At 38.2% G+C, this 1,131,184-nt stretch overlaps 3 protein-coding genes and 6 long non-coding RNA genes across 36 annotated transcripts; 3 read left to right on the top strand and 6 right to left on the bottom strand.

Annotated features, from left to right (window-relative positions):
* Nucleotides 1-186,782: 186,782 nt before the first annotated feature.
* Nucleotides 186,783-211,663, bottom strand: LOC147655606 (uncharacterized). Of its 2 annotated transcripts, XR_015289296.1 has the most exons (4): nucleotides 210,589-211,663; nucleotides 204,375-204,433; nucleotides 188,026-188,190; nucleotides 186,783-187,052 (listed from the first exon to the last, which is right to left on the bottom strand). It is a non-coding gene; the product is annotated as an uncharacterized LOC147655606 (long non-coding RNA). The 2 variants fall into 2 exon arrangements; XR_015289297.1 differs by lacking the exons at nucleotides 204,375-204,433; nucleotides 210,589-211,663 and having other exon boundaries at nucleotides 187,414-191,861.
* A 548-nt stretch (nucleotides 211,664-212,211) lies between these two features.
* CTNND2 (catenin delta 2) lies at nucleotides 212,212-906,019 on the top strand. 21 transcript variants are annotated; one of them, XM_086897841.1, is made up of 27 exons: nucleotides 452,230-452,560; nucleotides 453,039-453,241; nucleotides 454,099-454,260; nucleotides 454,443-454,577; nucleotides 457,599-457,697; nucleotides 483,618-483,730; nucleotides 483,934-484,070; nucleotides 574,448-574,482; nucleotides 574,906-575,022; nucleotides 598,620-598,792; nucleotides 606,804-606,936; nucleotides 628,462-628,656; nucleotides 647,776-648,028; nucleotides 730,708-730,840; nucleotides 752,897-753,110; nucleotides 768,040-768,223; nucleotides 807,489-807,606; nucleotides 810,596-810,781; nucleotides 821,597-821,770; nucleotides 836,517-836,667; nucleotides 872,500-872,589; nucleotides 873,174-873,384; nucleotides 876,635-876,719; nucleotides 892,985-893,111; nucleotides 896,288-896,419; nucleotides 903,418-903,491; nucleotides 904,849-906,019. In XM_086897841.1, the coding sequence occupies exons 7-27, from the start codon at nucleotides 484,063-484,065 to the stop codon at nucleotides 905,107-905,109; spliced, it is 3,054 nt and encodes a 1,017-aa protein (XP_086753967.1). In that variant the 5' UTR covers nucleotides 452,230-452,560; nucleotides 453,039-453,241; nucleotides 454,099-454,260; nucleotides 454,443-454,577; nucleotides 457,599-457,697; nucleotides 483,618-483,730; nucleotides 483,934-484,062; the 3' UTR covers nucleotides 905,110-906,019. The 21 variants fall into 21 exon arrangements, 20 of the variants coding, with proteins under 20 accessions (XP_086753906.1, XP_086753833.1, XP_086753991.1 ...); XM_086897780.1 differs by lacking the exons at nucleotides 452,230-452,560; nucleotides 453,039-453,241; nucleotides 454,099-454,260; ... (1 more) ...; nucleotides 457,599-457,697; nucleotides 483,934-484,070 and adding exons at nucleotides 212,212-212,328; nucleotides 336,927-337,060; nucleotides 881,796-881,921; XM_086897707.1 differs by lacking the exons at nucleotides 452,230-452,560; nucleotides 453,039-453,241; nucleotides 454,099-454,260; ... (1 more) ...; nucleotides 457,599-457,697; nucleotides 483,934-484,070 and adding exons at nucleotides 212,212-212,328; nucleotides 336,927-337,060; nucleotides 881,796-881,921 and having other exon boundaries at nucleotides 606,369-606,936.
* Nucleotides 322,850-333,327, bottom strand: LOC147655605 (uncharacterized). Its single transcript, XR_015289281.1, has 2 exons — nucleotides 332,700-333,327; nucleotides 322,850-324,846 (listed from the first exon to the last, which is right to left on the bottom strand). It is a non-coding gene; the product is annotated as an uncharacterized LOC147655605 (long non-coding RNA).
* On the bottom strand, nucleotides 447,690-452,146 carry LOC111925665 (uncharacterized). Its single transcript, XR_002862377.2, has 2 exons — nucleotides 451,963-452,146; nucleotides 447,690-449,933 (listed from the first exon to the last, which is right to left on the bottom strand). It is a non-coding gene; the product is annotated as an uncharacterized LOC111925665 (long non-coding RNA).
* On the bottom strand, nucleotides 603,203-605,681 carry LOC147655604 (uncharacterized). The gene is made up of 2 exons (XR_015289293.1): nucleotides 605,403-605,681; nucleotides 603,203-605,283 (listed from the first exon to the last, which is right to left on the bottom strand). It is a non-coding gene; the product is annotated as an uncharacterized LOC147655604 (long non-coding RNA).
* LOC147655603 (uncharacterized) lies at nucleotides 772,899-780,662 on the bottom strand. The gene is made up of 2 exons (XR_015289284.1): nucleotides 780,317-780,662; nucleotides 772,899-776,689 (listed from the first exon to the last, which is right to left on the bottom strand). It is a non-coding gene; the product is annotated as an uncharacterized LOC147655603 (long non-coding RNA).
* Nucleotides 906,020-995,166: 89,147 nt separating the features above from the next.
* Nucleotides 995,167-1,055,138, top strand: DAP (death associated protein). Of its 7 annotated transcripts, none has more exons than XM_086846927.1 (5): nucleotides 995,267-995,446; nucleotides 1,003,131-1,003,227; nucleotides 1,004,637-1,004,739; nucleotides 1,050,393-1,050,435; nucleotides 1,052,362-1,055,138. In XM_086846927.1, the coding sequence occupies exons 2-5, from the start codon at nucleotides 1,003,179-1,003,181 to the stop codon at nucleotides 1,052,479-1,052,481; spliced, it is 315 nt and encodes a 104-aa protein (XP_086703053.1). In that variant the 5' UTR covers nucleotides 995,267-995,446; nucleotides 1,003,131-1,003,178; the 3' UTR covers nucleotides 1,052,482-1,055,138. The 7 variants fall into 7 exon arrangements, with proteins under 7 accessions (XP_086702990.1, XP_086702909.1, XP_086702814.1 ...); XM_086847089.1 differs by having other exon boundaries at nucleotides 995,269-995,458; XM_086847002.1 differs by lacking the exon at nucleotides 995,267-995,446 and adding an exon at nucleotides 995,743-996,196.
* A 15,064-nt stretch (nucleotides 1,055,139-1,070,202) lies between these two features.
* ANKRD33B (ankyrin repeat domain 33B) lies at nucleotides 1,070,203-1,126,929 on the bottom strand. The gene is made up of 4 exons (XM_023922159.2): nucleotides 1,126,327-1,126,929; nucleotides 1,087,138-1,087,267; nucleotides 1,081,535-1,081,675; nucleotides 1,070,203-1,073,351 (listed from the first exon to the last, which is right to left on the bottom strand). Exons 1-4 carry the CDS (start codon nucleotides 1,126,732-1,126,734, stop codon nucleotides 1,072,501-1,072,503), a joined length of 1,530 nt encoding a protein of 509 aa, XP_023777927.1. The 5' UTR covers nucleotides 1,126,735-1,126,929; the 3' UTR covers nucleotides 1,070,203-1,072,500.
* On the top strand, nucleotides 1,109,325-1,123,574 carry LOC111925655 (uncharacterized). The gene is made up of 4 exons (XR_002862369.2): nucleotides 1,109,325-1,109,642; nucleotides 1,121,565-1,121,860; nucleotides 1,122,084-1,122,215; nucleotides 1,122,927-1,123,574. It is a non-coding gene; the product is annotated as an uncharacterized LOC111925655 (long non-coding RNA).
* Nucleotides 1,126,930-1,131,184: the final 4,255 nt, after the last annotated feature.

Here is a 1,131,184-nt window from a genome sequence, read left to right as displayed (position 1 = left end):
GACCCATACTTCTATAAAAGAACTATGTTGTTATTCATATTACATTAAAACAGTGATCCACTATAAGGAAAACATCCATACCACAAATACCCTCACAGGAGGGAACAACTTCTCTGTATAAGTTACTGTATAATATTACTCTGCAGAGTAATATTCTGCAAATATTACCAGTGCTGAAGTCATAGCCAACTACTGTTGCAGCAATTAAATCTTAGCAAGCAGATGGGGTTTTTGTGCAGTAGTGGACAGATCTTCTTCCCCACTGTAACGTTTTGTGTTTTCTAACCTGAATATATGAAGTAGATTTCAAACAAGGATCACAACTAAATGTATTTGTTATATAATATAAGAATATAAGCTTGCATAATAAATTTACAAGACACATGTAGACCTTATTTTAATCACTGAACCAAAATGACTTTTCTTGGAAAGTATAACCACTAAAAGCTACCAGTGAAGATTAAACCCTACTATGAATACCATACATGTATGTATAAAATTGGTAACACTCCACCGTTCTTTCCAATGCTTGACCAAAAATTAAAGTAAAATTTAATGTACAGACAGCATACATGGTTAATGGAGAAAATATTTTTTTAAGATCTGCAGTGATACAGTTGTTTTTTTAATTTTGCTGGGTTTTGTTTGGTTTCTTCTTTAAATAATATTTGAAGAGATGGTCCATGGAGAATAAAAATACTCTTATTCTGGGTCTCAAAACTGTAGTCCATAAATAGTATTTCATAAATAAATTTTCCATTAACCTTTGCAAAACACACGTAGCATGACTTTTAAGATCTGGGGCTTCATGCAATTTGACTTCATGCTGCCCACGAACACATGGTTCAGTGGAGATGGATTTAATCAGTGGCGATTATTTTCTGCCTTGGTAGCAGTTTTAAATTAGAATATTTCTCAAAAAGAGCAAGTCATTCTCTGTTCTGTCAAGAATCTTCTCTAAACAGTGCAAGAACCAAGATCATATTATTGTCTCTCCTCCTGCCTTCTTCACTGCAAGGAAAGTAGGTGTTACATCTGTTGGCTTTTTTCCCCCAAAATACCAGTATTTACTAACAGGTGAATACATTGCTAGCAGGGAAAACAGTACTAGCTGACTCTAGAGGTGGTATATTTTTTATTTTTTCTGTGGATTTTTTTGTTTGTAGTTTTTTTTTCTAGAACACCTTGTTAACCTCCAGTTGAGGCATTTGTCTGCTAAAGGAACAAGAAGATTGTGTGTGATTTTTCTCGGTTTAGATACAAAGCCAGGATTTAATTAGTTTGGTGTGGGAAAGAGAAAGGGACGAGTCATTCAGATATGAGCCCAAGCCCCATGTTAAACTAGTACTTAACCTCTGCTGCTAGTCAGATGAGGTGGAGTATCCAGGCAAACAAGGTGGGTTCATGTGGCCTGCGTGCTTTCTACAGAGAAAGAATAATGTACATAAATGCCTTAGGGAAGATACATAAATGCCTTAGGGAAGATAATGAGAGCAGGAAAAAGAAAGAGAATGCATGGTGGGAGTGATAAAGCTAGACAGCATCCAGACTGTCCAACCAAGATTTCTTAGCACATAACATGGACCTCATTTATGCTCACTTACTGCTTCTTACCAATAAAACAAATGGTGATAGCACATATGTGGCTAGAATTCCAGCCACAGACATACTGGAACTAAATAAGCAAAATATATGGGAGGAGACAAGGAAAGAAGAGAAGTCAATGACTAAATAACAGAAATCACAACACTTCAGCTACAGTTTGTAAAGCATAATTTTGAAGTAGCCAATTCTCTGGAAAGTGAAAATCTGGAGTGCTTGAAAATATATAGTTGTAAATGTACCTGCAGTAAGAACTGAATGGAATAGCAAGGCTATTGGAGCTATCCACAGAATCTTGATATCTGAATTCATCTAGTCAAATTTAAGTAAAACGCTTTTGTTTAGGTGTTTAGGATTGATTTGCTTGCTAGCATTTCCAGTGGTGTTGGCCTGTTTTCCTGAGATTCTCTCAAGCTGTAGTTATTTCATTTGAAAACAGTGAAAAAGCCACATTCTCCTGTCACTTGTAAAAGTATCAAGAACTGAGTCACATATCTACATTTTCCCCTTACTTGGGACTGATGAGGCCGCACCTTGAGTGCTATGGTAAGTTCTGGGCCCTCAGTTTAGGAAGGACATGTTCAGAGGAGGCAACAAGGCTGGTGAAGGACTTGGAACACAAGCCCTTTGAGGAGTGCCTGAGGGAGTTTGGGCTGTTCAGCTTGGAGAAAAGGAGGCTCAAAGGAGACCTTATCACTCTCCACAACTTCCTGAATGGTGGTTGTAGTCAGGTGGGGGTCGGTCTCTTCTCCCAGGCAACCACTGACAAAAAGAGAGGACACAGTCTTAAGTTGTACCAGGGGTAGTTTGGGCTGGAAATTATCAAAAAATTCTTCACTGAAAGAGTGATTAGACACTGGAATGGACTTCCCAGGGAAGTGGTGGAGTCACCATCCCTGGAGGAGTTTAAAAAAAACCTGGATGAGGTACTCAGTGCCATGGTTTATTTGATAAGGTGGTGTTAGGTCATAGGTTGATTATGATCTCAAAGGTATTTCCTAGTTAATTCTGTGATTCTGTGATCCTGATACTGTCATTTTATTGTTACAATGTTCTGTCATTTTGAAGATCAATGGAAGAGTCTGAAAAGAAAGAGGAAGTGATTGCTGATGTGGGAAGATGAGTGGAAGGAGCAATAAGGGATCAGACAGTCTGAAAAAAGAAACTGATTGAGGTACAGGAACAGCATTGGAAATACCTTTTCAGTCTTGAACATTTGGGAAGGGGATAGAGGAGCTCTTAGAATCATTGTCAGGGAAGAGGAGGAATTAAACTGCATGCAAAGACTCAAAGTTGAAAAAATACATTGTGGGAAAGGAAGACTTAGAAACAATTCTATTAAGCCAGTTTGAAGAAGGCTATAGAAGAGGAAAAATAAATTGTCAAAAAAAGAAACATGTCTTAGAAGAAGAAGCAGCAAAGAAACATGGCTAGCATCACTCATGTGGTGGTTTGTGCTGGTTTTTTTCTCAGCTGGGAGTTTCTGTAATATTAGCTCAGACAGGTATGGGGACACTCCTTGGAAATGAGTTTTTTCATTGGGAGTAAAATGTTTAGGGCCTTCAGCAGGAAAAGAAGAGAAAGAGATCCTCCTCAGATCACCTCAAATACCTTCAGAGATGACGGGAGGGCAAAACTGGAACATGCTGAGCTTGTTACAGTTTGGAAAGTTGCCTAAACCGCACCTGGAAACAAAGGCACAGAGGTCAGGATTAGCTGTAAGCTCCTCTTTATTTCTCTTCAGTCTGATCTAATTTGACGTTTTTGCAGTTAAAAAGTTAATTACTTTCTATAATAGAAGATGATTTTTTCTGAGCTTAACCTTTCTAGTCTTCACTGGGGGTTCACTACAGTGAATCTAGATCAAAGTTTTGGTGGCTCAGGTTACACCAGCTTTCTAAAAGACACTGAATTTACAGGAATGGAAGACAAATGTCTGTGAAAAGAGAGGAGATAGGTTGGAATAGAATAGAAAAAATACAGAATATGTTTTTTGCTGAGCTATGATCTCACCTGGATACAGCGCTTTAGACTGTACATTGAATTTAGGTAGCATGGATCCTTATGCACAATGACTTTGATTAAGACCTCAGTTGGATTATTCTGAGTTTAAAATGTTTTAACGTATTCTCACCTGTTACTATGATGAATTTTTGGGAACACATTTTTCTTTTAGTGGGAACTATTAAATCCCATTGTTTAAGAGAAAGCTGTTCACTGTACATTGGGGTTTGATCCCCTGGGTCATCAGTCAGCAGTGTGCATTACTGACATAGCAGTAGATAGTTATGTATCACAGTGTTATCTCAGCTTTTTACCTCTCCTTATTCTCAGGGTTATTGTTGTAACACTTCAGATAATTCTTTGTGGTGGTTTACTTTTAAAAAATGATGGCTATTAGAACAGAGAAGCATCCTAACATACTTCCTCTGTTCAGATATTTTTTCTATCCAATGTAGCACAGGATAAAAAAATGTTTTTCTAACTATGGATTTATGAGCAAAATCTTTACAATATTTACTGAAAGCATGAGCATAATTTTTTTTGTGAACTGATGGTATTATATTTCCCAGAATGTATGTGCATTGCATACTTGATGCTTGATTGTCTTTGGTGCTTGGCTTTGCTAGAATCCTCCTAGCCATTTATTCAAACCTCTTAAATGCAAGCCATTAAGGTACCATTACATGCACAGGCATTTCTGAAAAACTTTCACATAGTTACTGTTGCTAGGTAAATCACTCCCTTGACATCCATGTATTTAGATATGTTTCTTACTTTCTTTGTCTTAGATCTGACACAGTGACATGAATTTGGGTGTGGGGGTAAGGAGAGGTGTAAAGCAACTGCTAAACTGTGGGGAAAAAAAGAAATAAAGTTACTATCATTTAGTGTTTAAAATGTGTTTTAATTATATCTGGATAGATCTCATACATTGGATAGGTATTTATCAAGCTGAGAGTAAAGAATAGCAGTAAGATATTCAAGCATAGGTGACCTTTGACAATACCCAACTGTTGGTAAATTAAACTCCCCACACTGAAACTGTCTTTAGGATTTTCACTCCTATTGTATTTCTATTAGTACTTACATGTATTTTATGCACCTGTGTTCCTGCACATCTGTATTTAGATCAGTTTTGGATGATGCAAACAATTCAACAGATTACTTGTCTATGTCCTGAACAAGAAAGCTTCAGTTTCAAAACTGAGACATGACCATTGATTGCTGATGTTTGGAATTTGTCAGATGAATGCATAAGCTAGGCTGGAGAACAAAAAAAACCCAAATTTCTTTTCTAAGAAAATCTATGGGTGATGAACAAGAGAAAGGAAAATTCTTCCTCACAAAAGGAATACTAGACTGAGTTGAGTTTTTTTATTCTGCAACAGTGTTCTTGACATTATCCTCAGAGTCTTGGAATTGAACAGGCTTGCAGTAGCACAGTGGTTCTAATACTTCCAATATCCCGCAAAATGACAAAATCTACCAGTTGCAAATGTTCAATAGACTGTCAATGGCACTGATGATGTTTCTAATGGATGTTACCTTTCACTGGATGCAAGATTTGTCTCACAGCTTTTAAAGAAATTTCTTAACCAACTATTTTCAAAAAGTACATGAAAACCTTAAGATCTGGCTCTTAGTAACGCATTTGTTATGTAAATAGTAGTGGGAAAACAATTTTCTGGAACAAACAAATAAAAAAAGGTAAAGTTCTAGACCAGCTTGTTCTTTAAATATTATTTTGTGAATACATGACAATGCAGGTCATGTGATGTAGATTTTCTTTCCTCAAAGTCTTTCTAGTTTTTACCTTTAATCATTTGATCAACTTCTTCATATTATGTAAGCCAAAAATATTTAATTTAGAAGCCAGAATATATGTTGAGATATTTGGGATGTTTGATTTGCAGAGTTGTAAATGTTAGTAAATAACTTTTATGTCACTGAGTCACTGACCAAGAATATCCTACAATGGAGGAAGACTCAGAGGAGATTGGTAAGAAGGCCCAGGAAGCTCAGGGAGCACTGCAGGGTGTGACTGACCCTGTTCTGTTGCACAGAAGCTGTCTGTATCTCGACACAATGGGGACAAGTGGAAGTTTTAGATAAACAGCTGTTAACAGTTAAGTGCATCAACCTATGGAATAAATATTTCTTCCCCAAGTTCCTTAAATGGCCATTAATATCTCCGTGTGTTAGCCAGATCAGGATGAGGAAAGTGAGTATGTGGCCCAGCCCAACTCAGAGGGTAAAAGCTAAACAACTAAAGATATTTCAAAGAGAGCAATGAGCAAGAGATGTTTTTAATCTATGTTCTCCTTTCCATCAACAGTGGACACCCAGAATCATGATGGTGAGTGTGTTGCAGAACCTGATAACTGGGACCTCACTGGTGCAGTGATTGAACCCTGTACTGCAATTGGGTTTTTTTTGTAAGTGTAACTTTTGTTTGTGGTTTTAATTTTTTTTTTTGCATATTTCGTATCACTCTGCTAAATGAGAAATTCCATTTGACCTCAGCTATCTCCATGCAAGTAAATGTGTTGTTAAATATTGCATCTTCCACTCAGGGAATGTCAAAAATAACCTGGCCAGAAAGGATGAGACTTTGGAACACTGATTTCCTTATCAAGCATTTGATTTCTCTCTGTTAATGTTCCATTTGCAAAAATTTGAATTAGTTATATCAGTAAATCATAATTATCAATATCGTAGCTATTCTTATGCACACACACATATATGCGCTAAGTAGCTAAAACTGTGAATTAAAAATATTCATTAAAAAGTCCTATACCTTAGTATCTTTGTGATTTCTCAAGATTACTTTTTTAGGGAATTAAAGCACTACTGTCAGAATTATTTTTTTTTCTGCTTTCTCAGTGCCTGCATTTATCTTTGCAAGCTTCTCATTTACAACAAAAAATTAAATAAGTTTTCAATATTCAATGTCACCCGAATCATTATTTTTCCTTCTTCAGGTTTAATTTCTCTGATAGAGCAATATCTCAGTTTGGGGGAATATCAATTTTTATTCAAAATTAGAGACATTATACTCTGTCCAATCTGAATCTTTTGATACAGAGGATTTATTCCTTGCCAAAAAAAAAAAAAAATTAAAAAAGAAGTTAAATTAAACTCAGGAAAAAGCAACTGAATAAATTAAATGTCCATTAATTTAAAAGTGGTTTGAAAAGTGTTACTGAGTAAGTTACATGGGACATAAAATATTTATTGATATTTTAAAATTACTAGAAGGGAAGAAGATTATTTACATTAACCCTTCAGCATTTTCTGAAGTACATGGTTTATTACAAATAAGAAATAATTCTTCTGGATAAAAATAGAAAATCAGAAAAATAAATTTCTTTTTATGGTACCACCTAAGGCTTGTACCCAATCTCTTTTAAGCTGTTCTAAATTTATTCTAACCCAATTTTTAATATAAGTTTCATCTATGTAATAAATGATAGAATGAACATTGGCATCAAACTATGTTAAAGTCTCACAAGTTCTTAATAAAACCTGCTTTTTGCCAATACATTTGAAGGCAATTCTTTAAAGTGGACCAAACCAAACCACTCCTTCATTATGGTGATTTAAGGCAATTTAAGTATTGTAAATAAGTAAAATATGATATTTCTCTTGGGTATGGCAACGTTGTAAACCAAAAAATGTTACAGATTAATCCAACGAGGAATAAGAAATTAGTCTTCACCCTGGGTAAAGAAGGATCTTCAAGAGAGAGTTTTCCAGCATTTGGAAATCCTGTATTATTATTTATACAGGAGGTTGATAATCTTTACAACAAAACTTAGTTTAGAACACAGGACCCCAGAGTATTTAATTCCTTTCCTGAACACTTTCAGGTATGCTTAATGTACAGGCTAGACAAAGAAATACAGTAGTAGTATACAGATTATCTGCTTACTACTTGTGACTACTTAATTGAGCTCATTAGAAGCACAAAGAATTTCTTCATATTGTAGCAAGCACAGTTCAGTTTGCACAACAAGAACTAGAAAAGAAAATAGAATGAAATAGAAAATAAAATCATGTCTGCAGAGAGGGAGAATTCTCATCATTCAAGACCTTTAAGATGAAGTTTTATAGTGGTATCTGTAGGTGCAGCTGACCCTGCTTTAGAGTAAGGAAATTAAACAGAAGACCTCATATACACATTTTCACAACAAACAGCTTTCATGAACTGTAATATGGATTTTACAACAAACCAGTAGCAAAATGAAAACCTAAAAGCTGGGTTAATGTAAATGACATATGCCAAGTGAAAAGAAGTAAGAGCATCTGGCTTTTAAGAAGTAGTGTGGTATTAGACACACCATTTCATAATTCTTTTTAATTTATGTATCACCTTTCACCTCAGATAATTTTGCACATTATTAAATTCAGAAAAAAAAGTTTCTTCTGAACTGGCCTGTAGCAAAATAAAGCATATTTAAGTGAAACCCTAACATTTTTTTTAAATTATTACTGTTTTAGAGCCTTCCAATATATGCTGTCCTTGGAAACAAAAATATCTGCCTCACAGACATGAAATAAATCAACTCTGCTTGCATACTGATATTTGATATTGATATTTGGATTCAAGGACAGTATTTAATTTTTTTTCTGCTGTAGAAGTCCTCATCACAACTTGATTGCAGCAATGCTAGACAAAAAAAAAAAGGTAGTTTTTCCTTTACTTTAAACAATATTATAAGCAATATTTTATATAAACAGAAAACATAAAGAACCAATGATATTCATAAATGCTCCAAGAATGAGCAATCATGAGACACCAGCTTTGTACCTCTGTAGACAATTTTTCTGCAAAACTGAGTTTTCAGAAGGGTTTTCACTGGGATTTCCAAATTGGTTGCCCATTTATTTATGAGTTTAGAAAAAGCTTGCCACAAACCCAGGAAAAGAATATCAGCAAGAGCAAGGGTACTTCTTAGAAAGAAAATTGTTAAATTGGCAGTAAAGTTTCTGCAATGCTGAAGTGGAAGGAAGAATCAACATCCCAGTAGTGTGCAAGAAATACTAGGTAGATTATGCTGTGAGAAGAAAAGCTGTTAAGTTTGACACATTTGACAATACCAGTCCTTATGATTTCCATTTGAACAGGATAATTTTTATTGCATATAAAAGGGCATTTCTTGCGAACAGAAAAAGAAGATGGCAACACATAAACCATGAAAATATTCTCCACAAAATCACTTTGGGAATAAAGAATCAAGTTTCAATTTTAACTTCATTTTAATGGAAGGAACATATTCCATCAGAAGCCTCATTCTTAGGGTGCACAGTTTCACTTTTGCATTTTCACCTACCTTGGACTTTAAATTCATTCTAGAAAGTCTTACTTTGGGATATTTTTCCTGTGACATATTACGCACATGATTATTTCTGTAGTCTGCTCTTGTGTAGGATCTATCTTACACATTTTCTTCTTCGTTCAGTTTATGCCTCCCAAAAAATTTCTTAATGCTTTTGTAGCCTGTAGGATCTGAGTATTGACTGTGTTCTGAGCAATGTGAAACTTGCATACAGAAAGGAATAACCATTCTTACTCTGTAAAACAGCTCCGTCATTAACCTTGCAGAAGAATAAAAGCATAATATTTGTAGAATGCTTTATTTTCTTAACATCCTCAAATTCTTCAAACTCTTCCTTTCCTTTCAGCTCCACATTTTCTTAGAAGATGTCAAATGTGTATTTGACTACCTAGTGAAAAGGCTCTATGCTTTTTTGTTTGGAGTTTTTCAGGGGAAAGGTGTAATTCCATGGGTAATGGACTAAAATCACCTGTTTCTTTCACCATTTACTTGCCTATTTTTACATTTTCAAAGAACTGTAGATCTCAATTGATAGGTATCCTCACTTGATGGAAAAGCTATTATGTTATTCCAGCCCTACAGAATCAAAAAGAAATGGTAAATAATCAGTTAGATTTACTCCACTGAAGGTTTATGTGTCTTTGTGTGCCTAATTCCAGCAACTGTGAGTTTGATTCTCTTCTAAAGACCCATTTTAGCTAAAATAAACCTAACCTAGGATGAATGAAAGAACTTTTGTTTACCCTAGTTGATTTCATCATCAAACTGAGCTAATTAAATAATATCTAGCATATTTCCATATTGGTGCCCTTAACCCTCTGACTAAAATGGCAACAGAGGTAGCAGGTAATTTATGTGTATCTGGAAATAAAGACCATAGTCATTTACACTATCTGAGAAAGTTTGATTTTGGAGTAGGAATATGGTTGTATAATCCTGTTTCATTAAAAGAAATGAAAAGAACATTTTTTTGGCAGCAGTTTCTAAGGATATTTCTTCAGTTTTTTCCAGCTTTGTATTTGACATGTTTGTGATGATCTTTCAGGCTAATTTGTTTTTCTTACCTGTCTCAGGTTGCAGGTTTGTTTTGGTTTTTTGTTCTTTTAAATTTTTCCCACCAAGACTACATCCATCCCTCAGTCTTCACCTGTACTTATCTTTCAATAAGTTGTCTTTAAAGAATGTCATAATAAGTAAAAATTTTCCCCATTTATGCCACAGCTAAATTTCCACAGAATATGTGCATTTTTTCTAATAAAGTCAGCTAAGTTCCCTGGAAGGTCTTTTTGTGTTCTTTTCACTACTCACTAGGGTTTTTTTTACTATTCTTTTGTGGTATTTTTCTGATTAAGACCATTTCAAGATCACTTAGAAAGCACCTAGAAACCATGGTAAACTTATCCTCAAAGTTTGTGATGCTATGATTTAAAAATTACCAATAAACAATCATCCTTTGAATATTTAGTAATAATAATCATGAGAAATGTTACCTTTCCACTAACTGTTTGGATTTGTATGGGGGTGCCTTGCAATGTATAAAATGCATATTCCGGTTGCCTCTTGGGAAAGCTGGGGAATTCTTAAGAGAGATCATTAAAATAGTATCAGACATATCACATGACCTTCCATACCTAGAGAAATTAAAAAAAACATAGTGAAGCCCTTAAAATTTATCAGATAATGTTTTTTTTCCTATGCCAGCTTCAAGTGAGCTAGATATTCTTCAAGGATGTTTGAAAATGGCAGAACTGTGAACAGATTTCATTACTGTACCACCCCCTATTCTAGTCTTTGACTACTACTAAGTCACTGACTTAAGTCCCACTACTTTGATTAAAGCTGTGGGAGTTTTGAGTGAACAAGTGTTGAAGGGCCAAGCCTGGAGTACTAATAAAACATTGAAGAGAAAAGAATGTAAGTACTTAATGGCACAAACACTTACTGAAAGCTCGGCTATCATTGGGCTCTTGAGCAAAAAATATTCTCAATGCGCTCTTGGGCTTTTTGTAAGTGTGCATGAACAGGGAAAGGCCAAAGACTGCCCTTGATTTGTACACTTCCAGCTGGAATCTGGCCAAAGTCAGGCCAGAGTCTCTCCTTTAGCAATGTGCTAGACTTAGAACCATTTGGGTTCCAAAAGAGCTTCAAGATCATCAAGTCCAACCATTAACTCAGCACTGCCAAATCTGCCACTAAAATGTGTCCCCAGTTGTCACATCTACACTTCTTATAAATGCCTCCAGGTATATTGACTTCACCAGTTCCTTGTGTGGTTTACTCCAACACTTGACAACCTTTAAGTCAATAAGTTTTTCCTGATATCTAAACTAGACGTCCCTGGCATAACTGGAAGCCATTTCCTCTTGTTGTGTCACTTCTTACCTAGCAGAATAGGCTGACTCCCACCTGGCTGTAGCCTTCTTTCAGGTATTTGTAGAGTGATAAGATCCCTCTTCAGCCTCCTTTTCTCCGGGTTAAACAACCCCAGCTCACGCAGCTGCTCCTCATACTTGTGCTCCAGGTCCCAGTTTTGGTTCTCTTCTCTGGACTACAGCACCTCATTTTTCTTGTAATGAGGGGCCCAAATCTGAACACAAGATTCCAGGTCTGGCCTTGCCACTGCAGAGTACAGAGGGACAATCACTGCCCTTGTCCTGCTGGACACACTATTACTGATGGAAGAAGCCAGGATGCTCTTGGCCTTCTTGCATGCCTGGGCAGACTGCTGATTAATCAGCTGCCTGTCTAACCTGGGGATGGAGAAGCTGAGCCATTAATTACTCCATGCTTATTTTTCAAAATGATCAGTTAAAAAAGAGGAAAGCTTATGTATGTTTTCTGAAGTCTACAATTGAAGTCAAAACTGTCTATCCTTGAATCAAATCCAGGCAAAATTCCTAAAATTGTTTTTCCTTCCTGACTATTGGTAACTAATTTCAGTATGAAGATTGCAGTCCTAACCTGGAGAAGCATAGATGAGCTACTGTACTGTACTCGTCAAAAGACCAGAGCAATTCACAGACACAAGTTTTGTTTTGAGAAGGAAGAAAAATACATTCTGAAGGCTAAAATAGGTGCTACTACTGTATACATCCCTGTCATCAGCTTTCGGAAAACAGATAAAGTTTTTTCAGTTTTAATAACGTTCATGCTATTAAAGCTATGCCCTGTGAAATGTTTTACTGTGCTGTGGATGAGTTGAATTGGACACAGTAGTTTCTGTCTTTCTAAATTAAAAAATTCCACCTCCCTTAGTATTTAAAGCATAATAGTTTAAGCATGCTCATAAAAGTACAGGTTTGCTATTGAGGCAGTTATTGCTGTCTCACCAATTTTCTCTTAACTGGCTGTACTTTCTGAAATGTATTCTCTGCAGTGATCTTGTTACTGCCACAATCTAAGTTTGGTTTTAAGTTGATGCATATTTTAAAAATTGCACTATAATATCTCATGATATTCAGAAAACTTCTTATTCCCCTACCTTCTGCCATGTTTGCACAATTGCAAAGCCCGGAGTGGGCACAGATCACTCTGTTCAGTTTTGATTATTTAGTAAAAGACCGTTAGAGAGGTTCTCTGTGAAGAGAAGGTTTCCCACATCATCAACAAAAGCTGAATTTCTTATCAGGATTTCTAGAGACACTGAGTATCTTTCCTGGCTATATCCGGATCTACATATCCAAAGCAGTTATGTGAGCTCTTTGTAGGGTAGACAGTTTTTAAAATTATATATTTCATTTGATCAGTCAAAATCTCAGTGGTTTGGTTTTTTTTTATGAACCTTTGTGTTTAAAGAGCTTCATAGCATATTCCATTAACTTGTTAAATTGTTTTGGTTTCTGTATTTCTGTGATTTTCAAGATCTGCTTATTTAATATTTTAGCAATGGAGAAGAAAATCATTAAAGACAACGTATTAAATGGAAATAAACTTTAAAAAAAAAAGAAGTGCACTTCTTGTATTGAAAAAAAATTCTATTTAAAATTTTAAGATTTCATAAGGATGCAGTACTCTTCCTAGCACCAAAAAAAGAAAAAAATCCTGAATTTAGCATTTCAGGACTTTGTGTTCTCTCATCTTTTTCTGATAATAGAAAACTTTAAAAATTATTGACACTGTTTAAATATTCATAGGGTGAAATGTTTTGAAGTTGATTTATTATATAAGTTTTCAAGTTACAGAGGAACTTGTACTGATGCTTTTAATATTAAGACTGTATTACTGCCTGATGAGAAACCCTCCCTTCAATGGAAACCACACTGGAGCTTCAATAGACAGCTGTTCTTTACTTCATATGGAACTAGCTGTGACAAAGGTCCTTCTGTAAAGGATGATGTAATCTGACTGCAGTACTTTGTCCTTCAATCATAACTCTTTGATAATTATTTGGATCTTTCCACAATTTTCCTGCAGAGCTGTATTCCATAAGAAATAGACATTCAGTGCTATAATTTTTAGAAACATTTTCCTACACTTTCCTCAAAATTTTAATATTTTGGCAAGCATGGCTTTGACAGTTATGACAGTTTTGAGAATGGCATCTGTTGAAGAGGTGTACTACTGATTATAAAACAATTAATCCAATAACACCAACAATATGCAAAATCTGTAGATCTAAATAGATAACTCTTTATATTGACTCCTTTTGGCCTAATGTTCCAAGTGCACGTACTCGGAATATTTGCTACTCAAATTGTTGAAGATATGAGAATCTCTCAGTAAGCAGCAAGGTCTATACAGAGGTTAAAAATTGCTAATACATTTCTTGTTATTTTCTCTCATTGAACAGTTAGAGATTTCTTGGTTTCCATACTGTTAGAAGTGCTAAATGTGTTAACCTTTCTGTCACAAAGCTTACTACAGCTTACCTGAGTCAGCCATATTCCCCAGCTACCAATTACAAAAAAAGGTTATGTCAGGGAGTTTAAAATTTAAAAAAAAATTAATTAAAAACCGACAAAAACAAAAACAACAAATAAACAAACCCCAAAATACAAACAACAATAAAACCCCAAACTCATTACTTAAAAGGGATTTTTCACTGTTGAATTCTTTTGATAAGCAAAATATGTGAAGGATTATGAGAGGTCTGGAAGATTTTAGTTTTAAAAATATCCTCATTTTTTTTAAAGAGATGAACAATAAAACTTTGCTAGGCACAGTAATAAATGAAAAATTTACAAAATAAAAATACTCTTACAAAGTTTAGCAAGCAAACAAATCCTGAGCTGTAATATCTGTTGGTAGGTTTGTTCCAGTTGTTTTAAATTATTTAGAGGTTCCTTTGCACAGGAAGCTAAGATTGAAAATTATTCTTGCTACACTTATTGCTAAGGGTAGTAAACCTTCTCTGGATAAGTCTGGTGAGCTAATTAATGAAACTCAGCTTTTGACTCATTTGGCAGATACTTAAAGAATTATCAATATTATCTTACATAACCTATGAACCATTCTCTACTTAATCCTAATCTTTTTACATTTTATATATTTAAGGAAATATGAATGCATTAAATCAATACAGATTTATTTTCAACTTAGTAAGTGTCCCTATTCTAGACAATAAATACTTCTTTCTTTTAGGAGCTTATTATAATCTTACAACTATACCCTATAAAAATATGCATGTAATTTTATCTTAAAAAAAAAGAATTCTATAGAAAGACCTTTGAAATAATCCCATTGAGATCAAGAATGATAGGGAGCCTAAGCGGTAAAGAACTACTCAGACAAACATAAATTTTGTTTACACTTAAAACCTATCACATTATTTCACTGTGTGTTTGCCATTTCTTACTGTTCTCAAACATATAAGCATATTTTTTAGCTCATTACCTCTTGTGAATAAAAATGTAAATTTATGCATAGCAATTCCTTATCACATACACTGGACATGAACTTCAGGGTTATGAACAGGTTTTTTCAGAGATTTTAAGCATATTAATTTCTATGTATTTATCATACACAGTTTCTCTCACAAATGTGAACTCTTACAACATCAAACTAGCCCCTTACTTCTTTAAAAGAAGCAAATTGATTTTCTGGGAAAGCTACTATTGCCCTAATTTCGTCAGAATCCCATAAACAAGGATTCACACTAAGGCTTCATTCCAAAATTCATCAGGCAGTCATTCAGATTCATGCCATAATGATTGTTTGAACGTGCCTTATTCTGTAATAGTTGACAAAAGTGGAAAATGGTCCACATAAGTAGAGGGGAGAAAGGCAGTCTGAGGAGGAATAGTATTCCTGGGACTTGCTGTGTTAGTTGCTGGCTACTGAAAGAGTGTGTTGCAGGAGAGAAAGCACATTTTTTTTGTTAATGATAGTGAAAGTAGAGCCAAAACAAGCATAGTAATCAGCATTTACATTTTCTATCAACTGAAAAAAATGGAAGGAGTGTAAAGAGTACACAAGATCTTGACTGATTTTAAAATTTGTGAGCATTTTGGGACAAAATATTTCATGTCAGGCAAAAATCTGTTCATTAGACTAGGTCCATAAATAGAGATGAGCAGCAGGTTGAAAAGATAACTACTCAAACTATCTTCTTCCATGCCTCTAAATTCTCTAGAAAATCAAGAGCATGCTTGTATTGTACAGCATGATGTAGATCATAGATCCTGAGGCAAACACCAAAAGGTTATCTCTGGGGCTGGAATCAGTACAGGTTTATAAACTTGGTCTGAACTGATTTAGTTATTTTACTCATGGACCTGAATCCTTTCTATCTGCAACCCTGCACTGTGTAAGTAAATAGGGATCTGTTTTATTATACTGGACAGCACTGCAGAAACATGAAGCATCATCAGAAAAGTTCCTTTAGAAGTGCTCTGCATTTGTGTAACTGGACACACTCATAACCTGCCTTGATAACACCAAGAAGCTGCTACTTCACTTCTGCCAGGTACTTCAAGCATGGAGCCACGCTGCCTCATATGTCCAGCCCCATGGCATTTTATTTGAGCACTCCTTGTGAAGTTATGCAACAGTAACCAAGTCATCACTTCTGGTCTAAGCAGCTTAAGCATCTTAAGACTTATGTCTTAAGAAACATACAGTATTTTGTGTACTAGAAAGGATGATAGACTATCTGCCCAATTTTCTGTCCCTCCACCTAAGTCTAAATGTGTTCTGCTCCAATATGGGTAGACGCCAAGGCAGTTTTGTTTATATTTCTATTTCTCTATAACCAACTGTTACACTGAAATCTTTATTGCAACTCAAATCAGACATTCACATTGGGGTAATGTCATTTCAGATGATTTTCTTGACAACTTAAGTGAAATTTCCTTTTAGTAAGTCTACAACTTTGTGTTGTTTGACCTCATTGAGACACAGAAGTACATGATGTTGCTTCTATTAGAATTATCTCCTTTTTAAAATTATCTCCAATTAACTGTTTGAATCAGTTCCAGGTATCTCCATTTACCACTTCAGCCTGTACCTTTTTTCTCTTTTTCTCTATCTTTCTCCTCCTGCAGGCCTGGAAATGCAGCCCATCTTTTATTTGCTATTATAAAATTGCAATTTGCAATTGTACCTTAATCTGCTCGATTTGTTAGTTGGGTTTGCTTCTCCCGGATGCCAGCAGTTAACATTTAGCACTTGGGGCCATGAAAGACGTGGAATTCAGTCATTGCTACTTGCAGTTTTTAATGTTTGAATATTTCAACTAATCTAAGAGGAAGAGTACCCACATCAATTTGTGTGCTTAATTATAGTATAAATAGAATTTTAATTGCCAAAACTAGAAACACCATTGTTATTTTACGATCATAAGGTAACATCAACTAAAATCTCATGTAACACTGGACATATTCCCCACCACAGTCTAAAAGCAGCCCTAAAATCATTAATTATTGGGAATTTTTCAGGCTAGAAATTTAATGAATTCTTTAGGTGTTAGTTAACAGTTAACATTTAAGGGTTGCATCATTTTCCCTGTGCAGCTTAATCACTGCATACACACGTTATCTCCCATGATTTATGGAGTTTTGACTCTGTCCAGTTCCATTTTAAGTTCTCTGGGAAATTTAGGGGAGAGTAGTTATCATCCCTAGCCCAAACCTAAATAAGATCTCAGTCAGTTCAGTCAGCAGGCAAAGATATTAAGAGAATTTACCTTAAATCAGAATTTATTACTTCTAGTTTTCTATTCTCAAATTAATTCTAAATTATTGTGCAGGGAACTAACTTAAATAATAGTATAAAAACTACTTTTTGAATCAGAGAAGAAAGTTGATCATGAAAGAGGTGGTGAGAGTTCAGCCTGAGATGCCCCTTGCTACTACATATATTTTCTTGCTTGAAGGACAAATCATGTTCTTTTATTGTGTCGATTAGGCAAGTTGTAAATTTCTTGGTACAGTATTTCAGGATTTATTTTGTTGTAATATTACATTACCCCCAACAAAAATATTTTGTAAAATTTTCTCTTTCCCATATGCATCATGAATTACTAATATTTTTTTATTGTGATAAAAAATTACTGCATTAATTTAACTCATAAGAGGGTATACACTGCAACAGTCAATCATTTAGTACTCTTTGAGATAAAAATACATATTTTCTGTTTCAATCATATAATTATACATATTCCAATGTTAACCACATTATATATGTTGCTTTGTGTTTCAGCTTCAGTAATCTTTTTATCTTCTTATCTTCTTTTTTTAATCTTTTTATTGACAGCTGTAAAACAGTTACATGTTAATGTAACAGAAGCATACAGAGTAATATTTTCCTATTTATATTCTAATATATGAGAAAACAAAAATTTAATGTAAAACTGGATGACGTGCTCAGAGTCCAGATGCCTTGTTCTTCTTTGCTACCCATCTGTTCTTTGTCAATGTATGAGCTTTTTACAGAACGTATTTCTGTAATCTGGATTGGATTGTGCTGGAGCAATATATTCATATCCATGAACATGGAGGTATCTTTATGTTTTGTGTTGTCACTATTTGATTACTTCAGGGTCTTACTTACGTTTCAGGGTCTTACTTACATTTTTCTCAAGCTTTTAAACCAGAGATGTTTAAGGGCAGTTAGTTAATTGCTGGGGAAGATCTGTTAAATACTCATGTAAGATGTATTAAAGACAGTTTTTCTGAGTCCCACATTTTTCAGCATTACATTCTTCTGCAGAGAAAGGTGAGCAGCCTGGGTCAGATTACTAGATATATTTAAACATGAGACTTCAGGGAAAAATGCTGTGTTACCTAAAGACACAGAAATTCTGTACCCATCTCTTCTATCACGCTCAGGATCACAGGGAAACTCAGGAGATTTTCTTTTCTTCCTTTTTAGAAAAGCAGATGTAAAAGTTTTATTTTCTTTTGCTATTTAATGGCTATACAAGACTTGTGATAATACAAGTATTGTACATTTTTAGGAAAGAAAAGAACATTTTGGTTTTATAGTCTGTCTTTTACACTTGGAAATGGTGAGTTGTCCCTTACTGACATCTGCCTTTGATTATCACTCATCCCAATGCACAGAAAACCTGTTGGAATTGTGCATTAATAGTACAGCATGTAAAAAGAGATGTCACCAGGGTTTTCACAGATAATAGGCTTTTAAAAAATTTGCTTGATTTCTAATATAACTGAAAAGATATTAATGACCTTGCTCCTAACCTAGAATAAAGTGAGATATTCATTTGCTGCAAATTGGTATAGCTGCTTTGACTGTTTGGCACCAGCCTGATTTACACATAAAAATAATCTCGCCCAGTGATGGTAAATGTATTTCCTGTACCTTTTTAGCTGTCTGCTCTTGTTTCATCCCTAATCCTGAGTTTGGATGATATGAATAAGAAATTCAGAAATATGTGTACACATGGCTTGGAGATTTGTTTACCTCAGCTTGCAGATTCCCTCCTCTCCCATGGGGGAATTATAGCTCCCACTGTATTTTAACTCCCACTAAAGATTTTGAAAAGAAGGGCAGGATATCTTTCAGAATTTAGCTTGCAAGTTAATGGCAGGGTTGGTTGCTGGCAAAGGAATAATAGCATAGCTAATTCTCAAGACATGCATGTATTAATTCAAATACTGCTCTGTCTACCCACATACCAAGAAATTTTCAATAGTTTCTTGCTCACCATGTATGCAGGCAGAAGTCTGAAGCCTGTGTATTTTTGTGTAAGGGGAAAATACCAAGTATCTTGCTCCATGTGGGGAGGATCTACTACAAATAGGATCTACTATAAATATATATATATATATATGTCTGTGTGTGTGTCTGTACTATAAAAGAAGTTTATTATAGTAAAGACGTTACTCTTCATTTGTTACCACAAAAAGAGCTTATTCATGTTCCGTTAAACATTTCCCTATATCTACAAGGCTTTCTACAATGCAGCTGACAGTGATCACTTACTACTAAGGGCTGTGGCCTGGCCAGCAATTGTTGCTGTGAGAATGGCCCATAATCTCATATCAATGCCTAGGAAAGTCACAGAGAAAATTATTTTGGGAGGTATTGAAAATCACCTGAAAGGCAACACAGTTGTTGGCCACAGCCAGCAGAGCTGCATGAAAGGAAAAGTTCTGCTATCAAACCTGTATTCCTTTTACGATAAATGTTGTGGTATGTTTTTTATTAATAAGTTAGTAAGTTTTAATAAGTTCTTTATATTTTTGTTTTATATTTTGTTTTTTGTTACCCCACCCCCACTTGTTGGTCTAACCCAAATTTATTTCCTCCCCTACACTGCCCACCATTCTATCCCAACCCCTTTTTCCAGTACCTTTCCTATCAATCTTGTAAACCCTGCCCTTTGTTCCTGAACCTTCCCTGCCAGTCTCCCAAGGTTTGATACCCTATTGGTTTATGTATACTGTTCCCTCCCCCTATGCTTCCCCATAGGTTGTAATATTGTAAACTGATGCTCCCTCCTGCTCCTTCCCCTATTGGTTAAAGAGTTGTATCTGCCCCTGAGACCTCCCCTATATATAAGTCCATGTACAGCCAGTTTTTTTGTGCTTTGTCCCTGGTCCCTTCCCCCCAATAAGCCTCTTTGGAAACCTATACAAATGACTCTTCCCTGGTCTTTACCCCAACCCTTGACACAAACCACAGCATGCCTTGGAAAGCAGACTTGCTGCCACGGAGCTGAGCAGCCCTGCTTTACCTCCATTTGGGCTATTTATAATCTGAGGGAGGCCACACTCAGGGCAGTCCGGGTAGGGCTAGCCAGTGATTTGCCCCAGGCACTGCGTCAACAAGGTAACTCACCTACTTGATGCCAGTTGATGTAATCTTTTTTGATTTCAGTAAAGCTTCTAATACAGTCTCTCAACAGATCCTTCTTGACAAAATTACCAGCATTCATTTGGATAAGCACATTTTGTGGTAGGTAAGCAACTGGCTCATGGGTTGGGCACAAAGAGTTAAGTGAATGGGGTGACTGACGTCAGACTGGCCACCTGTCATTACTGGGGTTCTGCAGAGCTACATCCTTGTGCTCTTCAACGTCTTCATAAATGACTCGGATGCAGGACTGGGAGGGATATTAAGCAAGTTCATAGATGATACAAAACTTGGAGGAGCTGTTGACTCCCTTGAGGGCAGAGAGGCCCTACAGAGAGACCTTGACAAATTAGAGGGCTAGGCAGTCAACAGCCATATGAAATTTACCAACAGAAGTTGTCATATGCCGGACCTAGGATGGGGTACCCCTGGATATATGGATAGACTGGGGAATGAGAAGCTGGAAAGCAGTGCCACAGAAAAGGGCCTGGGGATCCTGGTTGATGGCAAGTTGAATGTGAGTCAGCAGTGCCCAGGCAGCCAGGAGGCAAACAGTGTCCTGGGGGGTATCAGGCACAGCATGGCCAGCTGGGCAAGGGAGGGCATTCTCCCACTCTGCTCTACATTGGGGCAGCCTCACCTTGAGTGCTGGGAACAGTTTTGGGTTCCACATATGCCTTGGAGGGGCTACCTAGAACAGAGGCTAGACAGAGTTAGAGAATAAAGTGAGTATTTATTAAAGGCTTTAAACTTTGGGCAGTACAAAAGTCTCACAGAGGCTACACCCAACATGGACAATAGTCAAGAGTTTTTCAGATATATATATATATATATATATATATATATATATATATGTATATATGTTTGGTCTATTTGCATATAAGAGGTTAATTGTCAAATTACAGCTTCAGGTAATGAAGTCATATTTCTCCAGTTTGCTTTTTTTCCCAATTCACTTTTGTTTATACTTCTTGGGGCCTGAAGCTGAGGATGTCCTTGGTTCTCAGGCTTAGAAGGAAGACTTTGTCTGACCAAAATGTCAAGAGTGCTTACTAATATTCTATATGGAGATCAGATTTACACACTGATAACTAGCTAGTTACATAACTAATTACTAACTAGTACAGGATTTGAAAAATATGACAGCTAAAACTTAAGGCACCACCACAATATAATAAAGATACTAAGTTAATAGAGAGCATCCAAAGGATGGCAGTAAAGATGGTTAAGGGCCTTGAGGGGAAGCCACACGAGGAACAGCTGAGGTCACTTGGTTTGTTCAGCCTTGAGAGGAGGAGACTGAGTGGAGACCTTATTGCCATTACAACTTCTTCATGAGGGCAAGAGGAGGAACAAACAATGACTTCTTCTCTGTGGTAACCAGTGACAGGATCTGAGGGAATGGCTTGAAGATGTGTCAGGGGAGGTTTAGGTTGGATGTTAGAAAAAGCTTCTTCATCCAGAAACCCTTGGACAGTACTCTTGGGCACATGATGTGATTCTTGGAGTGTTCTGTGCAGGCCCAAGAGTTGGACTTGATGGTCCTTGTGGGTCCTTTCCAGCTCAGCATATTCTGTTATTCTGTGATAACCTAAAACCTCCATGATAGTTGTGGTCTTCAGAATAAACACTTCTCTTCTTGGTGAAATTCACTTCATCCTAAATTGTAAAGTGTAACAGGGAAAGAAATGAAATATGAATTTAACTGGCCCAGCAATATGGTAGTTGTTTCACTGCTTTCAGTCATTTTACTAAAATATTTGTTGGAACTAAATTAGGGTGCAGGAGGAGATTAAATTAATTTGGATCATTTTGAGTGTTAAAGGTTGTCAATGAAATGGACATATTAACTATATTAATAGTACATATTGTCATACTAGCAATTAGAAAGATGAGAAAGTTTTGATACATCTCCAGAATGTCTGGAAAATTGCATTTAAAGGTCACAGGACAGCATTTGTCATGCTTACTGGATGCCAAAATGGATTTCTGCAAGAACACTGATTTTGTGTTTTGACATTTGTTTTGGAAGAGGGAAAGGGAAGAGGTCACTTGTTTGATGTTACTTATTTGGAGCCACCCAAACAGACTGATCAAACTTGGCTCTATTTCAGAGTAACTTTCACTGCTCTCTGTGTGCCACGAGACCCAGACTTGACCTCAGTTTTAGATGGGTATGTCTAGACTTTTATATTTAGACCAGGACCTGTAAAATCAGTTTGTATTTCAACATAAGGTAAACACCCTGAAGTTTCGCAAGTAGAGCAAGTGGAATGAATTGGAACATGAGTAAGGCCAGTTCTTTACTTCAAGCTTGTTCTTTGTCAAGAACATCTGCATTTTCTATTTATTTATTTATCTCTCTCTCTTTTTTTTTTTTTTTTTTTTTTTTTTTTTTTTTTTTTTTTAGATTGCAGAAAATTTGTTAAAGCCTTCTTTAAATCTCCAGATAAAGTTTTTTTGGGTTTTTTTCCCCCATAACCTCTATAATTTGGATTTAGATCAAATTATCTGTCTGCTTCTCTCAGACATCCCTGTTACCCTCCAGATGCAGTGTTTGATGAACACTCAATCCTGGGCTCCCCTACCCTGCACTTAGGGAAGTGTATTTTCTCTTTTTTGTGAACATGCTCATTTGCAGCAGTAGCTACAGTCTCCCAGGATGATCTGCGTGTTTCCCACACTTTTAGCTATCATTTTTTGCTACGTGGATGCTGGAGACAAGAGAAGCAACAAGTACACATCAGTTTCATGCAGTAACAGTCCCAGTTTATTGTGGGGAAGCTCCTTTTATACAACTTTCAAATATCCTGTGCTTACAGTCATGATTGGTCAAGGGTCTCAACTCCACCCAGTTTGCTGGCCAATGATAGGGGTGCATCCATGCTTCAAAGGGATTGGCTGAGGTCCTCTGTTTGGAATTAAATCTGATCTATTGTTATTGTGTCTGGGGACTTGTTTCTCTTAATGAGCTAGGCTGGTTGACCTGATATCTGTTAAATGAAATTATCTGTGCAGATTATAGACCAGCTATAGCTGTCACAACTTTTCTCCTGCCTCTGGTTAAGTACTCCTTGACTTTTACTGTAATTTAGGAACCTGCATTCTCTCTAATAATAATAATAATAATTTATTAATTACTAATTAATTACTACTACTAATAAATTATTTTTGTAGCTAACAGATCCCACCGACCAAAAATTAGATTCCTAAAACAAACTTTTGCTTTAAAAATAAGCATTGTTTAAAGTTTATTTTCTTGTAAATGTCAGTAAATACTAGTCATAATTTTTAGTCCTATGTAAATTGCATGTCCTGATATAAGTTTTAATATAATCATTGTATTAAAATTCCAATTTCAGTAAGATAAAAATAAAACCAATAAAGTATCTTTCTAAACCTATAAAGAAAAAGGATGGTTTTTGGACAACTCAATTTTTAGTACACAGATAACTCACATTCTACCTTTCATTATGTATTTGTGAATTATTTTTTTTCCTAAACTCACACATTCAAGATTAAGGGAAAAAAAAAAAAAGGCAGCCAGAACTATTAAATATTATTTTGTTATTATAATCCCTGGAAAACTCTGGAAAGATTATATAATTCCTGGTGCTTTGGAAAAACACGACTGTATTCCGTAACCAAAGCATACGACTATTACACCCATGAAGTAGAAGCACAGTCTAAGTTAAGCAAATAAATTTAGACATAAACACACGGTTGTGATTTAGGAATGGTATTCCTCAATTTAGTGCTCCCACCCAAATATTCCATACCATGGCTCCCTTGTTCACTCCTCTGTCCCTTCATGCCTCTTCCCTGCAGAAGAATGGAGAAGAGAATTGGGGGCATAAGAGGTAAAGAATACCGGTTGGCATAAGAACATGTTACTGAAAAAAGTAATGAAATATGATAAGGAAGAGTAACAGCTACAATATTAATCACAGAGTGTATGTGGGGATGACCAGTTCACACATGAGACCTCACCGAGGGTAAAGCCCCAACCACACCCAACTGCAGCACCACGCCATGCCACCTGGAAGGGACCACTTTATCTGTATGCACAAAATGAGGTGACATGGCAGAGAATAACCTCTGGGTCCTGGCCATGCCCCTTCTGGCTGCAGCAAAAATTAACCCTGTCCTGGCTGGAACTAGGACATACATCAAGATAATGTAGCCCATAGTGGTACATTATCACGAAAGCCTAAACACTGACCTCTGGAGGATTCGCTTGTCGTTTTGCCTATGGCAAAAACTACATGATTGATGAGTGGGAATTAGAAGTTCTAGTCCTAGACCCATATTTCCTGTGTTCCTTAGCCTCACTTCTCTGGTGTGATAGTCTGTGGTTTCCAGACCACAGAAATAGAGGAAACAAAAAGCTTATAATTTTATAAAGTAGCATGTCAAGCAGTGTTGTCTTGCTGGATGGTTTTGTTACATTTAAATAGCCAACCTGTGTTTGTATGTACTAACTAGAACTTTGTGAAGCACGGTGCTATCTTTGCCTAGTTGTGTTTAATTAGCACTTCCAGTGAAACACTCCTTCAGAAGTAGATTATTGTCACCAAACATACAAAAACTCACACTGTTAGACACAGGAAGGTATTTTTATGACAGCTTTGTATTGGATTCTATGGAACACATGGCTCTTAAACAAGGCAAGAAAAGTCACAGAAGGTGTGTTAACAGCTTGTCCATCTACTTGTTTTTATAAAGAAATCAATGTGCATTTCAATTAATTTATGTTTAGGCGGGAAGATGAGAAAATATTAAGTCAAAAATCAGTAGGGAAGCCATTAATACACAATGGTAAAATTTGATTCAGTTTTCTGTGTAATAACTCATCAAAAAGGATTTTGGAGTTAACAGCTGAACACTTGGTACTGATTTTGATCCAGCAAGTTTGAGAACAGTTATTATTTTCTTATTCTAAATCAGTTTTTGAAAGATTTCATAAGCCTGAAAAGCCATTCTTTGTCTGGTGAAACACATTAATCTTCTACATACTGTTAAGTTTTCTTATAGTCTTATCCAGCATCAAAAATGAAGGCAGCTTGCACCTGCAGGTGTGAATATGGACACTTCATTAGATAAACTAATGGTCCCATTTACCAAGCACATTTCATTACAATTAAAATACACTTCCAACAAACTGGGGGTGAAATTAGTCATGAGCCGGTATGAGACACAGGGTAGGTTAAAATACAATACATTTTATATAGGAAGCTAATTTCTAGTTCTCCAGTGTTGGGGGTTTTTTTGTCTCTCTTTAAAGCACAAACCTTTGGCCATAGTGACATAATTACTAGCTGTTTGCTGTTACACAGAAATGTAGCTCTTTCAGTTTGTTAGATGCACCTAATCTTGTAGACAGTGCTTAACCTTGACCTGTGCGTGGACATCCAGTGGGTGTCAGTGTCATGGTAATTCACCCACACAAGAAACATTCTTGCTGATACTGCGATCCTCCTGCTTCCCCTATTCCCTTATGTGGAAAGGGAGGAAGGAAAAAAGTCTCACCATCATATGGATCTACCCAGGAATCCAAGCCCTCTGGAGTACTTAAGACCAGTGGTACCCTCTCTGAAGTTGACTTATGAAACTAAAATCATCCCTCAGAATGTCCCCCGCAGATCTATCCTCACAAGAATATCTCTTGGCATAATATTACATGTACAGAACCTGCAAAACTTCGTTATGCCATGCCAAAAGCTTTGACGTGACTATTGAAATTGTACGTCTCTTACCTGACACTTCCAATAAGGAAATTAGCATTTAGGACTGTTTTTGGTACGTCAATCAAATAAACCTGTGCTTTCAGATTAGTGGGCATTATTATTTATAATTTGCACAGGAATTGTATCCACAGGTACCTGTCAGAATGTCATTTTCTTGGCCGTTGTACAGACCTACCATAGGTGACAACCCCTCCTAGAATGAGTGAGCACAAAATGTGAAAACACAGCATGGGTTGGCAAGAATGAGGCAGCAGCAAAAGGAAGCAAATTGCTGTGCTGTTACTGAAGGTTCCAGTTACTTTGCTTAGATGTTGTCAGTCTGCAGCACAATGGGTCCTTGCTGTGTACTACTACACAGAGAAATTTGTGAGTACAAATATCACTCCTGTTCTTAATGGACTGGAGATTTTGAAACCCTTTTGAAGAGGATTAAATCTTTAGTTTTACCATAAATGTAACAGGGAAATAAGTTCACTTCTGTGGGGCAGGAGGAGTATTTTTTGTTTGCTTCTATTCGGAGTTTTCATGATTTGAAATAGGAAGAAGTGTACATTGGATTTGGATATGGCTCTTTAAAGTCTTTAAAGAGGTCTAAATTTATCTAAGAAATAAATGTATCCACACCACTAAGGAAATCCTGTCAGAGGCACCAGAGGCACTGTTTCTATACCTATTCTTCAAAAGCAATCAGCCCACTTCTAAAAATCACTTCTGAGGTCTCCCTATGGCCATAAGACTGATATTTTTTTCCCCTGGGAGTCCCTTGTGTGAAGCTTTTCTTCTTTCAAGTACAGTTTAAATTATATAGATATGAATTTTTCATTATATTGACAACAAACAGAGGCCTTTTAACCAAATGTTGCTTGATCAAGGTCAAGCCTGATCATTTCTTAGTCTCTTGTGTGGATAGTGACCGGTGAATATGTTTGTGCTCTCAGCCCAGTTACCAATTAAATATATCTTTTTCATGTGAAGAAAGCCGAACAATTGTATAATTGCCTCTCCAAGTAACTACCTTAGAGAAGTTCTGAATAAAATTGTCAGGTGAAACTTTGTCCTTCTGAGTGTTTTGACACCTTAGATCTGCCTTGTACCCCACAAAGCATTTTTTACGCACAGCCTTTTTAAAGCATGTCAGTTGAAAACCTAATTTAGTGCCAGCTCCCAATATTTTCTGTCTATAAAAATGCTTCTTATATAAGAATGTTATTACTACTGATTTAAACAGATGAAGTATTTTTCCTCTATGCCGTGTAATATAGATAAAACATTGACATACATGCTTGAGCCCTGGCAAGAACTGCAACACAATAAGATTTACAATGTCATCCCACAAACATCTGACTGATGTCAAATGGTTGCAGGCATTAGTCTTAAATCATTAAAAAGGCACAGTTGTAATACAATTAGTATAATCTTATCTTTGTAAGAATATTAAATTGTAGTCTACTAGGTAATCTTTATTCTTTAGGATAATTCATCTTATTCCTAAAGCTAGCTATGCCAGATTAATGATCGAACTATGCTTTCCATCTGAGAAGTCAGAAAATTTTCTGCTTTTCTGTTCGTGCCGAATTTATAAATAAAATGACAACTAAATCCCTGCCTTTTTCAAAATCCATTTTATAAACCTTGAAGAGAACATTTGAAGATAAGTCTTCTAGGAGTCTCTTCTGGTTACTTACCAGTCTAATCTTATGATTAAAAATCTGTTTTCAAAATCCTGCTAGGATTAGGTATACCATAGGTTTAATGATGATTAAATTTGTTTCAGTTTTTCTGACTTAGGAGAACCACTGTTTGACTTTAAATTTAAGATTAATTCAGCTCAAATATGATTAGTATAATTAATATGAAATAAACAAAAGCAAATAAACAAACAAATCGGTCTTGTTTGGTTTTGTTTTTTTCTAGGTAAGTTTCCCCAAAATTTTTAGGAGCTTTTCTCATTGCTTGTTGGATCCAAATTTCCTAACCCTCACATATTTTCATATTAAAACACTGGATTATCTGGTTTATCTCAGTTTGGACCACAAAACACGATTTTATAAACCCTCAGGACATATGGGATGTTTGAAATACAATTTTAAAAACTGAACAGCAGGAAACCTATAGTGGGGATCAAGACATTTGACAACAGAGATACCTAGTTGCCTTTTGAATTCTAGTTGATAATTAAATGCCTGTTACGTGAAGGAATGAAACTTGTCAGCTTAAGAGTGGTTGGAATCCTGTTATGTACTTGGGATTTTAGTTAATAATATTTTCATGACAGCCAAATAGAATCAATTGACTTTATGGACACTGTTGTCAATTGACTTTATGGACACTTGTTCTTCCTAAAACACTGTTGTGCAAGAAATCTCAAATGAAAAAAAATATGATATTCAAGTCACATTGGTTAAAATGTAGTACTTTTTAATTTTTCTGTTAGGTCCCTGATCAGTAAATCAGGGTATTTTTTAAATCAATTGATTAAAAAAAGATAAAAAAAGGAGACTGGCAACTAGGCCCCGCAGAGCTGCTTGCTCACTCCCCCACCAGCACAATGGGGGAGAGAATTTGAAGAGTAAAAGTGAGAAGACTTGTGGGATGAGATAAAGACAGTTCAATATGGAAAGCAAAAGTCACACACACAAACAATGCTAAACAAGGATTTCATTCACCACTTCCCATGGGCAGGCAGGTGTTCAGAACTGATTCTCTTTACAGATAGTTTCCTTGTAGGGCTCTTAAAAGAAAAGGATTTTTAGCTGCTTACTTCAATAAATGCAGCTTTGTTCTTTATGGAAACACAACATTTTGGGAAAAAGAAAGCAAATTAAATGAAATTTCATTATACTTGAATGGACTTATTTCAGTTTATTTTTCTTTATAACTCAGAGTACATAAAGACTACAGCAAAGTGATAGTGCACTACTGCAACCTGATAAGCAATTTTGTTTACATTCATTACAGTGAAGTTCAGCCCTGTGCAGGCATTGCTGAGAGCACTGTGGAGGTGTGGACTGATTGTTCAGGAGCTGCCCTTATGAGGTTTCCTAGAGCTGGGATGAATTCCTTCTGACTAAGTGCTAACCATGTGAGTTGTGACATTATTCAGCAGGGCTATTTGTGGCAAGATTAGTATGTGCACAGCACTTTGAGAGAGCTTCTGTGCTGTTCTAGGGTCTACCAGTACTGCAGTAAAAGAGTAACCTTCTTTCTTGTGTAGTATTAATAATTTCTTCTCAATAAGAAGCTTGCTACTGCTGACACACTAATTAAAGTCCATTGTTATGGGCTTTGCTGACGTCTACCTGGTACTTAGGTATTTGTACATAACCAATCATAGGAGGTTTCCTTTTTAAGGTTTCTTAGAAATATTGCTTATACCTTACTAACACATGCATAGAGACAGAAACTGCTCTAAAGTAGCAACAAAATCTCTCCTGCTGGCATACTTTAATGGAATAATCAAAACAAAAAACAAGGAAAGAAATTATTTTACTACAGAGCAGACTTGACATTGGTTTTTCTTCTCCCTTAAAATAAAGAAAATAATGCTCCATGAGCATCTGTTGTGATAATGGTATTTGAGATGGCTTTGGAATAAAGTTTGTAACATATTTTTTACCTTTGTCTTAATTTTGTCTTAATTGTTTCTTCAGTCTGTAAAGAACTAGTCTCTGAAATTAAAGAAGGGACACATGGAGAAGAGTTTGCACATGTCAATTGAATTAAAATGGCTTTGTAAGCTCCATAAAAAATGTCTGATACATAAACTAAACTGTATTTAATTAATTCATTTTGGGAGTGCCCTGAAGTGAAAGCACAACATCAGTATTAAATAAAAGTACTATTAAAAGAGACAAAATCACTCTTATATGATTTGTGACTACTTATAAAAGTGAATATTTTCAAGCTTGATTCAGAGTCATAAGAAAATTTATATCCTAACTATTTTATGCATGACTGGAACTTCTCTTACTCTAAGTTACTCCATCCCTAATACTACAGTTCAATTTCTTCTAAAATTATGAAACTTCAGTTTTCTATGTAAAGAAGAATGTCATCATATTATCATGTCTTTAAATTCTTATATTGCCAGCCTGGTACAAATCCACTCCCTCAATAAGGCTAATCCTGCTTTCCTATAGAAGCCTATTTTAAAAGGTTGGCCATTAGTTCTGCATTTCTACACCTTGGAAATAATATATTCTCTGCTTTTTCTGCACGATTATTCTGCAAAATGTACTCTTTTTGTACCAGTGATTTAAAAAAAAAAAAAAAAAAAAGTGAATTTATATCATATATGTCTAAGTAGGTGTTAAAAAAAAAAAATCTTGTGAACCTGAGTATCTGTTGAAAAGGTTTCTTCACTAAGTGCCACAACTGACATATTTTGAAATTTTTGTATACCCACAACAAAATTAATAAATTTTATTATTCATATAAGTATCCAAGCACTTTTTTTGAAACCTCTTGTTCACCTGTTTTCTTTTATACATCTTTTTCTTTGATTAATTTTTCCATGGCTTAATTGCACTCCTATGTTTTTTATTATGCATTATGGAAGAAGTAGAAGCAACCATGACATGGAAAATAATATAGGGCTGAATTCAAGTAAATTTCTATGAGGCAGTATTCGCCTTTATGAGCTAATACTACTTCATCCACCAGAGAATTCTTGCTACTGAAGGTAATGTTTTCTTACTTGTTATCTTTTTTTGTTTCATGGACTGTCACTTTTCTTTTTGATTCTTTTCATTGATAATTGATCAGTTTCTTTTTACAATTTGTGTAAGACCTTGCAAAAATATAACATCAATGTAAAATTCTATCAGTAAATGAAAAAAGCTGTCAAAAAGTAATCTGCAACAAAATATCTGGTTAGGGAAGCAAACTTGAAAATAAGAATCTACTTAAATTATTACACAGGCATAATCACATAATTTACCCTAGAGAACAGCAGAAAAATTACCAGTAACATGGGAAATACAAGGTTTGGATCTGTTGATATGTTGTTTTCTTTGGTATTTATATCTTTTCTTTAGTATATATATCTTGGTATTCAAGGTGCTCAGTTTATTTAGGAAGGTACAAAACAATTAGAAATCAATGAAAATACATAGACTTAAATGATGCTAAATCCATAAGAGCATCATTCTTTGGATTGCAGCAAGCTGTCATGCCAGCTGACTCTGACAGTCTCATTAGCAGTGTTTTGGTTCTTATTCCCCGCAAAATTTCTTCTCTTGTTCTTCATTCACCAACAATATGTGTCCCCCTGTAAGAGTGTTACTCATACTTCTTTTATTCTCATTGCTGATGTAAAACAAATATAAAAGGGTTTGCTCTTTTCTTAACTTCCCCAGTGAGCATGTTTTACAGATTGTCCCATATCACATTACTGGAAAATATCAGAGAAGACTAAAGATGTTCAACACAAATGCAATTTCCATGGTAAAATTATAAGGTTACAATGAAGTCTGTTTGTTCACTGGAAATTTCTGTTTGTGCATCTTGTGCTCTTTTTTCCTGCTTCCTTGCCCTTTGGTTTGTGCCATATTGTAGGTAGCTCAATGCATATACTCAATTTTTTTCCTTCCAGAAATTGTTTGGTATCTGTCTGCCCTTGTTGCTTATCCCCCCTTGATTTCAGTGACGTCATGAAACACCATCTGTTGCCATGGAAACGATCAGCAGTGTGTGGCGTGATCTGCAATGATTACAGGTCTGCACTGCTCCACTGTTTTTTCCAGTCAGTTCACAGAGACAGCTTTTGTTTTGCAGTATATTTCAGGTTGTGTTATTAACATGCTTAACCAAGTTCATGCCTATATAAGTGCCTATCACTGTAGAAAATACATTTCCCAAAGGGCTTCTCATGCACCCTTTTGCCTACATGCAGCCACGCTTCTTCAGCTGGCATTTATGCCTTTCAGTGGCATTACTTTATTTGTGTGGAGAAGAGCATATGGAAGGGCTAATTTCTGGTGTGCAACAGCACTTAATTATTCTTCCTAGACCAAGAGGCAAGCAGGCCCAGAATGGGGCAAGTTGTGAGTAGTTATTAAATGAGGAGGAGATTGCTGTGCAGGGAGCTTTCCTTTAACAATTCTGTCATAAAAATCCTCCTCTTTTTTATCCAATTTCTTTTTAAGAACAGAGATTGAGATGTGATTTACAACCCAGATCCATGTTCTGAAAAGGACGAGTTTCCTGATGACATGTCTGCCTGTGGAAGAACTTTGATTCAGCTGTTAGAGACAACCACAGCTCATCTGCTCTCATAGAGCATGCAGCAAACATTCCTTTTTAAGTTTATTTACTTACAGTTTGCAATTGGACGAAAGGTGGACAGAAAATTTCATTCTTCTTAATTCTGGGGCCATCAATGTCTCATACTAAGATGTAGCTGTGGGGTTCTCAGGCAGAATTTATTAATGTGAATAAGCTCAGGTAGCACCTTTCTGCACTTTTGCATTGGTCTGCAAAATTCTTACGTCAAATTGTTCCCAAATGCTTGTCAAGCACGTTAAAAAATCCAAACATGTTCTGCTTGAGAAGTATATACCTAAATCTCTCTCTTCAAACTTCATGATTATTTTACTGTATGCAATATCTTTAGGTAAGTTAGGGGGGAAAATATTATAAATACTCTATCCATTCCTTATCATCCATCAAGTCCATAACTGAATTTTCCTTTCCATCCTCAAGCCACAAAAAATCTTTATGAAAACTGTTGAACAAAACCTGCTGTGGTGAGAAACAAGATGAGTGAGAAGAGTTCTGGTACACAATGCAGATGAGCCATAGTCCTGTGACTGGGAAAAACTGTCATGGCAAGGACTGTTCATGACTTTTTATGATTTTCAGAATCACAGGACTCTCAAATTATGTTTAGTTTAACAAATCATGTGGTGCAAAAAAATAGGTGCTTACAGCAAAGGAGTCGGTGTGCTCCTGAAGCATGTTCCTATTTTTGTTGGAAGACAAATACTGCAAAAAGGCAGAGTTTGCTCACTTGAAGCTGAAGTAGAGCAAACAGGGACAACGAGATTTAAATCAGAAATGTTTTTCACATCTGAATTGAAACTTGACCCTGAATTGAAAGCTGTCCAGGGATATTACAGCACTTGTTGCAGGTACTCTTCTTTAAAGGAAAGAGTTTGTTTGTTGCTTTTAATTAAAAAAAAAAAAAAAAGTGTTATGTGCTCCTATTCTTTGGGTAACACTTGAACAGCCCTGAACTGTGCTCCATCATATGTTTTTCTTTCATACTTAGATTACAGGCTACCTAGGAAACTTCAAATATTTCAGGGATTTTCTTTGTTTCCAAAAATAGAGTTTAAATAGATTTTTAAAAAAATTAAATATTTAATGCTGCATAAACATTTTTAGCATATTCTCTTGAAATAGTAACTGAAGAAAATTTTCTGTATTTTTTCTTTGCTCTCAAAATGAAAGACTTAGGGAAAGAAACCTTCCTTTTTTAAAAAGTAACTCAGTCTAACAATTCCTCTATATGTTCTTATCCCCTTCAAAGAAACAAAAGAAGAGGATGTAAATATGTGATGAAATTTGTAAATTAATTTGGACAAATTTGCATTCCTGTTTTAAAAATCAGTGGCAAAAGGAAGGAATTTTTCTCTCCTTATCTGGAATCAAAAATACTCACTCCCTGGTAAGCAGGAACATTTTTTTATACCTTTCTATTTTAAAGAAAACAGTTTACTTTGAGATCAGTGTACACTTTCGATTTTGTAATGGAGGGGCATTTATATACATATCTATCTATCTATCTATCTATCTATCTATCTATCTATCTATCTATAAATATAATTCCTTGATTAACCACTGGCTTTCATTTTCTTGTCCTGTCTTTTGCTCCTTGACCATAAAGAGATGAACTGTTACAAAAATTAGAAATTTGCAAATAATTTTGTAATATAGAAAGTGCATTAATTTTTCAAGCACAGGTTTTATTCTTCTTTGATAGGGAAGGTGGACTGGCTTGCTTATTTCCACTAATTCCTTATACATCAGGGCATGGACAAATATCATCTGTTCCTGGACTGTAGGCGAAGACTTTCAGTCATTCACTTCCATCTTCTCTGTCGCTTTTCTAAGGCTAGAAATTACAAAGGAAGACTGAAGAACATCCTTACATATGGTGAACTGTCCTCTCTTCTAAACTTTTGTTTCCCCTGAGTCTTGACAGTATATCAGCATGAATCATGTGCTTGCATATAGAAATAACAACAGTTTTTGTGGATGAGTGCTAGTCATGAATTCTTTTGGGATTTTGACATAAAATTGTAACTAGTCATGTATCTAAGAATGTTGATTCCCTAATATGACAATTAATTATACAATAGAATGAAATCATAGAACCATCACTGATTATTTTCCTGTCTGGCATTTAATCAAAGAAATGAGACTACACTAAAACCCAGATACGGATGCAAATTAGCCTGGTTCCTTTCACTGAAGACACATTTTTGGGTTGTGCTTCTCCTTGTAATTTCCATCACATGTCCTGTGGATGCAAAGCAGTTAGTGTTAAAGAATCAGTTATCATTTAGCTTGTTTTTTAGACCTTTGCAGGCCTCACTAGACAAAAAACACTTGCAGACAGTGGTCCATCAGTCAGCACAATCTATCAAAGTAGTGAATTATTTGTAAAAGAATGCCCTGTATGAAGCCTCAGTATCTGAAAGACTTTGATGTCTGTTGTTATTTACCATATCCTGTGTATCTGACCCAGCTTTGAAGAAGAATGTGTTGTGTAATGTAAAGGTATGCAAGTCCTGTCACTGCTCCATGCAGGCAGAGCTGTCCCTCGCAGAGCCCAGATCTGCTGTCCCGGGCTCTCTCCCTCAGTTACAGGAATAAACTGCTTTTTGGATCTGTCTGCATGTCTGATTCCAGTTATTTCTGCAACACACCCTTACACTTAGGAACCAAAAGTATCTGTTCAAAATACTAATTGTCTGAGCATAGGCTGATAGTAAGTCAAATGTAGCTTCCAAGGACAGGGTAACATCTCTTTACTCAGGACACTGATGTGAGGAGAGGGTAATAGTGCACAAAGGGTATAGAAATTTGGAAGAAAATAAACCCCCTTGCTTTCCAGATGGCCCTCAGGGATCTCAGGGGCTGGGTGTGTCTGGATTAATTTCTGATTACAACCAATTCAACACTGTAAGTCTGGTCACCCCTGTTCAATAGTAAATTTCACGAGCACAGAATCACAAATAGCACAGTTTAGCAATCCAATACTATGAGTCTGGATGAGTTCTGTAAGAACTTTTACCATCCAAGTTCATTAATAATACACTTCATTGAAACAACAGGGCAACAGGTTCAGAATTGCCAGTGATAAAGTCACTAATTAGGGACTGTTAATATGTGCCATTACAGAAGATACAGTAACAGAGATTTATTAGTCATATATATATATATATATATATATATATATATATATATATATATATACAGAGTCTATTGATCCCAAGCAAACAGAGATGCTTCCCCTTTTTCTCTTATTATTTTTTTTTTTTCTGGTGCTCACTTTCTTTTATACTATAACTTTTAGCCCTTCCCAAAGCAGTGGAACAATTATGTATCTTATAGATGGGGATTTGGTAACTGTGGTCGTACATGTTCTCTTCATTTCCATTCTTATGGGTAAGAAAGTTAATAAAGAAATGGGGATCATGAGGGTCCTGGTTACTTTCAGTCAGACTTTACCGTTGATTCCAAAGATAAAATAAAGACTTAGCTCCACTTCCACCTGTTTTGGTGGCAAAGATTGTCTGACCCCAGAGGGTCTTTGAGATTATCCATACTTCCTTAGTAGACCCGACTTACAGCAAGGCTTGGTATACGTGGCAAAGGGGGTTTTTGTCTCTTGCTGAAACAACATCAGGCCATGAGTCCTCTGCTTCACTGCAAACATTATTTAGTCATTAAGTCCTTCTTGAGCCGGGTGCTGGATAAGTGAGGGACCCAGTTCATATTTTTCTCAACCAGCCTCATCAATTCTTCTCTCACTTAAACCTCAGATTTAAGGCTTTGACTGTAGCAAGACTGATAATTTACCACAGTTAAATACCTGATGATGATCATGCACCTGTACTGATGCAAGTGTGCACAAGAGAGCAGAGAAGGCATTAAGCCTGTGCTCTTTTTCTTCATTCTGTTTAATATCCTTTCAAGAAATTGATCCTGCGCTGGGAAAGGAGCATCTGGGATATTTTCCATGTGTGATGTGGTGGTGATTAGCTGAAGTTCTTAGTGAGGATCAAATTTCTGTATGCTATTAGCATAATTAATAAGCAATCAATAAATATTTTGTAGTTTAACAGAAATCTTCTCAAATAGGATAAATGAACCAATACATAGCTGTTGTTAAAAATGAGGCTGTCTCAGTTGTGACAGGACAGTTTTGCTCTTTGTACTCTGGTTAAGGGAGAGTATTGCTCTCTCTTGACATAGAGAATTTTATTATGTAAACTTTGCAGTTCTAGTCCCTTCTAAATTTAACTACAGACTTGCTGATGGTCTGCTTTTGAGAGGGGAAGACATTATGCTGAAGATTTTAAAGTTTTTTCTTTCTCTATCAGAGCTAGCTGAATCCACAGGAGAGAAACACTTGAAATGTATCATCTGTTCCTCTTATAATGGTGCTTTATCTCTTTCAAATGAGAATTTTTTTTATGCAAATGGCTGTCTTTTTGGAACATACTATAATACAGCACACTTGGGATTTCCTCAGACACCTATATACTGTAACTGTGTGCCTTAGGTAATATTAATTTTTTAACTAAAGTATTGAAATTTTCTCCTGAAGAACAAGGAGTACCATTTCAGCATATTTTTATATTTCACTGGGGGGCAGGGGAGGGAGGGTTGAGTGGGTGTTTATTTAATTTGTCAACTTCATCCTTGTATCCAAAAAGTTTTTCATTTTTTTTTGTTTGTATTTTTCATTTTATTCATTCTATTTTTTTTTTGTTTTGTCTAAAACACCTGTCTGTCATTCCTATAACTCAAATAATTGATGGCTTGAATAAACATTCCTTTTACAAAAAAGAGTGAAGTAACCTCTAATCTTGGCTAAAATGACAGAGGTAAAATAAATAAAAATATTATTTATTTCTACTTTCAGATATTTGATCTTTTTTCCCTAGGACTTTAATGTTATAGACATAGAGTTATAGACATAGTATATCCTGAAGACACACAACAAAAATATCTCATGCAAATTGGCAATTATGATGCATCATAAATAAATTTGATTACAATAGCAGGATCTTCTGTCTGTACTTGGAATTCAAGGCCCCTTTCAACTTTCTATTTCTAACATTTGTCAAAGTAATTCCAGTGATTCTATCAGAAAACAGTCCTATACTGCAAGTTACACCTATATCCACATAGCAAGCAGTTCTAGCTCTCTCTTCTTGTTTTAAAATCTGTTCAGTAGTTTCCTCTCTGCTGTAAAAGTGTGAAGGAAAAGAAGGGTTTTTTATCTTAATTATTTCTCATTCAGGTTTTTATCTGTAGAATGCATATGCTTGTTTTAATACTTTATGTGGTTATTCCAACATCAAGTATTAAGAAGCTTTAGATCCTAACACAAACATACATTTCAGATGCATGTTAGAAATTAGACTGTTTCCCTGTGGCTAAGAAAAGAGACAATCAGCGTTATGAGGGTAAGGCAGAAATGTGAAGCTCATTAATTGTTCTAATGGGACTAGGATATTTTCACTAAAAAAAAATATAAAAGTAACAAATAAATGAAAATTCGTATTGACTGAAAATTTTGTTCTGCAATGTTTTTATATAGATAATTGAAATTTTGTAATATAAAGTCTTTATTTAAGGAAAATATTCTTTTAAAAGTCAAAATAACTAGTATGTTTTGAGTGAAAAGTGCATAAAATAAAATGATTTTGTTGAGTGATCAAGTTAATTTATGAAAGCTATGAGCACCCAGACAACTTCTATGCTTGGTTCCTCATGCCTTCCTGACAATATATGACTTATGTATGAGGTACAGTTAGGAACACTGGGTTCTTGAAATCCATACCATGACTGAAAAACAAAGTTAAAACAAGAGTTGAATTTCTCTGTTATCTCTTTCAGGTCCACACTCCTATTACAATACTAAAATTTCTCTTTAGTGAATATCACTTTGAAACAAAAAGCAAGCAAAACAAAACTGTTCCAGCTTCCTTATTTGGCTTAAGTTCTCCCACTAACAAATAGGAAAAGACCAGAGTAAGAGATAAAGTAAATATGATCAAGTAATGGTCCAATGGAAGAGCTCTCTGCTTTTGATATGTGACAATTTTCACTAGCTTCTTTTTTCAGATGGACTATAAAATTAAGAATACTCTAAACAAATTAAAGAGTGAGTTTTGAAGCCTAGCTGCAATAATTTAGGATAGGGAGAGGAATAATAGCAATTCCACAATTATGCAAAAGTAAACAGATAAAAATCTGGCCTCTAAACATGTCCAGGTCCTTATAGTCTAATGTACTGTAAACTTGGAATCATAAAATTACATTAGTTTGTTGGGTTTTTTTTAAAGTCTTTTGGAAAGGAATTTGAAAATTTAAGGGTCAGGGGAAAACAATCCAAAAAACCAACATACACACACATGCAAAATGAACCGCCAACCCCCCTAAACACAATCTAAACGTTTTAAATATGTTTAAAATTTACTATGAATATATTTTTTAATCCACAAGCTAAACATGCTTTGTTGTATTTTCCTCATTATGGCCACAGAAACGATCAAGAGTGCTGAAGAAACTTTCCTTTGAAGACAGGCTTAGAGTGTTTCAGATTCTTCAATCTGGAGAAGAGAAGGTTACCAGGAGAACTTATTGTGGCCTTTCAATATATTTTCAAAAAGCGGGCCTATAAAAAAGGTGTTGAGAGACTTCACCACAGCAGGTAGTGACAGGTAGGTTTTAAACTGAAAGAGGGTAGATTTAGATTAGATCACTGAAAAAAAATTCTTTTTACAATGAGAGTGGTGAAACAGTAGAACAGGTTGTAGACATCACCTCTGGAAGTGTTCAAGGTCAGATTGGACAGGGCTTTGAGCAACCTGATCTTAGAGAAGATGAACCTAATCATGACAGCAAAGCTGGACAAGACGATCTTTAAAGGTCCTTTCCAACTCAAACCATTCTAAAATTCTATGATTTTATGACATTAATTTATTTCCAGTGACACTTGAGAACAAGAGACAGAGAAATTCCAATAAATGCAAACTTTCTTACCTTCCTTGTAAACATTCCAGCTGTTATAGATAAAATACGTATTCCCTAAAATGCACAATGAATGATTACTGGAAGACACAGGATTTGTTGTTTTCTACTTTTTGTTTGCTTGATTAAGGTTTTTTAAAGGAACCTCCATTTAGCCTCCTGTACTTTCCATTTTTGCATGCACAGGCTTCTATAGAATTGTATTATCCTGCAGTCTAAGTAAATACAAGTTTTCTGGGTTTCTGAGAAAGAAAAACAAGTTAAGAGTAAGTGGCTCTTCAGTGAGTGGCTGAAGTAGCTGCATGTCACTCAGACTAAAATAAATAAACTAGAACTAGATTTTGTAATTGGTTTATATTGAGAGGCTTCAGAATGGGATAGGGGTGTGCAGGCTTTTATCAGAAGCGAATAGGAGTTGACCACTTGTCAGAAACAGCCAATACCAGCTGGTTCCAAGCCAGACATGTCACTGGCCAAAATCTGAGTTCATCACCAGCTCCAGTATAGCCTCTGTGGTAACATATTTATGGAAAGGGTAAAAAATGCTACAAAGCTGCTGTGATAGAGGGAGGAGTAAGGAAAATGAAGCAGCCCTAGAGACATCAAGGTGAGAGAAGGAAGAGGGAGAGGAAGTGCTCCAGGCACCTGAGCAGAGATTTCCATACAACTCCTGAATTTGTGGAGGAGAAGGTGTTTTCCAGAAAATCAGAGAGACGATACTGAAGAAAATCCCACACTGCATCCAGCGGAGAGACCGTGATGGAGCAGGTGGATATGCCCTGAAGGAAGCTTCAGCCCATGGAGATCCCATGCAGGAGCAAACTTCTGGCAGGAACTGCAGTCAATGGAGCAGAGCCCACACACAGCTTTTCTGGCACGACCTGCAGCCTGTAGGGGACCAGTTCTGCAGCAAACTATTCTTGGAGAACTGTACCACATGGAAAGGACTCTATTTTTAATTTTAAGTAAATTAGTCTTCTCCATGTCCAACTCATTTTTCCCATGAGAGCAATTGTTGAATGATTTCTCTGTCCTTATCTTAAATTATGATCTTCTTAATTTATTTTCTCTTAGTTTTCTCCTGAGGAAGGAGGTGAGGCTACAGCTTGGTGGGCATCTGACAGACAGCCAAGGTTAACTGATCACAAGTTTATATGGGAGAAGAAAAGGGAACAGTTATTTCATACCTAAAATGTATGTTGGATTTGTATTTTGCATTTGCTGTGTTCATGTTAGCACTTCTTTCTGAAGATCTAGTTGTACTGTAAATGGATAATGTTGCATCTTTACAGTCTTTCACATGACTCTTTGTATTTATTTTAGTATTGCTTTGTTTCATTCACAAATCCTTACTATTTCCATTAGAACTTTGTAAATTATTTTCATTAATCACACATTTGTAAGCTTCAATAATGCAGTATGTATGACAGAAAAAGCCCCTTTTTATGAGATGAAAAATTACTCAATATCTTGATCATTAGATTTGAATATTGCAAATTTTTTGGCAGATTATGTTCTGGGTTTCAGTCTTCCTCATTTTTCTTTTAGTACTCTCCATTCTCACACAGACATAATGTATTTCATAATCATTATTATTTCCATCTTGTCTAAGGCGTTGAAACATCAGTTCTACAACAGCTCACTCCCACAACAATCTATTCTCTGATGAAGAATTGCTTCTGTTGCCTCATATCCACCTCCTGTGTTTCATTCCACATCTGCTCCACAATCCTGGCTTGATTTGTTCTGCCTCTCCTGACTTTTTTTCTCTTATAATATTCTCAACACACTTCTGAAGGGACCAGAAGGACTCCCCTTCCCCCAAGACTGTGCACTGCAAGAAGAGCAGGGGAAGCATCTCCTGTGAGCGAAAATGAATTGATAGATCAGGAGAGCTGCTGGACTCATCAGTTTATAAGAGCTGCCCTAGGCTACTAAGCTGAAGTTTATTCTGCTTGCCAAAAACTCTTATCAGATGCCTCCACCTCAAGAGGCAGTAAATTGGGATGGAAAGGTATCCTAAGAAGTTGCCTTTCTCATTCACAGAAGCTATTAAAGATTTATTCAGTTTCCACAGAAATGCAGATTCTCTTTTCAAAATTTGTTCACATTAACAGAAGGTAACTTATATTAGACATAAGTGAAAACTGCACTGTTTTTCTAGGTGATAAATCCTTTTGGGGGATGTTTTATCCTAAGAGAGTGGTGTTTAAAGTAAATACCAGTTGACTATTAAGATACAAAATCACAGCAAGTAAACAACTTTGGCTTTAATATATGGTGCTGGCTGCACCACTCTTATAAATCTATTTAAATATTCAGTCACTTTACATGAGAAGTGATTCCTAAGTCAGACAAGGAAATGTTGTCTGCTAAACTACTGGACTGTCAGCTGTTTTTCCTAATGCTTTTCACTCTCGACTAGTGCCCACCACAATTGAAAGGACTGAAGACGAGTAGGTGTATAGGTTCTACTACAGTAGTTCTGCTACAGCCATTTCTAATCCTGCTTACCTCCTGCCTTTTGCTATCACAAGCCAGAAGTTTTAAATGCATTATCTTAAGGTCAGGTCTTGGGGAAATGTGTTTGAAATTTAATAGCAGTCATGTGGCTGATATACTGAAAAGGGACTTCGGGATGCTTGGAAGCAATAATAAAGGGCAACTAAATTCCGAAAGCTAACTATTAAAATGTGTTCATGAGGAAAAGAAATTTAGTTGGAGGAGCCATCTTTAATAAAAATATTGCTTGCAGGAAAGAGAATTGTATGAATTAATGGAAGCTCAGTATGAACTTAACCCTTAAATGGAAAGAATGAAAAGTATAATAGGCAGCTTGTCATACTAGTAGAGACACTTAACGTGGTCATTGTGGAGGCATATCCACATCGTGCTAATCATTGGCTGTTTGTCAGAAGCAAGACTAACTCTTCTTATAAAAAGATGTTATGCTATCTTTAAGGATTTCAAAGTTATTGTGAGAAAACCCAAACTCACAGAACTTAAAGTATTAAAACTAGCAAAGCTGATTGAGGATTTATGGAAAAAAGCACATAAGTCATAAAATTAATTTAAAAATTAATAAATATTCCGACCACAGGCACTGACTTGTCTTTTGAGATTAGATATGGGTTATTTCTCTCTTTTGATGTCTTTCTTGATTTTTTTGCACTTTTAGCTCATGATTCAAAGCGCTAGAAATGTTGTATAAATTGGACAGTTAGATGATGGCCTAGGACCTTAGATGAATGTCTCTTAAGTATTTTTTAGTATCTCTTGTTAAAATTGTTGCAGTCCCATCAACTCTGCATGTTACCTTCCTACATGGAAGGTTCATGATCACCAGAAGATACATCTAATTTCTAAGATATCAAATCATCTCAGACCATAGTTTTTCTTCATATTTATGGAAATTCAGGCTGGGATTAGAGCATTTCTAAGGCTGTTCAAATATCCCATGTTTATTTAACATATCCATTTGTGACAACTGTCTGGATATTAACCAGAAAATCCTCTTTAAATCTAGTGAAATAAGGTAGAAGTGTAGGTATTAGTTTACCACCTCCAAAATAATAATCTAATTTAGAAATATACATTAAGAAAAAAGTGAGGTAATTAAAAAAAAAACCAAAAAAACCAAAAAACACCTTGCTATTCACTTTAAGACAAAATTATGCTTAGGATATCTGTTTCTTGTTTCACAAAGGTTTTCACAAATGCCTAGCTCTCCAGGCTGTGCACCTCAGATAATAGCATTCATTGTAAAGCATGCTGATTTTACAAACTGTTTTTGGTTTCAAGTTCACCCAGAGGGTTACTCAAATTTGCTGTTTTACCATCAAAACCTATTCCAACCACCAGCAAAACCCTTCATTGGCTTCTTCTGCTGACAGAGACTACAGATTCATATAATCTATCAGCAGCATGCTGTCCAATTCCTGTAATCCAGCTCCTCGTGGCACCATCCCTGAATTTTCCTTCATCTTGATGGTTGAGGCTTTATGTGAACTCAACTTGTACACCATTGTTGCTTGCAAAAGTTGAGTAGATTAAGCAATCCAGGAGTTTCATTCCATTCCAAAAATTAAATGACTGTAACTGAGTCTTGTAAGTGATAGTTTTCCTAGAACAAATGGACAGCAGCTGTCATTCACGCTAGTTTGTTTACATCTGAAGCATAAGGTATCATTCTTATTGATGGGCAATATTTACCTGGGCATTATAGACTGAAGGTGTAATTTGTGTACAATATTCAGCTTGAAAGGACACATTTGGAAATAGTGTTTGAGAAGTCTGATGAGTATGAAGCAAATACAAATAGGAGAGGAAAACATTCAGATCACTTTATTTTGGACCATGTATTTGTTTTGAAGAAATGGGAGGGGGATGTGCAATAAATTGTTTAATTTAGCATATCACATCTTGCAGTTACTGAGGGTCATATATTCACAGTTATTACATGAATTCAAAATGATTATATGAAGGTCTCTGTAGGAAAGCATTAAAAATAGAAGAAAACTGCAGTATGACCTATCACTATAATACTGCAATATAATATTACAGTGATAAATATTAACTCATTGCCACAGAATTATGAAGTGTTTTGGCTTATTTCAGCTCAAGAGGTTTGCAAATATTTAAACATTTACATCTGTGCACATTGGTTTGAGCAACAAATTACAACTACAGCATTTAAGTACTCCTTTATGTTGAATTTATTGTTGCAACACATCTGCTTTAAATCTAGGAAGAAAATGAGACTGAGAAAGAGGAACCATATGTGGAAGGGTGTGGTACAGGAAAAAGGGTAGGTGCTGATGCAGGAGGTAAGGCTGGATAAGAAGACAGGAAGGAAAAGCTGACATTTGCTGTATTGGGAGAAAAGATACAAGAATCTGGCCTAGGTTCTGTTTAGTAATGAGTCCACCTGTGAAAATGTAATTTAAGAAACAACATGAAGTATATGCAAGAAGTTGCAGCTGACCTGAACAGACTATTCTGTTTCTTGATTTTTCAGTTCTGGCCTTTGCTACCTCAGACACACCCAAAAATCTGTAGAAAAGGGATGTGTAACATTTCTTTCTAGCCTGGTGGCACAATGCCAATAACATGCTGAAAAAGTCAAAGAGGCAAATGAAAGCAGGAAGCACCGTATCAGTTGAGGATTTAACTTACCTGGCTATGAATTGGAGGAGCGTGAGGCCGAAGCATGATGATAAGGCTGAAGATGGACATACACATCATGGCTTCTTTATTAAGTTAACAAAAAGAGAAATACAACATAGCTGTACAGAGTTTTTCAAATGAGATCTACAAGAAAAACAGAAATCTAGCAGAAGCAGACAAAAAAAAATATTCAGAGGAGCACAGGATAGGAATCACAGAGCGCAAGAATCATACTGGAGCCACAGAGCAAACGCATGACACATTCCAGTAAAGACTTGAGAAGAGATGAAGAGAAATAGGTAAATATCAATGTATAGGAAGCTAAGTTAAGAAGGCTTTTTTTTTTTTTCATGTACACAACAAAAATTGGAAGCTTTCCAAAGAATCTTAAGAGGTAACAGAATAACTAAAATACAGAAAGAATACCCAAAGTAAACAAGGGTTATAACATTGGTTTTTTTTCCCATCTGTATTAACTACTGAGGATTTTGAAGTGTAGAAACAGGGACCCTTCTTTACACAATGTGTGTCAGAGGTTTTGTTCAAAATTGAAGTATTGGCAGAAAAGGTGAATGAATCAAGGAGACAATGTGAGCAATAAGAAATCACCAGGAGCAGGTGGCTTCTGCCCCAGAGCTCTAAAGGAATTCGAGTGTGAAATAGCCAAACTACAAAACGTGATGTGTAAAAAACTGAGTCCTTGTTAAAGGACAGGAGAATGGCTCAAACAATGCCAGTTTTTGAAAAAGGACTCCAGCGGAACTACAGATGAATAAAAACTGGAATTAAGGAACACATGGATACATATGAGAAGTCACAAAACTCTTGGGGTTCTTTGAAAATATTAACAGGCATTTAGACGAAGGAGGTCTGACTACCATTCCTTTGAATTTGCAGGGTGCTTTCATTTATGTACCTCACCAAAGGTTTTCCAGAAAACTAAACAGAAGTACTTTTAAGGGTAAAGGCTGATAAAAACTTAGGAAACATAGGACAGGAATAAATGAATAACCACACTTGCAGTGAAAGACAATTCAATGCAGAAAGTCCATAGATGTCTACACTGTGTTCCTTGGAGCTCATCATACTCATATGTATTCTGGAAAAAGGAAATGACAGAAGTTGCTGATTCTGTTAAGCTTTTCAGGATTGTAAAGACGATTTCCAGCTCTGAAAAACTGCAAAAAGAAATTACTGGGAGCTGAAGTGAAACTGAAAGCCAGTGTAGACAACTGCAAGTCAAAATCCCTGCCTGAACTACTTTCCTTCAAATATCCAAATTCTATCCTGCAGCAAGATTAATGCAGCATGGGTTAGAAAATCACCTACCTAATAATCCACCTTCCATGTTCTCTAATTCTGAGCCCCATACCTGTAAATGACTGTAAAATTAATTTACTCAAGGATCAGAGTGCTGGAGCCCTTCTACTGTGAAGAAAGACTAAGTGTTGTGATTGTTCAGCCTGGAGAAGAGAAAGCTCTTAAGAGACTGTAGTGGATTAGGTTCTCCAATTTGAGTTCCCCGGCTAACGCACCAAATAATGTAGGGGGTTTAGCACTGGCTAAAACTGCCAGTGCACCTACTAGATTTATTTACTCATTTCCTGCTGTGAGATATGAATCAGGAGGAGGGCAAAACAGCCACAAAACTTAAAATGTATAAAGAAAACTTTATTAACAGAAATAAAAGAATAATAAGAATCAGAATAAAACCTCTAGAACACTTCACCCCTCCCCACAACCTCTTTTCTTTCCCAGCTGACAACGTAGAGACAAAACCTGATTTTCAATCAGTTACCACCTCTACAATACTCTTTCATCAGTTTTTGTAGAGAGAGGAGTTTCTCTCATCATGCCATGGAGACTTCTCCACAAGAAACAGCTCTCTTGTAGTTTTTAATTTCCACGAATAGCAGTCTCCAGTCTTTAAAAATAATCTCCGGCCCCTGCTTGCTTAAATTTCAGCTGCCGGCCGATGGCTTCCTCTTCCCCTGCCCGGCAGCCGCTGGGTTCTGCGTGGGGCCATGGCGGAGAGGGCCTGGTCCGGACCGGAGCAGTTCCCTGGGCCTGGCGGACCCTGGCTTGATGTGGGCCAGCAGCGGGACAGGGCTTAATGTCAGACAAGATGTGACAGCCATGGCCTGGCCCAGCCTCGGCCTGGGCCCCATGGCCTCCCATCCCCCTCCCGGCCACCCCTGGGGTCTGGCCCAGCCCCACCAGGCCGCAGGGGCCGGCCCGACCGGCACCCGGTTACCTCTTCACGGCCAGAAGCAAGAGAGAGATTTCCCGGGCTTGTCCGTCTGTAAAATGTGTGGAATTTTACACAAAGGCAAGCCCAGTTTCTAAATGGTTTAATAGGTTGTCAGTTCTCAGAGCTAGACAGGTATTGGTTTCTGCCAGGCACAGAGGAAGCTCTTAGCAGCTTCTCTCAGATAAATCAGTTCCGTGGGTAGCTTTTTCCCTCCTCAACAAGTGTCAATTAATAATTAATAGCACAGAGACCTAATAAGACCTTTAAATATCTAAACGGGACCTAAAGAAGTAACTGTTTACAAGGTCATGTAGTGATGGGACAAGTGGGAATGGCTTTAAACTGAAAGATAGCAGATTTAGATTAAATATTTGGAAGAAATTCTTTACTGTGAGCGTGGAGAGGGACTGGAACAGGTGTCCCAGAGACTTTGGATGTCCTATTCCTGGAACCGTTCAAGGCCACTCTGAATGGGGTTTTTGATGTGTCCCTGTCTGTGGTATTGGGAATGAAACTAGGTGATCTTCAAGCCCTAGCCGATCTATGAATCTATTAGTCTCTGACCTGGTCCCTACTCATATGGTAGAAAACCCATAAACCTTAAAGGAGGGACAAGCACTTAAACCAAAGCTTGCCTATGAAAGCATGAGAATGATTTTATCTTTTCTTCCCATCCTTTACTCCTATCAGTTGCAAATGAGATTTACTTAACTGTGACTGCGCTAGTATCTAACCATTATCAGAATAATTTTATGATGGCAAAAATGCAAATCTCTGAGAGATTTTTCTGATTTTTTTTTTGTTCTTTAAAGTACAGAGAATGCACTGGCAAATTATTTTGGTTTATTGATTGGAACCCAAACTCTGTGAAAAGACTGCGGAATCAAAATGCCGCAGGAAGGACGGACACAGGAATGACCATCATGTATAATGTCACACTGGAAAAGTTATACATTGACCATACTATTTTTGAGATAAATTACTTTCTGGATAATTTTCTATGCCTAGTTTTAAAGCAACATGGAAACTGATAGTAAGATATTGATACCAAATGGACTGCTCAGGTGTAAAAACTAACCTGAAAATTTTATTATAGTTGCCATGCATTTATTAAAAAACATTAGAGTGTGAAGTATTCACTTGTGTTCTGACATGATCTTCTGCCTGATTAAGTTTAAAATGCGAGTGTCCCTTAGATAAAAGTGTATAGGTAGAGGGAGTTAAAAATAAAGTCCTTGCTCAGAATCTCTTTCATCTGTGTTTTCATTCTGTGATGTTCTTAAGCTTCATGAGCTCCACATTAAAGTATCTGTTCTAAAACTGAAAGTTTTTGTTGGCTGTTGGCAGAAGACAACATGAATAGGAGTATCAGTCAAAGCAGACTATAATGTGTGCATGCATGAAGATATGTGGGTGTGACTAAAGAAAGTATTTATTAGCACATTCTGATTTCCACTTCTGACTGCATTTTATGTGAATTAATAGATCATTTAGTATAAGAAATTTCAACGGCTGATATAAAACACTTTTCAAGAGAGTGGACTAAGTATGCATAAACTTTATTTCTTAAACACCAATTTCAGCCAAGGTCTCTGGTGGACTGCTTGATTCAGTGTGCTGTTAAAGACCTTTTGTTGGGCTAAGGAGAGGGTGGTGAAACTGCCAGTCATGTTAAGTTGTCCAATTTTCATTACTCTTTTAGAAGCAGTTTGATGGAAACTAAAGATACAAATAAATCTCCTAACACTCTTATTTATTATGGTTTTAGAGCAAGCTTAAACTCAGTTGGATTATGAGGAATTGTGGAGAAAATATTCTGAATATTCTGACATTTTCTATTTTTCCAACTTCTTATTTATGTAGCTCATTAGTTGCAGGATTCAAAAGACCTGCTACTTCTACAGGTACATCTGCATTGCTGCAGTGTGTGAAGGTTCATAATTGTCTATGCAAATTTTGACTGTAATCAAGCCAGGAGATTAAGTGCCATATACAGTAAGCACACATGCACAGAGCGATTTAGTCATATATTGTGTTTTACTCCTGTGGCAACAGGAACTTAAGTTGATAATCAGTTTTAATGATGAAATTAAAATTTGTTCTTTAGCTCTACCTATGTCATATCTGTGTAAGTGTTGTTCTTATTTTCACCTATAGTGCACTAAAGTCATTAACTTCTTCAGTTAGTAACTTCCCAGTTATTCATCTGCATAAATCAGGCAATGGAGTAATTTGTACAGTGGACCAAGATCAGACCAAGTGATTGAACCCCTAGCCACCTTGATAATTATGTACTTGAGCAGTTGCTACAACCTCTCTGACTGCTCTGGAGGGCAACTCCTGCTGCCCTAGAGAATGCAGCTCCTGCTGGACCTAAACCAATGGGCAAATTTCAGTGTGTAAAATTAACATCCTAGGTGGAGAATCTGGTTATCCCAGAGACCCATATCCCACCCAGAGATTTATAGTTTCTGATGTGTCTGTTGGCACCATACATAGATCAGAGACTTGTAAAGAATCAGAAAAAATTGCTCTGTAAGTGCAAATAAATGGTCTCTGTGCAGCTAAGTAGTTAGGGCCAGAGTGGGTAGGAGCTAAGCAGTTCAAGGAATCTCATCTGGCCCAGCTAAAGCACCATGAATTTTCTCACACTGTAGTTCCTACACTATCTTCATGACCTGATATTTTTCTAGACAGAAAGGAGCTGTAAAAAAACAATGTCTATTGTTCCTTTCTTAAACAGAAGAGTTTTTACTTCTTCAATGGTAATTACTTACATTCTCTATCATGAAGTTTATTTTAAACAGTCATGCCACAGCTTCCACAATAACTAAATCTAGGTATCACAAATTTTAAAAGGGTTTATTGTAATAAATTTAAATAAAAATATCATTACTGGTACATTAACAGTTTCCACATTTTAAAGTACCAGTAATACATTTCAATAGAGAAGTAACAATACATGCTTTCTTTTGCAGTTCAAGATAATGAAATCTCTTTCAAAGACATTAACCTGAAAGCATATGATAGTTGAGCATTATACAAGTAAATGTGCTAGACAAAAAAAGCAGTGTATCAACCCATATCACTCCTACTGATAATTGGTCTAGAAATAATGCTGAACAGAAAGTATAACTTTTCCTTGATTTATTTTTGGCATTGCTGATTACCTCTAAATTGGCTTTTCTTTTATGTCAGTCTAGCACCATGAAACAGAGGTGTAGCCAGGCAATGTGACATAATACTGAGAAACGCTGTTCATTGAAAAGGAAGAACCAAGTTCAGGAGATAAGGCAAGACATTGTTATGATTATTAGACTAGTGCAAACAAAAATTTATCTTGCTAGGAAAGAGGGCTGTGATAAAGATTTCACTTTTAAAGAGGAGCTGAAATAATGGCATAAAGATGATTTCTGCTGTTACTTATCCTTTCACATCCAATTAATAAAGCTATTAAGAGTCAAGTGAAAACAGGCAAGGAGGTGAGTCTTATGCAACATTTCACAACCTTTCTAAAGGTTGTCGTGAAAATAAGAAGATTACATTAGTTCTAAAGAGGCATTCACAGGAAGAAAAATCCCATTAGGGTGATGAGTTCATGACACTTGAAATGACTCCTGAACCTAAATCTCTAATATGTACTTAGAGCCCTCCCTGAGAATGAGGTTAATAAAAGATACTGGGGAGGGATTGGGGAGAAGGGTTGAAGACAAAAAATTTGGTGGGAGGGGGCAGCAAGAGGCACAGAATGAACTGAAAGGTAAAGGTTCAGAAGTGGAGAAATGAGGAACCCAAAATATAACCTGAAAAACAGGGACACCCCTAGCAGCACCTCTACTTCCTGGAAACAGTCAGAGGAGCTGGCAGATGGACATGGCTGGAAGGAAGATTCTGAGGAATCCTTGATCTGACCCATTCCTGTGTAGCTTGCTGAAGTGTCTTACAAGTTTATATTGTTGAGCACTGTCTGTTTTCTGTGTACAACTCAGAGCAGTTCCCAGTGGGAGAGCACTTACCTTGACAGAAGTTTGTGTGTTGACAGATTTGACAGTGGGCCTGCAGGCTGAATGGGCTGTGATGAGAAAGGTGATTTTAGTTGTCTGCACCAAAACAGGATCTTCTGTCTTAGAAAAGAGAACATGGTGCAGAACTCTGATGTTAAGTAAGGTAGATGTGTAAGTACTTTCCCTGGTTATGCAGGTACATGTTACAAGTGGCTGATATGCCTAACCACATATCTTCAGGCCTTTTTTTGATTGATTGGATTTTTTTACAGACTAGTAAGTAAAAATTGTTCAGTGACTCAGAGAGGTCGGTTCATTTTAACGTACTTCTGTGGAAGATGTCTGAGATAGACAAGATGGTAAAAAAGATGTACCTAGGTATTCACTGGTGTTAATAAACTTCATTAATAAACCTTAATTTACAACATTGATATAATTGATCCTAGAATATCAGTAAGTCACTGCAAACTGCCATGTTTTAAAGATGACACTTTTTTTTATTTTATAATTTTCAGACAGTAAAAATACTCTTATAGATTTTCTAACTTGCTGAACAGACATGCAATAAAGAAGTTTGTCATGAATGAGATGCATTCTATTTAACAAAATTTTTCCTCGTTTTCCTTTGTCCCGTTTTCCTTTTTTTTTCTTTATTGATTCATACCAGAAAGCTTAATAATTGCAATAGAGTGTAATAATACCACACTTAGGATTGAAAGCATTGAAAGCTTAGTTGCTTTACAAGTAGGGCAGGGAGGTTTTATAGTACAAGATCTTCAGACTTAATTTATTTTCAGTAGTCATTTTATTAATTTTCTTCATTTCTGTTTGTTGTATTGTCAGCCACAAAAGCCCCAAACCTACTCACAGTAATACAGGAACATGCTGTTGGTCATATGGAGGTGCAAATGCTAGGGTATCATATCTAGTTCAGGAGCAGGGTCCAAACACCATTCTTCCATGATACAAGAGAAATAGGACATCCAGTTAGTTAAAAGTAATTAAGCTTGCCGTTGTTATTGTTGTTGTTGATACTGATCTTCACATTCTTTTGACATTGGGATGGAATGAACATGGGATTGTAGAATTGAAAGATTTTCTAAAGAACTACACTGAAACATGTTCTTGTGCAATAAAAAGGTGTGCAGAATAAAACCTCAACTAACATGTTCTTCAAAAAATCAGCTTTGCCAAAATTTTTGTCTGGAAATTTTCAATAAAATTAATGGAAAAATTATATTTAAGCAATCTTGTAAAAATCTGTTTTGGTCCAGTTTTTCTGCATATCTAGCAAGAATAATTGGTGGGATTATTTTCTTTTGTTGGGGTTTTTGGCAGATTTTGCACTTGCTTATATAATATTGGAAATTTTCTGAAAAGTGTTGATGAAAACGACAGAGAACACTTTGTCACTGATTCCCTGCAATTTTGTTTTCATTCATCAGTGTCTTTATCTTGTCCTTTTTCCCCACTGCAGGATTATGCTATACAATATTTTCCAGTGTATAAGCCTTGCTTGATTATCTCCAAGTACTGAGCTTTCCATGATCCTACGGTCTGACAGAAAAAGCTGTGATAAGGATTTCTTTACTCTCAAAATTTAATTAAGAGTTAGCATTTGGACTAGACAATTCAGGAATTATATAATTCTGGCATTACTTCATTCTATTTTATTTTTATTAGTCTCCATCTTGAAGGGAACTGCAGATAAGGTAAAATCAGCCCACTTGAACATGTTCATAAGCAAGGTTGAGAGTAGAGCAATTACAGATGAGAGACCTAGGCACTTGATTCTGTGTTGTTGGAACCACTGAGCATTCGGCTTTGGATCAAGCACCAGATTTATATTTGCTGTCAAGCAGATAGTTGCTGGAAGAATTTAAAATATAATTCAGAAATAGAATTAAAAGACAATGTACTAAATCTAAAACAGTGAATATGTAATCAAACTTTGCACCACAATCAGTGTGGATTTCTTCTTCTTACTATGTATAGGAAGAATGAACATCCCTCTGTTGCAGATTTTAATCCAGTTTTCATGGTGCAAGAGATTTTGCATCAGTTACTGTGCATTTAAGTGTTCCAAAATAAATATACATAAACACAAATTTGGATATTGTCTGTTAATTTCCATTTTCTCTTTTTTATTTTTTTCCATTTTCTGCATCCTTCCTATTATTCACAGTAAATTGCTGACAGATTTCGATTTAAATATATGTTGTACTACACTCCCTGGTTGTTTCTTGGTGTTTTTTCCAGTGTTACTATCTCCCATAAAAATCATGTTTCCTTTTCTTTCTCATTGTGACTAGTTCTCTTGGTTTATTAGTTTGAACTATAATGCAAACCTTTCTGGCTCCTATTGTCTTTTATTTATTGTATAAATCAAGAATGAAAAAACTAATCTGTTCAGGCACTGCTAGAAGTTCTTGCACTTCTGTCCATTGTTTTATATCATTACAACTCATATTGAACTGTTAACAAGATTTCTGTGTTTTCATAATCTAAGGATACATTGATGCAATGACAAAAATGACAGTCAAAATGGTGAGGTGTTATTCCTTAGTATTTCAATAAAATTTGAGTAGTCTGATGCATTTCATTCATCCAGTACTGTTTGCTGTAATGTATTGAAGGAGAAATTTTTTGCCCACAAATTAATTTATAAAACAGTATATTTACCTACTTTGAGTTGAACTTCTTCCTTCTGTCCTGCATCTTTCAAATTAATTATACTTAAATTTATTATAATGATCATTTTCATAAGAAGTTTTTAATTACACTATCATAATAAAATTGCCAGAAATCTGAATATTTCAGAAGAAGATACTAACCATTAAAAGTAGTCTTTCTTTTGTTAAAGACTGATGTGGCAGTTGCTTTCCTCTCTCAACTTGTCTCCAGTCCAGATATTCTTTGTTTCCAATTTGTCACCAATTGTTATATACCCCAATATATTTGTTTGGCATTTTAATAAAACCATAATCCTTGTCCTATTTTAATATTATTGGTTTCTAGGAATCTCTTCTACATGCAATTTGCATGTAGTTATGGGGTTTTTTTCATAATGGAATTTGAATTTCTATGTTTTTTGTCCATTTTATTGAGATATTTCAGTGCTGTTTCTCTTCCACTATAGTGAAATTTCACTAGATTTTAATGGATATGCATGTACTTCAAAATGTTAATATAGTTCAATAAGTGTTTTGATATTTTTAATAGGTTTTAAAAATTCTTTTAGGGAATTTATCTATGTACTTTCAAAGGAGATACCTTCTATTCTTATGCTTTCTTATATTAAAATTGATCAACTGAAACCTCTTTTGGTTTTTAAGTATATTCTTACAAACCAAAAGTAATTTGCAGTATATTTCTGAAAACTGTACTTTCCACAGAGATGATGTATGTAACATAATGCTTTGGAACAGACTGAATTGACTCCATAAAAATTCATTTAAGCTTTGTAAATGTTTTTGTTTAAACCACATTTGAATGTCACATATGGAGGATCATTGTGTTAGATCTATTGGGAAAAATAAAACTGTTAAACTGGAAACCTCTGGTTTTATGACAAAAAGATGGAATCTGATATATAATGAGGGAAAGATGTCTGTAAGAAATGCATTTTGTTTACTGAGTTGATATAGCAACAGGATGAGAATGAGCTTATTTCAATGTCATTTTAATTTAATCGTTCTTTTCAGTGGAATCAAATTCCTGAAATAATGTGATCCATCTGTGAAGAAGGCAAATCCAATTCTAAGACGCTCCAGGGCAAACATTTCCAAGAGAAGTAAGGAAGTTTTTCTGCCATTGTACAAGGTCCCACACCAAACTCTCTGGAAAACTATTCTAATCAGCCACATTCAAGAAAAGAAATTGAGATGAGAAGAGCTACATATAAGAGCAACAAGGAACATCAGGTGTTCCTTGGGGAGTTCATACTTGGAGAGGATTCTGGTAGAAGAGGACAGCTTGTTTATATGAGTAAAATGGAGATTGAAAAGGGGTATGACTACTGTCTTGGAATACAATATAAGGGAAGCTCTCAGAAAAGAGAGAAGCTGTTAGAGCTAAATATCAGTGTTGGCAAAAACACAAATGGGAATGAACTGGCTATAATTAAACTGAGCATAGCTATAGCAAAATGGCTATCAAAATTAAAAAGTTCTGAAAAAACTCTCAGATCAGAAAAACAGTCAAAAATCTTGGTCAAAAATTTTTGCCAAATACGCTTCCAAATCCACCTCACTATCACACAAAAAAACTAAAATTCCAGAATAATGCTCAGTTTCATTGTTATGTTTTGAGTGATTCTTTTTGAGCTACTTTGATTTTTAATGGTTCTTTTTTATTTACAACTCATATATCTTGTGCTGCTTTGATTCCAAAGAAATTTAAGAATACTTTTAACTTGCTTTCAATGGTCAACATTTTTTTAACTCTCATTCCACTTGTACTTTAAATATATGCTAGTTTGCCACCACTTTTTCCTGAAGGTTTTTGTTCCCTTCTGTCCACATTCTGAACTAAGGGAAAGAACATAAAATTTCAGAAAAGGTGTTGAACTTCCTTAAGTGGACACACAGATTACCATTTTTGAAAAAAGAATGCTATGATTGATTTTAATCTATGACTTATTTTTGAGATAGGGAGATCCAGAAGATTTATAACCAAATAGCAACTGAAGGGTAGGATTATGAAAAATTAATACATTTCTAGTAGTGACAAGTAGCTATTATTTTACACTGAAATCATTACATTTCATAGTGAGTAGCTGATGGTTTAATTCTACATGCTAAAGAACAAACCATGTGCAGCTTGGCATGTACTTGTACAGTTTTTTGTACTGCCAATAATTTTCAATTGCATAATCAAATTGTCAGCAAAGTGGCAAGTAAATGAGTAGGATGTTTAGCAAATAAAGTTTTTTTGTTTTTTTTAGTTTAATTTCCAGTGCTCTTTTCTCATCAGCTAATCAAAACCACTTTTGTAAAAGAAACACAGGTGAATTTGCTCAGTTTTAAGTGAATATAATACTCCACTCTGTGATTATCTTCCAAATTGTTTAGAGACTTGGATTAGAAAATACACTGAATGTATGTTGTTTAAATTGAGTATCCTAGATCTTTCATATGCACCTCACCATAACAGGAGGTCAGCCTCCTGGTGTGTCTTTCTTGCTGTTCAGTGTGCTGAAAAATACCAAGGAAACAGATTCCAGAGGCCAAACATACTGTTGATGTACATATCAGATATGAAGATGAAATGTGTCTGATACATTTCCAGCACTTCCACAGAGCTCAGTGCCTGAACTCAGTCAAATGTCATAGGAGCATTTCATCTCTCAAGATCTTGCTTCTGTAAAATAGTTGAGGCAAGTTCTGAAACTTCAACAGAGGGAATACAGAAAACTGATTGAAATACAATACCATAAACATCTTCTGAGAGGTGCAAAGGCACAGAATAGGCAAGACCCCTTTGAAAGTTCCCCAACCAAAAGTATGCAATATAAATACTACCAAGAAACTTCCTTTTTTATGGTACCAGTTCTGAGTGGACAGAAGACAAAGGGAACATATGCCATACCACAGGGGTCTGCTGCTCTGGGTTACTCCAGCTGCCATTAGATCTTCCTGTACTGCTTAATTTATTTAAATTTTATTTTAATTCAAAATAATATTTCTAATGCATTGCTACCTCTGAGCTACTCTGGATTTCTGAACCACCAGTAGTGCCGTGGCAAGTGTCACTTGAGAGTACTGGCTGACTCATTGCAGCCTGGACCCTTAGGCTTCTGTCAGGTAGTTTATTTCTCACAACAGAATGATTTCTGTCTGTCCTATTTAAATGCTTCCAATTTATGTCTATAAAGCACCACACCTTGAAACTAGTTCATTAACTTTATGTGCAGCAGTCACACAGACATGATAGCAGCACTTGTGATGAATGCCCAAAACACAGCTGAAAAAACGATAATAATTTTCAGTTTAAGTGTTATTCCTATTAACAAGAAAAATCAGATTATCAAATACTTAGTGCCTGTCTCTCATATATCACAGCTGAGATTTAAGCTTGCAGTCAAAACTTACACCTTTTTAACAATCATCAAGCACAGTAACTGAAAACACAACAATATGTAGACATGTATGTGTGTATCTATATATATGCATATAAAATGTTAATTTCAAACAGCAATTCTAAAAATCATATCATTTAGCTTCTTTCTGCTTTTTTCCTTTTTGGATTTTTTTTTTGGGTGTTTTTTTTTTGGGTTTTTTTTTTGTTTTGTTTTGTTTTGTTTTGGCTTTGCAGGGAGCTATTTATTAAAAGAAATTGCCACTAGGGATTTAGTATTTTTTTAAAAACTTTCAGAAAAAATATTACCTCAGAATACTCTACTCTTCTGGAGATCCTAATTTCTGAAAATGCTGACCATGCCTGATAAAGCAAAGTAATGCCCAAAGCAGCAATACATTCTAGCATAGTGTAGCCTTTCATAAAAATGTGGGTGGACATTCATGAACTATTTGAGAGGAAAACAAAAAAGCTTTAACAGTTAAATAAAAATTTTACTTTGTCAGCTATTGATAAATAGACACGTTTGGAAAATTTTGTCATATGTGTTTCAATGTTTGTTCACAAAAATATAAGAAAGAAATCAGTTTTCCTTGGGCAGAGTAGATTTGTACAGTTCAGGAATAAATTACAGCATGCCATAATCACTCCTCTCTTATCCTTCTCTGTTTCAGGTGGAAGTTCTTACAGGTCATTTTTCCTACCTAATTTTTAACTCAATATTTCTCCTATCCACATCTTGCCATTCAGTACTGATACTTTCAGCCACTGTTCCTTTCACCCACATTACCCTACAGCAGATCACACTTCTATCTGTGACACTCCATTTCTCTTTTACAGATTCCCATTATATCAAGCCAGTTGCTTTCCCAGCCTCTTCATCCTGCTAATAAAATTTCTTTGCCTCTTAAAGATATTATCTTTTTATTTTTTGTCTAGAATTCCTTCCTATGTCGTCTGAATTTATATTTCTAGACAAAAAATAAATTGATTAGTTAAGGTCAATTTTTTTTAAATCAAAGAACTTTAATGTGTATCTAAATGCATATTTTAAAAACTACACTTGTGCTCTAAATAGGTTTAAGAGAGCTATAAATCTATATGTGTTCCTGTGAAATCACGCTATTTTTTCAGTTAATCTCTCTTCAGTATTTTCAGAAGAAGTAATACTTCAAAATAAAATTGCACATATATATCATTGCCTTATTGGAGGAGGGTATTTTACCTATTAAGTGGGGTGTAATATTTAGATGAATCAAAATGCTTGTAAGGCTGATGCATCAGAACTGATAAGAGAGCACAATTACAGATATGGTGTAAAGCCACATCTAAAAACATCATATAAGATCAGACTTCAGGGTATTTCACAATTTGAACATACTCTGAAGATGAAATTAATTTATAAATTGTATTGCAGTTAAATCTCTCTAATTTTAACTTTTTCAAAATCTTCCTTGCATCACCCCCTTTGTATCGCTATAAAGATGTTTGCCACAGATCTTAGTGACAACACATTTGAAATGGAAGTGAGATGCAATAGGTTGTTTTCCTAATAAATAAGAGGGATCGTTTTTAAAAAGTCCACTAGAAAATTAGAAACTTTCTTTCTCAATAGATTTTTAAATTAAATTCTTAAATGATCTTTGTGACTCATTCTTTGGAAAAAAATAACACATATGAAGGTCAATGGCAAAGTTCAATTCACTTCAATAGGTTAAGAATTGAGTTCATTCAGAGATGACATTTCTCTGACAGTATACTCTGTCTTGAAATATTCCTATGAAGTAAGGCTAACATATAATTTCAAATTTTTAGTGTATGAAAAAGCACAAATCTTAATACACCTTCAAAATCTTAAACATCTTAATCATTCAATATTAGAATATTTTTTCTAACATAATTTCATTGCAACTGCTAAACCTGAAAATTATCTGCATTATCTGTTAGAACCTTAATAAAGACATCCTTTTCCACTTAACCTTCCAGCTCTTCAACCTATGTCTAAGAAATTGCATTGTACTGCAGTCTAAGAATGAGTTGCATCATAATCAATTAAAAATAAGCCTCTGCAATGGTATATCAAAACTTTACATATGGCTTTATTACAATATAAAATGTTCTATTTTAGCTATTACTGAATGCAAATATGTTTCACAATTTTCCAGCATTCGCTTCATAGTAATCATGCCATGTGAGAATAGCAGTACATCATGCTATTTACTGAAAAGTTTCAAAGCCCCAGCTGGTCAATCAGATTAAAATAATATCAATCTTTCAGCTTTTTTTTTTTTTTTTACTTATTTAAAGTCAGAATCTCTAACTTAGAACACACTAAGAAGCCATCCAGAATGTATAGGAATAAAAGTCTGTATTTTCTTTAAAATGCTACTTTCTCTATGATTTTTTTTCTTAGGAATGTTTTTAGAGATTGTTTTCTCTGGATATTCCCAAGAGAAGCAAACCCCTTCCTATCACTATGAAGCTGATTCAACCAGAAATCCAGAAACTGATTCCTTTGATATTTCACTTTTTTTGTTGTTTTTTTTTTTTTTTTTTTTGTCTAACCTTTTAGAAAATGGAAATCTGCTACCCCATTTGGTACCTGTATATTCCTTTCTTTGTAGCAATCAATCAAACCTTGCCATGATCAAGATGAGTAATGGCCCATAGTTAAAGAATCACAACTGACCTCTCAGCCACACTGTCTTAGAACGTGCAAAGAGGAAATTTCAAGTGGCGTTCATCTGCTTTGTATCTGCACTCCAGCTGATGCAGGTGTCGTGACGGATGTATTTTTTCAGCTTTGACTTATATTTCAGTTCAGCTCTGAAGTACACAACTGCCCTAATTTAAAAGCATACATAAATTTTTCCTTATAAGATGAAAAATGTGGAAGGGTGGATAAGACCATCAAACTGACATCTGTTTATACTGATGCTAAAGTATTGAAGTTCACCGTTCTTGAAGTGAAACATTAATCCATTTCCTCACTCTACATTTTTTTAGCCTATATAGGAAGAATTTAAAGAGTGAGCTGTTACTAAGATCATGAAATATGTTACCATGATCAAATAGAGTAAGAGAATACTCTTTGTCATGTCATTTTCTAACTGCAGTCTCTGTTTAGCTCTTGTTGGGATGACAAGGTACTGCTACTTTTGCTGGTTCTGCAATTGAGAATTGCTATTACCATCTGAGTTGTGTTTCTGGGAATTATGTTTAATCCAAGTCAATTTTCTACTAGTTGGAAAACTTTTACTCCACAGAGAGTGGAGAACAGAGAACAGGCTGCGTAGGGAAGTGGTTGAGTCATCATCCCTGGAGTTATTTAAAAGACATGCAGATGTGACACTTGGGGACATGGTTTAGTGTTGGGCTTGGAAGTGCTGGATTAATGGTTGGACTCAGTCATCATAGAGGCCTTTTTCAACCTAGATGACTATGATTCTGTAAGGGTGAGTAAGTAGAAGAAATAAATATATGCTTCACTTTCTGTAAGTGGGGTTTGGTGGCATCCTTTTCCCACTCACTTAAAGGATGGGGCCAGCTGTAGCTCAACGCTCTGGTGGTTGGCATGTCACACCTGTCTTCAGCCCCAACATCTTGCCAGTGTCATGACTGCACTAAGCCAGATAGCTACAGGATGGAGAAGCCTGCAGGACTTGCCCCATGCCAGTATACTGAAAAAGAGTTGCATCCCTTAAGAACTTGCGCAAGCTGCTGCTTCAGTTTTCCCTGCAGGAGTCAGTTCCCTGGCCGTGCTGAGCCCAGCCAGGCTCCACTCTCACACCCACCCACAGCTCACAGCATGTACCATGCCCAGCTCAGCACAGATATCTCTATCAGTGTAATAGCTAAGCTGACTGGTAGAAACGGAACGGAACGGAACGGAACGGAACGGAACGGAACGGAACGGAACGGAACGGAACGGAACGGAAAGGAAAGGAAAGGAAAGGAAAGGAAAGGAAAGGAAAGGAAAGGAAAGGAAAGGAAAGGAAAGGAAAGGAAAGGAAAGGAAAGGAAAGGAAAGGAAAGGAAAGGAAAGGAAAGGAAAGGAAAGGAAAGGAAAGGAAAGGAAAGGAAAGGAAAGGAAAGGAAAGGAAAGGAAAGGAAAGGAAAGGAAAGGAAAGGAAAGGAAAGGAAAGGAAAGGAAAGGAAAGGAAAGGAAAGGAAAGGAAAGGAAAGGAAAGGAAAGGAAAGGAAAGGAAAGGAAAGGAAAGGAAAGGAAAGGAAAGGAAAGGAAAGGAAAGGAAAGGAAAGGAAAGGAAAGGAAAGGAAAGGAAAGGAAAGGAAAGGAAAGGAAAGGAAAGGAAAGGAAAGGAAAGGAAAGGAAAGGAAAGGAAAGGAAAGGAAAGGAAAGGAAAGGAAAGGAAAGGAAAGGAAAGGAAAGGAAAGGAAAGGAAAGGAAAGGAAAGGAAAGGAAAGGAAAGGAAAGGAAAGGAAAGGAAAGGAAAGGAAAGGAAAGGAAAGGAAAGGAAAGGAAAGGAAAGGAACCCCCAAAAAAACCAAAACCAAGCCCCAGACAATAACAACAAAAAACCCAATCAACAAATAAATCTGCTTTACTTCCAACTTTTCTCTCCTTGCTTGGAAAGCATATTATGCTACTATTTTGCCTCTTCCCTCCAGACTTCTGACAGACCACATGCCTTTGTTTTCACACCTACTATTTACCTTTTAAAAGCACTACTCTGTGTCATGCTGTTTTCTGAATTTTGTCCTTTATCTCAGGGAATGTACTCTGCAGAGGCCAGAAGCTTGGAAAAGGCCATGAATTCTTTTCCTAAGTGGAAGTGTCAAAGTTGCTGTACATACATCTTCTCACATATAATTTTTAGTTGGGATTCAGCCCTGACTGCTGATATTAGCTCTGGGACTGATGAACTGCACAAACATATGCTGAGTTTGATGGAATATTCACACATTTTAGATTTTACTTCCTAAAATAAAAAGCTCAGGGACAAGACAACATTTTTCTTATAAAATTATTTTCTTATAAAATTATTCAAATCATAAAAAAACCCATTTATCAACAACAAAGCTACAACCACCAATTTTCCAGACCCTAGCCACATTTCTGATCTTGGTCAAAGTGACTGTAGCACTGAGGTGAAATCCAGTACAGCGTTGTCAATGTGAAGAGCTCCAGGATAATAACCTTTATCAGCAGTCATGTAGGTGGAAGTTTTGATAATTCTGGGCACATTACCACCACAAGTGTGCCAAATGTGGAAGGTTCTGCAAAAGGATCATGGGACAAACACCTTCCACGGAAAATGTCTGTCCCAAATTCCTTCTTGCTTCAAGAACTGCTACACTATACAAATTTTATCCTTCTATTCAGTTCCTGCATAGGCTCCTGGCACAAGTGTACTTTTATTACACAAGTTCAGATTTTTATAGTCTGAAAGCGGATGATGCTGATGGCTTTTTATGGAGGCCCAATGGCATGTTGTGCCTCAATGCTGGAGGGGTTGAAGCAGGAAAGGAGAGACACCCCTTTAAGTTGTGGTGAGGAGAACCTCCCTCCCATGGACCTTTGCAGACATATTGTTCTCAAGGTTCAATGTTCCATTGGTTTGCCAAGTGTATGTGACCCTTTTCAGCCCCCATTCACCTTATTTGTAAACTTCCTAGAATGTTCTCCCTTCCCTCTATCCTCACTGTCCCCAGTTTGGCACAATCCTCCACCCGTTTTCCTATTGGTTGTTCCTGTCCCTAACCCCATCTCTGCACCATTTTTTCCTGCTCCCATTGGACTCTGACCCTCTGATCTGCCCCATTTACCCATATATAATCCTGGAACCTCAGCCCATCCCTGTTCTTGCCCCTTTGAGAAAATAAAGGCTTTCAGATACCCAAACAAGAACCCATCCCAACATCCTTCATCGTCAGCTTTCTAGCGGCATCTTGCCCCAGACCCAAACACGCAGGCAGCTTTAGGGACCTGGTGGTAGCGCGTTGCTACAGCTTTTTTTGGAGTATAATTGGTGTGAGACATAAAAGGGGTTTGTTCTCCCTGAGCAATAGCTAGAAACAGAAGAGTGCCTATAGAGTGCAGAAGAGTACTCCCTTATCTGCCTTTACCTCAGTTCTTTGCATTGCAAAGACAAAGCTCGGTCTGTGTGAAGAGGTTTGGATTGCACTTTGTCTTGCATTTTTGTGTCCTATTGAATCATGAAATTGTTTGGGTTGGAAAAAAATTCACATCACTAAGTTCAACCATTAACCCAGCACTTCCAAGTCCACCAGTAAACATTTCTTTTTAGTGTATATATATAATGTGAGTGTGTGATGGCTTCCTGTTCGGAAAAAAACCAAAGATTGTGTGAGAGTCTAGTGCTATGTCAAATACTATACTTAAAGCATAAGAGTTGATGTTGTGTTATCACTACATAGCAGAATCATTTATTGGGAGTACATCTATTTGCTGAAGAGCAGCTGCTTGCATTTTGCCAGTGCAGCACTGAAGAAGTTGTTTCCTTTCTGAAGATTTGTCTTAGAGTAGTTTTTATTAGTAATTGTAAAGATTTTATGTATTGCTAGGCTTCTCTCAGTCTCCAGCTCAGCAGCTAATTCTGGTGCCTCTCCAGAGAGTCACAGAATAGAGTCCTGGGTGAGCTTGGGTTGCCTAGAACATCTGGACATCATCTCATCCTTCTTATCACACAGAGGACAGCTTAGATCATGTCCAAGGGCATTGGAGTGATGTGGCCTGATTAGTTTGGCATTCTTCTGAAATGAAGAGTCCATCCTTCAGACTCACTGATGGGCGAGAAAGTCTCATCGCAAATATTAGGTCAGAAAATTTCTGTAGTGGTTTTTTTCAAACTTTTTGCTGAAATGTTCTGTGCAGGAAGTCTGAATAATTAGTGGGGTTACATCACTTTAGACAACTACTCACTTATTCTGCACATGAGAGGAAATAATTCTAAATATTTATATATACATATCAGATACTTTACCTGTACTCATATATATAATAAAATATAATATTTATTGACACAGAAAGTTGCCTTGAATTACCCTTTGATTCACTTTATTTTTAATGGCAATTCTTTTAAAGTAGCTATCAGAAATTGTCAGAATAAACTACAAGAAAGCAAACTACCAGAGAGCACAGCAATAAGAACATAAATTGTAATATTAGCCTTCAATTAATGTTTAAATTTGTTATAATAGGAATTTTTCTAATTACCAAAATAAGTTCCAGTTAAAAGATCAAGTTCTAGTCATAAATAATTGTACATGAACCAATATAGATGATGTTTAAGAAAACAAAAAATTAATTGTATGCGTAACTAGAAGAAAGAAACAAGATTAGAAAACACATAAAATATGTGCATATTAAATGTCTGTATTTTTCATTGTATAAAGAGCTAGAAATTCTGATTTTTAAAAATAATAACAAAAGCATTTTTACAAATAGTACTTACTTTACATTTACTACATGTCTTATGTGTAGTATATATCCAAAATTATATGTGTATATGACGTGCAAAGGAATAGTATACGTCTTATATATATGCTATGGATATGATATATCTGTTTATACAAACATATATTTTCTGTGCTTATGTTTAAATATGAGAGTCCTGTATAGTACAAATTTTTACTTTCAAAATTTTAAAAACAGCCATATGATTAGTGAAATTCAAGAAATTACCATGCATTTTTGTTCATAAACCCTTGAGAGAAATTTATTTCTGATTGATTCATATTACCTGTAAAATTGAAATGAAATTGTCTTCCCAGTCTATCAGATAGTTATTATTACAACAATTTCTAAAGTAATCTTATATCCAGATAGGACTGGAGACACAATTATTGTTTTGAATATCAAATACATTTAAATTTAAAATAATCATCAAGGTTACTAGATGTTCTTATAATGGACTTTTTGCCTCAAACTATTTAGCACATGTAGTTGAATCTCTTCAAATTCTCAGTTCACACCAGTAATTAAAGAAATTATTAATAGGGGAAATCTGAGGAAATTTTATTTTTTTCCTAGAATATAACCATTCAGAATGTGGCAGCAAAAATAGTCAACAGCACAATTTTGAGATCAGGACACCTGCAACACAAAAAAAAACCAAACAACTGTTAAACATCACAATGTAATTTTATTTCACTTTTTTTCTTATTTTCATTTTGCAATTCAGAAAAACAAACAAACAAACCCCAAAAAAACCCAAACAAAAAACAACCCCACAGCATTTAAATTCCAGTAGCTAAATCTCATACTTTCATAAGAAGATCAGGTAAAAGGTACAAGGTTTTCAAGAAATGAAGGCAAAGAATCAATTAACATGAGGTACATAGTCATAAAATAATTAATCAAGTCAGGATTGCAAGACAATGCCAGGGAGAGAGAACATGAACTATGTAGCAGTTTCACAATATGTGCAATTTTACTGAGCCATTAATAATATTTACCTCTTCTATCTTTTCCTCTTCAGCCACATTTTTCATCATTACCATCACTTCTTCACTTTACAGAGACAATACAGATGCAACAGTTGAGAGTCAGTGGAACAGAAAGGTTTTTAATGCTAATTGGTCAAAAATTAAGTAAATCACCATGACCTTGGTTCCTTCAAGGATGAAGCCATACAAAAGTCACCTTTTTCCAATTTTGTATGCCAGTAAGCTACTATTTTGCTTCAGTTAATTTATGATTTCTTCCTTGATTATGAACCTTTAAGAGAGGCTATGAATTGGTGTGAAACAAATGGATTAGCCTAGAAAGAAAGACACATTCTGCTTTGAAGAAGAAAAAGGCAGAAAGTTAAAACCAAAAAAGCTGTGTTGAGCAAGATCTACAATAATTTGACATTCCAGGATAGGCATCTGGGTACCATATGTAGAATAAACCCACTGCTCAACTATATCATGCCCAACACTTCCCACTCTGCCTTGACTGCTGTTTGACATAGATGATAAAACCTACTACACTCGTGATTGTGCCACTGCTGGAGACTTAGTTATGGGATTTCCCATAATGGGATTTCAGCCCCTTCTTTGTCCCAATTTTTCACATTGCATTTTTAGACTCATCCAAAAGCTGTGAATTAGGAAACTAACTCCTAAGGGTTATTAGACAGCTTTCTCCCTTCCTTCTCCCTCTATCTCACCACCCTCTTCCCCATACACACTCCCACACCTGAGTATTAACAATCCCTTTATAAAAGGATAAACTTCTAGCTCCCCTATGTAAAATAGGTGGCTTGGTATTTCATTTGCTAGATGGTCATAGATGTGCAACTGTCTTCCATTTTCTTCAGTTTCTTTACCCCTCTACTACTTTTTAGTAGTAGGAGCCTTTAGCTCAGGATTCTGAGCATCCTGTGGTATCCTTCTGCAGTCATTTCTGTTGAGAGCAGGACTGTGTCTCTGCTTACAAGCCAGTGCTTCCCAATGAGCCTGTAAGTGGCTAATGCCCACTGCAGTGCTGTTACCAGTGCATTGTGTAAGTCACAGCCATTCAGCTCTGACATTTCTGGTCATAAACTGGGAACTGCAAAAGTATTCTGCTACGAAGCTCTTAAATCCCTGCAAAACTTTCCAGCCTGTACTGGAAATGTTCTGTTTTTTGCCTGTCCACACAGCAAAAGTGTGTTCAATTAAAGCCATTAACAGAACTGCAAACAATTTAAAAGTCAAAGAAGTTACCTTGAATAAAATGCACTCTTATTTTGTGGTACTTCAGGATTTAAACAATATTTTCTGACTAAGTAAAATCAGCAGAATATAGACCCATCAGGTTTATCTGCTGTGAAAAAACTATTAACATATGCTTAAATACACACTGATTAAGGTCTCTAAGTGGTACACAGGAGTTACAAGTGATTGCTATGGGTAATAAAGTAAAAGAAGTAGCAGTCATTCTCTATATTTAGAACAAATACTTTCTATTTTAATTCAGCAGTTGTGGAAGCAGATACTGGGGCTTTAATGGCATTGAAATGATTGAAACTATCTATGAAATCTAAATTTCTTTTATTTTAGAGCCAGAAAGAAAATTTTAAGGAACTGAATTATTTCATTTCAAAAAATATTTGATCTGGTTTTGGACATGTCAGTTTTGGGTGCTGTACTTTTTTGCCTATATTTGTGATTAAACTATCACAAATCTTAGAGTCATTAACAGCTAAAATATATTTCTCTGAACATGTTACACATGAGCAATCCATGCAAACATTGGTGCCGTAACCCAACACGTTCAGTGTTTCTCTTTGACGTTTTTGTTTGTTTGTTTGATGAATCTGTGTCAACAGTTCTGGTCTATTAAGCCCTATCATTGCTTTTTTCAGTTTGTGCTTTCACAAGTACTAGGAAAAAGATAATGTCAAGTCTTTCCTTATCTGTAGGCTTTTACTACCCTAATTGTTTAAGTTGCTAAATTAAGTGTTAAATAAACTTACATCATTAATTCTTGGGATAAACAATTTTTTTCAAATGATATTGGTTGTGTTTGGAGGGCTTATCTGGAAGGCCATTGAATGTCTTGGAAAAAATATGCCTGTTGGCATTCCAGTGGAAAAGAATGCTAATAGGAAATAGTTAACATGTACAGACAAGGAGACCTGATGAGATTTTAGTAAAGCGGTGCTTTGCTCATCTGTACAAACAGGAGAGCTTTTTGTTGACAAAGTTTGTCTCAAAGTGTCTAAACCAGAGCTATGAACTGCTTCACTGGAAATCATAGATACTAAGAAATCCTTACATACTCTGTGTAATAATTTATTAAGCATTTAGTAATGATCTTGGCTCAAGCAATACAGACTTCTTTGGATGAAAGTTTAAATTTACTGAAAGCAGATCATCATATCTAGAACAATTATCCAATTGAATGCTGTCATAGGTGTCATTCCACAAATTTACTGTTTTTTGAGAATGCCTAATGATGCAGGTTATGCTTTATCACTAGCCATTTTCAATTATTACCTTCAGGACCCACATGTGGAGGTTCATATAATATCATTATTAGGTTTTTTTCCCCAATGAAATAGTGTTGTTCTTTCTTCCAGGCAGATTTTAATGAATTGTGAAGAACTTCTATCTAAAAGAGATTAAATGAAAGTACTGGTATTTCTGAGGTGATTGTGATGCATCCAGGACTCAGAATCCTGTTTACAGGAAGGAAAAGAAAATTACTTCCAGGAGAAGAGTAGGTTTGAAAAACAAGAAGATTAAATGTGTTGCCAGGCATTATTGCAGTGAGGAGAAAATCAGAAAACACTCAGATTTCTTTTGAAGCAATTAGCCTGTCAAATGGTCAGAGGGGAGACAGAAGTTACTGAAGATCTTCATGCAATGTTTTCAGTTTATGTTTAAAAAAATATTGCTTGTTTTTCATGATTTCAAAAAAACATACATTCCAGTTTAAGAGTCTGAACTTTTCCCCCTTACTTTTTTCGTATACAGATGAGTATATCTGTAAATCTTTTCTCATTAGTGACAATTAGAACTGAGTCATTTGCATGATAGGCATATTTTCTTGTAGGGAAAAGGACAGATTAACTAATTTAATCATCATGTCATATGACAGTGCTACAGTACCTGAGATCATATGAGTAACTGTCTGTCCAGAATGCAGACAACCAAAAAGAATTGTTTAACCACCCTACTGAAATTTAGGGGGTGATTAACTCAGGTGATTCACAAGTGGAACAGTATTGCACCATCCCTGGAGATTTCAAATAGAGTATGTATTTCATTATGTGTTTTATTTTTTTAATTTCTACATTAATATTTTAAAATGGATGCATTTAGATGAACAATTCAGAAGTTTGTTGTTAGCTTTCATGCTAGTATTCTGCCCCAAGGGTAGGATATACACTGTATTTTTTCTAACATTATACTAATATGAGGGGGTAATACAAAAGTTTAGACTTAAGACTGTGATTCAATAAAGCTCTAAAAATATTCCTGAACATATATCACTAAATCATATACATGTTCAGCTATGCCTGTTAATCCCAGTCTTTAGTTAGATGTGAATATTTTGGTAGGAAAAAAAATATCTTTAAAGCTAAAAAGATATTAAAGGATTTATTTTGGAAATTAAATTTCAGTCTGACAGCTAGGTCCTAAATGAGGAATGAGAAAAAATAATTTGTATTTTGAACACTGAGCTCTTACATTTGGTGTTGTTTCTCTGACACACAGGCTCTTGAGATGAATTATCTAGTGTAAAATATCACACTAACTATTTTTTCATTTGATCCTTAAATTACTGTCTTTAAAGACATTGTGACTGACCAGGTGGTTTCTTTTTTTATGTACCTAGATAGCTCCATATAATATTCTTCTGTTATTTTTTGTATATTATAATATACAGGATTTCTTCTGTTATTATTCTGGGGGATTTTTTTATTTTGTTATTTATTAAAGTTCTAGTGCTTGCCTTTAGAAATTCTTTTTTAAATACTTGTCCTTTAAAATTACTGAAATCTACTTGTGTAGATTAACAGCTCAAACCCATGGATTCTCACCAGGAACCAAACTTTTGTAACTTGCAGCATGAGTCACCAAAGCGTGTGCCATTCATGTGGATTCCAAATCTCTCAAGCATTCAAATTTTAAATAATTCAAATTCTTCCTAGGTGTTCCCTCAGCCTTTCTATTTTTTTATTTATTGAGTAATACTACATGAATTATTAATACAGTAAATTTTCTATAGAAATTCAGAAAAAGAGCATACCAGGGAAGATAAAAAGAGTATCTGAGTTTAGGACTGACAATGACAATAGAAATCTTCTCCTTGCATACTGACTGAAATTATGTGCAACACAGATAAATGTCATGATCCAGAATCAGCCAGGATGTGAAAGGCTCCTTAATCTTTGGAAAGCCTTGTTTTCTTCAAAATAATTCTGCCTTAAAGTAGGACAAACATTTCATTTTGTGGCCAAATTTCTTTCTGGGATGAAGGAGAGTAGGGAAAGAAAGACTATTTTTTGTGTCCTTCACTGAATGCTACTCCATAGAATCTAGGGATACAGCACAACATTATTTGGAATGGCATGATATATTAATAAGCTTATTAAGTAGCTCAGATGATGCCATTATTAATATTTAGATTTTTAAATTAATGTGGAGCTTTTTTACTGTGTAAAGAGATTCTGCAGTATCTCCAAACAGTATCTGTAAACAGATTCTTCTTGCAACTCTTTGCTTCTACCTGGAAAAGAAATGGAGCAACTTCCTAGGGTTTTCTTTGGATTTAAAGAAAGCCCTAAAGTTTCCTTTGAAGGGGGATTCCTGGAGACTGGCTGATGTTTAGTGAATTTCAGAGTTCAGGGTTTAAACTGACAGAGACAATCTTGTAAGAAGGGGAGCTCTTAAATCTCATACTTTCCCTGCATAGATCATAGTCCAATAGATGAGTAACTGAATGTTTTTACTTTATATATTTCATATATTGCAACTGTATTTACTCTCACAGGTTTACTTTTCACGTGCTATCTGTAAAGCATTTCCTTCATTACCACATGTGTTTAAGTTCTGTATTTTAATTCTATTAGCTTTTATTCTAGTGGTACTTGACTTAAGGATGCTTCTAAGATAGGAGTGAAAAATACTGTTGTATTTTTCTTGATGGTTATCTGTATCACCACTGAACCTAAACAGTGAAATATTATCTATACTTTTCTGAGAATGAATAAAGAACAGATTCTGACAATGTTTAACTGTTTCATAAAAATGTTATACCTTGCATATTTGGAATACTGATGTGTTCAGAACTTCTTACATCCATAGTCTTTTCACTGTGAAATATCTGTAGATATTTTACTGTATTATCAGACTGCGTCTGATCAAGTAATTCACACTTTTCCGGAAATAATCCAATGTGCACTCTGTAGATCAGTAAATATTAACTCTTGTCTTTAGGCCCTGTGTAGCACTGCTTAAGCTAGAAAGGTTGACACAAGGAGGAACAAACATAGTGAGGGAACAGAAGGAAATTGTGCAGTCAGTATACTCAAAAGTGCTTGAAAAAGAAGATAGGTAACAAAGTTATGAAATTTGAAGAAAAATCAACCTTGTGACAGTCCAAACTAAAACTCTCAGGAGAGCTGCATCAGGATCTTATAATTCTGCATAAAAATTGCAAATAAAGTTTCATATCCGCATGAGAAAAATAAAACATGAAAGCATAGACAACACCATACACAGACTATTTTGGTTCAGAAGTAGCTGCCACTGCTTAAGAAAGAGATTGTAATCATTTTAATTGTCACCTCACTCTTCATAGAATGCTCAAATAATTGCAGAGAAAAATAACAGAAAGAATGGTATCCCACTAAGTAAATTTATTGCTACCACAACTCGTGTACTGCTTGCACTTCTTGATTACCTATTTTTCCCTTTGACCAGGACTACAGAGAAGATAACTACAAAGGTCAGATATGCTTTCTGCAGAAGAAAAGAAACCAACTGCAGTACTTCTCTTTAAAAAGCTGAAAATAGATGGCTTTAATAAAATCATGAATATAGAGAAAGTTTGTAAGGAATGTTTTTTCATTTTCTGCTTAAAGCTGCTGCAGTCATACCAAAAGGATGACTGAGTTATATTCTTCCTTTCTTAAACACTGGTAACACCATGATGTGTCATTTAGACCTTTGATGTGAGAATCAAGATACTTTTCATCACCTGAAATCTTTAAGGATAAACCTGCTCCAGCATGGGCTCCATTAACCGTGTTATTTCAGGGAATATGTGATGGCAGAGGTATGACTGACACTGAAGAAGGTTCCAAGCATCAGCTCCTTGTTATCTAAAAGCTCTCCTACATTTTCTTTGTAACCTTCCCATGGGCAGGTACATGCAGGACTTTGACTTTTTCTTTCCTTCTCCCTTCTTTCCACAGGACCACCTAACCCATCCTCCTCACAACACAACCAGCAGACTCCAACTCCCTGGAGTAGCTAGCTGACTCTTTTATAACTCACATCCTTATTGGACATAGCTGTGAGGGCTAGGCTGTTCCCACTCTTTGGTAATTGGCATAGACACAATTTATCAGGGGCAAGATTGCCTTCAGCACTGTCTCTATCTGTTCTCCCACAAATATCCACCCACATAATGGGGTTCTGCAGGCACTGCAGTGTGGATACCCAGTCCATCATGGGGCCTCTCCAGGACTTGCAGGACACCACCTCCTCCTCCAGACACCTTGCAGTGGCCACAGGGATATCTGCTGAAGCACCCAGAGCATCTCCTCCCCTCCCACTGCTTTCCCCTCAGATGGCTAAGGGCTATTTATCACACTTTTTCTCTCACCTCTCGCTGTCTCCCACCACTGATACTGCTCCTGCAGCCACCCTCTGCTAGCAAAACCTTGACACCTGCATTCAATGCAATTATTTACTTTCCAAGTACCTGAGGCCAGAACTGTTTAAAAACATACTTTAAATCCTTTGCATTGGATTCTGTGACTGAAAAGTTCCTATCTCATAAGTTTCAAATAATCTAAATCAATATAGAAATCTTCTAGCTTTGTTTTTGCAAATCATAAGTAATTCATGCCTCCTAAAAAATACAACATATTTACTATTACATATTGCATATTCATGCTACATACACTACTGTTATTTCCTCCCTTTTGCTGTACCTGCCTTCTTTGGCTGTGGTTTGTTTTGGTTTGTTTTTTCGTAATTTTGATAGCACAAAACTTTTAGCTTTTTGGCAACATGGATCATTCTGTTCAAATATTCCCTCCCATCAGCATGATGAAGTCAAATCTCATGTTTTATTGAGCAATTATGTAATGGAGTAATAATGGCACTGAATTAAGTAGCTGAAAGATATTCAAATATAATTTTTCAGCCTTTCTCCTCAGTATTGATGACATTATACTCTTTACCTGCCACTGTAAAATGCATTAAGTCTTTACAACTTCTTTAATTTTAAAAATGCCAGAGTGCCAGCTTATGCCAAATTCATGATATTTTTTTCTACAGATTTCTCTTAAGCCACAATTTTCATTTATGAAAATGGCACTCAATTTTCTCTGAACTTAAAAAAAAATGTATAAATAAAGGTATATTCACACAGAAGACTTCATTTGCCCTTCCTCTCTTCAATGTTTCCTTCATTCTTTCAGAGCAGATATGAAGACTGTCTAAATACTCAAGGACTAGCCACAAGTCAGAGGAAAATCTAAGCCCTTTCACTAATTATAAATGTCAGTGATATGAAGATCACAGTGGCCTATAATTCATATAAAGTCTCTGATTATTTCAAAGTTATAAGCCAATTAATACACTCAGATTATTAATGAATAATGTATTGGAAAAAAGAGAAAACATTGCTGTCTTTGAAGAGCTTGCTTGCTGCAGTCAGAGAAACTTTTTAAAGATCACTCAGTGTACATCAATAATCTTTTAGATCAAATACCACCATCAGTTATATGAAGCTCTCCAGTAACAACCATAGCTAGTAAATTACAATAGTGAGCACCCTGATCAGGATCTGTTTGATGGGATGTCAACTTCTTGATGTTGTGCAACACTGAATTATAGAAAAACCCTAGCTGAAAATATAAATCTGAACTCCAATACTTATTGCACTATATTAGGAACAGCAAGGCAGTACGATATGACTCCCTTGGCTGCATTGTCCAAGAGACCAAAGTTTATTATTCTTAATCTTCTTTTATACACATGTTCAACAAGGTCTGAGAGGTAAAACTCTCATTGGTCATTAAAGCAACACATCACCATCATTGGTTAAGTGGAACACCACCTCTCAACTAAACAACACCTGCAGATTGTTGTCCTTCACCAAGGACTGTCTGGATTCTTCCTTATGCTTTCTCAGGCCAGACTGAGAAGCCTGTGTGACTTAATTTCACACAGGCTCTGTTCTCCCTGCCTGCTTACAGCATCCATAAATACTGATGTAAATCAGAAGGGTTTTTTAATTGTGGCCTTTGTATTTTCCTTCTTAGAGTCTCAGGTCTTAGCTGTTGGATGATCAGGAGCAGCCCAGTGCAGAGTTTTTCTTGCATCTTGCCAATAGTAAGTGAGCCTTTTATTTACCCTATCCCAGGAAACAGCAACATGAAAAATACAAGCTGTGATTTCTTGTTTTACCATAATGTGCAGCACATCCCCTTTGTTTTTTCAAGTTTCTTTTATTGACAGCTTTAATTTCAGCATATTTCCTGCTCAAATTAAAGTAACATTTTATATTCGCTATGTTCTAGAACTGAGACAATTTAGAGATGCAAAAGAAACATCAGGTAAATAAAGAGATGATAAATTTAGAAACTTGTATTACCCCTACAGGCAAGAAAGTAACATGCATAGAAGCTATCTAGTAAGGACACAGACTTTCTATCTGAAAACAGCATAACAGCTTTTATCCATCTCACAGATCCCAGCATTTGTTACATAGGAAGGACTAACATTTTCCTACGTGATCAGACTTGATTTCTCCAACTTTTCTTTGGAGACATAACAATGAATAGTTGTCTCTTTTTCACTGCTCTAACTTTTGTGTCTCTCCAATAATTTTGGGAAGAAAATGTTTTTAGACTCCTATACCTGTTTCATCCTCAAATTCCGTGAAAGTTCTATTATTTTCTGTTACTTTTACAAAAGTTTAACAAAGATGCAGCAATGAACTGTGACACAATCCTCTCTAAATTTTATTTTAACTCAGACAGAATTTCTTCATCAGAAGAAATCTCCAATGCTTGAGGTTTTTTTAAGATTTTTTTGTTGATTCGGTTAAGTCATAGGTATGTGTTTATTCATTTAGCATATGGGGTCTCCCACTGGAACTGGAACATCCAAGCTTTTCCGAATCAGCATCTTCTTCTCAATGGTGAAGACTGAAAACACAGAATAATGCAGTCTGAAAGACACCTCAAGTCATGTATGCTTCAACCTGCTGCTCATTAAATCACAGAGTAAGACTGAAAACTAAATATCTGTGGGAAAGCCATACATGGAATGGCTGAGGTCACCTGACTTGTCCAGCCTAGCAAAGAGGAGACGAGGGAAGATGCCATAGCAGGTTACAGCTTCCTCATGAGGGGAAGTGAAGGGGCAAGTACTTTTCTCTCTAATGACCAGTGACAGAACATGAGCCTGAGGTTGTGTCAGGGGAGGAATAGATTAGAAATTAGAGGGTGCTTGGGCACTGGAACAGGCTCCCCAGTGAAGTGGTCACAGCACCAACCTGACAGAGTTCTAGGAGCATTTGGACAAGACTCTCAGGGACATGGTGTGATTCTTGGGATGTCCTGCTCAGGGTGAGGAATTGGAGACTCTATGACCCTTGTGGGTCCCTTGCTCAGGATATTCTTTGATCCTATAGTTAAACTTCCTGTATTCTGAGGACTGTCAAAGCTAAATCGTGTGTTTGGACTTCTAGTGTCACTCTTCAAATTTTTCAGGTTCTATACCCATTCCAGGAGGATTCAAAAGTTGAAGTTCTTTAATTTCTTTTCTTAAATATCATCTAAACTACTACTATGCTTAGTGGCAATCTTTTTAAGTGTAAAATCGGTTGTTTAATAGAAAACCAAAGGATGTTAAAAAATTGCCATGTTTTGGGAAGTAGCTCAGGTATGTAAGTTTTTGTTTGATGAAACCTGATATTTATTCATTATATGGAAAATGAGAATGTTACTATGCACCTCTGTTTATATGTCCACTGTTGTCCAACAAAATTTCTCTTCTGCAATGAAAATTCTTCTAGCTGGTAAATTTTAAATTTCCATGGGTAAAGGAAGAGAGCTACAAAATTCTTTTTAATTCCTACAAATAGTATGAACAACGCACTTAGCAAAAAAACCTGAAACTGCACACATTAAAAATGAATAAGAGTAACACAGAAAAATATTTCTATCTCTAATATGCACATATCTGCAGAAATGCTTTCCTAAAGCAGTGTCAAACATTTCAGAGCCTAATGAAAATCAAAATTAATTTAGATGTATATATAATGTTGTGGAAATTAAATCGTTTTTTAAAAAATTTATTTCATAATCTATCATACTAAACAGGTTCTCATTTACTAATACATTGTATAGCCTTCAAATATGTGATGGAGAGCTGCTGAGTAATTTCCACAGCTTCTATGACTTTTTGCACAAGCTTGGTCCTTTCAGATAGGATATGAAATAAACCTGGCCTTATTTTGAAATTTTTTCTCTCCCTTCCCTCTTCATTCATCCTAAAGCCCAGTAGGATCACTAGGAGCTTCTGAGGGAAAAAAAAAAAAAGAAAAGAAAAAAAGCTCAATTTCATCATAGTGCCTAGACTACAAAAGAAGTTAAAAGACCTCCTCAAACTCTCATGAGAAAGGACACATTATCAAGTTAAATATTGAAAAGCTTCCAGAGGGAGACAGTGGGAACAGTGGGAACAGAAGTTACTTAAAGCAGGGATTGAAAGCATAGAAGATTGAAAGCACAGAAGAGTAGATAATTAAAAATCTTAGATCTAACCTATTTCCATAACTCTTCTATTGTGTTCTCCATGGAGCGTCTCTGTAAAGGCTGAGATAGGCACTTGATGGATCTGTGGGTTTGACAGCAGAATGACAGTAAAAAAAAAAAAAAAAAAAGATTGATGAACTATGGGAATTTTTTTTGTATTAAATTGTGGGATGGGTAAAGAGGAATTGTGGAAATGGAGCCTTGAGCTATGAGAATATTAGCAGCCAAACAGTGGACTTGCACATCATTAGGCTCTCTCTGAGTTTAGTCACATTGAGGCTTCCTGAAAAGCACAGTTTTGTAGTGAGGATATCTGTCAGCAGCAAACTTCATAGAGCTCAGTGATGCACTGACACAGAGTAATGTTGCTAGTTTTGCGCTGCTACTCTTCTCTTGGGAAGACAGAAGCGTTTCCACTTCTAACTCAGTAGAGTGAGAATGCTTCTCCATTCCACTAAACTGTGATATTTCTAAGTGTACTATAGAAGAAGCAGTGATTTAGACATCAACTGTTTCTTCCATGATGACTGTTTTTGACTCCTTTACATGACTTACAGTGTCAAAAAATAAAGGTTATATTCTCCTATTAATTTCTGTCCTGCAAAATCCAGTAGTGCACTGGTGGATGGCAGAGTCTGAACTTTTCAAAGGTATTTTGCTTTTTCAAGGATTTTCAATGAACCTTAAGGAATAGCTGCATGTCTCTAACCCCACTCCAGATCTTTAATGTTCTCACTCCCTGAGGACTCCTTGCTTCTGTTCCAGTGATATGTCTAGACCCATGGAAAGTCTGAGATAGAGAAAGGTTGACACAAGGACAGCAGGTCCTGGGCAAGGCAAAGCCCAGAGAGATTAAACATGTGGTGTAGTGGTGATTAATGGAAAAATATTCATTTCACAATGCAATAAAAGAATTATGAAGAAATATTTAGTCTTGAGAGAAAATACACTCTTTCCCCACTCCACCCTGAACTATTCTGAAGTACCTTCTAGGTCTCTAATGGTACATAAAATAGGAGTATGCTTCTATAGAACCAAAAAAAATCACTTTTTGGAATTCCAAATGGGAATACATTTGAGAGATTAGGTGTATCCTGAGTGATTTCTTTATTTATTAATTTATTTTTTGAAAAATTGTGGAAGAGGAATATATACTGCAAATTGTTGAAATGTGTTCTTATAGGGAGTATTTCAATAAATGCAGAAAACTGAGGAAATTAACAACTGAAATTCTAAATAATTTTTCCTGACCTTTGCCTTGGAGACAGAGTTTCTTATAAGATCTTTGAAATTGCTGAGTGTTGCTGGAAATTAGGATGAGAATAGACTATGCTGTTTATACTTCATTTTCCTTCATGTTTTAAAGCAACTCAGTGGACTGAATTGGTGGATTGGGTGTGTGGTCATGCTTTAATAGCAGAGGGGCTACCCAGGTGGCTACTGTGAGAAGCTGCCAGAAGCTTCCCCCTGCCTGGAAGAGCCATTGCCAGCTGTTTCCAGGATGAACTCACTGCTGGCCAAGGCAGAGTCAATCAGGAATGATAGTATCACTTTTGTGATAAAATATTCAAAAAGGAGAAAAGTAAATATTGTGCAAAGCTAATTTCAGCCAGAGAAAAATGGAGTGAGAATATGTCAGAGAAGCCACTCTGCAGACACCAAGGTCAATGCAGAAGGAGGAGGAGGAGGAGGTGCTGCAGATGCTGGAGCCAAGATTTCCCTGCAGACTCTGGTGCTGATAATGGTGAAGAAACTGTGCCTCTTCAGCCCATGGAAGCCCATGGGAATGTAGAGATCCACCTGCAGCCCATGGAGGAGCCCCATGCCACAGCAGGGGGATGTCTGAGTGGAGACTGTGACCCCATGGGAGGCCTGTGCTGGAACAGAGTCCTGGCAGGGACTTGCAGACCATGGAGAAAGGATTCTCATGGGATCCTGGAGCACATTTCCTGTGTGCTCCAGGATTCCATGAGAAGATTTCCTGGTAGGACTTGTGGCCCTGTGTGACATCCACTCTGAAGCAGATTGTTCTTGAAGAACTGATCCCATGGAAGAGTGACCCACATTATAACAGTTTGTGGAGGACTGTTTCCCATGGGATGGAGTCACATTGGAGAACTCATGGAAAGCTGTATCCCATAGGAGGGATCCCATGTTGGAGCAGGGAAAGGACTCCTCTCCCTGTTAAGTGCCAGGAACAACATTTGATGAACTGACAATAACCCAAATTTCACATCTCCCTAAGGCATTGCACTCGAGGAGATAGAGCTCAGGAAGAGGGAGGGATGGGGAGAAGGTGTTTTTAAGATTTATTTTACTTCTCATTATCCTGCTCTGATCTTCTAAGTAATAAATTCACTTAATATCCTCAAATTGAGTCTGTTATGCCCATGAAGGTGTCTGGTGAGTCATCTCTCCCAGTCATCTCAATCCATGAATCTTTTTCTATTTTTTCTCCTCCTTGTCCAGGTGAGAAGTGGAGTGATAGAGGAACTTTGGTGAGTGCCTGGCATCCAGCCAGCGTAAACCTCCTACAATTGATCATTGTAATTATGTTGGACATTGCAATCACATAATGGAAGTCTCTTTACACTGTTCTACAATTGCCAGCTTACATATCTTGTTATGTCACTACAAAATTATATATAAATAAAATTGATACTCTGGAAATCTAATCTTAGTCCTGCTGCCATTATCTTCTGAGATAATTTCCTCTGTTGCATCTTATGTCATTATTTCTGTCCTTGCTGTGTAAATCGTAAGGGTCTCCTCTGAGAGAGCACCAGGCAAGCCTGGGTACAAACATCCCACTGCTGTTATGGCTGTAATCAGATGTTTGCTGGCCTACAGGAGGCTATCCTGGTGGGCAGCTGGCATGCCCTACACAGATTCATGGTGTGGATTGTGGCTGAGACATATCACTGCATGTTGAAATAGAACTTCTACACATGAGAGATTCATTTTGACAATATCATTGCTCTCTGTAATGTGTGAGAGATGTGGGATCTGTCATTTTGGCATGTCACTCCCTCACTCTCTGTGGCAGCACCTTGCATTTTACGTGGCTTTTTTTGGTTGTGGTACCATAAGGTCTGTAAGATACTGGCAAGGGTAAGAGTGCTGTATGCATCCACATACAGACTAGGCATGTATTTCTTTTAAGAACCACTTATTGTTCATTTTCTCCAGAAGCAGTCTATTTTTGAAGCAGCATATTTTTTCCAGGTTTCCTCTGTGCTGCTAAGGACAAGTTGTGATCGGTTGATTTGACAAATGCTGCCAAGAGGCCAGAGAAGGGAGGTGCAGAAAATTAGAGCACTGTCACTGGAATAGGATTCCCTGTCCACCTCATTGTGTTCAGACACAGATTTCAATGTTGACCCAAAGTGCAGACTGTCTTCATTTGCCTCACAACCCCGTGTGTTTGTGAACATTGCTGTACATTGATGTCTTTACAGATGAAGTTTTGGGTAGCAACATTACAATGTGAGTACATCAGACAAATATTTCTGGGCCAGTGGTTTTTGTCCTTGACCTTCATTCCACCTGCTTTCCTTTCCTGTGGGAACTGAATCAGCTGGGATAGATAGTACCTTGGACCAGGTTCCTGACGTGGAGGGAATAAACCTGAAACCCTGGGAGGTGGGGTGCTGAGAGGATGCCAATGGAGTCATCCTACATTAGACTTACAAGGTCAAAACCCCTGTCCTGCGGTCACGATTGGACCTCTGCCCTCAGATACCCCTTTACACTGTGAAGTTCACCATGCCCCCTGATCTTTGGAAGCAGCCCCTTGGACCATGTCTCTGTGAACATTAAAATCTATCTTTGGGCACTCCACCATACCTGTTCCCCTATTTTGCCACGCCCGCCCAGCTGGACTGGTCCCGGAGTTACAGCGAGCCGACTGTAGCCCTTTCCCTGAAACAGCATTTATCTCTGTTTCTGTCAGAAGTTATTCAACCATGTTTCTCCAGGTGTTCCTACTGGGAAATTCTCCAGGCAGCACCTCTTCTTCCAGCATAATCAGACCAAAAATTCAATTTATTCCAGTCCCCAGGTTATCCTTCTGTGCTCCTAGGATTGAGATTACATCTTCGTTCTCTTCCATAGCAGCTGTAAGAAGTAACAAAATACTCTGCAGGAGACTGTTGTTTTCCAGCATGAGAGACCGTTTTTTATAGATTTTTTGAAGTTGTGGGATCACAACTCATAGGTCATAGGGAGTTTTGGAAAAAAATGTTGTAAGGCTCAGAGAGTAAAAGAAGACTGAAGTTTGCAGGCTCTTGGTCCTACATACTCTGTGGATAAACCAGGTTTTCCTCTCCTACATGATTTTGGAGGTTGTGACTAGAAATGTGACTTTCTTCCCTAGCATGTGACTCATGCAATACAGATAATAACTAATAAGATACTTTAAATAGCCCAAGTACCATTGTTAAGTATACTTCCTAATGTCCCAATTGAAACTGCAAAATGTTAATCCATATAACTGAGATTGTAAAATCTCACAAAGGACACAAAGAAATCAAATATGTGAAATAAATAAATCAAAAATGAAACAAAAATAAACTCTGAAGCAGATAATTTTAAGAAATGAAGATACATTTCTTGGATATGAAGAAATTTCAAAGCAGGAATCATTAAAATGTCTCAAAAAATTTAAAGAATTATTGCAATAAAACTTGAAACTTCACTGGTGAAGAATGGGCCATTTGGTCCTACAATTTATGGTGAATTAAAGTTTTCTTGTACCATGACATACAGAAATAATTTTTGGGGTTTTATAAAATAGTAAAATGAGGAAGCCCAATTGGTTGAAAGGATTATCTAAACAAAATTGTATCTAGTGAAGGAGAATATTCACTGACATCTACACTTAAAAGATTTAGGCACAATCACTGATATTTAAAATGTTTCAAAGAATGACTCATGCAGTAGTCTGAGGAGACAGTATAGTGGCACATAGCTTTTCTGCAACTTTTCAGTGACACAGGTAATTAGACAAGACAGTGGAGATACTGATGTGTGGCTGTCAGCAAGTTTAAATTAGACAGGGTGATGTGTGATGTCTCCCTGAAATTTGCCCTTCAAAAGAGTTGCAAGCTGGGCATGTTCTTGGGGCTTATACAACATACAGGAGTGATAGGGCTGAAATGGCTTAATAATAATTTAAAAAGTTAAAAATTGTCTCAGTGGTGTTCACTGTGCCATACTTATTTAGTTCAACAGAGCCCTTGGTACCCACCATTGTTACAAGGGGCCAGCTACTATAAAAAAGTCAAGAAGCTGAAGTTATAACACCCTCTGAGATGTTTCAAAACTGTTCAGAGAAAGGAAATATTGTAGCTGTTTTCAAACCTTGTTCTAAACAGGTCAGAGCGCAGAGACCTACTGAAAAAGCTACTGCTGGCAGGAGTCTCTGGCAGTGGCATCAAGCAGATTTGGCATTACCTGTTTTGAAGATATTCAGCCTTCTGCATGCTTACTGTCAATATCAATGTGTGAAGAAGTGAAGGAGTCCCAACTCCCCTGAGTCTCCCACGTTCCCTGAATGTTCCTATCTGAACCATTTCATATACATAAGGCAAAAAATAAGCATTCTTTCAGATAAGGGAGAAAATATATTTGAAATCCTGGAAAGGGGCTGTATCAACCCGGTTCAGACACTATCCCAGCTGTCAAGCCAAAGCAATGACAAAACAATGCAGAATTTCAGAGTTTTGATACTCATCCAGAAACCATGGCAGCTGGGTTATCAGTAAAACACAGCGACAGAATTACCTATTATGGTACTCAGCTGTACTTGATGTAAGGCCCTGAATATTCGTTGTAAGACAAACCCAGGACGTTGCCAGTAGCAAATATCTGCTTTGAAGTCTCTGGAAATATAGAGACTTGGTCTGACATTGGTTGGCAACTGCTTGTCTTATCTCACAATACCTGCAGTTAAGGCTAAGAGGATTGTAGTTTTGGTGGCATAGTAGATGTTTCTGTATCACAAGGATGACTGTAGACTTCAGAAACTCTTCTAGCATAAGTAACAGTGGAAATGCTGTAAAATCAAAAATACCTTAACACTTAAGTGGAAATGTTTGGGGCAAATTAATGTAAAACCTAAGTTTCCTTCATATCACAAAGAAGACACATGTAGGACAAAAGCGAGACAATTTAGTACATAAACCTATGAAAAAGAAAAATAAAATGTGTTCTTTTGTTTAATCTTTTTTTTTATTTTTTAAACTTTAAGTCAAGAAAGATACATTAAGTGCCAGAAATTCTGAATTTTTCACAGACCTTATTTGCTTTTACCCCAGTTTATTACTTCTGAACTAATGAGTCTTTGTCAGAAGAACAGCCATAAGACAGTCTATTGAATGAAGAAGTTTTCTTAGTAAGTTTTATAGTTCTGAAACCCAATAAAGCACTCGTGACACTACAGGCCATTGTCTGGGTGCCCCTCAGGTTTCTCCCTATAGCAGTTGATATTGCAGTAAATGGCTTTGTGTATTTCCATCATGGACACATTTTATCAATGTGGTTTGTTGCAAGAAGTAGGAGTCATTATCAGTGAATAACCAGTTATGCAGGGAAAAAGATAACATGTACCACAGTCCAAACTGATTTATATGCAATATAGAAACTCCAGTACTCAAAATCCATGATTTGAGAGTATTTACCATTTTGGTGAAATTCTTCAGCTTGTCTTCCTGTATAACAGAATCTTTGCATTTCAGTTTTGTTTCAATGAGTGTTTATAAGCACTTTTTGTAGTGGGCAGAAATATTAATCACACTTGCAAAATATGAAAGGCAGATGGAATGGACTGTGCCATTGATGAAGATGATTTTAAATTCAGTGCACCTTTAAAAACATTAATCACATGGATTTCCATAATATTATAGACCTCAGATTATGTTTGTTTAGGAGCCTGATCATTTGAATGATGCAACTGTTGCTGCATAGAGTAGTCCATTTTAAGTATAGTAATTGGAAGAGTGTCGTAAGTACATATATGTATGTTTTAAAATAAAAAATTAAATGCAAGTGTTTAATCTTCTGCAGCTATGTGTTTTCCTCATTATAGTTGAGAACAACAAAATTTGTGGAGAAAAGTTATATCTTTTATTAGCTCAGCTGATGTTACTAGGAAAGACAGACATCTTATTATGTTATTAGACTAACCAGTCTGAGACACCAGACATGCCACTAATTTTTAGAGGAGGGAGTAAGTCCTTAGGCAAATGACAATAACAAAAGAAAAATCCAAAGACTGGTTTCTTGGAGGCAGTTTCTTTATAAAAGCCTCTATATAATTAATTTCACCCTTTGAATATGAAATTCATAAATGAACTATGGAGTAAAGAAGATGAGTACCATCTTGTATCATCGCTGTCCTGTTTATTCTGTTACAAAAGGACTGGGAAAAGGCAGTAAAGTCAAAAGCATAGAAAACATTCTAAAGCAGAAAGATTAGCCAACTTATTACTTTACATGGGGATTTAGGAGGAGGTGCGTAATCCAACTGAACTGTGCCAAAGTAAGCACAAAAGATGGGTGAAGATACTTGCATAAAGGCCTGTCAGATACTGCTCAGTCTAGCATACATCTTCCCTTCAGATTAAATTTCTTGTAATTGCATTTCAAAAGAAAAAAGAGTAACAAGTTCCAACAGTGATGAATTCTTTTTCTTCTTCTTCTTCTTCTTCTTCTTCTCCTTCTTCTCCTTGTTGTTGTTGTTGTTGTTATTGTTGTTGTTATTATTCAGGCTTTTAATTATTTTGTACTTCTTAATGACATATATAATAAAATAATTTGTTTGGTTTTCTAATTGTTTTTAATGTTTCATGAAAAATTTGAGTGCAAAATCCAACAACAAAATAAAATAACATTGTCCCTGTTTATTTTCACTTGATAACATGGAAATTATTTTCAGATTCTCATAACATGGAATTTTTTATCTGTGGGTGGATACTTTACAAGTATTATCTAGGTATTCCTGTTATAAGAAATTATGAAAGCAAAGCACAATAATTAATAGCTAAGAAAAATATTTATATGTTTTACTGTGTAAAGTATTCCATAAGAATGAGGTTTATAATTACTTTTGATCTTTTAGGTTTTAAAAGCAACAAATCTATATTTGCTACTCCTTTCATAAAAAGAAGAAGGAGAAAAAACTACACAAAAACCCCTCTTACAAAAAGCAAGATATCATTTACTACCACATAGGAAGGTAATTATAATTTTTCAGACAGGAGAGAAAAATTTTCTTTTAGTCAAAAAACTGTCACTGAAAAATAAAGGTTCAAGTCAGTCAAACTTGTCACATGTTCTTTTTGAATGGATTTGGCAGGAAAGTAAATTTAAAAACAGTAAAGGCCGTTTTAGAAATTATTTTAAATTTTAAAATTTCATCCTGAACTGTTTATTATGCCATCCTAATTAGCAATGGTTTAGAGCAATTACTAGCCTTTCACTGCATGTTAGCATATGATTTACTTGTGTCTTTATTGAGTTATCATAGCTATTCAGAAGAGTTTAACAAAAATGGTGGAAAACCCCCAGTCATTCTCAGAATCCTTTCTTAGAAGGAAAATAAATATTTTTTAAGAAATTAGTTTACCCCAATAAAATATTTGTTGTATTCCTTATTTTCCTTGTTTGTTTTTTTTTTATTTGCTTAATTGCACTGCTCTCTGTAACAAGCTGACATGTCTATGGCAGTTGATTATTATCATTCACCAAAAAGCATTCCAACAACTGGCTATATTTCTTAAAGCATCTAATTAAAATACTTTGATAATCACTGAGAAATAAGAATTAATCTCAATACAGTAAGTGTTTCCGGTATAGACAGAGTGAAATTTAATTTAATTTAATTTAATACTGTGATGGAATTCCAAGATGAAAACTTCAGTTTAGACTACCAAACCAACATCAATATCTTTTTAGGACATATTGATCATATGTGGCTCTTTGTAGTAACTGTTAGAAAAACTGAATATTCCTAAAGCTGCCTTTTACCTTTAGTTGTGTTGTAAGTCACAGCAAGCTGTAGTAAAGTCCTCTGAATTGTATATTTTAGGGCTGCTTTTCAGCCAAAGGACTTCTTTTAAGGATACTATAATAGGTTAGCTTTGAATACTTATAACAGAGGATTGGAAAGGCCTCTCTGTCAGGCTTTTGCTCAGGAGCTTGTGCATACATTTCAGATGATTTTGCAGTAGAACAGAGGATGCTCTGGCAGCCCCTGCTCATATGAAATAGTTTTCTAGTTGTTTTGAAGTACAAGCATCTGCCCTGCCTTCATCATGGCTCCCTTCCCAAGGTTTCTGCATAGATCCTTAAAGAACAAATGGACATTTAAAAAACAAAAAACAAACAAACAAACAAAATCCAAACAAACGAAATACCAAAAAGAAAAGCAATTTCTAAGTCTCAGATATATTAGTTCTTAAGATGACACATGGCTTCATCAAACTGCTTCTGTAATAGGCACATTACAGAGTTACATAGTTCCTGCATTTCTGTAGAAAAAGAAATTCACTGGCTTAGCTTAAAAACAATATTCTGCTTTGAGAGATCTGATTCTTCTTTGATATGTCCATTCCAAAAAACAAAGAGTTGTCCTTATTCTAAACTACAGATCATGTCAATCTAAGGGTATTATGAAAATTAGAGCTGAGTGTGAAATGTATCTCTTTGACCATACAGTACATCTAGTTTCACTATTCAGTGCAGCACAGTCTGCCTTCTCTGTCCTTGTACAGCTTTAAAGGTTGCAGATTTGCTCCATATTTTCATGTCATTAAAAAATATTGTGGCATACACGGAGATTCTAAACAGTTACATAATGGTAAGTATTTTCCAGATGAAAAATTCAGACTCTGGGTAACATGAATAAATGAGAAATCTGTTCAAAGTTGTTCCTTCATCATATAACCTATATTCTACAACTTGTAATATGCATGTAAACTACAGGCCTGTAAAAATATTTTAATATTTTTGCTGATGAAAATTCCATCTTTTCAGGTTATAGATATTAGATTAGATTTTAGCATTAGAGCATCGTTCAAATATGATGAAATCCATTAGTGAAAAGTATGCTACAATTCTGGTTTCACTGTGTTCTTTAAACAATCTAATATTAAAATTCTAAAACTGAGATTATCACAGGAATATTTTCTTTTAAGTTACTGACATATTTCTTTTAATGGTATATGTCATGTATGGACATTTTTATGCAAGATTGCAGGTGATACCGAAACACTAAATAGAAATATTAGAGTTCTTTCTGTCTTCATGACTTGTGCTCTACCTTTGATGGATCATAAATATCTTTATTTTCCTTACTGTCTGTAAGATTATTATAGATGTGCGATGCAATTTGTTAATTTCAAATATTCTTACAAAACTCACAGTCAAAAACTCCAGAATCAGAGTCCAGAAATAAAAAATGTTTGGCTTTGATCTTGAATGAAAGCTTAAAAACATCACTGAGAGAAAACTTGTTCATCTGGATGTCAGTGGGCATTATGCTTTCTAAATATTTAATCTGTAAGATGGGGAAATACTAGATTGCTGTGTATCAGCATTGATCTTTGTTTTCACTTGGAGAAATTCTGGGTTAGCTGAAACTGTAATTTTTATACTTACTTGATGCCAGTCCATATTCCAACTTGAAACATGACCTGATTGCAAATTCAACATATGCCACATGGACATCATGATACAGAGAAATTATGACAAAATTGAAGAAACTTGCTAGTAGGAAAAGAATAAAATTTTGAGAAGCTCTCTTACTTTAGGATACTTAGTCTCAAATGCATTATGCCAGATGACAAACTAATTGATTTCTAGGGGATTAAAGCTACACTCATTGTTCATCTTTGAAAGATAGAGCAGGGGGAAAAGGGACATTGCCAACTAGATCAAATTTGCTATGTATACTGTGTTTTACATTAAATGATAAATAATCTAGTAGTCCACTGGAAGTTAAAAAGAAACATATTAAAAATATGTCAGATCTGAAAAACAAGCAAACAAAAACAGGTCACTTGGGAAAAAAAAAAAAAAGAAAAACCAACAAGGAATATATGTTACTTGGAAAACTGTATTTTTACTAGGATAGGAATGTCAAAACCTTAGCTGACCTGATAACAAAGACTCAAACCTTATAAATCCATGTTGACATACTGCACAACAGTTCTGTGCACTTGAAGTCAGCATATGTCAGTGCTGAGCTAACAGGAGTGAGCTCACTGTCATCCCTTCTCTCTTCCCTTTAATTTAATTTCAACAGTGTGGCTGGCCCCCCTCTTCTGCTGGTGGAGGGAGTGTCTGAACAGCAACATGTGTCAGGGAATCCCTCTGCTCCTGATAAAGCTCTGCTCTTCCACAGCAAAGAATCTTACTCATCAGGTCAGACAGGGACACAAAGTTCATGCACATGAAATCTAAAACCCTACATTGCTGTATTTACTTATTAAACTCCTCACTTGGAGAGAGACCCTAGCCTTGCTCCCTAGTTCCAAGCACATTTCCTAATTGATCCAGCGATTGATTTAATTAGTGCTTGCTATGGGCCTTCCTGGGATATTACTTGAGCCTAAGAGATTTCTTTCATAAACTGATTTACTATAGAAGAATACTAGTGGTCACTTGATTTTGTCATCACTTGATCCATTGGAATTTTTGCTTTCAATATAAATCCAAACTGTGAGCTGCGGGACCTTTGCTCTGCGGTGAGCTAAACTAAGAACAATGTGAACAATGCAGGGCTTGGACTTTGATCTGCAACACGGTATTTCTAGGAAAAAACACAAACTACATTTTCTTCTGTTATTTCATTAAAGCTTTATCCAAAATATATTATTTTTTTATTTTAAAATAAATTTCTCTTTTAAATTAAACAAATTTTGTGTGCCTCTGTGTGCGTGAGATCAGTGTATTTATTACCCTTTGTTATTGATTGAAAAAATAGAAAATAAATATAATTTTAAAATGTGCAAGAAGTAAAAGTTCCAAATTTAGCTGCAGCAGAACCTGATAAATACATTTGTGTATTTGTAACTTAAAATCTTTCCTTGGTAAACAGAATGAATGTTTCTGAGCTGTCCATCTGCTTCAAGTAAGATTATTTTTACTGCATATGTTTAAATTAACCACAAAATAAGGTTAATTCTGGTAGTATTCCTGAATGATGACTTCCTTTTCTTAATTGCAATTAGAGAATGAGGTATTCAATTTAGTGATTTATTCATTAGTAGAGTATAATAGATAAATGAAAGACACAAATTAATGTCTTCAGTGATATGTAAATAATGCAAAGTCTCTTTCCCTACTGTAGTTATACTTCTTCTTGATGAGTAGGCTAAGATGGTTTTCATCACATGAATATTGTGCTGCTCGACAAAGATTTAACCACATTTTTGTGTTTATTTCAATGAGATTGCAAAAGGTGATACAAAGATCTAGTTTTGTTTCACCTCAGTAGTGCCTTTACAGTAACAAATGTAGTGCAGAAAGCAAAGCTGAGTATTGTGCCAGATTTGCAAGCACTGCACCAAAATTTTTTTGTCCTGTTCCATCAGTTTTCACTCTAGGCAAAATTATTTTTGCCAAACACTTTTTCTTATAGTTGAGTAGCAAACAAGAAGATGTTAAAGAGGAAAGCTTAAAGTGATTTGTTTGTTTTGTTGTAGAACGGCAGCAAGCCTGTGGAGCATAGCAGTCTCACTGAAATGAGTACACAATTAAGCAGATTAGCAAAGAAAGTATATTGGATCTGTATCATTATTTCCCGTTGGGCTGTTCTGAAAGGGGATCACAACATGAGGGAAGGATAAGGCACTTTCTTTACAGAACTATTCTCACATCTCAGTCTTGTATTTTGCCTATTACAGTAGGGTATGACACAACCCATCTAAAAAGAAATTCTGATTTTTTTTTAGTCTCTTAAGTTTTTAATTCTTTTTCTTATCCCTGATAAAACAGGGATAGCTCCCCTGAGCACTGTAGAAGGAAGTACCCACAGTTCATATGGCTGCAGAGGTGAACCTGGATTTCTCTCCATTCTTGGTATATTCCTGTTGCACTATATTAGGAACAGTGAGGCAGTACAACACAGACTCTCTAATGGGTTGTATAAGAGGGCAAAGTTTATTATCCTTGATCTTCATTTATAGACAGGTCCAAGATAGTCTGGGAGGTAAAACTCTAATTGGCCATTGAACTTACACATCACTATCACTGGTCAAGTGGAACACCACTCCTTGACTGTTTCTTACAAGTGAACAACACGGATGCTAAACAACACCTGCCAACATTGTTGTCTTTCTCCAAGGACTGTTTGAATTCTTCCTTATGCTTTCCCAGACCAGAGTGAGAAGCTTGTGTGACTTAGTTTCGCACAGGCTCTGTGTTCCCTGCTTGCTTTCTGCATTCAGCATCCACATATTCCAAACAGATATAACCACCATTTCTTGACCCAACCTTCCTTTGATTCTATTTTCTCCATGACTGTCTTCATGCTCAAGCTCTATAGTGTGTAACTATGGAGCATCTGGTTACTGAGAATTTTATGGATGTTTCTTCTTATTGACTCTTTCTTCCCCTGAAGTAACTGGGGAATGTTCTGTTTTTTAGAAAAAAGTCAATGTGTGTTGTACTTGTCCCATCTTTTCTTGCCGACCCAGCATGAGATATGAGATTTGTAATGTAATACAAATGTAGTTTTTACAAATCTAATGCAATAAAAATGCAATACAAATAGAAACCTGTCAACTTCAACTGAATGAAGCTCATTTATCTGAAATACTCCTTTCAAGAAACTTTTTTGCTGGAGACTAATAGAATTGTCCAAATCTTGTATCACAGATGAATGTTAAGGATATTTTTGATCCAAATTTTCATTTTTAAAGCATTATCCTACTAATAGCTCTGATTTTTCAGTGCTTTGGTAATAACTTTTGCAAGTTGCTGACCCCTGCTAAATGATATATGTTCTACACAAATAGAATCATTAATGTATCCTTTCCACGCTATTTGCATAGTTTTTCCTCTACAGAGAGAGCTAAAGCAGAAAAAAACCCTGAGGTAACTCTGTAATACCTGACTAACCCCCAGATTTCAAATTATCAATTTATATTATTTTCTCACAGTAAAGTGAGAATGCAGGAATAGCATTTATTTCATTCAGATTAATGTTACTTTAGTTTGGACTTGTTAATAATTTCTTCTATCTGTCTTTGCATATAGGCTCACAAAACAGGAATAAGAGCAATAGAGCAATACCAAAATGAAGAATGGGTTGACTGTACCTAGAAAGGCACCTAGAAAGCTTTGTAGACAACAGGTTCTCTATTTTACTCTAAATATTTAAAGTAATGGGGAGCAGAGGGAGATGAGAGGAGGAGTGAATCGTCACCTGCAGTCTCACTCTGCAGGCACCAAAAGGCAGATTTCCAAGCCAGTTTTAACTATTTAGAATTTAAAACTGTGCCTACAACAACCTCAGTGAAGGCTAATTTTCCTTTCTGGGGTAGACACATTCACTTTCCCACCTTAAAACAAAAGGTGAGTGAGGGAAGAACTTGATGCTGGATTGATCCCAGACTGACTACTTGACATTCCTTTGGTTTCATTTGTTAAAAGTATCACTCAGGACTGGTTTAGAAAGAGCCTCCTCAGAGATATTCATTTTGTCCCAAGGTAAAATTTTTGTTGGGGGAAACTGGGTAAAGTCCAAATAAATGCTTTTAGGTTATCATAAAATAGACACATGTGATCAACGGCTCCACAACAGCTTGTTCTTTGGGCAGTCTGTGTGTCAGGATCAGGAGGTGGGATGCAGAGAGAAAGCTGCACTTGAACAAATGAGTAGAATTTACAGAAGGGATTTGTTTCCTTGTTCTTGTTGAGCAACCATTTATAAAACTGAGCCAAACTTTCATTTACATTGCAGTTTTTTACTGAGTCCTTGCTTAGAATAGCCTTCATTATTCACTTCAATTTAATAACTCAGAACAGGTCAGGAGGAAATACATCTGGACTAAGAAATTACTGACTGCATTTCTTCTACTCTGGTAAGAAAACTCGTACTTTGAGAACTGGTAAAGTACTGTTACTCTGGAGTGACAGCTAAGTGAAACATAACTGAAGTAGATCCAGAGGACATTTGCCAAAAAAATTCACATCCTTCCTGGTGTTTAAATTTTGAGCACCTAAAGTACTTGGAAAAATGCTTTTAAGATACAGCAGGCAAAATTCCAGCTGCAAAATCAGAACTTTAAAGAGGTTTGATTAATTTGCCATTCAGGCTTGTACTACTATAATTATGTTTTCTCTTGGCTGTTTGATTAAAGAAATAAGTAAACCACTTCAGCTTTAGTGGCATTAATATCGAACATGCTGATCCTGGTGGGAATTTGATACTTCCTTCTATACAGACAATGATACAATCACTTAGTAGATGGGAAATGGCATCTTTGTCTTCAGGTGTCACACTGTAAGTAATGACAGGAAAGGCAAAGTTGCTCTGCCATGTTGCTCAGCCTCTTTTACACTCACTGTGTAAAAGAGGCTGAGTCAAATCTCAGACAGTCAGAAAGTAGACAGTTTTTTTACATAAGAGCTCTCTTGTTCTGAAAGGTTTATGCCATATATTTTTCACAGTAGAATGAAAAAAAATTGACAATAAATAAATCAAGACAAAAAAATATTTTAGCCAATGCAGTTGCCTGTGACACCAATAAACTATAACTGGACTAATGAAGATATAATCAGCATTAGCTACACCATAAAGTAAGAAACTACTAAATGTTATAATTAGCATTTTTATTATATAATATTTATTATAGTATGTATTTATAACACTATGACAGCATAGCCAGACAGAACTTTGCTTAAATATTTGAGTATTTACAATCGCCAAGAAGTCAAACAAAGGTAGGTCTGGTTGAATATAAAGGGCATCCAGACAACTAAGGCTGCCAGAGCCAGAGCAGGAACCAGCATAAGGGCCATCTTTCCAAATACTCACAGACGACTGGCAAGATAAAAGTCATGGGATAAAACTCCATTTCCTCTTGTGATAGGAGAGCACTAGTGCAAACATATGGAGCACAAGTGAGTAGAACTGGAGAACTTGAGAAAGTGAAGGAAGAGAAGCTCATTTCAGTTCTGACTTCTCTTGTTGAATAACTTCCAAGCCTGATCAGCGGATCTCTGCAACTAAAATCCACCAAGGGCTCCACCCAGTGATGGTAACTATATGGCATGTGCTCCATGGTATTATATACTGACAGCTAATTTAGAGTGGGACTCTCAAAAGATGAAGTGTTTTGTGTTTATATTGGTGATAATTAATATTAAAATCTGACCATTCACAAATATGCTACTAATGAACGAATTCTAAAGCTGGCTTGAAATACCATTCTTATAAACTGTTACTTCCTGACAAGTCTCTAGCTGATAGATATATATATGTATGTATGTATGTATGTATAAATAAATAATACTTACATACACATATGTTCAGTTGGAATAAGGTTTTGTGCCATTTTTCTATAATAAAATAATTTACACATAATATACAGAATTGTGTGGTAGCATTTGGTATAAACACTACATCACTGATAGAGAAGGACTTCCACATCCTTGCAAGCTAGGAGCCACAATACCTTATTATTAAATCCTATGGATGAATTTAAACTACAGTCATGTTACAACTTCTAATCTGGAAAACTATCTGAATGGTATTAACATTTTTTCTTCTTGAAGAGCATCAAAAAAAAAGACCTAATTACCTCTACCATGTTGGAAACAACCTCTCTTCTCACCAAGAATTCAAAGCAGATGTAATTTAGGATCATTCTCTAAATAATTTCATTTTTATTCAGGAACTACTTAATACAAATTGCAATAACAAGTTGCTTCATTACTAGATTAGAGATGCGGGTTCTCATGGCCATTATTCTGTCTGATGCTATGAATCTTGAAAACTCCCTATTCTCAGTAGTAGCACAGCTGCTGCTGTGAAGCAGCCTGAACTTTCTGAGCTCTCCAGAACCAGAGGAATTTGTTTTCAGAAGTGTTAGCTCAAACTTTTTCCAACTCAAGTGTGCATAAGCCCTTGGGCAAATGCTGTAGTCATGACGTTTGCTTTGCTGTTTTTTCCCAGCAATTGAAAGAGTTGTTATATTGACACTTAGTGGGAAATCTGCTTTGGCTCTACTAGTGGTCCAGGGCTTTGGTGAATCTCTATCTGCTTTTCCGAGTGGCTGAGGAAAGAGGAGGATGTGGCAAACAATTTTAAGTAGGCAGCTTGTACAATGAAAGATAGCAATAGAGAAAATGTTAATGTAAGAAGAAGCACACCTGTAAAATGATGGGTTTGGGTATAATATCCAAACTATGGATTATATTTGGATTTCTTAGCTCAATCTAAGATTATTTTTTTTTAATTGCTCATGTTGTAGAGAAAAATAAATGCATATCTGTGCCACAGGGTAGGCTAGGATTTACATACAATTTTATTAATTCTTGATCTTGCAGACTGTTACACAAAATCTTAAGTGTCATTTACACTGGAAGAAAGTGGCATCTGAAAAGAATCAGCTTGAAGTTAATGAGACCATTTATGGAGATAGATTCATCTTATAAGGGCTTTTTTTAAAAAAGTATGTAAGCTAGAAAAGCAGAATGATATGAAAACAACTCATTAGTCAGAGAGCTATCATAAAACAGAACCTCTGCCTTACACAGCTCTTAAATGAAACTACATTCCCTAACTATTGCTTTCTAACATACACATAGATTTTATATGTATTTTAGTATAAATATTTAATCGTATTGATGGATATCTCCATCTGTTTGAGGCATGCTAGGTTTTCTGTTTCTATTCTGGCACCAAAGATTGCCACTGAAATGTTTTTAAGCTGCATTGCATTTATGCCTAAAACATTATTATCGCTTCATTTAGATTTAGGGCATGAAATATGTTTAAAAAAATTAAGAGGTCAAAATAGATTTTAAAACTTCTCTATACAGTACAGAGAATTCCAAATTAGGGTCCAGGTTTACACAATGATGGCACAACTCCCTGATCTATAATAAACTTAACACTAGCACCACAGTTGAAAGCTTGAACATTTAAAACCAAAGGTTCGCCTGTGGCAGTTGAAATTATGGTGCCAAATCTTCACAAATCAGGGATATATAAATCATATTTTGAGTTTCCATGGAGTTGTGACCACAGATCTGTATCTCAAGTCTTCACTTTCAATTCTTCATCAAAGTCACAGAATGGTTTGGGTTGGAAAGCATCTTAAAGAGTATCTAGTTCTAAACCCCTGCCATGGGCAGGAATACCTTTCACTGGGCCAGGTCACTCAGGGACACATCCAGCCTGGCCTTGATCACTTCAAAGTGAGGGGCAACCTCAGCTTCTCTAGACAGCTGCTCCCTTGCCTCACCACTCTCAGAGTAAAGATTTTTTTCCCAATATCTAATATAAATCTATTTTCTTTCTGTTTGAATCTATTCCCCAGTCCTGTTACTTGGAAAAAGACCTTCTCCATTTTTCTTGTAGTTTCCCTTCAGCTACTGGAAGGATACAATTAGGTCACCCAAAAACTTTTCTTTTCCAGCTGTGACCAATCCCAATTATCTCAGCCTTTCCTCATAGGAGAGGTGCTCCCTCCCTCTAATCAATCACCCTGGTGGTCTCCTCTGGACTCACTCCAACATTTCCCTGTCCTTCCTTTGCAGAAGATCCCAGAGCTAGATGCAGCACTGCAGGTGGGGTCTCACCAGAGCAGAGCAGAGGGGCAGAATCCCCTCCCTCACCTTGCTGGCCACACTGCTTTGGATGCAGCCCAGAACACATTTGGATTTCTGGGCTGTGAGTGCACATGGCTGGGTCATGTCCAGCCTCTCCAGCACCCCTAAGTTTTTCTTGGCAGGGCTGCTCCCTATCATTTCATCCCCTAGCCTGTGTTGAAACTAATCAGCAGCATCTTGCACCTGGTCTTGTTACACCTCATGAGATTCCCATGGGCCACTTCTAGAGCTTGTCTAGGACCCTCTGGATGCTATGCTTCCTTCAGATGTGTCAACTGCACCACTCAGTCTGGTGCCATCTCCAAATGCGCTAAGTGCGCTTGATCCCACTATGTCTTTAATGAATATATTAAATATTCTCAGTATGGACTCCTGAGGGACACCACTTTTGTCTATCAGGATTCTTAGCCATTCTTAGCCATTGACCACTATCCTACTAAATAAAACTTTAAAACTCATCTTTTATAAAAGTTAGGAGATGTGATAAAACCTCTCACAGAAACCATTGCCTGTGAAATAAACAAAGCAAAAGATTAAAGGATTAAAGATCTGATATAGTAAAATGTTTAGCATCCTAAGATCCTCACTTATCATTTTAGTGAGAGCCTTAAGGGCAGTCACTGCTTCATGATATTTCTGTAAACTTTCCATAAGTGTGGATTTCATTTGTATCTTTAAGGTGTGGCTTCAGCATACAGGTAGAGACAACAGACTGGGATCCATTGTTATAAACAGCTATAGTCAAACAAAACATCAAAACTACTTTCACTATAGAACATTTCACATGCAGCATTTATTTTGAAGCACACTCCTTCCTCCCTGGTGTGCTGACCTAGGTGTTGTCTGTATTACTATCAGCAGAAACTCAAAACAGCAGAGGAACTGTAGAGAAAAGATCTGAAATACTGCTTTATAACCAAAAAAGCTTGGTTAATCAACATCACAGAAAACTGGTAAAACAAACCAGTATAATTGGAAGTCTAATAAAACAAACAGTTTTTTCAGGTTCAGCATGAACAGGAGAAAAGGAGACCAATATTGTACTGTAGATCAAGAATGCTTTTCAATCTCTGAAACTGAGAATAAGGTGAGGCAAATTTTTTGCATTTCTCTATCAGGTGAAGATAAAAGGAGAAAGAACAAAACAAAAGCTCTTGTAAAAAAGAAGCTGCAGATGAATTTTTTGATCAGGCAACAGCAGCAACCAAAGGAAGAAAGAAATGTCGAACTAAGTACTTAATTATTTATTAGAAAAGGGTATGTAGGGCATAGTTCAAAATGTGGGGAAGGGAACTGTGCATAGGATATGTTAGAGAGGTTCAAATGTTCAGAGAATGATAAAATTCTTTCTGGAGTACCACATAAGAAATAGAGACCATATCACAGTTATTCTTGAAGAAATAGTTAGTGTTGATTCATCAGGAAGCTTACCCTCCAAAGGAAACTGTATCAATGGAAAAAAGGTATAATTGATAAATTATAGATTTAGTGCTTCAATTTTCCTCTCAATTAATTGAGTAATCAATTTGTAAGCAACTGAATGACAACAGCAAAATACATGTATTATTATTGCACATGTATTATTATTGTATATATAGTGTATATATATATGCCACATATAGTATATGTATTATAATTATGCTATTAGTTTTTGATAATATATGAAGATAAGAAGTCCTAGAAGATAAGGATGATGTAATACTTGTGATATATTTTTACCTCAGTAATCTTTCTGGCATTCATCACATGACATTTTGATAATGATGGAGGTCAGGTTACATACTACGGGCATAAGCCAAAGTCCCAAGTCCATGTGTGCTCTTAGAGTGGATAGTGATTTTTCACTGATGAGCTGAGGAGATTTTTCAGTTGGATACCTGTAGGGATCTGGCTTGGGCCAAGTTCAAAATGATATTTTAGAACAATCAAGATTATGTTTTTAAGACTTGCACAAAGTGGCAGTCTAAGAGGAATTTCTGGTTCAAATATGATAATTCAAAATCCATCTGATATTCACAAGATCAAAATTAATTAAAAATAACCAGTACTTTGCTAAAAAGGAGGCATCAGACAATCTATCTGAGACAAGAATCTGATCTCCAGCAGGCAACGAGATCTGTGGATTTCGGCTGATGGAGATCCATGTGAATGCAAACAACAGGAACATTTTCCTGTCAAAGAAGGGGACAGCCCTTCAATGACCCTGGTGCCAACCCAAGTAAGGGTGACTTGTTTAGAAAAGTCACAGAGAGAAAGTCTAAATGAAAATCTCCTCAGATTCTTGTTAATAAAGTGTCAGAAGCTCACCTTTCCACTCCAGGACACTAAGTCCATTGCTTCCTACTATGTCTTTTGAGTTGCAAAATCTTATTCTCCTTTTCCAGGGATGAGTCTAGCAAAAAATCTGTCTTTAAATTCTGTAAGAGTTTCTCCTCCTCTGAAAAGGCAAGGATTATTTGTTCTTGTTGTTTGAAACTTTGAAGAGGCATATTTTAAGGCAAAACACTGTTCAGCTAAGATGTCAAAAAATAATCTTATACTGTCACAACAGAAGCATGTTTGGGATCTGGCCTCTAACTCCAACTGCTGAATGGAAACTAGAAACTCATGGACACAATTTGCTAAGTTTCCAGCTTTTGTATATTTTCCCTAGAGAGGAACTGCTTGTTTTCTTTTTATCACGCAGGCTGCTCAGGGTTGCAAATTCAGTGCCTCTTGTCTGGAAAAAGCCCTCCCAAGTTTTTCAAAATTACTTGAAGACAGCTCCAACCTTAGAATAAAGAGTAAGTTACAAAGCCGTCTCACTCACATGGCTATCCTTCAGTTTTTTACTGGAAATAAAATAATCCTCTTTCTTCTTTAACAAAGAGGTTAAGAATCTAGCACATCCAGACTCCTGGAACAGCAGGAAGAGCAGGAAGGAAGTTTTACTCCTTTTACAGGCACAATCTATGTTTCTTTTTACACCTGACCTTTACCACTTTCTTAATGGCATGGGTGAATGAAATATCCACAGGGCAGTAAGAGGCTGGAAAAAGACCCCAAAAGGCAAAGCTTTCTGAGTACACAACCAATCTCTTCCTAACCACTGCAAAGTTAGGTTCAAATTAGTGGCTATAAATATTGTACTGAGATAATTACATGCATGCTGTTATTTGATTTTAATAACTGCTCTCGCTCAAGAAAGAACACTGTAAGGTAACCAGGAGTTTTCTTTGTCTATCTGAAAAGATGTTGGGGTTTTTTTCATTGTGAAGCTCTTGATTGCTAGAGAAAAGGGTCAGCTTGGCTCAGGAGTAGAGTGGTGTAATTGCAAATTTGATTCAGTTCCTCCCTTTGTTATCAATAACACACCACGACCATTTCCAGTGGTTCTGCCTGTGGTACCATAAAAGGGGACACAATACCTATTTAGATTTTGTAAATCCCAAGCACAATAGCTATCCCCTGAACCAGCTAGGGGGATGATCATCACCACTGATTTTATTAATACCTGGTAGCTGGTATAGCCTTCTAATTGACACAGACATCTGCCTTCAAGTGCTAAAATTTAATTCAGTAGAAGTATAAATTCTGCCAACCATTTCCTTTTCCTTACTTTCATCATATCATTTCAATATTATTCTCACTGCATTCTTAGAGATTTGTGATTCTAAATTCTGCTAACTAGAAATCTTATTTTTGCACAGAATTAAACTTGATACTTTACACAGTTGCAAATTGCTCTTTACTCTTTCCATCTGTGAGGACAAGTTTTTTTGAGGATATTTCTGCTAGGAAGTAGGAGATTTGTGTGGTGATAATTCCTTTTACACTATTTCTTTGATGAATGAGACCTCTATCACAGCTTATTTAAGGTTCTACCTAAGATGAAAAAGTGACTTGGCACTAACCTGATTGAATCCAAATTTCTTTTTCCAGTTTTATATTTATGAGCTCAAGGGGGGGTTTTTTCCTGCATAGTCTTCTGTGTCAAATTGCCACCCTTTTTCTTGAGTGTCTGATAGTGAAAAGGGTTGTACCAAAATTATACTTGTGAAAAGTAGAAATCAACAAGAGACATTGGATTTGTTTTCAAAACTGAAATAAGACACTGAGATTTTTCTCATGCTGTTTGTAATTGAGTACACCTAATATCCATTAGTATATTTCATTAATTTAGCAGTAAAGGTCAGTAGGGCAGACCATATCTTGCTAAGGATGATGAACGTATTTACCTACCAGGTAAAAAGATTTCTATTTAAGAAGCGTGACAAAAATATTTGCCTGAAATGCATCAAGAAGAGGCCATAAGAAAAGAATCCCATAAAGCTGAACCATCCAAAGATGGGGTATCTATCTGATGTAGGCATCAGCTCTTTGATGAGCCTGTTGGCTCGACAGCCATTTGACTGCACAGAGTTCCTTTATTATTTTTTAAATAAAACCTTTGCAAGGCTGTAGTCTACTCTTCCTTTGCCAACAAAGAAATACCTGCCTGATTACAGATATTAAAAGCAGGAATTATCTCCTACTGCAAAGGTGCTGACTGTTCTGAAAAACCTCAGTGGCTGTTTTTTCAGGATCAATAGTTAGACATCTCTACACAAAGAGAATCTGGATCAGGGACTTTGTTAAATAGACAATATCTAAGACCCAAGTGGATCTGCCTTCATTGATCAAAGTATATTCAGACAGAGCCAATATTATTGCAGGTGCCATGATGAGTGATATCTCTATTAGCATATTTTCCATAGAATTCTTAAAACAAACAAGCAAACAAACAAACAAACAAAAACTACAGTGTGAATTCATACACATTCAAAGCAGAAACGTACCTGGAATTTTAAACATATTTTATCCATGTACACATTATTTATTTATTCTTGTTCAAGTTCTTAGACACTTAGGACTCTGCAGGTTGAAACTGGGAAATGTGCATACTGCACTGCCCCATATACTCAAGTGTTAGATTAATGAGAAGATGGGGAAAAAATAGACCTTTGGTAGTCCAAATAGTATTAACAGAATCATTGTTACAGCATGGAAAAATTTGTTTCCTCTACTTGTCAATGCTGACACCTTGCCAAAATACCATGTCTAGATTGGTAAGAGTATACAGACTGACAGAAAAGAGAGAATAAAAAGGAGCATAAAAAGCAATTTAGTATATTTGCTACACTGTCTTGTAAGGACTGAGTCAAAAGATCAAGTTCTACTCCATAAAAAAAAGACACTAAAAAAAGACACAGATTTCCTTAGAAGAAAAGATTACTGAAAATGATCAGCCAGTTTTTCTGTTGGTTGATTGGTTTGTTTAGAGAGAAGGCTGGTAATAGATATTCATCAAAGGTGATCATTTATTAAGTTTTCATAGAATTGTAGAATGTTAGGGGCTGGAAGGGACCTTCTAGTTCCACCCTCCCTGCCATGGGCAGGGACATCTCCCACTAGACCAGGTTACTCAAGGCCTTGTCCAACAAATCCTTGAACACTTCCAGGGATGGGACATCCACAAACTCCCTGGACAGCCTACATATAACCTGCAAAGCTAATTATAAACAGGAAAAGGGGTTTTCTTAAAAAAATAAAAACTTTATAAACCTTTAAAAACTCTTTATAAACAGGAAAAGGGGTGAATTTATAAAGTTCTTTTCACCGCAGATTTTTGTGAGAGGGAGGTAGCCAAACACCTTTCAAGATGGGGTTTCAAGTATTTTTTTCCTTCATATGGGACAGACTGAGTGGATCTTCTAAAGGTCCCTTTGAGGCAAAAGTGTTTGAAATTCTTTTCGATCTTTCTCTTTTTTCTTCAGCCTATGTGAAAATTCCATGTTGTGCTATACTCAGATCATCATTAAATAACATGTTTAAAAGTTAATTCTTAGGACTCTCTTGTGCTGCAGGAGCATTTAGCTTGCAACATTTATAATCCAGATTCAGAGATTATTTTAAAGGCCAAAAAATATCTGCAAACAAAACAGTTCTTAACAGTTTGTCAGAGTTGTTCCCTGATTTTATTGCTCCCAAATCAATAGTAATATAGAATCTGTCTTTCTTTTAATATGAGGAAACTGGATTATTTTCATTTCCCTTTATTTAAGATTAGTTTTGTTAATTTCAAAGATACTCACCATGTTATTTCCTTTGAATACATCACAGTGTATCAGACATCAATTTCAAACAAGTAACCCTGAGGTCAATTTTTCTTATGGCTGTATCTTTCCAATCTTTCTATTTAAGTGGAGAGTCAATAGCAAAGACAGTAATTTCTTTCCTTTTTATTATTCTAGGAGTCTCCTAAAATATCATATCTATCTACACAATTCTATTGCTGAGATTAAAATGCTTCTCTATACAGGATCAGAACGGATGATAATTTCTAGCGGCCACAAGCTATGTTTAAACCTCAAAAATAGTAAACAGTTTGAACCACTAATATATAGGCCATTCCTTGTCATTTTCTAGTGATTGTAGCCATTAAGTTTACATTTTCTGCACACAGACAATTTTTGTATAGTTTTGTTGCTGTTGCTAAACTAAAAACTTTAAACTAGATTTGTGTTTTCCTGAAAGGTCAGCACCTTCACCCAGAGGAAGAAACTTGGCTAAAAATTTGGATATTTCAGTCTTAATATTGCTTCCAGAAATGAAAACCTTTGCTTTGATGACTTTCCCCTCCCACAACACTGTTTCAATCTGCACTGAAAAAGTTTGTTACAAAGTTTGCACTATTTTATGTATTGCATCATAAACTTCAATATGAAAATGTGTTGGATAGGATTTTAAAGCTAGAATGAGAAAAACCATAAAACCATTGGAAATTTGAAGATATAGACATATTTTCACTTGCTAATAATATCTTTTTCTCATAACCTGTACAATATGCAACATGTAGAACATGCTGTTTGGTTTGTTGTGTTTTGGTTATTGTATAAGACTAGCTTCAGGAAGCTGGAAACTAATTCAAAGACCTTTTGATGTCAGTGATGTCAGAGATAACACTCTGGTAGGGGAAGGGCTTCAAGATGCCATTGTGATCAGCCAGATGAAGGCAGGCTCTCCAGAATTTTTGAAAATATATCTAGAGTTTGGCAGAAGAAAAGAAATAAAAGAAAAACCCTCAACTTCCAATTCTTTCTAGTGAACATTGCATGACTCTCTGCATTCTAACTCGTCTGGAGTTTATTTACCTATTTTGCACAAAAGAAAAAAAAAAGATTGTTGGAAATAAATGGTTAATTTCACTTTTCAGGCATTCCTTGCAGACCCCTCTGAAAGGCAACTTCAAATTATTAGCAGATAACAGCTTGAATCTGGCATTTATTTTTGTTGTTGTTGTTAAAAATTCTTAATGCAATTTAATTTCTGTCGATCAAACAATCAAATGGGTAATAATTAATTTCTTTTTCCAGAGCTTTAATAGCAAGCAAACATCAGAAATGCAGCAATATTTCTGTGGATTGTGGGCAACAGTTGCCATGGAGAAAAACATACCATTTTCATATAAACCTTTTTTTTTTTCTCAAATGAAAAGGAAGTTAACATACAGTGCTACCAAGATGTAGTTTAGCTTTAGGTAAATATCCAATTATAATTTAATTTATTATTTTATTATCATATTTTTTATTGGCCTGATCAACATTTATTACTTCTCTCAGTTCTAACTTGTACACGTGGTGGAAGAACAATAATTGGGGAGTACAATAATTAGGGAAAACAAAAGCCCCAGAGTCATTAGAAGCCATTGTGCAGCTGGCTTCATGACATATTTTGCTGGCATTTTGACAATTAACCATGAGCAATGGAGAAACCTTCCCTGTCTATATGACAAATTTTCTGTAACCAATACCTCTAAAACGTCATGAAAGCATCTCAGTAATCTCTAACATGATCAATTATTCTCTCTGCTCACCATCACTTGTATTATGGGATATGGCACTCTACACTCAATGCCCTGCAAAATCTATATTTACCCCAACATGGAGTATGTCAATATCTACCCCACCCAGCAGAAAATTAAGAATGTCTAAATAAAACCAGCATTGAATATACAAAATCATAATTCTGAAGAATAGACCTAGTCTAGAAATAAATTTTCACTTCAGTGGTGACAGAAGGACTTCATGCTGAGTTTTACAAAGCATGAAGTGTCCAGATATGTTGTCTGAGTTACAATCAGGTATCTTATCTTCAGTGTGCTTATAACCACTTCCAGATACTTAAGAAAGTGAGTCATTTTTCAATAATACACAGAGTAGGTTTTTTGTTGTTGTTCCATTCAGAGAACCCGTGGGTTTATTAATTTGTTTCACTATATATTAAGCAAAAGATAAGAAGAAGACTTAAGTTTTAGCCATCAATTCCTAAATGTTGAAGTCAGGCTGCAGTTAGAGGTCTAAGCATAATAATTATGGAGTGGCATAGCTTTGAACTCTTCAAGATTTACTGTGACAAGTACAGTTTAATTTGGTAATGAACTTCTACCAAAATGAGCTTGATGAAAATGAGAGATGGTGCTTGACAGTGTGAAGTGTTCTTTGGTCTTTTAAATATAATTACATTTTTTAAAACCTTAATATTTTATATAGATACATGTGAAGACAATATTAGATTTTTTGGGTAGAGTTAAAATGAGTTTATAATTGGAAACTTGTTCTGTTGGTCTTAAACAAAAGCTCAAGTCTAAACTCTCTTCTGAGCATGCACGTTAAAGATCTGAAAATCACAGCTTCCGAAAACATATTTATTTCAGTATAGCTTATCTACTACATGTTTTACATAATATGTGCAAGTTAGACCCCATTTACAATTTCTGCCTCTCTGAATTCATTACTTTTCTGGAAATATATTTGATTTCATAGTAAAGAACAGTTTTCTCACTACTGAAGATGCAATATATCAAGATAATGACAGGTACAAGCAGAAGTCATCACATTCCCTCAGCACATAATACAATCCATCAGAATGTCATTTTTATCACATGATTTTACAGTACTTCATTTCTTCTCTAAAAGGTACAAGACATAAACTACTTTCGGCAAGTGCTAATGAAGAGGTCAAGGTGTGGGAGAAGCAAGTTTTGACATTAAGTAGTCTTGCTGTTTTCTTTTTTTGCATTTAAACTATTAAATCTGATTTCTTCCTTGTTTGGGTTTTTTTTTCAGATCAGCTACAGCTTAACTGCAGGGATATTAAGTTTTTTCTGATTTTTTGTCTGTTTTTATTTACTCAGTGAGTTGATTGCTTCTCCATTACTTGTAAAATTTTCTTTATTTTTCTCCCTTGCTTTCTTTTCCATCTCTCTAAAGAATACATTTCATATTCTCTTATTATATTTTTTTATTTGCCAGGAAATTTAAAAATATGAGGCTGCAGATAAAGTACTTTTATAAGCAGTCAACCTAATGCTGTAATGAAATAGAGCAACTGATTTCATTTGGAGTTGAATCAATCATTTTGATAGTTTGAAAATCCTCAGTGTCTCACTTTTTTTTCTTTCTTAGAGAGGACATTCTTCAGTTTTCCCAGCTGCTGTAAATGCATTATTGCTTTCCAACAAATTTCATTTTTACAAGAGTGCACATTTACATTTTGCTTGTATTGATACATTTTTATTACTCCATACTAAAATTTACTGCTCATAGATTTGGTATTATTCTCTGCATTATCCTCTTTGAGTTAATAGGTGATTATCCAAACTTTTTTAGATGTCTGTGGTCCAAAAAAACAAAAACTGTGCATTTGTTATGTTAGTGTAGATGATGAATTCTTAAAGATCAAAATTGATATTTTCTTATGCCATATTCATCTATTTCATTAGGATTATACACATTCATGGGTGCCAGGATCCCCTGTGCTCCCATCTTGTGCATATATTTTTTCAGAGCATAAAGCTAGTCAACAACTTCATTATTCTTTGGGAGAAAATTTCAAAGGAAGAATGTCCTATGCCTTATTGATATTTGGATGCTTCAAGTCAGCCTTTAATTATATCTTGGGAGGAAAATGGGCTTCAGATCCACATCTGAGAAAAAAAGGGATAAAACTACACTTCCTTTCAGATATGAAAGACCTTTAAAATGTATGCATTTAATACATAAAAATACACTATAAACCCAGAAGTTAAGTTCAATAAGGCCTGTTTGGTCTGCCAACAGTTAAAACTCTCCAGATAACAGAGCTTCCTTGGCTGCTTAACATGTGCAGCCACTAGCTCAAAACTTACACAGTTAGAATTTATAGGAACCAGTCCAGCCCTGGAACGTGAACTGTCTCTCTTGATCTTCCAGCACATTCATTTCATAAAGCATGAGCCGTAGGATAGTTGCCACAGAGCAGTGTTTTACTGTTTAAAATGAGGATGTGGCGCATTTGGAAAGAAGAACCATTCTGAATGACATTAGCACTGGTCTGTAATTCTGCATGAATTACATGCAGAAAAAACAGAAAAGCACTGACAAACTAGTAAAGCAAACTTTGCACTTAGATTTCCATGACTCAGGTTGTTGTGCAGTGTTGAGGCAAATGTTTGTCCCAGAAAAGGCAAAAAGTATATCAGAAAATAATTTTTCTTATTATTTTATTTGAAATCTATTTTATAGAGGCAGAAAAGATATAACAAATAACAGAATAATGGCCAATGTACAAGCAGTATCTCCCCGTTTTTACAATGACATTTCCTACACCAATTAAGTGTTTTGCAAAGCAAAGTGAAAGGAAAATCAAGTGTGGAGTATATCTTTTCTTCTTTTCCTGCTTGAAAAACCGTGAATTCTTTATAACTGAGAGATACCAAGGGCTCTTAATAGCTGAATGCCACTGCTTACTGAAGAAAACCTGTAAGAATATTGAAACAAAAAATATTTTTCAGCTGTGCTATCTGAACTTTTTTTTACCATGCAGTAAATTATGAGCATTAACCCTTCCAGTAATAAAGCAAGGAGCCTGTTAAGATTATTGCAGACAGAAGCTTTTTGTTACCAGAGGAGTGGAGAGCTAATGAGCTGAAATAGCAGTGAGTACCTCTGACCTCCTGCCCTTCAAGGTCTTGCCTGTGCTCACCACCAAGGCAACCAGGGCCAGATCCTACATGTGTAGACGAGTCAGGTCTGTTTTGCTGTAGACAGACTTCAAAGCCAGCTGTTCAATGCACCACAGCAGGATTCTGGGTGCTCTGCTGTCGCTATCCTGCTCCCTGATGGGACCCCTCTGTCCCACCCCCCGTGGTGCCTGCTCGTCTCTGGGCACAGGCGGTGGAGGGGGTCCTGGAGTGGATACAACACGGACTCAAAGTATCTAGACACAGGAGGCTCAAACTTGCTGGAATAATCCCGGGTTTATTGTCTGTCGTCCATCCGGGGCAAGAGAGAGAGCGAAATGCTCTGGATCTTATCTCTTATACCAGGGGGCAGGGGTGATTAGGGGATGCAGGGAGGTCACAGCCAATGGGAAGGGGGGGGAGGGAAAGAAGGTTTTCAGGTAGGAACTAACATTACACAAACCAGAGGTGAGTTTTAACCTTGGGAGGTACCAAGATTTCTAGATGCACTACAACACTCTGCCTGTGCCTTTCCTCCCAACACCCCCCATAAACCACAGCACTGAGAAGCTCAGGGGATCCAAGGAAACGGGTCTGTTGGGAAATAGAGCCAGCAGCCATCCACAGGGCTGGCATCCTGTTATTTAGATAGGAGCTAGGGTTCTACAGAGGGTTCTGCCATGTACCTTCAATTTTAATTCAGAAAAATCACTGGCAGAAGTGTACTTGTCAAAGCACTGTCCTTCATGGTGTCCCTTAAAAGAAGATAGATTAGTCTGGATGCAAGAAATAAAATACCTCATCATAATAAGTGTGCTATAATTCAGTGATTGGGATGAGAAAGAGCATATTGTTAAACATTTAGAAGTACCAGATGGGAAGTTTAACTTACTCATTCCTGTCTCAAAGTTTACCTAACACTCTTACTCTTTTTGCCAAATGCACATATTAGTATTTTTCCTTAAACCACCTGAGACTGAGAATATTTTATATTAAAAACAATTAACAGAATTAAGTAGAATGATTTTGATATATGGCTTGTGTGAAAGCTGAGTGCCATGAAAGCTGCTGGAAGTTTCAGTATTTATTCTACAAGTATAAAAGCTGTCCTTTCTCAGTGTGGTGACCCTAGCTGACAGTCAAACACCCACCCACCAAGTTCCTCGTTCACCTGCAGGGGGACAAGGAAATGAAACAGGAAGAGCAGGCATGAGAAAGACCACAGGTCAAGCTTAAGACTGTAAAATTGCTTGCCAAATGCCATTGTGGGCAAAACACACTCAACTCAGGGAAAATTAACTTAACTTGTTGCTAACTAAACTAAATATTGTTAATGACAGTGAGAAACAAAAAGACAATCAAACATCTTTTCTGCCCCATTTCCAAGTCTCAACTTCACTCCTTCATTCTTGATCTGCCTACTTTCACCCTTGTTAGTGCCACACCTTCAGCCCCTTTGGCAAGGATATGGGCAGAGTAAAAGTGAGGACAGGAAGCCAGGTTCAGCATATGGTGTTTTTTCTCCTTAAAGTGCTCAGCTGTAAAAATTTCTGAGTCTTTATGCAATGGTCTTCATAAATCAAGTCTGCGTGATATGTGCCTGTTCATATATACATATGTATATTTGGTTCATATCTATATGTATATTTGCTCTTACATATGTTTGAAAGTTTGCTAATTTAAAATTATTAAATGACAACTACATATTTTGTCTTCCTGAAGCTTAATTGTTTACACCCAGAATCTCAATGGTCAGTCCTCATAACTGGTCTTACCAAGCCTGTGGTGGTCTGTTAGCTCTGCACAGATATGGATCATAGGCCAGACAGTGTGAGCTGAACATTCGTACTACTTGTAAGGTTCAAGTTTTGAGTTCAGACCAGTTGTCAGCCTGCCAAATTTTTCCTTGCTTGGAGACTGAGATTGCTCAATCCTTAAAGGAAAATAATTACTTCCATGCTTATTTCATAAAAATCAAGGTATTTTATGAAACATATACATTTCCTATTGACACAGAATATGCTCAAAATGCTTATTTCAGAAGGTTATTAGTGAAGTAGTAAAATAAGTACTTAAGCAAATTTAAATACCCACCATACACATCAGCTCCTGCATTAAGCATCTGCTATCCCTCTAGACAAGTTATATGCAATTAACTTATCTTTCTCTCAGCTATCATGTTTAGATTCTCTAAAAACTAAACAATGAAGTAAGAAGTGCATTTAATTGACACAAAAAGAGCTTAGGGTAAACTGACACAAATTCTGCGTTTATGCCAAAGAAAAGAAGACTTGGGATATGTGCAAATCCTGTTCTGCACCTTGCAGATGAAATTCAAACTTTGTCTAGATTTTCTATCTAGATGAGTGCTCTATATACTATGAGTTAGCAAAAGTTTTTCAAATGATACCTCTTGAACCTCATAAATTCAAATGTTTTAAAAGAGGTTTTACAGTTCCCAGCAATCAGCATCTCTTGCTGACGTCTTGGAAGTTGGTTATAGGAGTATTTATAGTATTTTTTATCTTTTTCCTAATATATTTACTTGCCAATCCTTTTATTCTTAGCAATCTCTTTTTTGATCCTCTTTTTGTTTTCCTGCAACAGTGACCTTTTCCTTTCTGGTGCTTTCTCTTCAAGGCCTGGCATGCAGCACTCTTCAGAACATTTCTATTATTTTCCTCAAACCCCTACCACCATCAAATTTCTAATTTCCTCTAAATGCTAAAATCAGTTGCTAAACAGCATGTAGGAATCACTTCTGAATGTGCGTATGTGGCATTTTAGGAGGCCCTTTAGGAAGCAAAATGTCACCAGTGCAGCCATTTGGTTAGAATGAGGAAAATAGTAATAAATTATTTATATCTGGTATTTTGAAAGACAGCTTCATTTGATAGTGTTGTATTTCATTGGGATGTAACCTAGGTAAACTAACTTGTAAGGCCAGTTAGTATGACAAAAATTAATATAGCATATAATTATAGCAGGAGAGACAACTTTTTGGAAATACATATATACTACAAGTCTCTAGTGCCCACAGGGTCTGCACACTTGAAATACAAGCACATTGAAAAAAAATCTGAAAACTCAGAGTAACAAGCATGGTTATTGCAATACTGCAAAGAATTGCCATTGCTATGACTAAACCATAAGTAATGCAAGGAAAATTTTACATGTTCTAGACAATTGGTTGGAGAAAAGTAAAAGGAATTGTTCAGCGAAAGCAATTCATTGGTGCTTGGATGAAAAACTGGAATGCAGATTTAGGAAATATTAGAGGTTAATGCTCCATTATTTAACCAGTAGATAAGTAGTGCTGAGATTTGACTTGCATTCCATCAAGCCTCACAATCAAGGATAGGTATCATCAGTACTGTAATATAGTCTACAATACAGCAAAAACAATAGCAATACCAAAACATACAGCATAACATAATGATTAATGTTTCTTGGATGAAGTCTCTTTTAAGCTTAGATTCTCTGTGACTGTGTAAGTTGGGCCTGCTTGGACACAGAGACCTTTACCTAGCTGCAGGATCTTTGTCATGCGGGAATATCTGATTGCTTTTGTAATTAGGCAAATGCTCTCTAAGTTTTAAGTGGCAGTCAAAGTGCATAAATCCAAAGCCTTCTCTCAGAAAAAAAAAAAAAATCAAATAAACAAACGAACAAACAAATGCACTTGTTTCATTTCTTCAAACCAAGCTCCACATATTAAAACACAGGCTTTGGGGTGCAGATACAAAGCAGGGATGCCCTGCATGGTTCTATGAAGTCTCAGTACTGCATATTTTATCCTCATCAAAGGGCAGAAAGGCCTAGAGCATTACAATGCAATATCATAGAAATAGGAAAAATAAGTTTACAATGAGCTTCAGAATTCTGAGATAGAGTTATATTTTCTAGTATATCTGGGGTCAGCCTTTGACAGAGAAAAAGAGGAATTGCATGATTTAATTTTCCTTTGGAATATGCCATAATTGTCTCAACAAACCTAAATTCAGATTGGTGCTTGCACATTTCCTTTGTGAGAGCGCTGATGAGTTCAACCAATGATCAGCAAGCTCTCCCCAAGAAAAGCACTCTTTACTCAGAACAGCAGCATTACTTTGAAAATGAAAATGAGATGTAAGTGCCTATCCTGCTTAGGAGTGATCTATTAATATCCCTAAAAAGAAATATAAATCTAAATCTCTTCCCTCTGACTGTTCACTCAGCTCCTACCTGGCTTATGGCCGAGTACACAGCTCACACTAAGACCTGATGTGTGCAGGGAGTGAAGCACAAGTAAACTCTCCAGCTAATTAAAGTTGGAAAGTAGTATGTTTATTACAGTGCTGGACACATGGGGAGTAGCCTCTCAAAGACATGTGCCAAATTTACAGGGCTTCTGCTCTCCTTTTCATCCACAAAACCTTACACATTCATATATTCACTGAATATGCCTATACATATGCATTATCTAACCCTTCCTACCCCAGCCTCGTATTGAAATGAGTTCAAAGTCCTTTCACTCTTGCTCAGTCTTTTCCTCAAAATGGGTCCGTGGGTTTTGAAATGGGTCAGTGGTCTTCTAAGATGAAGGTAGGGATGTCTGCCTTATTTAAACTTTTCACCTTCGTTTTGTTGGCAGGCTCTCCAATCCCTTGGCCATAATTCAAGCTCCTTGTGTGGTTCTGTCTGGTTTTGGGGCCTAGATGTAGTTACGGTTTCTTCATCTTTACAATACCCAATCCTCCCCACCCTGCTCCTACAAATACAACAAAGTCAAGTAAATGATACATTGTTTTAGCTCCATCTCCTAATAATTAACCTTTCTACATTGCTTGTACTTGTCTTACTAAACTCTTAATTATTATAGATTGCTTCTAGCCTCCTAGCTGAACTCTTAACTCATTGGTTCCTTTAAACCCTTGATTCAGGAGCAGCACCATTAGGCCAGCAAAAGAGCCACATGTAGGCAGGACAGGATAGACAAGATAGCACAAAGTTCATCATGAAGTTGTTATCACCTGCTGCTTGCTGTCTCTTCCAGACATTGTCTCTTCCATCCTTGCATATTTATTGCCTGATGTTTCTTCTGTGTCCATTATTCTCTGGAAATGACATAGACCAAATTTCCAAGCCAAAAGTTATAAATACATCACCTTGCCTAAGGAGATTTTGAAGCAGATCCCGTAGCAGCCAGACTTCTGAGTCTTTCATGCTTTCCTGTGTGACACAGGGGACACCTGTGCTGTGAGGGAGGAGGAAGAATGAGTACTCCCACCCTTTGCAAGGTAAGGTGTTTGGTCACTGGCATGTGAATTGAAACTTAAAGAAGTTGTGAGTCATGCATTAGTGAATTCATGTCAGACTATCTTGTACAAGTAAGAGTGAATGTTTGTTTTCCTTTCCTCAAAAAGTAGAGTTTAATTTACAGAGTATATTGCCCTGTAAATTTAAGATGTTCAAATAGACCATGACACCTCTCCTAGTGCTTGTTATACCTGCTACAGTCCCAAGTCATTAATTCGCAAACAGTATCTATTTTTTCAGCTAGGACTGCCAATTTTCTAAGTTTAAAGTCTGATTTCCTTTTCTGCCTCCCTGATTAGGCCAATTATTTCAAGTATTCCTTGGTGGGGGAAGAAACTTTGGACAGTGACATCTTAAAATTATGTTTTTCATTTGCATGGTTTCACCATAACTTGGTCTTATAGGCTCCTAACATTTTCTAGACCCTTAGGACCATCCTTTAGTTCAGTGCCTTCTTTTTGCTCTTACTGCTGACAGAATTCCTGGCTCTCTGTATATTATTTATAGTCCTAACATGGCAGCCTTCTGCTGTTCTGTGGTACAGTATTTTTCACATGGGGTATCGATCACTCAGAACTAGGGATATTGAAAAACAAGATGTTATTGTTTTCTGTAAGCTGTAACTGTTCAATTATGCTGCATTTAAATAATTCATGAGTAAATAGGGTTCTGTATTACAGAATACCATCATCCACTCCATCTTACAAATTTCATTTTGATAGCTTTTTCCTAATGTCAACTTCCTAAATTCCTCTATTTATAACTGACATAATCCCCTGCAATTCAACAGAAAAAACCAGCACTTCTTGTAACAGTAATTTCTGAATAAGCATTTCCTTTCTGTTCTGTATATGGAGATTGGAGTTTTATTTAGGCAATGAGTGTAAATCTCAGCTAAAACTAGAAAATGTTGCTGTCAAATGCTTATTCAGTGCTATTTCAGTACTGGGATAACAATTCAAGAATCATAATATCACATATTGCATCTTACTGAGGATGCTTAAGAGATCTAAAAATTACTATTGATTCTGCCACAAGAATCCCATAGGTGTTACACACTTTAGTGGGACAGAAATCCACAATGCTATATGGCAAACTGAAATCAGATCCAAACTGAATAATTGTTTTGTGGCTAAGGAATAATTTTTCTTTCATTGTATAAGGTAGATTTTCACCTGATTGTGCTTTCATAATTTCAGATAAGATTAATTTTTTATTTATTTTTTTTTCTGGTACTACTGCTGTGAATAATGTTAAGACAAACAGGTTCACATACTTATTTAGACCTTAACAGACGATCAGTCTATTTATTTCTTCTTCCAGACCATACAACTGTATAATTTCATGTCCATTTAACTAGGTAACATCCCTTTTTTTTTCAAGGCTATTACCTTTGGAGGAATAATGGAAAGAATTCTCAGATAGGTAACAAAACCTTGTCAAACCCCCAGATTTTATTAGTTCAGTTTACAGAAACATTACATGTTGTGGAACCTGAAGGGAGTATACTACAAAGGCTTCTCAAACTATCCCCTAGTTTCTGTCCAGGAAATACAAGATACAATTTAATTTGGGGCATTGTTCTTAACAGGAAATGGTCACAAATTTACATTTTTAAAGTATGAATAGATTTATTTTATTTTGTGGGTTTAGCTTTGTCTGGGTTAAGGAAGAAAATATGGTGTAATGAAGTTTTGACTAGGCCATGTGAGATATGAAAACCAGTTGTAGTAGTTGGCATGGCATTTTGAGTTTATTACAAAAGCATGCCTAATTCTTATCTTTAAGTAGAATTCTATTATCATCATGGAGCATCTGAAATTTTTCTTCAAGACTACCTTTTAGCAGTCTGTCCACTCATCACTCCTATATCTGGTGTGAATGTTATATCTTTCTTTACAAATAAGGTAGAAGTTCCAGTGTTCTTTAGCGAGGATTTAATTTTATCTCTCTTGATAAATTAACATAAATTAACATAAATGAATATTTACTTTATCAGAGAAAAATAATCAGCTGATAGAAGTTTGTGACTGTGCTGTAGCCCTGGAAAATGTCTTAAATACAGTGAATCATTCAGAAAGGATAGCTACAACTGCTGAGCAAACACCCATGGAAAGATTTAAGTCTTGGAACCCAGACCTTCCAGGAAGTATCCATTTTTTTTTCTAACAAAAGGAAAGGTTTATTCTGTGTTTACAAAACTCAAAACAGATCAAAAGACGGAATCACTTATTCAGCCATTTCTTCCTAAGAAATGTCTTTTTTAATAAATATTAACTTTCTTCAGTGGAGGCCAAAAAGTTTTATTTAAATTTGTCATCAATTTTAGTTAGAAAGGCACAGAGCACCTTCCCATTGAAGACGGGTTGCAGAAAAATTTAATTGCTTACACTAAAGTTCATTTAAGTGTGAAGAAACAGTCTTGCAATAGTCCTACAACTTGATAGGGAAATCCTAACATTACAGGGAGGACCATAAGATCTAAGTCCAGCATTCAGTGTGATAACACAACAGCTGAGGATAAGGTACTTTTCTCCTCAGAAATGATGGCTATAGAATGGCATATGCTCCTGCTTTCCTTAACTGCAGAAATCTCACCAATTAAATTAAAGCAAATACATGAAAGATAGATGGAAGCACAAAAAATAAACAATTAACTCCAAACCCTTGAATTTAGCCAAGTTGTAGCCCACTGCAAATGGTTTCTTATCAGGAAAAGTCTTAGGTGGTGTTATCACCTACACTTACAATAGTATCCTCTGATATCAGACATTTATTAAACTGTAGCTGAAAAAATGTTTAGTAGGTAACCCTTGTGGGTTTATAATTCTTAGCCAGACAGTTTGCACCTGTTGTTGATTTTTTTTTTTTTTTTAGTAATGTAGTGGGAGTGATCTTACTTTTTTTTTCCCTTCACACCTGGAATCTCAATGGACAATCCTCATAGCTGTACCTCATGGCTCGTACCAAGCCTGCAGCAAATTTTTAGCTTTGCACAGCTATGGGTTGTAGCCAGACAGTGTGAGCTGAATATTCACACTGCTCCTTAGGTTTAATTTCAAGGTTAAATTTTAAGTTCAGACCAGTTGTCAGCCTGTTAATTTTTAACTTGATTGGAGACGGACATTTCTCAAGTTGCTGAAAAACCTCCAAAGAAAGCACTGATACAATTTATCCAAACTAAATTCAATAGACATAAGCCAACACAGTTGACAGACAGAACTAAATGAAGTATTTAGTAACAGCCCAGTGAAGTATTACTGAAATTGTTAGATCATATTGACATAAAGAAATGGAGGGAATTTTGTTTATTTAATAGGGATGAGAAAAGATGGGGGATGTAATTGCAGCCCTCCATTGCACTGAGGTCGGGTTATGCAAATTAATCTCTGAGGTGCACAATGAAAAGATGAGCCATATTCACAGGCTGCAACAAAGAAATTCTAGATAGATAGATATGAGGAAAATATCTTAACAAACAAGTGCAGTGGTCAAGGACTTTCACAGGTGGACTCTGGAAGTTTTGAAATCTTTATCCTCAGCGGTTTTTGAAATGAGATTGTTCTGAGGAAACTAATCTATCTTTGAAGATATATCCTTTATGTATGTATTTGAATATATCTTTGATGATGTATCCTGCATTATAAACTTGAATGATTCTTTCCAAATTAATTTTTCCTATGATTTCTATGAAGTATATTTGAAAAACAATATGGTCAGTTCTGGGTTCCCCAGTACAAAAGAGATAAGGAGTCACTGGGGAGAGATCAGTGAATGGCCACAGAGATGATGAAGGGACTTCAGCCTCCTGCAAGGAAAGGCTGGGAGAACTGGAACTATTCAGGTTGGAGAAGGCTTTGGGTGATCTCATTATTATATATAAGTATCTGAAAGAAGATATAAAGAAGTTTTATCTTCCAAGTTCTTTCTAGTTGTATGCAGTGAGAGGACCAGAGGTAATGGACACAAACTGGAACACAAGAAGTTCCCTCAAAACTCCAGGACATATTTTTTCACTGGTTCAGATTGACCAGAGAGATTGTGACATCACCGTCCTTGGAGACACTAAAAAGTGCTGGGCAATGAGCTCTGGGTAGCCCTCCTTGAGCAAGGGAATTGGACCATGTGACCTCCAGAGGTCACTTCCAACCTCAATCCTTCCTTGATTCTGCAATACATGTTATGTTAAGACAAAAATTTTGAGGCTATGTTGACAGTACAGATCAACCCTGAGAGTTTCTCTTTTTTTCCATGTCAGTGGTATCCAAAATTCAGTGATAGGTTTTGTCCAATTAATAAAATGTGGAACTTTCATTATGCAGATATTGCTAAATTCTGAAAACTAACTGTCTAAATTCCAATGAAAACAAGGTTTACAAGTACTCATAACCTTCATAGGCTTTAATAGGATTAATTTTAAAAATTACATCAGTTTTAGTGATAATAAGGCATTATCCAAGATAATGATTGAAATGTCTTGATGGGTCCCTGAAAATAGGATATAGCTAAACTCCCAAAGTAAATTGAAAAGCTGCTCCTTTCCTCTCTCCACACAGCTACTTTTTCTCCTGTGCTCACAGAAAATCCAAGGAAAAAAAAGATATCTGAGCTTCAAACTGAGATTCAAACTAAATGTATTTGGCAACCAAAATTTATTCACAGTTTGAACTCTAAAGCACAGATATCTTTCAAGATTAAGCAATAGTTTTATGAAAGAAAAAAATATGATATCTGCTGGTGCCTGCATCTGTATCAGAAATTCAATTAAATAATTGAACCGTTCTACCTTATTCTTGAAGCAACATTTTCTCTGAAATAATTAATGTTCAAATGGAAGCAAAACCAATTGCAAACGAAGCAAATCTATGTGGCATTATTAAGACAGTCTTAGGTTTATTTCTCTAACAGTGTTGGCTGTATAAAGCAAAAGCTTCAGTGAACATCTAGATCTCTTACCTAACAGGACCCTAAACTGAACTAGCTGTCTGGCATCTTTCCTGTCTGAAAAAACTGAATCTTTTTGTAAGTTCTCTCTTTGATTCCTGGATGTTTGTTTCCCTTCTGTTAAGAGTTCTAGTGCAGTAAACCAGAAGAATAAACAGAGCTTTTCTGAGGAATCCATAGGTAATTTACCAAAGTACACAATCTAAGAAATTAATTTCTTAGCAAGCAAGTTGGCTGATAAGGATTTTTTAAGCTCATTAGAAAGTTTCTAATAGGCTTACTTTAGAATTTTAGAATCATGTTAATTTATGTCTAAATTATTTCTTAGAAGTGTTTTTCTACAAATGGAATGGAAGGATACAATTACTTTTCCATACACTGTATTTATTAGCATAGTGGAATGCCACAGTTCAGACCAGTGTATAGATTTCTGTTTTATCCACATCCTTGCCAGTAGAAGGAGAAAGAGGAATGAACCTTTTTTTGGGTTGTTTTCACTGGAGTTTTCTTGTGACAAAACAAAAAATTCTCTGTTTTATTTATGAAATAGAAGGAATTAGAGAATGGCAGTTCAAAAAGACTTGGGTAAGTACACAAGGAGCATCACCAGCTGAGAACATTAGCAAAGAGTAAAATTGTCTGTGGTTATTGGGATCAAAAACCAATTTAGATGTTCCAAGTGTTAAAATGCAAGTCCAAAATATGGAGTTTTTCAAGCCCCTCTTGAATTGGTGCAAACATAAGAAAAAGGAATTCTGTCACGGATGCCCACCTGAATTCACAACTACCAGGTTTGTTGGAAAGTTCTGAAATCTCTTCTCACTGTTAGGCTTTGTATTTTATCAACTTAATGGGTAGTGAAGCATCTCAGGAGGACATGTCTGTAAACTCATAATTCATTCAAGTATGAATGAATGAATAATGAAGTGCAAAAGGGTAAAAAGATGCATTTCCTGAATCAGAAAACAGTACCAGTTTTCCCTTTCAACTTTCCCTTTTCTAAAACATTTGGTTTAACTTCTCATTTGTGATTGATCTCTGACCAAATAGACCTTGGATTATCTACACAAATGTCAAATCACCCAAAAGATTACCGGAAAATATCTCCAGAACATGACAACCAGAATATGATTTTCTTAGAGCATTCTTGTAGAAAATTTGATGTGTAGACTTCTTTTACTTAAGGAAAAGAACCAGCTAATTGATCTACAGTTGCATGAGAGCATCAGGAGAACTAGAGGGCATTAATAACCACTAGTGTAACACAGTCCTGCTTTGCTCTTTGAAATAATGGACATGTTGTGACTCTACCCTGATAAGAAGTCCTTGTCTCCATTCTTCTAAGCTGGGACAATGCTAGATCTTTCAAAATCCCACTCCTACTCCTCCACCTATATTTATACCAGAAAATGACAGGGGAAAAGTGAAAAAATTGCATGAAATAACCTACACTGTTTAATTTCTAGCACATTCCTTGTCACATTTTTGGCCCGTTCCAGCTAGCATCGTCTATGTCAATACCCAGTTCATGGCATGGTATGAACCGAGGACTCTTTCCAGTTCACATTTTGTGTAAGGTTTCCCAGGAAGTGCACCAGTGTGGACTTCCCTCTTTACTCCAGAGCCCAAGAACTGTCCCTGGCCTATTTTAAAATCTTTGTCTTAGTTCCAGACTTTGAAGTTTGTAACTGAACTTGTGTTTCTTCCACTCATGAATTCCCTGTCTCAATTCTTGGTGCTGGATATGCCTAGAATTGCTATCTACTGACAGAAGTGAGAGGAAAGGTTCCAGCTGTGTTATTCCCATGTGGTACAAGGCATAATACCAGCCCATCAGAATATGCCTCCTATTTTAGAGTAAGCTGCAGCCTGAGTATAAACTGTTCCACAGTTTTGACACCCACTACTGCAGTTTTAGCCGTGATTCAAATGAAACCTCTCTCTCAGTAAATTTGAGCACTGAAATGCTGCAGGCAGGTAAAGTAAAAGCTGAGCTTTCAGGTTTAAAAAGTTTGAAATGCTTTCTATGGCAGTCATAAGAAAGGGCCATCTCTGGATACGTACATGAGGATATGTACATGAGGGTATGTACATGAGGATAATCAGGAATTGACCCAGGAACATTTCTATTAACAATAAGAAAAACTTATGCTTAGGGCCTCAGTCATGTCTTGCTACCAGCTCAGCTGTAAGAATGGAAGAAAATGTAGTCTTTCCCAAATTTTATTGTTATATACTTCTCAAGTAATTCCAATCCTGATTTCTTGGCTAGATCTAGGATTATTTAACTGCCCAGATAGGAAGACTGGTACATGATGTCCAGCATAACTGTGGGTGTGAGAGTGATAATTCTTGTTCATCTATACATTTCCATTGTTTAGGAAACTATTTGCCTTCCTGAGAAAAAGAGCTGAATTTAGTGTTCATTTTCTAGTTACTTCTATTTCTCTTTTATTCATTTGTGACTGGGGCATAAAAGCCCTGAATGGATTCTTCATTTTATTTTTATATGAGAACATAAATACACACTACAATTGTGTCCAATGGATTCACAGTTGAATGAAACACTAAAGTGCTATCATTTTATGTGGTACTCAATTTTGTAAGCTAAGCAGCAGTGTAGTCTGAAGATCTGCTTGATTTGTAAGATAATTGCAAATACTTGAGACTTCAAACAATTGTGATTTATTACCAAGTAGTTTATATTCAAATGCATTAAATAATATTCTGAAGTAATGCAAACTCCTGACTGTGACAAAGGGATTCATAAAGACAGGTAGTGTTTCATGACATGATGAAATGGCAGCTTTCACTTCAGTGTATGTAAATTGCTAAAAATATGGTGTGACACCTTTGCTTTGCTGTCAAGGGTTTTCCATCTGAATATATGCCTAGTGTTCCCTGCTGCTTGATAAAACAAGTAGAATATTTTGGTTTCTAAGGAAAGCAATAAGAAACTACCATCTCGGTTTGCCACTTTACACACCTTTCATTTGCTCCACTGACACCAGCATATATGGAAAGCAAGCCAGCAGTCAAGGTGGAGAATACAAAGGGTTTACAGAGCATATCCAGAGTAGGCAACATGATAGTGGTTAAACTGCTCTAGAAGTGAGCAGGGTGGAATCTAATTTAGGGATGGCTTGAGATTAATGAGATACAAAAGGACTAAGCAGATAAAGGGACTACTTGAGCTGAAAATAGCTGAGGAAATGTGGAGTCCATATGGTTCACAGTGCACTTTCCCTGTCTTTGTACAAGTATTCTGAAAGTGATTGTTAAAGAGAGTGTGGGAGAAACCAAATGTCTCAGGAGCACCATGGCCTCATTCCAAGTTTCAGGGAAGACTTCAGTGCTTTGTCTCTGGTTGTGTTAAGCCTCTCTTCAAGTGCATGGATCTCAATCTAGTTTCCTCCACCTTTCTGATCAATCATCCCAGGACAGTAGAACAGCATCTGCAAGTGAATATTTTATACAAAGATCTGAATTTTTTCCTGTATATAGATACTAAGCAGTTTATTAATTATGAGGAAGCTAATGTCTGACACTCTTAGGAGCACATATGTTTAACTGAGGGAAGCACGTTTCATGTGGTGGGTACAAAAGAGGGAAATTCCTTCATACACACCAGTCATTGATATTAAAATGTAACCTTTGTTTACTTTTAGCTTTAACCTCTCTCCCCTTCAAACGGCAGTATTTTTCTCCAAGCACAGGTCAGGAAATAGTTCTACAGCAAAACAGGAGCATGTTGGGGTGTTCCATGGGAATGGTGAGGGAAGGGTGGAGAGCATAGGTGGTTCTAGCTCCATGTACCAGGTCCCTCTCTGAGGACAAGTCAGGAGTGTGTGGGAAGTTATACAGGCCTAGAAAAGCTCTCCCCAGTGAGTTGATCAGGAAGGGGGCAGGCCTCAGCTGCATTACCTCTGAGCTGGCCCTGAGCTTCAGCAGCCAAAACCACAGATGGGAGGGTGAATCCAGGGCTTTCGTGTTTACTTAATAGCTTCTCTTTGTTTGCTCGTCTTTACAATGACTTTTTGACCTTCTGTCTATAAATTGTATATGCTAATTAATGCCTTTCATTTCCTTGGAATGTTTTCAAATATTATTTTTATAATCCCTAATGTTGAGCTTACTTCTGTTTCACTAGCAAATCAGAAATAAAAGAAAGTCTGGGATGGTTGATATATTTTTACAGTGCTTAGAATATTTAAATCATGAGTTTGTATAAAAGAATGATATTGACAGGCAGAACAGGAAGAAAGATGGCTAGAATTCCAATTGTATTGTAAAAATCCTTTTCTATCTTTCAGAGGTATTTTTTTTCCTGTAACGGATTGGGTTTTTATGTAATATCTTTTCTCTTAGTGAGGTGTATTCCTGTCCTCTGTCAAAGCAGGTACAAAATCACTAGAAAATGAGGAATTAGGCTCTCCTGCCTCATGATTAGTGTTACAGACTGAATTGAAAGAATTCTAACAATTATGAAGGTCAGTAACAAGGACAGGGATGTAATAAACTGTAATTTGTGGTTATAGTAACAGCAGTTTCATTATAAAATTGAGTTGGACTAATTACTGTGACTTTGGTGGCTCTGGTGGATGAAAGATTTTTTTTTTCCTTAGGTTGGGATGATTTTGGCATAGGCCAATGCTATAAATAGGATAATTCACTGGATTCAAAAGACTTTAGCTTTTCATCATTCAATTAGCTTTTCACTTTTAAATATAATGGCACTCAAAAATCTGGTAAACAAGAAACACAAAATTTCAGACACAATGATGAAGGTGTCATCTTTTTGTCAGGTCAGAATTGGGTTTTTAGAATTTTCTGCTTGGAAATATGTTAAGCACAATTATAGAAATCTATAGGGAAAAAAAAAAAAAAAATGATGGGAGGATTCTTGCTGTTAGTCTGGAACTGCTCTTATACTGTAATACTAATATTCTTCCTTATCTATGACCAAGATGTTGAGGCAACCATCAGTGTCAAATAATCTGTTTCATATAATTAATTTACTATTGAATACTTAGGTATTTGTACATTAGATTTCTATCCAAACATTCTCTTAAGTTGTTCTTTGGATTTGTCAGGAAAATTGAACTATAAAATTATTTCCTCCCTGCTTTATGCAAAAAAGACAAAAAAAAAGTATTCTTTTCTTTGGACCTATTACCCTCCTTTTGGCCTGATAAACTTTCTTTATGTCAAACACAGCTTTCCTAAAACTCCAGACAATATTTTATAATTCCTGGCTTCTTTTTTAGCTGCTTCTTCCATTGTTAAAAAACATTTGAATGAATTTAATCTTAGGTTTGTAGCACTGATTTAATTTCTTATTCACATTTTTGGACATGGTGTTGCCACCTCCTTTGCAGAGAAGCTGGCTACCTGCTAAAATTTCTTTCCATCCCTACGTATATGTTGGAAAGAGACTGACTTACAAAGAAAGCCCACATCACAAGTGTGTTTGAAGATAGCTTAGCAAGAAGAGGAATAGGAGGTGTAAAAGGGGTTACAAATGAGTAGCTGTATAATTAAGAAGTCATATAGGAGATTAGAAACTGATTGGAAAAGGCAAGGGGTAACAGAGAGAGGTACAGTTTGGGTAAAATATATTGTTTAGCTATTCCTGTCTTTATTTGCATTAAAGAAACAAAGACACAGAGAAAATACAATGTTCCCAATGAGCTGTTAACACTAGCCTGTATTACCAATGAAGGGGTAATAACTTCCCTCTTACATCTGGGAAGAAATAAGTTTCAGTGTATAAAGCATAGCTCAAGCAATACTACTACCATAATGTTTCAGTATTATTGTGTAAATATACACACAAACACACATGCATACATGCAAAATACGTATACTAATATTAATATAAAATATTACATGTGACATGTCTTTACGCATATGTGAAGAAATATGAACATCATTGCTTTTAAAAGTATAGCTAGCAATAGTTAGTTTAAATTTCCAGGTATCAGGATGGCTGAGGACATCACCTGTCCAAAAATCTAATTAAAATTTTGTGCATTATCTACACCAGCACCTTGTTGCTGAAACAGAAGTGACTAAATCTTAATGTAGAAGGGGAAGAGAGAAAGGAGCATCCTTCAACAATTCCTTTTCCCCAAGTGCTAGACAACACTTGCATTACCAATTTAGAGATCTCCATTTGCTTGAACTGATTTCTCAGTCTGAAAATTAAAATTTCTACTGCTCATTATTTGGAATTTAGGAATTATGGACCTACCCAGGAAACTATATAAACAAGACACCTGCTATTTGAAGTGAAATAATTTTTTCATATATTTAATTTTCAAGATTGGTATTTTGACTTACCTTTCTGTAGCCAGGTGAATTTTCTATAACAGTTTTTAGTCAAATGATTCCTGACAAACATTTAAAAACTAATTTGTTTTGAATAAGCAATGGACTTCAGATAAAGGAGGTTCTTCAAGGTGAAAGTATTCCACAAGCTTCCCTGTGGCACCTCCTACATATGAATTAACATAGAAATGTAAATACAGGCATTCCTGAATTGAAAATTACCCCTCCCTCAAAAACAAGCTGGAAAGTAGAACTTTCACATTTCTCAAAGTCTCTCATTTCTGCTAGGAAAATCCTTAACCTACTAATCACTTTTTCTCCAGCCTGCTAGCGACTACCCTGTCTCCTTGAGCTCTTTCTTCTTCCTTCTTCTCAGAAACCAGGAATAAAGGCAAGAAAACCCTGCAGAGGATTACAAAGGGATTTGTGGAGGACAGGCTATAGGACTTGAAAAAAGAAAAAGTGTAATTTCACCTTGCTCCCTGCAGTCAGACAGTGATGTCACATAGAGCTGGTCACAAAAAATGAATTTGAGATTTGGGCATGGAATGGGCTTGTTGAATTTTGAGTGGAATAAAGGTATAATAAAATTTAAAGTGCCTAATAACTATGCACTTGTAGAGAAAGAGTAATGGACTACCTTTCTTCTGGGGAGAAATTTTTTAGCAAAATATGGTGGCTGTATTGGCTGGAGGGAGGGCTTGAGACAACCAATGAATTACTAATGTTCCCCACTCCCCACATGGCAGTCTGAAAGACTTAAACACAACCTTGACTGTAAAAATAACAAAGGAGTCTGCTACTTAATACATTTGTAGGCAATTAAACCAAATTTTCATAAAAAGTTGTTTCTTTCATTCAGTTTGGAGCTGTCCAGGTCTTTAGTTGGATACTGGTGGATTGTATCTGTAGGCAATATTATACATGTATGTGGACCTGAATGACACAGGAACATAATTTGGATAATACATTTGAAGCTTTCAGAGACATGAACATCTTCCCTATTTCTCAGCTACTGTGTGATGTATGGCAGAAATAGGACACTCTTCCTTTTGAGTTTATAAATTATGTGAGTTTTAACTGTCCGTAAAACCAGAATTGCTGGTACAGAAGCTGTTAAGTTTTGGGAGAATTACACCCCTGGGCACCATTAGAAAGAAATCTGGAATGTCATAGAATAACCAAACATCATGATAGAGCACGATGCAGGTGTTTCTTTTCAGGGGAAAATGCTTTCAACAGAATTTCCATCACCACTTCCTTACACATCCTGCATGCTCTCTTTGGTCTCTGCTTCGATCCACATTCTCCAGTACAGCTCAGGTTGGGAGGGCTTGAAGCTGGTGTGATTACAGCGAGGTGGTTAAGCCAATTGAAGCACATGAAGATTTACACAATTTGTCCTGTTTAAATTAAACTTAATTTCATGAAAGAAGCAGATGACAAGGATTTACAGGGAAAGTTGGAAAGGTAGAGAAAGAAGATGAATAAGAATAGACTTAGTTGTAACTGTCAAGCTTTGAAGACCTCATTTGCAAGTCATCTGCTGGTTCCATGCTTCAAATGCAAAAAAAAAGGATTTAAAAATCTACTCATTTTAATTTAGGATTTATTCAGATGATTTGTAAATTAATCATAGGAATTAAATATAGCAAGTAGGATTTATAAACCTAGAGGAGGATTATAAAGTGTGATGTAGGATTAGTAAATCTATTGTGTGTGTATATATATATATAAATATACTTCCAGATATCTAATGCTATTATATACAATTGTTACATCATATTTTTAAATAAGTTATGTGTAAATCAAAACTGAGTAAAATACTTGTTTTTTAACCTAGTAGCAACATAAGACAAGTTGGTACAAAATCTAAAAAAGGCACATAAGCCTATACAATTTGTAGAACAAATTCAGTACAGAGTACATATTAGCAATGTAAATGTATGTTAAGAAGAAGAAGGGAATATAATGAAATAGTGACTTTCCCTAACCAGATTTAACTAGTAGAAACCTGACAAGTTGGAGCAAAACAGCAGTCTAAAACAATCCTTGCAGTGATCATATACACGATGGTGAGGGGAAGTCAAGAGAGTGGAACTGAGCAGAACAAGGGAAGAGTGCTTGCATCACATTGATTAAGTCAATTAGAACAGACAAATCCAGTGACAGTACAGTGATTAGAAGCAACAGGGAAGCTAACCTACCAGTCTGAAAAAAACTCTTGCTCTCCACAATAACTCTAGGATCTCTTCCCTTTTTATTCCTTCCTCCTGAGTCCTAGGTCAAGGGAAGAAAGGCTTGGTGAGCAGCTGGCAGAGGCCATTTAAGTCTAACAGACTGTTTCCATCTTTCAGAAGGGCAAAATAACCTGTAATGCTAGCATGAGTAATTTTAGATTTTTAGTAGTACAGCTTTCCAGAGCAAAAACTTTACATAACAACAAAAAAGAAAGCCTTCTGGTAACCTGTAATCACTCAGTAGAAGGCACCACAAAGTAGCAGGCCTAAAATGCAAGAGAAAAACAGCTGGCAGTGTTACCAGAACAATCTGAGGAATTTGACTCACGCTGTGAACATGTTTGAAATTTTTATTGGCTGGCACTCAGATTGCATTTGCCAACTTGTAGCAAGCTGCTCAGATTTGCTCTGTGTTTGTAAACACCCTGCAGAATTAATTTTTATTCCATAAAAAAATCTATTTTTATTCTGTTTCTAGATAACCAGAGTATATGAGAAGGAAAGAAAAGTCAAAATAAAACTAAGACAAAGATCTTCAAAGGAAGAATGCAAATGAGAAAAAACCCTTCATTGTGTAGAAAGCTTATTTGTAGAAAAGTCATAATTTTCGATTACTAAATGACAGAAATTGTCTACTTGGGCTCCTACATGCAAGTAAGTTATATCAAATTTTTAGCACTAAAAGTTCTAGTCAGGTGTTCAGCTTCATTCATATTCCATTAATAATTCAACTAAAAAATCTCAGGAATAAGGAATAAGTTTCCTTTTTATTAATGATGACTTTTACAGCAGTTCAAATTTTTTGTAATTACTTAATCACTTCTGCAAATGCATTCAATGGTCACAGAGGAAACAGAGCACTGACTAAGTTTAATATTCAAGGAAAGTTAGGGCTTGATTTTGAGGTTCTCAAATGAACTTTCAGAGTGGAAGTTAAGGAAAAGATATTATTGCTTATTAAGGAAAAAAGTTCTGACTCCAGATAATTGAAACAGAAGACTGAAAATCCCAGTTTTTTCCTTCTTTAAAACTCAAATGCATGAGAAAAAAAAAGTAAGTGCAGCAAAAAGAATGAAGCAGCAAAAATTGCTTGAAGCTGAAAGCCAAGTCAGGATATCATTTAGGCATAAACAGATGAAAATTTAGAGTTGTGATAACTGACAGGTATTTACCATACCTAATTTTACCTCAAAGCTCTTTCTGCAATGAAGTTACGTTTAAGAAATACAGTATTATCACCTCCCAGTCTTCTGCAATGATCCAGATCATCCTGCTTTGTACTGCCCTTTGGAAAAAAAAAACAGCCTATGGCCTAAACATTTTCTTGCAGTACCACGTACCTTAAATTGTTTCCATCACGTGCATATGTAGGAACTGCAAAATATAGGAGGACCATTAGCTAACTACTGGTACCAACATACCTGCCTATTTCTCCTAGGTTGTTCCTTCTCATCTTGCGCATACTACTTCATCCTCTACGAAAATCAACTGAAGAGTTTTTCTTGGTTGCATCTACTTTTAATAGAACTGTAGAGTTTTAAAATCATACAATTTTCTGGATTGGAAACGAGCCCCAGAGGGCATCTTATTCAACTCACTGGTCAAAGTAAGTCTCATTAGATCAAGTTGCTCAGGGCTGTGTCTAGTCAAGTCTTGAACAATTCCAAGGACAGTTTCTGGACAATCCATTATTTCATTTAATCTCACCTTGTGGAAAAAAAATAATCTGTCTATCTAATCAGAATTTTCTGTGTTCCAATTTGTTCCTCATTCATCCTAACTTGTTACTCTGAGAAGACTCTGGCTTAGTTTTTTCTGTATTCTTACAAGTAACTTTGGACAGCAATAAGCTCTCTCCTTAGCCTTCTCTTCTCCCGACTGAACTAACATTATCGTCTTAGTCTGTCCTAGTGCATTGTATACCCCAAGGCCCTAGCAATCTTGGTGGGCCCCACTGGATTTGCTTTATGATGTCAGTATCTTCCTTGTACTGGTGAACCCAAAACTGGACACAGAACTCCAGATATATAATTTGATATGTGCTGAGTAAGTTGGAAGGAACATTTCTTTGAAACTTCTGGCTATACTCTTACTAATACAGTACAGGATGCAGCTGGTCTTTTTGCTGTAAGGATTCACTGCTGACTCATGACTGTCGTTCCGATTGGGAACGGCTATAAAGAACGACACTGGACTCTCAAGGGAGTCTCAACAGGAGAATTCCCTGGTTTATTGCTTCAGGCCTGTCTTATAGACAGATACGTGGAAAGTACAGAAAGGAAACTCTTATTGGTTAGCAAAGTGCTACATCACCATCATTGGTCAGGGGCACACTGCCCCCCTGACTTTCTCCTGCAAGGTAAACAAAAGGACAGATAAACAGCACCTGGCAGTTGTTTTCTGTCTCTGAGGATTGTTTTGAAATCCTCCCTTGAATTCCCAGGCTAGCTTCTCAGGCAGGACTGAGAGGCCATGGGCCTGCAGTTTCTGCAGCTCCCTGCAGCCTGCTCCAAAGCTAGCATCCATAATTCACCCTTTCTGTTAGAAAAAATAAAAAAGCAGTGTTTGTCACATCTTACTGGGCTCTTGTAGGACAGAGAACAAACACAGCGCAAGAGGGTTTTTTGCTAGAACTTTGAATGGATGCTGATCTAGAATTAATCTAGAATTTTGGTTTATATTTTGATGTTTAAGAATTGTTCTCCTTGCAGGGACTTGATGGTTGAGTCTAATATTTCTAATTCAGTGAATTAATACACACACTATATACAACACTGTTAGTCTGTTCGAATTGACAGTCTAACATGTCAACAGAGTAGTTTAAAAGAACACTAAAGTGCTAAAAACAATGCACAATGCAATTTATGATGCTTTGAGTTTCACTAAGGATGGATAGGATGCAGACTCATTTAGGATGATTCTTGGTTGTTAGAACAGTAGTTCGTGAATTTTGGGAGGTTCAGGGAACTCGAAGTTACCATTTCTTCGCGGCTGGTTGTCAGCTCTGTAAACTCAAGATTTAAAAGGTACAAGGTGAGTAAATTTGGGTCCCGCAGGGACTGCAGGACTTTGGCGCGGCTCAGGCCGCTGGAGCCGACGGACACGGCACCGACTCCGAGGCATTTTCTCCGGGCAGGTGCGGAAGGTCTCGGCGGAGGGCTTGCCGCTCTCTTTCCCTCCCCCCGCCACCTTTATGGGTGCAGGGGGGGCGCTGCTAGAACTCAGATTGGGAGCGCAGCACGATTCGCTCTCTTCTCCTCCCACGCCTCCCCGCTGGAGCGCGGGGGGAGCGTGAGGGCAAGCGCAGCCGACCACGGAGGAAGCGAGGTGGGCGCAGGGCTAGCGCGTCCCGCGCACACATGGGGCGAGCGAGGTTTGTCCCCTCTTCTCCTTGCACCTTCCCGCTGGAGCGCGGGGGGAGCGCGAGGGTGTTGTTCCCTCTCCCCCCACCGCTCCTCTGCTGGGGGCAGCTGCGCACCCCGCCGCGTTGGTACAGGGGGGATTGGTTCGCCCGGGCCCCCCAGCGGCAGCGGCCCGCGGTGTTTTGGAGTCGCGCTTGGCCTCCTCGGTGGCGGCGCCCCGCGCGCCGGGCGCTGGGCGCGGCTGAAGAGAGGCCCCTCCGCTGGCAAAGCCCGCGTGCCGAGCTCCGCAGATGGCGGGCGCTCAAACCCCCCTGGAGAGGGAGATCTCCGGCCCACAGATTGTTCTCACTCACCGCCAGAGTCTTCTGAGGGTCCAGGCAGAGCCGAAAGAGCACTATGCAGCTCATCCACGGTTTCATCTCCCGGTCCCTTATCTTGTACAACGGAGGAACTTTCGGCATCAAAGTTTCTCATCCCGGTTTCACTGTTTTTAGGCTGGCACTGTTCCAGTGCCCTAAAGATCACTCCCCAAGTTGCTGCTAAGTCACACGCACTGGTATTTCCCGCAACTAGCTCAGTCTACAGGTGGTCCCCTACTGACCACCAAATCTCAAGGTCAAACACATCATTCACAGTCATAGCAAACTCCTGCGCTTTCACCCAGTGGAACAAAGCGCGTATATCTTCTTCAGGAATACAGAGTCTTATGCTCAGCAATTTAGGAACACAGAGTCTTATGCTCAGCAAGGCATTTTTCCATGCAAGGCAGACCAGCTGCTCGTTAGTTAAATTACAGTTCTCCATTATGAAACTTTATCTTGGCGGCTCCGCAAATGCAGTAATGCAGACGCTATCGGCTCTGACCCGGGACTTTGAGCTCTGCTTCACCAAGATAGGCCGTTCCAAACCCACTCACAGGCAGGTTCCACTATCCCGTTGGTTTTCAAAACCAGCTTCCTCTAGGAAAGCCCGGGAGAATTCCACTTACCCCTCCAGGGGGAAGGGCTGGCTTTTTCCCGCTCGCTGCTTACCCTCAGGGGATTAGCAGATGTCGTCACGTCGGTTGCTTTCTGACCTCGGGGGTCGGCTGCACTTTACGTCGGGTTACCGGACCTCGGGAGGTCGGTTCAACTTCACGTCGGCGGTCACCAGATGTCGCTCCGATTGGGAACGGCTAGGAAGAACGACACAAACTCTCAAGGGAGTTTCAACATGAGAATTCCCTGGTTTATTGCTTCAGACTTGTCTCATAGACAGATCCATGGAAAGTACAGAAAGGAAACTCTTATTGGTTAGCAAAGTGCTACATCACCATCATTGGTCAGGGGCACACTGCCCCCCTGACTTTCTCCTGCAAGGTAAACAAAAGGACAGATAAACAGCACCTGGCAGTTGTTTTCTGTCTCTGAGGATTGTTTTGAAATCCTCCCTTGAATTCCCAGGCTAGCTTCTCAGGCAGGACTGAGAGGCCATGGGCCTGCAGTTTCTGCAGCTCCCTGCAGCCTGCTCCAAAACTAACATCCATACATGACCAACATGATTCAGCAAGGATCCTTTTCTTCAGAGCTCCTTGCTAGTCAGCTCCCACCTTGTACTGTTGCATAGGATTATCCCACACTAGATGTAAGACAGTATTTTCTTTCACTGAACTTAATGACATATCTATCAGGCCATTTTTCCAGTGTGCCCAGGTGCTTATGCCCTCTAACATACCGATCACTTCCCACATTTGACATCATTCACAAATTCACTGGGAGTGCACTGTCCCATCCTTCAAGCTTTAACAGAGACATTAAACAGTGCTGGTTCCAGTATTGACCCCTGATAGCCTCTAGTTACTGACCTTCAGATGGACTAGGCAATGATCACAACTCTTTGAGAATTGCAGTCCAGCTGGTTTTACACCCATCTTAAGAGTCGGTCCATGTTTACATGTGGCGACAAGGAAACTATGGGAGATGATGTTAGAAGCTTTGTTAAATAAAGTCAAAATAAAAAATATTCACTACCATCCTTTTGTGAGTCGCACTAGGCATCTTATAAAAAAACATAAGATTATTTAAGCATGGCTTGCACTTTTTCTTGCTGTTGCTTGTCACTCTCTTGTCCTTCACATATTTGGGAATGGTTTCTAAGAGAACTTGGTCCAAAATCTTTCATGGGACTGATGTGAGGCTGATCAGCTTACTAACTGAATATCCCTTCTGGCCCATCTTTAAGATGGGTATGACACTTGCCTTTTTCCAGTCATTAAGAACTAGCTGTCATGACCATTAGGAGATAACAGAGAGCACTCCTGAAGTGCCATCAGCCATCTCCATCAGCACTGGAGGAGGCTTTCCATCTGGCTCCAAGAGCTGTTGAATTTCTAACCAGCTTAAGTGATTCCAGACTCTCCCTCTACTCTGAGTAGAGTTTCAATTTTATAGACTCTGCTGGTGGGATCAGGGACCTGGGATGCCTGAGTAAATAAGATAAATATTTCACTAGTAAATATTACCAGTGAAAGCAGACTCAAAGGAAATGTATTCCACATCCCTAGTTGCTAAGTCCTCTGCTCCACTGAACAGCAGACCCATTTCCTAGCCTTTCTTTAAACGGTCAATATATTTACAAAATCCTTTGTTTTCTGTCACCTCTATCACTGTATTCAACTCCAGCTGACCTTTGACTTTCTCAGCTAAATTACTACACACAGAGGCAATACCTTTTTATTCCTTTTAAGCAGACTCCTTCCACCTTCTGTGTATTTCTTTTTTGTATTACACAGAACATTCATGTTCTTCCACACTGACCTTCTGCTGTGATTGCTCAACTTTCTGTGTGTTGGAATGGACCCTTTAAGTAAGCTGTTCCTGAAGCCTCCCCAGAGGAGTCTCTTGCAGCTTTCTTGGGCTCTTTGAACTCCAGGCAAGATTCCTAGGGAAATCTTGCCAAGCAGGTCCACAAAGAAGTGAACATTTGCTCTTTCAAGTCCAAGGCTGAAATTCAGATATGTATGTTGCTTACTTCTCTCAGGATTTTAAACTTCATAGTCTCACAGTCACTGCAGCCAAGGTTGTGCTTAACTTTAATATCTTAAACCAGTTTTTACTTCCTTGGGAATAAATAACTGGCCTGAGAAAGCACTTGAATTGGGTCAACTGACTACTTACATTAAAAAAGTCTCCTGTACATTTAAGAAATCTCCTAGATCTCTTGTACCCCACGTAATTGCTCTTCCAGGAAATATATTGGCAGTTAAAGTAACACATGAGCATTTTGACCCATGATTCTGGGTCTTTTCCCACCTACTTTAAGAAGTCTTCTGAACCTGCAGATTTGCAAGTGAAGTAGGAGCCAGAACTCAAAAACTTCCATCTTTCTCCATCTTGAGAGTGAACCTCCACTGCTTGCTTGACCCCTGACCTCAGACTGGTTTTCCTCTGCTGCTTTATATGGCTCATGCTGCTGTCTCTGACAATTTTCAGTGAAGACTCTCTCAACCTCCTTTTCACTTTTCCTGATGACACACAACCTGTAAAACTCTTCCTTCAGCTCCTCCACTGAGTGGCTCAGTGCCTCAAGCTAAGCACATCTAACACAGAGGTCCCCAGGATCAGGCATTCCCCAGAGCTATGCACCTGAATAAGGATATAACTCCCATGGGGCTCTGTCAGGAAAGAGGTCTCCAAAGCGTTAATGGCACTTGTACCAGTCGATTCCAAAGAATGTACCCTCAGAGTGCTGAAACCATTATTGGATAGTTTTCAAGCAGCCTCACAGAGCCCTGAGTGGTTTTTCTGTGTCCTTCTGTGCCCCTGCTGTGCCATAATATCTGCTATCCCTCTGGTGTGCTCAAAAATCTGGAAGAGTGGCAATTGTTTCCTCCTCTCTGCCGCTCTGTATTCTGTTTTGCCTTTGCTTCTCAGATAGCTGACTGAACCTGGCAGCAAAAAGAAAACATATGCCAAGAGCATGTGTTAGAAGAGGATTTTAACACAGAAGAGAAATTAGAAGGGTGCTAAGTAATAATCCATTACTACTACTCAGTAATTCAAGGATTTTTAACCTTGTACCTAAAAAAATATACCATATATACTGCACTCATCATTACAGATAATGTCACTATTTTAGCAGTTTCTGTTTTGATGTAAAATTCCTTATGAACTTTCATAGAATTGACCAATTTACCTAGCCATGTCATTGCTATGCTCAGCTTCATGTCTGTCAGCACAGCACTAGAAAACAGACTAGGGAAACAAGGTTCCAGACCTTAATTACTCACGATTGTATTTGTATCGATTTATTGAACACCTTGTTCATGAGCTGTCATTGCAAGAATTACACTGTTTGTGTTCTTTTCACCTTTTCCTGTCCCTTGCAAATCTAACATGCATTTGAAAGTCAAGAAAGCATGTTTACATTACTTCTGTAATTGACAAAGCACACCTGTTATCCTCTCAATGGATAAATTAAACCTATGATAGACCTTGGAAATAAAGCATTAAAGGGAAATGACAGTTATTTGAAGTAACATGGAACATGAAATGTAGGAATGAAAGCCTGAAAGCAAATGGCATGAAATACAGTGTATGAACATGTGTCAAACTTATGCAGCTTTGTGCTTGCATAAGTTATTTTATAAGTAGGTACTCAAAAGATACTGGAAAGATTTTTGCGTGTGTGTGTGTGTGTTGGTTTTTACCTCTTAAATGACAGATCTTTTATCTGAACTATAGGGAAAAACAGTCATGTAGAGCATCAGTAGTAAAATCATGAACAATAACAAAAGTGAAATTAAGAAGGTAGAGAAAAGAGCAAATGACCTAGGACAAACATATTCATACCCATCTCTTTTTTAACACATGCTTATCGAGGTTTCTTAAAAATGTCCAGTGATAGTCATTCCACCATTCTTTACGTCTAGAGAAATCCCATCTTATCCTGCAATTAAACAGCCATGATATTTTCCATATTTTCTTTATATAGAGAAGAGACTGGGGAACAGTTTACTTCTTTCTTCTCTGTGGCAACAACCATTCAAAACTGTCACAGTGTGCAGAACCAGAAAAGAAATAGACATGAATTTCATTCTTAGGCCACTTTGTTACCTTCCAAACTGCAACACATAGCACTTTATTCAATGGTACTTCTCTCACTCAATTAATTTTTTTTTTAAATTCTTAGGGGAGAAACCTTACCTGGGTAATCTTGTTTGCTTTATATTATCTTTAGCAAAATTATATTTTAAGAATAATCTGCTGCTTACTATTCATGGTTTTGTATTGACTGTTTTTGCTGACTTTACTGGGTCTGCTTGGGACAAAGTTGATTTCATTCATTCATAGCCTGTATCATTCTCTGTTTTGGATTTGTAACTAAACCAGTGTTGAAAACACAACAGTGTTTTGCCTGTTGCCGAGCAATATTTATACAGCAACAAGGCTTTATCTTTTTCCCCATCTGTCCCCTTCATGAGTGGGATGGGGATGTGCAAAAAACTGGGAGGAAACATGGCTGGGACAGGTGACCCAAGCTTACCAGAGGGATAGTCCATACTCTCAGGATGTCCATGATAGCATGAACCGCCATAACAACGGGGAGAAAGGGACCTGCAATGGGAAGATTTTGCTTTGCTTCCACGTGAGCTTTGTTTTACCTATTAAAGTCTTTTTATCTTGATCCTAACATTTTCTTGGTTTTGCTCTTCTGATTCTCTTTCCCCTCCCACTGAGTAGGAAGTAAGCCAACAACTGACTTACTCAGCTGCTAGCAGGGTCAGCCCCAACACACTGGCTGTAAATATGAAAAGAGATACTGGCAATCTCAAGAATTTCTATGTTTTTATCCCATGGGAACTTTATATCCTTAGTAACTTTCAATTACATTTTCTTATTTGCTTTTGTTCTTTATTATTTTCTCCCTATTTCATGTGATATTATTTGGCACTTTGGGAGCAAAATAAGTTACCTGATCTACTTCATCTGGTGCGTTGACTACTTTTATAGTAGCTTGAGAAACTGAGCAAATAATACGCTTGACTGAAGCCATAGAATTACTGATAAAGATATGCATTGTAGAGTAATCACCCCATTGACTCCTCAGCATGGCCATTCTGGTAGAGTCTAGGAGTTTATCTCCTTGGAGACAGACTCTTCAAGGTCATTTTCCAGGGCTCTCAGTTCTAAAACTTCACTCATGATCTGCCTCTGCCTTGGGAGGGAGGCATATGGCTATTCAGTGAGTCATCAGCATAAGCCCAGCACTTCAATTTCCCAGTTATACTTTCATACCACCTTCCTCATGTGGCGTCCTTTCACCATTTGTTCACACTGAGATTCAGATGACATTCTATTGCCTCTCAAGTTCCCTCCTGCAATTTTACAAGCAACCCTTACTTTTCATGTTCTGAGTAACCTGGTGTATTAGCAGATTTTTTTATTTCACCACTTAATTTTTTCACGGCTGTCTGGGATTAAATTTACTAGCACAGTACCCTGCAGAATCCCACTGCTGACCAACCTCCATTCCAAGGGCTGGATACTTAATCTCATTTCCTGGGCTTTACTGTACAAGTAATTTTTGGACATGCTTTTATTTCTTCTTACTATTTGTTTGTTTTTGGGTTTTTTGTCTGAATATTTGGGGTTTTTTTCATTTGTTTGGGGTTTTTTTAAAGGTTTATGAAAAATACTGTCAATGCCTTTTTCTGAAAGTTCTTTGAATTAAGACTCAAGAACCATCTGAATTATAAACACCTAACATGGAATGTCCTACAGTTAATTCTTACACTGCAGAAAGGGAAAATAGTCCAGGGTTTAAGAGCAGCACCAACAAGTAATGAAAAAATATCAGAAACAGTATAACTAATACATATCTAATTAGATTCCCATTGGTTCTTCCGAATTTGCTTTCAGATTTTTCCCTTTGTTCATTGATCTGAAGAAGGATTTGTTTGCCTGAAACCTTTTCTGTTTTTTTTTCTATCTATGGCAGTGGAAGTAACAGAAGAGCTGTTAACTGCCACTTGTAAACTTTGTCTTGCCTGTATCCTTACACTGTCATCGCAGCCGCAATACTACCATTAAAAATAGGTTATTGGTGTAAATTCACTCAGTCAGAAGAAAATAGGGCCACCTTGTTTCTCCTTCTTTAACTCAGAGTTTACACAAAGGATTATGCATTACAAAATTTTCTTCTTAACCTCATTAATTCTGGAAAACACTCTGTGAAGTAATTTGCTGTTTTATCTTTAATTTCCTTTATTTCTAAACAGATTTTTAGTCACGCAGTTAGGCTTATGTTGTTTTTTTGTATAATAAAAGAAAAGTGAGTCAAGAAATATGAAAAAAGTCATGATTTGTATGCACCTTTAATTAAAAACTTATTTTCTAACATGTATTAAAAGTAAATATCAATATTTTTCCATATATTTCCTTTGATACATCAGCAGAATAAAAATGTAGTAAAATTAAAATTTGTATAAAGACTGATTCTTTTTCCAAGCCTAAAATTCTCTGTGAAACCAGGATGAGGTTTGGATAGCCAAGAACTGTAACAATGATCAAAATTCAGTGTTACCAGGGATTCTAGGTTCTCTTAGTGTTTGGTGATACTAATAAAAGGGTTGCTGATTTGCCTTGAGTTATGACCATTATTTTCAATATCCTAAGTTTTCATTTAAGGAAAAAGAAATGTCAATCTAGCCATACCTTACACTGTATTTCTCACATCTTTCAAATATTTAAAAGTGAATAGAATTCTCTTTTACTCCTTTACATAACACTAAAGTATGAGGTTGTCACTAAAGGACATGAAAAGAATCACACAAACACATTTCAGCGTTAGAACAGGGAAGAACCAACCTTTATTCTCTGACTCCAGTATTTATAGATTCTCAACAATGACCAGATATTGGATAATTAAGTTACCACCTTCCCAAGCACACTGGTCATGAGAAACATCCATCAAAAGACATTTCTTAGAAGGAATGTGATAAACGACTTACGTTTATAGGACTTTCATGGGAAAATAGTTAAAACTATGAAAACATTATCAGAAGGCTTTAGTTTTCAGAGTGACATGAGGTGGACTTTGAGTTAAACATAAGTTCTTGTGAGATTCTAAAATGTTTGGTTTTCCCATTTATTTTGCATTTATTTGTATTTCACTTTTATTGTGCAGTAAGATATTTTCTTTAGAATTTTTCATTTTCTCCACGGAAGTTAGTAAACAGACTTAGATCCCCATTTGTATTTTAAAACATTCTTTAAAGAGGTGTAAACTATTTATTTTTTGCCAAAAAAGATTACCAGTTACATACAATCCAATACTTTATCTAGTTTCCCAGTAACATGGTGTTCATCAAAAATCAGCAGGAGAAATCCATCTCCAGAAGCTGCAGCAAAAGTATTGAATCTAATTACTACATATAGCACACTGCATGTCAGCTTCTAGACAGCACGCTCAGCTAACTCTCAGAGTAAAAGAGGCATGGCATAAAAAACAAGATAGCTCATATCTTTGGTGCTTAACTCCTTAGGTATGCAAGTGTTTTTTTCATAGAAAGAAGTGGGTGTGAACAGCATATGCTTTTAAACACACATTTGTTGTATTTTTAATTCTGTGACAAAGTGCAATATGAATCAAGCAGTACTTTGTTTCCAGAGTGCTGAAGACTCACAGCTGAAGCAGGTTTTCAAAAAGCACAGCAAAGCTTTCAGAGAATTAAATACCATCAGTTTTTCTCATGCTTGATCACTAAGACCATCATGGTACATTTTTCTAAATAACCTAGCATGTGATGTACTCATCTTTTTCAAAATATTACCATTTGTTTGGATTTGTAAATAAAACCACAACCACTGAAAAACTCTGCCCCTTCACATATGCAATTTCTTACTCTTTGGGTTCAGAACTAACCTAAGCCTGACTTTGAATTTTGATATGGTGAAACAGAATCTAAGCTTGTTCTGAATTAAGGGAATTCAGTTCCAGCACTTGAGAGTTAATGTCAGATTTTCTTTCTATTCACAGAGACAGGACTAATCTTTTCCAGTTTTCCTGTCCTCTGAGCCATCAAGAGACTCTAAATTTAGCTGACACTGGATTCCTATTAATTTGTCTCATTCTAGAAGAGTTTAAGACATTAGTGACAATGAAGAATTACTTGTCTGCGTAGTATGCTGTGTATTGCAGCAATCACTACTACTACAAGAAACTTTGAGGAGTGACAATGATGGCTTGATGTGCGCAAGAATTCAAAATTATTGATATCACAGGAAGAATATGAGGTTTTATATAAAGTTTTAATTGTCATCTTGTTACCAAATTTTTATGTTCTTAAACAGAATTAAAAGCAGTATGTTTGTCATATCAACTGATACTTCTATTAATACTTCCAAAATTATTTCACAAACATAAAACCAGTCAAGCAAGGCTGATAATTTTTAAATGCCACCTATATATTGCTAATGCTTACACTAAATCTGCAGTAACTAAATCTGCAGTAACAGATTTTACATTTTGTCTTCTTTACTTATTGCTACAAATAGAACCATGCAATCATAATTATGACCCCATTTAAAATAGGATACAGAAAGGTATGATCAGAAGGCCATAAATGGAATTTAACATTTTCAGTCTTCTTTATGATTACCATGTGTTTTTCTTACATTTCTACTTGTTTGAAGGTTTTGTAAGGTAAGGAGCCCTGAAATATTAATATAGTTATAATTATAATTACAAACTTTTAATAATCTAACAGGATGTAAGATAAAAGCCACTTGAAGCTCTTTATAGCCTGAGGGACTATGTTGTTTCCTTTCTGCACTCATTTCTAAAAGTATTAAAAATGCATTATTGGAAGTGCTCTGATAACTGCTTAGATGTCTATTTATTCAACTCTGCAATTGTTTATGTTAGAATTATAGACTTGGTTTTCTTTTCAGACAGGTATTTAGTTTGCTTGCTTGCTGAGTCTTGAAGCTATTTTAGTTCAAATTATATTAGAGCATCACGTACAAAAGAATTCTTTGTTCACAGCCTATCCAACAAAACAGAGAGGGCTTCAGAGGCATCTATAGCTCCAGGGCCCAGTAAATTAGGTCTTGACTAGAAAAATAAAAGGAATAAAAATTGCCATATGTAAGAGGGTGGATTGGATGTGTGATCTTCCACTAAGAATAATGAACCTGCATTCTCTTATAGATTGAAAGTGTGTTTATTTTACAAACTTTTTCAAGAAGTCACATATTCTTATATAACAGGATCTACTCTAAGATAAAGAAACACGGTGTTTTATATTCTTTCTGTGGCCTAGATGACATTTTTCTATGATGAAAAAGAGAAGGAAGTCATATAAGAAATCTCTATGGAATTTATATTATCTTTGCAACTACTCATTTTTGCGCCAGCTAGGAAAGCTGTGGAGGTGCTTGGCTCCAGAGAATCTAAATTTTGCCACACCCTTATTGTTGTACAACATCAGTCTGAAAGTGGGAAGTATTTGTAAAAGTTGTTTCAAAATACAATATTTTTCTTCTCGTTTTTTCTCTGCTACTGCCCTTTTTCAAAAGGTTGAAAATTAATTTACAATGTATTCGTCTACTAAAGCAGTCGCTGAAAGATATCTTGATAAGACTAAGACATGAAAACTCTGGTGTCATCAAAACATTGCTTTTACCCCTTATTCTTTTAATGATCGTATTCTGAAGCAGATGTCCTTTTAAGCACTATTCACAGAAAAAACCCATTTGCTTTGTTTCCTGTAGATTATTATTAACTTATTAACTATGTAATTTTCCTTCATATTTTATATTTTTATTTTTATTTACATAGCTGAAGCATAGAATTAGGGTGGAAAGTGATAAAATAGGTTTATGTACAATTTTGATAGCTATTTTCACATTGAACATTATTCTCCTGTATTAATACAAGCCGTAGAGGGAGGATTATTTTTAATAGATTGATTAATCGTTAATATAATAGTAAGAAGGAATGTGGGTTTAGTCATGTCTAAGCAAGGCCATTTGCAAAGTCTTCTACTTTGTTTTAGAAAATCTTAGTCTGTATTGCATTTTCCATTTTTTCAGTATTAACTCACATGAAGATTGTACATGTGCTATCCTTTTGTCCTAGTTAATAATATTTCAATTTCTACTTAATTCACACTTCCCAGGGATGAGGATCCAATTTTAGTTTTATTTCAGAGCTCATTAAAAGGACATTTTATTCTGATATTTTTGAAGTTCATTAAAATAACAGGTCCCTGTATTCCATTTGGAAAAAAAAATAGCAAAATGGAACAAAACAACATAACAACAAAAAAAATGAGCAGGAGGAATTACATCTTACTAGAAAAACTGAAAAACTGATAGCATATTTTAAACATATCTTTGGTTCATCTGTATTATTACCATGCATCTTTAAACCAGTATATGTTGCTTAGTTTAAAATTTGATATACGTGTTGAATTCATTAATGTAGTAAGCTAAAAGCTCATTCTTTAGAGCTTCATGTGGTGTTACTTTGGACTGGGAGGGAATTGTTTCTAATTTAAGAACCTATGTCAGAAGCTATCAATCAGAGTTATAGCTTTTTATTATAGCAATGAGATATTGATTCTTTTCCTATAGTTACATGGGCCAATGTCTTCTTTCTTAAGAAGTGTAATGTCTTTTTTTTTTTCTGTTTTGATGTTAGCTAAAGAAAGATATTCACAACCCAATCTTTAAAACTATCAGTAGTGACAATGATATGAAACAGTGACAGAATAGGGAAAGAATAGATTGATAAGGTGATAGATAAATCAGACATATTTCAGGGTTTATTATAAGGTGTTTAAAAGTCAACCAAAGAAATTTTTATGCTGTTTAACTTTGGGAGTTACAGGATGATGGTACTGGTCTTGGAGGTGTGGGGGCTGTAGCACAATACTTGTATTTTAAGCAGGGGAAATTAAAAATGAAAATATGAGGCTATTTAGCCTGTTGCAATCCTTGAAAGGTTTTAACACTAATTAAGCAATTGGGGTGTGCATACTTAAGTGCAAGAGTGTGACAACTGTCAGATACAAATTTTATTATACTCAATGTCCTTCATCACCAGAATAGAGGTTTACTGAATGGAAGAAATGGCAAATATGATACAACTTCATTTCAGAAATATTTTGATGGCACCATATGGCTTTAAATTCATACAACCAAAAAGAAAAATACATTTTAGAACACCTTTATGAACGATTAGTAGTAAAAATTGCAAATTAATTATCAAACTTTCATAGCAGTACTGAAAATATGCCAAAGCAAAATGTAGTAGGAGTTCTGAATGCTCAGAAGATTCAAATTGGATGGGAGAGTGAAATCCAGACAGAATAATTAGGTCAGAGTATGATCTACTGGGTAAGGTCAAGAAAATTTGATCCAATGAATGGTGTCCATCTCCTTCCAAATGAAAAAATTAGCTTAGTCTCTGCCACTTTTGGCTTGTCACAACATTTCTTGAGAACTTCAGAGTAACCTCAGAGGAAAATAAGAAAAAATTGAGGTCATTGCAGATCAATAACTTGAACAGCTTTAGAACATTATCTGTGCCCTCTAATCAAGTCCTTTGCAAACAAAAGAATTGAAATTAATACAGATTGAAGATACTGCTTATTAAGGTTAGTGAATTTTAGGAAGTAAAATAACTTAGCTTTTTACTTTTCTAGCCATTGGCAACCTGCAATTCCTCTTCTGAGATGAGCAGAAAAAATATATAAAGGCCTCTTAAAAGAACTGCTTTTGTGCAGAAGTTTTGTTTGTTCATGAGAATAATGGCTTCTCAGGCCTGAGAAGGCAATTTCAAAGCGAGTGTAGACTATGAGGATATAGAAAATGTCTTTCTGTCTTTTAGCCAAGATATGGCATGAAAGCATCACAGATCTTTTTTTGGCAATGTAACATTTTCTTCTTCTGAGAGTCAGGCACTTTACAGTGGTGTATGATAGGAGAACACAAGACTACAGACAAAGCCAGGAACTAGAGAGGGTCCAGCCTGATATATGAAAAAAAATTCAAGGACTGGAACAGGTTGCCCAGAGACTGTATGCAACCTCTGCTGCTGAATACCTTCAAAAGCATAGAAGAAATGTTGAGCATTCTGGTCTGGTATCACAGACAACCCTGCCTTAGCAGGAATTTGGACCAGGAACTTTCTGAGATCCTTTTCAACCTGAGTTATCCTATAAACATACAACCAGCAGCTTTTCATATCATTAGCTAGGAGGGTTTTCCTCCTGCCTCTCTCTGATCTCTTTTTCAGTGTACTTGTAATAACCAGGTGTGGATTACAGCCTTACATTTGTAGTGAACTTCGGGTTTCCAACTTTTTACAGATTGTGATGGGGGAATTCTAAGCACACATACTATTTTGGACTTAAAGCAGACTCACTAAGTGAAACAGCACTCATCTCACCTTGTATTCTAAACCTTTTTGTGTCCAATTTAGTACTTGTTGACGCCTGAATTGTATGAGTTGGTCTGCTTCTTTGTAGCTTTCAAGGCATTGTGTACCTGCATTACAGTCCACCACAGAGAGAATACCTCTTATTAAAAAAAACCAGGGAAGTAAATATGGTCTTTTCTGTTTGGCCTTTCTCATTCCTAGCCATGATCACTTTACTACCCTCTCATTCTTTCCTTTTACTCACTGCTGCTAAGAAACAAGTTTCTACACCAGCAGAGAAAATAGACAATTTTTTTATATGTCTTCTTACTTTCCCAAAGTTTCTTTCGACCTGAATGGAATTTTTTGCAGGGGTTATAGAAATGTGTATATATATGTATATATATATATATATATATATATGTGACATGTTTCCTGTCTGGGCAGAGGGAGAAATAGGTTTGATGGGAGAGCAAAATAACACATTTTCTTCTTTGCACTAAGACAGATCTTGCTAATATGATGTCATAGATAATTATCACTTATATCACTTATCAATTATAGTTAAATAATATTAAACTTAATTGATATTAATATCTTAAAGATTAGGAGATACTCTGTAGATTGTTATGAATAGGGTCCCGTAGTTTCAGAGGTCTATAGAGTTATCCTTAAAGCATCAACAGAGAGCATACGGTAATATGAACTATATACAGTGACTATAATGAGCTAATTCCCTATTTGTTTTTCTAAGGGACAGCTCTGAAATCTCAGATCTCTTGCTTCTCCAGATCTGCTTCTTCAAAATGCCAGTGACTTGAATGAAAAGGATTTAGAAAGAACAAGTTGTGCTATTTTCACATTCCTTCTATTTGTGTTGAAAGTTTGATCAAGCCTGCCAAAAAAATTAATCTTGTCATGGAGTTGTCTGGGTTGTTTATATCCTAAACATAATCATTCAGAGCTGGCCAATTCTATTACTGAGATTAAGCTGCCTCATCTGAACAGAGAGAACAGATGTTTTAGCAAGGTATAATGGCCCAGTTTTTATTTTTACTGGGGTATCTTATGCTTAAATTTTGTTAGGAAACTATTAATTAAAAGTAAATATTGGTAGCAAAAAAAAAAAAAAAAGGTAAATGAAATCTCAAATTCATTCCTGCTTAATCTTCATAATTCAAAAAGACTAAGCCTCATTTTTAGAGAAATACAAATATTCAACGACTGAATCTTTTCTTGAATCTTTTGAGAGTTTTGGACTTTTTAGGGGTTTTTTCCTGCATAAATCTCATTTCTCAAAAGAAATAAGTAATGTCTCATTATCCGTATCAACAATATTTACATAAGCATTCCCTACATATAGTTTTAGATGTTCCTAAACTATAAAAGAAATATTGTTCTTGAAAAGCAAATCTCCAAAGATTGATAAAGCTAAATAATCCTCTGGAATCCAAATGTGCTGGGAGTCAAAAGCTAACCTTTGATACAGTCATAATGTGCACAAAATCTTCACTATCCAATTTCTGGCCCTTGTGAAAATTTCTCACTGCTTTATACAATTGCCAATCAGCACTACCAGTTTCCAGTATGACTATAAATAAACAATATCTCTTATCTGCATTCTGGTGTCACTGTCCTCAGAGCATCATGCTTAAAGCATGACTCTTTATCCAGAAACTTTGTCATGGCTGCAAGATAAATATTATGATATAAAGAGCACAGACACTTCTGAATGTAAAATTTGGCAACTTTTCCATGCTTTCATTATTAAATATTTGGAAGAAATTGATTGTACATGATGGGTTGCATTGGCATGTTTCTAAAGCTACATCAGAGGCAGAGAGTATGATCTTCAGATTCAATTTAAGACTTCTTTAGCATATTCTTGAGTTTTTTCTTCAGAAATTTAACCATTGCAACTGCAGTTGTTTCAACCCACCTTTTGGGCAGAGACAAAACCTATTCAATGGAATGGTCTTTATTTCACTTCTGAAGATATTTTGGAAGAAAACCCTGTGATTGGAGACCTTGGATGTTGGGTATATCTTAGGAACTCACAGACTCCAAGGGTCTTATTTTTCCCTTCCCAAAATCAATTCATACATTTACATTTCAAGTTAAAGTGATGACAACTCTGCAAGTAATTCTGTAAAATATCATCATATTTTCCATTATAGATTTTGCGATTCTTAAATGAGTTATTTGAAAACTTTTCAACTTAAATAGCAAATCAAGCATTGGAAGCTTATTATGAAAAACAAAAAAAAAATGCAGAACAAACTCAAATAACAGATACTCCTCAGCAAGTCCCATGCCTAAGTAAATATTTGTGAAATAAACATAAACAATGGTGACATCAATTGCAGATTATTTATATGACAAAACTGGAGCTGAATAATTTTCCAAGCAAAATATATTTAACTGAAAACTCTTCAGTGTAATTGAAATGTGTAATTAAAGTGAGATATGGCAATATAGTATTTGAAATACCCAGAAAAAGATCCACTTGAACAAACCTTAAACAATATACTGCAGAGAATACCATTATACATTAATATACCATGATCCTCTTCCTTATGGTTTAGATTCATTATCTATGTATTGCAAAAAGATTAAGAAACTGCTTTGCTTTAAAGTATTGAAAAGTTCCTGATCCTAACAATCCCCTCAGATGAATCATATTTCTCTTGATAACAGAAATATCTGCTATATATAAAAATATTTGTAAAGATTTTTCATTATTTCAAAAAGCATTATGGAAACCACAAGTTATATTTAATTACTTGTTAATTAATAGCAAATAACTAGTAATTTATTTATTAGCAATTAATTGACAAGTTTTGCATTTAAATCATTTTAAATCAAATAAATTTAAATCATACAACCTACGGCAAAGTAACTGCATTATAAACCTGAATTGACATGTGCATGAAAACACTGAAATCAAATTCAAAGAGAAAATATTTCTTGGAAAGTTATATCCTTCTCTTGTTCTTCATATGATGCTACCATTTACTGTTCTCCCCTTCATGCTTGACATACTGAAACAAATATAACTGTAAGTAAAATTACAACATAATTGTTGCATAAAATAAAAACTGTCTTTAAGAAGAGGTTGGAAAAATTTAGGAAAAAGTAATATATATTATTTTTATAGTTTTGTTAATGTCTATATTATATATCAGCTGTGAAAGCTCTGCAAATAAAAAAGCAATGAATTTCTTTTGAAAATACAAATATATTGTAAAAAAATATTTGCAGTATTTAACACTTCCTTACAAAAAATAGAATTTCTAAAATAATGTCTACCTTTATAAATATATCCTTACAGAGACCTTATCAGCCTAATATCTTTCAACAGTCTAATTTCATAAGTTTTAAGAAAAATTAAAATATAAAAGAAACAGTAAAATGATCATGCAGTAAATTTAAAAGGAAAGATAATGCAAGTTAAAAATCCTCACATAATTTTATTTCTGCTCTCTCAGGTACATATTATAATTTTTCAAGGTATTATTGAACCACCTCTATGTACTCAACTACGTGGATACAAAATTGATGGAGAAACTCATCATTCTGATGATGTGGTATTTTTTGCTGTTGTGTTATCCAAGTTATTTTTACCTTCCTCTGTATCACCATGTGTCATCTGTTCTGCAGGTTCATCAGAGCATATTCACCTAAAAAAAGTTATCTGCCATTCTATTGACATAAGGATTGCTGATACACTTGATTGTTCCTGCCCTCCTTCTATTTTTGTGATGTTTTACGCTAAAGATCTTAATTTCTAAGTTAGTGCTTTGTAATTTAGGGTATGTCAGTATGGTCCCTTCTAGACTAGATATTTATTAAATGGATGGCTGTAATTCACAGCTGGGTATATTTGATGAGTCAGAAGGTCTTCTTGAACACTATAGTCCTAAAACTAAATGTGATTACATAAGGTGGGAAGTAGTATAGATATTTAATTACTAAATCACATAGCCTATTATTTGTGAAGGCAGTGATGCATCATGAACAAGGCAAATGGAGCACATTGCTTTTATCCTCTCCTTTCAGTAAGCAAGGACACCTGCAACATTCCTCTGTCGGCTGTTTATTGTGTCAGTGGGGATTGCTCCTGTGAACATAGTACAAATTAGATTCTTCCTTCTAAACAAGACAGGGGTCTAAAATGCATTGACATGTTTGTTAAAACAGATATTAGCATCCTTCTTAAGCAATATTCCTGAAACTCATTTTGATATTCTGTGTGTGTTTATTGAAGACATATCCTCTTCTGCTACCTTTTTTTTGTCATTCAGGCTATCCCCACTTTCCTGGGATAGCAAGGTGATGGTTGCCTGGGTCTTAGACAAGCAAGAAACAGGCAAACTTTGGAGGAGGTGAGAAGGACCTTTGGAAAAACGAATCTTGCAAGGCCCAAGATAATAAGAAAATTGTATCTGCAGTAGCTCATGGCTGAGAACACCTCCATAACAGTAGCAGAAATACCAGATTTGAGTACAGGTAGATGTACCAGAATACGATATGAAAAGCAAATAGGGACAGTTGTTTATTTTGTAGGGAACAGCAGTAAAAAGGAAGAAACTTGAGAGAGAAAAAGGGGAAAAGAAAGCAAAAGCCAAAGATGGGTTGGAACTATATAATTGGAACAGATAGTGGTCTTGGTGCTTGATTCCCACTCCTGTGGTAATCACTGTTATTCTGACCATAAATAATGTTCTGAATCTGCTTCTACTCTTAGGTGGATCAGGGACATCCAGATGCCCTCATCTGCTTAGAGGAGAATGTCCAGACAGTCCTGCTACTGTCACCTTTTCAGTACCCCTACTCAGTGTCATAACACCACAACCTTCCGCACAGCTACCCAGCACACTTCTAGTCTATAGGAAACATGTGATTAAAAACCTGGAAAAGATATGTTCTTGAGACTGTTTCAGATGAATGCACTCTTGTTGGTAAAATTGAATTAACACTGCATATCAGCCCCTCAAAAGCTGAGAACAAGTGAGCAGGAAAATTACATAAAATAATACATAAAAAACAGTCTTCTAGTTCTGTTCTGGTACTTGGCAGTTTGAGAACAATGAACAATGAAAACTTTTCAGACTTCACAGAGTAACTTTGAAAACCTTCAGCTGCTTCACTGAGTTTCAGACTGCTTGGTCTATAATGATATGCTGAAGTAAGAGAGTCATAGAATAAATTGAGTTGGAAGGTATCCATGAGGACCATCAAATCCAACTCCTGGCCTGGCACAGGATTCTCCCCAAGAGACACAACTGTGCCCAACTCTACTGTCCAAATCCTTGTTGATTTCTGTCAAGATCTGTGTTTTCACTGCTTCACTGGGAAGCCTGTTTCAGTGCCCAACCACCATCTGCTTGAAGAACCTTTTCCTAATATCTAACCTAAACTTCCCCTGACACAACTTCAGACCATTCCCTTCGGTCCTGCCACTGGTCACAACAAAAAAGATCATTGCCTGTCCCTCCGCCTCCCATCATGAGGAAGCTGGAACTACAATGAGGTCTTCCCTCAGTCTCCTCCAGGCTGAACAGACCAAGTGACCTCAGCTGCTCCTCACACTGCTTCCCCTCCAGGCCCTTCATCAGCTTTGTTGTCCTCCTCTGGATGCTAACAACTTAAGATCTTTCTTACATTGTGGCACCCAAAACTGGCCCCAGCGCTCAAGGTGAGGCCAACCCAGTGCAGAGCAGAGCGAGACAATGCCCTCCCTTGCCCAGCTGGCCATGCTGTGCCTGATGCACACCAGGTCACACTTGGCCCTCCTGGCTGCCAGGGCATGGCTGATTCATGCTCCACTTGCCACCAATCAGGACCCCCAGCCAGTCTGTCTATATATCCAGTGTTGCTCTGTCTCAGGTGTAGAATCCAAAATTTCCCCTTAGTGAACTTCATCTTGTTGGTGATTGCCCAGCCCTGTCATTTGTTGAGGTCTCTCTGAAGAGCCTCCCTTCCTTGGAGGGAGTGAACAGCTTCTCCCAGATTTGCATCATCTGCCAATGTACTTAGTATCCTTTCCAGTTCTGTATCCAAGGTGTTTATGTAGATGCTGAAAAGCACATAGCCAAGGATGGAACTCTGTGGAACCCTCTAGTGACAGACTGACAATCTGATGTCAAGTCACCCAATTCACTGTAACCCTTTGTGCCAGCCTGTGAGCCAGTTGATCACCCATCACATGATGTGTTTATCCAGTTGTGTGCTGGACATTTTGTTCAGCACCACTTTAAGATTGCTCTGGCTTTGTATTCTTTACCAGACATCTTTACTGACCTCTGCCCCAAAAAGGCTGGTATGTCAGGTTGCCTTTTCATCTGGTCTAGTAGTAGATGCAAGGGAAGCCCTCTCAGGACATTTGCATTGATGCATGACTTTCAGGAAGGTTCCTTGGAAACACTGGTCAAAATTACAGTCATCTACACATATCCATTGATTTGAAGATGAACTTTAATATTTCATATTCCATGTAGTCTCCTCCTCTTCTGTCTAAAGGAAGAATTAAGAAGAAAAATTTTGAAGCATTTCTCCCATGATGGTCTGCTACATGTTCTCCCAAAGGTCAACCTAGTCTGTGTGACTAGAGAAGACATGTGATAGAACCAAAAAAAAGGCATTTCATAGAGGAAAAAGGCATTAAAATAGCTTAACCAGAAATCTGAAGATGAAGTTAAAACAAACATTAACTAATCTTATGGAAATGTGTTGAAAATACAAGCTTACAAATTCTAAGATGTGTAAAAGTTGCAGTCCTCAAAAGTACAATCTAGGCAAATACTTATAAAAATATTTTGCCTTACTTGCCCGTTAATGAAAGAAAATATAAAGGCAAATTAGATTTTTATGTGTGTTTTTCCAGCATAATGGCCAAGTGCAACTTGATTTCTTTTAATCTGACTACTTGAATCCACTGTAAACAGCACAGTTAGATGTCAGCAGGACTAATGTAGCTGATGTCTAGCCTGAGGTCAGTGGAGCATAGCTGTCCTTCTCCAGGGCCAGATGTCAAAACAACAAAACATTTTGTGAACAGGTGAAGGTAAAATGTGATAATCTGTTCTCAGGGTTGAAACATCAGGGGCAGGGACGTGATATGATTTTTTAAATGAGCAATATTTTTACTTTTAAAATAATACCATGGTTTTCATTAAGTACCTTTTCCTTTATGATTGCCTGTACAGGAAATGAATACATTCAATTTTCAACAGCATAGTTCAGTCTTATTGGAGATCTGGATAACATACTACCAATTAATTAAGTTCAGAAATAAAGTGTAATTAATTCTCTGAGCAACTATTTATTTTTAGTCCAAACAAACTGATTCTAGCTAGAAGTATGCATGTTTTTCTGTGGTTAGCTGTGCTTCAAAGAAAGACTATTCAAATATAACCTGCATAGTTTTTTATTCTCCCCTCTCCCATGTACTAAGAGTTTAAATATAATTGGATTTATCATCACAAAACACATCCAATAGAATGTGCATGAATAGACAACATAAACAATGCACATAATAGACAGACTATTCTTTCAAATATTGATTGATGCCTTTGCTGCATATGCTGGAGAAGGCTATTATAGAGATTCAGCTAATGCATGAAAACATTTATTTGCACTTATTCTTTTACTATTTCACCCCTACACATTTACTTAAGATTTATCATGAGAAGCTTAGAAAACAGTTGATGTTCCTATGCATCTGGTGTTTTTAACACCATTTCATTGATGTTTCACTGGAACAGCATTGAATAAAAAAGCAAAACTTACTGAAACCAATTGTACTACTTCCACCATATGCAAAAGCTAAAACATTTACAAATGCTTTCCTAACTCCATGACCTGTGGACATGTATATAGTCTCGGTGATGTTGCCTGAACCAGAATGCAATCGTTCTTAGTAGTGATCAATCTGCTTCAACACTTCCTCATGTTTCTAGGCTTTTATAATAAGAACCCTTTTTATACTGAAATAAAATGTAAATAATAAAGGAAAATAAAATATGAATTCTTTATATTTCCTTTGTAAATAATTTCGTTGCTTGGATTACAGTTGCAAAATACCCGCATATCAGTCCTTAGAACTAGATAAAATCTTCACTGTGCTTATCATGTTTTGGTTGGTTTCATTTGACTTTTGATGGAGGAATTGATTGCCTTTTTAATTTTTTTTTGCTTAGCTTTTTTTTTTAAGGAACATACTTATGTCATCTTTTCAAAGGGAGAAATTATGTCAGACACCCTTCCAGGACGTATGCGTCAATTCCTCTTCTTCTTCTGGAAAACTAAATATATATGTGTGTAAATCTGTTTTTCAAGTGTTCTTTGTGTGTCTCAAAGAACAAACTGTAAAATACAGTTTTATCTTCTTCTTCCACATCCATTTCTAAATGTTATCTCATTTACCAGTCTTTAAAAAAAATTATGAGGGAAAGACATTCTATCAGCAGAATTAACAAGGACTGTAACAAAAACATTCTTCTGTATGGAAGTGAATAATGTAAACCAGCATGGTATAAATTTAGAGTGTGTTAGTTTCTTTTCACTAAAGCGAACATAAGATAGCATTCAACTGGCATAATTTTCACTGGGGATTGCTTGCAGAAGAGGTAGAATTTCAAGATATTTCATTTTATTGCTGATTATTTTTTTTGTACTGTCCTACAAGTAAATAGTGTCCAGATGTTAGTATTTCCTAATTTTAGAATCGTCTACATCAACTATGTGCCTTGTTGGAAGCAAGCCTTGTTGCTGTTGTGAATTAGCATTCCTGTTCTTTTCCAGTCTTGTCAATAGATTTTTCACACCTATTGTCATTAAGTTTCCAAAAGTATTAGACAACTAGAATAGAAATTTCTCCAAAATTTTCATAATTCATTTGTTCTAATCACTTTAATTATTTGTCAGGTCTTTTCAATTCTCCATTTATTGGTATCAAGTTTTGTGATGAACTATTACAATAATTTAGTTTCCATATTTTACTTTCCTCTCTTTGATAAATCATGTTAGATCTGAGCATATGTCTATGAAGCATAATATCCAAACTGGTGACACTAGCTAACATCTCAGAACTCTCAGGTTCTGTCCTAAAAATCCTGAAACATCCTTGGTTTTGACATCAGAAATAATGCTCACATGAAGCAATCCTGAAAAAAAAAAAATTAAAAAAAATTAACCTAAGGAAGGAAAGGACAGTCAAGAAAAATATTAGTTTCTTTCAGAAATTAAGTTATAAACACTTTTAGCCTTTCTAAAATTTCAAAATTGAGAAAATTCAGTCTTTTACCGGTTATAAATAAACTAATGTAGAAAATACAGAGAAAAGTGTAAGTTTATCATTATTTTCATCTTTACTCACAAATTTTCAACTTGAATATCCACAGACATTTTGAAGAAAGTGCTGGGTGCTCTTTAAAATGTTTTTCTTTAAAGCAAATAAAAACTTCTAAAGAGTACAGTACAAGATTGAGAATAAAAAATCTATGAGTAAACACCAAATTTTTTGTTGATAAATTGTCATAAATTCAGAAATATGTATAAAGAGTGCATGGAGAGAGAAGAGGAACATGGGAGGAATCTCAATTGACACAAAAAGATGAGAAATTGTACATAAAACTATGAATATATTTTCTTTGGCTGTATTTATGCTAAACTAAACTGTAAATGTAGCTTTGTTTTAACTGAATTAAAAGGGCAAGTAAGGCTTGCATCCTAATATTAAATAAAGACACTGTGGCTTTGACAACTTCCTCCAGCCTAAGCTACTAGCATGGAAAACTGAGATGAAGAGAGCTAATGAAACTCTAATGCAAATCTTAGTATTTATATGAGCTATGTTAATATAATCACTTAACATTTGGGATGATTATTCTCATATAGGATCCTACTGGGATCCTGTGTTCCCCTGCCATCAAATATAGTGATTACCCTCCTTTTTCCTTTGTAGTAATTTAACAGATGGGAAAACTGAATATTTGTTTGCCTATTATTAGCTGTGGATGGTAGAACAGAAGTCCAATTTCAAGGAGAAAGATGTTTTGGTAGCATTATCATTTAGAAGTCGAAGGATGTAGCAGTGTGAAAAATGAGGATATTTACCAAAGAGATGAAGAACTTTTGAAGCAGGGTGTTGCTTAACTTCATATATGAGATCTAAGCTACTTTAGAGAGAAATTAATCATTCTTTGAAATGTCCTGTCTCTTCCCATGAGATGTAAAGGTAGTCTAAAGCTCCACAAACACTTGGTGCTGAAGTAAAGGTCAGCAAGATGTATCCAGTTCTAAATTAGTGAATGTAAGACACTGGTTCTATGTTCTTTACTTGGCTTCATCTCATTTTAAGTTTCCAAAAGGAACAGTGCTTGTATACCAGATTACAGTGTTCTGATCATTATGGTTGCTATGGAAACTCAGCTCAAGTTTTATCAATATAAACTCAAATAATTGAATTGTGATTAATCACAGTAGGTGAAAGAAGAGCTCACTCCACCTCCTTGTACTTCAAAGCAAATTACAAGGTCGTAAGCCCAAGCATGCAGGAGCAGGATCTTCAAGGTAATTCCACTGCTCCCATCAAGGTGCACCTGAACAGGAGTAAAGGCTACAAAGACAAGAGCTATGACTCTTAGTTGGTACGTGTTGTGAGTAAAATACTGGGATTACTGGTTCTGCCTACCATGCCTCATTGCAGGATAGAAACAAAACTTCTGGAGCCTTGCAATGGCAGTGAAAGCAAAAAACAAAGCCAAGTGCAAGGTCCTACACCTGGGTCATGGCAATTCCAGGAATACCTGCTGGCTAGAGGAAGAAATGATTAAGACTAGCCCCATGAAGAAGGCCTTAGGGTTGACAGATGAGGAAAAACTCAGTCTGAGCTGGCAATGTGTGCTCCCAGTCCAGAAAGCCAATGGAATCCTGGGCTGCACCCAAAGGAGCTTGGCCTGCAAGTCAAGGGAGGTGATTCTGCCCCTCTACTCCACTCTGTGAGACTTCACCTCTCGTACTGCATCCAGTTCTGGTGTCCTCAATATAAGAAGGACATGGAACTATTGGAGCAGGTCCAGAGGAGGGCCATGAAGTCAATAAGTGGATTAGAGCATCTTCCCTAGGTTGAGAAAGTTGTGCATGTTCAGCCTGGAAAAGAGGAGATTGTGTGGAGATCTCATAGCAAACTTCCAGTATCAGAAGAGAGCCTCCAGGAAAGCTGAAGAGGAATTCTTCTTCGGGAAATTTAGTGATAGGACAAGGGAGAATAGGTACAAACTGAAAGGGGAAATTTGGGTTAGATATTAAGAAGAAATTCTTCACTGTGAGGGTGGTGAGATATTGGAACAGGTTTCCCAGGAAGGCTGTGGATGCCCCAACCCTGGCAGTGATCAAAGGCAGGCTGGATAAGGCCTCTTGATCTGGGAGGTGCCACTTCCAACGTCATGGGAGTTGGAACTTGATGGCCTTAAAAGTCCATCCCAAAACCTTCACTTGCTCTGTTTCTGTGAAGGCCTGGATACAGCTGCAGAGTAATCCATTGTTTCACCTCACAGCTATCAGCCTTGTCTTTAAATGTAAGGTTGATTTAATGTTATTTTCTGATAATTAGCACTAATTCTCAAATAACTGTATGCAAATATTCCAGCATGGAAAAAAAAAGAAATGTTAAACATTTGCAATATATTCTGTCTGTGGAAAGGCATAAATTTTCAAGCCAGGACTAGAAGATATCAGTGCACTAATTAATGATGAACAGAGCATAATCGCAAAAAAAAAAGTAAATTCTTACATGATTAAAAAGGGTTTGGGCCTGCAGCAGAAGAATACATTCTAAAGTTTTTTAGGGTAGCTATGTAAACACAAGTTATTACACAGTATTGTCCATGCAAAAGTAGAGTTAGCTAGCACAAAGCAATGCAAGGGTTAAGATGAACTTCTTGTGAAGACTGTGGGGTACATACAATTGCTCAGGCACAGCTATTTAGGGAAGGGAAATGGGTGCCATTTACACAGCTCAGCTGAAGTACAGTGCTCAGTTTTGGTCATCTTAATTAGAAAAGGAAACAGCACATAAGGAACAGGCTTAGTAAGAGTCAATGTGAATCAGCAGAAGCAGTGAAAAAACCAAAAAGAATTTTTTCTGAAATATCTAAGTTTATCTTGAGAAGAATAAAATTGCCTTTTGGTATAAAAACCCCCAATGAATTCCAGAAAGAAAAAATGGCAGAAAACTGTAAATCTCTTTGCTATTTCTTTTAGGAGACAAAAAAGGGTAGCTAATCTGGTACTACTGTGTATCATCCACTGAAAGAACTCATTGCCGAAAAATAGCACCAGAAGAGTTTTAAGTTGAAAGGGGAAGGGAATTTGATGCTTACACACTTGGTGAACACTTCTGTAGTTAAATCCTAGAGTGAAGTTTAGATCAGCAATGTTTGTAAACTGACACTTCAGAACAAAATGTCAAAGATGCTTGTATTGTTTTTCTAAATTCTTTGTTCTGGATTATTCCACACTGTCAAATATCAAACATTGAATCACCAGACTATGGCTAGCATTATATTTCATTAATATTTGTCTCCCAACCATTTTTCTGATCTCTTAACTCCTCTATTTCTATGATGATCTCAGATCACAGCAGCCCCTTTTGTTCTGTAATTACATTGAGACTAATCTGCAGCAAATGAAAAGATAATTCCATGAGTTATAGTTGTTGATCAGGTTTTGTAATGGGGAAAAAAAGCTAATTTATTTCAAAATATGGAAAATTCTGATATAAATGATATGCTAGAACTACTGACTGACAGAAATTCTTTGTTAGGATCAAGAAGGCAAAAACAGGGAAGCACATTTTTTTTAAGAAAGGGGGAGCTCCTGTGGCTTGATATAGCTCTGTATTCTCTTTACCTCATTGAAATAAGTAAATGTGGCCAGCAAGTGCAGTAAAAGGCATTACAGAGGATTTGAATGATGATACTAACAGGCCAGTTGTCAGACAGACTTCTTGTACTGAGACTGTCTTCACTCAAGAGACCATTAATATGAAGCTTCCGTGCAATAGTTTATTTTCATGAAGCTTGTGGTAACTTAAAGGCTTTGATTCCTCAGCTATGCTTTCAAATTTGGTTGAAATTGAATATCTTGTTTGAAAGTTGTTAGGTAGACTGACAGACTGACAGCCAGATAAATGGCCGTGGACAACATGATTGCATAAAATTTTCTTTTTAGGAAGCCAGGATAAAATTAAGCTTCCTTTATTATAACATTGTAGACTTCTGGAATTGCTAAGAAAGATTCCATAATTACAGTACTATACTTCTAAGGCTGTTTGAAGGTATATAACTGTAATTCTTGTCTGACTACCTATAAAGTTCCTGCATGCCACTCATTCCTAATGGCTGTTTAACAATTTTTGCTGTTGAATATGTGCTACCAACTGACTGTATCTGGAAGAAAATAAAGGCAAGACAAAACAAAAATCTCAATATTAATTTAGAATTGTGTCCACCAAGGTCTTAAAAAAAAACCTATTAATTCAGCTGGAAGCATGATGAGTGATATACAAGCTAGGTAGTTCAATCCAAGAGAACTGAACTCCTTAGAATCGTTTAGGTTGGAAAAGACCTTTAAGGTCATTGAGTACAGATGTTAATCCAGTACTGCCAAGGCCATGACAAAACTATTTCCATAAGCACCACATCTACACATATTTTAAATACTTCCAGAGATAGTGACTCCACTACTTCCATGGGTAGCCTGTTCTAATGCTGACAGCTCTTTTGGTGGAGAATTTTTTTTCTACTATCCAGCTTAAACCATCTCTGACACAACATAAGGCTGTTTTCTTTTGTATGGTCACTTTTTAATTGGGAAAGGAGACTGACACCTGCCTTTCAAGTAGTTGTAGAGAGCAAAAAGGTCCCCACTGAGCCTGCTTTTCTCCAGGCTAAACAACGTCAGTTCCCTCTGCCACTCTCACAGGACTTGTTCTCTGGACACTTCACCAGCCTTACTTCTCTTACAAGTCACTTGCAATTATTTTATAATGCCACTTTTTGAGAATCAAGTGAATTACATCATTTTGAAGTGCATCAGAAAAAGCTGAGGTCCTTTTGGTCATTTAATGGAACAGAAAAAGACATTAAAGTGAACTGTGCTCCTCGAATATTTATTTAGATCATGAAGTGGTTTACTTCAACCACTTCAAATTTTAAAACCCATCTTTGCTGCATTCCAATTGTTATTTACAGTAAACAGTTAGGCATTTATCTCAAGGCAGAAGAATATTTGCCTGCAAAAATAACCCATTCTAATGAAATTATCAAGGTTATAATATACGCAGCGTTCAACAAACGCATGTTACCTTTCTGGAAAGATACTTGGTCTGATTAGACTATTTACTGTTTCAAAAGAAGGCCTGTGACAACTCACCCAAATATGGATTTACATAGTGTTTGTTTTGTTTCAGGGAAATTGAGAACTTGCTGGAAGCTTGAGACAAGGCTGAGGTGATGAAGAGTCCATTCCTGGCATTGAAATTACAATCTGGGTACTATTTGGGCCAACACCACCACACTAACATTAAATTTATGTTTTTGATTAAATAGTGAGTAATGATGTTTGAGTTCTGTATCTCATATTTTTTAATAGCATAGTCGTAATCTAGAAAAGGGGTCCAATCTTATTCTTCCTTACTCTTATGGTAAGACACCTGTTCTCATCAATAGGAATCATACATGCTTGAGTTTTTTTACCTCTTTTTTCTTTTCCTGCAATGTCAAGCACAGAAAAGCTGAGCTGGGAGGACAGTAGAGGTGAAAAAATTAAATAGATTTGTTAATCAAGCTCTTCTTTAAGTTAAAATTGTGTTGGCCATTCTTACTTATTATCACTTATTATTATTACATTTTTGTAATTTATTTTTCATCTCTTTTTTATTGATGCATGTCCAAAACCTCAAAAGATTTTTTTTTATTTTGCTGATGAATAACCCTATATAATGGCATGGCAACTGTCTCCTAGAATAATGTGGGATTCAAATGTTTTTCCCTTGTCACCTTGTGCTGGTCTAGTTTCTCTCATAACAAACAGAAAGTTGGAATACCAAACAAAATAGTTTTTTAAATCATGGGAGAAGGCTTGTTGTACCATAATGATCCTTCCTTGGAAAAATCTAAAATAATGCACTTTAGGTGAGCTGACCTTACATCTAAAGCAAATCTTTATTATTCATCAGTACACTGGCTTTCTTGATTACAGAGTTATAATATGGATTCCTGCATCTAATACTTGATCTAGAGTTTTGGGATGATTTTGCTACTAAGTGCAAATATGAGGCAAGATGCCAAACTTGAGGTAGAGACAGTTTTCACTACTGGACTGGGTAGAAGAGTTATGTGTCTTTTTTTAAATATCAATTTCATCTCTTCCTTGTATGCATCCATTTGCTCCAATGGCACCTCAGTGTTTTGTTTCCCTTAAAAGACCTTGAATGTGAGATTTTCTTTTTGATGAAGGGCTATTCAGAGCTTAGTGTTTTCAAACCGTAAACTATTCCATGCTGAAAATATATACCCTTTCCATCACATACCAGAAAGAAGACAATAAAACTGCCAGAGCAGAATAGACTGCAAGGTAAGTAACTGTTTTCTAGTTCTTAAAGACAACTCGTAAAAAGAAAATGGGCAGTTTCTTATAACCATATTTGGAAGAATTGAAATATTTATCTTGAAACCTAGAAGAATTTTTATATCATCAGTAAGTTCTAACCTATTGATCTGCCTTCCATCCAGTTACACCATTTATACTCATGGAGAGCACAATCAATAGTATAGAAGAACCATATTTTTTCTGTATTACAGTGATATTTTAAGTGACAGTATGGTCAAGGGAGAAGGCTTCAATAATAACAAAAAAAAAATATAAATAAAATAAGAAATATAGTTTAGGGTTTAATAGCTTGCCTATATTGATTTTTACCAGGGTTATTTGCCATATTTTACCATCAGGAGTTGTCATCTCTGCAAAAAACATTTATTTTCCAATTAATTATTTCAACTTGGGTAAGCAAATAGGAGTACTAAGGGATTATTATGTTTTCCCAAAAAATAAGCCTAACTTTCCTGCCCCAGGGTTCTAGCAACTTTCTGCACCATTTCTTCTGGTTCTTTGGGATGCTTTAAGCTTAATATTTTTCAAAAATGTGAAAGGATCCCAGCTCTTCCTCTAGTCTCAGCAGTGCAAACTATCATGCCACAAACAAAAGAGGTTTCCAGAGGTCCTGTTAGGAGGAGGGAAAGCAAGAGCACACCCTTGTTTTATGCTCCAGCAAAAATCATTTAGAGAAACATAGGCTTTCATTGGCAGGCTTAGGCAACAGCCACTGCTCAGTACCACAGAGGAACATTAATTAAAGTCCAAAGTCTCAGTCAGTCTGACTGGGAAGAAAAGCCCTTCCTCACTTCAAAGCCAACAAGTATTGTTTCACAGAGACTGTCTTACAGGATGAAGCTTACCTGAAGGCAGTGCTCATGTAAATAAGATCTTGTTTATATCACCACAGCCCTGACTGACTGAAGTCAGTTGACACTAGAAAATTGACACTATTGATACTAGAAAATAAAAAATATATAAAATAAAATAAACTTTAAATTGCTGCTGCCAAATTCACACCCTTTCAACACTTTGGGGGCAAGAGAACTGAGTGTGATAGAAATCAAGATAGAAAATGTTAAAAGGCCTTCAATATAATGAAATTCAAGGAAATGGGTTTGGGCTAAGTGATTAGCAGCTTTTCAAATTATTTTAGAAAGCACTAAATGGTGAAGACAATTCTGGGGAGACAAGGGGAAGTCTAACACAGACACTGTGAAGACTGAGTCTAAGGTTAAACCACTGTGTTAGGGATCAGGCCACCTGGTACATGTTGAGAAATTACACTGGTGTCATGCTGCCCCGGATCTGTGGTGTTTGTCAGATCTGCACTGCGGGGCCTCAATTATGTGAGAAGTAGTTGAGTGCTCTGGAACAGAAATCTTAGAATAGAACTTATTACTCATCTTTTTTACCTGATGACATAAATTTAACTGTGTGTCACTGAGTGGTATGGTTCTGTTCTAATATCCATCTGATTCAGATTCCCTCCAAGACAGCAGAAGAACAAGAATAGGACAACTGACATTTTGGGTCATTGGTTTTATTGAATGCCATCTGAATGCTGCTGCCGTCTTCTCTTGGGTTTCCTGCATTCACAGGTGGCCAGTATCAATTTTTCAAAAGAAGAGGGAAGGAAAAATGAAATATAATTCAAAGGAAAAAAATACTTTGTTCTTCTTCAGTGAATTTTTATAGCCCCTCCCATCAAAATCTTTCGTGTTGTTCCCCTACGAGAGTAGCGGGCCTTATGAACAAATATCAAGAAATAGTAATAAGCATTGTCTGCATGAAATGTCTATGGAGATGACATGAATTTATCATTCTTATAATCATAGCTGAGTATACATATGTGGTTTTAAGCATTTGTTAAGAGATTGCATCTCTATGGTGGGGCTCTGTGGCTCCATGCAACTCCAGAGAGGCTGTGCTTGTCAGTGCAGCACCCTGTCTTAGTCATCATTCTCTTTAAGAGCGAAGAAACTGCCAAGGAGTTCATCTAGCACAAAGTAGCTCGACTCTTTCTGGGCCCTAAAGCAATCAGCAACAAGTAGTGAAATACACACACAGCAAAAAAAAGCAAAAAAATCCAAACTAAACCAAACCAAAAATTCCCCCACCCCCCAAAAAATAGAAATCCCAAAAACAAACCAAAAAACCCCTACCTCTAAAGTTAGTGAGAAAAAAATTGTAATAGTAGAGCTGATATTGTTTTTACAGCCATCCTATGGGAATTGCAAATTCCCTGGAAATTTCACAGAAACTTCAGCTCAAAGATTATTCATCTGAAACCAGTGAATGAAGAAAGACACAGCTGGAAGGGTGAAAAAGAGAAGTGTTTGCTTTGCAGTAGCAATTAATTTATTAACTCTTCAAGGGAAAGATAAGAGATGCTGTCAATTATATTTCTGTACTTGTGAACTGTATAGCAAAGGGAAGGGAAGTGTGACAGCTGCAAGTTTTGCAGGGACTAAATTAGTAAGCACAAATAGTTTTGATATAATAGAAACCTAAGATTGTTTCTGTTTTGTTCTGCTAGACTTTTATTAAAGAGGAGATGGATTGACATGGATAACTGAAAAAAAACACCCAACAAAACACCCCCAAACTAACAAAAGCCATTGCTTCCCCCACCTCCACTCCCCCCCCCACCCCTGCAAAAAAAAGCTGAACCAGTTTTGTCTCAACAAAAGGAAACCTCAATTTAAGGGTAATTTTATGTGAAAGATGAATGAAGGAGAAGCTTTCTAGGGAATCTGTAGGAGACAGAAATGAGCCAAAGCATGAAAATAGCATTCAGAGGAAAGGAGGCCACAACAGAGAAGAAAACTTACTTGTTTATATCCCTGCTTAACTTGGATAAGTTCAGTAGAATTTCTGAGCTGAATCAGGTTTTTCAGCTATGGACTCATTAAAGGATACTCTCAACTGTCTGCAGAAGGTATTAAAGTAATAGAATTAAGAATAAAAAATCTGCAATTCTGATTGATATTTCTCTTTAGGCTCTAGGGAGACTTGGAGATGAAACACAAAAATCTCAAACCTCTGTCTCAAATACAGTGTGAAGGCAGAGGACTAGCACATGTAACATCAGTTTCAGAAAGCTGCAGGGGAACCGAGGACTGACCAGTAGCTCAATGCATCCAGCATGTTAATTAGTTAAAACTGCCTGAAAAATGAAATGAATGTGCATATGAATAAATATAAAAAATTATGGTTCATAAATATGAATAATTAGGGAAAAGAAATATGGCTTTTGCAAATGAATAATGGTTTTCACAAATATACAGTTCTCTGAAGCAACCAGCACACCTCCAGACTGGTGCAGAGCTGAAAAAGTGCCCCTTGACCTTGAAAAGGTGTTGAACAAAGTCTTCTAACAAAGACTCTTAAAGAGATTAAGATGACTGTGGAGAAGGAACTAAAATGAATAAATAAATTCCCTATTAAAATATAGAAAACAAGTGGCAAAAATAGTTAGATTTCACAGGGGAGGAATATTATCAGAAGTATTCCTTAGTGATTTGTACTTGACTCCATAATTCTTAATTTAGTTTTTAATGATCTTGAAAAGATGCTGAGCAGTGAGGTGGAAAAGTCTGTCAAAGTTAATAGGTTATTTGGTACAATATATATGACCAGTGGCTGTGCAAAATATAAAAGCACTTCCTAGCAGTGACTGACTAGGTGACAGAATGTTGGATGAATGTAAAGGAGAAATCAGAAGCTCACTTTATTACCTTTAGTGTACTTTAATTAATCTTTTGATAAATGAAATTTACAGAAGGTAAATATAAAATTAAAGTCTTCAACCCACTTCAGAAACAATATTGTAGCCCTAGAGAATTCTCCAAAATATTGTCTCATTTCAAAATTAGTATTTACAAATTACATCTTTGAGTCTGCAGATATTGTTCCCTTGGTTTTCAGGTTTCAGACAGAATGGAAGAGAATGAAACATCTGATTTATATTCTATTAAAAATAATCCATATATGAAAATGTTGGATGTAATATTATTATTTAATTTAATTTTACAAGCAGATAAACCATTTGATATCTCTTTCCAATGTAAAGATCCAGAAGTAATGTGTCAATTGCCATTAAGCTACTGCAACTTTTAATGATCTTTTAAAATAAATATATTACAAATGTTTTCTAAAGACAAGCCAAGAATTTGAGAACCTAATACATATCATAAGGTAATGAATACAACTTAAAGCAAAAATGTCCCAAAGATAAACCTAAGAAACTTTTCTACATATTCATCCCCAAGTCACTTCAGTCAATATGATTTCATGGAAACTGTTTTTCATGTATATTCTGTCTTCTGATAGAAGAAGTAGATTCTTTTGTTATACTGACAGATTGTGAATTTTCTGGTTTTTATATCCTTTCAATTTTGTCTGCATTTTGCATGTGAACAGGTTTTTTTTTCCTGTTTCAGGTAGCAAAGTAGCTGTAGTATAATGATTTTTTGGTGCTTTCTAGTTTCTTTTCTAAACTTACCTCTCTTCAGAGATGCAGATAAAATTCAGGCAATTCTTAATTAACTCTTCATTCAGTTTTTTAAGTATAGGAATACACTGGTTACCCATCTGTAGCAGAGATACACAGTACTTTCACTTAGTTGAAAATTATAAGCACTAAAATCAGCAAGATTTGTAGAATCATAGAATCATTTAGATTGGAAAAGACCTTTAGGTTCATTGAGTCTAACCATACATGAAGGAATCATTTCTTGAGAAATTATCTCTTTTAGCTCTTGAGAAAAAAAAGTAAACAGATAAAAAACTGAATCATCCATTAAAAAAAATAAGTAATTTAAAATAATTTTAAGAAAAGTTAGCAAGGCCACTGATTTCAGTCCTTGAGTTTTTGACTATCCCACTGTAATTGATGATGCAGTTGATTGCATCTCTTGAAGGTTTTTGGGACCCTAAAATTATCAGACCATCATGTCAATACTCCAGGTACCTCATCAAGCTTCTATCACAGAGTTCTAAGGTATTGCAACCTTAAAAAATAGCTGGTTGTCTTGCAATTAATATGATAAAATGTTAGTATTTAAACTTTTCATTGACTTAATGAATTTGTACAATTTTATTTAAGCATTTATAAAATTTTTAATTATTAAAGGCACCACTAGGTAAGTTGATTTAAGATGACAAAATAAATATATGCCATAAATTAAATTACTAATATTACCAGTTATCTCTTCATCTCTCTGTCTTTTCATCTCTCTTTTTCTTCACTGAAAAATACATCAGTTACAGTTTTCCAAAATTTGAATTAAACTATCAGTATCTAATTTAGAGAAATTTCCTGAAATATAATGCAAAAATAGTAAAGGCAATCATCCCAAAATTATCAGCTTACTTTCAAAATGTCTCTCAGTTTGATGAGTTTGTCAATATCATGAATGGTAGTTCTTCAACTCAGACTATCTCTCAAATCCAGTACACACCATGAAAAAACACTTGATCTAGGGAAAATACTGGAAATTTTAAAAGAGGAGTTTAATATGTAGAACTGCAATGTTGTTCATTTTTAGTCATCTCATTTAATTTTCTTCAAATAAATTAGTAAATATTGGACAACATTTTGATGGGTCTCAGATATTAAAGGAAAATTTTAAGCTGCCTGATAATTTTAAAAAATAAAGGGTACACTATTACTTTTGCTAATTTAAAATTTGAATGTCAAATATTAATTCTTCAACATGTAGATACTGTTAGTTTATTTGACTACTGTTATTGGCAAAAATCCTCTGAGTCTATGCTATTACTTGAGATGTTCAGAGCTTCTAGAAGTATATTTTCTTGTAATTTATCATGATTGTTTTAGGTATTGTGAGTAACAAACATCTCTGAAGTAATAAGAGAGGTCAAGAGTGGTGTCAGCAAACTTTCAGCTGTTTAAGGAGTTAGTGGATGTGGCTGCCGGGAAACTGCCCTCAGGGATAAAGGATTGAACAGATCTTACAGAATAGTTTTCTCACAGCACAAGAACTTTCAATTTCCCTTTTTAAGAAATCAGGCACAGAAGGCAGGAGATAAGCATGGCTGAGCAAGGACCTCCTGATAAAATTAAGTATAAGAAGGAAATGAACAAGCAGTAGAACCAAGGGCAGGTTTCCTGATTATAATATAGCAAGTTGCAAGTTGCCTAGATATGGAATCAGGAAAGATATGTTTCTGAATTAAGCAAGGAATGCAAAGAATTATGAGGATATCTATATGCATGTTGACATGAAAAGTACCCATCCTAATAGATAAGATAGGAGAACTGATGGCAACAAACAGGAAGGCTTGAGGTACTTAAATTTTTTTCTACTCTAATTTTCAGTTTTAATCTCTCTTCCCACATCTCTCAAATCCCTAAAGCTCAAGACAGGGACTGAGGGAGCAGTCTTTCTAGCTCTAGAAGATTTGTTTCAAGACTACCTGAGAAACCTGAACATACATAAATCCATGTGACCTGATGAGATGCATCTCAGGGTATTGAGGCAATTAGCAGACTAAAATGGACTCTTATGATGAAGTGACTGCATCAGTGGACAAGGGAGGAACCACAGGTGTCATAAATCTGGACTTCTGTAAGACATGTCATCCCCTTCCCTCCCGCTCCTGCCCCGATATTCTTCTTGATAAATTGGAGAGATAAGGGTTTGATGAATGCACTTCTAGATGAATGAGGACTTCGCTGGATGGCTACGTCTAAGAGTCAGTCACAGTTATCAGCTCAGTAGACAAGGGTCTATATGGTCCTTCAAGGGTCCGTGCTGAAATCAATATTATTTAATATCCTTATCAATTACATAGACAGTAGATTTCCGTACACTCTCACCAAGTTTGCACATGACACCAAGCTCAGTGACGAGGAGCTCAGTGTTACCTGTTGATGTGCTTTAGGGAAGCAATGCCAGCCAGAGGGACCTTGATAGGCTTGAGAAATGAACCTACAAGAACCTCATAAAGTCCTACAAGTCCAAGCATAAAATCCTGCCCCTGTGTCAGGGCAATCCTAAGCACAAATACAGGCTGGGTGGAGAATGGGTAGAGAGCAGTCCTTGCAGTGAAGGACTTTGGAATATTGATTGCATATGAGCCAGCAGTGTGCACTTGCAGCCCAGAAAGCCAGCTGTAACCAGGGCTATATCCAAAGCAGCCAGGGCAGTAGGGTGAGGGATGGAATTCTGCCCCTCTGTTCTCATGAGACGCCCTGGTCTCATGAGATCTCAGGAGCACTTGGAGTGCTGAGTCCAGGCCTGGGTTTCAGCAGAGACATGGACACATTAGAGCTGTTCCAGAGGAGGGCCATGCAGATGATGAGAGGGCTGGAGCACTATGGAGCACCTCTCCTATGAAGAAAGGCTGAGAGAGTTTTTGCAGCTGGAGTTGTTCAGCCTAAAGAAGGGAAGACTCATGGAAGATCTTACTGCAACCTTTCAGTATATAAAATGGGGCTTACAAGAAAGATGGAAGGACACATTTTATGAAAATCTGTACTAATTAGACTGGAGTAATGGTTTTAAGTTGAAAGAGGACATAAGAAAGACGTTCTTTACAATGTGATCAAAGACTCAAAATGTGTATGTTACATTTCTGGAAGTGTTCAAGTTTGGGTTGCATGGAGATTTGAGAAAACTGATGTGACAGAAGATGTTCTGGCCCATGGCAGGGTGTCTGGACTAGATGATCCATAGAGATCCTTTTCAAAAACATTCCAGGGTTGATTATTTCATGATCATAAAGTGACAATTATAGCGAAGCAAGAACTCTGCTTCTTTAGGATGAAATGCACAGTAGCTTTGTAAATAATGAGATTTCCCAAGATTCTCACTTTTGTACAACCTTTTTCAGATTAAACAATTACTAACCTAGACTGAGCATTTTTAGAAATGCCATATTTTTTTGCAGCTAAAAATGAAGAAAAATAAGATAGTTAAATGCAGAGTAAACAAGAAGAGGACAACAAGATTAAGTGAAAAAAACACTAGGTATAAAATTATGCTTTCAACAAATAAGATGGTTAAAAATACTTCTAAGTAGTAAATATGAATAACAGTATCTAACAATGTAAATAATATTGGCATATTCTAATCTTCAGCCTGTATATTCTACCATGTAAATAATATACATGTTTCTTCTTCCCTAAGTTGATGTTCTCTCAGCAAAAATAATTTTGCATATATGTGCTTGAAAAGTTGACCAATTTACAGAAATCAGCTGCAGAATGTAATTGCCATGTAGTAGTCCAAGCAGCTTTACCCATAAATGGAGAAAGTAAGAGATAAGGGGGAAACATAAAAGACAAACAATGAGAAAGAAGTGGAATTATATACTGCTGAGAAGAGGAATGACTGCTATCAGTCCTGCCAGTTCATGAGAAACTGATCTGCAATTCATGAATGTGACAAAACACATTTTCCTTACAAAACAATAAAACAGAAAGAAGGGAGATAAATAGACAGGCAGAAAGTTGCCCTACCTTGCTACAGAATGCTGAATAGTATCTCCACAGAGGTAGATCCTTTCTGTATTTACAAAACAAGAGCTTTAAGAATGCAAAAATTAGAAAACAGAAGTCACATTTTTACAGCTGAAAAAATTAGGTCCACAAAAAGGAGGTCAATGAAAAATTTTGAACATTTATATAATCTTCTGGTAACACAGGAATCCTCAAAGACTTGCATTTGAGAAGTTATTAGGAAAAACGCCTTACTTTTTTCTTCTAATTTATGTTTTTTTCTAGCTAATAGGAGCTGAGATCCTTTAATGTGTTATTTTACTGTTCTTTTTTCCATAAGAGTAGAGCTTATCTGCGATCCTTTGTCCATGAGTGTTTTTGTCTGTTTACTCCAAAGTAACCATATGCCTTCTTTTTCTTTCCTGCATTCCCAAGTCTTTAAATGCACAGTATGGGAAATTGCTTTTTCTTCTCTCTTTTAGAAAAGCAGCAGTGTTGTTTTGCTTCTGGAAGCAAAGAAAGGAGACTTTGTGGATCAGACCCAGTAGATTTTTTTTTTTAAATCAAGTCAAGTAGTACATGCTATTGATTACTGATTCAAAGGCAAATGTAGTGCTCTTAAATACTACTTCTAACATTATCAGTTTTGGTCTTTAATACTTTTATTGTTTTTGCATTTCTTTTCTTCCATGAGATTCTTGATTTATTTTAATATTTACTTGTAGAATTTCTAACCCTAGAATCATTGTGGACTTTCAGATTGGAAGCTGGAAAATCTCTAATGGAAGAGGTCTTAAATCAGATGGCCACCCCACGAGACATTGTAGAAAATCTTATTGTAACATATATGTCTACACAATGAAATTTTTGTCGACCAAGACAGAACCACTGTTCCAGGGCAAAGTGTCTGCGTGTTCTTGGGCATTAACACTTCCATCAGAAGTCCTTTTCATCTTCATTTTTTTCTCAGCTAACTAATTCCTTCTCCTTATGTCTGTATGCAGAACAAATAAGGATAATATTTCAAAAGAATTACAGTAACAGATTAAAAGTAATGTGCAGGATCACAATAATGTTGTACATGTCCAAAATGAATAAAATAGAAGTCATTTCAGATTTATAATCACAAGAAATGAGGTTAATGAACAGAACTAATTACATCCCTGTAACATGATAAGCATAAAATAATTAAGTATGGATAATGTATTATATGATTTTAACAGAGATCAGGATAAGTTCTCTGGAAAAGTTCTAGGCAATGGAGAAGATTCTAAGCCTTTAAAATTAGCAAAGATCTCTGGAATATGATATTTTCCTTTAGGTCTCTGGAATAACACTTTTTAAACCTGCATTTTATATAACTTAAATGTAAATTTCAAAACTGCAGCTTTATTTAAGGCCAGGAAGACATAACTGTCTAATTCTCATTTTTACTGTTCTTTGGAGCATCTTTATTGCAATAACTTTGATGCCTTTTATATCACACTATGTTCATTCTTTATGACCATTTAGTAAATTATTATTTTCTTAGGAATACCTCTAAGTATTGATTTTATTTGTGTATCTTAACTTTCTCTGTGAAAGTAGATTTTCATTTACACAAGTAATATTACAAGAAAATAATAATAAAATAATAAAAAAAATAATAAAAAAGGTGTCCATACTGGAAATAGAAACAAAAACTAGACAAAGGTATAGGAAACCAGTGCACCTTAACATTATAATATTCAGTGTTTAAATAGCATACAAAAACATTCAAAGAAATATTGTGGAAATTATGCAAATCACAATCTCAGTGATTAGCAAATGGAAGAGGAAAACTAGTTTGTTCTTTAACTGTTATTTCTGAAAGGGATTTCTGAATGCTTCCATGTTAAGGAGTTTTCCTCTTTCAATACATTTCATACATTAATACTGCTGGGGTTTCTTGCAAGAATGTTTTTTAAATCAAACATTTTCTTTAACAGCCCTTCAGATTTGAACCTTCCAATGCTTGCTATCCTTTTATGTGCAGTATTCTTATGAACTAACAGATTCAAAGATGAGCAGGAGGGTTTTAAGTCAGATGATGTGAACTGCTTATCCTTATATGCTTCATGAAAAACATATTCTACATGGCAGGAGTGTTGCCTAATAGAAGGAAAGGACTTTTAAAAACTACATGTCTTCAAGTTGTTTTGCCAATACTTTATTAGCTTAATTAATCAGATGATGAAGTTCTTCCTCTTTTTTTTTTTTTTGGCAAAGTAAAACTAGAGCTGGTAGACTATGGAGGGGGGTATGTTGAAGGAAAGGAACAGCACCTCTTTAGGTTTCATTCTTTGTAAAGCCACGGAGTATCACAAACAACTTGCAGCTGTGTCAGCCTTTAGCCAATCTGCAGAATTATGATGGGATAGCAATGGGCTGAAGATGGAAGATAAGCTCCTGTATAGCACATCTCAGGTTAAAACTTCCCACAGTGCAAATAACATCTCTGAGTGGGATTAATGTTTTTAAAAACTTCAGCCAAGCACTGAGCAGAAACCATGTTTGTGTAGCTCCCAAAGGAAAAACAGCTTTTCTCTTCTGTTTTTCTCCAGAAATGGAGATAAGCTAAATGTATTTGGACTCTCATGTAGCTAAGCATAGAAGCATGGCCTTATTCTCCACATAACCCCACCACATGGGCAAAAAACCATATTACTCAGGTCTGATCAGAATGAAGCTTGTACTGATTTGTTGAACTGAGGCTTCTGGGTTCTTGAAAGCTCACTAAGCAAACGAAAAATGTTTCATTAGCATTAATAAGCTTCAGAAATGAAAATCCTATGATCTGCAGAGCACGAGACTGATTTCACAGTAAGTTGCCTCAGTGAAGTTTTTGAGATGAACAAATGAAATGAGATTAGAAGCACCCTCTCATGCATATTTCTCATTTCCCAAAATAAAGGAGTATGTATTGCCTATAGATATGTTTTGTCTGTTACTTATCACCAGCTAGTAATTCCATGAAATGTGTATTTTTCTTCCCTGATAATGCCTTGAAACCTGTTGGACACAACTAAGCATTATGACTTGGAATAGGTGACAACTTTGAGTCAGAAATTCCATGAATCAAGTTTAAAAATAGACAATCTTATTACTTCTGCACAGCAAACACCCAGATTAGAATGTAACTTTCTGAATTAAGAAATTAAGAAATCTTTGTAAGGAAGTGTTTGACATGACAAAGTTCTGTCTTGAAAGAGAAATTTAGCAGCATTTTTTGAATAGTGGAGATTCAAGCATAGGGATTCAGAAAATCCAACATTAGAAGGGGAAAGCTTCCATTTGAGACCAGGAAAAGACATTCATGAGAAAGTAAATCAAACTCTTCATCAAATAAAAACCTCATTAAGAGCTGAAAACTGTGAGCAAAAGAAAATTGTAAGCCAGGTTGCTCACCATACCCATGTTGTGCCCTTAGCTGGATCAGAGCATGCCCTAAACAGTCAAAAAATCTGTGGATACATGCTCTGTATCACTTTGGACTCACCCAGCAGAGGAAGGGAAGCCAAGGTTGACAGATGTCCACATCCAGCCTCACACTGTACCATATGGCAGAAGTATACAGACAGTGCCCAGAGGAGACAGACAAAAGGTTTGTTTAATTCCAAAAACCCTAAAGTGTTATAACACTTTATGTGAATGTTATAACAAAAAAGTGGGAAAAGCAGCCTGCAGTTCCTGCTACTGGGCAAGCTGTGTATCTCCCATTCCATCTTATCTGCTGATAAACCAGTTGTAGTAGATTATTTTGCACCAGCAGAGCATGCAGAGGTCTCCCATTGGAGCAGTAAATCTAACCAAACATAATTCCCTCCTTCATAATGGAGGGAACTGCTGAGCCTGACATTTACATGACCTGTAAATGATATTGGACTCCTTTATTTCACGGTAGACTAACCATGCTGGATGTCACTTCAGGGTGAAGTGGGCGTGCCTGGGTGCATATATATATATATATATATATATTTATATTTATATACACACAGGTTTGTGAGGGAACAGAAGTACCTCATATTTTGGTTTGCTCATAGTAACTATGATTTTTTAAAAAAGCAAAACTAACATTTAATAAATCCACAATTTGCTTGATAAGGGATTTGACAAATGGTCTTGGCCTATCCTGGAGACAGGTAATGAGAAGTTGTTTTAGTGCTGGAGATCTAGCCCCTTTAATATGACATGGGGTATCTGAGAAATATAGATGAGACAGACAGGGCTCATGCACAGGGCCTGTTTTTCTTTTGGAGTGGCAACTGGAAGCTAAACTCCATACCCTGTACTAAAGTGACACAGGAACACGCCTCCAGGTACCAAAATAACCAACTCTCTTATTGTTTTGGGAGAAAACAGGAGCAAAAAAATCAAATGCATAAACTACCAGTTATAAAACTTTTGGCTGTAAGCACTAGCGCTGATCACATGCAAAATTATAATTCTGAGCATTTAAAAATAAAGTCACTAAATATTTAAGTGTCACCAGTGCTGACATTATAAAATATACATAGTCTTCCTTGCTTCACAGAAAAGCCACCCAGTGTGGGCCCTGAAATGCACATGTGCCTTCCTTTGGCCAGGGGTGCCTGTGAGTGTGAGGGACTGGGGTGGGAGTGTGTGTTGCCCAAATGCCCCAGGGAGAAGTGGGCTGCCAGCAATTTTCCTTCCATCATACCCACCCACATTTCATTTCAGTGAACCCACTGTTCATCTGGTTGTCAGCCTCAGCTCCTTCCTGCCCCATTCCCTTCTATCCTCTTCACTGTGGAGGTATAGTATAGCAAGAATTCTGGTTTCAAGGTCCAACAAAAATCTTTTATGGAAAGGATAGAGACTAACTTGTCATTTGCAATTTTGTCTGAAAGAATGCTCTGTATTTCAACAGATTAGCCTCTCCTGTCACATGAGATGGCTGGGTATCACCTACATGAGATAACAAGATTCTTTCTAAACTGCTCATGGATTATTTACAACCAGTGGTGCACAACAATTAACCACACTTCCCACTTTTCATCACCTGGACTTTTTAAATTTAATTTTCACCTATTTTTATCTGGCCTCCTCCTTCTTTTTTCTGCCTTTATCTTGCTTCAGGCTCCCTTTCCCCGCCTTTGACAAAAGGAGAGCAAAAGAATATGTTGTTTCATTCTTTAAATGGGCTCTATCCCTCAGTGTTCTATAGAAGGGTATTGTGAAAAGCAAAAACTAGAGGTTGCAGGCACAGCAGGCAAGCAGGAGTCACAAGTTTCAGTACAAAGCAGCTTTTTCTTTTTTTTTTAATGTATTTGACAAGGACTAAGCAAATATATAATGAATTAAAGGCTTCAGATTGCTAGGTTCAATGACAAGGTTGGTATTCTCATTTATAAAGCTGTCTTACGCAAGCCGGTAATTAAGCATCCACAGTAACATATATGTGAATTACGTCAATCTCAGATGAATGGTGGTGGAATTCATGCCAAAGATTATTTTTAAAAAAGAAAAGGAAAAGCAATCCTACTCCATTCACAAATGTGAAGTCTATTTTTAATTCATACTACTTTTCAAATACTGGAGTTATCCAGGAATAACTGAAGTTACTGGAATAACTGGAGTTACTGAAAAATTACTTCAAATATATGTATATATGACACTTATTACCAATGACTATGCAGCAATGCATACATAGAATACAACATTTGAAAGAGATAAATGTAGTTTATCATGTAGCTCCATTAAGCTTAAGTGTATTAAAGTATCTTTGACAAACTCAACTGATTTGAACACTGTGTTTTGAAAATTGAAAAGCAACTGAAAACTGAAAAAGCTGAAAAACAAAAGATACATTTCTTCAGCCTCTGCTTCATATACCAAACAGTAAAAAAAAATATTTCCAACCTCATCTCCTCTTTTAATCATTTGATCAGTTTCAGTCCCTCTTTCATATTAGCATTATATAAAATTATTCTGTTAGGTCCTTGTTTTTACTCTATGCATTATATATGCTTTGGATTTCATGTGCATTTTGCTCAGAATATTAAAATACACAGTGGATTATAATCTTCTGTATTCTACTGTATCTTTACTTAGTTGTACACGTATTTAAAACCTATAAATTACTATGTGGTGGCAGAGTTTTGTCAGTTGAATTTTCACTGACTCTGCATTAGAGGTAAGAACTTGATTGTTGAAAGAAGTTTGTAATGAACTAGATAAAATTTCCTTTAATACTCTTCAGTTCTGCTAAGACTATTGTTTAGTTTGCTGGATAATTAGTTTTTACTCTGCCTTAGGTGCCGGCCTGAGTTCTCAAGGACCTACAACACAAATGTATCATAGAACATGCATCCTAAGGGAAAATTATCAGTGCTCAGCCCCTCCTGATTCATATAAGTCAATTACAAAATTTCAATGACAGCAACAGTGCCAGGTTTTTTTAACTTAAAGAGGGGAAAAATAACAAAATGTTCCTTCTTACTGCTTTCAGATAGGGAAATCAAAAGAACAACACACTAGTAAAGGAAATCAAAATTAAAGGCAGAAAAAGACTTGAGTACAACATCAGGTTTGACTGACTGGGTAGATTATTGAGATCATACTGAGTTTAACTAATGTTATTTTCAGTAGCTAAAATCAGGGATGTCTGAATTGCAAAACCAGGATTTTGTGAGTATTTGAGACCAAGTTTTGTAAACATAGAGGTAAACAGCCTAAACTAAGTAAAAACAAACAAACAAACAAAAAAAAAAAGTAGAGAAAGAAAAATTTAATTTTTAATATTTTGTTTAAAACTTATTTTTAGCCTAAACTCTCAATGTCTACTGGGCAGTCTATTTCGTGCTCTTGTACATCACAGTACTATGCACGTCAAGGTCCTAAATGCATGCAGAACGTCCTAAATAAATAATGCTGGCATAAAAATAGTTCTTTGCCAGCCAAGAGAGGAAGAAGATCTGTGATCTGTATAACACAAACCTATGTCTGTATAATCTATATGGAAAGACATAAATGAAAATAGAGTCACAAGGATATTTTGTGTAAATTATTGATTACTTTAAATTTAAGGCTTGTACAAAATTAGAATTTTTTGATGATAAATGGTAAAAATCTCCAAAAACTTAGTGTTTGCTATACAGACCTGAGTCTTGGTTTAGAAATGTTTACAAAAATAGAAGACTAACAGTGAAAATGGTAATCTATTAAGTAATTTTAATTTCCTAAACCTACATCTAGAAAATTAATGCAAGGGTATCAGCAGATTTACATTCCTTGATATGATAAAAAAAAATCCAAAACATGCTTCTTTGTTACATAGTGAAGACATAGCAACAAAATACAATACTAGCTTTATTTTTAGTGAGATAAATCTTGCCAAAGTAATAGGAAACTTTAGTTTATAATTTTAGTCAGGAAAGTCAGTAAAAAATTCAGAAAAACAAATTTTGAGAAATACCAGTATTTATTTACTAGTAATTTTCTAGGAACTTTGCCTAGAATGTTGAGCTCAAGAACCTGATACTGAAGAGAATGCAGAAACCTATTGTATTCAATATATTAGCTTGGTACTTGAAGTTCAGGGGGAAAAAGCCATTACAAACCAGAACCTTGAGGGGGTTACAGACTTCCTGGGATGACTAAGCAGCTCCTACAGAGATGAAGGGTAAAAATAGAACCTGCAAATATTGGAATTGGAATGAAGCAATTTTCTACATCTTGGGCATTTAGAGATTTAGAAAATGCCAACAGCCTACTGTGGGCCTAGATCTTGCAAAGAAAATGAAAATATGACAATGTTCTCATTGCCCATAAAGCAAGAATTTAACAGAAACTGCAAAACCAGTGTACTGAAGACTAAAAACACAAGACTAAAGCCAAAAATAATGAAGCACACACAAATATTAAAACATGACACTAGAGTCAAGGAAGAAAATAGAGAGTAGAATCATGGAAAAACAATATGTATCATGGAAAAAAATATCCAGATTGCTCAGGATAACCAAATAAAGGGCTGAAAGATAACATGTGAAACCACAGCTACAAATACCTAAACACTAAAGAATGGAGGAAAGAATTATGATGCCACCACCATGTTTTTGTAAAATTATGACTTAATTCTAGATACTGTTGCCCAAGTTTTTCACTTTTTGACATGGTTACTTTTCTCTATTGATGTACTTTGCACTAGAGAAATGGTCCACAGTGTATAATAAAGGCAGTTGATATTCATATGATATTATAAAATTTCAATACTGGAAACCTGGAATCTAACTTTTCTTACTAGATATAGAGAAGCCAACTAAAATAAATATTTCTATGATTTCTGACGGTTCTCCTCTCTCAATGAAATATTTATAAGAGCCTCAGTTCTTTTGCTGTTATAAAATAAAGCTGTGCAATTCTATGAGTGTGACTCATGAACTGCAACAAATTTGTGAATTTGTGTATTGAATTTGTGAATTGAAACATAAGTTTGGTGCTTACCTATCCCGCCTGAGATTTTAAGCAGAATTGGAGAGAATCACCTCTGTAGCTAGTTACACTCTAGTACCATAGCATCTAAGCAATGAAATAATTAATTTAAGAAAGTTTCACAGAAAACAGTAATCCACAGAAACCTATGGAGAATCTAATAATCTCAATCATCAATAGCCATAACTTTAATGACTACAGGGGAAAAAAAAAAAGGAAGCATTTCAAACTAAACAAAAAAGGAAAACACAGCACTGCACAAAAAAAGGGGGAAAAAAAACAAAAGGAAAATAAAAGAAATGCTCTCTGTGATTTAACCTGCAAGAAAACAGTCTTCCTGATTTCTAGTATGGTCACCACTCCAACCCTCAGCATGTGAGCATGGCTCAGTAAGACAGTACCTGATAAATAGATGCTACTGAGAGCACTAGTGAACATTAATCTCCAGTCTACCACTGTGTTCAATTAAGAAAATACTTTAGGGAGGAAAAAAAAATCCACCAACAAGCAACAAAACACAAACACAAAAGCACCCCATATTATTCATGGAAATAAAAACTAAGCTGGTCTTATTTGGCAACAGGCAAAATTTCTGAAGCATATTAATATAACTATCCATTTATATAATAAACTAAGAACAATCACTCTCCTGAAATATTGATACATCAGCTAGGCAAAAATTCTGCTTCAAATTTCGAATATTCTGTCATCTTTTCCATGTCATGTTCTCATGATTCTTTGTTGTTATGCTGTTTTGGAAGACTTTTTTGAGCATAAACCTATAAAGAAGAAAAAAGTGGAAGAAAAAAGAAGAAAGAAGAAAGAAGAAAGAAGAAAGAAAAAAGAAAAAAGAAAAAAGAAAAAAGAAAAAAGAAAAAAGAAAAAAGAAAAAAGAAAAAAGAAAAAAGAAAAAAGAAAAAAGAAAAAAGAAAAAAGAAAAAAGAAAAAAGAAAAAAGAAAAAAGAAAAAAGAAAAAAGAAAAAAGAAAAAAGAAAAAAGAAAAAAGGAGAAAGAAGATGATGATGACTGTCGCCCTGAAAACTCAGCTTCTGAGCTTGCTGACATGGTTTACTAAAGACTTTCCCAGGACAGTAATTGTAAACATAGATATGTGTACATTCTTTCTGTTACACATCTTGTGATGGGCATCTCTCATGGCCAGTGCAGTGAGAAAGTGTTATCCTGACCATCCAATCCCTGGCCGTGGTCAGAAGCCTATAAATCCTGGGAGGAAAAATAAAACTCTCTCTTCTTTTCACCACACTTCGACCTGTGTCCATGTGATCTATTCAGCACCAGCGGCAACAGATGACAATGCTGATGACGGAGTTTAAATTTATTTTTGTATTTCTATGGCTATTTTCCTCTCCTGAAATGTAATTGTTTTAATAAATGGTCAACAACCCCCTCAGACTCTGTTCCACTAAGCAAATAAAATCAACTACTTTTAATTCCACTTCTTTAGGATAGTCTTCTCCTTTGACTAATCCTGTAAACCACAGGCTGCTTTCAGATAAAAATTTTGATACTTGAAAAAGGCTAATCTAAGCATTACATGTTATTTCAGAGGAAGTCCTGACATCAGATGACAGCTTTCTCTCCAAACTCACTACTGCCCTGTTTTGCCAAACATCTTAAAACAGCAGCACTTCTCACACACAACTCACAGGGACGGCTCAGATGCCTTCTCCAGATGACCATGCACACAGATTCCCCTTGTCATCTGTTGTCTCCTATCGGACAAACTACGGCAGCTGTTTATGGCTCCCTCTGTTCCTGAGCTCTCATTGTTCAATATCATTCTTATGTCGCAATAGTGACAATGCTCTCCAGCTTTCTTGTTTCCCTGATTAAATGAACCCATGCCAGCCCTTACCTCATGGCCAATATTGCATTTATGAAACAGGATCCCATTCCCAACAGTGCCACCAAAAAATGATCCCTTTCCTTTCTGACAACTGTTAAACTGTCCCTTTTCCTCCAGCATTTTATCTACCTCACAATTCAGTGGCAATCTCTGTCATCCATACCTCCCTTTTTTAATGTACAGAAGTCATGTACAGATGCTAAACCTTGACATTCTCTGGATTAGATTCCCTTTTCTGAGAAACTTGAAATAGTAAAAAACCTCCAAAGCTGGAATTGCATTTCTCTATTGTCCCTATTCACACTTTCCTTCAAGATCTTTTCTAAGACAATGTCCAGTAGTTAGGCATACTATCAAGAAGTTTGTTGGTGGATAATTTTCCACATTTGCTGGAAAATACATTGAAAAACTTCAACAAGTTCTGAAACAGATTATCCTCCATAAGAAAAAAAACAAAAAACCACACCAACTAACTAAGTTTGACTGGTTTTGCTATTCTTTAATCCACTTGATAAAAAGAGCCCAAGAAAACCTGGTCATACACTGAATTTACAGAAATGGTATTTGTTACAGAACAGCATATATATGTTAAAGAACAGTGATATAGTCTGCATGTTCAAGGATTAAAGGTTTTATTACCTCTTGGTTCCTGCATATTTTTTGATTATCCAATTTTAGGACTCATGTTCATACAAATGTTTTTATGAGGATTCATGTAAGATTGTTTTTTACTATATGGGCTACAATTACATTAAAAAATGACACAAGAATTTAAAATAAAGCTGTGCTTCTCAAAATAGCTTTTCTTAAAAAGAAACAAAAGTTTGATAAAAAGCTGATGCTTTGTCAAGGATATTCAGGGATGTGTAAGGAAGAGGAACCAAGACCATCTAAAAAACATCTCTATTTTATATATTAGGTTTAATGACAGAATCCATGAATTATCATGTGATTGTCTAAAATAAAAGATGAAGTCTCACAAACAGAATACTATTGAGAATCACTTTCTATAGTTTACTTAGTAATATGATGACTTACAAAACATGGAATGGTCTCTAAAGGTAACAATAAATCAAAAGTGTAATGTTAGAAGTGTGATCTATTTTTTTCCTTAGTTTACATTTATCCTACTTTTATCAATTCTAAAATATAAGACAGTTTCAACCAAAATCTGCCCTGGGACCTGAAGGACTGCAAAAATATTGTATGCTTCATCATTCTGTGTCTATGAATGATTGTCTACATCTGAAATCCCAAATTTCATGGAAGCAAGGATCAGTAAAAAAACCCCATCTGAATGCACACATCTTCTTAACTATCTAACCTTGAAATTTATGGAACCAAGGGAGTGTATTAACTTCCCAGTGTAAGTGTGATGAACAATATGAGCCCCTATCCTGAATTATAAGAATTTTATTTTGGACAGGGTCCATTTAAACTATTTTTCCTCATGAGTTACCTGTCAATATAACACAGTCATCACATACATTAATTTACTGCAGTTGGCATTTTCAAATGCTCCTGGGTTTGTAACATCAAAGATGGAACATTTTCTGGAGTATCATCATTAAGAATGTCATGTTGTCTTCTCTCAGTTTACATCAAAACTGAAACTCCAATTATTCTTATCTTTGATTTCCAGTTCAAATTCTGGTTTCTACTTTGTTATGTATTATTTTCCACTGCATGCTGTACTAAATGAATATAAATGGTGAATTTTGAATTGGACAATCTTTTAGTTCATAATCTCATGCTCTTTTCAGACAATAGGCACTTGGTAACTGAAAAAAGTAAGGAGGGTTCATAATGTGCATGAATCTGGACCAGATACAGTGTGATTGTCCAGGGAAAAGAGGGGACATTAAAAATTATATATGGACAAGTGATCATGGTGGAACATCTAGCAGTGCTTAGCAGCAGGCAAAAATATTTTGGAGGATCCGTAAAAATTCCAGCAAAACAGTAAAATTTCAGATTTTATATATCTATTTATATAAATATATATGTGTGTGTGTGTGTGTGTGTGTGTGTGTGTGAACCTTTTTTAATTATTTTTTTTCAGTAGAAAGTATGAATTAAATTTAGATTGCTAACAAAAAAAAATAGTCTCCCTAAAAGTAAGTTCCACACAAAGTAAAATATATATTACAATATGAATATTTTAAGGAGTGTAGAAATTCAGAGTACCACCTGAGGGTGAAAAATAGACAAAACTTAATTTCCTGCTGAATGGTAGATGCCTTGCTTTGGTGAAGAGCTGGAATCAGTCATGGTTCTTGAAAATTTTCCAGGCTACAAAATGTGAAGCAGAATTAAAGAAAATCTAGTTATTTATGATTTAATTATTTCAGGCTGATAAAATGTAGTGCTGATTTAGCAACCACATTTGAAGTGCTTTGCAAATATTATCTAATTTGTTTAGAAATGTGTCTCTCTGTTCTGGGTTTTTATTTATGCCACTCTTTGTTTTGGATAAATGTGTTAAATTAAAATTAGCCACTCCAATAAGAGATGTGGTAGAAAAAAAAACGCAGTAAAAGGTAAGAGGATACAATGTAGCACAGAGCAGATTCTAATATTAACAACTATTATGTCAAAATTCAGGTTTTGAAGGCTGTAGCACTGCAGGGCAGACTATATCATTAAGGCACGTCTGTGGAGGTGGCAGAGAGAGACTACTGAAAGCACTGAAAAATAGCTTTTTCCCTAAAAGAGGTGTAACACACATATCTTAGCCAGCTACTCAAGTCAGGTAGGGATACAATGACAAAAAAATACACACAGACAGAAAAATCTAGGGCTTGAGCAATGCAAAAGCTGCCGTACTTTATAGTTGCTACAAATGCTTCTGCCTAATTAGAGCAGAGCATTTTCACCTGCATCTCTACACTAAATATAAGGAGGTTTCTAATCTGTCATCTTGAAAGACTTGAAAGTTTTCATGACATTGGTCTTTCCATTAATTCATATGTCAAAACAACTACTGATATGAGATTCAACATATCCCATGTTAAAAGCACAGCTGACTTAATTTATTTCAGATCTAAAAATATGTCTACCCCAAGACCAATTTTGTATTACTAAACTGTTGTGATATTTCTTACTAAGTATATTAAATTAATAATATTCTATGAGGAAAAATTATATTAAAAATTATTCAAAGAATACTACATTTATTTTTCAGAAGCTTACTTTTAATTTCTACTAATTTTCAATTATTTTTGCTTTATTTTTCTATAAAGTTTGTTTCACTAATGAGGAAGAGAAATAAAATGTAAGATTTCTGTAATAAATTCCTCACGGATGTAAATTAATTACAAGTTACCAAAAAAGAGGGGGAAGGTATATATTTGCACTCATTTTTAAGCAGTGTTCTTTTTCATAATGCAGTTGAGATTTAATTTACCCTTGTAAGTGTCTGCAGCCAGGGTAGGCAGATTTTGACACCCATGTGACCAGATAGCTTTTGGGGCAAGCAAAACTTGCTGGAACTTTCTTTCTGTTCTTTTTTTTAACTTGAAAGTTCTCAAAATATATACTCCTGTCTGGCTAAACATTTGAGTTATGACTCAGGTCTTGATCTGAGCAAACAAGAACTAAGAAAGGAAGTGGCTTATAAGGCTTCTTCAGGTGTGCTTAAAAAGTATCTAGTGCTTCCCAACATGTCTAGATGCCTAGGATACTGCTGCAAGTGAAGAGCTGGCTGCTTAGACCTTGGGTGATACCAATACTGTCTTGAAAGTACTTTTTTAGTGGGTATTTTGGTGGTTTGGATCACCTTCAGACAATTCTCCACCTCTGGCTGAATGACATATGTGGTGTATACTCAGGTATATGTGGACATATATAAATACTGTGTGTGAATATATGTGCTCCCCACTGAGCCATGGGCACTGCTCCAGGAGCCTACTTGCTTAGCACACTGTCACTGACCTATTAGTGTTGGAATCTTTACAAATCTGGGCACATCCTTATAATGAGATGTGAGGACCAAGGCAGAAGCCCAGCCATCAGATGCAGAGGCCTAAGTGTTTGTCTGTCAAAAGAAAAAACAAAAGACAGACTGCATCTAAAATGCTTATCTCCACCATGTATATGTGCTACAATAAGAAGTTCATTATGTCAAGCTTGGCTTATGAGCCCATTTTCACTATTTGATAGCAAGCGATATAACCAAGATTTGTTGAAATGACTGAAAGTGCCTTAGAAGATGTTAAGCACAGCTATAGCATACTTCATTTCATTTTCTGAGTGAGGAATGCATCTTTCTGATGCTCACTACTGACACAACAGTCTGTCTTTATTGCTACTTAGGAAAAAAGACTTTGTAAGAATCTCATTGCACTTCTTTCTACGACTGTCAGGATGTTAATGATAAATGTGTGACTCCTGGTAGCAAGGTACAGCAAAATAATTTTCCTGGGTGCATATATTAATCAGTACATCTCTAAGTATATAGTAGTCAGTTTAATAAACATATATTGCTGGATATATTTTTCTATTTATTTATTTTCATTAATTGATGACCTATGAGAATTCAACTTTTTCTATATATTCTCAATTAATTGATAAATATAGCACACATATTACTTGTTTGTACAATAAAAAACAGGTCATAAAAAAACATCATAAGGAAAATATTATGAATCTTCAACTATGCCAAGCAGCTGGGTTGAGTTGTATCATAAAACAACCAATTCAGTCATATAACTGTTTCATTTTCTCATCCTATGTCTTATGGGAAAGATGGTTCAAAGTCTCATTTTGTTAAAGAATGTATTATTAGTTCTAATCTAAACTTACTTGTGCACAGCATAGTACTTTTTTCTTTTTCCTGTATCAATATTTCCTTCTGGCTTAACAAACTCCTCCACAGCTTTTGGTCAAGAAAGTAGAAAGGGAAGCGAATGTCTCTCACAGAGGGATCAAGTGTGTGTCATTCAGTCTTTGTTTAGTGAGATTATTAAACCAAATTCTGTTAGTCACTGTTTGCAAGAAGTTTTGCACTTTCTCTGAGCAGCCTGTACTCCTTTTAATACGAATTTCATTCTGCTGAATGTGGATGATCACAATGTATGTAGGACTCTCCAAGATAATTTTCTTCTAGGACTTTTTATTAATATTTCTTAGTCTCCTGCCAATTCATCTGATATGTTTAATTATATTTCCTTTCTCTGGACCACATCACACTGATAACATATAACTCATCTTGATTAACTCAAACTTTTCTCTTCCACTGTCATTTCCTTTTCATGAACCATCCATTTATAGAAGAAAATTCTTTTATCAATCCATAGTAGCAAGGCATTCTTGTTCTTGCATTTTATACCAATTGCTATTTCCCTTTCTAGTCTTAATTGCTTTTTCTTTGACAATATATTCCAAGTCTCACACACTGTAGAGGTCAAAGTCATCTATTTGCAGCTGCCTAGATAACTTCTTTCTTTTGAAAAGTTAATGCTCCAAGAACTACTTTTGATACATTAAAACACCAAGTTTTTAGTTAAAATCATTGCTACTAGACTCACTTGCACACTTTACTATGTTTCTGTACTTACTGAAACCGAAAATTGGAGGTAAACCATCCTAACAGGTAGGCCACTCCATACACTGATGGGTACCCATGAGGAGGACCTGACCACCTTAATTTCTCCTGACATTTCCCATCTCTCTCTTTTCACTTCCATACGATCCTTCTCATAGCCATTTTTCTGCTGCTATATATTCAACAATGATGTCCCATTTTCTGCAAAGAGAAACTGAATGCTATTTCAACTAGCCACCCCTGTAGTTATTTTGACCCTTCATCACTGATCAGGATGAGCTCGACTTCATGTAATCATCTTCTTTCTTAATGTTCTGACCTTCCCTGTAAGATTCACGATGATCAATATTTTCTCAGTGTTTTTTTCATCCAAGTTTCCAGGCTTTTATTAGTATCCTGTTTCAGCTGCCTAGGTATTCACCTAAATCTATTGCTCTCCCCTACAGAATTTCCCTTGTGCATGGCAACAAACTCCATGTACTTTAAATGTTTTCTTCATATCCTTCCAGAGCCTTGGACAGATGAATCCTCTCAGTTTGACCTCTGAATTCCTTTGTAAAACCCAAATCCATGATTTTGAACTAGAAAGCATTATGTAGTAGCCTGGGTTTTTAAACTTCCTTTCGATTTAAGCTGAACAATTCCAAGCTACTGGTTTGTGTACTTAGCACTTATAAGCCTTCCAGAATAAGTTTATTTCTTGACATTGTATCACTCTTGAATGACAAAATTTTTTAGCTTTTGCAAACAGGAATGACATTGCTCTTCTTCACAAAGATTTTTTTGTGTTATCCATACCTAGGAAATTAAAAATCTGGTAAGCACAGAAATATAAATACTTGTAGTATTTATAATAAAATGAACCAAATATTAAGGTTCTTGGAATCTATAGAATATTTTTATGTAGTTGCAGCAGTAGTAATTTGTTGTAATCCTTTCCCAAAATTTACAAATATATTATTGCAGTGCCTCTGCTCCCGCTCTGCTCCTCCACATGTAGCTCAGTTATGGCTGGGCCATTTCAGTGGGAATATTTGACCTCAACAATAGCAATTTGTGTATTTTTCTCTGTTTTTATCAGAATCTCTTTTTTCACCTTACATCTACCTTTCTTATTCTGTATGGCAGGCAATTCATTTTTCCATTCTCTAGTTCTGCTCTGCATTTATGACTGGAAGTTCTTTAACAGCAATCTCCACTAGAAAAACTCAAACAGACTTGTGATATTTGTAGCAGGCCCTTCTATTTCCCAAGTATTTCACTTTCAGTTTTCACTTACAGTCTCTTTGGCATTATTCACATTCTGGGGGCATTGCTGCCCTTATCAGCTCTCATTTTCTTTGTCTGCTCTGATGGAAAGAGTCTTCCTTCTCCTTGTAGTTGTCATCCCGTCTCTTACCTGATTCCCTTTTTACTTTTCCAGCACAGCTAAACTTGTTCCTCGGGGAGCAAAATACTTGTTTATCTTGGGAATTAGCCAAGCCAGACAGGATACAATTGCAAACTATTGGTTTGAACCTCCATACTGTAGAGAAGAGAGGGAAATATGGGAATTTGCTGCTGAAGTGGGATGAAGACTACATGTGGCAGAATCCCAAAAAGCAGGTGCTCTTTACTTCTGCTTAGCTCCTGTCAGTCAGTTCTCATTAGTTGTCCTATTTAATTAACATTTATGAAATTACAGGCCTAAGAGTGCAGGCTTTAGTCAGGCAAGCCTCCTACTGAGTTTTCAAAGTGACTTTTCTAGAAGTTTTTCCTTTCTAGAGCTCAAGATCAAGTACAAGAAAAGAGAGACTTTCCACTCTTTTGTATCTGGACTGATTCCCACAACATCTGCAAAAAGCATTCTTAAACAACTTGTTAATTCACTAGAATTAACAGAAGAAACACTATGACTAGGTTACTGGATCAGTTCTGTTTCAAAAAGAGATGAGGGCATTACCTTTCTAAGCCTCAGCAAAATTAGAGTGTCAGGCACTACTCCAGAGTTTCACAAGTCTTATTTCTAACTCAAGAGTTTAGTTATCAGCAAACACAACTTGCATTGATGAGATGTAATATTAAGTTTCATATTTATGCAATACCACAGAGATAACCATCAATATTTACATTATATTAGAAGCTTCTTTTGGTCCAGGTTTGACCCTATTTACTCTGTGTAGTCTCCTGCAAAATGGTGTAACTTCATTAAAGACTTCTCAGAGCCTGGGTTTGACCAATGGTGGAAAAGACAAGGGAAATGCTAAGATTCTTTAGAAATGTCAAGCCCAGTGATGTAGCAGTGATGACTTTTCATTTTTTTCAATTTTGTTAACTGCAGTTTTGAATCAGCTTTACACTGAGAAAATAATGGATCTATTTCTGCCGACTGTAATAACTGTGGTTCATGAGGTCTATTCCGGCTATGAGCTGAAGGCTTGCAAAGTCAATAGAAGTTTATAAAATGTTTTGATAGCTGTTAATAACATAAACTGAGAGGTAAAAGAGAGAGAAAGGAGAGAAAAAAGTACAAATTATATCTGTCTGCAGATATGATAAAAGGACTGCACTGAAACCATCTTTAGCCAGAAAAAAAAGCAGAGTAGAAATGAATGAACCCAAACTGGTGTGTTGGAAACAAAGTATGTTCAACATCTGCCCTTAATCACTGCCTTTTTAATCATCTTTAAAGAAGCACTTTGAAGGGAACAGGTGGACACAAAATCCAACCATCAAGAAGGCCAATAACTGTTTTTTTCCACTCCAGAGACTTCAGCCTTTGATTTTGATCCCTGAACTCATCTCCCTAAGGGTGTTTCCAGATTAGCTCATTATAAAGTTAACAAAATCCCCTTTCTGATTAATGTGAAGACTTCCTTTTCTGTTATCTGCCTCAAGGGAATGAATTTGGTGATTAAACTTACAGGGATTGAGCTCCAGCCTTGGACAGTAAAAGGCACTCAAAAAATGGGGGTGAGGAGGGGGCGGGAAGCGAGAAAGTAAAATCAGAGCTCTCCTCTCTTACCAGATATCATTTTTCTTATTTTTTGGTTGTTTCCTTAAAAAAAAATAAGAAAACTACCATCTTTCAATGAACTAAAATACAGAAATAGCCTTGTTTTCCCTATGAAATATGTCCCTACAGCAACAAATTGCTTTTACTGCTAGCTCCTGACATTTAAAAAAGGGTCTTTGGAGATCCTTCACCATAGTTTTCAATTTTGAAATCAAGTGTGATATTTTTTTCTTTTTAATAATTATTTCTTATTTTAACATGTATTTTCTAGATTCTGTGAAATGTGAGTACAAGTAAACTTCAGAGTACTCTACTCAAAATCTATTCACCATTTGACACACTGTTACAATGGAGTTCCAGTGTGAATATTGATAATTCACTATGGTTATTTTTCCTTTTTATTCTTGAATAAAGGCATTTGTGCTGAAGCTCAACTATAACTGAGCAATCCACAGGGACTCTAGATCTGCTCAGTCATACCATCAAGCAAACCATCTTTTGTAGGCTGTGGCAAAAGGTCTGAGGAGCTGAGACTCAGCGGAGAAATAAGAGGATATCAGGCCACAGAAACAAAGAACACTGTACACATTGCAGCAGCTGTTGTCCAATCCACATTCATCCATTCCTGGAAAAGTTTTTGCCTTTGCTTTCCTTACCAGAATACATCTGCTGCTGACTAATGAATGCTGCTCAGAATAATTTTGCTGTAAGTGAACCACAGACACTATGGTTCCCCCATGACTACTGATGGAGAATGTATTTGAAACAGAAGTTCTCATTAAATAGCCTTATGATAGCTTAAAATATAGTTTAATTTGATAAACAGGTGGGGAGGCTTATGGAGAACTCTGTGTTGTATATCTGCTGTTGTATGAATAGTGCAAAACACTAAGGGTCTTCCTGATCATGTCTGAACAATAATTTCTATGGGTAAATGAGATGTCCAGCAGTATGAAATATTACCACAGAATATGAAAAATTACTCTTTTTTTCATATGTAGTGGGACTGCATTAGAAGCACAACCCAAAATGAAATTAATCTGCAATCATATGATCTTGTTAACACTTAGGTAATTTCTCCATGAATTATTTACAACTTGCTGCTACTTACACATGTTCTCTACTGCCTACATGATTCAGGTTATTTCACCTTCCTTTTGCACCATCATGCACTTCCCACGGTCTTGCCACACTCTTATTACTTACCTCATTCAAACATTTATTATGTTTCATTTTAGACAGAATTCATTCCAGAGCATATGTCTCAACTCAAGAGTTTAATTATATTTCAGCAAGTAAAGTTTTGAGAGCTTTGAGTTAGATGCATCACTTGGTAATTTTTACAACACTTGGTATAATAAATATCACATACTGGTTTATTTTAATAAAGGTTTTTTCTTTATTATAGGAATATATGTCTTATATGTCTTATAGGAATATATGTCTCCTTAGAAGACACAACTATTTAAATCCTTGTTAACGAGTATATTTAAAAGATATCTGCCTTATGATAGCTTGCTATATGGTTGAAGGGAGTTCCATTGGCTGATTGTTCATCACAGTGAAACAGCATTGATATTTATTGATTATTGAACCTTCCCTAAGCTGAATATAAATTATTTCCTTACCAACTATAACTGTAATATCTTTAGTTAGTAGTGGATTTGTGTTGTGAAACTAAGGTGATTTGGTTTCATATGTCTGTAGGTATGCAGTACCATAAAACGCAAGTACTAGCCAGCTGTGAATTGTTTATTTCTTAATGTTTTTAAATCATTCTGAAATTTTTTGCACTGAAATTATTCCATATTCCTTTTTAGCCTCTAATGCTCAAAATTATATTCTTTTAAAAACTAAACTTGTTACTAAATGCTTTATATTGCTTCTGAGTTTTTAATTTAAAACCTATTTTTCTTCTGTATGCTACATTTGCAAGTTATGGTGGAGTCAAATAAATTAAGTAGAGTGAAAATAAGGAAAAATCATCCTTTGCAAAATGACCAACCACACTCATACCTGGAATTTATTGACGTAGTGGGTTTAGTGCTGCCTAGAACTGCTAGTGTGCCTACCAGAATTATTTACTCATTTTCTGCTGCGAAATATGAATTAGGAGGAGGACAAAGCAGGCTTAAAACATAAAAGGTATAAAGAAAACTTTATCAACAGAAATAAAAGAATAATAATAATCAGAATAAAACCTCTAGAATGCTTCTCCTCCCCTCCCCACAACTTCTTCTCTTTCTCACGGACAATGTAGAGACAAAACTTGGGATTTTCAATCAGTTACCACCTCTACAATAGTCTTTCATCGGTTCTTGTAGGGGGAAGAGCTTCTCTCATCATGCCATGGAGACTTCTCCACAAGAAACAGTTCTCTTGTGGCGTCAATGTCACAGCGAAACAGCCACCTGGGAAAAGAAAATCTGTTTGCAGAGTGAAAGTCCCTCCCATGCCTTGCAGCTTTACCAAAGCTGCTTTCATGGGCCATCTCAACTTATGGGCTATTTTAAGGATGAGCTGTTCTAGCCTAAAAAACCTAAATTATCTTATCTCTGGGAACAGAGACTTTTCTTCATCTATCCCAGGGCAAAGTTTCTCATTTTTCTCTGTTTAAGCTTCTCATTGGATTACAGTTATTCAGCATCCACATGCTCCAGCACAAGCGCTCTTTTCTCATGGGCTGTGGACGAATGCTGCATCCCCCCATGCACTTCATGAATTACAGAGAAAAAAACACAAAGTCTGATTATATCAGAAATATATGCTTACCATAGCCTTACAAAGAGAATTGCAGTTTAAGACTAAGGCATCTCCTCAATCCTCTCTTAACTAGAATTTGACTCTTTCTTTACTGACCCAAGTGTCTCATGTTTTCCTTATGTGTCTTCACCCTTTCCTTTTTCTGATTCGGGAGAGAACTGGTGTTTGTAGGTTCATTTTTCCTCAAGCTTTATCAACTGAAGCAGTTCTTATAAAGTTCTGCAGCATTGAAAAGTTGATCTCATCCAGGTTGTGCATCGAGGGTGTGGACATGATTTTCTGAACCTGAGAGAGTTTCAGGCTCTCAGGGGCTGATCTGTTGCCAAGGGGAAGCCTTTTGGGAACTTCTCTCTCAAGCGCTGTTGTGTAAATAAGGTTTTGGCTTCTCAAAATAATGACACAAATGTTCTCAGAGTGTTTTTCTCTTGTCCCACCAATGGGATAAGGGAGGCGTTGTTCTTTGTACCAACCAGGTTAACCTGTACTGGAACGCCTTATAAAAAGGGTTGAAAACCTCGAAATAAAGGCTTTTGCCTCCTGAAATAAACCTCGGCTGCTGCTCCTGATTGAATCCTCGCTCTCTACTTCGTGTCCACTAGCAACATCGGGGGGATCACTCACCGTGCCTCTCGCTGCTGCTCACGGGGTCTCTGCCGACACCGTGCGAGCCGTGCCGGCCACCAGCTCCACTCAGCGCTTTTCTTCATGAGGAGTGTCAGAAACAGGAAAAGCTGCTGCTGCTGCCTTTTTTGTCCTTCTCTCCACAGCACGGCTGGCTAAAAGCAGCTAAACAAACAAAGTCCATTGTGAGCCACGCCAAGGCAGAACGGCCATGCACCATTGTCTCAGTCACACCAATTTCTCAGCCCCACAGTCCCGGCCACGCGGCTGCTCCCGGCCCAGGCCAGCGGCAGCCACTCCCGGCCCCTGGCCGCTCCGGGCCTCAGGGCCGCTCCCAGCGCTGACAGAGCCTCTGGCTGGCATGGCCCGGCGGTGCCGCTGGAAAAGGACCGGCGGGCTCTGCCGGGAAGGGGCCCGGCCCCGCTGGGAATGGGCCCGGTGGATTCCCCGGTGAGGGGCTCGGCAGCCCGCGCACCTCCCCTCAGAAAATCTCAGCCGGGCCACAGGAGGCCAGCCCAGCCCGACCGTGCAGACTTGCCCATATTTAAAACGTGAATTTCACGGAAGCAAATCTAGCTTTTAAAAGGGTTGTCAATTCTAAGAGCCATCTATTGGTTTTTGCTAGGCATAGAGGAAGCTCTTAGCAGCTTCTCTCAGAAAAATCATTTCTGTGGGTGGCTTCTTTCCTCCTCACTAAATCTCAATTAATGCAAAACCAGCACAATTGGCAGTATTTTCTTCTATATATAAAATTCTAAAGAGTTTTGTTCCCAACAGTGCTTGCCAATTGAAATTATTTTTTCATTATATTCTGAAAAAAATAGTTGTACAAAGCAATCTCCAGAGACCTTTGTGGTTTACATAAATGGAAGCTAAGATGGTATCTCAGATCAAATGAAGCAACATATTGATTCTCCTTAAGAATTCTGATCATTGATTCAGCAGTGCACTCACATGATGGTGCTGTAGGTAAACATTCATGGTTAGGGATCCTCAGACTTATATCCTTCTGGCTGAAATGGATATTATAATGGACAAAACATGTGTAAGAAAAAAGGTGAAGCAGCAACAAGCTGCTAAAGACAGGGGGGATTTACGCGTTTTTTTGTAACACAATTCAGACTGTGCTACTGGCTGTCTGAATCTGACAAAAAAGTACAGAGGGAGCAGAAAGAAACCATTCACACAGAATAATTCTGTGACAGCTACTGGTTTTATTCTTAGTCTTTGTTTTAGTTTAAAAAACAAGAAAGAGATTATCCATTAGCAGGAGATTATTATCTTTTTGCAGATAGGGATTCTACACAAAAAGTAATATTCATAAAAAAAGAAAAAAAAGGGGGAACTTTTTATTTTTGCTTAGGAAAACTGTTGATGTTTCTGATTTCTCTATTTTCAGGAACTTTTGAAGTGCTGTTGGTCCCATGAGAATGGGAACTCCCCTTTCTTTCTACCTCTAACACAGAGACAGATGTATGCATGAACAAACACTCACACATCTGTTCATGCTGGTCCATTTATTTTAATTATTAATTCCAGATAGGTTTTAGGTTAGTCAGGAATACTCCTAAGCACTCCTGGGAATGGTAGTACAAAAAAGACCCTCTGAAAAATCCTGGAATTAGTGATTATAGGAAAATGGGAGGAAAGGACTGAAGAGGTTCTTTGCTTAGTCTGAAGAAGGCTAAAGAAAATAAGCAGAGTTATCATGTGCCATCTGTTGGGAAAGGATTGGGAGGAAGAATATGGGCATGAAGTCTTTCCTAAGAGTCATGTAATGTGAGGTACACAGAGATGAGAAGGAAATAAATAACAATAATGAGTGGATTGGACAGCAAAGTCCACTTGCAAACCTCAAAGCATGATGGCAAAAGTGTCAAGGATGATAGAAGTAGGGACCCTTTGGTGTGTTGTCACATGTATTTACTCTCACTGAAAAGCCTGTCCAGACAACACAAGAAGGTCTTTCTTTACAGTTTTTTTTTTTTTTATCTGCAAGGACTATTCAGGTAGATGATGGACAAAGTGCATATGAAGTTTCATTGTCTTGTGGAGAAATGATCTTGTTATCACAAGAATTCTTTGTGGCTTCATAAAAGTGCTAGCACACATAAGTTACTCCACAAGAAAAATACAGTTTGATCAATGCCAGTCAATGTATGGAAAAAGGTTTGGAGTTTCAACAGCAGAATACTATCTGATGCTTTAGCACATTGCCTCTTTAAATACTCTGAATTTTAAGTTCCCCCTTTCTCCATCCTTCTCCCCAGGACCTACATTTTTTAACATTGCAATCAAAATTGTGCATGAAAAGAAGAAAAATCTAATTTTAAAGGATATTTTTGTCTGTATTATGAGAACATATGGTTCTACATTTTTTTCAACCATCATTTTACTGTAAAATTTTTTTCCTAGCAGATATAGAGGATATGCAGACCTAGAATTTAAAGGGAATGTAATGTAATGTAATGCAATTTCTAAGATAGAATGACAATAATCCAATTTCTTTGAAGTCATTAAAAAATGAAAGATTTTCAAGGATCATAATATAGTAGAACATGAAAATTTAATTTGGCCTAGCAGAATACATGGACACATCACTTCAGAACAAAAGACCTTTGAGTACATTATACTAAAAAAAAAGACAGTTTGCTATACAGAGCAAGAAAACAGAAGGATAGATCAAATATATTTGGAGACATTTGGATGTTTAAGTGGCACAGATTTCTTTGAACAATTGTTACTTTTCTCTAGGTGTCCAGCAATCAGTCACAACACCACATCTGGTCCAGAAGTCACTTTTTAAACTATGCTGATAAAAGTGGATAATGCTGCAGGCACACAAAACTAATTGTGATTCCTAAGTAATGGAATATTTATCACACTTTAGTTCAGATTTTTTGTCACAGACATTTCAAAAATCACACTGAGGTCACTGATAAGTTTATACATTTAGGAAAGGACCTTAGGAAATCACTTATTCCCAACTCCCTTATTAAAGCTTAGTCAATATTCAATACAGACCAGGTTGCTTTGTCCAACCAGCTCTTGAGAACCTCCTTAAAGCTATTTGAGACATTTGTGAGTAAAATCTGTCATAGTAAAAGCCCTGTGAGAACTCCTTGGACATTTCCTTCTGGATTGATTCAGAAAAAGACTAGCTCAGAGATACTTCACCAAGAAAGTTCCTCAGGAATTTTCCGAATGATATAATTTTAACAGAACTGCAATGATATTGTTCTGGTCTAGGAAATGAGAATAGGTTGACTGGTTCTACTGACTGTATTTGGTTTTGAATCAGTGTTAAACAATTTGTGTGGTGGGAGAAACATTCTGTTAGAAACCTGCCTTTTCTTTTTGGGTTTTTTTTTTTAATCTCTAGAGTCTTTAGTGGGGCTCCTTTTTGAAAGTACAGAAATACTCACAGCTTCTATTTTAGCAAAACATGGTTCCTGCACTGACATCAACTCCTAATCCCCTGGTAAGTGTTTTCTTATGTTGTTTTGTTGATACAACAATGGGCTAAAATTTTAGTGAGGCAGCTCTTCCTTAAGGAAATGAACATGTATAAGATTGCTTGATCTTTATTCTTAAGTAACAGGCAGATACTTGTTTTGATCCTATTTGGTTTTGGTGCTCTTAAGAAGTGCTGTGCTACATTTTGAAAACATAGGAAATAATTTGATTATATGAAAAGAAATTCATAATACATTTATTCTACAGATAGATTTAATTTCTTATATTATCTTCTACTATTTCATTTTAAAGCACATTTCCCCTTGCTTGCATATGTTAGAATTAATATCTATGAAAAATTAAAATTGGTATGAACATTTTCTTTGCAATATGTATGGCATCACATATGAAAGCACAGCAAAGAACAATCACTTAAATGATTTTTCATCTCTGGTACTTAAGAATACATATTCATGAAGAAGAAATTTTGAATTAAGCTAAGGACATTATAACATCAATAAATGTTTTCTCATAATATATGTACAAGTTTTGAGTACAATTTTTTTCATTTTTTTATCATCTTTCAAAATAGAATAATACCACTTTTAGTAAATGAAAGAAAATAATTACTTGTATTAAACTAAACATACAAGGCAAGGGTTGAATTTTTTCAAAGACTTCACTGGTTTATATTAAAACTCTCAAGATGTGTTTAATTGTAAAACTGTTTCCTCACACATCAAAATATATAGTTTTAATTTTTTTTTCTCATGTATAAATCTTAAATATATTTTACCTGCATTAAACTCACTGAGAACATGAAACTGTAGCCTAATGTTTGTGCATACAGGAAAGCAGCAAGAACATGCTCATTTTCAGCCTATGGATTCATGCTTCCTGGTTTTGGGGGGGATGTTTGTGTTTGGCTTTTTATTGTTGGTGGAGGGCTTTTTTAAGCCTGGGAAATTTTGATTTTAGCTTGAACTCCAGGACAGCACTATAAAATATAGTTTCAGTGTCAGAGAGTCTAAGTATATAGACAGAAGTACTAGTCTAGGTACTGTGGTGTGTCACTGTAGGACATGAAATGATTCACACAGACACGGCTCAATGTATGATAGGGAAAAAGAGAAGGTTTATTTCCGTGACTCTAGTACTTATAGATTATTGACAATGACATGGGACTGGATAGTTAGGTTACTACCTTCCCAATCACACTGGTTGTGAGAAACGTCCATCAAAAGACATTTCTTTAAGGGAATGTATAAACATCTATGTTTTTAGTTACTTTGCAGGGAAAGTGGCTACAAACTATAAAAACAGGATCAGAAGGTTTAATTCGCAGGGTGACAGTGGTGGGTTTTAGCGCTAGCTAAAATAACCAGAGTACGAATTCATTTTTTGCTGTGAGATATGGATTAGGAGAAGGGCAAAACAGGATTAAAACTTAAAAGGAATAAAGAAACTTTATTATCAGGACTACAAGAATAAGAAACCAGAATAAAGCCTCCAGACACTGTTCCTCCCCCTACCCAACTTTTCCCAATTGACACTGTAGAGACAAATCATGGGATGTTAAAACTGTACCAACTGTACAATAGTCTTTTCATCAATTCTTGTAGGGAGAGGAGTTTTCTCTTGTCATTCCATGGAGAGCTCTCCTCAAGAAATAGTTTTCTCATGGCTTTTCATTTCTATAAATAGCAGCCACCTGGGCAAAAATTCTGCCATCTCCTCCCATTTTCACCACCCTTTTAAAGGTGTGCCCATGGACCATGAACTCAAGGGGTGTTATTTTAAGGATTAATTATTCAAAGGCAAAGGTTCTTTCCATCTGTCTCTGTGATCATCTCTGGGAACAGAGGTTTTCCTCTTTTATCCCTGGGGGAAAAGGGTCTTCTTCAGCTCTTATCTCTTTCTCTGTTCAAGCTTCTCATGGGATCACGGGATACTCCAATATCTGCTTGGCTTCATCAGTGGATGCCTCTGCTCAGATCTACAGCTTGAATACTTCATCCCCCAATACTCTTTCATGAATTAAGGAGATATTATCAGTATATTATTGTCTCATCTCCATAAGCCTACCAAAAGAATATTTCAGCCTATTAGAGCATTTCCATCTGAAGCTTGACTCCTTCTTTACTGACCTTGGTGTTTTAACATTGTCTTTCTACACGTTGTCACTTTTTTTCTCTCCCTTGAGAGAGGATCAAGGTCTGCAGGTCTCATCTGTGTAGTGAAAGGATTAAATCTAGCCTAGGCCGTGGCTAGTTACAGTGTCGGATTTCAGGTGCCTCTCTCAGCCCAGCAGCCATTGGGAGGGAGCTGACGGTCCTCACCCTGAAGCTGTCTGTGCAGGCTTGAGGGAGGGGGAGAGGTATCCGCGAGTGTCAGCAGCCATGGCTCGACCCAGCCCGGGGCTGGGGGCCCCCCTCAGAAGGGCCTCAGCCACTCCACCGGAGCAGGACCCAGAGGGCTTTCCAGGAGAAGGCAGCACCACAGCCCAGCCCGGCCTGGGGAAGGTCCCGCAGTCTCCATCCCCCGCCCAGGAGCCACTGGAGTTAGGCCCAGCTGCCTCAGGCCACACAGACCACAGAGGAGGGGGCCAGCCGCACCAGAGTTCTGCTACCTTTCAAGGCTGGAAAAAAAAGAGAGAGAAGGTCCCGGGCTTGGGTTTTTAAAAGGTGTTATTCACAAAGGTAAACTTACTTTTCAGTGGTGCAAAATGCTGTCAGTTCTCAGAACTGGCCAGCTATTGGCTTGATCTCAAGCACAGAAGAAACTCCCAGCAGCTTTTCTCAAAGAAATTACTTCTGTGGGTGGTTCCCACTTCTTTCTCAAAATGCCAAAATGCTACAGGTATGTTGTATTGCATTGAGATACATGGTACATTCCTGGTACTTACTTTTAATTGTCTAGATCTAATTTGTGTAAAAGAGGGTTGAACTGGTGATAAGACAATTCTTGTGGTAAGACAATTCTTGTTATCAAGATCTGCACCTCCCATGCTTTAGCTTCTTACACAGACATTCAACAAACTTCATCAAGAAAACCTATTATGATACTTTATGCTTGAAACAAGGAAATGGCAATTCTTTTTTCAGCTAAAGTGTAGCTTTATAACTGGGTAAAACTCTGTTCAAGAATTTCTCAATCTTTTTTACTCCTACATCTCGGTACATGTAGTCACACTTCATGACCTCACAGTCAATGCTTTGCAGCAACTCATCCTCAGATTCAGAAGCACTCCAAGATACTTTCTGTGTGTTTTCCAGAGACACAAAAGTAACACCTATGACCCCAACAAAAACAGTGTTCTCTGATTTGGTCATAGGACTAAGCAACTGAGAAGTTGCTGCAAAAAATTGGCAGACTAGATGAGTTAGAGAAAATGCTGAAATACTTCAAGACTTTATCTCTTAAAAAGCAGAGGGAGAAGTGTGAAGATCAAACAGATGGAGGTTGTCAAAAGTCTTTATTAATGTTTGATTTTATGTATCACACTATATGAGACACTTATACACTCAATCTTTTCACTGCTCCACATATACATTAGATAGGGTCTGTGTTGTCTGGAATGGCTGATAAAAATAAAACATTTTTTGTAATTGCAAGAAGAGAAGTAGTAAGAGTTACGACACAGGAAGAAGATTTATAATGCCGCCACAGGGCGCATAACAAACAACTAGTAAAACAAAAGAACATTAAAGGCCAGAGGATGATGGCTTCATTGTTCATCAAGATCTACCCTCACCATATGGTCTACAATCTCTGATTGTTTTTACCTTTCCCCATGTTTTATTGTCCCTTCATGTTACACACATAAAATGTTAGGAAAATTAACTACTGGCACATTCTGATAAGATGGTTTTCAAACATAAAATGAAAAACCTTTCAGCATTTTTTGCCTTTGAAAATAATGCTAGCTTCATTTTTTTGTCTAGGTTGAAAACTCTGATTTGTTTCCTAGGAGCTGGCAAATGGTGTCCAAAATGATACCTGAGTGTATTTTGCAACACAGAAATGTCTGTTCTGATGCAATCAGAGCCAAGTCTTGACACTACATCAAAAATTAGGCAGACAAGAGGGGAAAAGGCCTTACAGCAAGGGTGGGAGCAGCTCTTGTGCATGCTGCATACTCCTCACCATCTATGTGCAGAGCATGTGCTGTCAATATTTCCATCTCAGCTCATCTGGAGCTCACTCATAGCCACCTTCTTCCAGTTACAGCCAGAGCACCCATGTGACATGTGAGGTCCAGGTCTCCCAGAGGTGGGAGTTGTTTGAAGTGCTGGGCATTCCCCAGTTTTCCTGGGCTGCTCAGTGTTGCCTTTTTGAGCCCTTCTCACAGCTTCCTTCATCACCAGTAGGACAGAAGAGGTCATCTGATGGACATTTCCAGCCTTCCTTGGCTCACTCTTTTCCTCTGCCTTGTGATAGCAACAGCTTCTGACAGTAGCAGGCAATAGGTGCTACAAGCTGCATCCTGGAGCACCACCTCTGTTCCGACTCCCAAAAGCAAAGCAGGGACTAGCTAGTGACTAACTTCCCCTGCATATTCTTTGAGTGTGTAAGTAAGAAAGACTAGAAGTTAAACCTGGCTCATTTTCCTCTCAGTCAATGCCTGTGGGAGTATTATGCGCTATAAAGCTAAGGTCTGTGAATTTGAAACACATATTCGACCTTCAGTATTATAATGGTTCTTTATGTTCTTCTCAGCATGGGAAAAGCTTCATGAAGTAGGAGCTGGAGTGTGGTAGAAAGATGCTTTGTGCAATGGCATGTTGTCCTGAAATGGTAAAGAATTTCTCTGCACGAGAGCAACTGTACCTCTTGAATCAAGCACACCAGAGGTGAATCCAGTAGAAAAAGAAATATATAAAAGGTCTTGAGTCTAAAGATAGAGTAAAAGAAATTGTTGGCTACAAGCAGGTGCTGTAGTGCTATGGTAATTTCACTGTGGATCTCAGGACACAGAGGCTTGATGAATCCTTTCTTCTGATGACATCACAAAAGAAGAATGGGAGGTGAAATGGACCCTAAAAGCCCTTCTTCTCTAAAAAAAATTTGGCAATATGCGGTGGCCAGGCAGGTCCGTTGGTCCAACACAGGATGTTGCAACCTTCCCAGAGAGAAATGTCCTGAGAGACAGCTTTCTAGGGGTCTCAGGCAGTCCTCTGGCCCCCAGGTAACCTCAGCCAGATGCAGCCTGTGGCTTCAAGCAATCAGCTCAGTGAATTCCAGCCCAGTGATTCCAGCTCTGCTTATGAGGTTATCCCAGGCTGACACAGAAACAGAGACAGGAGCATCATATGGCAGTTCCACAGAGGTAGCCTTTTGTTGTAGTTTAGGACATAGCGGTGTGGAAGAATTCAGGATGTAACGGAAAGCTAGTAACCCACCCCTCTCTGTTAGGATAGTAAAGCCTTTTGCAATTAGCCAACAGCACCTAAGTGTAAGCAGAATGGGAGTAACACAATGACCCTAGGTTATAAAACGTTAAATTCCCCTGCAATAAACACCATATTTGCCATCCATTACATTGATGGTGTGGGTTACAGTCCGTGGCCGAGGAGGGCCACCGAGCTGGCTTCTATTCAGGGTGCTTGCCTTGCTTGAAAACCAACAGCCTTTACTGTCCAGCAGCTCTATGAAGGGTGGTCAGGAACGATGACTCCCTTCTGAACTGGGCAGATGCTGAGGTTTTTATGGGGGAAAACAAAGGTGGTACTCAGGGGAAAAAATCAGTGGGTTACAGGGAATCAACATTGGCATCAAAGCATGGTGGGATATCTGAAGCCCTCATCATGACAAGGGAGGATGGTCCAGTCTAAGGGGTAACTCTCCAAAGGAAGGTTTGTGATAAGCTTTATCACCGCCCACTCAAGGGATATCCCTCCAAGGGAGACAGTCGTAAGCTTATCTGCCTCCACAGCAACATTTCACAGCCTGAGGTGTGTAATGCATTCCTTTGTTTGTCACTGATTACATGTATGACAGCACAAATGTAAAATCCTTTATTTCTTTTCATTTTATTTGTTAGCTCATTTCATTTCATAGAGTGAGAGGTCATATATTCTTCAGAATTAATAGAAAATATTATTAATATTATATAATATACTACATATTATATAAATAATTAGGATTTTTAATTACCAAGGACCAAGATACAATGCCTTGTCTGATGTCATTTATTATGCAAACAGTGACATTATTTAATGATTTCAGTATAAGGAGATCCACCCTTGTCCAGAAGTACTGAATTCTGCAGTGTGAATTATAATAATTCTTACAAGCTGTAGTGTCAGCTTTTAACAATGGAACAACTCATCTGCTGTAGATGCATCAGCTGCAAGACTGAGTCAACTGTGAGGCTGTAATGAGCTGATGAGCCCCACTTATGTGCATGTGTGTGTAAGTAATCAAAACAAAAACAGTCAGAAACACCTATAAATAGAAATAGCATTGTTCATAGCTGTAAGATCCTGCTTATGTAGTGACTCAGTTGGTAATTTGTTAGGTGTTTGTAGGTTTTGTCAAATGCCAGCTAGTATAATTGACTGGTATTAGCACTGTTTGCAAAACAGACTTGTAGGATTATAAAACTGGCTTTATAAAAACAGGTGAGAAACAAAAAAGGCATTAATATTCTCCTAGACAGTGTTTCTATATTCAGCTTAAAATATGTAATTTACAAACTACAACAACTCCAATGTTTCTGCATGCTATGTAAATTAAATGTACATCTGATTTAGAAAAAGCTAATTCACTCTGTATTGGCTGTATATCTCCTGATAAATTTTTATCCATCACATTCACTTCTGTGTAGGCATAACCTGTTCTGAAGAATGTCATATCACACATGACTTTTAAGCCGTAGTCATATTTTCACACAATTTTGTAGTGCAGTGAAGGGGAAGGATAAGAAGCAATTGATGCAACTAATGACTTCTTCACTTACTTCAAGCAAAAGAGGAATCCAAGAAGTGAAAACAAAATCAGGTTGCCAAAGATTAATACAAAATAACATAGGTGAGCATATGGAAACAAAAGACCAAAGTATAAACGCCATGAAACAAGACATATCCCCATAACATATGCACAGCTTGCTAGCAGAAGAGTAGGGAAAAAAATCCCCACTCATTACTCAACAGTGAAGAAAACCCATGAATTTTGTGCCCTTTTTGAAACCTGCCTTTCCAAAATTCCCCATCAATTATCACTGGCTTTCAATGGATTATTTCACACCAGTGGGATAAGATGTCAGCCTAGAACAAGGGGAAAATAAATGTGAATACATTCAGGTAAGAGAACTGTTTGGAAATCAGCTGGCCTTCATAAATTTAACTCTAAAATATTTATCAAAATGGCTGAAAAATCCCACATTTATTAGCAGTTATTTTTGAAAATTTATAAGGACAAAAGGTGGCCTAAGTGCAGATTAACCCTAAGAATAGTAAAAAGAAGTGAGGTGGACAATTGCATGGGGATTTTGCAGATTTTTCAGCTTCATCATGGACCCTGAGCAACCTTGATACAAGTAACTAAACCATTTCTAAGTAGACAAGAGACTGAAAGATTGCAGAATTAAAGCGGCTAATGTGGAGTCTTAAAAATATTAAATGTGTCAAATCAATATAATTTTATCCAACAGTGGGCTGATGAAACTTGTGGATAGAATAGGAAACACAGGGACATAGATATGTGTTTCATATCACAAGAATAATAAAAACTTTTAATGGTGCCCTACATGATACTCTGTAAGCAGGTTAGGGATACATAATGTAGATAAAACTTATTACAGGACAATCTGGATAAATCCACTACAGTGTGGGTGTAAATCTTTTTGGAAACCTGTAATCAGAAGGGCATGAATTACCACCCACAGCAGAAGAGGTTTGCTCAGAATCTGTTTCTACTTAAATCTTGTCATGAATGAATTTGATACTAAAGTAAAAACAAGCTCATTAAATGCACACATGATGCAAAATCAGACGATACTGCAAGCATGTTGAAACATAAACTTAGAATTCAAAATTACTTTGATAAATTGCAGAGATTATCCCAAAACTAAAAAAAAATAAAAATTAAATGGTTAGAAATGCAGTGTGAAGTTGTGTAAGTAAAAGGAGAAAAGCAACTCTAGAAGTTGTCACAGTCGGCTTGCTGAGACCTAGGACCAGTCCAGCCGGGCGGCGTGGCAAATATAGAAGGATGGGTACAGTGGAGCGCCCAAGATAGATTTTAATGTTCATACAGAGACCACATGGTCTGAGGGGCTGCCTCCAAAGACCTGGGGGTGTGGCTAACCTGGTGTTACATAGTAGTATCTGAGGGTAGAGTATCCAATTGCAGCCACAGGACAGGGTCTTGACCTTATAAGCCTAAGGCCCTGCCTGTTCTGGGATGACTCTGTAAGGATAGTACCCAGCACCCTGCCCCCCAAGGCTTCAGGTTTATTCTCTCTGTCTAGGAACCCAGTTCAAGGTATGATCTTTCCCATCTAATTAGGTTCCCACAAGAAGTCAGTCCTATGGGAATAAATAAACTGTGTAAGCAGGAAAAGGTTACTCTCAGAGGATCATTTTTGAAAGACAGCACAGTTTTAAGCTATCCATCTGTCCACACTGTGCACCTGTTACATAGTCCTATTGTCCATATACCAAGAATAAAGGAGAAAATTTAATACCATCTATATACACTGAATATTTTAGGTAAGATAAGATCTAATTTGGATAATTTAAGGGTTTTAACTATATTTCAGAAAAGGATGATATCCACTCTATAGGTAAACAATGCCAGAAAATTACATATAATTACTAGAAAATCATTCTTCTTTACTATTGCCTTCAGAAGCAACCATTCCTTCCCTAAGTTTTTCAAAATGTATGTGCAGTAGACCTGGTGAATATTTGACCTCCAGATTAGCTGGTGCAGCATGTGAGGATGGAATTTAGAGGGAAATTACCTCAATTTGTGAATTCTTAAGAATCTGCAGTGACTAAAATCATCACCAATTTATACAAAGATGCTCTTTTTTGTGTTATACTATGCAATATGCAATACCAGTTATTTTCACAGGAGTTTTAAAGGTTTGTAAGCTGTAAAAGTGTATTCCATGTCATTCAGAAACCATTTTTATTCGTCCATGTATTTTCCTATATCTTGGATGTAGGATGCTTTCCTGACGTAATTCTTGGAAGGCCAAAATGGCTTTAACTCCCACCTCCCCACTCTTGTACTGCCTAGAGCTCTAGATTAAAGAAGTCTATCAAATTTGTGGCTCATTCAAAAATCTGAGCACCTTAAGGTGATTAAAGTCTGGTTTGTGCCACTTGGAGACACAATAAGTAAGGATAAACTGCCTCTAGGATGGAGCTGAGGAGCATGGAATGTCTTTACAAGCTGTCTATAAGAAGTCAATTTTTTTTAATCAATCAAAATTGAGACTAATTTGTCCAGTTTCTTTGTTGTGTTTTTTTTTTTTCTTCACATGATAGTTTGTGTTCTTCAAGGATTCTCCTTCTGTAGGAAAAAATAATTATTGAAAACTGAGCTTTTTCAATAATTTCTGATTCACAGTTAAAAAACATTAAGCAAAAGGAAGTCTCATGAGCGAGTTCTCACATAAGGCACTAGAGCAAGGAAATTAGAAAGAGCTAAAGAAGATACCCTAGGAAAAGTTGAGGGTTGCACCCAAAATATTCTGATTTACCAGTTTTTGCTGAATACTGGGAGTTTGGTGCAGAATATGCAGACTGGCTTGGGTGCTATTGTAAAAAAAGCTGTCAAAGCATCACTAAAAGATCTGAAGATAATTGGGTATTTTAAAAGCCCACAGGACTGGAGTTCTTTTTGAGTCTTCATGTTAAATTATTACATAATCCAAGTGGCTAGTTATTTGTTGTTACCAGGGGTGTTTTCCTTTTAATATCAGTGCATTTATTCTACCAGTAAAATACTTCGTAAAAATCAAAGTAATTGTATGTAGCTGTTGCTCTCTTTAGAGCCTGCAAAAAGCACATTGTAGTGCTTGAAAGAGTACCAGGTGATGTTACTTTCAGAATCCTCTTAATAAATGACTCGCACAAAAAGCACTAGCTTAGTTTTTTCATCTAGATCAGCTCTCCTAAGAAGATGAGCTCCAGTTGCTCAAACATTGTGTTAATATTGATAAGTACTGTAAGGATAGGTGGAAGGTAAAAGCTGTGCAAAATATAAAGGATATGTGACATTTGTAATATAAGGACAGTTTTTGAGAATTTTATTTTAAAAAATAAAGAGAAGACACAGAAAAAGTAATAAACCCTGCTTTGATACACAGACCCTCAGGAAAATGAGATAACAGAGACAATATCTATGACCAGATCTCCCAGCTCACAGACTGAGGTAACAAAACTGAACAAATAACTCAAGGCCTTGGAGAGGTTCCATCAGCTTTTTGTAACTGATAAGAAGGGCTGCAGAGCGGGAGAAAGAATGTCATAGGTCTCTCAGAAAAGAGCAAACATTTTCAGAATCTTTAAGGAGCTTTAAGGAAATGGATGAAACTGACTATAGGATGTTAGGGGATTAAAAACAAAGGTTGACAGAGTTGGCTGAGGTAGACAATAACAGAAATTAAATTAGGTGATCGTAGATCTATAGAGACAAGAAATCAAGAGCAAAGAAAGCACATTTGATATATAAATGGAAGAGTCTTCCCCCTTGCTCTGGAAGGCTAATGAACACCCACTACCTGTCTGAACTGAAAGAGTAGTCAGGACTTTTACTAAAATGGTCAGAAGTACCCAGTTTGTGTCATTCTTCATAAAAAATTATATTAATCTGCAGCATCTGGTGGACAACTTCACCTCTTCATAACATCATATTTATTTGCCAGTTATTCATAAGAGGGAAAACCTAGACCACCTGAAAAACCAGTGGGAGAAGAGAAGCCTGTGAAAGTCATACTCAGGATGGTCTGTCTTTCACAAACCTTCATGTTGTGGTGGCTCCTTGTACTTGCCCATTCTGGAGTACAATGCCTATATTGGGGGAATTTCTCTATCATGCTTATACGTTGTTCTGCATCCAAAAACCTCAGTCTAGTCTAACAAGTTTGATACCCCCATTCAATAAGTGAAACCGTAGACATCTGTTGTATGGAGGCTACAGACATATCCTATCTCAGTGAGGATCTGTAACAGACTATCCTGACCCTCAGCCCTCTGTTTTAATGACCACCTCATATATATATATATTAAACACACAAATTGTCTGCTATCCCTATCACTGTAAAATCTTGAGATTATTAGATATGTAAAAATTCCAGATCACACTTTTTATAATAGATTAACACAATATTATATCTGAAGAACAAGTTGCTAAACAACCACTGATGAAATATCTTTTACAGATCAAAGGATTTTTCTTCACTGTAATATACTGACTTCTACACGTGAAACCTAAGTGAAGGATAAAATTTACAAATTGTTGAAATTAATGCTTGCCACTATGAACACAACACATTCTATAAAGAAGCAAAATGTAATGAATACAAAATGAAAGGGGAAATTTACACTAGAAATAAGGAAGAAATTCTTTACTGTGAGGGTGGTTGAGATACTGGAGCAGCTTGCCTAGAGAAACTTTGGATACATCATCACTAGAAGTGTTCAAGGCCAGGCTGGATAAGAGCTTGAGCAACCTGGTCTGTTGGAAGGTGAATGGCAAAGGAGTTGGGACTACATGAGCTTTAAGGTACCTTCCACCCTTTAACATTCTGTGATTCTATGATTCTTCGTTTTTGAGCTCTGTGTATGAAAACAAAACTATAGCTTTTGAAAGGTGAAGGGGGTTGGCCACTATGTACTACTAAAATAACAGCATATCGACATATCTTACATTTTGTTTGAGTGGCATAATCATTTTTTACAAGAAACAGCTACCTCAACAAAGTGAAAGTACAGTGTAGCAATAAAATTCATGCTAAGTATATAAAGATCAAAGCCTCCTATGTGTCACACAATTGCTTGATGCAGTATTAAGTTAAATTTGCAACTACATTGTCAATCACTCATTAGAATAAGCAACAAGAAAAAAGAATCCAAAGATAGATAGTTGTTCACCTGTATTTTTCTACAGAATATGTTCAAACTTCCAAAACCACAGTACCATTCTCAGCTGCTTTATAACAGCTGAAAAAACTTGCAGGCATCATAAATAACATAAACATAACCAAATGTCACTTCATATAATACAAATTTCTAAATTTATATCCTAGAGTGAAAAAGAAGAACATTTGTCATCTGAACTCTGTATAAGACAATAGTAACTTACTTTAGGGACAGAGTTGACATTGGAAATGTCAAAGATTTTTTGTAACTCAGTTAAAAGGCTTTACCCCTTTAAAACAATTCTTGCTGTTGAGCTCAACAGAGCTGTCACAGCATACTTTCAGTGTTTCTCCAAAAGGATTCATGCTGGGACTGACTATGTTACTTTTGAACAGCTACAGTTGTTTTCATATTGTATAGCCACAATATAAGTTGTGGAAATTTCAAAATTTAGCAAAAATTACTGACTATGTAAATTTATATAAATGCATTTTTAATAAGTACTTGATAAATAATAATAGTGATAATAATTTTTTTACATTAAGATCACAAAACATCTTATTTCCCTCTTATAATTTGGTAGTACTTCACAGCTTATTAATGCCATTTATTTCTTCTTTCATAAAAGGTAAGAAAATACTAAACATAGTTATCTTTTCTTTTGTAATTTTAGCAGGTGGTGCTGATAAAACATACCTTTCTGTTTTCCACCAAGTTAAAACTATCACAAGGGCGATCAGGTGTGCAGTAAGACAGAGATTTACATAACAGGATTACAGGAAAATAAGCAGTTACCTTTTCTGCTGAAAAAGCATAGTGTAAGAAACTCAAGTTTTTCTTCAAAATCTGTTACCCTGAAATTGAAAGAGCAGGATTAGAACAGGAAATGAGGAAAAACACATCCTGCCCCTTGTGCACCACATATTTTCTTGATGAACTTAAAACGTGCTGAAAACAATCACAAAGAGCAGGAGACACCAACAGACTTTAAGAATGGTACCAAGTTAAACAATCTATAATTATTTATAGATTATAAATGTTGTGTCACAGATTTTCAGTGTTTCCATTTTTAAAACATCATTGTGAAAACCTAATTTCCCAGATAGAAAATCATGATGTTGTAAACTTTCATAGGAAATATTCTATATTTTACTCATCCATTGCACAGTCAGCCTTTCAGCTCTTATGTGAATGGCTATTTAAACTGCAGCAATTGGTCCTTCTTCGTTGCTGAAAATCATTCATTCTAAACAAGTTTAGTTTGTAGAAGTAAGCTTGCTACTGAAAACTCTATGGGATGACAAATGCACCTCTTTACAAATCATGTATAGGACCAGAGATAGCCAATTATGCAAGATAGCCTATTAAAAAAAAAAAAAAAAAAAAGTGGTAAAACTGGGTAGTAGGCATAAATCAGATGAGCTGACACAGTCCAACCTTTTTTGAGATGAACTGAGGCCTGACAGAGAGAATTATCAGGTCAAAGTGTAAGGCAATCTGCTTCACAACTATGAAGTGCAGAACAGTTCAGCTGAGAAACAAAAGTGAAGTATTTTGGGCCTTCCAATGTACAGGATACGCTGGAGGGCCTTGTGTCCACACTGCCATTAGTGCTCTCCAGACAGCCCCCATCTGTGACTTCAGCCTTGGTACCACTGGTGGGGGAAATATTTTGAATGCACCAGTGGCATACCCAAGAAACTTCAGGTATGGGGAATATTACAATGTGTCTTCCTGTACATTAAAACACTCATGTGTATGCCACATAAGAAGACAATTCTTGTAAGTTGTCCTTGCTAACAGTTGTGTACCCATGGAGCTTCATAGACGTGGCTTTCCACAAGAGCTGTTACTGAAACTATCAAATTAAATTTAGAGTAAAGTTCTGAAAAAGTGTCAGATGAGAAGCTCTCCTGAGCACTCGAAAAACAAACCAAGACTCTTTAAATAATTAAAATCGCACTGGTTGGAAAAGGTAAATGTATGTCACTTTGGACCATGATTTTCATGGAGTGTAACAGTGAAGTAAAACTAAGTTCATATTTCCTAGTACTGACTAAATATAATAGAGCATAGATTAGAAAATGGCCCAGCATTCCATAATTTCAAGTCATTAATTTTGCCTTCAGGGTAAGTAATATCTCAGTCTTATGCAATATGAGGTCTAACTAGATAATCAATCTACTGGTTCCTTGGACTCTGACAGTCTTTTACACTTTGGAAAAATGGAAAGTAAAACTCAGACATAAATGGATTAAATAAAAGGATAATCATTATAACAAGGTTTCACTAACTTATATTCAAACAGCACCATTTTCTGAATCTGTAGCAAGATTTCTGCTTGACTTTTGTAGAATGGTCTTTTTTGTTGAGATGGACTTATTTAATATACAAATACAGAGAAGAGAAAAAAGAATCCAAAAGTACAATATAGTTTTTTAAGTGTTATACCTTACTCCTAAATGCTTTTACAGCTGTAAATGTATTAAAGGATGCATCCTGAGAATGGCTTGTCATTTCAGTTGACAATAATAGGGATAAACATGTTTTGAACATCCATAGATACCCAATCCATAGATTATAATTTGCAGCTGAATTGATATCATACTGCTAGTAATACTGGGTGATGTGAAGACAATGAAATAGCTTTCTTTCATGGGATTAGGGTTTACAAATTATTTCAGAACATTCAATTCTTTGTATAGCCTATTCATTTACAGGGTATATGAACTTATAACAGCAAATTTTATTTTACTGGATGCTGAAAAGAACAATTTTACACCATGTTAATTTTTATTTCACCTTCTGGCCTTCCACCTTCCAAATTACAATATACAAAAAAAACCCAAACGTGCCACAAAATAAAAACCACAACCCCTCTCTAAATCAGGTCTGTTTAATTGAAAAGAAAGTCTGTTACCCCCTTAATATTTTCACTGTTTTCTTTGAAGTGAAACTCCAACTAGCTCATTAATCAGTAACATTGAGATAAAATTTTATTATTAAAAATTGCAGTTCCCTTACTATACCTTGAATAGGAGCTCTGATTGATCATAGCTGGCACACGCCATTGAATTCAATTGAGTTTTTAACCTTTTGTATAATTTCATGTGAAAATCTGACATACTTAAAATGCCAATTGTTTAGGAAACTAATGGCAGCTATTCACTAAACAATCATTTTTACAATGATTTTTTAGATAAAATAGTCCTAAAAATATTTTAATACTGCTGTTTCAGAGAGATTTTGTTCATTACTGCCTATCTGGTCATCAGTGGATGAAGCTGGGAATAAGAAAATCTCAGTCAGGTCCTAGGGATGTGAACTGTCTTCAGTACATAAAAACCAATTCTCCCAATGCAAATACAGATTTGTTTAGAAAATCTGCAGGTACTACAAATTGAATTGTATTTTCCTATTGCCAGCCAAGCTTAGCACTTCAACAATAATTTACTCATAATCAGACTGAGTCAAAGCCAGCTGTTCCTCAGAATTGAAAATACCTTATATTTCTTTAGGAGACTTCTGTTTGAAAAATATTTTCATGAGATCAGAAAATGCAAGCTTATGCAAATACAATCATGGAAGTCTTCTCTTGTCAAGTCATCACTGCAGCATAGAAAATCATCCTCATCCCAGGATTTGTGGGTACTTTGATGTTATACAATTTTGTGCAACAGTTTAGGAGATGGAATACATACAGTATTACTATCATTCAATCATGATTTGACTTTTTAAAAATAGCATCAAAGTCAAATAAAAGACAAGAATTTGGATCAATTATTTGAATTCATTTCCAGCTTAGTTTCATTAAGACACCATACTGTGTGACCCAAGAAACATGCTCTTTCTTATCTGAAATGTATTTCGATGGCTGTTGTCAACTTCTTCAAATAATTTCACCTTGAAATAATTCTTAGAAAGGGATAAGACTGTAATTGCAAGAACTTTGAGATACTGCTCTAAACTTGAAAAACTATTCATGCTTGATTGGCTTTTCAGTTTATTAAAAAGAGCAAAAACAAGTTTTCCCAATTTTACTCCATATTTGCTAAAGATTGTCTGAAACATTGAGCTATTACATATACCTAGTTTCACATCAGTTATGTTTTTAGTATGGAAAGTTCCCATGTCAGCATGACAAAAGAAGTTGCTGGACCTGGACCATGAGAGAGGATCTCATTAATCTTCATACGAAGTATACATTTAAATTTAAACACAATATTTAAGAAAGACAAAACATCAAAGAAATGTTTTTCTTTCTGTCCAAAATTTCAAGCTTCCAAACTCTGTTCCAAGAAGGATTGAACAAAAATTAAATATGATTTGTGTTGACACAGAACATACAGTTGCAACTAGTGTCTAGGTATCCCGTATTTTAGATGACTCATCCAATTGCTGACTGACTTTTACTTGGGTTCCTCCACTGCTAGCTTTATCCTTTACTGTCCCGATGGGACACTTGTGGCTGGGCTCCTTTTCCCCCTTGAACTGAGATTGATGAGAGAGAGGCAGTTTTCTCTCATTCAGACTTGGTTGTTTATTTTTTTCTTATTTATATTATAAATACACAAGGTAGAAGGAGCTACATACTCTAAGATGGAAAGGTGCAAAATGGCTAACAAAGAATTTCTTCAAGGTTTTTTATATGTTCATTTATCCAATTAACAAATGCCAAGTAAATTATTTTTCTTAGTGACCCAATGACCCAACCACCTTTGTGCTGCACTGCGGCATTCTCTATCCAATCACTTACTACTACCCAAAAAGTTCTAGAAGAAGAAGATGAAGAAGAAAGAAGAAGGAAGAAGAGACAACACCCTAAATCCTCCATTTTGTCTTTGTCCTCTAAACTATCTTAAACTCTAAACTTTAACTTTTTCACCCAGTGACTTAAGAAAACTCTCTAATTTGCACACTTGCACTCCTAGTTGTTTTCATGGTGTTATGTGAAATTCAGCGCTTTCTTGGATGTCAGAGCCAGGTATCAGAGATAAGGGCACACACTGTGCCTCTGACTCCAACAGTTTACCTCATGACAAGATTTTTCACAAAGAGAAAGATATATTTTTAGTTAGCAGGATGGGAAAATTATCACTGGCAGCCAGATATTCCAAGACAGAACCCTTGAGCCTAAACTTGAAAAATTTGTTACTGCTATTGTTTTTTACAATAAGTACTTTGGAGGACTAATTATCTGGAAAATCTATTACTGCATTTAACTCTATTAATGTTACTACTTCTCTTTTTTTGTTTTTTTAAAATTTTTACTTGCCATTACTTTGACCAAATAGAAATTGGAGGCCTCAAGATCCTTTGTAAATCAAATAGGCAAATATAAATGGTAAAGATGTCTTTTACAGGTCTCATGCTAGAAAATATCTGCTTTGATATGATAATTTCCTTTTCTTTTTCCATCTTTTTCAAGAAAAAAAAAAAAAAACTTCAACTGGAACAAACCCTCAGGGAAGTTAACTAATAGGATAGATACACCACTTCTAGGTACAGACCTGAGAAGCCTGAGAAAACACTGTCTAAATCTGAGGAGTCTGGGACTGACCAAAAAGGTGAACAGCTTCCACCTACATATGCTTTTGTTTTGTCTTGTCAGAAGAAGAGGTTTAGTCACTGAGAATGAAGTTGGCAGACAGCACCTACTGTAGATGGGACAATCATTTCCAGAAGTTGATCCCACTGCTTTTCACATTCTTACCCCTCACTGTCTCCCTTACTCTTCCTCTGTGATAGTAGCAACAGCAGTAAAAAGTCATATTGAAGCTCTGATTTAATTTTCTTGTTACTTTTCTCCATATCCATAAGAAGGGCTTGGTCCTGGCCCCTTCTATGACCTCACCTGGTATCAGGGAACATTGAAAATGTGAATCAGGGAGAATCAGGGGAGGAAAATTACAGGAAAAGGAGAAGCTTTTTGAATGTTGTGGCATCTTAAGATGAAATCCCTTTCATGCAGAACTGATGTGAAAGGAAGAAACCTTGTGAGAGAAGAACAGATTTCAAACACCTCACAGATTCTTCCAAAACCCTTCTGCCTCCAGGCCTCACTTTCCCTACAGGGGGTCTATGTGATTATATATCGTTATTGTTAATATATTTAACTTCCAGGCTAACAGCTTCCATACTAACTACTCAGATCAGTATAGCCAGCTGGGTAACCTTTGCAGCATGGGAAGAATCAGATGTCTTAGGTTCATTCTTCACTAGCACACACTACATATCCTTCAATTAGGTCAGATATGTACAGTCCCCAGGGCCATGAAATGTCCCTATTACACGGGAATACTTGAGGGGGAATGGAAGGAGGACAAAGCCTACTTCTATTCTTTCAATCTTCTATACCTTTATTGACCTTTCAGATCTGAAAAAGAGGCTGGGCTGCAGAAGGTAGATGGCAAGATGCTATGGCATAGCTATGATACTGTGAAACCCAGTAATTTTATTATCAAGTGCATCTTGAAGTTTAACTGTAAGACAGTGACTCCAGTCCTTTCAGTTCAGAATTAGATGTCTTTCTCAGGCTGGGAATCAAATCCAGGGTCTTGCACTTAGCAGACAAAACAAACTTTTGGTCCAACCAAAATTTTGGGCAATGGACTAGACTAGTTGATCACTTCTTTGTTCAAGTCAAGACTGGATTGACCACTCTGTTATGCCACCAGCAAGCTCCCCTCTATAGTTGCAATTCAGTGGGCATCAAGACATGCCAGACAAGAACCTAACAATGAGGTTTTGGGCTTACTCTAGATTTGAGCCCAGAGGTGCTCTTCTCACAAGTCCTAGTCAAACCCTAGGCCTAGGGCAAGGCCTAGATTTGCATTGAGGGGTGGTGCCAGGCTGAATCACCCTCAGCTGAGGGTGATTCAACTTACCAATTTTGTCACAGATGGATGGGCCACCTTTGCCTAACACAGGGAAAGGGCACATCTTCTATAAGTCATCTCTATGGTCCAATAAATATGGAAATAACCGCCCCGTCCCCCCAAAAAATTACCTCAGGCCTAAAACAAGGCATTCTGGCGGTGGGAAAACGTGGCCTTCGGCGTCGCCGTGACATTAAGGGAGAGGTAGCCGCCTCAACCATCCGTCAGGAAGAAGTGGGGTCTTCAGCCAGGTCAATCTCCTGCTCGCAGCAGAGTTTGGGGAAGCTGCGAGAAGGCCAAGCGAGAGGTGGCAGCAGCGAGTCGCCGTGCAGCCCGGTGGCGGCGGTCGGCCTGTACCGCTGCAGCCTCGGCTCAGCCCGGCTGCAGGTACCGCCGCCAAGCCCGCTGCGGGGCCCGGCATTACTTATCCTGTGCGGCGGTGCGGAGCTGGAGGGGCGCGGGCAGGATGGATGGAAGCGCCGTATCCCGCGGGAGCGGCCCGCCTGGCCGCCCCTGGCGCCCGGGGACAGGCGGGTCCCTCCCTGCAGAGCAGGCGCTGGGACCGCGCTGTCGGGCAAGGAATGACTGTAGGCGCTGCCCGGGCGCCTCGGCCGCCCCTGAGGCTGTCCCCAGAGCCACCCTGATGCTCAACCCGCTGCCAGCGTGAATTAGCAGAGGTTACCCTGGGCAACAACCCCAAAAAATGGGGTGGTTTTGTTCAGGTACCAAAACTCTGAGCGGCAAGTTGAAAGGAGCCGTGGAGTGGCAACTTTCAGGTGAGTCCTGCAATTACATTCCACACAAGTTTCTCAACGAAGGGTTAAGAGTGCGCAGGAGTAAAACATGACTTCCATATTCCTTACCCTATTTGCTCGCAAGAAGACTTCTGAAAACATGGTAGGATTTCCACCTAGGTTTCCCAAGCATGGGAAGAGAGCCGAGGTAGACACGAGCCGGGAAACGGGCTCTTGCCTCCCTGTCGCTGTCACCGTTTTGGCTGGCAGACCTCAATACTCAAGTTCCCAACCCATGACAGCAGCAGCCGCGGTGACTGCTGATGGGCTGCTCCCCACCGACGACCCCCGCCCCAGGGTGCGCTTCTACACCTACTCCCTCCGCCCTGCCTCCCCCTTCCCTAGTAAATCAGAGACCCCCCCCCCCGGCCGCGGGGTTCTGAGGGAACACGGGGACGCGCCCCTTTGCGGCGAGGCTGGGGGGACCCGGCCCGGCCCTACCTCAGCCCCGCCCGGCACAGGCGGCGGCGCCTCATCGGTAGCGGGGCCGCCCGCCCCCCTATCTCCCCCCTCCAGCGCCGGCTGCTCGGCCGCGGCGGGCGCGCTCCTGCTGGGGAGGGGACGGACAGGGAGGGGCGGAGGCAGGAGGGAGGGAGAGAGGCAGGGCGTGCGGGAGCGCGGCGGCGGCAGATGCTGCGGCGGCGGCTGTGTCTCCTTCGGCCACATCCCGCGGCCGGTGCGCCCGCCCGGCGCGCTGCGCTACGGCGCCGCCGCGCAGCCTGCCCCAGCCGCCGCCGCCGCAGCGGCCCCGCGCCTCGCCCCAGCGGCGGGGCGGTGGATGCCGAGCCCTCCTCGCCCCGGCAGCCAGCGGGCAGCTGTCCTGCGGCCGAGCCCCTCGCAGCCGGATCGGCGCTCTCGCACGGACACGGGGACACACGGGCGCACACGCACGCCCGGGGGGGGGGGCAAGCCGAAGATGCTGCAGCTGGGCAAGGTCAGGACCTTGCGGTGAAGCTCGGAGCCGTCGCTCGCCCCCCCCCCACCGCCGCCCCCTTAATTCTTGCTTAGCGGACTGAGGATTTGCTCTTGGGTTTTGGTATATGTTTGGGAGCAAGCAGGCTGAATCGGCGCCGATCGGTGAGTACGACAGTCACTGTAATGGTGCCAGGTCCGTCCCCCTGCCCCCCTCTCCCCCTTCCCTCCTGCGTGATATTTCTTCTTGGTGCGGGGTCCTGCGCTGCTCCCCTCGGCGAGGCAGCCGGGTAGGGCTGGGCTGCGAGTAGCGGTATTTATGTCCTCAGCCGAAAGGTAACAAAGTGCGTTATTTCCTCATGGCTCTTTCTCCCGGGCCTCCCCCCCCTCCATCGCTTTCCTCCCTTTCTTTCTACGTTAGTCGTTGCTTATGTAGGGCATCCGCGGCACCGTGTCTCCCGACGCCCTGCACTAATGTGCTCGTTACGGCGGTGAAGTCATGGGCCAGGGAGAGGAGGAAGAGGAGGAAGAAGATGAAGGGGCCTGGGGACCCGCGGACGGGGGCAGCGCCCGGCCCTGCGCGGAGCCCGCGCCCTGGGGCGGCTCCGAGAGACGGCTGCTGCGTGTTTCTGTGTGTCTGTGCTGCGTGTGTATGTCTATGCATGTGTGTGTGCGGAGGGGTGTGTGGGGTGTGTGTTCTTCCTTTGAAGCCACCGTCTGCGAAATCGTGCGCTCGAGGAGCGGGCGGAGGGGGTGGGGAGGGGAGCCGCGATGTACGCGGTGATGTTTCGTTGATCTATATTTAATGGCTGAAATGAGAGATGCTTTTCTTTCCTTTACCCTTACCTTACTCTTATTCTGGTGTGTAATGTGCTTGCATCGATCGGTCAAATCGTAGCTTCAGCTGAATCAAGTCACCACAGAGGAAGGAGGTGCAGCGGCACAGGCAGTATATGTAATACACAAATTCATCTGGCCGAGGATCTTGGAGAAAAATGAAAAAACCCATAAGAGGCATAATTTTAGAAACCATGTTGAATTTCCCCTGGAGGGACTGGAAGGATGACTACATGGAAGAGTGTAACACAGTATCTTGTGCAGTTACATTTTCTTATACTTCTAAGGGTGTGCTTTGTTTGGATTCAGGGTGTCACTGTTAACCCTATGCGTTACAGAAAAGAAAAATCCAAAACTTGGAAGAAATATTTAGAAATGAATAGGCTCCTCTGTTGAACACCCAGCTTTTAACTTTAGTAGCTGTAGTAACTGATATCTGTGCCCCTTAAAACATGCATGCCTTTTTATTTGCAATAACAAGGTAAAAACTTCACATTGCATTTTCAGTCTTTATATGTAACCTATATGTAAAGGCAAAACAGTGAGTCAGCTTGAGCTCTGCTTTGTAGCAAACCTCTCCATAGGGTACGTCAAGACTTACGTACTTCAAGACAGAGAGAGGACAACCCAGAATTATATGGAGTTTATGTAAGTCTGTTGTGTCTTTTGCAAAATCAGGATGGGGAAAAAATCTTTAGCATTCTGTACTTCAGGATATATTCATCCTGTCTTAAAAAATAAACTGATTATGTAACTCATGTAGGCTGGGTTTATCTTTTTTGGACAGCCTAGTTAGTTGGCCAGTGTATAAATGATATGGCATGAAGGGGTTAAGGGCAGGTCTCCAGAAAAGGCTGCTGTATATCCTACATGTGTTGCCTCTGAGACTCAAGTGGCTTTAGGGCTTTTGTTGCCTTTACACAGGTTACCTGGGGAGAAGCCCCAACACTAAACCCAAACCACTTAGAAAGACTGTGATATTTAAGCAGAACATTATACGATGATCTAATACCCTTGTAAGACTAATTTCTGAGCCAAGCTGGTGAAGCTGTCTCATTTTAGTCTGTGAATGACATTATCCTTTGGGAACCTTGACTATCAGCTGAAAAACTGCAGAGAACTTGCGATCGATCATCGTCATTTGTAAAAAGTTGATTAATAGCTCGGGACTGGGTTGAATGTGATTATGTTGAATGTTGTAGTTCCAAAAGAGGAGATCACATCTTGATCACATTGTTCAGAGATGGTTTTTGCAGTCTGTTATATAAGAGAGGCTCGGAAAAAAAAAGGAGTAGCGGGCTGTGTTACGTATATGTACCGAGGGAAATACCCCCCCAAAGCTGCTAGTTGGAAGCAAAGTATTTATTTCCAAATACCAGTTGCATGACTTTTTGTGGATTGTAAGAAGAATGCTTTCGGGAGAGGACTCCAGCTTGAGTTCTGTTTGTCAGGTGCCTTAATAGATGTTAAAAGCAATAAATAGCTGATCAGTGACACAAGCCGTTGACTTTGGCTGTGGGGTTTTTTTATAACAATACCAAGATAATTTCATCCTCGCATAATGAACTCTAACAGACAGCTGCACAAAATAGAAATAGTACCAGCCAAAAAAAAAAAAAAAAAAAAAAAAGGTTTTTGCACAATTTTAATTTGCACAATTTACCTTTGCTGGATGGTATCAATTTAATGACTATGGTTTGGTGTTGAGTATTTGTTGCTCAAGACATGTGTAAAATCAATTTATGCTACAAAGGAAGTGCTGGAGTAGTTTATTTTAAGGGTTTTAAGAAAAGCCTTTTTAGGTAGGAGTGTAGATTGGCATGTAAATGGAGCAGATAACAGAATCAGCAGAACTCACGAGTGTTAAATTTTGCACTAAATTTCAGATACATTTTCTATTTCATGGTTCAGTGTGATATGATTTTTAAAGCTGATCACTTGTGGAAATTCCAGCATATCTTTGTTAGGATTTCAAGCATATATTTCTATCCTAGAAGCAACTGTTTTTAGGAGTATCAGCAAGATAATGCATTATTACAGTACTTTTCACTTAAATAAGGACCTGTGGTCTTGATGCTTGTTGATTATGCTTGTAAGCCATGAAGTTACAGCTGAGGTTTGACAAAAATGAAAATGATTGTTTTTTCTCTTTGAAGTTTCAGTAAGATCTTATTAGAGGATGAATTTTGATGCCTATTTAACGGCACAATATTAAGTTTAGTAGTAGAATTATTAATAAAGTACAAGTAAACAACAGACCTTAATAGAGGCAGGAATTTTAAATATGGAAAATTTATTTCTTAAGTGACAGAATTACTCTCGAATAGGACTAAACCACATTTGCTCTTTAAAGAAGAGATTGCTTTTGTCATGACAGAAGATATTATACCAGGAAAAACATTGTATTTCTGACCTTTTCTAACGGGGGCATGGTGGGAAAAGTATTTTTCTCTCATATGAATAAGAAGTCTCCGTGCAGGACAAGTAAGTAGTCCTCTGCTCACACTGCAAAACCACAGGACCCTTTGGCTAAATGGTTCCTTCATAGTTAGGCTCACCTGGAAAGAAATCTGAATCCAGCATGACACACTGAAACAATTTCTTCTATCTCCTTGGGATGTGCTATCTTAGTGTAGTGAATGGGTTGTAAAAGCAGATTGCCTGACCAGATTGTCTGGCATTATGCTGGACAAAATTTAAATTCAGTAGTATTGAAAAGGAAATATGGTGTCTGTTTGTATGCAAACCAGTTGCCATGTTAAAAGATTTATTTTTTTTCTTATATAAACTGCCAGTTTAGTCTGGAACTAAGAAACAGAGAAACATTTCATTATCTATGAAAGCAAGCATATATTATTTGTTTAAATTGCTCTTGGCATGGTAACTTCTAGTGCATCCTACTGGCTCTTAATCTGCCTATTCTACTTTACAAAATTCTATTATAGTATATAAGCAATAACTTCAAGACACATAAAGCATGGAACAGAATGTATTATGTTGTCCTTTTGGTCACTGCCTATTTTATTAAAGCTTCTGAAAAAAAAAAAATAAAACAACAAAAAATCACCCAACCTAAACTCCTCCAAGAAGCCCCCCAGGTTTCTAATGAAACTTTAAAACCTTGTGCTTCTTAGAGCTGCTGAAATGGTGTTAGCTTTCTAAAATTCATATATAAAATAACCATGTTTGATGTTACATTTTGTTTTAGTTTATTGTGTTAATCATAATAATTCTACTTTATAATGAACTATTATTTTCCACTTATTTTAATTCATTTTAGGAAGCCACAAATATGTAGAGTCTGAGTTGTAGCATCCAAAATCAAGAAAAACTGAGACCCAAAGCGTCTTTACATAAAACATACTGTAGGGAAGTATTTTTCATTTTCCCCTCCTTCATTTTCCATGTTTTTGTCTTCCAGTCTTTTTTTCCTTGCCAGATTTACAATTGATTTCTTCATCTCCCAAAAATCTTCACAGTACAGCAACTTCCTTTTGGCCAAGAAAATTACTTTTGGAAACTGTGTAACTTAAATTTGCCTGCTTAATGTAACAGAAACATCTTATTTTTTCAGCAATGTGTTCATTCTCCTGTTCAAATACTGTCAGTTGTTATGCAATTAAGTAGCCAAGATATCCCTTTAAGGCTGAATTTTTGAAGGTAGCCAAATTAAATAAACAGGTAGTATATATATGTATTGTGATGGGATTCATAATTGTTTTAAATGCACCGAATAAGATGTAACACATTCATTTATATCAGATTTATATTAGATAGTTTCATCCAAATTACTAAGATGCTTGGAAAAGTAATTAGAAGTAAGTTTCAGTCTGGTGGTAGAAGATTGCTGTACCTTTTAGCTTTACCTTTTAGCTGCATCTTTAGGATGATTATAGGTTGTAATCTTCATCCTGTAAAAGTATATGCTTTCCATCAGAACCAGCAAGCAGTTTGGAAGGGTGACCTGGCAAGGATGCTCTGAGAAGTAACTTACAGCTCCAGACAAATGAGCTTCAAGGTATTTTAATTCCTACTTCCCAAGAGACTTCTACAATTGTTGAAGCTGGGTATCTGAAAAAAATGCACTGGATTAACATAAACAGAACATGTGAACTTCTTAGTTTTTCTTACTTTTCTTTACTTTCTTTAGTTAGAAAACCTTTTTTTTTTTATTTTTCCACCAAAACGCTGAAATTCATGAACTTGTATGTTTCTGATATGCTAGCTGATCTGTAGGTGGTTTTGGAGTTTTTGTTTGTTTGGGTTTTTTTAATATATACATTACTTTAAATTGATGTGAACAAAGAATGTAGCTTTTCTGAAGATGCCATAAATGAATCAATTCCTGGCATGTTGGCTGGGTAGTAATCAGGTTTCTTCAAAAACAGGAAGAAAAAACAGGTTGTTGTTGCCCCAGTCAAATTTACTTGTTAAAAAATAATCATTCTTCTTGACAAGAGGTTGACTGTTACTTTACCTATTTGGCATATGGGAAGGCAGAAGCTTTTTCATGGTCTTTTTTAGCGTGAAATACGTCATGACGTTAGATATGAATGTTCATATTCAGCGAAAAGCAGAGTGAAAAGGCAGAAGGCTAGGTCAGAGAATGGTTATCTAAGGAAACAACAACTCAAAGATTTTCAGCAATGGAAATGCCTCAGGATTAAACATGTAAAGCTTGCTTGTACAAACCCTGCTGTTGTCTTGTATGTCAGAATTTTTAGAGTCAGTTCTTTGAATAAGCAGATACTTGGAGACATTCATATTTCTTATGGCAACTGGGCTTCAGGACAACTTTTGAACATGCCTAATGGCATCATCTAATTTGCGCATGGAATGATACCACAGTAGGTCAGATTCTGTGTGATCAAGAAATTGAAGTCTCATGGAAAGTTGTAGTTGGGTAGTTTAGTGTAGGTACTAAATATTACCTACATAAATATACAAATACAGGTTTGTATATCTAGAAAATTATTAAAAAAATAAAAATCTAGGTTAGTCTGAGCATTCTGAAAAAATTTAACAAAATGATGAGTCATATTTGATACTTTCTGTGTACTTCTCATGAAGCACCTGTGCTATTGATCACCACATGATGGTAACCTGAACCTTCAGTTCAGTGCCTAACCTCATCTGACCTAGTGTGCTTAGAAATGCAATGACTAGAACAAAAAAAATTCTGGGTATTTTAAAAAGTTTGTATTCTAATGAAGGAGGTTGACAGTAACTGATGAGTCATGGAATTCTTTCTGCAAATGGTTTTGAAGCCTGAGTAACAAGGATAATGTGATTTTGTATGTGGATTTCCACTGCAGTGCTGATGTATGTCATCTGATGGTACAGGGCAAAATTTGGAAGTTTGATAGTGCATCTCTTCTTTATAAGGGTCAAAAACATAGAATGCATTCTCAAAATTTTCATTACAATTAAAGCAACAGAAGACTGTTGGCTTCTGTTTACTGTGTTAACCTTCCCAACAGAAGGATTTTGAGTAACAGGGTTGGAAGTCCTGTCCTGTTTACAGATCACCAGGTTACTTCCAGATCTTCTCGGCTATGTCTGTGTGATTTTCAGACTATAATGTTTGGCCCATCCTGGGAAAGAAAAAAGGGGTTGTAATCTGCCACAGACCTTAAGGATTAGCTACTACACATACATTCATTTTACTGATGACTTACAGCACCCTATAGTTGAATAAGTAGGAGATAGGCAACACCAATTCCTCTTTTTCTGCCACAATAAACATGATAGTCCCCTACAGATTTTATAGATTGACTAGTATGTATTTTTGGTTGAAAGTGTTTCTGACAAGCTTGGCAGATTATTGCACTTATTTTTCACTTCTGACTTCTATTGCCTTTACCAAGAACAAGTAAATTATTGCATAGAGCCTCAGGAGTCTTGGGAGACTCTGACTTTAATCTCTTCAAAGAAGAACGGACAGGTTGAACTTAATTAGAAACATGCATGTCTAATCAAAGGATAATTTTAGAATCACAAGTTTTAAGAACTGGCATTAAAAGCAGACTCACGATACCAAAAAATCTTTGGTATTATGAAGCCATGGTGAAGTATATTTGTGAAGCATAATGCACTATTCTGATAAGCAATTGTTTAATACTCTCAGGTACATAGGCCTTCCTAATATGTGTCATTACACAGTTTTTTCAATTTAAAAAAATTCCAGATACTGCAATTCTGGTCAAATTATGGAAGTTCGTTAGCCCCTGAGTATTTCCACTGGGATCATGTGCACTTAATTCTCAATGTAGATTCTGTAATGAACACCCAAAGGATGGTTAATACTCCTCATTTCAGAAAGGAACAAGCATTTCCTCATATTCTATGTGTTTTACACAGCATAGATCTGTTCAGCAAGTACTATATGTGGATGAAGTGGAAAGCTATGGTGTAAAATGTAACCTTTATATTTCTTCTTTGCCTTTCTTGAGACTGAGTTTTGATTAGTTGGCTCACATGTTTCCCCTCTACAAATACCTTATAAGTAAAAGTAGCCAAGATTAATCTGCTTATTAATTCTTACTTTTCTAACCCTAAGTCTTGGAGATACAGTGCATGTATAAGTCTTGCTGTTTAGCTTTTGTTTTGTGTTTTTTGGCCAGTCAGTCTGAAGAGATGTGAATTTTTTGTAGTGAGTAATAAATATTTCTTCTATTTCATGTGTATTAGAATAACAGTATTTGAACTCAGCAGAGATGATATCTTTTTTTGTGTGGTAAAACCAAAATTCCAGGTTTTGATCATGTTTTATGCTTTCAATCTAGCTTAGAGTGGATAAAACTTTACACAGATACGTATAGTAATTTAGCTTCATTTCCAGAATAAAATTTATCTATTCAATTTTTAATTTTTTTTTTTTTTTGTAAGCAATTGCAACACTGGTATTTGAGGAATATGCTATACCTGACAGTGACAGTTAAGTGCAACATAAACTTGACCTATTTTTAGGATTTTGGGACATTTTGGATTTTTGAGACCTGGCATCTCTGACCTCCTGAACATGCTGGTGTCATTTCATTGGAAAGCTGGCTGAGCAAAGCCACTTCAAAGAACCTGATTTTCATTTTTGTGTGTGAAGTCCCTATATCTACTTATTCAGAGGAGAGCTGACCAGTGAGGGGGAGCAGGGTTTCCTTCACAGCTGTTCTTCCCACTGGAGTCCTCAGGCTGACATTGCTGATGGATTACTCTGCCTGAGACTCTTTTAGCAAACTCTCCCCTCTAAAAATATTTAGGGAGGAACTACTTGGCTTTTGATCAGTGGTGATGAAAATATTTCAGGTTCCCAAATGACAGATTGTTGGTGATCTATTGACAGAACAGACTTGGAGCAACAGTGTTTGTCGAGGAGCCAAAGAGTCTGCAATATAAATTGCTTTTACATTTTGGGGTTTGTTTTGTTTTCATTTGGGGTTTTTTGTTTGTTTTTGCTGTATGTAGTGTCCAAAGCAAAGAAGATCTGAGATACTGGTTATAGAGGGCAAAAAAAAGGCTGGATGGCAATCTGGGGACAGGGAGACAGACTGGAAGGTATAACTACCCTGTTGTCATGTTGTCAATGAATAAGAAAGGTGCTAATTCAATATCTTAACACACGTAGTTGATCCAGTCTGATGATTTCTAGAAAATACTTTTAGAAATACATTTTTGGGAGTGTTTTATTTACTAAAGTTCATCAGTTCTAACAGAACACCTTGCACAGATAAGCAAAATAGAGTTTGACCATGTTTAAGAAATGCTTGCATGCATATATTCTTCTTTTGGGCTATAAATACCTATGGAATCAGTTGCACCTCTGTCAAATAAATTTCTCTCTAGCATGCATATTACATAACTTGCATATTAATCTCAAAAGCAATGTAATGTAATCTCTCTCAGACAAAACCCAGGTGTACTCTTGTTGAATTTGGTAACAGAAATCCAACTGATTCTGTGGGATCAGTTTTACTGGATGTCCCTTAGTAAAAATCTTTTTTTCTATTGATTCAGCCTTCTTTCACTTGACTGTTTAGTAATTCCACAAGATAATCTTTGCTATGAAGAAGCTGGAGTAAGTTTGTCAGTGGTTTTTTGTTTTGTTTTGTGGTTTTTGCTTTGTTTTTTGTTGTGGTTAAACATATTTTGTGTGGTGGAGGTTTTTGTTGTTGTTTTTAAAGAACATTACAGTTATTACACTGTTATCATAGAAGAGGCAGGACAAGTAAACTTAGTAGTAAATAGTTTTTGTACTATTTGGTCGATATATGAGGGTGGGAGTAAAAACAGTGGCGAAATGAGAAAGAGAAGGAAAAGATCAGAATACTAGTTTGTTTAGCTCACTTTCTTACTGAAAGATTCTTCCTGACCAGTAGAACAGTATAGTTCTGGAAGTGTAAGTTTGTTTACCTGATAGTTTAATATGCTTGTCATCAAATGGAATTGCTCTCTAGGAAGTTATACAGACCTCCTAAAACAAGTGACTGAGTTTATGGAAATATGATTCTTGGGAATAAAGCAATTTATTCTTCCCCTTCTGTTTTTAAATTCATTTCTTCATAAGGTATTTAGCATGCCTCCAGTAAAATACTGTAATAAAGAAGCAAGGACTCCTGATTTTTGAAGGGCTTAATATTCTCATCTTAACATTCAAGTATCTATGTTTTTCAAATACTTTTCTAATAAATCTTTACTTAAATGAGGTCTTTTGGTTCCACTTCAGATGTAATAACTAAATAGTATTGGCAGAAGGCCAAAAATAAAGGGGTTTTTTGTACATGGTTTTGTTTGGGCATGTCGAATTTGTATATACTATGCAATGCCCTCCCATTTTTGCTAAACAAAAGAGAACAGGTGGTGGTATTAAAAACATGAGTTGATCAGGAGGAATGGGACAAATGGAAAAGTGACACAGTCTTGAAATGCAGATGTATAGCTGTGCTTCAGAAATAAATGTTGTGTCTAAAACCTAGTATTGTGCATTACATTACAAATCTCTTTAACATCCACTACGGTAAGTTGCACATTTAAGGGAATAGGATGCAAAAATAAAATTATTTTAGCCATTCTCAAACCCTATGGAAGTAGTAGAAGATTTATTATGGTGATACTGCTTCCATTAGCTGACCCAAAACAGGACACACATCTCAATTCATACCACTCCAACATAGAAGGTTCTCGGCAAATTATACAGGCGATCTGAGATACTGTCACTTCCACTTACTAGTGAGGCTGATTTTTTTGTCTGAATGGGAACAGCCACTGAAAACTTGTACCACTTTTATGTAGACTTTTTTACCTTTAAGTATGTTCCTCCTTGATACAATGATGGATGTCTGTCTCATACCATCTACTTAAGTTGGTTGTACACTAACTATTATGAACTACTGTAGTTTTGTTTCACTGTAAGGAAACAAATTTTTTTCGCTTAAAAAGCAGTAAAAAACTTTCTCTGAGTTTCAGGTGCCCACCACACTTCCTGGTGGTGGTGGTTCCTTCCAACAACATGACAGGAAGTTTACGGAGTTTAAATTCTCTTTCACTTTTATTTTAAAACTTTTATTTGGATAGCAATATCCCATAAACAAATACATGTCCATTCAAGAAGCATGGAGAAAAATGGTTATTTCTGATTGTGTTATCAGTATCCAAAGTTTGCAGTTCTGTCCATAGTCCGTGAAGGAAAAGGGTTAGAGACTTGTAATTGATTTCACAATACCAGGTTTTAGATACAAAGTGTAATTCAGAGGCACAGCTATACATCTGCATTTCACAGGAACAGTTGAAGAAAGGAGGGCCAGCACAAAACTGTTTCTTTTTTGTACATGAATCATTCTAGAGCTCCTTCAAAAAGGTGGCTTACCTTGCTGAATGAATTTATAGAATATTGTGTAATATTTCTGATGTTTTAATCTTCACATTTTTCATACATGTGTAGAAGAGAAGACTAAAAGGGACTTACAATTTAAATCTGAGAATTTATACATCCAAAACTTCTCAAGTTTGATGATATATGCAGAGCTTTTAATAGTACATAAATATGACATTCAAATATTAACCAAAACATAACAGACATATAAATCAATACTTTCTATCTCTTTATTATTTCTTTCTGCCAGGCAGGCTTCCTCTTTTGAATAGACTTTTTATTTGGTTGTCTTGAAACAGTCATTAATGGGTTAAATAGAATACCATGGAAATTGCTGTGGCCTTCTGAATTCTGTTATTGCCTTTTTAATTTTTTTTTTTTTTTTTTACTATTTTATAAGTTCTACACCTTATTACTACTTTACCCCTGAAATAATTTTGTGGTGCAAAAAGATATTGTGAAGGTCCCAAAGCTGCTATTTCTAGACACAGGCTGGCTCATAGTGGAAGACATAGGAGACTCCTTCAGTATGCCTGTTTGCAGCTGTTGTTTCAAACTTTCTTACTATTCTGCCTACAGGAAAGCAAACTTCTTAGTGTTTGAGTGGAATTGTATTTGCCTCTTATTGATACTGAATTTCAGTAGGCTAATTTTGTTATGGAGCTGGACCTTGGCCCTAAATTAGAACAGGAACTTGAAGCTAGCTGTAAATATCCTGGTGTTTCTCACATTGAAATACAAAGCGAGCTCAACACTCCTATCTGTGACTCTTTACAACAACGAACAGAACCACAGTCTGGACTGTGCTCCATCACTCTCTACATCTGCAGAGTGGTGTGTAACCAATTCCCTGCTGAGGCACTTTAAAAAAGTTGCGTGCTGCAGCTTCTTTAACTGCACCATGTATGAGAGACCATGTGAAAGCATGCAGATGGAGGAACAGGCTGGAACCATCTAAGCAATCAAACATAGTGGTGGCTCTTTACTTTGAATTACATCAGTGTTTTGACAACCCTACCTAGATGACAGCCCTGTTGAGCCTCTGCTACCCAAAACACACTCACCTATGGTCCTTGTGCTGAAAAGTTCAAAAACTTATCTAACAAGACTGCTGAAGAGAAAACTAGTCAAGAGAGGCTGAAAATAGGACAGGAACAAACATGAAAGTAGGATCCTTGTTGCTTATGTATCCATCTCCTAGAGCATGAAGCTCTTTCCATGTTGCTTTAGCAAAAAGCTCTTGCTACACTGCTCTCAGTGCATGGGTGACATAAAAGTTAAATTTTGTTTGACCTCAGCTATTTTTCTTCAAAACAAGTAACAACGTATTTTATGTGATGTAAGAGGCCTTTTTCCAAAACAGAAAACGTCATTAGGGAGCCTTTTTTACATCTCTAAGAAAATGAAAATAAGTAAAAAGAGAGTAGTTTGGAGGGGTGTAAAAAAGGTGGGGGGTGGGGGGGGAAGTGAACTGTACTAGATCCCTTCTCTGTGGGAATTTTGAAGAACAGCTTGCTGTGGCAAGAATAATGAAGCTGTAGAAAGCATCAGCAAATACCCTGCTGCTGGTCCCTTACAACACTTTTACTTCTCTGGTATTAACATATAGTGTGTAAGGAATGTCATTATCTTCAGTTATAGGCAAGAGTTGCTGTTGTTTCATTACGCAGTAAGAGAAAAGTGGACAGACAACTTCTGCTCAAGCCTTGCTGTGGTACCAATAGTAATCTTTTCAGTCCTTTGCTGTTTCAAGCAAAAATGAGCCATTTCAGAGCAGGAAGGTGAGGGACAAATGCTTAAATTACCTATGTCTATAGGTTTTCTTCTTTTAATAAGGGTCAAGTTGATTTTGGAGTAAATAGAGATTGTTTCAGCAAATAACTAGCATAGGTAAGCCCAAGAATAATTGAACAATCTTTCAGCATATTTTTTTCACTTTCACAAACATGAATGCTATTCTTTGTCTGAAAATATCTTAGTGCTTTTAAGATGGTTTCTCACAAGACGTCTTTTCTGATACAGTATTTCTTGGCATTCATTTTGTAAGGAGAAATAAACAAACAAAATACAAAAGAAGCAAAATGGGAAAAATGAGGAAGGGGCCAAGGTGGCTGAGCACCCTAGGTGGATCAGAAAGTAACCATAGATTTTGCTTTGTAGTTGGTTTATTAGGGAAAAGTTGCCTTTATCACTGCATGAGTTTTAAATAAAGTAAAATATCTCAACAAATATAGATAATTACTTTGATGGCAAGAATGTATAATGGTTTTGGTCATACTATAGATTTTTTATTGCTGTAGAATAATTTACAGGTAGCAATATAATACATTCTCAAAACCATAATTAATGCAATATTAATTTGAAAAAGAAAATGTGTTAAACCTAACAATTTCCATGAAATTTTAGTTATAGCTATTGTAGCTGCTGCTCTTTCAGTCAAAGTAATAATTAAAGAAGGTTTGCTGAGCAAAATTAATTTAATTTCTTGGAGAAATCTAATTTGCTTAACTCTGATCCATTTATATACTTGTAGTCAACCTTGATAGCATGGTCTATTGAAATTCACAGTGAATTTTAGAGCATCTGCCTTCTAATTATTCTAAATATCACTATCCTAAAACCATGTACATAAGGCAATTACTCCTTATGATTTTATACATTTCTGTTTTAGAAGCTGCTCAAAGCATGTCTTTGTTTGTCAGATTACAATTGGCAAGGATTGTGGAGTTAACAAACCACTTACACCTCAAAAGGGTAACTGCAGTGCGAATGACAGGAGTGTTTCCTACAGATATAATCTGAAGAGAAAATTCAGTTTAAAACCCATAGTTTCTAGGGAGATATGTTTCTTTATAACAGAGTACATTGCCTCCTTTACCCATGGTATGGGTACTCAGAGAATGCTTAGACTTCGAATCCTTTTTTTCTACTTCCAATAGACGGTTCCACAGTTCAGCATCTTTCCCTGATATCACTTACTCTCTTCTTGTAAGCTTTGCTCTAGGCTTCATTTCCTGTGTTTTCAGCTACTAGCTAGCTTGTTTTAGGTGTGGCTTTTTCCTGAGTTAGGGCACAGGCTGCTGTTAGTGACAGAAAATCTGAGCTCATCATGACCGTGGTAACATCTTTGGCATCTCATTATTGGTCTGTGACTATCAAGCTGTCTAAGGATGATTCCAGTAGGGCCTTTCCTTTTATTCTGGTGTGGACTCTGTTGCAGATGCAAGAACATATCTGATCAAATGCTAACAGCTGATTTGGGCTCCAGAATTATCTTCTAGACAATAGTTTCTTCCAGCAATAGAAAGTGATATCTTTCTTTCTCATGCATTTCTTCCATATTTGCTCACTGAAGAGCGAAGGAGTTTATACTGATCCTCTTTGTCATGGCATCAGCCCATCATCTACTTTAAAAATTCTACTTATGTACTATTTGTATGAGATTTAAAATCTCTAATAATTATCTTTGAAAGGTCATGGCTATCATGGGAGGTTCCCGAGGACTGGAGGAAAGCAGACATCATCCCTGCTGTCAAGACAGATGATCTGGAGTGCTACAGGCAAGTCAGCCTCACTTCAGTCCTTGGGAAGATGACGGAGAAAATCCTTCTGGAAATACTTTCCAAAGATATCAAGGACAAGGAGGTGATTGGGAGTAGTCGTAATCAATTTATGAAGGAGAAGACAAGCTTTTCCAGCCTGATGGCCTTCTATGGTGAGATACGACGGGTGATGAAGGAAGAGCAACAGGTGTCATTTATTTTGACTTTATGGGAAACTTTGGACAGTATTCCATAATCTATTCATACTCAGTCTTTTAAAGTATGGAAGAAATAAATGAACAGTGACATGGGCTGAAAACAGTCAGATCTGCTCGGCCAAGGATTGTCATCAGCAACATGACAGCCAGCTGGAGTCTAAGCACTAATAGTATACACCAAGGGTTTCTGTTGTGTCCTGTATTGTTGAACATCTTTGTTCCTGATCTCAGTGACGGGACACTGAGCTGCACTCAGCAAGTTTGCTGATGATACAGAACTCAGAGGAGTGGCTGATACACCAGAGAGTTGTGCTGCTGTTCAGAAACATGTTACCAGGTCGGAGAAAAGAGAAGAAGAAAACTTTATGAAGTTCAGCGGAGGCAAAATGCCAAGTTTTGCACCTGGGTTGGAATAACTTCTTGTGCCAGTTATATGCTGGGACCAGCTGCCAGCTGGCTGGAAATCAGCTTTGCAAAGAAGGATCTGAAGTTCTTGGTAGATGGCAGCAGTGTGCTCTCATGGCAGAAGAGATCCAACAATTTCCTTAACTTCAGAGGGGAATGACTATTTCATTCTATGCATTACTGATTAAGTCATGTCTGGAGAACTGTGCACAGTTCTATTGTGTTTCATAATTCACATTCTTTGACTTAAGCATTGACATCTCTATTGTCTCAAAGAAATTCAGGTATTGATGGACTGTAGTATCAGTTTAACTGTTGCTTAATATTGAACAAAGAGCAGAGCTTTAAACCAGGAATGGGGGATGTTTAGTACTATGGAAGAATTCTGGGTGTGGGCCTGATGTGTTTGCTTTTAACACAGTAGACAACTGGTTTCTCTGCAAATGGGAATCTGTATGTAGTCTTCAGATTGTTCACTGAATGTGGTGGTCATCCCAAGGATGTCACTTGCATTAGTTACCATAGCTTGTTTCTTGACTGGCAGATGGAAAGGAAATACCCTAATGCTGCCTGAAGACTTAGACATTTCAGGATGTAAAGGAGCTTTGCATGATTTCCAGTACAGCCCAAAAGACTGCAGTAAGTGTGCCTGTGCAGCACCATTCAGCCTTGTCTCACATTCCCTTTCCTACATTCAGGAGCTCGTCTCCTGAAATTCAGAATTCACAGTAGCTAGAGCTGCATCCCTTAGGAGCCATCATCAGGATTTTTCAAGAATCTCATTACAGTTTTTTCTGTAGCAGATGCTGTATGATTTTTGTTAACAATTGGCCTTCATTTCATTTCACCAGTCACTGATATGGCAGTCTAATTCAAATAAAGTAATGAGTATGTCTCAAATTAGTCTGATACTGGAACTGGAGAAGTGTATGTATAGAATCATAGAAAATGCATATGCTATATTGGAAAGGACCTATCAGGATCATCAAGTTCAACTCCTGGCCCTGTGAAAGACACTGTAAGGATCACACTGTGTTCCTGAGAGCGTTTCACTTATGCTTCTTGAACTCAGACTGGCTTGGTGCTGTGACCACTTCCCTGGGGAGCCTTTTCCAGTCCCCAGCCATCATCTGGGTAAAAAACTTTCTCCTGTTATCCAACGTAACTCTCCCCTGACTCAGTTTCATGCTGTTTCCTTGAGTCCTATCACTGGTCACGAGAATGAAGAGGTTGGTACCCTCTTCTTCCATTCATGAGGTCTAGCTGTAACTGCAGTGAGGTGTCCCCGCTCAGTCTCCTCCAGGCTGAACAGACCAAGTGGTTTAAGATGATCCACATACAGCTACCTCTCCAGACCCTTCAGCATTCTAGTGGCTGTCTTTTGGATACTCAATAACAGTTTAATGCCTTTCTTGTATTGTGGCACCCAGCACTGCCCCCAGCACTTGAGGTGAGGCTGCCCCAGTGCAGAGCAGAGTGGACAAGCCTCTCTTTTGACTAGCTGATGATGCTGTGCCTGATGTCCCACAGGGCAGGGCTGGCCCTCCTGGCTGCCAGGGCACTGCTGACTCAGACTCAACTTGCCACCTAACAGGACCCTCAAGGTCCTTTTCTACAGCACTGCTTTCCAGCCTCTTGTTTCCAGTCAGTCTGTCCATACATTCAGAGTTGTCCCATCCCAGGTGCAGAACCCTGCACATTTCATTGTTGAACTTCATTCAGTTGATGATTGCCCAGCTCTCTGATTTGTTGAGGTCTCTCTGCAGGGCTTCTCTGCCATCAAGGGAGTTGAGAGCTCCTTGCTATTTAGTGTCGTCAGCAAGCTTATTTAGTATTCCTTTGAGTCCTGCATCCAGATCCTTAAGGAACATGTTGAAAATAACTGGGCCAAGGATATAGCATGCCTCCTTTTTTCTCTTACTCCTAGGATACCCTGGACACCCTAATCTGTGTGTTCTGGGTTTTTTCTTACTTTCTTTCTTAAGAAAATCAAGGCAAGATGTTTGCAGTGAATGACCAGTGGTTGGAAAGCTCTGGATTAATGGCTGGCAATTTCAAATGATTCTAAAAATAAACACTTCACAGTCAGAATTTCTTTGATATAACTGATGATGGAAAATGCTTCTTCAATATTCAGATTGCAAAATGTTTTGTTGGAATTTTTTCTTTAATAATAGAGCATCTAAAATGAGCTAATGCTTTCTGTTTTGTTTTGAGGAAGTTGTGTAAATCTGCTTGAAATACCCTTTGTTTTTAGATATAGAGTGATGATAGAAGAAAACGAATGCTTCATTCCTGATCATATTTGTGTTGGACCTGAACAGCATGATCTACTGGGATCTGAAGATCTGAACATGTAGTTCCTTATTATAGTATAGAAAATGGAATCCTAACACCTAACTTTAGCAAAAAGGTCAGAAGACAGTTTTGCAATAGAAAGCTCTTTTCCCTTCATATTTTTTTATGGGCACGATTTTGTGGGATGATGTCTGGAAAAATGGTAGCAAATTGGATTATTAATTATGCTTTTTTCAGAAAACATGAAAAAAAATTAACTTCCACTTTATAAAAATATATCCATGTGACAGCAGAGGCTTGGAGTTTTATTTTACAGTGTTCCATAGATGGGTGATCTATTATTTTGCTAGCTGTCTTCTGGGTTGGTTAATTTTCTCATAAACTAACTTAAACATTGTTTTTTTATAAAGACACAGTGATGTGATGGTTCTCTATGTTTTAACAGGGGAGTATTAATTGTCATCTGTTTTCTAGTCATTCTTACAAATCCAAAAGTCCTGGGCTGATGGAATGAGATGAGCAATCTGATCACAAAGAATGAAGCCAGAATTGATTTTCTCATGTATTAGCTTTGCATTCTTGCATTAACATTTTTGTAAATAGCTTCACTGGTTCAAGGCTTGAGTTCTGGGTCATAAGCTCTTCTAAATTTTGTGGTAAGTATCTATCTTCTGAATTGTTTCCCTGTGGGAGCAAAACCTCTGAAGGGTGCCAAAAACTGGTTTTGGTTAAAGAAACTGTTGGGTCCTGCACCACTAGTGTCAGAAGTGGAGAAGTGCAGGTCACAGATCAGGCCCTGAAAGCTCTTCCTGCTCCCAATAATTCCAGTACCTTTAAAATCTCTACTCCTTTAAATTTTATTCTGAAGTCTTTCCACTCTGTGATAATAATCTTTTTTGTTAGCTTTTTTTTCTTTTTTCTTTTTTTTTTTTTTCTATACTAGATACTAACTGTATGATTGACAGGACTGGCATTGGAACTCTTTTTTTATAACAGCTTCGTTAATCTTTGCTTATAATTTCTCCAAATGGGAATAATACATCATGTTTCTAATGTCACACAGAGCATACACTACGATAAGTACTGTTTATTTGACCAAGGCTTCTTGTACCAGCAGGCTCTAGATGTCTACAAATTGTAGATTTTCTCATTCCTTTGTAACTTGCCCTTCACCATTGCCGGGGTTTAAAAAGGCCCAGCTAGCATTAAGAACACACTGTATTTTAAAGGGAAGCAAAAGAGAACCAAAACCAACCTCCCCCTTGCCCCAAAGCAGAACAGGGAGGAAGGGGAGGAGTTCTGTAGTGGTCATTGGTGGGGGGTAGAAGTTCCAGGAACAGACTCTTTTTGTAGTTACTTTTAATTGAATTCTTGTCATGTAGCTACAATGTAAGAGTAACTAGATCAGTTGTTTCTTTTTTTTTTCCTAAGTAACACTGTTTTCTAACAGTTAAACATGTGCATGACAAAGTATTGCCAACTGAACACTGTATCAAGCTGCATCCATGCCAATCATCTGCATCTAGATGATGATCATTGCCAATCATGGCGATGAGGACACTATCAGAAGAAGTTGCTCCTGCTGCACCTTGTAACCATGCACCAAGAGACATTAAATGTACTTTGTTTCTTGTCTCTTTCTGTGTAGGTGTGCCAAAAATACCTGGGTGTGCTCACATATTTTAGGATGAAAGATTTCTAGGAATTCTTCTTGACTTGTGGCAGCCTTGCACACAACCTCAACTATTGCAGAGGTTTTAAACAGTAGTGATGTGCCTTTAAATATAAAGTGGTATATCAAAGTTGCACAGTATTAAAAGTAAGGGAAGAATGTTCTCAGGAGTTTTGTAGCGATTTGGAAGCTTCTGCTATAAGATATGCTTGTTTAGGGAATTTGTATATAACCTAGGACCATTGCTGCCACATTTCAAGATATGGAAGATCTTTGTATTTTGGTCAACACGATTAAATCTTGTTCATAATTACTCTCAAAATTCAATTGACATCAGTGGAACTCTTTACATGAGTGAAACCAGTGGGATTTGCCCCAGATTATATCATCTCCAAAGGAATTTACATCATTTATATGTATTAAGAACATTTACATTGATCAAGATCAATATTTAGTCTACAGAAATTGTGCTACATGTAAAATAATTACATGACCTCTCTTAAGAACATTGCAGACTTAGGAGCCTGAAAAAAACCTTCACTTAAAAATAGTGAATATATTCTTAACTCATCTTGAATAGAGTGCTGAGAAAACATGGTGAAAAGACTAGCTAAAGATTGTCCCAGTAAAATATAAATATTGACTTTTTAGAATGGCAGGACTAATGGGTACAATTGACAAAATCAATTTGTTTTACCAAGAAGTTTTATTTATGAAGCTAGTCAAGTGCAGAGAAAAATCTGATGTCATTTCTAGGAAAAACTTGAGGATTAAGAGAAAGGGACAAGGGCTGAGTCTGTCCTAAACAACAATAAAATGTTATTAATATATTATACTATATATTATATGTATTTTATTTTTTATATTCTATATATTTTATATATTCTATATATTATATTTATATATTATATATATATATTTTAAAATTGTTTGAACAGTCTCAAAAAAAAAAAAAGTCTAAGGATTCTCGCCCTTCAGTACAGTCAGCTGAGACACTGGAGGTGTATTGAAGGGGTCTTTTTGGAGTGAATCATGATCTAGAAAGCATACCTGCAGGAGATGATAAAGAAGCTCAAGCTGTTTTCCTTTGCCAGGTGAATCAAATTATTGCAGACTGTTAGTACTTCCCAGGAAAGTGGTTTCTGTTGGATGGCTTTTTGAATTTGTAGCAAATAAAGCAATGAGATTTGGAGTTGGTGACTAATATGAACAAATTGATTTTAGAAATTAATTTTGACTTTTAATACTTGTTGTAGTTCATAATGGAAATAAAACCATCAAATTACAGTTGTATGGATATATTTCTTGAATGCTATATGTATTTTTAAAATACATAAGCAGTCTGATTGGTAAACTATTCTATTGTGGATATCAAATGATAGTATATACTGGCCTATACTACTGAATTCATTACTGAGCTAATGCACTTCAGAAGTTATTCTTTAAATTGTTCTCAGTTGCTCACTGGTGTTCAGCATGCTGGTTGCATATTCTGTCCTTCCTTGTGAAAGAACATTTGAAGCTCATTTATTTCTACTTGAATCACCAAAGGTAATACTGCTGGTTACATTTTTGATATTATTGCTTCTATTGCTATTAGTTCCAGGATGATTCCAAGAGAACCATATATTTATAGGTAGAGTAAACCCTGGTTTAATTTGTTTTCATTTCACAAGGGTAGAATGTAAGAATCTTATCAAATTTGAAATCATGAACAAAATCTCATGTGCAGCTCTAAGGACCTGCTTCTTTCTCCATCTGAAATCTATGAACTATTCCATCTTACTGTTGAAATATTCCACAAAAGTAGCACCAGAAGGAAAATCATATAATTTCATTGCCTTTTCTCGCTGTTTTTAGATTCTACTTCTCAAAAGCACAAGGGAGACTTTGGCTTCGATAGGATCCTTGTTAATATACAGTATAAGGTACTGGAATTAGGCTATTGATGATTATCTGTGTTGTTTTTTTGTTTGTCTGTCTGTTTGGTTTGAACTTCATCTTAGAATAGTAAGGGTTATAAATGTATTTTCCAAATCTTGGCTAATTGACTGATTGCACAATGAATATGGGTTTTTTAGAAAGCAAACTAAAAGAGAGCTAACTGTAGCAAAAAAGGTTTTGTGTGTGCTACAGTTGTTTGCTAAGCTAAAGAGGTGAATTTCTTCATAGATGTGTGATGTCACCAATATGACTAAGGAACACAGACAGATTCTGTGGGGTTCTTTTTATAATAAATGTTTATGATAACTTTATAAAACAAACTACTTTGTTGAGGTAGCCTTAAAATTATGACATTCTGTTCAGAAAGGAATGCAAGTACCTTTGCATTTTTGCATAATGATTGCCCTGTATAGTGAATTTCTATTACAGAATCATAGAATCATTCAGGCTGGAAAAGATCTTTAAGATCAGTGAGTCCAACCATCAGCCCAGCACTATCAAGCCCAGCACTAACTCATGTCCTCACTGGACAGCAGCTCATCTAGACATCTGAATACCTCCAGGGATGGAGACTCCACCACTTCCCTGGGCAGCCTATTCTGATGCTTGACAATTCTTTTGTGAAGACTTTTTTCCTAATATCCAATCTAAACATCCCCTGGTGCAGCTTGAGGCCATTTGCTCTTGTCCTGTTGTTTGTTGGGACAAGAGGCTGACTTCCACCTGGCTACATCCTGCCTTCAGGTGGTTGTAGAGAGTGATAAGGTCTCCCTTGAGTCTCCTTTCCTCCAGGCTAAACAACCTCAGCTCCCTCAGCTGCCCCTCTTCAGACTTGTGCTCCAGAGCCTTCACCAAGCTGTCCCTTCAGCTTTTCAAGTGCCTTCTCTGGACACACTCCAGCATCTCAATGTCTTTCTTGCAGAGAGGGACCCAAAACTGAACACAGGATTTGAGGTGTGCCCTCACCAGGGCTGAGTACAGAAGGTCAGTCACTGCCCTGGTCCTGCTGGCCTTTTGGGCACCTTCTCTGCCATAACTCTAGAACTTGTTCCTAAACCTGACTCTATAATCAAGACAGGCTTACTGAGTATTTTGATACTTGGCAATATCTGAATACCCAAATACCTAAGAAGGTATGTGCCGCTTGGTTTCTTAATATAAAGAACTAGAGTTATGGGGCTTACACTCTTCCATGAGTGTAGAACACAAGTTTCCAGCACCCGTGAAAGTGTGGTGGTACTTGGGTTTGCAATCTGCGAGTAATTATGTTTCTCCTGCAGCTATGACTTCTTACCTGACTGGCACTGGTGAAATGTAATTTAGACTTCTCAGGTGTGCTAGTTGAACTTTATTAATTTTAAATGCCTTAACTGTATTATGAAGAGCAGGAGAGAATTCGTTTATGCTTTAAAGAGAGAGGGAACAAAAAGGGATTGATATTTCTAGCTTGTTCTTCTCCAGGTCTGTTACGCAAGAAATAAAGATCTCTTCCTAAGATTGCTCTAAAAACTACTGATAACCTTTATAAAATCCATCTGACTACTGAGTAGCTTTCTGTTTTAACAATGTAGACAAGTTCAGCTTTCAGTCTAGAGTTTTAAGGTTCCACTTTTCCAAACCTTGATTATTAAGAAGCATAACACTGGGTTTTTTTGTTCTTAATAATAGATAATTTAGGGTAATTTGTATCAATTTTTACTCACAGAGCTAGATTTATTAGCAACAGAAAGTGGCAGCTTTCTCTTTCTCATGCATTTCTGTTGTATCAGTCTACTGTTAAAGCTATGTATCCCAGCATCTATCCCGGCCTTCTCCTCTGGATCGTGCTGATTAATATGTAATATTTTGTATCTATCTTCTCGTCCATTTCCCAGTATTTCTATCCAGCACAGATTATTCTGTTGCCTGCTAAGTGTGAGACTTGTTACTTTACTCTGTGAGACTTGTTTACTTTTCATTTAGGAAAAATAGTGATTAAGAAAGTTTAATGTGAAATTATAGTAGCCGTTATGAAAAATGGGGAGTTTGTTGACCAACAAAATTTTGTAACATGTTGCATATGACTGCTTTCTAAATAAAGGAAACATGTGGGCTCTGTGAGTGCCTGTGTCCAGCTCATTCCAACACAACACATTATTAGTCTTTTAAATCCTGGTTTCTCTCAAAATATAACAGCAATTTGCAATGATGTTTTCTCTGAAGAGTGATAACCAGTATAACCTAGGCATCTTCAAATGGTTTAGAAATTATTTGTTATATGATGATACTTAGTTCAGAATAAGATAATTCTTGTAAGAGTTTAATGATGAAAACTGTCACTTTTTTAAAAATCATTTCCAGTTATAAACTGAAATGGATCAGAAGATAATGAGACTTCATTCTATTTTCTGTCAATTATAATAGTAACAGATCTTTAGTGAACTTAAGAGTACAGAAATAGAGCATCTCATAACTAATTGAGAGAGAAATGCACGTGCAAGTAGAAAATTATTCTTGTGCTTATTTTTATCTTCAGTGTTTTAACAGCTGCATATTTCAATTATGTGTGGCTAATTAGAAGCCTGGCTTAAAGGCACTACTGCTTTTGGAGTTTTAAAAAATGCATTGGGCTATTTATCACAAGAATGAAATTCTGAGTCTGTTTTCATTCTGGACTACTTCTTCCATGTTTCAAACCATGTTTCAGTGCATGACTGCTTCTTATTTGCGTGGAGAGATGAGGCATTGCCTTCAGTTGTATTAGGTTATTCAAGCTTGTTACTCAAGCAGTCTTTGTTCATAGGATCCCTTTTTTCAGATGATGCTAACACTGCCCTGTAATCACTTTATTTGGATTGTTGGACTGTCGGCCTCTTAAAATCCAGAGATAATAGGTTTTTGGTTTTTTCATTGTTTTTGTTTGTTTGTTTGTTTGTTTTTTCTTGTATTAGTATTTGTTTCAGAGAATTTGGAAGAAATTGTAATAATGGTCTCCTAGTGCGTTGAGGCAGAGGTGAAGTCTCGAAGTTTTACATAAATACCACTGTTTGCTGGTGGATCGTGAGCAGCTACCTGCTAGTCCAAAAGCCAAGCTCTTGTTCTCTCTGTTGCCTCTTACAGTATTCTCTGAGGGCTTTGGATAAAGTGTCAAAGCTTCTCTCTTAGGCAGTGGGTAAATTGTGAAGTCGCTTAAATGGTGTTTAGCTTTCCTTGAGCCTTTCCTTTGGGCTTTGTCAAGAGAAACATGGGTGTTATTCTGCTGTTGGGCTGTGTGTTCTGAATAAATTGAGCCTTTGGAGAGCTGCAAGGACCAGCTTTGCACCATGATCTGGGCCTAGAACTGTCACTCTAAAGCAGGGGGTGGAACTGCTGTGTTGAAGATAAGGCTTTGAGAAAGGAGAACCCAAGATGCTTTCTTGATTTATATAAATCATGCCTGAAAGAGCAATTGCGATGTCAGGTTAAATAAAAGAGCATTATGTAATGGGTCTTGAAACATCTCCAAGCTGAAGGAATCAGGACAAGATTCAGTCCAGTTTGCTGACGGTTTGCTTCCTACACCCTTCCTTATGGTAAATCAATTAAATTTTGAAATAAATTTCAGTCAGTTTTTAACAGAAGAGTAGTGGACTTAGTGATTAGCAGCTAATGTGATAGTACCAGTTTTACTTCAGAGTGAAATGATTTGTGTAACAATGTGAGAGTATGACTTTTTTTGTTCCTGAAACTGGTGTAATATATTGACCTACAGAATGCATTAAGCAGGATTTTGTCGGCATTTGGAGATGCAGTAGAAAATTCAGCAAGGAGAACATTATACACAGAAAGAATTTAAATTCTTTTCCAAGGCTGTTTAAAGAACCCAATTTTTAGTTCTAAATAAACACCCATTAATATAATATATTTAGCTATTTGTGGAGTTCAGACTGTTCAGAAAGGCATTTTAACTTTATTAGGATCAGAGTGTTGGGATGTTTTTTGTGTGAGCTTGCTTGGTTTGGTTTTGGTGGTGTTGATATTTTTTTTTTTTAGCTTACTTTAAGAATAACTGCTTCTGTCCTCAGAACAGTTCATGTTTATGTTCTTGGTGCCCAAACATACTTAATTCCACATTGGCACTTGCTCTGTGCAGTTGGGAAGTGTCATTGAGTCTTGTGGTTTTTTATTTTTTAAGGTATTTTAAGACCATTTCTTTTTTTAATGGATTAAAAACAAGCAAATAGCTCACAAAAAGGGTACGGAAATGCTCAAGTGAAGAACAAAAGAACAAAGCCAGATTCAAACATTATTTGAAATTACATTGGTAGAACTTTATTTTCACTTTTAGAATCTCGCTTAAAAAAAATGTGCTATTTCCTGTGCACAGATAGCCACTGACTTCAAGAGGGAAACTTGATGAACATCAAGAGAGAATCAGATCCACAACTGATTCTTTTTTATACTTTTTTACTAAGTATAAAATACATATGCAAGCATTTTCCAGATGTTTCAAATATTTTCATTGCCATCTTCTGAACCTGAATTTGATGTGGATAATTAAAAGAGTCATTGCTTACATAGCAGATAGGGAGGAATAAATGCTTTACAGTATGTTTATTGTGCATGACAGATGTCATGTTATCACGCTGCATTATTTTTCTTTGAGATTAATAGTGCTTTGTCTGTCTCCCAGATGTATGAGACACCTGCTAGTTTAATATCTGTCTAGGTCATTGCTACAGGAAGTCTCTCCGCTCTGTGCCTGCTGTAAGGATATATCCTGTATAAAGACTTTGCTCCAGTTCATGCTGCTTGTTTTTCACTGTTTAGAGGATACATACATTGATCCATGGAGCTGTAGGAAAAGTCCTCAGCATCCTTCTCTCTCTTCTGGCACTGAGGGTGTTTTCAAGCCCAGTTTTAGAGTGAATGTGAGAGCTGAAGCTGTTTCCTGGTTTGGCCAAAACCTCCATGCTAATGCAGACATCAGGATAGAGAGAAACAGATCTATCTCTTCCACCTACTGGTTCTGCCAGACGAAAAGAGAGGTGCAAATTTCTTTCACTATCCCTTTATCCTCTTCGTGGTGTCTCTGGCATCCATTTAGCTCATGAATAACTGCACCACTTGTTTCAGATGCTCTTCACAGGGTCTTGCCAACAGCAGCGCTGTGAAATAAGCGTGGTTCATGTGAGGTGTTGTGGCTCCCCACTGGGCTCTCAGTGGCAGCGCTGAGCGATAATAACATGGTCTTTTTGTTTTCACTCTGCTGTGGTTTAACAAGCCCATGTGTAACAGCAGAGATTAATTCAGCTTTCTGTCTGCTGGCTTGGGACAGCATTACAGCACTTTGCATTATAAAGTTTATGTTTGCTATTATAGCATGTAATAGGACTTCTTATTCTTACTGTTGTTATTGTTGTTGTTGTTATTATTATTATTAGTAGTAGTAGTGTGGAAAAATTTGAAGAAGGAAAGCTTCCAGCCTGCTTGGCTTGCTTTGGGAGGCTTTACCCCTTGATAATTAGCAAAGTAAAATATAAATTTAAGAACCTTTTTGTGCTGTGTAATCTGATCTAAGTAAGTATTTTGTCTGATTCCTACCAGGATAACATGTTTAGGGTGGTGGAGCTAATGAGAATCCCAGATAGAGTAGGGCTTGAGTCAAGAAAAAGCCCCTCTTGCCACGTTAATTTAATTTAAACATTCTTAAGGATGTTTCTTTTTTTAAGCAGTGAGGGTATATGTGCTGTTGCTGGTCCATGGGAAAGGAAAACTTCTTGTGGTTCTTCTCAGATTCACTCCTGAAAATGGAGGCTTCCTTTGCTCTCTCATTATAGCAGCATTTGCTTCTCTGCTGTTCTTTGTATGGGATCCTGAGAACTGCTGCTGGTGGTTTAGAAAAGGTCTTCCTTTTCCAGATTATCACACTCTAAGGTTTTGGGACTTGTTGCATTCATATCCTGACCTCTTATCTTTGTCTTGCAGCATATTTCCCTTCTCAGTGGGAGGAAGTGTACAAAAGAAAAAGTCTGAGGAGGATTTTTGAGGATGTCTCACTCTACAGTGGTTGCCTCATTTTTAATGAGCTTTTGAAGCACTCTGTGCTGATTGACCAAAAATCATTGGTTATGGGTATTTCAAAATATAATCAGTTTCAGACCCACTAGACAAGATTATAATTTTTTGTTCCTCATGAACCAGGATCTGTTCAACCCTGTTCTTTTCAGGTCCCTTCACTACTGAGGCAAGCAAGTCACACGAAAAGGATTTTTTTTGCACCATGGCCTGCATTGTACTGCTAATGCTGCTGTTACAGCACTTCATTCTTCTGCTTCTGTTGTGGTGTCTCAATCACAGTGTTCTCTCTTGTAATGAACACAGAAAATTCTCCTGCCTAGTATGAAATTTGGAAGAAAATGCAAAAATCTCCCTTGTGCAGCATTGCACAAAGATGGAATCTTATTTTCAGTACTGTGGCATCTGCTGAATTGTAATGCTCCTGAGCTAATTCTGATTTATTTTAATACTGTGGTCTAATGCACGCAGTCCAGATTACCTGCCTTTACAATGAATTGAAAAAATGGCATGAGAGGTCCATGTGAAGATCTGAGATGGACAGGCCTGCTAACCTCTGCCATAAAATTCCTTCAAAATTGATGTGGAAATGCAGTGTAAGAATTAGATGTTTGCTCTTGCTGATGAAGCTGGCATCTGTATTTGCTCTGGTGTACTTTAGTGTGTTTGTTAATTAGTTTTAATATGTGATTGAGGCTGCTTCTGCTATCTACAAGTAGATAGGGACTAAAGTTGCCAAAAATGAGTTGTCATCATTGCAGCTGCTTCCACTCTGTGAAGAGATGGAGTACATTTTTTCAGGCTCATCTGAGTATTTCTATGATGCAGGAACAACACTTGCAGATAAACGCCAACTATTTGCCATTTGCATTCTGTTCAGACAGTGGTCAGAAGTCAGTTAAAATTAGTCAAAATTTGTTCCTAAATGTTATATTAAAATGTGTCCTTTCATGTAATGTCATATTTACCTTGAAGTTTTAAGATGAACATGAGGCTGCACATTTACTACAGAGTTTTAATAAGCTTCTGCAGCTAATTTTGGGAAAATAGAAATTACTCTATCTGCTTGCTGTTATTTAGAAGTGTGTGATTTCTCAGGTGTCTAAGTACAAGAGCCAAGCTATTTTAATGTGCACAGAATAAACTCACGTTCAAATGTCAACGTAAATTTTCAAGTATACCTTTAAATAAATTCACTCATTTGCAACCTTCAACCTTTAGTAAATTGAAATGATCTTTACCAGATATTAACTTGTTATATTTTAGTAAGTTTAATTATCACAAGTGCTGAGAAGGAATTAAATTTGTACTAGGGGCAAACTTTTGAGATGTGGAGTTGCTGAAATTTTGATAAAATGGAAAATTTAAGTTCAATGAAACATTTTATTTCAATTGCAGAGGCATTGCATTTTATATATTCAATGAATTTTAATGTGTTGAAAAAATCCTATTGAAACATTGTTCTATTCTGTGCTTTTCTCTTTAATGTGAGATTTTACCAATATCTAGATTTTCCCTCACTCAAAAATATATTTGGCTTTAGTGTTTTAGAAAACTTTGGCCAAGAAGAGGCACTGTGCTGCAAATACCTTCCTATGGTGTTTTTGAAAACTGTCTGAGAAGGTGAAGAAAAGGTCTGTAAGGATGAATATTCAGAAAAGCATCAAGCTTATTACATGGTCCATCAATGCAACTAGGCATCTTTGCTTGCTGACTCCAGCTAAGGCCAGCTCTGCTCTTCTGTGTTTTGCTGGGCTTTTTTGCTGATGTGAGGAGCTTGGGTTTCTGCTGTAGCTGTGAAATATGCCCTTCTCGTATGTTCAGCAGAAAGTGTATGGATCGTATGGATTCCAGCTTGCTAATATTTTTAAGGTTTTACTGTCGCTAAAGGAGACCAAATGATTCACATGAACACCTTTCAGTGTTAGAACAGGGAAGAACCAACCCTTATTCTCTGACTCCAGTATTTATAGATTCTCCACAATGATCAGGGATTGGATAATTAAGTTACCACCTTCCCAAGCACACTGGTCATGAGAAACATCCATCAAAAGATGTTTCTTAGAAGGAATGTGATAAACAACTTATGTTTATAGTTTCTTTCATGGGAAAGTGACTAAAACTATGAAAACATTATCAGAAGGCTTTAGCTTTCAGGGTGACAGCTTTACAAAGGCTGATGTAACCAGCTCTCTGCTGAGTCTGTTAGCTGAGGTGTATTTCATTTTGAGTGTGAAAGGTGTCTTCATATTAATGATATGCTCTTTTTGGTCCTGTTGGAGGATGTATACAGGATGTAAACAAGATTCTTTGTATTTTTTAATTATTGCAAACAAATTTCACCTGGGTTGGGGCAATCCCAAGCACAAATATGGGCTGGGTGGAAAATGGTTTGAGAGCAATCCTGTGGGGAAGGACTTGGGAATGTTGGGGGATAAAACCTGACATGAACGAGCAACGTGCACTCACAGCCCAGAAGGCCAAATGTGTCCTGGGCTGCATCCAAAGCAGCATGGCCAGCACAGGGAGAGAGGGGATTCTGCTCTGCGCTGCTCTGCGCTGCTCTGCGCTGCTCTGCTCTGCTCTGGTGAGACCCCATGTGGAGTGCTGCATCCAATTCTGGGGCCCCCAACTTAAGAAGGATATTGACCCATAGGAACAAGTCCAAAGGAGAACCACAAAGATGATCAGAGGGATGGAATACCTCTCCTATGAAGACAGGCTGAGAGAATTGGGATTGTTCTGCCTGAAGAAGAGGAGGCTCCAAGAAGATACTATCACAGCATTCGATAATAATGGGGGCCTACAAGAAAGGACTTTAGAAATCAATCTTTCTTTCTTTCTTAGAAAAGTTCCTGGAGGGGGACTTTTTCTAAGGTCCTGTAGTGACAAGACAAGAGATAATGTCTCAAAATTGAAAGAGGGTAGGTTTAGGTTAGATATGAGGAAGAAACTCTTTACAATGTGGGTGGTGAGGCACTGGAACAGATTGCTGAAAGAAACTAGATGTTCCATCCCTGGAAGTCTTCAAGGCCAGGCTAGTTGGAGCTCTGAGCAACCTGATCTATTGGAAGGCATCTCTACCCATGGAGGGGAGGCTGAAACTAGATGGTTTTAACATTCCTTCCAACCTAAAACATTCTATGGAAGTAATACTGTGCTGTAGCTGAAAAGAATGTGCCCGTTGTCATCCTCTTGTGCTAGATTCCAGTGACATGGGATCTCTTCAGGACCTGATGAAATCCATTTTTCTCTGAGCTGATGCTCTTATCTATGAATTACCTATCAGTTGTACTAGATTATTGCCAGGTTTTGGAAGTACTCTGGCTTCTATATCCAGCTTTCCACTTCAGGCAGTTCCATTGCAGGCAGCGCTAAGGCAAACATTTTGCTTACTGGGGGATCCTAGGTTGTTGCTGATGGTGGAAGTGGTTTCTGTTTGTATCCCTGCAATTCTGGCACACCCAAGGTAGGCATGACCTGCTGTGAGCATGCTTCTACCTATAGTGAATACAGGAGCATTTACCTAGTTGTTTGTGCAGGTGAGATGAAAGCAGTGAGGAAAACACATGTAGTTGAATGAAAGTGCCTGCTCTGAGCATGTGTCTCTGAGTGACAAGAGGCTTTGACATACAGCTCCCTGGACCTTCCCCTCTCAGGAGGTTCCCAGAGAAGCCTGAATGACTTTGACATTAAGAAAGCATCAGGTTTCACCAGAGGCAAAGATACTTCCTTGGTTAAAAAAAGCTAAGTGATGGGTGGGAGAGGAATATAAGAGGACTGTGACTAACTTCTGTTCAAGTGTTTCCTGGTAGGGTGAGCCCTTGTGGCTGGGCATTGCTGTCATGGTAGCAAATTGCAAAGACCCGCTTGATTTGGGGAAGATTTTTCCATTTTACAATCCTGGAAGAAATACCATTTGTCATAAGGATCTTCAGGATAGGATAGTAATACCTGATAGGTCATTACTAAATGTCTGAGCCCTGGATTAACTCAGACAAGATGTTATGAGGATAAGTAAGGAACAAACGTTTTAATCTGTGGTAAGACTACATATTTAATTTTGTTCCTACTGAAAGTTTTAGTAGTGTGGTGTGGGTTTTTTGTTTGGTTTTGTTTTTCGTTGTTTTTTTTTTTTTTTTTTGGTTGGATGTGAGATTTTTATTTTTGTGTTAGGGTTTTTTAAAATGATTTTTTTTCTTACTACATTCTTTCCAATTTCTTTAATGTCTGTCTTTCTCTTCTGTTTGCAATTGTACATTTATTTTTATGGCGCCACTTTTTAGTAAGTAAAGAGTGTCTGCTGATGATTTTTAGCATCTGTAAATAACTTCTATTGTTATTTACTCAGAGAGCTAATGAAGAAGTGACTGTGTATTTCCTGCCTAATGACCTCAGGCAATTCTGTTTAATCGTGGGTGTTGCTATTTACTCTGCAAATGTTTTTTTAAAAATCAAAAAAAACCCACTACATAATACATTATGGAGGAAAAACCTGAATATTGAGATGGTCATACAATGTTCAGATATTTAAAAACTAGCATAAAAATACTAAAATATTGTTTCAAATAGCTGGTTCAATAATCGGCTTCATCTCCTGTTATGTGCATTGATTTTATTCTGTTCCCATTGTGAACTTCATAAAAATATAATGCTTATTTGTCGGTGATTTCAATGTCCAGTGTGAAACACTGTGGTATGGGGGTCATCAAGATTCTTAAGTTTCCTTGCTATGTACTTAACCCTGCTTTGCACTTCTTAAATTGAGCTTTACACAGTGCTGACTAAAAAGAATACCACAATATAAATAGCAAAAATCATGGTGTAATATTTATTTAAGGGTAATTTTACAATGAACATAAGTCCTGAGGCAAATACAAAATCCTGTGAATTATTTGGCATATTACATGATCCGTATAAAAAATGTTTTCTTTCTCTTTATTAATTAAAAATACCCAAAAAGCAAAGAACCCTCTGTGTTTCTTTATAGCTTTATAGAACCTTTTATATACGGTTTTAGCTTTTAGTAAAAGATTGTGTCTATTTTAATTTTATTAAGACATTAATCTTTATATTAAATATATCTTTAATTTTATTGAGGCATTAATGAGAAGATGAAACAGCCTGGCAGCTTTTTTTCTCCCCCTTAAATGAGAGTTAAATGATAGCCCACTAGAAAGCTCCTTTCCCACCCCGAAGCCCCTGCTACCCCTAAACTCACCAAATTCATACTGCTGCAATGACCATACAATCTGAATTTTGCTGAAAAATACTAGACAAACTGTTCTGTATGAGGCAAAGAAGAAGGTAGAGAAGGTCTTACAGGTGAGGATTCTTTTTATTTAGTGTAGAGGATGATCCTCTCTATGTAAGAAAGATATTTGGCTGGAAGTTTTTGAGATATTTCAGCTTGATAAGAATACTTGTTGCTGCTTATGTTGTATTAGAGGATTAAATTAAATGTTTATAGGACTAATGAATTGCTTCATTATTCACTTCCAGCGAGTTTCCAATTGCTTCACTATTGCTTCCAGTTCTATTTGGTTTATATGACTTCCTTTCCTCTGTGTTATGAGCAAAATTATTGGAGATCACAGAGAACGAATAAACTTTAGAACTAAAATGCAAGCAGTTTATTTCTCTAAATTTGAACTAATAGAAGTCTATGCAGTTTTATGGGACTGTTTGAATAGGACATGCCATACGTATTTCAGCTCATTTATGTTCCAATACACACCCATCTGGGGAAAAATAAGAAACTTGCTTATCCTCTCTATCAAGACTGTAGCTTGTACATGTTTCTTGTACAAGGGGGGAGATACCCCACTTTCCCATCTTGATTTTATTTGCTTTCCATAATAAACTACGGAATATCTTGAGCATGTTGGGCTTTACTTTGTATGTTATTCATGCTGTCACTGTGCCTAGGGCTTTACCAAAGCTAATGAATAAATCCATCTGTTATAGATGTACAAGAAACCAGTTCAGCTGGAAGGCTGATTCTGAATTATATCAAGGAATGCTTGGAAAAGAATCAAGCAAGCCAAAATACATACATAGCTAGGAACTGTAAATTTGCAGATTGTGATAAAATTTAATATAAAGCTGCTGCTTCTTCCAGTATAATGCACTGTCCTACATTTGTGCCTCTACTCCCCTAATGTGCAGTAAATAGGCTCAAATCAGTGAAGGCAGTGGGAGTCAGATTTGTATGCACGGTCTCTATGCTCTTATGCCTGGCTGATATGTTTCTGGGAAAAAAAGAATGGAGTTTACAATGTTAAGCCCTATCTCATATAAGAAAAGGCTGATTAACTTATTTATATGAGGATTAAGTAACTGGCTATAAACTTCAGTAAAAAAAAAATTAGATTTGGAGAGTAAAAAGATTACCAGGCCTTAAACTACTGTGAGTGCAAAAAAATGTTTCCTTATATGGGATTAAGACAGAAGATATGACCTTATACTTTAAGGTATCTGCTAAGTACAAAGGGATTAGGAAGAAAATTCTGTGATAGGCTATTTGTTGCATGCTCACTCAGAATGGATTTTGTTTTTCTGAAGCTATTCTCCCACACTCTCTCGTACAAACTGTGAACTGAGATGTAGCTGGAAAAATTGGTGGGGTCTGATCCCTCCTACTGCATGTGCAGAGGGTTCCAGTAGCATTGTTAAAGATGATCTGGTTGTGAATGTATGCATATGAAAGCACCAGGAGGAGTAAATTGCAGGAAAGAGGCTATAGGAAAGAACAAGTCTAAATGCAGCTTTTCCTGAGCCCTGGGTTAAGGGGCAGTGATTGGGTTCTGGTGGCTCTCAGGATGGAAAGACTGATCACTGGGCAGTTGATGAAGGCTGGAAGAAGCCACACATAGCTGCCTGTGGCTGCCATCCTGACAGGAAGAGGGCTCATCCTGTGAGCGCCTTGGCTCCCAAATCATCCTGGGAGGCCATGGATGAATGCCAGGGACACTCTGACCCTGCAGCCTCTCCACTGGGCAGGCTGCTCATACCAGTGAGTTTTGGGGTTGGTATTTGGGTATGAAAGAAAGAGTGTGTGAGTGAAGGCAGCTTTGTTTAAAAACAAACACACCTTATTCGCCTGTAAGGTTTGCTGCAGGAACACCATGATAATGGAGCAACATAGCAACTGGTATCTGCTCACCAGTGAACCATTGCATGCATTTCTCCTGACGTAACTAAAGATTATGGCAGTCTTATGGGGTCTCGGTGGGGTGTTGCATATGTTTTTTGCAAATATCCCATCTGTGAACAGTTAAGCACTGGAAAAACACTTAGGAACCCAAATGAAAGCAGAAAAACACACACAAAGCAACTCAATCACCAAGATGTTGTTATGCTGCTTCAGTGCATTGGCCCTAGAGCACTGCTTGTATCAGTGGTGCTGCCTGGTGGGCGTGAGTGGGGTGTGAGGAGGGAGGGGGTTTATTGGTTTGTGTCTTCCTGCAGAGGAGACTCTTGTGCTGCAGGTATCAGGTCAAAGCAATAACAAAAGCTGCTCTTGGTTTCATTTTAAATGAAAAGAAAGGCAGAAGTTTTGCTTCATCTTCCTCAAATGTTTGGAAAAAAAGCTGTGGATTGCTTATAGGGTTTTCAGGACTCCATTCTTTGTTTGAATAGTTACGTGGTACTTGCAAAGTTAAGTCTGGAAAGAAATTATGAACACTCATGTATTTCACATGCATCACTGGTCTAATCAGTGTGTAACTGTTAATTTCTTGCTTTGTTTTTTCCACCAGTCTGGTGAATTAATAGGAAAAAGAAATCAGTGGTTTGACTTGTACCTCCATTCCATAACGTCTCTGTAAAACAAGCTACTCTTCATGCATGGAGAATCCTTTTCTATGTCATTGCTATTAGGCTCTGGGAAGTCTTTCTAAATTTGGGGATTTTTCAGTAATTCTTTAACTTGGGCTCTCACAAGGTTCTCTCATTGGCGTGAAGATGCTTTGTTCTGCCAAAACAAGATGTAGTTTGTTGTTTATAATATGGTTGCATGGCAGCAGAACACAACAATAGTATTATAAAAGTTCATTCAGTGGGATGCCTGTATAAGCCATACTGTACCTAGGCAGAAAAATGTTTGGCATCATACATCAGTCTGGAGGAGTAGACTTTACTGAAGCAAATAGACAGTGAAAAAAAATGTATGTTGTTTACATGAATTGATTTTGATTTGCTGTAACAAAATTAAGTTGAAACTCAATTCCTAAAAGTGTTAAATGTATTTTCACCAGTAGTAAACTGATCATTTATTAGTCTGAGTCTAGTCATCTGTTCTTTCAGCTGCAGGGAAGAGGGCTGAAAATTTTCTCAAGTAGGAGAGAGATCTTTTTAAGCCATTCTATTGGAAGTACCTCCTACTCGTTGTGAATGAATTCAGTTTTCTGAAAGATACTGTGGATAATCCATCCAATATGGCATTTATTATGAAAATGTAAAGATTAAAAGGTAAATAAATAATTAGCATGCTGGCAACCTTATGAAGTCTCAGGTTTACTGGTTTTCATCATTTTTTCAGGTATTTTTAATTTTTTGCTGCAAACTAACATATTTTATTTTAATTCCTTTTAAATACGATTTCCTACAACATCAAAGAATTTTTCTTCATCGGGATTACTGTTTATTATTCACCAAGATTCCAAAAGAAGCATTGTATTATTTCATTTAGATCCTGGAGGAGGGTGAGGAGAGATGAAGCAGAACCAGTGTTAAGTCAATGCATCATTTTCCATTTGAATATGAAAGTTTACTGTTCAGATGCCTTCCTGCCAGTTGTTCCTATGCTAAGAGGACTCTCACCATAGAATTAAGATAACTTGAATTTCATAATGAAGATCCAAGCCAGCGATTAGGATAGTAGTAAAAGAATAAGGGAGTCCTGTGTTGCTTTGTGAGCACAGTTTTTCTCCTGAAATGCTTATATGGCAGATATAAGATGTAAAATTTATTTGGCAGGCTAGTCTTGCAGTAAGTAGAAAAATGACTATAAAACATGACCATCAAATAATTATAAAATATGGCTGTCAATAGAACAAACATTTAACATGCATATGGCATTGAAACAAAATTGATTTATGCTTTATAGCCCACAGTTACTGATATAATATTTCCCCCACATTTTAACAGTGACAAAGGCTTGCTTTTTCAGAGGGTTAGAAAAAAAAAGTCAAGTTTTTACTCTGAAAGTAAAATTAAATACTTTTTAATTTTCAGTAATTGAGAAACTTTACGGTTTAGGTTGAAAGAAAACATCCAATGAAGTTATCCAATTACACAAGAGTGTAGATAAGTGTAATTTCTTTATTTTTCTTCAGAAAACTACTGTGTGTTATGAAACTTAGTTTAGAAAGTTACTAACTCCAGGCTTTGACGATTTTGCTTGTGCCCACTGATAGAGTGTAAGCCTATAGACTGTGGTTCATTCATTGCAACTAAATTTGACTGACTTCAGGGTCCTGGTCTGTAGGGATGGTGCAGCATTATTTTACCTGAGGGATAGGAGGTGTGGTGGACACCAAAGGCCTTGGACAGGAAAATATGGAGCTGTGTTTAATCAGAATGGGGAAACTTCTCCTTAAACAAATGTCTGACTCCATGCACCGAGAGATACTGAGCAAAAGCTGAAGATGAGAAAAATGTCTTGCTCTGTGATGCTTATCAAATGATGTGCAAAATGAGTTCCAAATATGATGGAAATCATCCTGTGCAGCCAGAATTTTGATATGCTTGGCTCTGTTCACTTTTGAATTGAATTAATCTAGTTTGACTAAACTGGTTTTTTTTACTGTGTTTACTTTTGCTAAAGGTGTAAGATGTAAGCCTAGATACATTGTGATGATGAGAAACATAATTTCAGATTTTAAAGAAGATTTCTCCACAAAGAGGAACAAATGTAATTCTTGGCCTTGCTTTGACCAAAAAAGAACATCTTTGGCCTTATTAATTGGAAAGAGTTGTATGTGAAATACCGCTTTAAATCAATCCTATCTTTTTGATTTTTAGAATGTATAAATCCTATCTCTTTATGACAATTTCATGTTTATGTCCATAAGTGTTAACATCCTTAATTCTTGCTCTTGCTTGTGATTCTTCTATGCTTTATATTCTTTACTATGGTCTAAGGAATTACTGCTAAAGACAGAAGAGTGACTGAATATTGCACAGATACTGCCTTAGTATTGCAGTTTTCTGGATCTGGGGACTTTATTTATGTGCTGGACTTCTGGGTGTTGAGTATGGACATACCAGGTGGCTGTGGGAGTTAAGCTGTTCTCACAGTTTATGTGAAACTCATCATAATTTCTTTGTTATTGTTTTGCCTCTCTTATGGACTACCTGTTCTGCTAATTAGTGTTATGAAACTCTGAATAAATGATGTGTTTTCAGAATCGGAAAGCTGTAATAGTGTCTTTGTTACTGTGTGGTATCAATTTTTTTTCCATTTGTTCTTTAATGCTGTGTTGCAAAACATTGAGCTGTGTTTGGACTCTTTTAATGCTATGACTGTTATGGGCTTTAATAATTTCTCAAACCTTTTTTGCACATAATTGTTTTTTCTGGCAGTGGAAATTGGCAAATGTTGGGTCATTTCATTTTAAAACAATCCTAATGTTTGTAAATTGCCTGAAACACAGTTGGTATTAAAAAAAAAAAAAAGAAAAAAGCAATTATCTTTGCCTTTTGCTATCCAAAATAAACAGCAAATGCTAAGAATTATTCTAATTCCTCCATTTGGCTGTTTTGAAATAATAAAATGTAATTTATACCTCTACAAAATCTTTAAATTAAAAAATTGTGTGATATCTTTGAATGGAAAGGCATAGTGGTTTCTGTGAATAATGTGTGTTACTTAAAGCAGTGTAGCACTCATGCTATTCAGCACTGCTGACTTATTTCATGCAGACTAATTAGAGCCATTGAGCCTGGCTTCAGTGGGACTTTGAAGTGGTTCTTACCTGGACAGAGTATCTCAATTACAGAAATGCTGAACGTGTCATACATCAGCATGGTTGATTAAATAATGTACTTGCCTAGTGCTGAATAAACTTTAGAACCCCATCAAAAATATATCCTAAACAGGAGTCCCATTACAGTAATATTTCTTGTGAGTTAGTTGTTTGCAACTTATTTTGCTCTTGAATTCCCCTCTAATTGATTATGGAGCCTGTATCCAAGACAGAGAATCTGGGAGATCAAGGCACAAGGGATTTATGCAGACATGGCCGTATGCTAAATAACAGGATCTAAATCTATGGACCAGTCAGCCCTACTCAAGTGAAGTGGTTGCAACAGTTCTGTTAGGTCCCTATTTGAACAACTTAGAAGTTCAAAAACAAAACAAAACAACCAAACCACTGTCCTCCCCCAAAAAAACTCCCAAAACTACAAAACTCAAAAAAAAACCCACCAGGACCCCAAAACAACAACAAAAAAACTACAATCAAAACCAACCCTAGGCAAAACATCTATTTGCCCTACAGAAAGCACATGCTAGGAGCTTTTCTGCCTCAGATATCAAATATCTCCTTCATGGATGCTATGTGGGAGGAAGTCTGCTGCTATCGTACCCAGGCTGCTAAAATATTGTTGCTCTTTTTTGGGATGGAGTAAAAAGATGTAGTGTGCATGGTAACGATTTCAGACAACATTTTGCTGGTGTTCTTTTGCTTCAAGTACAGACTTTTTAGAAGGGTGGATACACTACTGACATGTAGAGCATACCTGTCCCCATGTGGCAGTCAACCCTAATCGTAGAGAATGGCACTGACTAACTGCATGTGCAATAAACACTTTCCTTAGTGAAAACCAAGGCTGACAGAAATTGCTTAGCCTTGGCAGACTACACTAGCTGGCTGAGAAAAAGCATATCTTGACTGAATCTTGGATAGAAACATTGCATTTGTATTTCCATTGTGGAAGCCTATAAATACTAAGAGGATTCTTATGCTGGGGGTAGGAGAAGGTCACAAAAATTTAAGTATGGTATTTTTAATTTGAAAATAAGTGATCACAAAAAAATTTACATTAAAAAAAAAAAAAAGGAAAAGCGTATATTTATCCTAGTTTAGGAGATTTCAGGAAACCTTAGTACCATAATCAGATTTTACCTGCTGAAAAATTTGGTTTTATAGTATGTTCATGAATATTTCTTTAAAATGGACCTAGGTTTTGTCTTCAGGGTGCTGCTTGTATTAATCCTTATTTTGTCAGGTTTCTTATAACAGTCTCAAATACAGTACTGTATTTCTTACCGTGGCTTCTTAAAAGATCCTGAAAGATATTAAGTCACTTTGCTAAAGGTGGAGGGGGAAGTGTGTGATTTTCTCTTGGTTTGGAGTCTCAGCGTATAGGAAATGAAACTATTCCTGCTCACCTGCCCTTCCAAAGGCAGACTAGTTTCTTCCAGGCTTGTGCCTCTCTAGTTCAGAGGTTCTCTCGTGTAGGTGAAAGAACAACTGGATTTTCATAGTTTGCATGTAAACCAGAGCATTAAGCATGCCGTGGGTAATAGGCTGAATTCCTAGCCTGATCAGAGAGACGGATCTGAAGCAGCTGTATCCACATAACTCTAGAAATGCTGCTCTCTGGTTTTGTAGCACTGTTTTGTGAAACATTTTCAAGCTTGGAAACACATGGGCCAGCCCAGTTGTTCAACCTAATGTGTCAGGGCAGAGAGTTAAATGTTGTCACAATATAATATGTGTGTATGTATTCAAGTATATGAGACTTGCTAATTCTTTTACAAGCTTCTGTAGCAGCTGTGTAGCAACTGCATCCAGAAAAGGGAAAATAATGAAACAGAGCTCTGTGTTTTTCAGTCTCTCTTCTGAAAAATCATGAGCAGAATAGATCCTGTTTACATCTCCACTAGAAGACACGATTTTTTGGGCTTGATACTGGTATCTGGGAATATTCTTCTGAAGAAAATGTAGAGCTAAATAACCACTGTATTAAATAATTGTATCTCACAAGTAAGCTTACTTAACATTTCAGACCATTTCCAGCAGACCAGCCTGAAATGAGTGGTAGTGGATATTTTTTTTATGGAAGAGCACATTGGTTGAGCAAGCCAGTATTTTCTTGATTTGGCTGCAGGGATTTAGTTCCCTGTGAAATGGATGATGCCTTTTCTGAGGACTTGGTTCTGGAAGGAAAGGTCAGGTGTGTCTCTGCTGCAGTGTTGAGGGGCAGGGGGAATTAGTAGCATTAATGAATTTGCAGTAGTTTATAATAGCTCATTAGTAGCAGTCTCATGAAGTAAGCTGTATTTGAAACATTTTTTCTATGATAAAGATGATCCTCTTATAATGCTTAGATACCATTTCATTATAATGACAAGTAGTAATGCTTAATTGGTAATACATAAAGAATAAATTACAGAAGTATGACCTGCACCAGCCTTTAGAAAGTCATCACAACAATTTCTTGAATAAAATTCTTTTTAAATACAGGTGCATGATGTCAGTGGTTCTGTGCAAAATTCTTCAACTGCTATTTTTTTTTAACTTAAGTTTAAATTTAATGGTTTTTAAATTACACTGATTTAAAAGATGGAAATATTTTCAGAGGATAAAAATTTAGTAACTTCTTAGTGATAAATTTTAGCTTTCAAAGAAATGTAAAAATTGTATGCACAGATAATTTAACAAATATTTACTATAAGCTACTTGTACTGGAAGATGTACTACTCTAAAATATTACTTTAAAAAAAAGGAATTAGATATATGGAAGAATTTCCTTGGGTCTTTTCAGTGGGTCCTCAATTGCTCTTCAGAGAAGTAAAGCCTTTCACTTTTGTTTGCATTCTCTGCTGTTACAAAATTCTCGTTCCTTTTCTGTTATCTCTTTTTCCTCTATCTGACAGACATTGGGTTGCCTTAGAGCCTTTGTGTTTGGATAAATAGTGGGGTTTCTTTGTAAATGTAGAGAGACTGATAGTTTGTGTAGACTATTTGTTCTTCTGAAAGAGAAGTCTGGTATTTTGCAGTTGGTTATGTCTGTGTTTGACTGCTCCTGCATTTGGCACAAATAAGATTTTCTTTCACTTTTTGGCCAGAACCCTCTTTATGTTGATATATTGATTACTCATTGGAAAAGTAGATTTAGTTTAGCTGTTACTCAAAAGTACTACATGAAGACTGTCATTCTCCTCCTCTCCTTTGCCCTTTTTTTGGCACTTCTTCTGCCTATGGAAGTATTTTACTCATCAGTTTTGAAGGAAAAGTGCATTCTTGCTGGCTTTTAGAAGCAGACAGAGGACCAAGTGGAGACTATGCAGAGCTAAAACTCTGTTACACAAAGAACAGACAGAAGACTGCATGTGCTCACGTGTCCTTAATGGATCAGGGAAGCAGGTCTCCATTCCGACAGAGGAATTTTCTTGGGAAACCTCCATGTCTCTGTAGCTTTACTCAAAGACATTTTTTCAACTTCTCATCAGTTTGTGAGACTTATAAGTAAACAAGTGCACACTCTTAATGAAAATGAACCAGAACTGGGCATCCAGACTGCTTCATGATTCAAAATCCTCCCCCTCCAATTCATGTTGGGATGATAAGCCCTTCTATTAAGTGTAAGACATGGCTGTCTTGTATGAGAAGGGGTTCCCCTGAAATTGCAGAGCTGTTGGTTGAATGTACCCTGGGAAATCTGAGTTTCCACTTGCTTCACAACCAACACAAGGTGTGTTGCATGCTGATGTAGTTCAAAGGTCCTTTCCATTGGAAATAGTGGCCCTGTTGTTTTGTTAATTGTATTGAGGTACAATAACATTACTAGATCCCAAAATAAAAGTAGGTGGTCTTAGTTCACTTACTCTAGCTTAGCATTTGCAGCTTTTGTGTGGGGAATGAGCAGGTGGGACGCGTGCTTTCAGTTAGTATGTGGGATGAGACAGTCTTTGTTGCCTTCTCTCTGAGGGACTTCTTCCCAATTCAGTTTCCGTTACTTTTACCTTGAGTATTTACTTTTTGCTAGCCATAAATGATTATTTGTGTACAGAAAAGATCCTGCTGACTGCAACTGCTTTGTATTTTTGCTGAGACCTTGCTGGAGTTTCGAGTCAGCATTTTTACTATAGTGAAATTAAAGTTTTATTGCTGTTTAATGTATAGGATGTAAATCTTAATAATGTAAATCTTGTTGCACAGTTGCTTGTTACTTGCCACTTCTTAAAATTATTTTTTTCATTATCGCCGTCTTTTTCTGTAGAGAACAGTGCTTGTTGTCTGCAGTTGTAAATGAATTGTGAGACTCTGCACCCTGAGCCATATTTCCTTCACATTTGTTTTGCAGCAAATGTTTTCAATTGTCTGGCATCTTCCCCAAACCAATTAACATTAAAGTCTGTTCAGAACAGTTCAAGCAAAAGAACTTAGCCTCTAATGTGTCAGACTACAGTGAGCAATTGCATTTTTGACAAAAATTTAAGACAAGCATCTCTGCTATTTAAATTATTATTTTATTTAGCAGTGATTTTCTTCTTCTGTGTTGTTTACTGTCTGGCTAACGTATTCCCTAAACATAGGCAATGCTGAACTACAATCTCTATTCCAAACATTTTAGAGCCTATAATCTCCCCAATCAAATACCTGTCAGAGCCTGAATTAAATTTCTACTATCTCATTTTTCTCTGTCTCATGAACAGTAGAATTACTTCTCTGTCACTGTAGGGAAAACAAGTAGGATTGCTCTTGTGGAGAGAAAGGTTTTTTTTTTAATGTCTGTGATTTCTCCCTCTCTTCTTAATGCTTAAATTGAGCCATTCTCCAACACTTCAGATGTGGTTGTGGAAGCTGAACTGAGAAAGTGTCTTACATGTTTCTATGCTGTATTTACATATTGTTAAGTCATAAAGTAAGGAGAAATTTTACTTCATTTTTTGCAATAGCATTTGGTTTTGTGGTAGCATCTAGGAAGTCAAGTTCAGGACAGTGTTACAAACACATAAGAAAGAGGGAAGCTTCTCCATGGAACTGTGCCAGATGTGTCATCAGAGGTGGCCAAGGGATGAGCAAATTTGTTCAAAGTTCAATTGACAAACATAGGGTCTTGCAGCGTCCCCTGGCAGCAGTGAAAGCTGACAGCATCCTGGGCTCTGTTAGACAGTACACTGATGGAAGTGCTCCATTCCCTTTTTTGTCAGCACTTTTCAGAACCCACCTGGAATGTTGTGTTGAGGTTGCAACACCATCTCCCCTCTTTCTACCAGCCCAGTTCAAGACAGACCTTGAATAACTGGGATATATTCAATGGAGGGTGACCAAAATGGTTGGAAACTGAGGTGAAGTGTACCTCCTTTTGAAGATGAGGGAATGGAGCTTCTTCAGCCTGGAGAAGATGCTTACAGGGGAGGATAACCTTATGGCAGCCTTCCGCTACAGATAAGGAGGCAATCAAGTGAATAGAGCTGGGCTCTTCACTGAGGTGCTTGGCCAGAAGATGAGACACCATGTATGTAAATCAAGACAAAAGAGGCTCAGTCTTAAGGAGAAATATCCATTCACTGTGAGGATAATTAAGCATTGAGAGAGCTTGCCTAGAAAAGCTGCGGAATCTCTGTCCTCGAGATTTTTCAAGTCCTGCCTGACAAAGCCCTGAGCAACCTCTGAATTCAGAGTTGACTCTGCTTTCTGTAGATTGGAGTAGATAACCACTAAATTTCTTTCCAACATGACTTATAATTTGATTCTATGAACCAAAGAAAATCACTAAGGAAGATCCTGGGAAGAAGAATATTTGCTATCAAAGATTGTGGTTTATATAAGATAGGCCTACTTCTTTATAGCTGATCAAGAAAAAGATTTCAAATATTTTTCGAGAGGCCACATTTCAGGTTTTTGAGAGACTCATCCCTCTGACTTGCAGAATTATACTGTGTTCCAAAATTATAGCCGTGATCAAGAAAGTACAGAAAACTGAAATAATTATCAGGGTAGGACACAGCTTCCCTGAGAGGGAGTGTATATTTGGGAGCTGTAGGCTAGAGAATGGATAGCTGAAAAAGTGTAAGGTAAATCACAGGAAACATGCAGAATATAAACTTGGAGCTCTTGTCCCTCTTCCACTAGCAGGCAAACATGGTCATCAAATAAACAAGAAACAGTAAACAAGAAGTAAACAAGAATCAGGTTGAAAATACAAGCCAGTGGTTCACCCCTAATAGAGGCAGTTGGGTGGGCTTTTTGCTGCATCCATTGATTTTAAAATAAGTCAATAAATAAATAACCTTCAATAAGTTTAAAAAAAAATTGGAAAAAATAATGGACAAAAAAAAATCAGTTACAGGTGGTCTACCATAGACAAGAGTATATGAGAGAAAAAAACTAGTTTTGACTAACATTGGAGACAGGAGAGCACTCTGTGCCTGACTTAATAGTCTAATAGTACTAATGTACTGCTGTGCTCTGATAAAAGGAATTGTCTATTACCTAGGTGTGAATTGTATCAGCTTGGAATTTCCCATACTTGTAAACCTTAAAATGCCATGATGTCACAGTCTGACAACTGATCGATGATTGATTAATACCAATGAACTGAGAGCCCAGAATTATCATAAAGGCATGAAATCAAAAGGATGTCTTTTACTGGAAGAGGACATAGTTTCCTCCTTGCTGCTGGTTTTGTTGACATTCAAGAGCCATTCAGCATTCAGTCTGGGAAAAAGTGTTTTATCACTGGATCTTTTCCAGAGTTTTCATCCTCTTGTAAGCTGATTTTCCTCTGGTTAAGAAAAAAAAATGTTCTTTGAAGATTTCAATAGGCATATCATATGTGTAGAGGTATTTAGTGCAGTAACTTTATGATACTTTGATATAATAAGGAAAATATTTCAGATGGCAAAAAATTATACGTGGACTATCCTTTGGGCAGCACATCAGTCAGGAGTGGAATGTGTGCATATACATACAAAGTATCCAATGTTTAATCACATTCAATAATACTCAAAATCCAGACTTCACTGGACTATCCTCATAGGCAGCTGAAGTCCAAATGCCGTGAAAGTGAGCTTTTTTAATTTGCACGCTTTTGACCAGTGTAGTTGGTGGCATGATGTAATAGTCTATAGAAAATACCCAGTACCGTGTCAAGAGTGTGTGATTTAACACAGTGTGCTTTGAGCGCTTCAAATGAGCATAGGGCATGAGGACATTGCAACAAATTTATGCACTGTGAATTTTTCTCAATGCACATGGGATTTTTAATCATCATAAGATTAAAATCACAATATTTCAAGAACTGCAGATAGAGAATTACTGTAACAGCTTCTTCATATTTGAATAAATTTCTGTTAATAGAAAATATGTGATGACTGCTTCAGAAGTAGGAATAGAACTCCTGAAATACTAATGAACTTCCAGAGCTTTACGCACTCTTTTCCACTTCAGATTTGATGTATATTGAATCTGGTTTTTTGAGTGCAGCATCCAGCCTTGGAGAAGTGTGTGGGTGGGATGCAGAGGACAGTGAAAGGGAAGTACGGCCCTGACTACATCTGCCAAGAACATATTTTATAAAACAAAAACTTGAAACAGGGATTATATTCCATATGCAGTTTTCTAAGTGAGGATAGGTTGTGTCTTGGCATGCTCTTTGTTGGTGTTTGACACACGGTTCTCATCTTCCCTTCAGTGCAGAAACAAATGTTAGTAGTCACCACAGTGCCTGTAGTTGGAAGATGGTTGTTTCCCACATGCTGCATCCTTTGCACTGAGCTAGATCTGGTGAAGCCAGAAAGCATATCTGTATCTGCAAGTTTTAAACTATATGCAAAGCTACTGTTAGTACAGGCTGTACATGGCATGGCAAAAAGCGTGTTAAATTGTATTTTAGGCAAAAGAGACTTGGAAGCACTTGGAAGAAGCGAGCACCTATGTATCTATACTGTAAATGCAAAATGTGATGCTTCTAGGCAAGTGTGCTCTTTTGTTCAACTGGTTTTGGTCTTACATACTTTACGTACAAAAATCATGCATTTAAAAACTCATAGACCTCATGTCATAGAACTCATGTCAACAACAAGGAACAACTGACAACTGATGTCTATCAGTTGATCACAGAAGTTCATAACTAAAAAAGTTTTATTTTTATACATAATTAAGAGCACCTAAATACAATTATTCCATTTTGTTTACTTTATGCTATTTGAAGACACTTGCAGTAAAACAAAATATTCAACATGCATTGTACCATCTTTTACTTAAAAAAACAACAACAAAAAAATTGTATAAGAAGGTTATTTCCTAAAACTGTAAGTTCAGACGCTTGTGTTCAGCTGTGAACAATCAACTGGCAAACACTCTACTAATCTCTTATTTTGGCATCCTTTATGCAGCTGCATTATAAAAGAATGTGTTAAAGATTTGGGATTACTTTTATCTGTCTCTAAATTGGTGGTCCCTAACCGCCACATGTAATGGTAAGTGTTTCAACCCAGATGGTCCTATTTTATTAATTTGGATCAATTAGAATTGCTTTTATAAAAAAGACCAAACAAACAGAAAACCCTCAGCAAACACAAAACACACACACATACACACACACACACAAACCCAAACAGCAAAAATGAGAATTTAATAAGTGATGATGTATTTAATAAATGATGATGTATTTAATAAGTGATGATGAATTTGTGGGAATACTCTGAAACAATTTAGAGAAAGAAAATTAAATATTCTGAAAAATGTCATGCTTCACATATGCAGTCTGTTAATGTTGAATGATCAAATGCTTATTTTGAAACATTTCTAGGGATAATGAAATAGTCTCAGAATGTAGTTTATGAGATGTTTGTGACAGGTAATGTCAGATGTGCTTAGTGACTACTTCTTCTGAACCAGTTCATATTTTGTACATGTTCTAAATGGAAAAATAGCTACCAAACGCCTGAGTGTTGCTGGTATGTTAACAAGTTAATTTAGACAACAGGAGGCATTTGAATGGATCTATCTGCCACAAAAATATCTTTATTATAATTTATTAGTGAGGATCAAAAATGACATGACTGTGTGCAGGAAGATGACCTCTAACTGAAGCAAATGTAATTCATTGTCGGGGCCTATTAATTTACACTAAAGTAATCCTAAGTAACGCAAGTGCTGCTCTAGAATGCAGGGGAAGGCACAGGGAAGTAATTGCTTAATGATGATGTTAATAAGTCAGAGCAATAATTCTGTATTTACTGATTGTCAGAAACATGATTAGTTTCAATAACATAGACAAAGTCATTGTTATGGTGGAAGAAAACTTTCATTTTTGATACCCATGGCAGTTATTTGGAGTTTTTTAATACCCATTTCTGGAAACTGGCCAATGAGAGAAGATAAATAGCAGGTACTGGGGCACTCATAAAATATGTTTTGGTTTGCATTTAGAAATTAATTGCTAGAGGACTCTGAGAAATTCTATCTGTGTTCCAAGCTACTGTACTGATTTGCAAAATTATCATAGTACTTGCAGCTGACTGTGTCCATTTCACAGGAGTCTATGATTATAACTGTGAGAACTGAGACCTGGCTCTCTGAGACCATTCAGGTCAAAGCAAAGCTTGAAGTTCTTTGGTGGTGTGGGAATTTTTGTACCACCGTGATTATGTCAGTCACGAGGAGAGAAGGACCATGTGTGGTACTCATATGCCTCTGTCAGAACTTCTGTCAGCTGCTGGGTGTGTTTTGAGGTGTTTTAGAATAGGAATCCTAAAAGGTTTGCAATTGAAGATGGTGGGGGTAGAGCATCCTTCCTAGATCAGATTCTTCCACTTTTTTTTCATTTCAAATGCTGTTTAGGATATGTACAGCCATCAGCTGAAAAAAAAATGTTTAAAAATGCATTCATCATGTTAAACATGGTCATATCTCATTTTGTAATTTTATGAAACTTCACAGGCATTCACATGAGAATATTCATAGTTGACCTCATACAGAAGCTGCTGTTGTATCAGGTCTTCAGCTTCTTTTTCGGCTTCCTCCTTGATGTCAAAGATGACTGTGAAAACAGTGACTTATTGCAGAAATATGGTTAAAGGAATACTTCAAGATTTCAATGCAAGACATTCAACATGTAACAGGAGAACTGGAAATTAATTCTTTTTTTTTGTTACTCTTTCTTCTATCTTGACAACAACTTTTTTGTTCCAGTGGTAAGATACACTTTGATGTCATCAACATAGTACTTTAGCTATACCACACAACAATCTTTTGTTTCTCATATCAAGGAATAACAGATATGGTTAAATTTCTTAGTTCTATTCACTTACCTGTAGTTTACATACAATGTGTTTCCCTTTTCCTATCTTTGTTTCTCTTTGTGTTTTGATTTTTTTTCTGATGTTTCTTTGCTTCCTACTTTGTTAAAACAAGTTTGAGGAATTGATTTCATTAACTGAGAATTACAAAGAAACAGTGGGATTGCTGACAAGAGAAAGATCTTCAGGAACAGTCCTTCAAATAATACAATAGAGAAAAATCTTGGAAATGTACATTCAGAACCTAATTCACTTTTCCCTTTTGCCCACTTTCCCTTGCTAAAGGTTTGACAAAATTCTTGTTCTTTTGTCAGCAATCACTTTTTGTCCCTCATCATTAGATGATCATGTTCTGCATTTGTACCTATGTAGCACATCCTGCTGTAGGATTTCTGTCTTAATCAGAAATGCCTTAAGTTGCCAGTTACTGCACAGGTGTGACAAAAACTGTCCCGTTGTTCAGTGGAATTTTTTACTCTGTTTAACGGATGGCATAGTGAGACAAAGGGCGGGTGAAGAGATTGTATAGTTAGCCAAAAAGCTACACCTTTCTGAGCAAACACCTAGTTTCAGGATTTCTTCAGTAATTAGTGCTTTAGTCCTGTAATTTTGAGATGACTCAGACTTCCCAGTACCCAAAGAAAGATGCACAATGACTGTGAAACTTGTTTTTACCTTTTTAAAAACCATTATTTATTCCATCACTACCAGTTTGTAAAATAGTTTAAAAATGTTTCACCCACCTGGAAAAGGGAGCATTTGTCTGTGAAAGAATGGAAGAGCTTAAATTTCATAGTGGCAATGGGAATATATAATTAATATTTCCTCGGTGCTACTGTAATAAAATATAATATATAATAATATAATAGAAATTAAATGGCAAAACAAAGAATTTTCTCTGTGAAATGTAATTGTAGAGAAAAAGCAGTACTGCACTGCTTTGGCAGGTTGAGCACCTAGGAAAAATTTCCATTTAATTAGAAACCTATTTGGTGAACAAGGAGATATTGCAAATAAGGACACAGATGAGAAAAAAAATCCCAAATTAATAATTATCAAATATTTTAGTCAAATAAAATTGAGTTTATTGAATGATTTGAATTTTCCTCAGGCAAAAGTAGATCACATTTTTCAGCAAATGCAAATATGCATGACTTCTCTGTCTAAGTAGCAGAGGAACTTACTAGGAACATCCCATTCTTCTGTGTTCCCTGGTTCTGGAAAATTTTCCTCTTCAGAAGAGACTGCTTGTGCTTTTTTAATGACGTGGACAATTGGAGTAGTGCTTCCGACTGGCAATATGTGCTGGAAGTGGGGGTAGGAGTTGACACAAGCCATTGGACAGAAGTGGAAAGCTGAAGGAGTAACCACTTCATTTGAGAATAAGTTTGGTAGTTAGTTATATGCATAGAGGTATATCAAAGCTAAGAAACACTAGGCTGATCTGATATGAAGAGTGAACAAATTGTACTTCTCTAGTTATATCTGTTCTGAAAACAGGTACACAATGCTGAAATTGCTCAGTTTCGTGTGAAGACTGTGGAATCTGAATGTGAATTCCATAGTTTTAGATAAATGTATTTCCTCTCTCTGTAGGAAAATTGAAGGGTTGTCTTCTATATGAACAAAAAAAAATAGCATACCATACCATACCATAGAATTGTTCTAGATGGCAGGGACTTGTAATGATCATCTGGTCCAACTACCTGATCACTCTATGGCTGACCAAAGTTCAGTGACTGGACACTGGAACAGGCTTCCTAGAGAGGTGATTGATGCCCCGTGTCTGTCAGTGCCTAAAAAATAAAGATTTGGCATTTGGTTATGCTCTTCACTTCTTGGTCAACCCTGAGATGGTCAGGCAGTTGGACTAGATGATCACTGTAGATCCCTGCAAATTGAACTATATCCTCCCTTCCCTTGCCTTCCTCTTCCCTTCTCTCTCCTTTCCTCTCTTTCTAGTGGAGAAGGTGCTGAGGTCATTAGTCAGTGTACTTTGTTCTCCAGCTCTTTCTGCTGCCTCTTTCTGTTCTGGGAATTATCTTTGTTATTTGGATTTGATTATAAGGGTGTTTGTGGACTTTATTTTCTAATGCTACAGGATTTTATCACCCTTTCGTAAGCTTGTATTTATATTATTTTATGGACATACAATTATTATCTTGGGAAGGTGAAATTTCATGTAGTGTACTTTCAGACATTAGCATGTGTGTGCATGAACAGATTTACTAAGAAGAAGGAAATTTAACTTAATTCAGTGATATTGTTTGGCAATGGATACATACATTGTATATAAAATAACATTTTTATACATTAAGTGGTCAAAAAGAAAAGGAAATTATTTGTTCCTACAGAGAAGAGTCCATTTGAATTCATATGAATTCAGTCTGTTAATTATTAAATGTTAATTATTTCTGCATTATTTCTAATTATTTCTGTGGTGGGAGATTTGGTAGAGATTAAAAACTACTTCTGTCTTAGGCTGATAGACTAATGTTACTGATCTCCTATGATACAAGAATAATGGTGTTCCTGTGCTTTTCTTGATCTCTCAGATCTGTAATTCTGAAAAGGAAGGTCTAAAGAATGCAGCATTCTGCATAAAGTTCCAAATATTGATGTGAAGATGATTCCTGAAAGTTAATTTTCTATGCAACTGTTAATATTCTGTGTTAATTACGGCATTCATTCATTCATTCATTCATTCATTCATTCATTCATTCAGAATTATGAGAACTCATGTAATGGATTTAATATGTTTATCCAAAGCAGACAAGCACATACATTTTCCATGCAATGAAGCATCAAAAAAGCATCTCTACTATTAACACATGCTGCACCCCTGTGTTTGACTACATTAATGCAGTGTGCACCCATCCCTTCTTCCTCTGGTAAAGTTTTGATGGACAGCACCTTGGGATCAGTGCTTGTGCTAGCTGTGGATGGAAAAATGCATGGTGGTGGAGGAGGTGTGTGTGTTTTGTTTTGGTTGGTTGTTTTTTTCTGGCCAACAGATAGAAGGGAGGCACAGGTCACTCTTGCTACTGTGCAAGTTATTCTGATGCTTTGCAGTGGCTGCCTAGAACAGAGGCTAGATTGAGTTAAGAGAATAACATGTATTTATCAAAGGCCATCAATAAATATACCTTGGACAGTCAAAAGCTTCACAGAGGCTACACCCAACATGGACAATGGTCACAAGTTTTCAGACAGATATAAGTCTGGTTTATTTGCATATCAGGCGCTAATTCTCCAATTACAGCTCCAGAAAATTAAGTCATATACCCCCAGTTTGCTCTCCACCCCAATTCACTTTTTTAAACTTTTCAGGGCCTGAGGCTGTGTGTGTTAGATCACAGACTGAGAGGAATTGTTTTGTCTAACCAAAATGTGAAGTCAATTAACTACACTTTCTATGGCATTTAGAGCTATGCACTATAGTAGTATGGGATTTGAAAAGTATAAAAGCTAAAATTTTAAGGCATCCACTCAACCACTGTAAAGGGAGAGCAAGGAAGAGGACCACTGTTGGGAGAGAACAGGGCTTTGTGCTCTTCATGAATACAGAAAACAGAAGCTAAGCAACCATGCTTAGAGGTGTACAGCGTACGCTATACCTGATATATTTTTGTAGATCAAAGAAGCACACCTTACATACAAAGACAAGAATTTATTGTTAGTCTAATTGAAATTGTAGCAGTCTAATCAAGAAGTGTCATTTTAATTGGACTAATAATACCAGGTTATCTTGAACTCAAAAAATCTCATTAACATTATGTTTAAAGTTATTCATAAATGTCCTTGAATCAACTCCTTTTGTGTCATGTTCATGTAATATTGCCTGTGTCCTGAGGTCAGTGGCATTGAGGATGGGGGGGAGAGGTCAGCACTGACGTCCATGGACCTTTGCTGGGACTGGTGAGATACTCTGCATGAGGGGCAAGCTTCCCCCTTGGTCTCAGGTCTGTTTAGGTCTGGCTTTATATATTTGCAGTCTGTCCAGCCACTCTTTCGTTTCTAAATGACTCAAAGGGTGGTTGCACTAGCACTCAGGCCATTATCACAACAAGTTTAAAGCACATCATGGCATTTGGCATGAAGCAAAATGAAGCAAGAAGCTCCTGTCATTGTAAAAAGTCTTGTCATTATAAAAGATTTCTTCCTAATATCTAATCTAATCTAAACTTATCCTACTTCATCTTAGGGCCATTACCCCATGTTGTATCCCTACATGTCCTTGTGTAAAGTGTCCCTGTCCAGCTTTCTTGTAGGCCTCCATTAGGTACTGACATGCTGCTATAAGTTCACCCTGGAACTTCTCCAGGCTGAACAACCCCAACACCCTTCAGCCTGACTTCCTAAGAGAAGTTCTCCATCCCTCTGATCATCTCTATGTTTCTCCTCTGGACTCCTCTGGACTTGTTTCAGCAATTTCACATCCTTCATATGCTGGGGCCCCAGAGGTGAATGCAGCACTGCAGATGGGGTCTCATCAGAGCAGAGCAGAGGGGCAGAATCCCCACTCTGCTGGCCACTCTACTTTGGATGGAGCCTAGGATACTATTGGCCTTCTGGTCTCCAAGTGCACACTGCTGGCTCATGTCAAACTTCTTGTCCACCAAGATCTCCAAGACTTTCTCCTCAGAACTCCTCTCAAGATCAAGACTATCACTGTCGAGCTCTAGGATATAATCTTTCAATCTTTTCCTGACCCTTTTCAATGTTTGTAGTTACAGCTAAAGCAGACCCATAACCACATAAAGCATTCTCTAGTTGAGCCCAGGGCCAGCACTGTGAAGCTGCTGGTGGGCTCTGATGTCCTTTGCTGATGCTGCAAATGGTGTAGGGAAGAAGAGCATCATGGGGTAGGGCATGAATGCCACATGAGCAGAGGAGAGGAGGTGCCCAGGGAGAGGATTCTGAGAGTGGGTGCAAACAAAATACAATCTCACAACTGCTGTGGACAGTCTATCAGAAGGTTATACTCAGCACTCCATGCATGGGTCTATGGACACCTTTCTTTGCACTATATCGGATAGTGGGAATTCAAAAAGTCACCTTTTTGCCTTAAGCTTATGAACTGACAAAGCCAATTTGGGCAAACAAGAAAAAATCAGAGTTTAAGCACATGTTTCCATTTTTGGCATTTTAAATCGTTGATTGCTCTTTAAGCTTTTAACTTTAAAATGTCATTGATTTTCATTAGAAGGCTTTGTAATCTATTTCAGAGCTGCTCTCTAAAAAAAAAAAAAAAATCTATGTTGTTAGGGAGTTACACCGATTTTCTATGTTGGCCTCCTTCCACTTTTATAAATTGAGACTTAATCAGGGCTACTGAACTGAAATTGATTTTATAGAAAGTAACAACCCATTAATAAGATCTTTTGCTTTAAGTAAGTCTTTAATTGCAGCTCTGTACAAATGTGATAGAGGAAAAATGTCTGTTAGTGACATGACTTAATATTGACTAATATTTGTTCTTTGAGAAATATATTTTTCTTCCTCTATTTTTTAGAGTACAACCACACCTGGATCTAAGCTTTATTTTCCTAACCAAATGTATTTGAGGCATTAATGGATTTTTTTTCAAATTTCTGTCAACTTAGTCTCATGTAGCAATCTTGATTCAACAGTTTAGAGCTCTAAATTGTTACAATAGCCTACTTTACTGAATTTCCAAACCTTGGAAAACCCTGTTAAATCTTTCTACCCTCAGACCCACTACTGGGGGAAAAAAGTCTACTGAGCTGAAGTATGAAAGTGAGGCATTGTCCCTAATGAAATGAGTCTTAAATAGAGGTTAATATGGGTTGACTATATTGATTACCCCTTTCCTGGTCTTCCTTCTTTCAGTCTCCATATCTCGTTGAATTACCTGATACCATTTTTTCCTGATATTTTTTAAATAAGATGTCTTTATAAAACCTGCATAAGTCTCTATGTCATCTGTATTCTGTTAATTTTCCGATTTTATTTTAAAAGGGCCTAGCTGAAAACACTTGCCCTCTCCCTTTCAACAGACCTATGAAAATGAGAGATTGAGAGGTGTCATATGGATGCTAGCTTTGGAACAGGCTGCAGAGAGCTGCAGAAACTGCAGGCCCATGGCCTCTCAGTCCTGCCTGAGAAGCTAGCCTGAGAAATTCAAAGGAGGATTTCAAAACAATCCTCAGAAACAGAAAACAACTGCCAGGTGCTGTTTATCTATCCTCTTGTTTTCCCCTGCAGGAGAGGGTCAGGGGGGCAGAGTGCCCCTGACCAATGATGGTAATGTAGCACTTTGCTAACCAATAAGAGTTTCCTTTCTGTACTTTCCACGTATCTGTCTATAAGACAGAGCTGAAGCAATAAACTAGAGAGAATTCTTGTGTTGAAACTCCCTTGAGAGTTTGTGTCGTTCTTTGTAGCGTTCCCAATCGGAATGACATCTGGTGCCCGCCGACATGGTGCAGCCGACCCTCCGAGGTCCGGTAACCCGACGTGACTTCTGCTAATCCCCTGAGGGTAAGCAGCGAGCAGGAAAAAGCCAGCCCTTCCCCCTAGAGGGGTAAGTGGAATTCTCCCGGGCTTTCCAAGAGGAAGCTGGTTCTGGAAACCAACGGGAAAGTGGAGCCTGCCAGTGAGTGGGTTTGGAACGGTCGTCTTGGCGAAGCAGAGCTCAAAATTCCCGGGTCTGAGCCTATAGCGTGTGCATAATTGCATTCGCGGAGCTGCCAAGATAAAGTCCTCATAATGAAGGACTGTACTTCAGCTGATGAACAGCTTGCCTACCTTGCATGGCAGGATGCCCTGCCCCGCATGGGACTCAGTGTTTCTGAAGATGCCATGTGCGCTTTATTTCAGTGGGTGAAAGAGCAAGGTTTTGTTGTAACTATGGACAATGCCTTTGATCTCGAACTTTGGCTGTCGATAGAGAACCATTTATGGTCGGAATTCATTAACGGAGATACCAGCGTGTGTAGCCTGGCAGCCACCTGGGGGAGCGCTTTTTAAGGCGCTGGAAGGGAGCCAGTCTGAGGACAGTGAAACCGTGATGAGAAACTTTGATGCCGAAAGTTCCTCCGTTGTACAAAATAAGAGACCAGAAGATGAAACCATAGATGAGCTGCGTGGTGCTCTTTCGGCTCTGCCCGGACCCTTGGAGGACTTTGGCGGCGAGCGGGAGCAATCAGCGAGCCGGAGATCTCCCTCTCCAGAGCAGTTTGAGCGCCCGCCATCCGCGGAGCTCGGCGCGCGGGCTTTGCCAGCAGAGGAGCCTCTCTTCAGCCCCCCCTGCGCCCGGCGCGCGGGGCGCTGCCGAGGGGTCCGAGCGCGACTCCAAAACACCATGGGCCGCCGCCGCCGGGGGGCCCGGGCAAGCAAACCCCCCCTGTACCAACGCAGCGGGGCGCGCGGCTGCCCCCGGCAGAGGAGCGCCGGGGGGAGGGGAGACAGCAACCTCGCACTCCCCCTCCGCCTGCCCGTCGCCACCGGCCGCTGCCTGAGTGGCTGCCGGCCGGCCGCGAGAACCCCGAAAAAGCCAAGCTCAAGGCCCGTGGCGGGCATCGCCGCCCCCCGCGTCCGAAGTACTGGCGAAAGAGCGGCGAGGGGGGGGCCGGCGGCCTCGCTCGCCCCGCGCGTGCGCGAGATGCGCTCACCCTCGCGCTCCCCCCGTGCTCCAGCGGGGAGGTGCGGGGAGAGGAGGGGGCGAACCTCGCTCCCCCCGCGCTTGCCGTGCTGCACTCCCGATCCGAGTTCTAGCAGCGCCCCCCCCCCGCACCCATAAAGGTGGCGGGGGGAAGGAAGGACAGCGGCAGGCCCCTCCGCCGAGACCTTCCGTGCCAGCCCGAAGAAATACCTCAACGAGTCAGTCAGCTCCAGCGGCCTGAGCCGCACCAAAGTCCTGCAGTCCCTGCGGGACCCAAATTTACTCACCTTGTACCTTTTAAGTCTTGTGTTTACAGAGCTGACAACCAGCCTTGAATAGATGGTAACTTTGAATTCCCTGAACCTCCTGAAATTCATGAACTACTGTTCAAACCTGACGAACAACAACAGCAGCCATAGAAACTTTATAAATCCCTCGAAAACCCCCTCAATTATATTTGAAGAGAAAATCAAATGAAAAAAAAAAACCAAAAAAAAACAAACGGGATAAGAAGAGGGGATCAAAGCAGCATAAATTGCATTGTGCATTATTTTAATCACTTTGGTGTTCTTTCAAACTACTCTATTGACAAGTTAGACTGTCAATTTGAACAGACTAACAATGTTGTATATAGTGTGTGTATTAATTCACTGAATTAGAAACATTAGACTCAACCATCAAGTCCTTGCAAGGAAAACAATTCTTAAATACCAAAATGTAAGCCAAAATTCTAGATTAATTCTAGATCAGCATCCATTCAAAGTTCTAGCAAAGAAACTTCTTGTGCTGTGTTTGTTCTCTCTCCTGCAAGGGCCCAGCAGGACATGACGAACACTGCTTTTTTATTTTTTCTAACAGAAAGGGTGAGTTATGGATGCTAGCTTTGGAACAAGCTGCAGAGAGCTGTAGAAACTGCAGGCCCATGGCCTCTCAGTCCTGCCTGAGAAGCTAGCCTGGGAATTCAAAGGAGGATTTCAAAACAATCCTCAGAGACAGAAAACAACTGCCAGGTGCTGGTTATCTATTCTCTTGTTTTCCCTTGCAGGAGAGGGTCAGGGGGATAGTGTGCCCCTGACCAATGATGGTAATGTAGCACTTTGCTAACCAATAAGAGTTTCCTTTCTGTACTTTCCATGTATCTGTCTATAAGACAGGCCTGAAGTAATAAACTAGAGAGAATTCTCGTGTTGAAACTCCCTTGAGGGTTTGTGTCGTTCTTTGTAGCCGTTCCCAATCGGAACGACAGTGTCATGGCATGTTGTTGCAGAGCAGCCCGATACAGTGATATACCTCTGGCTGATTAATGTAAGCACTATTCAATGGTGTATAATCTCTAATCCTTGTAAAATGGGCAGGTTGGGTTGCTATTGCTCTTATCCTCTTGTCTTCCCTGCAAAACTATCCTGTTTTTTAATTTCAGAGTTTTCAAGGAAATTACCTTATTATGTCATTGGGATGGGAGCTATCTCTCTCAAGTGTAGATCTTTTGAGGGAAGGTTCTAACAGGTAGTTATCAGACTGTACTATTGGTTCCAGGTGTGAGACATGTAAAGTGGTGTGCCATTTTTAACCCATTTCAGCTGCCTTTATAAATGCTTTTGAAAGATAGGCTCAGTTCTGTCATGGGCATACAGTTGACATGATGTTTCTCAAGAAAATGCGTCATTGTATTGATCACAAGCTATTTTTTCTATTGATGTGTCACTTGGTCAGCACCGCAGTGACATAGCTTTCAGTGTTAGTTTTTTTGTCTGTGAAGTCAGATACATCTCAGGACATCTCAGTAAGTGTGTGTTGACACTTACAGGGAGAAATTAGAGGAGGAGATCACTTAAGCCTCTCTTGATAATAGCTAGACTTCCAGCCAACAGTGGGCTCTCCCAAAGCTCGTGGATCTGACCAAAGTGGTGCTCCAGGCACATATTGCAGCAGTTATGGAATTGTTAGTCACGAGGGACCAGTGCAAACTCTTTTACATCTTGGAAAGCTTTAAATGTTGTTGCAGGTTAAATACAGAAATCCTTGCATGGAGTTTGTATTGCTTCAGATGTTCATTTTGACCAGGTAGCACATTTCTGGGTATCTTTCCCTATGCAACTGTATAATAAATGAAGTGCAAAAAGGCTCAAAGGTGTTACTGCAGACATTTAATACATATGGCCTATAGGTATCTGTCCTATTTTCTGACCAGGAAAACAGCTGGACTTTTTTCTTCAGAAGTCACTTAAGCATTATTAAGACGCTGAACCTCATTAGCTCCCATCCCACATTGCTTTAACATTCTGACTTGGAAGTACTGCTCTTCGAAAAGAGAGTCTAGGATCTTTATTTAATTGGCTCATCATTTAACCACAAATTAGCCAGTAAATTTGTAAATGAGTAACTTGCAAGTTTATGCTCCAAATTAGGCTTCTCTAAGGAGTATTTGCATTACTTTATACAGGTGGAATAATTACCTTAGCTTACTAGCACTCAACAGATTTTTAGTTTAGATTCAGTTTAGATTCTATTTGTTTAAACAAACAGAATAAGCAGATATTCTTTAAATATCAAAATGTTGAGGTCTTAATTGGAGTCCTCAAAATTCTTTATACCTACTCCCCACCTCCAAGGTATGCTAAAATGTCCTTATGTGGTATGCAGACAGGATCAAGTCCATTTCCCCCTTCTTTATCAAGAACTTTGGAAAACTGACATTACCCTAACTCTTCCAAGGAAATCTGTATCCTTCCAAACATTTTGCTCTAGTACCATACTTTTGCAAAGCTTGTAAATATCAAATGTAAAAAAAAGAAAGAAAAAAAAAAAGGTATTTTGCTATGTCTTTAGGATTTTTGGTGATGCATGTGAGTGTAGGTGTGGAACACATATTTGCAACCAGTCACCTAGTCAAAGGAAGAAAAATTGAGGGACAATTTTTAGAGAAGGCTCTAAATGATTACTATTTTCCAGAGGTTGAAACCCAGAACTGATTAAGATAATGGAAAATACTGGGAGTGGGCAGGGTGATTGAGGCTTAAATGCTTCAATTCAAAGACAAAAAACAAACCCAAACATCTGAAACTTCAGAACAAAGTATTAATTTTAAGCGTTAATGAACATCTCCAAATAAGTTGGAAAATCATTTCCCACCCAGAACCACAAACTTATTACCAAAATTATTCTTTTAAATGCCTTTGAAGTATGGTATTAAGAAATTCTGAGTCCTTGCCTACTTTGCATATGCATTTATTATGCATAAAACTTATTCTTGATACATGAGTCTTAACATGAATAAATTTTTTCAGCTTGTTGCAGTATAGTATCACACCTCCCAGAATTCAAAAATCATAACTGAGTATAAGCACTATCATATTTTGATAAAAAAATGTTTCTTCCTAAATTATTGGTGTTATGTGTTCAGTCTACTTTTCAGTCTACTTTTCAGTCTTCCTTTCCTTCTTCCTCTGTGGGAACTCAGGACTTCTGACCAACAAACCAATATGATTTCACAGAAGCCCTTTATTGTTCATATTACACACTTATTTATAAATTCTAAAACTACTGTTCATGCGATCACACATCTTTTCATTGGTGCCTCTATCCTGTCCACATGCTCTGCACACACCCCTTGGGACACAGGATTGGTTACTGTCCAGGTGTTCAACTGCACTCTGTTATCTGGCTCTTGTGGTCCTGTTTTCTTGTTTTTCAGCCTCTTCTTTCTTGTTTTTGGAACAGTTTATATCTCAGCAACCTTGAGAAATTCCAGAGAGTCTGATAATAAACTCTAAATATGGTTTGGCTGGAGCACATCATGGCCCAAGCTGTTCAGATGCATTACTACATTCCTCTGGACTTCCCCACCACATCACAAGCAAGAGGCTGGAATATGTTAACACCATCAAGTGAAACATTTCTGCTAAGTGACAACAGATTGTTTTTGTTGTTTCCAAAATTATCTTAAATGATGAGACACAAGTAACATCAAAAAACCCCAGCTAACCAGCCCCCCAAAAACTCCACCCACAAAAAAAACTTCCCCAAAAAACTGAGTTTCAAAAGTCAGTGCCCTTGTCCTAGGATGAAGAAAAAAGAAAATTTCTAGGGGGCTTGGGTATAACTACCACCCATATTACGATTTTTGAGCTAAAACATCTCCTAAGGAAATGCTGAGTTCTTAAGATAGTCTAAGCTGAAGAAGCTTTGTGATGTGATTCTAGTAGTGGGACATAGCTGGATAGCTGGGAAGTCTCCTGTAGGCTGAAGTTTTATTTCATATTCCTTTGTAGAATAAGTAACACTGTCAAACTCACAACTCTGCCACTGTAACTGCTGCTACAGTGGCAGCAGTTTGTTGTGTCAGTCCTGTCAGCTAGTGAAAATAACCTCTGGTGGCAAGAGATGTTAGTGTGAACATGGCTCTGATTTGACTTAGGAGCTTCCCACATACGTCATGGCAGTGAAAAAGGAATTCATTTGGGGTAAAGGACTTACTGAATATGCTCTGCTACAATTACATGTGTCTATCAGCTGAGGTTAGTGTGATAGCTGGTGGCAGAACACTCCTTCATGGAGCCTTGGGCTATTTGAGTTTTATTTAGCCAAAAAGAATACATGAAAAATTATTTACCCCAAAATGGTTACATTTTTCCCTGTTACAGTTTGGCTACTGGACTCTGTTTCATGGATAGCAGCACTGATGTCAAATTTCACATTTTGTTGCCATCAGTACTGATGTAGGGACCACTCTAAAAAATTATGTAAGACAGTGCATGTAAGATGAGGAAAAAGGATTCTCTTCTACCTATCTGGCTACCACCCAGAGGACAACTTTGGGTTATCTGTAGCAAGTTTATCAAAGAGATCAAGAAAGCTTATGAGTGTGGAATTTAATGATGACATTTTTTCAAAGTGTTGATAATCCGAAATCATAAATTTCTTGGCACTGATACTGCCTTTAAATAGGAAATGTTATGTAACACTTGTTAAAAGAGCTATTTAATCCTAAAATTAGCTTTTTAAGGAGCTGTTGCATTGCTGAATAACCATGATGCGGAAAGCTACAAATCCTTCTATAACAGGAAAAGATACAAGAGGAATTAAACAGGGCAGGAACTTGAAGATGAAAGGTGAGGGTCAAGTCTTACAATTTGAACTATGTGTAGCAGAATTAAAAATGTCTGAGAAGATGCTTGTGCACAGTGTGAAATCCTGATCACTCAAAACATATCCCATAGTTACTTTTGCAACCGTGCAGGAGAAAAAGAAGACTGGGTCTCACTAATCTGAACATGAGTGCCTCCTAAGGCTGAGAACTCCTAAAGGCTGATGAAGAACAATAGGGAAAGTATTGAATGGTTTTGTTACTCTTGTTTCACAGACCTCTTCAGTCCTTGGCTCAGTTTAGAGTGGCCTTGCAGCTCCTGCTATTTGTGTCACGCCCACAGTTCCTTGATAGCTGTTGCAAGGTGCTCAAGTATGGAATGTTCATCTCTTCTATTGGCAGGGGCAGTTGGGATGGATACCATTTTGGGGTGGGATTTTTTGATCCCTGTCAGTATACTTTGTTCTTATATATGAATAAATTAATATGACTGGATATATAACTAGAAAGCAAAAAACACCTCTTCCTGAATGCTGTGTAGCAGTCTGTACAATTTTACAACTTTAGTTTTGTAGTACAGTAGAAGGGAGAAAACAGTAGGTACATAAAAAAGGTTTATCTAGTCATCATCTTTTGCATAACCATGATCAAATTTTTCTTTGCCTTTTGCCTGTTCCAGGCTAAGAAATGCAATGGGGATTTTTCACTTGATTTCATGTTTCCAAATTTTTCTTGTAATATGTTAATGATGAATTACACTTTGCTGCAAAATGTAGTGCTGTGTTTTTGTGCTATAACCTTAACATAAGTAGCATAATCTCACTGGAACTTGTTCAGGTTTGTTGTGTAAAAGAGGGGTCAGTCTTGGACCAGTCACCTGGCTGCTGGAATCAAGCCTGTAAACAACACTGCTGACAGTGTTTGATGCTCTCCATCCTCTGCCCCTCTAATATGTTAATTAGCCTCAGGCTTTAAGTAACTCTTTAATCTGAAAAGTGAACATCTTTTCAAAAGTACTGTACTTTGGTAGCTTTTCACTTCAGAGGCATGGTAGATGTGGCTTCCCATCTGATTAGCAGTGCTGATCCTACTTGAGATCAAATTGTGCCAAAAAATTGTGATCTCACACTTCCAAACAGGGATTACTTGAAGCCTGAGACACCACAGTTCCAGAAGAAATTTTTGAATGTTTACCTTCAGGCTTCTGTTTCCTAGAAGATAAGTGTAATGCAGTCCTTTTCTTGCAGTATCCCATCCTGCCTGGAACTTCTCGTTTTTCACCCTTCTTGAATGCACCCACATCTAGGAAATCTGACATGATCAGTGCTGACAGCCAAACTGACAAGATCAATTTAAGGGGATGGGCATGGCTGTAAAGGAAAATAGCAGAACAGTGATGGTGAGGAATGGAGTTTGATGGAAATGTTGAAATGCAGTTGCCTTTCCTTTTGCAGATCAGAAGGAATGTAGGAGAAGGGGAAATTCAGCAGTGTAAAGCTGTAATTTGCCTGATCCTGTTGAAGACAGACTGAGCCATGTTGAGCACTGTTTTGAAACACCACTGTTTTGGAATGTTTGATTGTCAGTATAACTATTATGGTGTGTTACAGACTCCTGGCAGATAAAGTCTGTACATTCCTACCTGGTGACACAAGATTGTGCCAGGCTTGTGGGTTTTTGACAGGTGTAAGACTTTGTCTAGTCATATCACCTTATAATATCTGAGCTCTCTCAGGGGACATTCAGATCGGTCATTAGGAAAAGGGTCTTCACTGAGAGGGAGGTCAGCCCCTGGAGCAGGCTTCTCAGGGAAGAAGTCAGAGCATCAAGCCTGACAGCGTTCAGTGAGATTCTGGACTTCATGATCCTTATGGATTCCTTCCAATTTGAGATATTCTTTGATTCTGTGATTTTCGTCAGCCAAAAAAATTATTGCCAACACAAATAGACATTTTGAAATTAGGCTATACTACTGAGTTCCTCATCCTGTACATTTAAACATATTCAAGCTATGTAGGGTGGACATCAGCTTAGAAAGGCTAGTTAGTTATCTCGGCTTGTACAGCATTGCTACTCACCAATTTATTAAGGTGAAAAGCACAGACTGTATTATTTCTGCAAACAAGTTTTGACATCTGTGAAGATGTGAGGATTAACATTTATCAATTTCATTGTGACTTCTCCTTAGTTTGGTTTAATTTTTACGTGTAACTTGTGTTTCTCTAAATGTAATGAATATGAAACTTTTAAAATTCTTCACTTTAAAGTTAAAAAAACCCAGGGCCAAAGTTGCTTCAGGTTATTCAAAGTGTTCTGATTTGTCTTAGTACCATATCCTCCTTTCAAATTCCCCATATTAGAGGAGATGAGTGAGAGGTTCCTGGAAACTTCTTCAGTTTTCCTCTGTTTACTCAAGTATCTTGTTGTCCTTAGCCCAACATTTAGTAGATAAAAGCACTTAAAAATGAGAGCTTTTGTATATAAAATAGGTAGCTTTTGTTTCTGCAGTGAGCTGAATATAAAGTCCTCTGTTGACTACAAACATTTAAAAGGGTTAGACAATGTGTGGTTGCTACATAACTAATACAATAAAAAAATAAATGGCTTTTTCAGAAACATGATGGAAAAAATAAGCAAGTACTTTGACAACTAAGACAATGTTACCAGCAATGAGAATAAAACCACCAATGCTAAATAGTAATCTCTTTTTATCTGGACACTTACTCTCTGGCACTTCCTTGCTGGGCAAAAACATAGTATGATAACATTGCCCTATGCTAGTAGGCATTCTCAGTCTTTTCCATGCCAATTGCCTCTTCTGATGCCATTATCAGAAAACTAAAGACAGTCCATAGAATTATAAAAACTTTGGATTTTGCTTTCCTGAGTCTAAGGATCTCAGCTGAAGTGGTCCACCTGAAGTGGATTTTTTTTTATAGTGAAGGGCTAATTGTAAGAGGAAACATGTAGTGGGACTGACCTGAAAAAATACATTAAATTTTATTTGTTTTCCTTTGGCTTCAAATTCATTTATTGTCCATTTACAACTTAGCAAAGCTAGTCCTAGAAATAGAAACAAAAACAGCTTTCCAAGACCAATAGCATATCTTTACAAAAGTGTTTGAAAGACTTGAAAAAAGATGACAAAAGTCCATCTTGTTTATCTCAAATGGTGAGAAAACCAATTGCACTGTACCCTACTCCGCCAACAAAAGTAGTTTGACTAAATTGAAGAGGGTCATAAAATGTGAGGAATGTGACAGATTGATGAGTAGATTGAAAATGTTTATCCTGTAGAATATGGAGGCTTAGGGATGAAGACCATCATCAATCTGTAAAGTAAATGAGATAACTTGAGAAAAATGTGAGTTGAGTGTGGCATAATTTAGTCATAAGAAGTAATTTATGAAGGGTTCTCATTTTTTTCCATGAGATCATTATTTTGGTGTTGGGTTGAATAAATGACTTTCATATCATGTTGTCAAAGATAGTTGTTGTAACCATTCACTACAAAAATGTGTCTCCTCTGTCCTCACTGTTTCTTATCACTGCCTGAGTATTATTTCAGGATACAATGAGTGATATTTCCTGCGGAAATTTATCTGTTCAGAGTTTTCTCTGGTAGAGCCAGAAACAGAAGATAAGAAGGACTGGGGACAAGGTAGGGATGGAAGGGGAGGCGAGGAAAACAATAAACAGGTGAGATAAATTTTGCACCAGCATATATGATAACCCTTAATGATTTTTTGTTATCCTTGTTATTTTTGCACTTTTATTCATGGGAATATTTTTTTTGAGGTTTGGAATTAGTCTAATCTCCTTACTGTGTTAAGGTCAGTAATTTTATACTAGCCCAAATCACAATTTTAGCAGTCCTGAGTGCCTGTGGCATGCACTCTTCTTTTTGCCTGTGGGGAAAAGAAATATGAAACAAATTCCTGAGCATTACCTGTTCATGTAGTGATTAGGAATATCACATTAGTAAGTTAGCTTTTATGGGAGACAGGGCTATATTGTTTGTAGCTACTTGAACATTTATCCAAATTGGCTCTATGAAATAAATGCAAGAAGCTAATTCTAATTGGCTGCATTTAATGCAGTGTCACCTGAAAGTGTCTATATTGATCAGTTTAAACATGAGCAAAATGACTTACATAGCCCAAGAGGAAGTTCAGGGAAGTTGTTTTTTTCTGCTCCACTTAGCAATTAAAGAGCAAATCTCTCAAGATTAGCCAGGTGCAATATGCCGCTACTCACTTTTCTGTGTAGCATCAGGTATTGGCCAGAGCTGGAGGCAGATGCTGGATTTTAAGAGCTGCAATGTGATCTGCTATGACAAATCCTGTGAGTTCTTTTGGGGAAGTGGAAAGCTGCTCTGTTTTGACACTGATGCATTTTCCACAGATTGTGTTTGTGGGTTTACTGGCATGTCTATTTTTCTACTTCCTGCTTCAAAGCAGTAACATTTCCCTCTCCAACTGGAAAGTTATTCTAGGGGAGGACAAGATGTTTATGTTACCTTAAGTGCCAGTGCGAATGCAGTTGAAAGGCTGGAAGTATTTAGAAGGAAATCATCAAGGGCAAGTAGAACGAGAGATACAAATCAATGAGGAATGCATAGCCAGGGTTGCATGGCTGTAGGCACACTATTTATTAGGTAAAAATAAAGTAGAACTTGCTAAACTATAACAGAAGCTGAGATGTTAAGCAAGAACAATGCACTTAAGTTCTGGTACACCAATCCACAGTTACTGCCTGAAGACCATTCATGTTGTCTTGTGTCATGTTTTGAGCAGGCTGTTGTGTGACTTCACAAATGTCTCCTGGCTGAGTAACTCACAGGAAAGGCAACCATAAGAACCAGCACATGCTGGGGGCCACCCAGCTGAAAAAACAGCTTTTCAGGAAAGTACATGGAGTTCCAGTGGACGTTAAGTCGACAATGACCAAATAAATCAAGAGCAAAGGGGACAAAATGTTACAATATCAGTCAAATTGATAATGAATAACAAAAAGGGGAAGAAGAGGATGTCAGAAAATGCGGTATTGAAGGCTCCCTAGCTCTGAAAAAAAGTAATAGGAATTCCATTTTTAGAAGGATGACTTTGCAAATCGTTCCCTATGACTGTTTTCAGGACAATGCTTCAATGTTTTCAGAACTGTAATTGGAGGAGGAAACAAAGGATGTCAAAAGAATTAGGCATAGGAGTGATGGAGATAATTTCACTATTTCTATCTAATGTCAGTTCAAGGAACTTGGATGCATAAAAGCACCTCAAAGGCTAATTACAAGATGACAGGAATGAGCCTGTATTAAAGATAAAACTTTCCAGACTTCGCTTTTATGTGAGGAAGATTTAAATTCAAAGTGAAGGTTGCTGATATAGTGAACATCATCTTGTCCAATTTTCTTCTCATTTCTTCTGTTGCAGCATGGACTTGGTTTCAAAACTTTACTCTCCATTCCTATTGCTGACAAGTTCCTTTTTATGAGGAAAGAACACTACTTCATGTCTTTAATCAGTCCTTTCATCAATTTTGTGCGATAGTGGGCTGAATAGCATTCAGGTTCAGTTTAGTTTTAATTTCAGGATAACATTCTCAAACATTAGTATGGAAAGAGGTGGATTTTTTTTCCCTTTCCCCCCTGACTCACCTCCAAATGAAAACAACTGTGTTTTCTGCTCTAAAAACACAGAAGAATTTTAAGTTATAAAAATTATTCATTCTTAATTGCTATGAGTATGTATACAAAAATTTCAGAATGTATTTTAGGGAGTATCTGTGTTTTCATTGTTTCAGCAGCCTTATGGTCTATAAAAAAACATAGCTGTTCTTCCAAATTTCCAAATTGTGGCTGTGTGTGGTTTTGTTTTTCTTTTCAATACTGGATGCACTGAATGAGAAAAATCAAAAATAGCAGTGAGAGGATGATACAGACTCCATTAAGCATCAAAACAAAGCATCTGGAATTCTGCTATGCTTACCTGAGACTGAACACAGTATGAAAACTTCACAATCGTATTAGCTGGAATTTACAAGGAAAAAAACCAAAACAGTACGAAGAGATCCTTAGAAAATATAGTGATAGGGATTCTGGTTTGTCTTTTTTGCATGTTAAACAGTTTATGAAAGATCTCAATTGTCTTATTTGATGGCTTCAGCCATCTACCCTTGCTCTCAGAGAAACATGCAAGTTAAATGTTCATGACAGTCAAGCAGGATTTTTATAATTATTGGTTAAATGAAGGAACAGACTAGACCCAAAGCATAGATACCTTGACCTGGATGTGATCTGTTCTAAATGTTCAGAATGGCCTATAACTCAACAGCTACAAGAAAGATACAACAATTTGCACTTCAGAGGATTTCTTGGAATTTTGCCTGTCACCTTGCAGATGGTTTCACGTAGAATTTATGGTTGAATGAAAAAAAAAAGCTACCAAATGTCCCTTTTTTCCTTAAGTCAACCAACCAACAAACCAGTTTTTACTCTAGTCTCTCTGAGACAAACATGTCTTGTTTGTTGTTGCACTAGGTGAACTTGAAACCACTTCAATAGAGTAAAAGAGTGTAATTTCTCGTGAAAAAAAGTAAATTATATTATTCAAAGAGTGAATTCAAATGGATGAATATCTGAAACACCTGCACTGGATCAGTGATCTCTGAGTATTAAAAACCTAATAGAAGTTGCACAAATTTCATTTGTGCTCAATGGCAGAATATAATCTGCTTTCTGTGGTGCAAAATTTATTTTAATGTATGTTTGCATTGGTCATAATCCTAAAATACTTGTTTTTCAAGTCATGGATTATTCTGTTCATTTAGGTGGTAGGTAAAGATTTTAGAAGCGCAGAATTAGCTATAAGATGCATGCTTGCTTTAAAAACCAAACAAACAAGCTCAATTACAGAAATGAGAAAATCCTGGAATCACACCTCAAAAAAGCCTATATATTTAGCCTGCTGTTTATCCTTGATCTCGTCTAATCAGTAGTTCAGATCTCTTCCAAGAATATGCCTTCATGGGATTGCACACCATATTAGAAATGCAGAGAGAGAATGAAATAGATGTAAATGTAATCATTTTACTTTCTTGGCTCTTGTTGATTTTTTTAAGGCTGCGTGAATGATATTTTAACTTTTATTGTTAAATCCTACCTAAAATCAGCTGAAATATTGTAATTACAGAGGAGGGAACTTTGTTTGCTATGCTTTTTATTAAAGCAAGAACTATTTGATATACCTTGAGGGGGAAATATTTTGGACTTGAATAATAGTGTAATCCTTCATTGAAATGCATTTATTTTGCCCAAGAGTCGAGTGTCCTGCTCACAAAGACTTTGATCCTTATGTTCTAATTCCTCCACGGACACTGCACACACTCAAATTTATGTAGCTTTGGGCATAGTCTCACTTGGTCCTCCATTTATTGTTTTTTGTTTGTTGGTTTTTTTGTTATTTTTTGCAGAATGTAAATTATTCTAAAATTCTTTAACTAAAGCAAAGGTCTGGGACATTCTGTAGTCTAGATTTTTTTTTCCTTATTTCTTTTCCTTATTTATTTATTTATTTTAACTCCCCTTCTTATTTTGAAGTGCAGCAGTAGAATAAGAAAACAGGAAAAAATCTTTTTCAGGAAATGGTTTCAGGAAATAAATTCAATCTAGGGAAGGAAAACTAAGTTCACTTAATTGTCTTTCCCTGAAACTGTCCTTTTCCCTGAAAAAACACCTGAAAGTGTTCATTTTCAGAAAACTTCTTATTTAGACAGTATTCTACCTGTAAAACAATATGTCCAGTGTAAATAAGAATCCTTGCTAAACTGCTGCTATGGATGATTAGCCTTTCCATTAAAGGCTTGAAATGCCTTCAGAATATCAGTGTAGCTGTCCTTGACGTCCACCTCTTGGTCTAGCACATAAACATAATATTTCTATCTTGTTTATACCTTCCCATATATTTATGGAGATTTTCTGTAACCTACTAGTTTGTTGATAATTGATTTTAAACATAAGAGGGTTTTTTTTCCAGTATAGAAGTGTTGTCTTGGCTGTCTTTCAATGCACCTTCTTTGTACTATGCATATCAGAATTTAACACATTTACCATGTGTTTGTCTTTGGATTTATCAACTGTCATTTCATTTCATGGGTGTCATCTGTGTTCTTTTCCACCGAACAGAAAATTTCACATCTGTGCATACCTGTGTATATGAATTCAGTATGTACCATGGCGATCCATTTGTGCAATATTTAAATGTATATAAAGATGTGCCCTAAGAGAAGAACACCAACATTATTACTGCTTTCACTAGAAGAAAATTGTCCTTCTGTATTCTGTTCCTTATTTAATATAAAATGCTATCTTGATAGATGCATAATACTTTAATTATTTTTTCAGTGGAGCTTTTACAGAAGGTATTCTTTTTATTCAGCCTACTTGATATATTAAGAACAGTTCTTGTTAATTTCACTTGCAAATTAAAATTAAATCTGCTACCAGGGAGGAATTCTAAGGGGCATTTTAACTTGTGCATATGAACTTACACAGCTGTTCTTGCTTTTTTATGGATTGATCTATTATATGGAACAGGTATGCTGCCCTGAGATTGCTTTGCATTGCAATTGCAGGTAGGGATTTGGGTCTGTATTCAGGGTTATATCAGGGTATGAAGGCAAGCAGCCTTCCCTATGACAATATGTGAGGTGATCTGTCCTGGCTTTGGGGGATTGAAGCTGTACATAGTTCTTCCCATGCCAGTAATTAAGGTATTTAAGTGCTTCTGTAAATCTGGCATGCTCTCCCTTGCCTTTAATGTACCTCAGTCCTGCACCTATTTAAGGTGATTGCTTACATCTGTAAGGTTTAAATCAATACAGTTTGTAGTAAAAGTAATAATATGCAAGTTTTGTACAGTGTTTCATTTGTAAACTGAGACTGCTAATTATGGTTATTAGTACTAACATTGCTAGTCACATTTTGTAAGTATGCAAAGTAATCCCCACTTTGTAAGGGGTTTAGGTCTAAATATAACAAAATTGTTTTTAAATGTCCATGTATCAGTACTTCTGAGGACATTCAAACAAAAGGACAGTGATCACTGAAATAAAATTGTGGGTGTAAACCTTATACTATTGTATACCCTTAATTTAAACTGACAGAGTTCAAAATCCATGTCCTAAATGTGACCCTGATTTTGTCCCAGTCATTCATCCTGAATGGCTATGAAAAAAAAAGCAAAAAGCATGCCCTTTAAAGCTATATTTCTCATTTTATTTGGTTATAAATATATAAAACAGATTATTTAATTCTGAAGGAAACTCTGTTTCCACAGATCAGGACATATACCTATTCATAACTATATGCATAATGTATTATTATTATTATTATTATTATTATTATTGTAAATATTATTGTAATATTTATTATAATTTAAATTTTTTTTTCTTCAGAACATTTGTAGATTGTTAGATATGTATGTTCTCATTCTACGTTATGAATTTTGAATAATTTTTCTATATGTATCCTAGCTTTCCTGAACCACCTTTTTGAATGAATCCACATTTTGACATATATTCATAGCACAAGGAGATGGTCTCTGGGAATTTTACTGTGTATTCTGTTTAAATGGCTACCTAAAGCTATGGCTGAAGCATGTATTTTGAACATATATTTTCCTACCCACTTTATTGGGGGGGGGGGGGGGATTGAAAAATAGTGACAGTATGTATTCTTCTAACCTTAGTCCCTTATATGTTGTGATTGAAATCAGAGATGATTTTTAATAATGCTGTGGTTGACTTGAAGTCTACAGTGAAATCTCCAAATCTTCCAAATACAGAAGTGCCCTTTTTTGTTCACTGTTTTCTTCCTAATGAATGTGTGATTTTTTATATTTTTTTGTTTTCAGGTTTTGGTCATTCACGGACCTTTATTTTCGTATGACAGTAGAAACTTTCTCAACGTTTACTTAGTGTGAAGAGATCACTACAATAGCCTGATAGTGACATTTGGCCTTGCCACAAATAAATGAGGGTAGAGAGTAATAAATGCAGCATCAAACATTTTCATAGTGATGGGATTTAAAATTCTTTGTTAATCTAGTCTTTTTTGCAGACAGGTACTTTTTCTGTCCTTTTGAATAAATTACTCAAAATAAATGACCTAATATTTACTGATTTTTTATTTTTTTAAAGTTGCAATAGATAACCTAATGAAAACATTTTATTAAATAGGAGGATTTGCTCTTCAAGTGTCTTCTTTTGTTTTTTTTTGTTAGCTGCATTTTTTTTTCAGGTGTACAATCTAGTAGTTAGCACTGAAGTGATGTATTTTTAGCAAGGTAGATGAGACATCGTATTTTGGATTATTCAGATTCTGTTTGATTTTTGGTCACAGGTAGTTATGGTTTGTCTTTGCAGACCTCTCATGAAAAAATGTGTTCTGTACTTGAAACAAATGGGAATTGAGATATAGCTGGAGGAAGGTGATGGATTTCTAGATATTAAGAAGAGATATACTGAACTCAAAAGAGCTTGCTGCAGAATGACGTCCAAAAAAGGCCTGGAAAATCAGTAAACTATTGGTATGAACAGTTACTTTCTGAGATCTTTAAATACTGCTTTTAGCAATTCATGTTTAGTTTTTCTTATGTGCAGTGTTTACAGTTTACTTTTACTGGCCCTGCAGTCTAGCACCAAGCCTTTCTCTTATAAACAGGAAAGGAGCTGGATCTTGGGCTATAGAATATTTAGAATAGTGTAAAACTTTACTTAATTATCCTTGGCAAGAATGGCAATACACATAATAGGTCTTTAAAATAAACAACTTCACATTCTTTTATTTTAATGTCTAACACCACCTGCAGAGGCAATGAAGAGTTTCCAGGGGTTTGATTGTGTGGTTTTGCTTTTTATTTTTGTTGATCATGGTTGCCTTGTTTTTAGTACAGTCATTACTACTTTAAGTATAGTGTTTGTGGTAGCCTTAACCTGTTAGGTTATAGACTGACAGGAGGAAAACAGGACATACTGGGTTTGTATTTTATTTCTTCCCTTCACCCTGTCCCCCCGGAAGTTGTTGGGACACTGGAAGAATTTTGTGAGTAGGAAGGGTGATAAGAAATCCCCATAACCCAAAAGCTGTCCTGTTTTCTTTTACTCTGATGGTCTGGGAGATGCCAGCTGCTGCTGTGCACAGAGTTGTACACAGCCCTTTACTTGCTCCATCCCATAACTCTGGTACTTGTGTGCTTTGTGAATGTGAAGGTACTTTTGTGTTTGCCAGCGACTGCTTTGTATTTCTGAGCAAGTTACCATAAAAGTTCTAAGTTCTCAGAGAATGAATCTTGATGTCTAGTCTCGGTCTTTGCTCAAGCTTCACTTTTGACACTTCCTATCAGTCTTTGTGTATAATTCTTAAGGACCTCTATATTTATTTCACAATATAGAACCCCCAGAGGATTTTCAGAATATTTTGCTGCCTGAAGTGAGATCATCAAGTAGGGTAAGATAATCTGGCAACTGTGTACTTCATTTAGCTTCTCAAGGTAATGAGCTGTCTAGCCTATTTGCTAGAAATGTCTGGTGTGATTCCTGACATGCTGTCCTTAATCAGAGAAGAGAAAATAGTGTCTTCAAATTTATGATTTAGATAAATGGTTTTCATTGCTCAGATGAGAAAATATTTGGTAGCTTTTTGTTGTATATTTAAAAGAGTAGAATGCCAATGGTTAGAACAAAATGCTTTTTACCTTTGTTCTAAAACCGTATTATTTCTATATATTATCATGCTTCTCAAAAGCCCTGGCTGGATTTCCCTAGCAGCTGTGCAAAAGGACTTTCAAGCTTCTTGTAAAACAACACAATGATTTTTTAATTTTTTTTTTTAATTTAGGCCACATTAATGAGAGACATTATTGTCTTTCACTTTGTGGAATTCCATGTCATGTAATAAGAGTTATCTTTGGTGGATTGAGAAGAATTTTAACTTTTTCAACACTTAGGTGTTTAAAACTGAATCGCCAGAATACTTGAGTCTAAGTACTAGGGCGGGGGAAGTCTGTGTATGGAAATTAATTGTTTGCTTCCATGGCTAAGTCTTGGATAGTGACATAAAAATTCTTGGAGTGGTCTTCATTCCATTTACTATTCCTTGTGGAAAGTGAATTCAGCCCTGACATGAAAATGTGGGAGACTATATCTTAGGCAGGCATCTTATGTTTCTTATCTCCAGTCCCATATGTCATCAAAAAGATTACAGACCTACACTTTAGAGCCCCAGAAAACTGAGCAAATAAAGGTTCTGCTGGAGTAACGCATGTCTCTGGGCACTGATCTTTCCTGTCCTTCTCAAAACAAAATAAAACAAACAAATCAAACAAAAAATATAGATAAAAACCAAGAACATGAGAGCAGCCACTATCTTAGTCTGGAATGGGGTGGGCTGTGAACAGATGAAGAGAGGGGAAGAAATACTTTTGGTTCCTAGCAAATCTGAACTGAAAACCATGAAAACTACATTTTCTTCAGTAGACTGACTTGCTAGAAGAAACAATGGAGTAGGTATTTAAAAACTTCTAAATACAGAATAAAGTGCAACTGTTTTTGATGTTTTTTACCTTGTACTTATTTTTAGATATTGAATACTTCATACAAGACATACAAGACTTGTTATTCATTCTATGCTTCACTTTTTCATATGCGTTCTTACAGTTCTTTATCTGATGAGTCCCTTTTGAAATAGGAAATTACATAAGAAAATACACATCTTCACATGCATGAAGGAAGAGAGATGTAATGGCAGGTGGGGAACCCTATTATTTCAGCCCAATGGCTTAGGGTTGACACAAATTTCTGTGAGCACCAATTGCAGTGTCTGTGTGCAGTCGCTGCCTGCGGGTGTGGGGCAAATCATGGGTTGCAATAGAAGGGCATTTCAAAATTACTCCAGCTAGTGAGGAGGCTGAGGGCTTCAGGAGGCAGGTGTGCTGACCCTCAGAAGGAGTTGGCTGCTGGAGTGACCAGAGGGTCCAGATGAACTCCATAGAGACAATGCGGGGGTGGCAGTGTCTGTGTATGAGGCCACTGGAGACCAGAGGATTCAGACCTGGGATACAGGGCAGACTGAGAATCTCAGGTCAGTTGTTGGAGAGTTGCACAGCATGGTTTTCCCACTAGTAGACCTTCATCCCGGTCTGCTAGTGGTGAACAGAGTGAAGCTGCTGGCAATGTTCATGTTTCCAGCTGACAATTTACAGCCCTGAGAAGCAAGTGAGGTAGCTGTGTTGCTGCCTGTACACGTCAGCATGATGTTTTCACAACCATATGAATGAATTTCATAGAATCATTTAGGTTAGAAAAGGCCTCGAAGATCATCAACACTTAACCCAGCACTGCCAAGTTCACTACTAAACCATGTCTCTCAGTGCCACATCAACACATCTATTAAATACCTCCAAGGAATGGTGACTCCACCACTTCTCTGTGGTAATTTCAGTGAAGAAATTTTTCAGAATATCCAAGCTAAACTTCCCCTGGCTCAACTTAAGGCCATTTCCTCTTGCCCTATTCCTTGTGACATGAGATAAGAGACTGACACCTGAACCGAGCACAGGTTCTCCTGGTAGCTATTGACCTTTCTTTGCAGGGCTACTTCTCTTCTGCTGTTACTTTCTCATTTTTGTGTTATTAGTTTTCTAGCTGGAATCCAGCAGTTGTCTGTGTGGGATCTGGTCACATCCCATTTTCTCCTCCCTATTTTACACTTAATTCTAACTTCATTTTTTGTTGTTAGGGGAGAGTAAAGTATCTGTTTTGCTGTATCTTCTCTGCTGTACGATATTGCCGCTTGAGGTCTCTAGATCATTGAGTGTGCTCAAAATACGTTTTTGTCTCTAGTCCTGTCCTTTGGAAGTGTTGAGCAGAATTTACAGCAAAGCTATCAATTCATATGAAAATGAGTTAATCCAAACTGTTTATCAAGTAAACAAACCCTTTCCTTTCCTTTCCTTTCCTTTCCTTTCCTTTCCTTTCCTTTCCTTTCCTTTCCTTTCCTTTCCTTTCCTTTCCTTTCCTTTCCTTTCCTTTCCTTTCCTTTCCTTTCCTTTCCTTTCCTTTCCTTTCCTTTCCTTTCCTTTCCTTTCCTTTCCTTTCCTTTCCTTTCCTTTCCTTTCCTTTCCTCTCCTCTCCTCTCCTCTCCTCTCCTCTCCTCTCCTCTCCTCTCCTCTCCTCTCCTCTCCTCTCCTCTCCTCTCCTCTCCTCTCCTCTCCTCTCCTCTCCTCTCCTCTCCTCTCCTCTCCTCTCCTCTCCTCTCCTCTCCTCTCCTCTCCTCTCCTCTCCTCTCCTCTCCTCTCCTCTCCTCTCCTCTCCTCTCCTCTCCTCTCCTCTCCTCTCCTCTCCTCTCCTCTCCTCTCCTCTCCTCTCCTCTCCTCTCCTCTCCTCTCCTCTCCTCTCCTCTCCTCTCCTCTCCTCTCCTCTCCTCTCCTCTCCTCTCCTCTCCTCTCCTCTCCTCTCCTCTCCTCTCCTCTCCTCTCCTCTCCTCTCCTCTCCTCTCCTCTCCTCTCCTCTCCTCTCCTCTCCTCTCCTCTCCTCTCCTCTCCTCTCCTCTCCTCTCCTCTCCTCTCCTCTCCTCTCCTCTCCTCTCCTCTCCTCTCCTCTCCTCTCCTCTCCTCTCCTCTCCTCTCCTCTCCTCTCCTCTCCTCTCCTCTCCTCTCCTCTCCTCTCCTCTCCTCCCCGCACCTCCCCGCACCTCCCCTCCCCGCACCTCCCCGCACCTCCCCGCACCTCCCCGCACCTCCCCTCCCCGCACCTCCCCTCCCCGCACCTCCCCGCACCTCCCCACACCTCCCCTCCCCTTCCCTTCCTGCACCTTCCCTTCCCGCACCTTCCCTTTTCCTTCCCTTTTCCTTCCCTTTTCCTTCCCTTTCCTTTATTTTCTTTTTTCTTTTCTTTTTTTTTAAATGCAACAATCTCACAAATACATTTCTTGCTTGTCTGTTATGTGGATCATTAGAATCAAAGTTTCAGGTTATCACATTGAAGACATCCAAGAGAGTAAAGCTGATTGTAATTGAAAGCATATTTTTATATTAAGCAGCAAATATGCTCATTTTTAGTATATAGAAAAGTGTTAATTAGAAAAAGAGCTAGTTCATTTCTTTTGAATTGAATTAAATGTAAGTTTAATTTTCAGACCATTTCTTGGGGCAATAGTTCGACATTTTCTTGAAACCAATCTGATTAATTCTCAGAATTATGCTGACAAATGTCACTTATGGTAGAAAATACCTTTCTAAGCAGTGACCCTCAAAATAAATGAAAAAATTACTTTTTTTTCTTTACAAATTGTTTTGTGCATTTTAGTTGCAAGGGCAACAGTTAGCTCTACTTGTGTATTGAGCTTGTTTTTATATGATTATGGAATCAATTCAGAATCTTAATGGGAAAATTGTATGGATTGAACCAAGATTGAACCAAGATCGAACCATTGTGCTATTTTTGTGAAGATGACCTTAAAGAGAAGGTGTAAAGGCTTTCCAGTTTGAAATTTCAATACTCTTCTGCTGTAATTTTTACAACACAAAGTTAAGAGTTGCTTGTGCACAATCTGCCTTAGATGAAGCAGACTTCTTCATCTGAATTAGTGGCAAAGATATATTGCATTGCCCAGACATAGCTGTTGAACGAGTGAATAAATATTCATAAATAAATAAATAGGTTGCACACTATTGCTTACAGAACATGCTAATAGAAGTATTTAGCTTATATAGTCACCAGGACTATGAAGATTTCAGTATACTTACTACATCGTACTGGAATGATATTGGATTAAATTGGATATTGAAGCTAGTGTGGTTAAACAGCTGGTAGGATTTCCAGAGCCAAAAGCCTGACTTTGATGATCAGATTTCATCTAGTGCAAAGTTTAAGGTTTCTGCCAAAGGTACCATTTTCACATTTGGATCAAGATTTGTGGTTGTTGTAAGGCCAGCAGAATGCATTATGTGGGGGAAATATCTACTTCAGCACAGGAGTAAGTTTTAATAACTAGGTTACTTCATTAAGAATATATATATATATATATATATATAAAATGAAGACTGCACGTATTTAAAAAACTTGATATTGTTTATGATGCTTATTATTTAAATTCTACCCTGTATATTTTTTCTAAATTAAAAAAAAAAACAAACAGGGGATTTGGACCTCCTCACTAGGTGACTCAGTACTATAGTTTACTTTCTATTTTAACAAAATTTGCTTTTTAATTAGAGAATTTTTTACAGTTACAATGAAGTTGATCTATCATAGATCTATCTTGATCTATATATTTTTGTTCAGAGTTTAGTGTCATTGTACACAAATGCTATTATCAGGGTACTATGTACTATCTATTAAGAAGAGAATAGAAAATCAGTTGTTTTTATTCCCACAAGTTCTGGAAAATGTAAATTTTATCTTTAATTAAAAAAAGCAATTCATATTGAAGACAGAGAAAAGATGGATTTGTGTGGTATGCAACATGCAGTTTACATCACAGAACATGAAAATGAAGGGAGTGCTTCCAAAACCATTAGACCGGCTTTAAGGTTACATTCAAGGGAACTCAACCTTGCACTATGCTTGTTGATAACATTGATTTAAATGTTCATATGTTAATGCATATGTAAGTAGTTGGATATACAAGTTGATGTGTCTAAAATCCGTTCTTATCCCTTTTATCTGAAATGTCTATGTCTTTACTATTTAAAAGAAAATAATTATTTTTATTATTCAGACACTTTGTGAAAGAAGTCAGTATCTCTTTTTTTTTCTTCCTTCTCTTTAATTCCCAGGTTTACAGATAGGGAAGTGGAGAAAAGAAAATGTTATTCACTCAAGGTGAATTAAGAAGGTCAGTTACAGGACCCAGGTGTCTGTAGTCCCAGATGTATGACCTTCCTTATTTTCAATCAAATTCTCTTTCAAGCAATGTTAGTTTTAATTAAATAGGACTAGTCCTGTCTCTAAGCTTCATTAAGGTATCATTAAGAAAGCAGGGAGAGGAGAAAAGGATGATGAAAAAGGTCCTGCAGAGAGCCTTCAGCAGGACCTTAAATTCTGTTTCTAAACCATAAATTTCATATTCAGGTTTATTTATTCATTAAGGACACTGGCTTCCATTAAGCCCTTCTGAAATACAAAAATGCTGGTCATATGCTAAAGGAGCCTTCCAAATTATAAAAAAAATTTGTCCATACATTCATCTCAGCTTAAACATTTTTGGGGTCTGGAGACAACAAAACAGCCTTTATTGTGGGAGACAAAAATGCTTACATTTAATACTTGACCTGGGAAAAACCACACAAGTTGTGACTGAGGTGTCTCTAGCTGGAAGCTAGAATCATGGGAACTTTTTGAGGTTCAACAAGACCAAGTGCAAGGTGCTGTACCTGGGTCAGGGCAACCCCTGGCATAGGCTGGGGGATGAACAGATCAAGAGCAGCCCTGCCCAGAAGGACTTGGGGATGCTGGGGGATGAGGGGTTGGACATGATCCAGCCATGTGCACACACAGCCCAGAAAGCCAAACATGTCCTGGGCTGCATCCAAAGCAGCGTGGCCAGCAAGGGAGAGAGGAGATTTTTTCTCTCTCCTCTGCTCTGGTGAGACTCCACTTGCAGTGCTGCACCCAGCTCTGGGGTCCCCAGCACAGGGAGGTCATGGACCTGTTGGAACAAGTCCAGAGGAGGCCACTGAGATGGTCAGAGAGGTGGAGCATCTCTCCTGTGAGGAAAGGCTGAGAATTAGGGTTTAAAGAGAAACTTTATAGAAGACTTCCAGTACTTAAAAAAGGGTTACAAGAAAGCCAAAGAAGGACTTTTTACAAGGACATGTAGTGATGGGAAAAGGGGCAATGGCATCAAGCTGGAGGAGGGTAGGTTTAGATTACATACTAGGTTGGAATTCTTTGTGAGAAGAGTGGTGAAACACTGGAAAGGGATGTTAAGAGAAGCTTTGAATTTCCCATTCCTCACACTGTTCAAGGTCAAATTAGATGAGACTTTGGGCAAACTGGTCTAATAGCACATGTCCCAGCCCACTGCAGAAGGGTTGGAATTAAATGATTTTTGACATTCTTTCCAACTGAAACCATTCTACAATTCAATAATATGGGGAAACTAGAAAATAGTAATTTTTCAGATCCTCTCTTTTGATGCTAAAATATTGTTACTGTCATCCTGAAATCAGGTTTGTCTCTATGTGACATTCTACTGTGTATGGAGGTTTTTTGTTTAATCATAATAAAGCTAATAGTTTCAGCTTTTCATCCACAATTAGGGATTTGTAGACAGGTCAGAGAATTACATGACTGTGGAAACATGTCTGTTTAAGAAGGAAGAGGAGAAAACATAATGTTGTAATAATATTTAAAAACAAGAGGCTGAAAACTGTTGACTTTTCCTTAGAAGAGAACCGCAGCACCATATGTAAGCAATTTAAAGTAGGCTCTTTAATTACACAGTGTTTTGAAATTTGCAGCATATGCTTGTGTGTTGGGATGACTAATTGATGTCCACTCAGTTTTCACAACATTCTCAAGAGCGGGAACTGCGCTCCAACATGGTGGCTCGTTTTTTTTTTTAAAGTAATAGTAACAGAAGGCTACGGGTGCTAGGAGGAAATGGCAAGGTTGGCACTGGGCAGGCATTTTGCCCTGAAGTTCATCTATTTAAAATTGCTTGCAGTCCCTGTGAAGTTTATAAAGTCAAAGCTGTCTCCTTAATTTCTTTTCAATTTGTTTTTCCAGCTGACTTTAATCATCTGAGAGGTAGAGGACAGAGGATATGTCCTGGAAGAACATTGGTTTGTTTATTTGGTTTGTACTGTTTTTCTCTGGAGACAGAGCACAGCCACTGTTATCTTTGTTTGGCAGTCACACCAATACGCCTTATTCCTGGCCAGTTCCTTCCCTCTTCCTAAAGGGGATCAAACCGCTTTCATCCTCTTCAGCTCACTGCTTGAGCTATCTGCAGAGCTCTTGTTTTGCGGCATTTCTTTTGTCTTTGGTAATCTGGGGCCTAAGGAATTGGCCTTGTTGGTTTCCAGCACCAAATGAATGAAGGCAGGGACTAAGGAAGGACTTGCAGTTCAAATCCAAGAATAGTTGTGGTATTGATTTAAAAAAATAAAATAAAATATTTTTTTTATAACATTTCCCTCTAAAGCACTATGCTTTAGGAAGAAATGACTCAATGAACTGCATCTTCCTTTTTCCCCCTTTGTTTTTTTTTTTGTTGTCCCGGCATTTTCCCTTTCTTCTTTCTGAATCTGAAAACTGGCTGCATTTAAGCAATACTTTCTCCTCTTTATTTTATTATTCACTCTAAAGATAAGATATGTATTTTTTACATATAGAGGAAACCCTCTTGAAGTGACGTGGAACAATTTAACTTTCACCAAGAGTGACACTTGCACACAACGTGTGCTGTTTGCCTTGCAATCATGAGCTGTGCTTTGAGCAGCTTTTGGCTGTGTTTAACGTACACACTAAACTGTAATTTCTGGACACAGCCACATGCTCTCTTTTTCTAGTCAGGAAATGTGCAAAACTTAGAAATCTGTGTACTTAAAAAGTGCAAAATTTATTTTTTTCTCTCTCCGTTTGTTCAGAATTTAGGCTTGTTTAGACTCACCATTCTAAATGAATCAGATTCACATCAACAGATTCCCCACAGCCTGACTATAGGGAGCTACTAATACAGGCAGAGTGATCTCTTACTTCGGCTTCCATTTAGTTTCACTTTATCTGATCCCTTTAGCAAGAGATTTTATCAGGTTCATTGCTCTTTGGGTAGAAATATGAAGTCCTTATGGTAGGCTGAAAACTGGGTTACAGTATGATTAGAAAATTAGGTGGCAACTTACAGTGACCCAGTCTACAATAGAATATTCATACCACGAAAGCCTGGGATATCAGGTATTTTTTGTCTGGAAAGTTTCTTCCAAAGAACATGTAATTCATTCATCCAGATGAGTTTAGCACCTGGCATGACCTAGGAGCGAGACATGAGTCTTACCTCTTAAATTCACTGATATTTTGCTACTGAAAATAATTTGCTTTCCATTGCTGTACTGAGAAAAACACACTTGCAATGCTCTCCCCATCTTTCTGGTTCTAGCAGAGGACTTGTGCCCCAATGCCTTTTGAAAACTTGCCCAGCTATTATTTTAAGACCAGCATCCCTAAGATTTTCATAGTATTTTGATCCTGAAAGTAGATGGAGGAGGAAAGTAAATCTGCCAGCATATTGATTAAAGGAGTAATGTAACCTCCAATGACCATTCCCTCACAGTTGTTTTCCCAATGACCTGCTTTTCTTACTGAGGAATTCAAGTATAGTCTTGCAGCTTCTGAAGAGCAAAGTGCTGCCTATCAACACATCTGTCTGATTTGGGACGCCAATATTACAGTTTTTCAAACCACTACCTTCTTAACCTGTAGTTGTGCAGATGAGATGTCCCACTGATTTGGAAGAGAGGGAGACTCTTTTTTCACACTAGTCCTTTCTCACACTTTCCTTATTTCTGTGGAACAGTGAAATTTAAAGATATTTGTACTTATTAATATATACCTATTTGAATTTATCCATTGAACAGAAAGAAGCAGCCTGCAATGAAGGGCTCACATTAATCTATGTCACATAAGGGTCACAGGATATGGATTAATATGCAATGAGTGGTTTAAAGTAAATATGCATGCATGCATGCATATGTATTTGCACATAAACATGGCTGTAATATGTAGGGTGCATTTACATATATATATTCACAGTTTTTTTTAAACTTAAAAACTTCTTGCATGATGAACACACAATCTTCCCCTTCTTTAGACATCTCTTTTGTCTCTTAGTTACTGTATTCTTGCAATTGCTAGTATTTCCAGGAACAAGCTGTATATCTGTTCAGCACCCACACCTGTGTACTGTGTCCAGTTTTGATTTCTGCTACACAAGAAAAGGGTGGACAATCTGGAAAGGATTCACAGAAGGGCCACAAATGTAATCAAAGGACTGGGAAGTGTGCCATGTGAGGAAAAGCCAAGAGAACTGGGTTTGTTCAGCCTGGAGAAAAGAAGGCTTATCACTATATTCCAGTATTTAAAGGCTGGCTAAAAAGAACATGGAGACTCCATTTTTAAAGGAATCACATGGAAAAGATGAGGGGTAATATGTCCAAGTTCGACTGGGGAGATTCTGGTTGAACATAAGAGGAAACTTTTTTTCACAATGAAAACAATTACACATTGGAACAATCTCCCTAAGGAAGTGGTGGATTCCCCAGTGTCAAACACTTAAAAGAGCTAGCTGGACAGGATGCTGGGCCATCTTGACTAGACTGTCCTTTTGCCAGGAAAGGTTGGGCCAGATTATCCTTGACATCTCTTCCAACCTGGTATTTTAGTATTCTAACTGCAAAACTGAAGCAATGAAAAAATAAGGGATATTTCTCATTATGCTGTTCCATCTTATAACAGATAGAAGTGATGCTTTCATAGTTTTCTTCTAAAGCATTATCTGTAGATATCCCTTGGGATTTTCTACATCAGAAATTCACTTACAGCCATGACAGCAAGACCAAGGTGTTGATCTGCACATGTATGGTAACTTCAGTCTAACTCTTATAAAAAGTTAGACAAAATAGTACTGTGTACTATTGTAACTTATTGTAACTAAATGTGTACAAAAACACATTTACTTAATAGTTATGAAAAATTATTATTCATCTCCAGTTAAGGTTTTGCTTTCTGTCTTAAAATATTTCCATTTCTGATAGGAAACTGTAAAAGATAATCAACTTAGTGGAAGTTTTAAGACTTTTTAATGCTTCAGCAGTGAAAAAAGACTTGTTATCAAATGTCTTCTACTGCTGCAATAGCTTTGAAAAAAAATCTAGTTTTTAATATATTTTTTAAATATTAAATATTTGTAGTTAGTGTTTGACCTCACACAAAAGTATAAAAAATATAATAAAGGATCTACTTTAGCAAACTGATTATTCTGCTCTCATTCATGCATGGAGTTTGACTTCACCAGTGCTTCTCATTGAAGTTTTCTTCAACTTTAGCCAAACAGTACCAAAAGGATGTTATTATTCATTTTAAATCATTTCCCTACATGTGTTATTTAAAAAAAAAAAAAAGACAATCAAATAGCCCAAATTCCACTTATTTTTCCCTTGCCTCTATTTAAAGCTTCAATATTTTCACTATAATTGTCATAGTTCCTGAAAAGCATAAAATGAAAAAGAAAGTAATATAGAAGCATTTCATCAATGTGGTTTTAGCTGTTCAAGATGGCTTTGCTCTTGTTATCTATGCAAGAAAACACTGCAGAGTTATGTATATCATATTTTTAGTGTGTATTTCTATATAATTAAATTTTTAAAAGAGAAGTTAACTTTCAGATCTAATTTTACATAATAAATTGATCAAACTACTTAGCTAGTGAGTAGAAGTATCCCGTCTTATTTAATCATCTAAATGTGTGTATTTACTGTAGGTGAAGTACAGTTATTGTTGTTCTTTATATGCATGTACTTAAATTAAAAAGCCATGTGTTACGATTTGCTGATGGTATAAACTGGAAAAAAAGATATGTCCTTGGGTTTCCAAAACCTGACTTATGTGTATAGTGATCATCTCAAGGAGTTCTATATAAAATTACTTGGTCTTTTTGTCACGTATTTTCCATTTAAGTCAGGGGAAATTATATAGCTAAAATCATACTGAATTCATTGCAAATCTAGGGCATGCTTAAAGTGCACTTCATCTGAGCAAAGAAATCATTGCTTTGACTGTGGCTATGCTAAGTGAGAGATGGAAGTGAATAGCTTTTAGTTCACTGCTCATTTGAATGCTAGAGGGGAAAATAGCCTTTGTCTACCTGCCAAGCTCTTCCCCTCCCTTGCCTAGACTTCCTAAAAATGCTTATTTGAAATCTGGCAGCAGTTACCCTTCATTGCTTTCAGGAGATTTTATTTTATTTTATTTTATTTTATTTTATTTTATTTTATTTTATTTTATTTTATTTTATTTTATTTTATTTTATTTTATTTTATTTTATTTTATTTTATTTCATTTCATTTCATTTCATTTCATTTCATTTCATTTTTTACAACATTTTTGTTTCTTTCCTGTAATAAATTTTATCTGTTTTTAAAATGTAATAAGAAAAAAGTTTACATGGTTTGAAAACAGGCCTCAGAGAAAGAGTTGCTTATTGATAATCTAATACTTAATTCAAAGTCTAATCACTAATATGTAACCTTCAGTTGCTCAGTTTTTCTCTGTACAATGATAAATGAACCTGTTATATTTCCTTAGGTAAATTTTAAAAGTCCTATCTCTATGTATATACTATATCTTATTGCATATGAAATAAGATTGTGTCATAATGTTGAAATCAAATAATTGCAACTTGTAGCAAATTTGTCATCTGCATATATGTGGATGTGACACCTTATTGTTCTGTAATTTTAAAACTAAAATGAAATTATGAAGTCTTTTGTTACCTTAAACAATAGTGCATTTAATGCATTAATTAGGCTGTGTTTGCTTTGAGATCAACAAAAGAAGAGAAAATTTTTGTTTTCATGGCAGATCATTAAATAGCACAAACTTTTCTTAATAGAAGTAATCATGTATTTATTCTGATTTTGCATTTATCTTTTTATTTATTGGGGAGTTTTTCAGCTCCTGGCAACACCATGGATGTCAAATAGGCAATTCTTGGAGATTTTCTTGTGAGGTTTGTTTTAATAGAGGAGGGAAAATAAAAGAAAGTTTTATATTTTTTCTACAAAGCTGTTGTATGATAAAGCATTTTTCATACTCAAGGATTCCAATTAGGCTATTTCAGGTTAACTAAACCTGAAATCCTGCATAGTCCTCACTGCAAGAACTTCCTGAACAGTGTTGTTCTGAACATGTCCATTTATACTTAGCCCTTGTAAGACAGTGTTAATTCTTTAGAGTTTTAAATAGCTCTTATATTTGCTCTTGAATGACTGCTGATATCAGGAACAAAGTCAAGAAACAGTTTTCCAAGAAGAGAAAAAGAAGTCAGTTTAGAAAAATTCAATCTCTATTCAAATTGGATTCAAATTTTATTAGTGGGTATGAAACTGAAAAGAAGGTGCTCATGATGATATTAGGAAGCACAAGCCAAAGGGAACAGACTCTGCAGAAGTTAAACTTTGGGGTGGGTTTAGTAATGAGTTCCCAAACTATGCTTCCTCTTTCCTGCACTGAGTTTGCTGGATTGAGATTGAGAAAATCAAGTAATTCAGTAATTAAATATTCCTGATATTTGAAGCCCTTTCCTAAGTTAAATATGTCCTTATTATTGGTCTTATAAAAAGTGATATTATAAAAAGAGAGAAGTCTGGCTTTGGCTAACATAACACTATTGCATTCTGGGTCTGCAAGATCATGTCCAGGGAGGCTACAGTTACTGGTGACTGGCGTGGGACTCCAACAAGAAGGGCTTCTGCTCAGGAAACCATTTATTCAACACAGGAACAAACTCGACTTAGATCCAGAGACAGAGAGTCTCAAACAGAAGTAGAGTGATGGGTTTTGAGGGACGGAACCAGGGTGGAGTTTAAGGTCGGGGACTAATAGGAACACAGCAAGGGACAAATCCCAGGGGCACAGAACCAATCAGAACACCCTGGGTTGCCACCCCCATGAGAGTCCAGGGGTGGGGGCAACTCTTCCTGGGCTCACAGGGCTCATCCCCCGAGGCAGAGGGGTGGAATCCACTCTTCCTGGGCTTTAAAGCCATGCCTCTCACTTTAACAATGCTTATCTGAAACTATCTTTGCCTCCCCGGGTGGGGGGGCCCTCACATAACACCTCTCAATATTTTTACTTTGAGGGTCCTCTCGCCTAAGCTCTGATGTCATTTTAGCTATCGTGATCTTTTATTTTTCTACATGTAAATTAAAACAATCCCTTAATAAACACTTAAATTCCAGGGATATAAAATTAGCAGGATGTACTCTTTTTGATGGCTATCACAAAAACTGCTGACCAGCAAAAAAAAATGTAGCAACAAAAAAAAAATGTGCAGCAACATAATCATTCCTGCTTGATAAAGATGCTGCTATAGATAATGATGCTGTCAGGAAAATGTCATTAGAGTATGAGACATTTATCAAAAACAAATATCAGGCCTCTTCTGATGTGCATATTGATCCAAAATATTATTTCATCAGGAGTGTGGAGGTGCTTATTTTTGCATGGAGGTTAAGCACATTAGGATGATGATTCCTTAAGCACCTTAAGAGGATATTTAGGAGAAATGCTTTCTCTTTTTGTCTTTATGATTAAAGAGGCTCAAGCTCTTGGCTAAAGTTGTGACCCAGAAGCGCCCATTGGATTCTCTGGGCAGTGCAGCCTGATGTTGCCAGTACAAACACGATGGGAGAATTTTGATGCATGTGTAGACTCTGTATCATGCTTAAAGTGCAGTGTACACATAGCAAAAGTCTTGCCTATCATAAAAGCATGGGTCTTCCATAAAAAAATTACATCCTCTGCTGGCAGCCAAACTGGGAATAAAATGAGGTGGTGGTGCAGGATTGGCAGTTTTCATGAAAGTCAAAGATCTGATTAAAGCCGGAAGCTTGTGGCTTATAAATCACTGTTACAATATTTCATCATTAATAGGCATTACAAAATACAGTTTGAAGTAACAGTGATATTCTTGGTTGAAATTGAATTATTGGATTATTCCTTGTAATTTCATAATCTGATCAATTTGATTTAAGGGGGAAAGATCTTTCTTCATAATGTGACTTAAATACCTTTAACATGTTTGTGTTAGAGAAAAGACTTTTTAAGGGAAGGACTGTCTTAGCAAAACAGCTTTGTTTCTTATTACTTTACTTAAGCGTTTCCAGCGATATCCTTCCTGCAGTTCAAAGTAAAAAAAAAAAAATAGACAAAGAACCCCTAGAATATTAGGAGTTTTGCAGGCCATTATATAAGGCTACTGTCTGTACAAATTACTTCACTGGATCCAGTTTGCAGCATCATTTCTCTCTGTTTCAAAAGAATTATAATTGACAGTGTATGTTTTATATCCATGAGGTTTTGTTGGACAATATTGCTATATAAAATTAAATTTTGAAAGTTCATTTTTTTTAATATCTTTTTCTTTTTTTAAATAGAAGTCAGAAATAACCACTTTAATTGTTTTGGCTTATACAAAACAGGAAAAAGGTAAAACTAGTTTAGCATCCAGTTTAGCTATTTTAATCCTTGATGTGGTTTATGGAGGATGGAGGTGTTTGGTTTTGATTTTTTTGTTTGTGTTTGGTTCAGGATTTTTTTGTGTGTTTTCTTTTTTGGTATTTGGTTTTATGCTGGTTTTGTTTGTGGTTTGTTTTTCTTTTTCAAATAGTGCAATTGTAGACCTATAAAACATTTCTTTTCCTTGGAGGCAGTATTTAATTTAAACAAAGTACCTTTCTAGAAGTAACCATGCTTCTCCCCTATTACAAACTGTGATGTAAAATGGAAGTAAATAATTGGATCTTTGGGAGACATTTCATAATATCTCATAAGGAGATGTCTGCTGGATACGCTTAGAAAATTACAGACATCACACTATTTGTGTAATTCTCTCAGTGTTACACATTTGAGGTGTTAATACTTCCTGTAAAAAGAGAAAAATTAAGATACTGCCCACATTGCCTACAACTTGAAACATCAGGACGTGAGTAGCATCTGTTCAGTGAACATAGCTTCAGGATGCCATGGCCTGTAGTCAAGAAGGAAACCCAGGGAAGAGAAGTCTTGTGATTCATTCCGATTACAGCCAAGTCTGATCTTTATTTAATTTCTGCCAGTAGCAAACCCCAGAGATAGTTATCATCTGCCAAGAATTCCCTCCTTCTGGGTGCATAAAACATATTGCTTGGAACCCATCAAACTTGGTGTGGGTGGAGAGTAGGGTAGACAGTGAGTCTTCAAAAAGGCATTGCATCCAGGGAATTGCCAGTTATACTGACTGCCCAGCAATGGGCATTTCACACAGAATATTTTCAGCTGCCACAGAGAAACTGCACAGCCTAAAACATGTATTCATGTATTGTGCTTTCACTTCCCACACAATACCATATTATGGAAAGCGTGATACAGGTTTTTACAGCAAAGTCCTAGTCTAGATCATTGGAACATTTCACTGATTTCTGTGTGTATCAAAAATGCAAACAAAAAAGTCATCCACAACTTACTGATATTATGCAGTTTTTTATATTTTTCTATTTAAAAAAAAAAATCTAAAATGCAGATCCAGGCTGGAAAAATTCAGTTTCTTGTCAATATTTCCACACTCCTAACAACAAACCTCTGTCAGACACTATTCTCAAATGTATGCTTTCAAATTCCAGGCCCTTGAAGAATACTCATCAAGGATGGAGTGATGCTTGATTTTTCATCCACTGCCTTCCTTCCCAAGGTAGAGGAGGCAGATTTGGCTTTAACAAGCAGAGGAAAAAGTATCAGTTATAAAAGCAGCACAAGGAAGCTTTCAAAAGCAGTCAATAAATATCCTGTTATTTCCTAAATTTTTGTTATGTTTGGACAACAATTTTTGTTGTAAATTTGGCTGTATTTTATTAGTATTCAAAGTGCCTTATAAAACATTTCTAAATGTAAAAATTTAGAGATTTTTGTAATATGTGGATATGAGTTCAGACTACTTGTCCTTCCCTCTGTAGTAACAAAACTGGTAGTCTATTTGATAACTGCTTTACTAAGTTGACTTTAAACAGTATTGCTATTTCTTCATTTGCCATAGAAATGTTACCTTCTTGAATAGCACCTGAATTATTTCTAGAACAGCAGATACCATTTAGTTTAAAAGCCAGAGCATCTGATGCTCCTGTAGTTAAGGAGGCTATGACTTGAGAAAGATAAGCAGAACTTAAATTTCTTGACATTTAAGATTAAAAAATTGTAAATATCATTATCAGCGTTGTGCTCTTTCAGTAAGCAGGACACATTTGGAATTCGATATCTAGACCTTATCCTATGATCAGCTTAGATAGGCTTGTGAATTTTTTTGGTTGTTGTCACATGGTGCCCTACCTTTCTTTTGAGGAAACTTTCAAAATTCTTCCTTTCCTGATGATTAGTGCTTTCTGATGGAAGCTGGGTAGGTCCTCAGCAGAGTTAGTACAATTGAAAAAGGAAAGGGTTTTCATTCTCCAGAGCCTAAAAGATTTGGTCCCACAGAGTATGGGAAGCTGCCTTGCAGCAAGCTGATGAGCTTGTAAGAAAAAAGTTCCCCCCCCAGGCCTCATAAGAAAAAACAGGTAAAATGTGAAACTTCTTGCTGAAACTTTGGCTGAGACAAGTGATACTAAGTTGCTTTCTTTTGTCTTGCCTATTTAATTTCTTTGCTCCTCAAGATTGCCTGGCAGAGCACCCCTCACCAAGGCACTCCTGGCAAATCCTGGCCCATTTTCCAAAACCCCATGTCTTGATTTTATTCCTCTTTCCTCTGCCTTCAAAATCTTCATTCATCATGTTCCCATTCCTCTGAGTCACGGTCTAGTGCATAATCTCAGTGTGTGCTTTGGCAGGGCTGCTGCAATATTGGCTGCCGTTCTCCTGTAGAGGAAGATACTAAAAATGTAAAGTCATTAAGTTATGCAAGCAAGATTTTGAATAAATGAATGCATGCAAAATGGATTGAATGACTGTTTAGTGTTACAATGTGGATTTTTTGTGGTCAAGGTCTTGACTTTCTTTTATTGATCATTCACTTTTGGGACAAGAGTAGTCACCAAACAAAGAGTATATTTGAACAACCTTTGCATGTAATTAATGTGTGCTTGGAATAATTTGCAATGAAGTGCTTCAATATGTATCCATACCAAGTATTATTTTTAGAGCACGTGTTAAAATGGCTTTAAGCTTGCTAATATATAAATTATAAGAAAATAGTGAAAAAGAAGGCAAAACAGAATGAAAATTAGCTGATCTTGAGTAAATACTATATAATAAGCAGATCACTTGTGCTGAATATTGTTTTCAGAATCATCATGGAAGTCTGAATGATATAGATGTTAGAATTACAATATCCATAACATCATGGTCAGCCCAGCTTCCCCCCATAATTTTACCTGTTGAAAGAATTATTGGGATATAAATCAACAATCAAGATGCCTTGTGGGAGTTGGACTTAATGATCCCTGTGGGTCTCTTCCAACTCAGCTCATTCAGTGATTCTGCAAAAAGTAAAGGACTTCTGAGTATAGGAGTGGCAAATAGAAAGGTATCTGGAATAGTGAATATTTGCAGTATGCCTCAAACCTAGGGAAAAGATTTTCCTCAAACAAGAGAAAGCTTTGGTGGAGCCAAAAGTTTGAGCTGTAGACAGAAACTTAAGTGAGACTTCTCATTCTATTTTTGGAGTTAGGTTCAAATTTCTGTAATTCTTGTATTGCAAGAATGTCTATTTATACATTTTTCATTGGAAAAATGTGTTTTTAGAGAGACTCCCATCTGCTGTAAGACTTTTTTACAACTATTACCTTTACATGGAAGTGATCAATAACTTTATTACTGAGTTTACTTTTAAAACTCATTAACTGATGAAACTACTCGTAACAACTTTCTTCCTCATAAGATATTAAAATATTATTGAGTATGGTCAACTGTCACCTATATTTTTTCAGTTCATTTAATGTTCATATGCAAGAATATATATAATGTGCATCTAAAGCACTCCGCAATCTCATTTACTGAGAGCATTTGTTCCCAGACAGGAAAAATAATGATGCCTTTCCTAAGAGGGAAAAATCCTTCTCTCTTAATTATTTGTCTTGGAAAGGTCTGGCAAAATTTTGTGTTCTTCTACATGTATTTCAGCTCTGAGTGTCTTCCCTTTCCTCCCATATAAGCTAAACAGACATACTACAGTGTATTTTTAAGCATAATTCTCCTGTGATTTGCTAGGTGGTGAACTACTGCTAACTCTCCTTCCTGTTTATCTTCTGCATCTGCATTTTTTTCACCCTCATATAAAGTAACTCAGAAGGAAAATCATTCTTGTTGCCAGATATTTCTTGTGATACTGCATACTCCTTTTTGTGTTCTTATTCTCTGTAATTTTTCTGTCCAGAGAGTTCTTTAAAGCAGTTTTTACTTAACGTATGTCTTGCTCTTATGGATTGATAATTTTTTTAAAAAAATTTTTTGCCTATCTTTTTCATCACTAGTGTCTCCAAAAGTTCTCGTGCTAAAACTGTGCAGTGTTCTACTTGTGGGAGAATGTGAAGTGTTGTGCTGGGCTAGTGAAGAGTATTTCTTCAGTCCTTCGTCTATGTTTTTTGTCTCTCACCCTTTAGTAGTTGTCTCATACTTGAGAGTTACCTTGGCATTGCCACTGCATTCCCTGCAACGTGGGGAGTTTTGAAGTGCTGCTGTTGCCATCATCTGTACATGTTTCATGGAGTGTGGCAAGGTGGTCTGGTGAATCTCATGTCACTTGGCTGTGTTTTAGACTATCTGTGGGAGAAACACTAGACCTTGTGGGGAATCTGCTTCTTGAAAAAACACATTAAAAACCCTCATAAATTCACAATCTAAAATACTTGAAGCCGGCTTCCCTCACATGCCCCCAGGCTTAAGAAAGAGCATTATAAGAAATCCTCAGATCCTAAGCAGTCCCTCCAGATATACTGCCTTCTTTGTCTCCTTTGTCTTTTGGAAAGCAATATATTTTCACCTTCTGTTTCCTTTTCTTTTGTTACCTATTTTTTTTGTTTTTCCTTGGTAATTCAAGAGCTTGGATATGCATCAAATTAGAAAACCATAGTTTTCTGTTGTGACTTTCTTAGTACTGCTCTATGACCATGAGGCTTAGTATGGCATTAATTTTGTATTTGGTTTCAGATGTAGACAGTTCTAAAAGACTGCATTCTAGATTCAGCTTATTTGGCATATAAAGTACTTCCATTGGAGTATTGGAATGACCAGATAATTGAAGGTGGAAGAGAACCTTCAAGAGCAATTATTAGCTTTGTACAGTGATGAAATTCTTATATGATGAGTGGAAACAGCTGCCTTCTTTCCATACCTTGTCTCAACTAAAACACAGGAGCTGGAATGAGACAGGTAGTTCCAGAAACTAAAGCATGTGCTGTTCAATTTTCAGTTTTAAGAAAAAATTACAAGAGAGGGCAAAGGTTGGAGTGCTTGTCTGCTACCTGAAGGTGTGAATATAATTAAAAAATTGTTGTGCACTGAGAGGTTTATGTTCAGGATAAATACAAGAAAAAATACTTGCCCTTGTGGAAAGCTGACAGTATGTAATTTGGGTTTCTTGTATGGCAGAGGTATAGCTCAGAGAAGGAGTAAGGTCAGGTTGTTATAGAAGCATAGGAGGGTTTGGGTTGAAAGGCACCATAAAGATCATCCAATCCCCTGCCAGGGGCAGGACAGCTTGCTCAGAGCTTTATCCAACATGGCACTGAACACTTAGAGGGGAGGGGAATCCACAGCTTTTCTGGACAACCTGCTCCAGTCCTCACCACCCTCACAGTAAAGAGTTTCTTCCTAATATCTAACCTAAATCTACCCTCTTTCCTTTTAAACTGTTGCCTTTTTTCAATCACTACAGACTTTGCTGAAAGGCCTACCTCCCTCTTTATTGTAAGTCTTCTTTCAATAATGGATGGCTCCAGTGAGGTTTTCCTTGAGCCTTCTCATCTCCAGGCTAAACTATACCAATTCTCTCACCACTACTTCATAGGGAAGTTGTTCACAGTATCACAGTATCACAAAGATCACAGTATTTGACAAATTTTGGATGCTAATGATCTTAGAAAATACTTTTCTTCTTCAAATAGTGAATGAAATAGGCTGATCAGCTGTACTAAGTTTAATTTCCTTTTTACAATTATTACAGCAAAAAAATCTATAATCACACACAGTGATTATATTCTGACAACACATTTAAATTTAAATATACATTTATTTAAATTAAAGCATTTTAGATATATTTTAAGAACAAAAATACATTTACCAAGCAATAAATTCAAGTAGTATCAATGGGAGATCTTATTTTAGAAAACTAATTGTCTAGAATACATATTTGTAAAGAACTGCAGAGCTAATTTTGCTTTTTAATTTATGTTGTTAAAAGAAAAACTTGGAAGGAGAAAGCAAAGGCTTAATAGTATACTGTATATGTATATTTTTTAATTGTATAAGCCTGTGACTTAATTTATTCAAGATATTAAGTATAGTAGCTATGGCCATGATCAGAATGAAAACTGATTATGTAAAAACAAGGTCTAAACATTCAGCTCTAAGTCATATTAAAATCTCTTCCACTTAGCAAGCCATCCTTGTGGTATTGTTGAATGTTGCCATGGAGGTTGGTAGTAGAAGAAGCAGAGAAATAATGTAAGAAAAGAACAGACAGCTAAAGGAAGCCCAAACATTAAGGGAAGCCTGTTGCCCAATGTGGATTGTGGCCATACTGGGCTTCCCAGTAGAGTCCTGCTGTACCAGCATTAAGTGGCTGAGAAATTCTCCCTCTGGTCAAAACAGGAGAAAAAATGTGTGTTTAAGTTTTTTTTTTCTCCACCAGCAGTCTTTTACTGTAAGTACCCTGACTTTCAAAATATGTATTTTTTTAAATATTACTCAAACTCTGTGGAAGTATTTGAAAAAAAGGGGCATCTTTTTCTTGACAGATTGACATGCTTGGTTGAACTAGTGCAAATTTACTGCATAACTGAAGTATAACTGGGGAGGGAATCCCTATCAATTTGTAATCAGGCTGGGACCATAAACTGCTTTGAAACAATTTCCCTCCTTTTTCCACTTCTCTTTTTTTTTCAGTGATGCTTTTATGAATTAATGGTGCTTGTGTGATTCTTTTATCCTATTAGTACTGCATATGCATACTGCAAATGTCAGTTTAGGTGGCTAGGCCAGCGGGATAGTATGCTTTAGTTCACTGGTTTTTGCCACAATATCCTTTCTAAAGGGAGTAAAAGAATCTGCACGTGAACAATTTGCTTCTGTTTTTATATTCTGTAAATATATGCCAGATGAAAAGCTGTGGTTCTCATTCAAAATAATTGCCTTTGAGAGGCAGTTTTATTTTGTGCTAAAATGTGCATCCTACAATGGGTTTTTATTCTTTTTGTGGAACCTTCAAAATAAAATGATGATATTTAAACCAATAGAATACATGAAATTGAAAGAATGTTACTCTTAATATTTCTTTTTTTCTTCTTCCCCCCACCTTTGAATTGAATGAATGTGACCGTGCCCTTCTGTACACACATCTGGTTCAGGACTGAGCGTGTGAATTCAAAATTTGGATTTTAAATGCTATACTTCTGCCTTCAGCAGTGCTGTTGTAAATCTGCAGCTTCTTCATTAGGACAATTTTAAATCAGCTTCATCTGTCAGAGTTCTGGTTTTTTTTACTACCAGTCAGAAACTGATGCAAAATAACCATATCAGTTAGGGTCCTTACTAAGTCATCTACACTGAGTTTAAAAAATGCTGCTAGCAAAATCTTCCATTTATCACTTTATTTACATAATAGTTGCGTTTTCCCTTTTCCATCCTCCTAGAACATCCTACATCATTCTTTCTTCTTTATGTATCATAGATATTAGTTTCTTCATCTGTTTCGAGCATCTCAACTGAAAGAAAATTCAAAATTCATTCAAAATTCATTCAATAATGAACTGGAGGTAAACTTCCTGTATATCCACTGGCATTTTAATGTTATGGGAATGAGATGCCTTTGTAACACTGTCCATCTAGTCCAGTTAAATCTGGCACAGTGGTACAGAGCCTAGAAACTGCTTTTGTAATAAAAGAAACCTGATTGCTGGGTAATTTTTCATTGTGCTTTTGAAATTTCCTTTGATTGTTTCTGTTTCTGCTTCTGCTTCTGTTCTTGCTAAATTTCCTGGGAGAGAATTTGGCTTTGTCCTGCATGTTTGTGTAGTATCCAAGTGAGAGGCAGTTTAAAAGAACCCAGTTTGGCTACTGTTGTGATAGGAACGATTTTATCCAGCATTTGTAGCTACATCTCTCCTCACACTGGTGCAGAAGTATACATAAAGCAAATTATTCTTAAGATATGCTAAAAATCTAATGATACTTGCTTTTTCTTCATTAGAATTCTGTGCCAGACTTTAAGGTGTATTTTGACTTGCAGAAAAGAGACTTGTACTAATTCATGAATAATTGTGGATTCATCATTTACCTCAGTGGATGCAATACATATGACCAATCTTTTGAAGTTCAAGTATTTTTTTTGCGTTTTTCTGTGGCCTGTCCATGCGTGTCCATGTGTCGTTCCACTCCCCCCTCAAGTTTTCACTTGAGATATATTCTTTTTGGGCACTGGGTTTTCAGTGCCTTATTTTGAACTTAGGGCAGGAGTATTCAAGAATATTTTTCATCACTTGTGTCTCAAAGTGTAGATCTAAAGCATTCTTCTTTTTAAATTATTTTTACATCTACCTAGAGCTGTTGCAGAAAAGTTGTGGTAAAGTTTATTCTGCATGTGAACGGTAAAAATTGGTGCCTCATGTAAGTGCTGTTTTCACTGCAGCTAAAGAAAATTATTACTTTATCTGCCTGAAGTGTCATAACCTCCTGTTGTTTAGAGGTGATTCTCACAATGGCCTTGTAGGCGTAAAAGCTTAACCAGTGCCCAAGTAATTCTCTTGATGTCAACATACTTCAGCTTGTCAGCTGCCTGCCTCACCGTGCTTTGAGTTACAGCATTGTAATCATTACTGCATTAAATCAATGCTCTGAGACACCCTTGCAAATGGAGGTTGATAGGTACCTGCTCTGTTGTGACTGAGAATGTGTGCCTTCAGCATCAAGCAGCAAGAGAGCAGGGAATTTAAAACTGGGAGAAGGAAGGCTGAAGAAAGTGAAAATGCAAAAGGAAAACAGAAGAGAAGGTTGTTTAGCCTTCAGAAGTGGTTAGTGATTTATTATTTTAATTTGTAAAAAAAAATTAAATCACAAGAGTATTTGTACTGCGGACCTGCAGTTCAAACTTCTTTGTCAGAGTCTTAAATTCAGCATTATTAAGAAAGCAACTTTGTGTGTAACATTATTATGTGCTCACATTTTTATTTTTACCTGTGATTTCATATGATTTTTATTACCTAACAGAATCAGTGTAAGATGTTATGTACTGAACAGAGGAATTTTTATCTCATGGAATAAATTCATAGACAGTTTTGAAAAAAGCTGAAATACAAATGTATTCAAATTAGCTTACTGAAGCAAATTTTAGGGGTTTGCTGGAAAGAGAACATCATGTACATCAGAGAAGCAAATTATGTATCTGATTATTTGAGAATTTGCATAGAAATAGGAAATTATGCAGAAATCAAAATTTAATGTTCTTTGGAGTTTGGAAAAGGGCAATAAAGAGACTTGGAGTTACACAAAGTAGAAAATGAAAGCAAAATCTCTAGCATATTCTACTTCAACTTAGATTATGTCCAAAGATTTTATTTTTTCCTCTCTCCTTTTGCATACGCCCCTGAAAGGGATCATTGCTATCCATGGTATGTGAGACACTGTCCTTTAAATATGTTTGATAATACTGTGTATATTGAGGTCCATAACACTGATTGATTTTGAAGCTAGTTTTTTCATGCAGTTTTACCTTACTGAAATATTTGTTTATGGTTGCACCAATAAGTAATGCTCAAGTGGATTTTAACATATGAAGGACATCATGTCTATTTTTCTTGAACTACAGCTGATGGATAAAATTTATACTGAGGATAATAAAGTTGTTAGCCTATAAAAAGTGTCTATAGTTATATAAGACATGAATATCATGTATTCTCTTACCCACTTCTAGTCAGAAAAGAAGAGAGTAGTGACAAAGTAATTTTAAAGCCACCCACTGGCAAAGAACCATCTTACTACTGCATATAATACCAGCAAAATGTTTTGGAAAAAGAATACTAAACTCAAACCAGAAATTATTTTGTGGTTTGCTTATGCCATTCTGAATTAAATGAACAGCATGGTTCTTGCCTTTGAATTTCACAGGAGAAAAATGAAACAGACTCAGAACAAATTTTAATCAGGCTGAAATTTATTTCTTGGGATAAGTACAAATTGTATTAATACTTCTCTTTTTTAGGAATTGCTTCATGTCTTGTCACTGGATGTGACTTTACTAAAAGATGTAAGATGATATTACAGATGTTAGATGAACTTATGCATAAAGAGAACAGATGTAGAAGAAGGTGCAAAAGTGAAGGGAGAGTCATTAATTGCTAAAGTTAAAATGTTGAGAATTCTGTAGAAAGGGTTATAGGAAAGGCAAATGCACATGGGCTTTTGAATAAGGTAAACAAAATCTTTGAAGTAGAGAGAGGCATAATGAAATAATGAGGCATTTAGAAAAGCAATGCATGTTCTCAATACTTCAGAACTTTTCTGAAATAAATGTAGGAGGACTACAAAGGTAGGCATCACATCTCAAAAAAGAAAAAAAATATATGATAGGCAGGCCTGTGTTTAAGCAATCTTGTTGAAATGAAAAGCAAATTACATTATAGTGATGCTGTGAAGTAGATCTAAAAGGCAGCCCTGGATCTCCACACTGTAGGGACTTGGGAAGTAGATCAGCTTGTGGCGAAGATATAAATAGGTTTGGTCATCCCCACTGGTGAAAACCTTAAAAGGAAATTTTATCTCAAAGCCTTTGAGAATCTATCTTGCCTCTGTGAAGCATCTGACAAATGACTAAATCAAACAAATCAAATTAACTCTTTGTGTTAAGGATAACTTTAAAATGTTGGTGTAATCTTAGGAGAGAAGGACAGTTTATCAGATTTGAGGGCAAGACATGATTCACAAACTGAGAACCAGGGCACGAGAGATAGTAAAAGGACATTGTGCAACTGATTAGGGACTATTAGCCTACTAGACTATAAGGTGGTAATGGACTTCTCATGAAGGAAATTGTTGACATTGATGCAGATAAATCATGAAAAAGTAAAAATACAGCTGCAGGGTTTGTAGCAGACAGAACGTGGGATAGCTATGGAATAAGGAATTGTCAATTAAAGATCAAAAGCAGAAAGGATTGCATTTATACCCAGAAAAGGAGGAAGGAGAAGAAAGCCAAGAAGCTAACAAACACAAACAAGCTCTATAAATACAATGAAGTAATAATAGAGCAACCTTTCTAAAAACAAGAAATTATTTCTTGTAAACATTAAAATAAATAATTAGTGAATTTCATTTCATTCCATGTATAGGACAGAAGTTTAATATTGTGGTAATTAAAACCCCCAAAAGCAGAAAATATTTCTTTCCCAGCCAAGCTTCTTTCCTTATAAGGTATGTACTAGGTACCCTGGAAAATGGATTTTTTGTGCAAATTACATGACTCATCTATGTCCCCAAGGAGTGAAAGAAGGTGGAGAAAGAAAATTATTTCTTTTTGTCAGTCTCAGTGATAGATAAAAGGGAAATACTAGCATTGCACTATGCAAGCTAGAAAAGTGACTCCATGTAGCCAGCTGAAATAGCATTATTGTACACTGCATTTCACCAGATCTGCCTTGCATTGTGTGCAAATGCTAAATGTTTCAGAAAGGTTAAAACAAAGCATTATACTTTGCAGTTGTTAATTGTTTCCATTGAGAAGATACTTAGAGATTAAATATGCTTTGAAGAGAAATACAAGAAAACTAGCATGCTTTTAGTAAATGTAAATGGAGTTCTCACTGCACAGTGAATGGAAATGGGGCCTATCTACCTAGCATACCTAACGTAGGCTCTGCATTTCCTTAAGAAAATATTAATCATAGTGAGCATTTTGGAATCAAAATATGTCTCAAAGCTTTTGTAAAAGTGTATCTTATTCACTGTTGGAGACACAGAGACAAATCCACCTTCTTCAGTAATTTTCTCCAACTTCAGTGTCTGTAGATCCTTTGCAGTGAAAGGATATGAGCCAATGTGACACGGTCATCTTCTATGGCTTTATTCCTTCTCTGATTTGTCTTTCAATCTCTGGCTAACAGTCTATGAATTGATTTGAGATGCTGCATTTCTCAACAGCATTCTGCTTCAGCTCTGTCCTCAGTAGGGAGGCACTTTTCTGTGCCTTGGCATGTCAGCTCTGGTGGAAATCTTGCCTTATTTATTGACTAAATCAGTCCTGCTCTCTGCCTGGTCTTGTTAGCAATGTTCAAAAAGACTGGCTGCTGTCACTAGTAATTTCATTACTTCTCTCTGTCTTGTGACAATCTGTTGACCACACAAAGCACAAGTCAGCTCAAAGCAGTAATAAGTGCTGCATTACTCCAGTAAATGGTTTATTTGGCATATGGTTTCCAACTGGATATGACAAACTCCCCAGGTGGACTACTTTACAGTTCTGCAATTTCTGGACTGATTGATTTTCACTAAAAATTTACTTAGTAATCATTTCCTTTAAATTATTGAACTGCTATTTCAGATACAGAAGGATATGGATTTCTGTCCAGTAATGCTTTTATCTTCATATCTTTTGGAGAAATTGAGATTGTAAGTGTTGAAATTCTACACTTCATTAATTTTCTTCTGATCTTTCCCAAGACATATTAGTTAGTTGTTTTCAAGTGAGGTATGTATTGTTTTACTTGAGCCCTAACAACACTGATTTCCATGAGATCTAGTTGCTTTGGACTTAAGCTTTACTCTTATAGCCATGTACAACAATGTTTTTGTATCATTATGTGCTATAAATACAATGCACAGTTTAGAATCAATGTAGAAATATGAGGATGAAGTTCAGATAATATTTCTATGAATTTTAACTCTGCACTTAACAAAACCTATCTCGGCGAGAAAAATGGAAATAATCTGGGAAAGCTGCTGCTCCCTACAGGCACACATTTTCAGGAAAAAGGCATTTAAAAAATATACATTATATGAAAGATTTATAAATTTGTGTGGTACTTTGTCAGTTCACAAAATCCACTATTTAAAATAAAATATATAGTAAGTTTTAGAGAAAAATCTGAGGAAGAATTTCTTTAGAAGGCTTTTGACTTATTTGCAGTATATCGTGCTATTTATATTTTTCTAGAATAGCTGCTTTGTGCTGCTTTCAAAGGCCAGTGTTAAAGAAGACATTTAAAAATCACTCATTCTTTTTCCAATATAGCAATATTTATATGGACTTTGCTGAAATTCTCTTTTCTATTCAAGGTAGTCTGCCTATCCAGCTGATCTCAAGGCTTGTGGTTGTAAAAGATAAGGAAGCACTGTTAATGCCAATAAGCAAACAATAAGTATGGTAAAATACCTGTGTTTTGTTTTATCTTTTTCTTAACCAAGTTACAATAAAAAAAGGAAATTGCTTTGAAGCAGAATGCTGTGGTGTTGTATTGCAAGTTGTGTTCAGTTAAGAAAAATAATAATACTGCAAATCTGTATTTGTAAAAATAATGTAAATGCTTTGCAAAACATGTATACATACATTTGTAAAGCCTAGATTTATGATAAAACTTCATTGCATCTACTCATCTTTGTTGTACACCATTTGTGTTACATATCTTTCAATGTATGTCATTTCATACTTTAAACTGTTCAACAGAGAAAATTTTAGTTCCAGGAGAGATAATTCATACAGTACAAATTCAATAGCTGTGAAAATCATTGTAGCATCACTTCCATAAACATTTTATTTTTATTTATACTGAGATATCAGCAGTGGGCAAGAATAAGTTAAAATGCTGATAATGAAATGGTGTTTTATTTTCAGTCCAGCAGTTTAGATCCAGCTGACCTGTCATTTATCAGTTGACAGATGTTGATGAATGCATGTGTAAGACAGTACAGAGCAGGAAGCAGATTGTGCACCACTGTTGAACCTCATGCACCTCTCTTAGTATCTTGACCAGGAGGCCACAGGTTCACTGACTGTAGACAGCACAGTTTTCACAACCAGTGAATACTGTGCCTTCCTTTGTACTGAATGTGGGCTATCTCAGGTAGCCAGTAGCTTTGTAATAGAGCTGGAGTTTTAAAGAGAAACAAAGAAGAGTGTTTTTCTACAAACTGTTATGTAATTTATGTGGGCCTCATTACTTTAATGCTTAGAGAATTATTATTTTTAGTGTAAAAATTCTTCATGCAAATAGTCAAGTAAAACCTCACTTCTGAGGAAACCTTTGGCTTTACAATTACCAACTTAAATCTGTATTTTCAATAACATGGAATAATCAGTTTGTTATTTGTACTCTCTGCACATATAACTTATCCTAAACGTGCAATGTAAAAGAAAAATTTTAAGTGTTATGAGTATTAATTACATTACACTCTAATTTCAAATGTTATCCCGATTTTGATTTTTAAAAACTTTTACATTTTTGACATCATCCTGCAATATGTGACTCAAAAGCAGTTATACCTGAACACAAAAATAAATCATTACACGAAAATTTGTGTCAATGATTTTTTTTTTTTGTACAGAAAGAGTTCAGTTCACATTGACCAGCTCAAATGGAGCTTAATATTTTGTGATTGTTGCAGTCAGAGAGCTTGTCTAATGTGACAGACTGATGGCATTTTGCCTTGTCACTCCTGAACACCAGCCCATCTGAAGAAGACAACTTCAGTTCATTCAGTGAGTGCTCTGGCTACATTCCACTGCTACCTGCCAGTAATTCTGGGTAATTTGCTGGCCATTTCTGAGATTCTTGGGCCATGGAGTGTTAGGGAATATTCTTTGCTTCCTTTTGGTGTTCTTGCAACAATCAGCATTTATTGGTAGGTCATGGATCTTATATGCTGGCTATTATTGCATGCCTAAATAGGAAAGAGAAAAATAATTTGTTTAACAAAATGATAGATCTTTTGGTCTTTAAAGGTTGACCTTTCTGAGTTACAGAGGTTTAGGAAAATTACTTAGGAAGCAAAGGAAATAGTATTTTTCTAAGTATTCTTGAATTCACGGAGATTCTTATTCTGTTTAAGCAACGTGTTTTCTATAAAAAGTAATTCTAAATAAATAATCTAGCAAACTGTGTCACTGTGTGAGATCTTTCCAAATTCCCCTGTCAGATGCTTTAAAAAAGGAGGGATAGAAGCCTGAATTTTATTTCATAGAAATTGTTTTGTCTCCTTGCTTACAATAGAATAACTTATCACTGGCTTAGTCCTGATGTTAAATTGATTCGTTTGCCAGTATCTAGGTGTCCTGGGGTGACTTTATGAAGCTTTAAATTGCCTGTTCTGTTTATGTTCCATACTAACTTCTGCCCCTTTAAGACTGGTTCCGAGGGCAAAGCGGGGGAAAGAAGAAACGCGCAGTTTGTTTTCAGAAACTGCACTCACTCCCCCACATGTTTCTCCAGACTTTGCTGTCTGCAGCATGGACAGACAGTGGGACGGAGCTCTCCTTTGCTTTAACTAGTTTTTAGTGAGCTGATGTAGAGAAGTTCCCCAGACTGTTTGGGTTTTTTTTTTCCTTTTTCCTGGATATGTTCAAACCTGCTCTGGACTGAAAACCCAGACAAACCCCAAGAGCCTTTGGCCCACCGGGGCCTGGGCCTTGGCACTTTCCAGAACCGAGGGGACTGGTAAGAGAATGAACGAGCCAAGCTACACCACATGAAAAGGTCTTTTCTGGATTTGCCACCTCTTCGAACAGTGAGAGGTTTCATTGTTTAATATTATTCAATTTCTGTTAAATAAACAGGTGGGTTTTTTTCCACTTTTGTCCAACAAAAGCTTTTTCCCAAATCTGTTGGTGTAGGGGCTGCTTGAATTTGCTTTCTGGAGGAAACCCATTTGAAGGTTTTCTCCCAAATTTGGCCTAAACCAGGACACTAGGTTACTTATTTTTATTCCATCACAGCCATCCTGCTCAATTTGACTTCCGTTTCATGAGCTCATGTGGCTTTTTATCACATTTGCTTAATAAGGCTGTATTTTGAGCCTTTGTGGCTTTTCATAATTCAATGCTTAAATTTCATATAACTTGCAACAGCTGAGAGGTTGCAGTGCTGCTTTGGCTATGCATTAAACTTGCCCATAGGTCCACAGCATGGAGTAAAAACAAATGTCTTATTTCTGTAGCAAGCTCTGGTTTCTCTGATTCATGTGTGCACTGCAAAAACAATTTTCATGGCTTTCCATGAAAAATACGTAAGTTTTCCCTGCATTGAGCTCTTTATGTGGTGTCTTTCTCTTGTTTCACTGTGTTCGAGGAATGAAGGGCTCAATTCAATTACCTCAAAATAGATGCTTAATGTCATTTGAGACAGCCCAAATTTTTGTAGTTTCAGCATAGCAGATACAATACAGGACCTACAGAGACTCCTCCTGAGTGCCACATGGATTCCAGGCAGGATTACCCAAAGGCCTCTCAAACAGCAGTAGACACCTGTTGTTGATTACCTTTGCTGTAGTTATTTTTTAATTGAGTATTTTGATGAGAAAATCTCTGCTGGGTCTGACTGAACTGCCCCAAAAATTGCCAAATATAAGTGATCAGGAAAAAAGACATGAACATGGCAAGTGTGCATTACCTATCTTTTTAGCACAGTGCCAGATTCATGCACTGTCCCAGAAAAGTGTGGTTCAGTCTGTATATTAGTAATCTTGTTGCATTTTTCTCACCTGAAACCATGTATGTGTTTAGCAACTGCAGGAGCATTTCACAAGGACTTAACAGCCCAGTAATGTAAAAAGAGCCTCTTCCTTTTGTCTGTGTGGAACTTACCATTCACCCACTTCATCTGCTGTCCCTCTTTGTTCCTAATCCACCCTTCTTGTGCTACCCAGGCTTTCAGAGTTTTCTCATTCACCCTCTCAGCTCTGTCTTCAACCAAAGAGTTCTAGCATGCATCCTTAATCTCGACATGAGGGCCATTCCTTGCCTCTGATATCTTTGTTGCCCTTCTCTGGCTTTGTAATTCTGATGTATCCTTTTAACAAAGGGTAGTCAGACTTGCTCACACTATTCAAGATGCAGTTTGCTGTTTTATGGCCCAGTCATTTAGTCTTGCAAAGGCCTCTGCTGTTCTCCCTAATTGACCATTTTCTGTAATATTTCAGTTTCATATCATCAGCAACTTTCATTGCAACCTGTAATAAAAAAAAAAAAAAAAAAAAAATGGGCAGTATGATTACGTTTAACACCCTAGCTTGCAACCCATCTATTTCTTGGAATTTGCCTGTGGTATCTGTGGGAAGAGCTTTTGTTTGTCCTCATGCAAATAGTCACTTGTTAAGGAACTTTCTATCCTGTGTAATATCTTTACAGTTTGCCCAAAAGCTTTCAGTGAAGGACTTAAGAAATTTTGGCACAGGTGACACAGCATTGTTTCATCCAGCTTGACCACATCCCAGATGAGTGGTCTTACTAGATGGATGAAAAACTGTGTGTAATATCAGACCAGAGTTGTATCTTGACATATTTTAGTTCTTCATCAGGGACATGGATGCAGAGATGCAAGGCATTGTTGACAAGTTTGTGGATCACAACAAATGATGAGGTGCACTCAAACCACTTGGAGGCCTGGCTGCCATTCAGACGAGCCTACACAGGCTTGATGAGAGAACTGGCAGAGACCTTGTGAAATGGGCAGATAACTTAGCCTTGAACCTCGGATGGACAAACTCCAGCCATTGGTACATTGTGGACAGTCACTAGCAAGCAGCTCTGTTGGAAACAACCTGTAGGCCACTGTAGCCAGCAGCCTGAGCGTGAGCTGGCAGGATGCCTTGGCAGACAACTGCGTCCTGGGCTTCATTAACAGCAGCACAGACAGGAGATTGAGGGAGAAGTTTATTTGCTTCCACTCAGCACCCATTAGAGTGTGCCTAGACTGCCATACACAGGCGTGGGGGACAGTCCAGTACAGGGAACACATTAATAAATTGGGGGAAGTTCAGCAGAGGCCTCCATAATGACCAGTGGTAGGAGTACTTTCTCTGTGAGAAGAGGCTCAGAAATGCAACTTGTTAAGCCTAGAAAAGAGATGGCTTAGGGGGAACCTAGCAGCCACCTTCTTGTATCCGTGAGGATGTTACAGAGAAGACTGAGACAGGCTCTTTTACTGAGATGTGTGGCTGGAGGTTGAGAGGAGATATTTTGGCTTGACTTAAAGGGAAGAATAGTTCACTGTAAGTGTAAAGAAATTGTGTGGAAGAGCTACAGGATCTTCATTTCTGGATGCTTCAAGACTGGACAAAGCCTAAGCAACCTGGTCTTGAATGTTGATCACATGGCTAAAACAGATTTTCCTGATCTGCTTGAATTAGGATGTTGGATCAGAAAGCCTACTGAAGTCCCTTCTGACATGAATAATTAATTTTGTGTGATCATTGCTCATTTTATACTTGCTTCTTTAATAATATTCACCTTCTTTCCTGCATGCTTATTAATATCCAGCTTCTTAGCTAAAACCAAAGTAATGTTTTTTAAAAATAGTTATACTATGGAAAACAAATTTGTTCATTTTGTCATTCAGCACTTACATGATTGAGTTCCTACCTTTCAATATACAGACATAACTAAAAAAATGGTCAAAAATAATATCATTTTTGTAAGGGATTCTAGTTTGAAATAAATCCTCCTCCCCTGCAGTGGAGGAGTATTATATTGCCTCCTTTTCCAAAGGGAAAAAACCCAACAATTAACTCTATCATAAATGCTGCATACTTAGCATAATTATTTTTGTACAGAATCTGCACACACATATATATCTGCCGAAAATATTGTTTAAAAAAATCTCAGATGATGTCTAATCCTATGTGGGAAAAAAAAGAAAGATACAGGCAAGCTTGGGCTAGGATGTTTTCATGGCAGGGACAATTTTAAGTTCTGGATAATTATACTCATTTTTCCAGAAGAAGTTTTGAATAACCTTCTGATTATATAGCGTTTCCCTGATGAGCTTGTTTGTTGGTATATTTATTATGCATCTCAGATGCAATTCATCTACCTAATTTTAGCTACCTGAAAAGGTAGACACTGAGTTTAAAATAGTTGCCTAGGCACCCTCTACAGGTAATAGAGATGATTCTTCCCCAAACACAAGTCATGCTGTCTGCCTTAGAGGCTTGACTTGCGATAGAATTAATCACTCTGCAAAGCACCTATTTTACTGTATTAATTAGGAGGGGACTTCAGACATTTAGTTCTTCCTGGAGAACCAGTTTAATATGCTTATTTTGTAAATCTCTGTATTCAGACTCATCCGGTGTCACTTTTTTTCCCTTAAATATCATAGAAATACCTGTGAGAAGCAGAATTGATTGCAACTAAAAAAAAAAAAAACAATTGCTTTTATCTATCCTTAAACTTGGTAGCTGATGCAAATATTTATTTTAGCATGAAATTTTGTGATATAACTCTGCTGGAGCCCATATCTGGAGGAGATACATACCAGGTGTGATGATTCATTGGAAACATGAAGTCAGCACCATCTGTACCACAGAGTGGGTTGTTTGCAAGACATGATAGAGTGGTGATGCTCGGTTTGGTGCTTATTTGTTTGGGGTTTTTTGATTTGGTTTAAGTTGGAGGTTTTATTGTTTTCGGGTTTTGTGCGTGTGCATGTGTGTGTGTCTCTGCACTTTTTTTTCATCTTCTCCATCTCTGGGTATCTCACAGGAGACATTGGTAGCTGGAAAGGTGTCAACTGTATTGGTTTTGCATTGATCGACATTTGGGGAAGAAATCAGAAACCACCCACTGAAATGACGTCTCTGAGAGAAGCTGCTGGGAGCTGCCTTTGTGCCCAGGACAGGCCAATAGCTGGCTAGCTCTGAGAACTGACAACATTTTGAACCATTTAGAAATTAGATCTGCCTCTGTGAATACCAAATTTTAAAAACAGCAAGCCCAGGAAATCTCCCTCTTTGCTTCTGGCCCTGCAAGGTAATGGAGCTCTGGTGGGGTCGGCCCTGTTCCCCCATGGCCTATGCAGCCTGGCGGAGCCTGGACCGGACCCCAACAGCTTATGGATGGGGAATGGAGGCTGCAGGTCCTGGCCCCAGGCTGGGCTGGGCCATGGCTGCTGACATCTCACTGACACTACGATTCCCCCTGCCACCCCCTCCAGCCCCCACCAAGCCAGGGCCCACCAGGCACTGGGGAGCAGCTCCAGGCCATCCCATCCATCCCCTGCCAGCAGCTGCTGGATGGAGGGAGTGGCACAGTATGGCCTGAAATCCATCACCATGACTACTGTGGCCACTGGGTGAAATTTAACCCTTTCACTACACAGATGAGACCTGAAGACCTTGTTCCTCTCTCCAGGGAGGGAAAAGGAGTGATGAGACATAGAAAGACAACATGAAAACACCAAGCTCAGTAAAAGAAGGAGTCAAGCCTCAGATGGAAGGAGAATGAGAGGATGCCGAACGGGGAGGAAATATTCTTTTGGTAGTACCACGGAGATGGACAATGATATACTGAAATATCTCCTTTAATTCATGAGAAAGTATGGGGGGACGAAATACTAAAACTGTAGATGTGAGCAGAGGCATCCATTGGTGAAGCCAAGAAGATGTTGGAGCAGCTGTGATCCCATGAGAAGCTTGAACAGAGAGAGATGAGAGTTGATGAAGACCCTTTGCCCCTGGGGAGAGAAGAAGAAAACCTCTGTTCCCAGAGATGATCACAGAAACAGATGAAGAGAACCTTTGCCTTTGAACAGCTCATCCTTAAAATAATACTCCATGAGTTCATGGCCCATGGACACACCTCTAGGAGGGCTGTGAGAATGGGAGGAATTTCATGACTGCAGAACTTATCCCGGGCAGCTGCTATTTGTGGAAATGAAAAGCCACGAGGAAACTGTTTATTGTGGAGAAGACTCCATGGCATGACAAGAGAAAACTCCTCTCCCTGCAAGGATTGATGAAGGACTATTGTATAGTTAGTACTGCTTTAATGTCCCAGGTTTTGTCTCTACATTGTTAGTTGGGAAAGGAAAGAAGTTTGGCAGGGGGAGGAAAGGTGTTCTAGAGGTTTTATTCTGATGCTTCTTATTCTTGGTAGTCCTGTTAATAAAGTTTCTTTATACCATTTAAGTCTTGAGCCTGTTTTACCCTTCTCCTAATCCATATTTCACAGCAAGGAATGAGTAAATGCCCTGGTGATTTTAGCCAGTGCTAAACCCACGACATTATTTGGTACATTGGCCAGGAAATGAAAAATTGGCGAATCTAAACTACTAGATGAAATTGGTGTTTCTGCCCGGTTTGTGAACTGAAACCACTTCCTTAACAGACCAGAGTTTTGGGTTCTACTGAGCAGCACTGTCACTCACTGAGTCTACTGACTCAGCGCTGTCACTCCATATTCCCCACATCAAGGGGCTGGGGATGAGCAAGATCCTGGGAGGAGATGCAACCAGGCTAGATGACCCAAAATATTCAAAGGGATATTCTATACCATATGACATCTGCTTAGATATAAAAGCTAAGGAAAGGAGAAGGAAGATGTGACATTTATTATTTGCAATATTTGTATTCTGGAGCAAACTTTATGTGTGCTGAAGCCCTGCTTCCTGGGATGTAGCTGAATGTTACTTGATAAAGGGAAGTAGAGAATAAATTTATTTTTTTCCTCATCTTATTTTCTCTCCTCTGTCCATCTTGGAAAGGGAGTAGTAGAGCAGTTTGGTGATCACCTGGCATCCAGCCAAGGTCAACCCACCATAGTATCAGTGGGACACTGTAGGAACTCTAGAAGTGATGTGTGTGAAATAAAATTCCAAACCTATCCTGGAATTTCCTATTCTTATTCCTCTTTCTCTTGGTTGCTAGATAGACTTAAAAGCTGATTGATGTTGGATACATACCTCTTTTCTTCTCTCTTGGCAATATATGAATCCTCTTCAGGACAAGTCAGACATGAGTTTGTATCTACTTCAGATTAAACGAGATGAAATCTAAAGTATTTCTTCTTTCTTTTCTTCTGGAAAGTAATTGAAAGCAAGCTCACTCTTCTAGCAGCAGAACAGTGTGTACTTCATAGAAAACTCATGTAATTGATAAGCACTTCTAAAAGCCCAATTTGAACTCCTGGGCTAAAGATGATAGCAATAATGCTTAGAATTCAAAGACTGCCTGCAGCTGAACAATGAAAGCAATACCAGATCAGCTTCATATAGAATGTATCACAGGGTTTTAGGTGTAGGACAGGAAAGAGCCATCTTTGTTGTTAAGATTTGTCTTTTATGAGCAACACTCTAATAAGCATTAAGTCTAGTGGATTAATTAGAATGACTGTTCTTTTGGGGTTGTACATTCAAACATCTCTGGGAAGTTCCAACACCCCTATTAAAAGAAATAGGTAATCATGAGTACAGCCAGTGAAGAGCTGTTTCTAACCTTGTACTGTCACTGTGTTTAGTATTTTCATTCAGTAAATCTTGCATATGTTTGCTGATCATAAGTTAATTCTTTTCTTCTTAAACTATTTTAGAATGCTTCTGTAATTATTTTAGAGAGATCATGAACTTCTAGTTACCTTAGCTTTGAGTCACTTTTAATCTCTTGGCTTCTCATAGCTGGCTTTATTACAGACAAGTAAACTTCCAGTGGATTTTTTTTTTCCTGTGCATGTTTGGACTAACAAACCCCAAGTATCTTATCAAATAACAGTATCAAATAACTTATGAATAATCCTTGTGAATAATTTATTTTGAAGTCAGAAAATATCTTCATATGTTAAATTCTGTGCTTGATTGACAATACTGAATTCAGTAGAGATCTGCATATAATTCTTTTTGTGATATTTTTTCTAGTCTTTTTGTAATTTGTACAGTCCTTAGGCCAGTGAATATTCATTTGCAGTTGAAGGCTTTAGATGTTCCTATAGCACAAATAATTATTTTGCTGCTGTGCCCTGTAGAACAGAAATGCTTCCAGAGATTCCACTTTCTTAAGAGACTTTTTTATAATGCAAATGAAAAAAGATACTGTCCAGAAATACAAGTCTTGGAAATGCCCAAACAGTTAAAGACAGGGGGAGTGTGTGTGCTTAATTACAAGACAGCTACTTGGATAGAGTATTTCAACCCAAACAGTGAGCTCATGAAAGTGTAAGTGGCTCAAAATAGGATCTTAAAATGAGAAGTGCTAAACACTCCTAGCACTTCCTGCAACCAGAAAGAAAATTGTGAAACTTCCTCACCAGCATTACATAATGGAATTCCACCAGAACTGCTTTTAAAAATTGCTTCCAGAAAATTTGATTTCCTGCTGTTGCTGACTACTTTCCTAGAAGCTGTGATGTCTCAGGTCAGCATTGCTCACCTTCCCTCTCTTCACCAGCTTCATTTCAGGAAGCAGCTCTCCTCATCTTAATCAAGGGAGGGGAAAGGTAGAAGAGGCATAGGGACGAGTGGCACCTTCTTTCCTGACATCCTGCCCACATCCTTGGCCTCCTCCCCAGTGTCATGGAATGCATCTCTGGCAGTATATTCCTGAACACAACATTTGGTTAACTTGTGCAAACGTTTTTATGGTAAAGAAATTTAATTTTATGTGTAATTTGACAGGATGAACATGTAATTAGAATCACAGATACAACTGAGATTCTGTGGATATAAGTAGATTAAAGTTTGCTGTATATACGTTCAAACTATGTATGTAGGAAGTTAAAATTAGGTAATATCAGCAATCAAAATTTGCGCTGGAAAATGTGTGTAAATTAAAGCAATTGTGTGAATGTCTTACCATGTGCATGTATCTGCTTTGAGTGGATGTAGCTGCCATTCCAACTAGACCAGTGGAATTCAGTGCTGTCTAAAATCAATCTCACAATGAAGATGAGAGACAACGATTATTACACAGCTCCAGTTTAATCCAGCAAGGCAATTTTACAGATTTACACATTGTAGTAATTTGGCTTTAATAATGTTGAAGACTTGGACAATAGTGCATGTTTGAAAATAATATTCTGAAAAGAAAGAAAGATTAAAAGAAGTTGATCTGCATGAAGACTGGGATATATTCTTAATCCAGGAGATTGTTTAAGGAAAAAAAAAAGGAGTGATGTATCTTTGTAGGGCTACACAAATGGTGTACTATAAAATTCAAGTATACATAAGTCACAGGTGATTTTCAATTCTGTGCAACTAGCTGGTTTAAACCCAAGTCACTGAGGTGAGAGCTGACTTACTTCCTATGCTACAACTGCAGCAACAACTTCCTCCCTGCCACTGCAACTTTATTATTGTTTCTGATATTTTAGCATAGCCTTTAATAATGGGCCCATTATTTAGGAGCCAAATTTTGTACTGTTTTACTGTTTGTTTGTACTGTTATGTGCTCTTGACAAGTCCTGTGAAAGTAAACTGGCCCTAATAAAAGACAGTGATATGATAATATTGTACAAGAAGGCCACAGTTTTTGGCTTTTAAAGAAAACTATTGCTAGTTCACCTGCCCATACTTGTAGGTTCCAAAAAATTTTAATCATAATTAAACACCAATTTATGTTGCTATGTTATCTTAGCTATTTATCCTGACTGAAAAAGGATAGAGTATCTCTGTTCTGGGAGAGTTTGTGGTTCTTCAAGCTGCACATCCCTGGCAGTGAAACAAGGAATTTGATTCAGGTTCCGATAGTGCTGTAGGACCATTGCTTTGGGTGAGTTATCGTGAAACTTTACTGTTTTATGAATCACTTGATTAGTCTGTTGATGTCATGTGAGGTTTCTTTTCACTTGTGGTCTTGTAGGCAAAATGGCCATGGATAAACAAGACATGATGTACATTCTTCACAAATACAGTTCAAACCATCAGTCTGAGCCTCCTTCCTGCTAAAGTTTAGTCAGACTGTGTTTAGATAAAATTTATTTTTAAGCAACAGCAAATCCTTAACTGCTTCTTGTCTTCTATCTCTTAGCAACAAAAATATTTGAATGAACAATTTCTGCACTTAGAATGACAGACTGTTAAGGGTTGGAATGGACCTTAAAGATCATCTATTCCCAATGCCCCTCCCACTGGACCAAAATGCTCAAGGCCTTATCCAACCTAGCTTTGAACACTGCTAGGGTTGAGATATCCACAAGCTTCTTGGACAGCCTGTTCCAATGTCTCACCATCCTTATAGTAAAGAATTTCTTCCTAATGTCTAGCCTGAAATTCCCCTCTTTCCATCTGAACCCATTACCCCTTGTCCTACTACAGGCAGGGTCTCACAACAGCAGAGTAGAGGGACAAAATCATCTCCCTTGACGTGCTGGCCAAGCTCCTTTTGATGCAACCCAGGCTTCCATTTGCTTTCTGGGCTGTGAGTGCACACTACTGGATTATGTTGGTATTATGGTATACCAACCATCAGCCTAGTCCTTCTCCACAGGGCTGCTCTCAAACACTTCTCTGCCCAGCCTGTTGGTGTGCCTGGGATTACCATGACCCTGGTGTAGAAACTTGCACTTGCCTTTGTTGATCCTCATGATGCTTGCACTGGACCATCTTCCCACCCTGTCAAGGTTCCTCTGGATGGCATCCCTTCTCTCCCTGTGTCTAACACAACACCCAGCCTGGTGTTGTACTTGCTGAGGGTACACTCAGTCCTACTGTCCATGTCACCAACAAAGGTGCTGAACAGTATCAGCCCTAGTACCAACCTCTGAGTGACACCATTGGTCACTGGTCTCATCTTGTACAATGAGAGAGACCACAGCCCTTTGTCATCCAGACAGTTCAATATCAACCAACTGGTTCATCCATCAAATCCATGTCTCTCCAATTCTGGGACAAGAATGTCATGCAGGACAGTGTCAAGCACTTTGAGTAAGTCCAGGGGGATGATGTTAGTTGCTCTGCCCTGTAAAACAACAGTAAAACAATTGCCTCTGAGAGAATTATACAGAGGTTTAGATTTGTTCATACCTTTCCCCCCTCGATTTTTACTACTATTTAACAGATTATCTGGCATAATGTATAGAAAAAGGGAAGACTTAACATAGCCAGTCTATTATAAGCCTTGCAAGTGATGTGTTCTTAACCAATATATTTAAAGAATGCGCTCAACATATGTGTATGATAAAAACACTGTAAATTGATACCCTTTTAGTGTGACAGAATGAAGGCTGAAACTGCTAGACTAATTACAATTTTACACAACTTAAAAATACATATTTTTATTCTTTTCTGTCAATAAGCTATCTCCTGGATAGTATAATTTTTGTCTAGAAAGAAAGTCAAACAGAAGACACATACTGTGAAGGGACCCTGGGTTTAACTATGAGTGGGTTAGTAATTTCCGAACTTTCAGACAAACTGTGAAGAAAGTGTAGTTGTCATCACATTCTTATAAAAATGGTCATTGTTGATTTAAGTGTATTTCAGTTAAATCCAAACTTTCAAACTTGGTTTGGGTATGTAAAGTATACTTATTAGAAAATGATCCATTAATGCAAGGACTTCTGCCTCTTCTTTCTGGCAGGCAAAGATCTAGAAACAGTTTTCTACTCTATTGAATTTTTTTTTCTGACTGTGTTTATAATGGACTTTATTAGTTGATGTTTCAGCAGAAATTTCTGTCAGTATTTATTTCTATGAAAATCCATATTTCATGCTTGGGAGCACATAAAATATTCCACTATATACAGTTCAGAAAAATGGCTAGGATTGTACTGATAGAATTTCTGGTTTGTTTTCTCCATTAAATTGTACATACTGTCATATAGATCAAAGAAGTTTGACTCTTGGGAGAGCTGAATTCAACTCTGATGCCCTTTAGATTTCTACTGTATCTTTGGTGAGATACTTTGCCTCTTTGTAACTCTATAGCCTTTTATGCAATTATAAGTGTCACATGATTTTGATATTCCATCAGAGAGATTATTTGGTCCAGGGGAAAATCTAGGCAGGTTAGTGCAATGGTTGCTTCACACCTCTTTTCTGCAGGGGTGACAGTGAAGTGAAGGAAAGAATGCAGGTGGGTCAGCACAGTGTTTCAAGCTGGACTGTGTGCTGACCTGGTGTGGAGTCATGGGGTCTCCGAGAGCACTCTCTGGTGCTTTGGGTCCTCTGCATGTTGGTGAAGTGTTCCCTAATCTAGCTGTAAAGTCATGAAGTTCTCACCTCTCACTTTTGTACTCTGGTTTACTGCAATATTAAATAGGACTAGGCAGGGAATATCACATTGGTATTGAGTCCTTTCAGATCTTGATCTTTTCTGATTTGCATTTGCACTGCTCACATTCTGTTCCAGATACAGAGTCTTTTCACTTTTTGATGATCATTAGGCAGTTTGCATAGTTTGGCTACCTGCTCAGCACACAAAACCAATTCTCTTTTTCAGGGCCCGTGGCTGACTATATTTCATCTGCTTTTGCCTCCAGAGTAAAGAGCTGTTTACCATTTACTGGCTTATGCTAACAGCTATCCTGTCTGGACATAAATCATGCTAATTGCTACAGAGAGTGAAGAAAAAACCCTAAATTCTGGGGGTTTTTTTTGTCCCAACTTTCTTGGTCATGAAGTCTGTTCAGGGAGTTTCCCATTCTGCAGTGTTTTTGGGGATGCCCTAGACTCTCAAAATATTGTAAAGAATTTATGAAGCCAAAAGATCAAAATAATGGATGACAAAAATTCATGTGGAAAAACTTAAAATTATGCATATATGAGGAACAAGAGTAATATGACATCCCAGCTTCACACAGGAGCTTTGATTTGGGATTTGCTACTTTTTGTGGGGCTCAGGCTGTTTAAGAAAAGGAGTGAGGAGATCAAAACCTACAGTTCCCATTAGGAGTACAGCACTCTTCAGGAAAATACTCAAGAAATGTTTGATTGTCATGCTCATCTTTGGCTGGGGGAGGTCTGTCCAGATGTTTATAAAAGCAGATGTCCTTACCTCAGCAGATCCCTACTTCACCATGCAGTGAACAAGTGAGGAGATTTTTTGCTCATCTGCCAACCCCTATTTTAAGGAGTACAGCCATGGAAAGAAACCCCCAGTTATTGTTGTCTTGGATCCCTAGTGGAGCCCTACTTGCCAAACTTTGTGTCTCTGAAGGTCAGTCTGGAAGTACATTGCAGAGTGTTGTAGTGGGGCTTGGAAGAATGCATTCTCTGTCTAACTCTAATATAAGGGAGAAATGTGAGGCAAAGCGGATCTGTGCAATTCAGTATGATATATGTAAGTAAGCTCCTTAACTGCAGGAATTAGTGAGGAAGTAGATTAGTCTTGAGATTAGACCAATATCAGAACTGTCTAGCCTCCCTCAGGTACAGAGCCATGAGAGACATGAAGAGTAGTCAGCATGAATCAGCCTGCAATTTAAATTTAAAGAAGTAATAATAAAGAATTTACTTTGGCAAGAACCTTAGTGAATTATTTGCCTCAGATTTATAGGGCTGTGCTTTTGCCTTGCTATTTTTGTTCTTTGTAATGAACATGTGTCCTCAGGTGTTTCTGCCATTGACCCCATCTCTTTCATTACAAACTTCTTTTTCCTCTTATTACTGTTGGTGGTGTTGAGAGGAATTACTCAGTCATGGTGTGGTTAGGGTTTGACTCCCACCAGCAGATAAGCCTTCACCCACTTGTTCGGTAACCCACTATAGCAGGATGGGGAAGAGAACTGGACAGGCACAAGTGAGGAAAAATCCTCTAGTGAGTCAAGATAAAGACAACTTAATAAGTAAAAGGGAAAAGAAAGTAACAAATGATGCAAAAGCACTCACCACCATCAGACTGATGCCCTGTCAGACCCCAAGCAACAGCTACTTTGGATAAACTGGCTCCAGTTTATATGCTAAGAATGACATTGTATGGTATGGAGTATTCCTTTGCTCTGTTGGGGTCAGCTGTCCTGGTTGTGTCCCCTCCCTGCCTTGCTGAGGGGCAGAGTGAGAAGCAGAGAAGGCTCAATTCTGTGCAAACACTATTCAGCAGTAGCTGAAATGCTGTTTTTTAATCACAGTATTATCGTATGAGCTTCTATAAAGAAAATTAACTCCATTCCATGTGAAAGTGAGCAAAACACGTCACTTAATTTTTCAGTTCACCCTGAGGCAATAAATGACCAATTTAATGAAAAAGAAAAACAACCAAAAAAAAGTACCCTCCATATTATATTAGTATCACCTACTCCTATGGTGTCTAAATAATACAATATTTTAAAAATTCATTGTAAGGACTGTTTCTGGCTTTTGTTTGTAGATGTGCATTTTGCTCTCTATGCTTGAGGATATTGGCATTGTCACTGAAGTAAGAACTCCTATTCCCTCAGTAACAGCAGCAAACAATATCCTCTCATTGGATTCCATGAATGAAACAAATTTGCTTGATTTATGAATACATTTTTCAGCAAAACTAAAATCAATTTTTGTAAATCCTCGTGCTGAGTTGTCTAAAATAGTGAGAGAAGGATGAATTTTTATGCTGGTTTATCTATGTGATTGTATTACTAAATCCAACTGAAATGTCTTCCAAAGAATTTTAGGAGGTTGCTCAGTTCTCAGATGGTACAGGCTAGCTGGTTAGAGTAAATCCTTACAGATTAGGATGGTGGTTTCACCATCCTAATGGAAGAATGGAAAGCCTAAGAAAGAAGCAGCATGTGGTTTATCTGTTCTGATTAATCACGTGTTCAGTTCCTATAATATATTGACCGAGATGGGGGCTGGGGGCAGCGAACTGACACAGTTCTGGCTTTGTGGTTTGGGTCTGATCTTTAAGTCTTCATGCACTGGTTAGCAGTGGTTCTGGCTCTGAACAGCCAGAACCACTAAACACAATAAACAACAAAATATTAGACTGGCTTTGCCTTTTTTCAAGGTCCTTTGGACCAAATGCTGTACCTTTTTTCTCTTAAGTACTTTTTGAGTTATTCTGCTAAAATAATTGGAAATGGTTTAGAATTTTTGTTTCATTTTAAGGAGGCAGGCTGTGTAAGTAATTCAAAGTACCTGAAACGTAATCATTACAGCAAAAAGTAAAATTGCCTTGCTTTATTGCATAATACTTGAGCAAAAGAATACTTAACAGGATTATATTGAACTAAAAAGTTTGGAATCATTGCAGATGATCTAAGTGCTAGTCAAGACTTCAGGATTCATATGACTTCCAGTGTTCCTACACAGGTTAATGTAGATAGTGGCAGGAAAATATTTGATACAACCTGTGGAGGCCTCAGGCTATTGTGCATGTAAGATCCTTAATTTTGCTTCCTCTTTGAAGAGCAGGAAAATGGAGATATTTTAATCAAGACTCAGAACAGAAGTAGAGAGTTCCCGAGGAAAAAACTTTTTTCTCTTGTGTTATAGTCTTCGGAATGTTTCAGGAAAGGCCTTTTTGAGTCAGGCATCTGTGTAAGAGAAGGAATTTTTAGGTATTTCATATTTATTTCAAACTTTAGAATAGGCTAAGTCAAGGAAAATCTTGGAGGAAGTTTCCCAGTATAGCTTCTCTTCTGTCAGGTTTTAGAATAGAGTTGTCTTTATCCTTTACCGTGACAGTAAGGATCTTTTATATCTTGTACCACACTTCTGCAAAGAGTATGCAGGAAAAAAAAGAGAAATTTTATGATTTAACAAATCTGAATGCCAACTTCGCCTAAATTTTAAGTCAGAGAATTCTTTTTCACACCCTTAGAGGCCCTAAATACTTATACAGTACAGTTGAAATAACTGACTGCAACAAGCTGAAGTCACAAAAGAAGACAAAAGCCAAGCTCATCTGTCTTAGTGAGCTGGAAGATTGATGAGTCTATGGGAAAAGAACAATCCCAGAAAGAAAACAGAGCCTTTGCTCTTTGGAAAGCCCTTGTGATGGCTTAGCTAGAATAAGAAGAGTGCTGACTGATCCCACATATCCCTGATGCCTAACTGAGCCTAAGCCTTTCCAAAGGCTTTAAGATATCATGTCTCCTTTAATTAATATGTTTTCTTGCCTTGGTAATTTCAACATAGGAGATATATACTTTAGGATGTTGTGATAACTACTTAGGCAATCAGAAGACATTTTCGCCTTCAAGCTATTTGGCAGGTTCTGGCAGTTTTTTCTTATCTTACTGTTGACTCAAGAGATTATCAACCTGTTTTTAAGAACACTTACCCAGACGCAAATTGTACCAGACTTGTCAGATAAGATAGGACAGTAACAGAAATCTGCAATTTCAAAGGGTTTTTGTGCAGGAGGAGGGAGGGCCCATATTTATAGACTCTCTACCCTGTTTCCCTGTCACACAACTGAAGGATTCAGATTCATTGCAGAAAATTTCAGTGCAGCATTAGTAGGTATGTGTCTTGCTGTCTAGAGCCAATGTTATCTCAGCCTTCACTCATCTCCGTAGATTGAGATTACTGAAGAGATAATGGGTCATTTTTCTACTGAAAGTGATTCCTTGCATTTCTAAATTCTTAAGCAGAGCCAATTTCTAATTCTTCCAGTTGGAATCTTATTCCAAAAGTCTAATGTAAACATATTTGTTAGTCTACCCATCATATGTGATAATATTTGAATTGACTTTACAATACATAATAGTGAGAATTACTAGTTTGGGTATTTTTTCCCGACCGTATCTGCACCTAATATACCTTGTGAATATACAATATATATAATTTGCAAGAATGACCAGGCCAATTTAATTCTGTGTCATTCTGACTCATCATTTATATCCACTGGATTCTTAGCTTATCAGAATGACTCAGTGGACATCATAAAAGCTTGTGGGTTTCATGTTCATAGATATGATGCCAAATCTATGTCTTTTGTGTTATTGGCTTTTTTTTGAGTTTGTTTGTTTGTTTGTTTGTTTGTTTTGGGTTTTTTTTGCTTCTCACAGTTGTTAGAAGGTGGTATGTTGGAACTGTTGACAACTGTAGTCTTTTAAATAGCAAATGTTGTTTGTATATGGAGGGAGAAATAGAGATTCCAAGTGGAAATTGTGCAAATATTGTGTAGAACATTGGGGTAATTTACATATTTATATTTTAATTACAAATAAGTAGAAACTGGATCAACATTAGCCCTTCTGACATTAGTTTAGATATCATAAATAGTAAATTTAAGTGTAAGAATAGTTTTATGTAAAAAGAAAAAAAAAATAAAAAAAAAATTATTTTCATTTTATGGTAAGTCCCCATATTTTTGAAACAATAGAAAAAAGGTAGGAGAAATTCTAATAGGAACAATAGAAATGCCTACTACTAAATGCTAGTCATGCAGTAATCTCTACACAGCTAAGGTAGAGGAAAGGAAGCAAAAAGTTTTTCTTGATGCATAATTGCATATTGGATTATTTGAAGTGACTGATTCTTATCCAAGGCTACTTCAGTATCATTTGTTGCTTTTCAGATGAGCACAGTAACATGCCAGATTTGATTACTGTTCAGTAAGACAGCATGACTTACACTTTTATAATGAATGCTCTCACTGATTAATGGTTCATTGTACAGGAAGAACTCACTGCTGAGTACATGTTTCTTATTGCAATAAATTTTTATAAAAGAAAGATATTTGGATTTTCTGATTCCCATTATTTGAAAATTGCAGTTGCCAGTGTAGCAACTGACTTGGCTTTTGCTGTAGATTCTCAGACATTGTGGAGCTGGTTAATTTGGTTCGGGTTTTTTTAACCTATATGCACTTTCTACCCATGAAAGGGTGATAAAATGTTAGACTGTATAAACAGCATTAATAAAGTGAATTTTGGAAGAATTTCAATCTAATATTTAAAACTGAAAGTCTGCCTCTTTAAGCAACATTCCCTCCTTTGAGATTGATGCTGCATCTTCAGTTCTAGATTTTTTTTTCTGTGAATGAAGCTTGGTTATTTCTGATGTAGAGGAGAAGAATAAGATCACTGAAAGGCACATGTAAGTACCCCATCTGAGAAAGAACAGAAGGAGTGGCAACATCTAAATAGAGAACTATGCCACCAAATTGCTTTCATCAATGACATCTTCATGGCTACATTTCTTTAGTTTCCTGTTTAGTAAATCTCTGCCCATAACCTATGCAAAATGTGTGTGCAAAATTAAACTTTTAAGTGAAACCTCAACATCTGGCATTGCCGTTTTCATATGCATTTTTAAATCCTATTAATATTTTGTTTTATCTAAGGATTTATTTATGGTGTAGAATGCACTGCTGTATCTGAGTTCAGCCTGAACATACTTCTGCAGTTTGACCTTGGAACTAGCTATGATGGTTGTGTTACCTCAGATGAGGCATGAAATCCTCCTGTTATGAAGGATGTCTGCCATCCAGCATCTACTGCCAACCCAAGGGTCACAGAAGGAATGTGGTCTTGCCATCTTTTATTTTCCAGTTCTGAGTGTAATGCTATTACTGTTGCCAGATGTTTGTGTCATCTAGTCATAAAAATCTGGATCACAGAGGTACAAACTGATGGTCCTCTGAGATCATCGAGTCCAACCGTTAACCTAGCACTGTGAGTCCACCACTAAACCATGTCCTTAAGCACCACATCTACACGTGTTTTAAAGACTTCCAGGGAGGATGACTACGGTTCCCTGGGCAGCCTGTTCCAATGCTTGACAATCCTTTTGGTAGAGAAATTCCTGCTAATATTCAGTCTAAACCTCTCCTGGCACAGCTTGAGGCTGTTTCCTCTTGTTTTATCAAGTGGTATTTGGGAGAAGACACCAACCTTAACCTCATTTCAGGTGGTTAGGGTTGGTAGAATTATAAGGTCTCACCTGAGCCTTCTTTTCTCCAGGGTAAATAATCCCAGCTCCCTCAGCTACTCTGGACTCACTCCAGCCCCTCAATGTCCTTCTTGCTGTGAGGGGTCCAGAACAGAACACAGGATTTGTAGTGCCTTCACCACTGCCCAGTACAGGGTGACAATCACTTCCCAGGTCCTACTGGCCACACTATTGCTGATACAGGCCAGGATTCCGTTTGCTTTCTTGGACACCTGGGCACACGTGGATCATGTCTGGATGGCTTCCAGGTCCATTTCTGCTGGGCAGCTTTCTGCTGGGCTTCTTCCTCATATTATCCCTGTTCCAACGTGGGGCGTTCCCAGTGGCCGCAGGGAAAGCCCAGCCCGGCCGGGGTCTCTCCCTGGCCGCAGGCCCATCCTTGCCGGGTCTCTACAGGCCCCGGCCCCGCTCCCGCTGTCCCCCCGGGTCTCGCAGGGCTGTTTGTGGCTCGGTTCCCCTGGCTCAGCCCTGGCTGCCGGGCAGCGTTTTGCCCTCCCTTGGCCAGGCTTTCCCCGGGGCTCTCGCCCGCCCGCCCGTGGCTGAGAGGCTCAGCCGGGCCCAGCCCTAGGGCCGCTGCAGCCGCCGGCACCGCCTGAGGCCGGGCCGGGCAGCCCCGGCCGCTCCGCAGAGCCAACACCCGGTAGGGAGAGGATGGTCTTGTTTGGATTTACAGGGTTGTCGGATATTTTTCGTTAAATTGAGATAAAGTTTTAAGATGCTCTTAGAAGGACAGGAAAAAAAAAATTAAAGGGTCAAACTCTAGACAGGATTTTGCCAGCACTTTGGAGTACGGGAATCCATGGATTATTTATGTCTGACTTTCCAGTATGTTCCCAAAAGGCTGGTAGTGTTTTCCCTGTTCATCTGTCTATGATCGTCTAAGATTTTAATTTGTTTCTCTCAGGAGTGTGTATATGCTCTGACTTATAGAATTTAATGCATATTTTTGTGGCACAGATAGAAAATAGTGTTGCTATTGTGGAAATTAAATGTGGCCAATTTGCTGATAGTAGTTTCTCAGCTATGGTGTACTCTGTTAAGATGCTTAACTTTTATTTTTCTTCTTGTACTCCCTCTAATTTTCCCTTCGTTTCTGGTGCAAAGTTCCCAGAAGTGTGGGTTAAAAGCCTATCAGCCAACTTACTTTATGATGAAAAACGAAAATAATTGGGAAGGGAAGCCAGAGAAGGTGGTCATTATGATTATGTGGGAAAATGCTTTTCTGAAGACAACTGATGGAATTATTAGGTTTTTTTGTGCCCATGCTGAACAGTGGAGGAAACAGGGAGATTAAATGTATATTAAACAGCAAAGCAGATTTTCTACTGGTAAGGCCAGTGGAGCCTGGTGCAAAAGGAAGTGGCTAAGAGAGGCTGCAGTGAGAGAGGCTTCAGTGGAGGAGCTTGAGTTGAGGACTGGTTCTGTATGTTAAATATATGGAATTACAGGAAAATATCTGCCTCGTCTAGAGATTTGGTAGTGGGCTAGGGGTGCAGAGGCTCATTTCAACCATTTATTTTGTAATTCTACAGTACTAGCAGTTTTAAGTCCCACTGAAACCTCAGAATGCCCAGCTTCTTATGCTGAAGACTGAGCTAAATTAAAAGTTCATCTCTGAACAGATGTGCAAATGTGAGCGCTTGCTGTGTTGGTGTTTATTGTTGAAGCACTGTTCCATATTGTTGAATCATATACATATATTTTAATCTAACTACCTTCAGTACAGTAGTGTCTCTGTTGGTTGTGAAAATTTGTTTTGTGTTTCCTTTCTGTGTGGTATTTCTCATACAAATTTAAGTAATGAAGAAATAACAGTTAGAGTCTATAATGTTAACAGTTCAGCTGGATATCACAGAGCTGTAGATCCAGGGATACTGGCCTACTAAGTGCTGTTGGCTGCAATCTTTCCGCTTGAAGAACTGTAGTAGTAAACTGAAGTCATGATAGATGTTAGAAATTACATTCTCTGTCCAGAAATATTTTAATAGGGGCAAAACCCACTCTTTTTTGATGTCAGGGACATTTATTTTGATTTCTCTGCTTCTAGATGAAGAAGAAGTGTAGCATGCCTTTTTTATTTTTTTTTCTTCCCTCCTCTTTTGATATCTGTATTTTTTTTAAAAACCAAACAAAAATTATGGAAACATGCAATGGTTGCAGAATGTTAGCTACTGTCTAGATATTGAGCCTATTTGAAGCAAGTACAATTTATGACAGTAGTTAATCTTCTAATCAGATTTTTTTTCCCATTTAAACTGATGCTTACTAATGTCGATTACTAAAGCAGTTGTTGAAGTGTTTTTTATTGAAAACAAAGTTTTAAAAACTTATAGCCTAAAAATTAAACTTTACTGAGACTGAATATAGCCCTAAAAGAAGTTAACAAGAGTATCAGGCATTTGCTGCCTGTGTCTCATATTTTGAACTCATATAAGCTGTTGTTGTACCAGTAGCATTTTTTTGGTCACAGAGGGGCTTCCTGGTTGGCCATGCAACCTTACAGTCCCTCTCAAATACACTTCACATATTTTCGAGTATTTGTGCTAGGGCAAACATTTTGTGTAGTTCTGGACTCCCAGTCTCGTTTATTTAGCTGGGTTTTACCTCCTCGGGCGAGTGTTTATGAAACAGCTGATTCAGCAGAGCCTCCCCGCCGGGGGGCAGGGGTCAGGCAGCCGTGGGGGAGCGTGGGGATGAGCTGAGCAGACAAAGGGGCTTTTCCCAGAGAGCTTCCTCACCACTGCAGGGAAAGCAGAATGCAGCAGGGGAGCTACTCTCAGACAGTGTGCCTGAAAACATTTCGCCAGGCGACTCATTCACAGCTCTGGTGTTTCTTCCCAGCCCAGTGCAGTCTTGGGATGCAATTCTTTGAGCCTCATGCTGCTGTAGTTTTGTAGTTTTGTCTTGCATATGTATGCCAGTGTCTTGAGCTTCAGGAAGATTTGGAAAAATGCTACCCTGCTGGACTAACTGTGTCTTCTTGGGTAGCCCTGTGGCTTCAGAGACAAAGCTTTATAGAAAGTCATCTTCCCTTTTAGAACTCTAATTTCTAATGGCAGACTGATGCAGAGATGCTTGGTCTGGGTGTTGAATTTTATACTTGCTTTTACCAACTACCCTTTCCTACTGTTTTCAGTCTTCTCACTTTTTTCAGAAAAAGCTCTATTACTATATATTTTAGTAGAATAGAGCCAAGGTAGGAGTTTTGCTTCTGATGCAAGTGGTGACTGTTCTGAATATCCCCACTGCTCTTTAGAAGGCCCATGCAGCTGGCAGCTTGTGGGCCACTTCTCTTGCACAGAATAATTTTGGCCAGGTCCTACATGAACATGATTTTATCCTGTCATGCCTGTGCATAATCATGCAAGTTGCATCTCCACTCCTTTACTTCTGGAATGTGGCACATGTCTGCCTCTGGAGATGTGCCTATAGGGACATTTAAACAGAGATACCACACTATAGCTTAGCCTTTGGAAAGATAAATCGTTCCACAGTCACACCAGTTTTGCCCTCTGAAAAGAAATTCTAGAAATGCCTTCAAATGCTAAGATTCTTCTTTTTCTTTTGGTGGTTTTGTTTTGTTTGTTTGTTTGTTTTTTCTGGTAAGAGGTCTCAAAACTGGCTTAAGAACAGGTGTGCTGTTTTTCATAAAAATACTCAGATAAAATGTTGTCAAAATCATCTTCTGGACTAGAAGAAAGAGTGTGAAAGTTGCCTAGGTTTAAAATATAATAATTATTAAATAAGCGTGTGTTAGCAAGTAAACACTAGATTATATTTCTCTCATGTATCATTTGTTGATTTTCTGCTTGAAAAGCATTTAATGATTCATTACTTTCATGATACTATAGTTTTATGCTGCATACTCCCACTGGAATACTATACAAAAATCAAAGCTATAAATTATTTGAATCCTCTCAAATGTACTGACAGTAACTATTTCAAAATAAGATAAATTAATATTTTATTATTAAAATTATTTTAATATTAAATGTTAATATTAATTAATATTAAATAATAAATATGGACGATAAAGAGATTTTTTTCTTAATTCAGAAATTATGTTTTAAGTAAGTGGTATATTGTTCAGTACAGAACAGAAGCCTATTCTATAATTTTTACCATAAATGAGTGTTATTATTCTTATATGTAAATGAGTCTGATATTTATCAGGTTTATGATAACAAACCCATTGTTTTATTTTTCCATAAACTGCAGAAACTATGCCTGTTCCAGACCAGCCCTCGTCTTCTGACAAGACAAGTTCCCTTAGTCCTGTGTTGAACACATCCAATGGCGATGGCTCTGAAACTGAGACAACCTCTGCCATTCTAGCTTCAGTCAAAGAACAGGTAGGCAAGTGTAGCCTGGAAAAGAATACTATGATTTACTGGTTTGTTTTTTCTTACAGATGTTTCGTAGCTGGTACCTGAATAATTTAGTTCACAAATGCATATTGCATAGAATGATAATCATTTCTTCATGTCTGAGTATATTTCTGTAAGCTTTCCTATGACAAATTTAATATAATTTAATTGCTCATTTTATTCTCCACTTTCAGTCTTTACTGTGGATGGTGGTTTTCCAATATGTCTCCTTTTATTGTTGTCAGTCTGCATGTGGAGTTACAGTATGGCATGGAAGAGTTATAGACAAATGAATTGTGGAGAAGATGTGTTATTGTAGAATTTTTAAGGGATTAGTAAGAGCCCTAGGGTTTTAAAATTTATATACCAGGTTGTTTTGGTTTTATGTAAAACCTGATGTGAGATTATTTCAGGGCATAACTGGGTATAGATAGAGGCACTCAGTTTTGGATGATTAAAACCAAAATATTAGAAATTTTCATGGAAAAAAGGCCTTCTGTGTGATGGTCTGCTTGATGGTAATAAGACAGGTTTGGGAATTTAATGTAAATTTTTGTGGGCTGTGTGTCAGAGATTTTGCTTTCACTGCCTTTTTATACATTAGGAGATGGTTAATATTTCAGTTAATGCAAACAACTGGTCTATTTTTCTACCTCCTTTGGCTCAACAGCATCAGTTGCATGAATTCCAAAGAGAGACATTAAAATCAGCTGCTTTTAGGCAGCTTTCTCCTTGCTGAAGGTGTCTAAATTGGCTCTTCCTTTATCAAGTACTGATCTTTCCCTGCCAAAGGCATTCGCTGGTTCTTTAAATTAAGGTATGCATTCAGCTTATGATATCTCTCAGCACTGGACTAATAGCTCTTGAGTGGTCGAGATTTTATAAAAATTATGACATCACTCTTTGCTGGTTTTATTGCTGTATGTCAGTTCTGTCTTTTGGGTGTTAGAGGCTAGTTATATTTTCTGTTCTGAAAAGAGGAGTGCAAAAAATAAACATTATAATGTGGAGTTTTGTCTTGAGATTTATGGCAGTCATTGGAATTGAAAATTACCTATGGTTTAGATGATTGTATTCTCTTCCATGTCAATAATATTTCTTGGGCATGTATCACTGTTTCAGCCTGTGTCACTGCATTATTTTGTAGAAAAATATCTGCCTTGCTTTTTGACTCTCTGATGGTGAAAGGGTGTACAGGAAGGTTACACAGATAGAAGATATATTTGTATGTTGGAATGTGAATCACAGTATAGAATAGTGACAAGAACTGTTGCAGTCAGCAACCTCAGGATCTCATCCAGGGAAGCAGCAGGATTCTGGGGACCAGCATGTAACACCAACGAGACGGGCTCCCGGTTCATGAAACCATTTATTCAGCATGGGAACAAAGTCAGGTCCAGAACAGAGAGCCCTGAACAGAGGCACAGCAGGGGTTTTTGAGGGACAGAACTCTTAAGGGTCCCCACCTTTGAGGGTGGAGTTCAGGGTCAGGGACCAGTAGAAGCACACCAAGGGAGAACCCTCCAGGGACTCAAACTCAATCAGAGCACCTGGGCTGCCCTTCACAAGGGGTTTGGGGGTGGGACAATTAACTCTTTGTCTCCCCTGTGGCACGTCGCCGCAAAGAACTTCTCTGTTGTTTGGTGTTGTGATGTCACTAGTTTATACCTGGTTATGTGTTTTACAAACAAACCTCCCATCCCTGTAAATCAATTAATGGACTACCAGAGGGAATTGCTGCTAAATCCACTAGATGAAAAGGATTTCAAGTGGTAATATACTAGGAAAATTATTTCTAATTCCTGTGAACCACAGCAGAAAGTAGCCTGTAATAAAGTAGTTCTGCATTCACTTATCAGCAAGAACAGCCTAGACAGCTAAACTAAGGTACTGTTGACTAAAAAGGTAATGTCTTGAACTATTGTGATACAAGGTACCAAAATTTAACAAGTGTTCTCTTAAGGAAACTTGTTTCTTGACAGGTATCTCTAGTCAGACCAATCTTGAATCTGGAAGACTGTACTAAGCTCAAAAACAAGCCATAAAAATAAAATAATAATAACAACAACAATGATAATGGTAATAATAATAAACCACATTAAAAAAACCAAAAAAAACCTGCTTTCGGACTTTTTCTTTTCCCCACAAGATTGTGTGTTTTGACACACTTCCATTATTTAATGTTCTGTTGGAAAAATGCTAGGAAATGCCACAATCCTGTACTTCAGACAGATGAGAGACATTGCACTGATCCTCTGTTATGAGAGTTAATTTATTTAAGTTTCTAACTGATAGTCCAAATGGGTAGCCACCTTCTTTTTAGAAGAAGGAAAGACTTATCTGTCTGGTATGTGATTTTGCTCTATAAGCTCTTTGACTGTAGCCAAAAATATAACTAAACATTCAAAAGTACTGCTAATGTAGAGAAATTAAGGCATTTTTCAACGTATCAGTCATAATTAAGGTGGTTTTCAGCAAATCAAGTATATTAAATTTTCTGTGCTGATACTGTGCTTTGAAAGGTTTCCTTGCATTTTTTCTCTTGGAATACTTGCGGTAACTTCATGTGTTACTTCTCATAAATAGAACATTGTCATTGAGGAATGGCAACAGAGTAAACTGTGGGATCTATGATACTGAAAAATGTAAAAGGTGTTTTCAGTCTTTGAAGAGGGCAGGATACATGAAAGGCACAGAGATGTACTAATAAATATTGTATTTATTTGGTCTATTTAAATCTCCTATGTAAAACTTAAATGATAGATTCAGAAAATTTAAAATTTTGCTGTGCTTAGTTTGAAAAACAAATATCTCTGTGCTGTCACATTTTGAAAAACTGATTTATTTGGGCTAAAAAGTTTATTGGGGCAAAAAATTGTGCTTGATATGTCAGATATAAAGTGACACACATGATTGTCATGACTTGATCAGATTTAGTCACATTTTCAAGCTAAGGGTGTCTGTCAAGAGAGAAATAGGAACCTGTATTTTGCTGTTAAGAAATGCAAATGCCAAACTCCTTGCATTAAAATATAGGCCATTTCATTTGTGCTTTACCTCAGGACAAGTGTGTTGATTCACTTTTGGGTCTGAGACTTCAGAGATGCTATTAAGAACTGATAGATATGGAGCATGAATCCATTCTTTATCCCTTGCTGCTTACTTCAGGTTAGACAACACTGCTGGAGGCAAGGTCAGAATTATTCATTATGTGTCTAAGAAGCCATGAGATGCCAGGCAGTGACCTATGCCTTTGCTGTTTTTGAGCAGTCTTTATGAAGAGAAACAGTAAATTACTTCTGTGAAAATGGAAGCTGTTGTTTTGGGGGGTTTTGTGTGGTTTTTGTTTGGTTATGTTTTTTCAGACAGTATCAAGTTCTTTAAAGACAAATCAATAAATAAAGAAATAAATTCAGTTTTCCATGCTGTATAAAATGTATAAAGAAGGAGTTTTTTTCTTTCTTATGATATACTGGCAAACACCTTTGGCCCAATTCTTAATAGGTTTTAGAAGACATAAGGCCATTTTTCTTTGTGCTTTGTCATCTGGTTTTGTATCTGTAAATATGGGAAGAAATCTTTAAAAAAAAAAGTGAGATATCAGGACTCTTAATTTGTGAAAATATATGAGATAGATGCAACTACTTCTGCAGAAAGTATGATGTGCTTCTGATTTGCAATTTCCACCTGCAAAAGAGACTTGTGAGCCCACTTTTTAAAAAGCATCCTGGGAAGAGAACTGTTGATGATGCTCTTTTGAAGGTGGAAATAGCACCTGGGAAATAGCTGCTGGGGATACTTTTGAGTAAATATGTAATGAAGCTGATGCTTTTCCTGCAAGTCTCCAGGCATATGTGGTTCACAGTACTTTGGTTCTTAGCACACAGAAAACTGCTCCCTTGGAAGCTGAGAAGGATTGTAGTGACATAGCAGATGCTTGTTTTGGAAGATTTTATTTTTATAGAAACACTTGGAAAATGTGAGATAGATTAATTTCTTAGGAGTGGGATCCATCTTTTGTATGGACAGCTATTTTCAACTCAGAAATAGTATCATACATCTCTTATTTTCTTTGTGGCTCTAGATTCTTTTAGCATCTTAGTAGTAGGCTGTTTCAGAGAACAGCTTTCACTTTCAGAAAACTTATGCAAAGAACGAGTTGGGTCAATGTTTAATATTTCTTTTGAATCTTTTTTAAACATATCTGTTTTGAATGAAAATACTTGTTTCCAGTTGCCTGCCTTCATTTACCCTTTCAAGAAAAACATTTAGACTAATCCTCCTGAAATATTTCTCACACTGTTTAAATAATTACTGATTGATATGTTCTTTAAATCATATTGCTGATTCCAGAGAATACAGAAGTCTGGCTTTTATGGTTGCTGATGGCTTTTGGTTTTGGGTTTTTTGGGTTGGGTTGTTTGGAGGTTTTTGCTTTGTAAGATGTGAACTTTTTTCTAAAATGGCTTATGTTGCTTTGGCTATTTACTATGTTTTTATGCTAGAAAGCTACTTGTTTGTCAAGAAATTATGATTTGAAGCTATATTAAAAATCACATATAGGGTGATAGTTTCCAAGTGTTGTTATTCATGTCAGTATTAAATAAGGGCAATATATCTGGCTTAGGTAAACTTTTACATTAAGTGTTAGTAGACTTTGAAAAAGGAGTCATGTATGCCATGCAGATCTTATATAGGTACATGTAAGTAAAACTGCAGACAGAAATGGTTGTAGAAGTTCAAAGATTGTTTTCTTTGCTCTGCCAGTTTGTGTCCCTTGTGTCTTTATATCATGATTACAGTTTTAGAAGAAATCACATATCTAGATGAATGTTTCAATTCAGACTACTTTATAAGGCCTTAAGTCTAGAAGTGAAATCATCTAGTCTGGCCAGCAGGTCATGACATTTCATAGATTCATCCAAGTTTTGGGCTCCCAAATATGATTACAGAATGACATATACACTGTTTTCCCTAATATAATGCATGCCATATTGTAATATGCAATATTCACCAAAATAAAACCTCATTCTTGCCTTATGGGTACAAGTAATTGCTCTAGTTGTATCAAATGTTCAGCAGGTTTTCTAAATAGGTTCAATTATGACATGTTGGGGAGGATGAAATGGGGAAACCTTATGAATATGATTGTTTAGCAAAATATTCTGAAAATATGAAGCCTAGAATGGAAATAGAAATGAAAGCTAGCTTTGAGCCATGGGATACTGAGTGCTAGTTACTATATAACCAAAGAAAAATAGCCTAGCCAGCTAAAGGAGAATCCCTGTTGATGAAACATTGTCCTTCTGCTGATAGAGAATCCAAAGGTCAAGCAGCAAGAGAAGAATTTGTAAAGCTTTTAGAATTTAAAATGTAACACTGCATGGTAATGTAGTAGTTCTTACAGTCTATATGTAAATTTTTTAGTGTGTGTGTCTCATAGTGATTGGTTACTGGAAATTAGAATATTCACTATAGAAAAGGATATAATGTATTGTAACAAGAACTTTGGGCTCTTGTTCTCCCCTCTCTCTTAAGCTCTCTTACTCTTGTTCTCCCCTCTCTCTTACTCTTACCCCTTACTCTTAACTCCCACGCTTCTCCTGCTCCTTACTTCTCCCCCCACTCTCTCTCTCTTAAGCTCTCTCCCCTGGCTCTTAAGCTATCACTCTCCCCGCCCCACTCTCTTTCCCTCCCTGACCAAGTGTATGCCGAGGCTGATGGCGGACTCAGGTCTCTTCCTCCCTTTACCCATATAAGAAATTGCTTATACCTGAACAGCTTGACCCTGGAGAAGTCTCTCACCGCGACTGAGTGTTTTGTACATCTATAATGACATATTCATGTCTTGTTTTCCCTCAAAACGCAGGCTCTGTTTCTGCCTTTAAATGTTATAGCAGCTCTATTTCAAACCCATGGTAATTATATTCAATCAATAGATATTTCTTTCATAATCTCTCTTAAGTAGCATGTCAATATATTCACTTCCTTAGTTATAGAAGTCCCTTGTTTCCAGTTGGGTTTTAAAATAGTCCAGAGAGATATTCCTCTCCTATTTTCATTAATATATTGATTTAAGACCTACCCAGTTGCCACTTCAGAATAGGTATGAGGCCCTGGATCTAGAGGATCAGCCAGAGGACATAGAAGAAAATTATCTACCCAGTGAGCCTCTTAATTACACTTTGTCTGTCAGATGGATCACCGCCTCTGACATTAAAAAGAAAAGAGGGGTGTAATCATAGTGGGTGACTCCCTTCTTAGGAGAACAGAGGGCCCCATTTGTCTACTGGACCCATCCGATAAGGAGGTCTGTTGCTTCCCTCAGGCTCGGGTACAGGATATTACCAAGAGACTCCCTGGGCTGATTCAGTCCTCTGATTATTATCCACTGCTGATACTACAGGTTGGTAGCGTTGAGATTGAAAAGAGGAGTGTCAGGGCAATAAAAAACGACATTAGGGCACTGGGTCAGATGGTTGATAGGGCTGGAGCATGGGCAGTGTTCTGCTTAGTCGCTTTGGTGATGGAGAAAAAGATTGAAAGGAATAGGAGAGCCAAGATTATTAGCAAATGGCTCGAGGGCTGGTGTTATGAGCAGAATTTGGGTGATGATGAAGTTGAATGCGTATGGGTAAGAATTAAGGGGAATGCCAACAAGGCTGACATCCTCCTGGGAGTCTGTTATCATCCACTCCTCCAGGAAGAAGAGGTGGACTGTCACAATATTGTCACAGTACAGCTGGCCTGGACTGGACAAGGTAAATCTGATCATAATACAAATCCAATTCAGCTAGCCTAGTTCATGCCAGAACAAGTCCCCAGGTAAGTTACAGGGGACTCTCAGCCATCCCCATTCAGACTTAGTAGGAAGTACATCACTGGTCAGAGATCTGGGCAGAGAGAGATCCCAGCTAATGAACTGAGCCTGGGAGTTTTGAATCAAGTATATAAATGAGCTCTGAACAATAAATGAGGCTGTTTTGTCTGATGAGCTCTGGCTCTTGAGTTGTAGATTTCTGTCTCTCCACCCATGGCTGGTAACAGTAACAGTGGACAACTTATTCTGTAAGCAGCTAGAGAATGTTTCAGGATCACCAGCCCTTGTTCTTGTAGGTGATTGTAACCTACCAGACATCTACTGGAAACTTAATACAATAGAAAAGAGGCAGTCCAGGAAGTTTTTAGAGTGTGTGTAAGACATTTTGTCGCAGCTGGTGCGTGAGCCCAGGAGGAGGGATTATGTTAGATATGTTGTTTGCAAATACAGATGGGCTGGTGGGAGATATGGTGGTTGGAGGCTGCTTGGGGCACAGTGATCATGAAATTATAGAGTTCTCAATATTTGGTGAAATCAGGAGGAACACCAATAAGACTTTTACATTAGACTTTCAGAGGGCAGACTTTGGCCTATTTAGGAGACTTATTCAGAGACTTCCTTGGGAAGCAGCCCTTAAAAAAAAGAAGAGTCCAGGAAAGGTGGGCATGCTTCAAAACAGAGATCTTGAGGGCACAGGAACAGATTGTCCCTGTGTGCAGAAAGATGAGTTGCCAATGCAGATGTCCAACCTGGATGGGCAATGAGGCTCTGTAGGAACTTAAGAATAAAAAGAGGATGTATCATCTTTGGAAGGAGAATCAGCTCTCTCAGAAGTATTTAAGGGGGGCTGCTAGAGTATGTAGGAAAATATTAGGGAGACCAAAGCTGAGTTCGAACTTAATTTGGCAACTTCTGTTAAGGATAATAAAAAATGTTTTTATAAATATATTAATGGTAAAAGGAAGGGTAAGTTCAGCCTTTGTTCTCTATTGGATGCAGGAGGAAACTTAGTAACTGCAGATGAGGAGAAAGCGGAGGTGCTCAATGCCTTCATTGCCTCAGTCTTTAGTGGGAAGACAGCTTGTCCTCAGGACAACTGTCCTCCTGGGTTGGTAGATGATGTCATGGAGCAGAATGGTCCCCTGTTATCCAGGAGGAGGAAGTCAGAGAGCTGTTGAGCCACTTGGCTCAACACTTGGCTTTGTAAATCTAAGGGACCCGGATGGGATCCAACCCAGGGTGATGAGGGAGCTGTCAGATGAGCTTGCAAAGCTGCCCTCTATCATTTACCAGCAGTCCTGGCTCACTGGTGAGGTTCCAGATGACTGGAGGCTGGCCAGTGTGACTCTCATTCACAAAAAGGGTGGGAAGGAGGATCCTGGTAGTTATAGTACCTGGTACTGTAGTTACTCAGTACCTGGTAAGGTAATGGAGCAGTTTATATTGAGTGTCATCACACAGCACACACAGGATGGCCAGGGTATCAGACCCAGACAGCATGGGTTTAGGAGGGGTAAGACATGTTTGACCAACCTGATCTCCTTCTATGACCAGGTGACCCACCTGGTGGATGCAGGAAAGGCTGTGTCTATTTGGACTTCAGCAAGGCCTTTGACACTCCTGGAAAAGCTGGCAGCCCATGGCTTGGACAGGAGTATTCTTTGCTGGGTTAAGAACTGGCTGGGTGGCCAGGCCCAGAGAGTGATGGTGAATGGTGCTGCATCCAGCTGGCAGCCAGTCACCAGTGGTGCTCCTCAGGGGTCTGTGCTGGGGCCTGCTCTGTTCAATATTTTTATTGATGACATGGATGAGGGAATTGAATCCTTCATCAGTAAATTTGCTGACGACAGTAAGCTGGGAGCATGTGTTGGTCTGTTGGAAGGTAGGAGGGCTTTGCAAAGAAACCTGGAATGGTTAGATGGATGGGCAGAGTCCAACAAGATGAAGTACAATAAGTCCAAGTGCTAGGTCCTGCATTTTGGCCACAATAACCCCCTGCAATGTTATAGGCTGGGATGGTGTGGCGGGACAGTGTCCAGGCAGAAAGGGACCTGGATGACAGCCGGCTGAACATGAGCCAGCAGTGTGCCCTGGTGGCCAAGAAGGCCACTGGCATCCTGGCCTGGATCAGGAATAGTGTGGCCAGCAGAAGCAGGGAGGTCATTCTTCCCCTTGGTACTGGGCACTGGTGAGGCCACACCTGGAGTGCTGTGTCCAGTTCTGGGCCCTCAGTTTAGGAAGGACATTGAGACTCTTGAGCACATCCAGAGGAGGCAACGAGGCTGGAGAGGGGCTTGGAACACAAGTCCTATGAGGAACAGCTGAGGGAGCTGGGGTTGTTTAGCCTGGAGAAAAGGAGACTCAGGGGTGACCTTATCACTCTCTACAACTTCCTGGAAGGCAGAAGGTGGGGGTCAGTCTCTTTCACCAGGCAGCAGCTGACAGAATGAGAGGACACAGTCTCAAGTGCCAAGGGAAATAAAGGTTTGATATTAGGAAAAAATTTTTTATAGGAACGGTGATAAAGTATTGGAATGGTCTGCCTGGGGAGGTGGTGGAGTCATCATCTCTGGATGTGTTTAAGACTGGGTGTGGCACTCGGTGCCATGATCTAGTTGTAGTGGTAAGGCTGGGTTGGACTTGATCTTGAAGGTCTCTTCCAACCTAGTCATTCTGTTGAATTCTGTGTGTGTGAAGACAAGAACTGGACCTGGCTGTATGATACACTGTAGAATAGCAGAAGTCTGTACAGTGGATACCATGCTTCCAAGTTGCTGAATGGACCAACACATTATTGAAATATGAAGCCTCAGAGTACAGATGGTGCTTCCCAGATACATCTTCAGGTTGGTGGGAATTTCTTTTGAGACATACAACTTTGCTACTGGAAATGGCAAGGTAAGTGAAGAATTTTTGAAGAACACCATCACATTGCCTGTTGAAGAAAGAAATAATTTAATATAGGTACTATTGACCCTGCTTTTAATAAGATTCTCAGTTTCTTAATTTAGTCTGGGACTGCTTTCACACAAAACTGCTTTCAAGGTTGCTTTAGAGCAACCGTGAGTGTGTTTTGCATCTCAGGGAACAGAAGTTAACAAAGCTGGAGACCTAGACAAGAAATAGTTATTCCTGTTCAGAGCCCTGTAGCTCTTACATTGTGCCAAAGGCACACTAGCTATAGAAGATGCAGTATGAAGAAACTAAAAATTGCTTCACGGATAAAAGGTTGCAGTGATAATCCAAAACATTTTTGGGGTAGTTTGAAACGAGCTGGAAGTGGAAAAGTTTCTTTGGAGATTTAGTGTGATGGAAGAGGCAATATACCCTCCATGCAAAACCATCTTTGAAGAGAGGGAAGGAAATGCTAATTATCAGAATAAAATTAGAGTTAAATATGATACTATTTTGAATTGAAGTAATGTTGAAAAATCAGTATTTCAAAGCCAGGAATTTCAGAGAAGCTGGATAGAATGCCACTTAGCCACAGCTCAGTCTAATGCTAATTTAAAGCATTAATAAAGGCCATCACAAAGAAAGGCAAAGTATCCTCTTATCAGGCAGCCAGTATACGAACATACTTTTGGTAATCCCAGAGCACTTCTGCCTTAGCTTATTTTTTTGCCAGTAGTGGAATAATTTCAAACTTGGAATTAAGATACCCTGTAAAGTTAATAATACTGATCTCAATGCCAACATAATTTAAATTTTAGTGTATTGCATTTCTCACATTTTAACATATTACATTTATAACTTTTTAAGATTGTTGATTACTTTCTCTCTGGTATCATTCATTAGGGCTTTTTTAAACATAAAATGTTTTCATTCCTAAACCTGACTTTTTTAACCACTTGTAGTGGTTTAGATTCGCCAGTTTGAGTTTCCCAGCCAATGCACCAAATAATGTGGCAGGTTTTAGTGCTGGCTAAAATCACCATGGCACTCACTCATTTCTTGCTGTGAGATATGGATTAGAAGAAGGGCAAAACAGGCTCAAAACCTAAAAGGTAAAGAAACTTTATTAACAGGTCTAAGAATAAGAATAAGAAGCATCAGAATAAAACCTCCAGAACACTTTTGCTCCCCCTGATCAACTTTTTCTTTTCCCAACTGACCATGTAGAGACAAAACCTGGGATGTTAAACCAGTACTAACTATACAATAGTCTTTCATCAGTTCTTGTAGGGAGAGGAGTTTTCTCTTGTCATGCCATGGAGACGTCTCCACAATAAACAGTTTCCTCGTGGCTTTTCATTTCCACAAATAGCAGCCGCCAGGGCAAAAAGTTCAGCATCGTGAAATTCCTCCCATTCTCACAGCCCTCCTAGAGGTGTGTTCATGGGCCATGAACTCATAGAGTATTATTTTAAGGATGAGCTGTTGAAAGGCAAAGGTTCTCTTCATCTGTTTCTGTGATCATCTCTGGGAACAGAGGTTTTCTTCTTCTCTCCCCAGGGGCAAAGGGTCTTCATCAACTCTCATCTCTCTCTGTTCAAGCTTCTCATGGGATCACAGCTGCTCCAACATCTTCTTGGCTTCACCAATGGATGCCTCTGCTCACATCTACAGTTTTAGTATTTCGTCCCCCCATACTTTCTCATGAATTAAAGGAGATATTTCAGTGTATCATTGTCCATCTCCGTGGTACTACCAAAAGAATATTTCCTCCCCGTTCGACATCCTCTCGTTCTCCTTCTATCCTTCTCGTTCTTCTTCTTTTACTGAGCTTGGTGTTTTCATGTTGTCTTTCTATGTCTCATCACTCCTTTTCTCTCCCTGGAGAGAGGAACAAGGTCTGCAGGTCTCATCTGTGTAGTGAAAGGGTAAAATCTCACCCAGTGGCCACAGCAGTCACGGTGATGGATTTCAGGCCGTGCTGGGCCCCTCTGTCTGCCCGACAGCCTCTGGGAGAGGCAGTCCTGACTCGGCCTGGAGCCATCGGTGTGGGCCAGGGCAGGGAGGCTTAGTGTCAGTGAGATGTCAGCAGCCATGGCCCAGCCCAGCCTGGGGCCAGGTCCTGCTGCCTCCATCCCCCACTCGGGAACTTCTGGTATCCGGTCCAGCCTCCGCCAGGCTGCACAGACTGCGGGGGAACAGGGCTGGCCCCATCAGAGCTCCACTCCCTTCTGAGACTGGAAACAAAGAGAGAGATTTCCTGGACTTGTGGTTTTTAAAATTTGGTATTCACAGAGGCGGATCTAATTTCTAAATGGTTCAAAATGTTGTCAGTTCTCAGAATTAGCCAGCTATTGGCCTGTCCTGGGCACAGAGGAAGCTCCCAGCAGCTTCTCTCAAAGACATCACTTCTGTGGATGTTTTTTACTTCTTTCCCCAAATGTCAATCCTTGTGAAACCACCACACCAGTGCAGTGGAAGAGTATTTCACCTCAAAGTTATTTGAGAGAGACATCTAGCTTAAAATACTTACAAGAAGCAAGTTAAGTTGTGCCTTTTCCTGTTCTGATGCATCTCCCTCTGTTGTACTGTACAAACTTTGTACTCTTGCACCTATGTGGGCAATGCTGCCACAGAGTTGAGTGGGTTGGAAATACAAAAAGATGAGAAAGCAGCTTTTGGTTATTGGAGGTCAAGTGTGTTGCTTTCCCTTTTGGTGAAGGGCAGTTGAGTCAATGTGTCAACTTGTTTGCAAGTATTGGGCTTTTTAGCATGGCTGTTGTAAACAAATACTTTAGGCCATGAGTTTAATCAATTTTCCTGTAATATTTGGAATTATTTAGAAAGTCCAACATAATAGGCCTAAAGAGTTGTACGGAGGGGTGGAAGGTTTGAGTGTGTCTCCCACAACTCTGTCCCACTTCCTCCTCTAAAAGCAAGTTACAGTCTTTATGAGAGTTAGCTATCTAACCTATTTTCAGCATTTTTCTCTTTCTACACTTGAATTAGGCAATATCCATCAACAGTCATTTTCATTTGAACAGAGAATATTTGAGGCTTGAGTACCATGACTTTCAAAACCATCACACCTCTTCTACAGAGAAAATTAGGTGCTTTTAAAAGGCAAAACTCTGAAGGCTTAGTGATTGCTTTTATTTCTTCTGTCTTAGGAAATGAAAAAAAAAAACACTAAAGAGGACTTTCCAGATTCCACAGTGACCTGTTTCCTTTACATTGTCTTGCCAGTATTTTTCATGCAGCTTCTCTTAAAACTTAAATGGGATTTTTGAAGGAGATTTGATTTTTGTATTTATTTTAGTAATTTTTGTTTCTTTTATGTAATTTTGAAAACTTTACTACTTCTATTGTGTATCCCCATCTGTTTCTGTGTGTTTTCTCACATGCTATTATTTTCTACTCCAGATGCATTTACTGCTAAATGAAACTATATCTTCATGGTAGTTTAAATCTTTTGTGTTTCTAGTTAAAACTACTTTAGGAGTAGACTGAATTCCATGCATGTTATGTTTATAGAAAATAACTTACAATTTAGTTTATCCCCATACATGAAAACTAGAACCCATCAAATGTCAAACAAAGTTTAAACCTAAATCCCCACCAGAGTTAAGGTACATTGCTACCAAAATAACCTTAACCTAGGCTGTGAGTTTACAGAGTTATTGTAAGAATAAATCAGTTTAAAAAAACATAATAAATTGATTTCAGCATGTGGAGCATGTACTTTTTTTTCCTCCTCTGAGAAAATGTGTTTAACTCTGAAATTTCTGGTGAATTTTAGCTGCTTCTGATGAGGATCTTTCCAGTATAAAAGGGTAAAAGGCCAGAAATAGACATTATTCTTTAAGAAAAAATACTTTGAAGAATCATAGTAAAGTTCTAGATAAATTAGTTGCTTGATTCATAATTCTTTTCCTCAGCATTAACACTGCATTTTAGGTAAAACATCACTCACTCTGTTTTGGAGGAAGGCTTTAGATGTATAACCTATAACATGCTTAATAGTGGAGTGAGACTTTTTGTGGGGGTTCCTTGCTATTCTTTAGCAATAAGTTTTCTTTTTTTATGCAAAGAGCAAATCCAAATCCTGAGGTCCCAAGAGGTTTTTCTTCTTTTTATTTTCTAAGAGGTTTTATCGTAAAATATTTTTAAGGGGTAGGTATGAGATGATAGCAGCTTAAAGTTTTTTCTTGTTGAGACCGTGTCATAGTGCAATTCTTTTTGACCATTTTCTTTTAGATACATGTAGAGAACTCTTTAATATTTAGCAAAAAGTTTAATTAGTTCAATGTTACTTGCAGTTACAGGCGATTTTGATTTGAAAGTGACGCAACAATTCACTCAAGTTACAATTGAGTTAGTGAAGTGCAGAAATTGCACCATATAATTGAAACAGTATAAATGGAATTTAATTATTTTGAACAAGCTCAGCATCATAGTGCACAGAAAGGAATGTGTTTGTTGGAGTCAGCTGAAGGCCACGACTCTCTTCAGAAAAGCGTTATTTGGTTAATTAAAATTTCCATACTATTTTATGGAACATAAAGCTATCCAGCAAGTTCCAATCCCAAGTGGGGACCATATTCCTTCCTCCATCACCCTCTAAGTCCAATAGCATGAGCTGTCCTGAATGCCTGGAGCTTAAGACCAGCAACCAGAGGGGAGTGATGCAGGTCTCCCAAGAGACACATCCCAGATCATCCCACTTGCCTGGCGTCTCCTGTTGCATTGGGACTTCATCAGTCACTCTGTGTAGGTGGAATCACAGCAGGCAGTCACTTGCTGAGGGCATGACTAGGCTCTGCAGAAAAGCATAAAACAATAATCTAAACACTTATTACAGTTATATGAATAAAAGATACCCTTGATTAGAGTTACATAGTACATACAAAAGTTACATTATTTTAACCAGAACCTAAACCTAACTTGACCCCTGAAACTGAAACTAGTTTTGTTTTGCTCTGGGTCTACATTCCCTTCATTCAGGGGACAGGCACTTAGGCAAACAGTAGAAATGCTTTGCAAAGGCACTCTTGGGTTTTCCTTGGCAGAGAGATGAGTCTGGCTTCCTTTTTAATGTTTGTGATCAATCATGCCATTATTCTCCTCTGAGCCTTCAGGTCATGTAGCCTCTATTTATCTCTTCAGAGCATTCCTTCATTGTGGGTGTCTAAGAGAGTGTGTAGGGGGCTGGGCAGGGAGGGGCTGTCTTTGATTTGTTAAAGCTCTTTATCCCCTTATTTTACAACACATGATTGGAAAATCTTGTTTTCTCCTGTGAAGAAATTTATCTTTTTGGGTAATAATCACTTGTGACACCAACTTTTGTATGCAAAAACCTGTCACTGGTTATCTACTCGAGAGCATACAGAGTAAAACTTCTGCTTCTGTTAGAATTCCCTCAGTTTCTACAGTCTGGATTGTAACACAGCTGATAGCAGCTCTTTGTAGTCTATTTCCTTAGTTGCTTCAAAGCGTGAGCTGTACTTCTCAAATTTCATCTCTGTTCCTTTAGTTGCCACATTTGGATTTTCCTGGATTTTTCAAAAAGCACTATTAATTAGATTTTTTGGAGAGTCCTGTCTCCTATACATTACTAGCACCTGTCTGTGCTGAGTTTTCCTTACTTGGATTTCTAGTGCCCTCCAACTTAACGATCTGAGTAATCTGGTATGACATTTTGCTGCTTAATGTGGTATTCCATCACTCTAACCTGCAATTCATGTTGCAGTGATATCCCATGGTCACGATTATCCATCTACCCCAATAGTAATACAGTTCAATGATGTGCCTGACTGTGTAAATAAGATTTAAATTGAGCCATTTGTATACCATTACCAGCCTCTTTGTCCAGGAAAAATTGTAGTTCATGTTCACATAGCTAGGCAATTTTCAACATATTTTTTAATTGAAAAATGGAAAAAAAAATAAAGGCACAGAATGGGAAAATTTTCCGACTTTATCTGTTCAGTTCTATGTATTTCCTAATCTTCAGTCTTGATGTAAATAAGTAGGTTTAAGAATTGTACTGTATATTGCCTAGAAAGTGGTAAATATTTTATTCACCCCTTTTCTGATTCCAGCAGAGTAAGACATCTTGGTAAAATCCTGTTTATAGTTTTAGTGTATTGCTATTTTCTGAAGTACCTCAGTGCTTTAGGTTTTTCACCTGCTATCCCTGAAAAATATTGTTTTCAGGTTTCAAAGTTGTTGCAGATTTTTTCCTCCTTTTTTATTTTTCCTGTACATAGTTAGATCCGTCTTTGTTCAGCTCATTGTCAATCTAGGTCATTATTTGAAGCTTTTGTTGACAGACCTCTTGAGGGTAAGTACATCTGATGCTATAAATAGGGCTGATTCTTCATAAAAAGTCAGCAGATTCACTTGGAAATTCTTGGCTTTGTAGTAGATTTGATGAAATGGAAGATTTACTGCATTCTTTTGTCACCCAGTAGCATAGTCATGTTTAATTAATTAATATCTTCAGAACTATGACATTCCAGAATTTACTAATTTTGAATTAATACAGGATTATTAATTTGTTTAGAAGGGTGAAATTGGCTTCTCAAATGATCTCTTTTTTGGTTTTGTTTTTTAAAACTTCTATTTTTATTTCACATAGCAGTACTTGCACAAGAAAATTTGTTCCAATACATTTTATGCTGTTCTGTTTATTCCAGATCTTAGAAAAGAGAGGATGCTATTTCTCTTACTGTATGTTTTCAGTATCCTGTACTGTGAAAATAGATGATTAGTTGGATTAGTTTTTTATTTGTTAGTTTAGCAGAAATTGTGTCAGGGACCAACCAAACTGTACTCATTCTTGCTGCAAAATAAGGTAGCTGTATGGTACAGTTCCAAGATGCTGCTCTACTGGCTAAAATTTTTCAGGCATGGAAAAACCTGGAATAGGCTGTGTTTTCTGTATGGCTACAACCACAGGAATAGAGTTAGGAGCAGCTCTGTCTGCAACATGTGCATGGGCACTATTCTGAAACTTTTGACCACTATATGTAGTGCTGGAGCTTTAAAAATCCAAAAATTATGGCGTTTTCACATTCTGCACTAGTCCTTAAAGGTTTATATAAACAGTGAATAAATTCTTGGGATTAAATTAGCAAAGTATTTTCATCCCATGTGCACAATAAATGTATTATGGGACCAGGTACAACATCAGGTAAACACCTCTGTCTATGAAGGTGGGACTGGGTGTCCCACTGTGATGCATATCAGGTTTAGAAGCATTGTAGGTAGGGATACAGACCACAGGCTGTAATGATTTCCCAAAATTCCCCCGCAGCATCTACCCTAGAGGCTTGTCACACTGAGGCTGCATGAGGGACTGAACACTTGGAACCTGAACAGTTGTCCGTGATAAATCTGATAGCCACTAAAACTGAGGCTTGAGCCAGTGCCTGTTGGCTGATTCTGATTTAGCATTGCTGCCAGTGTTGGGCTTTACCTGCCAGATTCAGTCAGACACAGAAATATAAATTAATGGATAGCATATGCCACAGTGATGCCTATCTAAATGCAGAAGAGCTAAGTTAATAACTTAAATAAATTACTTATTTATTTAGTAATGCATGAATATTTAAAGGTTGATGAGAAGTCCACTAGGTGCTTTCCATTTAATTTTAGAAAGTGAACTACAATTTAGTCCACAATTTTTTTAAAATAAAAACAAGTAAAAAAGTAGTACTTTCTGCACCAGTGGTGTGTGAGGGATATGCAGCTGTATTTTTCTATATTTAGCTGAGAAACTGTCCAGTACTAAGTCTTCGGTGGATTGTTTGTGTATGAGAGAGAGAGAGAGAACCTTTACACTGTCAGTAGTTTTAGTGCACCTTGCTTTGCAAAGGCCATACTTAATTGTGTTTCCTTTATCATTTGTAAAAGATTTAAAGAGATCTGTCTGGTTATCGTCAGCTTAGTCAGAACAGAAGCAAGTGTGTTCCCTCATCGTTTCATCTTTTTTGTCTGTGGTGAAATTCATATGAAACTTATTCTTCTCAGTTTTCCCCACCACATTCCGTTTTGCTTCTGATTTTCCTGTGTTGACAACTTTGTCTACTCCCTTTCAATTAATCTGTGGTCATGCAAAGATCTACCTTCTGGCTTCCTACACTAAATTTGAATGGTATATAGAGTCCCTTGATTTTTTTGTTGTTGTTTTGTTGCCTTTTATTTAATAAGGTAGGCTGTTAATCTGTAGCTACAATGCAAGATTTATAGGTATAATTAACAACTTCTATGAGTCCAGCTACACCCTTTACTGTGGTCAAATTTATATACTCCAATGTTTACCTTTTTTTTTTTTTAATACAGTTCATGGTTTCTTTTAGTGTTGCAGTGCACAGGTACGTATGCAGAGAAGTCTTTTAAAAAAAGAATATTAATTTGTGTCTGTTCTGTTCAGTTTTTTAGATATTTGTGAAGATTTCCATGTTGTGAAACTTAAGTTTAATTTAGGTTGTTTTTTGTTTTTTTTTGTGGACTTCTTTAATCCCTAGTCTGCATTAATAATCTTCATTACTTGAAAATTGGTGAAATAGGCAGAGGGATTGTTTAAACTCTCATCAGTGATTGAAGTGAGGTGTGAATGGACAGACTAAATAAAGTGAAAATTTTCAGGTTAACACTGAAAAGGATTGTATTAACATTGACAAAGATGCACAAGCTACTCAAATTAAAATAATTTGGATATCAATTTGAATATTCTTGACATAGAACTAATTTCGGTGTGTTTAATTTTAGGATTTGTTTTCTGTGTATGTACTTGAAAGAGTCGTTAAATGGTGGCATCAGTGTGTCCTTGAAGTTGTGTTCTAATATTGCCTTTTTTCCTTGGCATCCAAGATTAATTGGTTTAAAAAAATTGCTGTGCAAATTTTAAAATGTTTCTATTCATTAGTAAAAAGCACAGTGTGGGAAAGATTACTTCAATTTGATTCACTTTATTAGGTAAATTTAAAAGTTTGTTTTCAGCTGTATGCTTTTTTTTTTCCCGTTCCGATGTCAGACTAGTTACTTCACAGCAGGGAAAACTCATCAGATTTCATTTCTTTTTCTGCAATGTTCCCTGAGACTTCCAAGAAATTTTTCACCAACATTACCTACTAGATAAAAGTTTCTACATGTGATGTCTTATGTCAGCGAAGAAAAAACCTACACCATTCCTTCAAAGAACACAGAATTTTTTTCCTAACCCTAGGCTTATTGTGATCTTTAAGTTGAATTCAAGTTTGCTGTAGTGCTTCATATAGTGCATTTAATTTCTCCTTCATTATTTCTGAAGGAAGCAAGTTGAAATCAGGAAGGCCAAAGCCTGCTTGGAGCTGAATGTGAAGACGTAAAGTAACAGGAAAGGATTCTTCAAGTATTTCCCAGAGGGAATTAAGGCAATTTGCACATCCATGGTTGAATGTTCAAGGCAATCAAATGGTGGACATAAAAACATAGAAAAAGCAGAAATTTTCTTTGCTTTTTCAGTGATTCCCAGACAAGGGACAGTACCATGGCAGAGACACAGGGTCAGGACTGTTCAGTAGAAAATGGATGTATTCAGCTTCTTGAAGGCCTTCTTGTCAAGACTGACAAGAGCTCATTTAAAGTAATAGGACTGTAAGGCAACTATCATCCGAGAGGAAACATGGTACATGAGGAAAGTCCTGAGAATTAGGAGATTAATCTTATAGCAGCCTTTATGAAAGTAAGGAGAATGGTACAGGGATCCACAGGCTGTGTCAGGTCAATGTTGGTCTCCAGGAGGATCATGGAACACATCCTCTTTTTTCTAGACATGAGAAGGGTATGTGTGCCTAGAAAGAATCAGAACAGATTTCTGCTGTGCAGTCAGTGATTTATTTGACTATGAATGAGGGGAGCATATGTGGTATGGTGTAAACTATAACTTCATTAAGGCTTCTGATTCCTTCTCCCACACTGTTGTCAGCAGTAAGCTGAGGAAGCATGGGCTTGGTGTTGTGTGGGCTGAAAATTGGCTGGACTGCTGTACTGAAAGAGTGGTAATCAATATTACCAACTAACCAATTGACCAACTATCAGACAGTAAGAAATGAAAATACCTCAAGGGTTGATTCTGGCACTCCTGCTACTCAATTCTTCAGTGACTTGGATGACAGAACTGAACAGAATGCACCCTCAGCAAATTTATGAATTATATTGAATTAGAGTGATGCTTGGAAAGCCAGATTGAGTTTTAGTCTTAAATCATTCTGAGACCTTGAATGAACTGAGGACTTAGCCAATAGGAAACTCATGTATTTAAAAAAGAACAGATTGAAATTTTTCATATGAGATGGAACAACACCATGGCTGAGAAGCACCTGTCTGAGTCACATCCCTGTTGAAAAGAATGTCAAACTGAATAGAAGCCAGCAGTAAGCTTTCACTGCAGACAAAACTTGCCATATACTGATCTGCATTAGAAGGAAGGAGGAACATGACTGGCAGATTGAAGGAAATTTTGCCATCCCTGCTTGGAGCTGCTTCTTGTGCAATGGTAGGTCATTTTGGTGACCCCCAATACAGAGAGGATGTTGACAAATAAGAAACAGTCCAAGAAATAAACAGGTTGGAGGCATAGACAACATGGTATAATGGGAGAGGTTGAGCTGTGATTTTCAGGGAGCTCAGCCAGGTGAAGCAGAGGCTAAGAGTGTGAGCTTAGGTTAGTTATCATCAAAAGGAAGGACAAAGATGATAGCACCAAACTTTTCTCAATAGTGGTATATAGTTAAGGGGGAGGCAATACCATAAATTACAGCTTGGGAAGTTCAGACTGGATGCAGGTCAATTTTCTTCATGAAGAGGCTACTGTAGTAATGGAAGAGGTGATTAGAAGGGCTGTGAGTTTGATCTTTTTCAGTCAACTACATAAATCCTGATCAGGTGTTGGAAATGATCATAGTTTTAGTGGGAGACTAAGTTCAGCCAAAATGTCTGTCATTCTATATTGATTCTTTGATAATGTACAATTTTCCTGAAATCATGATTTAAATACTTTTTATGTAGACCGTGGAAAATAAAATGTGAGGTAGGATAGTATAGCTTAACATCTCCCCCATTGTGATTACTTAGTAATGTAAGTACATTGTGATTAGTAATGTAAGATACATTGTGATTAGTTTTTAATGCTGTGTAAATAAGATAGAAACTGAGGATAGCTGATTATTGAAGTATAATCTCAATACTTTTCACTGTGTATATTAAATGGCAAGCAATGAAATAGATCAACCAACAGAACTGGTGGATAAAGGGGAAAATTAGCTGACACAGAGTGGAATACTGGGAAATTTTTATAAGATTTAGGGGTTTTTCACCCCTGGAAATGCAATCTATCTTTTTAAATAGGTTTTAGACACCACATTACTAAATCTCAAACTCTACCAGATCTTAGTATTTGCAAGAGATAAACATGTGGAAATAAATTAGTGTTTTCTTGATGTTATAATACAGCAGTGTAAAGGTAGCCTCACATTTAGATTTGATATCCTTTCAGTCAAACTTTGCATGACTGATCCTGTCTTTTCACAATGCCTTAGCTTTTTAATTTTTATTTTTTTTTTAATTTGGAAAAGTAGCATTTATCTTTATTTCAGACAGCTTGCATGTATATGTACAAGAAGAGAGACAGTATAGGTCCCTTAAAGGAGATAGGGCACTTTGCTGTCAGTTATGTCAGGTTGAATATATGGAGAAGAGCAAAATAGGTATGAAATGATGTTACATCCTTTAATATGGAAAAGATTCCTATCTCATGAGGGCTGAACCTTCCCTTCAGAGGATTCAGAGCTAATTCATAGAGACATTGCATCTCCCTATGTGACTTGGACCTCAGGTCACAGAAAATAAGTCCGGGCAAGTCAGTTAGGCTTTCAGCAGGAAAATTAATCACCTCATAGGCTGTGTGTAGCATGTAAATAATTAGGCTGGAAACCAGAGCAAGATACTGCCAATAAAGAAAACTGAGTGACTTCATGTTGCTGCAATAATCTGGTTGTCTGTGACTGCTTGATCTCAGTGGTAGAGAGAACAGTCAACACTTTTTGAATGCACAATAAGTTCTGCAGGAGACTATTTTTCATGTTAATCCTCAGATTCAGCAAAGTATTATTTCCTGGTGTTTGTTCAGCTCTCCCTAAAGCTGAAGGAGAAATACAATGTAATTGTTGCAACGATGGATTTTAGGATATACTATTTTATGATTGTTATCTTTCTCATACTGAAGTGGTTGGCATGAAAATACATGTTTCAAGTCAGACACAGTTCTTGTTCCTTTAGCAGTTGTTTGAAAGAAGTTCCAGCATGTCAGATGAGGATTTTAGGCAACAGAAGTGTGATTGTGGCCTACTTCTGCCTACTTTATCAGACTATTTATACAGTAGACATACCAATACCTGTTCCTGCCTTACCTGTTCCTTACCAATACCTGTTTAATATTCCTTAAATCCCAAGAAATGCTTGGTGCTTTAAAGAAAATCTGTACTTCAAGGGCTTTTGTGAGCATTTTGTAGCTTACTGAGATGCTGTTCAAAAGTGTTATTTTACCTTTTGCGAAAGTTTTAATGAGTATTGTTATTCAATTCTGGGCCATACCCTATAATCCAATGTATTTTAGCAATGCCCAGATAGGGGATGTAATAATCATAAAATTTTCTGCAGAATCTGCTGCAGCTAACGTGCATTGTCTAATGTGAAAGCATTTTCTACTGCAGTCTGTTCACAGTTAAAGTTTACTTTCTCTAATTCCTTCTGTGGAATCACTTCTAAAGCCTTACTTGCTTCAGCAAGTTTCTGTGATTTTGGCTGTTTAAAGTAATTTTGTTGTAGTATTCTTGGTTATTACATGAATGAAGATGCTTTCTGACTAAGATACTGCCTAGCTGTGGATTACAGGTATCATCTGGGGTTGTGTTATTTTTTCAGTAGGGTTTGCATTTCTGCTAGTTAATTTCAGCCCTAATGAAATTGTGTTCTGCAGCACAAGAATTCATATGCAGTTATCATGTTTGTATCTCTTTTTTTTTTTCTTTAGTGTCACGTATTTTATTGCAGGAGGGACTTGTATAGTGCATAAACAGCTTAGTTTTCTCTATTAGCACTTTATTCCCAGCACAGAAAAATTCTTTTCTATTGCTAGGACCTATGGATACTGTCATGAAATTTTTGAATTAGAATAACTTAATCTTCACTATCCTTGACACTTTCATAGTAAATTAGCACAATCTCCAGAAGCATGTTTGTAAACAAGATTTTTTTATCTGTGTGCTTGTGTAATGGAACAACATAAATAATACAAGTTCAGCTTTCTCTCAGTGGCTTGACAGACAATCAGTATCTGGGAGGGCTAGTATTGAGTTTGTTAATATGTTGAGGAAGACCTAAGGTGGCTTCATGTGATCAGAACCCCTCGTGGTTTTGAGCACTTGTAGGCTCAAAATGAAATAAATAAATTACTTCTAGATCCCAGCATGTGTTGAATGGCTTACAGAGGCTTGGTGCTGTACATGTCTCTTGACCTCTTATCTTTCCACAATTCTCTAGACGCAAGACTTTGTCTTGCTATGTTGCTATCTTCTGGGATTCAATTCCTTGGACTTTATTTTCTCTATGCTCCAAAGTTGCCTTTGATGGACCAAGCTGTGTTCAGTCTTCTGAGCTATAAGAGGTACTAAATGTATCCAGCTACAGGGATGCTAGAAAACAAAATTGTACAAAAAGAAATTACACAAAAAGAGATCATAAAGCACATCTATTTGTCTAGATATGGTAGATAGGAAATCATCTTACTTCTTGGGTACGAAGGAGTTACTCAGTTCTTCATCTGACCTCCCTGTCATACTCTTGCTGTACTTAAGCATCTGGGAAGTCCTTTCTCACGTGCTTTTTTACCACAGAAGATGTGGAGAATAGGCACTGATATAGCTGTATTCATATGAATAGTTAGAAGTTAAATTTTCAAGCAATTTCTCTGTAAATATTATAGTGAAAGGGTAATAATCCTGCAGATCCTTGAGCATTACTGTGCTCACCTGAACATCACAATACAGATGGTGAACTTGTATGAATATTTTGCCAGTCAGAGGACTTAAAGATCTGAGTAGAATCCTGATTTTAATTTTGAAGAGAAGGCTTTGAAGACTGAGATTCAAATGATGTTTAAATTAATTCTTGAAAATAAATCCTTTCATGGAAGTACAAAAGCAATTTTAGCATATACATTTCCAAACATAAATGATATAATATCCAAATCTTATGACTTTTTACATCAGCTTTCTTTTTTTTTTCTTTTTTTTTTACTGTTGAAACTTACTTTCCTTCTTTAAAAGGTCACCTAGATCTGGATATATGTGCATAATTTTACACAAATTTTAAATACAGCAAATAACCTGTATGTGAATATTTTATACTAACAACTTGTATTATCTACCTTAAAGTATGTAACATGTTGTTTGGCTTTATAAAGGGTTTTGTGTGGTTTTCCGTAAATTTCAAACTTGAAATGGGTTTCAAATTTAAGACATCTGTACATGAGATATGTATTTGTACAAGAATTTGGAAATTTTCTTTATATTTTAAAATACTAAAAAGCCAATAGAAAGTTAAAAGTCTAGTATGGTGCTGAAAAAGTCTAAATCAAGAAATTAAGTTAATACTTCATTAGAGTTTTGAGAAGGAACACTTGTCAGTTCTCTCTTGCTAAAAAGCATGTTTTCTTTTGTGTCTTTCATGGTATTTTGTTTGGTTGGCTGGTTGGTGGTGGTGGGTTTTTTAATTGGGGTTTTTTTAATGACTAGAAAGAAATACCTTCAACTGGAGAGAAATATCTGAAAGCAAATGATTAGTTAATTATCCAGATTAAGGACTACTTTAGGAGATTATTAATAAAAATAACTGTATCAGTAAAAAGTTGGATAATGTGCAATTGAGGACTTGGAGACTGGTGTGATGTGTAGATGTGGCTAATGTTTTGAGGATTACTTATTAACTGAGTTAACAAGGTTAGTTTTCCTGTCTTATTATATAGTAAAATAGAATTACACTCTACACATTCTTGTTGTCTCTATTGCAAGGTCCCCAAAAAAGAATTGTCCAAAACCATATTTGTTTGTTGTTTTTTTTTTTTCTGAAAAAAGTACAGTTATTCTCCAAACATGCTGAAGTTGAAACCATTCACACTTTTTGAAATATTCCACCTTTCTTCCTTTCCCCCTGCTTCCTGTCTCTTGACTTCCAAGATAAGATCTTGTTCCTGACTAATCATTATTTTCCAACAATGAAATATTTCAGCAGAATGTTTTAAAGATAATCTAATGGAAAATACAGGTAATATTTTAATATTACCTAGTTGGTGTGCAAAGCAATTCTGGTCCACTTGCACAAGCCAATTCGAATGTTACAATCAGTGAAGATTATAAATATTACCAACCGACTGATACAATTTAGTTTACATTTGTTTATTTAACATGGGAAGGAAACTATTTTTAATGATCTTACTCATTAAATGCACAAAATCTGATGCATTTATTGAAAACAGCAAGGCTATTTTATTCCTGCTGGTATAGTAGTGTTGTGAAAGACTGAACAAATTCCATTCTGTTCTCAATCATCTACTGTCTGACTTTTTTTATGAGCTCTGAATGTTTGCATTCTGTCTTCATTTCCTCTTTTGCAAGCTCATTGAATTTTATTAGTTATCACTGCAAGCTAAATGAAATACAAGTACTTGCACAGCTGCAGTGATATGACTCTGAACTGCCTCATCATCCTTACTTGCTGTGATACGAAAACAGGAAAAAATGAGCTTGATTATAGATCTCAGGAATTTTGCCAGAACCAATATACAAGTGATTCTCTCGAAATGGAATAATTTTGCTTTTGGAATCTTAAAAAAATAATAAAAATCAACAAAACCTGGGGGAAAAAGAAAAAGGAAAAAAAAACCTCCAAAAACCACAACAACAAAAAAGCAAATAAAGCAAGAAAAGATGGTCTCTTTAATTCTCAGATGCTTAGCATCCTTTGTCTTCTTAAGTCAGTGAGAAGTGTGGGCTCCCACTGTCTTGTAAAACTGGATGAATATACAAAAATTTTGTTCATATTGAGGTAAACTTACTGTAACAGAAGTATATCCTAATGCACTCTAATTCAGTTTGTGTAATTGTGGCAGAAACAGCTGTGCCTGAATATTGATCTTGGCTATGACATTAAAACCATTTATTTTGTGTACACAGAAGAATGTATTTTAAGCTTCCAGAATGAGCACTTTTGTACTCTGCAGTTAGGTAATTTCACATTCACAGTATTACAGCAGGCATAAAGACTGGATTGAGGGAACATCTCTCTAGTGGGGTTGTATGTGTATGCATGCTTGTAATTTATATTTAGTGGAGTGTGTTTGTTTGTTAAATACTGCTTTCTGTTGTTCCTACTCCGTAGGTTCACAAAAACTATGCCTTGAAGATTTCAAGCTGATTTGCCCTGAGATTTTTCCCAGTGGTGCAGGTTGGTCTAAGAGGCTCAGATCAAGGCAGTGCCATGAACAAGGAGAAGCAATCTGTCTCCTGAGACTGGAGTTACGGAGGTCTTGTCAGAACTCCAGAGACAGTGTGTGCTTTCACATGTGCAGTGTGTCTGTCCTGACTTTGTACCAGCCTTGTTACTTCAAGAGTCAGAAAGCCATAGTGCAGGTTAGGTTTTGCAAGGAGCTGATAGAAACATGAAATGGAAAGTGTACAAGGGGAAGTCGTGGGACTGGGTGTCATTAGTACAGTTACTTTCAGCTTATATAGGCAGGAAGGATTTTATGGTCTATATAGACACAAAAGGATATAAGATGCTTTTAGATAAAGCCAGCCTCACTTGAAGATAATGAAAAGCTGCTAAACGGGTATGCTGTCAGAACTGTACATCATACCATGCCTTCATTCCAAAAAAGGTTTAACATTTTATAATCAGCTTTTATCAGTCAGATAGATAGTGTGGAGTCTTTAAACGATAGATTTAAATGTAGATTTTAAACATATATTTTGGATTTCTGCATTAGATTTTCCAGAATGCTATTAAGGATGAAATCTGACAGATTGTTCATGAATTTACTTGTAAAGAAAGAATCTATAATAGTTTTTTACTTGCTTTTTGGGTTTAATTTCTATGGTAAGTACATTAATAACAAATTAATAATTTATTTCTTTAGTACTTTAAGAAACAAACAACTAGTTGAGCAGCTGTTTATTTTTCCCTCCTTGCACTTCTGTTAACAGGAGGTTTTGAAACTGAAAAGGAGGACTGAAGGAACAAATCTGCTATCCAAATATTTTCAGTATTTTGTTATGGGTTTTTTTGGTTTTATGTGTATTTATTCTTCCTCTGCTTAGTCCCAGTTTCAGTGAAACAAACAAATATAATAATAATAATAAAGAGGCATTTTGCAATAACATCTAAATATTTTATCATTGCTCTGAGTAAAACATGAAAGTTCAAATTATATTTCTTGATCTGATTGCAGTTTTTATGTTCTTGCCTGAGGTGCCTCTATACCCTTCAAGTAAATCTGTCAACAGTTTTTAAAAATTCTTTCCTTTTACCTGTCTGATTTTAAAAGGTGAAAGCTCTCAGTTTCTAAAATAAATCTTTGTTTGTTTTGTTAGAATAAGAAATTACTCCACTGTAGGAAAACAGTTATATTCCCTTTCTTGGAGAGGGGGGAAAAATTATTCATACATGAGTATATAAATAAAAATTGAAATTTACACAGATTATGTGCTTTAGTCTCAAGAGGGGAAAAATAGTGTTGTGTTGTGCCTTTTTTTTATTATTTGGAATTTTGTTTTTTGTTTGAAGTCTTTGAGTAAGGCATGGTTGGTGCTTCAAGTCCTGGCGGAATACATGCTACAGTGCTCAAACCCTGCTTGCTAAGTCCATTACCTCTGGCTGTTGCTGACACACTCTAAGACAGTAAATGTTTTCACACTGAGAAGAAGCAAGACAGTGGCATGTGCTGGTGAGTTGGTGTTGCAGTGAGGCTTGCACTTCCTGTTTTTCCAACATAGCCTATGGCACTGTCTCTTCTTTGGCCAGCCTGTAAGGAATAACCCTTATATATCCAGAGAGGTTAATACACTGCTGGCTGTCTCCAGGATAAGGAGCATTGAAATGTTTTGACTTGAACTTTAAGTAAGTTTTAAAATGTGCCTAAGGAATCAGCCTGGTGTGGTTCATTGTTCACAGGTAGCAGTTTTTTGCATATGTTGCAACAAGTATATTTTCCATCATGGTTCACATGTGGAAACATCCAATTTAATATTTTGTTGCAAGAAATACTTTTGTATCTCTCTTTATTACATCAAGCAGAATGCTGTGGAGACAGTGTCAATGTTGTGTTTGAACTTTGAACTTCAAAGTACTTTAAAACTATTTCCTAAAAAGGACCATGTTTTCAATGGCACTGATAAATTACTATTATACTTTGTAATGAGAGAAACTTCTGCTTTTCTCCTACAAGGCTAATCATTGCAGGAAAGGGAAGCAGGATGGGCTTTTGCCTTGTGTCACTGTGGTGGTACCTGCAGAAATAAGACTGTAATGTTTTCTTTTTCTGTATCATGCTGGAGAGCATCAGCTTCCCCAGACACGATTTTCAGTACCAAGCATATGACTATTCTTAGACAGGCCAGGAAAAGTCCTTTTATTTTATTTTGGTTTGCTTTTGTTAATTAATTTGCTTTAATCTTTCAGATTTTGAACATAGGAATTCACTTATATGTGCTTTCACATAAATATAGGCTTTTTTCCTTGGATGAAATATTAGATTTTCTTGCTGAATACCAGAGAGCAAAGAAAGCAGAAGTTTCAGGAAATACGACAACAAATGACTGAAGGCTTCCTTTATTACCTACCTTTTGTAGCAGGTAGGGACAAAATATGAGAAAAATTTGCTGCATCCCTTCAGGAACATTAACAGTAGGATTTCTTATTATTCTTGAGACTTTTTCAGTGAGAATTCTGAATTTCAGGGGAAATAACTCTTTACAGGATCTTAAGCTAAGAAATAGCCTGTAAAGTTGTCTGAACTTAGCTACTGTTTCTCAAGCACTGGAAGTCCTAGAATAACTGTCTCCATTTATGATGATTGACATACCAAATAAGAAGGTACTGTACAGTCAATCTGTTAATGTGTGTGTTTATTAAAATTATTTCTTTGAAGTAGAAAAGTGTTGTTGAGCTATAACCACTTTTGGGATCATTTGAGAGTCACAATACTAATAGATTGTACAAATGTAAACACACAGAAAAGATTAATTTCTCTACATTAAATACAAAGTATAAAATGAACCTTTATCTCAGTTCAAAGTATGAGGAGTAAATGATAAAACATTACTAAATCTTTGTCAGAAATAGCACTTATTTTTTCATAGTTTTACAATAAAATATTTAAGCTCATAATAAAAAGTAATTCTTAGCTTCATTTCAAACAAGTCTACCCAAACCCTTAGCTCAGTTCAAGTATTTTTATGGATACTGAATATTTTTTGAATTACAATCATTTCAATGGAAAAATAATGTAAGGCAAAATTACTGTGATTGCTTGTCAAAGTTTCTCAGAGTGTTGAGGGCCAAAGAATAAAACATGCACTGAAGTCACTGATATTTTAAGTTGTTTTCAGGTCTCTCCATTACTTTTTGGTGGTTTTTATAAACATGGTTGTCAGTGTAGTGGGTGAAAGAATACTCTTTCCAGCCCCACTCCCCATATTGTTATCACTGATCTAAATATTTCTATCAGCAAAACACTGGCAATTACACCATTGCTTTAAAAACACAGTAAATAATTCTTCAGATGCCAGGGAGTCAAAGTGATATTGCATTCTTGTAAATTCTTGAAGTGCAGAATTCGTGATGGAGAATCTTGGACCTAGAAGCAGTGAGCAATGGTGTGTACTTGAAATATCATTCTGGCTTCTGGGAAGGATAAGAATGACACCATATTACTTCCATTCCTCATTATAGAGTCTTTTGGGTCAAGTTGTATGTCTGTGTGTTGTTGTTTTGATTTTGGCTTTGGTTTTTGTTTTAATCTTTATATTGGCATACCAAATTATTTTTTCAGTATGTAAATAAAGAACCTAATATTGAGTGGGGGGATATACCATCTGTTTTGAGCATCGAGCAATCACTAGAAGTCAATAATTCATGTGCAAATATTTTGGTGACTCCAATATTTTTTATAGTAGTAGTAGCAGTATGTAACAACAGGGCCCTGAAACTGTTTGGTGACCCAACCACGTGTATGGATGGTGCTTGGTAGTAGTAGCAGGAAGTTGTAAGATTCTTACTGACTCAGGGGAGTGTTTAACTGGTACTTGATACTTCAGTTATTTTTGAACATATCCCCGCTCTAGACCCTAGTCCTGCACTAACTTACATTGAAAGCTGAGTGCATACTCACTTTCATCTGAACTTATATATATGAAAATATATGTAAATCGAGGAGCCTTGATGATGCAGTAGAATAGCCCAGGATTTGATTTGGCATGTCATCACAGTTAGTAAGACTTACAATGAGGTATAAAGACTTCCCTTGTTTAAAGAAGTGATTGCAAAAATAACAGACTGCAAAATTTCTGATGAGAGAGGAGAAGCAAATTAGTGAGAATGAGGGTGAAAAATGTAGCATTTCTTATTGTAAAAATATCATAGTAAGTTATTTTCGTGTGGGGTAAATGCACCTATTTGCATAGGAGTGTCTCAAATTGCTTTCAGCAAGAGAATGAACAGTGTAATATTATGGTTTTTCCACATTTCTGGTTAAAGGATAAGGAGTAAAGTGAAAACTGCTTCCAGCTGAAGTCTATGGTCATGTTATAGATAAAAGTGATTATTAAAGAGTAATTTTCTTGAAATACAATACAAATTATACAAGCAAGCTGATATTTTATTTTGATGAATGACTTAGTTTGCAATTTTTGTTTACCCAGTCACAGACAGCTCTGCAGGTAGCTGAGACTAAGAGGATGTGAAATTCTGTCACCTCATTCTTAATTAGTGCATTGGTGCCATGTGATCCCTGTAGAGTAAACACTGAGATTTCACAACAGTTTTTCACTTAATTCATTCCTGCCTGAAAATCCATATCACCTGTTATTTCAAATAAAATATATGTTAGATCTTCACTTTATAGTCCACATAATATATGGGCAGGCTTCAAGTTTTTCACATGTTTTTATTCACTAGAACCTTTTTCAAATGACTGTATTAACTCAAGAAAATAGTAAATACAGAAACCAGATCAGTATCTCCTGTCACCTCTGGTTGTTCCCTGTTACTGTAATCCATAAAAAACCCCCAGCTCTTTACTCTGGCAGTGAAGAGTTATATATTTAACCTGGGTACATTATCTATGTTTTTTACTTTATAGCCTTTTTCAGTAAATATTTTGGAGCATGCAGTTTTCTGTAATACAGTCAGCTTCCTGTTACGTGTGATGCAATAGGAATACCATGTGTCACAGTACCCTTGGAAATATAGCTGTTCCCTGGAACACTTGTAGAAATAGATACCAGGAAATCTTAAGCACACACACTCCTGGTGGCTGCCCAGGAGTAGAGTCATCCATATGCAAAATGGTGTGTGTTAAACGAGACACAAAAATGGGCTGGCTAATTCTGAGGTAACTCCTACATTCGTGTGTAAAGCTGTATACACAAGTCATCTGTGAACCAGAAAAGTCTATTTACTCACATATGGCTTTTCAACTTAAATGTCTCCCTGTACACATACAGACATATACAGACAGACTCTTCTGGTAAATCTCTGGGAACAGGAGCTTTGGGTTCACCATCCAAGCACCTAACTTGTTAATTAAGACTCAGCTTGGGTATAAGTCACCTTGTTGTCTCTTTTTCAGTGTTGGCCACACTGGAGCAGAGCTAATCTTTGTAGAGGGGTGCTAAAATCTACACCTTGTTCTTGGTTCTCATGGATCTCTATTAAGAGCTGCTTATCTTAGTGCTGTGTGCCAACAGTCAAACCTGACATGGAAACCTGGGATTACTCAGTAAGGTGCTTCCTATCTTTGCAGTTTTAAAAATCTAAACATGTCTATATCTCCATAAAGGATACAGCTGCAAATCTCACCTGTGTGTCTAGTTGTTCATGATGCATTACTGGAAATCAAGAAGATTTGCATTTCTGTTGCTTACAGCCACAAAGCCCAGACACTGCTTAAACAGTTTTTGAAAGTCTGGAAGACAGTGCTAGTAAGGAAATGCATTTTGAAATGCAGTTTTCATTACCTAACCCATAGGTTTTTAAATGCTTATAACTTCAAGTGCTTTTTTGGGTCTGAAATTATTCCAGGCTCTGTTTCAACTTGAGGTCATGAATTTTTAAGTTATTTATTTATTTTTATTTTTTGGGGAGAAAAAAAAAAAAAAAAAGGGAAAGGAACACCAAAACTTCTTGAATTAAGAATATTCTTTTTTATCAACTTCAGTACTAAAAAGCTTAAACTTGTTTCATAGACTGTTTAAACCTTGAACTCTAATCCTCTCATAAAGAAAATTGTTGCAATAACACTGGGCCTTTCCCTGTCAAACACTGTACTTTTTAAGATACTAACTCTATATCTAGTACATTGATTTGTAAGTAAAGGGAACATTGCTGAAATATTTTTTGTGGAAAGGAGTTGAACCTTAAATACCAGTACAAAACTGAACTGTGAATGGTAGCTCTATAAAATTTACAGTGTTTCATTAAAAATTTTTTGTAAAAGAAGTTAGACTCAAATAGACTTGTAATGGATACAAGTTTAATTTTCTCATTTAGACTGTTTTCTAGGAAGAAGTGGTAGAAAGACAAAAGCTATGATTATTAGTAAAATTATATTCTTTGAATATTTACAAAGTTTTTCCTTCTAGACCGTTGACAGTTTGCTATGTAAAATTGTCACATCATAATTATATAGTATCCTACATATAAGAAGGTCTTCTGAATGAAATAAAATCATCTCAGCATTTATTTCTTAAGAGGTTTTAAAACACAACCCTTAGATTCTCACATTTTGATTTAAATCTAGAAGAGTTGGGCTCTTTTGCTTACTGAGGTTTACTTCACTTTAAACAGTATGTCAATACATTTTAGCTTTGTTTGCTAGGAGAATGATGTATGGATATACCTCTATTTGTGCTGGTCAGAATAAAGCAAAAACAAAACAAGCAAATGTACATGGAAGCTTTCTCTCAATTTTCTTTTTTGTCCAATTCAGACATAGGTGTTCTTTTCCTTAGAGATCCTAAGCAGTGAGGTGAAAGTTTAATGAGGTCCTTAAATGAAATGCTAGCTAAGTACAAATACTATGGTGGTGGATGGCATTGTGTGTATGATGGGAGGGATTGTGTAGGCTGAAAACAGTGTAAGCATAAACAGATTATTTTCTTAATATACAGGAAGATGAGCATTTCAGTCATTATTTCAGTGCAGCTTTCCAGTGAAACTGTAAGTTTGGAAGCAGTCTCTGGAGGACAGGAACAGTGCTGGCTATCAGACTTGTATCTTGAATGCTAGATTTCTGAGTATTCAAGTAATTGAATTTGGTTTGCAAAGACAATAGATAGCACTGACAGATTCAAGAATGGTCTAAACATGTATCCTGTAATTAATCTAAGTGTAATGCAAATACTTCATTCAGGAGGCCATGAGCACACAGGGCAGATGTGAGGATTGCAGCCAGTTGTGGCACTGCTCTCACCATGACTTACAAGGATAATACACAATTGCAAAGGGCTTCTCCCCACTTTTCTGCACTGCTGTGGGAGTGGCTGAAGCTGGATTTTTTCAGCTTAACTACTTAATGAGACTGGTGAATGAAATCACAGTTTTCATTTCAGCCTTAACAGCTTAAGGCATCTGTGGGGAAAAGTAATTTTAAGCATCTAAATCTTAAGTTTAAGCTGATTAACTATGCTGCTCCACTCCCTAATCACTCATCCCTTTCAACATATAGGCCATCACTTTTACCTTCGTCCTTACCACAGCATTTTAAAGTCTATTTAGAAGCTGATACTACTCAAACGTTGCCTTTTTTCTCTTTTGTGCTACTTTAGTCCTCTGTGTGTATTTCAAGCAGTGTTTCAGTGGACAACAAAAAGTAGTTTGCTATTTAGCTCAGCTTATATATTGAATTGTGCTCTCCTATTTAACCTGTCCTTAGCTGTTCATTCACAACCAAAATTTAGAATTTGTTCATCTCTCTGAACATTTCCTTCACTTCAGTAAATCTGCAGAGGATTATGATTATTGTATAGCAACAGAGTAAAGAAAGGCAATGGGAGACACTAAAGTCTTAGTCAGAGAGGAAAACAGGGAGTAGAGCTTAAATGCAAATCTGCATATGGCTACATCCCACTGATTTGTAGGCCATATTTCTTTGCTGAATGCTCATTCCTTATAGTAGCTGTATCATATTAGTGTCTAAAATATGTATCTAGTAATTAGAACATGATTAAGCCTTTAAGTAAAATAAAACAACTCAGCCTCCAAATCCAATAAACAAGTTAAAAACAAAACAAAAATACCAAAAAAAACCCAAAACCGAAGAAAATTGGGGGTTTTTAAGTTGCTTTTCCTCTTTTCCCTCTTTCTGCCTCCCTCCTTCCCTTCTTTCACCATCCCCCTCCCAAATTTGGATCACTGACACAACCCTTTTAAATTTTAGTAAGCATGAAATTTTAGAAGACTTATAAATCCTCCTTAAATGTAATCTTTATTCTACTAAAGATGAAGGCACAAAGAGTTCTCAGATGGATGAGAGTGTATTATCAGATATCTAGAAAATAAAAAGGCTTGTTAGTTCTGTGGTTGTACATCACCTGTCCCTGTGGTGAGGACACCTGTCTCAAGTGCCAGTCATGCCTGTTTCCATGTTTCATCCCATTCTCCAGCCAGAGTGCCCCTCAGTAGGCATCTCATGCTCTGCTCAGTGGAGCAAGGTTGGATCTCAGAAATTATTATATCCACAGTGCAGTAGGGCTGTGTTCCATCAAATATGGAAGGATAAGGTGAGGAGCTCACCTTTCCAGTACACTAACAAGGAACCTATGGTTTTGGAAGATAAGGGTGTCAGATCCAAGTCCCTTGAAACAGAAATGAAAAGGCTTTGAACACAGATAGCTCTGAGACACTCCTTTCCCCCACCCTCTGATGAACACAAAGACAAGAATTGTATCCACCCTGTACCCTTCCAAATAATTTGCAATCTGCTGTCCTGCTGTCTTTCTGCATCAGAATATCAGACAGCTTTCATCAAGCTTGGATGAAGTTAATCATGTCCAACCTGTTGGTCAGGATCTCTCAGGTAATCATTGACTGGATCTTCCTTCATGCCTAGTAATTCCTTTCCTAACTTTTCATATGGAAATAGAGAGCTGGGAGAACTTGTTGTATATCTTCAGAAGGAGGCAGAGAAGGCATAATTTATCTCAATGGGTATCTATGTCTGCTTTCATTAAATCATCCACCCTATTCAACCATAGTGTCATGTTTTCCGTGTTTAACTTTTGTCGGTAATTTAATGGTCTCTTTGTTGTATTAAATTTCTTTTGCAAATCTTATCTCTAGTTAAGCTTTGGCCTTTCCTAATACCATCCCCCTGCATGCCCAGGCAATGTTTTCAAACTCCTTCTTTATAACTTTGTCTCTGCTTCCATCTCCTGATGGAGGAAGGAGTTTTATTCCATATATATTTAGTTTTAGTTGTGTGAATGCTCACTGCCTGTGTGTGAAAACTGGGAAACTGCATATAAATAGAAGCAGTTGCAACTTGCACTGTAAGATGTACATAGGAGACTTCTACGTGGGCTTTCATCAGTTTGTTCATAACAGTTACTTGGTGAAAAAACATTATTAAATGCTTCTGTAGGAATGATGTGATATACACAATGTGAAATCTTTGCTTTCTGTTACTGTTGATCCTCAGCATCAATGGAGTGACTGTAATTTAGTCCAGTTTATTTATAGATGCAGTACAAAGAATTTGCATTTGACTAGTGCTTTTTGCAGTAATAAAAATATTCAGAATCATAGTTCTATTCCTTTTGGAACTCCCTACTGATAACTGTCTTGGAGAAAAATATATCTTTCTCTGGATTCTGTTTTCAAAACTTCTGTATGTGTGTTTTGCATTAATGGGCAGGGAAGTTGAGGACTTGAGCTGAAATTTATTTTTTAAAATATGATTTCTCCAGTTAATGCTTTAGGTATTGACATTTATTTGGAAATTTTACATAAAATAAAGAGATTTCAGAAGGAGAGATAAACTAGAAAGCCTGTATGGAAAATACGATATTTTTAACCATTTTTAACTAAGCTTCAAGTCTTTTATATGTTGTATGATTACTGAATCTTAAATATAGACTATACTAAAAAAGAAAAAAGACCACTGAAAACTCAGTGCATCTGTAGTTGTTTTGTGTAGTTACTTATCTAATATGTCTCTGCCTACCATTGTAGTAACACATTTATTTGAAAGAATCACCAGTTATTGTCCCAAATATTTATTATAATAATCTAAGCAATGTTCAGTTACTATTGTGTGATATTCAATATGAGTACAGTTATAATCTACATGATGATCAAATGTTTTCTTCTGACAGTGTCTCATTACTACCCACTCACAACAGAAACAGTATGTTGTTTATATGTTATGAAATAGAGAGGACAATAAGCATTACTGAATATTCCAGAATTCGTAGCTTAAGGGGAGTTATGTAGTAATGTAGTAATTTAGAAGAGTTATTCATGAGTTATATGACTCAGATGAAGCCCATTACATACAGCAAAGTACAAACCTTATTTAGATACATGAAGTTTCAGCTACTTATGTTTTTTCCAAAATTAGGTCAGCCATATTGTGATATGGAAATATACACCTAGGGCACTCATGTAACTTTAACAGCCCTATCACCAATGCCCACACAGCCTTAAGTGCTTTATCACAGCTGCTTTCCAAAGGCACTCTTCAATTTCACTGAAATCTTCAGGGCAGAATGTATTTGAACACAGAAGTAATTATATTTTTGCATAGCAAAGCTTATGTCAGAAGTTGCTTGTTACATAACTGAAAATATTTTAATAAGTCATCAACATCCATACTGCTTAAAAGGTATCCTGCTTTTATGCTTTTAAATACAGGTTTGTAAGCCTGATTGTGCTTTTAATCTGCCGCTATCAGAGCTAGGTGTTGGCACAGTTTGAGACATGTGACCAGAGCACTGCCCTAATGGAACAGACATTTTAAAAGAAAGGGCAAAGAGCTTGTTGGGATGTGCTCTCAAATGCCACCACATAGGTGTTAATTTGAGGATGACCTGAAGAGTGGCAGCATGGCACTAAATAGTTCCAGAATCCTGAGTGTCCCTGCTGATAGCCTTGAGCAGCTTCTCTGCTGTGCAGACAAGTGGATGTCACTGCCTGTTTCTACAAATATTAATTGCAGGAGTGGGCATAAAAGCAAGGAAGTGTGTAGGCAGATCTTTGCTATTCCCTTTGGATTTACTTGCAGTAATTTTAGAGCTGCAATGAATATGCCAATATTCTTGAAGTGTGAGTATCTGTACATGTCAGCTGTAGAATACCTTAAATCCAGTTGATGATTGATGCATCTGAACTCTGTCATATCATGGAGAAACAAGACCATTTCTGTACTGTCCAACTCTGTACTATTAAAAAGCCTAAGGAAATAATTCTTATCTTTGAAATAAAAAAGAAGCCAGATTTATTGTCCTGATGTTTTTAAAAATTATTCATTACTATTTTTAATTGTAATATTGTGAGAATGTAGAGCTCAGGTCTGGCCTCACAAGATTCCCTTTTAAATTTCCAACACATGAAGTATAATGTTGGCTTCTAAATTGGTAATTTCTCTCTTAGCACACCCAAATTCATATTATATATATGTTTTTACTATTTCTGCTGGAAGTTGCTGTCTAGTCTACACACAGGTGAAGCTTGCATGAGGGGTGAGGAAACACAACCATTATCCATAATAGTCAGAAGTAGCTTGGATATTCAAAGAAATGTAATTAAATTAATAAGTGCAAAATGAAATATCCATGTAACTGAAAACATACAGTTTTGCAAAAACTGAAGGAAAACAGGAGATTTCAAAACTTGGTTTCTAAAGCCTTGAACCTCTCTCTAAACATTTTAATATTTGCACCAAGAAAGGGGTATATCGTTTTTGCTTAATGAACGTGCTTAAGTTATTGTTGTTAGTGGATACAGCAAGTGTTCCACATTTTAGAAACAACAATGTACTTGGTGAATGAATAAAGAAGTACAAGCCTAAATTCAGACATCAAGCTCTGAAAATTCTGAATGAAGATAATGTTGATTGTTTTCATATCTTACGGTCTTTGTATATCTAGAGGCATGTTCTGATAAAATGTACTCTTCAAATCCCACGCTAACCCTTGCTCCTTTCAGATTCAGCAGACAAACAAATGCCTCTTGTAGGGGTATTTCCTGGCTTTGCTTCCAGTTTCTGAATCCCTGCCCTGTCACTGAGCCTTCTGATAGGGGAAATCAGCTGTTACTGAAAAAGGATACATCTGTACTTTATATACTGATTTTGTAGTTAACTTACTAAAGGATGGTAAAAACCAAAGAAAAAAAATAAGAAAAAAGAAGACATACCCATGCAATTTGTTATTGCATACAACATACAGGTTCCTGTTCCCAACAGACATTTTTGAAAGTATTCACAGGGGAATTAGGTTTGTTATTAAGAAGATGTAACATAAAATTTTGTATAGAAGGTTTTAATTTCATGTCTTGATCCATGTAATTTAAATCTGACAAAGAGCATTCTCTTTACCCATCTGTGAAAGATGGAGTGTAGTCATTCTGGAGGGTTATAAGCAAATACTTCTGCAGTCTTATTGTGGATAGCAGCTTGGGCTTGGATCTCAGCAAGTATGTTTCAACCCTCTATGAGAGAAAAGAGTATATGAAATATGTGCCCTAGAGTGGCATTGAGTAATTGTTTGGAGTAAAATGGGATTAAAGAGTAAATCCTACCTCTATAGCACTGGCTGACAGATTTCATAGTGTGAGGAAACAAGATAAGAGGAAGTGTTAATCTGGTGTATTGTGTTTTCTCCTCAGTGGTCATGATTTTTTTTTTTTTTATTTTAATATGGCATCATTTAACTCCTTCCACTAAGAAGTATTTTGTTTTGTGGCCAAAAAGGGAGACCAGTGTTCTCAGCTGGAAAGTGTAAGTGGCCTTTGTTTCTGTGTTGCACCTAAAACATATTATCTTTAGAGACTGAGACATCAGTTCCTCAGGATGCTGAGAGGCAGAATGCTTATTCTGTTCCTTTGTTTGAATGTGATAAATTTCCTTCACATACAGAGTTTCAAACTGAAGTTATTTGAGGTAAACAGTAGATTTAATGTATGTGCACCTATAATAATTTGTCCGGCGATGATGACACTAGATGTTTCTGTAGGGGATACTTTTAAGAGAGTTGTCTTACCTGTCTTTGTGTTAAAAATTTAAAGCAGTTTCATATTATCTGGTTTGTGGTAGTTTTTGTATTCATCTTGGCAGTAAAGAAAACATGAGAGCTATTTAGGATTTTTTGTTTATGAAAGACATGTTTAACTGAACCAGGAAATGAAATCATATATCTATATTGTCATCTTTGTATTTTTGTTAGGGATGTAATCTTCTTTCTTTGTTAATGAATTTGTTTAGAAGCCTCACTGAATATCCACTCAATATTATTTAGATTTCATTTTATGAACTAGCAGTAGTAACGTTGTGCTTAAGACCACATTGGAGTTGATATCACATCAAATTTTGGCATCACGGTATCTAGCTATATGAGGTTTATTGTAGCTGAACTGTGTTTTGTTTTGCTACCTAAGAATGATTTTTAAACTATTTGTACATCTTAGGTTAATCAGAAATTATTTTGGTCAGTTCTCCCTAGATAAATTAATAGCCTTAGTATTTTTCTAAAGATTCAGAATTTCTGCCAGTAAGCTGTAATACAATTTGTTTTGAAGCTTGTTTGAAAAAGTAATTTCCATTGCTTTATGCACTTATCTTAGAAATGGTTTCTTAGTGTCCCAGGTTTGAAAAGATGCAACTCTTTCAAGTTTGAAAATTGGCATAGGAGTGTCTTTCTTAATTTTTCTGGTTTTATCTGTTGTGGTTTTTAGTTGCTGTCACTGTTTGCCTGTAACAATGTAATCATGGTAAATACTATTTTCCTGAGAGGCTTTCTAATTTAAGGAAGAATTCCAGTCATGTCAACTTTCTGGATTCTTAAGCTGATTCAGAAAACACCTCAATAATTTCAGAAAATTCTTCCCTCTTTATTTTGATAGCTTTTGATAATTACGATTATGACGTATTTATATTTAAGTATAAGATAATACACTTTTCTAAATAATGACTGGGAATTTGAGGCCCAAGAGCATGGCATGACAGGTGTGAGGCAGACAGGTTTACCACATGGGCTACAGTGCCTTTAACTTACAATGCCTTTGCCTTTTGTTAGCACTGTTTGGTACGGCAGATGCTCTTGCATCATGTGGTAGAGTTCCATCTCTGTGCAAATATCCCATCCTATAAACTGAAACTGTATCTTTCCTTGTGGGGTGCTCATTGGGAATGAAGACATGTTTTTTCAGATCCTTTAATATATCTGTTTGAATCCCATATAACATAGTTTATTAGCTATCAGTGGCTTGTATTTAATCTTCTTCTACTCAAGATTGTTGTAAAGAAGAACTCCACGTCTGAAGTAGCAATAGGCCAACCTTCACACTGTAAACTATGCACATTACAAAATATTTCAATAATCTGGTGAAGTTTTTCTTTTCAGCTTTAGGTGAGCATCCTAAGAGTTGGTGTATGGTCTGCATCTTCTGTTAAATAATATAGTAAAAGTCAGTGGAAAGAAAGAATGGTTTTGTATCAAAAGCTTTCTGAATGTTCTCTGTTACAGGTCCCCTTTCTTGTGTACCTGTAAGAGGTGTGCACACAAGAAGCAAATATTTCGGCAAATGTAGTAGAGTGGCAGAGTTCTTACAATAATTTACATGCTGGAATATAAGTCATGTTTACTTCTGCCACTACACAATTCAAGTATGTGTCCAGAATAGTTAAACATAAAAGAGCTCAAAGTTAGGGGAGAATGTAACAAGATTAGGTTGGTTACTTACCAGCCAGAAAAATAAATAAAAGAGAATCTAATTATCACTTATTATCACTTGAACTGTGTCCTTGTCAAATCAGCTGTGAATTAAAAAGGCCAGTATCCTAAGGCACAGCATAATAAATAAAATAGACTTGGAAACTTGTTTTAAGAAGGAAATACGATTTTCTTTCTACTAGAATAGCTAAAAGGCATGATGTACATCCCTATACTTTGTGTGTATTCTCCACTAATGAAGCAATGTAAGCTAAGTGTTAATTCTCATTGACAAAGTTTATGCCTAATATACCAACTTTTTTATTCTCACTTGATGAAGAAAAATTATTAAGTTAATAAACAAAAATGTATCTGAAAAAAAAACAAAAAACAATGTGCACAATCTGTAGGATTTCTGTCCAGTTTTGATTGACTTTAAGGGATTCCTTATGTGTGGTACAGGCATGTGGATAGTCTGAAGTATCTTTATTTACAGGATTGTACAGGAGAGTGTGCATTTCCAAAAAATAAATCCCTCCCTCCCTCCTCCAACCCCTCTTCAGTTACAGTGTTTAAACTCGCCACAACAAGAATAGGTTAAAGTTGTTGGAATAGACAATTTTGTCAAGTTACAAATGCTTTGCATAAGCATCTTGCTCGCCACTGATTTCAATGACATTTCTTCATGGTCTCTCTATTTGTTGTCACTTTTGTAGTAATACTCCAAATAGTTTGGATTTTTTACTGGTACTATTTTTTGTTCCAGAACTAGTTAAAAAGGAAGATCCCTTTCTCACTGCACAGTTACTTCCCACAGAAAATTTCCCTTTTATCTGACCATGCTGTAAGGCAGCTGGCAAGCTTCAGACAGGAGTTCAGAGGGAGCTTCTTGAGAGGGGGACACTTTGTTGGGATGCCATGTGCAGCCACATATTTCTCCACCTCACGAGAAGGGATTTCTCTTGGCCATTCTCTGTCTTAATGAAAGAAGGTAACCCAGCAAACAAACAGACAAACTTTGCACTAACATCCTATGGAGAGAACCCTTAATTGTGCAGGGCTGTTTATTTTGTCAGTAATTGCCCAGTAGCTGTCCAGTGAAGCACTTTGTGAAAGTAAGAGATACATGTAACCCCCATAACAAAAAAAAGATGTCTTGAACATACCTGAAGTCTTCCAACAGAAATAGATTACTGCAGTCCCATCTTGTAGCTCACGCAGATGGCATTGTACTGGGTTATTAGGGAACATAGATTGATTTTGTTTGTAATGGAAAGTAAAGGAGAATAGAAACCAAAGTGCCAGAAATTATCCATAGAATTTGGAGATAAAAAAATAGCAAATATTGACAAAGAAAAATACAAAATTTGTGTCTGCCTTAAGCTTATTTTGGAATAGGTTCAGAATTTTCATAACTGTAATGCTGGTACCAGGAAATGTACGGAAAAAACGGCATTGAAAAGTCTACTTCGCCTGTTCCATTTAAATTAAAATGCTTAGTGTGAAGAAACAGTGAGGGCGTATTTTAGGGACGATTGTTTTTTTGCCTCTTTTCTTTTGAAAGATGTGCTTTAATTTTACACTCTAATGATCTGATACACATCAACATTTTTTTCTTCTAGAGGTCACAGCATTGTGTTCTCAGAAATGCAAAGTGCTATGTTTTTAGGTGGCCTGGGATTTATTTTTTCTCTCCCAGGCCTCATGTAGGTAGAATTTGCTGATACTTGTTTAAAAAAAAAGGAAAAATCTTTTATTTTGCCAAAGGTTATCCTTATTTTGCATCTTTATCAGACAGCTTTCTGTTGCATTCTTGTTTTTTTGTTCTGCTTTTCATAACCTTTTGTTCTCTTTTGGTCTTTTTATAATCATCAACCAGATTAGGTCTTGGAGATATTTGATAGACTGCATTGTCCACCCTAAGTCTAAGCTCATAATTTTCTTCCATTTTTCAACTTCTGATCAGATGATTTAATACTCTTTGACCTTGGCTTAGATACCTCATATTGTACGTATTTATCTTCCATATTTTGCATATCTCAGCCTCAGCATATCTTCCAAAATCTCGCTCCGTTTATCTTCCTTGTTAAATGTTACCCTTAAATTTTCTGAGCATGAGTTGACACATATGTTCAAGGCATTGTGATGCTGTTCTTGGGTTAGGCTTATATCATTTGCCTGAATGTTCTAGGTACTAGAATTGGAATGTTCTAGGTACTAATTATATTCCTAAATACTGAGAGAGTATTAAATATATAGTTTCCTCTTGCAAGTATAAGTGCTTCAGATGAAATACAGATTATAAACACCGGAGTCAAACTTTGACCCATGAACAACAATGGGAATAATAAATAGGGACATTGTGAGAAGTTACCAAAGGCTTTTATGTATGAAAATTATTGGAAAAACCTGACATAGTAGCAAGGTGAGAAATAGGTTGTGTTGATTTTAATAAAGATACAAGGAACATGTGTCATCGAAGAATGTTAACACATTCAGGAGAGAGCTGAATACAATTGCAAATGATAGAGCAGACTGATAGAACAAGGTAATAAAAAGGCTTCACAATAGAGAAAATCATACCTTTTCAGATCATCTCTAAGCAAAATGTCAAATCAAAGTGGGAGGCAAAATATCTCAGAACCACAGATTTATTAAAATCTACTTATATTATGCAATCGTAAAAATGTTAATTCTCTAAATATGCAAATAAAAAGATTTGGTGGGTGACTTTATAGGTGACTTAAATTTCATCTTTAGAAGAAAAGGGCTTGATGACTTTAAAAAAAAACAAAACCTGGGATTAATCCTCATATGTGTAATCATAAAGTAGGTTAGATGTGGTAAAATTTATTAAACCTTTCAGAAATTCTGCATTAAATTAACTGTAATTTTTTGGTGTCAGCAGGGCTTTGAGAAACTGCTACTGTTTGAGACCCATATTTAAGAAAAGAGCATAAACCAGGAGTAGCTGGTTTGTATATTCATTGCCAAATTAAAAGCAGAATATGTCAGATTGTACCCTGCACATTGCCGAGTGGTAAATCCTGCTGGAAGGTCTTTTTGCTTAAAAATCCCCAAACTTTTTAAAATTTTGCAAAATTTATGGGAAATTCATTTTCCTTTCATAACTCAAATCAATAATAAGTGAATAGGGATAAGAATGATATTTTAATTTGTCATTTCATAGTGAGAAAAACAGTAAATTCAAGAGCTTGTATCTTAATTCTGTGGCCAAATTTCGTAAGAAAATAGCTTTATTTCTATGGTGATGCAAATTTCTTTTAATCTGGTGGAAAAAACCACCTCTTGATTTTTGAGTCTCAGGTAACATGGCTCAATACCAATTTTAAAAAATGCCATTTAAAAAGTATGAATATTAGAAGTGATGGGTGAGCTAACTCAAGTATGCCTAGAGCTGCTCTTGCTGCCCATTTTGCTGTTCTGTGCCTTCAAGTGCCTGATCTGAACTCTGCCTAAGTATGACTCCAGGAAAAGTATATGCTGCAGAAGCTTGAGACAGAAAAGGTACTAGTTTGTCATCTAATTCTGTTGCAGTTTCTAACAGAGGCCGGGAGGTTCAGTCCTGGTACTGAGCTGACACTGAGCTGCATCACACAAGAGGGAAATCTGGCTTTGGTGGAATAACAGCTGACTGCTGCTTCAGGGAGATTCACTCTTTCACTTTTTGATGTGCCTGAGCCCTGTCTCTGGGAGTCACTCTCACCCATGTCCTTCTGCTAACCTCTGCAGAAGGATATGGCTTGCAGTGCCTGAGTGGGAAAGCTACTGGAGCTGAAGGTGAATCTGAAGAGCTTATGTCTTCTATTGACTTCCACCATATGAAGACTTTTAAATTCAGCTCCTGAATGCACTTTCTACTCACTTCAGTAGCTTCAGTGTCTCAGTAAGTGGTCACTACAACCTCTACAAGAAGGTTTGAAGCCACGTTATTTCCTGCTATCACATGGACTTCTCCAGAGCTTGGTGTCCTTTTGGTTGCTGCTTCTGTTTCAGGAGTTTCTCTGCAGTGTTATTACCCATATGTAGCCTTCCCCTTTCTTTGGTCATTTGCTGTTACCTGTTATCACCTCTAAAAATTACAAAAACTGATATTTACAGGAGGAGAAGGCACTAACTCTCTGTTGCCTTCTCCATGCATGTTCCATGGGGTTTTACACTTGCATCTGTTCCCTAGCCAGTGAATCCTGGGAAGATTTAGGTTACTTGTTTGAGGTTTCCAATGAATGTTAGGAGGCCTTTTGTTCTTGGAAGTGAAGAAAAAGAGCCAATACAGACAAAAGTGCTTTATCCTGATGATCCCTAGAGCATATGAAACAGAATTGGTAGCACAAGAGATACATGAAATACAAGATTGAGTTTTCAGGGTCATTCACAACATCCAGATGGGTTTTTTATTTGCTAAATAACACAGGAATTGTGACCCTGGGAAGAATGATATAGCAAAAGTTAAGGAAAGAGGAAGTGTGTGCCCTGTGTGAATACAAAGTTACTCCCCGAGTTTGGCAAGGTAGAGTTGGGTACACATTGAATATTTTCAGCCTCTAGCAAAATAGTCCTTTCTCTTATTCTCTTCCCAGGTTATATTTCACAGATGCTGCTTCTCCAAAGTACTGTGGGTCCATCAGACATTGGTGTGTTCTTGGTATAACAATACATAATATCATTAGGGGAAAAATATTTATGCTCTTATTATTCTGAGATTTTAATGTATTTATGAGGACTGTTGAAAAAGAAGAACAGCCAACCTCTCCAAATAGCCTAAAGAAAAAAAATTAAAAAAAAATCCCCAACAAAAAACACATCTCCAAACAGTTTTAAGATATGCATATGCCTGAAAGCTTATCTTCATAAATTAAAAACAGGGAGGAAATTAAATACTCCAGCCTTAGCCTTATTAATCTCTTATTGATGGGCACTTCTGTGGTTAAAGTTTGGGGGTTTTTTCAGCATTTTCTGAGGAATGTGTATATATATATATATGTGTGTGTGTGTGTGTGTGTGTGCATGTGTGTGCGTGTGTGTGTCTGTATATGTATGTATATGTATGTATTTCAACTATTGGCTGTTTCCTCAACTTAAAAAATTCTCTGAAGTAAAGAAATGCCTAAAAGGAAAGAGCAGAGAACAAGATTACTATTTTATACAAGATTACCATTTTATATATTGGCATATACCAATATATACACATTTATATTGTGGCAGGGAGGGTAGCTGAGTTGAGTGGAAAATATGACTATAAAACTTGGATGAAATAATAATAGAGATCAAAATCCCAAGCAGAATTTAGGCCTGAAAATTTCCACTTTTTGTAGTACATTTACATTTTCTTAAGGATGTTACCAAGATTTGGAAAAGGACTGTTAAAAATCTCTTTTCTAATGGCTTAAGTTTGTGAAAGGAACTTTTGTGTTCCCTATTTCATTTATTGTTGTTGGGCCTTTTCCTCCTCTGTTTTCCTTTCAGCTTTTGCCCCAGAGATTGTATCTGGAGAAAAAAATACACTGTTCTGGTGCTTTTAACTGCATGGTTTAAGATTGGCATCTGATATAGATACCAGGGCAAGGGCTGCTTTGAGAACTTAACTAGCTGGCTACGTGCTGTTTTATATTTCCCTTGCAAGGACATCTCTGAAGTTCCTGGAAATGTAGGGGAAGTGCAATATCATCTCATTGCCATCAGTTTTATTAATAGCAAGTAATGTTTATGGCCATGTAGAAGCTTTCTCTCTTGAACCATACTTCTACTAAATGGATTGGCTTAGATTATTTTATAAATCCTGCCTTAGGACTGTAAAGAGCAGCCACTCCGATACATAGCCAGCTTTCTTAAATATTTTGCTTATAATGTTTGCATCACATTTACTAAGTAGTATGAAGATAATTCAAGCAATGTATTAAGATGCAATATGATTCATTAGCAGTGAGCTACAGATGGTCTCCTATTGAATTACTAAGTAACAGTGGGAAGGCTGGGACAATAATTATGGCATTTACTTGCACAGGGGCCAGCAAGCTGTTCAGACCTAGTTGTGTCTGAGAGTCAGCCTTACTGTTTTGCACACTAAACATTTTTATTTTGTTCACACACTCATTATCAGAAGGCAACTGAGAAAAAGAAACCCTTTGCACACTGGACTAGACTAGAAAAAGAGTTTGTTAAAAGCATTTTCCAAATTTCTACTTTAATACCAAGAATTCCAGACAGTATATAAATAGTTACAATGAAAATTAAGATTATGCATGGGAGATCATAGCCATGTATATAGCATCTCACTATAAGGATGTGAGGAGTTTCTTGCAGGAAAAAAAAACACTTTAAAACATGATTTTCTAGAATGTTGCTCAACTGTCTAGCACACTAAATGTATTTTTGTCCTTTTTATCATCTTTGATGCATTCTCATGTAGTGTGCTTTTATATTTATAATCTAAGTGCCACATAGATAAGCACTTCACATATAAATTAATCAAAAGAAGGATCAAATGAGTATGAAGCAATCTGTAGGTACTATAGCAGAGAGTTTAATGTTCCATACCAAATTTATAATTGAGTAAGAAAGGAATGATTTTTTTTTAATAAAAAATAACACCTAGGCAATTATCTGGGAAGATTACATAACTTAAAATGTATTTTGATGACTGTATCTTATAATTTTAATCCTTTTTATCTCAACATTTGGGTAGAAATTAATAATACAACTAATTTTTTTTTAACATTTTGACTACCTGCTTGTAAAATGTCTGTGAGAGAACAAATTCCCCAAGGTGCATTTCAGGATGTTTCCTATGCTAGAAAACAGCAGAAAGCCTGATCACTCAGTAGTTTTTATTGACTTTCTGTCGGTCTGTCTGTTTCTGGCAGTTGTGTCTCTTGGTGAATGACATCTGTCTCAGATTCCCTTGAGTTCATTCAAGTAGCAGAATTACACAGTCTTGTTCAATGTCAACAGGTGCACCCAAATTTTATCTCTTTATTCACTGTTGTTTAAAACTCTTTTTGTAAACAACATCTGACAGTAGAAGACTCATATTCTTTTTATTCTTTACTCAGAAATGTCACTCACACATTTGATTACATAGTTTAAATATGAATTTATTATTAAGCACATGTACAAAATTCCTCATTCTGCATAAAACATTGAGCCAAACAGATGCATACAGTAAGTGTTCATGCATTTTATTTTATTGGAATAAAAGTAGCTAATGTTTTACTGTGGATTAAAGCCTTTTCTTCTTTATTGTGTTGAAAATCACAATTTAAGGCTTAAAGACTGAGAGAAGATGATCTGTTGGATGCCTTGTTAGCTGTGGCTAATGACTTTAAATGGAAGAGGTTTTTAAAATGGCAGAAAATGACTGATTTTTAAAAAAAAAGCTTATTCTTCTCACTTTTTTTCCCCATAGTCAAAATGCTTCCCCCAAGCTGTTGCAGATGGTCACAGTCTTTTTTCAAACTTTTTTTTGTCTTGCATTTCCACAGCATTTAGCTTGATTATTTCTGTTGGATTGCTTTAGGGAATCCAACATCAACACTCATTTGCAATATCCAAGGAAGATGATTCAGTATGATAGCTGATTCTCAAAAGAAGGTCATTATTTTTCTTTTAACTCTTTCTACAGATATACTATAGTCAGAGGTATTATGAGAAATCCCAATAGCTCCTTTTAGTAAGGGAAGTCACTGTTGGCAAAGGTTTAATATTATAAGCTCTCACAGTGTATTTAATTTGTTTGTCTTCTTCTGCCTTAACATAATTCCATACAGTATTGGATAGAGTTTGTATTGTTCATTGAAAGATTAGTATAATCTGTCATTCACATCATTTCATTTAGCTTGTTTCATGGAATCATTAAAAAATTAATCTAGAGGAGACCTATGAGATCATCTCATTCATTTCAAGAGTCCAAAGGTGGAAGTAATTCTACAACTAAATTATTATTGCCATTAAGTAAAATGCCATTTTTCAGTTCAAACTTTCCATGCTTCAAATGTTTGATTAACTTTATCATAAGCAGTTTGCATGTTCTTTCTCATATGTAAAAGCATCAGCAGTACTGCAATTTTAGATTATTTTGCCTCAACTGTGTTTTCATCTTGTACACTAATGAAATCTCACTATAATCTCACTTTCTGTCTTCCAGAAAATTATTAGGGGAACACAGAATTAATGTGAGCATTCATATTTTTAATGCTTGGCCAAACCTAAGCTCTTCTGTTCTTTTAATAATAATAATAATAATAATAATAATAATAATAATAATAATAATAATAATAATAATAATGCTAGTACTAATACTACTAAAATCATAATAATTAAGTAGTCAGAGCTTCTTATAATAACTATTGTTTCAGTGGCACTCTGTTCCCAACCCTTCAAAAAATACTAAGAAAACCCCATACCTTGATGTCTCCCCAAATGCTGTAAATTTACCAAGGCAAACAAAGCAATTCTGAATTTAGCAGCTGAAGAAAGGGAAAAAAGGAAGGTGTTGTTGCCAAGGAGAAAAAGGTAGTATTTTTTACATAAGGTATTTTTTAAAAAAAAACTGCATTCAGAAAGAGAGATTGAGAGGTATGATAATACATACAAGAAAAACCCAAAACAAATACAAAAAACAAAACCAAATCAAAATAAAAAACCTCCCAAAATTCAATGAAAGCCCCCAAAAACTCAAGAGGGGAAATATGTTTGTTATACATGGAAAAATATATGACATGAGAGACTGTTAAATGAAAAATGTAGAAGCAAGCTTATTTGAACATGTTGAAATTTTTATATTTTCAAAAGAGTTGTTATTAGTTGAAGAAGCTCTTGAGTGGGGCTGCTAAATGAGGTATATGTGCTTCTGAAGAAGAGAGCTTTATGCGTTGATTCAAGGAGGAATCTCCCTGAAAAGTAGAACAACTTTTGTCTTGTCTTAGGTCATGGTATCACAGGGAACCTAAAAGATGAAGTAGCGTTGTTGGTGAAAGGAAAGGGAAGAACCTGAAAATTTCATTTTCACTTTTATCTTCATGTAATTCCACTTCAAGTGTTGTGTGGAAGTGGTAAACATGCAGGATGTTATTGTCTTGGCTATCATAAAAAAGGAGTTTGATATTTACTGGATTTTCTCTGCCTATTTCTCCTCCCTTCATTATTTTTGTTCTACATTTTCTTTCAGACATCCAGAGTCAGTGGTGCAAATTGTGGTTCTAGAGACTGCTGTCACTTTATTTCACTTGCCAGTACATACATTAGGAGTGGCATTCTGTCATATCCCACTCTCCAGGAGCCTTAAGGTGTCTTGATATTAGCTTTATACTGCCATCTGGTCTCACCTATGTAGAATTTTCAGTGCTTATAATTTCTATTAATGAAAATTTCAACTTGAAAAGGTTTATTTATGCTTATGAGGAACAATATTCGATCCTTTTAAGATAAGAATAAAAAAGCTATAATGTCACCTTGAAAACTCCGTTTTTCAATCTTGATGACATAGTTTCTAAAGACTTTCCCAGGACAGTAACTGTAAGCATAGATATGTATACATTCTTTCTGATACACGTCTTTTGTTGGACATCTCTTACATCTCTTAGTGCGGCTGGGGAGGTGTTATCCTGACTATCCAATCCCTGGCCGTGGTCAGAAACCTATAAATTCTGAGAGAAGAAATAAAGCTCTCTCCTTCCTTCACCACACCTCGAGCTGTGTCCGTATGACTCATTTCGTGTCCAGCAGCAACACTATAACTCTTGGGGGTCTTTTCAAATTTTAAGTTTTTACATTACTTGGCACTACATACCTATGCCAACATTATACATGCATATGTGCTCTTTCTAGCTGTGATTTGGTTTATGCACATTGATTGCAGAAAATGAGCTTATACTTGGAATATTTTTTATCAGTTATAGTTATTGGTGCACTCTATAAATCTTGTGTAATTAAATCTTTTCTATAATGTTAGGTCATGCTTCCATTCTCTGGACACTTGCTCCAGTGCCTTTTTATTTTCCTATATAGGAAACACTGTCAGTGGCATAAATCTCTGTAAAATTTCCAGATGATATTCAGGCTAAAAGTCACTCATTAGGAATTTACACCAACCTCCTACTGAAATAGATCTTTGTCCTTCACATCCCAGAAACTTGCTTCCAGGAAACTTGCTTCATGATTTTCCTTTGGGCTGAAGTGGTTTTGTTATGACTTCAGCCAGCTCTTCAGCAGCTTTGGATGATGTGGTGCAGCATATCCTACAGACTTGATGAGTTCTCACAAGTAATCCCTTACCTGAAGGTAGTTCCTTCCTTCCTTGAACCCTACCTCTTAGTGCAGAGGTCCTGAAGCCTCAGCAGTATCCACTGGCACAGTCCCACAGTTTCTGTGTTTAAACTTTCCAGGTAGCAATAGAGGATCTAGGTAGCTGGTTGCTAGCTCAGAGCTCTGAAAGTCACTGCCAAAGGAAAGAAGGTGGGAGCAAGGGGGAAAGGCTTGTCAGCAAAGGTGTTTTATGTAGGTGCTGAGAGACAGAGTGGAAGCAGGACTTGAGAAGTGTGTGAATGTAGTGTCCATGGCTTGGGAGAGAAGGCAACTTCTTGGTGAAAGTTAAACCGAGGACAGAAATACTTAATTGTGCATGTGGAAGAGAACCCTCTGAATAAGAAAGCCTTTTTGTCTCTCTCTACCCAGAGAGAGAAGAGCTTCCATCTTATTTTCCACAATATATCTGACTCTCAGGAGATATAACCTCTCTCTGTTATGAGTGGATATGGGTCTTCTACCTTCTACATGCAATAGGACATACTTCTGGTCTGAAGAATCCTTACACAGAAACCTTTCCTATTCTCCAATGTCTGTCATGCACAGAGCAGTTACTGACCAAGGGCCGTGGTGTACCTCCCACTAGAATTCATTGAGCATCCATGCACTTCCCAACTCATGATAATCCATTGACACATCTGGGTCTGTGCTTCCTGTGTCACCCACATTGTCCCCACACCCCCAAGGTTAAACATGTAAGGAATGCATGTAGGAGTGATACTTCAGTATTACTCCTCATACTCATTAGAAGGATAGTGTGGTCTTTTCAGGTTCTTCCTCATGGCAAGCCTGGAACTCTGGGTTCAAACAATCTGCGGAGTGCAGCTCATCCCTTATAAACTGGAGGGTTCAGTGATGTGGTCCTCTCTTTTTAGTGGATTAAAGTCCTACTTAAAGTATATTTACTCAGATTATTACTATTATTATTCCTTGTTTCAAGAAACTTGTCATCACCTATTTTGGTTTAATGAAACATTCCTCACACATTAGACTGCAGCCATAAATTGCAAACCTGCTAATGCTGGAATCAAGTTGAACCACTGCCCAAGACACTTGTGATGCCTTAAGTTTTAGCTTCCATATTTTTCCCATGGCGTATAATTTTGAGCTTTATATTAAGTGTTACTGAGCTCTCTTCAATGGGTAGGTAGACAAAACAATTCCTCTTCTAGCTTGATACCAAGGACAATCATTACAAGTTTCAGGCCCAAAGCATAAACAATGGTGGACTGAAGAGAGAAAACAAGGATGAGACTTCATAACCTGAAGCTGTAATTGGACAATTAACCCTGATATGCAGATGGACCAAAACGTATAAAAATGTGAGACCTTGTGACCAGTCATCCATTTTGTGACCTTTTTTAGGTCCATCTTGGGTGTAGCCCTGGCCAGGCTCCTGTAATACCCAAGGTGTGTCCTTTAAGGCCTTTCAATAAATACCTACTTTACTCTTAACTCTGTCTAGCCTCTGTTCTAAGTCAGCCTTCTTAAGGCATCAGCTGCAGTCCTCTTTTAGAGGTTAAGATACATAAGGTAATATCATATTGATAAAGTCACTTCTCTTTTTCCAAGAATGTCAAGAGGTAGCCATTGACAGAAGATAGTTAAACGTAGAAAATTATATTAGGTAACAATAGCAAAAATTAGTTTAACCAGGGGTCATTGTATTACACACAGGTAAAGATATTATAAAAGAAATACTTTTTTATAAAAATTATAATCTATATAAAAATACTTTGTTATAAAAATTATAAAATCAGGCCTTGCTCTGCTGAATTGCCAGCTAGCTTTTAAGTTCCCAGAAGAAAGAATCAAAGGAATGAAAAGTCAGTTAACACAACAAACTATTCTGGTAACAGAACCATTTGCACTTGTAAAAACAAAAGATCTCTCCCTTGAAAATCCACAAAAGAAAAAGGTTAACACCTGAGTAAAAGAGAAAGTCTTAGCATGTACACACAAAACACCTTTTAACCAATGAATTAAGTGGCAAGAAAACTATTAGCCAATTAGAGTTGCACACAAAGTCTCGGAAATCTGTATAAAAATGAGTTATGTGAATAAAGAATTGGCTTTTCCTGCATGAAACTGAGTCCTGTCTGTTTTTTAATGTAACAGACTGCAGTAGAAGAAAGTGCAGGTGAAGAAAAAAAAGGCTTTCAGAGCAGAAAATGTATGTGACTGAAAAAGGAACTGCAGAATTGAAGGTTGAAAACTTTCTGTCACTTGGTATAGTGGAAGAGCCTCCTCATGTTTGCTGTGCTTTACCAACTTTTAGTGGTGCTGAAAGTTGCATGTGGCAGTGTCAGCTCTGTAGGAGTTTGGACCTAATTATCCTCATCAAAGTTGTAGAGCACTTTGGTGCTGTACTTCTAGCTGATTTTTCTAAAATCTAATTTGTTCTCAAAACTGCTCTGAGAACTGAGCAAGCACATAGGAGACACAGTGAAGCGAACCAGAGAATTTGGTTTGCAAGTGCACTGTTTATCTAAATAGGATTGCTTATGTACTCACAGTCATTTTGAACAAAGGGGAAAAAATGGTAAAAAAGCATATTTTGTTTGTATGCTTGTATTCTACCAAGGAAATGGAGAAATTACCACCTATAAATTAAAAAACAAACAAAGATCAACAAAAGAATAAACCCAAAAAAACAGTGAAAAAACCACAAACAGCCAACAAGCACAAAACATCTCTGTTTAATTAACTTTTTTAGATATAATTTTTCTGAAATACATGTTCAAGCATTGGGTATCCAACACCCTTGATTTTACTTCTTTTACACTTGCATTTAATGTATTGTTTCCAGCAATATAAGTTGTGTAATGGGTTTGCACAGCTTCAAATTACATTTGAATCACAGGCTCAGATCACAATATGCTTAACTAAAAATTTTATATAAATATGTCTCTTTTTTCTTAACAGTTTACTGTACAAACATGAAGTATTTATTTGCAAACCTAAAAGGTTACTTAATTTATGTGACATCATTGTTCTTGAATTTCTCCATTTGTTTAATAAAACAGTGTCAGCTGTGTATAAGCTACTGATCAAGAGACAAAAAGAGTGTTTTAAAATGAGATAGTAATTCAAACCTGTTGAGCTATAATCAATTCTCTTTGTCTTCTTAACTCCCTATTCTAAGGTAACTTGTTTTGTAATACAATAGAACGAATTCTGCTCAAAACAAAGACAAAAAAGAAGATGGAATTAAATCAACTTTCTGCCCTTCTTAACCTTGCTCTCCCCCAGTCAATGTAATTTGTTCTTTATATAGTCTTATTGTTTGCAAAGTACTTCTCCAATAAGTGCTACATAAATGCTTAATATTAATATTATGTGTATATTTATTTGCAATTCATTCATTTAATTGACCTCTATTTTACTACAGCTTATAATGACAATCAATTAAATCCTTTTTCAGCCTTCATTGATGTTCTTTCATCCCACAATGGGTTTTCTAACTGTTTTTCATCTCAAATCCCTTTAGAAGCTAGGAATAAATGTAAAATTACTTAAACTTATTTTAGCTTCCCCCTCCTTTTCTCATGCTACCCACAGATTTGGAAGATTTTACAGTATTTCAGCTACAGAAATTCAAAATAAGCATGCTTAAATAATGATAATCAACTGAAGTGAAATACAACAATTGCAATAGTTTATTAGTATATTTGAGAGGAGTGCCAAAAACACCTCAGGTGTTTTGTTCTTTTCAGTGGTAAAAAGGAAGTAAAACAGTCCTAATCATTTTTATTTTTCACATGGAGAATACCTGACCATTTCTATATTTTGGATGCAACACTCTACAGCAGAAATAAATTTCTAAGAAATATTTCCATCTCTTTTGTCATAATTTATTTTTTATTTTTCTCATTGCAGTACTCCTTAAAATCTTGACAGTAATATCCACCATGGTCTCCTTAGCAAGACTTAGCAAGACTTAGCAAGGTTTTTTTTAATAAAAAATTTAGCTCAGTTTCATGAGATCCTTTTTCATAGATTTATAAAGGTGATTTGCGATTGAGTGTGACTCTTAGTAAAATCTCTTCTCTGTGATACATCTTCCATATTTATGCTTTAGACAAATCTGTTTCCAAGATGTGTTCTACATTTGGTGTTTCTAACTCGGCATAGTCCTTGTCAAAGTAATTCACTAGGAGCTGGGTTTGTTTCAATGGAAGTTTGCCCTGGAATGGGGAAGCATTTTGTATCAATTTTGTGTACTAGAATGGAAATTCCAAATGATGCCATTCTGATTCTTGTGAATAATTCATAACCTGCTTACATGAAAACCTGCTTTTCTATGGGACAGCATATGTCAGAATTCCACTGCACAAAATAATAGCAGGATTTTGTGAAACTGGCTAAGAGCAAAAATGAGAAAGCTGAATGAAGAACACAGAAGAAATGCAAAGACTTGGAATATCAGTGAGATAGGGTTTAAGGTTTCTTTCCTCTGTGGTCATATTCCAGAGATAGAAGTAGCTCAGAAAATCACAACTGAAAAAACCCATCTTGCCACAGCAAACTGTGACTGGCAAAAGGAAGAGAGAGTATTCTTAGTTCTCAGATTGTATGTGTGGAGAGGTTACTTTTTAAGCTTAAGTTAATAATTTAAAGATTATTTTTGCATCTTATTTGTTAAATAAAGGTTAATCAAATTACCTCTATAAAATACCGGATTTTTATTTATTGCATTGAAATGGATTAAAATCTAAGTTAATAGGAATTATAGGTGCTGTTTATAAATAGGTGGTTTCATAATGGTGAAAACCATTATAAAGTATATTTTCTGGAGGGAAGTATTTAAGAAAGAAGAAGAAATAATTGGAAAGCAATTACTTTTCATCATAACTATAACATAATGTCAGTTAGAAAAAACTGGGATAGAATAGAGCAGCAGGAAGAAAAATCTAATCTGAAGGCAGTTTAAAGCTATATATATTTGTATGTGTATGTGTATACACACAAATAGATTAAAAGTTCAAGCCATTGGATGTAAATACAATCTGATGGAATCTGAAACATTTATAAAATAGTTGATGAGAATTATAAACAGAAGTGTAATAAGGAAAGTTGAGGCAATGCAAGAGTGGTTTTTTAAGTATAGTAGGAGTTGATATTGCACAGGATATTAACAGCCAAAAAGTTATTTCAGTTAGTGGGGGGTTTATTGTTGTTATTAGTGTTACTACTACCAGTGGTCAAAGAGGAAAAAGAATCATTGCTGTTTAATTAAGAACTGAAGAAACAAGATGATTATACTTTTTTTTAAAAAAATTAAATTCAAATTGCGTTAATAAACATGACAGAAATTGTAGAATAGGCTTTCCTAATATACTTGATTTAATATTACCTCTCTGCTAAGAAATAAAAATAGCATGAATTAAATAATATAAAAAACAGGTTTTTGATTAATTTCATATGTATCAGGGAAAAGCCTTCAAATGCATCTATGTGTAGTTAACAGCAAAAAACTTTCTCTTTTTTCTGTATGCTATTTGTTTTTAGTGTCCCAGATGACAAAATCAGATTGTTGCTTACCTGCTACATATTGCATGTACCTTAAAGATGAATGCTATGATTAGAAAAGGCTTATTACTGGTAAAGGAGCAAGTCATGGCTAAAAGATGTGCAGATAGGTTAATCAGTATTATCTCAGAAGGGTCAAAGAAGATGTCATGCAAGATAGATAAACAGATAAATATCATTATATAGATATATCTTTGTATCTTATATACACAAAGATTTCAATACTTAAATGTAGTCAGCTTTGCTGGACAAATGATTGGAAGCCAGGATGGCACAGTTCTAAGCGTGACTTTAAAGCCAATTATATTATTTAGTTGGAGTGATTATTTTAAGAGTGTCTTTGTTTTTAATTCAAGTCCTACAAGAGTTCTTACTTGTCAGTAGTTCAAGAAAGAGGCTGATAAACTTAAGTGTATTTACAGAATGAGACTGAGCAAAGATCAAGAAAGCTTCCTCCATTTTGAAAGGTTCACAGAGCTTGATCTGATTAGTTTATCACGGGGATGATAAAAGGTACCTGCCTAGAAAAAAACGTATCTGATAACAGGGTTAATCTGCAATCCACCAGATGTAAATCATCCAAACTCTAGAAACTGAAGTTATGAAAATTCAGACTCAGGTAACAAATTGTTAATAATAAAAGTAAATAAGATTTGATAAACTTTTACAAGAATTATCACATATATACCATCAAGATTATTCTATTGCATGTACTGTGTTTTAAAATGAATGCCTAGTTCAGAGTAACCTTGTTCTTTTTGTTTTGGAAGCCAAAGTGGATATAGTTACTTCCTGCAAAATATTTTCACGAGCCCTTGAGAAGTAATTTATTAATAACATCTTAAATGTTATTGTTCAAAACAATTTTATTTCTCAGTAATCCTTCATAATACAAAAGGATTAGGTTCACTGATTTATAGCAGTTCAATTTGTACTTGATACAGCCAGTGTTACAGCAAGCTAGTGCAAAGATCCACCCACCTCAGTGTCCTGTCTTCAAACAGTCGTAAGTATGTGTGTAGAAAAAGGAATACAAGAGAGTATCTATATACTGACGCAGAGATCTGTGGCTTATGAGCCACATACTGACTCTAATGGTGAATTATTTCTGTGGGAACTGGAAAATGAAGAGGAGAGGAACAAGAGAGAAAGAACAAACTCCCACAGTAGGCAGGAGGAGGAGAAGTGCAGGGGAGACCCCACACTGTTAAACTCTGCATGCAAATATTGGTTGCCCAAATGTAAACCAAGAGCTACAATGGAAAGAGGGGAAGGAAGGAAGGAATGACCAGTGCTAGTTCCTTCCCTTCACAACCACCATGAGAACACTGTTTGGGTCTGCAGCAGGTAAAAGGCCATTAGAAACAAAACCACAAAAGTGATTGTATCAGAACAGCAGAGAAAATGCTGCCACTGAGGCTCTACAAAGCACTCCCCTCGCAGCTTGAACAAAAGGATCCAGACCACAGGTGAAGAGCTCTTGGGGCATTCAAAAAGTAAGGCATAGAAAGCACAAAATACCTCCTGGTCTGTGTCATGAGCACAAGTGTTTAATGTATTTCTAGTCATATATAAAATGTTTTTCCCTTTCTGAAACTCAGTTATGATGTTTTGCAGTCACTCTATGCACTGGCTGCTATTTATTCATTGAGTAACATTACATTGCCCATTTTACATTGGTAGTAAAAAAATACATTAGAATTCATTCATTAAATTTCACCATGTCTTGGTTTGACCATGATAAGTTCTATGATTTTTTTCTTCAATACTTTCTTCCAATTTGGACATTGCTATTTGTTTCCCTTCTACCTCTCATTCTCCTTTACACCTTCTTAAACAGTTTTCCTTTCTAAAAATTGAGTGAATTGTTCATTTACTTCTTGAGCCATATATCTTGAGCCTTTAATTTTGTCCCCAACCTCATTAAGACCTTCCTTTTTCATTTTCATTTCTGTAGTTAGCAGTTGTATCCATCTCACATTTTAATAATTATTGACCAAAGGAAGTAATTTTTTTTGAAGGATAGAAACAAAAAATAGAAAAAGACTTTTAAAACCTAGTGACTTCATTTTGATTTAAATAAAAAAACTATGAACAAGAACAAAAAGCATCTTAATATACTACAATCAATATTTATGCAAGAAGGTGTTAGAAAGATGTGGAATGCCTAAAAGGGAACATTAAAATGGCAGTTTAAATAATTCCATAGAACTTCAAATAAACATGAGTTTGTTTTTTGATTTTTTAAGCTGAATTGGTAATCTTGGCTGAAACAGATTTAATATTTTATCTTTTTATTCCATGGCAAATAGTAAAGAAGTGATAAGCCTAGTGTATAGGGTTTTTAAATTTGTTGGGGCTGGTTTGTGTGTGTGTGTGTGTGTGTCTATAGATGCTCAGTCAGTACAGGGATTTTTTTGCTTTTTACATGCATGATTCAGAAACTGCTGCAGATATTCACCAAAAACCAAACAAGCCTGTACAAGAAAAATAAATAAATAACCACTGTTGGGTTTTTAGCAGTGTGTACCTTAGGAATTTTACATTTGAATGTGATAAATTATGAGAGAAACAATAGATCTTATTAAAAATGATAACTCTTTCAACTCTTATTTTCATACAGAATTATCTGATTGCCAGAGTGTTTCTCTCCATACAAAAAGATTGTAAATCTTAAGAAAGGAGGAAAATAATTTTTAAAAAGATTTTCTATCTTTTTCAGTCTTACTTCTCATATGATTAACAAACAATAAATAAATTTTAATAGACTCTGAACAATATTTGTTTAAGGTTAGGGTTTTTTGGGTGTTTTTTTTGTTGTGTGGTTTTGTTTTGGTTTGGGTTTTTTTGTTTGGTTGGTTGGATAGTTTTTGCTTTCTGTTTAGTGGTTTGTTGGTTTTTTTCTAATTTGGGAGTTTGGATATCTCAAATTCCTCAATAAAAACAAAAATATGACAATTCAATATTTGAATATTAAATTAAAACTATTAATTTAATCTACATTTATAATAGGGAGTTTTCTTTTTAACACTTTTGACTTCTATGGAACTGAGGACTGATGCTTGCTGTTGAAATCAGAGTATGAGTTTGTTCCTGTAATCAGGCTGTCCCCAGTGGAGATTCAATTTTAGGTTTTGTGCTAGAGCATAAATTCAGTTAGTTCAGCTGTTTGTTTGAAGTATACCAACTCAAAAATACAAACAAAAAAGAACTGATTGTAGAAAACACTATGCTGATGGTTTGAAGCCTGTCATCATATTAAATAGGTAAAAATGGTATATTTAGGGGAATGGGGGATAGGAGGGTGTCACCAGCTATAAATGAGCTTGCACCTGACAAAGGCAAGAAATGAAAGAATGCATTACTATTATAGTTTTTTGTCAAACAGAGGGATAGAGAATAATGACAAAATGCCTATTTTACCTGCAGATGTCACATTTCATTATATTCAGGTTAGTTGCCCAGATTAATTTGATTTAGGTAAAGTTGATTGGAAAATTGTATAATACTTCCATTCTTCAGGATTAGAAACTATTATGAGGTTCTTATAGTTCCTTTTTTTTCTTGTTATGAAACATGAGTATAATCATCAACAAATGTAAGTATTGGTATTATAAAATCTAGTGTTAACCCATATCTTTGGATTGTGTAATGACTTACTCATTTAAACTAACTCATTTAAGTCCATTTTACATTGGTACTAAAAAAAAATCATTCAAGTAGGTAATTATAAGGGTAATAGAAAAATCTGGCAGGAAGCAAAAGCAGAAAAAAAGAACAATAGTTTCAAACACCGAACAGTTGGCACAAAAAAAAAGGTTATTGGAGACAGCTGAATACAGAATAGGGACAAAGATAAGCAACTCTTGTTCACTGGGTTCCCACAAATGATCTCAGAAGCACAACAGCTTAGCAGTAGCTTCTCAGTACACACAGTAGGGTCTAGCTGGTACCAAGAATATGCTGCCCAAGGGTTGTCTGAGGGCATTGTCAGCCTCCTCTGCTTCCCTGAGAGATGTCCTGAGTGAACCCCAGGGTGGGACACTGAGTTAAAGCTAATGGCAGTGTTTGAATACTGGATAGCATCCTCTTACAACAGAATGAAAGAGCTGGAAAGTGTTTCCTTGGTTTTAAATAGATAAAAAGGAAGTAGGAAGTTAGGAGACAGGAGTGTGCAAAAGGAACAGTGCAATGAAAAGAAAGAGAGAGGATTAAGAGAGGTGGGAGAGAATAACAAGAGGGGAGAATAAATAAGCTTTGCCATTTGGTCTGGAATTCCAGTTGTGCCAATGAATGTCCTTTCCTGACTCTGTGCTAATCAAAGCTGGCAGAATTCTCTGGCAGTGTGATACAGGGGAGCACAATAGGCCAGAAGCACTTCCTCTTATGTAGGGAAATTCCCTCAGAAATGAGAACCAGAAATCTTGACGGTATAACCTAAGCTGCAAATGCAATTTCAGTCAAATGCAAAACACTGAACAATCAGTACAGTCAAAAGCTAGATTGGACATGGAAAACAACTGGCTATGAGTCAAGTATGATAAATGCATTCATCTGGGAGAGCACCTAGAATTTACTATACCAAAAATGGGTTCTGCAAGCAGGAGTAGGAAAATACATGACGTCTGAAAAACAGACTCTGAGGGAAAATAGAATGATTTGAGGAAAACTCCATAACATCTGAAAGGTCTTTATTGGAAAGTAAGGAAATATGTAAGTGCGGAGTAACCCACACCTGAAAGTTATACTGAAAACCTAAAATGTGAGAAAGGAACATAAGTACTTGTAGCTTATTATAATTAAAAACACACTGAGAATATTGAAATGCAAAGAAGTAAAGAAAGTGACTGAACAGTATTATTTAGTAGTAATGATGTAGAATTAGCATAAAGAATGAAATAGAGAGAATCAATAAACTGGTGACAGCAACCGTGAAAGGTAGAATTTCTAACTGGAAGGTGAGGCAAAGAAAAACAGAAGCTAGTCACCACAGAAAAAGGCCTAAATGTGTAGTATTAGGGCTGAAAATGTGGTGTGAGATGCTTTCTTACAGAAGATAAATACAGATGTATTGCAAATGAGAGAGGTTTTGAGAAGCAAGAGGGTAAAATTATGTAAGAAAAAGTCATGCAATGAAAGAGGAGACTAGAACTGTAGTTGTTTATAATACCAACCAGATCTGTTGCTGTGGTTTGGCCTTGCACAGGAACTCTCTCTCTTCTCTGTAAGATCAGAGGTCTTGCTTCTGTTCATCGTCTGTGCTCCTACTAATCCTACCTTCTCTGCTGGTGTGCAGTTTTATGCTAATGTGCTCCTCTGTCTGCTGGGAGGTATTTCAAGGAAGGTTTCCTGCCCTGAAATCATTGCTAGAAATAGCTAAAAATAGTAAGCAGTCCTGTATAATTGTAGTGAAATGCAGCTCAGGAGTAGAGTTTCAAAAATCTCAGGCACTGAGAGGAGGTCTGAGTATGGATCATTTCCCTTCTAACTCTAACTCAAATAGCCTTGTCTGCTTAAAAAGTGCATGTGGAGAAATTCTGTCTCAGAGGGCTTGAATATTTATCAAAAACATAGGCCAGCTTACTTACTACCTGAAACTAGATGGTGCTGGCAAAATAGGCAAGAAGCATGTACAGAGATTCTGTGCAGAGACCTGAGATGCAGTACAGTGAGAATATATATAGCCTTTATTAAATATATGCATTATCTGCAAAGTATGTAATGATTAAAAACCCCTGAGCTCAACTCTTACTTGCTGTTATGAAGATTAATTAAATATTCAGTACAATGCTTGAGATTTCTTAGATGGCACAATAATAGTCTGAAGGGAGAGTAAAATGAAGAAACAATATCCCAAAACCCCTAATTTGAGAAAGATGTGGCAGAATAACACCTAGTAAAACAGTTTGATAAAGGATATCCAGTGTGAATTCAGGCAGAAGAGGTCATGCTGAGCTAATCTGTTTCAGTTCTTTGAAGATACTAGTGGTAAGAAAGATAAGGAAAATTTAGAGGTTCCTTACATTTCAAAAATAATTTGACAGACTTTCAGAGATAAATGCCTACGGAAAATACTCTGGAGGAGGAAATAAATGGAGATGCTGGTAAAAAATTATTTGAAATTGAGGAAATGATTTTTGAATTACAGAGAAGTTGAATGACATTCTCCTGGTCATCCTGTTTTGTGAAACTTAGACAATAGGACCAAATATGATATTGTTAATTTTTAAAATGGTTGCAGAAAGAGAGCAGAAGTGACTTAGGGTTATTAAATCGGTTGCTCAAAACTTGAGTCATTTGGATTAAGATTTGTCAGGAAACTATTTATGTTCACACTCAGAAAATCTCCTGTTACATGATCACAACACAATTTTCCACAGCATTCACCTTCTTTACTGTATAAAGGGTTTAGTATTCACTTGGCGATTCAGTAATTTGTTTTACCTTCTTTCAGCCTCACGTCCTGTTTATCACCACTTTGATTGTGATTTAAAATAGATTTTTAAAATTCTTCATTGGCTTTCCCATGAAAGTTTCTAATAGCACAGACTGTACTACAGTGGAAGAATATAGATTCCATCTTTCAGTAATGGGGAACTGAGACACTGAGCAATTACAGACAAAGGGGTCTCCTTACTTTGCATTGTCATTCTGAGGTTCCTACAACATGACCTTTTTATTGTAATTAATTTATACAGCATTATGTATAAATGTATATGTATAGACATCCTCTGTTTCAAAAGACAATGTAGTACAGTTTTTGAAGTGCATAATATTAAAATTCTAAAGTCAGAAAAAGCCATAAAGTCATTGCTGATAGAAAGCTTTTTTTGCAAGTTGAGGAGAGAGGAAGTGGTAACATCGGGGTTTATAAAGTTGATGACACATTTTCTGATTACTGTTTCTCCTGTTATTCCTGCATTCTTTGCATAAGTGGTTTCATAGTAAGATGCTGTAATCACTTTCAATTTCTATAATAAGGATGTGCTACTGTTTCTTATTTCCAAAGAAAAACTTACTAGATATTATACCATCATCTTCCTCTCTGAAGTTCAGACCTGTCAGGAAGACAGCAGTATTTTTAGCATTATTATGTTGGTTAAAATCTTTCTGCTTAACTTGATTGAAATCTTGTATGTTTCTTGTGATTGTCCCTTCCAATAAGTCTGTAGACTTTGTCTGATTGGAGTGCAACATCTGGAAGAAAATGAATCTCATGTCTTTAAATTGAATCTGGTAAACCCAAACTATGATTTTAATTGAAGCCCCTCAGAACTTATGGAATAAAAGTGTTGTTTCACACTGCTGTAGTTACGTCAGTGCAGAATAAGCAGGAGATATAAACATATAAACTAAAGTAGGGTTTTTAGCTCTGTAGAAGCTCCATTTCATGTGACTGTAGCTTGTGGTTAACAGTGGGTTTAGCAGTACAAATAAAGAGATCACATCTCCTTGAAGCTTCAGAGATTAAGTTATGAATAGTTATTCCTTGACTGGCACCTAATTTATGTCTTTTGTTATAATATCTTTATGTGTCCAATTTTAATTGTGCTTTTGTCTTTGTATTGAGTGTGTTCTGTCATAAGAGAGATTGTTTCCTGCCAAATATCATTTTACTGTAATATATAACAGGCTAAACAAGGCACGACTTTTTTTCATTTACATGTCATATATATCACCTGACCTATTTAATGCAGGAACTGAATTAGTAAATAAACAAAGGAATCAAAAGCTATAAACCATTATTTTCTGGGAAAAAAATAATTCTGTAGAAAACATACAGCTACTCAGATATATGTTAGAATTATGATTGCTTATATTTACTGTGTTCCCTTGCTTTGAGGCACATTTGCTATGGATTTTTCCCTGGGGCAACAAAACAGTCTTAAAATTACAAATTGGTAGCAATGAACAGACAGAAAACAATGTGCATTTCTGAAATAGACATTAATCAGAGGTGTCAGTTGTAGGTATTTGAAAAAAAGAAATACAGATGTAGGGTCATATTGTTGGGAAGAAATAGCAACTTGAAACCCTTGAACATGCTGTAGTTACTGAATCTACAAAAAGTATTGTTTTTATTTCTTTATATGAATCTCAAAACATTAAGGTGACAATCATTCTTGGGTTCTTGAAGCTGAGTCATCAAGAGATCACCTTGGGGGCTTGGGCAGTTTGACTGTTTCTATGTTCTTTGATGTTGAGTTCTGTGCTATCACATAAGTAATGCTAGTATTTTGGTGATAAAACTCCATGCATGAAAATTGTTGGTCAGATCATCATTTTGATAATCAGGCTTGACTGAAGCTTTTTTCAGTCAAAAGATGGTGCTGTTAAATAAGCATTTGTGTTGTAATCTTCCAGCTTGAGTCATTACAAGTCTGTTTCAAGAATTAGCTAAGTAACAAGTTTTATGTATGGATTTTGGGATTTGGTTTGGCTTTGTTAGTTTTGTTTATCACAAAATGGACAAGGAAGTAAAAGAGAGGGAAGGAGGCAAGGAGGAAAGGAAAATAGGAAGGAGGAAATGGAAGAGAGAAAGAAAAGGGGGGGAAGAGAGAGAGAAAGAGAGAAAGGAACTGGAATAATCAGAAGCCTTGGGTCATCCATTGGTCCTCAGTTTCAATTTTGGAGTGCTATCATTTAGATAATATTTAATTTACTCTTTCACATTTTTCATGTCTTTAAAAAATGATTTTGCCTTACTGAAAAAGATGTTAATAAAAACAATCATTTCCTTTCATTGTCATTTTTCCTCTGTAAAAGCAAGAGGATATTTTTGCAGATTTCAGACTGCACCTCTGTGCACTATCTCATGTGAAATGACTGTTATATCGTATATTCATTCTGGTTTGTACTTCACAATTTCTTCATGTTGTTAAAGTTCTACAATTCATTGCTAGGCTTCTGTGTTTTCATATTATCACAGGACAAAAGAAATGACCTCTATGGGTGAATTCATTTTATTGTTTTCTACATGGGTTGATGATGGCAGCCCATGGGGACGAGACAGTAAAGCTTAAACAATAAAGCTCTCTTCAAGAATAAAGTGGTAAAAAGTGAGGGTATTTTTCCTTTCTTTATAAATAAGAAAAATGGTTATACTTGATAAGTTTTAGCAATGAAATTGGTGAGCTGGAAAACTTCAGTCAGGTGAGATGGCCTCTTCTCCAGTCAATTTTTGGAGACTGCTTGATGGAATATATCTATTTGAATAGACATTCTGAGTGTAGAAGGAAGATTTTATTGAGTATGTCATCTTTGTGTTATAAAAGAAACTCTTGAAATTTAGAAGACAATTTTCCTTTAGGGAGCCTTTGTAAAATAAGAGGATTTTTTTTTTAATAGAGTATTTATTATTTTTTAATAGTATCTTTAGGAGTATTAGAAAGGAAGATGACTTTTTCCATCAGCACCAATTTTGATTTTAGAAAATTATGAGCTCCTGCCTGAGGCAAGAAAACAAATAATTTTGCTGTATTTCAGAAAAATGTAATTACAGTATTTATTTCCTTATATGTTTTTCAGGAAAGAGTTTAATTGAACTTTATTACTATCACTTCCAAGGGAGAACCAAAGCTAAGATTGGTATGAATAGGTGTAGGTGATACTGACCCCTTGCTTAAAGAACCTGCAGAAATAAAAAGGCTGGATGAGTAGACAGCACCCGGTAGGCTTCAGCATCATTCCAGGGCACACACAGAAATGGGACTAACCAGATCTAAAAGACAGTTAAAACCTACCACAACAGTAATTAATTGGACAAATTGCATTATTTTTTTTTCCTGTTAATTGAAAATGAAACATTTGAGGCCAAAATTTTTGTCCTTCTTTACCTAAAAAACATGTTGTCAAAAACCTTCATCTGTGAAGGACCTACAATCATATATACCTTGGAGACAGAAATTAAACTGTAGAATCATAGTTTCATTTCAGTTGGAAGAGACCTCTAAAGATCATACAGTCCAACCCCCCTGCCATGGGCAGGGACACATTTCAGTGAACCAGGTTGCTCAAAGCCTCATCCAGCCTGACCTTGAACTTCCAGGGACAGGATATCTATAGCCTCTCCAGATGACCTGTTCCACATAACATTTTATGTTCTCATGTTAAAAAAAGAATTTGTTCCTTTTATCTGATCTAAATTTACCCTCTTTCAATTTTAAACTTTTACCCCTGATTCTGTCACTACAGTCCTACGTAAAAAGCTTCTCTGTATCTTGCTTATAAGCTTCTTTTATATAGTGAAGTGGACCTCTGGACTAAGTAGAAAGCAGTAGTATGACAATGGCTAAGAAAAATGGAGCCATCTTGGATATGAGTGGTTGCTAAAGTAAGCAGACATTCACGCACAACCCAAATATGCAAGGGGTCTTTCAAAAGTGACAAGCAGAACCAGTATTACAAGCTTACAAGCCTATGGTGGTCAACTGAATAGAAGTTGCAAATACGTGTTGCTCAGCTGAGCTAAGACTCTGGCTTGTAATCACACACCAGTGCTCTAGCAGAGGCTCTAGCAGAGGCCCTGGTCAGCTTCCCCAAGAGATAAACCCTATTTAGTTCCATGTCATTGCAACCCACTGTTATCTGAGCATTGATTATATCCATGTAACCTTCTTTTCAAAACTTCTATTCTTCGCTAGAAATGTGTTGTGCAAGTACATTGCCAGCATTTAAATAAGGAAAGTTCTCTGTTTATTTCAGCTTGTGTAGATACTTAAATAACTGATTTTTATTTACATGGAAAAGCTTTGGCAGCTGTTGAATATCAAGATGACTGGAACCAGTGATTTTATTTCAGTAGTCAGGAAGAAATAGCTTGTTGCAGTAATTTTCCGTGCACAGAGTGGTTCTTGCAACCAAGGCCAGTATTTCAAAAATTTGTCAAAATTTACCTAGCTGCTTGCCTTGTCATAGGGCTTCTTGGCTCATGTGATGTGAATCAGTTTATCATGTTTTATTTTAGAAATGTTGATCTATTTTTATCTGGGTTTTCAAATGTATGGAGTTTATTGGCAAAAGGTGGGAAATGTACCAGCAATCCAGGGAACTTGAGAGTTTTCCTGCTGAGCTTAATATAAGAGCAGTTCTCACTCCACAGGGGCACTCTATTTTCTGCTAGCTAATGTCCACATGGTGGGGTTTTGTTTCTTTTAGTAAAGATGTTTTTGAAATCTGCTACAGAGCCCATTAACAATTGTAGGAAAGCTTTGGAGCTTGAAGCAGATGTAAAACATTTACTTAAGTGCTTTCTTGAATCTGAGCTTTCCGTGCTATCCCTGAAAATCTGAATTCTAAGTTTACACCTGCAGGTGTTAAAAGTGGAGGTTACAGTACTATCTAAAAATAAGTTAGTGTGATTATAAACAAGTCACACCTGTTACAGGAGCAAGGAGCAAAGACAGGGCTGCTTTGGACTGCAATACTGGGTAATATTGCATGAAGAGTCACAGCAAGGTTCTTAAAATTTAGCACTCTTAGACTGTAATGTAGTATTCCTGTGACATGTCTCAGATTAATGAACAGCATGACTACTTCAGTAAGACACTAGTTACCTGTCAGTCACAAAGACATTTTTTTCCTGGCCAGTAAGAAATAATTTCTTTTAAAGAAAAAGATGTTATATAACAGTATTTATATTCCTGGGGAATTTGTTTAATTTGAGTATCTTGTGAAAAGGAAACAGGAAATTTCCTTCTTAAATGCTTCTCTTAAACACCTTCAGTGTTACATAATAGTGATTTTAAGTTTCATACTGTTAACTGGCCTTGAGCCATAGATTTCACTAGTCCTTACCTGAAATAGTATTCCCTTATGGTTGTATTTTGATTTCTGTAAATTAAAAAAGAAAAAAAAGATTAATCTCTGTTTTTCTGTTTCCATAAAAAGGCTTCAGCATAGGTTGTGAGGGCTTACCTTTGTGGTGAAAAAATGCTATAAGATGTAAAGTCACTACATATCTTCATGTAAATAGTCTTTCCCAAATCCCATTCAACTGGAATTATCTCAGCTATTGCTTGTAATTGTAAAATACATACTTTTCAAATACAAATACAGTGATTTTTCTCTTACACAAGATCACATAAATTCCAGGAGCACAGCACTAATTAACTTGGAGTGGGATAAAATTAGTAAATAGTGTTTTCAACAACATATTTTCTTGTTTGATTTTCAAAGTAATTTTATCATAAAAGGTATTTTGAAAGCCTGTGGAACTAGTGCCATGTTTGTTGCTTTTTTTGGTACATATTATCCCCTTCCAAAGTGAGGGAATTAAAAATGTCATGCTTGAAATATCTTCCAGTGTGTTGAGAAGCAGTTTCTCACCTAGTGACAGGCCACTCTATTGTCTAAAACTCATTTGTGTTCCCAGTAATGGCAACACACAATATTCTTCATGTGTTAATTGTTGAGATGCCAAGTCAGAATACAATTAGGAGTAGTTTAACGTACCCTTAAATCCCAATAAAGCAAATTGAAACTAACTATGTGTTTAAATGCTTTCTTGCAATGAAGACTAAAGAAATAGAGGCAGGCTGGACACTTGCTAAGTTTCTGTGATCTGAACAAAACATCACAAAAGCAACTTAAATTCTTCCCTTCTCTGAGATTCAGCTATATGATCGTTTGGCGTTTAAGAAAAAAAAAAAAAGTAGGAAACACAGAAGTTAAGGCTCTGAGAGAGGCTGATGGAAGTTTCTTCTCTGCCTGAGACCTGGCCAAAGCTTGCCGTTTCTGAGAATTGACAGTGTTGTTCGCCATAGAGAAGTGAGATCAACCCTGTCAATAACACCTTTCAAACCTAAGCCTGTGAGTTTCTGTCTTTGTTTCTGTCTTTGAAAGGTAGGAGAACTCCAGCGCCCCATTCCCCTCACCAGGCCCGTGCGGCCCAGTGGGGGCTGGGCTCGGCCTCCTGAGACTCCCGGGCTGGGGATGGAGCCTGCGGGGATTTCCCTGGCCCCGGATGGGGGCCGGACTCTGCTGCGGCTCTCCTGGGAAGACTTCTGGGTCTCAAGAACAGTCCGCTAGTTTTCCAGCGCTGCTGCCAAGCTGAAATCCAACACCATGAATACCTGCCAGGGTTTAAACCAGATTTTAACCCTTTCACTACCCAGATGAGACCTGCAGATTTAATCCTTTCTCCAGAGAGAAGAAAGCGAGAGTGATCAACATGTAAAGAGACAGTATAAACCATCAAAGTCAATAGAAGAAGGAGTCTAGCCTCAGATGGAAAGAGAGTGAGGAGATAATAATAAACTGAAATATTCTTTGGTAAGGCCATGGAGATGGACAATAATGTTATGAAAAACTTCTTTAATTCATGAAAGAGTATTTTAGGGAGAATTAAGTATTTCAAAGTGTAGATCTGAGCAAAGGTACCCATTGATGAAGCTGAGTAGATGGTGGAGTAATTGTGATCTCATGAGATGCTGAAACAGAGAGAGAGAAGTGAGAGTTGATGAAGACCCTTGACCCCCAGGGAGAAAAAAGAGAAAACCTCTGTTCCCAGAGATGATTACAGAGACAGATGAAGAGAACCTTTGCCTTTTAATAATTCATCCTTAAAATAATACCCCTTGAGTTCATGGCCCATGAACACATCTCTGAGTGGTGTGAAAATGGAAGAAGGGCATAATGGCAGAGTTTTTTTCCGGGTGGCTGTTATCATGAGACTGAAGAGCCATGAGAAAACTGTTTTCTTGTGGAGAACTCTCCATGGAATGACAAAAGAGAACTCCTGTCTCTGCAAAGACTGATGAAAAGACTATCGTCTTTTTGTCTAGTTGTCTAGTTGTTACTGTTTTAACCACCAAGTTTTGTCTCTATGTTGTCAGTTGAAAAAGGGAAAAGTTGAATGGTGCAGAAGAAGAGTTTCTAGAAATTTTATTCTGGTTTCTTATTCTTGTAGTTCTATTAATAAACTTTCTTTATTCACTTTTAAGTTTTAAGCTTGTTTTTCCCTTCTCCTAATCCATATCTCACAGCAAGAAATGAGTGATTTTTAACTAGTGCTTTAAACCACCACAAGCTATGAGGCTCAGCAATACAAACCCACGTCCAAAAGTAACCAGCACCTATTTACCTTTATTTCCCTAGGAGTGTAGAATATGGAGAGTGGCTTCCTGGGTAACAACTTGCGGGCTTTTTTCTAGTAATTGTATACTGTACCTCTTGCCATCTTATAGTAAGGAGAACTGATAACTTACTTGTGTAAGAGGTGATCAAAGTGTTGCTGGTTAAGAAAGTAATTTCAAGAAAGATGATGCATCTGTACAGTCTGTTGTCTTCCTCAATTTTTGTGGGGCTGTTCAGATACACTTTCTAAGTAAACTGACCACAGCAAGGGGGAATAAATCCATATTTCATGAATTATTTAGGGCTTGTTACCTAGCAAGAGAAGGGCAAAGATAATATTCTCTCACTTAATATTTGGTGAAGTATTTCCATGATTTAATAGTTTCAATATCCCAGGGTGCTACCTAACACTGAATGCTAAGTTTTTTAAACAGAACCTCTTATTATAGATTTTACATTAAAAGAGGTGAATGCCAGCCATCTTTTCTAAGGGAGAATGAAGTAGATACTTGAGTGAAAAATATTTTGCAAGTGCTTAAACTGAAATAAGATTGCTACTTTTCCCTCTGAGCTTTGAAGATAATGTTCAAAGAACAGTAGTTCTTTGTGATTATGTCTATTTTGTTGCCCCCTAAGTTGCAGTCTGTATCTTGGCCTCCAGTTGGAAGTCACCAGTCCATCAGCCTGTCACATCTATAAGCCTAAGGTTGCCAGTTCCTGAGTGGATGACAGGGGTTAATTTGAGCTAATGTATTTTATTCCTTTTAAGAATATCTGATCTGTTTGAAATGTGGCACAAGTGAAACTTCTTTGCTTTCTGATCACTTGCTAATTGAGTGTCCTTGCAGTTCTCTACCTGAGTGCTTCAAATGTAATGAATGAATATTAATGAAAACCTCTAATGAATTTAGATTATGGAATGTGTTTGATCATTAGATTTTATCTTTGAAAAACTTCAGTTAGAAAAAGGAGAAAGAATTCTGTGCTGAAACTTGATTCCAAATTTATGCATATTACATTTGCTTCTTATTATGCTAGAAGGTCATTAGGTTTCACAAAATATATATTCTGCAGTAAAACTGTGGGGTCTTTTAAAGGTTTTACTCAAAAGTGTCAATGAAGTTCTTTTCCACTCAAAATTAGTTTTATTGCAGTTGTTACTGTTCAGCTGCAATTGATTTTTTAAGAAAAAAAAACCTGATGAATTTCTAACCATATTAAAAAGTGGTTGATAATTTATATGGTAAACGAACTGGCTTCTCACAAAAGGAAATGAAATTGCTGACTTTGTGCCAATTCCTACCATCTTTATTCACAGTGTCTTATACTTTATTCCACATGAAAGCCCTAGCTGAGAGAGTTGGACTATTTGCCTAGAAAAGCAATTACCTTGATAAATGAAGATGACAGGGTCTTTTCTTAAATAAACATGAATAATCCTTCCACCCATTCAGAAAGCTGAACATACAGGTGCCATCTTATCCTGGGATAACAGTTTGTTAAAAAACCCAACCTTTTCATTCATCATTTCAAAGGGCTGGATTAAGCTACAGTTATTTCCATATTTCGTGCTCTTTATTCCTGGTTTTGATTCATAGGTAAGTAATAGTTATTACAACAATTCAGCATGAAATTTCTAATTTCTGCATAAATGGATCAGTAAAATAGTCTTTTCAAATAAGATAAGCCTTTGCAAATACTGTTCCAATTAAAGTTTCATGAAATCAGCAGGACTTTTTTTAGATAATCTCGCTGCAGACATTCTGTTCCAAAAAACATAATACTCATATTTGATGCAGTGAAAGAAACTAAGTAAAATCAAAATAGGTTACATTCTAGGTGAAGTGGTACTTTATGTGTATCCTATTTCTGGTTTTTCAAAATCTGTCAGACTTCCATATTCTATTATTCAGGTTATTTCTACTGTTTTTCATTGATTCATCTCTTTATTTAATTATTAATGAAGGTTTTCCTATTACAGAGAAGAGCATCCAAAGCACTTATTCTTCCAACTCTGTGGTATTTTTTACTTCTGGTTTTGTCCTAGAGAAAAGAGAAAGATTAAATGGCAAGATCTAACCCCTCATATGTTTGTATATGAAAAAAGAAACAAGCCAAATTTTCCAGAGTTTCAAATTATTTTTTCTTTTCTCCATATTGTAATATGGCTGGAATTCACTTGGCCAAGTCATACAAGAACAATTAAATTAAAAAAAAAAAAAAAAAAAAAAAAAAAAGAAGAAAAAAGAAAGCCACCCCAAAAACATGTAAAAATTTACTCTTAATTCAAACTGACTGACCCATACAGATCCCATAAATGCAGAATGGTGTCCAGTTTTTGTCACTGTTGGCCAGCCTTTGTGAGGTCTGACAGGATAGAGTATGTTCTTTCTGACTCTTGTCATGTGCCAGGGTCTAGGTGGCCTCTACATGCTGAAACCTCCCCTGTAGCAGCTACAGTCTCCATCTAAGCAGATGTTGCTTGCTTCAGTGGGAAGCAATGTTGACAGAGATGCCATTGAAGAGCTTCCCATGCAGAAATAAGCCTTGTAGATATACGCCTCTGGCCAGAAAAAGCCCCAACCCAGTGATTACCCTGTTATTTGCACTCATTTCTGGATTTTTACAAGTCCCATTAGGTAGTCTTCCTAGGAAATCCTTTAAGTGTCTTCTCCAGAAAAATATTCCTCTTCAGAGGTTGTAGTCAGCTGTTGTAGTCCTTGTCCCTATTAAGAACTTGGCTCAAAAGTCAAGGTGCTTTGGGAGCAGACTTTCTGCCAGGAATTCTCTTCAAATTAAAACCAGTAATCAGACTAATGTTTATTCTGTTTTGCACAAGATTTAAAGTCTTGTTTTGGCTAAACAGACCAAAAGCAAATGTTACAGGAGTTGGTGCTGAATACTCCATCATCCCTCCCACTCTGAAATGCAGTAAATATAATTTTGGCTTTGACAATAGGAGGTCACAGGCTTGATGCTGACCTGATAGTGTCTCAGGACATGTTTGGTCTTGCCTTGGGGAGAGTTTGGTTTAGCAGGGGCAGCAGTTGTCTGATGGCCACATGCCTGTGGCTTTCCTGCCTTGGCCTCTTTAGGCTTTTAAACTACTAAATAGACTAACAACATTTTGAGTGTAACTCCTGCACTGTAGCATGACCAGCTGCAGCAGCTTGGGACATGGATGGTGGCATTCAGCTGAGATAAAGAAGGGTTGTCACTAGAGCAAATTCCTACTAGTGCAACCTGGGTTAGCCTTTCAGGACCCCTCTCAACTGGGAAGTGATAAACTCGCGGCCTGTTCAATATCCCCTAGTCCTCCCAGTTGTATTGAATCAAATACTGCAGCCTGGCTTTCAGGTGTGGCATTTTTGCCTTGGCACTTTGGGCTGCCCTTTTTTGGATATGTTAGGAGATTCAAAACTCTCTTCAATATTCTGAAAGGCAGCATCCAAGCTGTATTTAGATGGTAACAAAAAATGCCACTACAGATTTTAAACAATAAAGTAATCTGAGATCTGTAACAAAATAGATTTTAAATGCACCATAAAATGGATCCAAAAGTTCTAGTTTTTCTCAGACAACTAATACCATCTGCCATGTATGTTCTCCTAGCCTTAGCCTACACAACAGCTCAAAATTCTAGCTGTGTAAAGTTTGTCTGACAATTTACTTAGATGAGCATTTGAAACTAGTTAGTGAAGTAGTTTCCTCATAGCTGTCATGATCCTACCATGACTAAAATACTGTGTCCTCTTCCTTCCTCTTTCTTCTATGTCCTTTATTTTCTTGAGGCTTCATTTCAGTGATGAGTAGCTTCAGTTTTTCTAAATTAAATCAGTTCCAGAAGAAATGTAACCTGTGTGCCTATATTCCTATAGTAGTTTGTTTTCTTTCCTCAAAATACGATTTTAAATGACCTGCACATAGGTTGGTTAGGGTGATGTTGTGGTTTGACACCGGCCAAAAGCCAGGCACCCAGTAAAGTTACTTGGTCACCCTCCCGGCAGTGGAGAGAGGAAAAAAATAACAAAGGGTTTATGAGTTGAACTAAGGATTGGGGGAAAAAACACCACATTTTAAGGGCAAAATAGGCTCAACTTAAAGGTACAAGGGAAATTTATTACTAGCAGAATTCAGGAGGATAATGAGAAGTAAAATAAGCCCTTAAAATACCTTTTTTCCTCCAGCCCCTCCCTCCTTCCCACTGACAGTGCAGGGAGACAGGATGTGGGGGTTCTGGTCAGTTCATCACCCAAGGTTTTCTTCCACTGCTCAGGGAGAGTCCTTCCCCTATGAGTCTGTGGGGTCCCTCCCACAGGAGACAGTTCTCTGTGAATGTCTCCATCGTGGTTCCAATCTCACAAGCAGCAGTCTGCCCAAAACTGCTGCAACATGAGTCTCTCCCACAAGCACACAGTCCTCCCAAAACTGCTGTGGTCTCTCTTTCCACAGGGTGCTGTCCTCCAAGGACAGGCTGCTCCAGCCTGAAAGCAGGGCCCTCTCTCCACCAGGTCTCCCACTGGATCACAGCCTCCTCCAGGCATCCACTCACCCCAGCATGGGCACCTTCCCCACGGGTTGTGGGTGGATCCCTACATTCCCCATAGATCCCCACGGGCTGCAGGGGCACAGCTGCTTCACCATGGTCTTCACCAGAGCCTGCAGAGAAATCTTATCTTTGGTGCCTGGAGCAGTTCCTCCCGCTCCTTCATTGCCCTTGGTGTTGCTATGTCAATTCCCTCACATGTTCTCACCTCCTCCTCTTCTGTGGTGACGAAAGATCTGTGTGTGCTTTTTTTTTTTTTTTTTTTTTTTTCCTTAAATGCGTTATGACAGAGGCGTTATCACCATCTCTAATTGTCCCAGCTTTGGCCAGCAGCATGTCCATCTTCAGAGCCATCAGAGACTGGCTCTGCTTGGCATGGTGGAAGCTCCTAGCAGCTTCTCACAGAAGCCACCTCTGTGTCCCCCACTGCCAAAAATCAGGCCAAGCAAAATCAAACAAACCAAAACAGGTGACATGACATGCCATCTATTTGGGAAGAAACTGTGCTTCATTAAGTTAGCATCTTTGTTAATTATGAACTCCGTTTACTGTTTTAGTAATTCTTTTCCAAGAGCTACTTTACTGTTTCTTGAATTTTTTCCTGAATTAATCTGCTGAAAGAAGTTGTTTTAATAGCTTTAACATTTCAATGATCTATGCAATAAATCCACTTTAGAAGTTCATTCAAATTTATAATTACTACCACTTCAACCAATATTCTCCATTTTGTGCATCTACAGTGAGGAAACACCATAGGTACAGCTTAATAGTGTTAACCCTTATAGCATGTTTGAACTGTAATAAACTAGAGATGAAAAGTTATTTGTTAGAATATTTTAACTAGGATCACCCATTGGGATGCTACATTTTTCTTTTGTACCTGTTAAATAGGACAAAAATAATCCCTAATACTTCCAAAGCTATTTTTCTTGTCAAAAATTTAATTGACTTCAATGGATTTCATTCATTTCTGAAGTAGGATGAGAAACCTGATAAGAGCAGTCTTTCCTACTTATTGATGATGCCTTTGTCCAAGTCCCATATAACTTGGTGTGGTTTCCACCTCAGCAAAATAGATGAGAGAACAGCGAGTTCCAGGATTTAGGGATTTTTTGTGTTTGTTTACTTGTTTGTTGTTATATTGATCTTCTCTATACACTCGTGCAAGACTCCTGTCTCAATATCAGTCTTAGAGTTTAGCTTTATAACGAGATATTATTTATCCTGCAGTATCCTACAGTTGAGAAGTAAGATACACATTACCCTTTACAGTGATGTAAAAAGGGAGTTTCCTGTATGTAAGAACCTCAAAAAACAAAGGTAGGTTAGTGTGTGCTTCAATAGCAAGTATTTCAGCTAAGGAATAAGAAATAATAAGAAAAATCTAAACCTTAATGTTGGTAGCAAGACCACATAATACAAGGATATGATAAGCTCAGCAGAGGTTTTGAATATAATGTTTTCTGTAAAGTTAGGTGATTTATTTCAATATGAAATAGATTGTTCTGTTAATAATTACAAACAACTTTACTCTCAGTTTCTGTCCACATAGCACTAAATGTCTAAAATTCTGCCTGCTAGAAGACAAGAAAATAAAGAATTGGTCCTTACCAGGAGAAAAGAGAAAGTGAATCATCTTTCCATCCTTCCATTTCCTAGCAACCATGTCTTCAAGTTACATTTTGTCTATATAAAATCAAGTAAACTAAGCTTAACTCATCCTAGCCTAATTCAGTTCCTTCCTTCCTGCCTTCCTGCCTGCCTTCCTGCCTGTCTTCCTTCCTGCCTTCCTTCCTGCTTTCCTGCCTGCTTTCCTGCTTTCCTGCCTTCCTGCCTTCCTGCCTTTCAACAAGTTAATCAGATACCATTATGGAACTCTGTCCTGAGGAGTTTAACTTTGGCAAAAGATTTGGAGCAAGTTTTATGAGAGAGAAAAATAATCATGCTATTTTAAATAAACTGTATCATATATTTCCCTCTAATTTTTACTTTAACAGTGAAATGCTAGGAGTTTTCAACAGGATTTTCAACCCTATCTTCACTGTGCAATGTAGCTTAGCCTTTGTTTCTCACTAATTTTTTTGTATGTACAGTGGATCATTACTGCAAACACTTCACAGATCAAAACTTTGATCATCTCCAACACTTTGTACTGTGCTGAATTCCTGTACGGATAAAGGTGTATACACCTGAGATAAGTTAGTATGAGAAAAAATACTATTTTTTACTATTTTGCTTTAAACAAGTGGAAAGAAACTAAATAGTATTATGTTTGTAGGAAATCTTTGTAAAAAGAGAATAAGATATAAGAGTGAGATGCAGAGTAAGACCTAAGAAGTCTAAAAGCCAAGCCAGCTTGCTGTACGCTATTCTTTTATAAAAGTCTTAGTTGCAAAAGGGAGCAGCTATACTTAGAGGAATTTCCTCTTGTGTATAATTGGTGGTTAGGAAGGTGTGCTTTATAAGGAGAATGCCTATAACAAGAATGTGTTGAGCTTTACGTGCTGATAGAGTGAAGAGAGAGAGACCCTGAAAATACAAAGCACTTTGGTCTAAAAGGTGTTCTAAGTTTTTGGTTTGAATTCTTTTAAACACTGGCTTTCACACCCTTTCACTATTGTACGGACAAAATATTTCATTTATACGATCTGAGACAAAAATTGTCTAAATATTTTTGTAAGCTTTTATTAATAGATAGCATAAAAGTTTTGGTGCAACTGGTGCCTCATGGGCCTGGCTGCTGGATGTATTGCTTAACACAGGAAGGACTTAGCTTTGTATTCTTGCTTTCAAATTCAAAATAAAACTACTGAATTAGATAGTGAATTTTTGCTTAACAGTCACAAATATAAGGGAAGAAAGCAATTTTTGTAAAAATCTCAAAATCTGCTATGGACAAGGTTTCTTAAGCTTCAAGAAAAACTGTTACTGCCTGATACCTATGCATGCATCAACCTCTTTTCATGCTGCATTCACTCTGAATGTATATACTTGAAATATATACTTTTGTTTAATGATACTTGCTGAAGTATTCAATGATGAAGGATGGAGCTAAGAGGGAATGTATATAAATACCTAAAGGGAGGGTGCAGCAAGGAGAGAGTAGGGCTTTTTTCATTGATGCCCAGTGACAGAATCAGAGACCATGGGCTCAAACTGAAACATTGAACATCTGCTAACATCAGGAAACACTTTTTCACTATGAGGGTGACTAAGCATTGACAGAGGTGCCCAGGAGGGCTGTGGAGTCTCCCTCTTTGGAGATATTCAATAGCCATATGGACACCGTCCTGAACACTGATTTTTTCATGTGTCCCAGTTTGAGCAGGCAGATGAGCAGATGAGCTCCAAGGCCCCTGCCAATTCCAAGCATTCTGCCATCCAGTGGAGATGCTTGCTGTGCATGGACAGAGCCAGTATATCCAGGCAGCTTAACTTCTTGCACAGGAATAATATTTACTCCATTTTTTTACAATCAGCACAATTCAGGCAGCTGGCATTGTAGGCGCATGGGTAAAATCCTAAAGCATGTAGTAAACTAACAAACAGTCATGATCTGTCATGAAATCCCAACAGGACAAAACAGCTGATTGATGAAATTATTTTAATCCAGCCCTTTCATTGGCCCACCTGTTCTGGTAGTATCCCATCACTGGAGGGAGAGAGTAATTTTCTTGTTACAAAGCGAATTATTACAAAACCTCAAAAGGTGTGCTGCAAGATAGCATGCTGTCTCAAGACAGCTATTTTAGTCCCTTGACAGAGTGGTGTAATCAAAAGAATATGCAATAACAGCAAGACTGTTGATGCATGTGTACTGCCACCACTTACTTTGTGCTCTTGATACATGATTGAGCCGGATAACCTATGGGGTCAGTGTGCACAGTACAGCAGGATGTCCTGATGTAGTAATGGGGATTGAGGACAGAATTTCTGAGATATCCTACCTGCTGTTACACTCTTCTTTTGGCAGGTGTGGTTCTTGCTTCTCTTCCCCCGTTGTAACATGCAGCATTTTCTTCCCACTGTGTTGTAAGGATTATTTAGTTGGCATTTAGAGAGAGTTTCAAAGAGGAGTTAATAGGACAGTGTTAAATCTAAGACACAAGAGAGTACAATCTCTTTGTTTTTTATCTGAGCAATCTCACTAATGTCAGAGAACCAAATCCCTTTTCTAGTGTAGGAAGTGATATCCTGGAAGGTGAAAAACCTCTGCAGCTTGTATTTGAAAATTTGATTTAAAATCTTTCTGACCATGTGGCATGATGAATTAAATCAAAGGAAATAAGCCGAATATGTAACTTTATTTTCAGTTCTGAGCACTCAGCGGCTTTCAATAATGTTAAGAGGAAATGTGCAAAGTTTTGGGTTTTTTTTTCTCTCTTTTTTTTAATGAGGTTACTTAAACAGATGTTTCAAGTATGGAATTAAGAAGCTAACTTTGGTTATCTTGTCTTCTCAGAATATTAAAAAATTTAAGAAGGGCTTTCATTATATAGGGAAATCATAATGTGCCTTCTCTGAAGACTTCATCCATAAATAAATTCTTGTTAGCAGAGCTTAATATCAGATGAATAGTCTGCAGCTACAGCAGGTGTTTTAAAGTCAAAGAGTGGCACCAATAGACATAATTTAAAGTTCATTAGCATCAGTAGAAGAAAAAAATATATTTTTTGTTAAGTTCCATATTTTAGCTTGAGCTTTACAAGGGCATATATTCATTGGTAATTTTAAAATTGTATCTCTAACAGCAGTGTTAAAGTGCTTTTTAGTCATTACAATATTATTTTGAAAATTCATGTTTAAAAATAAAGTATAGATGAAAAGTGGACTTCATTAAGACAATTAAATAGACCTTAATTCAGGGCTTGACTATGGTATTTCTGCAGGGCTTGTACAAATAACAAGAATCCCATGGGTAGACTCTTAACACCACAAGAGACATCTTGTCTTCAAAGCCCATCAGCGGAAACCCTTGGATGCAGAAGCTGCCTGTTCAGTGCCCAGGTCTCCTGTGACTACAGAAGTAACACACACTGGGGATGCAAATCCTGTTGGGATTGCACAGAAAATGAAGCCTTATGCACCACTTTCCAAACCCACGGGGAGGAAGTGGGGAGAGAAGAAGCCTGTCCTTCTGACTGCCAGCCCCCCATCTCATTAATCTCCAGACTGTTTTGTCGCAGCTGTGATGAAATGTATTCCATACACCAGCTGTCAGGCTAATGTGACTTGAAATGGACTGCTGTAATAAACCATTATCAGAGCACTTGAGGAGAATGTGAGCCTTGACCTTATCTGGATAATTATCTAATAGAGTGCACAGAGTGATCCCTTTAATTGCTGTTGTCATCCTTTGCAGCCATGGTAGAATGTGCTGGCTTGGACAGTTTCTCATGCTTACAGTGTCTTTACGCTTTTAATATCAACATCCCCCTTGCAGTTCTGTAGACTTTACTATAGATGAAAATCACACGGAACTGATAAGTGAATTTTATTGGAAACATTTAAAAAATTATGCTATTTAAATTGCTTGCTAAATTGACCCTGGCCAGTTCTTGACAATTACTAATGATTTAGACTGTGTTATGTAAGAAATCCCTGAACAATATAACAAACTTAGGTTATGGTTAGCAGACTGTCAAAATGCAGGTCTGCTTGGTCAAGACAAGTTTTTCACCCCTTCTTGAACCACTGTCAAGAAGGCAAGATGCTCAGCTCTTCTAGAATACAAATTTACACATTTTGCTTACCACAGGAAAGCAGTTCCTTCTGGCAGAGGATGGTTGAATAGGATTCAGCAGTCCATCCTTAAGTTTGTTTCCTCTGATGGTGAATGACGGCAATGCAGAGGACCCAAACAAGTTCTATATGTGTTACTTTATTTGGGAGCTTTCAAAAACATTGTTTTTTGATGTGCAAAGAAGTTATTTTGTGAGAATCTGTATGTGTAGGTGGGAGTGTAGTTTTTAAGTCATTCTTGTCTTGTGTCTCTTATTTGCTTTCTGTTGCAAGTTCATCTAGTGGTAAAAATTATGTCATTCCTTTTTAAGTAGCAAAATACACTATCATAAAAAAGCCATATGCCAAACATACGTGGCACAAACTCCAGTACCTTTATGAACTTCCTGCAACTCATTATCACGGAGCCCAGCACAATAGCTATTCTAATCCATGCTCCTCTACTGTAAAAGTTACGTGTCAGGGACAATACTGGAGCTATCTCCGGAAAAGAAAATAAACCTATGACCAGAAAAGTATTAAAACCTCAAAAAAGCTTAGGGACCAGAAATACATGAAGGCCTCTACCCCGAGAGACATTATGCATTCAAACAACATGGCTCCTGACTGCTTTATCCCAATACAGAGTAAGCACAACAAAAATGCAATCAGTGCAGATTTTTTCCACTTTCTCAAGCCCCACATTGGGTGCCAATAAATGTAGAGTTAGAATATATATCAGTTTTGGTAATAAGTTGACAATGTCTGGATAAGGGATGGAATGTCCTGGGGTGACTTTATGATGCTTGTAATCCCCAGTCTGTTCGGTTTATGTTACATATTAAGTTCTGCACCTTTAAGACTGGTTCTGAGAGTGAAGAGGGGGAAGAAGAAGCACACAGTTTGTGTTCAGAAAGAGCCCTCACTGCCTCACATCCTGCTCCTGGACTGTGTTGTCTGCAGCACAGACAGACAGCAGGACAGAGTTCTCCTTTGCTGTTAGTTAGTTTTTAGCTAGCTGAGGCAGAGGAGTTCCCTGGACTGTTTTTTTCCTTTTTTCTTGGATCTGTTCAAACCTGCTCTGGACTGAAAACCCTGGGAGCTCACACCTGTGGCCCACCGAGGCCTGGGCCTGAGCACTTTCCAGTGCAGGAGGGACTGATAAGAGACTGAGCGAGCCAAGCTACAGTTCATGAAAAGGACTTTTTTCTGGATTTGCCATTTCATCAAAAAGTGAGAGATTTTATTGTTTAATATTATTCAGTTTCTGTTAAACAGTTTTTTCTACTTTTCTTCAAGGAAATCTTTTTCCTGAACCAGATGAGGGAGGGGCTGCTTGAATTTGCTTTCTGAAGGGACCCCATTCGGAGGATCTCTCCCAAATTTGCCTTAATCCAGGACAATTCTCATTACAGGTCCATTTTTTGGACCCTGGAAAAATTCTGTCAGTGTATATGTGTTAGTCATATAAATACACTTAATTGTGATTTGGGTAGGATGTAACTGACATTTAATCCCAAATCCAGTGTATTATCTTTGAAAGAAGTCTCTCATAATGTGTATTGCTGTCATCTTTCTAGTCCATATTGTATCCTGAAAGTTCGGATTCTGGAAAGCAAGATCCATTACTTTTTAAAAATGCATTGGACAATTTTTTACTGAATAGTTATGGTATTGGAATACTATTTCACTTTTTACCTTACCAGGAAGTCCTGATCTAGTCCATATTCTTGGACTTTTGGCCTTGTATCTCTCTCAGAATCAGATGGCCAGAAGAAAACAGATAAGTGTTCTCGTTAGAGATGTTTGCGCTTTTTTTTTTCATGCTGTAGGCGTTTTTTCCTTTATGTGTAATGAAAAAACTCTGATCATCCCTTTCTGTTGGTAAGTTTATGTCATTACTTTTGCTTGATTTCTGTATCTAATACCATATTAATACACTATAATATAATCGATTTTTCACTTACACCCAATGAGAGATTTCAGATATGAGTAGCAACTCATATTTTAGAATCTGAGAAGACTGGAAACAGAACACACTGAAAAATTTCTTAAATGCTTGTAGATAAAAAAGGCCTTTGATTTTTTTTTTCTGCCTGCATATATAAATGAAAATACAATGCAAAGATTGTTGTTATTTAACAAAAAAAAGATTTAAAATACAGCAAATAAACCCGTGCCAATTCTGTGAAGGTAAAGTAACCATGTGAGTGAGTAGCGATGTAGGGTGATTCAGCTGCTTCTCATATTTGTTGTGACAGTTATTGAAATAGCTGGAGGCAAAGTGGTTACTGATACACTATCCTGTATTCAGAGTTTTAGATGCTATGGCATCAACATCAAGACCAATGGGAGCACTTAAAAGGATATTGGCTATACAGAGGTTGAATTTCATCCTGAAAGGAGGTAATGATTCTCATGGATTTGGTGTTGAGACACAATTGACAAGGCAGTAGGTACCAGATGCTTACTTTTTTTACTCGTTACTGCTTTTATGACACTGAATTTCTTTGTTCCCCAGTTTTCCACATTTCCTTACTTAATGATGTACATAGGGAGAAAAATATTAAAAAGGATTAGATATCGGATATTACTGTAACAGAAATCATTTTACTCCGCATAAATCATAATCCCTGATTTCCTAGTTACATTGACTAAGCAGTCAAAGCTGAACATAGTTATTCTAGGCACTGGGCAAACAAAAAATTGTAGAGTTTCCATCTTATCCTGAACAGTTTAGTGGGCACACAGAACATAGGTAGCATGAGGGATACATCAAAAAAGAATAATAGAAGAAATATTGTGGAAATTTTCTGATTATTTCAGTGGGAAAGGCAGTGGAATGGAGGCAAACACTGAGAAGAAGAGATAATGGAAGACAGAAAAATACACAGGGTACTAAAAGTATAAAGGGGTACAGTGAAGGAACAGAGATTCAGGGAAGGTCTGATTTGGCTATTACTGTGTGTACCATTTTCTAATAAGAGCACTAACACAAGAACAAATTAATTTGACAAGTGAACTATTTATTTTTGGCACAGGCCACAGTTTCAGGAGTATTAAGTAATATATGCCATTACCAAAACTGGCATATTCTCAGATCTACCTCTTGTGTGGAAATAAATATTGTAACTTAGAAACATATAAAGACCCCTAAAATGAGTGCAGATCTCACTTCAAATTGACTCTGATGCCTAGGCAGACAAATGTCTCATCACTGCAGATCTGTATCTCCTCAATAAGTAACCCACTAGGATTGGAAGGTTGCTTTGGAGTGTTGTAAACAAAGGGCATGTAGCAAGAACTTTCAGCTGTAGTTCTCAGCTAAAGGTGAGAAAAGGGTAGGTTTCATGATGACTGATGAAGTTTGGAGTTGCATTATGCCTGCAACTTAATAGCAGTTATCAGTATTCAAGAGAGATTGTGAACAGTCTGTTCTATTAATACTACTTTGTAATGCTGTGTTCTTGACTGTTACCCTGTCTTTACAACTGTTTGTCTGAGATTTGCCTTCATTTTTATGTAAGTGAGGAAAACCATTTCATCTGTACTGTCATGTTACAAATGTGGGTTGCCACTTAACTGAGATCTGTACTTCATGATCATGGCTTTCACCCCAGCGCAGGCAGCCATGCTAATAAGAACTTGAAATTTTAGGACAAGGTGCGAAACCAATTCCATGCTGCACACAGAGCGCTGTACTCATAAAGTAAAATCAAGTGAGTTATCTTAGCTTTCAGTTATTAGTTATGCTGCCTTAATCTTGCAGCTCTTTGGATCTACATGAGCCTTCTCTTGCAGGATAAAAGCAAGATTTAATTTGACATTGACTTGACTTTCAGATAATTCAGTTTTTAGCAGCAAGTAGGTAAGGTTTTTAAATGAACTTGAATAAAATTGGTAGTATGCGCTGATTCTCATTAACGGACTAAACTATAAGCATTTTATGAAGTTATTCACTACAAAGTTATTTTTATCAAGTTATTATTAATTGACAAAAGAAAAAAAAATAGAGGAACTCAAAATAGAGAGAAGTGCCATTATTCAGAAGCTTCCAACCAGGAAATTATTTGTCTACTTAGAATATAAAAAAAACCCCGAAGCACTCTATAATATACAGAGATCATGCTGGGAAAACTTTATTCAATTTCTTTTTTTTTTCCTGGGCTCTCTAATAAAAAATTCACCTAGAACATACTTCAATTTCTTCAGTCATTATTCCCTATATGAGAACTTGGAGTGTGAAGAATGAAAGAGTTATACTTTCTTCCTCCTCTTTTTCCTTTCCACTTCATCTGTGAAAACTGACAGAATTCACAGTGTTGATCTGGGTTTATTCCATAAGAAGGTGAAAATCTACCTATATGCAACAGGGCACTTAAAAATAAACCAGCAAAGCCTTATGATTTAAATGATTTATGACCTTTCCCCTGAAAAAGGCCATAGTTTTTCATATGTATCCTTGGCAAAGGTAACCAGATATTTTGTAGTGATTTTCTCTCTGTTGTATAGAGTTGCTTAAGCTGCTTTTATCTTACCTTTTGCCCTGTTATGATAAAAATCACCTCCCTTCCATCTCTCATTTAGTCTAGTCCCAGTGGTCCATGTTCTGTTTTGGAGGGTGAAAAAGAAATAGCTTCCTCTCTGAAAGAGCAGGATGACCTGACTAGCCTCTGATGGCTAAGGATAAGGGAAAGGAATAGCTCAGGAAGGAGAATTGCAGGGACAAGGGTGAATCTAGAAAGCTCTCTTTGAGTCCTGTCAGGAGAAAGGAAGCTGTGCTGGAGCTCAAAAAACAAATGGTGATATTGGGAAAAGCCTCAGAAAGAAACTGTATTACCAGGTCAGGAAAATATCTTCTAATACTTAAATGTTGGATTTGAATGATTTTGTGCTTATTTATATTCTGCTAAAGAAAACCTCAATTGTAATATTCTAATAATAGTAGATGGCAGCATCAGTCAAATGTTCTATTTAGAGAGCAGCAATCACTTCATGGAAAATGCATAGTATACATACAGGTATTAACAAGTGGCCCCAGTGAATGAGATAATTGTGAGCTAGTTTAAATGTGATACAGAATAATAAAAGCAATAATAAATAATAACTATTTCTTGCTATATAGTTATTTCCCATTTGAAGCATATGGTATATTCCTTTTTTTCACTTCAGTCACAGGGTTTCTTTTATATTCAAGCTTCATATAATGTTAACAGGTCATATAAATTCATTGAATTAAAAGTTATTGTGTACAACAATTTGTTTTAATTATGAAATATTGTGTGTTCTGTTTAACTATGAGTTTAATGAATTGCTATTTAATTAAGGGTTTTAACTCAGGTAATCAGTTTGCATCACTGGGCAACAAATAATCAGTTTATAACATGCAGTTAAACAGTCAAAAAAAGCATCAGGCAAACGTTTTCCTGATAGCATTTATTAGTTAATTAAATGGTCTGGACTCTAGGGTAAGTATAAAACAGGAAATAGATGGTAGGTAGAAAGGACACCAGAGGAGGGTACTTGACAGAGCTTGTTGAAGCCATGTAAATGTTGGTAGGGGCTTGTCATTCACTGTGTAAATTTGACAATTCACTGCAGACACTGTATCACGTGAAGAAAAATACTGTCTTATACCTTTGTCTGTCTTTTGCAAATACACTACAACTCTAATAATGAAACACTGAAGTTTTTTATTGTTGGCTATAATATAAAAGAATACATGGTTTCACATTTTTGGGGGTGGTAATATTAAAATCTTTTATTTTTCCTTTTTTGTTTTAGGTTTGTTTCCTCTTTACACTTCTATTACATCTTAAATGATTTATTTTTGAATGAAATTGATTATACATATAAATGAAAAAACTACTTTTTACATCAGTACCTTTCCAAACACGTAATAATTGACTGTATTCACATTCTAAGGCTTATATACCTTCTAAAGGTGTAACATGAGGCTAAAAATACTTTCATTTATGATTATGAATAATATCTTCATTTGATATCTGCTATCATCCATTCAGATTTTTATTTCTTACATTGTAAGGATAAAGGGGGACATTCTGATTGTTCATTATGTATTTTGTAGGCCATAAGATTTCAGCCAACAATCCTAGTATTTGTTTCAAAAGCTGTGGCTGATCTATTGATTTTAGAAAGACAGACAGTCTAAAAAGACAAAGTGATGCATAATCCAGTACAATGATGGAAAGTACTTTAACATTTTATTTCCTTTATTGTTTAAATTTTCTATCTTATTTCCCAATTTTTTTTACTTTTCCTCACCCAAGCCTACCTGAACTGTCAACTAGAGAAGTTTTCTTTCTCTTGTGGACCCTTTTTATATGCCATAGCTAAAGCTTTTCAGATTGGTTCTTCCTAGTAATAATTTAAATTAGGCAATTCCTAAAGCTTACAATTCAAAAGAATTGTTTAGATGATGCTCATGGTTTGTATGAAGTATTCTAGTTCTGCTGAGAGACCCAAACCAAGCATGATCCTGAACTGAAAAGTGGGGAAGTTTTATTAGTTATTTATTAATTATTAGTTTTACCACTAAGTGTTTTAGATGTAATAAAACAAATTGAAGTCTGCTAGACACCACATGCACATGAATTTTTGTTTGTTTGTTTTAGGTTATGGCAAATATAGGTTTTGCATTTAGACTACAAGAATAGATTTCTTCTCTCCTGCATCATAAAAGAGCTAAGTCATTATGATAGTACATGTGTGCAAGACAGGAAGAACATACTACATCTTAAAGAAGTGAAATAATAATGCATATATTAAAGTTTTTTCCTAGGTTGCTTTCTTCAAGGCCTGTTAATAAAGCATTTTTTTCCCCTTTTCATTTTGATGGGTCAGAGGAGGATGAGGTTTTTTTCTGTGTAAGATTTTTGGAAGGAGGTATTAGAAGGCTTTCTTTTCCTGTTCTAGGTAGGACTCCAAAATAGTTATGGCTTCATATCGGCCTAACAGTACTTACACAAAATCCTACATCTGTATGGTATGCTGACTGAATAAATTGGTTTTCAACTTTTATAGCTATTTTAAACCGAGATTTCTGTCTTGAATTTCTGCTCATATCACATGAAAATTTCAATTTTCAGACATTCAGTGGCTATTTGAGTGAATTCTAAAAATTCAAAGAAATGAGGATGAGTTGGAGTCTTGAGTTTAGATTCATCATACTTAGATGTAACTTAAAAACAAGCAGAATTTTAATTGTTCTTTCTAAGAGCCCAACAACTTCTGTAAATATAAAAAAAAAATATATCAGTGATCATAACACATTTCACTGTCTTAGTGGAATAATGTTTTACAGTGAGGGCTACCTATAGATGGCACCAAGAGTAAATACTAGAGGGGCTGTATAGGAGAAGTTTTTTGAATCCAGTGTATTCATACTTCTGAAGAAGCAGTACTCAATGACTTTCTGATTATTTTCACAGTGTTACAGTAGTTTTATTAATTCTTAGGGAAAATAATTGAAATCCTTCATCTAACCTAATCTGAATATAGAAATTTGGGACTGGATTCAGGAGATATTAGCTTAAATGGCCTTGGCCTTAAATTCTGTCTTTCTAGCCTGTTCTAGGTCTTGTGACAGTTCTGAAGATTGTAGTATCTCACAGCACTGAGCAGCAGCATCACAAGGCTCTCTACACCTGTGTATGCTGCTGAAGAAGATGGAGGGCTGGAACATTGTCTCAGATGTTTTTTCTTTCCTCCAGCTGCATCTGGTTCTCCAAAAACACAAGCAAAAGCTTTCTTGGAGAAAACAAAGGAGTCCTGAATTACATCAGGGTTGGTCCCAGTGCTGTACTATTTTTTTATGTGACCCTGTGCAGTGAAATGTTTTGAAACATGCTGGGAAGCAAAATTAGCCTTTGAGGCAGTGTGTCCCTTGGTTTCTGTGATTAGTACATGCATCACTATCTTTTTGCTGTCAATCTCTTTGTCTGAATTGGCTCAGCATCTGCAGTCATAAAGCTTGCAATGCCAAACAGAAGCATCTTCAATATTAATGTGTTACTCTCCATCTTCAATTGTAAACATAATAACCAAGTAAAAAAAGTAAGCAGAACCTTCACAGAGTCTGTCCCAGTGTTATTCACCTTTGTAAGTCAAAGCAACAATACATTTAAGTACAGAGAAGTCAGGCTGACACTAGAGCAGGACTCTGGAGATTAGTACAGAGATGAAAAGTCCATATTAAACATTTTCCCGTTCTGACTTACTTAGGGCAGAAAACAGTATTAAGGCAAAATAATTTATGAGATACAAAGAAATAAATTTTTCAAGGTAACGAGTAACTGTTTTAATTTTGAAATTTGTCTTTAAACCTGAAATTAGATCATTAATAATGGTCTAATTAAATGGTTTAATAATTACATGAGTTGATAAAGGCCAGAGGCATTGATTCAGCATAGGATTTATCACCACTTCACTCATTCTCATGAAAAAGCTTTTATTTATTAAATTCACTGAACTTAGATTTTTCAAATTTCTTTAGTCTTTGTTATGATCTCAATCTTTCATTCATAATTTGAACAGTTATCATCTTGAGTGCCATCACACAGCACCTACAGGATGGCTGGGGAGAGTCAGACCTAGCCAGCATGGATTTAGGAAGGGCAGGTCCTGCCTGACCAACCAGATCTCCCTTTTTACCAGCTGACTCACCTGGTGGGTAAGGGAAAGACTGTGGATGTTGTCTACCTGGGCTTTAGGAAAGCCTTTGACACTGTCTCCTACAGCATACTCCTGAAAAAGCTGGCAGCCCAGGACTTGGACAGGTGCACTCCTGGCTGGATGGCCGGGCCTGGAGAGCAGAGGTGAATGGTGCCGCATCCAGTTGGTGGACAGTCACTAGTGGTGCCCCCTGCTGCCTTATGCGAGGCAGACGCCCTGGTTCAGGAGCAGCACCCAGGACCTCCCCCAGGTCACTTGGTCCATCTGCACACAACACCAATATGGTGGATGGCAGAAATGGAATTTATTGCTGAAAAATTTGACACTTTATAACCTAGGTTCACTGTGTCACTCCCATCTGCTTTCATCACAGCTAGGTGCTATTGGCTAAGTACGGGGCAATTACCATACCCTATGGAGGAGGGGGTGACTGTCTTTCCATTACATCCCGATATCTTCTGAGCGCTGGGCCCTAGCTTCCCTCATTTTCCCCTCCCCCTTATGCCTAAGTAAATTTGCTAGAATATAAGGTGTATTAGTCTTGAAAGTTCTAATGTTATTTTATGTATATCTATTTCTAAACATTTTATCTAACTTATCTATATTATGAAAAGTTTTAAAAGTAGATATAATAGACTTGAGTAAAATATAAGGTACACTATACTTAACTAAAAGGCTAAAAACTTATAAAATAGACACCGCAGTTTTTCATTAGCAAACATAAGGAACACGTGGTGACCAAGTGCATTCTCAGAGCGTCTGCTGTCTTTCTACAAACAGGATGTTGACCCTTTCTAGTTGGCTCTTGACAGAAGACACAAGCCTATTTAAAACACACGGTCCAAAGATTAACACCAATAAGATTATCACCATTGGCCCAATCAGGGTAGACACCAGGGTGGTCAGCCACAGAGATTGGTCGAACTAAGATTGGAACCAGTTTTGCTGAGCTTCTCTCTCCGCCTTCTGTCGGGACAGCCTGTCTCGTAGCTCTGCCATGGTGTCTCTCACAACTCCGGTGTGGTCTGCGTAGAAGCAGCATTCTTCTTTCAGGGCGATGCAGAGGCCTCCTTGTTGCATGAACAGAAGGTCGAGACCTCGCCTGTTCTGCAGGCTGACTTTTCTAAAAAGGATATGGATTTCTCAATTCTCTGTAGATCTTCATCTACAGTCATCTGTACCTGAGAGAGACTCCGACTTTGGATTACCAGGGCGGAGACAACCGTGGCCGTACCGGTCGCTCCCAAGCTGAGCAGCATTGCTATTGACAGTCCTGTCAGCAGCTCTCTTTTCTGAAGGCAGCCTGCCAGCTCAAGGTACTGGTTCATTTCTTCTCTGGAGTGGTATAGGACCCTGGGGATGATAGCAGCTAATACACAAAAGTCGGTAGAGGAGTTAAAGCTTTGGGTATAGATGCAAGGGCTTAGTCCACTGCAGTTGCAAGCCCACATGCCAGACAAGGGGTCAACTGCCCATTTCTTAGACTTGTCAACTTGTACGGTGGTTGCACAGACTTTTTTGTCCACAACAGTGGCTTTGCCTAAGCAAAACCCTCGCCCAGTCATGTGGCTGATGGTGATTCTGCGAGAAGGTGACTCACTGCGACACTGGACCGGGGCCTCAGCACTAGACCACATTGGCTGGTTGTTAAGGGCCACAGCCTCATAGAAAGGGGGCTTTGTGTCATAGCACAACCAGCAGGACTCTGTGGCATTGGGGTTGGACTGATTTAGAGGTAAAAAGGTGGCGTCTAGCATTCGCTAGAGCGAATCAAAAGCAGTAGCTTCAGATCTTTGGGGAGAAGTTTCTTGCTTATGCAGCAGGTATAGACTATTAGATCATGGGTTCTCAGCTTGTACTACAAGGTTGGGGCCAATTGTTTCAGGTATCATGACCCGGAGCTGGATAATTTGGACTACTTCACTGGGGTCCTTGCCAGGCTTATGCAATAATACCGACCACATTCTTCTGGTGGTCTAACCCACATCAGCTGGCTGCAGGACCTGCATGACCATTTGATGACAGACTTTAGATCGGTCATCATAAAAGCCATAAAACACTTGCCCTGTGGAGTTGAAACTAGGACGCATACAGCCTGCTGTACCCCAGGTTACTTGCAGAAACTCGTCTGCTTTTGGTGGTGCCCACCGGTTTCTCAGGACTATTTTTCACACCCCCAATAGCCACAAAACCAATGTCCTAGCTGGCGGCAGTAGTCTTTGCCTGTGTTGGCGGCTGGGCACCAGTATGACTGGTACAGCTCAAAGCGAGGGTGGATGTTATGAGTTACTATACCAGGGAAAATGTCTCGAATGAGCACAAAGAACCTTGGGGTGCCTGCTGTGACTACCTCTTTAATCATCTCGCTCGAGGCATGGTATAAAATCCACCTGAATGGTTGATGGTGGTTATGTTCTGCACTAACCTGCTCGTTGCTAATAAGCCCTAAAAGCAAGATTGCATACAGAAATTGTTGTTGCTTGGGTTTCACTGGCTCGGGAGTTTTGGGCTTCTTCAGGTTGTCTGGTGGTTCATTGCCTCCTTCCGGCACCGGAGCATATGCATCACGTGGGCACCCAATGATCCAGTCCTGCAAACAAAACTTCAGAGTTTTTGTTAGTCTTATTTTGAAAGTCTGGTTTTATTGACTTAAGTGGGCACCACTTTACCATCTTTTTTAACTGCTGCGTACCCTCGCCCTGTGAGCACTAATCTCCAACCTTGCTCCCACTCTCCTAACTCATTTCTGATTATGACCTGCGGGCCCTCTTCTAGACCTTGAGTGGCCCAGTGTTTTTGGGAGGGACTGTTTGTTTCATCTCCTCTAGGGAATTGGTTCAGTGCTAACAGTGCAGTTGCTAGCAAGCGTGCCTGGTCTGCCTGGGGAATGGAATTGGTAAAGCCCTCTGTTTTTGCTAACACCTCTAATTTTGCTTTCAAGGTCTGGTTTGCTCGCTCAACGATGGCTTGTCCTGTGCTATTGTACGGGATGCCTTGCACCAGAGTGATACCCCATCTGGAGGTGAATTCCCAGCTCGGCTTTGAGATAAAATTTGCACCATTGTCCGTTTTGATTTGCTTAGGGATGCTGAGCCAAGCCATGGCTGTTAGCCAATGCTGGATAGTTGCTTTGGAGTTGGTTTTCAGGTGCTGCATGGCTACAGTTATTCCACTGTATGTATCTACTGTTACTGCAAGCCATGCTCGGCGTTTCAATGGCTGGCACAATGTAAAGTCTGTTTGCCATATCTCTGAGGCTTTTAGGCCTCTGGGGTTGATTCCACAGGACCACAGTGGTGCCTTTTGGCAGTGAGGGCATGAAGCTACTACGTGTTTTGCATCAGAAACCGAGATTTCACATTTCTTTGCTAGTGCTTTGGCTCCGATGTGCAGGGTTTCGTGTAGCTGACGAGCTTCTTGTAGAGTCCACAATCTTTTGTGGCAGCATCTGCTTTATCGTTGCCAACCTCGAAGAACCCTTTGACCAGGTCGTGGCTGTTAACATGGATGACTGATATGGTACCTTTTCGAGAGGAGAGTGCTTCTTCTAGCATTAGAGCTGCTGTAGATGTCGATGTGCCAGGTCCTGACATAGCCAGGCAAAGCTTGGCTACAAACATTGAATCAGTTACAATGTTAAGATGCTCTGTTTGGAACAGTCCGCATGGCAGTACTACAGCTGTTACTTCCAGTTGCTGGACTGAGAGTGTATGATCAGTCGCTTTGACGCAGTGCCATTCGTCCTCCAATTGCCACACCGCAGCTGCAGTGGACGTTGTCAAGGATGCATCTGTGAAGACTGTTGGTCCTGGCTGGGACCGGTCTATGACCTTTTGTGGGAGGTCCATGTTGACAACAGCTAGCATCTGAGTCCAAGGGGGCTTTGCAGAATACTGAATCTCTCTGCCGAACCCAACCAGGGCTGTCGCCAGGTATTCTGACATCACTGTTGACTATGTTGAGAGTTGCTTGCGGAAAGGCAGGAATATCTTGGCTGGCACAATGCCAAGGTGTCTCAGGACAAGTTTTCTGCCTTTCATAATGAGGCTGCTGAGGTACTCAGCTCCTGGGGAAAATGCATGTGTCTGTTTTCCCAGGACTATCCACTGTATTGGGTGAGCTTTTTCTGGGGGGCCTTGAGCCAATGCTCCTACTCCCCCTTGCTTCATGAAATGCACATACAGATCGAGTGGTACCTGGGGCTTCCATCTGGTGAGCGAACTGAAAGATACCTGTTGTTTGATAGTCTATTGCTTCCGCTGTCAGGGCTTTGTTTCCCATGGATTCTTCCCTCTTAGGAGATCATACAGGGGGGCCATCTTCTCAGGTGGGATTAAGACGATGTTGCAGAGCCATTGCAGGGATCCCACCAGCTGCTGCACGTCACGGAGTGTCTCGACGGATTTTTATCTGGGGAGGGGATGTGTAAGAGCCTGTGATCCCCACCCCCAAAAAGGTTACACACGGCCCCTTTTTTATTTTTGCATGCGTGATTTCAAAGCCATTTGTTTTTAGAGCCTCTGTGATTGTTGACACTAACTGGTCTACCTGACTTCCCGAGGGCATGGCAATCAGGATGTCGTCCATGTACTGGATGATGGTAGCAGTCGAGTTGCTATGACAGATCGGTGCTAGCGCTCGATCAACTGTGGTTTGACAGATTGTATGTGAGTTGACCATCCCCTGAGGCAGCACTTTCCACTGGAAGCATAGGTTGGGGCTCTGGCTGTTTGGAAACACCACTGAGAAAGCAAACTGCTCTTTGTCTTCTTCATGTAAGGGTATAGAAAAGAAACAGTCTTTGATATCAAGAACAGCAAAGGGTTGGCCTTCTGGCACCATAGAGTTCATAGTAACAGTGTTTGGACAAGCCCCATGGGTTGAATTTTCTTATTTACTTCATGCAAGTCGTGGAGGAGGCAAAACCCTTCTCCGGATTGTTTAGGGATTACAAAAACAGGAGTGTTCCACGGGCTAGTAGATGGCTCTATGTGACGTTGTTGTAATTCGCGCTTAACTAACTCAAGAAGGGCATCTAATCGAGGCTTGGACAGGGGCCACTGCTCGACCCACACCGGGCTGGATGATTTCTAAGAAGGCCTGATTGGTTGCAGCGGGTACACGGCAGTGGCCCTTAGGGTAAATTTGTTACCCTGGCTTTTAGCAAAGCTAGGGCATCTCTCCCTAATAGGGCTGGGATTCCTGTTATGACATATGGGAAGAGGGCAATAGTTTTCTCTGGGCCTTTTTCTGTGTGATGAAGTGTAATGGCTATTAGCTGTGCGCTTCTCCGAGCTCATGACAACCCTCCAACCCCGCCCACCATGGGGGCATCCTCTAGTTTCCAGAGAGGAGGCCAATTTGTCTGAGAATGACTGTGACATCTGCCCCTGTATCAATTAGAAAAGGAACACTGATATACCCAGAGGGGATACTTTGATCACTTGGGGTGTCATAAAGGGTGCAGATCCCCCATACCACTGTTGGGTTGTCACACCTTACTGCCAAGGCCACCCTGGGGTCATGTCCCCCAAGTGTGATCCCTACTGCCCCTGAGGCAGGTAAGGCAGGGTTGGCTGAGTAACTGGCTGAGTCATGAAGATGGTCGCCTATCGGGGGAGTAATGGATCTGGGAGCACTTCGCTCCTTGCAAGATTGGCATAGCTGGGCCGCCTCACATCCAAAGTGGGAGAGGACTGTGTGTGACCCTGCTGTCCTCTCACCCCTCCCGTTTCCCTGAGCCTTGGATCTGCATTCTCTGGCAAGGTGCCCCTTTTTTCCACAAGCCCAGCATGGTCCTCTAAATCGGTTTTGCTGTGAGGTGGGCGCTGCCAGGACCTCCCCCCCCCCCGTCCCGTTTAGGGCAATTTGCAACAACATGACCTGCCTGGCCACATTTAAAGCATGCCATTACATTAGCGATTGCTGTGCAGACTGCAGCTTGGATCAGGGCTATATGTTCCTCCCTCACGACATGCTTAGTCATGTCTGTGATATTTGACCTTATTGGTAATGATTGGAGGATTTCTTTGGTTGTCGATTGCATTGTTGACATAAGCAGCCTGCTATGACTGAGCCTTTTGCCTCTGAGGGCAGAGGAGTCAACAGCTGCCTGAAGGCAGTCTACAAATTGTGCAAAGCTCTCACTTTCGTTTTGCTTCATGGTAGACCATGGTGATGGCTTAGCAATAACTCTAGAGGCCGAGCGAATAGCTTCTCTGGCTGCATGAGTGGTCGTCATAACTTTGTGGGCCTGCAGACCCTGGGCCTGCGCCTGAGGTGTAACCATGGCTGGGTCTGTGCCCATCAGCCGCTGCAGGCTGGAGCTGTGTAGCAGATGATATGCCCCAGTTACCTGGGCTAATTGTCTGACACAGTTGTCTTCCCAATCTTGTTTAAAAACAATCATCCCTGCCCCATCAAAAATCAATCTGCAAGTGTGTTTTGTATCAAAAGGGAGCAGATCATCACCTCCAAAAAGACCATCGATAATGGAGGTGACCATGGCAGAATTAAGCCCTTTTTCTGCAATTGCTTTAGCAATCATTTTAACATCTTTATGGTTTATCGGTGAGTGAACTCTCTGTCCCCCCTCTGTCACTCGGACTGGGAATGCTAGCGCAGCTGGGGGGACCCAGCTGGCACATGCAGCTTTTATCTCTCCCCAGTCTGAGAGGAGTATCCTCTCTCAGTTCTTTTTTAATGTGGAGGGGGATATTCTTGTTTATCTTTGTTGTTTTCTCCTCTAAGGAGTCAGTCTCGGACCTCTCGTCCTCGCTAGTATCTCTGTCGAAGTCCGAACTCGACTGGCTCATTATTTCCGCTGTCCCGAGCCTTTTTGTTGGGCTTCAGCCCTGCCTATGCCGCTTGTGGGCGGGCCGTTCTCTCCTTCCTGGTTCTCCCTGCCCTTCACACGCCCTCCACTCCACCCTTTGATCCTCCCTCTGTTCGGCCCTCTGCTTCCTTCCCTGTCTCAGCTCCCTCCCCCACTCCTCTCTTTTACATTTCTTTCCCTCTCTGTGCACCACCCCCACATCTTACCTCTTTCACTTCACATTCTCTTTCTTTCTCATGTATTTTATCATTCTCGTCCTCCTGACCATGTTCGCTCATCAGTGCCAGTGTTTGTTCCCTGTTCTCACCAAGGACATTTTCCCCTCACTCTTTGTCTTTTTGCTCAGCGCCATCTTGGGATACATAGGGCGGTGGTCCCCCCTGGGCTTTCTCTGCAGCACCTCTGGTTTCTTCTGTTAACTTTCTCCAAAAAACTTCTGCTCTCTGCTGCCTCTCTGTGAGCAGATAAGGATTCGGGAATTGAGGGGACGCATCGCCCTCTTGTGACCCCTTCGGCTCAGCCTAGCTGCTCTCATCTGGGGGCTGTAATGTGTGGGTGGATGCCCCAACTCCCAGTTTCGGGGTGGCCAACAGACAATTTTTTGCAGTCCTCCAGGTTTCTTGCTCTTGTCTAGCTTTTTGAAAAGCTTTGACAACCTTCCCCCATGACTTAAGAGGTTTCCCACTGCCCGAATCCATGGTTTAATTAGTGAGGGCTTTGGTACATTTCTCCCACACCTCAGGGTGGAGAATTTCCACTGGTTGGTCTATGACCCCAATATGCAAAAGCCTTGCAATAGCAAGTGTAAAGCCTTTAGATTTCTAATTCAATCTATTCCTGTCGTGGTTTTAAACCACTAACTAAGAAAATTATTTACTTCTTGCTGTGAGATATGGATTAGAATAAGAGCAAAACAGGCATACAACTTAAAAGGGAAAAAAAAAGAAAGTTTATTGACAAACCACAATAATAAGAACACCAGAATAAACTTCCAGAAAAACCTTTCCATCTCCTATCCACCCACTATTCTCTTGTTCACATGACAACAGAGACAAAAACTCTGGAACTCTGATGGTTAAAACAGTCTCAATTCTTGCTAGTATGTTCACCAGTCTTTATAGAGAAACAGAAGTTTCTTCCTGTTAATTTATGGAGTTTCTCACAAGAAAACTATTTTTGTTATAGTTTTCTATTGCCCTAATGTTAGCTGCTCAGAGCTGCTATTATTAGAGTTCACTCCTCCCATTTTCACATCACTCTGAAGTAAGTATGGGCCATGTGTCTAGAGATAACATTTTTAAGGATAAGTTATTCAAAGGCAAAAAAAGTCTTCTTCATCTGTTTCTGTGAGCTTCACTAGAAAACAGTTTTCTCATGGCCTCTCAGGGCTTCAAATCTCTCAACAGTTTTCTCATGGCCTCTCAAGGCTTTTAATCTCTTAGTACTTCACTATACTATAATTACTCTTTACTCAAATTTACACTTTGAACACTATTCCTCTCTAGATCTTATATCATGAATTAAAGGAGTTCTTTTCAGGACTTCATTGTCCATCTCCATAGTTTTAACAGGGAGATATTTCAGCTTAATTAAAGCATCTTCTTAATTCTCTACCTTTCCTGAAGCTTCTTTTCCTTCTTGTCACTGGTAGTTTATAAAGTCTCTTTTCATGTTGATCTTTCTTTCTCTCTCTCTCTGGATAAAAAGATTAATCCGCAAGTCTCATCTGGGTAATGAAAGAGTTAAAATCTTGCCCAGGCTTTTGTAGATGGTTTAGAGATCTCTGCCGAACAGGAGCTGGAGCCGTCTGCGATGGAAAGTTCTTCATGGCTGCTCTGGAGCGTGTGGTCGCTGCTCCAACCCGCTGCAAGTCCAGGGCTTCTCTCTTTCTTCACTTGGCAGTTTCTAGTGAATTAGTTACAGCAAAACCTGCAGCCGAGCCAGAGATCGGCTCGGCCCGGCCCGGGGAAAACCTTCCCCAGGCCCCGCCATCTCCCGGCCGGGAGACGGGGCAGGCCCGGCCCCATCCCCGCCCGGCCGCATGGCCTGGGCAGAGACGGGAGGCTTGGAGCTCAGCCACCCTCCATAGTCAGAAAACAAAGAGAACTCAGAGAGCTCTGCTTTTACATTTTAAGGTAGGGTTCACAAGTTGATCCCACTTTTCAATGGCCTAAACTGCTGTCAATTCCCAGCAATGACCGATAATTGGTCAGGAGAAAAAACTCTAAGCACTTCCCAGCAACTCCAACTCCCTTAAAGGTAAAGTAACTCCATGACAATTCCCCATTGTTTATGTAATTGCAATATGACCTTTATCAGCACTTCCATCTTCCATGTGGGCCCAGGAACGTCTCTCACGCCAGGACTGGTCCATCCGTCCTGACTGCTGCTCCCGTTTCCCAGGCAATCCTCACTCTCCGGATTTGGATCCCGCTTTTCAAATTTGTTTTCGCACCGGGTTTTCACACCACTTTGCTGCCTTATGCGAGGCAGATGCCCTGGTTCAGGAGCAGCACCCAGGACCCCCCCCAGGTCACTCAGTCCATCTGCTCACAACACCAATATGTTGGATGGCAGAAATGCTGAACAATTTGACACTTTATAACCTAGGTTCACTGTGTCACTCCCATCTGCTTTCATCACAGCTGGGTTCTATTGGCTAATTATGGGGCAATTACCATACCCTCTGGAGGAGGGGGTGACTATCTTTCCATTACATCCCGATATCTTCTGAGTGCTGGGCCCTAGCTTCCCACAGTCCCCCAAGGATCTGGGTTGGGCCTAGTCCTGTTTAATACTTTTATTGATGATCTGGATGAGGGGATTGTGTCTACCATTAGCAAATTTGCAGATGACACCAAGTAGGGAGGAGTGTCTATCTGCTGGAGGGTAGGAGGGCTCATCAGTTGGACCTGGACAGGCTGGATCAATGGGCCAAATCCAACAATATTAGGGTCAACAAGACCAAGTGCCAGGTCCAGCACTTTGGCCACAACAATCTCCTGCAGCGCTACAGGCTGGATGAAGATTGGCTGGGAAACTGCTCAGTGAAAAAGGACCTAGGGTTGCTGATTGACAGTCAACTGAACATGAGCCAATGTGTGCCCACATGGCCAGAAAGGCCAATGGCATCCTGGTCTGTATCAGGAATATTGTGCCCAGCATGACCAGGGCAGTGATTGTCACCCTGTACTCATCACTGGTGGGGCTGCACCTTGAGTACTATGTCCAGTTCTGGGCCCTCCAGCTTAGGAAGGATATTGAGATGCTTAAACATATCCAGAGAAGGACAACAAGGCTGGTGAAGGGTCTAGAGCACAAATCCTGAGGGACCTGGGGTTGTTTAGCCTGGGGAAAAGGAGGATCAAGGGAAACCTTACCACTCTACAACTCTCTGAAACTGGGATGCAGCCAGGTGAAGGATAGTCTCTTCTCCCAGGCAGCTAACAGTAGGATAACAGGACAGAGTCTTAAGCTGTGCCAGGGGAGATTTAGGTAGGAAGAAGTTCTTCACAGAAAGGGTGAATTGATACTGGAATGGGCTGCCCAGGGAAGTGGTGAAGTCACTTTCCCTGGAGGTGTTTAAGGAAAGACTGGATGTGGCATGTGGCATGTGGTACCATGGTCTAATTGGCACAGTGATGCTAGGTCATAGGTTGGACTTGATGATCTCAAAGATCTTTTCCAACATAGCTGATTCTGTGAGTCTGTGATTCTGGAAAACATTCTGCGAATGAGGTGAATGGCCATGTGTGACCACCCTTTGGTGTTCGTCCTCTCAGATAGATTTATGTGTATAGATTGCACACCAGAGGTTCAAAGACCCTCAAAAAAAACCCCAAAATACCCCCCCAAAAATTAAGCAAATAAACCAAAACCAAACAACCAAAACAAAAGGAAACAAACAAACAAACAAACAAAAACACCAAAAAAAACAAGATTGAGGTGCAAATATTTAAGTGTATCCCATGCAGGACAAATTTTTGACGTTGCTCGTCAACTGTAGTTTTTCCAAGCACTTTATCTCTTATAGCAACACTGATCCTGTAAATATGAAGAAACAGTGTTACAGTGTTTGTTTTTGAGAAAGAGAGTTCATGGCTGTTGAAGTCAGTCTGTGAGAGGAAAAGTAGGGAAGAAGGCAAAGATTCAATTTTTAGGATATAGTTGCCTCAGAGTACATTTTTCTTTTGATGTTGGCTTAAATACTGTTTCCATCATACAAATAAATTTTCCTTTCTTTCTATTTTTTTCATATCATTGGGCTTCAGGCAAAAACTTTTCTATGTAAGAGATATATACACAAGGGGGTTTTAATTATTTGCTGTCTTTCTTTCCAAGAGAAAGTCTCAAATACCTACCATTTGGGGTGGGGTGTTAATACTCTAGTAAAGCTTTATTCCTGTATCAAACAGCAGTTTTTCTGGTTTGTCGGGTTTCAAAAACCTTCCACAAAATAGGTTTCGAATGCAGTGCATGGCAGTATCATTTTGGTTGAGTGCTGATGCAAAGCATGCAATCTATATATGGCTATTATGCTGCTAAAGCCATATAACTTTCTTTTAAAAATTAAACATTTTGTTTCCCAACAGACAAAGCCTGGCATGGCATGTGTCATATTCTCATAGTAGTCTGGTACTATATCTCAGCTGTTTTTAAAATAATACATGTACTATGCTATAATTATTTTGAAAGTGTTTAACAAAGTTGAAAACATTGTGTGTTATTTCAGCATATTATTTCCTTTATTCTTCTTAACTGGCATTTTATAATTTCATTCCAAAATCCTTCTTACTGAAAGAATTAAAGTTTTAATTGTTTTAATGTAACAGCAAGGGGATGTGTAACTCTTCCTAGCCATGATATCTAACTTTTGAACTGTACAAATACATGTGCGTAGCACTAGTGATATCAACTGAAACCATGAAATTATGTTAGTACCTCCTAGTGCCTATAGTGAGACCAAGCCACCATGGGCATTTTTTTGTTTGGAGAGTAAATTACTTTGGATAACAGAGCAAAAAGTGAATTCTCCTTATCTTCTGCACAGGCGTTTAGTCCTAACTTCTCTCTCATTGATACAGTTTTACATAAGGCATTGCATACTGTGTGTCTATTTATAATTTGTTTATAAATACATAAAATTATGGAAAGGAAGTGTTATTGTTTGTACTTTAAAATTTCTTATGTAAATTCCATGTATTCCTTTTTTATTATGCTTCAAGCTGATATACAGTTATTGTTTACACTTGTTATTGTTACCTTTATCTTCATATCATTTTATATTTTTATATTCCAATATCCTCTTTAGCCTGTAAGGGTGGCTCTGACTTGTTTCAGTCTTCAAAGTTTAATATAACAAATTATTAATTATTAATGTATAAGATTGCTCTGGATTTATTCCCATTTCTAAAATGTGTTTTTCCAGAAAAGACTCAGTGTATTTTGATCTGGTAAATAATAATCATACATTTTCTCTAAGTCTACAAGTCATACATAGTATAAGGCCATGTAATAATATCAAAATTCAAACAATTCCTTAGTGACCTTTAATTGCTTGATATGGCCAGCATCTACTTTATGAGTTTGATCATGGTAAATGTATCAAATTAAAAATATCTTCACATTGAGAAAGATATGACATATTTGGGACATGGTACTTTCTATGTTTTTGGGTGGGTTTTTTTTTTTTTTTTGTCTTGGATATTTCACTTGGCTAAATCAAAGCATCTTTGTTATAGAAGAAATTATGAAGCAAATTGTGAAGATGCTTATATCCCCAGTGACCAAGCAGCAGATGTCTGGGCCACAGATAATTTTTCATGTCTTCTAGGCCATATCAATTTTTACTTAATTAAACACTCAGTAGGAGGCTTGCAGTTTCTCTCTTTTATGCAAATCCTGAATTAAAAAATTACCTGCCATTTTTAGGTGAAATATAATTTAGTAGGTTTGTGAAGTAATTCTCATAATTAAAAGGAAAAAATACTGTGTGGTAACTCGGTTATTTTCCATGTGAACTTCATACAATTTTAAATTTAAGGGAAGGAAAAGCATAATTGCCCTTACTTTAGCATGGAGGAAAAGAATTAGAGAGACACTCCAATAAAAATAGCAAAAGCTGTGAGGTATGGTGAAAAGAAACTGGAAAAGGCAAAACAAAAAATAGCTTCAAAATGTTAGGTTGCAGAGAGTCAAGAAAAAGCAAGCAAGCAAACACTTTCTACAACAAGCCTTGTGTTCAGTGCTAAACACTTCCTACCTCTTCACTGCCTCATGGCTTCATTAACACTACCAGCTGTCAACAAGAGACAAACACCCCAGAAAAGTCCTTGCCCTTCTGAATGACTGAGATTTACTCACTCAGGTTTTTCTCCAGGATACTCCACAGTCTTTATTATCAAGGTCCCAGAATGTTTCAAAGTCCATGATGTACCCCAGAAATACAATGTTTTGTGTGAATTGGTGAATGGTATAAGGAATGCAGTTGACTTCTTAAATGGTGTTTACAAGCCATCATCCTGTTCAGTGGAAGACTACCCATGAGCACACCGCCACAGGCTCTTGTTCATGATTTCCCACCATAATGCTAAAAGTGAGCATCCCCCCAGGCTGTGAGAGCAGGAGAAATCACATCACTGGGCTCTACGCTCTCCTTACTCACTACTTCCAATTGGCTTCCCACAGTCTAAATAATTTGGTTTAGGCTTATGAAGTAGTGTGAATTAAAGTCAGTCCAGACTGACTTTATTTCACTACTTAGTGCTAAACAGCTGAGAATTGTTTTTTTTACTAAAGCATGCCTCATTTTCTCATTGTCTTCAGTAAAATGAAGCAGAAAGGTGGACATGATTATCAATTATGACTATCACTTATTTACATCTGCTTGAAATTCTAGATACTTGATAAGTCTACCTGTTTTACTGAATATGAGAAAAACATTTTAATTAAAAAACACAGGTTTTTAATTATTATTTTGGTGCATCTTGCTGTATTAATGCAGTCTCTAAATACATGGTGGCTTTCATGTATTACCTGCTAGAAGGCTGTACTATCTACAGCTATAAGTAATACAATCAGTAAGTTCTAAGCAGGTTAATCTCTAAGTATCCTTTGCATAAAGATATCAAGTATGGAAAAGCTTATTTAAATGGGTGCAACACTTTCTGCTCATATATTTACTCCTGCGATGTATATGGCAGCCATGTGTGCATTCCAGTGTGGCATAAACATTTACCTTTTTCAGACTTTCAACATGAGCAAGTGCAACTTCCTTCCATGATTCTGCATTTATTTGCAATTATTTTTATTGTTAGAATAAGTAAAGGCCAAATTGGATGCTGTCTAAGCCATGCAGATCTATTAGAATCAATTCTTTTGTTCTCCAAAACAGCTTCAGATGACATGTATGGGGTATATCTGCATGTGATTGAGCAGAACTGCTCTCACTAGGTCACAAGGAGCACAAGCCAGTCTGCAAGTGGAAGAAACCCAGGATGTGTCTGTGCAGTTTGGTGTTTTCATTTAGAAATATGCAGTGGACATCACCTGCCTCATCTTGAAGGAAATTTCAAATGTAATTTACACAAATGCCTGCAGAATAGGTCTTAAGATTCTTTTAGGCAGATACAATTGCTTGTAGTCATGCAGAAAGCCCCTGTTCTCTGTCATGCCTTTAGTTTTAATCTCCATAACACCCTAGCTGAGAGAAATTCTGTCTGTAACTAGCAAAGCATTAAAGCTTAAAGGCAACTTCATTTACAGTAACTAGGCCCTATCCGCCACTTTATGAACACACACAAAAGACAACCCTTTTCCTCTTGAGGCCAAGGGAAGGAGACAGTCTTCCCTGAGACATGGTGTTGTTAGCTATTTCAAAGCTGTTTCAGGAGGCATGAGTTAGGGAAAACTTTGCCTATTCTTCTTCTAAATGTAGACAGCGTGAAAAGGTTCTCATTAGGAGGGTTAAACTCCTTACTCTACTAAGACATCCTGGAAAATGTGTTGCTAGCTTTCTGTGGCCACTCCCAGCAAGTATTTTGAATGTAGGGAGTTTGAGCTCTTATGTGGGTCAACACAATGTAACTCTTCACTTTCCAGTTTATAATGTTGTCTCATAAATATAAGTTCTTAGACCAAACAGTCACTCTGTAGTTTTCACTAATGTTCTCTAACCAGTGTATCAGCTTGGTTTACTGATAGCTTTTATGTCACATGAGAACAGCTACTCAAAAAGCTTAGAAGCAGATTTTGAATTTAACACTTGTGGGAAAGGTGTAAAGGCTGACAGACAGCTCAGCATGGGCCAAGACACAAGCAGAAATTCTTGCACAGTGTGTTGCCATAAAAAGAAAGAAGACAATAAATCTGCATCACAGCATGGGAAGAGGCAATGACCAAAATCTCTTGGCATCTCTGGAGAGGGAGAAGAAAATACTGTGGTGGAGCACTTGGTGCACAGAAAAATAATTATCCACTAGGTGAAAGTTACTTGTGATTCACTGGGCACATAGAAGTGGGGTGAAGGATATTGTAGGTAGTTATGTGTAGTGTCACCGCTAAAGAATAAAAGAGGTGCTGTAGGACAGCACCCAGCTTGGGAAGGACGCTGCCCTGCCCATGGTGGAAGCGTGTCTCTCCCTGCTGCTCTGATGTAGCTCAGCCCTGCTGTTTCCTGATGGTCACTGAAGCCAGAACCCAGTGCTCAAAGCAGAGCTGGAATTAAGCCCCTGCACCCATGGGCTGGGGTGTGTGCCTTTGGTGGGCAGTGAATGTCTGGCACTGCAGCCTGTTGGTGTTGCACAGGGAATGGTGGGTCTGGATTCCAGGCTGAATTGAAATAGTTGAGTGTTTTGGGGTCACTGGGGTTTTTTGCATGCCAATGACCTCCTGCCATATTTTGAAGTGGAAAGAGGCAATTAGAAGGCAAGTAGGATTTAAAAAATATACTCCTGTGGTTCATGCTTACTGCACTGTAAGTAAGTAGCAAGATAGAATCCCAACAGTGTGTGCAGAAAGGACAGTAGGTGTTATTTCTTCACAAAATATTGTTTCATTTGTTTGAGGACACCAGCAGAGAGATAACATGCCAACAGAGGGAAGGAATGTTGGGCTTGAGTGTTGCTGGAAATTTTGTTTTTCCTTAAGGGAATTGGATTTACTCTAAGGAAAGCAAAGTGGCAGAAAAGAATAAGGGAGTGATTGACAAGAGAGGAAGAAAATGATGGAGCTGCAGAGTAAAGACAAAGTGTTAAATTGATGTTATTTAAATGTAGCATTGTTAAGTTATTAGAGTGCCTTATTGACTGAAGAATGTTAGCAGAAGTTTAAATAACGTAATTGGTCTGTTAATCATTGTCCAAGTTGTTTATTCTTGGCTGTACATAACAGTGTTTCTTGATTGTTGCAGTAAATATTCTACAGGTAGAATATGAGGCCTTTAGTATTTGCTATGGCAATATATGACCATACTTCATAACTTCTTGTTCTACAAAATCATTGTACCTGCAATAAAACTTATGGTACAGATGCACTGTGTGCTTTTAGGAGGAAAAAACCCAAACACCAAAACCACACCAAAACAAAACCAAAACTACACCTTTGTATTTATCTGATTAAAAACCTAAACTGAAACTCCAGTAGCCAAGCAGGCATGATTGTCCAAAAGAATTCCCTGAAATAATTTGTACCTGATATGACTGCTGTAGCAAGGGAAGGTTAATATGCCTGTCACCTCAAAATGAATGGTGGGTGCAGTCATTAACAGGTGCCTCTCTCTTTCCTGGTAGTGTCAGTGTCTCATACACCTTTCTGAACATCAGATCCATTCCCAGCTTTTTTTCTGTTCTCTATTTATCCCTCAGCCTCCACAACTCCTTTCTGATCAGGTTGTTTTCCTTTGTGGCAATCATTCATCAGTTTATTCTGAGTACTTCTACAACTAAAAGAGAAATCCATTAAATCTATATAGCAGTTTAATCTCAACCAATAATTACTCATTAATCTTGCTGGAAATACACTTTTTCTTCAGCCTGTTGCCAAGGCACAAGCTTGAGGGAAAAAATGTGAGGTATTTAATCAGTTTTTTTAAAGTTTGCTAGTGACAAATTCTAGCTGACAGATTAAAAAATTAGGTCCACTGCATTGGGGTGCATTCAATTTTTAAAAAGTGATTAACTATATGCCAAGCTGTCAAAGAAATTTTACATTAAAAAAGAGGAGTTTCTAATATTATTATGTCTCTGCACAATGATTTTATAATGTCCGTTTTAAATATACATGGAAAAAAATAAGTGAACACCACACAGTAATTTTAAAAAAGTTTCGTAACTATCAGAAGAGAAGCTCGAAACACCTTTTATGCTCATTCATACCCTCCCCCAATTTTTCTCCCATAGTTAGTCTTTAAAAACACTTCTGTTTTTCTCTCTTAAACTTTAATTACATCTGCTAGCTAATTGAATTGAACATAGATTTTGCCTTTTCTGTCCTGAAGAACTTCGACTTATTCTTTCTCTCTCATCAAACCATGGCTACATCCTGGGAGACTCAGTTTTCCAGTGCAGTTGGATTTGCTGACACAGATAGGTCATGGACTATGTTGATTTAGAAGTCCTACACTTGCTAAATAATTCAACCTATTTTATGGCTACTTGCTTAATACCCGGTTTCTGTGGAGTTGGTAAAGTGTCTGACAAAAGGTCAAATTGACTGCACTACTTCTCTCTGTTGAACTTCTGCTGCTTCCTCATGATGCTGTCAGTATATCTTCACCTCTGATTGATTTTCTTAATTCAAAAATTGATGCAAAAAAGTCTTTTCTAATGAAAATATTGTTTGTCAATATTCTCCACTCGCTTTATGGATTTCTGTTGTGTTGTTACTTTGATTACCAGCTCCTAACCTGTTTATATTCTGATTTGCTTGAAAACCCAAATCTTAATTCTCCAAACTTGTAGTTTCATTTAAAGACCTTTTTGAGAGCAGAAAGCAACCTCATGCTACCTGACCTGTACCGTATTTTGATATTCAGAATGAGAAGAAGAACAACCTGTTGTGAGCAGCAAGTCTTTATTTCTGGCCAGAGAGGAATTCCCAGATAAAAGGATATATTTCTTCTTTGCCTTGTGACACAAAGTCAGACTTTAAAAGCATTCTCCTTGTTCAAAATGACTTGGAGGCTGAAGAAGTGACACTGTGTAAGACTGTATATGACATACACCCCTGCATTGCACAAGTGCTTTGCACTTGTTCTGTGCAAAGTATTGAGTCTTGAACTCTTTTTAGTTTGATAGAAAACCCATCATAATGTTTGACTATTACAAAGCTTCAGCATCACAGATGTTGAACTTTTCTTGACGCTTGTATACATCATACAAGATGAAGCAAGTGAAGCTGCATTACATTGTTTTGTGTTGTGGTGATGAATAGTTTCTGCCACTGATCACCACACCAGCAATGGAGTAAATGGCTGTAATAACACATTTTCAAATTCCATTTGTTAGTTTCAATACTGATTAATCTTTTTCCAGTGCACCCATAGACTTTCTTTGCATTCAAATGCAGCAACTTTCAAGGAATCTTCTATTCAAACAATAATTACTAACTAAAAAAGATCCTGTCATTCAAGTGAAAATAGCCCACATTACCCAGTCCTCCAAGATTTTATACAGTTGAGCATATCCTCTCTTTAATTTGGTTTTCCAGGATTCTGTACTGTTGAAGTTTAATAAGAATACACAGAAACAGAGACACCTTTCCTCTCTACATTTGTTAAAGTTGTCCTAGAAGGACACGAACTCAAACTCTGAACTGGCATCAAATTTGAAAGATCAAATTTTGATCAGGAAATCTTTACTAACAACTTGATTTGGAGGAAGTGAATTGGTAGTCCAAGTGGAGACTGGTGACAAGTGGTGTTCCTTGGTGATTGGTATCAGAACTGGTGATGTTCAGCTTTTTTGTTGGCAACATGGGCTGATGACGCCAAGCTGAGTGATATGATTAACACAACTGAAGGAAGGAATACCATCCAGCAGGACCTGGACAAACTTGAGAGGTGGACCTTTGCAAACCTCATGAAGTTCAGCATGGCCAAGTGCCAGGTGCTGCACCTGGGTCTGGGCAATCCCAAGCACAAATATAGGCTGCACGGAGAATGGATTGAGAGTAGCCCTGTGGAGAAGGACTTGGGGGTATTGCTGGACAAAAAGCTTGATGTGAATTGACAATATGCACTTGTAGCCCAATGGCCAGCTGTATCCTGAGACACATCAAAGGAAGCAGGACCAGCAGATCCATGGAGGTCATTCTGCCTGTCTGGTTTGCTTTTATGAGACCTTGCCTGGAGTGCTGCATCCAGATGTGGAGTCCCAATTAAAAGAAAGACATGGACCTGTTGGATTGAGTCAAGAGGAAGGCCCTGAAGATGCTCAGAGGGCTGGAGCACCTCTCCTATAAACACAGGCCGAGAGATTGTGGCTGTTCATTTTGCAGAAGAGAAGGCTCCAGGAAAACCTTATGGCACCTTCCAGTGCCTAAAGGGGTCCTACAGGAAAGTGAGAGGGATCAGTTACAAGGGCATGTAGTGACAGGACAAGGAGGAATGGCTCTAAGATGAAGGATGCTAGGTTTAGATTAGATATTAGGAAGAAATTATTTACAATGTGGGTGATGAAGCACTGGAACTGGTTGCTCAGAGAGATAGCTGATGCCCCATCTCTGGAAGTGTTCAAAGTCCAGCATGGATTTGAGCAACCTGGTCTAGTGGAAGGTGTCCCTGTCCATGGAGGAGAGGGTTGAAACTACATGATCCCTTCCACCCTAAAACTATAATAAAACTATTATACATATCTATGATTCTTTGTTCTTATACTAATGCATTGTATTCTGCATTTCTGGGCATCTAGTAGATTTTTCTCATGTTGTGAACAGGCAATGAAGCTATTCTGGATAACTTACCTAGAAGTAATGCCTATTAGCACACTTATTTTCTTCTGTTTTAATACAGATGTTCAAGATGAAATATTAAAAACAAATTGCAGGCTACAAACTAGTCTCATTTGTGCTCATTGCAATATAGCCATGAATGCACATAGATGATAGAAACAGAATATTCTTTTGAGGAAAATTTTCTTCTATTTCTCCCATATTCTCTGCATAAGTCAACAACCAAGAATTGAAAACAAAGGGGGAAAAATCCATCATGGCTTCTGTTTCCTGTTTTTATGCTTGCGTTAAATCTATACGACAGTAAGGAGTATTAAGTGGTACAGAATAGCACTGACCGCTGAGCACTGCCTATAGGAGGTGGGTTTTGAGGGTTTCTTGAGAATAAGGTAATCTATCAGATCCCATGGTTCTGATGGTGATTAAATCATCAACAGAAAAAAACATGCAGATTACATTGTGGAATAGCTTTCTTCTTTTTTTCCCTTTTTTATCCCATCCCACTTCTTTAATACAGTGCTAAGAGCAGCTTTCTGTAACAAGGCTCTGCAAAGCTCAGGTGATCTTGCAGACACTTATGTTCTCTCCAAGATACTGTGATTATCTTCAGCATGCTTCTTGAAATTTTTTTTTGATTTCTACTCTGCTACTTAAAGGTGGCTCATATTCTGCAAAGTTCTTGCTGAGTGTTAAAAACATTTAGCAATTATGTTTTTCTCAAAGCTGCTACAAAGTAGTAGGAAATGTCTTAGTAGCTCTTCTAAGAAAGCTGGTTAGCAAATAGGCATGTTCCCTTCTTGCTTTCTGTTAGTGAACTGGTTATTCCCCCAAACAGGAAAAAAGAGTAACTCTTAAAGACTCTGTGGTCTGTAATATTATTTAAAAATAATTTTGCTATTCATCAGTGTTACAGAACATAAAGAGCAAAAGTTGGTGGAAATGAGTGCTATTTACTGCTGTCTATTCAGACTCTGAAAAAAGGTTTTCTTCATTTATTATGAAATAACAAAATTCCCTGTTTATTCAATTGAGCTTAGTTTGTCATGGAAGAAAAATTGTAGGGCTCTGCAGGGCCACCATGCCCAGTATCACACAAACCCCTTACATGCTCTTAGAGTGGTCATCCCCACAGGGTTATCAAATCAAGAGAGAAACATGAGTAAAATATAGTAAGAGATTCTGACAGAGGCCTGAGCTTCTGAAAAACATCTGAAGTTTTGCAGTACTTGCAGGACTATTTCACAGTAACTTAGAGCCCCCGACCTGAAAATGTTAGTAGAGAAAAAGGAAAGATTCTGGAGTAATCTCTGTCTACATATGCATAGATTGTCAAGCACAAGAACAGCAAAGTGTCCCCTAGAAAGCATTTAGGATGAAAGAAACTACCACAATTCAATACAGAAACCACCAAAGTAAATATCTTTATTACTTTTTTTCATTTAAATGAAATAATGTTATTTCTAGCTGGTACAGCAGTTTATCCTGTGAGTATTAGTGTTGGCTCACTACACACACTAAGGACAGCACAAGCTAACCCTTAACTCTGGCCTTAGTACAGCTGCCTTGAAATGTTTGCAGATGTATCTTTTCTGAAAATGTAGATTTTGGTATTGATGTTTACCATTCAAATTACAATGAATCCATCTAGGCACTACACTCTTGATGTTTGGAGATATTTTAAATGATTCCTGATGAGCCTACATGAAAAGAAGGGGAATGTGCATTTCTGTAGATTAAAGTGAAGTGTGGATGTTAGCATAAAAACACTGAATTGTGGTTCAGAGATAACCATGCATGTGTTGAATGAATGAATGAAAGAAAAATCATACACCTGATCTCCTTTCTCAGCATTCAAAGTAAAATGCAGTTTTCCTTTTATTCCAGTACTTCAGGAATAAATTATAGTGTTTCTTTCTGTTTCTCTCTGTTCAAACTCTCAAAGTCTGCACAGCTTCAGCATACGAGTCAAATATCAACAGAGTATTTAAGGAGTTGATCAATTTTAAGTGTGTAGAAATTTCTGTGATTCAGAAAAAGTAGGTATTCTACCCAAATGCAGGAATGGTGTATGGGTTTGAAATAGGAATAGTGTTCCTCCACTTTCATCAATAAGTTTTATGAGATAGGACTCCTTTATATAAAGATAGCAATCTGCACAAATGTCAAATGATTGAACATCTCTTTCATGAATATGTCGCAATTCATATTAATGCCAATCATTGCTTTTGGCAATGAGAGTAAAATCCCTTTGAATTATATTGATAGGTTAAATTTCTCTATTAAATATACTGCAAAATGGCCTGTGTGTTGTACACCGCTGCAATAGAAGAAATAAATTTATAGTACCTGTTTTCTTATTTTTTAACAGAGCTTTCCTGAGGGGGTGATGCGTATTAGCTCATTGCAATGAAACAGGATGGCCGTTCACAATATTTTAATAAAAGAGAACATGCTCAGGCTGCTATGTAATTAACTATGCCTTTGAGATATTCTCGCATGTGGAGTAGATTTTTTTCCTATTAAATTGCTATTTATTTATGAGCTTTAATGTATCATAAACGGTCTTCTTTCTACATCCTAAGCAGCACTGGAGAACAACAATATACTGTTGTAGTGCTCTCCTTAAATGACACTTAGAGCTTGGCAGAGTTACAAGGAAGCTGGTAGGCTTGCCATTCAGGAATTAAAATAAAGGACTTATCCGTTGCTCCCAGCAACATTTTACTTCCCTGAAATTTTAGAAATACAATTAACTGTTGGATTTTCCCCTTCCAAAAGTTTCTGGGATAAGTAGCTGATTGTGTCTACTACTACTACTATTATTATTATTATTATCATCATCATCATCATCATCATCATCATCATCATCATCATCATCATTATTATTACTACTACTACTATTAATATTATTATTACTATTATTATTGTTGTTTTTGTTGTTGAAGTTGTTATTACTATTATTATTTCATTGGTCTCAGCAGATGTTTAAAAGTAGTTTCTAACAGTAAACCTCTGAACCAGCTTTGAACCAGTTATCTGTTTCTTCTCTCCCTTTTGGGAGGAAGCTGAGGGCAACCCCTGTACCTGTGTCTGCCCCAGGAAAGATTGGTAGAAGAATGCACACAATCCAAGGCAAGATTGGTAGAAGCCAAGTCAGCTACTTTTTTGTCCCTTCAGACCTTGAAATGCTGCTATTCCTTCCCCGATGTGTATTCTGTGTCCTGTCAAATCAAGCAAAAGTGACCTCAGCTTCATTGTGACCTTTTGAGAGAAGGCTACTGAAGTGTGCAGTGAAATTTTATGGTTCCCAATCAGAAGTGGTAAATATTAGTGATAGGGGATGTTAAGTGCATGGTCATTGTGGTTCAGAGAAAGGGGTGGCTCTATATAGGTAGAAAGGAGCTGGTTTTTTAAGATCTGTATTGAATATGGAATTCTAAAAAAGGCCAAAATGCAAGCCTCTAGTCCAGTCCCGCAGCCCTTTTCCTAAAAATTGGCAGCAAATAACAAAGGCTATATGCAAGCAATTATTTTAAAATTAAAATGGGTACAAAAATTACATTAAAAACCTTGGGAAGGGCTCATTTTGGAGTCTAAGCAGACAGTTTATTCACATGAAGTATTTGAGTATGAAGCTTAATATTTATGTGAAAGGGAAGGCTATTTTGCCTGACAGGATCTTTGTATAAAAAATACTGGAACAGTTGTTTCTGACCAGCATTCAGATCACAGAGGTGTTGAGCAGTGAAGATGCATGTACTGAATAAGCAAGAAATTCTCAGAACCAAATTAAATCTTTTTGACTTCAGCAGAATAATTGAACCACTTTAACATTTGCACCATGACAAAAGCCACCACCAATCTTTTATGGGCATAATTACTTACACCTATGGGAGTTTGCCTGGGGTTGTAGAAATTTGTCATGAATATTGATTGAATTTCATTTCCACCTTTGGCATCCTTGACCCAAGAGCTCTCAGACTTTGGGGTGCACACAAAGTCTTGTTGCATTCAGCAGCAGGAATACTGTACATAGATTTGTTCCTAGCGACATGCTTTGGAGCCTCAGAGTTGTCCCCACTGGAGGTTGGGCCAGGCACTTATCCCTTAGCTTGTGACCTTGCCGCCTGTTGCTTTGCACATGTCTAAAAATTTGAGTGTAAGTTTTATTTTCAAGATGACTGTGTATTTTAAAGTTTTACAGCTTCAGGTCATACAGTCTGCATAGCAGAAGTTTAAAAGAAAGTTAAAAAAGGAATATATGCCCCAAAATGTAATGTTTTGTATTGTAATAGACTGATAAGACCCATAAGAATCTGAAGTGCAGTTAAATTAGTTCAGTGTGAAGTTATGCATAGAATCACAGAATATCTGAGTTGGATAGGACCTACAAGCAACATCAGCCTGTGGTCGGGCACACAACAGCCCCAAGACATCACACCATGTGCCTGAGAGCATTGTCCAAACACTTCTTGAACTCTGTCAAGCTTGGTGCTGTGAACACTTCTCTAGGGAGCCTGCTCCAGTGCCCAAGAACCCTCTCGGTGAAAGACCTTATTCTAATATCCAGCCTAAACCTCTGACACAGCTTCATGTCATTCCTTTTGATCCTGTCACTGGTCACCACAGAGAAGAGACCAGTGTCTGCCCCTCTGCTTCCCTTCACAAGGAAATTGTGACTGCATTGAGGTCTCCCTTCAATCTCCTCCAGGCTAAACAGACCAAGGGACTTCATACACTCCTCCTCTTTGAGCTTCCCCTCAAGGCCTTTCACCATCCCCGTGGCTCTCCTTCGGTCAGTCTCTAAAAGCTTACAGTCTTTTTAATATTGTGGCACCCAAAACTGCCCCTAGCACTGGAGGTGAGGCTGCCCCAGGGCACATCAGAGCAGGACAATCCCCTCCCTTGCCCGGCTGGCCATGCTGTGCCTGATGCCCCCCAGGACACACTTGGCCCTCCTGGCTGCCAGGGTACTGCTGCCTCAAATTCAAGTTGCCATCAACCAGGATCCCCAGATCCCTTTCCATGGCGCTGATTTCCAGCCTCTATCCCTCTATCCTCTAGTATCTCTATACTAGAATCCCTCTAGTTCCCCAGTCTATCCATACACCCAAGGGTTGCCCCGTCCCAGCTGCAGAATCCGGCACTTCCCCTTGCTAAACTTAGCAGGGTTGCTGGTTGCCCAGCCGTCCAATTTGTTCACTAGTAGCTTGTGGACTTCCCTCAATTAGAAAACCTGTATGACTATACCTACGTGAGAAGATTGATCTGCACTCTGGTGGAAAAAAAAATAAACTGCTGAAGACGTGTGTCTGGGCCAGTGGCAGGGCCAGGGGCTACAGCCTCCCCCCGGCTCCGGGCCCCGTGTCACCGAGGGCTGTTTCCCCAAGCTGCTGTCGCGGCCGCTGCGGCGGGGGGCGGCGTGGGCGGGCCCGGTGGTGACGGGGGCGCCGGGGGCTCGTCCCGCCGTTGCCATGGAGCCCTTTGTGCCCGCGGAGCGCCTCCCCCGGCCCGCCCGCCCGCTCTGCCCCCGGGCCCGGCAGCTGCCGCCACTGCCCGCGGCCCGGCCGCGCCCCCGGCCCCCGCCCGCCTCAGCGCTGGGCGGCGCGGGCTGCCTGTTGTTGTTCGGCCCCGCGCTCTGCCCGCCGCTGAGAATGGCCGGCCGCCGCTGTTCCCAAGTTTCTTATTGTAAGTGTTAAAAGGAGAGGGGGGGGGAATTAAAAAAGAAGAGTAGAGCTGCTTGAGCCGCCGCTCCGGAGAGGAGGGAAAGTCGGCTCGGCGGTGAGGAGGCTTCCCAGGGCGCAGCTGAACTGGTTCAGGAGATTAATTTACAAGTGGGCGGCAAAAGGTAAAGCCTTAAAGATGGATCGCTTGTGTGAGGTGGAATGTGAATTTTTGTGGAAAGGTTTATGACTTGTCTTAAAACGTCACTTTTGAATGTCTCGAGGATGTTTTTCTACTTCAAAATGCTGTAAGTTTATTACCCAAAAGCAAATAGGGAGCATAATTGGCCACATTTTAGAGTTCACATTAAAGGCAAAAAAGTAAATGTTGCCCTTTAGTATCTTTTTTCCCTCAAATGCCTCTTGTTCTTATTCAGCAGCACTTGATTTGACCGCGGTTATTTCTTGGTGCGACCCTGTTGCTTTGTATTTTCACCCTAGAAAATGTTCTCAGTAAAACACCATATACTCAACTGTACTGATGGCTCTCTTTTCAAATTATAGTCTTAAGTATGTGAGAGCAAGTTTTTCATTTTTTATAGTCATATTTAGTCTTTCAGACTTTGCTAAGCGTTTCAGGTAGATTTTTTTTTTTTTTTTTAGGTCCATCAGCTAATTTGAAGTTCATTACAGGTAGTAAAAATAATGTATGTTTATGACCTGCTATTTTCATCTGCTGCTTCCCAAGTCCTAGGGAAAGGTGTCTGACTGTTCAAGGGATTAAATAAATGAATTTCATGTGGAAGTCAGTTGTGTGGAAAAAGTCCCGACAGCCTTCTTTGACACAGAGATGTATACTTGTTAAGGTAACAGTTCAGTAGTTTGATCTTGTGGCTGAATAAGTGAAATACATAAAATGTAAAAACAAACCACCCTTCCTTATGTCTAGTACTTTCTACCAACAATAAAAAAAAAGTGTTTTAGAGCATATTGTTTTTATGTATTTTTCTTGACTCTGAAAACTCTAGGAATGTCTTAATGTGGGGTAATACTGTTTACTAGGTGATTGCATTTGTGCCATTAAAGGAGTAAACATGTATCCTCACTGTCCCTAAACTAGGACACTCACGAAGTCCACGAGGACTGAAATACATGGCTTTGAGGGATTTTTTTCTGATATAGTTAGTTTTTATCACTTAAAGTAGGAAACAAAAGGTTTTCTAGATCAAAATGGTACAACTATTCAATGTTAAGCTAAGTGCTGGAGTGTTTTGTGGTGTGGGCTTGTTTTGTTTGTTTTTCCCTTTTTTTTCCTTCTGGTAATCTTGAGTATTCACCTGTTAAAAAAATCTTTCTTCAGATGTTCTCATCTTCTCATCTGACCAATAGAACTACTGTAATTACTTCAAGATGGAATTTTATTTCAAAAAAGTTTAGTAAAACAAATTTAACACTTGACTAGTAGTTCAAGTGTTGTGTGCAATTGATCCTAGCTTTTTCCTACTTGATCCAACTAGTCATTTTAAGTAGTTTGTACCACCAGACTGATTTTAGTAAGACTGCTTAACTTGTTCTGTGGTATTTTTCAGTTGATTGTGGTGTCTTAAAGCATGCTCATTTGCTGTAGACTCTTTCAGTAGCTTTCTAATTGCAGACAGTTTAATTTTAGTGGCTTCTGAAGTCATGTGTGGAAACTGGGTACATTCTTCCTCTCCCTCCTAAGATATGCTGCATAAAGGCCCCAGTTGGTCTCAACTGTGGGAAGAACATTAAAATGACTTAGAAACCATCATGGAGTCCTCATAAAGCCTGTGGGGTCAGAGCAGTACCTGAAGTTGTTACAGCAGTTAATTCCAGTCTCCTTTTCTAAAGTCCTTTGAGGTAGGTGTAGAAATAAAAATTCTGTGAAATTCCTAATAGAGTGTGCTCTCAGTGGAACCTCCTGCAGTTGATAAATATTTCAAAAACCTGAAAGTTAGTGATACATTTTAAATGCACTGCTAAACTGAGATACTTCATGGTCCTTTGCATACATATTTGAATTATTCATTTGTGCTGTGCAGGTAGATAATGGGCCAAATCTATGTTTTGCATTACTCCATTGATCTCTGAGTAACTGAGCTACATCAAGCATATCTGTACATCTTGCTTTTTGGAAGTCCAAGGCAAAGTCGGAATTACTTTGGTGATTTTATTATACAGGTAAGAGTTGTTTGTATACTAATTATTAAAGTTCAGTAGCTTAAGCATTTCCTCATTAAGATAATTGTAAGCAGAAGGTATAATTTTATTTTTTTTCTTTTTCTGAAAATCAAACCCATGGTTAGTGTTTTAGTTGCTGAAGTGACTGAGAGATGTGATAAAGCAGCTTTTTGTCATTGGTGAAAGTTCATCCTAATAACCTACTAACTTAGAAGTTCTTGACACGCTTCTTTGTACCATGCTACACTCTCTCTGCGTGTTTTAAGCAGCCATCCATGCCTTGGTCCATGATACTGATGTGCTGCATTTTTGTGTATGAATGTATACAAACTGTACATATACGTCTATTTTAAATACTAGGTACTTGCTTTAACTTAGAATGAGAGGCAGAGGTAACAGAAAATGGAAAGCCTTGATCTGTCAGCCTGGACTAGATTTAAAATGCTGACTCTGAGCAGGTCTTTCAGATGGCAGAGCATTTGATGGAAGCTACTATCCCTACATTTAAATTTGTATATGTAATATACAATATATATGTAATTTGTATATGAAAGAGGTTATTGCTTGTGGGGGAGCTTTCTGTCTGTCTGTCTTTCTGTCTGTCTTTCTTGCCTGCCTGCCATAGAAATTTTAATGTCAAATTTAACTATTTAATTTTAAGATCCAGAGAGATCCTTTCAGAAGCCCCTTAGCATGGAGTTCATACTATTATGAATACTTTCTGCTGGAGGTCAAGGCCCTTGTATGGCATTCTCAGAATGCTCATTCCAGTATTTGGCTTTTGAAAAAGCTAACCTGAAAATTAAAGCAGAAACTTTGTTCTAGCTGTGAACATATGAAAAACATCTCTGTCGGTGTTGAGTGCTACAAAATGTGCAGTTTTAGAGATCTAGAAGAAAAAGTAGGTGGAAACACAACTGCATGTATGTCAGTTGAAGTAAGGGCATACTTAACACCCTTGTACGCCCTGTGTCTAACATTTTGTAGTGACAGTGTGCACAGCCAAGTTATTCCTTTTATCACAACAGAGTGAGCAAATCAGAACTTGGAAGTCAATAAGAAAAACACATATTTAGGATGTTGCCAAGGAATTATCACCATTGTATGTAATTCCTGTTAAGACCAGATCTAAAAGATTTATTCTCATTGAATTGAGACATGTTGAAGGCAAACAACTTCTGCAGCATTAGCAGTCATCAGAGAAGCTAAGAGTTGGGACACCTCTCTCTTCTGTTCCAGAGAATTCTGTAAAATGCAATAAGCATTTATTGACAGTTTCTTCTAAAAGTATAGGCAGAGAAATATTATCTTTTTGAATTGTTGTGCAATTATATTAAATTGTTTGGTGATCAGCAAGCACTCAGATGCCATCATGTTTTCGGGTTTTTTTCCTAGTTCTGGCATCAGTTTTCCTGGTAGTGATGAATATTGGTTCATTTTTTTTTTAAGAAATCTTGAGTTCTTTTAAATAGTATTACCACTGAGCAGGAGTGTACCATGTGTTTAAGGTATTTTGATTGTGTAATAAATAAATTAATACTGATTATTGCCATTCTCTTAGATTTGTACAAGTGTTGTGTAAGGATATCTACGTGTGGAGTGGTACCAAGCATTCAGTTTGGAAACTGAGGGCAGAAGATGTCTTTGCTTTCTAGTATGTACAGGCTCTCATTCTGGCATATGCTCAGGGCTATTTCACTTGGAACAGGCACCCATTCCTTGTGATGTTTGCATGCATGGTGGCTCAAAGATGTCAGTTGCCATGGTGGGAAAATGGTAGGCTGCTTATTCTGCCTACTGGATGGCCCAGCAGACTATAAATAAGTAACAGCATCTCTTCTACAGCCTTGGTTGTGCAGTTGCTCATTTCTGTTTTGTGAACCCACTGCACAGTTGGAATTCGTAGTAAATCTGAAATCTAATTAAAGTTTGAGTTTGCCTTTCTGTGTTTCCAACTCTTCTTAACTGACAGAGTTCATGAATGTGCAAAAGGGACATGCCAAAATCTGATACAAATCTCTTGCACGGAAGATTAAAATGACTGCATAATCAGTAATATCAGAGGGGGTGTTGTTGACTAATATGTAGAAAACAATATAAAAGTGTAGAGGTAATATTACACACTTATAGTTTTTTTGAAGTTAATTTAATGACCATCTTCAGAAGGATCAGTATTTTATTGCTGAGCCCAGTCTAGCATGAACCTTCTAATCATGCTAATGATTAATGATCGAATCTATCTTTTAGAGCGTTGAAAACATTAGTTGTCACAAGATGTCCTTTAAGCAATAGAAAAGTCAGTGTGTTGCTGGAAACTAACTGAGAAAACCTAAAACATTCTTCTAATGCAAGAGATGGTTGATTTACAATAGATAAAGACAAAGAATTAAAATAGAAGGATAGCAGAGATTTAAAACAAACAAACCCATCCTAATCCAAATAAAGTTTTTCATTTATTTTATTCTAATTTTTTTTAAAGTTACAGTGCTACCTGTCTGCCCTGCCCTGATTTCAAGTTAGATTTCTTTTGATTCCCCAGCTGACTCTCTCAATTGGCTTCTTATGTGATAAAAATTGAAATTTGAAAAAAAATTTGAATAGTCAAATTTCAAATTGAGAGTCAAGCATGTAAATGGCAGCTTTCTGTGAGGAGTGGGTTCTCATCTTTGTCTTTGGTCTGTGCTGCTTTTCTCCACCTCTGTCTGCACAGTGGCTCTGTTGTTTTTCATTGCCTGTCTTCCTGTGGCTTTCAAAGCCATTATGTGTTCACAACTCTGTACTTCTGAGCTATGACTCTTTTAAAATAATTCCCACCTTATACTCTGTCACATGGGTAAAGTCATTCAAAAAAGCTAGTTAGCCAGTCCCTGCCATTAGATGGGGAGAGAGATGTTCCTCAGTTCTTATGTGAAATTCCAAGCCATTAGGGAGGGAAATTCATATCTGATGAGTCAGAGGAAATATTTTTAGTGATCTATCTCTAATCTATCTCTAGTACCTTTTTCTTTTTTTTTTCCCTAGTGAAGTTGATATTAAGTCAAAGCCAGAGGTTCTAAGATGGTTTAAAATGAGGCATCAAGATCTGCTGAAATTAGTGGAACTTGGCTTACTTATCAGGAGGTGGGTCTGTGTTGGGTTGCCTTATAGTTGTGGAAGACTTGCCTGAGCTGATAGAACCGGTATGTTTTATTGTGTTCTTGCTGAAACTGTTACACAGCTGCTTTAAGTAAGTTCAGCCATGGTAAACTACACCACATCTTGACATATCCTGTGGAGGAGGTTAAATGTCACCAGCTTTATCTGCGTAAACTGTGTTTGAAATCATGTGCTCAGAAGGATGTAATTAAAAGAGAAAAGAAAAAAATGCATAAACTGCAAAAATTCTTGGGCTTTCCTAAATAATTTTACAGCATCCTCACCATTATTTGTTCCCCTCTAAACAGTCATAAGGGTAGACATTGGAACTGCTTTATTTTGGGTTTAATGTTAACCAAGCACAGATGCCTAAAAAGTCGTTTCCAGTAAATGATTTGCTGGTGCAAGGATCTGATGAATAACTTGCATTCTTTAATCTATGAATTGAACAAACATATAGAAAAGAATTTAGAGCAATTTTATTTTAACATAATTGTTCCTGTATGAGATTATTACTACATGTGAGTATTGAGTAATCATATTTCCTTCTTCATAATTCTTTTTCTGCTTCAGTTAACTGTAAGGCTATATATGCTCTGTTCCAGCAATGATTTGTGATTTTCATTACAAATAACAGAGCCTGTGTATTCAGTACCAAAATATTAAATGTATTGAAATTGTAGTTACAGAGGTGGAGAATTTTCCTTCAGCAGTAGCACAATGGAGTGTCTAGATTTCTCAGTCATTTTTGGCATATGAGTTACTTGCATCCACTTTTTGAGGTCATTTTACTTCCATTCTCCTGTTACTGCTCTAGTGATGTGCCAGCAATCCATGCTTTGGTTTGGTTTGTGGGTTTGTTTTTCTGTGTTTTTTTTTTTTTTTGGTGGGTTTTTGGTTGGTTGGTTTTTGTTTTTTCTTTGGGTTTGTTTTGTTTGTTGTTTTGTTGTGGGTTTTTTATTTGGTTATTTTTGTCTTGGTTTTTATGACTAGTGCTCAAATTTTGTTTCATAGATGAAATATCTACTTTGTTCACTTTTCAACTATAATGTTGTTAGTGCTCTGGCTACTATATGTACTTTGTTTCTAATAAGTATTTACCAGAAAAAAAAGAAGTTATTTAAACTTGTTTTTAGTATAAACTGGGGTTTTTCAAGTGCCATTGTCCCTCTTAAATAAGCTTCTGCAGTTGTTTTAAAGGCCATGTACATAAACATACAGTGCTGAATTATATGAAGAATTGTATCAATGGTATTTGGTAGCCATGTCCAAATTAGCTCTGTATTTAAATAGGAACTTTACTTGGAATATGCATCTATATATTCTCTCAGTGCTCTTCAGACAAGTTTCCTGTCTTTGAAGAGTGGCGTTTCACACATTAGTCCTAACAAACTGTTATTTTCACAGTATCTTCTAGTTTGACTGTTATTTTCACTGTGTTTAATGTCAATTTAAAGGATATTTTAAAGTTACTGTTAAATTATTGTAATGAACCTGTGCAGCACATCATAAATAAGTTATTTCTAATATCATATGAGCTGTCTGGCTTATACTGAAAATTTTGTACAAGAAGAACTTGCAGTAAATCAGACACATGGAGTAGGCCACAACTTCATTTGCTTGGTAGCTATAGTTCTGTGCTGAAGAGCCAACACTAGATCACAGCTTCAGGGAGGCAGGTAAGGGAAAGGGTGAAACAAAAAATTAAGTCTTAAAAGGTGGTGATATTTTTCATTTGGACATCTAGCTTAGTCCTCCCAACTAAAGAAAAAAAGGCTGCTTTTATCTTAACAGAGCAATAAAAATGTGTAGGCATTTCCAAGGAAAATGAAATCAGAAAGGTTTATAGAACCATCACATGTTGTATGAGACACAAAGCACCTTTGCAATGTCCCTGTAGGCATCTTAGGACTGGGTTACCCTCAAATGGAATGGGCAAAGTTCATCTTTTTCCTGTGGACTATGGCAATACACTATGTTCTAGATTACCTGAAAGCATTCCTTGAAAGTTACAGGATTTCCTTTAATGGATAAACTCCTGTTATAACAGCTTCTTGACACTTGTATCTTTAGGCTCTCTTCTTTAGCCTATCATGACAGAATTTTTGTTTTCCATGTTGACAGTTTGTTCATGTGTTGGTGGTGACTCGCAAACAGACACAATAGCATTGCTTCAGAACACATGCATTACACATATGAATTTACCTCTTTGCAGAAAATGCTACCTGAACTAATATTCTGGAAACACCAGGAGTCTACTTCAAGTATATGAAATTATATTTTTAGCCTTGCCATCTGGAAAGACACAAGGCATCTCAGCCTTGTGAACGTGCTTGGTGATGTTTGGGGAAAAATAGAGGGAATAAATTTGGGTGTGGCTCCTTTGTCATCCATTTTCCTGCACTGCTAACATGAAGACAGAAGTGGAGGTGTTTTATAGGATAAGATACTTACTGTTTTAAGGAATAGCAAAATTCTGCATACTTTGGAGTGTAAACCTTTTGTATGATGTGTAGACAAGTAAGTTACAAAGCAGCTGCCCATGAAGTGCTCACAAGTGGAGGACAGCCTCTTACATTGCAGCTTGAGGCCATTTCTGTTACCTGACCTGGATGGTCAGGTTCCAGGTAAGCTGGCAGCATCTGAGCTAAAAAAAAAATATTGACATCACTAACTTGAGTTTGCATTTCTGTGCTTTTCTAGATAGTAAAATCCAGAAACAAGTTGACAAGTTTGGTTAGTGAGCTAAGCAGTGTTTCTGGGAGCCAGGTGATGTTAAAATCAGATTGCAGTTAAGTGTTTATGTGCTTTGAAGTGTTTCATTGGTTTATCTCAGATTGTTGAGGAAATCCCAGGCAGTTGGGAGGTTGTCTGTTCTGACAGGCAGCAGCATGTCTTTACTTCCATTTGGTCTCCTGGCTCTGAGAGTTATCTCCTGTGGCTTATGCAACAGAAGGTTTTCTTTGTCACTACTTTCTCTTTGCATTTTTCCCCAGGAATAATTGGTGCATTGTGAGTAAACAAGTAGAGCTGTGATTCCAGCAGTGCTGCACCACTTTCTTTCTTCTCCCAAATTTTTGCTCTGTGTTCACTCCTGCCATTCTGTGACAATGTGCTGTGTATGGGTCTTGCTGTGTTCTTGAAGAGTTTTCTGAGTTGGGGGTGTAATTTTCTTGTCTGATATTATATATTAAACAATTTCTTATGTTTTTCATTAGGAATTGTGTGTCTGAAATTATTTCATAATGAAAATCTGAGTTCTTTTTGAGTTATTGAATTGGTTAGAAATTGCATGTATGGCTGTGGTAAATGCAGCATTAGATATAAAATATTAGATATAAGCAGTCTCATTTACTCCTAAACAGGAATATATGTACAAGTAGCACTTGCATCCATCTGAATAAGGCTTTATTTTGTCACTATATGCATGAAGATTAAAGTGTGTTTTGCATATTCCTGTGTTTTGTTGGTTTTTTTTCCAAACAAAATGTGACTTGTTTGCTATTCTGTTTACCATTTCAGGTATTATTGAATTCTACTATTAGTGTCCTGCTATCAGTCACTGTTTCACATACTTAAAATCTATGACATTATATGACTGTCGGTATCTCATTACATTGCTTCCTTCTGTGTGTTCAGGGGCTTCAGCTCAAAGTCTGGCAGCTATAATCTCAACTGTTTTCCTGGTCTTATTTTTAGTTCTTTGCCATCTGTGTTATAATGCCTTAAAATGAAAATAAGCTTGGGTAAATGTAAAGGCAGTTTCTGGACACTTGTTTTTGGAAATAACTACCTTGGGTTAGGAAATCATACAATAGGGATGGCTGTGGCATAGCTGCAGGACAGAGCAGATAAAGAAACTGCCTGGTTGGCTGTGACCTCCAGATAGTCTCTGTTTAGATATCGGGTATCTGTTTAGACAAACTCTGAAATGCCTTATAATTAGGCTTTTATTGTGCATGGGCCTCCTAATATAATCTTTTAACATTTTTAAGACAGGAAGGAGACAGGACCTAAGTTTTAATTAGTACTGGCTCTTGTAAAACAGCTGTCCATAAAATCAATGAAATTCCTATTTTGATAAAGGTTTGTTTTTCAAGCTCTTACACAACCTCCTTGTGTAGGTTGCTGTCTTTGCTTCCTTTAAGCTTTTAATTTTTAATATTCATGAAATGCTTTAAAATAATATTTTTTTTTTTATTTGGAGGGAGAAGTCAGATACAGATTTGAGACAGCTTTGGGACTTGGCATTTTATGATTGATTTTTCTGAATGGTAGAGTAGGTTTATTAAAAAAAAACAATTCAAACACACTCTTCCATTTAAAAATCAGTATATTTGAAAGGGAATTTGAAAAAAAAAAATAAATACAAGCATTGTGAAGGGATTGAAAGTTTTTCTGGGAATGAGAGGCCCAGTCATTACTGTTTGGCAGCACTGTCCTTATTGTTTCAGAATATCTTCGTGCATGACACAATATTTTTTTTAATATATAAGGGAATTAATTTAATTATGATTTTTTTCATTCACCACCTCATACTGATTGTAGCTCAAGTTTTGAAGCATGCACCAGTAAGGCACAATATAACTTTGAAAAACAGTATTTTTTAAAAAAAAATAGTTTGAAAACTAATTAAAAAAAAAATCAGTTTACAAACAAAATCAATTTGGCTCAGTTTACCAAAACATGAGCAGGATTCAGAAACAGCTTGTTGGCAGAGCTCAACAGCAGGAGAAGCTGTAGTCGATCAGTTCTGTCCTCTTCAGCAGGTGTAATACCATTTGATGGGAATTGCAATACATGCTTTCAGGGGACATGTGGATAATGTGTCCAGATGATAGCAACATCAACAAAGTATAGAAAAAAAACATGGGCAGATGTTCGGCTTATTCTGTCTACATGGTTACATGTTCTTAAATTCATTGTAGTGGAGTTTATCTACTGTTGTGGTTTGCTCTCTTAGAATGAAGGATTTTATGGCGGGCTGCTAATGTTGCAAAAGAGTTCACCTGTTGCAGCAGCCATATTTTGCAGCCTTAGCTGCAGGAATTTTTTACTTTTCTTCTAACCCTTTTTTTCCCCCCACTCTTTCTCTCCAGACATATTGAAGTGCTAGGTTTGATTACAGTGGGATGAATTGCTTTATGGTTTTGACATACAACAGGGTATTCCTGCAGTGTGACGGGATACTTCAGACCCTCACAGACAGAAGATAAATTGCACACTTTTCAAATGTCACCCTTAGGAAAAAAAAAGAAAAGCCTCTAGGTTTATCTAAGTGAATAACTAATAACTTTTACTTTTGATTTTTTCTGCTCTGTGTGTGCCAGAAGTATGGCTACTCCTGAAATTACTGTAATAGAATTTTGACTAAACTTAATCTATGGAGTACTAAAATGTATCAATAATTACTGAAAATATTTGCAGATTATTAACTTATGAGTAATTGTTCTAAAGATCCATTTATGTATAATTAAAAGTGGTGGTGTATCCAGCTATTCTGTCATCAGGAGATCCTGTTGGCATGGGTAGGGCATCCTGTGTCTATTATCTGCTCCTGTCTCCTTTCATTCCGACTACTAGAACTCCTTAGTATTCTAGATCAACACAGCTTGCAAATTTAAATTCAGTGCTTTGTAAGATTAATTCAAAAAATGTATCAAACTGTGATTTTGAAGCTGATGTGAGCATTTAAAGAAAAGGGAGCTTATCTGCTATTCATTTAATGCAGCATGAAATTAACATCTGACTCAAACAGCAGCATTTTAGTAAATAAGATGCAGCATTCATTATGAGGCCTCATTATTCCATATGCATAGTAATATTTTTAAAGTGTAATTTTTTCTTCTTCCTAAGCTGCTCAAAATGTTTCCCCCTGTTTTTCAACAAGCCATTGTGTGTTGATGTTTGTAATTAGATCGTTCAGTCATTGTCGTCAGAAAGTTAGCATTTTCAGTGGTTGCAGTTGTCTGAATTATCCAAAACTTTCTCATTTAGAAATATTTAAAATTATAATTTAGGTCACATAGTTTTTATGTTAATCATTATTTTCAGTGTTATTTCTCACATGACTTCTCAAGCTTAAGTTTGTTTCACTGTAAATAATTTTGTAGTTTCCATTTTAGTGGAATTCTGTGTTTTCTTTCAGGGAACACATAGTTGCCAGTTATTTATGTGAGGTACTGTATCCAGAGCTTTGTGTACTCAGTTGCTATGGAGATACTTGTCATCCTGTCTTCCTAGGAAAGTGATAGTCCAGCATGGCACCAAAGATGCCCAAAGCAGTGGTGTGCAGAAAATTCACTGGCAAGTATAAAACCCATGTCACTGGTTTGAAAATCCAGTTTGTATTCTGTAAAGTCAGGAAAGGGAAGTAAAATTATAAAAAAACCAAAACCAATGCACTTCAGCTTACCTTCAGGAGGTTATGTTCCCCTCTATCCAGTCCTGACAAAAATCCTGTTGCCAAACTTCATAAGGCAGTTAGGATTGTCTGTAGAGACTGTACCCTATGCAAGTGCTGGATCCAGAAGGGCTCTTTGCATCTCTCCTGTATCAAACATGAGCTGGAAGAACAAAAGTTAGAAACTATTTGCAGTGTTTGTGAAGTTGCTTAAAGGGAAGGAAACTGATTAATAAGGCTTTAATTTTCAAAGTCCTCCTCTTTAAGTGGTATGACACTGTTGTAGGACTTTTTGCTCTTCCAAAAAAAACCATAAAAAGTGGTTAGAGGCACTTTATATTCTGATGATGCTGTCAAAGATATCCCAAACATTGTTGCAAGGTCTCTGCCCACTTTTTGTGAATGTATTCAAGGGAGGGCATACTGTATTCTCTTTCTGTCTCTCTCTTTCTGGCTTTTCTCTGCAATGGACATGAGCCAGAGAAATGTCTTTCCTGGTCAATGCAGTCTCTTGTTTGAGGAAATGAAGTAGAGTGCATCCCATTAAATTATTCCTTTCATTTTAATTTCAGCGATTTTGCTTTTGGAAAGGATACACACTTTGCCAGACATGTAGTAAGAAAAACCAGTCTGTACTAAATAGAAATCAAGCTTTATGGATGGGAAGTAACCCAATAATAAGAAAGCTTCAGTAGAGGTGAAATTTTGCTAAAAATCATGATTTTGGTACACTAAATATATACTCTCTCATTTTAAGCCAGAGAGGAACTCACTCTATAAATTTTCAATACTTGCTAAACCAGTTTGATGTCACATTTTGCTTGTTACATGACTGGATAATGTAAAATACACAAGGAATATACAACAGAACAGGTCCAGAAAATTAAGCAGCTTTTCTTGTATTCTTCCAGCTTAGCATTGCAAAAGTTTCTGGTACTTGTGTATTCTGGTCTGGTGAGACTCTCCTTGAAAGGGTCTGAATCCAAGGAGCCAGACTGACTGAGCAAAGAGGCTTCTCAGGCCTATATTCAGTGCAGCTCTCAGACTAGGGAAAGTTAGTGTTTTGCATGGTGCAGGCTATTATTTAAATTAGAGTGTCTGTGAGATGAGAGGAATAAGCTTTGTAAGGTAAGACAAGTTGGACCATCTATGATCAATTCAGAAAATAAAACAATATTCTCCCATATTGATATAATTGGATATCCTATACATTCCTAGCCCTCAGGCACACCAGGGAGAAGCTACACCTCTCACTCTTGATTAGATGGAGGAAAAGATCTAGAAATCTCTTTTTTTACTACAGAAGTGTGTTCTGAGAGGGAGAATAATTTTGATGGCACAAAAAAATGTTATCTAGTACTGTATGGCTAACAACTGTCAGGTAAAATTTTGCTGCTTCTGGGATGATGTTCTTGCTTCAGTAACCTTGATAAGGTTAGTTTCAGTCAGGGCTATGCCAGGTAACTCCTTGCACCCATACATGCTGGGAGCCATCTGGCTGACAAGCAGCTTTGCCAAAAAGGGACCCAAGGGGTCCTAGAAGACACCAAGTTGAACATGACCCAGAAATGTACCCTTGTGGCTAAGAAGGTAACCAGTGTCCTTGGCTGCCTTAGGAGGACAAGTGTTGCCAGCAGGTCAAGATGGATGATCTTTCTCCTCTGCTCAACACTGGTAAGGCCACACCTTAAGCACTGGGTCAAATTCTGGGCTTCTTGGTTCAAGACAGATACAGACATACCAGAGGGGGTCCAGTAAAGAGCCATTAACATGATGAAGGGACTGGAACATGTTCTCCTATGAGGAGAGGCTGAGAGCTGAGACTGTTGAGCCTGGGATAAAGAAGGCTTGGGGAGGGAAGTCATCAATATTTGCACCTGAACAGAGGATGCAAAGAAGAAGGAGTCAGATTCCTTTCAGTGGTGTCCAGGGACAGGACCAGAGGCAATGGACACAAACTGAAATATGGAAGGTGCTGTATGAACACCAGGAGACACACCATTACTGGGAGAGTGACTGAACACTGGAACAGGTTGCCCAGAGAGGTTGTAGGTTCTTTTTCCTTAGAGATGTTCAAAAGCTACCTGGGCACAGTCCTGGACAGCTTGCTCAGGGTGGCCCTCTGCAAGTTGGACAAGGTGACCTCCAGAGGCCCCTGCCCACTTCCATGCTTCTGTGATCCTTTAAAGATGCCTGCCATGCATGGTTAGGGAGTATGTCTAGTGCTGATGCATTACATCCTGTTCGTGAGCAGGTTGGGGATTGGAAACAAACACAGCAATCTTGCATCTTAGTTATTGTCTTAGGTTGCAATGCAAGATGTAATCAAAAGTATGAATTCTATTACCATCTGTTAAAAACAGGTGGGGCAGTGTTCTTTATCTCTTCAATGACCCATCCTCCCTCCAGGGCGATATCTTCTGTTAATGGGCCATTGAGTCTCACTGCATGACTGATAAAATTACATCATCCCATTGTGAGATGCTCCACCCAGGGGGGAGGAGCCAAGCATTTCTATATTATATCTGAATATAATCTGAGATGCAGAATGCCACAGTCAGCCTTTTTCCACTGGATTCCCAGAGGAAGACCGGACTCATCTATACCACCACTGGGCCTTCAGAGGTAAAATACACCTTTCTATGGGATCAGTGCTTCAACAGAACCACATCTGTCATTCCAGGAGGACTGCAGCTACTATTTATTTGGACTGCTACCAGCACCCTGACCAACAGGGTATTAGGTTATATTCTGACTCTGCTAGTGTTTTTTGTACTACTGCATTTTTATTTTAATTTTCCTAGTAAAGAACTGTTATTCCTATTCCCATATCTTTGCCTGAGAGCCCCTTAATTTCAAAATTATAATAATTCAGAGGAAGGAGGGGCTTCCATTTCAAGGAAGACTCCTGCTTTCCTTAGCAGACACCTCTCTTTCAAACCAAGGCAGTTCTGTTGTGCAAGAAGAGATTGCAATTCCAGATTCTCTTGATTTCAGGCTAGTGAAGATCATTCAGAACTATCACATCCCATCTCATTTCTGTATTTGAGACATTTGGCTGTGCAAGTCATATGGCTTTGACAAATACTCCCAACACATGCGCAGTTCTGAGATGCTGAAAAATAGAGCTTAAACTTTGGTACCACAGGTTTGGTATTTCTGATTTTGGAAGTAAAAGCAAGGTTCCTCTTGTGCTGCTTCAATTCATGTCAGGTACATATCTCTACTTCCCCTCAGCCATGGAATGGCCAGAAATCCATCTGCTATACAGTCCATGTGCTCCTGTAGGGCAGGAGAGCCAAATGCTTTCTGGCCATTGCAGATCTGCACCCACTTACCAGCAAAACTGGGCATTCCAACCACCCCATCATATGGGCTTGAACTACAGCAACTCTCACCAGGCACAAAGGGAGATTTTCAGGCTGCATGGTGCTCCCAGGCCCTCAGTCCCTCCCAGGCTGTGCAGTCAGCTTCACTTTTGTCTCTGGTTTCTCAGAATGCCTTGTCCAGGGAGGTGAGAGGGAGCTTTGCTGGAGGGGTGATTCTTATTCCTTCCCTCCCAGACCAGCTTGGAATAGCTTTCCTGTTGCTGTCATGGAAACGGTACCCAGAGTCACAGAAGAGGCAGAATATGTGTGGCATTCAGCTGCTGCTAGGTGTGGGGAGAGAGCCCTCATTTTACCCAAACCAAGTTCCCACTGGGGGAAGAGAAGTTAGATTTAAGATGGGGGGGGAAGGGGCAGGGGGAAGAACAGTATGGCTCTAAACTGCAGCCTAGAAACCATGTCTGGAAATTAATTCGAATTCCCTCTCTGACATTAAATTAACTTATAACACTGAGTTTAAAATTCTGTGTAGCAGCCCAGCCCCAGTACAGATAGTTGTACTGGCTGCTGCTGCCATCGGGATTACCTGTTAAGAGAGAGATGAGTCTGATCCTGTTATGCAGAAATTAAACTTTTCGTAAGACAAAAATAAACAGGACGCTGTGCATGTGATGATGGATGGACCAGGGTCCAGGGTCAGGCACAGGTCCTTATACATTATGGAACAGGGAGGAGCTAAGGTGGTGTCCAAGGGAAGGATCCAGTGAGGACAGGGGATTAGGAATATTATAATAACTGTGGCAAAACTTAGCCAATGGGAACAGGAAGAACAAAGAACATTCTGACAACGAGTTTCGTAGAGCCAATGGGTGAGTTTCAAAGGTGGGCTTACAGCTCACTCAGAAAAGGAATTTTCACATGGCTTTGAGTCGAGCTCTTCTTTTTCTATCTCAGTCAAATCAACCCCAACATTTTACATGTATAGCTTGCTTTCATTTACTTTGCTTTTCCTTTTCAATACTGTGATATCATAAACCTTTTTTTTTTTCCTGAAAAGGGAACTGCAACTCTTCCCTGTTTTGGTTTTTTGTGGTCTGATTTTTATTTTTTTTTGTTCTGCATTTGGGATCAGTGCTTTAGTAATATGCATTGTATGAGACGGGTCTTGGACCTGTTATCAACACTTCTGGAAGGTTCCTAGCAGGCACCCAGTTCCACAGGGATAGATGCAGTTTTGATTACTGTGTTTTCCTGTAATAGGCTTGAATTTCAGATTACTTTCACAATACTGTCAATGAAATATTCTGATTGAAGTCATACAACAAATTTATTCATTCATTATTTCTACTCACTCTTTCTTCCCTCTTTTTTCTTTCCACTGAATCAGTGAAAGGTAACAATGATTCCTATAGCTCTCTTATTTTGTAATTGTATCATAGCAGTACTTTTGATATTTCTTCTATAAGGAACATCCCTGTAGAGATGCTTCTCTCCAATTCAGTTTCAGTTCAGAGTTCAGTTCAGTTTCAGAGTTTCAGTTCTCTGATGTTTCCTCATCAGAGGACATACATACAGACATACATGCATGCATACGGACATAATTTTTGTGGCATTAGAGTAGTCTTTGAAATGAAATCTGTCCTGTAATTGTGGAAGCAGCACAATTGTCTTAGTGAGGCATGGTAATTCTAGAGTGCAGCAAGTGTTGTTTGTGTGTTTGATCTCCCAGAGATCAAGCAAATCCAGTCCAGTATATTTAATATTCTGTTCTATTCATTGCTTTACCTACAATGAGTAGTACAAATCTGGACTCTTTCTGTTGGATTATTTGAGAACTCAATAGCAAAATCTCTTTAGTGTTTCATTGAAAAATAGCCTGGATTCCCAGTCTGGATGTTTTAAGGATGAAAATCTATTTTTCTGTAGAAAAACCTGATACATCATGCTTTCTGGTATTTTTTTGGTGGCAATAAATGTATGTTTCACTAGTAAGAGCAGGCATTGTTGGTTGGGTGAACTGTCTTCACTGATGGCCTCAAGTATATGTTGACTAAAGAGGAAGAACAGAGCCATAATATGTGATACTGTTTTCTTATACTCAAAAGCCACCTGTTTTCAGGTTTCCATGACCTGGAAGTCCAGTGAAGTTATGGGTACTTAATAACCAACAAAAGTATGCTTGTTACATAAGTATCATCTTCTTTCATCTGTTTGCAAGTCAGTAGAGTGCTTTTGGGTCAAAATCAGAGCTATTGAGAGAAATCCCGAGGTGTCGTTCCGATTGGGAACGGCTAGAAAGAATGACATAAACTCTCAAGGGAGTTTCAACACGAGAATTCTCTGGTTTATTACGTCAGGCCTGCTTTTTGTAGACTGGTACGTGGAAGGTACAGAAAGGAAACTCCTATTGGTTAAAAAAGTACTACATCACCATCATTGGTCAGGGGGGGCCCATCACCCTCCTGGCCTTCTCCTGCAAGAGAAAACAAGACTGCAAAACAACACCTGCAAGGCTGTTTAGTGTCCCTGAGAATTGTTTTAATTCCTTCTCATATTTTTCCCAGGCTACTTTCTCAGGCAGCCTGAGGAGCCGTGCGGCCTGTAATTTGTACAGGCACTGTGGTTTAGATTTATCATCCATACCGAGGTGTTGGTTATGGACCTAGGTGAGGAAGAAGTGGATCAAGCCTTTACTTCCACGAGTCCTCAAGCTATCATCTTCAAAAGGGAATTCAACCATTCTGGTACTGGGAAAACAGCACGGTGGTGCATAACAATCTGGGACATTTCCAGGATGAGTTGGGAACAGCTTCTTCATGTGGTGTTGCATTCCGCTGCAATGAGGGGCACAGCAACTTCCCTGGGCCTTGGAGTCTCGGATCTCAGGCAGCTACTAATGACCAACAAGAAAAGACAACAGGATGGGTCTTGGTTTAGCAAAATCCAGGATCCTTTATTGAACCAGAGACCAAGACAAGAATGAGGGTAGAGTCATGGGTTTTATATGCCAGGGTAGGGGTGGAGTTTATGGTTGGGGTCCAATCGCGAGAGGAGCAGGGGACTGCAAAGGGGCGGATTGAAGAGGACAAGCAATGGGTGCAACTAAGGCGGGAACACTGCAGTAGAATTTAAACCAATGAGGGTACAGGAAAATAAGAACATTCTGGTGCCATTCCTTATCTGACAAAATGGGGTGGAGTGTCTTTTCCTGGGCTTGTGGAGGCATGCCCCACAGGGTGGAGGGGTGGAATTTTTAAGTCACGTTCCTCGCCCAATGCTCTCTCTGTAGGTAGAATCCCTGCCTCCTGGGGTGGAGACACTCCACAATGTGGTTGTGGACGGACCAGCTAGGAACAGTGCTCTCCTGGACTGAATGTTTACCAGTAAAGAACTGTTGGAAGATAAAAATGTGAACAGCAGTTGCAGAGACTGTAAGAGCATAGGGGCCAAGGACTTGAGGAGGACAAGTGATCAAATAAAGATCTGAACTTCAGAAAAGTAGATTTCAACTCAGTCAGGGAACTTGTAGGAAGGATCCAACGGGAACCTATCTTGGAGGGCAAAGAAGCTCAGGAATGCTGGGATATTTCCCAGTGCAGCTGCTTCTTGAAGTGCAAAAGAGCAGTCTAGCCCCCTAAGCAGGAAAAGGAGCAGACATAAAAAGAAATCAGCTGGAAAGGCACCAAGCTACCAAGAGAGCTCAAATGAGGAAGGGAACACTGGAGCAGCTCAAAAGGAGACAAACTTCCAAAGACAAATATAGAGGTACTGCTTCAGTACTGTTATAAATGCAACGGCAAAATATGGTTAATATAAACAGCAATTTATTATAACACAATTTAAATCACAAACGGGAGAAAAAAACACAATAAAATAGATCAGCGCAGCGCTGGGTGGACAGGGGTCTGTACCCAGAGGTACAGATTTACCCAAATCCACACGGAGGGTAGACCGTCCAGGGTTTTTATAGGGATTTTGTGTCTTGGGGCTAAACTCCGAGCAGTCACTGTTCCAAAAAGAGTCTAGATGGCTTGGTTGAATGGATTTCCTGGAACCCTCGAACTGAATCAATAGACAACTGGGCAGAGTCTTTTCGTATGTGAAAAGTTCTGATTGCTTCCTGATTGTATCTTTGGTTGGGCTCTCAGGGTGAAGTGTCCAGGTCCGGTGTGGAGCTGATGGGTATCTCGGCTGGGCTCCTCTCATTGTTCAGTTAGATTGCTTTTTCAGTCGTGGCTTATAGCTTATAGGGTGGGGTATCCAGATTCGATGTGGAGCCGTTGGGCATCTCGGCTGGGCTCTTCTCATTGTCTAGCCTGATTGCCCGTGTTCTGCTCTTCCTCTCAGGCTGATAAGCGTCACCTAGGATCGTTATCACCTGAATAGGTAGTTACTGCAGGGTTTGGGGAGGAATCTTTAGGTCACACTATATTTTTATGTGTTCTATACTGTTATAAATACAGTTATATACTTATTCCTTCCTTCACAAATTTTTTCCAAAGTTACATTTACCACAGTAGCTCTATAGAGTAATGCAGAGATGCTATTAAGAAGGCAAAAGCTCAGCTGGAACTCAAAGTAGCAAGAGATAATAAGAATAAAGATAGTAAGAGTTTCTGCAAGTATGTTAGCAAGTAGAAGTACAAGAATGATACAGCTCTGCTGCTGATAAGGGCTAGAGAGTTCATCAAAAATGGCACAGAAAAGGCTGAGGCACTCAGCCATTACTCCTAATGGGTAATTTCAGGCCCCAAAACTGTCAAGAAGAAACAACAAAGCAAATGGTAAACCATGGATAGTACAGAAGAGTTGAATGTTGTTGCCCTTCAGACCTACCGTCCTCCACAACTTTTTATTGTTGCCTAATTTTGTTGACCTGTTGCTCAATCTTTGTTTCAAGTCATTCTATATGTAGTGTGGAACATGGAACCAGAATTTCATTTGTGGGCACCTTCAGCTGGGAGAATTTACCATTTATTTCCTGATTTTACCTATTTAAGGAAGAACTTATCCACACAAAAACCTTCTAGATAACTTGTTCATATTTATGTTAGAGGCCACAAATTCTTTTCTGTGTTCCAGATTCTGATGATTTTCCCAGTAAGACTATTTGGCTTGCTGGTCTACAGTCTTCTAGATCTCCCTGTAACTGGCAGTGCATTCAATGTCTTATAGTTTTAAGCTGTGTATTTCTTAGTTCCTTAGAACTATTGAGCAAATACCATCTGATCTTCAATTTGCTACAGGATGTTTTGTGAGTTTGTTTCATGACCTATTCACCTCTATTTCAGGCAGATCCTCTGGTAAGACTCCATATGTGATTCCTTAGCATGAGAATTTCTTGTAAAATAGTAAAAATTTTCATGAGGGATTCATTTGGTTTCTCTTCAGTGAACCCTTTTATATGCTCACCAGTGGTTTTACAGACTCTTCAGGCACATTCTTGCTCCTGATGAATTTGGAGAAATACTTGTTGGTTGCTTTGATGCTTTTGGATATTTGTCCCTTAAAATACTATTGTGCTGTCTTGTCTTCTTATGTTTAACCTGTCAGTATTTACACTCCTGTATTTTCTTCTGTTGAAGACGATTTCAACTTTCAGAAAAGATGTTTTTTATTAGTAACAACTTCCTTTGGCCTCAGTAACTTTTTATGTCTTGACCTTTTCTTGATACACTGCCTTGACTCTGTACATTACATCATACACTTCCAACAATTAGTTTCCCTACTGTTTATTAATACTTACTTTTAGCTTTAAGCAAACTTATTGATATTTTCTTGCGTATTTTTGATTTTTATGTGGCTCCTAACTGGCAGATGCTCTGCTTTCTGTGGGGATGTTGGATTTAAGGACAGAATGATCACTAAGAGTAGCTTCTCAGCTTCAAGAAGTGAAATTATCTTAATCAAGTCAAGAATTTACTCTTGTCCTGTGAACATTCCAAGCATCTATGGATGGAATTATCCAAAATTCAGCTCATGTGCCATGTCATTGTGTTACTTTATTTCTTTTTTGTACCAAGTATTAAGGTAATTGAAGACTCCCAGAACTATTGCATTTTGTACCCATCGTTCCAAATACATCTCTGCCAACTTCATACTGCATCAGCCCATATGTCAACCCATAAAAGGTGTCTTTATTCAGTGAGATTTTATTTTACTGATTGTATGCTCTTTCCCTACCTATCCTTGCCATACTACAAATGTTATTCTGAAATACATGTTTCTTACCTATTTGTTTTTAAACACGCGATTTTTACTCTATAATTTCATTATGAAAACCTTTTTATTTTGTTCAAAAGATGAGCTATTCATACCAGAAATTAGGAGAATAAGATCATAATGATACTTCTTAAAACTAACATTTTCATTGCTAATTGCTTTTCTCTTTCATAAGGAACAATATGAATCTGTTGGGAATTTCCTGAAACTGTGGTATTTCCATAGGGTAGCCAGAAAAGGAATGAATTGCCTAATTATTTTACTAGCTCTCTTCTTTGTAATAAAAGATGTAATAAAAGAGGAAATATTCAAAAGCTATTAAAGTTAACTGCTATTGCCACAGAATCATCTGTGAGAGAAAATGTGCAAATATCAAGGGTTTGCAGTCCTACAGTTCAAATTTTTTTTTTAACCCATGCTGGGATTTTTTTTCTTTAGTACTTAATAGTACTTAGTAGCAGAAGTAAATGAATTATTTGACTAATCAGTGTACTGTCAGCTAGAATAATAGATTTTCTGTTTATGAACATCCCTGTATTTGAGCTGAATTTACAATTTTGATGTAATCCTTTATTTGAAAATCCATCCACATTCAGATACTGTAGCAAATTGTGTGTCTCAAGTGTGCAGAAAATCAAACTTCTAAGTTGCTAGTTTTAATAAGAAAAAAAAAAAGGTATTTATTTGTATGTTCTAGGTTGTCTTAAAAAAACCTCAAACTCGTCTTGCTTTGTTAGATAACTTTTGACTTTCTTAGTAACTTACTAATTACCAGCTTTTTAATCGCTACTGATGGCAATATTCAGATCTAGTATCCTAATTAATTCAGAAATTCAGGGAATGTTGCAAATTATGGAGTCTGTTCTTGGATATGCTGTACTGATGGTTTATGTCTGTGTTGAGAAATAAGTCCTTTTTATAAGGTGAGGAAAATCATAAGAAAAAATTGTTCACCTGAATAGTTTCCTCAGTTCAAGTGGGAGAAGAGAAAGGGTTTTGGCTGCTCTTTTAGACCATTTTGGACAAGTGTAAAGCTAATGATTTATCATGCTGATTCTCCATCTATCTGCTGTGCCTAGGATGATGTGTACTCTCACAGCTCTGGGAGGGAGAACTAGATCAGAGGCATATAGACAGGGAACTGGAAAACTCCATGAAGAACATGCTGGAGGAGACTTCAGATCTCTAAGCATATAGATAGACTGCTCAAGAAGTTGTGTGTGTCACTGGTGTCTACGTATGTTGGTGTGTGCTCTGACAGCTCTGCAGTTTTTGCTGGCATCTTGGTACATTGACCAACAGCACAGATCTAATCAGATAAGAAAGGAAAACCAGAACCTGAGGATGTTGTCAGAACCAGAAAAGGCTTTCTTAGTGCTTCAATGTCTAGGACGTTTTTAGAAGTTTCACATTTTGTGACCATGTTGGTTGACTCCTTTGCTTTTCACAGGTTTTTAAACTATACAAATATATATATATATATATATATATATATATATATATATATGTATGTATGTATGTATATAATTAAGCATTTTCCATCTCCAACGTGTGTGTTGCTCTTTTCAGGAGAAAATTACTCTGCAGATATGTACTGGTGAATCAAGGTAAAAAGCATCAGTCCATGGTTCTGTCTGGTATATTAGATTTGCTGAGAATGCTTCTAGAGCTGCTACTGTAACTTTTCCACTTAGACATATGATTTGACAGCTGAGAAGTAAATGAGAATTACAAGCTCAGACCACTGTAAGACTGGAGTCAGGGTCTGTTGCTAAACTCCAGCTCTACTTCTCTTACTCTCCTTGGAGAAGGCCTACTACTTTGAGGATTTGTTTTGCTCTCACATTGAGCTTTACAAATAACAACATTAAGCCCTGAAGCAGGTCTAAGTCACTAAGGTAGAAAGTCAGTTTAATCTTACGTCCTCCTTAAATTGCTGCTGTGGAGGGTGGAGAAGCAAAACACTTGCATTAGAAAGCTCACAGTAGTTCCAATCCTGTCCTAACACTCCAAAGTTTTTACTTACAGTTTATTGCTTTATAGGCAGAAGTAGTTTGCATGGGAGGAAGTGGAATAGCACAGCAATCATGGTGGATGATGAAACATTGGGAGTGTTGGCAAGGGATAAAAGAACTAATGGGAAGAAGAAGAGTTAGCTTAAAGATTGAAGCTGAACATAAAACAGAGAGAAGAAAAAAATGGGATAAAAAAGGACCAGACAATTTGACATAGAAAAATGGAGATAATTTTAACAATTTTAGTGGTTACACTGGAAAAGAAATAATGCAATTTTCCTAGGAACAGAAGTTGAGGCAGTTGGGCAGTGTGCCTTCAGAGAGCAGAGCTTGCCTGTAACTCACAGAGAAGCAGGGCAGTATGCCTAGAGAGCTAAAATATACAGTGTAATAGTAAAGTAAAGGAAAGTGTCACCATATTTGTATCAGGATCCTAAACATAGAAAATAAAATAGGATTTTATTTCTATAAAAGTTGTTAAAGGTGTGAAAGGGACTTCTTTGAAGTAATCTTATGTAAAAATGAAGGAATCGTTTATTTTTAAACACTGTAATCAGCCAAAATAGTTGTTTATCCCATAAATAATCCATATACATAATAGCCTAGGCACCATGCTAATCTCTTGTAAAGAAGCATGGGATTGCTAAAACGGTCAAATCGGGCAATGGAATAAGCTAAAGAAATTCAGACTGATAAAATGCAAACATTTGCATCAAGTGAAACATGTCTTTATGTAATCATCATGATCATAGAGTTTGGTAGCCTCTGATCTAGTCAATAACTTTGGTATAAAGGCTTGAAAAATATTCAGAGCTCATAAGTTCTAGGATCATGGAGAAAATAGGTTAAAAGAGTCGGGAGGTCTGCTCCAAGTAAGTCTACCTTCAGTGTTAGATCAGATGTGAAGAAGACTTGAAATCTCCAAGAATGGAGATTCTACATGTACAACCTGTTCCAGTGTTTCACTACCCCTGATGTATTTTTTGGTTTTCGATTTTTTTTTTAATTACTGTTTTTGTTGTTTGTGTTTGTTCTTTTACCGTTTGTTCAGTTAGAATTTACTTCATTGCAGCGTGTCACTGCTACCTGTGTCCACTTGCTGCACATGCCTGGCAAGAGCCTTCTGATGTGTTCACCATAATCCCCTTAAAGAAGTGAAAATCTGTGACAACCATGCTACTCTGCTGGGGGCAGAGTGATGGGAAAACTGCCCAGCAGAAGAGGACCAGGGAGTATTGATTGACAGTGGCTGAACATGAGCCAGATTGTGCCCAGATGGCCAAGGCCAGTGGCATCCTGGCCTGTATCAGCAATAGTGTGGCCAGCAGGACCAGGACAGTGATTGTCCCCCTGTACTTGGCACTAGTGAGGCCACACCTCAAATCCTGTGTTCATTTCTGGGCCACTCTCTGCAAGAATGACATTGAGAGACTGTAGCATGTCCAGAGAAAGGCATAGAGCTGGTGAAGGGTCTGGAGGGTCAGTGATACGAGGAGTGGCTGAGAGAGTTGGGGTTGTTTAGCCTGGAGAAAAGGAGACTCAGGGGTGACCTTGTTGCTCTCTACAACTTCCTGACAGGAGAGTATTGCAAGGTGAGGATCAGTCTCTACTTCCAGGCAGCCAGTGAGTGGACAAGGGCACAACAGTCTCAAACTCTGTCAGAGCAGATTTAGATTGGGCATCAGAAAGAATTTTTCTACTGGCAGGGTTGTTACGCATTGGAGCAGTCATCCCTGGAAATGTTCAAGGAGCAACTGCATGTGTCACTTAGTTCTGTGGTCTAGTTGACATGGTAATATTTGGTCAAAGGTTGGACTTTTAATCTTGGAGGTCTTTTCCAGCCTTAGTGATGCTATAAATTACACCCTCCCCAGATGGTCCAGATGTGACCATTTTTGTGGCCATCTGGTGATCTTGCTTCAAAATCTTGTCATGTCTAGTCCTTGTGGCCCAAACCCAACCACTGTACTCAAGATGCAGCTTGAGGAGTAGCAAATAAGAGTGAATAATTAGTTCAATTGTTTCCTTGTTCTGCTAGCAGCTCTCTTGTTAGAGCAATGAAATGAGTAGTTGGCCATTGTCACCACAGGAATGCACTGCTAAGTCATAACTTTGTGTCTGCCACACCCCCAGATCCTTTCTGGGGAGATGCTGTACCATCCTCTGTGCAGGACTGTTTGTTTTTCTTTCATGAGCTTCTTGACACTCTTGTTGGCCTATTCTTCCAGCTTGTCAAAGTTCCTCTGAATGGTAGCCCTGTCCTCCATTGCATGAATTGCTTCCTTCAGTTTGGTTACTTGGAAACTTGTGCTTGTTTATAGGTGCAGTCATTTCTCCATTAAGATTCTGCAAGAATGTACATACCAGCCTCTGAGTTTCTGAATCTGCTGCCTCTTTGCTTACCAGATTACCTTTCTGTGGGCTTTTTCCATCACCCCCATGTTATTCAATATAATGGAAGAATAAAACAATCCAGTGAAAAGGGATAAGAACAGAACAAATGAAAACACAATCCAACAATGGAGAGGGTAGAGAATGTGAAAAGTATTGATTGCTACATTCTAAAGCTCAGTTTTGAAGCTTTTGAACAACATTTACTGTCAGATGTCTAGGGAGGGGCATTGCTAGTGGTGGTTTTTTTCCTATTTTGAAAGCATGAAGACATGCTGTTTTCTTTCTGTTTACAGGATGGGCTGTCAGGTCTGACTTATTTCTGATGATATGTCCCTAGATTTCTGCCGAGTTAAACTTCCCTAGATTTTGCTGTTTTCCTTAGGAAGTATATGCTCCAGTTTTTGCTACTCATGTGTTTTTGGTACAATAGGTTAAAAATAGTTCGTTACCAACATCACTCTGAGTAGTGGCGTGTACAGATATGGAGTATATGGAATTGTGCATGACACCATAGGATGTGCTTAGGAATATACACATACTCCTGATATTAATTGAAGTTTTTTCTTGTTTAACAAGTTACAAAAAGGTCAAGCCAATGTTGTATACTTCTACAGCCTGTGTACTTTTTGAAGTTCTGTGGTTTCTAACATACTCCTTTGACAGACTTCAGTCCCAGAGATGACTTATTTGTTTGTGTAGCTGTAATCAGGTTCCTGTTTTCATCTCACCAGGCATTCCCAACCTGGATTTTTAGTGCTGTTATTTGTCTGTATTTGAAAATTCAAATGATCGCCAGTGCCCCAGTTAGGTTTGTATAGCATATTTGCAATCAAAAGCTAAACACTTCTCCTTTTTAATGTCATGACCTAAAGATTCTTAAGAACCCAGTAATTCTGCAAGCCTCTTGTGCCTAAATTTAGATTTTTTAAATTTTTTTTTGTAGCTGCTTTTTACTGTCACTACCAATTTTGCTATGTCTTTTACTTAGCATCAATACACATGCCTTTGTGAAAGGGTTAAAGGATTATTTTAAGATTGTAAAGGGCAAAGTAAAATGAGATCAACTCCAAATACCAGCCAAATTTCTTTTGCTGTATTTTACCTTTTCCAACATTCAAATACAGATGACCCAGGAGATGTAAAGCATAAAAAATAATGAAATACCCTCTGGTTTGGTGTGTCCTGAACTCAAGAGCTCCTAACTTGTCCAAAGGCTGTGAAGATTTCCATCATTCTTGTTCAGTGTCTGGACCACTGGGAAATGTTATGACCTGACTCAAGTCTTATACTGTGCTTGAAGCTTTGGTGGCTGCAGAGGATAGATATATAGAAAATACAAAACTCATGCTGATAAAGAGAGTACATTGAATTGCCATCTATGGAATAATGATTTTTTTTTAAAAAAAAATAAGCCCCATCATGGTTGTGAACAGATACCAATTTTTAAACATAAATTACTTCAGGCCCTAGCAGATAAATACTTTGTATCACTTCAAAACAATTTGATAAGGTTATCATGAAGTTCCTCCCTTTCCAAGTTGCTCTCTTGAGTGGTTTCTCTGAATTACTCTCATCATTATCTCTGATCTCTGGTGACTTTGCACTCCCACACCCTCTCCTGGTGCTAAGTTCTAAGGACTGCTGTACTGATCACTGCACTTTGTAGTGCCTTTGCATGGGCACTTGCTTGAGCATTATTGCCCTTTGCAGCACAGTCCTTGAGGCTGCTCTTGACATCTTATTATGTAAATTAATTTTGATGTTGCATTGTAGTTTCTGCTGTTCTTCATTCTGCAATTGTCTTGACAACAGATTTGCATAATCAGTGAGTAGGAATTTGCTTTTAATTTTGATGTTCTTATTAGCTCAATTCAGATAAATAATAGAAAGTTGTGAAGATAACACAACGTGGCATGAACTGGTGAAAATGATTGTAAACACAACAAATAAGACAAATGATGGAGTCAGGTTTGGTGATTATTTTTATAAAATGTAAGCAAATGCTATTTGTGGTTTCTGTCTTCTTTCTGTCAAGCACTGTGACAGCTGCTTGAAATCTAAACATATGGATTTATTCAAATATTAGTCACTCTCACTGCTTTCCAAACAAAGGGAAGGAAGCTTATTAATTTGTTTTCTGCCAGGATTTCTTGGTATGAGGGAAAACAGATTCACAAGTCTTACTTGAATTCTTCTTTCATTTTTTCAGTCCAAAGGCAACCCTGTGGATCTGCGCCTTTTTCATGGCATGAGGGAATACCAAAACCAGTTGCTTATTAAATTTAATGTGGAAAATAATTCTTCAAGTTATAATTGTTTGGCCCTGCACATATCGCACCTCCCCACCTTTTGTCTCCTTCCTTTCATTTCTGATTTCTGGTGGCACCTGACAGAAGATAATTAAATAAAAAATAGTAGCAATTATAAAGCTAGTAGTGAAGTTTCTGTTCATGTTTCCTCGTCATTTTCATGTATTACAATCCCAAGATTATTTATTTCTTAACTGATCAGGTACATCTCTGCTTCCTGCTTGATGAGTAATGTAGGTACAACTGTCCTTTTCTAGTCATCTCTTCAGGGCAGGACTTAAATAATGTGGGCAATGAAATGAGAAAACATCAGTTTGTACATCTTAAGAACAGAACACAATAAGGAACCAAGGAGAGAGAGAGAATGAGAGAAACTCCTTAAACCAATCAGTTTAGGGCATTTGCTGGAGTAGCACTTAGTGTAATAGGAACAGAAAGAGATTTAGTGGAGGATGAATCATGAAATGTGCTAGGAAATGAAAGAAAGATGGAAGGCAGAAGAGAACAGAAAGCAGTAAGCAGGAAAGAAAAATAAATGACAAAGTGAAGAGTAGAAAAGTGTATTTTGGAGACTAGAATCGTGAGCCAAAAAACATTCTGGGGACAAAGTAATGACAGCAAAAGGATATTAGTTGAGGAAATCTAGAAGTTTCTGGAAAAGTGTGATTAGCTGAAGGAATACAAAGCATAGAAAAGAAATGAGAAGATATACAATCCAGACAGTTGAAGAAAAAAAAAGGCAAAATAATATTTGCTTTTGAAGTATTTCAGTAAAATAGGTTTGGGGCATTTCTGTATTTAATTGTCTTGGGATAGCATGGACAAAAAAGAGAGACTAGAGAACTGTTGTTTGCACCCCTACTAGACTTAAAGAACACCATGAGCTGCACTTTTTTGTCTAGAAAAAGGCAGGTGGACGACATAGAGTGAGAAGCATTTGTTCACAAATTCTTGGTGCTTAACATTCTCTTAGCAGCATTGTGGGGAGAACTGTTCCTTCTTACTAGGCAGATAAGACAAGTGCCCATGCTAAGCCATGGCAAAGAGCACATCTGATCTGCCTCACTTGGGATGATGAGAGCTGAACTGACTGGATGAAAATCTATGCTAAACACCAAAATTTGCATTGTTGTGATAGAATCAAGTGGCTTAAAAAATGCAGTGGGACAGAATAGCTGTTAAAAGTTCTGCTTGTGTTTTTAAAGTAAACATAATGATCAGTTAGATTTTCTTGGGTATTTTATACTATCAAAATTTCTCCAGGCTTGCATGCTTTCATTTAAGCATGCTGGCATGGCAAATACTGTACCACTTTGATTTTTCATACTTCAACAATTTAGTAATATTTCTGTTACAATCCTTTCTGCATTAAGGATTTTATTTTATGCAAACAAGGCCTGGATTTGAATAATAACTCTTGGAAAGCTGATAGGCCGTCTCCAGCTTTTTAGGCAATTGATTCTTCTAGGTGAGAGAAATGCTCTCTGTGAAGGAGGCATATATGAAATAGGTGATTATTGTCAGGTGATTTTTGTTAATCGTATCTTCAAACAACAGTGAAAAAGATATTTCTGCACACTACAAAAATGTGCAGAGAATATTATTAACTATTGATTTTTATAGCACTGTTGACATTTAATGAGCTGTGATATTTTGGTCTTTACATCAATCTGATTTTCAGTGTCAAACAAATCTGTATAGATTTGTTTGGAATAATAAATTTACAGTTAAACATGCCTTGTCACATAGTCAGTAGCCATTTAAATATTCACTATTTCATGCTGAATATAACCTATGTAGAAGTCTCCCTTTACTCATACTACAGGACAGAAGTTATTCCGTGACAATAGCAGGAGAAACAGAGAGGAGTGATCCAGCTGAATTAAGCAGAATGACCACCAGCCAGTTAATTCTTACATTTCAATTATCATTTGCCTCATTTCAGAGATTTGAAAAGTTCAATGCCTTCATTTACCCTTGATTACTTTGTCAGAGGTTTTAGGTAGGATTTAGAATGAACACTTAAAAATCCTACTTGACTTCTACCATTTCTTCCTTTCTCTCAAGTACTAAGTCCTTCAATGTCACTTGATAGACATAAATCGTGACTCCAGTAATTTCCAGTGCTGTTTTACCCGGCAGGACCTTGCTGGGGAGTTATTCAAGGGACTCCCTCCCATACCTTTCCTTTACAGGGAGGTCATTTTGGAAAAAGAAGAGGGAGAAAGAGATAATGGATTAATTTATGTAGATAATGGAATTATTTAAGAAATGGATTTGCAAAATATTTCTCCTTGAGCCTTCAACAAACCTAAATAAAAGGGGCAGGAGGGATGTTTTTGTTTATCTGTGAAAATAATGCAATGTTACTGACCAAAATGAAAGGACAGCAACATTCGACAAATTTACAATGACCTTAACTCCCTAAATGTATCTAATTCTTTTATTTGATAAAACTAATGCTACAATATGTGAGAAATGTCGCCCTTTAAGAAATGGGGGGAATTTTAATTATATTTGGGTTACTTTTTTTTTTTTTAAATAGAAAAATATTCTTTTTTGTATAAAAACAAAAACACTTTATAAGTACCTTTATAAGCTTTGTGGAAAAATCTTATCTGGTAGGACTGGTTTGGTTTGCTTGACAGAATAAAACAAAATAAATTAAATTAGTGGTAGGAATTTTAGCATTTGGCCAAAACTACTTGAACTTCCCTACTGCATATCATTAACTGCAGAAAGTAAGCTGTGCTCAGACCATCACCTTCAATTTAGACACACCTTCAATTTAGTTAATTTCACTGGTGTATACTGTGATGGTTATCTTTTTAAGTTGAGAAACTTTTCTTACCACAGGATTATCCACAGAATTTAACATCTTTTTTTCAGTAACACAAATTGTACTTACTTGTGATTACATTTAGGTCAGTTTGCTGAGATCTCTGTTACTGAGAGATCTGCATGAACTCTGTAGGCTAGATTTTTTAATATATTTAGAAATTTCATTCCTGATAAACTATCTCGTTCTATGACATACATTGTTAAAATAAATGAAGGAACAAGTAGGTGTCACCACAAAAATGTGAACTTTGAATGTGTTAAAAAAAGGATAAAAAAGAAAGCTTTGTTATAAGGTATTATGCTAATAGTTCTTGCACACATTTCATTTTTTGTGCTGAAATTCCTTCTTAATCTCAAGAGAAGTCAAAGCAAATGGTTTAACTTACTTTTTTCAGGAACTACAGTTTGAGAGACTGACTCGAGAACTTGAGGCTGAACGTCAGATTGTAGCCAGCCAGCTGGAGAGATGTAAGCTTGGATCAGAAACTGGAAGCATGAGCAGCATTAGGTAATGTACATATCGTTGATGTCTTTATAATTAGTAAATTTTGTTGCTGTTATGAGTTATCACCAAGAACAAGTTTGATAATATTTTTGTAAAAAAAAAATATACTCTAGAGAGTGTGAGATTTTAGTAGAGTTTGAAAATTTGCAATATGACTTACTTTTTAAAAAGAAAATTTCTTGCAATTTTGTATCTTCTTTGTCCAGTAACAAAATAGCAGTCACATTTGGAATTCATTGCTTTGCTGGAGTTTGAATGGATTATCAGCAACTTGTTTCCACCATCAATAGAGCTGTAATTTTGAGCTGAAGATTTTTAGTTTCATAATTGCAGAAATGTACTGGTAAGTTTTGTGAACCTGTTTAATCATTATTTCATAATTCAGGGTATTAAAAACTTTAGAATGAATTATGTAAAGCTACTGACCTGTCATCAAAATGTAGTAAGAAGATATAAATCACTCTCTTTGTTTAAACATTGGTTTATTTCAAGAAATTGTTCTGGTACGTTGTTTGGAGGATGACAAGTTTATTTAAGAAATTGTAACAAAAGGAAACTGATGTCTTGGTGAATTTAGTGGAAGTAAAGACTGCATTTTTTAGCTTCTTGATAGGTGTGTTTCTTTGTTTTCTCAGTGAACCTAATAAATGTAAGATGATGGTACTTGATTTTCAAGAATTGAGAAAAAAAAATAAGTACTAAAGACACGTCTTCTGTTTTTATCAGTGGAAATATGAATAGATAATGTGAAGTATGACATTCCAAGCTTAGTGCCAACTTTTGCGTGATAATTGTAGTAAAAATACAGAAAGCATTGATCACTTTCTCAGTTTAAGCTATTCAAACTATACTTCAATCAAATTAATAATTCTTCCGTGGTAAGTAGGAAATAATTATTTAGTAGAATGCCAAAGATGTAACAAAAATATGGAATGCAAGTTAAATTAAAATGGCAAAAGTCAGAAAAATCTGTCACTAATTCAGAAACTGTACATGAAGTTGACTTAAATGTAAGCATTCCTTAAATATTCCTTAAATAAATCAGGTGAGAATTAACTCCTTAGGATAAATTCTTACTTTATATAAAGTTTGTCACCATGTAGACTCGTTAACGTTAGAGGAAGTATGTTAATTAAAATTGTTTAAGCATGGCCTATATTGGTATGTCAAGTGTGCTTCCCTAGCACTTTAAATTTTATATATGGTATAACTGCATTTCAAGAGAGTTATCTGAAATACGTTTGAGTAATACTACTGAGGTTTGTTTAAATAATGCTGTTATTTTAGGATTATTCCAGTCAGTGGTATGAAGTTTGGGAAATTTCTTGTTGTGCAGGAGATGTTTCCTTGGTGAACTTTTTTATTATTTATAAAGTTATACTTTTGAGATATCAAGGTTGGATGACTCAGAATGAGCTCTGAGACATGAGTTATTCAAGAAGTTCAGTAACTGGACTGCTAATCTGTCTGTGAATAACAGAAGAATAACAGAATAGAATAATAGAAGAGATTTTATGCATATTTTTGACATCTGTAATTTGCCCTTGAAATGTTTTACATGTGACCAGGAGTTTCTAGCATTTCAACTAAAAACATTTTAAGAAATACCTGAAATACTGTTTTGCAGAAGATGACATCGAAAGCTTACAGTTAGATAGCTGTCCTAGACTTGGCAAGTGATGTAAAGAGGAAATAATGATCTAATACTGTTTATGTTTGGTTGTTTATCCCATATGTATTAAACGAGTAATCTTCTGCCCAAAAAATTCTAAATCATCATTGGAGGGGCTTGGAATTAACACAAATACAAAATGAAGTCAAGTACATTTCTGCCTGCTATGGTGACTTTCCAGTGCTCATCCACATTTGAGAATGTTTCTTTAGCATTGTGTTCTTTTACATATCCTTGATCTGTAGTCATTTTTTTAGGGAATTTGCAACTGTATTCAATAGGAATTTTGCTAAAAAGGATTTAGACCATGAGTTAGGATAAAGCTTGTGAGCTCTTCCTTTCCTTGGTTTCCTTGTTGGCAGACTATGAACAGTTCATTACTCAGCCTGCTGAATATTAAAATTTCATGATACACTCCATAAGGAGTCATATTCTATGCTGGTCCATTCCTCCAGCTGAAGTGCTTATTCCTTCTGGACCAGATCTATCAGTCTGTCACTCTCTTTGGTATGGAGGGGGGGAGCAACTAGATGCTAGCATATTTTTAGAGTTCTTCATAGTTAAAGATAACCTTAAGCACATATAAAAGAAATGTACTGTTAGCAAATCCTTAAAACTTTTAGTTTCTGTTTCATATTCTTTATCACTGTTTTGAGCAGTTTCTTCGGTATTTTTGTTGTTTTGGATTTTTTTTTTTTTTGAAGGAGCCTTAGTGTTCAAACTGAAGAGTGTAGCTCAAGCCTAGCCTACTCTTCTTTGAACACAGTGTTTGCAAACTGGTCAGCCAAGAGACTTTTTCTCAACTGAATTTCTACTCGCTCCTGAAATTGGTAGAAGTGATGTGCCATTTGTTATTGAAAGTCTCTTGAATAGACTGGCATTTGCGCCTGAGTGCCTGAAGCAGTATACTGAAATTTCTGTATATTACAAGTAGCAAAAATGCAGTCTAATAAACTGAATAACATGGAAAACATACCTGCTTTGTATATGCTTTTCTCAGTAGAGTTCTCTCACTTAGAAATGCCTATGTTTTTCACACTTTACTACCAGGAAACTTATGTTTTCCTTATGTAGATAAATTTTTTTCAGATTCACTAAAAAAAAAAAAATAAAGCAAGTCTAATTGATAAACTCATAAGATCCTTCATTTCAAGAACACTGAAGAAATAGCTGGGATATGTTGTGACATAGGTAGACAGCTACTGCTGTGATGGTCAAATAAATAAAATTTCAATTACAGTTTTCCTGTACAGCTGTCAGTGTTAGGTCTAATTTAGGCTGCTTATTGGGAAAGGATATAAAGTAGTCCTTGTAGATATTTAATATTAAGGATTGACAAATCCAGTGGCCTCATAGAGGTGAGGCTGCTGCAACCTAGACCTGCACAGACTGGAGAAATGAGCTGAATGGAAGTTATCAAGTTGAAATTCATAAATTACTTGAAAATGCATCTGGGATGGAGTATCCCCTTGTTTACAACACAGCCAGGAATAGAAAACAACCTTACAGAAAAAGACCTTCAGGACCTTGGAGATCTTTTCCAGCCTAAGTGATTCTCTGAGTCAGCAGTGTGTCCTTGCAGCACAGGACAGCTGCACCTTGGGCTGCAGCAGTATAAGTGTAGCCAACAGACCAAGTCAAGTGATTCATCCTTTCTGTTTGAAGCCCTTGAGGATACATCTTGAGTGCCTCATCCAGTTTTGAGCATTCCCCTACAAGAAAGACATCAGCATGCTAAAGCAGGTTCTATGCAGGGCTGCCAGGAAGGCAAGAGGCTAGAGAGCACCTGGGGTGTGAAAAGAGGCTGAGGAAACAAAGGGTTTTAAGTGCAACAAGAGAAGGGTCAGGAGGGGTTAGTCTTCTGCTTGCAGTCAGGTAAAGGAAGGACATACAGAAGACAGCACAAGAGTGTTCTCAGAAGTGCATTGGGGTAGAATGATAGGTGACAGAGAAATTGGAACACAGAACATTCTAATTATGTGTAAAGTGTTTTTCACCATAAAATTGGTTAAACATTGTCACAGAATTCAACAGAATGACTAGGTTGGAAGAGACCTCCAAGATCACTGAGTCCAGCCCATGCCCTAACACCAAAAACTAGACCATGGCACTGAGTGCCACATCCAGTCTTTTTTTAAACACATCCAGGGATGGTAACTCCACCACCTCCCCAGGCAGACCATTCCAGTACTTTATCCCCCTTCCTATAAAAAACTTTTTCCTTATAGCCAACTTATATTTCCCTTGCCACAGCTTGGGACTGTGTCCTCTCATTCTGTCAGTTGCTATCTGGTGAAGGAGACCAACCCCCACCTGACCACACCCACCTTTCAGGGAGTTGTAGAGATTGATAAGGTCACCTCTGAGTCTCCTTTTCTCCAGGCTAAACAACCCCAGCTCCCTCAGCTGTTCCTCACAGGGCTTGTGTTCCAAGCCCCTCACCAGCCTTGTTGCCTCCTCTGGACGTGCTCCAGTGTCTCAATGTCCTTCCTAAACTGAGGGCCCAGAACTGGACACAGCACTCCAGGTGTGGCCTCACCAGTGCCCAGTACCAAGGGGAAGAATGACCTCCCTGCTCCTGCTGGCCACACTATTCCTGATCCAGGCCAGGATGCCAGTGGCCTTCTTGGCCACCAGGGCACACTGTTGGCTCATGTTCAGCTGGCTGCCACCAGTACCCCCAGGTCCCTTTCTGCCTGGGCACTGTCCAGCCACACCATCCCAGCCTATAACATTGCAGGGGCTTATTGTAGCCAAAATGCAGGACCTGGTACTTGGACTTATTAAACTTGTTGGACTCTGCCCATCCATCCAACCATTCCAGGTTTCTCTGCAAAGCCCTCCTACCTTCCAACAGATCAACGCATGCTCCCAGCTTACTGTTGTTGGCAAATTTACTAATGAAGGATTCAATTCCCTCATCCATGTCATCAATAAAAATATTGAACAGGTTGTATTGATAGGTTCTAAAATTTCCATCTCTGGAAATAATAAGGACTTTCTGTTCCCACCTGAGTTTTCCTGTGCTTTTTATTACTATTTCTTCATAAATCCTGGAAATAGAGTTTTATTAGTATTTCAGTATTATATTTTTCCCATCAAATTACAAGGAAGTGACCATCGCATCAAGGCTACCAGAATGCAAGAAGCATTTAGATAAGTCAGACACATGGTCAGATTCTTAGGGCTGTCCTGTGCAGGGCCAGAAGCCAATGATCTTTGTGAGTCTCTTTTGACTCAAGATATTCTATGATTCTATTCAGGTATTTCAGAGAAAAAAAAACAACTCTCTTATCTGAAGTGGTTAATGTGTTTGCTTTTGCTTGAGAATGTGGGTATTAAAATAAGAATATAAGTATTAAAACAAAGTTGAAAAATACATGGATAGTATGGATTCTGGAGCAAAATATGAGCCAAAAGACCAAGATTTTTTTGTCATATTAGGAGGACAGAACAGGTTTTTTTTAATGGAAAGAGTTTGATCAACAGTCCCGTGTAAAAACCACTGCAACTTTCAAGTAAAATTTATACACCATCAGACATATAGAACATACATTTCAATGCATGCAGAAAGTAATTTAGCCTGCATTGTGGTTCTTTGTCAACTCAAGATTTATCAGTTAAATGTGTTAAACTTTTTCACATTGGTTTGCTTACAGTAATATCCCCAAATGCTACTGGGAAGCTTCTAACCTGAAAACAAAAATTAAAAATTCCTTTTAATTACAAGTAAATTAGAAAGCTAACTTTTTAAAAAGAAAAAAAAACAACAAACCAAAGAGGTCAACAGTTATTGCAGAGCAGAATTTAAAAGGATCAGTATTTTATCATTACCTATAAAAATACCGGTTAAAGTTTTTGTACTTATTCTTTTAAAAAGAAGCTGATAGCATGGCTGTTTTTAACATGATTTTTAAAAGTGATGTTCTTTAAAGAGATGGACATTTCACCAGTGGTAAGAGAAGATTTTACTAAACTTTTGTCAGCAAGTGCTGTAGCTCAAAATTCTTCTCATTCTGCAATGTGTTTGCTTAGTAGTTCAGAAGCTGAATAAGCTTTAAGTTTTTTCATACACTGTTGCTCATCATTGTGGATTGTGTAAAGCTTAACAATTCATGTTTGGGTGAACTTTTGTCAACTAAATTAATAAAAAAGTTTATCTGAAATAAAATCTAAAATGGCAATAAAAGAATGCATGTTTTTGAAAATGTATGATTCTGAAAATATTCGTCACAAGTTCTGCAAGTCAATTAATTAGCTGTTATATTGTTATATATACATTTTGTAGGGGTTTTTTTGTCTTTTTTTCCCCCCTTTATATCACAATAATTTTATGTTGCTTTAAGTGACCAGGTCAGGTAGAACTTTTCAAAAAGATGCAGATTGCTCTACTCCTGAAGAGGGTTTTGTTAATGTTAAGCATGGCATTATCTAGATATATTTCTAGATCTTTTGTAAAACTTATAATGTGTGGGCTTGTGATAAAGTAGAATATCCTAGTAAAAACATGTTGTGGGTTTCAAGGTAGAAGAGGTTAAAAACATCCTACCATTCTTTGCTAGGAAACCTAGTTTTGGCTAGAATGCTGTTAAGCCAGAAGGAAAATAAAATTAGCTGGAAGGAATCATTCAGTTAGAACAGAACACTGGGAAAATGTGAAAGAGTTTGTTATACCAGAAGGTTTTCATTGAAGTGTTTGCATTATTTGAGTTCTTTGCCATCTCTGGAAGGCATGCATCCAAAAAAATACGTTTGAAAAACATCACTACTGAAAAAAAACGCAACTAAACCAAAAACAAAATAGCAAAACACAGAGATTTTCTTAGAAAAGGTTGAAAAGATGGTATTTTTCTTACATTCAGAATCCTTAAGGAGTTCATTTGTATTATCTCAGAAGAAAAGAAACAGAAGCAGCCTTTTTCAGACCATAATTAAGAATGAACAATGTGGTTTTAATGCTTGGCCACATTTTAAAAGGTTGGTTTGTTTTGTTTTGATGTTTGTTTGAGTTTTTTTTCCCTGTCAGTTTTCAGTCTGTAGCTTAACTAAGTCATTGAGGGATTCTTCCCCACAGTATTCATCTTTCCTGATAATCAACTAAGCTACCACAAAAATGTCGGTGACTTTGTTGGGATGCTAGGATTGCTAGCTGATGGTTGACAGTCATTGTGCTTATGTGTTCCCAGCTAGGTAATAGCTGGAATCCTTCTGAAAATAGCTGGAAGCACTTCTGAAAATTGGGCTACTGATTTCCATGCCCAAACACAGCATTAAGGCACTTCTCAAGATGGGAAAGTGGAGACGCAGGTGCCAATCTCTTCACTCTTGTGAGCAGTGATAGGAGCCAAAACAACATGAAGCTGAGCCAGGGGAGGTTTAAGATGGATATCAGGAAAAAGTTTTTTACCTGGAGTGTGGTTGGGCACTGGAACAGGCTCCCCAGGAAAGTGGTAACAGCACCAAACCTGATAATTCAAGAAGCATTTAGACAATGCTTTCAGTCACATGGTGTGACTCCTGGGGTGTCCTGGGCTGGGCCAGGGACTGGGAGACTTGATGATCCGGGTGGGTCCTTTCCAACCCAGAATATTCTGTGTTTCTCTGATTCCGACATCTTGGACATCAGAATTTTGTGGAATACAATAAGTTGTCCAGAAGTAGAATGGGCAGATTCTGCTTGTTGTTGTAACTCTTACAGAGTGTCAGGCCTAATTTCCTACACAGTTTGACATCAATAGTCGATGTTCCTGGTGTTGTGTGTACCACCACGTGTAAGAGTGTTCAATTCAGAGAAAAGGATTTAGGACACAGGGAAATACTGAGGATGATATTTTCAATACCTCAGTATCACCTTGTATTTGGTACCTCTAGATGTTTTGATTGTGAGACCTAGAGACCTGAAATGTGATGAACTCTGTATACTATTAGACTTGGTCAATAAATTAGTTTGAATCCACCAAAAGAAAAATATTTGCAGAAAATGTCACTCTAGGAAATTAATTATGGCTGGAACAGTTGGCACAATTAATATTAGTAATGTCCCTAGTTAATTATATTCTAAAGAATGACATTTTACTGGATTAGAGTATCTGACTTGTCATCTGATCATTCCAAACAATCTGATCTCAGATAAAGTTTGAGCTTGTCTGTACTCAGTTTACTGTATGTCCAGTATTGAAGGAAATGGTTTAAAAAATACCGAGATAAGAAATTGGTACAAAAGAAAAAATATGAGATGAAGTTAAAGGTTGTACAATTTTTTTTGTATTTTTGTTACTAGAATATTTGTAGCTTCTTTGTGCTGGTTCTCCACAATGAGACATATCAAGAAAACAGATTAGTCCTGTTATCCTCTGTCGAAAATTAACTGGTTTCATAGTTTTGGAGCAGAGAAACTTCTGTTGCTGAAAGGCAAGTTTCCAACATATGTCCAAACAACCAGGTTTGGTGTAATTTTGTTTTTTACAGTACATCCATATCTTTTACAGCAGTGGTATGGATCATATCATTCCCAGATATATATATCTCTGAAGGCACAAATTCCAACAGGACTTTTAAAACACCTTTTCCACAGCTACTCTCCCTCTCTTTCTGCTTGCTGAATACCCTCCAGAGATATCATCTCCATGAGAGGAGTAACACAGTAATATTCAGCATTGCCAAGCTCATTACACTGGCATGTTAAATAAATAATTATCAGATTTTCATTTAATCTCAATAAAGAAAAGTTATGACCGTAAGGATATGAACATTTTTCTGCCCTAAGAAAGTGTCTTATAGTTTGAAAGCCTTATATGGAGCTGCCAATTGTCATTTATATTCTCTCTCAAGTTCTTCATTATGTCTTCTGTTTTATTAATACAGAGCATATAGGAATAATACAGGAAAAAGAACATAAGAAAAACCACAAAAAAAGCAGAATGACAACAGAAAAAGCTGATACTTTACATACCAGCTTTTACTGATATGTGAGCCAATGAGGATTGTACTTAATAGTATATTCTCTACCTTAGTGCACTTTTGGCAAGCTACTAAGTTATTTGAAAGCTATTTGAAAACCGTTTCCAAATTTTGCATTCACAATTTAAATGCGTTTTTGAAGGCCTGACACTTGAGTATGACTAATTTGGAATATGCATGGAAATGCTGATCTTATGAAATATATTGCTAATGTAAAACTTGGTTATGTCTTATAAAGTGGGATTCTGTGTTCAGCCTACTGTTCACAAACTATTTGCTGAAAAATCAGGACAGTTAAGTTTATCATAAAGGGTAGATAAGCACTGCAGTAGTTTGCCCAAAGATACAATAATAAAAATTATCATTTGAAACCTGTAGATATGTAGAATATCTATCAAGAACGGGGCATGAGTGACAAGTCTATTTTTGTACAGCCCTTCTATCTCTCCTCACTGGGCACTGCTTGAATAATTTGACAACATTCTTTTTGTCCGCATCCTTCCTTATTGTATGTCAAAATGTTTTTGGATAGGGTAGGAGTAAGACAAAATTAAGGATATACTGAGGGAACGTGCCTTATTAAAAAGTTCTTGAATTTAGAGTGTTTGCAGGCAAGTTTGATAAAACTTCTCCAGGAAAGTTCATTTTTAGTGCTTATTGCTTGTGAGTCAAAGGCACTAGATAGCATTTTTGTGATATCTTAGATGTAGATTACAGCTGAGAATGAATCCTGTAACATGATGTCAGTAAGAAATGGCCATGAGCAATCAACATCAAACATTGAAACAGAAGTAAGGTGTCCAAGGTGCTTCAAGGAGTCAGTTCTGAGAAACTGTGGACAGAGACCAAAGTGCTGTTTGTCAGTAAAGTTGCCTGCTGCTTTGTATGAAACCAGGATTTCAGTTGTTCCTTATTTTGATAAGCTTCACCTTCCAGGTTAAGTATTTCCTTCTCAAAATGCACATACTGAGGTTTTGAAGCTAAGCAACTTTATTGCTGTTTTTATAAATTTGCACCAAAAGAAATTGCTATTATCAGAGGAATTAAACGTACCTTTGCACAATTATGGAGATAATTCCCTATTTTCCTACAGTGCTTTTTGCCTTCTTCCAGTGTGTTGTATGATGGGGCAGAATAATGGAGCTTCGAGGCAAGTCTCTTCAGCATTATTGCATCCTACTTTCCATGCTGGCAGGGCAAGGAGGCATCCTTTGAGTCCAGTGGCAAGAGGTCAAGAAGATTTCCAGCTGCATTTAACATCCCAGTTAATGCATGTATGGGTGAAAATTAGAGAAGAGGAACATTTGTTCAAAATGTGGATTAGGCATCTGGTAGAATGCAAATTCAGTCTATAAAGTGTAGATTGGTCAAAACTGGAGACTTGAGAAGAGTGGGTTGAAGACAGATGAGGAAAAAACAGGGACAGAGTCTAGAGAAGAGCAGAAGAAGTGGATGAGGCAGAGGAGTCAGATCTGTGTTCTTTCCTTAGAGCTGGAGGCTCAAAGACTAAAGTTGAAAATATCCACTTATCCTGGCTACTCAGTCTGAAAAATCTCAGAGCAATTTTGAAGATATCTTACTGGATTCATTTGCTGCTATCAGCAGTCATCACATCTGCATGTCAGTTCCTGATCTGGTTATTAGGATATCTGCACGACTGGAAGGTTGTACAGAAAAATAAGAAGCAAAGAATACCTGACAGGGATTCAAATGAATCTTTACAGTAGCAGCATTAGGCAGCAGACCAGTTCCACAGGTACAATTCCACTGGATTGCGTTCAGATATTACAAGCAGATAGTTCTTTTCCTAATACATATTTTGCAAGTTATGAAATCTATTGGTCCTGTAAACAACAATGTCCCTCCACACAAACATGACTTATCCCTTGAGCAGTTTAGAAATGGTCATGAGAAAGAAGTTGTGTAACAATGCATTTGTACAAGGAGCAAGTCAAAATGCAGTCAGCTGAAGGTGTTCCAGAACTCAATACACCTTTTTTTATGTGTGTGTTTCACCAGTGAAAACAAAGCCTATCTTATTACTTTCTTGAGGAAAAGAAATAAGTTTGATATTGAGTTTCAAAGAAATATTTCAAAGAACTGGTGCAGTCAGACATGGTAATTTCCTTTACCATCCCTACCTTCTGCTTCTCACCATCTGACCTTATGTATGCAACCTTGAATTATGTCTTGAGCACCCGCTCTTCTGATACCTTTATTCTTCTCCACTGCCTAAATTTAAAATCCACCTTAATCACCAGACACTGTGATTTGATAAAATAAAGCTCTCACCTCATGCATAGTACTTCCTTGCTTTGGCAAGTCCTGATCACCTTTCAGTGCAGACATGGGAATAGTTACTAAAGCTCCCAGCCAAACCGTTATCCCAGCTACTTTATCTGTCCCTAGCAAATGACAAAGATATTTTTCTATTAAGATGGTTTTGTTTGGGTTCTTGGGTTTTAATAAAAGCATAGTTGTTTTCCAATGCAATCTTAAGAAACTGATTTTCAATAGAAATGTATTGGTGGAACTTACAAACGTCCCAGTAGTCATAGTTTTCAAAGATATAATCCTCTTGACAGTAGTAATTTCTGCAGTCAGAGCAAAAGTGGATCCTATGTCTTGTAATGATTTGTCTTGATAAAAAAAATGATGAATTTTGTTGTATTTAGCTGTAGTGTTTGATACAGCAAATTTTAAACTTACCCATTCACTTAGTAAACAACTTTGTGGTGGGGATTTTTCTGTTCTTTTTTCCTAACTTTAGAAATTGACAGTTCTATTGCTGTTATCTTTACAGTAGGTTCGTGCCACACTTTGCATGTAGCTCCAGTATTTAAGGAATCTTGCCCTTAAAGGGGGCATTGTATTGACTTGTATTGGAATAAGTTTCCTTCGGTAAGCTGAGACATGTATAGTTGGGGTGCTATTATGCCATTCCTTTTCACTTTCATATCACCTGTGAAGAAATTTGTTTTTTTGTTGTAAGTAGTATTTAAATCTAAACCCACTTCAAGCTAACACAATAACAGCATTTCAGCAGCATCGATCTGGCAGTGTTAGTCTATATGGAACCACTTCTAGTCAGAACACCAGATTAAGAGAACATTACAAGAATTTTCTTTTTTACACTCATAGGACCTATCCTATGTACTTTGTAGTTCAGCTATCCAATTTTCCCCTTCTTGTTGATTCACTGAAAGCTCTGACAGATCTTTGGAAGCTCACAGCCAAATAATTTGTCAATGAAATGTATTGTATGTAAATTGATAAATGTAGCTGTTAGGAAGAAATAATCTCATTACAAATTCCTAATGAGAACAGAAGATGTTATAAATAATTTGAAGTAATCATCACCTTCACTTTCTTTCTTAGTCTACTAAATATATTGCATCACAATATATTGCATGTTGCTTCCTAGGGATATGTAAACATAAGGGAATAAGGAACTCTGTATATTTAGGAAAAGCTTTTGCAAAAAGCTTCCTGATTTCCTCCATGTTAATCCTGTTGAAGAAATGAGCTAGAGATGTAGCTTATCCATACATAAAGGTATTTATAAATCTACTCTTGAAAAGAGAAGTACTTCCTTATGGAGTAGATTCCATAAGTCAATCTGAAACAGCTTCTGTAGCAGCATTTATGTTTCCCAGCTTTTGTTTATGGTTTAAAAAATACCCCAATTTAGATGTCAGAAGAGTACTACTTTTATTATTGGGTATTTTCTCATCTACCTGTTCTCCATTCCTTTCCTCTAGACTTACTTCCTTACAGTGTTCTCAGTTAATAAATTGCTGTAATTAAGAAGGCACTGTATTTATATTTTGCAAAGAAAGACATTAAGATTTTCACATTCCTTGAGTCTTTATTTTTGGCACCAATCTGAAGAGGACACTGTGCATTACTGTCCCTACCACTATAAGAATCTAAAAGTCACTTTTGTTCTGATTTTGAACTGTATTTTAAATCCATGTAAATCTTGCTATAGCAAACTCTACTAATAAAACCTAAAAATGGATTATATTTTGGTGGCTCTGGAATAAACAACCGTTTTAAGATGAATCTCTGTTTCTGCAGTGAGGCACTGGTACTATGTTGCTTTACTCCTTTTCAGAATTTAGATGACAGTTTATATTCAGCTTAGAAAAAAGACCCCAACAACAAAAAGGGATATTGATATAATTACAGTAAATGCCTTTTTTCATGTTATTAAAATAACAATAATAACAAAATAATCTGTGACAGGAACCCTAACATCAACGATATTTCAATAAGCATGATTTTTATCCCTTGATGAATAAAAGTTAAAGAAGGCCCTGTTATGATGCATAATATAACCCTTGTTATGTTTTGATTATTTAAAGCATTTTTGATTATTCAAAGCATTTACTTAAAATGTAGGTTATGAATTGCTTTTATTTTGTTAAAAATAATGAAGGATACACATAGTGAAGAGATGCAGTTGTGACTAGTCATTGAGAAAGATATTATGGTTAATGTACAGCTTTGTGCATTAATGCTGACTTTAGTGAAAAACACTACTACATTTACTGTATGTTTTGAGAATAGCACATCATTAGTTAAGAGTGCAGACAGCCTGGAGTACAATTTTTTTGGTTCTTAATTTTTTTTACTCTATCCTGTTATGATTTAAAGCTATATTAAGTGATGCTAAGCAGTTATAATGCTAAATATTCTTAATCTAATCCAATTATTAAGATAGGATTTTAAAGGTTTATTTTGCTTTTTTATTCAAATTATACCCAGGAATAAGTTGTTTTAAAGTTACTATTGCTGTTCAGAGTTCAAGTGGCTTGAATGTAGCTTCTGAGATACAGCAGATCTCATGAAAGGAACTACAAGAATATTCTTAATGTTATTTTTATACTTTTTGAAATTTCACGTTTTCATTCACTTCTGTATTTTTCCTAACATTTCAGGTCTGGTTTAGCTTTTTGTCATATTTATAGAAGTTTCTTCTCTCTCTTCTTTACTCTTTTATTGATATTATAAAGGTCTAGGCCTTTTGATGAGCACTGATCTGTTCAGTATGATTCAATGGATTTGCTAACCTGGAATGTCTGATGAAGTAAATAATTTACTTTACTGGAGTGATGTCATATTCATGAGTTTCAAGACCCAATTGGGTCTTGAAATGAGTGCAAATCCTTACCAATTAACCCACTCTGAAAAACAAGATATGTCTAAAAGGATGGAGATTTTTTTGTCTCTGTTGATCATCTCTGATTCTCAGCTAATCTAGGAGGAGATACAGTATTTTCCAATCTACTTTCTTTAGAATCTCCATACCACTTTCTCTTTTGGCTTTGGGAACATCTCGTCATTCACTTCTGCAACATCAATTCCTTTGTGTCCTTAAGCATTTTCATCACTTCATAACACTGATAGGCGCCTCTATGTTCTGCTAACGTATTCCATTCAATAATGGTTCCCAGGTCAGAATCAGGGGACACAAGACAAGAGGTAGTGTAGTTTGGGAAAAATGGTAATGCTTTCATAGATACTAGCAGTCTGACTGAATAAAGTACTTTCATGAAGATCTGTCAGAAATACTGCATGCTACATTTCTTGATAGTCACTATAAATAGAATTTTATATGCAAAGACATGCACTTATTGCAGCTAAAATTTTATGACTTTCAATGAAATGTGTTTGCCTTCCTGCCTTGGATTCGTTTGAACTGCTCAGTCTAAAAGTCTTCCATTAATGTTGCTGAAGTTTTCAAGTAATCTATTAAAAAATTAATCCATTAAATCCCTTTTGACTGATGTTTAATTTTACTGCTGACAAATCTCAAAGAGAAATACTATGCAGTGTGACTTGTAAGCAGGCATCAAGTAATCTTCTTTTACTGGAAGTAAAGAAGCAAATCTTGCAGTCAGTCTTCAGTTCATTGACTGTCCATTAATTTAAATGGTATTGCTTGGATCAAGAAGTTAGAAAATGATCTTTGATTTTGCCTGTCTAAACGTTGTATCATTCTTATGGAAAAGAACTATGGAAGTAGAATGAAAGGCAGTAAATGCATAATTGAAAGTACATTCTCTAGATTTGCCTCTGTATTTACTTTAACTTACTATGTCATGCTTAACAGTTAATCTCAAAGAAAAAAAAACAAACCAAAACCCAGAAAAAAACCAAACAAAATCCCCAGTTTACAGCATTGGGTTGACATTGGTCCTTCTTGTAAGATGGAATTGCAAGGGAATGCAAAGGCTTCGAAATAGCCTATACAGTCACAGTTAAATTTAAATAGTATGTATTAAATTACAAGTTCTCTTTTGTGGAAATGGAGGCCCTGAATATCTGTAGGAATGAGATTATAAATAGTGTCAGGGCAGAAATTCAAGGTCATTTTCTAATGGACCATTTTTATGGTCCAAGGTGAAATCTTAACTGCTTTTTATAACACAGTTTGTAGAGAGAAAAATATGGAACTTTTATTTCTCTGTTGAACTGTAATGCTTCTTTTTAAAAGGAAGGGACCTAGGTGCTGTACCATGTGGAGACAAGTTGATTTCCTTCTTTTGGTTCTTCTGTTCCCATGTGCAGGGGAATGGGAGAAAAAAAAAAAAAAGGAAAGGAAAAGAAGAAGAAATTAAAAAAAAAAAAAAAGGGAATAAAGAGCTTTATTTGCATGGAGGAAGGGCAGGGATTGAATGAAGCATTCAGATCTGCCAAGGCAGCCATTCTCTTCTCTGGCATCAGTACTCTGCCAAGATTGTCACACTGTGATACCTCTTTTATTTTGAAGTTGGAGACATTCTAAAACTAGGATCTTTTAGGTCTATGGGTTTGCAGTGTGATAGCATGAAGCCTGATGGGAAAGATTCACCACGAGCTACTGCCTAGCAAAGCTTGGCCAGTTCTCTTTGAGAAGAAAGCTTGCAGTGAAAGAAATGGCAGCGGGGAGGAGAAGCAATGAATGTGGTATAAAGTTACTTCACTTATTTGATAGGACACTATGCACAGAGTGACTTTTCTTATCTTTTCCACTGTCATCTTGATGGCCTTTTGGTAGCATCAAGGGGCAAAGCTATTAACATTAAGAAAAAAAGATTCAAATACATGAGGACACACAGTTTCTTATGGGAAATATAGCATCTAAAATGGCATTGCTTACTTTCTGAATTCAGTTCAAAATGCCTTCAAATGCCATTTGACTGCATTTTGAATGGTGTGATGATTTTCCCAAGATATCCTTTTTTAAATAAGGTTAAACAAGTGCACTTTATTAGAAGTTGTGGTAACCACGGGATATTGGACTATTACTATAAGAAAAGAAATGCCTTCCTGGTCAGATTAATTTTATTTTTTCAATGTTGCAACATATGATTATTTTCATATTTAATATAAATTCATGAGGTTTAGAATAATTACTACAGGAAATAGATTTTAAATAAATAGTTGGGGTTTTTACTTTTCTCATAATCAAAATTATGTTTTCAATTAATGAAAATAATATCAGGTAATACTTTAAAAGTGTAGTGTGAGTCCTTCACTGGTATCCAGATTTTCTCTGAGATTTTAAACATGTAAGTAAAAAACACCTAAAATCTTAAGTGTTCCAAATAGTTCACAGCTATCAAAGATAGTTCTGAGTTACATTCAAAGTTGTGATATTTTCGATGCTGTGAATGGTTACACTGGTATTTGGGGAGTAGAGACAACTTAAAGGTTTCTATAGGGGCCAACTGTGCCTTTTGGTTCTTACTTCACTTAAGAATTTTTCATTGTTTTAATCTGTTCTGCACTTGAAACTTATAATTTGTGCTTGCTCTTGTGTCATGGTAATGACATATTAGGAACAGTTGATGTACTGTAGCAAGTCACCTGTTAGTGCTCCCTTGTACATAGGATAACTGTGTAATAAAATGTAAGTGGTGTTAAGGAATGATCCCATTTCAATAAAAGCTATAAAATATATACGTAAGGCTTTCAGAGACATTTTTATAGAGTATCTGTAAAGGAAAAAAGCTGTATCAAATGAAAAGGCCAGGAATTACTTAATGAGGACTATTTAATCATTCTATGAGATAATTATACCTGAAAATCCTTTCTGAATGTATTCCAGTGCTTCATTTGCAGAAAATGTATACTGCTTCTCTGATAGATAGTGTTGTATGTTTTACCAAGTGTTGCAGCCAAATGGCAATATATTTGTTCTCTATAGGATATGTACAAGATGACTGCACTTGCAGACTGGCTTTGAGAATGACAGTGACACAAAACTTGCTTTTCAGTTTGCTTATGTTACTCCATAAATGTATAGGCAGGTCATGCTTGAAATGAATGTGTCACCATTACTTTGTTCTACACTGGTATCTTTAATGTAATTTCCATTCCATTACCCTACCCAGAGCAATTTAAGTTACCTGTGATAGCATTCTTTGCCTGCTGTCAACATAGTATTGGTAAGGCATTCAGGGGCCAATGGAAAATAAATTAAAAATGTGGGTATCCTTGCCAAACCTCCCCCCTCAAGAGAAATTTACAGAGTGGTGCACTAATAATGCTCAAGTTTCTAGAAAACTTTCCATGTCTGTCCTGTAAACTAGCTTTCAGCCAGAAAATGAATGACACTGAGACCTAATGTCACTGTCCTAAGGGCAGAGAGACAGTTTGGAGGTGTACCTTTTCTTGTCCTGTTTCCTTGATGAGAACTGAATGTCCATTGTAGGTAGCTGTGTCTTCAGCCTTGTGCATTGCTGTGTCACACAGATGGACCTTCAATATATATTATGGGTAACTTTTCTTCTGGATGGACCTCTTGGACACACACTGCAGCTTGTATTAAGATCAGTCCCCAGCTCTATCTCCAGATGCTCGTGATTCCATCCTCTGGGTGGATTCTAGACCTGATCATTTACTTCACTGTTTCAGGAATTGTAGGTAGACTGATGCCACCACCCTCTCAGCTCATTTCCTTGGCAGGAGTGCGGAGCTTATCCACAGCACAGTGTGGGACACTAAGTAGACCAAAGATGTGTCCCTGGATGTTTCTTTGCAAGGGTCTTCTGTCCTTGAGGGCTTGAAGACTTCTATCCTGGAGGATTCTCCCATGTGATGATCCTGGTTCTGTGGGTGGGGTTATCCAAATGAGTGCAAAGCTCAAGCGCTGTGTTTCCATGTGAAAATGAGCTCTGGATCTCTGAAATAGAGAAATGGCTGTTTTGTTACCCCCAATGTCTGGTGGTGGTTTAGAGTCTTTAAAGACTAAGGTTTTCATCTTCATGAAGACAATGCAGCACCTTGTCAGCTCACATATTGCAGTGTAGTATAAGAAGCATTAGGGAGTATTTGGTGTACCTCTGGAACAATGTTTTCAACTAAGTTTCCTCCTAAAAGGATCTAGTTAGCATGAACTGTATTTACTCTGCAAACTGAACTGACATTCCAAAGGGTCTTTATTTCATGAATTTGCTTCAAAATGATTCTACTGCTTGAGACTGAAAAGAGTACCATGGATGCACCCTTAGGACATGGCTTCATCTTATGATGACTGACTGCCGCGGAAAGGAGCAATAATTGTCTTGTGCTCACATCACTTTTTGTGTGTGCTCCTGCTTCCTCTTCTGTGTTCTACTTGCCAAACTAACTGCTTGGAGGGAAAGCAAACTCATGAAAACATCCGAGTTTTCCCTCAGATCAGCAAGCTGAGGAGAGCCATTAGAGAGCTGCACAATTATGAAATTTAACTCAAGGGAATAATCAGAAAAGTAGGGAGAAAGTGGTCTACCCCCTCTGGCTTCCACCTGCTATTAGATTGAATTAAGTCTAATGTGAAAATACACCCTGCAGGAGAAGGATATGAGTTTATTTAGAGAAGATTATCACTGGTGTTGCTGGTTGAGAATTCACACAGCTGAAGATTTGCTGTTTAAAAAAATGTGGTGTAATTCCCCAAATCCCTGAGATATTTTTTTCAGCAGATAATAAACATTGTCAGATGTCTCGTGGAGGTCTTTCTTGACAAATGGAACAACACTGGATATGTGAATGGTTTTCTTCTTTTATTCTGACCTTCTCAGAAGAATGAAAAAAAATCAGAAAGTAATAGCAAACTGTTATAATCAGTATAATATTCATAGACTGATATAGTAGCTAACGTACTACAAAAATCACGCTTCTTCAGTTTTAGTATGAGGTCAGTATTTTTCCAAATTTCAGTTTGGTTTTGTGTATCTCTACTTGGATGATGATAATGAAAATTTTATGTTCTATTTTTCTACCTATAACTTACAAAACTCATCTGCTTTCTTTCCAATCTATTTATCTTTTTCTGGGAGAAAAACACCACCACCAACCCTTCTTTAAATGCTGTATTAAAACACCACTCAGTCTAGGATTGAATTTTGAGCCTTCTGCTGGAACTACTCTCAGCTCACTTCTAACTAAACTGAACAGAAACAGCAGAGAGTATTCTATTCCCTAAATATAGATTTTGTTAGCAATAAGGTTATCTAATTAGAGCATATTAGTTGTGGAAATTAGGAAGTCTCAGTGCTGGTATATAGGCAGATTAAGATGAAAGTTCTAAAATCAAATCTGATTTTTCTGTTCTTGTAATGTAACTTGTTTCTTGCTGCTTGTACACTAGCAGCTTTCACAGATTTTTTTCCAGATTGAACAGGTACCATACATTTCCTCCTAAGCTCTTAAGGGTTTGGGCTTTTTTCCCCAGAGATTGCTCTGCAGTATGGCTGAGGTCTGCTTTCTGCTTTGAGCAGAACCTCTCCCTTCTGGACATTTCTCCCTTTCAGCCTCATCCTGGAAGCCCTTCCTCTTCCCTCTGGATAATTGTTCTGAGTGCAGCGGCCAGGAAAGATAGCTGACCACACACACTTTTAGCAACAATTGCAGATAATGTTTGTTCATCACATTCAACAGCACAATGTGCCCAACACACTGTTGAAATTTGAAGACAGAAGCACATACCAAGGAAGATCCTTTGGCCTTAGTTATATCCTGCAGTTGTTGTGAGCCTGTAGCTAGGACAGTCCAGGTTTAGCACTAGGTGTGTATCAAACGATTATAACTGAATAGTTGAACAATTTAAGGTATCTGATGTTTATTATATCCATTACATTAAGCATGCTTTGGGAAAGTGAAGTGTGATAAACAAATCTAGCTTCAGAGACCTTAGATGAACTGACAATTCCATGGTTACCATTCATGAAACTAAAAATGATTTTTCTGCTGGCAAAAATATCCATGTGAGTATGTCCAGCAAGGTTGTGACAGGATCTATTGAAGCATGTAAGTTTGTGTGTTGGAGCTTTAGACAGAAATTACCAAGGCCTTGCTTCTGAAGAGTGCTTAAGGATTGTGCTAGAACAAGCTTTAGAGTCATCATTTACAGAGAATTTGCATACATGGCATTTTATCACAAGTTTGCTGACCTCATGGAGGACCCACTTCTATTTGTCATAGGTACTCCCTGCTCCTGATTCATGGTGCTTTCATCATTCTGCCTAGGATCCCCAAGGAACCTGTCTGTCCCCATAATGTTGGGTAAAACTACTCTGTCTCATCTGGTTGCACTTCTGAGTTTCATCCAACTGAAAAAGCAACATAAGGAAATCAAGAATAGTCCGAGACAAAAACTAATCCAAGGCACAACCATATGAAGCTTAATAAGGACAAGTGCTGGATTCTTCATATGGGATGGGACAACCCTGGATGTTCAGACAGACTGGGGAATGAGAAGTGGAGGGCACTGCTATGGAAAGGGTTCTGGTCAATGGCAACTTGAATCTCAGCCAACTCTGCCATGGCAGCCAGGAGGGCCAAGCATGTCCTGGGGAGCATCAGGCACAGCATCACCAGCTGGGGAGAGGATTGTCCTGCTTTGCTCTGCACTGGGGGGGTCACGTTGAGTGCTGGGGGCAGTTTTGGGTGCCGCAATATAAAAAAGACATTGAGTTCTTAGAGAGCATCCAAACGAGAGCCACGAGAAGCTGCATGAGGAGTGTATGAGGTCACTTGGTCTGTTCAGCCTGGAGGAGAGGAGTCTGAGGGGAGATCTTATTGCAGTTACATCTTCCTTGTGAGGTGAAGAGGAGGAACAAACACTGATCTCTTCTCTGTGGACCAGTGACATGATCACTGAATGGCCTGAATGGTCATGGGAGGTTTAGGGTGGTTTTTAGAATAATAGACCCCAGAGGGTGGTTGGGCACCGGAACAGGCTCCCCAAACAGGCTGCTGGTCACAGCACCAAAACCACAAGAGTTCAAGAGGAATCTTGAATAATGCTCTCAGGCACATTGTGTGATTCTGGGGAGTTATTGTGCTAAGACTTGGACTCAGTGGCCCTTGTGAGTCTTTTCCAACTCAGAACATTCCATGATTCTGTAAATTTCACCTTTTAAAAACTAATAAAACAGAATTGGTGAATTCCTTGTTCCTAAGTCCTTTGTACATCTCACCTAAGCAAACAAGCCAGTCTCTGTTTTTCCCTCAGCTCTTCACACAAATAGCTATGTCTTCTTGAAAGAAGCTGGCAAATGTGCCTTCTCTCTACATGCCTGTGATGAATGTGAGGAGGGTAGATACAGTCCCTAACTCTTCTGGCCTTCAGAAAGGCCGCTCTCTGCAGAGAGTATAAGCCTCCAGACCTCTCCCTTTTGTCTTCATAAGGTTCTCCTTGTGATTTGCTACTATTTTATGAGAAAAGAGGAAGGTAGAAATGGAACAGAGCAAAATCTCAAAAAAAAATGAGGAGGTGGCAGGGAAATTTAAATGGATGTTCAATGGTGAGAGGCTCAGGAATTAAGTAGCAAGGTAAGGAGAGTAAGTTAGGAGCAGGAGAAGGTTAGTGGTAAGCTGGGACTGGCTGAGCCAACACAGGAAGGCAATGGTGTACCATAACTTGAGAAAAGAGTAAGAAGAGATTATAAAAATAACTAGGCTAGGTTTATAGGAGCCAAAGGAAGCTGGTAGACAGTTTAAATATAAGGCACAGAATGATGACTGTTAGACTCAAAATCTTATTATCCAAAAAAGGGTACACACTAGATAGATAGATATATGTAAAGAGGAACTCTTCAATGCAAATTAATACTTATGTTGTCTCAAAGTCAAAATAATTTAAAAAATAAAAACCTTATTGGAAATAGCTTTTAAATTTAAAATGCAAGAGACACTTTGAAGTAGCTGTGCCTTCACACTGCTGCTGTGTGTATTCTTTCAGTGTTCCTCTGGATCGTAGCGCTGAAAGAGGAAAGGGTAAAATTAGAATGAGTTTTCAGCAGTGTGAGGGCTTTGCTGAACAAGGTTCATGGTGGGGGTCCCTTTCTACTTACTCTTAGTTTTCTTTTGCGGATATTTTATGTAATGTCTTACAACAGCATGTTTTTCCCCTGCTTTGCAAGCTGGGGAGCTGCACACTGCCTCCCCAAGTTCCATCACCTTGGAGGTAATGTTACCTTGTTCGTCACACAGTGATTATGTAGGAGTGCCAGCCCCTTGCTTTGGGTACCCCCAAAACTAATCCATTGTAGGCAAGCACAGGCATGTGGCCATCAGACAACTGCTGCCACAGCTAAAGGCAGCTTCCACCGAGGCAGAGCCAGACACATCCAGAGATCCCATGCTGCTGATTGACCAACAAGCCTCTGACCTTGTGCTAGATAGCCAAAACTGCGTTTACGTGGCTAATGGAGAAAGGCTGATGGAAAAGACAAAGATGCTGGTGTTATAATGAAACAGGAAAAAGTGAACTTACATGTTGCTGTTTAGGGAGATGGAGTCTGACTCCCTCCAACCCAATAAAGAGATGTCAGAGTTATGTTTACTGAGTACTTGTGGATACAGGACTTGGAATAACAGCTTGGCACTATAAAGCACACAAGGTCAGGCTCGGAGAAAAGGTAGCCTTATGGAGTAGGAACAAATGTCCCCCAGAAAAGCAGATTTGAGTTCAGGATTAATCCTGCATGTTCCCATTCTTTGCTGTCAGCAAGTGTCTAGTGGGAAGTATGTCCAGTCTTGTTACAGGCAAAGTGTACCAGCCTTCAAATCTGCTAACTTCTGTATTAATACAAAAAATTGCAAAACCAGTTCAGAAAGTCTCATCAAACTACTGATCAGCATGAATCTCAGCATGATGCCGTATTTATGGAGAAAACTGTGCAATACGTTGTATCTGTGTTGAAGATTTTCAAGGTTAATAGTATTTTATACTTTTTAAGTCACAATCCTTAAGAGGATGATCAGGAGTATTTTTCTACAGTCCTTTGTGTCATTCTTCAAACAGGACAGATCAGGTCCAAGAATAGTTCATTATTATTATGCAGTTTGAGGTATTAAAAAATTAAATATAAAAATAGTTAAATGGGTTATGCTTAATATTCTCAAAAATAAGTTCCTAATAATCTTGATATTTATTTATTTATTTATACACACACGTCATATATATCTCTGAAAGCATGCAGACTTCTCCACTCCTATTCATTTGCAGTAATAGTTTTGTTGTATCATGTCAAGGTGCCACTTACAGTCTAATGGAAAAACATACTTAATCTGTGCTTTTATTGTTTTTTGGATATACTTAAGTGAAAACAGTTGAACTGGATAGCCTGCTTTCTCCTTTTAGGAACAGAAGAATATATCAACAAGAATAAGATGAGGATGAAGCCAAAACATATATTTATAATGCGAGAATTAATTTATGTGTTGAGGCTATAGTGCAGAGATTTTTGTTCCACTGTATTAAAAGCAGTTTTGCAGGCAAAAGCAATAGCAATTTTTTTTTATATTTGTACAGTAAAGTAAGTGCTCAGCTTAGATGCATTTTGATTGTCTTTCAGAAAAGATTCATTTTTTAACCCAGTCATCAATATAATTTATTGGTAAATTGAGCTCAAAAAGTACAAATCAGTACCCACATATATTTTAGGTTCTCTTGAACATACCATGAAGTGTAAGCGTCACTGATGGGGAGGCCTTGTTAATTTTTGATTTTTATTTTTTAGAAAAAGGTCAACGCTCTACCTTTTTGGAAGAGAGCCTGGTGCATACGCAGAGTTCTTTTGATGGTTTGATTAATCAAAAGGATTCTTATTGTGGCAGAATAAGTGATTCAGGGATCACTGCTCAAACTCAATACTTAACTCTCCAAAGAGGGCATGTTCCTTGCACATACTGGCTCATCCACTGTCTAGGTCATTTTGCTCTGGGCATGGAAAGTACAGACAGACTAATTCGGATCTGGAATTACTGAAAAAAAAGTTCCTTTTGAGCTGCAATTGAAATGCCAAGATTGGGAGAAGGAGAAAGTTTAAATTGTAACTCAAAACCTATTGTGGCAGTGTTTGCAGACATTCCTTTTTGCTGACCTGCTGCCCAAGAATTTGAGCATTTGCAAGGGCTGCTTGCATTTTGGGGGCTGAGGGAGCCACCTTACCCAGGGCACTACTGTGTCTTTGGTGTTAGCTAGCTGGGCTTTCTCATCTCTTTCCTGACTATAGAGACACTCAGGGAGGCTGGGTTTCTCTGTGCTGTATTTTGCTGTATTTGCAGTTGTATGCAGGGCTAGAGAAGAAGACACAGAGTGTTCTGGGAAGGCAGTGCTAGAAGCAGTTAACAAAATCAGTTCAGCAACAACTTTCTACAGGGCTCTGCACCTGTGGTTCTGACTGGTTTCATGTAGCCAGAGTGGTTTAAGCCATGTGTTTAATGAACTTAAATGTGTTGCAGTGGAAAAGTATAAAGGACAATTAGTTGACCTGTGTTTTCTTTAATTTTACCTTTCTTTTGTCAGGCCATGGGTCTAAGAACTTAGTGCATCACTGTGGGAAAGGCAAGTTTTGATGGCTGAGTCAAGTATCAGGATTTGATGGATGGTATTATTTGAAGTTGTGAACTAACAGAAGGAAGAAAAGAACGCATTCTATTATCTTGTATGGGACACCTTTAAAATTGGCAACTCAAGATCAGACAATGTAAATTTATGAAGTTTCTCACTTGTCAAGTATCAGTGTCAAGATCTAAGTTACAATCTACAATAAATGTTGGATACAGCACAGCATTGAGTGTTCTCGGTGCTCAGGATCATATTGTGTCTAGATGACTCCATCTGAAAAAATTATTAAGAACTTACAGTGCTCTGAATATGTTGATTGAATGGAACACTTAAGCATTTTGGAGATTGTCTTCATCTCTGTATATGTATTACAGCATACCACTTGTTTCCTTGTCAAAATTAGTGAATTTTCTCATTAATGTTACATTTCAGTCATGGTGCCAGAAATCTTTTACAGTTTTCCTGTGTATGTCACTTTGCTTTTAATATCACTAGAGGGTGATACTGTAATTTACTGGTTATGTTCAATTGCTGTTTAACTGGCCCTGCACTAAAATTTGATGGCCAGAAGACTTCCTTTGTGAACAGGCTAGTCAGCACATTGGCAGTCTGTTCCTGTCCTGTGGAATCATCCCTCACCACAAACTGTTGCGGGGAGCTGAGGTTCTCTTTTGCCCAATATCGGGCTGAAGGAGTATAAATTCTGCTTTTGAAATGACTGTTCGAGAGGTTTTACTTTGCTGCTGTGCCAGCATCCCTCACAAAGGCTACAGTGTTCAAGTACAAAATAGTATTTCTTACCACTTAACAGGATGCTCTTGGATTCTTTTTCCAACACAGCAAGGCTCTAACACAGTGCCAGGCCTTTATTTTGTGGGTATCCGGCCTGTACTCCCAGTTGCAGACCGTCAGCCCCAGCAAAGGATGACTTGCCACAGCACAGGGGAGTCAGGGCAGAGCATGCTAACAAGCCTGGCAGCATGGAGAACTCAAGCCAGGGCGTCATCCCTCAGGATCCAACAGGGTGTGTCTGGAGACAGGAAAAAGGTTCAGAGAAGAATGGAGTTCACTCCAGGTTCAGTGAAGAGGGCAGACAAGTTCCTGGTGATGAGGCAGGGCTGAGGTGAAGCCCACAACACAAGTTGGTGACTCCTGCTCAAGGCAGGCCCAGGGGCAGTAGCTGGGTCAGCCAGAGTACAGAGGTCACCAGATTCTTCTGTACAGATCTCTGGGTACAGAGATCCCAGGCATGAGGCAGTTCCTGTGTCAGACTGGGAAGTCAGTCTGGGTCTGGGTCAATAGGGTATGTGGCTGGGCACAGGCATCTGCAGTGTGGTGTCAGGATAGTTGAGGTGAGCTGTTGTCAAGTGTGGCATTTTCAGCTCTGTAGCCATTCTTGCACAAAGGACAGGGCACTCACCAAACTTTCTTCCAGCTTCCTCCTGAAAAGCTCTTTGAGGCTTGCCAGGGCATCTCAGTGCTGGCTTTTGCCACACAAAGCTAAGCTGGAGTGTGTTACAGTCTAGACAGTCACTGGGAAATCTCATCTGTGTCTCCCATATAACAGTGATTCGAAAATACTCTCTTTTGGTCAATGTTTAACAAAGTAAGAACATTTCTGATACACTTCCAAAGACAACCTACTGTGATATCTTCTGTAGGACATTAAATGGTCAAGACCTATCAAAAAATTTAAAACAATATAAGACTGCTTGTCCATACTGTTTATCCACAGATCTATGACATTTAATCTCTGCTCTGTACGATGTTGGAGGTAGACCATACATGTCAACTAGTGAAGAGACAGACATGAAAGTCTGATTTCAGAGACTGGCATTTTCTTTCAAGTACCCCTGCCACAAAGCAAATCTAAGGGAAATAATTTTAAGATCTTGAGGCCACTGGATATGCTTTTATCAGCAAAAGAGTATCTAATTTTCTTGCAGAAAGTCGCATCCATAGGCCATCTCTTCCTCTTCTGCCATGAGGAAGGTAGTGGATGGGGAATGATAAGAGGCAAGCTAGGTTGTCTCTGTGAGGGCCTCTGTTCATCACTTCCCTGACTCATGGAAGTCATGTCAACCCAGGAAAGCTCAGCTTATTTTATTAACCCCTCTCCTTATTTACATTCCACATACTTCCAACAAAAATGTTTCTGTAAATCATTAACAGGAGCTCAAATACTGAATTTACTTTATCTGGCACAGATGCTAACCTTATGGTCAGTATAAGTGACGGCATTATTCACATGGTCTTAAGCAAAATACTAAGGATAAATGAAGTCTTCCTCCCTTTTCTTTTTTTTAGGACTAGCTCCCCAAGTCCAACACTGTAGTACCAAATTTTGTGAAGTAGAAAAAACTGCAGGAAATATTTTTCAGCAAGTGTCTCGAGGCTATTTAGAGTAAGACAAGGTAGCTGTGATTCCTTGCAGTTTTGTGAACAAGCTGTGGCTTCTGTGCAATTTCTTCTGCTCACTACCATTGGGAAGGGCTTCCCTTTTCCATAAATGTGAAGCATGGGGTATTTCTTTCCTGCTGGAGCAGGCTCACCTGTCCCTATGAGGTTATGCTCTTGGCTCTTCTGGCGGAAGATCTGTGGGGCCCTGGGCACAATTTAGTGGGCAGACTTTAGGAAGTGGAAAGCTATCTCTTCTGGCACTTGCTGACACCTGTGACCTGCCTGCAGCATATACCAGAGTATATAGTATATAGATATTTAGTGTTGGGTTTTTGTGGACTTCATTACTCGAATCAAGGCAGTGTTGTATGTAAAGCCTATGCAAAGCTTTCTGTGCATAATAGGGACATTTGGCAGGGAATCTGAAGGGAACTGCTGAGGGTTTTTTGTACTTCGAAGTTTCTTTGGCATTCACCCTAGCTAAAAGCACCAGCTGCTATTAAGGCTTGTTGTTTTTTCTTAACCTTCTCTGTTTTTGTTTCTCTGCAATTAAATAGTTAACTTAATGAGAGATTTCTGCTTATTCTGATAATATTCTGGGGTATTGTTGAACTTCTGTGATCAACAGAAACGCTGACAGGTGTCAAGATCTATTTACTGTCATGTAGAAAGGTGGTGAGAAAGTAGCATACAGCAATGACACAGCACAAAGCAATTCAGGAAAAATACAAAGTCCTTTAAATCAAAACTGTCTCTATGTTTAAGGGAGACTACATTTGGTAGCTCAGTAATTTTTGTTTACTCATTTTATTTATTTATTTTTTCTGACTAGATTAATGATGCACTGGAAATGAGTGAGTAGGAAAATTGGAGTTTTGTAGTAAAGAAAATAATTTTGAGTTATTTATAAAGTAAAATTTACTTTGGTACTTAAGTTAGTACATACTGGTTAGGAATAAAAGTTGGAAGTCTTTTTTTTTTTCCCAGAGGCAAGGAAAAGCATGAGAAAAACTTGTGGCTGTAAAATTGCTGTCTAGATTATTGTTCTGAACGGTACATGGTTTGTATGGAAAATTAAAATATTTTTGCTATGTGTGTTTTTTTTTACTGTTCATCTTAAGTCCACTTGGAAAGTTTTATTTTGAAATGATGAGTGTGTTCAATCAACGCTGCCAAATTCCTGGATTAGTAGACTTAATAAAGAACATTGTGTTGAATTTAATTTGTGAAAAGGGATATGCAGCCTCAATTATCTTTGGAAAAAATGCTACAAAATCTGAAAGTGTTAGAACACCCAAATGATTTATAAACATAGTAGTTTATTGTTAAGGAAAATTGATCTGAAATGCATCTACAGAATATAGTCTTTAAGCCTTTCTGACAATGAGATGATACCACTCCAGTCCTCCAGTTTCTGTTTCAGAAGAACCCATCACCCTATCTTTGTATTTGTGGCTTCTTTGAGGAAGAAGCACTAAAGCAAAAATTATGTGGTAGCTGGTTTGAAATTCCTCAGACAAGAACCTTACTGAAGTTACCTTGCTGCTAGAAGATGTGGGAGGTTGTGACAAGATCCCAAGTGAGATGAGCAAGCCCAGTCTTACTCTTAAAAATAAGCTCCCCAAAGAAGATGGAAAGGGCTCTTAAGTGCAGAAGGGGCAGAGGGGAAAAAAAAATAAAAAAAAAAAAAAGAAGCTAGAAAATTATCTTTTAAATACAGAAAAAATCCAAATGACTGAGAAAACAGCACAGAGTTGTAAGTTGTTCCTACTGCGTCATGGTACAGTGACCTTGAATTGTAAACTGTGAACATTTTCTCCCCCTCCTCCCACCCCAGCATTTTTGCTGCATTTCTTCTCTGCTTACCCTTGATGTCCAGTTGTCTTCTTACCCCCACACCTCACATCCTACCATGGCCACCTGCCCCACCAAGCTATCTGCTTTTTAGTGGCATCCCTGGGCATCCCAGTGAGGAAGCAGAACCTCCAGCCTGGTCCCTTCAGGGAGCAGAGCGTACCTCTAAGAGTGCAGGCCTCGACGAGGTGTATAATGAGAGCTTTCCCCAACAGACACTGAATTACTCAGCATGCAGCTGCTTCTTGCTTTCCAGCAATTGCTAAATCACAGTTTGGGCAGAGGCAAAACAAAGCTGCTCTTGATTTAAAGAATAACAGGCTGCAGCCTTAATTATTCTGGAATTTAAAGGCTTACTGTTAGCACTACACAATCAAAGGGAAGAATGCTTTAAGACTACTAGAGATACAGGTTTGCTGGTAACTAGAACTTAATAAAGCTGATATCTAATTTGAGCAACCTTCCCTAGTTTTTGTGTAATTTCATATTGCTTCTCTGGAGACAGTATATGAGTGAGGAAAATTCCTAATTCCAAGCATGGGCTTAGAGGAGATTTTCCTCAGCATCGCAAATTCTGACATCTTTTCTCAGTGGTAGTCCTCTCTATGGTGTTATTCCACACCTGCTGATAAGGATCTGTGTGATGTGAAAATGGGCAAGTGCAGAGAAACAAGAAAGTGTGCCCTTTACTAAATGGTTGCTCAAGTGGCTTTTCCAAGTGTCACACCAGAATGGGCAGAAACATGTTGAATGGCTGTCAGGACTGCAGCTTGATGAGTTTTTCACTAAAAAGCTGAGACTGACATTATGTTTTGAATCTTTTACACTTCTTCACAAGCTGAGTGAGATGAATTTGTCAAATATCTATCCAGTAAATAATGTGTAGAAATCCTCCAAATGACATGTCTTCTAAGCTTGTCTGTTTTTTTCCCATCTATTAGTTCACAGTTGCCTGTAAAGAAAGAGACTGTTAGTACCCCCATTTTGTCTGCACATTTTCAAATCGTTAATTTGACAATGCTCTTTTAACTTTAGAAATCTCATTACCTATTGCTAAAATCCTTCATATTTGAATATGCTTTTAAAAAATAAAATACAAGCCTAAGTTTTTTGCATTATACCATTTCTTGCCTGTGCCTTCCACCCTCAAAATGTTTGGAAAACAGAATATTAAAACTAGTGCTGAAATGAGCCTTTTATATATTCTGACACATGACACTGTTATGTGATACTGTATATCCAAAGAATTTAGCATTGGTAAACTATTGAAGTAAAATTTAATTATTTACCACAGTATTAATTTTACGTATCTGTTTTTAAAGCTACTCTGTACACCTGAGCTCCCTGCTTGTTTTTTTTCATTCTGTTCTCAGTTACAGACTGTGTACAATACTGATACATAACTGATTGGTTTAGTATATATTCTGAACAAAAAATTAGTTATTCAAACTAATATATGATTCAGTGCCCTATTTTAGACTGATTTTTCCTTACTCTTGGCAAAATATTTTAGGATTTCCATTGCTAATGTCTAAAGCATAAAATTTCAAGGCCTACAGGGATGATGAATCTTGATAACACTAAGAGAAAACACAAAAAGCAGAACTACATGGACTCAATTGTCCATAAAAAGAAGGTTCAGCTGAAATCTCTAAGTGCAGAAGAATGGGCAAATAAAGGGGAACAAGCAAAACAGAAAACTGTAAGAAAAACATGTCTAAAAAATTTTGTTGAAGTTTCTGTAACTTTTTCATTCCTTTGCTAAAGTACAGTTTTAACATGAATAAAATTTTGATCACTGCAAAAGCAGATTAAAACCAATGGCTTCTATTTATATTTAGTTTACAATGCCTTGCTGAAGATCAGATAATGCCAGCTCATTCAAAAACAAGGTACAAGAGAAAGGGTTTCTAGTGTCCAAGAGAAATTGTGTATAGCTACATAGTTGAAACAAGTGATAGATTGTAAGATTTTTCTGTTGTTTGTGTTTTAGCAGCTATTTGATATTGTTTTTAACTAAATATTTTAAGAAGTAACCAGGTATTTGTAATTGGCCAAAAGGAAACTAGGACATCAGCCTCCTCTTTGAAGGCAGCAGTTGTATTTTAAAAAATTAGAGCCCAGATTTTCTGAGGTGATGTCTGAAACTAGACCAGGAAAAAATGGGATAAAAAATATACAGAAGAAATTAACCTTTCCCCACTGTACAGATCAGCTCTAAGCCCTTGGGCTTTGTACTTAATAGCATGGGTTTCTAGGCCACTTCTACCCAGTTTTTTTCCCTTGTCCTGCTTTATTAACAGGGCCATTTTTGCTTTTTCAAAAGCTTTGTCTTCTGAGAGGCGACAGCTTTCTCTGGAAGAGACTAAGGTTCATTGGCAAATAGTTGTTGATCGGCATGTTTGCACTTTAGTCACCAAATTTGGAAAGGTGCAACAAACTTATTTGGTGCCACTTTTATTTGCACAAATGATTATCCATGGCATAATAATAATAATTAAATACTCATTGTAACCCTGTAGTAGGTTGTGGCCTTGGTTAAGATTTAAAGATATTAAAGTCTAATATCAAAATTAAAGCAAAGATGAAGGCTTAGTGCAGTTCAAAGCACAGAAGAATGTTTTACCAAGTATTTCAATGATAGGCTTGAAGCTATTTGCTTGAAGCTAAATTTGCTAATTTTTGTGACTTTTTAGTCTTCATTATTTTTGCATACTCTCTTTAACTTCATATATTATTGAGAGACCGCCAGCTTATTCACCAACCTTCACAGAAGTAAAAGTGAACGCCGTTTATTTCTGTCTTTAGTACACCTTTTATAGGGTTCTACAGGGTCCGCGGGCAGAGCAAGTTGGCTAATACACACAGGTTTATATTTTTTCTCCTACACACAAGGATATTGTTTTGTTTTGTTCTCTCTTCTGCAGGAAGGTTTCAAGGACTTTAGCCTTTAATATCACAACTTATTTCAAAGACTGGTTTGTACAGACAGGCCTTTACTAATATATAAAATATATCAACAATATATGAAAAGAATTTTGCATTCATTTGGAAAAGATAATGCTGTTCCTTACTGAATGTACATTTCATGGTTTTTTGTGCTTCCGTGACTGAGCCTATGTTCAGTTAGTATTAGTGTCTTTTCATCAAGAGGATATCACACACAGTATCTCTCCCTAGTACATGAAGTCTAGTCTACACTCTACACACTTGTTGTATAGTGGGGCCTAGTCTTTCCAGAAGAACCCTAAACAGGTTAAACTCTTTAGATTTTTAAGCAAACAGCTACTGTAAACATCCAGGAAATCAGATTTGTCATCTTAAACTGTGATTCTGAACATTCTTTTAGAGAAAAACATCAGTGTTTACAGACATGTAGTAAAAAAAATAATCCTGTTAGAAGTAACTAATGTGTATCACCCGTGACAGTAGTCCAGAAGGTATGACTTGATATTTTAATTCCAATGCTGATGTTTTCTTCCATGCCAGTAGAGATTCAGGGAGGCTCTCACTCGTATAATCTGCATCATTTCACCTTTATGAAGAGTTTAGTCATCCTGTTTGACAATACCAGCAAAAAATGCTACTTCATCTGGTCGTGTTGTCAGTGTGTGTGTGGTGGTTTCACATTGATTGACATTTGGGGAAAGAAGTAAGAAACATCCACGGAAGTGATGTCTTTGAGAGAAGCTGCTGGGAGCTTCCTCTGTGCCCAGGACAGGCCAATAGCTGGCTAATTCTGAGAACTGACAACATTTTGCACTGTTCAGACATTAGATCCGCCTCTGTGAATTCCACATTTTAAAAACCACAAGCCCAGAAAATCTCTTTGTTTCCAGCCTTGAAAGGTAACTGAGCTGTGGTGGGGCCGGCCCTATTCCCCCGCAGCTTGTGTAGGCTGAGGGAGGCCAGGCCGGACCCCAGCAGCTCCCGACTGGGGAGCGGAGGCAGCGGGACCTGGCCCCAGGCTGGGCTGGGCCACGGCTGCTGACATCTCACCCACACTAAACCCCTCTGTCCCGGCCCACACCGATGGCTCCAGGCCGAGCCAGGACTGCCCCTTCCAGTGGCTGCCGGGCAGAGGGAGTGGCTCAGCACGGCCTGAAATCCATCACCATGACTGCTGTGACCACTGGGCGAGATTTAACCTTTCACTACACTGCAGATGAGACCTGCAGACCTTGTTCCTCTCTCCAGGGTGAGAAAAGGAGTGACGAGACGTAGAAAGACAACATGAAAACACCAAGGTCAGTAAAAGAAGGAGTCAAGCCTCAGATGGAAGGAGAATGAGGAGATGCCCTAATGGGGCTGAAATGTTCTTTTGGTAGTACCACGGAGATGGACAATGATATACTGAAGTATCTCCTTTAATTCATGAGAGAGTATGGGGGAACAAAATACTAAAACTGCAGATCTGAGCAAAGGCATCCATTGGTGAAGCCAAGAAGATGTTGGAGTAGCTGTGATCCCATGAGAAGCTTGAACAGAGAGAGATGAGAGTTGATGAAGACCCTTTGCCCCTGGGGAGAGAAGAAGAAAACCTCTGTTCCCAGAGATGATCACAGAAACAGATGAAGAGAACCTTTGCCTTTGAACAGCTCATCCTTAAAATAATACTCCATGAGTTCATGGCCCATGAACACACCTCTAGGAGGGCTGTGAGAATGGGAGGAATTTCACGATGCAGAATTTTTGCCCTGGCTGCTGCTATTTGTGGAAATGAAAAGCCACGAGGAAACTGTTTATTGTGGAGACGTCTCCATGGCATGACAAGAGAAAACTCCTCTCCCTACAAGAACTGATGAAAGACTATTGTATAGTTAGTACTGGTTTAACATCCCAGGTTTTGTCTCTACATGGTCAGTTGGGAAAAGAAAAAGTTGTGTATGGGGAGGAAAAGTGTTCTGGAGGTTTTATTCTGATGCTTCTTATTCTTGTAGTCCTGTTAATAAAGTTTCTTTATACCATTTAGGTTTTGAGCCTGTTTTACCCTTCTCCTAATCCATATCTCACAGCAAGAAATGAGTGAGTGCCCTGGTGATTTTAGCCAGCACTAAAACCCACCACATTATTTAGTGCATATATGGGAATTGGATGGGAAACTCAATTTGGAAAATCTAAACCACTACAGTATGTTGATAAATCTCTTTTTTAACTGGATTAGAACTTACATATGCAGAAAAAAAAACAGTCAAGAAGACAAACACTGAAGTAGAGAAGGAAAAAAATTGAAAATAAAGAGATAAGTAAGCAATATTGAAAGGAAAATTTGATAGAAGATGGCAGTTTTTAAAGAATTCTTACTTTGGAAATATTAATAATTTTGTAAATTTTTAATTCTTTTCCTTTAAGTCCCTGCAAATATCCATCTATGTAATTTTGACAATAATAGTTGTCATTAATTTGGACATCTAGTCCATCTCATTTCCACTGAGTTAAAACTAGATATTTAAAGATGCCTTCCAATCCAAATGATTATGTGACATAAGTAAGATACCTTTTACTGAAAACTTTCTTGACAAGTGGAAAGGGTTGCAATTACATACTTTGTAGATTATGCTTGTCCTCTTTAATATTTTTTTGACTTGAGAGAAAAAAACATTCATTAATAATGTCTAATTCAAAAGAAGAAATGTTGGGATAGCAGTGCTTGTCTGTATTTTATGTTCAAATAGCTCTAATATTTATCAATGACTACTCCAATTATATATTAGGAGGAGAAAAGCTGAAAATGGCTGTAGTATAATGGCAGATAAAATCCCAGAATTATGCTTGCTATATCTGTCTATTCTTTCACTGTGTGACATTAATATTATAAAATGGCTTTGAATAACTTCGTAAGTCACACAACTTGAAGTTGTGTGACTTCTTTCCACAAAGAAAGAAGAGAAGGAGAAATGAGTATTTATGGAAAATGCCTTTAGTTTTTGACACGCTTTGCTTTCTTTGAAGATGAGCTGCTCATTTTTCTTTTGTAACTAGTAACTGACAAGAAAAAAATCAGAACTGTAAATGCAGCAAAAGGACTTGAATTTAATATTTTCTTGTAATTCAGGAGTAACATAGTAAGGCCTTGATTCAAGATAAGAGCTAATAATAATTGTTTCAGGTTAAGTGTGGTTTTCACTGCTGTTTCTGCACTGGAGCATTCCTGGTTTAGCCTTGCAATTACAATCAAACAAAAGTTGAAACTCTTTCAGTAATAACTCCTGAGGCTACAGATGACAAATCAAAATCGTGGTCTTCAGCCCATGTGCCATGAGTGGAATAGACAATTTATCTGCTAGCACTGACTTCCAAAACTGTCAAGGATTTTAAAATAAGGATTTTTATATCTCCTAGTTCTTTTTTCCCCCCTTTTTTAAAAAAAAAAAATCCATAAACTAATTCAACATGTTTTCTGACTGGCTTCTCAAGAGAGGGCAAGTGTAAGGTGTGAGCATGGACTGTAATGGAAGCAATGAGTTTGTGCTGGGAAGGAGGAAAACATTCAATTTTTGAGAAATTAGCTATGGTAAAATTTCACACTTGACTGTCTAACTTCAGTTTGTCACTGTTCTCTGTATACAGAGGTTCCACCACCATGAGAAATATTTAGGTTTTGTAATGCTATTTGCTGTGTAATCCCATTTTGTGGTTTTGCTGGCTCATAAATGTCATTAATGATGGACATTGCAAAACTCAGTCATGTTTTAACAGTCACTTCCTCTTTTCAGGTAACAAATTAACCACTGAAAACTGAATGGAAATCTGAGAATTTCACTGAAGTTATAGCTATATTTGACAACAGTGAATTTGGGAACCTGTTCCAAAACATTGAAATATTGACATTAAATGTGTTGACCATCATTGAGTCTATAGCCTTCTAGTAAATTCATCAGACAGGGAGAGTTATTTTGACCTGTTTAGGAACCCTTTTCTGGATCAGTTAATCAAAACTTCAGCACTGATGTGTATGTGCCCAGCATGAATTCCTAGACTGCCTGGATTTTTATTTGAAAATCATAGCTTTGCAAGTAACCAACATATTCCTTTTGACAGTGAAGGATTGGCATAGAAAACAGGTCATCCACTGTGGACTGTTAAGCTATCTCAAATTTCTAAGTCTGTTAAGAGTACATGGAGAAAGTGAGACTGTTGATTAGCCTATGACTTCGTTTTTTTCCTTTTCATTACTTTGTCTTTTAAGCATCTCTTAAAATTTTATTCTTCTTCTAGAGGATGTACATGAGTAAAACAGGTTAACTGTACATATCTATTTTATATCTCCATTGAAATTCTGAAATACTGTATCAGGGAGTATAGGAAGACAGGACAAGAAAAATTATGAAAATTTTTTCAAGGAGTTTTAAGTTCTTGAAAACTTAAGTTGATATTCATGATTCCTGTTTATCTGAGAGAATGTTGTCTTCCATACATCTGCTATTGAGTGTGCCACATTAAAACTGTCTCAATCAAACAACTGCTATGAACTACGAGGGACACTTCATTTCTACCACATTTTAATGGCTTGAATATGTGTATATTCATTCTCTCCATAAGTGATTTTCATATTCCTAACTATTTGTGTTTACTGAAAATTGCTTCTTGATTTCTAGTAAAAGTGTAGTTTGTGCGCAGATGCTGTGCTGCAGGGCATGCAAAGATCAGAATATGCAGTGGTTGATTGATTCTTTCTAATAAAATGAGAATTTTATACCACTCTAAAAATTTGATTTAGTAGCATTTCCTACATTCCAAAATGTCAAAAATCATCCCATTCCTTCAATGGATTTAGTTAGTGCTTGTGTACAGTACTTCTATTTGAATGCAGAAAGATGAGCTACTGCAGTTTAAAGGTTGCCTATCTAAAATTGCTTAAAAAATAAAAAAGGTCCATGAACAATATTAATGTGTTGTCTTACCACCTGCAGATTTACTAATACTCCATCACAGAGGTCAAAGGAAGGAAATGAAATTCATTCAAAGAGCTCCTGGAGTGTAGAGACTAATCCTATTTAAACCTATGAGTTAACTAAGTGGTAGGTGTGGAGTCTTCAACAGAAGAAGGCAACCTTTTTCTCATAAAGGGGTGCTGGAAAACCAGAGCAATGTGTAATTATGTTGCCTGTCATGTCAGAGAAACGGCAGTGAATGACTACATCCGTATTCTGCTGAAAGCCCAGGGTTTAAACATCATACATGGAGACTTCTTTGATTGAATTTTTGAAATAATTCAAATGTTTAATGGAAATACATTCACCAAAATAAGGAGCTATTATTGCTGCATTGACTCAGATTTAGTTTACATGGTCTGTAGTGTATTGAGAATAGTTTACCTTACAAATAAAATTTCCTGGTGCATACAGTAACATGTACTATACTGTGGATATTGCCTATCATCTTTATTTAATATCAGATTGAAGGGATGCAAAAATTACCAATAGAAAAAACCTCTGACTTCACTGAATTAGTAAAATGAAGTGCATTGGTGATAAAAGCAACCAAGAATACATACTAGAAAGATAGATGTCTAAAGGGTGAGGGGACTGAGTGTGGGACTGAAGAAAACGCCCAAAGCATCTGGGTTTGCTTCACTGGTTTCACAAGATGGAATCAACTTTGTAATTTAACTTCAGTTTTGCAGTGCCAAGTCTGTAAATCACTGCAGGCCTGGATTACTACCTGCCTTTTTTTGTTCTTTCTTTTCTTTGCAGGGTGTCTGTGAATGAAACATTTTTCATTACAGCAATAAGTCTGTCCAATCATTGCTTGCAAGAGGTAGAAGGGTAGAAACTTAGACTGTGATTTCATTTTGTGTGGAGCTGAGAGCACTGAGCCAAAGAATGATTCTCTCAGTTATCCTAAAAAGCATGAGCATATTCTGTACCTCACACAGACACACATGTGCTGCATACACAAGTGGTATCCATACTTGCCCTTGTGTCTTGTGCCTCAGTGAAATGTGAACATAGCAAATACATGGAAGCACAAAGAGAAAATTATGTAAAATAGAAACAAAGAGTTGTAAAAATATGGGGAAAAAAAGATTATGGCTAACGTGAACAAGAACTTAAAATTGTAAATACAAGGTACATTAGGTAAATGAAGAAAAATTTTAAAACTTAATAAGTTAATTTTCTAATTAAGATTTTTGAAAAAGTCTTGACAAAGTAATCAATTCCTGTTGGTTTTAAGGAAGAGTTGCAGGCCTAATTACTTTAAACCTCTTTCAAAGCTGAAGAATTTGATGTATCATCTTAGATGCAAATGATTCTCTGATGAGAAAAATAAAACAAAGTACTTCTACAAATATTAAGTTCTTAATGTAAAATGTGAATGTCTGAGAGTGCAAATAAAATGATAAATAAAGTTATATTGTAGGATAAAAGGGTATAAAATAGAAGTCAAATATTTCACTTCTGAGGAAAAATCTAGTAATTAAGAGATATAAGTCTAAGAAAACAAGTAAGTTGTTTACTAACAAAATTGTTGTTAGCAAATACTAAATGTACAGTCCAACAAATCCATACTTGTTTTTATCCTCCCTTGATGAACACACATTAATTAGCCATTAATGGATATTGCCAAGTTGTCCATTTGGCTGTGGATTTGTGAAATAGCACTATTGCTGCTTAAAGTATTGTGTTTAGTAAGAGAGTAGGTAATGCTGAGGGAAAGTTTCATACTGTAATATAATACTGCATCCTGATGTGTGCCTGTATTTTCAGACATATGTTGTGAAAATTTCTTAAATTTCATGAGTTACACCCAGCTATTAGTTTTCATTGTCAGGGAATTATAGAATAGTTTGTATTGGAACAGATGTTTAAAGATCATCTAGTCCAAACCCCATGTAAAGTGTAGGGACATCTTCAACTAGGTCAGGTTGCTCAGAGGCCCATCCAACTGACCGTGAACATTTCCAGGGATTGGGCATCTACCAGCTCTCTCTCTGTAAATTGCTCTAATGTTTCATTGGGCTCAACCCCTCATACCATCCTTACAGCTAATATAAATTTACTCTCTTTCACTTTAAAACACTAGACATTACTCCCTGTTTTATCACAACAGACTCCACTAAAAAATCTGTCTTCATCTTTCTTAGATGTACATATAAGTACTGGAAGGACACAATGAAGTCTCCTTGGACCCTTTTCTGTTCCATTCTGGACAAACTCAACTCTCTGAGCTTGTTCTGTGATCATCATTGTGACTGTCTTGTGAACCCATTTCATGTCTTTCCTGTGCTAAAGATCCCAGACCTGGATGGAGTATGTCAAGTGGGGTCTCACCAGTTCAGAGGAGAGGGGCATAACCTACTTTCTTTGGATACAGCCCAGGATATAGTTGCCTTTCTTGTCTGCAAGTTTCCGTTGTTGGCTCGTGTGCAGCTTTTCATGTACCAGCAGCCCTAAGTCCTTGGCAGGGCTGCACTCAAGTCCCTTCATCTCCCAGGCCCTGTTGATACCAGGGGTTAGCCTAACCCAGGCACACAAGCTTGTACTTTGTTGAACCTCATAAGATTCCCATGCACCCACTTTTCAGGTTTATGCAGGTCCCTCTAGATAGCATCCCATTCCTCAGGTATGTCAACTGCACCACACAACTTGCTGTCACCTGCAGGCTTGCTGAACATGCACTCAATCCCTCTGTATTGTTGATGGAGACATTAAACAATCCTGGTCCCAGTATGGACCCCTCAGGGGCACCACTCACAAGTGATCTCTGTTCAGATATTGAGCCATTGACCATTGCTCTCTGGGTCTGACCATCTGAGCAATTCCATAGCCACTGAAGATATGAAGAGCCCATCAATCAGTTACATTTTGTTACAGCAAAACACATTTGAATCTCCTACTGTGTATTCACTGTCAACAATGATTTACTTCCACTTTTTGTATATTTTGTATATAACCAAAGCATTAGTGTGAGAGAAAATTGCATATAACTGTCACTAGAGTGGAACATAGTGTATAATGGAATTGTGTAGCTTTCTGCAGCTGCAGGATCATGTCCAGGGAGGCTGCAGTTACTGGTGACTGGCATGGGACTCCAAAGAGATGGGCTTCTGCTCAGGAAACCATTTATTTAACACAGGAACAAACTCAGCGTAAATCCAGAGACACAGAACAGAGGCAGGGTGGTGGGTTTTTTGTAACAGAGCCGGGGGGAGTTTAAGGTCGTGATCTAATAGGAAGGGAACAAGGAAGAGACCCCAGGGGCACAGAACCGATTAGAACCCCTGGGCAGCCACCCCACGAGAGTCTGGGGTAGGGCAACTCTTTGTGGACTCACAGGGCCCATTCCCTAAGGCAGAGGGAGGGAATATACACTTCCCTGGCATTAAAGCCACGCCTCTTACTTTAACAATGCTTATCCGAAACTAAATCTTTGCCTCCCTGGGACACCTCACAGAACTGTAAATAAGTGAACTCTGTGGATGAAGCTCTCTGTAACCTCCCTATTTTGTTGCTGTTTCTCATGGAATCTCTTCCAGGAAGTTGCTGTTTCATTTTTTAAATAGCTGCTGTAAAACAAATGTGATTATGATACAAGATGCTTCAGCTGATTTAAATACAAATCCTTCAGTGAGGTTGCATATTATGCGTGTCAGCATGGAATTTATCTAAATGTCTTTATCTACCATGCCTTACCAAATCCCTCAAAAGATGTGCCTTGTTAATCAATTGAGATTTGAGCAGGGATGGTTAATGTTCCATAGTCACACAGTATAAGCAGTTAACATCTTGAAAATGAATGATTAGTGCTTAATTCAGGGTATACAGAAATAGGGGTACAAACTTAAGAAATCATAGAAACTCAGTGTACATTCCTAGAAATGTATCAGAACTAAATGTTTAATTAAAGGACTTGCAAGGTGATTTACGTTATGTTTGTTAATTCTTCTTATTCTCAGCTTATCTTCTCAGGAGATCTACATCACTTTTTAAAAACCTTTTAGTAAGAAGGTCATATGTTGATCTTAAAGTTAAATTGATGGTGCATAGCTTATTAACAGTATCTTAGATTTTCTTTTTGTGAATGTTTTATTATCAGGATATCATACATTCATTTTATTATACTTTTTTGAGAAAGGACACTGGTGAAACAAAGGGTGTCTGTTAAAACTAAACAAAAGAGAGAACTCTATCAAAGTCTGCCCAATACCTATCATTAATAACTAGGTAATTTAACAAATGAATGTGGATTATTTCAGTCTTCTGTGCATATTCTCCTGATGAGGACACAATAGGGATGGAAATAAGGGATGGAAAAAAATTTCTGTTGTATATATCTATTGGCAATCCTTTTTAGTGATTTCTCTTACTGAAAGGGTAGACTTGGAATGCAAATAAGGCTTGTAATCCTCTGATCCCGGAGGTGGTAGGTTATATTAAAATACTCCATCAAAGAATTAATATAGCTTTAAATACTTCATAATTACTCACCTGTGTCAGCTGATGCCATACTTGAACTTTACTGAAGAAATACATCCCCAAAATATATGTAGTAAGCCTAGAGGAAGTGAATTTTTGCAGCCATAATTTATATTTGTCAGTGTAGCATCTGCAAAGAAATCAAGACATTGAACCATCATTAAAAATGCAAATGAATTCTTATCTTTTCCAAACACTTGATAGTGGATGAGCTGTGATAAGGCTGTCTCTTTGCTACACAGTGCATAAATCTGCAAGCTGTGTCAATGTGAGATGGTTATTGTGGGATCATTTAGGGCTGCTGCAAGTAATGCAAATCCCAAAGCCTGGACCTCTCTTAAGCTGTATACTCTCTCATTAGAACTGTCTAGGTCGTTCACATACAGCTAAACATAATTTCATTCACTGAATTTTTTTCTGAGGTGGATGTTATGCCAAGGTCAATTGATGTCTAATAAACAATAGAAGCATCTCACATAATCCAGGATGATATGTAAGTAGTAAAGCACGAAGAAAAATGGTTTACTAGAAATTGAAGCGGAAGTGTTTTTTAAAGGAAGTTTTTTCATAATAGGTTCACTAGTGTAACTTTTCTCTAAAAAGTCCTTTTTCTGTCTCTCTGTTTCTGCATCTCTTCTGTATTTTTCTTTTTATTCTTGGATTTCTCAGTTTCCTTTGGACTTAATTCTTTTGGGATCCTCCCTCATGGGGAGCTCTGCTTATCTCAGTTCTTATGATTCAAAGAAAACTCCCAAGTTCGTTAGAATCTTGTTTCTCATGTTTATTAACAGGTGATCACAAAACTTAACAGGTCTCTCCAGGCTGGTTACACAAGGTTAATCTTTGCAACCTGGTACATTTATTTCTTTTGATGGTACAAACAAGGCCTTGTGGCACACTTCGTGTCTGATGCACAAAATGGCCCCGAAATACACAGTTCTTTTATCTTTATCCTATTTTGACCCAATTAACAGTAGACACATATATTATTTTTCTTAATGACCCAATGACCCATCACCTCTGTGATGCACTGCAGCATTTTCTATCCAATCATTTACTATTACCCAAAAACCTCTAGGAGAAGAACATGAAGAAGAAAGAAGAAGGGACAAGGGACAACACCCTAAATCCTCCCTCTTGTCTCCTGTTCTCTAAACTAACTTTTTCACCCAGTGATTAAAAAAACTTTCTAATCTACACACACTTTTAGCTTTTTCTATCTAACTTTAATATTTGTTCTCATGTTTCACCATGAAAACATGCTCATGAATTTCGTATTATATGAAATTCAGTGTTTTTCTAGATCTTATAACTAAGTATCAGAAACAAGGGCACACACTCTGTATTCCAGACTCCGACAACTAGAGATAGTTACATACATGCCTTTAGAATTTTAGAAGTAAAATAAAGACTTCTATGATTACAATGCCTATTAAAGACATGTAAGATATAATAGCTCCTGGCACAGTGGAGGATGATACAAATGAGGATCTCTTGGGCACTAACCTACACCTTTGTATAGGTTAATGCCTAATAATGCTACAAACACAACTTATGCTGCATGTAGGAAAATGTACCAGTCCAGAGATTCTTTTAACCTCTTCTCATTAATGGATGTGCCATTATTTTATTTCTGTTATTATTTTTATTTCTCACTGATTATGTGGCCATTAGGGTGGCAGATATGACTTGTCAAACAGCCTTAGTTCAACTCCTTCTGGACAAAATATGTATAACATAATATTTGCTGTGTCTTGGATAACATACTGGTTTAGTTCTCATTTTTCACCTAGTATTCCTTTGAACAATCCCTTTCAAGGAAATCATAGGCTAAGACTCCTCAAGTAGATCCTTAGCTTCTGCACTGACAGCTGCTTGCTGTGAGTTTCTTGTATCTGAAGTGTACCTGAAGTGACCAGTTCACATTCCAGTTCCTCAGTGCAGAACAACAGTTCCTGGTTCTGCCTTGATTCCCAATTTACATTTAAGGATGTGAGTCTGCATTGGACTTGGGGAGCCTTGAGGTCTTATATAAACACAGGTTTTAAGTAGTAATGTATTTTTTCTCAAAATCAAACTTAATGTGATTGTGCTGTGTTCTTTTATTGACCAATTTCCTTTTGATTAATGAAAAAGCCCCTGCTATGTGTTGCTTTGAGATTCTCCCTAGATAGTTGTTGTGTGGTGCCTCAGGGAGGCAAAGATTTAGTTTCAGATAAACATTGTTAAAGTGAGAGGCGTGGCTTTAAAGCCTAGGAAGTGTGAATTCTGAACTTCTGCTTTGAGGGCTGGGCCCTGTGAGCCCAGGAAGAGTTGCCCCACCCCAGACCCCTCGTGGGGGGCAGCCCAGGAGTTCTGATTGGGTTTGAGCCCCTGGGGTTTCTCCCTTGCTCCTAGTGGTCCCTGACCCTGAACTCCACCCTGGGTCTGTCCCTCAAAACCCATCACCTGCCTCTGTTTGGGGCTCTCTGTCCCTGGATCTGAGTTTGTTCCTGTGCTGAATAAATGGTTTTATGAGCAGAAGCCTGTCTCGTTGGAGTCCCATGCTGGTTCCTGGTAACTGTAGCCTCTCTGGACATGATCCTGCGGCTGTGAAACACAACAGATAGTCACAGAGGTCTCTCAGCAATACTCTGGGCATCCTTTTTGTCTGAGAAATCTTTTTTCTGTGCACGATGTAAGCAGTAAGGGACAAAACATTGGTTGAACACAGTAATACATCTATGTTAATTAATCTAGATCTCATTCTGCTCTTCAGGGAAGGAGGGGTAGAGGCAGGGAAAATAGCCTTTATCAATTTTCACCCTGAGAAATATTCATCATTGATTCCAGAGTGTCTGATCAGCTGGATATATTTGTTGCACAGAGCATGTGCTCACTGACAGCCTGTTTGTTGAAAAACAGCCAGCTTGGAGAGCACTTTGTCCAATGGCTCAGAACAGTCCACAGTGTCAGTTGTGTTCACCCAAGCATGGCAGGTCTTGGTCCACCAAGGGAACTAGCGGTTCACATCCTGTGTGCACACAGAAAAATCTCCAATATACAGCCATAACTGATATATAGGTTCCTCTTTGATTCACAGTTACAATTTAAGCTTCATTGATCTGGACACTTATGCCTTCCTGAAAATGAATATCTTACATTAGCATTGCAGGGAAGTAGGATAGGACAGATGTAGAAGAAAAACACTGAAAATGCACTGATGTGTTAAAATCACTGCCACATCCATGGCAAACACTTCTTTCTGTCTTGGAGGATGAAGGAGGCACATGTTGACATAAGATGGGTCTCATTCACCCTCCTGAAAATGTTTTCAGTTCCCCCCTTGTAGGTTTTCTTCTTTGGCTTCCAGGTAACCACTTGGTCTGAGACAAGCTCAAATCTTTTTTCAAATAAGACCCCAGGAGAAAATCTGCTGTTGGGCCACTATCAGAGGCTGGTATGTGGCTGTTAGAAAGCTTGCTTTTATCCTTATCACAGCTGTGGATAACATGAGCTCTTAAGCTTATGGCTCATCCTTCAAGGTGGTGAGCCTGTGGAAACTTGTCTGTAAAAGGTGGAACGTGCTTCACAGATATTCTAGGAAAGTGAATTAACCTCAAATAGTACATTGTATTGGATTAACATTGGAAACTGAAGAAAGATTCATAACAAACTCTTTAATCTTGGAATTTCTAGGAGCATGTCTTTTTTTTTTTTCTTCATTATAGCTAGGGAGCTCTCTTGTGAGAAGTTCATAGGAGGAGATAGAAAGAAATAGTACAGATTGTACCATTTTCTATTATCTTTTTAATAGCAACATGAAAGAAAGTCAGATTTGCAATGGATTTTCCTTTTCTATAGCTGTCTCAACACAAACTGATTTCTTTTTAAGGCAAGTCTTACGGTTAACAGACATTTAGGAAGAACTGATAGTACCTGGACTCCTTTGAGACATGACACCAGAGGATGCAGAGGCTTCAGAGGCTGCATGTGAATGCACAGTTTACAGAATAGCCAAGAGCTGTGCTGAATGCTGGAAGTCCTGCAAGTTTTCTAAAATAGAACATTTTGTGAATTTAAGGTGTGAAATGGCTTGCACTAAGGAATTTTTCATGAAGATAACATTCAGTCTCTTCTCTCGTATGTGTTAATCATTTCAATAACTGAGCCACTATTATTGGCCACTTCATGAATGATTTAACTGCTGCTGTCTTTAAGCCTTTAGACTCAATGTTATTGACATATTTATTTAGGAAGAGCAATATAAGCTCTGAGTTTACATAAGAAAAAAACATCATTAATTGAACTTTATACATTGTGCAAGGCAGTCCAAGTTTAAGTAGGTAAGAAAACCATGCATATATATATATATATATATAAGCAGAGAGCACTGAAGTAGTACCTGTTGTGAACAAAACAGTAGTAAAAGAGGTACTCCATTTCATTCTCAACAGTTCTGCCTCCAGACTGTATTGTTGTTTGTCTTATATAAATACTTCAGATTACTTAGTTTCTGAAAATGTCCCTTGAATTGGGGTCTGTCCTCATTTTTCTAATTTTTCTAAATAAAAATAGGAAATAATATCAGTAAGGTTCCTAAGAAAACAGTGGTTATGGCATTAGCCTTTGTCCCACTGTCTGACCCATAAATTGTGTACAGTCACCAGAACAACAGTATGTTGCTGCACTGATGAGAATAGAGGTGTCTCGTGAAACAGTAGAAAACTTGGTTCTGGATTATTGTTGGATCCATCAGATAAATGACCAGGGTGAGATATTGTAACTAAAGAAGTGAAAAACAAAAGCCTTGTCAGAGACTGGTACTGTTATAAAAATTCATAGTTATGTAGATTATATACTTGCGGAAGGTCAATAGTACATAAAACACTGTAGTAATTACCATTCTTGTTAATATAGTGTGTGTCTGCAGGAAAGCAGTTAATTTATGATCCAAATGCTATTGAAAGTAATAAGCATAATGCCCTGGAAAATTACATGAGCAACTGTCATACAGAAATGATGCTCTAGACTTTGGAAAATGTCTTTAAATATTTTGATAGCTATATATGGTCATTATGATTGCTTTTGGTACAGAATGATTGCTTTTGGTACTGACACCGATGCCATATTATGTGCCAGTTATTCTCATGCCTACTTGGTATCATGGAATAATTGATGTTGGAAGGGACCTCTCAAGCAGAACCACCTAGATCTACTTGTCCATAACCATGTCCAGGCAGTTCTTGAATGTCTCCAGGTATGGAGATGCTACAACCTCCTTGGGCAAGCTGTCACTAATTGGCCAGTATGAAAGTGTCTCCTGATGTTCATGCAATACTTTCTGTGTTTTGCCTTGTGCCCTTTGGCTCTTGTTCTGTCCCTGGTCACCACTTGCAATTAGTCTGGCTCCATCTTCTTTGCACCCGCCCTTCAGGCATTTATAGACATTAATAGGATCCGCCCCCTTGAGCCTTCTCTTCCCCAGGCTGAGTAGTCCCATCTCTTACATCTGATGACTTCCATACTACAAGGTGCCCTTTGGCTGCCCCTAGTTAATTTGAAACACTGATTGCAAGGCAAATGATACTTGAATTATATGGACTGCAACAGGCATATAATGTGTTAAAAAGCATTATTTGTTGTTTCTTTAGAAATTATTTTAAACAATTCTAATGGCACTAATTGAGTACAAAAGGAGATTTTGTATTCTTCTTGATGTCAGTGAAAAGTAAAATTTGTTTGTAGCATATCATAATATTACATCTCTCACAGCCTGTCTGTTTCTCTTGGCATGTTTGTGACTAGTCAATATAATCTGATGGTCCATTTATCATTTTTATTGTTGAACATTTGGTTCAGAAATATAAGGAAAGAAGGTTCAGAATGGTATATCCTAGTGGTTCTTGTTTTTATTGCAACTTCTCCAGTTTTAAATAATTAAGCACACTTTGGACTTAAAGACCCGTTTTTATTTTGGATGCGTCGGGTCAAAACCTCAGCTAAGTAGGTGGAGATACCCATTCAGACTTAAGTAAGTTCCTTCATGTAGAGGTTATTTTTGCTTATTCCCCCTTAGACAAAAATATCAGATATTGAAAGAAAAAACATGAATGTCTGAGTGCACCATTTGAATTGCTTGACTCTATCAATATTGATAAATAATACAGGATTTCCTGATACTGAGATAATTTTAATCAATTTTGTGCAGTGTACTAAAGGTTTTGGTTTTGTTTTCATGCAGCTTACTACCAGAGCATTTATCTTCTTCTCTTATGTTACCTGACATATTAATTACTAGCTTACTTTTGCAGCTCTATACAGAATGTTTTTGTTTGATCTATGGCAGATTTTATATTTTGTTTGTTATGGTTAGTTTCTTTTTTCATTTCTGTGTTTTGGCTTCTCATTTTTCTCCTTTTCTTCTCATAGTACTTACAGAGGGGCCCCAATACTGCAGAGTGCTTACCTGCATCCAGATATAAAGGCAGCTGAGTTTTCATGGGTTACCCATGCAGAAGCAAAGCAGCCGGAAGCTGTGTATGACAGAGTTACATTATAAATTGCAGTTCGCTACTTGGCTGTCCTGCTACATCAGATAATTGATAATCTGATGCCTTTCCCATCCTGCCTTCGTGACAAAGAAATTAGCTGCCAAATAGCTGCTGTAACACAAAACTAAACAAAGCAAACACAAACAAGCAAAAAAACCCCAAACAAAACTTACCCTGGAGGTGGGTACTCATTGAAAAGAATATTTTTCATTATTATCTTTCCACTCTCTACTTCATTTAATCACTCATGACAATTGTCTCGTGTTCTCCAGTTCTTTCCATTTTACACACAATTTAAGTTCTGCATCTGAAATGGAATAACCCCATCCAACAGCAGGGCTGGGGCTGCCTGGGTGGAAAGCAGCTAAGGGGCCCTGGTGTATAGTAGACATGAACCAGCTTTGACAACATGAAAAGCAAGTCACAAACTGCAGCACGGCCAATTCTGATTAAATATTGTGGTTTCTTTCATTGTCACCATGGGAGCAGATAGGTTTGGGAACAAGTGCACAATAATTGTGAAATTTCACCCTCATAAGTATTGAATCCTCACACAAATACAGCCTTGAGAACCTGATCTACTTCGACCTACTCTAGGCAGAGAGCTGAGCTAAATGGTCTTCAGAGGTCCTTTCTGACCTTAATTTCTCTATAGTTTTGTGATAAGCAAGGGTGAGCCCTGCAAAGGTAACAGAAAGTACCTAATGAAGCAAGTTCATTGTTGAATTTGGAATAACAAATGATATTTTTTTTTCTTTCATGTATACAATTTTCAATCTAAATGAGGAAATCAAATGAGATCTATTTTTCAGAGAGAGCTTTTGAATTTTGTGACTTCACTATATGTCTAATGAATTTACTCTGGACAATATTTTAACCTGGTTTTTAAGACAGACCAGTGACTGACCCAAGTTTTAGATTTTCAGCAGAGGATTTATGACAGGCTGGAGTTGTAGGAAGGAAATATTCTGCACAAGTATTATACATACACAAGTTCTGTTTCATTGGAGTGCCTTAAAAAGTAAGTTAGACAGGACTATTTTCAGGTACTCAAAAATTTATATCCAGGCAAAAGCTTAGGTGAATAGGGCCACAGCAATAAGCATCTATTTTAAGAATATTAGGAGTGTTAACTCGTAAGAGAGACAGGATGTAGGTTTCTCTTGCACCATGATTTACTGTATTTTTCCTATGGAAGGAAATATAGTATAATCCTTGTTTACAAATTAGGGGAGTTGAAGTGTAGAAAGAAAGAGAAGAAAGGCCTATGACTCTCATGTTTCATTGGGACTTTTTTCCTTTTGGTTTCTGACAGAAGGGCAAGACAAAGTATCTGTGCAGTATTGATAACTGGATTTTTATTCCTCCAAGGTAACAGGGCAACTGCATTGCTCATACATTCTATATGTAAAAATTTATATGCATACATATAAAATATTAGAAATGTCAAACACATATTCTCTTGAGTAAAAAAAATGAAACCCAGCAGAAATCTTCCCTGCAGAACTCGTACAATTTTAGGCTTAGGATTTAACACATAACATCCTAAGTATTCCCTGAGATATTTTGTTTCTGTCTAACCCAAATATGGTCTTTTCTCAGGAAGTAAAATTACCCCAAAGGCAAAAAGAGAAAGGGGAAAAACATCCATGGCTTTATATATATGTCTCCTGTATGGCAAATAGTGAGGCACAAACTTAATCTGTAGGGGTAGCCCCATTTACTGAAATATTTGAATGTCACCCTTGCATGTCCTGTCGTTCAGACATTGCTTAACAGTGTTGTCTTATGGCATTCATTTCTGCAGTTTCATTGTTTGTTTTGTTCGTATGTGGCAAATACCATGAGTATTTACTACAGCCAAACACAACCAAGAGATGGCAGCACTGCTTTTACTATTCTGTGTGCACAATCTGTACTGAGTAGTACATCTGTCAGTAATATTTTTGAACTTTTCCCTTCGTACCTGGCACATGCTTTCACCAATCAGTGAGTAGTCCTTTCTTTACAGAAGACCCGTTAAAATTAGTGGCCTTACAGCTGGAAATTGTCTTTTCCCATTGCAAATTTGCATAATGCTGTCTCATCTCTTTGGCAGGAAAAGCCTAACAGACACAGGAACTCCAGGGAATATTTAAGTGCCACAGGGTGGCTTTGGTCAGTGTAACTGAGCAATCTTGCACCAGCACTTTCTTTTCTGCCTTGCAGTGATTTCTGCTTCATTTTTTATTCCAGAAAACATTTGTTTTCATCAGACAAATTATTTTGGAATATAGGATACTAAGCTAACTGCTCATGTTTAGTGTTTTCTTTTTACCAGTGTGCTTAAATACCTTCTACCCTTCTGAAGTGAACATCAATCACTTCAGTTTAATCCAAAGAAAGCCCCAAAGGGACATAGCCATGTTAAAAATTTTTAACATTGTCAGGAGATTATTAGCATTTCAGTAATTGTTCATAGGCTGTATAGAGTCACTATTTCTTGCACTGTAATGGTAACATTATGTCAATATGTATATACAAAGACTCAGAAAGTTTTAATGAACTAATTTTCTTTTCATACTGTATTTTAAAGATTTTTTTAGCAACTAGCATCTGTAAAAGATGACAGTATAAATGTGGTGATTGAAGATACAAATTAAGTGCTTGAATATTTAGTGAAATAGGTTGTAATACAGTGTGGGGTTTGTTACACTGCATATAAATGTGAGCATTTTTCATTTTGTATTTAAAGAAGTCAATAATATGTATATGGCTGCAGTGTCAAAATTATTTGATCACGTTGAAAATCAAGAAAATTTAGCTTGATCCTCCTAGAATCAGCATCTGTTTCTAGCAAACTGACTTTCAGATCACCTCTTACTGTGACTTGGTAATGTGCTGCTTGATTTTTGAGTTTTGTGGGCTGTGATTAGCATTTTAAAACCTTCAGTCTTGACAAGAAAGAGTCCTTAACATCTAGACTACATACATGTTCCAGCCCAAAATCATTTGATGATTTTCAGTGATACAGAATTCCTTATCCCTGTGTGTGTAAACATTCAGAAAAGAAGGCAAAAGCTGATGGGCCTGAACTTTGTGGGTTTTTGCAATATTTGACAAAATAGCTCACCATGTTTCTGCTAAGAAATCAGTGTTGTCATGAGAAAATGGGCCTGTTTCTGGCATTACTGATCTTCCAGTACTCACCTGGGTTGGTATTACAGCAGTCCTGCTGAATGGAATAGACCATCATTAAAATAAGCATTTTCATTTTTTCTTATACGGAAAGTATATAACCCAAACAATTTTCCATATTCAGAATTAGAGTTGCGTTATTTCAGCATTTCTTTTTGCAACTGTTCTGGAAGTGGCCATCACCTTGGATGCCTCAACCATCAAATTTGCCACGCTGCATGTGGATAATTTCAAATGATCCATGTAAGCCATTTTTTCGGATGCAGAAATGGTGATGCCAGGACGTAAGACAGCTAGGAGACATGGTGCCCGTGTGATGGTGCAGGGACAGACAGGTGGTGAGAATCCAGCAAAACAGTCTGGAGATCTCATCCAAGATGTGTGGCCACACAGAGGCGCATGCAGAGGCTGCTGCTGCCGCTCAGACAGCAAGTGGCCATGCTCTGTGTGAAATCTGTGTATGTCTGGGAGTGTTACCCCAGGCAAAGCATATAAATTAGCAAGTTTTGGGTTGTTTTTTAGGTAACTGCTTGCTAGTTTCTGTGCCTTATGGTATTATGGGTATTTCCATTGACACAAACTATGAGGAGGGGCACAGTGCCTGTGAGCCGCTTGTGGCAGGCTTGGATTTGTGCTGATGGCAGCAAAAAAGGCAATGGTTTAGGGCTGGTGTTGAGCTTAGAAGTTGTCAGATCAAGCAGGGCAGCTGAGGGAGGCACAAAGGCAGGTCCAGCCCTGGCATTGGGCACCTCCCTGGGGTGGGATAAACTTGGGCCACTGAGCTGGGCAGGGCTGTGGGGAGCTGGAGACCAGCCCTGCTGCAGCATCATGGGGATAGAGGCTGACAGCCCTGGGGGACTGACAGGGGGCCCTTGGCTGTGGATAGGTTTGGGGACCACCAAGGAGGACTGGGCAGGGACTGCAAGGCCTCTTGGATTCCTGACGTGTCTCACCAGCTCATGAATTGACCACTCATGATAACAGGAGTCTTTATTGGCAGCATCTTGTAAGGAAAAAAAAAACAAAACAAACCAATCAACCTAAACAGCTGCAAGTAGATATTACAGGCATTTCAATTGTACACCTCAGACGTATCTTCAAAAGCTACAGGAGAAAATGAAGCAAAAAGCTTTGTTATGCAATCAGTATTGGTAAGTGGCAACACTAAAGAAAGGTCACGGTGGCTTAGCATTTCTGTGGGTGTGTGTAGAGTCCAGTGGAGTAAATCACAAGGATGGCATTAGGGCAGCCAGCTGAAGTGAGCAACTCTGGTTTCCTTATTGACCTGTGTTTTCTTTTTTCCAAAATGGCCATAATTTTCGAAAAATAATTATTTGCAGTTGGGCGGAAGAGACGCTGTCTTTTCCTTCACTTTGTTCTCAAAGTCTCCCTTTCCTTTTCTGTGTCTGGGAGGGTGCTGTCATTAATGAAGTAGAAGCCTTGGCAGAATTCAAACCTTTTGAAGGACTTCACAGTCCAGCAGACTTTGACAAATGAAGATAAGTGGGAGAGCACTGGAAGAAGTTAATCTGAACGATGGCTAACAGGCCTATCTATAGGCTGGGCCAGGGACAGAGATACTTGTTCAGTCAGTGGCTCTGTTTGAAATGTATCCAGATCATGCAACAAAAGACTTTTGTAGCTTTATTATTTGATAGTAATACGGTATTTTAAATGCCTCATGAAGCCTAAAAGATTTTAGAACTTCACTAGCTTGAAAGTGGCATCTCAGTTTCTTCATTGCCTTCAGAGTTCAAAGGATACTACATGAATAATATGAATATTATATATAATATAATCCAAATCAGAGGAAATTATAGTAATAGTTAAAACCTCAGTCATTGTTTTAATTCATTAAGTATTTGTCACTATTGCTATCTAAGCAGAAGATGCAGCCACTTTTAATAAATAAGGTATTTGAGTAACTTCATTGGCCAATGACTTGAAAAAAACCTTGAAAGCATAAAATTGATCAAATCAAGATTGGTGAAAGGTGCAACAAAATAGTTTATGTTCACTGGTGGGAAAATAACTAGTGAAACAAAATCTTGAGTAATCTTTAATAGGACTTGAAGCAGACCAATAAAGTTCTTCATAACAGAGATATGCAGTCATGCTGTAAAACAATTTAAATGACATTGCAAAAAGTATTCCACATGTATTCTTGTGTATGTTAACTCAAGAATTTAACTCAGATTTGGATTAATAAGAAAACATTCTTTTAACAAAAAAATCTGAAAACTTAGTTGAAGATGAAGAAAAAGAAAGTCTAATAATGAAATTTACATTATGTATTCTACTGTGTAAAGTTTTCAGTCTTTCAGGCTTTATAGCTACTTGGATATTTATACTTCTTCCCTCCAGAAAATTATAAACCCCTACAAAATTATATTTGAACAAAATATCTGCCTTTTTAATTTTCCTCTGTCTGATCCGAAGTGATGAGGGAATGTCAAATACAGCATACAAAATCAGTTACTCAGACAGAGAAATTTAAAGTGAAAGCCCTCCAGCTATGAAAACCAAGTGTTTTGCTTTTCCTAACTATTCAGAGAAGTAGTTTGCAAATAAATTACAAAATATTAGTACAGCTGTGAAAAAAGCTCAGTACCTTTCCACATGTAAACAAGAAGCTGAGCATAGAAGAAAATACTGGATATAGTGGCAGTCTTACAGTCTTAAACAGTCTTACAGTCTTGACAGTTGGAAACAGACACTGTAGAGAACCTCTATAAGGGACATGCTTCTTTCAAGGAAAGAGGCAATAGGTTCAACAGGTTTTGCCTAAAAAAGTGTTTGAGACAGAAAAATCTTTCATGAGCATGCTTAAAGAAATATCATGTAAAAGAAGAATGGGTCTTATTCTAGTTGCAGAATTGCAACAGGCGGATCACTAGCAATTGTTGCAACACTGATTGAAAAAGCCATGTCTCTGTAATGCTGTTAATGCCTGAAGGTGTTTTATCTGACACCAGAGAACTTCTTGCTAAATACACCTATGCAAGGGAGACAGAATGAAAGAGCATTGAGAAACCTCATCAATGTCCCTGTGTGAGCTTTCCAAATAGGATACAATTGAATTTTGAATGCTGAGTGCTCACAGTTCACTGGCAGGCTGCACAGTTACATCAAGCAGTTGACTTTAGGCCAGGTAAAATAACTTAAAAGGATTAAACATTGGCAGCTGTGTGTTTGATATATATTTGAATTTACTGATCTATATTTGAATTTAATTTTTTAATAAAGGTGGGAATATTGTAGGATAGGAATTAAGAAAGGAATCTTAGAAGGGATTAATAGCAACTCACACAGTAGTAGTGCTAAACAGTGCATTGTTTAGTTGCCTTGCATTAAGAGAAAAGTCTAGGTCTTTGACTTGCAGATAGCCCTTCAAAATTTGTCCAGTTTTGGTGACAGAAATCAAGTTAAGGTGCATTTCACAATCAAAAATAAGACCCAAGTTTAGACTTTTGCAAGATCTGCTTTTTAAAATGGAAAATGAAACCCTTTCTAAGAAGTATGCCTTCATCTGAGCAACCATAATAAAACTTCAGCAAAACTGTTAAGGCAAACCTTTCATGTACAAGTAAAATAAATTGTATTCTTAATTAATGACTCTTTCTCAGTGGTCTGAATCATAGCATAAATGCACAAGAAAAGCTGCTATATTCAAATGCTAGGCTATATAACAAATCCCTGTTGTTTGGTTTCCATTGTAGAAAGCATATTTACCCTGATTATGTGGGCTGCATGCAAAAAGTAGTTTCTCTGTGGGTATCAAAGATCCTCCTTCAGGATTTTGTATGTCAGTAACTATAACCTCAGGGTTGTAGTTTTCTAAATGGCTATGTTAGTAATTTTTTATTTAGATTCTTTGGTTTTCTGTAGCTGTCTTAGCAGATGACCTCAGATTTAAATTCCCTGGAGCAGGGACCATACATTTATATGAGCATGAATAGTGAGGGTTTGATCTTGGCTGGAGCTGCAGGCTGTGACTGCAATGTAAATGTCAAGTCATAATAGAGTAAGCTCAGGCAATTTCTCTCAGAAATAAAACTTGCTGCTTTCAAATGTCACTAGGGTAAAGAAATTTCAGCATAAACTAATGCTGAAGTCAGTGGGAAATACGTTTATCCACAACATAGATTCAATATAAGTTATTTAGTTGTAAGACATTAAAATTTATTAATCCAATTATGCTATATTGTTCACTCTAGCAGAACTATGCCATTTGAGAGGAAAAAGCTTATTTGATGCCTTTGGAATGCTACACTTCCTTCTGTCTCTCAGGCACTCCTTGCAATTTTTGGCCAAACAGTCTAATGATAAATAATTACAATTAAAACAAAAATAGAGTAACACCTCTAAACATAGTCTTATGTGTTAAATCAGCCATAATGCAAACTCTTTTTAGGGAAGTCAAGTTGTCAAGTGTCTCCTTACCAACAGTGTGATTTCCAGTTCATGTGTTTTCACTGCAAGTCCAGAAAACTGCATGTCACCTTTATGAGGAACAGTAATAAGTTGGAATGATTTCCTCAATTTTTTTAGCTTTTTATGGCTTCTTACCCAGAATCTCTAATAGGATTTATTTGCAAAGCATAAATCTTAGTAATGCAGTCTCAGTGAATGGAAAGAACTCTGTATGTATGTCTGTATCTTGGATTTTCTTGCACTTTTCTTACAAGCAGCCTTTTATTCCTGGTGTATTCAAGCACCACCTTTTGTTTTCAGCCACTTAATTTTTTGAAGTTGGAAGAAGTCACCATCCTCTCTCTTGCAGCTCTAAGGCTTCTTTGCAGAACATAGTTAAGAATTCAAATATGCATTATACCTGGACTGTGAAGAGAAATATTTGTGTGATGCAAGGTACAAAAGTAAATATTTGAGTTGATACGTGTGATTTTTTTTTTTTATTTCTGAAATACTTATACATTTACTCTCCTCAGTGGTGTCACGAAAATGTTTGAATTTCATGGTAGATAATTACATGAAAATTAGATGCTGCTGATTTGGAATCACAAATTCCATTTATCTTAAGTTAAATAGCTGCCATAATTGAAGGGAAACAATTGTGAGAAAAATATGGTAAGTTGCAAAATCTTACAGAATACAAAGATGTGCTGTGGTTTCCTTGTGTTTAGGCAGACTGTTGCACATTTTGAAAAGTTTTGTTATTGACTCCGGTAAAAAAGAATATGAGGCATCTTGTATTGAGCTGATGCATGTTGGATTCAGGGAATGATGTCTTTCATCACGAAAGATGGCTTTAGGATCCTGGTCTTACAATTTTTTTTCGTGATCATAAAGTAGGCAAAGTTGGTTGGGTGCACACTATTTTGGATTGCTTAGTAGCAATCCTTCAGTAAGCATTGCTGTTGTTCACTACAGCTGTAAGTTCTGACCTTTGCAGGGACAAGATGGATCCTAAGGCAGGACTCAGTGGGTGTCTCCACCACCTCAGTTTGTTCCCTACACCTTTGTGAAGAATGGGAAAAGCTAAACACAGGAGGCATATCTCCACCAAATTAAGGCTTTTACGTAGGTCTGTCTACTTCTTCCTGGCTTATTAAAGTCTTTGTTTAAGTAGTTTTGAATTAGGTTTGTGTGATAGTTTTGAATTAGGCTTGTGTTTTACATCTACTGTAACAGCTGTGAAGCCTTATCAAAGAGTAAAATTAATTGAATGTAGGTTCTTGGTGTTTTATGGAGCAGTGTTTACTTGGCATATTTTTCACTGTGGAATCAGGAGAGGCCTTGAAAACAGTTACACACTCACATGCACATGTATTGCTAAGATGGGGCAGTCAGCATCAAGTTATGTAGATATCAGTTGTATAACATGAAAGAGATGTGCATATATATATCTATATATCTATATCTAACCATCACATATAATTTCTCTTTATTGTAAAAAAAAATAAAAATCTATAGAGACAACCATCAGAAATTCATCCATAACCAACTAATTATAAAAAAAAAAAAATACTGCATTACTTTTTAACCTGAAATTCCTAAGCTATTTTTTCTCCTCACCTGGCTTTCAAGTTGACATAGCAACTGCCATGTGTTGCCTTAATGTTCCAGTTTCAGGGGGGGATGCAGGAAATACTGATCTCTATAAGGTTGTGTTGATACAGTAAGTTATCCTTGTGTTTTGGTGTAACAGGAAGGTTCTGAGAGCCTGCAAGCCAAGGTAGAAATTAAGAGTCTTACAAGAAAAACTGATAAGCTGCAGATTTATTTGTAATGCACTATGTCCACAAGGAGATGTAAGGCATGTGTAGGGCAGACAGAGGATGAAATGCTACCATCCATCCAGGGAAAGAGCTGATCAAAGGTTTGAAGCCTTAGGCAAATGTGAAGGCCTCTGCACATTTTCCTAAAGCTTTGAATGTGGCAGCCTGTAACTTTCCTCAGAGACCTTCCTGGAACCATCAGACCAAAGGAAATGTCTTGCTGGTGCAGGTAGGAGTTTGTCTTGCTACACAGTTTCCATTCTGTTGCTGCTCTGAAAGAAGGATAGGAAGCCAAAAAACAAACAGCCAAACAAAGCTCACATAGCTTTAGTCTTTCAAAAGGAAATTTCTTGAATCCTGTATTGCTTTAGGTGATGAATTGTCTGATGGTTTAATTTCTACTTTTAATTTGGCATAACTGAACTGGAGGAGTGAGGCTCAGGGAAGCATTGCTGGTATGTTCACTGTGGAAATAAAATGGGCTAGTTTTGAAGGAGGTTAGATAACCCATAATCCAATTTACCTTTCCTAAGGAAAGTTCATCAATGACTGTCCAAAGGATGGTGTCCTTAACTAAGGACACTGGTTTTAATCGTGTAACTGGCCACAGATGTGGATGCTACCCGAAAGACTAATCAATACAAGAGTTAGTAAGTTGGTAGAGTAATGGAAAAAAACCCCAAAAAAACAAAAAACAAAACCCTTGGAGAACAAGGATTTTATGAAAAATGAAGATAGAGGAAACACTAAGTTTGCGTAGAAATGCTTTAAAATCAGTGAAAAAAATCAGTAACGTATTTGCAATAAAACTATCAGGATATTCTACAAGTTTTAATATGCAGAAATTGCATAGGGAAAAAAACTGTTCTCTCTTTCCTGTAATTTATATGCAAACAGAGAAAGAAACATTTAAAAGTAATTATTTAAATGGGTGGGGAGATCCTAGGGATTGTAATAGTTGCTGGTACAACTAATACAACAGGTCCATGTGAGTGAAGTAATTATTAACCCTAACCAATTCAGTAGTAATAAAGTTGCTTACTACATGACCTGGTACTTTTATGGCTATTCATCACTTCCTCTGAGTATTGTGTTCCAGTCTCTCAGATTTTTTAATAAACTGAGAAACAAATCCTCCTTTTTTTATTCAGCCATAGGTGAAAACATCATACATGGACTTTCTATTCAAATTTTTTTTTCTCTTTTAGCAAATATATCGCCATTTATAATAGTTGCAGTCATGATCAATCACAGATCATCAGTAGTTGTAATCATTGTTAGTGAAGTACTCAGTTCCCAAAGTGAAATGTACAGTGCTAAACAGATAAGTATTCTTATTTCAATAAACAACTGGAGAGCATTTATCCCTCACCAGCTTCCCTCAAGATTACTGCATTTCATCCTTACACTACTTAAAAATTGTTCTGAAATTTGAACAGTGATCAGCAGTTCTTGGGTTTTTCGTTGGCTTTTACATATCAAAGTGTGATTTATTCTTAAGTCTTGATTTGCTAATATTAGTATGTCTTCAAATTCAAATAGAATGGAAATTCAAGAATTCATAATCTTTATTTACTTTAAATAATTTAATTAAAATTATTAAATTTATTTATTAAACTTATTAATTATTTTTTTAAAAAAATATGTCCAGTCTAAAAAAGCTGATGGAAGACTTGGGACTTTCCCAAAATTGTTTTCCTTAGAATTTTACTGCTTAAATCCAATTTTAAGGGCTGAAATGTCAAATAATATATAGACCATCTAAGATCTCCTGTTCACTTCTGTTCTGATCTGAAGTTCTGTCAGTGAAATCACCCAGTCCAGAACTGAAGTTCCGTTGGCAATTTTAGCACTTATTAACTGGTAATACTACCAGAAACATGAAAATCTCTTGGAAGAAAAAAAAAAAGTTTTGGTAGTGTAGGGTTTGAAGAAGGAGCTTGTGTGCCATCTGCAATGTCTCTCCTGATAAATTGCCTCTCTTCTCAAAGCATGTCTTGCTGTAATGCAGAAAACCAGGCACTGTAGGATCTGAATGGTTTAGAGGATTAAATTTAGGTCAAAAATTGACACAAAAGCTGATGTTCTTATGTCTTCCATGGGAGTCTAATCATCTCTTACACACCCTAAAAGATGATTGCATAGTCACTCACTTAGGATATGATTTCTGAAGTTTCCTGAATTACGGCTAATTTCCATTCATACTTTCCATTCATACTCAGTGCATTTTACTTAGGCAGGTACATAATTTGGTACATAACAGAGAGATATCCCATGAATCATTTTCTTCTTCAAGCTTAGCAATAGAGTTAGCAGGGTTGTTAAGTCATAGAATACTGTATTTGTCAGAGTAATGACTTAAAAAGCTGTAGAACCTCAATACTGTGTTTTCCCTCCCTCTGCAATTATGAACATGCATTTCAAGTTGATGCCACCTTGTTTGGGGCTTAAAAGTGATCTGAATTTCACTAATTGTCTGACCTTTGTGACCTCATATTTCATACATCTACGCACAGCAGTTATTCTCCAGGCCACACTTCTTGTGGCTTTTTTGCACTGTCAGCTTTTGTTCTTTTTGTTATGTTTTTCCCCAGTCTGCAGCTCATGTTGATACTGTGATGGCAGTGTCAGGCTAATTATATGTGAGAAAAGGTAATAGTTTTAAAAAGGGGAGAGGAGAATAGTTGCACCACAACAAAAAAGCTTATTGCTTTAAGGTTTGCCAGCTCTACTTTACTGCAATGTATGTCACTTTTTCACTTTCTGAGGCAAGCACTGATGTATGTCAGGAAAATGCATGAAAGAAAGAAGTTATGGTCTGTAGTTTTCCCTTCTATGGACACTACTTTGTTTACAGCTGGGATAGGAATTTCCATTTCATAAAGTATAAAAATGGTTGAGATTGAACACTGAATATTCATGGTCATGCATGTAGATGTCCCTTGTGTTAATAGAGGAGACCACAGCATAGCAAGCAGTATAAAATCTATGCTGCCAAATGCATTTTGGTTGGAAATCACTTTGCTTTTCTAGTGAAAAACGTTGCACTGGGTTTAAGGTACAGTTATCACCTATTCTTACTCTTTGAATAAGCCAAGAAATGAGAAACTATGATCTGCTGTGTGTGAATGCTGTCCCTTTAAAGGCAAAGGAGATGTGCTCTCAGATTTGATTTTCTATTTCTTAAGTCCAAGCAACAGCAGTTAATGAGTGAGAAATACTTCAAGTATTTTGGGAAGAATAGTGACATTCCAGGAGATGTAAGAATGCTAGGCCACTGTGCTATTAGAAGGGACAGCAAAAAAAACCTTGCTGGTACGTATCAGTCAAGCTTTCTGTCTGTGGTCTTTATTTTTTTCTGTTGGAAATATTAGCTATAAACACTTTTTTAAACCTTTCTCTTTAGTAGTGTAGCAAGATGGTAACATATTTAGGGAGGTGGATCAAGTTGGCATTATTTCACTGTTATTGCAAGCCAATTTCAACAATCCTGCTCCACAGTTCTTTAAATACAGCTATCTAAGATACAAAAACTATTGCATGAAAAAAGAATGCTTAATTCTTTATTCAATCTAGTACCTTATTTTTAATTTTAAATATTTTCTTATTAATTTATTGGATAGAAAGGTGCATTTTTCACATGTTGAAAATGATGCAAGTCTTATCTTCCTCATCTATAAAGTATATGCTTTACCATATTGAATGATTCTCTCACATTACTCTATGTTGTAAATTGGTGATTTACACAATTGTTCAATGATTTGAACAATTATATTCCATTATAATTAAAATATTTACATATAAAGAAAACTAGTAAAATGGCTATTGTGTCTTAATCCTCAAAAGATTTCGTACAACAGTTCTAAATTAATTATAGATGCAGAGATGAGATGGGATCTAAGACTTTCAAGATGCAGAAGGACGCAAGAAAGTTTGTTGGAAATGAACTCTCAAGTTCAGCTAAAGTATAGAGGGCAATATGCTTATAGGTTTTTTGGTCTTTATGTCAAAGGTCCAGTGTTTTTCCTCTAGAACTTACATGCAAAGAGACAAAAAATGGATTATTTGAGGTGACATTGCTGTTTGCAATGTATGTTTGCAGCTAAAGCATACCTGAGTGAATTTTTTCCTTACCAAAGCAAACAAAAAAAACCCCACCAAAAAAATCCTCTGCCAAATCTCTTGGAAGTTATTGGTTCAAATCCATTTTTAGTTATTTATTAAAAAAAAAAAAAATCATCTTTAACCACAGCAAAGTGTTAGCTATAAATTCATTTTAATACTTACTAGCTAAGCACTGGTTCCTAATATAAATTTTCCTACCTGTTTACCTGAGAGAACAGATACATAGCAACTTCTACTTTTTATAGTAAATACAGAAATGACAGCAGTGTTAGTAATTGCTTTAAGGTTTGTACTACTTCAGTTTGGAGTAATATTATGAAGCATCATTTTGACAGAAATAAAGTAACTGAGCATCAGGTGAATGCCTAGTATATAGCATTAACTAGGAACCAAATATTCATTATCCACATTCAACCATCTGTAATCAACAGGAGATTTGAAATTCATAGCACTTTTTAACATCATTTCAAGTGCAGGACCTTTGGATATTTGTGTGCTGAAGACTGAAAGCACAGTGTGTCATACTCATGCATTTATGTTTCAGAAAGTAAAATGTTCTTTAGTCTACACTGCCAAAGCCACAACAGATTTAAACCTAAATAGCATTGCTACCACACTAGAAAATCAAAAGTGGCAGAGGGTCCACCTGTAAAGGAATTTTAAATAGAAAAGGAATGTGTTATCTAAAATATGTATAATAATACCAAAATACTGGTTTGTCAAATGCATTGACTCTTCTCAGAGTTTCCTTTAACACTGAATGACCAGTCTTCTGGTGTCTAAATACAGCTTTGACACAGAACATTAAAAACAAAAAGCAGCAGGTGCAAGAACTGTCACACTGATAGAGCACACAAGTTTGAGACAAAATGTATGGTTCCTGATTGTATAGTGGTCATAAAGTTAAGTGTAATGTTTAGTAACTTGTAGGATAAAGCAAAATAAAAGTTTAGTTCTTTCTTTTTCCATTTTGATTCTTGAAATATTTTGAAGGGATGATCTGTTTATTGGTCCTGCCCAGCCATAATGAACATACCTGTCTTCTTTTCCTGCGTTGAAAATTTGTGCACTTATGTTTTCTGACATCTGTTGTCTCACGGTCAAATCCTACAGCCTTGATGAAATCTTGGGGGATGACTGGAATTTTAGCTCCGTAGAAATGGAGTTTTGCCTTCAAGATTTATCATTTAATGTTTGAAGGATATTAAAATAGATTCCTTGTGAGTCTCAGTGTCCAGAAAGATACTGTAGTTCAAAATAAAGATGAGTTTTTATCATGAGGCCTGTAGCCAAATATTTTAATGTTAACATAGTAATAATCATAACCTATCTCTTAGAATAATCCTAGAAAGATACATAGCTTTTAGTATGGTTGCATTGGATTGTAGCTCATGTTTACATTGTTACCTTCAATTTCATGTGTGTAAGGCTCTGTGAGCTCTGGCATTTGTGGTTTGGACATATGCCAGTGAAGTTACTGCTCTCTCAGACATTTCCTTCGTGTCCTTTGGTATGCCTGGAGTTTTTCTCAAGTGCACCATGCACCCAAGAGTTAAAATGCTGGCTACTGTGGATATAATTTGTCTTTAATTTACTGTTACTGTGAGCTAAACCACATGTGGTTAAGAGCTTGTCAGTGTGATGTGAAACAGCCAGTGTACTGAATGTGGCACAACCTGAATCCACAGCATATTAGTACACAGCAGTACACATCTAGTCACATATTTAATCCATTGCTGAAAGCTTCAGGAGGTCAGCTCTATCCATCTAAGGCATGCTGGCCTAAATCTTTTCTGATGTATAAAAGAATGTACCAGTCCACTCATGTCTAAAAGGCCACCAGAAAAGGTGTTCAATGCTCTTGGTAGAAAAATGTATGAAAACTAAGTTCAATTCATTTCCCCAGCCAACAAGGAGAATTTTCTAACTACAAGAAATTTAAATTATTTTGGCTGAGATTTATTTTTATACTTCCTATGATGGATGTCTACTATGTACAGAACTGAAGATTCATTAGAGTGGAAAGTGGTCAAGGGATATTATTCTTACAGCTGAGGAGGTACCTGCATTTCCATCTGTGCTTCCAGAACTGTTTCTGTACTGTGGTTTCAGGGACTGAGATATCAGCCTTTAAAACACAAAGCTTTAATTTTTGTTTTTTCCCTTTATCACCACCACATATCATATTTGCTAAAAGTGCATTTATTTTATTTTTTTTTCAGTAAAACAAATTCAATAACATAAAAGGAAAGATGTCTTGTTATTTCTCTCCTTGTTGGTGTTAAAAAAAGCAGTGGGTCTTTTGTTATGAGAAGGTGAGAATACACTTTATGTAACTGAAATTGTTGAAGATTGTTCAATAAGAATGGCACACAGAGGTGTAAGTAGCTATCAAATTGGTGGGCTTTTTTTAAAGTTACAAGCTTTCTGTTAAACAGGTTTGTGGTTTTTTGTTTTTTTTAATCAACACCTGTGGAGCTATGCATATGGTTTTTCTTACACATCTCTGCTACTGTGATGGTGGCAACACACACAAATGTCATACTTGGTACTTTTTTTTTCAGAATATCCCAGTGGTATTGTGAACCTTAGGGAAAAGGGGAAAAAAAAAAAAAAAGTGGGAACTATAACTTAGACAACCACATCTTCTGTTGAATCCAGGACAACAAGAGCTGCTCCCATTACCTGCAAGTATACCTAGCTTTGTGTGGGTTGTAAGAATAAATTAACTTAGAAATTATTTTAGTTGTTTAAGAGAGCAGAATGATAATTTCCTTCTCCCACCAGCTTTTTCTGCATTGAGAAGAGTTTCAATCAGAAAGTTAATAGTAGCTATCACAGAAAGAATATCAAAGGAAAGAATGCTCATATGACAGCACACAAATCTCTAACATGAACAAAGAGAAACAAAGCTTGAAAAATATTAAGCCTTAGCATTTGAGCCAGATGTCATAAGATTAATTATCCTTATGAATTCTGTTTCTAAGGTTTTACAAGCTAAGTGTACAGTTTCTTGAACAGTTAACAATTCTAGTTCAGTACACACAGTCCAGTGTTTACATAGGGTTAGCCTGATCCTGCCAAAGACAATCACACATTCCAAATAAAAGATCAAATGCCTTGAAATAGATCACTTGGAGATAATCAGTATTAAAATGGAAGCACATCTGCCAAGCACATCAGCTGTCAAAGCCCTGCAGCTATCTGAAACCAATCAAGTGTTAGAATAATCCTTTGTAGTGCACTTCATCATTATGTCTTTGTAATCATCCAGCCAATTTCACGAGTTACATGGAAAAGCATACGTTTATGTTTGTGATTATAATAATGCTTTAGGTGAAATCAGAAATAAAGAATAAACACTTAATCTGCAGCTATGAATTTCAGCACCTCATTTGTTCATTATTTCCTGATTTCCCATCAATTCATGATTTAAAAACATTTATTCATTCTGTATCTGGCTGACAATTAGGAAAACTTGATGTAAACTGATGTAATCTGAATCTCTTAAGCAAGCACATACAAGATTTAAATGATTCTGACATATGCATTGTTTCACTTCTGTCCTTTAAAAATGTTTGTGTGAGACTTTTTGCAGAGGAGTAGGACGAGCTGATTCCTGAGGTCCGAAGTTAATTTTCAGCTCACCTAGTTGTTGGATTAGGTATCTGCTGTGTTTGTGAAGGGGCTGTGAAGGTTAGATATATACTCTGTCATGGTCACTGAATAAAACTGAAAGGATTCTCTGATGGTTACAGAGCAGGTTGATAATCAGAGCTGGAAGACAGCCTATGTGACATAAGAAAGGCCACGTCATGGTACCCGTTTTTCTTCTACCTCTTGCCTCCTTCCTTCACCCATCATCATACTATTTGGATACGTCGTAGGACAGGAACTGGCTTTTCATATAAACTAAGTCTAGCTTGTTTTGGCATTCAGAGAACACTTGGGAACTATGCTGTATACACTAATTGCCTTTTTTATGCAATAGGTTCTAAAGACAAAATTTCATGCTGTCGGTTTTTCAAGTGGAGCAGAATGCTGATGGGGTAAAGGAGGTGCTGGAAGAAAGTTGAATGTGAAGTCTTGGCTATGGCCATCAGGACATTACAGATTCCACTGGAGTTCAAGAATCTATTTACTAAATATCAATAGTTAAAACTATGTCTAACTTTTGTCCTTGGTTTTCAACATAATCACTAACTTCTGCGTATGGATTTGACTACTTTCCCTGTTATGGAGATAAAAATTGGGTGCAGTCTTTAAAAGTATCATGTACAGAAATGACCCTGTGGGTGTTCTGATCTGACCTCTCATTTGCCTTAAGCCATTTAATTTCAGCCAGTTTATATCTACTTAACTAACACATTTACCTCACATGTTTCAGAGAAATGTGAACTTGGTTTATAGGCATTAAGGGGTGGAGAGTCTGTAAGTGCCCGTGATAGTTTGCAGCTCTAGTGGTTATGTACCTCCATGAATATTTGTATCAGATTATTCAAAAGAGTTGTTTGGTACTGTAATGCTCTCTGTACCAGAAGCAAACCCTAATACCTTGACTGGGAGAAAGTTTCATATACTGTAATCAGAAACCCTCTTAATCTTGAGTAACTGATCAATTGAAGCCTTTTAATTATATAGATCATGCAGAGGCACACAGAGGCATTTTCATCAGTTTAATTTGTATTATTCTTCACTTCTTTCTCCAGTCCTTTCAATGACCCCTTTTGAATTTGATCTTTCTAAGCAATATTTAAATATCAAGAGTATTTCTGGAAGCCTTTAACTGAAATAGAATTTTCTCCACTATTTTTATGCTCTTCCTGCTACAGCATATGGCTTAACTAGATAGATATTTAAACATGACACCAAAAATCCTCTTTAACTGTTTTTCCAAGATACATTCTCCACTCTTCAGGAAAAAACAAAATTCCTTATTGTATAATGAATTACTCTTCTTTTGACTCTAATAAAACACATTTTTACTTAGGAAAGTAATCACAATTTGTCTTTCCATTTGTTTTCTTCACATCTAATAATTTGGCCAATTCCAGTCATCAGCAAACTTTATAAAGGCATTATAATACTTTCTTCCTGTTCATCCGTGAAAATAGTTTCAGTTGTCCTACATGCTGTCCCCATTTGCTACAGAAGATGTCAGCCATTTCTCTACATGTGCTTTGATTCAGTCCTATTTTCTATCTGAAAATATTATGCAGAATGGCAGTGGGTAAACTGTTTCTACCATTAATTTTAAAAAGTGAAACTTTAGATCTAGGAAGGCAATCAAATTGGTTTGATAATAACCATTATTGGTAAACTATTATTGACTGAAATTTGAGACCAGCTCTTGGTCACTGCAAAGAGAAAATACGTTAATAGTCCCACCAATTGATTCAGCAAGTGGAAGAATAATAAGGTAGACTAAAGCAAAAATTCTAAAAATACTTTCATAAAGTTGTTTCTCCTGACTCTTGCTGTAGAACTTCTCAACAGAATTTCAGCTTCCGTAGTTGTTACTCAGGCATGATTTATTTACAAATTCATGCTTAGAAGAATATACTTTTTTTTTTTTTAGCAGAGTTCTCTAAAGCAGTTTGCAGTTTGAACCAACATACAGTTTGATAACTGAACTACAAGTGATGTGAACAAAGTAGCTATAGTCTAGTATTCAGTGTATTCTTGAGAATAAGCAGGACTACCTAATAGTACCTGAACGTTCATGCATAATCCAGCCAGTCAGTATGTTTACAATTGTCTTACCAGAATACAGGCTTAAATATAAATTGCTAACTAAACTGTGTGACTTAAATTTCATTGTGAATCTCATAATTTTTTAAGTGTAAATTGTGCAAGAGGTTAACCTTGACCTTTTTTAAATCCATTGAGACAGAAGGGTTTTGGAATCAGCATTTGAGATCATGGGCAAATGAACACATATGGGAATGGATATAACTGCCCTTCACATGCTTTGTGATGTGTTGCATTTGCTATCTGTTGTGAATAATTCACCATTCTTTTCATAAGATCATGGAATAAATTAACCTATTAACTGAACATAGGGTTTTCTGTATTAAGTTTTTGTTTCCATTAAAAACTCAGAATCTTCTCTTTTCCATTATTCAAATTTTAAATAGCTTGGACTGTATAATATATTGGAGTCTCACATTTGAATCAGAGCAGTGTCAAGATTACTTTTCTGTTGAGGCAAATCTGCTTCTGTAGCTTTTAATATGCCTGCAGGTGTGCAGGATGTTCAAAATGTTAGTGACAGTATGCAGTTCTGAGGGGAAAGGGGGACAGCTTGCCTTTTGCCTTTTTTTCTTTTTTGTTTTTTAACCATAAGACATAGTATCAGGAGACCATAAGTTCTACACCAGGCTTGACAGAGAGACAGCAGTAAGTTCAGCAGTTCCTACCACCAGTAGTAGTGTTCACTGGAGGCTGAGGTACATTTGAGAACCAGTTGTTAAGGGCTCACAGACCTAAGCAGGCTCTCCTTACTTGACTTCCCTGTTCAGGGGTTCAGCTGAGGAGATGCAGGTAGGAGCCATATGGCTTGGATTACTATGCAGTGTAAGATCTAGAGATGAAAGGATACAGGGGCTCCTCTGGGAGCCTGCTTATAGGGTGGATGATCCCCTCAAACAGTAAATACAAAGATTTGCATGTCTTTTCCAAGTCTGGGGAGTGATGCTGTAATCAACATTAACAGTTGCAAGTAATTTATAATAAAGCTAAGACCTTTTTGTTCTCTTTTTTCAATTAAATTATTTTGTGCAGCATAAAAAAATAGCATCACAAATTTGTCAATTTTACTGGATGAGGTGCCATTCTTATTTTTATGTGAAATTGTCCAAAACACTTAAAGAATCAGCAGCATGTAGATAATGCATGTGTCAATGTTATAGTTCTAGCAAAAATACAATATGAAAATTAAAGTATTTATGCTTGCATATACTTAACTTTGCTGGGAGCCCTAAATGTAATCACTTTCATTTTTCCTTGCAAATATGCTCATAAGAAAGAATAGTACAGCATCACAGCACTTTGCAACACTCTATAGTGATTAGCCCAATTAAGTTACATGGTACTCACAATGAGTAATTTCAAAGTATGCAATATTCAGAGATAGGAGCAGGAGAAAACAGCTCCTTTACTTTTGTATGTGCTTATCCTTTACTTTCTGTATGTCCAGTGAATGGCCTTTTGCCTTTGTATATGTGTATGTAGTTACTTTTACTTGCCAATTTTGTGACTTTTGTGAATGTGCCATACAGTGAGAATATATATCACCATTCCATAGTTTTACGGAAACACTTCTGAGCACTGGCAGAGTTTGGCTCCTTCCTTTCAAAATTTTGATCTACTTCAGGCATCTTCTAGGAGTTTGTTCTCTCTAGCTGATAAGGAAGTACAAGATTAATACTCTGTCCACTGTTGCCTGTTGAAACATTTATTTCCAATACAAATTTTTTAACTTAATCTTTTATTTCAGGAAATTGCAACCAAGGAGAGACATGAGTTCTGTAGAGCAAGTAAAATAGCTTCAGCTATTAAATAAAAATGTTAGAGATTTTTGCACCTGGGGCTTAAGAAACACTGGGTAGTAAGTAATGTTATTCAAAATATATTTCCATGATGTTTCCATTTAGAAACATTTTTTTAGTCTATGTATATTATTCTCCACTTGATCATGCACTTTGAATTTTTATAGCCAGAATTATTTTTGCCCTTCTCATAATGATTACACTATAAAATGCTTTCAAATATTTAAAAAATAAAATAGCATTCAATAAACAGTTCTATTATTTACTATCTATAGATCTCTGCAGAAGAAGCTTTTTTTTCTGTCAAGTTACCTTTGGATCCACTTATTCTATCCTTATTCTTTCATTTCTTGCAAGGGTACCATAATCATTACTAAACATTTATGTACAGCTGTGCATGCACTGTCATAATGATTTGACAATATTTTGCAAGCAAGAGAAAGTCAGTATTTGCATCTTCAGTACCTCTATCCAGACTTCTTAGAGATGCCTTTCTAGCAGCAATACTTACTGTGTACCACTCAGATTTTGCCCTTTGTTATTTGATTCAGCAAGAAACACAAAATTTTGCACAGATGATACTTGCCCTATGTGCCTCTGATTTATTTTATTGCATTAGAAATATCCAGGAACAAGTGAAATATATTGAATTTATAAAGAGGATATTAAGTACAGGAAAGAGTAAAATGCTCTGAATATTGAGGTACTAATTTTTAGGCCTATTTTCAAGAGTACATGTTAGGATATCACATTATAGAGAAGTGATAATCTCCAGGCCTGCCTAGTAGTGCACTATGACTGAAAACCAAGCTGTCTTTCTTTAATTATTACTGGTTTTGTCTGTGGAAAAACTGAACCAAAACTATCCATTCAGTTTTAATCCACAGACCCCCAGCTAAGGGATTCCAATTTGGATTCCAATTTAGACAGTAAAAAGAGATCCTTATCCCATCATCTGCTTGTGCCCTGCTAAGTGCAGTAGAACATAGCTATAAAAAAAATCAGGCAGTTTTAGAGGTGTAGTCATGGTAGATATTTATTCAGTTCTTAGATTAAGAACCCAATAATGGAATATTTTTATTCTTTTTAATGATAAACTAGTTTGTCTCAGAGTTGTTTTTTTGTTGTTGTTTTTTCTCTTTAATGATATATATAAAATATGCTATTTAGTAGCAATCCCTGTTCTAATTAGGAGTACTGGTGTCACACTTTTCATGAAAGAAAAGATTTCTAGTAGTTCAAATATCAGGTGATGACAATTTTAACTGAAATCAACACTGGCAGAAAATTTGGACAAGGCTTTTATTTTCCATGTCTATCTGATTTGAACAGATTATTTTTTAATACATCACAAAAATCTGGAATTTAAAAATAGTTTGCTGTGCAGGGATTGGAATGATCATAATTTTTTTTTTTTTTAACTTTTCAGAGTAAATGAAATCCATCTGTCTATTATATTTTCCCCCCAAGTTCTAACTGTAATTATTTTGTAGTATCACATACCTTCATATTTAATCATTCCATTTGTATGAAAAGTTCTATTTTCAACTCATCTTAAGGGTATACCAAAACATCCTTTACCAACTCAGTCTGGATTGAATGTTCACCTGTAGCTTGTATTTTAAATGTTTTTCTTGCTTGGCCAAGGTGCATCCTCAGTTCAAAAAACCATTTCTGTTTTTTGTACACATCTCAATTTAAATATTTGCAGAATGCAGTTAGCACAAAATTGACATTTATCATGAAACTGTTCTTGAAATATAAGATTTACTGAGCAATTTAGATGTGGGAGGAACCCAGCTTTCATCCTGGATGCATGGTGTTCTGAAAATAGAAGTGGTATTTCCGATGCTTGCTTATGATCCAGCTAAGTTGATATGTGCTGGCAAGGGGTTTTGGGAGCTGCAAACATTTCTTATTTTCAGGATGTCTTTTCAGTTTTAAATCAAATCTCATTTTTCTCCAGCTGACCATTAGATGATGGGACAATAATCCATTTGAGCTCTGAAACTTAAAAGAACCTGAGTTCCAGGACTGTGGGATTCTGTTAAGATTCTTTTAAAAAATTTGTTTGTGATTGTACTTTCTTTTGCAAATATGAACATCACTTTCTGTCTTGTGAAAAAGGTGTCTATGTTGTCTTCAAAATATTTTAATTTGAAAAATAATGATACAGACTCTTCTTAATTAGGTATCTGATTGTGATAGCAAACAGCAGGAGAGGAGGCTTACAAGGATAACTTACGTGACATTTTTTTCCATGTTTGCATCGTCAAGACTAGATCAAGATGAAGCCATATGTTGTTAAGCAGTCAGAGAATGCTAGTACCTGCTGATACCATCCTTTTATTCCAAAAGCAAGCACATTTTTTTTAATTAATTCTTTGTGATGTACGGCCAGGTACATGTTGGGTGGGACAGACAGCACTTTAGCTTCAGACAGGGGAACCACTGTGGTTAAGAGCTGAGTGCTGCACTTAAAGTTCATGCTTACTTTCCCAACATAGAAAGTTCATTCGTTCTCTGTGGGGCACATGGCCACAAAGTTGCATGTAAAGGCTGAAGACAATGATCTTCTAGTGTTTTTGTTTATTTATTTCACAATTTTCCACACGCCTGGGTTTAAATTATGGCTTATAATTTATCTGATCCTAATTACATGTTCTTAGGGTAATCTAGAAACTGGTTTCATTTTCTCCCTGTTCCTTTACAAAACACGACTATTTTTAAAATCACATTGTGATCCCAATATGCTCCATCTTTTTGAAATTCTGATGTAAAACCAGTGAACAGTCAAGATTGCAGGGCACCTGTGAAAGTGTCTGATGCCAGCTGAAAGCAGGATCAACTAGAGCAGGTTGCTCAAGATTGCATCGGGCAGGGTTGTCTCCACAACCTCTCTGACCAACCTGTTCTAGTTCCTAACTGTAAAACCGTTTTCCTCATATTTAAGTGGATTTTATTCAGTCTTAATTTGGGCTCATTGCCACTTGTCCCCTCACTCACTATCACTGAGAGGCCTGTCTCTTCTTTGCTCCCTTACATCAGATTCTTATACAAATTTATAAGATCCCTCCAAGCCTCTCCTTCTTGAAGCCTTTTCAGCTCTCTCAGCCTTTCCTGGCATGGCAGAGACCCAAATGCAGTTGTCTTCTTTGTGGCCCCTCACTGGACTCACTCCATGTCTCTGTATCTTACATCCCAGGGAGCCCAGAACTGCCCACTGTGCATAACATGTGGCCTCACTCATGCTGAGCAGAAAGAAAGGATCACCTTCCTCAGCTCACTGGCAATGACTTTCTTAATATAACGCTGGGTTCTGTTGGCCACCTTTTACTGCAGGATCACACTTGCGGTCATACTTGTTGGTTTATGTGCTACTTGTAACCCAAAAGGACTTCTCTGCAAAGATTCTTTCTAGATAGACCCCAACCTGCACTGGTGGGATTGTTCCTCCTTAACCCCTTGCTGAACTTTGTGAGGTTTCTGTCAGCCCATTTCTTCATTCTTTTGAGATCTCTCAATGGCAACACAATCCCCTGGTCTCTCAAACACTTCTCACAATTTTGCATCATCTTCAAACTTGCTAAGGCTGCACTCTGTCCTATTATCTATACAGTTAAATTATGATGCTAAAAATGACCATCTCCACACTGATATAATTTATGTAGCATTTTCATCCCTGATGCCTTTGCCTTGAATAGATGAAGAGAGGCTGTGGAGTGCCCCCACCCAAAGAGGCGAGGATTTGATTTTAAATAAGCGGCATTAAAGTGAGAAGTCTGAGTCCTGGGAAGAGTAGATTCCACCCCTCTGCCATGGGGGATGTGCCCTATAAGCCCAAGAAAAGTTGTTCCACTCCCAAAATCCCTCATGGGGTGTCAGCCCAAGGTGTTCTGCCTTTCTTGTGTTGCAATTCATTGTGTTCTGCTGCATTAACCCCTCTTGTTGTATCCCTACTGGTTTGTGCCCCTGGGGCTTCTCCCTTGCTGTGTTCCTATAAGACTCAGATCAAAAAACTCCATCCCAGCTCTGCCCCATAAAACCCACTACCCTGCCTCTGTTTGGGGTTTTCCGTCTCTGGATTAATCTGAGTTGGTTCCTTTGCTGGTGACGCCCCAATAAATGGATTCCTGAATTTAACAAATTGGAAACCCTTCTTGTTGATTTCCCATGTCAGTCATTGGTGACTGTAACCTCCCTAGACAACACCCTGCTGCTGCAATGAGATGCAACAAGAGGCAATATATGTTAGGGAATTGATGTGCTGTACACAAACAACAAGAGACCGGTTCTTAATTTCCTGTAGTCTCACAAAGGGCTACAAAACAACAGTTCAGATGTAAAGGATATTGGACTTGGAAACTTAGGTGAGTTTAGTTATGAATACTATCGAAATGCAGCATTTTCATATGCAAGTTCTCATTTTGACTTAATTTTGAGGACCAAATGTATTAATTCTGTGTCCGGCTGACTGAAAGGGAAATAACCTCTAGCACATGTTTCTGGTTTCCACTATATATCTCACACACGTACCATCTCCTAAATTTACTGTTATCTGTATTCAGTCCTGAAGTACATAGCTCATTCTGTTTAAATTCTTTTTGAGTATTGCTTTATCAAATTTTTAGGATATAATAACATCATAAAATTACTGCTGCAGTACCTAATCTTTATTCTACATATGTCTATACATAGTAGTTCACTATTTCAAAATTCATACTTAATGGACAATAAAAAATATTTAATAACTGTCCCTCTGGAAATATGTTATTTTTGCCAGGAATATTGGTTTATTGGTTATTCATTTAAGTAGGCTCTATTTAAATGTTACTGTAGTTTTGTTCAGGCTACAAAGTTCTTGGCCATAATTGTACTGACAGCTGTGGATCCAGTGATCCATTTGTATAAAAATCAAAGTATTACTCACAACCTTAAAGCTGAAAATAAAATGGTGGAATAGAATTTAAACATGTAAGTCAGAAAAGGATAGAAATAAAAATGTTTATGACTGGAATATGTATAAGGTTACATTAATTCTAAATGTGATTCACACTGCGATATGAGGAGTGAGGATAGCTTTATTAATTAAATAAATAAATAAAACAAAAATAAACCTCTTAGCTACTGATTGGGCCATATTCTAGTTTTATAGAATTATTCAAATATTTTTGTTGCTGTAAGTATGTCTAGAACATGCTACATAGATGTGGCAAATTTGCAGGGGAAATAGTTGTCTGACAGATCCAGTAGCCTGTGACTTCCACAGCCAAAGAGTGTGGCTGTCAAGTGCTGGTACACATGTCATGAGTGGGACCAACAAGGTGTGCTGACCCTGGCTAGTCTGTTTGCCTGAGAAGTTGAAAGGAGTTTTTACTCCTAAGGAAGGCAATATTTTTTGGCTACTACAATGCAGAGCATTTTATCGATCTTCAGTTTGTCACTGAGCAGGAAGGAAATGGAAATGCACTTGAAATCGGTGTGATAGGCTCAGAAAAGTATAGTGGCTATAGTGGTGTATCTGAGCTATGGTCACCCTTAGCTGTTGGTTCTGATACAGTAAGTTAGACACAGATAATATACACTGCAGTGGAGCAAAATGGAATCTGACAGTTGGAGATTCCTGACAGGTGCATTTAAGATGTAAAAAAGACTGGGGAAATGGGGGATATGGAGAAAAAAGGCTGAATTCAGGGCAGGTGTAATCCACATTATCATAGGACCTGGGTTTTTACAGATTCTTTCAGGTGGTCAAGGCTTTCATAAAATAATAGAGCAGATGTCACAAATTTACTGGGTTAACGAAAGCTTGTGGAAGAAAGTGAAAACTACAGAATAATTGTGCGGTCAGCTGTTCTCGTAGAGCTAAATTTGCCACAGACAGCAATTATGTCAAATGTCCTGAGCTGGTTACAAGGAATTTATTTTTTTTATTTTTTTTTTCCCCAAGAAATTAGAGTTTACTCTTTGCTCAAATACAAAATTACAAAGGGATTGCAGGAGAAAGGGAAAGGTGCCCATTTTATGTCAGATAGCCCTTCACTTCAGTTGATGCCATACTTTTGCTTAGCAGGTGTTGCCCTGAAAACTCAGCTTCTGAGCTTGCTAACATAGTTTACTAAAGACTTTCTCAGGACAGTAACTATAAACATAGATATGTGTACATTCTTTCTGTTACATGTCTTGTGATGGGCATTTCTCAAGGCCAGCGCAGTGAGAAAGTGTTATCCTGACCATCCAATCCCTGGCCGTGGTCAGAAGCCTATAAATCCTGGGAGGAAAAATAAACTCTCTCTTCTTTTCACCACACCTCAAGCTGTGTCCATGTGATCTATTCATCTTCAGCGGCAACAAGCAGGTTGTTCTTTTGCAGCTGTGAGAGAGGTTGTCCTATCTGTCACATGCATATCTCGTGTCAGATGTCTAAAGAGTGAATTGCCATGAAGGCAGACTTCTGGTCATGAGTTTCAGGTGATGTCACAAGTGTCTCATTACCCTCAGCTGAAGAAGTTATTGAAAGAATCCTTTCCTTTCAAATATGTTTCTGAAAATGTAACCCGCCTGAGAAGATTGTATCATGGCCTGCTGTTTCTGCCATCCCAGGGATTCCAGGTTATACTTTCACAGTTTCAAAGCAAACATGGAAATTACATTCACCTTCTCTTTTTCCTGTCTGCAATGCAATTTGGGACTGGATTTTAAATGCAGCCAGACTTTCTTACATATGATGCACTGGTTAGGAGGACACTGACAGTAATGCCAAGCACACTGTACAAGCCAGAACAAACCACCTGCTTTTTCTAAGCAGCATTGGTTCTGGGTTTACAGGAGTTAAATCTATGTGTCAAATCTAAGTACTGGCTTGTGTGAAATAAACCTTGGAATATTTAATATAAATATTAAATATATATTATATTAAATATAAAACTTTCATATACTTGGAATCAAGTTGCTTAATATACCAACATTTTTCATCCCATTTTCATGGACAACCTCACTTGCATAGTAATCTACCTTCTTCAGCTCCTACTGATCTGAGTAAAATCTGAATCTAAAATCTGCTTAGGAAGAAATAAAAGGATCCATTAATTGTATGCAATAAATAAATTTATTCACTGGATAAATACTATTTGAGATTCCAGTGTGCTTGGTCTTGTCACTGGTTCCATTAATACTTATTGTAATAGGCAGGAGATGGGAGGAGGAGATAGTAATTCTGAAAAAAAGGAAAGAGAAAAAAATCAAAACACACACCCCCACACCCCACCCCCCTCCTTCCAGTAATTCATGTTAAAGTTTTCCAGAAATAGAGCTCTTTAGGTACAGGTGCTGGGAAGTAACAACATTGAAGTTTGGGTTGGAATGGAAAGGAATTACATAGGCAGTGAGGCAACCCACCATGTGTACAAACACCATGTGCTGTAGGAGAGTTTTTCCTCAGTAGATATACCAGGGAATCCTTGATCCTTTTATCCTACTACTGATGATATGCTCACTCATGCGCTTCGGTATTTCTGGATTCCACCCAGCACCAGGCTAGCTTGCCCTGCGAAAAGGCAGGTGAGGGTGCTGGCTGTCACACCGAAGTCACCTCTTGTCAGTGTCTCCAGCTCTGTGCCCTGCAGCTGCCTGGAGCTGACCTGGCACACAGGGGAGTCAGTCAGTCAAGTGATGCAGTGCAATCTGGATTCTTGTGCTGGTTATTTTAATTATGTATTACTTTTTGAAAGTGCTTCTGCTCTTGTAAAGAGGACTTCATAGAACATGTCAATCTTGAGAAGGCAGCCTTAACGTGTAAAATGGAAATTTTAAAGGTGTTATGGGCTCACAGTGCTGCTGAAGAGCATGTTTTCAAATTTTTCTTTTCTTCAGTGGTAAAAACAATGACTTTAGAAAGATAGAACAGAAACTTTTGGCCACTATTAGTGCATATCACCAACATTTCACATGCAATTTTTAGTAGTATTTAGTGTTTAGTAGTATTTAGTTTGTTTTAGATAGAGGTCATGAGGTCCAGTCTTATCTGATACCAAAGGACTGCTTTAATACATTTCAGGTACTGATCTTGCCTCATTTTCAAACTGCTTGAATTTGTCTTGCATACTTCTGTGAAAAACTGTATTCCCCCAAGACTGACTTTTGGGGAATGCTGGTTGTGCCTCTCTTGCTTAGCTTCAATTTAACATTGCCAGTTGTCTCTTGTCTGGCTCTTTTTATGCAGTGTTCAATTTTTGTACTGTTTCCCATTTTATTTTTGAAGCTATTAATTTGGTGATGTAATCTGATAATGGGTTAAATACCAAATGGAATTCCAGATGTATTTGATCTAGTTTTCCTTTTTTTTATTCCATGAAAGAAATTGTGCTCTGTGAAATCTTCATAAAATCAAGTGCATTTACTTTTTTTCCTTTTGAATTATTAGCAAATTTTTAACTTTGGAAGCCAGTGTAGGCTTGAGTTGTTAATTAAGATTTTTTCCTCCTTTCTTAAATAGGTATGATACTTTCTAATGTCTGTTTAGAAATGGCCATTCCCAGCTTGATGGAGTAAAAAAAATGTGTGATTACATCTGCTTATTTCACTTATGGACTGGACACGTTATAGTTCATCACAAGCCATAGAGTATACCTCACCATTATCCCTGAGAAGAACATCATTCTTGTTGAAGACAGGCCAGATATAATGTTTTTCTCTGTACAGGTTGCTTCTATTCCAGTCCATCTTAATAGGAAAGCTATTTTGTATTGAAGTCAAAACTATGCAGTTGTTGTGCACAGGGTTGTACTGAACTATATTTCTACATACAGGAAATTGTAGAAATTGAGATTCTTAGAATTTTGTTTATCAGTGGGTCTTTCTTTATGAGGTTTTGAGCAGAGGTTTTGCTCTGTCTCTGCTCTTAACACTTGCAGCCCTGAAGCTAACTTGCAAATACTGTTCTTCCTCAAGATGACCATAAAACTCATTGCTTTCTTAAGCAAAATTGTTGTTTGCAGCTCTGAGCTTTAGCATTTCTGTACTGTGAAAAATTAATTTTGTGGAGTCTAGAACAGATTTTATGTGATTCATATTCAGGGAGAAAAAAAAAATCAGTTTCCTCACTTTTCATATTAGCTCTGTTTTGCAGTGAGAACAGATTTAGCTTTTTGATTGGACTATTTCCAAGATGTACTGAACCAGTAATATAAAATCTCAATTTTACAATCAGCTTTTAAGCCTAGATTAAGATATTCAAAGAAAAAGAAGTTAAGAGAGTTAGCAAATGATGGCATAACTCAGTTGAGAACCCCTCAAAATTTCATTTGGTGTAATTAGAGAAGAGAAAGCTAAAATAAATGCAAAGCTGGTAACTTTTATGTATATGTAGTATTTCTGAACATGGAACATGGTGATTTAGATGGGCATGAAGAGGAAAATATTACTTAGTGGAATGAGCTTTAGTGAAAACTAACTGTATTTTGTATCTGCTAGGCATGGGGAAGAAAGATTTTTAATTAATTGTTTTGACAAGTGATGTTCAGGCATCCCAGAGAGGGATTTGTATAGGTAGCCAAGAACTCAATTTTCTTATGGTTCAGTAACCTTTTCACCAAACAAAGGACTTTCAAAGAATTGTATCTGCCAATGCAGAGCCCAGCTAGTTATTTGAGATCTGGTTTTCATTTCCCTTGTCTGCTTTTTCAGCAGAGTCAGCAGAGAAAATTAGTGCTTTTATTTAACCAAATACATTTGAACACTTTTCTGCAAAATTGTGCAGACTTTACATAAAGTACTAGACAGTCCTGTGCACAGGGTGAGGATCACTGCCCTATCTTAATACTTAAAAGTGTTACAATTTTCAAATTTGAAGTGTTTTGAGGACTGCAGAAGGTAGAATTTTATTTTATCAAACAAGCCATCTCAGCAGTTGAATTCTTTTATTAAAAGGTTCTTAGATAGGAACACAGTGCTATGATAAGTGACAGACTAATTGGTCTCTTAAATACAAGTGACAAAAGCATATAGCTAAACCTCCTGCATTTTTTTTAACGCAGCATGTAATATTTGTGAAGTTGCTTCTCTAGTATTTGCCACATTTACATTGGAAAAATTTGCAATAAATAAGTAACAGACAGCTTTCACTACTTGTCCAATTTACTCTCTGTTTTGATCTCCCCATTTTGTGGAGAGAAAGATGGTCTTTTTGGTAGCTTAAGGGAACAATGATATGGAATTCAGAGGTATGCTTTTGTTTTTCATGAGTATTGGAAAGGTTGCCCAAAACAGGCCACAAGTGTTAGGAAAAAGTCTGCAATTCAGCTGTAGTAATATCAGCTGCATGGCAATACGTGCAGATGGTGAATTTGGTATTTGCTTCAATATGTAGGCAGTAAGCAATAGTTATACATCTATAGGTTATAGAAAATCCAAAAAGAACAAAGAAGCTGCATGTAGAATTTCCAAAGTTGACTGAGCACATGTTTTTGGATCTGATCAGAGTTTTAATCTAAATCTGGCTACTAGTACATTCCTTCATGGTTTACCTGGTTGACAGACCTTTGGTACTGGACCAGGACATAAAGTTCTGTTGCAAAGTAACTGCAACAAAAGTAATGCAGTATTGAAATGTGTAGGTTAGATATGAAATGAAAGGATTCAATATCTAACTATCTTGTGAGACTTCATGTTCTGTATGTAAAGAATATATAAGCAGAAATCTTCTTGTTAACAAAACAAAATTTCAGAGGATTGGTTTAGTTGTCTAGTAACTTTCACAATATTTTATATCGTAATATTATTCTAAGAATAGAAACAATTGAAAATACTATTTGTTTCAGCATCACTAGTATATATCTGTAAGAGATTTTCTTCTTAATTCTAAAAAAAATACTTTTACTCTTCAGGAATATTCTTTTTTAATGTCTGCATATAATTTTTTTAAAATACAGCATATTTCTTACTAAAGAAATTCCCTTTGCTAAATCTGAACTATGAACATGGTTTTACTTGTGTTGTGTCTACTGTGTTGTATTTCTTCTGGTAGGCAATGAATAATGGAAGAAATATTATTTTCATAGGGAACTGATTCTCATTTTCCCCTCTGCACCTTAGTGGTGGAAAAAATCAGAATAAAAAGACTGTGCTTACAGCAATGCTCCCAATCTGTCTAAAGGTTACATTTAATTTTTGTCAGCTTGTATTAATATAATTTTAGTAATTTTCTGTAATAAATGTGTGATTAAAGGTTATCCATATAGCTAAATAGCTCTTATTACCATGTGCCATTTTAGTTACTTGGATAATTTTTCAAGTCTGTATGCAAACAGACAGTTTACAAATAAGAACTTTCACTCCTTTAGTAAAAATCATAAATCAATAGCAATTTTTCATGGGTTGGTCCATCTGCTTATCACCTGCCTAAGACCCAATTACCTTTACATTCATCTAACATTTTAAGTTGGAAAATAGTTTTCTGTTACCTTTTCTGTTTCATCCGCTGAAATGTAAATGTAATACTCATCAGTTCTTATATACATTATTCTTGGTACTGGTTGCTTCTAGAAAACTATTGCCTGGTGTTTCTGGTGGTATCAGTTATTATTTTATGCAGTTGTATGGATACTGCTTTGTAACAATCATCAATTTGCCAGCATCACAGATCAAGGTTGTTTCAAATACAGAATTGGAGACACCATCCTAGGCTGCCCTTCAGTTCCTTGAAGCTGGAACTAATATCAGCTCTTTCTAATAAACTTACAAACCAACCTTCTAAGAGCAAAGTGAGTATAGTTTTGACACCTCAACTCAACTTGTGTGTGTGGCTGCTTCTGTGGTGTTTTAATACCTTTTCCTAAGTTCCAGCAAAAGTTTCAGTGACCAGCTTGATCTTGTTTGTCTTTATCCCACGTGTGCTTCCTCTGACTGTCGCACTATATTAGGAACAGCAATAAGCACAACACTGACTCCCTTGGCTGCATTGTCCAAGAGAGCAAAGTTTATTATTCTTAATCTTCTTTTATAGACCTGTTCAAGAAGGTCTGAGAGGTAAAACTCTCATTGGTTATTAAAGCAACACATCCACCATCATGGGTTAAGTAGAACACCTCCCCTTGACTATTTCCTGAACAACACCTGCAAAGATTGTTGTCCCTTACCAAGGACTGTTTGATTCTTCCTTATGCTTTCTCAGGCCAGAGTGAGAAGCCTGTGTGACTTAGTTTCACACAAGCTCTGTTCCCTGCTTACTTTTTGCATTTAGCATCCATATCTGACTATTTATTTTTCTCCTGTTCTTCAGCCTTGCTAAATTATAAAAGCCAGTTGTGCTCCCTTATCAGACTTCAATTCTTTCATCTAAATTCACCAAACTCTTCTAATTTCACTTTTTATCAGTCTTTATTTTCTCTGTTAAAAAAAGATAATTAACTGAACAAATTCTGAACAGTAGAATACTGATGGAGTCTCCCAGGTGCCTTGCTACATTATGTCCAGGACAGTACTTTGAAAGTAGCTGAGCTTTAAGTGGGGGCTGGACCAAATATTTCCAAATTCTTTTGTAAAAAAGATGAACAAAATCTTTCCTGCTTCCTGCAGAATCTGCTTCTGTTTCATGGGAGTACTTCATACATCTGGTGGAGAATATGGAAACAAAAGACAACCTATGAAGTATAGATGACCAACATGCAGTCTCTTCAGTGCCAAATTCAGACAATATATTGACATTGAGACTATTCTTTTTTAGTTACAGGGGCCTTCCAACCACCGTGGAGGCACTATAGGAGTTTACTTCTTGGCTTCAACAGGCATAAGCTGCAGGAAAGAAAGTAGCTAAATAAAAACAAGAAACATCTTGGTTCTGTATTTTCTTTGGTAGAAGGGAAAAGGAATGCAGAGAAAATGAAAGAATTGTTTACAACAAAAGAGGTGAAGGTGAGAAGCCCAGTGAACGGAGGTTTCCTGGAAGCAGCTGAGTGAAGCTAATGTGAAGAGGCTGTTAGGGAGAAGAACTAGGAAGTGCTGTGATGTGTGATTTCACACAGTGACAGGCTCTGTGTGTGTGTATTGGGAATTTCCTGCATGGAAATACACTTTCTTCAAGGTAGAGGCTGTCTGGCTTCTGTCTGCATTATTTCCCTAAGGAAGTCCTGAATTTAAAATGAATCATCCCCTCAAAACATAGAAAATATCCCTTGCTATTATTTACAAGGACAACACAGAACAAATATTGTAGGTGAAACAGTCATATAAAGTGTGATCATACTTTACATAATTTGCTGAAAACAATGGTCAGCATGAGGCCCTTGGCTTGATCATCATGTTAAGGATTAACTCTTCTGCAGAAGGGATATCCTTGTGCAATCTGTTGGTATTGAGAAGATGAGGAGCTCTATGTTACTAAGTGCTGGATTTTTTTACCTGCTCTAGCAGTTAGCTGTCCCTAGGAAAAAAAAATACTGCAATATCTTAATTTACAGAAGTGGATTTCTTGAAGGAATTTCATTTATATTACACCATATTTATTTGGAAATTATCATTATGGTACCAAAGACCAGAACCAAAAATATACTGAAAAAATGTGTTGTAATTCTTATTTTTAGGTGGCTGTCTCCACACATCTATGATTTCAGTTAGCAGACAAACCACAGTGCTCATCCAATGCATAGGGAATTATGTGCCTCAGAAAATAATCCATCTCATAGTCACTGAATGTTTCTTACCCAACATCAAAACACAGGTTGTTTATGGCACCTTACCAGAAATTTACTCTCACTCCTCGGCCTTCAATACCTTTTGCTACTCTACTGGGAAAATACCTTTCCTCAGTGCTACTGTCTGCACACTTTCCCTGAAGGCATCTTTCAAAACTTGGTGTGAAGAAAATTTAGCTGTGGGGGTGGTGTGATGGTATATTTTATAATGGAGTTTCTTAATTAAAATAATGTATTGTTTTCTATACAGAATAGAATAATTTTCAATGGGAAAGACAGGCTATTGCCCAATGATTACATTGAACTTAGTCACTGCTTTGATTTCTCTCAAAGTATTACAATTAGTTTCATCACATTGTGCACGAGTGCTTTAATAGCTAAACTTCTGGAATAAGAAGGAGAAGGGAATGAATAAACTAGATCTCACTTTATCTTTTAGGGCTTTGTTCTGTTTTCTTTAAAGCACTATCTTACTTTTTGTGTGATGTTGTCAATAAGGCATGTTTGAAGAACACAGTTTTATGGGTACTGATAGGCTGTGCTATGATTTAGGCACCAGACTGCTCCATTGCCTTAAGGCAGAGATGATTCTGACTTTCCACTATTGATTTCTCTAATTTGCCATTTCTGATTCTATTTTAGATGCTTGTTTGGTTTGGATCAGATCCAAATACCTGGGACTGAAGGAATATCACCACTGGGACTGAAGGAATATCACAGTACACTGCTATCTAAACTTCTCTGCTGTGTAGAAGTGACAAAATTTAAAATTTAGGATGGCTGTGTGGTGAGCTCATTGCTCTGCAGCTTCCTCAGGAGGTGAAGGAGAGAGGGAAGAGCTGAGCTCTTCTCCCTGGGATCCAGAGACAGGGCACACCCAGGAACAGTTCAAAGCTGTGTCAGGGGATGTTCAGACTGGGAATGAAGAAGCATTTCTTTATCAAGAGGGTGGTCAAACACTGGAGCAAGCTCCTAGAGAGATGGTTGAGGCCCCAGATCTGTCAGTGCTTAAGAGGTATTTTGACAATGACCCTGATATCCTGCTATATAACCTTCAGTTGGCCCTTGAGTGCTCAGGTATTTGGACTCAATCGTCATTGTAGGTCCCTTGCAATTTAATTCTGTTCTCTTCTAAATGTGCTCCTATGTAGCTATGTTCAGTTTGGGAAATGAGCTGCCTTCTCAAATAAAAATATTTTGATGCAAACCAGAAGAACTAACAGTATTAGCAGAAACCCAGCCTTCACCTAATTCCTTCTTTTTATGAACCATCGTGCTTTTTCTTAATTAATTAATAATGGAAAATTACAAAATTAAGTAATTTGGTTTGATTTTGGCTTCTCTAAATAAGAACAAAAGAGAGGCTGTATCGATTCAGAACGGGGCTCTACCTAGCCCAGTATCCTGTGGAATCCTGGAATGCATAAGGGCATGAAACAGACATTGGGGAAGTACCCGGGCAATCACATGGTACTTGTTTCCCTAATGTTGTTACTGTGTCCAAGTTTAAAGTTAAGTAAATACACAATATACTTATCGCCCTCTAAATTCTTATCCTTGGAACAGCAGAGCTTCCAAGGCTTCCACTCTGAAAGAACTCTCTGTGTTCACTGTCATACCAATAACTGCAAAACTGAAGGTAAAGGAAACTGGCTGGTTGCAAGTGAAGTAACAAGTGTTCTCTCCCTAGGTGATCAAGTTCATTCAAAATTGAAGTAAATAGGTTTTGGGGTCTTGTCAGTGTGAAATCAATTCAGTAACAAAATAAAATTTACTATAATCGATGCTTCTGTAGACCATTTCAGGAGTGATGGTCAAAAACTACAGGACAGACTGTGTTATGCTTTGTCCATTAAATAACAGGCTCTGACACCTGCTTTGCAAGCTCTTAAGCAGTACACTGTGTGGAATGCAAGGCTGCTGGTGCCTTCTCATGCATGCTGTGTACTTGAACAGTGTTCTTAGTGGTGTAGCACCTGAACTTTAAATCTCATTTAAATAAGAAGAAACAGAACAGTTTTATTAAGCACAATCGGCATAGGGAAATTGAATATAAATAGGACTGGAGCAGCTTAAATCTTGTTTTTAAAGTAAGATCATGTCTGCAAATTTCTGCAAGTATTAAATGCAGAGGAAAGCACTGATTTTTAACGGATTTTTAAGACCTGTTTTGAAATTTGGCTGCAAATATTTCTCTGCATCATTGGAAAGAAGTACAATACTTTCACAGCACAGCCACTAAGTTCTGCTATTGATTTTGTAAAACCTAGGGAATAACAATAATTTTTCTGGGAAAAAAATTAGACAATTTTCTTTCCCTGCTGGAACTTGAAGTGAGGCTGTTCTAATAAAGGTGAGAATTAACCACCTGAATGGCTTTTCTGGCATCTACAGCTAAGAAACTTATCATCATTTTAAAAGTAACTTTGAAATTTCCAAGGTACAAGAAAGCAGCCTTCAGTAAAATATGTGGGGGTTTGTGGGGTTATTGTTTATTTATTTTGGTTTTTTGGATTTATTTTATTTTTTTCCAGAGTCATTGTAGGGGATTGGATGAGATTTGTTGGAACATCAAAAAAAAGGACTTCTTGGTAGGTTAGCTAAGTTGATACCACAGCTGACTAATAGAGTGCTATTAAATATTTGAGACAGCCTACAGTGTCACATTTATAGAGGTGAAGAGTATGACTACCAATGTTGTAGATTTTGATGCAATTTTAAATTGGTCACAAAACCTGAAAGTTACTCCTGAGGATTGCCTTTTACTATGGTAATTTATTGAGGGGTTGGTACTTTTTCACAGCATTATTAAATGTAAAATTTACTCTTAGATTATTTGGGTTTTTTCCCTTACCAGTAGTTGATACTAAAAGTTGTTTGCTATTTTGCAGATAACCTGAAATGTACCGCTGATTTAAACTCTGGTTCTCCATTGCTTTAGCTGGAATATTAGTTTTTCATCCTCTTTGCTTTTTTTGTGAAATGCTTCTGGATCTTTTTTCTTCCACCTTCCACAACAAAAAACAATTTAAAAATCAGTGAGACAGTATCTGCCTGTAATTGTATACAGTAATGTTTTTGTAGCTCCATTGTAGAAATAATTTAAAAGATCATGTGCTGATACAACTCCTTGTAAAATCCTTTCATAGTTTTTCTACAGTAGTGTTATATATAATTTCATTAATTTCTTTAGATATAATTTTATGAATTGTTTTAGAAAAGAATAAAAATATTTTTGTGTAGAAGATAGCTTTAGCACTTTCTCAAAAAAAGTGAGTGATGACTGTAAACTGAATGACTTCACACAAAGGAGAGGCACACAAACATTTCTTGGATAATTAGGGGAATACAAAAGTGTGAATTTGCCCTGGCAGCCTGTATGCAAGCTCAGTGGTAAAGCAAGGAGAGTGCCAGAAACAGTGAATGAAAGAAAACCTACCTCCCTTCCCAGCAAGAAGTGAGTTTCATTGCTATGGAGAGCAGCAAGGCAATGAATAACCAAATGCTTTGGCCTGTTGTGCATGTGCACAGATGTATCTTGGTGCATGGGATAAAAACAATTAATTTCTGCAGGCTGCATAATAAATACTATTGGGGGGAAGTGTTTACAGGGCAGTGAAGCTCCTTCTTGCACTGAATGGTTCTGAACCTATCAAGGCATTCCTCTGAAGTGGGCCAGGTCTCACACTAGGCCATGTAATGTCTAAAGCTAAACCCAAGTGATGCTGCAAGTATTGCTGCATCCAGGTAGTGTGTAAAATGTGTCTTGGGCTGGGGTTTGGTGTAACTTACCTTTGCCTACCATTGTCCCTGCTGCCAGTGCCACAGGCACACATCCATCTTCTAGGAGTTCAGCTGAGTCTAAGGAGCCCTTGCTGCTTACCAGCACCTGCTTTGGAAGTGAATCTTTGGGTATTTGTACAGGCCCTAATAGCAACACAGTCTGAGGATGTCTTAGGCAGCTTTTCTTCTGCCAAAGTACTCAGTAGCATTCCCCACCTATGGGTTACCTCCCTTGAGGACTTTGGTTGCTTTTATAGAAATATGGCTGGTGAATACTGTCCAAGCATTCACTTCTATACCACCAGAACTGCTTTTGACTCCCATAAATTGCTGGGAGAGGCATTTAATGGTCTTCTGTAATTCACCTTGTTATGCAGGTGCTGGCTGTCTACAGAGTCCATCTTATCATGGTGGATTCCTATCAAGTCCATCAGGAAGGGGCACCCACTTCTTGTATAACTTGACTTGAGGTACAGGAAAAAATGAAGGCTCCCTAAGGCCTGGTATGTTGCTTGTTTATAGGCAAACTGCAGGTCAGTCTGTGATGTTTCTATTTCTGCCTGAAAAGGGATAAACTTGACGTACAGAGCTGCTGGTAGTAGTCAGACATCCTCAGCTGGTTGTAGAAAATCTGCATTTTTGCAATGCTTTGTGATTTAGCTATTTCCTTGCTGTTCAGAGATAGGTAGAGGTCCCCAAGTGATGCTCCCCAAAATGAGCTCCCTGCAGCATGCTGTGCACATTTGCCTTTCGCCCTCCCCATAGTCACACACAGAGGGTTCTCACTCCTTTGGTGCTTTTGTGACATGTATGCAGAAATGGTAACGTGTGAGTTCAGCTGGAATCAAGATGACCTTTCTATAGATATTTACTTTGCTTATTCTTGCCTAGGGAGGTAAAACATTTTTTACTGAAATATTTTCTTTCCTAGATAGTTATTAAAGGTAAAGCTTTAAGCACAATGTAGTGCATCCTTACAGAATATAGGTTCATTAACTTAAACATTAACATCAAAAACTAAACATATAACAGTATTCTTCTTTTGTTTAGTCAAGTGTTTTGTTCATTCATTTGGGTTTTATCATTATCTTTTCATTAAGTTATTCAGATTCCTTGCAACCTTCCTTCAATACACTGAATTTTCCAAAGACAATATAACCATAGAAGAATCAAGTTTTGCATAGTTGAATAGCGATGGAGGAGTCTTTCTGTAAGTCAGGTAGAATTAAGTAGAACAGTAGTCTTACTTGTAACTAGAACATTTGAAGTATATACAGATGCAATGACTACCAAAATTAAAAGAAGAATAAATAAATCACAATTATTCTTCTGAGTTTGGGTTAAGGGAGGTAGTAATCCTATCTGCTTGAGTTCTCAACTCAGTCATATTTTATGCTACAACTTTCTAATGTTGTACTAATGTAGTTCTGTTTAAAATCCCTTCCTCAAGTTCTTAAGTTGGGTTCAGGTTATTATAGTTCAGAAGAACTTGATAAAGAATTTTATTGCACATCTTCCTCAGTCAAAGATACTAATATTAGCAGACTTATATAATGAGGCATAGGAATATGCAGAAAAGTGGTTGCTAATGCATTTTTCTTCAGAAAAATACTGTAAAGCAAGCATACATTTTGCTGAACTTGCTGAAAAATTTATTAGGACAATACTTCTGTTAATTATTAGTTTTTTGTCTTTTCATGTATTTGATTTAACTATACAGTAAATTGTACTGATCTCTTGTGAAGCTGAGAAGCACCTGAAAGAAAAGAACAAAAAACTATGATGTTTTATTCACTCAAGGAGATTTGGCACAGTCATGTGACAACCTAAAGGCTTCCTGCACAAAAAGGTCACATTGCTTCAGTCAGGAATCCTTTCCAGGCCAAAAGCAGGGGAAGCTCAGTTTAAAAAAGGGGAAAAAAAGGAAAAATAAAGAGCATTTATATTAAAACTATTTTCTAGGGAAACCCTTTAAAAGTTTGTTTGTGAGACTCTGGCATTGGTTTGCAACCAAGAAATGTTAGCTTCAATATCCAACAAGCTAAAGACCATGAATTTAACTAAGGAAAACACCACTCTTTCTATACCAGAATATACTGATATCTTTGTAGGAGCAAACACAACTTTAATAGAGAATCATAGAATCTTTTAGATTGGAAAAGACCTTTATGACCATCTAGTCCAAGCATTAACCCAGCACTGACAAGTCCACCGCTAAACCATGTCCCCAGATATCATACCTACTCATCTCTTAAATATTTTCAAGGATGGGGACTCACCACTGCCCTGTGCAGCCTGGTTCATGTTCCACATGTTGAATAAGAAGGTAGAATTAGGATAAAAATTCTCATGGTGGGTCTGCTATCATGACTCTAAGAGCTACATTATTTATTGAAAACCATTACAGTAGTGATGAGGAGAAGTGTGACTAAAATTGGAAAAGTCAAAATGTAGTGAAAATTCATTGTGATCCTGAGATTAATATGGATACGGTACAGTGTTTCTGTGTAAGTCAGACAAGTGATACTGGGGATTACTATGAATCAACCACAAGTGATTCATTGAACAGAATGAACTTTGTTACATTTTGTACAAGTTTGCTACTTAAAAAGGGCTAAGCTAGAATTCCTGGAAGTGGTTCACTCTTTATGCACGACTTGATTTTCTTTTTTAACTTATTTGGATGAAGTGGCATAGGCTTTTACATCATTGTGTTCTTGCCAGCAACATCTAGTAATTCATTCTGTCAGCAAGAATGCCACCCAGGATAGTGCATTTCTTTCTGACTGGTATGGGGATACCTATCACACAGAAATCTGGCTACTGGAACAGGGATTCTAAAGTGGAAAGCAGTACATTGATTATTATGAATTGTGCTAATTACAGAAAGTAAGAATGCTATCAAGTCCCAGTGTGTCAGATGAAGCTGCAATTATTTAGTAAATCTGAAAATCAGACAAAAGGAATATAAAATTCGGAAAAGTGTAACTTCAAAAAGAGTCACTGTCCCTGCAGTTTGCAGTTATTATTGTTTGTCCGAGGTCTCTGTTAACATTTATCTTCAATATTGTTAATTTCAGTGGACTTGAGTACAAGAATTTTAGTTCACTATCTCATCAAAGGGCTGGCTTAATCTATGACCTCTCAGTAGAGTCAGTCAATATAAACCGCAGTTCATAGATATTAGGAAATGTATGATGGTGTATAGATTTGAACTTGCCAGGTTAAGATTTGATGCCAGGTAGAAATTAAAAGTCCTTTTAGAACTATTTTTATGTAAACTAGACGACTTTTTTTTAAAACACTATCAAATATGGTAAATACTGACACAAATTCTTTACTATAAAAATAGACATCCACAAGGAAGCATTTAATTTCATTTACATTACTATTGTTCAGAACATAGATAGTAGGAGGTATTCTGACATATTCATAAGTGATCCAGCATCTTCTGGGAAAAGGGAAAAAAATTAGAGATTTAAATCTATTTACTCATCCAAAAAAGCATTTAGTCTCAACATCAGAAAATAAACAAAGAAATAAAGAAATAAATATAATTTTTTGAAAAGGTAAAATAATTTCAGTCTTTGGGTTTTTTTTTAAGTTATGGATGCAACAGATAATGTTCCTCTCCCCTATAAGAATCTTATAAAAGTGTCCAGAAAAATCTTTCATGAATCATGAGTGTAATAATCAGTTCACTGTTATCAAAAGAATGTTTAATACTGAGTAACTGCAATCCTTTTTGTATTCTTGTAATGTGACAAAAGCCTGTATTGAAGCATAAACAGAACAGAAGGAGGAAAGTGTAGTCATTGCCTAACTGAATATCCAATTCATTTTATCATCCATTTGAATGTATCTTTCATTTTATTGAAAAAAAATACCCTACATAACCAATCCTCTGATATGCATGTTCATTATTTTAAAATTAAGATCTTCTGTTGTTTAAGTGCTTGCACAAAGAAGCACAAACACATCTAAATTTACTCTTTATAGGCCAATTGAATTAACTTAGCTGCACATTTGAATAATATAAAAATGCACATAATGATCAGTAGAACCAGGAATCATACTCATAATTTCTTTTGGAAATCACATGTAACTATTCACTTGAGAAAGCAATTTATAATTTTCTCAGTAAACATGGAGGATCAGACAAATGGAAGGATCCAGAAAAGTAGAATGCTGATGTTTTTGCTTTGAAAGTATTGTTTGTTTATCAAGCCCAAGGGGCCAATTTCTACATGTATGATTCAAATTACTTGATAAAGAAATAAAGCTGCTTCCTTCCAGCTGAGTGAATGCTGTACAAGTCATTAATTAATATATATATATAAAATTATGTATTCTAAATATGTTTTTTATTCATAAGTGTGTTCTTCTCTTAAATCAGTTCCTTCAGAATAAATTTGTGTCTGAATATTCATGGTACACTACAGAACAATTTAATTTAAAATTATTGGTTTTTTTTCTTTCTTTTTCCAGTTCAGCAGAGGAGCAGTTTCACTGGCAAACACAAGGTAATGTACTTATCTACATGTATGTATTACTTATATTCTCTCCTAGAAGGATCATTTTTACCTAAATAAGATGGAGGGGAAAACCATACTGATGTATGTGGAGGTTTTTGTTGGGGTTTTTGTGTGTTTTTTCTCATTGGTAGTGTGTGAAAACTCTACTTAAAAAGTGACAAGATTTGGAAAAAAGTTGTTAGGCACTTGTTAGGGTTGACAAAAAACACACTGAAACTAATGTAGAGTTTTGAGAGGGGGGCATTGCTAAATGTGTCTGTGGCTACTAGACCTAAATTTGCTTTTATGAATCCAATTCCCTCATCAGCTGTGACTGCTTAGTCACATGTAACTGGTTTTAGCTTTTGTCTTGTATATAGTGTAACCTTTTTGCCCTTCTTTTATGTTTTTATGTTGTTAATTTAATTACAGATGGTCAGAAGGATATAGAAGATGAGCTCACTACTGGTCTGGAGCTGGTGGACTCCTGTATTAGATCACTGCAGGAATCAGGGATACTCGATCCACAGGACTATTCAGCCGGTGAAAGTAAGTTGCTAGAGATAAATTTTCTTGAACCCAAGAATTTCATGCTTTAAAACTGAATGTATGTATTTAAGTGCTGCTAGGTTTTTTGGGGAAAAACAAGTGCATGAAAAATATTTAAAGGAAAATATTTTCTAATTGCAATGTTGCTGTACTATACTATAAGATCATGTTACAAAACTTCAGCACCATAAAAACAACATTCAAACAGCAATTTTTCACTATGCAGAGGTTATAAAATGAAAATAGTGGGTGGCTGTGAGGAAGTCTGATGTATAATTGTAACCACTTGGCCAGGTAGCTGGTAACTCCTTGCAACCAAAAATTTCTTCTGGATACACAGACAGAAATAAGTGAACTTAAAGATGATGCAGAGAACATCAGCTGTAGCAAGAAAGGTGGTCTTTTTTTTTCCAAGGTTGGCTCACTGGTCACTTACCACCCATTCTGTGTGCAAAACTGTGCAGTAAGTGGATGGATTATTGGCTAGAATGAGCCACTGGGAAAGTGAATCAAGGCTAAACAAAAGTGAACAAGACAAGAGACATGCTACTCAATGTGTTTGTAGAGCAGATGTCTACCAACAGTTGCGCTCATGAGTCACACTGAGACTGTTTTCCAGCATGTTAAATGGTCTGTTATCAGATGTAGCACTAGATGATGAAAAAGCAGGTTAATTCCCTAGTTACCTTTCTTTTTCCTCAGGCTCCTATCTCATATTCTGCCTCCATCTGCCACAATATATACCCACTTTCACTTCCCTGCCACTGCAGCTCCTGACACTGGCTTGGCTTTTTTTTTTTTTTTTTTAGTATTCATCTTTGCTCAGTTGATCCCTGCTTCCCAGTACCTTCTGACTGAATCATATCTTTGGAGGTGGCTGCCCAAATTCAGCTTTCTTGATATATCAAAGGGGATAATCTCTCCTTCATCTGAAAAGGTTGATGAATTGTGACAGCTACCTTCTGCAAAGCATGACAAGTCATCACCTGCAATGTGGTCATCAGGTGACAAAAGAAAGACATTGCACATTGGATGCAGAATTTTAATTTGTCAGAATATTTTTCATTATTTTAAAACAAGGTTTGCTGTCAAGCTCAAACTGACAATCCTGGGACAACAGAAAATTTTTCATTTTTCATGTGCACAAGATTTCTGGGCCGACAGTGTCACTAACACTTTTTTCATGGTTTTGCTTAATCTGAACACAGTCTATATAATTGTCATCTGTTAAAATGTTGCTTGATCTGAACAAACTGAGGAAAACATGATGAAGCAATGTAAGCCCTTGGTTTTTTTCTTCATTTGGGGGTGAGAACAAACAAAACATATTAGCATTATAAGGATTGCCTTCAAAATGTGATTCTATGATAGATAGCAAAATGAAACTGGGTAGATGGCAATAGAGGAGACTGAGAGCAGAGTGGGGGCAACTTATATGGAAAACTGCCAGAAACTGGCTTAAGAGATGGAAACTGAAAAAAATGGTAGAGAAAGTTGAAGATAGTACATGGAATGAAGTCTGTGGATGTGAAGAAAACTAATACTAAAGAAATTCTGGGAAGTATCATGATAAGGTAAAACACAAATAGGAATGCAGGTAGATAGAAAGAAGAATAAAGAACATGGGCAAATGGGAAACAGTGATGGAGAGGAGGAACAATAGAGATGGATTTGTAGAGGATCATCAGGAGAGGAACCAAGATTTGTTGAAGCCAGAAGTCAACAGAATGTTGAAAGCTGAGTTTTCTTGGCTGGATGATTTGTTTGTGGGAGCAAGAGTTAAGTGCAAAGAGAGGAAACAATGCAGTGTTGAGAATGACAGCCAAGAAAAGGAAAGGTGTTATCATTATGGACAGGACAGTAGCTGTTCCTAAGAAACAGGTTTGGAGAGAACAGGCAGGTTCATGTGCTCACAAGGGAGCAGGCTTCCCCCCATGGCTGCAAGCTTTATCTTCTGCATTGTCAGGAAATATTTGTAAAGCCTTTTGTCAGTGTCCTTATTCCTCTGCTCTGAGCTCAGATTGTAATAAAACTAGATTGCTATTTGCCATTTATGGGTTTAATTAGGAATCATATCTATATGCCAAAGCTAACAGTTGCAGCTCTGGTAATCATTCATAAATGAAATTAGGATGTCATATACTGGATTGTTTTTCTAGTTTGGGGGTATTTTTTTGAATTTCAAGTAAAATGTTACAAACACATCAAACAGGTAAACCGTTATTGTGTTTTAAAAGTCAAAAATACAAAAGTTAAGATTGTCTGTACAGCTTAATTTGAATTTCTTATGAATGCCTTAGAAAAAAATTATTATCATGCCCTATTTTCTACATTTTCTATCCATGCCTCATTTACCCAAGCTGAGGCTCAAATTTCAACATCACACTAGAGGGGAGAGTGCTTCTGACTTCTGTAAGCAATGAGTAGAACACATACACACAATGAAAACAAAAGTCTCATATTTACTTATAATTTTATTGTGTCCCTCCTTTGTGTCATAAAGTTTTCATGTTATAGTGGTGAAATAATTCAAAATATTTTCTACTGATACATAGTTTTAGGTGCTCCCAGTTAGGTGTGCTGGGAACAAACAGTTGTAACAGAGCACTGTGGGGGCACAGTCTTAAATATTTGAAGCATGAGACAAAAAGGAAGTTTAAAGCCCACTCTGAAATGTCTCAAATACAGTATTTGTGTTTCCTGCACACTTCAGTTCTTAATCCTTTCAATCTCAAAATGGGAAATGAGATCTATATAAATGTCTTACTTTACAGGTATTCCAAAAATCACCATTTGTGATGTATCTGAAGTAAATGTTGGCTGCTGTAGATTTATCCACCAGGTTGCTATTTTTTTTTCTTTGTATTGAACATTTTTCAATGGAGACCTGATGTGATGCAGTCAAAAACACAGAACCATTTTGCATTGTGTGCACTGGCCATAAGGCAAGGAAGGAGGGTAGGGGAAGAGTGATGACTCAGAAAAGGAAACTTAGTCTGGCATTTTCTAACTTTTAAGCTCCCAATTTGACAATTTTAGTTATGTTTACTTCTCTGCAGTTTGACTGCAAAGCTGTATTTTAAGTAACAAGACTGAGTCTGAGGAGAGCATTTCCCACCTGCCATGCATTTGAAGCAGATTTTTTAATATCATATGAAAGCCTGCCTAGTGATGTGACCACAGTTTCCTTTTCTGAAGGGTGTGCATCTAGTCTAATGACTTAATCTATCAGTAGCCCTGCCTTTGTAGAGGATTAGTGTGTCTCTACTTAGAATCTTTACAATTTGGTTTCATGCACTCTGATTTTCTCAGACTTAGTTTTAAGAAGTCATCACATAGCTATCAACTGTTATAATACTCTAAATTCCAAACATCACTTCACGTGTGGTATTTCTTTAGTAGCAAATAAAACCCATGAAAAAAAGGCAAATAGGACAAGTCACATGAAAGGGCTTACACAGGAGGCGCTCTGTATTGCTAATTATCTTCACTGAGTGTGAATCAGCAAATGTAAAAAAAACATGTAAGTATATAAAACTTATTAATTTGGTTAAATTAAAGCAGAGTGATCACTGGTTTTAAAATAATTATTATCAGACAGGCAGATTCATAAGTGCTGCAAGCTTCCTGTGGTGGAGCTGACCCTGAGACAAGGTTATATGCAACTTAGAGGAACCCCTGCACTGTTGCCCACCTCTTTCTTCTGTCCCAACTCAATGAAAGTTGTCTTCCTCAGACTGTGCTTACAGCTACAACCAACAGACAAAAAGTCAGCAAACTTCCAGAATTGTGCAAGAAGCTGCACCTCACTGGAGACCCAAGCCTGCATCTCCATGGTCCAGTTCCCCATACTGCAGTGATTTCTTGTTATCTCTGTGTAGTGCTAGATCTGTCAAAACTATGTCACTCACATTTGCATCAAACATGTCATTGCTTTGTGGCCTCAGAGGGATGTCCAGCCTGTCCTGAGTGTTCCTGGGGATCATAAGCAGAACAACAACAGTGGTACACACATCTCCTCAGTCCCCAAGGAAGGGCACATACAGGCTGCTGCTTTAGTGTCAGTAGCAATTAGCTACAGGGGCCAACCTGGACCGACCCTCTGGGTCACCCTGAGGGCACTCAATCAGTCCTCCTCCCTGCTCTACATTGCTGTAACACCCAGCTTGCCTGGCTGCTCCTCTCTGGAAATACTTCTTACTTCCACCATTACCTTTTTCTAATGGGAACTCAAAAATACTACTTTTGCACAAATGAAGATAAGTAACTGTCACCTTAAATAGGGTCAGGGGAAAGACCAGACATGTGAGAGCCAATGTGATCACATATAAGGCACTGGAAACAAGTCATGGAAGAGGGATGAGAATGCACAGTAAGTGCAGGACCTGAAATCACTGGGTGAGGAAACATGCAGGGGAACAAAATTTAGTTTAGGACACAGATAACATTAGGGATGTTTCAGGAGACACAGCAGTACTGAACAGTAAATGTAGCTCAGGAAAGGTATTTTCATGGCAGAATGGTTTAATTTAGTGAGGAAAAGCATGTGAAAATAAATTTTGTGAGGGCTGAGTATGCACTGTGGACACAAAAAAATAATATTTCTGATTAGAAATCTTGGAAAAAAGTGGGATAAAAGAAGCAAGACATTATTTCCTCCCCTTCCCATCACTGCACCACTGTCTCAAAATCACACAACCACTTCAGATCCATTCCTTTTACTACCTTATCAATGCATCTCCTTTTTTGTTGGGTTTTTTTTTTTTCCCCCCCATTTTTCCACTCACATTATACGTAAGAACAGTTGAAAAGGTGGAAAGCTGCATGGAAGGGAGAGTAAACATAAATATATAGGTATCTGAGTTAAGAAGATTGCTTGCTGAGGACATTTGTCATTAAGGTTTGATAAGGTTGCAGTCTGGCCTGCAGGTAAGTGGGAAAGGTCTTGATGAACTTGAGGCCCGAGATGTCCATCTGCTGTGACAGAGAAACTGGAGTCCTCTAAGCAGTTGTTAAGACCAAACTACATTTTCCTGATGATATTTGTAAATTTGCAGTTTACAGGTCAGTAGTGTAAGGTAAAAGTGGAACAAGAGGAAAAGTTGGTTCTATATTTCTTTCCCTTCTATTAGTTTCTCTGTCCCTCTATTCCTGTGAGTCATTAGCAAGCCACTTTTGAGGACTGACATGACACTGACATCAAAACCACTTCTGAGATAATTAGCTGAAGCTCACCGAGTCTTTAGAGAATATGCTGCATCCTTACAGTCTACAGTGGTGGAGACAGACAGTGGTTTTACCTTCTTAGCAAAAAGTGGGTTAGAAGACTTCTAAGATTACTGAAAAAATCCATTAACACTTTCTCCCTAACTTAAACCACAGGCTCAAATGTCTGCTAATACAGAAGTCTCTAATTTTAATTTAAGATATCTATTAAATCTTCCACACTTTTTCTTTTGGTTCAGCCTCCACAAAATGACCATAAGCCCAGTTTTTAAAGGATTACAGGGCAGATTTACAAGAGCTCTCAGTGTTTATGTTTCTAACTGAAACAGAGTAATTTCACTCTTTTTCACTGCTTCATCACTTCATGTGGCAACTTCCCTTGTTTGCTCTCTAAATTGACAGCACAGACTGTAGGAACAGATCTCTTGTTGACATGGATCAGAAAACTTTCTGAATAGTTCTCCCAATTGTCTTGATAATTTTTAAATGCTCATTTTTAATTTCAGTTAATTTCAGATTTTAGATTTTAGGTTTCTATGACGATTACAATTTTTCCCACACAACACTGCCAGTACTCCAGATGAATTTTTTTCCCCACATTTTCTGGATACATATTTTTATTTATGTCTGTGACCCTATTGTCCTGGTGCTCAGGATTAATTGCAGAATCCAGAGCACTGATAAAGGAATAAATACAATGTAGATTTAATAATACTATCTTCTTGGCTAAAGCCACTTCATAATCTGCTTCACAGATGCTACATATTGACAGAAATGCAGGCAATTAAGGATGTCCAAGTTTTTCTAGGGAAGAAAAAGCATGGCTTACCACTCTGGTCTTAATCTCACAATATATTAACTCTTTTAGTAATTTGAAACTATTTGCCCCAAATACAGCACAAATATATAGCAGTCTCATTTAGATGCTGGGGTTTTTCCCTCTGAAGAATGAATTATGTTACAAGAACATTTTACCACATGAAATTATATATAGATGTTGCATTAGACAGATGAGAGTTTCACTTAAAACCCCTGGTTAATTATGTGGCTGGGAAGTTAGGCTATACTCTTACTTTATTCTCTTAATTCATTTTTGTTTCAACAATTTTTTGTAATAAGAGGGATCTTCCCCACCCAGTGGAAAAGCAGATGTCCCGGCTTGAAAAAAGCACTCCTTGTTCAACCTGTATGATTTTTAGCCTGTATGAACTGTTTTTATCATAGATACTGAAAATGGATTGAAACAAAAAGGCACTATTTACACAATGAATGTGTAAAAGAATGTGCATTTATGTGTATTCCATCCCATAGCTCTTGCTTTGTGAAATTGCCACCTGTCAGATGGCTGGACATGCTCAATGAGATGAAATTTGGCAACAGTGGACCTCACAGTTTTTTGATAGATGAAGTTATTTCCATTTCATTATCTGCTGAGATGGAGCCAGGATGATCCAGTTATTCATTTTGTGTGCACACAAAGGAGGTGTTCTTGTGGGTTCTCCTTGTAAACATAAACATTAATAAAATCATGTACTCTTTGAGTACATTTCCAAGCTGGAAAACCCCTAGGAAGTGTGCATGCCCCTCCTCCATTTCAGGATCAGAATCTTTAGAGTACAGGTAGCATAAGTGCATAACAAGTGTACACTATCTTTCTGTCTGCTGCATTAATGCAAACCTGGCAGTGTCTGACTCAACAATACATAGCTCCAGATAAACCTCACAGAGTATGAAGTCTGAGGAAATTTTGATTTATTGCAGAAACTTTTGTTAGTATTGTAATATATTTAGGGTAAATATGGTTGGACATTTTGGCTGCCTCTCTTTACTCCATTCATCTCTTCTAAAACAAGCCTTTGGCCAATCTTCACTTTGAAACTTTGGGGTTTTAAAGTCATCTTTGTAATGGAGTAAATCTCTGAAAGGGGGGACACTGCTTTTCAAAGGGTGATTTCACAGCTCATTGTATGTTCTCACAGAGAAAGCTGTGTCTCAACTGTGAGTCAAATTCAGTCTTTTGACATAGCTGTTAAATATGTAGATTTCTTAGAAATGGGGATAAGATGTTGTTTCCTTTACTCATCTCCCCTTTCTGGCCCTACTCACCCTAAGTGTGAGCATGAAATAACTGTTAAGTCATTTAACATTGTAACAGCCAAAGCCTGATCACAAACAGAAACCTGCTTCAAAGGGGCAATTCTCAGCAGGAGATGAACGTCTTTACAAAATAGCTGACCATGAAAAGCTTCTGTAGAAGGTACCCCACTAAGACATTAGGATTTGATAAAACCAAGACAGCTCTAGTGCTGCTGAGAGCCAGCTCTTACATCTCAGCATCAGTGTTTATAGCCAGTGCTGCCTCAGGAAATGCTCCATCAGCACTAAACATCCTAAGCTTAGACTCTATTGTTTTCATTCTCTGTCACAGTCAAAGCTCAAAGGCATCGAGAATAGCACCAGAAGAAGAGCTGTAGCTCAAACACTGTCATGCAGTACTCCATCACCTCTGCCCTTTTGGGTATCAGGATGGTGTAACAGACACATCTTTGTTGCTGACAAATTACATACAATTCATGTCAGTGTTCTTACTTTAAGAGCATGAATGAAGTTTACCTTTTTGGCCTCTTCCCTTATGCAGGCAAGAGACCAAACTTAGGAGCATATGGGCTTTCACCATTAGGATTCCTGAAAGACTTTGGTATCTACTTCAGGATGGACTCAGGTCCAGCTGATCTTGTTACTCTTTGCATTGCTGCCTATCTTCATGTGTGGCTTTTGCAAGCAGGAAATGTGGTGAAAGCTGAATGAACCACCAGTGTTCAGGTAAGCAGTTCATGCTTTCCCTGGTTTCCTCAGGCGTGGCATAGAAGTTGCTGTGGGCTTCAATCATCTCAATTCTTCTGCAGCCCCTCACAATGCAACCCACTGGTAGGTGCCTGGGTGAGTTTATAGGCTTCTAGGGGGAAAGCACTAGAAGCCACTGGCAGAAGTGCTGTTCAAAACTGATGGCCCAGTACATGCACATATTACTAGACCTAAACTTCTGCAGGCTGCCTCTTGCAGTTTACTCTCCTCAGGAAGTTCTCCAGGTGGAGACACTCACACCATCTTAATATCCAGCCTTCTCCCTTCCTATGCTCTCTTGCCTTTTCTTAGTGCCCCATCGAAAGATGGCCCCTAAACCACCCATTTCTGTCCTACCACAATCTTGTCTTTTGCATCCTTTCTTGTTTCAATTCCTATCTTTTCTTTTATCTTCTTCCTTTATCTTTTATTTTTTCACATGGCATGCAATAAAACCTCAGTGTTTGTCCCCAGAACAGATGATCATTCATCCTCAAAGAAAAAAAAAGTCCATCAAAACCCCCCAAAACCCACATGCATTTTCCTGCATATAAGTGACCTTGCTATCCTGACTTTTCACATGCCTTCCCATTAACTAGAAGCAAACACAGGTTGTACACTGTTGTGTCATGTTGGGAGTCCAGAGATAACACTATGAGAACATTGCAACCAAGGAATTTCTAATTTCCCTCAATTTCTGCACAGCAGCCTGTAGGCTGAATTTTTCTTTCAGTGTGCTGTGACTTGTAACATTTTTTGGATTTTCTTGGAGTTTACTTACATCTGCAAGATGAAACATGTTTTGGTTTTTTGTTATCACAGTATTACTTCATATCTCTGAACTTGTCCTATGATTATCTGATTTTGGTATCTGGTGCCATTTAATGCTGTGCAACAGACTTCAAATCCCTGCCTAAGGAAAACAATCCCTCACAATCTAGCATTAGTACTGTTAAAAAAAAAATAGAAAGAAAAAAGAGCAGTAGCAGCAGGTAAAACATACATGGAGGTGGGAAATGGAAAGATGAGAGTCAAGACCAGAACCGCAGTAACAATTAGTAGCAACATCAGAGATGGACAGGAGGTAATGATCAGCTTGTAATGCTTAGTCTGTGTCAAACACAAATCCTTTACAGGCAACCAGGTGGGTGTTCCCTCATCCACTGCAGGAAGCAGCTACTGAAACTCATTAGGAAATGACAGTGACTTATAGTAGCATCTATAGGAGCAGAACAAAGAAAGGCTTTTGGCATCTGAACCTGCAGCACAAAAGAACATCAGTAAATATTGTGCCTGTAGTATGGGCCAGGAAACAAATGCACCCACATCCCCACAACAGACTGATAAACCTCACCCTACTCCTGCCTCAGTGGCAATGCCAGTGCCTGCACACTCGGCAGAGTCAGGAGTGCCAAGAGCCACATCATTCTGGGATCTGCTGATGCCAGCTTGTAAGCATAATCATTGTGGAGATGCAGACCTGAAAAAAGAGGCAGTTGGCTTCTTAGCCTTCTGTTAAAATGATGTATGTGGAGGAGAAAATTTTGGCAGCTATGCATTTGGATTTGATTTCTGTTGTGCTACATGCAGTTTCCCGAGTTTTCAATCAAGTAGGATTTTTGTGACTTCTGTGGTAATGCAGCTTAGGGAGCTGCTTCCATTTATTCCATTTTGGCCTTATAAATGGAGAAATGCATTTTCTCAGGACAGAGTGAGAGCAGAGAGTGGTGCACATTTATGTGGACACAGAGAAAGAAAGCAGAATGCTTTCTGGTTTATGGCAGAGGAAGTTTTGGCAGATTAAAAATATTTTAATAAAATTTTGACCTTTTTAACTTGCGTTTTAATTGACTTCTGAGGCAGATCTAAACACATTCTGAGCTGGCTCACCTCAGAGACCAAATAGTAATTTTCTTTTGTGGACAGAAAAGATTTGGGATTTAAGCCTGTCAAACATCTGGAAAAAGTGGAGTTCTACTTTGCATGAGAAGAGGAAACCTGTTCTGTGCTAATAGTTAAGTTCACAGAACAACATAATAGTGTAATAGATCTGCTGATGTCTTTTGTATTAGATCCATATATCTGTGAGGGGTTTTATAAGCTTTTATAATCAGAAGCTGTTGGGCACTTTTTTCTTTTTTTCAGCAGTCTAATTTAGGTCTATCAGAGGAGATTTGTCTGTTTCTGGGTTGTTTTTTTTTCTGATAATGCATTCAGCTTCCATGTGCTTCATGTTTGTATGAATGTCTATAAACATCTGATTTTATTTCCTAGTAATAAAAAGGGAACACATTAGTTTAGTACTATTGATAGCAATTTTCAGCTGCACTAGGCACAGAGGGTAACTAGAAACACTTGATGTTTGCAGCTGGTTTTCACAGGTATAAAACATTTCAAAAATTAGGATTTAATAATGCAAAATATGTTCTTAACTGAGCTCTTTTTTTTTCTGTAAACAAAGCCCATGCACCATTTTAAATGCAGTAGTTCCTTTCAAAATGGGAGATTGATAATGAAAACACAAATTAAAAAATAACAAATTTTAATGCCAAAACTCAGTTTCTCAAATGGAAACATGGCAGTTCCTTCTGAGCTGGAGCTTTCTGTCTGTGTTGCAACATGCAGTGCCTCCTCCTGTATGCAAATTTTATCTTCTGGTCACATTCACAAATGTATCTAATCCCATCAAGGAACCCCACTCAGGTACTGCTCTCCTGTGGTTCCACAGTGATATTTTAATAGAGAGCAAGCTTCTGTTACAGTGAAATGTTCTACTATTCCTAGTGTTGCAAAGTTTTACAGAAGCAGCATCAGAAAGGCTCGAGGATACTATTTTTCCTCTTTGTGTCTTCTGTAATGAAGAAATGTAATTTAGTTATTGTCCTTGCTGCCCATCTTGTTCTTGTGTTGTAGCTATCTATTGCTCCAATAAAGCTCATTGTCCTAACGGCCAATGATAAATTATCTTATTCAGATACTATCTGATTTTAATATCTGCAGGGTTTAGCAAGTAATTTCATACAATATGATTAATCTTCTACCAAAAAAAAAATTGTTTTAATCTTGGAATCAATTTAAAACTCACATTATCCTTGGTTTTAAACTCATTTGAGAATAGATTTCCTATTAAAAAAAACAAAACAAACAAACAGAAGAAAAACAAACCAAGGCCAGCTTCTGTATTCTGAGCTTAGATATGTATAGATCTATTATTCTTGCTCAGTGCATGTATTTGAGTCCTGGTCTCCATCATCTTCAGTAATTTCTCTCATTAGTAATGGAACTCCAGATTTTCCTGCTGTCAAACATTACCCAGTATTTCTCATGCAAGAAGATCTGTCTGGTTTTACATTTCATACGAATGTCTGGAGTAATGATATGCATGATATGGTGTAAAAAGCAAAATACCCACTATCTGAGTAGTTAACACTGAAGTTACCCTATTATATCAGGATTACTTAAGCTTTGCTATGTTACCTTATTCCATGAGGTTTAAAAAAAAATCTTCCAGGAATCAAAACAGAAATGTTTTCTGTTGGGGTAGAACGAAAACTTATTTTTCTCCTGATTTGTTTTTCCCCTTCTAGTCTTAAATTTTTCTACTACTTCTTGTGGACGTTTATGGTGCTTTGCTATCCCTTGGAGTAGACATTTATTATTTCAAATCCTAGAAGATGTTTCTGTTTTCTTCTTACAGTATTGGCAAAAGTGTTACCTTGTGTAAAAAGCATAACATAATCAGCATCTATTGAAAACAGTTTTTATTTCCAGTTCACTTCTCTTGAAATAAAGTGTTCTTCATCTCTCTTTCCAATAGTAATTAGGTCAGAAGGAGAGTTAGAAGGGATATCCTTGTATTGTTCACTTTATAATGGTGTCAGCCTAGTTTTTACGTAATTTCTCCATATATATATAATTTATAGAATTCTTGGATGAAAAGGAACTTATTCCACACTTGTGAATGCATTCCACCAAATCCTATTTTCCAGTACCTAAGAATACATTCTATAGTAGGACTAAAGCCCTTTTCTGTATTTGTAGGTAGAACATAGCCCTCTTAATGCTGCTAGAGCATGGCATTGCATATAAATTACTTTTCCTTTTTTGTAAAACAATTTTGTTTTCAGTTTATTCATTTAAGAATTGTTACCCCTCATCTAAAGAGATGTGTTTGTTTCAGAAAAAGAGAGCTGCTTGTGATTAAGCATTTAAAATGTTACCGTTTATTTCTTTATTTTAAGTATGCAGTTGGTGTCCCCCCTCCTCCCCTCCCCCTGCCTTCTTTTGCCCTTCAACTTTCTTCATTTCTAGGGTATGGAATTCCTTTGCTATAGTGCAGCCTTGGCATTTTGTCTTGTAATATAAAGCTAGTGGTATATTTAATATTTAATATCTCCAACAAGCTAGATGGTGAAATATTTTCTTAGACCTATTCTAGTTTCAATCCAAAATTTGGAAGGAGAGTGGGTGCCATATTTATTACTGTTGTTGTAGGAGAGATGCTTGTTATCTTCTGAAGTCAGACTAACAGGTGCCTTGAAAACCCTTCTTTTCCTAAAGAATCTGTTTGATCACTTGCAGCTGACAAGTTGTGCTTTCAACTGGAGCTCTTAAGTTTTGCCTTGGTTTAATCTCTCCCTTTTCTGTCTGTAATCAAGAAAATGTCTTCTTTTTATGATTGCCTCAAGGTTCTGTCATCTAGCTCCCAAGGACTTTTCATTGCCCCGTGCCTCTACTAGTTTTGCCTTTCATTTCTTACAACTTCCCTGGAGACTAGAAAATGAAGAAGGTCTGTACCTATGTGACATTGTCACTGCTTCTTGCCACCCTCTGTGGTACTTGCAGGGCTTCCCTTCTGCTCACTCAACTCCTCTGCTTTCCAAAACCATCTTAAATTGTCTTGGCAAGAGAGAGTTTTTTCAAAGAATGTTTCAGATGACCTCAAAAATAGGACATAGTGCAACGGAGGGGGTTAAACCAGACAAATAAGTGTTCCTTACCCTTTTGATTTAGAAGGAAAGTTTACTCCTCTTTCCAGATAGAGCAGCTTAATTCTGGGAGCAAGACTTAGAAAACAGGATGTACCAGTGAGATGCCAAAGAATTTAGTATCACCAGGAACAGGTCTGTCCACCTTGTCATTAACCATCATCATCTCTTCTCTAATGTCAGATACTGTGGAAGGACACCAGCAGGTTACCAGCAAAAGCTCTCTCTTGTTACGCTGTTTTAAAATTATCCGTTCCTTTGCAAAACTGGGCAACAAATACAACTCAGCTTTAGGAGGGACTGACAACTGCTTACTCCGAGTACAGACACTTTAATGAACTAACAAAAAAGTAGATTTTAGTAATTGATATTTTACGCTCAAACTAATGACCTGGGAGGCAGAAGAAACAAGTGATGACTTTTTGGTATTTGAGATCCTTAATTAGGTATATATTAACAGTTAGGAGGTGGTTCCTCTCAATGGGATGTAAGGGACCTCAACCTATTAACTCTGTAAATGAATGTTTAAAGGACATTAAAGGAGCTTTGCCAGTGTTTTTCTTTCAACTGTTATCCAAATGAGCAAAGCAGGTTGAAGAATGTGTGACATGATTAATTACACTAATTAAAACCACTTTATTTACACTTAATCTATAATTTATCATTACTACTTTTGTCAGTTGATCGAAGGTGAGTGAAGTGTTGTTTATAATTGGTATGGGAGCTAATTAAATGGTCGTTTGAGCACGTTTTGGTCTATTTCCTTTGTCAGTTAGAACTGGCATCGTAATAGATGACTGACCAAATGGAGATGTATAGCACAATAGTACTGCTAGACTTTACTACTTGGAGAAGCAAATGGGAAACCAATTGACTTTAAATCTCAAGGAGAAGAAAAAACCTTTCTGCTTTCACTTGCCTGCTATTTTTGTTTGTTACTTCATAGGAAAAACTCAGGTAACAAACATGCAATTACTTCATGGAGGGTGATTAGGTATATGTTTCTGTTGTTTGTACTGTAATTATTTTAGCCAATTGAGAGGTAATTAATACATATATTTGGAATACTAAATTAATCATACCCTTACATATTTGCAGGTTATTTGCAATAACCTGGTGCTGCATGTAACTTATCATTATCTGATACTTATTTCATAATGGAACAACTACCAGATAATGTATTATTGAATACTTGTCCCACAAAAAATTCTGCTCTGTAGTGTAATACATTAATCCTGTTTCATAAATCAGCCTTTTTATCTGTTTTGTTCGTTTGTTTTGGAGATTGACCATACTATTGCTACAGTTACAGTTGCTTGAATTGTTAGATACTGTGAAGCTAAAATGCTTGAAGTATTCCCTAAGATACTGTGTTCTAAGGCTTACGAAATGGGAGCAACTGTTCAGATGTTTGACAGGCAGACACTAGGGATGTATTGTCAGTGATATCCCCAAGACAGCAATTTCTTTTGTTTCTTTTTGGGAGCTCCTCCTTTACCAGAAACCTACATTCATCTGACTATTTAGCTTTGTGACACAGCAATGGTGCTGCCATGTGAGACAGAAAAGATATAAAGATCTCTGAGTATGTAATGGAATTAATCCACACTCCTGCAACCTTAACCTACTCTCCTGTAGTTTAAATATATATATCACAAATACTGATTTTACTTAAGTCTTATCAGAATTTCCTTTGGGAAACTGTCCTTAAGAAAAAAGGGATACAGCAAGGCTGGACACACTTTAAGAAGGAAATCTTAATGACATAGGTGTAGGCCATTCCTATATGCCAAAAGATGAGCTGATGGGGAAGACCAGCCTGGCTGAAGAGGGTGCCTTTGCTGGAACTCAGGGGGAAAAGGAGAGTTTATGACCTTGGGAAGAAGGGGTAGGCAACCCAGGAAGACTACAAAGATGTCATTTGGTCATGCAGGGAGAAAATAAGAAAAGCAAAAACTCAGCTAGAAGTCAATCTGTCAAGTGCTGTGAAAGATAATAAAATGTGGTCTTACAAATGCATACACATCAAAAGGAGGGCCAAGGAAAATCTCCATCCATTATTGGATTTGGGCAGGAGGGGGAACATTGCCAGCAAGAATGAGGAAAAGGCTGAGGTATTAAATGCCTTCTTTGCCTTAGTCTTTGTCAGAAAGGCCAGTTATCCTCCAGACAACCAGCCTCCTGAGCTGGTAGACAGGCAAGGGAGCAGAATAGACCTCCTGCAATGCAGGAGGAAGTTGTGAGTGACCTATTGTGCTACTTAGACACTAAGAAGTCTATATGGGGCAGGATGGGATTCACCAGAGGGTGCTGAGGGAGCTGGCAGAAGAGCTTACCAAGCCACTCTCCATCATTTATCATCATTTATCATCATTTATCATAATTTATCATAATTTATCATCATTTATCATCATTTATCATCATTTATCATGATGGTTGACCAAGGAGGTCCCAGGTAACAGCAGTTTGGCAAATGTGATGCCTGTCCACAAGAAAGTGTTGGAAAGGGGAACTACGGGGTTGTCAGCCTAACCTTGGTGCTGGGAAAGATTATGGAACAGATTATCTTGAGCGTGATCAAATGGCACATACTGGACAATCAGGGGATCAGGTCCAGCCACCACAAGTTTAGGAAAGGCAAGTCCTGTTCACCAGCCTGATCTCCTTCTATGACCACGTGACCTGCCTTGTGGATGAGGGAAAGACTGTGGATTTAATCTACCTGGACTTCAGTAAAGCTTTTGATACTCTCCCACAGCATTCTCCTGGAAAAACTGGCAGCCTATGGCTTGGACTGGTGTACCCTTCCCTGGGTTAAAAACTGGAACAATGGCTAGACCCAAAGAGTAGTGGTGGATGTTGCATCCAGTTGGTGGCCTGTCAATTGTGGCCAGGATTTGAGCCAGTCCTATTTAATATCTTTATCAACTATCTGGACAAGGGGATGGAGTGCACCCTCAGCAAGTTCATGGTTGACAATAAGTTGGGCAGGAGTGTTAATTTGCTAGATGGTGGACAGGCTCTGCAGAGGGATCTGGACAGTCTGGATTGATGGGCCAAAGCCAGCTGCATGAAGTTCAACAAGGTGAAATGCCAGGTCCTGTACTTTGGCCACAACAAAAGCTCTACAGGCTGGGGGAAGAGTGGCTGGAAAGTTGCCAGTGGAAAAGGACATTAGGGTGCTGGTTGACAGCTGGCTGAACATGATTCAGAAGTGTGGCCAGTGGCATCCTGGCCTGGACCAGCAATTGTGTGGCCAGCAAGACCAGGGCAGTGCTTGTCCCCCTGTACTCAGCACATCTCTAATCCTGTGTTCCATTTTGGATCTCTCAATGCAAGAAAGACATAGGGGTGCTGGAGCATGTCCAGAGAAGTGCAGCAGAGGTGGTGAAGAGTCTGGAGCACAAGTCTTATGAGGAGCAGCTGAGGGAACTGGGGATATTTAGCCTGCAAAAAGGGAGGCTCGGAGAGACCTTATTACTCTCTATAACTGCTTGAAAGGAAATTACAGCTAGGTGGAGGTTGGTCTCTTCTCCCAGGCAACCATCAACAGGACAAGAGGAAATGCCCTCAAGCCGTATCAGGTGAGGTTCAGGTTGAACATCATGTCGCTCCGATTGGGAACGGCGATAAAGAACGACAATGGACTCTCAAGGGAGTTACAACACGAGAATTCTCTGGTTTATTCCTTCAGGCCTGTTTTATAGACTGGTACGTGGAAAATACAGAAAAGAAACTCCTATTGGTTAACAAAGTGCTACATCACCATCATTGGTCAGGGTGGCTCATCACCCCCCTGGCCTTCTCCCGCAAGAGAAAACAAGACTGCAAAACAACACCTGCAAGGCTGTTTAGTATCTCTGAGAATTGTTTTAATTTCTTCTCATATTTTTCCCAGGCTATTTTCTCAGGCAGCCCGAGGAGCCAGGCGGCCTGTAATTTGTACAGGCACTGTGGTTTAGATTTAGCATCCATAACATCAGAAAACAATTTTTCACTAAGAGGGTGGTTAAGCATTGGAAGAAGCTTCACAGGGAGGTGGTGGAGTCACCATCCCTGGAGTGTTCAAGAAACAACGAGAAGTGGCACTTAGTGCTGTAGTTTAGTTCAGTCAAAGGTTGGACTAGATGATCCTGGAGGTCTTTTTCAGCCTTAACAATCCTATCCTCCATCATGTGTTTTTAAAACCTCACTTGTGATCTGGTAGTATTACAAATATTACAAATTTAACAGGATGGGCTTCATTGCCCCCCATCTCTAATCAGTGTTAGTGTACTAAAGTAGTCTCTCAGCATTTAGAAAATTGCTTTTCTTCTGACACTGGTAAGCTCCTTGGAGCTCAGGTTCCTACTGGCTTTCTTATATGAGATACTCTTCCGCTTATGACCACCATGGGCTATGATTTAGGTGAACTCTGCTACATGTGTGATCACTAGACAAGTTCTTACCCTCAGGTGGAAGGGAAGAAAACATTTGATGACTCACCAGCTCTGATTCCCAAACAAGATTCCTGTCTTTTCAACTACTCTTGGTGCTGATGCCTATTTTTTGTAATCTCTCACTGAAGCCTCAGTCAGCATTAATGACTGTTCATTGAATCAAAATACAGTGTAAAATAAAGTACTGTGTTGATGCACTTTGGTCTTTGTTGGTTTTGGTTTGATTTGTTTTTTTTAGCTAAACAGTATAAGCAGGTACTGGGAAGTATCCTAGTATTTTGCTGTTCTGCCATTTAAAATATTTTTGCTTGTAAACACTTGCCATTCAAGAATAATTTATTAAAAATAAATTAAAAACTAAAATTTTTAGGTTGTCATTTTGTTTCCTTGGTTTGGTTTTAGATTTTTTTACCCTGATGATGTAAGAAGGCAGCAGACATGGTATGAAAAGAGTAGAAATGATAGGCAAAATATTTTATTTTCAAAGAAAATATTACTTTTGAAAATTAAAAAGACAAATGTTTTCATAATTTCATTTTTTTTCTCACTTTTGACCCAACCATGAATGATAATAGTAGCCTGGATTCTTTGCATCACTTTCTTTCCCATAATCAACTGTTACTGTGATGTCCTTGAATTAACAACAGTCTCATCATTTAAGACCACTCACTTCCTTAGTTCTATTTTTAGCTACACCACACCTTATTGCAGCATTGCACATTGTATTTTCAGAAGAAAAAGCAGTGGCCCCTGATGGAAACTTGCCAGTGCAGATCCCTGTCCCTCACTGGCCAGGGGGCACAGCATAGCCCCAGCTGTGCCATGGGGCTCACCCTGCAACCCTGGCCTCCTGTTTGCCCCAGTTCCCCCTTGGCAGTAGCAGACAGATAGATGCTGTGGAAGCTGTGGTTTGTCTGGAGCCTGGAGCTGACCAGGTTACACTGATGGCCACTTGCATTGTTCTCAATGCTAAGAATCAAGCTGGTCAATGAAATGTCAGACTGTGTTTTGTCAAATGCATTGTGGCAGGAAGATGTCAAGTGGGCTTCAGTGCTGCTCTCTTCACTAAAAGAGCACTGCCTCTGCTCCTCTTCCCCATTTGGGTTGAAGTAAGTGTGCAAGGTACTCTCAGGTACTCCACATCTCTACTAAACTACTAAGTTTTGAAATACAAAAAATAATAGCCATACAATAACCCACATAACTGCAAGTAAGAGGTGTGGGTAATATAAACTAAGGGAAAGAGCTTCACAGAAAGCCCCCTCTACTCACTGCCTGAATGGGAGAATAATTTTCCTCTGTGTTCCAGCAGCTTTTCCCCACATAAATGCACTTTGTGTCCCAGGAAAGACACCACCCTTTCTGAGCTGGGTTCCAGAGGCCACAGCGAGCAATGTAGGGAGGCTTGCACACTGCTCTGTTCAAGGTTAAGAAGAAGAGTGTTGGGGGTGGTTCCAGGGGTCTGTCCGACCCCTGGCTGCCGCTGATTTCCTGGATAGGGGTCCAGCGAGGAACAGCTGTCCAGGGGTCTCAGGTAGTTTCCAGCCAGAGGTAACCCCTATGAGCTCGGTCTGAGGCTTCAAGTGGTTACCCCAGCCGACATGTAGACAAGATACAGGAGGCCGTGTAGCATTCTGTGGAGTCCTTTATTGGCAGGCTTCAGCACAGGGGGCCAGTGACAAACTTCCTCTGAACTGGGAAAAAGCTGGGGTTTTCATAGGGAAGGGGAGAATTGGGAGAAGGACCAATGGTTTAAGACCAGGGTAAAATGACCAATACTTCACAAGGAGACAACATGGGGTTCTGAAGCAGGAAGGGGTCCACAGTCACCATGACTAAGTAGTTTTGTCTTATCTTAGGGGACAGATCTCCAAGGAGGAAGCCTGTCAGAGGAATGGGCTTCCTCCACAGAAGAGGAAGGTATTGTCTGCAGTACCTGTCTTCCAAACTGACGACAAGTTAAAGAGTTGACTGCTCTATCCTGCTCCATCATTTGAAGTCAGTCCACGGCAGTGTCTCTTGCAGTATGATGGCTCTGACTTACTTTCCTAAATTTTCACTCTTACCTCTACTATTTTAATAAAGAAGGAGAGTAGCACAAACTGAATCAGTGAAAAATTGGTACTATCAACCCTGAATAATCCAACATCAATACTCTTTCATGAGGAAAATATTTGGGTTTTTTATGTGGTGGTGAAAACATAAGAGAGAGCAGGTGTTTATATCTTACCCCTACCCTCAAATGGAAACCAAAGATAGTGCAAAATTTTAATTTGATACTACAGATCATCAATATATGCTATACTAATCTTATGAAGCCTGAAGTGTTTGTTTTAAATTGAACAATTGCAAAAATGATGTCCCATTAAGGGAACCACTGAGACTGGAGACTGAATAGTGCTAGCAGTTCACTAGTGATTTCCAAAGAATAGTTGACAATAAAGGATTTTTAGCTGCCTTAGCTCTTCTGAAAGCAAGTGAAATACAGTTGGATGAATGCTTTCTTATACCAATATAACACAGTTTAAATTCTAGGCTAGAAGAAATGGTAGATTATTGTCAAGAGCCATCAGTGTACAGGACACAAATTTCTCTTCTCAGTGAGCTGCAGGCACTTCAGGAGGTTTGGTTTTACCTTCAGATGGAAATCTCAAGAATGTTAATGAGAAGAGCAATCCACCTCTTTCCTATCAGACAAGGCAGGACTGCTTGTAGTCCCTGAAAAACGAACTCGTGTTTTTTCATGGTCACATCGATTGATCTCAAATGTTATCTTCCAGTTTGTTTGCTTGATTTAGGGCTTTGCTGTTTACAGGTGAGCAGCCATTACTCTATTCTACAGTTGCTTGGGCTTATTTAAAATTCTAGGCTTATTTAAAATTTCTGTCTCTTTCACATGACTTTGTAATTATTGAAATGTATGTATGTTTTAATCGTTCATTAATGCAGGTACAAAATAAAAACTGCTAAACAAAACCAGTATTTTAGTGAACTTCAAACTATGTGTGCCAAACTTTTTCCATTATTTTTTTCAAGGGTTTGGATAAGTTTCTTTAAGTGCATGGAACTTAAAAGGAAAAGTGTTTAAACTACATGATGCATGGAACCCATGTATGTGTTTCTAGCTGGCAAATCTCCTAGTGAGCCAGAGTAATATGAAAGCAAGACTTGAAAGCCAGATGCAATGAAAATTTAACCATATTGCTTTCATAGCATGTGATAGTTTAATAATTATTTAAGCTTTAGAAATGTCACAGCATAATTACTTTCAGAATGAGTACAAACACTTTCATGCACAAAAATTGCTTTCTTCTTGCAACTTTTGCTTCTCATGGGAAAGTTATGCTTTAGTGAAATTTTTGAACTTGATCTTGTTCATCTCTTGATCACAGAAAAATTCTCAGTGAAAATTCAAAATACAAAAGACTGAAATAAACTGTACAGATCTTTTTACAACTAAGCATGTGTTTTCTTTATGCTCTTAAAACAAAAAATAAATCTGTGAAAGTATTTCTTTCATGAAAGAAGAAATTTCGCAACAAAACCAGTTAAATGGAAAATGCTAAAGAAACCCTATTTGCAGAGCAAGGGAATGGAAAGTACCAAATGCTGGATTTATAAGCATCCATAGAGGATTAAATTCAGCTCTCCTGTGAATGTGATACATTTTACTGGCCTCACAGCATACATGGAGCTCTAACTCTTCTGTACTCGTAAGGAAAATACAGGGACTAGAACTTCCATTCTAAATTTGTCCTGTATCTCAAACGTTCTGATGAATGCAGTTAATTCTGCAGTATAAATTGTGTTGATATGTAAAATAGTGTCAAAATCCCAGTCTACATTAAGATGCAAACACTTCCGCTTTACATAGCCTACTATGATTTGTTTACAATATGAGCAATTCAGGTTAGACTTGGAAAATAGAAGTTATAATGGTTCTGCTATTTCTGAGAAATAGCCTAGAGGAAAAAATACTCTCTGTGTAATTCAGGGGTGGGGTTGTTTGCACATTTTCTAAGTGGAAATCTTTTTGGAACAGCTTTACATCCTCATAGCAAAGACTTAAAGGTCATAAAAACTGCCTTTGTATCAGGAATGTACTGGAAGTTATTTCCGGTAAATTCATTGGAATTTTTTAATGTCTTTAAAATTGAAATTATTGCATGGTCTGCAGGAGCAAAATCACTGTAGTAATTTCACATCTCTTAAGGCTTGTGTCACCTTCTGTGCTCTTATGAGCTTTTTAGTGCTAACGAGAAGATGAACCTGTCATGCCTTTGGAGACACTGAGTGTGCTATAGATGGCAGCTGTTGGGTTGAAGACAACCTATGCAATGGCCAAGGTATAACCCTTTTTCCTTCTCTTGTATTTCACTTCCTGGGCCCAGACACTGAAAGAGACTAGTATGAGTGAAGACAGAGAAAGGATTAAGGGTGTATTCTTTAATGTAGCTCTCTGTATCATAGAATCATAGAATGACAGAATGGTTTGGGTCAGAAAGAATCTTTAAGATCATCTAGTTCCAACCCCCAACTGTAGATCGGGACATCTTCAACTAGACTGAGTTGCCCAGGTCTCCATCCCAGCTGGCCTTGAACATTTCCAGTGAAGGGCTATCCACAGCTTCTTTGGACAACTTGTCCCATTGCCTCACCACCACAGGGAAGAAATTCTTCTTAACAACTAAAGCTATTCTGTCAGTGTTAAGCCATTGTGCTGTCACTACATGCCCTTACAAAAAGTCTCTTTCCATCTTTCTTGCAGATTCCCTTCTGGTGCTGGCACAATTAGGTCACCCTAAAGCCTTTACCTTTTCAGACTGAACAAAGTTCTTAGCCTTTCATCATAGGAGAGGTGCTCCATCTAACTCAGTGGCCCTCCTCTGGACTTCCTCCAATATTCTTCCTGTACTGGGGACCCCAGAGCTGGATGCAGCACTCCTGGTGGGGTCTCACCAGAGCAGAGCAGAGGGGCAGAATCCCCTACCTCACCCTGCTAGCCACACTGCTTTGGATGCTGCTCAGGACAGGATTGGCTTTCTGGGCTATATGAGTGCACATGACTGGGTCACGCCCAGCCTCTCCAGCATCCCCATCCTTCTCGGCAGGGCTAGTCTGGATCATCCCCCAGCATATGCTGATACCATCAGCACCACCCTAGGTGTTGCACTTGGTCTTAAACCTCATGAGATTCCCATGCACCCACTTCTCAAGCTTGTCCAGGTCCCTCTGGATGGCATCCCATCCTTCATGTGTGGCAACTCAGCTCAGTGTTATCTGCAAATTTGCTGCAGGTGCACTTGATTCCTGTGTGGAAAATTTGGGAAATTTGCTATGTGCATGTGGTAAGCTCAATCACTTGTACATGAACTTAATGAAGATCAGAACATGTTTTAGTTTCACAGAACTACTAAATAACTGTGGAAAGTGCCAGTGTTCACGGTCCTGACATGCCCTTCAGTCTGGCAGCCCGTTAGGCTCGCTGCCTGTACTTGGCTCTCCTGCTGTGCAGTGCTGTGATAGGGAAGATAAGATAGCTGAAAAATAGTCCTCAAAGATTCACTGAGATCAGGGTGTGTCCTGCATGATTAGAAGAGCAATTAAAATTTTAAAGGCTGCCATCCATCCTTACCAAAGTATTACATCACTCTGTGTACAGGGCAGTGGCAGTAATCAATAGATACAATGTGCTGGGGGATCAGGAAGAGACAAGTTAGCATATCCCAGGTAGAAAGACTGGATATAATTAAGAGAAATAAACAATGCTTATCTTTAGAGGAAAAAAACCAAAACATCATCAGCTATTCTGAGTTGAAAAGCAGGAATTCTTAATCAAATAGTATCGTTGGATTTATTCAGGCATAGAATTTCACCAGTCAAAACTACTTTTCTTGCAAAGACAGCAATGTGTGTTGCTTGAACATGATGACTGAGTGGTAAAGAAACAAAGTAACGCATGTACTTTTATTACTGAAAAGTCAAATTCTGAAAATCTGAAGCCAGATACATCTGATTATTTCAAGACTTACTTGACAGATAATATAGGTATGCTCTTTGACTGAGGCTTTCTGACTGCTCTCAAATGCTGTCCCCACAGGGCCCAGCCTCCTCTCCCAGAATGCACTCCAGCTCAATTCCAAACCTGAAGGATCCTTCCAGTACTCAGCCAGCTACCACAGCAACCAGACCCTCGCCCTTGGCGAAACAGCATCCACCCAGCTCCCATCCCGCAGCAGTCAGGCCAGAGGTGCCATCCAGAGCTTCACCCAGGTACGTGTCCTAAGCAATTGTGGTCTCTCACACCTGAAATTGTGTGGAGTAGCTCCCAGGAAAGAGCTGTTTGGTGCTTTCCACACCTGAACTTCTGCCTTTAGTTCTGTCTTGTTCAACACACCTGCAGCAGGGTGGAGATACCATCTTGATTTTTGTAAATCTCTGGTGGGTTGACTTGCATAGTAATAAAGTAATCCTGATTAACAAGGAGATCTGCATGCCAGATTTACTTACTTGCTTGCATATATATTTTGGTAATAGCATGTTCAAGCATTTAACTTTCAAAGCAAATTTCTGTGACTGCGGATTAGATGTCCATCCTAAGATGTAGGACCTGCCAGCACTGGTCTCACCACATTAGTGAAAGCAGTGTCAGGAAAAAGAAACAAAGCCAGGCTGACACCAGATGTAAAATCTGCCTGGGATACCATACCTCACATGGTGCTGTGGCCTCATCTCAAGTGTAGGAAACATTTCTTTCACCACGTATTGTAGGACAGTCGCCTCTACATTTGAAACATTTTGAAAGATTGCCTCAGATACTCATGAAAACTTTGTAAATCTCTCTGCCTATCTAAACCATCCCTCCTGGCGCTGACATGTAACCTTCTCACCTTCTGTATTTTCACCGTGGCATCAAAGCCACTCAGCAGAAAGTTAAGCTTCAGTTTAGACAAAAATTTCAAGAAGCGTTCAAGCCTCTGTACATAAGCAAAATCTGACTGTGTTGTGTTGGTCAGCACAGGTTATTTTGTCTGTTTAGACGCAAACCATCCTAGCAAAGCAGATCATCTCAGTGTGATAACAAGACATTTTGCAGTTCAGGCTTCTATAGAAGAGAGTAGTTATTTGAATTTCAAAGCCTTAAATTGCTAGGAGATTTCAAATATTAGAGTCATTGCACAGTTTGTAAGATACTGAGAGACATACAATAGTCTATTCTCACAATTTCCTCAGAAAATATTCCTCTGTTCTCTAAAACTGAAAAATTAAATAAAGCACAGTTAAATTAAATTTAAAATTCTGTAGGAACTTTTTTTTTAATAGACTCCTTTACACCAAAAAAGACCTCTAAGAACAGAGTCTAAATATTAACCCAACACTGGCCACCTGTGAATCATGTCTCCAACTGCCACGTCTTCGTGTCTTCTAAATACCCTCAGGGATAGTGACTTGACAACCCTTTCAGTGAAAAAATTTTTTCCTGATGTCCAATCTCAACCTCACCTGGTACAGCTTGATATGAGGGCACAGAAAAGAGATTTTCTTTTTACTTTCCTCTACACTGTACTGTAGATATTCCTGTAGGAAAACAATTCAGGGAACTTAATAAATTTTCACACTATGATGCTGCAAAGGATGCCAGACAACTTCAGATAAATTAAAATATGTTTTGAAAATACTAACAAACTGCCATATAAACTATTAATACAACTAAAATATACAAAAGAGGTTTTAAAAGAGGTAAATAGGAAGAGGAAAATTCAAAAGTCAAAATTAAAAAGTTTTTAATATGACCATTGCTGATCCCACAATTACAGGGGAAAAAGAAGTCCATCCTAAGAATCGTTCTGTTATATCTATTATAATTAAAATAAGCCTCAGGAGCTGAAGCTTCTCAGATGGTGATAATTTCCTTTGGTATTTATGTGCAAGGAATATAGCTATCTCTCAACATGAGTGATAGTCCAAATGCTTGCAAAATAAATGTAAATATTCCCAAGGCCAGCTGTGACAGCGAGAACAATTTGTGAAAACGCAATTGTATAAAAAAGAGAAATTAATCAGTCTTGGGACTTCCTGTATAGTGTTGCAAAGTGCAGTCTAACATTTTTATTAATTTGGTGGAGTTCATTATAGATCATAGTTTTTCCAGTGCTTTGCCTACTTTAGAGCACAAAACTTTTATCTTCTAAATAATACTGGGATAGGATTTCTTAGCAAAAACTGCTCCTCTGGCAGGGAATTACTGTGCTTCCCCACTGAAAACTGCTTTTCAAACTCAATGTCCAACCAGGTTTAGTGCAACCTTGAGAATTATCATCTTATGTTGCAGAGTATAAGGCATAGCATGTTCTAAAAAGAGGAGTTTTCCACATGCTCTGCCATGTGTTTTCAAGGAGACAGGAAAGGATGTTTACATTCTGGATGAGGACTTGTTTAGCTGTTGGTAATGCTGTAGTCTTTTCACAGGCTGTGAAACAGGTAAATCCCTACTGTGTATTATCCTGTGCACCTGATGCTTTTGGACTGAATAAGCTGGCACAGAATTGGAAAACCTTAAAAACAAAAAAGCAGATGGAAATTAAAGGTGATTGAAAAGTATTGAAAACCCATTTTACAGTTAGTGTTCTAACTAGTCTTCTTTTTCCTATAAACAAGTCATAAGTTTGTCATTCATCAGACCACCACACCTCACTAACAAATAAGTGCCAGAATGCATGAAGTTTTTAAGCAGAAACTGTATACTGGCCACAAGGTAACAGGCTGCTTGATAACCTACTTAGACAAAACCTAAAATAAAGATTTCCCTTCTGGTAGGTACGGCCAATGATGACATGTTTAAAACCAGATTTCAAATATGAACATAAGAATTTTTCTGTCATAAAGGAAACAAGATGAAATCTTAAGATAGATTACTCTTATTATGGCACTCAGAGAACAATTCACTAGTAAAGATTATGGCAGTGGAAATCTGCAATGCTGCTTTGATTCTACCATAGGTAATGACTGTAGCTTTCACTGCTGCTTTAAAACCAGAGATGTACCATCTCTGGACACTCTGAAAAAAATCTCACACAATTCTGCTTGTGGATCTAGAAGACTACAATTACCTACCTTCATCTATATGTATGATCTTTGAGAGCAGGATCAGGTAGGCTGACAAACTTTCCTAGGAGTGTTGGAATTTTGTAATGGAACAATGGAACAAAATCAGGAGAAAGAGATGGAATATGCCATATTTGAGGGATCCAGAGGTATAGTCTGGCATCTGTTATTGTATAAGAGCTTTGAATATAGGTAGCACCTTCCTAGTCAGGTCAGGGACTTAAAAATTACATTAAAGAGGTCCTGCAGAAGAAAGGCCCTTCAATAGGTCCTGCCCAAAGACTGAAGGGTGCATTCCAGGACTGGAGAATGTTATGTAATTTCCATGCCCTCTTCTACCCTTTGTAAGAGTGTTGATAGAGGCATTGGACCACAGCAGAACTGTGCCTTGAGTGAGGCCTTATGAATGTTCTTTAGGCTGACAGGAAAAAAGTAGCCCTCAACAGATTGGCAAGTCTCGCAGTCTCTGAAAAAGCTAAGAGCATCACTGAGACTGTGAAACAGAGCTGTATCCAGTGGACAGTCTCTAGAAAACTCTAGTAAGGATGAACAAGTTTTCTGCCTAAAGCTACCAACACACACCAATATTTAAAAGCCAAAGGGGCCTGGACAGAGGTTTTCCACACAAATTGGAAAATCCTCCCTAAATCAAGAGAAAGGGTTTCCTCATGGACCACAGTGTACTGCATATGACTATGTTAGTATTCATCAGATGTGACCTTGTTTGAGATTTTAAGGGCAAAGAGAGAGCAAACACAAGTTGAAAATTGGTGCTAAACTAAAGTTCATCCAGACCTAAGATGGACATGCAGACATACTCAAAACTCTTTGAGCAATCTCCAAGAATCAATACACTGATTCATAATTAGCAGGTGACCTAAAGTTTCACTTAAAGTTGCCTAGCCATTTTGTAATTCCTTATCCATGAAAACTTTTCTGCAGAATAAATAAGTGAACACAGTTATTTGCCCCTCTCAATTCTACTCTATTGAACAGAATCTTATATTGCAGTCTTTTATTTACTCTTTCTTGGTTAAAGTTTCAATTCAAGTTATCAATTTGATTGTGAAAAAACAAAACAAAACCAAACAACAACCACAAAAACCCCACACAAGAACAACCAAAAATCATAAAAACCTCCCAACAAAACAAAACAAGCCCCCTCCCCAGAAAACAACAAAACTAAACCAACCAAACCAAAAAACCCACCAAAAACCCAACCCCCAAAAAACTAATTTCCTGGAATTCAGGGCATTAAATGCTTGAATGAACAGGCAAACAACAGTTAGACTGTTCTTTAGTCTCCTATAATCTAACTGGATATGCTAAATAATTTTCTGTATGAAGCTCTAAAGATACTGTTTTGTATCAGTAGAAAATGATCTTTTTAGTAACATTTAATGGGAAAGAAAATATTTTTATAGCCATGTTAATGTTCTCATGTTTTTTTTCACACATTCTTGATTCTAAAAAGGACATACCAGAATCCATATCTTGAATCCAAATAAGCAAGGCTACTTTTCGTTGGCATGCTAGGAAAATTAAACCTCTGTGTCTTGGAATAAATATGCATAGGGCTGTAGTAAGAAAGTCCTTTATTTTTATTCACATCTATGAAATAGGTTGATGGTAGACAATATAATTACTGAGAAGCAAATTTGCTCTTAGTTTATTAGCTTAAACACACTTTTGTTATCAGGTTGACAAAAATAATGGATAAATGGAAAAAAAATAAGGGAAAAATACCATTGTATTTCATTCTTCCCTATGAAGTACGTCACATTGCAGGGTGAATAATGATGTATCTTTATGGCTGTCTTAAGCCACAGACAGCAAGAAACACAATGAAAAACTAAACCACATTCAGTCTCTGAAAACACGTGCGGAGAATGCTGGCCCTTTGAAAAAACCTAAAAACCTCACGGTACATTTAAGACAGGTCTGAGATTAGTCACATCCTAGAAAATACTGCATGCTAATGTTTTCATTGCAATCTGTTCATCTGTAAGTTCTCTCCCTCACACAGAGCAAATGCTTAGCTTTTTAGAAAGTGCTATACACTGCATTTTTAATAAAGCATTTAATTATTGTGTCCCACCACTACACCTTGTTCCCTATAACAAATCATCATGAAATGGGATTTTTGAGGTTTTTTCTGAATTACCGCTTGCAGAATGCCTGCAGCTTTATAGAGATTTATTAGGAATATGGGATAATACTGGTTGAAATTAATTACTCAAAATCCTTGACACATGAAGCAGTGTAGAATTACATTAGAAAAAGAAATTTTGTATACATGATGACAGTGCTTGGGTATAACCCTTAGGATCAATAAAAGTTACCAGTGCACTGCCAGCATGTTGAAGAACTGGTGCATTGGTAACATTGCAGAAGACTGTATTTTGGAACAGTGTTTATTACAAAATTATTATTATTATGTCACTTAACAGTCCAAAAAGTAAAATTTATTAACAAATATCAGTTCATAATGTAGGTAGTTTGAACGGCATTTTATTATGTGCAAAAGTTGCTCTGCCCATGTTGTCTTAAATCATGCCAGCCTGTTTTTGTTTAATGAAAATTGTTACCATATCATCTAAACCTGGAAAATGAAAACTGTACTCCTGTCAAATACATTACTGGACAGTCAGCTGAAGATTAGTCCTTCTCTCCAATTTAAAGCATACATGGTAAGTAGCTCAGCATGAAAGTGGCTTTTAAAAGTTTGCTGATGTTCCCACAGTTTTCCTTCCTGGTTTTTGTTAGGAGCCTTTCAAATGAGTAACTTGAGCTTGTTGACCATTTATGAAAATGTTAAGGCTTTTATTTGAAGCTGTAGTGTTTGGTTACTCACTGCTGCAATCCGAACAGTCCAGCTCAAAAGACAGCAGCTACTTCCATCTGTGAGCCCCTTGCTCACCTGGCAGTCACCATACAGAGCACCTGGAGGGGAACAGTTTACATTTCATTTGTGTGTAAAGCCATTGCTCTGTGAGGTGCAGAACCTCTCAGAGCCGGAGAGGTTTGGGTCTAGCAGTGCTCTTTTGAGAAGCCTGAACAAGGTCAGTACTGGTAGCTTCTTCCATGTTACTAACAACTGAGAGCAAAGCTCCAGGACGAGCTTCTCCAAAGCCTTGTTTCTTGTCTCTGCCTAGGAAAATACATATTCTTCCCCCAGATACAAAGATTTTAAGATCAGGGGCAGGCTCCAAAAGTTAAAAAAAGACAGAAACATTTCCAGTGGGCATACATAGGAAGAAGTAGAGATTTCTGGCATTTTGAATCTTGTTTACTTTTTGCTCCGATTAGTTATGTTGTCCTCAGTTCCTGACCGAACCCTTTATTGAATATCCTAGTACAAATAAATCAAATTTCATACCAGGAACATGGTGCTTTGGCCCACTTATTTTTTTGAAGGATGCTACTGGAAAACCACATTGCTATTCAATGAATAACAAAGCTGCTGTTGGCATTCACAACACCTCTTTGAATTGAGTCACAAAATTCATTATTGACATTTTAAAGCTTCTTCTGGCTAAGGAAAATCAGTAGCTGAGAGGTGTGTGTGTGTGTTTGAGCAAAGCACCGGTCAGACCAATTCAAATTATGCCATCATCTCCAAGGATCCAGAGCACGTTCTGAGGTTTCAAGTAAATCCCCTGCATAACCAGAAAAAAAAGCAGTATCTGAATCCAACAGTGCATCTTCCAACCGAGCGCTGAGCTCTCACTCACTGCGGGGTGCAGTTATGAGAGGATTTTAATGTTACCAGACTCACAGATGATCTCTTGAGCCTCAGATCCCCGATAAAAAAATAAAAAAGAGGGAGCCGCCTGTGTGTGAGCGCGAGCTCCATTCTCTGCGGCTTCAGAAGCAGCTCAGGCACAGAACCGAAATTTCTCATAGGCAGCATCTCCCGAAGATTTTCTCTCGCTCCGTCTTCCCAGCCCCCCTCAATTACTGGTCTTAGAGGGAACTCAGCGCTGCCTTGCCCGCGGCCAGCGGGTCGACGCAGGGAGCTCTTACCCTTCCTCCCTCCCTAAGCAGAATCCCCGCTGGAGGCGGTCCAGGGAAGAGCCTGACCCAGGCAACTCTTCCCGTACCCCCCGCCCACTTCGTACCGCGTAACAAGTACGAGGCGGCCGCTGTCCATGCTGCCAGGGGGCTTGGCGTGCCCCGGCCTGGGCTTCCCCTCCCTCCGCCCCTTCACCGCGGTCGGGGCCGCAGGGCAGCGAATTCCTGGTGCGGCGCCTCTCCTCGTATGGACACAGATTGCTGTGATTTTAGTTACTCCACTAAAGGCTTTTCCCAGACTTCGGCCGCTCTTCTGTATTGCGTGCAGAATAAAGGGGCGCGGGTGTATATATATCTGTGTCTATGTATGTACCTAAGTATATGAGCCGGGGCTAAACCCTGCATAGTTTAGGGGTCAGCAGGCGACCGCATTCCAGAACCAGAGCCCTGCAGCCCTGTGCCCCAAGGCCGGGTGCCTGCTTCAGCCGTCGGGAGGAGTTTCGATGCCCCTCGACGCGAGCTGCTTTTTCCCTGAAAGGCCGGGAATGGTTTAGCAGATTACCTACTCCCGTAATCCCGCGGGGGCCGGGTGCCGGCCTAGTTCGAGGTCAGAGAGGGGGCTGCGTGCGGCCGGGTGGCTGCTCCGGCCGGCGGCCCCGCACCGCCCCGCGCAGGGCCTGGAGAGCCGGGCGCTCGCCGTCGCTGACGCCTCTGCCTTTCCTTCCCGCAGCAGGGCCCGGGGGGCCGCGGCGCCCACCCGGGCGGCCCGGAGCCGCCGCCGCCGCCCGCCGCCCCGCAGCCGCGGGAGCCCTTCGCGCCCAGCCACGGCAGCGCCTTCCACCTGCCCGAGCCCCAGCACGCCGCCGCGCTCTACTACGCCAGCTCCACGCTGCCGGCGCAGCGGGTGAGCTCCCCGCTGCCCGCCCAGCCCGGCGGCTCCCCCACCAAGCTGCCGCGGGCCGGCTCCGCCGCCGAGGGCGCCGCCTACGCCACCGCGCAGCGCCTCTCCTCCCCGAAGCAGTCCCCCAGCCGCCTGGCCAAGTCCTACAGCACCAGCTCGCCCATCAACATCGTCGTCTCCTCGGCGGGAGTGTCGCCGTCCCCCATCCGAGTGACCTCCCCGCCCACCGTCCAGTCTAACATTTCCTCCTCTCCTATCCACCAGTTAAGCTCCACCATCGGCACTTACGCCACCCTGTCGCCTACCAAGCGGCTGGTTCACGCTGCCGATCAGTACAGCAAGCACTCCCAGGAGCTGTACGCCACCGCCACCCTGCAGAGACCCGGCTCCCTCGCAGGTAAAACCGCGGCCGGCAGCGCCTCGTGTCCGCTGCTGCGGTGGGGGACGGGGATGCGCGGAGCCGCCGCGCCCGCGGAGGGAGGCGGCGAGGGGCGAGGGACGGCGAGAGGCGGGGTGGCAGGGCCGCCGGCCGAGGACGGGAGGGAAGGAGTGGGGTTTGACAGAAGAGCGGTACTTGGGGGAATTGCGAGTGGATTTTATCCCGGGTCGTGCCCGGAGAGGCTTCCTGCAGCTGCTTGAGTAAAGTACCTGAGTTCTCCCGGCACGTCCCGCCTTCCCGGCGCCGGGCAGGTGTGCGTGCTGCGGGGGAGGGCGGGCTCGCCGCGCTCCCTGCTGTGACCCGCGTTGCGGGTGGGGGGTTTGTTACTATGGCGAATCCCTTCTCTGCCGCGATCAGAACCTGTGGGCCTTTCGCAGGGAATCACTCTTCCCCGGATTTACATGCGGCTTAGGCGTACTTGCTAAGTTTGGGGTTACTTAGCAGTAACTCCCAGTGTGCCGAGTAAGAGGTAGCGGTGATTTGTCTCCGATTGCTCTTAGGGGAACAGGCTGTTATAGCTGATTTAATGTCTTTGTAAACGCAGACTTTGAGCAGATTCTAGAAGTGAGATACTGGTGTGCTATTCTCCAAACCATCTCTTTGCTAAACTGAGAATCCTTCAGGGGTGGGTTTTTTGTGTTCTCAAAATTTCCAGTTTCATTGCTATAGTAACAGCTGCTATGCTCCTATGTTCTCTTGTGTGACATAAATAGATTTGAAGATAAATAGGATACATAAAGAAGTTTGGCTGACTTTTTCATCAGGTACACAAGTTTCTTACTGGAGTGAAGACCTCACCCTCCTTTCTCCTCTCAGCCACCTCCCCTCCCCCACTCCAGCTGTTGTCAGCATCCTGTATAATTCCAGTGTGTCTAAACACACAGATGGAATTAACTAATAATAAAATACAGTTTTGATCTATCTCCTTGTAGGAACTATTTGCTGGATTTTTTTCCTATTTAAAGGGCAGGAGTTTTAAAACTTTATATCTTCATATATATGTGTATATATGTGTGTTTATATGTATAAAGCAACACATTTTAATTTCAGAATGAGTAAAGTGACAGTATCATTAAATTAAGGTAAAATTCGAGATCTTGGGATGCTTATATCAAGCCTGTTGCCAAATACTGAATACTGAGTACTCAGAATACTAAGTGGTTTATTTAGCAATTATATTAATACAACTTTTGCTGTAGTCCAACACACCGTTGGCCACAAGTATTAAGTGCTGCTTTTGTACAGTGGAAATATAGAATTGCCACAGACTTTGTATTTTAGAGAGTTTTCTTACTTCATCCTATAGCAAGAGTTGTTTGAGTCTTAAAAAAAGCATGGATGACACTGCCAGTGTCAAAGGAATGGAGAAAAAAATCGAATTAAAACTTAAATACCTGTGACTATGAGCTATTATCCTGATTTTTCTTATCTTTTTTCTAGGATAGAGCATGCTTTGGGTCATTTCTGACATGCACAGTACTTTCTCCTGTTGACGGACTATTAGCATTGAACTTTGTGTTGTGCTGGGGATTTGGTTTGTTGTTTTTTTTTAAGAAGGCATCTTTATAGCATTGCAGCATCAAATCTGTGATGATAGCTTAGTCTAAAACTTATGTAGGGGTTAAGGTCCAGCATAATGTCTGTGAAGTGCTACAGAAACTGTTAGTCCTGGGCTAGATTGCAGTTGAAATGTGGATTTAGGCTTTTTTGGCCTTCTCGACCAATTATGCTTCTACAGACATTCCTACAGAAATTCCTAGAAAAGGATTTCCTACTTTGTTTCGAATAAAAGTTAAGGAACTGATATTCATTTTCTTGGATTGCTTTTAAATAAAAGCTTTTGGTAAGACTGCTGCATCTTGCATAACCTGCATCTTTTTAAAGCCTACTGCAGGGCGTTACCAGATTTACTGATTTATGGCTTTGGTGAAAGAAAAAACCTATGGATGATACATGCATATAGGAAATGGCTGTATTTTTGTGTGGGTTTTCCTATGGGAGGGAAGTAGTGATTTTGCTTTTGAGTGAATTGCGTTTGCTTTTGAGTTTCTAAAAATTGATAAAGCAGCACTAACTTCACCAAGTGTTGGGCTAATCCAGAATAAACATAACAGTCTACTGGGTCGCTCATCTTTTAGGGACTTGATTTTAAGATGTGTAAAAACCCTCCCTGTTTTATTTTATAACAAAATGAAAATAGCATAACTTCAGTAAGTATCAGGTGGCAGACCTGAAGAGAGAGACTATTGCTACTTGAAAGACTCAGTGTAAGCAACACCATGTTAGTAAATACCTTTTGTTTCTTTTTCCCCACAGTGGTGACATGCCTTTCAAGTAGTCCTTGAAAGGAACTCTATCACATGATCCATTCTTTTGCAAAGGTTTCCTATTGTGTGCTCCTACCCCTTATTTTCTACTGCCATTCTTACACGTGTTCCTTCTGGCCTCCCTGCTATCCCGTAGTTACACATTTGCTAGCAGTGTTAAGTGCCTGACTAATCTTCTAGACTTTCACTGGATTCACTGAAGCCAATGGACTACTCAGAGGCTTAAAATTAGCATGTGCTTTAGAGTTAGACAGGATCAGATGTTACAGATACCACTAAGGCAGTCTTAAATTTCTTCTTTTTTCTGTAAGTATTTTTGCTCAGAATAGGTTTAGAATTTGAGCTGTAAGTATATTATATTTTTGCAGGAGTTTTTCAGTCATTGTGTTAGAAATCAAACCCTCTGAGAAGGAGACCAAGCAATTGTATTTTGAAGAGCTAATGTTCATTAAATTGTGGTTTTGCTTCTTGTTTAAAACATCCAAATATGAGTTGAAATTTTTTGGGGTTTTTGAGAGAGAGAGGAGGAGGAAGAATGGAGAACAGTTGTCACATTGCACTGATTGATGGCTTGCCTGCTGTGATTAATGTGAAGTTACATTGGTATGTATGTGTCATCACAGGGATGATGTTATACTAAGTAATCTTTTTTATATTTGGCAATAAAAAAGAAGAATTTGTAGTAATTACTTGAAACACAAATAATGCATTTATTTTAATTATTTTTGCATGATACTAGAAATTTGTCCTGGAGCTATCTAGTTCATAAATACTACTGAGTTTCAGTGTGCTGACAAGCCAAACTGTATCAGTGCCAGACTTAGATATTTAAAAGAGAAGACATTCAGATAAGGTCCATTTTTTAAAAAAAATTCAAATAAAAAGTTACATCGATAGCCCAAAACATAATCTGTGTGAGACCTAACTGAGGAGATAGCATTATTTATATTAATTTCCTACAAATTTGATTACGAAACAACTTGAAATTATAAAAAGGACAATTCTTAGCCTTCATCCTGAATTTCAAATGAAACATGCAACAGTGTGCAATGACTCAATTTTAACCGAGTAACCTTAGAAACGTCTTCAGAAATGGTTTTTAGTTTAGTTATATTAGAGCTGCTGCCACTGCCAAGTGTGTGTGTGTGTGTATGGGTGTGTGTGTACATGTGTATATAGTGGCTCTGGTGAGTGTACATTTGCTGTGTTTATTCTTAGTCTAGCTGCTTCATTCCTATGATCTGCAATTACAGTTTTAGAAGTAGTTCTCTGCTCTGCACTGCTCCAAAGCATATTCGACCGTCTGTTCAAACAGCGATCCAAATCCAGAAAGCACAGTTTGTAAATATCTTCTTGCAGCTTCCACACCTGGACTGGGCTTTGGTGTGAGGCTGGGAGCCAAGCTCACCAAATCAGCCCATTTTGCCTGGAAGGAGTGTGTAGGACAGCAGGCAGCAGAAATATGGGAAAACTCTTTCAGGAGGCAGGTCATGGCACAAGTGCCCACTACTCATGCTCTTCTAAAGTATCTCTTGTTGGGCAGAGTGTGACAGACAGTACTAGACGAGTACTGGGTTTATTTAGGAGCAGAGGGAAGAAAAGCAGTCAAAGTGTGTTGTTCAGGTGATTTGTGATTCAGATTATGTAGCTGGTAGCAGCCACAATGTTACAAAGCTGCCTCTTCATCCAGGTTTAGGGAAGACTAGGGACACAGTGCAATGGAAAGTAGTTTTACGAATTTCCATATTACAGAAAACTAAAAGAATAATAATCCTGCCTGAAGACTGCATCATGTTTCATAGGCTGTACTAAAAGGTTAAGTTTATGAAATGAGTGTTGGTGTGAATCACTTGATATGTTAGGTAGAAAGAATATTATGCAGCTATCTTTCATTTAGTGGTGACACATTCCACTGAAGCTAGCTGCAGCATCCCTCTAGACAGCCCTGCTGCTACCAGTGTTGGAAACTTATGTTCTAAGCCTGGTGTTTATGATCTTCTTTCAAGTCCCTGTAAAATCAAAATGGAAAAGAATTTTTCCTTTCTGAGTAGGACTGTTTGTGTGCAAGTGTAGTGCGAACATTAAAATAACACCAGTTTATAAAAACGTGGCATGGGTTAATACATAAAATATGCTTACTCTTTATTGAGCAAAGAGTTCTAAGTTGATCAGGGTCTTAATTGGTTCCCTCTGCTCCTTCATATATTTTGCCTCACTCATCTCTCTCTTTTCTGAGGACCTTCCTTTACCCTTTCTCCTTCAGCAGCTTTTCACTGCTTTTCATGACGTGTTGAGCCTGGTTGTGGTTTATGGCAGGACTTCTATTTGATGGTGAGTGTTGACATGCTCTAGAGCATGTCAGTGTGCAATCATAGGGGCACAGATCAGCTTAAGCATCTTTGGGATAACTGATGTACATGACCTCTAACATGGATTGATGTTTCCTTTCGATTGCATCAAGATATTGGATCATCTATATATCACTAGTTCATTGCCAATTTTAAAAAATTATCTTGTTAAGTGTTAGAGGTCTCCAGTAAATCATACTAAACTTGTATTTGTGCTAGAAGAGCTGCATTACTGTTAACTTACAGCCAAAGTGTGTCTAAATCACCCCAGAATTAAAAGTTCCCTGTGCCTTTAAATCCCCACCTGAGACACACAGCTGGACTAATAAAATAGTCATAATAAAATAAAATGTGCCATTGTACATTTTTGGACAGACAAGGAAGAAAAATATTTGGGTTTTTTTGGTTTTTTTTCTTTAGGATAAGCTCTTGGACCATATATATGATTGATCATAATGGAAAGGACACTCAATTGTTTCCAGTAACTATTCTGTATTTTTACAGAAATCCATGAGTATCTTTTTTATAGGGAGAACCAAATTGCTTAGTTAATTTTAACCAAAGTGGTTTTCCATAGATTTTTTTCCTAAGTTTTTTTCCTTTATTTTTATTAGCTGGAAAATTCCTTTATCTGCTGCCAGAGCCTTTACACATAACACTGTTAATGCTCTTTTGTTCTGGGACAGACACTGTAGTCTTAGGAGTTTTTTTTCTCCTTCTACTCTTGTTTGTTTTGAGATTCTTTCTTTCCGATAAGAAAACGAAGTGGAAGATTTTGAGTAATATCCAGCAATATTTCAAATATTAATCAGAACATAGAATTTGGTGGCTTTCTGATACAAAGGTACTTGTTTCCACATTGCAGCTTGGAGGCTAGATATGCTGGTGTTGGTTTGTAGTTGATACAAGTGCACAACTCAGTGTTCACTTTGCTTTTCTTTGTCACTTATTCTATCTATTTCTTTTGCAGTAGTTGTGTTTCTAATTGTTACAACTGGAACTGTTACAATAGTGCTCAATTCCAGCTTGGAGGAGGTATCCACAGTGGACAGTGTACAGCAAGAAAGCTGAAGGAATAAGGTGGATGACTTTGAAATATGTTATTATTGCTGTGATTTTTGGTCCTGTATCTTTCAGACTTAGATTACATGAAATTAATTTGCTCAGGAGAGGAATAATTGTCAAGAGCCAAATAAGAAGCCCCATGTGCATCTTTGAGCTAATGAACTTGATGTTGGCTCCTAGTGTGAACAAACACAAAAAGTGTGCCTAAACTTGGGTCCTCTTCTTTCACTGATCATTGCCTGTCCCTTTGTTTCCCATTCTTGATAAGGGGCACTGTTTGACTGATCCTCCTAATGATCTTTCAGAGGGGTATTAAATAATATTGTAGACTAACAAGCTTTTGGGCAAAGAGCACCAGTGTGCAGCACTGCTGAAAATGGGTTCAACTTGTATAAAGCTGCAAATATTTTAACCAAATGACTGGAAAGCTGGATGGCAATGGCTGTTTCTGGGATTTTAGAAGAATGTAACATCAGACATGCTTCTGGGGACTACTGAAGCCTGTGCTGTTGCTTGGTAACCACGGATATGGTTTCTGGCCTCTGGTCCTGAACTTTAGCAGTGTACCTAAGAAGGCCAGGATTCAAATTTAACCATGCAAGCAACTAAAAGAAATTTCTTAAGCATTAGAGCAGAATTTGAAATTTCTCTGCTTATATACCTGCTGAGCAGGAGAACAAGAAGGACGTAAAGTTGACAAAAAGCTAAGAGAGGAGTCTATGTCCCTAGCAAAAGGTAAACCAAGGAGCTGGAATTTGCCAGTTTTTCTTGGCTACTGAAATCCAATGGAATGTATGAAGTCAAAGAGCAGTGTTTTGGGAACCTGACTTCATAGAACTTAGGTTAAAGCAATGGAAATACATTAACCAGTGTCAGCACTACGTTTCCTATTCTTGTCTTGCTTAGGTTGATCTGTGTTCTTTTTAGTATGAGATTGCAGGAAGAGAATAGGGGCTCATAAATGATTATTCATCCATACTTTTGGGTCTTAAAGGTGTGCTGGTGAGGCTAGGTCTCATCCTTGCCTGTTACAACCTATTTTTGCCTTCAGGTCTCAGTGGTGTCCTCATGTACCTCTTGTCCTCTTCAGCTGCCAGAAGTACAATTCTGTGGCATAGGTCTTTGGCCTTGAACTCACTTCTTGAGAGAAGAAGAGAGTGCTTTTGTATGGGATGGGGGTACAAGCAAAGGCAAGGTCCCCTTCTATCAAATTTCTGACACTCAGGCTTTTGTGGCATCAGTGAAAATATTTATTTGTGCTGTACAGTCTAAAATGGGATGGCTGTGTTTGTCTTGCTTGTGCATTGGGCCAAGAAAACACATGCGAAAGCTGCGGCTTCCTCAGTGTCAAACCCCGTTGCAAGTTGTTATTCAATAGCCTGGAAGTGTTTGTTGCAAAAGTATTGATGAAAAATGACAGAAGTCTTATGTTCATCATGGTCTTTGGGTATTTAAAGGAAGTGAGAACAAGTCCTTCATTTTTACTATGGTGGAAAACCTATCTTTTCCAGTTGTTGTGGCACAGAAACTGTTAGGAGGAGATGGAGTAGCTGAGGTTTAGAAAGACAGTATGCAGCTCATCAGTAACATAAGCTTCCATTTGTTGGCATATATAATGGATTTTTTCGTTGTGTGCACATACTTTCTTTAAAACAGTGCAGGTGCCTCTAATTAAAAGTAATTAATTATGGCAGAAAGAAGATGGCAAACTGGGCCGTTGAGGAAGGCCCCCTTTATTTAAGGCCAAAGCTGGGGTGGGGAGATTTCCCACGTCTGCCCATGCCACATGCAGAGTGCTCATAGGTGAAACATGTTATTTGTCAATGGTGGCAGCTGCCAGAAGCTACACTGGGCCAAATTTGCTCTATGAGCAATCATGGGAGATAAATGAGGCAATTTTTCAGTAATCAGATTTGAAGATCACATAGATGTGGGCCCAGAACAGAATATCTTTTGGTTTTATAAGAGTGGTATTGGCGAAGACAGAGACATTGTCTAATGATAATGAATTCATGAAACTACATTATCGTAAGTAGTTACAAGCAAAAGTTACAATTTAATATGCTGAAATGAGAAGGACCAAGTGATGACTAATCTTAAAATTATAAGGCATGGCATATGAAACTGCCAATTGTATCACATAGATTTTTAATAAGTACATCAAGTTGCAATTTACAGTGTGTTAGTGAAGAAGTGTCCCTGCCCATGACAGGGGGTTGAAACTAATTTTTAAGGTCCCTTACAACCCAAACCATTCTATGATACTGTAATAGAAAAGTGCTATATTAATTTGAATACAAGTGGTGTGAAATGTCATGCAATCCTCCCTTTACTGAGGAAATTTTTGATTATGCTTTTCTATATTTACTTCCTCCACAGTGTGTGTCTGTCTTGCCTTATGGTCCCTTATCCTTTCTGTCCAATCCAGGTGCAAAGCATCCCTTTGATCAGCTAGCCAGCTGTGCTGCTCTCAGGCAGTAAAAGCTTTTGATCATAGGGCTAAAGCTGTCCCTGGGTTTAAAGAGTGCTGCCTGGGAGGTAAGCAAGGGTGGAGAAGGAGTTGTGAACCTCTAGTACTACAGCAGATTTCCTGTCACTGGAGAGCAAAATGACACCTCTCCATGGGGTCTTTCCCCCACCCACAACTTTCCTGAGCATCCTGGTTTGGTGGGAATGCAGTCATGTTTACATTTGATCACCAGAAGGTGTCATGAGCTTTTCAAAGTCCTGGGAGCATGATCTGTAAAGGGTGGTGAATTGGACTCTCTCAGATATTTGTAGGGGAAAAGAAAGTGGAGGCGGACAAGATGACAGCCCTTTGCATGTTTAGGGCTAATATACCCTGGAGAAAAGGAGGACTTAATGAAAGATAAAATTACAGATCTGCTAGTCACAGTGCTATTTGGACATTATAACATAAACTCATAGAAAGGATAAGACGTGAAGGTAGTGAATGGTTAATGGGACAATTTGCAATATGTGTTCTCCAAAACCAGATTGTGCTGGAATGATCTACTTACTGACCTTTGCTTAGATGATATTTGATGTCTTTCTATTTCCTGTCAGGGCTTTGAGCATGGGTTTTCTGTAGTGCCACTTGGGAAATATTTAGTTAAGCTAGAGAAGATGGTTTTTCTTGTAAGAGTGTAGTTGGGCATGGACCTGGGTAAAGGAGCATTTTCAGTTTGTCATTTTGAAGATTGAAGTAATGGAAAGGAAGGGTACTCCTAATAAAGTTCCATAAGGAGAACTCTTTTGGCTACTTGAAAAATACTTTTACATTTCATTATCTTGTCACAAAACCATGAAATAATCCAAGGAAACTTCTTGATAGTGGAATATTAGGAGGCATTTTTTGAAGAGAGGAAGATAAATCTTCTGTGGAAAGGGTTTTGCACATGGGAGGGAAAGACAGATTGGAGCCGAGGTAATAGTACACTTAATAGCTGGTTACATGTTCAGCATCTTTGGCTGAAAAGAAAAGTAGAAAAATACCTGTGTGACCTGGTTGACTGTAGCATATCTCAGCCACCTGTATTAGGAACATAATAGAGTATTTCATGGCCTAACATGGCCTCACATAACAAGCAAAATTGGCTGTATTACACGGGGTGAGACTTCATCTGGAGAACTGTATGTAGCTGTGACCCTCTGTAGGCAAGAGACACTTTCTAGCCTTCATCTCTTCTGAACCATCCTGCATGGATTATCAAGAAATAAAGAAGCTTGTTGTACACAGACCTGACTTAGTGTGTTTCCTCCATTTCTTAACAGAGGAGAAGCTGCTCCATTACATTGTGTCACGTGGTAAATAGAGGCTATTTGCTAAGAGTGCTGAATCCTGGTAAGAATAATTAATTTGATGAAGGATTTACTTTCTTTGAAAAAAGATGGGATTAGTTGAGTCCCTGGCAGCTTTTGGGATAGTTTATCCCTGCCCATGGTGAGAAGTGTTTAGATGGTTTTTAAGGTTCTTTCCAATCCAAGTCTTTCTGTATTTCTACAATTCATCTGACCAAGGAGGGAGTGAGAGCTGAAGCTATCTTTTGAGTTGCTCTTCACCATCAGCCTTTGATTTTAGGGCTTTGACTAACTAACCATGATGTGTTTGGGGCATCTTTGTCAGCTAGTGCTCCTCCGTTTTCCCTCAAAAGATTTGAACCTGATAGCTCTAGTGAATACAGTGACCCCCCCCAGCCATGATTGCACTTTGTCTGGTCTCTGACCAAACTTCAAAGTTTTCAAGGTTTATTCATGGAAATTTTGTGTTTATTTCTGTATGACGTAGTTCCTGTGTAGCTCATGTCATCCTTGTCTGTTTTGAATCTTGAGATGCCTTTGGCAAGAGTCAGCTAATGCTGAACATAACTGAGCATCTCCTCCAAAGTGATCTAGTTTGTATTCTGCCATGCTTAAGAGCCTATCTTGTGAATCCAGGAATTCAAGAATTAAATGTCTTAGATGAAAAATCTTTTTCTCTGAAGTTTATCAAGGCTGTGATTGCATGTCACTGCTTTTTTCAGTCTAGTAGATTTTGGACCACTTTTGTAAAATCAGACAAAACTTGATGCACATGTCTTCAGCCAGCCATATGGCTGTGGAAGTATTGGCTTCACAGGCAAGGAAACCATTGACATGCAAATAGTGTCAATTTGCATTTATAAATAACCAGGAACTAATTGTATGACACTTCAGAATGCCTCAAGTGCTTGTCACCTTTGAATTCCAAAAGGAATCTCATTCTTCTAATTGAAATTCGTGTTAAAGCCATTCTTAAAGATTAACATTGTCAGTAGTTCATTGCAAACTGCTGTGAACACATTTCTTATGTTCCTGATCTTAGATCTGCTTTCCTTTTGCCAGTGACCTTCTTTCACCATTTGTCTCCTGCAGCATTTGTCATGGCCATTTCATTTTAGCATGGACTCTCTGCTGGAGTGACAGCACTCTTTCAGCCTGTGGTCCTTTTCTGGCCATGCTTTTCAGCAATCATCTGAATTTGTGAGGTTAACTGCAAAGCATGTTTTGCTGTTTGTTTCTTCCCTGCTCTTTTTTTTTTTTTCCCTTACAATAAGTTCCTGCTAAAAAGAATCTGTAGCCATCCATTTCCTCCTTTGCTTGTTATTTATTGTGGAAGGTTTTATGTAAGGTATTTTTCTGAATTTTTGGAAGTTGGATACTAAATGCATACTACTGAATGATTGCTATAATAGTAAGAATAATGAACTAAAAGAGAACTTTTTTTTATGGGAGGTAATGATTATTTCAGGATAAATTTTAAGTCCTTGAGCTACTCATGTAATGGTATAAACAGTATTCCTTTTCTTTGTGTCTACATTTAGCATTTCTTTCATTTAGAGCATGCCTATTAGAATTGTTTTAGATTATAATGGTTTTTAGTAATAGATTACTTTAAGTTTTCTAGCAGAGGTCTCAATAGGTATATAATGGAAACAACCTAAAACTGGCTTAAATAATGGTAGAATAATCTTTTGAGCTAAATTGTAAAGTGGGTAATTGTTGGCCTAAACTTCTTTACAGCATAATTAAATTCTTTAGTTAGATTGTATTCAAATTGATTATGTATACATTTAGTAAAACGTTCATGTTTTAACTCACACATTTTAAATGCAATGAGTCCCAAATGGATAGCGAGAACTTGATGAGTGTGTCACGGAATATCCAGAGATAACTTCCCTTTCCTGAATTTGGCATTGAGAAAAAGACAAAGATAATGAACTCCATTTTTTTCCCCTGGAATGTCACATACTTACACCTCATGTCTTGGTGAAGTCCAGAAACCAGGGATTGCAAGTAAGTGTTCACTGAGGAGGATAAAAAATGTTAAACACTTTGTCTTCCCAGAGGCTATCGAAGATGACCTTATGTGAACGCACAAATACCTATTGATGCTTGTCTCTATTCTTTTAGTAAAAGGCAAGTTTGAATACAAAGACTAACAGATAAAATTTCCAAAAGTTAGTATTATTCACACCTTTAATAATGTGCAATCTTTTTGCAAATGGAATTACAAAACATAAGTTGCCAACGCTTTTCTGTGAGCAAACCCCACATGCAGTGTCTGAGATTTCAACTGTGTCTGTCAGAAACTGGAACACAGGTTTTCAAAACAAGACTATTCATAATAAGTTAATGTATTTTAAAAGGTGGATGCACAATCCAGATTCATTAGAACTATGTTTGCCTTTTCTTTATTAGCAGGAAAACCTCTTGGAACTGTGAACTTCTAGGAAGGACAGTACAATTAGATAAAGAATTCAGGTTACCTAGCATAAGCCAATTGAGGAATACTGTAGTTGGGCAGACTTGACACTTCATTGCCCAATTGAGTTTTGTTTTCTGGTGTTACCTTTCCCACAGTGACTGTTTTTTCATTTGGGAACCACTATTCCACAAAGCAGTTTCCTTAACAAATTCTCTGTGAAATATTGAGAATTTAACTTCTAGTTGGATTTAAGCTCTAGATACTCTTTCTGGTCTCTGTGCAGGGAGGAGTTGATGTGGAAAGGTTTTCCCCTTCCCTCTGCACCAGAGCTGCTGTTAGAACTTGCTCTGTTTAAGATTGACTGAGCTGATGCTCAGTTTGGGGGAAGGCTTCAGAATTGCTGGGTTTTTAGCTGCTGTGCTTTTCCACAGTGTTAAACACAATCAGAAAGTTAAAATTTACCAGGAGGCATTAGTGCAATAGTGCCTGATTTGTTTCGCTGGAGGCAGCAGTGCTTTTTAGCAAATCACTCAAGCTGCTGGAAGTGGTCTCTAGCCCATCAAAGACCATTGGGGTTTTGGATGTTTAGCCTCTGCTGCTGCTTAACCAGCAGAAATTGGGTCTCTGAGTTTGCTGAGGTACAGCCTTATGAAAGAAGTCAGACACTGCATTGGGGAATTAAGGACGTGCTGTTACTTCCTTTTGGTTTGCAATCCTAGTCAGTGAAGCATTCACTGTGGGGTTTCACACACTGTCCCACAGAGGGATCTTTTTCTGGATATTTGCTTTTGGGGCATGTCTCATCAAGTACACCATTTCAAGTTCACCATTGTTTCATTCCTTTACTTGCTGAGTTGAATGCATTGCCACAGTCCCTGCATCAGTATAGAGCCCATGGTGCAACACAAACTATTAGCATTCAGAATTGGAAATAACAAATTTTTATCTTTTGTAAGATAAGTAAAACTTCAAAGATCTCAGCTGCTACAAAGGCCTAATATTATTTTCAATTGTGTAGCTGTGGTGAACTTTCCAAACAGCTTATGCAGAGCTGCTTGGTCGTGTTGCTTAGTAACATCATCCTGTTGCTGAGGCACTCAGCCCTCACTCAAAGTGGGGAATGAGCAGGAAAGTTAGGAACAGTGATTTGTATAACCAGATAGCAGCATCTGTTCCCATTTGTGCATGGGACTTCTTTTCCCTTTTCTTGTAAAATTGGCAGGATTGAGGGGCATGGAAAAGGCAGAGCTTAAGAGAGGGGAGTGAAAAAAACCCAAACAAATGCAAAGTAACACCCAATATGATCATTTGCTAAATTGTTTAAAAAAAAAAAAAATTATATTCCTTCCCTGCTGAAGGCAAGTTGTTGATGTATGGTAGTGGTTGCTTTGGGGCAGTTTCTGTTTTTAGATTTTTCTTCATTGACAGTACTCTAGATCAGAAATGAAATAGGAATTATCTCTCTGAACTTGCCCGTCACATTTAATCTGCTATTTCTTCCTGGCTATATTTGCCTCTTATATCTTTACTCCCACTCAAACTTTTCTTTTCCACTAGCAATTTATTTTTGATAAAATGTTTTAAGCAGGTGAATGCTTTCAGCAGAACAAGGGCAGTAGCAGAAAGAAGACAATGCTTGGGATGAGGTACAAATCTGTAGTGTTATTTTTTTGTTTTCCCTAGATTCTTAGAATTATAGTAACTGATACAATACTTTGCAGTAAAATCAGATTGCATGACTAAAATCACAGACCATTTAAAAATATTTTTACCTTTATTTTTCTTTCAGATATGTTGAGAAATGTAATGGATGCCAATATTTGGTTAAAAACTAGTTTAAATGGGATAAAAATTATGTGGGCATTTATTATAAGACATAATAAGTTCTATTGAATGATTTTTAAGGTTTACTTGGGGTCTATTTATTACACTTATAAAAGTGTAATCCCTTTTTTTCTTCCTTCCTTTCTGTTTTTAGCACTGGTGTGAAAACTGCTGGTCCTAGTTCAGATGCTGGTTTTGTGGTGTCCTTTAAGCAGCCAAATCCAATCTGTTTGGAGGAGACTTTCCTAAGATACTTAATCTGGTTAATGGATAAATTATTTCTGGGAAATTCCACATTGTGAGCTGAATGTGGCAGTATGCTGATAGTCACACTGCTAGTAGGTTTGACAGTGCATTGGGAGTTTGCAAGAAACACTCCAGACCATGCATCGTATTGCAATCTTTTAAGTAGGAAACCTGAGGAAAAGCAATCCAAGATACTATCAGGTGAGACAAGGCTGTTCTTTCGGTTCTGGGGACTTGAATGTTGGGGCAGAGACCTTTTGCTTGGTGGTAAGCTCCTACAGTGTGGGCTGAGGATGCCAAAATAAGATATCCATGTTTTGGGTTTTTTTCAGACATCCAGAATTTGATATCAGTTGAACGACATCAATGTGTAATTAGTCAATTCACTGAGGGCATTATTTCTTTGTGTATCTGTACAAGTAGTCCCAAGTCATAGAGAAAATGATGTAGTGAGAATGGAAAAAGTGTAAAGACAGAAATGAGTTTTAATTCTGAGCTTTCATTAGTTAATCTTTCATTCTAGTAATACATTTGTGTTTGTGTGTATGTAAAATCCAAACAGGGGAGAATCCTTTGTTTAAAAAAAACTCAAACCCAGTTAAAAAGGATTCACTGCAGACTGTGTCCTGGTTCTAGTGACTGCAGATCCTTTAGTGTGCTGGGGCCCAAGCTGATGTACCAAGGTGTGCATTAGCTGGTACTGCCATATGGCCTGTCATGTCTTACTGGTTAATTTAACCATCTGTCATGTCTTAGCAATTTGTATTCACTTTCAGTAGTCGGGTTAGAAGTGTTTTCTTCTCTTTGTACAGTAATTTTCATCACACAGTGCTGTTACATTCCCCTTATCTGAGTTTTTGATTAGTTCTATTTATAGCCATATTACTTCTTGATCATACTTTCCTTTTCCAATGTTATGTCTAGGAGAAGCATACATTCAGGCAGGCCTTTTGGAGATATTTCTGCATAAATTTCTGGCACAAAACAAAGTCAGTATCAAAACTTGAACTGTGAATATTTAACTCTACTTTTCTTCCTGTTCACTTCTAATTCTGCACTTGTGTTCACATCAATTTCTTTACTCTGGAAATTAAAAAATATTAGTATTTGTAAAACATGTTTCATTACATATGATTCAGAGGAAAAAAATCTCACATGTTGCTTTTTCAGAATTGCAGGGAAACTATGACCGGAAGTACTGTATATGTATATTTATTTATTAACTAGCATTATTATTATTATGCTGCTATTTACTTAATAATAGCATTTCAGGACAAGCATCTAAGAGAAACATGTCAAAAAGGATTTTCAGCCATGATGTGCTATTTAAATCAAAAAGTTCCTTCAGTCCTCTGAAAAGCAAACTTTGATATGTTTATCAAAGCCACAAAATTCCTATGATTCTCTTTCATATTCTGTGCCTGCAGGCCTTTATCTCAATGATGGGCTTATTGTAGTTCTACTGTAGTCCAGGGTTGGTTGTTATTCAGATTTTTTAAAAAAACTTGTAGTCTAAGCAATGTTGTCATTATATGTAAAATTAAGAATCGATGCAGCCAGCTGTGGATCTTTTATCTTCCTTGTCAGAAAGATGCATCATCTAAGTGCAAAGTGTTGTAGTGTGTTCCGTCTGATTTTGATACTTAGACCCTCGAGTAGCCAGAGGTCTGCAGTATGTTGAAAGGTGTGGGGTTGCAACAAAGTTAAATTAATTAAACTAAATTAAGTTGTTAACATGTAACTGATAAGGGGTAATACAATGGTTGCTGATTGTCAGCTCATGTCTCACTAATGATGTTCCTCCATCATATACATAAGGAAATTGTTTAACAGGACTCTTGATCAATGAATATGTTATATATATTATATATTAATGACCAAGGATTTCTGAATGAGGGCTGAATGGTTTATCTGGTCAAATCTGAATGGGTTTTTTTAACATTGATATTATCACTTGCATATTTTGTGTTTCCAAGGAGCTCTTAAATCCTGGACAGTACTGTTTGTTCTCACTATTAGAGATGTTTAGAGAGTATTGTGACTTTGTAGGGCTTCTTCTTAAAGCTGAAGCAAGGCAGAAGGACAGGTTATAAAGGCTTTCAAAAGGGGCACAGATGAAAACTGTCCAACATGTATTAGAGCATACGGAAATGCCCTTGATCCATTTATTTCAGTAATTTTAATGTCTTTAGTTTCTTGCAATAATAAATGCCAATATATTGTTTTACTTTATTGATCTAAACTGTCAGATCAGCAGTGTCATTCAGACATGTCTGTTTTATTTATTTTCTTGACAGCCTGTGCCAGCTCTGAAGAGCAATTAGGGATTATTTTTTGTATTTCTCTCATGTTACACTTGTCTGATTACAGTATTTATCTTCCTGTGGGAAGTGAGACTTTGTCAAAAAAAGAGCATTTTCCTAGTAAACAACTAATTCCCTATACTACTGAGGAATGTGTCTAACTAATGTGGAAAATATTACCTAGTAGAGTGGGCATTTTACAAGTGTAAAGAGTGGAGATTGACTTTTTGATCCATTTTGGTGGGACTGCACTTTTCATATGTTCTTTCTGTTAGCCCCTCTTGAATGCGAGAAGAGAGAAAATACCACATATAGGAGTGTGTATTTTCATCTGGACAGTTCTAGGTTATCATTGTTGCCCTAATCCAGTTCACATGGCTGGGGGCTCATTTGATACTTTGGTGGACCTTGGCCACAGATGACTTCTGAAAGCTCCACAGTGATGCAGAAGGAGCATTCCACTTGCTTTCAGGTTTCAGTCTTGGAGGCTTCAGAAGACAGAGAAGACTGCTTACTATATGCTTTTGTTCATATAGTTCAATCAGTTTCTGTGCTAAAAAAAATAATTTAACCTTTTTTTTTTCCTAATTTGGTGCCTCTCCCAGCTGTTTTAGAGCTGTATAGTCTTCTATATACCTTCTGCTGTGATATATCTCTGGCACTGTAATCAAATAATTTCTCAATCTTTTGTCAAAGAAGATTGGACTATTGGAATAATTAATTAATGGATGGTTTCTTGAACCCCTAAATAATGTTTTAGTTATTTTCAGTGTTTTTGGATTGGTTTGGTTTGTCTGGGATTTTTTTTAATTAATCCACTACACCACTTCTTCACCACCACGATCATGAGAGTTCTGGATATGCTTTGGTGCCAGATACATCATCTGTAAATAATGACTATGTCCTGGGATGTCTTTTTAATACTTGTATCTCCAGTTGCTTTGTTTATGTTACATACTAGGTTTTGCACCTTTAAGACTGGCTCTGAGAGTGAAGAGGGGGAAGAAGAAGCGCACAGTTTGTGTTCAGAAAGAGCCCTCGCTGCCCTACATCCTGCTCCTGGACTGTGTTGTCTGCAGCACAGACAGACAGCAGGACAGAGTTCTCCTTTGCTGTTAGTTAGTTTTTAGCTAGCTGAGGCAGAGAAGTTCCCGGGACTGTTTTCTTCCTTTTTCCTTGGATCTGTTCAAACCTGCTCTGGATTAAAAACCCTGGGAGCTCACACCTGTGGCCCATCAGGGCCTGGGCCTGAGCACTTTCCAGTGCAGGAGGGACTGATAAGAGACTGAGCGAGCCAAGCTACACTTCATGAAAAGACAGACTAGGAGGACTGAAAGTTTAATCATGAGTTTTCTTTGAACTTGAGCATAGACCTGTCTGTGAATGGGTTTGATGCCTGATTACGTCTCTGAAGGAAAAAAAGCATTGCTGTCAGGGTGGGCTGGCCAGTGAGTAGGGCTGAGTCCATTTTCAGAATGTGTAGGAGAAGGGCATGTGGCCTTGATGCACATCACTTCTTTGATTTCAGGCAACCCAGAGAGGTGCAGTGCTATTAGTGGGGTGAAGGGATGGCAGCTAGTTAAGAATAGGGTTTGGCAAATGCACTTGGGGGTGAACCATGCATTCATGTTGCCTCTAGATTTAGGGAAACCGCTTCTGATGGCGCTGAGCCTCCTTAATGCAAAACTACTCGTGGGCCCTGGTGATCTTATGTTCTATTGCTTCCTAGTAGTATATTGGTTGTTGCTTTCCTATTCTGACCTGGTTGCTTTTCCATCTTCTGTGAGCTCCAAACTGCATTAATGCAAATGTTTTTGAAGGCAGCAATAGAGATGACCTTGCAGCTTTGAATAGCAAAGGATGTAGCTGTTGGCTGCTAACCCAGGATATAGCCAGGAGACCTGTTACACCTCTTCTTCTCAGTGACATCAGTTCTTTGAGTTCATGCTCTTTGTTTTGATCAGTTATCTCAACTATCTCTCCAGTGCCTTCCAAAGCAGCAGAATATGGTGGAGGGTCCCATGTTTAGATGAGGTGGGATTCAGTTGTCTGAAATCCTCAAGTTATCTGTGTGACCTTTCCTGGATATAACTCTTGGTATAACAGCTACTAGTTAGTTGATTTTAATATTTAAATAAAATACGCAATAAAAACCTGTTGCTCCTTAGATGAGGCTTGAATGAATTAATAAGTAAAAAAAATTTCTAAGCGCAACTGAAAAGATACTTTAACTTAAATCAACTTGCTGTTCTAGTTTTTTAAATACCAACCTAATAGAAACATTAAAATTATGATGGCATTACATCTTTTTATAAATCTTCTGATTTATTATCTTTTTCACTAGATTTAAGAACCTTAAAGGGTGGTAATATTTTGTGTTTAAATATTGATATCTGATAATTTGGAAATAGTGTAGTAAAATTGCACATAGAAAAGTATCATTTTTGCTTGAAGCTAAAGGTGTTTAAGAGGCATACTTTTAAAATGGCATAAATTTCTGAGATTTAAGACTAGTTTAGTTTCTAAAATGACAATATTTTAGTTACCTGTTGAAATCTTCATTTTCTTGGAATGTTAGACGGATAGTGGCAGTTACTCCCTGATAGGGTTTTAACTCTTGAACTTCTTGGGGGGGATATTCAGCCATAATGTTACTCAGATGCCTTGAAGTTGTTTTTAGATTGCCACTTAACTGTTTTCACTCAAATCAGGTTGGTTAAATGTTTTGGTCAAGATGTTTCTCTTATACATGTTATACATGTGCTTACTGTTTAGTATGGTAGTGTTAAATTCTTAATTACATGTGTATTTTGCAAATAAATCTCTATTCAATATTAGCATAATAAACTAATATTAACCTTCTGTTTAGACTAGGATCAGTACTTGAAAATGCAGAACTATTGGTAGAATATAAAGGAGGTTGAATTAAGCCTACCTCACCAGAAGATTGCCATAACAGTTTGGAAACATACTGATGTCTAGGTTATACTGCTACTGAGTTCAATGGGAAAAATCTTTTGGCTTACAGGAAGCTGGATTGAGAGGAAAATCTATTGTTCAAGAAGCCCTGTTAACTTGTATGTGGGCAAAAGAATTGTAGTGCTTCTAGAATGGGTTGTAATTCTTTATTCTGTAGCAAGTCTGGTTTGTTGATACTCTGTTAAATGTTTGAAATGTTCTCCACAGATTTTCTATATCTTTTCCTCTGAATACAGATTGAACCAAATATGCATTTGAATTTGGACATAATCACAACAGACTGTTTTTCAGGCCACTCTGTGGGATACTAGACCTTGGTGGGAACAGTTCAGCTTAGTTCTGAATATCTCAAGGGTGCAGGGCTAAAGAGCACTTTGAAAATGTAGACCATGAAAAATTTAATTCTGTAATAGTAATATCAAGTTTCTGGATAATTGCTGTAGTTAAAGATAAAATATGTCTTTGGGATTCTTGGCAGACTTTCTAGTAAGGGGAGACACAGAATTACTTTCAGCAGTGTGCTAATGGGAAGTTAGACTGAAAAATATTTGAAGGGAAAAATATGCAAATGGGGTGTTCCAGTAAAAACATGCATGAAAGTTGAAGAATTCAGAAGAAATCACATATATGGCACAGGCTGATTGGAAGAAGGGAAGGGAATAAGTTATTCTTTTCTCCAGACAATTTATATTGAAATTTAAGTAATTTGTTGGTGTGTATTTCTCATTTCTATCTTGTGTTGCTATCTCACCTTACTTTATATCTGTGCTTTGCATTTTAAAAGTACTTAGTGTGTTTTTATGCAACAAAAGCTCTGCCAACACAATGATTATGGCAGAGGATTTCAGTAGGAATGGCTACAGCCATTCAAGCTCAGCCAGTGATACATCACCTACATACAGGATTTCAACCTCAGGGCACTAGCAACAAGGGCTATAATAGTTGTATCTTTGATTACTTTTCTGAACGCTTAAGTAGTATGTTACCACTTTGTGATACAAACCTGACATTTGCCAAGTGTTACTTGCATACTTATTGCCTGCTTTACTTTATTCTTATCTTCAAAATATGTTGTGTTTGTATGGCAATCCCCTGACTCTCCTTGCTAATACTGATAACAGACCACAGAGCTGAAGTACAATGAATGGCAAAAGGATTGAAGGGATAACTTCAATCACAGCTGGAAATATACAAGTCTCTTTTAAAAATGTTGTTATATAATCTATTTTTAATAGTAGAATGTTTGATTTTGTTATTGACCAAAGAAAATAAATAAGCTGTATCCTTAAATAGCTTTTTCAGGAGGTGTGTTTAATTTATTCATTCTCAGAGGATATTATTTAGGTTGAAGGAAGTCTTAGCAACTTGATTTTTTTCAAAGTGTTGAAGACAAAATATTGATAAGGCACAGCCATTCTATTGCACTTTCGTGAAGCATTCGAAAGATCAACCTTCATGTAAAACTACATCCATTCATCAACTTCAGCTTATTTCATTTGTAGATTTTCAGATACGGGCATAACATGTGAAACTTGCTCTGACTGCTGTGGCTTTTTTCTTCCCAACCCTCCTACCTCCCCCAGTCCTGGACCCGTTTAGTTGAGGACATTCCTGGGGTGCAAAGCTTTTGCCTTTTCTTGTTTGTTTGTTTTGTTTGTTGGGGTGATTTTTTTATTGGTGGTGGTTTGCTTTTTTTTGTGGGGTGTTTTTTTCAGTTTTTTGTTTTGTTTGGTGTTTTGTTGTTTTTGTTTTGGGGTTTTTCTTTGAGGGGGGATTGGTTTGGGTTTAGTTTGGTTTGGGGATTTTTTTTGGTGGGGGGAAAGTTGGGGTTTCTTTCTTTTGTTTTTGAGAGGAGGTGATGGATTCCTTGGTCTCTGTTTAAGAAGAAATGATAATCATGATATCTATCTAATCCCACTTCATGAAGAAGTGGGATTTTGGTGTAGATGTAGGCAACTGGATGATGCAGCTAAAGTGATTAACTGGCACTGTAGCTGCCCTTGTTTGCTATTTCTATTTGCATGTTGAAAATACTTAGTATGTAGTTTTGTTTTGGGATTTTTTTATGTGTTTAAGTGCTACTTTAAAGAAAAATTTTAATAGTCAGATCCTGTATTTGTCTCTTGTTTTCTCCCTCTTAAACATCTCTTCAAATCTGTTTGCAGCTGGGTCTCGGGCATCTTACAGCAGCCAGCACAGCCACCTTGGCTCCGAGTTAAGGGCACTGCAGTCTCCAGAACACCATATAGATCCTATTTACGAAGACAGAGTTTATCAGAAGCCCCCTATGAGGAGTCTCAGCCAGAGTCAGGGGGACCCTCTACAACCAGCACACACAGGCACATATCGCACTAGTACAGGTAGGTGGATGTAACCTGCATGGTTGTCTTTCTATGAGATATGTAACTTACTCTCTGCTTCTAACTCCTCTTCTTGATGTGCATTTATAATTATAATTAACCAAATGTATTCTGTTCATGCCAGTCAAATAAAATACCTTTTGCAGATGGCAGTTATCAATAGGACCCCAAATATATGCACAAAACCTAGTGTTGTGCTACAGTAGGTTAAGCTAATTTGGGGAGGGAGCTTACTCAAAAGGAGAGAAAAAATACATCTATTAATCTAGTGTATTGTCTTGGAGAAGGATCTATTGTCTCTGAAGAAATTGTTAGGATTTATTTTTTGCTTATGAAGGTATTTTTTGTGTTGCAAATGGACTGCAAAATTCCTGCCACACGAAGCTAAGTGATTGTTCACTTGCTTTCAAAGTAAATCATAAATAAATGTTCTTCCTCTGTCCCACAGAGGCATGCTTTGGTATAGATACACATGGAATTGAACTTCAACACAGGGAAAAGCTGTTAGCATCACTGGTTTATTCATAAATAATAGTGATTGTTCCTGCAATGCATTGGTGTTCAAGTCGTACTTGCAGAATGTCCTCTCAGCCCAATGAAATACAGCTGTATGTTGAAACCCACAAATAGATTAAAAATCAACAGGGATATTTATGGTATTTAATGCACAAAATAGTTAGAGTATATAAATGCTACAGCCAAAATAGCCTAAAACAGATGTAGAAAAAACTTGCCTTAGGAATTTTAAGTATTTCTGGTGTTTCATCCTTGCTGTGTTGATCAAAGAGGAAAAATTATATCCATTTTCAGATCACTCCTGTTTTCATCAAGGAAAAGTTAAGTGCACTTTTCAGAGCAAGATATTTTGCTTTCTTTTAAAACTATTTTTTTAAACTTTTAAAAAAACCCCATTTATCCAAGGGAAAAGCTGGCAGTTTTTACGTGTCTGACTGCCTTATGCAAGTTTGAGTGTTCAGAATACAAGAGGAAATCTTAAAAAGGAAATCTAGCCAGATAATTATCTAGCAAAATACCTGTAACAGCTTTATGCTTTTGAAGGGCACCATTGCACCATTTCTCTCTTGTTACAGACACTACTACAGTCTTACGTTTTGTATAGAGTCACGCATGTATATGAGGAAAAATTACTATGCTGTGCTTGAAAGGGATAAAACCTCTGCCTACATCAGTGAACAGTGGAGGCAATGATAGTGGTTGAAATTACTGTTTCTATTGAACTTTAAGCCTCCTGTTCCACATGTGCCTGCTTCATATTGCCTATATGATGCTGTCTTTCCCAGAAATGCCCTGAAGAGGGTTTCTTGTTTTGCTTGCAAAATATCCCTTGGTTGTCTGTGCTGAAGTAGCAGGCTGTCTTGTGACTGTAGTGTTCACAACACCTCTGTAAGGAAGGAAACCTAGTCAACAGATAATCAACAATTACAGTGAATCATACTGGGACATTGGATGTTAGTTGATTACACATGAAGATGGGTTTTCAGAAGGAAAGAGAAAAAACTAAAAAACCCACAGTCATATGAGTAGCAGAAACATGCCCTGTGAAGGTGAGTTTTGTTTTGCCACTTGGGATGCAGATTTTAACGTTGCTGCAGGCTCAATCTAAAGAAAGACCCCATAAGTCCAGCTTTGTGTTGGGTTGATCCTTCCTTGCCTTCCCCCTTGCACCCCTATCATCAGGGTCAGGGGAAATGAAAGCAGATGGATGTGTACCAGGCTGATCACTCTGTTGCACTGTTGGTAGGTGCAGATGCTGTCAGCCTTTCACACAGCCAGGCTGAAGAGCTGTCAGTGCTCAGGGGGGATTTTGAGCTGGATTGGATCAGCTCTTGGACTTCTGCCTCTAGCACAAATACCAACAGGAACATATCCTTTCTGATGGAGACAATACAATATTTTCAGATTAACAGAAAGGAGGGAAAAGAATTCAAGTTTGAACTTAATTTTTTTTCCTTTTGTTGGTTTTCTTAAGTGTTTGACCGTTTTGGTGTTTTTGTTTTGTTTTGTTTTGTTTTTTATTTTAGGACTAGATTGCTATTTGGTATAAGATATGAGGGATGTAGATTACTGTGTACTCCAAAATACATGCCAAGGCTTCATGGCGTGTATATTCTGTGTATGTGAATCATGGTGGAGTGGGGAGCTTTAAGACTTCAGTGCACTCCGTCATACACCACAGTTCACAGTCTTTGTCTATCACAAAAATAGCTTTCATCATGAAGATGATGCATGCTTTTCCACATGTGATGAAGAAGAGGGAGGACAAAATTAATCTAAATATGCTGTTTGAAGCCTGAATTCTTTTTATCTGCAGCTAACACTACCCATTGGAAATAAAAATTAAGTTAGTTATACATGATAAACGATTTTATTTTTTTATGTTTTTTTTTAGTGGGGGTTTGTTTTGGTTGATTTGGCTTGTTTGGTTTTTTTTTACTTTTATTGTACTTTGTGGGGTTTGAGGGGATTTTTACGGGGTTTCTATTTGGTGTGTTTGTTTGATTTTAAATTTTTTTATTTTGAAAATTTCACTTATTTTGGAAAAGTAACCAAGAATAGTTACTTACTATAGACATCACCTCTTTCTCTTTTGTGAGACCTTAAATGCATACTACATTGAAAAATGTTTACACAACTGAGGATAAAGCCCTCTCAAGAGTTTTCCATCTTCTAGGTGAATGAACCTCCATTAAGCAAAATTCAATAAGCTAAAATTTCTCTGTGGGGTAAACTAAATTGAGTTTGTTCTATATACTTATTGTTGTTTGGGTGATATTCTGGTTTTTAACTTTGGTATTTTCTTTGTGTTTCACTTGAGAATGAAATGCATGATGATAGTTCTGCACTACATACTGCAGAAAGTACAAAATGTGTCTGAACATCTCCCCTAATTGCTTTAGATAGGATGAATTCTTCACAGAATCACAGAATAGTTTGTGTAGGAAGGGACATTAAAGATCATCACATTCCATCTTCCCTGTCACTGACAGGAAACCTTTCACTAGACCAGGTTGCTCAGAGCCCCATCCAGCCTGGTCTTGAGCACTTCCAGGGATGGGGAGTCCACAGCTTCTTAGGGCAACCTGTTCTAGTGCCTCACCACCCCCACAGTAAAGAATTTCTTCATAATATCTTATCTAAAACTGTCCTCCTTTAGTTTAAGTCCATTTCCCCTGGTCCTATCACTTAGTGCTCTTGTGAAAAGTCACTCTCCAGGTCTTATAGGCCCTCTGAAGTACTGAAGGGGGCTCTAATCTCTCCCTGAAGCCTTCTCTTCTCAAGGCTGAGTAGCCCCAACTCTCTCAGCCTGTCCTTGCAGGAGAGGTGCTCCAGCCCTCTGATCATCCTGGTGGCCTCCTCTGTACTCACTCCCAACAGTTCCCTGTCCTTCTTGTGCAGAGGATCCCAGAGCTTGGTGCAGCATTGCAGGTGGGATCAGTTCTCCCCAGAGCAGAGGGGCAGAATCCCCTCCCTGGCCCTGCCAGCCACACTGCTTTGGATGCAGCCCAGGACATGGTTGAATTTTTGGACTGCAAGCAAAAATTGCCAGGTCATGCTGAGCTTTTCGTCCACAAACACTCCCAAGTCAGTCTCCCCAGGTCTAGTCTTGATCCATTCTCCACCCACCCTGTACCTGTGGTGTAAATTACAACAGGGTGTGTTATTGTCATGCTGTCTAAAAATAATAATTTGAAATATATTTGAAATAATAATCTGAAAAATAATGTTTCAAATTTGACAGCAGAGGCTGTAAAAGCTTGTTTGATTGTTAAGCTTTTACTAAACAATCCTATTTGGTCTTCAAAGGGTAATGTCTTCTCTCGTGTAAAAAGTACCAGCCCAAACTTTTGCACTAAAAGCAATAAGTGTGAAATTTTCCTTTAAAAATGGGAAGCCTCAAAGGATGTGCTTGGAGGGAGTACTCAGACACAATAGAAAAAGAAGATTAATTTATTTACTGAATAGCAACTTATACCTTGTATCTGTAACAGAACTAAATAAAACTAATAATTTTTGTTCAGGCAGGTTTGTTACTGCTTTTCCTCATAAACCTAAGGGTTTCGAGTTGTTCATACAGTTAGAGATAAGCTTATTTGATGAGATGTTTGCATGAACACAGATGGAATTTGGAGAGGTCTGTTAATTAAGAGGGAGGTAGGGTTGCCTTTCAGCCAGAGTGGCATATAGAATCAATGACTGTTTGCTTATTTGCAGAATTAGAATTTTGAACTAGAGGTTTTGTCTATAGTTATTGACATTTAATCCACGTCAAACTTGAAAACAGTACTTTGCAAGCCTGGGTTTTCTGTAGCTGCCTTGAGTACAAAGCATCCTCACTGCTCTGGTTGTGGGCTCTCAGTGCTGACTTGCCTCTCAGGAGCACAGCTTTGGCAGCTAAGGAGTCTGTGTGACTCTGGAGGCTGGCATCACTGTCTGGGAGCTCATGCTTCTATTGGGCTCCCTCAGAGAAACAGATGAGCCCTCTTCTGTAAAAAGGATGTAATTTCCAGATAAAATTTGTAAAAGCCTTGAAAGAGTATTGTCTGGGAGTGGAGGATGAGGAAGGGGAGAGCTGCACTTGTTCTGAACTCACTACAAGGATGGACTTTATCAGATAAAGTAAGTGTCGCTGTGTAAGAGCCCTGTTGCTGCTAGTGAACTGTGAGCATTTAGGTCTTAAAACCTGCAGAGTACTCATGCTTTAAGAGCACTCAGTGGTTTCAGGGGCTGCAGGAGAATACTTTTGACCCCAACCTTACAAAAGTGACAAGGATGCACTGGAAGTGTGAACCTGTCCTCCTCAGCTCTGTGAATGATACATGCATCTCACTGGCATCAGGGGAACTCTGGGCAGCCTGGATGAAAGCTTTAGGGATGGTCTTGAGATGCACAACCTGAGAATGGTCTCTGTCTCAGTCCTCTGAAGGACACCATGGAGAAGGCATTGTGATGCAATTCAGTCATAGTTGAATGGACTTCGAAGTCGAGCAGCTTTGTGTGGTTACACGACCACTTGGTGCTTGTTGGAGTGCTGGGTGCACAGAGCTGAGCTGCCTCCTTAATGAAGACAGGGCATACAAGGTGCTGCAAAGACCATTCTGAGAGCATTAGGAGTATCAGTCTGTGACTGATACTGCTGAAATTAAAGAGAACCCTGAAAGGACGGATTCATTGAAAGGAGGTTGGATAGTAGAAGGGGAAGAAGTAAAAGTTTGTATTGTCTTGGAAAAGTCGCTTAGGGAGGGATTTGAAGGGTTTATCAGGCATGCTCTTGTAATGGGTTACCTATCAGGGAACATGTTTGTGGCAGGTGCACTCCTGCAGTGCTTCCTGTGCTACCTTCAGAGCTGCCCAATGTCCCTGTGTGTGCAGGCAGTTGCCAGGCTGCCCTCAGGCTTCTCTGACAGCCTGCATTCCTTCTGGCCAGGTCCATCTCTCTGAGATTCCTCCCACTGATGCTTGAGCGCTTCCACCAGTGCACCAGCATCTTTGAAGATGCCTATTATCAAAAGCTGTGCTGCCACAGGCTGCACCACTTCCTGGGCACCCTGGCACAGAGTACCGTTCCAAGAGAAGAGGCCTGTGCAAAGCAGAGATATATCTATTTGCAAGCTGAGTTTCTGTGTGGAGGAAGAATGCTGACTGGAGAACTGTGAACAGCCAAGGCAGCTGCTTTTCAAAGGAAAGAGTTGCCTGTTGCTCCTTGCCATTTGCCAGTAGTAGGGAAAACCACATTATTTCATTGTCCTGTGATGCAGCTCAGGAAAACTGCCAAAGGTGAGAATTGCCATTGTGTATCTGGACAGATGCTCTTACCCTCTTCTCTGCCTTCTATCCCACTCCTGCCTCATACTTCATTTGCTGAAGGAAGAGTCTGCACTGAGGGATGCCTTATCTCAAGTGCTGCTCATAGTAATTTTGCCTTTCTCCTGTAAAAATGTGTCTTGTAGGGTAGAAGCAGTGTTTGCTTCGGGAGTCCAGTCTTTCTTCATTGAGTAAATACTGCTGGAGTGATGGGAAGAGGAGCCAGATGGAAGTGGCAGTGTTTGCTGCTTCATGCCTGCAACACTTGGCCTGGGCTTTTGCTGTCCAGAACTTTGAGAAGTGTCCAAGGTGTACAAGAAAACCTGGTCCTTCTTTTGTCACTGGGCTGATGGCTTTCTTACAATGTGACTGAGCTGCCTCTTTGTTCTGTCTGATGAGGTGCCTGTGGTGAGAATCATGTCTATTTATGACCGAAAGGGGAAGCAGAGAGGGAGAAGCCAAATGCCCATTTTTCTTCTGCCCCAGGCAGGAACAACCCATACAAAACCAATTGTACTCTTAGCTTGTTTGAGTCTGGACTTTTACAGAGAGAGGAGATCCCTAGTTTTAGTTCTTGGGGGTATTCAAATGGCTCTGGCCTCCTCTTCTCATTTGCTTTGCACAAGTGAAGCGGGGCAGCCTAGGTTCTCAGAGCCAGGTTCATATGTCTTTTGCCCCTGCTCTCTGGGGGCTCCTTCCCTGTAGGAAAGACCTCTTCAAACTTCCATCTCATTGACCCGGTAGACAGAAGCCTGGCATTGTGGAGTGGCTTCTGGAAAGCTTCATTGGCCACCATCTCCTTGCCTCTGCCCTGCCTTTGCAGCTGGCATGGTGGGGGAGAGACATTGCCTTGTCCTGGAAGGGAGTGCTGCTTCTGTCCGATGTCTCTGCCTTGCCAGAAAGGGAGCCAGATGTCTGTGGGAACAGGAATTGCTGAGTAGATCCAAGAAATTTTTTTTTAACAGTTTTTTTACAGCAAGGATGAAGTACAGTATTGCATGGGCTTCTTAAAGCTGCTTTGAAATACCCAAGGGCTTGATTTGCTGCATGTTTTTTATGTTGGTCCAGCTTAGCCTTTCTTTGATTCTCAATATTTTGTCATGTCTCTTACCTCCTTTGTTGTCCTGTACAAAAGGAGAATGAAGCTACAAAGGATGCATGAATTGAGGCGAAGTACATAATTTTCACAAGACTCTAAATATTTGTCTTGGTATGTAATAAAGTAGTGGATATCATTGAAATATTTAGAAGTCATTATTTCAATGTGTATTTTTTATATATTGTGAAGCAATTTTCCAATATTCAAAAATTTGACAGATGAAAAATTTAGATGTTGGAATCCTTTAGAATGATTTATTCTTCTTTCAAAAACAATTACTTTATTGTAGTTGTTTTATCACAAACTGATTGTGATTTTCTGTCTGCTTTTACAGATAAACTGTTCTTGAACCATTTTTAACCATTTAATCTTTTGACCTTTGAAATTTGTTGGGTTTTTAAATGGTTATGAAATAGTTTGAAAAAGAATGATTGAGTCATAGAATAGATTGGGTTGCAAGGGGTCTCCAAAGATCCTGTAGTCCAAACCCACTGCTGTAAGCAGGGACATCTTCAACCAGACCAGGTTGCTCGGAGCCCTGTCCAATCTGACCTTGAATGTCTCCAGGGATGGGGTTTCTACCACCTCTCTGGGCAGCCTGTTCTAGTTGCTCCTTACTACCTCCATTGTAAAAAAAACATCTTCCTTCTTTCTAGCCTCTCTGTTTAAAACAATTGCTTCTTGTCCTGTTGCAACAACCCTGATAAAAGGTCCCTCTCCAGCTTTATTTCAGGCCTCCTTCAGGTACCCTTTCAAGTCTCCCTGAAGCTTTCTCTTCTCCAGGCTAAACAACCCCAACTCTCTCAGCCTTCCATCATAGAAGAGTTGCTGCAGCCCTCTGACTGTCTCTGTGGCCCTCCTCTGGACTAGCTCTAATATGTCTGTGTCTTTCTTGTGCTGAGCTGGCTTCAGCATCCCAGGTGGGGTCTCACCAGAGAAGCATAGATGGGAAGAATCCCCTCCCTGGCCCTTCTGGCCATGCTGCCTTAGATACAGCCCAGGACATACTTGGTTTTAAGGGCTGCTCTTAGTTCCTTCGTTCCCCAACCTGTACTGATACCACAGGTTTTCTGAACCTTGCATTGATACTCAACATTCAGATGATATCTGAAACAAATATGAGTGGATTTTTATAAACCTTACTTGGATATATATTTTTAATGGTTCCTTGGTAACTTGTTATTAGCTGTTTCAAATCACTGAAGCTGTCCTGATTTAAACATGTTGAAGAAAATTTAAAAAATTGACACAGCATGAAATAAAATGAGACAATGTAAAATGACATTGAGGGACTGCAATTTTAACTGTCATGCTGAATCACATACAAAAGGCTTAGATCAGTTTTCTGCACCTGAAAGGTGTGCTAACATTACTTCAGCTTTGGGAATCAGAAATTAGATCCTTGCATATCACCAGTGGCAGTTTCCGAAGGGCACTTTATATCCCAGTTAACAGACAGTTATCCTTTCTGGGGTTGTGTTAAGTATTGCTTTTCAGCAGGGAACTGGAATTTAGTTAACCAGATGTATCACTTGTAATTCCACAGACTTCACATTAATGAGTAAAAGGAATCTCCTGAGGCTTAGAGGAGAAGAAAAATCCTGTATACATGCAGTTAGATATTGTCAGATTCTTACAGGTAGCCCCAATGTGTACATTGGTACAGGAATTGATTTCAGAATGGCATCTAGCTGTTAATGAAAAGTTACTTGTTACATGCTCTTTCCTATATTACAAATACATGATTTAAAAGACAATGTTGGTTTCAAATATATATTTTTCTTTATCTGTCTCTAAAATTACCAGTTCAGGGGAAAAGGTGGAGCAACAGAAGTATCAGCTTTCACTTGCCCCATTTAGATTAAACCTTTTGTGCTTTATACTGCTTCTCAAATCTGTATTTAATTTTTCATTTTTCCTGATCTGAAAAAGTTAGATTATAAATACCAAATATTCCTTCTTTCTGCTTGGGTGGTGGCCTTTTTCTGGCTGGGGGGACAGGTTGTTTTGCTGTGTCACAAGCTGATGTTCTGTGCATGGATGTGCTGTGATGGCACAGCTGCAGATTAATTGAGGATCATGCTGATAAATCACACAGCATGGAGCTTTGGCTATAGGACATACTGTTTTCAGAGAAATTAAAAAGAAAAATTATTCCTGTGAATGCATCTCTTTCAGTTTGGTAATGTTGTGATAATAGACCTGTACTCCTAACTGACATCCACTTGATAACATTGTTTTGGGAAAGAGAATTATAGGAAGCAAGTGGGGAACAAATCTTCAGTACAAAGTAAATTGAGCAGAAAATACCTTAGTAATCTGCATAAAGAGTAACAAATCACCTCAAAGCAATACAAAGTCATAATCCCATTTAATTTGTGAGATCCAGAATCTCTTATTTAGTCTTACCTGTGTTATAGTCTTGCATACATGTTTTTAGGTGTTCTTTTCTTCTGTGAGAAAGAATTTTTATTTTATTTCCTTCCTATTAAAAATTCAGCAGAGGAATAACAAAATACATGTTTTCAACTTCATTCCTGTGGACAGGAATGGAGAGGGAGGTGGCCAGAGGTTAAAACCTTACAGAATCTCCTTTGTAATCTGAAAGCAGTACCCTTCTTATAATGCAGAAGCATTTCTTCAAATAAGATAGCTGTAGTTTCAAAGTACTGAGCCCATGATTGGGTTCCATAGAGGAATTGCGCCCGTATAAAGACAGACAAGATTTTACCACTCAGAATAGAAACCTTTTAGAATAGTTAGTATCCATGACCTCTTTCCAGTGTCCCATGAGCAGGAGGCTTGTATTTTGTTCCATGTATTTTCTAATTCTTCTATTCTCCTTTTTTTAATAGAAGAATGACTTGTAACATGTCTGAGCATTTCTCAGGTGCCCCTTGACTTTTGTCACCTGTTGAGGGACAGTTCAGGGGAGTGCATACCCTGTAAATCTCATCTGTCACTACTGAGAAAATACAGTGTTTGTTCCAGAAACTGTAGGTATATTTGTCATCTATTTACTGTATGGGTGTAGTCTCTGTGTAAAGATTCATCACATTAGATTTTATTGATGCAGGCATGCATTCTCATTTATATACTTCAGTGTTGCATAGAAATGCAAGGTTGTCATTAATGAAATAAAAATTAAAACACCTTTCATAGCTCTCATTCTTCTAAATCTTCACTGAACAAAAATACTACTGTGCCTGAGGTAACTACCCAGTCATGTCTTTAAGATGACTAAATCTTTTGTTAGAGGATCATTCCTTCTGCAGTATTACATTTAAAGGCACTCTTAAAAATCACCAGCCCATTTTTTCTTTTGTTCAAGCTCTACTTTTTCTTTTTTTTTTAAATATATGACTGGCTACTTTTAGAACACTCCCTTTGTCACAATTTCAGCAGTTTACATGTAGTTTTTATGAGTACAAGTATACAAATACAGTAGTTTTCACTTAAATGTGTTCAACAACTTTTAAACTATCATTTGCAAAATTCGGTTAACATTTAAGGTGAACATATCACATGGTTTGACACTGGAGCACAAATGCTTAATAACAAAACATACCTTAAGAATGAAACAACTGTCTTTTCCAGAGTAGAAACTACTATTTAAAATAGCTGAAGTTTAGTAAGGTGTTCTAAGAAACACCATTTAGTAGCCACTTTACTACTTAGGATTATAGTGCCCTAAATCAGGAAAAATCAAAATCTGAAGGAGAAGGTGAAGATGTCCATGTGCTTGATGACTGTAGCATGATGCAGTGCAGTCTGTTAATCTGTTATTGTCTCATACTATTTATATATATCTTTTTATATATTAACTGTGACTTTTGTCCATGTGTTCAACTTCATGCTTGCCAGATGGACAGGAAACTTCACAAATTTCAAGGGAAGGTTGCTTTAGGTGTGGAAGCAGAGATCTAGTTGCAGTAGGCTCATCTATGTGCAGCAGTGTGGTCTGTGTGGATGTTGTGGTTTTATTAGCTGTGATTCGGTCATTTTGTCCCACACATAAAATGTGAAATCATGTAGTTCTGCAAATAAGAGGAAAGTGATGTATATGTCTCCTATATTGTGCCATTGCTCAGGGTTGAATTTTATCTCTAGTGAGGAAATTACCATGATGGATTTTAGTATGTCAGATTTTGAAAGGGCAGTTGTTGATTTCTCTGTTTAAATGCTCATATAACAAATGAATTAAACTGCATGTTCCCCCTAAACTGAGGGATACAGCTCAGAGAGAGAAGATGCAATCTGAGAAAAGATCTTAGCAATAACATCTTTAGCAGCCAAAGTTGGCATCTGATTATCACATTGTGTGTATACACCATTTTTTACATGCAGAGCGGCATCACTGAAACATGGTAGAAGCTGAGCCTGAGAATGAAAGTTTCATATATTAGTGAGATTAAAAGCTGACAGATTTAAAATGCAGTCAGTGGAGGTGGAAAGGAATATTGTATTTTTTAATACTGATAACTTGAAAAACGAGAATTCTCCTCTGGTTGTAAACAAAGAAGGAAGTCATTCCAGCCTTGTTTTGGAAATCTAAAATAACTGAAAATATGTAGTCGAAATTCTAATATCTGCTTAAAACTCTGATGTCCACTTGGACTATGTGGATTTTAAAATGATGCTTTATCTATATATGCATTTGAGATATATCCTTTGAGATTCAGGCTGTGTGCTGTGTTGGACACCATTTAACTCTGGAACCTCATGGTGGTAAATGTCAGAAGAGAAGGATGTAGAATTGGAGAAGGTTATGGGTGTGGGGATGTGAGATGGGGCACAGCAGTGAAACCTGTGACAAACTTGCTTGTGGAAGAAGCTCAATTTACTTCACTGAAGTGTCATTAAGCACTGTTGCAAAATAAGCTTGGTCAGGAATTCACTCATCTTAGCAACTATATCTATTGAACTGAAATACAAGTTTCAAAATACAAATTGTCACCTTTCCTGCTCACTGAATTACTTCATCTACCTGTTTCTGCATTAACATTTGCTTAGAAGTACAAAAATCTTTACAGATTACTTCATTCATAAAGTTATTGGCTTCCATTGCTGACCCTGGTGGCATCAGGTGATTTCAGATTGACATCAGCTAATCACCTAATGACCCCATATCTAAAATAATTAGTGGTAAAGAAATGCCAAGTATAAAATGGTGATGAAGAAAATTATTCCATATGCTGAGGGTTAGGCAGTGGCAGTTATACAACTTCCCCCAATAACAAAAAAAAAATAGAAAAAACTGAAGTGGAACAAGATAGACAAAAGCCCTCAAAGTGACCAGGTAACAGCTGTAATGTAAATAAAGAACTAGCTCAGAAACCAAGGAAGCAGCATTTTCTTTGACTGACTCTTTCTGCATTATAGAAAAAAATACCAGTTATTAAGAAAAGGAATGTTCAGCCTTATTGTTACAATTAGTGTTAAATCTAAAGAACAGTCTTTAGAGAAAAGAGTTTTTTCAGGAAATGGAACTGAAAGGATAACTCAGTGCAGTAGCAAGTTCAGTTCTTCAAAGACTGTCAGTTTTTATATTGTAAGATTTATTGAACACAATGTACAGAGCACAAGTGATGAATGTTTCCTTGGTTTGCCTGAAACAATGAATTCTTCTGCAAAAGAATGGCATGTAGATATTGCAGTGGTCAGGAGATGATTTTAAGAGTTTTTGAAGAATCAAGTAGCAAATGGATGGATTGTACCCTCCCTTTGAATGTTTATGACCTTCATTAGGATTAGTACTTTGTAGCTGCTTTATAGCAATGGCAATGAGCCTATTAAATAATTCAGAGGCCCTGAGTATTTCCCATAGTAGTAGGAGCATAGCAGCTAAACAGCTACCTGAGGTTTTGAAGATGGAGTGGAAAAGTGAGAAAAATACAAATCTCCTGTCACGGTATCTGGTAGACACAGGGATGTTGCCTTGATAAAAAAGCTTCCTCCTCACCATGTCATGAAAACATGTGATGATTAAAGTATTACTGAATACCTACTTGCACCAGCTTGTAGACATACTAATTACAAGTATACAGCCAGGTATAGCCAGTACTTGAGGAAATTATGACTAACATGTTTGTGGGTGGAAAAGAGGCCTTTTTAGCTATGCACCATCCTGTTCTGAATCAATTTCTTTAGTTTGCTTGCATTTCCCCTGTACATTGTACTATGTTCCCTTAAAAGATATACCCTGTGCAGCAGGGAGACCTATTTGCCATGACCAGCTGTTTAAATCATGGAGCTGAGCATGGTGAAACTGATTAGAGGGAAAGAGGTTGTATTTCCTCTGATTTACACAAAATAGGAGCATCTGGAGAAAGCTGGAACCCACAGAAAAAATTTGGCAGAACAATCCTGGAAGCCCTAAAGGGTTGATGTGTTTGAGAACAAAGGGCTGGTGAAGAGCTCATCTCATGAGGATGCAAAGGAAGATTTGCTAAAAAGTCCTTTTCATTAGTCTCTGGCTGAGAATTGGGAGACTGGAATATTGATTGCAAGAAAAACCAAATAGGACAAAATAAAGAGTGCAAAAAAGTGAGAAAGGAGCAAATGGAAAACAAGAGAAACAGAAAACTGTATTTTTTCTGGTTTGAGTATGAGAAGTCACATAGCAAAGTTGTCAGCCTCCACAGAACTTCTGTGGTATTGGTATTTGCAGAAGGTCCTAAATATTTTAAATCTAAATTGAAGACTTGTATCTTGAAATCCTGTAGTGTTTGCTTTTTTTTGTTTTGTTCTCACTTTGCCTGTCTGAAGTACAAAATTTCTTGTGCATGTGTACTTTGAGCAGGGGATATGATAGTGTTTTCATCAAATCTTAACAGAATTAGAGATAGTTGCTAATATTAATTATGGGGAGGATTTTTTCCCCCTCTTTCAGTGAATATTTTAAGTCTCCCTCAACCATGTATTTCTCTAAAATTTTATACTTCCCATGTGGAAAAGTGCTTCTAAAAGTAACAGCTAAGCAAGTTTTTTATTATTATTATATTATTATTATTATTAATAATAATAATAATAGTAGTAGTATAATACCATGTATCTTGAACAGTATTAAAATTGACTGTTTGTGCTTGCTCCTTGGGATTGCAAATTCACTACAAGCTTGATTAACATCTATTTTCTTAAACTGCTCTTGCAAAAAGCCTGGTATGTGCTTTAAAACACTCATTTCAGCATTCTGAGTTAAAGTGTTTGTATGTCCCAAGCTTGATGAGTTTTTTTCTAATTGACAGAGAATACATTGTGTTACTTTTAAGATGTATTATAGGTGGGAAAAGTATCTGCTTTATTAATATTTCTATAAATTTGGTACCAACAGAATGCACTTCATTTGTATAATTTATGGACTCATGGAGGGATGGTGGACATACTTTGTACTGAAAAAATATCTCACTGGGATCCAATTTTCAACTTTCATGAGAGAGTATAAATCAACTACAAGTGCAAATCAGCAAAGAAAAAAAATAAAAGGAGAAAACAAAGAAAATAATTTTGAAATCTCCGTGAAAGAAACTAGGAGAAGATCAGCACAGGAACTGAATGTCTAATATCAAATAAGAGGAAAATTTTACAAGGTAATACCTGCAAATCAAACAGCCGCATCAGTGAGGCAATTTTCAGCAAGCAGGTGTAGCAAGATAATTCTCATTAATGAGTTTATCATTTCTGAAGGTCTGATCTTTCTTATATTAACTGGGCAAAATGTCCTCTAGAAAGTCTGAAATTTTTAGCAGTTCATATGCAAACTCCCTAAGATACTCAGGTATGGTGCAATAGTATCCCTGCCTAGATCGAGGCGTTCCTGCTTTTTACGTTCTTTTAGTGATTTCTAACATCTGCCACAGCTGTGAAAAGGACATTCAAAAACTGAAAGTCAGCTTCTGAGTATCACATTATGAGCGTATTTAATGATAAACTGAAATTATCAGCATTAATATAAAAGTTGTGGTATCTTTGTTAATACTATGTAGAAGCCAAAGAAAATTATAAAGACTGGTTTTCTATATGCTATTTTTGCAATCAAGAGAACCATAATCAGGGCATATATCAGGTCTTTGGAGAGTTTTAATTTTATTTATTTTTCTTTCTCTTTGCCAAACATTTGTAAGAACATACTACATGTCTGTGTGGTACCCAGATACTCTATTTGCTGGGTGTGTGATTTTGGTTGGAGTAGTGAGGGGCCGAGATGATACAGTATCTATTAGGTATTAATGACATGACAGTTTAAGCAAGATCTTAAATGTTTAGGGGACAAACTGAGATCACTGAGACTGTAGTTCTTGATTTGCACAGTGTGAAATGCTCACTTGGAAAATTCTCATTTCAGAAATTCTCAGTGAAATACTTCTCTCAACCCAAAATTAAAATTCTCCTTTTCAAGGACTGTTCTTACACTGAAGTTTAAAATAATGATAATATATAGGGATTTATTGGCCTACAACTGAGCATGTTGTTGTACTGGGTCTTTACTGGCTTCTGCAGAGAGGGTGTGCTATGGCTCTCCCTCCAGCATGAGCTGGCCTTAGCTTCAAGTCACAGACCATGTAAGCCCCTCTTGTGTGTCTGGAGTGAGGCACTTGGTAGGGAAGGTCGAGTGTCAGTCACCCTTTCCTTGTGTCTTTGCAAAGCCGCTGTGCTGAGCAGTCCCAGGAAGGAGCCGTGGGGAGGCAGATAGGTGCAAGAGGAGCAAGCAGAGCTTTAGAAACTTACCTGACATTCAGAATACACTGAATTTCCTAGTAAGTTCTTAAAGTGAGGAGAGCAGTCACTATTGAAAGGAGTGTTTTCATGGGTGGTCACTTAGGTAAGACACAATAGAGGATAAATAAGGTTTTGAGTCCTTCTGCTTATTTGATTTTAATCTTGATCTCCTTGTGACTTTTGGGACTTTGGAAGACCAGATGAAGGTCTGATTTTGTGGACACCTTTACCTTCAAGATTCACAAGACTAAACCTGCTTCTTCACAGTGTGGTTATGTCTTTTGGTTTTACCTTTATGTAGAGGCAGAATAGGGTCAGCGGTAGACCCAGGGAAACATGACTTGACTGTGATTCTGCTTCAACCAGGCCAGATCTCAGGCTGGTGAGAGAGGGAAAGACAGCCCATTTCTCCAGAAACGGTACTGTTGCAATTCCTTCTCGTCCCTCTCTTCCCTTGCTGGGGCAAACCCCCATCCTTGTCGTGTCACTGAAACTGACATGGTTCTGGTCAAAGTGTAGCTGGCTTGGGTGGACAGTGAAATGCAAAAGTTACAGAAAGGGCTAAGTGTCCTCAATTGAATAATAGGTTAAAAGGTTGCATGACCATCTGCAAATGTACCTGGCATGTGAATGCTTTCTGGTTCAGTCCAGGTATGTGCCTTCAGATGCCCTGTGCTCAGACAAGATTTACTATGTTAGGTGAGGAAATTGACTTCTGAATTTGATTCATGAGACATAATCACTCTGGCTTTGCTGTTGGACTAGCTAAATAGAAGGGAGATCTCAATAGTTTGCCATAGCCTGAAAGGGCCACAGTTCAGTTGGTAGGTTTGGCTGCCAAAGGGATTTGTTTAAGGAAGGGAAGTGTATTGGTAGAAGACGACTTTGCTTCAGTTTTACATACACTTGTTTTTGTAAAAATGTCTGCTAAAGCATAACCCTTTTACAGTCAATGACAGTGGATGTAGTCAAGTTAGATGTAGAAGTTCTTCTAAAGTGTTAGTTCTTTGGGTTTTTTGTTTATCTTTTAAGTGATCTGGGTAACACTGTCCAGGTAAACACAACTGTGAATGTTTAAGTCATAGATTTGTCTCATTCTCATATTCTGAACATGGCATCTCTATGTTCATTGTGATAAAATTCAAAAGGAAGTAACAGTCTGCTAGGAAGGTAATTTGAGAAATAAATCAGTGACTTGAGAAGCTTGTAGGTATTAGAATGACAGCCAGTTTCAGTTCATATAAATACCTATTTTGATAACAAGACGAAGGAGAAAATAGAAAGAAAACTTTTCAGATAATTTAAAAACAAACATGATTTCCATTGAACTGTCTTGCAAAGAAGATGAAGGAAATACAGTGGAATATTTTGCAAAGCAATCAACATTACGATGAAGTTCAGCACTATTGGTGTTGCAGAGTTTTTTTGCAATTCCCCTTATAATATGTCAAAAGGTAGTAGCATATTCTATGGAATGACAGTGCTTGAGAGTATGCTATGTCAGTACACAATTACATTTTCTCTTTGTCGCTTGAAAACTTTTCTAGTATTTTCTTTAACTTGTTTTATTATTCTTTTTCTCACAAGGAACCTGATTTTGGTTTTGAGCTCTATTTTCTGTTAAAATGTGATGTTTGTCTTTCTTTCTAGCACTGAATTTAGCAGTATTAGTGCATGGGATGTATAAATATGTTGATACTGTTAATGTATTTGAACTGATGCAGTTTTATGAAAACGTCTATGTGTCTTAACTACTCATTTCTTAAGTAGGTGTGTGTGTGCATATATACACACACTAGTAATTAAACCAAAACAGTAAATGTAGAATGTTGCTATATATGTGATAAAATGTGATTGTAGAATCATAGACTGGTTTGGGTTGGAAGGGACCTTTAGGGTCATCCAGTTTCAGCCCCCTGCAGTGAGCAGGAACCCTTTCAACTAGATCAGGTTGCTCAAACTCCATCCAACCTGACCATGAGCACTTCCAGGGATGGGGTAACAGATAAATGGGTAATTCACTTTCTGATGTTTGTAATAAAGTTATGATACTTGCTATTGTAAAATTAAATCATTAACAACCATAAGAAAAAAAATTAAAAAGTCAAAAATTCAATATAAACTTAAAATTTTCAGGTGTTGTAATTTTGACAAGTACGAAAACCATGGTAAATGTGTTTAAAGCTCACTCTATTTAATTTGCTGACACTTGGAGATAAAATGCATAAAATCCCTTTCATGGACCTATAGTGCATTAAATATTTATTTTTAAATGTGCATGCCAATGAGAATCGATTGAGAAATATGTTATAAAAACCTGTCTCTTCAGTATGTGATTTTGTCTGCAGTTTAGCATATGAATTTAACCCAGCTAAAAATAGCCCTGGACTGAGGCCACTCTTTTTGGCAAAAGTATTCTTGTTGTCTTGGGACAGGAGGAAATAGCAACCACCATGTGCTACTTTAAACAGTCCAAATTTTCTTCTGAGCAGAGCCAGCATTTAATTTATATCTGTCTCCAGGCCAAAGATTGTGTGGGTATTCATCCTCTTGCCCTTACATTGATAATCCATTTGCCATTAACTGGACTTTGGTTCAAAAATACTGGATGTATTATCCAGTGGACTGGATCTCCACTACCCAGTGCTGTAACAGAAAGATAATGGGCTACAAGAGAGATTAATAAGATTTTTGAGTTTCAGAAGCATTAAGTCAGTTTAAAGCTATTGGTTAAGCTGCTCAGAACTGTAATGCATTAATCTTGAGCTGTGGTGTATGAGCGCAGCCACTGCTGGTGTGCATTAAGACATCTACTTGGTCATCTTATACTTAGCTGTTTTGCAGACTGAGTTAGCAATAACACTCCTCCTAAGTCTTAATTTAAGATGGATTTGCAGGAGATGGGTTAACAAAACATATGTAGTGGTTCTCAGTAGGAAGTGTCTGGTTTTACCTGCTTTATGGATATGAGGGCTACAGATCTGGCCTGGCTATTTCTTCTGCTGTAGAGCTGTCTCTCTCAGTTGGGACTCTTGAGCCTGCTTTGATCCTCTTTCTGTTGTTGGATCTGACTGACTTCCACCCCTGTAAGGACTGCAAAAGCCTCACTCAGTGGTGGTTGTGAACCTTAGCTTGAATATTCCCATGCTGCTTCTGCATTTTATTTTGAGTTAGTGCAGTTAGAGCCCTAGGTGAAAATACTTCTCCAATCTATTCTATCAATTCACCAATATATAATTGGTGTTAAGGTCTTCTAGTGCAGAACTGGCATATGATTTAGAGATTTGTTTGATGGTTATTTCCTTCTAAGGTTTGGAAAATGACAATATTGCTTGTTTCTTTTTGTTTGTTTTTTTCTCATTCTTTTTGAACCCTCCTTTTATATGTGTGTGTTATTTTTTTCCTCTGCCTAGACCTGGTTAACCATTTCTGTGAACAGGTCCTCAATTTTTTACTTTGTCCCTACTTTCCTGTCGTAGCCCCATCTTCCCCTGGTGTCGACTCCGTACCCTTACAGCGCACAGGCAGTCAACACGGCACACAGAACGCAACCGCGACCTTCCAGAGGGCCAGCTATGCAGCCGGCCCAGCCTCCAATTACGCAGACCCCTACCGACAGCTGCAGTATTGTCCTTCTGTTGAATCACCATACAGCAAATCTGGGCCAGCCATCCCACCCGAAGGGACCTTGGCTAGGTCGCCTTCCATTGATAGCATTCAGAAAGATCCCAGGTGGGTGAAATCTTCTTCATTGTCTTTTATTTCTTGCTCGTGCTGAGGTTTGTAATTGCAGTTTGCTTTGTGTGTTTCTGCTGTTGAATATGAAAAAGACACCTGTGGTGGTACACGAAAGACTGTTTGCATGACAGCATTGTCCTAATGCTTCACCTTGGAAAGCTGTCATGAACTGTTCTGTGCAATGAAATGATAGATGTGGTCTTGAATGTGTGTTTAGCCTGCTTTCAGTAGTGCCACCCCTCAGCCACCCCTCAAAAGCTTAATAAAAGTAATTTCCTCTGGAAATGGGAGGAGTGGAGTGACTGTTGACTCTGTAGCCATTGTGAATTGAATTTTCAGGTTGTTTCTTGGGCAGGAGTTGTTGCAGTTCTTGGTTTGTCTACAGGTAATGTTTATATATGCTGCAGAAGAGGATATTTCAGTGTTGTGCAATGAGACTGAGCAATGTGAAAGCAACATGTAACCAGGGTTATGTTTCATCCCATGTGTTGCACAGGCTTCCAATGCCAGTATGTGATAAAAGAATGTATGATTACAGTTTTGCAGAAATGGTATTGCTGTGCATGCTCTTCAAATATTTACCACAATTTTTTATTTTGATAGTGACCATCCTTAGAGAAGGTGCAAGGAGGAAACTTTACAGCCCAAACAAGCACTTAGATTAAAGAGAGAATTTTCTGAGAAATTATTCCATGAAATATACTTCCGTGATAACAGCAGCAGAAATGCTAGCTGGAATCCTCAATGCCCTTTGTGATTTTGTTCAGTTTTCTGAAAGAAAAGAAAGCAATTCTCTTTGGTAACTTGAGTTTAAACTTTCTGAAAGTGTTAGTTTATCCTAAGTTTTTCTTTGGCAGATGGTGTGATTTATTTATTTATTTGTTTGTTTGTTGTAATGTGCAGTTCTATGATAGGAGAATCCAAAAATTTGACTGCGACAAAAATGCTGGAAGTTTTTAAGTAACAGTTTGAAAAGACTTCTTTCCCAAAATTAAAAAACCCCAAAAACATAAACTGATTCTTTACTTGTTTAGCATTATAGCAGTTCTTTCTCTCTCTCCACCCAGGAACTGAACAGCAGATAATATTTTACAGCACATCAGAAACATCACTGCTTGCAGGGTTTTACTTGTTGAGAACTCTTCTGTCTTCAACCTTCCCCCCTCTCCCAGCTTTGGTTTAACTGTGGAAATTTGAAAAGAATACAAATTTAAGTGCCCCCCTTCTTCCCCCTGCCGCAAAGTTAGTAACAAGAGGGGGAAAGTGTTTCTTTGAAATGGTGATGTTATATTTCTATTCCATAAAATAAGAGCCCATGTATAAAAAAGAGCTTTACTTTGTAATTGTGTTACGTTGAAAGTTAAATAAACTTTGATTAGGAGGAGAAATTACTGTATTCTATATGAAATGTTCTTAGGAGAAGCATGGTGGTGTTAAAAATGCAATTCTTAACACAATTCCTGTTTATACAGGAAAAGACATTTAAACAGAAAAGACATATTTACGGTATCTCTACAGGTCTTAGACATAATATCTTTATAAGAAAAGGTTATTTCTGTTCAATTCCTTTGCTATCACTTTGTAACTGTTAGCCAGTTAATGTATAGGATATGTGCTAGTATTTTTCATTTGCTTCTTTTTTTAGTTCTCGCTTGTCTTGTGGTACCATTTGTACATTCATGAGTATTGATTTCTGTAGGTAAAATAGGAGCGAGCAGGCATCTAGGTATAAAATGAACTTCATAAACCCTTTAGGGAGGGTCATTAAATATTATTACTGATTACTATTAGATAGATTGGAAATTTGTATTAAACTTTTGTAAGTAGGTTTGCATTACTCTTAATTTTATTCATTTGATCCATAGGCTGTGTGTGGTATATATTAGTATTTCTGCCTTTACATGTTGGTTTGAATAGTTCTGATAAATGTCAGAAAGACACTTGATTATGTTATGCCTTAGTCTCCAGAAGCCATACTCCACTGAGGCAGACTGACTTGTGAAATTGTCTGTGGCCTACAGCAGTTGCTGTTCATTGAGCTATTGGAAAGACATTGAACATTTGAAAGGAGTTTGGAGAAAAGTAATAAAAGCAGTCAGAATGCTTTTAATGTATTGATTTATTTTGATAGATTACAAAAATGTCAGTATATTACAAGTGTGGAAGTGATAAAATGCAAGACTTTCCAGCTACTTCAAAAAGTAATATGGAAGGATAGAAATTACATAGGATAGTATGTGGGAGATAAAACTAGGAAAAGGAAAACGACCCAAATGCAATACAGGCTTACAGTGGCTGTGTTACGTCTTGCTGTATGCCCTGATGGGTTACCAGTTATATCTTATACAACAAGAAAAAAGTACATAGCAGCACTATGTGGTCAGCAGGTCAGCAGCTGCACTTTGTCATCTGAGAAGTCACAAGTGTCCTTACAGCTGTGTTGCTGCTTTTATTGGCTGGTTGGTTGGAGTGTTCTGTAACTGTGACAAATTGTAGAGGGCAACAGTAAGCATCATTTTCAGACACCAAACCTACCTGTCTAACCAGAGGTCCAAAAAAATGCTCAGTGGCAGAGGGAAGTCTGCAAGACAAAAACATACTATTTGCAGGCTATTGATAGCATTTCCTATGTGGCATTCAGCTCAAGATGAAAAAGTAGATATCCAGAAGAGATTGTACTCACCCTAACAAGCAATTAGCATTACTAAAATTGAACATAATTTTCTGTAATCTTCAGTTCAGACAGAATTTCTATCTGGAGGTCCAGAAAAATTGTTGGCAGACACTGGTGTAATTTACAATTTTTTATATTGTTTTTACCATGTAGTTTGTCTTACTGATACTCCTAATTTTAAATACGTGTTCTGAGCTGATATTTGGCAAATTAAATTTTAGCTCAACATCTGTTCTGCATCATCCAGCTGTCATAAAATGCAGTTCAGTGTTCATTCACTTAAAGTTTAAGACAAAAACTTTTTTAGAAAAAAGGGGGATTAAGATGTTTACAGTCAAGTTTGTGGCAGGGAATAATTTTAATTTATGCAGGTAGACTGTTAGCTCATAGGAGCTCATAAACAGGTAGTAAAAACTTTACATATTTATACTGTTGGAGAATGAGGCTTTGTTGTTTAAAAATGAAATAAGTCCCATATCACTGTCAGAAATAGTACTTAAGTTCTGCATATGGGAAGTGGAAAAGTTCATATAATTACAAACTAATTTTCCAAAGCATTATTTTATGTTTACTTCATATAAAAAAAAGGAAAATAAATATGCAGTAGGGCTGTGATATCAACTGTTTCATGCCATAATATGCTATATGAAGATGTGATATAAGGAGGGAAAGAACACAATATTTATTTTATAATTATTTGGTTTCTTCTGAACTGTGAATGGGAGAAGTCTTGAGTATTTTAAAGTATCAGAAGTACATGTTAATATGATATTTTCCAGCCTACTTTCAGGAAGGAAGATTCATCTGTCTCTTGGTACCAATAAATTATCTGTGGGTTTTGTGTACTTATTATTACTATTATTATTTTATTATTATTTTCATTTTTATTTTGGCTGTTTCTAAATTTTAGAACTGGGGAATCCTAGAAATAGAAATGTTGGGATCCAGTTGTCCGTGTGTGCCTTCCAGATTTTATTCCAAAATCCAAGCTTGCCAAATGTGTATAAATTACTTAAATTTTTTAAGTTTTAACCTAGTAAGAAACCATGTACATGTACCACTGCTGCTAAGTTACACTTGCTACACAACAGATGAAAAAATAGAACATTTTCATGTTCTCCATTTAAATACATACCAATGAGGTTTTGTGGTTGTAGTATTTTTGCTGGTTTATGAACTCAAACTGTGGTTTGATGTGTCCAGTCAAGTCATGTGTCCATGGCTGTGTGACTTGGCATTTGTTTTTATTTACACACGTATACACAGATCACCTCCTGCAAAGATGCTGGCAAGAAGTTGAGGTAACAGCAAGAATTAGTGGAATGCAGTCCACCATGGCTACCAAAGTGATTTTCACAGCTCACTGTTCATTTTCATATTGCCTTGAATTATATTGATCTGCACTTAAAACTTTCTATGATGGCTTCACTTTTCATGTGTTTCAGAACCTTTAGAACTATTTATTCAGAAAAAGTGGGATAATTTGGTGAATTAAACTGTAAGCAAACATATTCTTTATAGAACAGACTGCAGTAATGATTGGGCTCTTCTTTAAAAAGAAAAAGGCAATATCATTAAAGAATCATGTTGCAACTTCACAAGAAAAAAAGAAATTAAACCTAGTTATCTTGTAGTAGTTCTCACATTTAGAGCTGTCTGGGTTTAAGTCAGCATGGAGACAGGAGTTTTTCAGGTATTGCATGATATAACTGTAATATCCTGAAACATTTCTGCTTGGTTTTGCATTTTCTGAGGCAGCTTCTCCTTTCATTACCTCTACTGATCTTAATTTCCTCCTAAGCAGAAAAAAACAGTGCTGTCTATCTACTAAACTTTTAAACTGGCTTTCTTTTCACTTATGACAGGATATAAATTAGGTCAGAATACTTTGTGTGAACTCTAAGTTTCAAAACTCATCTTTTTTATCTTTTTTTTTTTTTTTTCTCAGAAATATATTTCATTTGTAAAATACAAGCTAGAGAGCATTCTTTTTCTGTAGGAAAAATTATAGAAGTAAAATAGCTCTAGTTTAATTTCTGTACTCCTGTAAAACTGCTTATGAGATTAGCACACAGAGTTTGGAGCATAGCCTGTTAAATGTTTCTGCAGGAATCTTCTCCAAATATTTAATCTCACTTCGTTACAAGGATTGTCTTGGTATTAATAGTGTTAGTCTACTGTAAGTCTGAATAGCAGCCAGACACTCTGAGACTCTAAAGAGGTAAGAAAACAACAGTATAATCCTGCATGGGTCAGATGTTAGCAGTCATGGTGGGAATGTTTCTGGTAGGTTTTTTGGAAAGGGTTGTCACCTTCAGAAGGAAACTTCTGGTGGAATAGAAGGCCTTGCTATGGCTGTGGTACAGCTGGTGGCAGCACTATGCGGTGCTGCAGTTATCAGGCCTGAGATATGGGCTGGGGTTTTCAGAATCCCAAGGGATTGGTGGTGACATTGGTGCGTTTCTGGCCTAACCCTCTACAAAATGTAGCAGAATGAAGTTCACATCCCCAGTCTGGATGAGACAGAACAGGGTTTGCAGATACTCTTCCTGCTTTTATGTGACACAAGGCATCTTAGGCAGCTCTCCTTTTCTCTTAATTGTTTTCAAAGGTCCCTCTTAGCCTTATCTGAAATTAGGGGTAAAGGGGAAGGTTTCTCCACAGGTGGTAGTAGTAAGGCAGCCATGGGAAGCACAATTTCAGTGAATCAGAGAAGGTAAATTTTGGCAGTGTAGGCTTATCTCCAGAAGCAAATGCTTCAACTTTCTAGGTCCTGTGAACACCCTAAGATTTTTATTTTCTCCCCCTAAAATTTACTCAGGCCAGGCTCATTGTATTGGTAGAACCAAACAGATGGTGTTTGAGAGTGCTCATTTTGTAGGTCTGTGTTTGAGTATTCCTTTCATACAGGAAGGAAATACCAGGTTTACTTTCCCCACACAGAAATCATCAGTCTCTCAGGATTTAACTTGCACTCCTTGGAGTATGAAAAACTGACCCCAGAAGAATAAATTTGAAGAGTCTAAACACAAAAGCACAAAAATACATGCAATTCAAGAATAGCAATTCTGGAGCACATTGCAATTCTTCATACAAATCTCTTCTATGTGGAAGGTGGGAATTAGTGCACAAATTAGTTTTTAAAAAGTATAGCAGCTATGATAAAATAAACAGCAATCTGTTTCCCTTTCCTGATGAGGATAATTAAGGATGAATCTTGCTTCCTTAAAATAGGTGAGGATGGAATCAGTAGACTGTCCTACAGTCTGTTAATTTGAGATTTCGGGACCTATCTGGAAACCTTGTCTGGAAAAGATTTTCCCAGAGAGTATTTAATTCCAGCTTGAGCATGGCAAAATAAATCTAACTGGTCCTTGCAAGTGCGAACTTACGGCAAGGTAAAGAATTGACATCCAGAACTTGTAAAACATTTTTTTGTGTGTATTTGAGCACATCAAAGTGTGTGCCAACAGTTCCTGTCTTTCCACTGTATACCTTGAGGTGGTTTATAAATGGCTAGGGAGGTGTTTGGCACAGGTGGAGCCATCTCACAGCACAGCAGATGCAATTCAGTATGTACAGAATTATCCACCTGTATTTGCTATTTTTTCTCACTGAAATTTGCCCTGTGTTGTTTAGCAACCTTCTTTCCCTAGGACAAATGCTTGGTAGTAAAAAAAACCCAAAAAACAAACAACCAAACTAAACTTAAAAACCAGAAAATTTAAGAAAAATCTATTTAGAACTGTCATCTACAGGAATGAAGTGACTCTGCTTTTACCTCATGAAGTACTTACTACCTTCTTTCTCCTTTTTGACTGGTACCATTTTACTGACAGTGCAGGAGGTCACTCAGTAATGTTGCCATCCTGTCTTTCAATAAATCCAATCCTATCATTAGAAAATCTGCTCTATTGTGAACACAGAACATCATACTTTTGGGATATTATAGTAACGTGGATGGTGCTGGTCCATGTAGTTTGAATAATAGTATGTCTAGGAGAGCTTACAATTCCTAACCTGTGAGCAGAGTAGGAGACTTTATGTGTAGCCATTTTATATGTTAGGTTATTTATCAGTATGCAGGGTATAATTTTGAGGGAGATGATACTTTATCTTTTGTTTTGAGCTGCAAGTTTAGCTCTTCCAATCCTCTCCCTCCACCAGAAACTAATTCATTTCCATTATGCTGAAGGGAGAGAAGCAAAAGGCTCCTTAGGTACTTGTGGCTGAGGCAGGGTGTTCAGGAGGATGCTGGCAGGAGAGCCACGTAGTGTAGTAAGTGCACTTCTAATAGCTACAGGAAGATGAGACTGATGTTTCCTTTTTGAAGCTCTGTTATTTCTAACCTTCATTCCTCCCCAGTGCTGGTCTGCCACTTGAAAAACAGCAACAAAGCCCTTCCCTCTCTTTCTTTCTTTATCTGTTGCGTATTTTAATGGCCTCATTCACCCAAGAAGAAGCAAGTGGACAGTGTACTTCATACTGTTCATAGCTCATTTCTGGTTCTTGAATGGCATTACTGAGCTTCCAGTGGCAAATACATGTTTCAGTGCAGTTTTTGCCTTTGTTTGCCACACATTTTGCTCAGCATCCTGTGGCTCATTTGCAAACTTTGACAGATGCAAAATCTGTGTGGTGCCTTTCTGTGATGACAGACTGTGAGAGCCAGGAAATGTAAGTATATTTTCTAACTAGACATTAAAAACAAGGAGAAGAATCATACTTTCAGGCTTTACTGGGCTCATGTAAGCTGTTACGATCTTCTGGCAGGATAAACCACATAAGAAGCTTCTCAGTAGTAGCTCTTGGACATCTCATCAGATAATAACGATCCTACTGTTTACAAAGACATTGAGAATAAGTTACATTTTTAAGGTATTTTGAAGTTCAAAGGACAATCTTGCTTTTACTTTCATGGGAAATGTGATGGGAGTGAGAAGAGGGAAATACATGAAGATGAATGGGGGAAAATTTAAGGAAGTGCTAAAAGATCAGGATGCATAGTTTTAATTTTTTTCATTAAAAGAAGCAACTGAAATTCATCCTCAATCATGAGACAAGTTGCCATGCAGAGATTGTTAGTTTCAGAAGCTGGACCTCAGTGTCATATACCATAGCTATTTTGTAAGCAGGAAACAAGAGCTAACATTTAGAGTGCAGAACATTTCTGCAATATAGTAACATCAAGCGTTTGCTGAAAAATACACCTCTAGTGTAGAGCAGAGCTAAAATGTTTGAAAGGAAAGAATGGTCAACAACTTTTATTAGTTTCTAGCAGAACTTTATAGTTTTTATGAATTAAGAGCTTGTCTTTAAGAACTTCAGCTCTATGTAAATTTAAAATGTTAGATGGCAATAGACCTATCTCTGCTAGCTCACTCAAGATCACAAAATCACAGAATATTCTAAATGGGATGGGGCTCATAAGGATCATCAAAGTAGAATGGTCCCTGCACAGGACACACCAGGAGTCACACCATATGCCTTAGAGCATTGTCCAAATGCTTCTTGAATTCTTGTCAGGCTTGGTGCTCTGGCCGCTGGAGGTCCCCGTGGAGCCTGTCCCAGTGCCCAACCTCTAGGTGAAGAACCTTTTCATGATACCAATCTAAACCTTCCCTGATACAACTCAAGCCATTCCCTTGGGTCCTGTCACTGGTCACCACAGAGCAGAGATCAGTGTCTGCCCCTCTTTTTCCCCTCATGAGGAAGTTGTAACAGTAATGAGGTCTCCCCTCAGTCTTCTCTTCTCCAGGCTAAAAAGAACAAGTGACATCAGCCACTCCTCACACAGCTTCCCCTCAAGGCCTTTCACCATCTTCATAGCCCTCTTTTGGGATAAGAGCCTGATGTGAAGTCCAGCCTTCAGCCTTTATTTTTCTGGTGCATCACCCTTTCCCTGGTGATCTCCACCACCTTCACTTGTTCTGTCTCAACCTACTCCACTGCCCTAGGAGCTCAATGAACAAGTGAGGTTCACAGATGCACCTTAGTTCTTAGCATTAAGCAAGCAGTTTCCTAGGAAGCAAAAGATACTACTGATCCCATACTAAGCTGCAGCCATTGTTGCTAGGGAAGCACCTAGTCTCTAGACTTACTGTGAAGTATTTGGATTTTTCACTTGGTTTGTTTTGGTTGGTTGGTTTCTTTAAGCCACTGCAGCACCAGTTTGACCACTTGCTGCTCAGCTTGCCATTCGCTATTAATAATTTGAAGGCCATGTTTGTCTTCGCTGTTTAATGAAGTGGAAGGATCTGGATAACTGAAGACCTGGAATGAAATGGACACGTTTTCTCAGCCCAAAGGAGAGCTACATATCAAAGGTAAAACTGTGGAGAAGGAAGGCACATGTGGAGAAAGGAGGAGCTATGTAAACTTTGTCCCAAGATAAAACAAATAATTTATGTCAGGAAATGACCAAAAACTATACAGGTTTAAGGAAAGTATTTTAATATATTTTTTTTACTCTTTAGAAATAATTTGAAGTTAGCTCGATAATATTTTCGTTCCATGTGAGGACATGATGTATTTATTTTATAGATTTCATTTTGAGGAAGAGGGCTCTTTTTTAGTTTTATGCTATTTGGTGCTATGTTTTGCTTTCTACCTACCTGAATTTGAGCATCTTGAATGTAAAAGTCTTAGTTTGGGCCTAATCGCCGCAGCTTAAGGCAAATGGTTGTGCGTGTGTTTGTGTTGGTGAGAGGAATGAGTGTGGACAGCACAGGTGTAACAGGGTTTCTTAGTAAAAACAACTGTATTACTTTCCTGTTTCAGTGTGACTCTCAGAATCTGTGCTGATCCATCAGCCTCACTTACTCCAGCTCTTGTTGCTAGTGTAAAAAGTAGTCCCTTCTCTTGACTAGGAGACAGCTGCTAGGCAAAGGGTGAGCCTGGAGCACCCTACATGTGTTTGTTTTTCAAAGGTATTGGTACTTCTCTGTTAGCTGAGTGATATTGCTGCTGTGCCTGTTCTGGTTCAGAACCTGGAGCCGCAGATCTGAGAGCAGGGGTGAGCAGGGAGTTCCCTGCTCGCAGAGAGGCAGTATGTCTGGGCCCACTCACAACAGGGGGTTTGCTGCCAGTGAAGTTTACTGCAGCTGAGGACACAAAATATTTGAACTCTTTTAGTTGTAGTTTATGTCCAGTGATTCACAGAGAGAAGCAGCCTCTGTTGTTTGGTGAAATGATCCTGTAATTACAGACGTAGTATGTATCACCTTGTACCATAGTTAGATTCATGGCCTTAAAATAAAAGGAATTTGTTTTCCTCCTGCAAGAAATTGGTCTTCAAGAGCTTACCCTTTTTACATCTTTTTAGGGTTCTTTATAGCTCTGTGATTCCAATACCTTTTGCTTGACGTTTTTTGCATGAGAATAGCTCATGCATAGAGTCAAATGTCTTGTAAAGCTCTGGCTGCACACAAATGTGCATACAGGGATCTTTTAGATGTTTTGCTGTTAGCTTTCTCAGGAAAAAGTGAGAGAAAGGGGTTTGATTTCTCCTGGTCCTTTGCCTGAGTTTGCCAATGTTTGCCAAATTGCAGAACCTGTTTCAGCAATGCATTTCATCTCTCATGTATTTAGAAATTCTTTTAAATTCATTAAATCATCTCTGCAGAATGACATCTTCTTTGCATAGTTTTCTCTGGTGAATGTTTTTTTAATTTGTCAGCAGCTACATTTTTTAAATGAAATTTTATCCTAAACTGTCAAGGTTTTATCTGCAGCTGTGAAGCAATAACAGATCCTATCAGCCGCTGCTTTTTCTGTGGCATGGCTCCAGCAACCATCTGTTACCTTACTGCTTCTGTGTGATTTACGCACCAGAATCTCCCCTCCTAAAACAAAACAAAACAAAAAAACCACAGAAACAAAACAGTAGAGAAGTGCTGCACAAAAGCTTTGTTTGAAGTATATAAGATTATATTAATTGTTTCGGTAAACATGGGAGACCAGTTCTTTGGTCTCATAAGAGAGACTTTAGAGCAATTTGGTTATGCTTCATAGGAGGAGGGGGCTGCCTTTTCACAGGGGGAAATGGCCTACATGAAATTTTCTCATTCAAAAGTGTGTGTGCACAGAAATCCAGGAGAAATGCACACTGAGCACCTCTCCACCTTTTCCTTTCCAGTTATGAATTTAAGCTGATCAATTTTCAAGTCAGCTAGGTGGAAATACTTTAATTGAGAAGCCTGTTTATCATCCCCTATATGCCTGTCATCATATCAGTTGTACACATGGGTGAAGTGAAACTGAGCCTAATAGTTCCTAATCCGCAGTAGGGTTATAACTAAGCCAGATTTGCCTCATAACAATAATGCAGATGGCTTCTCAGAATAACTTGCAGTGTGAATGCAGAATTCTTATTCCTGTTTCATTTAATATTCATCAACATAAAGCTGTCTGATACTGAACTTACATTTTCTTTGCTTTTGTTGTTCTAAAATAAAATAATATTTTGGTTTAGATTTTATTATTTATTAATATTAAACATAACTAAGTTTCATTCTGTTTCAGTGTTTGTATTATAGATTCTTTTTGTTAATTTTTTTTTTTTTGTAATTAGCACTAGAGAATGCAGTAGGCGTCATTAGCTTCTCAACTGTTTCTCAAAAACTTGAGATGAAAGAAAGTCTGCACATCATTGCTTAAAGGAAAAAAAAATAAGGTGTTTTGGAAGGATGAAGGGAAGAATTAATGGAGCTGTTTTCCTTCAAATGAGAGTTTCTCAGGAAAAAGAAATCTAGAAAACTAGGTATCAATTTTACTAAAATTTATTTCAGAGCACTGTTTATTTATTTTGCCTCTCTGTGATTAAGAATAGAATGGATGGTAGAGAAATGACAGAACTGGTAGGTGACAGCTGAGACATGCAGAATAGTGAAGGTAGTCTGTTACACTTGTATTGAGAATTTCAGCATAGTTTGAAGGATAATTAAATGCACAAAGTAGTTTTCAGAAACATTTTACAGAAAAACTATTTATGAGCTCATGTCTCTAACATTTCAAACTTCTTTGAAAAATGCAATTCTCTGCATGTGGTGTTGATTTAGTTCCTTGCTGTTGCAGGCTTCTTGGGAAAGCTAAACTTATGATGCTCCCAGTTGTACTGAATATAAGCTAAGTCCTGCAGTCTTTTCAAAGAGGAAATTGCATTTACTTTGTAGCATGACTATGAATGGAGTAAGTGCAACGATTCAAAGAAAGTTCTATTCTATTGAAATATTGACCATGAGTTTCGATTGTCAGTGGTTAACAGGCAAGTTTTAGTTTCGGATAAAAAAAATAAGATGATAAGAGGATAAAACTGTCACGTGACATTTTATTAGCTTACAGGGAAAACTAGTGAGGTTCAAGAATTTGGTGATGATAGTTTGAAGTTCAGCATTCGTTCACAGTACAAGCAGAGCCTGGAGTTTTATCAGTATATTTTTCTCCACTTTGTGAATCTTGTATATGGGGGAGAAAATGTTTAAACAGCACTGTTGTCAAGTTCACAAAATATGTGGAGAGAACATTTTCAGCCTGTTTCCTCTAAAATGGTCTTGTAGTTTCCCTGTACCTCTTATATGCAACAGCTAAGTCTTTTAACAAGTTCACAACAGCTAGAAGCAATTCAGAGATGGGGTTTTTTTCTGTACTTTCAGACTACGAAAGCTGCTTGATTCAAACAAGTAAATAACGTTTTGGATAATAACTGTCTAATAACTTACCACTCAAATGGTAAAATGTCAGTGTAACAAGAGAAGTATTTTTTAATGTCAACATCTCTCTAGATTCAGTTGGGAGGTCATGCATCCTGCTTTAAAACTTTAATTAAACTTCTGGCGAGATGTGTTTTAGATTTTTCTTCTACGACCTAAAGTTTAAACTCTCAGTGATAAAAAGTAAAACAAATAAACTTTTAATACAGCAAGTAGGAATGCTTTTTTCATATGCTGGCATTTAGTTTAGTTTAGAAAATTCAGGAAAAAAAAAATACTCTTTTGAAATATAAGCCAGGAAAAAAGAATAAAAGCTAAACTGAGTAAATGTAGCTTTAATGTTTACTGGCAATTTAAAGACTGAATGTTGAGAAAGTTCAGAGGGAAGAGAGATGGTTGCTTTTACATGAGTGTTGTAATATTGTAAAAAATATGATCTCTGCCTTTGTTTTTTTACCTTAGGGAAAGAACATTTTGGCAAAGAACATTTGCTTCCTCACTGTCCCCACACCCATGTAAAATTTAGGCTTTGTAATACTGAATTTTCCTAGGATCCCATTGAAAAGGAGACTGGTGTGAAGATTTATGCATCTCTCTCAATATGTGCCCGTTATAGTGATGCAACTCCTATGAGAAGATGCAAGTAGGAATGGAGGCTGTGCAAAGTACCTGGAGAATTACTGGCCAGCATCCCCTTTTAATATGCAAACCAAAAGTAAAAACATAGATTGATGCTGCTGTTTCTGCACATTTTGCTAGCATTTAAATGGTCCAGTGATTTCATTTTGCTGTACGTATTCAGTTCCAAAAAGCTCATGTTCAATTTAAAACGAGATGTGAAAAGCTGGACTGATGAAGAACAAGAGAAAGAAAGGCAGGATTAAAAACAAAAGCAGTTAAATAGTTTAGTTATGCCAAGAATTAAGAATGGATAGTTTTTTTCTGGACAGGTCTACTGTGAAAGCCTGTAGGAAGGATGCCATGTGAAAATTGCAAAAATCTTTTTGGAAAATGTGGGCAGATATGTGTTCAAGTTTGTTGTTAAAGGAGCTTTTCAAAGAGTGCAGTGAATGGCAGAACTCTGAGGACCTTGGGTATCTATGAAAACTATATGGAAAAGGTACCCAGCTATATTCAAGAATCTCATGACATCATCTTGTAAAATTCAAAATTGCTTTGAAAGTTTTATTGCTGGAATGAAAAACCCAGATCTTTGAAATAGGGTAGCAATTTAACTGCACAACTGTTAAGTCTGGTTAACTAACTTGGGGGAAAAAAAAAATCTGTTTTCTTTACTACTCCATACATGACATTTGCTAATCTTACTATATATACATATATTTTTTGTGTATATATCTATGTATGTAGTATTAAGTAGGGCTTTTAGCTTGATCATATGCTGGCCATGAAATGTCTTGAAAAGAGAAAGTGCAGAGCACAGGATTTTTAGCAATGACAGTACAGTGGAAGACCTCCTGTGGAAACTTCAGTCTTTCTGTATATAGAAAAATACAATTTATATATGTAGTATGTATGCATATGTAGAAACCATAATCCATGTTTGCCTCCCTTTTTTCTGTATGCTGACAGCATACAGTGTGTAGGTGGAGATGTGGAGCATTGGAGCAGGGTGTGATTTTTATTCGAAGGCATGTGAGATTACTTTGGTTTATAAGAAACAGTAGGATTGGTACAGCATGCTGCTGCTGAAATTCCTTGTGTAAATCAAACTGAAAAGAGAGTATGTTTAGCTTAGATATTAGGAAGCAATTATTCACTGTGAGGGTGGTGAGGCACTGGAACAGGTTGCCAGGAGAAACTGGGGATGTTCCATCCCTTAAAGTGTTCAAGGTTGGATGGAATGGGGCTTTGAGCAACGTGGTCTAATGAAAGATGACCACAGCCTGTGGTCATGAGGGAGTGGAACTGGAAGATCTAAAGGCTCTTCCAACTCAAATCATTCAGTGATACTATGATTCTATGAAATGCTGATAAGCACTTGGCCTGATGTAGACCCCAACGTCTTCAGCACTTTTCACATAGAAACCTCATTTCAAAGGACATGGTCTGTCTTATGTCACCTTCAGAAAAGATACATGTTAGTTGTGTCCTCTGCTTAAGTTAGAGTCATTGCCCATATCCTTTATGGTTTTTGTGTTGGTCTGTCCAAAGTATCTTCTCTGTTCTGTGAAATTACAAGCTCAGGAGGTGAAAATTTTACATATGCAAATTCAATTTCAGCAGCTAGTTTTATTTATGCCATTGGGATTTCCTGAATTATAAAGTGGAAACTGCATTATATTTTATTTCAGCTATTTGTGATAGTTTTCACTGACTCAAGGAACAGTCATGGTAATTTTCAGTGTTTAAATTACAGACAAGTTGCAGAGAAATTCTTGTATTTCCACAGTTTCAAAACCAGTGTAAATATAGGTTCTTTGTCAAAAACAAATGAAAATAATCTGAGTATTCAAAAAAGAATAATATATTGCTTGGGTTTCACATTAATGAGTTGCTGTAGCTTAATACTTTACCTTGGATAGTAACACAAATCTAGTTGAATGATTAACCAGACTGACACATGCTGCACCAAATGACCTCTGCAGGCATATTATATGAAGAACCAAAATATGTGACAAGGTAGTGTAATCCTAAAGTGACAAGAGTTCTGACTTGGTTAGAGCATATTAGCTGGTACATCTAGGAAAGGCTGTTGTCTTACTAGGGCTGTAAGGGGCTCTACTTCTCCCCCAGTAGAGCCGATCTGTGAGACTGAAGTTCTCTATCTTTGTTTCATGACTAAGTTTATAATGGAAAGAAGCTTTCCAATTCAAAAGAGGTGGAGGAATAAGTAGGATTTGGTAAAGTGCTACCTAATTTGCTTGCTGGGAGATGTTGATCTTCCTGGAAAATGTTTGACTGAGACCTGGATTGCCTAAACTTTCAAGAGTATTAATACTTTTAAAGGGTATTAGTTATTATAGAGTAATAATAATCTTCATATTGAATAAGTATACGTATTTATTACATATTTCACATATATGCGACCAAATTTTTTGTTGTGAAAAGATAGGTTTGGCATATAAAACAACAAAGTTGTTTTCAAATGCAATTTAATTACTGGCTGATATGATACCGTTTGTTTGTTAGTTTTTTATTAAAATTCTTATAAGAATATTTATCCCTGAATAGTGTTTTAATTTTATTTTTTTATCTCAAAATTACAATTGCTGAGGACCTGTAAAATAATTTTAAAGGATAGTATGTTACATTAGATAAGATGATGCTTCCTCTTTTGGGTAGGAAGCAGATTCTCTATGTGCTTAATAGAGATTTATGTTTTATAGCCTATTACATAAGACTGCTCTCCGTGGAATCTCAAGAAATTAGGGAAAGTAATACATTTTCTGGGGTTTTGGTGGGTTTGTTTTGTTTTGTTTTTTATCACTGGGGAATCTCAGAAACATTACAAGAATACAAACCTGGTAGGAGTCAAGGGAAAAATCTCCTTAATGTGTTACCTCACTTCGAAACCAAAAACTTGAGTCTCTGAAGTCCTTAGAATAGATACTTTCTTCTGCTGTTCTATTATCTGACACTTCAGCTAGACAGAGCTGAGTGATTTTTCAACAAGTAGCTAAAAATATGTAGGAGAGTGACAGATATAAAACTAGTATGAATTTAAATGGTCACAAGATTGACATGGATGTGTTTCTTCTAAATTTGGCAAAGGGTAAAGCAAAAAAACTTATAAGACCTACAGTAAAGCAGAGTTGCTTGTGAACTCCAAGAGCAATATTCCTAGTTGCAAATTTGCTTCCTGCTTATTTTCATCATAGGAGGCATATCTGGCTCCTAGGCTTCTGAACCATCAAATTTGAAGTATGATGTGTAAGACATCATTCAGGATTTCCTCTCTTAATGTTTTTGGGAACTGTAGTATGCATGCATCCTGTCAAATAACACTTCATTGGAATGGCAGTTGGTCTCTTTCTTTATTTCTCCTCTTAAAATCATTTTTAGAACCTCTAGTGATGTGCTGTGTGCCAGGGTGTGTAGCCTTCTCATCTCATGTGGGTTTTGACTCTAAAGTGATCCCTGATGCAAATGGGAATTCTGTCCCCTTGTTTCATGCGCACACCTTTTTTTTCTCATAACAGAGCAGGATCCTGGCCAATTTTTCTATTGGGAAAACTACTAACTTCTCTGCTGAAATAGGAAGAATTCTGAGCAGAATTTTATTATGGTTACAGAAAGTGTTGTGAGTAGCCGGGAGGGTGAAGCTGAGCTCTTATTTGTTTACATGCAAGGAAGAGTAGAGGAGGCAGTGTGGTGATACATCAGTTTCAGTGAAGTATAAGGCTTTAATGTCTCATCATTCAGAATAACTTATAGAGCAAATTACAATTAATATTTGGTGACAGAGGTGAAGAGGCACATGCTGAGGGGCTTATTCCTTCCTATACTATACACAGTATGCCTAGGCTATATCAGTTTTGGTCTATGACATACTATTGTTTAGTATTTGAATTTTCATTTTTGGCAGTTTTCTACCTGGCAGTGTCTGATGTTTTTAAGAACAGGTCTAATAAGCACAACCATCTTGGTTGGAATTGGTAGAAGAAGCTCTGAATGTTGATAGAAAGCAGCTGTTGAGAAATTATATATTAATTAGTTAATGGTTGGAGCCTTTTGTATATATCAGACTTCCAGAAATAACACTGGAAACCAGGTCTGAATTTAATTTGTCAAAGTTACTGGACATGTATTATATAATTGAAAAGCTGATCCTCTTTGTTTTCAAGCTAGTTGGGGGCACTTAGAAGAGGGTGCCTTTTTTGTCTTCCTCCATGCCCCTGTCTCCTCCACAAGCTCTAACAATGTAGTTAGACTGGAGCAGTGCAATTTATGGTGTGCCATATGGAATGCCATATGAGGGGGGGAAGCAAGGATCAAGAATCTTCTGTCATGGATAGCTAATGAATATTTTCAGAATTAAGGCTGACCTGAAAGCTGTGATTTCATGTTGCAGTTACTTGCAGGTTATATCAATAGCCTCAGTAACTTCGCAGCAAGAAAACAAGAACAAAGGATGAAGTCTGCCTTTCCCCACAGAAAAGGCTGAGGGGTCTCAGAGAGCTCATTCCAAGAGATTAGTAAAGTTGAAGATAATATGAACCTGTGAAGTACTAAAATATGGCATTACTGAATGTTTGCTGGTTTAAAGTTATGCTAATGTGTTTTTATGTGAATTGTCTTTGTGTCTTCATTCTGAATTTAGAAAACAGTTTAAATATTCTAAATTATTTCAGACAAATTTCAATTTTTTCTGTATTTTGCCTTTTCCTTTTTGTGTAGTTGAAGAAGCACATAGATGCCTTCAGAAAGGAAAGTGCCCTTCTTGAGCTTTTTATAGATAAAGGAGACATAAGATTATGTTTCAGTCTTTGCATTCTAAGATAGAAAGTTATGCTTTCAAATACCTGAATTAAGATTTTGTTTAATAGAATTTGAGTGTAGGAAATATCAGAGGAGTGTCTGGAGTATAAAATAGAGAAGGAAATATTTCAGAAATATTCATGTGAAATGGTTTTCTTCCTTTTATTTACAAAATTAACCTTTTTCGCTTAGACACTTGGTCTTAACTTATCTCTAACAAAAGGTATAGTATCTGGTTCACAATAAACGTTCTAAAATATACTGTTTGGAACCCTTATATAAGCTCTTAGAGTTGAAAGTGATGCTTTGTCTCTAAAGGTGTTTATACAGTCCTGTTAGTTTTATGCAGGCAGCATAAATAATATATTATGAACCTGAGCCAGGCAGCCTGGGTATTGATAACAATGTGCAGAACCAAGCTTGTCCTGCAAAGCAATCCAAAAAATGAGGCTGTCAGTTGCTATCTCAGGTGGGTAGGTAAGGCAGCTGTAACTGAAAGCTAGTTTGAATTGTAAGCATAAACTTTGTCTAGCTTGTGCATACACTGAAATTACTGAATTCTACAACAAAAATTGTCGCAGGTTGTCAAGAAAATGTGTTTGCTGATGTGAAAGAAAGATATCTGTCTCTGGGACTTCCAGAGGACAGTATTTGAATGCGTGACAGCATTTACAAGTACATTATTTCTAGCTTGGGTTGGTTCTGATTCTGCAAATTTTATCTACCTTACTGTCCACTATCATCTTCAGCAGAAGGCAGATTGTCCTAAGGGAGGTGATGTATGTCTAGGTGGTTGTGTGTATCACAGAAACAGGCTTAATCTCTTGAAGTCCAATAGAAGGTGTGATGGATAGCAGTTACAGAGAAGGAAAAGTGGGAATGAAAAAGGCATGTGACACCCCTTATCTTTCATTTACACTGTATAGTACAGAACTCAGCCTGTGTCATGTCACAGGATGGCTGTCACAGTGGCTGTGCAGGTCCAGCATATATTGGTCCAGTTTGGCTTGTGGGAGCAGTTGTGATTTAATTTGTAATAGTTTTTGTTCCTGTTTCAGCCTTACCCATGAATGCTGCTTTTCTGGTAATTATAAACACTAATTTTGGACACAGATTGTAGTTTTGTTTTCCACTACTTTGAGAGAAGTCAGATTTTTTACATGATCCCTTTCATGTGTTCTTGGTATTTTTTCTACAGTCTTTTTTTTACATGCATGCAAATTTGTGATCCACATTTATTGTACTGCCAGCAGTTGCTTCAGGCCCAGAGATATTTACCTACTCCCCTTAATCCCTTTTTCTGCTAATTGAAGAAATCCTTGTGAGTTTCTTGAGGTACTATTACCCTAATTCATTCTAACAAGGTCGTACTTCTGGTTCATGTACAGAACTTTAACTAGAGAATAAAGGGTGAATGCATCCTGTAGTTGTGTAGATAGTGTTTAGAGAAGTGGGATAAGGGGTTGACCTAGAGTATTTTGTTTGGGGTTTATTTTCATTGGCTGAATGTGCCTTCTTAAAAATTTTTTGTGTTTGGTTGGGTTTTTGAGGTTTTCTAGATTACTTAACGGAGTTTGATTATCAGCTGTGTCTGCTTGGCTTTATGGTGACTAAATATCTGCTTTATGTCTCCATAAAGGTTTGGAAGCAAGAATACCATCTTTATTTACAAATGAGTAGTGAGTAGCCTTCCAAATTGTAGTTGCATTGTTCAGCCATGTGTGATTATAGGATCATCTGGTGAAAAAGCAGCTGTAATGCATATGAAATCTTGTCCAGCTTCCACAAAAATCATCTAGGGAACATACTATTATATACCTCTCATTTTGTTCACAGGTTAAATGTAGACATGCAGGTAGTGTATTACTGCTTAAAAAAATTCTAAACATAAAAAGGCTGAACATTGTGATTTGAATTTGAAAAGAAATAAAAACAAACCACAACCTAAACTAGCATTTTTAGTTGTTTTCCTGTTATATTCTTGTGAACATTTTCGATACAGCAGGGGAATATCATACTTACAGATTTGTTACATAGCACATTGGAAATTTTCCATGAGAGTTGTAGTGTGCTAATTTTTACTGCTGCCCATGTCTCTCCATACATTAAAAAATATGAACAAGACTTGAGATGAAAAAAAGTGTTGCCATACTTTTTCAGATGAATAATTGACTTCATATTATTAAACTGGAAATCCTGTGGGATGCTAGAGCTTATCTTGAATAACAGCTCCTTGGTGACCATCTGAGCTTTTAGATGATGAAACAATGTACTCATTTTTCTTAACACTGTGATGTTCTAGAGTACAGTGCAAGATCTGTATTGAAATCAACTTCCCTGGGGGGAGCTTCCCCATTATTTGTTTTTTTATGCCCCCCTACCAAAATATTTTTTTGTGCTCTGCTTACAGACTTCACTTACATAAAATCCAAAGGGGAGGCAGTTTGTGTAAATGATTCTGAGCGTTTCTTACCTTATATAGGTTAAAGTAGTTTATAAACTTCCAAAACATCAGTTATTTTTATCACACTGTACACACTGGAAAGTGGTTTTTAGATTGATATTGTTTACGAAGCTTGTTAGCTATGTGGCCTTCTCTCTTTTTATTACAAGATGCTGCTAGAAAATCGTTTTATAGTTACTTCAATTTTTCTAATATGTCATTTACTTCTAGACTGCCTATTTTGATTTTATCATTCAATAGCAATGAAAAACATATTTTTTAGACCAAACATTCTCGAGGGTGTTTTTATTTCTAAAATTTTAACTGTCCTTTAGTTAGATTTAGCCAGGTAAAATGTAATAGTAATGGCATAACATACTTCGTTCAAAGTCGAAAACACTTCTTGTTCTAGGGAGTTCAGCTGCAGCCAGAAATGCCACTGCCACTAAAGAAAAAAGTCTGGTCAGGAAATGCTGGAAGTTGCAACTTGTTGAAGCCTAGGTTTGTTATAAATGCTATTAAAAATGAAGAAAAATTAAAGAAATTAGTGCTTCAAAGCATTTGCTTTGTATCTGTTTTCCAGAGTCATAGTGTCTGTTGTTTCTTTCATTTCATGGAAACAGAGATAGTTGAACTGTATACACAGTTTTTATATGAAGGCAGATGCTCCTGTATTTTTGTAGCTGAGTGAGGAAGGATATTACTGATTTAAAAGAATATTATGTAGCAATACATCAGATGAGCCTGTCCTTGTAAGCTGTTTTATAATCTGTCTGAAACAAGGTCATATTATGAGCTACGTTAAGGTGGCTAAATGTCCCCTTTACTTAAGAGGTAGCTGTCCTTCAAGGGAGACTCCTCAATGGAGGTGTGTCAGCTGATTTTCTGCTCTGAAGTCACCATGATTTTTTATTTATTAATACCACTATTAAGTATTCAAGAGACATATATTTTTCCCCTCCTTTCAAATTCCTATTGACTTCAATCTGAGATTTTAAGTGAGGTCTGTACACTTGTAACATTCTGGAAGAGAAAGCAATGAAGCTTCAGAATTGTGATTCTAAGTTAGCTTAAAGGGCTGTTGAGTCCTGTATCCCCTCTGACTGAGCCCAGCACCCAAGAAGAGGACAGAACAAGCCTGCTGTTACTATGCAAAATGTTTTTGCATCCATGTTGTGTTCGAGGGGGTTTTCTACTTATATGCACCTTCTTTGAAGATCTCTTGGGAAACTTCCTTTTGATATTTTAATTATATGTCTATCAGTTCTTGTACTGAACACAGCTTTAAAAAATAGATCCATACTCCTCTTCTCCATGGCAATCATAATTCTGTAGATCTCTACCACACATCCTGTAACTCATTTCCTTTATAGGTTGAAGCATTCTCTCTATATTTAGAAGTGTATATTATGGAAGCTGCTCCTTAACTGTTAGTGTTCCCTTACAGCCTTCTCTATTGCCATTAAGGTTTACTTAATTATTTTTGCAAGAGGGAGGTTAGAACAAGGCATTCAAGGTACAGGTGTGTACCACAGATATGCAAGTAAAGATAATGACAGTTGTGCCTTTGTCTTACATTGTTTTCCTAATCACATATTGATTTCACAGATGTTTCACAGTACAAAGCCGATACTTTCCTAGAACTGTTATAATCCAAGTTTTTTTTTCATTTTTGGAAAAAATGCACTCCTTGGCTTCTCCGCAAGCTTCCAATGGCTCATGTGGTTGCATATGCTCACTAATGCAGTTTTTAAAAATAGTTTTTAAAAATTTGGCCAGGTTTTTACCAGGTTGCTTTTTGTTTAGACCAGGTTGCTCAGAGTCCCATCCAACCTGACTTTGAATGTTTCCCAGGGATGGGGGATGTCATGGGGTGACTTTACCTTTAAGATAGCTTTGGGAGCTCGGGGGAAGTTGAAACTGCTGGAGGCTGATGGGAGTTTCTCTCCTGGCCAACAGATGGCCATTTCTAAGAATTGACAGCAGTTTTGACCATTGAAAAGTGAGATCAACTTGTGAACACCACCTTAAGATGTAAGGCCAGGACTGTCTTGTTCTCTTTGGTTTCCAGCTTCTGACAAGGTAGCAAGGCTCTGTCTCGGCCTCCTCCCCACCTGCCCTAGGCCGGACAAGGCCGCAAAGGGCAGTGGAGTGGAGAAATGGACCCAGCCAGCCTGACTTGGTTTGCAGTTTCTGCTGCTGAACTGAAACCTGACACCATGAACATCTGCAGTTTTCCAAGACTTTAACTCTTTTACTACCTGGATGAAAGTTATAGATTACTCTTTTTTCCCAGAGAGAGAGAAGGAAGAGAGAGAGAGAGATAACATCAAGAAGACATCATAAAACCATCAAAGACAGTGAAGAAAAGAGTTAAGTTTTAGATGGGGAAGAGAGAATAAGGAGATGCTTTAATTAAGCTGAAATATTTTTCTGTTAAAGCTATGGAGATGGACGATAGTGTTCTGAAAAAAAGCTCCTGTAATTCATGACAGAGTATATTGGGAGGAATGGAGTGTTCAAAGTGTGGATTTTGAGCAAATGGTGAAGTGGTTGTGATGCTGTGAGATACTGAAACAGAGGGGGAAAAGTAATAGTTGAAGATTTGTGGCCTTTTGAGAGGCAAAGAGAAAGCTTCTGTTTCCAGGGAGGCTCACAAAACCAGATGAAGAGAACTTTTGCCTTTGAATAACTCATCCTTAAAAATGACATCCCTAAACTCATTGACCCATACACACTTCAGAGTGATGTGAAATGGGAGGAGAGGACTGATGGCAGATTTCTGGGCAGCTGGCATCATAGAAGTAGAAAGCTATAACAGAAATAGTTTTCTTGTGAAAACTCCATAGATTAGCAGAAGAAGACTTCTGTTTCTCTACAAAGACTGATGAAAAGACTGTAGCAGGAATTGGGACTGTTTTAAACGCCAAAGTTTTTTGTCTCTATGTTGTCATGTGAACAAGGGAATGGTTGGGTAGTGGGGGAGAAAGGGGGAGAAAGGGGGTTTTCTGGAAGTTTTATTCTAGTGTTCCTATTCTTGTAGCTTTGTTAATAAACTTTCTTTATTCCTTTTAAGTTTTAAGCCTGTTTTGCTCTTGTTCTAATCCATATTTCACAGCAAGAAATAAGTAAGTTTTCTAGTAATTTTTTCAGTTACTGCTTTAAAACCACTACAAGGGGCCGTCTACCTGGGCGGCCTGTTCCAATGTTTCACCATGCCCATTGTAAAAAATGTCTTCCTTTGATCTTGTCTCAGACTATCCTCCTTCAGTTTAAAACAATTCCCCTTGTTCTGTTGCCACAGACGCTGCTAAAAACTTTGTCCCCAGCTTTCTCCACTTAAGTAGTGAAAGACCACAATAAGAGGTCCTCAGCTCCAGCTCTCTCAGCCTTTCCTCATAGGAGAAGTGATCCAGTCCTCTAATAATTTCTGTGCCCCTTGTCTTGACTCTAACAGTTCCATGTCCTTTCTGTACTGGGGACCCCAGAGCTGGATGCAGCACTCCTGGTGGGGTCTCACCAGAATGGAGAAGAGGGGCAGAATCCCCTACCTCACCCTGCTAGCCACACTGCTTTGGATGAAGCCCAGGATACAACTGGCTTTCTGGGCTGGTGTGGTGGATTGGCATTTTAGAAAAAGTGAAGGACACTCACAGAAGTGAGGGCTCTGAGAGAAGCTGCTAGAGGCTGCTGGGTATTTCTTCTCTGCTTGAGAACTGGCCACTAGCTCACCATTTCTGAGAATTAAGAGGTTTTTTCACCATCAAAAAGTGGAATCAACTTTGTGAATAATACCTTTTAACTCTAAGCCCAGGAGCTTCTGTCTGTCTTTGTTTCTGTCTTTGAAAGGTAGGAGAACTCCAGCGCCCCATTCCCCTCACCAGGCCCGTGCGGCCCAGTGGGGGCTGGGCTCGGCCTCCTGAGACTCCCGGGCTGGGGATGGAGCCTGCGGGGATTTCCCTGGCCCCGGATGGGGGCCGGACTCTGCTGCGGCTCTCCTGGGAAGACTTCTGGGTCCTATTCCAGCAGGGTGGCTGAACCCTTTCCTGGGGTGGGGGGGGCACCCTGGCCCTAGGTGCTGCCGAGCTGAAATCCAACACCATGAATACCTGCCTTGGTTTGAGCCAGATTTTAACCCTTTCACTACCCAGATGAGACCTGCAGATTCAATCCTTTCTCCAGAGAAAAGAAAGCGAAAGTGATTAACATGTAGAGAGACAGCATAAGCCATCAAAGTCAGTGAAAGAAGGAATCAAGCCTCAGATGAGAAGAGAATGAGGAGATGCTTTAATAAGCTAAAATATTCTTTTGGTAAGGCCATGGAGATGGACAATAATGTTATGAAAAACTCCTTTAATTCATGAAAGAGTATTTTAGGGAGAATGAAGTATTTCAAAGTGTAAATCTGAGCAAAAGTATCCATTGATGAAGCTGAGCAGATGGTGGAGTAATTGTGATCCCATGAGATGCTCTAACAGAGAGAGAAGTGAGAGTTGATGAAGACTGTTGGCCACCAAGGAGGAAAAGAAAAAAACCTCTGTTCCCAGAGATGATCACAGAGACAGATGAAGAGAATTTTTGCTTTTGAATAACTCATCCTTATAATAATACCCCTTGAGTTTATGGCCCATAAACCTCAGAGTAGTGTGAAAACGGGAAGAGGGCATGACGGCAGAGAGTTTTCTTCCAGGCAGCTGGCATCATGGGAATGAAAAGCCATGAGAAAACTGTTTTCTTGTGGAGAACTCTCCATGGAATGACAAAAGGGAACTCCTTTCTCTACAAAGACTGATGAAAAGACTATTGTATAGTTAGTACTGTTCTAACCACCAAGTTTGTATCTGTGTTTCCAGTTGAACAAAGGAAAGATAGTGAAAGGAAAGATAGTGAAGAAGAAAGGTTTCTGGAATTTTTATTCTGGTTTCTTATTCTTGTAGTTCTGTTAATAACTTTCTTTTTTAAGTTTTGAGCCTGTTTTGCCCTTCTCCTAATCCATATCTCACAGCAAGAGATGAGTAAGTTTTCTGGTGATTTTTAGCTAGTGCTTTAAAACCACTACACTACAGCTGGGAGTGCATGTTGCTGCCTCATATCTGGCCTTTTATCCATTAGGTTCCCCAAGTCCTACTTGGCAGAGCTGTTCTCAATCCATTCATCCTCTAGTCTGTATCAGTACTGGGGGTTGCCCCAACCCAGGGTCAGCACCTCTTGCACTTGGCATCGTTAAACATCATGAGGTTCCCATAGGAACACTATTCAAAGTTTTCTACGTACCTCTGGATGGCATCCCATCCTTCAGGTGTGTCAGCTGTACCACTGAGCTTGGTGTCATCTGCAAACTTGCTAAAGGTGCAGTTGATTCCACTGTCTGTGTCATTCATGAAGATATTAATTGGGTCTCAAGATGGACTCCCTGAAGGACACCACTCATCACCAGTCTCAATTTGGACATCAGACTCTTGACTGCTACCATTTAGAGACAACCATCCAGCCAATTCTTCATCCACTAAATAGTCCATTGGTCTATATCTCTCTAACTTAGAGAAAAAGATGTTGTGGACCATGTCAAAGGTGTTAAAGCAGTCCAGATAAATGACATCTGGAACCCTTCCCTTGTCCATTAATATAGTCGCTCCATCGTAAAAGGTTATTAGATTGGTCAGGTAAGTCTTGCCCTTGGCAAAGCCATGCTGGTTTTCTCAAATCATCTCTCTGTCTTCAATTTGCCTTAGCATAGCTTCTCAGAGGTTCTGTTCCATGATTTTTCCAGAAACATAAGTGTGACTGACAGTTCAGTAGTTCCCAAGGGCCTCCTTTCTACCCTTTTTTTTTAATGGGTGTAATATTTCCCTTTTTCCAGTAAGGGAAATCATGGGACATCATTTGACTGCCATGACTCCTCAAAAATCACAAAGACTGGCTCGGCAACTACATCAGCCATTTCCTTCACTTACTTCTCAGTGGTGTTTTCAAATCTTGATATGTGCTTGAAAAAAACCAAAAAGCCAATTTATCATTGGCTTTTATACATCTGAAAGTACTTCTTCACCTGCTGATTTGGCCATTCCTTTGACCTACCTAATTTTCAACATTTCACCTGTTATTTTATGTGTCATGTGCAAAGGGGAGATCTTCCTAACCCCTTTGTGTTTTATGAGTCTGTCAGTGCCCCAGGAAAACCAAGACCTAACCCATCTGTCAGTATGCCATTATGGGGACCCTTCACTGAACAGTCCAAGTGGGTCAGAGAGTGGTTCAAATGTCTTCTTCAGGGACACACATCAGCAGCATAAAAGAAACCCTCTCTCAGGTCTCCACAGTTGAGTATCTTACCTGTTACTGGCCACTGCTGGCACACTAGAAGGACTCACATCAACAGTTTACAGAATACCATTCTATATAATAGAAAATTGTGACAGCTTGAAAGTTTGAAGACTGACAGCGATAATACCAGGCTGAAAAAACTTATTTAAAGCAATACACAGATCAGCTCTAATTCTTAAGAAAAGCTATCTTGAGATAATAAATCAGTGCACATGAACTGCTGGCTCTTATCCAATAGATGTTCTTATTGAAAAGAGGACAAGTTCAACCCAGAAGTAAGGATGGAGTCTTCCCTAACTTCTCCCCATTCTCAAATTATTTTTCTACTATTACTTTGCATTTTAAGTGGACCTTGAGTCACTCTAGTCACATGTAACTTTGTCACTGTTGTAAATTCTAAGGCATAGTCAATGAAATACAGAACACATGCTCTGTGAGGGGTGGTGGTACTTTGAAGACAGATAGCTTTGGGATGGGGTATTACATTTGGGATCAAGACATGGTTGCTATTTCAATAGTAATACATCTTTTTTCTCCCATACTTGACAACTGTTTTGTGAATTAACTACAAGGTACCACCAAGTTCCCTCCATTGCAAGGATTTCCAAAGAGCCTGACCATGGTGTTTCCACTCCATTTCATCCTTCATTTCATTCCCTGTAGCACATACTGTGTGCAGGAAGTCAGGCATGCTGACTGCATCCCATCCAGGGAATAGAAACTGCATCTCAACCTATAGTGTCTGTATTGTTACAACCTCTGTTAGAATGTGAATATAACTTCCCAGTTTTTTTTCTAATTTACCCTGAGTCATTGTCCCATATCATGATAGTTTAGTTTCCACATTTAAGCACAGTCCCAAGTTTTCTGGTTTTTTTTTTTTCCTTAATCTCCAGTTATGCCCTTTTTGCTTCTCTTTAGCCATGGTACTTTCTTTTTAGAGTTTATTCATTTTTCTCAAATTTAAGTATAGTGTACTAAATAGTGCTAAATCTTGACTGATGGTAGAGAGACCATTTAGCTGCTCTTCCTAACTTCCTTTCAGCAAGCTGCTTCATTCTAATATGATTTCTCTCCTTGAAATCAAAAATAACTATAGTGCTTTCTTTGGGGTTTTGCTCCAAGAAAGATGCTATATTGGCATAGTCTTTGTGATTTTTTGGAGGTCGTTTATTGACTGCAGTGTTGGGAACTAGACCTTTGCGCAAGTGAGAATCAACACAGACATTGCATTTCTTGCGTGGATTAGCAAAGATTAGGGCCCATCCATGCAATAACTGTGCCAATGTCTAAAAACTAATTGTAACTGGATTTATTTGGGATGAGTGTTCACCATGCAGAATATCCAATGACATCAGAAATATTGTTTTCTTTTCATTTTTTAGATTAATGTACCCATGGAGTTAATTAAATGGAACTGTTAAGTGAACATCCGATGTAGTGAGTCTTTCTGGTATAAGTTAATGGGCATGTGAAGGAAAAGATGTTTGGAAACAGTCACTATAGATTTACCTAGGGTGAATTATGCATAACCAGCCCATGTAATTGAGTTTAGCAAGGCTTTACTCCCACAGTATTCTTTTGTCCACATTAGAACATAGTTTTGGATGAGACAAGAGCTCAGTGTGTAGAAAGGTGGGTTTATGATCACACTCTGAGGCTGATTGAAGGACATCCTATACCTGAAGGCCAGTAGCAGGTGGAATATCCTGGAACCTGTCCTGGTTAATTTCTTTATCAATAACCTGCTAGAAATAATAGAGAACACTGCATTCAAATTTGTAGATGACTTCAGAATAGGGTGACCAGTTGATACCCATGAGGGCAAGGCCACTATCCAGAGAGACCTAGAGAGGCTGTGGAAATGGGTCAGCAGAGGAACCTTAGGAAATTTCAAGTGGACAAATATCAAGTCCCACATCTGACAAGGAATAAGACCTTGCAGTGACTCAGGCTGGTGCCTGACTGGTTGCAGGCAGCTCTGCAATAAGGGACGTGGGACCTTGGGCAGGAGCCAGCACTGTGTCCTGACTCCAGGGACAGCCAGTTGCACCCTGGGCTGTGTCAACAGGGACACAACCAGGACAGCAGGGGAAGTAATGATCTGTCTCTGGCCAGTCCTTGTTTAGTCACATGTAAATTACTGTGCACGTCCCCCCTACCTTATGCAGGTGAGACATCAACAAACCAGAGCAGCTTTAGTGAAGGGAACCCTGAAGATGAGCAGGGAGCCAATTATAAGTCCCATGGGGAGAGCCTGAGAGAATGGAGCTTATGGAGAAGCCTTTGGTGATGTCTGCCTAGGAGAATGTTACTGAGAAGTGTTTTCACAGTGCTATGTGGTAGAAGGATGGGAGGAAGGCAAAGGCTGAAACAGGAGAGGCATAGGTCTCATATGAAAAACCTTTATTACTACATAGAGACTCAAGCTGGGCAGAGGTTGCTCTTCAGAGGTGCTGTGATTTCTGTCCTTGAGATTTTCAAGACCTAAAACATGACAAGTTTAAGCTCTGGGCAATCTAGTGTGAAGCTTACCCTGCTCTGAACAGGGGTGGGAGGATGTCGTTGTCAGAGCAGACACAACACAAAGCAGATCCTTAAAAAACTTCATCAAAGTTTTTATTGTGGCTATACCTAGTATCTTTATACTCTTCTGACTCCATAGTGCACTTCATCCTATTGTCCATCATCACACTGAAAGCACTGTTTTAAGAAAGCATCCCCAAAAATCCAAAATACAGATAAACCCTAAAGCAGTACTGGGGTAGCAGTCCAGCTCTCAGCACACTTGGTCCTTCTCACAGCATGGCCACCAGACCCCAACTGCCTTTCTACCAGCTAGCCTGCTCTTTTATAACTCCCATCCTTACTGGACACAGCTGTGACAGCAAGGATGTTCCCACTCTTTGGTAATTAACACAGCTGCAATTATCAGGGGCAAGACTACCTTCAGCTCTATCTCTGTCCTCCTCCTCCCACAGGAGGAGCTGATCTGTTGTCGCTTCCAACCTAAACTTTCTGAGTTTGATTACAAACTCATCAAAAGATGACCATTCATTCTTGCCAGCTGTTTGACCGGACCTTCAGAAAAAATTACAGGTTTGTCTGTGTGTGTATGCATACGCATACATACATACATACATACATGAGGAATTTGAGATGAATTAATTTTTTTTAGAGTTTAGGAGTGAAAGTGGTGTGGATGATGTGAAATAGACCAATTTGTTGTGCATATTGCAATCTGTTGCTAAAAAGTGCTTACCAACTTACTGTTCCATGCCCAAAGGCATCTTTGCTGTATTCTGTGTTCTTAGCCGGACTACTCAAAGGCAGGGTAGATTTTTTTAAAAAGAAGAACAAGATGAAAAGCTTTGGAGTAACACAGTATCAAGCAGTGAGCAAATGTACCAAGAGCTCACTTTGAACATCAGTAGCTGTCGTTTGGTTCCTACAGAGTTACTGGTTCTGTCATTCTTTGTGAAAGCACTCTGTTCCTCACTGGATCATCTCTTTTCAATACTCTTAAAATACCCTCTGAGTTCCCTACTTATATCCATTGTTGTTTTTTTTAAATTAGCTGGAGGTTAAACCTGTTTAAATTTCAGGTGACTTTGAATGCACCTTGCTGCAATCTGAACCCAGCTCATTGCTAGGAAGGCTGGCACAGGAGGACAAATAGTCCCTGAGGTAGAGTCAGAATCAATTCTTTACAATGCTTCTCCTGGGAGAAAATATTGCCCAGAGCTACTGAGGTTTTGATGGAATTTGTTATTATTTACTAGGTTTAAAACTCAATTCAGGTATATAGAATTCCTAATACACTTGCTAAGAAATCAAGCAAGCCTAACTCAAGTGCTGGTGTATGTGAATGGTGCTTTTTTGTTCTGCTTGCCATAAGGTTGTTGAGCACTTTTCCCCAACTGTGTCTGTTTCATTTAGGCTGGGCTACTTGTGTTTCTTACAAGGAATCAGTGTTGAATATGCCCATCAGCGTAACATCTGTTTAAAAATATTGCTAGAGCACAGCACTGAAAATAAAATTATAGATGTAACAACTATAACTTAGACTTAAAGGAAATAAGCTCTTACTTAATGAAACATTTCAGAATTAGAAGTATGATTTGTGTACACTTTCACAATGACAGATAAAATAAAACCTTCCATTGTTAAACTAGACTGAAGATTATTAACCAAACTGAGCTGCAGTCCTCCTATAGGTATGAGAGTAACGAGCTCCACATAATCTTTCAGGACACCATTTGGACCTAGGGTGTATATGCTCTTTCTCTTTTTTGCATGTAACTAATGCTCTGTGTCCATGCTGCAAAGAAGAGGTGTGGGTAGTAGCTCACTTTAAGGGGAGAAAGGAGCATACTTACAGCCTCCATCCATGTGTGTGTTTCCTGTTAACATGCATATTCCTTTCATCTTGGGAAAAAGAGCATAAATCCTGGGATTATAACAGCAATATATGAGGCAGTTGTTACACATTCAGTTTTCTAAAAGCTAAGAAAAGACTTAAAATAAAATGGTGCTTTTCAGCACTTTTTTCATGGTGACCACCTAGAAATGCCCCTTGTAGGTAACAAGAGATCCATTTTTTTCCTCTACAAGTTAATAATTAGATATTCTTCTGTAAAGAGAAGCAGTGAAAATAATGAGAACTTTAATAGTTTATCATAACTAATCAGAAATTGTCCATTAAAATGGGGCATCAGAAGGATGGGGAGCAGTGATGTCCAAATGAGGAGCTAGGAAGATGGGTGCCCTCCTGCCACCCTTATCAATGACAACATACTTGTCTCGGTGACCTGAAGCTCCAGTTCCTTGGTCTTTTGAGAGGCTGGTCAAAACTCTGGCAGATACTATTGCACAAGGAGGCAATATTAAGGCAAGACCACTGAGAAATGTTGCCTTACTCCTACTGTGAATTTTACTTGAGCTGCTATTCTGTCCAGTCTTCCTAGTTCAGGCAGTAGCTAAGGGAAACCCTTTTCCATACCTTCTATACCCTTTCCCTTCCTTCTGAAGGAATAAATGGAGCAACTCTTTGGAACTCTGGGGGAAATTCCAGTTGATAGAGAAAGTGTTGAACTTTCTCTAGTGGGGAAGTGGGGAGTCAACAGTTACTTTTGTGGAGAGGTTAAGGGGGCTACACACTATATATGTTGTGAAGGTGTGAGAGGAGATCTCAAAAGTGATATATTTAGGAGCATTTTAGTTATCTGTAACATTTGTTTACAGTTGCCATCTGAACCATCTGTTGCCTTTCCTTACCATTGTAGTCAGTTGGGGTAGATGATATTTTGTAATAGATTAAAAGTTTTTTAAAAGTATGGGTTTTGTCTCTACATAGACATTTACAGAGTACATCTTCTAGCAAGGCCTAGATCCTATTGGTGCTATTTGGGGATGCCACTGTAGTAACAATGATATATTACATGCTGTTAATGCTGTGTTTGCGAAGCATTTCCAATTAGAGTCATTATGCAAATAAAAGTTGCCTCTTTTCTTCACCTGGTTGTTTGCATACAAGCTGTGATGTGCTTTTCCGTGAAATAGTTTTTGGTGTTATGTTTCAAAAGTATATCTTTTATGTTGGCAGGATATGATATTGACATTTAGAGAAAAAAGTGGAAAACACCCACGGAAGGGAAAAAAGTGAAAACCACCCCACAGGTGGTAGGGGAGGACTTCCCTCATACAGAGTCATAGTGTCCCATGACAGGAATTGCCACCAGCACTTGGACTTGTTGGATGTACAGCGCTATGCTTGAGCATTTGAGCTGATGGGGAATTGGCCACAGCACTATTATGTTCTACCCTCTCTTGCTGGTGAGGGTGGCACAACCACAGCTGTTTTCCAAGGGGTCAAGTAGTATTAGGAGCCTAGAAAAGGTGTTCAGTTCCAGACACAATATTGCAGTGTTCTTCAGGGTAATGGACAGGAAAACATAAAAGAGCTCATTGCATCTGTTTTCTGAACTGCCCACTGAGCCATAGACTTGGTTCTTCCAGGTCATGTTTGGAAGACCAGAGATAGCTTTTTCCCCCTGCATTTTAGAGAGAATCTCACCATGCAGGCTCAGACATTTCTCACAGGGACTACAGAATGACCAAAAGAAGCGGGAATCAGCTGTCATTTTTGAGAATGAATGGCAGATTCCACTCTGTGCTGGAATTAGCATCAGTTGAAAAAGCAAAATCTCCATTAGGACTCCACAGAATTAAGATTAACTGAAATTTAATGCACCATTTACAGATGTTTTTATTCCACTGCAGTTTTTGTCAGGATTTGTCAGTCTCATATGTAGTCATGACCAATCTATTTGAGAGCCCATCCCAAGTATGTATCTAATAGTTTGTATAGTAGTTATTTCACAATATAGTATTCACTTCAGAGAAACTGCACCTTTAACAAAGTATTAGGAGTTTAGTATCTGTGAAGGAATGTGTGGATATGTGGATCACAGTTTTCCTTTAATAGTAAGAACATGACTATGAATCAAATAATTCTGAATCAGAGGTTAGGTGGTCCCCTCTGAAAAAAATAGCAAGAAAAACTTCTCTGCCAGCTGTACTATTTGCGGTAGCATTTAGCTTTGTAGAAGATAACCCAATTTCTGTTGTCCAACCTGACTCCTGTGTGTTTGATGCAAGACAAGTCTCAGCAGCTGTGATCAGCACTTCAAACAAAGATATCTGCTGTTCCAGCTAGAGGTGTATTAACTTCCTCTAGGATCACAACGTGTAGTTTTCCTTAGAAATGGGGCTTTTAATTCAATGCAAGGTTAATCTGATTGTGGGGCAAAATCAAAATCTGGTGTGTGCTCTAGACTCAGTATCAAAATTAATTTCTTTCCTCACAGAAGGCTTGGGTTTTTGCCCCCTCTACTTGTGGGCTGCAGTAGATAATGATCACCTGTTAAAAATGTTCTATTTATAAAAGCTCCACCAAATTAATTTATTGTATGAATCCTAATGTCAAGTAAAAGGAAAGGGATCAAGTCAAGCAATCCAGCTTTTGCATATTAAGAGTAAACAGATGTGTAAACACCACAGGGTGTGATGACTCTGCTCCTCTTACTACAAAGTACTGCGAGGAGTTGTATATATTTATGTATGTGTATACATATATGCATATATTAGCATATAGTCTAATACATATATTTTAATATATGTACAGTTACGTATTTATATACACAGACATAATTATATGTTGGATATGTGTTTTTCCTAGAGAAACTGATGCTGTGAAGTTAGTATTTGCATTTGGCAAAGAACTCAAGGAAGGTACTGCTATCCTTCCATGTTTGCTTTACCATTTCTGGTTGTTTATTCTGAAATACTAATTGGTTTTAGGGATTAAAGGAATGAAGAGAGGCAAATTTCTTTAAACTTTTAGCAACTAAATGCAGTGCTGCTGAAAGGGCCCTGGGGGTCTTGTTTGATGGCAAGTTGAACATAAGCCAGCAGTGCCCTGGCAGCCAGTACAGCTAATCATGTTCTGGGGTGCATCACCTTTCTGGGCAAGGGAGGGGATTGTCCCACTTTGGTCTGCACTGGTGCAGCCTGACCTCAAGTCCTGCATGCAGGTTTGGGTGCTGCAATATAAAAAAGACATTTAACTACTAGAGAGTGTCCAAAGGACGGCCATAAGGATGGTGAAGGGTCTTGAGGGGAAGTAGTATGAGGAGCAGCTGAGGTCACTTGATCTGTTCAGCCTGGAGGAGACTGAAGGGAGACATCATTGTAGTCTGCAGCTTCTTCATGAAGGGAAGTGGAAGGGCAGACACTGATCCTTTCACTTTCATGACCCGTGACAGGACTTGAGGAAATGACATGAAGTTGAGTCAGGGCAGGTTTAGGATGGATATCAGGAAAAAGTTCTTCACCCAGAGGGTGGTCGGGCACTGGAACAGGCTCTCTGGGGAAGTGGTCACAGCTCCAAGCTGGACAGAGTACAAGAAATATTTGGACAATGCTCTCATGCACATGGTATGGCTCTTGGGGTGTCCTGCATAGTGCCAGGAGGTGGCCTCAATGATCCTTGTAGGCCTTTTCCAATTTAGCATATTCTGTAAATCTACAGGACGGCAAATCCTTGATAATCTTTTTATCTCTAGGGAGCAAACTAGGGAAAAGATGTAAAGCACATAGGAAAAACTAGTTGTTTCTGTAGCTTGCTGACAGCCCCAGACCTGTTTGTCATTTCATAATTCACATCCTATTCCTTCATCATCCATAAATGATGAAATTGGTCACAGAGTTTTGACATAAAAATTTTTACACTGTTTAGAAAACTATATTGAGTTCTTTCCTATTGCAGCAATGTGGGACAGAGGCAAGAGAGAAAAGGAGTCAAAATTAAGTTGAAGAGTACTCTTGTAATATTTCATCATAGTTTACATGTTCAAAGCACTTTGGTAACTTCTGTTATTCTATAAACATCTAACATAAAGCTGCTCAGTATTTCATAAGGGATTTAGTAACTACATGGTAAATATAAAAAGAATTAATGGTTCACCATTTCAAAAAGTAATTTTAAGGATGAAGACAACTAAATATAAATTTTAAGTTGGAGTATTGTGTATATCTCTATCTCTACACCTCATGTTTTAGCCTCAGGAGCTGAAAACCCGTAGCTATGTCATTTGAAACCTCTGAATAACCTTCCAGTTGCATGAAAAAAAAAGATAAATAGTAATCAGTTTGCATTGTTTATTTGAGTTAATATTTAATGTGCATTTTGAGTTTCTAAAATAAACTGCTTACAGTAATTCATTATGGAAAGATAATTGGTTTATAATTTTATTGTGTCCTGTATGTTCACGCTGGCACTAATCAAATTAAAAATCAGAATAGGAATTTTGCCCTAATTGAAAACAAAATTTTTATGTTGGAATTTTTTTTTCCCTCAAACATCATAAACAAAGGTTGTTTTATGAATACTTCAGAACTTAAATATTCCTAATGAAGGACTTAATAATCTTATATATTTTGTTTTCCTTCCTATTTATATGAGAATAGACAAGTATTGATCACTGCTGAATTTTTTTTAGGAGGTCAGAGAATTCTTAAGAGAGGAGTACTTGTTAGGGCACAAAGATTTTTAAACTACTTTATGTTTTTATTTGCTCCTCTAATCCCTTTGAACAGGGTCACCTAAGAGGTATGAGTAGTTGCAATTACACAGTTTCTGAGTAGCTTTATGGTTTAAGTTGGTTACATTGTTAAAATAATTTTTAATATTAGAAACAGTTTGTGTTGTTTAGCCTGTAGCTTAACTATAAAAGGGAAAGTCAAATTAAGTCTTTTCCTGTTTGGTCATCTTACAAAGACACAATATACTTACTTTTTAAGGTATAATATTTGAGATGGGAAGTATTTGGTGATCCTTTCTCATGTGAATAGTCCTTTCTTACCCAAATAGTCATTATCAGTTCAAGAGATTTGCTTCTGCTAAGACTCATTAATGATAATTTTGGAATTGGTGCACATATTTCTCTGAAATGCAGAGTAAATGAAACACATTTGATGAGTTTTATTTCTGTACCAGTGCTGGCCAAGAAACTGGAAGCATAAATATGGTTATATTGTGATATGGTTGCACAGACCATCTACAGTAAGAAAATCTTCCTTTATCTCGCACAAAAAAAACCAAACATTGTATTGTATTTGTCTTACTGAGCAGAAAAAATGGCATTATTCCCACTGTTTACATCTAAAAAGGTGAAGAGCTGAATTTGCTACTTGCATGTTGCTGCAGAAATTATGCACTATCATAGGAAGAAATAGATATTTTCTATCTCATGAAGTAAACAGTATTAAACTCTTGAATCATTAAAGTAGAAACAGTTTAGTAATGTTTTGAAAAAATCTGCAATGTATGAACACTAAGCCTGTTTATAAATCCAGTGTTAATTCTAACTAACTAGGAAAACATTATATAAGCCAAATAGAGGATGGCTATGCCACTGGTGGCGATTTTTTTATTGTGGTTTGGTTTGCTTTGGTCTGGATTGGTTTGGTCTGGTTTTTGGGGGAATAGGGTGTTTTTACTATGTTTTTAGTTGCCACATTAGTGCTTTCATGAAAAGAGCTGGTTAGAATTGTAAAAACTCTTACCCTGGAACTTCTTGGGAAGTTCTGGTCCAGTGGTTTTCTCAGAACAAAGTCAACACCAAATTTAGACAAGATGGGTGAAGGCTTTGTCTAAAGGTGTGCCTTGAGACTCTCCAACAACAGAGATTATGCTGTCTTCCTAGGCAATGTTTTATAGTGCTTAATTCTCCTCATTTTGAACATTCCTTTCTTTATGCCAAGTCAGAGCCTCCCTCATTTTAATTTTTGACCATGGTCTTTTATGCTTCATCCACAGACCTCAGTAAAGACCTGAGATTATACCTGATTGGTATAATCTCCTCTTACATAACAGAAGGTTGTTATTAGGTTGTGCTCCCCAGACAGTTACTTCTCGCTCTGTACCATTGCAGTTGTTTATTCCTAGAAGCAGAACTTTGCATTTGTCCATTTTCTATGTCATGAGATCCCTGCTGGTCTGTTTCTCCAGTCTGATCTCTAGTTTGTCCATGCAGCTATCAAAGTTGCCCCCAGATAGAATAAGAGGCAGCAGACCCTAGTTGGAACAGAGGAATTTTGGATTAAGTGTAAAGATTTACGTTTCTGATCCATGTGCCTAGAAGTGGCTTTCAAGACAACTTCCTTTATGATTTTTCCAGGTGCCAAAGAAAGACTTACTATCCTATCACCTTGCCATTTTTTTAAATACTACTGTAGTGGTTTTTTCCTTTGTTATTGATGACCTTAGCCAATCTCCATGCCATTCCAAATTGCAGATTTTCAGTGTCACCAGCAGGCTCTCTGCACCATCACATGCATTGAATTTGTCAAGTCTTTTGCTATTTGTAAACTATTAGCTGCCAGTGTCTCTTCTCCTTGAACTCTACAGACATAAAACCCTGGGAGACTTTGTTGGGGAAGACTTAACACAGAAGGTATCAGGTACCTTGATTTTGTCCATGCCTGTGATTACTCATTTAGCAATGAATTTGTGGTTTCATTGTTCATCTTCTGTTGTTAATGTAGCAATAGAAGCTGTTTTCATTGCCTTTGACATTGCTTGCACATCTCAATTCAAGTTCATTTTTAGCTTTCTTAACAGCACCCATGCATGTTCAGGCAGTATTTCTTCTTTCTTCCTTCCACATCCTGTTCTCACTTCCATCCCATGTCCTCATCCTTGCTACACTGGAGCTCCATGGTGAGTTCCTCAAACTTTTTACTTGATACACTAACATAAATAATCTTGGCCTTTGGTCTTTTCAGTATTAAAACCTGAGGATTTTTTTCTTATTGATGCAATCTTTGTCTTGTGACAAATGCTGAGGATAAAATTCTAAAAATAAATCAGATAATTAGCCTTAATTTTCTTCATTTAAATTAGTTTTACAAATGAATCAGTATTTAGAACATATGTCTGGAATTTTCTGAGAAGCTTCAGCTAGGTTTCTGGTGATAACTGAAACTCATCCATGCTTTGTGTGAAGTTCATGCAAGTAACATTCATTTACTGTAAAACTGGAGACTTTCAGTGTAGTCTTTAATCCCAAGAAAAATTAGAAAAATATGGCCTATCTGGAAGAAATTAGAGGAGATGTAGCCTTTGTGTGTCTGTGTAACAGCTGATACTGCCTGTCATGAATTCAGAGCAGCTGAAGTAAAAGCTGGATCTCATAAGGAAAAATAAACTAAACACTGTTTAGAAGATAAGACAGCAAAGCATATGGTGCCAGGAGCTTGATGCTGGGAACAGTCCCACTCTATCTTCATTATTAGTTTGAAAAGAATGCAAACATATGTTAAGTTTTATTTTATATTTTTCTTTGCATAAATGGAACCTTATGAATTGAAGAATCTTGTACTTTATCAGTCAGGACAGAGCACAATGTGATTTGGCACAATTTTTTTTTATTGGAAAAAAAGAAAAAGGCAGTGTTGTATTTGACTTGGAAATGACAAACTAATGGAATTAAGGGGAAATGAGGCCAATTTGTTTATTTAAAGACAGAGACACTTATGTAAGAAATAATGGTACTACAGGAGACCCTTGGAATTCCTTCTCTCTGGCAGCAGGATGAGAGTGCAGAAAGCTGTATTTCAAGGGCCTCAACTCAAGGATGAGGGGAGAAGGAGCTGCCCTTTTCTGCAAAGATGTGTTGCTGTTTGGCAGAGAGGGGAAAACCAGGTCAGATTGGCATTTAAGGAAAACTACTAGAATCTGTGACAGTATTGAGCAAGTGTAGACTTTTTGCTTTTAGTAATTTGTAATTAGTAAATTGAGTAATCAGTTCTGCACTTAAACAAATCACAGGTTAAAGGCTGAGTTAAAACTTCACAGGGAAAAAAGGAAAACTGGCATATGGTATGGCTTAATCTGTCACTAGGATGTTCTGGAAAGCTTGGGAGCATGGTTAAAGTATTATGGATTCTTAGGCAGAACAGAGGCTACAGGAAGCCATTGAATTTGGCCATTTTCAGGGTGAAAATGCCATTGGAATACATTCAAAAACATGAACAATTATCAGGAAAAAATAAAGATCTGTCATGCAGCAGTTCATCAGCACAAGCACAGGAGCAGCATAACTGGAGTTGTTTTACAGCAGCTCAGAATGCCAAGTGTGGTTCCTGCACTGATACTCCTTCAGGCAGCAAGTACTTGCTTGCCAGCACTGTGGTGAATGAATCTGGGGGGTAGAAAAGAAACCAGCATTTCTCTTATGTCTGCTGTCTGGGAAGGGCTGTATTTCAGCAATAGGTATCTTTGTGCCTAACACTATGACTTTCTTTTTTATTTTCTTTCTGTGTGGAACAGAGGTTTGGGTTTTATCCTTATATAAAAATTAAAAAAAAAAAAAGTAAAATAATTTCAGAGCTGAAAGCCTGAGATTTACTTATTTCACCTGTTTTTTCATATATTTCTTTTAAAATTTCTGTTCAAACAGTCTCACAAAATAGAGAATATTTAAATATTGTCCTCTGCTTCATAGGGGATTATACTTGACATTTTCTTGATATTTGCTAGTATATCTTGCTGGTTTTAGTCTCTACAGCATCTTAAATTTTTTTTTATATAATACTTATTGAAAAAGTACTTCTTAGCATTTAGCAAGTCATGCTAACTTTATATTTTATAAATATGAATTCACTAAATATTAAATTAATGGTAATAAATGCAAATTCAGAAAATGAAGATATAAAGCCATTGCTTGTGCCAAATTGCTTTTATTATTTCTAGTGAATCCTGCAGAAAAATTCCACAGTCATTACAGTATTCCTGTTACAGTTTCTGCTGAAAATTTTTTTTTTTTTCAAGAAACAGCGACTGCATAGTCAGCTGGACAGATGTTTACGTAGTATATGTAACATAGCATTTATGTGAGTCACTTCATAGAGGGATTGCTCTGGAATAATAACCATTCACTTAAATTAATTCACAGTGTATGCAGTTACATGTTCAGGAGTGTATGTCTAGAAAAACACATTCAAATTATAGATTTGATAATAAGTTTCTGATGTGATTTCATTTTCACTACATACAGTTCTGCATTGCTTGAAATAATGAAGCTGCTCTTTGAGGAGCTGCTGCTTGGCATCTTCAAACATCTTGCTGTGTTTGTATCTAAATGGGGGTAATACATGAACAAGTTGGAAAATGTACCTGAAAAAACTAGCACTATAGTAAATAAGTAAAATAAATTTATCAGCTACAATAACACTAGACAAATAATTATTGGAAAGACAAGCTTCATATGCATTGATTAATGAAGATAATTGTATTTATTTTAAAAATATTTATTATTCAGATAATCTTGAGATTTCTCTGAGTTAGTTTACAGATTTTGAGGTTAGCTTTAAAAAATTGGTTTTTTTCATTCAAATTAAGAATCTTGGTTGATACAATGCTTGTTTTCAGTCTCTTATTTTGACTTTTTTTTAATAATCTCTTTAGCTGTCTCTCAAAATGCCTTAAGCCAGTAACTGTTTAGTCACTATGAAAATGTTAAAGTATCAGTAAGATTTTTACCCTTCAGGATGGGACTGTCCAGACAGTTAAAAGAATAACATGGACCCAGTGTTTTCTCTGGAATTAGCAGGTGAATTTTTGTATCTTGGTATTATCTCTGAAGTTGCCAAGAGTCTCCTCTTCACATTTTCCGTGGTTGATCATCAGATCACACACAGCTTGATTCAACAGGAAGGGAATAACAGTTCAAGTAATCACCCAGATTAGAATTACTTCTCTGATTTACTTGGGTTGTGATTTACTTGGAATAAAAATACAAATATACTAAGTTGTGGTTTAACCCAGGCTGGCAACCAAGCATCATGCAGCCATGGTGTTTCTGTGCAATAGAAAGTCTTGAAAATTTAGCTTGGATTTAGTTGTTTACATTTGTGTAGTTAAGTTTGATATAATTCACTAAAGTAGATTAAAATACAGATCACATGCCATATAAAAAAGGTCAAAGTCTTTTGAATCAATAAGGCTTTTGTACTCTGGAAACACATGCCAGCTCTGTACTGAGGGTTCCAGGTATTGCCTGAGTAAGCTCAGTTGCAGTACAGAAGATGGCACTCATGTTTCAAGATCATAGGTAATAATCTTGATATCTTTTGTCTCACTGTGAATTGATGTTGGTGAACATCAACTTGATAGAGATGTCATCAGTGCTGGAAATCCACAAAAATGGCTCAGTAATTTGCCTGGATGCATATGTTTGAGTTTCACAAAATATATAGGTATATGGGATTTCCTAAAAATTAGTTACTAGATGGTTGAAAAAGTAGCTAAAATACTATTGCTGCTAGTCATTGATGATGGTCAGTAGACATTTATTTCAGCCTGTCTTTTTCTAAGTAATGTTCACTAAGTCACATATGCCACTGAATTCATTTTACTAAATACAGTCACTAGTTATAATAAACTCAATTAAAGTTTTTAAGTGTTTCAAGCTATTTTTTTAACAGATTTAGATGAATTTCGGTTCTGGTTCTTGGCCATGAGACTCTTGAGCAACAACAGACATTTTGACTAATTAACTGTTTGTTTCAGTAGTCTGATGATCATGCAAGTCATACAAAATCTTTAAATGGAAAGAATCCAGATGCTAAATTCTGTGATTTATTACTTTAGAGTTTCTTGTTATTCTTTTAAATTCCCATATTTGTCCTTTTCCCCTTGTTTTTTTTCACAGCAGCACTTTTTTACAAAGGTTTCATAATATTCAGGTTCCTTGTAAATCATTTATTTGAAAAGATTTGACAATTTCTGTATTCATTAATCATGTCTGGAGAATTGTTCTCTATATATCCTTCCGCAACAAAGATTAAAAGATAATGATTAGTAAAGAGTTCTTAAGGTGAGAGTTCTTAAGTGTCTCTCACCTTAACTTGTAGTATTGCTTCCTCCCTTTGCCAGCTTGTGCTTCCATCTCTTCAGATTGTATCACTTTTGCAGGCGTGTGACAGAAGCACAAGCAGATACAGCCTTAAAATGATGCTGGGAAGGCAGTAGGTGAGGGTAGCTTTGCCTTTTGGGTCAGTTTTGGAGCCCAGAGTGATGGTAGGGGAGTTCTAGCAAAGAGAGAGAATATCCAAAGGCCTTACTCCTCATTGGGAGAGTCTAGTTTTATTTGCTCCTTCAGTGAGATAATAAGCTAGCTCCTGTTCTAGCCTTAAACTGAAATAATGATATGCTCTTTCTGTATTTAGAAACTGGTTTAGGTAACTGTTAACTCCCAGTTCAGATGTGACTTCATTAAACCAGCACAAAAATTGTTCAGGTTCTCCATTCATAGGCTCTTTTTGACTTCGCACATCACAAAGCAGTTTAAATACTTCATTGCTGTTATCCTTGACATAATTCACTGCATATTCTCTGCAAATGCTTCTTCCATTAACTGACACATCTCTTGGGTGTGAAGCAATCAATGTAGATAGAACAACATCATTTCACATTTCCTGTAGTGAGCAGAAGAGCTAAGCCTGCTCTTGATTCATCTTCGTTCTTCAACTTCACTAGCTTGTGTTTTCAAAGATCTCAGAAGCACATCTTCTAAATGAACATTCCTCATCTTTTTCACTCATTTTTCCCTTTGTCAGGCTCCTTTTGCTAGGTGATTGACATTACTATTGTGCTTTCCTTAGGGTGTTGTAAGGGAGCATTGACACTGCATTAAGTATATTTACTGCCTGTTTTATGAATAGTCTTTTCTTTCTTCTGTAGCTTGTTTCTCTGAAGTTCAGTGAGACTTGAGGATATTGTGGCCTTCAAGATTCACACTGGAATGTTGAACCAAGGAACATTCTTATCACTTGTGGAATGTGTCTTCAGTTGCAGGAGTTCAAACAAGAGCTTGCAGTACATCAGAGGGAAGAGTTGCACTTTGTGCTACAGACTCCTTAAGCAGGGGTTCTACTGTTTGCCTTCATCAATAGAAGACCCACCCTGGACCATGTGCTATTCCATACCCTCCATCTTTTTACCCTTCCTGCCATCACCTGTCTCCACTAGTCAGTAAGAAGCTCATTCATCACCTTCTGGATTTGAAATGCTAACAGGTTGATTCCCTTAAGATTCAAATGAGCTTCTTGTGTCTATCTTCAAATGTCTCATACAAAGGAGTCTCCACTCCATAATGAATAGGAAACCTCACTTTTTAGCCAAGCATCCTTGCACATTTGTCCATTTGCAGTCCTGTATGGTATCCAAGTACATAATTACATGGAAGACCTTGAATATAGCTTCCCTTGTAGGGTCCTAGATTTTCTCTCTAAAATCTTTTGCCTTTTCCCTGTGCTACTGGCAGCCATGGAAAGCAGACATGCAGGCTTCTCAGACTCAGTTGTTGCTCCCTGGTGATCCACAACCTTTGTGCTCTTCATATGACCTTTGCCTCCAGCAATTCATTAACTGTGTGGTGGTGTATGGTCTTGAAAACCCCTATTTCCTCAGTGCCAATCCCACTTTTCCCTTCATCATAGGTCCCTGGTTCCAGTACAGAAGAATACTTGGTATTTGGAGAGAAAGGCCTCAGCATGGCCATCAGTGGTCTGTTGCCATGTCTTCCTGCCATGTGATGGCATGAGCTTTAGCCTGGATTTGCATCTTGTTTTCTGAACTTCCTGAAAATCTTCTTTCCAGGCTGATCATCCTTTTTCTCAGAGGACTTGGTTTCTGTGTTTGGAGAGTAAATTGCTCACCAGTGTCTCTTTAAATACTGCCTCTAACACATGGATTGTGTTTCTTTAGAGTTCCTTTGGTTCAGCCCCCTCAGAAAAGCTCCCAGAGATACTGTCTTTGTCATGGTGCATCAAGGCTTCTTTCCTACAGTTCAGGAATTTGTACGTGAGATGCTCAACAGACATCTGCTTGCTGGAGCTCAATCTTTATTTTTCATTCTGGATGTGTAACAGCAGTTCTTTAAGATGGTTTCCCTACCACAGTGGTAGATCTACCTGACTGGCAGATTTCCAGATGTTGCTGAATTGTCCCTGGATCCAAACGTTCATTTATCTTCTCAGCTCACTTCCTCTGATGTTTCCAGGAGCTCTACTCAATCTATACTAGGACTCACGTTACCTTCAGCAAGGGCCCCATTTCTTATTTCAGATTTTCAGCTTCAAATTACTTCTGTTCCTTCTTCCTGCCACACCCAGTGCATTACTGAGTAAATATCTGTTCTTCATCTTACAAGAATTAGACTGATTTCTTATCAAGAAAAGAGGAACAAAGCAAAAACATGTAAGTATTTTTGCACAAAGCAATATGTTCTCATAACATATTTTCAATTACTGGAGAAAAACCTAGATTCTGTCTTTGAAAAATAAGAAGAGCATTAAACAATATTCCATGGTCAAAACAGAATTTCTGTTTTTATTTCAATCTAAACAAGCAGGTTGTTGGGAGGAATTAGGGACTTGTCTTTGAGCATCAATTATAAAATAAACAAAATAGTAAAATATGGAAAATTTTCCATAGATCATCTATTTTTTATAGGAAAATAAATCATGACTTTCCAAGTTTAGGCAAATTAGACCAAAACTAGCTACATCCTCTGATCAAGAATCAGTCACACTCAAGGAAGAGTCAGTTCACAACTTGAGGTTGCCTTGCTGTCCTAATCCATAGCATGCATATTGCTGCATGGTGACCCCATTGTTTGAGGGCTTTCTTGGAGTTGGCAAAGCTTGGGTGTGTCCACCTTCTTTGGGGCGTCTCCAGTTTTGATCCCTAGCCATTTCTCATTATTTTATCTGAACTGCTACCAGGGTTCTTATTTAAGTTGTTAGCAAGAGCATCCTGTTGTAGACTGGACCAATGCCAACAAAAAGCCGAACAAAATGTCCCTGTATTAACTCTGTGTGTGGACAGCAAACTGATCCCAGAAACAGTGAGCTGAGTCTCACTGGGCTGAATAGCTTCAACTACTTAGGACCACTGGAGCAGAAGTTCATCATCCTCAACAAAAGTAAGCACAGTGAGCACACACTCCATCATTCCAAGAAATTCCCGGTGTAACTAAGGGCGGTTCTGTGAGTTCATTCTGCAATTGACATGAGGCATCCTAATCTTTGAGTAGCTATTGTGGTCCTTCACGTATTTCACAGAAAATGTTCCTAGTCTTATATCATCAAATTTTATTTCCCATTACTAGGACTACATATCTTTGTTTGGTTGCAATATAAAAATATATTTTCTGTTTTCATTTGTGCAGGATAGATGACTTGTGTTTTTGGAGATACTTTGTGTCAGAATGAGTTTTGCGTAAGGGAGGATATGTAGCTGCTGAACACTGAATGATTCAGCAGTGTTCCAAGGGAACAGACTTTAACATATAGATGTGTAAATGACATGAGCTTTTCCAGTATACAAGACCTCGAGCATTGATTCATTTACTTAGCCCTATTTTCTCTTCCTATATTTATTCTTCTGTAGCCTGGATGTTTTCCTGAAGGATTATTTCAGAGTTCAATTATAAATTTCCAGTAATCATGATTCTTCTATGACTGTTGTTTCATTACGATTGTCCTGTTGTTTGTACTACAGAAAACGGAATAGATATCTGTAATTTTAGTGTTTCTTCCTGCAATTTTATTTAGTATTTTGAGGAGTTTATATGAAACGTACTAGGATTTAGGTTTACATTTTATACTGTGTCACATGAAATATGTCTCAATTCACATATTTTTAGTTTGAATGTTATCATCTATTCCAAGAGCTTATTAAAGACTTTAGATTAGCCATATGATTATTAAAGCTTTTGTAGCTTAGGTTGTGGAAAATGTATATTTTTTTAAATAATATCTGTGTCTGATCATTCTGAGATGTCTATATTAAAAAAGCCAAAGAGGGAGTGGGGAAGCATAACAATACAAGCCATAAGCAGATCTTCTTTGGAAGCATGCCTTAGAGTACCTTAGAAGAGCAGGGAAACATGAAAGACCTAGAAAAGTCAGTAAGTAAAATCCTTGTATTTACATTCAAAGTGATAATGTGTTTGAAAAAAATTTTGAAGAAAAAATTATGAAGCATGACAGTAGATGGCAAATTAGATGTTTTAGACATATGATGTTTGAAATTTGGCAGTTTACAAGACTCTTCTATGGTCAAGTGCAAAAAATTTTATAACTTGAAAGCTAAACAGGATAACATGCAAGAAAGTGTTCTTCAGAGTTAGAAGATGGATAGGCACCTATGTTAGATTTAACACAGGAATGCAAAAGCTAATTAAAATTTTCTGTATGGGTTGCTGTTTGCAAGAATTTTGCTATTCCTATGAGTATGCAGAATGTAATTGTTTTCTAATTCATCTGAGAAGCATTTGCTGCAAAAATGTAAATAATTGTGTTTATCTAAATCAAATTTTTACTCTTCATTGAAGAAGCAAATTGCAAAATCTGAAAATAATCAAGAAGCAAATCGCATAACATTTATTGCTCTGAAAAAGAAATTTATGAAGTTTCTCATTAAGTTACAATTAATATTAAAATACGTAATTGGAATTAGTTTTGTAATTCACCTGGTCACAATCCAGTTTATGACATCTTTTCAATGAAACAACAAAAGCAGGAAAAACAAAGCCAAAGTTCAATGTATTAAAGTCAACTACTACTGAATAGAGATGATCAGTACATTTGAAGGGAGTTCCATTCCAGAAGTGCCACATGCTTGCATAGCTTAGTGCTGGGACTGTAGCTCTTCTGGCAATCAGATACTTTTTATTTTTCTTTTAGTACATTGTTCCACAACCTACCATAATGTTTAGCCTTGTGCTTTTAGCTATTTTTTGGGTTTTTTTTTTTCATCTTGTGGTTACTTCTAATTATACCTGCTGTCAGGAAAGAGTCTGCTTCTTACTAATACAGCAAAGACTTAAATGTTGAATTTGATCTATGTGTACATAATTCCTTGAGGAGACAGAAGAACATGGAAAGCTGAGAGTACCTTAACCCAACTTGCACATTTTTTCCTCCTCCCTGTAATTATTAAAAATTTTATGTGAAGAAGCACAAGAAGTAAAAAAGCTAGTGTGGAGTTCTGGCTTAGTAAGAAGTTCATAGTGTTTATAATTTAAAGTTTTACTGTGTAACCATTAACCTTAAAACCTTAATTTTTTTCCTAAACTTTTCATTTAAAATGTTGATAAATTTAATTTTTGAGACACTGCATTAAAATTTGATCTTTTTTCTCTGATATGCATTGTGCCATGAATGCAATTGCTATTCTTAAATCAGCAATTGTCCAAAACATAATGTGTTAAACCTGCTGGATTCAGTGAGTCTGTGGGGTTTTACATCCTACCATCCCTAATGCAGAATAAAAGTTTTCAAGCCTACTCACAGCATCTGCCAATCTCTTGTTTTATTCCTTTTCTCGTGACAAAGACTCACAGGGTAATCTTGGTCTGTAAGACTTCCAGGATTGCCCTTCTCTCGTATGCTGTGATTTGCCAAGAACATTTCCAGATTTCCTCTACTGCATAAGAGATGATGAGGCATTTGGTCATGTAGCTTTGAGACACATCTTTAAATGCTGTCTGTTGACGTACTTTCTCCCCTAGCCCACACTGCCTCAGATTCAATTCTTGCAATTCTTAAGGGCGTAGATATATACACCCATTCCCAATCAATGCCTAGTTTTTAACCTGGAAAACTACCCCTTGTCATAATGCAAAATGATATTCTGTTCTGGAGTCAGACATTCTGAAGTCAAGGCAGGCAAAGCGTAGAAATGACAAGAGCTTGCATGAGATCAAGAAGAACGTAATGCAAGAGTTCAGTGAAAATGCCCTCAGTGTCAGATTGCTTGTGCAGACTTTGCCAATAGTTAGTTCAGCATGTGAATCACTCTGTTTGTTACACTAGACGAACATTTATTTCTTCCTGAATTTCCCTGCCAGCACTTGCTTACTGAAGAGCAAGTGAAAACCTTTTGCTTTCTCTCTTTCTGAGAGAAGAAAAAAAGAACTTAACATAAGAAGTATCTCAAAATGTATAAGTGACAAAATAGGGGTACAAATATTAAATTAGGAATAACAGATTGCCAGGACTAGATAATGTTCATCCAAGTGTAACAAGAACATTCAGAAACAAAAGAGCTGAACTGAAGACTATAGTGTTTCTCTTTTAGCCCCCACAAAATGTCTCATAGGATGCCTGTGTTCCAGATGGGCTTCCAAGTAGGTCTAGGCAGCTCAGATCTGTATCACATTTGTATCAGACCAATAGAAAAGGCAATCAAGAACAGAACTGGTTAGCTCACATATTAATACAATGTGGTACAAGAGAAAAAACATGGAGTCTTTAAGAAAGAAATTGTGATGTCACACTGAAATCGGTAAATATGAAGTGATGTTTATGGAAAAGTCATGACTTCACAAAGACATGTGATGCATTGTAAGCCAGTATGAGGCATGAAGATGGTCTTGTGGTGATAACAGGATCGTTCCATTAAAACAGTTGTTCAGTGGTCGGTAACAAGATGCTGAGAAGTGACTGAGATGACCTGGTAGCCCAGCGCAGAATGGCTTTTCCTTCCTTTTAACATATAACTCAGAGTGGCATTTTTGACAACTTTGGTTTAGCTTTGCAAGTTCTTAACCATTTGAGATAGTCCTGAATTGCTTCCCAAATTTTCCAGTAGCATCTGCCCATTTCAGGTCAGTCTGTCTTCATCAGAGCTTCCTGCTGAAAACTTCCAAAGATTAAGCAGTCAAAGATCTTGGTTCTGATGAAATGACAAAGTTCTTCAGGCCAAATACCCAGATGACAACCATTTAATCATTCAAAACATAATGTGCATTGATATCAACATTTTTAAATAGCATAAGCAGAGAATTAATTTACGCATTTTATACTATATTTTAGATAGAAATGAAAATTACGGTTTCACATCATGCATCGAGAATCAGAGAGAGCCCATTCTTCTGCTACAGTAGTTGTCAGAACTACTGTAAACCTTAATTTTTGGTGGAGTAAAAGGTTTTAGTCCACATGTAATTCTTCACAGTCTTCTTAAAATCTATCCCACCACTGAAATACATTTTTTGTACTAAAATATCTTCCCTCCAATTAATAAAATGAGACCTTTTTTATTAAGGGTAGTTATCCATATTTACCATATGCAGTCCTTTCTTCTACAGAAGCGCTAGCCCTACATCTGTCATCTTTTGCTTTGTGAGTCATAAATGATGTTGAGAAGTGTGTCCAAATAGACTTTTAGATCACATCTGTGCGTCTCCATGATCAACTGCCATTTTCCCAACATTTCCAACAATGCCAGTCTAATTTAAAACATGCAGTTTGTTAACAAATACAGTGACTCAGCTACATGATCCAAAGCACTTTTCAAAAATTAAAACTGTGGAGAAAACTGAAGATTTTGGAAAAACATAATTTCTTAGAAAAAAAATTATGTTTCTACGCTACCCCATGTCCCCCCAGTCAGCAAAAAAAATACCAAAAAAAACCACCAACAAAAAACCAACAGACCTACTAGAAATTCTAAATATTCATTCATGCTGTTTGTGGTACAGATATATTTTAATGTCTTCACACTCCAAAGCAGGAAAAAATCCATTAGCACACAGATTCTCACAGTCATTGACTGTGTGGGAAGATACAGATGGGGTTTTTTTTCTTCATTGCAACAATATCACTAACAGCAGGAGCTGAAGCATACTATGTCATGTCAACCTGAAACAAATTAGGATTTAAGAATCTAATAAGGTTGGTATTGCTCAGTGGTGCAGTTTGCTGACAGAATGTCATTGTGCACGAATGGCATGTACTCAGAGTTGAGTTGCTCTGGCAGTTAAAATACCCATGTTTCCCTATTAAGTCAGAATGCCAGCAGCTACCCCACTGAGTGCTTCAGTGTAATATAAAACATTCATCCCAAGTTTTCTGTGGCACTGAGTGGTCAGAGAGCTGTATGGCCAAACAACTGAACTGAAGAAAATGAAGAAAAATATCTGGTAACCTATCAGAAGCTTAAAATCTGCTGAGTTCAGTGGCTGCCTCGCTGTGGCTAATTGATGCTGTCTCAGAGATTCAGATAAATATGTTGATATATTCTGTACTATGCTTAATGACAATGTTTTTAAAAACCTGATTTTTTTTTTGATTTTTTTTTTTTTTTGCTAAAGAACCAAAGTATTGATTGTATCTGTTTTCTATATTCTTTCTGTTATAGTGTGAAGGAAAACAAAAGTTTGATGTGCAGACTATTTATTTTATTATCAAGAACTGCAAGTGTTTGCAGGTTTTTGCTTCATATATAGCCAGGGCTAAAAAGCATTTTTAGAGCTAAATAGTTCCTTGTGCAAGTTTCTTAAAGCTGATTTGAATTCATGGTCACAACAATGTATGTGCAATCTGAAAGAAAAGTTTGCATATAGAGATGTTAACTGCATACACTGTCCATCTTGTTTTACCCGTGATAAAAGAGAACTCACATAAGCATGCATTGTATTAACAGTAGGCAGATTATATATTCCAAATTCAGAATACTCTCTAATAGATAGTGCAAATACGAGGTTGTGCTGTCCTCTAAAAATTGGCTGTTCTTAGCTCACTTGTTTTGTGAAGCAGGACACAGCTCGCTTGTTCCCAAGTGTCAACAGCCCATGTTGGAAGGCTTTGTGTGGACACGACTCTTCAGTGCAGTGGTAGTGTCAGCTTGACCTCCTTCCTCTTGCAAAGATATTTTTTAAACAGCCATGTTTGAAAATGTAAAGATTGTTGTATATATTAGCTGCCAGTTTTTCAGCCACTTCAGAGTTACTGAAATAGCTTAAAAATATGCCCAGTATTTGAACATCAGTATCATATGTAAACTAAATGAAATGTTTTAATTATTTTTTTCTCTAAAATAGAAAAGGCATGTTAAATATATTAGAAATACTTATGACTTTTAGGGTCCAGTTGAATGGTGAAGAAGACATCTTCTGGTTCTGTACTTCTTTTGCTTAACCCCAGTGTACATATTTGTGCTTTTTTGAAGCTAATTGATGGTAAAGCTGGTAATCTTGTATTTTTCCCCCTATTTCTGTGTCTGACTAGACAGCTGGACCTCATTATCTTCTAGTGCATTCCACAAGATTTAGCACTATTAATTGTCAGTTTCAATGTGCATTGAGAAATTTTAGAAAGGAAAAAGTGTCTGTAACTTGTAAAGATTTCTGTATCTGGTACCTAGATTCAGTCACTGTTTAAAGGAGGAGAAAACTCATCCCTGCTACTTCCACATCTTTTACTGAAATAGTACATCTTCTATGTTGAAAGTTAATATTATGTTTAAAAGGTAGACTAGAAGGTCATAGGGAAATACAGAAATCCTAGTGATTAAGTGAACAAACCTTTGAGCAGTACACATTTACAAGCCTGACTGCACATTTCAGTGCTCCTTGTGGGTGTTTTATGGCACCACTTTCTTGTGTCTTAGGAACTGCTGGTACAGCCTTGGCATCTTCTGCCTGTGTGGCTTAGAAAGCTGTCCCCCGACTGCAGTGTTCCACATCTAATTGCTTCTTCTCTCACTGGATCTTGCTGAGTTTAAATCTGGTAACTCCCTGCTCTGCACTGATGGATTGTATCTTTTCCATGTCCTTTCATCTACCAGTGGTAGGACAACATTCTTAGAGCAGATAGTTATATAAGCAAGTTACATAAGGGAAGAGAGAGAGCTGGGGGTTCTTTTGTCTACTTACCATGTCTATCCACACCTTTGAAATGGAAATTGAGATATGAGCAGATACTTGAAGGCCAGTTTGCTCTGAATATACCTTAAACAAAGCCTTTACAGAAAGCAAGTCATTATTTAGTTTTTCTGTATATTCCTTTGGCTAGTCTTTAACTTGCAGCACTGTCAAATTAATCTCACAGAGCCATAAGGTTTTTTTAACTGTATCACTGTTCTTGTCACTGAGCTGTGTGCTGAATGATCTTACTCACTTCTGAGGCCCAGTCTGAATTTCAGAAATAGTGAGCTTTAGAACATCATTATGCATTCTTGCTCACAATGGATCACATGAAAATATTGATGATTACTGGTTTTTACCTCCACCTCTAGGAAGTGTTTGAATTATCACAGACTCTTAACTTCTGGGATTTCATTACAAACATTAAAAATGCATTGCTTTTTAAAAATCCATGAGCTGTTACCCCTACAAAGTGGGATTTGCTGAAGTAACTCTGGTCATTTCAGCAGCTACTTCAGTCAGTGCATCTCAAAGGGCTGGACACCCTGATCCAGTCACAATCCGGGTGGACAGATACAGGTTTCCTTCCAAAGGAATTCTGAGCAACTTGAACAGATTCCTGGCTGGGCAGTTGTCTTCTCTGAAGCTCCTATGACATGTAGTTTTTGTAGAGGGTAATTTATCTTACTGTTGTCTGCTCATGAGTTTAAACAGGACTCTGGAGTTTTTAGGTTATGCTGAATCATCACAGTGAAGCCTGGTATGGTTCTTCAATTTAACACTTGGATGTGTAAGAAACTTCCTGCCAGCCAGTTAGTCCAGTCATACCTGGAGATCATGGGCAGTTGTCTGCCTACCAAAGAAACTGCCAGTGGATATGTTTTATGTGGGCAAGGCTCATAACTTCACCTTACAACAGGTATTTTAGAGCAGTTTTTCCTTAAAAGTCCTTATTTTGAAATGTGTAAAAGTCAGGAAGAATGTAGGTCTGCAGTATGTCAATAAACTCTTAGAGAAACAACTGGTTCATGAGTTTTACCAGGCACCGAAGAGCCTTGGTAAGACATAGAATGTTTAATGTTGTAATAAATGTGTTCTTAAAGGTTACTCAATACAACTGCAAATAAAATGTTGGAAATTGCTTGATTAGTTCAGTTACCTATTTCCTGTTTGAGTGTTACCTCTCAATTGATACCCCACAGCACTTGTAGAAAACTTTTGTCCTCTTTCCAGGATCAGTTAATTACTCATGAAATAGTCACACAGCTTATTTGATCTTCAAATCTCAAAAGTCTTCTCCAGGATAAAGGAAAATTTCTTGTCATGTTTCTGGTACTCTCTCCTTCACATTTGACTTTCCACATGAAGCAGCCCCCCAACAGTCTGATGCTGTGCTTTGTATGGTTGTAGAAAGCATTTATCCAAAAAGAACACTGGATAAAATGCAATGTCAAACTATTAACACATAAATTGCAATTAATAAAATACACATGTGCTGGTTTTGCATTAATTAAGGAGGGAAGAAGCCACACATGGAAATTATTTTTCTGAGAAGCTGCTAGCAGCTTCCTCTGTGCCTGGTAAAAAACAGTAGCTGGCTAGCTCTGAGAATTGACAACCTATTAAACCATTTAGAAGCTGGGTTCACCTCTGTGAAATCCGAATTTTAAACACTGGCACGCCTGGGAAATCTCTCTCTTGCTTCCAGTCTTGAAGAGGTAACTGGGTGCCAGTTGGGCTGGCCCAGCTCTGCCACGACCTGGCAGGGCTGGGCCAGACCCCAGCAGTTGCCAGGTAGGGGATGGGAGGCCATGGGGCCCTGGCCAATGTTGGTCTGCAACATCTTGTCTGACACTAAGCCCTGCCCCTGTCACCAGCCTGTGCTGAGCTGGGGTCCACTGGGCCCCAGGAGTAGCTCCAGGACAGGCCAGGCCCTGCTCTACTGTGGCCCCCACACAGCGGCTGCCAGGCACAGGGAGCCCAGCACAGCCTGAAATCCATCACTGTGACTGCTGCAGCCACTGTCCAGCAGAAACCATCATGACCATCTGCAGGTCTGGGCAAGATATTAACTCTTGCACTGCACAGATGAGACCTGTAGACCTCGATCCTCTCTGGAGTGAGAGAAAAGGATAGGGTGAAGACACACAGAGAATAACATGAAGACACCAAGGTCAGTAAAGAAGGAGTCATGTCCCAGATGGAAGGAGAATGAGGAGATGCCTTAGTATTAGGGCATTAGTATAAGTTCTTTTGGTAAGGCTATGGACTATGATACACTAAAATGTCCCCTTTAATTCATGAGAAAGTATGGGGAGATGGAGTGTTCAAACTGTAGACATGAGCAGAGGCACCCACAGTGAAGCAAAGCAGATGTTGAAGTAGCTGTGATCCCATGATGTCTTGGTTTTGGAAGATGGGTGTCTGCTAGGGAGGGCAGAAGCCTCCCTTGGAATGAAAATGTAGTCTACCTCCCACTGAATTACTATAATTTTGAAATCAAGGGCTCTCAGTGATCTGGGGATAGGAAGAACAGCTCTTTACTAGTATGTATAACAAGGCAAACAAACATCAATAACTACAGCATTAGCAAGAAAACAGAACCAGGGACCTCGTGACAGCCTTCTCGGCTGAGACAGGAAGGGATGGAGGAGAAGCTTTGCTTCACAAACCCCCTCGGGTGGTCAGTCCCGGTGCTCCTGCAGGGCTCTGAGGAACAGTCAGCTGGAACAGCAGTGATGAGCTGAGATCCCAGCCCAGTGGCTGAGGTGTATCAGCAGCTCCATGGCGGTGACTGGTGCTGCCACACGTCCCGGCACGACAGGGGGTGCGAGGCCACCAACAAAGAGGGGAAGAAGGAGAAGAAGCAGCAGCAGCTCCATCTGTGTGATGGCGAATTCCCTTCTCTCCACAGCAACAGCTCTCCACAAAGCGTTCTTCTAAGCTGAAGAAGCCCACCAAACTGTCCTCACCCTCCCCTTTTTCTGCCCCCCTTTCCCCCTGGGCCCAGGCGAACTCCTTCTTTTTCTCAAGCGCCCACCAAGTACCCATAGTGAGGTTTCCCCTGCAACTAATGGGTGAAAATTCCACAGATGAGCCCAAACTAAAAGGACACCTAACCCCCAACATTATCCACCCCGAATTTATTCCGATATCAAAATGTTACATCAAATTTTAAACCTTTACATTATATACAAACACACACTACTTTAACTATGTACTTGCAGATACAGATACAAGGACAGTGTCATGAGTAGCTCACCCTAAAACAAGGTTCTCTTGAGGTATGTACTGTGTCTCTCCATCCTTTTGCATCACCCACCAGGTGCAACCCGGTCCCTGAGCAAAGACAACCCCACGGATGGGATTGTCTTTGCTGGGGGGCAGAATTAACCCAAACAGTTTTTCCCAGCATACCTCTCATATGTACCACTGGAATGTTATCTCTGTTGTTCTAAAGGGCTCAGATTGGGCAGGGCGTGCTCGGTTAGTGGAACCTCGGGTGTTCACTAACCATGTGGCCTTTGCTAAATTAATCTCCCAGTTCTTGAAAGTCCCCCCACCCAGTGCCTTCAAGCTGGTTTTAAGCAGGCCATTGCACTGTTCAACTTTCCCAGCTGCTGGTGCATGATAAAGGATATGGTGCACCCACTCAAGGCCATGTTCCCTAGCCCAGGTGTTTATAAGGCTGTTCTTGAAATGAGTCCCATTGTCTGACTCAATCCTCTCAGGGGTGCCATGCCTCCAAAGGACCTGCTTTTCGAGTCCCAGGATGGTGTTCCAGGCAGTGGCATGAGGCACAGGGTAGGTTTCCAGTCATCCAGTGGTGGCTTCTACCATTGTGAGCACGTAGCGCTTGCCTTGGCGGGTTTGGGGCAGTGTGATGTAGTCAATCTGCCAGGCTACCCCATACCTATATTTGGACCAATGCCCAGCATATCATAGCAGCTTCAGACGCTTGGCCTGCTTGATCGTGGCACATATCTCACAGTCATGGATAACCTGGGAAATACTGTCCATGGTTAGATCCACTCCTCGATCTCGTGCCCACTTATAGGTGGCATCTCTACCCTGATGACCTGAGGCATCATGGGCCCATCGAGCTAGGAACAACTCTCTCTTGTGTTGCCAACTAAGTCTATCCTTGACACCTCTGTCTTTGCAGCCTGTTCTACCTGTTCATTGTTTTGGTGCTCTTCATTATCCCTACTTTTGGGGACATGGGCATCTACATGACGGACCCTCACAGACAGTGTCTCTACCCTGGTGGCGATGTCTCTCCACTCATCAGCAGCCCAGATTTTCTTTCCTCTGCGTTGCCAGTTGGCCCTTTTCCACCTTTCCAGCCATCCCCACAGAGCTACCATTGGCTACCATCCATGAATCTGTGTAGAGGTAGAGCTTCAGCCACTTCTCTCTTTCAGCAATGTCCAGGGCCAGTTGGACAGCTTTGAGTTCAGCAAGTTGGCTCAATCTACTTTCTCTTTCAGCAGCCTCTGCGGCCTGTCGTGTGGGGCTCCATACGGCTGCTTTCTACTTCCGGTTCATCCCTACGATGCGACAGGAACCATCAGTGAACAGAGCGTAGCGTGTTTCTTCTGCTGGCAGTTGGTTGTACGGTGGAGCTTCTTCAGCCCATGTTACTTGTTCCTGCTCCTCTTCATCAGTGAGACCAAAGTTTTCACCTTCTGGCCAGTTTGTAATTATCTCCAAAATCCCAGGGTGTTGCTGCTGGAGATGAAATGAGTCACACAGACACAGCTCAAGGTGTGGTGAAAGGAAGAGGAAAACTTTATTTCTTCTCAGAATTTATGGGTTTCTGACCACGGCCAGGGATTGGACAGTAAGGTTAACACCTTCCCAACTGCACTGGCCGTGAGAGATGTCCATCAAAAGACGTGAATCAGAAAGAATGTATACATATCTATGTTTACAGTTACTGTCCTGGGAAAGTCTTTAGAAACTATGTCAGCAAGCCCAAAAAACCTCAGTTTTCAGGGCAACATCTCACCCTTTTAGTTTTTAAAAAAAGAAAAAGAAATGAACAGAGAAGCTAACAACATTCTAAAAAATCAAAAAGAAAAATAATAGGAGAAATAAACAATGCTCCATACAATCAGAAGGCTGTAATTTCAGGGTGAAGTCTCACCCTTTTGTTATTACAAAAAAAATTAAAAGTGAAAACATGTCTAGCATCAATACCTGCTCGTGGATGGCTCTTGATTTGGTCATGGAGGTAGAATCTGTGACAAAATCAAAAGGTACCTGGGAAAACTTCTGAAATGCCATGACAGTAGCCCGTAATTCCACCAACTGGGCTGACCCAACCTCACGACTCTCCAAAACATTCCACTCAGATCCATCCTTCCAGGTAGCAATGGCCTTTCCAGTCCTCCCTGAACCATCAGTGAAGGTAGTGGGTCCCTGCACAGGCTCCTGACTGTGTTTGGGCCTCAAAGAAAGGTCAGTGAAGTTTGCCGCTTGCAATAGCTTGTGGCTGGGCAGATGATAGGTGATCCGCCCAGAAAAATTCTCCAGAGCACTTTACATGGAAATACCGTTCACAAAGCTCCAGTCAAAGTCCTCCCGCGGTACTGGGAGCACAATCTTTGCAGGATCTGCATCTATCAATTGCAAACACCATTGTCAGCATTTGATTATCAAGATGAGCTTTCAGCTCAAACAGTGCAGTTGCCGTCTTTGCAGCTGATGGGGCAGGAAAAACCCATTCCAGGACATGCAAGGGATCAGACCACTCATCATTGCACTGGCCAATGATACCTGTGGGATGCAAATCTGGAGTGGTAATGAAAACAGTGACATCAATGGAAGGATCAGTGCGATAAACTGACAAGCAGAAACTGCTCGCTGTACCTCCCCCAGCACCTGCTGTGCCTCTGGGGTCAGTGTCCGAGGTGACTTTAAGTCAGAGTCCCCCTTTAATAGACCAAACAAGGGAGACAGTTGTGTTTGGTCAGTCCCAAATAGGGACACAACCATGTAACAACACCCAGCACTTTCTGGACATCATTCAGTGTCTTCACTGAATGCACAAATTGCACGTCCTGATGTTGGACTGTCCATCCCAAAGTTTTTTTTTTGACCCTCAAATACTTCCAGGGAGGTTGTTTCTGAACCTTTTCTGGAGCCCATGAGAAGGCAAGGCAGGGAACAGCTGAGGCTGAATCCGCTGTAGTTCATCCTCTGTGGGTGCAGCCATCAAGATGTCATCCATATAAGGATAGAGGCTGCTTGTGAACTCTAGACAGGGCTTGAGCCACATACCATCAGCAAATGGCCAGTGAATTTTTCATGCCTTGCGGCAAAAACCTCCATTGATATCTCCGTGTGGGCTCAGCACTATTGATAGCTGACACCAGAAAGGCAAATTTCGATCTGTCATCAGGATGCAAAGGAATTGTAAAGAAACAATCCTTCAGAATCACAATGAGGACTATCCAATCAGTGGGAAGCCTGGCGGGTGACAGCATGCCAGCCTGCAACATCCCCATGCTTTTCATCACAGCATTAACTTTCTGGAGGTCTTGTAGCAACCTCTATTTCCCAGGCTTCTTGATACAGAAAACAGGAGTGTTCCAGGGACAGGTCGAAGGTTCCAGATGACCCTGGTCCAACTGTTCCTGCACCAATTCACAGAGGGTGACTAGTTTATCTTGAGGGAGGGAAAGAGAATCTGCTGAAAAAAGAGCCAGTCTCAATTTCTTCTTTGCATTGAATGTGTCAGCATCGGGTCCAAGGGTCACAGCGGTGGCCAGTTGGCAAACCTGATAGTCATTCGCACCAGTGTCAAGAAGCCCACAGAAGGTAACCTTTGATGGCGTCTCACCAGAGATGAACAGGGTGCAGATCTGTTCAGGACGATCCTTGGCCATCAGAACAGCAGTCCAGTGAACCTGAGGCGGCCCAGGGAACCCAAAGCTGCCATCTCCTTGCAGCTGATCCTCCGCTCTGTAAACACAAGACTCAAAAGGCACAAGTTGAGCAAGTCTGGTTCCCGTAGGGATAGTAATGGGGGTGTGAGCATGAAAACCATGGCATAAATCCGCCCCAGGAAATCTGAATCAATGTTCCCAAGGTGCACAGTGATGCCCTGAGCAGTGGCACTTGACCTTCCGACAAGAAGAGCACTCATGCCCTCACTCACTGGGCCAAAAGCATCCTGAAGCACAGGGAATGCCTGATACCCATCCAGAGGAGCTGCCTCGCTTGCTGTGTCCTCACAGAGTTCCCTGAGACAGGGCCAGGCACCTGGCCAGAAGGCCCCACAACAGCACCCGGTGCCACAGCTGTCGTAACACCAGCAGAACCTGAGGAGCCATCCCTGTTGTCTAGGGGGCTGTGCCCAGAATCACAGCCAGCTGCTTCATTAACCTTAGCCTTCACAGTGCCCCAAAAACGTGCCTGATCCTGCGGCTGCACAGTCATCTGGCAGGGGGCAAAGTCCACAGGCCAGCCAAAGAAGCTCCAGCAGCCTAGGACCCTTTGCTCGTGGAGGCCACTGGCTTCGCCCCCGCAGCATCACCACCCGAGCCAATAGTAAACAGCACAGGATCCCGATCCACCGTGGCCGCAAGAGGCAGCAGGGGCATTCCGTCTCCAGACACAGGCTTGGGCAATGCCCAGGAACCCGAGGCGGGGAGAGGTGGAGCCAGCTTGGTGCGGCCCACCTCCAGTGCAGGGTGGGGCCGAGGCGCAGGTAGAGGGGCACAGCCTGCCGGGCCGCGGTACCATCCTGCTCTGCTGCCAGGGTGTGTCCCAGGCTCACAGGAGGGGAAACCTGCACCATGGAGCTGGCAGAAGCCGGCCTGGTGTCTGCACCACTCGCAGCACCCGTCTCCACGCCCCACAAATCTGCTGCGGGAGGAGCAGTGCTCGGAATCGCCCCTAACAGTGTTTGCTTGGGGGCACAGGGTCCAAGAATCGGCGCTGGCCACTCTGCGTGGAATGGCGCCAGCCCCTATTCCACTGGAACAGTGTACTCATGCGCAGCCACCGGCACAGTACCTGGGCCTGTCCTGTCCCCCACTGCAGGGTAGGGCACAGCCCAGCTGCAACAGGAACATGGGACCGTCCCCGACGCCTCCCTCAGGAGAGGTGCCGCCCCCCATTCAGGCAGCCCCCCATCAGCCTGCACTGGGAAGGCACACAAAGGAGGTTTGTGCTTACACCTCCAGGGCACCGGGCATGGCAGGGTTACGCCCACCGGCTCCGTGGCGCCCCCAACAGCCCGCTGGCCGGGATCCAACTGCTGGGGGCCCCAGCAACCCCAGGGGAACTGACCTCGGAACCCGAGACACAGCTGCCCTCCGGCTCTGCATCACCAGGAGAGCCCCGCCCTGCTCCCACAGCCAGAGTCAGAGCCATACCTCTCATGCAGGTCAGAGAAAGCGGCTACGGATCCAGCAGAAGAGGACGCACAGCTATTCAGAGCACGGTCACACTGCCACCAGATCTGCAGTAGCAGGGCTAGGTGGGGATCGTAGCCACCACCATAGCCCGGATCAGGCAATCACCTAACGCATCCCAAGCCGGCTTCGAAAAAACCGCCTCAACCACAGGAAAAAAACCTTCAGCTCTCCCATAAGCATTAAACTGCTGAAAGTCAGCATCCGAAACGTCAATCCTGTTCTGATTGAAGACAGCACATCACACCCCTACAACCAGGGCCTCTGCAGGAGAAACCCCAAAAGCAGCCATGGCCCAGGGCCAGAGAGTGCCCCGCAACCATCACCTGCAGCACATGTCGGGGGTCACCAGATGTTGCTGCTGGACGCGAAATGAGTCACACAGACACAGCTCGAGGTGTGGTGAAGGAAGGAGAGAACTTTATTTCTTTTCTCAGAATTTATAGGTTTCTGACCACAGCCAGGGATTGGATAGTCAGGATAACACCTTCCCAACCGCACTGGCCGTGAGAGATGTCCATCACAAGACATATATCAGAAAGAATGTATACATATCTATGTTTACAGTTACTGTCCTGGGAAAGTCTTTAGAAACTATGTCAGAAAGCTCAAAAAACCTGAGTTTTCAGAGTGACACCAGGGCGCTTTGGGTTTCCAATGTGGGCGCGCTGCGTGATGAGGGCGATCCACTTGCTCCATGTAGTGTCAGTGGCATGGTGGGTAGCAGGAACCTTACCTTTCAACGTCCACCCCAGCACTTGTCGTCGGGGTGCCAGGAGGAGTTGTGCTTCTGTGCCAATCACCTCTGAGGCAGCTTGGGCTCCTTCATAGGCAGCTAAGATTTCCTTCTCTGTGGGAGTGTAGTTGGCTTCGGACCCTCTGTAGCTTCAGCTCCAGAATCACAGTGGTCGGCCTCAAGTCTCCCCAGGCACTTTCTGCCAAAGGCTCCAGGACAAGCCATTGTTCCTGGTTGCAGAGTAGAGCACGTTCTTCACATCTGGTCCTGTCCTGACTGGGCCAAGGGCTACTGCTTGAGTGATCTTCTGCTTGATTTGGGCAAAGGCTTGTTGCTGTTCAGGGCCCCAGTGGAAAGTGTTCTTTTTTTGGGTAACCAGGTAGAGAGGGCTCACAATCTGGCTGTACTCAGGAGTGTGCATCCTCCAAAAACCTATGGCACCTAGAAAAGCTTGTGTTTCCTTCTTGCTGGTTGGTGGAGACATTGCAGTGATCTTATTGACGACCTCAGTGGGAATATGACGCTGTCCATCTTGCCACTTTACCCCCAGGAACTGGATAGCAGGTCCCTTAACTTTGTTCTTGATGGTGAAGCCAGCTTCTAGCAGAATCTGGATGATCTTTTCTTTTTTCTCAAATACTTGCACTGCTGTGTTCCCCCACACAATGATGTCATCAATGTACTGCAGATGTTCTGGAGCCTCACCCTTTTCCAGGGCAGCCTGGATCAGTCCATGGCAGATGGTGGGGTTGTGCTTCCACCCCTGGAAGTTCTCTCAGTTCCAAGTGTATTGCACTTCCCTCCACATGAAAGCAAACTGAGGCCTGCATTCTGCTGCCAGGGGAATGGGGAAAAATGCATTGGCAATGTCAATAGTGGCATACCACTTCGCTGCCTTGGACTCCAGCTTGTACTGGAGCTCCAGCATGTCCTGCACGGGAGCGCTCTGTGGTGGAGTCACTTCATTCAATGCACGATAGTCCACAGTCAATCTCCATTCTCCTTCAGATTTACGCACAGGCCAGATGGGGCTGTTGAAGGGTGAGTGGGTTTTGCTGACCACCCCTTGGCTCTCTAGTTCTCAGATCATCTTGTGGATGGGGATCACAGCATCTTGATTTGTCTGATACTGCCAGCAGTGCCCTGTCGAGGTGGCAATTGGTTCTTGCTGTTCTTCTACTTTCAGGAGTCTTACTGCAGATGGGCTCTCTGATAGTCCAGGCAAGGTGTTCAATTGTTTAATGTCCTCCACAGCAGCTATTCCAAAAGCCCACCTGAGTCCCTTTGGGTCTTTGTAATAGCCATTCTGAAGGAAGTCTATGCCCAGAATACACGGGGCCTCTGGGCCAGCCACAGTGGGATGTTTCTGCCACTCCTTCCCAGTCAGGCTCACCTCAGCTTCTAACAGAGTCAATTGCTGTGATCCCCCCATTACCCCAGCAATAGAAACAGGTTCTGCCCCTACATGTCCTGTTGGCATTAGGGTACACTGTGCACCAGTATCAACTAAAACTTTGTATTTTTGTGGCTCTGATGTGCCAGGCCATCGGATCTACACCGTCCAAAAGACCCGGTTTTCCTGTGCCTCTTCCTGGATATAGGCAGGGCCCCTCTAGCACTGGTCATCCTCTCCTCCCTGGGCATACATGTTAGAGGTTCCTTCAAGGGGATCATCCTCTTTTCTGTAATATCTGGCAGTCTGGTCGCAGGAGGTTGAGGCTACTTTCACTTTAGTGGAACCTTTCTGGTTAATGGTTCCCTCCCCGAGTTGATGCACTCATGCTGCCAGGGCAGAAGTGGGTTTCTCGTCCCACTTACCCATGTCTTCCCCATAGTCATGCAGAAAGAACCACAGCTCAGTTCGTGGGGTGTACCCTTTCTCTTTAGCTGGGGGGGACGTTGGGCTTGGAGTTTTGGGCTTGTGACTCACACTGGTGCCATATGGGAACTGCTTTTCCTCATCTCTTCCCTCATTTCCCTCATCTCCTCTTTGAGTTCCTTAATCACAGAAGAGACCTGAACCTACTGCGGGCCATGGACCATACTCTTGGAATTTCTAAGCCTGGTGGCGACAGACCCCGCAGTCTCTCGGTTGTTATTGGCATTAATCGTTGCAGTGAAGGTGGTGTATTCACCTAGCCCTAGATTTGCCAGACTCCACAACATCTGCCCAGTGCACCTAACTTTGTCAGGGTCATTATCATGCTGTCCACCCCTCCCAAAAAGGATCTCTAATATCGCCACTTCTCTCAGCTGTTGGATCTCTTCCTCAACGGTTTTCCAGCCCCTTCTATGATAGTGCTCTTCCATTCTCTCTCTGTGGACAAACCCTCCTTTCTTATCCTTATCAACAGGGTGCTGTGATTTCATCTTAGACTTCCTCATTTCCACAGGGGTAACTGCTGCTGGCCGTGACTGCCCTTGTGGTTCAGCTGGAACCTGGACGGTTGTAACATCTGTGGGTTCCACAGCTGCACCATCAGACACTCCCTCTTCGAGGCAGGGGGAGGGTTTCCCAGCAGCTGAGGAAATGCACTCTAGCCTCTGGCCCATTTATCTCCCTCACCAGAACCTCCACCCACTCTGGGTGGTTCATTTCTGAGGTGAGCTGTGGGGCAGGGGCAGGCTCTGGAGCAGCACCCCCCGTCTCTGGGGCTGTGTCAGGTTCTGGGGCAGCACCACTAGTCTCTAGGACTGTGTCAGGTTCTGGGACAGCATTCGCAGTCTCTGGGGTAGGTGTCCGGGTGCTTATCTCAGTCAAATTTCCCTTTGTCTCTGAATGCTAAGTAGAACAGACCTATCAGCATACAGCCACTGTATGATGTCATTAGCATCCAGAGAAGATTTTAACCCTTCAAAAATTGGTGGGGTTGGGTGAAAGGTTGGGAGAAAATTTCCTCAGCTGTCATTTACTCCCAGTAGGTACCATTATTAAAGCAACCCCAAAACCATCCAGTTAGTGTGTGATAGCTCTGAATCCATGAGCCTGCCTTCCAAAGGAAGTTTAACATCCATGAATTCCTCACCTTATCAACCCACAAAACAAACTGGATAGTAGCCACAGTAGCCTTAGTTATAGGAGCCATATTTAGGTAAGGTGCAGCAAATGGGAGAAATATAGCTGTGACCACATGCTGCCCGAACCTGGGTAAGCTGGACCACATGGGTCTACCTAACAAGGTGTCTAAATCCAGCACACAAAACTAAGCTTATTTAAGAATTGGTTGTTTGGGGTTTTTTTTCCCTTTTTCTCACTGCTCTCCATTCTCAGGCCCCACCATTGGGCGCCAAAATGTCTTGGTTTTAGAAGACAGGTATCTGCTAGGGAGGGCAGGAGCCTCCCTTGGAATGAAAATATAGACCCCTCCCTCTGAATTACTATAATTTTGAAATCAAGGGCTCTCAGGCAGAGATCTGGGGATAGGAATATCAGTTCTTTACTAGTATGTATAACAATGCAAACAAACAACAATAACTACAGCATTAGCAAGAAAACAGAACCAGGGAGCCCGTGACAGCCTTCTCGGCTGAGACGGGAAGGGATGGAGGAGAGGCTTTGTTTTCACAAACCCCCTCGGGCGGGCAGTCCCGGTGCTCCTGCAGGCCTCTGAGGAACAGTCGGCTGGAACAGCAGGAATGAGCTGAGATCCCAGCTCAGTGGCTGAGGTGTATCAGCAGCTCCACGGCGGTGGTTGCCACACGTCCCGGCAGGACAGGGGGTGCGAGGCCACCAACGAAGAGGGGAAGAAGGAGGAGCAGCAGCAGTTCCATCTGGGTGATGGCAAAATTCTCTCCACTGCAACAGCTCTCCACAGTGTCCTTCTCTGAAGCTGAAGAAGCCCACCAAACTGTCCCCACCCTCCCCTTTTTTTGCCCCCCTTTCCCCCTGGGCCCAGGTGAACTCCTTGTTTTTCTCAAGCGCCCACCAAGTACCCATAGTGAGGTTTCCCCTGCAACTAATGGGTAAAAATTGCACAGATGAGCCTAAACTAAAAGAAGTTTAACCTAACCCCCAGCACATGAGAAGCTTGAACAGAGAGAAGGAGATGAGAGGGATGATGTCCCTTTGCCCCCAGGGAGAGAAGAAGAAGACTTCTGTTCCCAGAGGTAGATGAAAGAACCTTTGCTTTTGAATAGCTCACCCTTAAAATAATACATTAAGATGACATGGCCCATTAACTCAACTGTGGTAAGGCTGTGAAAATGAGAGGAAGTTTGCAGGTTTTCCAGGAAGCTGCTGTTTGTGGAAATTAAAAAGCCACAAGAGAACTGTTTCTGTGGAGAAGTCTCCATGACATGGCGAGAGGAAATTCCTCTCCCTACAAGAACTGATGAAAGACTATGTAGAAGTGGTAGCTGATTGAAAATCACAGGTTTTGTCTCTGCATTTTCAGCTGGGAAAGAAAAGAGGTTGTGGAGAGGGGAGGAGAAGTGTTCTGAAGGTTTTATTCTGATTCTTACTATTATTTTAGTTCTGTTAATAAAGTTTTCTTGAAGTTCTTAAAGTTTTGAGCCTGCTTTGCCCTCCTTGTAATTCATATCTCACAACAAGGAATAAGTAAATAATTCTAGTAGGTGCACTGGCAATTTACCCATTACATTATTTGGTGCATTGGCCAGGAAACTCAAATTGGTGAATGTAAACCACTACAACACAGCAGTGAATTTCAGTTTAAAAAGAAACTATTTGATACTTTAATTTTGTTATCACTTAGAATGGAATAAAAGATGCCATCTAAGTATGTGGCTACATTAAAAAAAATTAAAAAATGTAGTGTTGCACAATCATGATAAGTAAAATTTTGATTCTTCAAAATGTTTACCCTTATTGATGTGGGTTAACCCTTGTTGACTTGGAAGTCAGTTCCAAGGCCAACAGCATTCTCTGGAAATGTAATCCTCTTATCTGGTTGTAGTGGATGGTGCAAGTATTTTTAAGGAAGATGGTGGGAGTAGTATTTAGATGTTTCCTAGTTGGTAAATGATTGAGACTGCTGAACAGATGGCAGTAAACGCTGACAGGTATTGGTGAGTCTGGTGATTGGTATCACATAAACACTCAGCTATACTGTATGTACATCTCAGGTCCGTTCAAGATTTGTCATTAAATTGCTCTTGAGTGTATGTAAAGCAAAATCCAAGTTTTCAGCCAGTTGAGTCTTCCTTTTCCTTTGGAAGAGTTCCTCTTCCAGACATCTCGGTATTGCTGAGTAATTCCATTATCACAGGAAAAATCAAGAGCAAGTCTAACTTGCTGAAACAGTCATGAAACTACCAAGTTTCAATTGTCAGCTGTGAGAGTCATGTATTTTTTCAACAATGTGATAACAGATCAGGTAAAATGCTGACCTGTGGTGTTTATTAAGAGCTGTTCTTGGTGAGTATTAGTAATTGGCCATTTGGCAGCTGCACACACTGGGATTATTTTTAATAAGGTGAAGAATTTTTTCTTAAGTCTCTCTTTAGATACATGTTGTGCCTATATTCTGCAGTCAGCATCTGTTGTCAGAACTGGGATGTGAGGAATCTATTCCAAGGAAATTTGAGTTTTAGAACGAAACACCTGATAGTGAAAATGAGAATCTCTTCAGGCATATGAAACAAATTGCCTTTTACTAAGGTTCTCTCATTTTCTTTTTGCACGGTGCTTGCTTAACAAATGGTAGTCAGTAATCTGCCTCCTGATGGGTTTTTTTGTCTTAGATGTTCACCTTCTTTAAAACCATTTTGGTCTCTGTGACTACTCTGCACTTCTGTGGCAGCATTGATAATAACATTTTGCCCTGGAGTCAGTGATTTTTACAGCAAGATCTCAATCTTTCAGAAGGGCTTTTTTTAATAGGTAGCAAACCAGATGTATAGAGATATGAAATGACATGTTAAAAATAACAGTATATTTATGCCTCCCATTTCCTTGTCTCTTGCTGTGCTTACTCTGCATGATCTCTGCCTGACCTACAGTGGTTCTTTTCTTAGTTTAATTCATGGAGTTTGTGGCTGTGAGTATATTGCTTTGCTTTTATCTCATGTCTTCAAGCCATAACTCTTTATCTCCTAACTCAAAGCTGCAGGACTGAAGGCAAAGCTGATTTGCTTTCTTCTTTTCTCAGTGCTCTGATGTTCTGCAAGGAAAATTTGGCAGAGGAAAATAACTGTCAAAGAGAAAGAGCAAGACAAACCTAGCAGATCAAGGTTTTCAAAATTGGCTAGTAATTTTAGGTGCAATAATTTTGGTTGTGCAGTTGACAAACAAAAGACTCACAGCCAGGCCCTTGTAGTTTGGTAGCCAAATTCATTAGCATCTTTTAATAAACTTGGCTACCATGCTGTCTTTGTAGATAACCTGATTTTAAACAGCTGGCTAAAGTAAATTTTATTAGCAAATGTAATTCAGTCTGTTGGAAAACATGACTATTTTTATTGTTCCTATATTCTAATCTTAACTATAACAAGAAAATTTTACCATCAAAAAAGGTTAACACTTGTCTTCTGACAAGCCAGCTTTTAATTTCATGTATGTGGTACTCCAGTTCAAAGGGAACAGAAGTCTCAGCTGTTCTTGACTATGCATTGCAGACTGATGGGAGCTGCACAGCTGCAGCTGTAATCAAACCTAGCTGATGCTGGTTTAGACCTAAACTGTCTGTCCCAGGAGTATCCTCCTATGCAGACCTGGGCCTGAAGGTCAAGCAGATTTTGCAGGTGCAGAACTAGTTGTCCCTCCCTCCCTCCCTCCCTGCTTCTGCCAAAGCAGGGACTCCCTCAATATTGGATTGCATCCCATCTGAGACAGGACGACGAAGCAGCTTTGCAGGGCATCTTCAGTTTTCCTTGTGCTTTTGAAACCTGTTGAACAGGCTGTGTTTATATAATCTTGAGACAGTAGTTGATGCATCATTTATACGTCTGAATAAAAATTCTTTTAGAACCTAATTTAGGATGTATTTCCTTATCTTAAATTCTAAGGCAGAACTTGCCTAGTTGTATGTATTCCTAAGAAAACACTTAGTTGAAATAGTTGTTGATTTGTTATTCTCCAAGACCTGTTTTATAGGTTGCTCTGAATTTTTGTTGAATTTCTAGGATATATCCTCCTATGTTATGTTGCACCAGCAGCAGTCCATGACTGATTAGAATGCAGAGATCATTTTGGTCCTGGTCTTGCCTAATAGTACTAACCTCAAAATAAAAAATTAATTAGAGCAAGTAAAATTATTAAAAGTGCCAGTGCAGTTTAAAAGCTGAAGTCTATGTTTTCAGAAGACTCTTAGACATTTGGAAACCTAATTAAATTAAAATCCTTTATGAGGTTACATGAAAATAGAGCTTTGGCTTTAAATCATCTTGCTGATTTTGATAATCTTAGTATCTTTCATCATCTCACACAATAAATGGTAATCCTTTGCAGGTGAAATTCACTATTTGTAGCTATGGAGGAATGCAAGGACATCCTCATCAACAGCATTTATTTAGTCAAAATCTTTCACAGAACCTAAGAGCACTTCAGATAACATTTCTCTTTAAATGACCATTATTTAGAAACAGGTGAAGACAGAAAAAAGTTTCTTGGTTTCATTTTTTTAAAATTTTAGTTCTTTACTGTCAGTAGAGACTTTGTGACTGTTTGTGTTGTTTGAGATTGATTACATTTCGTAATCCAGATGTATAAATCTGATACACTGACATTCCTGTGCTTTGGCAGGAGAAGAATAAGTTGAATCAGAGTGTTGGTGAGGGAGGCAGAGCCTCTCCTCCAGTCTTAGCACAGTTAAGCACAGCAGTACTCAGATGCCAATGTCCCACATACACATTGTCGACATCGAAAACTGCTTTGGTGTGGTAGTATCAGAGAAACAGATATCCCTAAGAGTCACAGTTGCTAAATCCTCATTAGCAAATGAAAGACTAAATGACCCTGGAGATTGATTTGTGTTTTCACCTACATTGACTTTCTTCAGTGGAAATTGACTGCCTGTGATTAAATTAGTGTAAGAAATGCAAGACCTTTTGTGTTTTCTTCCTGAAGGAAACTTATATGGAGTGGGAGAATGAATAATCTTCAGGCTGCCCTTGGTGAGGGGTATGAAATGCAGTGAGGAAGAAGAAGGAGCTGTGAAGGATATGGAATCACTTCTAATGAAGTGGACATGAGACATTGCAAATTCTTTAAGCATTTTGCTTATCCTTAGCGAAAGCATCTTGAGATGCAGACGCTATTGAATTCATACTCTTGTTTTATGTGTACCATCTTGGTAACATAATAGGTGTTTAATACAGCTCTGCCTGTCTCCTTTTTTCTACTTCTTTAGAATATCCTTGGTTTTTAAGAACAGCCCTTATGTCAGCTTCTTTATTAAAGAATGTGCTGCGGAAATTATGCTAATTAAGCTGGAGTGTAATTATGGGCTAGAAAGATTATTTCACAGTCAGAATCAAATTGTTCTAGATAAATGTGCATTAACTTAATAGTGTGCGGCTAATTAGTTTTGCTATTTACTCGTGATTTTTTTTTAAAAAAGATATAATCAGTTAGACAAAAGCGTGAGAAATGAATATGTTGCAAAGCCAATGGGGAGCATACTCTGAGTCTCTCTTTAATTATTGTTTTGCTGGAATTTTTTCTTAGTTTTTCTATTCTGAGCTTGCAGTGGATACAAGTAGCTAATTAACAAACTTTATTTCTACTTAAAATATATATTATGCAAGTAAAACATGTGGTTGCCAGTTTGACAGTTATAGATCTGTAATTCATACTAAAGCAGTTACAACATCAGAGTGTCTTGTACTCTCTATAAAAGTTACTTTTTGCTTTTGATCTCAATGTGTAGCAAATTAAGATAGAGACTTTATTTGCTGTGTATATCTAACTTTAATTTTTGTGTTTGTCAACCAGCTGACATTAGTCTTTAGCATGGCTTAAGGAAGGAAAGAATGGAGTACTTTCATGCTGAGATGCACCCACTAAATACTTCTTAGAGTAATGCAGTGCATAGTCATGGTACAGTCCTGAAAAACAACGAACACAACTTGACCCCCGTCTAAAAGGCGGCGTCTTTGAGGCGTTTGCCAACAAACATGTATTTTTATATGTTCCAAAAGTACCCATAATAGCTCTAGCTCTCAGGCGTTCACAGGTGTGAAAGGAAGGCTGCAGAACATCCTTAATGTACATTAGTATCAGCTTCTGGGAAATTCTAATACAGTGATTTGATTTGTGAATATAAATTCATTTACAGAAATTTTTATAATTTCTCTGAGCATAATATGCCTTCCATTGACTTCAGAGTGAAAGACACTCCAGTATAAATTAAAAATTATTGATTAAAAAGTGCAGTCTCAAACTGAAGTCTGGTGTGTTCTGAACTTCATGTGCAGTGTTGTCTACAGGGCTTTACTGTATGATCATCTTTCCTTTTGCTGAAATGAAAGAACACAGAAAAGGGACATATTTTTATGAAACGGAGAAAAATAATTTCAATAGCCTATATAGTGATTTCTCCCCTAATAAATAAATACATACCACCAAATATAATATCCTCTGTTGCAGAACAGTTCCATGGCTTTTCCACAGTGAGTTTTAATGAAATTGGATATCAGTTTAATTTTAATCAAGTTATATCAAGAACACTAGCTTCTATGGGAATTTGTATTTGCCATTAGAAGAAAACTTACGAACAGCAAGTATTGACACAAACCTAAAATAATCTCAGACTTTTCCCACTTCCAGCCTCCCTTGTGCAAGCAACACAACTGAAAATCTGTGAACTTTGTCATGTTTGAATTTGACTTTGGAATTTGCAACAAGAACTTTGAATATGAATTTAAAACTCATACATATTTTTCCTAACACAACCAAAAATATAAAATTAAGGATGTGTAAAAAACATATTTTTTCTGCTTTGAAGGATTTTATAGCTGCAGTTGATGCCATCAGTTGAGCAGAGAAGAGTTTCAAAGTTTGAGGGAATGGTGGTGTCCTTTCAGTTCCAATAAGGAAATATGGAGGGAAAGATTACCAAAGTCTGAAAAGAAATCAGCTCTGAGGTGAAAAGGGAGAAGTAGGATTCACAGTCTATACTTCCTGCTGCTGGCAGAATACATTGCAGGGTGTCGCTTACCAACTAAATTCTTGGATCAGTGAAAGTAATGGGCACTGGAATTTAGTATATCAGATGAAAAATCCACCCAGAACATGTTGCATGGAAATAAGTACCATGTGAGTAAGAACTAAGTAAAATACGAGTAACTCATTCTTTTTCTGTTAAGTGGCTGTACTTGCACTGGCTGAGGAAAGATTTTTGATAGATTGAGGAACATATTTTCCTTTAATATATTCAAGTTTCAAAGGCCTCTTTAGGATACTGATTCTGATTTCCAGATGACAGATCCTTGGCAGTATATCCGTTACTCATTAATAAGGGCAATTGCCGTGAGTCAGTACCATGATTATTGTCTCCAATGGATTTATTAGATACATGCAGTGTTTCACAGTTGAGCTGGAAATGTTTCTGTAGAAATGCTGTACAGCACATTCCGCAGCCTCGTTCTTTTACTCAAGAACAAAAAATTTACATCCCCATTGTATCCTGACAGGATGGCAATTAAGGGAGGAGCTGGTTTTCCCCATTCAAAGGATGTTTTTCTGTGAGCTGGATTTTACTCAGGTGAAACTATCAAATATACATGTGAGATGTTTATTTTAGGTTCGTTTAAAAGATACAGCCTACTTCTGCACTAAACTCTGAATATCATCCATGTAATTTTTTTCTCTTTTTCTGGTTCAGCTTTTGCATTAATTTTAGTAAGAAACTTCCTGGTTTCAGCTGAGATTCACTGTTCTTGGTCTGATTTTGTTGCTGATACATCAGTTCAGAGCTGTGGATTTCTTTGGTGTTGATGAATCAGTGACAAACTCATCATTCTTCTGCTGCCTTTTGAGTCGTTTTGAAGACTGTCTGGGTTATATTGTGGCCCAAATAAAGATCAGAGATATGACCATGCTAGATAGCCAGCTAGAAAGCATCCTTTCTCCATTTACTTCCCCCTTTAAGTGCTGAAGTACAGCTTTGTTTTCTTAGTATTCAGAAAAGTGGGACATGTATTATGTTTGTTGATGCTTTGTGCAGAATAGGACAAAATTGAAATACCCAGTTAGAAACAGCAATACCAAGAACAAAAAATCACTTCTTCTGAACGAATGTGTGGCAAATCTTTTTTTTATTATTGTTATTATTTATAAACTGATACTATTGTTAGTTTATATCAACAGAATGCGAGATGAATTTAAATTCAAGCCAGATGATAGCTACAAAAAGCCATCTTTAGCTTAAGCAATGGCTGTGGCGGCATCCATGCCAAATAGCAGAAGGGTAGCAGTCAGAGGTTAGCTTTGGTATCCCAGAAGGTCTCTTCTTGCCCTGCACTCCCCTCAAGTGCTGTCCAGATTCTCTGTATTTTTTGATATACTTGAAAACCTTTTGCAGTCAGCTAACAGTGAATCAGTCTCTCTGGGTTCTGGGAGTTGAAAACCAGTGTCCCTTTTAACTTTTGCCAATTTTTTTTCCCTCTATCAGAGAGTCATGTAAGCACTGTCTCTCTTTACCCATGCCTGGCATGAAGATGATGTATGTACTATGTACTGCATTAGAAGAGTTCCCTAGAATTTCTACAAAGCTTTGAGGAAGGTGAAAAGCATGCAATGGGGAAGTGACAATAGTGTTTGAGTATCACTACTCCTTGGTGTTGGATATTTTTTCCTCTATCCAACAGCTTTTCTTTGAGAAATTTTTTAACAGTTTAACTCTCCTTTTACTGTCCCCTGAGTGTCAAGTGTGTCTTGCATTATTGTATTGTTTTGATGGTTGTACATTGAGATACATAAAGCTAGCATGCAGGAGATCAGTATTCCCATGCTTAATGAAAACTGAAATAAAGGCAACACAGGAAAACCATTAGTCTGTATTTCACTTTGACAAGAAGATAAATTTGAAGTTCATTTATAGTACTGCACAGCTTGCAACTTTTGTGAACAGAATTAGTTCCTTAATTTTTCCAAAAGACTGAATAGGAGTCTAGTTTTAAGAAAAGAAAATGAATACTGTTTGTTGTTTCTCTCTTTAAAAAATCAGTATTAGAAAATTATGTAAGCTTTTTTCTTGGCTTTCCAGAGTTGGTGTTTCAGGACAAATTCTGGACTTAGCAATTTGTATTGTTTTTATTAATATGTTGGGTCACTGTTAAGTTTTACTGTTTATTATTCATTATTAAGCATCAAATGAATGCCTATTATTAAGAGTTTGCTGTGCTTAGTGCTGCAAAGTGTTGCATAGATAAGAATGATGCCTGATGTGGATGTGTGGGGATGAGAATGGGATGGATTTCTGCTGTGCAGCAAGAGAGCAAGGCAATAGCACACTCGATGGAGTAATCATTAAGGACTGAGATAACACAAGATATTTAGGATTAAGACTTTCCGTTAGTTTAGATTCACACCTTTTCCTGGCGCCCCACTCTAACTGTAAAAAGTATTTCTGTAGCTTGTGCTAAACTGTACGCTCTGTTGGAATTTCCTATTTTCTACTATTTGCACACATAGAAAACAGCAGGTTTCTAGTGTTGGTGGTTACTGCTTTCCTGTGGCAGTCTCCAGGTTACGCAAGCAGTGATACGTCTAAGCTTTACATTTGAGAACAGGAGAGAAACATCCAGTTTCATTTTTTCTTGATTTACCTAAACCTTAAAAAGCTTGACTTTGTCATCCCTGCTGGAAAAGGGTAGAAGCAGTTCTCCTGTCACTGTCATCGAACTTGAGATCTGGAGCCAGAAACTTGATCAGGCAAAGAGTGTAGCAGGGAGAGACAAACCTTGTGTTGTCACATCCCTTATTGCGAAACTCATTCTGCTTAATAGCACAAAATTGAAAAGTTTTGACTGGGGAGAGGTGGAATGCCTCAAAACCTTTTGGAAACTTTTTGTGGTTCTAGTTATTTCAAAAAACAATGGGGATACTTTGAGCCTTTCAGTGATACTGTGTGTGCCAGCTTCTCCTCCTGCAGGTGAGTGTGGTTTAAATCATTAACACTGGTGCTGTTAGGCTGATGTTTAAGTGCTCCTGCTTCTTTTTTTTTCACTTTCTTTTTTTTTTTTTTTTTTTTTAATAGCTGCAGTGTTTATGTGTTACCATACATGTAGGGAAGTAAAATAAATATATTCCTCTCTAAAATGCCTCTCCCACTTTCCTAGGGAAATCAGGGGTTTGTGGAGTAACAGTTGTTCTTTAGAAAGGATACATTTCTATATGGCCATAGAGGGGCAGAGTCTCAAAAGCCTTTTTTTTCTCCTGTTGTTGAAATACAGAAAGGTTTAGGAGCCTTTAGGAGTGGGAACAGTAGTTCCAGAAAAGGAGACAACTTTGATTTATGGGTCTCTGTAGGTGGAAAACCTCTCAAACCTCAGAAAGACATTAAAGTAAATAATTTTGTGACAGTGTAAGTCAATGAGTGAGTCAAGTCTGGAATCCCCTAGGTCTGTGTACTGTTCTGGTCTCCTGTCTAAGTTTCCACCTTTCTGATCTATGCAGAAAGCATATCTGTACCTCTAACAGCAGTGCTGCCAGTGATTAACATTCCATAATCTCCTGAAATCTGCCCTGTGACATGTGAACTAGTGTAGGTGGAGGAAGGCCAAGCTGGTCTCTTAGGGAAGGGTTAACTTGGCATATTTTCGCAGCTGCAATGTACTGAGCTACAGTAAGGCCCTTTTGTAGTAGGAGGTCAGAAAAATGTTACACATCACAGGGAAAAACCAAGATAAATTAGTGAGCTTAAAGAGATCTTGATAGCTTAGGTAATCTGCCTCTTACTTGCTTTTGCAGAGGCAGTCCCCGTATATGCAAATACCTGCAGAGGAAGAGATAAAACTATTTCTTCAAGACTTTAAGTTCAACAGCCCCAAAAGATAAATATCTATTTTTAACTGAAACAAACAAACTAAACAAATCAAGTAATACAAATGGCAAAGTAAGAGATAGTCTAAAGCACTGAATTCCCTGCTCCAAACACACAGTCTAGAGGAGAGATAACATTGTACCAGGTACTGAGGGTATGGTTACCTCACAGTGCAGCCAACTGTTTTCATTAGAATAAGAAATGCAAGCTCCCTCATAGGGCGTGAGAGAATTAACATATAGATCAGTACCGACATAGAGTGAAAAAATATTTCATAAAGGTTCATGAAAACATTTTCATTAAAAAGACATTTGTAAATGAAATTAGGGTAACCTTGAGTTATTAGATAATACTTACACCTCTGATTATAATTACATTGTATTGAAGGCAGCTGTAGCTGTAAATAGTAACACATGGTCCAGTGTCATTTGACAATCTTTACTCAACTGAATAATCTTTAAAATCTTTCCCTCTTAAATGAAATGTTCACAAATTCTAAAGAGTGTTCAGTTCCAAGCCATTTTTATTACATTGAAGTAGATCTCATCTTGACTCTTCACATGCTCACCTCTTAGTTGTTGTTTTCTTTTATTCCAAAATCTAAGTAACAGAAGAGTGATGCTTTATCAGAAAACATGTGAAGGATACAAGGGCAGAACTGTGGGAAGGTTTATTTGTCAAGTCAGTTTCAGCCCTTTGCTGTATTCAAAATGTAATTTTTTGAAGTACTGGATTAACCCTGAGACCCCAGATTTATGGTTGTATTAAAGACACACATCCTGAGCATCTCCATCACTGCTTGGCAGAGCTGGACAAGAATCCTGTGCATCAAATCCTTCTCTGCACCTCATTAGTAGACACTAATATATTGTAAAAACCACATTGTGCTGAATCTGTATAAACACTACTGTATGGCTGTTTTAGTTTAAGCCACATGAAAGCATAAACCAAGGAAAATGTCATAACCCAAGAGCAACATCCAAGTTTTTAGCAGATTGCCAGATACTTTTACAGCTGTTTTACATATAGTCATGTTAAATTTGAAAAGCTTTAACAAGATCAGCTTTTCAGAAAGTGTAAAAAGCCTTTTAGAAGAAGAAAAAAAATGGTGAAGATTTGCAAGATTCCAGAATCACAGGTTTGGTGAGATGCTCACATTTAGTCTGTGTGATGGTGGATTACCTGTGCTCAGCCTTAGTGAGCACCCCACACAGGCTGCAGTTCTCAGGTTGGAATGAACAATAACATAATTCTTTGTTTCATGAGAAATCAACATTGTTATTCATAGAAGGTACAGCTTCAGTGCCTTTTCTGTCATCCTTCTGGTGCTTCCAAATTTCGACTAAACTATGTCAGATTAGTTTGTTCCTTTTTCAGTGAGGTTTGGCTTATCTAATTTGAAAGGACAAAAAGAGAAGCACAGGGAGCTGTCTGCTGATAAGGGTTCATTTCTGTCCTTAGGGGCTTGCATTAGGTCCAAACAAGCTATTCCTACATCTTGTGATTGGTTATGTGTTGTTTGTGTCACCATGGGTCTGAGGATGATGATCTATTGCTTGTTACTGTACACTTCTTTGACCAAGTTTGACTGGAGAAGGGAGTATGCTCAAGGGTTTTGAGGGTTTTCCAGGGTGAGAGGAACAGAGATTGATCTATCTATTTTATTTCCTAAAATTGTGTGCTGAAGTTACCCAGTATTCATTTGTTCCATTTTCAAAGCAAATATAGTAGTTCTGCCTCCTTTTAAACCGTACCAGATCATTCAGAGTGGGCGGGCAATCTCTGCATATGTATGTACATGTATATATGGAGAAGTATGTTTGAAAAAGAGAAAGTACTTCAAGGAAGCATTTCAAATTTAACTCTCAATAAATTAAGTGTAACAAGGCTGTGTTCTCTTGTGTTTGACCAATTGTCAGAGAGCCACAGAAAGAAAATAAGGAAATGAGTTGTTAGATGGCTCCTTCCTCTTTATATCATATTCCTTTTCTGTGGATTATGTTTAAGTATTCTTGATTTATTTTTCTAGTAGGGTTTAACATCCCATCTTTGCTTTTTTTAAATGTACCAAGAAAAGTCCTTAGAGAGAGATTCTTGTAGTATTGGTATATTGCCTTCCAAATATTTTAATAGATATTTTAACACAGAAACAGATATTTTAACACAGGAGAACTATCTCCTTTAAACACAGGAGTAGTTCTTTGATCTTCTTTTGGCTTTTGATTAGCTCTCCTTGTGTTTGATCCTGAACTACATGTAGTTTGTTTTCTTTTAGTACTACCAGAAAACCATTTTCACAGCTCTCCTATCTGAAATAAGGGAAAAGAGATTTTCAGACTTTGACTTTGAATTGAGGGAGGAAGCAAACAAAAGGGTCTGCGTAGGCATAAATTCAGCAGAAAGTATTTAAAACTGGCATTAGCAATGCCACAATGTATATGAGGTAAAAATTGAGGAAATATCCTTAGCTCAGATTGAATTATGTTTTCCTTTCAGCACCACTTCATATATGAAAATCTTTCCTTCACCAGTTTCACATACATATTAAGACAGCCAGGAATACATAGACAAGTTTGGTTTAAAGAGTCTTGTAATAAAAAATAGTGCATTCTCTTTCTTTGATAAATGCTTGTTGGTAGTTCAGTCTTTGTCAAGCATACGGTTCTTTATAGCGGGCGTCTTCACAGCACTGCCTTTGGGGAATGCTGCAGAGACAGGAATAGCTCTAGGTGTCAGTGCTTGCCTGTGCCAACTGCTGGATCAGATGTGAATGTTCTGCTCTAATAACATAAATCAGAAATAAGAACCCAAGCTCTCATGAGATTCACAGTGACCAATGGCTGGAGAGTAGACAGAACCATCACACCTGCTCTTCCAATGCTTTGTAGATGCAATCAGAATGCTTAGTTACCAGCTGGAGACCTGTGTTTTAAAAACTCATTTAGTAGCCTTTTAAAAATCAGTGCAGATATATATGTAACAAGATTTTTGGTTTTGCTTTTCTGTGTACCATCAGCATTCTCAGTAGCTGAGGAAGAAAATTATGGCATACTTAAAGCAAATATTCAGATGCAGCACATCCTCTGTGTTCAGCAGCACCTCTAAGTGAACCCACAGAGCCAATGCACTCAGCTGTATTACAGTCTCTTAAGTTTGCATCTCTTTTATTACTTTCTGGCATATGTATGTGGTACGATAGCAGGAACAGGACCTTTTTTGCATGTTTTCAGTGCATTACTTGCAGTACCCAAGTCAGCCTGGATTTCGAGGTGCTACTGCTTTTATGTCAGCATTGCTGTGTCTCATGTAGAACTCCTTGTTGATTCTTTTCAGTTGTTTATAATAAGATGTAGCCTTTTGTGATAACTCCAGGCATATATATAGCCAGTTTACATAGAGCTTAGTGTTCCTCTTTGGGTTCTCTTCCACTCCTGGGGTAGTAGTCTGGTGTAATCCATGGAACATCTGCCTTAGTTCACCACTTCAACCTAAAACCTTCTGCAGGATTCAAAATTAGATCAATCCTACAATCCTAGAGCACAGTTTCCATCAAAGAAAGGAGGTTGGAACACCTTGGTGTGCACTGGTCAGTCTGCCCAGGTGAGGATGCTTCCTAGAAAAAAATGAACTTTTACAACCTGCCAAAATATTTGGAGTTTATTGCAAATGCTGCTTTCCAGACAAACTGGAAGTTCTTGCATAGCTGGGATTCTCTTCTGGAAAAACTCACACTGCCACCAGAAGTCTTTGGCTGACCTAAATGGATTAGTGTTCTTACTCCAAGGAAATCATGGCAAGTGGCAGTTTAGCGAAAGATCTTGCATATACAGCTATTGCCTTACTCTTCATTTTTGCGTCAACCACACTGCCACAGTTTGAGACAGACAAGTGACAAGAACACACCGAGTTCGTGCAGCAGCAGCCAAATTTTATTATTTGGAACCCCCTTTTATAAGGGCTTTAAATTTCCCATGGTTATATACATGATTACCTAAGGGTCTCAACTCCACCCAGCTCACTGGCCAATGATATGGGTGTATCTGTGCTCCGAAGGGATTGGCTGGGGTCCCCTGTGTGAACTTGAGTCTAACCTATCAGTAACATGCCAGGGGATTTGTTTACTTCAGCTCTTCTAAGGTGATAGGCTGGGGTCTGTGAAATCAAATTATCTGTGCAGCTGTAGTCCAGCTACAGCTGTCACACCCCATAAGATACTTTGTTAGCATTCTCAAAATGCCACGCACTTCCTCAGATTTACTTCAGCCTTCTGTCTTGTTTCACCATCTGTGTGGATTGCCTCACTCAGATTTTGTGAGTGTGGTGATGTTTTAATGAGGGACACAGGTTTAGATAGTGTTTGTTTAGGATGTTCACTATGATTTTAAATTCTGCTTAATTCTACTTTATAATTTTACTAAGTGTGAATTTTGTTAATTTGCATGTGGTACAGTATCAGATGTTTCACAGAAATCAAGGTAGATTGCATTTTCATTAACCTTCTACTTTCCTTTAATCTATCTCTGTCAAATACCAGCCCTACTACTTTTCATTGGTAGGGAGTAAAAGATCGCTTAATTCCACCTCTCTCCTCCTAGGTGTTACTTTTTCTTTGGCTCTCTATTGTAATACATATTTTTTGTCATTTAGGTAGGTATGCTTGGAGGCATGGCCTGGATGTTTCTTCCACATCCATGCAAATTATTCCACATGCGTTCTGTGCCTATGTCTTTAAGGAACACCAGTCCTCCTTCCTTCTCCAGGCTTCATTAAGTAGCCTTTCTAACTTTTCATAATAAAGCTAAATTTAAAAAAAAAATTAAATAAACCTATATTTAAATTTTTTAAATAAATGTTTATAGAACTGCAAACTTGCTGTTCTTAAAAAAAATCCTCTTTCTCATTCTCACTTTTTTCCACCTATAAAACACTTACATAAAACAAATGAAAATTTAAACCCCTAGAAAATACTCTTTCTTGTCCTGAAGGCTGCTGAAATTATCACAATTATTCATGCAGCCTTAACTGTTGACAGAAGTTTTTGTTTGTTTTATGTAGCTACTGTATTTCATTTAGAAGCTACTAAAAGTACATCTTAGAGACCATCTGCTTAAAATGACAGTGCATACTAGGGCTAAATTTTTAAACTTCTTTTCCTGCTTTGTTCATTATCTCTCCAAAAACTGGTTACATAACAAACTCAGTATTCAGTGCTAAGGGTTTCTTGTCTGAATTAATTTTCTACTTACATCCAATGTGCACACATCCATTTGCAAGTATTTATATCTCAGTCGTATGCTGACTTTTTTGGGAGATCAGGGGTAAAAGTAGGGAGAGCCTTGTTTTAATACTTAAGTACCTTGTAAAGACTGCAGGTTCCTCAGAACAATTAACTGTCCCTTTGATGAAGGGACCTTTTTCCTTTTTCCCCCTTACGGCCTGTTCTGTTCTGGATTCCATGCCATGAGTTAAAAAAACCTGAGCTGATGGTTAGAGCCCTGTACTCCTGCACATAGCAGGCCTTTTGTTTAGTTGCATTTTGGTTGGTTTATTTCTTGGTTGGATTAAGTAATACACATGTTAAGAAGGACGAAATTTCCTTTTGGAGAGAATTTGTTGGTATAAGTTCCCACACTTTGACATGTAGTTATTTGCTACAACAACAACAACTCATTTCAAGTGTTCCCCCTTCTTCTCTTGTCATTCAAGCTGTTTTCTTCTGGTATTTTGCATGATCTCCAAAATACTCACACCTGCACTTGGCATCTAGGATTGAAAATGAGAATAAATTAGAAGTGAAGGTAGGATAATTAGTTTGTTTTCAGTGAGATTATTGGATTTTACTTCCATTTCTTATTTTTATTTAAACAAAAAATCTGGAAGATGACTGTGATTTGGTTTGAGCTGTTTCTATAGAATACAGATCTAATAGGTTTGAAGAACTGTTAGGAAGTGTTAACATTATTAATTGAAAGAAAGATAGAAGAGGAAGCTACCCTGCCAGATAGCATTGCTTCTATGATCTCTAGCAATTTAAACATTAAAAAAGGTGGGCTTAACGAGAGAATCCCTTCCTCTTTACCTGCTAACGGAGTCATGGTAAGCTGGAAATGTGATGCTAACAATCTTCAGCTATTGAAGTCTGTAGCCTTCCCTGATACCTTTTACAATGATCTCTGATTTTTCAGAATATCAATTAAATGTTAAAACCTTTTTGAACCTCTTGCAGAGATTTCCAACAGTCCTATATCACCTAAAAATTCAGTGGAATAGTCCATATGTGATTTATTACTACATCTTTATGGTTTCATTATATTAAATATTTAATGTGAATTCTAATATTCATGAGTTAACTTACGTTTTGTCAGAAGAGAAATAACCAGTGAAATTCTGAGTGGTTTTTTTACATCTCATATTCATATTCTGAATCTCCATAAAGATACAACTGTAATGACAACTTGCAATCCTGCAAACATCACATATGAGAACAGACAGTCCCTCTGTTCAGTAAAAATTCATTATTATTGTAAAATGAGGAAATTTCTTCCTTCCCTAAAATGTTGTGGAGAATTGTATTTAAAGTGTGCTTGGGACAGATTGGAGAGATGCTGTGAATTCCATTAGTGATGTATACTTGGCCTCTGTGCACAAAAATCCCTATAATTTAGGAAGGAGTCTGGTGATCAGGATTATTTTGTCCAAATATTATAGCTGGACTCTGCAACAGGTCTACCAGGGGATTTTTTTGGCAATGAGGTCCCAGATGACCATGGTAACTGCAACAGAGGTAACAGCAATTCTTTTGCAAGTTACTCTTTTTCCTAACCTCCTTCTTGTAGCTTAAACATGTATCACTAGATGGAAGATGGTCAAAATGTTTATATGGCACAAAAAATAAGCTCTTGGGGAAAAGGCATATGATGACTAAGTGTATCATGCACAGAGGCTGCGTGTGTTTCTGGTTTTAGGGTCACAAATTCCAAAGGCATTTCTATGAATGATTTTTACCCGTAAACCCAGAATAGAAAAATTCACCTGAAGTGACAGACTGATTTTAAGTTAAGGTCTGGAAGCTGCATAATATGTACTGGGACTAGTTCAGCATACTTGGATTCAGTTTTTTTATGTGATGCTAATGGCATTTCATGTTTTGTAGGATTGAAGTGCAAAGACTTGAGTGCTCAAGTAGGGCCAGAAATGTGTAAGAGTTTTACATTGACTGCATCTGAAAACAAACCCAAAAAACAAAGACAAAATTGATCATTGCTCTCAATATAATGATTGGTATTGGACTCAATATAGTGATTGGTATTGCGTAGAGAGAACAGTAAGCAAAAAGGACTTTTTTACAAATTAGAATTTCATAGCAAACCTTCTGTGGTAATATGAGCATGTATTTTCTTTCTTTTCTTACATTAAAGATTTCATATAGCCTTTTTATTTAGGAAACTATCAGTTAGAGAACTAATTCCACAAAGTTACTTTATCTAGTTATGCTTTGTATAGTTCTTTTTCCAGAGAAGTTTAAAATGAATAATAGCTTCATATTTGATTTTAATGTTTGCTTTGATAATAATGGGGGAAAAATATTTCATTTAGACATTTCTGTCTTCTTTGTTGACCTAACTGTTGGCACATTTATCCACTAATAGCAGAAATTTTGATGAATCTTTTGTATTTGCTTTTGCACAGAGAGTTTGGGTGGCGGGATCCAGAGCTTCCAGAAGTTATACAGATGTTACAGCATCAATTTCCCTCAGTACAGTCGAATGCTGCAGCCTACTTACAACACCTCTGTTTTGGAGACAATAAAATAAAAGCAGAGGTAAGATTTATAAATCCTTTTTCCAGCAGTGTTGTTGTCTGCTGTTTATCATCAATAATTATCTATGTGTGCTGTAAAAAACTTAAAAGAGACATCATGGATATATGCCTGGACCCATTTTACTAAAGCTTTCAATTAAGTCATTTGTTGCTGTTAAATGTTAAAAATGCATAAAATACTGTTGTAACTCATTGTTCTGTTTCCTTAGGAACAGTTTGATTGATTGCATACCATTTAAACATTGTATCATAGTTGTTCAGTAATCAGCTAGTGGTGTAGTTTTGATCTTGCTGAAACATATGGGCATTTCCACAGGGCTCTCCAAGAGACATCTAAACACTAAATACAAACACAGAATATGAAAATTACGCAAATAAGTTCTAAATCAGAGCATCCTTTAATGCATAATTGTGTGAATAGGTTTCATTTCACTGGTTTTGCAGCTTGAATAGTACTCATGGGTCTTATGATCTTGTAATTCAGTGCAGATTGTATCAAAAATGTAGTTCAGACATCAATATAGAGCTTGTTCTGTACATGTAGCTGACAGATACCTTCTTTCTTGTTTGTTCCCGGTGGTTAATGGGACCAGCACAGCTTTTGGCACAAGTTAAACAGAAGGAAGGCAGCTCTGAGGGATCTGACAAACACACAGCAGTCAACTAAAATGGAATAAGTGAAGCTGTTACCAGCCCCAGCTGCTTCCCCTGGCCGTGTTAGAGACACTACTAATCAGGGGCATATGGCATGCACATGAATCTGTGCCTGTACTGGCACCTTTTAGCCTGGCATGTAAAGGTAAACTGAGATCAAGATGTGCTATTGCTTATTTGTCAGAACTGTGCCATGATGCTAGCTTGCCAGTGCTTCATCCTCCTCACCCTCAGCACAAACAACTCTGTGGATATATCCCACTATAGAACCTTCCCTTCCAGGCTTTTTCATGCTCAGGAAATTCCTTAGTGAGTAAGCATGTAGTCTGCTGGCGTTGGCAGAACTGCACTGGTTGCATACATCACCTCAAACGTCTTAGAAATAGTAATTTAAAAAGTATTTATATGAATGTTAAAGTGAGGAATGTTGTGGAGAAGAGAAGTCTGGTACAGATATCACTGAAAATTTTAAATGCACACTCTCTCTGTACTTGACTCTCATCCTTACTCAGAAATTATTTTTTCAGTAAAAGAATTGATACATCTCTGAAAAAGGCAGTTAAATTATTAGAGCAATTTACTTATTGCACAACCTCTGCTGCCTCCTGTTAGCCATAGATTGAGAGCCCTCAGGTAGCTGTCCTGTTTAAGGGAGGAAGATGGTTTAATTTTTGTTGCTGATCATTTGGTAAAAAAGGTCTCAGGTCATTGTTGATCTCACCCATCCCATCTTTGGACATCAGCCTTTGTAAGCTTCAAGCTCATGAGCTGGAAGGGTGAAGGTATGTAAATAAAACAGTAGAGAACTAAACAGGTTGTGAGTTTCTTCTGTGAGAAAGGATAGAAGATAAAACAAGGATTCCCCCGCTTCATTTGTTATTATTCAGGACTTTCATATGCTCTTCACTATGTAATACAGAAACTGCTATGGAAACGAACCAAAATACCTTTCTTAAAACAGTTCATCTAAAAATATGCTTTCAAACTTCTGGTACTTTGGATTTTTGTAAGACAACAAAATAATGGGATGTATTGTATACTTTCCTAATGCTTTGTGGAGCTTTTCAGCCTAAATCATCCAATATTATCAAACTATTTTATCTTTGTGTGTATCTATCTATGTACCAACCTCTATTATTTAATGGTAAGCCCTGTTGTGTTTAGGTCATGCCTCAGCAGAGCACTTGAAATAGTTTCTGTGTTTGCTTCTTGGGATTGGGGTCTACCCAAATGGCTCAGTAGTGTGCCTAGAGTATGCTCGACCTTCCACTGAATCACGGTTTCTCAAACGACCTTTTGTGTGAGAGTTCAAAATCCTGTTGATAAGGTTGTATCACACCAGATATCAAAGATTCTTCCTTGGTATATATCTAGCCAGAGGAACTTAAGAAGTCCTCTTAAAACTGCCTGGGATATTGAGAGACCGCCAGCTTATTCACGACTCTTCACAGAAGTAGAAGTGAACGCCGTTTATTTCTATCTTTAGCACACCTTTTATAGGGTTCTACAGGGTCCGTGGGCTAAGCAAATTACTATTGGCTAACACACACAGGTTTACATTTTTTCTCCTGTACACAAGGATATTTTTTCGCTTTACTCTCTCTTCTGCAGGAAGGTTTCAAGGACTTTAACCTTTAATATCACGACTTATTTCAAAGACTGGTTTGTGCAGACAGGCCTTTACTAATATATAAAATATAGCAACACTGGGACAACTCCTGTTGTTAAGCAACTGTTAAGAACGTGTCTGAGTTGAACTAACACCTAAATAATAGAAATTGATACCAAAATTCTCTTTTCTGCAAAGTATTTGTGTTGTAGTTGTGTGTTGTCACCAGTTCTCCTCTGTCTGAGAGTGACCACATTTAATACCTAATTCCTTCTTTGTGATAGCAGCATTCCAGTCATGCTGTACACAGTTGCAGGGAATCCTGACAGCTCTGACACAAGGAAAAAAGCACCAGGATACAGCATATTTTCTGTACAATCTCTTACTGAGATTACAGAGAAAAAAAACCAAAAACCTTTTGAGGCAGAGAAAACTGCTCTTTAACGAAATATCTAGCTTTAATATATCAAAGGACTTGGGCTAAAGATAAGAAACTGTCCTAGTGGTCTTTCAAATCCTAGAGAGAGGACAAACATAGAAATGTGTAAGTAAAGAATGCTGCTGCTATTTTGTGTGTCTGACAGGCACTGAGAAAAAAGCAAATGGAATTAAATAAATAATTTTATAAGTGTTAGTCTGTAATGTACACTTGAATGTGCATGCACAGAAAGAATAATATTATACAACTATTTAGCTTATTTACCTGGTTGTATTAAATTTGAAATGTAATGCAGTTGTTAAAATTTCAACTGTGGACTTACCTGACCGGGGAAAAAAGTCCTCTCTACCTTTGTCACTACTGAGCATCGAATTCTCAGACTGCAGTTAATGGCTATTACACCCAGAGTTTCTAGAAATAACTGTTCTGAAATACTTTTTTTTATTATTCTTTTAAGTGTGATTTATATTGTATCACCTACCCTAAAAGGTGATTAATGATCTATCCTCTGAACCTGACCATTCTTTGTCTTCCAGTTTTGTTTTTGTGTAGTGGCAGACATGGCCTCCTCTCATAAATTAGTGGCATATGTATAAAATTTCTCCTTGTGTAAAATTTAGACATAAATAGAAAATAGCAGCCATGACTGTATGCATTTCTGAGATTCCTAATACCTTTTATGGTTTTACCATTATGTTTTTATTTTCGAAAATATTTCAATTTCTGTGGCTAAAGTGGAAGACTACCCCTTGCTTTCTCTGAATTCCCCCTCAAGAAAAGGAAGTGTAAAAGCTCTCCAGAAAACAACTGAGAAAAAGATGGTCAAATATGTTGGATGCATGGCTAGGGAAGTTAGAGCTATTTTTCCCTTCATGAACATGTTTTTTATGGTAGGTGTTTTTTCTAGAGCACATTGATCACAGGTGTCCTTATGAACTGGTCACTGGATGATTTGATGTCACTGGAAATGTGCTTTTATTGCTGCATCAATGTAAATGTCTTGCTCAGTCTTATGTAGCAATGAGGTCTGTAAATCCCCCTCTCTGTCTTAAAGTACTTCAAACAAAGTTGATAACTGTTTATGTGTAGATGTCCAAGGCTGGATGCTAAGGTTAGCACAAGTAATTTTCTTCCTCACAGAATAAACCCAGCTTATGCAGCGAATTAGGTTTTATACTTCTGGAAGAATTTGTATTTTTCCCCTTCCAACCCTGATCACAGCAGAACAGCAAAAGGTAAATGCAATAAACACTGGCCATTGATAAAGATGGCAGTGTTACTTCTTGCAGGTGCTGCCACTTCTATGCTGCTCAAAGCCATTCAGTGCAAGTATTTATTTGAAATACATACTTACAAATTGTAACTGCTACTCTAATCTGAAAGTTTTTCACAAATGCTACTCCTGAGTCTCCTTGAGTCTTGCTGACTGCAAGGCAGGTGCTATACATGCTCTCAGTAGTGTTTCTCGTTCTCTACCTTTATTGCCTGTGCTGGGTGCTTATGTGGTGGAGCAGATATTAGAATGGAGTTGAAGAAATTGGATTATTTTTGCTAATGTTTGATAGTTATATTTTTCACCTCCTTTGGAATAGTGACCAATCATCTCTGAAGATCTCATATATGTAGAAGGGAACGTAGGGAGTCAGAAGTCTAAACACTGATTGTAAAAATTACCAGGCAGCCCATTACAGTTAGGCATAATAATTCCAAAATTCCGAATTTCAGAGTACTTCAGTAAGTTTCTATATACATTATTCTTTCACTGGTGACAGTGAAGAATGTAACTAAAAGGGAAGGAGGGAAGAAGATTTGATCAAATATTTGAAGGCAAATGAAAAGCCTAACAGGCAGAAGAGCACAAGAAGACCCTTTCAGATGGTATTTTTCTCCTCAGGAGAGGCTCTTACACCAACAATGGCGAGACTGTGAGCAGAGCCAGAGTAGCTGCTCCTGGATGCCAAGAAGGAACACACAGGGATGTAGGAACGGAGAAGCAATTTAAAATACTCTGCCGAGAACATTTCTTTGAAAGGGCACATTCTATTAAACACAGGATTCATTCTTCCACAGCATTTTTTTCTTCCTATGACATTTTCCTCGTTTGTATGAGGTCACCATATAAAAGGATTGAATTGTGCAGTTTCACACACCAGCACCATTTTGCTCTCATGGAAAATGGCTGTCTGCCATCAGCTGCAAAGGTGTAACAGGTCACTCAGGGGTTTTGGCACCAATGATTCTTTTCCTAAAGCTAGGAAATTAATTTTTGCCAGCAAAGTCACAACACTTAAGATTCTCACCTTCGGATAATAATTCTAAGATGCTAAGTTCTAACTGCAAACTGCTGAACTGTCCTGCCTGAAGCCTTCCCTTGAATCCTTAATAAGTATTGCTGAATTGTACAGTGTCCTCTTTATCCTGGAGAGCATTTACATAGACTCCCTTCAGAAGAAAAGTATCAGTCCAGACACTGTCACATGGAGTTCTATAAACTGAGTGGCTGCATGCTAAAAGCATCTATTTTCCCATCTCACTGAAGCCCATCATTTACATTCATTTTTTCATTAAATGAAAGGTGTGAATTCTTTACAGAACTAAGAAGTTCTTTACAGAACTAAGAAGTTCTTTACAGAACTTCTAATTTTTTTACAGTTCTTTTTTACAGAACTGTTTCATTTTACAGAAGTAAACTTCTGTGAGTTCTTTCGACTGAGCCCGGCAGCCTTTCAACACAGTACCCTGCTTGTTCATGTCAGGCAGTGGACATCAACTCCATTAGCTTCTTGTTTATCTTATTTGTAATACACATAGCTGCAGTGTTGTAGTAACTTTGATGTCGTCCATTGCACTGCTAGATTCCTGATGTTCAAGGATATATTCATGCTTGTTTCTAGCATGGTTTTCTCCCAGGGAATACTTGCACTTAGTATGGGGTGTTGGAGAACAGTCCATAATGTTGCTTTTAGACATGCTAACTGACTGAAATCTTAATAATATTTGAAGGATCCAGAAGGGTGATTAGAAGTGCTCATATCATCCTCAGAGGGTATCTTGGTTTGATTTCTACAGAGTTCTGCAAGATTCCTCTATTTCCATGAGGATACTTCAGAGAAAACAGAATATCTTACCATGTTGCAGGACTGGGGAAGAGAGTTACTGGAAAAGCTGGAATGCTGACCAGCAGGAGAGGACCCATATACCTGGTGCTGGTCACTAGCCAGCTGAACATGAACCAGCATGTGGTCAGGTAGCCAAGAAGGCCAATGGCATCCTGGCCTGTATCAGCAATAGTGCAGCCTGCAGGACCAGGGCAGTGATCATCCCCCTGTATTCAGCATTGGTGAGGCTGCATCTTGAATCCTGTGTCCAGTTCTGGGCCCCTCACTACAAGAATGACATCAAAGTGCTGGAGCGTGTCCAGAGAAGGGCAGCAGAGCTGGTAAAGGGGCTGGTGTACATGAGGCAGTTAGGGGACTTAGTTTGGTCATAGACATGGCAGTGCTGGGTTAATGGTTGGACTCAATGATCATAAAGGTTTTTCCTAACCCGAATGACTTTATGTTCTTTTTTCCCCTATGTGTTTGAGTGAGAATTATAGTTCTGGATTCACTTCCCCATAGATAGCCTTGCCCTTCTCCTTTTACTTCTAAAATTGCTTCAGTTAAAGGCTGGAATGTGACTTGTACATTGGTGATACTGTCAGTTTTCCACTAAAGACATTATGAGAACTCCTTTAATCTCTACATGCAAGAAGATATAGATGGTGTTTAATTTAAATGAAAGGGGTATCTCACAGGTGATACTGAAAAGTAATGTAATTGCAGAGAGACTCTACAGTATTTGTTGAGAATGCATTTTAGTGCACACAACACCTGTATACCTTTGGAGAAATTTTACTTCCCCGTTTGGTTATAAACATTTTGTTAGTACTTTCATAACCATAATTTTCATATGTTAAAATATGTTAAAATAAAATATTCTATGGGTAAAATCTCACAGTTTGAGAAATTAATTACCTCATTGGCTTCACAAGGAATTTCCTGTTATAATGATGATTTTTTTACATTAAAAGGTGCTTGCCTGTACCTGATTCCTAAAACAAATACTAAGATGTTCATGCTTTTATACCTGTGTTAGATTACTGCAGTACAGTTTAGGTCTATGCCCCCATGCCCCTGGGCATTTGTATTCATCTCTGCAGGCAGATGTCAAGTAGTCCATTTTCAATACACTTTCTGTGTAGTTTTTACTGGTAGAAATTACTCAAATGAAGCGAAGCAGCACCCAGGGACAGTCTTTATGTAAGAATTTTTTTTATTATTATTTTCTAAAGTCTCATTGATGCTTTTACAAGACCTACATTTCAGATTCTTATTGATCTCTAGTTTGTTTTCTAAGTCAATCAACAGATGGTATATCATTTTACAGTAAAGGCTGGGAGTTTTTATTGGTGGGTTATTTACTATCAAATATTCAAAGACAAGATGCTGCTTGTTTGGTGTTTTTTATACTTTACTCTCAAAGTATTTTTGGAAATGATCCTTTGATTTGTCTTTTGTAAATTGTCTTAGTTTGCATTGTTGAAATAGTTTCTGCCACAAGGCTCTCTTAGCATCTTGTTATTCAAGGATATGATTTTACACTGAAAGTTAGGTGTAACTTCTACTGAGAACCATCAACACCAGGGAGTCTCAGTCTTCACAGCAGGACAAGAAAAACAAGACTTAGAAATAGATATATGATTGCTTCTTGACCCACTACATTCAAGCTTTTTGTCCTTTAGCATGGGGAATGCCATTTTTCATTCCACCTCAAAAATTATTTATATTATAATCTTAGTTTTCCAAAGAGCTTTTGAACTACTTAAAGAATGTATTTCAGCTAAGAAAGCCTACACTGTTACAGTATTTCTGGTGTACTGCATATACCTTACATGAGCAGTAACTTCAAGTGTAAAATAACTGACCTGTAATTATTAAATGACATTTAGTCAACTGGGTGGTTGATAATTACAAAATTATCTGTGCCAAACTGTGACAGGAACAATTAATTTGATCAATTTGAGTATCCATTGTTCTAGCTTTCTCTAGCATACATGTGACTCGATACACTCTTACCATGCTGTGACACAGAAAAAAAAAAACCCACATATTTTTTTCATTATCATCAGACAGAGAAGAGAAAGGGGTAAATGTGTGAGGGTGTCACAAATAATGAATGAGTTAAGTAAAAGCTGTACAATGAATGTACTTGAAATAAAAAGGGTTTATACTGAAAGCTCTTGACTAAGTTTCAAAGGTGGCCCATTTTAGCCCTCCATGATGATGGGCACTCCTGTAAATGGGGATATTATTTTTTTTTGTTTGTTTGTTTTTCTTTATTCTTCTTAAGGGTGATAAGTTGGCAACAACTGTCAGTATCAACTCCTACATGGCTTCAGGTTGAAAACATTTGTGAGGGCTGTTCCTCTGTCATGGTTTGACCCCAACCAACAGCTAAACCCCACACAGCCACTCGACCACTTCCCCACAGTGGGATGGAGGAGAAAAATGGAAGACTAAAAGTGAAAAAACTGAAGGGATAAGATAAAGACAGTTTAGTAAGGAGAGCAAAATCAACACACACAAGGAAAGCAAACCAAAGAAATAATTTGCCACAGCAAAACAAGGAATTTTCTATTCCGCCACTTTGTATGGGCAGGCATTTTGCCTGGAATCGTGCATCTTGTGGCATTCTTGCATTCCCACTAATCTGAAGTGGGATACAAGGGCTGAAGATATCTTTTCCCCTGTCCTACTGGAAGGTCTCTAAAACACTTGGGACAGCTGAAAGATGAGTCCTCTTTGTTTGACATAGAAATTATGCCCTTTTCCCATGATCAAAATCCCAGCACTTGGATACACTATGGCTTGTCCCACCTTCTTTCCACAGAAATTTTTTAGAAAGTTTAATGGTAGACTAACCCTTGTTTTCTACTATTGCTGCTTGGTTTTGAGTTTCTTCTTTTTTTATTTTGATCCCATCTTCTGCACTTTGTAATCACTTGTGATCACTCTGCTCCCTTCCATTTTATTCATTCCTGCAGTAAGTAGCTTGAATTCTCTTTCTCTGTTAAGGCAGGCGGATATCAGTGGTTTGTTTCTCCTGAGTAAAGTAGTGATACCTGCACTTCAAGCTCTCCTCTACTGACAGGTGTACAAGAGTTTATATGACAGCATTTTAGTAACTACAGTGCCAGTTTGAAGTGTCTCATGTGTCTGCTCTGCATATCCCTTTATGCTATCTCCATGACACCCTCTCTCCTCTTGCAGTTTTGCATATAGTACAAGCCTGTGGCTGAGCATTTTTCCTCTTTAATGTTAGCTAAAACAAGTGAGGCAGAAATGCTTACATTGGTCTTGACACAATAGTCTATGTTAATACTGTTAAGGCCACCTAAATATGAGTGCTCTTAATTACAATGCTAATAAAAACCCAGTTTCATTCACTTCATGTAAAGTATTGTAATTGTTTCTCAGTCTTGAAACCAACACTAACTAAATATCTATGAAAGTATATAATTTTTTTTTCTTGCTGATACGTTGTCTTTATTTTGCTAATAGCTTCCACAAAAACTGATAGTGTTAGGCCTTTTAATTTTTTCACAGGAAAAAAACATAAAAGTATGCCTTCTATCTGGTAACTATATCTTACACTGACAGTCTTGCTTTCAAAAGCATTTTTGAATGCATTTCTGTGTTTAGTTTTGCCCTCTTACTTACACAATACCATTTTATGATATTTCTCTTTTCTGTTGAGAGGGTGCAAATCTATTTTGTGCACAGTCTTTACACTGATTAGGACTGAATATTAATGAGCATCACTGTGTTCTGTGCTGTATCCCCATAATATGCACTTTCTGTAGCACTAAAGTGGCATTTTACACTCCGAAATCCCTCTGGGATCATTAACGGTTATTTTTGATTTCACCATCAAGATACTGTGCCTGAATTATAATAATGATTTGCTGTGTACCTGACATATATTTCACTTGATTTAAGATTAGGAAAACATTCCAGTTGTTCAATAAATGAATTAATGAAAAGCCCCACAGGAGTAACATTTGCTTATAAGGGGAAAGGCAGATTTAGAATATTAAGTTGTGATGTTAACTGAAGATTGCACAACAAAGAAGTGGCAGATCGCTGGGGCCAGTTCTTGTCTTCTAATCCTCTGCTCTGCTAAGGATCTTGATGAATGCTTTGCATTTATGGCATTCACATTTCAAAACTGTTTCTTTGGGAAAAAGCTTTAGTCATGTAAAGTGGCATAATTTTAAAAAGAAGCAACTAAGAGTGCATTGTTTCATAAATGTATTGGAACATTTAGTTGTGGTTGGGGTTTTTTGAGTTAATGCTAGATAAGCAAAAATTAGACATTTTTCTTGCCTTCCTTGTTTTCAGTTGTTTTGTAACATACTGTTCTTTCTCCTCTTGCAAAGAGACTGAATCAAACAAATTCACAAGATGACTTAAAACATTATTTAACAAAATTATGGAGTTAATATTGAGAATGTATGTTAGTATTTTCATCTCAATGCTACTTTACACTGTTTTCATATTTCTCCTCTCCCACTGCCCAGTTCTTCCCTCTCCAGGGAATAACCAAAAGGACAGTGTCTTTCCCACTCTTCCAAAAAGTTTCTCTCAAAGGTTTTTCTATTATAGTAATAGCAACAATTATTTAGAGTGAAAGTGAGCCAGAATTTTATATACATATATATAAGTACTAGTAGTAGTAATAGTAGTTAGCAAATGTCCATGTTTCATTTGCATAATTGCAACTTTGCTCTTGGGACTCTGCTGTTCATTCACTACAGTGGAAGCTGTTAGCAGTGTTCACAAACATCTTTCGGATGCAGAATTTGACCTCTGTTCTGCTGCTGTTCAGGGTCCTGGTTCTTGTCTTCTCACAGGCTAAAGGGAGTGAGGCCTTGAACAAGAACTTGTCTAGACTCCCTGTTTATTTCGGTTTAGCATTCACGCCTACCATGTCTGTCTCACGGCATCTGGAGGTTGGAATACTGGCTAAAGGTTTCTATCTTTTTCAGCTCTGGGAAGTCAGAATAAGCACCTAGAAGAGAATTCCAGGCAATAAATTTGATAAGCAAAAAAATCATATGTGAATATCTGGTGAAAATGCATTTCATGCAGTTAGGAAAAGAGGAAAATAAAAGCAGTATTATGTGTGCAAGATGAATGACCTTGTGCTGCTTTCTGTGGCATGCAGCAGACACAGAAAGAACATCGCACTGTACTGTTCCTCTCTCAACTGCTCTGAGGAAAGCACATTGTATTTGTATCAAAACATTTGCAAAAGCTTTATCTTTTGTATTTGAAAATATTTGGTAGTAAGGAGAGAAGGGTAATACACTGAAAGACAGTGTCATTTGGCATAGGTAGTATGATATTTTGGTTAGGTAATAAATGTATTTGCAGCTTTTTCAAGCAGTATAGTGCTCTACTGTATATACCATGGATTTCTTTCCATTCATAACTCTCCTGCCAGTTGCTTCTCTGATTTATTAGGCTGATGTGCGAATGTAGAGGATCACTTTCCTACTGTAGAGCATATTTTTTATTACTGTTTTCATCACCCAACAAGGCATGGTAAGATTTTGCACACTATATATAGAAATAAAATAACATAGATTGATACCATTATCTGTAATTTGATGCTTTCCCAACATATCTCTACTAGAAAGGTTGGCAGCAAAATTATTTCAATAAGGAAAATCCTAGTCCTGATAAAAAGAACCTGCCAAATGAAACTTTTAAGGTAAAGACCATCAGTTAATCTTCAAAATGTGTTTAAAAATACAAAGAGATGGCTGTTACTAATCTAATGAGAATGGTGGCAGCAGAAGGTACAGGTTTGTAGAGACATGATACCTAAGATTCTAAAACAGAAATGCCTACCTTGAAACCAGTATGTGTGTGTGTATACACACGCACACACTCATTTATTATATAATACATACTTTAAGATATGTATGTATAATATCTTGTATATTGATCTGTGGGTATTACGAAATGTTTAACTATGAGGCAGGTGTTTACTTGTGCTGACATTTATAAAACTCATGTAAATGGGGAGATGGAGGAAATATTCTGCAGTGCGGCTTTCTGCTTCACTGAAACTCTTAAACTGCAGGTCATAGCCTGCCTTTGTGAGCTTAGACAAAAATTTAAATTTTATGTGCCTAGGTTTCTGTTAGCAAAACTTCCTACCAAAGAGGGATGTTGTTAGAATGTATTCATTAGCTCTTGAGGGAGTAGCTTGCTCACAAAATACTTCAGGACAGAAAATTCTCATGTGACTGAGATTCTTTGAAGGATAATACATCATTTCCAAGAGAACACCTCACATTTAAATCACAGTAGAGAATGTCCTGTGAGCAGATGTCATCAGGTATGATGCTCAATGTAATAAATTGTAAATGTATTTTTAATCTCAGAAGAGGCCTTTTGTTTATTCTGTGAGACAAACTGAGGTAACTGCAGCAAGCATCAAAAATGTAACTTCTTGAATTTCCAGTTAGAGCTGAAATGTCAGATAGAGATGTTTTGTTTTGTTGTTTGGGCTTAAATGACTGAAAAAAATTTTTTTTCTTTGGTCTTATTGGTGACCATCTTGTTTCTAGATGGCATTTGTGTTCACATTGACTACATCCCATTTATGATATCCTTAAATGAACAGAGTGAACTGCAGCTTCAGAATTTTTTATATAACTCTGAGGTGGTGTCCTCTATTGCTGTTAAAAAATTTGAAGAAGTGACATGCTGCTTTCACTAAAAAACTTAATTTTGCTTTACATTAAAAAAAAAAAGGGGGTTTTTTTACTTGTTAAACTTTACTAGGTATCTGGTTATATGAATACCAGGATGTTTTTAATTGAAGTATGTATGTCAGTTCTTTTCACCAATAACGAATGTAAACCTTCATTCTCAAATAGGTACTTAATTATTTTTAAATACCAGAAAGTAAATGATCCAAACCCTTGATGTTAATCATTGTTTTTCATTTAATGTCAGACAGTACTAAATCAGTTGACTGGTTGAGTAATGCCAATGTCTTTGCATCCTAAGTAATACTGCAATTGCATTGTCTATGGCATGCACACAGCTGAACCTTCTTTAGCATTGTGCATTTTTTGAAAAACAAAAACCCCAAATCAATATCAAACAGTTACAGTACCTACTGAGGGCTTTGGCAGCTGTGTATTTTATCATATTTATGTATGTTCGTTTGTTTATAATGTAGGTCAGTGCCAATCTGTTAATGTTAGGAGATACTGCTTTTAACAGTGGGATTGAAAATTGCTTTTCTGATGCCTTCGCAGTCAGACAAGCACTTAAGGTCAACTCTGTGCTTGCAGTTTGAAGTGTTATTTGGAAGATCTCACTAGTCCTTCATGATTAGAGAATACTTGTGTTGTCCTTCAAATGTAATGTTTTATGGTTTTTGAAAGTATTAGGGTAAAGTGCTTTACAATTACAGGTAATTCATGCCTACCCAGGATTTTTTTAATTTCTTTTTTCCCCCAAGAAAACTTTGATTCATAATAGGTATAGTCTTCTTACCAAGCATGAAAAACAAAATGTGTCACAGAGCAGAATACATTAAGGCTTACTAACTGAGAAGGCAGTACATTTATTCATACCTTCTCAGGGGAATTTTAGAACATGATTTTCAGTCTCCTCTTCAGAAAATAGTTTTGACCCTCTTTTAACCCCATACATAGATCCCAAGATCTAAAGAGGTCACTTAAGAGACTCAGGGAAAAACAAATCTGTACTCAATAATAGAAATAAGATACCCACTCCCATGAAAAAGATCCTGAGTATTGACCCCATGCTTTGCATCCTCACATCACACAAGTTTTCCACCAAACACCCACCTGGTTTCTACAGGCACAGAAGAAAAAAATCCCCATCTTTCTCCATACAATGCAGTTTAGCACAGAGGGAACAATTCTTACTTAACTTTAAGCAGAACATTGTATATATAGAGATAGTTGAATTTATTTGTATTATGCCTCTTCGCAGCTTTATGTTACCTTTGTATCTGGTCTGAAAAGTCCTAATGAGAAAGCCATTCTTAAATGGGACCTACATCTAAACCCTGATTTAGATTCCTTAAACAAATTAGACTTTGGAGTTAATGCAGCAATTTGCATAACATTCTGCTTTATTTTCAGCTAAAATTGCTCAACACTTTTTTAAACCTGTAGCAAATTAGTTCACTAATGAGGCTAAATTACGCTATGATGTTACAGGTAAGTTTGTCTGTAAAACATCTCCTGTGAATTTGCAATGTACAGATTTTGCATTGTCTACTTGCTATTCCGTAGGCACTGTGGCAGCGGCCTCAGGGGAGACAAAGAGTTAATTGTCCCACCCCAAACCCCCTGTGAAGGGCGGCCCAGGTGCTCTGATTGAGTTTGAGTCCCTTGAGGGTTCTCCCTTGGTGTGCTTCTACTGGTCCCTGACCCTGAACTCCACCCTCAAAGGCGGGGACCCTTAAGAGTTCTGTCTCTCAAAAACCCCTGCTGTGCCTCTGTTCAGGGCTCTCTGTTCTGGACCTGACTTTGTTCCCATGCTGAATAGTTTCATGAACTGGGAGCCCATCTCGGTGTTACATGCTGGTCCCCAGAATCCTGCTGCTTCCCTGGACGAGATCCTGAGGTTGCTGACTGCAAAAAGGCACATCAGAAGAAATCACGGAGAAGAGGATTTAAAGTTTGAACCAGTATATTTGTGTCAAGAGATGTGCTGCACTGAATATTATTCCCATATTCTGTTCTGTTGAGTTGCTTTCTCCCCCTTACATCTATTTCAAATTCTAGTAATCAGCCCTCTGAAACCAGCTAGCAGTGGGGCTGTGCATATACCAAACCCTTCTCCAAAAAATAGTGTAGTACTTCCCCTCTTAGATGAAAGTCATTTTAGTAATGTAAACAAGGCAAAGATAAAAAATGGAGAGAATGTGTAACTGCAGTAAAAACATGAAGAAATATAATAATTTCATGGATACCGTGTATAAACAGTCAGTGCAGTCAAGTTGCTATGCAGCCATCTTGGCCTTTTCTGCAGTGCCCTAGTCCATGTGGGCACACCAGTTTGCTCACACAGTGAGTCTGAGAAGAACAGGCTAGCAGTAGTCAAAGACTGTTTCACAAACACTACATGGCCTGCCACCTTTAAAATATTCTTGGGAATTTGATTTGGCTCATTTGTTGCTTCTCCTTCCAGCACTGGTGGAGCGGTGTTGCTTAAAATCCATTCACATGTGAAGTAGTTAGTGCTTGCCCTCCTGGGTGGAAAAACAGTATCTAAGAACATTACTAATTATTTCCAGAAGTAGGCTTAAACTGAATTGTCCTTTTAATTTGTTGATTATTGGATATGTAACGTCACCGGAGCTAGCAGCCAGTTATTTTTCAGCTCTGTTCTATATATAATAGAGTGACATTAAAAATAATACCATGTGTTTAAATATGTGTATTTTGATATATTAAAACATGCTTTCTTAATAGCAGAAATATCACAGAATAAGTGGCAGATGATGCAGTGTGTTACGTCAATTTAACTGGCAGTTAATATCTATGATCTGTAGAAAAGATTGATTGTTGTTAGATTTCCTTCTTCTCCTTAGGATGAAGAGTTGCTCAATAGTTATTATTAAGAAAAATGTGGAAAGTAAACATCTAACCATGAATTAATCTTTGAATCAGGAACGTGGATCTGTTAATAGTGCAACACTTAATGTCTTTCCAGGAAGAGGAGATTGTGTTATTTTAGCAGCATACTTTATCACTCTGTCAAACATTTTTTTTACCTATTCCTGTTCTTGTCTGTTTCCATTATATTTTACTTATAAGTAAAAACTTACTTTACTTTGTAAGTCAAGGTACTCAGAATTAAATGCAGAAAAGGATGTTTCAGTTATACCTACTGGCAACATTTTAACAATATCTCAGATATCCACTGATATCCGAGTATAAATAGAAGAGTGTTTTGGTTTCTGTCACAGAAGCATTTTTAGGCTGTTTTGGAATATTTCATTATCTAACAGTCTTTGGCTAAACTGAAACTTGAATTTTCACTGTTCTTTCTTTTTGTATCTTTAGCTCTAATTTTTGTAGCCTTCCAAGGGATGGAAGTGGAAATTTCAATTTAGCAGTGATTGAAGGAAAGGGTTTTGCTTCTTTTCTTTGCTTCTGGAGGGAACAGAATAATTTTCACTCCACAGATTTCACAGAATATATTTCAAAATAGGGTTCAAAACCTTAGTGAGAGTTAAAACAGATAATATCTATTTTGCTTTAACTTCTGCTGTTGCAAAACCATAAGCAATAGCCAGGTTCCAGGGCCAGATTTCCCATAGCTTGATATGAAGAGAGGTCACTCACCTATATTTTGTTCACTCTGGTCTCACTGGTATCTGTCCCTGAGATCCACAGTGTCTCTGATAGCTCTTTCCCACATATCCTGTTCTTCTCATTAGCTATTACAGCTAAAGGTTCACTACTGTTATGCCGTTGTTAGCAATTAGGATTAATAACCAGATTAAACAGGGTGTAGTGATCAAATGAGGGGTGTGGCCAGACAAGCATGCTGAAGCATAATTTATTTACAGATGACCAGTCGCTTTCATCATGGCCTTCTCTATTTCCTCATGTTGTTCCTCCCCCACGTATTTGGAATATCTCCCTTTCCCTATATTTGCCCTTGTGCAAAACATCCTGTGAGTCTGGCACACTGCCACAATCCCACCAGCATGCTCTTTACTATATGAGCTTTCCATTCATTTCTCCCTGTGTTCCCACTTTACCAGTTAACGAAGATCAGGTGGAACCTCTCCAAGCCTTGGAGTGGTTCCTTCAGCAGCCCATCAAGCAGTGACCTCCCAGACATGGTCTTTGGTATTGTCTCCTGCTCTGCAGAGTTTGTGTATCTCAGTGTGGTATGATATCAAGTATACTATATATAATATATATAGATATATAGTTTCAGACATTCTATCAATGTCTTATTGACTTGCTTTACTAGCACATATACTTCAGGCTGGTGATGTGTAACTCCTGATAGATGAAGTGTCTAACAGTCCACTGTTGTGGTAAACATCACTGAGTCAAAGATAAACATTGAAACAGATAAATTAATTTCTCATAGGCTCTTGACATGAAGTATAGAAGCTGTCCTTATTAGGAACTTAATTGACATCTTCACTGCCTCCAGCAGCAGCCTGAACCCCTTCTTGAGTCTAATTTTTTTTCATAGTGTGGATACAAATACATATTCTCAGATGTGACGCAAAAAAACCATCATACTATGCCAGAGGAGAAGACTCTGTCCTCAAGCTGACATGAGTGTACTTTTATCAATCTGTGTACTAGAAAATCTGGCGCCTTTCCTGTCCTGTCTGCCTGTGTTGTGGCATCAATAGGGCTAGTCAAGTGCTTCTGGCCAGCAAGTAGATAGTGACATTAATGGCAGAGAGCCACTTTAAGGGAAAGTTTGAAAATAACCTGGTAAAAGAAATTCCTCAGGAATGTGATTCCTCAGATGAAAGCAGCTCTGTGCATTCTTCCACAGAAATAATTTTTTTTCCAAAATTTATATAATCTCTGTTCTTTCAGTTTTCACTTTGGCATAGATTTCTAATCACAGCTCTGTATTCAACAGGTCTCTAACAATGTCTTCCAAAGACATACACAAAATATTTCCAGTGAGAAAAAGAAAGGAAAATAGTTTACAGAAATTAACGGTATCCATGAATGAAGAGAGTCATGAGAAACAATGATTCACCCAGCAAACAGATTCACCCAGAATTGTTAATCCTTCTCCTCGGATCCTCTTTCTTCTTATTTTTGAGAAGAGATGGTGTAAAAAGAGGACAATGCATTCAAGACATGAGTAGATGCAACTGAGCATACTCAGTTGTGCTGAAGAGTTGAAAGTCATTCTTCTGAGTTCTGAAGTGGCTACTTTGGGGCTGGTCTGTGTGAGAACAGAATTGATCTTCTGTATCTCCTGACAAGTTAGTACACTGTTTTTAGTAGGCAAACAGACTGACATATTCTATTTTCTTTTCCTCCTAGATGTAACAAGGCAGCATCCACTGATATGTCAATAAATATTATATTAAGGCATGTTTTCTTTATCTTATGTTAGGAAAGAGACAGAAGTATCAAATTGGGGTTTGGGATTTGATGCCCCATTGGTGCAAATTGCTGCTTATCCATCCATCTCAGTGTTCTTGGCAAAGACATTTGGCAGTAGCACTATTGAATTCACTGGAGCTGTGATTAACTTAGCTGATATCTGCCCTGGGAGACTAGGTCAGAATTGTCCTTGACACTGTGGCTCGTAGCTCCCTAAAGGACTTGAACAAACAATTTCATTTCCTTCGCCTCTATTTCCATACATTTAAATAGATCCTGATAACATGCATCACAATCACATGATTTGTCAGGCACAATTAAACCTGCTGGAGAGTATAGTTTTATACATCTATATAGATACGTGATAGTAGCATGAAAATGGGGTAAGACTTGTGAATAAAGGCCTGTTGTAAAAAAATCCAACAAAACCACCAAAGCAAGAGAGTAGTCCATATAAAAAAACAGTATCAGAAACTGAGCTCCTAGTTGTGAACCATCACCTCCATCTCTCCCTGCATGACATCTGCTAAATATCTGAGCTTGGAAATTCAAAGAAAGTTTGTAAAATAAATCTTGTATTTCCTAGGTAAGAATAGGTTCTTTCTTCAGTAACATTTAAGAAATTTTGTCAAGTTATGCAAAGTGTTGTGTAATATACATTTAATTTCTGTTGTATTACCCTTTTTTCTTTCTGACAGAAATGCATTTTAGATAAATATTTAATGCCTTTGCTTTTAAGAATCTATCTTTGAATCATTTCAGTCTGCTGCTGGCTTCAGGTTCCTGAGAGAGGAGGAGTTGCATGAGCTGAATACTAGTGTGCAGTTAGCTACCATGACTGGAAAGTGTAGTTTAGGAATACTGTCTCAGTGTAGCACAACCACACATTATCCTTTACAAATGAGCAGAAGACTGCAAAACCTATCAACTGAGAGCATCTACAGGATAAACTGCTGAGGAATGTGAGATGCCACTTGATTGTGTGGGCATCAAGGGGAAAAGTGGGAAAAACAGCATAGGCACAGAGTCCTTCTGAATGGAGACAGAGACCTCTGAGTCTTTAGCTGAATTGTAGCACACAGTATGATTTTTTTCTACAAAGTAATGCTTTTATTCATTCTTACTCTTTTTTTTAGCACCAAAGCAATAAAAATATTCATTCAACATATTGTGCTTTAAAAATATAATTCACAAAGATCAGCAGGCATGTTTTCATTCTGTTGTCCCTGATATTACTCATCACACCAGGCGGCTCATATATTTTTAAACTGTATTCTTTCTTCTATCAGATCTTATTTCTTTTCCGAGGTTGAAGTGTGAAGCTCAGTGGTTGATTGACCTTTTGTAGAACTGATTCATAAACTTGTGTTCTTAATCGGTTTAGTAAATGTCATCTGTTTTGTCTTGTAGGTGGCTCTTCACATAGCCTGCTTGGTTTTGAAAATCAGGCTAGTAGGGGAAGCAAATATATTTTTATATGAAGGTTAAATGGTAATGGATTGTAAACCAAAACAAAGAAAACAAGGAATCTTCACCCCCACCTATCCCAGATAAACTTGGTATTTTTTTTTCTGGCTCAGAAATGAGCTAATTATTTAATTACAAGTCATCCTGTTCACATAGAAAAGGTTTGACCAGTGAGATATTTTACAGCACCTTTTCTCTTTGACCTACTTTTCTCATTTCTAAACTGAATGATGTCATGGTTTCTCTGAGCAGCAGAAGCATAAGCTCTCAAAAAGATAGGTGAACTTTTCTGCCTGAAATTGGTATATTTTACCAATGTCCATTCGTATGTCTTCATACATCATGTAGTGCCAGCTTCTGTAGTCTTTGAGGTGACCTGCATATTACTCAGAAAGTTGCACATGAGTACTAATATAATGCCTATTTAAGGAAAAATATCCTAGTTTATCTTTAAACACTGTCACTTTGGCATTTAGACCAAAGCTGTATAGTAACTATATAGATATTAAAACATCTTAATTTAACACTGTAGCATCATGGTGTATATGCTTTTCGATAACACAACTGTTCTACTTTTTGGTTTTGCTGTTATTAAAAAAGTAAAAATATGCCAGATAAACTTGAAGACAAAAGGGGAACTTCTAGTTTAGCAGTGAGTAATTTCATGTTCAATTTTGTAACCCTAAAGCTTGAATCACTTTTCAGTCTTTATTTGAAGTGAATCATAGATTCACATAATCATTTAGGCTGAAAATAATCAAGGTCATCTAGTCCAACCATTAAGTCAGCACTGCAAATTCCACCATTAAGTGCCACATCTACATACCTTTTAAGTACCTTCAGGGATGGCAACTCCACCAATTCCCTGGGCAGCTCATTCCAGTGCTTGATAACCTTTTTAGTGAATAATTTTTTCATAATATTCAACCTAAACCTCCCCAGACATAACATGAGGCCATTTCCTCTTGTCCTACCACTTGTTACTTCGGAGAAGAGACCAACTCCCACCTGGCTACAGCCTCCTCTCAGGCAGCTGTAGAGAGTGATAAGGTCACCCCTGAGCCTCCTTTTCTCCAGGCTAAATAATTCCAGCTCCCTCAGCTGCTCCTCACTGGACTTGTGCTCCAGAGCCTTCATCAGCTCTGTTGCCCTTCTCTGGGTCCACTCCAGCACCTCAATGTCTTTCTTGTAGTGAGGGGCCCAGAACTGAGCACAGGATTTAAGTACTCAGCAGTGCCAAGCAGAGTAGGAGGATCACTGCCCTAATGCTGCTGGCCGCACTATTGCTGATACAGACCAGGATGCCGTTGGCCTTCTTGGCCACCTGTGTACCTGCTGGCACATGTTCAGCTTGCTGTAGACAGTTCCTTTTCCAATAGCCAGCTTTCCAGCCACTCTTCCCCAAGCCTGTGGCATTGCATGGGCTTGTGACAGTAAGGCAGGACCCAGAACTTTGCCTCATTTAAGCTTGTGTTAGATCCATGAAATTCCATACATCAGCTATACATAAAGATTTTAAGTTAGTAGATGAAGTTTGAATTCCTAATACATTTTACTGTTCTCTAGCTGTTTTTGTCTTCCAAGACTTCCCCCTGCAGAGCTCCAAGAACACATGCCCAAACAAAAACTGTTTCACAATTTTTTTTTATTTTTTTTTATTATTATTTTTTTTTTTTTTTTGCCCTCAGTGTAAAATGGCCAGCTAAAGTGCCTTGTTTCTTTTAGGCCTTAGCCAGCTACACCCATGGGGAAGCTTCTTGACTTTTTCAGAGATGTCTGTATAATATGCTTAAAGCTAAAGCATTGTACTCCTCAGATGTCAGTTATGAGTCTCTGTGGTTTCTTAAAATTAGATCCAAGACTGATTATTCTTTGAGAAACAAGTGGTGCCACAGAACAATAAAGATGTATTTGTTTGAAATGGATCTCATAATAAATTGTACCTGACCTTCTTGATCATTTGTTTCAAATGTATAAATATTTTCATGCTTTTTCTAGAATGTTTTTCTGTATAAGATATCACATTAGAAATTTATTGTGTAGGCCACCTTGGGTACACATAAGACTTCTGTTCCTGTATCACTTAAGGGTCTCCTTCAATATTGTTAGAACAAGCTTACCATGATTTATTTCTCATCCCTGTCTCTATATTTCTGGTGACTTCCTCCTTTTCCTTTCATCTTTGCTCATCCCATTTTAGATGATGTAACATCCTTACTGAGACTGCAGTAGCTGTTGCCATTCTCAGTAATTAAATGTAAAGGCAGGACTCCTAAAAAATTTACAAGATAAAGTGTTTTTTTTTTTATTTGCTGTAGACTTGTGCTTTTTTTCCTAGCTTGTGATGTGTTATACTCTGAAGGAGGTGATGTTTCTCCAGTGCAGGACAAACCCTTGCTAAGGCAAACCTTGATGAATCATGGGAAAGGTTGATGAGACAACACTCAACTAAGTTTGGCTGCTTTTACAGAGGTTCTGGTTTGTCATTGTACACTTACATTGCCACGGAAAGAATGATACTAGTAATCAAAGCAATGAAATGTATCAGCTCTGTGGTGTTACCAGCGCACCTTTGCTGGACTTCAGTCCACATAAAACACAGCTTAATTACATTGGACAGCATTTATTAATATTGGTGTTCATTTCCTAACTGTATGATTATCACTTTGGCCTGTTTCAGATAAGAAGACAAGGTGGAATACAATTACTGGTGGACCTGTTGGACCATCGAATGACGGAAGTCCACCGTAGTGCCTGTGGAGCCTTGAGAAACTTGGTATATGGGAAGGCAAATGACGACAACAAAATAGCTCTGAAAAACTGTGGTGGTATCCCAGCATTAGTACGATTACTCCGTAAGACTACAGATTTGGAAATCAGAGAACTGGTCACAGGTTTGAATTTTTCAGTATTTTTTGTTCAAACTCTCTGTCAGACTTGCAAGCACTGTTCTATGCTGCATGCCGCTTGTTCCATCAAGTAACTATTTCATTACCATCTTATTTGCCATAACAAAAAGCTTTCAAGCCCTTTGGATTTATGTAATGTATGAATGGCTTTCAATATCAGGCAGTTTACAGATGTAAGTATGGTTTATGCCTGTCGTTGCTGGTTCACTTTGTTCTTGGTTAGCCATGAGTGCTCTTGGCAGGAGGTGTGCTCCACACATGGATATGTTGTGGTGAGAATCCTCTGCTTTCTTGTCTGGTGTAGGGCTGGCCAGGCACGAGCCATATTTTATTGGATTTACTTAAAAACTTTTACTCATTGCTTTTTATATCTTATGTAGTAATGTGAGAGGGAGGATTTGTTCAGGGGTTTTCTGCCTTTCTCGGGGTTCTGATAGGAACATGGAAGACTTCTGGAGAGGTGAATGTCATCCTCTGTAGCTTTGTGTCTGAAATTTGATAGCATGCCGTGTGATGTATACACAGAGCATGCAGGTAGTGGTAGTTTATTTCTTTTATTGATGTAGTAGGATCTGGTCTTTTTAAATTGTGTGGATTTTTTTCCTTTCTGAAATTCAAGAGAGAGGGGAGGGGTGGTGTTATTCAGGAGTACAGGAATGCTGTCAAACAGGACTGGAGTTTTTTCTCACCTTGCCCTTAAGGTAGCATATTTAATATGTAAAACAAAAGTGAGGCAAAGGTTTTTTTAATTATTTTTCACTTTGTGATTTCATTCTATTTGGTGATTATTTAACATTATAAATCAAAAATATTTTCATTATCCTGTTTTCAATGCTGATATTTTCATTACAATTTTACAACTAAAGGATGTAAGAAAATTTCTCATTTCTGTCACAGAATTATGAGAATACACATTATCATCTATATTTCTGCAGAAATTACTTACCCTTGTATATCAGGTCTCATTTAGGATACAATTGATAAGATTAGCATCCTTTGGTTGGGTCCGGGTTTCTTCCTTGAGGGTGTTTGAATAAACTGCCTGGTGTTTATTAAATGTAGATTTTTTTATATTTAATTTTGTTTCTTAGTTACAACAGTTACCACCTCCTACTTATTAGTCAGCATTAATGGGGCAGAGATACAGGTAACATGAGCTTGGATCATGCCTCCTAGAGAGTGATAGAATTACTGACAGATCTAATAAAGTGTAACCACTGCTTCAGATTCAACATACTTGTTTGTCTCAGTATCCTGGCTCCAGGGAACATTTTGCCTATTAATTCTGAGTAGTGGTAAACTGCTACTAAACCTCAGCAGTGACTGTGGCATTTCCCATGCCATCTGTAGATGGAACGTGTAATGTCATTAGGTCATTTAAAGAAAATATACCAGGCTTGGGCTACAGTTTACGTTGGTTCCATTGCACAGTATGCTGTTAAATTTTCCCAAATTCCCACAGAAAGAAAGGATGTTTGTTTTCTAGTATGCCCTTAAAGTGTTACTACCAAGAGGAGTAGGTACTGACCATCAGTGGTAGGCAGTAACCCAGCTTTGCACAGGTAGATGTAGCACACAGGGATGGTGAGCATCAGGAGTTCTGGATGTGTATGAAAAGGGAGAAGACCAAGATGGTGACCCTGAAGAATGGAATCAAAGTCAGTGGTATTTCAAGATTTTATTTTTATTTATTCAAGATGTATTATTTTATTTATACTGAGCCTGGTTTTGCATCAGAGTTTTTTGTTTGTTTTTAACAGCCAGTACATTCCAGAAGGCCACTGCTTGCCCTTGTCATGTTTTGTGTCTCTCAGAATGCAGATCACTGGCCCTTGCTTTCAGATCCAAACATGTTTGTGGTAGTGTTCTGCAAAGCTCCCTTCCAAAGCAAGGCTCATAGCTGCAGCTCTCATCTTGCATCTCTTAGGAAACAGGCTAAAGTCATGCATCTGATTCAGTTCTCCTTTGCTTTTTTTTTGGTTAAGTCTTGTAGTGTGACAGCTATCCCAGCTGAATTTCTTCTTTCTGTCCTTTCTGGGGAATGAAAGGTAGCTCCTGCAGCATCTCCCTTGGTAATGAAAAGATTTGACTTAGTGGCAGGCACAAGGAAAAATAAAAAGTTCGTCATGCTTTCCATCAGTCTTCATGAGCTGAGGTGACAGGAAGGTAATTATTTCAGTAGGGGCTTCACAGCCTAGAGGAGATGCAGAGAAAATAATAACAAATGTGTGTTTTGGGAGTAAACATAATACTTTGAGCCTTTCCATCTCATGTTCATTGTGCATCCTGTCTATATAAAAGCTGCTCTTGTATGTTACTTTTAGAGAGGACACAAAGTTCATGCCTTAGGAATTCATACAGGTTCTGACATGGCTGCCTCTAAATAGTCATCCACATTTGTCCTCAGAGCACTTCTCTTAGGTGGGGGAGTATCATTAACACTGTCATACAGATGGGGAACTGAGCCTATCCAGTGTAAATGACCTGTCCAGAAATCTGGCAAGATGAAGGTGTGAATCACTCTGAGTAGGCACTCAGCTGCAAGAGAAGAAATATGGCCTGGAGAGGTTATTTAGCTGCTCAATTTGTCTGGCAGTAGCGAAGCATTCATTGCCTGCCCCAAGTACTGTGAAGCACTGGCACAGCAGAGCAAAAGTTATGATATTAGTTTCTTCCTCAAACATGCCCATTCTCTTCCTTCCGTGTTGTTCTTCTCAAAGTAGATTATAACTTCAGTTTCTGGCAATCTCAAGACTGGTTTTGGAAGGGTATTGAAACTTCCAGATCAGCTTTCTAGCTCAGTAGCTCCTTGATGTCAGGATTGCCTTCAGCACCATTTGTGGCTTGTCCTCTTCTCCAGAGATTTCTTTCTGCAATAATCTCTCCAAAACAGAGTTTTTAAATTTTTTTCTTTTATCTTGTCTTTCTCCTCCTCCACAGCAGAGGACTTGGGCTAATACTGGAAAACCTTACCATGCTCAAATTTTTGGATTGCACAGACTTAACCTTATAGCAAACTGTTAGAACTTCAAGGCTCTCTCATGTCCAGGAAATGGTTTTAATGTAGGCTCCCATGAAGAAGCTCTGAGGGAAGTGTACTTGCCTGGCTGTTATGAAATGAGATGGTGTTAATGCCCAGGAAATATTTCCTAAGATATGGAAAGATTATTTTTACAGAAACACTTCCACAGTTACAGATTTTTACTAGAAAAACATGAATAAAATTAGGTATACCCATGAATATATATACATTTGTGTAAGAGTGAAATACTCTGATAGAAATAGAGATGTTGGCATGGCCTACAGCCTCTGGTAATTTTCAGAGACTCAAGAAGAACCTAAATCACAATCTAAGTCTGTAAGTCTGTTTATGTAGGTCTGTAAATGAAAAGAAATAGGTGTAACCTGAATGCACCACACTTAATCTAGCCATCTTTTTACCCCAGCACTGTGCAACCAGTTTCCATAGTAGCACCTGTTAATACGAAAAAATTAAAGCCTTCTATTTTAAAATAATTAAATGTTAACACTTTTCTAATAAATATAAACAGAGAGGAACACAGTACAAAATTAGCACAGATCCTGCAGATGGTAGAAAAAAATGTTTTCACTTGGTAATAATGACAATGAGTAACTGATTTCTAATTCTCTTGCCTTTACCAAGTTAATTATGAACTCTTCCACAAAATCCTCTTTTATAATTTTTTCTGTTTGTTTTACTGTCAGGGAAAAAAATACATGGAAAAATCTGACATTTTAGCAAGGCTAACAGAGGAATCCCATGGATGCCTTCTGCAGAAGGTGGGGTCAAGCAGCTGTTGCTAGATCCTTTCCAACTCAGGCCGTTCTACGATGCTGTGACTCAACCTATGCTTGCTCCTTTTTCCATCAGCTTGATTGGTTAACTGTGTCTGTCTCAGTTAAAATGGTTTAAACTGCTGTTTCTTCTCTTGTTTGACAAACAAGATCCACCACAGCTAGAAACAGTTTCTGCCTATGAATATGAGGTTCTGGACTAGAAAAAACTCCTTTTAAAAAGGCCCCTTTAATGACTGCATCACCTGTTTAAAATCCATAAATTCCATTTCACATTGAAAGGTAAAAGTGGATAATCCACTTTTAGAAAGTACATCAGGATAGAGCTGCAGCTATAAATAATGTCAGGAGGAGCTGTTTTTTCCTGTGCTAGCAACCAGTCTCCTGCTTATTTTGGTTGACAATAAAGTGTCAGAGATTTAACTTTTGTCTACTTAAAATATATAAATTATAAAAATTAGCACATTAAAAAAATTAAAAGCAGAAACTATCTGACAGTATACATATATACTAAATATAGATAGGTAGATAGTGACTCTGTGTATTTCATTCTCATTTTTATTCACTGAATCAAAAGGCATATATTCTATTCCTGCAAAATATTACAAGATGCTGTGTACAAAATGTTTCTTTCAAATAAGTACTCGTACTCCAAGTGTCTTTAGCCCACAGTCAAGTTGGACGGGGAAGAATCTCATTTACCTCCCAGACTTTGGATTCCAGTATTGATTAGTGTTGTCTTTAATTTCAGCTGTGGCCAGTTGTATTTTGGCTTGGTTAGTCCTCTGTTGTCAGCCCATGTTATGCAGTACATAGTCCTGTTTCAGTTTTAGTAGCTGCCATATGTTTATAAGGAGGTGTTTGTTACCTTATGGATACTCTCTCAGTGTCACTGAACACAATTACATGTTGTCCACCTTAGATTTATCTGGGCTGAGTTAAGCACTGCAGATGAATCCTCCTTTTGATTACATGCTGCTTCTTAGCATACACATAAATTATTGGCAGATTGGTCAAGTCACTCCAGAAGGCCCCTCTGAGCCCTGTATCTGCCTTTGCTAATCCGCGCAGTTTCAACATAGTGAGCCTCTAGTGATATGTAAAGCATGTTTAAGGGAATATTCTATTTAAATGGACTTTTTAGCTCACTTCAGTGGAAGATTTATTTTGATTTTATTTTTTTAAAGTAATTTCAGCCAATTATTTAGAATTTTTAACTGCCTAGTACAGTGGCAGTTTTTCTCTTGGAGGTTTCCAAAGTCAAAATCACATGCCTGCAATTGTTTCCTATTTGTAATGTTATTTTCTAATTGGACTTTGTAAGGTATTACAGTCGTGATTTTTTTGTATAGTAAATCTTACCTAACAATAATATGGCATAGGGTTGACTGTTTAGTACTTAGGATCTTGAAGAAGTTTAATAATTTAATAGTTGTCTGCAAAAGCGCCCTTGACATTACCTTAGTTACTGGAGTGTGTAAACACAGATGTGTTATTGTGATACAAACATTCAGTTTGAGGTGGTACCTATTTGTAACCTTATTGCTCTCTGGAAATCAGATTTGAAAATGAATAAAGGTGATTTTATTCCCATTCCCATTCCGAGGTGACTTTCCCACAGTCTTAAGTAAAGAAGACTCTTCTATGAGTTCTGTATTCTTAAAGCATTTCACCTTGATGTAATTCCTAAAAATCTCTATTGTATCCCTTTTACTTTGCAGGTTTATATTAGGTGTTGCTTCAGTATTTCTCATATTAAGTATCCCATTTCTTTACTGTGATCAAGTTTTGAAATGGAGCAATTGCAAGTATAAGAAGGCCTGACCAGTGAAAGGCCTAATTTATTAGCAGCTTTTGATATGTAATGTAAAAGGTAGGCAGGAAGATCAATGTACAAAGTGGCTTGCTCTTGGAACCAAAGAGACCATTTCAGCATTAAACAAACTGAAAATCCAGTCATAAAGACACATGTTTTAGGTTCAGATACACATCCTGCCTATCACAAGCTTTTCAAATAGACAACATAAAAAGCCTTACATGTGTGTGGCTCGGTTTAGAAGACAGGTGTCTGCTAGGGAGGGCAGGAGCCCTCCTCAGAACAAAAATGTAGACTTCCTCTCTCTGAATTATTATAATTTTGAAACCAAGGGGCTCTCAGGCAGAGATCTGGGGATAGGAATAACAGTTCTTTACTAGTATTTATAACAAGGCAAACAAACAACAATAACTACAGCATTAACAACAAAACAGAACCAGGGATCCTGTGACAGCCTTTTCAGCCGAGACGGGAAGGGATGGAGGAGAGGCTTTGCCTCACAAACCCCCTCGGGCAGTCAGTCCCAGTGCTCCTGCAGGATTCAATGGAACAGCCAGCTGGAATGGCAGGAATGAGTAGGAATCCTGGACGGGTGGACTTGTGGATGCTAACTCTGTATCAGAGAGCTTGTGAAACTGCAGGCCATATAGCTTCTCAGTCTTGCCTGAGAAGCTGGCCTGAGAAATTCATGGGAGGATTCACAACAATCCTCAAAGACAGGGAACAGCCTTGCAGGTGTTGTTATCTGTCTCTTGTTTTCTTTGCAGGAGAAGGTCAGGGGGTGTGTGCCCCACTGACCAATGATGGTAATGTAGTAGTTTACTAACCAATAAGAGTTTCCTTTCTGTACTTTCCACGTACCAGTCTATAAAACAAATCTGAAGTAATAAACTAGAGATATTCTCCTAACTGACTCCATGAGAGTCTGTGTTGCTCAATCCCAGCTGTTCCTAATAGAGCGACATGGACTAAAGAGAGAGATGTATCAGCAGCTCTGTGGCAGTGGCTAGCACTGCTGCATGTCCCAGCAGGACAGGGGTGCGAGGCCCTCTGATGAAGAAAGAAGAAGAAGCAGCAGCTCCCTCTGGGTGATGGCGAATTCCCTTCTCTCAGCTGCAACAGCTCCCAGTGAGTGTCCTGCTCTGAAGCCAAAGAAGCCAGCCAGTCCCCAGCTGCCCTCGACTTCCCTTTTACCTGCCCCTCTCCCCCCCCTGGGCCCGGCCAACCTCTTTGTGTTTCTCAAGCACCCAACAAGTACCAGCAGTCAGATTTCCTTGCCACTAATGGGTAAAAATTCCATAGGTGAGACTGAACAAAAGGGAGGACAGAACAACAGCCTGTTTAAATTATGATGATGGCATAACCATGCTAAGACTGCTGCTACAAGGTTGACACAGCTCTTGTTCAATATATGCTTAGCTAAGAGAATAAGACTGCCAAATATCCTTTGGGGCCCATAATTCTATGTAGTAAAACAAAATGGACATGTAGGATAAATGCAGAAAGTACACAAGTGCCTCTTAAAATGCAGCTCCTCCACCTCCTGTATCTGATCACTGTCCTGTCAAGTCAAGGAACTTAGAAAGGTTAAGCATGGAGTTAGATAACTGTTAGGACAGAACTGTTAGCACAGAACACTGCTTTCAGAAGTGATGACTGATTTGATAAAAATGATTTGAGGAAAATATGTTCATTCATTTCTTGCTCAGTGTCTGCTCTGCACATAACCGAATTATCTTTAATAACTTCAAACAAGTGTTTTGAAGAATTCTGCCAAGCACAGAGGCAGGTGACTTACAGACTTGAATTATTTTTCCACCAACAGATTTAGGATAAGATTAACAGATTTCAAATCTACTTGCCTGGGCACTAAAGTTTGCTTATATGTTTTAAATGTTTTTTATTCAAAATGGAGATTTAAAGGGTATTAGCTCTAATAAACCTTTCCTGCTCTTTCATTAAGTGGATGTAATTGCAAGTATCCTACTGCAGTCAATTTTAAAAGTTGATTAAATATATGATGTAATTTACTTCTAATTAGGTGTTTTAAATAAAAGCAGTTTTCAACATTACTAAAATTATTTGTGTGATGAAAATTCCTATCTGTTTACTCTGGATCAAAGCTAATGGCTGAATAAGGAATTGCATATTGTAGTTTCTTCAGTATTTCTTTTTTCAAGTACTAGAGTTTTTCAATTCCTAGAGGTTACACAGTAATTTGATTCCTTCCTTTTGTTAGAGATATGTTCCTGCTGAAGATGAATAGATCACACGGACACAGGTTGAGGTGTGGTGGAAAGAAGAGAAAGTTTATTTTTCCTCCCAGGATTTATAGGCTTCTGACCATGGCCAGGGATTGGATGGTCAGGATAACACTTTCTCACTGCACTGGCCATGAGAAATGCCCATCACAAGACGTGTAACAGAAAGAATGTACACATATCTATGTTTACAGTTACTGTCCTGGGAAAGTCTTTAGAAAACCATGTCAGCAAGCTCAGAAGCTGAGTTTTCAGGGCGACAGAGATACTTTTAAGCAGACCTCCTTACTCCAACCATGAGTTCTGTGAATCATTGAGAATTTCAGAATAAATGTCAAACTCCGTCAAATCCCTGGCAAGTCTCAGATTGCTTTTAAAACAATGTGTTTCTTCTCACAGCCAAAACTTTGCACAGGCTAGTTTATCGTTTTATACTGTTACATCTAAAATCTTGGGGAGGGGAAAAAGGAAACCAAGGGTTTGTTTAACTCAGAAAAACGACTTGTCACTGCTACCTTGATAAAATTTGGCTTAATCCAGACCATTATCGAAGCTAAGTAAAAGCAAAATAAATGAAGGCATCTGGTCTGCAGAAGCAGCTGCTCGAGTTAATCTCACTGAAGGTCCAATGCAACTTTAAACAAGTCCACCGAGGTAGTAACAAACCTTGTGGCAGCATTAGTGGGCTGCATGGCAGCTCTGGTTTTTTTTATAGATAGAACCAACTTTCTAACTGGTTCTTTTCAGAAAGGAGTTTTGTATATAGAGCTGTAACTTAATGTTCAGCCTTAATTATAACATTTTTATTCTCTGTATTAGGGCCTGTTATCCAACATATGTTCTGATTTTGGCTGCTATAAAAAATTATTTAGTATAATACAGGTGTAAAGCACTGAAAAAAATCCTGCCATTCATATATATCCATCCTTGTTAGATTCCCATGTGTTCTAATAATATATTAATTTGGAATGGCATTGCCGTTAGTCGTGTGTTAGGATGAAACTTTTTTTAAAAGCAGTTGATTTATTTTTTCTGTGTTTGTGTCACTTAGAATGAATTTGTTTTCGTTTGACTTCAGTGTTTTCCAGGACTCATTTAATTTCATCAGCTAGGGAAGCAAGTTAAGCAGGAGCCACTGATCTTTCCACAGTAATCTTGGTCAGCTCTTCAAGTATTTTCTCTACTGTTTCGCATGAAGGCTAATAACTCTCTAACATTCTTGGCTGACACTTCTTCCCTTCCACAGTTATGTGTAAATTTGCAGTGTACAGCAGAAAAAGAGGAGCAACCTTAGGTCAAAATTCAGTCCCATGAGCTAAATACAGACTCTTTTGTTAATGCAATAGCATTTGGGTGGAACTTGGTCTTAATCAATACTAAAATTGGCTCCTCCTTTTTTTTTTTTCTTACTTCAATAAAATCCAAGATGTAATTTTGGAATGAAAAGAGTAGCAACTGAGTGTCCTGGTTTAGGGCAAATTTGGGAGAAAACCTCCAGTGGGGCTCCCCTCGGAAAGCAAACCCACGTGGCCCTTTTCTCCCACCCCCCAACTGGTTCGGGAAGAGATTTCTCTGAGAGAAGTGGAAAAAACCTGTTCATTTCACAGGCACAGCACTACCCAGCACAAAAATGAATGATATCAAATTACAAAACCTCTCGCCCTTCAGAAGAGATGACAAACTTCAGAGGGTCTCTTTCCTGGGGGTGTTCACTCTGTTATCAGTCCCTCTGGCGCTGGAAAATGCCGCTGCCCAGGCTGGGCTCCCGGTAGTCCACGGGTGCAAGCTCCCGGTGCTCCCCCGAGTCCCCAGTCCAGAGCAGGTTCGATTCGTTTCAGAAAAAGGGAAAGAAAACAGTCCAGGAAGACCTCTCTGCTCCGGCTAGTTGGAAAGCCAAGGCGATCTGTGTCTTGTTGTCTGTCTGTGCTGTAGTCAAAACTCCCGATGTGGGGGGAGCAAGTACAGTCTGATAACAGACTTGGTGCTTCTTTTCCACTCACTTTTACTCTCAGATGGAATTTTAAGAATACAGAATCTGTGTCTGGGTTAGGTGGACGAATGGGGATACAATTTAACATCATAAGCAACCCAGGACACTGAGAAAGAAAGGTCTGGTTTTTCAGAGGAAATGTTTATGTTTCTTATACTATAAAGTCTTGTACTTTTATATAGTCAAGATCTGCTGTCTTTTTTGTAATAAAACAGAAAAAAACACACTATAATAATCCTTTTACTCTGTGGAAGCTTTTCCCTTGTAAGGCTATGCAAAGGGAAAAAAATTACTACTCCAGCTTTGCTTAGCATTCCATAAGCTCCTGTCTGCTTATGGCCTTTATTGAAACTCAGTATTTCTCAATGTGATAGCAAACCACCTGTATGCATATCAATTAGTGTATTACAGCAAGGTATGCATAGGTAATCATTCAAGAACCCGATAAATATTTCAAGAAAATTGGTGGAAGTTTCTTGTCTGTTATGCCAATTTTAAACTTACTTCCACAGTGTGTTTTTAAGGAGATTCCTTCTGATCTGTGTGTTGTTCAGGTGCCAGAACTTTTCAAATCTGCCACTTTCCTACAGAAAGTCTGTTACCAAGCCAGTTCCTCACCTTGATGGTTGAGCTGGTTGTGAAGTCTTGTTGCACTTTGTATCAAGAAATGTTGTGGTTGATATTCAGCATCTCTGCAGCAGAACTACTGTGATCTATTGGTAGCTCACATCTGTGGCCAGGGAGCAGATCCAGCTCTGCAGAGCAGCCTTGCAATTACAGTGGGAGCTCCAAGCTGCAGCCAGCAAATGACTTTCCTAGCTCTTGAGAGCTTGGGGTAGAAAATGCCTTTCCTAATGACTCCAGCAAAAGATCCCTTGTGCTTGGCTTCTGTGCAGGGTATTTAACACTCAGATTTCAATCTTAATTGTCATGTTCACGAGGGAAACTCCTGGTAGTATTTCTGTGCCTTCAGCATATAAATAAAAATGCCTGCCAATGCTTTAATCTTTCTTTGTGGAATGCAGTCTCTCAGCACTATCAAATGGTTTTCTGCGTCACTCCATGACCAAACTATTAAATTATGATGGAAAAGGAAAACCTGGATGCATTGGAATACCTTTGGATTTTTATTTTTACAGAGAATATGAAATAAGAAAAATCTTAATATAATTGAAATTTGACTTAAACATCTCATAATCAGAGAAATCAAAGTCTTGTTTCTCCAGATCATATTTGTTTACTTACAATCTTTTCACCATATAATTTATTTGGGAAAGTACATCTTTTGTACCACAGAAAAACCAAAAACCATAGTGGCAGTGTGGCAGGGGCAATACTTTTTCGAAAATATTATTTTTTCAGTTTCTTCATTTCCATTTATATTTGTAGTATAAGTTGTTCTAAGAGGTTTGTTTATATATATATAAAGTATTTATATATATATATGTATGCAATATATTTATATATATATATGTATATACATATATTTGTCATAATTAGAGGTCGCATTAAATCATTAACTAAATGGTTCGTTAGAATTTTGCCCATGTTCTCTTGCTGTGATGGTATGTTTTTTCATAGATGTATATGATCTCTATTTTCTTAACTTTGAATGGGATAAGGATAGCATGAGGCTTATCAGATCTTGAGTTACATCTGACTATAGATATCCATATACCAGTTCTAACTAAAACACCAGCACAAAAATGCATTGAAGTTTTTTATCAGCATGAGTTTGATTTCCAGTCTGATTCAGAGATTATGGGGTTTTCACTCTGACTGCTCCATTAAATTGAGCAACCCGTTGACCACAGTAGTTGCATATCCTCTGGTAAACTGCTCCAGAAGATGCAACTTGATGCAGTAAGATCTCCAGAATGACCATTCCTCTAGTCTCCTCTCAGAATCCTTCATGTGATCTCTGTTAGACTAATACTCAGACTCAAAATTCATCTTCTAACTGGAATTAAATGAATATTTTCAATACCAGTTGCTCCTCAGTTTTAAACTTAAAATGTGATTGCAAGATACTTTTTCATTGTATTTCCATTTATTATATGTAAGGGTGAAAAACCTCAACCTGCAAAGAGACTTCTTCAGTCTGGTGTAGTCTGTTTTATCTTTCTACAAGTTTTACAATACAACCAAAAGTGATCTGAAAATGGGGACACAAAATGCTTAATCTGAATGCCTTACAGCTTTAAAAGCAAGAAGGAGATAAGATATGAATGAAAGTGATTAAGATGTGTTCAACACTGATCAGTTCTTTATTTCATACCTCTCACAATACTACATTAGGGGTCACTGGTTGGAGACAGAAACTACAGAAAACTCCTGAGGGTCCTCAACAAACAGTGTGTTTTATTGTCCGGAACCTTCTTGTACAATATATTCAAAACTCCCAGGTCTAAACAACTGATTAGTCAAAGTTTTAGCACCACCCAGCTCTCTGACCAGTGATACATCTGCTTTCTAGAGTGAACATAATTAGCTGAAGTCCCTGCTTGGGTTGAAATCCAACCCATCCTTACCCCATCTAAAGACTTGTTTTACTTCTAAGCTAGTTGAGTTTAGGGGTCCGATATAGCCAAATTTATTTGGCAGCTACAGGCAAGCTACAGCTGTGACATCACAAGAGTTATGGATGGTAAACAGTGGAGTTGGACTTTTGTGTTGTTGGATCAATCCCAATTTCTGTCATCAGCCACTGGTGAGTTGCGTCCCTTACCTTCTTCCTGTGGGCAGCTGATGACAATGCAGATTCTTCAAGGATCAGTCAAGGCACCTCTGAAGCTATTGCAGACTTGCTTCTTGTGCTCAGAAACCCAGTTCAGGCTGGGCTTTCAGGGTAAGGTGCCACATGGCCTCAGTAACCAGATCATACAGTAGCCCTAAAGGGCCTGTCATGAATGCACACTTGGAAAATATGTTCAGAATGATGTGGTGAAAAGGTGGTTCTGTAATGGAAGGTGTAGTAGGTAAAGGATTTATTTTATTGTCATTCTCCCTTGCAAAGTCAAGGCAATGGATTGTCTTCTCAGACCCCACATAAATCTAGCTCCAGGTTATCCTCAGCAAAAACAGTGAGAAGTGAATTGCCAGTGCCTTTTCATAATTGCAAATTCTTTACAAGGAGGCATGCAGATGCCAACATCAGAATGTAGCAGACTGCACTGCTTGTGAGAATAAATTTTAATATGTCACAAAAAACTTTTGGTTCATGTGATTGGTAGTATTCAGTCTCACAGTTAGATAAAACTCATTGTTTTGTGGTGGAGGAAGATTATCTCTTTAAAACTGTCAGGAGCAAAAACTTGGAAGAAAACATCAGTTTCTTCCATTACTGAGCAGTGCTTCTGCCTTGACTTAAATTTTGCTTGCTTCTGCCTTGACTTTAAATCATTTTAGGAGAAGGTGTAATAGCCATTTTAGCCTGATGATCCCATCATCCTCTTACTCTGAAGGTTTATTGGTCTTACCTAAGTAAGGTACTTATGTGGTCTCAGGTTTATTCCCTCCGTGTCAGGAACCCCATCCAAGGTATGATTTATCCCAGCTGATTCAGTAATAGAGGTAATTAATTTTAAAGGTAAACATGAAAGTGTAAGTTGATTCCTGTTAATTACACTGCTCTGTCAAAGCATAGACTGCTAAGGAAAGCCTTGAGCAAGTAGTGTTCTTGCTGCTTATATTTATAAATGTCTGAGTCTGTGTTCCTAAGGCCTTCCTTCAGCATTTTCCTCCTTAAACACTCGGATTTTTTTAGGGTTTGTATTTGTAACCTATATACAATGATGATGATAATGATGATGATGATGGTAATAATTCTTCTATTTTGATTGAAAACTTTTATAGATGTAAAATCAAAATTCAGTTCTGACATTCAAAGTCAGATGTGGGTCCAGGCTGCTGTCCTTTTGGAAGGAGAATAGGGAGGAGTAGGATTGGATTCTATGGAAGAGAATGCATGTTGGCAAGGGGATAGTCATGATGAAGCAGGCTTCCTCTTCCAGCTACTCCTAGGAGGGTGCTGAGCTAAAATAAAGACTCGTTCTTCAGAACAGCAAATTGTCCTTCAGCTTCCCCAGCAATAAGAGCTGCCCAGCAGCATCAGGCTCTTGGAACAGCACAAGTCACATGTGCTTTTCCAGCAAATACACAAACACATAAATATGGGAATGGAAAGCAGGGTTTCTTCTGCTCCTAGCAAGGCAACAATTTATTGACTTCTTTCTGTGTGGCACAATTGCAGTGACCTTGATCTTTGCAGATGTGCCTTGAGAACTTTGGCTCTTGATTTCTCATCTTTTTCTTTGGCATGTTATGAATTGCAACAGAAGGGATTTTGGTTTTTTTAAACTCCAGTAAATCTCCTTGTTAGTTGCACTATTAAGCTTACTGTTTCCATGTAAAAATCACAGTATTCTGTAACTTTGTATAGTTAAATATTTACAAAATATAGTATTATTTGCTGAAGTCTGGGAAAGTACTACTGTATCAGGTTGTGGAGGAAGCCTTTTTGGTTGTGGTTACCAACAAGCCTAGATAGTTACTTCCATTACAGTGAAGATCACAGGGCTGAGGTGTTGTTCTCTCAACATGTATCTATCAACAGTGAAAGTTTTAGTGTAAATCAGAACCTGTTGGCTGCTACTAGTTTTTATTAGTTTTACTTAAAAGGAAGATATCTGAAGACCAAGCCCTAAAAAATTCTTTGTAATACTCCTTCACTCCATGTGTGCTTCACACCCTGTGTAGGCCTAAATCAGTTTTTAGGCAGATCTCTTGAGAAATTTCCAGCACTGCTGTGACTACATGTTTTGTATTTAAAGCTGTGTTCCCACTGCAAAAGTTTGCTGGTGTCATTCAGCCCCATCTACAATGTAGTCTGTTTTATTTTTGATAGAAACAACTAAATTAAACACACCAATGCGGTGAAATATATTGGTTTGGATTTGGTTTCTTTAAACAAAAAAGCATTCAGACTTGTTCTGGAGAAGTGTTAATTGTTACTCATTTTATTTTTTGTAGGAGTTCTCTGGAATCTATCCTCCTGTGATGCACTGAAAATGCCAATCATCCAGGATGCCCTTGCAGTGTTGACCAATGCAGTGATCATTCCTCACTCTGGGTGGGAAAACTCTCCACTTCAGGATGATCATAAAATACAGCTCCATTCATCACAGGTGCTGCGCAATGCCACTGGGTGCCTAAGGTGAGTGCTTCAAAACCTTTGCTTTAGCTTAATTATCTTGCTTTTGTTTGAATTGGTATTTCTCATTCTTAGTCATCTATAAATGAAATAATTGGTTTGTCTGTCAGCAAAGATGATGACTTCCAGTGATGTAAATTTAAGCTGGAAATTAATTAGAATACAAGCTTCATGTCATTAAAAAACAATTTTTAGAAGGGCTGTTGGAGTTTTCCTGTTTTATTTTCTGAGCTGCTTTCATCCCAGCTTATATATTACATATATTTTCTCCCTTGTAGATTTTTCCTGTTTCCCCAATTGCTTAAATAAAGTCAATATGTTCTCACAATTACATCCAACTTAATCAGTACAAAAAATAATAAAGATGTTCACAAAAAGTAACATGTCTTAAAGGTTCCAGATGCCATTACTGGAGTTGAGATAATGTGAAAAATATATAAAGTAGATGTTTTTATGTTCTGGGAAGATGAGAATTTTGATAAGAGACCAACCAGTTTAACATTTTTCAACCAAAAGACTTAAATAGATCCTTACCAAATATGATAACTGTTTATATTTGTGTTTCTTTGCCAAATTTGTATATGCAATGCAAAAGTGCATTTATATAAATATGTGCAATTTGATCTGTCCATTCCTAAAAGTCACTGTAGATGTGAGAATGAAAGTAGAAGAAGAGTTTCAGTTCTGATAAAATCTTACTAAAGGACTGAGTCATAGCAATTTCTGAATTCCAGTGCATATAATTTTTGTGAAATGTTTTAAGATAATAGACAGGTTTGTTCAAGTGTAGATTTTTTTCTCCAGGTATATTGGAGAAAATAATCTGTAATCTATCCCAGAGACATAAAAGCTAATTAGTAAATAATTTTACATACAACACAGAAAGTAACATAGTGAATAGTATGTGCCAGTAAAGCAATCTATATTGTATGCTGCATCTAAAGCAGATATACATTAAAGAACTAAATAAAAAAGGAAATTGATAGGAGGCAAAGTCAAATAGCAGTATTTTTTACATATCTGTAGCAAGCACCTTTTTGTCTTTGTGCTTTTTCATCAAATGAAATGTCTTCCTTTTCAAAGTTATATTTGAAAAGTTTAAGGGAAAAAGCAATAAATATTATTGACAGTTTATATGCAATCAGAAGAGAATGAAAGATAGAAGATAATAACTTCCATATTGCAATTAAGGATTTAAATGCAGTATTGCAGTATTTGACTTGTGATTATCTGAATACCAGCTGTCTTGGGGTATGTGACTGAAGCCAGGTATTTCTGCCTGAGTTGTCTTTACTTTTTTTTAAAAGACTTTATGGTACAATTGTGTTGCATTGCATTCAAATCACTACCAAAAAGAAGTTGCCATAATCACTAGGAGGTGACAGAAGGTGTTTACATGAAGACCTTTGCTACATTGAAAGTCTCACATTTCCAGTATTTAATGTGTCTCAGTTAAAAAGCTGCCTCTGGAAGAAACATCTGTTGCTAACTTGGGGCTTAGTGTCCCCTCTCTGAACAAGCATGTCCAGTGTTGATCCCCCCTCACCATAAGCTCCATCTTCCTGTTAATTTTTCTCAACTGCTTCTCAGGGACCGATGTTCATCCCTGATCCTGCAAACTTCAATTTTTCCTACCTCTTACTTGATGGATTCATTGCACACTGGTCTTGAAATCTTTCTTGTTTCTTTTTTTTTTTCCTTGTGAGTGTATGTGCACGCCCATTTGCAAACTGATGTGAGCTTACTGTAGCCTGCATTCTGGGTCAGCCTGAGGACTGGGGGCCACGTGAGAAGGGTACGTTGCCTGATCTAATACACACTGCTTTGCAGCAAGGCTTACTACCAAGCGCTTAATGGGATGCTGTCATAGCAGAATGGCTTCTGGTCAGCTCGTGCAAAATAAGCTCATATCTGCCTGCAAAAGACAGTGCATATTAGAAGTCCTGAATCCCTCCCAGGTAGCTGTAGCAGCAGCTCAAACTGCTGTCCTGAGCAGGTTGGTCTCCCTTCTAAACCCAGGCCCTTCAATCATAATACAGCTCATTAATATCTTTCTGATACCTACCCCTCACTATTTCTCAAATGTATCTTTTTATCCTCTCTAATGGCTTCAGATATTTTTTTTGGCCTGCATCCGTCTTTTTTAGATAGTTTCATCCCACTGAGTCTGTGTGGATGCTCTTTGGCAGAGCAAGACCATTTGGAGAGGGTTGAAACTTGATTCTACTTCACACCGGCAGTAACTTCTTGTTTACTTTTCCCCGGTCACTGTTGAAAATATCTCTCTCTATGCAAAATATCAAATTTGAGATTGTGCAAGAAAGAAAAGTGCAAGCTTACCCCTGAGATGGTAACTGGTTTCTTCTGTTGAGTTAATGTAATATAATGATGAGAAAATTCTGTGAAGGAGATTGGAGTCCTGCATGCTCTGTTCAGGTGAAATACCCACCACCCTAAATAAACTGAACAGCTTTCACAGTTTCCACTTGGGTTTAGCTACAAGCCCTGTATTTCCGTTTGAAGATCTCATTGGACAAGGGAGGTAAATTAAGAAGATGTAATGTGGTTGCTGGCTGAGGTTCTGCTGTGCTTATCTACTAAATGGAAAGTCCATTGTCATCTTCCATGGGAGAATTTCTTCTCTGACTCTGGTTTGGTTGTCCTCTGCTCTTTTCTTTTTGTGCTTTTGCTAGGGCTCATTTTGAGGGGACACAGTTAAAATTCACTTGCATCAGTATTATCAGTGACAATGCTCAGGATCAAAGGAAGAGTAGTGGTGTTCAGGATACTTGAAAAATTCTGAGATCTAATGTTGGCAGATTTTAGAGACATCAAGTTATACTACATAGGTTTAATGTAAATAAATATGCCAGGAGGATTTGGGTTTGAGGTTTTTTTCAGTCTTTGGTTGTCTGGTGTATTCACTGCTGAAAACTTTAAATAATATCTGAGAGATGATGTAATATATCATTATATTATATAAAAATGGATATATAAAAATATCCATCCCATATACAACGCTATTAAGTAGTTTGCAATGGCCATTATACAGGAATAGTCAGATCTTTGTTTTGTGTTTTTATCACAACAGTACATTAATTATTCTTTCTGCTGATCTTTGCTTTTCTCAGTTTCTTGATGTGAACTTCTTATGATTTTTCAATTACAAAGTTGGTTATTACCTTCAATTTTTCATACTCATGTCTGCTTCTCATTATCTTTCTTAACCACATTCTTAAGTCTGTAACTCCAGTCACCCAGTAATGCAGCTGAAATCACATAAAAAGTAGCAGCAATGTCAGAACTTCTCCTCTTATTTTCTCTTTTTCTTAAAAACTATTCCTATTTGCAAACTGCACTTTGCACACTTTTCTGATTTGAAAAAAGAAAGTATTTTTAATACAGTAATGTACAAATTAATTTTACATAACTGAACACTTTGAAATTGTTTAGATATTTCAAAGCTCTAAATATAGCATTATGGCTGTCACTTACTAATTTAATCTAAATATTCATCTTCTCATAAATTGCCAGACCTCAGTGTGACATCTTGGAGTAATCACCCAATTTAGTTGCCTCCCCACTGAGATACTAGTACTTTACCTCATTAAGATCTGGTAGACTTTTTTTTTTGTTCTGTATTTTAGCTGTGACTCTTTTACTTGCGTTTGGGAAATACTATATCCTTGATTTATAGTTTCTGATTCACTTAAACTTACTAGGGATAGTCAAGTGAAAACTGAATTTGTAATCCCAGTTGTTGATGGGAGGGAGTTTGCAACCCCAATCTGAAATTTAAAAATCAGCAGGAGAGAAATTGGATAATGTTTTCTTTACCTGAAACTTCAAGCTTACTTATTACAAAACTATAAATCCCTGTCCACAGATTTATTTGAAACAAACCACAGACAAAAATATTTTCAAGAATTTTTGCCTCATGTACAATCTGGAACCTTGTTTTTCTGTTATTTTAAAATTAATTTAATATAATATCATCTGAGAACTTTAAAGAATTTTAAGACTAGAGTGTTTTAAAATTCTAGTGTGGCTTTAGACACAAAATTATGTTTTTTCTTTCTTCTATGTTGTATTTAATCTTTAATCATACAATGAAAGTACTGGGGCAACTGTGATAATCAAAGACCTGTTAAATTATTTCTCTCACCTCATTAGTTGATTAGGAATTGTATGGGAGTATCATTCAGGTAGCTATTTATTTAGAAAGCCCCATATCTTTCTGATTTTCATATTTCATATTTTCTTACCTGTAAAACCTTTAACGCAATATCTTTAATTATTTTTCAACCGAATAAATATGTAACAAGCTCTCAAAGTAGAAGAGCAAAGGGGGAGGGAAAGTGTTTTTAAAGTATGACTTGAATAAGTGACCTAGTAATATTTTTTTTATAGACCAACTTTTTGAACGAAGAAATTGCCTTGTTTAAACAATTTGTGTTAGTTGTGAAACCTGAATATCAAATGTTTTCAAGTGGTTTGTGGATGAGAGGTGTATTTCATTGACATTTGCATCTAATGCTTTTGTCTCACTATCTTATTTCTCCTCAAGTTCTCGTCTAAACATCCAAAGTCAATTGACTCCTTTTCTTAGGAAATTCTGTAGTCTGTTTTCAATAGAACATTCTACCGCGTACTGACAAAATAAGACATGGGAACAGCATTAAATAAATGACACAGACTATATTATTCATCATCTGTTTCATTTACAGAGAAGCATATGTGTAGACACATGTATGTGAAACATGTATACATTCAGATATAGAAGGGATGATTATGGAAGCCATAATACCTTTCTGTCTTTCCTGACTGGTGCAAGCTTTGAATATCCGCTGTTGAGTGTAAATGGAGCTGGCTTCTTACAGTAGGACCAGGACTGTTGTTGCTGTGATTCTCCTCCCGTTAACAGAGCAGTCATGTTTTGTCCATCCCTGTAGTTGCTGTGGTGGATATAGAAATTTTCGACTTATCAACCCAACTCAGTCCTTTCTGTGCTTTTCTAGAACCCAGAGCTCTTCTCAGGCTCTAGCCATTGTGATAAACAGGCCAGGAGACCAGCTCTTTTTTAAAAGGCCTTTATTAAGCAGGACAGCTCTGGGGTGGGGGCCCGAGGGGTCGCGCACACGGCCACAGCTCCCACTGGACACCGCAGAAGAGAAGGATCCGTGCAGCTCTGTCACTAGGGCAGAGCTGGGCCTTCCTTCCTCACGGGAGTCCCCGGGAAGACTCCTTCTTTAGGGCTCGTAGTCTAGGCTGTCATCCCAGTCGAGTCTCCTCGAGGTTATGTCGGCCTCTGGAAAGAAGTCAGGGGACTCCTCTGGGTCTTCCTTGTTAGATGGTGCTGGTTCTATTCCTTCCCTTTTGCGTGGCTCATTGTTTTGGGTTTTTTTCCAGTCTGGGTGCATCCCATAAGTCTCTGGTCTCTTTTGTTTGCATAAAAGTCCTTATGTCATCTTCCTCCTCAGGACGGTACAGCAACTCGGGGCAGGGATACAATGTTGCCATGTGGGAGTCTAGGAGCAGTGGGGGCAGTGCCTGGCTGAACACAGAACAAGAAACACAGGGTACAGCAACTTGGGAGAGGGGGCAGGGCCTGGCTGAACAAGGAACAAGAAATATGGGGTACAGCAATTTGCGACAGGGGTACAAGGTAAGTAAACCTGGGACAGGGGTACAAGGTAAGTAAGGAGTTTACAAACAGCAACTGGAACGTATTATTCTTAACAATATCCCCCCTCTTATATTTTGATCGGGCTCTAGCCCGCATCAACCATTAACTTCTGGCTCTTGGGAATATTTATCTCTTAATTCTCGATATTGCTCATATATTTCCCTGGCAGTTTTGTGCTCTCGATCCTGACTTTGAGTTTCCATTAACATGATCCTGGCCTGGTTCTTATCTTTTATTTCAGGGATCTGAATGCTTGCTTGTACTGTGGTAGTCACTGTCTTGATTAGACAGGGGAGTAAACAGGGTAGGAACAAGAAACTTGCAAATGCACAGACAGCAATAAAGACTATTTCTTTCCACCATCCTCCCTTGAAGGACCAAAGGTCATTCCACCAGTCTGAGTTCACCAGAGGAGTCCATTCCTGGGTGCCCACATAAGCCACCTTTCGTATTTCTTTCGAGATGTTTTTGATTACTTCACTCTTATCATCTATCTCCAGGCAACATTCAGAGGAATTAAACTTTCCACAAATGCCTCCTTCATCTGCCAATAGGTAGTCCACCGCCAGCCGAATCTGATAGACTACAGCCCTGGTTTGTGCCAATTGTGTGCTGATGTGGTCTAAAGCAAGGGCAGTTTTGTTTGACACCACTTCCAATACTGCCTGGAGATGGATAATTTGATTTAACATACAGACTGGGGTACGATACCCCCAGGATCCATCCTGGGCCCACGTGGCCGGTCCATATGTCTTAATTATTTCTTCAGGGGTCCAGATCTTCCCCTTCCATTTCTGATTGCTTCCTAGGTTCTTTACATGCCTCCTCTTTCGACTGCCCTTTTTTTTTTTTTAAGTTATCATACAAGGGGACTCCCAAGTATGACCCTGATTTCTTAGGTAGGAGGAAAAAAGCAGGCTTTATTATCCCAATTATGCAGCTTCCTGCCCAATCCCCTGGGAGGTGGGTATATGCAGTGCTCCCACAAATCCAAAATAAATACTCAGGGGCCTTCCAGAAAGTGTCCTGTGTGTCTGTAGGATGTTCCCAGTATTTTGAGAGTTCTCTTAACCCCCAAAAAGGGTTTATTCCTTTTTCTGCACACTCATGCAGTTTGTACCCCTCATGATAAATACACCCCCTTTCCTTTCTCCCAGTGGCCCAATACCTGTTTGGTTCTTGGGGGATCCACCTGCTACCTGAGTCTTTCACAGTCAGGTATCTTTTGCAGGCCATTTTTCCCACAGGGGTTTTGTATCTTTTTCCTGTCCTTTTAATGCATTCTTCCCCAATCACTCTTGTTTTCAGATCCCATTGTTCTCGTCCCCTGTTCCCTGTCTGGGGTTTCTGCTCAGTTAATTTCCACCTTAAAATGTCTAAAGGTGCCAGGCTGATCCCTTCCCAGGGCCAAATATCTGACATCTGGGTGTTCCCACATACCCAACAATTGGTTAAGTTTAACTCTCTGCTGATTCTCTCCATCAGGTCAATGAATAGGTTCTTACCTCGTGTTTCATCCAGATCACCTTTCTTTATCTTCAATTGTTTTTCTTTTATTACATCATTCAGTCCCTCCTGTTCAAAGCAGAGCCAGGATTCTCCCACAGGGCATTCTCCAAGCAGACGTTGCCTAAATGAGGCAGTATTTCTAGTAATCCAATATGTCTTTCCTTCCTCCTGACAGGTTTCCAATTTGGTGTGATCAAAACAGGTGGGATTGATGTTTGTGTGGACCCTCATCAGTGATCTTAGATCCTCTCCATCATATAGGGGATACATGCTTCTCCACTGTCCCCCATCCCAAGGCTCACCAGCTGGACCAACATCAGTCCACCTAAGAGTCCAGTATGAGCTAGTTTTGTCTTAGGGAGCTTCATGGCTCACCTTCCCTGTTAGCCTCACCCGGTCTTGCCTCTTAGGTTTTTTTGGGGGACCAGGAGAGATGGGGATCAGGAGAGATGGTATGGTCCTTCTTCTCCCACCTTCTTTAATTTAGTTGCCTTTTTGGAGAATGTTCTGTGGGAGAAGTTAATGGGGGGGGGTTTTCATTCAACCAACTTTGCTAACATTAAAATATTTAACAGCAACAACCACAAGAACTTTAAGAACACTCTCACTTAAACCAACTCACTTAGCAGAGTTCTGCAGTCTTTGTTTATATTCTTTCTCTCTCAGTCTATTTCTGGCTGCCTCTTTATCCTGGTTTAGGGCAAATTCGGGAGAAAACCTCCGGGGGGGCTCCCCCCGGGAAGCAAACCCACGTGGCTCTTTTCCCCCCCCACCCCCAACCGGTTCAGGAAGAGATTTCTCTGAGAGAAGTGGAAAAAAACCTGTTCATTTCACAGGCACAGCACTACCCAGCACAAAAATGAATGATATCAAATTACAAAACCTCTCGCCCTTCAGAAGAGATGACAAACTTCAGAGGGTCTCTTTCCTGGGGGTGTTCACTCTGTTATCAGTCCCTCTGGCGCTGGAAAATGCCGCTGCCCAGGCTGGGCTCCCGGTAGTCCACGGGTGCAAGCTCCCGGTGCTCCCCCGAGTCCCCAGTCCAGAGCAGGTTCGATTCGTTTCAGAAAAAGGGAAAGAAAACAGTCCAGGAAGACCTCTCTGCTCCGGCTAGTTGGAAAGCCAAGGCGATTTGTGTCTTGTTGTCTGTCTGTGCTGTAGTCAAAACTCCCGATGCGGTGGGGGAGCAAGTACAGTCTCTGATAACAGACTTGGTGCTTCTTTTCCACTCACTTTTACTCTCAGATGGAATTTTAAGAATACAGAACCTGTGTCTGAGTTAGGTGGACGAATGGGGATACAATTTAACATCATAATCAACCCAGGACCTTCCACCCCCTCTGTTCTACTCAAAAAATACAAGCAGTATATCTATCATGCCCCTGTCAAGCCCCACAACAAGCTACTGAATCCAGACCCCCCCACGCTGGAGAGCTGCAGGATTCTCCACTCTCTCATTTTACTCACTCAAATCACCATCTTTCACCTGCTCATACCTTCAACACTTACACATTTCCTTCTATTTCATGTCTGCGTGGTTTAAGGTACAGACAATGGCAGTAACCTTTTACCCAATGATCAGGTCTCCCTGAGGTACACATCGTGTTGTTCCATCTCTCTGCATTATCTACCATGTACAACCTGGTTCTTGAGCAAAGACAACCCCACAAATGGGTTTGTCTGTGCCCGAGGTGGAATTGACCTAAACTAGTCTTCCCTAGCAGACCTCTGACATGTACCACTGGGACTTTGTCTCCGTCTACTACATGTAAAGACTCAGACTGGGCAGGACCTGCTCGGTTGGTGGAACCTCTGGTGTTGACTAACCAGGTGGCCTTTGCTGGATGTTGCTCCCAAGTATAGGTTTTCTCTCAGAAAATTATCGCACAACCCTTGGGTTCCCCAATGAGTCAGTTCATGTATCTCATTTAATATTTTCCGGGCTAAGGCCTTGTTCAGAGACTTTCGCCCATCTGAGGTTAACTATTCTCCTTGTTCTCCTTGAGACAGTTCTAATTTTTTATTACTTCCCACTCTTTCTTGGTAAATATTGGTTCCTTCTTTCCATCCTCTTCAGTTACTACCTCATCCAGTTTAAAAACTTTTACTGATTCCTTTGGATCTAAGGCCACTTCTTTAGCTGCTTGGTCAGCAAGTCGGTTCCCTCTGCTTTCTAAGGAGTCTCCCTTCTGATGCCCCTTCATGTGGACCACTGCAATCTCTGTGGGTTTGGTCAAGGACTCTAATACTGATTTAATCAGCCCTTCATGTGCCAGGTTCTTCCCTTTGGAGTTCAGGTAGCCTCTCTCCTCCCAGATCTTACCAAAGGTATGGACTATCCCAAAGGCATATTTTGAATCTGTATAGATGGTTCCTTTTTCTCTGTCTAGCAAGTCCAGACCCCTCTTTAGAGTATGAACCTCACAGCACTGAGCTGACCAACTGGGGGGTAGTCTCCCTTTTTCTAGGACCTCTATAGTTTTCCTTCCCCTACCTCTATGACCACTGCATACCCTGAATATCTTTTCCCCTCCACCATCCTGGAGGAACCATCAGTAAATAGTACCTTCCCATAGGGCAGGGGTACATCTCCCAGATCCTCGCTCACTTTGGTTTGGAGATTTACCAATTCTAAGCAGTCATGTTCTAATTCAGGCAGAGGCTCCCGTGACAAAAATTGTGCCGGGTTCAGGCCCTTGGAGGTTACTAGCTCCAAATTGCTAGTATCCATTAGGATGACTTCATATTTTAATATCCTGGCATCTGTCAGCCACTGCTGAGCCTTTCGGCTCAAGATTGTTTTTAAATCATGTGGCGTGTGGACTCTGATCTTACCCTGTAGGGTTAGCTTTTGGGCCTCTTCTATTAGAATGGCAGCAGCAGCTATTGATTGCACGCAGGTGGGCCACCCACGAGCTACCGGGTCCAGCAGTTTGGATAGATAGGCTATGGGCTTACGACATCCTCCCCATTCCTGGGTCAGAACCCCATATGCAGTCCCTTCTTCAGAGTTGACAAACAAATCAAATTCTTTCTTTAAGTAAGGCAGGCTTAAAACTGGTGCTGAGGACAGTTTAACCTTCAGCTGATTTAATCTGTCTACCTTATGGGTTCACAATCAACTAGCTTTTCATAAAGAAACTTGATGCTCTGGGTATATTGTTCCATCCATAGTTTGCAATATCTAAAAAGGCTTAAGAGTTTTCTTATGTCCCTCTTTGTTTTTGGTGCAGGTATGGCTAGAATGCCTGATACTCTTTCTGGGCTCAGTTCTTCTGGTTTTCAGATGCTGGTACAGTTGGGAGCACATCCAAGGATCTTTAGTACCATACCAAAGCCACTGTCCTTGCATCTCTAGTTTGGGCCAGACCTCTATACAGTAATGGATCATCTTGATCCGGTCTAGGCCCTTGGTGGCCTCTTGTGCATCCCAGCAATTTAACGTTTGCCCTAGTGGGCTATCAGGGGGAATGGTTCTGGTGGCCTCTTCATTCCCCTTGGGACCTACTCTCTTACTTAAACATTGTCCCATTGCTCCTCCTATCTCCAGGCCTTCACTTAAAAAAACTTATGGTGCCTCTACTTGAACGAAACTGGAACTGACAGACAACACAACCTCTAACTTAAAACTGGCCCTTACTTAAATTAAACTTTATAAAGGTGCTCCTACTCAAACTAAAAATTTCTAATGACAGACAACTGACCTTTCAAACCTCAACAAAAACTCACACTCTAGGAACTCACTCTCTCCTTTCACACTAGGGAATACACTCAATCTTCTCACACAGGAATCCACACCCTTTCTTACACTCGGCCGGCCTTCCACTCACACTTTGAATTTTCTGGGGCTTGCAGTCTCCGCTTGCCCCGGGGGTTAGGTCCCAGCGGGGCTTGCAGGTTCCGCTTGCCCCTCCCTACACCCCAATCACGTTCCCCTCGTGCCTCGCCTCCCTGACCCCCTTGCCAGCGAAGACTATGAGCACTCCTGGGTCGACATCGAGGGGACCCTAGCACTAGACACTCCTGGGACCTTCCCCTGTCCCTGTCTCAGTGCCGTCCACAAGATTTGGTCAGCAGGGCTCACCCCAGAACCCCCTGCCCCTCCGCTCCCTGACTATCCCCCTTCCCCAGTGAGAATAGCTTCTGCACGAGGGCTGAGTGTGAGTGGTGGGAGAATTGCCCCTTGCCTCCTAGCCGCTCCGCCCACCAGGGAATGGCTTCGGCTAAGAGATGCATGAGTGTATTACTCTAGCTGCCTCGCCCGCCCGCGCAGACTACCTTCCCCTGTGCTCTCCGGCAGCAGGTTGACGACCTCCCTTCTCAGGAACCCCCTGAGCCGAGACTGAGCTGCGACAACTAGAGCCTTTCAGCACGTCCTGTGTCACAGACCCTGGGAAGCGAGGGCCCTTCGCTGACCACCTGGTGCCGGTAGAGCCTGGGGACCCCCAGTTCCAATTCCCCGGTCAGGTCGTCTGAGTACCCAAGTGGGGGGGGTGTGTTCACTCACACCGAACCTAGGCACCCCCACACACCACCCCGGGAGTTACCTAGATTGCCTGCGTGTGACTCTCACTCACCTAGGCCTTCCACACGCCCGGAGCAGCCTAGGCCGTTTAGCCCTTTTCAGTAGAGGGGCCTACCCCTATGTGCGCCACTCACTCTCTTAGGTACCCCTCTGCACACTCAGAGTGGGGGCTTTTATCCCCAGGAGACGCCTCACTCGTTTCTCTGGGCCCAAGTGAGCCTCTTTCGCTTCCTGCCGTTCCCGGCCGGCCCCCTCGCGGGAGTCCGGAACCGCGGTACTGGGCAGTCCGCACTCGCCCCGGGGGTCTGAGCTGCCAGCCCCCGTCTCACTCACACATCCACTCACTCGCCTCCTACTCCCGCCACCGGTGGCTTACCCAGTCCGGTGCTCTTCTGCAATGTCGATCCTAGGCTGTTCTTCTGGGTCCAGTATAGCCAGCTGTCCCCTGGAGGCCTAATAAGATGGGTAGCTGTCCCGTCCCTGGTCCTCTTCAGGGCGTGGCTATCCCGGATGAGCCCCCAAGCTGTGATAAACAGGCCAGGAGACCAGCTCCTTTTAAAAAGGCCTTTATTAAGCAGGACAGCTCTGGGGTGAGGGCCTGAGGGGTCGCGCACACCGCCACTGCTCCCACTGGACACCGCAGAAGAGAAGGATCCGTGCAGCTCTGTCACTAGGGCAGAGCTGGGCCTTCCTTCCTCACGGGAGTCCCCGGGAAGACTCCTTCTTTAGGGCTCGTAGTCTAGGCTGTCATCCCAGTCGAGTCTCCTCGAGGTTATGTCGGCCTCTGGAAAGAAGTCAGGGGACTCCTCTGGGTCTTCCTTGTTAGATAGTGCTGGTTTTATTCCTTCTCTTTTGCGTGGCTCGTTGTTTTGGGTTTTTTTCCAGTCTGGGTGCATCCCATAAGTCTCTGGTCTCTCTTGTTTGCATAAAAGTCCTTATGTCATCTTCCTCCTCAGGACGGTACAGCAACTCGGGGCAGGGATACAATGTTGCCATGTGGGAGTCTAGGAGCAGTGGGGGCAGTGCCTGGCTGAACACAGAACAAGAAACACAGGGTACAGCAACTTGGGAGAGGGGGCAGGGCCTGGCTGAACAAGGAACAAGAAATATGGGGTACAGCAATTTGTGACAGGGGTACAAGGGTAAGTAAACCTGGGACAGGGGTGCAAGGTAAGTAAGGAGTTTACAAACAGCAACTGTAACATATTATTCTTAACAGCCATGCAATTTTGTCCATCAGAATGCCCATGTTTTCTGTCACAAAGAAACCAGTCAGAATGCAAAGTTAGGGCAAAACTCAAATGAATTGTGTATTTCCACAGACAGCCAATTCAAGGGAGAGACTGTTACTCCAAGCAGTTCCCACAAGCCAAAATAAATAAGAGTCAGTCTGCAGGAAAATGTGTATTTCACCTTTTCAAGAATCTAGGTTTCAGTCTAGAAAATTCACAAACCAGCTGAGAGGCCGCAACGACTGCATCCCAGTTAAGCCTAAAGTTTTGAAGGTGAATTTCTGCAAGATATCAAAGAGATTGTTCCTTCCTGAATGCTGCAATTGTTCAGAAATGTAGCTGAAATAAAAGTCTAATGTTAAGACACAAGGGGAGAGAGAGGAATAGATCAGTGTCCTCTGATTACTGCTGTAATATTTTTATTCAGAAGATACCCAAGGGAAAAGTACCAACAGAATTAAATGTGTAGTTGTGTCAGATATTTAAGCACCCCACTTTTTCTTGACAGTGTAGTTATTCCTAATTTGCATATTCATGAATTAATTTATAAGGTTTATATAAGGTCATACTGTATCAATTATAGCAGTAGCATTCAAACAGCACTCTGAAGTGTAGTGCTTTTAATGCTTCTTCAGCATTCCCAGTAAAAGCATTATTTCAATATATCAAATTGATGCTCCCAATTCTATGTAGCTCTGGAAGTTTATTCTGGGCTCAAGCTGATGAAAATCTTAAACAGAAATTTTCATTTTAAAGTGATATTATGGAATGCCCTTTGTATTCTTTTTTGGTCTGAAAAAGAATACAGCATAATTCCAGACACTTTTTACTTTCTTGTACTTAAAACCATAGAAGCATTGGTGGCATACCTCCTTCCTGCATCATTTCATCTGATAAAAGAGATGCTGGGCTGTTCTGCCTTCAAATGCAGAACTAATTCCCAATGTATTGATTTTGCACAAAGTTAGCCAAAAAAGTGATGTCTCAACATGTATGTTCAAAATACTATGTAAGTGGTTCCTGGGCAAAGGAAACTCACTCATGTGTCAGTGGGGCTTCATGTTTAGATACCAAATAGAAATACTGGGCCTCTATGTTGAGAGTCAGCTGAGGACCTAGCTGAAATTTAGTTCCTATTCTTCAATTGACATATTTTATTCTCTTTAACATGAATGTACGTGGATCTTTTCAGGAAAAATTTTCACAACTTAACTGGGTGTCATGCAATTAAAAGTATTTACTTATTGCTATGGCAGGGGTGTGTTCTCCCTGTATTTAATTTACTGTTTCTAGAAATTCCAGAACTACACGTGAAAATAATGAATATGCCTTTTGCATCTTAAGATATTCTTAGGCTTAGCAACAATGACAAAATAATAAATTGTTGCTTCTAAGACTGAATGGCTTCTGATGCACCCTAGCCTTGAATGTGGGAGACGTTGAATATCTCAAGTATATTTTGAATGACTGACTATTTTTCCAGCTTTTGATGATTTTAATTCCTTTCAGGTTGTATGCCTACTGTTAATTAGTGCCTAATATGAAAATTAAATGTCCCTTCTTATTTGCATAGTTAGGTAGTGTTTATTTACATTTCCTTCTGACAGAGGTTTAAGCCTTGTGGATGCGAATGCTTTGAAGAAAGTAAATAGTTTGTTTTGTGAAATGGCTTCAGCTTTGTTGTTTGGTTTTTTTTCATTTCAGAACAGTTTTTATTTATGCAGTAACAAGTGTTAGCTTGGCAGACAGTGTAATAATGTATGATTTGAGTCTTAATGTCCTGCTGGCTTGATTTTAGCTGACTCTTAAGCACAGCTGACAGTAATAGGTCTCCTTCTCACTGGCCAGCTGCAGAGCTGAGTATCACGGTGCCACAGAGGTTTTCTTTTTGGGAAGAGCTGAAGCCTGTGTGGTACCACACGTATTTTAGAGTGCATCCATGCAGACACTGTGTGGGAAGATAAAGAGATGGAGACAATTTTTTCTTGGCTGTCTGGGCCCATTGAGAAGAATAACTAAGTGTCAGTGGGAATCAAGGTGTACCTCTGTTGTGGCTTTGCTGACTATCAAAAATTCTGAATAGTCCTTTTTAAATGGGTACTTTGAAAAACTCTTGTAGTGTGGCTCCACAGAAAATATTATTTGTCTCAGCTTGAGAGAAAAGCTGATTGTGACAATTCTGTGTCTTCACTCATGGTCATGGTGATTGATGGTAGAGGGTGATGTTTTATTTACCCAAGAAAGATGAGAAACACAGTCATTCAGAGTTTGTATGCCCACTCAATTTTACCAGAGAAAATAAACTAGTACTCAATAAGTTTGGGTTCTTTGGTGCTTATCATGTGACTGCTGTATAGACTAGGTTTTCTCTTCTTAAAACTATTTGCATTACTAGGCAATACGAAAAAGGAGCATGTAAAAACACACAGTTCTGCAAAGTGAAGGAAGGGCAGGGTGTACTTCTGCAACTTTCCCTCTTTGTCTCATGACAAATAGCTTCAAATCTGAAGAAATTTTGCCTAGAAATGGGAGGATCATTTGGTCTCTGTTCAGTCTGAGGATTTGCAGTAGAGAGATGTATTTGAAGTATGCTGAGCTTGCTTCACCCTTCTGGATAAGCCAGCCAACATCACAGAGTAAAGTTTTATCACCTCCTTTCAGAATGTTGTGGGCATGTGAACTTTTGGACTTCAGGCACAGGAATAATTAATGCCAGCAACTCAAGTGGAGCCAGTGCTCAAATCTTCTCCTGTTAGAAGGCTTTGATGATGTTCTACATGTCTGCAAGTAGGTGAGCTATTGAGAGCTGGTGAGAAACACTCTCTGGGAGTAAGCGTAGCACTGAAGCCCCAAGAGCTGCAGTCCCTACTAAACACATTCACAAATTTTGAAACTTTCATCTGTTAGGGAAATATTTTCCCAAGAACTCCCCTGATGAAGTAAATTAATAAAAATACAGCTCCTGGGGGGTGTGATAAAACAGGCTGGAGATAGCCAGGCCTGCGTAGTTTGCAGTCAACTCAGATATGAGCTGAACACTGAAAAGCAGATCATTTTCGAATATATTCTGTGAAACTTTGCCTAGTGAGTGTTGAGATTGCATTCTTGTTATTATTACTGCAAATCTCCATAGAGGAGTTTTAGCACTTTGAAAGATTTTTCATTGATCTCTTTTGATGAAGAGAGGGCAGTCTAATAAGAACACATTGAGAAATGGAGATAAAGACCTCCAATTGCAATAAAAATGGATTCCCCCCTTTCTGGGAGGATTAGTGGACAGTTAATTTGAGGGTAAATTGAAGCTTCTGTAAACACTGAAGTAAAAAGCAAGTGATGCTTTTCACTAATTCATTCAATTTCACTAATTTTATCCAATTTGAATAATTCTATGGTCATGATACAAACTAACACACAAGTGAAGTATTTTAAAGCTTGAGCAAGATGGTGCTGATTTCCAGATAGAGCTTACTGATACACATACAGCCTTGCAAACACTGCCTCAGAAAGGCAAAACCAGCACAAAAGGAGAGGATTTTTGTGTGTTCTGCCAGCAAAATCTGTGCTAAGTTTCTGCCTAATATGGAAAACAGGGTTGGCAGATCACCCTCTTCAAAAATCAGAGATACTGGGGGGTTTGTATTTCAGGTGTTTATTTCCTACTGTCTTCCCTAAATTAGCTTCATATACAGTATTTTCAAGGTCTTTATTACTGGTGGGAAAGTTTTCTTGGGAAAGAAAGAATACATTCAGTAAAAAAAGTTAGGAGTCCAGTATTTTAAATGCATAAATGCAGTGTACTTTGAAAATATTCAACATCTGCATGATAGATGTCTGTTTACAAGAGTATATAGTGACAGACGAAAATGGTTTAAAACTGAGAGATGATTTAGATTAGATGTTAGAAGGAAATCCTTTACTATGAGGGTGGTAGGGCAGTGAAACTGGTTGTCCAGAGAAGTTGTGGATGCCCCATCCCTGGAAAGTGTTCAAAGCCAGGCTAGATGGGGCTTTGAGCAATGTGGGATAGTGGAAAGTGTCCCTGCCCATGACAGGGAGGGTGCAGACACATGGTCTTTAAGGCCTCTTCCAACCCAGATTATTTTATGATTCTATAATAGTATTTTTAGCTAGGATTGCACACTCCATGGAGACAATTTCTGTGACAAAGTACTTCTGAAGTATTTGTCCTAATGTAGCTTTTTTACATTCACAGCTTGTTTCTTTTTGTCAGGTAGCCATTTATTACACTTAGTTGGTTACAGCTTCAGCATTTTCTCTTGAAGGACAGTAGTATTGTGAAATGCCTCCTCTTCTCACCCTGCTGTCATTCATCCATCTTTATATTGGATTTACTATGTACAAAAGAACAATATTTGGAAAGTGTTTCAAAAAACACAGTGTAAGTATTGTATCTATGCAAATGTGAGTTTAGGGATTTTTTTTAATCCCCTAATGAAGTAAAAATACCCACTAGGATGGATAATAAAAATATTTATTTACAAAAAAAATATTTAATTCCCTGTATTCACTTTATATAATTGATTTGCACTGAGGAAGTTTTTTAGTCAACTAGTTAAATTGATTTTGATACCTGCTATGTTTGGTTGCCAGACTTCATCTCAAGGAGTCTCTTCTAATCAATCTAAATATGAGAAAATGCACAATATTGTTTGCACTTTTGGTAGTTTGCTTAGGTGTTAGAGTTAGAGCTGTCTGTGCTCACAGTCTGATTGTACAGGTGGGCACTTGCAGTCAGTGCAGAGGGAGATGTACACCTGGCTGGTCTTGGGTGCAGCTTGTGACCTCAGAAGTATTTAAGTTTCATCAACCCACAGAAATAAGAGCAGTCTCATTTTCAGTTAACACAGTGGGAGGTCATCGTTTTATAGGCCATGATAGAGGGAGCAGAGCAGAGATTAGTGTTTCTGTTTGCATCCACCAACAGCATTACCAGGAGCAAACATTTGTGTGTTCATATGAATATTTTCTGTGCACAAGAGAAGGTTCAACTGGTATAAATAGAAGAATCAACTGAGATGCATTCAAGAGGGAGGGTTCAGCTTTATTAATTTAACATCAAGGAGAGTGATGTAACTAGGGTGGTATTTTCTATGCTGGGTATCAATCTATTTTGGAAACAGTGTAGTCCTCCTTAGCCCACTCTTTGGTGGAATTGTGTCACCCTTCCCTGTCACTAGGTTGCAGAGGTTACTGAGGACACCCGGTCTGCACGCAAGACATAGGATCACAGCAAAATCAGCAGGAGTGTGGCTGCCACTGGAAACACCAGCACTGAAACAGGGAAGAGGGAAATTCGTATGAATTATACCATTTTGTGAACTAAAATTTTACACCATTTACAGAAATGACATGGGAGTTTGTTTTTACAAGAACAATATGTTTGCTTTTTTTGTTTCCTTTTAGATAATTGGTAGTTTCGTTTTTGCCTTCACCCACGTTACAGAAGAGTCAGCTAAAAGAGTTCTTCAGTGCCGAATTACTCAAAAATTTTCAATATCTTTTTAAATTATTTTTATTTGGGCTTTAATAAAAAAAAAACCTGGAGTACCTAAAGTGAAATAGGCAGCATTTCCAGCTTGAAGGATTTCAGGGAAAAACATGGTCTTTCTTTGATTATAAAAGTAATTTATGTCTTGGTTTAGGTGTCATATAACTAGACACCTGAACGAGGTACTGGTTGTTCAGAGGCATAGTAGTGCTATATGTATGTCACATTTGTGTATACAAAGATGATCTGTAAATAATCGGTTTGTTTTACCATTTTTTCCCCTGAATATGTAGGTACTTTATGCACTTTGCTAGTATTGTTATCTGTAATGAAAACACATAATTACTTGCTAATAAAACCAGAAGACATGTATGCATCTCTAGGGGGGTTTGTGTGTATTTATATATTTTTCTCTTTTTTTTTTTTACTCTCTGGTCTGAGTAAGGAGGTTGATAGAATTTCTTTTAAGGCAGTGGGAAGTGATTGCATTAGCACAGATATTTTATTCTAGTATCATGGCTCCACATATCATGAAACACAGGGAAAGCATTACCTGATTAATTATCCCCCATAATTCTCCAACATATCTCTTGTCTAGATTATAATGCTTGCAGTATCGCTTCTGCTGGGGTTACATTTTGCCTGACCTTATGACAGACATTCAGTGTAATTACTAGATGGGGCTAATTTATGTAAACAAATGTTAGTTTTTTGTAGCATAAGCCCTGTCATTATGTTTTATTGCTAGTGGATGTGTTATGTAGTCAGCCATTCTTCAACTGTTTGGGTAGACCATTATAGTAAATTATCTTTATACTATAAACTAAAAATATTAGAGTTTACAAAGTCAAAGCATAATCCTTAGATCCTATTTATATTTCCTCCCCTACAAATATATGAGAGCTTCAACTGATCATACTTTAGCAAAGTAAATATATTTTACTTTGCATGAGAGGACTTCAGGTATTTTCCAGTATTACAGTCAGGGGAATTCAATGCAAACCACAGCTGGTATGAGGTGTAATAGATAAAAATAAATATGCAGGAACTAGAGTTTATTTAATACTGTGGTAACTGTCATGTACTGACCTTTATCAATCAAAAACTTCTGAAGTAGCTGCCATACAGTAAAAGTAGTTGATTTCCATTGTTCCTTATAATCTAAATTAACCTAATAGCTCCCATTCTTAAATCAAGTGCAGGAAAAAACTACCCACCACTTTTCTTCTTGGTTTTGAATAGTGCTAATGATAACATTTTATTCTTTCTGTCCTTACTTCTTATTCTTAGACAAGGAAAGAAAGGAAATTGATCATGTTTTTACTGATACATGAATACCTGGAGTTTTCACTGGTGCAGACATGCACCGATGGGAATGGGACTCTTGGCAAGCTTATTCATGCCTTCCCTGTTTAATCATTTCACATTTACCCCTCTCTGCTGCAGATCTGTCCTTGTGGTGTTCAATTTTTCACGTTCATGTATTCAGTGAGGAACAAATTATTAATCTATTTTATAATAGATAAATAGGAACAAATAATAAATATTTGTTCGTGTTTAAAATCTGCAATGAGAAACAGAATGGTTTCCAGCAGATGGCATTTGGGAGTTTGCTCTACTTTTTTCACAGTTACTGTGAAACGAAGTTAGTGTCCTCAGCACAACTCCTGCTACTGTCTCACTTGAAGCACTACTGCTGTTGCAGTCCTTGATACCCAGGCAGGAAATAAGAATGATATTGGTAGCGGAAGTGGAAGGTACCTTGCAGCACTGGGTACATGTACCCTGCAGCAGGTTCACATCAGCACATTCAGCCAGCAGTACAGGCTATCTCATTTGATATCAAACTCCTGTGGGCGTGGACTGTACATTTAAGTTGTTATTCTCAACTCCAGTGGTGCACTTTCAAGTTTAAGTTTGGTTGTTAACCATACCTGCCTAGGTATTTGATCATTCCTCGTGATCACAGAATCCATGGCAGTCGCACACTCAGTGGATTTTGAATCCTTTGTGAATCCATTTTAGAGGAGAAAGGTGTACATGAATTAAAAAAAGAAGCAAACAAACAAAACCAAAACAACAACAACAACAAAATATCACCAAAACAAACCAAACCACCAAACAAAAAGCAATCAGCTTGCTGGGAGCTTGGAAGCAAATCATGCTGCTGTACAAGAAGACTGGAAATCATGGCAGAACCACTCATTTGGGTAAACAGAAAGTCTCCTGAAGCGCAAGAAGAAACCATAGTGGAAACCAGAATAACAAAGGAATATGAAAAGCTGCATTTGGAGCAAAAATGAGGAAGATACCAGTGGGAGGTAACTTGGGATATAAAGGGTCACAGTAGGGTATTTTACAGGTATATTTATCCTAAGAGGAGAAAGAAGGTCAGAAGAATATGTCTGTTAATGCATGGGGAAGACAAATTAGTGATGGATAAAAGGGAAAAGACTGAAGAACTCAACACCTTTTGTGCCATAGTTTTATTACACAAATCTTGTTCCTGGACTCCTGTATGTTTTCATGTGCTTTAAGAAGAGCAAGGAGAAGCAGACGTGGGTTTCAACAGAATATGGGCTATTTGGAGAATATATATACGTGTGTGCTTGGATCCATGACACCGGATGGAATTCACGCAAGGGTACTGCAGAAAAAGCTGATTGATGCAGTTGTGAGGCACCTATCACACTGGTGATTTGGGGAGGTGACTGAGAACTAGAGAAAGGCTAAAAATTATTCTGGCTTTGAGGAGGACAAAAATAATCTGAAGATTGATCACCTTTATCTCAAACCTCAGAAAAAACAAAGACTATGACTTTTTAGAATCCATTTCAAAGCACATGATGGAGGAACAGGCAGCATGGATTTACCACTGGCAAATCATGTTTAGTGAGCATGATTGCCTTTTGTGATAAAGTGTTTGTCCACGTGGATGAAAGGAGAGCACTGATGGAATATACTATTCCTTTATTGTTTTATTAGTAAGGTTTTAAATCCTGACTAAGCAGCACATTTTTGAAAAGGAACTGAGGTTTATAGAGGACACCAATCCAAATATGAGCCAACAATGTGTTCTCATCCTGTATATGGCTGACTGGGATACATCTGTGACCAGCAGGTGCATGGAAGATTATCTCCCTTTTCTTGGTACTGCTGTGGGCACCTGGGCAACAGTTTCCCTGTTTTCAGAAAAGCTTTGGGCCCACTCAGTTCAGTAAGGATTCTCAGAAACTGGAGAGGGTGCAGGGAAGAGGTCACAAGTTTCTGCTTGGGAAATTCAGATTGGATGTTACACTTTACAAGATAGGTAGTACAACACTGGAACAGAGAGGTGGTGGAATGTCTATCCTTTAATCACTTCAAGGCTCTCCAACAAAACCACTGACCTGGTGTAGTGGTTTAGATTTGCCAATTTTGTTTTCCCGGCCAATGCACCAAATAAATGTTGTGGTTTTAAAGCATTAACTAAAAAATTACAAGAAAACTTACTTATTTCTTGCTGTGAGATATGGATTAGAACAAGAGCAAAACAGGCTTAAAACTTAAAAGGAATTAAGAAAGTTTATTAACAAAACTACAAGAATAAAAACACCAGAATAAACTTCCAGAAAACCCTTTTATCCCCCACTACCCAACCATTTTCTTGTACACGTGACAACATAGAGACAAAAAACATTGGAACTTTGGTGTTTAAAACAATCCCAATTCCTGCTAGAGTCTTCTCATCAGCCTTTGTAGAGAAACAGAAGTCTTCTTCTGATAATCTATGGAGTTTCTCACGAGAAAACTGTTATAGTTTTCCATTTCTCTGATGCCAGCTGCCCGGAAATCTGCCATCAGTTCACTCCTCCCATTTCACATCACTCTGAGATGTGTATGGGCCATGAGTCTAGGGATATCATTTTTTAAGAATGAGTTATTCAAAGGCAAAAGTCCTCTTAATCTGTCTCTGTGAGCTTCACTGGAAAACAGTTTTCTCATTGCCCTCAAGGCCTCAAATCTTCACTCCACTCTGCTCCAGCACCTCACTGTATCACAATTACTCTACTTTTTGCTCAAAATCCACACTTTGAACACTCCATTCCTCCCAATATACTCTTGAATATATTCATTTCTGTCATGAATTCAAGGAATTTTTTTCAGAACATTATTGTCCATCTCCATAGCTTTAACAGAAAAATGTTTCAGCTTATAAAGCATCTCCTTATTCTCTCTTCTCCATCTAAAACTTAACTCTTTTCTTCACTGTCTTCTTCATGTTGATTGTCTCTCCCTCTCTCTGTCTCTCTGGGAAAAAGGAGTAATCTGTACGTTTTATCCAGGTAGTAAAAGAAAGTCTTGGAAAAGCTACAAGTGTTCATGGTGTCAGGTTTCAGTCCAGCAGCAGAAACTACGAACTAAACCAGGCCGGCCAGCTCCATTTCTCTTCCCTCCCCCGCCTCCCCCTCCCTCTGCGGCCTTGTCCGGCCTGGGGCGGGGTGGGGAGGAAGCCGAGACAGAGCCTTGCAACCTTGTCAGAGGCCAGAAACCCAAAGAGAATAAGAGAACTCTGGCTTTACATCTTAAGGAAGTGTTCACAAGTTGATCTCACTTTTCAATGGTTAAAACTGCTGTCAATTCTTAGAAATGACTGATAATTGGTCAGGAGAAAAGACTCCCATCAGCCACCAGCAATTTCAACTTCCTTAGCTCCCAAAGCTATCTTAAAGGTAAAGTCACCCCATGACACCTGGTCTTGGTAATCCTTCCATAGGCAGCAGGCTGGAGTCTCATGATTTCCCGATGGTTCTTCCAGTCAACAGTTCTGAGATTACGTGAGTGACTCCAGAGTTTCAAGTCAAGCCCTTGTAAAACTGTACAGAAAGTACAAGATCTGAGACAAAATCTGGAACAGAAAAAAATTGCCTTATCTCCTTATATCAGGGCCATTATTCCTTTTCCTTTGCATTGGTCATGGAGCACTTGCTGACCGAGGTGAGCGGGCTAATGGAAAACAACCCCAACAAACCCTTCTGAGCAAAACTGTCATTCACATCAAATAAATCTATAACGTGTGGTGAATTCTTACACACACAGTGAGTCCTACAGGGGTGAAAAGACAACGTATCACAACCATTCTGTAAAAGGGGGTTGAATTACAGATGCAGAGGCCAACTTAATCTAGGTCTTAAGTGAGTTTTCAGTGCTTGACATTCTAACTGTATTGTTCTGTAAAGCATGTTACAACAAGCTGATTACCAATTGCAAGTATGATTACTTTCAAATGTCAGCCAAACAGCTCAAGAAAGATTTGTATTTGAAAATGTTTTTTCAATTATGGTCATGTAGGCTAATAAATGTTAATTTGGGTTCTTAATAAGTAAGTAAATAAGTGGCATTTTGATGGTACTTTAATTGGTATGTGTAGTTACAATATTGGACATTTGTAATTAGATGTTTATTTAAATAGACAATTTCAGAATTGCAGTTGCAAGCTGCTTTTTGTATTCTTTACATCAAGATAAAATTGCAGTCAGAGAAAAAGTATTAACCATTACATGCACAGTGTCTTGCCATTTGTAAGTCTCTAAATTTGGTTAAATCCCCTTGAAATGGCAATCAAACTTTAAAATTCTATGCAAAATATTAATACTACAATTTTTGAAGAACTGGACATAGAGGAAACACAATAGATTTTTTCTTAATCAGTTTACCTAACTAAGGCACCTTTGGACATTTAGGTCTTATTTTTCAATCTCATTGATACTGCTGTATTTTTCTGGAGTTCTCTGAACTAGTGTACTGAAATATTTCCAGAACTCTCTGCTGGTTTTTTTCAGAGTGACTTCATCATTGGTCTAAATAAATGAAGGTGGTTACACTTAATCTTTAAAGTACTTTGGGAGTTTATGCTTGTTACTGCTGTTCTTTCTGGTGTTGTAGCAGTGATCAACTTATCTGGCATTACTTTTTTCTTTTGGCTGTCATGTTTTGTTCAGTTAACAGGGCAGATTTTTAAATCAAGTTTACAGCCTAGCAGACTGCCTGAATCTTCTGAGGCAGATCATAGTGCCAGTTTTAAAGTGGACTTCGGGTTATAAATGTGTAAATTGAAGACCTAAGTGGTATAACTTTTATTTGGGAAAGAAGGCCGAAGGCATATTGATTGTCATCACATGATTCATGTAAGAGGCTAAAACAGATATCAAAACCAGGTATATGAGGTTTTGCTGCCTGAATTAGAAATGCTTAACAGCTCAGTTTAATAAGGCATGTTTTGAGAAAAGATTTCATGGTGTGGATTGAATTTTAGGCATTTATCTGTACATTCATGTGACTGGCTTTGGCTGCAGCTATCACAGCAGGACCACTGCCTGACAGACATAGTATTTGGAGATGCCCAGCACATCCCCAAAAGTGCTGGAAGACACTAAACTTCGTGGTTTCCATCTGCAAGGGTGCTGCTTTCCATGGAGATTCTCAAGAGAACAAGTAACATGGATGATGGTGGTTCTATGTAGCTTAATATCATGATGCTAAAGGCAACGTTTTAAGTAAAATGGTGAGGCAAGAGAGAGGATATGTTTGGTGAGAAGCAGGCAGATTAAGCAGATTAAACTGAAGCTGGGTATGGATTACTACTTGTCTGTTGCAACTAGGAGTTTTGTCTTAGGGACTTGTCTACATTGTGGAGTAGCAGAAAGCAAAGAACTGCAGAACAGTTGCTTCTCATTAATTCTCCCAATGAATACTCTCATGGTTAAACCCTGTGTCTCCAGGGGAAGTTAGTGTAGGATAAATACTGCATATGAAATACAGATAACTTTTCCAAAGCTTCCTCCAGTAGAAGAGTCTATTCAGTGCCTGAATGTTCCTGAAGTGTTCAGTTGCACCCATTAGTGCCAGTGGGGGTTTCTGGAGTGCAGGGGTACAGTTCTTCCCTTTCTCTAAACCCTGGTGTGGTTTTATACAGCTAAGTTCCCAGATCTGTGATCAGAGACACACCTGCTGGCAGAGCCCAAGGGGAGTGGTGCTTGTGCCCAGCAAAGCCCAATCATTGTTTGATTCTGATTGCAGTAGGGAGGAAAGGGTGAGCTCCAGCTGAGGCCCCTCCAATACCTCTGCCTCACATGGTGCGTAAATAATTGGCTGGATGGACACAGACAGAGAGTTGTGGTCAATGGCTCTATCTTTAGGGGGAGACTGGTGATGAGTGGTGCCCCTCAAAGCTCTGTCTCAAGGCTGGTGCTCTTTAACGTCAGTGATCAAGTGCACTGTCAGTAAATTTGCAGATGACATGAAGCTGAGCAGTGCAGTTGACACAACAGAAGGAAGGGGTCTCATTCAGGGGTCCCTGACAAACTTGAGAAGTGGGCCTGTGAGAACCTCATGAAGTTCAACAAGCCAAACGGCAAGGTGCCGCACCTGGCAATCACAGATGTGAGTGCAGACTGGGAGAAGCCACGGAGAGAAGCCCTGCCAAGAAACACGTGGGAGTTCTAGTGGATGAAAAGCTGGACATGAGCCAAGAGTGTGTGCTTACAGCCCAGAACTTCAGTGGTATCCTTGGCTGCATCAAAAACAGCATGGCCAGGAGGTCAAGGGAGGTGACTCTCCTGCACTATTCTCCTGAGACAACAGCTAGATGCAGGAGTGCTGCATCCACCTTGGGCTCCCAACATCAGAAGGTCATGGACCTGTTGGAGCAGGTCCAGAGGAGGGACATGGAGACAATCTGTTCTGGGCAGAAAGATAATTCAAGGACAAAGGACTGGAATATTGCAATACTCAATTCATACACTTACTACCTTGATGGAGTGTCATTTTACCAGAACCACCTGCTAAGAAAGGAAGAAAAAAAAAGCTCTGATATTTAGTACTAACATAATTATTTCAGCATAGTTTGTCAATGGAAATATTCTTCCAGCTGGGGAGTAAGCACTAAGCTTCCTAAAGTTCAATTAAATAATTTGCAATCTTTATACCTAATACAGGAAATTTTACTGTAATTCAGGGAATTGTGTTTGCTCTATTTCAGAGGAAGCTATGTTTTCAAGTAACTGACAATTAACTGAGAATGGTAAAATAATAATTACAAAATTAGAATGAGTCTTTATTCATAGAAGAGTAGACATCTTTATAAACTGTAATTATCTTTTTGCTTATTTGGTCTGACTGGCAAACGAAGCATACAGGGGATGATTCTTTACCCGGGCATAGCACCACTGCAGTCAAAGAACTGTTAGAGTGAGGTTTGTTGTAAAAGCAGGTCATATGGCAGAAAGCACCGATGGTGCTGAGTTTCTCTTACACAGGGAATTCTTATCTGTCAACTGAAGAGTAAAAACAACTTCAGAAATTCCTCAGCGTAGGAATAGTTAACTAGAGAGCTAGGCTGAAGTTTGCCACGTCACCATTAACTTTGTACTTGAAACCAGCTTGAAATTTTTTCTGGTTATTCTGTTTACATAATTTTTCCCCCACTCTTTTTTTATTGTTGGTGAATTGTGGGTTTCTAGAACACAATACACTCTGTCTCTTGGCCCAAGAATCATGTACCTATATACATGTCCTCCTATGTAAGGTGAAACTTGATAGAAATAGGATGCACAGAGATGTATCATGAGAGAAAGAAGACAATGATTCTGCAGAAAACTTTACTCATCAGATACACATAACTCCTGCAAACTATATTTTTGGGGGAGAGAAAGGGTTGAGAGTGAGGTGTCCTCTTCTTTCACAGCATATAAGTGTTTTGATGCAATTTATAGGAAGAATCAGGATGGGGCAAATACAGTAATATGTTAAATGCATATCTTTGCAGATGGGAGGGTGAAATGTCTGAAGCATAGTAGTATATTCATGGCCAAGCAAATAACACAGTCTGCTACACATACAAGAGTTTTGAAAGCATCTTATGGCACCAATGCAAAGTTTGAATTTGGCATTTAGTTTAAGAGGAATGAGCAAATTGATTCAAAGTGTATATGTTAAAATGAAAAGGGAAAAATTAAATCTCTGACAATGAGTAATATCTGCCTCTTGAGCAGTTCCAATGACATATAAGAGAGCCAGGCATCAAAACAGGTTAGTGTAGGGTCTTGTAAGAAGTTCATTCTGGCAGAAGATCCAGGTTGTCAGATGCCATCCCTGGGGTATCAGCCAAAGGAGTAGAGAGCATCGACAGTAATGCTCATAGTAGAGTTTGTTCATTGTTCTGTATGGCATGGGCTAGGTGGGGGTAAGTAGGGTTCTGGTAGAGTGATCCCCTTCTTTTTTTATATCTTATTTCAAGTAGCAGTGATGCACAATGACTCATTAGGCTGAAGGGCATGTTAGAGGGTCACTTCTTTCACCATTCCTCAGTGTGCACATAAAGCCGTTTGGAGATAGGATGATGTAACATAATCTGAGGCAGGATGCTCACTGGCAATTTCAGATTAACTGTCATGAAAATTGGACATGAACACACATATTTATTTCTTATGCTGAAGGCACATTTGGACAAAGTGTAAGAATTGTAATTTATTATGCATCATATTATATATTTTTTACAATTAGACAATTTATGATAATGAGGTTTTTTACAGGCATTTTACTCAAAAAATCATAACACCCTGACATGCTATTACTGGGAAACAGCATAGATACCTTGATGTTTTTAATGGAGTTAAAGCATAAAAAAAGAAAATTTATGGTAGAGATTGTTCTAGAAATAAGAAAATGTAATTTCACAGGAATCATTTAATAAATTATGTGACTGGAAAGAAATAATATGAGCAGATAATAAATTAATTTTGAGATGCCTAACTGAAAATTCAGAAGGAGGAGCTGGTAACAGAGCACGTGGATTATAACAGTAAATGAACTTACATACTGGTATCTAGTTTGGACAAGGAACAGGGAGAAGTGGAAATAAGCTGCATTTCTAAAGATTTTTAGTTTGGTAGGGGAGAAAGACTCAGATCTGGAGAGAGACTCCTGCCAGAGAAATGTTGGTAGCAGTCAATTCATTGAGAACATGGGCAATTCACACACAGAAAAGCATTTGTCTTCTGCTTTGCTGTGCTGTGCTGTAACTTAATTTGTTTCAGAGCAGCGTTTCATACTTCTGATACTCTAATAAGTGTGCTTTGCAACTTCTTATCCTCTGTATTAAAATTTCTAAGCAGCTGATCAAAAAGAGATGAAGCTAATAATCTAATGAACTGATTGGTGTTGTAATTAATTGTGCTCATCTGATTAGTCAACAACCAAAGCTAATTTACCCTCCTTTCTTCTCAAGGCACTGCACTGTAATGTTGTTTTCAAGTCTGTAAATAGATGCAGGAAGGCACTTGAAACTCAGATGTGACAGGGAGATTGCTTTGTAGGTTAAGGGAATCATCTTACTTGAGCAATCACGATCCTATTTGTTTGTTCCTCCAGGTTGATAAGATTACATATTGCTAATCTTTATTCATAGGATTTTTAGAGTGGTAACTTTGCTAAATATACCTATTAATATTGTTTCTGGTCTTATTCTTGCAATTATATTTTTCATTGAGCAAGAGAGCAGTATAATTTTTCAATATTTTGATTTATAAGACCTGGGAAGAAGTGCATTACTAATAATGCTTTTAAATGTTTCAAATTTAAGGGCAGAGGCAAACAGACTTACTGAGCTTAAGCGTCTAACAAAGTATATGAAAAGAATATGCAATGTGGTGTAACACCTCATCCAAACTTTTAGGTTTGGTTTAGTAACAACAGTGCCAATCTAAAAATCAGCATATCCAATGGAAAAGTGAAAATCGGAGCATAAAAAATAGACTTCTGTCAAAATGGAATCCAAAATTAATCTCTAATGCCATTATTTATTCTCATATTTATACAACTAGAAAATCACATCTGAGCTATCACCTAGCCCAAGTAGAATGCTTATTTTAACAGAAAAACAAAAATGACAGTGTCATGGTATCTCATCCCAGGGTTTAAAGTAGTTTTTCCTCATACAAATGCTCTCCTGAGTTACTATGTTTGAAATAAGTTCTATTTTTCTTTCTTTTGTTTTTTTGTTGGGTTTTTTTTTTTTTTTTGCTTTTTTTCAATATGTAGCTTTCATGTTTTTTTATAAACACATTCACATCCCTTTATCATTGAACTAGGAGAACTCATTTTAACTTTCCATCCTTTCAAAGTGTCTGTTTATTTGGAAATGTAAAATTACTGGGTTTATACCTGAATCACAGATTTGCATTCTTGCATCACATTGTAGAAGGAATTTAACAGTTGTGGCACTTGGCTTTTTACTATATGTGTTTGGTTGCTCTTAAACTGAATTTGTGTGGCCAATGGGTTTACTTGGCATATGGACTGTTTTCCATGTAATAGGCTATTTATTCACTGGATATTTAAATGGGCTGTTTTTTCTGGGAAACTGACTTCTTACTGTTCTATTTGTATGCAGGAACCACAAAGGAGACCAAGACAGGGACCTACAGTTTAAGCATTAAAGCACTTTTTTCTTTTTTAATTGCCAGTTAAGAGAATTTGAGGTCATTCATTGGAATGCAAGACATTCAAATCACTGAGAAAGTTTTAATGCAGATATTGGGCTTCAAATCACTTCCTTTTTTTTTTGCTTCTGTGAGGTAGTGAAATGACATTCTTTGCACAAAGACTTCTGAGCATGCTGGAGACCCAGTTCTAAGTGCCTCACTAGAATGGAGCAGAGGATGGTTCCAGAGGGTACCAAATCTCAGGTACTGGGTTCATCATCACTTGAGAGAGGGGAGAAAGGATGCACAAATTAGTCCTTTAAGACAGCAAGATATTTAACAAATAAACTTAAGAAAGTATAATCTGAAGTCTGTTTTTCATAGGTTTTGCTCTTAGATTTTAGGAGGTTTTTTCTGATTACAGAAATTATACTTGTGAAACTTTTTCATAATTTTTTTTGTTTAGGAGTTTAATTAAATAAGCAAACTGGTCTGTAATAAAAAGCATCATGCTTATATTTTCTATTAACTGTTAATTTTATGTGATGGTCTGATCCTTTTCTATTACTATAGTCAAATATATCTTCTGTATGTAGAACATACCCACTAGTACTAAAAGCACTTTCAGGTACAATCTGGCAGGAGATCAGGAATGTATTTTGGCCCTGTGCTAGATTCTGAAGCTGCATTTTTATCATGACCAACACAGACATTGAAATACTAGAAAAGAGACTTGCATGTATTCCTGAAAAGCACAAGAGCTACACTGAGATTAAGTCAAGGGGAAAGAGCTGTCAAAACTAAGACTTTTTGTTTGTTAGTACTAGTTGTTTTTAAGATTAAAAAAAAAAGGTCAAATACATCAAAGCATGGCAAGAAATTTCACACACTGCGAGAAGTTGGCTAAATTCCTTTTCCAAGTTTCAGGTACAAATGAAAATCCTTTTCCCCTGCTGCTGTGTATGTTACAATTCTGACTGATGGAGACTAATTTTTCTTTACAGCTAAAATTATATTAGAGAAATAACATTCAAACAATTTTATAAAGAGATCTCAGCAGTGTAAGGCATGCTGGTACACTCAATAATATTTAGACACAGTAAATTATTGCCTTTTACAGATAGTAAAAGTACATTTCAGTACATTTCTTTGATGCTTACTCCAAACTCTAAAGCATTTTGTCTGCTTCTTTTCAATTGTTCTTAAGAATGCAGTTGTAATGCCAAGTCTTTCCTGAGACTATAGCCTACCAAAAATAACAGAGGGGATATTTTTATTCTTGTGGAAGTATTTTTGCTAGGGCAGCTCATGCAAATCAAAGACTTTTCCACAGACCTAAACAGGACAAATAGAGGCTTCATCTTTTAGTGGAGAAGAAAAGTAGACATTGAAATTATATACATATAATCTGAATTATAATCCTTTAGAGATTGATTGAATGGTTATTGTAGAGGAAGACAATTAAGAGCTTCAAAACAGGCTGATATATAAGCATTTGAAGAAAATAACCTGATAAATAATACATAGAATGAGGTTAATTGAAAAATGTTTTATGCTTGATCATTTTTGTTCTGAATAAGATAACAAGCTGAACAGAAAAATGAAAACGGACCACTTTCCAATGCTGAAGCATCTGACACAGTAATTTTGAATTTCCACAGTGACCAGAGGAGGTAGCCAAGAAAGAAATACGGAATGAGACCAGTAATACTTCCTCAGTGCATGGTCCCACTGGCCACATAGGTGTTTCATTGAGTACTGGTGGCACAGAGAAATACCTGCATTTTGCAGCCTCAGTGCAATCCTTCTCCACAAATTTGTCCTGTTGCTCTTCAGTCCATGCAAGAAGTAAGAGCTGCAGACTCCTCTGGACAGTGGTTCTGTAGGACAGAAGTGCTTGAACAAATGCTGGTGTTTAATGCTGGATCATCAAAAGCTGATGCTGTTGTATTTACATTCGTGCAGTCTTTAACACTTGTAGAGCTCCATTTAGCAACATTACAATTGTAAATGGAGAAAAGTGTCTTGATGTTGACATATTTAAACTATTCCCATTATGACCTTCAGAGTCTTTACCACAGCAGATCTTCCCAATGGCAGCAAGTGACACAGTATTTCAGCTCTCACTGAATGAATAGTAAGTGTATTAAAAGCTGTATAAACAGATGAGCATTAATAATTGCAGTGATTTTTATGAAGTCAAATACTACATGTCAGAGAAATTAAATGTCAAAACAGAAATTTGATGCAGGTAGGATTTTTTTAATACCATAATTTAGAACTGTCCCTCAATACACAATGTGTAATTCTGTGTGTTGTAGTTAAAAAGAATTGCACATCAGATGAAAACACAGTAGAAGAGGAGAGGGGTAGTTAGAAATATTTTTTATTCTTTCAGTTCAGGCTATGGTTGATTATACCATGAACTCTTAAAGAAATCATTTATGCAAGAAAATTTGGGGGTTTTTTGGTTTATTTCTACAGAGACAGTTTCTTTTAAGATGTTTATTGCAGTTCACGTACTTTCCCGTCATGTATCTTTCCAAACTATCAAAATAGCAAACAATTATGTCAGGAGTCAACTGCTTCACAAATCACACAGAGCAGTCATTAAAAACAATGCATTTAGCCTTAGGATGGGACGTGCAGAAGCACAGCAGTAAAAGGCACCTTTTGAGTGCTTGACTTGGTAGGCTAATTTCTCTGATGTTTTGTAAACAAAAGTTACTTTTAAATAATCAAAGTTAAATAACATTGTAATAGCATTTGAAAGAAAGATTTAATAACCAAGACTGTATCCACATTAGACTGTTACATGTTTGTCTTATTGCAAAGTATTATTTAAAAGTGAAAGTGATACCTAAGAGAGAAAGATCTCTGTTAGGCCAAATTCCTGGATATAGAATTGTCTTCTTTAACTACAGTTGAGCTATTCTAATTAATACAAGACAGTTTTCTTCAAAACTTACGGTATACTTAATCCACATGCAGGATTGCTAAATTCTGACAACCACTTATAGATAAAGAAGGCTGTAAGTGGTGCTAAGAATACTTAGCAAGAAGAAATCCTCCTCATTTTGGTGATAATGCACTGAACTGTCATTCAAATCAGGAAAAGTTAAAGGGAGATCTGTGTCAGTGACTGAAAAATCTATTTTAATTTCTTTTTACTTCCAAACTATAAGCTGATTTTAAAGTCACTGAAAATCTAGCACTTAGAAACTCTTAGTTATGAAGAATGAACCATCTTGTGTTTTCTTAGGTTTTGTCTCACTGCCTTGTTTAAATTTCTATTTTGTCTGAGAAATAGCTAGTCTTATCAGCTAGTTTAGTTTTCAGCAGTAAGAGATTATTAAAAAAAGGCTTAGTTTACAAATAATGATGAAAAAATCAGAATTTGTATAAAAGTTACAGTAGTAACCAGAACTACTATGGCTAATCTATTTATTCCATGTCCAAAGGCTGTACTGAGTACTTATAGATAAGACAATGTGATTTGAGGAATATTCCACTGTAAAAAGCCCCTCAAAATGTATGGCTGCATAGGGTCTGCTGATGACACCGAGCATACTTGATGGATACATGCATGGTGTTGATTGTCTCATTTTGTTGTCTGTGTCACTGTATTAGACCCTTGCAGCAAAGAGTCTGAATGCTGACAAAAACTGTTGGGAATTTTTGTGTACAAAAAAAGCAACAGCTCTTAGGGGATCATGTGTTACATTGCAGGCCAGCTCAGAGGATCATCACCACAGCAGCTTCTGATGGGACTGAGGTTGCCAGCTTGCTCCCAAGACAAGGCTCAGTCCCTGAAGGATAAATGTTTAGTCAATCAGACAGAAATAGAAACAGGCAGCATATAAAAGAGCCCATCCAGAGGAGGCCTGTTTCAGGGTAGGATTTTGTTCGGGTTTTTAATTTAAAGAAAAATATTTAGTGTGCCTGTTGTAACTCAGTTATTCAGTATTCTGAGGGCTTTTCCCTTGCTGGGTATCCTCAGGCAAACATAATTGCATTTGCTGTAACATTAATGAGGTTGGTGTAGTTCTTTACTTATGTAAACTTTTCCCCCTTGCTGTGAAAAATCTCTTTTTGGTGGCTATTATAACATGTAGAAAGATGAAAAACACCGAGGCTTTTATGATTATCCCTCTTACACAAAACTTCTTAGAATAATTATATACTCGGTAGGCCCCTGAAGTTTCATGGCAAAGATAACTTGTTCTTTCCACCTAATTTAGGATATCCTTCTTATGTCTGTCCCCTCTTATATCAGTCCATAGCAAAAACATTATATATACTAGATATTAAACATACTTTCTCATTTCATCATGGGGTTTTGAGGAACACCTTTCTCAAGTTCACCTTTGCTAAATGCAGATTATTTGTTTTCAGCCATTATTTTGCATGAGTGCAATGAGATCTGCAATCTGCAGACTGATAGCTGCTACAGGAGAGATCCTGCTACTTGGCATAACCTGAGCATGCTTAGAGAGGTCAGGTGCAGATGCTTTAATTCTGTCTGAGATGGATAAAACTGCCACTGGGAGTAATGTCAACAGCTTGCTAAATATTCCCATATCCAGAGGTCATGTCTCAGCACATTGGTTTGCGTTCTGGATGATATTTCCATCAAAATCAATATCCCTACCCAGTATAAGGCAGATGATTTTAGTTATCGTAGAATCATAAGGACATTGCTCTGAACCTCCCACAGTTTGTATGAGTGTATGGAAAAGGACCCTAACACAGAAATAAATTGCTTGGCACTGCCCATCTTCCCCTACCTCGAAGCCTGACAATTGCATTGAATAACTAATGCAAGTTCAGGGTTGACAGGAGTCAGGTATGTGTTGCACAGTGCACTCTTTTATACCACACCCCATATCTCTAGAACCTTGGACTGATTGATATGCCTTAGGTATGGAGAATCATGCCCGCTGTTAGTTTTCAGGTGATGATATTATAGTTGGTACATTTTCCCATGAAACTGAAGCTGGATTATTTTAGTTGTCTTCCCATTCCTAGGTAATTAGCAAAGTCAGTCTGCCATTTGCTCAGAAAAGCATGATCAGCCATGCGTCTAACATCTTCCTCTATCTGTTCATAGTGTTCTTCTCTTGAGAAAAAGCTTTTTTTGGTTTTAGAGGTATAACTGGGACTTTCTAACTAAAGCAAGAGTTATTTTTCAGCCCTCTCTATTCATTGTATTCCTGCATGACTGGATTCTATTTGAGATTCATTTTACTGGTTTATGGCAGGCTGAAGACTCCTTGCCCTGTTAGTTTCAAAATGACAGCCTATGGCTCACATATACCGTGGGTAGAGTTTACACAAAGAATCAAAGTATACAGGGTGATCAAGCTGGGCTGCCTTTAGAATGGAGAAATATTTTTTCCCTGAAAACTTATGCATCATATTTCCACATCCTTTAAGGCCTCCAGAAAACATGGTTTCACGTGTTTGAAAATTGACAGGAAAAATATGCATTGACTTAGTGGGACATCTTACCAACAGTAGATACTACTAATGCTCCAATTTAACATCTGCACAGTGACCTGAAAATTCACAAATGACAAATCATGTCTTATTCCCTGTCACACTGACAGCTACATCATGTCCAAGTTAACAATGAGAAATAAAATTAAGATGGCAGCGTGTTTTCTCTGACAGCTCATGTAATCTGGAACTTTTCTTTTTTGCAAAACTACATAGCCTGAACATGGCAATATTAGAGACCCTCTGTGAATGATCTCAGTTAACAGTGATTACTTCAGTAGAGGTGACATGAGACTAACTAGATATTGGGATGTATTTCTTTTGAAATAATCAACTGATGATTTATGCCAAAATGCTGATGCAAGGTTTGGATTTGTCTTGTTTTTTAACTATTTCCCTTGTAAATAAGTGAACCATATCTTGGGGAGGGCTGTAGTAGCTATGAGTCAGTGCAGAAAGTAAACAGCAACTTTTGTAAGAGAAGGAAAGGCAGTCATGGGAATTCAGAATATCCACTTCTTGGTTACAGGAGCAACTGGAGCATAATGGGGAAGAATGATAAACAGAAGAACCCAACTCGACAGCTCCTCCATACAGAGCAAGGAAATGCATTGTCTATGCAAACTGTACTCCTGGTGTGTCTGTATTGCTTTGTGTAAAGGCCTCATATTCTTTGTATGCTGGAAATGAATGAGGCAGATAGCTCACAGTTCAGGGAGTATAAGGTTATCTTAAGTATACTTGAGTATAAGTATTTCTGTTTTGGTGAGGAGGAGTTTCTGGTGAACTTGGAGAGGAACTGAGAGGCTGACAGTCTCTGCAGGCTCTGGAAGTCAAGGTGATGCACAATTGGCTGTGATAGAAGGAAAAATCACCTCAATGAGACGATCAGGGAGACTATATATATCTGTTTCTACTGGTGTCTAAATCAGTCTATTTTGAAAGCTTGGACTCAGTATATGTAAGTGCAGAACATAAAGAAGCCTGGAGACATTATTCTAGTACAGACTTGTCGCACTATATTAGGAATGGCGAAAGTATGACACAGACTTGCTAGCCTTGGTTGCAATAGAAAGCACTTTTTATTCTTCCAGATCTTCTTTTATAGACAGTTCTGAGAAGGTCCGGAAAGGTAAACCTCTCATTGGTCATTAAACCAACACATCACCATCACTGGACAATTAGGAACGACAAGCCTTGACCGTCTCTTGCAAGTAAACAACGAGGCAACAAACAACACCTGCAAAAGTTGTTTCCCGTCTCTAAGGATTGTTTGGATTTCTCCTTATGATTTCTCAGGCCAGAGTGAGAACGTTATGTGACTTAGTTTCACACAGGCTCAAGCTAATGCCTGAAGCCTAAAAATCTCTTATTTGACTATTGTCCCACACAGACCAGACTTGAAGATCTATCTCTTTTTAAAAGGATTCAGGCATATTTCAGGTTTTTTTCTCATAGTGGTGTAAAGAAAGGTGCAAAGCCATGTTGAGAACTCTTCCTCAGCATATCCTCCTATTATAATTTGTGCAGTTGCTCTTGTAGGGCTGGATAGAACTTCCTTTTTTCATCATAGAGTCATAGGATCATAAAATGGTTTGGGTTGGAAGGCATCTTAAAGTCTACTGAATTTTAACACCCTACCATGAACAGCAACATCTTCCACTAGACCAGTTTGTTCAAAGGCACATCCAGCCTGGCCTTGAACACTAGCAGGAAATGAGACATCCATAACTTCTTTGGGTAACCTGCACCAGTGCCTCAATGCCCTCTCTCCATCTATATTTATCTTCCTACCTCTGTTTTTATCTGCCTAGAGAGTAAGAGAATGAAATTTCAGGTAGATATCAAATAAATATTTGATATCCCCAAATTTTGTCTTCACTATATACCACACAATGTGCTTTGCCAGTCCATGATTCTGCTTTTTCTACATACTCTGCCCTTCTGGAATATCACTGGAGCTCTAGCCTTTAAAAAGGGGTGGTCTAGTCTACTTTAGGTGGAGTCCCCAGCCCTCCAAATGCACAGGCACTGTTTGGGGAAAACCATGCTCTATATTTTTACCTTCTTATTTCTGCCACACAAAAGTAAGGCAGAAGTTTCCATCACTTCAAAGGGAGAGAGTTTTTCTGATGTTCTCCAAACCCTATTTCCTAGATTACAGAAGAAAGTTTCCCCGTAAACTGAAGGAAAACCACTAATCACCTGCTAATCTTAAAGCAGAAGAGAGATAAGAGGAGAGGCATGGAGTTCAAGGACCAGAGAAACCAGACAACACAAAACTTGCAAGCTATTATGAAGGGCAGGCTTCTGATATGTAATGTGGCAAAAAAATAAGGGTTTTCAAAGAGAGTAAATTTGTTTGCTAGAGAGATACAGTAATTCATTCCAGTGCTCCAGGGCTATATGGTTTCTGTCAAGCTGTCTTCTGAGGTGAAGGTAACACTATTGAATTAATTGGGCTAGTTTGTGTGGGAGAATAGCACTAATTAGGACTGTGTGGGGATGCAAGTATATATGGTGAATCATATATGTTTAGGCTGCAGAGTCAATTAGGAACCTGCATTGGAGGGACTGGGGGATTGTCCAGTTATAAGACTCTTGTTTTGGGAGAATGGAAATGTTGTTTTTTTTTTTTTTTAGATAACAAGAAGACAGAACAGGATGAAGTAGATAGAGAAGAAAAAGTATTGAAAGGAAACCTAATCCTAGGTCCTCCCACCCTCCTCCATCTGAAATTCTTTCCCCCTTCCCAGGATTCTTGTGCTTTTTCCATCTTTAATGCAAAGGTCATTGAAAATTATATAAAAGATAGAAAATGCCTTGCCTTCTTCCCAAATTCAAGGGCCCATTTCACACATGAGCATTAAATACATAGGTCTGGTATGTGTACTTTTTATGTTCTTTCTTTGTATAAACTTTAGTAGTGGGGAGACAAGAGTTACAGATGAACTGCTTCAGCAAAGGGTTGTCTTCCCTTGCTGAAGGAGACTGAAAAATTTTATCCCATTCTTGAGATTGCTAATTCACCCATTTCCAAATCAAACCTGCTATGCAAATTTGCATGCAGTTTTTCTCTGAGACTTGATGTTAGCAAACATAGATTCTGTTTGTATATGCTCATTCATACATATTTGTTTCTCTGTGTATCAGTACTTCGAATTTTATGACACAATGTGTTATGCATTGAATTTTTTTTTTATTTGAACTTATATAAATGTGTCAGAAGACCCTCTGGCCCCATCTAAGGAACACAAGTTCTATAATATTGTTATAATAATCTGAGGCCTTAAGTTTTGCTATGTAAAATAAACTACCTAAAGAAAAAATTGAGGCATTAATGTTCTCTCAAAATGAAAGAGAAAAGGAAACACTCATGTAAAATGAGAAGCAAGCAATAGCAGGTGTTCTATATTATGCTCTGATAATATTTTTCTCTCAGGTTAAGAACCCTAACTACTGGGTTCTCAGTTGCTAGGAGATATGCAAAACCTCTAGACTTTTAAAAACCTGATTTATATGAGGAAGGGAAGGGAAGTGAAGGAGGAAGGAAGGCAGGAAGGGTCAGCTCCTTTTAGTGGGCCGTGTGTAGGGAGCCATGCAGGTGGGCGCATGCTGCTTGGCCACTCAGCCCCATCTTGTGGAGGACCTGATGTCTTCCATTTGTTCCCCTCTGCGTTACATTTCCTGAGCTCATTCGCAGCTGTCTCCATTATTCACAGCTCTGAAATGATGAGAGAAAGAAAGAAAATTTGTTTTTTATCTGTATGTGAAATGTGAGAAGGTTTTAGGTGGGGCAGTGGGCAGGGAGCCATGGATTTAGTGACCCTTGCTGTTGCCTTGCAGGAATGTCAGCTCTGCTGGAGAAGAGGCCCGCAGAAGAATGAGGGAGTGTGATGGCCTGACAGATGCATTGCTGTACGTGATCCAGTCTGCTCTGGGGAGCAGTGAAATTGATAGTAAGGTTTGTCGCCTTTGTCTTTTCAGCAGCAAATCCAGGTATTCAGGGTACATGGGGACTATAAAGAGACAATTCTTCCGTGATATTCTTTTTGTAGTGCATTGTGAGGAATGTCTTAGCAAAGCATAATTTATCCCATCTTTTCCTTTTAATTTCTCTGCTGAGCTGTTTATTTTAGTGGGCTAAGCATTGTATTTGTATCTCCCTGTGTAGTGTGCACAGGTAAGCATGTCATTCTCTCAGTTGAATTACTGAAGTTGAAAATATGATGCTGGTTTAAGAAGAGCAACTACATCATATTCCATGTAAAGTTTCTTACATTGTTCTGCCAGTTTTACCTTAAAATTGATTTTCAGTACCCAGTATGAGAGTTAATGTGAGGTAGGCTTAGAAGGCAAAGAAGCAAAAAAAATTGGGAGATTAATAGGTAGTTTTGCAGTAAAACCAACATTACTTCTTCTTTGAAGAGGACCAATGAATGCTTTCAATAACAACTATGTTAATACACTTCATTATGTCATCTTTACTTCTCTTAAAATGCTAGGATACGAACAAGCTTCTCCACAGGTGAAAGGCACTCCCTAATAAAAAAGACTCCAAGCATTTAGAAATTGAAGATTTATAATGCATTAAAGTACTCCAGAGAGGAAGAAAAAGGACAGTTTGTTTAGTTTTCAGTATATGGTGCTAAATTAATTACTAGGGCAACCTTAGACCATTTGCAAACCATTGCAGGAGAGCAGCTTTTTATGCAGCAAGGTTTTAAAGCCCACTGGGTTTGTATTTCCAAATAATACTTCATAGACTTGTCTGTGGACCCCAATGGGTTTATAGATTTGAGAGGAATAATCTCCAGGAGTCTCTGGTCACTACCTGAATCAAATAGGTGAAATTCGCCTATGAATTCGGGGGACAGAGAGAGGAGCTAAGGTTCATAGCATGAGGTGCTGGGCTAACAGAATGGCTTCGTGTTTAAAAAAAAAACAACAAAAAAGTAAAAACCAAAAAACCCTCAAAACACCCAAAAAATCCCACAACCCATTAGCCTATATCAATTTTCCATTAATAGAAGTTTAGCAGAGGGATGCTCAAAGGACACCCACCCAAAAGGTGGGCGCAAAGCCTGGCAGCAGGGTTTGGTGCACACTTGGGTGTTGCCAGCCACCATTACCCCATCCAGATACTTCCTGCAGAATACTCCCCAAACACAGGGGAGTTCTTAACTTCATTAGTAGCTTAAAAGTAGCTAGAGTAGAAAAACTAGTGAACTTGTACTTAGCCCCATTATGATAAACTGAAAACAGAACAAGGAATACAAGGATCCTTGAAAGTCAAGGAGGAGTGAAGTCTGTCCACCTGTGTGGTTGGAACCAGCTTTCTTGGCTTGTAGGAATTCACCTTAATAGAGAAGGTGGTTGCATTTGAGCCTCAGAAGTTTGTTTATCGGTTTTTTTAGTTCAAGGCAACATTGTCCTCTTGATGGACTCTGCTTATGTTTTCCACAAAATGAGAATTGTAAATGCAACAACTCTGATTTGTGAAAAGGAAACTTAAAGTTTAGTATTCTAATCAACATGTGCAAAGCTTCAACTTCAGCATACTATATCAAAAGTGAATAAAATTCATGTTAAAGAAAAAGGCAGCAAACTTTAAAAAATAGTTATGGTCACTGTGATGTTTGCAAAGCTTTCAGCTATGAAAGGTGCACAAAGAACACTTTCTAGACACAGACACACGCCTACATATTTCTACTTGTGTTTATATATTTGGCAGAAATTTCAAATTAGTACAATTGTATTGCAAAATCATGACATTTCATCTATGTTTAAAAATAGATATATATAAATATTCCTGTATAATTGACTCTGAATTCGATATCCCCTCTGGAACTTGGTATCATCACAAAAATGTGTGCTGAATGCATACCTGGCAGAAGCTCACGTCATATATGGAAGTAAATGAAGCCCCATCTGTTTGCCTCACTGGTGAATATGGTAGAATATGATAGAACTGAAAGCCTCACAGTCATTCCATTCTGGGTTAATGGAGCAAAAGAGCTTGGATGTAGTGGCTATTGCTTTTTATCTCCATGGAGCATTAGGAACAGTTGAAATAAATATAAATAGATAGATAATGGCTTTTTTTAGCCATGCCTTCCTTGTGTGCAGAAAATTAAGCTCATATCCTTCTTATTAGGAATAATCAAACCAAATTGAACCAGCTAAATGAGTAGGTTTCATGTCTAAACTGAACTTCTTTTAGACTTGGAGAAATTAGGTTGAATTACAAGTGAATTTTCCGTCACTGGGTCTCATCCATTTATGAATTCCTGCTTGCATCTTCTACAGAAGGCACAACCTATTAGGGGAATAAATGGATGAAAGGAAAAGGCTGCACACAAGTTATCTGTCTGCAGCCTGGCCAGAAGCAGTAAAAGTAGCAAGACAGATTTCTAGTCCTACTTTTGGGACTGGAGAAACATCATCTGTTCATGCTACAAGTGCTTGTGAAATGGAACTCATATCCAAATTTTATGGCAATTTACATAGATTTTTTGCCAGAAAAAAATGGTTATTTCTGGTTTTAAAAGGACAAAACCCAGAATCTATTGCCATTTTCTGTTTAGCATTTTCTCTTCACTGAGGTGGGAGTTTTCTGACATTCGGAGTGTTCAGATTCTTTTGATCACTTTTTACTTCAGCATCTGTTTCACATGGGGCTCCAGTGTGAAATTCAGAGCAACAATAAAAAACTCCCAGAAAAGCATTGTCCTGATATGGTAACAACTAATTTGTTACCATAAAAATTTCTGAATCTCTTAACCTGTGATTACCTGGGGAGCAGTCAGAAATGTGCACATAAGAATTGTGCTGGGAAAATGCACGTGCAAAGATAGATAAAATTCCTTCTGCATTGTCTTCAGAGTAAGGGGAGGATTTTAATTTTTTTCTGGTTTTGTTTTCTGTATTTTTCTTTTTGTCATATTTTTTAGACCGTTGAAAACTGTGTGTGCATTTTGAGGAACCTCTCATACAGGCTAGCTGCAGAAACATCTCAGGGACAGCAGATGGGAACAGATGAACTTGATGGATTACTCTGTGGTGATGCCAATGGAAAAGATGCAGAGAGTTCAGGGTGCTGGGGGAAGAAGAAGAAGAAAAAGAAATCACAAGATCAGGTAATCAAAGTTATTTGCAGCTGTGTTGTGAGTAGTTGAAGTGCCCGTTATGTAAAATATAAATAATTAATTCACTGTAGTAGAAATTAAATGCATGACTCATAATATATACAACTGTTGCCCTTGTTAATTAGCAGAGAGCTTAAAGCAGAGTATGGCTCTCAAGTAATGAAATACGTTTGCTTGAGAAATTGTACATTATGTGGTGCACCTGGAAACTGTAGTCAAGTCACTGTGAATGCCATAAATACTATAAAATGCTCTTTGAAAGGAAGCCATTTCTAATGAAAAGTGCAATCTGCATATACTTTACACTGTACTTCCACAGAGCCACTTCTTCTTTTTCTACACTCTTCCAGAGTGTAGAAAGGCTTTGATGCAAACAAACATCAGGCTTGTAAATATACACTCGCTTCAAAGTTAGTCTTGTACCATGTCTCTACACATTGAGAGAAAACTGTATAGGGCTGAATCAAATAATTAAAGTGAATGTTAAAAAAGCATTTGTATTTCGATATATTTAATGTTGTTACCAAAGAAAAATTGAAAAGCAAAGTCTTGATTGCATCCTCAAGTTACTTGACAGGTTGTAATTTTGAGTGGGTTGATTTTTAAAGTGTATTTATTTCCTTTTTTATCCCATTAAGAACTTATAATTTGGGGAATAATGACAATTATATTGCAGAGAAAGACACTCTTGTATCAGTACACAAAGCAGATAGCAGTAAGAATGGCTAGAATTTATGGGCTTTTTCAGACAGCCTTTGCTGGCAGCAGTAAGTATTCCACCTCTTCCTGTACTTACTTTATTGCATTGTAGTTTACTTCTGTTTCAGATTGCTCAAAGAAAATATTTATTTGAGTGAGCAATTAAGTGCATAGAGTATTTGAATAAATGATGTAAACCAGTACTGAAAATATTCCTGAGTTCCTAAAGCCAAATTGTGTTAATGTGGAAGAGTTATAGCAATACTACTAGGCTCAACCTTGGATACTGAAAAATGCAGCACTCATGACTAGCAAGATTTTAATTTCACCTACTCTTCAAAAGAACAGCACAATTCAACAGAATGACTAGGTTGGAAGAGACCTCCAAAATCAAGTCCAACCCAGCCCTAACACCAAAAACTAGACCATGGCACCAAGTACCACATCCAGTCTTTTTTTAAAATACATCCAGGGATGGTGACTACACCACCTCTCTGAGAAGACCGTTCCAATACTTTATCACCCTTTCCATAAAAAACTTTTTCCTGATATCCAACCAATATTTCCCTTGCCACAGCTTGGGACTGTGTCCTCTCGTTCAGTCAGTTGCTATCTGGTGAGAGAGACCAAACCCCATCTTCCACCTTTCAGGGAGTTGTAGAGATTGATAAGGTCACCTCTGAGTCTCCTTTTCTCCAGGCTAAACAACCCCAGCTCCCTCAGCTGTTCCTCATAGGACTTGTGTTCCAAGCCCCTCACCAGCCTTGTTGCCTCCTCTGGACGTGCTCAAGAGTCTCAATGTCCTTCCTAAACTGAGGGCCCGGAACTGGACACAGCACTCCAGGTGTGGCCTCACCAGTGCCCAGTACCAAGGGGAAGAATGACCTCCCTGCTCCTGCTGGCCACACTATTCCTGATCCAGGCCAGGATGCCAGTGGCCTTCTTGGCCACCAGGGCACACTGCTGGCTCATGTTCAGCCGGCTGTCACCAGTACCCCTGTCGTTCCAATTGGGAACGGCTAGAAAGAACGACACGAGCTCTCAAGGGAGCTTCAACACGAGAATTCTCTAGTTTATTGCTTCAGGCCTGTCTTATAGACAGATACGTGGAAAGTACAGAAAGGAAACTCCTATTGGTTAGCAAAGTGCTACATTACCATCATTGGTCAGGGGCACTCATCACCCCCCTGGCCTTCTCCTGCAAGGGAAAACAAGACTGCAAAACAACACCTGCAAGGCTGTTCAGTGTCCCTGAGAATTGTTTTAATTCCTTCTCATATTTTTCCCAGGCCACTCTCTCAGGCAGCCTGAGGAGCCGTGCGGCCTGTAATTTGTACAGGCACTGTGGTTCAGATTTAGCATCCATATACCCCCAGGTCCCTTTCTGCCTGGGCACTGTCCAGCCACACCATCCCAGCCTACGATGTTGCTTGTGGTTAAACACCCCATCATCAGATAACCTGAATGTATTATGGCCTTTTGTTCAGATTCCTGTATTTGTCTACAGTGAGATTAGAAGTGACAAAGCAAACTAATTTTACCCTGTGAAGTAGTCATCATCCCTGTTACTGAATTAACAGTTCTCACACACTGTGCTTGCAGTTATTCAAAGTGCAGGAGAAAAAATAGCATGTATGGATATGGATGCGTCACACTGCAACTTGGCTTGCTCTTTGCTGCTCTGTTTACTAACACATGCACACACACTATCTTAAGTCTTTTTTAAGTCTTCCTCTTCTATTTCTTCTGTGACTTTTCAATCTCAGATTCATAATTTAACTCTGTACTGATGACTCTTTCAGTATTCCTGTAGGGCTTCTCTGTACTGTAATGGTTCCCTTAAAAACATTTTTTTTGCTCCTTCAGGCCAAAGAACTGAGCTCTTTTGGCTGATTACTTTTACAATGTACATGCTTTTGCCTGTTGTTAGATATTTTTTGTTTCTATGGGTGCTCATTAGCAGCACGTTGCATGGTAAAGGTCTCAGAGCTCTTCGTGGTGGCCTCATAGAAAAGTTTTATTTAATTTTTTTAAATTTAATTTAAATCCAAAGAATAATAAAATTACACACATATTTTCAGGTTTATGATCACTAGGCTTTTCTGTAGCAAGGACATAAATTTACTCTTTCCAGAACTGATTCTGTTGTGCATAGAACTGCTTTGTATTACAAGTACTATAAACATTTTCTAAAGATGTTTTCTTCTTTATTCTAATTTCCTTTAAATCCAGACACCCTACTTCATCTTGCCATATTCAAGCTCTCACATATGGATATTATTCAGTTCAGGTATTTTAAGGTGGACTTGTGAGCCTTCTGCAGGTTATTTTCACCCCATAATCCTTGACTGTTGTTGAACATTCCAAATTATTTGAAGTATATTACCAAATTAATATATTATCAAGTTGACTAGAGTTCCACTAAAAACAATACCAGCAAGATCACTGTGACGGAAACAGCTCTCCCAACTTACCCTCAAAAATGGAAAAGAAAAGCAATATTTTTCATGTAACCACATTAATATTAATAGCATAAGATAACTCAAACTGTTATTTTATTAGGGTAAAAGTAACTTATTTGTCCATTTATTTTGTAAAAATAAGTACAGAAGTATGTTCAGAAGCACTTGTCCAGTGTGGATAGAATTCTTCAATTGTTTAAAAAGATCTGTTCTTTCTGCTTCTTTGTCTTTGTGGTTTTTTTAATATTTGAGAGTTTTATCTTTTCAGACAAAGCACAGGGCACAGGCACATCTGTGTCAGTTGTGACACCTCAAGACAGGGAAGTAGTATCTAGTCTATAGTTGCTACATTTTACACACCCAGAAGATCTATGTTCAGGGTATAGGTATTTTTCTTTTTTTTGGCAGTGCACAGGGTTTTCTGAATAAGAAAATTGCTGGTTTAGTCTTTCTCAGAAGATAAAATGTACCAAACAATGTGGAGAAAAAAATGTTCAGATTTTAGTGAATGTAGTTTTGGAATTTTCCTATTACACTATCACTGTAAGTTGTTTCTTCATTATTATGTATTTTCTTGAACTCCATTTGTGCAGTTATGAGGTAGCCTTTAATTTTTGGATAAAAGTGTTAGTAAAAGAAAAAGAAGCAAAACTACTCTAGTTGCAAAAGGAAAACAGTTGTATCATTTTAGATAAAGGATGTGGATGAAGATGCAGTTTTCCATACTTAAAAAAAATCCCCTCACAAAGCAGGGGAGTTTGTTTTTTAAGCTATAAAGCAGGAGAAACTTGATATTTAAGTCACTTTCTCATGTTTTTTTTTTTTTTCTATAATGAAAGTACAAGTTGATTTCTTTGTTTTATGATTTAGGGAGCAAGTATCCCAATTTTTCTAAGTCATGTTTCAGTTGTAGTCACATGAAAGTTAGTTGAAGGAAAAGATAGACTTGAGTGGTAGTATAAAATGTGGTTTCTTTGAAAGACCTTTCAAAAACAAACTGGAACTTATTTTTTATTAATGACATCACTTGTCTGTCATCTGTCTATAATGGCAACTTCTGTACATCTTGGAATTAAGTAAGAGAGGTGGCTTTGTTCAGATCATAGGTCTAATGACACCTTTCAAATTACTTAAGGAGTTCCCTTTGGATCACAGGAAACAAGTGTTCTCCACATTTCAGAATAAAGGTGTATGGTGTTAAAAGAGCCCACAATTACTTCACTAGAGCTGAGAGAGGTTTCTGAGGCATCTGCTTGGCCACACAAATTGAATGTTAGAAGATGCCCAAACCTTCTGAAGGTTTGTGATAAAATCTAGGTATAGCACTGGTTTTATCTATGGAATCACAAAAAGCAAAACTTCTTTTAAGACCTCAGAAAAAATAAGTGAAACTTACCTGACTTCTGTCTCAAACCTCTAGGACTGTAATTCTCTGCTGGTTTGTTCATTTTTCTCTGCTGCTTACCTGTGGTCAGCCCGTACTGAACCCTCACCCCAATAAGCTCTCCAGCCACAGACACCTTCATCTCTGACTAGGACCTTACAGACATCAACCTCTCTGCCTTGTATTGTGTCACTCTTCAAATGGAAACTGATTCTTCCACTGCTGAAAATGTTGTTCATGCTGCTGGCATGCGCACTGCTGCCAACAGATTTATTCTTTGAGCCATATGACAAGTGAGGATTATGACAAAAAGCAGTTACGGCAAATCCAGGTGCATGGTCCGACTTCAGTAAAAAAAAAAACCAAAACTGCCAGGGAGTTCTCATTAAACCTTATTTTATTTCTTGTTACACAGCCCATTATGTATACATGTGGCACAATTTCATTTCTTTTCCTTTCTTCTCTAAGAAAAACAGGTTGACTTCTTGACTTCATGCTCATCTCAAGTTCCCCATCTGTGATCATTCTTGTCAAACCAGAATCTAGCCCAAAGTCTGTTTTTTGATTGGAAGTGACACTTCTGAAATGAGCCTGACCTTCTTTTTCACCTTTGGTCAGGAGCCTTAAGGTATAACAGCAACATTTCAAGTTATATATCATTAAGAATTGACTGGCATACCTCTTTAGCATGCTTGCTAAATGGCCTAGAAATTCTTCTGTCTAGGTGAAATAGCAGGTTTAAGGCAATGATATTTCAAAAAGCATAAAAAGTAAATCTGCCAGATACGTCTTTTCATGTAGTGAGACCACTATTTTACCAAGTATACTTCATACTCTACCAAGCCATATCAAGCTAATAAGCACAGAAGCAGAGAAATGGTGGCAGGTCCTGGGTTTAACCAATAATTTGAACTGTGATTAGGGATGAAAGGTTGTGTTGCCAATACGTCTTTGCTCAGAAAAGGTATTATTTCCAGTTGTTGCTTCCTCGCCTTGCACAAGGTGATTATGTCAAATGTTGTGTAGCAAGAATCAACTATCTTGAGCGAATCCTTACAGAGCTTTTTGAAAACCATTTCTACTTTCTTGCTTGCCTACACAGTATCTTCCCGGATACTCTGTGAGCCCCTCAGTGTCATGTACAGCCAATTTATTTTCAAAGTCAAAACTGCAGGCTTATTAAATATAATTTGTATTTGTCAGTTTGTGTAATATACTGCAAAGCCAGTTAGCTTCAGCTTTCTGTGGAGAGAAGGGCATGCAATGACATGCCAAGGACTGTTTTCCCAACTTTAACTCCATCCCCTTTCATTTGGGAAGGGTCTGTTTTTAAGCAAAGAGAAAATGCACAAACTGAATTAATATTTTCTTCTTAGCTAAGCATAATAATAAAAAGTTGAATAAAGGTATTGACAACTATTTTAAGAGTGTAAAGTATAATGTAAAGTACAATTTAGATGTATTAATATCTGAGATTAATTATAATGATTCAATACATTGAAATGTTTTGAAAGCATTTCAAACACCTTTCCTATAATTGTAAATGTTGTTGCATTAAACTGGGAAGGGTACCATTATTTATGCAATTAGCTCTGCCCTTCCCACCATGCTCCTGTAGTCACTGTGTCAATACCTGCATTTATATTTACCATACTTATTTAGGCCTGGATATCTAAACTGAAGTTTGATTTGATGTAAACAGTGGTATTTCTGCCTGCTTAGTGTCAGCTGCGTGGATTCTGAAATCAAGCTCTGTGACTCGGGTGTAGTTTTGTTGCTGAATTTCTGATTTCTGTGCTTTACAGCATTGGCCAATTCACCTCTTAGACAAAGGTGTCCAGAAGAGGTTATTAGACTGACATGTCTAGGGAGACCTGGCAGAGACTGCCACAGCCACTAAGACATGCAGGATGAGATACCAGTGTTATCTTAGAGGGCCTGTTAATTTAAAAGTCTTTGGCATTTCAGAAATGGTTTTAGTAAGCACTGTGTAATTGCTCATACGAATTTTGTCACTGCTGGTTCAAGGAGCATAGCTACAGTGTTATCAGACTATCCCAAATGTCTAGGATCATTGGAGAGAGGTCTAGATGGTTACAGACATTGCTAGTGTTTGTTTTAATCTTCTAGATTTTTTTAGTAGTGGTATTTTGTACAGACTGGGGGAAAGTATTCATATGCAATAAGTTAAAATACAATACTGTTGTTTTGTTATCACAGGAAAACCTATTGTCATGTGATACATATTTAAAAGCAAGCCCCACTAATTTGAGTTTGTTAGTACAAACCCCAAAATCCGCAGGGCACTGCTCTTGCTGAGTTGAAGCCTTCCCAGGTATTTAGTACAATTGCACTATAAATACAGATTTAGTTTCATTAAAATGAGAAAGGTGGTAGATAACCTGTTGTGCATCACAGGAGAGCATCTCAATGAGTGATCTTTTTCTCCTCTCAAAGTTCCTTACAATTATGAAAATTTGGAAATTTTATTAGAGTACTCTTACTATCAAAAGTCTGTTGTTCTTAAAAGGCCTTGGTATTTGGCTTTTTATTTTTCTTGATTTTCATCCTTTTTTTACACCAGTCTCGGGAAATGAGAGATTTGTATCTAACCCACGTAACAAGCAGTTTGTCAGCTTCAACCACAATATATGTGGGTAATTTCAGCTGAAGGAGGGAAGCCTGGAAGGAATATTTGTTTATGACTTATTTTTTCTCCTTAGTATAAGCTAGTAAGAGTAACTGCATGTTGTCCTCTTTTCCAGAGGCTCCTGCTGTAGCCTCAGTCTATTTCAAATAGACCTTCCTGATCATTCCTGATGTGCTGCAATAGTACAGTAACTCTTCCAGTAATTTACTGGGTAGAGGTGTTTACTGGGTGAGGATGCTGCCTCAGCTCATAAATATTTAGCAAGGCAAACTGTGAAGCAACTTCTGCCATGCCTTGACCACTATTTTAGATATGGACTCTAATACCACTTGGGGATTTTTTTTTTTCTCAGGCAATTGATGTTTATGAAATACAAAATAAATTAATGAAGATCAGGCAAATCTCCTTTCCAATAGCTTCTTTGCTTATCTGTCTCAATTCTGCATGCCCTGCAACAGTTGGGCTTCAGGCACTGATCTCAGCTAGACAAAAGACACCAGAAGCCCCTAAGCCCTACAGTGAAGAGGCTGCCACAGGCACAGCAGGTATCATGGTTTAACCCCAGCCAAACCAAACCTACACAGCTGCTCACTCAATGGGGTGGTGGTGAAGAAGAGTGAAAGTGAGAAAACACGTGGGCCAAGGTAAAAGTACTTCAATGGAGAAGGCAAAAGCCCCACTTGCAAGCAAAGCAAAGGAAGAAATTCATTCACCACTTCCCATGGGCAGTCATGAATGCTTCTCATCCTCAGCCATCCCCGGGAAAGCAGGGCTCCATCATGTATAACAACGATTTGGGTAAACAAACCCCATCTCTTCGAATGCCCTCCCTTCCTTTTTCTTCCCCATAGCTTTATATTCTGAGCATTGACACCATGTGGTATGGAATGTCCCCTTGGTCAGTTGGAGTAAGATGTCCTGATGGTATTCCCTCCCAACTCTGTGCATCCCCATTCTCCTCGCTGATGGGGTGGGATGAGGAGCAGAAAAGGCTGTGTCAGTGTTACCCAGCAGTGACTAAAACATCCCTGGGTTATCAACACTGTTTCCAGCACAAATCCAAAACATGGCCCCATACCAACTGGTGAAGTACACCCTCCCTGTGCAGCCACTTGGCTGCTCTGAGCACACACACAGCATCTGAAGAGCAGTGCAGGAAGTTTTCCAGGGTCACTGAATTTCCTGTGCTTTCACTGCACATGCATATGTGGTACCAAAGATTATTACATGGACTCTGAGGCATCACAGCATCTTGGAGAAAAAGGTATCCCTCACAGTTGATGATGAATTAATGCAATCATGTTGAAAATGAGTTGCAAGAAAGGCAAGGAAATGCAGTGATTTGTCTCCTTTTTTTTTATGTTTTCTCATTACTAGGCAGAATGGCAAAACAACATTAAATATTAATTTATCTTCTAGATCATTTCTAGTGCTTTATATGTACCAGCACAGCGTGAACATGTATATAGGGCCCTATTTATATCAGCTGATTTTCAGTAGTCCTTGGGTTCATAAGAGTGTAAATAGCCGAGCATAAAAAAAATAATTATATTCTCACATAAGCATATACCCCCTCATATGCATAGATCTGATACATTTGATGCATTTCATGTGTTTTGTCCTTGAAATAATATACCCTGTGCAAACACTCTTCAGTTGCATAATGTATAATTCATGCAAGTTGGAATGAGACAAGTGAAGACTTGAATTGGTGTCCTTGGATATCACAAGTCATTCAACAGTAGACTTACTAAGGTACAAAACCTAAACCTGGTGTGAGGTCAGATTTGACCTGTAACATATGTCTTTCATTTGTTTAAAAAAAAAAAAATCTGGACAGTGTGAATGATTAAATTCTGAGAGTTAAAGTAAGAAGCAAGCTTTAATGTATTTTTTATGAGCTGAAAAGCACTCATTTCTGTCAAGGCTGGTGATTTATAAGGAGGAAAAAGAAGAACTGAGTCATATGCATTGAAAACAATCTGTTGGTTTAAGGGCAAAAATGCATTAAAAATTTCAAAGACACAGCTCCATAATAGTGTCATTTGAAGGCATTGTTTCTCCAGAAGGCATTTGTCCTCTACTTTCTCAACCATCTCTGGGCATTGCTATGCCAGTTCTTTCGAATAACATTTGTCCAGCGTAGTGAGTTTCACATCTGAGCTGCTTTCTGGTAACTGCTTGTGTGTATTAAATGGCTCCTCTAGCTTTCCACTCTGGTGTTTGTTCTGCTTTAATTTAGAAAAAAACAGCAGGTTTCATTCCTAAAGGTATTAATCACACAAAATCTTGTTGAAATTGGGTTCTTTGTTATTAGGGAAGACTTAATTGTCCCTTAAAATATATTTTATTTTTAAAGTTAGTGTAAATAAAGTATGATTGATACTTCCTGCGAACAAGAGGTTCTAGGTCTTTCCCAGTGCAAGTATTATTGTACACTCATAACTAGTTAACTGTTGCAGATTAAAACAAGGAGTTAATTTGACTTATTCTATATTTGTATATTTAGAAAATGTTTAATGTTATGGTACAGATTTTTTGTTTATATAGACAAAGTAATCTCTAACCCAAAGTACTAAAAGGTTTACTTTTTATTGTATTATGCAATGTGGACATGTCAGAGTGTTAGAAAAGATATTTTATAAAAAAGTTAAGGCTTGTTCCTAACAGTGGCACTAGTGGCATGAATTATTAAAATCTCTTTATCTGTACAAAATGAAACAAAATATACAATAAATATGTAAGTAGATTTCTATTTAAAATTTTGTTGAAAGTGCACTCCACATCTTACTTTTGTTTAAAAGGCAAAAAAAAAGTCTGTGTATTTTCCTTTGAGATGTTTCATATGTGAGGTGCAAGTGTTGTGTGCTCCACTGGAGAGGAGAATCCCTGTCCTCCTGGAATAAAGTATTTACTTCTGGTAAGAGTGGGTTTTGTGCAATAACCTACCTGTTGTTCAGGTTTAAATATTGCACATTTTGGATATCAGACTTGCGTTGTTTCTCATGGAAAAACTCTGTATGTGATGAGAGGAACAATGTGTTTTGTAAGAGCTGGTTCTACCAATTGCATTGGAGTCTCAGACCTCACAGCTGGCTGGCTGAATACCTCCTGCACTCTCATTGTGAGAAGACAGAAGTTGTGCGGTTGAGGAAGACTTGTCACACTTGTGCCTTTCATGTGATGGAGGGTTCTTGTGCTTGAATGATTTGATTTTCCATAGTAGCATTCTGTGTTGTTTTTCCTCTCATGGGAAGAGAGAGAACATGGGGAACTGAGAAGGATGGGAAAGAAAATCTCTTCTCCCCATGCAAGTTTTAGATTTGCCTCTTAAGATTGGGCTTGTTCCCACACAAAAAAAAATACATGCAGTGAAAAGTGTTTTTGTTATGTCAGCTAGCTAAAACATTGGGATTTCTGCCAATCTTACAGCTCATCTATAAGGAATATTGAATAGGAAATTTGGTTCTTCCATGAAGAATCACATGATGTACAAAAATTGAGAACATCTCTTTATGGATGCCTTCACTGATGTTATAGTTTCAACTGAGGCAATTCTCAAATGTATTTCACTATTCTTTGCTGACAATCTGATTTGTGCTTTCCAACAGTGGGATGGCGTAGGACCTCTCCCAGACTGTGCAGAACCACCCAAAGGAATCCAGATGCTGTGGCACCCTTCAATAGTCAAACCCTACCTCACACTTCTTTCTGAGTGCTCAAATCCAGACACGCTGGAGGGGGCAGCTGGGGCACTGCAGAACTTGGCTGCTGGGAGTTGGAAGGTAAGAATATTAAACCAATATGTATTTCCTCTTTAGTTCTGAAACCACCCTACAGCTGACAGCAGGTTGCTGATACAAATGTATCTAATTGCTTCTGGTGCTGGAATCACCTTCTGATCTCATAGAACTATCTGAAGTCAGATTTGACATAGTATTTCAAGTCCTAGGTAGTCATATCATAGCAAATGTCAGCATACAGCAGCAAAGTTCACATCAGTCAAATCAAGTATGAAAAATTGCCACTGAAAACCAATATCCAAATGTGGAGAATGAGGAGAAGCAGTTCATCATGAACCTGGGTGATAGAGCCATGAAAAATGAGACAAAAATGCCACCAGTGGCAATCAGATTAAATCATGTTGTTTTGTCACTGCAGAAACTGGATGACATTCCGTCCCCTAGAAGAATCCAGGGCACAGCAGAGCAAGATATAAATGATGCAACACCAGCACAAGTAATCTTAGCATCTACTTTTTTTTTAAAATAAGGCATTATTAAAATACATTCAAAATATGATTAATTATATCCAGTGAGTGAGGAAATGTGGAATCAAGGCACTGTACTCTAGCTAATCCTATTTTTCAATTATATTCAAAAGCACCATTTTTCTTTTACGTATTATTTGCACTATGTCAAGTAAAAAATTTTAGAAAATACTTAAAAATTTAGAACAAATCAGTAAACTTCAAGATAACATTAAACTTTGTTTACTTTTTAGGGCAACTTTCCTGATGGTAAACTGGTTGAATCAGGTGAAGCTGCTAACTGTCTAATCCTATGGTGTAACTATAGTGCATTGATTTTAAATTAACTCTTATCAGGAATTTTTCTCATTTACAATGAAAACAGTCATGTGTGGGGAAATGCACTGATCAAAGTTATGTCTCAGAAGGTATTCTGTTGGTTTTTAAGCAGTTGGGCATTCATATGAGATATGTAAATACCAATTTAATTAAGCATTCAATCTGAAATATTAGCACTGACACTAAGAAATTGTTTTCTTTCTCCCATAAAGCTTTATTGGAAGTTGGGTTGGCACACTCACTAGCTCTGCCAAGGAAAATTATGTTTTTTTGGTTTTTTTATAATTGTGTTCCACTAGACTTATAATATGCCTTTGACTGTTGCATTCAGTGTCATGTAAAATGATTTAACAAAGTACCTCTTCAGTGATTTTTTTGTCCTATACAGTATCCTGTACTGTGCCTGAAAATCATTATGGTTTTATTATTATCATGTTGTAGACTGCTTCAGATGATGTAATCCTGGCAAAGAAATGCAATAAATGTGTTCTGTCCATCTGGGAATGGGTGTAGCCCTGGTCCAAATGAGAAAACAATGCCTACATGTTTGCCAGGACTAATAGAAGTGCTAAAATCCAAGCGCTATTCCTTCTCCTATTTCTAATAAATCTGTATACCTGTCATCCTTTAGTTGGCAGAAGTGTACAGGGAGAGGAAGGGAGGCTCTGTAGAGCTCTTTGGTTTGGCTGGCTTAGAAAAACTGGTTTTGGACTTTAATACTATCTGTGCTGATACCATGAGAAAAACTGAGTTGTTCTCATATTGCTCTATTTTTCTAAAGATCCACCAATTCTACAAAAAGCGATGTGAGACACAGAATGAATATCCTTAATTTCACATGTCATACTAGCCATTCTTGTGAGGGGAGTAATCCTCTTTGGGGATTACATAAGCATTGATGTTTCCACCTTTTGACCTCTCCTTTCCACTGCTGCAGTCCAGATATAAAATGACTGAAATAAAAGATAGAAAACTCTTAAAAGAAGAGGTTATTCCTAAGGGAGATTTTAATATTTTAGTTCCTCCAACAAATGGTAATTGTATAAAGAATGGAGATTTTTTTACTTGAATTCTTTCAAGAATAACTTTATGATGGACTGAAAGAGAGAAGAGCCAACTGTATGAAGATAAACAATGTTGCTGTTAATAGCAATAGCAGTTGTGGGCTTTTTCCAATTAGCATTATTTTAATGCCAGAAGAGTCACAGACTATATGAGGCACCCAGCCTGCAGGATGTGCTCACACACTACTGAAAATACAGTATTTTCTGGAAAAAAATACAGTGTAGTTGATATACTTGCATATTTCTTTCCTAACTGTTTCACCCTTTTGGTTCCTCTGGTACAAAGCTGTCTAATCCTCTTGTGTGGCCAAGAGGTAATATTTTTAACAGAGGGAGTGCTTAGCCAGTGCTATTACAGAGGGAAAGTGAGCAGATAAAAGGAAGCCTGAGTAATTTTAAAAAAATAAGAAGTTGTGTAGGGGATTTAGATAAATGTCTACCACTAGAATTAACAGTCAATATGTGTCTAAATCTCCTAGACAACTTTGGAAAATTTGAAGCATGAAAAGAAAGCAGCAGTATGTAGCTTTAAGGATTAACAGCTCAGAAAGGCTGAAAGTTTTCATTATTTCAGGGAATATAGTTTCTCAGGGATACATACACATAAAATCAACACATGCACATGGTGAAATATAATCTGTAGGACATTTTTAGCACTGCTTCAGTTGCAGGAATTCCTTCTAAAGCCAAATACTAACATAAAAGAAAAAAGTGTGACATATTTATGTTCGGCAGCATGGCAGGAGCTGCCGAAACCAGGATCTTCCTGAGAGCTGTGTCTCCGGGGAAAGGGATAGCTCCATGCACCAGACGCTCGCACACCATGATCTTTATGAATGTCAAACAAGAGAGACGAGAGGGGTTCTTTGTTTGGTATTCCTGGGGAGTTTATTATCCTCACCAAAAATGGGACCAGAGTCAGGGAACCAAGAACAAAGGATGGTCCAGGGTCTTATACAGGCAGGGAAGGGCAGAGCATCATGAGGGCCAATGGGTAGAGGGCACAGGGGCAGTGCAGAGGCATGGTTAAAGGACAACAGCCAACCAGGGTCCAAAGGCAGAGTGACAGAATGGGGACCAGTGGGGAAACCAGGAGTGGGGAACATTCTAGAACTGTGGTGGAAAACAGGGATGACGTAATTCTGGGGTGGGGACAAGGCTGGGATGATGTAACTTGAATGATGTAACTGGGGTACATAAAACAAAAAGGAACTGTGGGAGAACATTTCTTAAATATGGGTCTCATCCCAGGGTATTCCACTCATGGGATTCCCCACCAACTCCTGGTATGCAACATTTATGTACAGTTTTTCTATGTCAAAATGAAGCACTTTGGACTAAGGTCTTGATATATATTACCTATCTGCAAAGTTAAAATTTGGAGTTTTTTATAATGGCTAATGAAATATTTGGTCAGTGCAATAATTATTAGACCAAGCACAATCTGTAACAAATTAGAAAAGGATCATCTTGGTGGCAAATATATGAAGAGATCCAAATGAAGAATCAGTAAAACAGGATACTGATTTTGAGGTATGAGGAAGAATATTTTCAATGTGGAAATTTAACATGGCATAATTTATGACTGCATTTCTTGACTTTGGTGTATATTCTGGTTTCAGAAAAGATTGTCAGCTTATATACAAAACAGAACTCATTTTGGAAGAGACTGTTTCAGATAAACACAGACATTTGTTCATCTCAATATTCTGCATCAAGATGTTGTCACATGAGGACACTGGTATTGGAATCTGAAGAAACATCTCTGTCATGGAAAGTTACATGCATATCCTCACAGAGATATCTTTTTTTTCATGTGCTTACTTGAACAAAAGTAAGCATATCTATGAAAAAACAGGATTGGCCCTTCTGAAATAATATCTATGGAGACAGCCAAATACATAAATCTTTTGGAAAGACTGGATAAATTAACATTTTCCACATTGCTGCCCAAGGTCTAACTTCTGCCCTGCACAGTGACACTGCATGTCCCCCTCCTGACTGGCTGCCAGTAATACACACTGCAAGCACAGTGCTGCTACCTGACAGCAATGGGGCAGCTTGTCAGCCCTGGATCTGCACCTACCTACCACCTTCTGCAGAGCTCAGCTGCTATGTGGGTCTGGAAGGGTTGCTGTTTTAGAAAAGTCATTGCTTCCTGAAGCCTTTTATCCCATCAATCATAACCATGGTAATTTCACAGTATCCTGAACATCCTGCAGACAGAAGGAACAACACATAAAAAGCATTGCCATTGGGTTTGGCTTTGCTTCTTCTCATTGCCACTCTAAGATTTATTTTTTTTTTTAAAGAATAGGCTTTTTGTAATTATACTTAATATAATATACTCAAATATTAAAGCTGCTCAGAAATATGAAATAATAAAACTGGGGAAACACTTTCCTCGTCAATTTTAGCTGGAGTTTTCCCTGAAGAAATAAAGTTTGAGACATGCCTTTGGAACTAGTGCAAACTCTTTATTTTCCATTAGGTATTAACTTTCACTGGAACCTCTTTTATTTTTCTTTGCCACTTAATTTGTGTTTAACCAAATTTGTGCAAAAATGTAGAATAAGAAAAGAGGAGGCTTTCTGACTCCCTCAGCTCTATTCTGAAGACAATTGCCTGCTTATTAAGAAATTTCTCCTACTATAACTCTTCAAACCAGAAGTCCTTTCTGCAACCTCATGTAATTTTTTTATTTTAATGCCTTCGAAAAATTTTAATGCCTTGAAAAAAATTACATGCTTTAAATTACAAGAGTGCTCCAGTAAAATTGATCTTTTTATATGTAGTCTGGCATTAGTACCTCTCCTCAGATGGTGAAAATAAAAGCGGCAAGTTCTTTTTTAGATTGCACCTTGGTCAATTGGCTATTAACACATTGAATTGCTGAGCCTGTAAGAAGTTATATGCAAAATGTGCTTAAGTTAACAATGTCAAGCATCCAATATGGTCACTTCTGATTAAAATTACCCTCTCAGGAAGAAAGGAAATATTAGGATATCTGCTTATTACTGTCTCTTTGTGTATGTATCTGACAGCTGAATTTAGGCTGATGTCAGTTTATCTGCCAGACATTACTGCAATATTGCAAGACCTGTTGCTCTGAATCATAGAATCATAGAATCAAAAAAGAGCTAACATTGGCAGGGACCTCAGGAGGTCATCTGGTCTAACCCTCTGCTTAAGCAAGGCCACTCCGAGGCATTTGCCTAGGTCTATGTCTGAAAGGTCTTCTGAATGTCTCCAAGGCTGGAGGAGACTCTACAGCCTCTCTGAGCAACCTGTGCCAATGCTCAGTCCCCCTCTCAAGTGAAAAAGCAATTCCTGTTGTTTTGTAAAAGTCCTGTGTTTCAGTTATTGTCCATTGTCTCTGGTCCTACATTATCTTTTCTATTACATGCAGTGGGTAACACAGTGTTGTCACTGCAAGTGGCATTTCCTTAGTTTGTCAAACCCTTAAAAATAATTTCTTCATTCATATGATCCTTTAAAAAAAAAAAAGTACTATCATGACTTACATGGGCAATACCTATCTTTAAAAAACAGGAAACAATATTTACTATATTTCTTCTGGCAACACAATGGCTTACATTGGAACAGATAGCACTCCTGCTTTGGGCCTTGGTTAGTCCCTTCTGTGCACTCAATCTTCTGTCTCAGTTACTTTACAGGCTTTATGAACTTCCTCATCTGCTTTCATGATAGGATGGCCAACTTCCTTTTCCACACTATTGCTGATACAGGCCAGGATGCTCTTGGCTTTCTTGGCCACCTGGGCACACACTGGATCATGTTCATCCACTGTCAACCAGCACCCCTGGATCCTTTTTTGCTGGGCCACTTTCCAGCCCCTCTGCCCCCAGCCTGTAGCGCTGCCTGAGGTTGTTGTGATGAAAGGGCATGAGGCATTAGGTACCTCAGTCTTTTCCTCATCTCCTGTCACTGTGTTTCCCCCTGCATCCAATAAAGGATTGAGATTTTCCTTAACCTTCTTTTTGTTGTATTTATAGAGACATTTCTGTTGTCTTTTACAGCTGTAGCCAGATTAAGTTCTAGCTGGACTTTGTCCCTTCTGATTTTCTCCCTCAAAACATCCATGTAGTCCTCCTAAGCTCTTTTTCAGCCAGGCTGCTACTCTTCCCCACCAGCTCATCTTTGAACATAGAGGGATGACTTGTTGCTATCAACAACAGGAAGAATGTCTAGCCTTCCTGGACTTCTTTGCCCTTCAGTACTGTCTCCCAAGGTACTCTGTGAACCATTTTCCTACACAGCCCAAAGTTTGTTCTCTGCAAGTCCAAGGTAGCAGTTCTTCTAACCCTCCTCCTTTCTTGTCCTTTGGCTGTAACATGAGGAGCAAGTGCTGCTCCGTTGAGGTCAGTATCAATCTTACGAAACCATAGCATTCCTTGCTGGTTCTTTCTAGCTCCTCTCCTTTCTGTTCCATGTTTGATCATACTCAGCAGGGAATGAAAAGGCTAATCTTTGGTTAGGCTACTGAATGTCCCTGCCTTTGATCCCCAGTATACAGGTACAATATCCATGTGAATGGGGTTTATGGGTCATTGGCCTGATCTCTTGAGATAGGCTAAATGCTATATTAGTCTTTGTTCCTTAGACAAGCAACTGCATTTATTTTGTTAATTCCATGCTCGGTAAATCTGACTCTCACAGGAGCGGAAGCTCCATTAAGTAAATTATTAGATAAAGAAACTGAATATATAAAAGGGATCAATTTAGGCACAATGTCAGTGCAGCTGTTTCAAAGAGTAGTATGAGAAAGAGTTTCAAGCTCCCTACCATCCAGACACTTGAAGATAATGAGTAATTATTTTCTAAAGCATCAGGCATCTAGGTAATCAATCTACTCTTATCAGGCAAGTACATATTGTGGGTTCCTTGCCAGACTTTTCTGATTACTTTAGTTATTTATGTATTAACCCTTTGAAGTTTCATCAGGCTGTTCCAGGAGAAAGTTTTTTTGGATTACAGTGAAAAGGTTTACTTTCATTTTCTCCAAAATAGTAGTATTATGAATCTGTATGTGATAGGATGCAGAAAACCACTTTTACTATGTAATCCACGAGGTCAGTTTTTTAAATAACCAATGCTTTATTCTGTCAGGAATTCCAATGGTTTATTCCATCAGGAATTCTTACCTGGTTAGAAACACCTTGTAAATGAGGCAGCATCAATTGTTAAAGTGAGATCTGTTGGCTCTAGAGGACAGAAGACAAAATTGAAGGGACAGGACAAAGCAACACCTGCTGCTGCAAACACTTCTATTACAGACATCATGAGGAAATCACCATGGACATCTGTATGTGGAATGGGAGAACAATAGTTCATAGTGGCTTCATGGTCAAAGTAATCCCTTAATATAAGCAGTTTTCTTTGCATGAGAAGTGTCGCTTTCGTCCCAAATCTTTAATATTTTAATTATATTATTTACAGTGTTTGGAAAACTGATTGTAAAATTTCTCAGATTATTTTGGAAACACAAAATAATCTGTACCTACTTGTACTGCAGAACCAAGAATGATGTACAAGAGTAATTCCTTATCAGTTTTACCTTCCTGTTTGTCTTGGTTTGAAAAGACAGGTGTCTGCTAAAGAAGGCTGTAAGCTCCCTTGAAATGGAAAAATGTAACCCTCCCCTAATTATTATAATTTTTGAAATCAAGGGGCTCTAAGGCAAAGAGATGGGAATAGGAATAACAGTTCTTAACTAGGAAAATTAAAATAAAAATGCAGTAGTACAAAAAAGAAAACAAAAAAAAAAAAAAACCCCACTGACAGACTCAGAATACAACCTGGCACCCTGTTGATCAGGGTGTTGGTAGCAGTCCGATTAAATGGTGGCTGCAGTCCTTCTGGAGTGACAGATGTGGTCCTGTTGAAGTAATGATCCCATAGAAGGGTGTTGTTTTCCTCTGAAGGTCCAGTGATATAGATGGATCTGGTCTCTTTTCTCTGGGAATTCAGTGGTGAAAAGTTGCTATGGTGTTCCGAGTCTCCAAGGATATACATGTATAGATGCTTGGCTCCTCTCCCTGAGTGGAGCATCTCACAATGGGATGATGTCATTTTATCAGTCATTCAGTGAGACTCAATGGCCCATTAACAGAAAATGTCCCTCTGGAGGGAGAATGGGTCCTGGAAGGAATAAAGAACACTGCCACATCTGGTTTTAACAGCTAGCCCATTAACAGAAGATATCCCCCAGTTATGAGGGATGGGTCATGAAAGAGATAACTGTCCCACCTGGTTTCAACATAGTAATAGAATACATACTTTTGGTTACATCTTGCATTGCAACCCAAAACACTGTTTAAGATCACTTCTTTTAACACTGTTTTATTTTTTTCTAGGTTATCTATTTAACTTTGTATCTTTGCCCACTGGATTTTTTCCTTTTGCTTTAGGATTGACTAAGGTTGTGGAGCAAGAGAAGACTAACCAGTTAATACTTTTCTCTTGTCCCAACACAAAGATATGAAATTGGTGGTACTATACCAAACAGGATCATTTCTGAGAACAGAACACTGCAGTGAGGGGTCAGAAAATCTTGGAAGGAAATCAAGGAAGTCTCTTGCAGCTCGATCCAGAAACTGCAGAAAGTTAACCAAGATTTCAGAGCTTTGTTCTCTGTAAGGTCATGTAACTTCTTAGAGATCCCTGTAGAGTTATTTGAGTAAAGTACATCTGTAATTTTCAAATATAGAAGAATTTTCTTTTTTTTTCCTGATAGGTATATTACATTGAATCTGATCAGACAGAGAGAAATATCTCTGCTCATTGATTTACTTGCACATTGCTCATTGATTATTCAACATGTCGTTCTTTTTCCATGGTCTGCTATTTTACTGCTGTTAGCATGTACTCTTTCTAAGCCTTTCCTAACAGACCTCAAGTCTCTCTAATCTTCCTGGTACTCTAGTTTGCTGAGTAACTTAGTTTGCTTTGTCATGCCTGCTGCCCTGATTTAACTTTCATGTTGTAGTTTACATCTCAGTAGTTCCCTTTAATATTCATTAACTCAGTAGTCTTTTGGTCACAGTGTTGAACTGTACCAATACCATCCAAATTCTAGTCAAAACTGAAGTATGTGATGAAATATTCTGCAGATACTTCAGGAACACTGATGTCAATGGCAGGAAAGTTAATCCATTGAAAATGTCAAGTGTATACAATTGTTGTTTTTTCTTGTATTTTGAGGGGGAAATTAATTTGCTAGTTTTTTTCTTTTTCATTTTATGATGGAAATTTCTTAATTGTTCAGTTTGGTCTCCTGTGTTGTTGCTTTATAGGGAAATAAAGAAAACCATATAAAACACCAAAAGTAGTTAAGTGAATAAATGCTTTTTAATTTTTCTGAAAAATATAAATGAGTTTTATCTAAAGTAATTACTTTTTTCTAGAGTTTCAGCCTAATATAATCTTAAAGCCTTAGAGGCATTCACTTCTGCAACAATAGCTGACAAACAAAAGAAATCATTTGCAGGTTTACCTATTTTCCTACCTAATTACTGTGATGAAAATAGAAAGGGAACTACTAATGAAAGTGGACATAGAACTCTACTATGTACCTTCAAAATGATGTGTGGTAGTCACACCCCCCAAATTCCATCATTGGTAAAGTGTGTTCATGCACAGACTGTGGTTTCTGTGCTTGTCTCTGATAATTTAGCCTCAATCTGATGCAACAACAATGATTTTATTTTATTTTCTAGTTGCTTGTACACACTAAAGTGTTTGCTGTTCCCATAAGAATGCTTTTGGCTTTACAAACTGAGCAGCTATTTGATCGTTGACACTGCCACTGATTAGTGCAGTAACAGGATGATTAGGCATATTAGCAGAGTGCCTCGTTTACTTACTGATAGGCGGCAAACCCTTTGTCTCTTTTCTTTTTTATGATTTTTCATCTCTTCTCTTTTATACTTCACTGAGCTCGTATTAGCAATTGACCCACAATATGGAAATGCAGGCACTCCAGAATGGCTTTAGGCAAACAGAAAGATCATCAGTATACATGAGACTGAATCAATTTCTTCACTCTCTACAAGAACGAAATAGCCTTTTGAGGCACCTCAATTTGAACTTTCCTGAAATTCACACAGCACACTGTAATTGCTTGCAGAGACTTGTCCTAATTGGCAGCTTAAGGAAAGAGAACCAGACAGTTTATACCACTTTCCACATGGAAAGTTCTTCAGAGACCATCAAAACAATTAAAAGCATTTCTCTCTTTCTGCCTAAGGTTCATGACTTGAAACAGCAGATGAAATTAAGGCAAATCACACATTGAGGAGTCCATGAACTTTTCCCAAAGTGGATGACATCCTCTGGAAAAAGTTTGGGAGGGAGAGGAGTACACAGGGGAGAGAAGACATTTTGTACATAATTTTTCTGTAGTACTCTTCCCATTGTTTTATAGGTTTATATGTTTTAGATGTACGTGTGACATGTGTATCTGTAAAACATTATATCTGGATCTTTCCCTCATGAAACTTTGGAGCTCCATTTTTTACTGTTGTAATCAAATTAATTGGTTCATTACAGATCCTGAAGGCTTGCATATCATTTATTTATTAAGGAGGTTTACATTTTCTCTTCTTCTTTTTTTTTTTTTATACTGAGTTATTTCAGTGTTTCTCCTACAATATCTCTTACTCTTCCTAGGCTTAAAAGCAAAACATTCCCTGATTCGTTCCTCTTAAACTTTTGGGTTGGAATGGATGATGAAAATACTAAATCCCAAGAAGTCTGTTGTAAACCTGGCTTTATGAAACAAGTACTTATGTTTTCTCTTGGTAGGTGATTAAAAAAGCTAAAGGAAAACTGTTTACTGAGGTTTTAGTATGGAGTTTTTTAAAATATAGTGAGTAATCCATGGTGAGTTTAGCACTGGCTAAAATCACCAGTGCACTTACTCATTTCTTGCTGTGAGATATGGATTAGGAGAAGGGCAAAACAATTTCAAAACTTAAAAGGTATAAAGAAACTTTATTAATAGAACTGCAAGAATAAGAAGCATCAGAATAAATCTTCCAAAATACCTTTCCTCTCCTTGTCTAACATTTTTCCTTCCCCAACTGACAGCATAGAGACGAAACTTGGGATGTTAGATCAGATACCAACTATACAATAGTCTTTCATCAGTTCTTGTAGGGAGAGGAGTTTTCTCTTGCCATGCCACGGAGACTTCTCCACAAGAAACAGTTTTCTTGTGGCTTTTCATTTCCATAAATAGCAGTCGCCTGTGCAAAAATTCTGCATCGTGACACTTCCTCCCATTCTCACAGCCCTACTACAGGTGTGTCCATGGGCCATGAACTCATGGAGTATTATTTTGAGTTGTTCAAAGGCAAAGGTTCTCTTCATCTGTCTCTGTAATCATCTCTGGGAATAGAGGTTTTCTTCTTTCCCTGGAGGCAAAGGGTCTTCATCACTCTCATGTCTCTCTCTGTTCAAGCGTCTCATGGGATCACAACAACTTCAGTATCTGCTTAGCTTTATCAATGGATGCCTTTGCTCACATCTACAATTTGAATACTTCATCCCCCCCCTATTCTTTCATGAATTAAAGGAGATATTTCAGTATATCGTTGTTCATCTTTATGGCCCTACCAAAAGAATATTTCAAGCCAATGCTAACCTCTTCATTCATCTTCTGTCTAGGGCTTGACTCTTTCTTTACTGACCTCAGTGTTTTCATGTTGTTTTCTATGTCTCTACTTTGTCTTTTTCTCTTGAGGAGAGAATAGTGGTCTGGAGGTCTCGTCTGAGCACTGAAAGGGTTGAATCTTGCCAGGCCTGCAGATAGTTGTAGGCAGTGGCTGCAGCAGTCATGGTGTTGGATTTCCGGCCACTCTGGGCCCCTCCGTCCGCCCAGCAGCCACTTGGAGGGGGGTGCTTGGCCTGGAGCTGTCAGTACAGGCCGGGGTAGGGGGGGCTTAGTGTGGGTGAGATGTCAGTAGCCGTGGCCTGGCCCAGGCTGGCCCCCATCCCCAGCCTCCATCCCCGGCTCGGGAGCTGCTGGGGTCCGACCGGGCCTCCCCCAGGCCGCAGGGGAGTGGGGCCAGCCCCCACCAGAGCCCCGTTACCTTTCGAGGCCGGAAGAGAAAAAAGAGAGTTCCCGGGTTTGTGGTTTTTAAACCGTGGATCTCACAGAGGCGGATCTAATTTCTAAATGGTCCAAAATATCCATTCTCAGAAACAGCCAAGTATTGGCCTGTCCCAGGCACCGAGGAAGCTCCCAGCAACTTCTCTCAAAGAAATCACTTCCAGGGGTGTTTTCTTATTTTTTCCCCAAATGTCAATCAATGCAAAACCACCACAAATCTAAGGATCATTTTTCATTTTCCTTGGTATTGAATAGACAAGCTTTTTTCTCTCAAAACAAACACCCCCACTGGTTCACCATGTAGCCCATTTTGGAGCTGCTTCATCAGTGACGTACTTCTGCAGTGACTGACAGCATCTTTCAGAATACTCACAGCTAGCTTGAACTCTCACCTCAACCAGACAGGCTCACTTCTTTCTCAAAATATTCTCACTGCTACTTTGAACTCTCATGCTGGTAGTCGCCTTGTAATCACAGCAGACACAACAGATATTTCCCCTGGGAGAGATATACAAAATACAGCATTTTTTAAATGCAAGGAGGCACTGCTCATTTCCCAGCTGCAGGTGAGAATGTGTCTAACTGGCAGATAAATACATATTTATTAAAAGCGGAAAGTTAGAAATATCCGTTTGTTGTTTTCATAGAATCCTTTATATTGAATTAAAATCAAGGTGTAGGAAAGAAATATTCAGAAAATATTTCCTGTTAAACCCATTGATCCTTAAGATGTGTTTTACTTTTTTATCTGATGGTCATCCTATACACTGGCTCTAGGGAAGAGACTGGAGGAGAGAGCACAGAATAAGATCAACCAAGAATCCTGTGATCACTTATCTCCCCTAAGCTGTTTCCTTTGCTGCACAAAATGACAGCACATTTATGTTTTAGACATATTATTGTGCTCAGGGATGCTGAGAACGCCTTGTCTAACTTAACTGACTAGAAAGCTTATCATAACCATTATCACTTTCATCTACAGCAAAGTCCAGCCAATTGGCTTTTGTTATGCATAGTTACTACAGAGGAGAATTAATAAAAAAGTTGTCTTTAAATGCTGGTTTCTCTTTTTCCTTTTTCCCAATTTCCGCTGAATTGTATCACCTGGAATGACATTACAGCACTGTAGTTCTTGTCTATCTCCATATCTACTGTTTAGATCATAAATATATATTCTGGTTTTTGCTATTCAGGGCATGAATCTTATATAAGTAGATGCTTTTAAAGTTAGTTCTTCAGCTGTGGCAAGTAGAGGCCATATGCAGAGGTTAAGGATGGTCTGCTGACAGTGAATGTGCTAACCTTTTTTTGTTTTTACTCTGCCTAGCTGTGGAGTAATGCTATTGCAATGTAATTATTCTTTACAGTGGGATGTCTTTGTCAAAAGAAAAGGGCCATCTAGATCAGAAAATCCTGTGATTTATCATCCTAGTTTCTGAAATATTTGAAATATTTCAAAAGCAAAGGCCTTCCAGAACTTGTCTTCACCTTCCAGGTACAATGGCAAGATGAATGTCCATGCCATAGCAGTGAAAGGAAGGAAACATTCTGCTTCAATAATTTTCTTTCTACTATCAGTACAAGAGGCATGAATGTGAACTTTATGAAAATTTCAGTGAAGAGATCATGAAGTGAAAAAAACATGTGCCTGTGGATGGCTTGGTTTGAAGTGGGCTATGCTGAGGTGATCTGTACATCCACAGATGTCCAAACATCTTAACTTTGGCAGTACCCATATGCTTTAAACCCACAAGGTCACAGCTGCTGTCTTGTTTACATGTTTTGCAACTGCTGGAGATAACAGAGGAATGGAAAACAGGGTGGTATAGCTGATCTTTCACCCAGTCATGTTCTGGGAACCCGAAGATGTATAGCTCTGGATAGACCTCCTACTCCCTGCACATTCCACAGATCCCTTGTTCTCTGGCATGATAATTTTTAGAGCTCCTAAAGGGTTTCTTAGAAGTAAACCGCTCTATTCATCATTTCTACTGTCAAATAAAAAGGATGCTTACATGAGAACATATTGCTCTCTTTAATACAAAGACAAGGCCATTCCAGTGGTGTCATGACCAGCTGTCAGGTGGGAGATGTCTACAGGCTTCTCTGATAGAATCAGCCACCGGGTTTATCCTGCAGTCAGGCACAGCACAGGCGCCCATCAGGTCAGCTCTTGAGGGAATTGCTAACACTTCAATGTTCAACGGTATTCCAGCTAGGATCACTACAGCTGCCAAAACCAGGCATGTAGTTATCCTCAGTTTTCCTTCTGAACAAGTTAATAATCACAAGAGAAATGATAATAGTGTTTTCATGTTTGTAGACTGAATAATTCTTACGTTAACAACAAAGAATACTCAGACCTCTTGAACTTACTTTTTAATACATATTTTGTAAAACAAATGTTGTTTGTTTAGCAGTAAACAAGCATCATTAAATGTTGCATACAAAACCCTGGTGAGCATTTTGTAAGTCATCTGCAGACTTCGGCTGTGAAAATGTAACCAGGTGTGCTGGCGGTGAAGTCAATTCATCATTTAATTTCTCTGTCACCATAAAACAAAAGAGTGCTGATTGCCAAATCAAGTGGTTGCCTAGCACCATCAATGCAATTATTTCTACTCTTTTGAATTTTGCATCCAAATGCTTCTGTTAGCCCTTACTCTGTTGTAAGCTCAGATGCCTCACTGTCTGTGGTGGATACCTGACTTTGTTCCCACTCTCTCTCCCCTGTGTCTTTACAGTGGTCAGTGTACATCCGCGCTGCTGTCCGCAAAGAGAAAGGATTGCCGATATTGGTGGAACTGCTCCGGATAGACAATGACCGGGTGGTATGTGCAGTTGCTACAGCTTTACGAAACATGGCCTTAGATGTCAGAAATAAAGAGTTAATAGGTATGTTCTTTCCAAACAACCTATATATACTGTGGGTTTGGGGATTTTTTGTTTTTTCCAGTTCACAGCAGAATGAGCACAGTGAAAATTATCCTCACGTTTCTAGAACAATTTTTTTAATTCTTTCTCTAGTGTGTCATATTCAGATTTTATATGACAACTTGCTAGTATATATTAAGGAATTGTTAAATTAATTAAACATCATGAAATGTTTCTTGATATCTCATGCTGTAATCTCTGTAAGAAAAGCAGTGGCTTTGTTCTGCTTTAGCATTTCATTCTTAGGCTGGCAGTAGCACTTGCATCTTTCAGGTCAAGGATCTAAGCAGAGCACCCCCTCCTGATCCTCAGATGACCTATTGCAAGTAACTTTGGAATCGTGAAATAACAAGGTGTAAAGATTTTAAAAAGGTTACAGGAATTTACTGGGCAGATTAGTAGCTCCAGCAAGAGAACTGGGAGACTCTTGCTTCACACAAACAAATATGTTTTTAAGGAAAAGGACAATAATTTATGTAAGTCATTATTGCCCCTGAATTCTGATCGTATGGTAAGCACACATCAGGGGTTTGGACATGTTTTATTTTGTTCAGGCATTTGTTGGGTTTTTTTAGCTGAAATTCATCTAAATACTGTGGGTCATTGAGCTTTTATTTTCATGTTCTGTCTTTGAAAAATAATCACTCCCTTGATTTTTAATTATTTCAACAATCTTAACCAAATTATTTCTACTTCTGTACATTAAGAGCATATTTTCTGTTAATTTTTCCTTACTTGTTGATTTGTTATCATTACAGCATATTTCTTCCCTGCTTTTAATTACAGAATTTTATAAATAGATACTATGATCATAATGTTTGTTATTTGCATCCGGTGCTGTCTCAGGGTTAATGCTTCATTAAAGCTGTGGTCTGTAAGTTGTTAAAATAAGGCAATCACTCCTCTCATATTGGGAGGAGTGTCTCATTGTACTAATGTTCCCAGATCTGAAAATATCATTTAGGAATGTAACACTATACATTTAAAATTGAGCTGTCTTAATCTGATGTGCCATTCAAAATACTAGTCAAATTATGGATTGTAAATTTGCACAACCTCAACATTTTAATATTTTTTAAAGTTCTTAAAGAATACTTCAGAATAGCTAAGATAAATTTTAGTAATTTAATAATAGCTGTAGAGTGCTGCTATGATTTATGTTATTTGTAGGGTGATTATGAGAAATTGTACTTCATAATTGCAATAGTAATTTGCTGCAGCTTAAAAACAGTCCAAACATGCCAATATGCAAGGGAGTTATAAGACTTGAACCATTTCAACTGGGATCTCTGTATGTTCATTTCTCTGTCTTTCATCATTGAACTTCAAAGAAACAGTAACAGCAGTCATTATTCCTTTTGCTGTCTAGTATTTTTTAGCAAGTAGGGTCTATCATAGAGCTGATTTTTAGAAATGCTAAACATCAGCAGTGGTCAAGGACTTCAACTCATGTTGTAGTCCATCCGTTTTGTTGATATTGTACTTCTGTGTATTGTATATGTATTGCAGGATGCCTTAGCTGTTGTTATGCAAAGGTAGCCTCAAAAGGAGCTTGTGCTTTATGAGTGTTCAAACATCCTTCTGCCTAGGCAAAATCGACATGCTGTTTATCTTTCATCTTTCTGATTTTTATTAATGCATCAGGTTCTTGTGGTGACACACTCGGCCTTACAAGCTGGAATTTTCCCCATAAGACAACCTTTTTTAAAGGAGAGTTTTCCAATTGTATATGTAGTAAAGTTACGTAACTGGAATTGAGTTGATTGGGGGGTTTTAATGCCTTTATAAAGCTTTCATTTCAGTGGTCCTGTAATTCCTTCCCCAGCTGACAATTTTTTTACTGAAATGTGCCAGAGAATGATATATCTAATTCTGCTGCTGCCAAGCAGCCCCTACATTAGTATTAAGGCATCTGGAAAATATATTAGAAAGCTTGTTAAAATCCAGACTCACATGTACTGAGCTACAAAACAAACAAAAAAAACCTCTTCTCAATGGCCAGAAGTTTCATAGTAGACTTCACTGAATTGACCAATCTGTTTTGTTTTTCACACAGATCTATCAACAGTGTTGTTACATTGCTAAAGGTTGGTGTGAGGCTTCTCTCATAATTTATCTGATCCATCCCCATAGCAACATTATTTATAGTGAGGTCTTCTTCCTGGGTTTCATTTCAGGCATGCTCCGTGTCTTTAAAAGGACCTTCTTTTTTTCTTCTGTGTTGCTTTTGCAATGTGCCATGTGTCCCTTGGCAGAGACAACAGTCATATTCATTTTTCTCCTTCAAAAATTAAATTGCATTCAAAAACATTGTAAATCTGGCCTACTAGATAATGCAACACCCAGTTTTCTCTCCTTAAACACACTGCCCAGATGCATTTCTGGTCACATGTTAGATCACAGTCATTTTCACTTGACTTCCAGGACCCTTGTCTGCATAAAATAGTACACAGTCTTTTTTGCTTCCCAAGAGTGCACCCAAGGGAAAGGCTTCTCAGCCTTTTCTTTCTTCCAGCTGAGGGAAAGATCTACTACTGATACTTCCTGTTTCGTTCTCCTTGGTTTCAGTGATTTAGGCTGCACAGCACCCCTGTGTCCCTCTAGTACCATAACATTTTTCCACTTCTGTTCATGTGCTCAGCATTTTTGAAGGTTTCTTTTCTTTCCTTGAAGCAGGTTCTGTCTAAACTTCCCCATGGGTCCATTAGCTTTGCCCCCTAGCCCCAGTAGATGCCACTGAGTTGACAAAAATCACTCTTTTTTTGCTTTTGATGGTTACTTTAGAAGAAAATAACTTCTATTGCACAGGTCCTCTAAAAGCTGTGTTGATGACCTCTATGCAGTTATGTCATCCCCATGTTCTTTCTTTCTCTCAGAAGGAAAAGGTGAGGAAGGGAAAGTAGAATAAATAAACCTTTCTGTATTCCTCAGGGCTAGACTGATGCCTTAGTTTGAGAATATGACATTATTCTCTTTCTGCTGGGAATGCAGTTTTTAACTTGAGGATAACCTGAAGACCTCATGCTTTTGGCCAGTCAGGCCAGTGCCTCACGCCAAAGCTATCACACTATCTTCCCTACAGTGAGTGTACTTACAGACTTCCATTTTCTAAAGCTACATTTTTTTGGAATGGTATCAGAAATTGCTAACCTTATATAATTTCTTCTCTTTAACTAGAGGAAACTTGGATTAGCCGGATGGGGCAGAAAAGCTTGAAAGTAAACCCATCTCCTGTAAATAGCATCTTTGCAGGATGAATTGTTTCCTTGTTTTCCTGCCCCAGAAACCTTCAGTGGATTTCTGGTTCAAGTACCTTCCACACAGTCCTCTGGACTTTCAGAGAACTTTCTGTTCTGTTCTAGAGAACCTGAGTCTGCACGGTAGACTTCTATTCCCACAAGCTCTCCCAGCTAGCACTGGTGTAGCAGCCTCCCTTCTTGCTTATTCCCTCTACCCACTCTATATGTGAGAAGGCTTTCCAAATCAGGATTTCCCATTCAATCCTGGGAAACAAGCCAGCTTCATCGTTCTTTTATCTGAAAGACAGACAGCATTTTCTTCTTTGCTGCTATCCACGACGTCTTTAACAAAAGAGATTATGCATTGTACAGTTAATTGAAAATGATAGTACTTACTATTATACTAAACAAGCAGGTACAGACTATCCCTGTCTGAAATTTTTAAAGTATGACTGTCCCCAGAATTTGCATTTTCCTTGTTCTTGTGTATGCACAGCATATACCTTTTATTTTAAATGGCAGTTACTGTGGCATTTTAAAGTGCAATAAGGTGGTCTTTCAAACAAGTTAACCTGATTTTTCAAGCTGCCCCAGATAAGAAATTTGTCATTATTCATGTACTGCACAATATGTACAATATAGGATTTGTCCTCTTGAAGGAAAATTTGGAATTTGTATTAGTACTGTTCAGTGGTAAGTCCACAGGATACGGGCTTTGGAGAGAAAGTAGAGCTGGAGGTAAAACATATAAAACTTCAGTGCACAGTTTTGTGCTTCAAGCCTTTCTGTCACTTTCATTTTATCCAGTGGTTTCTAATGCCATTCTGGGTCATTGTTGATTAAGAGGGATGTCGTACTAGAAATTGAACAGCACCATTATTTCTCTTGGCCTCTTGGTCTGCATTTTTGCAGTTAAATGATTTTTTTTTTCCTTTTTTTAGAGACTGGTAGTATTTTAATCAGTCACCCTTGGACAAAAGGGGGACAGTTCCACCTAAAGGTTTTTGTTGACTTGTATTGTGTAGAAAACAAGTTCTTGCATACATATGCCCTTAAAATGTTTAGAGAATCCAGGCGTCTGTTCAGGTCTGTAGGTTCTATGGAGTTTGATGGCATAAGTTGAAGTGTTGTAATAATGAAAACATTCTTGTTGTGGCTATTACAGTAAAAGGTAAGTAAAGTCAGTGGTACGATCTCTTCTGCCTTCACAAGGTTTGGAAACAGGGCCTGTAGCAGGAGAAATTTTTAAATAATTGTTCCTGAGTTGGGGGCTGTGTGTCAATACTGAATTATCCTCTTCACTGTTTGTGTGTTGGTAATGCAGTTATACATACAAAATTCAACAGTAGTACATCAATTAAATTATTACTTAATGGGTGCTGGAAACTGCTTACTCTTGCTAGATGTCTAAAAGTTCATTATCTGAGATATGATACCTGTAACAGAGGCCCTTATAGGTGACTGAGAGACTCAGAGAAAGTGACTTAATTTGTGTAAAATGTGATAAAATGGAAATTAACCTGTATTACCATAACATCATTGTTTAGTTATAAAAAACATCTAAAAAGTGTGTAATTGTCTTGTGATCTCATAGCATTGTGAGCCTGTTTGGGTGCTTGGTGTTTGTTTCAAAGTTTTGTTGCTAAACTTCAGAAAGCTTGACAGAATGATGTATCAGGAGTTCACAACTCTAATGAGATTTGCAGAATAATTCCTGTTGGAAGGAACCACACAAGGTCACCTTGCCCATCTTTGCACTCAAAGATCAAGTATGTTATTTTAAAGTTTGACAACAATGTTAGGAGAGATTGCTTTTCAGCTGTGAGGCTGAAATTGCATTAGAATCAAGTATTCACATTCTCAGAGCAGAGCATGGCTCTTCTGGTGTATAAACACCTACGTGGGGTCGTCCTATCTTAGAACATGGTTACATTTATTTTCAGGATTAGTAATAAATCCAAGTGAAAAGAGTTCCTAGTCTTGTAGTTACAAGAACAGTAGCTAAAGTCCCTAATGTACATTGGTAGGGAATATGGAAATGTGTTGGAAGATGATTAAATCAAGTATCACAGAATCACTGCGTTGGATGAGACCTCCAATCATCAAGATCCAAGATCATCAAGTCCAACCCAGCCCTAACACTAAAAACTAGACCATGGCTCCAAGTACCACATCCAGTCTTCTTTTAAACACATCCAGGGATGGTGACTCCACCACTTCCCTGAGCAGACCATTCCAATACTTTATCACCCTTTCCATAAAAAACTTTTTCCCTAATATCTAACCTGTATTTCCCTTGGCGCAGCTTGGGACTGTGTCCTCTCATTCTGTCAGTTGCTATCTGGTGAGAGAGACCAAACCCCACATTCCACCTTTCAGGAAGTTGTAGAGAGTGATAAGGTCACCTCTGAGTCTCCTTTTCTCCAGGCTAAACAACCCCAGCTCCCTCAGCTGTTCCTCATAGGACTTGTGTTCCAAGCCCTTCACCAGCCTTGTTGCCTCCTCTGGACACGCTCAAGAGTCTCAACATCCTTCCTAAACTGAGGGCCCAGAACTGGACACAGCACTCCATGTGTGGCCTCACCAGTGCCCAGTACCAAGGGGAAGAATGACCTCCCTGCTTCTGCTGGCCACACTATTCCTGATCCAGGCCAGGATGCCAGTGGCCTTCTGGAGCTCCAGGGCACACTGCTGGCTCATGTTCAGCCGGCTGCCACCAGTACCCCCAGGTCCCTTTCTGCCTGGGCACTGTCCAGCCACACCATCCCAGCCTATAACATTGCAGGGAGTTATTGTGGTCAAAATGCAGGACCTGGCACTTGGACTTATTAAACTTCATCTTACTGGATTCTGCCCATCCATCTTGCAAATGGATGCAGCTTTCATCCCACTTAAGAGTACCTACATGCAGCTTTCTCTTATTTTTAGGTGTGAATGTTTCTGAATTTCTCACACATGCAACTGCTGACAGTGAGAGACAATAATTTTTTTTATTGAATTTTTAATTGATGTATAAAGTATCTTCATCACTGGAATGATAAATTGGCATAAATTTGCAATGCAGAAGATGTCAGAAAGCACTAATCAGACATTTGTTCTCAAGATGAAGACATAATATATCCTGCAATTTGTTTAATTTGTGTCAGTTTTTATTGCACTTCATTTTTTGTGTTTGGTAGTTGAGCTGTGCAAAACAATAAACAGATACCTGAATAAGAATAGGCTGTCATCAAGAGATTGAGGAAGTTGATTTATAAAATTCAATGCATTGTCATGAATTAATAACTGGTGCTCCTTACTCTGTATCAATGAAGAGAAAGACGCTAAGTTAAGTTAGTAAAGGAGTAATTAAACTATGATGTTTTATACCACCCATAAGGCAACATCTGGAATCCTTGGTTTCTAGTGTTATATAAATAAGTTAGCTGAGAATTTAACCTGATAAATATTTAAATGTTAAGTACTTTTTCCATTGAGGTGTAAAAGCCTTTTATCAAGGAGGTGTTGACTTTTCACGTGCTTTAGCCACTTGCATGTTGCTTTTTGCTCTGTTTCCTCAAGTATATTTTTGACAAGCAGACCTCGTAGTTACAGAGGTTAGAAAAGTCATTTTTTATTAAATAGTACTCTCACATGAAGAGATTTAGGTGGAAAACCAGCACTGGTGAAACGGAATTCTTATTTTTAGTATCAAAGTCAAGATCAAGCACTTTCAAAATAAGATTAACTCTTCTACATCTGAACTTTCCTATTGCCTAAGTACACCTGTCTGGATTTGGAGGGATTTTTCTATTCCATGAACCATTTGAAAAAAATAGTGTTTCAAGTAGTCAGCTGGCTTCTGAACAGTTAAGAGAAAATGGCACCCTCGGTGTTCATCCCACTTACCTCTATCACATAAAGTGTTTGATCTTACAGTCTAATGGGTCCTGCGTGAGAACCTAGAGAAGTAGCCAGAGGTTCAGTGGCCAAGTTTTGTGTAACTGAAGATAGGGAAGTAGTATCCCATCAGAAGTTGTTCTGGTAATACAAACTAAGCACTGTCCCGCTCTCCTTTAATTAGGCCAGTAGACTCAGCAAGGGCAGTTAGTGAAAAAGCACTATGATTTTTCATTGTCACCCAAAACAGCAGAAATAACTGCATGCAGGTTCAAAGCTGCAGTAATGAGGGATACTACTTTCACAGACCTGTTTTTCCTTGTAATGCCAAGTCAAAGAATCATTTCATCTGTCATAGTAAGGTCAAGATGCTTCACAAATTGTAACCACAACCCAGCCATAGGTCAGCTATTCCTTCTTGTAGAATAAACTGTGTGCCTGTAAAATGCCTGTATTTCTAATTTAAGTGGTGTAATCAAGAGAATCATCTTCAGTATTGCTCCATGACAGCTTCTCTAGATGATGATGGTAATGCTAAATGATGCCATATAGTGCTTTAAGGTTTATAAACTTTAAAGTCTCTATTATGGGTTTTATCATTTTGTATTCACATTCAGTATTACGATTGAATTCTGATTGTAAGTCATAAATGTTGCAAAATCTGGCAGAGATGGCCCAGGAAAGCCTAGATTAATTGTGACTGCCAAAAACACCACTACCTTCAAAAACAGTGAAGGGATGTGCCTTTGGACTTTACTAATGTGCATTTCGCGTGTAAGTACCCTGGCCTGCACCCTATATTTTGTTTGAGATAAACAATTAATGTTCATTTCTGTACTCCTGCACAAGTTAGCAAGCAATTAAACTGTATATGTATCTGGTTTTCTCATTCAGAAGATTGACATTTCAAACAATTTAATATTAATTTTCATCTCTGTTTCTCAGTATGCTTGTGCTGAGAAGTGCCTTTTACCTTTTGAAAATTTGGAGTTCTGATCTAAGAAATGCATATAATTTAGGCACATATTCCATAAAATATACAAAGGTAGAGGTGTAGATTTCAAAAACTGACAAAGTAATTCTAAAAGCACTTTTAAATTCATGAGAATGGAAAAGCAATTTTGAAAATCCAAGTTTGTGACAGCCTTACAGTAACAGATAAGTGTATCAAAACATGTTTCCAGCCTATTCTGTATCAACTTCAATTGGTGAACAGCGAGCTAGTTTTATTCTCTGTAAGATTCAAAATAATGTTTTCCCCTGAAATATATATCACTTTATGTAATTTTTAAATTATAGAAGTGACATATATGGCAATTTTACTAAAAGCACTTTTTTTGAAGAAACTCAAATTCCCATTCATGACACGTGTCAGTGCAAGAGAGTAGAACATGGCAGGTGAATTAGCATTTGATAAAGGAAGATAATGTCATTTTCTCCTCATGACCCAAAGAATAGGTAAGGAGCTGTAAAACTGTAGTTTCAGAGGATGTTGAAGGTGGATCTGAGAAATGGAAAAAAATTTAAACCAGTAAGAAATGAAAGGATGAATGTGTATTGATTAAATTTGAGCTATCTATAGATGGCTTTCTGTCATATTAACAGTAATTTTCTCTGTGCATCTACATCCTTGCACTCTCTAAATTAGGGCAGTTGTTCCTACAAAATCTCATTCAATCCTAGTTCCCTGGTGTCTTGGGTTGCAATGTAACCAGAAGTATGTATTCTATTACCATCTGTTAAAACCAGGTGGGGAGGTTTTCTTTATCTTTTCCATGACCCATCCTTCATAACTCCAGGGGGATATCTTAATGAGCCATTGAGTCAGTCACTGCATGACTGATAAAATTACATCATCCCGTTGTGAGTTGGTCTACTCAGGGGGAGAAGCTAAGCCTTTCTATCTGAATATAATTTGAGATTTGGACCACAAGCAACCTTTCTCCACTAAATTCACAGAAATAAACAAGACCCATCTACACCACCACTGGACCATCAGAGGAAAACTACACCCTTCTACAGGATCATTGCTTCAAAAGAACCACATCTGTCACTCCAGGAGGACTGCAGCCCCCATTTAATCAGACTGCTAGCAACATCCTGCCCAACAGGCTGTCAAGTTGTATTCTGACTCTATCAGTGGATTTGTTTGTTTATTTTGGGGTGGGGTTTTTTGGTTTTTTTTTTACTACTACATTTTTATTTTTATTTTACTAGTAAAAAAGTGTTATTCCTATTCCCATATCTTTACCTATGAGCCTTTTAATTTCAAAATTATAATAATTCAAAAGAGAAAGAAGTAGTTAACATTTTTCCATTTCAAGGGAGGTTACTGCCTTCCTTAGCAGACACTCGTCTTTTCAAAACAAGACAAGAGTTAGATATTGACAGGTGAAGTGGGCAGTACACAATGTCCCTCTCACCTCATGTGGCTTTTGAGAGATGCTTCCACTTCTATTTTAGTGTCCCCTAAGTTGTTTTCTTCATCTTTTAGAGTACTTAAAAAGGAAAAATATTAAGGACAAAACCCAAACACCATTTCACTAAGCTGACACTGGTAGAAAATTTTGATTGCAGGGACCTAAGTTATGTCCTTGCACAGGAGGACTAATTGTAGGCTAACACAGAAGTAAAATACCTGCAAGCACATATGTTTGTCATATACATATGTATATATACATATACATATGTGCGGCACATATGTTTGTCATCACCTGTTAGATTAAAAAATGCACCAGAGAATGTCTTATTTTCACTGCATAAAAATGTGACTGTCAGGGTTTAGAAATGGTATTCCTTAATTCAGTGCTCCCACCGAAGTGAAAAACTACAAGATGCTTCCCTTTCCCTGTCCACTCCAATAAGAGACAAATGGCAGACATACCAAGCTGAGATAAGAACAATTTACTGGAAACCTCAATCAGATAAGAAGATGGACAGTAACCACAACAAAGCTGATAACAAAAAGATACAAAATTGATAAAAAAAGAGGATGTCTTATAGGCAAAAATTGCTCTCCAACCAGGACAGGGAACAAAACAGTGGACAGACTGTCCACGCCCATGCTTTTTCCCTCAAGCCAGAGACAGTGATAGTACCTAATAGCACTATATCTTAGCCACACCCACACAGCTTCAGGTTCTGCCCCATCACAGCTACTGCAAAAAAATTGAGTCTGCCCTTGACTGAAACTAGGACAACTGCAAAGGTAGAAAATACCAGAAGTCAATGTTCAAAGAATGCAGGATTCAGAGAGATCGTGGTTGTCTGGGTTGTTACAACTGGCATTGTAAATAAATCTCAGTGCAGTTAAATTGAATTTAGGTTTTTTTCCCATATTCCTAACCACTAGGTGCTTACTTAATATTCCTGATTCTTAGCGCTCGCCCAGTATGGGCAGAAGGTACTTCTTTTTTGGGTTATATGCACTCTGTGCCAAAAATACCTCTGTACATGTGTTGGTTTAGTCTTTGATGGATATAAAAAAGGCAATCAGTCACATATTTGTTGGTTTCTGCATGCCATCTTCAGAGGCTTCTGTTCTCTTACAGTATAATTTGTCTTAATTAAATACTTCAGTGTAGGATTTTTTCACTTGTAAGAGCCAAGTCATACCCTGGTTGTTTCCAACATTTATTATGGGTTCTAGTGTTAAAGGCCCTTATTGTTTCAGATAATACCAGTAAAACTTCAAATATCCTCTTAATTACAGAAAGAAGAATAATGGTCTTTTGCTGCAGCCTTTGCAAATGAATGCTTGTGTTATCTGATAAATATATTGTACCTTTTTGTGCATGTAATACCTCTCAAAAGACACTGTGTGGGACTAGCTGGAGGCGCTGTCACTGTGCCTTAGGTTTCTGGTTTTTTATGGGTTCTTGTTTTTGTTATTGGCTAATAAGTCTCAGAAAACATCCACTTCCATTCCTACTTAATACGCAGTATTTAAAAAAAATCAAAATCTACTTTTTCATGATTATAACTAATGGGATTGAAGCAATTTTGTAATACACAGTTACAAAATATTAAAAGGGTAACAAATTCTCACCGTAAGACGAGATAATCATGAGATAAGTGAGGGAATAATCAGTTTGTTGAGGGGCCTTATTATCATAATTCCATAAGGTAAAACTGTGATTCTTGCTACTTAATATCTTGATGGGCTCAATTAAACAAAAGTAAAGAAACATAGTTTTCCTCCCAAGGAAAGCATAGAAAACCCTTAGAATCAGCTTCAAAGCCCCATTGATCTCTCCATAGCATCTCTGTAAAATTACTTGAAATCTGGCATTTCTGATACCATCTTCAGTGTTATTATGTTTTTCATTTTCCTTTTGCTTCCTCTTGTGGCTGTGTTATGCAAGAGGTTGCAAGAACATGAAAAAGATTCAATGACTACCCCCTAGAGTTAGCAATTTTATGTATGTATAGTGTATCTTTTATAATGATAGATTTGACTTCAGGAATTTACCTATTAAAGCATTAAGATGCTTTAATGCTTAAATCCATGCTTTTTGTATAGAAATGTTATGTGATTAGTGCAATTTGAAAGACCAGGTTAAGACAAGAGAAAACAGCATGTTGTTAGCACTTATAATTAAAGGTCTCTTTTTTTAAAAAAGGGACTAGATAATTGAGTATTTTAGATACAATCTCTCCAGTATTCCAGAATGAAGATTTTAAGGAAACATAATCAGAGAAACACCTTTAAAGAGAGTTTGTCAAGCCCTACCTTACAAAAAGAAATGGAAATAAAACCTACCTTGTTGCTGGTAGTAATGTGCAGGGAAGTAATCAACAATGAAATTCAAAATTGTTTGTCTTTGTGGTCTCAGCCATTACGAAATTGCTAACAGTCTAGGATACATATACTGTGAAATTCCTTTGGTCACTAGATTATATTGTGCCAGTTTACTTCCTTTTAGTCCATTTAAGCCTAGAAAATTACTGTAACTGGGGAACTTTAGAAAATACACTTAAGAAATAAAGTAACTTTTTCAGGTTGTAGGGAAGGCTTCAGTCTGCAAGTGCAATAAAGACAAAATATGGTATCACTGGATCTATTTTCTTGGAAGGAGCCTCCAATGGTCATGCTGGTCCAATAACAGAAAGTTGCTTAGGACTTTAGGCTGGTTCCTCAACCTCCTTGGGCAACCTGTTCTGTTGTTTGACCACCACCATAGCAAAATTAGCCTTCCTTTTATCAGTTGGAATTTCCTGTGTTCCAGCATGCCTTTTACTTCTTTTTCTTAGACTGTGGAACTCTTAAGACGATCCTGATCCCATCTTCTCTACACCATTCCATTAAGTAGTTGTAAACAACAGCAAGTTCTCTCCATAACCTTCCTTTAAGGCCCAGATGATGCAGTTCTTGTCTGTCATGTGTTCCAGTCCCACAGCAGTCTTTGGGGTGCTCCACTGAACTTGTTCCAGTATTTTGCAATGCCTTTCTGGACTGGGCAGGAAAAAACTGCATGTGACACTCTAGGTATAGTGTAGATGCAGAATTGTTTGAGTGAGAGGAAGAATGGTATCTTTGTTGAGTTGGCTAGACTCCATGTAATGAAGTCCAGGATGTCATTGGCCTTCTGTGCTGCAAGGGTACCTTCTAAACTCATGCTCAGCTTGCCTACCAGCACTTCTAGGTTTCAGAGTTTTTTTTAAAAACTTGCTTTCTAACCAGTTGACACTCATCTGTGTGCTGGTACAGGGGCTTATTTAATCTTGAATGCATTTGCTTTTGTTGAATTTTGAGTTTGTTGTTCAGCTGTCCATCTGAACGGCAGTCCTGCCCTCCAGTGCTGACTACTCCTCCCAACATCACCTTGTCCACAGTCTTTCTTTCTGTCCAGTCCTTGAGGCTGTTAATGAAGATAAGAAACAGACTTGACCTCACTATCACCACCTGTGGGGCATCTCTAAGTAACCGTCTGCTAATTGGATTTCATACTGGCAGTGAAGCCCTATTGTCCAGACATTTTTCTGCCCACCATATCATCTACTTATCTGGTCAAAAATCTCAGTAAGGACACTATATGGAGTAAGGTTAACTGGCACATTTGTTATTTCGAGCAGCATAGAGTAAACTCTGTAATTTCCAAACTAGAAGTGAATAAACACAATTTAAATGACTTTACATGTGACATCATTGAAGATACTTAAGTTACTTCAGGACAAAGTTCACCAAATTTTAAACCACAGTTTCAGTGTGACAGTGTATAAGCTTCAGGAAATAACCATCTTATTGTGGAATCTGGGTCAGAATAGGATAATTGTAGCTAAATTCGCTTAAACACAGAGAGAATTGTAATCGTAGCTCAAGTTGTTGCATTTTTAGTAAGGCACTGTATTTGCAGATTTTAAAAGGGAAATACTTTGGAATGTCATAGAATATCCTGAGTTAGAAGATACCTGCAAGGATCATCGAGTCCAACTCCTGGCCCTGGATAGGATGATCCCCATGTGTCACACCAGGTACTAGATAGCATTGTCCAAACACTTCATGAACTCTGTCTGGCTTGGCCCTGTGACCACTTATCTGGGGAGCCTGTTCCAGTGCCAAACCACCCACTGAGTGAAGAACCTTTTCCTAACATTGAACTTTGTCTTTGGAATTGATTACTTCCAAATCAATGGAAATAAATGTAATTTCTCTAGTCTTCAAAAGTGATGCCTATTATTAAACTAATCACATGCAGACTAACAGATTCTGATGTGATACATAATTCAATTGTATAGCAAGAACATGAATTTTAAATTATTTCAGACACATGGGAAAAAAAATGGTTGTAAGAAATGCAATCAGAACAGTCATGTACAAATGCATTTTATTCTGTCCTTTAAAATAACTTATTTTATATTCACCTCTGAATATCATCTGCAAAAATATCTGCATATTAAATTGATGTAGAGTGCCTTTAACCTAATCTTTATCAATATATACACACTACAGCACTATGTATGTGTGTGGTAGTGTCTGTGTGTGTATATGTATTGGGGTAGGTTTTATTCCAGCCTTTTACCCACACCAAAGAGGAAAAGAAGCTTGCTAAGGAGTACATGTACTTAGAAAATACATAGAAATTCATAGAAAAAATATGTAGAATATATCTAGAAATAAAAAATCACTCACTTCATGTAAAACACACATTGTTTTATGGCGTATGATTGCAACAACTAGAAGAAAACCTTGTTGCTATCAGCTTAATCATCTCATGGGAGCTAGAAGGAATTTTTCCATCAAGTTCCTGAGAAGCAGGATTCAACTTACAGTAACAAAGCAGCATTATTAAGATAGAGTAGGCTGCACTAGTGTTTAGGTACTAATCACTATACAATATAGACGCTATATAATGCCAAACAATGGTAAGATTTACTTTAAATTAAATAGGAGAGTAAGTGAAAGTATAAGTGGTTCTCTACTATGTTAATAACATCTGGGTAAAATTCTTACGTACCTAATGCTAAATTAAGAACTGAATTTCTGTTTTCAGTCATGACATAGGCATTAAATGGACTGTTTTAAAGAACTAATAGTTTACTATGAAAAACAGAGTTGAATGTAAATTAATTCACTTCTACCCTTTGAAAATGTTGTACTTACCCCATTAAGTATATTTAATAGAAATAAATTCATGTTAAATATATTATATAATACAGTTCATTTTTTAATAGTGGAATTTCTATTTTCACTCTGAAAATTATAGGGTCTCAGCTGATTGAGTTAGCATATATTGGAAACTACAGTTCTCTAACCTAACATCTGGTAATTTACTGTGAGGCAATCAGTGACACAATATCCTCCTGCTTCTAGGTTCTGTTCAGCCCCTCATTAGCACCTCACATCCATATTGAATCAGCACTCCCTGACTAATCTGTCAGAATGAGCTGGGGGAGCAAAAAGATTATTTTCCTTTTACAGATAAAGTTTGTTAAACACAGCAAACTCAAATGAGTCACCTGAGAGGTGAAAAATTCTGACTTATCCCAGTAGTGCGTATGAGGCTCAAAATTATAAATGTTCACATTTGCATTCTGGAGGTCTGCCCACAGCCTGAAGTTTGTTTTATTTTGTTAGAACCAAGTCAACACAAATCCTATCTTAGTATAACTAACTGCACCACTGTAAACTGTTGCTTTACTCAAAACTCTCCCTTCTTCCTTCCCTTCCTCCTTCCCACTCCCAAAACAAAATAAAACAACCAGTTTTGGGAATTCCTTCATGTGTTACTGGAAAATTAGAATAGCAAAACAGATAAGCTGTGTTCCTTGGATAGACAAAAGCAGGGTCCTTTAGAATATAATGGTATCAGATAGGCTGGCAAGCAGGTGTGTATAATTTCTCTATATTGGTATTAAATCTTCAGCAGCTAAAGGTGTTATCCTCTGATGTACAATTCTGTACACAATGTCTAAACCAAGCCCCAAAGAAAAGGCCATCTCTCCTCTCTTATGAGCCACCAACAATCTGAAATACCAAGTCCATCATAAGCAAAGCCTTTGAGACTGGGGGTTCTGAGGGTAGATTTTTGTGCATTATCCATTGTAGTTAAATCAGTTCTCCTGCCTTGGGATTGAATTTGTATATGCCTTATACTGAAAAGCTCATCTTCTTCCTAGTGAGACTGCAATTCATCTCATTCAGTTGTAGCCCTGTTCAAGCATCTTTCATTTACTAGGACTTTTCTTATAAGCTGAGGCAAAATTATTGAAAGAGAGAGAAAAGAACTGCACGTCTAGTTCAATGTTCAAACAATACAGAAATTGATTAAGAGTCAGAGATTAGCCTCATCGTAACCCTTCTCTCATTCTCATCAAAATTAAATGCTGTCTCTTTCCTTCCCCATTTTATTCTAAAATCTACTTAAAACTTAAGAAATCAGTAACTATTAGTCCGGCAATATTAATAACAAGCTGCACTTTGGAGCCCTGTGGCTAGAGATTAGTTGTAGAATTTCCACCAAAGTAAGAAAATGGAATTATTTACAAAGCAAATACTAAAAAACCTTATATTGAAGCTAGAGGAATTAATTTGCTTCACTCATTCCTAAGAAGAAAAACACTAGTCTCAGGTGGCTTCTTGAATTGGACATTGGCCTATCTTGCCTTGGTTTCTGTAACTGTGAATGAATAATCACATGTGGCTTTGTCATTGTGAGAGACAATTAGTGTGCAGAAAATGTCTAGACATTACCCACTAAAGGGAATTTTGAAAAAAAAGCACATCATTATTACAAAACCAATGGAAGTACTTTCAGAAGCAGTGGTATTATTTGGAAAGTTAGAATGGCATGGACTTTTTAACCAGTCCTGGAGCATAGCCTAGATTAAATTGCAACAGGAACCCAAGAGAAAGTGTCCAAGGTGAGCTGTTCATGCACTAATCTTCCTGAAAAGAGCTTTGGAGTACCTGCCCATCAGTGTGTGCATAACTCTTGCAGGAGGAGTGAGTCAGAGTAGGCACTTGTCCATCGGGCCATGGCAGTAGCTGACCCAGGAGCCAAGTCACCTGAAGGTTGTGAACAAAAAGAATATTCCCTGAATTATGAAGAGGAATGGAGGAAGATAAGATGTCTCAGCTTTCTGCTTTGCCTGATTCTGAAAGGAAGGGAGCAGGCAACAACAAGCAAGAAAAAGATGGTGGTCAAATATACTCAAGAAATTGTGCAATTAAGAAATGTAAGGAAAATATTTAGAGACCTGGATCTGAGGACTCATATTGTGAATCTCTCCATTTTCATCTTGGTTTTTTCCTTGGATCTCTTTTTCCCTTTCTTTCAAATAGCGGAAAGTTAAGCGATTCATTAGTTTTTCAAGATTATGTTATTATCCAACAAGTATTGCACTCATTCACAAGCTAAAAGAGTACTTTATCTGAGACATATATTTACAGGGCCCTGAACCCCAGAGACTTCAAGCAAAGGTCTCAAGTTGTTATGATCCTGAAGAAGATGCAGGGTATTATCAAAAGCAGCTATCATATTTCAACTGTGAGAGTTTTGAAAATAAGCTCTGTGTGCAAGTTCCTGCCAGCCATCATTCTGAGGCCACTAAACCAATTCATTTGCAGAGTCAGCTGAAATTCACCAAATTCTATAGGGAAACCAACTGATACCAAATCAGCTGATAGGCCTGTTGGTAAAAGCACTATGAGCCAATCCATCCAATTACAACTTCACCTTCTACTGCTTCAAAATAGAGCATACACAAACTCAATTGGTAGTCCTGTCCTATCTCTTCCAGCATGTCACAAGCCTCCACTTTCTGAAGTTAACTCTGTGCCTGACCCTCCTCCACCTCAGAACAAGCCAGCAATTTTCAGATCCTCAAGAGATGGCATGGTGCAGTTCACTTTTTATCCTCAGAAAAGCTTCCCTGACAAAGGCCCCATTAAAGGAGCTAACAGATTGAGAAAACACTCACTCCTTCTTATAACTGCTTTACAATAAAGCCTTACCTTAGTGCTGCAATGCCCTTGGAGCACAAGTTTGGAAGTCCTAAACCCAAACACAATCTCTTGACAAATGAAGTTCAACATAAATCACAGTCACCATCAAAATCTCTCAATTCTCACCAACCAGTTTCAAAAGCCCACAGCTTATTGCAGCTTCCCAAGTTTGACAGTAGAATGGATGCAATACCTTCAGTGAACAGGTTTAGCAATCCTAAGTATCAACCCAATAATACTAATGCTGTTTCTAAAGCCATTCCTATAAGCCCTTCAGCACTCAAGAATGAGAAGGAAGACCAGAGACACACTGCTGCAGCCACAGCAAGAGGTGTATTTAACAGCTATGGTGTTGTATTCAGCTCCATAAGAACTGGAGTTAGTATTTTTATACCACAGGGTATATTCTAGATGGACTAGAGCAAGAAATGTGTTTCAAAGTCTGCAGAGACAACACTTCTACTTTTGGTCAAAGAGAAAAGTAAAATACTTCTTAGCCCCTCAGTAATGTCAGGGCCTCATGGATTAACATTCCTGAAATGAGTGGAGCTGTGTCTGTACCCCAAAACCTGTCAGAACAAGTCCCTTCCTAATAATCCAGACTATCTCAATAGATCTCCTATTGAAGGAAACTGTTTCTCAGTCCTAATTAACCATTTATAAATATGAAGTTAGCTCAGTGAATAAAAAATGGGAAGCCGAGGTGGACCTCACATATAACGTGAACCACTTTATTTCAAGTCCAGTAAGAGCAGCTTGCAAGCATAAATTCAGAAATAATAAAATTTACCATATGAACCAATTCTTCCCGTTTTGGACACTTGACTTGCAATTTTCTTTGTTCCAGCTCTTTAAGTAGATCATATGAAGACCTCATCCTAAATATGCAATGGGGCCATATGTCCGGGTACTCTGCTTTTCTTCTCTTGGTGAACTGCAGTCTCCAGTAGCCATGTATGTTGTGCATGAAGACACTGAGTAAGAATGGTACCACTGCAGTACATTGCAATAAAGAACACAGTGTTGTTCCTTGTATGCAGGTTGTAGTGGTATAGTTGGAGTAGCTGAATATATAATTAAAGCTGAGATGGCAGTCAGTTTGGTCTGTCTTCCTAGCTACTCTTTTTGTTTTCATTTAGACTCATTCTTGTTGGTCCCTATCTTTCCTGAAGTCTGCCATTCAGACTAGCTGTGGTATTTCTCCACAAGCTCTGCACAGAGGAACATAATATCTTTTTGTTCTGACAGGAATATTTGTTAATATACTCCTGAATAGCTGTCTTTGTCACAGCAACCTATCTTGTAACACATGCCTATCTTATGATCTTCCCTGGCTTCCTGATACTTTCCTCCAGAATTTCTACTCAGTAAATTGTTCTTCATTCTGTATTTCTGCAGATAATAATCTCCTGCTTCTGTGTAATATTATTATCCATTTGACTTTAATGAATTCCATCTTCCAAAATCAAGATAACTGAAATCTAAACCAATCCTCAAACATCCTTTTTAGCTTTTGTCCTTGTCTCTTTCACCATCCATACAACTGACTGTGACACAGGATGAATATAGACCCAGGATAGAAGATTGTCTACAGAAATTAATTAATATATTTTCTACAGAATTCTTTTGATAAATGCTTATATTTCAATAATGAACCATTAATACCTGTTCTGAGTAGCACCATCCAAACATTTTTTCATCCTATTTGCACCAGTTCCATCTTAGTTTCCATTCTTGTTCTGTCAATAAATATATATTTTCTCCTCTGTATTAGTTAATCTTTCCTCTTGCATTCTCTTGCTGCCTTCATATCCCAGAATATATTCATATCAAAAAGAATGCAGTCCATCATGGTCTTTATGTAGTTAAAATTGCAAATTTTGTACTGTGAAAAGAGACTGAACAGATGTGTACACATGAAGACACACATTAATCATATTTAAATGTTTCTTCCATTATGAATAATAATCTTTTTGACAGGAGAGCAGCACAGGAACTATATATGCCATATATGTATTATGTCAACTATATAATGCATGTATTTTTAAAACAGTTTTCTATTGATCTGAAGTTGTCTCATGGTTTTGCATTGCATTGGTTTTGCATTTGTTTTGGGCAGGGAGGTTAGGTTAGACAAACTCCCAATGTATTTTCCAACCTCTGTTACTCTGGTTCTATGTGTAATTTTTAAACTTACTTGATATTAATAAAATCATTTTTTCATGTGTATCTACATAAAGTCAAATACTTTGATGAATTACAAGGACAGCATTATCAGACTCAGACTCTGAAAGGAGAAATAATTCCAGGACAAAGAGAACTTGAACATAAATTACAGATTTATCTACTTTAATTTGCTTTCAGAAGAGGATTTCATAGCTCAAAAGTGCCAAGTTCCAAGATATTCTTCAGTATATTTACTTTAAATGTTTGGAATAAGTATGTACTAAGGATATATTTCAGGCATTTTCAAAGATAAGAATATGTGTGTCAATAAATCTGGAAGCTAAGAACTACCCAATAGAATATCTCATAATTGGTAAGAGAGTGCTTTATATTAATGATCTTTAAAGAATCTTTTCAGTATAGTTTGTCTGCTATAAATTTGATACAACATGACTGAAAGTGTGCTTTTTATTGCTGTTTGTATTAGATAAGGAGCTCATGTTTAAATGAACGCGTGGCTGCACAATATTGCTGTTAACTGTATCTCACGCAAAAGCTGATATGCCAGTACTAATATTCTCATTCCCTTGTGTTTTTTCATAAACGTTTCATTTATCTGAGTGGATTTTTTTGAGAGTAGCATTATGTTATTTAAGACCCATTTAGTTTAATGGTGCCATTTAAATTGAGTATTCAGCAAAATTGTTAAAGGGAAGACCATTGCCACTTGTTAGTGCATTGAATCTCATTTGATTCATGTGCAGTAATTATAATTGGGTGTTTCCACTAAATCAAGCTGGGAAACAGCTTGAGCTGCAGGAGGAGCAGGGCTAAGAGAAGTAAAATTTTTAATTTTCTCACCTAGTGAAGACTAATGTTTGTTTGACACAGTGATTAATGAAGCCCTACCTCATTGCTCCTGCTCAGCTCTATGAGAGCAAGATCATGCCAAAAAACTGGTTTATTTTTTGATAATTAAAAACATTTGTGTCAGCTTATTTTCTACTTATACCAGCTTACTTGGTCTTGGATTTTGTTATAGGTTCAGAAGTTGTGTTTGTGCTGTTGAGGTTGAGGATTAGCGTTTGGGATTGGGGTAGGAGATGGGGGAGAGGTAGGAGCTAGGACTCAAGCTTAGGGTCTTAGTGTTAGTGGTCAGAGATGTCAGTTGTTATAATGAGGGATGGGACCACTGGTGCTATTAATCTGATTTATTGCTCAAATATATCAGATAAGATCTCAGTCTGAAAGCATGAGGTTTGAAGGAGCGACAAGTCAGCCAACGGTAGTCACAAATTTCTTCTTCACACAGCAATATATAGCATTTTTGTCCAATAGACAGTTGACATGGAGTTTGTTTATGCATAATAACCTATCACCTTTTGTGGATGCTAAATGCAAAAGCAAGCAGGGAACAGAGCCTGTGTGAAACTAAGTCACACAGGCTTCTCAGTCTGGCCTGAGAAAGCATAAGGAAGAATCCAAACAGTCTTTGGTGAAGGACAACAATCTGCAGGTGTTGTTTAGTCGAGGGGCGGTGTTCCACTTAACCAATGACGGTGATGTGTTGCTTTAATGACCGAGGAGAGTTTTACCTCTCGGACCTTCTCGAACATGTGATTCAAAGAAGTTTAAGAATAATAAACTTTGCTCTCTTGGACAATGAAGTTAAGGGAGTCAGTGTCTTGCTTATTGCCGTTCCTAATACAGTGTGACAACTTTTGTTAATTTCTGTCACACTGCATCTGTCCTTCAGTCAACAGATTGTTAGGTCACGAACACACATACATCTCTATTATAGCTTCTAAATCCTTAGTCTACTCTATAAAATCCCACTATTACAATTCAAAACCCTTCACTATCTTACCCAATAGTTTCTTATTTACTTACTTAAGGCATATTCTTACTTACAGCTATAGGAACATAACTTTATAATTTTTCTGCTTAATGTCTGTGTACCTTTTTCATTACATTAGCCCAAGCTCTTTCCAAGGCTACAAATCAAATGCTTCAGCATCTACGGAAGTTTCTGGTTTTCCATTTCCCACAAGAGTTAGTGTAAAGCCTTAACAAGCATGGTCGAACACCCAAAGCCTACTTAGAGCCACAAAATCAACCATTCCTTGCTGGCCCAGCTCTCTCACACCTTTTGTATGCCTCCAGGTCCTGGCTATTCAAATGCTGAGGCATGAAGACCCCCAGCAATGCAGCTCTGGAGCATTCTGTTCTCCTGGACCTCTGCCCATCTCCCACCTTCCAGGCGCAGGCACCTGAGAGCTGAGGTCAGAAGAGGGGCTAGAATGTGCAGAGTCAGGAAGGAGGACTTAGGATTTGGGAATCTTTGTAGGACTAGGGCTAGGTTGCCTTTTGGGGAGAGGAATTAGCCTTTAGAGTTACAGATGGGCTTTGGATCAGGGTTTGGGGTTCCATGGAGAGTTTTTGGTAAGCAGTTGGGGGTGTAGGTTGGAGGTGTGAGTCACAGTGAGGGTTTAGGATTAGGGTTAGGGGCAGCAGATTAGAGCTGCCATCAGAACAAGGATGTGGGGTAGGGATAAGATAAGGGTTTCAGGTTTGGTTTTTGGCCTTTGCAATAGAGCTTGGTGTTAGGGTTTAGTGAAGAGTGCTGGGGTAAGGTTTAGGGGTCAGGTTACACGGGCTTTGTGTTAGTGGCCAGAGTTGAATAAAGGCTTAAACAGTGTGGTGTTGCATTTGCTGTACCCACTACATTGCCATCACTTTCACTGTCAAGACAAATCTAAAAAAGTCCTGGAGTCAGCAGCATGCCCCAGCAGCAAAGTGGGCCAACAGCCTCCTGGGCTGTCAGGAGTGTTAGCAGCAGGTCAGTGAAGGTGACCATTCCCCTCTACTCACCACCAGTGAGGCCATGCATGGAGCATCAAGCAGTTCTGGGGCTCACTAGTACAGGAGAGACACAGACATACTGGAGAAAGTTCAGTAAAGGGCCCTAAGAATAATTACAGGCCTGGAGCATCTCTCCTGTGAGGAGAGGCTCACAGAGCAGGGACTGTTTAACCTAGAGAAGAGGAGGCTCAGTGAGATCTTATGCATTGTTTAAATGCCTGATGGACAGGTGTAAAGAGGACAGAGCCAGACTCTTCTTCAGGACAAGAGTTCATGAGCACAAACTGAAATAGAGGAAATTCCATATAAGAGAACACTGATCTGAACCTACATTGAGCACAGGGGTTAAACTAGGTTATCTCTAGAGAATCCTGAGAACCTCGACTGTTCTATGATTTATAAGAAATTATTTGCATAAATTTTTATTTAATTTTGCTAGAAGTATCAAGATCCACAATCAAGCATAATTACGCTAGGAGCCTCATTCATTCGTGCTTGCATTTCAGTTTTATACACTTACCCCTTTGGGGAATACAAGTAGAAATGGGCTAATCTTTCTGACATAGGGAGTTTAGTAATTTAATTAATCAGGGAGTGACCGTGTTATTTTCTGGCTGTTCTTGCATTTTATTCAAGGCATAGGCTGTAACCTTTTCTTCTGAGAAGTTCTCTGGAACCTTAAGAAAGATAAAAATGCTCCTAGTCCAAATTTACAGGTTTTGCAGCATACGCTCTGTGTAGCAAAAAAATGTGCCATGGTGGTGTTTGGAGTTCACCTGCTGTTTGGTGGATCTAATGTGCAGTATGAGAAAAATAAATTGTCTCATTACTTACTCCTCTCAGGAGAAAAGTTAAAGGATCTCTTAGATTGTGTGCTACTCATGGTGCTCTTAAAGTGATGTGTTTTATACATTATTTGTATTTCATAACTTGGGATTATTTCAGCAAATCATCAGTGCTAATTTTAATTAGAGGAAAATGCTTTTATTTGCATGAGAATATGCAATGTCATATTTTTGTGTATAAAGTTTTTCAAGGTGACACTGACAACAAAGGTTGCTCTCACAAAGGGAATCTACATTCTGCAGATTTATAGTTTTCAGAGGAGCAATCTATCAAGAAATATTTTACTTTTGGTAATATCATCCTCTGAATCTCCTGTGATTAGGCGGTCAGCATTTTATCTGACCTGTTACCATTTAGTTTAGCTGAGAGCATTTATTTTTCAGCTTTGATTTTCTGTTCCTGTTATGTCAAATCTTTTCCAGCACTCCAAGCCTGATCTCCCATCCCTCCCCTGCAATGCAGAGTGTAGTTTATATTCTGTCACGTCTCAGGGAAGCAGCAAGGCTGCTGAGTACATACAAAATTTTCACTGACTTCTCCCTAGTCTTTCAGAGCATTCTGATCATTTAAAATGAGGCACTCTGAGCCTGGGAGCCGGCTGCTCTCTGCCAGATATGTCTTTTCCATAAATCTGGAGGGGGAAGAAGACTTTTGCAATATTTGCCTAATTCTCTTCCTCTTTTAGGAAGTAACTGAGGTCAGCCAATGTTGCAGAAATTAGTGAACTTGAAGGATCTAAGAGGTTATGGGCTTTGCCTTAAGCAGGTGTCTCCTCTGTCTAGCTTTTTTCCAAGAAGGAGATGAAGCACATCATAACAAGTTCAAGATACAGACTCTCTGACTCTTGCCATGTGGGCAATTGCATCTCCATGGAGGTAAGAAAAGGAAACTGAGTAGGTGCACAGTCCTGAGAATCCTCCTGCCATGTGTTACAGAGTTGTAGGTGAGCAGCTGTGACACAGGTTAAAAAAAGCAACAGTTTAATGACACGGAGCAACCTCAGACGAACATCTGGAGGCAAGGTTTCTTTGACGACCACTAGAGAAAAGACTTGATCAGTTACTAGATGGCACCTAGAGCGGTTACTTTGAAAGGATCAGCAGTAGCACAACCCAAAACCAAGTCACATTATGAACCGTTTGACTTCCACCTCTTGAGGAAGCACAAACAGAACTGTGCTCCAGTAGATCTGTACTCTGATGGAGCAGTTTGGACTAGGATTCATTTGACACAATTTCTTTCAACATTAGTAATGAGCTGTATGCCTTAGAAGAGCTGAGAAACTCTTTATGAAAAATGCAAGATCTGGTAGTGTTGTAGTCAAAATAAAAATATACTACTCATTTGTTAAAAGGTTATTAGATGCATTTTGGCCTTCCTATGAGAACATAGAACCTATTTTCACTCTGTGTCATATCTTTGCTCACATATTCACTGTGTTCAGGTCTTATATTGTAGTAGCTTTAGGTAATTTAAAATATAGAACTACAATACAATTTGCTCTTTTCCAGTGGCTGTGTTGCTAAGACAAAATACTGTACAGAACAGGAATTTAACTGAATCAGAACATTAGTAATATTTGTAAAGTTAATTGACCAGTAAAAAATACCTGTAAAACCAACTACATGTCCACTTTCCACATAACTAATGGGAGAGCCCCTGTTTCTAATAAATGTACTTACATCTTCATTACTGCAGCAGGACTTTGGATGGTCTGGTTTATTTATACATTAGTAGTTCAATAGATGACCACTGTTTTCATGAGATATTTGCTAACAATTGCAGATTTCAGGGAAAGAAATTAAATATTGTCTTATATTCTTACCCATTCATTGATTGTCTTTAATTTTTTTTAAAAAACATTTTTAAACACCCCTCACTTTTTCAGATGCTGTTCTTTTGCTTGTTCTTTTCGCTAACATCCTTCTCCCAACCACTAAAATCTGTAAAGTTAGTGTATGATTTTACTGAGCCTGAGAAACTAAACCAGCATTTCGTAACTAAAATATAAATTATTTTATTTCATGGTGCACAATAAAGCAATGTGAAATGTTGATACATATCCTCAGTATTGTTATGCCATCATTCACATATTAATTACCATAACTATTCCATGTAGAGTTTTCATGGTGATGACTTAAGAAATATTTAAACACTAAAGTAATTACGGAACAGATGAACACTGCAGTATGACTTGAAGTGGTTTTGATGTCTGTTGGAACAGTTGTTTTCAAAAGACACTACCACTTAACCAAGATTTTTATTTTTCAAGCTAATACATTTACATCTATGCATTTTATTTAACCTTTAATAACAGAGTAGATCATGAGGATCCCTTTTATTTCTCTTAATATGAAATAAAATAATCTCATGTTTTCACCATGGTGTTGTATATAAAAGTGTGCAAAAACAGTCTTTCAGACCGTACTATGAGGACAAATTTCTTCTTGAGTTTCAGGCAATATTATGACACAAGAAGCAGAAAAGAGTAGCAAATAATTTCCAGTTCCTTCATGGACATTTAAAACAGGATAATGTCTAGTTGCAATTTCCTCTGACTACCCCTGTCAGAATTTTGTTCTGTTTTGGACACAAAATAAAAACCAAAGTGGAAAAGAAAAGAAAAGCTACTTTTTTATGCATCTGATTTCATACCTTTTAATGTTTGACACGGTGTCACCCTGAGAATTCAGCTTCTGAGCTTGCTGACATGGTTTTCTAAAGACTTTCCCAGGACAGTAACTGTAAACATAGATATCTGTACATTCTTTCTGTTACACATCTTGTGATGGGCATCTCTCATGGCCAGTGCAGTGAGAAAGTGTTATCCTGACCATCCAATCCCTGGCCGTGGTCAGAAACCTATAAATCCTGGGAAGAAAAATAAACTCTCTCTTCTTTTCACCACACCTCGACCTGTGTCTGTGTGATCTATTCATCTTCAGCGGCGACAACACAGTAGACAGGCTCATTAATTTCAACAGGTGTTGGATCAGGCTATAGATCTGGAAGCCTAAATTTACTTTTCCAAAAATAGATTATTTTTTTATTTCTTCATTTTGCCCTAATTTGAAGTCCCTTGAATCAAACTATTAACAAAATATTATCGTATCTCACAAAATAGTGCAGATAAAACAAAAATTCCACTCAACACTCACTTAGCACTTTTCCTCTTCAAAACATTTTAGCATCACTGATTAATCATAGCGTTAATTAAACAACTATATTTTGTTAAAAATTCAGCCTTCCAAAAGCTCTGTTCTCTGCAGGGAGCAGGGAAGAGCATAGCAAGGGACTAAAACCAGCTCCAGTAAACAGAAAACTTAGCCTGCAGCAATTAAACTAAGGAATCACTTCCCTTGCACAATCTTTTTTACCGTGGGGTAGTGGAAAAATGAAAGGAAAGACGACAGTGCAGTCTAAACAAGAAATAAATCTGTTAGTGTGTAAAGGAGCTGGTTAATTGGATATATTTGCACTACCTGAATCAATAGATAGGCTAATAACTCCTTTCCATGCGTTTTCTAGTTTGCATACCTGGCAGGAAATGCAATCAAAATTAATTGGAAAGAAAGAAATTAGTTATTGCATACTAATAATGGACTCCATCCATTCTGGATATAAAATCCAAACATGCAAGAATAAATTCCTTGGATGCAACAACAGTGGAGTCTGAGGTTGTTATTTTTGTTCTCAGACAGCCCTCCAGAGCTAACACTGCAAGGGAGACAGCCAAAGCTACCACCCAAATCCTTTTTTCTGGCCAAGAGCGCAGAAACAGCAGAAGAGTAGGAATACCTCTGATTGTTTGCCTTAAAAAATGCTGCTTTCTTCACTGCTGGGGGTAACAAATACAATCTTATTAGTAGAGATTTTTCTCTTTCTGTGGACCCAGCAGTTGTTTGGCATATCAGGTCAGCAGATAATTAGGCAGGTCAAGCTGAACTGGAACTGACTCATTTTTATAGTCCCAGCATGGGTGAGACAGTCAACAAATTAATGCTTGCACCTCTTCCCAAATTCATCTTCATAAACCAGGTTGCAAGTCAGAGAGCACACTCTTGAGTTGGGATGCCTGCATTTGATGGTTGCTTCACTTCTCCAGCATGAGAGAGGGAGGATTGCTTAACTAATACGTGGATGAGCATTCAAAACAGGAGCCATTCACTGTGCTGGGTGAGAGGTGTTACAAAACAGAAAATCCATTTGGCCATGGTACTCATAAATCCATTTCAGTATTAGTCTTCTGACTGTTTTGCTGCAAACATATACACCGCTGAAGGACACTTGGTTTCTCCAGAAATCCACATAGCAGGCAGCATGCATCCCATGAAAATTGCCGAAAGGACAGCAGCAAAGATGAAAGACGCAGTGATGTTCAGCAGGGTCTCAATACAGTGCTCTACTTTTGGCATTACCTCCGACAGAGCCAGCTGAAGTGCTTCTTCATGCAAAGTGCAGACATGCATCTAGCCTTTAAAGCACATGTTAGAACATGAATTAATAGGTTATGGTCAGCCAAAGAGCCCTGGAAGTTCTTCAATCTGTAGTTTTTACAATAACTGCGTGTATAAAGTCTGAATATCTGTAGTCTCACTGTGTGAGAGACAAGCAGAATGTAAAGGAGTTCCATTGAGAGATGAGTAAAATCAGTATTAGATGTAACAGAAGGTTAGTTAGCTGTCTGTGTATTTGAGATATACAGGAGAGGCAACAAGAGTTGTACAAGAGCAATAGTTTTTAAACACAGTCTAATATCTATGCTTGCAGACTAGCTAAAATGTCCTTTCATTCAGAACATTAAAAAGAGTGAGTCTGTGGCAGGTAGGGTCAGGAGTACAGAGTTGTGACAAAAGCAGGATCTAGCTGACCATCAAAGTGTAGGTATTTAAACCAAAATAAGGAGAGATTGGAAAAGCTTAGCAAATAAGGCAGATGCAGAGATTTACAAGACGTGGCAAAAGACAACAAAAACTTCATAGTTAAGACCCAAAGGTTTGAGGGGATGCAGCTCAAGGAAGAAAAAAAATTAGTTGTGTAGTAGAGGGGAGAGGGTATAGCCCTGAGAAGATGAGTTGAACACGAGAAAAGTAATCAGCCAGAGGGAGACAGGAAACATATGAAATGGAAACGTTATGTTTCTGGAAGGAGAGAGGCTGAAGGAGGAGAGTAACTGGGTTAAAATGCTGTTACAGGAAAGAAAATCTATGAAGGATCTGAGAAAGCACATCACTGAAAAACAGTGATCGCATTGCACCCAGTTGTGATATCCCATGGCATGTTCAGGTTCAATACCAAAATGCTTCTCTTTTGTCTGTGTCCAATGCTAACAGTTTCTATACATGCTGCTCTTTCATCCTTGTTATGGATGTGCCATTTGTCATTCCTTGTTCTCCTCATACCTTTCTTTTGCAAAATATAGAACAAATATCTTAAATATTTTTTCAAAAGATAAAAGCTTCTATATTGGTTACCGTTTCCGGTATTTGATTCTTTTACAAGCAAATCTCAACTGACATTGCCACATGGTTATTGGTGTTCTACATGCTTTCATCATTCTGTAGTAGTTTGAGGGTTTGTTCCTTAAAACTGTAAAATGTAACTATTTCTGCTCCTTGTAGGGCTTTATATGACACTGATAATGGCTGAATTTATTCTTGATAAAAAAGATTATTTAAAAAGAAAAAAAATGACTGACACATCATATATAAATGCATCAGGGAAGATACTGTTCCCCTTTGACTTGGTCCATACCAAATACCAACCTTATATCTTGAAATCTTGCTGTCTGTCATCAGAGATGGTAGAAAACTGAAAGTGTGTATCATTTATCTGAAGAGGGAATCAGATACCTGATTCTTTGTTCACTCTCAGCAGCTATGGACAAAGTGCACCTGGATCCTTGGGGGCACAGGAGCATTTATGCATGTAATGGATTTATTCTTTCTTTATTGTGAAAATTTATCTCTACAGAGTCTTACAATTTAAATTTAAAAAAAAAAAATCTGCAAGAAAATGGTATCTGGTATTGTTCTCTAGCTCAAAGTACTCATTATCCAAACTTAATTGGCAAGTTATGCTTAATGGGAAGCAGCTAAAACAGTGGCTTCCAGCCCATGAGGTTTGAGCTGCTTACTAAAACCAGTTTAAGTTAACTCATCACTTTTTTCTTTATAAATGATTGAGCTGAGATGATAGGTTTTTTTGATAGGGATAATTGCAGTACTATAATCAGTTACCATTATGTAGTGCAATGCATATTTATTTTGAAGTGCCAGAGATTACAAATGTTTATGTATGTCACTAACATAAGAAGGACCTGAGTACCTAACCAACATTTTTGGCCAAACATCAAGAATGATATCTAGGTGCCTAGAGATAAGCATTAAACAGAAAGGAACAAAGGGTATCCAATTTTGTTTACATCTGCTTTTGCAGAAGCCTGTGTGTCTTCCATAGGTCTACTAACTGTGCAAGAATCTCAAGTATCCAAGGAAATTTGAAACCACATTGTCCCCATATGTTTGGACACATAAATTTCCTCCTATTTACCTGAAAATGGTTTGATAATTTTTTTTACACTTCCATCCCAAAGTGATCCAGAATCGCCTGTTCTCTGACACTTGCTAGAGATGGTGGGGCTCATGCTGTTTGGGGCATGCTTTTCAGTCCTACTGCTCCAGGGTTTTCCCACTTTCTTCTTCTAGTAACAATTCATGTACAGTGGTTTTAGGAATAAGAAGCAGCTGTATTTTGATGAGCAGTATCACAGACCATGAGCCAGCACAGACCAGGCCATGAGGGTTTGGCGCTGCCTTGGAGTATGGTAAACCTGCTCTGTCCACAGCTGAAGTCATGTCAAATGAGGGGCCCCAGAGAGAGGGAAGAGTTTGCTGTATGCAAACTGTGGGACTTGTAGTCCTTTGCGTGCAATGTACCCTACAGTCAGCACTCCTAAAGACTGTATCTTACAGGATTGGATGGAGAGCAAAGTCACTTGGATCACTGGTTGCAGTGGAATGCCTCTCTGGAGGCAGTCATGACATTTAGTGGTGAGCAAGAGGGCATTAAACTTTGCGCTGGCTGATGACCCTTATTTCAGGTTGTGCTGATCTGCCTTCTTTCATAAACCTTCTTTTAAAAGGGATCCTATTTTATGAATCAGCATTGCCACATAAGGTAGAGTTTTTTCTTACTCTTCACTCACCTTTCCTGCTGCTCCCCAAAGTCTGAGAAGTAATCATTTACTTAGTGGATCAAGTGTCTCTCAACCTTAGTACTGCAGCCTTTTTTGCTTTCAAATATACAGGTTTTTGTCTCCTTCCATCTGCTGCCTTTACTCCTGGCCCAGCAGCTCTAGCAATACCCTGCTTCATCTTCTTGACCTTGCTTCCTACTCTGCCCCACAAAAAAACACACGCATTTGGCTCTAAGATCCAGTATGACAGCATTTCTTATCTCTTAGCCTATTTTGCCTTTAAAATTCAGGGTAGGTTTCCCCCTTGAGTCTCTCACTGATGAAAGAAAATCTCCTCAGGCAAACTAACACACCTTTACCCTCTGAAATGACGTGAGGTTGACTGCTGCTCTGATGCCTACACTATAATTTGGATTGTCTAGGCAGTCCAAGTCCAGAGTCTGCTACATATTGTAATAAGCATAATCATTCTTTTTTTTGTTGGCTCTTGCACCTCAGTATGTACTAGAAAATTTCCAGTGTTCAGAGTAGGCACAGGGCTCCTCTGGAACAGCGACAGATGGACTCTGAGGGCAGTTCCAGGTGCTACACAAGTGCCACTAGTGGTAATATATTACAGCTTAGAACAGTGGTATCTGACAGTAAAAGCATACTACAGGAATGAGCCATCAGATATAGTAGCTGTGTTTCTGTCACATGCTGTCATGTGATGAATGCACTCTAATTTATTAGACTACCAGTTGAATACCCTGACTTATGACCAAAATCAGTTCCATACAAATTAAGTAGACAATTTTGGCACATTTATTAAGTAATGATTGAAAGTAATAATAAAAGCTCTCCCAGTCATGTTCTTTCCATAAGTCTATGAAATACTGAAGTTGAGTAGTATTAAAAACACAGGGGTGGTGAACGTGCCCAAAACTGCATAGTAGCACAAGTGGAGCACACGTGTTAGCACAAAGAGAAGAAAATTCACATATATTCAGACAAACAGGCACCAGTAGTTATGGAATAGGATATCTGTGCCTTTACAACAAAGTATGGTGGTATTTTGCTGTTTTTATATTAACTAGCTGCATGATGTGAATTAATGGATATCTTTGGAGGCGGGAGAACAATTACTTTTATAGAAGATCTATCTCTAGGACAGGGGTCTTAGTTTGAATTAATATCTGTTTGGGGTTTCTTGTTTCTTTAATAGGTCAATTTTCCTAATCTTGTAGTCTCAAACTAGGAGCTATGTCACATCTACTTAATAAATTTGCCAGTGTGTCAAAGGCATTTTTCAGAGATGAGTGAAAATGGAAGTGGATTCACTGATGTTACAACAGCAGCAAATTTGTCTCAAGGCAATAGTAAGGAAATATTTCCAGAAGTAGAATCTTATCTCTGATGATTTTGCTCTGGTTTAATCTACCAGAAGAGCAGTTTGCTCTGCTGTTTGGCTCTGAAAGCAGAATCTCTCTTAGAACAGTTATTTGATCCTCTGACATGAAAAGTTTCCCGATTTAAGTAATGGAGGCAGGTGTTAATGTGCTGAGACTTTTATCATGCAAAGGAAAAGACATTAAATCTTCATTGTTGAAATAATAAGCAGATGCAGTCACCTTACAGTCAAAGACTTAGTGCATGTTGTTAGATGAATCACCTTCTTAATATGAAAATGATGGAAGTCTTAGAAAAATAACTTAAATGTATAGTATCAGAAAAATAATATATCTTCCAAGCACCCACAAGATAACCCCTTTCCTGTTATGTCTATTTTATGTCTTTCTTCCTTCCTTTAAGAGTGAAATTGAACAAATAAATATGTTTTCTTTTTTCCTTGTCAAGCTGTTGGCTATGTTTAATCATATTATGTAAATCCTCTTTAAAAGTTTCAAATCAGTTTTACAATGTGTTGTTCAAATACAACAAATAAAAATAAAAAAACATTTTGTTTTTAGATTAAAGTAGCTCTGCATAGACCCTAATGAAAATTAACAAGGCTATTTGTTTTTAATATAATCATCACACACATCCACCTCTCTTCACAGCATCCTCATCAGTTCTCACTTCTTCCATTCAGAGAGGCTTCTTGTGTTGCAAGCTGAATTTACCAGCTCTCCTAGTAGTGCTAGATAAAAGTAGTGCTAGATAACATTTTGCTGACATTCCAACAATGGTTTCCATTACACATTTCAGTCTGCTTTCAGAAGAGGCTCTTAACGGGGAAAGACATACTTCTAAGTGCAAATGCTCTGCAGAATGTAACATACACCAGTGCAGGTGTCAAGGATCAAAGTTGTGTTGTGCTGATGCAACAGTACCCATGGTAGGACTTGACATTCACACCACTGTGTAGCAAGGTTTCTTTTGTAGCTCATGTAAAAAACATGACTCTTCTTCATGTCTGTAGTAAAGCAGTAAGAGAAGGTAACCAATAACTGATGATGTTTTTTTCTGTGAATCACTGTATTACAATGATTTATTAATTAACTATATGTATAGTTTTAGAAAAACTTCTTGCAGTATACAGAATTGTCCTTGACTTTCAACTTCCATGACTTAATTCTATATTAAAGCAAATTTCCTGCTTTTTTAATATATTTTCACATAGCTAGCACAGTGTTTGAAGTACTCAAACTATAGAAAATGTGCAAAGTTACACTTGTTAATAGGTTTTAAGACCCGCATAAACAGTGGTTTGGATCAACTCTGTAGCCCAGCCACTCCCTTATTCTTCCAGCTGGTGTGCCACTTGTGTTTGGTGAACCTGTGGAAGGACATTCTGATATCCTTGACCATGACGCCTGTCAGATTACAGTCAGTCGCTTTATCTACATGGGCAGCTTTGTTGGAAGTGGCAGATCTGTCCTTTGCTGCCTCCTGGGGATAGGGCAGGGAGAGGGAAACCTGTCTCCCCAACAGGCAGCTCCTGGCAGAGAGGCCTGGCATTGACATTACAGGTTCTGGTAGGGGGGGTCTCCAAACTGGACACCAGCTTTCACAGCTGCCACAGATGAAATAAAGTGACTAGATTCTAGATCTACAACATGTGAGTCTTCTTGCACTTGCTATCCAGAGGCTAAATTTGATGCAATTCTTGGGGGAGAAAGAAGGGGAAGGCAATTGAAAAACCCTACCAAACCCACTCAGAATATATTTTAGTTTAAATATGCATCTGATGAAGAATTGAATGATAATATTGGGCTGGACTTAAAACTGCTCAGAATAAGGAATGCTGTACTATCCCACTTTTACACTTTATATATTAAAAAGCCTGTTTTATTGTTTTGAAGTATCTAATACTGACTTGATATTCACGCCTAACTAAAGGGTATGCACAGCAGAAATGTTAGAACTGCTGAGCATTGGAAGGTCCAGAATGCTTATACCCTGCTTGATTGCATCAGTTTTAGTTTTCCAACTGAACTTTCCCTGATAGCTCCAAAGCCTTTATTTATTGTAGGAAGCATCTTGTGTGTCTAGACATGTGTACTGGTGTGAATACTACTGCCTGGAATACTAGACCAGTTCCAGGAAATAAGTCTGCCTGGGGCAGCCATCCAGATTTCTTTACACCCAGTGCTCTGGGACACAGTATTTGGCTGCTAATGAAATTATCATCATGAACCAATTCCACCAGAGGACCAAGGTGCTGAGATGTTCTGTTGCAGTTTCAGTGAGGTCCAAAATGAAAAGGAATATTGGTCTGTTCTGGATGTGTGCACAGAGTAAAGCAGAAGGTCTCACTGACCTGATTTATCTACTTGTACTTACTCCCGACCAGTGGCAGACACTGTGCTGGAAGAGTAAAAGCTACATAAAATCATAGTTTATTTTTTGAAACACCAGCTTAATTTGATATGTGTTGCAAACTGAAGTAATCACTGTAAGTGATATGCAACTATTAATGTGTTCACATTGCACAGAACACACAGATGCAGGTGAAAATAGCATTTCATACTTTTCTGCAACAGTGTTTCATAAATATGTAGGGGGAAAGAAGATTTTCAGTTTGCTCAAACAAATAATTTCTGAAAGAGGTGCTAACAACTGTACTATATCTGATATTAATAATATTGCTTAAAATTGTAACAGTGCAAGTAAATTAAATATTAAGTTAAAAGAAATAAAAATGTTTGAGGACAGGATTTGTATTGCAGCACACTGTTAAGATTCAAATCCTACTGTACACATTTTGTTGGAAGTCTAATGCTTTTTGTAATCAGGAATGTTTTTACATAATATAGAGTGAGTATTTTCTAACACCTTACATTACCTCAAAATCTATTTGATAATCTTTAACAGGTCAGTGCAGAGATTTAAGTTTTTTTCTGTATTATGAATATTCTGTTCAAATGACTGACTGTAGTTCTACCACATTAGGCAAAATTGTGAGAAATGAAAATAATAGATGTGATTTTCCTCTTGTCTCTACTTTCAAATATGGATACAATCAACTGAATTTATGAATTCAGAAATAAGATTTTTAATAAGTATGCATAAACACTAATTGATCAGAACATTTTCAAGTTATCCAAAAAATCTGATTAAATTACCATATTATATGCAATAATCATACCTGGTCATTCCAAAAATGTGATATAGATTATTAATTATGTTAATATTTCACAATTTTCCTGTCCTTTTCATCCTGCATGATACACTCATGGTGATTGCTGTATGTAAATTCCTAGCACAGCTGCACTGAAGGTGATTCAGTTGTTTCACTGACCTCAGTAATAACTTCATCAGGCCTTCGCCTTCTCTGATCTTCTCTTCATCACATTGAAGGATTTAGCAGCCATTCACCATAATAGCAATTCTCTAGAACTGATGTGAGGTTTCTTGTGTATCTGTGCTGGTGCTAATCCTGTCCTATCTATCTATCTATCTATCTATCTATCTATCTATCTATCTATCTATCATCTATCAATATAGATATATAGATATATACTCTCAGAAGCTGCTTTTTATTATTTTCACAAGCAGTACATGATTTTTAGGTGCAATCTTGAAAAAGAAATCTTTCTTTAAGCATGAAAAATATTATAATAATCTTAGAATCATTTAGGTTAAAAAAGATCATCAAGCCCAAATATTACTGACAGAATTTCTTTTTCTTTAAATGTTTGATGTGACCATTTTAAAAATTCCTTTCATTTTAGGAGATTTTAGGTTCTGGAGGTTAGTGTTTTATTCAGTAAATCCTTGCAAAATGCCAGACTGGAATGGATGTCAGAAAGGCTCCTTTTCTGGTCAGTATCATGGATACAACTAAGGATGTGTGAAAAAGATGGCATCACAATACAGTCTAAGAAACACTAACAAACCCAGTTAAATTGCTGCATGTAGAATAGAATTAACCTTGTACAGTGAATAAGTCTTCAGAGAAGACTTGTTCACAAATACCAACATCATGGGATTTGCATTCACTGTTGTGGTTTTAACAGCTGATGCACATTAAATTTACGGTAAAGCTGCGAGTTGTTTGGTGGGAGATGAGGACTTGCCAAGTTCTGTGAATCATGGTATTCAGGTTATCTTTATGCATATACTTGGGCTTTACCATCACAGTTCCATTCTCTTATGGGTGTGATGTAGCCATATTGGAAGTCTCTGACTGATGCAGTATAGAAGTATTAACAGAGTCCATAATGTGCGAAATGCTTGAACTTGCAATAATATAAATATGGCTTGCTCCAAAATATTGTCAGTATCCAATTAGATTACATGCAATGATGCAAATGGTGCTATTAGTCTTGCGTGTTTTCCCTGTACTTCTCCGTCATCCTTTATTGCTGTATCTTCTGAATTCTCCCTTCATTTTCTTTCAACAAAGGCAAGTATGCCATGAGGGATCTGGTCCACCGACTGCCAGGCGCTAACAACAGCAACAGCTCAGCAAGCAAGGCCATGTCTGATGACACCGTTACTGCCATTTGCTGCACTCTGCATGAAGTCATCACTAAAAATATGGAGAATGCCAAGGCCTTACGAGACGCAGGCGGCATTGAGAAACTGGTTGGCATATCTAAGAGTAAAGGAGACAAGTATGTTTTGCAAATCACCTTGCATCTTTTTAACTTCTCCAGTAGTTATTACTAGTCTTGAATGTGTTTGCCTTCTCTGTGCAATTGCGAGTTGAATCCTTTAGTTTGCTCAGAAATCACATGCCCGGTGTGAAGGGTGACAAGAAACAGACAATGCCAATACCAAAAGCCTCCCTCTGTTTTGGTTTATTTTTGATGTGCCATCAGTAATGCAGGGAGTGCATTCCATGTGCATTTTAAGGAAGAGTAATTATCTACAGTAACCCCTACCTCTAAGCAATTGCAGAAGATCCTGATAAATGTTAGTGATCAGAGTAGTTGGATTGCACCCTGCACAAGATTTGACAGGCAGGTGGAGGGCCCTTGGAAAGGAAGGACCTCACCACAGTTCTGGCACAACTCTTCTTGATCTAGGAGTGAAGAATGTAAAATCACTGTCCCTCTTCACAGCACCCTTTTCCCTGCAACCAGCTTGGTGATAGATCTGTGGATTTTTCTGACTCGTTGCTTCTGAGAGAGCCGTTGGGCTGCTTTGTGAGGCAGACAATGTCTTGCACACAACATTGTGACATTTTCAGAACAGCTATGGTTTCATCTTGTCTGTTTGACTATGTACACACTCTTCATGAGGAGTTCACGCTTTATCCTTCTTTTGCCTAAAACAGATAGCCTGGTTCTCATATTTGTCAACCTGATGAAGTATAGTGCAATGGGACTATGGCAGTTTGAAAACAAATAGCCTTCACTCTAGTGTACAAAACCCATCAGTCCACCAACTCGGAGCTGTCACCACACAGCCTACTGCAGCATCAGATCTCTTAAAGAGCCCCACAAAGCCAGGCCACAACCTGAAGGAAAGATTTATGCACCCTACATTTGGTATGAGAACTTATGCTCACCTATGTGATCAGAGCATTGCCAATATAATTTAATGACATTTCTTTTTCTCTATTGTCACCCCTTTCCTTTCATACCAGATTCATTATTGAAACATTTTTGCATTCAAATTGCAAAGGGTAAAAAGTAGTGTTACCAAGTATGTGATTCCAGTTGTGGGACCTCCCCATACACTGCCAATTTATTTATATTTGCATTTTGTTATTATTAAACCTACCTAAATTTTTTATTTGTATTTTTAAAATCAAATGTACTGACATTGTAAGCAGGTTCCTATCCATTTCTCTTAAGCTGAATGTGTGTTTCCTCAGAATAATGCATTAATCTACCTGTTCATTATCTGGCAAAGAATATTAATACCTGTTGAGTCTGGAATTTTTGAAGTATCATGGGCAGTTTTAGGAGGATCCAAGGGTATTATTCCCTGTCTGAATATCCCACATAACTGTGAAAGACATCTATTTCTAATTAATGTAGAGCAGAGTAATTCCAACATGCCCTTCCAAGTCGTGATACGTATCCCTCCTCTCAAGTACTTTGACCTGCAGTCCCATGTTATTATTTTTGCAGGTTATGTAGTTCTAGAACAAGAAAACCTGCTAACACACAGTGCTGCAAATGCCCATATTAAGTAAAAGTTCCATTTTTCAGCTTTCAGAAACTGTGCTGTTAGTTTGGTTTGGTTTCTTACAGGTAATTCATTGTTAGAAAACCAAAATTGCTGGTTGTTGAACTGATAGAAAATTCTGATATGCTCACTTTAATTCAGTAAATCACTTCTGTATGAAATCATTTTGTCCAGTATGAAGCAACTGCTACTGAATGTTCAGGATACTGAACTGGCCATGCATCCTGGTATGTATCAGTGCTACTAGTGTGGGGCTGGCCCTGATAGTCTTTGGAATATGCCCAGGGCTTGAATGGTCTCCCTGTAAGAGAGAACTGGTGTCCATAAGGTTATTTATATTGGCTAGGCCCATATCAGCTTCACATAGCTCCTGCCTCTCCTAAGTACTCATGGAGTAGTTGGCACATTTATTTTCCTGGTTACTCCATGCTTACCAGCACCCCATTAGCCAGTACAGCTGGAAGCGTAATAAAAACAATCATGCTTGAAAGAGCTTATCAAAATCCTGTTTACTCACCAATTACCCACCTACTGCTGTACTCTGGATGAGAAATGGAATCGAAGTGGAAAAAAAGCACCAAATAAATTACTAGGTAAATGTTGTATTAATGAATCAGTTGTGTCATAACAACGCTTTACCGGTTTGCATGTCAGCCAACCAGTGATCCTTCTCAGAAGTCACAGAATGGAACAAAGCCTGGCCCCTGCCCAAAGCAGTAACTTAAGTAGATGCTGGTTTTCTGGTTTCTCTTTGATGTTTCAAAGCACATGCCTCTTCTGAGCAAAACATAAATCACCTCAGTGACTGCCCTTCACTCTGAACTTTGGCCTTTGCAAGGTTTTCTAGCATTCTACTGCTTTATATGTATTTTTGATCCTGCACAGTGTATGTGTCCTTAATGGGCTGTGTTATCTTCCTGGTCATTTTCTATTTGACCCTTCCTCACTGAGATGAGTACTCTCTGATGTAGATTTTTTAAATTACCTATTCTAGCAGGAATATATGACACCAACTGATTGTAACAATAGCTTAGACTTTATTTCAAAACTTGTCTGAAGAGAAAGACTATGTGAAATTACATGTTTTTCAACACAATATTTTATTGTTGTCATTAAAGGAAAATGGTGTGAGCAAAATCCTAGTCCACATTTGGATTCCTAATTAAATTTATCATAACTTTTTGTAATCAGTTGTAATTCTGCATCTTGGCTCTACATTTCAAAACCAGTGCTCATCACTCATCTAGAGTTTCTTTTGGCCACTGCTGAGGGGAGCTTAATGAGTTGAGCACACTGTCCTGAGCTGGAGTTCAGCAACTTGCAGAGAAAGAATTCTGCTCTGATTCCTTGTCCTTTATGCCAAAAGTTGTAGCATATCTTAGATGTATATAATGCCAGCCAGGTCCTCAACAATTTTGCCAATTGCTACCTCCTATTCTTCATACTGTGTGCTCAGCAGAAATCCCTGTGTATATGGAGATGCACAAGTTTTTCCCCTCACTGATTGATTAGTACTGTAGAAATAAGATATATTGCCCCTGCTTAAAAACACATTGATCTCCAAGATGCCAAGCAAAGATTTTATGGTTTACTTGAAACACACTTTATTTGTGGTTTAAATCTTTAGCAAAGCATTTGAAAATTGGTATGAATGGTGTCCTTTACTTAACAGTCTCTTTCTCACTTTTTTTCTCTCTCTCCCTTTTTAATGTATGTGTGTAACAGGCATTCGCCTAAAGTGGTGAAAGCAGCATCTCAGGTCCTCAATAGTATGTGGCAGTACAGAGACCTGAGAAGTCTCTACAAGAAGGTAAGGCTTGGGTTTTTTCTAGATTTGTCATCTTTCATACTGTTATTCAAATTTGGGGGCTGAGAGACTTCAGACCAAAATATTTGTTTATGTGACTGGAAATTCAGTTGGAGTTTAAAGTTTCAGATACTTGGAGTTCTTATTTTTTCCTTAATGTCTACCTTTAACATTAAAATGTCCTTTGAAAATATGTGTGGTGATGAAAAGGGGGTGTGAATTTGATTTTAAAATAAATTAGTACAAAAGGTGCTGGATCTGACAGCCCTGGAGACTGAAATCCTCTGTTCATAGAACAAATGTATGTAAGCTCTTCTACTGAAATGGTCCTTCTTACACCTCCTCACCTTTTTCTGAGATTACCAGATTTCCAGCCCTTCAGCTCCCAAATTTCCTCATGAGATTGTAAACAAGAGTATCTGAAGGATTGGTGCTTAGGGACCAGCTACATATGGAGCTGGGATGAAACCTGTTAGCTTTGTTTCTAACCAGCCAGCAGACAGTGCCATCATATATTTGGTTTTCAGAGAGTTTGTTGAGTCCATAGTGCCATGCCATTCCCATAGGCCTGCTAACCTCTTGAAAATAAATTGCAGTAGAGTAATGTAACGCTATAATGTGAAAAAACATTCTATATAGCTTTTTAAACATAAGTCTGTTTAGTAAATTAAAACATTTACAGTAATTCTTGCTGAATATTTCCAAACTGAATTACATTCCATGTGACTATCAGCCTGCAGATTTAGTTCTTCAGTGTCTTCTTGCTTTGTATTTGGAATCTCATCAGAGAGAACTAAGACTTCATGTGGCTTCTTCAGTTCAGGCCCTAGGTAAGGTTGAAGCATAAGGATGGTGAGGTAGGGAAAGTTTACAGTGGTGTGGTCTGCACAAGAAAATAGCTTAGTTACATGAAATGTATGCACCAAATCTCTAGCTGACAGCTGATGACCTTCTGTGTGAAATGCTTTTCCTTTGCATGCCTCAGCCCTGCTTGTGTCAAATCTGAGGAGTGAGGAAGATGATTATTGAGTCTCTCCCATTGTTCACTTCCAGTATTTTCAGTCATCCTTGGCAGCCCTAGGGATATCATGTGTGAGGACATTCCAACTAACAAGCTAATCCTCGACTGTCCCATTAAGAGGTGGGACCAAACATGAGTTAGAGTAGGCTTCTCTTGATCCAAGGCAGTAACACAATGGAAGTGTGGAAACCCTGACTTCTGTGCATGTGGATGGCTGCACTGTAGAGGCTGAACTGTCCTGCATCATAATCTCTTAGAGATTCTTACAATATCTGGCTCATGTTCAACCTTCTGTCTGTATATATATATATATATATACTGTGATGGAAAAACAGTTTCTGGGGTTGCTCCATGCAGGAGGTAATAATGTTTGTGCTGTGTGGCTGCTGAGTTTAATGCTACCTAAGGGACACTGTTGGCTGTTGGTGTGACTGCTGGTGGTGGACTTACTAAGCATGTTTAGATACTAAGTGACCTTGCATGCTTACAAGAGCAAATTTTCCATGGCCACAAATACATACTTGTGATATGGAAAATAGGACAGGCTAGCTTTAGAGGTAGCTTCCAGGACACTCATAGCAGACAGATCATCTATATTATCAGGAAGAGAATTGTATTATTTTCTATATTACTTAATTCCTACACAAAATCTTAAAATGAAGGTCAGTTTCTGCTACATATTTGTATACTAATTACGTGCCATTATATGCCCTGTTAAGCCTTGTATAAATATGATTTCTTCTAATCAAAATGTTCAGACAGTTAATTTTAAATGCTCTTTTTTGTTGAAATATATATTATAAGCTTTATAAAATTATAATATTTATTAAACTTGTCTGTAATAGGCTGATTCTTACGCTGGCTGTCTGAGTTTAGCAACTGTTTGGAAGGCAATGGCAATGGTTTTATGACAGGAAAATTAGAGAAGTTTGCATCATACTATGTATATTATAGTATACTACACTAGCATACTTATGTAATATAAAGATATTGAATCAATGCAAGCTTTGTTTTGTCCCATTAAAATATATATGTACCAGTAAAAATGAGCAGACATACAGTGTAATATGATCAACATTTTGCAGTATCTTGCACTTGCATAGCCTTTTTTTGAAGTGAAGGTAAATCCCATTGCATAACCATTAGCAATTTGTTCCCATTTACTGAAGTAGCTATACAATTGCTTTCAAAGAATTGGCCAGCAGACACAACTTTGTATTGTAATACATGAAAATTGCAAGTATCTTACTACAGTTAAGTGAAAGCAGCAGCACTTATCTTCTGTTTGAGAAACAATGTAACCAAATAGTTTGAATTGTGGTATATTTTAGAGCTACACATTCACAGTAAGGTAAGAAATTGTAAAAATAAAAGAAGTACTATTCTTTGTATTAGTCAGCAAAGAAGGCAATACTTGTTTACTGCTGATACAGTAGCAGTCAGTATATTTACTCCAAGTATGACTCGATCAGCAAAAACACTAAAAACTCTTTAATTGTTCTAATTTTGCTCCACATTACAAGGAACATGCTACAGCTGGCAAAAGATAAACTGCACTGACAGAAATCCAGAGCTGGGGATTGGTGCGAATGATCTTTAAGTCCACAATATCTTATGAACTGTGTTTGCCACAGCCTGTACCCTCCACTGGCAGGTTCTATCCAGTGTCCAGGGATTTCCAGGTCATACCTGTGTTGTGGCTTTAGTGGCACACACGGAGTCGTTAGGCTGGTCTGGTGTGGAGAAGACATAGAAAGTAAACAGCATTCAGATCTGTGAGTAAGGCAATAGTGTTAGATAGTCCTCTGTAGGCTTGTGCTTTGAGGGAAAAAGATCAGCTTTGCTCCCTGGTGTGGTTAAGTTGGCACTATCCTAACACAGTCCAACAAGGAAAAGTTGTAAAATGCATCAACAATATTTCTGTTGCTAAAACTGTAGAACAGAAAGAAGACTTGACAGACAAAGAGGAAACAATTAATTTAGTCTTGAAATGAAGGAGTTGCCAGCCACCCCAAAAGTTGCAGGTCCTTCATCATGCAAGAGCTCATAGGAAATACTGCTTAATTTACAAGCAATAGCTGGTACAGAAATCTTGGCTGAAAAAGGCCACCAAGAAGAAAACGATGTTCAGGTTCAGTCACATATAGACAGTGATTAGATTATGTAGTGTGATTAATTTCTAGCAAGGAAGTGATCATATTTTTCATCAGTAGAGGAAATATGGTCTCTCAAATATCATTTTCAAACTTCTTTGTTTTCTACAAGCAAGACATATGTTCATAAATGATCATTTATCTGTTTTTGTTTTCATGAGTCTGTTCCAAATTACTTAAAATCTGATTTTCAAACATCCTTAATGGTCCCATGGCCCAGAGTCCCATGAGTGGATCAGTGGCTCAATGCTTCAGAAAAACAAGGTACAGGAGCTATCCTACATTTTGTTCCTATGCTTCAAACTCCTATTCAAGTGTCTTGAAGACACCTCTCCTCTTCAAGTATCTCAGCAACCTGTATTATAGAGTTAGCAAGATAAATAAGTGCTGCTTACAGTGTCCAAAAAGAGAGATCCTGCCCCAGTTATGCTTAGCCTCTTAAGCAAGGTGCAAGGAGCTACTACATGGGTTCTTTAAAGGCACCTATTTTTGACTGAGTATCACTGTCCCCCACTCCAGTCTCTAGGGTATTCACTGGTTGAAGATTTGGGGACACCTGAGAAAATACAGATGTGACTATAAGAGAGAAAATTTCCATTAGCTTGTAAACTCTATGTCAATATTCAAGAAAATAACCAACTACTCTTAAATACAGATAGCTTGTTAAATTACATGAGGAAATTTGAGCAAAAGGGTTGTGCTAAATGAGCTTTACATGAAAGAAAATTCATTAGCTAAAAACCAAGCTTCAATTAGCATTAAATGTGTGTAGTATTAAAGAGCTAGAGGAACTGCCAGGAAGAATATGTTTTCTATTAATTGGTTTGCTTTGCCTAACCACTTAGGCTCCAACAAAATATGTTTACATTCTATCATTATGTTTACACTTAACTCTGTCATTCAGTGTGTAAGTAGAGGTCACGATGGATTTGTAGAAAATATTTTTCTTTCCTATTTATTGTGGTAGGTTTCTGTTCTGCATGGAATATTATAAATGTTTGTCCCATTTGCCTGCCATCTGAATAAAAATATCAGATGGATATCAGCACTGGAAATCAGGGAGACTGTTGAGGGCAGTCGTCCTTCACCATGTATTGTGCCATTTATAGTAGGAATACTTCTGTGGTAGGCATTTAATGGAGTCACTCTGAAGATAGCATCATCTGTCATTGGTTGGGAAAATACATAGAATTGCCTGAAGACTTTGAAGCAGTTAAGGCAGTGTGGATATAGAGAAAGACTTGCTTTTCATATGACTTTCAGAATAATAAAAATATGACTTTATGAGAAAGTCCTTTATGACTGAATGTTCGTTGAAAATTGACGACATTAAACTTCAAAACCCTAGTCTCAAGGACTTCTAGAATCTAAAGTCTTTTCTTAAATAAAATATACTTACTCACCTTTTGAAAATGTTACTTACAGCATCCTATCCTGTAGACTTGGGACACATCATTTGGATTTTCTTTTGGTAAGGTTATTATTATCAATCAGACATCCCCCAAAAGGAAGCTGGTTTGTGTTAAATTTACCAACTGAAAAAGTCTGTGCAGAACTTAAACCCTACATTAAAGATCTAAATCCAGAGCATAATAATTCCTCAAAAATAGTGGTTTGATTTGAAGGAACTGTTCATGTGTTCAGTTGTTCATGAGCATATCTACTTTGCAGTGCTGATCTTTCAGCAGGCTTCATTTATTTCTGTACAGTTGGCAAAAGCTTTTGCAAATTAATATGTCACCATCTTAGAAAAAGGATTAATTAATTTAAGATAAACCCCCTTCTGTAATACAAAGCGTATCATTCATTATAAAAAAGGCATTGTCTAAAGCCCATTTTTATATTAACTATGAAAATGCAAGTACATGATTAAAAATGATTGACTGATTGATTGATTTATGGCAGTGGGCGTCCCCAAGCTTCAGTGTGACTGATGACAGAGGATTTTCACCAACCCACGACTCTGGGTCATGGCACGCTCAGCATATTCTCTCCCAGAGCCAAGAAACCAGAATCTATTCCCCAACCCAGGTATTCTGGCTGTCAGCTGACCAGTCTTGAATTATTGTGTTTCATGCATACTGAGATTTGTACCCAAAGCAGCTCTACAGGAGGCTGTTGAATCAAAAGTAGTAAAGACTAACTGAAGAGTATGTTTTTAAGTTGCATAGTTTAATTCACTGAATCCTGTAGGTTCTAGATGGAAAGTGTCTCACTTCACCTAGAAGAGTACATGCAAGGAAGGTGCGCAGAGTTCTGCTCTCTCTGAGGACTGCACATAGTAAGAGGGAGAAGTGCATTACATTCAGTTCCTTGACAATCCTTCTAGCATTTCTCTGATCTTTTTCCTGATCGTCTGAACTTTTCAAAGAGAAAGGAGACTGCTGATAAGCACTATGTTACAACAGCAGATTAAATTTATCAAGCACATTGCTTTGTTTACTGACACAATGACATCTCTTAAGAAAAAAAAGCAATAGTGGACATTTCACTAAGGGGATCCCAGGTAAACTGGCACATCTATAAAAAGGTCAGTGTGTCCAAGAGTCAATTAAATTCTTAAAATACTAATTTTCAAAATCTTTATTAAGATTGATAATGTACATTTCCTTCAGACAGAATTTTAGGTGATAAAAATTAGCAGGACTGGCTTGCTCTTTTTTTTGTTAGGGGCAGTCTTTAATTTGAGGTACTAAAATTCTATCTTCTTTTTTTTCCTTTTAATATTTTTTTTCTTAATGAAATATTACTTTGTGGCTATATGACAAAATCAAAATACCTTCTACATATGCACAACATCCTAGTAAGTCCATGAAGGGACTGTTTTTATATCTCTGTATTATGCATGTATGTGTATATATGTGTGTGTGTGTGTTTATGTGTATGTATGTATGTATGCTGGGTCTCATGGTAAACCCTGGCTGATTCATAAGGGAATGATGAGGTATTGTTCACTTAAAAACTCAAGTCCACTCCAAGGTTGCTAAGTACAGATTTAGAAGAGAGAAATTTAATCTCATACTTGTGTAAAGTCTGTCCCCAAAGTACTTCACCCTTTTAACTTCTCTGAAGAAAAGAAAATGTAAAATGCAGCCCAGGAGTCAGTACCTTTAACCTAAAGCCTTCTTTCTGAAAGGAATTGTGTAACTGAAGTTTCTGAAATATCCTTAGGGTAGAACTATGAGGAGGCATCCAGAATCCAGAAGGTTATGCATAAGTCACATCTATAGATGCTTTTTCAAAAGTGTGGTACCACAGAATAAAATTGGATTTTAATATTTGAATGGAAAAGAGATACCTGAGAAAATTGAGTACATATCTTTTGGTACTGGGAACATCTTTAGTCCATTTAAATAATGTATTAAATATTTTTAACTAATATAAACATTAATTAATTGCAAACAACATTTAGCTAGATTCATGTGTGCTAAAAAAAATCCAGAAGTCTTTTTAAATACTTTCAAAGCTGTTTCAAAGATAAATGCAAAGAAAAAATATATTTAATTGATGTCAGTATTTTTCTCCAAAATTCTTTCAAGGAATATGATTTCTACCACTCTGAAGAAAATGTTGTATTTAATTAACTTGTATACTTAATATGTGCATATGTAGGTTCAGGCAGAGATAAAGTAGATGAGCAGTAAAGGGTATAGGTGAGGAATTCGGCTCCTCTCAGCAGACTTGAATGGGATTGTTGGATGGTGTTGGATGGCTGCTTATAGTTTTGCAAATGAATCAGATCAGTAGAACTTTACTTGCAGTAATAGCACAGCCATAGAGCACAGAAGGGAGGGAAATAAATTAATTCCTGTGTCAATTATAGCATATTTCGGTCTCAGAGATAAATAGTTGAGCTGGGATAGTCGATGCACAACAGTGATTGTCTTTTTGCTGATGCTGAGCTGTGTTGCCATACTTGCACTATCATCATCCTCATTTTTCTGGGTTCTATAAGGAAATCAAAAGGTTTTGTTCTATATGGCCAATACACATTAATTCAATCGAAGGTCAATGAAATACTAAGCTGCTGTATCCATATCCTACTTTCAGTTCTTTAATGTTCTACATGATCTAGTAATGGGTGGGGGAAAAAATACTAGCAAGTTCTTCTCATTTCTTCCTTCTTCTCTTCCTAAAACTGCTAATGGAATTCAAAAATGTCCTAAATATGTCTGCCATTTCCGACTTTAAAAAAGAAAGAAACCTTATATTTTGAAAGGAGTCTCTTTTGTAGTATGTGTGCTTTGTTCTGAGTGTTTTACTTCCTTTACTTGCTGATACAGTTTGTCTTGATGAAAGAGCAGTAGCTACTTCTTCCTGCAAAAAAGTAGAAATGAAAAGTTTCACTGAAAGTTTCTGAATTGGTTTTATTACTTTTAATTGTACAGATGCTTTTAGAGAAAATTGAGGATCTTCTAAATTGAGAGTTACAGTCTTTGGTCCAACAGCATTTTTTTCTTTGAATTAACAATACTTACTTAGTGAATCGGAAACTCTAAAGGCGTATCAGTAAAAAATAATGTGCATTTCTCATTATAAATGTCCATATATGCTGGTGAACTACATGTTCAAAGCAGAATATCCTTAAACTCACACAGCTTAGCAGTAATCACTCTAATCTCTAACTCTCTGATTTAAGTGTATTATGCACAAACTTGACCTAAAACCAAGGACAGCATGAGTTCCTTCAGTGAGTTTTCTGAAGGGGCACTGATTCCTATTATGTTAGACAGCTCCACATTTGAATAAAATGATCCTGTTTTCAGTTGCACTGCTGCTCCTTGGGAAGCACAAACTTCTAATGGCTCTTGATCATAGTCAGTATCACCAGTAGTACAAGGAAGAATGGTACAAATTTTACTCTGATAATGTTTTACACTCACAGGTATAATAGAAGAGTTGTATCTGGTTGATTTTATGATTTAATGCATGAAAAGTAAGAGTAAGAGGTGTTGATTGGTTTTGGGTCTTTGGAAGGACAGTAGACTTAAGAAACTGACCCTGAACATAAAGTAGTACTTGTCTCTCTCCCAAAATTTTGCGTCCAAGAGCCAGAGTTCACATTTCTAGATCATATACGTGTTAAGATAGGTGGAATTGCATTACTGGAATGAAAATTCCAGTACAAATCAAAAATCATTGTACACGTTTTCTTGCAAGCAAGGTTTTTTTGTACATACAAGTGTCACACAAGCAAGAATAGTTCTTTTGTGATTCTAACCATTTTAATTATAGCTTACATACCTTACGCAGGAGAAAAGAGAAGAACAGAAATCATAGCTAAAGGGCCAAGTTCTGCCTTAATTTCCTATAAAATATATTAAAACAATTTTATTTGTGTATAAGAGGCAAAGTGATGCTTTGAGGAAATTAACTTAGTTTGTTTTATTTCAATGTTTTGAAAGTTTTATTTTTTTGGCTGCATATAACCTTAAGAAAATGAATAATGAATTCTGCTGTATCTGAAGTCTTGTCCTTCATGCTTTGCCTCACATACAATTCACTTTTCTTGCAGCTATTTTATTCATCAGATTAGGTCTTGTCATCTTTGCAGTTCACAACAGGAAATCAATAATTACAGATAGGTAAAGCAGTGCCTCACTGATTGCCTAAAACATTCAAGACTTGCACTTTATAAAACCACTGGGGATAGTTTCCTAGCTGTTCCTCACTTGAATAGATTTGGCAAGTAATTAGCACTATCTCTCCATCATCATGTGTCTCTTCATAGCTAAAATCAAGGGGTGAGGTGTAAAATTAAGGTACAAGATCTGTGATTAGAAGATGATAACAATGCAAAAAGTGCATTTGAAAAAGAGAAAAGTGACCAAGGCCATCTGTGTTATTTTGAAAGAAAAAAATGGATGATGCTCTCAGAAGAATATAGTACCCCTTGCACTCCAATGGAAGAGAAAAACACTGGGAGAAAATACTGTAGATTATTTTAAGGTGGAATGCTGACAGCTGGAGAATAATGGCATTGCTTTCAGAGAACCCGAGATGGAGGCTGGGAGGTACATGTCTCATTTCAAAAAAAAAAATAGTTTAACCACCAATTCTGAAAATGTCACTTCAGAGAGCTACAGAAAACTTAGTAATCAGCCAGTGCCAGACAGTTTTGCTGCAGTTAATGACTGTCTGAGTAGGAGCCCTCCTTTAAGCTTCATGCTGCCCTAAATATGTATTTCAATATGTATTTTTCTTTTGTTTTCTTAAGCAATTGAACTTCTGCTGTGTCTGGCATGCAGAAATGGTCACTTACAAGTAAAAGCCATTTATACATTGAAATTCAGAGTGAAAACATGAGAAGCACTGGGATCAAGCCCACTGCATCAGATAGGAGATGGAAGCACTGCATGTGTCACACAGCTGCAGCAGCTGTGGAGCAACATGTCAACCATAGCATCTGGCACTGGGACAGGGGACTGAGGGTCCCTGGGAGAGGTGGCTGCTCCACTGGAGCTCTGCCACCTGCTTGGCCTGGTCCTTCACTGCCTGGCCCAGCTATTGCTGCTCTTTGCCTTGGCTCAAGTGATGGCACTGCTTCCATGGGGCTCTCAGCGGAGTCTCCATCCTCTCCCCCCCAATTAGGTCTGTGCAGAGGAGGAGGGAGTGGCTTTTCTCAGGCGCTCACACAGGAGTGATACTCCCAGCATCATCACCTTTAACCACTCTGGCTAACTTCTCAAACTTCTCATCCTGTCACCAAGTAGTCTTTTATCCAAATCAATGTAATATTTTTTAAGCCCCCAAACTTGATGAATTTCTCTTTTAAAAATAATCTTCTGGCTTTTGTAATTTGTTAAAATGAGACTATAAGCACAAATACTAAAATCTTCAAATTATAATGAGCTTCAGTGATGCATGCCTTCACTTTGGGTCTGTTGATTTTGGGTGCTTGGCTCATAACACCTTGGGAGAGGAGAGAAAACATGACACTTGGAGTCAGTAGCCCTTCTGAAGCCATTGAAATTATTCCAGAATGAAGGACTTAAACCAAAGGGACATGTAAGCTGGGAGAACACCAGGATCTTCCAGGCTTAAACCCTATTCTTCTCTTGAGAAACATATCTTGATTTACCTCTTTGGTAGCAAAAGATAAATTCATAGGAATAAAAATGTTAATACTCATTGGAATTGTAGAGTAACTGATGGCAGTAAAATAATGTTTATTCATAATACATTGTAAAGCAGATCAATGCCCAGGAATTTTTTTCTGGCTTTGAGTTTTTCTGGAAACAACACAAGCGAATTCAGAAAGAACAATACTTTCAGGAGTCATTTACTGTTAACAGTATTTGACAGTATAAATTCAATTTGAATTTATAAATCCAAAGAAAAAAATTAAAAACACCTTTGGGTTTAAATTAGATACTTATCTAAAACTAGTTGGTTTGTTTTTCAGAAGTGTTTCTAGAGTTTTTGAAGCTGTAAGAATTTGGTTGAAATCTCTCTTCCAAAGTAAATACTCTTCAAGTACAAAGGCAGGGGCTTTTTTAGAGAACAGTTGTCTTGCCATCTCTTCTTCAGCAGCTCCCATTTCCTTGTCACCCCCACCCCTTGTGCAGTGGTGCACAGGTCCTGTTGATAGGGACTGGTTAGCTTCCTCCCTTGCTGCCATGAGGCTGTCTTGGTATCTTTATTGAGAAACACTGGTAAATGTATTTATTCTTTCTCTTTTATTAAAACAAAATAATATGATCCCTGACTGTAAACCCTGGTGATAAGTAAGGGTGGTTGTTGGCGATTGTAAAAAACACATTATTTCAGAAATCCCACGAGAGGTCCATGTGATATTTAGATGGATCACCCCAACCTTGTGACCATTTCAGATTTCTCATGACAGTCAAGTCATGCACATAATTTTCATGTGGCAATGTATGTAGATTATTTGATCCAGTTCTAATTTCTCCTGTGTCCATTTAGAGTTGTGACAGCAAATTCCCACTGAAGAATTTCCCAGACCTGTGTAAGTCTGATGATCCTGGACTTAATTCACATCAGATTTATCTTTTGCTGTTAACAGCGTCACACTGGTGCACGCTAGTCAGGATGTTTCATTTAACCTGACAGTGGTGCTTTAGCTTGTGAAGGAAGCAACACCAGCAACTCAGAGCAGTGTCTGGCTGAGTTTCAAAGCGAGTAGATCCTATGTTACATACTTCCAGGCACTTTGTCTTGTTGCTTATTTCTAACACCACAGTGGGTCTGGTTACTGATCCCTGTAAGAGATTGTCTATCAAAACTTCAGATTTCTATAGCTTCTAGCCATTACAGCAACACTTATTACTGCAATTAATAATACCCTGGTACCAGTAAAAAACCAGTTTATGGATATGGAAGTCAGATGGTGAAGCAAGTCTGGTCCTGTGTGCTTCAAGTTGTCTGTAAAATTTCTATTAAGTCAGGTTACAAGAGGACCAGACCTGAAGCAAGAAGTAGCATACTGGAGAGGTTGCAAATTTCAGGAAGGCAACACGCAGCATTATATGTAGTTTTCCAGGCTTTAGTTGTTTTTGTATTGGATTTGTTGCATCATTTTAATTTTTTCTCTCTAGTAGGAATTTTCTGTTTAAAGGAAGTTGCTCTTCTCTGTTCCTGACAATTTCAAATGCCTATGGCCAGGAGTCAGAGCAGACTGTGCACTTCAACACTGAAAGATGCTGAGCCATCACACAGCCATCATAAATTGTACAGTTTTTCTAGAGCACTTGGTGCTTTTCAAGTCAGTGTCTTCTTATATCAGCTGATCAGCATAATCAGTCTTGTTTTCACTTTTGCTGCATGGCTATTAGCACGTGGACTGTTGTGGGATTTCTTTCTGAGTGGATGCCCTGAGGTATCCTGGTTAGGCACCATGCCCTCCCTGGTTCCTGGACATTTCTTGGGCACCTCACTCTGCTATTGTCTGTGAATTCTTCAGGCAGGAGCTCTGGTTCCCTATTGGCTCAATATGTTGTCAGTTCCCATCAGGGCTTAATTTAATTTAGTCCTCACAGTGTTACTGTACTACAAGAGAGAAAATGGTGTGTATGATATCATCCACCTCCACAAATCAGCTCCTCTAATCAAAGACTCCACTACCAGTGACTTCTGAAAACTGGAAATTCTTGCAAACACAATAGAAATCTGCTTTCCATTCTTCCCTTATATTTTAAACACAAAGAGAATATCAAGAAAAGAAAGAAAAAACAAATTATTTATTTTCATGAGACACGTTCAATAGGTGTTTGGCACAATAAATTTAGTCACTCTGACAAAACAATTATTTTCCCATGGGCCTGACGAAAATGATTCATTTTCAAAATGACTGAAGGCTGAGCAGGGAGATAAAGAACCTGTTCACCCCTTAAGCCTGGTAAAAAGTGATCAGAGAGACTACAATATCACTTTCATTTTCTATCGCAATCCTCCAACTTCCATCCCAGTTTTAATCCTGCAGCTTTTCCAAAAGGATGTTGTCAGAAACATGTCACTGCCAATCAAGCTTTAACATTTATACTTTATGAATAACTGATATAATAGAATGATGGATATATGCAGTATAGTCAATATATAAACAAATTCCCAGTAGAAGATGTGTTGGAGGGATGTGTAATGGTATTTCTGTACTTTGCTTGTTCTCTTTCCTCCTGTAGTGTGCAGTTGCCACCTATTAATTAATTACTGCATTTGACAAATACATCCATTCTATAGCAGAATTGCATTGAATTGCTTTCCAATTTGTCAAATCCTTTTATCTTACTCTTCCTCTCCTAGATCACATTTGTGGCTAGTAAATTGGTTTCTTAAATTCAGTCTCTCATACTTTGGTCTTGAGTTAGCTTTCTTCTCTGCAGGATACCACTGTATACTGTATCTTCAAGTACCCAATTAATTAAATTAATTACAGGCAGTAGACCTGAAACAAACTAATGAAAGCAGCCATCATGTCAGGTGGTATTTATCTAGGCATTAAATTGAAAAGACCCCCTTTAGGTTCTTAAAAATTAGTTTCAATATTTAATACTAATAGCTTTTGGAATTGTTGATGGGGGATAGTTTTAATAAATTTATTACAAACTGTTTACCTTTACAAGGAAAGAAGCTTGATCCTTACAGCAGAAGGGAGCTGAAGATAAATAACTTAAAAGTATCAGGGTTTTGAAATACTGAGGTCTGTGAGCTGCCCACAGTCTGTTAAAAATGACCATTAAAGTTTTCATACAGTGATAGGAGTATGTCTTGTGTAGTCAAAAGCAATGCCAAGTCTGTACAAAACTTGCCTTAGCGCTTATTGTTTGCCTCATTGGTCTTATTGAGCTGATTTGGCTTGCCATTTTCAGAGTTTGTAGCAGAATTTATTTGAAGACCTCATTATAAGCACTACTGTCACCCGAGAGAAGAATGAAGATTTGCAGGGAAGAGAAGAAGGGAAAACAACTGCTGCAGAAAAGACTGCTAGTGGCAGCATCCTGAACAGCTCTCCTTGCTGCTCAGGCACCTTGCAGTGCTATGTCTGAGGAAGCAATGTTAACAAAGCACCTGTTGATATCCTGCACAGCAAAACTGGTGCCGTGTGCTATTCCTGCAAAGTCCATGGGACAGTGCAGGTGTCCGGGATTTATTTCTTCCGCTTCCCATCAGAACTGGGCTGCAGGTATTAATGTATACAATACTGATAGAATAGGCAACAGGAAGAAAGGCTTGGGGGAAGACTCTCATCACTTTTTTCTGAGAAATAAGCCAGGGTTTTGCTTGAGCGAAGCAAGAGTGCAGAAGGAGAGTATACTTGTCCATGAATATATCCAGATCCACAAAACTGGAATCATTTCTACCTTGCTCTATGTAAGCATGGTTGATGTCTCTTCTTGTGCTGGCAGAGAGTAATAAATAGTACATCCCTTTTCCTTTTGTCAGATCTAAAGTCTGTCCTCTCCATAGCTTCCCCTTCTTCAGTCTGTTTAAAAAAAAATAATATTTTAACAGAAATAAATTCTTCTGTAGAAAACTACAACAGAATGAGATATAGACACCTTTCTTGTAAGAAATTCTGACCCCAGAAAAGGAGAAAGAAGGAATCCATTTTTCTTCATCAGGATAAGGGCATAAGCTTCTCACATGTTTGCTCCTTCAGTTTTATAACAGAGAAATCAATGCACAAGCTATTGTTAACCAGAGACAAAAAATTAAGGCTATACGTGTTACCTGTAGTCTTGATACTTATATAAGATTATTTGATTTAAGCTATTCATTATAACTCTAACTATAAACTATTATGTTTTCTTTAAAATGCATGTATTTTATACATATCACTACATATAATATATAGTAATTTCCAATTTGATTTAAGAAGTTAGGGCTTCACAGATGTTTTTCTTCCATTATCATGAACCCTCCCTCTAGCTTGAAGGATGTGGTTTTTGTAGAAGCTTCTTTTTGGAGATCAGATATAGATTGGAAAGGTTGTGTATAGAAAATTTTGGTTTAAGGAAGTGGTATTAAAGATCAAGTATTTATTTTTTCAAGTTACTCTTACTATTTTTATTAATTAACTAGATTTCTCCCTTGTATTTTCTTATATGACTGTGATTAAATATGAGGTGCAGTTCAGTGAAGTGCCCTAAACATGAGTTCTAGAGGACAGTCACTACTGACTCCAGGGAAAGTCCTGACTACTGTAAAAGCCATATCCCAGATTTCATTCTTCCTTATTTTCGTCTCTGACATTGCAATTAAGATACACCCCTGTTTTTACAAATGCATTACACGAGGACTACAGACATTTAGCACCTTTAGTTAGGTGTCACCTCTGTCTGTCCTAATTTGTTTATAGAATTTCCCTCTACAAGAAGTATGAGTATCTTCTTTCCTTCTGCTCTGCCACAGTGTTGCTGAGTTCTCTTCTAAGAGTTTCATGGAAAAGGGATTTTCAAGCCATCTTCTCTTCTGAGAGCCAGGTGCCCATGGTTTCTGTGGATAGAATGAAGTCAGACAGATACCTTGAGCAAAGGAGAGCATGGGAGGGGTTGGGATTCATTGCTGCATGTGTGGAGCAGCTGAGTTGGAGTAGCTGAGTTAGAGGGTGGAAATATTTTTTACTACCCCAACCATGAGTTATTCTTCTATAAGGAAGAGGAAAATTCCAACTGGTTTTCAGTAATCTTTTATTGTGTTTATTTTTATTCAGCATTTCATTGCAAAACCTCTGTTTAGCACCATGCCTGGTTCTTGACTCTATTTCCACTGAGCTCAGCAGAAAGTGGGCATTTTTAAAACGGTGAGACTGGGAAGTCTCGGTGTTATTGATTTAGATTTAACATTGAGCACTGATAAAGACAGCTGAAATCAATCAATACTGAAGGAATTTGAAATACTGTAACTAAAAGCACTATCAGAAATCAGTTTATGCTCTCATGATAGTTTCAGACTATATGTAATAAGTTTTTTAAAATGCAAAGTGTATTATTTTGGATTATTGCATTATGTTATGGTGCTGGAATAAAACGTGAATTATTTAAACTCCTTTTTTAACTAACTGCTTCTAGTCTTTGTTGCATTTTTTAATATGTCACCATTAACATAGTTTTAAATAGAAGGAATAGAATTTCATTCTGTATGCCTTGAAGAAAACTGGAACAAGGAAAATGCATTGATTCTTTTTGTCTTGTGTGTGAACAAAAGGGTAGTTAGTATAACTAAGCTAAATAGATGTGTAGTCTGGTAATCCTGGAATTTCCCAATCTACTTCTTCCAAATCCTCCCTATAAAATGGAAAGTATTTCAAGCCAGAATGCTGTTTGCAATGTGAAAATAGAGGTGTGGAAAAAAAGGCAGAACTATTAACAAATAGTCTAAAACAGTGTTAATAATTTGAGTCCTTCTGAGATGTGTTATTTTATACAGCTTTCTACATTGATTTTTTTAATCAATGCTGTGTCAGTACAGTCAGCACATCTTGTCCTGCGGCACTAACTATATTTACCACCCAGTGGTGGGAAGAAGACAGCAGCCTACTGGTGTATCTGTAGTGAAACCAGAGAAAAATACTCGGCTTAAAGTGGGGAGCTGTGTGGCATTCTCACTGACCCTTATCATGATTCTTGGTGTTGCAGGATGGATGGTCACAGTATCACTTTGTAGCCTCATCTTCAACAATAGAAAGGGATCGGCAAAGACCATACTCCTCATCCCGCACTCCCTCCATCTCTCCTGTGCGCATGTCTCCAAACAACCGCTCAGGTAAGGCCAGCCAAAGCAAAGGCAGAGGTAATCAATCCATCAGCGTCATTTTCCCTAATATCTGGATTTGTTGTTAACTTAGGTGGAAGGGCACAAAGTGTATTCTTTACTGTCACCAAATAACCCGTTCAAAACAGGATTTTATTTTTTTTCATTAGCACCTGGTAAAGTTTTACAGAAGAAAGCTTATTCCATAATCTTTTGTCATAAATTCTCCCAAAGTGTTTTCTTGATGGGAATTACCTGACTAGATCTCAGGGAAATGATATCCATTGGTAGCACCAGGAAATTCTGTTGCTCACTTTGCTAGTCATGAAAGCCATTATGTGGTTTATGACCATTTTGCACATTCAGTAGAAGTTTAAAGCCCACATTACTTTTTTGTCAGCTTTTATTCTATGAATTTTATTATATGAATACATATGCATATGTAAGTTTCACAGATTTGTCTACACATCTTCCAGTAACATTGCCAGCATATTTACAACAGCTATTATCAATTCTGTATGATCTGCACAATGAAGTAATGTAAATAACAACTAACGTATGACGCATGTCATACAACTTAACTAATGACGTAGTGCAAATTAATTTTTCTATCTAGAAATCAGGTAATCTTTCCATCATTTTATTCCAAGGTAGAACACACCTTCATTCGGTAAAGCCATTCCCAATGAAATTTGTTAATTATCTAAAAGCTGCATCTTAGTCTTACAGAACCACAACTGAGGAGATGTGAAAATGTAACCAGAAGTGCAGTGAGAGCTGATATTCTGTTTTTAAAATCTGCCGTTACACAAGTCCATAAAGGGCTCTTGTTCCTTTTTTTTCTTCTCTAAAATCTCATCTTGACTGTAATTGCAAGGTACTTGAAATGTCTGGCCCTGAAATCCTAGTTCTCTTTCTTGCCAGAACCATCTTCTCACTTCTGTTACTCTAAATTTCGGATGAAATTTTACTGCCCTCATCAGTTATCATAAGACTGGAAAAACACAAATAACAGTAGCTGTAGAGCACATGTCATTATATACCAGTCAGCTCAATGTCAGTGTAGAAAATTGCTGGAAAAAATAATCAGAACCTGAGCAGCTCAAAGGTAGTAGGAACATAAGATGTTACTTAACTCTGAGAGTATCTTTCTATGTAACAATGTAAGTTGCTGTGTGTCTGGTAGTATCCATATCAAATGTAAACATTGATTCAATACAAATTGTCTTATTAAATCCATCTGAATTCCTGTTGCAACATATTCGAAGCACTTTGCAGAAATAAAATTCAGTAAGTACTATGATCAGTAAGACTCTTTCACACAACATTTTTATGGACAAGCTTAAGAAATGCTAGCCAACAGCTCAGAAAACATCCTGTGTTGTATAAATAAAAAACTTACTGAAAGCCATTCACAAGGGAAGGGCATTGTTTATTGCCAAAGTGGCAGAATGCTGTGCTTAGAGCCTAGCCTGGGTCCAGTACTCTTCAGTGGTTTCAGTAATTACCTGGGACCCAGGTAATACGCCAAAGTTACCTATTACCTTTGTGGGTGACATAAACCTGGGAGAAACTCATGTTCTTTGAAGGGCATTACTGAAACTCAAAGTGATCCTGAGAAATTTAAGGTAATATTCAAAGGGAAAAAAAATAACCTATCCTTTAAAAATAATTTATGAGGAGAATGTCTGACTAGATGAAAGTTCTTTAGAAATTATCTGTGAATTTTTGTCAGTTGCACACATGAATTGGAAGGTGGAAAAATTAAGATATGAGAATATGCTGAATGGACTGTAATTGTCTAACTCAAGTAAAAGAGACATGAAAAGGGGTACACACCAAGTCTTCAAGCATGTAACAGCCAGCTGTGAAGAGAAATGGAGTGAGCTTTTTCTGTTTTCATAGCAGACAAATGGAAATAATGAGCAGTGAGGAGTCAGACTAGACATCAGGGAACATTTCCTAGCAGTGGGGAAAGAAAGCACTGGAACGGACTGCTTGGAACAGTTACGTGATCCCTGTCATTAGAGATCTTTAGTTCCAGATTAAAATCTGTCCAGAACTATGTTGGTATACTGGATCCTACCTTGGGGTAAAGAGTTGAAGTAAATGAACTCACACCATCCCATCCATCCCTAGGACTGGGTGATAACAGTCTCAAACTATAGAGGGCTCTGTATTCTTCTTTTCTGTGTCCTTTAAGAAATAGAGCAGAAAAACATTATATCAATTTTCAGTTTACCAAAGTCTCCACCTTTGCTTCCAATAAAAACTCTGAGAGAGGGTGCTTCTGCATTTTAACTCACTTGCCAGAAGGTAGATTTCCTCTCTTGGGAAGAGCAAGGGAATTCCCACAGGGAACAGAGAGAGATGATTTTATGTATATTGGTCAATTTTGTTCAAAACACCAGAGTGCTTATAACCATTACCAGAGTATGTGAAACAAAATGTGTCTTTCTGCTAGCATCTTTTTCAAGGTTTGCATTCTGGCCTGCTCCCCATTAGACTCAAGCTGCCATTAGCTGATCTGGTAGCTTAACTGTCATGTTTCTTTATAGCTGTGGGATTATCAGCTTTAGATTTACATCACTATTGACAAACAGTTTAAAAGCAATCCCCAATTCTAATGGCTTCATAAGAAAGAACATCTGTTCCACATTTGCTCTGTAAATTCAGAGGCCAGGGCCCGCAAAACCAAGCAAAGCAGAATTCATCATCACTTGTGCTTCCCTTCTCCATAGCTGAGTGCAAGTACTTCACTATTTCTTAAGTAAAAAATGTAACATAGTTTAGAGATGCTGGAAGATATGTCTCAAGGCCAAGCTTCACAGAGAGTTTGTATTACATTTTTAAATTGCTTTCTTTTCCTTGTTTTTGAACAAAGACGTTGTTAATGCTTTTGAGCTTCTTTTTATATATCAGTTACCTGGGTGGAGGCAGGGAAGTGTGTAAAAAGAAATTTGACATTCAGAAATAAAATTATGTTTGCAGTTGATTGTCCAATAAATACATTTGCCTTGCTCTTGAAATAACAGCATCTCTTCCTCCATGATATGGTAGTGTTTCTTCAATCAGCTTAATATTAGAAAACTAACAGATAAGGACTTTACTGAAATGCTTACTCAAGAGTTAGACCCTACATTCAGTCATATATGATAAAAAAATAATAATCCATTTTTGTTATCTAGCAAGTGCCCCAGCCTCACCTCGGGAAATGATCAGCCTAAAAGAAAGAAAAACAGACTATGAGTCAACTGGAACTAATGCTACTTACCATGGAAGTAAGGGAGAACACACTTCTAGGAAAGACACCATGACAGGTGAGATTTTGTTCGCATAGCATATATAAAAATCAGCTGTGATAGAACACTGATTTTATAGGATTGGCTGGGCTTGCTGCACTGTGGAAAAAAGTCAACCTGCTTTGATTAATTCCCAAGTTTTAGCCACCTTGAGAAATACAACTGAAGATAAATTTGAATGAATACAACCCTATGTGAAAATGATATGTGAACACCATGGCTCTTCACAGAAGAAAGGCTCTGAATCCAATTTTGTATGTCTTTTTCAATGTTGCAGGTTTTTTTCATTTCAGAAGGAAGTTGGTTGATCACTTTGAATTAACTGGTATATTTGAGCATGTGCAATGATCCCTAACATCTGTCTTTTGCAGGGAATGCTCTCCAGGATCAGTTAACTTATTTTGTATGTCAGTATTCACGGGAAATTTTTGGCTCTTTGTAAAGTCTATCCATATTGCTTTCTCAGCTGGGCTGATTTAAATGCAGTGATTTTCTCTGTATGTTGTGGCATCTGTTGCAGGTTTCTTTGAAGGCCTCTCTTCTCCAGTGAGCTCATTAATCTCTTAGCCTTTCAGTAATTAGGAAATTTTGAGTGCTTTTCCCAATGCTGTATCTCTTCATGAATTCTCTTGCAAAATAAATGTTGGTCTCCATCACCATTGTACAGGCTTATATTATAACCATTATTGAACTTTTTGTCACATTTATATAGTGCCAAGCATCACAGTCTCCTCTTCTCCAAATGCTGCCTCAGAGCAGGCAAAAAAATCACAGTAAGAAGTCTGAACACCTGTTACCTTCTCTCATGTTCTCTGCAGAGGTCTTGGTCAGAGGCAGAATGGATTGCTTGCCAAGAACGTGGTGACTCAGCATCAATAAGATCCATCTTTCAAGATGGATCTTACTTCTTTCATATCCTATATTGTGGATATGAAGATACGCTGTTATCTACTATGTTATATATGATTATGCAATCAAAACCTAAAGACCAGCCTTGGAACTTGTGTGTAAATGCAATATAGAATGTTAATTAGCCTGAAGGTGAAAATCTGAAAAGAAGAATGACAGTCAAGAGTATTTGGAAACCACAGAAATTAGGAGTGTCCGGATTGACTTCTGTGGCATACTGCTGGAGAGTGCAGAAGATTCAGTCAAGGTACTGCATTTTGTGTAATGTTTTGAGTGTTTCATAGTCACTGCATGAGGTGGTTTTCTATAACAATTCAGTGGCCCTTACTTGGCTGATTGTGAAGGACAGGACTGAAGTTTTTTCAGCCATTTCTCAAGGACCCATAAAGAGTGAATCTCAGGAGTAAGAGCATCAGGCTGAAAAGGAAAAAGCAGTATCATTTTGACTTTGATTTTTACATTGTGTTTTCCTCTAATATTGTCTTATATTTTGTCTATTACTATTGATTATTTGGGTGGGCTTTTAGTAAGGAAACTTGAAACTCTTAGAATCATGCTCAGCTATCAACTGTCTTTCAAGCTCCTGATCTCAGTGAGGGAAAAAAAATCAAAAAATTCAGATGAAGAAGTGTAATATTTCATAATATTGCATGAGCAATGCACAAATAAATATGGAATTAACAAGTAACTTTCTCTCTTTCAGATCACCAAATCTCTGCACATTTGGTCTGAGCTCAAATTAAGCACCATTATAAGAACAAAAGAAAATGATAGAAGGAGTTTTGCTTGTCAGTGTTCAACATGGAATTTGTGTAACTTATTTGTAGCTTATTAAATAATAAATATTTTTTAAAAAAAAATACAAAATCGGTATTTGTGATTTTGTGAGGCATTTTGACTTAACTTGAGTGGCCCAATACAAGTTCATGTAGCAAGTTTCTTGTGATGCCTGCATTTCGTTTTGTGCATCAAACAGTGCATTGCAGCTGATACATCCACGTGGATGGGACTTACATGAATGTTTTCTCAGGTTCTACATGGCGTACACATATTTTGATCTGCTCTTCTACTTTTGTGCCAAGCTGATGTATTACACAAAGCTTTCTTTGGCTTACGGATTTTACACAAAGCATAGGGCCACAGCTGTAGTCCCAATTTATCCATGACTGTCTCCATGCTCTTCTCCAAAGCTCTTCTCAGTTTATAGTTGAAAAATTTTATGACCTATGGGCTGGGAATGAAATTAAGGTTTTTTGGTGGCTTTTCAAAGTAGGAGTGTTGGCTTCCTGCCATCCTGAGGATCTTTCAGGAAACCTCTGGGGAAAATGGAGCATCTATGAAGTAAATAGTTTGGCTGAAGATGATAACTTACATTGATTTCATGAGGATAGCTAAAAAAATAGAGGCACTGTACCAAAGTTCTCATTGCCTTCTTCACAGGTTTATGATGCCTTTTATATTTACTGCCCATTTTCTCTTTTCTGTAGAAAATAATAACCAATAATAAAATTTTGTCACCTAAAGTGTATTTTTAAGACAAAAACTATTATATTCAGTTTAGGAAAATGGGAACTGTAAGTGCATGTGATGGTATTTATGGTGCTTTCCTTCAGAACAGGGCAGATAAGGTTCCTGTGTACCATCATGGGACTCCTTCTTTAAGGTTTCTTTTACTTTTTTAGTTCCCTCACTGAACTAATATGTAAATCATAGTCTACAGAAAGTGTCTTCTCTTCCAGCAGCAGAAAAAAACCTTCTGAATAATTTATTTTTTCCTTTGGTTGTAAAGAATCAGTCGTGAATATTTTTGTTATTTAAACTTACTGGCAAGTCCCTGCATATTCAGAACACAAATAAAACACCATCAGATGTTACAGGTGCTTGGGCTTATTATTATTTCTGTTATTGTCATTATCATTAATATGATTACTACTACTTTCAGAAACTATAATGCTCTGTAATCTTTTCTCACACCCTTATCTCATTTTTCACTGTGCAAGAAGGTGGGAGTGGTAGTGACAGGTAATGATCTCTGCTACCTCAGATTTGTGATGTATGGAAGCATTTTCCTTTACTGTCTTGAACTAATTTTTTTTAAATGGAGACCTGCTGCTTGTAGCAGAAAAAGCAGTTTGTGCGATACCAGATGAGAATGACTACCTTCCAGCAGAGTTGCCCTTTCTTATTATCATTTTGTGTTTCTGACGGCAACTTGCATCTTGTTATTCCAAAGTGTCTGTAAATGTGTTCAGAATAAGTACTTCCAAGATCTGAAAACAGAATGTTAAACCACTGATTAAGTGACTGGGATATATGGGGATGAATTTGGTCGATGGCATCTTTGTCATGTAAACCACTGAGTAACATAATTTTTGATTTTTGTCATCTTAAAAGAAAACAGCTATGGGGAATGCTGTGACTTTTTTTAACCAGTATCACTTTGAAGACTGAACAGAAGGGAGAAAGAAAGGTGTTTTTCTATAATGTTCTTTATATAATTGAATCACAAAGTACTGCAGGTTGATCATAGTATTCATTTTAGAATGCTCACAATTTTGCTTGCCAGAAAGTGCCTCTTCGGTATTATCATGTACTGATGTTTAGAGGCTGCATAAAATATGCACATAAACACAAACAGTGATCACTGCTCTAATAATTTAATTTTCAGCTAGTTCTCACATCTCTGTGAAGAAATGTGGCTACAGAAATATGTCTCTTACTGCATTTACTCCTTTCTCTTCTCTTGCCATTTTATTTTATTTTATTTTATTTTATTTTATTTTATTTTATTTTATTTTGTTTTGTTTTGTTTTGTTTTGTTTTGTTTTGTTTTATTTTATCTTTCTATTTGTTTTACAGTTTTATGATGGTACATATACAGTATTATCAAGAAAAAATATATATTAACCACACAATATCTGTCCATTCATCTAGCTCATCTCCTTTCTTTTATATTTGTCCTCTGCTTTTTGGACAGCAAGAGTCAACTGCTCACTGAATCATGGCAGAGTGGGCATTGAATTCTCAGGGATACCACCTGCATGTTCAGAAGCAGGTACTGGAACAGGGCTGCATTTATTGCTAGCAGCTACATTGCTTGACTTATATTTCCTCCAGAATCATTATTAACTCAACCTCCAAGCTAGCCTAAGCCACGATTTCTTATTCTTTAACTCCTAGCATTTTTTTTCAAGCATTTTATGTCCCATTGTTTTTTATTGCTTTAAAAAAAGATTACTAAGGGTTTGAGGGGTTTTGTGTTTTGTTTTTCATTTTAAACTTTTGAATTTGTATCCCCATCACTGCAGTAAAATCAGCAACACAGAGCTTGCAACTATTTCCATCAGCTGAAACTATCCATTTTCCATTGCGGAGTATGTATTGTGTTGCGGAGAGACCATAAGACTTCAATCTGGTATGTGACATTTGTGAGCACATCAGTGCAAATGTCACAGTAGTGCACTGGACAGCTACACACCAACTCTGAACTATTTATAGGTTTATAATAGTCATGGATAATGGCAGCGCGTATGGACCACATGTGTTTTTATTTATCAGTATGGAAAGGTCATGACCTCCCTCTAATGTCTGATTGCCTGAAGGAACAAAATACAAATTAGCATGTGTCTGGTTTGCTATTCTTCATAATACCCTCGGATGTTGCACCTTGCACCAGTCTTTGACTCTTGACATTAAACAACCATGAACAGCATTGACTTGTCTGAACTTAGTATGTTCAGTCATGTCGGACTAGAAATTTGCATGCATGAAACTTAAAACCCACTTATCTTGGCACATATATTAATAAGAAACAAAATGGTTACAAGTTCTTCCTCTATCTATGACAGTCCAATACACTGAATGTCACTTTAATGTTTTTTCAAGAACTAGGACTTTGCAAAATGGATATCTGAAACACTTCTTGAGTTTCTTTAGATCTTGAGAAGAAGAATTTGAATAACAAAACTTCTGGCATTTTGTGGGACAGGCAAGAAAATTGGAAGAACAGCATTAAAAAGATGATATCAAGGAAAGATCTGGCAACTGTACTACTGAGAGTCATGTTGTCATGGGATGCACAATAAACAGCAATGTTGATGCAAACTTCTCTAGTACTAAAGACTCATCAGGAGAAGTATCTTTAAAGACTACAGCAGAGGCTGCAGTTGGAATATAAAGAAATGCACTGAAATAACAGTCAAGTCTCAAAAATCCCTTAAGTGACAAAATATAACCTAAATGCAGAGAACCTCTGCAGATCAACTCTTGCATTCAACTTTGCAGATCAACTTTGGCATTGACATTGACAACCAAAAAAAGCACTTCTCAAGCAGTACTCTCCATCATTTCAGCTGTTTCTCTGTTATGGCCTATTGGCATACAGGTAGAATTAAGAGTATCTACCACTGGAAGAGCCCAACCAGCATCTGTCACTAGAGTTCGTATTATTACCACCTTAAAAAAAATGGGTCATGCTGTACTTCAAGATCACCAGGGCTCTTCTCCATCTCCCACACGGGACTCTGCACTTTCTTAGTTATTGCATCCAGCTCTTCAAGGATCAAGAAGGGTTTCACCCATATCCGTTAATTGTTTTGAAGTGAAAAGTCTCTTTTTTCAGCTGTTAGAGCTCATCAAGCCACTATATAAGCCCTGTCTTTATCCCGTTTCCACAAATATGGTGCAGATCTTTAAGAAAGGCCATCTGAGATCTATAAAGCAGCATCATGGAGCAGTGCATCAAACTGACAAAAATTACACCCTCAGCATGGAACCCATGGCAGATGTGAAGATCCGAAATTATATATTCCAGTCAGCTTTGGCTGAAGGCCATGCCATTGCTTTCTCCAGAAGGGATGTAGTGGTGGGGGGAAGGTAGTGGAAGTTTTACATGCAGAGGTCCATGCTTGCATATTGCCAAAGGAAGAAAGAGTGCTTACATCTTCAGTAATATGGTTCTTCCTAGTGATATGACTAGCATGGATCTCATATCCAGCTTTCAGCTCTGATGCTCAGTGCTTGCCATCACAAGTTTTGAGCTGCAAAGGTACTAAAAGCCATTCTTGGTGCCTCCAGGTTTTATATGGTTACACACAGACCTGAGAGGAGTTGCGGGCCATGTTTCAGTTCCACTGATGGCGCTGATTTATAACTACTTAATTTTTACTTTCAGGCCTGTTCTTTTATATTAAGAGTCCCCATAAAACCATTCAATCATTGGTTAGAGTGTCTGGAAAGTTAATAATGAATGAGAAGTGTGCAGTAGCCACATAAAATGCTACCTTCATAGTCTTTCAAATATGAGAAGTAACTACAGTCTTTCAAGTCTTATCAGCAGACTAAGCTTCAGCTACATTGCCAAATCAGAGGAATCAGTGAAGTCAGCTTTGCAAGGAAAATCCTTTGGTTTTCATTTAGGGTTTTTTGGGACAGGTTTGGAAATAAATTTTTGCAAGACTGTATATTTATCATCCTCTTTAGAAATACTTCCAGTTTCAAAACTCCTAGCTCAGTTTTGTCTGTGCATTTGAGTAGTAGGACATCTGAGAAGAAAGTGACAACACTGACAGCAGTTGTGGATTTTAGACTATCTTGGCCAGACCTTTTCAGTATAACTACATACTACTTATTGCATAACTTGTCACTTATATGTAGTCACTTTATGCTTGAGTAATTTCATGATAAAATTGTAGGATTAATAGTCCACATTGCCCTACTGAAGTGAAAGAACTGAAATGTTTCTTAATCTCAATATTTACAACTGCTGTTTGTTGTATGTGTTACATAAGCCAAACTATAACCTGAAATTTATTATTGAATGCTAGCTTTATATGAAATTATTTTGTTGATGCATATAAGAAGTGCACAAGATTGTTATGAACATGACGTGGAGCCTGTTACCATTAATAAATGAATACCAAAGAGATGTATGTACACCAAAGCAAAGATGATGACCATTCAGTGGGAGGAAAAGTCAGCAGATGCTTTTAAAGATTTTGGTGTGTGGGGAACAGGCTTAGTATGATGTATTTAATGAAGAATTCACTTTGAGGCCAAAGAGGTATGTTTGGTAAACCTGCTTTTTCCTTCCTTTTCTCTCTCTGCAGCTCAGAACACTGGAATCTCAACTTTTTACAGGAATTCGTATGGTGCGCCTGCTGAAGATACCAAACATAACCAGGTAAGTACAGAGACTAAAATGTTAGTGTTCCAGATGGCAAAAGACTGGTGCAACATCTTATATGGAAATGAAAGAAAAATACCAGAAATTTTAAAATATCACAAACAGATTGTTTCCTGTAACATTTTACTATGTCCAAATTAAACACCTGTGTTTGAATATGGGAAATGAAATGAGGTCCTGAAGGTCAGTTACACCTTGATAGAAGTTCTAGAAATAGAAACTAGGGTAGTTATGCTCCTTTGTGCAGTTCTAATATCGGGCCCAAACTTGTAAGATCACTTGTGGGACTGCTAAAAGTAGTGAACTTAAGCAGCCTTTTTCAATCCCTGCATAGTGTTCCATACAGATACTTGTTTTGAACAAATATCACATAGTTTGGGCCATAGCAGTGTGACTGTTCCTGCCATCTTGAGGGAAAACATTACTAACATGCAGAGCAGCGGGATCCACAAAGTGTTCCCACATTGGTGTCTGAGCATCAGTATTCCCAGTGATAACCATGTGAGGAATGACAGGTTACATCATTTTGCAGTCACTAAGTCTGCCCAAAATTACAGAGGTGGCATGAATTGGGAGATAGTCTTCTAGGATAGTCAGCATGTGTTTATACATTTCAGATTTCAATAATGTACCAATTCTAAAATCAGAGATTCACTAGGGATGTCTAAAAAAACAAGTATGGCAACCTTTGGTTAGAAAATTTTTTTCTGCTTATCATAAAGTTTCCAGCTTCAAGGTAACTAGCTGGAATGTACCAACAACACAACATTGTCAATATGAAATGTTGAGGAGGTGTTAAGAAGATGCTTCTGCTTAACAGTAGCAGAACCCATTTTAGGGCACTTTTCTCATGTCAGTGCCCTGAAGACTGTAAATGGTTTTTAAGGATATGGTGTTACTTCTTCCGCTAAATCTCACTTCAGTCAAAAGCAGCTGCAAAATGTTTAGCATCTTTGGAATGTAAATTGATTACATTCAAATTCTTTAAGGCTGAGTTTTGGTCACCAATATTTGCATTATACAGCTGCAAGTTACACACATTGTAGTTATGAAAGTGAAGTGTAAGCCATGCTGTATGAACTACTTTTGACATAAACCAGCATCTTTTGCAGCAGTAATATTAAATAATAAATATATTTTATAATAATAACACTATTAAATAAATGTAAAGAAATAAAATTACAAGGCAGAGCTGTGGAATTAATTCAGCGTTAAAGCAGTGCTTTGAGCAGAAGTTAAGGTAATGCACAATTTTGTATTTTTAGCACAAGAAACATAAGTGAGATTTGCTCCTTCCATCCTGTTGCCTACAATAAGTTGTATCTAACAAGCTATGGGTATTGTTATCTTTCAGGTTTCAGCACAGCCAGTTCCACAGGAGCCCAGCAGAAAAGATTATGAACCATATCAGCCATTTCAGAATTCAACAAGAAACTATGACGAGTCCTTCTTTGAGGACCAAGTGCATCATCGTCCACCTGCAAGTGAATACAACATGCACCTGGGACTAAAGTCAACTGGCAACTATGTCGACTTCTACTCAGCTGCTCGTCCCTATAGTGAACTTAACTATGAAACAAGCCACTATCCAGCCTCTCCCGACTCCTGGGTTTGAGACTTGGGCAGATACAAAAGCTCCAGGAACTGTGCATGTGCATGCATACCACGAGACATTTTTTTCCTGCAAATTTAGTTTGTTAAAGTCTGTTCCATAGGAAGACACAGATAACCAGTATGGGAAAAATTAGGAGATTTTTTTAGAAGGCTAAAAGATATGAAAGCTAAACCTGGGATTAATTAGAAAGAAATATATATATACATATATATATTTTACAGTGTGAGGCCTGTAGAGTCTAAAGTTTAGTGCTGTATAATGAATGTGGCTGAAGGAAGGAGGAAGAACATGACAGTGGATCTGGGTCAAGAGTTAAGCACAAGTTACTGAGCAGCGTACATACTTTATGGGGAACAGCTTCTCACACTTTGTTTAATATCCTCATTCATCGTGAATCTAGGCTTCAAGTTGCATTTGGGGTTTCCTCTGTACAGCAAGATGTTTCTTGCCTTTTGTTAATGCATTGTTGTAAAGTATTTGATGTACATTACAGATAAAAAAAGGTGCATTGTGTATATTACACCAATGCCAAAGTGTTTCTTCATATATGGTTCTAAATATTGCTTCAATTTCAAATTTTGAAAGATGTATGAATTTCCAGTTTTTTGTTTTCTTTTCCCCAGTGCATTTTAACAAAAAAAAAATCAAAAAAAAAAATCAAAAAAAAGGAATATTTAGCAGTATTGTTTGTTCTGATATGTGAATTTGTTTGTGGCAACTAAAACAAAAGGCATTCAGCAGTTTCTGACAATTAACATTCATCATTCCACACTCCTTGTAAACGAAGTGCTTTTTCACTGCCTAAAATTTTAGATGTAGATATTTGAAATAGATTTTTTTCATTTATACCAGTTTTCTTTATGATGATACAGTGTTAAAAGAAAATAAATTACAATTGATCTGTCATCCATATTTGCTAAGAATGTCTATTTCCAAGAACCTACCATACAAATACACATTCTTACTCGTGTGTGTCCACGTATGCATAGTATTCCGTGTGCGTGTGTTTGAGTGTGTGTGTGTTTGTGTGCCGTAAGACTTCTTTTCATCCAATGTTCTCCTTGTTAAGCTTCAATTTTTGTTTGATTTTCTGTTCTTTTAAACAGTGGAAACTCCAGTATGTGCTTTCTCTTACTCACTTCCGTAACCATCAATAGCAATTCAACATTGCTAGGCCACATGCTCACAAAAGAAGGGGTAGCTGATTTTTTTATCACCAACTCCATCGCCCTTAAGTGCCATTTTCTTTAAAACAGCATCTTTTGATCTCCTCTTGTGGAAATTTCACTACTCTCCAGCCACCAACCAGTAAGTGCTCAAGGAAGGCAGAGTTTGATCTTGCCATCTCCCTGAGGTACTAAAAAACTAAGACCCATCAGACTTTAATCTGGACTCTCCATACTCTGTAGACTACAGAAGGGTCCAATTCTTGAACCATTAGGACAATCATTTATTTTAACCCATACCAAAAATAAAACTCAACATCCAGAACACATTCCTCAAATATGAAAATAAAGACCATTTCTGTGCATTTAAAGTGAAATTCTAAAAATTTCAAGGGACCGAGAATTTTGTTGTTTGTTGCTTTTTTTTTAAATTTTAAAAGAAAAGAACAGCTACATAGGCTAGGAGGCCAGAAGAGCTGGTGTATTCATCTTAGCTTTTTATCATGCTGGAAGGAAAAGAAAGAAGCATCTCCTCATTTCTGTGATTGAGGCAACAAACAGTTCAGCATACAGTTTTCAGAGCATAAGACCCACCACTAATGGAGTAGTTGTAAATTGCTTAAATTGCCAATGAGGAATTTGGTTTAGGTTGCAAACATTTCTGTGCTTAGTCACTGTAATAGTTTTAACATCACCTGGCGCACCTCTGGCTGTGCACAGGGGGAGAAGTCTCTCACAAGTCATCACCTGCTCTATAGGATGCAGCCCAAATAGTTCATGCAGGCAGGTTTTGTGATGTAGAATTGGTTTATTGGCAATCTAGGACTATAGTTTAATCTTTTTGGCAGTTTTTCCCAGTGTATGATATGTAACCTTTGCTCTTTGTAGTAAATGGGGAAAAAAATAGCATGCAAAAAAATTTTTAAAAAATTTCAGAAAGGGTGGGTGGGAGGGGCACAGTGGGCCAGATGTATAGTGAGGTAGATAAAAATACTATTCATAGTTTTGGACACAGGTTGTTTATATTTTATTTATTACATTGATTTTAATAAGTGACATTTGCAGTGCTCTTTTGAACAAAGCACATTTTCAGTATAAAAACTTTTTTTTAATAAAGAATGTCACTCACAACTGGAAGTTCTTCTGGACTGCCTGACAAACAGCAGGCTGGTGCAGCTCTCCAGGTGCAGGTTTGCCAACAGGCTGAGGGGAATGCATCGTTCTGTTCAAAGTTCTTAGGACGGGAGATTATTGTAAGTTGGATATATTTCCATTCTTCAAACTACTGAAATGCCCACTCCTTCAGCTCCTCTTAGGAATTACTTGGAGTCAAATGTTGACCATTGCTCAAGTGAGAGATTCTAGATTGATGACATGGCAGAAAATACCTTTTGTCTATACTTTGTGTCAGTTTGTTTCCATTTTTCTGTAGCGGCGGGTACTCCGACTGATAACATTCACTCTTGCTGTACTGGGTTTTGAGAAGGTGTTGAATTACCTGGCTTCTTTTCCAGGTTTGGAAATACAACACTGCTGCCATACTGAGCAAGATATGTATGATGCATTCTTTTTAATACCGAGGAAAGTATTGTTGCCTATTGCTGTTCCCTTCATTCTTGTACTAGATCACACACAGAAATAGAGAAGAAACAAAACTGTTCAAAAAAAATGTATAAAATGCAATTGATGTACTGTAAAATGTTGGATTTTTTTTTTTTTATTTTTTTTTTACAAGCTTCGTATTAGAATCTTGTTCAGCTGTGTAGAGCTATATAAATCTCACTGTTTAATTAAATGCTGTTTATGGTCTGGAAGGAATGGTTAACCTATCTCAAGATTTAACAAATTTGCACTAACATGAGCAATATTGATTTGAAAAAAAATAATATTAATTCAATATTTAAAATATAAACTATGATTTTAAAGGTATATTAACACTGAAAGTACATTTTGACAAATAACATATTTAAGCCCAAAATATAAATGGTTATGTCAGATAACACAAAAGAACTATAACAATATAGATTGAGAAAAAAAAAAGTGTTTCACTGTACATGTTGCTAACATGTACAAACTCATATTGACGTATTTTCTATTAATAAATCCTACTGTATTGTGGAGAATTGCTGGTCATAGTGCAGTATGTTTAAATGCAGAAGTTGACTCTGTAGAAGCTGCCCAGCTTCACACAGCAAACAGATCCTTACAATTTAGGTATTTTAATTGGATACCTAACTTACAGTTCTCAGGTCAGTCACTGCCCCACAAGGTTGATGAGCACAACCTGCTCTACATCAACCAGCCAAGGGGAAAGATTTTTGAGAACACCCAGTTCACCTCTGATAATGTCTGCAAGGGCTCAGCTGCCACCACTAGTAGAGTGTGTTTATCTACACCCCGAGAAAAAAACTGAAAACCTCAAAGCTGGTGCCACTGGATGGGAACATGCTGTAAAACATAGTATCTTGGCCACAGGTTGCATTGAGCACAGCCAAGAAACAAAGAGCAAAACATTAATTTACTTGTGCACTGCTGGAAGACCCAGCACACAATGCATATAAAGGCTCAGGAATAATTGTTTCCCAGGTTCCATGAGCTTGCAGAAGTGTCTCGCCAGGAGACTTGCAAATCAAATCAGAAATGCTGACTTCTTTCTATACCTTGGCACAGCACAGGATGTGCATGCCAGTGAATGGCAAAGGAGGCTTTCTCATCTCCTCTGTTGCTGTTATTCATCCTCTCCTGCCAGCAGACAGAAAGAGCCATCAGTTTAGTTACTGCTTGTATCGTGAGTGGGAGAGATGGAGACAGCAATCCTGAATCAGGGGGAGGAAACAGAAGGGCCTAAAAATATACTCAGAGTTTGTGCGTGAATACAGATCCATACCTGTAATTAGAGTGAAATTGACCCAACAAGAGATTTTATGGAGCAGTATCTTCAAATATTACCATCAAGTTAATGTAATGAACATTTCATAGTAACAGTGTGATGCATGCAAAGCTTTATGCTAGAAAAGTGGGAGGGAGCAGCAGAGAGAAGTCACTGGTCACCACTGGGCACTTCTAGCTTCAACCAGTAGGTGTTGGGCATGTGGGCAGAGACTGCTTCTTACTGCTGTGAAGGAGAGGGGAGAGGGATGACTCCTGAGAAAAAACTTTAGGTCCAAGCCTTTCAGACTTGGTCAAAACAACATCAGCTTAAACAGAGACCATTTTCTCCAAACTTGCCCCTTGCCCCACCATCCTCAGTGGCAGAGCGAGGTTCCCCCTAGCAGACACATGGACATGGTGCATATGGTGGGAAATCCTGTCAAGGGCCCAGCTTGCAAAGGCCCTTTTCTCTCAGCTGGAAAATACCTGGTAAAGGTGTGTGTCTGACAGCTGCCAGAGTCAGGGCTGAGTTTGTCAAGCAGCTGCAGCCACTTTCAATTTGAAGTCTAGCATTTTCCCTGGAGGACAGATGGGCACCAACATCTGCCAAAGAACTGTGCAGTCCTGGCTCTTTCCCAGGGACTGGACAGTTTCTAAATAGCAGCCTAAAGTCAGCTTCAGACATTTAGGCTGAAAGAGGGAGATTTGAATTTCATCCCCAGACAAGGGGGCTGAAGCCTGTAAGGAGAGGGACGTCCCCACCTTCCAGGCTATTCTAAAATGCAAGTGAGAAGAGCTGTACTGGCTATCACACACCTTTTGATGTCACCTTTTGGTGACCTGTGTTAGGAGCACTTGTTTCTACTTCTTCTTCCCAGTGCTCCCCCTTGGTTTTGCACCATCTCAACTGGGACACATCAGTCAAAAGAGCAGCACACCACAGTCCTCTGCAAGTTCAGCAAGGCACATGCATGGTGCTAGTCAGGTGCTAGTCAGCTCTCACGGGATATTATGCCAATTCATTATTCTTAAACCTAATTCTCAATCAGACTCGCTTTAGTATTTTTAATGCAATATTAAAAGCAGTTTCCTTCCTCTGTGAGCATTGGTACTGCTTTACCACAAAAAATGCATGCTAAACTCTTCCAACCTGTCAGTGTTTAGCTTACACCAAATTTCAAAGCCCATGGAAGACCCTGGAAAAATTTCCACCAGCTCCACCGGGCCCAAGTAATAACAGGTGAAGAATTGGTACAACCTTCTCAAAGGATGTGCACATCAAGGTCACTCTTGCCAGCATATCAAAGGCTGCAATTTCTAATAGCTAACAGGAGGAAAATTATTTGCTAGTACCTGTGTGTCAAAATTTACTCCAAGAGCCTTTGCCTCTCTGCACTTTTACTTTCACTACTTTCAGAAGTGTGACATAGATAAAAAGTACTCACAGTGACTAATAGCTGCAGTTAATTTCATAGTTGGATGAGTAGTTTCAGACACGGAAATACCTTTCTTTTCCATGCAGGTAAAATCTGAAACTTGCCACTTAACCTAGGCAAGCAAAATAGCAGTGGTTTGCTGATTCATTATTCTTCACAAATTTAATTAAAATAATAACTCTGGCTGTGGGGACTGATTTTTACATTATTTATTTATTTAACGTTAATGTTACATAGGCAGAAGATGTTGATGACTAAACATCAAGGCAGTAACTTGTTTAATAGAATCAAGTCTGAAGAGAAAATTTGTGGCATAGAATTCAAGCACTGTGTGCAGACACAACCAGTCACTACCTTTGTCATCAAGGGAGAGAGAATAAAAGAACCTCTACCACCATTTGAAGCCTAACATCTATAGCAAATATAAGTCCATTTTGAAAAAGACTTCTACTCTTTCCCTCTGAAAAACTACACCAAAAACAAAAAAACAAACAAACAAACAAACAAAAAAACACCACCCCAAAACCTCTCAACCTTTTCCTCAAGCTACCCTGGGTTTGATTTTTTTATTGGGGTGGCAGGAAGTAAGGAGAATTTGCACTATATGCAATATTTGAACAATATGTTGTGTTGCTTTTGTTTCTGCCTAAGGTCTTTGGATGTGGGCAAGAGCACCACCCACTGTAGTACTGTAGTAGCATTAAGCAAATCAAAATATGCCAAACAGCAGCTGCATTGCCAAATGTGACAGCCACCACTTCCAATACTCTGGCTACCACTGCAGGCTTGTCATCATGGGAAAGAAAAGAGAATGTCAGCCTCCTGTTACACAGATGCACCAGCACTCAGTCAAGAGTGAGAGATTGAGCTGTGGAAAAACCGCTAGGAAAAGACAGGCTGCCTGTGGGCTGTCCTCTGCCACAGGGCTGAGTGGGACAAGCTGTGGCAGTGCATGAGGCACAGCCTTTGGGAGCACCATGGGCAAGAGGATGTGGGATCAAGGGAGGGCACAGTGGGCAAAATTGGGCATCTTAGACCTCGGCGGGGCACAAGTGCTGGGGCCAAGGAGCTAGTGCTGGACAGAGAGTGCTGAGGATGCTGCAGCTTCAAGAGACTCAGAGCTGACAAGGCACAGCTGCCTTTGCTCCTGCAGCTCAGCCAGGGACCTTCCTGTCCAGATTTTTGCTTTACTTTCAGATAGAATTGTTTAAGAGGTGACTTGTTCGGTTTTTACTTCTTCTGGTCCTTTTTGTAGCAGTACAACACTTCATAGAATCACGAATGGTTGAAGGGACCTTAAAGATCACCTCTTATGGGAAGGGACACTTTACACTAGACTAGGTTTCTCAGAGCCCCATCCAGCCTGGCCTTAAACACTTTCAGGGACTGGACATTCACAACTTCTCTGGGCAACCTGTCCCAGTGTCTCACCACCCTCACAGTGAAGAATTTCTTCTAACAACTAATCTAAATCTCCTGTATTTTGGTTTAATACCGCTCCACTTGCCCCATCACTGTCTGCCTTTAGTTTAAATGGTTTAAGAGCTTACCTTTTGGGTTTGTTTTGCTCTCTTTAGTTTCTTTGTAGGAATGCAGCAGTTTTATGGTCCACTCTGATAACCACAACCCAGGTGCAGAGCCAATGCTTGCATGTCAGCAGCTCAATCTGCTCTTGTAGTCACAGTTTATCTATAATGTAGTGAAAAAAACCAAAAAAATCTCAGTTACTAGATTATATGTTCTTAACAAGATAAAGGGGTGTTTATATATGCATGGTTTGCTGGTGCAATAAAGCATGGGCACAGCTCCCAGCCCTGAGCGAGGCACTGGCCAGGCACACAGCAGGAAGATGTTTGAGCAGGCAGCTGCAGACTGCCAGAGAGGGGACGCAATGACCACAAGTTACTCCACAGCTGCCACCGAGGAGAAAAGCTCTCTGCCATTATATGGACATCTGTAGCGGCTTTTAAGTTATCGAGAAGGGAAAGCAAAGTTGGAAACCAGAGACTGGGAGATGTAACACTACGTTTGTTTACATAGTAAAGTATAAGCTATCCTTCCCACAGCTAAGGTCTATAGTTTGGGGGTTTAGGCTTTTTTATTTTTGGGGGTTTTTTTGCTTTTATTAATATGGTTTAGGGCAATAACCTTTTTTTATGCAACCATCTGTGGAATATGTTTTGAATAAGTAAAAAGAAAAGTGACATTAATAAATATAATTGAAAAATATACAGCTTGAGACAAGTTGGTTTGATTTCCTAAAATGTGATGTATATGTGTAGTTTAAGATAATGATTTGGTTTAACAACACTGTGATGGAAATGCAAATTATGTACTCTAATAGACTGTGAAATTCCAGGTCTATCAGCTGTGTATACTATACATAGTTAATTAATGACTGTTCAAATCAGCAAAATTAAGGTTAAAGAGGTGTTAAAACACAGGCAGATTGTGGAGCTGCTTCATAAAGTGACAGGCGATGGCTGTCATTCATCTTGTCTCTGATATACCACAGTTTGATATTTGTCTGCTGTATTAACTTTGATTTTAAAAATAAAACTAGTTTTATAAAACCAAAAAACTTCAGTCACAACTAAGCCTGACCTGCTGGACTGAGGGATGTAAAAAGGGGAAAATTAACTATGTAGTCTTTTATTGTGTTTCCAATACTATGTCCAGAGATCATGAATTATCCCAGAAAAACTAGGACTCTTTTGCTTCCAGGGATTTACTCTTCTCTTTTATTTTCAGGGATTACTTCCAGGCACTTATGGCCTGTCACAAGACCATCTGTCAAGGCACTTTGGAACTCCTCCGAAAGGCCAACAATAATTTCCTGAAATCTCAAGCAAAGCAATAGGTGCCTGGGAAGCAAATCAGTAGCTTTGCATCTTGTCACAACTGAACTCCTGATCCTTGCTCCAACACTTTGGTCCACTAGGGCTAGAAGATCAGAAAGGGGATGTGACTGCCCCAGCCTATTTGAAATAAAGCACCTCATGGGACTAGGAGCATCTAAAACTCTCTAATAGCCCCATAGCTAATTTTCTTTTTGGTGTGGATACTCCAATTGCAAAGGGTGCACCATGGCAAAGGGAGAAATTCAGCTTATTGCATGCAGAAAAGCTTTCAGCCTAATTTTCTTTTCCTCAGCACCTCTGAGGGTGCTGAAGCCAGTGTTTTATCAGCAACCTCCTTAAATGTACTCACTGCTCCCCTTACTGCCACTCACATCCTTGCAGACTTGCCTAGCTCCTGTACCTGGTTCAGTAAGCAAGATATGAAATATTGCCAAAAAGTGATGTGCAACAAAGTCAAAAAAGTTTGATGTAATGGAGGAGACTTGCAAGGCAAAGATCCTGAGATGGTTTAAAGTTCCCCCTGAAAAAAGAGGTCCCCTCTTCACATAAAGGGATGAAAGGCAACACGCCTGCAGAAGTGGCAGAGGTACACTGAGTCTGTCAGGTCCTTGCACAGCTGCCTGCTGAGCTGGACATGCAGTTTGCTGGACATGCATTTCACTGCCCTTGCTCAGGACAGGAGGCACCAGACACTCTTCCTCACCCAGAGGAGATGGGACTGCCAAGGGTTTTGAAGCAGCTTGTCCTCTGGCACAGTTTGATTTGCCACAGCAGGACAGCAACAGAGCTTGTTTCATGCATGAGTGGCACTGGCAGAGATACAAGAGCTAAAGAGAGCCATGAGGGAACCAAGACTTCACTGAAACAATGGGACAGAGACAGGCCAAAGTCTGCAAATTATCAAACAAAAATTATATTAATGGCAATTGTGCATTCATACAGATACAGTAAATTCTAGCCTTTATAACAATAACAGAATGTTTTAAGCCTCAGACCTTGTCTGGGTTTGTCTGGGTTTTAACCCATTTTAACATTATATGGAAAAATTATCCTATAAACGTTTGTAGCAGCAGCTCTGCTATCCATCTTTCTTTGGCCATCTCAGTATTTATATAGCTTAGCTGAGGTTTTGCTTAGCCTTGCACAATTGTGCAGCCAGCATGAGCAAAAACACTCATCCAAATACCAGAGGGATAAATTTAAATAGCTTCAGATTAAGGCATGAACAGTACATGATGAGTGAGGAAAGAAGGACATGATCTGCATCCAAGGCCAAGCTAATACCACTTACAGAGCATGGGTGTGCCCACAAACCAAGCAACCTGAAACAGAAACTGGATGTTAGCTGGGTAGCAGCAGATGTGTAAAGGACATGCTGCATTCTCTCCTCAGTGCGGGGGTACCAGAAGAGGATGCTCTGGGCATAAGGAGCTCTGGTCTGACATTTCTCAGGCCTGGAAAGTTTAGGCAAGGAAAATGAGCTTAGGTCTGAATGTGTGTCTGTTCTTCACATATGTGAGATCATGCTAAAACTATATCAAAAATCAGGAAGTGTTGCCAAGTTGTCGATGTGCAGCACCAAGTATCCAAAATCTGTAAACCAGTGTAGCATCTGTGTCTGTCCCAGCATGAAAACCAGAAGGGGAGTCACTTTTCCCTAGCATGCTTATGATGGTGAATTTATAGGTGAGGATTAATTATTTTAATAAGGTACTGCTTCAGTCAGTTCTTAGCTATCAAAGTCATGGAACTACTCAATTCTGGTTTTGTTTCATTTTGCTGGAACAGAAAAATTCCTTCGGGCAAATTAAAAAAAAACACAGAATAATAAAAAAAAAGTTTTCAGGAGAGGAAAATGCCACATGGCATTCCTTCCTGCTGGAATATGATGGAAAAGGACTCAGTAGTGTGTGGAACAAAAGTCCTGTTGAAGTCTGTTGAAGGCTACTTACAGCAAAGGGGATCTCCACAAGGCGATAAAAATGTTGTACTTGATCAGGCAGAGATTTTGCTATATCCAACTCATTCTTCTTGAGCTCAGTTTTCTAAAAACAGAATGGAATATCCTTTTCCTTGCCTGATGAAGCTGACTCTGATTAGGACAGATAATCTGTCCTAATATAAACAGATGTATAGAGAATTCAGTGTAGATAGAAGAAATCAAATACTGTTGGTCTCATCTGTGTTCTTTATGCTGTTATTGTTGTTCCCTGAAAGGATGATGAATGTTCTTTTTATATGCTTGATAATTGATTTGCATTATTATTGAATTTCTTTAATGTTGATAGAGCTAAGTAGAACAATATGGATTGTATTGTTTTTTCTGGAAACAGAATATTTATCTGCAATTTCTATTAATTCACTGAAGACATTAACATTATCATTACAGTGATAATCAAATAATGCACAACCAGTTTTCTATTGCTTTCAGGAGGCATCAAGAATGAAGTGCAGTCAATTCATGAAGTTGAATAGGCATTGGAGTTTTGTCCTTTATAAAACTCCCTGAAGGGTCTCCATAAAAGCATAAACGAGATCCTAACACTGATTTACATCAGAGGGTGCCTAGAGCTTTTTGTCCTGAGTCAAATTTAGTTCCAGAATTCACTTACTCATCCAAAGTCAATGAACATTTTATGTTGCAGGGAGAATTTCTTGTTTTGAACTTCACAGATATGATGTAGGCTGGAGGAAAGAGAAATTCTGAATAAGAACAAACATACATTTTAACTGAGCTTTTCATCTAGATATGTGCTTTCTGAAAAACACATGCACAGGGACTTGTTGAAAAGGGTTTCATAAATTTCAGTAATATTACTGAAATTTATGAAAATTTCATAAAATAAGTCAGTATTACTTTTCAGTCCCGAGGGGAAACTGCACTCATTAGAAAAATCTTTCTTGCCTAGGTTTGCATTGCAAACTGTGAAAAATCTGTATGGCCATATTGCATGTCAGGCTTCAAATCTTACTGCCACAATCTTTTTATAGTGATGTAACCCAATTGAATTGTATTTGCCTGATCTAATACCTGTCAGCATAAGAAGACTTCCTTTGTCAAGATATTTTTCAGATGTATTCCTGAAGTGTGTGTATGAGGGCAGTTTTTTTTACAATGTTGACTAGAGCTTGAATGTCCATTATGTCCAAAAAAATAAGAAAGATAAGCCTGCAGCATTTGTCAAAATTACAGTTCAGCTTCTGTGTATCATCCCTCCCACTAATTAGCTCCCATTTTTTGTTTATATCTTGCACAAAAATAATTTCTTTTTCATGAAAAACAATTTTCTCCTTATCTGTTCTAAAGGGTTAAGTAGCTTCTTCATCACTCTTAAGAACATAACAACAACCTTGAGTCTTCCATGAAAGCCTTTCCTTCCTTCAAGGGCATGCTAACTACATTCATCTAATTTTGCTGCTCTGATTTGCATATTAAAGAATTGTTTCTTCTTGAAGAAAAACAGTGTGAGCAAAATCCATGGCTTTTGATGCCAACTGTAAGCTAGATTAGTATTAAAATAATTACAGAACCCAAAATAATATGTAACGTACTAGAGAACTAACAAGGCAGTATCTAGTCACAGGGTTAACAGCTTGAAGAGAGAGCTCTGCTTCTAAGGCTTTTGTCTGCCAACAGATGTCTGTAAAAGAAAATCACCATGAGGATACCATGTTGTATCTGTAGAGCAGAGCTGGGAGGACGTAGATTACCCACACACAAAACCACATTCCAAAACAAACAAGAATCCCAAAGCCAATAGTTGGTGGCAAGACGCAGAACAAATCGAGGATTTGGTAAATGCTGTGGTCTCTTCCTTGGAAAAGTCTAGCTTTCTCACCCAGCTTGCAGCCTCTTTTTCCCAGCCATAAAAGTGCTAAACTAGGCAATATGATGTTTGTCTTATGAAGAATTTAACATGCAGCCTGACGGCCATAATTAGATCCATGTGATCATGAGCTTGAGCACTGAAGGTTTTGGAACAAAGCTTTTTGATGGCTTCCAAAGGCTGGTGGGAGAGCCAGACACCAGCACCCCACTGCCTGTCTAGACATAGTCTTTGCCTATGTGGAGACTGCATTTATCCCATGAGAAGAAGAGGAAACTGAACATGTCTATAATACAGCTTGTTTGCTTGTGTTTGAGATGCCAAATACATTTCCCCTGTGTTTTATATTCCCAAAGGGTTCAGCATTTTTGGATGACAACAGACTTTTAGAAAAAGAGGCAAAAATCCTAACTATTCTTCTGTTGTACAATCCTCCTTGGCTGAAGTTAGCAACATTTGCATGATTCTTTAGCATGCCTGTAATCAACTATTTCATAAAAATTTCCTTGCTTCTAAACCGTATCTGAATGTGAAGTCTATGGCTTCTCTCTCAATTGTCTCTTTGTCTATTATTTTAGGACTGTCCTACTAATACAGTCCTGAGGTCCATATATACAACCCAGATGAAGTTCTGTCTTTTTTTTTATTTTAATTACCCTGCTTGTTTGGGGAATTTTACATCTTTTACATCTTCTTTTTATTCCCTTTCACAGAGCAGCCAAGAACTTGATCAACTATATGGCATAATTTCCAGAAATTAAAGGACACTGATTTTCTACACAATCTTCAAAGAATAGAGCAAATCTGAGCAATGCTTGCACCACAGAGCTAAGGTGCACTGAAAAAGTGATCAGAAGGAGGTATTAGAACTGCATCCTCTAAGGCCTTGTCCTTTGCTGTAGTTTGTGGAAGATGCCTTTCATTTCCTCTCAAGGCCTCAGTCTAGCCAACAACCACCCTAACTTGTGCCTATATGGATGCTAGCTTTGGAGCAGGCTGCAGAGAGCTGCAGAAACTGCAGGCCCATGGCCTATCAGTCCTGCCTGAGAAGCTAGCTGAGAAATTCATGGGAGGATTTCAAAACAATCCTCAAAGACAGAAACAACTGCCAGGTGCTGTTTGTCTGTCCTCTTGTTTTCCTTGCAGGAGAAAGTCAGGGGGGTGGTGGGCTCCACTGACCAATGATGGTGATGTAGCACTTTGCTAACCAATAAGAGTTTCCTTTCTATACTTTTCCACGTATCCGTCTATAAGACAAGCCTAAAGCAATAAACTGGAGAGATTCTCCTGTTGTGACTCCCTTGAGAGTCAGTGTCGTTCTTTATCGCCGTTCCAAATCAGAACGACATCTGGTGACCCCGATGTGATGTTGAACCAACCCCCCGAGGTCCGGTAACCCGACGTGATGTGCAGCCGACCCCCGAGGTCAGAAAGCAACTGACGTGACGACATCTGCTAATCCCCTGAGGGTAAGCAGCAAGCGGGGAAAAAAGCCAGCCCTTCCCCCTGGAGGGGTAAGTGGAATTCTCCCGGGCTTTCCTAGAGGAAGCTGGTTTTGAAAACCAACGGGATAGTGGAGCCCTGCCTGTGAGCGGGCTTGGAACAGCTTGTCTTGGTGAAGCAGAGCTCAAAGTCCCGGGTCAGAGCCGATAGCGTCTGCATTACTGCATTCACGGAGCAGACAAGATAAAGTTTTCATAATGGAGAACTGTAATTTATTTAATGAGCAGCTGGTCTGCCTTGCATGATAAGATGCCTTGCTGAGCATGAGACTCTGTATTCCTGAAGAAGATATACGCGCTTTGTTCCACTGGGTGGAAGTGCAGGAGTTTGCTATGACTGTGAATGATGTGTTTGACCTTGAGATTTGGTGGTCAGTAGGGGACCACCTGTGGACTGAGCTAGTTGCGGGAAATACCAGTGCGTGTGACTTAGCAGCAACTTGGGGAGTGATCTTTAGGGCACTGGAACAGTGCCAGCCTAAAAACAGTGAAACCGGGATGAGAAACTTTGATGCCGAAAGTTCCTCCGTTGTACAAGATGAGGGACCGGGAGATGAAACCGTAGATGAGCTGCGTAGTGCTCCTTTGGCTCTGCCCGGATCCTCGGAGGACTTTAGCAGCGAGCAAGAACAATCCGCGAGACAGAGATTCTCCAAAAAAGTTTGGGCGCCCGCCATCCGCGGAGCTCGGCACGCGGGCTTTGCCAACAGAAAAAACTCTCTTCAGCCGCGCCCAGCGCGCGGGCGCCGCCAAGGGGTCCAAGCGCGGGTCCAGAACACCGCAGGCCGCCGCCGCCGGGAAGCCAAGGCGAGCAAACCCCCCTTGTACCAATGCAGCAGGGCGTGCGGCTTCCACCGGCAGAGAAGCGGCGGGGGGAGGGGGAACAGCAACCTCGCTCCCCCTGCGCCTGCCCGCCGCCACCGGCCACGGCCCGAGCAGCCGCCGGCCAGCTGCGAGAACCCCGAAAAAGCCGAGCCCAAGCCCAAATCTGAGGCCGGGGCCAGGCCCGTGGCGGGCATCGCCCCCCCCCGCGTCTGAAGTGCCGGCGAGAAAGTGGCGGGGGGGGGGCCAGCGGCCTCTTTGGCCCCGCGCGTGCACGGGATGCGCTAGCCCCGCGCCCACCTCGCTCCCTCCGCGCTCGGGCACGCTCACTTCGCGTGAACCTGCGCTCATCCTCGAGCTGCCCCCACGCTCCAGCGGGGGGGCGCGAGGGGAGGAGAGCGGACTGTGCTGCGCTCCCGATCCAAGTTCTACCAGCACCCCACCCCGCACACATAAAGGTGGCGGGGGAGGGAAAGAGAGTGGCAGGCCCCTCAGCTGGGACCTTCCGCGCGGCCCGAGGAGATGCCTCGGGGTCGGTGCTGTGTCCGTCGGCTCCTGCAGCCTGAGCCACGCCAAAGTCCTGCAGTCCCTGCGGGACCCAAATTTGCTCACCTTGCACCTTTTGAGTCTTGTATTTACAGAGCTGACATCCAGCCGCGAAGAAATGGTAACTTCGAGTTCCCTGAACCTCCCAAAATTCATGAACTACTGTTCTAACAGCCAAAGATCATCCTAAACGAGTCTGCATCCTATCCATCTTTAGTGAAATACTGTCAAAAATTAACCTCCATAAACTTCCTCATTCAGCACAATCCAGCCAAGAAACCCGACGAACAATAACACCAACCATGTAAAATTTATAAATCCCTCAAAAACCCCTCAATTATATTTGAGGGGAAAATCCAATGGAAAAAAAAAGAAAAAAAAAAAAAAAGGGATAAGAAGAGGGGCTCAAAGCATCGTAAATTGCATTGTGCATTGTTAATTGATTTGTGAAAAGTTTATGGATTTTGCATAGTAGAGTTAGGTGGAGTTTCACTGAGTATAAATCTAAGTGTACTTAATGTGAGTTTTATCACTTTAGTGTTCTCTTAAACTACTCTATTGACGAGTTCGACTGTCAATTTGAACAGACTAACAATGTTTTATATAGTGTGTGTATTAATTCACTGAATTAGAAATATTAGACTCAGCCTTAGAATCCTTGCAAAGAAAATAATTCTTAAACACTAAAACGTAAACCAAAATTCCAAGTTCTAGTAAAGAAACCTCTTGAGCTGTGTTTGTTCTCTGTCCTACAAGGGCCCAGTAGGATGTGACAAACACTGCTTTTTTATTTTTTCTAACAAAAGGGGTGAATTATGGATGCTAGCTTTGGAGCAGGCTGCAGGGAGCTGCAGAAACTGCAGGCCCATGGCCTGTCAGTCCTGCCTGAGAAGCTAGCTGAGAAATTCATGGGAGGATTTCAAAACAATCCTCAAAGACAGAAAACAACTGCCAGGTGCTGTTTGTCTGTCCTCTTGTTTTCCTTGCAGGAGAGAGTCAGGGGGGTAGTGTGCCCCTGACCAATGATGGTGATGTGGCACTTTGCTAACCAATAAGAGTTTCCTTTCTGTACTTTTCCACGTATCCGTCTATAAGACAAGCCTAAAGCAATAAACTGGAGAGATTCTCCTGTTGTGACTCCCTTGAGAGTCAGTGTCGTTCTTTATCGCCGTTCCCTATCAGAACGACATGCCTAAGTAAGAAAGTGTTACCATAGTTAGCATTTAGCTTATATACCATCACATATGCATCTCATTATGTGATATAGCATATTCTGTGGTAGTCCTCTTCATATTTTCTCTCTTTTGAGCACCCTTTCTGGTGAAGGTGGCACATACAATGTTCTCCAAGCCAGCTTGCTTGTTCTTATTCCACAACATGTACCTTTTCCATTTCTACAAGAACCATTTTAGTAGCTGTCTTTTTTCTCTACATTTTCAAGAAAATAAATACAGAAAGTTTTCCACTCTCTCCTGTCATGAAACTGTCTAACACATCTAAATTTCAGTCTCCCTGCAGATGCTTCCAGTAATCTATGCCAAGGCTTCATATTCTGCAGCACCATTTCACTTGAATAATTTGTGCTAAGCTCAACACTTCTCCACATTTAAATAGATATTCTGCAAAGGTTTTACATCATGGGTTTAGTAGTTTCCTAGACTTAAGAAAGCAATCAAGTATGTCTTCCATACCAAGCCATCTCAGAAAATGTATTGATACTTCATAAAGAGACTTTTTCACTTTGATATTCCTACCTGTTTTTATGACTTTCTCCTTCTGAATACAGCTTATCTCATCCCAGTTTGATTTATATGATTTAATTCCTCTCTTGCATTCTCTACACGTGGTACTGTTGCAAAATAATCACTCCAAGCTTTGCTAATTAATCTAGCATACATTTTTAATATACCTTATTTACCTCTTACATAAGCAAATGTTGGTATCCTTTATCATTTATTCTCTTGCCTCAATGAGATTGCAATTTTTTTTTGTGTGTCTTGAGCCTTCCCCTTCCCTGGAGAGGTATAAAATTCACTGATAACTCCACTTTTAGCTGACACTGCTGCTTCAGCTTCCTTTTTTGTCATATTTTCACTAAATTCAAGTGATTGTTCCAATCTTTTCAACTAAACAGGACCTTTGAGTTTTTTATAAACAATCTACTTCATTATCCAATTCAGTTTTGATATTAGTACTGGGTGCTTTCTGAAGAAAACCTACCTATAGTTCCAACCCTGCCCCATTTATGTTGATTGAATTTAACAGAACACAGCTGTCAGAGATGGAAAATGGGGAATAGGTGTATGCAGTAGGATGCCTTCTTGCCCACCCAATGGGTTTGTCTTGGAGATTTTTCTCAGGCTGTGATGGTGTTCCAGACAGCAATGAATTAGTTTGCCCCAAATGTCTGTAAGAGACAAAACACCATTACACGGATGAAGAATCAAGGTAATGCAAAGCATACATATAAACTTAAGAAGCACTAAAAAAAATTATAAAATGGTCAGATGGTCAGCACTTCAAAATTTCAGACATAATTTTCATGGACAGATTTCTTTTCAGAAGATCTCATTAGCAAACATGAGTTCCTTTTGAAAAAATTTCTCCCCGACCCTCCTTCATAAAATACATCTTCTACCAAACAGCTGATGGGCTGCACAGTATGTTTCTAGTAATGCCAGAAAAAATGGGCACCATATACTCACTCTTTAGGTTGTGTTTCTACAGCTTCAAATCCTTCCACTGTGCAACTCTTGTTTTGTCTAGCTGCTGTGCATAAAATTCAACAACTAAGCAGAGAGAAAAAGAAGCTGGCTTTCTGAAGAAGAAAGATTAATCATCTCTGCAATATCTCGGTGGTGCTATAGAAAATAATATCAGTGGGGCAGCAGAAAGCTATGTGTAACAGCTACTTGCAGCCAAGAAGAGAGAAGTGGGATAGCCTCTAACCAGAATATCTAAAGGTCTGTCATGTCACTTGGATGATAATTTAATTTTTTGACAAGGTTACTTTAATTAGTTGGCAGATGATAGAAAGAAACCTGACAGGTAAGCATAACCTGTCCTGAATCCCCGCTGTCCCTCTGCCTTTTAATTTTGAGTTGAAATTTGGGCTAAAATTTGCATTGCCATGAGGCTAAATGTTGACATGGAAGTTCCTGCATCAGATGTTTCTTTCACCTTTAGGAGATTTTGGATGTATACTTACAATATTTTAACAACAACAATAGAAATGGACAGGAACTTAAATTTTTAAGAACCCAAGCCAAGACTGACCTTTTCCAGTTTTAGTAAGCAAAAAAGGACTGTTCAAGTCTTCTTAATGTGAAAACACATATTGAAAAAATATGGAAAATATGAAAAAAGGAGTGAGTGTGATAAAAATACCAAAATTAAACAGTCTTCAGGGTCAGTGAAGAAAAAATAAAATGGATTTCAAGGGTGGGGGAAAACTGTGTAAGTCTGTTTTTATTTTTATTATGACTTAAATAATTTTACAATATTTAAGATCACAATTCACTGTACAATTAGGACAGCAGGCCTTCTCATTTTAAGTCTTCCGGTGGTTGGAACTGGGCCTGAGAAATGGGAATTATGAATACCACATCTGGGATTGCCACTTCCCATTTGAGCTTGATGATGCAGATATTTCTGCATGTGAGTACCACTGCGTTCATGAATAGACCCAAGGTTCTACAAGACCATTTGTAGGTGTTAAGCTGCACTGGACTGTGCACTATTTCCAGGATCAGAGTATTAACTTCCCACATGGGTTTGAAGTGCAAAATGTTCACCCTGAGGGTGAACAGGGGCCTCAGTTTCCTCTGTCACTCCCAGGTAAACCAGTGGAATTTCTGCCTAAATTATTTTATTTTTGCTTAAGTTGATCTGATTTTGTACACTCCCTGGAGCCCAAATGTCAGACATTATATTTAAGACCTGAAAAACTTTTGTATGACAATCCTGTTTGTAATGTTGTTCTGACTAATAGCAAGCATGAACATGAACATGAACATGAACATGAACATGAACATGAACATGAGCATGAGCATGAGCAGGAGATGAAACAACAGTGAAAATCCAGCTTGGGACAATTCAGGACACCACAGCTCAGCTGAGTGCATATCAATGTAGTGAGGGTTTCCTGTGTTTCTTCCATGTTAACTTAGCTGTAATATTGGACATGGTTCCATGAAGCAGCTTGTAATTTCTCTGTTGAGACTTATATAGCTTTCAGGGTCACCAAGCAGACCCTTCTCTGACATCTGATGCATATTATATTGACAGCCGATAACATCCTCTTGGCACAACTTACTACTTGTCTGAAATTTTTAGCTTCTTACATATTTGCCCACAGGATGGGATTTTATCTTATCTTGATACTCAAGAAAATATTTTCTCCAAATTATTCACAGTTTATGAGACTCATCTAGTTAGGGTCAGTTAACATTCCTGTTTTCTATGTATTACATAAATGACTTTGCTCAGCTCTAGGTATGGGTCTGCTGACTTTTCCAGTAGAAGCTGTTGTCAGCCACCTGAATCAAAGCCATAAGGGACTTGCAGGGAAGGAAACGGATTCTTCCCAGTGACCAAAAGATGGTTGTTTCCTGATAAGATTTAGGTAAGTATTGCGTAATTAGCACCACTCAATAAGTTCCATTAAATTACCTCTGACTCAGCAGAGAGGTTGTTGTGGCCTGGTCTCTTGTGCAGCTGGAGGGTTCACTTCTGACTGGGCAACAATCATTTCAGAGCTTCTTAAGAAATAATGATCTCTTAAACCTAATGCTTTCTTGCTATAAAAAAACTGCAAACATCAGAAATACTGACTTTTCATTGTTAAGGAATTACATTTCAAAAAAATTACTCTGGCTCCTCATAAAGTCAGTTGCTTATATAACCTAACTATATAACATAAAAGCATATAACTCTGTTTACTATTACTCAAAAATAAGGAAGAAATATTTAAAAGATCTAGTTCTCTGGTCTCTCAAATTTTATTTCCATTTTATATCATCATCTTGATGTTTATTTACAGTATCTTGCTTGGAATCTATGAATAATAAACTCACTTTCAAGGCAAAAGTTCTTTTCTAAAGAAAAAAAAAAGCAGAAACAAATCTAACCCCCAAACCTGACCCTGTTAACTTTACAACAAAATTGTAGTTTTTTTGAAATGAGAAAAGCCAAATCACTGAAATCAAAAGTTAAAGCCGGCATGCATAGGTAAAATAAAAATAAAATTAACAGAATGTTGTAAGAGTGCTATTAAAGCATTGTGCATTGTCATTAGTATATGCTATATATATTCATGGTTTGTGTGTATGTGTATGTGTGTGTGTGTGTGTGCGTGTGTGTGTTTAGGCATATTTGGTACATGAGAATTTATTTCAGCATCTGGCTTAGCACAATTCTGATTTTGGTAATGAACCAATCTAAATTGATCTTGAAGCATATTATCTACAGATTCATGATAACATCACAGATTGGAATTTGGGCTATAAAGATTTCAAATATCAATTCTAGAACAAGAAAATAATGGACACAGCACTTGATATAACCTAATATAAACCCTCTGCTATGCCTCAGTCTTGCTGGCCCAGATCACATTCTTGTTTCACAGCAGGAAAATATTTCAACATCCTGGTGTCCCTTCCAAATAAGAACCACATAAAGGCAGGGGAGATCCACCACCAGTTTCTGAACAACCTCTGATGACAGCAATCAAGAAGAGGTGGGAGTCAGGGCACAGCAGAAAATGCCTGTGCTTGACAAAGGACACAGCCTCAGTTTCTCTTGCTCATTTATTCTCCATAACTTAAAATTCCTGGTTGCTGCAAGTTATCACATACAAAACAGGGCAATTATCATTTCCAGTTTCTACCCTAAACTCAAAACCCTTCAAACATTTCTTGACAGTAATGAAGTAAATGAAATTCTGTAGGGTCTGATATAATTGTAAAAAGACAGAGTTCTCAGATTTCTTTTGTAATTAAATATTTTTTCATCACTTTGCAAAAGTCTTGCATCATTTGCACAGAAATAGATTTTAGTAATCAATCTGAACACACTCTGAAGAATTAACTACTGTGTAAAAGATAATAATTTCTATTTTCAGGAAGAAAACTTACATGGTTTTTAACTAAAAGATCCATCTGAGCAGGTTGCCAGTTTGCTGTCATTTTTGGTACAATCATATGGGACAACTGGGAGAATTCACTCACTTCCTACCCTTAGTGAATTGTCTCAGACTACTTCAAATAGATGGGTTTTTCCTGTTCTCTTTGGTGAAGGGAAGAGTTTGGGTATTGCTAATTGCTCCATGCATGAGCTCAAACACTGCTGACTAAAGTTCAGGACTGCAGCTGTATTTTTGCTTATTAACTTGTACCTGACATGAAATAAGTGGGAAACCACTGTTTCAGGCAAGTTTTTCCTCAGATTTTATAATAAATTCCTTCAGGACACATTTCCTCCACATAAAACAATACATAAAATATTGCCCAAATGTTCACTGGTTCTGTTGGAAAGCAGATGAAAGACTTCCCTCCAAGAGAATTTACTTTATTGGAAGGAGGAGCATCGATGGGATTTTTAGCAGAGCTAATTAACTAGAAGATTATCTTGCAAACATTGTTCCAGTTGTACAGGTCAATATAATGCTTTTGAGATGCTGTCTCAAGGCCTCAATGCAAAATATGAAATAGACATCACTTCACAGGTGGCTTTATAGTAGTGCCATACAGATATGACCGTGATAAACTGATAGTGGAATAATTGAGAAATCCAAGCCATTACAAGCTATTTTTCAAATCAGCTACTAGGCTGCCTGGGAATTGGTGAGTCCAAGTCTGAGGAAGGAATGGTTTGAAGTCTGTGTACACATTGCTAAAAAGCAAGTGCAATTGCACCTCTCCACCACTGCTCTTAATAAATACCTAACTTAATTTATTAATTGACTCTCTGAGTACATCATTAACCAGCACAGTGTAAATTCATCATGGTGAGCAAGATAAACATAGAGAGATCCACCATGGGGAAGAGAATGTGACTAATGGGTGTGGAGGGTGGAGAAGATTTTAAAACTACAATGCAGCTACAGTACAGGGTGCTGGGCTGCTAGGAATGTTGTATTTCAAAAAGAAAAAAAAAACCAAAAGCAGTTAAGAGCAGACAGCTATCAGAGTTCTGTGACTTTGGAGGAGTCAGATGTGCTTCTTTGAGAGAGAACATGAAATGGAAAATAAAGAAGACAAATTGTGTTGTCTGGGAAGATAATGTTTAGCAGTGTGGCAAATGGATATTGTTGCTGCTACCAGTCCAAAGCATCTCTTGAGAAAGCCCTTTGGGTTGGCACAGACAGTCACTGTATCCAAAACTCACATGCACACTATGGATAAGTCAGCGAAGAAAGACGGAAAGGCTCTCCTGTATGGTATTCCAGAGAGGTTTATTAGAACCCCACCAAAGGGATCCAGTGACAAAAGACCAAGACTTCCTGCAGTGTCTCAGGTTAAGTATAGGGTCAGGGGCCAATAGTCTCGGGGCACAGGGGTGGCACAAGGGCAAGGCAAAGGGCAGTGACCTATAGGGAATGAGGTAAATTTACCCAGTGTTGCAGAGCACCATCGGGCAAGCATTTTGCCTCATCCTAAGCAGTCAGGCTTTCTTGGAACCTGTGGCAGACTCTTCCAAGGCATATGCTCAGAAATTCCCCTAGTAGGCTCAAGGGCTTCCTCAATAATGTGAGTGGGGGAGGTGCAGACAGTAAAGTACTTGTTTATTTTTGAAACAAAAAAACCCACATGGAAATATTAGCAGTGAAATCAGGAAAAAACTCTTAATTAGAATGTGTTAGCTGGTTAATTTGTGGGTTTATTCTGAAAATCTAGAATATGCATGCGTATTTGCTTATGCATGCATGTGTACACAGATACATGCATATATGAATGCACATTTTTATATATATGTGTGTATATTTAGGCATTTGTGTATATACAGACACACACCCCCCTTCATTTCCACACACAGCTGATATCCGATTGCCATTTCCAGACCTACTGCATACTTTGAGTACCAGTTGCCACCTGCTTTAAGAATATAGTGGGATACTGACCAGGAATTTAGGCAATGTGTTCCATTAATCCAAGTAAAAGGCAAATCAAAATAAGGAATTAATCATGCCTATTGCCCCTTTTTTGTCTTCAGAGTATGGCAATGAACATGGACAGAAGGCTTGGTGATTTTTCCTTTTACCAAATACTCAACATAGTGGGAAAAAGACAAAAAATAACACAGTAACAGTAATGCAGCTGGTTTGCAACCAAAATGTTCTATTTTTGAAATATCTCATACAGAGCAATTATGAAAATAGAAACATGCCATTCCAGTTGCATTATAAATTTCTCAGTTTTCCAAGCACGAAATATAATGCAAGGTGGAAAAGTTTTACTGTTCCTTTATTTTAATTCTGTTCCCAGGTTTTATTCTACTTAAATAATCAGAGAAACTGTAAACTGGAAAATAGATCTGGAATGAATCACTGCAGAGAAGTTCACAATATGCTGCCTGAAAATTTTATCAAAGAAACTTAACTAGCCCTTTGCAGCACCCATGGATTGTTTTTACTTTCTATCAACAAGTTTTTCAGATAAAAAACATTTTTTTTAAAGATTACCATAAAACCAAGTCTCAGCATGTCATTATGAATTTATAGTCAGAAGAAAAGTGCCACAATTATCTTATGATTTTTTGTAGGCTTTGGAGACATAAAAAAAATTGATGGCGGCAGAAAAAATATTCCACCCAAATACTATTTTAGTTAGTTTTTCTCTTATTTTAAAATATAAAATGAAATATGGAAGTATAGAAGGAGATAGAAGTGACTGGAAAACTGAAAGTTCTCATTTCCATTTGAAAATCTTTTTTTTTTTTCCTGTCAGCAAATTGAATAGTTAAAATAATCAGCATTAAACATAACCAACAAATAATCCTCATTATGCTATATTATCTTGAAATCTCTTTTTCAAACCTTGCCTTTAAGAGCCTTAGATAAAAACTTGCATGTTACATAAGCGTAAGACTTGACACAGCCGTGCCTATAGGCACCCCAAGATGGTTTACAAAATCTTAAATTATGTATATTGTAGGTTATTCACTCCATGAATAAACTATTAAATCAGTAGCTCAGACTTCAGCAGTTATGCAAATCTGTGACTGCAGTCTGTGCTGTAGCACTGAGGTGGCAAATTGAGGATGGCGGGTTCATGAAGTTTTATCCAAAGCCAAACATCAAATGCACTAACACAAATACTTTTTGAGAGTGACTGGATGAAAAACTTTCTCAGTGTTGCAAGTGGTCTTGGTAGACTTCAGACCAAAGATATATTTAAAAATTACAAGTATTCAGTGAATTATTTGCTTATGTGATTGTTGCCAAATCAGTAGAGAGAAACATCATTGCAAACTTGAATGAGTATTCATATGGCACAAATAAACAGTGAATGCTCATCATGGCAAGCTGACAAAACTTATGCTAAAATTATGTTGAAATTGTTTTGGGAACAAATTCTAATTCATAGCCTGTTGGCAAATGCTTTGCTGAAAGAAAAAGAGCTACAATTGTCATAAAGCCATTTGCATACTTCAAATATTGCACTGAATTATTTTATTTAGCCATAAGGACTCTAACATTTTCAAGTCTGAAATCAATTCCCATGGGAAATAAACAGGTTTTAGAAGATGCACTGATTAATTGCCTTTGGTTCCCAACATTAACCCCCTTAGCAAGACAGATGAAAAGCAGGCTCTACAGATTATCTTATTCAAACACCATTACATATCCTTGGTTAACATTACTGGAAATTACAAGATATTAATTTTCAATTCCTCTTCCAAAACGGAACCTAAGCTGAACTTTGATTTTCTTTCCACATCAGCTGATCATTTAGGTGGAAGTTTAGCAGGCAGCCATTCTTGTCCTAGTATGACTTTTTCATACCTTTTGGTTCAAAAGTCCCTTCAGTCACTGGAACCCATTAACACCTGCTATGCCTCTCAGCCAGACTCTTAACTCACTCAGCACTTGTTTGGCTTTTCCATCATCTGGCTGTTATTGCAAATATACCCACTTTTTCTTTGGTTTCATTGTGCCACTTCCAGCATCAGTTTATTATCTACTCTATCAAACCATTTCACTTTAAACAGTCTGCAAACACAGCTGCATTGTCAGATTCCCAGTTTACCTTGGAGGGATTTTTCTTCCTGAGTTAGAACTTTTTGTAAGAGGGAGCTGAAGATATAGCTAGTTTCTAAAGGTCTGTAAGTTTGTGCTTTTATTAATAACACTGAATTTCTTCAGTGTTCAAATACACCACTTGCCTTACATTGCTTGAATCACTAATGAATAAATTAGAGAAGGCAAATAATTTTTTGTTCGTGTGCTTTTAGACTAAAGGCAATTTTGAACCAACAAAAAGTGGTAACAAGATGCAAATGTATGTGTTTATATGTGTTTAACCATTGGGGCCTAATAACTAATGACAGTGTGTGCTTTATTATGTAAGCTGAATGGTAACCACTTGTCACCATATGCCTGTAAATCCCACCCACAACATCACTGTGGTCCTTAAATAGGGGATTATTATAGACTTAAATAAGTACTCTACACTTAACTCAGAGACCATTTTGGAGACAAATTTTCAAGTATCCACAGCCATCACATAGTCAAAATCTGTTTCTTTTCTCAAGCCAATAATTTTGGAAATAAAAGCAAGAAGCTCAACACTGAACTCTATTATAATGACTTCACTTACAAGATTTCCATAAACTCAGAAAAGCTCCAGCTAATTACCATAGCCTTACAATGTGGAGACGAAGGCTGCTTAGAGGAAGAGCTTTTTAGAAAGGCAGTATGGAATGAAGGCAGGAGTTGAAAACCAGTCATGGGGCAAACATTTCAAGCTTAATTAAAGCAAGAAAATTTTGTCTATAAAAAAATCAACCTCACTACTGATACACTGAGAAGTAGCTGGGAATAGAATATTCCCAACTCAATTATGACAGTTGAAATCTCATAGATATTTGAAAAAAACAGCACAAATTTGATTGAATAGTTGCTAATCCTGCCAAAACGTTACACTTCTCTGTCTTCTTGGCTCTGCCTCACCTGGGATTGCAGCCCTGTCTTTAGGTTTGTGCTGTCTCCATTCACAAATGTGAGGAATGGAGCATTGTAATGAACCTGGACTTTTCTGAGTTTAAAAGCTGCTTGGGGAATTCACTGCAGGAAAAGGTCCAGGCAAATCCTTTTCACATTTGCACACCATCTGGAGTCCTGTCACATGTATTTTTTAGCATAAGGTGGTAAATGCTGAAGGGCCTTTGTTCCATTAGATTTCAATTTACATGTCCTTGCTCTGGAAGTGTTTCTGGGCAGCATTGCTTCCAAGAAACATATCTGGAAGTCTCCAGCCTTTCACTTAGGCACATTCATCCCACTGTCTCTCCCTCACCTTGCACTTTCATTGAAGGATAACTATCTCTCTTTCACAGCATTTCACCCAGATCATGAGCAGCCCCACAACTCAGTGATCTTTTCCAACTGAGCCATGACAAGACCATATCATTTTCTTCCTGAAACAAATCCAGCAGCAGCATTTAAGATTAAAAAATCTGCCACACTGTAAAATTTAAGTCCTTTCATATTTGCAATTGAGAGTCTAATGGTTAATCTGTGCAGTAGCCTATTGTGAACTTCGTGGTCTCTGCTTTGACATCAGTGGGTTCTGGATTTCTAATTTCAAAACTACAGCTGTTGCTAAAATCCCATCAAGTAAAACCATCCATCTTTACTCCACCCTTTTTAAGGAATTTGGAGGTGTCATTGTGATATTGTGAAATGGGTTTGTCTGATGTGATTTTCTCACCTGCCCGTGGGCTGAACCCTTTCACTTCTTGTGCTAGTCATATGCTTTGTTGCATTCCTTGGGTGGTGATAGTAACTAGCATGCCAAAGTAAACTTTTTTGCTGTATGGTATTGCTGTCAACATTGCAGAATATGTCCCTTAGCTTTAAGCCAGTTGTGAATTACTTGTTTTCATCTCCTTTGGTACTCCCTATGAACACAGACAGTACCAGTCCCATGTCAGTAAAACAGATACCTAGTTAACTGAAAACTAGTAAAACCATCAGAATTAAAAACTGAAGGCACCCTCTGTGCCATTCATGTTGGCAGGTGTTGCTTGCAGACCCCGAGCAAGGGGCTGCTTTCAGTCTCCCAGGTGTCCTTCTGGCTTCTGGAGGGACACAGTTTTCCTCAGATTCTAACTGCTTATTCATACTTTCCAGGTGGGTTATTTTTTGTGGTGTTATTTCAGGGTTGTTTCCCCCTAGTTGAACACGAGGTTCAGTGATCACTGGAGAGATCTGGCAGAGGTGAACTGCCTGAAATGTTTCAGTTGTACTTGAGCATTACACAGAGAAGCCATCCACTATTACCAGGACAGGCATGTTTGCCACTTGCTCCCCTGCTGATGGGACCACAATTATGATAGATACATTTTTTTCCCTGCTGCAAATAAACGGAAGGATTTGCAAGAAAGTTTCCTGTCTCTCTTTTTTTCCAGCAGGACAAAGTTATGTATGACACTGATAAAACCCCATTCATTTCCATTTAAAGAAGTTGCTATCACTCTTTTTCCTTACATTTGAAGCTACAGTTCCCTTTCTTGTCAATGCAGACAGATTCTGTGCACAGGAGCTTGAAGTTGCTGATGTCTTAAAAGGTAGAACAGCCTCTCCTCTTGACACCTGATGGAAAGAAGAGATTAATAAAACAGATCCATGGAGCACACGTTGTATAAATGTATCTGTGGGGATAGTCTTCATATTGTTCCTTTATGCTCTGTTTTTTTATAAAGCAAATTTGTTCACAAGTGAGGAAGATTAGATCATTGAGGAACTGAAAGTTTAACTTATTTTCCCAGAGTTTCTGGATAGGAATGAAAGCCAGTGTTTTATTAGTAAAGCTGAAATTTGAGCTTACTGCTGACCTTTACTGCTGTCAGTCAGGTCCTGAGACATGGGTTGAACACAGACACCACAAAACAAGAATGTTGTAGATGCATCTAATACTCTAATCCAAGGCACCTGCTTCTCCAAAGGACTGCAAGGATGTCTGAACTGTCTTGTTGCATTATTTAGGCATGACCTGACACAAAAACATGTCAGATTCCCAAGAATTTTGGATGCTGACTAGGGTAGGAGAGTAGATTTATAGCACAAAGTTCTGTCAAAACTTTTCTTATAGTGACTTCAAGTAGAAGTAATATGTTTGGTGAGTTTTCAGTCGCTCCTTTTAATCTGGAGTTTCATCACTAGAAATAGCAATTGGTAACATTGCTGTGCAGTAATTTTTAAACCCCACATAAAGAACCTCTCACAGTACAGTACCCAAGTTAAATAACAGGGACTCAGAGAGGAGGAAAACCAGAACAGTGAAACATGTCTAAATACTCAAGGTTTTAGTAAATTAGAAACTCAAAGTTAAAAGAAAAAATGAAAAAAGAAAAAAAAGAAAAAAGAAAAAAAAAGGGAGACTTGACTCGAGGAGAGGAGAGGAGAGGAGAGGAGAGGAGAGGAGAGGAGAGGAGAGGAGAGGAGAGGAGAGGAGAGGAGAGGAGAGGAGAGGAGAGGAGAGGAGAGGAGAGGAGAGGAGAGGAGAGGAGAGGAGAGGAGAGGAGAGGAGAGGAGAGGAGAGGAGAGAACTTAAGAAAACATTTACATGTAGGAAGATCATGAATATACTCACTTTCTTTTGTGAGCCTAAATCTGTGTATTGAAGGAGCTGAACACACCAACCTCTCCTGAGTTCTTAATTGCCAAGGTTAAGGAACAGGAAATAAAAGCACTTGCATTTATAGAAGTTACCTTCCACTGCCCCATCCCCCTTTAAAGTCTTTGCCCTTGTATAAAGTGACAGAAATACACAGTAAATTAATTCCCTTCTTCTACATGGTCAAGAGAAACATTCTGCCAGAAAACAAGCAAACCAACCCAAGTCATACTGTGATTAATAAATTATATACAGAATGAACCTCTTCCTGTCTTCAAGGATTAGGAGACAAGTATTCCTCTTGATGTTCCATAATTGGTGGAGAGGCTCATGTCTGAGCTGGATCACTTACTTAACTCTGTGTCACTCACAATGATTTCCATTAATTTGGAGTATTCAAGACATTTCTATTCTTTGTTTACACTTTGTTGATTATGAAGTAAGTGAAGCGTCTCTTTGCCTACATTTTATAGACTGGTGGCAACGAGATCTCCTAATTACCTTTACTATATTTACTACATATGTATTAAGAATATATAAAATGCCCAGTGGGTGCAGATTGACAATCTTGTAGAGGTCGCATTTGACTGCCACTATCTACAGCCCATCCTCCTCATGCCCTGCCATCAATTAGAACTGTGTGAGAGATGCCAGAGAGTGTGCAGCCCTGCTTGTTCTGTTTGACATGTGTGTGTGGACCTGCAGAGCCTGAATTTGACTACTGCCCTCTCCCACTGGACCTGCTGACCATGTCTGCCTCCACGATATCCCACAGAAAAGAGCACCAGATGCTCACCACCCACAGCCCACAGAGGTGTTTTCATTTCTCCATTTTAATTCCTACCAGCTCCTTGAGCACACCCAGTGCCAAAACTTCGTGGGATCCAGTTAACTGCCCAGTTACATATTTAGTTCACCTTCTGCCTCTGTGATTTTTAAACCTCAGTCTTATGCCCCATCCATCTCCTCCTCTAATCAAGCAAGAGCCACAGACTCTTCAGCCATATGAAGAAACCCCTACATCCCTTTGGGGGCTGCAGTTTTTCTTCTCTGTACCTTCTCTAAGACCACCATGCTCTCCTTGAAATGTGGCATTCCCAGTACTTTTCCTGATGATGCTCAGAGCCTCATTGACTTTTCTGGCTGCTATTGCATAACAGGTCAGTGAGCCTGGAAGACAGTCAGCAATGGCTCCAAAATATCTTTCCTGGGTTGTAGCTGTCTATCCTGAGTTGCAACAGTATTTTAGGTTCCCTAATCGTATCTTCTCTTAATACTCATTCCATGAATATCCATGAACATTTGCAACTCCCTTCACACAGGCAGCAGTTCTAACTCTCCGATGATCTGCTGCCCTTCTCAAGCCAACCGCTTCTGTTTCAGTTATGTTCCTTTTGAAACAAAGTAAAAAAGTCTGGTTGAGCTCTCAAGGCAAGGAGAGCAAGATGTGGCATTTGTGAAATACTTTCTATGTTACACTGTGGCATTTCTGAAATACTTTTTCTATTGCACTCCTCATTTTCCTTTGTATTCTCTAACTTCCCAACCTGGAATTTTATTTGGTATAGAAACTGTGTGTTGTTTGACATACAAAGTATAGACTAAGCAGCTTCTTCATTTTATAGCTCAAAACAATTCCCATTTTTAAAGAAATTTCATCATGTCTAGAAACTATGGAGTATTGTCTTATTTGGGTCTCACCAATTGACAACTTTTTAATAGAGTCTGAAGTTCTTCAAAAGTATTTCTAAAATATGAAACAACATGCTGTACTCTTTTACTCATTCACATTCCTCTTCCAAGCCAATCAAGACCTCAAGCAGGTCAATCAGGACAAGCTGCATGCATGTCCATGTTTTTCTATCTTGTTTTTTACCTGTAAAAGTGATTTTGTGGATGGTAGGGATTCTTGCAAACATTATATAGTTATAGACACTTAAAATAGACATTTAAAAGACTTAAAATTCTTTCATGTATCTCTTGAAAAAATTATGTGCTGAAACAAGTACATGAAATTCGTGAGTTTCAATAAATATTGCCTCAAGAAGCTCCAGCCTGGCCCAGCTACAACATGTATATCAAGACAGAGTAGGAATATGCAAAAGTGATTTTAAAAAAAGGAAAGTGTGCCTAGAAGCAATTTTTCATCTATGAAAGTTAGAAACATTTTTAAGGGCTAGGGACCCACAGACATTTTTGGAAGAGGGAATTAAAAATCCCCTCCACATTAAATTAATCCACATGGAATAATGACAGGAGAAAGAGAGAGAGGAGAATTTATCTGGGTCTTAGAAATCATAGTCTGTAGTGAACTTTAACTTCCTTGTTTTCCAAGGAAGGTTGAAAGCAATAAGAGCACAGATAAATGCTAACCTGAAAAGCAGAAAAGCATGTCAAAGGGGTTTGGGGTTTTGCTGGGGTTTTTTGGTTTTTTAATTGGTAGGTTGATTTTAGGGGTTTTTTTTTGTTCTTCTGTCAAGCTTTGTAATTTCTTATCATGTATATATGGTATATCATATTACATATTTTTGTACTATATGTTGTTTATTAGCTTAAATATAGCTCAGCATTCATATTTTTAATTATATCTATAATATATATATAATTATATTAGATTATATTAATTATAATTAATATTAGAATTATATATTCAAAATGTGAATTTCATAAGAACTAAAAAATATATGCCAAGTCGTTCTTTAGACAGCAGTTTTGCAGGAGGTACTGAGCAAGAGAGATTTTCTACCTGCTTCAGGAGCAAATCAATTACATCACATCACAGTGTTTTTCTCCAAATTCACTTCCACTCATCTGCTCCTCTTCTGTTTGAAGGAGTCTCTGAGTGGAGGCAATACTGATAGCCTTATTCTAACTAAATAACAATGGCCAAAAAAAGAAGAATCCTCTAAAATTAGTTGCCATCTGGACTTCGTTTTGGTTTTGGGACTGCTCTTTGATGAGTAGTTGGCTTTCCTTCCCTAGCTTGCATGTGGCATCTTTAGGCACCTATTGCATTAAAGAAGTCACATCATGGAGCACGCTGGGGATTGGCCTTAAGCCCCACAATCTCTTAAAGAATGACCTGTCCTATTACAGGGAAAAAAGGTATTTTTATTTATATTTTAGACTATTTTGGGAAGGTTTGGTGGTTTTTTAATCAGTTTTCTGGGGAAGAACCAAAGAACAATGTGTATTTCTGTCAAGTATAGGCTTCTTAGCTATGGACCAAATAGACATACAAATCAATGCCCTTGGTTGCTCTGTGAATGTTTGGAACCACATCTATCCACTTCCAAGGAAGCCACTAGTCTAAACTTTCATTCAGTGCCTTGAAAAAGCAAGGCAAATGACACTGCTGTGTCTCAGTGATCTTCCGCTTATTTATCATGTCTTCACTCTTAGAGAATAGACCAAGGCATGATATATGATGTTTGTTGAGATTACAGCAACTCCGGTACCATTAAATGCTTTCTAATAGTGTGTCTAGGGTAGCTCCTGGGCTCTGTACCTGCCATCATCTCTCTGACAACTGACTAGCTGACTCAATCTTCTCGAGTGTGGCCCAGCCAGCTCAGTGATGAGGTTTTTCTTCACTCGGGTTTCGAGCCAGCATATGTTTGTGGGGTTCACTGATTTTCTTCAAGAATTCAAGTCTATAGAGCAAGTAAAGAAATCAGGGTGGGACTCTCTCTCTGGTTTGCATTCCACAGTTGATTTCTGTGAAGGGGAATCCAAAGGATGAGAGACAAAGGATTTGGGGTCTGGGGGGTCTCTTTTAACAGGGTTTCTTGGAGGGAGGGAACATCAGAGAAAGAACCAATTATTTTTCTCAGTTAGTATATCTTACAAACTTTCTACAAATCAAGGTTATACACCAAGATAAGAAATAACAGACACCAACTTCTTCCAATGCCCACAAAGGTGTAGGAGTATTCTCCACAGAGGGGCAGGGGGGGAGAGAGGGGGGGAGGCTGGTTTCCTGCCAACACAGGGGGGAAAGAAAGGGAAGGCAAGGTAAGCATACCCTCTCAGCTTCCATAGCTCAGAGGCATTCTGAAACAGGAAAAACAGAGTTACAAACTTCCATGTTGGAAAGAACGGTTCTCTTGGACTAAAGAAACTTCAAGCAGCTGGAAATGCCAGCAGGGTCCTCTCTTTACTCTATCTGGCCTCTTGCCATGGGGCTGAGGAGAGAAACTTCAGTAACCATGGTAACCTGACGCCAGGTAAACTGTTAGGAGAAAGAGAAGCTGGGGGGGAAATCACAACTAAAAGATGGGAAAAGATACATTTCAAGCTATCAATTACAACAACTAGCTTCAAAGGAAGGCTTACAAATGTTAAGAATTCTGACTACCACTCCACTTTTTCCCGTCAGCTGGAGCAGCAAAATGGCTCAGGTAGGTAGGGTCACTTGGATGCCACTGATGAGGAAGGCAGTCATGAGCACTGGTGCAACTATTTCAGGAAGCAGAGTTCAGACCCAGCTGTGATGGATGCCTCAGAGTACAAATTGTGTTGCTGTCTCCTGAGAACTCTGCTATTGATTTGGATATATGGAACAACAGATTGGTGGACAGGGAAACTGGTTGACTCAGTCTGTAAATTTATTCACATGAAGTCAAATCAATCTTCCTGAATAATGATTAACATACTTACAGTTGAAGTATGAAATGAACACATTTCGAGTGAAAAGTCACTGTTTTGTCATCTTTGGGCAGATTGTTATATGGGAATGTTTTTGCAGGCTGCTAGTAACCTACTGGCATTACTGCTAAGCCCAGATGATGTGTAGCATATTTTCTCTTCAAAGTGTTTGGTGGTTATAGGCCTACTTGTTAAAAGATGGCACCTTCCTTGAGAAAAATTAACAAAAGTTAAAAAAAAGCCTTTCAGCAGTGTAAACAATATTTTGCCCCATAATGCTATGAAGGAGACCAAAGCCTAGAACAAGATTTGCTGGTGTAGATTCTAGGACACCAAGATGTGACTAATACATCTCTCAAACTTGTCCCCTCTTACCTCCTAATGTTGGAAATATGCCTACACTGTTCTTCAGAGGAAATTTTAGGACCATGTGTCAAGCAGTAACCATCCAGCACTTAATAATATCAAATGTACATATAAAGCAAATGAGTAACATCAAACTCTTTCTAAATAAGTTTCAGAGTTTAATAAGTCTAATAAAAAAGTACCTATTTTTGCCACTAATGCAAAGCCGAAATGAACAGAGGACAGGTCTTGATTAATAAATAAATAATAAATCTCTCAGGATTCCTTTTATAAACTTCTTTTTTTTTCCATCTGGGATACTGTCCTCCATATCTATTTGTAGCATTATCACCTTGTTTGGAAATCTAAATTCAAAACTATAAATATGTACCATTCTAGAGCTACAAAGACCAAGCAAGTAACCTAGCTAATGAGAAATGTAGATTAGATGTGGTCTAAAAGGTGCTGCAATGAACTGTCCCATATGCATGTACATCCATGGAGCCACAAGTTATATGCTGCTGCAAATTTAAAGGTAATTTCTCTTGTGATAGCAGAGTCATGTGCATTTGCAAAAGAGTGCCTGTCTCTGCTTCCCACCACTGCTGTGAACTCACTTTCACATGCAGCAGCAGCAGGCACAAAGCTGCACATATTTATACATTTATGACTCTTAATATCATTATGGGCTGGGGCACACCAAACAATGCCCGGACCTTTTCTGATTTGAGTGAGTTACTGGGAGCTAGGTAAAAATAGGACATGTAAAGCACATGTTAAAAGGAGTGAGGAAAAAATTGAAGACATGTTTTTTATGTATTTATGCATTTATGCAATTTGACGCATGTTTGCTGTCATGCAAGATGAATAAGGATACACTTTTCATACGTACTACAGTAGGCAGAATACAAATGGCCTGATACATTTATAAAGCCAGCCTAAAACACTGATTTCCTTTCATCTCAAATCATGAATCCTGGCATTTTAACAATCAAGGATCTAGGCTCTCATGGAAAATTTCAAAGCTGTCATTGAATATGGTACACTGGAAAACAGAGAACCATGTAGGGTCACAGTTCCTTCCCAACATGACTGTGTATTTGAAGCTGTTATGAAACATATTTGCAGATGCAGAGGAGTATAATGGCTGGGTGTTTGAAAATAATAGAATTCTTCAAAATAATGATCAGAGGCATTAGATATAATTATACCTGAAGAGTATCCAGAGATATAGAAACCTTGTTTATCTGTCTAGTTCAATTAATTCATATGAAGCAGCCTATCCAAGTCCTGGACAGATTTCCCAAGAGGTGGAAAGCAAGAGGACTTCCCTCAGAACACACAACAACTACAACATCTGAAGATTTTGTTCTCTGTATGCAGAGAAGTTGCTGACAGAGAACTGCTTAAACTACACAGGGCAGGAAAGAAGTGCATGGAGTCAGAAATTCTCCACTGATCAACAAGGCAGAGAGAATGTGGATGACATAATATCCAGCAGCAACTGGAATATCTTTTATTTATTAATGATGGAAGCTGCTGTTGGAATAATGTGTTTCAAAATTGAAACTGCCTGATTATATTATGAATAGGCCCCATGTGACCTACCATTTGGTTATCTCTACATATGCTTTTTAGAAATGAAAGAGTCAGTCTTGGAAAGATTATGCTGCATTTTGAGTAGTTTACCTTTCGGTAGAGATTACAGAAAATAATTTGTGGAGTCCACAGAGACTGTGTATTACACAGTGCATAAGGCAAAGCAATAGATTCCATTTAAATCAACAATGGAAAATGCAGAGAGCTGATCTGGAGATACCACAAGTTTATTTCCTTTTACACTATCCCAAGTTGAAGAAAAAGGAAGACACAAAATAATGATTTTGAGGTATTAAATAACTGAGTGGTGTGTGAAATGAAAAAGACTAAAAACCCTTCTAAATCTAAACTTCATATTACTTGTAAGCCTCTAGTGTGCTAACCTGTGTATCTGTGTCAAGAATAGAGAGCAAGTTTAGGTATTTACATCACTTCCTAGGAATACTAGTGGTGTTGAAGGAAAACAGGAGACACAAGATAATGGACAGATTCCCTTTCTTTGAGGGAGGACAATGCAGTGCATGATCTGGGTGGAGGGAGCCTGTGCAAAGTTGTCCTTTCAGACATCCTGACATCAGAGTTGTAGGACAGAACAATGAGATCATAGTGGCCTTTCACAGCAAGCAAGTTTTCAGATAACTTCACTAGAGTATTTGCAAGGATTCAGGTTCACATACCCAAGAGCCAGATGGGAAGTATATTGTGAGTTTCTTCTTTTTTTTTTTTTTTTTAACATAAGGGTTTTCTGTTGAGAGTCCTGGAGAAAGCTTTGTGAAAAACAGCTAGATACAGCTTAGGTTGCCCTACAGAAGAGCTTGCCCTTTGTTCTCAGAAGTGACTGCTCCCCTCAGCAGTGTACAAGCCGGGGGCATTTAAATCAGACAATGAAACTCAGGGAACAAACTGCTTTTTGTGCCCTGATCTTTTAGATTGTGAGAATTAGAATCACTTCTGGGAAACAAGGTTTCCTCTTTCTATGTAAAACCTGCCATTCAGACCTAGGTTTTAATCATAAGCACTACATAAGCCTGAAAATAATTAACTGGACATTTACAGTTGCATGCTGTAGCTCTGGATAAAAGTGATGTATCAGTTAGAGATCAGATAAAAATATGAAATTGACTTGAATGACTTCATCTTGTGCACTGGTATGTTCAGACTACAGCCATCAATGACTACAGAATGCCCAGAAATTAAAAATTCAATTAAAAAAAATTTCTCAAAGTAGGAAAACTTCAGGATAAAACAGGTATAACCCCTGATGCTACTGGTGGTTCACTGGCAGGACTATTTATGTTGGTTTTCTTTTGTTTATGTTGGCATTTTAAGAACTATAGGCAGTTGTACACAAAATGCCTTCACAAGAAAGGTGTTATTGCATCTGCAAGGTCATAGCAGTCTAAGTCAACCACAGGCAGAATGCCCTGTCACCTTAGCTTGTACCACTGTGTCAATGTGTTGATCTATGTGTGCAACTGCCTGGGAACATGATTTTCCACTATGTGGGAAATGATATGATTTTACAGAAAAAAAACTCCTCCTGGATAGAAAGCAACAACAGAAGTTAATCCCTGTGGAACAGAGGGGGAGGTTATGAGTATTTGTTCAGAATGAAGGAAGCTCACAGCACTGTTCATGGTTTTATGTTTTCCATACTTACATCTTCATATCCATATTCAGGGTTGTGACACCCTTCCTTGAAAATTTTGCTCCTAGTGCCTGTGATGGAAAGAGACAAGAAGAACTCAAAAGAGGTGGGTAAAGGACAGAAGACGCTCCAGACAGCAGCACCTGTTCTAGGTTGAAACTCAGTAACTCCTCCCTTCTTTACAAAGTGGGACTGTCGTAACACTTTGCTGTCACCATGGGGCAAGGGTAAGAAGACAAGTGAAGAGGTAGAGCACTGTAAAAATTACTTTTTCTACTGCTCACATTAACAGCATGACCATGTAGATCGTCTCCTTCCCTTGCCAGATACCTGGCAATAAATGAAATTTTAAGGGTCTGATGTGCAAAAATTCCAAGGACATTCAACCCACCAAGGAGTGGGAAAAATTATTATAAGCTTTGCTTTAAACAGCAACTTCAGTGACCTGTTGCTGCAATTCTAAGTTATCAGTGATGCATTTTCAAGTATTCACCATTAAGAAAAATATGCATCATATTGAACTTCAGACTGTAGATGATTTAGCTCTTTTCCTTCTTTAGACAAAGGGATGAGACACATCCTTTGTGTCCTATCAGCTTTGATGAAGCTGCAGTCACTAAGGGGCATCTAGTCTAAGGCAGATATTTAGACTTCCCCTGTAACAAAGAGAAATTCATCTTGGTATCAAATTAATTGACTTCTGGAGGTGCCTATTTTCTTTCCAGTTAACTATGAGGGGAGCTTAAACAACTGTCCTTAAACCAAGGCTCTGTATTTTAGAATAACAAGGTGTGAATTCCATGATTGTGCCTAGTGATACCCAGTGCCAGTGTAGTCGCTAGGCATGACCTTATATCTTACCCTACAGGGTTAATGAAATGAAGGGTGATACTTGTACTAGATATGGGCATCTAAAAAAAAATGTTGCTAAATTCATGTAGGGAGAAAAGGACAAATTTATGGCAAACACCAGGCAAACACAAAGACCTTCAAGTGAGCATGGAAAGTATCACTGGGTGGGTGCAGCCACATGAGATGGTTCCCCTTTTCTCCATCAGCAAGGGTCAAGAGGTTGTGTTTGTGTGGGGTATTGTGTGGGTTTGTAGTGTTAAATAGAAATAAAAGTGACACAACAGGCAATCCTTGATGTTTAGCAGTCCCAAAGACTTTAAAAATCGTCTTTAAAAGGAAGGTAAAAGCACAGTACAGTCTCATGATTCTGGGAGCTGAGTGAGGCTTTAAAAATAAGACTTCCAAGGGAAGAAAAAGCAAGAAAAACACAACATGACATATGACATGTCAGGGTATGACATTGACGGCTGGGATTTTTTCCCCCTAGGACCAAGATTAGCTAGAGAGAGGCTGTTTTCTCATGTTCAGGCTTAGTTGTTTATTCTTTCCTTATCTATATTACATATATACAGAGTACCAGCAGCCACATATACTAAGATAGAAAGGTGTAAAATGGAGAGAAAATAGTCTCTCCAAGGTATTTTATGTGTCTATTTGTCCAATAATCAAATGCCAAGTAAATTATTTTTCTTAGTGACCCAATGACCCGATACCTGTGTGCTGCACTGCAGCATTCTCTATCCAATCACTCATTATTACCCAAAAATCCTTAGAAGAAGATGAAGAAGGAATAAGAAGGAGAAAGGGACAATGCCCCAAATCCTGCATGTTGTCTCTTATTCACTAATATAGCTTAAACCCTAAATAGCCTAAACCTCTAAATTTCTCACCCAGTGACTTAAGAAAACCACCTAATTTACACACTCACATCATCAGTTTCTCCACTTAACTTTGAAAGCTGTCTCCATGGTTTTAGACTAAACTCAGTGCTCTTGTGGGTGTCAGAGCCAGGCACCACAGATAAGGGCCGATCTTCTGTGCTTCTTACCCCAGTAATGACACCCTTATTCCTGCCTCCAATCTCATGAATGCCAAAGACTGCCCCTTCTCTCATAACATACATCAATGTAATTCCACTACAGTCACCTTCATCTTTCTTCCAAAAACCCGAGGGGATGGGTTATGCTGTCACAAGTATGGGCCCTCTTCTTCTATTGATTACAAATTTTCCATCTCAGCAATAACAATTATTTCAGTGTAAATATTCCTAACTTTTTACAGTATAGGCAAGAAGAATTAATAAATGTGATTAATTGTTGTCAGTCATAAACTGTTTAAGTAAGGCATATTCTCTATAGGGTTTTCAGTGATACTGAAGGAACATGAACCTGCATTGGTTAGTATCAATTCACTGTTAAACAAAGCCTCTTCTCACTTCAGTGTGGCTCATGAATGGCAAATTAATCAAATTTGGAACTGTTTGGTCTTTAAAATTCTTTAATCAGATATACCTCATTTAGAAAGTAATTTAATAAGAGAGGTAAAGTAACAGTTAACACTGCTTCAGTGTTGAAGCAGATTGTTTAGATGAACTGGCTGATGGATCTAATCTGCAGCATATAAAAATGCAGACCTATCACCCTGCTCTTTTTGGATCAATAAACTCAACAAGTTCCTAATAACATGTTTCATATAAAGCATTCAGACAGAAGTTTCTTATCATTCTGTTTTGTAGAAATAAATGTTTGCATTCAATACACAATTTTAATATATAATGTATCAAAAAGTCAGTATGGGTCAGATTAATAATAATTCACAAAATCTGAATCATTGATCTCACAGGAGCTACTCCAGCTCATTCCTGTGATGGATGCATCCCCAGACAATGCATTGTAGAAGAGGAAAAAATGCAACATGAAAATCATTCTCTGTGGAAGAATGACTAGATTAGCAAAGGAATGAGTAATAACTCATTCCTCAATAACTCAAAGTAGGTCATGTTTGACCAACATGATCTCCTTTTATGACCAGGTGACCCACCTGGTGGATGCAGGAAAGGCTGTGTCTATTTGGACTTCAGCAAGGCCTTTGACACTGTATCCCACAGCACACTCCTGGAAAAGCTGGCAGCCCATGGCTTGGACAGGAGTATTCTTTGCTGGGTTAAGAACTGGCTGGGTGGCCAGGCCCAGAGAGTGATGGTGAATGGTGCTGCATCCAGCTGGCAGCCAGTCACCAGTGGTGCTCCTCAGGGGTCTGTGCTGGGGCCTGCTCTGTTCAATATTTTTATTGACGACATGGATGAGGGAATTGAATCCTTCATCAGTAAATTTGCTGACGACAGTAAGCTGGGAGCATGTGTTGATCTGTTGGAAGGTAGTAGGCTTTGCAAAGAAACCTGGAATGGTTGGATGGATGGGCAGAGTCCAACAAGTACAATAAGTCCAAGTGCTGAGTCCTGCATTTTGGCTACAATAACCCGCTGCGACACCGTAGGCTGGGATGGTGTGGCTGGACAGTGCCCAGGCAGAAAGGGACCTGGGGGTACTGGGGACAGCCGGCTGAACATGAGCCAGCAGTGTGCCCTGGTGGCCAAGAAGGCCACTGGCATCCTGGCCTGGATCAGGAATAGTGTGGTCAGCAGAAGCAGGGAGGTCATTCTTCCCCTTGGTGCTGGGCACTGGTGAGGCCACACCTGGAGTGCTGTGTCCAGTTCTGGGCCCTCAGTTTAGGAAGGACATTGAGACTCTTGAGCACGTCCAGAGGAGGCAACAAGGCTGGTGAGGGGTTTGGAACACAAGCCCTGTGAGGAACAGCTGAGGGAGCTGGGGTTGTTTAGCCTGGAGAAAAGGAGACTCAGGGGTGACCTTATCACTCTCTACAACTCCCTGAAAGGTGGGTGTGGTCAGGTGGGGGTCAGTCTCTTTCTCCAGGCAGCAACTGACAGAATGAAAGGACACAGACTCAAGCTCTGCCAAGGGAAATGCAGGTTGGATATTAGGAAAAAGTTCTTTACAGAAAGAGTGATAAAGTACTGGTCTGCCTGGGGAGGTGGTGGAGTCACCATCCCTGGATGTGTTTAAAAAAAGACTGGATATGGCACTCAGTGCCATGATCTAGGTGAGGTGTGAGGGCTGGGTTGGATTCAATGATCTTGAAGGTCTCTTCCAACCTAGTCATTCTGTTGAATTCTGCGAACTCGTCAGCACTTACTCCGTAAGGAAGTTTACTCCTGTTTACAGAGCAGGACAAAAATGTCTGGCCACTCTGGTAATGTCACAGGAAAAGAAAGGACATGCTAAGAAGATTCAGGTTTCCCAACAAGTGTTGTCATCACCTTCTAAAATGTATGCTTTAAAAAGTGCATTATAATTACTACAGCAAAGGTGAAAATGAAGAAAATGTGAAATGAAACGCATTGCCTGTGTTTCTACATTGAAATCATTCATTGTTTCTAAGCAAAAAACTTCATGTTTTGGCAGGCACCAAGAAAGGACTCAGTTGGGACATAATGTAGTTTCTTTTTTCAGTTGATAGTTTTTATTACATAATTTATCATCTATCATTTATCTATCTTCAGCTGAGAGATATAAACTCTTGCTGAGTGCCTGTCACAGTCAACTTGCTGAGACCTAGGACCAGTCCAGCCGGGCGGCGTGGCAAATATAGAAGGATGGGTACAGTGGAGCGCCCAAGGTAGATTTTAATGTTCATACAGAGACCACATGGTCTGAGGGGCTGCCTCCAAAGACCTGGGGGTGTGGCTAACCTGGTGTTACATAGTAGTATCTGAGGGTAGCGTATCCAATTGCAGCCGCAGGACAGGGTTTTGAAGAAGGTGTTATGAATAATCTTCTTGTAAACAATTTTAACTGTATTACTTATAAGGTTTCTCTATCTTAAATTCGGACTTAGGGTGCATGTTATTGTGAATGCACTAGAAATCTGGACTATGAAGCTGTTAAAATACTAGTGGGGCTGATGTTAAACTATTCCTTTATGCCAATAACAAGGCTTGGAGTGTAAATTGATTCTTATTGCCATCCCTCTAGGGACTTCCTGAACCAGAACAGGTGTCTCTGGAGCTGGTAGCTATGAATGGCTTGTTCCTACCATGACTTTTTTGTGACCATGACCTTCCATGGTCACTTTTTAGACCAATGCAGATTATTTGTCTTGCAAAATTGGACATATATATTATCTCACAGGAACTAGCAAGCTGAAAAAGGGCTTTGGGGCACATGTATATTGTAAAATGTAATTTGGTCTGCTTCATATTATAGACAAGCAGAAATTCCCATATTCTCATTAAGTTTTGCAGAAACTTCTCCATAATTGTGAAGATGGGTAAGAACACATGCATGTTATTACAGCGTCCATACCAACACCTTCTTAATGTCCAAAACACTTTGTCTGTGCTGTTCTTCATCTGTGTGGGATGGTTTTGTAATGCACCTACTACTGGTAGCTGAAATGCTCTTACTTCAATGCCTTGTAAGGCAGCACTTCACCTCAACACGTAGAAGTGAAGAGGTCAGTTTTAAACACAGTCTGGAATTCCTAAAGGAGGAAACAATAATTAAGATGTCTAGCCTTGATATTCACCCTTGGCTGACAGGAACTACAGAACAGCACAAAAAAAAAATCTGTTAGATCAGCTAAACCCAAGAAACAAACCATTTCTGGACTCACTGGGGACTCTTTTCTGTATTTGTACACTGCAAGAGAGCTTTACATCCACGAGTTTGTTTGCTTGTGGTATTATTTCTCCCTCCACTTATAAATGAGCCAAGCATGACTGCTGTTAGAAGATCCAAACATGAATTGTGACTTCAGTAATTTGCTACTGAGTTATGCCTCTGCCCTGAGAAATATGTTTATGCTCTCAAAGGCAGTGAATGAAAAAAACCTGCCACAAAAACTTGTCTGCAGTTCTTTCTGAAAAAAAACTAGGAACTTCACTGCCTGTGCAGCAAGCAGCAGGGGCAGAGACCCAGGACACTTCATCAAAAGCATTATGCAAATTAAATATACTTCATATATTATGAAATATATGTTTTCCCTGGGAGATTGAAGAAGATGATTTTCTGACAACTCCACTCTGTTCATTAGTGGAAAAAACAAAACCAACACCAACTTTAACAATTATTGGAAGATATTTGCATTCTGGTAGTACTGACTTAGACCTTAGAGAAACATCATTTATATAATAGCTCTTTCCCCATCCTCTGCAATGTTTGGTGAATTATGTCTTATATCCCTTCCTCTGTTTTCCACTATATATACTCCCTTTCTTCCATTATTTCCCTGCCCTAGGCTGCCCATTCATTATGGCAATGATTTACTCTCACAATGGGTAGCAACAGATACAGTGGTGAAAGATGTTTTGGCACAACTAGCAGTTATCATTTTGCAAAAAACAACAGTGCTTAGTTAATCTTGTTCAATATAACAACAAACAACAGAAGGCCAATATTAAATTTTCTGTTTTGGGAAGGCAGAGATGTTATTATGTATGTCCTCATTTCAGGAAAGCACCTTTTTCTGGACATCTTGTGACTAAAGTGCCTAAAGTGGAAGGTAAAACTGAAAAATTAACTGTTGGAACTGTTTCTTAACAGGAAAAATTTAATATAGTTCTTCTGGGAAATTAATATTGTGCTTATACCTCCTGTGGATAGGTGATCTAGAATGGCTTTACAATTGCTAATAGTACAAAAATTCTCATTTGCACTACAGGTTGGTAAGCAATCAAAGAATCATGGTCATGTTGCCAGAAAGAGACCTCTAAAAGCTACTTAATCTACTATATCATTCAAAGCACAAGTATCAACAATTCATTTTTAGATCAGCTGTGGTTTATTAGGCCAGTTCTTGAAAATCTTCAAGGTTTCCCATGTTCCCAGGTATGCTTTTCCCAGGTAAGGTTCCTGTCAGTGGAAAAGATTTTCCTCAAATCCTATCTGAAGTTCCCAAGACACAAATGATGTGCTTTGCACCCTGCTATATCTGTTACTGCTATGCAGAATTTGTCTCCTGATCTTTGTGACTTACTCTGAAGTACTGTTGGCAGCTATTACACGGCTCCTTATTTTCTTCTGCAGACTCCAAAAGCTCAACTCCTTCTAACTGCAAATCCTGGACCATCCCAGATAGTGAAAGGCTGCCAGAACCAGTGCTTTGTTTGGTTCTCCTGAATGAATGAAATTACCTTCTAGTGAAACCTAGGGGGGAAAAACAACAACAGAAAAACCCAAACAGAAATCCCCACCCAACCAGAAAGCAAAGCTTTAAAGAATTTTATAATCTCTCACACAAAATCAGAGGAATTTCTTGTTTTCACATGAAAAGCATGTAATAGTGAACTTTTAGTCATCTCTGCATTAATAAGAACCTTCACAGTACTGTCTCTGGTAATAACTGAAGCTGCAGTTTGTGTTTTAATGCTTTTTAGTAGTATTGAAATAGTGCATCAATTGCTTTTGTCATATTAAGTGCATCCAGCAAATCTTTGTCTAGCACAGCAGTACAACTATGTAATGTATACAGGATTCAGCATCTACATGTTATATAACAAAAATCATATTTCTATGCAGGAAACCAACCATGTATATAGGTTAAAAAGTGATAAACTCCAAAAGAACTGTGGGGTAACAGATTCAAATATTCACAGAAATGATTGGCAACATTCCATCAGTGACTTAATGATCTGAAGCCATCTTAATATGCCTTTTTTCTTCCCTAAAGAAGAGCACATAGACTACAAGCTGTACTGTTCCAAGGCGGTACATAAGCAATGCATATGTCCATACTTCAGAAAGTTATTTTGCACTAGCTCCAAGAATATCATTCCAAACACTCTGATCCAGTCACAGGAACTGCAGGCCCCAGTGTGCACTGCAGGGACAGTGAAGGCAGGCTGAGGGCACATCCTTGTCACCAACTTTCAGAATACCCAGAAGAAATGGAGTGGAGCTCTTGGATGCTGTTCACCCAGGGAAACCTCTGGCAGTACCACGGCAAACAAGAGGGCACAGCACTCCTCTGTCGCTGCATCCATCCGCTACTTTTCCCTTTGGCATGTAGAAACACTGCACTGTCTTGTCCAGTGCAGTGGAATCCACTTGTCCACCGTCCAGTCTTGCAGCGCTGCTCAGCCTCCCATCCTTTAGGTAGTCAGTTATGCAGGATAGTTCCCCTTATCCATCCTTCCAAGAATTTTGTGGCTGCTGTACTGTTATTTCACATTTATTCCCTCAAGAGCAATCTTCTCTAAAAAATTTGTATGATTATGTGAAAAGCATTGTGTTGAGGGATTTCAAAAGCCGCTCTTTCCACCTGTGTGCAATGAGCCTTGACTACTTTGGTTTTGTCCAGTCATGAAACATGGTTCTTTATTGCTGGGAAGGGTAGAAGACATAGCTTGTTTTTAAAGGATTGCTGAATCTGCATAAACACAAATCAACATTAAGACGTAAGTAAAAAAAAGAAAAGTTAGCATTGAATAATGTATCCATTAATGATTCTGTTGAAAAGGAGACACATTTTGTTCTCACTGGAGACCGCCCACTTTCCAATGTGAAGGAAATACCCTGGGGCACCCAATAAATGATTTCTAGAGTTTTCATCTGTTTTGAAAATTCCTTCTGAAAAAGTGAACTGTGATCTGAGATTTCAGAATCCCTGTGTGAAGAAGCCTTATTTGTTCTTTAGGAGAGACAGGAAGGGAAAGAGAACCTGATGAATGAAGTGAAAGCAGGAGCATAGATTTATATTATAAGACTTTTGAAATTTGTTTTCAAATTCTGAGTTTTGTCTGGTTTTCTAAGCAAGAAAATAATTTCCTCTTATCTCAGCGGAAACCAGAAATAATGGCCACCTGCTGCTTGCTGCTGCTTTACTTCAATGGCACCTTCTAAGAGCAACTCCCCTTCAGGAAAGCTATCTTTTATGTCTGAGTGGGGGAGAAAATAAGTCCATTAGCACATTTTCTTCATACACTAGGGATGGTCTTCTGTGTCAGTCCAGGATGTGCTGAGAGGCAGTTCCTGGGACCTAAGAGTTGTCTAGTTTAATTTTTTCTTCCCCTGTGATTAGGAAATAATCTTAAAAGTGAGGATACAGCAGGCCAAAAAGGGCAGAAATGACAGATGTGGAGCTTTGTGTTCAGTCTTTAAGATCTTTATTGTACACAAGATTTTGAGACTACTTGTTTGTTATTAGTTTGACTTTTTTACCTTATTTGGTTTTTGTTCATGACTTTCGCTTCAGCTTGACAGATCGTAATGTAATTGGGATTTTTTTTTTCCTGTGAATATTGTTACCAGTCCGAACAATTACATTGAAAAAGTATACCAGTCCTAATTATAACCCAGCTAGAAAACATTTCCTAAAGAAAAAAAAAAAGCATGATGAAGAAGGCTTGATAAAAACTGGAGCCTTCTGCATTTTTGATGTATAGCATTTTTCTAAGGTGGTTGATAGCACTGCTTTATAGCAACATTCCCCAACCTCCCAATAAGTGCAGCAGGTCTGTGACTTCTTTAAATTGGTGTCACAGACATCTTACCCCTTTTCCAGGCAATTAAAAAGCAGAGTGTTCAGTTCCTTTTCTCACAGAAGAATTTGTTGGGGGTTCTTTCTAATTTCATAAAGTTGCACTAGTCTGGCTGTAATTCAATGAATTATTGGCTAGGGGAAAATTATTGAAGCTCATCATGACAACATTTTTCATCAAATTAAGCAGTGTTGCTGAGAGGGGAAAAAAATTGTACTTCCAAGACAATGCACCTGCAGAGAATTAGCTGATAAATGATTTACAGATATGTGGCTGAAAACATTAACGGGGAAACATATTTTTTAAATGAACTTGAGTTTTTTTCCAACTCAAAATTCTTCTTCTGTGTAATCTTAAACATTTCGCTGTTCAAAGATGCAAAACTACATTTTGTGCCATGGGAAGCAAGTTGCTCAGACATTTTTCCCTCTTGCGTGCTGTTTTACGGTTCTCCTCCCTGTTATTTTGTCATTAACACTAGCATTCACAAATAAATCATCATGGCAAGTGATTCCCTTCCATTGCCACAAAAAAAGTGGGAGCATATACCACTACCTGCCCAAAAGGGGAAGCTATCTCTGTGCTATTTATACATCCTCACTTCAAGTAGTGTTACCTATACTCTGTAGGTTTACAATGATTATTTTATACTACAGTAACAGTAAAAGATACCAGTATGTTACTGCCAGACCCTCAGAAGTATTATTCAGATGTCTAACTCCTGGGCTTTGGTTGCTGCGCAGTGTCTGAACACTGCAGATGGAAGAGCAAGCATTAAATTACATTGTTTCCTGTAGCTCCCTTGATTCCCATGTTGCAGCTTTTGGGAAGTATGGGGCGAGTAAAGAAGAAGCCTGCAGGAATAAAAAGAAGGTATGAGTCAGCAAAACGGTGCCATGGAGAAATGTATTTTATCCCCCAGTCTCCTGCTGGAGAATTCCTACATGATGCTTGTTACTGAACTTTCCAAAGTAATTAGTTCCTGGTACCCAAATTCAAGCACAGAAAGGGCTGGGGTTGCCAAAGTGTCAGTCTCTGAGAACACTGACTGAGAAATCTTAGGGCTGTGCAATGAACTGCTGTGAGAAAACAAGGAAGAAGAAAATTATGAAACTCCAGGTGATTTTACAGTCATTCCTGAGCACAGAAGAATGCAAACAGAGGGCTTTGTGGAAGTGTTTGGAAAGAACTGTTGTCTAGAAAAGTCTGCAATGCAATAAATACTTTGGACACTTTTTTGTGGTCTCTACTCCAGATCTCTAAATGGATCCATCGAGGACTGTATCTTCTGTACAAGATTCTCCCTTACCCCAGCCTCACCTTTCTATCTTCTGGGTGCATCCTTACTTTTCCCTCACCACCTTGATTTATTTCCCTTTGCTTCCTTTCACCTACTGACTCCTATTTCTCCACTTTAATCTTTCTTCTTCAATGTTATTTACACTGTACTCCACACCTTTCCTCTCTCCACATCACAGCTTGGAGTAGCATCAAATTCAGTAATTGCCAGGAAAGTTTTGATCCCTGTGTCCCTATTAATGTGCAGTCCCCTTGCTGAGATAAATCAAGCTCAATTGTTTAAAATTTTCTTCTTTCAGTGGGAGCATGTAGTTTGGATGATATGCAGATGTCAAACCTGAATCTTTCCTTCTGAGTTTAAACCTATTACTTTATCCTCCTGCCTATTACAGACATAGAGAAGAGCTTATTCACTTGCTTTTAGCAGCAACATCTTTAAATATCTGAAGACTGTTGTTACACCTCTCTTTAAAATTTTCCTCTTTGGATTAAATAACCTCAGCTGACTTAACTTTTCCCTGTAGGTGATGTTAGTGCTCTCATTGTTCTCTCTGCAATGCCTTTTTGCTCAGCCTTTTTGAAGCATGTCATCAGAAGTGGACATAGACATCCTGCTGAGACCCTGGCAATGCTGACTGCAGTAGAATGCAGTCTTTTAAGATATAATCCCTTCTTTCTCTACCCATATATAGAGATATAAAAATATAAATTATCTTTCAGTATAGAGGGTTTAGTGCTGCTTTTATTTTTAGGAATAACATGACATTGCTGACTTAAATTCTTCACTATAATTTTTCTTTTCTCACAGAAGGATTTCTTGCCAATTCTCACTCTTGCTATATTAACATAAAGGACTGTTCCCAACTAAGTGTATTGCTTCTTATTCCTAATGGTAAGCAGCCTTCTTTGAAGAATATTCACAAAATTCAACAAAATTATCTGGAATCCTAAGCTTGCTCTCTAAGATCCTAGTCTGACACCATCAGCAGATTCAGTAGTCATACTTTCCCTTCTGTTGCTTCCACTGTCCCACTTTGTGTCTCCAAACTTCCTTACTCAGGTTACTCAAGAAAATTTTATGAAACACTGTATACAGATCAACCCTTGCTGGAATGCTGCTTCGCATATCTCTCATTCTGACAGTGTCTTATTTTCTACAGTTTTTCCCCTGCATAAAATTAATTCATGTAGTAGTTCATGTTTCTTTAACTTAATTATAGACTAATGGAAAAAAATGCCAATTCAAATACAAGATATATGAACTCTGATGCTTCCTCCACATATACAAGACTTGTAATTCTGAATGGATTAAGAAGTCTATGTTGGATGTGCCACTTCATATCTTCTAGATGCTTCCGTACAGTTAGCTTGACTATTTGCTCCTCTATTTTTCTGTGAGTGAAGTCTCTGTGCAGATGTGTTAGCATAGGTGTCCTTTGTTCATAGAATCAGTATTTCTAGCAGACACTGTTAGTATTTATTAGTACTGGACCACACTGCCCAAGGAAATGCTGGCCACCATCCCTGAAAGCAGGGATGCTTCAGAAGTCTCTTCTGACTCAGACTGCAGCAGCCAGGGCAAGGCTCTGGGATAATATAATGCACTTTATGTAGTAAATCACAAACATTGCAGATGTCAGTGGCCAAAGCTACTCACTTCCTTCACTTGTCTCTCTGTTAGTTTTATGGGTCTTTGCACAAGACATGGCATTCATTAATAGATTCATAGAATCTTTTAGGTTAAAAAAGACCTCTGGATGGAGCAAAAGATTGTTCTTTCCCTGGAAGCTACTGAGCTAGGCCAGGGGAAGTGTAATGGGTCAAGATGGGTCCAGCTCAAAGGAGGCTGGGAGCAGGCAGTCAGGGAGCAAGGAGCCTGCAGCATCTTCATGGCACCTGTCACACCCCAAGGGTATGTTAGGAACACGAGTGACATATATATCTTCTGCCCTGTTGAATTTGAAAAGTTACAAGTGTTAGGATGACAGTAAGCTCTATGTACAGAGCTCTTCCATGTTTGACAGCATCCTGTCTCCCACCAGGGCAGTAGTGAGGATGAGTATGGCCGGGACCTGAAGGTTACTCTGTATCACCTCACATCATTGCTGGGGGCAGAGGGATGGGGTCACTTCCAGATGAGTAAGGGTGGCAAAGGCAGTGGTCAGGTACCACTGTCTCCAAGCAATTGTGTGTGAATTGTTTGCCTATCCACAAATTTACGCTTTGTTATCGATGTTGTAGCTGTTTCAAAAAAAACCAATTGCTTTATCTCATTGCTGTTTCCAATAAATTGTTCTTACCTCAACCTATGATCTTTACCTTTTGTGCCTCTAATTCTTCTCTCCACTTCCAAAGGGAAGTGAGCAAGCAGTGCATGATTTGGAGTGTTTTGGTGGGAACATTAAATTGAGGAATACCATTCCTAAACTATGAAAGAAAGATTGACACACACCAAAAAGAGAAAGGGGAGGGGGAGTTTTCTAGCTAAAGGGATAAATATATTTCCTTTTCTTTCACTGGGTTTGTCAGATTTGGTACTCACATTTTCTTAGGTTTATTTTAACTCTTAAGTTACTTTGAGACCCTCATATATGAACACCTACTAAATGAAACTGTTGGCACAAGGACACAAATTCACTGTTAAACTGCAACAAGGGTCTGATAGCTTTTTGCTAAGTAGGTTTTTTCTCCAAGATGATTCCCCAGAGTCTTTGAGCAAAGATTTGTGCAGCAAGACAAAATCCAGGCAAATCAAAGAGTGCTAAAAATGTGGCCTCTAAGCAATGAGCACATAAAGAAAACCTTAGTACCTTAGCAAAGAACATGAGATTTTTCTGATATCATTTGCACTGCTGGTCAAATCTTTCTGATCAGTGGCAGCTCAGGAAAAACTCAATCCAACAAACTGATGTTCTTTCAAGACCCTGTGCCATAGCTGAACTTTCTCAAATACTGTAGCTTCTGTTTGTGTTATGGTTATGATAAGGTAGAATGTACTGTGTAAGAAGGCATTTTTAAACATAATCATAGAATGATTTGTGTTGGAAGGTACCTTAAAAGATCATCTAGTTCGAGCTCTATTGCCATGGGTAGCGAATCTATGACTAGACCATGTTACTCAGAGTCCCAACAAACCTGCCTTTAAATACTTCCAGGGATGGGACATCCACAACTTCTTTCAGTGCCTCACCACCCTTACAGTAAAAAATTTCTTCCCAATATCTAATCTAATCTAATCGAATCTAATCTAATCTAATCTAATCTAATCTAATCTAATCTAATCTAATCAAAACTTGCACTCTGTTTAAAGCCGATGCCACTTGTCTTGTGACTACATGCTATAAAGACTTAAAGATCACAATTGCCTTTAAACCTTATCAAGGCCACAGAAGGAATTTGCTATAGGATAAACCACCACAACACGAGCTTCAGATTAGCACAGAGAGGAATATGCAACAGGACAACTACTAGGCCTAATGCCAGGCCTAGTAGAGGTGAGCTTTGCTTAGCACCTCTTAGTTAATGCATCCAGAAAAAATTCTCACTGTGACAGACTGTGGGAAAGAAAGCAACTGCTTATAAACATACCATGCTAAGTTCTGGACATGGTATCTATGCCCTGTGGATACTGAACTTGGACTGTGATAAAAAATACAAAGGTGATCGCCCAGAAGAATGTCTTGAGGACCCTCTCCACCAAGAAGGGCAGAAGAAGAAAAACCAACAGGATATCGCCTGGATGCATAGGGTGGTGATACCTTTCTGCTTATTCTGTCCCTTTGACTTTTTCTCTCCCAGCCCCCCTTTCCTATGTCTTTCTATCTCTCTTCTTCACATTCACTGTTGAATAGAATCCTTATTATTGACTTTGACATAAGGTCTTGTGGGCACCTTAATTTGGGCACAGGAATTCTCTTAATAATTGGATCATAACAATTGCCCTTGTGAAATGTCCCTCTCCAGCTTTCTTGTGGGTTCTTTTATGTACTGAAAGTTCTCTCTGAAAATTTCTCTTCTCCAGGCAGAACAACCTCAACTCTCTCAGCCTGTCTTCATAGGAGAGGTGCTCCAGCCTTCTGATCATCTTTGGGGTCTTCCTTTGGACTTGCTTCAGCAGGTCCACGTCCTTCTTATATTGTGGAACCAGGGCTGGATGTAGCGTCTCACAACAGCAGAGTAGAATTTCCAGTTTGAAACCTCTGAAAACTACAGCAAATAGATCAACTGGGAAATTTCCACTTTCTAAGTTTTACATTTAATAAGACCTGCTCATTGATATCCTTGAATATATCACTTTTAGGGTCATAGCATCTGAGACCATCTGTCACTTTGACTTACAGCTCTGATGATTACTTCATTATAGAGGTTTTAGAGTTTCAAAAGGGAGGAATTAATTCAGGAAATATCCCTCCAAGCAGAAAGTCCAGCAAGTCTCTACATTCTCATTACAGTGATTCTCTGCAGAAAAAAATATTTGCACATTGTCCTGAAGCTGTGCACATCTGATCCCTAGCACCCTCTATCAGGAACAGGGCATCTAAGAGTCAAAATAATGATCTCATTCTGGTTACAGATTAGCTTGAAACAAGATTTCACTACGTCATGAGTGCTAGAGGGCTTCTCTGGGTTGTTGCAGTCATGACTTCTGTGTATACTGCAGGATGTAGATTGTTCTGCACAGGCTACCAGGCATTAGCTAGGCTACAGAAAGTAATCTTTTTGGCAGAAGCAGTCTTTTTTGATTGCAAAAACTGTAAATGCCAGGGGCTACTCCAGCTAAACAGCATATTTCATCCTTTCAGGTCCTGAGAGTGCAGGCAGGCTTGGTCAGAGCTCAGTGTCTTGTTTCATCTGAAATAAGGATGCAGTCAGCACAGTGCTGTTGAACTGGCTACTATCTCCTCTGACAAACTATTCCTGCAAAAGAATTCCTATCAGAAAAGAAGACTTTGTCACTACAGTATAATACTTTTATAGTTCAAGTATTACTTTATAATATTACTATAAAATAAATTATTTTAGCTTGCAAAGTACTTCAACTTTTCCTCTTTATTATTTTGATGCATGGGAGTGATTCTAGAAAGTGTTAATATCTGATTTGTTCTTCTAGCATATATATGTCTGCCTTTAGTCTTATGTATGTACAACATATTAAATACCCAACTAACGAGACATTACAAAATAATTTCAATATTAACGAATTATCAAATATAAATTTGATTTTTCTTAGTAATTGATCAAGGCTGAGCACAAAAACCATTTAGATGCTGGAAGTAGAACAAATTAGTAATTACTCTGTGGTCCTTCTTTCTCTGGCAAGATACTTTTCCTTTCTTTTTTCTTTTTTTACACGTATTGCAGATGTTACTAGGATATTATGTATTTAGTGTCAGGATTTGGTTATAATGTGGGCCTTGCTATCCTGGGTGGCCAATCCATGCTATTATTTTTGTTTAATATGCCTAACCTGAAAATACTATGCCAAATAAATAAGACAGTAATTGAAGCTTCAAAGTCATAGAGTGGTTTAGCCTTGTTCCTTCAACACATCAACACACTGAGGTTTTTCACTACATTTCACAAACTGCAATTAAGATAATAATTACTGATAAACTGAAAATATGCCATTATATTTACTCTACTAAATGGTTCAAGAACAGACTGAGAAGTCATTACCCCTTATTAAGTCAATGGAGGAAAAAGAGAATTTCATAACTCTTCTGTTCCATCCACTCATCTTTCATCTGTTCTTTCTTAGCCTGGGCTAATTCAGAAACCTGTTTCATTGATCAAGACCTCAGCATAAACTGAGCTGTTTGTAAGCTCCTTAAAGTAAGTCAGTCAGTCACTCACTCACTCACTCACTCACTCACTTTCACAGAGAAGAGAAGGCCAGAAGGCTGAATAACTGCAAAATCAGAATAATTATTTCCCAGTCCTTATTAATACAAGTGTCACATCATTCTCATTTTGGCCTTTGCATGTCAGGGGAAATTACATGACACTCTAGTCAGACCAGTGTACCAACTTTCCAGGTACAAAAAACAGATCATGCAGCAATGACTGAGAGCTCAGTACAAACACATGTGGAAGGTGAAGAGGATTGATTCTGAGGGAGCTGTGTATTCACATGATACTTGTTCATGTCTCTTTAGCAGCTATATACATCTTCCACTGCTAAGATGATCAACAGCTGGGCAGATCCATCCAAAAAATGTCTGCTTACCAGGGAATGTCTGTCCTTGTCTATATATTCATACCCTTAATGGTAGAAACTGGTACATTTCAAAAGCCTTTACCTGTATCATTACCTGTATATAAAACTTGCTTATTTTTAGAAGTCTGAATGTCAATGAATTTAATCACTGGATGTGGTAATAATACAAACTGGGGCAGCTCTCAAATTTCAGCTTGACTTGGACAGTAAAAGCAGAACTAATTCTGAAAATACATGTGCAACTGATGCCTATGTCCTTAAGCAATCCAACATTCAGAAGACTGACTTAACTGTAAGAACACAATTGGAACATCCAAAGGTTTTAAGTAGGTGTATAAAAGTAAGAGTCAAATGCACGTGAAATATCACATAGTAAAATCCTTTTTGTTTAATTTGCAATGTTATCCTGCACATCTCAGGCATAATGAATTCATTCCTGTTTGCCCTTTTATGAAGCAAGGCCTTTATTACTTTTGGCAGCATCCTGGCTATTCACTATATTTTTTTCAGTGAAGTCCTAAAATTTGGGACAGAAAATAATCTATTAATTAACTACAGTCATTGCATCATAGTGTGAGTATCTAATCACAGTCTAGATGAGGAGTAGTAGCTAGAGAGAGGTTACATCAGGTCAGTCATTTGGGCTCTTTGCTGAAAGTGTTGATCTAAACAGCTGTTCATGGGATTACTCACAAACAAGACTGTAAAAAGAACACAATTAAAAGTTAATCTACACTCTATTTTAGAAACAAAACTAATTCCCCCAGTTTTGAATAATCTGCATAGCTTGTTATGAAGCCTTTGCACTGGCAGTAGTCTCAAACTTAATTACCTTTTTTTATTCTAGTTTTTCAGAAATCATTTCAACTACAGTGTTAGTAATTTTATCTTTGATGCTCATTTTAGCTTCTCATGAGTTCCTGCAGCCATCTTCTGGGAACTGTGAGATCTGGCTGGAAATTATAACTCTACAGGCTGACTGCTCAGAAAGAAAGCAAGGTCAAAATATGCAGCATTAGACTGTGTTCAGGGATCCCTGTGTGCAGGGATTTTCCAGTAGGTTTTGACTCAGGTTGGGCTATGCATTTCATTCCCTTTCCCTGATTGGAGCCAACATTTTTATTATTAGATGCCTTAAGGAACTGTGTTATGCTGAAAAAAGAAAAAAAAAAATGGGGTTCTTTGATGAACAGAAAAGGAAAAAAACATCATGTTGGCCAAGACTCATTAATAGTTCTACTTTTCAATTTTTCATAACTTTGTGGTGCGTTTTGGAAAAATGGGACATGGGGGAAAAGAAGCATCAAGGCAAAGGTAGTGGTACTGCATTCAGTGTCTTTTCTTAGATTAACAAGTTTTCTGTGACAAAATAATGAAAAGTTTATACTGAGGTCAGAACATCTTGGCCTCTAGTCATCTGAACACTGATGCACTGAAAATCATGCACTGAATTTACAAGACATATATGCTAAAAATATAAGGTAAACTACAAAATAGAATAAAGATTTATTCTGCACAATAAACTGTTTGTCTGGACTGCAAGATTTCCAGGTAGATTTATGTAAGCAAGAAAAACCAAAGCCTAATATCTTTTCTACCACGAGTAGCTAGAAATTTTTTAACCAGGCTACGTTTTTGTCATCACAGGACCTTTCAGCAGAGCCTGAAGCAATTTCACTAACATCTGTCTGCCACAACTTTTTTCCTCATACTCTTAAATCTTACACATTTGTGTCATTAAGTTCAACGAGGCAGAATACAGAAGTTTTTTTCAGACTTGCTTTCTCTGTATAAATCATGGAGACAGAGGGATACATGCCTAAAGGATCCATACAAGACTGCAGGCTGGCTCTGCTAGGCAGATAGCTTACCTAACCAAAGAGGAAGGAGGGGGGTGGGAAATGGGACCTTTTGGTTCAGCTTTCTCTTGATATACCTCTTATGAAGGAAAATATTTTGACCATCTTGCTCCAGAAATCCCAAAAGAAGTATGAGCCTAACCAAACCAAAGTGCATTGCATTGGAGATGAGAGCTGTGTAAAAGAATATATTGTGCTACAGCAGCCTTTTTGCACCTTTTTATTGGGAAGAAGATGGAGTATTCATATTTTTTGGGCATACCACAATTGGAAGACACCTGGCTGCAGTATTCTGGTTTAAAATATTGTGAAGATTCTGTTTCTTCTGTTACAGTAGCTCTACTTCATGTGAAACTACTAGAGAGAGAATAAACATGCCTCTAACCTACTGATTTGACTACCTGCTTGGGCAGAAAAACATGCAGATCACTATCCAGATTGTGCTGGGATGCAGTTAAAGCTAAGTCTTTCGAATTCTGGTCAAGTGCTCCAAGGAATACATCTTCTATATGTCCAATATTTTAAGTAGTGTTTTCTCCCTCCTGATAATGTATGCATTCGTACAGCAGTCATACTTCTTTTCCTAAGAAGGCTCCTTGAATAATCTTCTGTATGTTAGCCTCTCCTTTTCTCATAATTCTAATAGAACTTTCTAGCATCAGTTCCAGATTGAATTCAATTTTCTCTACCACAGGTAAGCAAAGGTGAGACATTATTGACACAAGTGTTTTCTCCTGATGTGAATCTATTTTTTAGATGGAGAATCAGCACCTTGTTTATTTCCAGTTGGACTGCTTCAAATATTGGAATGTGCTGCAGTCATTCAACTGGATGCCTTTTAGCTGGGGCATCTCCAATGTCATCTGTTTTGCTAAAGGTTTCCTGAGTGGATAAAATGTAAGTGTGGTTGTGATTTGCTTTGTTTACCTGCCAGGACTCTAGAAAATAAAAACAAAAACAATGAATTATGTTGGAGAAAGGAAAGGTATTTGCGACAACTTTTGATGAAACTCATAGCAGAAATACGCCTTTCATTAATAGCATTTTGTTTTTCTTTGTTGTAACATTATCTATAGGTTATATCTGGTATTTTTCAATTAAAATGAAAATAAACCCCTGTCATTTTACTTCTCACAGATATTTTCTTTTACCACATGCCTACAATTTTGTTCTGCCTGTCTTCGCCACCTCTCTGTTGATCATTATGCTTTTTTTTTGGCTCTTATCTTAGCTTTGTCAAATCCTGCAAGAACTGCTCCATCTGTTTGACATTAGGGTCCTCCTGAAGCAGAAACATGAATCTCAATGTGGCTAAAGCATTAGACCATAAATATTTTTAGGATATAGGATCTATTTCTGCTTCATAAGCCTTCTCACAAAGTGAAGCCTCACTCTAACTTGAGTGCCTGTGATTGAAAAATAAATTGTTTTTAAAATAACCTTAAAAGAAGAAAGAATTCTTGTCTGCTTCCTGATATAGGAACTGCTCTTCTCAGTTACCAAGCAGAGTGCCTGATAAAAGTAACTGGTTCTCACCATGTTGAATGGGAAAAGCAGGAAATTTCACAAATTGGACTTGCTCTAAAATAAGTTTTATGTAGATGCACTGGAAATGAGGAAGAGATTTTAAATATTAATGTTTATACAAACAGCAAATAACTACTGGAAAACTTTAAAATGCTTTTAACAAAAATAAAAATTCATATGGCTTTCAGCAAACAGAAAGTTCAGTTAAAAGAAATGCATCTGTGTTTGCTGTTTCAAAATATTTAGGAAGATGTTGATTCCAGAGACTCATTAACCATCTCTTTAACCTAACCACTACTATTCATTGCATAACTATCCCCATGAGGAGTATGGATTACTATTTTCATTTGTCAACATTAAAACACTTGAATAGTGGAGCAATAGTAACTGTAGTATTCCCATGTCTTTTAGTTAGCAAGATATTAACTACAGGATTTGTTGGAATATTATTGTGCAAAATTTACATATTAACTGTAAGGAAAAAATCTAAAGACCACTTCAAATTCAACTTTATTTTCTCTACACCCCTTGTAGACTGGGAAATTGTCTAGACAGTATAAAGAGTTTTGTTCTTATGGAAGTTCACTGCTGAGCTTTTCTCAGTACTGTTAAATATAGGGTACAATTTTAATCACTAAAGCAAAATTCTGTCCTTTCTGCCAGATGCACCTGTGCTCCTGAGCCTTTCTTTGGCCCACATATGTACTGAAAAAGAAAGGTATTTGTTGGTTGCTAAAAACAAAATTTAAAAAAAGGAAAAAGAGAAATTTTCTGCTGTGAGAAGTCATAAAGAACACTTAAATGCATATTAGTGGCTTCTGCCTTTAAAATCAGTCCATTTACACTGGGATGAAAAGGGTACTGCAGTTAAGATAGACCTCTGGGAAATATTTCAACTCTTTGTAAATAAGCACTTTGTCACTCTGTGGACTTTTTAGTACTCTTCAGAGTCTTCTATGCAGTCAATCTCTGTGACACCTCTATATAGGGTAATAGAGAAAAATGGTCATTCTACAAATAAACTTCTTCTACACCAACTTTTATTTTATTTTATTTCCCCTTGGTCAAGAATAAACCATCACTTGTCAGATGTAATTTCTGATCTGAGTCTGACAGCATAACTCTACACAACCGCCCAGGAATAACTAAAAAGTTGAATTATTCTTTTCCCTCGCTTTTAATTTAAATTTGATTTTAAAGAAGAAGAGCAAAGATTGGAGAAAAATGTAGCAAACTATCAACATTAAAGCATAGTTTCAAAACAGCATCATGTTGTTTCTGGCTTAAAATCCTGGGAGGCCTGCAGGAACAGTAGTGGATCTGTGGCTATAGATCTCTCTGCACCTAGATCATACTGTGCAGCATGACAAAAGACACTAAAAAGGAGCAATGCTGGAGCACTGATAATTTTGAACGAGCTCTGGCAGAAGCATCTTTCACCATGATCTGGTGACTTGCCCTGCACATTGGAGGAGGCAGATGCCCCTTCCCTACCTTCTCTAATTTCTTGCACCGCTGAAATTTTATATTGTAAAAGTTTTACTTACGAAGTAGTTTGGCAGGCTGCAGTCTTGCTTTGACATATGCCCCTATGTACCACAGAAAATATGTCTGCAAGTTTAGAATAGTGAGGAAAGACACATCTTTTTAAATATGTCTTTTAAATATCTCCAGGGATGGTGACTCCAGCCTTTTCCATTACCTGATCATGTTTTCAGTGAATAAATTTTCCATTATATGCAATCTAAACCTACCCTGGTGCAACTTGAGGCAGTTTCTTCTCATCCTGTCACTTGCTAATTGTAAGAAGAGGCCAACCCCAAACTCAGTACACCCTCCTTTCAGGGAGTTGTAAAGAGCAACAGGGTCACCCCTGAGCCTCCTTTTCTCCAGGGTGAACAACCCCAGCTTCCTCAGCCACCCTTCATCAGATTGTGCTCCAGACCCTTCACCAGCCTTGTTGCCCTTCTCTGGATACACTCCAGCAGATCCACACTCCAGCCCAGGTTGGTGTCATCTGAGAACTGGTGGAGGGTGCACTCAATCCCTTCATGCAGATAATTTGTTAAGATATTAAATAGGTCTGGCCCTAACACAGTCCTGGGGAACACCACTAGTGACTGACTGACAACCTGATTTTACTCCAGTCACCATCATTCATTCTCTAGTGGCCATGCAGCCAATTTTTTACACAGAGAAGAGAGCACATCCAAGACATAAGCAGCCAGTTGCTCCAGGAAAATGCTGTGGGAAGTGGTGTCAAAATACTAATGCTCAGGCAGAAAACACCCACAGCTTTTCCCTCATCCTTAAGCACATCACCTTGCCATTGAAGGGGACCACACTGGTCAAGCAGGACCTGCCTTTCCTAAATTCACACTTGCTGGTCCTGGATTGTTCTGTACCTGCCATGTGATGGCACTCAAGATGACTTGCTCCATGACATTTGCCTGTACCAAGGGCAGGCTGACAGACATATAGATCCCCAGATCCTCCTTCTGACACTTCTTGTAGATGTATGTTACATTTTCTAACCTCCAGTTGTCTGGAACCTTTTCACTCAGCCAGAGCTGCTAGTAAATCATGAAAAGTGTCTTGGTGAGACATTTCACTGGCTCCCTCAGTAGCTCCTTAGGAGGATCTCATCTGACCCTATAGACCTGTGTATTTCTAAGTGCTGCAGTAGATCACTGATCATTTCCCCTTGGATTATGCAGCCTTAAACTTAAAAGTATAGACATACTTGAAGTTTTCTGTCCAAAGAGGAAATGAAAACTTATTTTGTTGTCATTCTGAGAAAATAAAATCATTTTTTCATAGAAAAATTACCTTTTTTGGGGGAGACTAGCAGAGACTCAAGAGTGATTGGAAGTGATCTGTAAAATATCTGTTAAATAGGGATCAAGAAACCAAAAGGATATGGTGTGAGTTTTCTAGATCTGATTGTTCCTTCATGACTCCTTCCTTTAGATATTCAGACCTAAAATGAAGGAGCCTTACATTGGCAAGTAAAAGCAGCTCTACTAGGTTAATCCAGAAGTCCAACAATCTGTGTCTTATTTGTGACAATGACCAAAACCGGGAAAAACTGATCAACACAGGATGAGCATATTGCAACTCACTAAATTTTGGGTTTGCCATCAAACAAATGGCCAAAGGCTTGCGCTTTAGCACTAGCAGTACAGGGTCCCAGGATGTGCATGTCCTGCCTTGGCATGAGCTGTTCTTAATGGTGCCAGCAACCGTTCAATGGCCACATGCCTGTGGCCTCCCCTGTTCTGATTTCACTCTAAGAGCACCCAGGACAGGTGCTGGCACCCCTACCTAGTCACTGTGGGACAAATAGGACCCCTGGGGCAATGGGGATGGGGGAGGGCACATTGTGTGACTGGGAAGCAGAAAGAAAGAGGCAGGTTGTGCTATGGAAATTCCAGGACTGAAAGAGGGACACCCCCATTACTGTGTCCCTTGGAGAGCTGAGGATGCTGATGATATGCTCTGACTCATCATTCATCTTGAGGAAGACTCGAATCTTAATTCTGACACCAGGGGGACACCAGAAGGATGAACATAACACCAGAGAAAATACATAGCACATCAATAATTTTCTTGCATAACAATTTTAATGGCATTATTAATGAGGATGAACTATATAATTTTTGCAGTAGATTGCTAAAGCAGACTGTTAAAACATTAGCTAGGCTAACAATTGTGGGAAACAGTAAAGGTAAGAAGACTTTCAGAAGCTGTGAAAATAGGCCTCAGAAAAGAAAAAGCAGAGAAATTAGAGCTAGCTGCAGCTGCAAGGCCTGAAAGTAAAGAAGATACAATAATACAATATGCAAGGACATGAAACAATAGTTGAGTTTTTAGGCTTGGCCAAGAGAGACCTTAAGACTGCAGAAAAATATGCTTACAAAGATAGTAGAAAGTTTTAAGCTTAATAATGGAATATTGTGTATTGTTAATTGAAGGCAAACAAGCAAGCATTGTTTGGAGAAGGTGTACATGTACATGTGTTTCTAGTGATTAGATTGAACAATTGTCTGTAAGCTTTAGCAATATGCCATTGGCTGAAAAACTTATAAAATGTTCTGTAACAAAATGATCTTTGGCTGCTTGTGGAGAGGTGGGTTTGTGCCATCTCCTCTGTCTGTAACTGAGACTGGTGCCCAAAATAAAAGCTCTTGATGCATCACCCAGCTGTCCTGTCCCATTTGTGAAAACCAACAACAACAATAAATTCTTGATTCTACATATATGCCTATATGCCTATATCAAGATGATGATTGCAAAAATATTCTCTGTTTCAGCAGACTCTGTCCCAGCATTCCAGAGCTTATGAGTTGGTGATCACCTGGGCCAGATGTGGTGACTTGGTACTTGATAACTTTGAGTTAATTTTCTTCTCTACAGAATTGCACAGCTGACCCTTAACTCATAGAATCTTCCAGCATTCACACCATCTAAGGAAAAGGGATTTAGAAGGTGAGCTACAGGATGCATGGTAAATTGCCTCCATGTGTTTGTATGAACTTGCAATTAGCTTATTTTTCTGATCCCTCCTAAGTTGCCAAGCAGCAACCAGTACCCTTCTTTCTTTGCCACCAGCTGACCTTTCCTGTACCTCCAGAGACTTTTAGTTTGTACCACAAGTATACTATATGGACTTATTTTCGGACCTTGCTGCTTCCTCATGTCTGATACTTGCCTCTTGTCTTCCCTTTTCATCCTTCCCTAGAGGATACAGATGGGTTTGCTCTGCAGATACTTGTGTCTCCTGCAGAGCAACCAGTGGTTAATAAACCTCCTGGTTTATTATTAAGAAGCTGCCTTGCAAAAATGACTGGCACTTCTGGGATCCCTGTTGCTATTTTTAGCTGGGAGCTCAAGGCTTGAGATGTCATGGAAAATGACCTTCCCAAGGAAAACAGGATTTATAGATTAGCATAGTAAAGCGGGAATAATTCCCACTCTCAGGGAACCTGTTTGGATGAAAGAAGCCTCGCTTTCAATTTTCCAAAATTAATTGCTTAATTTATTCAGTCAAGTACAGGGAAGTTTGGAGAAGTTTTAAATACAGAAAAGGTGCAAATCGTATAATATATCTTGCCAAAGCTCCATTCTTAAAACCAGCATTTGGAAAGCAAAAACAGGGACTTAAATTCATATTGCTGAGCCAAATGTACTAACCAGAGAGCAGAAGAGGAGAGGCAAGTGGAAGTGGAGGAGAATGGCAGCCAGCACTGACCCCAGAGCAGATAATCAGCTATATAAGGCACTTAGGCAGTGCCTGTGACAGGGTCCCTCTGGTAAAGTAGGTGACCAAGTACCTGTCTAATGGCTGCTGTCTGAGACTGTGCATGAATAGCTTTGGAGAGGCTTTGCCCTGAAATGACTCACACTCTTCTAAGTTTGTTCATAAGCACAAATAAACCAGTAGTATCGGGGAAGGGGAAGGGAAACTTTGTAATGCTGGTTGCAATGTTGGTCTTAGATAGCTAAATCCCAGTAATGTGGGCCTGAATATAAACACCTTTTTCCAGATTTCTGGTGTGGTAGGAAAAAGGCAAATCATAACTTGTGCAATAAGAAGCACTAATTATATATGTTTTAATAGAATTTAAAAAAGAAGACTCACTTTTTAGAGACTCAAAGATTTCAGAAAAGTGCATTGTGCCAATTAGATTTAGTAGTACCCCTAGAAAATAAAATTATGTTATTCAAATATCAGTTACATTTCCAGACATTAGTTCCCCTGGAAACTTGTCAAAGCTTTAGGGTACAGCTGTCAGGGCAAAAAACACAGAAAAATAATATTTTACAAACAATTTGCAACTGACCTTTAAATGTTACTTTCATCAATGAAACTAAAAATTTAGAAAATTTCTCAGAATAATCTCTTATGCCTGACTGAAATTATATCATATTGTGCTTGTATATTACTTGATAAATCTTCATATATATACATACACATATACAAAGTTAATTGATCTGTGTACCTATGCACAAGTATTTTATATATATATATACTACATTAGATAATTATTTTACCTGCAGTAGGTTTCCAAAAATTCCTTTTGGAAAAAATAGGACACAAATGTTAGGAACAGAAGCACTCATGTCGCTTGCTTCATGTCTAATAATGATCTTAGCAAGAGTGAAGATGAAATTTCTCCCCTAGATGCTTAATAGTACACAATCAGATTTTGGTTTGTTTGTTTGCTTCTCTTGTCTGATGCACCAAGTGCGGGCCACTGGCAGAGTCTCCACTTTGAATTAAAATATATAAATAATTTTATCTGAGGTTTACTCTCCACCTAAAAGAGAGTTTCCTGCATGGAGGAAAGATTGTCTCCCCAGCATATAACCTAGGATATACACAAGAAATGCAAAGCATGGATATATTTTTATAAAAGAGACATGTAATTTACAACTTTTTTTTCTACTTCAGAAAGCAAAAGAAATTTTGCAGATATTGGCTGCTAAATAAAATAGTTTACTACATGATATTGGAGATTAGTATGACATTACAGGAGAAAATGTTCAACAAAGGTTGCTATTTTATAATATAAGGAGTTTCAGTAAAGAAATCTGTTGTGACCTTAAATCTGTTCCTTTTTCTACTTTTATTCAGGACTTCCGCTTTCCATACATGTCTTTTTTCTGTTCTTGCTATCAGAAACCAAATTAATGTAACTTTCCTACTTATATCTTTACAGAAACACTAGGAATAACGTTTTGGTGCTTACTATATTGGGTAATAAAGATTTGTTGCTTCCTAATTTAGGGTATTAATCTGAATTGCCTGTTAGAGACTTTATTCCTGTTAGATTCAAAATGCAGCCATGACTTGCTAGTCAAACAAAGAGCAAAAAATGCTTATAACACTTTCTCAAATACAGAACACTGATTGTATTTTTTATAGCACCATCATTTGCTATTGATTATTCCCAAGGAACATCAATCTAATAGACAGGGTGGCAGTCTTCTAACTTCTGTGTGTGTAAGGCTTAGATATATTTAAAGACATGCTACAAGAGGAACTTGCTGTAGGGAACACTGCAATGAACACTGGTTCTTCAACTCCACTGATAAATGTGACAAAAAATATTTTACAACTTATGTTTTAAAAGAAAAAGTAAGAATGATAAAAGCATAGGCACATGATGTTACCAGTTTAATGATGTTTCTTCTTTTTATTAGTAGCAATCCCACAAATGCCTGAGGAAGCACATTTGCCTTCATTAAAACAAATCCGTTCTAGAAACTGTTCTGACACCCGTCATTAAAGCATTTTATGTGAGTCGTCTTTCTTACTGTATTATTAAACCATTCATTAACATGATAGATAAAATCTCCATTCCACTGAGAATCTGCCACAGCACTACAGAAATGTACCAGAATGCTTGGCAATAATTAAATATGCCATGACAAGAAAACAATGGAACAATGTAACTTAACATTAGGCTTTTCCAACGGTGGAATATTTCTATTGCACTATTTAGTATATATACCAAAGTCAATTTCTTCTTCCAATAAATAAAGGAATAAATAAATTCCATTTGTACCAGAATTGAATCTAGGCAGTGCAGCCTGCAACATGATTGCTAAAACAAGACAAAAACAAAGATGGAAAACCCTTAGTTACAGCACTGATTCATTTTAAGTTCCTGATACAGCTCTTAAATGTGCTTGGGCAGCCTGAACTGCATCTCTGTAACTGAGCAAATAGCAAATGAGAGAATTTAAAACACCTGAAACTCCACAGGCTTTAAAGAGCGATGTATTTAGGCATGAAGGAAGACATCACCAGCCTTTTTTTTTTTTCAGTATTCTCCAGGGAAAACTATATTTTTAAAATTGGGCTTTATAGGTAGTTTTTTCACACTATTACTGAAGTATTTAAGCAATTCACAGCCTTCATCATCTCTTGTAGTGTCCCTGTTATACCTTGGAAACAGATAAAACAGGATCACAGAACCAGACAATCACTGAAACTGGAAGGACCTCTGAAGACTCTCTAGTCCAAACCCTCTGCTCAAAACAGAGTCACCTATAGCAAGTTACTCTGGGTAATGTCCAGATATCCTGGTGGATGGACACTCCACAATCTTTCTGGACTACCCGTTACAGTGCTTACTCAGCTTCACAGTAAAATGAGTGTTCTCAGGTTTAAGTTGAATTTCCTGTGTGTCAGTTTCTGCCCATTGCCTCTTGTCCTGTCACTGGGCACTACTGAGAAAAATCTGGTTCCATTTCATCTAAATCCTCTTTGAGCCTTGTCTTCTTCAGGTTGAACAATATCACTGTTCTCTCACCCTTTCACCATGTGACACATGCTCCAGTCTCTTCATCAGCTTTGTGGCTCTTCACTCTTGCCTCAGTATGCCAATGTCTTGTACTAGGAAACCCAACACTCTAGACACAGCCTCAGTAGTGCTGAGCAGAATGAAACCTGCTGGAAATGTTCTTCATAACTGAAACTTTTTTGATGCTTTATGCTGCACTTGTTAAAATGGATTTCTCGGTCTCTTCTGAGCTGAGCTCCTTCAGGATACTCCCTCATGGTGAGCTCTGTTTATTTCAGTTCTCCAGATCAGGAAGAAAACTCTAAAGCTTGCTGGGATCTTGTTTCTTGTGTTTATTAGGATGTTATCAAAGACTTGGCAGGCCTTCCCAGACTTTCTGCACAAGTTCAAATCATCATAACCTGGCTCACTTTGGCTCTGAAGGCACAGAATGGCCTCGAACCACATAGCTGCTTCATCTTTATATCCATTTTTACCCAATTAACAATAGACATGTAAATTATTTTTCTTAATGACCCAATGATCCAATACCTGTGTGCTGCACTGCAGCATTCTCTATCCAGTTGTCATGGGGTGACTTAACCTTTAAGGTGGTTTTGGAAGCTAAGGAAGTTGAAACTGCTGGTGACTGATGGGAGTCTTTTCTCCTGAGCAATTATCAGTCATTTATAAGAATTGACAGCAGTTTTGACCATTGAAAAGTGAGATCAACCTGTGAACACAACCTTAAGACCTAAGCCTGAGAATTTCTTCTTGTCTTTGTGTTCTGGCGGTGAAAGGTAACAGAGCTCCGGCTGGCCTCCCGTTCCCTGCCCCGGCCATGCGGCCCCGTGGGGCAGGAGCTGGGCTGGGCCCAGCAGCTCCCGGCCAGGAGATGGGGCCTGCGGAGGCTTGCCCTGGGCTCTGGCCGGGCCAGGCCAGTTCCTGGCTCGGCTGCAGTTTTTGCTGTGACTGAATTCACCAGAGACTGCTGAGTAAAGAAAGGAAAAAAAAGCTCTTGACTTGCGGCAGGCTGAGACAGTGAGCACACTCTCCAGAGCAGCCATGAAGAATCTTCCATCACAGACAGCTCCAGCTGCTGCTCCGGCAGAGATCACAGAACCATCTACAAAGCCCGGGCAAGATTTTAACCCTTTCATTACCCAGATGAGACTTGCAGATTATTCCTTTTATCCAGAAAAAGAGAGTAATCAACATGTAAAGAGACTTTATAAACTATCAGAGACAGTAAAGAAAAGAAGCTTCAGAAAAGGGTAGAGAATAAGGAGATGCTTTATAAGCGGAAATATTTTTCTGTTAAAGCTATGGAGATGGACAATAAGTATGGATGCTAGCTTTGGAACAGGCTGCAGGGAGCTGCAGAAAATGCAGGCCCATGGCCTCTCAGTCCTGCCTGAGAAGCTAGCCTGGGAATTCAAAGGAGGATTTCAAAACAATCCTCAGAGACAGAAAACAGCTTTGCAGGTGTTGTTTTGCAGTCTCTTGTTTTCCCTTGCAGGAGGGAGTCAGAGGGGTTGTGTGCCCTGACCAATGATGGTGATGTAGCACTTTGTTAACCAATAAGAGTTTCTTTTCGGTACTTTCCACGTATCTGTCTAATAAGACAGGCCTGAAGCAATAAACTAAGGAATTCTCGTGTTGTGACTCCCTTGAGAGTCCGGTGTCGTTCTTTCTAGCCGTTCCCAATTGGAACGACAAATAAGGTCTAGAAAAAAACTCCTTTAATTCATGACAGAGTATATAGGGAGGAATGGAGTGTTCAAAGTTTGGATTTTGAGTAAAAAGTAGAGTAATTGTGATACAGTGAAGTGCTGGAACAGAGTGAAGTGAAGATTTGAAGCCTTGGGGGGCAATGAGAAAACTGTTTTCCAGCAAAGTTCACAGAAACAGATGAAGAAGACTTCTGCCTTTGAATAACTCATCCTTAAAATGATATCTCTAGACTCATGGCCCATACACACCTCAGAGTGATGTGAAATGGGAGGAGTGAACTCTGATAACAAGATTTCCGGGCATCTGGCATCAAGGAAATAGGAAACTATAACAGAAATAGTTTTCTTGTGAAAAACTCTATAGATTAGCAGAAAGAGACTCCTGTTTCCTCTACAAAGACTGATGAAAAGACTGTAGCAAGAATTAGGACTATTTTAACCACTAAAGTTCTGAAGTTTGTCTGTCTCTATGTTGTCACGTGTACAAAAGAATGGTCAGGTAGTAGGGGATAAAAGAGTATTCTGGAAGTTTATTCTGGTGTTTTTATTTTTGTAGTTTTGTTAATAAACTTTCTTTATTCCTTTTAAGTTTTAAGCCTGTTTTGCTCTTGTTCTAACCCATATCTCACAACAAGAAATAAGTAATTTTTTTAGTTACTGCTTTAAAACCACGACACCAGACACTTACTATTACCCAAAAACTTCCAGAAGAAGAAGACAAAGAAGAAAGAAGAAGGAAAAGAGTTAACACCCTAAATCCTCCATCTCGTCTTCTGTTCTCTAAACTAGATTATAGTCTAACTTTTTCACCCAGTGATTTAAGAAAACTTTCTAATCTACACAGTTGCATTTTTAGCTTTCCATTTAACTTCAACAGTTGTTTTCATGTAACACCATGAAAACATGCCCATAAATTTCATGTTATATGAAATTCAGTGTTTTCTTGCATGTCAGAGCCTGGTAGCACAGACAAGGACACATTTTGTGACTCAGACTCCAACACTAACAGGCCCAGGGCATCCAGGGAACAGAACAGAGTACTCTTACAAATTAACTAAACTGTACAACAGCTTGTAAATGAGCTCGTGGCTCTCAGAACCAGAGCTCCCATTTCCCTGTAACCCATTCCACTGACTCTAGTTCAAACACTAAGTTATTAAGCCTTAATAATCTGGGTTAGAAGGGACTGGTAAAGGTCATCTAGTCCAACCTCCCTGCAAGGAGGAGTGACTTCTTTAGGTAGATCAGGTTGCTCAGAGCTCTGTCCAATCTGGCTTTGAATATTTCCAAGGATAGGGCGTCTACCGCTTCTCTAGTCAACCTGTTCCACTGTTTTATCACCCTCATTGTTTTCCTTATATCTAGTTTAGGCCAACTCTCTTTTAGTTTAAAATCATTACCCCTTGTCCAATCACAACATGGTCTGACTGAAAAGTTTTTCCCCATCTTTCTTACAGGCCCTTCAGATACTGGAAGGTGCTCTAAGGCCTCCCTGGAGCTTTCTCTTCTCCAGACTGAGCAGACCCAGACCTCTCAGCTTCTCCTCATAGGTAAGGGGTTTCCATGCTATGTGCTTGAGCAAAAGACCAAGTTCTTCTACACCGTGTCCTTCACAGGGAATGGTGGTTGGAAGCAGTAACAAATTACATGAACTGCACCAAAGCCTGAAGGAGAAGGGGTCCTCAGAAGATTTCAAGACACTGCAAAAGCAACACACTAAATGACATCTAAAATATTTTCTCTGATTTACAGAGGGAAAAACAACTAATTGGGATTTTGGACAGAAAAATGCTGGCATCAGAGAGATTGTTATGCAGCATACAATAGCATGAACTAAGCCTAGTCTGGGAAGGACACTGCTTTGCAATGAATCTCCAGTTTCTGGAGGCTGGATGGGGTTCTATTATCATAGTGCTGTCATGCAGCTTACAGCATGAAACAGAGACAGCACAACCCACCTGGGATATCAGTCCACTTTGGAGGCTGACTTATTATACTTTGAGGACTTTGGTGAGTGATGTAGGAGATTCATATGAAAAGAGGAAATGGAAGAATAATTACATATATCAGTTTTTTATATCCTCATCAGCAGTGTGGATCAGAGGAACCTGGCTTAAACACATACTATTACTTCAGTTGTTATTAAAATAGCTACAGAGGTATCTGGAACTGGAAAATTTCAACACAATACTATGGCAAATTTACAATTGTTCAGTTAATTGCAGTTGACAGAGCTGAGAGAATCTTCAACACTGAAGGATATTACTGCAGTCAAACTGCATTTCATGGCCAAACTGCTTGAAGTCCTTGTTTGGCCCCATTTTTCTTTTATTTGAATCTTATAAAATAGTTATGTTATTCATCCTCACCACTGAGCAGAGAAGCACATTATTACCCTCACTGCTGTTATGCTGAGGTACACCAAGACCAGAAAACAATTTAAGTGCCTGATTTTTAAAAGCTCCTTTTTATTCCATTGAGCATTTTTGTTGCCAGCAGTCAAGCTACATAGATGCTTGAAGTTTTGCTCTTGTACATGGACTGATCCATCTTTGACTTTACTTGTGCAACTTAATAGAACAAAATTTGGAGGCTTGTTCAAGAACACTCTGTTCCCACCTGACTCTGTGCCACAATACTTACAACAGTTCCTAAAACAGGTTTGCTCACACCTACTTACAGCCTCTCTGACAGCTGAACCAAAGACCAAGAACGCCAGACAGTACAGACAAGACTGTACCACACTTGCTTGACCTGCACTGTCCTACAGTGCTCTTGAAGGGAATCTAAACCATTTTTATACACTGTCATGTCACATCATAATGCATGCAACACATGGTTTCTGTTTCAGGAATGACCAGCTGCTTTTCAGCACTTGCCTCAGACACGACAAAGTAAAAGGTAGGCAGAAACCTGGTATTTACATCCTGGAGTCACAGAAACACCCCATGGAGGAGACTTAAGGCTAGTAGCCATGCCAGATGTGAAAAGCTCATGGCCACAGAAGACCCTTCAGCCCTATTTAATGTATTGGTAGAGACATAGTTCCAGGTGAAATATTGTCTCTAAATATAACATGGACCCTTAGGTTAAGTGTGCCTGTATAGCCAAGAGGCATGTTCAGCAGGAGCAGTCTCTCCTACACCTCACTGGCATAATGATCTGTTCATTGTAGAGAATGCTCTCCTTGAAAAACACTGATGTGGATTTGAATCTTCCACTTGTTTTTTCAGAGAAAATGGGTCTTTGATTTCTGTTACCTAGCAAAAGATTCCACTCAGGTAAATACGTCAAACTGCATAAGTCAAATTTCAGAGCTGTGACATTAGGTATTATGGCATACAACTGATTCTCTCCAAATTATTATTTTTAAGTGACTTGCTTAGGGCCATCTCTGATATCAAGGTACAGAGAACCAGACTTGTAGGCACATATGTCATTCATACAGCTGCTCTCCTGCTTCTAACCAGGAAATTTGAATCTTGTTTAGCCTGAACCAGCCATGGCTCTAGAGCCATTGTTAGAAATGTACCTGTTATAGGCATCTCTGCTTAGTCTTTTGTAGGCTCAGCTAGAGGAACACACAAAGGCTGCTGAGGCTGGGAGACCATAGGACACACATCAGTGTGTCCTCTCCTTTGCAGCCACAACCTACATATTTGGAAAATGGCTTTGTCATACCAGCTTAAGCACCTGTTTTTCAGACATGACAGATGCCTAAGTATTACAGCTCAGGTAATTGCTTTTCAGGTCCTTTCCTTGGAAGGCCTGCTACCAAAACCCACACACATCTTTGAGACACTTGCAGATTTTCTCCGACTTAGAACAGAAAAGTTGCATTTAAATTTATTTAAATATTTAATATCCATCTTTCTCAGAGTGAATATCAATGCTCTCTAAACTTTCCTAGTTATGTAACCACAGGAGTGGTTTCTCAGTCTTCCCTGTTGCTGTCAGCTTAATGTGAGAAACGTGGATTATTACTAGCAAGTGTGTGATTCCTTCCTTCTGATTTGTGAAGTTCTCAACACAATTCTTTGGTGTATACTGCTCTGCCTGACCTACTTTTTCTTCTAAATAACATTGAAACAACTATCACTGGCTCAGTCTCCCCTCCCTATTGTTCCTTTCTTCAGAAGCTCTCTTCCCCCCTAGCAATTCAATTTTCTGAGTTTCTGTGGTGTAATTTTAATATTTCTATAGTTCTCTAGGATTTTTTTCAAAGGCCATCAGCTTGTCTCTGACAAGTTGTTCCTGCTGATGTTTCCTGTTCTTCAGCCTTAATGTGGATTGTATAAATTTGTAGCAATTTAGTCAAAATGAATGAAAATTTGTGCTAAATTACCAGAGCTCAAGGGCCTGCACTTCCTCTTTATTTGGGTAATTGAGCCTAAAGAAGTACCATTAGTACCTCAGAGTTGCTCACCATGCAGAAGTATTTTAATCTTCAAACTTAAATCTATTCACAAAACGTCTTTTGCATTTTCTTTCTGCTTTTATCCAGTAGCCTCAAAGCATTTTGCAAAAAAACATGTACTAGTTTTGTGTCAGGGTGTTTTAAGAGACAAATAAAGAGAAAAGTGCATGCAGTAAAACTGATTTACCTGTGGTACAGCAATGAAGAGTGAAGTAGCTCTCTGACTCACTCTAAATGTCGCAGTCACCCTGCTCAGAGAAACACAGTGCCCTGTACCTCTCATGATTCCTCCGGTGAAGGGTATCATGTGTCCTTCCTCAGCTGCATAGAGTGACATGCCAGCCCTGGCCCAAAGGCTGCCTGATGCCTCTGAGTGGCAAATCTCTCTGAACTGTGGTAAATGATGGACACTAACTGGCAAGGCAGATTTCAGATGGCAGATATATCAGCCATCTCCTACTATTTTGAGAACTAAGTAGGGCTCCACTGTTTTGTTTATGCAGCTGAAGACACAGTTTTATACTTTCTGCTTTCCCTCTGACCAATACAAGATTTGCTGGGACTCAAAATAACTTTCCAGGAACCATTTAATAAAATCAGAGCAGTCAAGAGTTACAGCTGTGAGCTTCAGTTGCCACTAGCTGTACTATCAGTACATGAAAATCAGATACAAAAGATAGGTCTCAGCTTTTCTTTTTCTCCTTTTTAATCTGGAATGTATTCAGACCTCTAAGGAATTTTTAAGTTTGATATCAGCTGTTTCACCAGCTGTTTCTACTTAAAAAAAGCTTGTAAAATCTGGACTGTGCCTCCAAAGGCATCCCACTAAGAACTTGCAATACCACAGCAGTGAAGAAAATGCAAAACACTCATTGAGCCACTGGCTGTCTACAACCAATTCTAATACTTTAACAAAACTAAGTTCAGTTTCAAGCAAGGAAACTTTACTCAGTGGCAGACTAAAAAACCTATCTCACTAGTTAAGATCCGCCTCCTTTTTCTCACCCAATCACCATCCTCCATTTCTTTTTGTCAGGAAAAAAGAACTAGTAAATTTAATTAAAAGAGCTGCTAAAGCAGAAAAGAATACATTAGTCATATGATCTTCTGAATTCTCTCCAACATCATCTTAGGTAATGGCTTATCACGTAACATTTACTTTATTTTCTCTTTAGCAGTAAGGTATTTCCAAACTTGTTCATCTCCTCTGTATCCATTTTCACAATGACTGAACAAATGCAATTAGTCTGCAGTCAGCCATGTAATGGTCTCCTACTACTACCACTAGGTATTTTTAGTCCATGGATTCCCTTATTTCTCAGCTATGCCTTCTTTCTTTCCTTAGCTTACATTCATTATCAGAATTACTTTTCTTCCTTCACTGCCATTCTCTGTTATTGAAAGAATCTCATATACTTTATCTTTTCATATTTCTTTCATTATGACCTCATTGCAACATGTTTCTCTGAGCAGGGTGACTGAGATGGTTGTAAAAGGAGGAAAACTTTCACTAAAAATATTGCAAAATTTTCCATTTATTTCTTCTCAGATTCAAAAGTATTTTGCTTTATTTCCTAGATCTGAGCAGGCTGTCTTCTACCCAGACTCCCTTCTACTACTTATTATGGTTTCACAAAGATATATGAACTACTGGAGAAGAGAAAATCTCCATGTGAACCTATTGAGAAAGAAAGTTTCCTTCTCCACAACAGTTTTCCAGGGGTCTACCCACCTTGCAGCAAAATCTTTTTTAAGTCCAGATTGCAGTTCCCTTATGTGCTGAACAGAGCAGGGATGAACATGACTTTGCATGTGCTCTTTGCCTATGATGTCCAAACACAGCAACCTTTCTGACTTAGCTTCAATCTATTAAAGATGTGTCACTAACTCTTCTTTCACCTTTCAGAGTATTGAACATGACATGTTTTGAATTCTCTGAATTTGTCAGCTGGTTCCTTCACCAAGCTAAAAGTGATGCTCCTCTGACTCTGTGAATGATCTTGCTTTCCTTAAAGGTGCTTAGTGAACAGACTCTTTGTCGTGGTTTTAAAGCACTAGCTAAAAAATCACAAGAAAAATTTACTTATTTCTTGCTGTGAGATATGGATTAGGAGAAGGCCAAAACAGGCTTAAAACTTAAAAAGGCATAAACAAATTTTATTAACAAAACTACAAGAATAAGAAACCAGAATAAAACCTGCAGAAACCCTTCCTCCTCACCACCCAACCATTCCCTTGTCCAACTGACAACACAGAGACAAAACCTGGTGGTTAAAGTAGTCCCAACTATATAGTAGCTTTTCATGAGTCTTTGTAGAGAAAAAGAAGTTCTCTTTTGTCATTCTATGGCGAGCTTTTTGTTAAGAATAATTAGAAGATTGTTACCATGTTACAGTTACTGTTTGTAAACTCCTTACTTACCTTGTACCCCTGTCCCAGGTTTACTTACCTTGTACCCCTGTCGCAAATTGCTGTACCCCGTGTTTCTTGTTCCTTGTTCAACCAGGCCCTTCCCCCACATGGCAACATTGTACCCCTGCCCCAAGTTGCTGTACCTTGTTCAGTTGGGCCCTGAGGAGGAGGAGGACATAAGGACTTTCATGTAAATGAGAGAAACCAGAGACTCATGGGACGCACACAGACTGGAAAAAACCCCGAGACAATGAGCCACACAAAAAGGAAGGAATAAAAACAGTACCATCGAACGAGGAAGACCCAGAGGAGTCCCCTGACTTCCCTCCAGAGGCCGTCATACCCAAGAGGGGACTCGACTAAGATGACACCCCAGACTACGAGACCAAGAAAACTAGTTTTCCTGGGGGTTCCCATGAGGAAGGAAGGCCCAGCTCTACCCTAGTGACAAAGCTGCATGGATGCTTCTCTTCTGTGGTGTCCAGTGGGAGCTGTGGCGGTGCGTGTGACCCACCCTAGAGATGTCCTGTTTAATAAAGGCCTTTTAAAAAGGAGCTGGTCTCCTGGCCCATTCATAACGCTGTTCACAAGAAAACCGTTTTCTTGTTGTTTTCTATTTTGCTCATGCCAGCCACCCAGAAAACTCTGCCATCAGGCCCTCCTCCCATTTCACACCGCTCTGAGGTGTGTTTATGGGCCATGAATTCAAGGGGTGTCATTTTAAGAATGAGTTATTCAAAGGCAAAAGGTCTCCTCATCTGTCTCTGTGATCATCTCTGGAAACAGAAGTTTTCTCTTAAGGGCCAAAAGTCTTCAGCAACTCTCACTTCTGTTTTTCGGTTCCAGCATCTCATAGGATCACAACTACTTCACCATTTGCTCAGCTCCATCAATGAATTACCTTTGCTTAGATCTACACTTTGAAATACTTCATCCCCCCAAAATACTCTTTCATGAATGAAAGGATTTTTTTCAGAACATTACTGTCCATCTCCATAGATTTAACAAAAGAATATTTCAGCTTATTAGTGCATCTTCTTACTCTCTTCCCATCTGAGGCTTAATTCCTTCCCTCACTGGCTTTGATGGTTTATGTTGTCTCTTTACATGTTGATCACTCTCTCTTCCTCTCTGGAAAAAAAGATTAATCTGCAGGTCTCATATAGGTAGTGAAAGAGTTAAAATCTTGCCCAGGCCTTGTGGATGGTCCTGTGATCTCTGCTGGGGCAGCGGCTGGAGCTGTCTGTGATGGAAGATTTTCAGCGGCTGCACTGGGGGATGGGGGCCAGCAACTCAGCAGCCAGGCTAGCCCTCAGAGGCAGCACACCACCGGCCGATGGCTTCCCTCACCCTACTTGGCAGTCTCTGGTGAAACCCAGCAGCGGCAGAATTCCAGCCGAGCCAGGGACCAGCCTGGGCTGGCAGCCCCACTGTACAAGGTCCAGTGAGCCCTCTGAGGGACTCAGCCCCTCTGGGAAGGGTCTCCTGTCACTTCACAGTCTCCATCCCCCGCCAGGAACCGCAGAATTCCAGCCAGCCCCACTCCCCCTGTGGCCTTGTCTGGCCTGAGGGGGAGGAGCCTGAACCAGAGTCCTGTTACCTCTTCAAAGCCAGAAACCCGAGAGAGAGTAATTGCCAGGCTTAGGTTTTAAAGGGTGGTGTTCACAGGTTGATCTCACTTTTCAATGGTCAAAACTACTGTCAATTCTCAGAAATGGCCAGCTATTGGCCAGGAGAAAAAATTCCCATTAGCCTCCAGCAGCCTTAACTTCCTTAGGTGTTTCCTACTTTTTTTCTTAAATGCCATTCTATCACACTCTTCTGTCTTTCAATGTATTTAATTTCTGATTTTGTGGCCCAATTTTGTGCTGTATATGGATTTTCCTGTTTGTTTGATGTGCCAGCATTTGACATTTTTTTTGTTGACATTGTATGAGACAGACAAATTTTATTATTTCCAGCTTTTTTTCAAAGTATTTCTCGGGAAAACTGTGAATCCTCACTTGTGTCTCAACAGCTGTGAAATACTTTTGTATTTGTATTTTGATACATTGTGAAATGTATCAGGTTTTCCTCTGATGTGGACAATACACATGCAGCAAGTGTCTTTGCAACACAAAAATACATTAATTCAATTTAAACCAATCTTTTAGGTTTTAAACTAATCTTGTTTAACAAATGTAGGTTCTTGTGTAGACCTTCTTACTTGGTATAGCTTATGCAAGTTTTTCATTGTACTAAATTAAAGAGAAAAGAAATTGGTTTCAGCTTAATTAGGAATGCCTATCATATTTATTTAAAACTGCACACCTAAACAGACTGGTGCAACTTTCTCACGGAGAAACGCCTTTAAAATATACACAGCAAGATAAGAAGAATGTATATGCAGTCCCCTAGAGTATTCTTTCCACTATACTCAGAGTTCCCCATCCTTTCCACACTTCTGATTGCAAGATCAGTTTTTCAGTTGTTTCATAAAACAGAAACTTGTATAAATTTCACAGCAGCTTCTGGGAACCTCAGTAAATGTTCTTGTGGTTACCCTTCCTGTTCACCAGCTCCTGTTTCCTTTTTTACCCTTCTTTTTCCACATTTTCTCTGTGAATTGTACTGGCTCTGAAACAATTTTGAACATTTGGACTACAGCATTGCCTTTCAAAAATTTAACCAAGCTTATAGCAATATCTTCAGAATATATCCCTCCCACCATCCCCCCAACACATTCTTACCTTTTAGTAGAGAAAGAACCATTTAAAAGAAAAATTCTGACAGTGAATAGAAAATGAAATGGATTTCTACCTCTAGATTTGGTTAAGTTACATACAGAGACAGGATATACTAAAGAAGTTACAGGAATACAAGCAGCTGAATCTTTCATTACCTTAGAGAATAGCCAAGTTTAGCAGCAGTGATTTCATCTCTAAGTCCAAAATCTTCAGCTGAAAGTGAACAGGCTCAAAAACCTTTTCTTCCTTCATTTCACTTTTCTTCCCAGCAAAAGAAATTGTTCTGGTTTTTCAGTCAGCCTATTTTCACTAAGCATTTTAGTTTGCACCCTCAGCTCAGGTTCATGTGAGTGAATCACTTAAGCAGAGCTGATAGGATGTTGCTATTTCCTTTTTTTTTTTCCCCTTACACATAGACCTATTTGCTATTACATTCCCTTCCCTTTGATATCAGATTAGTGAGGCTACATTAATTATTCATTTCCCTAGGCGACAAACACTCTGTGTTCAATAGTTGATTGACCTGGTCCTTTAAGCTTAATAGAGATGTTAGTTTTAGCTATACCAGGGAGGACAAAGGAGAAAAGATACCTCAGCAAGAGTTCAAATATTTATAACAGACCATTTTCCTACTGCTTCTCACAGTGCTGCATACCTTTCATTTTATCAAACTCAGCATTTAAAAAAATCTTTTAGTTCAGTATTAGGAAATGCTTTGACACTGAAACTGGCAGAATTCATAGGTTAAATATTCTCCTCTACTATTCTGCTGCTTTCCTGACTAGCTCAAGTCACCAGACAATGTTTCTTTCACTGAAATCCCTGTCTGACAAGCTCTAAAAAGAGAAAAAAGAGAAAAGTACAGGCTGCTGGGTATTGCAAAGATATTACATTAAACTGGTTCTAAGGTTAGCTGCACCTATGGGATTAAGTCATTAGCTATTTACCTTGAAATCACCCTTAACTGAAGCCCAAACTAAAAGGCAAAAAAAAAAATTTGCTTAGAGAATTTAAAATAGGTGCTTGAAGAATTTTCTGAAGTCAAAGTGCCAAAAGGAAATAGAAAATACATGCAGATCTTTAGTCGTTATTTGTGTTGGCTCTGAAGTTTCTTCTCACCCATTATGAGGCAGCTGAGACTGGAAATTCACATCCTTTTGACAGAGGATTCAGTCTTGAAAAACCTGAAAATATCTTCTGGCTGAGGTCATGGAAGGGGATCTTGTCTCAGGAAAGAATGTTACCTTTTATAATATGTTCATTTAAACACATTTTAAGGATGTGTTTAAAAACAAATTTATTTTCTATCAGATAAAAAAGAAAGAATCCTTTGTGTTTGATTAGTCAAGGAAAGCCAAGACACAGGAATGCTTTGTCCCTTGTGCCCAACCAGCCTGTTACCATCCTGTTAGGGGTACCTAACTCAGTGAGCAGTTCCCTAGATCAGAGAATGACTTGTTCAGGGTCACACACACCAGAGAAACCCCTCATGGGTCTCCACACCTTTACCCACTGCCAGTGACTGCCAGAACCCTTGAAGTACATTAACAGTTTACAGAACTGTACTCTTCATAAATGAAACTGTGAGAATTTAAGGTTCTGTAATTGCTAGTGATAGTATCTGATTGCCAATATATACTCAAGATTAAATAGTAATTCAAAGCAATATACTAAGAAGCTAAGAAGCTCTAATCCCCAGTAAAAGCTAGCTCAAGATGATCATTCAGCATGCAGAGAACAGTTTTTTACCAGAAAGGCATCTCTATGGGGGAGAAGACAGGTTCAGCCTCTCAACTGATCCCAGCTGGAGTCATCCCCCACTTCCCCCTCTTATCTTACTTTTACACTATTTCTTTACATTTAAGTGGAGCTTGAATGACTTTAGTCATACATCTTACTAGTGAGTGGTGGTCATATCTTGGGGGTGGATATCTTAGGATAGTACCTGAGATAATCTTGAGATAGAGACATGGGTCAGTCCAAGATTTCACCTCTGTTGCTGATTCAACAGCAGGACATCTTCCTTTATATCCCTTGGTTTTCAGCTGCTGTGTTGTTTATCAACTGGAAAGTACCACTGATTTCTCTCCTCTGCAACGGTTTTGGCAGAGCCTGGCCATGTTGGCTCCACTCTATCATTGGTTTAGTCCCCCTTGGATTGTATTGTGTGGGGGAGGTCAGACATGCTGACTGCATTCCATATGGGGAGTAGCAGCTGCACATTTCCCTAGAACTTCCATACCATTATGTTTTTAATCTCAGTGATTTTCTCACATTTTGCTACAAAATTTTAAACTTTCATTTCTTAAATGAAAAGTAATCCTTCACTTTGGACCTTTTTATTGAGCATTAATTTCCCATGCCCCTTTGAAAATGCTGCTTTCTTTCTGTCAAATCAGACATAGTTGTCTCATTGGCTTGAGTATTAGCAAACTATTAATGAGTTTATAACCAGCTGATGCACTTCTCTTCCTACCCGATCAAAACTGAAAATACTTCTGGAAGTCAGTGTATATTATCACTTCAATCACCTAAGGCTTCACCCAAGTTTTATACAAACATAAGAATGGACTATGCCACATCTGTCTATCAGATATAATCCCTTACACAACTCAGCTCTACCCAACAGGATAAGTCAGGCATGGGATGTCTGAAGAGTTTCCCCAGCTGACACTTATATTTGTAGCACAGGGTTTGATTCACTTCAGGTCCATTACACAGCCAAAATGGTCAGTGCAGCATGCAGGCTCTCACACAGCACCTTCTGAGACACTGCCACAGCATTCTAAAGCCACTGCAGCAACAGATGAAGCCTCCCCAGGCATAGGTTACCTTTGCAGGATTCTCAGCATTTGCAGAGCTGAAGAGACAGGAAAAATGCCCATGTGGGACAAGGAGTATGAGCAACAGGCCATGAAAACCACTCCAAGAGACAGAGTGCAAGCATTTGGGGATTGTGTGAGTTTTTTTGTTTGGTATTTTTATTTTAATTTTTTTTCATACAAACTTGGGAGCTGTGAGATATGATAAATGCCCATGAGACTAAAAAGCAGCTATATTGTTATCATATATATTTTATTTGCTGAGGGTGAGGTTGATGCAGCAGAACATTATTCTAAGAATGTCTCCAAAACATTCACAAGAAGACTATGTGAACAGAAGCAGACAAAACAACATGCATTTAACTAACATATGGGGCTGAGAAGAGCAAAGAAACAGGGCATTTCTTCCTGAACAACCTGTTGGTAAAGGGATTTTCATCAGTGTGAAAAACTGTTTGGAACAGTAGCAACATGGAGGATTGGCTAATTTTCTGTAAAGACCTTTGAAAGAGGATCACATGGAGCTACTTTCATTGTTGCATTGGAAACAGTAGTAGAGCACAGAAAGGAGAGGCCAGAGGCAACAAGCATCACAGAAGCAGAGGCATGCCTATTAGTCTGTTTTGAAGGATGCACTTTTAACCTGTGATTGAATTTAAACAGGAATTAACTGATGGACAGGGGACAGTAGCATGAACATGACTTACGGCTGCTGCTAATGACAGCAGAAATGCAGTTCCGTTTCAGTGCAGAGCACTGTCTTTTAGGGTTATAAACTCTCAAACTGTTGTCGCAAACACAGGTTTGAAAACCAAAATAAGTTTTGCAAGCAGGATGATAAGGAGTAGATGATAAGGGCAAGGTAAAACACTAACCTTTGGACAGAAGGATAAGGGAGTTTGGGGAGGCAGAACTTCCCCAGGTAACCGGTGTAAACTTGAGGCTGTTTCAGGATGACCATAAGAGACAGTTCTAGCAGACTTGTCCTTCAGTAGGAACCAAGAATACTGTAACAGCCAAGAATTTAAAATCAGTAGAATTGGAAAAAAATGGCCTATAAAAATAATAAATGAGGTTTCTGAAAAGACTACTATGGGTCCCTTTAGTCCTATAGGACAGATATTGACAAAATAAGGTGATGAATTCAGAATGATCCATTCAGCCCATCTCTTACCCTTGCACAGTGTCCTTAAATGTTGGAGGTGACCAACATGTGCTTGCTGATACACATTTTCCTTGGCCTGGAAGTATCAGACATTCTTCCCCATGGCCTTGTAACATGGCTTGCAAATTGTAATGCCAAATTGGTAGTTCAGCTATTACCAGACCAACATCATGATTCCAATTTTGCTGGGATTCAAGACCCAGGGACAGTATTTATTCAAGAAAGCAATGTCAGTGTGTTGCCTGGTGGCTGGTACTGTCTCTGGTAATTTGTCACAATGCAGTACAGGCAGTGAAATGGGAAGTGGAAAGCATCTTATTGTCCTCAAGTTTTAGCTGGAAAGAGATGGAAGAAAGAACAGTGCTACACAAGAATGTGGTGGCAGGGACTGACAAAGGATATAGCGAAGGTGAGTTACTTAATGCTCTTTTTGCCTTGGTTTTTACTGACGTTCTTCTCTCAGGTATGCCTGGAACTTAATAATGGTTAGTGCAACTGAAGCATTACTCATGGTAAAGGGTAACTAGTAGAGCTAGGGATCACTAAAGCCAGCATATGAGACTTGATGGGGTGCATTCAATAGCACTGGGACAGCTGTCATTGCAAGTTCTTTATCACTTTTGAAAGGACGTGGCAATCACAAATAGGTTTCTGAAGACAGAAGAAAGTAAATTTCACATTCCTCTTCAAGAGGGGTGAGAAGGAAGATCTGGAAAAAACAGGCCACTCAGCCTTGTATAGAGAAGTTGGGGAATAAATTTTCCTGGAAGCCAATAGGACTGCAGGGTTGACTGTTACAGGTGCTAAAGAACTGCTACTAACACAGGCTCATTATTGGTCAGCACCTTTCAGTACCTGACAGGGTGACAATCTTTGGCACAAGCAGCCAGTCCTAAGACACCTCAGAGCTGGGACTCGGCTTCCTTCAGTCTGCACTCTGGTGGAATGACCTGGACCAACAGTTAAGCAGCCACACACCTGCTCACTTCCCTTTCTCCCACTTACTGTGGGCAACAGAGTGGGAAATAGGGACAGCCTTGATGCTGTGCAAGCACTGCTCAGCAACAGCCCAAACACTGTTAACACTGCTTTGTTCACAAATCCAAAACACAGGACCATAAGGGAAGTTATGATGACAATTACCCCCATCCCAGAGTGACACAGCACAAGCATGAAAAACATTCTAATGATATTTTGATAAATTCTTAACACAGGATAATTGATGAACATAAAACTAGATTTCTGTGGAAAGTATAAAGAAATGTAATACTAGCAACAACAAAAAAATAAAGAAAAATAAAGAAGAATTTAAATTATGTAGTCTGGACAGTGGGGAAAAAAAATGAAAACTCCTAAACAAACAGAATCTTTGTGCAAAGAAAAAATAAAATATTGCTACATACTTCAAAAACATCTTATAACCTTTAGCTCTCAGCCAGCAACTACTTTGAATATATACTCATTAAAACTGACATAATTTTGGAACACAACTGAAAAGCCAAACAGCCCTTCCACCATTGTTCAAATGCTGCAGCTTCCTATGGAGTGGTCATAAAACTTCCCAACCTTAAAGAATGCTGATAGTTTGCATTCTTTTCATGTAAGAAGAAAGAGGACTGGAGAGATAACAGAAGAAAAAAAGTGTTAGCCTTCTACCCTTGAGCTGTGATGAAATACCAGTCTACTTACATTTAATTGTGTTTAGTTTATAACAAAGCATTCAGCGGAAAACATCAATAAGAATGTTGACACACTGAGACTCCTTCTAATAAGAGTGAAGAATTATAGTTGGAAATCTGGCATCTAGAATTCAACTGAAAAGGGATTTTTCTTTTTATCAATTAGCTCTCTCTGAAACATAAAGTAGTGTTTCTAAATGAAAATTATTGGGTAGATTTACAATTGAGGTATGTGTTCAGATCAGTTCAAAGATTAAAAAAATACTGTATTACTCTAGACAAAGACACATTTGGACTAAATGTACATCACAGTATATAATTCCTTGTTGTATATTACTTAATGTTCTCTGGAAGGAACATAAATAAATAATGTAGACTGTAAAGATCAGAACTTTGCAATTGATATGTTTGCTGCAAAGTTAACAGAAATCCGAAACTGAGGCACTAAGGCACTTACAGGAGAAGAAGTGTCTTTTAGGATAGGTCTTGCTGTATCAGATGGATAAAGCAGAGCCAGGCAAAGCTTATGACAGGTATTGGTGCTGTGGGAAGTTGAGTACCAACTTTACTCCTGCATCAGGAGTGGCTGTTTGTATCTAAGCTAAAAGACACCACACTGTCAGGTACTGAAAGGTGCTGACCTGTGATGAGGTTGTGCTAATGGCAGCTCCTGTAGCAGTCAAACCTGCAGTCTTAAGAAGTTATTTCCTACAAGCTAGCAGCAACTTATTCGTGTACATACAAAACTCCCCCTGAAGCCAACAACGTTTCTGTGAAAGGTTAGAAAGAACCTGAAGATACTGAAATCAACAAAGTTTGATGTTATTTACCATGGTATCTGACTTTAAATATGACACTAAGCAACCATCCGTTCTGTACTGACCACTTACTGCAAGGCTTGCAGTTAGCCAGGTTCTCAGTTTCCATCACAACCAAAAAACCCCCACACTCTGAAGTTAACTGTTTTAAGAAACAAAAGGTAGGAAAAAACCCACCAGATTCAATGTGCCTGTAAACAGTAAGAATTTAAATCAGATTGACTTTTTCATTTTCACTTTTGAACTAACATTAATTCTTTCCTTTTTTGAAAAAGCACAGCTTGCACAGGTCCAAATCCGTAAGATAGAATGGGATGAGAAAGAAAGGAACAGAGGAGTGGGAAAGACCCACTTGCCAAATGCAACATCTAATTCTCTTGAGACTCATTTTGTATGAACAGCAGTAACTCCCAGGAGCAATCACAGCCCCCACTCACACTGATCCTGAGGCTGTGATGGAAGTCCAAAGTTGCAAGATGCTCTGCACATTTATCTCAAGTGGAGGGAAGTCTTGTTGTCTACAGAGCTAGAACAAGACCCTCTAACTGGGCAGCGCTAATGTGCCCATTTTCTATCATGACAAAATACATTGTTTAGTAAGTCTCAGACTAATGAGACAATGGAGAGAGAATTGTGCCCCAAGAGGCCTGGCTTCTCTTTTCATCTCTGCTACTAGCTTGCCTTTGGCCACTCAATTTTTTGTACTTCTGCTAACCCATTCTAAGAGAGTGGAGAGTGAAAATTGTGGCCTTTATGCAGAATATTGGTCTCTTTGGATAAAAAAACCTCCAAAAGATGAAATTTACTTTCTCTGTTGAAACAGACATATCTCTTCCTACTTTCCTTCTATTTTTCTCTTCCCCTGTCTCTTTGTTCTGCCTCCTCCCCCATTTCTACCTTTATTCCACTGAATCTATAAATTGCTTTGTTAATCTTCAATATCAGAATACTTCTGTGGTATTCTCAGAAATATATATGTGGTATATACTCACCATGAGTAGTGTTTTAAAGCAGAACTGCAGTGCACTATATTGGAGGAAGAATTAATATTTTGCAAGCCAAAGCCTATGGAAACTCACAGACATTTATTCTCTTTATTCTACTTTTAGTATATAGTGGTAAAGCCATTTATATATAATTTTATTTTCATATAATGAAAAGCAATAAATTTTTGCTTAATGTGAGGATGTATTGTGATAGCAGTTTCCATTTGGTTTTAAAGGCAGAATTCTCATGTGAACTCAATATAAATTTTTATTTCATCTGTATGGCAAGCAGCAACCCATTCTTGAAATAAAAGAAACCTACAACAAATTACATGACTCTAGCATGTACCATGTCTAAAATTTAACAGCTAAAATAATATTGTAGAGTGGGGAGGAGCAAATGTAATAAGCAGTAATTGTAGCTAAGATAGATATTAAATAACAGACTGCTTTTGTGAAAAAGGCATACAACAATTTCTTAATTGGCTACAAGCCTCCTGAATTTGATTCATATCTCAGTAGTAATCCATCATACTGAGAAATTGCTTTTCATGCTGATTTAATATTTGATAACAGCTCAGAAGTCTTATACTATATTGTCATGAAGTTCAGAGTGGCAATGTAACGTTGCAACATTTCTCTCTTAAAACATCATCATTCTATCTTTCTTGTGAGATAGACCAGTAGTATACTTTTTATCAGAAATATTTCCAAGGAAATCTAATAAAACACTAAGAAAAAAGAGTATTTGAGTCTTACAATTACACTGTGGTTCAATTCAGAAACTTTTAACACTCAACAAATTTATGTTTGACCCAATGGGAACTTAGTCAAATTCTAAAGAAAGAAATAATATATATATGTATAGGTTTTCCTGGAAAACTGAATTACTAAATCAAGCAAGCAAATAATTTTGAGTTCCTTGTCAGAATAACAGTACAGTCAGAGTAACAACATGGAATTAATCAGATCATCAAGATACAGAGAAACCAGCAAACACTGCAACCCAAGTGACTTTAATGAGTCAATGCAATGACAATCGGTAAGGAAAGGGTAGAAAATAATTACTAAAGCAAATTATTCCTGGCCGCAACTTTATTTGCTTGTTCACTTACACAAACTGTTTTCCCAGGTCTGCACATTATAGTAAAATCACCTTTTTGGGTGGCAGCCCACACAATCTCTGAAAATTTCCTAACAAACCATAGTCCTAAACCCAGCACCCTTTTCTCATAGAAGTGGGCATAGAAGTAAGACAGAACTAAAATGACATTATTTGACTTTTGCTAAAAGCTTTACATATTTCCACATAAGTAAAAAAAGCAAGGAATTTTCCCAACTGACTGCACCAAAGCTCATTCTTGTAAGTAGAGGGTGGCAACATACAAATGAAGATCTGCAAACTCAGAAAGTCAAAGTGAAGGATCATATCCCTAAGTAAACCCTTTGGTTTGTTTTATCATTTATCAGAAATTACGGCACTCTAAAAATGACACAAAGGATTAGAACTATGGCATAACAGATACCATTATGTTAGTAACTGGCAGAGGGGGAAAAAAAAGTAAAATAATAAGAGAAAAAGTGAAAATAATTGCATTTACCCATGGTATTTAATGTTTAAAAATAGAAAAATTGTAAAACATATTGTTGAAATAAAACAATCAAAATTTCAAAACAACTACCTGCTTTCACACAAAACTATCTTGGATGCATTATCAAAATCAGTTGGTAGCTTTCAATGACTTGATGCTTGTCTATAAATTGGGCAAAACCCTGTTCACTGAAAGAGTTTTGTCTACCCTGTAGCTGAACAGAGCAGATTATTGTACTTCCCAGAATTTACAGCATGCATGTATATATGTGTGCTGGAAATGACAGCAGAAGTCGTGTGGCAAAGCAGTTAGCTGCCTTTTAAATGCTGAGTGACCCTAGGCTGCACTATTATAATTTCCTGTGTACTTGAATGCAAAAATTGCTTTTCTTTGTGTGTCAGTATTTTCAGAAAGAACACAAAATTTTGCTGCAGGCCGCAAGTGAAAGCACCAAAACAACAGCCATCTGTTTAGTACTGGTGAGCATTTTCAAAACTGACAAAAATGGTGTCCTAATCATAGTTCAACAGACTGTTGATTGTTAAAAAAGACTGCTTACTGAACTCATTTTGGGCTATAAAGCACAAAAAATAACAACCTGCTATTACTGTCAAAAGTGCTGTGAATGCCCAGCTGCCACTAAAAATAGCTGCCATATCCATGCTTTTGCATACTTTCCTAACAATTCTCTTCAGGTTGTTTTTTTAACTTAGGCTTTGGGATTTGTAAAGGGCTTTTTCCTATTTTTGGTTGGCATTTTTTGGCCTGCACCATCACCACAAAAGATATAGCTTCTTTCTGCTTGCTATTTTAGTTAATTTTAGTTAATAGTAGTAGCTGGAGAGTTCTCTTACTTGGTTGTGCTGGATAATGTCACAGAGACTTAAGAAGCCTATTACCAGCTCTTACCCATGAACTGAAGAGGTATGTTGTAGAATCCTCCACAAAAATACTCATATTCTAAAACATCCAGCAGTCTTCAAAACATGTTAAAACAAAATTCCTAAACAACATGTTTTATTTACTCTTTCCTCAGTGTGCTGCTACATCTCAGTGCCCTGTGATGCTGTCATTCACTTGTTTTCCAGTAGGAACTTGCCTTTGCTACAATCTCTGGGGAAAGCGTGTCAGCACCAGGCGTGGCTGAATTGGCAAAGGAAGTGTCTCCATGGCCAACTTTATGTAAAAACCCTGCTTGTTTTCCAATGAAGTTTCCCACTGTTGCTGCCATTTGTGTGTACTGGTAGAAACAACCGGTCTACTGGAAATGACTAAGTGGCTGAAAAATCCTGGCATTTTACTGCCTGTCATTAAGAATGCCTTTTTCTTGTACATTGGCATAATTGAGCAGGACATTGTTTAGCCTGAGGAAAAGGAGGCTCAGGGCAGACCTTATTGCTCTCTACAAGCACCTATGAAAGAAGGCTGTAGCCAGGTGGGTGCCAGTCTCTTCTCCCAGGTAACAAATAACAGGATGAGAGGAAATGGCCTCAATTTCTGCCAGGAGGGGTTTACACTGGATATTAGGAAAAATGTCTTCATGAAAGGGGTTGTAAAGGATTGGAACAGATTGCCCAGGGCGAACTGTTAAACCATGTCCTCAAGTTCCATATCCACACATTTTTGAACACTTCAATGGGAAGTGCTAAATTGATGGGTGGACTTGATGATCTTAAGGGTCTTTTCCATCCTTAATGATTCTTTGATGCTGTGATTGCTACTAATATTATAGTACTCCACTAGCTGGAAAAATGCATGTTGCCTTACAGTTGCCAAAGAAACCATCACACTGTTTCACAAAACTGAAGTACCACTTAAAAATTTTATGGCATCTTCTCATTTAGGTGCTTAATTCTACAAATCTCTATTTATTTACTTATGTATTTATTTTAATTTTGGATTTTTTTCATCCTTTTGCTTTTCTTGCAACAATTTAAAAACAATATCTTGTTTTTAACAAGATATCTTGAAATATATTTTTTATATATTTTGATATATATGTCATATATATTTTTATATATTTATGATATTTTAAACAAATATCTTGAAAATTAAATTCCATCCTATGGTATCATACTGACACCTGTATAATTCTTCTGCAAGCATAGAAATTTAGCATTGGTACAGGCACCTGTCTCTTGAGGAAAGCAGTAATTATGTCCATTGACAACCATAGAGAGGTCAGTCTGCAAAGCTCCAGACCATGGAATGCAGTGAAGATCCTTCCCTCTCCCTCCCACAGGCTTGATGCTGTATGCTTGCTCTTGCCTGACCTACCTTCAGTCCTCTCTCCCTTCTCCCTGGGGTCCTCATCCTCATCTCACACAACCAATTCTGGCTCCTACTTCAATGTTTGAGGAAAAACATTTCTTTCCTTCCGTCATGGTATCTGCCCTGTTTCACAATTATCATATTACCTCTCCACCACTTCTCAACTTTTGACCTTGTCTCCTGGTCCAGTAAGGCCAAGTGCTCCTGTTCCTCATTTTTTCTGTTTCAATCTGTCATCCCCTCTTCCAGTTCTTGCTCCTTCTGCACGAGTATGGTTAGCCTTGAGATCCCAGCTTCCAAACCCAATGCACAGCTGCACTTTCAGGAAATTTCAGCCCTGTGTCTCTGAGAACTACGTGGGGAAGATGTTGTATTTTAGCTGCAAAGCCACAGCAAGCCTTCATACATATACTTGTGTTAATGGCGACATGTGAATTCTCATAACCTAAAGAAATGTTGCTGGCTGTAGCAAGAACAGCCAAAGCACATCTTTGAGGGAATACATCCTCTCCTCTCAGTGCATCTTCATGTACTAAAATTTTGTGCTTAAATAGGAAATTATTAAATTAAACTGTTTCTCAGAGAAAAATCATTAACTTTCAGGTTAATGTCATATAGCAGATTTTCTTTAATTTCATTTCTGTAACAGCTGTTTTAGATTAAACCTGCAACAGCAAAAATTTTTATCAGCTTTGGTAACCAGCACAGGTAAATCCAAAGCAAACAAACCCAGAAAAACCAAGAAAAAGTGAAAATGTAATATTTTAATTCAAATTTGAAGGACAGTAGACCAAAAAGCATTAAAACCTCATAATACTACTCCAGAAAAAAATTGTAATCTTAATAGACTTTGACAGAGACTAAAAAGGGAATTGGAGTAATTTGTGTTAGGCTACACAGGTGACAGAGCTAAAAATACAATCTGAGACTCAAATGTGCTGCATGTGTAAGAAATTTAAATGATCCAGCAGCAAAATGTAAGAATTTAATTACAATATTTTTACAACATTTATTCATTCAAGTTGTTAAGGATACCATAAGATGATTATATTTTGGATTGTTGCAAAAAAAAACCAAACCCAAAAACATCATACATATTTTTGCAATGGTAATATAGTTGTTACATAGAGTGACAGCAAATAAATAAAACATTATTACGTTAATTTCCCTATAACAAACGTGATGAAATATTTCTATACCACTTTGGAGACAGGGACAGCCAACTTTCAGATGTCATACACTCATCTTTTGGGATACTTGCTTTCTTATTTCAAAGTGTAAAAGAAAGCCAGAATGGCCTGTATGGTTTACACTTTGGTGATAATGTAATTCACTCAGATATTATGCTCTGTGCCTTTCCACATGACTTTGAAAAGTTAAGTCTTTGAAAAAACGATGTGAATCAGCTCTGTAATTTCAAACAGCAAGGAAATGAGGTTTGAAGCAAAGGCAAAGTGGGCACTTATTGCCCTCAGTTATCAACAGGGTCTCCAGCACAATTCCAAAACACGGTCCATACCAGCTATCGCGAAGAAAATTAACTCTACCCCAGCCAAAAATTACACAGCTCTTTATGCCTCTTCACACATCCGCGGTTTGGCAGAACACAAAAAAGCGCAAGGCGCGGACTGCCAATTAGTCACCAATTACAAGTATTATTTGAAGTGCACACGCAGACGATTCAAGACCACGTTGTTAACCGCAGCGCCGTTTCCCCTCAGCAAACAAAACAAACAGAGCGGCTCAGCCCGCAGGAGGTGCCGACTCGGCCCTCACAGTACAGGAGAGCCCGTCTCTTGCGGGCGCCACGTCCCCGCCCGCCCGGCCAGGGCAGGGCCTGGCGCCCAGCGCGGCACCGCCCTCCCGGCGGCCACGTTGACAGGGCGGACGTGGGCCGTGTTGGGGTGCGGGTACCCGGTGCGCGCGCCCGGTGCCGCCGCCACAGTAAAAAATGTCTTCGCCTCCCAAAGAGAAAGCAGAGACGCGGGCCGGACACCCTCCTGCTGGTACGGCCGCCGGTTCGTGTCTCTCCGCTCTTTCTCTTGTCACGCCGAGGGACGGGACGGGACGGGGGGGCCGGGGCGGCCGCGGGCTGGCGGGGCCGGGCGCCGGTTCCCCGCCAAGTCGCCTTCTGTGCGCGCCGGGACTGAGGAGGGCGAGGGCGGCCTCGGGTAGGTCCCGCCGCTGCCGGAGATGCGAGCCTGGGGGTGTAAGCCCTGGTAGGTTCGAGCCCCCGGGGATGTGAGCCCCGGCGGGTTTCCTCGCTGTCCTCAGCTCGGGCGCGATGTAGCGCTCTGACCGCGGGAGATGCGCTGGGATCCCCACCTGAGCACTGGGTCCCGCGGCGCTCCTTGCCCTCCGGCAGCCTCTCCCGGTGACGGGGCGACGCTCCCTACCCTGCCTCTCCCTGAGGAGAGCTCTGGTTGTAGCCAAACTCTCTTCGGGTGTGTGCAGCTAGGCATCTCCAGGCTCCGACCCGGCAAGCAGAGAGAGTTGTCTTCCCTGATATCCCGCCCTCGAAAGGCGGCGGAGGCCTCCGGTATCCCGCCTGGGGCTGGTGGTGGTGGGAATGGGAGCAGAGCGGTCTCGGCCCCACGCAGCCCGCATTCCAGCAGAGTGTACACCGAGTCTGAACAGACACTGCAAACCAGGAATGCTCTGTGCATCCATTTTGCCTGTGGGCGTCCCGATGTGAGTGCCAGAGCAGCCCGCGCACTCTTGGCTGCGATTCTGGAGCCCGGCAGGGTAGGAAACAGGTAAAGCTGCTTGAGGAGTGCCCAGACAAGGAGCTCCATCGCCTTCCGTCCTGCTGCTGTGTGGGAGTGTGTGGTCAGGGTGGGAGTTGATTCACCTCCAGTAGGATACTAATCTGCCAGGGTCCATAGGTGGTAGCTCCTCTCTGTATACAGGTGGGGTTCAGTTCCTCGCAGTATCAAAGTCGTGCTCCTTCACCTACTGTTGGTTTTGATTCTTACAGTTTTCTTAAAGAAGGGAGCTTCTCATCCCTTCTCAGGGTCCCTGCATCAGCAGTTCCACATATGTTGTTTGTTTCCCTGTGGAGTAGTTGGTGGGCTTTTTTTTTTGAGGTGTTTCAGTAAAAAGGTGTCTAATTTTACATTCAGATCAATTTATGAGATTTAAAGCTAAATTTATAAACAGCTGTTGAACCATAATCGAATTCTGTGTTCTTTAGTGAGGACCTGAAATTCCTCTAGGTAGAAGTGAGAAATAATGGCTTTGCTTTGCATGGCAGATGCAGTTCAGCAGTGCATGTTAAGTTAGTCGCTTCCTTGGCTGAGCAGTCATTCCAGTCCTGCAGCCTCCCTTGTAAAAGTATTAGCTCTTACCTGGTTTCTTGCTGAGCTACTTCAGGGAGCAAAACAAAGCATAATTTTCCAATGTTGATAGCTTTTGTTGCCCTAGCTCTTTGAGCTGGCTTGTCTTGAGGTATACATCATCTTCAGAGTGGAGGGATCATTAAGATCTTATATTGATTTAGCTCTGTCTTCAGCTACACCATTGGTGAAACGAATATGCTTTGTAATTTTATTTTCTGATGTTCCATGTTTGAGAGATTTGCTTCAAACTTTGTCTTTTGAAACTGGTGAAAATTTTTAAAAGACCTGAAGTGAGCCTCTCTAGGCCACATGAGAAACTAGAAATGTACTGTGTAAAAGCTCAAGTGGAGTACAGTACAGGTTTCCTTTGCTGTCAGAATATTTCAGTTTGAATTTTTTTCTTTGTATGGGTCCACAAGTGAACTGAATAACACCTTCAACTACATGCTTCAACTATGTTTGAGATCATTGGCATCCCTGTTTTGTTTTTTTTTCTATTTTTTTGTGAACATGCACCCAAAATTTGTCTTTAGAAGGAGGGTAACCTCTGAGCTTATCTTTGAGGTCAGAAAAAACTAATGTTTTACCATATCTTCAGGTTGCTTCAGGAAGAAGATTTTTCTAAGTTGTTTGCCCTTTGGTCCTTTAAAGCCTGGAAAATCCACAAGAACTGTTATGACTAGCAAGAGTATATATTTACTCTAGTATCTGAAGATAGGTTTTAATCCTCTATCTCAAGCTTGTTTAGGTCCCTGAATATTAGAATAATGCAATAGATCAGTCTGCAAACAAGTTTTAATAAAATGAAAGTAAGATATTCTTTAAAAAAATTAATACAGATCAAATTTTATTCATAAATAACAAGGCAAATTTCTACCAAAGAAAAGGTGTGACTAGGGAATCTCTTTTGATACATGGCTTAAATGCCCAGGTTTTGCTGCATACAGTTCTGTAAAGAGCACTACTTATAATTACAGATGTGTCTTACCCTACTGAGTGTGTTGGACGTTTAAGTTATGAAGGATTTGGGTCATCAAATTAAAAGCAAAATTGACAAATCTCTTGTTTTTCAAGTTGTCTTGGTTCTAGAAGACAGGTGTCCGCTAGGGAGAGCAGGAGCCTCCCTTGGGATGAAAGAATGTAGACCCCCTCCTTACAAATTATTATAAATTTGAAATCAAGGGGCCTTTAGGCACAGATCTGGGGATAGGAATAACAGTTCTTTACTAGTATAACCAGGCAAACAAACAACAATAACTATAGCATTAACAAGAAAACAGAAACAGGGACCCCGTGACAGCCTTCTCGGCTGAGATGGGATGGAGGAGAGGCTTTGTTTTCACAAACCCCTCGGGCAGTCAGTCCCGGTGCTCCTGCAGGGCTCTGAGGAACAGTCGGCTGGAACAGCAGGGATGAGCTGAGATCCTGGGCTGGTGGCTGAGGTGGATCAGCAGGGATGAGCAGAGATCCTGGGCTGGTGGCTGAGGTGTATCAGCAGCTCCGCGGCGGTGCCTGGCACTGCCACACATCCCAGCAGGACAGGGGGTGCGAGGCCACCAACAAAGAGGGGAGAAGGAGAAGAAGCAGCCGCTCCGTCTGGGTGATGGCAAAATTCCCTTCTCTCCACCGCAGCAGCTCCGCGACCCAGCACACGAACGTCCTTCCCCGAAAACCGAAGAAGAACCAGCCCAAAAACTGTCCCCACCCTCCTTTTCTGTCCCCTTCCCCGCCCTGGGCCCGGCCACTCATGGTCCGTTGTCAAGCACCCCTAAGTACCGGTAGTTAGGTTGTCCCGGCACATAATGGGTAAAAATTCCCCGGGCAGGCCAGAAGGACAAAACAAAAAAAAGGGACACCTAACCCTCAACACAAGTGCGCTGTTGGTCCTTGCTTACTGACTGCACTGCATTCCTCTCTGCACTGGTCTTTCACATAGGGGGGAAAGAAAGGCACTTGAAAAGACAGAGGGTAATGAAATGCAAAGAAACCTCAAGACCTCGGTGCAGGAAGTGACTTCGAACTCCTCTGAAATTTAAGAGGACCCTAACTTAATCTTTATTAAATATCCGCCTGTCAGTGAGATCAAGTGTGCCCATAGTATGCTGAGTAGGTTTGTACAGTTCCTCTGAAGAGATCTGTGTAATTATGCTTTAGCTGTTCATCTAGTACATATTTGGAGGGATAAAGGAAGGTGATTGTCTTAATAGTGTATTTATGAAGTATTTATGAAGATTGTCTTAATAGTGTATTTATGAAGTTATTTATGAGGTTTGTGGAAATAGTTATGTGGCTTTTCATACATTAAAAAAAAAATAGCTCTGAGCCAAGATTTCTGTGAAATGAAGGCATATAAGAACTGCTCTTCTTATATTGTTGAACACAAATGTATGCTCCCTTAATCTTGTACAATGGCAAATTTTGTGTTTGCCTTTTCATACATTTTATCATTGTAATGGAACCTGTTGTTACACAGTACATAAGAAATAATTTTTTTGTGTTAATATTGAATACATACTCAAGAAAAAGGAAAGCTGCTAAGACTCTTAGTTGTACTCTGGATTTGTAAAAGTTCCTGTCTGGTTGCCATGACCAGCAGGTGATTTGGGTTGAACTGGAAGGTTTTCCTGGGAAGGACTGCCTCAGGTCTGTGCCCTGAGTGAGCTGGGGCCAGGGCGTCCCTGACCTGTGGTGCTTCTCTAGGCACTTGGTACTTGCTCCAGTTCATTGGGGTTTATGTCAGAATAAACGAGGAGTCCAGCAGTGGGGGCAGGCAGGAAAAAGCAGAATGCTTCCTGACTCCAGATCAGCTTGAGTGGTAATTGATTAACACAGTTGTTTTGATACATTTCCAGAAGGAGTAGTCATACCCTTACAAGGAGCACAGGCTGGCATTCACAGGACTGACAAGGTAGTCCTGTCTGCCTCTTGAGGGGAGAAAACATGACATACGATAATTAAAATCCAAAACTTGTATTCAGTAGTGAAACATATAGACTTGTTGCTCTTCTGAGTGTGCTGGCAAATGATCCCTTCTTTATTTCATGCTTTAGTAAAGACTTAGGGCCACTTGGCTGTTACCACTCCAGAGAGCCATTCCCTGTCTTCTGCCTTAGCATCTGAGCTCTGCACGTGCTTTTCAGCACAGGAACTGCTTTCTTCCTAATCCCAACACAGGGTTGTTGACACCATCCACTTCTGCACACTGCTTTCTGACAGTGTTCTGGAAGGTGGTTTATCAGTTATTTAAGTCCTTTGTTTGCAGGATAAGGAAATCTGACCTCTTTTAAGGATGACTTTTAAATGACAAAATGACCATGGTAAGCATCTGTCAAATTATGTAGTAAATGCTAAGCAAGTAGGAAATAGATGATTCCTCATAACTCCTGAGAAAATCTCACAAATGTTAAGTTGGTTTTTCATTAGCTTCAGTGGATGTAATCATTACTTCTCCTGTCACACCCTGAGGAAGTGTAGCTTAGCTGATACCTTTTGAAAAGGAAGGTGAATTATGCTGCAAGGGTATTTATCGTCTCAAGCCAAATCTGAAACTGGATTGGGTATGAGCATGCTGTGTCATGGGTAGCAGATATTTACAGAATAATGTCTAATTATTTCACTTCTGGTCTCACAAATACACATGATTATTGTAGCTGTTTGCTGGTTCCTTCTGCACAGTAACCTTGGATTGTTAAATATAATTCAATTATGCACCAAAGTACTGTAAGCTGTCTATACTATGCCTGCTCATATTAGTTTAAAAAAAATCTGATTAAAAATTCTAAGTTGCTGAATTAGTCACTATTATGCCTTTTTAGCTGTCTGGCTGTTTGGGTTTTAATCCCTGCTTTTTAATGATGCATACAGGCAAATCTGATTGCGTTAGCTGTGTATTTTTTCCAGTGACAGGTAAAGAAGAGTGGCTGGTGGCCTGATGATACACAATGTGAAAGGAGAGACATTTTAGACCTGAATTAGCACTTAATCTTTAGGAATTGTTTTCTCTAGTTTTCTATCAGATGTTGAAGGACATGGAAGTGTGTGTATTGTTCAGAACTGCTGTTTGTAACCCTGGCAGATGTTGCAGTGGAGACAGCATCTTCCATGAAAAGTAACTTGCAATAAATAAGTAAAAGGTCCTGATTGTGCAATGATGTTAAATTTAGAAATTAATTAAAACAATTTAATAATTTATAAATAAATGTAAATAAAGCATAGCAGTACTTTGATTAACTGAGATGTTCAAACAAGACTGCATGTGACAGAACTCAGTGTTTGCTTTTGCAAACACACTTAAATTTCTAAGGAGCTTGAATCAAGAAAAATTAATTGGAATTTTAATTTTTTGCTTCACTTTAGGCAACAAAAAAAAAGGTAGTTTTTAAAACTGTCTTTCTTTCCTTTTCCCATGTGAAACATTTCTCACCAGTTAAAGTTTTGTGCTGGAGAGAGAACACAAAATGTTTAGTGATTTGAATTTGTTCGGGTTTTTTTATTGCATAAGAGGACACAGTTTTAATAGGTTTTAAAATATATTTCTTTGAATTCGTCTGTTGATTGCTTGTCTTTAGTTAATGACCTTTATTGAATTAGAAGTTGATCATTCAAATATCACTCAGAACTTAAAATCTTTTTTTTAAAAGACAGAGCCAAAGAGCTTTCACTTTCTCCTGGAGCAGGTCGCTTTCTTTTTCCTGCTTTCCTTTACCCAGGTTGTAAGATTCATGGACTGCAGTGGTCTTTCTCTTACTGTCATGGTTAAGAACTGGGAATTAGATCTAAATCTAAGTTTCTGGGATTAGCACTGAACAGCTGCGAGGTGCCCTGCTCCCTGTGTGGCAGGACACAGGAGAGCTGTCAGAAGGACAACCTCCCTGTTCCTGCCAGCTTCAGCTTCTCCTGAGTGCTGCTCTGGCATCCTACTTGCTCTGGCTGTGACACCACTGCTCACCACAGACACTGTGTCAAGCCACTGTGAAGCACAAACCAGCATCTGTGAGTGGTTTTATTGACTTCTGGCCACTATAGTGGTTTTCTGATGTTGCTGATGGCAGTGTAACCCATCCAGTTAAGCTAAGGAGATGCATCGTCTTATCGTGTGCAGTCCTGTAAACATGTGCAGCAATTGTTGAAGAAAAAGGAAAGTACACTATTGAACCAGAAAGTAGATCAAAAAGCATCGTGTCTGTTGCCCTGCTTAGTAGCTGCAGTGCTAAGCCTGGCTTGGTTCCTGTTCTAGATTGCACTTCAGAGTTTTGAAGTGATGCACATAAGTGTATTTGTTTTCACTTCTTGTTTTGTGTTTCAAAGGGCTGCTTTCATGTTTTCATAATTTCTAAAATTTAAATGATACAAGGGTTTAAAATTTTGTAAATGCTCATATGTTTTGCAAAACAAAAACTTTGTTCTAAATGCAAGTTAACAGTCCTCCTAAATTTTTCTTTTTATTATACTATTTGTGAAGTACTTCTTTGTATAAATACTATTATTATAGATGCAGTTTTTCACATGAAATGACAAGTTAGTTTCTTTGGTTTGTGGCCTTTTGTGTAGCATTATGCAAGTCATTGCCTCAGTTTCTTCTGACTGCTGCAAGATACAAGGTGGAGGGGAAATTAAAACAAAATTGAGGGGGGAAATGATGCCTTAAGTTTGAGCTTTCATATTTTTTAGGTTCTGTACTGCCTTAGTGTGTGACTTTGAACTTCATATGAAGTGTTATTAAGTTCTCTTCACAGGGTAGTTAGACAAAACAATCCTTTCCCAGCTTGAGACTAAGGACAACCGTTACAGCTTCAGGCCCAAAAAGTATAAGCAACAGCAAACTGAAGAGAATAAACTGGGAGTATGGGACTTCATAACCTGAAGCTGTAATTGGACAATCAACTCCAATATGCAAATGGACCAAAACTTATAGTAGTGTGGACACTTGTGCCTGGTTGTCCATCTTGGGTTCATTTTGGGTGTAGCCGTGGCTGGGCTCTTGTGCTGCCCAAGGTGTATCCTTTAAAGTCTTTTAATAAATACCTATTTTATTCCTTTAACTCTGTCTAATGTCTGTTCCAGATCAGACTCTCAAAGCATCACTAAATTGGAACCACTATAATTGGAAGCAGGTGGTAAAATCAGCTGCAGCTTCCTACATAAGCAAAGATGGCATCGTGTAAAAGAGAATGGCAGATGTGGTTCTTAAGTAACTTTTCTTTGGTCTTGCCACTTTTTAACACTTTGGGCCTCTTTTTCAAACTATGGTTACTATTAAGTAACAGGAGGGAAGTAGGGTGGGTCATCTTTAAAACATTCTTCACTTAATGCTGATTTAACTGAGGTTTGTTGTTATCAATTTCCATTCCAGTGAAAGCTGGTGGGATGCGGATTGTGCAGAAACACCCACACAACTCAGATGCCAAAGAGGAAAAAGATAAGGATGTCCAAGACAGGGAAACCAGCAGGTGAGCACTTTGATTTGGTGCATGTGCTACAGTGAATTTCCATGACCTTGAACCTTATTACCAGTTTGTTTTCCTTGTGACTAGCAGACCAAAGGTGAAGTTGTTTTTGTGTCGTAAAGCACTAGCAAGTGAGGTGCTCCTTCAAGAGAATTGGGGAATTTGGTAATTTTCATATTGCTGAGCCGTCTTGAAATGATCCTTCCATGTAAGAGAAGGCTGGAGAAAAAAGTGCAATAGAAGTAAAACCTCCATTTTCCTAAAATGTCACAGTTCAGACTGTGGAGAAGCATAGAGGCTAAGCATATTTAGATACAAGCATTAGGCTGGCAGTCTATATATGAGGTGGTCTTTCTGTGTTTCTTTTTATCCTTTGGCCTCTAATCCTGTGTCTGTGAGGTATTTGATAATATGGTGCTTTTGAAAAGACAAGTAAAAATACATGGTACTAATATTATCTGATTTTATTTTTAGATGGGAATCTATCAGTTTTGATTGTGGAGGGTACTAAGACTGCAGTTACTTAGCAGTTTTAACTAGATTTAGCAGATTACTGGTGTTTAGAAATGAAAGCAGGAGGTTCAATGGACTATCACTGTTCTTCTGCTCTTACAAAAGCCACCTGGTTTTGTGCTGCTTTCCTCAGCTAGCTGTTTTTCTTCCCAGACAAGACTATATTTACCTGAAATGTTTATCTACTGACTTAGGGCATGGGTTTGTCCTTGCTATTTGCTCAAGTTAAAAAAACAAACCAGAGAATCATTCCTGTGTTGTGGTAAGTAGACTGACTTAGCTTATATTTATTTTACACATAAAATAATGATAATATATAAGTAATGTGAAAATGTCTAGAAATAAACCCAAATGTGTTTATTTACTTGAATAGGAAGCACCTTTTTGAGAAGGGAAAAATAATTTTAATTAATAAATTCAAATACCAGGCAGGAGAATTAAAATTTATGTTCTTTCTTCTTCAACCAAGTTGGTCATCTTGTAATTCTGCACATAAGTTGAAAGAGTCTGTATTACAGCCAAGTTTTGTCTAAAGTAAGAAATTTTATCTTGGAGTCAATTTAAACTTTGTTTTGGGGTACATCCTTTTATTTGAGGTATGTTGACCTTGGCTGGACAGCCAGTGTCCACCAAGCTGCTCTCTTACTGCCTTACACAGCAGGATGAGGAGGGAGAAAGTAGGATGAAAAAAAACATGTGTCAAGATGACCGTTTAATAAAGCAAAAGCAAAGGCCATGCATGGAAGCAAAAGAAAATATAATATGTATCCACTGTGTCCCATCAGCAGATGATGTCCATCACTTCCTGGGAAGTAGGGCTTCAGTATGTGTTAGTGATTACTCTGGAAGACAAATGTCTTAGTAATGAATTTTTCCTGCCTCCTTTTCCTTTCTCCTAGCTTTTATTGCTGAGCAGATGGTATGGAATATTCCCTTGGTCAGTTGGGGTCAGCTGTCCTGGCTGTGTCCCCTCCCAAGATCATGTCTACCCACTGCTTGCAGGTGAGAGGATAATGTTGGAGAGGCAGCTTAGGTTTTGTGAAAGTGCTGCTCAGCAGTAGCCAAAACTGATGTGCTATAAGTTACATGGTGTTTCTAGCTACCAGTGCAAAGCACAGCATTGTGAGGGCTGCTGTGGGGAGAATTTACCACCTCAGCCAGACCCAGCACAGTGTTATATACTTGCTTATCTTTCTTTGGCATGCCAGCCTCATGGCAAGGAGCCTCATTAGGATCCAAATGACAAGACTTCTTGTGTCCATTCACAGATCTAAGCCTCTGTTACAGCACAGCACCTGCTTTATTCCCTTCTTCAAATGAGATTATGTTTTCCCTGTTTCACTCAAATAGTGCAGGGAAAATTTAAAATTTAACCTTGATTTTTGTGGCTATGTCTGCTGTAGCAGGTGCTGTGACACAGCAGAAGCACATCTGTAGGGACAAACAGCAGGTGCTGAGGTTTTCATGTTCACACTGTGTGTGTTTTGGAGATTAATTAGTTTGATCATCTGGACTGAAGGACCAATCCTACCTGGCATGTGTTAGGCGTCTCCTTAAACTGTGTGTTTCAGTTTAGCATCACCTGCTGGGAGTGTAGGTGAGGTTCCTGAGACCAATCCCCAGTATGAAACAAAGCCTAGGCAACTAGGCTGGAATGATTGGGAAAGAGGTGCATTCTTCATCTGTAGGTGCTAACAAAAGCAAACTGTATTTTAATACTATGAACAAAGTTAATGCTTTTAAGACAAAGGAGAAAGTTTAAAGACTTCTAGAGCTATCTTATTAACTAGTGAATAGTTAGCTGTTGCACCTCAAAATCCATTCCTTTGTTCATCTGGTCATATGATTGTCAAAATATGCATTTTGAGTGTGTCCTTTGCTTTGGTTTTCATGTACAGGATACATAATTGGTTTGTGTTAGGCACTTGTACATACTCAGTCATTCTGAGTCTGTGTATTAAGACTGAAAGCCTTGAGCTGAACTATTTTATTTCTTTGATCTAATCCTCTTGAGAAAGAAAGCAGCAGGAGGACATAAGGAACATAGTTAGGTGGGAATTAATATGAATTATAATACAAGTTAATTTACAAGTCAAGAGAAGTTGTTTTCCTGGTAGAACTGAAAGCTTTTTGTGTATGTAAGGGAAAGGATTTAATGTGTCTGTTGTAGGCTCCTTTGGGAATACTTGCACAGCTCTGGTGGCAGGATGAGCTATAGATGTGAGCAAGAATGTATTTAGCCATAGACAGAATAAGCTGGTCAAAATTAAACTAGATTTGCAGCACATCACCTGCTTTTGTGCTGAAAGGTGCAGTCCCCCAACTCCAGATGGTTCATGGTGCTGAGAACCCTTGGATTTCTGATGTGTGTGAGGGGTGGTTTATCAGGATGGATTTATAGGGATGGATTTGTCAGGAGTGGTGAAGTGAGCATTGCTGCTTTCTCCAGCACCAATATATATCTGTACTTTTGGAGCTTAGTTAGCTGCTATTTTATGTCTCTTTGTTAAGCAGATGTGGAAACATCTGTGTTTTTAACTTTCTACTTGTCATGGTTTTAGCCTTTGCCATTTTAAGGTGGTATTGTTGATACGATGCAGTCTCTACTCCCCATTGCATTTAATGTCAAGAAAGTTTCAGGAAATCTCTGTCAGCTGATATGAGCAGCTGACAATGGTATGAGAAAATAATAAAACAGAGGAGAGTAATTTGTATGTGAAGAGGGAGGCTAAGATGAGTCATTATTTTAATCTCATAAACTTAGTTGAAGACAGATTAGTGGAACTGGCAGTAAATGGAAGCAGAAGAATTCAATCTTCTCTAGAATTCTCTGGGAACTCTGAGAGCACATGGCCTCCCCATGATGGCACAAATCTGAGCAATTGCTCAGCAAGAAAGCTTTCAGCTTCAGTTCATAGAACTATTTGTGGCTTTGGAGACAGCTGGCATTGTTTTTGCAGCTTTCAGGAAAAGACTTGGATCAGTGTTTCTAGTCTTAATGTAAATGAAGCTGACACAGGTAAACACCCCTGAGATAGCTAACTGTGCTGTGATAAATGTGACTTTAACATTCACTAGGTAGGTCCTTGATGTTTCTTTTTTTCAGTTGTTTAGCAACTTGCAGTCCAGTTACTATAACTTACTCTGCAAAGTATTTTATTCAATTCTGTTTCCTAAAATAAAATTGTTGTGACAACCTCCCATTTCATGAAATTATAGGGAGACTTGTCAGAGTGGTGATTTGTGATCCCTTAAAGCAATATGTGATAAGACCGTTTTACACAAATTTAAACTTTTCCTGCAGGGCAGGTCTCAGCCTTGAGTTGTAGCAGAAATGACTTTATGTGTCTGGTATAGATATAGTTTTACTTAAAACAGGAATGTCTGGATATGATTATATGGTGGAGAATGCTCAATGAAAGAAGGGAGGAGTTGCACAGTTTGGTTTAGGTGAACTAAAGACATACGTGGCATCCAAAGCCAGTGACACCCCCGTGGTCAGGGTGTCAAACTGTACTGTGGGGTAGGATCCTCAGCCCACAATCTCTTCAAAACGTGTGATTTTGATCAGCCTGTTTAGAGCTAGAATGCCAGCTGTCTGAACTTCTATACTGATGAATTAGTGATTTTTCTTAGTTTTTTGTAATTTACTAACACTTGTATTGGTTTGGTTTTTTGGGTATGGTTGCAGTTTTTATTGATTGACAGTCATTCTGATTGCTGCTGGTAGGCTTTTTTTGTGATGCTAGAAGAGGGTGAAACATATAAATAGAAGTATGGTTATGAATAAAAGCCATCATTTTCCAGGACAGTATGTTGTCACAGAAATTATTTGGAATAAATAGGCTACTCACAGTCCTGGGCTTTGTTAAAAGCCCCTTAATGCCTGTTTAACGTGAGATTTGCAGTATCACGTGCATTCCTGAGCCAGCTGACTCTAAGCATAACAAATACTCCTGAAAGACATACTTTGAATTGAGAGCTGCTTGTTCAGTTTTAAACAAGACATTCATTAATTGTCACTCTGGGATCTCAAGAAAAACTATTATTATCTGTCGGGATCTGGATTTAAAAAAATATTTAAAGCAGGTATCTGGCTTGTTTTTAACAAAAAAGGGTAAACTGCAAAGACTTTTATGTCTTAAAGACTCTTTTCTCTGTGTTATATTTTTGAAACAAAGTGGGTAATTACCATGATTTAATTACTCGCGATAAGTGCACTAATGTAGTTTCTCTCTATATATGTAAATTGTGTGGTTTTTGCATCTTGAGCCTGCCTGGAGATTGTGAATCCAGCATTATGCCTGACTTTTACAATGCGGATGTTTGCCTTAGTGATATCCATTGTGTGAAAGGAAAAAAACCAAGAGAGTAATTTAGAATGTTGACTCAAAAGCAAAATTATACTAATGAAGCATATGGGTATTGTATGTCAAAGACTACTCTCAATAATTAGTTACATGGTGGGAGAGGAGTGGTCAAGGTCCTCTGTTACCATTCAGTGTTACTTGTTAAGTCTGAATATTCAGGTTGAGACAAACCTGTTTTTTTTTTCTTTGAAGTGCAGTGGAAATCTCAAAAACTTGGGTGCGAGTATATATTTTCATTCAAGAGTAAATTTGTTTTTCCTTTTCCTCACTTTGCTCTGCTGCAACTGACAAGAAGTCACGGACATTATTTCCATCTTTTTATTTACTACTGAAGATTCTCCTGTCATTAATTTTTTTTTTAGTTTTTGCCTTGTCATAACCCATGTTGATCAAATTTCTGACAGAAATAAAAAAAAAATATGAATTGGTTATATAATTAAGCCATTAGGGAAGGTTTGTATGTCTGTTTACATCCTGAATATGGAAGTGTTTGGAACCATTTCCATTTGTATTTTGTTGTTCTGGTTGTTTCAACTGGGGTAGTGTAACGTGCTGGGCCCAGGTGGTCTGGCCTGGTGTTACCTTGGGATCCTTGGCTAGAGGCCCTGTGGAGGGTGACAAATGAAATGAGGGATGGGCACAATTCGGTGGCCCAAAAAATAGTACTTTAACATCCAAAACAACAAACACATAAGCTGGACAACAATATGGGGTTCACTAAAATGGCTGGGATCCAGGGTGGAACAGTAACTTACATGAAGTAGGTTAGGGGCAGAGTTTGAGGGAAAGTGGCCAATAATAAGTAGGAATTAGGGATATATAAAATACTGCAGCAAAATTTAACCAATAGTAACAGAGAAACTGTAGAACTTTCCAGCAACATTTACATATAACCTTTTCAGGGGACATTGTGGGTGAGCTTTTGCTCACCCCAACCAAAGGAGAGTCTTCTTCTCAGGGCCTGGGGCAAAGTCACTTGCCAGCCTTTTGCCCTGTCAGACTCCAACAGGGTAGAAAGTGTAGAGTCAAAGTTCTGACCCTTTAGCTTGGGAGTAACTGCTTTTCAGGATAGCTAAGACCTGGGAGATGATATGCAGTGTTCAGCTCGCTTGCATGCATGTCCTTCAGGAAGTAGTTTCCATCATGTATGAAGACGTTCCAGTCCAGATGGTTCTGATGTTGTTTGTTGTAGAGTTAACAGGTGTTTGATAGAGGGAAATTTTGAGAGTTCTGTGTGTAAACAAACAAACAACCCTGCAAAACTTTGCAGCTTGTTAAACATGGAAACCAAACCCATAAAAATGTGAACAGGTAGCATTGAACTTCCATAAGTACTTGGAGTGAATAATCCATTAGTGTTCCTCCCATGTAGTTCACTGACATAAAGCTGAAAAGGGCCTCGTTACCTATGCTCATGCATCTGTACTGGAATTGTAAGCAGGCATTGACTCAGTGTGATGAATATTCGTGATTAAAAGAAAGAGACAGGTCAGGACATCAGGAATGCTACATCTTCTGTAAGTTTCTGGTGAGGAGATGTGCAACTCTGTTGGATAGAGGACTGACTGAGTCCCCTTTCACTTCAAAGGTCCCTTGGGCTATTGTGTCAGTGGAAGCAGCCCTGAAGGAGTGAACTGGTACTCTGTAAAAGCATCTGTCTTCTATATATCCTCTTCTTGGACAGAATTCAAATTTCTCCCACCGTATTTCTATCTACCTTTATTTTCCCCTCTTTCTGTGGCCTGATTCTGTTACCTCTGTGATTACCTCTGTGAACTGATATGGTTGCACAAAAGAGGTTATGTTCATAGATTGTATTGTCATTTTACACTTGACCATGTAAAAAATGAAATTTGATTAAATGTATGGATATAATGGATATGACTGAGAGGTTTTTATTCCTGTCTTTGGCCTTTGAACTCTTGTTACTCAGGTATGGAGCTTGGGAGGCAACTGGCCTTAAAAATGAAATTTCTGGGGGAAATGCAATGGAAAAGCAACCTGGCTGTGAATACTGTGCTTGTGGTTTCTGGGAAAGATGCAAATTGCAGCAAACATTGGGTCACCCCATGGTCATTTTAAAGTTTTGTGTGACTAACTTTTTCCTTACTTGGCTAAATATTCCAAAGGTTAAAAGAAAGTTCTGCTGGAAAAAGACTGTCAAAAATTGCAACTATAATTTTTTAATATTATTAAGCATAGTGCTGAACCTAGTGCAATTAGGGAAATAGCTTCCTACCTTCTCCAAAATATTTTTATTTCCCAAAAAGATTATATGCTTAGTGCTTAGGCTTTTTTTAATACCTTCCCTCTTCTTATCTTTATTATTTTGGACTTTAATTTCCTTCACAGTTAAGGGAATAGCTTCTTAATAATGTTACACTCTTCTTTACATAAGTGGCATTGCCTTAAATGCATTTTCCTACTTTATTACTCATCTTTGTGTCTCAATCTTTTGCCATAGGGTTTTTATGATTAGCAGATGCTCAAGTCTGTTTAGGTTTATATATACATAATTTGATTAATTACAAAACCTGAAAACGATATTAGCTGTGTTCATGTGATTTTTCAGGACAATACCTTTTGCAGATGACCAGTTACTTTGAGAAGTAGAAAAGTAATTGCTATGACCTCTCTTGAGCTCTATCAAACACCTGTGCAGTAACAGACTTAAGTCTGTAAATATGTACACAGTATAGAATATGTAATACTGATTTTCAAATGCAGAGCTACTGTAAATTAAGAAAATAGGCTATGAATATCTCCATTTAAGAACTGAAGGTACCTGTGAATGTAGGGAGTGGAGAAAAAGCTAGGCAAGATTATGAATTAAGCATTCTCATACAGGAAGAGGAAAGCCTTCAAAAAATTGCTTTATGCTTCCAATATTTCTTGATGATTGAGGCAGTAAGTTGATAAATCTATCAGTGTAAGTGCTAGTTCTGACATTATATGGATAGCTCTTTTCATATTCCTGAAGTACTGTGTACATGTGTGAAAAAACTAAAAAAGATCTGATATTTCTCCCTCTCAAAGTGAATAAAAGCTAATGCCATCCAGCTCAGCGAGAGCTGGGTTCAGTCCCAAAAAAACATATGCTGTCTTGTGAAATTAGCTGGAAAGCTGAGTTGAATTGTCAGCCAAGCTGCTGTAAGAAAAAAGATTTTAAAAGAATGAAAGTCTTCAGTTTGTATTCCACGTGATGAGGAAGGTGAGAACAGCTTAGTCATATATGAGAGGAAAATGGATGGGAAGTAGTGTCTTTACAGTGGCATGGCTCTAGTTAGCACAGCATTCCATGTCAGTACAGAAAAGTCAATGATCTGAACTAATAGTTTGGTATTTTTCTTAGTTCTTTTCTCTTGATATCTTTCTAAAGTATTGGAACACATAGGATGAGGGTGACAATGCCAGTCTGAAGGCACAAGTACTGTAAAGCCCAAAAATTTTCAAACCCAGAGGTACAGTCAGCTCCATTTCACTATGCTAAGCCCAAATCTTCATTAAGTGTTCAACAACACTGAGAGTATTTCTAAAGGTAAAGATATACATTTCTCCTAGAAAGAGCTTGCAGAGGACCAGATGCTACTTATTTATTTAACGTCAAAACCCTATGTTTGAAGTGAAGTCACCAAGAGCTGAAAATGAGTAGGAGGTGTGTGCAATTGACACTGTGTGCCAAGGAGGGGAATCTTTTTCCAGTAGCACCTTTCTCTCCTTTAAGTTTCTTATGCCTCAATTGCATCAGGCGCCAAACTTTGAAGTAGTTTAATATTAAAAGAAACTTTCAGTTATCATTTCCTAACTGTCACTGCGCCAAGCAGGAGGGAATTTATTTTACTCCCAGAGCAATGGTACTAGAAGCAAGAGATACATGGGAGATAGATAAGAACAACACTGAAAACATTTGTTACATTGTCGTCATTAGAGCTTTATTTAATCTGCTGTGGCAGTTCATAGCTCATACTGGTCACTGCAGTACTTTGCTTGTTGGGGGAGTACTCACTGCAGTCGGCTTGCTACCTTCTAATATTAGTGTAATGTTTCAATGACCACATCTTGGTCACGGACACCATGTTAAATAGAGGGCAATTAGTAAAAAATACTTCAGTAATATTCACACAAATATTAGCTGTGGTGAATTTCAGTTTCTCTGGAGCTCATAAAATGCCACGTATGCATCGGTCATGTATAATGCCTGGGGCTGGTACTCCGTTAAAAAACTGGCTTTGTTGCTGCTGGGTACAACCAAAGTGGTTAGTTCTTTTCCCTGGTAGTCTTGATTTTTTGGGGTTTTTTGAGTTTTTTTGGTTGTTTTTTTTGTTGTTGTTGTTATTGTTGTTTTTTGTTTTTGTTTTTTCTCCCAGCCTGTTAGAACTGTAGTTAAATACTAGACTAGCTCTCAGTTATGTCTGGCTTCATCTAGCACCTCACACTGCAGTACTGAATCAAACAGTCCTTGAGATCTGGGTACTTTTGAATCCTGAGTGTTTGCCCATTGCTTTCCAAACCCTATTCTAAAGCCTTCTTTTTTATTTTAAATAAATAAATCAATGGAGAGCTCTGGGTGTTACAGTGTAAGAGCTAGGCTGGATTTTTTGCTAGAACAGTTTAACTTGAAGTATCTCTTTTGAGAGTATTTGGAACTACCAAAAATGTGCAAAATAATTCAGTAAGCAAAATATCATTACTCACTGTGTGTATCCTTGTACACTTTGAATGTTGCTAATAAGCTTGACTGCATTTCAGTGCTGGTGGTCAATCTCCTGAGACTGCAACCTCATATGAGTGTTTAGAACATGCAGTGGTAAACTGTGTTTACTGTTTAGTGGTTGTTAGGGTGATCAAGGGTGCTTTGCATTATGCTACTTGCAAAAGCTGCTATTGGTAGATTTTTATTTTTGTTGAAATCTTTTATTATTCAATGCAGCTTATTAACATATGTGCTCATATGCAACATGTTATTGTAGCTAATAAGCAACTTTTTTTGCATGTAATGTAATAATGTTTTGACTTTGTGGAGCACTACGGAATTGATCAACCACATTTGGCTTGTGTGTTGCTTTTGTATGGGAGGTGATGGAATAAAATTTTTGTAAATTGAACTGCGTATTTATCGCTCCTGTGATTCTTCCTTTATTTCTGGTGTCATGCTACCCAGTGATTCTAGAGAAGTATGTTTAGCCATGTGTATGCTGTTTTATATCAACAGTGACACTAATAGCATTACCACAAAATCTTCTACTTAAGACTATTTAGAAGGTTTTTGACTAAATTGAATTTAGCATTCTTATTTATTGCTTTGAATACTGCTGTAGAATTAATTTCCTGTTTTCAGAGATTACAATTCTGTTTCTGTTGGAGTGTTTGAAAGATCCTCTTCTTCCAGTTTACAATAGGGGAAAAAAAGAACAAAAAAAGGCTTTTGAGGAGTGGAGCTTTGTGTTCTGCTGTTTTCTCCAAGCATAGGCTTTCTGGCTGATAACACTGGTTGGCTTGGTTCCTTCCCTGTATCAGGATGGTTTGGATAACCTTTATATGGCTTTGAAGTTTAATATTACATTTTTCCTTCATATCTTGCATGCAATCACAGTTAAAGAAAATTTGAATTCCTGCTGATAATGTATTATCCTGCTGATAATGTATTCCTTCTGCTGTTCTTTGGAAGATTTTTCTATAACACCTTGTTTCCTAGTTCAAGTTCTTTTTTTGTGTTGTGTCCTACCCTTGAAATTATTTCTGTATTAGTTAGTGATCACCAGTTATTCTCATTGTGTTGTATTTTCCCAAAATCACCTTTTTATTTTTTTAACTCCTGAGAAAAATTTTAATGTTGAGAGATCTGTCTACCTCTCATCCTCCTATGCAGAGCTAACATATTAGCTTGTCTGATGATCAGGACTTGACTCTTTTATAAAAAATTTCTATGTCTGACTGAGAAATAAATCTGCTGTTTAGGAGCTGTGTAGTTCTAACAGCAATAGATAGGTAGTAGTCATATGTTTTAAAGCCATTTATGTGTCATTTCTGTATTTGACTATTTCAGTTTCCCTCTGCTTTATCCCATGCTAACTCAGTTTAATGAGAGGTCTTACTGGCATTTTTGGAGATCTCTGCACACCAAGTAGGCTAAGTTTTTGGGGTTTTTTTTTCTTTGATAATTATGTCGGGTTTTAATACTTTTTACTGGGAAGAGAAAATTGCCAAGGTAATGCACATTTTTGTCCTCTGTCATAGGAGGAGGAAAGGGAAGATAACTGCTCACAGTTAATGCACCGAATTTTGTCTTCCTTTCCACCTTTTTAAAATTTTTTGTATATTTATTACATACTGACATTTTAAGATACTGGGTGTTTTATACTTCTCCCTGCCTGTTCCCACATCTTCTAAAACAGCAAATAAATAGTAATACAATAAAGGAAAGAGGGAGTTATAACCTTGTTATAATCTCCTTTTCTTTCTTCTGTTTCAAATAAATTTTATGGATGTGCAGGGCCAGCACAAAACTCTGCCAGTGCAGCACTCCCCAGCAGATGGTCGTTTGGGGAAGAAGTGTGTACAATGAACCTGATGAACTCCCCCAGTATCTAGCAACTCAAATTACTGCTTAGAAACTTGCTAATCAAATTACTGCCATTTGACCTAGTTTCTATTTCTCTATTCCTCTTTCAACCATATGTACATTTCTCACCTTGATGATCACCTTCCTGAAAAGGCAGCATCACAGTCCAAACGGTGTGTGCTGCAAAAAGATTTTCTTTTAGCATGCCTGATAAGTTTTTCCTGTGTCCCTCAAGTATTATATACTAAGAAATAGTGAATAACTGTATTTGTTTTACATTCTCCTCTTTACTGTAAATTTTTCTTGCATACTCTTTTATATTTTTTGGGGTTTTTTTGTTGTTGTTTTTGTTTGGGTTTTTTTTGTTTGTTTGTTTTTTGTTTTGTTTTCTTGGCAATATAACTAGAATTGCAGTGTGGAGGGTAAAAGCCTGCCCCAGACTTATGCACTGACGTAATTCTATTTTTCTGCTTCTTTTCCTTCTCTTAACTGTTCTTGTGTTCCAGTTATCTTTTTAACTGTCTTTTAGGTATTAAGCTGCTGATTTCAAAAACCTTTTCCCAGTGATTCCAACATTTTTTATTGAGTTTAATAACTGGTAGAGACCATCACCATGTAGGTACAGTTAGTATTGTTTTTCATAGTGTGTGTTTTCTGCATTTATCATGGTGCCACCTTTTTTCTTTCCCTTTATTGTTCTGTTAATCCTCTGAGATCTCTTGTAACTGTTTATATTTAGGCTTTTTTTTTATCCTGAATAATTCACTGACATTAGCATGTATTGTCATTTATTTAGACCTTTTTTCAAGTTTCTTGCAGGATCCCACTGTTAACCTCCATCATTGTGATATTTGATTTACTCCTCTGCTCTGTTTTCAGTTTGTGATTCTTGAGAGTGTCTTCTGCCATATCCCATGGTAACTCAGTTTATTTACTGAGGAGCCTTGTTTGCATTTTTTGTAATTCTGTGCATACCAAATAGATTCAAAGTTTTTTTCTTCACTTGATCATTCGTTCAGATTCTAATACCAGTCCTATTAAATGTTTAGCCAACAAATATAAACTCTGTTTTGGTGTAATTTACAGTAACTTTACCTTAAAGATACACTCATTCTCTCTCTAGAAAATCCTCAGCTAATGTTTCCTAAAACTGTTACATTCTCTAGGTAGCATGCAAAAATATGCAAGCAAAGGAATTAAGTAATATATTCATCTGCTGAATCTAAATTAGTATTCATATTTCTGAAAAAAATGGAATCTTTATTTGCTTGTTTTTAGTATTTCCTTTTCTAAGCTATTTTTATGCACATACTTGAGAGAAACCTTGGCAAATAAATAGCTTCTGTGAGATAAGTGGCATTCATTTGTTTTTATTTGAACTTAATTATGTTACTACAAAATGTGGTGAAAAATAATATCATCAAATGGGACAATGTGTCTGTCCAAAGAACCTAGCAGAAAAATTTCTATTGGGTTTTCACAGCCTTTATTGTGATGTTTGCTGACACTGGAGTTAATGAGTTCTCACAGTTGATGTTTGGTCTGCCATAATTTCAGCAAGTGTTTACAGCCATGAGATTCCAGAGCATGTCTCACCTTTCAATAGAGAAGGCAGTGCTGAGCCAAGCTACTAGGCAAACATTCATGCATTAGAATTTGAATGAGTAAACAAAAGCTGTGTTTATGGGAATGGTGGACATACTACTTGATCTATGCAACAGTAAGAGAGTTGATGTCAGGGATCTTGGAAATAAATAGTGAAATCTTCAAGTCTGCTGATGGTAAATAGCTGCTTTGCTGAGTTAAGGGCCACACCAGTAGTGAGGAACTCCAGAAGCGCATCAGTAAAGTCTGCAAAAAGAAGTTTTGGTTTACAAAATTCACAGAATATAGTTGGTACTATAGACAATACAAGTACACAGCCTCTGGCTTGGGAAGTTCCTGAGCAGCAGATTTCTGGAGAGGGCTCTCAGGAGCACACTTAAGCATACTCCATCTTTATCTCCTGCCCCAAATGTTCCCTGCTGCCCCCTGAGAAGCAGCAAAGGGAATATGTGGTCCAACACTGTCCAACTGATTGTAGGCTGAGTTAATGTTACAATCAGTTGCTATTTCAATAGAAACACTTGTTGGGAAGAAATGGTGATCTCATTAAAGTTTTATGCAGTGAAACTGAGTAAGAGAAGTATTTGGGAATTTCTTCTCAGTAGGTATGATGGTACTGGTTGCTGCTGGAGCTGGAGGATCAAGTCCAGAGAGGTAATGGATTCTGGTGACAGACATGGGACTCAATGAGACAGACTTCTGCTTGGTTAAGCTCAGGAAACCATTTATTCCACACAGGAACAAACTTAGCTTAAATCCAGAGACAGAGAGCCTAGAAGAGAGGCAGGGTGGTGGGTTTTATGGGGCAGAGCCAGGGGGCAGTTTAAAGTCGGGGCTAATAGAGACAGAGCAAGAGAGAAACCCCAGGGGCACAGAATCAACCCGAACACCCTGGACTGCCACCGCACCAGGGTCTGGGGGTGGGGCAACTCTTCCTGGGCTCAGAGGGACCATCCCCCGAGGCAGAGGGGTGGAATTTACTCTTCCCAGGCGTTAAAGCCACGCCTCTGACTTTAACAATGCTTATCCGAAACTAAATTTTTTCCTCCCTGGGCAGAGGCACCTCACAATTAGTTGGTTACAGAGGCAACCCAGTACTGCTGCATTGGGCTGCAAAACATTTGCGCTGGATTTTTAGGGACTTAAAAAATTGGAAGCACCTTCTAACTGATTCTAAATTATTCGAATAACCGGCTGCTTTTCTTAGCCCTAATGGAAGTAGGATAAGTAGGCTAGAGTCTCAAGAGGTGACAGGCCTCCCTCCATAGCCTCTCTCCCTTACATGAGAATTGGGTCTCTGTATCCTATGTTGTGTGCCCTTAGTCTGTAGGCTCTATAGCAAATTCATTGCAAAACCCCAAAATCAGTCTCTGGATTCAGCACTGCTGCACATGTTATTAATACCTTTAATCTCACAGGATTCCCTAGGTGAAAAGGGTTAGAAAAAGATGTAAATCTAATTGCTCAGACATAATACTGATACTGTTTACAGTACCTCAGGAAATGTCTCCTGGCTAGATTCTGAGAATTAGTTTGGGGAGGGTGAATTCAAGGCATATATTTGTTTGTTTGGGTTTGTTTTTTAAGATCTCATTGCAAGAAGTGCTTCCAGGAGTTCAGTTTTGGCATAACAGTGTATGAATTAGCACCTTGATTCTCCTAGGCTTTCCTTAGATTTGTATCTGTTATCTTTAATATGTGGTATAAATTCAATATGAGTAATTATTCTGTGGTTTCTTCAGACTATAGTCAAGGGTGTAAATATGCACTGACCTTTTCTAGCAGATACAAGAATGAAAAGTGAAGAGAGAAGAGCCTCAATTTATACATTTTTCAGTTTGATTTTTGTCTTTCATAAGATGAAGGAAGGTAAGAGCTGCAGTGTTGGTGATTCATGATCTGCCAAAATGGGCTTGACTGAAAGAAGAAGGGAAAAAACCCACCTAAAAGTCATATTTCAGCTTTCAAAATATGAAAAAGGAAGGAAATGTAAACATTCTCAGAAAAAAAGAACTTTACCACAAACTTGGCAGAGATTTTTGTGGAGAAATATCTGTGTTTTTCCAGATGAAACTGAGAGAACAACCTGGTAAATATAGATTAAATATTTAAGTACCGTGTGTTAGTCTAACTAGCACAGTCTCTGCAAATAAATTCTAGCGAGATCAATTGATCTTTGGATGAATATCAAGATATGGATGGTTTTGATGTAAAAGTTTAATTTGATTCTGTGCATACATTTCTTACTTTCACTTCCCCAAAGTAAACCATTGGAAGATGTGATGTATTGCTTTATGGAAAGAAGCCTGGAAAATCTTTATGCAGAGTTGAGTTGCTCTAATTCAGTGTGTAGTACTTGGTGTTCATGATTTTTCATATTCTGTAATGAGCTTCTTTTCACCCACCTGCCCTTGCAGCCCTGGTGTGATATTCTTCATTTAGGATGCAAGTCTGTGGTCCATCTGCTTCTAGACATCTTGAAATATTTCATTTGTAGGAGACGTTCTTTTAGATACAATGTCCTGGAAGAGCTCATATTTGCTGAGAGTGGTATTAGCAGCATAAATATTGACTTCTGTGGTAGCACTCATCAGCTGGTAACTACAGGCAAGCCGAAGATGATCAGAACTGATGTCTGTCACGTGCCCATGCAGTAGCTGGGACCAGAGACACTTCTTCAGCAGTATTCAAAAGTAAATCTCTTTAAACTAGAGCAACAGCAGCATTTCCTGAAGCAAGAGGAGTCTTCTGAAAGCATGAAGCCTCTTGTATCCCTGAATATAGCAGCCCTCAATAAATTTTCTATTAATTTTTCAGTGGGTTTTATAATCCAGACCTTCTTTTTGCAGAGTTTGATGCAGTCCTGGAATTCCTTTCTACTGGGAAGGCATTTAACTGAGGGGCTGTCAGCTAGGCTGGTGAGTGGCATTGGTGCTTGGGCTGTGGGTGGTACTGTGTTTTGGGAACCAGATCACAAGCACCCAGTGTAAACCCAACTTGAAGCTGGAAGGTTGGTCTGACCTCAAGAAGGACCTGTCCTTCCTGTTCACTTCCATTCTTGGACTGCCCTGGTTTGGAGCTCTTTCCTGTAAGGTTCATGATAAACAAGAACCTGCATTTTTTGGTTATACTAATCTCCTCCAGTCTTAATCCAGGAGTTATGGATAGGGACGGGTTTTTATGGTCCAATACCATAACAACATGAGAAACAGATGAAAATCCTTCAGTTGCACTGTCGTCCCTACTTCGCCTTTCAGATTGAAACACTTCCAGGCAGCTGGCAGTCTTGTTACTCTCTGAAATATTCATGTAGCACCTTTGCATCTTGACTAGATTCCTGTCTCTGGCATGGTGGTAGGGAGAGACAGAAGGATGGAGGTGGGGACAGCATGCTGTCAGTGAAGTCAGACAGTAAAACAGTTAAACATCATCTCTGTGGTGGGAGCTCTGCTGCTGTTGCAAGCCCTGGCCATGGGCTAACAGTTTTCTGCTGGTTAACAGATAAAATGACTGAAGTCTAGGCTGCAGCCAGAGTGAGAAATAACCTACTTCCTCTACTTCCACCAGCTAGGAGGAATAATAAATGTTGCCTGAGGTTATCTACATAGGATTTGAGCTCTGTGCTTATTTTTCAGCTTAGCTGAGAACAGGCTTGTACTGGTTTTGGGTTTGCAGACTATACTGCTAACCCTCTAACTATAATTTGAAGTACCTTCTTGAGTAGAAAAGAAACTTGTAAGGTGACAAAGTTGACTACTTCTGTCATGTTTCTGTAGATGTGAATGTTTGTTTTTTATGAGCCCAATTGTGAGTTAGAAACTACAAACTGTACATTTATGATCTTGTCATAGTAAAAAGTATAAAGTAAAAAAATGAAACAGCATAAGTATTCATTTCAGTAAGCAATCTCAGAAAAAAAAAAAAAAAAATTGGTTGTGAAAACTAGATTGTGTTCCCACCTGTCTGTAATCATCCAAGAGAAATTGCAGGCAATTGAGTATTTTCCCTAGAGACCACTTGAGCTGTTATCTATGGGTATCTGTTTCCTGCTCTGAGTAATATATGGAGAAGTTCTTCAGGGACTAAGGCACATTTTAAAGACTGCTAGCTGGGTTGTACTTAGGCCAGCTGAGATGAGACAAGATATTATTGAGGAGCCCTGCAAGGTAGTCAGGTTGCTGTTACACTCCTAGGGTAAACAGAGGTGTGGAGGCACCAGCTTTAAAAATTTTCTTCTTTTTTTTACCTGCCTTTAAACAGGATCTTTGACCCCTAGTGCAGGTGGTATTGTGTGCTCTGTCAGGGCCCACTGAGAAGCAGTATCCAGTGCACAGTTCCTTAAAATATTTATGAAGTAATCTTCTGCATCTGTGCCACTGCTCTGTTGAGATCTCTGCTGGTTTTTATTGAAGTTCATTAATCAGTTGTGGAGTCTTGGGTTTTAAATGCAAGTCCTGCATAGTTTTGTTCTTCATGACATGTAATAAACACAGCTGCTGAACTTGAGTTTCTTCAAAAAAACATGCTGCAAGAGTATTGTGAGTAGGTTATGAAAATCTGTCTGACATATTCCAAGTCTCTTAAAAAAAAGAATCAGCTTTGCCAGATAATTTGGCATTTCCTGCCTGAGTGAGCAGAAGGTTGAGTGAGTTGAGGTTGATTGGCGGACTTGACTGGCTGGAGAGGGGAGCCAGTGTGAACATTGTGTAATGCTGCATGGCCAAGTCATTCACCTGAGTCGGGACAATTGCCATGACACAGGCTATGTGATCAATGGGTTGAGAGCAGCTCTGCAGAGAAGGACTTATGGGAATTCTGGTGGATGACAAGGCTGAATGTGGGCACGTGCAGCCCAGAAGGCAAGTTGTACCTTGGTCTATACCCACCTGAAGTATTGTGTCCAGCTCTGGGGACTCCTAAGATAAAAAGGATGTGAACCTGTTGGAGTCAGTCTAGAAGAAGGCCACAAAAATGGTGAGAGGGTTGGAGCACCTCTCCAATGAAGAAAGGCTGGGAGAGTTGTGGTTAAGTCTGGAGAAGAACAGGTTCCCAGGATACCTATTTGTGGCCTTTCATCTCCTAAAGGGACCTTACAAGAGAGATGGGGACAGACTTTTTGATAGGACCAGTTAGGACAAGGGCCAATGGTTTAAGCTGAGAGGGTAGGTTTAAATTAGATATTAGGAAGAAATTCTTTACTGTGAGGGTCGTGAGGCACTGGAGCAGCTGTGGATGCTCCATCGTTGGAAGTGTTGGAAGTTGGAAAATCAGATTGGACGGGAATTGAGCAGACCATTCAAGGCAGCCTTAAAGACATCCCTGCCCATGGCAAAGAAAGTTTGACTAGATCATGTTTAACCAACCCTTACAGCCCAAACCATTTGGTGGTTCTATGTCTACAGGTAGTGCCTATGATGTTGTGTATTTTGGGAGAAGGGAATTTCAGACCATTAAATAGCTTATTACTGTGTTGTTAGAAGTCCAAGCAAAAAAAAATGTTTAACTGAAGCGCATTTGAAGTAGAGATTTGATGTTACTGCAAACAAGAACTGTGGAAGGTTTGGGAAAAAGAAAAAAAAAAATACTTAGAGTAGCAATGCTTATAGTTTCATTTATGTGTAAACATTTTCATTAAAAAATACCAGCTTCCATATAATACAGTAGAAAGAAATTTCCTTATAAGCAGATTCTGGTACAGTTTGCTTGCTGTTGTATGACTGACACCTCTTCCTGAGGGAAGATGAGACTGTGAAGGAGAGAGAACACTGGCTGATACTGAATTTAAAATATCAAGTCTTCAAGGCTGATTTTCCTGGCATTTCTTTGAGTATTTTTTTTCAGTTGATATGGGAAGACATCTGTCCTTCAGTGTCCTTTGGTTTATGGTAGCTAAACATCAAGCGTTCCCATTGCATGACATTGGCTATTGTTCCTCAGTCCTGCAGGCACTTTTTAGACCTCAGTTGCAAAAGGGTAAGGGCATGGATAGGTGAATATGTCTAAGGAAAAGCAGTGAAGTGTAGAGGGTATTTTGCTTATTGAATATCACTCCTTCAGAGGGGTTGCCATCTTTATTTAACAGGGTAATACAGGAGAAGTTGTCTTGTTTCCTCTACATTATTAGCAGGGTCACTAGTGAATGATGGCAACACCTAAGTCTGGATATCATGTCTGCTTCTTTAGGGAGGAGAGAAAACCTTTGTTTGTTTACCACCTGAGGGTAACTAAGAGGTTTGCTGTATTCGCTGTAAGAATTTGTGGAATGACAGGAAGAGCAGTCTCACCTAGCAGGAAGAGTACCAAGAAAGCTGTGTGCTTGATGGAAGCGGTATTTTGAAAGAGGTATGTGTTTTAAATTGTGTGTGTTCTGTCATCAAGGGATTGCCTGTCAGGTTTAATTTGAAATGAAACTAACTGTTAGTCTGACAGCTTGATGTTCTGGGAAACCTGATAAATCCATTGGTACCAAAAATTGTTTTCAGCTCTATTATCTAACTGTTGTTTGACTTAAAGACAAAGGAAGAGCTGAAACATGCATGTTTTTAGGAACAGCTGCCTATAAGTTTTGCTTATGTAGAAATAATGCAAAATTTTGTGGTCTTTTCGTCAAATGCTTTTAAAAAGTGTTGTACTCTTGTTTCATAACCTTTGCTAATTGACACAGGCATAAAAAGATTGCTAACTCTGGCAACATTAGTATGTTTATCCTGTTTTTCTTCCCTACTCAAGCATATCCAGGACTGAGAGCAATGCAAATTCCCTAAACTACCAAGATGTAGAACTAAAGAATTAATTTGCATTTCTGGTCATAAGAGATTTCATTAGAATCACTTGAACTTTAAAGAACTAATTGCAAGCTTATTTTACAGCTGGTGTTAGAAGGACAGCAAGGTCACTTTCTCTGATGAAAGTGACTGAAAAAAACTGCCTGGCAAATCTCATAGATAAACTTGGAACCAATTGTATGAATCATCAAAGTTTTATTGTTATGGCTTCAGACTGGTGTAATCAGGCATTACCTTCTGGGTAGATGTAGAATGTAGTCTCTCTCAAAAATTAAAAGCAGCTTGCTGTACACTGCTGTGAGACTGGCTTAGAAATAGAAAAGGCAGTGATTTGTCAGGAAAGTAGGATTTCAGGCACAAATCTGGGCTAAGTACTGTCTTTGGAGGCAGCTATCTTTACTGTTGCCACCAGTTTCTTTTCTTTGCTTTGTTCCAACAGTTGTTCTGATTTTCTGAGAAGTCACTTAACATTTATTGGTTCTTGCCTTGTGACAGTGGCCAAAACTGCACAACAGTACCAGAAAAATTTTTACCAAAGCTTTCAAATTGAGTTGACTCCTAAATATGTGCAAGCATTTGTTTCTTGCTTAAGTAATTGATTTTTTTCCTCTCTTTTTGCAATTTGCTGTCATCTCTGGAGGGGTACTTGTTAGTGGCAGCAGGAAAATGTTCTGTTTTCTGAAGTTCTTTTTTGATCCTGTAACAAGATGTAAATCAGTAGAGGATCCTCGCTGTAGAAATATCCAGGCACTAATGTCTCCAAGGAGTAATTTATCAGAGCTAGATAATAAAGGAAAGGAATTAAAGATCCTGAGGGGATGAATATCTTTCTAGGACAAAGAAGGGGGGTGTCAAGGAATAGGAGACTCTTGGAAGAAAAGATTGCAATTGTCTGAAAGGATAACGGGAAGGTGATTATCTTGAGTGTGAGAGAGACACCTGAACTGTATTATATGGGGCTGAGTGATAGGCCTACTGAAATTAATAGAGTGGGATAGAAAGAGGGAGAGGAAGGAAGAGATGAAAATCAAGATTTACTAGAATGGCAGAAGGGATTAAACTTGAGAAACAGAAGGTAGTGCAGAAAAATATATTTGCTTCTAATACTTCTGCTTCTTCTCCTTTGTGCCCAGGAGCTGGACACAAGATATTAGCAGTGTCCTTACCTCACACAGTTCTAGCCAGTACAGAGGGATCATTAATATTATCACTTACCCTTCTGGCTTAAGTAGCTAACCTTCATCAGTGTGATGGCTAGTGTGATGAAATCTGTTTTCCAACTTGGTTTGTTAAAGGCAAATTTGTAAATTTAGTCCCATGCAGGCTTACCATCTAATGAGCTGCATGCAGCCCTGCACCCCTTGTGAAAGCAATCTTCAGAAGAACAAAAAAAGCTTTCTTCCTTTTCCTTACCCTGCTGCAAGAAATACTTCAGCCTAAATAATATTACTAGGGTAGGGTAAGCTGAGCTTAAAATAAAGAAATCAACCTTCACTGACCTTTGTTTTGGTGTTTTAAAAGCAGTGGGGGCTGAAGAAAACCTCTCAGTTCTTTCAGACTTGAGAATTCAATAACTGTTTTAGATTTAACTTCTGCTCATTGTTAGACCATCACACTGAAATGATACCAGTCAGAAGCTCCATATGTGCAAAAGTTGTCTTAAAATACAAGCAAACAAATCCCCTCAAACCTAAGGACTGGGGTTAAATCTGTTCCATCTATATATTCACTGACAGACTTTAGTTGCATGATCAGCTCTCCAAGTTTTCTTCAGAACTTGCTTTATTCCACAGAATTTATGCCAATAAGAAGCTGCTTGCCCAACTATTTTTATAATATCAATTGAATTTATTGTGGCTCTAGTTTCTATTTATTGCACTTTAAGAATCTTTTCACAGCAGTCTCTGAATAATTTCATTATGGGCATTTTGATGGCACTTATAAGTGCCACATTCAGAATCAGTTTATTTTTTAAATGTTCTTCAGGTATGAAGAAGCCAAGTTTGAAGTTAAAGTTCACATAGTATAATTAATGGGCTGACCAGCTCGACCCTAAGGTGCAGTCATATCAGAATACTTTGTTTTCATGTAGCACTTGGTATTTTCCAGGTATAGCTCCTATTGCCTTTATTTGCATTGGCCTTTCCTCCATTGAATTGAACATCTGAAGTTGGGCACTATAAAAAAAAAAAAAAAGAAAGTTCAATCTGTGATAAGTTTGATTATGTGATTTACTGAGTATAGCTCTGGAATATTTTCTGAGAAATTACTAGACTCCTTTAGTTCTAGATATCTTCTTTCTTGACAGTTCCCTAGCTTTTTTGCTAAACCCTTTCCAGCTGTTTACAGCAAGGTGTAATCCTCATTGATTATGAGAGGTATGTTCCGTTTGCTGCAGAAAGACTGTTTATGTGACAGATCCTTAGTCACTGGAAAAAGCAAGATTTCGTAAGAGAAATGAGTTGAGCATACAGTGCAATTTGTGAGTTCTGTTTATTAGAGTAGAACTGAGTAGAATCATCTAAATTCCAGTAAGTAACATCTGGTTCATACACACCTTCATGCTTTTCTTTCAGTTTCTCAGCCTCTTTAATTTGAAACAATTTACATACCATTAACAGAACTTTGTTTTCTACTGGTTACATGCTAGATGGAAGTGTATGTGAATTGATGATTTCAGATGTGTGCTGACAGCAAAGGCCATGGTGAGACTTTGGAAATCTCTCATCCAATTACCAAAATAGATGGGAACAGATTAAGACTAAGAGCTGTTGATGGGATGAATAGCAAGGAAGTGTGATCACTTGGAACTTAATTTAGTCATTAACAATTTTGCTAAACTTTTGCAATTGGTCACTATTAGAAACCAATTGCTAGGTGCAGATTGCCTGGTTTAAAGTTCTAAGCTTTTTAGAAACCATAGCATCTAAGGACACAGTCCAGGCTCTGGATCATGAGATTAAATCAGGTTGGAGAGGGCCTTGAGAGATCTCTACTGTAGGCTCAAAGCAGGGATAACCAGAGCTCAGACTGAATGAACACTTATAGCTTTATTCAGCCAGGTCTTGTAAATCTCCAGAGATGGAGGCTGCGCAATCACTACAAGCAGCCTGTTCTTCTGCTCCACTGTCCTCATGGCTAGTTCTATCACAAAGAACCTCTCTTTTTCAGCTTACCCCTGCTGTCTCATCCTGCAGCCATGAACTGCTGTTTAAAGCCTGGCTGTGTCTTCTTGATCCTTGAAGGCATTTGCAAGCTTCTGTTAGGATTTCCCAAAGCCTTTGTTCCTGCAGGTTGAACAAACTCAGTTCCCTGAGCCTTTCCTTGGAGGATAAGTGATCCAACACCCTGAGCATCCTGATGGCCACATTATTCCAAATGTGGTCTAGTGAGCACTCAGCAGAGCAGGTTAATATCCAGCACAAAATAAAGCCAGCTTTATAGGCTACTAGAAAATGCTGCTGGCTCATGTTCAGCTTGCTATTCACCAGGAATATAGGAAAAACATTAATTATATTATTTGTAAAATTTAGTCTGATCTCTTCATCAGCTTCATCATCAGTAGCCTATATTTCATAACTTATCACTCTGTATCAGGTTTCTTTCCAGTTTAGCTTTAGGTGTCTTTACCTCTTTTTTCACAAATCCCTATCTTTTGTCTTTTTTTTTGTGCATCTGTTCCTGCCTGGCCTGTGAAGCTCATATTTTCTGCCTTTGGATCTCCTGGGATTTTCCTTTGTAACACTGTATAATAGGGAAAACAAATTGAAGCAGTGTTGATAAAGAATAGCTGGTGTTTTATGTGTTGTTTTTGGGGATATTGGTGTCTGCCAAAGTTGCAGGACAGTCTCATTTGGCTCATGAAACTTTGAGAAATCTTGTGCATGTTAAGGTGTATTTACTTTGCCTTAGCCATGCAGAGCAGATACCTGCAAGCAGAAATGCCTTATCTGCAAGCACAGATGGTATATCTCATCAGACCTCCTAATGGAACTGAAAAATTAGATGACCTCTTGGTCTTGTAAACCTTTATATGCTTGAAGTACTCAGACTTCTGTTTCGTGCCTCAAGATTCCTGCACATCTTACTTTACTTGTGTCCCACCATTGGAACAATGCGTTCCCATTATTGGGACTGTCACCTCAACACCTCATATTTTGCCACATGTAAAAATGCCACAGAGAATGTTCATGACAAACAAGTGGCAATTGAAAATCCGTGATAAGCTGTGGCATTGCCACATCTTCTTAAAATTGCTTTCACTCTCAGTATGGCAGAGCAGCTGATCTTCCCTTGAATATACTTATTCAAAGACTTAAACTACATCCCTGTTTTCCAGAGGATCCTTACGCTATGGAGTAGATACTTCTACCTGCAGAGGGTAGACAGTCTTGTTGCTATGGAGGAGGTCAAGTCCTGGTTGGAACTGTTTCAGTTCAGCTATCAATTACACAGGAATATTTCAAGAAATATCAGGATGATTTTTTAATAAGCTAAGAGGTAATATGTTCTGACTTATGTACAGGCATTCGAGTAAGTAATGTCATGTGAGTCCTACCTCATGACTACAGCTGTACATCTCTTCAAGATCTTTTTTTGCATTTATATTTCCTTTGCTGGAAACAGTTAATCCCAGAAAACAACCCTTACCTAATCAGTTTGCTGGTCTTAAGATACCCTGGGAGAAACAGAGGTAATTTTGCTATTTTTTTTCTAAATTCAGAGGATAATAATATAGAACATGTGAGATTATCATCAGTCTGCTGCAGTCAAACAGCTCAGCATCTTTGAGAGCACTTCTTGCCATGGATAAGAGGTTCATTCTTACTGAGACAGACATTATCTTGGATGAAGCTCTTATAGTTGAAATTGTCTGCAATGAATGAAGTAATGCTGTCAAATTATAGCACAGGAATAGCCATCTAGATATGCACTGGATTTTTTTTTTTAACTAGATTAATAGACCTGGGCACATAGACAAGTAGCCTAAGGTATAGATACCTAGATCATTGTAAAAATGGGAAAAAAAATTGTTACAAGCTTTGTGTTTTCAATAGGAAAAAGATTGGCCCTATGTCTTAGAGTAAGAGAAACTTGTTACTTGAAGTTTTGATATCAACCTTATTTTTGAAATGTGCATTTCCTCCTGGCTGTTGAATTCATCTCAGCCAAAACAAACTTTGATGTGAAGCTTATTCCTTTTAAAGGGGATGTTACAGGTTCCTGTGTCCAAGCTTGGACAGGAGAAGCATCTCAGGCCCACTAAAATATAACACAGTTCCTAGGATCTAATTTTACTTGTTTGCCTTTATTTATATATTGCAGTTGCAGAATTATTCTTGTGTTGTCACTTTTATCAGTTGTTCCCTATTCTCTGCTCTCAGAACTGGATTTTTAAAGTAGTTTTACTTATATTTTACTGTGGTAACTCTCACAGAGACTTTGCTTCCTCTTTCATTATTCTGGTCTCCCAAAAAATGGGATTAAACAGCAACCAGCCATCCTTTGGACATCTTTATTAAAGGGTAAAAGGGCTAGTGGGGAAATAAAAGAGTTTACAAGTTAAGTTTGATGGGATTTTACTAAGATGCTGCTGAGTCACAAGTTCACCAGTCTTCTGTTTTAATCTTTAGTTTTTAATGTCTATTAATCCACACATTTTCTGTGAAGATGAACAGTGCTGACTGCAGAGGCCCATTGTTTTCCAGTTTGTCTACATTCTATGTAAAAAGGTGATTCCTGTGAGAGTAACTGAGCACTGGCACAGATTTCCAAAAGAGATTTTTGAGTCTTGATTCTTGGAGATAATAGAAAGCTGCCTGGACCTTGTTGTGGGCAGCCTGTTCTAGATTGCCCAGCATGAGCAGGAGCTTGGACCAGATGATCTCCAGAGGTCACTGCCAACCTCAGACCTTCTGTGGTTCTGTTGTGGAGTGCTCTGTAATTACAGTTTTATAATTTGTTTTATTAGTTTTTTAAGTGTTGTTTGTCTTTTTAGACTGTCTAGACTAGGCTCTTTTAGTTCTCAAATCATTGAAGACAGTTTTGGTTTATGAATTATGTAAATAGTATGTCCAGAGAATAGGTTAGGAATAAGTGTTTCCAAGACTCCCTTAGGCTGAAGAAGTGATATAATCTAAGATTGATTTTCAATTTCTATCTGAAGTGTAGTGGCAGACCTCTGCTAAGAGGGATGTTAGGGGAAGCGCTTGTCCATTGTCAAGCTGCTGTCTAGGAGAAGCCACCCAAGCAGCACATACTGAAGACTGGATGATCCAGGAAGGCCCTCTAGCCTTGATGAGTGGTCTTGTACAGTCATCCCCACATCTTATAAATTATCTGTTGGGACAATGTGGAACCAGCTCTCCATTGTCTTTACAGCTGTGTTGGTCCAAAGTGACTAGAGTAGGCTGCCAATGTCAGCTGAGTGCAAAAAAAATTATACATTCACAATTAAATTCTCTATGAAGGTAGAAAAAGATAGTGATGTTCTGAGTGAAACAGCTTCCATGGGCATTTGAACCTCCATAGAGACAGCATGGCCTGAGCAATGACCCAGCACATGGCTGCAGTGATGGGACTGTTGTGTGTGGCTTGGCATCTGTTCATGGGCACTGCTAACTGAGCCTAAGCTGCAGCCAGATGAACCACTAGGTAAGATACTGAAGTGCAGGTCCAGGGATATCCAACGATATTTGAGTTGGCCTCTGCTTGCATTGCCTGTTTGTGCTTAAAAGAATTGTGATCTTCTGGGCTGTCAAGTCCACATTTTGCATAATATGATATTCCCTCGTCATTACAACCAGATTGTTAACAGTAAAAAAGCAAGTGTAAGATGGTGAACAACCAGCTCTCTTGCACATAAACTATCCTGTTTATGTGTTAATTTTGCTCAAATTATTTTCATATTTTTCTCTGAGGATTGTATCAGGTATTTCTCTTCTGTCATGCTTCTCTGATAGTGATACTGCAGGCTCAGTCACACATTCTGCTGAAAATACAGAACAGGTTTCTCAAGTACAAGTACCCTGCTTAATACTCTTCACTCAATTTTCAGAAGTGTTCCTGTTTAAATCAGTCACATTTGTGAAGGTCTAAGCCCTGTGAAAAATGCAGCAGGCTATATTAATGAAAATAGCCAGATTTCAAGTTTACCAACTGCATTTGAAACTGTTACATTATGTGCACAATAGCTGAAGTGCTGAATAGGTTTCCTTGGATTTTCTGAGGACATAAACCATCACCAAATTACACCTTCCCATTGCTATGTTAATATTTTGATTTGATCTAAACCCTGACCTACCTGAAATAATTACAAGCCTTCCTGAAGTTCTGAATATGCATTTCTATTTAAAAACTGCTACTGAAGTCACACCTGTCAGTCTGGTTTAAGTTTTTTATTTGTTCCTCAAGATTATCATACCTAAAATAAATGGTAACAGTTGATGCAATTGCTTCATGTACCAAGAGTGACAGTGAGATAACATTTAGTGAAATAAAAAATGAAACTTTCTAAGCAACTGAATGGTTTATGATAAAGTTATGAAGGGCTGATTTCTAGTTTGTGAGACCTAGAGAAAAACAGGAATTACTTCAGATGACTTTTGTAATAGTGAATTGTCTTAGCTTGTGTTTCCATTCAGTGTTAATACCCTACTGTTTCTTGAAGCTTTGCAAAGCGAATGCAGGCTAAAATCAGCATGACTTCTGCCACTTCCAAGGGTGACCATAGCTCTCCCTTTGACATAATGCTAGGTAGCTGCTTTCTGTCACACACTGTGGTTTGTATCATGCCAGCACAAGCAAATACAGAAAGTGGGAAATTCTCCATGCATTTTTCTTCTGCTGTGGAGAGTTGTGGTCGTCCTCTTTCAAATGCTGAAGCGGTAACATTTTGATTTGTAAAAGATTGAGGATTTTCAGTGGTCTGTATGGAAACTAGGCTTCAGGAAATAGCAGAGATACCAAAATTAACCCATAAATACCTGGTGGTCCATTACTACTGGTAGCTTATTGTTGTTTTTCATACGAATTACAAATCTGTCTTTTGATGGTCTTTTAGAAGAATGGCAGTGTTCCTCATCTCTGTATAGGCTACAAAACACTTTGATCATGTCTTGATGTCACAACTATAAAATCTGGGGAGGGTGGGGGGAATTCCATACATATGATTATAGTTAGCCCACCCACACAGAAAAGTGGGAGAAGGAGTATGTGTGCACCAGTGTTGCATCCCTTTGTATGCTTAAGAAGCTCATGGCTAAGTCCTTTGTCTGCATGAGGTGGGAAGTCCATGGCAACGTGTCACTGACACCCTGGGGTACCTACATCAAAGCACTTCATAGGCAGAACAATGACATCCTTGCATTGTCTTTTCATGGGCTCTCTCTAGCCTTACTATTGTCTGCAAAACAAGATAGCTTGCGCTTGACATGGAGCGTATCCCTGGATATCTCTCCTGCGCTGTTATCTGGTCCTGTCATAGGAGCTTACACTTCAACTGTGTTTTAGGAAATTTTTCCTGATGCATATTCAACAGTACTGCCAAAGGAGAGGGTGCTCTTTATTTCCTTCCTTTTTTTCCTTCCCTTCCCCCTTTCCCTCTCCTTGCAGTTTTCTTTCCTATCGTGCTTCTGCCCAGTACTCACAAAACTCTTGACCCTAGGAGGAATGGGCCCTTCTGTTCTTACTTCTATTCATGGATCAAGTAGCATGATTGCATTGTGTTTTTTCTGAATTCTGGATTGTATTACTATCTTCTCTGTGTTGCATCGAGAAGTGTTGCTCTTCTCTGTAGCAGAGCTTCACAACGAAACTTGCTATTTTCCCTTGAAGCTCCTGCATGTTTTACTTTTACTTCTTTTGATGTGCTACAGTTATGAATGCGGATTGATGCTGTAAAATTCATGGACATTTCTTTACAGCTGGAAGTAGCTAGAAGAGATCCCTGACAGGCAAAATTGAAATTAAGCTTCAGTTTGCAGCTGGCCATTATGTAGCAGCAGGAGCATTGCTGTCACCTGAGTGCCTAGGGTATGTCTCTATGGGCTGCTTCTGTATGAAGATTTTAAATAAACATGACAGGAGCCCAATACCCTTCTGTCAATTTTAATGTCATAGCAGCAAGTACTCAGAGCAGGAATACACAAGAGAATCTGTCTCTTCTCTTGACAGTTCAGGTTAATAATAGGAGTGCCATGTTGGTTAATACAAATGTTTTCCATAAATATGGAGGATGAAAATTAGAAACTTATTTGGCCTTTTGATAAATTAAGGACATTCACTTTCCACCTGCTCTTTTTGCTTTTTTTGTGGCTATAGAATTAATAGATTTTAATTTAATGTGAAAGTTGTGTGCAAACTTCTTTTTTGGTAAAAAATTTACGTGTATCAGTTTTAATATAATGTAAAAGGAGGCTTATAAGTGAATACAAGTACAAGCAGTAAATATCTCAAACATTAATTTGGTTTCTTGTGTTCTTATTTTGAGGTTTCTTGTGTTATTTTGAGCTTTTTGAGATCACAGATATGTGGTTGTTACCAAAAACCTGTAGGAATGCATGTGTTTGGAGTTTTTTCAGCCCCTATCAGAGAACAGATTTTCATTGAACCTCAGTTTTTTGTGTCTGAGCAGCCTCAAATGCAGTCTGGCGCCATGACTTATTTAGACCTGCCATGGGTAGGTGCTCTGGGAGTCATTTGGAGACTGAGAAGTTGTCACAGTATTGTCACAGTACAGCTGGCTTGGACAAAGTAAATCTGACCAAAACAGGAACCAAATTCAGCCAGCCCCATTCAAGATGAGAAGTAAGCACACCACTGGCCAGGAAGCTGGGCAGGGAGAGAGATCTCAGCCAATAGCTGTAGAGCCTGGGAGATTTGAATTGGGTATTTAAGTGAGTTCTGAATAGTAAACGAGGCTGTTTGTCTCATGAGCATCAGGAGCATAAGTTGTGAAGTTTTCGTCTCCCCACCCACAACCAGCACGTTACAAGTGGTGACCCCAACATGTGAAGGCACAGCCTTTCCTGTGAGTAGAGCTGGGGGGAAGACAGGGACAGAGCATAGAGATCCTGTCCAAAACAGTGAAAAGCTGGAAAAAACAGGTGTGGAGAACCTGATCTTCAGCGAAAAGCTGAAGTAAGAGGCGTGTGGAAACAGCTGTCTAAAAAAAATACGAGGTGAGCTGTTTGCAGCGAAAAATTGCTAAAAATACAGAATATTTTTTTTACTTACCCTTAAAAATAGAAGAAAATATTTACCAGACCCATGGGAGCCTGGATATCAACCCAATCACCTTCAGTTTTGAAGGTATGGTCGCATTTTTTACAAGAGTGGGACTTAGAATATGGTGAAAATTCATTATTAGCTTTAATAACGTGGGCAAAGAACCATGGATTGGACACAACCAAAGAGGCTGCCCTTGATATAAATACATGGGAACGAACTGGACATTTTATACTTAAGGCAGCCTCAAGGGGAGACGAAAATGCTATAGAAGTTCTAAAGTTTTAGAGATTTATTTTCAACGATGAACAGATGAATGCTGGACTGGAGAGCAAGAACAGAGCTCCGGAGGGGACAGAGGGAGCTTGGGATAGCTTTCCAAGCCCACGGGGGAAGAGCAACACCAAACAGCTGCCCCACACAGCCAGGCTGCTCTGTATGCTCCCCTCGCCCCAGGACTGCTTTATAACGAGCTGTTTCTTGCAACCCCGCCATGCTGGAGAGCACAGGCAGCTGGCAGTGCCCTGGCGGGTAGACAAACCCCAGCGTGCGATACCGAGCCGGATTGCGAAATCCTGCCACTTGGCTGGAGCGGCGCAGCAGGAGGGAATGGCGGGGCCCCAGGCTATGCCAACACCGCCGCAGCCCAAAGGAACACGGCAGGCGGCAGGGGTGTGGCTGCGCCAAAGAGGTGCTGCGGTGCCGTTCCCCGCGGAGCTGCCGCTGTGCCACGCGGAGCTGCCAGCCCGGGGGGCAGAACGCCGCCACTCCGGCCCCAGAACGCGCGGCCTCGTCGCAGCCCCGGACCACCCCCGGGACCACCCCCTAGCCACCGGCACCGCCCACGCCCCTCGGCACCATGGAAACGCCTGGAACCGCCCCTGCCCAGAGCTGATTGGCTCAGCCCAGAAGCCGCGCCCGCGGTCCCGCCTCGGCTGGCCACGCCTGCCTGCCTCTGCTGGGGGGCGGGGCCCGAGCTGATGTCACGTGGTGTCCGATCCATACCCGGAAGTGCACCGGAAACAGAAAGCTGCGCCCCAGTGCCGGGGCCCGCACTCAGCACAGTTCCAGCTTCACCACAGCTACAGCCAAGGCAATCCCAGCCCCAAGGAACCACACAGCAGAAGGAAACGCAAGATCCTCACAGAGAGAACCAAAGTCTTCACATACCATCAGCTCCAGCTCCCCCACCACTCCTATCAAACACCATCCCAACACATGTTAACTACAGACTACAAGCCCTGATGAAAAATGCATGCATGTCTACTCCAACCCACAGGCACTCAAGCTTGAAACTTTTATATATATATATGCATGAGAACTTCTAATCTGAATTACAGTGTTTATTATTATTGTTAAATTGTATCCTAAAAGAAGTATTAATCATTGGGTACCACAGTAGTCCCTTGAAAAGGAAAAGCTAGATGCACTAAAATCATTAGTACAAAACAGCTAGCTCAGGGACACATAGAGCCATCTATGAGCCCTTGGACGCCCCAGTATTTGTCATAAAAAGAGAAATCTGGTAAATTAAAGTTTCTCCAACCTAAGAAAGGTCAGTTCTGTGATGGTGAGCATAGATACTTTGCAAACTGCTATGCCATCTTCTGCCATGACACCTACCTCCTGGGACCTTTTGGTAGTGGACTTGAAACCCAAAAAATGAACCCCAGAGGCAAAAGCTGCTCTTGAAACAGTAGAGCAAGCTATCACAGACAAGTCCACCAGATATGCGCAGAGTGATACAAAATATGTTTGTTCTTATTGTAAATCTTCACCCTACTGGTATTATAGGGCAGTGGAACACTCACTGGCCTGATCCTCTGCACATCCTAGAGTGGATGTTTTTACCTCATCAACCAAAAATGACTGCACCAACAGTATTTGAGCTAATTGCACAATTAATTATCAAATGTCATCACAGGTGTTTACAATTGAATGCAAAGGATCCTTCACAAATTATTATACCTGTGACACAAAAACACTTGGAATGGTGTTTTGCTAACAGTAAAGTTATGTAAAGTAACATTAGTTTTAAGAGTAATGTTAGTTTTGCTAACAGCCTAGCAAAGTTCCCTGTAAAACTTCACATGACAAATCACTTACCATTTACCAAGCCATAGATTGTTCAAGTTGAGAAACCATGTTGTCTCTTAAACCTCTGAATATCAGAGTTTACAGGTGGCTCTGGGGAAACAGGAAAAGCCCTAGTAACATGCAAAGAGGAAAGTGAGTGGAAAACGTTGGAAAGTTATCAGAACGGATCTCCCCAGTTGGCAGAACTACAGGCTGTAGCTATGGCTTTCCAACATTTTCCCCACATTCCTCTAAATATAGTAAGTGATTCTGCATACATAGCTGACATCACGCAGAGATTAGACCAAGCACTGTTAAAGGAAGTTGACAATGCACAATTATTCAATCTGCTAAAAACTCTGCCAAAACATCCAAGCCAGAACATACCCCTATTATATCTTACACATCAGGAGTCACACAAATCTACTAGGTTTCATCACAGAGGACACCATGAGAGCAGACATGCTAGCGAGCTGTGGACAGCACCACAGCCAGACACACTGGCACAAGCAAAGGCAATAACAATTTCTTCCACCAAGGAGTTTGGGCCTTAGAACGGCAATTCCAGCTGACAGACATGGAGGCTTGTAATATTGTTAGCACATGTGCTGACTGCCAAAGCCACGCTGCACCACTGCAGATGGGAGTAAATCCTTGTGGACTGCATGCTTTATGAATCTGGCAAACACAAATCAATGTCACACGCATCCCTGAATTCAGACGTTTAAAATATGTACACTTATCCATTGATACCTTTCCATCAGCTGTATGGGCTACAGTGGCCATAAGAGAAAAGGGTTGAGATGCCATTGCACATGGGCAGTCAGCCTTTGCTGTTTTGGGCAACCTTCACACCATCAAAACAGACAGTGGCCCTGCATACATCTCACAGAAAACAAGGCATTTCCTACAGGTCTGGGGTAGCACACCACGCTGGTATTCCCCAACTAGCAACAGGACAAGCCATCGTGGAAAGAGCACATAGCACTTTAAAATGTATTCCTGAAAAACAAAAGGGAGGAATGTCTGGTGAGACCCCACAGAGCTAAGGTAGTTAAGGCTATTTATACCTTAAATCATTTAACACTATCAGAAAATTCCCAGAACCCAGTCATTTTAAATCACTTTCTATTACTACAATCATCTGGAGATAAACTGTTGCCTAAGCCCAAGGTAATGGTGAAAGACCTTCTCACCAATAAGTGGGGAGGCCTGTGGAACCTCATTACCTGGGGAAGGGGATATGCCTGTGTTTCCATGGACACTGGAACACATTGGGTACCTGCTAGATGTGTCCATACTGCTCTACATCCTGCCCGAGACCAGAAGAAAAATCCTTCTGACAATACCACAAAGGATGTGATGAAGAAGAGTAACCAGAACAACCTATTCACCTACCTCATGAAAATCTGAGACTTCTGAAAAGACAGTTCATTTAAAAACTCTGTTTGTTTACAAATTGTTTTTCTATTAAGTTTTTTTTTTCTCAGAGTTCTAAAGGTTGAATACTTTTTGTTTCTTGTTTATAGAGTTAAGGTATAATCTCAGTTCTAAATATTTTTTTTTTAGTTCAAAATAATGTTTTCTTAGTGTTAAATTGTAACTACAAGTTGTTAGTTTACCTGTGGCATGGTAGCTTGAAGGATTGTAATCTTGCCTGCCAGCTCCCAGAAGTGAGTGTTGCAAACTCAGTTTAGTATGCAAAGCACATTGCTAGCTGAGGGGAACTTGGTTTGTCAAATTAAGTGGAAAACTTTATTTGAATTAGACCCATGCTGTCTCCTATCACCCTGTCTGCAAAGGGCCCTTACAGATAGGATAACAGAGAACATTTTATATTTTTTAATTTAACCAAAAAGGGTGAATTGTCACAGTACAGCTAGACTGGACAAAGTAAATCTGACCATAACAGGAATCCAATTCAGACAGCCCCATTCAGGATGAGAAGTAAGCACACCACTGGCCAGGAAGCTGGGCAGGGAGAGAGATCTCAGCCAATAGCTGTAAAGCCTGGGAGATTTGAATTGGGTATTTAAGTGAGTTCTGAATAATAAATGAGGCTGTTTGTCTCATGAGCACCTGGAGCACAGGTTGTGGAGTTTTCGTATCCCCACCCATGACTGGCATGTTGTAAGAAGTGACAACAGATAGATACCCAAAATACGTTATTGCTACTTCTAGCCTTGCTGCATTCTGCTGACCTTTGATATTCTGTGTTTTGCAGCTCTCTTCTGAATAAAATATTCAAACAATACCTCTACTTTTCAGTTAAATGAACGCTTGGATTTTTTGGGGGGGCTCAATTTTTTAAGATTATCCCTATTGTAACGTATCAAACTAGAATGTAGAATCTTAATGAAATCCAAGACCTTTCTCAGATATATGCATTTCTGTCAGTATGATTTCTACTCTCTGTCTTACACTCTTTCATGATAAGTTTTTCTGATGAAAGCGGGATAACCATCTGAATCCTTTCCTGTGTTCTTAGACTTAGCAATACCAGGGCAGTATATCTTCTGTCTTTTCCCTGAGTCTTTGATTTAAAAAAAGGAAGAATTGTAAGATCCAAATTGGTGCTGTTGTTCCTCTGAAGTATTTTTAAGACTTCTCATTGCAAAGGTTTTCAAGATGTCTAAGATCATGTGAATTCAGAAGAGTTCAGCTGAATCAGGCAGTGCATAATCTTACACTCCAACCTGCAGCAAAATTCGGTTGCTACAGGTACCAAATTCCTAATGTATTTATATGTCAACTGATTATACTGCAAGTTACAGAGATGCCTTCTCAGGAAAGCACTGAGTTTGGAAATATGTTATCCAGTCATCACATCATAGAAAATAAACAGTTTGGTGATTAACCTGCTACTGTTGCGCAGTTAATGTGTTGCTATTAAAAACAACCACAAAAACTACTGGTTTGGGATCAAGTCCTTAGGGGCAAAAAAGCTGTTAGAGAAAAACAAGATCGTTACCTCCTCTGTACCCTTTGCCAGAAAAGTACCATTGGAAAATTTCCTCTAGTTCTTGCTCCTGCAGATCTTGAGCTCCCTCTAACCACTTGTTTTTTAATGAAAACTCAACAGGGGTGTGTTTTATGCTGGACTCTTAAAATAATCAGCATTTCACACATGTTTAGCTCTGTGTCCCAGCATATTGAGGAGTCTTAATGGTGGGAGGGGAAATAAGAAAATATAGTGGTACCAAGAGATAAATAATAGAAAATACATTTTTGTAGTAGAAATAGCTCCTTTTTACAAAATATTTCTTCCAAATGGAAAAAATTGAAAATAATAAGCTTTGAGTCACAAATCATTATGGGAAGTTATGAAAAGTAGTGTTTACAAATTAGTTGTGTGTATGATAGATGGTGTAGTTATTGTGACAATTGCTATTTTCACTTTTTAATTGTTTAAAAATCTGATTATGGTGGTGAATGTTTTCATTAGTTTTCACCCTCATGTGGTGGGACTCCATTGAACTACATAAAAGTAAAAATTACCTGAGAGATTGCTGCATTTGCATGTTAATAGGCATAGGATGTCCCACTTCATTAGTAAATAAAAAAAACATTAATTAAAATGTTTCTATGTCCAAATATATACAGGATGACAGAAACAGGTTTTTGAAGCATACAGAGGAATGGTATTGTTTTTTTTGCTAATCCTACCTAAGATGATACTTAGTAGATAGGTACACTTTTCAAAGGTGAGTAGGGTAATGATTTCTTAAGTCAGCTCACATTATTATGTTGTCACTTGTTATCACATGCAGACTGTGGCCAGAAGTACTGCCACCAGGCAGTTATTTTGGATAAATTGTGTTCTTGCTGAGGACACCCTTAAGTAGAAGTACAGAAATGTAGCTTTAGACAGTTCTCTAACCAGAACTGTCCCACCAAGTAGTGCATAAAATAAAAGGAGTAATTTTTAGTGCATATTTGTTCTTTTCTTTTGTGCTGTGCATAGAAATGACCAGTATAAAATACTAGTACAAATTCACAGCATAAAGTACCACTAGTACTGCTGCTGTTTAATAAATGTAAACTCAGCTGAGACTGTGCATGTATGTTTTATTTTCATTCCTCAAAGAAACTGATCTATTTGTTCTATAGAAGTAAAGTGAAGAAGTGACAAGGCAAAGCTACATGTGCATTAAAAACCAAAAAAAATGTAGTCTAGCCCTGCTCTGCATGGTAAAAGGTAATGCTGCCAGGTGGTCAGCTGCTGTCCTGCAGGTGCTATATGCTTCTTTAAGGAAATGAGCTGCTTTTGCTTTATTAAAGCAATGAAAAGTCATTCAAACAAGTAGAACACCAGGAAGTGGCAGAATTAAGAGATTGAATTAGGAAAGTAGCAGTCATTCTTGTTTGATTAACAGAAAAATCACTAGTGGTATTGACATTCAGGAGTTTGTAGTTGCTTTAAGATTTCTACATTCCGTTGAAATGAATGGGTACTACTTTAGTACTATATTCAGATTTAACAGTACATTGATCTGTTACCCATTTGAATTGTCATGGCTTCTATTATCACTCTACAAAGCTAGACATTTATTTCACACAGAGTGAAATGGTAGTGTCTGAGAACTCCTCTTGACATCCTTCAGATTACAATGCTTTGAATCCCATTGCTATTTCCTCAGTGTTAGTTTCTTGTGTATTTTCATGGCATCAAGTCCCAGTCTCACTGCTGGTGGAAGTTTTGCAGATGACTGTAGTAACATCTGATATTGATCTTCCAGATTAAACCCTTAAAATTAATATGGAAGGAAGAAACAGCCTGTTCTGATAGTGTTCAGGTGACTGGATGTTTTCAGATGGAAAATGCTGCTGCCTTTCCAACCATCACTTCAGCACAGGCGTAGTAATGGTAGTAGAGGAATTGAGTGATTGCTTCCGCTAAGGTCAATGGAGGTCAGCTTCTCTGTGGAGAAATAATTTCATTTAAACAAAGATGCACCCATGTCTGAATGCCTTTAAGAGAACTTTGTCTTGTGTCACAGTAAAAACCTATCTGGGCTAAGTGTATCAGGGACTTGCGGGTTTCTTGCTATTAAAAGTAAGCTGTTAAGTTAAAAACATTTCTTAATTCTGTCTTCTGTTGCTCCTATTTGAGGTCTGAATATAAAACTGCATACTTAAATAATGTTTTCTATATCTGGATGACATGATTTATGGCTCCATTTGCCACTGGAGAATAGGAAAAATTGTGTCAATAAAGCAAGTTTTTGGCTAAGAACAGTCAGCTTACACAATCTTCTTATACAGTCAGCTGGGATCTGATACTACCAGAGTATCTTCATGACCTTCCAACAACATCCTTCATTGTGTTCAGAGCTTCCCCAGGAGTGGCCTGTTCTATGGTTAAGAACTTCCTTATGGTCCCTCGTGCTATGGGCAGAGACATGCTTGGGGAGAGCTTCATGTAACAGTAGGGTATGACTGTAGGATGGAAACCACTCAGAATGCACAGTGTAAAATTGTGTGGAGAAGCCTCCTCACAACAGTTGCATGGCTGAGGAAGGTGATGTGGTATTTATGCATGTGCATATTTGACTTCATGTCTCCAGTGGTTTTGGGGATAATAACAAATGATACTGCAATTGCTCAAAGCAGTAGGAGAGCGAAAGATGCAAAGAAAGATCTACTGAATTATTAATACTGTTATTGGGGGTTGGATGTTCTTCCTTTTGTTCCTTCTCACCTATAGAATTCTTTGCCCATTAATTGTGGGGAAACCTGATGGCTGGTACTTGTGTGCTTGAGAAACACAGGGAGTTTTGCTGGGCCCAGAGGGAGAGGGAGGGCAGGGGCAGCTGGGGGTTGGCTGGTTTTTTAGGCTTGAGAGCAAGACACTCGGAGCTGTTGTGGTTTGGAGAAGGGAATTTGCCATCACCCCGACGGAGCTGCTGCTGCTTCTTCTTCCCTCTTCGTTGGTGGCCTCTCACCCCCTGTCCTGCCGGGACGTGTGGCAGTGCCAGCCACTGCCGTGGAGCTGCTGATCCATCTCAGCCACTAGCCCAGGATCTCTGCTCATCCCTGCTGTTCCAGCCGACTGTTCCTCAGAGCCCTGCAGGAGCACCGGCACTGCCCGCCCGAGGGGGTTTGTGAAACAAAGCCTCTCCTCCATCCCTTCCCGTCTCAGCCAAGAAAGTTGTCATGGGGTCCCTAGTTCTGTTTTGTTATTAATGCTATAATTATTGTTGTTTGTTTGCCTTGTTGTACATACTAGTAAAGAACTGTTATTCCTATCCCCAGATCTCTGCCTGAGAGCCCCTTGATTTCAAAATTATAGTAATTTGTGGGAGGGAGTCTAGATTTTCATTCCAGGGAGGCTCCTGCCCTCCCTAGCAGACATCTGTCTTCAAAACCAAGACAACTGTAAAACACTGGAAAGCAAGATTCAGGTTATGAACTCTTAACAGGAAAGGTTGAGAAATTTTGGGCCACTGCTGTGTGACTCTGAGACAAACACAGCTTCACCTGGGCAGAAATGATAAGATTTTCACCTTCTCAGCTTCTACCTTCTTGTGTTTTTCTCACTGCACTGACATCCTGTATTCAACAGCATCAAGATATGTTTCCAGCTGGACTCCATCTTTCATCTGTCATCTATCTCTCTGCCAAGAGAGGAGTACAAAGTGTCACAACTGGCTTCTATGTCTCTGTAGCCAAGACATTGCAGTGCAGGCCCATGGTCATGAAATTCTCAGCATGGAAGTCCAGTGCTATCATGGGAACATGCATGGGGATGCACTTCAGCACCTGACATAAACACATGGAAGATTTGGTCTTCTCTCCATTTTGATAATGTCTTTATCTTTGGTAATTTTGCAAATGCTTAAGTCTACCCTACTTCATTCCTTATTTTAGAGTTTCTTTTGAGTTGCATCACCATTTAAGCACTACTTTATGTCAGTTTTCATACCTCTCTTTTTTCCACAGTTAAGTAGTTACAGATTATAAAGTGGGCTAATGATGCAGTCGCTGTATGGGAAAAGTTGGTCATTGGTGTTCACTAAGAGTTAATGGAGATAGTGCAATAACAGTATTATTAACAGGGTTATTTAACCTTTATAAATCAACCAGCAGTTGGAGATTTGCAGACTATTTTTAAATCTTCTGAGTCTATAGGAAAGGTGAAATACTTAATTTTGTGATCAGAAGGCAGCATGAAAGAGAAATTTATTCTCTAATAGCAATATCATGTACAACAATATAGATAAGAGATGGTGGATCTCTTTCTTAAATAATTTCCTTTCATGGGTTATACATGAACTAAAACCAAGGATGAATGAGAGGGTGGTGAGATTAATCAGGCCATATGCTTCAGTGCCTTAAAAGTGATTGTAATAGTAATGAATGTCAATCAGTTGCTATTAAATGTAATGACCAGTCATTTACCACCTCATTAAAAGATCAGGACACCCAATTTGCTTGTATGTGAATAGCAAAACAAATAGTAATTAAAATTTTCTGATAGGGCATTGCATTCTCTTGGGTTGTATTGGGGCACAGTCTAAGACATGCAGACAAGAAAATTGTATCCCAAAGTAGTGTCTGTAGGTATGTGTAAGAATTTTGTGTATATTTGTGTATGTACTGTGTTTTGTCATGATCTGTCATCAAGGGGAAGTGATGATTTTACTTATTTTAGTATTTGCTGCATCACCTGGATGTTTGTAAGGTTGTTTCCTACTTCATCTACTGGCGACTGAGGTTCAACAGTGCCATCCTGTGGATGATTCTAAAGATCTGAAAGCTCAACACAATAAATTTTTATAGAATATCAGATACTTTTTGTCTCCATGCAATCAGCGAAAGCATTTCCCTCTGGTAGTCAGTCAGACTAATTATTACTTTTCTGTCCAGAAAATTAATAACCTAAACATATTATAACCAATGGGAAATTATTTCAAGCAAGCTGATGAGCAAGGTGCTTGTTAGTTTTATTCTGTTGCTGAGAAGTATGATTTTAATCATCTTGGAATTTTGCAGACAATGCCAAAATCAAAGGCAACTCCGTAAATTCAAGTAAGCACCCCTGTAATAACATATTGGGACATCTTTAGAGAAGCATTAGATGGAAACTAAGACTAGTTAATGTTCATGTTTCATAACCAGAAAATACAAATTCCCGAACAACCTTGAAGATTAAACTGGGCACAATACTTCCAATTGCAGAAATAGAGGGGCAAGATTAAAGTATGAGGTTTTGTTAATGAAAGAGGAAATACTGCTCAGAATACTTGGGGAACCTTCTGTTCATAGAGTACAGATTATGCCAGGAAAAAGTAAAAACCCATAAAACTTGCTCTTATTAGGGAGCAGTTGGGGGAAAAATGGGTAACTGCAGATCATAGTATTTCATATATAGTTTTCATTTCTCTTGCCTAAGCTAATGGTAAGGAAAGTGAATGGTGCTTATTTGGAAATGGGCAGGGAAATAATGAGCAAGCAACCTTCAGTGGAAGGTTCTGCTCACTTTTCAAGTCCCTGCTGTTTTGTGGTGCTGGAGGGGCAAGGATATGCTGTCTGTGTGCTGCCTTTGCCTGAAGGGTCAGGGGGCTGGGTGCAGCTCCAGGTTCTATGTTGGAAATCTCTTTGGTTTCCAGAAATTTCTCCTTTGCTTTCTCCATGCCTGTCACAGAAATTGTTCCTTTGCTTTCCACAGCTATAAGTCAGCTGAGTCGCAGTACATGCCACTGGATGATTTGATTAAAATAAGGAAACGCCAAGTCACAAATTCCAGCATTATTGATGGATAATTTAAAATGATGAAGTAATTTGTGGTTCCAAAGTCTTTGAAAAACATGTATTTATAGATTCCGTATATCTGTTTGCCAGGCTTACTTAAAAGAGCAAAAAGGTGATCACCAGTGATAAGACATATCATTAATTCCCACAAATATGGAAAGATAAATATGAATCATTCCCATTCTTTAATCAAAAATACGAATCATTCCAACTAGAAGATTAGTTTAATACAGTTTTAAGGATTTAACTTTCATCTAACATATTTTGACAAAAAAAATCATCCAGTCTAACAAAAGCCTTGCATCTATGTAGTTTTGTCCTTTTTAAAGTAGGCTAACCTGTTTTGAATATGGAAATTTTGAGATTGATGCCTTATTTTCAGGAGCTTCTACATTTAATTCTATTTTAAATGTATCTGCTATTAGTAATTTTTAATGTAGTCTTCTGCAAGTGTTATTTTCTACTTACACTGTAAAGAAGGTAAATGAAAGAGAGCAATATTACCTATTCCTTTGTATACTCTGTGCTAATTGTTCTTAGCTCTCTGCTTATATGGGTTCTTTGTGCTCTCTCAGCCGTTTTTTCCATCTATATTTTTTGCTCTAGTTCTTCACTTATGGTGTTCCTGGCCTGATTAACATATTTTAATTGAGGTATACTGTGAGGTACTATTTTTACTATTGCTTTTTCTCATTCTTTCTTTGTCTTGGTATGTTCTTTTGCTTTTTCTGATCACCAGCGTACATGGGACACTCACCTTCTGCACTTTCTGGCTGCAGTGAGACCCATTTCCCATTTTAGGAGCTTTTATGTTCATGTGAACAGGAATGATGCTTATGCGTGGGGGTGTTTCCTGGTTTTGTCAACTCTGAATAGAGCCCTTTGTTTTGGATTGCACTGTGAGCACTGCTCACAGTCCTTCCTCCAGACGGGATCTGCTGTTCAAACTGCTGCTGGAAGCCAGCATTAGATCCAATCCATCCCATCAGGTAAGGGATGCATTAGGCAATTTGGGTGCTCCAGAGTGGCTGCAGGTGTTCATCCCCCCCACAGCAGTGTACTCTGCTTTGTTCTGCATTTGGGACCACTTGAAACAGCTGTGAATTTGTGTAATCTCTGTGTGTATACATGCACAGCCTCTGCACGTATGTGTGCGCATTCACTGCATTTATTGATAGAATTAACTGTAAATTTCCCAGTTAAATAAGAAAACTGATTTAGTCAAATTCTCTGTTTTAATGGAGTTGGATAAATACTCATCTGCCCTATGTGTGTTCTGTGGCCTCATAGTGACTAGCTTCTGTCACTGTCTTTACAGTATGTATATCATACTTCAGTTCAACCAATCCCTCTAAGGCAAAGGCATAAGATTTTAGTATTATTAATGCCTCATTTAATCTACTTAATGATCTTTTCATGTTATTTCATCTTCTTTGTGATTTACCTTCCATGTCAGATAAAGATCTTATTTAAGCTAAGTATTATGAAATAATAGAAATCTTTATTCTATTTGAACAGTCAGGATAAATGAATCTGGTAGAGAATCTGATGTTAAACAGGTGCAGCATCGCACATATACAATCAGGATAAGTTCTCTGAACGCTTAGATCTTAACAGATGTGTTCTTTTTCTCCATATGTTAAAATAAGTATTTTCTCTGAAAGTATTGACACAAACACTAACCAGTCTTGTCAAACACAAAACTGTGTTCCTTACACAGTATCAGCTGTGGCTATTAATTAACTTTAAATAAATGTGTGCATTAAGTAGCTGTAAAACACATATATGTATAAATTAAATCAGTTTTTGTCAGGAAATAATTTTTTTTTGCTTCCTTGTTTACTGATGCCTAGACAAAGGAATGCTGCATCTTCAAAGCAATGTCTGTCAAACAGATTTTCGTCAGATTAAGTATATCCTCAGAACAACCATCACATTTTACAAACTACTGGAAATGTAGGTTGTGCTTTGCATAAAACATCAACAGAATTTAAAGCACTTGAAAGTGTATTGTAAATGTAGCAATGATAGCCTCTGCCTGTTCTCCATTTTTGTTTCTATTTTCAGGAGTTTCTTGGGAAAGATAATGAGTGATGTTGCAACACTGCAATCCCAGCAGATGTATCAGAGTGCAATTACAGAGTTACGGTTGTGGAATCTAATCTAGGTCCACAAAAGCCCATAGTTTGGGAGTTTGGTAGTAGAGATCGAATTTATTATGACAAAGTTCATCTGTGGAAAAATTTCTTTCATTAGGAATGAAATTAAATCAGTGACTGGTTATCCAGGCCTTTCTCTGATCTGTTGAATTCTTCATTAGTACAGATGTGTGATTATATATGCTCTGGCCTGGTTCTGGTTCTACAGATCATCAAAGATATTGATTTTTTAAAGATTTTTTTTTTCTGAAACAATGTAATCTGGTAGAAATATAAGGAAAGCCAGTGGCTTGACAAAGGATATAAATACTGACACACTCAATCATTGTTGTTTCTGGCCAGTTTTCTGTCTTTTTCCCTGCTACAGGATAATAAATACATGGAAACGAATTTCCTATTAGGCTGGTGAGTCTTCTGTACAAGCAAAGCATTTTGCCTGTGTAATGAGTTAAATAGAGAGGTGAAGCCTTGTTACCATGTGCACCTGCAGCTAATCATGGAAACTTGGGACAGCCTGAAACAAATGCCAGGGTTTCTGCAAGATTTTTGTGGATGGAGGACAGAGGCATTAGTTCTTTCATTTAAAAGCTGAAAATGTAGTATGAAGCAGGAAGAGTCCAGTCAAAAATCCATGGAGATGGCAAACAAGGGGGAATGCCAAGGAGAAAACTGTTCCAGCTGCATCTGGGCGTAAATACCTTTTGCAACTCTGTTTTCCTGTTAGGTTGTTCCCTATGTGTCAGCACTATCCTAGAATGTGCCACATGAACCCTAAGTGAGGTGGTTTTGTGTCTACCACACCTATGGGAGAGCCCTAATCAGTGTCCTGTTTCCAAGGCAGGGTAACTAAAGACAGTCACAGAATGTATTGCATACAAACAAGGCTGAATATGTTAGGTTGTGATAGCGTTCAAGATAAATGCTTTGTGTCTGACAATTTTAGTTTTTACTAGGAAAATGGTACTGCTGTGTAACTTTTCAATTTGTTTTTTCTTTTCTCGATTCTGCTGCACTTCTTCTGTACTTTTTTTCACTCCTAGATTTCTCAGTCCCCTTTGGGCTGAGCTTTTTTGGGATACTCTCTCACAGGAAGTCCCGTTTATCTCAGTTCTCTGGGTTCAAAGAAAACTCCCAAGCTCGTTAGAATCTTGTTTCTTGTGTTTATTAGGATGTTATTACAAAACTTGGAAGGTCTCCTCAGACTATCTGCACAAGTTCAATTTACTGCAGCCTGGCTCATTTTGCTCTGATGGTACAAAATGGCCCCGAACCACACGGCTGCCTCATCTTTATATCTATTTTTACCCTATTAGCTACAAACACATGTATTGTTTTTATATTTTAACAAATAAGTTTTCTATATCTACTTAAGTAACTAAAACTGCAACTAACTTTCAACCAATCACTCTTTGTGCTTTTAAAAACTGCAGAATCATGGAGAAGAAGGAAGAAGAGCTAAAAGCTATGCCTTTTTTCCTCCATCTTTATTCCATGTATTAAACCCTCTAAAATCTATATTTTTCACCTCAGTGGCATACTAAACATTCTATTTCCTTCTACTTATTTTTTTTTATAAATCCAGGTTTACCCAGGATATTTGGAAGCCTTTCTGTCAGTGGCAAATAGGATTAATACTTTTTTGGAGAATAGGACAAACAGAGAAACGTCTCTCCATTTTTGGATTCCTACACTGCTGACTTTTGTCTTCTTTATAAAGATGTGCTAGCTGCTTCTGAAATGCTACCTGAAGCATAAACCTCAGACTGGATTTTAGCTTACCTGAAGATGACGATGATCTTTACACAATCTTCAGTCTAATTCCTAAGACAAAAGAATGTACAATTAAATAAAATAATAAAAAATTTAAAAAAATAAATTAAAATAAGTATGGAAATCTACCAAAAATTCTAACTCTATCCAGCTCTATCATGTACTTGTGAGACTTAACACTTGCAAGTTTGGGTGCTTTGAATAATAATAATATATAGCAGGACATTTCAACAGGAGACTGGGGTTTCGGAGAAGATTTTTGCAATTTGCAGTGGTACAAGATGTGTTCAGAATAACTGTTATGCAAGAGATTCCTTCTGGTTGTCATTTTTGGCCAAAGCCATGGAGCATTGCAGTTGTTTTTAAAGCAAGAATTATGAACCATACAGCAGGTAATACAGTGTAGTAGTTGGTGAACAGCTCATGGTGCATTCAGCAAATAGAGTCTTTGTTGTGGAAATGTTGATTTGAATTTCATGGATCATCCAAGCATAATGAACATTCAAAGGTCATGTTAAGAATATTTTTTTAAAAATTCATCTGATTTGACTTTTTCACTATCCAGTATTGGTAATAATACAATGTCAAGCAAAAAACAGTTTTTCTGAGTGTGACTAAAGCCAGATTCCATGTATAGTTGAAGAATAAATTGCCATACTTTTTTTTTTTTCCTATTTACTGTTCATTTCCTTTATAATGTCATGGTGTAAGTGTGTGAGTCATAGCTTGAGCCACTGCAGTACATCTGTATTTTCTCAAGAGTTATTTCTTTGAGTTTGTTACTCATCATCCAGTAAGTCTCATGCAGACTGTAACATACTAATTTGCTCAGTACAATTAGAATGAAATGGAAGTGTTTTGCTATTGGTCTTTGCTTGTTCTTAGTTTGTACTGACAGAAAATTGGATTGAAAAGGTCTAATACAGCTATCAGTTATTACCTATTGCAGGAAATACCACTGTTACTCTTCCATGGAAGTATTTTAGAGCAGAACTCTCTTCCTTTCTCATTTTTTTCTAACTTTGTCTTTCTGACTTTTTAAAACTTTCTAGAAGAAATGCTGAGCTATTGTTAAATAACCAAGCTGTTCAGAGACTGAGTAGCAATACCGTGACTTAAGCAGGGCTCAGGCAATATTTATGAGTTCATTATATTAAGTCTACTACTGTGCTACTTGTTATCTTAACTTCACAAAACATCATGGTAATAAATTTTTACAAGCTATGTAGTTGTAAAGTGCACCATAGTAATCACTATCATTCCTCTAATAAGTGATTTGAAATGTGTGTGTTTTGTGTTGTTCCAGCCTTGTGAGCTGTAACATCTCAGGGTAGAACCCTTCTTCTGATCCAGGTTAATGAACCAGCTGCTCTGAGTCCTCAGTTACAGATGTTCTCAGGGGGAGGGACACCTTCACCTCCCCACTCTGCTTCCCTTTGTAGTGCCTCAGGTTACGTGGTTTTCTTACAGGAGAATTACCTCTGTTGTGGAGATTTTCAGGAGCTCCAGGTCTCAACCCTTCTGCGGATGCCAAGTAGTTTTACTTGCCATGGAAGCACTGAGGTTGCTGAGTGTCTGTAATTTAGACACTGGCAATGCCAGCAGGGTGAGCAGTTGAATGTGGCTGTGCTGTGGCCTCCAGGTGGTCAGTTCAGGAGATCCGTGACCCACGGAAACTGATGGCTTGTGCTGACCAAGCTTCAGAGAACTCTGGCTGTGGAGGGTCTATTCCTGTTGGTTTGTATGGAGAGTCTGCAAATGAGAAACCAGGAAAGGCTTTGCTTTATGTTTTTTAATATTTGTTTGATTGCAGACATGTTCCTTTTTCTTGTAATAGACTACCTGCTTGAAAGTCTATGATTTAAAGTACAGAATGTTACTCTTTCTGTGACTCTGAATCCTTATGCAATTGACTGACAGATGTAAACTTGAAATTTATTTTATTCTCTAACACAGCAGTGACTTTAGTCCAGCTACAGTTTTCATTGTGCAATAAAAATACGCTAAGCCTAAAGTACTGCTGGCAGTTTATGTATAAAATTTGAGGATTAAGAAACCAATGTGCAAACAAAGACTTGGCTTTAAGAAGCAGTAGTATTATTGGACTAGCCTCTTTCTGCCGTCACAATCAATGTGAAGTAATACAACCCAGAACTTACAGGTGTGGTTTTACCTGCAATAAGTACTATTAAGGCAATAGTCATTTGAAGAGGAAGTTTATCTTGTCTATTTGAAACATTAATCAGATTCCAAAAATGCCTCCTTTTTTTTGCACTGTATGTGTGATTTCCTTTTCATTTTTGCCTTCTAAATAATTGGTACAAATAATCCCTCTGATTTTTTTCAGCCCACCTAAGCCAGCGGTATTCATCTCCGGTGTCATTGCTAGGGTAAGATTATCAATAAATTTCTCTCAATGAGCAAAACTACTGTAAGCTTTTCAGAATTACCACCAATCGGAACAAAATCAATATTTTTCATACCCCTTTCTCTTTTGTAAGAAGACGCTTTGTATTTTCTATATTTGTGTAAGGCCCTTCGACCATTCTTTCTGGGTTTGTGTGAAACAGAAATTATTCATTGAAATAATTTTCACCATTTTTCTTTGAATTTTAGCACTTCAAGTTTATCGGCTCATCTTTTTATATCTAAGCTAGATATTACTGTATTCATTTCCTTTGGAAGTGGCTGCATATTAAACTGCTGCTGTAGTTCAGTCTGTGATGAGCAACCCTCCTGCCTGTAAGGATACATGCTTGAAGATAGTGCATTTCAGCTGCCATATGTGCCTTAAGGTACTTGAGATTGAGGGTGTTATTCCCTGGACTTTAAGAGCAGGCAGGACCTGTAAATCCTTAGTATTAACTAGCCATTAATCATGTAATCAGTAACTCATTCATTGTGGCAGGGGTTTTATCATGGCTTTATGTGGTTACCTTACATCACTGGGGTTTGTAGTGTGGTTTACTGTAAGATGCTGTGGTTGTGTCAGATGCCATAGGTGGAAAGAATGAGCTGATGCCATTTTCCTTAGCCCATAAGGAATGGGCAGTTGGCAATATTAGGGGAGAGAAGGTAGAAAATGTTGATCCAGTCTGAGGAGAGCAGATCGTTGAAAATTGATAGGGAGTTGTAGTAGAGAAAAAAATACAAAATGTAACAAGTTAACACAGTGATTAAAACAAAACCAAAACAAAATAGTGTAAGGTTGTTGCCCTATGAGCTAGTGGAATCTGGAATAGCGGGAGTTTCTGGACTATGATGTGTTTGTCCCACTTTCTGAAGGGGGAAGTTTTAGTGCTGTTGTCCCCCTGCCACTGAGTACTGATAGTATTTGTTTCCTCTTGCTTTTTGAAAGCCTCCTGGCACTGACCCTAGAAATGGCAATGGTAAATAGGTGACATATATGTAACTCCTGGACTGAGACTGCCCAACAGCAGCACCTGAGAGCTAACACTAGCAGATCTAGTTAAAAGAGCATTTTAAAGTTAAAATCCAGCCATCCCTAAAATTTGAATCATAAGTAGTTTTAGATCCTGCTTTCTTCCTAAAGAACTGGCATTGTTCAGTCTGGAAAAGAGAAGGCTTTGGGGTGACTTAGCTGCAGCTCTCCATTGCCTGAAGGGAGCCTACAAAAAAGACTGAGAGAGTCGAATTACAAAAGCATGGAATGACAGGATGAGGGAGAGTGGATTCAAACTGAAAGAGTAAGTTTAGATCAGATGTTAAGAAAGATTCTTTACTGTGAAGGTAGTGAGGCACTGGAACAGGTTGCCCAGAGAAGTTGTGGATGCCCCATCCCTGGAATTGTTCAAAGCCAGGTTGGATGGAGTCCTGAGTGATCTGGTCTAGTGGAAGACATCCCTGCCCACGGTATAGATGTTGGAACTGGATGATCATTAAGGTTCCTTCCAAATCAGGCCATTCTACAATTCTGATTCCTACAGTAGGCTTTTTGTTCAGGTATTCTTCATGCTGCCTTAACTTACTTTTAAAATAGTCTGTTCTTTCTAGTGGCTTGTTGAAAAACAAACACATCTGAAGATAGGAATATTTTGGGTTTTTTCCCCTATGGTCACATTAAGATTCTTTATTATTGGATAGTGTGTGTAACTGGAAGAAGTGAAGCTTGCATAAGAAAAATTTTGAAGTTGGCTAAAAGAATAAAAACATAGAATGTGTACAGGGGGACTCCAAAGTAGCATGCAACACTGTTTTCCATCTGATTTTCATGTTTTTTAGAATTTACATCAATTAGAACTGGCAAGTACACTTTTAAGATTCCTGAAACTTTTCCTGCTGTGTTCTCCAAACAGGGTGATAAGGACTTCCCTCCAGCTGCAGCTCAGGTGGCTCATCAGAAACCACATCCTTCAGTGGAAAAGCTTCCACACCCACAGCATGTCAAACAGCACATCCACCAGCCTCGCAAATGAGCTCCCCATCAGGATCTCTGCCAAACTGCTCTCCGTGAATAAGTTTTCAAGAGAAGACAAAAATCCTTTAGGATTCACACTGTCAAATCTGTAAAATTGACATCTAAAATAATATGCTGTTTCTTTTACTTTAATTCTCAAGGGTTAATAAAAATGAAGACGTTCAGTTGCCCTCCTAGATGGAAAATTCTGTATTGAGTATTTGCTGATCAGGGGTGCTTTTTTATAAGATTTTCTTACTGTCAAGATAAAAACTTCAGTATGAGTAATATGATTAATGAGCTTAAAAATTGTACTTTTAGTTGTGGACTCACAATAGCAGATAGTTAATGTAGCTTTTATGCTAAGCCAGTAAGAAAGAAGAGCCCCTCACTGTCTGGAGGGAGTTTGTTGGGTGTGTTGAGACAGAAGTTATTGGTTGATTATGTAGTTATGTCTGATTATGATTATGTAGTTAGTGTCTTGATTATGTAGAACCCTTACAGCCTTCAGTATCCTACAGTGTTACACCCCAGTGCCCTCTGGATTCAACCAGGGAGATGATGAAGGGGCTCCCATACATTCTCAAGTGAGCAGAGATCCAGCTGAATCTTCTTTATACCCCCTTGCACTCTCACAGTCTTGCTGAGATTTTTCCCATCTGGTGATCTGTGAGTATGGAGAGGAGAGAGAAATCAGAAATACAAGAACACTGCTTCTGTAGACAACCCATTTGCAATCTCATGAGTCTCACTGGGGGCTGTATTTTTGAGGTGGTGATTTCACATTCCAATACCAAGCTGAAGGAATTTGTGAATCTTCATATTGAACTTAAAATAAGTTGATGAAAAATTTGTTTACTTTCTTAAATTTAGAATTTGAGATCACCTTTTGAAGTTGAGATACCACAAATAAATATGTTTATGATCCAACCTCTTTTGCGCATCGTATTTTTTCCTAGTCTTCTTATTCTGAATGACAGCAGTGATATGAGGAAGTGAAAGGAAAATTATTTCCAAATAGAGCAATTGTTTTATTTTTACCACATAATTAAATAATTTGGTTTCTCAGTTCAGAATAACTTAGCTCTATAATTTTCCTTCCATAACTCACCTCTGTAAAAACCTGGAAAAAAATTTTGAACATTCTACCTGTTTTAATGTGTTCTTCTGTTTTTAACTGACTACAAATACAATGCAGCCTTTAAAAGCCTCCAGGCTTATAAAGTTTTAATGATGTCAAAAACGTGAGAGATAAAGCTGCAACCATTCACCTGGCAAATAAGTGAAAGTTTAGCATTACTTGGGGCTTTACTAGTTTATTTTTGGATAAAAAACAGTAAGGAAAATTTAAAAATTATTATTTTTTTAAAATTCTGCAGATTTAATAATTATTTCCCGAGTAGCTGATTTAAAACAACTGCAACAAAATACTGGAAAATATGGCCCATTTCACAAGTGGAATAACTCACTTCATGTGGGTGTGAGGGACCTGACATTTCCATCTCTTTATAGGCTTGAAATGGAAATGATGTTTTGCAAATTATTTGCATGGACATATTTATTTGAAACCCAAGGAAAGATGTACAATCTATATATGCAGTCCTTACTTTCAATTTGATTAGAAACTATACTTGCCTTAAGGAAAGAATGTTTATAAGAATTTTTCTGTATTAGAATATGTGTAACTTTTCAAATCTGCTTTCTGTTTCTGATGTCGATGTAGCAGAGGCCTTGTTTGTTGTTTCTTATGAGTGTACAAGGGATTCACACCTGAGCAACTCATTCATTGTTGAGCCTCTTGGAACCTCTGCAGAAGATGATTTGCTGGCAGGAATGTTTGCAGACTAAGGACAGGAGGTGGTTGATGGTGCACCGTAGCCGTCCATGTGCTGCGTCAGCAATCATCGCAGTCAGTTCTGGTACCTGCTGGCCTGAGGGGGAGCTGGGTGGGATTCATCTCTGCCTCGTGCTGTGCCTGCATCTGAAGGAGGTCGGTGGTGTTGCAGTCAGGACAGTCAGTAGAGTTTAGGTATGGCATCATTGACCAAAGGGAAGGCTCTTTCAGGTTGAGCTCAATCACTCTTGGCTCCATTGACAGCATTGGAAAACTAAACCTCAGTGTGGAGGCACATGGTGAGGTGGGGCTGGGTACCTCGGCTCCATGTCTTGTAATAGGTAGAAATGGTTCTGAAAGCTATACCACATCCTTTCTGACAGTAAAAGTTAGGAGGATGGATGCTTTCAAATTACAAACTACTGCTCCTGGTTGTTAATGCAATATATACAGCATATATAGATAATACCTGAGTTTTGTCTTTGATTACTTAGATAGATGTGTTTGTACAATGAACTATGTCTCTTAAGATAGCTTTTAGAATGCTGAAAATCATACATGATTAGAAAATGTCTCTATATGAAAGCATATTATATATTGTTGGGAGGTATCCGTGTTTATACATAGGTGTCCTTACCCAAGCATTACCTTGTCCAAAATAATCATAACTGGTGAACTGGATTTCTTACGGATGGTTATTGATGCTTTTTAAATATGTTACAATAGCATATAAGGACAGGAGATGTTCAGATGTTACCTTGAAATAACTGCAAAAGAAATTTTCTGTAATTGTCAATGTGGCAATAATGCAACAATAAAGCATGAAGTTGTGTATTGGGCTATTTTTTCTCTGTAAGTGCCTTGTAAATCAGCAGGATGCAGCTTTGTGGGATTTATGGGATTTTATTACAGACTGCTGCATGACTAATCAGCATTTTATAGACAGTGAAATTTATTATGAAGTTTTATGACACAGTGGATGTGCTGTTTTGAATAGTTCAGTCTCACGTAAAATAAAAAGTAGATGCTACCAGCTAGAATGGGAGTTGCTGTTTTCTACTATGAAATTGGAGAAGCTTGTTCAGCCCCCATGAAGCTAGAGAATCTAAGCCTGGTAATAAACCAGGATGGTAAAGGAAATAAAATGTAACATTTTCCATTGCTTTCCAAGTTCTGATCTTTCAGAAAAAGCAAGTATTGTAATCACAAGAGATGACAAGCTTTTCATAAAGCTGCAGTTAACATTACATAACACATTCTGTAACATAAGTGATTTGATGAAGAATATGGAGGAATTGCCGCAGTGTTTCGGGGACCTTTCTGATACTTTGGGCATTCTATATTTAATATATGTGCAGTGTGTATATAATACAGCAAATATATTTGATACAGTGTAGAGGTGGTAGCTACTGCCCAGGGACTGTTGCAGCGTTATGTCCTTAGACTCTGTGCTCACATAGTCATAGAATTGCTTAGGTTGGAAAAGACTCTTAAACATTGAGTCCAAGCATTAACCCAGCACTGCTAAGTCCACCATTAAACCCTAAAAGCCACATCCACACATCTTTTAAATACCTCCAGGAGTGCCCGGTTCCCTGGGCCGCCTGTTCGAAAGCTTGACAACCATTTTGGTGAAGAAGATTTTCCTCATACCTACTCTAAACCTCCCCTGGCACAACTTCAGGCCATTTCCTCTTACATTACCTTGTCGCTTGTTACCTTGGAGAAGAGACCAACCCCACCTTGCTACAACCTCCTTACAGGCAGTATGCCAATATGAGTACAGTTTTACAACAGGGGGATATGTTGCTGGTCAGAGGCTGCAATGATATAAAGAATTAAGAAGATGAATCTCTGTTTTAATTTAAATTCTTTGCACACCACTCTCTCGCAAGATAAAGACATTTAATTATAGCTGGTTACAGCTAACATTATCTGCTATATAAGAATGCAGAGGGATGCAGATCACAGTGACTGGCTGGCTCAAGAATAAACTGAGTCAAGTCTGCAGCAGTAAATCGTGGGATTTCTTCGGCAGATGAGTAAAGTAAATCAGCATGTAGCTGTAACCTTTGGTAAGTGCTGTGCATGATTCTATTATATAAAATTAATAAAGGTAATTTCTTGGTAATGTGGAGGGTTTGTATTTTGCTTGTCCCTATGTTTTTGTGTCTCCTTCAAGAATGTGCATTCATTGATTTTCTTCATCCCCCTCAGAGAAAAAAACTGCAGCTAGTGTATACTATTCCTTGAATTTTAAAATGGAAGCAACTAGCATTCAGATATAAGGCCTGAGAGGAGAGGTGGAGTGCATTGTATTTGACAAAGCACTCTGTGAACAAAGAAGTAATTTCTATTGCAATGACTGTTTTCCTTCACTTCAGAATGCTGATCAGAGGTGAGAAAAAGAATGTGATGCATTTTTCTGGGAATGTAATTTATTACTATTTGGAGCTGACAGGCATGCATGGTTGCTGATGATTTTCTGCAAATCACGAATGCTGTCAATGACAAAACTGAAATGCAGCACACTAAAGCCATGGCAAGCATAGATCTTGCAAGTGACCTTGAAAGAAGCCCTGTAACATAATCTCTGCTTTCCAGCTTACATTGGAGATATTTTTAGAAAACGTGAGTGTCTATCCTCCTTTCTGGCAGGGAAGTGGCAGGTTATGAAGGTGTGTAAAATGAGTTCTTATGAGCCATATGTAGTAGCTGCTCAGGTGTCAGTGGATATCTGATACCATGTTAAGATGGATAGTGACATCACTTTTTTACATGTAGTGGAGCAAGTGACCTGGAGAGCACAGCATTGAAATCACAGTTTCCAAAGCACAGAATACTCTTGAGTTGGAAGGGATTCACAAGGATCCAACAAGTGAATGGCCCATAGGGGGACTGGACCCACAACCCTGGTGTCATTAGCACCATGCTCTGGCCAACTGAGTTAATCTCGGGGTCACAATGGAACCCACTTGGCTTCTCTCTTAAACCAGAAGTGCCTTTTGAAATACAGAACAGTGGATTTAGTTAAAATGAAAGTTAGCCACGTTTCTGTATGCTGATAGCAGCTGAAATGACAAATACCTTGTCAAGTTTCAAATGTGCCTGAAACCACGTGTTCAGTTCCTTTCAGAGTAAAATTGCACCAAGTGTGTCAGTGTTCAGTTCTGAAGGGAGGCATTGCCTTTTTACTTGTTTTATGCTTGCTTGTGAACTTAAAGTGTTTAACTGAAAACTTTGCTTGCTATTAAAAAAAAAAAAAAGCCTTATTTCTGTGCACCTCATCTTAAGCTATATTTCATTTTTGAAGTGATATCTCTGAGGAATATAAAGGTCTTCTTGCTTTGTCTTTTGGAGACCAGCAGATTGGGGCACATGCCAGTGGAATGTTGCACACTTTATTTTACTTTCTGGTGTATTTAAATCAGCAGTGAACAGGAGCTGTGATTAGAGAAGTAAAGCCTTAAATATTAAAATTAGGACAGTAAATGGACCAGCACAGAAGTAAATTCAGTTGTGCTCTGTAAAGCTGTTGTTGGAAGATGGTAAGAGAAAAGAAGAGCTATCATATCATTTCAGAACTGTATACTGGCCATTTCTTATGCTGCTCAGTGACCTCAATTTCCCCTGCTAATTATATACTGAGAGGACAATTTTTTGATCCATAAATCTACGTGTCCTTGAAATTTTTTCTGTGGAAGAGGCCTTTGGATGAAGGAAATCTACAAATGCAAGTGCATTTTGATAAGTTCTGGTTCTTCTAACCTACAAGATTAAACATAAAGAAATATATATTATCTCTCTTCACTGCAAAAGGCAGCATGTATGTACATATAGGATGTAAAACTAAGACATACTCTAGTTGAACTGAGACCTAATTAATATTCATGTGCGTGTCTATGTCCCTACAATGAGAGAACAGTTAGTTTTAAAAAATAGGATGTAAGATTTCCTTCATCCCAGAGGTGTTAAGCAATGGGAGATCAGATTCTTTGGACCATGTAGTTTGGGTGAACACCTTTAACACCCTTTTTGCAGGTGGCTAGTGTTGCATCTGAGTTGCTAATAAAAACACCCACATAAAAAGCTGATTCCTTAGCTAATTCCTTCCCTCTGGCCAAGAGATAATGAATAGAAAATGCAAGAATTCTCCTTTTAGGGCCTGATTTATTACCCAGGACACAATAAACATTAGCTTGCTGCTGATGTGACAGTTGTGACAGCTGGAGGGGTTTGGAATGAAAGGCTGAAGCCTTAAATGAGTCTGTCAAGTGAGCTTGTTATGAGGATCTTGGTTAAACACTCTTTGCTTTTTGTGGCCCCAAAGAGCTTCTACAACATCTACACTGAAAAATTCAGTGTTAGAACTGTTCTTTGTATGCCAATGGCTGGCTCACCACCAGTCAGTAGTGGCTAAGGTAAATACTTATAGAAACTATAGAGCTTGATCTATTGTGATCCATAATACCGCTCTCCCCTAGATGCATATGTTTAGTTTGTTTGTGCACCTGGTTTTGTACCTGGCTGTCATGGTGTGCCATCCATGTGTGTCACTCTCAGATGACTGGTCCTTCATGATAGGAATGACTTTGTTAGTGGATGCAGGATATCTGCAGGACAGAATCTTTAAAGACAGAATCTGTACATTAAAAAGCACGGAAAATGTTAGCAATGACATCTGTTACCATGTGACCCCCACTGGGACATTTAGGATTTGAGGAATGATATAAACATTAGATATAAGTGTATATTTTAAAAATGATATCCTTTGTTTATTTACAAAAGCAGTCCCAGGGTTACTTGTCTGCAGTTTCTCTTTTACTTATCTGTTGCTTTGCCTTCAATCAAGCGAGATTGCAAAACAATTGGCAAGATGTCAGCCCAGCCTGCAGGTGCTATTGAAATGCCTTCAAGAGTCAGAATCAAACAAAAACTTCACTCTTGATTTATTGTGCTCTATGTTCTGAAAATACAAATGTTTCAGTGTCTGAGATTATAGAGTGAAAAGCACTTGAGGAAGAAGAGCTGTACCAATTACAGAGAAACAATTCTAAATAGCATTAGTGACCCAGTACTAGTACTCTAAAAGGTGGCAGAGTAAAGATGGCACCTTCATATTCATTTTGAGCACTGCATTTTGATAGCTTAGGATTTGTACTCAAGGTAAAATGCTAGGGCCAATGTAAATGGAGACTATCACTTTGAAAGCATTATAGTTCTAATAGGTAATACGAGCTACAGGGAATGAATATGAGCCCTGTATATTTTTTTCAGGCATGTTTGCTGGCATTAATAAACAGAGAGCTGAAGACATTTTGCCTTTCATCAGCTGTGCAGCAGAAGCTCTTCAAGTGTAAAAGGAGAGGTGAACTTGCTTTTATTCTGCAAACTTAATATAAATACTTCTTAAAGTGAAATCTTCAATCCCTGTGTGCCTGGAGTCACTGAGAGGCAGCGGTGTCTAACATGTAGGCCTGCATCATCTGCTGGCATCTCACTCCCCAGTGCTACCAGTCTCAAGGACAGTCTGTCATGACACGTCATGGTCTGGCTCCTGCCTGTGCCTCACAAAGGCACAGATTAATTTGTCTGTAGCCATTGGTACTGTTTTGTGGTGAGCTAGACCGCTTAGAGGTGGGAATCCATTCAGGTGTGGGAGGTAACTGACCCAGCAGTGGCTGGGAGAGTATTCAGAGGAGAGAACTCAAGCGAACTTTTGTCTTTTTACTCCCTAAAACTGCTAGTGGATACTGAGCATCAAGTAGGCGTTTTCTGTAGATTTGCTGAGGGATGGTTTAGCTGGCAAACAGAATTTGGGGAAGATATTAATGAAAAACAGTGGTGTGAGGCTACAGCAACTGAGGTGTTCTAACCTTGATATTTTTGAGAGGAAAATGCTACAGCCTTTTTAGAAATGCACCTTGGGAATGTTGATGCCTTGGAGCATCAGCAAAGTCTAAAATATGTTACAAAATATTAGAAATTTTTTAAGTGTTCTCAAGATTATTTTTTATTAGAGGCGAGTCCCCTTTTTCTATTAGAAGTGAGTTGTTCTGTCCCAGTCAGTTCTCTGAATGGTGCAGTCACAGCCTTTGGTCATAGCCAGAGGCCAGCATGGAAGACCAGAGTGTGATCTCTCTACCCTTCCTTGGTGAGGGTCTTTGAGGTTTATACCTAAGTGTTATTCATGTAGGAGTTTGGAGGGCCACTGCCAGGGCCACTTCTCAGGACACTACCTTGCAAGATCTTCAGGGCCCAGGCACCTCAAAGAGTCCCAGCACATGAGGCATTTCTGGTGATCAGAGGTAACCAGCCACCAGGAGAGTCTTTGAGAGCTTGTTGTGCTGGTGAGCACCTGTCGTGGTTTTAAAGCAGTAACTAAAAAAACTACTAGAAAACTTACTTATTTCTTGCTGTGAGATATGGATTAGAACAAGAGCAAAACAGGCTTAAAACTTAAAAGGAATAAAGAAAGTTTATTAACAAAACTACAAGGATAAGAACACCAGAATAAACTTCCAGAAAACCCCTTTATCCCCCACTACTTAACCATTCTCTCGTTCACATGACAACATATAAAAAAAACTTTGGAACTTTGGTGTTTAAAACAGTCCCAATTCCTGCTAGAGTCTTCTCATCAGTCTTTGTAGAGAAACAGAAGTCTTTTTCTGATAATCTATGGAGTTTCTCACAAGAAAACTATTTCTGTTACAGCTTTCTATTTTTCTGATGCCAGCTGCCCAGAAATCTGCCATCAGTTCACTCCTCCCATTTCACATCACTCTGAGGTGTGTATGGGTCAATGAATAGGGATATAATTTTAAGGATGAGTTCATCTGTCTCTGTGAGCTTTCCTGGAAAACATAAGTTTTCTCTTTGCCTCAAGCGGCCCCAAATCTTCAACTATTACTTATCTCCTTCTGTTCCAGCACCTCGCTGTATCATAATTACTCTACCTTTTGCTCAAAATCCAAACTTTGAAAACTCCATTCCTCCCTATATACTCTGTCATGAATTAAAGGAGTTTTTTCAAGACCTTGTCCATCTCCATAGCTTTAACAGAAAAATATTTCAGCTTATAAAGCATCTCCTTATTCTCTACCTTCTCTGAAGCTTCTTTTCTTTACTGTCTCTAATAGTTTATAAAGTCTCTACATGTTGATTACTCTCTTTTTCTTTCTCAGGAAAAAAAGATTAATCTGCAAGTCTCATCTGGGTAATGAAAGGGTTAAAATCTTGCCCGGGCTTTGTAGATGGTTCTGTGAACTCTGCCTGAGCAGCAGCTGGAGCTGTCTGCGATGGAAGATTCTTCATGGCTGCTCTGGAGAGTGTGCTCACTGTCTCAGCCTGCCGCAGGTCAAGAGCATTTTTCTTTCCTTACTCGACAGTCTCTGGTGAATTCAGTCACAGCAAAAACTGCAGCCGAGCCAGGGAGCGGCCTGGCCCGGCCAGAGCCCGGGGCAAGCCCCGCAGGCCCCATCTCCCGGCCGGGAGCCGCTGGGCCCAGCCCAGCTCCTGCCAGGGCCGCAGGGCCTGGGCAGGGGAACGGGAGGCTGGCTGGAGCTCTGTTACCTTTCTCAGCCAAGAAAGAAAGAGACCAAGAAATTCCCAGGCTTACGTCTTAAGGTGGTGTTCACAGGTTGATCTCACTTTTCAATGGTTAAAACTGCTGTCAATTCTTAGAAATGGCCAGCTGTTGGCTAAGAGAAAAACTCAGCCTCCAGTGGTTTTAACTTCCTTAGGTGTTTCTCTTTGTTTTCTTAAATGCCAATCTATCACAGCACCTGATGGAAGAGAGGACAAAAAGAGTGTTTTGTTCTGGACCACTGGGTATGTTTGAAGTTTGGAGCATAAAGTGTGTGAGGTTACCACACCACATGTGGCTGCATCTGCTGGTGATGCTTAATTTCTTAATGCTAAGAAAAGCACACTGTGAGCACCCAATAAGCAGTGTTTACTGCAGTGCCTAGAGCATGGTGTTTATAATATCGACTCAGATTTTAAGGGATTTGGATTTCTACCCCATTTCAGTGAAAGCTTTTGTTATCTTACATGGAAACTGATTGCTTACCAGTAAAATCTATGTGGTTTATTGTTACAATTTAATAGGGTTTGCCTGTGAAAACAGATGTGAAAAAGCCCTTATATAGCTACATGCCCTCCCAGCATCCCAGCATTCACTGCCTGACTCAGTAGATATTTTCTCAGAGGAAAGATATAGATTAAATTAGCAGAAACACGTTGCAAGGAATCCTAGGAAAGGTATGAGTGGCTCTCAAAGTATTTCACAGGTGTACACATTTCTGCAGGTGAAGACCTTCCAACAGAGGTCTGAGTGTAGCATGGTACTCAGGAATTCCCACTTCAACTCCTTCCCACCACTATGGTTTTCTTGACACTACTCTGAAAATATGAGCAGTGTAGCCTTCTCTGGCTTGAGGGAGAAACCTTCAGGCCACAAGGATTTCTTCACCCTTCTGTGGGTCTAGGAGTCCAAAGGTTGTTTTGGGCAAGTGTAAACCCACAATTCTATAGGAAGATTCATGTCCATACATTAATGAGATTTTTAAATAACTGGGTGGCGGGTGATCACTGTTAAATTAGATTTTGATGATTAGTGCTGCTGCTGAGTTGCTGTTGCTGCTTCTCCCTCCTCCTTTTCCCTGCCCTACCCTGGGCTCATTTAAGTTCCCCCTAAGTGTCATTCTTGGACGTGTCTTCTCAGCTGGCACAAAGCTTTCCAGAAGAACCCAGCTAATGGGAAATGGCAACACAGGGATTTAATGACATTTAAACTACACAGACCTGACTTTCTCTTTCACAACTTCATAAATCTCTTAAATAGCCCACTAGAATCTTCAAAAGCTGGAACTCTTCGGCAAAGTAAGGCATGATGGTAGTATATGATGCAAAACTTTTTTAGTCTTGCAGCTAAGCTTTCCATGCACTATTTGCTATGCAGCAAATACTCATTTACCTAAGGAAATCACTTGGTGAGAAAAACAGGCCAAGGACATGGTAAGCTTCCTGTTACTCAGAGGGAAGTATACTTTTTTAATGTGTTTTGAGGGAAAATGGCTTTAATGCTATATATCTGTACTGTAGAGAATGCATGAGCACTCTTGCCTTTGTCTTCAGAAGCTGTGTGGGCTCAGCCACTCTCTAGCCATGAGCAGCAGATGATCTGTGTCCTGGATGTGTCCAGCCTCACCATCACCTGATATCTGAAGACTGCCACTGGGATTGCCGCAGTTTTGGACCCTGCTGTCCTGGCTGACTCTGACATCTGAAGAATTTCGTGTGGTTTTCCAAAGCCAAGAGATTACATGTTCTCTGTTTGTTTGACTGACATAGTTTTCATTACATTGTTTGTTTCTGTGGATTTTCCCATCCATCCTTTTCTCTCATTACCTGATAACCAGGAGCTGATCTTGTGAATTAGCTTGGGATTGAGGAAAATATTTCTCTTCCATTGAGGGGTGAACTGAGGCCCACAGGAGTTAAACAAGTCTGACTGGAACAAGCCCTGCACTTGATCCAACATGTGCCAACACAGAAACAGCTGCATCTTTAATGCTTCTGGAAATACCCAGATGGTGATCTTGGCTTTAACTTGTTTTCTTCTCTCTGTTTTCTTCAGCTATCTCCTTCTGTGGTGGTGGATTTCTTATACTCATTCAACCTCACATGCTCTTTCTTTACTTTGGTCAGATCTGAGCTGACTGGTGTACAACACTCGGCTCCTCACAATGGCCTCATTTTGCTGCTTTTCCAATTTAACTAACTCTTGCCCTGTAGAAATGCCATTCAATGCCCTAAAAAGGAGTGACCCATATAACATAAGTCCTGTGTCCTGGGACAATGGTCTTTGGAGAGAAAGAGCCAAGGCTATAGTCTATCATATCTGTAGAACCTTCATACCATGTTTATAGCTATAAACGTTTATAAACATTTATAAATATTTATAGTAAAATCCCAGCTTTAGGATTTTTTCTAGTGACTAAAAATAGCTACAGTTATGAATGTGATCTGCACCTGGTTATTGAAGAGCATACCTGGAGATAAAGAAGGAAAACAGGTCTCCAGACAAGCCTCAAGTTTAGAGTCTGAGAGGTGGGCTGTTTGTCTGCAGTGGTTAAATTCCATGGCTGGCTTCTATACAAAATGTGTTTTGTAGGAGGTGGCCTTGGGAGACCTGCAGACAGGGAATTACTATAATCCAGCCTGGACGTCATGAAAGCATGGATTAATATTTCATCTTCTGCCTCTGACTGTTGTCATGCTTACTTTGTTCCTGAGCAGGGGCTGTGATCCTCAAAAGACAATGCTGAATTAAAGATTAAGCCAGTGTTTTACTTGATGGAAAGAGAGCAGTTCTCTGTGGAGGATGGTGACAATGCAGCTCCTACCCAGCACTGCATGTGGAGGTTTAGATTTTCCCAAATCCAAATGACAGAGCAAAGCTGCAGCGTTGTCCTGGGGTGACTTTACCTTTAAGATAGCTTTGGGAGCTAGGGAAGTTGAAACTGCTGGAGGCTGATGGGAGTCTTTCCTCCTGACCAATTATCGGTCATTTCTGAGAATTGGTGGCTGTTTTAACCATTGAGAAGTGAGACCAACTTGTGAACACCACCTTAAGATCTAAGGCCAGAGTTCTCTTCTGCTCTTTGGTTTCTGGCTATTGAACAGGTAACAAGGCTACGGTTTCCCCCCCCCCAGGGCTGGACAAGGCTGTGGGGAAGATGGGGGGGGAGGCAAGTGGGCCCAGGCCGTGTCAGGCCGGTTCCCCCAGCTCGGCTGCAGTTTCTGCCACTACTGAGTTTTATCAGAGACCGCCGAGTAAAGAGCAGACAGCTCCAGCTCTTGCTCCAGCAGAGATCACAGAATCATCTACAAAGCCTGGGCAAGATTTTAACCCTTTCATTACCCAGATGAGACTTGCAGATTAATCCTTTTTTCCAGAGAGAGAAAGAGAGAGTAATCAACATGTAAAGAGATTTTATAAACTATTAAAGACAGTGAAGAAAAGAATTAAACTTCAGAAGAGGTAGAGAATAAGGAGATGCTTTAATAAGCTGAAATATTTTTCTGTTAAAGCTATGGAGATAGACAATAGTGTTTTAAAACAAAAAACAAAAAACCTCTTAATTCATGACAGAGTACACTGAGAAGAATGGAGTGTTCAAAGTCTGGATTTTGAGAAAAATGGTGAAGTGGTTGTGATACTGTGAGATACTGAAACAGTATCTGAGGAGGAGAAGTAATAGTTGAAGATTTGTGGCCTTGAGAAGCAAAGAGAAAGCTTCTGTTTCCAGGGAGGCTCACAAAGACAGATGAAAAGAACTTTTGCCTTTGAATAACTCATCCTTAAAAATGACTTCCCTAGACTCATGACCCATAACACACCTCAGAGTGATGTGAAATGGGAGGAGTGAACTGATGACAGATTTCCGGGCAGCTGGCATCAGAGAAATAGAAAGGTATGAAGAAAATTAGTTTTCTTGTGAGAAACTCCATAGATTATCAGAAGAAGACTTCTGTTTCTCTACAAAGACTGATGAGAAGACTCTAGCAAGAATTGGGACTGTTTTAAACACCAAAGTTTTTTTTTATCTCTATGTTATCATGTGAACAAGAGAATGGTTGAGTAGTGGGGGAGAAAAGGGTTTTCTGGAAATTTTATTCTGGTTTTCTTATTCTTATAGATTTTGTTAATAAACTTTATTCCTTTTAAGTTTTAAGCCTGTTTTGCTCTTGTTCTAATCCATATCTCACAGCAAGACATAAGTAAGTTTTCTAGTAATTTTTTAGTTACCGCTTTAAAACCACAACAAGCGTGCTGCTGGGGATGGTGTGAGAGGAAGGATCCCTGGCAGCTGTGAGCTATTTTAATAAAAGTAACACTGATAATTAGTCAAAGATGTGCAAGAGGCACTGAACAGCTCCAGGAGATGCCATTGACTGCTGTGTGAGAGCAATCATCACACAGAATGTGAAATCATCACATCAGAAGAGTGAAAGGGCAACATGTACCTGCTTGGGAAAGTCGAAGCTGCAAGGAAACCAGAATGGGTTGGCAGAGAACCCAGGTCAGAGCCTTCCACCAGGTCAAGGATATGGCAGGGCAGCCCTCTTTGCTGGAAACAACACACTCAAGCTGCCACAGCTCCCTGCATGGAAACTGATTTCAGGATGGGTTCTGATTGGTTAAGTCAAGTGAATATCAGTCTAATTAAAACCAACCCAAAAGAATCTGTGCACATTAGTTCAGATTAACTTTTCTGTTAAAACAGCTCAATTGGGTTGGGTTTTTTTGTGTGTTTTAAAATACAGACCAGACCAGACCTTGCTATGGTACCTGGTTATCTCTTCTTTGGACAGCACTTTTTCCTTGGCATTCTCTAAGCACAGTATCCTAGTCAGTCATGCAAATCCTGAGACAATTGGGAGTATTTAAGGCTCATAAGTGGGAAAATTGCTGGGCAAGAGATTACCCTAGAACGTGGAACATGAGGTTTGAGTGTACAACCAGAAGTAGTGCCCATCAGTCACTGTGACCAATACAGCCACTGTCACACAGCAACACCTGGTTCTTGTGGTTCAGCCTGTGGTACCTGACAGTTTCTCCTAGCAAAGAACAGGTGCAGATTCTCATGAGGGCTGGAAACCCTTCAGAAGCCTAAAAAGACTCTTGCAGAAGAGCTGGGAAACCACAGGCAAGCATTGCTCATTGTGCCCATGAACTTAAAAAAAAGGATAATGCAGTCAGTCATGCAAAGAATAAATCCCACATTTTTCAAAAGCTATGGGTGAGAAACTGATAATGTAAAACACCCACAAAGTACATTTTTATGAACATATTAGTGGAATTTTTGTGCTGCAACTGTAGCTTTTTGAAAAGGATACCAGGCAGTCAAAGACCACATTTCCCTTCACTGACATTGCATAAATGCTGCATGACAACTATTCCACTACACTTCCCTGGGAAAGTAGCCAAGCTGATAATACAACGTCTGCTTTCAGTACAATTATGTTTGTATATTCTTTTGAAACACTACTTCACCTTGGTTTAGAACAGAACTTTTAGTGGAGCCATTACTTAAATTCCCCGTTATTTATTGATTTGTGTCCCATTAACACTCACACAAAAATGCAGAACACCCCCATGCTACTGGCTTCTGCAAAAAAGCTGGTTTCAGTATAGTGGCGGCAAACATAAGGAAACCTTAACTCCCTGCTGCTGCATGTGGTGAGAAAGTAAATATTTTATCACCTTTGTCAGCAGAAAGCTGTGCACAGACACTCAGGAAGCACCTTTGGTGGTTAACACTGCTCTGAGCTGACTTCAGTTACTATGGCACCAAGAGTAAAATTCCCATTGGCACACACACACACATGCACACACACAAGGAGCAGAGATGTTCCAGCAGTTCCTGTGCCCCTTTCCTGATCCACATTTACAGGAGCTCACTGCTCCATCAGTGCCTTGTGAGAAACTACTGAATGCATCCAGGATGGCACCCATGAGCACAGATTTTGTACATCTGTCTCTGGAGGGTTTCTGTTCATTTTCTATCTGTTTGGGAGGAAGAGCTTGGGCAAAGTAGCAAATTGTCATTCATGTGGAAAGCTGCTACAAGGGGAAGGGGAAAATGAACCACCTAAATGCGTTTTCCCAACCTCTTCTGTTTCCCTGAGAGACAACTGAAAGAGCAGCATTTGGCCCACTAATTATCCACAAACCTATGTACAGTTTTATAGATATAACCATTGTACATTGCTACAGCCATTGTAAATTCAAATGTGCCAAGAGAAGTGACAAATTTAAACCTGACTAGGCAAAATTAATGTGCATAACAACCCTAATTATCTGATAAAGTAGTGAAAAGGCAGCTGGTCTGTTTTTTCTTTGTAGCCTCCATAATATACCCTGAATGATTTGTTCCTCTTATAGAACAATTATTTAATACTGGCTTTTTGAGAGATGGTAATCATTAACACATATAAGTACTCCACATTATCACTACGAGGTAAGAGGCTTTTTATATGTATATGTATAAAAATTATATGTGTTAAAATTTTCAAATTATATATGCATATATATGCTTTATATGTGTATCTCATTATTACTTTATATATGAATGATGTTTATATGTGCCTGTGTTGCATGTAGGTAGTTTTATAGGTATGGTTAAGTGCAATATCATATAATTAAAATAACTTAATGATATAGGTGGGGAACTGATTCAGAGTATCAAGTTTGCCAAGTCTGGGATATCCTTATTATATTTAGCATTATAAAGCACATCTCAGTCTCAGCATGGATTTGACTGATACTATTTCTACTTCCAGTGGTCACCAGCTCCACAACCAAAGCAAAAAGGGTCCAGAGTTCATGAAGTGTTTCCATAAATACTATATTTAGCTGTACCTAAGAATTCACCAAACAGAAGAAAATTCCTGTTCTCCAGAATAAGATTAATTAGCCCTTCTCATTTTCCAGGTTTCTTTTCTAATACTGGGACAGTCTGAGATACCTTTGGAGGTATCTATGAATACTTTTTGGGGTTTTTTCCTGACTTGGATAATGCCCAGCACAGTGGCTGGTACTGGGTGATGGGGAAGATGGTGACTTCTGGGAGGACAGCTACTGGGAGCCCCCGTACTGAAGCTCTTCCTTGCCAAAGATGAAAGCACAATATAATTTTAGAGAATGTTGGGAAGCAGTTGGACTTTCACCTTCCACTGTCACTGTTGTTAAATCCCTGTTACTACAGTTACTATAGAACTAAGTCGGCCCATGGATCTGGGAGCTTCCTGGGACCATCGTGGTGAGATTCCCAGGGTACCAAGACAAGGAATGGCAGTGATGGCAGGCACAGCCCCTGTTCCAGTTACAACACTCCAGGACATTCTTCCCACTAATGTGCCCCACTACAGCCTGGCACTGAAGGCAGGTAGAAGACTTCCTACTGCCCTAGGCATTAATGTCCCTTTCCCCTCTGAGGAGCATCTTTCTGCAGCAGCCCCTTTGCCTTCCCCCAGGGGCTCAAGCTGCCAGGAGGTGCTGACAAGGATTTGCTTGATCTTTTTTAGGAGGCAAACTCTGCTGCTTGAGTGACCAGGAGCAACCTGAAGTGCAGCCAGTATTGCCTGGGATTTCATAGTTATGGATCTCCTGGGGGGAAGAAAAATCTACAACAAAACACAGATCAAACCACTCTATTTGTGCTGAAATCGAACAGAAATCAAATCCTCCTTGGCAGCAGCAGCTCAAGGGGGCAGATGGCTGGAAGCAAGCCAGGCATGCCTCCTCCTCCTCCACCTCCACAGTGGTCCATTTGTCACAGGTTTCAAGAAGTGGTTTGTGGGAGTTTTGCTCACTACAACCTTCAGAAAGGTAAGATAAACAGCAAGTGAGGGGTGCAGCCTTTAGGGTGAGGATAATGATGAAGAGGGGAAGATAGCTGGGGAGTAGTAAGGCAGCAGAGGAGGAAGGCAATGAAGACACAGAGACCGGTGGCTTGCACTGCCAAAACTAGCAAGTGCAAGGCTTTACACAGATGCCCCAAATGGAGTCACACTCTCTGCAAGGATACTGGGAGACCACCTGCTTGCAGAAGAGCAACACGGAAGCAGGCCAGCAAACCAATGACTTCTCTCTCCATCAAGATGACCAGTGAAAACCTGATGGGAAATGAAAGTAATAGTTTTCCTTAACTCTTAAAGAAAAATTCACAAGGAGTGGAAGTGAACCCACAATCACTCCTTCCAGAGAAGCCAAACTGCTTTCAGGTGATCCTGATGAGTCCTTTGGTGAAAGTGAATGGGCTTTTAGATCCACTGGGAAGTGAAAGGCAGTATCCCCAATGAAGAACCCCTATGAAGAATGAGTGTGCCAAATAAGTTGAACAGTCTGTGCCTCTTTTAATGGAAATATCACATTTATGCACATAAACACAGTAAAGTACAAAGGATTAGAAAATAGGTTTAATTTCCAGCCCCTAATTCTACATACTATATGTTCATCCCTGAGAGCACCTGTCAATGGCTGGTCTCTTGCAGGTGGTACTGAAAGTGCAAATTCAAGTACTCAGCTGCGGTACAGGTTGCTTTTCAGAACCAAATCTGATTGCTATATCTTCAAAACCCTGGGTTGGCAGTAAAAAAAAATTAACAGTTAAACCATTCAATCCAGTGTGCCAGTCTGAAGTCTGTCCTGACAGGTCTGCCACAGACAGACAGAAGATTGTCATCCTGCTTTCCAAAGAAATGAGTCCTGCTTGTATTCTGGACACCTCAAAGCCATTACAAAATTAGTGCCTATGAATTGCATAGCACTGATGCACTTGCAGATAAAAATGATCTTCATATTCCCAGGACTGGGCAGGTGTATTGGCAGGTGCTTTTCCTCCAGGTCTGACCTAAGAAGCTACCTGGCAATGCAATCTGGCCAGCACAGAAGTACAAAGAACAGGCTGTGTGGAAAAATTCTTTTTTCCCACATCTGTCCCAACTTCTGTCAGACCCTATAGACAGGAAAAGTGCTGATCTGGGCGCTAATTTTCAATTAACTGAATTTATTTCTCCCATGACACAGTTTCATTACAAATTCAGTGAAACTGAAAGTGGCCATCCTCTGTGCTGTGGGGCTAAAGGATGGGAAAATTTTCCCTCTCTTAATTGAGGGGAGAAACTGGTGACAGCAGCACAGCTGGGGTCTGCCTGGGCTCCAGTACAGCAACACCTTCAGGACGACACACTGCAGCACATTTTAGTTTAAATGTGTGCAAAGCCTGAGGAAAACCTAACTCTGAGCATGTGCTCTATGCTGTTTGCATTGGATCTCTACTTCTATGAGTGTGGTTGTTCTTCAGCAAGCAGCAGATTTATAGCCGTTCCTTACCGGAATTTTCCAGGGCTTGGCTTGCTGTTCAGGCTGACTGCTGGTACAACCAGAGGAATCCTTAATGTGGAGTGTGAAAACCTGCAGCAAAAATCCATGGGTACTGCCCACGTGGGAGATGAACTTCCATACCAGGGAAGGTTTTCTCCCAGTGTAGACAGACGGGTGAGCTACTGCCCTCTTTGGGCACCCAGAGGTGTTGTACCAAAGCTTGCAGTGACATCTGGCCATGTCAGTGGTTGAGCTGCCTCTGACTGGGTATTCACAGCATATAGCTGCACTTGACTCCTGGGAAAATTGCTTGAACCTCTGAAAGCTGCATAATATTCCTGTCCTGGCTATATTCTGGAAAGGCTCACAATAAACCTAGTGAGTTTTTTTAAAATAAATTTAAATATCAACCTGAAAAAATATTCACTGTGCTTCACCATCTCCCTTATTTCACGGTTAAAAGCAATGACAAAAATTTCCCTGAGACTAAAGAGGAGACAACAGATAATGAATAAAGGAAAATCTAGTGGGGGAGGCAAATCTTAGGTGATGGTGGCAATCAAAAATTGTCACATCTTCGATGTTTCTTCAAAGAAATCAGTCCCTGCAACTGATTTATACTTGCAGAAGATGTGAATACCTCAACTACAGAGATATTTCATATTAAGCCCTTTTTAGATTCAACAGAGAAAACAAGAGCATTAAGAACTGCATCCATACAGACTGTATGGACCTGTAGGGTTTAATGCCTGTATTTAAGATCTGCTTACTGGAATAGAAATAAAGTGCTCATTATATCTAAAACTGTAGACCTGGATTTTCATTGCCAACCAACACTGTGGTATATTTTAAACTGCTAATTATTATTATAAATCTTTGCAATATATCTGCCTAAGGAAGAAGAGGGAGGAATGTCTGGTGTCAAAACCACAGCTCCTTAATTTTGTCCATTGCAAAATGAACAAACACAAAATACAATCCTTTCAAACATATTTTTCAAGCTGTTTCACAGTCATTCACCAGGAGCTGGAAAAAGAGGAATCCACAAGACTACTGCACCACTTAGAACATCCCATCAACAGCAGACTGCTTAACCTAGTATGTGTTCCAGCTCAAAATACATTCTTGCTCCACCATCAAATATGCCGTGGCATAACCATTGCTGTATTTCTGCTCCTTAAAGGCCATGACTCAGTATTCCAGCTCCATGAGCAGTGAGCATGCACAAAGACATTCAGTCTCTTGTAATCTTGCTGGGATAACAAGACTAGCGGCTCAAAAACCTCTCACCGACTGCCTTTAAATCAGGTCCTGCTCTGGGAAGGAGACACCTGCCTTGGCTTTTGAGCCTCTGCTGCTCTATTCTTCTCCAGTTCCTCTGCCTTTCTCCGCTCCTCTTTTAACTCCTTGTATCTCCATTTGGGAATCTGCAGATAGGGGTCGTCCTTTGCACTGCTCCTCCTTCTCGCCTTTTCTGGCTGGAAGGTAGGTGGAGGTGCCTTGCTTACACGGACTTTGGGGATGACAAATCCCGGCCGGACACTGCTCCGTCGAAGTAGGTGGAGTGGCAGGAGGCTTGCTTTCCTTGTAGCTACTGTGCTTACTTGGGACATTGCAATGCTGATGGGCTGCAGGCTAGCTCGACGCTCCTTCTTCTTGGGGATCACTGTGACTTTGGAGTTCTGAAAGAGCTTCTCATAGTTGTTAACATGATCTTTGTCTTGAGACCGGATTTCCTCTGCTCTCTGCTTCCTAAGGATTTCCTGCACAGCCAGTCTGCGTTTCCCCACACAAGGTGGGCTGCCGGGGCACACAGTCCGGCATGCCAGAGTGATGAAGGGACTTCCCAAGCTTGTTGTCACCTTCACCATGTGATCAAGGACTCCATCCTCTTCTGGGCCATAGAAAGACCGGAATGAGACAGCTGCTCTTATGCACTCAGAAATCTTCTGCAAACAGCTTTTTGCTTCTGCAGCCTTCTCAAGAAGTTCCTTCATTTTTGGCCATTCTGGTTTATATTGATCAGAAAACTGTTCTGGGCATGGTCTGTCCATCAGCTTCTGCATGATGAAGGCAGATTCTGATCTTCCTGTGAAACAAGCCCATTCCCATGAAGTTAGTCCACGGCTTGGGTCAGTTGCATGAACATTTGCCCCTCAAAAGAAAAAGAAAAACAATTAGTGTTAATTAATTAAACCACCCACATTCCTGCTGCTGTGATCAGAGGTGAGTCAAGCAGATCCCTGCAAGAAAATGTCACATAAAATACACAGTAATATTTGTGTCAAAATGAACATGCAATTAGAATAGATCCAGTTCTTGACTTTATGAACTCCTTGTTTCTTTAAAACAAGGTAAAAGACATTAAGACTGCATATATGAAATTCTCTTAAAATTACAAATAATGAAATAATTTAATAATTTAATAATAATTTAGTCTTGACTGCCATTTTAATATCCATTCACTTGAGCTCACAAAAAAAGAGTTACAGATAGGGAAAGAAAAAATTCTCCACACAGAAATCTTTCCCCATATAGAATAGCGGACTTTGTACTGGTCACTTCCACTTCGAAGAAAGGTCTTAGGTTAATGATCACAAGTTCCATGAAAATATCCACTCACTGCTCACTAGGACTAAAAACAGCAAATAAAATGTAAAAAATGTAATTAATTTCTTAAAAAGCATTAAAAATGGCGGGGGGGGGGGAGAAGAAAGTAAAAAAAGGGGAAATAGAAAAACAAAAAAATGTGAAAAAATGTGCAATTCATGCTCTCTTATGTCTGAAAGGACTCCATAGAATTAGGAAATGTTGAGAAGATGGTAACAAGGATGATCAAATACAAGGAAAGTTTCCATAAATGTCGAAGAGTGGATAATAGGTGAGACGGACCTTCAGTCTGAGCCCGGAACAGCTATTCTCATCTACCTGAGACTACTAGCCCTAAGGAAATGAAGTAATTGTTTGCCAAAACACTCTGTTATTGCCAAGTAGACCAGCCATAAGAGGCAGCTGGGATACAGGCTACAGAGCAGAAACTTAGACATTTAAAGTTTCATGTCCTGGAAGGAAATTATTTCTAGTGGCCTATCCTCCTCCCATTCCCAGTTTATGATATTTATCTCTCCAGTTCTGACATCTGTGTCCATCCCCATTCTTTTTTTTCATATATTTCTGCATCCTTTTCCATCTTTGCATTCTTTTTGATCTCTCTATCTTCTTATTAGATCCCACACATAGGCTTTTGCCCTTGTTCTTCATGCTTTTTTTTCAAAAGTGTTCTTCACTTTTTTTGTTTTCACTCTTCTCCTCCATGGACACTTCTTCTCCTCCACTTCTTCTCCACTTGGACACTTGAAGAGAGGATACAAGAGTAACAGGAGAAGCAGGAGTCCTAGTCTGCCCTATGGTATCTTTTACAACTTCTTTAGTACAGTATCCACATTCCTTGGAAACCAGAAAATTGCAGGGAAGTCCTCCCATGATATTAGGGTGGGACTGTAGGCATTTGTTAATGAGGGTGGCATGTGCCCAATCGTGCTCACAGAGAAGATGTCTATAAAGGACACAGGAAGCTAATTCAAGGTGCACCTGTGGAGGAATTGCTGCAGAACAATGAACAGCAGCAAGAGGTTTTGGAAGCGGAAAATAGCAGGACACTGTTGCAAATACCCAGCAGACTGTAGCTGGTAAATGCTAAAGGATACAAAAGACCTGTCCAAAATCTGGCTTGATGGCACCAATTACAAAGAATCTCAGAGACATGCCAAGTACTTGACAATTGGAACCATATCCCGTACTTCACATCCAAGTGATCCTGGGCACACCACCAGTGTACACACATCTTGATGTTTTACAGTATATGGGTATGAATGTAAATGAATTAAATCAGTAGGAAAATGAGGGAATACTCTCTGGTTCAGACAGACAGGTTCTTAAACTGAAGAATTTATATTCTGCCTTTGAACTTTGATCTCAGAGGGAGCTTTGCATGTTCCAGTCTGAAGACTGTTCAGCAGATCTATACCACATTCCCTGGGACAGGCATGGTAACTTTGCCCACCTGCCTTCAACATACTGAGCTCTGCAAAATTCAGTCATGGTATATCTCTGGCCCTGCAGATATTTTCTGGATTTCTTGAAAGGGTTTAAAACTGGGATACAAAAAACCATTTGATTTATTGAAGAGCTTCTTTACCAGATGAAGGACCATTTTCAAACAACCAACACAAAACTGACCTACACAGATCCTGTCACAAAAATGACAGTCTGTTCCATTGCTTTGCAAGAAAGAGAGGTACAGAGACCTGAGAAAAAGACCAGAGAACATCATGATAATTTTTTTTTCAGGGTAGATTACCTTGGAGATAGCATTTAAAACTAGAGTAAAAAGGACTTGACATAAGGAAGGACAAACCAGTTTGTGGTGCGTTCAGTACAACCTTTCCCACAAAGGATGTTTTGTCATTACAGGAAAATAAAGATAAAAAGAGAGCACAAGGAAAGTAATAAAAATTTTACCTTTAACTCTATTAAGTTAATTCCTAAGTCTGAGAAAATCCCTTAAGAGAGGATGTAGAAAGAGACACCCTAAGCAAAATTGCTGATCACAGTTTAAGTTAAGTGAAATTTGCAGAAAGGACCACTCAGAGAGAGAGCACCAGGGCACTGCAGGGACTCAAGCATGGGCCCTGGATTGGAAGGCAGAAAGGAGCCAAAGAAGAGGAAGAGTCAAAGAGTTCACAAGCTGTGGATTTGAAGAAAGGATTACAAGATCTCAGAGGCAGAAGGGTTTGATGAAGTTCATGACCGCAGAAATTATAAATTGGTGAGGGGAGGGAAAAAGACATACCAACACATGCCCTCTTTCTTCATTAACCTGTTTTTGAACCTCCCTATCCAAACTTCCTATGTTTGAGTCTCTTTTGTCTCAGGCTAGCCTCTTTCCCTGGTCTCTTCTTAACACTTGCCTGAGTCTGAACTCCTTCCCAAAAGAGCTGACTGTGACTGTGGCAAATTATGTGGAAGTTGCTTCCTTAATGTACATGTAACAGGCAAGGAATTAATACAAGAAGAACAGCAGCCAAAGGAATTATCTTCAAATAAAAAATTTAATTCTCAGCTTGTAAACAAACAAGAGGTTTATACAGCTGTTTATCATTATCTTCAAGAAAAAGTCATTCCAGTTCTGATATGGTGCAGCTGTGAGAATTTGGAGAAGAGTAGTTCAAAAAGAAGCCTGAGAAAGTGCTCACTGGAGGCTCCCCACCTTTGCTTGGGGGCTGCACTCAGCTCTGGTTCTTGTCTGGGCTATGCCTGTTCCTGGCCATGTACCGTGTTGGTCTGGACCATGACCCACAGACTTCATTTCTTGTTTGACCTCAGACTTACCTTGTCTCTGTGAACTTGCCCTTGTCATCATAGACTTGCCTGGCAATCACTGTAGTGCTGCCTGATCTAGGTTACTGTCACCAGCCCTGCCATGTTCCTTAAAGGAGCACTTTTGTTGATGAGACTGGTGCTGAGGCCTTGCTGCCACCCTTGGCTCACCTCCCTTTGATGTGATGACAGATGGATCCCCAGGTGTTTTGGAAACTCTATCTCAGAAAACAATACTACAGAGTATAGAAATCTCAACCTTTCAAGAGAAATCGATGCTGACCTTGTACCTTGTATCACAAAATCTCCTCTAAGGCATGACTTACCATAGTTTTATTGATTTTCTTCAGGAGACATTCCTGAACAAACTTGAAATTCAGCAGAATGCCTTATCTGGAATATACATGAGTAGTCATGTCCCTTTGTAAATGTGATAGCAGGCTTATTGAACAAGTTGTCATTTCAGTGTAACTATAGCCTACTAGTTTTCTTTCAGGAATGCTGCACTTGCCACTTGCCTTGCTTTCCCTAGACGTTTCCCTGAAGTTCATTGTCAGCACAATTAATTTGAATACACATGCTCCTTTACTATATAAATATCCTGTTTTATTAAGACTTCATGTCCTTTTGAGATGCAGAACTGGCATCTTGAGTTTAAAGAGAGGGGCTGAGGAGGCTCAGACATCTGTTACCAGTCCATTTTATGGGTGGTGTTTAAATCCCAGTCTCCAGACCCAGGGCCACTCCGACAACATTACTAAAACAGCACCGAGACTAGACTGGAGATTACAGCAGGGCATGACACAAGAACAACAACCAGAATATCTAGCTTGCTCTCCTGATAAGCACTGGCAGCGGTGCGGTGCTGGCAGCACAGCAGCCTGTGACAAACTGCCAGTGGGAGACCGGGTCCCCCTTCACCTGCTCTGCTCTCACGAAAAGCAAATTCACATGTTCCAAAGACTCCCTCTGAAAGAGCAGCACTATGGCCAAGTGTCTCAGAGTACCTTAATCATGTAGTGATTGACCTTGGCCCACTCCACAAACTCAAATTTCAGGAGGAGCAGACACTTTGGCAATCCAGCTCCAACCATCTGTCACACATTGCTGTTACCTCTTTCCTCATCTGACTGTGCTGAATCCATGCTAAGGCAGCCAGGAAGGCAAGTTATTCTGCTTTGCTGACCTCCTGCGTTGCCATAAGTAGCCGGCCATCAGCAGAGGTCTTTTCCAGGCCACTGAACAGATACTGGGTTTAAAAACCTCCTGGCTGTAACTCTTTTCTAAATACATATAACTGCTTTGTAGCTGTGCAAGTAGACCCACAGCTGATTATGGGTGTTTCTCTTCTATGTTGACATACATTTTTACATTTTAATATCAAATTTTGCTGCTTTATTTGTGAAATTGATTTTTTCACCAAATCATTTAATAACTCCTTTTACCTATTTCAGCTCACTAGTACTTCATTGTCAGCAACCACTCAGTGTCCCTTAAGTCCCAAAACTACTTCTAAATCCATTCTGAATGAGCATTTCCCTCCTTCCCTCCCTCCATTTCACCAGACTGTGCAGTGCTAAAAAATACTCAGATATTAAAATGGGTGCAGGCAATTTACTACACTTCCTTTGTGGCCCCTATTTTGAGCTGAAAATGTGAGGATCTGCAAGTACTCACTGAAACTGCAGTTTAGAAAATCAAAATTATATTAACTCATCAGATCTTTAGTTGGTGGATGATCTTTGGTATCCTCACTATTTCTGATGCAGAAATAGGTTGATAAAACTTGCTGTAGGCAAACTCAAGATGGAGGCTTAAAAAGTAATCTTCTGGCTATCTAAAGGTTTGTTCTTTTCAATATTTTGTTTTCTTATGAATCATGGAAACAAGAAATAGCTATTCAGATGCCTGAGGCAGCAACCACAGCAGTGAACTTTGATAATGACACTTTTAGTATAAGAATCAGAATAACAAATGCTGAGTTATTTAAATAGCTGAAAGGCTGTGAAACAGCTTCTAGTGACCCAAACAGAAAGAGCAAGCTTCCCTCCGATCTCTAGTGATAATAATAGGTCATGATACCATAAGGCTAATTTGATAAGTCAGAAAATCATAGGATTGAAGTTTCATTTTAAGTGACGATTTATAACACTCACTGGAAAATTTTGGAATAACATCTGCATCTGAAGTATGTATGAGTCTAGAAGGTGCATCTGTTTCTAGCAGTGTTTAAGCTCCCACAGTAGTTTCATAACTTTTTGTCATAAAAATATAAATGTGTGATCCAATTCTGTCATGGGGTGGCTTTACCTTTAAGACAGCCTTGGGAGATAAAGAAGTTGAAACTGCTGGTGGCTGATGAGAGTCTTTCCTCCTGACCAATTATCAGTCATTTATAAGAATTGACAGCAGTTTTGACCATTGAAAAGTGAGATCAACTTGTGAACCCTACCTTAAGATGTAAAGCCAGAGCTCTCTTGTTCTCTTTGTTTTCTGGCTGTGAAAGGTAACAGAGCTCCGGCTGGCCTCCTGTTCTCTGCCCAGGCCACGTGGCTCAGGCAGGGGCTGGGCTGGGCCCAGCGGCTCCTGGCCGGGAGATGGGGCCTGCAGGGCTTGCCCTGTGCTCTGGCCGGGCCAGGCCGCTCCCTGGCTCGGCTGCAGTTTTTGCTGTGACTGAATTCACCAGAGACTGCCAACTAAGGAAAGAAAAAAAGCTCTTGACCTGCGGCAGGCTGAGACAGTGACACTCTCCAGAGCAGCCATGAAGAATCTTCCATCGCAGACAGCTCCAGCTGCTGCTCAGGCAGAGATCACAGAACCATCTACAAAGCCCGGGCAAGATTTTAACCTTTTCATTACCCAGATGAGACTTGCAGATTAATCCTTTTTTTCCAGAGAAAGAAAAAGAGAGTAATCAACATGTAAAGAGACTTTATAAACCATCAGAGACAGTAAAGAAAAGAAGCTTCAGAAAAGGTAGAGAATAAGGAGATGCTTTATAAGCTGAAATAATTTTCTGTTAAAGCTATGGAGATGGACAACAAGGTCTTGAAAAAACTCCTTTAATTCATGACAGAGTATATAGGGAGGAATAGAGTGTTCAAAGTGTAGATTTTGAGTAAAAAGTAGAGTAATTGTGATACAGTGAAGTGCTGGAACAGAGTGAAGCGAAAATTTGAAGCCTTGGGGGGCAATGAGAAAACTGTTTTCTAGTGGAGCTCACAAAGACAGATGAAGAGAACTTTTGCCTTTGAATAACTCATCCTTAAAATGACATCCCTAGACTCATGGCCCATGCACACCTCAGAGTGATGTAAAATGGGAGGAGTAAACTCTGAGGACAGATTTCCAGGCAGCTGGCATCAGGAAAATAGAAAGCTATAGCAAGAAATAGCTTTCTTGTGGAAAACTCCATAAATTAGCAGAAGAAAACTTCTGTTTCTCTACAAAGACTGATGAAAAGACTGTAGCAGGAATTGGGACTGTTTTAAACACCAAAGTTCCAAAGTTTTTGTCTCTATGTTGTCCTGTGAACAAAGGAATGGTGGGTAGTGGGGGATAAAAAAGGTTTTCTGGAAGTTTGTTCTGGTGTTCTTATTCTTGTAGTTTGTTAATAAACTTTCTTTATTCCTTTTTAAGTTTTAAGCCTGTTTTGCTCTTGCTCTAATCCATATCTCACAGCAAGAAATAAGTAATTTTTTAGTTACTGGTTTAAAACCACGACAAATTCCTAATCCTTTGTTCCAGAGTAAGAGGCTACAGAACTTAGCAGAAAATAATACAGCAGTTACCACATTATGTTTTCTGTGCCCTGTCTATGTCTAGAAACTGGATATTATGAAATGAAGGATAGTAATATCACTATGCTTGATAAAATCATGCAATTTAAAATATTTTGATTATGAGGGATTACACTCTTGTGACAATAAAATCACTGCAATGGACTCCTTATTCAAGATCTCTCTCAATGAAATGGACCTGTAGGACTCTTGATCTAGCTAGTAACAATATTCACACACCATTTGTTATTATTTTCACAATATTTAATTTGTGTTATATATTTGCTGCTGAAAAAACATAAATATATACTAATATAACCTAGTTATTTAATTATTTTCTAACATTTTAAATACCAAACACTTAATATAAAAAACCCATACAGTATTGTGGCTGAAAAACGCTGTATGTTAGGACTGCTCTTGTAGAGGCTGTTGCCCCTCAAGGGGCCTTCTGAGTCTCCTCTCCAGGACCCCCTTCACCTTGCAATGCAATACAGCTGGAAATTCAGCACACAAGAGTCAAGAGCAAGAAACATAATTCCTGTTCTCAGATGTCAAGAGAGACAGGTGGGCAGAGAGAGATCTGTTCACTCCCTGTGTCATAGCTCCCTCCTCACAGCAGACACAGACCTGATGGTGCCCAGTTGCTCATAAACCTGGAAACCAAACTGAGAGCTGTAGAGGCATTAACAAAAAAAATAAGTCACCAAATTTCCCACCAGTGGCCCCTACACCCAACTCTCCTGACAGGAGCTGGAGCCCCCAAAGCTTTTTAGTCCCCACCACAGTTCAAGGCAGAAATGGAGGTCTGGCTGTGGTCTCACCCTTGCACTGTCACACACAGAGAAGGCAGCAAGCGACCTGCATGTCTTTCCCACCTGTGTCATGGATTTCATTAACTCCCCTTCTACAAATTTTGATGATCCTGCTCCCCAGACTCTCTTGGAGACAATCAGTCTCACCCTCAGAGCTCTAGAAGAGCTCATGGGTAAGTCTGTACAAACAAACTGAATGCTCCTACAGCACATGCCTTCACTGCCTTCACTGTGGCTTATTTAAAAGCTGCACCCACTTCCAGGGAAGGCTGTATGACAGTTCTCAGAGCAAACATCCCAAGAGCCAGTTTTTTTCTTGGTAGTTGTTAGATGGTGGCAAAGAAGAAGAAAAGTACTTTGCATACCTGCCATCATCAAGGCTTTCACACATTCTGTTCGACCCTGCATTGCAGATTTCATCAGTGCTGTGAATCCAAATGCATTTCTCTTCTCAATATCAAGCCCAGGAAAATAGTTCAACAAATAGTTTGTAATGGTTATGTGCCCTTTAAAGAAACAAAAAAGCGGAGAAAATATGTCACACAATGCAGGTGCTGTCTCAGGGATAAACCAAAAATTTACTCCTGCGGGTCTATCTAATAACTGGAAAATGCATATAGTTAAGTAAGATCTCTTTTCTTTGTGTCCTCTTCCACTCATTGCAGTCATCAGCCATAGGGTTAAGGGTCTGACTTGTGACCAGAATATTGGGATAGGAGGTAGAAAATCGGGGTTCCCACCTTCTCTCAAATTTCTCTCCTTTCTGAAAAGTCAGTTTAAGGTAAGGGAATAACTGAAGATCAGAAATAGTCACTCTGAGGATGGGCCTCAGAAACTGGGGCCTCAGTTTCTTTACCCAGTGAGTAGCACTGCAGAGGGAATCTCTACAACTTATGGAAGGAAGGCCCACCACAGGGGTAACTGATTGCAAAGGTTCATCTTTTTCCCTCCCCTGGTAAATTTGAGCCTTACAATCATGGTGCTTCATTAAAAAGTGATGACTGCACATAGTTGTTCCAGACAATAATGCTATCAAACCATGCCAGGTCTGATACAAGAGAAAGCAATATTTTGTGTAGGATCTCACATTTTTATTTTTCCATCTGACAGTGTAAAGCCACTTCTCTACTCTCCTGCAGTTGAAAAGTCAGATTGAAGTTCAGTTTTGGTAGTAAAATTATTTAAGTTCTGCTCCAAAAAGCAACTGTTGTTGCCATTCATGTGCCTTGTATGTCAGGATAACTGGTGTCTACAAGGCTATACTGAGGAGCTAAACACATCTCTGGCTAAATGGTTGGAAGACCAATTAAGACATCAAATCTTTATAATTGGACTATCAGATGAATAGCTAGTGCCGTTATGACTCAATCAAAACAGTTTTCCCTTCACTTGTCAATCATTTTATGATGCTTTGATGCTCTGTAATATAATGCCATCTGTCAGGTAGCTGCAACAATCACAATTTAATTAGTAGGAGCTGTAAAAATATTCTCTCATCTCGCTCTGCAGACCAGATGACTATTCTGTAATGCATGTCATTCAAATGCATCTAGAAATGTTACTGAAGCAGATTATAATTCATACAGGACAGTTATAAAAGTCTATAGCATCACATCTGGTGTGGATTTCATCAGCAGTCACTTCGTACCAACACAGTCCTCCATTCACTTGGAAAACCAAGTTAAGAAAGTCTTTACCAATTAATTTGTGTTGCAGGTGTTACTTTTTCTCTCCTATAAATTTTTTTACTTTTTTACCTTTCTGCATAACCGGAGACTCTCATGAAATCTGAGGAGATGTAAAGATAATGCATATCAGATGAGCAACTCCACAGCCAGAGAAAACCAAATAAAAAGTCCCCTGTATGTTGTGCAGTCCAATGAGAATGAAATATAAAGATTCAGCAAACCACAAGCTGAACAAAGCAAAAGTGAACTGGGTTCAGGGCAGGATCAAGTGACCTGGTCCTGCTTACTCAATACAGGGGTTTCAGCTTTACTGATTCTATGGCATAAAATCAAATCCTGGCAATGAATCAGTTGCTACTGGGAGAATCTTTGTGCCCAAATTGTTTTGCAGGACATGCTCTGCTTCAGTGATGTGGAACATGTGTCTTCATGAAGGTTTTGGAGCAGTTGAAATCCTGCTTTTTGACCACAAAAACCAGGGACAAACTGAAACAAGTAGAAATAATAAGATGGAAGATTTTCCAGCAGTTATTACATCACTAAAGATGTTCTACACTTTGCCAAAAGTATAATTACAGTAAGAGGTGCTTTGCAAATCTGGGGTGATCCTAAGAATTAATCCTGAAAGACCTTGCTTAACCAAAACTCTGCAGGGGACTAGAAATGGCTTCAAATGAGACAGAAAAAAAAAAAATACAATTCAAACAGATATCAAATCCAAAGCAAAACTCAGAGCTGCCAAGTTTTAGTTCAAACCCTGTCCTATGCTTTTGATTTAATGCCATGAAGTTTGCTTTGGTTCTCCTGTGTCTGAGTGAACAATCAGCCTTTACCTAAATTGTAAACTGGGTGAACCTCATGTGATGTAAAGTCTGCTATGAAAGCCATATGCAGCTCTAAAATAAATGAGCCTGGGCTCAGCCTGTTTGATGACACTGAATTCAAAGCAGGCTCTTGCTGATTGTAAGCCAGATCTACTTCCTACCAGAACTGGCGCACTAAGGGTTGACTTCTTCTCCATGTGAGCCATATTTAGAGATCAGCACAGATGTCCATAATAGCTTAATTCACTTAATTGCTGCCACAAAGGAAAAATCTATAATGATGACAATATTGCCTAATAATCTGTGTAATACAGGCACAAGGATAAGCTGCATAGTAAAGAAGACTCTTTGTCAAATAACATTTCACTCCTGAATTGTACCTGCAAAACACTTGAGTTTGGCCTGCAGGTAGTGAATGCTTTCTCACAGATGGATGGAACCAAGGACACCCAGAAGGCTTTATCCTCTGGGTGTTTTAGGTGTTTGTGTTCTCATGTCTTTCTTAATAAACAGAAACTGGGATAACTTACAATTTTGTGTTCCTAGCTCTACAGTCTTGCCCCAAGTTGGTGGCTGTAACATAAAACATCTATACTTTGTAAGCAAATACAACTCCCTCTTAAGACCAGTGCATACCAATTACTATACACTGATGTAGCTACATCCCTATCAGCAGCAGAACTGAGGAAAAAAAAGTAATTTTCCTTATTTTTCTTTTTTTAATCACTCTCCTTCCTCCCTTTCTTTCTGCTTGTTATTTAAATAGCTTGTTTGTATCAATCTCCTATTTTTTCTGCGTTGTCCTTGTAAGGATGTTTAATGATTTTCTTTCGGCTTCAATAGCTTCACGACAGATTTCTGGGCACCACCTGCTGCAGACTGCAATGCATTTACAATTCTGGAAGGCAAGATTTCTTTGAAAAGGGATATAAGAAATAGGAAATATTGAGAAAGCAGGTGAACAGACAAATTTTCAGTTCTGAAATTTACACACAAAGCAGAGGACTTTGTGGTTATTTTTCTATACTAATAAGCTTGTTAAGACAGTACTGCTTTCCACTGATCCTTTCAATCTGTCTTTCTCTGGTCAGCCCATGCAGAAAACTTCAGCCTTAGCTACTTTTGTTGGAGGAGGAGAATATCAAATTATCAAAAGGAATACAAAGCAATACAACTGAATTCACTCATGTTCTGAGACTCTACCTGCTCTCTAATTTAATCCCATTTAATTCAAGCTGATGCTCATATTTGAGCATCATGTCTGGGCAGTCGTGAAATGACATAGGCAAGTATGGATTTTACACTCTTCAGCACAAGTGAAGAGACCTCTCTGTCATCTCTTTTGGTATGTATACCTCATAATATAGATGCATACTCTGAAACACACAGGACAATTCCTCAGGACCACACCTTTTTTTCCCATATAGCTCCTGTTTGGGGTCTGGTCATAAATGATGGCCCACTTGGTAGTGGATAATAACAAAAATGGCAGCACTCTCTGGAATCTTCAAATACCACCTTAAAAATATCTGAAATAATGTGAAATAATGTGAAGAAAACCCATAGTTTTGGTATAAATAACAGTGATCTCAGAATAATTTATTTTGCAAAAATGTGATTACTTGTCACAGCCTAAAGTTAACCCCTCCCCCCAAAAATAAATTCTCCACTAAAGGCAAGCTTGCATAAGCTTTTCTTTCAGGTCTTTATAATACACTGCTCAGTGTTACTACTTAACATCCAGCAATAATTAAGCAGCATCTCTTGCACTGTAACTCTTCTGGTTGCAATGTTAGCCTCACAGTAATCTCTATTAACACTGCAGCAGTATCTTGTGGTAATTAATTAAATAACTGGTGTAAACACTGTAGCTCAGGATTAGCACAGGCAGGGGAAAACATCCAAGTTGTTGGGGTTTTGTATAAACTTCTGTTGACTACAGTAATTTCCATTTTCTTTTGGGATCAATAGCAAGTACTGGCAGCGACAGTCAAGTCAATGTCAGCCCACTGGATTAATTCTGAGCTCATTATCATAAGTTAAAAAGGTCAAGAAGGAGGCAATATTAAACCTTTTTTTAGTTCAAATTTACATTAAGGCAGATAAATAGAAGTAGATTAGTGTTTTGGAGACATTTCCACCTTCTTTGGAAAGCTACTGTACTCATGACATTGCTATTAATGTGATCACAGTTTTTACTTCCAGTATTCAAGACCCATCTTGCAGGACCTTTCACAGAGTTCACTTTTTGATGCAACTCAAAGCAAGGTTAGGAACTACCTGGAAATGTCCAGTGGCACTAAATTGACATGGAATCCGAAGTGCTCCAATCTTTAGAATGGCTTGAATGATATTCCCTGGTGGAAATTTGTTCCCCTCAAGCAGCCAGTGCTCAGGGGTAAGTACTATGTCCCATGAACTCCTACAAACATCGCAGACTCTTCACCAGCCAGCAGATATGCTAAAGACCAGCTATGCATTTCCTTGTAAAGTGACTGCCTTTGCAGAGTGTGCTTGAAGAATGCAAAGGAAACTGGGGATGCAGAGCTAGACGGCCCCTGGAACAGCTTTTAGATTACGAAGTGTTGGCATCCTTCCTTGGAGAATTTTTTCCTGATTTACATGCTTTAGCATGTAACTTTGTTAATACTTGTTTGAGAAAACTAAGGCTTCCCTTAAAGAGTAAAGCACAGCCCTACAGTTTTAACAGAAATAATTAAAGGATTGTTTTCTAACTGAACACTGGAAATAAGGAGCTCTCCTGAGAGTTTCTCTTACATCTATGTGATTTGTTACACTCATTCACTGAATATTACCATGCTGGGTGGGATAAAAGAAAACCTTGTGCTAAAACCTGCTCTCACTTCATCAGAATTAACATTGTTGATGTAGATATCAACTGTTATAAAAGGATCATTAGCAAATACTAAATCCTGCTGAGTTTTTTTTGCTTTTTAAGTATGATATGGATGAAAACTGTTTTAGCAGCTAAGGTATTTCTTAATGATGATATGTTTCCCACAGTCATCAATTACTAGAGACTCTCTGGGATAGGTACAGCAAGCATGGGAGAAAAGCAGTAATGAAGCATATTACACAGCCACAGTGTTCAATTGTTGCTGCCAGAGCAAACATTGGAAAATCAGCTTAAAGGAACAAAACACTATAATACTGCACACTTGGGATGAGATTTTCTTTATTTTTAAGTTAAAATAATTAATGATATCTACTAAAAATGTATAGCTTTTGCTGCCCTAATCTACTGGATAAATACTACTGTAGATTAATTAGTTCAAAGAAAAACATAACAAACCTGATTGGGAGTGGGCTTGGCCAGAATTATTTTACACAGAATAATTTCTTTCAGGGATTTGAAAAAAAATCCTAAAAAAATGTAACCTAAACACACACTCTTCCCAAGACCCTGCATGTAAGAGGTGATACAAAGACCCTTACCTGCCTGTGCAGCTGTAATTAGAGCTGTGTTCCCTTCGTTGTCCTGCCAGTTCACATCAAGGTGAGGGCATTGTGCTAAGGCTATTACAATATCCACATAACCTTGGTAACAGGCAATGATAAGACCATTCTGTAAGGTAAAATATAAAATGAGAGTTAGGTTTGACAGACTGAGAAAAAAAATCACTAAAGAAGTTTACTAGACAGATTTTTCTTTTTTTTTACCCCCCCAGAAAAAAGAACTGAAAAGGTACCAGCGTAACTAGTGATCAGCTCCAGGCACAATGTTCAGATCAAAAACTGTTCTTTTTATCTCTGCCCTTTGGCAAGTAATGTTTGACATTCCTCTGAAATACCTATGAGAGTAGGTATTACATTATGCTACATGCAAAGTAACTGTTTCCAAATGGCTTATGCTTATATGGCTATATACTATACACTCAAATGAGAATAAATCTGATTTTATTATCTAATAAAATGAACCCAGCAGGTAAAATGAACTGGACCTGCTCTGAATATTAATTCTCTGAAAAACAACTACTTGTTCTGTGAAAGGGAAGTGGTAGGCAGGAGTTGTGTTCATACTTCCTCTTGCTATCTTTAAATAATTCAAATTTCCCATTAGAACTATGTCTCTGTTTTTTATAATCATAAATAAAATTAAATTGCTTTTAGAGGGCCTGTTTAATGTGTTTTATGACACCTGGAAGCTGTAAAATTTCTAGGAGGAAGCCAAGCCAGGAGGTAAACCTTGTAACTATGCTTGGTACCCAGACAGCGTTTCATTTCATTGCAGCAAACTGACAGCTTCCCTAAAATACAGCAAAATACACTTGTCATTAATTAAATGGAACCACAGTGCTTAATCCTGGATGCTCTCTTGACCACTAGGATTAAAGCCATTATCTCCAGTCTTCAGGATTACTTGGGCAGCCCTCATTCATCTGGCTGGGGCTGATGGGTGTAGAGGAGGTCAGGCACAGATAAATCAGCGTTCCCTGCACTCCCTCCTCACTGCCAGCATATTACTCAGTGTGCCTGAGCATCGCATGAGCATCTGACTGCTGAAAAGATGAGGGCAGAGACACAAATTTCAAATTGCCTGGTAACCCTGCCTGCCTGAAATGCACTCACATGAAAGACTTGCAAGGAGAACCTGGTAATGAAAACAGAATATCCCACTCCTGATTCCTCCATCATTTTTCCCTTGCCTACACATTCTCTTTATTTTTTTTCCTCATGGACCTTACTTGGAGATGTTCACCAGATGACAACTGTGGCTTCTGCTTTATTGTCATCTTAACTAGTTATTTATTCAGTTCCTCTTTCACTGTCATTCTGGATAGTTCTGTTGGCTGAGGTGGCAAACACCTTCATTGAGATACAGGAGTGATATTTACTCTTTAGGCTGTTCACAGGCTATGTAGGTTATTTCTCAATTATACCTTTCAATAAAATAATTACTCTGTGTTTTTTTTGTTCTTAATTCACTCTTGCCCTCAGCATGAAGAAACACTTACTGCTGCTTTATAAAAAGCATCTTCATTTCCTTGTGAAGGACCTGTAATACTACAAAGCCTTCTATTGAAATTGCACAGAGGATTCTGCCCTTTTTGTTTGTTTTTTACTAAACGTACATATTTTCCTGGTGGGACTGTTCAGATTAATCCAAGTTTTACTGTAAAGTAATAGCTTTTAAGCTATTAATAGCTTTTTTTTTAGCTTTTAAGAAACATGTGTCAGTGTCCATTTTGTAGGGACTTGAGCATTATTTAAATTCTTTAATAACTTAATTTTTCACCCAAACATCAGGATATAGGTCTTTATAACTCCAAAAGCTGTGCAGATTTAATGTCACTGATGTTGGAGACAATCACATGACAACAACACACCAAGTTCATGCAACAAGAGACAAATTTTATTGTTGGGTGCCTCCTTTTATGGGGGCTTCAAATTTTCTGCAATTACATATGTGATTGGTTAGGGATCTTAGCTCTGCTCAGCTCACTGGCCAATGATCTGGATGCATTCATGATTCAGGGGGATTGGCCGGGGCCCCCTGTTTGAGTTTGAATCTGACCTAACATTATCATACCCAGGGACTTGTTTACCTCTATTCTCTAATGAGCTAGGCTGATCAAGTTGGTGTCTGTCAGGGCTAATTTATCTATGCAGCTTACAGCCAGCTGAAGCTGTCACAGTTCCTCCTGTTCCGTTTAAAAAATACAAAGTGTTCTTTGTCCTCCTCTGCACAGACAGGAAGTATGACAAGACAGCGTGATGGCACAGATGATTCTCCCTAACTTGACAAGCCTAGCCTCTCCCAGCCACCAATGTATCCCATATATCATTGAAGATGTAACATTCATACCCAGGAGCTGTCATATGCCATTACCAACAACACAAGTTTTCAAATTGGAATTCAGCAGACTCATTACTTGGAACTTACAATCTTATATCTTAACTCTACAAACAAGAAACATTTCAACCTTAGAACCATGGGAAAACCAACCAACAGAGGAAACAACTAGTCTAGATTCGTGACCTTAAATAGATAAATCATTAAGTCCTCATATCTTTAAGTATATAGAATTCTTAAATAAATAGTCACTTCAAGATGCCCAGATTTCTATGATGAAAAGCAATTCAAAATTACTGGATTCTGGAAATTTTCTAACAGTGTCAAATGCTTTAGGGTATAGATAGCCTCAGCCACTCCACTCTGTGGGTTCTCAATAGATATTCCCCTCTTTCTTGTTTAACAAGAATACATTTTAAAGTGCTATGCATAGTCCCCATGATGGCTTGTCCTGCTGGTGAGTGGGGAATACTAGTATGGTGTAACACACCCTAGAGCTGTAGGAATCATCTTGTATTTAGTGAAGTATACAACCACTTTTGAAAGTACCATTTAGCAAACCAATTCAAAATTATCAAAGGAAAAATCCCCTGTGTCAGTTAGGTTCTACAGGTTACATCCTCGTATACAATCAAAAATGACATGTCCTTGTGTTTGTAATGTCTCTAAAATATTTGACTCTTGAGGTCCTTGAGTAAAGTCATAAGTAAATTGTTTTGTGAAGGATTCTTCGTTTGATCATGATCTTAACTTATTTGATGGATAGATATAATGTTAACAACACCATTCAGTTGCATTTGTTGAATTTGTTTGTATAGTTATAACACTGAAAGCATGGTGCAAAAATGGTTGGGTTGTCTGTCTCCACAAACACAGACAGTCTGCAGCACCAGAGACCAGAGTCATTAAAACTGGATCATTTTTGTTATCTAAGGACACCTACTAAGTTGTTTCTTGAGGCTGGAGGAGACCATGTTACTCACTTGCACAGCTATTGTACTGAGTCATTGACTGTAAGAGATGACACACTGCATGTTCTCCAGAAGTCAGAGGAATTTATATTAATTTTAACATAATCCTTGTCATTTGCAGAGTTGGTAAACACAGTGCTGGCTTAACTAAATATGGACAATAATATCTGGTAGAAACAGTTTTTGTTTCCTTTTAAATGCTACAGTACTTAAGACAGTCAAATCAGCACTTCCATAAGTATTCATTTTGCAAAAGTCATTATTGGGTAATAGTTATGGACTAAAAGAATAATATTCTTTTGTATAAATTAAATCATAATTTAAAGAAAGGAGTCATAGGAGTTATGCAGAAAAGAAACCAACAAGCATTGTTGAAATGAAATGCAAAAATGTTACTGAAATGCAAAATATTTCTGCTAAGACTGCTGTCTGAAATACCTTTGAAGTAAATTTAACAAGACTCTTAGAACATATTTACAGGTTTACAAACCAAGTTTTAGAAAAATCAAATCATGTCAAAGAAAATTACCTGTTTGTCCTAATAAGCTTAGATACATTTCCCTTTGATTGCAAGTAAAGCATTTGCACCTTCTTTTAAATCAATGCATATGATCTTAAACTATGGTGCCAGTGATGCACAGGTCACATTGAGCTCATTGTCTCAAACAAGGTGAGCGGAAACACATAAATCCCCCCCAGACATGTAAACATGCACTCTATTATCCAGCTACACAAACACCTTCTCTTTAAACCAAATTAGTACCTCTATGTTTGCTTTCATGAACTTAGGATGTTCTTTTCAGGACCTTTAAAAAAACAGTGTCTTTGAATTCTAAAATGTCACAAATATTAATGAAGTCCATGTCTCAGTGAAGCTGTCTTTTTGTCTAAGGAAGATAACAGGACGCTGTCACAAACCACCTCTTTTTACTGGGCAATTGGTTAGGTCACTTATGGTAGGTTTATAATAAAGACCTGTACCTCTGCAACACAAGACAGCTGTTTACAGCAAGTCTTTAACTGGGAAATACTCGTAATACGGTTCAAATTGACGTATTAAAATATTAAATGTATCACCTTTATTTCTTACCAAGAAAATCTCCTTCAAAGCAAGATACTAGTGTCTTCTTTATTAAAACTCCAGACACTGCAATCTAGAGATGGCAAGACTATAATAAATTGTATTTGATCTGATTTTAAACTCTTAATGAATTTTAGTCCTCCGTGCTGAATATTTGTGTTATGCAGGTAGAAAGTAAAATTTAACAATTTTGTTTTTCCTGTGTAATCATCTTGGGTTCTGATTCGTAACTTTGGGATACTAAGAATTTCGTAAGACTTTCAGGGACAACAAATAAACAAATTTCATAAATATAATAGAAAAGGTTTTAATAGAAAAGCTCCAACTTTGAATTCAAAAACAAAACAGTCTTTTCTATTTTGGACTTATTTCAAACTTTCATTCTAGGTTTTCACACCTCCACATAATCTGCTTGTTTTCTACAATTTATAGTTTTGGGAGTCCAGACAATGCTATCCTTGCAGGCTGACATTAATTGCAAGGGAAATATGGCATAGCACAAGGATGTAGAAGTCTATGCATTGGGTTTTACTCTGCATAGTATATTTTTTCTTTTGAAGGATTTATGATAAATCATCAAATTGACAGTGACAAAACTAAATGTCATGTTGCCATTATCCAGAGTTATTACAAAGTATGCTCAGTTAGATATAAGGAGGTGAAGTCTAGGTAAGTATTATGAATATTGTTTGAGTGTATGTATGTAAGGGTTTCCTTTTACAAGCTTATTTAATAGGTTTCCTTTTGGTGGTGTTGTCTCAATAACCTTTTAAGTTTTATATTGCAAGCCTGCCTGGTTTGCTATAGGTTTGTTAATTGTCAGATAAACCAAAAATAGTCAGCAGCTCCCATCCTTGAATATGTTTCCACAATTTTAAATGACCAAGAACAAAACCTAGTTTTAGATTTAGAAATCCCAAAACTGAAACTGTAAGATTTTTGGAATAGGAGAATAAATACCTTAGTACTTCTTTTTTCTTCTGAGAAGGTAAAAGAACCTGGAAGATTACTGTGAGTTCCATATGGAAGAGAATTATTAAGTTAAACTATAATCCAAATATTATGTAGTATCATACCAAAATTAAATGCACATTTGAAGAGGAAAGGACTTAGCATTGCCAATCATAACCTGAGGAGTGAAGCTGTGAAGGTATACACAGAAATTAATATTAGAATGAGTACCTGCTTTTATGATAACCTGTCATGTCCAACATCTGAAAACCTTATTAAAGCAGCTTTCAATTTGTCTGTGTTGCTGCCTCTTTTGGCTGCTGCAAGAAGCAGAAATAGGCACTGCAGCTGTGGCCATGAGAGTCCCCCAAGTCACAGGGGCCCAGAGCCACAGCCCTGCCCGGGACAGAAGCTGTGGCCATGGTGGGCAGCAAATGGGAATTCCAGATGCAGTGGGAGCAGCATGGGCTGGTCCCCGATTTTGACGCCTCTCTCCCAGGTGGCAGCGGCACAGCCCCACAGCCACCAAGCTGTGTTGTAAAAGGCGGGAGGTCATTGTCTCTTGCCCACTGGGCTCCCTCGGTCCCTGCATGGCAGCTTTTCAGGGCTCCCCAAGGTGATGGCTTTTGGCATGACTGGATCCACCAGGGTCAAATGGAAAATGCAGCATTGCACTGACTCGATAGTGGCAAAGGTGTCTTCTCCAGTATACATCAACTCCCTTACTGGTGTATATCCCAGGGGCAGCTCCATCTCTGGTAGCGGTGACATGCTTGCAGCAGCAGCAGCAGCAGCAGTTATTTTAGGATTCCCCAATCTACGGTTGCTTCTGGGTATGACATCTAGTTGTTCTCCCAGTAGCCTTGATGATGTGTTGCCAGGGTCTACCCACAAGTTGTAGCGATGGCTGGGCATGCTCATTGGAGGCTGGGTCAAAGGCACAGTCTCACAGCTGGGACAGTCAGCTCCGGGAGGAGGTGGTCTGAGCCCTCCCATGGTGGCAAGGGGTGTGTGTAGCTCCAACATGCACTGTTCAAATGGCAGCGTAGGTGCAGTTGGGACAGCTGCAGATGTCTCCATTTTTGCGTGAGCCAGGCACCCCTGTGGTGTAGTGGCAGAGCCAGCACAGTCAGGTGCAGTTGCAGAGTGCCCGCCTGTGGCACCCAAGGCCCCCGCGGCACAGCTCAGCTCAGTGACCACTTTGCAGCAGTCAGGTACCTCACAGTGGCCCACACTTTCAAGGGTCTCAGCTGGCAAAGCAGGGCACAGGGGAGCTGGAGGACGCTTGTTCAACATAGCGCAGCAGCGCAAGGCATCTCCGCTGCTTGAAACAGCATCACAGCAGCTTGGTTTGGCTGTGGCACACTCCACCAGCAATATGTGCTGGCTCAGGCCAGCTCCACAGTTCCATGCAGAAGCAGAGCATTCCGGATACAGGTTGTCCCCATTTAGGGTGGCGCCTCAGCTCTGGGCAGCAGCAGGGTGTTCTGCAGACAGGTCATCCTTGCCTGGAGGGCTTCACAGCTCTGTGTGGTTTCATGGGACAATATGGCTGCTCCACCTATCCTCCTCCCCTGTACTCCCAGCATGGCATCCATGCTGCCCACTGCTTCACCCGGTTCTCTGTTTTCACCACACAACTTGGTGGGCAGTGGCCGTGGCATCCCCTGCACCGTCCTCTTATCCTGCTCATTCTTCAACTGCCTTAGCAAGTCCAGGATGAGCCTCCAGGCTTGAAAACATTGATGGCAGTCTCATCAGCAATTGTAACTGCTGCAAGTATATATCTGCCAGCCTGCTCCCATGTTTTTAAGTCCAGGGCAGCCCCCCCCTTCAGACACTTCCACAGTCCATGGCTCTTGCACCATATTTTTGAGGCTCGTAAAGCCTGTTTATTGTGTTTTATCCCTCTTTTCTTTAAAATAAAAGTCCATAGCTGTCCACTGAAGCCCATGACGCCATTTCTCCCAGTGGCATCTCTAAAAGGGTCCGGACCCATGCTGCTTTCCCCTGCTACTCCTCGCAGCACTCTCTGATGCCCTCAATAGCCAATGTTCTGCTGAGACTCCGCAACAATTCTGCTGCCTTCCACTTTCCCTGCTGCTCTCTGCAACCCTACAGACTGCCAGTAGCAAATTGCACTACCCTCTGTATCCCCACAATACAGCAGCAACTTTTTCTATCATGTTGGGGTCATCAGTTGTAGCTGATGTTGGAGACAGGCACATGACAACACACTGAGTTCACGCAGCAACAGACGAATTTTATGCTGGGTGCCTCCTTTTATAGGGGCTTCAAATTTTCTGCAATTACATATGTGATTGGTTATGGATCTTAGCTCTGCTCAGCTCACTGGCAAATGATCTGGATGCATTCATGATTCAAGGGGATTGGCCAGGGTTCCCTGTTTGAATTTGAGTTCGACCTAATATTACAGCAGCTCCTAACCCAGGGACTTGTTAACTTCTATTCCCTAACGAGCTAGGCTGGTTGAATTGTCTGTTAGGCCAAATTATCTGTGCAGCTTACAGCCAGCTGAAGCTGTCACAATTTAAAACACCATGCAGTCATTCTGTAAAATGTCCGTTATTATGATAGCAGAAAATTAAATTTACAATTGTTTGGAGACCAAAAGCTTTTGAAAATAAGAATTAATATTCTATTGTTCACTGGAAAAAATTGGCATTTTTGAAGATAATTTCCAAAAGGCTGTAAGAATAACCAAAAGTAGCTATCATCTCTAATGGGCAAAAACCAAACATGCTCCACCCAGTATCTGGAGGATATTTGTTGGTGGCTGGCTCCAAGGGTATGTCCAACCCCCAGATGCTACCGACTATCCCAGATAGGGGTCTCTCGAAGAACAGCTGTCCAGGGGTCTTGGACACTTTCCAGCCAGGGTTAACCCTTATGAGCTCCACCTGAGGCTTCAAGTGATCAGCTCTTTTAGAAGTGATTTCAGCTCTGTAATAACCTCAGATCAGACTAGCTCCGCTCATGGGTTACCCCAGCCAACACATAGATGAGAGACAGGAGGCCGTGTAGCATTCTGTGGAGTCCTTTATTGGCAGGCTTTAGCACAGGGGGCCAGTGACAAACTTCCTCTGAACTGGGAAAAAGCTGGGGTTTTCATAGGGAAGGGGAGAATTGGGAGAAGGACCAATGGTTTAAGACCAGGGTAAAATGACCAATAGTTTACGAGGAGATAACATGGGGTTCCAAAGCAGGAAGGGGTCCACAGCTTAGTCACCATGATTAAGTAGTTTTGACTTATCTTAGAGGACAGATCTCCAAGGAGGAAGCCTTTTGAAGGACTGACCTTCCTCCACAGACATTTTCACAATATACTTTCACAGAACATTTTTGTGTTCTAAAAACAGTGTTACCAGAGCTTAAAATAAGTTCTTTTTCTTGGTTTTTTTGTAAAAAATTAAAATATTGAAAAAATATTGTAAAATAATGTTAAAAAAACAATAGCAATCACTAGTTTGGATTTTTTGTTTTTTTGTTTTTTTGAAAGAGGTTTTTGCATTACAGTATTGAGGGATTTTGTCCCACTTAAGCATGTACCTCCATCAGATAGGAACTAATGCATCTAACACTGGCATTCTGATTTCAGCAGATACAAGACACAAATTATCTTCAAATCAATCAAACTCACTCACTGTTCTGAGTTTCAAAACCAGAAGGATTTAGGTGCCAACATTTTATGAAGCTTATTTTCCAAAGTTGCTATCAAAGACTGCTTGCTTAAGGATAAAGAAAGTCAACAGAGAGCAGAAACTTTCTGAGGGATTACATGATGCAATAGCAAGGAAAATCGTCCTTGAAGAACGGTTTTACAAATCTGAAGTGGGCCAGATAAGAGTGTGAGAACCCAGTATTCGGTGGAGTGTTCACCCAGCAGTCCCTGGATGAGAAGCAAAACATGCAATGGCATGAGGACATAAAAACCAGTCCCTTCTGTAAAGCTGATGTGGTTTTTTTCACTCATTGAAGGTCTGTGGGGAGGTGGATGAGACAGACTGCTTGCTGAGGGGCTGCTTTCCCTTGCGTAACTCTTCCAAATGTGTCAGATACTGAAATGGGGTGCAGGAGGCTGCAACTTTACTATGAAAGTTGTAATAAACTCCTGGATTTGATGGTTATTTACCAAATCCTCATGCAATGATACAATGATAATTTATGTTATGAGGCTGATCTTTTTATTTCCTTTTTTATTTTTTCTTTGCATCCATTTCTGACCCTGCCTATATTCTGCTTGCTGAAAGCTAGTGCAAACAGATCAGCCAGTATCTGCAATCAGTCAATATCAAAGTGACTTATTAGTCTGGAATCTTTAAGTTCATATACCAATAAATACTATCATATATTAAAAACTCCTTCAACAGTCTCAATTAATAAGTGATACAAAATTGCCTCCAGCAAATTGCCTTTAGAAGCATTCAGTAAAGCAGTAGCCTACATCGCAGCAGTCTGCAGGAAAATACAGCTGTGAAATGTCTTGGCAAAATCTAAAAATAAATTAATTTTTAATTTATTTGAATATTTATTTTATCTGAATTTATCTGAATTTATCTGAATTTATCTGAACCTGAACAATCCGGTTACCCTGAAAAGAGAGATAATATTAATATTCCACCAAAGGCATCCATTATTCTGCTCATCATATGAAAGGCCACAGTGCAATTATGAAATGGTCAGTGTACATGAAAAAAACCCCACATTTTTAAAATTTAATCTTACATTGATTTTTGTCAATAAAATCAATTCTAAGAAGTATTCACTACTTGTGAAGGCTTTAGGAGAAAGGAAGATTGATAATTCTTAAAAGTATGTCCTCTGCCTAAAAGGACTTTTCTCCTTCAACAGTATCCTTTCTCCTCTCTTCTCTTCCATATGTCCTCAAACACCATTTATTTTAAATAATAATAAAACTCAAACTGTTCCCATTAATATATAGTAATAAACATCAAGTATTAGACAGTGTAACTGTACATACGTTGCAGCATGCAAACACATTATCCCTGCTTTTCAAGGATACTCTGTTATCTGACTTGCTCTCCCACAGTCAGTGGCCAGGGTTGCTCCCCATCGTTCTCCCAGACCAATGAAACAGATCCTCTCTGCATAAGAGATGTAAAATATGAAACAAAGTTTGCAACAGATCCTATTTCGTTCTTCAAACAGCGCACACTGTCTCTGTGTGACAAACAAGAAAGAGAGGGTCATCCATCATACCAACTACATTAACATTTACTGTTGTTTTTCCACAGAAGGGGAGGTTGAAAGTCAACTCAATAATGGGTTTTTTTCCAAGTAGAAGCCACAATACTTCCAGGTGTTGGGGGCTCTATCTTTCCTCTGAGGAATATTTGGCATTTCACAGAGCTTTCCCACTGTTGGTTTTTTTTTTTTGTAGTAGATGATATATCTGAATTTTTCTGTAACAAGCACAGTTTTGAAAGATCCCCCTTTGTTTTGAAGTAGCTGCAAAATTAACAATATTTAGAATATGTGACAAAACAGTCTCAGATAATCTACTTGTTTTCCATATATTCTAAGTAAAATATAACTATTTTTCTTATTTTCTTCTCACACTCCACAAATCAACATAACAAACATGGGACTACCTGAAGTTAATCAAAGGTTGCAAGACCTTCCTCAAACAGAATCTTCTGATTCTGTTTAAAATTATAAGTCTTCCTGTGCCTTTGAATTCATGCAAGACTGGAATAGTGCTGCCACTATGAAAAGAAACTGTGTTTTGCTCAGCTGTGTTGGCTAATGACATAATAACGTCTGATTAAGTAAAATCACGGCTATCACAGGGGACAATTTTATAAATCAGATATTATGACAAAATTACTGATGTAAGGCTATTTGTATGCTAGATCATTACAAATAGTAGAGAGCACATGAAATACTCAAAGATCAATACTGAATTCAAGCTGAATAACAAGCAAATCACATACAGGATGCAATTAATTTAGCTTTTTAAAAGTTCTCTTCAGCCAGCTTATTTTCCACCAAGAGGCTGAGAATGAAAACAGTTTATTATAGTTTTTTGCCAATTACCCCAGACAAAAATGAGTCTGCAAAAGGCTAAATTTGTATTACCTACTGCTCTCCATAAACATTGTGATAAACAACTGTCCAGTTTCTTTTGCATGCATCTATAAGTACTAATGACAATTCTGCAAGGCTGGTTTACTAGCAGTGATTAAAACCACATGTAGTTGAATTAAATGAGATAATGGTTTATCATAATCCATAGTCACATGAAAGAACAACAATGAAAATTAAGTCTAAGTTAAAAACTATAAAAAAAAAAAATCTAAAGTAGTAGAAATGAAATAATTAAAAAAATAAAGGAATAAAAACTAGTGTTGAAGCATTATCTTGTTGATTCATTAAGATAATAATTCATATGTTTAATATTTGTGTCTTATACAAAACTCATACTATAACATAATTATATATATAATCATAATTCTTGGATAAAGCAAAAAAACAAAAATTAAAATCAGGTCAAGTATTTCAAGGAAAATCTCCCAAAATCATTTGAGGGTAATTATGATAATTCTGATTGCCACTAAAAGCTCTGCAACTGTGGGGAACTTCACTCTAACAGAGATTCTAAATTTATATTGTATTAAAAAGAGAAAACTGTAGCACTGAGCACCATGATCTGCTAGATACTAATTTTTGTATCACGCACAAAACCTTCCAGTATGAAAGTGGCAATCTGAGAAACTTTCAAAAGTGCCTTGAGCTTGTCTTATATTTGGTTTAAATTGATTATTTCAACAGCAACAGAGATGAGCTCATCAGCCCAGCAAGAAATGGTGTTTATGTGCTACAGAAATCCATCAAGCACATAAACCATAATATTATCTGCAGAAAATAATTTAGGCTGACTTTTTAAATAAAGGGATGCAACAGCTTAGTCACATGCACATTTGTATTAGGAAGGTGACAAAAAAAAACCCTAGAAATTTAAATAAATTTCGTCCAACTGTTGCTTGATCAAAACCCCATGTGCCTGGAGGAGGTAAGGCAGGAGAGGCTAATTTTGCCAGTGAAAGTGATCAGAGAAGTACAAAAGAGTTTTTAAGCAGGGATGGAACTTCAGTGTGCAAACTCTCCCTGCTCTGCAGAGGAAGAGAGTAGCCCAAAACCCAATCCTGTACCCAAAATCAAGCTCAAATGGCAGTGCCCCTGACAGTGCCTCAATACTGAAGGCACAAAATTGCCACCTTTGTTTTGCAGCGTTATGAGCATTTGCAGATCCATTTCCCAGTACACTACATAAAAACACAGTCCAGTCTGTGGACACACAGATGATGACCCATCATTTTTCCACTCCAATTTTTGTGATATGTTCAGCTTCACTTATTTCATAAACACCTCTTCAATCAGTCAGGTCACATGTCTTTAAGTAAAGGTATATGTATCATCTGTGCAGAAATCCTTACTTAATCTATTCTAATCCAAATCCCCATGATCACCTCTAAAAATAGTCCCAGGGAAGTTTGCTTTACTACGCCTGCAAAAGCTTCCATTACACAACAAAGAGAACCTGTGCCACTTGTGTAATAAAGCAGACAACAGGAAAAGGTAATAGAGATAGTGGGATTTTCCTTATTTACTAACATGTACGTCATCTGAATTGGTTTCAGTACCACTGGTGATATAAGCAGCTGGCAGAAACCTTGGAAGTAACTGCTAAGAGCCATAAGGGACATACAAGGCAAATAAATACATGCTGTATAGTCAGAGATATTCCAGTGAGTGGGATATGTAAGAAATATGTGGCAATTCTGAGAGATGCTTATGAGATATTAACCCTTCTCTATTTTTTTTTTTTAAATAATATCAAGATACATAATAAAAGCAGATAATTCAGTAGGAAATCTAAATCCCATGAGCTGATGGGGAGTTAAGGGTTGTTGCACTGTTGCACAGGAGACTGGAACATGTGCCCAGCTTCTGCACTGTCCCATATATCCCAACACCAGCCATCTAGCTGCCTTTTAGGCACAGCTTTCTTGACCAAAGTCTGGGGGAGAGGACAGCTGAAGAAGTGATCTTCATCCTCTGGGAAGCCTGATGGGAGGAGAACCTGGAGTATTACACCAAAAATAGAGATCCTTTTTATCTCCTCACTCCTGCTGTGAGTTCTCATCTTCTCATGAGACAGAGTAAGACAATACCCAAATTCTCGGGAGCTCTGCACCTCATCCTGCACCCCAGGGATGCTCCAGGAGCTGTGGAGGGCAACTTCTCTCTCACACTTCTTTACCTGCTCCATCTGCCGCCACCTCTCACCACAAATCACAAGGTATCCAGAGGCCTGGAGGGCTGATGAAGCACAGAAGATATTTTTGTACAGCCTGACCAGCAGCCGGTGGTGGCCAGCACCTCCTCTCCCTATCACCAGAGAAAAAAGGGCTGCTTTGTTCCTGGCTGTATTGCATCCTCTTGACAATCATTTCCGTAGCAGAAATAGACCAAAAGCCAAAAGCGAGGACACTTGTTACATCAGTGGGAACGACCCAGCAGAAAAAATGTGAGCCAAGGGATGCTGTGCTGAGTGGCAGGAGGCCTGGACTGCATTCTCAGCTGTTTTCCTCCGACTTATGCTGACACTTGATTACATTTCTTGAAACAGCAGCAATTGGATCTATGTTACCACATGAAAAGCCTTTTACTGCTCTTTCCTCTCTGAACTTCAGCTGGAACTGAACATGTGAGCAAGAGCCAGTAGCAGCCACAACTAGCTTGGGCATGCTTTAACTATGACTTGAGATGCTTCATTTAGGAAATTTAATGTGATTCCATTGACACATATTTTTTTAAAAAAAATCCTGCTCAAGATGTTAGCAGACATACACATTCATACTCAATATCAATTTTGTTAAAATACAATATTATTTTTCAGTGACAGCTGGTAAAGTATTAGGAATCTACTCATCAGTCTGAAGTTTCAACAGGAAGAAGTTCCTTTGCTAGTCACAGCTGACTGAAGTGCAACAAAGCAATACATAGAATCAAGAAGTTTATATGGAAAGAGAAGAAACTGGGATCGTTTTCCCACAGAGTGATATTTGATGTATGCAATCAGTCCAAAATAAAGCTTTGGAATGTATGCAAGATCTCTGGTCACAGTAGAACTAAACAAAGCATTATTTTAGAGAAGGACTAAGTAAGGAAACTTTAGGGAAACACTGCTTAATACAGATAATGTATCCTTCAAATGAACTGCCAGGTCATCTAGTTGAGCTTACCACCATTAGACATTAGATAAAAGGAAGTTGTATCAGGATCTAATAACATGGCAAAACACCCCAGATTTCCCTTTTTGAGAAAGGGCTCTGTGTTCTGTTTTTGAGGTCTCTGGATGCAAAGAACAGAAAGTAGTGTGGGAAAATGGTACGGAAAGTAACGAAAATTTTATCAGATTAAATTTCATATTTTCATATTATTTAGACTGTCATGCTGGGTACAGCTAATAAATAATGATGATCCCTGATGCAGCCTTTACCAATCCTAGCTTACCTGTTTGTACTGCACATAAGTAATCAGCATTAGTACTGTCAAAATTTAGTTCTAAGATTTTATAGTGGTGGTTGTACTAACACATGATCCATAGCAGCCAAATTTATACAGTCCTCTTTGTTTAGGCATCAGTGGTAAACACAGGACATTCATTCTGCTTTCAAAAAAAGCAAGAGGTCTGGCTTCAGAAAAGAATGTAAATAATGTACTGTGAGGGTAGCAGGGCACTGGAGGAAGCTGTGAATGCCCCATCCCTGGCAGTGTTCAAGGCTAGACTGGATGGGCCCTGATCAACCTGGTCTAGTGAAAGGTGTCCCTGCCCATCACAGAGGGGTTGGAACCAGATAATCTTTAAGGCTTTTTCAAACCCAAACCATTCTGTGATTCTGTGTACTGAACTTTAATGAGGAGATCCTGACATAAACCCTGAAGCATTTCTACCACAAATCCCGTGTCTTTATTTCAAGGTGCTTTGAACATCAGGAACCCAAACAATTAACTGCAGAGGACTGGGGAGGCAATGTGACAGATTCCCACCAGCATCAGGGTCCTGCTACAGCAAGTGGTGAGTGGATTTTAATTTCATTTATTTCTCTTTCACTGGCTTGATATGCAATGTTCACAAAGGCTTCCAAATGGCTGGAAACTATTCTGTGAACACGGATAATGTATTTCTGGGTGCTTAAATGAACAGTATGTTATTGTCCTTTGCTTGGAACAGCTGCTTCTAGCTATCAATAGATTCAAAGCAGAAAAGTGCTGACTCCTGAGGACACCTGAGGCTGGGATCACCTGCTGCTTTGGCTATTTGCTGCACAAAGCTGCAGTGGGTTTGGGCATCACTGGAAGAAAGAGTGTAATAAAGCTCCAACTATAATGTTTAACTTATAATACTTAGGATATAGGTATATGTAAAACATTTTGGAGAGTCTCTCAATTGCTACATTACTTCAAAATCCAGTGCTGAAATTGTAGTCTTCCCATGAATTCTATCACTGAAGCATTTTGTTTATTCTATTTTCAGAAAGACAAACCTCCTAAAAGGTAAACAAAATGATAGTCAAACTGGATAATCTAACAGCATAACCAACCTGGTGTGACCTGTATGCAGTGCACTCTTTCAGCACATAAGACCTCTGGGAACATTCAGAAACAAGTTTAGATGTGAATTGCAGGTCCTGTGCCTGTCAAACTATTGTTAACTTCTCTCCTTATTTTTAAATATACATATACCTTCGTACACACTAAGATGAAAAGGAGAGTTTGTATCATTTAAAAAGCATTTTGTAGAGCATTCAGAAGCCATGTGAAATGCATTTTGTGCACTGACATGACTCTGTCAAAAAGAGCTCCCTTTGGTTTTAAAGTGTGTGATTCAACTCCTCTCTGTGTTTAATAAATGCATTTTCCTTTTTGTTATGTTCTGTCAGATGCAGGCAGACTGTAGTTGAGATCTGTTGCAAGAAGCTTAACAGAGTGTTTGAATGCATAGTTTTTTTTCAGGAGACCTCTCTAAAAATTGTGACTCACAAAATCTTCATAAAGATATATTTCAGTTTGACACTGAGCAAAAGATGAATGAACCTTTTACGCCGTCAGAATCTATCAGTGTATCTAAATCTGTCTCTTCTGCAAAGAACATTTTAAAGCCCCCAGAATATTTTCACTGTGAAAGTCTTTGAAATGACCAGTAATGAGCATGCAAACACCTTCTTGTGGCAGTAAGATACTGTAGTTTTGTTCAGGAAAACTTCAGGAAAGACCTTCCCAAGAAGTTTTCCAAGTTTTCCTCCAACTTCTGTAAATTCATTTTGCTACTGTTCTTCTGAGCCTTTTGGTTGTGAAATCACACCAGACCCTTGTAATTAAAGAGCCAGGAACAGATCTGTCTGTCAGTGGCTAATCTGCCACTGGGGGAAAAAAACAAACCTCAAATCCCAACCAACTAAAAACCAAAACAAACAAACAAAAAAAAAACCCTTAAATCTAAAAGCTCTTTTTTCATCAGAAGAAAATCATCTTGATAAAGTAAAATACCCATCAGGTATTGTCTTTTCCTTGCAGAGGCCCTATTTTCACCAAAAAGAGCAGCTGTATACCCTTCTTGTGACTCAAAGAGGGGAACTGACCACACACTACACACAGCACTGCATAATGAGGTGGAACTAGATAAGCTTTAAATTCCCTTCCAACCTAACCAGTTGTATGATTCTATGATTAAATAATACAACACATAATAGTGCCAGCCTATTTCCTCACTGCTTGATCTAAAGAAGCTGTAAGAGCACTAGAAGCCCAGTCTTCATATTAGAGTGCCATTTGACAATGAGTTTCATAATGACATTAGTGGATATGTAACTCTCTCATGTATTCTTTCCAACCAATCCTGTGCTCCACCTCTTGAACCTGATTGCTTCCTTTTCTCTAGCACTTCTAATAAAAACCCTCCCTCTTGATCTTCTAATAATAAACTTATTGATCCTGAAATTGACCTGAATGGACCAGGAAAATGTCATAAACTTTCTTCCCCAGTGAAAAAAAGACAGGAAAAAGGAGCAGCTGCCCTTACACTGCAGAAAGGCACATGTGTCTCAGATGAGAGTATTAGTATTTCCCCTGTAGGATTCACCTTACATAATCTGTCTAGATGTGCTATCACATAGCAACAGTCAAAATCCTCTTTTCAAACAAGAGGACATGGTAACAACAGCCTTGTTGTTTGTGGAAATGCAAGGTAAATACCAATGTTCAGAAAAAAATGTACGCTGAAATATTACTAGTAGATATGAACGAGATTCTCTACTGAAGCAGGCATTACTATTTTACTTCGATCAAACGAAGATCCTACTGTTGGGATCTCATTATCTTGCCTCTTCAGTTTATCAACTACTGCAAGTGACAATGGTTTTCTGGATGTCAAAGTGTCCTGGTTCTTGAAAATCCTTATCATTATGCTTTCCACAACGAAAGAGCTTCCTTCATCTAGGAAGGAAGTTACGCTTCTGGTTTTACCTAGACTAGTTTTCCACTCATTTATGCCCCTTCTTGTTCTTTCCCTAGCTCTAGCAAAGCAAAAGATTTTTTTGTGCATAAATATAAAAAATGTCTCCTGCTTTTTATTAAGAAACCAGTATTTTTAAGCAATAGATGCATCTGTGGTGAATGGATGGGACTGTTTTTCACTCAGAGACCTAAAGTGGATTTTTGTATGTGTGGATTAGTGTCAACTCTTGTGATTTTAAAAGGTTGCAATCCTGTAATCCTACAGCTCTATGGAATGCAGCTGCTGTGGAATATCACAGATGACCATGCTGGAGGCAAAAAAAAAGTATTTTTATAGGTATTACTCCTAGGATTCAGGCCCATGAAACTTGGAAGAAAGTACCACAGTTCCTGACTTCATAAGAAGATTTTTGCTCTTTCCCACCTATGCATGCCTTATTACCACTGCTCTACAAATTACACTGAAAAGTGTGTCTCCATAAAAAGAAGAAAAAATAAAAAATAAAAAAAGGGAGAGAGGGAGAAGAGGCACTGATAATTTTTTTTAACACAGTCTTGAATAATTCACAGTTTCTGAATCCTGGAGATTTTCAGTTCTGTGTGAAAGCACTACCTTCAAACAAAATATGCAATTTTGCAGTAATGCACAGCTCATGAGCACTATAAATTTTATTCTTTATAATAAATATAAATTTATCTTGTCATTTTAATTTTTTATAGCTGTTATAACCACTGGTAACTGTGATCACATTTTTAATTGCAGCAGAACACATGACCTGTGTTTCAGCAAGACCTCTATTTTTTATGTAAATGTGCTTTGGTCAAGGGCAAACAGGGTTGTACTCTTGTGACTTACACCTACGACGCTGGCTCTGTAATGTTCTTGGCTGACTAGAGAGCAAGGACTCCTACTATAAAACGCATCAACCTACAATTCTGTCTATTTAAGTAACAAAGTAACTGATAGGCTGCACACAGCCACTGGAGAGGAAATCCAACATGCCTCAGGCTTCTCATTAAGCAACAGTTCCTTCCAGAAGGTTTAGCATCACCCTGTGCAAAATGCATCTATTTTAAGAAAAGGCAGATTACAGTTTTGAAAGATCAGAGACTAGCACTTGGCTAAACCAAGAACACTGCTGCTACTGCCTTGCAAGTCCTGGTGAATAGCCTTACATTAATTTAGTGCTGTATTTAAAGAATAGGCTCATCCACCTTATTAATCTGAAAGAGGCTCAGCCTGGTGTTTTTTGTTTGAGAAAACACACACTATGACTTAGAATCAATCTGTCCAGAGGGACATTTCTTCCTTTAGTAGCTCACTGGTTTTTTATACTTCACTTTTTAAAAAACATTAATAATGGGGTTCAAAAGCAGGCTTGGGGTTTGTTGTTGGTTTTCTTTTTATTTTTCTAAAGTGTGCACTCCCATTTTAGATTTCCATTTTATTATCTCAGTTGGCTAGATAAGGATTCAATGTAGCTGTAACAGGTATCAGGGTGTAAGCAGACAGTTTGAGAAAGGTAAAAATTATGTTTGGAATACCCAGGTAGGATGCAGTAGCATCACCATCTTATCTGTCTCAACTACAGTATTACAGCTTGAGTTTAATAAGCAAATGCAGCACACACTGCATGTCCTTGCCTGGTGGCAAGAGCAGAGTGAGTCTTTCCTCTTCTATAGAGCCTGTGACCATCCTGTTTATCTCAGCTGAGAGTCTGCCTCTGAGCTTGGATCTAAAAACCTAAATCTTCTAATGAATACACCCCATTCACCTAAGCATTAAAGAAACATGGGGAGCAATTGAACATTAGCAGAGCATTGAATCTGAAGAAGACAGAATTAAATATCTGGGGAAAAAAAGAGGGAGAAGCAATTTCACATTTAAATTGAAATAGCTGAAATTTCTAGAGATCATTTGCCTTTGTTAAAACAGCTAAATTATTAATACAATATATGTACACTTTATAAAACAATTTCAGTCAAACAATCCAGAAATAGTTCTCCTACTTCATAAAACTGGAGAATATTTAGATGAACTGTAAAACATATTATTAAGACAGGAGCCCAGGAATTCATATAAACAGTCTGCTTTTTAATTTAGGGACCTATACCTATGAGAAAAATGGTTCACATTTAGAGCACGGCTTTCTCAACAAAAGAACAGCTTCTGCTGAAAAGAACCACCCTACAAAAAAACCAGCATGTATCAAACACATCTGATGAAGGTTTCTCAGAGCTGTTTGCAATGAGCTTGACACATCTCTGTGTGCCCCATTAATTGAATTATAAGAGTCTTTAGGTATGTCAAGACTTTGCTTGACTGCAGAGTGGTATTTTTTTTTGATAGCAGCTCACTAATGAGAGCAGTATCTGAACACACTATGAGACCTTAGAATGATGCTGCAGGCCCCTGAAGCAAAAAAAAAAATAGAAATAGCTAGCTTACAGGAAATTTTCAGAATACAGGTGGAAACTAAAACTCAGAATCACACAGAACATTCTGGGTTCGAAAGGAGCCATCAAGATCATCGAGTTCCAGCTCCTGGCCCTACACAGGACCATTCCCAAGAGTCACACCTTGCACCTGAGACAATTGTCCAAATGTTTCTTGAACTCTGCCAGGCTTGGTTCTGTGGTGATGCAACCACTGCCCTGGGGAGCCTGTTACAGTGCTCAACCACTCTCTGGATGAAGAACCTTTACTTAATATCCAACCTAAACCTCCCCTGACTCAGCTTCAGGCCATTCCCTCAGCTCCAGTCACTGGTCACCAGAGAAGAGATCAGTGCCTGCCCCTCCTCTTCCCTTCATGAGGAAATTGTAAACTGCAATGATTGATTGGTTAGAGGGACTTGTTCATTGAAATAATAGAGAGGCGACTTGTAAATGCAATTTTCTTCATTTTTGTGGTGCCCAACTCCAAAGCAATGGAATTTTCTAAGAGATGGGAAGGCACACTTGCCTTGAAGCAATACTGCAAAGAAGATTCCATTATTGTTTGTGCAATTTTTACATTTCATAATGATGAACAGTATAATAGAGAAGGATGTGGGAACCAAATTTGCTGGAATAGATCATACCTTGGACCAGGTTCCTGACATGGAGGGAATAAGGCCCTGGGAGGTGAGATACTGAAAGGATGGAAATTAGGTCGCTAGTGGGATCATTCCATAATAGGTCATGTCCCTGATCCATGTTTATGACTGGACCCCTGCCCTATGTAATTGCTAATTTGAGTTTCTTGGCTAATGCACTAAATAATGTGGAGGGTTTAGCGTGACTAAAATTACTAGTTCACTTATTTACTTCTTGTTGTGAGATATGGATTAGGAGGAGGGTAAAACAGGTTTAAAACTTCAAAGGTATGAAGAAAACTGCATTAACAGAACTAAAAGCATAATGAGAATTAGAATAAAATCTTTAGAATACTTTTCTTCCCCCTGCCCGACTTATTTTCTTTACCAACTGACAATGTAGAGATAAAACTTGGGATTTTAAATTAGTTATTATTTTTACAATAGTTTTTTTATCAGTTCCTGTAGGGAGAGGAGTTTTTTCTTGCCATGCTATGGAGATTTTTTCACAAGAAACAGTTTTTTCATGTCTTTATTTCCACAAAGAGAAGCTGCCCAGGAAAAAAATCTGTAATTGTGAAGTTCCTCCTATTTTTACAGCTTTCTGACAGTTGAACTAATGGGTCATGTTAACTTATGGGGTATTATTTCAAGGATGAGTTGTTTAAAAGCAAAGGTTTTCTTAATTTATTTCTGTGATTATTTTTATCTCTGGGAACAGAGATTTCCTCTCTGGGGGCAAAGGGTCTTCATTACTTTAATCTCTCTGTTCAGGTTTCTCATGGGATCACCGCTCTTTCAGCATCTACTTTGCTTCATTATGGATGTTTCTGTTCACATCTACAGTTTGAACACACTATTCTCCCTTATTTTCTCATGAATTAAAGGGGATATTTTAGTATATCACAGTCCATCTCTATGGCTTTACTAAAAGAACTTTTACCTTCAATACTTGGGCATCTCTTTATTCTTCTTCTTCTATTTGGGACTTGACTCGTTCTTTAGTGACCTTGGTGTCTTTATATTGTTTCTCTACATGTTGTCATTTCGTCATTTTCTCTCCCTTGAGAGAGGATCAAGGTCTGCAGGTCTCATCTGTGCTGTGAAGGAGTTAATATCTTGTCTAGACCTGCAGATGGTCATGGGCAGTGGCCAAGCAGTCACAGTTATGGATCGAAGGCCGCGCTGGGCCCCTCCTTGTGCCCGGCAGCAGCTGCGGAGGGGCTGCGGTGGAAGGGTCTGGTCCGGCCCGGAGCCACTCCCGGGGCCCAGCGGATTCTGGCTTGGTGCAGGCTGACGGCAGGGGCAGGGCTTGATGTTAGCAAGATGTCAGCAGCCGCGAACTGGCCCAGCTAAGGCCTGGGCTTTGCAGCCTCCTGTCCCCCGCCCAGCCACCGCTGGGGTTCGGCCCGGCCCCTCCAGGCTGTGGCAGAGTGGGCCTGGTCTGGCCCCACCAGCGCTGTTACCTTTTCAAGGTCAGAAGTAAGAGAGAGATTTCCCAGGTTTGTTCGTTTGTAGAATGTGGATATCACAGAGGCAGACCAAGCTTCTAAACGGTTTAATAGGTAGTCAGTTCTTAGAGCTAGCCAGCTATTGTTTTTTGCTAAGTACAGAGGAAGTTCTTAGCAGCCCCCTCTTAGAAAAATTATTTCTGTGGGTAGCTTTTTCTCTCCTCACGAAATATCAATTAATACAAAACCAGCACACTAGGTTAACCATGCCCCTGGGTCTTTGGAAGCAGCCCCTCGGACCATGCAGTCCCAGTGAACATTAAAATCTATCTTTGGGCACCCCATTGTACCCATCCCAATTTGTGCCACGCTTGACCCGGCCAAACTAGATGAGAGGTCTCAGAACCCCAGTGCAACAGAAGGAAATTCATCCACCATCCACCATCTACCAAGCATGGTGTTGGTAGCAGTAAATGGGAATAATGAGAATAAAAAGCTAGGATAAAGAGGTATTTCCATATTTGAAAGGAAGATAGTAAATATTGGTGTAATTAGCTATCCTATTATAAATTTGGTATTCTCTTACTAGCAATGTATGACAGCATGAATTTTCAGCTGTGGAACTGCATACATTACACTGAACAAAACCCACTATGTATCTACTCTAAAGAATAACAATATTTTTTCTAATGTTAGTCCTTGTACATTTACCAGTCACTCACCAGCCACACTCAAGAACAAGTCAAGCTGTTTTAGAGGAGATAGAGCCAAAACTAGAAGATTTGCTCTTCTAGGTTGATGACTAAATATATTCAACCACAATTAAGATGCTAAATGGTATTTTGCCCACTTTTTTTTTTTTTTTTTTTTTTGGCACTTCTCTCCATCTCATCACAACTGAGTATGTGGAACACTAGCTGCTCTCTTTCAGCAGCAGACATTTAAGTAGCACCCTTAAATCCATCTATGCATGGTCTGACGACAGTAAATCTCAGCAGCTTTAAACCTCCCAGGTCCATATAGAACTCCCCATGCAGCCTCAGCTTGCTATCCTGATTGCTTAGACTGAGGCCTCTACTAGAGCAGCTCAGCCACAGGAGCTTGTAAGGTAAGCCAGCAGCACAGTCTGCTGCAAAGTCTTGCTCTTCTCTTGCCCTGAGCGTGGACACAGGGCTCAGCAGAAACAAAGGCTCTCCTTCATTACCACCAAATCTACACTGGTGCAGTTTCTTCAGACCTAATTTCTAGAAGCAGAGGCACTTTTTTGAGAGTTACACCTTCTGTTCTTCATTTTTTAAATTCCTCTAATATTCATTTTATCATCCACTGCTAAATGTCTCATTTCCCACCTTGTTTTTTGGCCAAAGAAATGTACACATACGTTTGATTCGAAAAGGTAAGAGATTATATTCTAACCATGTAGACTTCAAAGCCTCTGAGCCCTTTATTCCACAGAGAACATTCCACTTGCTACAGAAGCCTACCAGACTCTGCCCAGCTCTACCAAATGAGACCCAAAAACCCTTTTCATGCCTCAGTTGCAAGATAGAGGTCAGATGAGATTGCATCAGCTGCACAAAGGCAATGAATGACTCATAGAGGAGCAGTAAAATGAAGGACATGTCTACCTTAATGACTTCAAAAACTCTTTTACAGGTTATGATCCTTTCTGTTTTTGATTCAGAAGTATCACACCTCCCAGTCATCCTTAAAAAAAGTGTGTTCTATCCTACACAGCTAGATATTAGAAATCACAGGGAGGAAATATCAAGGACTTGTCTCTACTGGAAGACTAACAACTTATAATTTCCTTCTCTTTTTTAAATTCACATGCAAGGAAAACTTGTACACTCAGATATGAAAACTGTTGATTTTACAGCATTTCACTTTTGGTATATCTTCAATCACATTACATTCTTATGGCATTGTTACATGCCAGTCATGGGTGGGAGACAGAATCCAAGGACTCAAATGAGTCCTCTTGATACTCAGACAAAACAGCCTCATTTTATTGTTTGGAACTTACTTATATAGTTGGTTCAAAACTCCCAGGCTTAGAGAATTTATTGGTTGAGGTTTTAGCACCGCCCAGCTCCTTGACCAGCGAAGCGCTTGCAACTAAGCTCCAATGGGGGTGGTGAAGGTCCCCTGTAACTTATCCAGGGACTTGTTCTGGCATGAGCTAGGCTAGCCAAATTGGATTTGTGTTATGGCCAGATTTATTTGGCAGCTATAAGCTAGCTGCCATGGTGGCATGGAATGCATAACCCCATCAATATGTGCCTTTCTGCATCATATATCTCTGGCCTAAATATTTGCTTAAGGAGAAATACTTCATGTTAACTTAGATCTTTTCAGAGACTATATAATCAATTTTCTAATTCCTGGTTTCCCCTTTCACTACCGCTACATTTTTATTACTCTTTCAAAATATCTTGATCTGGAGGTTGGCTGTGAAGTTGTTAGTTTCCACTGGCTTTTACATCTAGCTCAATAGGAATTAAGATCACTTGGGTTTGTGTAGAAAAGCTGTAGTGTAGTAAATGCAACAGGAAGGTTTGTTAAGATCTTCCTTTACTCCCATCAACAAGAAAGACAAATTTTTATGGAAAAGAAAAAAAATGGAATTAAAAAAAATAAGAATAAATATGATCTCCTTCCAATTAACAGTTCATCTTTCTCTTGATTTCAGAAGATACCGTTTGGTTTTTGTTTTCTCTTCTTTGAGGAGTAGAAGTTGACATGCTTAGAGGGTTTACAGTTACTAACCAAATGCTGCAATTTCTCATCCAAGATTTTCTGAGAACTCTATAGCTCTATTAGCTAAAGACACCACAAAGGAGCAGTGAAAGAATGGTAAATCTTGTGTTTTTCTCTCTCAATATTCAGGCACCTAGAAGCAGTAGCAGAATATTTTTGAGTGTTTTTTCTAAGTGTTTGGAGTTATTTTTCTCTTTCTCTGACAAAATGAGAGAATGCCATTTAGTGATATGGAAATCTTTTAAAGAGCTGCTCTGGTATTTTCATTTCTACCTGAAAATTATGGGCAGGCTGTTTCCTGCTACCTTCAGAGTCTGACTCCTTCAATCTATCTCTGGAAAGAAGCAAACTATAGCACATACCCAAAATGAAGGCTCGTTGCAATTAACTGATTCTAACATTGTTATCAAAACCCTACAGCCAAAAATCACCTTCTTCCCCTTAACATTTGTAAATCTCATACTGGATTTTTGAATTTACTGTAGAATTTCTGTAAATAACATGGTCATACTAATTGATATTTCTTTGTAGCAATAATCCTAAAAGCTCGGCCAATACAGGTAGATTTCAAAATAGTGTATTTTGGAATATTGCTGGTTGCAGTACCACCAATAATGAGGTAGAGTCATTCCAGAGGCACTCCCTGAGGACCTTAAAATCTGAAAGGAAATAGCTGGAGACAGCTCTGGGAAGAAAAGCAAGTTTGTGATAGCAATGCTGACAATATTTGAATGTTTCTGTTAGGGTTTGCATCACATGAACAGTGCTCACTTGCTCTTTCCCCTGTGACTGATAAGCTGACAAACTGTACAGGCTTTGCTCTAATTTTTAGTTGCTTTATGATACACACTAACAATTTGGTAATAAATCACAACTGATGCAGACACTGTACTAGAAATAGAAATTACATGAGAAAGAGGAAAATACAGTATTTTTAGGCAAGTACTCAAAATCTAAACATGGTAACTAAGCACTATTTTAAAAACCTCCTCCTCCATAAGTGAAATGTATTTTGTGGATGGCAGGGAGTAAACAGAAAAAAAGGGTCAATATACACATTTGAACTCACAACTGAAATTACACTTAATATTTGACATTACAGAAAAACCAGTACTGTTTTTTGAGGGTTTTTTTTAATTCTCAAAACAATTTATTTTTATAAATTCTCAAAACACAAATTTGGATATATTTGACCTAAATTTTCAAACTCTGCAGACTAACAGATAAATGACAGTAGGCTAGCTTGCCAAGGATGTTCATTACAAGACTGTGAACCGTGCTCTTCTGCACACCCAGCTTGTGAAGTGTTCAAACAGGTGTGTGTTTCCCTCTAAGCAGTCTAGCCTGAAGCCACCAGCCCTCAGCTCACTCTGCTGGGAAGATGTACTTCAGTAACACATGCACAAGAGGTAAGCAAAGTGGACTCTGCACATAACTAGTTAGTGTCTGTGAATGTGGCCTTGTGAGCAGGTAAGGCAGAGTATCTTATCTTAAGATCACCTGCTCCAGCAGACACAGCAGCTGGGACCTGAGCTGGAAGTAGCAGGGCAAGAATATCCCTGTGGGTTCAGTGCCTGTGCCCTGGGCATCCTGCTCCTGCATTGCCATGGCCTACCCTGGTGCCACTTTCTTTCCACTGATACTACAGGAAGCCCTGCAATTTTTAAAGCCCTTCCTCTCTGTGGTATCTTCATCCATATCACATATATTTACAACATTCAGTCAGCAGTGTTGAGCTATTTCTCCCCATGGTTAATGTCTGTGTGCCTACTGCAGGAGGCTAGTTCCTACAGATTTAGCATCAGGTACTGAAGCTTCAAAGAGAGACCACAGCACCTTTTGCTGACATCTCATAGCTGAGGGGTTTCATAATTTTAACAACAGGAAAAAAAGAGTGCTGGACCTGAGATACGAGAGGTACTGGGAAACAGCATCACCTTACTTGAAACCTTCAGGTTATCGGTTTTTTTCCCTCATTTGACTTCAGATCCTAAGAGGATGGTAAGCATGTTTGTGATCTGTGAACATTGCCACAGATGTATACTTGAATACCTCAGCTCTGCCTGCACCCATCTGTGAATGGAGCCTCTGCTCATAATCAGCTGTGCTGACTGTAATAAGCATAAACTAGGTCAAGCTATAAATGCCCACAGAAAGAAAAAAAAAATGGCAATAGCAAGTAAAATACATTTCATAATTTCTTGCTGTTGAAGAAAATAATTTGAGAGATTAATTTTAAGAGAAAGCTTGACATTTATTCACCATCTCTTTTTATTTTTTCTTTCTTTTATTCTGGGCTCCTGATATTTGACTAATAGAATCAATAAGGCTGGAAAAGACCTCCAAGATCATCAAATCCAGCCTTCCGTGGAATGCCACCATGTTCAGTAAGCCATATTGTGAAGCACCACATTCATTATTCAACATTTCCAGCAGCACTACACTGCTTCCCACCAACCTGTTCCAACACTTAATCACAGAATTACATAGAATCACACAGAATAAGCAGAGTTGGAAGGGACCCATCAGGATCATAAAATCCAGCTCTTGGCCCTATGCAGGACACCCCAAGAGTTACACCTTGTGTCTGAGACAAATGTCCAAATCTTCCTTGAACTCTGTCAGGCTTGGTGTTGTGACCACTTCCCTGGGGACCCTGTTCCAGTGCCCAACCACCCTCTGGGTGAAAAATGCTTTTCTAATATCCAACCTAAATGTCCCCTGACTCAGCTTCAGGCCATTCTCTAGGTCCTGTCACTGGTCACCACACATCAGAGATCAGTGCCTGCCCCTCCTCTTTCTCTCACAAAAAAGTTGTAACTGCAATGAGGTCTCTCCTCAGTCTCCCCTTGTCCAGGCTGAAAAAAACAAGTGACTTCTGCAGCTCCTCACACAGATTCCCATTTCAACCACTGTTTAAGTGAAGAATTTTTTTATAGCACTCAACCTGAACCTTCCCTGGCACAACCTGAGGCCATTTCCCCTTGTCCTGTCACTTGCTATTTGGGAGAAAGAGGGTGACCCCCACCTTACCACAATCTACTTTCAGGTGCTTTAGAAACCTACTGCTTCTAAAATGTTTAACTTGAGTATTAAATATTTCAATATTTGTTTAATGTATACACATATATGTAGAGGATCTTACACACTTCATGGGAACTTTTATGGAGATAAGTATTGTAAATGCACTGAGACATATGACTTCATTAAACACACTCTTTTAATTCAAGTAAGGAACTAAATAGATTAGCACATATCTAGTACTCAGTTCCAGTTCCTATTCCACAGGCAGCTCTGCTCATGGTTATCTTCACACTTGGGGCATCCTTATTGCATCCTTGCAAGAGGAAGAATTTTCTGGACTATAAAATTCCTGCAGACAATACAACATCAATGCAGTAAGAAAAAAGAAAGAACAGCCATAAATTGGTGGCAAAGAAGGTTCAGTCCCACCCCACAAAAATGACAGCAGGACTCAGCACAGCTTAGCCTCTGTCCCAATGACTGGTGATGGAAGGAGGTTAATGGGGGATCCCAGAACCACCTGAGCCCTTTCATATAGCAACTGCTTGCAGGCTGTGGGACAGTCTCTGCCTGGGAGATTGAGCCTGTCCCTTGGGTACAAGAAAGAGGTTTCCATTCTATTCCCAGAGATCTCAAAATTAAGTGTTTTCCCTCCCTGTCAGCTGTGAATGATTTCACTCCCCCCTCAAACCTCTGGCCAGGCTATTCTTCCAGGAACACTCTGTGTTTTATTCCAGGCTGGCAGCTCTGCATGGGGAGCTCTGCTGAAGCAATACGGCAGAGCAGTGTCTCTGATACGGATGTGCTGCCCAGTTTCCCCTGCAGATAGGACTCACCTAACACAGCAGTGAGCCTGAAAAGTTCCTACAGGACAGCAGGGAAAATAACCTTTTTCTCCCAAGACAGAGCTTTCCTCTGGCTAGCATTATTCCATGCTTCCACACATTTACTTAATAGTACAGCTTGTCCTAGTGTAACCAGAAAACTCCTATGTTTATATTTTTTTACTAGCTCTGAAGGGCTCTGTAAGTCTAAACACTTACATTTTATTAGTATTTGTGGTATTTCATTAATATTTGTGGTATTTCATTTTGCAGAACTGGCCAATATGTGTTATCTTTGTCTAACAAGCTATTGCTACTTCATTCTTTTTATAGAAAATCTATAGAAAACTGTTGAAAGGTAAGTATTTTAAATTAACCCCTTTGCAGAGCTGAGCTTTGACTCTGCCTTCTCCTGGATCCTTTATCAAACTTATATGATACTTGCAGATACACATAAGTACCACACCACCTTTCAAGTAAAGTCTTTCTTTTCCTTTCATCCACAATTAAAAGACACCTTTGTGAATACATTGATATCCTTCTTGTGTTTTTCAATCAAATGCTAAATAGGTAAGCTGACCCTTATTACTGTTAGCTCCAAATAGCAAGATATCTAGGTTTTGTAAAGAAGAAAAAAAAAAATAAGCCAAATACTGCCTGAAAGGCTCTTTTTATGAACAGATTGAATATGTTGCATTATCAGCCACTTTTGAACTTCAGAAAACTAATAACAATGGATTCTGCATAAGCTTCCCCCCTACAGTAATAGAAACAAAACTTCAAAACTTCTCCACAAGCCCACTTCTGAGCTCCAGTGGCTGCTGGCAGCAACTCTTGTTGCCAGCAGTTGGTTTGTCCACTCACAAGGTGTCACAACGATAAGGTCTCATGTACTAAGAAGCAAAAGACAAACAAAAAACCAAAAAAAATATAAAAAAAAATCCACCCAAAAAAACAAAAGAACAAATCCCCTACCCTCATATATGAGAGGATATTACAGGATCAGGCTCAGAACATTATACATCTGAAACGTGTGAACTAACAAAAGCTCAACAGTGAGTCATTCCCTTTTTGCATCATCTTGCTTTCAAATAGCTCCCTGTGAAATTTAACAGACATAATAGAAAATAATAGAATTGAAAAATAGGAACTATTTCCACACAGTGGGTTTTTCCCATAATGGATACAATCTGAACAGCTAATTCACTGCAAGATGTGCAACCACAAGCTCTGTGACAAGAATCCTCTTCCTAGAGTACTTGATTATTTCTTATTGTGAGTCATTGAGTATGCAACAGGAGTATATCTAGCTCAGGTTGGAGGGTTTCCATTTTTGTATTTAATTAAAGAACACGCAGAAATGGGTAAATTCAAACCTATGTGGCATAATATTTTAAATAATTTAGAGGGGTAACCTTCTGAGAAAAACTTTATTTATGGAAACATTGAAGGTGAATTCCTGTCTCAGATAAGGTCTGTGGGAATTCTTCATTGCTTTCACATTCTCCAGAGATTTTCTTTTCTACTTAAAAAAAAATACTGGCAGTTTTAGCAACTCTACTATTAGTTTTTAGTGCAGTTCTACCTCAGTCACAAAAAGATAAACCTAATTCCACAGTGTAATGACAGATGATACAGAAGGAACAGCAGGAAAATTCTTAGCAGGCAGTATAGAGCTTACATGAATTTCTAACCCCACCCCACCCCCTCTCAGCCAAAACAGAATAATTTGTCCAAAAAAAGTACAAGAACTGGAAAAGGTAAGGAAATTAATGACCAAAATTACAATTTGGGGAAAAACTGCAGCATCTTATGATCTGTGTCATCCTACTTAAAAGCTATCTTACCATATCTGAAATAAGCATACAGCATGAGCAAATAGGTATTTCACCAGTTCTAGTTCCAGCATAGTTAATGATTTCCAAAACCATAACACAACAAATTATACTAGTTTGGGCGTTTGAATTAAAAAGGCTAAAAACCAATAATGAATTCAGAGAACACCCTGGGATTCAGGGAAAATCCAGGCTAAGTGCTGGCTGTGTGGTCACATTTGGTCAACACCAGAGGTGCTAACCCTGCATAGGGTAGATGTGAGCTGCACTGCACATATGCTCTCGTTCCAGAAATGGTTCCCTTTGGCAATGCACACACACCTGCCATGCTCATCTAACAAGATTTTCTATAAGTAAAAGGCTGCTTACACCTTTCAAGTCTATCTTTATTTCAAAATTAACAGTGAATTTTAGTTGGTGACCATGTATCACTTATCTTTAGGAAAAGAAAAATGTGTTTTAATGAAATGTAATTTTACATAAACTTGATATACATTCGGCTCATCTGGTGGGAAGCAAACAACACCCATAAAGTCATACAAGAGTTATTACTCATTCTCCTCTGTGAAGATGAAGTACTACCAACATATAGAAGTATTACAGTAAAACACCTGATTTTTGTTGGTCTCTGTCACACAGTGACATTTTCCAAAATGGGTAATGGAGCTTTGGGGGTATTTTATCTTTCTGACTATTTCTTCTTAAGTAGTAGAACAAATTTTGAACATAAACAGCACCTGCTGAAATGTCTGGATATATTCAAATAGGTGTTTTGATTGCTTGTAGTCCTTGTTCAATGTTTTTTATTTTCAACTTGTTTTCATAGTTTATATTCCCAAGCACACTAGACCGTGTGACTAAAATGAGGACGATGTCAAGAGGTTTCTGTGCCACATACAAAGGTGAATGTTAATGCTTCTTTGAAAACCCTTTTTGAAATGTCTCCTGAAGCCCAGCAAAAAGACTGAGTGAAAGACGATCAAGTCTCACACCTCTGAAAAGGGAACTCCCTGATGAGGTGCTGACATCCCTGTCTCTGCCTTTCCATCTGTCAACACTCTGTAGACTACAAGAGCCACAGCCCACATCACTACTTCTAACACCAGCAGGTTCAGAACAGGAGAGTTAAGCCCTTGATGACACTGAAAGATGTGGCACTGGAGACCTGTTGTCCACCACAGCTAGCACCTAAAATCACTGTTCCTGTGGGACTTCTAAGCAGGCAGCTTTGAATCTGATGCTTGAGACAGGAGCATTTTTTTCTTTCTTCCACAGAGCCCTTGCCTTGAGACCTAAAGCCTTGATAAGACAAGGTATCACTGTTGTCTTACTGGCACCTAGCTTGGAGCTGAAGAATTTGGGAATACTGGGGCTTTTGGACCTCTTCCTTTCCCAGCATCTTGACTGGGAGTCCAGTACCCAGACTTGAAGTCCAGTACCTCCTATAAGCTACTGGAACTCAACAGGAACCTGTATTTTCAGACCAATCAGATGTTTTGTAGGAGCGCTCTCTGTTTCAACTTCCTACAATTCCTCAACAAATTTTCCCTGAGGTTTTTACAAAGTTTTACAAAAGGAAATTAGTGCTACTATTCCTTCTAGAGTAATTCCTCCATGAGAACATAAATTTGAGTTTCCTAGTGGTTTGAAGGCATTAGCAGTGTCACTTTGTGCACTGTGAAATAAAGCTCAAGTATTATCCTAGGAAAAGGCAGTAAGGCATTCCACAGTCTTGTATGTTATGGACGTGTTATATTAAAAGCATACTATATATGTCATACTTACTGATGACAGTTTTTCCAGACAACCAGTCTTGTTAGGGTGTCATTAGATTTTAAATGCAGCTATGTTTTTTAACATCTGGAGTCAACCTGTGCTCACATGGGTAAACCAGGATCATTCCTGCATCTCTGAGGAGCTCTGCAAGTCTACCCACTTGATTTAAGACACTAACGTGAAACACTACTCAGAGCAGAACTGAAGATTGACATGACCTTTGCTCCTGTGCAACTGTCACTAAAAACACCCCTCCCGTTCCATATACTTTGCATTAAGCAATTTGTCAAAATTTTTCAAGGAAACTGTTCTTCATCTGGTTTCTCCAGAAGTTGAAACTATCACTTGAAACTAGATTTAACTTTTATAACTTTCTCATGTGGTCTTCCAGTCTGTCCATTCCAGTTGGACCTACTGTTAGTTAGCTAATGCTGCTTTTGACACTAAGTACAAGTTAAATCATACTACCTGTCAGCTCCATGGAAGACATAGTCTGGTCTGGCCATGCATTTCCAGCAATATGCTAAAGATATACATTCCTATTCTTTATGTCTACACACCATCATGGCCTTTATTAATTTTTCTCTTTAATCCATAGAAATTATATTCTGTGCACATACTTTTTCTTCAGTAAAGTTGTTTTAAAAGATACCTTTCTGTGCCAGGTTTACAAAGGCATTAGTCACCTAACAGTGCAGATGAATACAGACAAGCAGGCAGACATCTAACCTGCCCACACTCTTCTGATAGTGCCTCTGAGTGCCTACCTGTATCAGTCTGGTTCATTGTCTGGTTAGCTCACCAAAATCCCTCTTAGCCAGCTCACTTCATTTTCCATGCTCTATCTATTCCTTTCTGATGGCTAACACTGAGCTGTAAATACTGTATTTGAAGAATTCCCCCATTTTTTTGACATCTACAATTCTTTATCTTACTCGCTTCCTTTTTAAGCACAAACATGTATTTCCAGGGAGATTTTTTACTGCATTTGAGTATTTCTGTACTTTTCTAAGGATTTAAATTATATTACTTTTGTTGTTTTGTTGTCTTTTTAAAAAAAGTACTTTCACCCCAAAAAATTCCCTTTCATGGCTTAGTGTCATGATGTTAAGTTTCAGTACAGTTGTTTCCATGAGAATGCTTTGTATAAGACAATACGAAGGAAATTAAGTTGCTTATGAAAGTAATAATTAAAAAAATATTCTGAACACTGTAGCAGATAATGTTCTTCAAATCTATTTTCTGACATGGATTAACTTAAGCTACGTTCCATGAAAACTGAAAAGCAATATGTGACAGGGAGAACTTCATCCCTTACCAGAAAATGTTGGACTCCTGGATATTTTATTTTTACAAGTTAACAATCTGAAGATAAATAAATAAAACAAGTTAATGGAGTGTTACACAAACTCTAGCACTTTTTGTGATACATGACTTTTAGAAAAGCATCCAACACAAAGTTCCCTCACCCAGAAAGTGGGAATCAAACCACTGGCTCCCTGTCCATCACAACCAGTCACTGTTTCAGAAGTCCAGCCCTTTGGCAAAGACAACTTCAGGTGTCAGCTCCATAGAGGATTCACCGTGCATTGCTATGTAAAAAATCCTGAAGGGCAATGCTCCCTAAATTGGGTGATGTTATAAATCTATATTGTAATATTGGCTTTCACAACTATTAAGATGAATATCATATGTTAAATACTTTTTGGCTATGTATGTACTTTTTTTCTTGCTAACAAGTTTTACGCTTAAAGGAATCTCCTAGGTACAAAGCAAGGAAACCCCAGAGGGCAAAGACAGTGGAGCCCAAGCTGTCATCAGGAAAAGAACAATAGAGCCCAAGCTGCTATCAGCAAAAGATACAAAGCCCAGCTGCCCTCAAAGGAAAGATGAGGAGCCCAGACTGTTATCAACACTGACCATTTGCAGAAGAAAGGAAACCAAACTCAAAATAATGCTCATCAGCAAGAATAATGATGACCAGCAAAAATAGTGCTGAACAGCAGAAATAGAAATCAAACAGAGCATGTTCTAAATAAGTGGAACCAGGGTGAGGACATGCTAAATACTTCTTGAAAAAGTTTAAATATGCATCAAACCCTCACAGCAGGAGGGGATAAAAAGAGTGTTCTGGAGATACCAGGTGTGTTCCTGGCAAGGCACCAGGGCACCTGGCCGTTTTAACCCTTTGCTTTATTTCCTTTGTCTCCTAATTGTCTTTTTGTTTATATTAAACTTTTTATAATTTCTTAAGTGAATCTCGTTTTTAACAGGTGAGTTGCCTGAAACAGTTTCATTCTGGCAGTACAGAGCTTGAGGAGCAGCCTGTAGCACAGGGCAAGAAGGACAACAGGACAGATCCGATGCCTCGGATGCTGTTATGGACACAGTGAGGAAGAAACCAGGTGAGTGATGCCATTCCAAAATACCCACTCACAGTGTGCAGTGCACAAACAAGCCTAGGCTGCATTCAGAGAAACATTTGCACAGTTATGTCCATAGCTGTCTATGGAACTGGACAAAAGACTCATTGAGCAATGACAAAAGAAAAAAAAAATCCTGAAAAAGACTACAACAGAATATTCTTGCTAATATGGGCTATACCACATGTATGATCAACACAAAACCTTTCTGTGGATCAGCTGCAGTGATAATTTTCAATCTGGGAAGGGAATATTCTTTGCCTTCTTTTCTCTCTCCCCTATCTCTTAATGCTTTCTCTATTGTCATGGCAAATTTCTAAATTTGCTTGCATTCTGCAGTTAGGTAACACCAGATTTTGAAAATCTGTCTTTCTGAGTATATATATGATGCTGATCACCAGGCAAAATTTGATATTAAGTGATGTTAAAATGATGATATAAAAATATCTGAAATTCTAGAAATTTGGCTAGTCCCCATACAACAAGGTAAAAAGTAGCACCATTATACAGACAACACTATGGTCTTGGGTCAGGAAATTTCACCAGAGTCACAATTTTATTTTCCTGTGTCTATTTTCAAATTCCTCTTTACTGTTAGGGTAAATACACAAACACTGAAGAATGCGAGGTTACCCTGCATGGTGTAAAATTAATATATTATGTGCTGTCATAATTATTTTCCAAATATTTCAGTGTTAGTTTGAGCAAGGAGAGGAAAAAGTCTTTCAGGTTTCCATGGACAGACAGCAATGCAAGAGAAGATGAAGGGATCAGCCATTTGGGGATCCTCTGCAGTCAATGATACAACTCCACAACTGTTGTCTTGACAGTAATGAAAACAAGACAGGGAAGGTACAGATCGTCAGGCTACATGTGATGACTAATAAATCAAATGTTGTGCAGTTTACTGAAGGAACTTGAATTCAATGAAAACTCATGTCTGGCAGGAGGTTCTGCAGCTCATGAACAGACTATGGGGAAAATCCACTTCTGAAGAAATGACACAAAGAGCCACTATCCAGCCTTGGCAAATTGACTGAAAAGTAACAATGGATGTATTTTAGCACAAAGAGTGGAGGAAAATAAGTAAGGGTATCCTAGCATTTTCTGGAGAATTGCTTCTACATCTTAAGTTTATATATTTATATTTTAGGGACAAGGTAAAACTAATTATAAATAAAGCAGGCTTATTTTGCCCAGTTTAGGGTATTTGGCAGTTTCTTCATGATACATTTTGTGAGCTGAGTTTATTTGCTTTCAGAATCAAAATACAGTGTTGTCTTATTACAATAGCTTGTTACTTGTTTTGTCTGTTTTGAAGTAAACTTGATTTTGAAACTGTGAAAATGAAACTGTACTGTACCTACATACCTGAGGGTATCAGACCAGGATGGTAAAAACAGTTAATATCCTCAGTTGGACAGCTATCCCTTCACCACCCCACTTCTCAAAAAGCAAGTTATTATTCATTCTCTGCCTTGTCTAATGGACAAGAAATTAAAACTCAGGAGAAGCAAAAGTGCAGCTTATTTGTTCACAATGTGGGAGGGAAAAAAAGTTGAAAAAAGTTGAAAAAAGTTGAAAAAAAATAAAAATAAGAAAAAAAAATAGACCTTTCCAGCAAATGCATACAAGATAACATTGTAGACAAATATTATCCTAGCAAAAGAAGATGCTGAAAGCCAACAGTAGTTTTAGTTTCAGCAGCTAAAAAACTTCATGAGAACAACAGGAATGTGTAACTTGTTCTGTTACTTTGTGGCAGCAAAATTGTCTCATTCATGGATAATGTCGAATGACTTTATAATCAAATTCAAGAGAAAAAAAAAAATCCACAGAAAGGGCAATAAAAGGCCTGAATGAAACTTTCATTTTGTTAGGTAAAATTATCTAAAAAAGCTGGTCTTCCTTTGCAACATAATGAGAATTTGCCTCAATATCCCTGAGCAGAAGTCATACCTCAAGTTTCTGCTTCCTAGTTAAAAGATTTCTCCCACCCCATTCACATCTGTCTGGAACAGACTGACTGTTCTGCTCTATACTGCTGTGATTAGGGCACTCCTATGAGGGAGGCAGCGAGAAAGTGAACTCATGTCTACCACATCATTTTTGTAGCTTTGCATGTTCCTGAATTCCAGAATTTTTTTACTTTGTTTTCCTAAAATAATGAAGAAAACAGAATTTTATGCCAATTTTTAATTTCAGGTCAAACTGAGTATTTGCCTAAGTAGATGTTCTTTCTGTTTTGTTGGGGTTTTTTTGATTCCTACAGTATGAACAAAGAAAATAAACTTTCAGATTCAAACTTAAGTTTTGTATCTTTTCTCTGGAGCTGAAGAGATAAAGAGCAACTTGCTTTTTTGGGAAGGGGATAAATGAAGGCCGGGGTTGTCCAAACAGGTGAATTCACTGCTTTCACAACCCTAATCTGATCACCTTTGCCAAAAGAGCAGCTGCAGGATGAAGGCTGATGCTTGTGCTGAACTTTGTCGTACCTTTTGACTGAGGTCTACAGGACTCCAGCCCTGAGAGGGAGGGTTCCTGCAGCTTCTTGCCCTTGGGTGGGAAGGCCACCTTTTCAGAAGGGTCAGCTCTGAGGCCCTTTATGCCACATGTATGGAGGGGTCAAACCTCCTACACTGTCACACACTTGAAACATGCTGACTCAGTGGGCCTCAGCAGAGGCTGGAGGCCAAACCCCATACAGTGTCAGGGCTGGGGTTTGGCTCCAGCCCAGGCACAGCACAGGATAGGTGTATCTGCAGGATCTTCAAAATATCCTGTAATGTATAACTGGATCTCACTAAAGTATAACCACGCCATATCCTCACCTGGGCAGAAGAGCTGACGTAAATTTTTTCTGTCCTGTGCTACTCATTCCTACCCTCACACCATAGGTTGCTTCTCCCTCAGATGTGTTCATATGACTTTTTATCTTTTTAAGAAATTTACAATAAGTCAAATCACTAAAAATCTCTATTATAATCAATCCTTTGGAGAAGAAATAATGATATGTTTAGGAACATATGTAAGACACAAGAAAAGCCCCTCTCTAGACAGAACCAAACACAAATTATGACATTCTTTTTGATGCAAAGACCACTTATGTTACCAGAATAATAATAATAATAATAATAATAATAATAATAATAATAATAATAGTAATGCAAGTAACTTGACCAATTAAAATAATTCTGTGACGCTGTTGGTCACAGAATGTTCACAACTGCTTTTGCAGATTGTTTATGGAAAATAACTTCTTATGTTTAAAACAAACTGTAGAAATATTTGTAATCTTCAGTATTGCTGTTCAAACACCCCAGTAATGCACTAACCACAAAATCTTTCCCAAGTTTTCACCTTCTGATTTAGAGAAGTACACTTCTGTCACCGCAATTAACTGAGTAACAGGAAAAAACTGAGCCACAAAACTCATACTGATACAAACCCCAAAAACTGATTATCAGAAAAAAAAGGTGAACTCTGAAATATGTTGATTTAATGTAGGAATACCCTGAGCCCTGCTTGGCATTCTAGAAACCAGGAACAAACCTTATGTTTTGGGGGAAAGCTAAATGAAAAGGAAAAACAATATTAAAAAAAAAAAACAAACACAAAAAAACCCCACAAACAAAGCCCCCCAAAACCCAAAACCATAAACTTTTACCAGCAGTTCAAAATTTCAAGGTGAACATCATAAAATACCGCAGGGGATGAACAGCCCAGAAAAGAAGAAGGTATTTTGATGCTGAACACAGCCATTAGCAGCGATTCCCTTCTTGGCCCCCGATAAACAAGGTAAACAAGACCCAATTCAAAACTGACCGCGGAAAAACCGGAATTTGAACCTTTGTCTCATCCCATAAATCGGACCCTTCCTTAAGCCAAAGGTGGAAAGTCAGGGTTGACAAGGCAGAGAGTCACACCCTTCTCTGCTCCTCGCTGCCTGGGGTCCCGTCCCCCACGGGACTGCAGAGCAGCATCTCAAGAACCGGGAAGGATATAACTCACGCACGACTGCTGCCCCTGGCTCCGCTCCGCGGGATGCCCGGGCTGCCGGGGCAGCGGGAGGAGCGCGGCGCGGGATGCTCACCCTGCGGTTGCGGTCGGCCTCCTGCACCTCCTCCTCCTGGGGGCCTTGTCGGATGAGCGCCTTCAGCACGATGCTGTTGTTGGTGCAGCACGCTCGGAAGAGGCTGAGCGCCTCGGGGCTGTCGCGCTCGTCCCCGTCCAGGGACCAGAGGTCCTCGTCGTCCAGCCCGCCAGGAGGGTAGAAGGAGTCGTCTGAGGCGATGCTGCAGGTGTCGGGCAGCTCGGAGAAGTCCTCGTACTCTTCGCAGTCCTCTTCCTCCTCTACTTCGTCCGGCTCCTCGGCGGCAGCCTCCGCCACCCCCTGCTCAGGGCTGCTCTCCGCCTCGGCGCCGGGCATCTCCTTAGCGGCGGCGGGCGGGCAGACCCGCTCCCCGGCCAGCTGCTCGCCGTGCCCTGACAGCAGCACCATGCCGGCCGCGGGGTCTGCGCTGGGCCCCGCCAGGTGCTCAGGGCGCCCGGAAGCCGCGGCCCGCCGAGCACTGCCCCGACGGCCGCGCCTCTGCCTCGCTGAGCTCGGGGGCCGCTGACCCCTCACGCAAGTGTCAGCTCCCTTCGGTGGGTCGCCCCGCGGCAGCTCGGCCGCTCCCCGGGCCGGGGCATGCCGCCGCCTGGGGGGAGGGTCCGCGGGGGCCGGTCACCGCCGCCGGCCCGGCCCGGGGGAGCTGCCACCGCCTCGGGGAGAGGAGAGAGGCTGAGGGCGGGCAGGACGGCTGCGGGGAACGCAGTCAGTTGCCGAGCTCCCGGCCCGTAATCCGCTCAGCATCGCTGTGAGGAAACTGGGGCTCGGGTTTAGCGGCGGAGCGCGGTGCCGGGGCGGTGTGCGGGCGGAGCCGGTGGCTGCCGCGGCTGCTCCCTGTGGACACCGAGCTGCAGGTGCGGGACCGCAGCGTCCTTTGCACCCCCGGGCTCCTCCACCGTGCTGCACGGTGGGAGCAGCGATCCTGGGCTCGGAGGGGCCTGCGGCGAGCCCATCCGAGGTGGCAAAAGCGGGAGCGGGGCTGGCAGGACCCCCGGCTGCCACCGGTCCTTCAGCGCCGTGTGGTGCCGAGAGCCGCGACTGCAAAACTTTTCAGGAGTACAACCAGCCTGTGCCAAATTTGTTTGTTTGGCCAACTAATCAGGATATTTGTTTTCTTCAACAGCTTTTTGAAACGAATCTCATATGTTTGACGTCCTTCAGCAAGTGAATGTCCAAGGTCTAAGTCCTTGTCTGTCTGATGGGAGAAAAAGGAGGTGGTATTTCTGCATGAGGTGAGGCAGAGTATGAACCACACTTTTTACACCAAAAGAAGGTAGGAAGGAAAAGTAAAATGTAACTGAGTAAAGGGCCTCAAATAGTAGGTGCCTATAGTCTTACAAGGAAACGTATAAACCAGACATGATGGGTGATACAAAGCCCAGCAGCTTCTTGCTGAATCCTAACCGGCAGGGTTATCCCAGTGCCCAGCAGGAGGATATCTGTAAGCAGAATTAGCATTAAATATCTCCCTGGTTGGCTGCTTCTGCAAAGGAGCTAAACTGGGGAAGAAGGAGATTAAACTATCCCCTTACCCCCAGACGCCTCTGACATCATAGTTGGCATAGATTACCAGCTATGCTCATGATGCCTGTCTCCTGTTATTTCCTTGAGTAAAGACAGGGCCTTTCTCCACTGCTGCCATGTGTGACTGCTCCCAAGCCAAATGCTTCTGGGCTGTCTTTACCTGCAACATGACAGCATTCACTTTTACACTTATTGCCTGTCCATTTGTTATGTAATTTGTATTCACAGAGTTTAAGGGCTCCATTCCTTTAACTACTTGCTTTCTTCTCAGTAAGTGTGGCCAGTGAGCTGCTCAACAGAATAGTTGCACTTATATAGTAGCACTTGTATTTTGAAAAACTTCATTTTTGCCTGAGATCCTGCAGCTGGTGGGGAGCATTAGAGTTTTCTCAACCTGAACTCATCAGAAAAGCCCAGAAAGACTCTTTGCTCTAATAACTTCAAATATCAGGAAAAAAAGCCCCAAAATGATTCTAACTATAGAGGAACAAAGGGTTTTTTTTACGAAGATTCAGCTTAACCATAAGAATTCATTAATCGAATATACCTGCTTTGTTTCTGTCTTACAAAAATCAATCTGGAAGAATACAGATTTATCATATGACCAGACTGTTTTTAAAAAAGTTATGTGGAATTTGTTAGCAAAGAGGCAGGGTAACACTGAATACAAAAAACCCCAAAACCATAAAAAAACCCAAAAAACCCTCGAAAAACCTTAATGCTAACTAGAGGGAAAACAGTTACACAGGAAAAATTTTGACTCTGAAGTCATCCGTTTTTTCTCTGTGTTCTGTTTACCTTACCAGCTTATTAACAGAGGAGAAATGAATCCGTTTTCTCCCACAGCTGTAGTAGTTCTGCAGGGACCTTGGAGATGAAAACTGTTTTCTCTCACCTCCGCCTGTCACTTTCATCTCTTCTCTCAAAGAACAGCCCTATACTGCTTGAGCTTTCAACGCAAGGTGTTGGTCTAGAACAGGGAAGACATGGTGTTTCCCCTTGAATTTTTCACTTTAACAACTGATATTGAGACTTTATTTCAAATTATTTAACCTGCATGTGACTTGGCAATAAGCTGATGCACCTAATTTGGCCTAAACTGTTACTTGGCTCCTTAAGATGCTGATGCAGCCATTTATCTTGTCACACAGAGGTGCCCAACAAGGTTGCTCTGCTTGGACATGGTCATAGATGTAAAGCAGATGATGTCTGGCTTCTTGGTTCCTTCAGTGACACAGCTTATACATGACAAACAGGGGTTCTTTTCACTTGTGCTTCAGTGTGTAAATCAAATTAAAAGAATGTGAGGAAAGGCTACAGAGTAAGTCTTCAGATTCTTTCAAAATTATCCCAAAACCCCCTGTTTCCATGGCATTTGTAAGAAGACAGCCTCAACCTTCCATCCAGAAAAGAAACCGCTTAATATAATTGAAGTTAAATACTAGTATTTATAAACTCTGTGTCAAAAGCAAAGAAATAAACCTTATTATTTCAAAGCAAATACCTCAGAATTACTATCATTATTATCATCTGTATCTCATCAAAATCTATTGCTGGGAATTACCAAGGCAGAAAATCAAAACACCCAGAGCATGTATCACCTGGCCCTATGCAGTCAAAGCTTCCCTTGACAAAAAACAATTCTTGGAATTACTATAGCATGAGATGCCCCCAGTTTGCCTCATTAAGGTTTGTAAGCCATTCCATTTATAAAATATTCCAAAATTGAGATTTAATGAGATTTATCCTTATGATTATGTCGCTATCCAGCTCCCTGCTGGGACCCCTCTGTCCCACCCCCCGTGGAGCCTGCTGGTCTCTGGGCACAGGCAGCGGAGGGGGTCCTGGAGTGGATACAACACGGACTCAAAGTATCTAGACACAGGAGGCTCAAACTTGCTGGAATAATCCCGGGTTTATTGTCTGTCGTCCATCCGGGGCAAGAGAGAGAGCGAAATGCTCTGGATCTTATCTCTTATACCAGGGGGCAGGGGTGATTAGGGGATGCAGGGAGGTCACAGCCAATGAGAAGGGGGGGGAGGGAAAGAAGGTTTTCAGGTAGGAACTAACATTACACAAACCAGAGGTGAGTTTTACCCTTGGGAGGTACCAAGATTTCTAGATGCACTACAACACCTCACCCTTTTCTGTTATACAAAAATGAGAAACATGGATTTGAATAAGAGGTAGGTTATTTCAAAAAAGGAGGAAACAGAAATTTTTTAAAACATATTCGCAGCCAAAGTATGCAGGTCAGAGGCTAGAGAGGTTTCTTCTTGCTCTCTTCAGCGGCGTCTTCTCTTGGAAGCAACAGCCACTTGCTTCTCTTCTCTTCTTGCTGGTGCTGGATTCTTTGGAATAAAAGGTTTTACCCATTTCTGAGGAATCCATCGGGGGCCTGAAGGGGTGGATACACACGCGTAGCCACTCCCCCAGGTGACAAGTTCATAGGGACCCTTGGTTTGCCAAGTTTCAGGGTCTCTGATTAACACCGGTGGATGCTGTGACAATTTAAACTGATCACTACTGTTAAAATGCCGAGTTACAGGAGGATTCATGTTTTCAAATGAGCAGTTTAGGAAATTAATAGTAAACAGAGCTTTACATAGTTTCTGTTGGGGAGACATCCACACTGCTTCGCTACCTTGCCTGGCTAGGACTTGTTTGAGCGTCTGGTGTGTACGCTCGATTACAGCTTGACCTGTGGGGGAGTGGGGGATGCCAGTTTTATGTTCCACTCCCCACTGCTGGACAAATTCCAGGAACTCCTTGGATTTATACGCTGGGCCATTATCTGTTTTAATTTCTTTAGGGATTCCCAATACAGAAAAGGCCTGTACTAAGTGTTGTTTAGCATGCACAGACTTTTCTCCTGCATGAGCAGAGGCATACACCGCTCCTGAGTATGTATCGATACTCACATGTACATACTTCAGGCGACCAAAACTGGGAATGTGAGTGATATCTGTTTGCCACACTTCACAGCTCTTAAGGCCTCTGGCATTAACCCCGATGCCTAATGATGGCACTGCCTGGAGCTGACAATTGGGACAAGTAGCCACGATGGCTTTGGCTTGATTCCGTGTCAGCTGGAACTGACGAATCAGTCCTGGCACATTTTGATGATATTGCTGGTGACTTATTTTTGCCTGCTGAAACACATCAGGGAGACATACCTTTTCAGCTGGGGCAGCAAGGGAATCAGCCTTCCGGTTCCCCTCAGCGATTTCACCTGGCAATGGGGTGTGCGATCTTATGTGCATCACATAGAAAGGTTGTTCTCTATTCGAGACCAAGTAAATCAGTTTTGAAAGCA

This window comes from Cyanistes caeruleus, chromosome 1 (genome assembly GCF_971803275.1).
Source record: "Cyanistes caeruleus chromosome 1, bCyaCae1.hap1.1, whole genome shotgun sequence".
NCBI lineage: Eukaryota > Metazoa > Chordata > Aves > Passeriformes > Paridae > Cyanistes > Cyanistes caeruleus.
Note: the sequence above shows the minus strand (reverse complement) of the source record. Positions and strands in the feature narration are given on the sequence as shown.

Excerpts from the sequence above, each read along its gene's own strand:
- DAP (XM_086846618.1), top strand. The coding sequence starts at position 995,392 with ATGTCTTCGCCTCCCAAAGAGAAAGCAGAGACGCGGGCCGGACACCCT. Across the intron at positions 995,459-1,003,130 it reads TCCTGCTGGTACGGCCGCCG|TGAAAGCTGGTGGGATGCGG; the intron begins GTTCGTGTCTCT and ends TTTCCATTCCAG. Across the intron at positions 1,003,228-1,052,361 it reads CAAGACAGGGAAACCAGCAG|GGTGATAAGGACTTCCCTCC; the intron begins GTGAGCACTTTG and ends TTCTCCAAACAG.
- CTNND2 (XM_086897707.1), top strand. The coding sequence starts at position 212,292 with ATGTTTGGGAGCAAGCAGGCTGAATCGGCGCCGATCG. Across the intron at positions 648,029-730,707 it reads AGCATTCAGAAAGATCCCAG|AGAGTTTGGGTGGCGGGATC; the intron begins GTGGGTGAAATC and ends GCTTTTGCACAG. Across the intron at positions 821,771-836,516 it reads TGGCTGCTGGGAGTTGGAAG|TGGTCAGTGTACATCCGCGC; the intron begins GTAAGAATATTA and ends GTGTCTTTACAG.
- ANKRD33B (XM_023922159.2), bottom strand. The coding sequence starts at position 1,126,734 with ATGGTGCTGCTGTCAGGGCACGGCGAGCAGCTGGCCGGGGAGCGGGTC. Across the intron at positions 1,081,676-1,087,137 it reads AATTACAGCTGCACAGGCAG|GGCACATAACCATTACAAAC; the intron begins GTAAGGGTCTTT and ends GTTTCTTTAAAG. Across the intron at positions 1,073,352-1,081,534 it reads GAAAGCCTTGATGATGGCAG|GGGCAAATGTTCATGCAACT; the intron begins GTATGCAAAGTA and ends TTTTCTTTTGAG.